This window comes from Equus caballus, chromosome 1 (genome assembly GCF_041296265.1).
Source record: "Equus caballus isolate H_3958 breed thoroughbred chromosome 1, TB-T2T, whole genome shotgun sequence".
In the NCBI taxonomy this organism is placed as follows: Eukaryota; Metazoa; Chordata; class Mammalia; order Perissodactyla; family Equidae; genus Equus; species Equus caballus.
This window is the reverse complement of record NC_091684.1, coordinates 25951194-27100382: the sequence shown is the minus strand read 5'-3', so window position 1 is coordinate 27100382 and position 1149189 is coordinate 25951194. Positions and strand designations below refer to the sequence as shown.

At 42.4% G+C, this 1149189-nt stretch overlaps 7 protein-coding genes and 4 long non-coding RNA genes across 33 annotated transcripts; 7 read left to right on the top strand and 4 right to left on the bottom strand.

Annotated features, from left to right (window-relative positions):
• Window positions 1–32284: 32284 nt before the first annotated feature.
• SFR1 (SWI5 dependent homologous recombination repair protein 1) lies at window positions 32285–37032 on the top strand. Of its 5 annotated transcripts, none has more exons than XM_023639909.2 (4): window positions 32285–32583; window positions 34115–34236; window positions 34856–35269; window positions 36571–37032. In XM_023639909.2, exons 2-4 carry the CDS (start codon window positions 34141–34143, stop codon window positions 36754–36756), a joined length of 696 nt encoding a protein of 231 aa, XP_023495677.1. In that variant the 5' UTR covers window positions 32285–32583; window positions 34115–34140; the 3' UTR covers window positions 36757–37032. The 5 variants fall into 5 exon arrangements, with proteins under 5 accessions (XP_023495677.1, XP_001497694.3, XP_005602310.1 ...); XM_001497644.7 differs by lacking the exon at window positions 32285–32583 and adding an exon at window positions 33192–33303; XM_005602253.4 differs by lacking the exon at window positions 32285–32583 and adding an exon at window positions 33221–33933.
• Window positions 37033–40534: 3502 nt separating this feature from the next.
• Window positions 40535–168666, bottom strand: CFAP43 (cilia and flagella associated protein 43). Of its 8 annotated transcripts, none has more exons than XM_023639855.2 (39): window positions 168508–168666; window positions 147970–148099; window positions 144265–144518; window positions 140384–140480; window positions 134867–135034; window positions 132980–133130; window positions 127394–127553; window positions 123125–123192; window positions 121153–121284; window positions 116916–117032; window positions 107178–107258; window positions 103730–103878; window positions 102054–102157; window positions 98736–98876; window positions 97757–97929; window positions 96277–96426; window positions 93622–93752; window positions 91262–91415; window positions 89118–89216; window positions 87988–88065; window positions 78688–78813; window positions 75800–75904; window positions 74423–74539; window positions 73284–73514; window positions 71307–71513; window positions 69521–69610; window positions 69131–69211; window positions 68393–68518; window positions 60116–60235; window positions 56584–56691; window positions 54828–54914; window positions 54065–54153; window positions 52238–52451; window positions 50636–50748; window positions 49515–49674; window positions 43702–43866; window positions 41734–41814; window positions 40947–41100; window positions 40535–40764 (listed from the first exon to the last, which is right to left on the bottom strand). In XM_023639855.2, the coding sequence occupies exons 2-39, from the start codon at window positions 148080–148082 to the stop codon at window positions 40598–40600; spliced, it is 5061 nt and encodes a 1686-aa protein (XP_023495623.2). In that variant the 5' UTR covers window positions 148083–148099; window positions 168508–168666; the 3' UTR covers window positions 40535–40597. The 8 variants fall into 8 exon arrangements, with proteins under 8 accessions (XP_023495623.2, XP_014588731.3, XP_070117120.1 ...); XM_014733245.3 differs by having other exon boundaries at window positions 168537–168660; XM_070261019.1 differs by lacking the exons at window positions 147970–148099; window positions 168508–168666 and adding exons at window positions 144684–144836; window positions 146154–146321.
• On the top strand, window positions 71507–73838 carry LOC138923233 (uncharacterized). Its single transcript, XR_011436589.1, has 2 exons — window positions 71507–71745; window positions 73322–73838. It is a non-coding gene; the product is annotated as an uncharacterized lncRNA (long non-coding RNA).
• Window positions 155242–167706, top strand: GSTO1 (glutathione S-transferase omega 1). The gene is made up of 6 exons (XM_003363424.5): window positions 155242–155772; window positions 155942–156050; window positions 159235–159457; window positions 163079–163177; window positions 166620–166726; window positions 167476–167706. The coding sequence occupies exons 1-6, from the start codon at window positions 155739–155741 to the stop codon at window positions 167627–167629; spliced, it is 726 nt and encodes a 241-aa protein (XP_003363472.1). The 5' UTR covers window positions 155242–155738; the 3' UTR covers window positions 167630–167706.
• Window positions 168667–168671: 5 nt separating the features above from the next.
• GSTO2 (glutathione S-transferase omega 2) lies at window positions 168672–192985 on the top strand. Of its 5 annotated transcripts, none has more exons than XR_011436577.1 (8): window positions 168699–169008; window positions 175427–175528; window positions 175795–175903; window positions 176995–177217; window positions 178164–178265; window positions 178359–178573; window positions 191108–191214; window positions 192690–192985. XR_011436577.1 is itself a non-coding variant. In XM_005602256.4 (7 exons), the coding sequence occupies exons 2-7, from the start codon at window positions 175474–175476 to the stop codon at window positions 192847–192849; spliced, it is 756 nt and encodes a 251-aa protein (XP_005602313.1). In that variant the 5' UTR covers window positions 168672–169008; window positions 175394–175473; the 3' UTR covers window positions 192850–192985. The 5 variants fall into 5 exon arrangements, 3 of the variants coding, with proteins under 3 accessions (XP_005602313.1, XP_023495652.1, XP_070117218.1); XR_002807650.2 differs by having other exon boundaries at window positions 168846–169008; window positions 175394–175528; XM_005602256.4 differs by lacking the exon at window positions 178359–178573 and having other exon boundaries at window positions 168672–169008; window positions 175394–175528.
• Window positions 192986–197587: 4602 nt separating this feature from the next.
• Window positions 197588–200033, bottom strand: LOC138923234 (uncharacterized). Its single transcript, XR_011436590.1, has 2 exons — window positions 199896–200033; window positions 197588–199793 (listed from the first exon to the last, which is right to left on the bottom strand). It is a non-coding gene; the product is annotated as an uncharacterized lncRNA (long non-coding RNA).
• A 3234-nt stretch (window positions 200034–203267) lies between these two features.
• Window positions 203268–229066, bottom strand: ITPRIP (inositol 1,4,5-trisphosphate receptor interacting protein). 8 transcript variants are annotated; one of them, XR_011436571.1, is made up of 5 exons: window positions 228376–228508; window positions 209871–210007; window positions 209118–209379; window positions 203966–207107; window positions 203268–203890 (listed from the first exon to the last, which is right to left on the bottom strand). XR_011436571.1 is itself a non-coding variant. In XM_005602248.4 (4 exons), exons 3-4 carry the CDS (start codon window positions 209144–209146, stop codon window positions 205436–205438), a joined length of 1701 nt encoding a protein of 566 aa, XP_005602305.1. In that variant the 5' UTR covers window positions 209147–209477; window positions 209871–210007; window positions 228376–228604; the 3' UTR covers window positions 203268–205435. The 8 variants fall into 8 exon arrangements, 4 of the variants coding, with proteins under 4 accessions (XP_005602305.1, XP_023495609.1, XP_005602309.1 ...); XM_005602248.4 differs by having other exon boundaries at window positions 203268–207107; window positions 209118–209477; window positions 228376–228604; XM_023639841.2 differs by having other exon boundaries at window positions 203268–207107; window positions 228376–228528.
• A 12866-nt stretch (window positions 229067–241932) lies between these two features.
• Window positions 241933–338535, top strand: CFAP58 (cilia and flagella associated protein 58). Its single transcript, XM_005602246.4, has 18 exons — window positions 241933–242146; window positions 247337–247618; window positions 249673–249821; window positions 252611–252767; window positions 253663–253857; window positions 255927–256064; window positions 258007–258166; window positions 261598–261680; window positions 264857–265048; window positions 276993–277154; window positions 277814–277960; window positions 283758–283898; window positions 284633–284856; window positions 287274–287385; window positions 289452–289556; window positions 330668–330787; window positions 333711–333844; window positions 337757–338535. Exons 1-18 carry the CDS (start codon window positions 242138–242140, stop codon window positions 337866–337868), a joined length of 2622 nt encoding a protein of 873 aa, XP_005602303.1. The 5' UTR covers window positions 241933–242137; the 3' UTR covers window positions 337869–338535.
• On the bottom strand, window positions 270180–270935 carry LOC111773265 (uncharacterized). Its single transcript, XR_002807637.2, has 3 exons — window positions 270802–270935; window positions 270455–270554; window positions 270180–270279 (listed from the first exon to the last, which is right to left on the bottom strand). It is a non-coding gene; the product is annotated as an uncharacterized lncRNA (long non-coding RNA).
• Window positions 338536–454005: 115470 nt separating the features above from the next.
• On the top strand, window positions 454006–471428 carry LOC138923226 (uncharacterized). The gene is made up of 3 exons (XR_011436555.1): window positions 454006–454037; window positions 461828–462018; window positions 471250–471428. It is a non-coding gene; the product is annotated as an uncharacterized lncRNA (long non-coding RNA).
• Window positions 471429–502812: 31384 nt separating this feature from the next.
• Window positions 502813–1069659, top strand: SORCS3 (sortilin related VPS10 domain containing receptor 3). The gene is made up of 27 exons (XM_001916814.6): window positions 502813–504308; window positions 677455–677522; window positions 765085–765184; window positions 814833–814991; window positions 877776–877849; window positions 921955–922019; window positions 933662–933780; window positions 961460–961549; window positions 969686–969865; window positions 978893–979039; window positions 980611–980713; window positions 985706–985782; window positions 987988–988079; window positions 996847–996954; window positions 1020856–1020973; window positions 1022002–1022135; window positions 1031819–1031932; window positions 1034985–1035156; window positions 1037723–1037909; window positions 1043370–1043503; window positions 1052591–1052714; window positions 1054389–1054501; window positions 1058803–1058934; window positions 1060659–1060758; window positions 1061722–1061827; window positions 1066830–1066990; window positions 1067769–1069659. The coding sequence occupies exons 1-27, from the start codon at window positions 503688–503690 to the stop codon at window positions 1067831–1067833; spliced, it is 3663 nt and encodes a 1220-aa protein (XP_001916849.3). The 5' UTR covers window positions 502813–503687; the 3' UTR covers window positions 1067834–1069659.
• The last annotated feature ends 79530 nt before the right edge of the window (window positions 1069660–1149189 follow it).

The following is a 1149189-nucleotide window of genomic DNA, read 5'->3' as shown; positions in this document are numbered from 1 at the left end:
TACCAGTTATGTTTCAGATTTTCCTACCCCAGCAGTGGGTCCTATGGCAGTTTCGGCTGATGAGTCTCACTCCAGTGAGCCTCTACTCCCTGTATTGGCCTGTCTTTCCAATCCTTGAGACAATGGTTTGCCTGTGTCCTCCCCTATCTTAGGAATCCAAGGAGAGTGGTTGATTTTTCAGCCTGTTCAGCTTTTTACTTGTTAGGATGGACTGGCTTCCAAGCTCCTTACATGCAGAAGTGGAAACCAGAAGTCTCTATTGTTTTTATGTTCTCAATTTCATTCTTTTCTGCTCTTACCTTTATTATTTCCTCCCTTCTTCTTGCTTCTAGTGTTATGTATTGTTTCTTAAGATGGAAGCTTAGATAATTGATTTGAGATCTATCTTCTCTTCTATTATAACATTTACTGTTATAAGTTTCTTTCTAAGCATTGCTTTAGCTGCATCCCACAAATTTTGATATGTTGTGTTTTCATTTTGTAGGGGAGGAAGACATTTCCTCTACCCACTGTGGGTTCTTCTGGCTGGAGAACAAATTAAATTCACATGACACAGAATAACAGGAGAAAATTAAACAAAGCTTTACAACATGTGTACATGGGAGAGGCTCAGGCAAGCTGAGCAACTTGCCAAAATGGCTGAAGCCACCACCTTAAATATCATCTTCAGGTAAAGACAAAGGAGGATGTTTGGGGGTTGGGGGTGTCAATCATGGGAGATTACCACACAAGTACAGTAAACAGGATGCAGATTTAAATCCTTGCCTTTGGCATTGATTAGGAGTTTCTAGAGATAAGATCATCCCCCCTTCTTCCTGGTACAGAGAGTCAGACACCTTTACAGATGGAGATTTCCTTTACAAGGTAAATGTCTCTTAACACAGGATAAGTACATTCTACTTTTCAGAGTTGCTTTCCTGTTTGAAGTTTATTAAAAGTAGCCAGCCCCAAATAATCCTCGTGCCAAAGAGACATATCTTGGGGTGGCCAATTCCAGTCTCCCACAATTTTCATTTGAGTTAAGGTCTCTTCTAATTACCCATGTGATTTCCTTTTTCACACATGGGTGTGTCATTTAATTTTAAAATATTTGGGGGAATTTTCTAAATGTTTTCTGTTATTAATTTTTAGTTTAATTATATTGTGGTCAGAGAACATACTTTGTATGATTTCAATTCCTTTGCATTAATTGAGGTTTGTTTTATGTCCTAGAAAAAGTCTTTCTTCATAAGCTTTTTTATACACTTGAAAGAAGATTATTGAAATTAGTTCAAATTTTTACCTGAATTCTTCTTACGTCCTTATAAGGTGACTGGGGTCTTTCCCCTGTGCCCTGCTACAGGTGACCAGTACTTGCATTCTGTCTCCTGGGAGAAAGGCCTGCTTTTCCTTAGTTTCAGGCTGCTTGATCACCATGCAACCTCAGCTATCTGATGTGCTCAAGGGAATTTATGATTTTGTATTTTTTCTGGATTTTTATTGTTGCTAGTGTGGGAGCAATGCTCATTTCAACTTTTTCTGTTCCAGGCATATGTGGAAATTCTAAAATTAAAAAAAAAAAAAAGCAATAGGGTGGGAATTTTAGGACACCAAGAGACTTAGACAATCAAAAGATTATTCCATTCTTTCTTTATTCTCTTCCCAGTACAGTATTTAAGATCTTTAATATTTTTCCTCATACATGTTTCAGCCCTCTGCTTGTGAGATTTCTTCTTCTTTGACCTAGTTGGAATACCTACCTTTTGATCAGGAGCAGGTGCAGTGGGTTTTGCCAACCATCAGGTGACTGTTTCCAAAAGAAGTGTTCTGACCCCTTTTATGATGACTCTTGTGGCAGAAATGATTGGCAGTGATGATATCCAATCATAATTTCTATGGTCTCATTTGAGACTGGTTCATTGGACAGGCCTGTTTTTTTCAGTAACAACATTAAATAGTAAGAAAGTGGTACATGTTCTATTTGCTGCAATATTTGAGATTTATCCTCTGGGAAAGATGCACACATGAGTTACAGTGATTTACTTTAGAGCTATTAATTTCATTTGTTTTTCCCACAGAAGAATACAAATCATTAACAGTTGTGGTGTTAATGGACTTTGGTGTTATAGAGAGGATTTCACCAAGGATTTCCAGAATATATAGGAGCAGAAGTGGGTGCAGTACATGTCAAGTTATTACTATGGCTCTGTGCAGACTAAGAAAGTCTTACCTGTTAAAGTTGTGGTAGTTGCTTCCCGATTCTCCCCCCAAACTGTACATCTTAATCCACTGCCCTTGTTAGATTTAGGAAGGGTATGTGACCCTTTTCTGGCCAATGGTACATGAAGAAAGCCTATCCAGGAACTTTTGGGAAAGGTTTAGTGCTTTCGAGGAGACAAAGAAGAGCAGCCCTTTTCTTTTTCAGTTGTTGCTATGTCTGGAAACGATGCACAACCCCTAAAATGCTATAGCCACAAGGACAAAATCATCACAGTGAGGAGATGAGCCTTGGGAACCTCCTTGCTCCTTAGTGACAACACTGAGCACCTGAATAAACAGTCATGGAGCCACCCTATCTCTGGATTCCCAGTGTGTGGGATCGAAAACTTCCTTATCAATTAAGTGAATTTGGGTTTGCTTTCTTTTGCTATGGCCTTTGAGGCAATTGTTTAAGATGCTTTGTGAGGCTCTTACCTATCCTAGATACTGAGGAGCTTGCAGAATTACCAAAAATTGTGGACCAAATCTATGCCACTAAAATCCTGTGTAAATTTTAGTAATTCTCAATGATGAACATAAACAAAAGAATGCTGCTCTTGATGATTTTTACCATCCACTCATTTCTCTTGGAAGTAAGCTCAGCCATCCTGCATACTAACAGGATACTTGAAAGGGCAAGATGGTTAGCATGGCAGAAAATCAAATATGTTTTCTAAGGTAATTTTTTTGCCACATACCTTATGCGTATCAGATTGTGTTCATTTCATTCATATTAAGTGAAATAACCATAGCAAGAAGAGTACCTGAAATAGAGTACTAAAATTTAAAAGAAAATATTATCATTTCTGATTATCTCAAATCCTCCATGTCTTTGGCCTGCAGCTAGAGGACTTAATTAAAATTTTAAATGGCAAAAAAAATGATAAAGATCCAATGAGTAGTCCTTCTCTTTCCCCAGAACTAACAAGAAGCCACTTTAACTTCAGCATCAAATATTTTATATGATCCTGTGTAACTTGCAAGAATATGATAAATAAGGTTCAAGAAGTGGTCAATTAGTAATATAGTACCATAATTTAAATAACATTTGAATAGGTAATTTTGGAAGGAAATCAACAATCTAAATTGAAAACCTGGAAAAACGAACCCACACTGAGAAGAATTGTCTGAAATGATTGCAGCTATATTGATTTACTATATATGGCAGGCCACACCAAGGTTCAAGGCTGCCTGTTTTCTTAGCGATAACTTGTGAGTAGAGAGCAATGTTCTTGGCACGGGAAAAGCACAAAAGGGGTCTTTTCCTTTAATGGGATAAAAATGCAGCAGGTATGTGACCTTTGGGTTTCTGTTTTTGGTTTGTCTGGGTTAAATCAGGCATCTGAGAAAGGACTATGAGAGCTAAGTGGTTATGTAAACCTTAACTTATTTAATCAGCCTATGGGAATTTTTTCGGTTAGGAGAGATAGACACAAATGGGTGACCAATGAAAGACAGGAGAATTTTCTCTGATGCTCAGACAAATAGAGTTGGGGGTAGGGTAGGGTGGGAGGGAATTTCCATTAGTTTCAGGATTTGAGAAGTTAGTGGTCAAAGGAGATCTCATCACAAAAGCTGGGAAGGGTTTCTAAAATAGAAAGTTAATTTCCTCAGATCTCACATGACAGAAAAGCTCCACAGCAATGACCTGCTTGTACTCTCAAGAAGTTCTTGCAGCCCGTCAGACTGCCAGCTTTGTTCAAGTCTGTGCACTCATCTCATCACGGAACACCCTCAGGCTGGGAGATCAGTACCCAGTTAGAGAAAGAACACAGATCAGATATGCTAACATCCCATGGTTGAGGCTGGCTAGAATAATTTGGTATCAACAGAGCTTCAAGAGCCAATCACAAATTTAATGCCTACAGACACCATCCCAGCTGGTCTGCTTAATGAGCCTGAGGGGCTGACTTCACCCCATTCCCCAACCTGGAGACATCTGACCACTTGTCCTTTGCATCTCCACAGCACTTGCCCGTACTCTTCTCTCTGCGCCTCTAACACTTGAATGTACTTGTTTGTTATCTTAAAGTCTTTGGAGAAACGGGCTGGGTTTTATCTTTTCACTATATTCCCAAGACCAACACAGTACCTTTAGTCTAACAGGCATTCAATAAAACTTCCTTTCTCCGGAGCTCCTGATTACTCAATTACTGTAGCCTACCTCTACGGATGTCCAGCTGACAACTCAAACTCAACATGTTAAAAAACAGACCTGTTACTCTCCCCTTTCCCCCCCTCCCCTCAGCCATGCCCCTGGTGCTATTATTCATCTTTGATTCTGCAGGGCCCAGTCTGGATTAGGCTCACTGTAAGTATTCAGAAAATATTCATTCAAGGTGGAATGAGAAGAGGAGTGAGGAAACAGAGAACAGAAAAGAAGTATGAGCAAAATAAAGAAGGGCATCATGAAGCTAATAAAGAAGAGAAGAGGAAAGGGAAGAGGCAAGGAGGATGGTGGAGAGGAGGGTGAGATGGATATTTTAGATTGCTTTCCCCAAATCAAGAGGGATAGGCCATCTAGAGCCCTCTACAGAAGAGCTAGAACACTTTTCCATCTTATTCCACTTCCCTTCCAGTGTTTTCTTAACGGCTTCCAATTTGGGCTAGACTCTCAATGTTTTGTGAATGTGATGAGAGAAGCGACTTACAGGCACGTTTCCACCGTTTCAGCCATTCTTGCACAAGCAGTTAATATCAGCAGCTGGGCTATTTCCCACTATGGAACACTATTCTTCATAACAGTCAACAAAAATAAAAAGTGTGATTAGACTCCTCGTTCTTAAACCTCATAGTTCTCGAGATGAGGCTCTGAAAGGAAGATGTGGGGCTAAGGTTCATTTGTTTTTCCCATGGGGAATGATTCCCTATTTTGCCTTAGGTAGGAAAAGGGACAAGATCTTGCTTGCTCTTCTGGTCCCGGAGTTTTTACAGTCTTGTAACTTATTGTATGTTTTCTTTTTGGGTCCTGTTGCCAGCTCATTTTAAGTCTGATGCTCCAGCCCTTTGAGGGATGGCATGTCATGACTGTAACCCCAAGACATTTTCAGGTAAAGGCAAGATGCAGACACTCCTTGCCGTTATTTGTGGGAGGTACATTCTAGCCCACAGGGGAATGTGTAAGAAATATTCCGTCATTGTAAGGGGCTTGGTCAAATCTTGCTGACACCTGGTAGTTCTGAAGGGTGCTTAGATCTATGAAAAGAGCATTTTCCAGAGAAATTGTTTTTAAACACTTGTTCCAAAAAGAGGCTTAAAGGACTCCTGTGACTTTTTTTTTTTTAACCAGTGAAAGTACCTGCCATTCCTAAGGCAGCTGTCCTCACATGCTGTGTGTCAATCTATCCACCCCAGATTCCTGGCATCCCTGGGAGAGGCTTTTCCATTGGAACGGAGAATTTTTCTGAAATATAAATGGGCAAGAGTTTATAAACTCGCTCCCTCAGTCAGCACATGAGGCTGGTAGTGAACACCAGCAATAGGAGGACCCTTCCTGCTGAAACTCCTGGCCCAGAGACTTGAAGCATATTCTTTTTTTTGCTAAATTTTAAACCAAACAGGACAAGTGCCCCTAAAAATAAATTATTTACATGGTACAAGCTCTGTTAAGAGTTGTCTATAGGTTTCTAATATAAGTGAATATTGAAGACACAAGTCAACTTGTTGCCTTCAGGCATGGTGCTCACAAGGCAATTAGGCAACTGTATAGATTAGGGCTGAGTACAACCCCATACAACTCAGTGTTGTGCTAGAAAGTTGGAGTTCAGAGGCAAGAATCATTTTCATATAAGAAGAACAAACATTCATTCTTAATAAAGCAAATGACATCCACCACACAGCAGATGAAATGAGCATATGGCTCATTTTTATTTTTATTTTTTGTTTTATTTTTTGAGGAAGATTAGCCCTGAGCTAACATCCACTGTCAATCCTCCTCTTTTTGCTGAGGAAGATTGGCCCTGAGCTAACATCTGTGCCCACCTTCCTCTATTTTATATGTGGGCCACCTGCCACAGCATGGTTTGACAAGCGATGCATAAGTCCGCACCCAGGATTCAAACCAGTGAACCCCGGGCCACCAAAGTGGAATGTGTGAACTTAACCACTGCACCACTGGGCTGGCCACATGGCTCATTTTTAGATGGTCCTGGTATTTCGTAACTCATGCTAAGTCCATGGATGAACTCTATATTCTACTACAGTGTTTGTAATTGTGCAGCTCTATTTACCTAAAAATATCTAGAATGCTGCTCTTCAGAAAGCAGCTACTGCATTCGTCAGAGGACAGTCTTGGCCTCAGAAGCGGACACTGCTTGGCACTTCAGAGACTTTTCAGCCACACTTGAACCCACAGGTCATGATGTGTCATTGGGTAAGAAGGTTTCCAGAAAAGAAGGATAATTCCATGTATTTGTTTGTTTGTTTGTTTTTTGATTGGCACCTGAGCTAACAACTGTTGCCAATCTTCTTTTTTCTTCTTCTTCTTCCCAAAGCCCTCCTGTACATAGATGTATATTCTAGTTGTGAGTGCCTCTGGTTGTGCTATGTGGGACGCCGCCTCAGCATGGCCTGATGAGCAGTGCCATGTCTGCACCCAGGATCCAAACCGGCAAAACCCTGGACCGCTGAAGCGGAGCGTGCAAACTTATCCACTCGGCCACAGGGCTGGACCCCGTATTTGGTATTTTTAAACAGAATTTATGATCTAGTGAATGGAAATGTCTAAATAACAACAAAAGTGAGTGAAGGAGGAAAAAAATATAATTCAGGCTACTTTGAGAACTACCATGAGCTTCCCGCAAAGGAGTATGATATAGGAGAAAACCAGAATTAACAAAGATAAAGAGTTCGCTTCTTGCTTTGCCATAACTCAAACTCAGGTAACACATTGCTTTGCTGTAGCTTTTGAAGACACTGTTTCATTGAATAGATAATTATCATGATTATAGGTATACAAATAGATATTAAAGTGTTTAACTGTAGTCTTATTTTCTTAGAGTTCTAAATAATTCCTCATAACCTTATTGTTTTAATATTTTCCATGAAAAAAGTTCATTAAGCCTAGGGTCAATAGACGTCATTCTAATCCTTCCCAATGTTTTGATTTAGTAAAATTAATATTATAATGAGACTGTACTAGTGGTAATTTCGATTTGCCTGGCTTAAAATGTTGGGAAACCCATCCTGTCTCACGGTAACTCTGAGCTGCCTTAGATGCTATTCTTGACTTTGAATTTCATCAGTTCTATTTATGGATTGTATTTATGTGTTTTTTGGTTGTTTCTTAACGCATTTGAGTGTATCTACTTTCTCTTCTTCCAATATGTAATCAATACTCTCAGTATGCTGTTCTTTTCAATGATTAAAAAGTAGATTTATCTCTAATCCAGTGGTCATAACTACGCATCCAACAAAGTTCACTCTAAGACCAAAATGCAGTCATTAGATTTTCCTCTTTAGTCCTGAGTACTTGCTAGAAGCCACCACTACCTGTGGCTTCTTTGTGAACTAAGGCAGGTAAGAACAGTTATCTTCCTTTCCTGTCATAATGTTAGTCGTTTCTGAGGCGCTGCCCTGAGGAATGCAGAGGGAGGAGTGGAGAAGAAATCTGCTGTCCAGACCTTCTCCAGTTTGAGTATGGGTGATATTCATATACTAAGGTTGTACTAAGCCTTTTGAGATGGCTGTGCCAGGAGTAGGAACTCGCGCATCCTGTCCTGAGTCTTGTGTTGCTTCAGAACATGACTCAGCAATCATCAGAGTGGGAGCTGAGGGTAGAATGGCCCATGGCAGGCCATCCCTGAAACATCATAAGAGAGTCTTTCACCAGAGTGTTGACATATCTTCTAACTGACAAAGATGAGTGGAAAATAGGCTATCCTTGAAATCGTAGGCCTGGGACACAACTTCTTTTGCCAAAGTATTTGGCCCTAAATCCATAACTTGACATAACTTAACTTAAGCCATTGGCTAATGACATAAAAAGAAATTTGTATCATTCCTGGGGAAGAGCGCTAGTGATAAAGAAGACAAAATCAATCAGCGATGGAAAGGTATCATCGTTATGGAAGCTGTATGAAGCTCAGAGATCAAATGCCAATTAACTAAAACTCAATTTAAAAGCAATTCAGCTGTGAGGGTGGACACATGTCATTATGCATTTGTCAAAACCCATAGAAGGTACATCACAAGGAGTGAACCCCAATGTAAACTATGGACTTTAGTTAATAATAGTGTATCAGTATTGGCTCACCAATTGTAACAAACATACCACACTAGTCATGCAAGATGCTAATAACAGAGGAAACTGTGTGGTTAGGGGACAGAGGAGGTGAGGGGGTCTATGGGAACTCTTTGTGCTTTCTGCTCAATTTTTCTGTAAACTTGAAAGTGTTCTAAAAAATAAAGTCTGTTAGTAAAAAGATTTTTAAAAATTCAATAAATATGTATAATGTAGCTAATATGTAGAAATGCTTGTTACTGCTTCAAAACTCCTGAATTAAAAAAAGGCATAAAGCTTGAAACATGTAAGGAAAGTTATTGATTCATGGGCTGCTTGTCTTTCGTTTTTATTGCTTTTTTTGAAAAAAGTGCACATACAGAAAGGTACACAAATGGTAAATTTACAGCTCAGTGAATAGTCACAATGTCAACATGCTCACGCAGTCACCACCTAGGGCAAGAAATAGAACATCACCAGCGCCTCAGAAACTCCACTTTTCAGGAACTTTTAGTACCATAAATTAATTTTACCTGGTTTTGAAATTAACAAAATGGAATTATAAAGTATGTATCTTTTCTATCTGGCTTCTTTTGTTCAACGTTATGTTTATGAGATTCATTCATATCGTAACATTTTTATTGCTGTACAGTTTTTATATATTGTCTGTTGATGGCATTTGAATTGTTTCAGACTTTGACTTTATGAAAAATGCTGCTACAAACATTCTTGTACTTGCCTTTTGTTGAATATGGGCACAAATTCCTGCTGACTCTATACTTAGGAGTGTACTTGCTAGATAATAGGGTATGTACACATTTAACTTTAGTAACTAATGGCAGATGTTCCACAGGGGTTGCACCCGTTTACATCTCCACTAGCAGTGTGTAAGAGTTTCAGTTGCTCTATGTCCACTCTAACACTTGGTATGGTTGGTCTTTTTATTCTTTACCATTTTGGTGGGTCTGTAGTGGTACCTCATTGTGGCTTTGATTTGAATTTCCCTGATTACTAATGAGATTTCCTATCTTTTCATGTATTTGTTGGCCATTTGGATATATGCTTTTGTGAAGGGCCTGCTCAAGTTTCATGACCATTTTTAGATTGGGATTGTTTGTCTTTTTCTTATTTCCTTTATCAGTTATGTAAGTTGTAAATACCTTTTCCCAGTCTATGGCACCCATTTCAACTTTCTTAAATATTTATTATAAACAGAACACTTAATCTTTTCCTTAAAGACCAGTGTGTTTTATGTCTTACCTAAGAAACCTTTCTACTTCCCAATATCATGAGGATATTCTCTCCTATAAATCTGGTAAGTTGCCATTTTTTCAACCTCTCACATTTGGATCTAAATCCTCTTGGAACTGATTATTGTGGATGGTCTGAGTTAGGGGTCAAGTTTCATTCTTTCCCACATGGCTATCCAATCGATCCAGTACCTTTTATTAAACAGATAATTCTTTCCACCATGTCTCTGTAGTGCCATCTTTATCATACAACAAGGCTCTACCTCTGCATGGGTATGTCTTTGGACTCTGTTCCACTGGTATTCATTTATCCTGCTCCAATTCCACAGCGCCTAGATGTAAAGATATAGCACAGCAAGTTGTTCCTCTTCTTCTTTTTTCAACACATGTTGCCTATTCTCCAGCCTTTGCATTTCCAGTTAAACTTCAGAGTCAGTCTGTTGAACACACACACAAATATCTGCCAAGAGTTTCTTAAAATTGAAATTACACAAAATCCAGGTATCAGTTTGAGAGAAATCAACATCTTTAAAATGTAGATTCTTCTAATTCACAAGCCCTATGCCTCCATTTATTTAGGTCTATGATTTCTTGGAATAATGTTTACAGTTGTATGTATTTTATAGTTTATATGTCTATAAACATACAGTTTATATGCTTTAATGATATAGTTTATATGCTTGTATGTTTTATAAACACAGTTTATATGTTTATAATTTTATAGTTTATACATTTCATAGTTTTCTGTGTAAAGGTTTTCTGTCTTTCATAGGTGTTGGATGTTTCTGACGCTATTGGAAACAATGTCTTTTGACATTTCATTTTCTATTAGAAGTTTAAGGAATTTTTACTGTATTGGCCTTATGTGTAGTAATCTTGCTGTATTCATGTATTATTTTGAATAATTTATTTGTAGATTCTTTTGAATTTTCTGTATATCCAATCATTTCATCTGCAAATAGTGAGTTTTATTTTTCCCTTTCTAATTATTATACACCTTATTTCTTTTTCTTGCCTTATTACACTTTGTAATAAGAATTACATCATTGCATCATCATTCAGTACAATGATGAATAGAAGGGATAATAGTGAGCATCTTTGTTATTCTCAATTTTAAAGGAAAAGCTTTCAGTATTTCACCATTGTATTTATCATAGTTTTAACACATTAAATCCTTTATTAAATAAAGTTCCTTTTAATTGTTAATTTGCGCTTTTTTTTTTAGCATGAATTAATGTTGAACTTTCCCAGATGCTTTTTATCAACCATCTATTTAGATGGTCATATAATGTTGAGGGGTTTTTTTCTGTTAATATGCTGAATTATGTTGATTATTAAATGCTAAATCAAACTTGTACTTCTGTAATAAACTCACTTTGGTAATTCTTTTTATGCATTTCATGATTTGGTTGGTTGGTTTGTTTAGAGATAAAAAACATTAAGATTCTAATTTCTTAAGTTGAAAGTTGATAGAGTGTAGAAAAAGATTTTGTGGACTTAAGGATTTGTTTGTGGTATATTTAGCAATATCAGAGCTCACATAGCTACAATAAGAAGGAGTTTTCCAGGAAATTTTTCTGGGAGAGTTTTGGATTCTTCTTGCTTAAAATTAAAGCTAACCATTAAGCTTTTCTTATAAACCCAACTGTGGTCTGGGTACAGAAGTCTTAGGAAGAGAGATTGCTACTCCTAATTTTTGTTAGCATGTCAGATTCACTTCACAGTAATAAAGCCAGCACTTGAGATAAGGAATTAACAAAAATAAAATAATTAAATGTATGATTATGATAGGTCCTTGAATGTGAAGCATTACTTGCAAAAATCAAACTTGACTCAAACAAGTGTTTATCTCAGCCCTCAGCAGTATGAGACTTTTTGGGAAAGCCTAGACTTGGGTCCCAAATCATGCCATGTTCCTTGAGTCATTTTATTTGTATCTGGATAACAAGATTTCAAATCCTTTTCTTCCATGCCTTAGAATTATCATGGAAAACTTACAAGGATAAACATGGAAGAAGTAACACTAAACCACACCATGAGCTGAAGGCTGCCAAGGCTGTTCGGCAGATTGGCTTCCTGCAGTTCCCAGAAATAAGTCATGCCAGTCAACACCTAGAAATGTGCTAGACTCATCCACTTATCAGGAAAAAGCAATAGACAAGTTATTCTGAGCCTCAGAGAATTTCGGAGAGGAAGATGAGCCAAGATTTAGTCATTTGTGTTTTCCAAAGTTTGAGCAGTTCTCTTATTCAGTCATTAGTCGTGCATAGCACGGTTCTCTCTTCTTAAGGATGACTGGTGTAGATTGTGGTCTAAGGCAGCACATGTTTTCTCTACAACTCCCACTTCTTCTTGCTCCCACTCTTTGGGATATCCTCACATACAGTGGCTCTAGGAGTACAGATGTAGTCATCCATTCACAGTATATACCATCAATGATAGAAGTGGACAGCACCAAGATTTCTTTTTTTTTTTTTTTTTAATTCTGTATTTGTGAGGCAGTGCTCCTCCAATGTCAGAGGGAGTTAGGAGATCAACGGTTGGGCTCTCCATGGATATTTTAGTAAAGTCTTACGGGTGCCTTAAAAATCATAACTCTAAAGCTTTAGACAATGGGATGCTGACAATACCACTTATGCTTCTGTAAGTGGTTGAGCATGGGGCTGACATGGTGCTCTTCATGGAATAGCATGAAATAAAGCCATAGTTAATTTTGTCATATGAACTAAGAGCAATAAACTAGCAAGAAAAGTGACAAAACTACACGTTTACAAGTCTTTACAAAAAAAAGAAAGCCTTTTATAAAACAAATACTTGTTGAGTAAACATTTAAAATAAATCAGTTCACTGTTCTTTCCTCTTAATATTCACTTGCTACCTATTCATTCTGTTATCTATCATCCATTAGCAGACATTAATGTTTTAAGAATAGTATATAGGAAAAAAAATATAGTTGGAAGCATTCTACTTCGCGTTTTAATTTTTTTCTACAAATTTAGAAAAAGTCACCCTAGTTTTGATTTTACCTGTGAAACACCCTGGACCAGCTCACAGAACACCATTTTTCTACTGGAGCACAATTTGAGAAAATTTGGCTAAATGAGAAAGTTGAGAAAACTTCTCTCATCAAGCAGCTGTCTTGTACTGCCCCTGCTACCTGCCTCCATCCTCAGCTTTGACGTAACCACCACCAGCACCACCACCTTCACCACTGCCATTGCCACCACCTTCATTACCAGTACCACCAGCACCACCATCCTCACCATCATCTTCACCACCATTACGTTGAGCATCACATCTGCCAAGTTCCATATTAAGCACTTTATCTGCACCATCACATCCAACGGAGTAGATATGATTACCCCATTTTATATATGAGGAAACACTGTTAGCGAGATTATCGTTAATATAGCTTTTAAAGGCAGAGCTGAGGGTTAAATCCGGGTATGTCTGACTCCACTGTCCATTCTCTTAACTGCTACCTTACCTTTCCTTCTGTATGACCCAGTATACAGCAGCAAGTGGAGCAAATAACCCACTGTATTTTGTAAGCCTCTCAATAGTCCTTTAATCAGGTGTTTAAAAACTTCTCAATCATAAATCTATCACTATATTATGCAGGGAGTATCTGTCTCCTGTATTCAGGTTTATACACTTGTAGAATATATTTTACAAAATTAGTTGTAAAAACAAAATGTTGATTGAAAAGCAAAGAGGAAGATTCTATCAGGATTGTTGTGAAGACAATAAAATATAGCTCAAATACCACTTTTTTTTTATGAAGCCTTCCTTGACTCAACCTTCTTGGAACTCCTTTATCACTTTCCCTGTGCCCTTTGCACTTTATCCCCTCGTTGAACCCCAAATATCTGCTAAGACTTTTGTGCGGGTGCTGGGGATACAGAGATCAAAGATGCAGTCCTTGCTCTCAAATAGCTCATGATAAAATATGTATTAGAACACCTACAGGGTGCTGTGAAAAAGGGAAGCATCAAGTCTAGCTAGAAGACTTGGGAGAGGGGAATAAAGGAGAGTGTGGGCCCCTGGGAAGGAAGTGAGAGGGGGTAGGGATGATTGTGACCTTTGACCTAATCTTGAGGTGGGAGTAGGAATTAGGCAGATGGAGAAGGTGAGCATGCGTTTGTGTGTGTGCACAAGTATATGTGTGCCTGTGTTTTCTAGGCAGAAGAAGCAAGCAAGATGATAAGAAGAGCCTGGCCTGTTATGGAAACTGCAAACACAGAATTTGAGAAGGCTTGTGCATGGGGTGTGTGCTGGGAAATAGCTCAAGATGAAGCTGGAAAGGTATGTTTGGTGAGGAGTTTGGATTTTATCCTGACAATGATTGTGCATCATTAGAAGATCTTAAGGTCTTTGGAAAGATGATCCTGGCAGCAATGTAGAGAAGGGATGGGCAGGGGAAGTGAGATGGCACAGGGAAAGTGGTACCCAAGTCTAGAAGTCAGGAGACCAGTCAGGAGGCTCTTGAAGGTGTTCGGGCCAGAACTGGTTGGGCAGTGACAGTGACGGTGAAGGGGAAGAGTGAGAGACAAGATATATTTAGGCAAATAAAATGCATGAATGGGGCAAAATGAAACAGCAATCTTAAGTTTCCAGATAAATAAAATTTATTTACTTTTTTGTTATCCCTGAAAAGATTCACATTTCTTTACTTTTTCAGAGATTGCACAGTTAGCAGAATTAATAGATTTAGTATTCTTTGTATGCAGCCAACATATATTTACTTCTTGCTGCACCATCCAACTTTTTTTCCTGAAGCTGAAGTTATGGGTTGGTTTCCACGAACCTGACTCGCCTTTACTCCATTCCCTGGCTACACAGACTGCAAATTATGCTGCCTCTCACATGAAGATTGAGTAAGGGGCAGAGAAGACAGACCTGTTAAAACCCATCCCACTGGGAACAAAGCAACTCAAAAGGCACCACTTCCAAGAGGGCCGGTGGCATCAACCAGAAAGGGAGCACATCCTTAGTACATGTTTCTGCGATGGTGAAAGTAGCCTTCCTTGGTTCAACAACAGAAGCAACAAAAAGAAATAAGAAGACATGCAGCTGAAGGGTTTTGATTAGATTTGAGGAACAGTTTTCTCCTCAAAGAAGCTGTTTGATATTGATATCAGTTATGCCGAAGAATATTCTTCTCCGGAGATTTTTTGGGGGATTGTGATAAAATATACATAAAATAAAATTTACCATTTTTAAGGGTACAGATCTGTAGCACTAAGTACATTTACATTGTTGTGTAACCATCACCTCACCACCATCCATCTCTAGAAGGTTTTTATCATCCCAGACTGAAACTCTGTACCCATTAAACAAAATCTCTCTGTTCCCCTCTCCCTCCAGCATCTGGTAACCACTATTCTTCTTTCTGTCTCCATGAATTTGACTACTCTAGGTACCTCATATAAGTAGAATCATACAAGATTTGTTCTTTGGGCCTAACTTATTTAACTTAGCATAGTATTTTCAAGATTCACCCATGTCACAGAACGTATGAGAATTTCATTCCGTTTAAGGTTGAATAATATCCCATTGTGTGTCTATACTACATTTTGTTGGCCATTTGGGTTGTTTCTGCCTTTTGGTTATGATGACTAATGCTGCTATGAACATTGGTATACAAATATCTGTTGAGTCCTTGCTTTTGATTCTTTTGGGTATACAATAAGAAGTGGAATTGCTGGATCGTATGTGTGTTAGGAAAAAAACCCAGTCTTTCCTCCTGTGTGTCTCTCCTTTACTCACTCTTTGTTCACCATGCCATTAAATTCACTAACGTTTTTGTTTGTATTGACTGTATTATCTTTTTATCACTTATTTTTGTTTAAAGAAGGATAAATTCAGTAATTTATCAGTAATTTGAAGGGCACAGTGAAGGTTCCGCCTGTTGTTAATATTCCCCTGTCTCTCCCTCTATCAGACTGCTGCACTGTCATTCTCTCTTCTTATCTCATCCAGGATTCTCATCTTTTGAGTTACTGATTAAATAGTTAATCCGTTCATGCTTAAGTTTATCCATTCAAAACACATTTATTGAGCACCTATGGTAAGCATCAAATGTTACTAAAGGCAGGGCATGAATTCCAGAAGATGACAGTAAAAGTAAGCAGGGTAACTAGGAGTGGGTCCTACAGTGGCAAGTGAGGGGTGATGGCAGTTAGTCTGGAGCCTTGGGCTTGGGACACTGGGACTCAGATGATGTGGAGGGTTGCTAAGAGGAAGGAAAGGTCCCAGAAGAAAAGAATCCTCTATATAACAATTTTTCCCAGGGCTGGTGCTGATTAAATCTATGTGATGAATACCAATGTGTCCAATTTGTCTTCGTAAATGCCTGAAAAAATATATTTACTTTTCCATCCTCAGCATCTAGCACATCTTCCACAGTGTTATTGTGATGGTTGTTTCCACGGGGAATTTGATCTGTAACTTTAACTCTCTGTGAACTCAGGAATGGTTGGAACTGGTAATTTCCGGTGTACCAAAATGTGCTACCACTGGAATTAGAGAGACTCAGAGCTGAAAAAGATCACCCTTCCCTCTGTAATTCATAGATGAGAAAACTGGGACCACAGAATTGAATTGAATCTGCCAAAGTCATGTAGCTCGTTAGTCGTTACTGGCAGGGTCAGTAAAGAACTTAGCTGCCTTGATTCAGTCCTGTGCTTTCCTGCAGCCATATTTCTATCAGATGAATGAGTCAGAGGAAAAGAGTTGTAGGTATCAATGTGTGTCATTTATATTCACCAAAAGTTGTATTCAAATGAAAATCCCAAATGACTTCCCTATTTTCCCCCAATTTAGCTGACAACCCTTGATTATGTCGTGCTTAGTACAGATTTAAGCAACCTCACCTTCACAGTGTGTGACCACAGCCCACTTCATCCCTAATTCACTGCATACAGCAACAAAAATCAACAAAGAAAGGGTTTGGAACCATAAAGAAAACTCAAGTAAGTAAGGTCTGTGGCTTCACAGCCTTACTCATTTAAAATTTCAGGTACTGCAAATGTGGCTCACCTAATTTACAAGATATAATCCGGTTTAACCTGATTTTTATAATATTCTATCAGTCCTAAGAAAGTACACGTATATCTATAGTGCATGTTTACATCTTTATTAATCATAAAATGTGAACTTCCATAATCCTTTTTATTCAATTGTATCAAAAGACCTTAAGAAGATGAAGTATGCATTTCTCGTTAAGGAAGAAATCATGATTTTCTCAGAATTTAGCCCCAATTAAATGTGCCCAGGTTTCATGATGGTTGATCTGCCATTTGGACCTCAAAGCCCAGGTTAAATCTGCAGAATAACCTGTAGTATGGAGTAAACAAGCCTAGTAATCAGTAATCTGTTATAAAAAAAAAACCAGTATTTTAAAACACAAGTTTTGTTCTCCTTAAGGGCAAGAAACCTGTGGTAAAGATGTCTTCCTCCCTTCCCTCTCCACTCCTGCCCTGCTCCTTCCTCCCCGCCCCTCCCCTCCCTCACCCTCTCCTTCCTACTCTTACGTAATTCTTGGCAGTGAACTTTGAACTCTTAATGTAGTGGTCCAGGAGGGCTTCCTGTAATCTTAACCTGAGCAGTTATTATTGGAAGGTGATGGGTTTGTAAACCTTGCCTTGAGACCTGCTAATTAGTATGCAAATGTTAAATTTCAGCCTCATATGCACTCTCATTAGTCCATATAATTCTTACCTGTGGTGGTGCAAACCTGTGATAACATGCTATTTCCCCTCTTCAAAATCAAGTCACTACAGGTACCGCCCACCGCATGGACTGCTTGATATCCATGAATTTCATTTTCTGAAATGACTTCTCTTCCTAGAGTCTATTTTGGGGACTTAATCCCGTTCTGAGTGTGGGAGAATTCTATCTAGGTTGAGGGGAGCTGTAAGTCTGATTCTTCCAAACTATAAATGTGGGAAGTATTCGTAGCAGACAGAGTTGTACTGGAGAGTAGAATTGCTGATTGGTTCATCCTGAAAACTAGTGATGATGAATAAATTGCTATCCCTATAGACAATTACTGGAATGAAACAAAGTTTTACACACCTTCAAACCCTGAGGAAAACAGTTCTGAGAGAAAATAATATGTACTGGCAAAATTGCTTTTTGAAAAAGAGGAACATCTTGCCAAAGATTCAAATTCATTTCTTTCCAGGCAGCTTAATTGCACAAGCTTTATGCTAATTATTGTTATATTAAAGATTTGGCAGCTTTGCAAAAATCTTAAACTTGTACATGCAGGTTCAAAATACGCTATTTCAGTGGCCCAGAGATAGGCTAGGAAAGCATTTCAGATAATGCCAACTTGTAGTAATGCATTTTTTTTTTGTAACCTATGGGCAGTTTATAATTTATAGTTTCCCAAGGATTTGCTTAACAAATGTGGACATGATTAGTTGCCTGTCCTGTAAAACCCAAACCTGTGTTCTTTGATATGATGGGATGCTATCTGTCAAATGACAGACTTTTAAAAGTCTGCAAAGATCACCTTTGCTGGTGAGTGTTGTCCTCATACTTGGTATGAATTCCACTCCCAGCAGACCTTCAGCAACACAGAGGCTGAGTTCTTAATATTCAGCATTCATAGAAGGGCATAGATTCACAAGTCATAACAGGTGTAAGGAAGAGAGGAAATAGCATAATGGAGATACACTAAGCCATCATTCACATGTACTATGGAGTATTGCAAAACAAGTAAACTTCTCTTGATTAAGTAAGTAAGTAAGTAAGTAAGTAAGTAAATAAATAAATAAATAAAAGGTTTGAAAGCGGCTGCAAGAAAAGGATAATTTGACTCAGAGATAGTCATTTATATCAGGTGAAAAATAACTGAGATGATGTAGGTATTTGATAGCTGCTGTAGTAATAACCAGAGTAGCACTTCAGGGGAAATTTGGGGAGGTGGGAGGGTTGGGAGGAGTTTGAGTTAAAAGTGTATATTGTTGTTGGGCTGGCCCCATGGCGTGGTGGTTAGGTTTGGCGTGCTCCACTTTGGCGGCCCAGCTTCATGGGTTCTGATCCCAGATGTGGACCTACCCACTTGTCAGCCATGCTGTGGCAGGGACCCACAGTAAAGTGGACTAAGATTGGCACAGATGTTAGCTCAGGGTTAAACTTCCTCAGAAAAAAGACAAAAAAAAGCATGAATATTATTGAAGGAAAAGTATTATCTGGCTTAATCTTGTGTTAATTAAATCTAAATATCTGGGTGAAGTCTTGGAGGACCACGTGAGGGTGAATGTAGCTGTATTCTATGCTTCTTTTCCAGGATCTTATCTGTGGGAAAGACATATTTTCACTGTAAAAAACAGTGATATCATTTGACAATTGAGGATCACCAGCATCTTCAATAATCTTTATGAGTTAGTTTTTGGTAAGCACAGAGGTGTTAACAGAGTTGGAGAGCTGGGTAATGTTGATGTCACTGATGAGCAGTGTAATTTAGGCAGGGGGCACATGGACAATAGGCGCAATCTTGGAGGTGGAAGGGAGCAGATCGAGGGAGGGATATCTTTGCTCAAGCCACCTCCCTCATCTTTGATTATGCCTCTCCCTGGTGATTCAGACCTCCTTATCAGGAGCTCTGCGTTCTGTGGGCTTGGTACTGCTCTTAAAGTTTCATAATGAAGATCTAAGACATTTTATGTTGCCCTTGGGAGTGGCAGGAAAGGGATTAAATTTCAGTTGAGCTCTCAGATCCCGAACTGGGCCATAAAATTCTGGTTATAGGTTAATTCACAGATTTTCTCTACTACTCCACTGATCTTCAAAGTTTGTCAAGAGGTGGAAGACCAGAAGCAAAAAGATCAATAGTGTCCTAGAACATAGTAGAATGGTCTCTTAACTCCTTATTTTCCTGACACTCTTGCTCCTCTATCTTAAAAAAAAAAATCACCAAAAAGAAACCTTTTATACTCTCAAGACTGAAACAGTAATGAGTGGTGTGGACAGCCATAACAAAATGGAGTAACATATATCAGGGCTTCTAAAATGGAGCTGGGAGGCCATCAAGGAAGTGAGGCTTATGCACATATACCACGTCTCTGCCCAGATGAACTCTTTGAATTGTGCTTTGCTGTTGTTATCTTGATCTTCTTTAAGAAATGGAAGAAAATGCTTACTTCCATAATGAGAACCTTATTTTTGCCTTCAAGATGGCCTTAGCAACCAGCCACGCATAGCGAAGGAATAGCAGTTGTTGTGAACACCAATCACATCTTGCAAAACAACCTGTGTGATTTCTCTCTTTTTGTCTTTATAAACTCTTGCCTTCTTTGTCTTCTCAGGAGCACAGTTTGGCTTTCTACTTAAATCCATGTCCCCCCAGGTGCGATTTGAATTGCACAAATAAATATCTGTTTTTTAAATTGCAGTGATTTTTCCTTGGTCAACATTTCTTGGTGTCGTTGGCAGGATTCAGAGCAACTGACTCTGGACCACTGGTGCCACGGTGGACATGCGAAAGGTACCCTCCAAGAGACCCTTGTTCTCCAGCATTTCCACCGGGGAGCCTCGGAGGTCTGACAATAAATTCTCCTGTATCCAAACATCCTATTTCGCTTAGAGTTGAAGTTCAGACCAGATTTTATTTGGGCAGACTAACTGGTTCTGTCCTCACTCCTTTGGAGGGGAAGATCTCCATCCTTGCCTTAACTAGTGGAGGATTGGAGTTCAAGGATTTCTTTTCTGCCCTCATTCTTTTGGAGCGGAAGATTCCGTCCTCATCATAACCAGGCAGAGGATTAGGGTTTGAGGACTTTCCTGGTAGTTCTAGTAGTTTTTTCCCTTATTAAAGTGGCCACATTCTCTTACAATTTGAAATTCAGCTGTTCTTGATAACTAACACAGATGCCTTAGCTTCTCCTCTCTTCTAAATGAGGGTCCTCTGACTCCAAAGATAAGAGATATTGCTCTTTCTGGCCCCTTTCGGGTGACTAGAAACCTTGCGAAAGTGTTGGGACTCTGTCTGTGACATACAGTGGTCTCATGGGGCTTCCCAGCCAAAGAACATTCCCATTCCTGGTTCAGAAAGAACTCCATAAGTTCATCTGGGAGGTACACATAAAGGACTGGTCATCCTAGTACCTTGAGCAAGCTGACACCACCTGGTGTCCAGGATTTTCCGAGACACGTAAGAGGCTGTGTCACCCATAGGTGACACTCTGAGAAGCGGTCCTCACAAACAGCACATACCCAACCCAAAACACCTATCCTACTGCCTTGGTCATCCAAGAACAGCTTTCTTTAAATTATGGGGAACAATTGTTCTAGAACAATCACAAATGATCAACCTCCCTCAGGAACCTCAGCTGGATTTATGTTTAAAGAACATGGTCCCCTCTTTTTGTAAAGTTTTGTCTCGATGGACTCATATTGCCTGGGATGATTTACAACTTTATTGGCAAAGATGGGGAACTTTTGAAGTTCCAAAATTAGTTAACTTACGTGTGCAACTAGAAAAAGTTTACGAAACTAGGCAAAATGGGCCCCCCCTGGTGGCGCAGCAGTTAAGTGCGCACGTTCTGCTTCTCAGTGGCCCAGAGTTCACCGGTTCGGATCCTGGGTGCGGACATGGCACCACTTGGCACGCCATGCTGTGGTAGGCGTCCCACATGTAAAGTAGAGGAAGATGGGCACAGATGTTAGCTCAGGGCCAGCCTTCCTCAGAAAAAAGAGGGGGATTGGTAGTAGTTAGCTCAGGGCTAAACTTCCTCAAAACAAAACAAAACAAAACTAGGCAAAAAGAGTGGGAAGCCTATTTTAATTGGTACCTAGATGCCTCTAAGAGAAATGCTGGAAAAGTTGCTTCCCTTCAGGCAGTTAACTCAAAGCTTTCAGAAGCTAATTGGGATCTCTCTAAAGAAACTTTTAGAACTGGTAAAATAGGCCTAAGCTTTGAAAACTCCTCCTCCTCCTCAAACTCCTTGCTCTCCTTCTGCTCCACCTTCTTCGACTCCTCCTCCCTTGGACCCTTCCCTCGCCGAACTCCCTTTTCACCCCTGAGGCCGGAGCCTGCCTCGGACCACACAGAGCCCATGCCCCAACCCAAAGCCCCCCCTTACTCCCTTGCTGTTACTGATCCATTTAAAATTAAACCTGGGGAGACAGGAATTGCCCGCATCTCCTTTACTCCCTGGTCAAAAGCTGAATTATGGGCCATAGCTAGGGATTTCCCCAAGGGTAAAGAAGATCCCCACAAGTTTGCTCAAGAATTTAACCTTGTGATCCAAACATGAACCCAATTTCTCTGATGGATACCAACTAATTATAACGCTGGTTGGTGAAGGTCAGAAACAGGGTGCAACTGGCCAAATGGAATAACCCTGTGGAAGATTTTTCCAAACAAAGGGCCACAGATAGAACTGAGGCACTTATATTAGGGAACAGACTTTATGAGGCTATTCCTAAAGCTTTCCTGAAACCTATAGACTGGAAATACTCCAACGCATCCAAAAGCCTGATGAATCTGTTCTTGACCACTATAACAGATAGAAACTACTTTTATTGAAAACTCTGGCCTTTCTGCCATTGATCCAGACACTTACACCATATTTAACTCCACTTTTGTCAACGGCTTACAGGAAGAAGTGTTACTACCAGTAAAACGAACCCATCTAAATGGCAAGCTATGCAAACTCCGGATCCAGTTTAATCTGGCTAATCAGCTAGCCCCAACTATCCGGAGAAGTAATAAAAAGAAGGCTACACAGATCATGAATCTCCACCTTCAGCAGTTAACCACTAATCAACATAAACTCCCTTTCCAACATCTTAATTCTACTTCAAGGGTTTTATGCTATTACTGTAAAAAACAGGACATTTTAAAAAGACTGTTTTAAATTTACAGGATTAACTCAAGGAAGAGGTAACCATCCCTCTCCAATTTCATCACAACCGTCTAAGAACTCCCTATATACTTCTCACAATAGGGGTGCTCCGAAGGCCTACAGGGGATTTTTTTCCCTCCTCCAAGATAATATCTTGGTGGAAATTGATCTCACCACCAGGGAAGAGGTCACCAAGACCCTTATAGACACAGGGGCCACTTATTCTGTTTTAAACCCCACCAGCCTCTCTTGTTCACTCCCTCAGAGTACTCAAACTATACACATGGCTGGGGTTTCTAATCACCCTGTGACAGTCTTTAAGTCCCTTCTTATTCCATTCCAATTAGGGCCCATTCAGCGGCATCATCCTTTTCCTTTAGTTTCTTCAGCTCCCACCTACCTGCCAGGACAAGATTTTTTTGAGGCACAGATTCCTTTCTCTCAAAAAGCGGAAACATTTTAAAATGTTGAACCCACTAATGTAGATCTTCAAGAAGATCCCAACATTTCAATATCTATCCCCATCCTTTCCCTACAGACCCATAATCCAGAACCTCTCCTACATGCTGTCCCTGAAACCCTTTGGTCAAAAAGTTCCATTGACACTGGGCCTGTACATGCTGCACTGCCCATTAAAATCCACAGAGATGAAAGAAAACCCCTACCTAACATAAAACAATACCCCTTGAACCCTGAGGCAATCCAAGGTATAAAACCCATAACTGAAGACTATTTACAGAAGGGACCCCTGTCATACTCCTATCCTCCCTATTCGAAAACCCCATGAGAGGGGATGGAGGTTTGTTCAGGATATTACGGCAATAAATAATAGTGTTGTTCCCTGATACCCCGCAGTGCCTAGTCCACACACTCTGCTCACACCATCCCTAATAGTCCAACCTTCACTGCCATAGACCTTTGCAGAGCCTTCTCTAGTATACCTGTTGAGCCCAAAAGCCAGTTCCTGTTCACCTTTACCTGGGAAAAACAACAATATACCTGGATTGTTATGCCACAGGGATACACTGAAAGGCCTACCTATTTTTTCTTGGATTTTAAAGGCTAACATCTCAGCTATTGAATTTTCTCAAGGCTCCTTTTGATTACAGTAGATGATCTCCCTCTTTGCTCCCCTTCCAAGGAGGCATCTGTTGAAGATAGCCCTCATCTCTCAAAGGAACCAGCCAAAATGGATACAAAGTATCTAAAGAAAAACTACAATTCTGTTTACCTCAAGTTAATACCTTGGACACTTCGTTTCAACACACGGGTTACTCCTTGACCCTGAAGATTCAAGGTATCTTGTCCTTTCCACATCCAAAAACCAAAAGACAACTCCGAGGGTTCCTAGGGCTAACTGGATACTGCAGAAACTGGGTGCCTAACTTTTAAGACTTAGCACAACCACTATGTTCTTTCCTTAAGACTGACCAACCTGAGACCCTTGCATGGACCAAAGACGGTCAGGAAGCCTTTACCAAAATTAAACAAATCCTCCTAGGTCCTCCAGCATTAGGACACTCCTATTATGGTTTACCATTCTTTCTGTTTGTACAGGAAATCCCCTTGGGGTTTTAACTCAATGTTATGGAGACCATCACAGGCCTGTTGGATATTATAGTTAGCAAATAGATCCGGTAGCCAAAGGACTTCCTCATTGCCTAAGAGCCATAGCTGCAACTGCAAAACTACTAGAAAGCACAGAAGAAATAATCATGGGCTCTCCACTTACTATATATGTTCCCTATTCAGTGAAAGCCCTCCTTAATTTCCATAGTATCAACATCTGTCCTCTAGCAGACTAACCTCTTATGAAATCCTACTGTTGTCACCGCCTAATGTTACTATGCCTGCCTTCTGACGAAATGCCTCATGACTGCATTCCTCTGATGGACCAACCACTGGTTCCTAGACTAGACTTACAAGAACCCCATTCAGCAATGCAAATCTGATCTGGGTTACCAATGGCTCTTATCTTAAAGATGAAACAGAAGCACACGCAGCCCGTATGCCATTGTTTCCCTAACAGAGACTGTTGAAGCTGGACCATTACCAAAAGCCACTTCAGCCCGACAGTCCAAAGTAATAACACTAACCAGAGCCTGCCTTTTTTGGCTGTAGGTAAAACTGCCAGTATCTATACAGACAGCCACCATGCCTTCGGAATAGCTCACGATTTTGGTACGCTTTGGAAACAGAGAGGATTTCTTACCTCCTCAGGGCAAAAGATTAAAAACAGTACATGTTTTAGAACTTTTAGATGCTATTCAAAGCCTAAATCCTTAGCTATTATAAAGATCCCTGGGCATTCCATGGGAGATACTGAGGAAGCCAAAGGAAACTACTTGGCCGATGCAGCTACTAGATAGGCAGCCCTCCAAAAGGAAAAGCTGGTCTTAGAACTCTCCTTATCACCTTCACTCAAAATAGTCACAGAAAATCTTAAAAGTATCCTTCAGGAGGCCCCCAAATTAGCCTCTGAACAAGAGAAAAATTATTGGATTGAAGAAGGCTGCCGACTTAACACTAAAACCAACCCTTGGTATGACTCTAATGACAGATGGGTCCTCCCTGACTGCCTCCAAGAACAAGTCCTCGCTTACATACGTGACTTGACCCATTGGAGTTTAGACAAAATGATACTTTGGGGGAAAAAATACTCTTGGAAATTTTCACCTAAAGTAGTGTCTTATGTCTATAATAAATGTGAAATTTGTCCTAAACATAATCCTGGAAAATCTATCCATATTTCTATGGGACTTTTTCTCTTCCCATCTGGACAATCTGGATTTTATCCATTTGCCACCATCTCAAGGGTACAAATAGGTTTTAGTAACGTTTTGTATGTTTTCCCGGTGGGTTGAAGCTTTCCCATGTCATAGAGCTGTGGCCTCAGTAGTAGGAAAGATACTGATGGAAAAAATTATTCCAAATTGGGGAATACCCTTAGAACTTCATTGGGGAATACCCTTAGAACTTCACAGTGACTGAGGGACCCATTTTACCAGACAAATATTACAATCTATTTTTCATGTTTGGCCAATAATGCAACATTTTCACTGTGCCTATCATCCTCAATCCTCTGGCCTTGTGGAATGAACCAATGATATTATAAAAACCCAACTGGCACAACTATGGACTCCATCTGCCATGGCCAAAGGCTATCCCATTGGTACTGTTAAATCTCAGATCTACTCCTTTTGGGAAATATAAACTTTAGCCTTTTTTTTTTTTCTGAGGAAGATTAGCCCTGAGCTAATATCTGTTACCAATCTTCCTCTGTTTTTGCTCGAGGGAGATTATCCCTGAGTTAACATCTGTGCCAATCTTTCTCTACTTTATACGTGGGTTGCCACCACAGCATGGCTGATGAGTGGTGTATGACCATACTGGGGATCTGAACCCATGAACACTGGCTGCTGAAGCCGAGTGTGCTGAAATTAACCACTAGACCATGGGGCTGGCCCCATAAACTTTCACTTTTTGGCATTATTACTGTGAGATCTTTTTACAGTGTACTCCCGGGAGATGAAGACATAGAACATCATAGCTTACAACCCAGAGATATAGTTTATTGGAAAAATATCTCCATAAGGACTCTCTCCACCCTCGATGAAAGGGACCATATGAGATATTGCTGACTAATCCCTCCACTGCTAAATTAAAAGGTGACTCATGGATTCATGTATCTCATTTATAAAAGATTCCCACATCTACCACCCCTGACTGGACTTCTCAACCTGTTGGTGATCTTAAAGTTATCAAAACTTGCCCCAAAACAACAATCACTTGGATGAGAAGCAGATGACATCTGATGTAAACTATGAATCCCAAGACACAGGACCAGGCCTGTATTTTTAATCTTATATCTTCCCCATCTAAACCCTTATAATGCACAAATCATATGCTTACTTTATAATTGCTACAATAATCATACTCCTGAGTATATTAGCAATCCTAACAATCTTACATGAGGCAGGTCACTTTCCTTGTGTTTTAGATTGCCTTTTTAATATTGTATAACTATTGCCCTATTGTCCTTACCCACCTTAATACTTCACTCCTTGTTTCACCTCCTCTAAATTTCATATAAAACAAGCTAAAAGTTAATCATAAAAGTTTCAGTTCTAATAGTTTTTTCCTAAAAACCATCTAAAATCATTTAACAAAATCATCAATTAATTAACAACAAAATGTCTACCTGAATTTGGGTATCACCCATAATCTTTCCTTGTGTATTGAAAATATAAAGGGTACTAGAAAAACTCTAGATTATTTACCACTCAATATTTGTAACTTCACCCTTCTCTATGATTCTGTTGACCATGATTTCACATCTAACTGGGGTTCAGAAAACCATTATGATGTTACATCCCTTGATGTGTCTCTATGGTGGGGAGACTCCCAAAATAATGGAACTGGCAATCAGGAAGCTGATATACTCTCCCTAATGGGCACCCATTGAGGTATAGATAAAAAATCAAGAGTAATCAAGGAAGTTAAGTAAAAATGATAATAGCCTTAATGATCCAGTTGACCCTCAACAAAATTCAACTGGCCAAAATCAATCTCATCTGTTGCTCCAAATTTATAGAAACCTTTCTTGTCCCTATAACCATTCTCACAACACTTCTAATTCTGACTACCATGTCCTCTGTGAGAAGAATTACATTTCTGACCATGAGATTCCCTCTTTGGAACCTAACAAAAGGGTCTGGGCACACAGACCCACTTATGAGTATCTCTCAAAAACACTGGATACTTTTTTCCTTGTTGCTCCAATATTTTTCCCACTCTCCTCATTTCCTGGAAAGGATGATGTGGAATAGTAGCACTCATCCTAGATGCTACCGTTAGAAAAAATCCTCCTTCCACTGCTCATATCCCAAATCTTGGTTCATTCTCATATCAACTCAAAAGAACCAAAGAAACTGTGACTTTCAGGGACTTCTTGCATACAACCCAATTGTTCCTAAAACAGGAATGGGATATGCTTTTGCTAGAGAATTATTTCCCTCTTATGGGGTAGTTGACCTTGATAAGGGCATTCGTAACCTCTCGTTTGTCATGATTTCAACCTTTAATGCCACCCAACAACCTATCAAATATCAACGGAGTCAAATAGACAATCTGGCAGAAGTTGTTCAAAATTGAAGGGCTCTTGACATCCTAAATGCTCAAAAAGGCGGCACTTGTGCACTCCTGGGAGAAGAAGGTTGCTTTTACATAAGTGAGCCTGATCACATAAAACAAGAGCCAGAGGTCATAAAAGATAATAGAAATCTCCTCAATGACATACGTCATACTACTGGCTTCCTAGACCACTTTGACCTGTTTGGTCGGTTATTCTCTGGGCTTGGAGCTATTTTGAGATCAGGCTTCCAGGGTTTACTAATGATTATTGTTCTGATTTGTTCAATCTTTGCCACCTCAAACTGCTACTGATCTGCATTTCATGATGCTGTACGTTTATCTCTACTGCTAGAGTGATGATTGCTCAACAGCTTGAGATGATCGACAAATCTTGCAACTCTGAGCAAACAAAGAACTCGATTCTTTGGCCAGACAAAGACTATGCCTAAGACTGTTTCCTGACCACCTCCTTATTGCTCAGATGTGGCCGCGGCCTCTGACTGAGTTACTTTTGCTGATGGACAAGCATCTCACTTTCCTCCCTATGTGGGACATGATTTCCCAGGAATGAGCCTTCCTTGCAATGAGGGAAACATCAACATGACTTCCTAGGCATGAGCCTTACTGGCAATGAAGAAAACATCTATATATCAATACCTATATCTGTCTATGTATCTATCTATTTCATATGGTTGATGTACGATGCTTTCTTCCAAAAGATCTTGATCAAAAGGGTGAAATGTGGACAGTGATAACAAAATGGACATAAGCCCTAACATATGTCAGGGCTTCTAAAACAGAGCTGTGAGACCACTAAGGAAGTGAGGCTTCTGCACATATACCACATCTCTGTCCAGATGGAATGTGAGTTTTTGAACTGTGCTTCACTTTTGTTACCCTGACTTTCCTTTAAGAAAAAAAATGCTTATTCCTATAGGAAAATGCTTACTCCCATAGATAAGAACCTTTTTGTTTGCTTTAGAGATAGCTTTAGCAGCAAATCAAGTGTAGCCAAGGAATAACAGTTGTTGCGAGCACCAATCATGAATCTTGCAAAACAACCTGTGTGATTTCTCTCTCTTTGTCTTTATAAATCCTTGCCTTCTTTGTCTTCTCCGGAGCACATTTTGGGTTTCTGCCTAACTCTGTGTCTCCTGACTTGCAATTCTAACTGCCCAAACAAATATCTATTGTTTAAATTGCAGTGATTTTTATCAGTCAACAGAGGCAGGGGTAGAAGACTCAGTTGACTTCTTGGCCAGCACTTCAAACAGATTTCAATACTGTGAAATTATCTTGGGAGTTGTTATCTCTCAAACTTCAGGTGGTTAAAGATGATTATAAGACATGTTCTGTTGCTTAAAGATTTGCTTACATCTAATGCCTTTTTTTCCTCCAAATGAGTGCAGGAGTGACATTTCTGAGTTAATAAAGGATCTGAGAAAGATGTGGCCTTAAGCAGTACTTTATTACCATTACTTTTCCACAATCTAACTCTGCCACAACCCTCCCACTCACACAAACCCTACTCCCTTCCTCAGTGTTATTAATCTAACCTGAATCACTCCATTCTTCTCCAAGAGACCACACCTCAGTAATACCAGTGAATCATAGACACTCTTGCTTTTCTAGTCATTAATGCTCTTGACAAAATGCCAGATCTGGTAGAATAAAGGATAGGAATTTCAGGTGAAAGGAGCTCTTTAGGTTCTTGTTCAGTATATTACCCTCAATATTAGTTGCCAGATAAATTTTCTAGTTGCCTGGTGGTGGACAAGTTTTTATCACACTCACACTATTGACTCTCCCTAGATCTCGATGCTCTAAGTAGCCATCCTACTCAGGGAGGCAACCTCTCAGGCATGTCTTCTAGCTAAGGGCTCTTTCATCTTGAGGTTGAAAATAAAATACTTTCTTGCTTAAGTTGGCTAAAGAATATTAAACAGTTTACCCACAAAGGTCACCCTTTGATAGCAAAGTCTTCAACAGTCTCTCCAAGTGAATCAATGACATTTTATAGAAGATCTTTATAGCGATCTTAAGGTAATAAAGAAAAGAAGTAGAAATAGTTTGTCAATTACTCAAAGGGAAATTTATGAGATGACGGAGCACTATAACACATCTTCTTTACCATGTGTAGGTCTATAAGATAAGACTTGAATTTATGGCAAGAGAAACCTAGAGGAGAGTTTTTGAAGGCAATTTTCAACTTATATACAAATGTCATGAGAAATACTGAAAGGTAGTTAAGAGAAGTTAGTCGACTTTCTTGTCAGTGTTATAAATCTATATTAAATTTAGTTTGTTTAACTTGTCTTAATGGACTTTATAAATCAACTCAATCATGTGTCTTTTACACAATTCCTCACCCAAGTGGATTTTGATCCTGGTTTTACAAGTGTATATTTATATTTTTAATTGTTTAAAAAAATACCTATGGATACTAGCTACGTTGACATGATATAAAAATTTTTGTCAATACAGAAAATTCAATGGAACAGAATTTAGGTCATCCAGAGATTACTGTTAAGATGTAAAAAATAATGCTAAAGCCAAGAATTTTAAAAATAAATAAATCTACTGAAATGAAATTTTAAATTGTCGCTTAAAATTTGTGTGTGTATATGTGATGTGTTTGTATGGAGAAAGAGAGAGAGAGAGACACTATTCACTATTCTCTTCTTGCTATTAAAAAAGAATAAAAAGGCTCATAAAGATTTTTAGGTCTATGTCATCATCCCACCAACCATAATCACAGACAAGAACGGAAGAAGCATTTTACCACTCCTGGATGAATAACAAAGTGGCTAACAGTAGCCTTGGGTATTGAAGAAATTTAAAAACACACAGAGAAAGCCTGCCTCGGGTTGATATTAATTACTATTATCATTGAATTCTATTGCTCAAGTTGTTCTCTATGGGAGTAAAGAGTCCTTGCCTTCTGGCTCTCTGGGGCAGTATTTTTCCCTGCCAAGTCTCATATGAAACATACAATGTCCTGTGTCAGAAACACCAAATGCCTTATAGGCCAACAGATTTCAGGCTCCTAAAGACAAAGAAAGTTTTATCTAAAGGTATAATAAAAACTATAGGGGATGTATTCCAGATCCCTTATACTAAATTGAAGGTGGAAGATAGCGGGCCAGCCCCGTGCCCGAGTGGTTAAGTTCTTGCACTCTGCTTCCGAGGCCCAGGGTTTTGCGGTTCGAATCCTGGGCACCGACATGGCACAGCTCATCAAGCCATGCTGAGGCAACACCCCACATGCCACAAATAGAAGGACCCACAACTGAAAATGCACAACTATGTACCGGGGGGGCTTTGGGGAGCAAAAGGAAAAATAAAATCTTAAAAAAAAAAACAAAGAAAGTGGAAGATATGTTTCCAGTTTGCTATGTGAGAAGAGTAAGTAAAACACAAGCTTATATATGGGAAGATCATCCAATTCTAACAACACATGGAAGTCAGAGATGTAGGTCAACAAATGCACATTTCTGAAATACAGGTTTTCCTGAGTACTTATTCCAAAGTTCTTTGAAAATCTGGCCAAAACAATCCTGTTTAATATACCAGTTCACATAATAAGCAAGTCAGAACATTTGCAAGGCAAGATGTTGTTTTCCTTTATGCAGCCAGCAAAAACACCGGTCTAAGCTTAGGCTATAATGATAAAAGGATTTTAGAGCAGCTTATTCTTAGGGAATCATAAAAACAACCCAACCTTATGCCCCAAGGTATAAGAATATGCATAGTCTGCATTGTGCTTTTAGTGTCAGGACAAATCATTCTGCTTTTTTCAGCGTGAGTAACTGATGCCAATGGATGAGTAAAGGGAGAAATAAATGTACAGACTGAGACCTGTGGCGTGGTGAGGTGAGTAACACCTATATCACAAAATCATGTACTTTCTTTCATTTTGTAAATACCTTGAGATTAATTTATATAATTTTTGAAATATTTAGAAGGAATGGAATACACGTTGTTAATTATATGTGGAGGGTCCAAGTTTTCTTCTATTTATGGCTTAAATTGTGACGGGTCTTAGAGATCACAGCATCTTAAAAAAATCTGTGGCCTCTTTTTGGGGAGGCAAGTAAAGGGATGAGAGAATTATGTGATGCATTCCTTTAAATCAATTAGGGAACGGTGAATATAGTTGCACACATAAAATAACGATTGAGTGCTTCCTAGATGCCCACTGCTGTTCTCACTGCCTGTCACGAATTCTCATTTAATCCTCCAATCCCTCCGAGGTTGATACTATTATCCCCGTTTTACAGATGAGGAAACTGAGGCACGGAGACTCCACATTACAAAGCACATAAAATATTGGTGCTAGGATTTGAACCTAGGCAATCTGCCTCAACATTTATGTCCTTAATCACTGCATTAGGTTGTCTTCAGGTTCTGTATTTATACCCGACTGTTTAGGACTCAGTTAACTCCTTCTGGGGTCTGGCTACTTCTAAGCCATTATTATCACAAGTTAATAAAGAGACAGCGTCATCGTTTAAAACGGCCATTCCCTAGGATGGAAAACATTGGCCCCTCAAAATTCCCAACTTCCACGTGACTCAGAAATTACTCAACAGTCTTTCTCTAAACCCAGCGCTCCACCCGACTGAGTTAACATTGCTGTTGCCCAGCAACTGAACATCGCCGCACAGGAAACCAGCGGGATTATTTTAGACCCGGGATGCCGCCGCCCGGGATCCAGCAGGGGTCCCTCCCTCTGCCTCAAACATCTGAATGCTGGACCAACATCCTCTCCGTTAGTGGTGATTCTGCTTCCTGTATCGCGCCCCAACAAATTTCATCTGGCTATTTTCTCTCAGTGTTGACTAAAAGATTTGAAGCCAAGCTAAGGACTCTAAATTTTGAGGTAGATACAGTAGAAAACCTGTGACAGGACCGCCGAGTCTGTGGCAGCAAAGGCTAGAAAGGAGCTTAGCGGCATCCGCGGGGACTCGAGGAGAGATTTCTAACGTGTTGGATGCTCCACAGGCCATTTCACCCAGCTGCTCTTTTGCGGCCTCTGCCTCTGGAGAGCTACAAGCTGTCAACTGAATGCACAGTCGGCCCTGCGGCTTTTGGTCCCGTGGGGTCTGAGGCAGCGCCTTGGCTGTGGCGAGCGGAGACCAGACTAATGGGAGCCAGGAGCACCGGGGGGGGGTTCTCAGGCGCACTTCACACACAGAAATAACGAAGCAGGAAAGCCAGGCGACGCACGGACAGAGGAGGGAGGGGAAGTCAGTAGGGAGGGGAAGCGCGCCGCCCACTTGAGCGGTTAGTCATTCCGAAGCTCAGCCCGGGCCGACCAGGACGTGGGCGGCGGCCCGCGGCCGCGCGCACGCAGTCCCGCCGATCTTGGGCGGCACCGAGACGCGAGCGTCCGTCAATCTGACCAATCACGCGCCCCTGCTGCCTCCTACGTGGCTCCGCCCCGCTCCCGCCCCCTTGCGGAGGCTCGCGGCCGCGCGCGCCAGTCCCTCTGGCCAATCGCGCGTCTTTTCCGCCTCTCGCGCGGCCCCGCCCCTGGGACGGGACCGGCTCGCGGCCGCGGTTGCGCGCGTTTTCCGCGCTCTGGGGATGGCGGAGGGAGGTAGCGTGTGGGGCGGCGAGTGGAAGTCTAAGAGCTGGGCCTCTTCGGGGTCGGCTGTGGCATCTAGTAGCTCCCTTTCTGTGGTCAGGGGACGTCTCAAGCCCACCTCAGGCCTGCGCGCTCTCGAGGGCTAGTGTGGGTTTCCTGCAGTCGTGGAAGGGGAAGAAAGACTCCTCCCTCTGTTTTTTTTTTCCCCGGGGAAGTTGATGCCTTGGTTTGAGGAAACCGGCTACAGTCGACTCTCCTTTTCAGGGTCTATTCGCTGCTTAAACCAAAACGATGCAGACAGGCGTAAATTTGTCTGCGCTTGTGTTCCTTGTTCCTCGGGCCTGGAGGGTCCTGGGTTCTTGTCACACAACTTTTAGGGTTTGGGCTAGTGTGATAGGTCTGATTATGTTTTTCGACTCAAGATTTGTTAGATTTCCTTTAATTATGAAGCTGGTGTAACGAAATTGGAGACTTCCTAGCTATCCAAAGTTGTTATTCTCCCTCACCCCCCATATGGCAGATTTTGTGGATATTTTGGGAGATAAAAACAAATGGAGAGTCTTGTTTACATGAGATGATAGCTAGTTTGTTATGGAAAAACTAGTGGTCACCAAGTGGACCAAAACCATCTTATTTAGGAAGGTACGTGGGAAACGACTGCAAAAAGAGCGAGAATGGATCAGAACTACGTGAACGAGGAAGTGGCTGGCTTACTTGTGGATGTTATGTACAACAATAAACAATTCTTTGATAAAAGTTGAGGGATGTATAGAGGTGTGGGTTAATTTGATTTCCGCTTTGTGATTATGTTTTGTTTTTTTAGAGGTAAACCAGGATTTCATTTTCAAGATGGAAAGCCCATCAGACTCAGCTGTGATTTCACCTGGCACCCCGCAGGCGTGTGCCAGGCCACCGTCTCCCCATACCAGTAGTTCAAGAAAACAAGTACGAAAACCCTAGTTCTTCCAGTGGATCTGTTCCTTATTTCTGTGTATTGTGGCAGTGGTGGTTTTAAGTCTACCGAAGATTGTTAATTAACGTAATATGTAGATTAAGAAGTAAATATTTTATTAAATACTTTTAGGTTTTTCTCCTAAGATAATGTATTTGACCTTTCCCCCCTGCAAATTTTCGTCTTGAAATCTGTTTTCATTTAGTTTCTGGTCAGGTAGTTACAACATTCCAAAATGAGGAAGTTTGAATCTGCGGTGTTGGGAAGGTCTTTGGTGGCAGGATCTAGGGCTTTTCCTTAATTTGTAACTCGGAAGCCCCTAGAGTGGCAGCAGGCATGCTAGTAGCTGAACAAGTGTTTGTGATTACTGGGACAAGTGTCTCAACACTATTTCAGAAGAGTGCTGATTTTGCTAAAATAAAATAGAGAATAAAACGAATGGAGCTTCCAGGAATTAAAGACATTTTGTGATGGTTGCTTTAGATACATGGAGACAGAAAGCCATCTAGTGGCGTCTAATATGGAAATGTAAGGTCTTTATTTCTGGTAGATTTGTTTAGGTCAGGAGTGGTTTTCTTGATTCACATTATTAATGTTTTGTGCCTTTTTCAGCCTATGAGCGCAACACTTAGAGAACGATTAAGGAAAACCAGATCTTCATTTAATTCCTGTTACAGTGTGGTGAAACGTCTCAAAGTGGAGAATGAAGGAGATGATCAGAACTTTTCAGAGAAACCACCAACTTCAGTAGAAGAAAACTCTGTGGAATTTCGAGAAGATGTTAAACGCATAGACAGTGAATTTGAAGAAAATACCTCTTTGAAAAATACCTTCAAGGATATCAGTGCGTGTGAGTCTGAGTCACTCCATGCTGGGTCATGCAGTGAGGATCTCCAAAATGACTTTGTGAATGAGGATCTTCCCAGAGAAGGATTAAATGAAGAAAAAGCAAAATTGGTGAAGCAGATTCAGGAGAAAGAGGACCTTCTTCGGAGGCTCAAACTAGTCAAAATGTACAGATCAAAGGTGAGAATAATTTCGAAACCATTGCATAATTATAATCTTTTTTACATAAGTGATAGGAAAGTAATTTCAAAAAGAAAAAATGAGTTTATTTTAGCATAATAAGCGGATAATCCAGAAACCTGGCTTCCAACAACTTTAACTCAAATGTAAGTCGTGTCTTTGGAGTAGAGTAGAAGAGGCCTCTAAACACCAGATACAACCTTTTAAAAGTCCCAGCTCTCATTTAATATGCAGTTGAAGCTCTTCCCTCTAGCTTCCAGCCTGTACCAATATTACGAGTATCACATGTTAGATGCAAGTACAATGAGAGCAGAAGTGACAGATGATGGAGAATGATTAAAAAAGCTAAAAATGGGCCACAAATTACAATAAAAAGTATTTTTAGTAATGATCTTGTGTTCCTCCAAATTATTAAAATGTTCCAGGCATTTTGTTTGAGAAAACAACTAACATATATTAGATTTTAGATTTTAACTCAGATGGGTTGAATTAAATAGAACTTGGGACTTGGAAGAAGATAAGCTTTACTTACCTGGATCGTTCGTGTATATGCAATTGCTCCTTCTTCCATAGCGATGTGGCATAAATGATGGAATAGTATATCTTCTTTGCTCTCTTGAATTTTTAGGATTTTTCTAAATATAACTACTTGAGTTTTATGAGATAACGAGCATTGAGAAATATTTTTAATTTGAATGTTGTCTTTTTTAAATTAAAAAAATTTTTTTTTATTTTTTAAGATTTTTTTTTTCCCTTTTTCTCCCCAAAGTGCCCTGGTACATAATTGTGTATTTTTAGTTGTGGGTCCTTCTAGTTGTGGCATGTGGGATGCCGCCTCAGCATGGCTTGACGAGCGGTGCCATGTCCGTGCCCAGGATCCGAACTGGCGAAACCCTGGGCTGCTGAAGCGGAGTGCGTGAACTTAACCACTCGGCCACAGGGCCAGCCCCTGAATATTGTCATTTTTTAAAGTACAGCTGTAATAGAAAAAGTAGATTTTTAAAAAATCTATGCTGTTGCTTCTCTACATAGTTTGCCCTATTTAATAATTTGATTTTACACTGAGGGTAAGGATGGCCCAGAGCCTGGAGCAAACAAAATAGCGTTAGAACTCAATTTGAGTGTCATTGCAACCATGCTACTTGAAACCATCCTGCTTTTTCCTGGATAGAAGTCCCATTCATGCCCAAGTGTGTTATTCTTTAAACCTACTCATTGATTTAACAACTTTCATTGAGTTAAAATAGGATGCCTATCCAGTTATTGACATACGTTTATGTATGTTTTTTTTCCTGTTTCAGAATGACCTGTCTCAGTTACAGTTGTTAATAAAGAGGTGGAGAAGCTGTAGCCAGCTGTTGCTTTGCGAGTTGCAGTCAGCTTTGTCCGAGGAGAACAAGAAACTCAGCCTTACTCAGTTGATAGACTACTATGGCTTAGATGATAAATTGCTACACTATAACAGAAATGAAGAAGAATTTATATAGGTGTTTAATTCCTAATTTTTTTCCTCCAGAATATCTTTGAGAATGACAACTTAAAAGATACTTAATACATTTTAAAGGGAAAATATAAACCATTAGGGCTTAAAGAAATGTATCTTGATGAACATCAATTTAGGGCAATCTGTTACATAAATATAAACTAAGTTCTAAAATGAAAATTTGATATTTTGTATAAATTTGCCAAAGAAAACTTGACATTTAAAGAAATGTGAAAAAAAATTGTCAGGTTTAAAAAAATAAATGTGATGATTCTGAAAATCAGTTTTAATACATTGTTTTGCTTATTGTGGTAAAAAAAGTTTTATTTTAAATGTTAAAAAATAGTCCAGTCTGGTAAATGTCTAAACCAAAAGTGATCTAAAAATACCTGCCTCTCTGCTAAGTTTATGAACCCTTTTCCATCCATTTACCACATATTTCCATCTTGGTGGTCTAGCAGGTAATTAAACTCGTATGTCCAAAATTGTATCTTTCCTGTCTCTCCAAATTTGTTTCTTGTATTCCTCATGTCATGTAGTGCAATGACCATCTGTGTCTTGCAAAACCACGTATCCTCCTCTCCCACTTCAAGGCATCGTGACATACAAGGTCTTTCATGTTCATCTATCTTTCTAGCTTCATCTGTGGGGTAGATTAGAGTGTCTACTCAGTTCACAGTGACTCCTCAGCCAGAAACCCACCTTCGAAGGGTTTTGTTTTTGGCTGCATATCGTACAGTGTTACCTGTCATCCTGGCCATATGCAGAAATATGACCCACGTTGGCTCAGGCTCTGAGAATTTGGACTTGTGCTCAGGAAAAGAGAGCCCATGTCTTTTGGTGGCTGAAGCTCTTGTACGTAAACTTGGAAGCAGAAAAGCTGGTGTACTAAGGATAGCGTGTGCCCTTACAGAGAAAGGCAGAGATGGCAGATGGAGAGAGAACTTTGCTAGATCAGCGGCTTCCTGGTTCTGGTTTCCAGTCCTTGAGGGCTTTCTGGATTTCTGCTTTTGGGCCTAAAAAAGCTTTACCTAGTTTAAAAAAAAAAACAACAAAAAAAGTACTTCCCTACTAGTAGGTAAATAGCCACTACCCTGAGTCCCCCTTCCCCCAGAGGTGCACCCCACTTTCACTCCAGTACCTCCCCATGATCTAACAAAGCGTTAATGTTTGGTATATCAGGAGACCTCAGGCCCCTGCTCTTGCATCCCTTCTAATTGTTAGTGCTCGTGCCAGTAAACTCTCTTACCCTCCCCCTCATTCCACCACACACAGAAATTCCTGCCTTCTAGACACTGCCATTGTCATTGGCTTCTGTGAACACAAGAGGACTGGCCCAGGCCTCACATGGCCTCCCCTGGCCCTGGGACTCCTAAATGGGCACCCCTGGGGAGCTGTGCTGTTTTGTACCTGCCAGCCTCCCTCACTGCCTGCCGCTCAGCCAGATGGCTTAAATGTGGAAGAGGAAGCAGTTTCCATGGTGATGGTGCTGGCATTTGACTGTAGCTACCCACTGTTGACTAGCACCTCCCCTGGAGTCACCCTTATGTGTCTACTTGGGGGAACAGTTGAACTCTGGTTCTGGGAGGGTTGGGGAGAACAGATTGGGGGAGGGGATAGTAATGGGCATTTCCAGGGCATTGGCTGAGTGCCGAGGGCTCCAACAGCACAGTGGGCACTCCTGCAACAGGAGGTGGTGGATCATGGAATATGGATCCAGCTTATGGGAGAGTCTGGGGCCTAGGGATGCCCATGAGGCAGGCAGTCCACTTTTTTTTATAATTTCTGTTGAATTTTACCTCCATTTAATGGGATACATTTATTAAAAACTACTAAACACCATAGTTTTATTCATAAAAATTAAAGCTACCACTTAGTACTTGCTTTGTGTCAGCTTAAAAAGTATGTTAACTCATTTCAGTATTACAGTTATCAGCATCCCATTTTAAAAATGAGATTTATGATAAAGCAGTTATTTTAAAACTAAGTAATTCTAAAAAACTGAAGTGGCAGAGTGGCAGAGCCAGGATATGAAACCAGGCAATCCAGCAACAGAGCCCTACTCTTAAGTCCTATGCTTAAAGCCATGCTATGTTTGACCCAATTAGTTATATTACTACTTGATAATATAGGTAATATTTTAAAGGGCTACCAAAATATGAATATAATTGCTGTTCAGCAGATGGTGAGAGGAATCAGTACCATGGACAGTATCAAGAGTGGGTTGGGTTGTGTGACCCATGTGCCCCTCCAAAGCCAACACCCCAAACCAGAAGATACCTCCTGCTACTAGAATACAGCTTAGGGGCAAGAGGTTCCTGGTAACCTCCACTCTATCCATGCCTCAAAGCTGAGACATTCAAGCAGGGAGCACTGCCGGAGTCACCCAGTGTGATCGCTGACAAATAGAAATCACACAGGCTATTTGGTTTCTTAAGACCTGGGAATCTACAGAACATTATCCAGTGAAATTTGTCACACTGACTATTAGTAAAGGGAGCTTCCAGGCAGCTAATTTAGGTGACATGGAATTTGTATCACCAGAAAAAAACCCCAAAAAGCCTAGTATATCCATGATTGACTCAAACCAACAGGACAGAGAACTTCTGACAGTCCTAAGTACAAAGTATTTGTACTCTTCACACCGTTGGCTGCATCCTCCCACTCCCACAGTCCCCCCGTCGGAGATAATTTAGAAGGACCCAAGATGTAGGAAGTGTCACCTGCTGAATCAGCCAAATTGGACTACTTCAAGAGTCATTCTAGTACTGAGGAGGGAAGTCATCAAAAATTATGTTGGTCCTATTATTTCTCTTACCAAGCCCATCCAGCACTGATTAGTGTATGGGTGATCAATTATGGTACTGTCTTGGCAATTTCTAAATAGGAAATTTTAAATCTCCTGAAGATTTTTTCCTAAATAGAAGGTTTTATAATAGCTCTCTTGCTTTACGTACACCAGTGTACACTGGATGTGGTGTTGCAGATTATACTTAACATTTAATCCACAAATTGCAGAATAATGAGACATTGACATCACTTGAAGATTGTGGTTAGTGATCCCAATGGTATCATCTTGGAATGCAGCAGTCCACAGGCTGGATTAGTTAATTCACTTAATCTTCTCACTATGTATTTATCATCATCTACATGAATACAGCAATAAACTTTTCATGGAAGTGAGAAAACATTTTTTTTCTGTTTGCTAAACCCTATTGGGTAGGGCACAAAATTGAGTTGTTACAATGAATATGAAATGTAGAAGATTATATTATGTTTATTTAGAAGAAAATATGTTGTAATTTACAAATGATTTAGGGCTTGGTAAAAGTAAACAGTTCACTTTGTTCTCCTTGTTAGAACAAGGAATAATATTAACTGTTCTGGGTTTTTTTCTCCTTATTATATAAGAAATGCTTACTGAAGAAAACTTGGGAAATACTGAAAAGTATAAAAATCATCCATAATTACTTTTCAGTAATTTTATAAAATTAGAAATGCTAGTAGTGGCTAAGAATAGTTTCTTTTTGTCTTTAAGACTTTCTATACTATTACCATGAAAATAAAAAATTAAGACTAAATGAATAAAATAGAATACTTTCTGAGTTAAAATCTTGTTCATTCTTAAACGAAAACAATTCATAATATTTGATACACATTTATTCATGCAGGACAAACATTTTTATAATGATTAAGGCTAAAATTAAATAATTTGCTATTAAAAATATGGAACTAAGAAGAGGTTCTACTTAAATTCCCTGATATGAAAGAGAAAGAAATCATTTTAATCAAATGAATTTATTTTTAAAATGATTGACTTGGCCTTGTGTTTTCCACCAGCATTTTTACATTTGAACAAGAGCAGGAAATGTTTTCATCCTTAATCTTTCAACTTCAGCCTGCAGTATTGAAATCTCTTCAGCTTGTTCTTTTGAAATATTTGTTAACTTTTGTTGTTGCATCATGTTTTCGTATCGTTCTTTGGCAATCTTTTCACAAGTCAGTTTAGACCCTATTCCAAAAATGAAGAAGAAAGGAATTAGTTGGATTATTATCAATACTTTCAAATATAGAAACGATACTCAGAATCAATTAAACGTGTGGAAGAAATGCTGGTAGCTTTATAACTACAGATTTCAGGAGTGCTGATTACTTTTAAAGAAACCTACTGTTGAGTAAAGAAAAAAATCTTACCCATTGCATTACAGATATCTTTTCTCTCTGAGACAGCCACCAACTCTTCTCGTAAATTGCAGCTTAGAGTATAATTTGCTACATCTTTTTGATTGCTGAACTTTCCCAGTTTTTTTAGTAGTTTTTTGCAGTTTTCCACATTCTTTTTGTGAGTCTGAAGTTTTTGTTCCCATGACACCCCATAAAAATAATTTTGAAAAAATACATTATATTTAAGACATTATTCTTAAAATGTAAATTCATTATTATCATTAATCACCATATCCCTAGTGCCTAGCATGATGCCAGCACATAGTAGGTACCTGAATTATTTGTTGAAAGATAGAATGGTATGTTAATACCATATTTGAAAAAATCTTGTATATTCTTAAAAATGAGAGATTAAAAAACACGTGGCCTTGAGATTACGTTGTTTCTATCTTATAAATGCTACACAATGAAAACTGAGCATTTGTTAAGCATTTCTGAAAAAATAAAGCCTTTACAATGCCAAGGAAAGACTCTCAACACTTCTATTACATAAATCATAACCTAATGTGAAATAGGAAATTCATGTACACTCAGATATCTCCCAAGGGGTGAATGCTAATATTAAAGGGAGTGCTTCAGTCTACCGCACTTGTTATGGTTACAAAGACACTATTCAGACATCTATTACATCCTGAATATTTGAAAAGGACGAAGATTTTGTTAGATTCTGTTTGAATTCATGATTTTGAACACTGTTACTTTGTTCAAACGATTCACAACTGTTGGGGTTATAATGATCACTGTCTTTGAGACCTACCTTATCTATAACAGCAATGGTTTGCTCCATTATTCCAATCTGAATGGCAATCAGGGTCTCATAGTGTGGTTCATTTAGGTACTTCGACAGAGAGAAGAAAACAATATATGTAAGGATATTTTTCTCTGTTTCAATAGATAACTTTATAAAGATTATCTTAGTTTTGAAAGTTACTCTTTTCATAAAAATTATCTGTTTAGATTGATTTGACTTTTGTGCCATATTATGTACTTGTATTTATCCATTGATATCCTCACCTATATACTAATAGTTACAAATGCCTAGAGTTTATTTTCTCATTCATTCATTCATTTATTCAACTCATCAAATATTTATTATCTCATTTGAGTCCCATATTAACAGTGTCCCAGTTGAAGACACTGAGGGAGACACAAAGGTAACATGACCTAGTCTTCAATAAAAAGAGAACCTGTAAACATGATTGGTTGCCAGAAAATATGTAAAGTGACATGCAAATTCAAAGGTGGCTTGAGATGGGACTTGGTTTCTCTGGACTAGGGAAATCAAAAGGCTTTAGGAAGGAGGTGGCATTTATCTTGAAAAATAGATTTGGAATGTAAAAAAAAAAAATGAGGGAAGATATGCCAGATATAAGAATTAGTAATGAGCAAAGGCACAGAGGTAGAATCCTAGAAAATAGTAATCAGTTGGGTTTGAGAATACTGATGTATGAGAGGAAAGTTGGAATGAATTTGAAAAGTTAGAGTGAAGGACACTGAACATCCACTTAAGTGTTTCATAATTCATTTGCCAGATAAGAAGTGGCGGTCTAAAATGTTTGAGCAGAGTAGTAAGGTGATTAGAGCTGAATAGGAATATTAATCTGACAGCAGTATATGATATAGATTAGAGAAAGACTCAAGGTCACGAGACCAACTAGGAGATTATTACAAAATAGTCTAAATCATTGACAAGGAAGGACTGAGCCAGGGTAGAGGCTGTGAGGACAGAGAATGAGGGAATAAGTAGATAAGCTAGGCAAGACTTGGAAGGCAAGGAAAAAGGAGGACTCAAAAATTACTATACCTTCCAGCTCGAGTGAATGGCTGAAAAGAACAGAAATAAGCAAATTAAGAAGAGTTGCTGGGACCAGCTTGGTGGTGCAGCGGTTAAGTTCACACCTTCCGCTTTGGCGGCCTGGGGTTCGTCAGTGCAGATCCCAGGTGTGGACATGGCACACTATGTTGTGGTAGGCGTCCCACATATAAAGTAGAGGAAGATGGGCACGGATGTTAGCTCAGGGCCAGTCTTCCTCAGCAAAAAGAGGAGGATTGGCAGCAGTTAGCTCAGGGCTAATTTTCCTCGAAAAATAAAATAAAAGAAAAAAAGAAGAGTTGCTGTTGGAAGGTAGGAAATATAGAAATAGAGCTTGAGGAAGGTCAGGACCAGAGATATTGGATTGAAATTGTAATTGAATTGGAATCCAGAGAGCTTGAATTAGTCATTTAGAAATGTTCATTGAAGTTAGAAAAAATAGAGATCATCAAATGAGAGGGCATGGAAAGAAACGCACACAGAGCTAGGGGCAGGATCTTAAAGCATAGCTATGTTTAAGAGTTAGATGCATAAGAGAAATCAGTAAGAGGCAGAGTGGTCTGACATGTTGGAAGAAAAACAAGAGACAATGGGGATGATAAAAGCCAAAGGAATGAACAACTAAGATGGTCAAATGCTACAGAGTTACAGGATGGTGATGACTGGATTTGACAGTTAGGAAATCCTCGGTGAACTACAAGAATGGCTAGAACTATAATTCTGAGTGGGTCACGAAGAACTGGAGACAGCAGATGTAAACTACTGGAAGAAAAAGACAAAACTCAGACACATTATGAAACACTGTTGGCCTAGAATATGCTTGATATCACAGAGGCTTATTAATACTGGTTAAATGAATAAATACACTAATGACTGAAGTTAAAGTTATGTAGTGGGGCAGGGGGAACTTACCTTTTGACGATCTCTTGAAAAAAACAGCATCTGAATGTCCCAAGCCTTCTGATTTAGATCTTCCATTTCCATCTCCATTTTCTTATGTTCCCACTCAATCTGAAATATTCCTTTGTGGACCTCTTTACTTTCCATCATGCTAGCAACTTTCTTTTGTCCTTGAGTCTTTAAAAAAAAGTTACATCCTGATATTCATGTAATGTGATTCTGCATATAGAGTATCTAAAGCTGAATTCTGTTGGAAAACACTTGGATCACAGAGATAATTCTATGTTCTTTTAAAAAGTGTAGTAGTAGATATTAAAAAATTACTTCTTGGGCAAAATCTGATCACTGTGAAGCATGATAGTCACTAAAGAGAAGGGATTATCAGATACATTTGAATGGCATAGTCTATTTACTTTATTTGTCAATGATTAGACAAGAACTCCTTTTGTCATCACCAATCTACCAGCTATACATTTGCACCCCTGCTCTCTGCCCTGCTTCTGATGCTATAGATAAAGGATTGTAGTTTAATGGAGCTAGGCATGACTATATATGGTTGGTATGGGGAAAAGCAAAAAATTGGGTTAAATATGATATTTAAACAACTAGATGTTTTGCACTTCACTTCAAATTGCCTACATGAAGTTCAGGAATATTTTTATGAAGTTGTTCTCCCAGATTGCTAATAGTGAAACTACCATGTCTCTAAAATAAATTTGTACAAGAGTTCCATCAGTTAACATTTTATATTTTTCCTCTCTTCTCCTTCAAAAATTTAGCTTTGGGGCTGGCCCCGTGGCATAGTGGTTAAGTTTGGCATGCTCCACTTTGGTGGCCTGGGTTTGCAGGATCTGATCCTGGGGGCAGACCTATACCACTCGTCAGTCATGCTATGGCAGTGACCCACATACAAAATAGAGGAAGATTGGCACGGATCTTAGTTCAGGGCTAATCTTCCTCATGCAAAAGAAGAAGAATATTGGCAACAGATGTTAGCTTAGGGTGACTCTTCCTCAGCAAAAAGCAAAACAAAACAACTTAACTTTTTGAAGTTCATGCCACTATGCTGTACCACCTGCTACTCTTTTTAAAAATTATTTTCATCTTCTGATCACTGCTTGCCCTGTCAATGCCTTGAATTTCCCATTTTCAATGATCTTTCCTCCATCTCAGCTCCCAGATCACACCCTTGATTTTGTCATTACCAGCTCCAAAATCTTAAGTTCAAGCATTTCTCTAGAGGAGTGTTTCTCAAATGGGGTAAATATTGCCCTACTAGGGGAAATCAGACTAGGTTTCGAGACATTTTTGGCTGACCCAACTGGAGGGGGTTGTTGCTACTGGCATCTAGTGCACCTAGAGGGTAGAGGCCAGGGATGCTGCTAAAATTCACGTAGCAACATAGGACATCTCTCCACAACAAATAATCACCTGGCCCAAAATGTCAACAGTGCCAAGGCTGAGAAACACTGCTGGAGAGATAGCACATCTCCTCTCTGCTTTCCTTTCAGTCAACTTTCTTGTCAGATTTATTTATAGTCACGGTCTCTACCTCCTCACTTCAAATTATTTCTTCGACCATCACCAACTGAGCTCCTGCCCCACGCCTCCACTGAGACTGCTCTGGTAAAGTAATTGACATAGTGCATGAGTCTTGCCTCCTTGAGACTGTTTCTCTTACGGTTTCCAGGTTTCCTCCTTCTTCACTGGCAGCTCCTTTTCAGTCTCCTTACCTGACTCCTTCTCTGCTTGCTCTTCCATGGCTGGACTTTGGGTGTTGGCCCAAACTCCCTCTTCTATCTACCCACTTCCTGGGTTGTCTCAAGCAATCTCCTGGCTTAAATTATCTATACATAGATATCTATATGTGATAATCCTTAGTAGTTATCTACATGTGATCTATATATAGAACACTCCTAAATTTCTATCTCAGCCCTGAATTCTGACTGTCTGCTTGATATTTCCATTGGGATGTTTTATAGGCATCTCAAATTTAACAAAGGCCAAAACTCTTCATTCTTTGCCCTCCGTCAGAGCTACATCTCCCCAGTCTTTCTCATGTCAGTTAATGACACCATCATCTATTCAGTTGCTCAAAACTCAAGGAATTTATTCTTGATCCCTCTCTTTACCTTACCCTTCACATTCAATCCATCATCAAATCTGATAATGATTGTTGCTTCTACCATAACAAAAAAAAAAATGAAGGAGAATTTAAGACATTCTGAGACAAACAAAAGCTGAGGGAGCCCATCATTAGTAGGCCTGCTCTACAAGAAATGCTGAAGAAAGCCCTTCAATCTGAAATGAAAAGGCACTAGACAGTAACTCAAAGCCCTAAGAAGAAATTTTTTAAAAACTAAATAAAAAATGTAACTCCCTAGGTAAATATGAAAGTCAGTATTATTGTTTTTTGGTTTGTAAGCACTCTTTATTTTTTAATATGACTTAAAAGAAAAATGCATAAAACAATAATTATAAATCTATGTTAAAGGACATACAATGTATAAAGACGTAATTTGTGACAATAAAAACATAAAGGGGGAGGAACAGAGCTGTATAGGAGCAGAGTTTGTACACTATTGAAACTAAGTTGGTGTTAATTTGGACTAATTTATTATAAAATTAAGATGTCAATTGTAATCTCCAGGGTAATTACTAAGGAAACAACTAAAATTTATATGGAAAAGAAAAGAGAAGGTGATCAAAATGGTATTCTGCAAAAAATCAACTATATACAAAAGAAGGAAGTAACGGAGGAATTGAGGAACCAAAATCTATGATATACAGAAAACAAATATCAAAGTGGCAGAGGTAAGTCCTTCTTTACCAGTAATTTCTTTAAATGTAAACGGATTAAACTCTACAATTAAAAGGCAGAGATAGGCCCAATGGATTTAAAAAAATGATCCTATGATATTTGGTCTAGAAGCGATTCACTTTAGATTCAATGATGTATACAAGTAGCTTGAAAGTCAAAGGATGGAAAAATATCTTCCATGCAAATTGTAACCAAAAGACAGCTGGGGTAGCTATACTAATATCAGACAAAACAAACTTTAAGACAAAAATTGTTACAAGAGACAAAGAAGGCCATTATATGTTGATAAAAGGCCAATCCTTGGGACCAGCCCAGTGGAGCAGTGGTTAAGTGCACACCTTCCGCTTCTCAGTGGCCTGGGGTTCACGGGTTCAGATCCCGGGTGCAGACATGCCACCACTTGTCAAGCCATGCTATGGTAGGCGTCCCACATATAAAGTAGAGGAAGATGGGCACAGATGTTAGCTCAGGGCCAGTCTTCCTCAGCAAAAAGAGGAGGATTGGCAGTAGTTAGCTCAGGGCTAATCTTCCTCAAAAAAAAAAAAAAAGAAAGAAAAAGGCCAATCCTTCAAGAAGATGTAACAATTTTAAACATATATGCACCTAAAAATAGAGCTCCAAAATATATAAAGCTAAAATTGACAGATTTGAAGGAGAAATAGACAGTTCTATAATAATAATTGGAGACTTCAATATCCCACTTTCAATAATGGATAGGACAAGTATACAGAAAATCAATTAAAAAAAAGAGGATCTGGACAACACTATAAACTAATCCTATGAGACATATATAAGAACACACCCCAATAATCGCAGGATACATATTTTTTGCAAGTGCAAATGGAGCATTCTCAAGTATAGACCATGTGTTAGGCCATAAAATGAATCCTAATAAATTTAAGATGATTGAAGTCATACAAAGTATCTGTTCTGACCACAAGGGAATGAAACTAGAAATCAGTAACAGAAGAAAAACTGGAATATTCACAAATATGTGGAAATTAAACAACACATTGTTAAATAAGCAATGGGTCAAGGAAGAAATCACAAGGGATATTAGAAAATACTTTGAAATGAATGAAAGGGAAAACATACCAAAACTTATGGGATGCATCAAAAGCAGTGTTCAGACAGAAATTTGTAGCTATAAACACCTATATTAAAAAAGGAGGATGATCGCAAATCGATAATATAACTTTACATCTTATGGAATTAGAAAAAGAAGACCAAACAAACCCCACAGCCAGCAGCAGGAAGGAAATAGGAAGATTAGAACAAAGGTAAATTAAATAGAAAATAGGAAAACAATAGAGAAAAGAAGTGAAACCAAAATCTTTGAAATCAGAATCATTGGGAAAAAACAACAAAGTTGACAAACCTTTAGTTGTACCAAGAAAATAAGAGAGAAAAGACTCAATTGGCTAAAGTCAGAAATGAAGTCAGGAACATTACTACCAACCTTACAGAAATTAAAAGGATTACAAGAGAATATGATGAACAATTGTATACCAACAAATTAGATAGCCTAGATGAAATAGAAAAAAATCCGGGAAACACACAAACTGCAAAAACTGACTCGAAGTAATAGAAAATCTGGTAGACTTATAGTAAGTAAAGACATTTAATCAGATTTAAAAACCTCCCAACAACAAAAAAAGCTGAGGACCAAAACCTTCACTGGTGAAGACTACTAAATATTTTAAAAAGAATTAATAGCAATCTTTGTAAAACTCTTACAAAAAACTGAAGAGGAGGGAACACTTCCAAACTCATTTTACTAGACCAGCATTACCCTGATACCAAAGCCAGACAAAGAAAACACAAGAAAAGAAAATTACAGGCCAATATCGCTGATGAACATAGATGCAAAAATCCTCAACAAAATATTAGCAAACCAAACTCAATAGTTCATTAAAAGGATCAAACACACACACACACACACACACACACACACACACACACTCCTAAACATATGTTAAAACTGCTGAAAACCAAAGATAAGGAGAAAATCTCTAAGACAAACACATTACATTATGTGGAACAAAGACAAAAAAACATATAGTAGACATCCAGTCAGAAACTCTGTAAGCCAGAAGAAAATGAACACCTTTCAAGTGAAAAGATGGAGACAGACAGAGAACCTGCCAATCAAGGGGACCCAGCAAAACACCTTTCAACAAGGAAGGGGAATCAAAGACAATTTCAGACAAAGAAAAACTGAGAGAAGTCATTACAGGTCTACTTGCAATTCAGTTTAAAGAAGTTCTTTAAGCAGAAGGTATATGATAACAGACAGAAACTTCAATTTACACAAAGAAAGATCTCTTGAAAAGTGAAAATGGAAGGAACTAGAAAATATTTTTTTCTTATTTTTCATCACTCTAAAAGACAGTTGACTCTCTAAAGCAAAAATAACACCACTGCGTTGTGGGTATAGAGCATTTGTAAAAGTACAATGTCTGGCAACATTAGCACGTAATCCTCAAACAGCACCAAATCCCCAAATATTCAGAAATTAAATAACACACTTCCAAATAACCCATGAGTCAAATAGAGAGTTACAAGGGACATTTAAAAATATTTTAAATGGAAAGAAAATGGAAACATAAAACATCAACATTTGCAGAATGCAGCTAAAATATATGTAGCCAAGAGGGAAATATATAACATTAAATGTTTATATTGGAAAACAGGCAAGGTGTGAAATCAATTATCTAAGTTTACCTAAGCTTATCATTAGGTGAGTAGATTAAGCCTAACAAAATGATGGCATATTAGAATGAACATTTAACTCTGTGGTCCCGAACTTCTTGTACTTCAGAATTATCTGGGTAGCTTTTAAAACATATGCACGCCTAGGGGTGGGGCCTAATGTACTGTCAGAGTTAGGAACCACTGATTTAACTGAATGAAAATGACTTATCATGGAAATGGGAGAATAGTGAAAAATAATTGGTACAGCAGGTGGTACTTTGGGTTTTTCTCCTTAAAAAATGATAATTACCCGAATCACAGAATTCAAGTCTTCAATTATGTTCTTGTTGATGAGAATTGCATCAGAATACTCCAACAATAACTGGAAATTCTCCAGTTCTACTTGTCCTTGTTTAAGGAGAATTTGGATTGTCAAATTCAGCTGGAATCTCACTTTCTCTTCCTGTAATCTAAATTGAAAAAGACATCAAAGTAAATAGTTGTAGGATATTTATACTACACATTTCACCCATTATCTGCGAATATAAAATTCAAACTTAATTTTCCTTAAGCTGAAGGTAAACATGCTAGAGATTAACATGGAAAATATTTTCCCAGTGATGAGCTTTCCTAGAGGGCTCTATGATACTTCCTCTTATTAATATGGAATTACACTTGGGCTGCTCAAAGAATGGTATGGAGAGAAATACATTCATAAAGTTTTACTTTATGATTAAGAAAAGATAAATATAATTTTGATTGCAAGTGGAAGAAAATAGAGATGCTACCAAATAAATCTATTAAAGTTCTGACTTTGTGTATTGACTTCTGATATTATATTAACAATGTTTGTCTGCTACTTATCAAATATATTCATATTCCTCCTTATAGCCTAGAGCTGAAAATGACGTATAATGATGAATTTGAGAACATCAGAGAAGTATTTATCAATGTGGCTATAAATATGGCCAAAAGTGAAGCAGGACTTAAAACAGTATCCCAATCACTCAGCAAAATACAACAAGCTCCCCTAAAGAGAAAGATATTAGCCGGTTAGGTGTCTATATGGACGTTTCTTGGATGTCTGCTTGATTTTCCACATTGTTTGTGTGGCTTGAGCCGAAAAGTCCTTACTAGCAGAAATAAATTCTACCTATGTATGTATTTTTATGTGGAAAGAACAGATTAAAAAATACTAAGATTTTTCCAAAACGTACCTATTTCTTATATAAAAGCAATGGAACATATAGGTTAGTTCCATTCTCATATAAAGTCTTATGTAACAAAATGCTCTTTTCCAAAGAGACGTTACAAAGCCCAACCGGATAGATAAGTTTTCGCCAGCTGGGAACTAGTGATTAGGAGCCCCTTGATAACACAACCTAATTTAGCCCTAGCTTAGACTTTGAATAAATGAAAGGTTCAAATTACAGGATGAGTTCATGGAAGACTTTTTCAATTTCGCGTTGCACCTTCTCATCATCCTCAGTTCTCCTCCGGACAAAAGCCACCATTTCCATTAAGCCAGCTGCTTTCTGCTTTACCTGAAGCAACCAAACCACACACATCTCAGAACATATGGAGCTTTAGAAATACAAGCAAACTAATTTTAAAAACTTTAGAAAACACACATCTTTTATCTTTGTTATGAAGCCCGTCTTTCTCAGAGATTAACAAAAATTTCTCTCTCTGCCATTACGTAATATATCTAAAACTCACATGGTACAGTCAACAAATAATCGGAAAAGTATCAAATTTGCTTCTCACTGAAAATTCAATATGCAAGCAACTAGAATTTTTCTTATATTTTATTTTAAAATCTGTTCTCATCATCTCAGATAAAATTATAAAATCATAGATACTTTACCAAGAATATGCCAGCCCGATGCATGTGGCAGTGAATTTAGGGAATCTGGGGGAGGGGAGGCAGGGAATGGTCAAGAAGCAATAAGAGGAAGGACTCTCTTCCCAATTAAACACACTCTCAAATTGTTACCCTTTGCTATATTTAAAAAAATGTACTCTCAGAAACTGATATATAATGATGTACACTTGAAATTACACAGTTATAAACCAATATGACCTCAATAAAATAATTTCAAAAATGTATTCTGGGGCCGGCCCAGTGGTGCTGTGGTTAAGTTCACACGTTCCGCTTCAGTGGCCCAGGGTTCGGATCCCCAGTGTGGACCAATGCACTGCTTATTAAGCCATGCTGTCGCAGGTGTCCCACATATAAAGTAGAGGAAGATGGGCACGGATGTTAGCTCAGGGCCAGTCTTCCTCAGCAAAAAGAGGAGGATTGGCGGCAGATGTTACTTCAGGGCTGATCTTCGTCAAAAAAAAAAAAAAAAAAAGGAAAAAAATGTATTCTAGCGAAACTATAAAGCTGGTTCTGGTGAAATATATTCTAATCTATGCAAAAAAGAGATGAGTACTACTCAAGACTAGGGCAGAGAGAGGGGAAGTTGTGTCTACAATAGTGCTGTCCAAGAGAAATATCATGTGAGCCATAAATGCAAGCTGCATACGTAATTTTAAATTTTGTAGTAGCCATATTATAAGAAAGTGAAATGAAACAGGTGAAATTAATTTTACTAATATATTTTATTTATACAATATATCCCAAACATTGTCATTTCAACCTGTAATTTATATAAAAAATATTGAGACATTTTCCATTCTTTTTTTTCATACTAAGTCTTCTAAATCTGTGTGTATTTTCCACTTACAGCACGTCTCAATTAGGACTGGTCACATTTATTTCAAGTAAGCAATAACCACATGTGGTTAGTGGCCACCATTTTGGACAGTGTGGGTCTGCAAGTACAGGCCTCTACTGAGCCCTCAATAGCACTAAGGTTAATGTTTTGTTTCATCATCATTATTACTATTACTGACTACTACTCTAGCAGGAAAACCTAAATAATTAGCTTTTCTGGAAACACTGACCACCATAAACTATATACTTGATATTAGTATATACTTGATAAATGAAATTGAGATAAAATAAAATAAAATGTTATTATATACTTTCTGTTCATTTTCCACTTTCACTCTTCTGGTCATGCAGAAATGTTCCCAGACCGAGGGGTCCAATCCTTCTGGCATGTTATTAATATTGTCCAAATCATCCATGGCTTTCATTAACTGGGCAAAGGCATCTTTATTCGATTTCCCAGATTCCGGTCGCTCTCCAAAAGGCACAATACCGGCCGTTTCTGAGTGCATTTTCGGTTTGTGAATCCTGGTATCACCAATAAAAGCCCATTAGTCATCCACATTCTCACACAAAAAACTCAACGTTAAATAACACAACCCTTAGCGTGAGTGTGACATTGCATGACACTTTCCTTTGGCACTTGGGGGCTGCTGAGTGGATTATTCCAAAGAGAAAAGCGCCCACTTTGACCTCCTTTCATACTCTCTGGACGCCCACCCAGGACCTTGTCTGGACTATAGACGTTCCTAACTGTTGTCGGCTCTGGCAGCTTCACCCGTACTGGAAAACGTCTCCCTTCTGCGGGTTTTAAGCAGGCAAGTAAACGCCGGAGACAAATGTGACTTTTCCCTGGTTCTGTGCCACATACCGCCTGCTGGTATCTTTTTTGCAGGTGGGTAGCCTGGAATATGTTCAGATACAGAGGGAACTGGAGAAGCACCTGTTTTATCTACATTAATAGAGTCATTTTGTGTCCTTGGGCTGTGGCTGGGAAGGAAGAAGAACACGAGGATTTGTGTGAGACACTCGCTGTCAAGGTGCTTTACAATACACGGTGACGTCACTGCCAGCCTCTTTCTCTAGATGGGGCAGTGAGGCTCCAGAGAAGCTGTTGGCCCCAGGTCACAGGCCTGATAGATAGTGTTGTTAGGATTTAACACTAATTCTGTCGGCTATAAAGTTTATGCTCTTCCCACTGCTGCCTCCCACTATATGGGAGGTCTCGCTTCTTTCTTCACAAGGCTTATAATAACTCGTTCCTTTAAAAACAGAGGAACCAAGATATGAGGCATGTTTTAGTTTGACTTTCCCAGGTTATATGTGACCTGTCAAAGGTGAGAGAACGGGTTCGTATCTCAGACACAAATGAACCTATCCCTTTGTGACAAACTCCATGAGTTCTAGATTACATTTGGTTGAAAATTATAGAAATCTGAATTTATAAAAATTTGGAAGTCTGTGAAATGTAATTCTAATGCTACTCTCAGTATAAAAATCAGATATTTTGGAACTCTTTTGATAATGGTTATTTTCAATCATTTCAAACCTTGCCTTGAACAGTCACAGCAGGTGCTCCGAGGAAAGGGGACTTGTGGTCAAAGAAATGTGGAAAATACTGCTTACTCTATATTCTCTACTTGGACATCCAAAGGCCAAAAACAAGTTGTGAGAAGTTCTTTAGTAAAGAGAACTGTTTAACCTTTTTTTCTTTTAAATTCAGTATTTTCCCAAACTTATTTTGTCCTATAAGCCTTTTATGTGTAATTCTAATTCATATCTCAGGGGACTCATATTTGCTCATATCTTGGGCAAAATTATTTATAGGTCTGTATGCCGTCTGACTTCAGAGAATCTACTTTCATTTATAACACAGAACCTGTAGAAGCACCGTGCTTACCTAGATACTTAAGTATTTTTAAATAATGAAAAGAAATCATTATTCTTCATTGCCTACCTTAAGATGTAAGAATAATCTAAAAAAAACCCTGCGTTATATTAAGACACTTGAACATTTTCAGGTAAAAGATATTTCACTGAATATTTACATCTAATTGAAAGGAAAATCTGAATTCTGATAACACTCCTCTTCATTTACAAACATTTTTTACAAGAAACGTGATAGCAAAGGAGAAACAAACCTGGGTCGGCGTTTAAAAAGTTTGTAGAGTATGTCCACCTGATGACTGGGGATTTCAGAAAATTCCTTTCTAAAGCTGCGATCCAGAACCTAAGGACAGACAGATCATTGTCAGGATTGTAACCTTTTTCAGAAAACTTTTATTTGTTGACAATACTCTTCAAAATATAGAGTTGTATCACTTTGATTTTTAAAAATCCATGAAAACTTGGTTTATAAGGTAGACTTGTTAGATGGTGTCCACTCACTGTGCATAGACTAGAAAGCACCTCAGGGAATTAAAAATATTGTTTAATGTACGAGGTTTTAGAAATCACCCAGAACTGAAGCTGCACAAAATATTTGCCTATAAAACATGAAAAGTACTCTAATCTATTCTACTCTATTTCATTCCATTCAATTCTATTCTTCTTTATGCTTTTCCATCCGATTCTTTTCCATTGTTAAACAGCTGGTCATAGTCTACTAAATTGATTTCATGACCAACTAGTGGGACCTGCAACCCCATGTTTGCAAAGCCCAAAAGTCTAGATGATCTCTTTTTTGTACAAGAGGAAGTTTAAACCAAAGAAATTTACAAAAATTTATTTTACACAATGATTTTCAGAAATATACATGGCATAGAATGAAGTTCACTCATAACTAAGAATTATAGTAGGAGAAAAATCTATGAGGAAATTAAATTATATTCCCTTTAATCTTCCCCAAATCCAGGCAGCAGCAACTCTATTGCATTGGGGGAGGGGCAAGACAATGGCTCTCACTTTGTCTTCTGCCACTAAGTTGTCATAGTGTTCCTTGTACACATCGAGGTCTTCTTTAGATTTCCGGATGGCTTCTGAAGTCTGGCTCTGTAATATCAGGAATAGCTGATTGGAACTGGAGATTTTTCAGGATAGACAAAAATATTGGGGATACTAAAAAGAATGAGAAATTTCCTAGTACAAGATAAACGTGTCAGTGAAGTATCCGTTACAGGTAACATTTATAGAAGAAAGTAAGCCAATTGGAGACTTTGAAAGAACAAACTTCCAGTCACCTGTTCCTAAGTACCCCCGGCTCGGTATGTGAGTGTGTGAGTGACTATGAAGCACGCTACATCCTTGGCAGAGGGGCATAAATAATGAAATTGCACAGGCTCGGGAGTTGCATGGACCTGGTTTCTGAGAGCCTGAATCTATAAACAGACAGTGGCCAGACCCTACATAAAAATAGAATTCTGACCCCCAACCTGTGCAGCAGCCAGCCAGGAAGTTAAACCTCAACGTCTGCAGCAATGGGTCCCAAGCTGTCAGGGCTCGGTCAACAACTTTCAGCTTTCCTAACTTTCGCCACCATTTCCAACTTAGGACCAACCAGAGAAAGCCAAATATGCTCCCCAAACCAATCACTAAGGTTTCCCAGCTTTTAATTAACTTGCCCCTGCCTTTCCCAAGCCAATAACTTCCAATTAGGGGGCACCTGAAGCCCTGTCTTTTCATTATAAAGCTTTCCCATCCCCCTGCCTGCCTTGGAGTGTCAGCACAAGGGGTGGTGGCTGATTCCCTTATTATGCCAAGGTTCTGAATAGTCTGCTTATTTTCATTTGGATGGTCTTCACTCATTTCCACAGTTCCAGATCCTGCTATATTATGTAATAGTGGGTGACTTAGGTGTGTTACCAGTCTCTCTGAGATGCTCTCCTCATCAGTGAAAGAAATCCAGTACCTTGCAGGGTTGTTATGAGCAGGGATATATTTAGAAGGTGCTGTCCATATGCTGTTTAACAGACTCTTAGCAAAAAGTAAGTACATATGTCATATATGATACTCTAAATCATTCATTCCAAATGTCCTTTACTTACTTAATTAATTTATTTATTTAGGAAGATAGCCCTGAGCTAACTACTGCCAATCCTCCTCTTTTTGCTGAGGATGCCTGGCCCTGAGCTAACATCCGTGCCCACCAAATGTCCTTTATTAATACTACTAATAACAGCTGACATCTTTTGAAAAGCGTTATGTGACAAGCATTTTACATTCATTGTCTCTTTAATGAAACATCTATTCATGCTCCTATTCATTGGAGTTTCTCAGAACATGACAGCTTTTCATTCTCTAAGCTAACCCATTACTTACATTTTTAGTAAAACTCAGGGTGCCAAATAGTCCACAAAGAAAAATATTCCCTAGAGAAGAGCTTTCAAATAGCTTAAAAGGTTATATGTCCTGTCCAAGGTCCCGCAGCCAGTGAGTGGTTGAAAGTAGGTCCTTTCAACCACGAAGCCGTATGGCCTCATTTTATAAACCATATGCCATACGACTAAATGATTGCAGCTGCAGAATCACATAACTTATTAACAGATTGGCGTGGCTGCTTTCACCTGACCCTGGAGCAAAGTCCCAGGCAGGGAGCCAAGGAACGCACGCGGCTGAGAAGGAACATGGAAGGAAGGAAAGGTCTAGGCGTGGGAGCTCTCGTTAAACAAGGCGCACATCTGTCAGAAAATGCTTGTGCTCAGATATTGGGTGCTATCCTTACTTTCTCTTCCTGCTTCCTTGTAAGGTAGTTGTTCAGGAATGCTTCTCTGGAGGTTATTTCTTCATCCAACAGTAAAGAAAAAACAAGGTTATTTATTTTCAATTCCTCCTGTAGAAATATTTAAAAAGGGGGGGGAAATGATCAATACTCCTATGTGAGAAAGGATTTTCCATTCAGGGTCATAGACTTGGCACTCATCAAGCAAATTTATGTGGTACAAGGAAGAAACATTCTGCTTAAGAAAAAGGGAAGATAAGCTGTTGCAATAACTCCCCAGTTATTTCCTTTTTCATCATTTTATTGTAAGATAAAACATATATACAGAAAAATGCATCACACGAATGTATAGTTTAGTAAGTTATTAAAAGGCAAATACCCATGTAATTGCCACCCAGTTGAAGAAATAGAACTTTGCCACTGCCAGGTGCCCTTTCCACGTGTCCTCATGACAATCTCAACCCCAATAATAACCACTGTCCTGACTTTACTACTAATCACTTTCTTGTGTTTCTTTATGGTTTTATTACCAAAGTATGTATCTCTAGGCACTATAGTATAACTTGTCCATTTAAAAAATCATCACATTTTTTACATCTCTCATAATCCACAGGTTCCCTTCCATCCTTTTTGTCCTTCCCTTTTTTTTGTAGTTATCTGTAGTTTCACCCAGTTTGGGTTTTACTGACTGGGTACTTATGGTGAGTTCATCAGGGTCCTTCATCCCGTGTATGGGATGGCAGCTGGATCAGAGGCCTGATCAGACCCATGTTTGATCCTTTTGGCAAGACTAGAGGTGATACTGTGTTCTTTGGTCAGAAGACACATAATATCTGTTGTCTTTCTTTTTGTGATGTTCGCAGCTGTAGATGCTCAATGCCCAGGTCCACTAATCCATTGAGAGTTGCAAATGGTGATATTCTATTGCTATCATTCCTTTTTTGCTTATTAATTGAAATTCTTTTATAAAGAGATGCTTCTCCTTATCTGCTATTTGGTTAGCTAATGGTGCAGTTCATATAGGAAGGCAGAATAAATACTTCACGCTTTTTCTTTATCAGTTTTTAGATAATGAACTGATTGTTATCCTCTGAAGGTAACCAACTGGCATTTTTCTTTTTAAAAGATCACAAAAATTCATGAATTTAAACAAATGTGATGGGTTTCAGTTAATTACAATTATTATCATTGTTGAATCTTAAATTGTCACATTTAGGGGAGCTTTTTAAAGTTGGTTCCTTTTGATATTACCTAACAGTCTTTGATAATTTCCTCATTATCTTGTAGGAAAAGATGTCTTAAGGATATCTTTTGAAAATAACAGCTTTATTAAGATTTATTTTACAATCCATATAACTCACTCATTTAAAGCATATAATTCAATGGTTTTTAGTATATTCACAGAGTTGTGCAACCATCACCACAATTAATTTTAGAATGTTTTGTCACTTTGAAAAGAAGTCCTTTAGCATTCATTTCCCATTTCTCCCCACACCTCCCAGAGGCCTCCTCACCTCCGCCCCAAGGCAACCACTAATTAACTTACTGCCTCTCTGGATTTGCCTATTCTGGACATTTTATATAGATGGAATCATTCATTGTGTGGCCTTGGGTGTCTGGCTTCTTCACTTAGCATGTTTTCATGGTTCATCCACGTCGTAGCATGTATTAGTACTTTTTATTGCTGAATAATATTCCACTATATGGATAAATCATATTTTATTTCTCTACTCCCACTTGTTGGACATTTGGATTGTTTCTACTTTTTCGTCATTATGACTAATGCTGCTATTATGACTAATGTTGGGGCACTCATCCCCAACCTCCCCCCACCCAACTATCATACACATACATTTCCTCCCTGCTGGGCAAGGGATTATGTTCTGTCTATGGCCATGACTCCTGGGGAGCAGGCCCTCTCCCACGGCTATAGGTCTTGCTGGGTCCTGGTAACAGCTCCCTTCCTTTGCTTCTTTAACTCTAGAGATGATACTGGCTTTCCATTTTTTCTAGTCCCTGGGGTTTCACTGTTCCTTGCTGTTTCCCTTACCCTGCCCATACTCCAGTAAAACGTCCCTGCAGTAAACTCTCTTAATTGTAACCCTTTCAGTGTAACATTCCCTTTGGGACCCTGAGGATACGGACATCTTCCTGGAGGTCCCCTTAACCTCTCTCATCTTTTTTGGTTGATGTCCTTGCATCTTCCAATAGCTCCCTGAGAATGAGAGCATATAAATTTTTGAGACCTTGAATTTCTCAAAATATCATTATTCTCCTCTCATACTCATTTGATAGCTTGGCCAGCTAAAGAATGCAATGTTAGTAATAATTTTTCCTCAGAATTTAAAGGCTTCATTCCTAGGTCTTCTTGCATCTAGTTACTGCACGCTTCATTTATATTCTTACTACTGAATCAAATTAAGCTGGATTTTTCATCTGATCTTTTGGGGCATGTGGATTATTCATTCATTCAGCATACAGTATGAGCCAAGCCCTTTGCTAGTTTCTGGAGATACAGGGATGAACAAGACAGACTCAGTCCCTAGCCCCATGGAGCTTATAGTCTTGGGAGCATTAAAAAGTAATCTTACGTATATTAAAATGTAGTTGCAATAAGTGATAGAAAGTAAAAGAAAAGAGTACCTAATAGGAAGACCTAATCTTCCTATTCTGAGGAACTTGTTTTTAAGCTGGGACCTGACAGATGAGTGGATATAAGTCAGGAGGCAAGGAAATTGGCAGAGACTCTTAGTGGCAGAGTTGGGAGGAAGGAGGACACTGGTTTGTGCAAGGCAGCAGAGGAGGGGCCAGTTCAAACGGACTCCATCTTACCAACAAGATGTTTCTCAGAGGCGGGCCAACAGTTTGCAAGTCACGTAGCCAGAGCATGCGTAGAGGAGGAGCTCTCGACCTAAAAGGCCCTGGAACCAAAGATTCTCCCCCCAATGGAACCGAAGGACTGGGACATGACTGGAACCGGAAAGTCAGACTCTCATCAGAGGCGAGAGGTCTGTTGTCTAGGAAATCTGGTATTAAAGCCCTTTCCACACCTTACCTTACGTGTTTAGAACCTTACCATACATGTTTAGAACCTTACTGTACATGTTTAGAACCTTTCCGTCAATGTTGGAAGCCCTCCAATCAAAACCCGCCCCACCAGCACTTCTGTGTACCAGCCCCTTCTCCCTAACCTCTTAAATTTTTCCCCAAATCTTGAATCAGAGAGACAGATCTGAGAGCTTATGCCTCCTGTCTCCTTGCAGATCACTCTCGCAATAAAGGCTTTTCTTTTCTCAAAAGCTGATGCTGTAATAACTGGCTTTTTGTGTGCATCAGACAGGAGAACCCCATCTTCGTGCGGTGACAGGAGTGTGGCAAGTGAGGGGGAGAGTGGGACACATGAGGCTGGAGAGGGAACCTGGGCCAGTGTGGACAGGACCTCAGTGCCAGAACGGGTGTTGGTCTTTATCCTAAGAACAACGAGAGGCCCCTAGAGGATTCCGGAAAAGAAAAAGTCACTTAAGCTTTCCTTTACCTGGTTGACAACCATCTCTGCCTTCACTCTCCTTTCAAAGAGCCTTTTCAAATGTTCATCAAAATTCTGTGTGCTTTCTTGAATAGAGTTTTGAAGTTTCTTCATTTCTGCTTCTAATGACTGAAAGAAAGTCAATAGCAAAGTGAAGGTTTAGGAACATCAAATGCTCTTAGGAAGTGGTGTTTACATTTTGCCGCAAGGGAGGGGCAGGTGGATGGCAGGCCCTGTGAGGTGTTCTGGGCCCCCTGCCCTCTCCAACCACAGATGTTCCACCTGGATCTACTTAATGTTTTGTGTCTCTAAGATTTTTGCTGAAAAAAGACTGCACTGGGAAAAAAAGAAGTTTAAAAATCACTGATCCTGGCTAATTATGCAGGAAGAAGTAGGCCTAGTAAAACAAATTGCAGCAAATCTTCCTAGAAAATTCTGACTCTCTATACAGGACAGAAATTTCCAGGCACAAAATTGGCTCTAAAAAAATCTTGGATTTTTTTTAAGCCATAAACACCTCTTCATGGAACTTTTAGATTTTAAGGAAATAAGAAGTGAGCATATACATATGTATGTATATTTACATATGTGTACTTTCTCTTGTTTTCTGTATGTTTTGTCCCTGCAAACAGTTCTACATTAGGGGAAAAAAGTCCCACCCCCTTTCTTTAAATTCCACCAGGACTTAGAGCTAAGCACACAGTAGATAAGTTGAAAGCTATAAATTTATATTTTTAAAGAGAACAATATCTGCAGATCAATCCTAGATATACTGTTACAAATGATTTTCTTTTTTTTTTTTTTTTCGCTGAGGAAGATTCACCCTGAGCTAATATCTGTTGCCAATCTTCTTTGTGTATGTGAGCCACCGCCATAGCATGGCCACTGACAGATGACTGATGTAGGTCTGCGCCTGGGAAACGTACCTGGGCTGCTGAAGCAGAATGCCTGGAACTTAACCACTAGGCCACCAGGGCTAGCCCACAAATGATCTTGATCTTTCAAATATTTTGTAACTTTTAAATTCTGATATAACTTCAAATTTACAGAAAAGTTGCAGGAATAGGACAAAGAATCCCCATATGCTTTTTACCAGATTAATCAATTGTTAGTATTCTGCCCCACTTGCATTACCAGCTGCTCAATATCTCTTTCTTTCTCTCCTTATCTCTATCTTTTTCTCAACCATTTGAGAATAAGTTGTAGACACTTGAGTACAGGCCAGTTATTTTGTAGACTGTTACTCAGTTTAGGTCTGTTTGATGTTTTCTCACCCTGGGACCACATTATACACATCTAGTAGGATCACTATATAAATCATGTGTATTCTCAGTGCACCACATCAGGAGACACGATGCTGGTTTGTTTCATTATTGGTGATGTTAACTATGATCACTTGGTTAAGTAGCGTCTGCCAGTTTCTCTATTGTACAGTTACTATTTTTCCATTTGTAATTAATTAATTTGTGGGAAGATACTTTGAGACCATGTAAAAATCTTGTTCCTCATCAAACTTTTATCCACCAGTTTTAGCATCCATTGATAATTCTTAATTGAGTCAATTATTACTATGATGGTAATAATATCATTGTTATTTTAAATTTATTTTAAAAAACCAAGTTCTCTCTATGTTGGTTTCATAAAGGAAGAGACTGACTCTGGGAAGATGATGGAGAGAGAAGTTTAGCAAAATGTATAGAGGCATATGATGCAAGGAGAAAGACCACGCAAATTAAGCCAATTAAGCAATAAAGAACTATTAAAATAAAACAAACACAGAAAATCACACCTCCGGGCCAATTTGCTTGTAAAAATTTATAACACTATCTCATAGAAATGGAAAAATTCTACAATTGAGGCCTCCTATTAGTTTATCAAGGTCATGTGTTCCTGGATAATGGAAGCATCGTCCATGGCAAATGGCCAAAGACTCAGCCTGCGAAGCCAGATTGCCCAAGGATCCCAACCCATCCTCCTTTAAACACTAAGATTCCAGGCCTTTGAGGCTCTCTGGTCTGAAAGGAACTCTTTATAATGCCAAAATGGCCTTTTGTTCTGTTCTTCAAATGCCCCACCCTCATCTCACCACAGGCCCTTCTCCTGTGCTTTTCCACCTGTTTGCTCTCCATTCCCTGCTCTTCAACCTAATCATCCTTTCTCATTCTTCCAACGTAAGCATAAGTGCCACTTTCTCAAGGAAGCCTTCCTTGGGTCGTGTCTTAGGTACTGTCTCCAGTCTTAGAAGCGAAGCCTGGACAGGATTCCAGTGCATGTGGTTTCTGGAGGGAGGGCTCTTTTGGAGACACCTGTAAGGGGGAGGGAAGCAGGGAAGAAAGGGACAGGAGCTGAGCAATGATGTGCTCTGAGGCGGCCCAGCCTTGGCCTGATTCCCAGGGGTATAAGGATAATAGAGAGGTTCTGCTGAGCTGTCCCAACTTGGGCCAAGGGGGCTGGACTTTTGCAGCCCCATCTCCTCAGTCAGGCACTGGCTGTCCTGGGTGGGGGCAGTGGTACAACATTTGCAGGTGTCTCTGGACAAGGACGCCTCCTTGATCAGTCAAGGGCAAGGCTTCAGAGAAAGTCTCAGGTGCAAGCCTTTAGCTTTAACACTCATAGCAGTGAGGGGATGGGCATGCCAGCCTGTAAAGGGGACCTAGTGAACACCAATGGCCCTGATCTAAGTCAATGCTTCTGTGTTCAGTGTCAGAGGTGGCACCTGAACTTGTCCTTCCTGATTTATCTCATTGAAGTTAAACAATTATTTTGTGAATGCCCAGTTAGTATAACTCCCTCCCCCTGGATAGTAAGAACTGTGAGGGGCGAAGGCTGTGTCTGTCTATTCACCACGTGTCCCTCGGGGCCGGACAGCCCGAGCACGTAGTGGGAACTCAAGGAGTATTTGTTGAAGACACGAGGGTCACTTTTCCTCAAACATTCCTGGGAAAATCTCATTTTGCCTAAAAATGTCTGCATCAGATGCTGAGAAATGAGAAACAGGGGAAATGAGAAATGGGAGACCAAGTAGAAGGTCCGGATGAACAACGCAGAATCCATCACACCAAGAATTTCTCCCAGCTCTGAAAAAAACCATGGCCTGCAATTTAAGCAGGTATTGTTCTAGCTGACCAGACTGCAAGCTCCTGAGGGCAAAGGCTGTATCCTTTCATCTGTGAGTCCCCAGGCCCTAGGAGAATGCCTGGCACATCACAGGTGTCAGTAAATTCATCCAGTCATTCAAGAAATATTTATTGAGTGTTTATTACGGGTCAAGCATAGTTCTAAAACCTTGGAATATAGTAATGAACAAAACAGACCAATTCTCTTCCCTCATGTTATATTCTAGTAGAGGAGGCAGGTAAGCAAACAAGTAAAGAAGAAGTTGGCCAGGTGGAATAAATACTCCGGAGAACAGAAAGCTGGGGGGATTGGGGTAGAGCAGGATCGGCAGGGAGAGAGATGAGGTGACAATTGAGTAAGATCCAAAGGAGGTGAAACAGCAAGCCATGTGGCGCGTCAAGTCCCTGCAGCAAGAATGAGCTGCGAGCGTGGAAGTCAAGACTTTGCTGGGTGTCTTTGAGGAACGCCAAGGAGGTCGGTGGAGCTGGTGCAGTTAACAAGGGCGAGAGCGATAGGAGATAGAATGAGAGGGGACACAGGGATGGGGAGAGCAGGGACACTGGTGCCATAGATCAGGTGAAAGGTTACAGGAGTTTGGATTAGGATGGGAGTGGTCGAGGCGCCAGAAGAAGAGCTCTCGGGAAATCAAGAAGAAGGGGCTTGAAAGGCAGAGGTGCAGTCTCAGGCAGGACGGCTTCTGGGGAGAGCAGCGCAGCCTGGAAGAGGGGATCTCCTTTTGGAGACTTGGGAGTGAAGGGAAAGAAGGAAAGAAGAAGGGGAGATTAAGAATTCTGCAGAAACTAAAGCAAACCATAAAATCAGAAGACACACCAGCCCCTTCTACCTCAAATAAGAACACCATTGCTTGAAGAACTTAAACTTCAGATCCAATTGACAATGTTAGTCACACAGAGGGGGAAAAAAAAGAGATTAGTCCAAATAATTTCTGAATATAACATGTGAGTGGTCCACCCTCAGTGGGACATATCCTAAGAACAAAAAGAGGTGCAAGGAAACCTTAAAATTGACTTAATCGACTTGCTTTCAGTAGAGGCATTTTATGTACATTGTAGGACCGAGAAAATGAATAAATATCTTTATATTTTGGGAACTAGATTTTGCACTGAGAAAGGAGATCTAATTATTAAACGAAGGAAAGAGAGAAGAACCCTGTAGTATATTGAGTTGGAACTGGAGGTAACAGTATGAAGTTTTGATATCACCTATGTGTATCATACAGATAGGTAGATAGATAATCATATATATATATATTCTTAGCTCTGTGTATGGAAATGGTCTAGAGGCAGTCACCCCACCCCTCCCCAGAAGCAATGAATTGGCTTTTAAACACCAATTCCCAGTAACAGGAATCAGGGATTCTTAGAAAAATAGCTGATGCTACGTACCTAGAACATTCTGTTGTGTTAGAAAGGAGAAAGCACTCAAAACTGATGAGAACATGTCAGAAGGACACAGATGACAACTTGAAGGAGCTCTGAACATTTAGAACATCAAAGAGAATAATGACAGTAATGGATTAAAAACACATTAAGTTTGAAAAAGAATCTTTTAAAAAGAGTGGGCCTGGGATGGCGCAGAGGGGAAGAGCTTCTTTACAGAAGAATACCAACTAATAAATATGGACTAAATGATAGAAACTAGAAAGGAACCATTTTTCAATCACTATAGTAACAGCTGATTCAGGCAAGGAATCATCAACAGATGTCAAAAGACAGGACGAACAGCGAGTCACACAGTCTCAAAACGTCACCCCACAGATTGCTTATTAAATACAAAGGGGAACGAGAACTTATATGTGAAGAAGTCTGCAGAACACCTCTTTTCCAGTGATCATACTTAACACCACCAATAATGGGACCAGCCGACATGAGGTGCCTCCTGAGACCAAGCACTGAGGAGATGACATCACCTATGTAGTATTATTGTCAAAAATATTTTATCTGAATCTAGTCAAGAGAACACAATCCAATCCAAGTTGAAGGATATTCTAGCAAACAAGTGGCCTGGAAAAAAACATCAGTGTCATGGAACACAACACACAAAGCCATGGAAGCGTTCTAGATTAAAGAAGACTAAAAGGGTGTGAAAATTAAGTGCAGTTAAATATATTTTTGGATTAACAACAATAACAGCAAAAAAGCTATGAAGCACATTACTTGGACAATAGGGAAATTAAATACGATATTCAGATTTATATTAGATAATTGTATTATATTAATACTAAACTTTTTGTGTATGATAATTTTATTGTGGTTATGTAAGAGAATGTCTTTGTTCTTAGGAGACTTATACTATAGTATGTGGGAGTGTCACAGTGTCTGCGGTTTATTACCAGTAATTCAGGAGAAAAAATAAAGAACAAATGTGGCAATATTATAAATTGATGAGTATAAGCATATAGGTTTGTGGTACAGGTATTATATTAGGTATATATTATATAAATGTACTACTGACATAGGTATATGGATTGTACCATTCCTGTAACATTTCTTTATATTTAAATAGTTCTAAAAGAAAAATTGGTAAAAAAAATAATCCCCCATGTTGGGGAAATATAAAATGAAATAGGATCTGCCATGGGTCAATAACTGTTGAACCTAGATGAGGAGAGCACTATACTATCCTCTCTACTTTTATATGTGTTTGACATTTTCCATAATACAAAGATTTTTTTAAAAGATTGAGAAGAGAGGAATTAGAGACAGTGAACATAGACTTTTTTCGGAGTTTTATGAGGAGACATTGAGCAGTGGATTGAGAGGCAAGTGGGGCCAAGGGAGTTTCTTTTCTTTTAACTTTTATTATGAAATAAATTTAGACTAACACAAAAGTCACGAGAATAGTAGAAAGAACTCCAGAATCTCTTCAAGGAAGTCTTTTTCTTTGTCTTTTGTATAAGATGAGAGGTGTACACAATGTATTAGGTTGCAGCATGAGTCTATGCTGGTGGGAAAAATGCAGCGGAGAGGGGAAAATGGATGATGCTGGAAAAAGGGGTAAATTGCTGGAGTGACAATGTTGAATGGGTCAAATGGGACAAGATCCAGTGCACAAGAGGAGGACCAGCCTCAGGTGGATGCAACACCATTTCATTCATAAGAAACAGAAAGGCTAGCCAGCCCCAGTGGCCTAGTGGTTAAGTTTGGCATGCTCTGCCTCGGCAGCCTGAGTTCAGTTCCCAGGCATGGACTTACACCACTCATCTGTCAGTGGCCATGCTGTGGTGGCAGCTCACATACAAAAAGAGGAAGATTAGCAGCAGATATTAGCACAGGGTGAATCTTCCTCAGGAAAAAGAGAGAGAGAGAGAGAGAGAAAGAAAGAAACAAAGAGAGAGAGAGAGAGAAAGAAAGAAAAATAGAAAGGCAGGGAGATTCTTGGATTCAGTGCAGGTGGGTGGTAGACGTGGTGGTAGAAGAGTAAAGAAAATCTCTTCTAGTTGCTTCTCTTCTCCCAGTGAAATAGGAAATAAGGTGAAAGTGAGTTGAGGGCATCAAGTGTTGGAAGTTTGAGGGTGGAGGAGAACGTGTGAAGTGGTCCTCTAGGATCTTGCTCCTTCAAGCGTAGTCCATTGACCAGCAGCAACTGCACCTCTTGGTTGTTTGTTAGAAATGCAGCATCTCAGGGTCCTTCCACTTCAGCAGAATGACAGAATCTGATCCCCCAGATGATGTGGACTAAGCTAAGGGGAAGTAAAAGGCTAGGGCAAATGGTATCACTGAGCAGCTCAAAGGATCCCATAAAGGTTAAGGTCATTAGAGTGAAACCAGTCAGTCCTTTGTTCTTTACCGACTGCACAGTGCAGGTGCAGAGAAGGCCGAGTACTGGATTTAATCAAAGCTGGGTTTTACGCGGTGAGTATGACCAAGGAGCAGAGAGGTAACGGTGTAGGCAGCAGACTATTTTACAGGGAAAGGCCATGGAGTAAATGCCACCACCTTAGGCATCTGTACTCCCTAACTCCTTGAAATCTTTACTGCATTCAAGACTACTCATTTTGGCTTGAAAGTAAGTACTATCTTAGGATAAAACGCAAGGGTACTGCTAGATGATGGCAGTGAATGAAAACAGGCACAGGTTAACAACGCTTTCGAAGAAGTTGTTCATGAGATCCAGCCACTATAAAGCTGACAAACGTCTGCCTCAAATGGTGGTATGATTTTTTCTTCACAGAGGAATAAATATTATTTATTTGGTTGTATAACACCAGCTTTTATGCCTCTATTATAATTGTAAGCAATTTTAATGTGTGACTGTTTCTTTGTGATTGAAGGAGACAAGGGTAAGAGAACCGCTTTGCAAAAATCTCAGATCACAACCGTAAAGTATGTGCTGCACTGACTATCATTCTTCTCTCAAGTCCCTTCCTTGAGATTGAGAACAAATCAAGCAAGAGTATTACCGAACTCAGGTAGATGTGGACAGGGATGGCAACCAGACTTTCAGTGGTGAACACAATACAGTCTATACAGAAGTCAAAATATGATGTTGTAGGGGCTGGCCCAGTGGCATAGTGGTTAATTTTGTGTACTCTACTTCAGCAGCCTGGGGTTTGCAGATTTGGATCCCAGGCATGGACCTAGCACCGCTCATCAAGCCACACTGAGGTGATGTCCCACATAAAGTAGAAGAAGATTGGCACAGATGTTAGCTCAGCAACAATCTTCCTCAAACAAAAAGAGGAAGATTGGCAACAGATGTTAGCTCAGGGCCAATCTTTTATACATATATATATATGTATATATGTATATAATGACATGCACCTGAAATTTACATAATGTTATAAACCACTGTGACCTCAATAAAATAAAACAGATGTAAACAATATAGAGCAATGTCTTGAACACACTATAATAGATGTTCATTAAACATTTGAAGAATGAATAGAAGACCAAATGAATTGTAACAATGTTGGAAATTTTGAAATCAATAAGAACAAAAAAAATTGCAATATGTTCTTTTCGTACCAAATTATTCTAACTCTTTAAATTTATCTCCACCTACTTCCTCAAATTCTCTTGAGAATTTAAGCTGAAACACTATCCTTAAGCTACTAAAGACACTGAGAAAATAAATAACACAATTTTAAAAGATATTGAAACAGAACCCTGGATATGACAGGGTATATTAACCCTTTGCTCTTCTGACCTTTCTATACTTATCTCTTTCTTCATTTAACTCTTTGACTTTTTTCTCATAGTCTTTGAATTGTTTCCTTTCCTCTTCAGACCATAAAGCATCTGGTTTCGCCATGAAAGGGGGTTGAGGAATCACCTGAAGATATAAAGGAAAGCATATACTACAGCTCAAACATATATGTAGCAGTATAGTAAAAGCTCTGCATTATCATTACACTTAAAAAGAGATCCCTCTAAAAGTATATAGTTCTTCACATTGGCAAGACAATAACCTGATACTTCGACCAAAGGATAAGAAAAAAATGTTACAAGTGTTTTTCTATGACTTAAGTGAGAGTGGGCAGTTTGGGATGTACCCAGGTTTGGAGGTGTGTGTTGATATCTTTGTAGCTAGAACTATGCCTGAGCTCCAGGGACACCTATGTCAGGTATCAAAGGCGATGTTTCCTGGTGTATCCAGAGACTTACAGGTGCAGCATTATCCTTGCTTTCTGTAGAAACCAAAACCACTGTGGTTGCTTGTTTTTGTTCATTTGTTTACTTTCTGTCAGACTGGAAGGCAAGTCTGAGGTTTCAAATTTCTTCGTATTTGCCTGATGTGGTATGTTCCTAAGCTGCGTGGCAAGGTTGTGTAATATTTGTTGCCATAGAATTTCTAAAACTGAGGTTCATATGGACAAAAATGGTCAAATTTAAGTAGCTTTCTCCACCCCATTCCACCTTCCAAAAGGATGTCAAGAAATCTCACCATTCTCAAAATGTCTTCCTTCTTGACTTCAAGAACTCCTCCCATCATGTCCATCAGGGCTCGATGTCTTGTGCTGGGGCCCTGGGAAAGAGCCTGAGTCAGGAAGAGTGGCTGAGGCAGAAATCTGACACTCCAGTGGCACCAGGAGCAGCCTCCCATCCAATGTTGGAATGACTGCATTTAGGATTGGGCGTGGCAGGCGTGGTGGGCGTGGTGGCATGGACGGGAGAGGAGAAGGAGGCCACTGAAATTCCAATGACCTTTGACCATGACAAATGCCTTGAAGTTTTTCTATAGTGGAGTACAAGTACAAGGCTATTCAACCAAATTAGGAACAAGCATCCCTAAAGGAAAGAGGGTCTTAGGTACCATTTGAGCAAAACTGCATACTTGTGACAGAAGCCGTTGCTCCATTTCATGGGTCGCCATCCATTCTACTTTGACTTTTTGCCACGGATTGACATGTTGTTGTGCTGTAATCTGAAAGAGAAAATGTAGTTTCCTGCTGTTATTCTTCCAAATTTTAAACCAAACGTTCTTTCCACACCATGGAAGGAGGTTAGAAGGTATCAAGGAGATAAAGGGACTATCCAGATTTCACAATTTCCTATCTTGGAATGAAGATGAGGTCTAAAATGAGGGGTTGGAAAAATAGATCATTACTTCTATATTAGCTCTCAAAACCCATCTCGATCACTAAAGAGATTATAACAGAGGACCTGATTTAGATTAGGGGCGTAGGGAAGGCGTTCAAAGGAGTGTCACCTAAGCCAAATCCTGCAGGATGGAGGTCCTAACAGGTCAATAGCTTGGGGCATTCAAGGGATTGCGAGAATGCAAGCATGGTCAGAACAGAGTAGGGCAGGGTGAGCAGCTGGAGAAGAAGGAGCCCAGGGTGGACATTCAGAAAGGGGTTGTGGGTATTATGCCAAGTGAAATGAGCAGCCACTGCAGGACTTAAACAGGGGAAGGACAGAATAAGTTTGGCTTGGAACAAGATCACTCTCCTGAATGTAGAAGGGATTAGAGTAGGCGAAGCAGCGAGTGTGGTGGGTTAACCACGCTCACACAAAGTGACTGCCCGGAACAGGACCTCGGTGAGAGCACACAGTGAGGTACTTGCTATCATCGTGCTAGCACCAGAGTCTTAGGGCACGTGGCAGGAGTCCAGTTCTAGAAAAAACGATTTCCTTAAACAATTCGATAGAGAATAGAGGTTAAGAGGATATACTATGAAGCATGATGGTTCAGGTTCAAACCTCAACTCCATTACTTACTAGCTTTGTTAACCGTGGTCAAGCTACTTAACCTCTCTGTGCCTCAGTTTTCTCACCTGTAAAATGGAGGTAATATTAGTACCTACCTGCGAAGTCTTTTAACAATAAATTAGTCTCAATCTATCTAGGGCACTTAGAATGGCACCTGGCTTTTAACAGGGACTGTATAAATGTTTGCTATTGCTTCTGAGCAACACTATTACCTTTTGCCCCAAAGTAACCAAGCTGGTTTCTTGTGAGCAAGGGGTCTTCTTTGAGTATCCTCTAGCATTTCTTACTTTTTAGAAATGAAATATGGTTATATTTAATTGCTTTCTTCAAGCATTTACTTGTAAGCATCTCTGTGCCAAATACCTTTTAAAGGAGCTGTCCAGCGAGCCCCTTTCTCTAAGATACATACTGCCCCAGTGACCCAGCTAAGCACTGGACCTCCACCAGCCTCACTCCCACAATGTGACCCGACCTCTCTGTGTACAGGCGCTGGATCCAGGCTGTGCCAAGGAGCCCCTTCCCAGGCAAATCTGGAATTGGGACTAAGAGATTCTAGTTTGGATCAGCTGCTCTCTTGAGTGTGAGAGACACAAAGTAGAAACTGCTAGAGGAAGCTGAAAGGCAGAGAGAAGTGAGCTAAGAGAGGAAGAAAGAGGACTTCTGAACTCCTCACAAGGCTCCAGTCTTTGGTTCCTGCCTCTTTCTGGGCTTGGTGTCCAAATCTTCCCTGGGCTCCATGGCATTCAGAAAAGAAATTCTCATTATTGCTGAGACCATGTCAACTGATTTTGTTACTGAGAATGCTACACAACATAGTCACTTCCAGTAGTACAAACAAGCAGAAGAATAAACAAGAGCTCGGGAAGATGTCAGGAGAGATGGGAAGGGATAATGCAGGTGGTCAGTACCTCATTACTTTCCACAACGAGAGTTCTCTCTGGCTTCTCCCGGTCGTCAAATTCTGGTTGCCAGACTAATTCTTCCAAGTCCAGATCTAGAATAATTTCTTGAATTCTTACATTTTTTTCCTTCACACGTGCAACTTCAAGCTCTTTTTGTTTATACGCAGCATTAAACTCGCTATTGAAAGTAGTTTTTACCTTGTAAATGATATCCTGAAATATCAAACGTTACTGTAGACACATCACCTGTCATATCTTTACCGGTAATATGATCCCACAGCTTTACCTCCCCTCCAAAGTCATCTTACAAATTATCAGTAAATTATTCTTCCTAAAGTACGGTTTATATTAAGTCATTTCTTGCTTCAATAATCTACAGTGGTCTGCTACCGTGGGGAGGATTAAAGCAACAGCACAAGTTATACCACAACCTACTTCTTGAAATGTAAGTTGTAACTCAATGTGCGGGTATGTTGACAAATGCTGAAGTGGGTGATGGATACTTGGAGGTTCTCTGGGCTATTCTCTCTACTTTTGTGTATGTTATCTAAAAAATCCATCCTTAAATATTTAAAAAGCGATAAGTGGTATTTAAGTTGGGAAATGTCTTTTCTTTGGAACCTTGTTTGGAGGAGATGTTTGAGGAAGAGACGGGCCTTAAGAGGTTGTTTGGAGAACCTCCCAGAGAAGCGCGACCACACACAACATTCTTCCTCTGTGTGAACAGGTCATTCTCAGGTAGAGAGGGGACCCAAGCTAGCCAGCTGGATCAGCCAATTACTAATGTGGCTGCAGGTCCAAGTGGATTACCCCCACCTCTGCTAATGAGTAGACTGATGGATCAACTCAAAGTAGCTTTTATTTTACTGTAAGAATTCAGTCTATATATCTGTCCTACTGAAGATGAAACCATTAAACCAACATGGAAAAACGATCTTACACAAGAATTTCTCTTGGGCTGAAATTACCTTCTTGTAGGAAAATGCCTTAATAAAACAGCAAGAAGGTGAGACCCTGAGAGCACGGGTCAGCAGAAGCTGAGCAACAAAAGAGATAACTAAACAGTTCTGAGTATAAATGCATAGGAATTTCAGGGGTTGGAGGAGAAGAAGAGAAAAGGTTAGGAAGAAAGAGGAGAGTAACATGGCAGGAGGCTTGAACTCAATTACAGATATGGCTGAAGGACTTTAAGGAACAGAAATGCCAACATTAAATTTCAAACCATCTGCATTGATGCAATCTCAGTCACGGAATTTTCAAAAACATTCAGTAGGCATGTACAGATGTGTTGTGAGACTAACTGGTTTGGTTGAAAGTAAGGAGTAGAAGCTTAGAGCCTGAGGGATGCTGCACCTTATCTCTGAGCCCCAGAAGGTACAGAAGTCTTAGAGGAAATTGTATTCCTCTGATTAAGGGGATAGATAAGCAATCACGTCTTGCTCTTACAAGGAGGTCAATACATCTGGGTTACCTAGAAGATGGCATTCAGGGATTTTTTTCATCTTTGAGCCTACTGAAGTTTGTTTGTGGTGTCAGCTTAGTGTAGGGTGATCTTTAGAAAAGCTGGTATTGGGGGCCGGCCCGGTGGTGCAGCGGTTAAGTGTGCACGTTCTGCTTCTGCAGCCGGCATTTGCTGGTGCGGATAAAGTAGACGAAGATGGGTGTGGATGTTAACTCAGGGCCAGTCTTCCTCAACAAAAAGAGGAGGATTGGCAGCAGATGTTAGCTCAGGACTAATCTTCCTCAAAAAAAAAAAAAGAAAAGAAAAGAAAACCTGGTATCACAGAACCCCGTCCAAATGGCATGAAAGTGACTCTAGTACACAAGCTGTATTTAAAAAAAGATGGACATCAGCCACCTGGATATTTCCGTGTGTACTTTAAAGACATCATGTGATTGGCATTAGATTTTAATTTAAGCCTTTGCAAGATACATCATGGGGAGTTTTAGAGATTTTCAAAGATAAAGAAAAGATGCACCTACTTTCAGTAATATAATTTGGTTGATTTTCTCCTCTCTAGAATGAAGTTCCAATTGGCTTGACAACAAAGAGGTTTGGACCCCAAAATCAGTACTCAGACTACCCAGCAGGTAATTGGGCAAGTTGGTATCTTTGACGGCCACGTCTTCTGCCTCCTCTTCTTCGTCCTCCTCCTCATGGTGCTTTTTAACCGAGGTAATTGCAGACTGAACCTCAACAATCTCCTTTTGCAGCTAAATACAGAAAAAGACACAGAAATCACGCAATAAAAAGAATTCTCCAAAGGGCAATTTTGTGACAACTTAATTATTTCAATAACCATTGTAAGATGCTAAATTGTCTTGCCAACAACTGAATTCAAAGATAGACAGATGCTGAAGCTGCTGCAGAAGAGATTAAAGCTGCGGAAACTGATAAACTGTGGCTAAATCAAAAGAGTAAAAATTGTCCTTGATAGTATATAATATTCATATTTTTCTGTCAGGAGGACAACTGCTTGTAAATATTTTGAGTGTTTCTTGGTATTTAAACATTAAAAAATATACCTTCTCTTCATATTTTACAAAGGAACTTATTCACATAGGACTGGTGGGTGTAGGTTCAGAAGAATTAAATATGCCTTCATTTTATGTCTCAGAAAAAGAATGGATGCAAGCTTCTGGTTAAAACAAAGCTATGCCAAGGGGCAGTGTTTTTTTAGTGGGTTAATAGAGATTGCTGTTAAAAAAAACCAATCTGGGATTGCTTTAGGAAAACCATAATTCCATCAAAACAGATACTTCATCTTTGGTCAATTATCTTAAACTATAATCCTTAGTGATAAGATAAGATAAAAAGAGTATGAGGGGATGAAGGCAACCTCTGACCAGGGCAAGAACAAAACACCAAATCTCATTTTTAAAAGTATATCCTCATATTTGAGGGCTACCCAGTGTTGTATATGATATAGTCTTCTTGATTTCTTGTGTGAGTTTGGCTCCTGTATTCATTAGAATATATTCTACATATTAACAAAGAATGGAAATATAAGTACAAACTATTTAAATTTATCTTAAATTATATCTCAACTCAAATCTGTATGAAGGGAGCCCTGAAATAAAACATATCGCTTATATAAGCACATATATATTTTAAATTGTACTTTAAGGCACTCTGTTTCAATCTTCTTTTGCTGCAAAACTCTCTTCAATTCTTTCAACTCTTCTTCTGTGCGTTCTTTCATTGGGAAGTTCTCAACCACGTAGGGGATGTGAAAGCACTTGGGAAAAAAAAGCAAGATGAAATAAATCCATTTTTAGTACGATTGTGTGTATATGGAGTGGGGGATGTTTTCCTTGATTAAAATTAATTCATAGGTTATCATGCATGAGTGAAATTGGCAATGGAAACTTTCTTTAGAATGAAACAATGCATACCTTTAGTATTGGTGTAAACTCTATAAAACTTTTTTTAAAAATTGGTGTGCTTTTGTGAAGGATTTATTTCTAGAGCACTGGTTCTCACGTAGGAGTGATTTTTCTTGCCCTGTCCCCCTCATCCCAAGCCCCCCAGGGACATTTGTCAATCTCTGGAGACAGTTTTGATTTTCACTAAGGGGTGTTGGATATTACTGGGGTCTGGTAGATAGAGGCCACGGATATTGCAAAACATCCTACAATCCATAGGACAGCCCCCACAGCAAAGAATTATCTTGCCCAAAATGTGCTGCTCTTGAGAAACCTTGTTTTACAGCAATATTCAACCACACAAACGTAGGGTGACCGTGTGTTTCATTATCCAAATTGGGGGCATATTTGAAAGTGAAAAGGGTGCTGTTAATACTCTAGGACCACATGCATAAACTGGGACTTTTGGTCACCCTACACAAAGAGGGGAATTGTGTTGGGAGGAATCTCAATGAAAAAGCATGAAAAACAGCACTTTGGAAAATGTGAAGGCAGGTACAGGTAGAAATGTGAACAATGTTATGTCTGGCTTTCAACTGTGTGGAAGGTGAATGAGGTGGCCCTTTGAAATAGACAGAGGAAAGAGGTGCTAAGACTAATCTGGCCAGCTTGGAAGCTCATGGGAACTGAGCAGAGAGGGAAGAATGAGATAAGAGAGAGTGGCACATCTAGAATTCAGTATGGGAAGGGCAAGCATGCTTTGAATGCTTTCCTGAATTTTTTTTTTTTTTTTTTTTTGAGGAAGACTAGTCCTGAGCTAACTGCTGCCAGTCCTCCTCTTTTTGCTGAGTAAGGCTGGCTGTGAGCTAACATCCATGCCCACCTTCCTCTACTTTATATGTGGGACGCCTACCACAGCATGGCGTGTCAAACGATGCCATGTCTGCAGCCGGGATCCGAACTGGCGAACCCCGTGCTGCCGAAGCTGAACATGCGCACTTAACCGGGGTGCCACTGGGCCGGTCCCCAAATTTTTTTTCTTAAAATTATTACTTCTTAAAATTTTCTGCTATGAGATTTTCAGTGAAAATTCTCATCGGCTAAGGCGTTGGACCTGGAGTTGTAGCTGTTACCTTAAGAGCTCGACCTTTCACAGACATCGAATTCCAGCATTCTTCTTTGATAAGTTCAGCCAAATATCTCTTGGCGAGGTTATGCATCTCTGCATCTTTTCTTATCTGGAAGAACATGGATGAGGGGAAAAGATAAAACGAAAGCGTGCCGTCTTAAAAAAGTAATCTCAACTAACTAACCAGTCGTGGCTGCACACGTAGTGGCAGAGTTTGATCTTTCCTCAACTCGTCAAGCTGCCCTGCACGGAGTCGCGCTTTTGGGGGGAATCCTTCCCTGTCTTAGAGAACTTTTCCGGAAGTTTAGTCTGGAGGCTTGAGATTTCTTTCCTTGAGGACCAGGGTGTCAACACAAACACCTTCTAAGGGCAGGCAGGTGTGCGACCGTCGCGTGGCGGTGGCAGGCTGCAGAGCTAACGTGCACCTTCTCACACATCGGGTAGGTTGGCGCAGGGCAGAGAAGCGAACCCACTGGGCCAAGTCTTCTTGTCTTATTAGAGAAGATTGAAATTTGTATTTTGATGAAACTACCAGGCACCTCAATGTTGGCTTAATTCTCGTCAATGCATGTTTCAACTGCCAGTTTGTGACCTCTGTCTTGGGGTTTTACTGCACTTAATTCTTCTACTATTTCTGTCCATCATGAAATGAACGCTCTACTACTGTTGGGGCTCATATAATGTACCCTTTCTCATTAGAAACATATGTGTTACCACAATTACTTTTATCTCCTTAAGTAATCCTATTACTTAATATTTACGCGATTAAGTATTCTTATTTTATTAGAGTTTGCCAAAGACCTCTTATGAAAGTGAGGCCCGACAATCTTTAGTCCTTAGGATCCTCTGAAGAACCTTTTCCGCATTTCACCTTGTCAGAATTATTGGCAAACCAGCTAAGAATAATGTCCCCTAGATTAGAAAATATCTTGTTAACTCATTCATTCATTTATGCTTTTTATTCATTTTCTGATCAAATGGCTTTGTTTAATTTGCACTTTGTTTCGTTTTTATCCATCGAGTTAATGGCTAATACAGTTTTAAATTATTTTTTCTTGAATAAACAGCTGTTTTGGCATGTCAGTTGTCAGAAGCTGCCTGATTCTCAGCCCACCCAACCCTCCCTCTTCGCTGCTGGGGCTATTTGATCAACCCCTCCAGGCTCGGTCCCTAATTCTGTGTCCAGGTTGTCATTACTGGGCTTTGGTCTTTTTCCTATAGTTGAAATCCTGACCAGGGCTGACTCGTAGACTAGTGCCACTAACTTTTCCCAGGGACTAGTGTTCTGCTCCCAAACACCCCAAAAGTCTTCAGAGCTGGGCATGCCTACCTCCCCCACCTCATTCCATGAGGTTCCCTCCTGTCCGCTGTGCTACAGCCTTTCTGACCTATTCCTGGAATATTCCAAGCCATTTCTGCCTCAGGGCCTTTGCTCTTGCTGCTCTCTTTGCCTAAGTATTCTCTTCCTCTAGATCTTTGTATAGCCAGATCCCTCTCGTTTTAGTTCCCAACTGAAATGTCACCCCCTTAAAGTGGTCTTCTTTGACCACGGAAGTAGGTCCCCCACATCCATCATAGCATCCAGTTCATGTCCATCATACAAGATAGAGAGATTTGTTTACGATCTATATTCTCCCCTAGGTTAGCCCATGTGGGTGGGACCTATCTGTCTTGTTCACTGTATTCCCAGCACCTACGATAGTGCCTGGCATGTAATGGGTGTTCAATAAATGTTGTGGAATGAATGAATGGTCCATTTTATCTCCTTGAGTCAGCCTGTTGAGGTCCTTTTGGTCTTGGTTCTGTTATCCAATATATTTCCTCTCATTCTCAGCCTTACATTCTTTAGCAATTTGACAAATCTGCATTGTTTCTATATCTTTACCCCCGTCATTAATAAACATGTTTCACAGGACAGAGTCCTAGGGCACGTGATTGGAAAACTCTCCTCTAGACATCAGTCAAACAATCACCTCTTTTTGGTGAAGTTGTTTAACCACTTCTAATCCACTTAACTAAATGTCCTTGAATCCAGCTATATTTCATTCCCTTATTCAGAGAGCAAAATGTTTTCATACTTGCACACTCAAAAAATCAAATGTGCTGTGCAGGTTAAAAAAGAGGTAGCTTAAGAACAGTCTGTGTAAAACACTTAGGGCTTTTACCTAAAATAAAATCCATATGAGTAAACAATATGATGCGGCTGCCGCAAAAAGATGCAAAGGCTGAATTAACAGAAGTATAGTATCTAAGAAGACGGAGATTTCAGTTTATGCTTTTCTCTCAGCTGGCTAGATAATAATTGGAATTCTTTTGTGGGTGCCATATTCAAATACAATGAAATCAGAGGGAAACTGCATGATGATGATGAAGCTATTGAAACTGCATGATACAATGGTCATAGGAGCTGGGAGAGTTAATCTAGACAAGAGAAGATGCATAGGGAACATGGTAATTGCTAATCTTCTCTAACCGTTTTCAGAGTGGCCGTAGAGTAGATGGTGCTCGGAGAGCACAAGAATCAGTGAATATAGGGAGAAAGATCTCAACTCTAAGAAAGGGCTTACTAAACCAGAAGTGTCCAAAGTTGGCATGAGGGGGCTGAGGGGACTTCTGAAAATGTTGAAACATGTAGTGGAAGATAGTTGGCATGACTGTCATGGAGGAGAAACAATCATCAGATGCCTGGCTGGTCCAGATGCTCTTCTTTCCCCTAACCCCCAAATTCCGTAATTCTCAGACTCATTCCATTTATGCACTAGGTTTGTTTTATTCACATTGTGCTGGAAAACTTTTTGTTTTATTTGCATTATCCTGGAAACATTCTCCTTCTATTTTCTTTTTATTTCTTTCATTATAAGTTTATGGTGCTTAAATTAGGTTTTTCCATACCTTTGCCACTTCTTCCTCACTTTCATCGTGAAGCCTTTCCAGTTCCTCAAGATCCAGGGCAAATTCCTGCTGCTCTAATTTTGCGATATTATCTACTGCTTCATTTTCTTCCATCATAGTCAGAACCTGAAATTTTCAAATAGGAAAAGATGGTGACAAGTATAGAATTGAACTTTAAAGAAGAATTTTCTGAGTCTCCTTAGACAGCAATCAGTGAAAAATAGATGTTATGCTTATCTAAATGTAACTATAGAATAAAGAATTAGGTTATGAGATTATTGTGATTATTTAAGTTTTAAAGTGCAATCCTTAAAAGCTCATTGATCTAAAAACAACAAAAAATGTGTAAATTCATCACTTCCTTGAATGATATTGAGTAGTTATTGATATTTAGGTGTGCTAATGGTATTGTGGCTATGTGTTTTAAGAGTTCATATCTTTTAGAAATGTATGCTTAAGTAATTAAAAATGAAATGATATCATATCTTGGATTTACTCCAAAATAATAGGGAAAGGGATAGCAGGTAGGAATATAGATGAAACAATATTGGCAATTGGATTTATTATATTATTATTCTCTACTTTTATATATATTTGAACATTTCTACAGTAAAAAGTACCTTTAAAAGTTTTAACTTCAAAAATTCTGGGGCAAAGGACACACATTGCAATATATATGGCAAAGTATTAATAGCTTCAAAATATAAAGTGCTCTTACAAATCAACAAAAACAAGGCAGAAAATATGATAGAAAAAAGTGAGGACTTGTGTTTCAAAATGGTGAACTGAGAATGGTCTTTACAATCTTCCTTTCCTGCCCCAATCCATAAAATTAAGAAAAAGAAATATATAATAAGTAGATAAATCCATTGTTGCAATCAAGAGGAAAGAAAGAAAAGAGTCCTTTCATAGCATGGAAACTATAACACGTGAAAGATGAAAATCAGATGGATCTGAATGATGCATCATAGCCCCAAGTGCCCACGGGACAGTACTCAACAAAAGGTAGAAGCTACACCAGATCAAGAGCAAGGGGTAATCTAGAAGTACCAGGCAGAGTGATTAGTTGGGAGTACTGCATCAGAAACAGGCAGTGGATAGAGCCTGCATGTACATGTACCCCACCCAGTAAAACTCTCTAGGGCCCAGCAGTAGTAACAGGGGGGTTTCCTTCCAGGTGGAGGAAATTGGAATGAAAATTTGGGTGGGAGAGATAGGCAATGCCCAAGGGATCTGTCAGTGGCTAAAAGGAATAGAGAACACCCTCTTCCCACAGACAAGACAGGTGGCCGAGATACTTCCCAACACTACCCAACCCTTCTCCTTTTACTGAAAACAGAATGGAATACCCACTAAAGTCAGACCTACATGTCTTCCCAAGCAGGCTGAACTGGTGTAGTGGAATTATAATGGCGAGTTCAATTATAAACATGGGCATGTGATAGTAAAAATAATAACAGATGACCAAATATTTGGAGAACAACAAGACCATTGAAGAGAGAGAATAAATTGAACAAACAGAAGATTTGTCACACAAAGAAAAAGAGTTAATTAAGCAAGAACAGTAGAATTTTACAGCAACTAGAATCATAAGAAGAATCAAAAGTTTACAGAACTTAAAAGTTTGATCTTTGAAACAACAATAACAAAATCAATAGATGGGCTGAATAGCAAAATGGACACAGTTAAAGATAATTAGTGACCTGTAAGAGTCAGTTAAGAATTCTCCCTGGATGTCACAAAAAAGGACAAAGAGATGGAAAGTGTGAACGAAAAATTAAGAAACTTGTACGACATATCTAGAGGCACCTACAACTAATAGGGCTTTCAGAAGGAAAGAACAAAGAGATCAGGGGCCACTATGTTTAAAGAAATAATAAAGGATAATTTTAAAAAACAATGAAGCATGCATACTCAAGATTTAAAGGGCATAACAAGTGTTGCATAGGCCCAGGTCAAGAAACAGAAATGTCATGAAACTCAAGAACCAAGTCCTAGAGATTTCCAAAGAGGAAAGAGTGTCACAAAGATAGAAGAATCAGACTGACAGAAGACCTCACATCAGTATCACTGGATGCAAGAATACAGTGGCTCAATAGCTTTGGATCAAAGTTTTGAGGGGACAAAATTCTTTGAGGCTCTAATTCTATAGTCATCAAACCATCATTCAAGTATGAAGTCAAAATAGAGTAGAATCATTTATAGACATTCAGAGGCTCAGAAAGTTCACCAGTGCTGCTGGGCTCTGGACCATTGAGTAGGAAGTCATTGGGTGATGTAGAAAAATAGAAGGTCAAGAATGTGGATTAGAATTTTAAAAACTGAAATAGAATTATGACTCCCAAAATAATAAAGAAAAAATATAAAAATAATAATAATAAATGTGTAAGCAATCCAAGAAGATAGGAAAGAGGGAAAAAGAAATAACTCAAAAGTAGGTTAAATAGAAAACCTCTAAATAAAATGGCAGGAATAAGTTTAAACATATCAATAATCATAATAAGTGTGGCTAAACTCTTATTAAAACTCTTAGATAGGAATTTCAGAAAACAATTCAGCTGTATACCGATTAGGAGACAGAAGAAAGTGCGAAATAAAGGAATGGAAAAAGATATATAAGCAAGTGCTAGCAAACAGAAATATAGCGAAAAATAATATCAGAAAAAGCAAAATGTAAGTTAAGAACATTAAAAGAGACAAACACAGATATTTCATAAAGATAAAAGGAATAATCTATCAAGGAGATCTGCATCTAACATAAATATGATAAAAAATACAAGGATAGGCGCTGGCCCGTGGCCGAGTGGTTAAGTTCACTCGCTCTGCTTCAGTGGCCCAGGGTTTCACCCGTTTGAATCCTGGGCGTGGACATGGCACTGCTCGGCAGGCCATGCTGAGGCGGCATCCCACATGCCACAACTAGAAGGACCCATAACTAAAAATAGACAACTATGTACCCGGGGGGCTTTGGAAGAAAAAGGAAAAAATTTAAAAATCTTAAAAAAAAAGAATACAAGGATAAATTGGCAAATTGCCAATAATATCCTCAAAAATAGCAGTTTAAGCAGCAAAAACATAAATAGGCATATAGAGAACTTGACTAACAATTAGATTGATCTAATAGGAATTTAAAGAACATTTTACCCCCTCCCCCAAAAAAAGCACCAGAAAATAAAATATTCTTTACAAACACATATGGAACTTTCACAAACAGTGACCAGATACAAGGCCACAAAGACAATCTCAACAAGCTTTATTTACTGAGCACAGTGAAATAAAGTTCAAAGTTAGCAACAGAAAGATATAGAAAACAATCTATAAATAATAGAAAAAAATCTGGAAATTAAAAACGGACAAATACATACACTCTTCTAAGAAACCCTTTGGCTGATGTGTTCAAAATGGAGTTGCAAATATTTACAACTAAGCAATAATGAGAAAATTCCATATTGAAATCAATGCAATATAGTCAAAGCAGTACTCAGAGGAATATTTATGGCCTTGCATGCATAATAGGAAAAAACAGGGAATAAACCAAGTTTTCAGCTCAAAAAAGTAATAAAATGAGGACAAATAAACCTGAACAAAGCAAGGAGGAATGAATAAAATTCTAAATGATGAAATCCTAAATTGATCAAATGTATAGTTATAAAATTATATTTAATGTTCTTTTATAAGAACAGAGTCAAATCAATGAAAACCATACTTAATTCTCTGAAAATGTTAATAAAATAGAAATGCTGTTAGAAAATGTGGTCAAGAAAAAAGATAAAAGGCATAAACATAAAACATTAGGAATAAAGAGAGATCTATAACTGAAAAATCAGAAGAGACTTGAAAATTAGAATATGATATAATTTTATGTTATACATTTAGAACTCTAGATGAGATGGACAATTTTCTAAGCAAATGTAATTTATCAAACCTGTGCTTGAAAAGAAATAGAAAATCTGATAAGACTATTGACCACAGAAGAACATGAAACAATTGTGAAGAATCCTCTCTGACAACAGACATCAGGCCCAGATAGTTGTATATGTATGTGTGTATGTGGGTGTGTGTTTTGTTTGTTTGTCTGTTTATCAAATTTTAAAAAATAGGAGAATTCCCATTTTATACAAACTATTCCAGAGAATGCAGAAAAAAAGTAGAAAAACTACTCGAATCACTAGATAAGTCCAGTATAACCCTGATACCATAATTAGACAAAGAAAGTGCAAGAAAATTAGACAAATATTATTTATAAATAGAGATACAAAAATCCTAAGTAAAATTTAGCAAATGGAATCTGGTGTACTACTCAAAATGACTAATGTCTAGCTGAGGAAAGAAAGAATACAAGGCATTTGATAAATTTCACAATAAAATTCACAATAAAAACTCTTAGGTAACAAGGGGTAGAAAGGAATTTCTTTAACTTGTTAAAGGATATCTAACAGAAGCTCTAGCAAGCATCACATTTAAAAGTTAGAAGCATTCCCATTACACTTCAGAAGAAGACAAGCATGTCCACTGTCATGACCACTATTACATTAGAAGCCATAGCCATAAGACAAGAAAAACAAATGAAGTATAAAGATTGATAAGGAAGAGATGTGATTTTCAGAAGATACGATAGCCTACCTAGACAGTCCAAGAAAAATCAATCAACAAAATAGTAGAACTGAAAAAAGAATTCAGGAAGGCAGTCAGACATAAAATCAGTAAGATGCATATGCATTAGTAGTAACCAATCAGAAAATGTAAGAGAAAAATATTCCATTCACAAAAGCAAAACAAACTGTAAAATATCTAAAATAAATCTAATAAGAAATTTATACAAAGTCACTTTTAGATTAAAACTTTACTGAAGAATATTTTTAATAGAATAAAGATATATATATTTATAATTTACTTATATAATATATTTATATAAGATTAATATTTTAACATATATAATGTGTATGAAAAATATATATAAAATTTCAGAGATGGTAAATAAATTCTCCACCAAAGCAAACCATAAGCAATTATTCTCAATCAAAATCAAATCAGAGTTTTTCCTGAAGCTTGACAAGCTGATTTGAAAATTCAAATGGAAAAGTAAGTGTGCATAAAAAAGCCAACTTTTTTTGAAAATGAAGAACAGAGGGAGAGTTGCTTTCAAGATATAAAAACAATGTATAAAGCTACAACAATCTCATTTTGCAATATATATAAATATCAAATCATTATGTTGTCCACCTGAAACTAATATAATGTCGTACATTAATTATACCATAATAAAAAAACAAAAATATACGTATAAAATTTTTAAAAGCTTAAAGTGGGGACAGCCACATGTAAAAGAATGAAAAGTGACCATTCTTTTTCACCATTCACAAAAATAAACTCAAAATGGATCAAAGACCTAAAGATTAGACCTGAAACAATGTCTTCTAGAAGAAAATATAGGCAATACACTCTTTGACATCAGTATCAAAAGGATCTTTTCAGACACCGTATCTCCTCAGACGGGGGAAACAATAAACAAATGGGACTTCATCAGACTAAAGAACTTCTTCAAGGCAAGGGAAAACAGGATTGAAACAAAAAAACAACCCACTAGTTGGGAAAAAATATTTACAAGGTATATATCCGACAAAGGGTTAATCTCCATAATATATAAAGAACTCACACAGCTCAACAACAAAAAATCAAACAACCCGATCAAAAAATGGGCAGGAGACATGAACAGACATTTCTCCAAAGAAGATATACGGATGGCCAATAGGCACATGAAAAGATGCTCATCATCACTAATCATCAGGGAAATGCAAATCAAAACTACACTAAGATATCACCTTACACCTGTTAGAATGGCAAAAATAACCAAAACAAAAAGTGACAAATGTTGGAGAGGTTGTGGAGAAAAAGGAACCCTCATACACTGCTGGTGGGAATGCAAACTGGTGCAGCTACTATGGAAAACAGTATGGAGATTTCTCAAAAAATTAAAAATAGAAATACCATATGACCCAGCCATCCCACTAATGGGTATCTATCCAAAGAACTTGAAATCAGCAATTCCAAAAGTCCCATGCGCCCCTATGTTCATTGCAGCATTATTTACAATAGCCAAGACATGGAAGCAACCTAAGTGCCCATCAACTGATGATTGGATAAAGAAGATATGGTATGTATATACAATGGAATACTACTCAGCCATAAAAATGGATAAAGTAGTCCCATTCACAACAACATGGATGGACCTTGAGGGTATTATGTTAAGTGAAATAAACCAGATAGAGAAAGACAAACTCTGTATGACTCCACTCATAGGTGGAAGTTAAACATATAGACAAAGAGAACTGATTGGTGGTTACCAGGGGAAAGGGGGGGTTGGGGGGGGACACAAAGGGTGAAGTGGTACATCTACAACATGACTGACAATAATGTACAACTGAAATTCCACAGGGTTGTAAACTATCATAATCTTATTGAAAAGTTAAAAAAAAAAAGCTTAAAGTGGTTTGGGTATTAAAATACTCAAAAAAAATTTTAAAAGCTATCAGAATAGTTTAGAATTGGCTCAGGAAGAGATCAATACTCAATTTCAGAATAGAGAGTCTAGAAACAACCCCAAATACATGGGAATCCAGAAACTGACAGAGGAGGCGCTGCCAATCAGTGGAGAAAGGATGGTATATTCAATAAAAAGCATTGGTGAAATGAGCTATTTACTTGAAAAAATAAAGTTAGTTCCATACCTCATACCATTCATGAAAATAAATTACAGGTGAAACAAAAGAGTATTAGAAGAAAATATGTGAGACTTTGGAAGGCCTTTTAAAATCAGACACAAAAAACAAAAGCTATAAACAAAATGATCAATATACTTGGATTGTAATTTTAAAATTCTGCATTAAAAAACACTTTATATAAGCTAAGACACAAGACAAAATATTTGTAGCATATTAGATTGAACTATATAAAACAACAATTTCATGTGATTCAATAAGGGCCACCTCTGGATTTGCCCCACGCACACCTCCATGCTCTTTCCCCTTCCGGCTGACAGGGACAAGAGCAAGCAGAGCAATCTTAGAAGCCATGTGCTGAACATAGTAGTTTCCATCAGGCTGGGTCTCTGAACGTCTGCATGGAACAGAGCAGCTGCTGCATAAATAAATACAAATTAAAAATAAAAATAAAGAACTCCTACAAGCAACAAGAAAAAGACCAACCACCCAACAGAAAAATGACCAAGAGACATGAACAGAGAATTCACAGAAGAGGAAATACAAATAGTCTTTAGAGTTATGAAAAGATGCTCAACCTCATTAGTAATCAGGAAAATAAAAACAAGGAGTGGAAATGACCAAAGAAAAGTTTAAGACCATTTCCCAGAAATAAAAGATGAAGGTTTCTCATTGCAAGTGCTCACCATGCATGGCACATGAAAGAAACAAAAATCCCCAAACAAACTAGGGTCCTGGTATGAAACAGATGACATACTGAGACGGAATAATTGGGGAAGGGGGCTTTTAGAAAGATTGGGCAGGGTAAGGGAAATGAGCCAGGCATGGTAGAGCATCTCAGGCTAGCACAGCACCTCTCCTAGGTCTGCAGGACAAGGGTGGGGAGTGCTTCCTGGAACCTGGAGAGACCAGTAGCTGTAGGAGAGGGCTGGCAGTCGCGGCCAACTCAACACCACAGAGAGGACACTGGGGGATTAAAGATCCTGACCTTAGTCTTCTCCTGCCCTTATCTCCCACTGATGTCACTCACTGGCTAAACCCAAATGGAAGCCAGAGGCAAGAGAGCCCATGATGCCATCCACAAAGACCATCTCTCAGGACACAGAGCAGGGTGGGAGAGGATGGGAGTACATCTGCCCCAGCAAACCAAGAACATCCATCAAACATATCAGGATGCATAAGGGTGAAATTTCCAAACAGCCGGGATAAAGAAGGGATCATAGGACTTCCACAGATAAAAATCTCATTACCCACAAAGAATTGGGAATCAGAAGGGTACTGGATTCTATAAAGCAAACATTGAAAGCCAGAAGAGGATGGAGCGAGCATTTAAAATTTGGAGGGGGAAATCATTGTACACCTAGGCAACCCATTGAATGAGTGTGAGAGTAAGATAAAGACATTTTAAGAAAAACCCAGCCTCAAAAAATGTACCTCCTATGTGCTCTTTCTCAAGAATAGAGCCAAAGCATCGTACACCTCTAGGGGGCAGGCAGCATTCACATTGTATTACATTTAAATGGCACTCCAGTAGCACAGCTACATGATAAATGATGTTCCCAAGCAGGGGACAACACAGCAGTCCTGCTTAGGAAGCTACTGGAAGAGGTACACCAAGAAAACCAAGAAAAACAAATGGGACCCTGGAAACAGGGGCTCTAGTCAGGAGGCGGGTGAGAAGATTTCCCAGGAAGATGGATGAGAGAAGGTCCCGGGACAGCAGCCATGGGCCTGGGCTAGACAGCCAGCTGCTTAGACTGGAGCTGGAAGTTGGCAAGCTCTAGAAGAAAGGTCACCGAAAAAAAAGCACTGTCAGCTTGTATACGTCATGTATTTGACTGTATTGAGAAGAGTTTTCTAGCATTTTGAGAGAGCCTGAATAGATAATAGGTACACAGAAAGGCTTATTCCAAAACAAAGGCGATTATTAATTCCAGGAAAAATAAAGTTGTAAAAACGGAAATGTAATTGTAATACACCACATGGCTCAGCTTTAAGAATATTTACATAACTATAGTAGCGTGCCTACTGAGTAGGGATTTACGGGTATGGTGTAGTGGTGTGGGGGGGGGGGAGTGTAAAAGAACGTAAATACTCACCTTCCATTCCAAAAAGCCCACAGTTAGTGTCAAAATAGAATTATCAAGAAGTAGCAGTATTAAGAAGATTATTAGAAAGACGGAGGTAAATATCCAAAGAAAACAGCTGGAAGAATTGAAGACAGTTACCTAGAGAGCGCAGGAATCACCGGGAAGAAAAGTAGGACAGGTGCTGCTTTAAAAACATTATTTTTAATTATCTAACTCATCATTTAATTTGTAAAAACGTAAAACATATAACTGATAAAAATAAATATTAAAAAAAACAAATAAGCCACAGTATTTGGGGAAGACAGAGAAGGAAACCACAGCTTATATATAGCATGGTATGGTAAAAATTCTACCCTGTTAAAGTGCCCCAGGAAGCTGAGCCTGCAGGCAGAGGAAAAAATGGGTATGGCTCCTCATGCTGTGCGGAACAAAATAAAGTTCAAAAGTAATTTTAGACCAAGGGCCAAATGTACGTGAAATCAAACACTTACAGTTTTAGCAAGTGCTTTGATTCCTCTTTTTATCTCTCTCCTTTTCTTGGAAAACCGTTTAACCTCATTTTTGATGGCCTGAAATGGAACAAGGATATTCCGTAAACAGGGGAGAGAAATGATCGATAGATACATACATACATACATATATACATAGACATACATAGGTAGATAACACTTCTCTGGAAACAGAAATAAAAAGCATTTAAAAAGTGTGCATGAAATAACGCCACTGCAATACCTTGCTTAAGTCAACTGCTACTATGTAAGTGACAGTTGAAGTAACTTGGAACTGATGTCAATGATAAGGCCAATGGAAAGAAAACAATGAAGTAGTGAAAAATTAAATAGAGAATAGTTGACAAAAAAAAAACCCCAACAGGGCCTGGCGCAGTGGCGCAGTGGTTAAGTTAACACGTTCTGCTTTGGAAGCCTGGGGTTCACTGGTTTGGATCCCAGCTGTGGACCTACACACTGCTTGTCAAGCCATGCTGTGGCAGGCATCCCACATATAAAGTAGAGAAAGATGGGCATGGATGTTAGCTTAGGGCCAGTCTTCCTCAGCAAAAAAAAAAAAAAAAAAAGGAGGATTCACGGCAGATGTTAGCTCAGGGCTAATCTTCCTCAAAAACAAAAGAAACAAACAAAAAAAAACACACAAAAAAACCAGTCTGCTGTTTTATTGGGAACTTGAGTGAGACTAGATTAGCAGGCTAAACCCAAACATGAGCTGCTACCTTTGTCACGTTCCTGCACATCTGAAGCCATGATGTCCCTTCTCCTCTTCCTGGCCCACCCCTTTTCTTTAAGCCGACCTTGTAGCATCCCCCCAAACTCACTCCAACCCGAGGTATCACAGTTCATTCTCTGTTTTGGGGACCTGGACACTTTCGTTGGGTTTCATATCAGCCTAAGCACAGATCTTAAAGCTCATATAACTTAATCTAAAGGACAGAGCTGCGTATAGGGTGTCTGTTTGCCTTTGGGAAAGTTACACCTATGCAACAGAATGCTCTGCCAAGTAGTATCTCATTCTATTTCTAACTTTCCAATGGGTTTTCATAGGAAACCAATCTATTTGGCACACTTACAGAGCGTTATTTCAAACCTCTCCCATGTTTTATAAATACCTCTTGGCTTTTTTGTTGTATCCAGGGAATTTCCTTCATACCGTCTTGGACCACCTCCTCTTGCGATGAGTCAAGGCGTGTCCTCATGTTCTCATTTACCTTAGAAGCAGACAGACATTTCTTAAATGTGAAATTCATCCAGTTCTTCTCCTTCCACCCTATTTCATGTAATTGCTTTAAATCCCTTTGTACTTGTTGCATTTTTTAAAATACTACCATTTCGTCTGTCCAAGATGTAATGTTTTACTGATTTAATCCCTACCAGTCTGTCCTTATATCAGCCACACTTTTCAGTGATAAAGGGAAACGATCAGACAGTTCACAGATTCGCCAAATCACTCTCTGCCTTCTTCCCGTCACTGTGGTCCAAATGCTCCTGCCTTTCAAAGCCTGCCCCACCATTCGTACTTAGGATCTTAACCTTCTCCTCTCCTTGAGACCTTTATACTTTTTGAAAAATCCCGTCACCCTCCTGCATCATCCATTTCTCTGCTACTGACTCTTTCCCAACAGTATCCAAACGTGCTCTGCTGTCTCTCGTCCCAGGAAAGCTTGCCTCCACCACATTCCCTTTTAGCTGCCACTCCCTTCCTACGCTCTCCTTTGCAGCAAAACGTCTTGAAAGAGTTTGGAATGCCACACTCTCCTGACTCTCCTGTAACCTCACTGGCTGCCCCTTCTCAGTCTCCTCTGTCTCCTTGAACTCTCCTCCTGGATCTCTAGAACTCACACTATCCTGGTCCCCTTCTGTTTCTCACCATCCACTTTTCCATGATGACCTTACCTAGCTTTATGGCTTTAAATTCCATCCACATGCCCTTAACTCTCAAATCGACATTTCCAGTCCTGGCCTCTCCCCAGAACTCAAGGCTTCTCTCTCCAAAGGCCTACTTGGTATCTCCACTTGGCTGTCTAACAGGTTTCTCAAGCTCAGCATGGGTAACTGATTCCAGATTCCCTTCCTTCTCCCCACAGCCTTCCCCATCTCTGTGAATGGTACCATCATCTACAATGTTGTTCAGGTAAGAGATCTAGGAGTCATCCTTGAGTCCTCTCTTCCCCTCTCCCTCTCTGTCTATCCACCAGTGGGTTCTGTCATCTCTGCCTCTGAAACCCACCTGGAATCCTCCACTTCTCTTCCTCTTCACAACACTCCTCCACCTCCAGTTTGTTACCTGGACCTCTGCCACAGCCTGCTAACTCATTTACTCGCTTCCACTCTTGTCCCCTACAGGAAAGATTCTCCACACAGCAGCAAGTAATCACTTCAAAAACGTAAATAAGACCTTGTAAATTCTTGGCTCACAACACTTTAATAGGTTCTCACTACATGTAAAGTGAAATCCAGACTCTTTACGTGGTTTACAAAGCCCTTCGTTACATGGTCTTTTCCCACCTCGAGGAACTCACCTCCTACCACTCTCTCCCTTGCTCACTACAGCTGCATGGCCCTTTTTAGGTCCTCAAACACGCTAAGCTCTTTCCCCTCTGCCCTGAGCACTTCTGGCTCATGTTGCACCTCGGCACCCTCTTTTAAGTCAGATCTCAGCTTAAATGTCTTCTCCTTGGCGAAAGGCTATTCTAGCCAAACACTGTCACCCCAACCCATTTTTATTCACTAAATAGATCATGTTAATATCTAATCTTTCCATATGTATTTACTTACTTATCTATCTCTGTCTGCTCACCCTAACCCCCAATTAGACTGTAAGCTCTGCGAAAGCAGATACTTTTTCTATCTTATTCATGCCTATTTCTCCCACAGCCTAGCAGTCAATAAATATTTGTTAAATGATTGCCTGAATGAATGTCGTTCTCTGGCCAGACACTTCTTAAATAATGTACGTGATATAAGGAATAGAGAGAGGCCATTTGAACAAGCATGAGAATTGGTAGTAAGATTTTTTTTTCAGGCCAGGCTGGATCTTGTACTATGGTTTAAATAAAATCTGAGATGTAATATTTGTGATTGCTTTGAGAAAGGCTGAATATTTTCTCCCAGATGTAGCTCATGTTCTTTCTGAGAATCATCAGATACCTGGATAAAGAGGAATGTTACTAAATATCTGCTAAAAGAAAACCACAAACTGAAAACTGATAGCTGATTTTAAAAGAAAGGAAGGAAAAAGAAAACAATAGTGAACCTCAACTGCGTGTTCAGATGCTGATTCCGAATCCAAGAAATCACTTTCTGTTATACTTAAACACTCATTCTCCTCATCCATGGTCTTGCTCAGAGAAATTAAAAGTTGCTGGCAATAATTAAGAATTTCACTGGCTAAGTTTCCTCCAAACTGCCTATATTCATAAAAAAAGAAAACACATAGGCTACAAAAATCACAATTTTAAAGTCACATTTAGTAGTATTACTTCCAGATACCTAAGCATTTCTACACAAAGAATTGTGGACAATTCTCCACAGTACCCCGTAGTTATTAGAACTTACTTCTTAGAGGAGAGCCCTTTCATGGGCTCCAGGACAGGACAACCTCTTGACTGCCCTGGGTGGCTTCTCGTGATGCTGTCCCCAGATCCTTACCCAAATGTCCTCTGTCCTTGCCTTGGCCACTGAACAGAAGCGCCACCGCTCCGGCGGAACCCTCAGAATGCGCTGGGATCTGTGCTGCTTCCCGTACCTCGTCACATCCCCACATTCAGTCCTCCTGGCCCTGCTCCCATTGAAGGAAGTACCATTACTTCCACTCAATACACCAGGGCGTCTCAAACTTTAGGCACATCAGCAATGCCTGGAGGGTTTGTGAAAACAGATTCCCGGGTCTCACCTGCCCAGATTCTGATTCAGAAAGTCAGGCGGGGCCCAAGAATGTGCATTTCCGACAAGCTCACAGGCGCTTCAGACACTACTTTGAATAACATTGTTATAGATGATTTAGAGGGGTTCTCACGTGCCTAAGGTCACAAGCTAATAAGTCCTGGACCAAGGTTTCAAACTCAACTTTGTTTTGAGTCAGAAGTCCACCTGATTAACTAGCAATGGATGGAAATGTCCTTACTTCCATAAATGAGACTCCAGCACATGTTTGCTGTTGCCTGAGATGCTGTTTGTTCACTGACTATAAAGGATATGTGAAGACTTACATAGTGAGATACAAGTTAATATTTTATTCAGATTCCATGTATAAATTGGGCATGTTGATGAAATCTTCAAACATCTTTGAAATAAGTGGCTACCAAAATTATGTTGCAAAATCTCCATTTACATTTAACATGTGCAAATATTTAACATTTTTACAATGTCACTGATAAAGGCCATGTTTTATTATTGTTTTGATCACAGAAAGCACCATGAGATATTATTTTTGCAAAAATAAATTGCACATTGACTAAAGATGTCCATTGACAGATCAAACAAGGCAGCATTTAAAACGCAGAGCGTCACCTTCATGCTCTCTACCACCTGGTCATCATCTGTAAGCTTGGGTAGTATTCGTTTGTTTTGTTGTTGAATTTTAGTCTAAGCAAAGTCTAAATAATTTAATACTGTTAAGCAAAGTGTAATTAGGAAAGTACATTTGTTTGTGTGTACACATACATAGATATCTATGGCAGGTTCTTTAGGGATAAATGGGAGTTTGTGAAGTTATCTACTGTTCAGAATTGTCCTCGTTCCTTGTGTTGCTCCAACAGGTGTTACGAAAGGGAGGACTGGTCATCTCATATGTATTAACTACGTCTTCTTATTGTTTGTATTTTGATGCTTTGGCATCTGGGACCTTGCTGACCTTGGAGGAAATGCCCCTCCGAGGTCCAGCCAATTCCTAGAGATAGTAAACAGCAACTAATCCAGAGCCCACATCCCCAACCATCTCCTCCACTGGGCTTTCACACTCAGGGCCTCTATTCCCCTGCCTTAATTACCCCTGGGCCAAGTACTAGACAACTAGGGGCAGGCACTATGCCCCAGAACCCACTGAAATTATCCAAACGAGCCAATCCTAAGCCAATCCTAGCCATGCCTGCTCGTTCCCATGGAAACCATAATAAAGGCTCTTGCCCATGTCTTCCATGCTCCCTCTGCTTCCTTACCCACCCTGGTGCTTCCCCATGGGGCCCCCCATAGCATGGCATACCCCCTCCTCTTGGGAGCTGTGAGTAAAACAACCTTTTCAATGGCAGTTGTCTCCTGTTATATTGGCCTTACTATATCTAAATACTAACAAAATCTTTATTTTAAAACACTGTACTGGGGCCGGCCTGGTGGCACAGTGGTTAAGTTCATGTGTTTTGCTTCTCGGTGACCTGGGGTTCACCAGTTCGGATCCCGGGTGTGGACATGGCACTGCTCGGCAAAAGCCATGCTGTGGTAGGTGTCCCACATATAAAGTAGAGGAAGATGGACATGGATGTTAGCTCAGGGCCAGTCTTCCTCAGCAAAAAGAGGAGGATTGGCAGTAGTTAGCTCAGAGCTAATCTTCCTCAAAAACAAAAAACAAAAAAACCCCCACTGTACTACATGAAGCTGCTTACTGTATGCTGTACGTACCTCCATCTTAGGTAAACAAGGGTGCCGTCATCTCTCCCATTCACCAGAATGTTTTGTCCATTCACTGAAATTCTCACGGATTGAATCCCATGCCCCTGGTAAGAATGACTCCGACACCTAACAAATGTTTCCTCAATAGTTTTAGGAACAAAGGACAGAAATTACTAATGCAATTCCAATACATGGTTTTGATAAAGGGGTTACGTACACTTGCTTGTGGATAAACCTTTTTCTACTTGTTAACAGCATTTTAGTTGCTGTGCAAGCAGCCTCTGGGCAACACATAGCACTAAAAATCCCTAGTTCAAAATACATTCACCAATACTGACTTATTCTCCCATCTGTGTAGTTTGGCAGGAGAGGGGTTATTATCACCAATTTATAATAGGAAAATCAGACACAGAGAAGGGAATGGACTTGCTGACGGCCACGAAGTTAGAGGAGGGGCCTTGAGCAAGCAGCGACGGCTAATTCAGATGCCCTCAAGAATGAGGCAGGTTCACTTTTTGTGTGAAGAGGCTGAGTGTGATGAGAGGGTGAGGCGCACTGTGAGGGATGAAGGATGCATCCTCATATGGAGGATGCTAATCAAACTAATTTAACTAGGACCCAAACAAAACACAGCACTAACTTGGTATACAAGGCAACAGTGCAAGCTCCTTGACTAAAAACCGGGATTTCAGTGTGACACTAGTTCTCAACCATGATGCCTTACAAAAATGTTTTTAACTTTTTGAGTAGGAATATTGAAATGGTTCAAAATTCAAAAACTATGAGTGTGCAGCGAAATCTCCTTCCTGTCCCCGACCACCTTCCAAAGGCAATCAGTGTAATTAGTATCCTCAATATCCTTTCAGAGGTTTTTTAATGCATATAAGCAAATTTTTATATAAATATAATTTAAAACATAAATTGTAGCATAATACGTATATTACACAACTTGCCTTTCCTCCTTAACAATGTATCTTGGGTTTCATTCCATATTGTTGCATAAAGATGTGCTCATTCTGTATTATAGCTATATAATATTCCATATTTTTTTTCTGTTCTGTTTATGTACCATTATTTATTTATCTAGTCCTCCGTTGATGGACATTAGGTTGCTTTTACAAAGAGTCCTGTCATGAATATATGAGGTACTTTGCAGAGAATCACCCAGCAAAACCTGACACATTGCCATGTCATGCCACCATTAGTTGTAGTGTACATTCCAAATCATTTGAATGAGAGATGGCAAAGCAGAGTTTGCAAATTGTTCACTTCAAAATAATCTCTAAAGACCTGAAATCAGAAATCTCAAGAGTCCGTTGCACCCCTATGTTCATCGCAGCATTATTTACAATAGCCAAGACGTGGAACCAACCTACATGCCCAGAAACTGATGATTGGATAAAGAAGATGTGGTATATATACACAATGGAATACTACTCAGCCATAAAAAAAGACAAAATTGGCCCATTCACAGCAACGTGGATGGACCTCGAGGGTATTATGTTAAGCGAAATAAGCCAGTCAGAGAAAGACGAACTCTATATGACTCCACTCATAGGTGGAAGTTAGTATATTGATAAGGAGATCTGATCGGTGGTTACCAGGGAAAAGGGGGGGTTGGGGGAGGGCACAAAGTGGGAAGTGGTGTACCCACAACATGACTAACAAAAATGTACAACTGAAATCTCACAAGGTTGTAATCTATCATAACATTAATAAAAAAAAATAATAATCTCTAAAGGATTCAAGATTTTTCCTGTATAATAATAATACCACTTCTGCCCAGTTGTATTCCGAATATGCTTTCTTGCACAGGTGAGCAGGAAAGAGCTGTATGTGCACAACCAGGGCCCAGTTCATCTGGGGACCCACAGGAGTGGGTGCTTGCGATGCTTTAGGTGTGTGGGGTGGAACCCTGGGTAAGAATCACTGACCAGATTAAGTTATACTGATAACCAGTGCAATTCGGTCTCAAAACCTAGAAAAGGATCCTCCATTCTTTCAGGAGAAGAAACCGTTTTCACTTCTCAGAGGTCTGGTAACAATGAAAATCACAAATGTTGGGGTAGTGGTGACGTTGAGGTCTGCAAGGACCTAGGGGGGCTTGATAAAGGCCACACCCTTCTCCCCTCTGCTCTTCCAGCATCACATGAAGAGCCAGGTGGGGGGCGGCAGCAACCAGCCTAGAGGCCCTCCAGGCCAGGGAGATAGCAGTAACAATCCATAGGTTTGCCACAGCAATTCACTATTTCCAAAGCAGTTTTGCATACACCCGCTCACTGGCTCTCACCAGAGTCCCGCAGGGTTAGAGCAAGCAAGGCTGCCCCAACGTTACAGACGAGCATCTGAAGCTCAGTGAAGCTCAGGGAGTTTCCAAGACACACAACTAGGTGGTGATGGAGCTGGGCTGGAGCTCACCCTCGCTACCCCTGCCCCGTGTTCCTTATTTGCAAATCTCAGTCCGCTGGTTGGTATTTTCTCCCTTAGAGACTCAAACCTTGGCACACAAATACGCCTAACGTTAAAGTCAATGATACCATCAGTGGTAAATAAGTTATGAGTCAATTTACCTAAGAAAGCATTCCAATTCCTTCCTAACGGCTTTTGTTCCTTATGTGCTATCAAAATATATACCCCATGATTTTTTTTAAAAAAGGCATTTACCAAAGTGTGAACATCTCGGATACACAGAACTCCACATTTAGCTATTGTTATGAGCCACAGTCCATGTGGAGACAGAGAGAGCATTCCGGGTCCGTACTGTTTGCTTTGCATTTTTTGGTATGGCTTAAGAATGCAAATACCGCTATGTTCCTGCCAATCAAAGAAAAGGACCACATTATAGAAAAGATCAGGGGAGGGCAGCTTAGGGTTTGCAGTTGTGCATATACGGTCAGATTCAAACCCACAAATAACGTCGCTGGAAATAAACTGATACATGATAAAGTGGGCACCTGTATTTGCACCACACTTTTCCTCTTTGTTTGCAAATAAAAGTTTGTTTCGCTCAACTAAGAAAAGTCTTCTCACATGTTAGCTACCGTTAAAGATCCCAGCCAACACTGACAATCTTTATTTTTCACCCATCATTTTCATATATCTGCCTGCTCAAGTTGAAATAAATGAGTCAATATTCCCCCTCCGTGGTTCATGTATCCCCCCTTCCCAGACTCTGCACATGCTGTTCCTATTGTCTAGAAGGCTCTTTCCCATCCCATCCCCACCAATCCTGCACCCTCCATACCACAGCAACCCCAACCCCCCGCCAAGATTATACACAATATTTCTCCATGTCTAAATATGACCTATTCTTCAAAGTCCAGTTCAATTGTTACTTTCTCCATGATGGTTTTCTTTCTTTTTTTGATGAGGAAGATTGGCCCTCAGCTAACATCTGCTGCCAATCTTCCTCTACTTTATGTGTGGGATGCTGCCACAGCATGGCTTGATGGGTGGTGTGTAGGTCTGCAGCCGGGATCCAAACCCACGAACCCTGGGCCACCAAAGCAGAGTGTGTGAACTCAACCACTATGCCACTGGGCCAGCCTCCGTGAAGGTTTTCTTGAATCCTCCTTGCCATAAACCATTTCTTCCTTCTCTGAATTTCTTTGTGTCATACTTTGCTGACAGCCACTACCCTGGGAGAGAAGGGCTTTGACAGAGAAGAAGGATGATAGATAATCTGGCCAGTGTATGTAGCAGGAGGTGACACAACATGGGAGAAGTTTGAAAAGAGTCTGATGAAAGGATGCCAGGAACATAGTTTAACTATTTTGTGCAATTTTGCTTAGGGCTCAGGTGCAAAATTGCACTGGAAATCATCAACGTTGTAGCCCCTGACACCTGTGGAATAGATTTTCTAATGATAGATTGTTTTTTAAAGGCACTAAACTAATATTATGTCATCTGCATGTTTATCTGACAAGTATGATGTATGTGGCACAAGTGTGGGGTTGCTCAAATGTATTTTATGATCGATTAACAAATCATGCTGATAGAGATCTAATTCAAGGAAATTATGTTACTATAATAAAGCCATTTGTTAACTAGACTATAACATTAAAGCATAGATCATGTCTAATTAATACAATGTGTCAATCTTTATTGCCATCATAAATGATAGCCAGCTTCAGTTTTGGCATACCGTCTCAGGAAGAAGATAGCTGCAGATGTATGGCACATCATTACAGAAGCCATATATTCGATTACTTTGAAAGTCCAACACTGCAGAGGACAGAGTGTGCTCTATCTCATAAAAGAACTTATGAATGAATTCATCTCTCAGCCTTCCTCTTTCATCAGTAAAGGTTGCAGAAACTGTGAGATTTGGGGAAGAAGAGAAATCATTTGCACCACATACTGATTTTATTTTTTAAGCATTATGAACACTTATGAAAAGCAAAATAAAAAATCTAAATGCTCAATTAATAATGCATAGGTTATTAGGTGATAAAAATGATTTAAAAACAATTTGGCTCCCTTAGAAATACTTGAGTTTTAAATAACTGATAGTAAAATACCTTTTATAAGCCCTTGGTTAATTTCATCAATGAAGTAACAACATATCATTAAAAGAAACTCATGATGGTCTGGAGAATCTTAATTAACACATAAAGGTACTTTGAGGTTCTCAGCTCTCTTATATTCTATAATTACATAGTTGCAAAATAGCTACCCAGATATGTTTGTCATTTAAAACAAAGAAAGGGTGTCTATTTTATCAAACCTCTTTACGCAGAAAGCTTTCTTTATCATTTTATCAGTGAAAGCAACTACACAGAAACCTCTCTGAATTTGACTATGTATATTTAAAGCCACAAAAACAGATATCACAAAATGACAAATCAATTTGACAAAAGTGCCGGTCGATCCTGTTTTTTTCTCTGGTAATAAGACAAATTCATATGAATGACAAGGCCTGGAGGAGAGTCCACATTTCACGTTGGTTAGCAGCCACAACAGTGTCACTTTGTAAGACGCCAGAAGGTGGGTGTTTTACTTCTTCATATGTTAAGAGAAAAAAAGTGCTATCACCAGTAAAAAAAAGGAAAAAAGAAAAAAGAAAGCTATAGCAACTCCTTATTGGGGCCCAGGACAGAAGCGGTTGCTTGTTATTTCTTTACCTTGTGGTAGTGCTAGAGGCAGAGTAAATATTTCCAGTCTGCTTCTTCCTGTTCCTGGAAGTGGGGAGAGCACCATCACTTCCACTATGTCTGTTTCCACAAGTGACACTGTGGATATTTGTAGAATGCCTTTGCCCACCTCTGAAAGCAAACGGAAATCAACACCACAAGTTGTCACTGATAAGTTTAAAGAATCTTTTATCTTCCCATGTAAGATATCACGTTATAGAATTGCCTTTACTAAATCTTTAGATCCAAATCTATTTACTGGATATTTAAAGTGACCTTTAAGCATAAGTGGTGGGGACATTTTTGATGAACAGATGGGGGATTCTGATTAGATGTCTGGGTTGGTGGATTCAACCCAGCTCAGTTGGGTTCAGCTTCTTTCCCAGCCACGGAGGCCCCTGGAGTCCGCCATGTTCACCCCACTCAGCAGCCAGTTTGCCCACTCTCAATACTGAATAAACTCAGGCATCAGTGTTCTTTCGTCTGTAGTCAAGGTATTGCGGGTGTGGTGGGAATACATGTGACTTTATGAGTTTTCTCCTCTAGAAATCCAGGTGATGTGACCTTTGTAAGGTGCCGAGCCTGGACCCACTTTTGGTTCTTTCCAGACTCACTATTCCCATTCTCCTCTCCATGAGGGCTGTTCTGCATGTGTCCACTTTCTCAGGTGCCCAATAGCAGCCCTCCCCTCAGGTGTTCAGTGGATGACCTTTCCTCTTAACAAGGAAGACCAAAGACATCTGACACAAGCAGGGCCTCGACTTTCTTCTCCCGAATCTCACATTTTCTGTTTGTTCCCATCCTCCCTCTTCATCTCCTGACACTTTTGAAGGAACAAAATGTAACCACTTTCCATCTGTGATGTTGAGCCCACACCTGCAATGTCCTGTTACACTACACGCTGTCAATCACCTCTTTCTACTTTCTTGTATCTTTTATAGTTTCTTCTATTCAACCCTCAAGACTCTCCTATCTTCAAACTAGGACTTTCCTTAAACCCCACTTACCCGCCACAGCCACCATCCAGTTCTCTTTTCTTCACCACAAAAAAAAAAAAAAAAAAAAGAGGAGTTGCTGCTCACTGACTTAATGTTCTGATGGCCACTCCCTGTCTAACCTCTTTGTCTCTTTGTTCTAGAGAAGCAGCTTTCCCAGGGTTACCCACTGACTGGGAAATGTGTGAGGGCCTCAGCCCTCATCCTCACTCCACTCACACTTTTGCTACAATCTACACCTTCATCCAGCCTTCCCTCTTCAAGTTCTTTCTGGAGTGGGTGACTCCCAGTCCTCTCATTACTCTGGCCTGCCCTCAGTTTTCTTCACTGCCTCGTCTTCCTCTGTCCACAACTGCGATGTAAGTGGCTTTTCCCGTCCCTCACTCTGACTGACCAGATATGTTAAAAAATAGAATATTTAGGCAGGACTTGCACCCACTCTGATGTCAGCCACAGGTCCTACCACACTCCCTGTCATCTAATTTACACATTTAGGTTACCTGTTTGGCCTTATCAAGCAATTGGGTTTGCTTCTAGTCTATCTTCTTAAGCCATCTCATCCACTTCCATGATTTCAAGAGAATTCTATCATTAAGCCTTGAACTACAAATCTCCATTTCCAAATTTATGCTAAATATTGCCAAATGAAGAGTTCATGGGCTTCAGAACTACAGAACTCATCAGCTCACCCTATTCCTCAATCTGCATAACATTCTTTTTTCTAGAGTTTTTTCTTCAATTGATGGCATCACAAACTTCCACCATTCAGGATAGAAATTTTGGAGTTATTGCTGATCCCTGCCTTTCACATATAATCAAACAGCAGGTCCTACCAATTCCAGCACTCACTGCCGTCCCTTCCTTTCTCTTTCTGTGACTCTGGTATGGTTGTGTGCATTGTGGGTAAGAGCATGAGCCCTGAAGCCAGACTTCCCGAGTTTGAGTCCTGGCTCCACCACTTCCTAGCTGTACAATTTTGAAGAAGTACGTAACTTTACTGTGCCTCAATCACCTCTTCTGTAAAATAGGGATACTAGTAGTCTCTACCACATAAAAGTTGTCTGTAAGAATTAAATACATTAACACATGCCGAGTGCTTAGAATACTGTCTATCACATGGTAAGGAATCCCTCAATAAATGTTGGCTATTGTTATGATTAATATCATCCCTTGCCTAAGCTACTATAAAAGTTTCCTAACTCATCTTTTTTATTCCATTCTCTTGCCTTTCTGCTCCATCCTTCACACTGGTGCCAGAGTCGCCCTCTAAAAACCAAGTCAAATCACGCCAGTCCCGTCTTGAAAACCTCTGATGATGCTCATTAAACCACAGAACAAAGTCCAGACTCCTTTGAGCAATATTCAACACCCTTCGTCTTCTTTCAGACTTTGCTGCCATGGTCATCATCTAGTCAACTCTTCTGTTCACCTGTTACCCCAGATTTCCTACCATTCCACGTGGCTTTGCTCAGACTTTTTCCTCAAGCTGGAATACTAATGTGCCCCTCCTCCACTACTTCAAACTCTTAGAGAACTCTCCCCCAAAACTCTGCACCCCTTCTCCGTGCTGCACTTCGCCCCCACTCCTCTCCTCACACCCGGCAGAATTAATGTCTTCTTCCTCTGAACTTACACGGCGCACTGCTTATTTCTCCTCCACTAAATTGTCCCCTTGGCCTTCCCATGTCCCTACAGGGCCCAGGTTCAGCATTTTACACCTAGACGGCATTCTATTGAACATCAGTAAGTGGATTTTAAAATATATTTTGGGGAAAATGCACATATATATTTGGTACTTAAAGCCAGAAAAAAAGTATTAGTTCTCACTATTTCTCACATATGTGGTACCTCACTTAGCAGATCTGTGATTCACCTGGGTATTTGGATGCGTATTACTGGAAAAGCTTGATATCACTTTGTTTAAAGAGGAAACTTTAAAGATGCATGTAATAAAATGTTTTTAGGTATCTTTATTAAATAGAGATCAAATATTATTTTAAAATACATTTCAGGGATAAGACAACTCAATTTCCCTTTGTAATAACATTAGAAATATTTAGCCATTTCATTAATTAATTCATTAACTGATTCAAGATAATTTATTTATCATCAATTATGTACCAAGCAGATGTACCAAAAACCTCTAAATATGATGTGGGAATTCTCCTAAGCAACTTTTAACAGTTATTTGAATGCTTCTCTTTTAGAAAATATGCCACAAATAATTGTTTCACTGTAGCCCCATTTTCACAACCTTAAATTCTTTGGAATAAAGTGACCAATATTTAAAATTAGTAAGCATTCTACATAGTACCTGTGAATCCAAGAATCCGAAATAAACTTGAGGGGTTGGCGTTGATAACAAAGATGTATCCTTCTGATGTTCCAACTAGTAGATATCTTCCTCGCTGGTCGTAACTAGAAAAGAAGAAATCTGATTATCAGATTTTACTTGTTTCACTAATAGGATGTAAACAAATTTATTGAATGACAGCACAGAGATACATTCAAAACCAGTCATTCTGACAGTTTATGATTTTTAATATTATCTGACCTTATAAAAGCTGGATGATTACGTGTAAATATGATCATTACATTCTAGGCTGATGCTATTGCCACACCGCGGCTTCCTAGTCCACAGTCAGGAAGATTCAGTAAAGGTGGACAACTATTTCATTGTAAGTGAATGAAATATGACAGCAGAGCTTTCCTGGTATTTCAAGTGGAAATAAGCAATTCTCAAATCAGCGATGCGTGTGACATTTCAGTACCCTTTATTACCAGTACCTGGCAGAGGAGGAAGAATGTCGTGAAATGTTTCTACACCTTCATATAGTTAGAGAAAGTGAGAAATGCAAATTAGGATACGAGAAAGGGATCTGAGAGAGAAGAGGCACCAAAAAGTAAGGTAGAGAGTAAGGTATAAATAGAGGGAGGTTACAGAACCTCCCGCACTGAGCTGGGGGCAGCAGAGCTGGCGGGAACAGCAGAAACCCTGCTCCCCCAGGTGCTGGCTAGGTGGGTGCATTGGGCAAACACTTCTCTTAACCTCTCTGAACCTGGATTCCCTCATTTGTGAAATAGGGACAAGCATAATACCTTTCTGACTGGTGGGGCAAGGACCACATTCAATAAGCTACAAAGTGTGACAGCGCCTCAAGCTGTAAAGCAGGGTGCAAATGTCAGTTCTTTTTAATACTTACTGTTATGATAAATTAACAATAGAAAGAATAATAATACACACTCCAAATCCAATATCTCTATGCTGTCTTCTTAAAAGCACTGCTTCAAAAGATTTGAAATCATCTAAATTCCCATCAGTATACTGTCTTTTAAAAATAATAGTATATTCATAGAATGGAATACTATGTAGCTGTAAAAAAGAATGAGGAAGTCTTTATGTGTGGCTAGAAAACACTCTCCAAGATATACCATGAAGTGAAAAAAAATGAGGTGCAGAATATTGTACATGGTTTGCTCCCCTTTAGAGCAACGGTAATGACTCTGGAGCCCAACTGCCTGGGTTCAAACTCCGACATTTGCCATTTACTACCTGTGACATATTAAGCAAGTTATTTAAACTCTTCGTGTCTCCTCCTCATCTGCAATATGGACGCAATGCGAGTGTCTATCTTCACTCGTGAAGTTAATACAACAGCAGTGCCTGGCACACTGTAAGTGCTTGATAATTGTTTGTGTAAATAAGAGGAAGTACTTATCTATTAGCTTGTTTATGGATAAATATCTCTGGAAAGCAGACATGAGAAACTGGGAACAGGCTGCCTCCGCAGAGGAGAACCGGGTGTGTGGGGACAAAAGTGGGCGGCTTTTCACTACAGGCCCCTCTGTGCTTCTTGAACGTTGAACCAAGTGAGTGTATTAATTTTCAGAACAAGACACGTAAAACTTAAACTTAAATGGAACCGTGGCCTCGCTGGAGTTCTCGACAGACAGGCCTGGAGAAGTTGCCGCAGGGCAGGCAGTACTCACAGGAGGTGCTGGACGGAGGATTCGGAGAGAAAAGCCTTGTGAATTGCCTGAGGGGAGTTGGCATCCCGGATGTCGAGGAAGTGGACAGAGCCACCCTCGGTCCCCACAACCGCAGAGAGGGAGGAGGGAGAGCAAGCCAGAACGGTCGCCTGTGGAAAATAAACCCCTAGAGGCTGAACGTCACTGTGCCGGAAAATGAAGCCTGCTTTCCTACACATAAGGATTCTAGAGTTTATTTGAAAAGCATGCACAATGAGAAGAGTGGCAAGTGTTATGTGGTATTACAAATTCTATACTTAACGTTCCTGAGCTAATTGATTGCATAAGTCAACGGAACCTGTACAACTTATTCTTTTATCCTAAAATTAGAATGATAAAAATAAAAAGGAATTTCTGGAACTTTGATCTGTGGCTTCATTTTAATCCCTAAGTGATTATGACATTATACCAATAATAATGAAAAATAAAATAAATTTAAAATACATTCCTAGCATCTTTTGGACATCTTTATGGAATGTTAGTGGTTTATTAAAATCAGCATTCACCTGCTGGATAATGGTAGGTCCTGGGATGCTGGCATGACTGAGGAAGACTTAAGAAAATAAGTATATTGCTGGACCATGTATTCAGTCACCAAAGAAATGCAACACAGATTCCTGCTTATCTCACAATCATTTACAGAATATGATGTCTAAGAGAATAAATTTGTTTGCATGACACGTAAAGAATCAGATTCATTCCCTTATAATTACACTTTGTAGGTTGTTTTGAATAAAATCATAGAACGTTAGAAATAGAACAGATCGTACGAGATAATCATTTGGCAGAGTAGAAAATAGAGGCCAGGAAAAGAGCAGCAATTTCCCCCAGGATCCCATAGCTGGTGGCAAAGCTCAGATGGGAACTCAGGCATTCTGCCTCATTAGAATTCAGTTTCCCAGTTGAGCAGGTTTTTATTTTATTTTTATTTTACTTTTAAAGTGAAATTTCCAAGGCTTAAACAGGTTGGGTCTTTAGTGGTATGTCAGTGTGAAACTGGAAACAAAATAGTGAGGTTTTTGGTTTGTTTGTTTTAGTTTTTTTTTAGAGATTTTTTTTCCTTTTCTTTTTGGTTAGGAAGATTGACCCTGAGCTAACATCTGTTGCCAGTCTTCCCCCCTTTTCTTTTCTCCCCAAAGCCCCAGTACATAGTTGTATATCCTAGTTGAAAGTGCTACTTCTTCGGTGTGAGACGCCTCCACAGCATGGCTTGATGAGTGGTGTGTAGGTTCGCACCCAGGATCTGAACTGGAGAACCCTGGGCCGCCAATGCAGAGCACGTGAACTTAAGCACTATGCCAGGCTGTCTCCGTTGTTTTTTTTTTTAACTGAAAGCTTTTAGGGGAGCTCTCAGTGTGCGTGTGTGTGTGTGTGTGTTTTCAAAATAATCAGTTGAAATTATCCTCCATTTCATAGCAGTAATGGGCTAGGCTAAAAATGTACAGCAATATCTGGAGGTGTCTTATGTACCCTGGCAGTTGCCATCAAGGGAAGCTGCTAGTGTCCATGTATCCTGCCATCATGGTGCTGGGCCAGGTTCTCTGGGGACGACTGCCTAAAATGTTCATGGGAACAAAGCCCTGGCCACAGGTGGGGACATCTGGCCTCAGCATCGTGGGGTCAGTCCACTTATCAGCTCCCCGCAGGGCAGCAGTATCTTCCCGTGAGGAAAAACCACCGACACTCCCCGGTACAGGCTAAACCACGTGAGGGTACCATGCCTGGTTTGGAGCTCAATGAAGGTTTGTCAATTAATTGTGAAAGTTGTCTGAATCTCTCCCTCTGCTCAGGTGAAGGGAAGATATCTGAAGCAGAAAATGGGGCTTCTGATGGTGCCTCTAGCCCTCCTTAGCCAAGAAGAACAAGGTAAGTCCTGATCACACAGACCCTTGGGTAGGGTTTTAAACATCTATCTATCTGTCTCTTTTCTATAAAAGGAGATGTGATCAGATGAACTTTAAGCTCTCTTCTAGTTACAGTAATTCCAATAGAAATGAATACATATAAGCCTTTGTCACACAGATTATGGAATCTGCTCATATTTCACAGTCTTTTAGGTAAGAATTTATATCTTTACCTTTGGGGTGAGTTTTATTTATCCCATTGAATTATGTATCTTTTACATCTTGTGATCCTTTTATGTGAGGTATAACTTACACTTGAGATTTTAATTCCTATAAAAGGGAAGGATTGTAATTCCTCTACCTATTGCCAAGATCCATGTCTCATCTAGAATAGCGTAATACAGCAAACGATGATAATTTAAGAAAAAAATAGCATTACCATTGTTTTTTGGTCCTTTTATGTTTTTTAAATATTATTTTATGTAAAATGCTCTGTGAACATGCAGAAATAACAGTATCACCTTGCAGCGGGTGTTGTGAGCAATGGTGGTTTGCCACCCAGCATCCATACACCCTCCTTCTGGAAGATTTCTTGAATATCCATTGAGAAGCCATCTCTCTCTTATTTTCCAGATTGAGTAGAATAGATCTGACTCCCATTTCCAGGGTTGAGCTTAAGCCAATTAGCATTTCTCATCTCCCTGTCCACAGTGATTAGTTCAGGGATGTTATTAAGACATTAGAAGACATTTACTAAGCCTTCTGGAAAGTAGAAACTTCTTTTCCCTTCCCCCCCCCCCACCGTAGGAGGCTTTCTTCCCTGATGGTCTGAAGTGAGGTTGGCACCTGTGGCATTTGGGTACCACTAAATGAAGCTTAAGATGAAACTAAAGATATAGCATACAGACAGAGAGAAAAACAAGATCCTTGGTAATATCATGTGGGTTGCTGAATCGAACCACATTTGGAACCAGAAAGTTCTATACTTTATAGTTAGTTGTTTGAGCCAATAACCCCACTTTTCTATTTTTGGCTCAAACTGGTTAGAGTGGCAATTTTCTTTCATTTCTAACTGATCCCCTTGAGGTTAGATGGGGCCATTTAACTAGTTCTGGCCAAGGGGATGTTTCATTTCTGAGTAAAGGCACTTAATTACTAATTCAAGACCCTCTAGACTCTCTTCCCATAACATGGCACTGAGGAGCTATTAGTTGATGGCGCTTCCATCAGCCTGGCTCCCTGAGAGACTGTGTGGAGCAGTGACCCTGCCAATTCACAAAGAACTTATAGCATGAGTGAGATATAAACCACTAGGATTTCAGGAATAACGGCCACCACAGAAAAACTCGTCCTTTCCTAAACACCAATACGGGATCTTATGTCCCACCCCCTGGGCTGTGGAATATACTTTATACACAAGAATTACTCTAAATATATAATGGAAGGATGCAGTAAGGCATCTGTAACAAGTATTTCTGCAGACTATTGACGTGTAAATATGGAAAAGTAGGTTGGATTAGAATTCAATATTTTTTTTAAAGAATCCATTTATAAGGCAGACTTACTGGGGTATTCAGATAAATCCTGCTGACACAGGCACAATCCTCTATATACCAAATACAAACTTCCCCTGAATGTGTGAGTGTCTGTAAAAAAAAGAAAAAGAAAACTCTAAATGGAAAACAAGACTCTGCTATGGAAGCATGTTCTAAATCCCTTTCTAGTACATCAATCACTCTGGTGATTTAGTATAAAATTTCATTTCACTTACATGGATTATAACTACTTAACATTCTCAACATCAATACTTCCAATTTGAACAAATACGAACTATTATCTTTAATACAACTTAAGTAACATATAACAGCTAATGAGGATTAGAAAGTGAAAGATTTTTTTCTCATGTAACACAACTGAGATAAAAGTTACTTGAAAATTCAATGGGATTATTGCCTAGTGAATAAGCCTAAAAATAGGAGATTATACATGGTTATTATTTTAATTAATAGACTTTGTGTTTTAAGAGCAGTTTTAGGATTACAAAAAATTTGAGCAGAAAGTATGGAGTTGCATTTACCCTTCTCCCCACAGATACATGCAATTTCCCCTGTAATTGACATCTTGCATTAGTGTGGTACATTTGCTACAATTGATGAGCCAATATTGATACACAATTATTGACTAAATCCTAATTTATATTAGGGTTCACTCTTTGTGTTATACAGTCTATGGGTTTTGAAATGTATAATGACATGCACTACCATCACAGTATCATACAGAATATCTCACTGCCCTAAAAATCCTCTGTCTTCCAACTCTCCTTCCTTCCCACCCTCCCTCCCCACTGAACTCCTAGCAACCACTGCCACTTTTTTAATTCAGGTAACATTGGATTATAACATCATATAAGTTTCAGATGCTAAGTCATTATATTTTGATTTTTGTGTGGGTTACATCATATTCACCACCCAAAGACTAATTACAATCCACCACCATACACATGTGCCCTATCACCCCTTTTGCCTGCCTCTCCCCCCCCTTCCCCTCTGGTAGCCACCAATCTAATCTCTGTATTTACGTGTTGTTTGTTGTTGTTTTTATCTTCTACTTATGAGTGAAATCATATGGTATTTGACCTTCTCCATCTGACATTTCACTCAGCATAATACCCTCAAGGGGTATTATGTCACAAATGGCAAGGTTTCATCTTTTTTATGGCTGAGTAGTGTTCCATTGAGTATATACACCACATCTTCTTTATCATTCATCCCTTGATGGGCACTTAGGTTGTTTCCAAGTCTTGGTTATCATCAATAGCGCTGCAATGAGCATAGGGGTGCATGTATATTTACACATTCATGTTTTTATGTTCTTTGGATAAATACCCAGAAGTGGAATGGCTTGATCATATGGTAGTTCTATTCTTAAATTTTTGAGGAATCTCCACACTGTTTTCCATAGTGGAAAACATTCCCACCAGCAGTGTATGAGAGCTCTCTTTTCTCCACATCCTCTCCAACACTTGTTATTTCTAGTCTTGTTAATTATAGCAATTCTGATGGGCGTGAGGTAATAGTTTTGATTTGCATTTCCCTAATAATTAGTGATGTTGAACATCTTTTCATGTGCCTCTAGGCTATCTGTGTATCTTCTTTGGAAAAGTGTCTGTTCAGATCTTTTGCCCATTTTTAAATTGTTTTTTTTGTTTTTTTGTTGTTGAGATGTAAAATTTCTTAACATATTTTGGATATTAACCCCTTATCAGATGTATGGTGTGCAAATATCTTCTCTCAATTGTTAGGTTGTCTTTTTGTTTTGTTGATGGTTTCCTTTGCTGTGCAGAAGCTTTTTAGTTGGATATAGTCCCATTTATTTCTTCTTTTGTTTCCCTTGCCTGGTGAGACATGGTATTCAAAAAGATGCTGCTAAGATTGACGTCAAAAAGCATACTGCCTTCCCAAAAAGTAGAAGTCCAGGACCAGATGGCCTCCCCAGTTAATTCTACCAAACATTCAAAGATTTAATACCTATCCTTCTCAAACTCTTCCAAAAAATTGAAGAGGAGGGGGAAGCTTCCTAACTCGTTCTAAGAGGCCAACATTACCCTGATACCAAAACCAGACAAGCACAACACAAAAAAGAAAATTACAGTCCAATATCACTGATGAACATAGATGCAAAAATCCTCAACAAAATACTGGCAAATTAAATACAAAAATATATTTAAAAGATCATACACCATTATCAAGTGGGATTTATTCCAGGGATGCAGAGAAGCTTCAACATCTGCAAATCAATCAACTTGATACACCACATCAACAAAATGAAGAATAAAAATCACATGATCATCTCAATAGATGCAAAGTATTCAATAAGATACAATGTCCATTTACGATAAAAACTCTGAATAAAATGGGTATAGAAGGAAAGTATCTCAATATAATAAAGGCCATATCCGACAAACCCACAGCTAATATAGTCAATGGTGGAAAAGTGAAAGCTATCCTTTTAAGAACAGGAACCAGACAAGGATGCCCACTGTCACCACTCTCATTTAACATCATATTGGAAGTCCTAGCCAGAGAAATCAGGCAAGAAAAAGACATAAAAGGGATCCAATTTGGAAAGGAAGAAGTAAAACTGTCACTATTTGCAGAAGACATGATTGTATACATAGAAAAACCTAAAGAATCCAGCAAAAACCTATTAGAGATAATAAATGAATACAGTAAAGTTGCAGGGTCAACTTTAAATCAAAATAAATAAAATCAACATTAAAAAATCAGTTGTGTTTCTGTACACTAACAACGAAATATCAGAAAGAGAAATTAAGAATACAATCCCATTTACAATCTCAACAAAAAGAATAAAGTACCTAGGAATAAATTTAACCAAAGAGGTAAAAGACCTGCACACTGAAAAGTATAAAACATTGTTGAAAGAAATTGAAGAAGACACAAAGAAATGGAAAGATATTCCATGCTCATGGACTGGAAGAATTCACATAGTTAAGATGTCCATACTTCCTAAAGCAATCTACAGATTCAATGCAACCCCTAACAAAGTCTGGATGACATTTTTCACAGAAATAGAACAAAGATTCCTAAAATTTATATGGAACAACAAAAGACCTCAAATAGCCAGAGGAATCCTTAGGAAAAAAGAACAAAGCTGGAGGTATCACATTCCCTCATTTCAAAATATAGTACAAAGCTATAGTAATCAAAATAGTATGGTACTGGCACAAAAACAGACACAGAGATGAATGAGACAGAATCAAGAGCCCAGAAATAAACCAACACATCTATGGAAAGATAATTTTTGACAAGGGAGCCAAGAACATATTATAGAGAAAGGAAAGTCTCTTCAATAAATGGCATTGGGCAAACTGGATGGCCACATGCAAAAGAATGAATGTAGTCCATTATCTTACACCATACAGAAAAATTAACTCAAAATAGATTAAAGACTTGAATTAAGACCTGAAATCATAAAACTTCTAGAAGAAAACATAGCCCTTGATCTTTTTACTGTATCCATAGTTTAGCATTTTCCAGAATGGCATATAGAGGGAATCATACAGCCTTCCCAGATTAGCTTCTTTCACTTAGCAATATGCATTTAAGTTTCCTCTATATCTTTTCATGACTTAATAACTCATTTGCACAGAATAATATTCCACTGTGTGGATGTACCACAGTTTGTTTATCCATTCTCCTATTGACAGAGACCTTGGTTGCTTCCCAGTTTTGACAATTATGAATAAAAGTGCTATAAACATTCATGTTCAGGTTTTTGTGTGGGCATAAGTTTTCAACTAATTTGGGTAAATACCAAGAAGATGAGTTTCTGCATCACATGGTAAAGAGTTTGTTTAGTTTTATAAGAAACTACCAAACTGTCTTTCAAAGTGGCTGTGCCATTTTGCGTTCCCATGAGCAATGAATGAGAGTTTCTGTTGCTCCACATCCTTGCTAGCACTTGGTATTGTCAGTGTTTTGGATTTTAGACACTATAATAAGTGTGTGGTGGCATCTCACTATTTTAAATTGCAATTCTCTAATGACAAATAATGTTGAACTTCTTTTCATGTACTTATTTTCCATCTGTATATCTTCTGTGGTAAGGTGTTTGTTCAGATCTTTTGTCCATTTTTAATGGGGTTCTTTATTTTCTTATTATTGAGTTTTGAGAGTTCTTTGTATATTTTGGATACTGATTCTTTATCAGATATATGCTTAGCAAAGATATTTCTCCCAGTCTGTCATCTATCTTTTCGTTTTCTTAATAGTGTCTTCACAGAGCAGAACTTTTAAATTTTAATGAAGTCCAACTTCTCAATTTTTTCTTTCATGGATTGTGTTTTTGGTGTTGTATCTAAAAAGTCATTGCTGAACCCAAGGTCACTTATATTTTATGTTTATGTTACCTTTGAGGAGTTTTATAGTTTCACATTTTATATTTAGGTCTATAATTCATTTGAGTTAATTTTTATAAAAGATGTAAGACCTGTGACTAGATTTTTTTTTTGCCCCTGGATGTTCAGTTGCTCCTGAACTATTTGATGAAAAGACTATCCTTTCTCACTTGAATTGCTTTTCACCTTTGTCAAAGGTCAGTTGACTATATTCATGTGGGTCTATTCCTAGGCTCTTGGTTCTATTCCATTGATCTATTTGTCTATTCTTTCAGCAATACTATACAATCTTGATTACTGTATCTTTACAGTAAATCTTGAAGTCAGGTAGTGGTAGTCCTACACTTGTTCTTCTCCTTCAATATTGTGTTGGATATTCTGGGTCTTTTGCCTCTCCATATAACTTTAGAATCAGTTTATTGATATCCCACAAAACAACTTGCTGGGATTTTGATTGGGATTGCATTGAATCTATAGGTCAAGTTGGAAAGAACTGATATCTTGACAATATTGAGTCTTCTCATCTACTTACATGGAATATTTATCCATTTGTTTAGATCTTGTTTGATTTCTTTCATCAGAGTTTTGTGGTTTTTCTCATGTAGATGTACATACAGTTATGTGTCCTTAACAATGGGTTTACGTGCTGAGAAATATGTTGTTAGGTGATTTTGTTGTTGTGTGAACATCACAAAGTGTATTTAAACAAACCTAGATGGCATAGCCTACTACACATGTAGGATATATGGTATTAATCTTATGGAATCACCATCATATATGTGATATGTCATTGACTGAAACATTATTATGTAGTGCATGACTATATTTTGTTAGATTTACACCTATTATATTTTTTTGGTGCTAATGTAAATGGTATTGTGTTTTAAATTTCAAATTCCAATTGTTCACTACTGGCATACAAGAAAGCAATTAATTTTTGTATATTAAACTTGTATCTTGCAACTTTGCTATAGTCACTTAGTTCCAGGAGTATTCTTCATTGATTCTCTGGGATTTTCTACATAGACAATCAGGTCATCTGAGAACAAAGACAGTTTTATTTCTTCCTTCCTAATCTGTATATCTTTTATTTTCTTTTCATGTCTTATTGCATTAGCTAGGACTTCTAGGATGTTGAATAGGAGTTTTCATTGTTATCATGCTAGCTGTGAATTTTTTTATACACCTGCTTTATCAGATTGAGGAAATTCCCCTCTATTCCTAGTTTACTGAGAGTTTCTTTCTTTTTTTTTTTTGTTTAATCATGAATGGGTGTTGGATTTTGTCAAATGGTTCTTATGCATCTCTTGATATGATCATGTGATTTTTCTTCTTTAGCCTGTTGATGCAATGGATTACATTAATTCATTTTTGAATGTTGCACTAGCCTTGCATACCTGGAATAGATCTGACTCGGTTGTGGTGTATAATCCTTTTTATATATTGTTAGGTTCAATTTGTTAATATTTTGTTGAGGATTTTTGCATGTATGTTCATGCGAGATATTAGCCTGTAGTTTTCTTTTCTTGTAATGTTTTTTGTCTGGTTTTGGTATTAAGGTGATGCTGGTCTCACAGAATAAGTTAGGAAATATTCCCTCTGTTTCTATATTTTGGAAAAGATTATAGAAAACCGAGAGAATGTCTTCCTTAAATGTCTACTAGAATTCACCGTTAACCCTTTTTGGCCTGGTGCTTTCTGTTATGCAGATTATTATTAATTATTGATTCAATTTCTTTAATAGATATAGCCTTATTCAGATTACCTATTTCTCCTTGTGTGAGTTTTGGTAGATTGTGTCTTTCAAGGAATTGGTCCATTTCATCTAGGTTATCAAATTTGTGGGCACAGAGTTATTCATAATATTCCTTTACTATCCTTTTAACGTCCATTAGTTAGTTAGTAGTTAGGGGTTAATAGTGACGACCTCTGCTCCATTTCTGATATTAGTAATTTGTATCTTCTCTCTCTCTCTCTCTTTTTAGTTAACCTGGCTAGAGGTTTATCAATTTTATTGATCTTTTTGAAGAACCAGCTTTTGGTTTCTTAGATTTTCTCTGTTCATTTCCTATCTTCAGTTTCATTGCATTCTACTCTAGTTTTTATTATTTCTTTTCTTCTACTTACTTTGGATTTAATTTGTTCTCTTTTTTTCTATTTCCTAAACTGGGAGAGTAGATTACTGATTTTAAACTTTCTTCTTTTCTAGTATATGCAATCAATACTACAAATTTCCCTCTAAGCACTATTTTTACTGCAAAATCTCCTACATTTTGGGAAGTTGTATTTTCATTTACATTTAGTTCAAAATTTTTAATTACTCTCGAGATTTCTTTGAAACAGGTGTTATTTAGAAGTATATTGTCTAATGTCCACATATTTTGGGGTTTTCCAGCTATCTTTCTGTTATTGATTTTTAATTTATTTCCATGTGGCTTGAGAACTTACTTTGTATGATTTCCATTATTTTAAAATGGTTAAAGTATGTTTTATGACCAACAATATGATCTATTTTTGTGGTCAGTCCATGTGAGCTTGAGAAGAATGTGTATTATGCTATTGTTTGATGCAGTAGTCTATAGATGTCAATTAGATCTAGTTAGTTGATGGTACAACTATGTCCATACTGATTTTGATCTTCTACCTGCTGGTTCTGTCTCTCTGAAGAATTTCTTTTAACATTTCTTGCAGGGCATGTCTACTGACAAATTCTCTCAATTTTTATTTGTCTGAGAAGGTGTTTCTCTTTCACTTTTGAAGGTTAACTTTGCTGGATACAGAATTCTATATTGGTGACTTTTTTCTTTCAACATTTTAGATATTTTACTCTACTCTTGCTTGCATGATTTCTGAAGAGAGGTCCAACTCTCATCCTTGTTCCTCCAAGGGCATGGTTTTATTTTCTCTCTGGATTCTTTCAAAATTTTCACTTTGTCTTTGAATTTTCTGCAGTTTGAATATGAAATGCTTGGGTGTAGATTTTTTCTTTTGGTGACAAAGATTGGCCCGGAGCTAACACCTGTTGCCAATCTTCCTCTTTTTGCTTGAGGAAGAGTGGCCCTGAGCTAACATCTGTGGCCATCTTTCTCCATTTTGTATGTGGGACACCACCACAGCATGGCTTGATAAGTGGCGTATGTCCATGCCCAGGATCTGAACCTGTGAACCCAGGCTGCTGAAGCAGAGCATGCCAAGCTTAACCACTATGCCACTGGGCCCACCTCTAGATGTTTTTGGTATATATCCTGCTAGGTGTTCTCTGAGCTTCCTAGATCTGTAGTTTGGTGTCTATCATTAATTTTGAAAAATTCTCAGCCATTATTATTTCAAACATTTCCTCTGTTCCTTCTCCTCTTTCTTCTCCTTCTGGTATTCCTATTATGTATATGTTACATCTTTTGTAATTGATAGTCCCATGGTTCTTGGGTATTCTGTTCTTTCCTTTTCATTCTTTTCTTCTCTTTGCATTTCAGTGCTGGAAGTTTCTATTGACATTTCTTCAAGCTCATTGATTCTTTCCTTGGCCATATTCAATTTATTGATGAGTCCAGCAAAGGCATTCTTCATTTCTGTTACATTGTGTTTGATTCCTAGCATTACTTCTTTATTCTTTCTTAGAGTTTCCATATCTCTGCTTATACTACTTAGTTGTTCTTGCAGGTTGTCCACTGGTTCCATAAAAACTCTCAGTATATTAATCATAATTGTTTTAAATTTCTGGCCTGATAGCCCAACATCTCTGTCCTATCTGAGTCTGGTTCTGATGCTCACTCTGTCTCTGTTAACTGTGGTTTTTGTCTTTTAGTATGCCTTGTAATTTTTGTCAAAAACTGGACATGATGTACTGGATAAAGGGATTTGAATTAAATAGCTTGTGTTATGAGATTTTATGTTTATCTGGTTAGGAGTTAGACTGTGTTTACTGTTTGCTATAGCTACATATGTTAGAAACTAAAATTTCCTCTGGTGTCCTTTTTGTCTCCTCTGTCATCTTCGGATTTCCCATGAGTCTTCTTTTTTTTGCTTTTGGTGAGGAAGATTGGTCCTGAGCTAACTTCTGTTGCCAATCTTCCTCTTTTTGCTTGAGGAACATTGTCCCTGAGCTAACATTTGTGCCAATCTTCCTCTATTTTGTATGTGAGATGCCACCACAGCATGGCTTGATGAGCAGTGTGTAGGTCTGTGCCTGGGATCTGAATCCATGAACCCTGGGCCCACTGAAGCAGAGCATGCAAATCTAACCACTATGCAACTGTGCCGGTCCACCCATGAGACTTCTTCAATCAGGTCTGAGATATGCAGATTTTTCAGTTATAATGACCCTGGTACTGGCTCCAGTGGCGGTTCCTACTTCTGGGCATCTGCTCCAGTAACCTGTGATTCTCTATATCAGCCTGTCTGTCTCTATAATTTTGGGGGCAGTGGTTTGCCTTATGTCCTCAATTTTCTGATGGATCTAAAGAGAATTGTTGATATTAAATTTGTTCAGCTCTTTACTTGTTGTGAGGCTCCTTACATGCTGGACTGAAAGCCAAAGTTCATGTCGTTAATTTTTACAAATAACTTTTACTCTTTCACAAGATCAAGACTGGAAAGCAGCTTAAAGTAACTACAATGTGATACAACTTAAGTTCTGTGTCTTGAATCCTAGGGAGTGGGTAACATGAAAATGTTGACAAGTATCTAAATCCTAAATGTGAAAATCTTGTATGAAATTTTTTATTGAGTTGAAACAACCATAAGAATAGACATAATTGTTATCAGAGAACATCTGGAAGAAAAATCATATAATCAGATAATAAAATAATTCAATATTGGAAGAAACATTGTGTTACCTATTCCACAGTCTGTGTATTTTTTTATTTGCTAGAACTCCCAAAATCTTAATGAATTTCCTAATAAATCATATGAAAAGTGAAATATGTTTCTTGAGATCAACAAAAAGTTAAATGAAAAGAAACTTTTTTCTTTTCTAAAAGTAAAGGGTGTTTTTTTTTTCCTAAGTAGGCTGAATTTATGTCTTGTGCATGGCAATTATTTCATTTTCATCCTCAGATGGGGCTGCATCACTCTGAAAGAGGGTAAATACAAATAGTTTAATGAGTGTTGATGACTCATTAGCAATGAATGGGTTTAGAGATCTAGCTTGGAAAGCTTGGATGGTGAATACAAATGGGATGGCTCCTAAGATTTCTATTGCTTTGGCTGTTTTCAGAGACTTAATATGAAGTCACTCTGACCGGGGAGTAGATTTAATGATGGAAGTGGTTGGCATTTCTACCGCATCTTCAAGAATGCTCTCTGCCTCCTATTTGCCTTAGGTTGCACATGAACTTCCAAAATCTCACCTTTAAATCCTACTGTGAAACAGTAAAATATTCCTTACCATGCAGTATTCATTTCCAGGTGTAATAAAGTCAATTGCCTGAAATTTTCCATCACAAGCATCTAGGACTTTATCAAAGGTTGGCTCCTCACCAAAAGTGTAAATATTAACAGATCCCTGTTAAACATACCGAAAAGAAAAGAAAAGAAAAAGAATGTAATTGTTGCATGTGCAGTTCAACAAACATTTATTAAATGCCTACTGTGAGAAAGGCACTGTGTGGGAAAAGGTGATGGGAAATTAGAGATCAACGCAGTAAGGTCTTGACCTTGAGAAGCTTAAAATCTAGATGCTTAATTTGTTTATTGATTGAGTCATTCATCATTTAAAATAACCAATAAATAAAACTTTCTTCTTTTCTCCACTTCCAGGATTTGTTTTTTAAGTTATAAAATGTGACATAACACTTTTTCCTGACTTCAAAAATAATGTATATTTATGCAGAAAATTTGGAAAATGTGGGAAACCAGTAAAGTTGTTAAGATGAACTAAATCCTGTCACATACTAGACCTTGGTGGACACTAAAAATGTTATAAATAAGCCTTTGTGGAAATTGTGGAGATATGGCTGAAGGTGTTACTTTATGACTTGGTTATCATCCTCAGCTCCCAAATTCACCTCTCAAAAAAAACTTATCCTGTAAGTTACACATGTCTGCCACGTAACTGTAATATGGTGTGGCCACTTAACTAGCAATAAGAAGTCTGCTTTCAACTGATGACAAGTTCTTCAAGTTTACTTGAGTTAAACACAAATATTTTTGTTGTTATCTAAAAAAAATACAACTCTGTAGAGTCTAAAATTTGGTAGATATTTACTAATTTTATGTTTCAGTCATTCCTTCAACAAACTTTGAGTGGATACCTTATGCCAGGCACTGCTCTGGATGTTGGAGCTACATCAGATGACAAAACAAGACAAAAGCTTTGCTCTCCTCGTGGAGTTTACATTCTACTGGGAGATTTGGACAAAAAATAAGATGTCTAAATAAGATACATGGTAAGTTAAAAAGTAATGATTCTAAGAAGAAAAAAAATAATGCAGGGAAAGAGGATATTATGTGGCAAAAGATGAGGGTGAAATTTTAACCTGAGTGTCCAAGAAAGGATTTACAGGGAAGGTGGTTCTAGAGAAAAGGCTGGAAGGAAATGAGGAAAGGATTCATGTGGATTCTGTGGGAAAGCATTCCAGACAGAGGAATGAGCCAGTGCAAAGACTCTGAGGGAGGAGCATGCCTGGTGACTTCAAAAAAACAGCACAATGGCCAGTATGATGGGAGCAGGGTGAATAAGAAGCAGAGTGGTGAGAGATAAGGACAGGGTGGGGAGTGGAGTCCACATCGTGGAGGGCCTTGTAAAGCATAGTGAGGATGTTGGCCGTTACTCAGAATGACATGGGAAATCACTGGAGGGCTCTGAGAAGAAAAGAGGCATGCTTTTTTCATTTTGACTGCTATGTTGAGGATACATCCTTTATTCTATCATGTACTGAGAAAAGTATATTAAAATCTCCCGTTGAGATTATAATTTTGTTTCTCCTGTCATTTTGTCATGTTTTGCTTTATATATTGAGGTTATTTTATTTGGTACATACATATTTTAAACATTTATATATTCCTGATGAATTTAACCTCTTAGTATTCTAAAATAAGCCCATTTATCTTTAGTAATGACAATTGCCTAAAAGTCTATTTTGTCAATATTAATATATCTCCACTTGCTTTCTTCTGGTAATGTTTGCATGACATCTCTTTTTCCATCTTTTTAATTACTTTTAATTTTTAAATTTACTTTCAATGTTACTGTACTTTTAATTTTTATGTACTTTCAATCCTATTGTACCCTTATGCTTTAGATATGTCACTTGTAAACAGCACAGTTGGGTTTTGCTTGTTTTTTTTTTTAATCAAGGATGGCAATCTTTGCCTTTTAACTAGATGAATTATTCTGTTTTTTACTTTTATTGTAATTACTAATACATTTGAGTAACCATTACATTTTAATTTATGCTTTCTACTGTCTTACTTGTTTTGTCTGTTCTCTTCTCTCTTTTCTTACCTTGTTTTGCATTGATTTTTTAAAAAATTTCACTTTCCCCCTCCATAGTGTGGAAATTTCATCTACTGATTCAGTTCTTTTGGTGGTTACCTTAGAAGTTACAACATGCATACTTAATTTATAAACACCAAAGCTTGCTTAAAACCTTTTCTCTCCTCCTGGGTAACAGAATAAACCTGAAACACTTTGTTCTATTTACTCCTTTGCCTCCAACTTACAGTACTGCTTTCTGGATTTTTAATTTAATGTTATATTAAAAACCAACTTCACATTATTTTTGCTGTTTTATACTGTCAGTGTTCATTAACATTTCTCCACACATTTACTACTGCTCTTCATTCTTCTTGCATCACAGTCCTTCCATTTGGGATCATTTTCCTTCTGTCTGAAGTACATTCTTTAGAATTTTCTCTAGTGATGGTCTGCTGCTGGCAAACCCAGTTTTGGAGTGTCTATACCCAGTCTTTTCACTGGGTATAGAATTCCTGGTGGTAGTTAGCTTATTTCACTACATCAGGGGTCAGCAAACTTTTTCTATAAATGGACAGAGGGTAAATATGTCAGGCTTTTCAGGCCATGTGGTCTCTCACAACTGCTTAACTCCACCATTGTGGTGTGAAAAGCAGCCAAAGACAATACATAAATGAATGGGTGTGACTGTGTTCCAATAAAACTTTATTTACAAAACAAGCAGCAGGCTGGTTTCGGCCCATGGGGCCATAGTTTGCTGATGTGGAAAATATCATTCCACTAATTCTCACTTACAACATTGCCATAGAGAAGTCAGTCATTAGTCTAAGTCAAATTCCTTTCAAATAATGTTTTTCTCTCTGCTTTTAAGATTTTCTTTGTCTTTTGCTTTCAACAATTTCACTTTGTTAAATATAGGTGTGGATTTTTTTTATGTATCATGCTTGGGATTCACTGGGCCTCTTGAATCTCTAAATTTATGTTTTTTAAACAGCTCTGGAAAATATCTCTCTAAATATTGCCTCTGCCCCACTCTCTCTCCTCTCTGGGATTCCAATCAAACTTATGTTAGATCTTTTCATTGTATCATGTCTGTTACCCTCCCTTCTGTATTATCCTATCCTTCTGGACTGCTTTCTGGATAACTTCTTCTGATCTATTCTCCAGTTCATGAATTCTTTCTTTGACTGTGTCCAATCTGCTTTCAGACATATTCATTTAATTTTTGATGTCTTAGCATATTTTTCTCTGGTAGAAATTCTGTTTGGTTCTTTCTCTCTTCTGTTATGTTACATTTTTTGTTGTTTCCTGTTCTCCACAGATATTTTAAGTTGTCATTTATTAAAACATGGTTAGCACAGCTGTTTTAACTTCTGGTAATTACCAGAAACTTAAGTCTTTCTATATTTAAAATAAGTTTCTTTTAGACAGAAAAATCATTGAACTCTACTTATAATCCATCTAAAGTCATAGCTGAATAATATAAACTGTTGCTAATCCTGACCTTTGAGGTTCACTCCATTAATTAGGAGTCTTCCTAACAATATAATTGAGGTAGACATTTGGTTACATCTTGCATTTATTCCCCTCTCTTTTTCTCTTACAGAACCCATATATTCCTTAGAGAACCACTCGTGGTCCCAATCTCAGTCCATATTTGGGTGGGTTGACTCTACCCATGGTCCAAGGGTAGGCATGTGACTTAGGACTGGCCAATCAGAGATTAGAATCTCTCTGGACGGAGTAATTGACCCAGGAGTGAGGAGGTGACTCAAGTTAGTACAATGAGTCTAGATTCCAGGACATCTTTTTCTAGCTGGTTTCTTTCGACCAGGGTCACCAAGAGGACAGAAATATAAACTGGAATTGCAGGAGGCTCTCTTGACAGCACAGGGGAGAATCTGCATGGGACGGGAGGCAGCAGAGAAGAAACAGACCCAAGAGATGGCAGAAAAATAAGGCCAGTGGCATCCAGGAAACTCCTGAAATCAGATCAACTCCCTGCCCTTTTAGTTACATGCACAAAAACAAACAAAAAACCCTTTGTTATTTAGGTCCTTCAAACTGGGTATTTTTTCATTTGCAACCTAAAGAGTTCTGACTAGTAGAGTATCATTATGCAGCACACTCTGCTCCTCATTCCTGTCGTGCAATGATGATAATAGTAATATTTGAAAATTGCATATCAAGAAATCACCATCTAGCATACCTTGTCTGTTTGAATCAGTAACATTTTGTAACTGGGAGAAAACATCATATGATCCACAGGCTCTTCAACCTCAAGAAAATTCTCTACTTTGTAATTTGAATCTTTAATAATAAAAGAATACACAATGCCATCCTAGAGACCAAAAACAATGAGATAAATGCAGAAAATCAGTCTCAGTCAATGCATAGTACACTTTCCTCATCAGACAAGCTAACTTTATTTTTGGAATCACCATCTATGTTTACATTATCTAGAATGCCGTGTCTTTTTACCTTCATTTAGGCAACTTTTAACCATATTTCCTGGTCAAGTTTCTATTTTATCTCTTTTATGACATACTTTTTCAATTACCTAAAATTTTACTGCTCTCTCCTTTCTTTGAACTTCTCTAGCATCTATCTTTTTACCACATTCTTCACTATACAGGAGGTGGGGCAAATGAGGCAGAGTTTATTATGTGGCTTGTACATAGCAGTCTCCTTACTTCAAAGGATACTAGCCTTAATGTATGTTATTTGATCATTATTATGTGCATTTCTTAACTCCTTAAATGACCCAAAAGTAGGGAGCGTGCTGTTTATTTTTCTTGTGTCTTCCTTTTGAGTTTCTCTCACAGTGCTGGAAACAGGGCAAATACCCAGTAAAAATGGGTTGGTGGGTTGGTTGATTGTAAACAGATTTGGGTTAATTTAACTACTCTCAAAAGGAATTTGAGTTATAAGGAATAGTGAAGAGGCTTTGGAGAAATTCATCCATCATTTCTAGATTAGACCCCATCACAACTAAGAGTATGCATTTGTGATTTGGCTGGGTTTAGACACTTGGGACCTGGGGGAAAAAACATGTAAGGTGCTTTCTCCAAGCTCATCATCATTCTCCATCCTTCACCAGAGCAGATGTTCCAATCATTCCTTTAAACTAGGTTTAAAAAAATACAAAGAGTGACCTAGAGAAGGACAAGAGTCAGAAAAGGCCACAAATGCAGACTAAATGTAGGCGAGGTGGGGTAGTCCATTGCAAGGCTGGGGAAGGGGATTATGAGCTGAGTATAGGTTTATGAGCTCCAGATTCCTTCTCGGTGGTGGAGCTACATCTCTCACCCTGACATCATTGCCTAGCTGCCCTCAGGGTCCAGGAGATGTGATCTGTGGCAGTGGAGGAGACAAAGCTAACAGTGGTCTGTGACAGCTACCAGTAGACCTGAGATTTTCGTGTAGGTTGGCTCAAACCTTAGCACTGATTACAACATCATGGAAAAGGAACATCATCTGACTCCTTTTCAGACTTACTGAGGCTGTGTGCTCTAATAAGTGAGAGCAAAGACTTGGAGTTTGGAGTTTGACATAGCTGGATTCAAGCCCCAGCTCCTCCACTTACTGGCTGGTGACCTCTGTAAGACTTGGCTCATTCATCTGTATAAGGAGGAGGCCAATAGTTCCTACTTGGTAGTGTCGTTGTGAGGCCCAATAAGATAACACGAGCAAAGAACTTAGTGTGGTGCTTGGCACAAAGTAAGCACCAAGTAAATGAAGGCTATTAATACTAATTCAATACAGCCAATAACAATACGATCCATGTAAGCTAAGTGGGCACATGTAAGAGGCTGAGCTGAAGCTTAGACAAAGGTTCTATTTATGTCTGACAACCTAAGGCATTAAGTGCACAAACAGGCATGGAATTGGGTGACAGATATTAGGTGTTTGGGGGGGGGGGAGATTTTTAAAATTTATTTTTGCTTATTTGCAATAAGATAAATATATGGTAGTTCATTATACCGTTCTCTCTACTTTTGTATATATTTGAAGTTCTTCATAATAAAATGTTCTATAATAGCTTCCAAAAGGAAATAGTTTTAATTAATAATCTGACACAACCTGACATTCCAAATTATGGCTCATAATAGTAAATGGCTACATGTGGAAATTGTATATTTTCTTGAAAGCAATTAATTTTGAAGAAAAAAATACATTACAACTCCAGAAGCAAGCACGCCTCCCTTCTGATATGCCATGGTGACTGGACTGATCAGACTTCTCCCTTCTTTTGGAAAAGAAAAACAAGGTAAAACAGGTGACACACAATTAAAATTGCAATACAAAGTAATTAATCTCATTTGCTTTCCTAGGACTATTCATTCCTTTGTAGTTCTTTCTAAAAGTGAACTTCATATTAGAATATCTGCTTTGATGCCTCCCAAAAAATCACTAAGAAAGCTGCTTAGCAATGATTACTGATGTAAATCACACAAAGTTTTTAAAGAAATTTTTTCTTAGAGGTATGCTTTTTTTGGTAAGGAAGATTGGCCCTGAGCTAATATCTGTTACCAATCTTCCTCTTTTTTTTTTCTCCCCAAAACCCCAGGACATAGTTGTATATCCTAGTTGTAAGTCATTATAGTTCTTCTATGTGGGATGCAGCCGCAGCATGGCCTGATGAGCGGTGTGTAGGTCCACACCCAGGATCTGAACTGGTGAACTCCAGGCCATGGAAGCAGAGCGCACAAATCCAACCACTACGCCACTGGGCTGGCCCCCACACAAATTTTTTAAGTTCTGTATCATCAGATCTATGTAACTAACTTTGTAGAATTATATAGTAAATATATTTTATATTTTTAGGAAAGCATTGTCAGAGACTTTAAGAGAACAGCAAAAAAACAAACTAAAACTATATTATTATTATCAAGCTGTATACTTAAGATTTGTACATTTTATAACATGAAAACTTATATCTCAGTAAATAAAGCATGGTAGATAAAAGAAAGTAAAGAGAAAAAAATGTTCTATAAGAGCATGCGTTATTAATAAAATATCCTTGGATGTTGTACATCTGAAACTGACATAATATTATGTGTTAATTATAGCTTAGTAAAAAAATATTGCCCTTGGGGGAAAATAACAAAAGTATATTACCTTTTATGTAGATAAATCATAAGAACTACAAGATCAAATGCTCAGAAGTCACGCATCAAATTACTTGTGTACTGTGCATTATGTGCTTGGCATTTTGCCAGATGCTAAGGTACATGCTGTCCTTTCCCTCAAGGGCTATTTGCCTCCCAGCAGCCCCTTCTTTTCCAACCAAACTGCCACTAGAGTCCAGGTTCTTATGACTCCTGCGCTAGTCTAAGTTCCTGCTGTTCCTATGGCCACTTGCTTCTAGGATTGTCCTTTTCTGAATGATGGCTAATTAATCTCCCCAAGCACAAGTCCAGCTGGGGTGCATTCCCATTCAGGAGTTTTTGATATTTGCCCACTGTCAACTGAATTATGGATAAATGCCTTAGCTGGACAATCAAGGTCGGATATGGTATAGATGTCCTTTCGTTCCCCACCACCCCTGAGTAACACTTGATGCTGTAGACAAACTGGACCACTTCTTGTGTCTCAGCCTTCCCCATGATTTCCTGTCTGCATAGGTATCGTTGCCAAAAATTCCACCTACCCTCATCTCTGCCTGTGAACCCATCCTTCAAGGGCCATTTCTTATTTATTTATTTAGAGGAAGATTAGCCCTGAGTTAACATCTGCTTCCAATCCTCCTCTTTTTGCTGAGGAAGACTGGCCCTGAGCTAACATCCATGCCCATCTTCCTCTACTTTATATGTGGGACATCTACCACAGCATGGCTTGCCAAGCAGTGCATAGGTCGGCACCTGGGATCTGAACAAGTGAACCCCAGGCCGCCAAAGCAGAACATGAGAACTTAACAACTGTGTCACTGGGCTGTCAAAGGCCATTTCAAATGCCACATTTAAAATGACTTAGCTAGGCCTGTTTCCCTCATCTGAATTCCCATTGCATTTTGTGAAGTTCTCCCTTAATAAAATGTTCTATAATAGCTGGCCCCCACACAAATTTTTTTAAGTTCTGTATCATCAGATCTATGTAACTAACTTTGTAGAATTATATAGTAAATATATTTTATATTTTTAGGAAAGCATTGTCAGAGACTTTAAGAGAACAGCATCCCTTAATGAAATCATTTTAATCTACCTGGCTATAACTATCTGTCTACTTGTCTTATTCTCTTCAATAAAATATAAATCCCTTGAGGGTGGAGCTTATGAGATTACAGTCATGCACCACACAACAAACTTTCGGTCAATGACAGACCACATATACAACGGTGGTCCCGTAAGATTAGTGCCACATAGCCTAGGTGTGTAGTAGGCTATACCATGTGGGTTTGTGTAAGTGCACTCTATGATGTTTGCACAACAGCAAAATCACCCAATGACACATTTCTCAGAATGTGTCCCCATCATTAAGTGATGCATGACTATATTTGCCATCTATGTCAATTCTGAGCCACCTTGCTTAGTGACTTCCACATTGTAGAGGCTAGATAAATATTTATTTGAAAGCATTTATAATAAACCATGAAAATTATTAGAAATAGTATACAGGAAGGAAATAGTGAACAACATAAGACTACACATGATCAAGTCCTAAATCATGTATAACATATTACGAGTGTGATAGGAGTTGGGAAATGAGAAACACTGTTTCATAATTCATTTACAAACACATATAGGTGCTAATTTACTCTGTAGCAATCTCTAGGATTAAACTTTGGAGCCACAGGATGAGGAAAACACAGTTCCTCACTTCAAAGAATTGATGACTAGTAGGAAAGACAGACATGTAGCTGGGGCATTTGTGAAAGCATGGGATGAGGCTCTGACACAGCAGTGAGTCTGAAGGAACTCCAGACGTGGGCACCGAATTCTGCACGAAAGTTGAGGTGAGGACAAGGAAGGCTCCACACAGAGGATAATTTCACCAGGCAGAGAAGGAAGAAAAGGGCATCCCAGACAAAGGTAACTATAGATACCGGCAGGCAGAATTTGGAGAAAGCACAGGAGTGATGAGAACTTCTAAAAGGCTCGTGTGGGGGGAGCTGGAACCTGAAAGTCAGGCCAGGAAAGAGGCTTACTTTTTAGAGAGCTGTGGGATGGCATTGTAGAGGTGAGATTAGAGGGTGGACCAAGCCTGGAGGGTACAGGTGAGAGCAAAGGGAAAAGGGAGGGGCCAGGGGAGGAAAGTCGAACCTCATGGCCTCAGTTGTATCAGTGAAGTGTGCGTCAGGGAGTGGTAGAGGGAGCGGATGAGGGACACTGCAGGTGGGGAGAAGTTGCTGTCGGAGCTGATGGCTGAGCTGGGAACTGGAGGAATCAGAGAGCAAAGTGGTAAGACAATGAGCTAGGGAGGCATGTCTGCGAAATGTTGGGAAGAAATGACAGGCTCCATCAGAAAATTCATACTGGGGTGTGCAGGAAATAACACTAATGGAGCATTAGGATCAGATTAGAGAGGCCTTGAAATCCAGGCAGAGCAGGCCTGGAGCGACATGTTGAAAATGGTCTGCAAGAGGGCAGTCTGGCAGGGATGAGATGCCTGGTTTGGGTCAGCTATAGACTGAGGTCGATGAAGTCAGTCCTAAGATTACTGCAAAAATCAAGGTAAGAAATAACAAGAGCAGCTGGACTGGAGAGTGCAGTGGACAGGTTTGGGGCACTTGCCCTGGCAAGGCTCCCTTCTCAAAGGATCTACACCTGGCTGCCACTGGGTGAACACTGGCTTCTGAAACCCAGGCCTAACCCTGGCCAGAGCTGATGGGACCAGGAATGGACACTAGATCTAAGGAGAATAGATCAGATTCTCTTAGAAATTCTAACCAAGCAACATAAAGGTAATTTTCAAGATGGTAGCTGGACTTAAAAGAGAAGGTCATTATGGAGAAAGGGGTTGAGAGTGGTGGAGGGCAGGAAAGCAAGCTTTGATTGGCTGATTAAACAGAACAGGCATATATACAAGAAAGGATACAGGCCAGTAGCTAAGAACTTGGACTCTGAAGTCTTATTGCCTGGATTCAGGTCTCAGCTCCACAGTTTACTAGTTATGTGAATTTGGGCATGTTTCTTCATCTCTCAATGCCGCCATTTCCTCATCTATATCGTGGAGATAAAAATGTTTCTCCTTCTGAAGTTGTTTTGAGGATTCCATGAAATCTGCATTATAGAGTGACAGAATATCTGGAGCATAGAACATTTAATAAACATTAGCTAGCTATAAGGAATAGCCACAGGACTTGGTAACTAACTACAGGGTAAAGGAGAAGGAAGCATCAAAGGTGTGTCTAAGAAAGAGAAAAATAGGGAGCAAAACATCCATCTTGAAGTGCAAAACCATTACCAATGGCAACATTTCTGGAAATATGAAGCAAAGCGGTTTCTCACCCTTTGGTGGTCTGTCTTCTGTCTTATTAAGCATAGTCACCTTCAAGGTGTCTCCGTTAATCATTAAAAGATGACCCTCTTCACAGCCAACATACAGGTCACTTGTTGGAGTCCAGCAGTGCGTAGTCGGGTGAAGCAAAGGATACAGATCGTCTTTAGGCTTCAGGGAAAGATTAGAAACCTTGTGTTAAGACAACAATCATTGCCTAAGAGCCAGAGAATCACCCATCAAAACAATTTCCAAGAAGAAACGAATACGGACCTACAGACATTCATTGGTCCTGCCATTTGCCAAGAGCTAAGTAAACTTCTCCTTCCTTGCTCTATTTTTCTCTCTACATTTTAATTCACTAGGAAGAAATAAAGCATTCTTGGCAACACATTCAGAGTTCTAGTGTCACAGATTTTCATGAAAATTTTGAGTGATAACTTCTACACTGTTTCTTGGTGGACTTTTGGTATCTTGAATCTAAGAAAGTCATCATATAACTAAAATCACCCTTTTTTGAGGAAGACTTTCATCAACATTTCCCCTACTGGTTTTTCAAGGGGCATGAATGTGATTTTCCTTGAGTGGCTATGGAGAGGTTGGCCTAGATCCTCTGCCTAGTTAGCTTTCATGGAAAGTGAGGAGATGACCCTTTGCCTGATTCCAGTGGCCCCTCTAAATTGGTTCATGAAATGTTCTATGTGACCTTGATTCCATGGAAAAATCAAAAGAAATGCACAAAATCTTAGGATGGACTTACAAGAAAAGCTGGTTTTGAGACTAAAATTAATGTGGACCAAGTATCTAAGGCAAATATTTCCTGCAAAGGCCAGCTAGTGAATATTTTAAGTTTTGTGGACCACATAGATCCCTGTCATACATCCATTTTTTTCATAACCCTTTAAAAAATGTCAAAAACATTCTTAGTTTGGGGCCATACAAAAGCAGGTGATTTGTTGATCTCTGCCTCAGATGATAACACCTCAGAGTGTTATGCCCCTTAGAGCCTTAAACACTGCTGTCCAGCAGGAGAGAGGCCACTGCCCTTTTCTGTCGGCACAGAGCAGATCCTTGTAAGTCTAGGACCACCTGCCCTCCTTCCTGGAGGTCAAGGTAGCTGTGGCAGCTATTCTGGGCATGTGTCCCCCACAGCACTGATTAAGATTCTAAATTCAGGATACCATAATACAGCACACCTTCCTTTCTATTTAAACAAGTCAAGCATAGTAGCTTACTTTTATATATTTATTTATAACATAACACTTAGCACTATTTGAGCTTTTTGTTATGCTATCCTGCTATTTAGAATTGCATTAGCTACAACATAATGTTTTTGTTTTCTTTAGGCATCCTTACACCCATAGGAACAGAAAATATTTTTAATAAGCTATTGGCCAAATAACAGAATGCTTAAATTTCTTAAGAGCTCCATGTTTATTTCATTCTTTCACTTATTTATTTATTCATCTGGAAAATCTTTATCGGGCACTAGTAAGAACACTCCAGGCACTAGGCGCAGGGATGTAGCAGTGAGCAAAACCAACCAAAAATCCCTACCCTCGTGGGCTTACATCCTGGTGAGGGAAAATGGGGTGAAAATAAGTTAAGAGGTTAAACATATAGAATATTATGTGTTGAACAGTGCCGTGGAGAAAAATAAAGCAGGGTAAGTTGGAATTCGTTCCAATTAGCTGGGGAATACTGCAAAATATATGGACAGCCATTTTTCCATTCAAGACTCCCTGATGTATGCAAGCATCTTTCTAAGAAATACTCAATTATTTGAATAATATATGATATACTGCTCTTTCAATTTAGGAAAGGTTTGTCGATTCAGCATAAAGCAAGTGTGACACTGCCAAAATAAATATTTCTACTAGGTTCCCAACTGATATAAATTTGTTGCATAACTAATATTTCAACAAACGTTTATTGGGTGTTGGTTATACACCAGGCATTGTGCCAAGTCCTAAGGAATCCCTCTTCTTAATAGGATAATCACCTATCGAGGGAAAAAGTAGTATCAACAAACATCAGAATCAGAAAACATGGTAGGTTATAGGAGAGGGGAGTTGAAATAGTATGGGCGCATCGATAAGAAAGCAAGTGGTTCTTCCTGGTGGAGTGAACAAAGTGTAGAGAAAGACCTAACATTTGAATTGGACCTTGAAATATGACTAAGGCAGAAATCATACATAGGAGCCCTCATCAAGATAATTTTTAAAAGGATAGATTGACTTTAATTACATGATTGGCCTATTACATGCCCTCATTGTCTTGGATTGTTAGAAAATAAATACTTGAGTAACAATCTGGCCACCCTGTGGGTCAAAGAGAGGGGCAAAACCACCCAAAAGGATTAAACTGCTGCTGATTAATGACATTTTTGTGGTGTCTAATTGAGATTTGACTCATAGGGAAAAAAGAGTTACTCACTGAATATCATTATTTAACCACCAGTATTTAAGTTTCTTGGGTTGTCTTGATGACATCTAACCTTGGACTATAAATCACAAAAAGACAGGCTCTTACCTTGTATGGCAAGAGGCTCAAAATCTTTAAAAAACACACATATCTTCTCATAACATGAGTGAATCTGTATATTTGCAACAGAAGGTGAGTTTTAAAAACCTGGGCTATTCTGGCCTTCGTATGTTAAACTAGTATTGTATGTGGCTTTTCTTACTTTAAGACAAACCTGGGCCTGTCTTCCTATTACTTTCTTCCTTTTTTAAATTTCTTTCATCAATATTTTCTTTATTATTTCTTTCATCAATAAGTATATTCTGTGCCATTTAAAAATAAATATGATATTATATGGATTATGTGAGCAGAAACAATAATTTTCAAAATTGAAAATTCTGAGAATTGTAAAAGGAAAGGTGCTAACAGTGTTTAAAAATAATCGTTGATAACACCACCTCCCTGTTCAGGTCTCTGAAATCAGAAATCAAACATTTTGGTCACTTGAAGACCAAACATCAAAAATTTGAATCCAACTTAGCATTGTTTTAGAAAACCTAAGTACCTGAATATGTTTCAGAATACTTGAGTTTACAAAAGAGATCCTTATTTAGCAACTTGTTTAAAAAAAAAAAAAGGTAGAGGCTGGCCTAGTGGCATACAGGCTAAGTCTGCATGCTCTGCTTTGGCAGCCCTGGGTTCAAGAGTTTGGATCACGGGTGTGGATCCACACACCTCTCATCTAGCCACACTGTGGCAGCATCCCACATAAAATAGAGGAAGATTGGCACAGATGTTAGCTCAGCAACAATCTTCCTCAAGCACAAAGAGGAAGATTGGTAACATGTTAGCTCAGGGCCAATCTTCCTCACACACACAAAAAGGTAGTTGGAAAAAGGAAACTGGACACTTGAGATTAAATTCACTATCTTGGATCCAGTTTCTGCCCAGATAACATCTACCCTTGATTTTCCTCCATGCTACTGCTGGATACTGTTTCTAATGCCCTAAATAAGTTGTGTAATGTGACTCAAGGTCTATTTAAAGTCTTACAATGTGCCTTTCTAGTGTTAGCTACAAGAAAGATAATGGGAACATTTAATTTTGTAAAAGTCCACAGTTTGTCAATTTCTAAGACTCTTATATAGATCAAGTCTTTACTGATTTCTTTGCCATTGCTACCCAGGTCACAAGAAATGCCACTCACAGTAAGGAATAGAATCAAGATCTAGTTTTGGTTATGCTTTCGCTCAGTGTACAGACATTGAACAATGCTTTAGTCATTTTCTCACCTTATTTATCTATAAGATGAAAGAGCAAATACTGGGAAAATTTGTAATTTAAATGCAAAGCACATGGCTTTATTAAAATCCCCCGTATGATTTAGAGATGTCAAAGTTTAATATTAAATTTCTGTGTTCGGAAAAAGGTTAAAATGCACTGAGTACAAAAGTCCTAGGAATAAAGATTTCCTGTTTATTATGAGCATTTAAAAAAATTGTAATTCCACATTTATGTATTTAAAGAAGGAATTTCATAGCACTTTTTAAATGACCAGGATAATTGCCTGAATTTTTAATATTTTATGTTGGGTTCATCATGTTGGTACAAAATGTGAGAGGTGAGGGCTCCTATGGAAATTCACAGCAGAAAAAAAATTGAGATAGCTGAAAATGTGGAGTGCTAGGCATCAAATACTAAACACAGAAACATTTTTTCAAGTTGTAAACCTTGGTGGCTGATCTGTTTGTTCTTACTACTTTGCTGCCCCACTGTGGCTGCATGTGGTTGTATTTCCCAGGTTAAGACCTGTGCTATTAAAAGGAAATCGTCATTTTCTGTAATTTAAAAAAGTGAATAATTGTCATCCTTTAGAGGAAATACTAAGAGTATACAACCTTTCTCTTGTTCCCCAGAGATTTTTTAAATAAACTAGTTACCACGTTGAATTATTTTTGACATCTATAGTTTAACTCTCTGCAGTGGTCCAAAACGTTTGAGAACCTCTGCCTGCTTTAGCCTCGACAGGGAGCTTTAGCACAAGTCTTAGCATAACGCACGTTCCAGAGGTTTAACAGAATCAGGCTCCTTAACTTCATCCCAAAGGCCCTGCACGTGTCACTCTCTGCTCCCTGCCCCCATCTGGAAACCATCACCTGTACCTCACTTTCCCCTCATTTACAATGCTCCAGCCATATGGGTCTTTTCTCAGCTCCTCAAACATGCTGAGTTCTTTTCTTCCCCCAGGAACCTTTGCATACACAGTTCCCTCTGCTGAACGCTCTTTACCCTGCTTGTAGCATGAGTAACGCCTCCTTGTCCTTCAAGTCTCAGCTTAAGTGTCATCTCCCCAGAGGGCTTCCTTGACCAGCAGATGTTAATCTCAACCTCACCTCCACCTGTTAGAATAATCATCACATTTTGCAATGATTTAACGTATTCCTTTACTTTTGGTGTTGTTACTCTGTCTCTCTGATAGAATGTAAGCTCCAAGAGGCAGGGATTATGCTTGGTTGGTCACCATGTGACCCCCATTGCCTAAAACAGTGGCTGCTACATAGAAGGAGCTTGATAAATAAATGAGAGTGCAACTGTTGACAAACTCCCCTCTGAAACTTTCTTCCACTGTCTTCCACGGCCTTGTTCTCTCCTGGATTTGTTCCTATTCTGTGACTGTTCCTCCTCAGACTCCTCTTCCTCCTCCCAACTCATGAGAGTCAGTTTCTCTCTGGCTCTTCCCTAACACCTGTCCTTTTCATCACACCCTCCTTCCCCAGTGCTCCCACTACCCCTGTCTTTGGGAATGACTCTGACATCCGGTCTCCAGCCCTGCCTTCTCCTCCCTAACACTAGGTCCACTTTGCCGACTTCCACCAGGCATCTCTGCCTGGATGCCTTCCCAGCACCCCAAATTCAGTATGTCCAAAATTGAAATCATATCTCGGCTCCCTGTTTCAGTTAGCAGTACCACCATCTTCCCAGTCACTCAAACTTGAAATTCCAGAGTCTTCATCTCTCGTGGTCTCCAGGGCTAATTTGTGTTAAAAACCAGGATGATCCTCTCTATCCTGCATGTCTCACGGGATGGTTATCAGAATCAAATGAATAAACAGCAAGAGGTGCCAGGTAATTACCCTGAAAGTTTCTGCCTCTTCGCCTACTAGCCCGGCAATGGCTGACAGTGGGAGCACAGGTCCATAGATAAGATCCTTGGGCAACGAGTGGGGGAAAATCATCTCTGTTTCATTAAAAAATGACCCGTCTTCCATAGGTAGTTTTACCGACCTGTAGAAAAAAGAGACGTCAGAATAATCAGAGTAACAGAAGCTAGTTATTGATGTTAACTGCTGATATCGGTGGTAAGCAAGATGGAAGGTGTTATAACTTATAAAAAACAAAACAAACAAATAAAAACCAAATAGTATATTTTAAAATATACATTGTAAAAGGACACATATGCATAGTTATAAATTAAATACACAGGGATTTTCAAAAATTTTCAAAGTTAATATCTAAAGCAGGAATTGTAAATTTGAATGTTGACGGGGTCAGGCAGGTGATGTGTGGCCAGGTGGCAATTCTGGGAAATGGGATAGTATTTTCCCTCCTAAAAGTGGCAGGCACCACTCAGTTCCAGCCAAGAAAGTCTGTTGACACATGAGAATTTTGGTTCCAAAATTTTAGGAGAATCTCATAATCTGCACATTTATAAGAAATCTCTCAAATTTTAAATGTTGGCAACCAACTCAAATAAAAAATAAACATATGGGCCAAAATAAACATATATGTAGGTTGTATTCAGCTATCTTTGCAACATCTGGTATCAAGAATTTATTTTCAAATTTACCATATGTCTACGTTTAATTCACAATATGGCTATAAAGATGAGTTTTGAGAATTCATGGCTTTATGCACTGAAGTCAAAATTTCCTTGATTATGTTTTATGAATGACGAATAGTTCCGAAAAATGATCATGTAAAAACAGTACCTACTACTCAAATGTAAGGCTTAAGTATTTTCAAATCCCGCTTGCTTTCTGAACCAGGACAATCCACTCACTTTGCTTCCAACTTTATTTGCTTATAAAAAAAAAATCAACATTCAGAACCGAGGAGAATATTCAAGGAAAGCAAAAGGAGAGGAAGGTGTGATAAATTACTTGCCCGCCCTGGCAAGGATCTGATAGAGACATTACCCACTTCATGAGAAGGTACGGTGTTGTCAACTCTGCCTAGAGACAGATTTGGCTATTCAATGGGTTCTTATAAAAATGAAATTGAAACATAAAGGGTACTGAGCAGAAAGAAGTGCCTCTCTGAGGACTTTCCATTTAGAAAATTTTATTTATTAGCTTTACATTTCTCTTAAGAAGGCAATTTTTCAAAAACTGTGATTTCAAGGATGTACACGTCAAACATCTCCTTAGTCTTTGACTTCTGGGAGTATTCTGAGAAAAGTCAGCTCAGGGGCACCTTGAATCTTTGAACTCTCTTCAACAAAGGCACCATTGTCATCAGCTATCACCAGGACATTAGCCATGGAATTTCTCTTTGACTCAGTTCTATTTAAATAGGTAACTCCCATAACTCCACTATATGCAACTACCCTTTTGTTTGCAGATAATGTGGCTAAAGGTATAACCTTCCCATATCTAAAAGTTTCCTATTTTTGAGATGCCAGTTGGAAATCAAAGTAATCGGAGCAAAAATTTATAACTGTCCCTTTTATATAATAGGGATGTTTTGAAATAGTAAGAGCAAATCAAATTTTGGAAAATTCAACATTGTTGGAAAAAGCTTTAAGAAGACTTGATTTCAAAAGAAGCTCATTGGGAAATGAAGTCATAGGGCACCCTTTTGAAATGTAAACAATCACTCCAAAGTATTGATATATGTAGAAAGATGGTATAACTTAAGATGAATGAATAAAGCCACTTAATTCATCAAAGAGATCAAATCACCTTATATGAATGCAAACAAAGACCACCACATTGTTGTTTTATAGTATTGAAGTCTCTTACTTTGCTTTGAGATAATACTCCTGGTTACTTCTTTCAATGGTCCACACGGTCACTGCACTTGGACTTGACAAGCACAGCTGGTGCCAGTTCATGGGGTTAAAAGTCATCTGGCTCACATCCACCCCGGGTTGTGACTTCTTGCACAAAATGACACTGGATTCCCAGTTCCTTAGAGGAAAATTGTGTTTGGTGAAAAGTAATTCATATGAATTTCATATCTTGAGAACATTTATCTAATTATTTGAAAACAATTTACATAAGTTGAGACTTAATTTATGATACGATTTATATAATCTATGACTAATATCAAATTTATAAATAATTATGCTTATCATTATACTGTAGCCTTCTAAAAAGCAAAATAACTGTTTTAAAAATATTACTCTGTCATATGATACCAATGCTATTTTATCCTCCTTATTAAATGTGGATTTAACTCATCCAAATCTAGAAAATGGAATATAACATCACATTTGCAGAAAAACAAGTAAGTATCTAAATCTCTTAATATTACATATGAGTACTTCATATGGATCTGGATATACTATACTGGATATACACATTGATACCAATTGATCATTTACTGAGTTTTTAAAATCATAGTATTAGTACTTTAAGATGGATTAATTCATTTACCCATTTGAATGAATATCTTGAATGTCTACCATGAGCAAAATCCTTTGCTAGATGAAGTGAAGGGAACAAAATAAATGTGAGCTATCTCATCGTACAAGGAACCAGCACTCCATTCAGAGCTATGATTAGGAAACTGGAACTGATATTTATTGAGCTCGCCTTGTCTTTGGCTCCCTTCCATCCCCATCACAAACATCCTGTGCATCACATCAATCATTCTCTTGCTGACATCACCGGTTCCCTGGATCTTTTTACTTTTTGCCTCAGGTGCCTAGAAAAACCATCAATCCTGGATGGATACAACTGAAAGGTTGAGCTGCTGGAGACGCAGGAACGAAGATCACAGGACTATGTGTTCAGTGACATTAGACATCGTGGTTATCGCCCCCACTGTACCTTCAATACGACCTCCAATCCTGCCATTTTTCTCTGGTCAGTTCTCTTTCCATTTTCAAAAGCAGCCATTTTTAATATTCTCCATTTTCCCGATGTCTCTAACCCTCCACCTCCTTCTTACTCTCAATAAATAGCCTTGATTCCCATGAAGAAAATAGAGGCCATCAGCAGAGAATTCCCCCAATTTCCTGCTATCAAGCATAACAGCCTGTCGGGATCTGTATCATTCTTTCCTTCTCCCTTCTTGTTACAATGGAAGGCACATTCTTCTTCCAACCTAAGGCCAGTTTTGTGTGCTCTGGGTCCTACGGGTCTTGCGTTCTTAGGAACGTTAGTCTATCTATTATTCCTTCTCTTCTGCATCTTCAGACTCTCTCCTGACTCCTTCCTGTCAACACTTAAGTGCTCATCTGCAACACCTTTTACAAAACCCTCCCTCAGTCTCACCATTCCATGTCTCTCTCTTCTGCCCTTCGAGCCAAACTTAACTGAGCTTTCTAAATTCACGGCCTCCTCTTCCTCACTCTCGCTCTCTCCTCATCCCAGGATATCTACATCCCGTCACCACCATTCCATTGACAACAGCTCTCTCCAAGATCCACTAAAATCCACCTTCATCCTAAATCCTACCGGCACTTCTCAGTCCTTGTCTAACTTTACTTCTGCAGGATTAACTCTGCTCACCAAAACTACCTTCTGAAATCGCTCTTGGACTCTCTGTCACACACCTCTTACAGGACACCTCATACCTCTCAGCCTCACATTGTTCCTGGGCTCTTGATCACCTTTCTGCCTAGCTGACTCAGTGGCTGTCTAACTGTGTAGGCTTTGACTGACTTCAAGTGGGCACAACCCACCTGTGCCTCACCTCATGCCATTCCACATGCCCAGGGGCTTCCTTATGGCCCCTGGGCATGACATGCAGGAGGTCACAATAAGCCTGAAAGTGTGGGGGAGTTAACACCCTGTGCAGTGAAACTTTGATTGATGATGGGGTAACAAGAGTTGGTAGAGATGTTCTTATCTCTTCCTCTCCCGTTCCCAGCCCACTGTCTGACACTGCCTGAGGACTGTCCATGTTCACAGTAATTCATATACCCTCTCAGAAGGTCTCCCGTGAAACAGAGCAATCAAATGCCCTTGGTACCAAGTGGTGGCCGGCAAAGTACTATGTGTTCATATTGGCTCTCCTCCTTCCCTGCCTCCCTGCCCTTTTCCTGCACACCTCCTCTCTGCCAAAGAACTGGCTGGTGAGCTTCTGCCTCAGGCTCTACTTTGTGTGGAACCCAAGCATATTCTGGAAACCTCTATGCCTGGTGTCCCTCCACCCTCCCTAACTGCTCCTCCTGAGTCTCTGATGAGGTTCTTCTTCCTCTTTCCATCTCTTATTGGTGTTCCTCTAGGTTCTACCCTAGCTTCTCCTTTAGGTGTTCTTATCCACTTTTAGCACTTTGAATACTGATCTGATTTAATAATCCCAAATGTTTATCTCCAGCCCTTTCCCCTGAGCTCCAGTCCTGGAAATCTGTGGCAGAGGCATATTATGTCCATCAACACCTACTCTCCATTTCTCCCTCTGAGTAACAGAACCTCTGGTTTTCAGCCAGGCACATGGTCACCCACATTGTAGCTCACTGTGGCCTGTGACTAAGCTGGCCAGTGGGCTCTAAGTAGTAGCAGTGATGTGTGCAACTTACAGGCTACGCATTCCTGCAAAGGACTGTGCCCTTCCCTTTATCCTTTTCCCATCCTGCTGGCTCCCAAAAATACATGGGTGGTGCCCAACTTTAGAATAGAGATGAGGGCAACACCCTAGGAGTGGGAGAGCAACAAGATAGTGACAGACTGGCCTAAGACACTGGGGATCCACCATACCAGCCATGTGCTGCTCATACCCAGACTATCGCATGTGAGAGAAAGAAAATTCCATCTTGTTTAAGCCACTTCTTTCGAGTGATTTAGGTTTCTGCGACAGCAACTGAACCTAAATCCTAATTGATATCTCAATTTCCAACTAGGCTTCTCCATTTTTTTATCTCAGGCACCCTCAACTCAGCTTGTCCCAACTCATCTTCCCTCCTCCCATGCCCTGGCTATCTTTCTGAATAGCACCATAATGTCCCCAAGTTGCCCAAGTCACAACTCTTGGTATAACCCTTGACTGTCCCTCTCTCTCAGCACCACACCCAACATTCAGTCAGTCACCAAGTCCTATGGAGCTGCCTCCTAAACACCTCCCACATATCTCTACTTCCTTTCATCCTTACTCCCACCACTCTAGCCCTTGCCACAGTCATCTCTCACTTGGACCACCACAGCCTATTAATTGATGTTCATGCCTTATTTCCCCTCCCATATACCTTCGATGATATGGCTGGAAGGAGTCTTCTTACATGCAGATCTGAGCGTGTCACGACCCTGCTTAAAATCCTTGAAAGGCCTCCCACGGCCTTTAGGGTAAAGGATGTCCCCATTAGCATGGCTTATCTATAGGATGAAGATCCTTCCCAGTGTGCCCAGGACAAAGACAGTTTATGCCTATTGCTCTATATTAGTTATTAATAACATCCCCGTTCACTCTCAAAATTTTCCTGATTTGGATGATAAACTACATGGTCATCTGTTTATAAGGCTGCTCACGAGATGGCTTCAGACTGTCCCTCCAGGCTTCCTCTCATAGCTAATCTTTTGTTCCCATCATTATGATGTCTTAATTGATTCTTCAAACCTGCCATATTTTCTCTGACCTCATGGCCTTTGCACGCATCATTCCTCTGCTTCAAATCCTTTTCTTCTCCTCTTCACAAGACTGATTCCTACTCATCCCTTAGGTATTGCTATGGGTTGAATTGTGTCCCCCAAAATTCATATGTTGATGTCCTAACTCTCAGTACCTCAGAATGAGACCTTATTTGGAAATAGGGCCTTTACTAAGTTAAATGATGTCATTTAGTGTGGCTCTACTCCAATATAACTAGTATTCTTGTAAAAAAGGGAAATTTGGAAACAGATACACATACAAGGAGAACACCAAGTGAACACGAGGAGAGTTATTCACAAGCCAAGGAGAGAGATCTGGAACTGCTTCTCCCTCACAGCCCTTAGGAGGAACCAACCCTGCTGACACGTTGATCTCAAACTTCCGGCCTCCAGAACTGTGAGACAATGAATCTTTGTTGTTTAAGCCACTCGTTTTGCAGTACTTTGTTAACAGCAGCCCTTGCAAACTAATACATCCAAAAACAGGTGGGTGGATAAACAAACTGTGGTATATCCATACCATGTAATAGAAAGGAACAAACTCCTGATACACACAGCCACATAAGAGAATTCAAAATAATTATGCTGCAAGAAAGAAGCCTGACAATAAAAGGAGTATACAATATATGACTCCCTGTATATGAAATTTTGGAAAACACAAACTAATCCAGAGTGACAGAAAGCACATCAGTGGTTACCTGGGGGCAGGGCACAGGCAGCGAGGGGTAAGGGAATGTGTGTCAAGGGCCAACAAGGAAGGATCTAAGGGGCACAATGAAACTTTTGGTGATGATGGATATATTTTATTATCTTGATTACGGTGATGGTTTCATGGGTGTATACATAAGTCAAAACTTATCGAATTGTATATAAAAGATCAGTTTATTATATGTCAATTATACCTCAATAAAGATAAAAAAAAGAAAAAAAAGAAATTTTGCACAACTAGAGGGATCCACAACTAAAATATACAACTATGTACTGGGGGGATTGGGGGAGAAAAAGCAAAAAAAAAAAAAAGAAAGAAAGAAAGAAACTCTGCATAAATTAGATGTGGCTCTCTGAATCTAGATTATTACATTTTTATATAAGAAATGCTGGTATGTAAGGAGTATTCTCAATCATTCCTGGAACATGTTGTACCTCCCCTTAATAAGCTAATTTCCACCTGAAGAAGTTTATATTATGGAGGGAAGAGTGAGTGCAGCTTGCTGGCCACATGAGATGACCCAGCAAAGACCACAGATGTGTCTTATCCACAGGTCTTTCCTATACAGCTGGTAAATGCAGTATAATGTTCCACTCTCTGAATGTACAATTGTTCTAATGTCTCTAAAAACCATTACTTCCAACTGAGTTCCAATACAGAGACCATCTTAATTTCAATATTAGTGGAAAATATGCAAACAAGTCCAAGGTACCGTTTATTTGAAGAAAAGATGAGACTTCATGTATTTATAAATGTATTCTTTACCTGACAAAGGAAATATTATAACATATTAATAAGAAGAGAAAGATTATAATTAATTTAGCTCTCACGTAGCTTTTGCCCTGCCAAATTTTACGCCTAAAAGTAGCAACTATATTAAATGTTATTAGGACTTTGATTCCTTCCACTTTTCCCTGTTTCAGATTTTTCATGTATATGTCCTTTGATAAAATTCAGAAGGACAAGATTAAAATGTTAACCTCAAGAACAGATTTCTGCAGGATGCTGAAACTTACCAGAGGGCCAGTTCAAATTCTGGGAGCGAGGAGTAGGTAGCCAGGTAGGTGCCACAGTAACTGAACGAAAGTAAAGTGTAGTCCAGGAGAACGTTGCCTAAAACATAAAATCCATTAAAGGACTGAATGATTGTGTTCCGGTCAACCATAGCCTTATGGCTTATTTCCCTTATCTAATGATTTTAATGCAATTCAAAAGCAGTTAGCTCTTGGAGTCAGAGATCTCCTGGCTGATTTCTAAGACTATGAACATAAAGCTAAGAGCAAAGTTAAGTTTTTAAAAGACATTTGAGTGAATTAAGACCATTAGTCACTGTCTCTAGACTTCAATGCAGAACTGCACCACGTATGGCCCAGTGTGATTTGAGATGACCCAACCACCATAAAATATTCCATGAATCTATGAAACATTGTCATTAGAAAACTTATTCAAACAACTTTAAATACTTTGGGGAGTTGCAATAATTCTAGCTTACTTCCATATGTCTGGCCCTTAGCTTAATATCTTCCAGTTCTTGCAACAACTATAAAAAGTTCTATTCTCATTTGTCCCTATAGCTGAAGAAATGAAACACGACTTTAAAAGTCTTAGCAACAATGTGTTTAAAATGTGCATCACAAAGACGCTAAGACAAGGCAGTGTCTGCTTCTGCCTCCCTGTGCCTCCTCTGGTTTGCCCTCTCCTTCATCTGCTGCTCTTCAGCTTGGTTCCACAGGTAGAAGCTTGGCCTTCTCCCACAGCTGTCCTTTCTATGTTTGTGTCTCTATTGCTAGTTCTGTGTATTTTTAATGTCTCTGTTTCCTGCTTTTTTACCCTTCACACTTTAACCATAATATAATGCTAAACTTTGTCATTTATTGAATTTATTTAGCATAGTCTAATCAATAAAGAAAACAGCTTGTATTTATTGAGCATTTGGTGCAAAAATAAAAGTAATTTTCCGTGGGATAGAGGCCTTAATGGAATGATTTTCTATCCTTGCTATACAGACATTTTCTTGCATAACGTAAGATTATTAACTTTATATTTTCTTTACATTTATTTTAAGTTTAAAAAATACATGGTTTTTGAAGAAAATACTAAAAAAAGCATAAGAAGAAAAATATATCCTGTGTAATCCTACGACCAAATTTGGTAAATTTTGTTCTGGTATTTTCTTCTGTGTGTTTACTTGTAAAAATACAGATACATCTTTTTTCTTTAAATATCGCTTTGCTTTTTATAGCTATAATAATCATGGATTAAATATTATAATTATTAATTCATTTTTAAAATGGAGCTTGGATCATACATAGTGTTACTCCTACTGTTTTTTTTAATTTGCCTTATATTGAACACTTTATCATTAATAATTCTTCAAAATGTGATTTTTAATGTTTGCATAATACCCCTTTATGGGATGTTTTAACTTATTTAACTATATTCATATTACTGAAGATGTAAGTTGTTTCAAATCTTTTGCTATTATGACAGGACTTTTAACTCCTTTGTACACAAATCTTTGGCCATATTTCTGATTATTTTCTTAAAATAGAAGTCTAGTTCTTGAAGTGCTTTTCAGTTAGTCAAATATAGTAAGTATGTACTTCCCAGAAAGACTGTATCAATTTATACTCCCATCTTCAGCAAAAACAGTGCTACCAATTTCACTGCACTCTGTCTAGCAATTATGATCTTTAAAAAAATTGTGACCTGGATAAGCAGAAAAAAATCTCATCTTGGTTTGAACTACACTTTTAAAAATGAATATTGAGATGGAACATTTTTTAATGTTTTTCGTCATTTATAGTTTTGTGGTTTGGGCAAGTTCCTTTGCCATTGTTCTAATGAAATGTTTGTCATTTTTCTTATTGTTTCATAAATGTTCTGAAAATATTTGATCAAATTTGTTCCAGATATTTTTCTCAGTTATGATTTGCCTTTCAATTTTTCATGGTATTTTTGATATTCTTAAGTTTTAAATTTGTATGTAATCAAATATGTCAATGTTTCTATTTTTAATGTTTTTCTTTATGTGAAAAGCTCTTCCCCAGGCTGAAATCATTTCAATATTATACCATAGTTTCTTCTACCTTTCAAATGGCTTTGTTATTTATATTGATCTCTTATTTTCATCTGCTGTGTGTTTTCATGTACAGTATAACGTGAGTATCCAACTTGATACTTTTGTTCAAATAGTTTCTTAACACTAGTTTCGAATAATCCAGATCATCTATTTTGTGTGTGTGGGGGAGGGAGTGACTTCCACCATATACTTAGCTTTTATCTATTCTAAGTCTGTCTCCAGTCTTCAACTCTTTCACTGATCTGGTGATCCCTGCATCAGTACCACACTCTCAACCACCACAGCACCGGAATGTTAAAAGGACCCTCTGCCTTGCCATCATTCTCTTTCAAATTATTCCCATTGTCTACTTTTTGTTCTTCTAGATGAACTTTGGAATCACTTCCTTTAAGTACTCCTGGCTCTCTAAAACATATGATAAACCTATGAATTGCTTCCTGCAAGGAATATCAGAAATATATTTATAATAACCAGACTTTCCATCCAGGAATATGTCGCTGTATATATTTAAATACTTTAAATCAGTGATTTTTTCAGTTTTCTTCATCTAGATCATTCATATGTCTTCTTTGGGTCTTTTCTAAGTATTTAAATCTTCTAATTGTACAGATATTTATTTTGAAGCCAGCATCTTTCTGAGCAATCTTTTATTAGTCTTAGTAGACTATTGCATTACCCGTAATCTCCTTTCCCACAGCTATAATTTTTCAGGTTCACATTTTATTGCATTGGTTAGAACTTCTACGTTGATATTAAATAATAGTGGTAACAACAGGTACCCTGGATGACTTATTCCTAACGCCTTTAGAGTTGCATTATTCAACACGAATGTTGGCCATTGCTTTGAATTAACTTTCGGTTGCTTGGACAGGGTTACAGCCAAAGAACCAAGGCGGGGAAATTTTAAAGATGAAGGATAGTTATGCTCCATATGGGCAGTTCACAACATGTGAATGGGTTATATTTTAAAAGTTGTTTTAATCTGTTGAAAACACAGACAAATTTCCCACAAATAAAATGTTACGAATCACGGTAAGTTTTCCCAGCTTGACTCAAACACTTATTTGCCTCCTAAGGCTAAAGAACTATGACCAGCCTCAAGGTCTCCTGAGCTTTCTGTCCATGCTGTGCTAAATGGAGGAATAATGAGACGGGGGCTCCAGTAGATGTGCAGCAGCCCAGTCTGGGTCAGTTGTCTCTACAAATGAGTCAATAATAATTTAAATGGTAGTTAACATTGATTGAGCACTTGGCATATATGTATATAACTTCATTTATTATCACCACAGCCATTAACAGTAGATACTACCATTATCCCCATTTCATGGATAAGGAAATTGAGGCTAAGACTTTTCTTTACAAGTTATACAAACATCAGTTCACCTGGATTTTCAATAAATCATCAGGAAAGAAAAAACTGTTCTGCAAAAGAACAATTTTCAAACTACATCTAGTGCTATAATAGAGTCTTCTAACCCTGTGCTTGTCAAATTTAATGTGCCTATGAATCACTTTGGGAATCTTGTTAAAATGCAGAGTCGATTCAGGAGGTCTGTGATGGGAGCAGAATTTTCTGCATTTATAATAAGCTTCCTAGGTGATGCCAAGGTTGAAGGTAAGCAGAACACACTTTAATTAGCAAGGCTCTAGCCCACTTAATTAAATCCTCCATGATCAGCCTGATTCCTTCTTTAAAAATGTGTACTACAAAATAAAAACCACTCTTAAAAAACCCTTCATTTATGAGAACTAGATTTAGTCACATCTTATAACAAAATCCTTCACTTATGAGAGAGGAAGGGTCTTGCAGGATACCTTTTAATTTGGTCCTTCTGGTCAATGCAGGAAAGTTGTATATGTAGATGAGGGGTTTTAGCTTCCGGTCAGAAAAAGCCACAACTTCATAAGGAATGTTAGTTGCCACGACGCCCACAATTCCATTCATACACTGGAGTACAGTCTTTTTCTTGGTTTCAATGTTAATAAATGTTACGAAATTCCCACAAGGGTAGCAAATGGTGTTGTCGTTGACAAAATGAACATTCTGCTTAGGGAATCCTTGCACCCATCTTTGGGAAAAGATATGTCACCATCAATATAATACCTTTCAAATACCTTTTCTTTTTTTTTTTTTTAACAAAGCAAACAAAAGGTCATCAAAATTTTCAAAACACATCTATTCCATTTTCACCCTCTTTCTGCCCTCAAAATCCCTAAGATAAAATAACACATACGTTGGCCGTGAGACTGGTTTGAATCTATGCACTACAGAAGTTTAAATGTAGACCTCAAGTTCTTAAAATTTCCTTCAGAGAACTTTTTCAGTGAAACACTTCCCCTAATCAAACCTGAGGAAGTCTTAGAAGGATTTCTGGGGTCTTGTATACCTGGAAGAAAAAAGGTGAAAACTGCAGAAAGAGAAGATTTATCCTAATAGAAAATGGTGTATCCCGGGCTATTCTTTTATAATTAGTTTTGATTTTAAAAATAAACTTTAAAAAACAACTTTGAGGGGCCAGCCCTGTGGCCGAGCAGTTAAGTTTGCATGCTCCACTGCCGTGGCCCAGGGTTTCCCTGGTTCGGATCCTGGGCATGGACATGGCACCACTCATCACTCCATGCTGAGGTGGCATCCCACATGCCTCAACTAGAAGGACTCACAACTAAAACGTACAACTATGTACTGGGGGGTTGGGGGAGAAAAAGCAGAAATGAATAAATAAAAATAAAATCCCTATAATGAAAAAAAATGTTTAAAAAACCCCCAACTTTGAATAGGACAGCATGCTTTGTGGCTGTGAGACAAATAGGAAGACTACTTCTACTGATGAAGAGTGTGTAGCCATATTTTAGATCTAAAAATACAGAATAAATGCAGAAAATAAAAGGAATTAAGTTGACATGAATGAAAAGGTTAGAACACAAAAAGAACCTATTTTTAAGGAAGGTGGGGTGGGTGTATGATAGAAGGAAGGAGAGATGAGGCGAGATTCTACTTTTATTTAAATGTTAAAGATATGCTTAAAGATGGTGGAGAAGGCAAGTGAAGGACACTGGTTTGGTGGGTAACCTCAGGAGATTGAAGAGTACAGCCAGGACCAGTGGAGGCTGCTGTATGGAATACACTGCGGGTAACACTCTAGAACGTGGAAGGAAATAAATACCATCGTAAATTTGTGCAACACTTTATGCTTTTCAAAGGCCACGATAAACGCAAATAAATCCAAAGTTACTGGATGGGAGTTAGAAGAAAGGGATTGACTTGACAGCCTTAACTTTGGGGAAAATCACTAAAGACAAGGACCGGATGGGTGCTGTCATTGGGATGTGCGCGAGTCGTGGGTATGTATGAAAGATCAGCGGAAAACGGATCACTGAAGGGAATACTTAGCCAGATAGAGGAGAAGGAAATGAAGGGTGGAGAAGAGCAATACTGGGTGAGCAAGCGAGGCTTGAGGTAGCAGAAGAAATGGGGTGGGGGGGCGGTTACGACTGGAGATGTGGTCATTGAATAAGGGGATGGAGGATGGAGAGAGGAGGACACACGGAGGTAGTTCGCAGGAAGGCGCTGGGGACTGAAGGAGATGTCGAAGTTTCCAGGACAGCAGGTCTAAGGAACGGGAGGAAGAAGAGGTAGGAGGGGAATGTGGGTCAGAAGGGTTTCCGCCGGACCGAAGTCAGTCACGGGGCGGTGGTCGCAGCACCTCACGGACAGGGACGGGCTGCTGGTGGTGGAGGACTCGTCTCGCTCCCGGCCTTGAGCCATGGGCAGTGTTTCTCTCAGTCGGGCCGCAACGGCGGGCTCGAGTCTGCAACGGTTTCTCCGAGGCCCCCGGCAGCTGGGATGCTAAGCCTCCACTGTTTACACCCGTATCCGGGAGACCGCAACCCCTGCGCCCATTGGCCCTGCCCTTTCGGCCTGCGCCAGCTCGACCCAAGCGGATTGGTGGAAGGGCTGCCGTGTCTCCGCCAATGGGAGAGCGGCAAGCGAAGCGAGGGGCGGGCCCCTCCGAGGGGGTGCTGGAGAGGCCCAGCCTGCGCCTCAATAGTTAGAATATTAGTAAATGTCGATAGCAGAGATTAATGTTGAGTGCTGACCGTGCTAGACTTTGTTCCAAGCGCCTTGCAGGAATTGTTTTGTTTAATCTTCAAATCCCCTATCAGCCCCACCTTACAGATAAGGAAGTGAGGGTAGGAGAAATAGTTTGCCAAGTCTACAAAGTTGGGGGGAACTTAAAGCCAGGTCTCGTCTAAATCTAGAACTCCAAGCCCTTAATTACTGTGAAGGACTAAGAAGCGTAAACTGCAGGAGAAGCAAAGAGTTTATCTGGGGTCTTAAGAATTGCTTAGTCATTCTGGTCCCTTAATGTGCCTTGCTCAATGTTTGGTGAACGAGGTTATCAGCAAGTTATTTCCTTATGTGCAGTGTCCTTGTTATTCTGCAAGAGGGCACAGAAACTTTGGTTAATTTGTTTCTAACTTTAACCTTGCAGATGTGCTGTATGTTTTCAACAGTGGGGAGGGGAGATGGTGACATCAGGCCCACCCCTAATTCCGAGGCAAGAATATAGAGACCCATCAACCGTTTATCCAACTATTTTAAATGATTTATTAAGATTTAAAAGTCTAAATACAAATTACAAGAATGAAAATTAAAAACCAAATCAAATTGTTTAAGTAAAGCTAAAAATTTAACTTCATTTTTGATTTTCATTAACTCTTTTAAAGTATTTTTGTATAAAAATATTTGTAATTCCGATGTTCACTATTCATCTAGTTGTCAAAGTGAAGAATGGCCATCAGGCTTCAGCAAGTTTCATCTAGACTGACATTCATAAGGAAATGTAGGAGTAACAAGATTTGTCTTATAGAAGATTCCTCAGCCCCCATGCCCTATTATTGCCAATACCACACTAATTCACGACAACCCCTGGAACTACAAATTGGAACCCAAAGAGAAGGAAGAAAACAGTCACTTCATTCTGCTGGGAAACACTACTCAATTAGGAGAGAAGAATACATTCATACTCTCTGAAAGGAAGGAGTGGAGAAATTAATTAACGTGTTTCCTCATCCAAGCTCTTCTGCCCCTTCAATCTTTCTCCCACTCCCTGAATAGTTTCTGCCTCTGAGGTCAGTGGGGACACAACACACAAACCACACAGCGTTCAAACACAGTACATCGTCTTTTGCTTCCAGGACCTGGAGCAAAAGCCAGAGGCGTTTCTCTGGGGCGGGAAAGGGTTTAATCACAACGGTAAATCTTGAGGGTTTCGGTCATGCTGGGGGTATGTTGAGTACTGTATCCTTCACAACAGAGGTGTGGGCCATCTCAAGGATGGGGCCCATGGCAGGGGCACCCCTGGCGGCCGCTATGGGTGGCACTGTGTCACATGTTTGACAAACTATGTACTTAGCGAAAGAGTAAATAATGTAGGAGGAAAACAGTGGAATTTATAAGTATGATGAAATACATTGCAGGGTAACAAAAAGTCAGGAACTTAACCCGACAGGCAGTACCTGGGTGTGCAGGATCCCGATGGTGAGCTGGGGCTTCTGAGGTCTGTTGGGGTCTTGCATCCCAGACAGTTTTGCAGAACGCTGTTATCTGTGAAGTCTAACCTGGACTTCATTTAAAGAAACCCAGAGGCTGTTAATGGACAAAAAGGGGAATCAATTTGCATTGTGGCATAAATATCACTTAAAACAGCGCTTAGGAGAGCATTAGTACCACGCTTTGGAAGACCACCATTTGTGAGCATTACACATTGAGGTGCTGAATTTGAGAAACCTCCTCCAGACTTAGGATCCTCCTCAAGTTGTAAATCTCATCTGCATTGAATTCTCCATTGAAATTTCTCACAAAAGTAAAAGCTTGAAAGCACTAAAATCCATCAATACATTCCCTTTTAAATCCTTACATCTAACTTCTCTTCAATTTCCTTTGCCTTCAGGGTCTTTCATATTGCTGTTGTTTCTTTAGTCTAGAGCCAAAGAAACAGCACTTTCCAAAAAATACATGTTCTGTGGCCAAAAGCTTTTACTGGTAGACACCTGGCATGACGAGTTTAGAATCCGGTGTTTCATAACTGAGTCCACAGTAAGAAAATGAGGATGAAGCAGTGAAAATATTGGACTTCAGGTTATACTGTCAGAGGCTATGTGGTTTAGAGAAAAGAGCCCTTAGCCTAAAAGTTCATGTTCTTGTTCTGTCTCTGCTTCTTACTAGGTGTGTGATGACTGGCAAAGTCACTGAGCCTTCTGAAATTGAACTTCATCCTCCCTGAAGGGAATCTGATCATATTTTCCCTGCCTACCTTCACAGGGTTGTTATGAGCATCAAATGAAATAATGTACATAAAAATGACTTTATATAAAATGCACAACAGACACATGGTTCTGTTACACGGTTACAAGTCATTTCCCTCATCTACTGAGCCTGGGAAGGAAGGCAATGTACACACTGAAAGCAAGCATTATGTTCAGGCTGGCCACATGGTCACATGGCTATGCTAATTTTGTTCTCTGAGTACACAGAATACTGTTGTGGGCTAACACTAAGCAGGAAGAAGACGATCAAGTTCCCTTACATCGTTCATTACATTGGTAACCCATGTTTGTGTTCTGAAACAGTTATGGGTTGGAACATATTAGCAGTTTGTATGATCTGTTTACTAGTCATGATGTGCATTGTTTTAAAATGAAAGAACGTAGAACAGAAAATTTCACAATGCATCCCACATGGTAGGGTAAATAATATTTCAGATCTGCATGTGTATGTGTGTGTGTATTTGTAGTTTTGTACTTGATCATTAAAAAAATGCATTTTTTCCCCTGAAAAAAAAGTAAGTACTTTAGAAGTGACTGTGAGGGAGACATAATCCATCTGATCAAATCTAAGATAAAATGAAACAGGAGAAAATCTACCAAAGAAATTTCAACAGAATCCTTTTTCATTACCCGGAACTTTTATTTTGTACTACTGAAAGAGCTCTTTTAAACTGCGAACGAACCTGGGACTCCACTCCTTGGTCTAACAGATGAATCTAGCAAGCAAGCTGCAGAGGCAGAAAGTCAGGACAATAAAAATCCATGCCAAGCTGTTAGGCTGTGAAGCAGCCTTGCAGGCCTCCTAAGCTTGAGGCTAAATGACCTTGCAACCCATCCCCTCAAGACTGAAGACACCAGCAGGACAAATCAGCCACAGGATGAGATAACGGGACCTCGCTCTCGCGTTTCCCAGCTGCATTTCTTAAAGATTGAGAGAAAAAGTGAGGACCCTGGTCCTTGACTCCGTCCACACATAGATAACACCAACATTACATGCCTTATTTGGCACATAACCAAAAAGTTATTTTTCATGCTATCCTTGATGTATGTGACAATCAGATGTGTGAGCCCTGTACTGCACTGACGCTGCTTTGTTAAGAAGTATCAACACTGCACTCAGATCTGTAGGCCTTGGAGCAGCTCCTCAGGATACTCTGCTGGACTGTTTCCCAGGATTCACATTCCTCAACTTGACAAGCTCCTTTAATTAACCTTTACCCCGACTTTATTTCAGTCAACAAAACCTAGATAGCTTTTTATCATAAAAGAACACAAACTTATTTAGAAATAGATTTTTATCTCGTGTTACCCTTGTGCAAGTATAAAAAAGAAAATACAAGTGACATAAGTCAAGGTATTCCTACAACTTCTTCACTTTTAGAATCTGCCTCTTTTGAAATTTTTCACATCAGAGTCGTAGGCTTTCTTTTCCCCTCCCTCCCCCACTCCCAGCCCCAGCATCGTCCTCTGTGCCAACAAGAGCATTTCGTTTAATAAGGCAGCAAGTGCTCTCTTATCTCTGGAATTTTTCTTCCAAGCCATTGACATCCACTCCGCCAGTTCAAGCGCAAGCAATAATATCTGCCTCAGTACTGCGCCCAGCTGACAGTGATTTTAAGATACAACCCAACGTTCAGAAGTGTTCAAAAGTGAAGCAATGTACAGCTTAGAACTGATGAAATATGGTAGTAGCTAAGAGATCAGACTCTGGCGTCAGCCCAGACGTGACAAACCAGCTCCACCATTCGAAAGTATGTTGCTCTTAGGACAGTCACTTAATTTCCATCCCCTAGGTTCCTCATCCATGACCTGGTAATATTTACAGTATTTCTTTTTTCTTTTGCTAAGGAAGATTCACCCTGAGCTAACATCTATTGCCAATCTTCCTCTTTTCTTTTTTTTTTTTGCTTGAGGAAGATTAGCCCTGAGCTAACATCTGTGCCAACCCTTCTCCACTTTGCATGTTGGATGCTGCTGCAGCATGGTTGATGAGTAGAGTAGGTCCATGCCCGGGATCCAAACCCATGAACCTAAGCCACCAAAGCAGAGCATGCAAAACTTTAACCACTCAGCCACGGGGCTGGCCCCAATAGTATTTCTTATTTAATTTAATTCTTATTTAATTCTTACGGTTGTGGTGAGGATTAAACATGCTTCATGTAGAACACTCAGCAGATACCCAGCAAGAAGGATGCATTCAAGAGATAGGATTATCCCCTACATGCCGTTTGACCACATTTTCATTTAACAATAAATCTTGAACATGTTTCTGCATCAGTATACATGGCTCTACTTCATCCCGTTTAATAGTAGTCAGGGGTTTCTTCCTGTTCTTTTAAAAATTAGTTTCTTAAATTTTAATTTTTTTCAAGTATCACATATAGTAAAAACTCAGATTATATAGAAAGATTTTCAAATGACCAATCTCCACCTGATTTCTTCTCACTTGATCTTTTCCTATCTCAATTCCACTGTCCAGAAACCCCGTTCCAGCTTAAGAAATAGAACGTAACCAATACCCTGGCAGCACCCGTCCCCCGATGCTGAGCGTCCTCCCTTTGTCTTTTTCTTCCTTCCCACAGAGGTCACCACCCTCCTGAATTCTGTTTGTTGCTCCTCACTTTTCAATTCTACCACATATGCATGTGCCACAACCAATATGCTTTTCATTTTGCATGTTTTTACGGTTAATATATGTAGTCATACCTTAGTTATCATTTTGTGACTTGCTTTTATGAGTTGATCTTATGTTTTTGAGATGGATTTATGTCGATAGTTGTAGCTGTAGTTTATTAGTGTTCGTGACTGGATAGCTGTCCATTATATGAACATACCACACTTTGTTTATCCATTCCATTCTCAGTGAGCTTTTAATATCCCCCTATTTTTTATTGCTATTAAAGCTACTTTCTTTATGGACCATTTATTCCTGTATGGCTTCTTATTGAGAGAATTATAATGATTTTTTAAAATTTGACTTCACTCCAGGCCCTACGTGTTCAATCATTCTGCTGGTATATTCCCATGGACACTCTCTGAGGAAGGCTGTTTCTCCCTGCTGTGGAGTGTCATAGAAGGTTAACTTTTAAAGAAACATTCTTATTCACAAGAAAAGGGCCCCTAATTTTTTAAAAGAGATTTTAAGTATAATTAGAATATAATAACAATGAAACACTTCACGTGATTTTCAATATTCCTAACTTACTCCAAAAAAATGCCTTATTGGTATCTATTTATTATATATTAAAAAGTATAAAATTATTCAAATTACGTTGCTGAAAAGTCACAGAAGAAAGTTGTGTCAAGTGGGTGTATACGGTCAGTGAGGACAGAGGGTGCCCGGAGTGTAGAAAACTATTTCTTATCACTGAAACCTCTAACTCTTGAACTTTAACCATCAGAATCAGTTCAGGTTAGCCACTTTAGGTTAATTACTGATGATCACAGCTGCAAACATGTGAAATACTGTGCCCTTTCTCCTGTGGCAGACAGCAGCGTGTCTAGACGCTCACATGCTATGCGCACAGCCACAGAGGGCTCGGAGGCGATGCACTGCAATGCGGAGAAGCACCACCATAGCAGGTTCCTGGGACAGTATATTTTCCTTTCAGTTTATTTCGTTAAGGAATTAACTTTTTACTTTATTGATGAATTGGATCTTTCAAATCATTACAACAAAACGTTACACTATTCATACTAATTAGGGGACAGACCATTCCAAGTACAGACGTCCTCGATATCTGAGAGGGATTGGTTCCAGGACCCCACCCTCCAACACAAAATCTGAAGATGCTCAAGTCCCTTATATAAAATGGTGTCGTATTTGCATATAACCTACACACACCCTCCCGTATACTTTAAATTCTCTCTAGATTACTTATGATACCTAACACAATGTAAATGATATGTAAATTGTTGTTATACTGTATTGGTTAGAGAGTAATGACAAGAAAAAAAAGTCTGTACGTGTTCGGTAGAAACACAACCACTGTAGGCCTTTCCATCGGCAGGTGTGTTGAATCTGTGCCCGTGGAACCCACAGATGGGGAGGGCCAACTGTAAAAGTTCTCAAATAACACCTTGACCTGGAATTTTTAGTTTGGCCAATGAGAGGTTTTGCCTGGCTGGGTTTAAATTTACAGGGTTAATTTGCATGACATCATTAATGTGCTAAAAGACTTTCTAAAAAGCTAGTTTTCTAAAAAAGAGTTAAGCAAGACCCATGTTTTAGCAAAAATGTGGTCTATGAACACGATGCAATGTATATAGAAGTGTAGCAATGCAAACCTGAAATTTACACAATGTGAAAAGCAGTATGACCTCAATAAAATAAAATTTTAAAAGATTATATAATCTACAAAAAAGTCTAATTTTTTTTCATTTAGTATTTGTCATAATAAACATTTATTTAACACTTATTCTGTGCCAGAAGTGTTCTATGTGCTTTCTATGTATTTACTAACTTATCTCCTCAAACTCTATAAGTGAGGCATCATGTTTCTAACAGCCCATTTTACAGATAAGAGAACTGAAACACAGAGGGAACTTCCCCACATTCACGTGGTTAACAAGGGTTCTTAAAATCCATTTGATTTCATAGTAAATTCATATGTTGAATTACGCATTCAAAAATTCATATGTTGAAGCCCTAGTCCCCAGTTCCTCATAATATGACCTTACTTGGAAATAGGTTCATTGCACTTGTAATTAGCTAAATTGAGATGAGGTCATACTGGAGTAGGGTGGGTTCCTAATCCAATAGGACTGTGTTACTGAACACAAACACAGGTTCATTTACCCAAAGTACAGCAAAAGCCAAGCACTGAAACCTCAGGCTTGTAGCAGGAAAGAGGTTTATTAAAGAAAGGCAGCCAGCCGAGGAGAGGGGGCTAATACTTAAATTCACCTCCTCAAAGTGAAAAACTAGGGGTTTTTATCTGGGGTTTTGGTAGGGAAGGGACAGCTCCTGTTGGGGTTGTAGGTAGGAGAAGGGAAGCACGTGCTGGGGTTGTAGGTAGGGGAGGAGAGCAAGTGCTGGGCCAGCATGTGGCCTTGCTGGTTGGTGCCTTCCACCAGCTTGTGTTTGGCCTGTGAGATTGAATCTTTTTCCTTGACTATCTGGACTTTTCTGGTAAGTTTCTATCCTTGGCCTGAGTTTTTCAGGCCTTGTGAGGCCCAATCTCCTTTTTTCTTGACCATCTGGACCTTGACTTCCTGGCAGAAACAACTCATTCATTACAGAAAGATCTGGTTAGTTTTAGTAGCTGAGTATGTGCATGCACAGCTGCAGTTAGCAGAGAGTATCTCAATTTTTTTCTCTCTCTCTTTTTGTTTTGCTCTAAGTCAGAGAAGATTTAACTCATCTGTTCTCAGTTTCAACTGTTGTCCTTATAAAGAGGGGAAATTTGGATAGGCACGCACACGAGGAGGATGCCATGTGGAGATGAAGGCAGAGATGGGGCGATGCTTCTACACTGCAAGAACCACCAACGACGGCCAGCAAACCACCTGGAGCTTGGGGAGAGGCAGGGTACACAGTCTCTCTCACGGTCCTCAGAAGGAACCAACCCTGCTGACACCTTGATCTCGGACGTGGAGCCTCCAGAATTGTGAGAATAAGTTTGTGTTGTTCAAGTCACTCAGTTTGTGGTACTCTGTTAGCCTAGCCCTGGCAAGCTAACACAGGGGTGGAGCCAGGATCAAACTGGGCAGGAAGGCTCCAAGAGCCCGTGCTTATCACCTCCCTCTCTGCCTGTCCCACAACGGAGCTAATCAAAATAAAAACAGACACGACCCCCCAACCCAGCAATAAATGGCGCAGGAGTTACCAGCTTTTAAATCAGGCAGACAAGCAACACATTGAACAGCCTTTTCCTGTATCTGTACCACGTGCCCTGGAACACCCTCCTTCTTAATCCCTAAGTTACTGGGGGTTGTTTGAGCGAACGCTCTGGCCAGACCCTTTTCATGGACCCCCAGGACTGCATTCACTCAGTCCACCTGCCTGACTCTGAGCCTGTGCCCTTACTAGGGCTTCAAAATCCAAATGGTTAATAAGTAGGCGATTCTTTAAAGCCCCACCACTATTCTGAGGTTAGTAATATCTAGATCTGTGCTGTTTCCTTTGGGTTAAGATTAAAAAGATGTGTCCTACGCGTGACAGTAGGGACAGTGTTCCTCTCAGTAGACATATTAAACCGCTACTGACAGAAGAAGGAAAATGCTGTCCAGGTGGCTGGAAGAGCCTTTGGAGAGCAAGTTCTGGAATGACGTGAGCGAACGCTCGGCCAGGGGAAGTTGGGGAAAACTTGGGGCAAGGGGAGCTGCGACCAAGTCGGCGCCTGGTGCGGGGACGGCTGCCTGGGTCGCGCCTTCCCCACCCCCGCGCGGGGTGTGGGAAGTCAGGGTCAGGGTCAGGGTCAAGGTCCGGCGTGGACCCGCCTGGAGGGCGGACTGGAGACCACCATGATTCGGGGGCGGGGAATGGCTCTGAGGGTTTCGAACTTCTTTTGTGCATCTCGCCACTGGCGCTTCTCTGGGCCAGCATGATACACATTGGCACAACTGCCAGTTCCGGTGTTTTAGGCGTTGTCTCCACCAAACTGGGAAGTTGGGCCCGGGTCAGGGCGCAAGGGGGCGTCTCGGCGCCATTTCCCCCGGGGCGCTCGGGCCGCGGACTCGCGGAGGGCGGGGACTTGAGCCTGGGCGCGGCGGTCTGGGTCGCCCACCGGGCTTGCTGCCGCGGGTTTGCGTTAAGCGCCTGGGCAACTGGGTCCTGGGAAAACAGCTCCTGCCGAGCTGGCGTCCGCCCGAGCCCGCGCTTCTGACAGAGGAGGGAGGGGCGGCCGAGGGAGGGAGGGAGCAAAGGACGGAGGGAAGGAGGGAGCGGAGGGAGGGGCGACTTGCTTCTTGAATCGCCTGCATCCCAGGGGCGCGCGCTCAGTCTACGCTGCGCTGCAATGTCCGGAGGGTCAGCCAGGAGCCTGGGGAAGGGTGAGGCCAGCCCGCCACGAGAGGAGGGGGTGATTTCGGCGATCCTCGGCCGCGTGTCTCGCTGCGGCTGCTCCGGAGCCAAGCCGGGGAGGGGCCCACCGGGGGCGGCGGGGGGATAGGGGTCCCGGCCGCTCTCGGGGCCGTAACCGCCTCCGCTTGTTCCCCGCAGGAAGCCCGCCTCCGGGGCCGGTCCCCGAGGGCGTGATCCGCGTGTACAGCATGAGGTTCTGCCCGTTCGCGGAGAGGACCCGCCTGGTGCTGAACGCCAAGGGAATCCGGTGAGGCCCGAGGCAGGGCCGCTGCCCCAGCCAGCCCGGAACCAGCTTCTGAGGGCGGCGGGGGTGGGAATCTCGAATAGGGCCCTCAGAGCTTCCTTTACTGCAAAATAAACTATTCTCAGCCTTTTTGGGGGACACGTTAAGTTATGGACCCTCTCCCCGGGGTGAGGGGTCGGAGGAATGCCACAGACTCCACCAGTCTACGACACCCTGTTTATATTAAACCTGACAATTTCATGGATTAGAAAAGCTGGGGATCCAGTCAAGGCAGTAATATGCGGAGATCACTGGACGGGTCATCGCAGGCAGCAGCTTTTTGAGCTGTGGGAGACCCCTGATTCCTGCTCCACTGCCCTTTTGCTTTCACCCTACTTCTCTATTCATGTCTGGCTTATCTGATACTGTTTGCTGAGTATATGGTCCCTTCTCGAATGGTCAGTAATTTGCTCCACTACAGAGACCAGATCTTGACTCTCCTGGCACAGTGCCAAGTTCACTGTACTGTGTATATTCCTATAGACTGGGTTGTTGGTTGAATCAAAGAAAGTGTTGGTGCCTGAAAATTCAGTCTTTTGCGAAGCCTCATTGAAGCTAGCATGGTTATTGACATATGGCTTATCCACAGGAAATATGCAATGTCACTCTGATTTTCTCCGTTGCCAAATATTTGGAACCACCTCCCTTCCAATGGGCTTTGGAATCTGTTGAACCGTGGAGAACCACGGAGTGGAAGTTTAAAACAGAGCCTGCATTCTTAAGAAAAATTCCATCTAAGTGCTTAGGGTTTATAAACTAATTTTAGTCTTCTATGGGGAGAATTAGGCAGGCAGTTCTTTTCCCTAAAACAAATGTAAAATGCATTCTAAAGAAAAAAAATTTTGGATTAGCCATCACTTCACTAAGATTTGCATCTTTTTTGGGTGAAATTGATTGTGAACACATAGCAAAATACTCAACATTTAGTCACATTTATCCAAAACACTGTATTTTATCCAAATACTGTACTATTTTCTATATTAGTCAGAATTTTTTCATTGCAAGTAAGAGAAATCTAATTCAAGTTAGATTGGATTGAAAAAAGACATATCTTGTGCTCAGAGTTGAAAAGTCCAGGAGCAAGACACAGCTGGGTTTGGGAGCACTAAGTCCTGGGTTATATGCCGCTCTGGAATTCTAGGTTGAAAACAACCCTACCTTACTTACTGGGACAGTTTTCCAAAGGGAAATTGAAATGATTTTACCAAAAGTATGTGTGTAGGGGTGAAGAGTGGTGACAGCTGCCAGGTAGTATGAACAGAGGTCTACTACATTCATGGATCAGTTTTCAGTTTGAGTCCCAAGAGACTTTCATCAGAGAGGGACTAGACTTTTACAAGGTGAATGTAAGAAAGCATGGTTTTCTTATCTTCCAACTTGTTGTGGCAGGTGTGTTGACTTGTTGGTTGCCAATGCCAGGTTACCAAAATGTAAGTATGTACTGAGAACCTTCTTTATTATGAAAGCCTAGGCTCCATCTTTTGTTTTCATAGTATAAAGTGTCCGAAATATTGGTAATCCCTTGGCAGGTGGCCTCATTTTCTTGCAGTGGCCTGTATCTGAGAGTCCGGTACTCTGGCAGCACATGAACCTTTTAATACACACACACACACATGCTAGTGTTCAATCTGGCTATTCTTTTGTTTCCATAGGGGATTACATATTTAATCCTCAACTAAATGCTGTTCTAGCTACTGCAGAAATAGGAAACAAAAGGTGTTGGTGTGTCTTATTTTTGAGTCACTAATCTGTTCTATTGAACAATTACCCAGCTTTGACAATTATATGGGACCGGCTTTAACAATTACATGCAACTGTCCTTTCTCTTATTTCCTCTAAAATCTCTCAGGCAAGATACAAATTAGATCTAATTACAATCTGAATATAACCTGAACTTCACCTGTTTTTCTCCTTTTGGGTTTACTTTGTATGATTTACCCATGTAACATTTTTTAAAAACATCAATGCATGGAAATTTAATCTGAAAGTTTATTTAGTGAGTGGATTTTTTGGATTCCTTAATATCCTTGTAAAAAACGAGGAACTTTCTATTGAAATTAGCAAAAGCAATTGAATTTATCATGATTCTCGTATAGTAGCTAGTAGACACAATTCAATTAGTTGCCTTATGTAATTTACAATTAAGATACCTCTTAGCCAAAAATGGAGTATCTTATTGATAATCGTGAAGCATTTCTACTTATTTTATTCGTTCATTCAACAAATATCTACTGAGTACCTATCTGAAACTATTTTGATTTTCTTCATAGCATTTAAATCTATTTAAGATTTGCTTTTATGTGCTTATTAACATGAACAAGACACACAAGATCCTTGCTTTTGTGGAGCTCACGTTCTAGGGAGTTAACATAAGAAAGGTGTCAATAACGGAGCAAAGTAATTTCAGATACATATCAGTTCAATGAAGAAACCAAAACAAGATGACCATGCAATCGAGACTCTCAGCAGCTTCAGACTGGGTGGTCAGGGAGGGCCTCTCTGAGGATGTGGTGTTTGACCTGGGAAGCCAGGCAGAGAAGGCAGAGGACCAGTAAGCGCAGACGCTCTAAGGTGGGAATATGTTTGGCAAATTCAAGGAATATAAAAAAGGCCCATGTGGCCAGATCATAATGACCAGAGGAAAGGTCGTAGAAACAGGTGTGACAGGTAAGCAGAGGCCATATCAAATGTGCCTTGCATGTCAATGGAAAGTGTTTAGAGTTTATTCTCTTTGCAATGAGGAGCAATCGAGGGGTTGTGAGCAGGAAGTTGGCCTTTTTGTCAATTTACTTTTGTCAAAGTTCCACCTGGCTGTGTGTGGAAAGTGGACTGTAGGGAAGCCACAGTGGAACCAGAGAGGCCAGCTGGGAGACTGCTGTAGAGATCCAGGTGGCAGATGGTGTTTTGGATGAGGTGGCAGTGGTAAAGCCGAGAAATGGATAAAGTCAGAATATGATTTGGAGGTCTACTGACGAGTCTTGCTGATCCGTTTGACTTGAGGAAGAGGGGGCAGAGGGCAAGGAATCAAGGCTGAGTTAACTCCTAAATTTGGGGTCTGATCAGCTAAGTGGACAGTATGGCAGTGAAGATTTATTCAGAAGTACAAAAAATGTTTCACTCTCTTCATTGTCTTCTACATGTCTTCCAGGCATGAAGTCATCAACATCAACCTGAAAAATAAGCCTGAGTGGTTCTTTGAGAAGAATCCCTTGGGTCTGGTGCCAGTTCTGGAAAACAGTCAGGGTCAACTGATCTATGAATCTACCATCACTTGTGAGTACCTGGATGAAGCATATCCAGGGAAGAAGCTGTTGCCAGATGACCCCTATGAGAAAGCTCGCCAAAAGATGATCTTTGAGTTATCTTCTCAGGTGTGTGCATAAGAAATTTCAGCTCCTATTTGATTGTCTGGGAAAGATTTAATTTCTCCCTGATATCTGAAGGATATTTTTGCTGGACAGAGTATTCTTGGCTGAAGATTCTTGTCTTGTAAAGTTTTGAATATGTCGTTCCATTCTCTCCTAGCTTGTTAGGTTTCTGCAGAGAAATCTGCTGAAAGCCTGATAGGGGTTTCTTTGTAGGTTATTGTCTTCTGCCTTGCTGCCCTGAGTATTCTTTCTTCGTCATTCATTTTTGACAGTTTTACTACTATATGTCTTGCGGTGGGTCTTTTTACATTGACAAATCTAGGAGATATGGAAGCTTCTTCCACACATATTTCCCTCTCTTTCCCTAGATTTGGGAAGTTCTCTGCTATTATTTCTTTGAACACGCTTTCTGCTCCATTCTCCTTCTCTTCTCCTTCTTGAATACCTATAATTCTTATGTTGCATTTCCTCATTGAGTTGGATATTTCTCAGAGACTTTCTTCACTTTTCAGTCTTAGTTCTCTCTCTTCCTCTATCTGGAGCATTTCAACACGTCTGTCTTCAATTATGCTGATTCACTTCTCTATGGTGTCCACTTGAGCATTCAGGAAATCCATATTTTGTTTCTCTCTTCCATTGTGTCTTTCATCTCTAATATTTCTGATTAATTCTTATAGCTTCAATCTCTTTTCTGAAGTAGCTCCTGAGCTCTTTGAATTGTTTCTCTATATTCTCTTTTACCTCATTGAGTTTTTTGATGATAGCCATTTTGAATTCATTGTCGTTTAGCTTACATATTTCTGTGTCCTCAGGACTGAGTTCTGGGTTCTTGTTGTTTTCTCTCTGGTCTGGAGATTTGATGTACTGTCTGATGTTGGAAGGTCGGCTCTTTCTCATTCTGATATTATTTGGTTGCAGTTACAGCCAGTGGGTGGGAGTCGAGGGCCGCGTATTCTGAGCTCTCCACCTTCAGCTGAGATGGCCCAGCGTGGTGTGGGTTGGGGGAGGGGCGCTTTCACCTGCAAGCAGTCCCAGGTTTCTCAATCAGCTCTCACTATCTGGTCTCCTGAGGTCTTGGCTTCATGAGGTCACCCCGTGTGAAAGCTTTTGCCCTGTTTGATGGCTTCTCCCTAGGCTGTAAGGGCCCTAGGGAGTCCTGGGTGATCCTGCAGATGCATGGCTACTCCCCCACTCCTTCCCTTATGGATCCTCCCATGGCAGCGACCACAGTCTTTAGGGGAGGGAGTGAAGATCTCTCTTACCCTGTTCCACCTCCTCCGAGGGCATCTCCAGCCTCTCTGCCCTCCGTCGCGTGGCTGCATGTCTCTCTGAAGTTTTTATATTGTTAGGATCTCTTCTGTTGGAGTATCGTTGCCCCTTTTTGTTGTATGTTGGAGGGGAGGGTGTCCCAGGCAAGTTCACTCTGCCATGATGCTGATGTCACTCCTCAGGTCCTATTTGAAAAACCTTTGTTTTTTAAGCAAATTGGTGCTGTCATTTATGGTTCAGTGATTTGGGAAAGGAAAACAGAACAGGATTTTGCTCCTGTTGGTTCTGATATGTCCTGCAAGCACTTTCATGATCTGGTTTCTGTTTACCTCTCCTCTTCACTTCTCCTAGTGTTTTATATTCCAGGCATACCGAATGTTTTGTTTTCCCAAACTTGCCACCTTCTTCTCAACTCTCGCTAGAAGACTCTTCCCCTTTCTCACTTTGCCTGGTTATCTGCAAGTCCTGTTTCATGTATCTGCTCAGATAGCGCTGCCTTCCAGAAGCTTGTCCATGCCAGGTTAGTGCCAGCTCTGTGTTCCCACATGTGCTAACTTTTCCTGGTCGGTGACTGCCTGCCTTCTTGCCTTTGTGTTGCACCAGGGCTGTGAGCTACTTGAGGGTGAGGGCCATGTTTCCATCACCGTTGGCTTACTGCCTAGGTCTGTGACCAGCTCTGCCACTTGCTAGTTGTGTGACTCTGAGCAAGATACTTGTAACTTTATCACTTTAATAAAATACCTAGAGCTGAGTCCAACATATGGTAAACAGTCAGTGTTAGCTCTTGTTGTTCTAGCCACAGGCTCTAGCAGTGAGCAGCTACTGTGTGTTGGTATTAGTTCTCAGCTGACTGAGTAAATGCCATGAAGGACTGTTTGTATCTTAATTAGCATGAATGTTGTAAATTAGTTCAAACAATTAGTGTTAACAAAGAAACGACCAACAGTAGACAACAAGAACAGCAACATCAGGTTATATCTCTATAATCCTGTGACCTTGTCAAGATGTATGTCACCATGAGCTAAAAGCTGGAGATGCCCACCATTACTTCCCTGCTCACATTCAGGGAAGGGGTGGCCTTAGGGACCATACGACCCTGCCCTCCTGGCTACAGCTCAGCAAACCAGAAATGCATCCACTCACATCCCCAGCCCAATCTTCTTCTCTCCTGGGAACTCAGCACTGAGACACAGAAGACTAAGACAGTAAAAGTACTGAAGCTTTGGAGCTGTATAAATGTATCACTGCAGACTTGACAAACCAAAGCCATGTAAAAGGTACATTTTTAGGGAAGCAGAAATTAAGAGCATTGCAAAGGGAACTGATATATGGAACATAACATGGATCAAACATTTAAGGAGCAGAGATGAAAGACCAGACAGGCCCAGATGGAAATATGGATGGAGGGGCTGCCTACAAATCTTCAGTTCCAATAAGGGCAAGCTGTACTGACATCAATAGGATTTCAGGACATTCTCCTGTAGTTTTACAAGTGCCTGTTTACTTAAACTGGGGTGAGTGGACTTCTGTTTCTTGCAATGAGGCCATACCAAAGACCGAAGTATTAAAATACACGAATATCACCACCACAAGCATTAAGGCATCTGACACTACACTTGTCAAGTCATCCCGTAGTCAGCCCCTTTGGAACAGTCTTCTCACATCCTCCCCAAGGTAGAACTCAGAAAAATTCTCTTCCCCAGCTCCCTTTGCAGCTGGGGCCAATGCCTGGGACCTACACTCTTCCTGTCAGATACACACCTGGAGGAGTTTGATTCAGAAATGAGCAATGTGGGGCTTGGTGTGGGGCACTGGTTCTGCTGATCAGTGGCTGGTGACAGAGCTCCTGGCCTTCAGGAGCCATGGTGGTTGCAAGATTAAGATCCAGAGTAGAAATGGCTTCAGTGCTAGTGGCATTAGTTACCTTAGTGTCCAACTTCTGGCAGTGGCACAAACTTAGCATTTAGTGCTCAGCTCACTGGCAGCAGTGGGTGGTTCCAGTCAGGTCAATTCTGAGCATGATTTTGGCATGTTCTAGCTTAGTTCCAGGCCTATTTGTTCAGCCTCTCAACAATTCGATGAGTCACTCCCTGTCCGTTTAAGACATTTTTGGCTCAAACTCACCAGTGGGTTCTATTATTTGCAACTTATAAAATCCTAACCAATGCAGCATCTTGGGTCACAAAACTCTTTCCAAGATCAGTACGTGACCTCTGTGAACCCAGGAATTGGTACACCTTTGAAGTTTCTAGAACACCCTGACACTGGGACTATGAGGGTCTGTCATGCTTTCATGTGAGGGGGCTTGTATATCTAACCTCACACTGATAAACTAAGAAATTATTCTCTCTCTAGATACCAACTTTGCTAATATGCTTTCTTCGAGGACAAAATAAGGATGACTACTCTGGCCAAAAAGAACAATTGCATAAAGAATTCAGCAAGCTAGAGGAGGTAAGCAATCATTTCTCCTAGTTTTTATCAGAGTAAATGATATACTCTGTCCATCCTCTTCTTCCTTCTACTGTTTTCTTCATACTCCCATTTCCCAAATCACTTTATGGCAATTAGTAATAATACCAAATAAGGCATTTTAGTTTACAACAGATTGTCCTAAGCTGTTGTGTTTAAGACAAACCAAAACACCTAAAAGTATTTTGTCATGGGTTTGCTTTTAAAACGTTTTGTCGCATTGATGTTAAAATAACAAGGAAAAAAGAAAATTTCACTGTTTCTATATGTCACCTGTTTTCATTTTTCCATGCTTGTTTCCAGTCCTTGTCCATATATTAAAAAAAAATTAACATAACTGTAATCAAAACATAGGTACCACACAAACAGTTTGCCACGAATCATATAAACACTTGGGGAAGCCCGGATGTGTCTTTATCTCCTTTAGGGGAGAGCTGCCATTTGGGCCTCTTGGCCTTGAGACATTCCATTCACATACAGCCTTAGGTTTTACTGAGAGAAGACATAGTTCCTGTCTTGTTAGGAATACATGCTAACATTTTATCAGTAAGTATGAAGTTTGCTGTAGATTTTTTCAGAAACCTTTTTTTAATGAAGAAAGTTCTATTACTAGTTTGCTAATTTTTTAAAAAGTCATGATTGAATGTTGGGTTTTATTGACTTTTGTCTGCATCTATTAAACCTATTGAAATGTTCGTAGGATTTTTTTCCGTTTAATCTGATGAATATGGTGTTATTGACAGATTTTTATGGTGTTGCACCATCCTAGCATTACTGGGATAAAACCTACTTGTTTTAGTGGATTTTCATATATACTCTAGAATTAGTTAATATTTAAAGGATTTTTGCATATTTGTTCATAAATGAGATTGGGCTATTATTTTGTTCTTATAGTGTCTTTATTTGGTTTTTATATCAAGGATATTCTAACCTCATGAGTTGGGTTACTTTCCTTATATTTCTAATTTCTGAAACCATTTGGTAGGGTTTGGCTGTTTCTGTAAAACATTTGAGCCTGGTCTCTTTTATGGGGGTCGATTTTTCATTAGTAGTTCAGTTTCTTTAATGGTAGCTTATTTGGGGGGTTTATATTTCCTCTTAAGTCAATTTTGGTGATTTATAGTTTCCTTGAAAATTATCCATTTCATCTTAGTTTTCACCTATATTGGCATAAGGATGCTCATGTCTCCTAATTTTTAAAAATCTCTACATATAACTGCTTGTATACCGGTGCTCATTTCCAATATAGTTGTATGCCTTTTCTCTAGTTTTCCTGTTCAGTATTGCTGATGTGTATCTTATTAGTTTTTTCATAATTAGTAAATGTTTTCTTAATTCTCTAGTGTTTGTTTTACAACTCATTATTTTCAGCTTTTATTTTTACTTCCTTTCTTATAATTACTTTAGATTTACTATTGCTTTTTTACTAACTAGCTCAGGAGTTGAGTATTTAATGCATTTATTTTCAGTCATTCTTGATTTTTTAATGCATTAATGACCACATCCATTTATGTCTAAATAACACCTTAGTTGCATCCCATAAGTGTGAATATGCAGTATTTTCATTGTTCAGTTCTAAATATTTTTTTGCAGTTTCCATTGTGATTATCTTCTTTGCCTATCAATTAATCATTGTACTAAACTACCTAAACTACCTTTTTGCTTTTTTCTTAAGTTAATTACATTATAGTCAGAAAATGCATGTGGCATATTGTTTCTTTGAAAGTTAAGACTTCTTTTGTGGACCCAACTGACAACCTGGAAGAGCCTGTGAACCCCCTCTCAGAATAATGTTTTTAAATGCTTAAATTAAAATATGTGAGATTAACTGTACTGTGGTTTATTGCCTTTTTCACAGTGGAAATATCTGCTAAATTTGGGGTTAGTGCCAGGGAGGGCATGTAATTTTTTTTCCACCTAAGTTCACAGACTTTAGGTTAAGAGCTCATGTTTTAAAATGAGTAGTACCTTTAACATGTTCCAGGGCTGACTGAAACTACCATACTTAATTTATCGAGGCATAATATAATGACAGGGACTGCAGCTGAAGGACAGACCCAGACATCATTGTACAATTCTGAGTGCCCAGTAATTGCAAGGCACTCTGCTGGACAGGATGAGGTAGAAAGTAAGATGCAAGATTCATTAGGTTGTAGACAAAAGACAAATAGGTAGATAGAAACACTCCACAATGCAGAATGTTGTATGGGCTCTCAGAAGAACTATGGAAGTTTTATAAAGGGTAAGTTGGTGTGGTGTTAATTAATGAGATAATATTCTCAGTTCCCGCCTTTGGCAAAACCATAATACCAATTTGCCTTAAATTTCAGAAACATACTATTTGTGCTTGGTTTTCAAATCATATTTGGCATCTGTTTAATAGTTAATCCAGTTATTTCCAGTATATTTTAAGTAAATTTTTAATTGAAGTATTATATGCAGAGAAGTACCCAAAGCATGAGTACAACTTAACGAATTTTTACTAAGTGAACACAGCCATGGAACCAGTACCCCTTTCAAGAAACAGAATACTAGTTTGGGCTATTTTTTGTACTTTATACAAATGGTGCATATAATAATGCACTTTTGGGTCTGGATTCTTTCATCGAGTATGAGGTTTGTGAGGTTCATCTATGTTGTGTGTAGTTCATTCCTTTCCTTTGTATAGTGTTCCAACATATGACTCTACCACAATTTATTTACCCATTTTACTCCTGTGGATGGTAAACATTTCCACTTTGGAGCGAATACAAATAGTACTGCAGTGAACGTTGTTATACATATCTTTTGGTGAATGTATGTTCACATTTCCAAGGAGTAACATTACTGGATTATGGAGTATGCATGCACTCAGCTTTACAAGACGCTGGTGTAACATGGTTGTACCAATTTACACTCCTACCAGCAGCAGTTCTACATCCCTGTTAACTTTCTCTTGTTCATTTTTGCCATTCAGAGGGATGTGTAGTGCTATCACATTTTGGTTCTAGTTTGCATTTCCCTGAAGACTAATGTAGTTGAGCACTTTTTCCAATGGTTATGGGCCATTTGGACATCCATTTTGTGAAGTGCAGGTCCTGCTCGATTTTCTAATGGGTTGTTTGCCTTTTTTCTTATTGATTCCCAGGAGTTCTTTCTGTATTCTGAATACCAGTCCTTTGTTGAGTGTGTGTATTACAAAGATCTTGTACTCTGTGGCTTGTTTTATTTTTGTCCACTTTCCAGTTTATTGTGTTGATTGTTCTGCTTCATCCCAAACTAACAGATTCTAAAGCTTAAACTGATCAAGACAAAAAGCCTGCTTGGATATGTCAGGGTAAAAGCTGCTTCTCTCACCGCTCTACTTAACTTGCCTACATCATCTTTGATGATGTGTTTTACTAGATACACAAAATAAGAAATACTCTTGTCATTTAATGTTCAGGTTCTGACCAACAAGAAGACAACCTTCTTTGGTGGCAAAAATATTTCTATGGTTGATTACCTCATCTGGCCCTGGTTTGAACGGCTGGAAGCAGTGGAGTTAATTGAGTAAGACATTTGAATATTCTGTGCATAATTCAGGATAATGATGATTTGAATAGTATATATTGATCTTTTTCCTGAACAAAAATTAAAATATTTCATACAACTGGTATGAATGGGAACAAGCAGACAGGAGGAGTCTTGGACTACCCAGGGCATGTTCGGATGCCTATACTCAGCATTCCTCCCCATCTCCGGGGGCTAGGGAGTTCTGTGACGTGTAGTAAAATGTTTTAAAAGTAATTTACTCCTTCCCTTCTAGTTAAAAATCCAAAAGGATGTACATTTCTGTAAGGATGTCATGCAGGATTGTATAACCAATGCTACCTCCCATTTACCAGGAAGATTCCCATACTATTTTCCAAACTCCATGTTTTGAAGTTTGGCAGCCACCTTGGCTTGCTCCCACTTCTTAAAGCTTAGAGCCATTCAGGGTTACTTTTCATCCCAATTTGGCCATAGATTGGTTGTCTTTCATGTTCTCATTTTAAAAAGTTATCAGTCTCTCAATTTGAACAAGTTCTTACGCTAATGGAGCAAGTCACTTCACTCGAAGATTCCTCTTCCATAAAACAAAGACCTCTAAATATCTTCCAAATCTAATGTTTTATGATTATGTGCATTTAAAGAAATATTTTGAAAGGTTAGAAGAAAACAAAATGAAACTGCAGAGTCATAATGATGATATATAGGAGACTTTGCAATGCCTTCCTAGTTAACCTAGCTCACCCCTCCATTCTTTCCACCTCCTACAGCTGTGTAGACCACACTCCAAAACTTAAGCTCTGGATGGAAGCCATGAGGAAAGATCCCACAGTATCAGCCCTCATCACTGACGCGAAGACCCTTCGTGGTTTCATAGATCTCTACTTGCAAAACAGCCCTGATGCCTGTGACTATGGGCTCTGATTGGGGCAGGAGTCAGCAATGGAAATATGTCTGATATTTCCCTTCACTAAAATGAATAATAACATGATTTTATTTTAGCAAGTTCTCTAGCGTCTCATTGGATCACTTCTGATTTGACATCATGGCCTAACTATGGGGTTTCCTCAAGTCCTTTCCTGCAGAAATGTGAACACATTTCTTGTCTTAGGATGCTCAAATGACTAGGATGCTTTTGTCATAGTCTATGTTGAAAACCTCTAAATCATCATCTCCAGTGAGAGTTGAGAGTTCAATATAGATTTCTAACTGTCCATAGGACATTTCCACTTGGATACCCTGTTATCATTTCAAGAGATGCCCTTTCAAGTTTGTCTTCTGCGTTCTGCATCAAGAAACTTTCAATTCCTCATTCTTTCCTTCCCATCATCAACTTAATTTCACTACCTTTCTTAACCCCGTTGTCACCACTGAAGACCAGACCCACATCACCTCAAAGCCAGGTGACTAGGTGGCCTCCCATTTGGTCTCCCAGTCTCCAATCTCTATCCCCCTCAAATCCTTCCTGCCAAATCCCACGGTGGGCACACGGTATGGGCACTGTCAATACAGCACGTAAGGCCGAATGAGTAATTCAGAAATATTAATGCCATCTTCCATACACTTCTATAGCCCATTGGGCTTCTAACTATCTAATTTTTATCATCGAATCACATCCATCAGAAGAATGCAGGTCGGAGAGCATCATTTCATTCTACAGATGATTCAACTAAGGTCCCAAGGCTGAGTAAACCCTTAAGATGCTGGCAGAAAGGACCTGCAGAACACACCCAGCACAGTGTTCTTACTATAGAATAGGGGGCTGTCGACCCGCCCAAGACAGGCTGGTTTCCTGTACTTACTCTTACACATAAGAGCGCATAACAATCACCTAAGGCTCACTGCCGGATTTCAGATCAGTAGGTCCGGGGTGGGCCGGGAAATACATATTTGAAATGAGCCCCCCGCCGCATGATGATGCAGGCGATGCGAGGGCCGCACCCTGAGAGGCAGCTGAGAACGAGCTGACTTCACAAACGGCCTCCTGCCGCCCACTGTTGGCCGCACCAACGCCCAGGCTCCGGGCGGACACATCTCCGCCGCCGTCAGCCTGCCCCACACTCCAGGCCCGGGCCGGCGGCAGGCTGACTCTAGTCGGACAAGAGCTGGGCACCGAAGTGCACAGCCAGCCACCAGTTGGCTTCCACTTTGGCCAGCCACAGACACGGGTGGGGACTGGCGACTACTGTAGCCAGGAGCTTGTAACGAAGCCGCCCATTGGCTCACTCGGCATTACTTGGCCCGAGCGCTTCCAAAGGCTTCGAGGATTGGCTGAGGCTCTCGGCGCCGCGGCCAGTTGGCGGGTAGGATTCTAAGGGGCGGGTTCTGCTTGGGCCCCGCCTCCCTCTGCGGCCACCGCCTCTCCACTTCCGCTTCCTTGCGCCCCAGCGACAGAAGTGTCAAGGGGCGTCTCTCCCTTTGCCACCACCGGCTGGGTGGGTCAGACCTGTGCTGCTTTGAAGGGAAGAGTGGTTTGAGGTCAATTCTGAGTTTGGGGTTTTCGGGGCCCAGGATTGCCAACATTTTATTTTGCCTAACACCTTTAAAAGAAAGCTCAACTACTTCATTTCATCAAAGATTTTAACATCAAAAAACGTACGAGGGTTATAATCTGAGAATAAGGAACAGCTCTTTAAAGCGGATATCTTTGACGTAAAGGGAAAAAACCTCGTTAAGTTGTTATTGTGTTTGTCATTTGGCTGGAGACAGGTAAAGACCGCAGAGCACTAGTTCTCAGCTGCTGCATTGGGCACCGCTAGGTTGGCTAGTTGTAAGGCGCTGACAGCCAGGGGAGTTTGGTCCTCGGGAATGTCCTGTCTTTGTGAGGTCTGTGGGTCTTCCCTGCTACATTCAAATAATAATAAAAATAATAGCTAGTCTTGAATGCTTACTAGGTAATAGGTGAACGCAAAGTATTAAATGCATCTCATCCAGTATCTGAATTAATCCTCCCCAAACCACACGATGTGTTGGTACTATTAGCTCAGATTTACGGACGACAATACCAGGGCGCAGAAAGTTGTGATTTGCCCAAAGTCACCCAGCTAGTTAATGCCTAAGAGGAGATTCAAATCCAGCCTGAACTCTTAGAGTCATTCAGACCATTCTTGAGATAAAGGTTTACATAGGCTTCTGCCCCAGTCTCTTTTTTTATTTATCAGCTCTTAGCATTTAGAGGCTGAGCCAGGAGAGGCTTTGTGACACACCACTGTAATGCTTGGAATTTAACAGGAGTGTTGATGTTCCTTTTCCAAGCTCAAGGTGTTTTGTTTGATCTTACAAATATTTGACTTTAGGATCTTGAAAATCTGCCTTTGTTCATTGGAATGCTGTTATATCAGAATGTTTAAAATTTTTTTCTTTGATCCCTCAAGCTTTAAGGAAAAATGAAGATAGGAAAGCAGAATCAAGTGCTTAAAGAGAAAGTCTCCTGTGACTCTGCTTCCCTAGTGGGAAGATGAGTTCCTCCTCTGACAACTTTAGTAATCTTATGTAGTGTGTCCCAGATTTGTGGTTGTGTGTCTGTGTGGGAGGGGATTGGATAAAGGTGATCAAAAGGTACAAACTTACAGTTATAAGATAACTAAGTACTGGAGATTAATATATAGCAAGTTGACCAGAGTTAACACTGCTGTATGGTATATTCAGAAGTTGCTAAGAGAGTAGATCCTAAAAGTTCTCATCACAGGGAAAAAAAAAAATTTTTTGTAACTATGTGGGGAGATAGATGTTAACTAAATTTATTGTGGTAATTCATTTCACAATATATGTATGTCAAGTCATTATGTGGTGCACCTTAAACTAATACAGAGCTGTATGTCAATTATATCTCAATAAAACTGAAAAAAACATGTCCCCAAGACATTAGAACACAGAATTCCCTATGATCCTAACTCCTGGAAACAAGTGCTGAATGTAGGCCCATCCGGAAATAGAGCCTTACCCTCACTTATCTCACTCTTTGAACTTGATGAACAATATCGGAACAACCGGTAAGATAATCTTTCATGCAAATTAGGCTTCTGAAATATTAGGAGGAATGTCCTCCAGTTTCTGCCACTCAGAGATTGTATGAAAAAAATTCTTGAAAAACTGCAAAATGCAAACTCCATTTCTTCTCCTCTTGTCAAAACAGAGTCTCATGTAAATCGAGTGAAGAAATTACTTCTGTGGTGGCATTCTTTTCCTAGAAGGCTTAAGTCATTATTACCCATGACTCCACATTTTCAAAACAGATCTGATTATATTTCACGTAGCTGGGAACCAATTTGGAGTAGGTTTAATATGCCCTTAATATACCATTGTTTCTTGCTTGAGTGAGTCAGTATAACAGAGGTGTAAACATGATATAATAACATAGAAGGAAAATTTGCAGAGAGGATTTCAAAGAGTTACCTATTGGATCTTAAAAAGGAAGTAGGATTAAGCTTAAAGGTCGTAATCAAAATCTTTCCAGGGAAACCACAGTGTTCGGTGGTAAGATGAAAAACCACATTACTGACCCATAGCCTGCAGCATTCAACCCATTCAATTAGCCTTACACTGGTAACTGGTGAAATACATATTCTGAGTTGAATTTTAATTCTAATGTGCTTGGCAAAGCTGAATTGCAGTGCCTTTCATCTTTATGGATATAATATTAGAATGCACTATGCTATTACAAATGTGTTCTAATTTACCAGTGTTAGTCATTAATTTTGAAGTACATCGAGCTCTTACTATACTAAGGATAGCCAGCACGATTTCACTTGACACTCAAAACCCAGCAAGTAGTTACTATTAGTGTTCTCATTTTACAGGTTAGGAAGATGAAGGTCAAAGAGGTTGGATAGCTTGGCTATGTGCCAAAGCCAGGGTTTGAATATAGTGCCAAGTGAGAACCTTGACATCTTATGGCTTCCCTTCAGCGAAAGAACCGTTTCCATCCCTCTGTCTCTTTTCCCCTAACTACACCAAATAGACTTGTATTTAGAACGTGACTTCCCACATACAGGTATACTTTCAATAAACAATATTTTCCAACTCTCAGAGCTGGTTTCCTTTAAAAGGTGGGAATGAGGGGCCAGCCGGTGGCATAATGGTTAAGTTTGTGCTCCACTTTGGTGGCCCAGGTTCATGGATTTGGATCCTGGGTGTGGACCTGCACCACTTGTCAAGCCATGCTGTGGTGGTGACCCACATACAAAAAAATGGGGGACGGGTCTGGCCCCATAGCTGAGTGGTTAAGTTCGAATGCTGTACTTTGGTGGCCCAGGGTTTGCTGGTTCGCATCCTGGGCACAGACCTAGGCACCATTCATTAAGCCATGCTGTGGTAGCATCCCATATGGAAGAGCTAGAATGACTTGCAACTAGGATATACAACTATGTGCTGGGGCTTTGGGGAGAAAAAAAAAGAGGAAGATTGGCAACAGATGTTAGCTCAAGGCCAATCTTCCTCACCAAAAACTATACCTTAAAAAAAAAGAGAGAGAGAGAGAGCCATACCTCCTGTCAGTAAACAAAAAGGCGGGTTTGGCGGGGGGTGGGGAGGGAAGATTGGCACAGATGTTAGCTCAGGGCTAATCTTCCTCAAGCCAAAAAAAATAAAGAGGAAGATTGTCATCAGCTGTTAGCTCAGAGTGAAACTTCGTCACCAAAAAAAAAAAAAAGTAGGAACGAGGAGAAAAAACTTAGAAATATGTTCGCTTCTGACAAAGCAGAAAGGTGGATCCAGGAACCTTTTTCTTTAGAGATGCAATTCCCAGTTGGCCATTGCTATTATAGACCAGGGATGGGCAAACTAAGGCCAGCAGTCCAAACCCAGCCTGCTGCCAGATTTTGTACAGTCCAAGAACTAAGAAGAGGTTTTACCTTTATAAATGGTTGAAAAAAAATCAAAAGAAAAACAATAATTTGGGGCTGGCTCCGTGGCTGAGTGGTTAAGTTGTTATGCTCCACTTCAGTGGCCCAGGGTTTCACTGGTTTGGATCCTGGGTGCAGACATGGCACCGCTCATCAGGCCATGCTGAGGCAGCGTCCCACATGCCACAACTAGAAGGACCCACAACTAAAAATACACAACTATGTACCGGGGGGCTTTGAGGAGAAGAAGGAAAAATAAAAAAAAAAAGAAAAACCATAATTTGTGACACATGATAATTATATGAAATTCACCAAGAGTGAGCCCTAATGTAAACTATGGACTTTGAGTGATGATGATGTGTCAATGTAGGTTCATTGATTCTAAGAAATGTAAGAAACATTGATTGTAAGAAAGGGTAGAGTTGAGCAGTTGAAACAACTGGCTCAAAAAGCCTAAAATATTTACTATCTTGACTTTTATAGAAAAAATGTGCCTGTCGCTGGTGTAGACTAAGATCCTGGCTGGAGTCCTGCTTCAGAGTCAAACTTCCAGGCTTCATAATCTTCCCTCCACCTCTTATTAGTTGTGAGGCTTTTGACAAGTGACTTAACCTTGCTAGCCTCAGTTTACTCATCTTTTAAAACCAAATAATAGGGGCCAGCCCTTTGGCCGAGTGGTTAAGTTCACATGCTCCACTTCAGTGACCCAGGATTTTCTGGTTCGGATGCTGGGCGCAGACATGGCACCGCCCATCAGGCATTCACAACTAGAATATACAACTGTGTACTGGGGGGGCTTTAGGGAGAAGAAGAAAAGAAAAAAGAAAACCAAAATAATAATAGAATCCTTATAGGACTATTTTAAGGATTAAATGAGTGGATACACATAAAGCATCAAATGTTACTAATCATTTATTTTGAATTTGAGAACTCCACATCCTCTTATGGCTTTCCGTGTTAGAATCTGGATATATTTTCCCTCAACTCTTTGAAATCTGCATTCCTTATGTGGAGGATTCATTTGTCTGCCCAGGAGGCATCTCCTTGTCTACCAGAGGCTCTCACGTGACATGGTTATGTTTGTCGCCTCTATTTTACAACCCAGTTGGTCCTTCTTAATCAAAATTAGCTGCAGAATAGTAGTTATCCTATTTCTTTCTCTATCTTCCAAAATGCAAAGTTGTCAGCGTGGCAAGTCAAGAACCAATTTGTCTTTTCCAATACTAGATTTCTTGCTGGCATATATGCATTTTCTTTTCAGAGAACATTTATTCAAACATTTTTGCTATTCCCCAATTCTTATGAAACAACTTGCTGTATCTCATATGAAATCACTCTGAATGACTTAACAAAAAATGTAGTCAAGTCTCTATTCCAAAGATTTTCAAAGATTCTCATTCAGTAGCAAAAAAATGTTAACACTATTAAACAAGAATTTCTGGATAGTTGGAATTCCAAAGCCCAAATGTGCCCATTCATAAGCCACATAATTAGGTTCTGTCATTTTAATAAAGATATTCAGATTCTGCTACCATTTGTTGAGCAGCTATTATGTGCTGTATCTTCTCCTGGACTCATAGTCTTTCTTCTCCACGCTGTTATCAGCTTTAGAGGCCAAGACAATGAGTCAGGCTTTGGAATTTTAAAGTTCTTCAACTCTACTAGCTGGTCACTTTGGGCAAATAATTTCATTTTTCTGAGGCTGTTTTCTATGTTGTAAAATAGGAATAATACTAGCTGCCTAACCGAGTGGTTGTGGGACTCGAAGGTAATCCATGAAAATCTTTTAGTCACTGTGAGTGAGACATATGATACTTCTTTTTCACCTGTCAATCCTACAAAATCCATTGACAAGCAATTCCCATTTCAGCTCAGTCCTTTAAAATTAAAGGAGTTATCTTCCCACTTGCTCAGTTTCAGGATCTCAGCTGTCAGGGTCAGAGCAAAGGCCAGCTACCTCCTTTATCTCATGTAGCTGGAAGAGCTGTCCAAGTGGCCCCTGTATTGCTCTGCAGTTGGGAATGTGTCTTTAGCCATTAAAGAGGGTTTTCTCTGAAATTTATGCTGGGGGCGTGGAGAGTGCTCACAACTTTATCTTTGCCTCTAGGTATCCTGTTTCTATTCATTACCGTTTTTCATAGCTTGGGTAAAATCTCACAAATAGGGCCAGAACGAGGGTGAGGCGAGTGAGGTGTCTAAGGTACAAAATTTAAGGAGATACTTGCTCTCAGGGTCACGCAAGATCTCAACACTAGCAAATTTTTCTTCCTTATTGCCATGTTATGAGGAAGTTTGGCTTTTTTAAAACAAAGAAGCGCCAGCCCCAGTGGCCTAGTGGTTAAGATTGGTGGGCTCAGCTTCTTAGGCCCAGTTCCATTCTGGTGCGGACTTACACCACTCCTCCGTCAGTGGCCATGCAGTGGCGGCTCACATACACACACACAGAGCGGAAGACTGGCAGCGGATGTTAGCTCAGGAAGAATCTTCCTTGGGAAAAAAAAGAAAAAGGAAAATAACCTTACTTATTATATAGAGCATGTGACCAATTATCTTAGAAATGCAGAAAGGAGAGCTTAGACTAGGAAAGAAAACATTAGCGTTACCTTAGTCAATTTTTATTAAACTCTCTTGACATATGCACTGGAGTTTAAATGCCTGTTCTTCTCGGATTCTTGACCTCGAGAAGAGCCCCCACCGAATGCTGTACCTACATGTTCAAAGCAAGGGGTAGTTTTCAGCCCCCCCCCCCCCCAACTACTCTTTGGCTTCTGAATCTGGGGCGATGTCTCTCTAGGTTAAGTTATCCTAGCTCCCGTCCCAGATCACTTCCTCTCTGCCCCACCAGAGCCCAGTCACTCAAAAATTGAATTTGGGGCAGGAGGCGCGCGCCTGAGCGCAGCCGTCCCTGGCTGCCAGCGCTGGCTGATGCGCAGACGCCTGGAGAGCATGGCTGAGGATGCGACCAGAGCCTTGGGGAAAGGTGAGTCCTCTCAGCAGCGGTCCGCGGGCTGGGGGCGCCTCATGGCTGGGATGTTGGCTCTGGAGAAGGGGCTGCTCGGCCTTGGCCCCTAGACCAGCGTGGCGGGGAGAGACTGGAAGGGTTCCTCTGCACAAAAGCCACGTGCAAAGCGTCCTCTCTGAGACTCCGGAGGTTGAGCGTGCACAGCCCTCTTGGGGTCCCGGGTGGCAAGTAAGCCCCTCTCCCCACTGGGCTAATCCACCTCTCCGTCCCCCTTTGCCCCGCAGGAAGCCTCCCCCCAGGGCCGGTCCCAGAGGGCCTGATCCGCATCTATAGCATGCGGTTCTGCCCCTACTCGCACAGGACGCGCCTCATCCTCCAGGCCAAAGGCATCAGGTGAGAAGCCAGAGGCCAGCGCCCCCGCAAGCGCAAGGAGACGTTTAAAATCCAGGGCGCCCTGCTCAGATTTCAGAGGGCCTCTCTTTCCCTTTCTTTTGAGGCAAAGTCAGTAAGTGCTTAACGAGGGGCAGGTTTTTTAAGCGTGCCGTCCAGAAATGAGGAGCTTCTGCGAGAGTCGTGTGTGTGAACGAAACTTAGGACAACAGAGTGAGCTGAATGATGGCTCTGGTGAGCAGCTTCCCGCCCGTAGTGCTGATGAAGGAAGGACACAGAGAAGGCTACCGAGGCTTTCTCTGACTGCTCCCTCCAGTGTAGCTCCCACCCGCACCCCAGGCACCCTTGACTGAGTAAAGAATATACTCATTTTTTTCTTTTAATCTTTTTAAACATATATGAGTGCCTCTGGTAACTTTATAGGCTTGAACCTCTAATAATAATAATTAAGAAGAAAAATACAAATTATTGCTTGCTTATGTACTAGGCACTGTCCTCAGCACCTTATACATATTCACTTATTTGAGACTCACAATGATGCCAAGAGATGGGTTCAATTATTACCCCCATTTTACAGTTGAGGACACTGAGCCCAGAGAGATTAAAGAATTTGGCCAAGAACACAAGCCAGACTTCCCAGGCCCCAGGCTGTTAGATGCCAGACTTCATGCTCAGAGTGCTAACATTGATCATATTCTGTTGTGACCTGTTAATATCAGATTTGTATTTTTAAGCTTTAAAATGTATGACACTCCGCAGTGCTGTGGTGCAGCATGTGAGCTCTGAGTCAGACTTTCTGGGCTCCGGTTTCTGCTCTGCTCCTTCCCAGTGGGAATATTGGCAGGAGATTCAACCTCCCAGAGCCCAGAATCACAGGGGCGAAAGAGACAAGGCCTGGAAAACATTTCACATGTCTTACTGTAGGGATGAAGACAATGATGTTGTTCTGTACTTTTCTTTGTAAAAAACCTAAACTTTAAAAAACTTACTGCAAATTTAAATTTTATAAATTGATCCTTCCGCTTTCCAGATGAGCGTCTGCTTGCATATGCCTCCCATGTTTGTTCTATCTTATTTTTCCTTTGCTTTTTAAGACATGAAGTTATCAACATTAACCTGAAAAACAAGCCTGAATGGTACTACACAAAGCATCCTTTTGGCCAGATTCCTGTCCTGGAGAACAGCAAACATCAACTGATCTACGAGTCTGTCATCGCCTGTGAGTACCTGGATGATGCTTATCCCGGCAGGAAGCTGTATCCCTTCGACCCTTATGAGCGAGCTCGCCAAAAGATGTTATTGGAGCTGTTCTATAAGGTATATCCGATTTTTTAAAAAGCCACTAACACTCTATTTTACTTTGTGTGTCTTTCCCAAACTTCAATCCATTTTTAAAACCAAATCATTGGTAAAATTGTTTTGTTTGAATACTACGTGTGCCTTAGGAGGATAGGCTGGTACAGAGTGACAGGAGGGTGGTCACCTCTGATATTAAAGGTTAAAGGCTTAACTAATACCACTTTTCCATTTCAACTAGCAGTCTCCAGAGGTATGGTTATGGCATAATTATGACTGTGTGACTTGAGATAGGAATATTGAAAGAACTGAAAACTGGTGATGTTTTAAAGGGAATAGTTCTAAAGTTTCAGGTAAAAAAATATTGGGATGTGAAGAGGTAATGCACAGAAGGGGGCTGCCCTTTATGCGGAGCAAGAGTGCCAAGTGCCCAGGAAATGTGAAGAAGCGAGAAAAGGGGCACCTGTTGATAATGGGAGAAAAAATGATGGAGAAATTTTAAGATAGCTCTCTTTGAAAAGAAATAAAAATAACTCAGTGATATTAATAGCTGATATATCTTGAGCACTTAGGAGGTGCTAAGCACTGTTCTGGCTCCTTTATGAAGGTTAACTCTTATAGCCTGCACAGTGGCCTTTTAAGGTGGGTCCTATTATTGTAGCCATTCTTCAGATGAGACCACTGAGGCTTAGAGAGGTTAAGTGCCTGGACTAAGACTGTGCAGCATGGAAGTAGCTGCTCAAGTAGGGAGCACTGGAGACCCCTTTTAAAGAACCTTGTTTACATGGGTGCTGTGATAAGGGTATTCCTGGAACCACAGTGACGCCCCTTAGAGGGAACTAGGAACCTGGACGTGAGTGTTGGCCGGTTAAGTTGGAGTGACAAAGCTTTGGCTGCATTTTTAGCCAGAGCAGGAGCACAGAATTCCCTCAGACTTCTCCACTAAGAACCTGTGTCCTCTGATTAGGTGCCACATTTGACCAAGGAGTGTCTGGTAGCCTTCAGATGTGGGAGAGAATGCACCGATCTGAAGCTAGCCCTGCGTCAAGAATTCTGCAACCTCGAAGAGGTACAAAAAAGGGCCCCTCTCCTGGTCAGATCCAGTGGAAGAAGCGATGTAGGGACCCTAACCTGGTCACCCTGACACCCTCTGCTTTCACAGACCTATTCTTTCTGCCGGACTTTGACAAGTTCAGCTACTAGTCATCTAACTGTAACTGTGAGTGCTTGCTCTCCGCTGACCTGCTCTGGAATTTTTCTTGGAAATCTGTCAAGGAGCTGGGGAAGGACATGTGATGAATGTCCTCCTTTCCCAGAGTCACCACATTCCTTAAGGATCTCTGCAAGGCTTCTGTAGCTTCTGCCTACGAGGCCGAGGTCTGTATTGGTTAGGGGTTGTGTTTGGCTGCTAATAAAAGGGACCTAACTACTGTAAATGTATCTTATAAAGGTTTATTCTCTCACATAAAAAAGCCAGAGGTTTAGGGCAGTTCAGGGCTGTTTTGATGGCTTCTTCATGCAGTCCCCAGGGACTGAGGCTTTTTTCTCTCTTTCTGCTCTGTCATCTTTAGTTCAAGGCTTTCACCAAAATGAAAGATATGACAAGATGACAAGATAGCTGCTGGAACTTCAGCCATCACATCCAAGTTCCAGGTTGTGGAAAGGAGAACAGAAAGGAGAAAATGGCACAAGGCCGTTTCCCCCTTAAAGGACTTTCCCAAAAGTCTTACCAAATGGCTACTTAAATCTCATTGGCCAGATTTTAGTTGTAGGGTTATAACTATCTGTGGGGGAAGCTGGAATTTAGTGTTTTAGCTGGGGATACCCTGAGTAAAATCAGGGTTCTTATCAGTAGTTAAGAAAGAAGGGGAAAGTGGCTATGGGTGGGCAAGGAGCAATCTGTACCACGAGATCCTTTATGAACCTGGCTGTAATAGGGTTACTTAACCCTTACCTTTAGAATAATCTGGAAGGTGGGTCTTTGACTTCCCTTATCTTTGTTCCAGAAACTGGTATGTTCCCTTTATGGGTGGGCTGTAACTCTGTTGGCAGCCAGAGAATGCTGCTTTTATCCCCTTAAGGGAAGGCTGATTATATTAATATTCTTCCATTTGACCTTTGTCAAGAGGAAGCCGATTAAATTTATTTACTCTTCCAAATTCTTAGATTCTTCCAAATCTAAGACTCTGCCTGTCTTAGACTTTTACAATTGCAGCACATATGGGTGATTAATAGTCATGTGTAAGAAATGTCAACCTTTGGTCCTGAGACCACAGACTATTATCTTGACTCTGAGGAGTCAGTATGATGTGGTGGAAAGAGTCTTGGGTCCTAGGCTTGGCTTTACTGGATTTCAGACCTTTGGGCAAGGTTCTGGACCTCTCTTTGCCTTCATTTCCACGTTTATAGAATAAGCAAGTGTTTTGAAAGGTGTATTCCTCAGAGCCTCCAGCTTCTGCAGAGGGACCACCCGGGGAGGGGAGGCCTGGTGGCAGTTCTGGATCCTGCTTCTCTGAGACCAGCCCTGCTTTTAATGCCATGTGTAAGACACCTAGTAAGATTGCATCTGGAGGAGAAGGAGAACCTCTGCTTTCAAAAAGAAATTTGAAAGCTCTTGTGCATAGAGAATTTTTAAGGTCTTTATTTTAAACATTAGCTGAACTGATTCCATCGTGTCTGGTTACCTTCTTAAAGATAAATGCTGGGCCAGGGGAAGGGGCTGGGAAACAAAACCCTTTGAATTCAAAGATAATTGAAAACGCATTTTGACCTGTCTCCCTCCTGCGCTGCATTTGGATGATGGATGAACTTCGTAAATTACAGACGGCTAAATAAATGTATAATATTACAACGGAGGCACAGCTCTTTAGGTGGGGCTCTTCCAGAGGAGCTGAACCCATATTTTTGTGCCATGCATTATGCAGCAGGTGCACTGCAAACACCGTCTCATTCAGTCCTTCCAACAACCCTCTCAGGCACACTGTACTACCCCTCCGCTGCAGATCGGAGTGGCCTCTCTGTGCAGCCTCTGAACTAGGTTCTAGAAATACAAAAGTTAAAGACCTTCAGGGGCTCAAGCCTGGAGGAGGAGACAGATTGTTAAAGCCATTTCAAACCTAGGCGTGTTGAGTGCTAGGCTGGAGGGATGCTTAAGAGAGAGATGGCGGAGGGGTTGGGGATAATGCCTCTCTCGACTACTCCAGGGTGAAGTAGAGGCATAGGGGAGAGCAACTAGTGTGTCAGCAAACAATAAGCAGGGAGAGGTTGGTGTCCAGGGAGTTACTGGTTTGGCGTGTATGTGGAGGTGGAGGTGGCACAGAGTCTGATGCCTAAGGGCCTTTACCACTGTGCCAAGGAATTTGAACTTTATACCAAAGTCGATGGGGAGTAATTGAAAACTATTATAAAGAGAGTGGGGTGCTCCCTCTTGCTTTTAAAAAATATTCAGCCCAGAAACCATGTGGGAGATGAATGAGAGGGAAAAATTGGGGGACAGGGGAGGGACAAGGGGACCGTGTTAAGAAGGGATGGAGAGGGAGATTCGAGTGCGGAGATTTTCAGAGAGACAATCTGCTAAGAGGTAGCAGATGTTGAGGATGATTTCCAAGTTTCCGGCCAGTTAGTGTGATGCTTTTCACTGAGAGTTGGTGGGCAGATCAGTTGTGCTCAGCGTGAGGTGCTGACGGCATATTCATGGGGAGACCATGCTCGGGAAGGTAGCATGTGGGTGTACTAAACCTTCGGAATGGTCTTACTGCCTACGAGCTTGACCTGCCAAGGACAGTGCCCCTCTTCACGCACGTGATTTGACATTAACAAGCAGGCTGTCTCTCTTTGTTGAGTTAGGGCTAATGGACAAGGTGAAGTTAATTGGACAGAGCCACAAAATGCATCAATCATAAGAACAAGAATTGAAATTCAGTGTTTTAACTTTGTGGCTGCCATTTAACCAGAGAAATTAGGAATACAACCAGTGGTGTGGTGATAAATGTTTAACAACTGACTCCCTCTGAAAAAAGAAGAAAAAAAAGCCCTGATTTGTAGCATTTGCTGAATTCAGTGGTGTAAATACTCCCACCCAGGGCTAATTTTAACCTATCAATGTGATGTCTCCAAACTCAGAGTTGGGAAGAGAGAGGGGCGATCAGCTGGCTCTGACACATCACTGAATAACACTTGTCCACTTTGTCATCAGTAGCCAAGTCCTGGAAATGACTTGTTAACTAGCCCAGGTTCGGGTAGCTTCAGTGATGCTCGTCAAGGACCACTGAATATTGAGCGTTGTTCTAACCGACTTGAATGTGGTTTTTGGCCCATAAAATGTTAGCAGGAATTATAACTACAATGTAGGCAATATCAGAATCTGAAACGCACCCAGTGAGGTTGAATTCGTTGATCCATTCCTCTAAATACACATATATTGACTCTAGGAGATTCTAGTGAAACTGAAACTTGTCGGAATAATTCTAATAGAAATGATCCCCTGACTTACGCGACTCTTTCGCATGGCTTTGTACAATAAGGATTTTGTGTGAGCTGAGAGTATATTAAAGACATACAGGTTTTCTCAGTGATAAGCAAGTCAGGATACCAGTGTATCACCTTCTGCCATGTTATCATCAAGCAAAAGGCTTATTTTACCTTTTGCAGCCTTAAACTCTGACACTTTCTTCTTTTGCAATAAATGCCCTGACTTTTTAATTTTTTCTTTAAAAATCCAGTTTCAAAAAAATTAAAAATTCGTTATGCTTGTAGTGGAACCACATTTTTCTATAATATTTTCACAATTCTTTGAGATACGTTACTGCTGCTTTTATTATCGAACCGGCAGCTTCCCCACTTGCTTTCCTCTTCTGAACATTTTCGTGAGTTTTAGAACTACTGGGATGCCCTTCTGTAATCACACTTTCTGTCTTCAAACTGATTTTCTAGACTTTACTGAATCATTAATCTGAGCAGCAGACTTTTTTTAGCTTTATTCTTTTTTTATGTTTGTTACTGATTTTCCATTTCAGACTGGCCCCTGAGCCCACCTTCGTTTTATCTTTGTGGATTTGAATGTGGCAGGACCTTTCAATAGTTCTGTCTGTGCCAGTGCCTTCATTCTGAATATTTTCGTTGTGGAAGTGGTCAACCAAGCCCCAGAGCAGTGAAGGACAGGATTCGGCCGGATTTCTTTGATGCCTTGGATTTTTGCTCTGACTCTGTGTTCTTGCGCTTACAGATTCTACGTTCTGGCTATTGCTTGATCCCTTACTAGTCATCATCAGAGATCAATAAAGGGGAGTGAGAGGGAGTAACATAGATAACTCTGGAATAACAATGAGGGAGTGAGAACTGCTCAGTAACTGAAGCCTGCAGCTTCTGGTGGCCACAGGACACTTTTAATTCTTGGCATTCACCGGCCTGCTTTGTGGTATTTTACTTTGTATTTTTGTGCAAAGTTTTCCACATTTCCAAATGTGATTATGTGCCTCATGTGTATGTCAGTTTGCCTGAGGTCAAATTTGTGTACGGTGTGTGTACATCACCCAGGAGCATGTGTAATTGAATATTTTCTCTTTTTTTTGTGAGGAAGATTGTCACTGAGCTAACATCTGTGCCAATCTTCCTCTATTTTATGTGGGATGCTGCCAAAGCATGGGCTTGATGAGCAGTGCTAGGTCTGCGCCTAGGATCTGAACCTGTAAACCCCAGGCCACCAAAACAGAGCACAAGAACTTAACCACTATGCCACTGGGCCAGCTCCTTAAATATTTTCTTGATTCAAAATTTCACCCATAATCTTAATTTTTTTAATCAATTAATTAATTCTTTTGAGGAAGATTAGCCCTGAGCTAACATCCATGCCTATCTTCCTCTACTTTATCTGTGGGACACCTGCCACAGACAGCATGGCTTGATAAGCCTCGCATAGGTCTGCACCTGGGATCTGAACTGGTGAACCCCAGGCCGCCGAAGCGGAATATGTGAACTCAACAGTTGTACCACCGGGCTGGCCCCCCTGATCTTAATTTTTAACCTGTCCTTTCTCCTCTCTAAAAAGAATACACTTTTGCCCAATTAGATTATATTGTCTTGGTTAAGCTTTGCTATTTTTCTTTCTTAATTTTTATTAATTTCAAAAATGAAATTAATTTACATATTGTTTAATGGTTTCTCCTTTGATGTCACCAGGACGTGAAGGAAAGAAAGTTTATACCTGGCTCATTGTTTACTGAAAATAATTTTCTGTAGCCTTTTGTGTATGGCAAACTATTTACAAGATAATTTTTTTTTATCAATGAATCTAACATGTCTACAAACTAAATTCATTGTTACTAGCTCTTTTTTATAACAGCTTTATTGAGATATATTTCACACACCATAAATTCACCCTTTTCAAGTGTATCGTTCAGTGGTTTTTAGTATTTTCATAGAGTTGTGCAATGATCACCACTATTCAATTCCAGAACATTTTCATCAGCCTAAAAAGAAACCCCTTAGTCATTAGCTGTTGCCTCCCGTTTCTTCTCAACCCTGCCAGCCACAGGCAGCCACTAATTTACCTTCTGTCTCCATAGACTTACCTGTTCTGGATATTTCATATAAATGGAACTGTACAGTATTAGCCTTTCGTGAACTTCTTTTACTTAGCATAATGTTTTCGAAGTTCATCTTTGATTCCTTTTTATGGCTTAATAACATTGCAGTGTATGGATACCAAATTTTATTTATCCCTTCATCAGTTGATGGACATTTGGGTTGTTTCCACTTTGTGGCTGTTACAAATAATGCTGCTGTGAGCATTCATGTACAAGTTTTTGGGTTGGATATATGTTGTGAGTTCTCTTGGATTTGCTAGCTAATTTAGCATGTCTACTAACGTGCCACTTTTTAGTTGTAACTGCCATTCCTCCACACTAGGGAACTGGTTATCTCTACTCACCATGGCTAGTTGAGCAGTTTTTGTGCTGTTGCTAGTTTGGTAACTTCATTCATGCTCCAATTCTGACAGTTTCTTTCTAGGTAAACTAATATTTACTGTGTTTCTTTTAATAACCTTCCACTATACGTTCTCCTACCATGTAAATAAAGGAATAATAATTATTCTTATTATTTAAAAATTAATTTTACTCTTCTCCAATTATAATGCAATACTTGTTCATTAGGGAGAATTTGAAAAATACAGAAAAATATAGAAACTAAGAAAAAAATTCATAATCCCACTACCCAGGAACAACCACTGTTACTATTTTTTTGTTTTCTGTCCTTTTCTGCTACATATATTATTATGTAGTTGAAATCATACTGTATCTAGAACTTGATTACCATATGACATAAGAATTTTCCTCGTATTTTAATAAACTCTATAAATGCTTATTTATATGTATAAGGGTTTTTTATCAGAGCAGCATCGTTTATGATAGTGGAAAATGGTAAACCTTAATGTACATTAGAGCGGGAATGGTTAAATAAATTCTATTCATCTCGTGGAATTCTGTAGAGCAGTTAAAAATGAATGAGGTAAATCCACATGCATTGATGTGAAGAGATTGCCTGGAAATATTTAAATGAATTATACAGTAATTCAGAGGGTAGGATCCTATTTTTGTAGAAGAAGACAAAACAACTATATATGTGTGCATATACATGTAAATAAATACATAGAAATATGTTTGGAGAGACACACATCAAATTCCTACTAGTGGCTACTGCTGGGAAGGAGATTCAGTTAGCATTGGGGTGGGAAATAAAAGTGGTTAAGGGCAGGGAGGGAGAGTCTTTGCCTTTTATTCTCTTTGCTGTGTTTGAATTTTTTTAACAATGAGAATGTATTTATTACATGTGTAATTTTTTTTTTGAGGAAGATTAGCCCCAAGCTAACATCTGCCGCCAATCCTCCTCTTTTTTGCTGAGGAAGACTGGTCCTGAGCTAACACCCATGCCAAGCTTCCTCTACTTTATATGTGGGACACCTGCCACAGCATGGCTTGATTAGCAGTGCCATGTCCACGCCCAGGATCCGAACTGGCGAAACCCTGGGCTGCCGAAGCAGTGTGCATGAACTTAACCACTGTGCCACCAGGCCAGCCCCAATATGTGTAATTTTTAAAAATGGAAAAAAAACCCCACTTCATTTTGCATAATTTGCCCTGTGTATAAACCCTAGTTATTTATCCAGCACTCTCATTAGAGGTGTTTAGATTATTTCAGTCATTTACCATTGTGGATGATGCTACAGAGAACAGCAGCTTCTTTGCATAAAAAGCGTTTTCTCTGTTTTAGAATGTGTCCTTAGGCTGGACTTCCAGGAATGGAATTACTAGATCAAAGGGTGTGAACACTGGAGGCTCGAGCTATATGTTGCTAAACTGCTTCCCAAAGACTGTGCTGTTTACCGCTCCCCCCTCCTCCCCCAGCAATATATGAAAAGGCCCAGAGCACCATCCCCTTTTCACTGTTGGGAGATTTCATTAAAAAAGATATTTGCCTGTTTTGGAGTAATTTCTCACTGCTGATTTAATATGTATTTCTTTGATTGCTAGTGAAGTGGAAGATTTCCCCCCAAAGTGTGCCACCTTTTTGTGTTTTGTCTTGTGAAAATTGTCTGTTCAGAGGGTTTGCTCAGCTGTCTCTCAAGGTCTTACAGATTTTCCTTGTTGGTTTGTAAAGATTCCTTTTAAAGAATTCTTTATATATGAAGAATATTTGCCTGCTTTTTTTTTTTAAGATATGCTTTTTGGTGAGGAAGATTGGCCCTGAGCTAACATCTGTTGCCAATCTTCCTCTTTTTTTTTCCTCCTCAAAGCCCCAGTACATAGTGGCACATCCTAGCTGTAGGTCATTCTAGTTCCTCTATGTGGGACCCCACCTCAGCATGGCTTGATGAGCAGTGCATAGGTCTGCGGCCAGGATCTGAGCTGGTGAGCCCCAGGCCACAGAAGTGGAGCATGCGAACTTAACCTCTTGGCCACCAGTCTGGCCCCATATTTGCCTGTTTTTAAGACACATTTTTTGTTTTCTTTTAAATTTTAATTTGGCTTCTCTGTTTTGTACATATAGAAATATAACATTTAAAAATACCGTGCTATGAGTCTTTCGGGTGGTTGGGATTTCTTCCGCTGTTTTATGCAGAGGAAGTCCTCTCCCCCTTCAGAGATTTGATAAATATTCATTGCCATTTTCCTCCACCATCCATCACTTTAAAGATATTTGACTTGTCAAGCATTGTCCCACTAGCTTTCCCTCGGTACTATCTTCCAGATATATTTTGACAAAAGAATTAAGCCCACTTGAAGGATTCCAGCTTAGAGTTTTCAGGGTGGTCTTTTAATCCCCAAATGTTGGCAGCTGCATTCCGAATCTTCACAAGGGCCCTAGGTCAGGAGCGGTGAGCAGCAGGAGGGGCGTGTTCTGGGCAGACCCTCCTTCTATGGCTTCTTTCTGGAGGGGAAATGGTTTTATCTGTTCTCTGTTCTATACCCTTGGTTTGTTTTAAGGAATCGGTTCATCGTTGTTAGCTCAGACTCAGCTATATGTCTGTGTAGCAGGGACCTGAAATTTGAAAACTTGAGAACCTCCCATTATCTTTTATGAACTTAAAAGATTCCTGCCTGGGTGTTGTGTACTTTGCTACTGCTTCGGGATAAGAGCCTGCCTTGCGTATGTACTGGCAGGTGGCTCTGTGCCTTTTGCGGGGGGGAGGGGGGTGCTTCTCCTTCTTAAGAACTATTTCCGTTAAGAAAACGGCTTTCTTCCTCCTCCAGCAAGGACAGCAGCGTCCGTTGCGAACCTCCACGCTGTCTGTCCTGGTTAGAGTCCCAGCATTTTTCGGCAATGGTGTAAATAAATGACGGTGGTGCAGGGCAGTGGGCGCTTCAAGGTTTGAAGTGCAATTAGTAAAGCTAAACCCGAAAGTCCAAGACTGTAGACTGAAACTTTTTAGGATGACGGGTTTGAGGAAGTCTGAGATTCGCTTCTCTTTGTGATCTTGTTTCTCACAAAAAACTTACAGATGTCTTTTTTCCTCCTTGGCGAACCTCCTCGGGCAGCCTCACCACCGATGGCCACGCGGGGGAGCCCCGCGCGCTTCTTCCTTCTGCTCGCGCTCCAGCGCCAACCTCCCTTGGCCCCCCTGGGGGAGCCCGAGAGGCCCTCGCAGATGAGGTGCCCTTCCATCCAGGCTTTCCGCGTTCAGGGGGTGGAAATAGTAGCTCCACCTCATACCAAACAGCTCCTCCCTCTTCATTTGCGTGCTCACTCCTTATCCCTTATCCCTTATCCCGTCCAAAAGCGAGGGGAAGGCTCTGTAGTCAATTTTTTTATTGAACTGGAGACCAGAAAATTTTAAAAATAGATTTTTCTAACATTCCAGGACATCAAATTGCTTTTCCCCCAAAGCTTAATTCTTAAGCCTGAATTGAACATGTGTTAATATTTTTAGGAAACCCAAGGGCTAGAAGCTACAGCCTCAGTGCCCTCTCCTGGCTGTGTGTGGCCTGGTGGGGGCTGTCTGGGGCCTGGGAAGAAAAGCATCTTCTAAGCAGGCTATTTTGCCTTGCTTGATGATATCAAGGACAATAGTTCTGAAAGTAAGGGATTCCATGGTGAGAGATGCTATTCAACATAAAGAATGGCCAATATCATTATATGTGGCAGGTGGGTGACAGAAAGAATTCAAAATGGAGTTGTTAAAAATGAGATATTAACATAACCACTGCTAAGCGGATGGAGGTACAAGGGCAGTTTCCTATTCCATTTCTGATGATAAAACACTTAGGAGATTAACGCTGTCAGTTTATTTTACCTCTGACCGTCCTAAAATTTGTCAGAGGAGCTAATTGGCTGTAAGCAAGGGACTCATCTTAAACAGAGAACACAGAACTATTTTAGTAAAGCTGATCAATGGAATGAAACAGGAAGGAGAGATGTTTGATGATCTCTTTCACCGTGGTTATGTTGGCGTTCTCACCTCCTTGTTTGTCGGTTAGGTGCTCTGGCAGAGCCGTTGACCGAGAGAGAGTGAGAAAGAGTTGGGTGGAGGAGGGAGTTTTCCCAGGGAAGCTCAGTGGGCCAGTCCTTGGCTGTAAGGGAGTCCAGAGTTTGTTGGTTCTAAGCTTTTTGCTGATACTTAAAGAGCAAAGAATTCACAAGAGATATGGGGAAGTTTCTGTGATTCAAGTCCTCATACATGTGTATTTGAAGTTGAGTGACAGAAGGGTTGACACTAGTCTGGGAATTAGGAGCATGGTGTTTTGTCTTAGCTCTGGCACCAACCAGAGAGCCCCTTTACCTCCCTGTGTCTGCATTTCCCCCTCTGTGAGTCAGTCTCTTGTGCATCCACGTGAGAGACAAGAATCCACTCGCCAGCGTGCTTTCCTCTCTGCTTCAGCTGCCGGGAAACTCAAGTCAAATTCAAAGCTTTACTTAAGGAACTGCGGGAGCCTTGGCTTGGTATCTTGATGCCATTTTCCTTCCTTGTTTTGACCTTCTGTTCTAACTTTTATTTTCCCCTAAACTTAGCGTTGTATTATTTTTCATCTTTCGTATTTTATTGTACACTGCACCTCTAATCCTCTGTGTAATGAGCATGGTATGAATAAATGGTACAATGGGAAGAGAGTTGCATTAGAGGGTTCCAGTGGCCCTTCTGGTACCGATGCTGTGTGATTCTAAGGGGAAGAGTCATTTCACATGTCTAGAAGGTACCAGGTTTGCATAACCCTCTAAGGAGGCCCGGCCAGGATGTTCTCCTATGTCACTGGGAGGTGTCTCTGAAGGAGCCAGCACTCTGCTAGTTTGTAGGAAAACAGCTTTTCTATTGGGATTTTGAGACTTGCCCTGCAAGAAATCTGGTAGAGAAATGCCTGTCTGAGACAGGCATCAAGAATCTGCTGCCGTATCAAGAACTCCTAGGAATTGTGATGTCACACTTAGATTTAAGAAAGTCTGAAGGAACGTGGACATGTATTTCGGGGATGGGGGAGAGGCCTGCACAAGATAAATGATCACTCACCCATTTCGTCCATGCTCATCTTGACTTTATATTGTCCCCGTACCTTCATAGGGCTTCCATTACTTTAGGAGTCTTTATATGAAAATTGGTCATATCAATAAAAGCATATATATTTCAAGGTATACTCCTACTGTGAGCAGAGGAAAAGCTTATAAAATGTTTACTACATAAACAGCAATTACTAAGCAGTTACTCATTTTCAAAGTATCTCATCACTTTACCCAAAGGACCCATACGGGATTCCATTAAACGTCCATGTATGATTTGTTTTGACAAGGATTTTCTCAAGAGCACCTCTGCTCTGTAAAGCAGAGGAGTTACACAGATGTTCCAGAGTCCATCAGTTTGGAATTGGTTCTGGATTTGTGCCATGAAAGTGATAATAAGCTGGAGGTATATGTTTTAAAGCCAGAGATAAAAGTTTGGGTAATTATTATCTATTCCTGAGCATAAGGAAGGTTTGGGGCTTTCTGGAATCCATAAAAACTGAACAATTTGTTCCGTTCCCCTGTAAGTCAGGTCTTATTTATACATGACTGAAAATGGCCTCTGTTTTGAGTTTTCGCTGGTCAGATTCTGCTGTTTGAGTGCCATCCTGTTAGTTTCTTTGAACCAAGTGATGCTAGTAACTTGGTTCAGACTTCCAGGACACTAGGGAGGGAGTCTGACTACCACTCATGCCATACTGGGAGATAACAGAGACAGAATTTAGGGCACCAAGATTTGCTTTCTCTTCTGAGAAGGGTGGCAGTGGGGGATCTCATTGATCTTTTCTGTCAGGGATTGTTTGCTTTCTGTGGATGTAAGCTTCGGATGCCTCGTGCTTTCTCGTCACAAATCCAGAACCAATTCTAAACTGATGGACTCTGGAACATCTGTGTAACTCCTCTGCTTTACAGAGCAGAGGTGCTCTTGAGAAAATCCTTGTCAAAACAAATCATACATGGACATTTAGGGAATTTAGGGAATTATATACATGGAATGAATAGGGAATTATTCAGTTGATTAGGAGTTATATGGGTCAAAGAAGGTTGTTTGCTTGATTTAACGAGGTAATTGGCCCCATCCTTTTCTCTTTGGGAAGACCTGGCCCAACAATAACCCCTGCTAAGTGCTTTTGCCTTTTACTTTTTCAAGTACTATTTTTTTTTTTTCACTATCTTTGGTTATCTGTCTGTTAAGAGTCTATCTGTTTCTTTAGAGTCCATCTATCTGGGTTGGTTTGTCCCATTTGGGAATGAGAGATTTTATTTTAATGCAAAATGTTGATGGTGTTGAGTGGCCAACAATGTGAAGTTCAAAGGGCTCAAATAAGAAAAGAAAATATGATGGAAAGACAGTGTTGGGAATTGAGGGAGCCCATTAAATAGCACTGGTCTCTCCTCCTTAGTTTTGAATCGATTGAGAAATAAGGCAAAAGAGGAAGACATGGGGAGACTACGGGATCCCCTTTATTACAGATAACGTGGGTCCTGGAGAATGGGCACCACAACTGCAGAAGTGGGGTTCCTGATGTGTCCCCCCAGCGCCGCCTCCCAGTAATGGGCAGCGCTGGCCTGAGGCAGGACCGCCCCTCTCCAGGGGCTGAGCTGTCCATGGAAAGCTTAGCCCTCGGAGGAGCCTGTCCTAGGCTAAGAGGGAGGGGCTGGGGTGTCCTTCCAAATTCTCTGATCAGAGGAGCCACACCATCCCTCCAGTGCTGAAAGGAGGGAGGGGCTGAGTGAGGCCAGGAGTACGACCCTAATGGAGGTGGAGGAAACCTCAGGAAAAGAGAAGAAGCGTTCACCTAACAAAACAGAAAGAAAATCAAAGCCTCAGTTCTTTGGGAATTAATTTGATATTTGTGTCTAGTATCTATAAATGTGTCGGCAGGTAGGGAAATTAACTTGCTTTTGTTCTCTTTAAACTTTTAGATTCTTGGCTATCAGAACACCGTCTTCTTTGGTGGAGACTGTATATCCATGATTGATTACCTCTTTTGGCCCTGGTTTGAGCGGCTGGATGTATATGGAATAGCCGAGTAAGACATTTGACCTTGTGGTCATGATTCCTGGGGGTCGCACTGGGGACAGTGGTTGAAATGGGCAGTTTATCAAATGGCCATTTACCCCCTTTGGACATGTGTCACGATGAATGTAAAAGAAATCAGGTTTTAAACTATGTGTTTCCTCCTTCAAAACACATCTATGCTCCTCTGCCACGAACCGCAGACCCAAACTTGGTCCATATTTCTGCTGCTAAGACCCTGTGTCCAAAAGCCTCCCGTACGGAGGGCTTCAGAGCTGCTGTCCTCATCAGCCCACCCAGCGAAGGCCAGTGGTGACAGCAGAGGAGAGTCCCAGGCACAGGGTTTTGCTGACTTGTCTGTAGCTCCCTCCGTGGCCCTCCACCTGGTCCTTCTAAGTCCCCCAGTGGACACCATACACCTTACTCACATCTTAGTTCCCTGAGGACTCTTCCTCTGGATAGAAATATCATTAAAAAATAAATGATTTTAAAAGTAATATATGCTTGATGTTAAAACGAACAAAATGGGCAGCCATACACCATAGAAGTGTAGAGATGTTTAAAGTGGAAGAAATTGCTCAGTAGACTCTGGGAGGCCGTGCAGGGTCCCCAGGCAGACGGAACACGTGCTTTGTCCCCACGATGCTCAGAGGACAAGGTAAATTTATGCCGGCACCTGCTCTGATCCAAGCCAGTCCCATGGTGGGTGCAGGACAACTCTGGCATTTGGGAATCTCGTCCTGCCAAGGCAGAACTGTGACCGAAACCTCGTAATGCACAGGGTTGAGTCTATCCAGGGGTCGTCTCCTGCGCCTCCCACTTCAGCTGTTTCTGAGGGAAGATCAGATGCAACACATTTGGGTATTTTAAACTATGTCTCAACATAGACAAAAACCCGTCTCCTCCGGGCCAGAGTATTGAACCAGAGGTCAGGAAGCCTCACGTCTGCTCCTGGATTTCCCGCTGACCAGGTGACTATGTTGAGCACGCAGTTTTACATATCCTAGACCTAAACCTGATCGGTCTTCGAAAGGGCCCAGTCACCTCCATTATTTCAAAGTTTGATGATTGTTTTACTAATTTTTCAAAAGAGTTTTTGGAAACGACTTGTCTTTATTTTTTTCAAGCCCCCTAAAGTCAAATCTGAGAATGATGGGAGAATGTTTCTCTCCATGGGTTGTCTTTTTGTTGGTAACCAGGGAAGCACAGACCCTTTATTTCCCCAGAGCAATTTGTCTGCAAGTATTTTAACTGTATTGTTAAAAGCAACAATCTCAACTTCTACAATTCAAAAGCACACACAGCTATTCCGAAAATAAGATTTTCCTCCAGTAAATGATCATGCTCGGTTGATAATAAGATAGCTATGAAAACTTTATTGCCCAGATAAGCCCATTTTTCCTACCCTGTAAATCTAAAGAGCAATGCCTGTGATCTTTCCTGATGCCTCCCCTTCAGACGTGCTAACGCTCCTCTCCTCTCCTGCAGCTGTGTGAGCCACACCCCGGCCCTTCGGCTCTGGATCGCAGCCATGAAGCAGGACCCTGCAGTGTGTGCTCTTCTCATAGATAAGAACATTTTCCTGGGCTTCTTGAATCTCTATTTTCAGAACAACCCCGACGCCTTTGACTATGGGCTAAGCTGCTGAGGCTCACAGTCCACCCCTTCACCAGCCAGAATTCCCAAGCTCATCATGATGCTGCGTCAGGAATTGTTTTGGTGGGTCAATAAATCTCTGTTCATTTTCTTTGAAGTTCCCAATAAACATGGAGACAGAAAATGTATGCTTTCTGATAATCATTTGTATGAGTCTTCTAGCCCATAGCTTCTAAAGACTCTCTAGAAGTCTCTAGTGCCCAGTGCTAACGTCCAAGCACATTTTGGGATCCTGTGTGCCTGCGGGTTCCTTGGCCTTTTCCCCAGTTTGACCTCCAGATTGTTAGTGCTGATGCCGAGGTTCCAGGTCTACCCATCCCTGATGTTTGTCACCACAGATTGGCACCCGCACAAGCTCCCAGGAGAGAGGAAAGTTAGAGAAGGGAGGGAAGAAGAAAACACTCCAAGTCAAAATATCCTCCATCTGGCAAACGAAAGCTGCGGTCCTCATGGGCGTGCACGAGTATCACTCTCACTCAGGCTTTGGCTGTGGGCCTGGGAGACACCGAGGGTCTTGTGACTGAAAGAATTCCAAAGCAGGAAACGAAACACCCGTTATCACCCTGGACTAAGTACGTCAGAATTTCACCGGTGCTGTCAGGGCTCAGGATGGCTCACAATGTTCCCTAGCCGACATCCTGCCTTAAAAAAACACGCACGCTCCAAACCGAGTCTCAGGCAAAGGTCACTCTGTTGGATTTGCGTCACACGCTCTTTCAGTTCGTCCCAACAGATGCCTCTGGTTGCCTGTGTGCACCAAGCCCTGGGCCACGGAGGGCATAAAGGTGACAAAGATGACACCCAGGAGGCCCTGATCTCTCCGCTTGTCTTGGTTGCGGTTTTAAGCCTAGTGCTTTGGAGGCGCTCGTCTTGCAGCAGGAATGCATCCCTCGGCCAGCCATGGCATCTCTGCAGGCTCGGCCCGGCAGCGCCCACCACTGAAGATGGACAGGTCTGTCCAATGCCATTTTATCTCGGAGTCTAGGGATCAGCCTGTGACCATTTCAGCTTTGTTCACACCAAATCCTTTCCTGGACTCTAGCCATGCTGAGAGACCAGGGACGCCCGTGGTGATGTTTTGACTTGTCCGTGCCCACAGAGAAGCTGTTTGCTGCCCCTACCTCTGACTCAGCCCAAACCAGGCCCATTTCCCCCCATGTCTCAGCCCGCCTGGCCATCTGCTGCCTCTGGTGGATTTTGACTCATGTAAATAGTTACCAGTGTGACTCCATGCCATTTGGACAGACACAAGCCTGCTTGGGGAGGTGGCCTGGTCTGCCAGAACAGGCACTGCCTGATAGGGGCAGTCTGCTGTGCCGTCTGCTCAGGATAGGGCATCCTGTTGCTGTGGCGCCCGGGCCAATGCAGAGTGAAGTCATATTTCCCTGGGATCTTTGCTCGACCCCTGTGGCCTCTCCTAGGACTTGGGGACAGATGGGTCTTTGCAGGTGTAAACCCTGTGTGCTGGTGAGGCTTTGGCATGGGACCAAAATTGCTGTTGACACAACAGATAACAGCGTGTTTCCATATGGCCACACCGAAGATGCTCTCTTTAGGGGCTCCTTACACTAACTTAGAAAGCTTGAAGAACCAGGAAATAAAGGATGGAGAAAAGTGCTCATGGGCAAAGGTTGCAGGCTGGTGGCCTGTAGCCCAGTTTAGGATTTGAATGCCTTTCGGCAAGGTGTGCTCTCTGCAATTTGCCAGGACCACCTGCACTGCTTCCATGTCTTCCTTCTCATTCACTTATGTCACCTGTCCGACCCACAGAGGTCTCTGAGTTGTCAGCCTCTGGATGAAACTAGAAGGATTTAGCCTAGAGAAAAGGAGCAATTAAATAATGCTTCATGAGGAGCTTTCAAAATACCACTTCTTTCATTAGCCGGGCAGAAATAATACATCAGGCTTAAAAAAATACAACAGTGAGGAGCCGACCCTGTGGCCGAGTGGTTAAGTTCACGTGCTCTGCTTCGGTGGCCCAGGGTTTCTTTGGTTTGGATCCTGGGTACGGACCTAGCACCAGTCATCAGGCCATGCTGAGGCAGCGTTCCACATGCCACAACTAGAAGGACCCACAACTAAAATATACAACTAGGTACTGAGGGGCTTTGGGGAGAAGAAGGAAAAATAAAAAATAAAATTTTAAAAAATAATAAAACAGTGAAAAAAAAATAGGAAGTCTTTCATCATCTCATGTCCCAGAGTAACCACTTCAACAATTGGTGTCTATCTTATAAAAGCACGTTAGGGGCTGGCCCCGTGGCCGAGTGGTTAAGTTCGTGCGCTCCGCTGCAGGCGGCCCAGTGTTTCGTTAGTTCGAATCCTGGGCGAGGACATGGCACTGCTCATCAGACCACGCTGAGGCAGCGTCCCACATGCCACAACTAGAAGAACCCACAACGAAGAATACACAACTATGTACTGGGGGGCTTTGGGGAGAAAAGGAAAAAATAAAATCTTTAAAAATAAAAAAAAAAAGCACGTTAATCTAAGGATTTCAGGTGAGAGCTGTCCTCTATGTCCTGCAGATTGGAAAATTAGCAAATTAGTTCAAACCATAGCATTTGAAAGAGCCTCATTGTCATAGATGATATTAACATCAGATTTGACGACTAGAGGAGGTCGTGTGTAGCTCCCTTCCTTAGAGGTTCTGAACTGGAGCCCATCTGGACTGAGTCCAGTTATGTCCTGACGGGGCAGCGGTGGGGTGCTGTGGGAGTGGCCGGGACATCTGGCAGTGGTGGTGGTGGGTGGAGGAAGATGGTGACTCAATGTTACTTGAAATTCCTTCTAGCTGTAAATTGCTCTGATCTCAGCCAACAGAGTGGCTGTGAGTGGATTAAATCTAAATTCTAAGGTACTAGCTGGAGGTCCCCTTCAGTGCTGCAGGGACAGCCTATGTCTGCCTCCACATTGCTCTTTGGAGCTTTGATGGCAGTTGGAGTTGAGGAGGTGGTGGGGTCTTTCCCTTGATTTTTCAGCTTCATGTCCCACCTGGTCCACGGTTCATTTTTCAAAGTCAATGGCCTTGATGGAGGGGGAACTGTGCTGCTCTGAGAACCAAGCTTGACTCCATCGTGGTTCCTGTTGGCCTGGTTCTGTTTCTTATCTAAACTCTTCACAAATAACCAAATACCCAGCCCAAGGGGGTTCTCATTGATTAGCCTCCAGCCTCCCCCACCTTCCCTACCCCCCTGTGCCTGAACACTGCGCCCTCCCAGGAGACCCATTTCCCATTCATCTTCATCTGTGAGTCCCTGGAAGGCTGGACATTTGGTCTCTTCAAACATTTTGCTCATATCTGGCTTGTCAGAGTTCTTGGCCCTTTGCAAATGCTGCTTCCTCCACTCTCTAATCTTACTCAGAGCAGCCTCCTGGGTTTTTTCCCACTAACTTTTTCTCTTGCCAAGTTCAGATCAAAATTCTTCTTTGTGCACCACAGTGATTAAGAACAGGGCTGTGTGGTCAGATGCACCAAGTTCAAATCCTAGCTCTGCCACCATTAAATTCTGTGGGCAAGTTGCTTAACCTCCCTGAGCCTCAGTTTCTTATCTGTGAAATCGGATCACTAAGCACCTATTTCATAGGGTTGTTGAAGAATGATGGGATCATCCATGTAAGGGCTTAGCACCTGCTGGGGAAGTGCTCAGAGAATGGCAGGCAACCCTGTTATATGAGAAGCCTTCTGCAAGTGATCTGAATTGAACTCTGTGTTCATTCTCCCATCACCTTGTGGAACAAGATGTCCTACATCGCACACAGCTTGATTCGTGGTTTGGAGTTGTTTTCTGGTTGTTTCACGTGTGTATGTTTAGTCTCAAATGACCCGTGAGCCCTTGGAAGCTGGGACTTTTCTTCCTCCTCCCTCCCCACGCCTCGCACCGCAAGTCTAGTTTAGTGCTGTGCATCCTGAAATCTTGCCATGTTGTTGATGATAGTAAAATAAATACCCTCTCCCGTGTTATGAAGGAGCACTCAGAATCTCCTTTATTTGCCCTCTTGGGGCGCGTTGTCTCCCTTCGATGGTTAAAGTGTGAAGGATTTAAAATGCCCACAGGTCTGCCCAGTTACTAGGCAGCTTGGATGCTGCATGGAACGCAAACGTGCCCCAGGACCATTCTGCTCCTGGAAGGATGATTACACATGTACTCCAGACAGGAACTGTGGAGTACTCTGCCCTGTCATTTCCTCCTAAGGATCTACCATGACCAAGAATCCCCTCGCAGGTAGCAAGGGTCCCCAGCCCACTTGGTCAGTAGCATATGGCCTTACTCCAGAGGGCCTGGTTCAAGAGCAACAGTCAGCTCCCTGGCTAGTAGCAAGCAGGAAAGAGCCCTATGCAGGCCTGTCCAGCAGAGGAGGACCAAGCAGCTGGGGCAGGCTCTGACTGTGCTGCCCACCCAGGGGAGCCTGAGCAGGGGCAGCCCCTTTCCCAGCATCACAGAACTGGGGGGCTGGGAAGTGAGGGGGATGGACATCTCTTAGCGAGAGCAGCCTTTGCTAAATCTGGATTGGTTTATGCTTCCAAAGCTGTGGAATATTCAGGTTATGCTCAGGGGTTTAGAAAATCTCTCAAAGGATGTGTGTGTGTGTGTGTTTGCATGCTTCTGTGCTTTTCTGCTGTAGGAGGAAGGTACAAGAATGAATAACGAGGAACTGTATAAATGATAAGGGCAGGAGGTATTTTTAAAATTCCATTCTAGAATAAATGGTCATAGGCTCTCATTTGCTGAAGAGAAAGGTCCCCTTTGGAGACTTTATCTGTGACACTGTCCTGATAATCTGAAAACAGCAGGGGGTGGGGCGGGCGACATTCAGATGTCCCAGGTGCAGTGGTGGCAGGGGCTGCTTAACCTGGAAGCCAAGGGAGGGGTTAGCCGGGGCTCTGCTGAGGAAGCCCTGCAAGAAACCCTCACTTAAAAGCTGGGCTTCAGGTATAGAGGAGGGAACCCTGGGGTAGGGTCAGAACAATAGTTAACCTGTTTACTGAGTGCTTACTATATGTCAGGTACTAGTTACATATACTAGTTACACCTCACAACCTTATGAGGTAAGTACTAATTGCTCCCACTTTACAGAAGGGTAAACTGAGGCTTAGAGGTGAAATGACTTGCCCAGATGTCACACAGCCAGTAAAGGACAGAGCCGGACTTTGAATGCTGGCAGCCCACGGCAGAGGCTGCACTCCTAACCTCTGTACTCCTCCGCTCCCCATCGCCCGTACCACCTCTGCCCTCCTCTGCCTCCCTCTTCTGCTTTCCCCTTGAGACTGGGAGCTCTCTCGAGGCAGGAATAGGGTCTCACTTGAACTTTGTTTTCTTAGCACCTGGCACAGTGCCTGCCATATGGTAGTGACAGCCACTCACTAAGTGTTTTGTGAATGAGCAAATACCTGGATATGTGACTGGATGAATGACGGAAGGAAGGATGTATGGATGACATAGAAACCTGGACCCCTTCCAGAGAGTTCATCTCAGAGCAGCTATCACAGCTGTCTCCCACTTTGCTGTCCAGATGAGGCAACTGGATCACCCCAGAAACAGGGATGCCCTGCCTGGTACCCTCTCTCTGGCTCTGTTGTTGCTATGGTAACTGCTGGTCTGGGCTCTGGCTGTTCGCCTGCAAAGGGACTAGGAGAGCAGAGGGGTCAGAGGGTCCAAGGCAAGAGACCCCTCCTTGTTCCCTAGAACTGGGGCCAGTGCCCCAGGCCCGCTTTGGTCAGGCCCACAGACGCTTCCTGAGCATGCACCTGGCCCTGAGGAAGGTGTGGAGGAAACAGTTCCTGTAGGTCCCACGCTGTGTGCCGAGGGAGCCCCCAGGGAAGACAGACCCAGGAGTGAGGAGTGTGGCCGGAGGAGGGACTTGAGGGACAGCCTCGTCACCAGTAGGGGAACCAGGAAGTAGGAAATTGGCTGTAGGGAGCCCTCCGAAGAGCAAGGTAATAACCGCTGCCGTTCTCGTTGTCATCGAGTTTACTATTCGTCAGGCCCTGAGCTGAGTGCTTCACATGTGCCCTTTCTCCTCAGTTTTCTCAATGGCTCTATGAGGTGGACAGTATTATTCCCATTTTACAGGAGAAGAAATGGAGGCGAAGCGAAGGCTCACGGAAATTATGAGACTTGCTGAGCTAGGACATGGCACAGCCGGGATTTGAACACAGAGCCCAAGCTCTTAGCCCATGTGCTCTTTACTCTGTGTCTGGAATCTCGGTCTCATTGGTCTTCACATGCCTTTGTCATGGGAGAAGTCTGGGTGTCTAGTGGGCAGGACTCACAGGTGGGCCTCCATTTTGAGTGGGCACGTGGAGAACGGGCAGGGGGTCCCCCGTTCCTGGTCTCTCTCTCCAGCATTAAACATTCAGGCTGAGCAACCGTGCTGCTTGAAGCCTTGTCTTGTTCTGGAGGGGTGGAGCTTCAGTAGTTTCTGGCCTGGGCGGCCTGTAAAATGCTGCAAGGAGGAAATACTTGTGTGGAGAGGGCTTCTTAGGAATCCTTCCAGACAAAGCTGTGAATATCCAGAGGGCTGTACGCCACCAACCTCCTTGGCCCTGAATCTTGCTCTACTTAAGGCTTCCGCTGTCGTCTCGTTGGCCCTGATTCCTGGGGCATGGGGAATGTATGGGCTGACTCATTTTCCTTGGCTGGGAGATCTTGCAGCCGACTTGCTGGTTTGACTCCTGGGGGGCTGATTCAGCACTAGCCATGCCCTTTGGTATAGACCCAAGGCCACTGTCTGTCTTTGGGTGTTCAACCACTCTCCCAAGAGACTTTTGGTCTAACACAGCTCACTCCACTCTCCAGGAATAGGTGAGCAATGAGGCTGTGGGGGCTGTGCGAGTCTTCTCTGGCCTATTGGGAAGACAGGCCCAAGGGCAGCTTATGAGAAGTGGCAGGAAGTGGGTCTTTGCTTTCTATTTCTATTTTAAATCAAGTTACCCTAAGAAAAACCCAAAATATTACTGGTCAGTGGGTTTTAAAGAAACACATAGAATCAAATTCTTCCCCACTCCCTACCCCACTCCAGTCCTGTAAATCTCACCTTGTACTTTTAAGACCTAACTTTTCCCAGCAAGAAAAGAAGAATGTCTTTGACTATCTCTGAGGTTTATGTGCTCCCATCTTGCTGGGAGATAATTTGTTGTTGACAGTTTCATTTTCTGGTTTCTTTGTGGGGCTGTAGAGGAAGATCAGAGGGATAAAAAAATGTGACTTTGGCCTATAAAGGAGGGGCCCCACATTGTGCAGGAAGAAATAAACCAGCCCTGGGCTCAGATGAATGGAACACAAGCATTTGGGGAGAGAACGACAATCGTGTAGATTGGCTTTTCTTTGGGGAGGCTCCTCACATTTTCCCATGTATCAGCTAACATGGTTACAGCTCAAACCCAAAGCTGATTTGGAAGTTCTCACATTCCCCCCATGCCCAGGCAGGCCTCAGAGCCACTCCTTGACTTCACTTTCAATCACTCACCACCTTTCACTGCACTGTTCTCGGGCTCATTTTGCAACCATTGGTCTTGTCTTCCTAGTAGTAGACTCAGTTCCTTGGGGACAGAGCCCTTGTATAGTTCTATTCCCCACATAGTCCTGGCCCAGGCTGGAACACAAGCTGTATTGCTCAGTACTTGGTTGCAAATGCCTTTTCCTCACTCTGGAGTCATGATGATTGAATAGATCCCAGGCAACAGTTTATTTTTATGGTAAGATGCTTGGTGATAAATCCACAGACAGCATGTTGGTGAGTAGAGAATACAGCGATTACCAGGAGAGGAAAGATCCCCTCCAACAGGCTTTATGCACAGAGCGCTCGCTGCAGTGTTGTGTCTAAGAGCAAAAAAAGTGGAGCCACTGAAGCGTTCCTTAGTAGGGAGGCTGGGTAAATGAGGGTTCACTCATCCACATGGGGAGAGAGTCAGCAGCTATTTTAAAGAGCAAGGTAGAGCCAAATGTTCAAAAAAGATATCCAAGAAAAGTTAGATGGTATGATGCAATTTATGTAAAGAAGAAAAAGGGGGCATCCATACATGTGATACATACATGGAAAATTTGGAAGGATACACAAGAAACTTCATCTTGGTATCGCTGGGGAATGGACTGAGAAGTCAGGAGTGGGAGCTTTTATCTGTTAATTTTTCTGTCAGGGGTTGAATTCTTTTATCATGACTATGTTGTTTCTATTTTTTTTAAAAAAAACTAGTTAGAAAAACAAGCTATCTTTGGATGGCAATGAGAAAAGTTAACTCTAAAAGGTGCCCCTCCAGGGTGGTGGGGGGGTGCAAGGCAGAGGAGGGTGAAGGGGGCGGGGATGAGGCGAGCTGAAGGCACACGCTTCCTTCGCTGTGTGGTTCTTGGCTCTGTCTGCCCGCCGTCCGCTGGCCAAACCAAACAACCTTCCAGCTCTATGCCATGAGGTGGAGACCGGACAGAGCATGAGAATGTTCTGAATCACAGCCTTCGGAACAGCTTATGTTAGCACTTGAAGACCTTCAGTGATTGTTGCCACCAACGCCGCTCCGGAAGCCAGCTATAAAACCCAGCAGCACCTAACAGAGCGCTCATCACGGTTCAGGACTTCCTAGTGGGCAGATCGAGTTAACTGTCTCACTCAAAAATTGCCAGTGGCTCACCGCTGCTTATTGTATGCCGTCCACATTTACCTTAGCTTAGTGTTCAAGGCTTTTCCATGGTCAGCCCCACTTGACATTTTCAAACTCATTTGCTACGATTTCTCAGTATATATACCAGCACTGCCTGGGGTCAAATCCTGGCTTTGCTACTTACCACTGTGTGACCTTTGACAAGTCACTTAACCCTTCTGTGCCTCAGTTTCCTTATCTGGAAAATAGGGAGGATGATAATGGTACCCACATCATAGGGTTGACATGGGAATTAGATAAATAAATATACGTAAATGCACATAGAAGGGTGCCTGGCACACAGTAGATGCTCCTTAAATGTTGCCTACATCTATTATGCATTCCTACTGACTCCATGGTTCTGGCTGGAATGCCTTTCCCCATCAGTCTTACCCATCTTTCAGAAGCTCTCTCAGGCAGCACCCTACCATGAGCCTTCCCTAATCCTCCCAGGTATCAGCGGTTCTTGGATTGTCAATCACCCGGGGAACTTGGCAAAATGCTGATTCCTGTGCCTGACTCCTAGAGATTCTGAAGTCTGCGTTGTGGCCCAGAAAGCCACACCCGGGCGATCTCATAGGTGTAGTGCAGGGCCACACCTGGAGAAGCAGGTCCTAGCTGGGCTTCTCCTTTGAACCCACCAGCAGTGAGTTTCCACGTTTCCTGTGGTGCTTTTCACAGGTGAGTAGTTGGGAGGTCACCTTACTCTGTCCCTCCCAGGGCACAGGCTCGGTCCTATTCATTTCTCTTTCACAATGCCTCATGTATTTCAGGCTCCTCATAAATGCTTGTGGACTATTAATGACCTGCTAGAAAGAAGTGCTCACCAGCTTCTGCTCCCCCATCCTCTCTGCTTCTATCACTGTGTGACGGTGGGTGCACTCAGGGGGTGTGGCTGATGCCACTTGGATCATAGATCCCAAGCAGGCTCATTGGCATCCCCCAGGTCTATTTTCCAATAGCTCTGTGGGAAAGAAGTCCACTTGGGTTTTCGTTAACTTTCCATTTGGAAAGGAAATGAGAGCCATCCTCAACTAGGGGTTGCATTGGTCACTTGAGGGAGCTTTATCAAGAGCCTTACCTGAGTGCCACAAGGGTTCAAGGTGGGGTCAGAACATTTGACCTGGCTCTCTAGGTGATTCTGACGACACCCTTGATTATGAGCCAAAGTGCTGGTCCCAGTTCACCGGGGCTGTGCTTCAGCAAGGCAGAGGGAGGGGCCGGGGCTCCAACCTAACCAACCTCTTGGCCTCAGGCCAGCCCTACTCATTTCGACTTGTCAAGAGGCACAGCAAAATGTAACTCTGGAGCGTTCTGCACAGCAAGTGAGCAGATGCTGGGTTAAGTCAAGCATCCTTTGGAAAGAAAAGAGATTCTTTGGAGAAAGAGGGCTGGATGCTCCTTAGTGGAAAGGCCAAAGTTTCCCAAAGAACTAGAACTCTTCCACTTACAAGACAATCTCTTTCCTTGAAAACCAAAAGCTTCAGGTTACTTCCAGCTCCCACATTTCTTTGCACACAGCAGCCCTGTGAAACAGGGTCTTGTGCTGGAATCCACCCTACAGCTGGCTTTCAAAGGCCCTTTCTGGAACTCTGCAGGCTGCCTCAAAGATGGGCTAGAAATGCTCTATTTTGTTATTTTTTAAAGTTTCCTGAAAGCATAAGAATAAAAAGGGAGTGAAAGCTTCCGCTCATCAACAGGAAATCCACCCCCTCCCCAGCTCTGCCTGGGAACCTCACAGATTTCCTGATGGTAAAAACAAACACTGTAACCAGTTTCTACTCCTTGCAAGAATTTAATATAAATAAGGCAGCCAGAAACACCAGGAGCCCTGCTGCTTTCTGCTTCAGCAGCAGCTCTGGTGCATAAAAGGATCCCCATCTCCCCGCTGAGCTCTGTCATCTCTGAACAAACAAGAGGCCAGAAGGTATTTTTCCCGTGAACTTTCTCCCGGAAGCAACGGGGAAGCCGAGGGGGGTTCAGGCTTGGTTTTGGCTTCTGAGGCTGGTTCTTGGTTGCTGGGGTCTCTTCCAAGCACAACGAGAATAAGGAAGAAGAGGGGAAAGGAAAGGCACAGAGATAATAAATAAGGAAGTTCACTTCGACTCTGGAAATGAATCCCAACAGAATGTGGGGCTCGGGCTCTTGTTGGAGACCACATGGGCGGGATGGTTCCCGGGGTGCCTGGTGGCCTCTGTGGGCCTGGGGAAGCACAGACCCGGGCACTGCTCGGTCTAACTCCAGCTCACATGGGAAGCTTCCTACAGGCTTCAGTGCCCAGTCACAGCTGAGGCTCCCATGAATTCACCCTGCCGGGCAAACTGTCCATCTTACACTGAGGTTAGGTGAGAGCACTCCTGGGGTAGGGACAGGATCTTTTCTTCAGTCCGTGGTGAGCCTGACACCCCGTGGAACCAGGTACGCTGTCTGAGAGGCATGGCCAGCTCAACCCCTGGAGGGAGAGCCAGGTGGCAGTGCCGGTACGCTTGCTCTCGCCGCCTCCTTGGCCCTCTGCAAGGCTTCCTGAGGCAGTGCCGAGAGGAACTCCCTAAGGGCCAGTGAAGCCACAGTGGAGGAGGAGAGGCTTCCCAACCCTCCTGAACCAGGCCTGGAGACTGAGGCCAGCTCCGACCACAGGCTCTGGCGCCTGCCCAGGGACTGCAGCCCCAGCAGTGCCAAGGTGGCCTCTCAGAGGCCTGGAGGCTGTGCCTGCAGTGCTGTCCCTGTGTGTTCCCAGCCAGCGGAGCCTCTTTTGGGCTCTTCGGGTCTTGGTCATCTGTGCGGCCAGCAAAGGCCCATCCAGAAAGGGGGGTTCTGTGCAGTGAGGGAGTCCCACTGGCATGAACAGCCGAGGGGGTCTTGGGGCCTGCAGATGGGGCTGGGTTTCCACGGCAGCTCCTGCTTAAAGGTATGCCCTGCTCTAGGACTGGGGCCCTGAGGAAAACTCAGGGCTATGGCATCCCTCACCTCTCAGCTCTGCAGCTTTCTCTGTAACTGGGCATCAGAGGCCACGCTGCAAACCAGACGCCAGCACCCTGGCCACCAGGCTCTGTCCTTCACCCCAGTCACCCCGCTCCTCTCCAGCAGCTTGCCCCTGCAGCGTCTGCCCTCCCCCACCATATGGATGGTCAGAGAGACCAGCCGTGGAGAGAATAAAGAGGGGTGAGGGGCTGCTAAGCTTGTACCCAGCATGTTATGTGGCACCCAGGGGGCTCAGAACACAGCGTGCTGGGGGAAGAGGTTGGGAGAAGGGGGTGCACCCTGAGTGAGATGTATAGCTGAAAAAGCAGCCAGCTGAAACTTCTCTCTGCCACCAAGTACCCACTTCTGTGCAACAGAGACATTAGCCACCTGGGGCCTTGAATCTCTAGTAGGTCTTGTCTCCAAGTAATATAAAAACCTGCAGCCACTGTGGGATCCCTATTGTGCAGGCTGTGGATGGAAGGTTGCAAATTCCCATATCTGAACCCATTAGTGCTTTGGTTGCAGATGCTTGGGGCCAAGGGTTACTGGAAATCAGGGTGCAGCGTCTTAACATGGGTTTCTGCCAGCATTCCTGTAGATCCTCTGTTGACATTCAAGTAAAGATGGGACCTGGGATGTAACAAGAATTACACCCAAATCGATGTTTGCATTGTCTCTAACTCAGTGTCCATGAAGTGTTCTGTCATCATCTTGGCCATTTGCGGTGATCCAACAGTAAACTGCAAAGGATCAGTCCCCAAACCCAGACAGTCACGTCACCCACAGGCCCAATGGCCTGAAAGCAAACCAGCTTCTGGCTTGGAATTGTCTCCTCTGCACCACAGGGCCTGGCTTCCCCACAGGCTGAGCCGAGCTCCCGACAAGGCCCGCCACTTTCCCAGCACAGGGCTTGCAGGTGCCCCCAGGGCCGTGGACACAGGGGCTGCCCTGCATTCTGGCCCTCAAGGTCCCTGATGGTCTACAAGATGACAGCTTTTTGGGGCAGGCTGGCATGGTCTGAGGGGATGTGTACGGAGTACTCATTAATGAGCGCCGGGGCATTCTTGAGCATCTCATAGAAGGAGTCCACTGTCTTCCGGTAGAGACGGCGCTGCAGGACGAAGGGCCGGAAGAGGTTGAGGGGCTCGGCCCTGCGCACGGCCTCAGGCAGGCCCATGGCCTCGGGCACCTTGCGGTTGCCGATGAAGAAGTGATGGAGCTTCTTCTCGAGCAGGCTCTTTTCCACGAAGCAGAGCAGCTCCTGCAGACGAGCATCCAGCTGCCCAGCCTTCCAGTCGGCGGCTCGCCGGGCGAGCAGGAGGTGCAGCAGGGCAGTCTTCAGGTGGTAGTTGCCAAGCCCGCTGGGGCCGGTGAGACGGCTCTGCTTGGAGAGCAGGAAGGAGGCGATCTGCAAGCAGCTGAGGTGGCAGGCACCCTCGGGCAGCGCCTTTGAGGTCATCCTGAGGAAGTGTCGCTCGTAGACAGCGAAGGACAGGAGCCAGTCAGTGCTGGACGCCGGGGTCCCCCCGGAGGGCTCCCTGGCAAGGTAGGAGACGAAGTACAGGTCCGAGTCGTCACACTGGATCACAGGGATCAGGTTAAAGGGCATGAACTTCCCTGAGCGGAACTTGATCTTGAGGGACCCTGGGGTTTCCAGCTGGCCAAAGGCCAGGTCGAACTCGTACTTGTGGGCGATGCGGTGCCAGGCTCTGGTGAGGGCCATCTGGAACCACTTCATGACCTGCATCGTGTCCAGGTATGGGGAATCTCTGGCACACAGTGGGTCTTTCACCTCCCTGCCAGGCTGCAACAAGTTGTTCTTGCCATGAAGGAGACACAGCATGTCTTCCCCGAGCTTGGTCTTGCCGCAGATACAGCCCCGTGTATCCTCGTCGGCCCGGACCACCTTGATCTGGCCGTAGCCCTGGCGATCCAAGGGCACCGAGCGGCTGGAGCACCAGAGCTCTGGGTGGAAGTGGAAGGGCTCTGGGGGCATGAAGGGTACAAAGAGGTTGCACAGCAGTGGCTTGTCCACCTGCCAGTTCTCATACATGCTGTCCACGCCAATGAAGTCTTCCACCTCCATGTCTGTGTCCCGGTTGCAGAGGCTCCTCAGGGCTTCCAGCAAGTCATCCACGAAGCCTTCCACGAACTCCCGGGTGCGGGCTGCATCAGCCGTGGCTCCCCGGATGCAGCGCTCATAGAAGTGGTCGAGCGTGGCCTTGTTGGGCAGGGTGAGGCCCCGGAGTGGGGCACCCTGCAGGCCAGGCAGCTCGTCCTCGTCCCCACCCAGGCACTCGGGTGAGGGCCCGTCCTGGTGGTCCTGCCGCCACACCTCGATCACCAGGAAAAGGATCATGCAGAGGGTGCTCCACAGGTCCCAGGCCACGCGGCTCTCGTTCTGCTGCTGGCCTTCCTCCGCCACGGGCTCCAGGGCCTCCTTCTCGGCCGCCAGTCGCGCCACCTCCTCCTCCAGGCGCAGCTGCTCCAGCTGTAGCTTCTCCTGGTGCGCCTGCATCTTGCGGATGATCTCCTCCTCATTCTCGGGGACTGTGGCGTTCTCCCGAGGGAACAGCAGTGGGTGGTTGATGATGGCGGTCACCACCACCAGACACACCCGGAAGAGCCCCAGTGCCATGGCTGGAGCTTTCCTGGGAAAAGAGAGAGAGAGACAAAGGTCGCACCAAGCTTCTTCCCTGGACCCTCCCACCAACCTCTGCCCTATGGAGCTGGTCAACGTCTTATAGTTTCTTCTCCGACCCAACCACAGTCTCCTCATGTGCTTCAGTCTAGCCTTGCAACAAGAACCCCGAAGTCCCACACCAGCAATCCTGGCTGAACAAGCCACTGTCGGTGGATCTCTGTTTCTGCCTGCCCAGGCGGTCCTCTTTCTGGTAGTAGTATCCCACTTTCCCTGGAACCAACCCTTTTCTACTCCCAGCCCTTATGGCTTTGCTGGGGATAAACCCACCCCCAGCTCCAGGGGTGAGCATATAACCCAGGCCCAAGACTATTCCATGCCTTCCTCACCCCGACACAGTGATGGGTTCAGGAATGAGCATATGACCCCATTTGGGCCAATGGGAGACAGAGGTATGATTTGTTGGGACCACTGGAGAGAAAGACTCTGTGGCTTAGAGTTGCTGGGAACAGAATTACACCTGCTGGTGGCTCTCGAGCTACCTCAGAGGGGCGTTGGCCTGAGAAAGATGCCAAAGTAGAGGAGAGCAGATCTTCTGGATCCAGCTATGCTTGAAGCCATAACCTCTGGGCTCTTTCAGCATATAAATCGATAAATTCCCCTTTTTGTTTAAATCAGTTTGAGTTGTTTTTCTTTCTTTCTTTTTTTTTTTAAAGAGTTAATAGAGCTTACTTCTGTTTTTAGAGGAAGCTTGGCCCTGAGTTAATATCTGTTGCCACGCTTCCTCTTTTTTCTTTTTTTTTCTCCCCAAAGCCCCAGTACATAGTTGTATATCCTAGTTGTAGGTCATTTTAGTTCTTCTATGTGGGACGCCTGCCACAGCATGGCCTGACAAGTGGTGCGTAGGTCCACACTCAGGATCTGAAACAGCGAACCCTGGGCCACCGAAGCGGAGAGTGTGAACCCAACCACTAAGCCATGGGGCTGGCCCCTGAGTTGTTTTTCTATCACCTGAAACCAAAATAGTCCTGAATAAGACATGCTTTTCTCCCCCAATGCCTTCTGGTAAAGGTGTCTTTCCTCCCTGCAGTAGAAGCTGGCGGCTAAGAACAAGAGGACTGGGTCCCAAAGCCAGCCTTGTCGCTGATTAGTTGTGTGACCTTGGGCATGTTAACTGACCTCTCTGAGCCCCAGTTTCCTTATTGAACAAGAAGAAAACCATAGTTCCCACGGGGGCATCGTCTTGATGGAAGCACACACAGCACAGGGAATGGTGCAGAGCATAGATTCATTAAACAGCAACTGTTTTTGAAGCAGTTTTGAGCCTTTATCTTCCCCTACTGTAAATCTCTCCTGATCTGGAAGATCCCACCCCAGATGCAGACCCTGAACTCCTGGCCTTCTCCTGGGTCTTTCCCCAGGACAACCCTGAAGACACAAAGAGTGACTGAGTCAGTGGTTTTCCTCTCCTGAGGCACCTGAACTTTAAATCCAACTTGATTATGAAAGGAGACACTTCATTCCTCCAGGATAAATGGGTATTTAGGCCTCAAGTGACTTTTGGGGAAGGGCGCACCCCTTGCCATCCTTGCTACTCAAACTGTGTAGCTGCAACATCTCCTGAGAGCTTGTTAGAAATGCAGAATCTTGGCCCCACCCAGACCTACTGAACCAGAATCTGCATTTTAATACCATCCACATTAAAGTCTGGGATGCACTGTCTTATAGTGTAAGCCTTAGCTTATACCCTCTCCTCTCCCAAGCACAAACCTTGGGAATTAACAAGGGGCCTTTTCCACACTTGCCCTGCCCCCTTCCTGCCTGGAACCTCAGCCTGGAGAGCAAATGGCCAACGGAGGTTGTTGTTGGACCACCAAGAACACAGAGGGCTCCTTCCACCCACCACCCACCCCGCTCCCGGTACACGCCAACATCCACTGATGGGACCCTCTGCCTTTTGCCTGAGCCCCGTTCCCTGACCTTGAATTTGCACCCTGAAAACCACTGTTCTGGCTCTTACCCTAATGGTGCCAAGGAGCAAGTATTCATCACCAGGGAAAGACACCTCTGCAGGTTCCACCTGGCAAGCGGCAGGATGTAGATGACCTGAGTTGCCACACTTGTGCAAAGCCTGCTGCTCAGATGTGACTCCACCCTGTACACAGCTGGACATGTCAGCAGGAATCATGAGGGCTGAGGGGGAGGGAGGTCTGGCAGCAGCAGAATTCAGTAGGCAGACCATTCAGGCCTCAGAGATGAGCTTTGAAGCCTTTGCATTTCCACTTAGGAGGAAACGGAGGACAGGGGAAAGTGGAGGAAGTCAGACTGGAATGGGTGTGGGGTGACGAAAAAGTACGGGGGTAGGTAACCAGCTTTTCTTCTGCAAGAGAAGGAGCAGCTTGCTAGATAATTGCACCAACAGGTCAGCCCTGGTTTCTACATTAGAGAATCATCAATGGAAAGTTTTGCCAGGGTGGCGCTAATCAAACCGTGATGTGAGGCTGGCTGATTAACGTGGATCAGTTTTAAGATAAAGGCATGGGGTACTAATGGTAGAACATCAGGCAGCAGCCAGTGAGGAGATAATTTGGGGGTTTGAAGGCTCTTCAGGGCCCCTGTACTGTAGGCAGCCACCTTGGCAACTTCTAACACCAGAGGTCAGTTTCCATGCCAACTTAGGATAGAATGCCACCAGCTGGGGAGTGGTGCCATCTCCAAGTCCTAGGACTGGGAAGTCCTCCTCCCATCTACCCAACAGCATCCACAGGGCTACCTGTGTACATCCTCGTGCTTGCTGGAGAATGAAGGGCTATACAGGAAAGGCCTCCTCGTACTGGGGCAGGCAAGGTTCAAAATTCTGAACCAACCAGAAAGATCGACTCCGTGTGCAAGGTGTTAAGAGGACAGACTCTGGAAGAGACAGACCGGGTTAGAACGTGGCATGTGCACTTACTAGATATGCGACCTTGGACAAATCATTCAACTTCTCAGAACATCAGTCTCTTCGTCTATAAAATGGGAATACTAACACTTGCTGTTGTAAAGCCTGAACAAGAGAATGCATATAAAGCCCTTAGCAAAATGCTTGCCCCTGAGCAAGTTCTCTTATAAAAGGGTAGCTGTGATGGGATGGGAATGTGCAGATGAACCTGCCTGCAGGGGTTGCCTGCAGGAGTGGGCCATGCAGATGCCCCTCCAAAGAACTCAGCCCACAATAACACTGAGGATAGTAGGGTTACAAACAAGACTCTACAGGAACATGAGGGAATGAGGCGACAACGTGGAAGGAGCCTGAGCTGCAGAAGCAGAGAGGTCTGGGTTTGAACCTCGACTCTCCTCCTTCTGAGTGGTCTTGGGTAAGTCACATGGCTTCTCTAGGGCTCCGTTGCTTTACCTGGAGGTGGAGCTAATAGCAGGCCCTCCTTCACAGGGAGGTTGGGTTAAGCAAGATAATCCATCCCAGGTGTTTAGCACAGTGCCTGCATAGAGTAAGCACCATACAATACCAGCTGCTCACCCTGCATCAACCTGTTTTCTCACCTGCCAAGCATATCCGCCCTGCCCAAGTCCCAGGGGTGTGGAGGAACGCACGCTCAAAAGCGCTTTGAAAGCACAAAATGCTCCCCTGATACCGCTGTCCCTTGGCACGCCGCTCATTCCACCCTGCCCCCCAGCAGAGGCGAGAGGCCTTCAAAGCCTTGGATTCTCCCGGAGGTGGAGTTCCCTCTGACTCACCCCTTGCTTAAACCATCTCTCCCTCCCAGGGATGGGACGGGATCCCAGCTGTCATTTTGCTTGTTAACCTTGGCACAGGCTGGCTCTGCCTGCGGCACCCTAAGGGGTAGGGAACGGGCGGTGGCTGCTCAGTGCCCACTAGATGGGGCCAAGTCAGAAGCCTCTGCTACTTCCCCTCCTCAAACCACCTCACAGGGAGCACTGCTCTGGGGGCCTCGGGGTCAGAAGAACGAGGTGGGGGGTGGAATCTCGGCGTTTTGACTTTTGGAGACCATGGGGATAGGATAAAGAGCGGGAAACCTCTCACAAAACCAGGGACACGTGCACGCACACACACACACTCCTCCCCAAAGGGCCCCGACGGTTCTCCCAATCTCAAGGATGTCTGTCTCCACCTTGGCCCCAGGCTCTCACCTCTAGGGGGCTGCCCCACACCTGTGGTCGTGGGGTCTGAGACACCCGGTGGGCGGGTTCGGCTTGAAAATAAACCTGGGTCAGTCCCACGGCTTCTGTCTGCTTGCCAGGAAGCCAGCCGGAAACCTGCTGAGTTCCTCTCCGCCCCCGCCCCCCCCCCGCCCCTGCCCACAGAGAGTGGCGGCCCCTGCAGGTCACGGCTAAATTTAGCCTGGCAAAGATCCAGGGTCACAGGGCAGCAGGGGTTGGAGCAGAGGGCGGCCTCTGTGTGCCCCCAGCAGAGGACTGCAGGTGGTCAGCCAGGACCCATGGTTCACTCAGACCCTTACTCTGAGCCTGGCCAGACCCTGGGGGAGAAATCCAAGGCCTTTCCCTTCCTGGGGTCCCTCACTCCTGTGTCCCCTGGAGCCCTACAGGACCACAGCACACCATAATCCAACGAATGCCCCTAAGAGTTGTCCAAGAGCAATACGCTTCCATTTACTAAGGGCTTGCTAGGATGTGCTGGGCCCTGGACACACTGACGCCCATAATCTCCTAAGTGGTGGGTGTTTTCCCTGTTTCACAGGTGGATTCACTGAAGCCCAAGAGACAAAGTAATTTTCTAGCCACACACCTAGAAAAGTCACAGCCAGGCTGAGATTCAGCCTGTTCTGTCTGTCTCCACCTGCAGAGCCCAAGTCCTTTCCATCATGCTAGATTTACAGAGCACCTATTGGGTGCAAGGAGCATGCTGGGGGCTGCAGGGCCCACAAAGATGAGTGCGGCATGATCCTCAACAATAAAAACACTGCAGTTCACTGAAATCAGCAACTCCAAAAGTCCCATGCACCCCTATGTTCATCGCAGCATTATTCACAATAGCCAAGTCATGGAACCAACCTAAGTGCCCAGCAACCAATGATTGGATAAAGAAGATATGGTATACAATGGAATACTACTCAGCCATAAAAAGGACAAAGTTGTCCCATTCACAACAACATGGATAGACCTTGAGGGTATTATGTTGAGTGAAATAAACCAGACAGAGAAAGACGAACTCTGTATGACTCCACTCATAGGGGGTAGTTAACAAATAGACAAAGAGAACTGATCGGTGGTTACCGGGGGAAAGCGGGGGTGAGGGGAGGGCACTAGGGATGAAATGGTGTACCTACAACATGATTAATAATGATGTACAACGGTAATTTCACAAGGTTGTTAACTATCATAATCTTAATTTAAAAAAACCCCCAAAACCGAAAAAACCCCACTACAGTTCACGCAGGGAGGCAGCCAGCCAGGAAGACCCATCACAGGACAGAATGAGCTGAGGGCATGCACCGAGTACCAGCAATAGGCTATGAAAAGGCAGAGAGAGGGTTTCATTCCTGTTCTTCAATTCCCCTCCTTGGCTGTTGACCCACCTGTTGGGGAGGTGTGGGTGTGTAACCCTGTAGCCCCCTCCTTCCAGACAGAATTCCTAAAACAAACTGGGAACATAGGAATGTCCAGCCCTACAACGTGTTCATCAACACCCTTTCTGCCCCATGGCCCACCTACCCCCGCCCAGGGCTGGCTGACTGTGGCCTCAGCAACAGGGGCTTCCAGGACCCTTTTCTCAGCAGCCCAGGAGTTCCCCTGGGACAGTGGTTCTCAAAACGTGGTCCCAGATCAGCAGCACCAGCAGCACCTGGGAACTTGTTAGAAATGCAAATTTTTCAGGTGCAATTCTGGACCTGCTGATCTGAAATTCTAGGGGTGGGGCCCAGCACCTGTGTTTTAATAAGCTCTCCATGTGTTTCTAATGCCCACTCAAGTCTGAGCACCACCCCTTCCCAAGCCAGGCGGGCCTCCAGGGAGGCGGAGGGTGGGGCTCCCGCAGTGTCACTGCAGCCCAGATCAAGGAGCTCGACAAGGGTTTGCCCCACGCCCAGCCTACCGGATGCTAATTAGCTCTGCTAATTACAATAGCAAAAGCAGCTGGGCCCTGGCTCCATCTTCAGAGCGAAAAAGAGCAGCTGATGTGTTTCCTTATGAAATGGAATAAAGGAGGCGGGTTGATGGCAGGTGAGGGCACTTGTAGCCCAGGCCCATGTGGTTCCTTGGGTCCCTTTCACAGCTTAGGTTCTGGACCCTCCGAGAAACAAGGAGCCTAGGGAAACCAAAGTGTTGATAAGTTTGGGCTGAACCACTACTGTGCACTGGGCCTTGGGCTGGAGTTTTACTGTCCCAGCTAACGAGGTGCACAGTTGTTTGGAGAAAATAAAGCTACAAATTTAAGAGAGTCAGAATTTAGAGTTGTACTAATCTAAGCCCCATTTTACAGATGAGGAAACCGAGGCCTAAAGAGAAGACATGTTTGCCTGGGAGGGTGGGGTGGAGGTGGAGGCGGTCCAGGTGGGCTGGAATCACCCTGGGGCCCTTCACAGGGATTCTGCCCAAACAGGAGAGGAGTAGTGAAAGGCAATGATGTTTTCATTAACAGCTGACATTTCTAAAGCTAAGTACTCTGCATGTGTTTTGTCATTTAACTTTCAGAACATCAGTTAGGTAGTTGCAACATCCCTATCTTGTGAAGAGACTGATGGTCAGGAGGTTCACCTTGTAGCCTCTAAGAGTCCCTCTGGGCAGTGTGTGACTGAGCCTGTCCCCCCACCCCTGCACCAGGGAATAAGGCAATGAGTGAGCCCTGCCACCACCCCCTGCCCAGTGGCAACTCCCTGGCACCACTGCCAGTGGCGACCAGATCAAGGAGGTTCAACCTGGAAATCATCCAGGTTGGCAGTCCCCAAAAGCTTCCCAGGCCCTGGAGAACCAGGACTGTGAGAAATGATAGGTTGAATGCAGAGCACGAGTCTGGCCCTGAGTCTTTGTGTTGAAGTTTGGGCCCCACGAGCAGTCTGTCTGAAGCCCTGGTGAGGCTCTCCTCCTGTCTTCTGGCCTGTCTCATCCCCGATTCCAAGCTTCTCTCTAGCAGAACCCATGCCCCATGCTGGAATAAGACCAGCATCCCGGCCCAGCCCAATGGCACCATCATTCAGGGCCAGCTCAGGGGTCCCTCCTCCAGGGAGCCTGCCCTTTGGTGCAGGCCTACTTCCCCCTTCTCTGAACTCCTATGGGTCAGGCCTTCCTGCTCGTTGCTTGTGTCAGTTCACCCACCACTCCCTGCCCTCTCACCTATAGCTCCAGCAAGGCCCAGAAGCTGAATGTCCTCCTGCCTCCTCCAGGGCACCAGGCACGGGGCTGGGCATGCTGCAGGCACCCAACATATCAGTGGGTGTTGACTTATTGCACATTTGGGAGGAGCGGCTGGCTGTGGGAGTGACACGTCTCCTCCAACTCCTTCCTCTTCACCTAACTTGGGGCCAGCGGACAGACAGATTCAGCACAGATGGTTCTGTAAGGGCAGCTCTGAGCATTGCTGCTCAACATGACTGGCTCCCACCTTCCAGGATAGGGTCCCCAAGGGGAGAGGAGAAAGGCCTTGTGAGCTGGCTCACACCCCAGCAAGGAGATGGCCACAGAGCTACCATGGGGCATCTCTGGCTGAGGTCTCTCTTCACCTGCACCCCAAACAGGGACGGAGGAAGGGGTGCTGAGTAGCACTGGGGGTGGGGGCTGGGTCCTGGTAGGCCTCAGGCCCAGGCAGGAGAGGGAGAGAGAGGCAAAGAAAGGAAGTGAGGAAAGAGGAAGGAAGAGGACTAACACAAACTAATTGAGAAAGTGGGTAGAGAGGGTGTGGTTCTGGGCTCCCACGCCTCCTCTCCTCAGTGTCTTTGTAGCCCCCACCCCCAGTCACCTTCCACCCTTCCCACTGGGCAGGATCTTTGTCTTGGCCTCTAGCCAGGCCCACCTTCCTCTGACCTGCCACCCTCATGGCCACTGGGTTCTTTCTCTTAACTCCTTTCAGTCCCCATTCTGAGGGCAGGGGTTGAAAACCAAATGCCTGGGTGGGGTGGGGCAGGCCCCTACAGTCAAGGAGCCGGGGTGCAGATGCTGGAGAGCTGAGTGGTGGGGATGGGGTCAACGGAGCCACACGTGCTTTGTCTAAAGGAGAAAGCCACCACCTCGCACATTCTTCACCAAGAATGAATGGCATGATCTTTTTTTGTTCCCAAGAGAAGCCAGAAATCTGGATTTTATCAAAATCCCTCAATTTTACAACGTCAACTGCTATTTCAAAAATTCTTTAAAAACCATGTGAACCAAATAAAATACCTCAGCGGGCCACCCAGAACCTGCAGGTCCTGGTCTGTAGGCACCCCCACCTGTCTCCCCTCTCTTGCCCACTGCAGCTCCCAACCCCGCATCAAGCATTCCCCAGGCTACCCTTGACCCCAGGACTCTCCTCACTCTTCCCCCAAGAAATACCAGCACCCTCAGTCCCTCTGCATCCAGGACTCCCTAAAATATGGCCGGAGCTCAACGTTTCTCCCCACATCCAGTCCTGACTCTATTCCAGTGTCGCCTAGTTGGCCCCAGCAACCATCCTCAGAAGAATCATGACCACCTTTTCTGAGGGCTGACTATGTGCCAGGCTAGGGGCTTACACAAATGCCTTCCCCACAGCCTCTCCAAAGAGTAGAAGAAAAGAGAAAGGGAGCCTGTAGCCTAATGAGTATGCACTAAGGAGCACTCAGTATTATAGAGGAAGGTCCATGGTCCCCAGGACCAGAGAACCAGACCCTCACTGCCCCTCCCTCACCCAGGGGAGACCCCAGACTGCCTGAGCAGGCACCTGGGCTCAGGAGGACCCAGGGGTCAAGACTGGGCCCTGGTGAGGGTTGGGGAGCAGGACAGAATGAGGGAGAGAGCAGAGAGGAGAGGACCCCGTCCCCATGCCCAGTGGAGATAGACCTATTGATGAGCCCTTGGAAAGTTGATACTGTAAGGGAGCAGCCTTTTCAGTAAGGTGAGCTCTGCTGTCGCCACACATGGCCACACTGGCCACTCATAGAGGATGACCGGTCACGCCCACCAAAGCGTTAAGTTTCCTCAAGGACCGCTCTCAGAAGAGGGAGGGGTTTCCAAAAAAGTCACCAGGATGCCAACCTCATCCTTTGGACTGGACTGGGGTCATGCAGCCGGCCAGCCCAGGCACAGGAAGGACTCCGCCGATACGGGTGGAAGGGCCCACATCCTTCCTGTTCCTGCTCCTCCATCAGCAGCTCATGCACATCCCCTGATGAGCAAGGATGGAGAAGGCAGGGAAGCCATCCACCTCCCAGGAAGGACATGGTGTCCTTCCGTCCAGCCATCCTGCTCACTTCCCCACAGCAGAGGCCCTGACCCAAGGGGCGTCATGGAAAATCACAGTGTCTTGTGACAGAGACAGACAGACTGAGGCCTGGTGTCTCAGAGGCTAAGGGATGACAAAAAGGCCTGTGGGTCACAGAGAAAAGGAGGGGGCTCCCCTGAGTCTGGGTCCACATCCCCCTTTCTCTCATCCATTCTCCCCAGGGCACCTGGAATCCAGCAGTCACTGCGAGTGGGTTGAATGGCAGCCTTCAAAAAGATAAGTGCATTGCTAATAGTCGGACCCCGTAAATGGGGCTTTATTTGGAAGATCTCTACAGATGTAATTAAATTAAGGATCTTGAGATGAGATCATCCTTGATTACCTTAAATCCAACAAAGAGTGTCCTTATAAAAAGACGGAAAAGGAAAAAACAGACAAAGAGCAGGAGGTGATGGAAGACAGAGGCAGAGGTTGGAGAGATGCTGCCACAGCCCAGGAAGGCCTGGAGCCACCGGAAGCTGGAAGAGGCAAGGGAGGATGCTCTCGTGGAGCATTTGGAGGGAGTGTGGCCCTGCAGGTACCTTGATTTTGGACTCTGGCCTCCAGAACTGTGAGAGAATACATTTCTGTGGTTTTAAGGCACCGAGTTTGTGGTATTTTGTTACAGCAGCCCGGGAGACTAAGGCCGTCTGAGCGCACAGCGCCCTCCTCTCCCCACCCAGCTCCCCACCGACCTTCCCGTTTCTCCCCAGCCATCTCTGCCACAGCCTTTGCTCTGCACCAAAGCCTGGGATTCCAGACTGATGGGGCTCTCCATCCCTGCCTGGCGTGGACCTTTGGAATCAGCTCTGAGCACTCCCTAATTCCCAGCCACCCAGGGAGCCTCCTGCCTCCAGAGGTCTCCCTTCTCCACTTCAGTGGGCTCCTCTTTCCATGCAACACAGGCCTGAGCTTTAAGCCTGATGTTCAGGGCCTGGCCCCAACCAGTCTCTGGGGACCCTTTGGTTCCCTTTCGACCTGCCCCAGCCATTTCAGATTATCGACTGTCCCCTGAACACCTCCTATCCTTCCCCACCATTTCCTGCAATGTCCATGCCTCATGTCTCTGCCGGCCAAAACCCTACCCAACGGTCCTCACAGCAAGCCCATCTCAGAAACAGCTTCCAAGAGCCTTTGCAATCCTTCCCCCGCCCCCAACTCCTGAGACAAATCCTTTCTGGAAAGGGAGAGAAGAACAAAGGGAGAGAAACGGCCTATTGATTAGGCCTCTCTGAGTGCAGGCAAGCTTCTGGTGCCTTGTGTAGATGGTGTCTGCACAGATGTGCCCAGAGCAGGGACCCAGTAAAAGCTTGTCCTCTCTCCTGAGTTAGCCATCTCACCTGTGCAGGAGCCCCATTTCCCAGGCAGGAGCCCAGCGTGCTGAGAGGTTGAGCAATCACTCAAGGCCACACAGTAGGAAGAGAACAGAGGAGCTGGACGCCCCGCTAGGCCCTTGGCTCCAGACTCCGTCATCTCCCCGGTGTACTCCATCCTGCTCTTTCATCACAGTGGGCTGCCTGAGTTCTGGTCTTACCCCAGTGCCTTCCTTGGTGTGAGCTCCTCCAGAGCCAGGGCAGGCTTGTTTGTCTTGATATTCCCCAAAGCACCTGGCAGGGACCAAACACAGGGCCACCTGCTCACTGTGCTAAGGACATCTGCGACCCTGGGGACCCAGCTGCATGCTCACGCCCTGCACGCTGGTGATACCAGTTTCCAAAAGAAGGCCTCCATCAGTGCCCTCCATTCTTAGGAAGGATGCATTTCCTACAGCGAGTGTGCACCGAATGGCTTCCCTTGACACCCGGATCCCCACCTCAGGTTTCTAGACCTGAAATCACAGGGTGCGTGTGAACAACAGAAACACTGTGCTAAGTGTTTCCCCTCACACCCTCTCAGAAGCTGGCTCGGGCTCGGGCTAGCATTTCTCCGAATCTCCCCTCTGCCTATGGGCCCCAGCTCACCCATAAGAGCACCTGCATGGAGGGAACATCGACGCCCGCAGGCGTCCCGGGGCTTCCCAAACATGTTCCCTGTCTCTCCCCCGACCCTGTGTTCTCCACACCCCCTGCCTCCAAGCAGAGCAGCAAATGCTCAGGACAAGCCACACTTTCCCCGTGGGGCAGGAAGCAGGCTCCAGACAGCAGCAAACACCCCGGCTTGATGGGGGAGGGGACTGGAGGGGGTGGAGCAAGAACCAGAAAGTAAATACAAAGGACAACAAAGGGGAGACTGAGCCTTCCCTCAGCCACTGCTCCGCTACGCCCCCACCACAGATGCTCCCCCCACCACAGATGAGCTGGGGCTGGATGGGATTACACAGACTGCTCTGCCCAGCAGCCACCTTTCTTGGGATCCCTGGATGGGAACAAAGAGAAACCAGCTCAGAGAGACAACCTGGCCTCTTGGGCAGGGGGGATGGGCCCCCAGGGCTTTTCCAGCCACAGAAAGGCCAGTCCTTCCACCCCCTCCCTCCCCATCCCACCGCCTCTTACTCACATCCTGGCGCAGAGGGATTCTGGCCCCCAAACAGTGAAATCCCAGGCTGTTCTCCCTCCCCATCCTCTCGCCTGCGGTTTGGGCTGGGCTGGGCATACCTGCCACCATGCCTGGGCCCCAGCCGGGCTGGGGAGAGGGGGAGAGAGGTGGGGAGGAAGGGAAGCGCTCTGGGCCTCCAGCACACATACACACAGGCACTCACATACATACCCTCTGTGCCTGCAAAGCTCTAAAAACCCCTTTCATCTTAATATATGGCAACAGCAAGAGACACAAAGGCAAGAGGGAGGCCAACCCTGGTGTAAAAAACTTCAGAGCTTGTGGTCGGCCTCTCGGCTGCTGCTCGCTGCTGTAGGGACCTGGGCTGCACAACGGAGCTGGCACCTGCCTGCCCTCCTACACCAGGGCCACATCCAACGGGCTCTCCTCCTCCAAGGAAGGCTTGGGGCCTGGACCGTGATGCCAGCAACAGTTACCAAAATTACCCCCAGAATCATCTCTGACCGCACAGAGTCACACGCCCTGTGAATTACACAAAAGAACAACAAAGACCTACAACCACATAGTTTTCCAGCCGCAGGGATGGAGTGACGGCAAGTGATGCCCACACTCTGTCCTAGCTTCTGCCAGAGGCTGCACTTGGCACCTATTAGGTGTCCCTGAACCAACAACAGGGACATGTGGGTCAGGCTAGGGTGGGCAGAAAGCAGCCACTGACACTGCCAAGTTCACCAGGACATACTCTCACCCTAAGGCCACACAGAGAGAAACACCCCAAAGCTCTCAGCTCAGAAGATCTTAACCCTTTGTAGAGGCTTAGCATAGAGAAGTGAAGGGGCCAAACTCTGGAATCGCAAGGCCAGGTTGGGTTGAATCCTGACTCTCCTGCTTGCTTGCTGTGACAATAGTACCTACTTCGTGTATGATGGTCACATGGTTGTGCTCTGTAAAGGACACTGTTATTGGCATTGGTGACAAGGCCAGCTCTCCCTTTTGATTTGTTAAATCTTGCTGGGTGCATCTTGGGGACTTCTCAGGGAAGAGGGAGGTGATCAACACCCCTGCGGCGACTCCAGCAGCCTGGGACTGGCAAGTTGTTTCCCCCACCTCCCCATTTCCTTCTCAAGGCCCCAGGGGCTGCCACAGAGGGAGAGCAGGAAGCTGAGCACCTGGGAAGCTCACAGCTCCCTCCCTGCCATCAGGCAGCAGCTCCTCAATCCCTTCTGAGCACCTGGAAGGAGAAACCAGTGTTGGTCTCTGATGCTCCACGAATGCTTGCTGAATGCTTGCTGAACGAATGAATGAATGGAGTCAGGACTGGGAAGAGAACCTCCCCGCCTTCACTCCCACGAGCAGGAATTTGAAATGGGAGTGGAGTGGGAAGTCTTGGATGAAGTAACTTCTACGTTTTTTTTCCCTGGGAGGCACCCTGCAGTCAGAAAAGCAAAGCGCTAACAGTGGTAAGCATGTTGGGAAATGTGAGCAAAAACCCTTCCAGAGGAGAGACCACAGCCCCTGTGGGTCTGGACGGCCTTCACCTAAATGCAGGCTGACTCACCACCACCGTTTACCAAGAAAAAGACCTAGCAACGAACCCTGACGTAAGTTATATGACACCCCGCTGCCTCGACCTCCTTGCCTGAGAGTCTTAAAGAAATGGAAGCTAAATGGAGGGTTATAGGGTTCGATGCAAATTAGGTCAGAGAAGCAGCAGAGAACTACCCTTGGCAGAGGGATGAGCAATTCTCCCTTTCTAGAGAAAACCAGACAAGCCGCAAGGCCCTGACGCCCCATGGGAGGGTTTAGTAAACAGCAACCAATGCGCCACATGTACTGAGATTTAAGCATCGTGCAAAATGCTTTACGTGTAACATCCTCACAATAAACCTCTGAAGGAGGCATTCTTCTCTTTTTTACAGGTAAGGAAATTGAGGCACAGAGAGGTGAGGCCACTCGGTCAACATCACAGACCAGGGATTCAAACTCAGGACAGTCTGAGTTTCAAGCCTCAAGTCTTCTCATGATGCTGTGCTGCTCAGGGATCTGGTACCTGTGGAACATCAGACATGTACCTGTGGACTTTCCTTCCCCGTACAGTCTGGGGAAAGGCAGGTGACAATTTAAGTGAAATCTGGGCATGAAGCAGGGAGTTAGACTTCATGACCTTCCGAGGCTCCTTCCACCCGGAGACTCTGGGAGTGTGACCTGGGATATCTGAGATGGCTTTCCAGCCAAAAGGATGGGAAAGCCTTCTCTGAAGTAGACCAGGAAAGGGAGCAAGGGCTCGCTGACACCAGGGGGTGCATTTTGGGGTGAGGCATCAGGGAGGAAATGGCATGGATGCACCAGGGGCATCTGGGGCAGCACACAGGGGTGAGGTCCAGGAATCCCAGGCTCGCTTCCCCTCCAGCCCAGGCACGATGTTTTCTGGCCTCCTCAGCACTCTTGAACAAAGTCTCAGCCAACAAAGGACCTTTCACGAACTTCAGGCGGGTCCCTGACTGCTGCTGAGAAGGCTATTGAAACAGGCTCCCACGAGAACAGGGTTATGAGCACAGGGTTTTACACCAACTAGCAGGCCCAGAATTACGACAACGCCCTCCCTTCGGTTTGACACAGGCTGGTAGGAGACTCTCCTGCATCCGCTGCAGGGAAATGACCTGGAGGGAGCAAGGAGAAGCAGCCCAGGAGAGCTTCAAAGCTGAGCCCCTCCTCCCAGGGTGTGAGGGTCCCACTGGGTTATTCACCTGGAAGTGAGACATTTGAAAACTGTGGGCTTTCTATTTTTTGTAGGGACTTCCATCTGAGGATCTCAAAGTGCTCTGAATATTATCTGGTACTAGCTGTTACTGTCCCCATTAACCAGGGAAATGGAGCCCTGTCTGCTAATATCACACAGAGAGTCACAGCAGGAGGGAGCTGGAGTTGGTGGTCTGCTTGTTGTCTTCTGACCTTTGACACTTAGGCTTTGTGGTATTCTGTATGCTACCTTCACACTCAGTGGGCCTGGTGTCCTGGGGTGGCAGAAGGAATCTAAGGTACTGGGAGGTACCGATCTGGGTTTGAATCCTATCTCTGCTGTTTTCAGCTTTGTGACTCTGGGGATGTTGCTTGGCCTCTCTGAGCCTGTTTCTTCACCTGAAAAACTGAAATAATACCTAACTCAAAGGGATTCTGTGAAGAAGAGAAATAACTATATGCAAAGCCCCTAGGATGGCACTTTGTTCAGAGTAGGTGCTTAAAGAATGAAAGCGTTATTTATTTATTTTTTAAAGACTATTCTACTTTTATGAACAAAAGATCATGACAATGATTTGGGAACTAGACTTTTAAATAGAAGCATAATTTGCAACGAATGTTCTCTGCTAACAATATTCTAATTTTCATCTATAACCCTGAAAAAGCTACATTCATATAAAAATTAGGGCAATTACTTTAGCCACTGATATGCTCGATGTCAGGAAAGCTATGTTAAAGCATCTGAAGTTATGGCCAGTTGCACAAAGCAAAAACTTTAATCAGATACCTTAAAGTTGAAAGACAAGGAGACTCCTGTCCTGAAACCTCTTTAGAGAGAGACCCACCACATCCTCCAGTTTTCCACCTTTCTTCAGGCCGGGGAGTTCTTCCTTTCCTGCATCCTTCATCTGTTGTGTTGGCATTTGACAGCCCTAGCTTAGGAACTTCCATCTTAAGTAGAACAGGAGGCAACACCTTCTAAGACCTGGCTGAAGCCATAGGTCACCAAATTAAGAGCATTAGAATTGCTGAGTGAGTTCAGCCTTAAAAACAGTGCTGCCCTGGGTTTCTTTTTGGCAGGACACAGTCGACACCCCAGCATGGTGCCCTGCACATTGTAGGTGCATAATAAATACTAGCTCAATCAGCGAGTGAAGGTTCTCTCTTAGTCAGCCCCCATAGCAAAGACGTGGGCATCCTTGTTTTTCAGTCTGCTGTGGGGGTGAGGGTGAAGAAGAAGGGAAAGCCACTTTTCTGATCTCCCCCATTACTGTTCCAGCCTGCTCTTCCTCTACCCGCTTCACAGACTCGGGCTGTAGAACAGAGGCCCAGAGCCATGGAGGGCGCCAGAAGCCGCTGTAAGCAGTCATGCTCTTTGCTCGAGTCGCAGCTCAGAGAACTAAACAAGACTGCAGCTGTCCGTACTGCTCGAGCCAAACCCAAGGCCCAAAGACTCCCCACCAACTGGCTCACTGCCCAGACCGCCCACCTGTGGCGCCTCCCTCTTCCCCTCGCCCATCCTGAGAAACACACCTGGGGACGGCACGCCTTCTGAGCTCCTTCCCTTCAACATGTGTCTTACAGTTGGAGTAGTTCTTGTTCCTCCCTGTCTACCTTAGGGTGGAGGTGTTGCCTTGGGCAACAGTGATGTCACCAGCAAGGTGCTTCCATTCCGCTGATGTCACGGGACAGGCCATGCGGGTGGAGGGGGATGTGCTTTCTATGGGAAACCATCACAGGTTCCAAACCACCGAGGAGGATCCTACAGACCTCTTGGACACTCTCAAATGACCCTCCTCCTCTTCCAGAAAACGTTCCCACCCACCCTTCTCTCCCCTCTGAGTGACTGGGATAGGCCGTGGCTCAAACCTGACTTTCCCTCTCCCAGAGTCAGCTGAAAGGGTGGGAGGAGCAGCTTTGTCCTCAGCTTTGAACAAACCACAAGCAAGGGCACCACTGGACTTCTTCTCACCATCTGGAATGGTCTGGGTCCCTGCGTCCTTGCCCTTTGCCCAGACCTCCGAGGAGGGAGCAGTGGCACTCATGGAGAAGCTGGTGGCCTAATTTGGTAGAGGATATAGATCCTTGATTGACCTCTACCATCTTTAAGAGTTCATACTAGCCAGGTGGCCAGTCTATGCCAGCCACCATTCTCAGCGCTTTCTATACATGCCCTATGTGGGGTTATCTGCATTTTACTGATGATGAAACTGAGGCTTGGAAAAGTCAAGGCACTTGTCCCAGTACAGAGAACACCCACCTGCTGAGTAGTGGAGCTAGGAGTCAATGCAAGTCTGCCCCACTCCAGAGCCCACGTGGGTCACCCCTCCTTGGCTCAGGGGCACCTGGAGACTGCAGCTTACTAAAGATAAGCCATGAAAGGGCCTGGACAGAGACCAGGGAGAGCCCTTTAAATCCAAAGAGGCCATCTTGGCAGGCCACTGGGGCAGCCAAAGCAAGCACTGCCTTAGCCCTGCTTCACCCCCATGCTCACCCAGGGGCTATGGTCAGTGGCCAGTCCTCGCCCTTCCACTTCCCAGAGCATCCTACTGATTAGGGACCATGTTTCTTTGCTCTGAGCTTGGCCTCCTGTGACCCATCCAAGCCACCTGACCATCGTCTCGATCTGCATATAGCATTTACCCCTATGGCCTGGCCCTCCAACCCTGAAATTGTATAGTAGTTATTTAACTTATGCAAATGCAACTCTATGTAGTTGGCAGCTAATGCTTATAAAGCACTAAACAAAATAAGTAAACAAAATGAAAATTATGAAAGAGCAAAAGGAGAAATCCTACCAGGTAAACACTGTCGTTGAGACACTGGCCAAGGAGGTGCACCCACAACCAGGACGGCCAGAGTACTGGTCCAGCTGGCAGGTATAACTCTCCATGAGTGAGAGGGCCACAGAAGGGAACAGAGCCCCACACTATTGGGCCAGCACCCACCCCTCCCTCCCCCGACCCTGCTCTGACTCCAGCTTCGCCAGGCACAAGCTGCCTTCTGATCTTTGGTTTCCCATGTGCTTGCCCAGGACCCAGGGAACAGATACCATCCAGATTACGTGATGGCCACGAAATCTCCTTGCAAATTAACACACTGGCAATCCTATTTGTACACCCACTTCTGGGAGCTTCTTGAGGTGACTCAGTAGCCCAAGTCCAAACCACTCTGAAAACTGTGGAGATTCTGAGTGTGCACAGGTGAGAGGCAGACCCTGGGACAGGAGACATGATCCAGGTAAACATCTTCCTTATGGGAAATCTGCTGGGCACCAGCTGGCCCTTCCCAGGAGACATCTTGACTTCCTCAATGGCTGAGATGCCTATTTTGTTTAAAATACGGTCTACAGACAGTATGTAGTAAAATGCTCTGTTCCAGCTGATTAAGTGCTGAAATGTATAGTGTGGGAAATCAGTGATCATATACATGGAGCTGTGAAATGGAGCTTGGGAAGGGCGTCTGCAGGCGGACAGGACCTGGACAGGGATGTTTGGGACATCACATTTGGACAGCATGTTTGGACACTCCCCACCTTGTTCCACCCCTGGTGCCGTTCTCTGCCTGGGTCAGGGGCCCTGTGTAGCTGTGGCCTTTTCCTTCGGCACCACACCCAGGTGGCACTTACTAAGCACCCTAAAGCCAGGCCCCAAACTGGATTTGCCACCTCACACCGCCCAGCGATTAAGAAGGAAAGTCATTCAATGCTTGGGCCAGGCCTCTCCATCAGCCATCAAGATGGGCTTGCCTCTTTCTTTTCTTGCCTTTCTGCTGCCAGATGAGATTTCCATCTTTCCACCATCTGAGCTGAGGAGGGGTATTTCCTTAACAAAGAAAGAAATAGGCACTGCCCTTCCCTCTTTCCCATGAGGACCCCCAACCAAATGAGCTTTTCAAATTTAACCTGCTTCTTGCTCTGTGAGTGTTCAGTGATGGGGACTCAGCTTCCAGGCTCCTAAACACTCACTTCTCTGTGCCTTAGTTTCCTCATCAATAAAATAGGGCTACTGTGAAGATCAAATGAGTTAATACAGGCCAAGTGGTTTCGGAAAAAAAAAAAGCCAAACCTGGCAAATGTTAAGCCCTGTATAGATGGTGTACTGCTCAAGAACACCCGGTGGTGAGGATGAATCCAGCTCACTTGCCACTTGCCCAGCTATGTGCCGTGGCTATATTCATCCAGATGAGGCTCCTTTTTCTAAATGGCACCAAGGTGCTGTCCCCTTGCTAAGAAGGAGGACCTTATTCAAACTCACACAAGCGACAGAATAGGCTAGCAGCAGCCCTCGAGGTTATTATCAGCCCTCAGCCTTCTCATGGCTATGTCCCCCTCCCCAGGGAAACTGGATTAGTCTCAGCGATAAATAAGGCCCCGCTCCTCAGCTCCCCGGCACGGCACGCTGGAGCACTGGCCCCCTCTCAGGACACTTCTCGGTTAAAGCCTTCCCCACAGCCTGCCCTACTAGCCCATTCCTACTGAGGGGACTCCGGGCCCCAAACATGGAGCCACAGAGTCTTGGACTCTGAAGGGACCATCTCCGTTGTAACCATTGATGTCCATCTGTCTCTGCTGACAATGACAGGCAGCGCATTACCTGCTGAGGAGCTCCAGTTATTGGCAAGTTCCCTCTTACAACTGAGGAAGTCAGATCCATCTCCTTGCTTCTCCTAACCAGTGAGTCTCTGATGCCAGACAGAGCAAGTCTTCTCCTTTTTTCAAGTGACAATGCTGGAGATTTCAGAAGGCCACCAACCTTGTCCCCCTAGGCTTTTCGCCCCTGGGGGAAATACTGCTGGTTCATTCCTTTCCCCTTCACAAGAAGCACTTTCCAGACCCTCCAAGCCATGTCATCCCCTTTCCTCCGGGCAAATTGCCACTTGGTAGTGGTGTCACTTGCAAGAAGTGGCATGGAGAACTGGGCTCATGCACTCCCATGGCCCAACCCTACTCTTTCTGGGCTCCATGCATGGGGTGCTCCTCTCTGCCTCCCACTGAGATGTGTACCCTCTCCATCAGACAGAATCCCCCACTTTCTTTCTCTTTATTGACTCCAGGGGGTCCAGGAAGGGAGAAAAACAAAACCAGGTTCCTCCGAGACAATACCTTCTCAGGTGGGCAATTTTGCCAGAAGCCTCTCCCAGAAGTTCCTCCCCATCCTTGCCCTTGGATAGAAAATTCACCCACACACCCTCAGAGCCTGTTCCTGGTAAGGTGACAACTTCTGGGATGATGGCATCGGGTTAAAAGTTCAGATGCTTGCCCCCTGAAAGCTGCAGCTTGAAACTGTGGCATCTTTGAAAATTACAGAGCTAGAGGATGGCACTTGAACGAAAGACTTTCCATCCACTCAGGGAAAGCAGAGGGTCAGTATAACCACTTCATGGTTACCCACAAGTGGAAAATATGAGGGCAGAACGGGCTGGAGCAGCACACTGGGAATCAGCGAACGATGAAAGCAGGCTGGAGGGAGGACTAAAAAGCACAGCCTATTAGGTTACTAATAAAGAGGTGAATGGCAGCAATTCTACCCGTGTCTGCCACGCCATTTTCACTGCTAACCTGGGCCTGTGACTGCACCAGGCACAGATCAGCTTCACCTGGCAGCATCTCCGAGGTAGAACTGGTTTGTAAAACGGAAGGGCCCTGGGTCAACCCAAAAGAGGAACAAAAGAAAAGAATACGATTCTGAAGCTGATTTCCATCCCAAAGACCAGGGTCCAGGCTCTGCCTGTATCTGGTGCTCTTCTGGTTTTGAAGGCGGGCCCTTCTCCCCAAAGGCCAAGTGCGGTCCGAGTGGTTCGGGAAAAGATTTTCCCCTCCTGGGCGGCAGCACTTTTGTTTTTAAAGAGAAGAAGCCAAAATGGATAGGAAGCCCAGCCCCGGGGCTTCTGAGTCCCTTCGCCCAGCAGCCAGAAAGATGGAGACACTGGGAAGGGGTCGGGGATGGGGTTAGGGGTCACGTGGCAGAGACTATTTGCAGCCCCAAGAGAAAGTTGTGCACCGAGTGGGGTCTCCTCCACTAATAGCCCCGAAAGAGGAAGCGGCGGGGGTTTATCCGGCCCAAGCAAGCTCATAGCTTCACTACCTTAAACTACAAAAAAAAAAAGGTTCATTCCTACTCCCTCCTTCCAAGGAGGGGAAGGAAGGCGGGAAGGGAGCTGGCCAAGGAGCAGGGCGACCCGGCCTGTCTTTTTGCCGTGGCGCTCGGCTCAGACGGTCAGAAGTAACGGATCGTCTGGGCATAAGGAACAAAGACGTGGTCCCTCTTGCTTGAGTGCCGAGGCTCGGAAGCCCAGCCTCGGTGCGCCTCAAGGAGGAGCTGCCCAGGTCTCCGGCGCCCGCGCTGGAGCGGAGGCTGGAGCGCAGGATCCCGCGCGGCGCGGGAAGAGTGAACCCCAGAGGACAGTGCGCCCCGCTTTGGCACGGGCGCTGCAACCAGGTCTCCAAAGTCAGCCCCAACCTGGGGGGCCGAGCTGGCGCCCCGAGCAGCCCTGGCGCCCCCGCTCCGAGCCGCCATCTCGGGCGCAGCTCCGCCTAGTCCCCCTTCATCCTTTCATCGCGCCCTTCTTCCCTCCAACGCACGAGGTGCTCGGGGAGGACGCTGAGCCTCGCAGCTGCTGGCCCGGGACTTACGTGTAGCCTTTGTCCCCGCTCCCCGTCGCGGGAAGGACCGCCGAGCCCAGGCGGGTCCCCAGGGCCCAGACGCGGCTGCTTGGCGGCGGCTGCGGCGGAGCGTCCGGCCGGGCAATTAGAGAGACGGGGGCGGCGATACCCCGGCCGGCTCCCGCCTTCTGGCCTCCATCAGCGGGGCTCTAAAGGGCTGCGGAGTTACTCATTTCCTGGATGTCACAAAAACTTTTCCTCCTTATACGAGCAAAACACCCGCCTCTACCCTCGGCCGCGGAAGCTCCTTAAGGAGGACCGTGAGGGTTCCCGGGGCTAGACCCAGGGTCCGCCGCGGAAGTCTGCCCATTGACCCCTCCAGAAGCTCCAGAGGGGACGGCAGAACTGGAGGGTGGCCGGGTGAGATGGGATCTAGTCACTGGAACATACTAGGGCGAATGGACAGGGAGTCGGGGAGGACGCCCTTAAAAGTCGGTCTAAGCCGGCGGGATGGAAGCGGTTAAGTGACAGCACGTCTACGGTGCGTTTTCCGCGGCGCGTTTTACAAGCGGCGGAATTCCAGGGCTACTATTTTGTCCTCTGGAGGGAAATATAAATCGAGACACAAAGCTGACCCTTTTCTCTTTTGCGGCTTGAATGGATTAAAACGACTCACCAAATTTTATGATAAATGGATGCACCGTCGCCTTTCTGCCTGAGTAGCCAGGCACAAAGGAGGGTGACGACTAAGTGCTCCTATCCTGTAGAGGGCGCTTTAGTGCCCAGAGCTTGTTTACAGTTGTGAGGTTAGTTAGACCCCCCCACTTTAGACCCGAGGGAACTCAGGCCAGGAGGGACGGCAGCAGAACCTTGGTCGAAGTTAATGGATTATGAAGTCCATAACCTGTTATCTTCTCCTTGTGACCCGCCCAAATTCCACAGCCAGTGGAAGTGGCTGGGAGGGGCTTGAATAAATCCTGCCTTAAGTGGCTTTTGGGGAGTCAAACGCCAGGGTGGGTACATTGGAGGAAATGATGAGAACACAGTCCAGAGTGATTATCTCCGTTGCTCCTGCTGTTTGCTCATGGATCACCTTCTTCCTTTCCTAGTCAAGCCAGCCAAATAGCTTTAACGCTCGCCTGGAAGACATTAGGCTGAGTCTGAAAGATAAACAGGCAGTGAGAGAAGTTCTAAAAATAGACCTCCTGGCCCTTGGCCCAGGTTACTCTTGTTTTCAAGTTTCTGCGGCTGCTCACAGCTCTTTCCTTATGTCAGGAACACTTATGGAAGAGTTTTGGGGGCTGGTGGGGAAGGGTGAGGAATGGGGTGATCTGGGGAAAGATTCTTGAAAGAGTGTGTATTTCCAAAATGTTTTCAAGTTGGGTGGGTGGAATACTCACCCACCCTCCCCAAAGCAGGTGAGGAAACTCCTGGAAGGTGGGGTCACCAGAGTGAGCACCACCATACTGCTTTATAAATCCTTGAAGAAACCCTGGGGTGAGAATTCAGGGTTACGTATGCTGGAATGCCAAGGAATCTCTCTGGGACTGTCATCCTGTGTACAAAGTTGTTTCAGCATTTCTAACTGGCTATGTATAGTTATTTATACAAGGAGCATTTATTAGATTTGTTTTTCTTTTAAACCTGATGATTTCACTCTCTGTGACCTGACAGTCACCTTTATGGGCTCCTCTCTGCTCTCAGCACAAGGTCCGCTGTCCTAACCTGGCACATAGGCCATTCATGAATTGGCCTCTATTTATCTCACCAATCTCATATCTCCCTCCATGCTCCACACCAAACTCCTTGCATTTCTTGGAACTCGTGCTTCTCAGAATGTGGTATGCTGGTTGTTTTTCTCCCCTTGGATAGTCACATGTGCTCTATCTTTTGCCTGCAACCTTCACCTACCCTCTTTCTCCAACCCGTCACCCCCAATGCACACACGCCTTTTTGGCCTGGCTAACACGTGCTCTGTCTTCAGGTCTCAGATTTCTCCTCTAGGAAGTCTTCCTAACCCTCACGCCTGGGTTAGACACCCTCCCTATGTAGTTTCCATAGCACCTTGTGCTTACTCTAGAAAGGGTTTTTAAAAGATAGGAAAGTACAAGGATTCAACTTCTGGGAATGTGAGGGGCCAAGAAGTCAGGGAACTTCTGCTTCAAACACAGAGATGCTGAAAAAAATGTATCAAAAATTGAAAGAAAGAAAGGAGGATCTCTGGGTGTGAGACAGGAAGAGGGACCTGAGAGGCACATAGGGGTATTTTACACTAATATAAGCACAAATGGCTAAGGACTAGGGGTTAGTACCCATTCAAGCCTTGAGTTCTAGAAAGGCAGGGATCCGGACTTGAGACCCTGCCTAAAGCTCACACCCTGGAAAGGGTCTTAGTGATGGGAGGATGGAGAAAAAAATTCTGCCACTCGTCCAGGGCCACAGCAAGGAAGTTTGTGGTTTGTCCGGGGCACTGGATGAATTTCAAAATGTCAGCTACAGAAATTGAAACCACTATCTTCCCTCTGCCATGCCAGGTGTGAGGTCCCAATTTACACTACATCGTGTGCACAGATGTGAGGTTCCAACTTACACTACCCATGCGGTGAGGGAATCCTGAAGTCAAGAAAGAATACATGAGCTGATTCCAAAGTGACGAATCTTCTTGGTCCTGTCAGATGCAAATGCAAAACTCAGTTGTTTATCCTGATCTCTCAGAGAAAAAACAACTCCCGTTGAAGATGACCTTATAATAAGAAATTATAAAGCAAACTAGGAAATGAACCACACGAGGGATTGGATTGGTAGATGTAATAAACAGGAGAATTAGCCCCTTAAGAACTTGAGACATTAGAACAATTTGAAAAAGGCTATGAAATACTTCTGTTCAAAATAATTACAGAGACCAAATGACAGTCATAGCACTATGAAAAAGGAAGAGGAAAATTTGAAGAAGTCCAAATATGTAGAAATAAAAAGTTTAGTAATTTACATTAAAAAACCTCAATGGTTGGAATTCTTTTTTTTTTTTTTTATTAAGGCAGTAATAATATACCAGTCAGAAATCCAATAAAAATAACTCATTAAAAAGTGGAAAATAAAGAAAAGAAACATACTAATCTCATTTACGAATACCATTTCAGACATCCTAAGTAAAATATTAACACAGAATCCCAGCAGCACATCAAAAGAAGATTACGCCACGAATAGATCAAAAAAAAAGAAAGATCATCACCACAGATGCTGAAAAGCCATTAGACAAAATTCAGCATCCAAACAGAAATGAACAATTCTGCAGCATGATGAAAATGAAGGGTGAAGTTCAACCCCAAAGGCAATATTATGCTTAATGGGGAAATACTAGAAACCTTCACGTTCAAGTTCTTGCAAGATAAGGATATCCCCTTTCATCTCTCTTTTTTTTTAAGACTTGTCAATTAGGAATGTGTTTGGTTGCAAGTAACAGAGTACCTGACTATAATTTTATATGTGTCCAAAGCTACAAGAAATTAAACAAATAGGGCTTTATTTTTCTCACATGAGAAGTCTGTATATAGGTGGCTGCTCTAGTTCAGTGCTTTGACAGTTTGGGGGCTGGTCAAAGGTTATATACATTTGGTGTTTTGATATATATTGTAAAATCATCCTCCAAAGATGTTTTGCCAGTTTAGACTCTCCCCAATAAAGTATGAGAATGCCTGTTTCCCCACACCCTTTTCAGCATGGCTATTTCCTAACTTTAATTAGTTTGCTTCTTTTATAGGTGAAAAAAAGATACCTCAATGTCTTGATGTGCAGTTTTTAAATTATGAGTGAGGCTGAATGAAACATTATTACTGGCCATTTTTATGTGTTAATAGTCATTAATAACTTCACCTATTTTTCTGTTGGCTTGTTTGTGTGTGTGTGAAAGTAAATGGAATTTTTTTCATGATCTTAGGTGCTAGATGTGACTTCAAATTCCACAGTGAAAGGTGACTTGTGGCCAATACCGCCCAACCGCAGGGCAGCCTCACTGTATGTCACAGTCAGGAAGGTTGGAAATAAAAAAATCAAACAGGGGGCTAGTCCCGTGGCTGAGTGGTTAAGTTCACGCACTCTGCTTCTGCAGCCCAGGGTTTCACCGGGTTTGGATCCTGGCCGAGGACATGGGACCGCTCCTCAGGCCATACCGAGGCGGCATCCTGCATAGCATAACCAGAGGCACTTATAACTAGAATATACAACTATGTACCAGGGGGGCTTTGGGGAGAAGAAGAAGGGGGGAAAAAAAAGAAAAAGAAAAAGGATTGGCAACAGATGTTAGCTCAGGTGCCAATCTTTAAAAAGAAAAAGCCAAACAAACACAGGGACAGATTTCCTGTTCAGCCCCAGCTGTGGTTATCCCAGTATAGGGAATAAAATACATGACAATGGGAGAGACAGGAAGCCCATGCTGGTCATTAAGGGTCTGATGGTTGGAAAAAAAGAGCATTTTCCTTGATGTGGTCAATCTCTCACCATCCTGAATTCATTTTTGCATGCAATTTCAAAAGATGATAGTAAGTTGGCTTACAGGATGTTTCGTGGGAACAGGCTGCTTTGCGGGGACCTCACAGGTGTCAGTTGTCCAGGATGGATGGTTTGCGTTTGGCTATTTCTTTCCTCAAGGTCTGTGCTGGGAAATCCCCCTGGTGCCCCACCTCCTGGCCCAGGAATGTTGGAGCCAGCAGGGACTTTAGAGATTATTTACCAACAAAAATGCAGCTCAGAGAAGTTGGGTCACATACTCAAGATCACATTATTGGTTAGTGACAGCATAATAATAGCTAAAACTATATTACATGTTACATATTCCTCTAAGTACTTTACATATGATGACTCATTTAATTCTCATAATAACCCCATGTAGTAGGTATCATTAGCATTCCCACTTAACAAATGCAGAAACTGAGGCCCAGAGAAGCTAAGTAACTTTCCCAAGGTCACGCAGCTAATAAGTGGCAGAGCCAGGATTTGAACCAGAAACTTTGGCTCCAGAATCTTGCCCTTAACTATTATGTATATCTTTGTGTTCAAAGCGAATCCTCTTCAAATGTACAACTACACAGAATTTCCCTAATCTAGCACCGTTCATCAGGCCACGCTGAGGAGCCGTCCCACATAGTAGAACCAGAAGGACCTGCAACTAGAATATACAACTACCCATTGGGGGGCTTTGGGGAGAAGAAGAAGAAAAAAAGAAGATTGGCAACAGATGTTAGCTCAGGTGCCAATCTTTAAAAAACAAGGCAGGCCACACCTTACTAATGAGTCACAATCCACAGTTTGAAAAAAATACATCTTTAAACCACTTTTGTAGCTCACATCTCTGTTATGAAAGCTGTTAGTGGTCTATACATGTTAGATTTCCATCCACACACACCACTTGGAGTGGGAAAGACTATCAGAAATTTCTCTCAAGCTTATTTCTGGTCAGTAGGTATTCATTGCTCTCCCTGTAGTTAATGTCTAAAGATGGTACACTATGGCTGTTACCAGGCTGTAACCTTAGGAAAATCTTCATTCGCTCATTCATTCATCCATTCATTCATTCAGTAAATATTTGAGCACCCACTATACGCCAGGCTTTGCGCTAAATCAGGAGTTGGCATAAATCACTCTGGCTGGCAGGCCGACTCCAGAACACCACCTGTTTCTGTAAATAAGGTTTCGTTGGATCACAACCATGTCCGTTCATTGATGTCTTGTCTGTGGCTGCTCTTATGCTACACTGCAGAGTTGAGTAGCAGCTACAAAGACCACATGGCCTGTGAAGCCTAGAATATTTCTTTTTTTTTCTTAACAAATCAGTTTTTATTTTTATTTATTTATTTATTTTTTAAAGATTCACCCTGAGCTAACATCTGCTGCCAATCTTCCTCTCTCTCTCTTTTTTCCCCTCCCAAAGCCCCAGTATGTAGTTGTACATCCTTCTAGTTCTTCTACGTGAGGCACTGCCACAGCATGGCTACTGACAGGCGAGCAGTGTGGTTCTGCACCTGGGAACTGGGCCCAGGCTGCTGAAGCGGATGCACCAAACTTTAACCGCTAGGCCAGAAGGGCTGGCTCCCCGAATCTTTCTTAATCTGCTCCTTTACAGAAGAAGTCTGCAGACTCTGGTGCTAGATTCCAAAATACAATGGTATTTTAGACTGATCTCTGCCATCCTGGACGTTTGAGTTGTCCTGCTTGGCTTAAATGGGTTTTCAAGCTCCTTGCGGGGGGGTGCTCAAGGCTTTTTGCCTCTCTCGCATTGCCTGCGAGAACACCTGTTAACAGTAGATGTATTTTCTGCTGCTGAGATTATTCAGTAGATCTGGCAGCAGATATTGGAAAGAGAGCAACCTACCTACAGGGTAGAAAAGAGTTTATTTCTTTCACATAGCAAAGATGCCTAAGAGTCGTCAACTTATGTTGAGTACCTACTGTGCGTCCGACTCTGTGGGTAAAAATAGGATTTGGTTCTTTGGCACTTGCATCAAGGATGGGAAGATAAATGCATTTACTGTACTCCTTAGTACTTCTGCTTGGGGACCTGGTATGTCGTTGGAGATGATTTTATTTAAATACCTTAGAATCTTAAATGCTTACTTCCCTTAGTCACTAATCACTCTCAAGAGTGGTTGCTGGGTGCCCCAGGGTATCAGCTAATTGTATTTCTCTTTCCTTCCTTCAGCAAACTTTCTATTTTGAGTGTCTCTTATGGGTCCACACCATAGATATATTAAAGACAAGACTGGTTCTTCCAGTCTGGTGGGGGAGACAGAGAAATAAACACGTGATTACAGGACAGTGTATTGACAGAGAGACCCTCAGGTTTTCTAGCAGAACGGAGGAGGAGTGCCTCCTGGGGGGACGATCTCCTGGAGGAGATGACACTGCGTTGAGTTTTGTAAAAGCTCACTGGACAAAGAAAGAGACATAGGATATTCCAGACAGGGGTGCAGCAGATACGAAGTCTAGAGGTGTTTGAAAATATGGTGTTTGCAGGGGAGAGTAGAAATAAGAGCATTGACCCATCGTCAAAGGGATTTGTGCTTTGGTATTTAAAATTTTTATTTATTCATTTATTTACTTATTCACTCATTTATATATTCATTTACTTATTTATTTGTAGTGGGAACAGCTTACGTGGAGCCATTCAGTCTTTTTAACCAAACTGGTTAGCTGGTTGGTTTGCATAAATCCTCACTAGTTCTAGGTGGGACATCGGACTGCCACCTTGGCCTGGCCTCTTGGGCAAGAAGTACCAACTGGGAGAGCTCACCTCACCAGTCATCCCTGAAGTGAACTGACTGGGAGAAGTGCAGCTGCTGTTAAGCCAGTAAAATCCAGAGCAGGTAGGATGACTGGGTGGTTGTGACACTGTCTTCTCCTTCTCCTGGTAAAAATGGTTGCCTGCAGTGGCGGATTCCCGCTGCTTCCACCTCATGCCTGACCTTTCAATCTTCCTAATAAATCTGCTTGAGCTTCCTCCTCTCCTCTGGTACCAAGAGGGGAATTTGTATGGAGAGCCTTTGGGAACCGATGTCAAATGCTCAACAAGTGTTCCATTAAGTTAGGTCTGCAGCAGGCTGGCAAAGGAAGCAGATTAAAGGAATAAACTATGGCCCAAACAGTTTTGGAGAGCACCAGCCAGCTGGGACTCTGCTCTGTCATCTAAGGTGAGCATGGGGTCGGCTGATAAATGATAACAATTTCCTGCAACATGTGGGCTTTTAATCTTCCCAACAGCCTGCAGGAGAAATGTGAGCGATGACTGGAGCAGTTTTACCATGTTGCTTGGGGCCCCAAATGCAGTTTTTAGATTTCATGGTTACTAAATTCAGCGATATCACAAGAATGCCTGTACAAACAGGACCTGTGTTGGTCAGGGCTTTTTCTGGGGGGTGGGAGCAGGGGGCAGGGGTGTATAAGCAATGGAAACTCACATGTAGCTTAAACAAATAAGGTGAATTTATTAGGAAGATGCAAATTATCTAGCAAAACCCAACAGCGCAGGTGTTGCTGGTCCTCCTCAGGGGCTGTAACAAGGATCTGAAGAGGCATCAACAACCAAGGAAGGCCCTCTCCCCGACTCTCCCCTCCTGGCCTGGGCCTGTGGAGCCCCCTCCTTGTTCATTTGCTTTATTCTTCCCTCTATGTAGCCCACCTTTCTCTGCCTCTCCTGGGCTTCACATACTCAGTTCCAGGTCCTAGCACTGAGTAGTTTGCAACTCTTGGTTCCAATTAGAAATTCCTGGAGAAAAAATATAATTGGCCTCTATGGGTCAGGTCTCTAGCCCTGACCCTTTCAGCTATGGCCCCTGGGAGGCAGATAAGGCCATCTAGAACATTTTGGCTTCAGGGAAGAACATATTTCTGAGTGGGAGTAATAGTCTCAGAGAAGGGGATTGTGGGCTGTGTAGACTCCCCCCAAATTGCCTCCATGACCTTTCTGATCCATTAGAGGAGTAGGTTTCTTTTAGGGTGCAGTTGCTTTGCATTGCAGGCTGGGAATTTCCACGTGGGGCTGCATGTCAGTGTTTCTTTCTGCTCTTCTAGAGTTTCACTTCATACCTTCACTGGGTGCTGTTGAAGAGGTAAGCACTGTGTACACAACACTGTTCTTATTACTGAGTCACAGCACACAGCTTAGAAGTCCTAGGAGGGTGCTCTAGGAGGCACTTACATTCGGGTTTAAACAAGGAGCTTTGCAGCTGTATTATAGCTCATGATCATATATTCAAGTTATCTGGCAAAGTGCGTGGGTGTGTCCTTGGCTGTCCCAGGTCTTTGAGTTTGCAGCCACTTGTCTGTTATTCTTCCAAGGGTCCACCATTCACCCACATCCTCTTATCAACATTATTGTCCACTGGCACCTGAGAGGGACCCCACCCTCCCTATAGCAGGATATTTTGCATTCTTGCCTTGGTATCTGACCAATGCTATTTTTCCATTCTTGTGATTCCTTCTTGTTTTCTTCCACGTCTCTAACTCATATGTATCATTTAAGGTCAAATTCAAGAGCCATGTCTCCCATGTACCTTTCTGGAATATGCCATCCTTCACTGGTCTTCTGTACTTTAGAACTCATTCAGTAGTCACTCACTTGATAGTTATATACTGAGGGGAGTGATGGCCATTTATACTCGTTTGCTGAGGCTGCCCTAATAAACTACCGCAGACTGGGTAGCCTAAACAACAGAGATTTATTTGCTCACAGTTCTGCAGGCTGGAAGTACAAGATCAAGGTGTCAGAGGGTTTGGTTTCTCCTATGGCCTCTCTGCTTGGCTTGTAGACGGCCTCCTTCTCACTGTGCCTTTCCTCTGTGTGCACACATCCCTGGGATCTCTTTGTGTGGCCAAATTTCCTCTTCTTATAAGAGTGTAATTCAGATCACATTAGGATGCCACCCTGATGGCCTCATTTTAACTCAGCCGCCTCTTTAAGGGCCCTGTCTCTAAATACAGTCACATTCTGAGGTACTGGGGGTTAAGGCTTCAACATATGAATTTTAGGGGGAAATAATTCAGCCCATAACACCAGTGGAGACTGGGCTGAAAAAGATACACGTCATCCTCGTCCTCTTGTTGTTTGACAACCTGGTAGAGAAGACAGATATTAAACACCCATTTGCATGAATACATAATTAATTACCATTGTGGGATGGTCCAAGAAGTAGGATCCATGATACTTGAAATGGTGGTCTGGTGTTGAGGGGGCTGGTCAGGAAAAATCTCCGGGAGGAAGTGAGATTGGAAGGAAGGATGGATGGGAGTCAGCCGGGTGAAGAGGGAGAGTTGAGTATTGCAGACAGAGAGATCAGCCTTTGCACATTCCAGGCAGTGGGAAAGAACACGACCTGCACAAGGAATTGAAGAAGCCATTGTGGCAAGAAGCGAGTCAGGGAGAAGGCACCAGAAGGCCAATGGGGCCAGATTACACTGGATGGTATAGCCTGACATCCTCATTTCAGTGCTTACTACGTCCTGCTTTGGGTTATTTTAAAATTTTTTGTGTGGGAGTGGGGCGGCATGCGTGTTTTGCTTCTCCTTATGCTCCTTTAGGGATGGGATCCTTTCTTCATCTCCTTTTATATTCTCCCCAGTGCACAGCATTGGGCTGGGTATACAGTAGGTGCTCGATAAATAAATTAAGTGGGTGTAATAAGAAGTGAGATGAATAGATGCACTCTTATTTGTTTACCTTAGGGGCTGACCCAGTCTGGTGGGTGAGCTTCTCCTAGAGGCTCTAGAAGGTAGGACTTTTGGTCCTGTGACGCCACCTAGTGCTCCTTTTTATTACAACAACAAAGGGGAGCAGAGTGGTGAGTGAACAATCTCCCCTAATCTGGAAAATTGGAAATGAAGCATCTTCTTTCATCAACAGAAATTAATTTGTCCAACCACCCATCCTCTTGTCCATTCATCCATCCATGTTGATGTCCACCTGCATCTCTTTCCTGCGAGTTGAACATGTCACGTTCCTTTCCACCTCCTGTGGTTCCCTGATTTCCCATGTTGAGGTCTTTCTGTCCCCACTTCACAAGCTAGCAGGGTCCAGACTCCCTGAGCACCTATAGTACTCACTGTCGACATGGCCTGTTCTAAATGATACTATCACACTGTGTTAGAATTAATTGTAGATTTTCCTTTCTCTTTCTTCCAAAGCCAGATTGTGAATGCAAAGGGCAATGATGCTGCCTGAGTCACCTCTGTGGTTCCTGTGGCCAGCCTTGTGCCTGCCATGTAGCAGGTGCTTAAAAAAGCGTTTGCTAAACTGAATTGCTGTCACCTTGGCAGGCCATCTGCTTGTGAAACGGTCCTTTAGGAGATTCCTGGGAAATGGAAAGACACATAGCCCCACCATTGACACCAGTACAAGGTATGGGTGGCCAGGCCCTTGAGGTCTTTCTCTGTTGTTAGGTACCTTCAAGAATGTTCTGGAGTCTCTCTGGATCATGGTGTGCCCACAAGCCAACAGTCCCAGTGTGTACTCAGGTTTCCTGTAAACACACGAATCAGCCCGAGTCATGTTGCCTACCCTATGTCCACCTCATTTCTGTTATTTGGGCTTGCAGTTTGGTTCAGCCTGCTTCTCCAGCTTCCTCTGCCTCCTCTCCCACCAGTTCCAAGAACATTATGCCGCAGCCAGACTGTGCCCTGTTTGTTCACCAGATACACAGTCTCTCTGTTCATGAATGAGATATAATTGCACAAGTGTTAATTTCCCCAAAATTAATTCATGAATTCAATCAAGTTCCAATTAAAGTTTCTTGTGAGGAACCTGAAAAACATCCTGAAAATTATATGGGATGATGAAAGTTCATGAATAGCCAGTGCAATTTTGACAGAAGTAGGGATGGGGGACTTGCCCTTCAATCATGATGGCTGGCTACAAAACCATCCTAAGAAAACCTTGTGGTACTGGAACAGGTACAAACTGGAGAGCTCAGAACAGAATCATCTGTATTTGGGAAGCAAGATGTTGAAAAATGGGCTCACTCCATTAAGAAAAATAAAACAGGATCCTTATCTGACACCATATGCAAAGGTGGACTTCAGCTGGATTAGAGAACTGAATGTGAAAAAGTCAAACTATGAAGCTAATAGAAGAAAATGACAGAGAATACCTTTATGACCTTGGAGTTGAGAAGAGTCTCTGAAAAAGCACTGTAAAAAGTAAAAAAAAAAAAGAAAAAAGATGAAGGGCTCCAAAATTAAGGATTATTGTTCTACAGAGGACATCACAGGCAAAGTTTGCAGTCTTTGATAGCAGATTAATGTCCAGACTTTACAAAGACCTCTTGCAAATCCAAAAGAAAGAGACCAATAGACAAACTGGCAAAGGCTATAAATAGATAATTCACAGAAGGGGACCCCAAGTGGCTTATGAATGTATGAAGAAATGCTCAGTTTCACTAGCAGTCAGAGAAGGGCAAATTAAAATAAAAATATGTTGATACTTCTTCCGTGATATTGACAGAGATTAGAAAATTGGCTAATTAGATGAGTCAGTATTTGTAAGGCACTTAGAATAGTATCTGGCTTTAGTAAACACGGTATAAGTGCTTATGAATACACAAACTACCCTGTGCAGGTAAGGACAGGAACGTGGGAAAGAAACCCTTATACTCCGCACTGGAGTGGAATGTAGAGCAGCAACTCTGGTGTGCAATCCAGCAGTACTTGGTGAAGTATGCAGGGCTCCCACCAGGCCACTAGACCTTTGCGCTGTTGGAAAATGGTGTTCAGTACTGGGCAGATGGATTCGAAAAACGCCTACCCTCTGGATACTTACAGCCTTCTAGGTTCATGACTTGACCAGGGAACAGAGCTTTTGTGGGAAGAAAAGGACACATCTTCCTCCAGCAGGGCACATGACATGGGAAAGAGAGCAGGGACTGTTTTTCAGCCCCCACTGGCCTCTCGGCTTGATGTCTTTGCGCAAGACAAGTTGTATAACCAAATGTGATGTCCCTGTGCATCCCCTAAGACTTTAACAATCTCACTCCTACATATATATTTCAGAGAAATTTGCACACAGGTCCATAAAGGACCACAGACAAGGACGATCATGGCTGCAGTGTTTGTGGTATTGGAGAGGTGGAGGCAGCGTTGGTATCCATCACTTGGGGGACAGACGTAAAATGTGTGGATGTCCAATAGGGAATGCTATGCAACAGTCAGAAGCAATGAAGTGGGATTACAATACCAACTGCAACAGGGATAGAGCCTTAAAAAGAATATTGAGTGAAAAAAGTGGAAAATAGGATGATCTCTAAAGTCCAATGTCATTATTAAACATTAAAAACATGCACTAATAAAAATGCTATGCATTTTTGAAAAATATATCTCCAAGCACAGTAGCCTGAATGACTACAGGGCTGAGGATGAGTGGAAGGAGTAGGGATGGGGGTAAAGGGGAAAAAATAAAACAAGAGAGGGATCTTGTACCTTTCACGAACCAAGGAATTTAATGACTTCAAGCCGTTGCACCCGAAGTCTAAAGGAGGGCGAGAGGGGGAGAAGAAAGGGTCGAGAGAGGATCCCCAGATGCTAGGCGGATATTCCACGATGTGGCTCCACATACATTTTTCCAGGGTGCCTCGAGCTCTGCACCCTATTTTTCTCACCACTAGTGACTAAACTCTTGGAAGGCAGGGTTTGTGTTTTCCCTACCTTCCTTTCCCCTCCGTGTCTTGCACACAGTAGCTGCTTCATGAGGGTTGGACTCGAACTGAGATTTTTCTCGATCCTGTGACCGAGTCACTTTGTCACAGAGGGCTGAGGGTGGCTGCCGGTCCTTCCCTCATCCAGAGCCCTCTGATGCACATTTCCTTCTAAGCTTTAGTCCTCGGCTCTCCACTGCTGGATCCCAGCTCTCCCCTACTGCGCTCTCTCTCTCGGTTGCTCTTCCCATTTGCTCCATTTTCTTGGGTGTTTCCAGCTTTTATGCACACCTTGGACTCCCCTCCTCCTCTCAGAGGCACCGCCCCCTTATTTCCTTGGTCCTGCCCCATTTACGGTAATTTGCATAAGTCTCTGAGGAACCTCGCCCAGGTGCTGGCTCCTCCCCTTTCGAGCGTCCGCCGGCGCTCCTACAGGGCGTGGCGGTTGCCAGGCGACCGAAGGACGCGCCGAGCGCCGGATTTCGGCCCCCGGCGGGGGATAGAAATAACGTGGCGCCGTTTTAGACGCTGCGGGGAGTGCACGGCCCCTCCCTCACTCTCCGGCCCAGTTTCAGCGATCTCCACAGAAGCCTCTGAGGCCACCCCCAGAGAACGTCAGGATGGCCGAGGTCAGGAGTCAGCTCTCTCTACCCCTCTCGCCTCTCGCTGGACCCCTACCCATCGTCCCTCTTCTACTGTCGACTTATCCCGTCACATCCACTGATTCCGAATATTCCCCCAGTCGACATCCTGTCCCCACCGGCAGCCTCACTCTTTCCACCCTGTCCCAGTTGGCTCTGGCTCCGTTACCTCCTGTACCCTCCTTCAATTGGGTGGACACCCCCACCCCTACCCTATTTAATTGGCGCTGTGCTAAGCATGGTAGGAAATTCATGAGTTCCCAAACTCACGCATGACAGGCACCCACCCCTAGATTCTGAGCCATAAGGTGATACTACAAGAGAGATACAGAAATATTGATGCCTCACTGACCGGGGAGACCTGGAAGAAGGCTTCATACATTCCCACTGTGACCCCTATTCATTGACCCTTGTCCACCTGTCACAGTACGATTCCCTGCTGTGACAGAGGATCTTCATTAAGCTCTTCAGCCTGTCACCAATGCTCTGTGTTGTTATTGACCATTGTGTTAATATCTTGTAGGCTTCCTTCACTCCCCCAATTTGTAGTACACCCCACCTTCAGCCTCACTGATGAAGGGTCATTTCTGCAGCCCTTTAATGACCCCTTATGTGCTCATTAGCACCCTCACCGTCCTCATCTACCATGTCCTGACACAAATCCTTCATCACCTCATCAGAGCCCTCCACCATCTCCCCCATCACATGGTCAGTCCCAGCCAGGATCAGCTACATAATTTGCAGGACTCAATGAAAAATGAAAATGCAGAACCCCTTGTTAAACAATTATTAAGAATTTCAAGATGAGACAGCAGAACATTAAACCAAGGGTGGGTCCTGTCTGAGCAAGGGTCCCTGTGCAACTGCATAGGTTACATGCCCATGAAGCCAGCCCTGGTCCCAGCTTCTCTCAACCACCATATGCCCCCACCCCTATTCCAGTTGCTTCACTTGTCTCCTCTACACCATTCGCATCCTTTCATCATTCCATCTCCTCCATGTCTAGTCTCCCTTTATAAACTCCATCTTCCTGTGGTCAACAGCTGCCTCCTTTTCTTATCATACATCCCTTTCATACCCTCCATCTTCCTCACTCCATGGGCTCCATCACTGTCATCTCTCTCTTACATCCATACTACTGTGGCCACATTGCTTATCCCCATTACTCACACTCATTCCTATCTCTTTTTTTCCCATTTCCTTCTCCTGTTTCTTCTAGTTCTCCTTTATTTTTTTGTTTATTTTCTTTTGAGTATTTCCTCCTTTTCTCCCCCATTAGTCATCGTGGTTTATTTCATTCTTCTTCATTCTCCATACATAAGCCCCAGATACCAATACTATGAACTAATTGTTTCCCAGTCTCTCTTTTCTTTCATGATCTGCTCTCATTTCTTCTTTTCTTGTAATTTTCTTCTAACTTGACCTCAGCCAGGTTTTCCTCACCCCTGCTTTCACAAGTCTCCATTTCCACTCTGGCCTCATTTTTCACTGCAGCTTTCTTTTCCTTTTTCCTTTCTTTCTCCTCACTAATTGGTATTCCCAGCACCTAGAACAGTGCCTGGCAGATAGTAAACACTCAATAGATAGGTGTTGAATGAAGGAGCATCACAGTTACTCTCTGATCAGTTCATGTTGAAATCGTGCTTCTGAAATAGATACCATTATTTGCTATAACGGTACAGATACCAATTGGTTATTGGTCACAGCTAAGAGAGTATTTTTGCTTTGCTTTTAATAGTAGTGTGTATATATGTATACATATATATATATATATAATATTTTTTTTCCTGAAGAAGATTAGCTCTGAGCTAACATCCACTGCCAGTCCTCCTCTTTTTGCTGAGGAAGATTGGCCCTGAGCTAACATCTGTGCCCATCTTCCTTCATTATATATGTGGGATGCCTGCCACAGCATGGCTTACCAAGGTGTGCGTAGGTCTGCGCCCGGGATCCGAAGCGGAGTGTGTGAACTTAACTGCTGCGCCACTCGGCTGGCCCCAATAGTAGTATATTTTAAAATAACAATATGAACAAATTTCTTTTGTTCACAAAAGTTTCTTTAAAACTTTCTTTCTTTGATATTTTTCCATTCCTGTGCTAAGCGCCAGGTGAACAGGGAAAACCTGGTCTGCCAACACATCATGAGGCTGGTGATCCAGTGTTGACGTTAATACCGTTTACAGGGATAGAGCTGAGAATATTGCCCTGATAAACTTTTGTGTGCGCTCATGTTTACATCAACGAGGGGAAAGCACAGAGCAGCAGCAGCTCCATATTTCCTTAATGTGATTTTTCCTTCTTTGTGGAATTGCTATATTGTGGTCTTTGCAATAGTCTGCTTTTAGTCAGGAAGAAAGCCTCTGTTGAGTTCAACATTGGTACTAATGTTGTTATATGAAATGTTGCCGATATTCTTGTGACTCCACATCTGTTTTAAAATGTGGACTCTGTTCTGCTTGCATGTCATCTTCAGAAATTTAATCAATAATACAAATGTTTTTGAAAACCAAAAATATGTGGACTTTCTCCATATTGAGCAAGACAGGTTTGTCAAAGAAGAAGGTAAACTTGCCCAAAATCTTCAGGGTGAATTTGAATTTCACTTTATTATGGGATTAGAGATTCTCTCAGTTGATTTCTTTGATTAGCAAGACAGTTTTGATGCCAAAGCCCTTTTTAGTGTAGAATATCAAAGCATAATGTTGAAAACATAAATAAGACCTTGTCATTTCTTTGCTCCAAAGTCTTGAGTGATTCCCTGAGGTCTACAGAAGAATTCACTCCATATTCCTTAGAATGCCATTCACTGCCTCCAGTCTGTCCCTAACTCCCTGGCTAGTCTTCTCCGTCCTTTTCCTTATCATACCACTTGTACTTTAGTCAACTTGAGCTTCTTAACCAGTCTCAAATCCTGCATACTTGCTTGGCCCTGAACCTTTGCTAGGAATGCCCTTTCTCATCATATCCACCTGTGAATTTTCCACTCTCCCTTCTGGGCCTGCTCAATTGCCATTTCCTTTATGAAATTTGCTTTAATTCTTGCTGCTGGGAGCAATTGCATCTTCCTGTTGGTGCTTGTAGAACTTTGAATCCATTTTATGGCAGGTATCAAATTCTATACTTCCATTATCTGCATACATACCCCATCAGATATTAATGTATATCTTTCCTATGGGAGGGCTGCTTATTCCTTACCATGATATCTCCCACAAGCTCCATCATTCCAACTTACATATAGCAGATGTTCAATCAAAATGTGCTGAATAAATATATTAACCATAGCCATCCTATTTTATTATTGTGCTGTATCTAACAAGAAGTAGGCATGTTAGTTTGCTGGGGATCCCTAACATAGTGCCACAAACTGGGTGTCTTAAAACAGCAGAAATTTATTGTCTCATAGTTCTGGAGGCTAGAAGTCTGAAATCAAGGTGTTGGAAGGGCTATGCTCCCTCTGAGACTCTGAGTAAAATCCTTCCTTGCCTCTTCCAAGCTTCTGATGGTAGTGACCAGTCCCTAGCTTTCCTTGGCTTGCAGCTGCATCAGTCTAATCTCTGCCTCCATCTTCATATGGTGTTTTCCTGTATGTGTATCTATCTGTGTCCAAATCTCCCCACTCTTTTAAACTGAGATATAATTGGCATGTAACGTTGTATTAGTTTTAGGTATACACTGTAATGATTTGATGTATGTATATATTGCAAAGTGATTACCACAATAAGCTTAGTTAACATCATCACCACACAGTTACAATTTTTTCCTCCTTATTATGAGAATACTAGTCATTTCAGATTAGGGCCTACCCTACTCCAATTTAACTAATTAAATACGTGTAGGGGAGGAAGACGTTTCCTCTATCCAGTCTAGGTCCTTCTGGCTGGGCTACGAATTAAATTCACATGAGACAGAATAACAGGAGAAAATCAAACAAAGCTTTATAACATGTATACATGGGAGACACTCAGGAAACTGAGCAACTTGCCAAAATGGCAGAGGCTCTCATCTTAAATGCCATCCTCAGCTCAACGCAAAGGAGGATGTTGAGGATGAGGGGAGTCAGTTATGGGAGGTTACCAGAAAAGCACAGTAAACAAGAGTAAGGTTATTATGCAGATTTAAGTCCTTGCCTTCTGCATTGATAAGAGTTTCTAGAGATAAGGTCATCCCCTCTTCTTCCTGGTATGGAGAGGGAGATACCTTTACAGATGGAGATTTCCCTTACAAATGTAAATGTCTCACAAAGGGTTAAATTCTACTTTTCAGAGCTTCTCCAATGTCTGCAGTTTTTAAAAGTAACCAGCCTAAAATAATCCTCGTGCCAAAGAGACACATTTTGAGGTGGCCAGTTCCAATCCCCCACAAATGCAATGACTCTGTTTCCAAATAAGATCACATTCAGAGGGACCTGGGGTTAGGACTTTCTGGGGGACACAATTCAAACTATAACACTAGGGAAATAAGAATTCTTATATAACTAACTTCTGGGTTCTCATCTAAGTCATAAGCAGTCTTGCTTGAATTACATCTATTTGTCTGGGCTTATGTTTTTAAATAATTTGTTGCCCAGCAAATCATGGAAAGCAAGTGTGGAAAAGGCCCACGAACCTGGCACAGAGGGCATTTCAGTATATTTTTGGAGATGACCTAATCTAATTTTTTTAAGGCATAAAAATTATGGAATATCTTTTAGGAGAATATGCCATATTTCACATGGGTTTTACTGCATGTGTGATTTCATGGTATCTATACCAAGATCTCCTTATGTCTGACCTCAACGAGCGATGGCTTCTCTCTGCAGTCCTGGGGGCAGTAAGAAGCATGATGAAGTGACAAGAGATGAGGGCTTAGAATAATCGTAACAGCTATCAAAACTTATTGAGCACCTACTGTTTGCCAGGCACTTGGCTAAGTGTTTAACGTGAATTAGCCCATTTAATCTAATCCTTAACACCATGTGGTAGGAAATATTATTAGTCTAATGCATATGTATACATATATATACATGCATCAGGGGATGAACAAGGAGCCTTCCATCATATAGTCTTAAGTTTTCTGCTTGTCAGTGGCTTTTATTTTGCTTGTATGAAGGTCTTTTATTCATGGATAATAACAGCGACTCCTGAATTGTGATGGTGTACATATTGCAATGCTCGTTCCCATCCTTGCTCTTCTGTACAGGAAAAGAGTGAAAAACTAGTGATGGAAGAAACTGCATTTGAAGAAATGGAAAGGGATTTTCAGGAGGTTCTCAATGAACTTTCAGGAGACAAAAGTCTGGAGAAATTTAGGGTTGAATATGAAAAGCTTCATGCTGTCATGAAAAAGTCTTATGACAATGAAAAGCGTCTGATGGCCAAATGCAGAGAGTTAAATGCGGAGATTGTCGTTAATTCTGCGAAGGTTGCCACTGCCCTGAAGCTCTCTCAAGATGACCAGACCACCATTGCCTCCCTAAAGAAGGTCAGTGATTTATAGAAATGGAACCAATGCCCAGCTGCCATAAATGCTTCCTATATTTAAAATGTCATTCTTTCATTCCCTGGGCAGCTCTGGGCTGTAGTACAACAGTTATTAAGTAAAAATTTACATGATTTATATATTCATTAAGCCTAGGGAATAGTGTTCATTTTCAAGGAAAATAATTAGCCTGGGTGAATTTCACTATGCGGAAAATGATGTAGAACCTCACTGGCTTGGTTTCTAAGAAATACTGGCTTAGTAAAAAGAATTAGAGATAAGGAAGTGCGATATTAGGAATCTCAATATGTCTTGTTTGATGCAAGATGAGTAGTTAAATATCTCATGAGCATAGCTCATTAAAGATATTTTCATATTTCTACTTTTCCTATTGTTTTAGGAGGGATTGCCTTGAGAATTCCTAGATAGTAATTTTCAGGTTCTTTCTTCTTATCACTCCTTTCCTTGCGCTTTGATTGTCCCAGTTCCTCATAATGGGAGAACAGGGATTCAGTCTAGGGGGCCATATTGGGGAAGAATGGCTTTGTTTTATACTTTTATTTTCTCATTCTCAAGAGTGTTGCATTATTTTGAAGGTAAAACATAAATGTCCCTTGTAGATTGCAGTGTGATAAGAAGTTGACATTTTAATTTATAATTAAAAGCCTAGTGATGAGAAATAATTTACAAAATTTTGAGATAATTCCCTTGATATCATGCAATTAAACATACCCCAATTCAAATGAATTTTCAAGACCAGTGCAAAATATGATTTATCTGTTTTCTTAGAAGCGACTTTTTTTTTTAGTGTCCTTTTCTGTTGTCATTTTATTCTTCTCCTTGTTGAAAAACCAATATAAGGAGGCTTTAGTTCATTTTATGATGAGAAAAAATAAGCACTTTTTATTGTAAGTTAAAAAAACTGGAAATGGAAGTCATGAGTTGATGAAAATCTAATTGGTAAAGTTGATTTGGACAAAACTTTGTATAATCATATTTTCATTTAAATACCCTTCATTTATTTTGCTGAAAATAGTACACAGGCTCGCTACAGAAAAACATATCCCATAGCCTGACATTTTGTTTTGAATCACTAAATTATGTGATGTAGTTACCCAAGAGTAATGTAATAGCATGAATTTATTTAATTAAATACTCTCTTTCACTCATTTTATTCCTTGTCAACATAAAAGCAGAATATTTTCACTTGAAGCTTATAGGTTCTTACCTGTATAAGTGACCCACATTCCATTTAATGAAACTTTGCAAGAAAATTCAGTGGCAGGGTGAAACCCAAGGCTGTTGTAACATTTGCTGTGCTTTGTTGGTTTACTTGAATGGCTGTAATTCACTTTTAAGTATTTATGTTAATATTCTACCTTGCATTTCATAATAGTAAGGAAGCCAAGGCTGCTGTGGATTGTTTTCCCCCATAAGCATTTGATGAGAATGCCTGGGCTTGGGTTTCTGGAGATGGGAATGACCAAGGCTGTTGTGTGCAATTAGGTAACAGTGAAGACCACCTTGCTATGGATTGTTCTAAAGCTCACATTGCCATCCAGGAGCTCACATGGGACCTGAGGACAAAATGTAGTTTTTAATTGGAATCTATCAAGAATTTCAAACTTACGGCTTGGATCCAAGACCATTCCTTATGTGATAAAGCTTATTTTTTTTTCTATAAAATATCTGGACTTGGAAAGCACATAAGCTCTCATTTTTAATTTTGTAAACCTATCTTAACATCTTTATTAGAAACAATCCCACTAGTTATGGCAGCCCTTGCTGTATGTGAGCCTTATAGCCACACTCACCTACACAAGAAAAAATATCCTTTGCTGGTACCCCTCCTTAAAACTGTTGTTCAGTATTGACTGGCTCTTGTTGAACAAGTCAACAAGTCAATATAAATTTAATGCGTAATGTATAACATATAATCTTTTTTTACTCATAAACGACTACTCCACTGTAGTTGTTTTATTATTCTATTTACGCAGTTTATCTTGCATCTGGAGCCTAGTTTGGTTTTTCTCACTAATATCCCGTGGCCCATCTAGGAAATCGAAAAGGCCTGGAAGATGGTGGACTCAGCCTATGATAAAGAGCAGAAGGCAAAGGAGACGATTCTTGCCCTGAAAGAGGAGATAGTGAACCTCACCAGACTAGTTGAGCAAGGGTCTGGACTGTCAATGGACCATGACAGCAAGTAGGTCATAGCCTTCATGATGTGTGCTGAATTTGTTTTTGCAGAGGCTTCCTTCTTGAACAGACAGCCTTGGGCTTGCCAGTGTCACTTGGAACGTTCTTCATGATACCAGACTCTCCTTCTTTGGAGGTTGTTTTCTGTATATTGCTATTTTTTCTTTTTAATGCTCCTTTTCTTCTTACCCAAGAACTCCTAATTTGTGGTTATGTTAAACTTCTGGCTCTATAAGAGTGAGTGCTACAGTTTGAAGACGAGTGAAGCTTTTAGGTTTATTCCTCTCAGACTTGTGTGGACTGGAACTGGCTGCCTTTCTGCTCAGATTTCCAGGTCCTCCCATACCACCCTCCTCCACCCCATGATTAATCGCATCACCATCCTTCCTACTTCTCAGGTTCTAGGCCAGAACACAGAGCCACTCTTCACCCCTGCCACTCCTTTATCCCTTATAGCTTCACCTTGTTGCTTCAGTCTTCTAAACATCACTTTGGTCTTTTCCTCCTCCCTATCACCAGTGCTAATGCCTTGCTTCAGGCCCCTGTTCTCTGCTGGATTTGGCAGTAGACTCCTAACTGTTCTCCCTGCCTTCAAGGAGACAGCTCCCCTCATTACCATCTTTCACATACCAGATTTATGCTTCTGAAACATGTACCTACATGCTTCCATCTCCAGCATAAACACCTTCAATAGTTACCCATTCCCAAAGGATAAATCCCAATGTCTAGAACATGTCTTTCCGAGCCCTTCTTAGATCTGCCCCAGCCAGGTGTGCTAGCCTCACGTCCAGCAAAGCCATGCTTACTCATGCTTCTGTACTTTTGAACATGCTATTTTCTAAGCCAGGAATGTGTTTCTTTCCTTTCTCCATGCAGTAAACAACTCTGTATCCTTCAAGACTCATCTCAAATACCATCTTAAGTTTATCACCATCAGTGTCTCTGTTCTAACCCCCTCCCCACCCTCAGACCCAATGACCCAAGCAGAAGAGTCACTGTGTTCTCTGTTTCCATAGGATCCAAGATCTACCTGAAGTATGGCACTGACCACATTGTATTGAAGTTATTTGTTGATGTGCTTCTCTGCCCACTAGGCTGTGAACTTCTTGAAGGAAGACACCTTCACCTTCCTTCTAGGAGTCTAGCACTGTGCAGGGCATGCAATTAACTAATGAATCAGGAATGACCATATACTTTCTTAGGCATCCTTAACCAAAGTTAACTGCTGTCTAGGTTTCTTATCCTTTCTAGATGCATTCAGCCAATGGTGATGGATAGTTCTAAGTGCACGTGTTGGGAGAGGGAATAGGAAAAACAAACAGATGTGGTGTTTGTAATAACGGACTCTGTTTTCTTATTTAAAAAGTCAAGCATAATCAGAGCAACTATTGAAGAGCAAAGTGAGGGACCCCATTTGGTTAGAAGGAGTTTTAACGAGACCCGGAACATGAGGAGGAGAACTGAAGAAATAACCAGCCCAGAATTTTATCTTCGACAGCGCACTTAGGCGTAGCTATCTGTCCTCATAGTAACCTTAGAATTCAAGGTTTTGTTTCTGGAAAAGAGTTTGAAAGCAGTTTTGAAGGTTCTTTGTTAAATATTTATGTTAAAATAAATATCGTCAAGTTCCTGTGTCATTCGATGATGGTCAGTGGCAAGGGTCTCAGATGCAAGCTCTCTGCTTTCTCTGCTTTCCAGACTAATTCTGCTGCACAGGTCATATCACACATAATTTTTCTACTTTCAAAACACGAATTCTGCAGAAAGTCATTGCAAATCATATGTAATCGTTTTTGAAATGCAGAAGTAACTGGTTTACAATTCAAATCAGCAAATATTATCATGTACTCTCCAAAAACTGGCATTGTGAGTGATTTTCCAAATTTTGTTCCTGGAAACATTTTATCTGGGTTGCATCCCTTTGGGAGAAACTAATCTCCTCTCTATAGGTGAACGAATAGAACAGTGGCCATCTATATTATTTGCTTATGTTTATGCTTCATTTTAGACTTTACAGCTGTGATCCTAGCCCACCAGTGGACATATTAAATAATTTCCTAAATTGACTTCTCCTTAGGGTTAATTATCAGAGCTGACAATAGCAACATGGTCTTATTGTGACACATTCACATAACACAGAGGTGTGGAAACTAAGGAGTGAAAACCATCCCCCCAACTCTTCCACCCTAAATTCCACTTTTCAGAGATAACCAGCTACCAGTTTGGTGTCTGTTTTTCTGGACTTCTATAAAAATGTCTACAGGGGCTGGCCTGGTGGCGCAGAGGTTAAGTTCGCATGTTTTGCTTCTCGGTGGCCCGGGGTTCGCTGGTTCGGATCCTGGGTGTAGACATGGCACCGCTTGGCATGCCAAGCAGTGGTAGGTGTCCCATGTATAAAGTAGAGGAAGATGGGCATGGATGTTAGCTCAGGGCCAGTCTTCCTCAGCAAAAAGAGGAGGACTGGCAGTAGTTAGCGCAGGGCTAATCTTCCTCAAAAAAAAAAAAAGTCTATAAAACGCGTGCACATACACACACACACACACACACATACATGGACACTGTAATTTCTTAAAAATAAGAGAAGGGATCCTATTATACATATTATTATTGGAATGTCTTTTTCCGTTAACTCACAAACAGCTCCCACGTCAGGGCACAAAGATCTTTCTCTTTTACACCTGAGTAGTGTTAATCCTTGCCCTGAAGTCTTTCCCCTGAATGTGAGCTCAAGGGATGATAAGAAGGATTCTTGAGCAGATGGCCGTGTAGTCAGACTCCTGTGTTCTTCTTTTTTAGTATCCGAGATTTGCTGAAGTTCAAAGAAGAAGTGACAAAGGAGCGAGACCAGCTTTTGTCAGAAGTGGTGAAATTACGGGAGTCCTTGGCTCAGAACACGGAACAGCAGCAGGAGATGGAGCGAGCCAGAGAAGAGGCAGAGCAGACCATCAGCCAGGTTTGCTCTACGTGGAGAGGAAGAAGGAACATCACCTCCCAGCAGGACATTTTGTCCTTCCCCAGGCTGCCTTCCCATCTTGTTCCTCTCTCAGATTTACCCCCTGGTGCCCAAATGAAGCATCCACTGTTCAGCTTGTTTCTCTGGCTTATTCTTGCAAGAGCAGTTTACTTCTTGAGTCATTCTTTGTGATATTCTCTGTCTGAGAAGTCACTAAGGCAGGGCACTGTGTACAACTGTAGCCCAAGAAGGTGTCCCCCGTGAAGGCCAAGCTGCCCTGCATCTGGGGATGGTGGACATAGTTCCCCGGGCCCTTCTCCTTTGTCAGGAAGCCATCTAGCTGAACTCTTCTGAACACTTTTATATAAAGCCAGAAGTCAAATAGACAATACACAAGGGCAGTCTCCAGGAGAGAAACATGAGACTGCTTTGAACATGAGCTAAGAGAAGGACCCTTCATAGCATTTAAACATCATGGTAAAATGATGGTGCTTTGTTTAGCAATAACCAGGACTCATGTAAAACACAGTTTCAGGTTAGGGTAGCTGGCTCCGTTTAATTTAGTTTCTATTGATGGAGAATTGGATGAGTTCTTTCCATGTTTAATTCCCTAGAATTCTGGGCTTCCATATTTAATTAGATTTTTTACTATTCTTTGTGGATTTGTTCCCACCATCAAGGTGGACGTTTGGTGTCACGGCTCTGAAAAACAATACAGAATATTCTTGAAAAGTTTGACCAGTGGGGTCCAAAGATGACTGTCCTCCAGGGAAAATGCTACTACAAAGTGACTGCCCTGAAAATGAAAGATGCCAGAGAGGGAGAAGCTCGGCTGGGTCAGACCTGTCCTGGCGGGGCTTCATCTCTTTCCTCCCTGTCCTTTCTGTGCCTGTAGTTCCAACAAGAAATCCAGCAACGTCAGAATGAGGCTTCACGGGAGTCCCGGAAGAAGGAAAAATTAGAGAAAGAGCTCAGGCAGATTCAGACAGACATGGACAGCAGGCAGACGGAAATCAGGGCCCTGCAGCAGTACGTGCAGAAGAGCAAGGAGGAGCTTCAGAGGCTGGAGCAGCAGCTGAAGGAGCAGAAGGTGTGCTGGCTGGGGGCTGCCTTGTGGGTCCTCACAAATACAAGAATGGTGCCTTTGTTCACAGCCCATTAGAGCATTTTGAATTTTCTTTGGAAAGCAGCAAACTTCCTTTACTATGGGGGTTGGTAACAAACATAACACTCAGCACTGCATTTGGGTTTCGAATGGCTTTTATAGGTTGATATGCCTCCTTTTTTTTCTTTAGCTCCAATGGGTTAATTAATTTCTTTTTAACCTTTTATTGATGTATAATATACACACTGAAAAGTATACATATAGTAATTGTACGGCTTGATGAATTTTCTCCACTTGAACACGTCTTGGTCACCAGCACCCAGCGTAAGAAATAGCACCCCAGAAACCCCCTTGTGCCCCCTCCCCAGTCACTCTCTCCCTCAAAGGTCACCTCAATTCTGAATCAAAACAGAGAGTAGTTTAGCCAGTTTTTGTACATTATAGAAATGAAAGTATGTAGGAGGTACCCTTCGGTGTCTTTTGCTCCATATTCGGTTGGTGAGATTCATTTATGTTGTTGCCACGGAGTTATAGAACTGTGCTGTCTAATATGGTAGCCACTAGCCACATGTGGCTATTTAAAATTAAAAAAAATTAAAAATTCAGTTCCTCGGTTGCACTAGCACTGGCCAGTAGGTCAGTATAGGACAGTGCAGATAGAGAACATTTACATCATCGCAGGAAGTTCTATTGGACAGAGCTCAAAAGACCATTCACTGTCATTGCTCTGTAGGATTCCATTATGTGACTATAACATGATTTGTTTTACGGGTTTATTTTTAAGTTTCGAGTTTAGGAAACCATACTCAGTCTTTATACATTGGAAATATGGTACTTTTTAAAAAAAACATTTTCCCTATAATAGTGGTTTAAAGTAACACAATTAGTAATAATTCTAGTCTGTCTTTCCTAATTTCTTAAAGAAGCAATTCATATAATTGAAAAAATTGGTTTCTTGAAAATTTGTTCTCTTAGGAAGTTTCCAAAGAAGTGTCAAGCCATACAGCATTTTTCTACTTAAAAAAAGTAGATATTAGAATGTATTTCTTTGTCAGTTGCTTTATTCATTTAGTATAAAGCCGGAAATCAAATAGATAATACACATGTGCAGTATCCAGGAGAAAAGCATGAGACTTATTTGAGCATGAAATTTGAGAGGTTTTTGAACATCATGATAAAACCACAGTGCTTTGTTTAGCAATATCCAGGACTCATGTAAAATGTGATTTCATTTTTAGCAAAGCCAGCTGTATTTTATTTAGTCCCTATTGATGAGCAATTGGATGGATTGTTTCCACCTTTAACTTTTGCTTGAAGGGAAGTTATATTTTGGAGTAACTGACTAAACCATCTTCTCTCTTTTTTTCCTTCAGTCCGTTTGACATCTCTCCATCTCCCTCCATCTTCTCCTAATAGAAATGATCCCCCAAAATATAATCCTCTGTTTTTATAAAACGATGTCTGCTCAGGATGGTCAAGGCAGGGAAGAGGAAAAGCCAACTGACACTGAAGTCAGGCGGACAGAAATCATTCCACTGCTCTTCCCCGGTTTTGACTTAAGTTGGATTAAAAGGGAATTGTCTTTGTGTGGGTGTGAGTGGACAATTCTGTTCGAGAAGCTATAGTAGGCATGTTAATGCAGGATTTGCTTCTGAAGATATGGCTTCCCAGCCCCACAGCTGATAAAACCCGTTTGAATCTCTAGCTCATTTGCAATGATTATGGCAATTGTTGTGTATGCAACGCCTGCCAAATGGCAAACAGGCATTAAAATATTTATCCACCACCTGTGAACGAGACTTCCCAAGGCTCCCAGAAAAAAAGTGATGCTCTCTGTGTTATTCATTAGAAGACATCATTTTCCTCTGCCATTTAACGTTCATTATATCTAAGTGCATGAGTGCTTTCACTGGAGATAAAGAACAATTCTTACCAAGACAATAAAAGTGTGGCTGCTGTGATCGTCCCAGGAGGTTTTTGGGGCCTCCTATGTGAATATGCAGATACTGTAATCAGATTAAAAGGCATTAACCGGCTTGTTCTGCATCTTTCAGATATTGAATGAGAGAGCTGCAAAGGAGCTGGAGCAGTTTCAAATGAGAAATTCTAAACTTCAGCAAGAGAACGAACAACACAGTTTGGTTTGTGAGCAGCTATCCCAGGAAAACCAGCAGAAGGCGTTGGAGCTCAAAGTAAACACAAGTGACATATCTGTTCCCTCACACTCCCTCTTTCATCCCCCTTCAATATAGGCCGTTGTGGTTGGAGCCCTTGGTTGGATAACTTGTATGAGCATTGACACATCAGAGGCAGGCACAAGCCTACAGTATTATGCCCAGAAGCAGACAATTGAAAACTTCTATTCTTACTTATCCCAAACCTGATTATTGATCATATGATTATGCAGATGCTTTCCAAAGCAAGCTCAGATGTTCTGCTCTGTAATTTAGCTTTGCAAGTAATCAGTTGCCCAGAGCTAGAAACTATTTACATGAGTGAGTAGCAAAGAAGTTGGGCTATATTTTACTATTTGTATGGAGAAGGTGGAATGGCGGGGGTGGGAGATGGATGGATACTATTATTGGGTATCTGCTTCCAGGATTGTAGAACCATGATTTTCACTTCTGTCCAGTGAAAATTCCAAGACAGACCTCCTATTCTTGTCCCTGCCCTCACTGGAGGGTGCTTGCAAATTAAGTCTGGATAACAGTTTTATCCTTGGATACATATTGCATGCCTGCATGCTTAACAGAGCAGCTTCATGCTAACACTTGAGTTCTGAAAAATTCATAAACTCTACTCTGGTTATGTTGGAACACTGGGAATAAAACGAGTGACTGATCAAGAATAATACATAGATTTGAGCAGTGAATTATAACAGTTTTGGTGTCATAGGCCTTTTTGAGAATCTGATGAAAGTACACACATGCACACACACACACGTGCAAACACGCTTATTTGAACATCTTGTGACTTGTTTTACCTGCCGTGGAGGTTTTCTGCGATATTTTTGAAGTCTATGACCTGTGGGGCCTGAATTAATAACTATTGAATTAGAACATTGTAGAATTTAAGGGGTCTTAGCTCAACTAACTTGGACCCTACTGGGTCTGAGGCTGAGGAACTTTTAAAGCAGTTGGGAATGGTTTGACTCAAAATCAGTCTTTATAAGAATGCTGTAAGTTGAAGCAGAAATGAAACGACTACCAAAGGCAAAATAACATATTAGTCCCTAAGGTGAAATTAAAGTAAAGTACTTATGCCATTAATTCCCCCCTTAATAACACGAATGGGGCACCTTGAAAGATGGAATATTTTTGTCATCAAGTCCTGAACCTAGGGGATTCTGCTTCTAGCTATAATCTGAGGATAACACGCCCAGCTAAGTGCAGACTCTTCATTGTCAAGAACTGGGTATAACTGCTAACGTTTATTTGCAGAGGAATCACTAGCTGCTTTTACAGTAATGTCTAAGGGCAGCAAAATTTTTAAAAAAATGAATTTAATTTGAATTTAAAAAAATTCATAAAACTTGAAGTTCATAGACAAAAATCTGGTTCTTTACTTTGCTGGAATTATTATTTTGTTCCGATTTACTGCCATGTGGACTTGCCTATTACATTACTGTGTCCACCTCTCTGGATGTACAGTCATAGACTAACCTACTCCGAGGAGGGAGGACCCCAGCTCTAGTGTGTGTAATGGCTCTAAGGTGGCCATGTTGGTCCAAAAGAGTGTTTGAATATTTTATAGTATGCTCGTAACCTTTGGGAGAGATCACCTTGGGTCTATGAAAATTGCGAATCCAATATAGCATTTGTACACAAATGTCACACATTTGTGATACAGACAACTCAGCATTCTTATCTTGATTCAGCAATTCGATGGTACCTTGAGATGTCAGGTTTAATCAGTTCTTTCATTATTTTTAGCTTATATAGCCACGAATTTTATTCAGAGAACAGCATTTTTCAATTTCTCTCAAAACCCAGGCAGTGTGTGTTTAGTCCCAGAGAATGACTTTACACTGACAGAGGAGGGATTTCCTTTTATTGGTTCTGGGTTTACCATCATCCGCTCACTGGCCCTTTATTTACTGAGTGTGCCTGGTTAATTCTCTCTCACTCGTTACAGGCCAAAGAGGAAGAAGTCCATCAGATGCGCCTCGACATCGGGAAGCTCAACAAAATCAGAGAACAAATACATAAGAAATTGCACCAGATTGAGGATCAGAAGGCAGAAGTGGAACAGCACAAGGAAACTCTAAAAAATCAGATCTTGGGGTTAGAGAGAGGTAAGCCAAAACGCACTTTGTGTTTTGTCTTATTAGTTTCTAAACATTTCAACTGTGGCTAATGTCATTTGCCAACTCGGGGCTCCATGTGTACAAACACAAACTGTGTCAAATGAAATCCGGAAAACAACATTCAAACTGGTAAGTGGCTAATGTGAAAGGGACATCATTTTGAATACCTTAGACCTTCTTACCTTAAAAAATTCTTCAACAGGCTATACTGAGCCCAAAGTATTGCTCAGTATTTGTCAATGTAGTACATAATATCTACACTCTTAGGTCTGGGTTTTACATGACGTTTCAGTTCAGTTCCCTTTTTCCACAGAAGGTAGAGGATAAATTAAAGTGAATGTCCCCCATTAGTAATATTTGAGACAATATGTACCAAGAATCAGTGGGACGAAAATAAATGACTTCTAACTTCTTTTCTCTATTAGTTCTTTACCATATAGCGAACCCAGCTATCACATTGACCTGTGGAGGAAAAATTTAAGTGCCACAGGAGGCCATATAGTGCAGAAAAATCATTAAGGATACAAACTCTGGAGTCAGATCTGTCTGGAGGCAGGAACACCTCATTGACCTCATGCGGGCTGCTGTGAGTTGTGAATCACCGAATGAGATAACATGTAAAAGCATAAAAACATACATTGTCTCGCTAAAAGTTAGGTAAAATCCAAATCTCTAGATAAGATTGTTACAAATATTTGTCACGTAAGTCTTTGAGAAGTGCAGATATTTTTCCTTCTTAGATATCAGGAAATGATCTTTTATTGAGGTGCAGTGGCACTTGATGTTGACAATTTCTCCATTTATTCATTCATTCAAAAAATTGAGGGCATACTATGTGCAGGCATTACGCTGGGCACTGGGCTCACGGAGGTCCCTTCCCCCAGGATGTTTACAGTCCAGCCCGAGTTTACAGTCTAATGTCTTCAATGGCAGATATGAAGAAAAATGCAGCTACTAGAGCTTGGTTTGAAACTGGCTTAGTCACTTTCAAAACACTCCCATATTTCAATTTCTATATTTTTGCTTGCGATAGCTCTAAGCTTTGAAAAAATATACATTTATCCCTTCAGTGTTGAACCCAATTTTTCACCTTTAAATTGTGTTTACCGACATCATCATGCTGTCTCTTCACATTACTTTATAAACATCATTAACTTAACTGTTTCTTCTTAAGGATCTCTTCCTTTTGATGTGCCGCCTCAAAGAGTGGCCTTGGACATAATGGTTAGGGGCACGAGTTCTCCAGATGTCATGATTTTCTACCATAAAATCCAAGAAATGAACTGAAAAACTGCCAGAACTAATGAGAGTTCAATAGGGTGGCAGGTTGTAAAATAAATATATAGATATCAATAGCTTTCTTCCGTACAAAGAATCAGTTAGAATATATGGTGGAAAAACCCCCTTTCACAGTAGCAACTAAAGTAATAAAACATCTGTGAATAAAGTTACCCACATATCTGCAAGACCTATATATAAAAAAAGCCACAAAATTCTACTGAGAGGTATAAAGGAAGACTTGAAAAATGGAGAGAGATACCAAGTTTCTGGATGAGAAACTCAAAATGATAAGATATAAATCTCTTCAAATTAATCTATACATTTAATATTCCCAATAAAAATTTCAGTGAGTTATGTTCTTTGGGACCTGAGAACTGATTCTAGAGTTGCTCCAGAAGAATAAACAAAGAAGAATTTTATGACAATAGCCATAAAATTCTGGAAAAGAAGAGTGATGAGGGAGCGTTTGCCTTACCAGGTATTTAAATGTGTTATGAAGCTTTAATAATCAAATAATGTAGTGAAAATGCCCAAATAAACTGATCAATGGAAAAGACTGGAAAGGCCACCAAAAGACCCCAAATTATCTTCTAAGATAACGGGGTTGTTTCATACCAGTGTGCTGTATGGATTATTAAGAAAATGATAGTATGACAATAAACTACTTTTTGGGGAAAAAAGTTAACACTGAATGTAGAAACCATAAAGCCAAAATTGAGAGATTTAATGAGATAATAGCTGATTTCTTTGTATATAGCAAAAGACTCTCCGTATAAAGGCAAATTGACCAAAATATCGCAAAGAGTTAGTATCCTTGTTATCTGTGTAAAGAGTTCTTACAAATCCATAAAAAGGAAAAACAATTCATGAGGAAAATGGGCAGAGAGCAAGTGTGGGCAATTTGAAAAACAGAAATGCAAATAAACGGTTATTAAACATGAAAAGTAGTCAACTTTGCTACTAATCAAAGAAATGTAAATTAAATACGACATACGAGTTTTAAAAAATCTATCAGATTGTCAAAGATCAAAGAGAATGATAATACCCAGTGGTGGTTTGGGTGTGGATTTAAATTGCTATTAATTTTCTGGAGAGAAATTTGGCAGTAGGAGAGAAATGTCTTTTTTTTTTTTTTTAATTCCCTTTGATCCAGGACTTCCTCTGCTGTAGTAAAAAATGAACAAGAACTTTCCCAGGATTATTGCTTATAATTGCCAATAAATAAATAAATAAAATGACAGCAACTTAAATGTTAAGATAGGGGACTGACTAAATACATTATACATTTTCATATAGTGAAATATCATGGAGACATTAAAAACTCTGTTGTAGACGCACATTTATAATATGAGAGGCATTTGTTTTATGTTTGTGAATTATAAAAGCAAGCTACGAAACAGTATGCATAGAATGATTCCCTTTTGGTATATTTATATGAATGTATACATACTTATATTTATGTACACACATATATTTGCATAGGAAAACGTCTGGAAAAAGACATATCAAAATCCTGAGTAGATTCTGGTTGATTTGAATTCTTTTTCTCTTTTGTTTATTTGTATTTCTAATTTATTTCTGTATTTCTCTTATAACAAAAAAGGTTTAAGGGGCTGGCCCAGTGGTGTAGTGGTTAGGTTCATGTGCTCCTCTCCAGTGGCCCAGGGTTTGCCGGTTCAGATCCTGGACACAGACGTACATGTCGCTCATCGAGCCATGCTGTGCTGGCATCCCATGTGCAAAATAGTGGAAGATTGGCACAGATGTTAGCTGAGTGACAATCTTCCTCAAGCAAAAAGAGGAAGATTGGAAACAGATGCTAGCTCAGGGCCAATCTTCCTCACCAAAACAAATAAATAAATGAAACAAAAAGAGCAAGGACTTTTTGGAGTCAAAGAAACCTTGCTGCCAATCTCAGCCTTGTCACCTCTGGGCTGCGGACCCTTGCTTGGCATGTGGCTTACTGTCTCTAAGCCTCAGTTTCCATCTGTTTAGTGGGACAGGAAGACCTACCTCACTGGGATATAGTTGCATAGCTACAGATAAACGTATAGAGCAGTTTTGTGTCACTTTGGCTTTGACAGAGTCTCTCTTAGGTTGACTCATATTTATTGTTGTTTTTCTCCCTGGTGATATAGAGGTGGAGACTTCAAAGAAACAGGCGGAACTTGATAAGAAAGCAATGGATGAGCTTCTGCGAGAAAGGGACATATTAAATAAGGCGAGTTTGTTACAGTAACACTGGTAAATAAATGCATTTCTTTAGCGCTCTAATATCTACCTATAACCCAGTTGTACGGGGAAAGAAAACTCTGAGGCAAACAAAAGTAGATTAGAATAAATAATAGTGCTCCATTTTCCTCTGAGCTGCTGTCCACAGTCCACACTACTCACTGGCCATGAATTGAAACCGCTTTATCACCTGTGAGCACAAAGGGACTTTGGAGAATTATCACATAAACTCGCAGGGGATTTCAGAGTGTTTTGTGGATTCTGTTTTTATTGCTGGTGTGTGTGTTATTTGGCATCCTGAGCAGCTGATCAAATTGCTGAATTTAGTATCTGTAATCTGCAACTTTGGCTCATCCAGAAAATACAAGTGAGTGCTAATACAATTTTAACTTTGAGGTGTTAGGTATAGCCGTTGGTGGTATGAAAAGTCACCTTTCCTCTGTCTTCTCAGGATTGTTGCAGGTTTTGATTTTTGTTTTAGGCCCTGGTCTCTCCCAGTCTTTGAGCTCAGTAGGGTCCAAAGCTGAGGGAGTGGCTGGGGGAGCTCGAGGCCTGGGGGCCTCCATTCAAGGCAGGACCCCCACCCCCACTTCTTTCCTCTCTCACCCCTTCCAGAGGATTCTTTCCATTGACAGTCACTCTTTGGAGATTAACCACTTTCAAGGATTTAGGGTAAACATCTCTGCTGGAGGATTTCCTCCAGGTGTGGAGCGAGGGGGCTGCCTCCGTAACAGACAGCCAGATGGCTTTTGGCCAAGACAGCTTCATCTCATCAAAGGAGCAACAGCCCACATTTGTTCATTCCGACTTTTCATTGTTTCTTTAGGTTCCCCAGAATTGAACAAATGTTAACAAAATAGACTATCCTTTAACTTAAAGTAGACTATTTAGGGAATCTCAGAAAACAGTAGGTAGGAGATTAGATATCTTTATATGCTGAGCACTCCTTAAGAAAATCATTGAATTTTTTTTTTTTTTGCATAATCCTGGAATCTCTTCCTTTATTTTATAAATTCATACATGTAAACAATATTATTGCATTTAGGTTTTAAATTTATTTTTAACACATCTGTCATTTAATCCATTTAGATTTTATAGGTACTGGTAAACAACCAGTAGATTTTCCGCCACAATAGGACACACAGCACAACATGAATTTTACATGTATTTGTTTGAGTTCACCAGTGTCACTTCCTCCCTTTGGGGCAGGGCATACTTTTTTTCCTTTCTTGGCCATTGCGTCCTTAGTGCCTCGTGCAGCAGCCGACCCTCTGCAGGTATGCAATCAACCTTTATTGATAATACATTCTTTCCCTACTGACTTGAAATGCCACCTTTGTCGAATGAATGAGTGACATAGTTTTGACAGGCAGCGGTGTTAATATATTTTGGTTCTTTCAGTGTCATGTTGAAGTGGCTTTGTCTTTTATAGAGTAAATGTTTAATTCAATACTTGAAAATAAAGGTGACCTTTTCCATTTTCTACATCGTCACCCAACCAAGGCTTAATGTGCATTTTACCTGTTTATATTCCAGTGGTTTTCAGACCTGGCTGTAGGTCTGTGTTGGTTAGAGAGTTGGGAACGGGCTACAAGGTGCTTCGTGGAACCCATGGATACAGCTGGGCCTCAGGAACTGATGGGGAAACTGGCCTGCATTCTTGGGATACACAGGAAGCCCCCTCTCTTTGCCACTAGACTTCCTGCTGAGGTTTTGCTTTCTTCTTCTCTTTCAGTGAAGATTGCCTCTTTGTTTCCCAGTCCATGTGGCAGAAAAAAGCCTGTCACCAACAGCTCCCAAGATTACATCTTCTACTGAGTTGCAAAAATCTAAAGGCCCTCTTTCAAAAGTCCCTGGGAAGGGTCATTTGGTCCGTTCCGCTATGGCTAGGGAAGCGGACCCCCTTGGGAGAGCATGGCTGCCTGAGTTGAACTGCCATTGAACAACTTGAACATTGAACAAGGAACAACTTGGCTTCTTGGGTACCCAACCCAAAGCTTTCCACTTCAGCATCAGAAATCACCAGTGTAGCTTTTTAAAAAATAGTCAGTGCCTGGGTCCTATCCCAGGTCCACTGCCTCAGAATCTCTAGAGTTAGGACATGGGCACCTGCATTTTTTAAAAAACTAGATTAATTTATTTTTTATTGTGGTAAAATACACAAAAGACAAAATTTACCATTAGTGACATTTAGTACATTCATTCACAATTTTGTGCAACCATCACCACTGTCTAGTTCCAGAACATTCTCATCATTCCAAAAGGAAACCCTGTACCTGTTAAGCAGTCACTCTCCGCTCCTCACCTCCTCCCACCCCTGGCAACTGCTAATCTGCTTTCTGTTTCTATGGATTTGACCATTCTGGATATTTATATAACTGGAATCATACAATATGTGACCTTTTATGCCTGGAGTCTTTCACTCAGAATGATGTTTTCAAGCTTCAACCATGTTGTAGGATGTATCAATACTTCTTTCCTTTTTATGGCTGAATAATATTCCACTGTCTGGATATACCACATTTCTATGATCTGTTCATCAGTTGATGGACATTTGAGTTGTTTCCACCTTTTGGCTTGTGTGGATAGTGCTCCTATGAACATTCATATGCAAGTTTTTGTTTGAACACCTGTTTTCAGTTCTTTTGGGTATATACCCAAAAGTGAAATTGTTGGATCATATGTTAATTCTAGGTATCTGCACTTTTAATAAGTTGGCTTTATTTTACTTTGTAGTCAAAGTCCTATTACATGATAATATTCATTTGTTGTAACCTCACAAGAAAAAGGCTAAAGCTGGGATGGAGGTTGACTTTGGGGTTAGCCAGCCCCGGATTCAAATCCTGGCTCTGCCACTCTCCTGTTTTATGAACTTGTAGGCAAGTAGCTTGACTTCTCAGTCTCAATTTCTTACCCCTAAAATAGGAGCAATATAGTGCTCACTTCCCGGGGATGCTGTGGTCGCTCAGTGCAATTTGTATGTGTGCTTAAAGTGCCTTGTGCAAAATTAACATAACTCTTAATAAGCTGTAGAGAATATGATTATTTTTATTCATCCAAAAAACAATGCATCTAATTATTTTAGGGATGGGGCAGGAGGTAAATTTAACCCAAAATTCCCAAACATTTTAAGTAATGTGGCTGCTCTGTTGTCCTTAATTTTAGAATATGCTTAAGGCGGTCAACGCGACCCAGAAACAGATAGACCTGGTAAAGCTCCATGAACAAGCCAAGAGGAACCTGGAGGAAGAGATCCAGAACTACAGGGATGAGGCTCAGAAGCAGAGGAAGATCATCTTTCAGCTGGAGAAGGATCGAGATCGGTACATCAACGAAGCCAGCGACCTCACCCAGAAGGTAAGACGCTCCATGACAGTGTGGGTGGAGCACTGGCCTGTTCTTTCTGACTGTCACACACTGTTGCAGAAGGATTTATTCGGGTTTCAGCTTGTGGTTCTCATGAAGATTTAAGAGGAACACTGTTGACAGAATAAAAGCTGTCCCAGAGCTGATCCTGGGCCAAGTGGTGAAGCAGACAAGGCTTGTGCTTGGTGATCTGTTTCCCCTTTCTGGGCCCCTCTTCCAAATTCCGGGTTCTCCCTCTTCGCTGTTGCCCTGCCGTGCAGCATCCCGGGTTGGCCTCACCAGGGCCGTCAGCATCGTCAACTCTCAACCCTTTGTTCACACACCCTCACCTGTCACTGAAACTCTTGTCCCCTCAGAGCAAGGATTCCAACTAGGTGTTAGGAGAAGAGCACCTAATTAAATGACCTCGAGTTAAGATGTGAGTGACTACTGGCATCCACTAAATGTGTCACATATTCAGGGAGCATTTTTATTTTAAAACTATTGCAAACCTAAAACCTCACCAGTGGTGAAAATTCACACGTTGAGCAGCTGAGTTCCAGGTCTCTATTTCTTGTGAACTCACGAGGGAGAAGGCTCGAGGCAGGGTCTTTAAGAATGATTCAGGGATCTGGATGTGACATTCACCAGTCATCTTAGCACACTGCGGGCATTAAGCATGAGAGGTTAAACTAGTACCGTCTGTAGTGCATTCACAGATGGCACAGAGCAGTGGTTTCAGGATAAGGGGGTTGGGTCATGAAGAAAAGTTTTAGCTGTGAGGCTGAGAAGAGAGTTTGGGAGAAAAGATTCATTTAATGAGTTGGTTTTCTTTTTTCCCCACCAACATGTTGTCTGCTATGCAGTGTAAGCCTTCTCTTCCATCTCCTCAATGAAATCTGCAGTAAATTCTACAGTGTTTACTAAGGCTTTGCATGTTTAAGCTTTGTTTTATTTTTTGGAGTGGAATCTCAAAGAAGATGACAAAGGGGACAGCCAATATTTGAGTTATAAACATGAAGTAGGAAGCAAGCTTTTCTAATAGGAAATCAGATTCTTTCCACTTAGACTAAATAAATGCTGAGCAGATTTACAGAATATAGGTTTGGCGGAACATTAATGCATACACTCAGTCCAGTCCTGGCCGGACATGTCTTCCTTGTAGAAGATCCCCACGTGATTCTCATACCCCTGGGAATAAGGGAGATGAGGCTGTTCAGGGGCGGAGGGGTTTAACCCAGGGATGCTAGCTTCCAAGGTCCCACCTGGCCATCCTGTGAGTAGAGTGAATCAGTATTTTGGTACACACTTGTTACCCATGCAAGGCATAGCCACTGGTATACTCTGACCTATGGGACAGAGTCCATGCTCTTTGTTCTCTCTGGGAAATTTTTCCTCTCCTTCTCTGCACAGAAGACTCCTATTCATCCTTCAAGACCCAGCTCAAATGCCATCTCTGGAGTCAAACCTACTCTGACTCCCTAGGCAGAGCTAGTTACTTCCCACCTTATGGATTTGTCGAGATCTCTGGAATGGTGCTTATCATCCGTTAGTGTAATTATTTATTTGTACATTTGTTTTCCCTACTTTACGGTAAACTCTTGGGAGCGAGGACTTTATCTCATTCATTCTTTATCTCCAGCATTCTAGTAAATGGTAGGCAGCAAAACAATGTTTGTTAAGCAAGTGGATAGATGATGAGTGATAAAAAGAATTCTGCCACTGATTTTAATATAAGATTCTACATTTTTCTCTGCTTCATTGTAAAGGAGAGATACTGGTGCCAAATTTTGCTGTGAACTGTTTTTCACAATTTCTGGTATTTAACTGCACAAGGTTATATAATGTCTCGCCTAAATAATTTAAGCAGAAGTTCTTAAAAAATTATTTATCAGCTACAGTTTTTCTATCTCTTACTTAACCCCTGATAGCACATATCAGTTGCTATAGCAACTTGTGTCATCTCTGGACTTCTTATCTTCTTATTAAGGACATGTATATCTTTTTGCCCCCTCCCCATAGTTCTTTCTTTACTGTCACACACACCCCTCTCACTCCCACAAACAGAAGGTTCCTTTTCATGCATTCTATTTATAGGGAGCTGAGGAACAATATTAAAGGCTGGGGAAGACGTTTTTATCTACTTCTAAAGTGAGTACATATTGTTTCAAGTTCATCCTTTTCACTGGACGATTTCTTTTGTAAAAACCCAGTCTATGGATAAATAAGAAACGCAAAGGTTTTTATGAAACAATATTCTTCAAAATAAGTTGTGCTCCATTTATTTGATACAATATAATTACCCATTAAAATTAGATGTTTGAAAAATATTTTTAAAACTGGGGAACATGTTCACAACATGAATCTGATCAAAACAGAATGCAAAATTATTTATATGGGTTGACTCCAGCTTTGTCTGTGTGCATAGGGAAAGGATTGGAGTCATCGTCATGGGATGACTGTGAGGATTAAATGAGGTATTATTTGTGAAGTATTTGGAATAATCTTTGGTGCACAGTAAATGCTTGCAAATGTTTCACAAACAAACAAACAAACAAGTTTGTTGACAAATAGTCCAGAGTTTTTCCTCAAAGTGGCATTTGAACGTAGCTGTTCTCAACTTCTTGTTACCTGTCAATAAGGTGCAGACGTAGATGAAAACTTGTAACAGTGTCAAACACTAAGGCTGACATAAAGCCTGATGCTAAAATAGAAAAGAAAGTGGATAAGAATTTTAAAGCCAGCAGAGGTGAATTGAGAAGACCTACCTGGACCTCCATGGTCCCTTGAATTTGCTTCACAAAAGAGACTACCTGAGAAGAAGAGAAAGATGCTTTAAAACTCTTCCCCATCTCTTTTCTGACTCAGGGTCTGTACCACGCAAGAACTGACGAGGTGTCACTCTACCTTTCTCCTGGTCAACTGTTTCTGCCCAGCTAGTTGGGAAAATACAGCAAACCCAGAGAGCAAATGGGCAGGCAGGGGGAGACCTGGTTGTGGCCCAGTGCATTCTGAGGACGGTGACTTAGGGGTGTGACAGGGCAGAGAGAATCACCCCCAGAAGTGGGGCATACTAGGATGACAGTTTTCCGTAGGCTACATCAGCTCAGAGTGACAGGGAATAGGCCTTTGGGCCCAGGGCTCCACAATATCCTTAAACGAGGGTGTACTAGAGATTGGGAGACGGACGGGGCTCTGCACATCACTGTGCTTCCAGTTGTAGATTTGAAAGTAGCTTCTGCTGCCATCTTGGGGTGCTAAGACTTGGACACACCTTAGTAGTACTGTTCCTAGGTTGCAATAAAACCCACCTTGCTCAAGGATGAATAAGGAAAAAAGCAGCTTAATGGGGCCTACAGAAAAAATATGCCTTAGAACCAGAGAAGGAGAACAGCCCCTGAGAATCCCAGGGTAAAAGCCTGGCTCTGGAAATTCATCTATAGTGAGATATTTAGGTTGAAGCCTTTGAAATAGCCAATTTTGTAACTAAAAGACAGTTGACTCTCAGTGATTTCCTAAGGTTCAACCTAATTGAAGAAAATGCAGAGAAAAGGGTTGGCTTCCTTCAAAGAGTGTAAATACACAAACCCAGTGCCAGGTTTCCTCTAGTGGAAAGAACAGTCTTTGTTGAGCAAATTGCCTTGAGACTTGCATTGGTTTGAAAGGTGAGGCCCAGTGAACCAGAGTGAAACAAAGTGAGGTAAGAAAAGTAACAGAAATTGGCAAGGGAAAGGACGTGTGGTGAGCTGGAGATTCGGGGGAGATGTGAAAGGACGAGAAGACAGCAGAGACACCAACATCAAGGCAGCAGGCTGGGCTCTTCTGGAGGAGATGACCAGTGAGGAGTTCCCAGAGGCAGAAATGACTGAGGAGGGATTGCTAAGAACAAGCATGTGCAATATTTGATTTTAAATTCTTCACTGTGCTCTGTGCCTCAAACCTTCAGTGACAGTCTGCTGCATCAACCTTGAGGCTGGATTGCACCTTGCAGGGGTAGCAATGGCGTGGTGAGGGGTGTCAGGTAATATATCCTAGAAAAGGAACAGTAGGTCCAAGAGACAAGATGCCAACTGAGAATCCAGAATTCCATGGAACAGGAAATCACAGCCACAATAAGCAGGAGAAATATAATTCCTCCCAGAGTTCTTGATGATATTAGGTGGGACGTTGGGTTTCCTAGCACACAGAATTGGGATTCCAGACTTTTTGTTGTTGTTTTTTTGTTGTTGTTAAGGGTAGGGTGACCCCAGTAGGATCTAGGACTATCATCTGGATTATAAGTCCAAAATGACGTTACCTCTAGGGTAAAGCAAAGATGAAATAAAAAGGAAGGGATGGATGAATTAAGGAACCACTGTAGAGACTAGAAAACAAACAAAACGAAAACAAACAATGGTAGATATAAAATCCACGCTGAAGTTAGTGAAGAACAGACCTGATGTTGCAGAGAATGGACCCAGAGGAGTGCAAACTTGGAATTCTCTTAGAACGCAGAAGAAAAAAATTAAAGATAAAAGTTATCAAAGAGGAGATAAGAGATAAGAAGGACAAGGAAGAGAAACCAGCCTACAGACAGTTGGTCTCTGAGGGTGGAGCTGAGCCGCAAATCAAAGACATAATGGGAAGATGTTTTCTGAAGATGAAAGAATTGTGCATGTGGACTGACCGTGTTCCAGGCAAAGTCAGTGACAGGAGACTCTCATATATGACTCGCTCTGAAAGAAAGATTGTGTGTGTGTGTGTGTGTGTGTGTATTGTTTTACCTACAATGATGAAGAAAAGTAATCCGTGAGAATTAGGCAAGAAGAAACAGAAGCCTAGTTGCTTTTTTTTTTTTTTAAGAGGAGCAAAAGTAGAAGGAAATATACCAATATATTATAGCGGTTTTCTCTGAGTGGTAGAGATACAAATTGCTTTCATTTCCTCCTTTTGTACTTTTTGTATTTTTCAAATTTTCTAAAGTGAATATGTATTACTTTAGTATCCTGATTAAAAAAATAAAGAAAAAATATTAATAAAACCTTGCCCTTCCTTCAAGGGCCAAATAAAAGTCCACTTTTCCCAAGGACATTTATTAAAAGTGATCCCTAACCCTCTCTGCTTGGTTCCGTTCTCTGAAAGTTGAGAAAATCCTGTGTTAACTTACTGTTATTTGCACGTCTGCCTCATTCTACTCACGAGCTCCTTGAGGGCAGGTCTTATTCAATCTTCAGCTCTTTGTATTACTTATTTCCTAAATAGGTCTTCAAATATTTTTTGAAAGAATGAATGGAAAGCACATTAGACAATTGGATTAGGTAGAAAAAGACTTACTTTTAGGTATCTATATTAAATTCTTCTTCCTTAACATATTTATGGCTAGGGTGTGCCCTCCCTTTAAATTAATTTGAAACTTGTTGCCATAACAGACAATCTTACCTGAATTATCCTTGGCCAGTTTAGCTGTGAGTGACTTGTGGCATGGTCTCTTTTTCCTTCTGGGAAGCAAGAACATTCAACATTTGCCTTTTGATTCTTTCTGTTTAGAGAAAGAAAGGTGAAATCTAAGATACCACAAGCCCTACAGTACATTTTAATTTACCTTGGCATTTGCAAGTGAGAAAAAAAGAGGATCCCCTTCTGTGCCAGAATTGGATGGCTCAGAATCCCAAACCTTTTGTTTTGTGTTTGTCTCAGTCAACACTTGCCATAATAATGCTGCATAATACACAGCCACAAAATCTCACTGGCTTGCAAAAATAAGGGCTTATTTCTCACTCACACACCCGCAGTTGACTGGAGGTCAGCTGATCTAGGCTGTGCCTGGCTCAGGGCTGTGAGGTGGGTCCAGTTCTGCTCTACTTGTTTCTCATCCTCCATGATGGGTGTTATTCTCACAGAGAAAGGAAGGGGTGCGAAGGTCAAACCCAACCGCACAAGCACGTTTCATGATTCTCTGCTTGCCTAACGTTCTCTGACGTCCCATTGGCTATAGCAAGTCACATGTCCAAGCCCGACCTCAACAGCAAGGGGAAATAGGCTCCTCCCACGAGGTGCTGGGGACGCTGGGAGAGAGGGAATATTTCTTGAGCCATAGGATAGTCTTTTACAGGGTTTCAGCATTTTTTAATCCTCATGGTTTTTCTTCTGCTGCGCTCTAAATTTTACTATTCAGATAAATTGAGAGGTGCCAGGAATGGCATTATAAATTGTGGTTCACCATATTTTCTCTTTTCTGAAGTTTTACTAATTTTAGGTAAAACCATTTCTAGTTAATTATTAAATCTGAGCAACATTTTGCATGTTCCACACTTGGCTCATTTTAGGACCCCTACTTTTTCATTCTAAACATTAAACTTCTGGCTGTCGCCTCTCAGACATTTTATATGCCAAAAAGCATTTGTTCACAGTGGATCTTTGCCTGGAAGTTGCTAAGCTCTCTGCTTCTTTGCCTATAACAGTGTCAAGCAAAGCTCTTCTAGACAGAGGTTCCAAGAAATGAATAATAATGTGCTTTCAAGGGCTTAGAAATAAGTGAGGAAAGCAATAGTTGATCAAAGAAATATTCTCTGAATAGGTATCTTCACAATGAAGTAAAGCTCCTGTTTCTTTGATATTAATTTGAGGTTTTCTCCAGAGCATCCTTACTAGGGTAGAACCCTAGAGAGGGGCTTCAAGGGGACATATACAAATTATAAGCATTTTGTGTTATAATAACAGAAGTGTACTGTAGACCACTATTTTCTTGTAGAACAGAATTTGTTCCATAGAAAAATCAAATTGACTTGTTGAGTACTCATATTATATAATATGATATACCCATCATGATAATCTTTAACATTTTTTAAATGATGAAATTACTATATGCTAGGTACTTACATGATGGCACAAATATATATTTTTCTTAAATCCTCATAATAACCCTCTGAGTTAGATATCATTACATCCCTCATTTTATAATATAATGTAATATGTCATTAAACAACAGATAGAAACATAGATATGCCTCCCTAAATTTAACATAGAGGATAAAATAAGAAAGCAGGAAAAACAGAGAAGACTTAAAATTTCACAAGCCTGGGTACATAGGTGTTTTTGTTGTTGTTGCTGTTTCCAGAAAGTGAGTTTCTCGGTTACCTTATGAAGGTAAAGGCACTGTCAGCATTCAAACCATTGACGTTGAGTCAAAAGAACTTAGTTGAGAGGTTTATTGTACTAATATTTCATCAAATGCCAGTTAAGGGGTTTCCAATTCAGTGACCTACTTTCTGATCCTGCCCCAGTCTATATGATGTTTTGACTATGCTGCAGATCTCCAGCATGCGTTATTGATTTCCATCTCATTCTTATCTCTATTGGCAGGTTGTTTTAACAGGAAAATGAAAGGCAGGAGTAAGTTATAGACTGGGCCTGTGCCCTCAGAGTGCAACATAAGCGTTTTCTGGGCTCCTCTGAAGCGGGCCTCCAAATGCTAGCAGCTCCAACTCTCTGGCTGTAATAAAACTTCCAGTATTTGAGTGTGATTTATCTCAGGAGTTGGTTTGAGGTATCTAAAGGGTAATCAATTAGTTAAGCTCCAGCCTCACATTCTCTGATATACTATTTTTAGCAGGGGACATTTTGCTGATGAGAAGTTTCACTCCTACTTAACACCCCACACATTCTAGGAATTTTCAGGATTGGAATTTCTATGTGACATTAGTTTGAATGATTTCCATCAAAACAAATTCTGAGTCCCAACACTTAGAACTAAATTGCTTTGTAAATTGTCTTTTCCTTTAGTTTTAATACTTTTTTTCTCATTGTCATTTAACTGAAATACCTTTGATGTTTTTGGTATCCTGATGGGTTCTTGATTACTCCCAGCTTCAAGAATCTGGAAGCAAGTTTATGATTTTGTGCACGGTTGTGTGCAGAAAGATGGACCCTGCCAGTTGGATGTCCAAAAAAGAAATGCCTTTGGCTGCATCCTTTCTCTGGAGCATTATTCTGCCTGTGCAAAGGATTATTCTCGTTATAACATCTCTCCAAGTGATTGAACAAGCAATTTTTTTCTTTTCTCTGATGTGCTGCTTGATAGTCTGAATGTGGATGTTGCTGTTCAGAGTATTTTCAATCCATTTGTTTCACTGACCCCAAAGAAGGTGACATCATGGCTAAATTTGAAAGGCTAAATTTTAGGCTAAGATAGTGCCATTCTTTTTTTAAAAAAATCAAGCAACTACAGGGGCCAGCCCGGTGGCGTAGTGGTTAAGTTCACACTCTGCTTCGGTGGCCCGGGGTTCACCGGTTCGGATCCTGGGCGCAGACCTACACACCGCTTGTCAAGCCATGCTGTGGCGGCATCCCACTTAGAAGAACTAGAAGGACTTAGAACTAGCATATACAACTATGTACTGGGGCTTTGGGGAGGAAAAAAAAAGAGGAAGATTGGCAACAGATGTTAGCTCAGGGCCAATCTTCCTCACCAAAAAGCATACCTTTAAAAACAAAAACAAAAGCAAAAACAAATCAAGCAAATAACAGATCCAGTAATGGATACTTTATTTAGGTTTCACATTTATTCCTAACCTATGTATTTTAGTTACCAGTGGTGGTATCTTAAAAAGCTGCCTGTTACACATTTTTAAGGATTCTAAAGATATAAATCAAAGAAATGATGGAAGACGGAACAGGATTTCTTTTCATTTCAGATCTATCCACATGCCTCTTTCGCAGACCTCCTGCCTCAGATTTTCTAACTTTGTTCTTTCCAGGCCCCCAACCGAACATCCAAACCATTTACCACCGAGTCTGTATATATTCCTACCTTGGGCCTTGTATGCATTCCTTCATTATCCATTTCATGGGGAGTCGCTCTCTAGAGGGGAACTTGAGGGTAGGGCATGCGTCTTATTCTTTACGTCACTGGTGCTCTTCCAGTGCCTGCCAGAGATGGGTCCTCAACACATGTTTACAGAGTGAATGAATAAATGGGTGAGGGAATGAATGAGTGAACCGAAAGATACTCTGTTCACTTTGTGAAACTAGCAGAAACCTTGATATTAAAATAGAACCAAAAAGAAAGTTATAGACATAGAGCTCTTATGAATATGTATGCAGAATCCTAAATGAAATTCTGGCAAACCAAATTCAACACAACATTAAAAGAATCATCCAGTATGACCAAGGAGGGTTTCTTTTGAAACTGGAAGGATAGTTTTCAATTAAGAAAACTGTTGCTGGCAGTATGGAGACATGAAGTGTTACAGCCATTTTGGAAAGCAATCCAATATTATCTATTGAAGTTAAAAATATATACATTTTTTGAGGCAGATACTCCGCTCCTGGGAATCCATCCCATAGAAGTAAAACTCAGGTGCGTGAGGACACGTCTACAAAAATGTTTGTTGCAGCCTGGTTCAGAGTGGCAAAAAAGTGGACACCAAGTTAGTGCCTGTCAGAGGGGAAGAGCAGAGGATATGATGGCACACCCACACTGTAGGTTGTTATACCATCTTTAAAGAGAATGGGTTAGAGCTACCTCACATGATCCCCACGAAGTGTTAGTGAGTGATAAAAAGCAAGGAGCATAAAACCATTTTTCCATGTTTTCCAAAAAACAAAACCTGAAAAAGCAAAATAAAAGAAAACAAACGAATCTCTGTATCGGCATATTTCCTAGTTCAATAGCTATGAATGATATGACTTCTTTTGAACTTCTGTTTCCTTCTTTGTAAAATTCAGGCAGTAATAACACACATCTCATAGGATTTTTGTGAGGATTAAATGAGTTACATGTGTAAAATGCCTTGTACATAGAAAGTACTGGAGAAATATTAGTGATTATTGACAAATAAAAATGGCAAGCAATAGGATATATTGGAGTATATGAGGAAGCCATTTGGTATAAACCTAATTCGGCCTGACTTTTTTTTCCAAAAGGGCCTGACTGTGGCTATTGAGCACGCATTGCATATCTGCTTAGACATTTCCTAGGGCCAGAACAAAGGCCCTTGAGATAAAGGTGCAACTTCCCCCCACATTAGCATTTCCTTAGGGATAAGCATTTTTCCTTAGGCTAGGAACTGATTGCTGCACTCACCTCCCAGCTCACCTGTGACCACCCAGCTGGAGACAACAGACTGCCACCCTGCTGTGTTCACAGAGACAGAAGACCTACCTGCTATTTCCATCAATCGCTGTGCCGACAGAGCAGTCTCGCGACTATTGTAAAAGGGACATTTCAATCCTATGTGAAACATCCTCTTTGAGGGTATATAACCACCCTTATACCCTCACTTCTTTGGAGTGCTCTGTTCCTTTGTGGAAAGACTCTCCCGGGTTATAATCCTCAGATTTAAGCTCAGAATAAACTCACCCAAATTTTCATTTATAGATTGGATATGGATTATTTTCGTCGACATTATTATGATGATGATGTTAGTAGACCTTAATAGAATATGCAGAATTCAAAGAAAAATATGAAAGAACTCATACTAGATTGTTAACCTGGTTACTTTATGTGTTGTTGAGGGGCTGATGTGGGTTGAAGGGAGATGGAAAGTCCAAGTAAATAAGGAAGAGAAAATAAATGTATATTTCACATTTATGCATTTATTTACAATTATGGTATGTGGGACTATGTATAAAGAAATAAAATTAAAATACTTGTAAAAGGAAACTTTAATTACTAATTATATCAAATCGATAGACCCACTAAGAAAAAATAGTACAAAATAATACATGCTGAAAAGGCATTTACTAAAATTTAATCCCGTCCTTCCTTAAGTATAAGTCTAAGAAAACCTTGAGAGGTGTTTATTTAAAGATATAAAGGATAAATATATTAAACACCAGCCATCATTAACTCTGATGGGAAAACATTAGAACAAGGTTTCTCCAAGTGTACTTTCCAGAATACTAATTCCACAAGGAGAATAAAAGGATTCTGTAGGGCAACGTTTGGGAATGTGTTGCTTACGGGTAGCCCGCACCTGGGTCACAGTGAGTATCACCAGGGTAAAGGTCTCAGTACTTTTTGACCTTTAGGTTCTAGGGAAAATGCCTCTTCTTCAGGGAACATTCCATGGCCCTGTTACTTCAAGTACATCCACTTCCTTCCATTCTCTGTCACATTGCTCTGTTTATTTCCTTCAATTGTAACCATTAATTAAGAGAACCCCGCTGAAATCTTAAGAAATTTCTCCTTACGTGTTCTAGCTGTTGTTTAGACCATAGTCCCATTGATCTAATCAGACTTCCTTGATAAAATTTGTCTTCTTAAGGAATTTCCGTGGCCATTGCAGCTCAGAGGCGTGTTTACGTGATTTCTACTGTATGGATTGCTTGCTGAGAGGTCTTGGCCCACGGTGGAATTTCGTGCCTTGGTTTTTCGTACTTGCTAAAAGGAGGCAGTTATTCTTGCATCTCATCTTTCCCGGAAGTGTTTTGTGCACAATAGAATGCATTTTTATGAAGTCCTTTGAGTTTCCCTCATGGAGTGAGTTTGACACTGGCAAGATAGCATTATGATCGCTATCAACGTTCAAAGGCCACTTTTCTTTCTTGTGGTTAACTTGATAAAGTCTCGAGTGTGGCCAAACAGCTAAGCTGTCTCTTATCTTTCTTAGCGCTCAGTGTCAAGATCTGTTTAAGCCTGTGCCTTTTTTTTCCTCCTTTTTTGGTGAGTGGGGTGGTCAGGAGAGGTTTTTAGAATTGAAAGAATTTCTTTCTTTTTTTTCTTTCTTGTGATCACAAAATAACTGTGCTAAGCCTTTGTGCTTGAACAGAACTCAGGTACAGATAGAATTGTACGTTGGCCCCTAATCAGCGAGGCTGAATTCCTGTGCTATTGCACAGTGATTATAGTCACAGTCAGATTTCCTGATTGCTAGCATTTCTACTAGCTACCCTTAGATAAGAATCTCTGTTTGTCCTGAACCGAAAACCACAGGTGGGTTATTTAACCACCTTCGTATCCTTCTTTCTCCTCCAGGTCCTCCTGAACATGGAAGACATAAAAGTCCGTGAAATGCAGATTTTTGACTACAGGAAAAAAATCGCCGAATCGGAGACTAAATTAAAACAGCAACAGAACCTGTATGAAGCTGTCAGGTCAGACAGGAATCTGTACAGCAAAAATCTGGTTGAGGCTCAGGTAAAGAATATATTTACGTCTTTCCATTGTGATTCCTCCCCATCCTGGGTTAAAAGCAGCGTCTGTTATCCTAATGGCAGAATTTAGAATAGATCAAGAAAGAAATCACATGGACTTCACCTGAAAGAGAAGATCAATTTATACAGAACTATCAGAGTGTTTGAAATGGAAATGGCACAACTTGATAGGATGTGAAGATCATGGTGCTGCTTTTGATTATTATGTAGAATTGCCATTCTCCTGTTTCTGATTTTTAAAACTGCTAATAGTTACCATGACTCAGAGGGGAGCAGCATATTCTTGTCATTTAATTGCAGAGCTTTGCTTTGTAACCTTTTAGTTGGAATATTTGTCACAACAAATTCCTCTCTTGTGAAATGAGGGATAAAGTGTGTGTGTGTATGTGCATGTGTATGTACACGGCATATTCATTATGCATACTTTGTGTATCTCTCCTGAGAATATTTTGAGAGTTAATGCTCTAAGGTACTTTGAGGTTGATGGGCACAAGATACAAAGGAATAGCCCAGTTGTAACTGGTCTGGAGACCACCGTTTTGAGAGAGTCTCTCAAAAGTTCTTGACTGTGTATCGAACTTCCATAGGTATGGTGATTTCTATTGAATTCACTTTCAAACATTTCTCCTTTCATTTTGTTAGGATGAAGTGACAGAAATGAAGAGAAAATTAAAGATTATGACCCATCAGGTAGATCAGCTGAAAGAAGAGATCTCTGCCAAAGAGTCGGCACTTGTGAAGCTGCATCTGGAACAGCAGCGCATAGAAAAGGAGAAGGAAACCTTGAAGGTACAGATCTTACGAGAAAAGCGAGGGACCAACACTCTATCTATTCCATCCCCTTGAGGCAGGCTCCACCCTCACTGAAGGCAGCAAGGGGCAGGGAGAACACAAGACACGGGGACAATGAGCTCTGGCCCCTCTGGGTCACTTCCTTACGAGGAATGCTCCCAGGTGGAACGGAGAGGAGGCCTGGAGATGCACAAGCACTTAGTTCTCCTGTGTCGGCTAACATCACGTCAGCGGAAGAGGAGCTGGCAGGTCGGCAGTGCCCCACAAGTCCTGGAGCTTGCAGGCTCACTACAGTCTCTTTCAATTCACAACCCACGTCCAGCCCCTGTGCCCACACCCAACCTTCCCAGACTCCTCCCGGGGCCTTCCATAAGGGAATGCTGGCAAGACTCTTTGTCTCTCTGTCCTAATCATTGTTTATGTCACATGCACATGTCTTTTCTGCCTACAGTATCATTAACCACTAGGTGTCAAGCCTTGTCCTCACTTGATTTGCCCTCAACGGGGTTCCTAGTTCACCTTATCTCTGTGGGTCTGAGAAATTTGCAGCCACTCCTCCGGGGAACCCCGTCTGTCTTCACCTATATTAGTATGACATAGCCTTTTAAATTTACTAATTTAGAACATTCTGTGTCTACTGATATAAAGACCCTGTCCAATAGTACATACCAAATAATTATATCATTTCAAATCCTCAAACCAGATATGTTTTACTGTACGCATTCACTAAACCAAATGTATTTTCTTCTTCCCGTCCAATTGAATAGATTTCCCTTCTAATCCATTTGACCAAAGAATTAAAAAAGGAACTTCTAAGAGAATGATGCCACTTTTATTTTGAAAATATATATGCAGAATAGACATGGTTGTTTATGAGCCACTTACAGGGGCTAACTACAACAAATGAGAGCCTGGGGACCTTGGTTTCTGCACATTTTAGCTTTCAAAGATAGTTCCTATCTTGAAAATGTGTATCTAGTGTTGAACAGAGTTAATGCCATATTTCCTTGATTCCAAGATGCCCTAGGTTGAAATGTGCACTCTCAGTACTGGGTGTTATCAACTTAATGATAGGTCTTCATGGAAATAGAACTACAGTATTAAATTAACTTACAGCACGTTGAGTTTGAGAAAGATTAAAACGTAACAAAGGTTCCTTTACAAAAAAGATATGGCAATTAATGTATTTACCTGTCTGAGAATTTCATCTTCCCACTCCAGCTTATGACAGAAAATTCTGCATTAAAATTTATGTACCTATAAAGAAACATAATTATATTTTCTAAAATTTGAAAATATGCTACATCTTTGTCCTTATTCTCATTGTTTGTAGCATAGTTTTGTAGAACTAGCTTGTTCCACCCTGCAACGTGAAGTGGGATGGGGTTTATTTATCACTGAGTGAATTAGAAGAATCTTACTATAAACATTGCTTCACGCATGAGCCTCGAGGACCCATGTTAGCAAGGCTTCAGTGTAACTCGATATGGTACATCATCTCTCCTTTTAGAGGATGACATTGATCCTCATCTCTTACTTTCTCAGGTAATGCTCTAGTCAAAAAATTAATTATTACCCCATAATGGGGTCCAAGATGAAAGTAACTGCCTTCTACAAAACCTTGCTTTAGAATAAGCAATGTCCTATGCAAAAGAGCAATTATTCCTAATTCTTTAGAGTTCACTTTGGCTCATTTTTGTTTCACTTATGCCCTCCATCATCAGCTATCTCTCTATATAAGCTCCAAAGAGTCATCATAGTAAAGTAAAATAAAGGGCAATGGGGCCCTGTTTTTTGGTCCTGGGCCAGCAGAGTTGGCAGCTGGTGGACATAAAAGATGATTAAAGGGCTTCTGCTCTGGACAGTCTGCCCCAAATGGGGAATCCTAGGTCTGGATAGCTTTGGGTCATCGATTATAGGAAGATGATTGCTTTGGACTTGCTGTGAAACTAGGATGCCTTTTCCCCCAGCATTTCGTATTAAGGCAAGAATGAGGAACAGAGAAAGGATGCCAGCTTGATTTCTTATTTGAGGTTATCCAAGGGTAACTTGCACTGGTGCTTCGACTGGATAATTTTGGCCTATCATTATGCCCATTGACATTCTTTAGAAAAATATGGCAGCTCAAATGTTGAGTTTCAGCCTCTTGACTTTTTTAGCCTCAAATTTGAATCACATTCCATGGAGGTCTGTGTATTTCATGCATCTGAAGTTTGCAAACCAAAACTCTGAAGGAAAGTGCAGATCCTAGTAACTTTGCTCCAAGAGACATTTAGATTATTATTATGAGTTCTACAAAGATTTGTGGGTACGTCATCCCTCCTGGAAGAGGGATTCCCTAGCCTGTTTGGGAGACGGCGAGATGTCTTTTGAAAGGACAACCCAATTTGCTACTTCTCCAAGCCAGCAGACAAACAGTTGTTCATAATGGATCATCCCCATCCTCATTCATCCCCCTCAAAAGAAAAATCTTGCTCCCTCCATGTTTCTTTCCTTTTCCGGTTGCTACCATGCTCTGCTGACTCCTCAGGATTCTAAACATTGTCAGCACGTTGCGGTTATGACAGAATGTCAATAGTTCTCTGTAGATGTTGCTGCATCTGCGTTCATCTGCCCGTCCTGTCCAAGTCTTGTTTCATTAGCGCTGAAGGAGCCATCTCATTTGGAGCGTCTGCCTTCCAGTCCTAACAGTTCTGTCTCATCACCTCCCAATCATCCCACATGAGTCTGACAGCACTTTGATTTTAGGTGAATAATTCAGTAGCCAATTCTCTGTATCCAGAGCTCAGTGTCACATTAGCGACTGGCTTCAGAGCTCTATATCCTTTTACTTAGTTGGCTTTCTAGAATGACATGGATGGGAACTGTCAGGGAGAGATAGAGAGAGAGATGAGATAGAGAGAGAGAGAGAGAGAGAACCTAGTTATTCTTGTGGCTGGAAGGCTTCAGGTAGTCCTGTTGGTTTTGCTAGATGTAAACAGATGGCTTTGGTGAAACCCCATGAATGTCAGGATCATGTGTGAACAGGTGAAACTTCCAGAAGTGTGGCTATTGAGATATGATTTATGCTCACAGCCAAATTAGATGATAACCATAAACATCTACGACAAAACTGTATAATTGTGGAGGCAGTGACTAAAGAATGCGTCCTGCCATCGTATTACAACTTCATACCGCCAGGAACACTTCGAGAGATGCCCATCCCTCAGGCCCCACCTAGAACACTGCTTGATGGGCTTTTGGGTGCACAGCAGTTGTTACCATCTATCCTGGGTGAGACAGCTCAGGTTTATAGCTGCTAAATGCATTAGACCCAAGGTATTTTGTTGATATTAACATTTGCTGCCAATGTCTAATGCCACATCTTGTTTACAGCCCATAAATTTATGACATAAGGAGACCACTCAGAATTTTGATATATTATGGAAAAAACACCCAGCAATGCCAAACGCACGAATGGTTTTACATTTCCGACAGATGCTTTTACACACCGTTGGTTGCATTTTAATATAACAGGGGTTTCATTTTGTTCTGCTGCTGGATTCTGATCAGCTCTTGGCACTTAGGAACAGGGACGTGAATGTTGCACATCTGGGAAAATAAAAGTTTTATTAAAGAAAGCATGAGCTAAACAGATATTTTATTGCTGTCTTCACTGTTACCTTAAATGATTATAGAATTAGAAAGGCTGGTTCTTTGCTCTCTTTCCTAACAGGCAATCCCCCAAAGTAGTAAATATGAGACTAGATCTTTCCTCAATAACTATTTCCTTTTGCTTTTTCCTGGACAAAAATATATTTTACGAATGAACAAACAAAATGCCATAAAAGAAACCCTTGGTTTTTGGTAGCTGGCTGCATTTAGTGTGTGACATTACATGTCTGTTACTAGGTGTATAGTGTCTTCTACTGTTTGGGTAAGTTGGAGGTATAGAATTAATGACTCGTGCTTCTCATGGAACAGAGGCACACTCTGACCCTGAGTTGGGTTATTTCATAGGCACTTGTGAATACGGGGTTTTCTATCATTCCAGTGACATTTCTGGGTGGGTGAAGGTGGCAGTTCCAATAATTCCTTGAAGGAAAAAATTAGTACTTTTTCACTGTCCTTTCCCACCTAGAAACCACTGAAAAGTTGGAGCCTAAGTATCGTCTCGGCATCTCCCTTGCGATTCCCAGCCTGGGTGAAAGCAGAGCTCCTCCTCCTGTTTTTTCTTTTTGTGCCAACCTGGTCTATAATACCACTTGTCCCTCCTATCTGGGCATGGGACCTCTCAAAGACAGATTCTTCCCTGAATGTGATTAGCTCTGTGGCTCCTCATTGCATCCTCTCTTCAGTGCATGGCATACATGGCTCTTCCCAGGCTGGCTCAGCTATTTCACCAGCCCTGCATCCTGCTCTTCCCTACCTAACACTCTAATCCAGCCATGCTAGATGCTTTGCTGTCTGGTGAACACATCAGGTGCTTTATAGTTATCATGCCTTCCTTCTTGCAAGCCTTACGATCGAATACCCTCCCCTCTAAGACATACCCCTTCTCTTTGGAAATAGCTGTCAGCTGCCATGGCCATGGCTGGTTCTTCCCTCTAAACGCCAGGCAGAAATAAAAACTCATTCCTGTGTCTTCCCATGTCCTTTTTCACAGAGTAGATAGCATTTCCACGCTAGTGCAGTTGGCTGTATGTGTCATTTCCAATGGATGCTGAGTCCCTCAAGTCTTACTCTTCTTCTGTATTTGACTTGGAACTATTAAGTGATGACAGCAGAGGGGGCACAAGCTTCAGAATCAAAAGATCTGGGTTGGAATCTCAACTCTGCTACTTACTACCCGTGTAAACTTGGGTGAGGTAATTTGCTTTACTCTGTCTCTGTAATTGCATTTGTAAAATGGAGATAAGAGTAGTTATGCAAAATGCCCAGTATCAATGCCTGGGTTATTGTAGGTCACAAATATACTTGTGGAATTGAAGAAATGTGTCCTTTGATGAGAGGAATTTTCCTTCTGAAACTTGCCAGTACATAGCACCCTTTCCCCATCACACTTATGATTTCCATGTAACCTCAAGAGCCTCAAGACCTGAGCTCTCCCAGGAAGCCTGCCTGACAACTCCAGTCCTCTGACCTCCTATCACATCAATTCACTGTTGTGTGATAGTAAAGATACTGAAACATTATTGCCTGGACTTGTTTATATTTGCATAATATGTATTTCTTATCTTCTCATCTAGATTGGAAGCATCTTAGGAATAGGATCTGTATATCTTTTTATACCATGACATCTCTTCGATCTCATCCAGATGTTTTCTAAGATAGACACTTGGTTGTTATCTTTATTAATTTAATTTTTGCTTACAACGGGCCTTATCTCTGCAGTTGATGTGCTGTTAGGACCATTATAGCAGTTGGCACATACGGAGGCTCCTCCCTTCCTCACCCCACATCCTCCTCTGCACTATTCTTTGTGAATTTTCCCCATGTTTAGCTGGTAAGAGAAGTGCTGCTGAATATCAATGTGGCGCCTGCTACCCATCTATAGAAAACCGATGGAAATCCCTCAAGGGCACAACTCATAGACTAAACATGATCTTGTTAATGTGCCTTGCTGTCTCTTTAGGGACTTGTGTGTGCGTTTGTGTGTTAATCTTGTTTTGCTTGTGAGAGTGATCAAACCGTGTTAAACAAAACTGCAGAGGAACGTGTCAGAAGCAGGGTTGTACGTCCAAATCCAGACCCTGCAGTCCTAGTTTGTGCTGTTACAGAGTGAAATTTGTCTGCATCTTTCACTGTTCATTAGGCCGAGCTGCAGAAGCTGAGACAACAAGCCCTGGAGACCAAACACTTCATTGAAAAGCAGGAAGCTGAAGAGAGAAAACTCCTGCGAATCATTGCTGAGGCTGATGGGGAGAGGGTGAGACAGAAGAAGGAGTTAGACCAGGTGGGAATGTCTCCTCACTAGGCCTACAGACCCCGTCAGCAGACACAACTCTTCACGAGCCCTCAGTCTTCTCCAAGCTCTTCCATTCAGTCTACTGGAGGAACAGCAGCAGAGGTCTAGCTCTGTTGATTAGTTATGAAATATTCATTCATTTATTCACGTCATTTACAAGCACTTTCTATGTGTCAGTCACTCCTCTAGGCACTGAGGATACACTGACTGACAAGAAAATAAGGTCCCTGTCCTCAGGGAGCTTACATTCTAGTATGATATAATTGCTCATATGTAGTTGCAAATAATAATTACATAATTTGTGGTTAGAAACTTAAATGCTTTGAGAGATCTGGCAGGTTAAAAAAAGAGAGAATTTGGCTAGTGTAAGACAGCAAGGAGTGGTGGAAGCTAGCCCATCATAAAGTCATTCAAATGTAATCATTTATAAAATACTGAATTGGAAAAAACCAAATCAGCAAACACTTATGGGTCAAGGATTGTTAGATTATTATTATTATGGATTATTTGTTGAACTCTTTCTTTTTCCAAAGAGACTGCAAACTCTCACAAGAGGAGTCCAGTGTTGATTGTCTAGCAGGCCATTTCCAGTGCCCCGCCCTCTGGGTGCCTAGCACATGTGGGCATTGGATAGATATTCCTTGACTGAATGAATGCTGTTGCCATGATGTAAAGTGAGACCATTAGTCCCCTGGTGGCTATGCCCTTCCTTACCTTTCTAGGTCATCAGCGAGAGAGATATCTTGGGGTCACAGCTTGTTCGGCGCAATGATGAGTTGGCTTTGCTCTATGAGAAGATCAAGATCCAACAATCTGTGCTGAATAAAGGCGAGAGCCAGTACAACCAGAGGTTGGAGGACATGAGAATCCTCAAACTTGAGATCAAGAAGCTTCGCCGGGAAAAGGGGATTCTTGCCAGGAGTGTGGCTAATGTTGACGAACTCAGGTAATAGGAGTGGGTGAGGAGTTCTCGGAATGACTTTGTGTTCCTCTTGTTGGTCATTGAAAGTCTTCACAAGTTGTATTAAATAATTTTTTCTATGTTGAAATTATTAGCAAATAATGAGAACTTTTCCATAATTCGCAATCTGCATGGTGTCCATTGTCTGTTACAAAAAATGAACTGGTTTCCTTTCAGGGGAATATACGAGAGTGCAAAAAGATCTGAAAACTTTATTCTGGATTTTAAAAAAGAAATTTCAAGTCAAATCACAAACACAAACTAGTTACAATTCAGAAAAAAATTTCCCCCAATGAGCTCTTTGGAATGCCTTTAATAAGGCAGTAGGCAAGAGATGGAGCATCAATATTTAAATTTAATCCTGGTAACATTTGCACATCTTTTTCTTGGAATTATACACAGAATGAAAAGAGGGGAAAAATTTAATTTTATCGCTATTTGAAAACTCTGCTTCCTTAGAAGGCAGCCAAATTTTACATCTCACTCCTGATTTGTCTTCTGCAGCTTTCCCTTTGCTTAGTGTGCCTTCTTCTTTCTTTAAATCTTATGTTATGCAAGATCTATTTTCCCTTTGGGAAAACATCACCGTGTTTTATATAGGCAATTGCGGGAAACCTAATGAGAGGTCTGGTGTTTTCTCAGTAGCTATCCTTATTCCCCGCAGACTTGTAGATGAAGAGTGTCCTTGACCACCTTGGGACAAGGACACCATTTAGATCTGCTTCTTAAATTAATTGAATTAGAAGATAGTTTGGATACTTAGATGCAGTGAATGTATTCAGGAATAGCAAGGGAAGTTGCCACTATCAAGGATGGATCAATACTTTTTTTTAGAGTTGCTCGTATCTGAGATGATGAAAGTAATACAAATTCATTGTAGAAAATGTGGGAAATGCAGAAAAAATATAAAGAAGAGATTAGAAAATCACTCATAAGTTTACCACCCAGAGACACCACCATCGACATTTTGGAGACAAATGGATTCATTCTAAGTAGCTATTGAATGTTCTCAAAGACCATCACTAAACTTGCCAGCCATGAGTTATTTTTATTACATCCACAAAGGACCAAATTCTACCCATTCTTAGTCAACATGGCTGGTTTGACCTATTATCTATTGATCTATTATCAACAAATAAATTTTATTTTTTCTTTTCAATGGGAAGACAACTTAATAAAGATATTGGAGGCAAGCAAGCATGAATATCAGTCACAGCGTTGCCAACTACAAGCTGTGTGACCTTTGGCAAATCACTTAACTTCTCTGAACTTTAGACGTATAGTTAAAATTAAACACAAAAACAAACATAATGTGCCTAGCAGAGTCTAGTACAAAATAAGCCATCAAGGATGGCCACTAAAACTCTTGCCCTCCTCTTCTAAGGACACTCTAGAAAATCAAAGTGTTAAAAATAGACTTTTAATTCTAAGCAGCTTGTTCTGAGCTCCGCTGAGTGAACATCATGCAGTTAATTCTAATGGTTTGTCTTGCTAATGAGGGGAAGTTGTATTATTGGTTTAAATGAAGCAATTAAGTAAAAGAGATGGCTTAGTATTAGTAATCTGCACACCCACAGCAGACGAGGATAGATAACAACATCCTTAGGCTGGTGTCACTGTGAGTGCTTGCCCCTTCTCCACCTCCCAACAGGGCATCTCGTTGAATAGGGTGGCAGCCAGCCCACCGGGTGCTCTGGATGGCTGTGGCACGTCACCTATTAACTAAGGACTCCCACAGATTTTAGAAGTATGTTTGAACCAGTGCTAGCTCTTCAGGACTTTTTCAGCCATCTGTGGAGTTGTGGAGCATGAGATAAAATATCACTTCTAACTCAGTGTTTCTCAATCCTGGCTGCACGTTGGAATTACCAGAAGACTTTAAAACCTGTGAAACCCAAGCCATGTGCTAGACCAATTAGAGCAGAATCCCCGTGGGGATTGGGTGCAGGCAAACGTGTGTTGGCAAAGCTCTCCAGATGGTTCCCAAGTGCAGTCAGGATCGCCTAAGCCATAATATGTTGCAGTCAGGTGCCATGCCTGATGGCAGAATGCAGATTGTTCTCCTGCTGTTACTATAGAGACATTTAGAAACATTAAAAAGTATATTGAAATTCTCATAATTCACCCCCTCCCTGTTCTTTCCATATACTTCTAAATTCCTTGGGGATCCAGAGTCATGATTCTGAAGCTCTGGCGATTTTTTTAAGCTACAGCTGAAGTTGGAGCCCTGAAAGAATTGATACCGTCTGTGTCTTGCCCAGATTAGCAGGCCGGGTCAGTGTTCACAAAAGTCTCCCTAATTCTAACTTTCGTATAAAGTGTGGTGTGTATGCAACCACGTGAAGATATGGTGTTCAGATGGGCGGGGAATTCCTGTGCAAAAGAAAGTTTGTCTTGTTCAGACAGGAGCTTTTCCACATGCAAAGAGACTTCTTGAAGGAGAGGACGCGATGCCGGGCCCTGGAGGAGGAACTGGAGAACCCCATGAACGTGCACAGGTGGAGGAAGCTCGAGGTAACATCGGCAGAGCCTTCCTCCCAGCTCACATCTCTTCTACCCCCAAGGCTTCCTACGTAAAGCACAATAGGAAGCGTGATTTTATTTAGTGCTACGCAAACTGTCACCTCAAATGGAAGGCGGGGTCAGATGGAAATTGGGTTGTTCCAGAACTAGACAGTTTATGTGAGTTTTGTTTAAAGTCTTAGACACAATCTCGTTTGTCTGAAGAAGACCCAGTGAAAGCTGTGAACTGGCCTCACCAATAGACATTTATTTTTCTTGTTTAGGTAGCTTTTGGTCAACCTGTTATCCTGTGACTGCCTGTTAGTCTTGGACTGTTAATTACCTTTAGCTACATTGGCCGTCAGCATCTTCACCATCTTTCAACTGGTATTTGCATCCTTTTGTTTCCTGCAGGAAATAGGGCGTTTGTCAACTAGCCCTCCTTTTGAAGGACAAGCACTGTGTTAGTGAAACCCTTTCTCTTAGGATCTGGGGACACAGCTAAAGTCCCATTGATAGGTGATAGATAATAAACTTCCTATTTTATTTTATGACTTCCTAATAGACATTACCACCAGGACTGAAGAAAATAATTAAAGACGAGTTCTGCTTATTCAAGAAAAAGATGGCACCTTCTATACTTGTACCCGGCAATGTGGGTGCCAGAAGGGGCTTCGACTACATGAACAGTTAGGGCATTGAGAGAAAATAAGTATGTGATTTAAGAAAGAGCAGGGCAAGGGACAACATCAGCCAAGTAGGTTGTTGTTTTTCATTTTTATTTTTTCCTTTTAATGAAGAAAACACTAAGAATAATGCATGATAAACTGTTATGTAAACATGAGGCCTGAATTTTAACATCCATTCTTGCCAAATGAATGTGTGCCACATTTGGTCCCGATGTATGGATATCGGTTGGCTGTGCTTAGTATTTCCTAGGCAAAGTCAGAGTCGATGGAATGTCTTTTCCCCCCATCTTTTGGACCCTCATTTTGGACCCTTCAAATGCCAAGAGTGGTGTCGTTTACTAAACTTATAATAATGTGGATGTGTCTGGGGAAGTGGAGCTGAAGATTTTAAATTCGTGTACTGTCACATTAGTTTATTCCATGGGTTTTCAAGCAGATCTTTAAAGTTTCCAATTCCATGTCAATTTCTATTAAAAATTAGAAAATAGAGACTCTGGGAGGCAGTAGAAAATTATTTCGCTGCTGGATTAATTCAAAATGTCAGTACAGTTGAAAGTGAAGCTTTGGCTCAAAGTCTACGGGATGAATTATCAATTTCTAACTGTACATCTTGTTTGAACTGCACACAGCTAGCTATTGAAGGCGCATCAAAACTTTACAGATTGATAACGCCATTTGAGAGGGAAATGCCAGGGTCGTGTTCTGTTGCCAGTTCTGAGCGGGCATCCACATGCTAGAGACCGTCCCCATCATCGCTGTAATGCGTCTTCTTGTTGACAGTTAGCAAAGGAGAATCCTGAGACTGAATGAATTAGGGAATCCGTCTCACTCCTACGGAGACAGAGATGATGTAGGGAAAGCCTCAGAGAATAGTAATTAAGACCCACAGGCTTTAGAACCAGGTATGAATCTGGGCTTAAATCCAGCTCTGACCCTTACCAGTGTGGGTAAATCACTTAATCCTCTGAGCCTCAGTTGTCTTATCTGTCAAAGAGCAGATAAGACACACAGTCTCATGGGGCTGTGGTGTGGCTAAAATTTGATAACGTATGAAAAGCACTTAGCATAGTGTCTGGATGGTGGCGGAGAATCAGGTATTATGCTCAGTAGCTATCATCATTGTTGTTGTTATTATTTCCTCTAGTGGGATAAACGTATTCACTTTCAATATATTTGCTAACTAGGGCCGATAGATAAAACATTAGCCAAACGTCAACCTGTTTTGATGACCATCCCATCTGTTACACTTTTTTTTTGTTCTCATTCTCTCTGCATTGGGTCTGCAGGTTTGTGATAGATTTTCATGAAATGATAATTATTTTGCATAGGGACTCCAGTGCTTTGAAACTGATGATATCTCAGCTGCTTTATTTTGTTCCCCTTGAACAGGCCAGTGACCCCAGTACCTTTGAGCTGATACAGAAAATTCACACCCTGCAGAAGCATCTCATCAGCAAGACGGAAGAGGTGGTTGAAAAAGAGCTGCTCCTTCAGGTAGCATTTTCATTTTCTGTACTCAGTGAACAAGCATCTTTTCTTAGCAGCACCCTCTCCAGGGCTGCTTTGTAGAATTACTTATTTGGCAGCGTTGCATGTCCCTTCTTTAACTGTAGGTGGCAACAGTGACTCACACACAGAGAACAAACAACCTGATTAACTGGTCTTTTATGCTGCCCTCACCCATATTTCAAGAATTCTGGAAAATTAAGTTCAAGGCTAGACCTACTGAATTGGGTAATATGAGCTTTTTTCTCTCACTGCTCTACAATTTTATTTGTCAGATTCTTTTAAATACTTTTCTTCATGTCTTCATATAATGCGAAATGCTATGGTTTTGATTTTGAAAATAAGCTTTTACATAGAGCGCAAATGATCTGTCCCCTTGAAGATTTGTGAGAATGAAATGGAAGGAAAGATTTCTTTTTGAGGATTTTAAGCAGCGAGTTATTCTGGAGCGAGTAGGAATGGTAACTTCCTTTTAGGCCTATGTCTTTGCAAGGACCAATTGTCAGCTCCATCAGCAGCAGCATCATCATCATGCCAGCTGTGCTGGTGGCTTTCCCTACCTTGTCTCAATCCCTCTACATAGTTCAGAGGGATGGGATTGTCACCCCTAATCAATGGATGAGGAAGTTGGGCTCAAGGAGTTTAGTGTGGATAAGAATGGAAGTCTGGTGTTAGATGGCCTGGGTTGGAATCTGCCTCTGCCAATTTGCAGCTATGTGAGGTTAACTTCTCTGCACCCGAGATTCTTAATCTGTATTATGGACAATAATAGAAACTGTGCAAAGGGATGTTGTGAGGATTGAAAGAGCTTAGCGTTATGCTTGGCACATAGTAAGGGTCTAACACATCTTAACAATTATTCTTGTTATTTCTAAGTCTGAAGCCCATAATCTTAACCACTAGGTTACCATTAGTAAGAGAAGAAACTGCCATATATGAGCAAGGGGCATTTGCCCCTTCTTTTTTACGTTCTACCTTAAAAAAGACATTTTCCCTGAAGTTGGGTATACAGGACTTACTGTATACCAAGCTTATGAGAGCATCCCTATACTGAGTGGCCAGTAGGGACTTTCCTCTTCTCTTAGAGGTGAGCATGGTGGTTGAGAGGGCAGACTTTGGAGTCAGAAAGATCTGGTTTTGAATCAACTCCAATGCCATATAGTTTCATGACTTGGGGTGAATTACGTAAATTCTCCAGACCTCAGCTTCTCCATCTGTTAAGTGGGGAGGGCAATATCTAGTTTCATCACGGGTGGAAGATACTCTTGTCAGAGTGGATGATGTGGACGTCCTGTTGTAAGGATGCCCAGTTAGTGCGTGGGCACTGAGATCCGGCAGTCCAGGCTTTGAGCTGTGGCTCCATCAATGCCACCTGCAAGTGACTTGCCCAAGGCCATGCAGCTGGTAAGTAGCGGAGTAAGGACTCAGTCTAGGCAGTTGGCTCCAGAGCCCACACTTTCTGCCACTTCCACCTGCCTCTCCTGTCATTATCACTTTGTTAGCTTTAAAAAGAATCAAATTTTGTGTTTTGCCAAGCCTCTCTATTTTGTTTCATATTTCATTGACTGCTCTAACTTTAAGATTTCCTTCCTTCTACGTACTTTGAGTTTATTCTGTTCTTTTCTAGCATAATATTGGTGCTCAGTTCATTAATGTTGAGTTTACTTTTCTAATATAAGCATTTACGGTTATAAAATGTCTTTAAATAATTTCTTTAGTTCCTTCCCACAGGTTTGGAAATGTAGTATTTCCATTTTCATTTAGTTCTAAATATTTTCTATTTTTGGAATTATTTCTCCTTTGAGAGTAAGTCTTAAAATATATCCAGTATTTCTCCTATGGTAATTAAAAATACAACTCTAAATTTCCAAGTATATATATATTTAAGTTATTTTTTAGTTATTGATTTCTCGTTTTTTTGCATTGTCGTCTGTATCGTACCGATTCTTTGGAATTTGTTGAGACTTGCTTTGTGAATAACTAAATGGTCACTTTTTATAACTGATGCCTGTGTGCTTGAAAAGAATACGAACTCTAAATGTTCGAGATTCAGGAGTCTATATGATGTTTCATCAAATCAACCTTGCTAATTGTATTGTCCAAATCTATATCTTTCCTAATTTTTTTGTCTGCCTAATCACTGAAAAAAAGTTTGGAGATTTGTGTTTCTCTCCTTGTAATTCTGTCATTTTCTGCTTTAAGTACATTTTAGATTATGTTCATAAGGTGAGTAAAAGGTTATGATTTTTATTCCTTCCTGGTGAATTGTTCCTTTAATATTAGGCAAGAACCCTCCTTAATCCTTAATGCTTTTACTTACAAATTGTCTGATATTAATATAGCTGTACAGCGTTTTTTTTGCATAATTTTTCTATACTTTTAAACTTTTGATGTCCTCATATTTCAGATGAGTCTCTTGTAATTAAAAAAAGTCCAATCTGATATCTGTGTCTTTTGACTGGTGTATTTATTTATATTTACTGATAATTTCAGGTTTATTTCTACCTTCTTATTTACTATTATTTACCCTAATTTTTTTAATGCTCGAACAATGTCTGCCTCTGCTTTCTACTGGGTGAAGTTTTCTTTATTTCCTCCTGTCAGTCGCTTTTCTCTCATTACTCCCTATTCCCTTTTTCCTGGTTTATTTTTTCTGAATGGTTACCACTACTCAATGACTCAATGTAATCCTCTCTCTCTCATGGATTTCCTTAAAAGTTTAACATGAATAGTTGACCTCAAGTCTAAACAAATCTAAAGTTGATCAATATCCTTATCCTTCTTACAAACAACACAGGGACGTGGAATGCTGTGACTCCAGTTACCCCTGCAGTCCTCCCAGTGTTAGTCATCATCATCATCATTCTATAGAGTCAATGAATTATTTATTCAGATTTACCAAAATATTTATCAGTTCTCGTTTTCTATTTCTTCATGTCTCCAATTCCTTACTTCTAGGTTCCATCTCCTTCTTTTTGAAGTGCATCCTTTCATAGTTCTTTCAGTGGTAAATTTTTCAATGGCCAACAATCTCCTTTACTTGTCTAAAAATGTTTTTATTTTGGCCTTACTTAGAAATGATTAAGTTCAAATCCTATTTTCTATTTGTACTTTGAAGATGTTAGTCCTTTGTGATAGCTTCTAATGATGCTATTGAGAAGTCTGCTGTCAGTCTAATTGTTATTACTCCTTTTTAAGTATCCTGCCTTTTCTTCTGTTTGATTGTTAGAGCTTCTCTCTGTCCTTGGTGTCCTGGAGTTTCAGCACAATGCATTTGGTATGAATTTAGTTTTAATTACTATGCTTAGGACTCACTGTATTTCCTGAATTTGAGGATTCCTGTGTCTTTGAATAGTCTCTCCTTTATTCTTTGTTCACTCCTTCTAGAACTCTCATTAGCTCTATGTTGGATTTTCTCATTCATCCTTCCTATCTCCTGACCTCTTTGATATTTTTCTTCTCTTTCTCTCTTGTGTTACATTTTCTCAGCTTTATCTTCTTGTTCTCTAAGTTTTTCTTTAGGTGTGCTTGCTTATCTGCTAATAGTCAATCCACCGAGATTTTTATTTTCAATGATTTTATTTTTATTTTCTAGAGATTATTTTTCACATATGACTGGTCTTTGTTGATAGCATCTTGATCTTTTATGTTTTTATTCCTTTCTTTATGTCTGCAATTAATTTAAACATTTATTTTATAGTCTTTATCTGATTGTTCCATTATGTGAAGGTCTTGGAGGTAGGTGTTTCCTGTTGTTTATTGTGACTGCTGACCTTCATTCATGGTGGATCTTTTTCCTTTTGTGTTGTAATTTTGGATTGTGAACTCAATTTCAGAAAGGATTGATTTATGAGACTTGGGAATGGTCCAGGTTGAGGGTGTATCCCTTCATTTGTTTCTGCCAGGTGCCCTAGGAGATATCACTTGCTTAGGATAACTTTTTTATGGTTCACTTCTCATGTTGGGGCTTCCTGCACCTCTGGTTAATGTACATCAGACCCACAGACCTTTGTGATGGAAGATCTATGGATACAAATTCTACAGTTAGCCAATTTTTTTTCTCACCCAGAGCCTGGGGGAGAGAGTTAAATTTCCTCATGGTCTTCTTGTTCCAGTGGGTGGATTTCTATCTAGTGTGTCTTTCACTGAGAGTGTAACTCTTTGAAGTCCCTAACTTTATGTGGAGGAGGCTCAGTTGCCAACTACCTGCTTTACACAGGTCCAGCACCTCATCTGTTATCATTTTGTGGCCATTAACATCCAAGCCCCTTGTTCGGTGAGTCCAGCCGCTTGTCCCAGCCAGCCCCCAAGGGATAGCTGCAATATCTATTCATTGTTCTCACATGCAGTTTGCCCTTTGATTTTGACATCTGAGGATCAAACTACTTGCAAACTCCATTTTGTGATTAAAAGGATGTGTTGTTTTAATCAGCACGTTCAATGCTTTGAGAACTTTAGTCTTCAGGTTATTTATTCTGCCATATTGCCATAAATAGAAATTTCTTGTCTGCTATAATCCCTAGTTTTATCATCCATAAAATGGGGATAATAATAGAACCTACGCAAGAATCGAGAGTGTTAGGTGCACATAAAGTTTTATCAGAGTGCTTAGTTATCATTAACAATGTTCTCACGAACATTATTTTGATGATGATTATTAATTATGTTAATTCATATATTTTAATTATATTAACAATATATATTATAATAACAATAATTATTACTGACAATATTAACACCAAGCAGATTTTTACAGGTCTCCAAAGTTTAATATCCTGCCTCACTGCCCTTTATCCGATTCCTCGTTTAAACTTTCTTTTGGATAACTGGGCTGCCCTGTGCCTGCTGTGCCTTTCCTCCTGGATCTTGCATCTCCCCCCACAATAAGCCTTGTTATCTTGGTGAAGCCCCAGGTGCTCCACAGGATTTGACAGTTCCTCAATTTCATCTGTTTTATTAAATTATTTGGGAAATTCTCTGCACTCACAACAAAACATTTTGCAATTAGGAAGATTTCTGGTTGAATTCTCCTGGGTATCAGAATGTTTTCTTAAATGACTAATCTGTTACATGGGGATGAAGAGACCCCATCGTTTCCCGGCAGCACCTATGGGGGAAGCCTATTTCCCCCACACTAGACTGTGAGCTCTTTGGGGAAAGGCACTGCATAATTCATCTCTCGAACCCCCCTGCCTGATACAGTCCCAGGCACATAGTAAGTACTAGGTCAAGATGGACAGGCCCTCTGCCTGGGCAACTCCTACTCACCCTTTAGGCCTCGGCCTAAATGCTTTTTCATTGGCCGGGGCCCTCTTCCTAGGTTGGGTCTCTTGGCCCACGTTCCCACACCTTGACTTCTCTTTCATACCACTTGTCACACTTGTAATTAACGAAATAATTGTAATTGTGTATTTAATGACTCCTGCTGGGCCATGAGCTTCACAAAGGCGGTTCCTGTGTCTGTCTTAATGATCATTTCATCCCTAGTTTCTTGCCCACAAGTGACTATTTGTTTAGTGACTGATTAAATATTGGAAGAATGGTGGTTCTTCAGTAAGTGGTATGTCTTATAGGCATTTAAATTCTGTCTTTGAGCTCTGAGAGGTTATGGGAATTATTCTTCTTGTTGCCTTTGCATTTGGTTATTAACTTCTAGCTTTGCAGGAATCTGGAATTTACTGTGGGTTTATGGATCTATAAACTTGATGCAAACTGTCAGTGTCCTTTTTGTGAGCCGGGGCAGTCTGATTCATGTGGTAAGCTCCAAGTTCTCCCCTTGCTCAGGGTTAACATGAAAATGGTTCATGAGCTTGGCTTTACAGCTTCAGTGATAAGATGAAGAAGTCTGTATCCTTGCCAGGATTGGAGTCTAAGGCATGGGTGGGAAGAATTTCTTTTCTTTTGCTCACCGGGCTAGTCTCCCCCTGAAGGAATCAAGGGCAATAGAAACATCCTGGTGGCCTCTCCTTTCTGTTTTGGCTCCATTTATTCCTCATCTCTCCTGAATCCCTCAATATTAATGAATTGTTTTTTTAAAGCATCTGTAGGACTAGGCAGACGTATGTGCCGTGAGTAACCGCTCTCCATTACCCAGGTATCATTATATCTTCATCATCATCATTACCATCATCAAGATGGGATTCCAAATACAGTCATGTATTGCTTAACAATGGCATACATTCTGAGAAATGCGTTGTTAGGCGATTTCATCATTTTATGAACATCACAGAGTGTACTGAAGGGGAACAAAATTTGCCACCCCCAAATGTGTGTCTTTAACATGAGGATTATTTTAGGCTGATTATTTTTAAGAAACAAAAGACTCAGGAAATTTTTCTTGTTACCTTCCCCTTAACTGCCTAAAAGAATTCGGATAAAAAATGCTATCTCAGGAAATGAGCTATCACCTTAGCATAACATGAACTAGGTGGTAGACAGGGAGGAACCTAGAAAAGCCTGTTTGTTGGGTTCCTCTCTGTGTTCTTCTGTTTGTGTGTGGCCTAACACCTGTTTTCCAAAAATTTGCTCTTTTTCACCTATCTGTGAGTTGCCTTTCTTCTCTTTGAAGTCCCCGACTCTTCCCAGCCCCCACATAGCTGAGGATGGTATTTAAGGTGAGGGCTTTGGCCATTTTGGTGAGTTATTCAGTTTTCCTTGGTTTTTCCCATGTATCCATATTATTGTTTGTTTTTCTCCTGTTAATCTGTCTCAAGTCAATTTAATTCTTAGACTAGCCAGAAGAACCTAGGAAAATTTCTTCCTCCCCTACAGTACTTACACAAACCTCCATGGTATAGCCTACCACACACCTAGGCTATATGGTACTAATCTTATGGGACTACTGTCACGTATGCAGTCCGTGATTGACTGAAATGTTATGTGGTGCATGACTGTAACGGCGTAAGACATGATAGCATTAGAGTAGGAAGCACTAACCTTTTGCCAGAGGCACTTAAACACACAAGGAACATCCACAGCAGCTGGGACTTGTTTGTTCCAAGTGTTTGAATATGGGGTAGCAAGCTCAAGTACACTCACCCTCAGGCAAGTAACAAGAAAGAGCAGAGTGAACTTTGTGTATCACAATTATAAATGGCAACGGATAGGGGCCTCAGAGGCAGAGGCAAAAAGGAGTGGTGGGGACTGCAGCACATGAGGGACTGTGGGTTCCATCTTTAGGAAGCAGCTAACCCTACCCTAACTAATTGCATGCTTATGTCATCAAATCTTTAATTTTTCAAGAATAGTTGGACATGTGGGTTTTTGTGTTCACTATACTGAGTTTTAAATATTGGCACACACATTGCATAGGCTTCCCAGAAACAGATCTGCCAACTACCCTTGACCCAGAGGAGGCTAGTTTGTAACTTCTAGCTTCAAAGCCTGGGGGAGAAAGAGATTTAAAGGAACAGCAGCAGCACAATCAGCTTCGATTGTTTCCGTTTCTTTGATCTAGTCCTTTGTTATGATTCCCTGATGGAAGTGCAGAGCACAGGAATCAAAAGGGAAAGAGGAGATGGGGAGGGAGCGGGGAGGAGGCTGCAGGTGGTATGTAATGATGGAGTATCAGAGGTGAATAAGGCTAGGTTCCTCCACAGAGGCCAGCAAAGAGGTGAGGAAACCTGGGGTGTGTTTTGTGGGGCAGCCGTGGGTGGGCTTAATGAAAGATGCACTTTCTTAAGATATCTTTTCCCCTGCTGCTGATGCCTCTGCCTTAGTTTCATTTTACAAGATTTCTAAAACAGAAAAGGACTTCCCTGAATTGTTGATGAGGCCAAGGCTTGCCTCCTGGCCCTCAGATGCATGTGCAGCACATGCATTGCTGGCATCTGCTCACCTAACAGTTACTGAGTGCTGCCTACGTGCCAGGGCATGTGGGGTTCCAGTGTAGACGAGACCTGATCCTGGCCTTGACAGACCTCCTCTTTCCACAGCCAAAGTGCGGTGTGACAAGGGCTGTGATTCCGTACAGGATGCTTTGGGACTCTGAACAAGACTTTGGGGTGGTCAGGGTCTCTGTTTAGGTTCCCCAAATCAGAGACTAGGCTTGGGTTCTGGAAGTTTGGGAGGTGGTCTCAGGAAGCTGGAGTGAGGGAGACAGAGTGTGAGGCAGGGAAGAGGGAAAAGTCAGTAAAGGGAGGGAGAGATTGGTGACCACTGTGGACGTTTGAGTGCCAATGCCACTGGAGTTCCTCTGAGGAACACGGTGAAACCACTGCAGAATTGTCCCATCAGGGGAAGGGAGGCTGGGACATTGTTCATTGATTCCCATTCCCCAGTGGTTGAAAGTTGCCCTCGGGACGTTAGGCTGCTTTTGAAAACACACTGAAGGAACTTCACTTGTTTCCACTTTCACTTCTGTGGAAGCCCTGGCCTGATGCAGAAAAACTGACTCCTCGTGTCCGTGAGGTGGAAGCTGCCAGAGTGTTCCAGGAAATGATGGCCATCTCAGTGCAGCAGACATTTCAGCTGCAGCTGAAATTTCTGGGCAGACTGAGAAGATGAGGCTCAGGGCACTAAAAGTGTCTGCTACAGGAGATGAGCTTTCCTGATGGATCCTGAAGACCGTCAACCAGTAGGCCCCTCCCTCCTAGCCCCTTACTCAGTTAGCATCTCACTTGAGTGGTAAATTGCCAACCCAACTCTAGAAAAGGCAGTGGCCATTTCCCCAACCAAGTTCCCATTTGGCCTTACCCCAATCCATTCACCTACTGCCATTCCAGTTGATATTCAGTAATCAGATGAGACGGTCAGGTAGTACTGTGGTTCATTTGAAAGATGGCGTCCTGATTTTGTTCTAATCACAGCCATCCTTTCCTGAGTGCTCACTGTGTGCACGGATCTCGGGGAGTGAACATACGGCAAAAAAAGCTCCCCACATGATGGGGGTGCAATGTCCTGGGATTCACCTGAGAAGATGGTACAATTTGGGGGAAAGGAAACAAACTTGACCTCCTAGAGTGTTAGCAGTGGATTATCTTGCCCAGAATGTTCATTTTACAGAGGAGAATACTGAGGCATTTCCCTTACTATGTAGAGTAGTGACATATTCTTAGGAGGGTTAATTACTTTTTGGGCTTATGATCCGTGGGAGCGCACTACATCATGAAGCGTGAGTGACACTCTGAAATGAACTAACCGAGAAAACTGCTTTGGCGTAGTTCAGACTTGTGTAGCTTTAGGATATTGTCATGTGCATTCTCAGTTGTTTCTTGTGCCTAGAGGTCTGGGGAACGGGCATGTCCCTCAGATAAATAAATGATGAACTGAGCTGGAAATGGCTGCCTCTTTATCGGCATCTAGTCCTGCCCTTTCAAGGTGAACTTGTTCTCTAATTTAATTTTATGACTGACTGGATGCAAGTCTGGTTTACTTAACTGTAAAATGGCTTGAGTGATTGGAGGGTTTGAAGGGATCTCTGCAAGTTATTCGCTGTGCAGGGGGAACAAACTCATACGGCACATTTTTAAATAATTCTTTGGTAAGAATCTTCCTTTTTCTTCATCTTCTGATTATCTTACATTTGTTGAACGTTTACAATGTGTTAGACGTTGCTCTAAATGCTTTCTATATGTATTATCTCATTTAATCATCATCACAGCCCTATGAGATGAGAGCTATTACCTGACCCCTTTACAGGCAGGAAATATGAGGCACAGAAAGGCTGAGAGACTTGCCCCCATGGCCACACGTCTGGCACCTGAGGGAGTCATGAGTTCAGCGGCTCCAAAGGCTCTTCACCACAGACAACCGTGGTGATGGACTTATCTTGTGCTGACTACCTTGGTCACTAATGGGGAAAATCTCATTTCTCACTGCATCCAGAGCCTCGTTACTCGAAGCGTGGTCCCAGGACCAGTGGCGTTGGCATCTCCTGAGAGCTTTTTAGAACTGCCGAATCTCAGGACCTCCCCAGGCCTAATGAATCAGAAGCTGCATTTTAACAGGATCCCCAGGGCTTCAGGACACTGGTTCAGTCAGAAAAGCACTGGGGGCCTAAAAGGTGGTCACCCCTTTCTTTACTCCAAAGCAAGAGCTGTGGTTCAGGAAGGAACCCCATGGCTCCTGGTCACTAGGCATGTGGCCTTGCCTAGTTACCTAACTTTCCCACACTTCGGTTTCCTTCTCTGAGACCTGGAGCTCATCATCTCATCAGCATCCTTCAGTTGTCGTGAAGATGAAGGGAAAGAATTGCATAAAGCACTTAGCAGAATGCCAGTGGCCATGAGAATTGGCCAGTGCTCAAAAAAAATCATCATTTCTTGTTTGGAGCATGATAACCTCACTCTCTGGTCCTCTGCTCCTGAACTCTGGGGACCGAGATCTAGGAGGAAACTGATAAATGAGTGCATTCAGGGTTGAAGGCATGTTTTAGGGCCCCACAAACTCTCAAACGCTACTGATGTTAGCATGAAAAGTGTAGAGTGTCCTTTTGTTGATGGAGACATGAAAGTCCTTGATCCCGTTTGACGGTAGCTTGGATGGATTTGGCAGAAACTGCAGAGAGTTTTGAAGAGTGGAGGGAAATGGCGGTAACAGCTCATATTTATTGCTTGCCGAGAACATGCACAGCTGCCCGGTGCTAGAGCATTTTGCTTTCACTGTGTCCACAGGAAAACCAGATGAGGTCGATGCTGTTACTGTTTCCATTTTACAGAGGAGGGACCTGAGGCTTCAAAACAAAACTTGCCCAAGAGTTAACAGCTAAGAAATACCCAAGCTGCAGTGATACACCAGGGTTTGGTAAACGATGGCCTGCAGTGGGCCATATCTAGCCCGCGACCTGTTTTTATGTGGCCCGCACCAAAATGGTCTTTATATACTTAAGTGGTTAGAAAAAAATCAAAGAGGAATAATATCTCGTGACATGCAAAAATGATATGAAATTCAAATTTCAGCATCCACAAATCAAGTTTTATTGACACACAACCACGCTCATCCATTCGTGTATTATCTGTGGCTCCTTTCATGCAACAACAGCAGAATCGAGTAGTTGTGACAGAGACTATGCAGCCCACAGTGTCTACAGTAGTTGCTGTCTGGCCCTCTATAGAAAAGATTTACTGGCCCCTCTTATAAACTTTAGTCATTGGAATCCAGAACAGAGCCACTCACTGCTGTTCTATGGTACCTCCCAATAAAGCCCCCAAACATTCCATTTCCACAACTACTTCCCCCACCTCAAACTCCAGAGGAACTGTTTAATTTGTAAAGATCTGCTTTGAGACATGGAAGGCAGGGGGCTGGCCCCATGGCCTGGTGGTTAAGTTTGGCACACTCTGCTTCAGCAGCCTGTGTTCAGTTCCCAGGCATGGACCTATACCACTCGTTGGCAGCCATACTGTGGTGGGGACCAACATACAAAATAGAGGAAGATTGGCACAGATGTTAGCTCAGGGTGAATCTTCCTCAGCAAAAAAAGAAAGAAAGAAAGAGAGATATGGAAGACAGATTCTAATATCACATCCCAGTTGCTGGTAGTGTAGCCTACACTAAATATAATTCTTGCCCACTCTGTTAGCGGATAACTGAAGGATCATTCTCCCCAAAGCTGAGCTGAAATTGTTAAAGATACTCCCTCAGTACAGAGACCAAGGGACTAAAAGCCAGAGCTGTTGACTAGAAGCTGTCCTACACATAGTCTTTGGGTGTCAGGGAAGATGGGAGGAGCAATGGAGATGGGTGGTTCAGAAGGCTAATGCTGGCCATGGACAGCTATGTGCACACATCCATGAGGCCTGCCTGTGGGGCACCATGTACCTCTATCCACTTGGTTTGTCTAAGACAGCCTTAGTATGAGCCCTCTAAGGGAGGGGTATTCTCGTACATTTTGTGCGTTCCTTTCCTTTATGAAATGATTGGTAAGAGCTCCTGATGATTTCCTAGTTGTTGAGAGCATGGGTCCTGGAGCTAGATTACTGGAGTTTGAATCTTGGCTCTGCCACTAGCTCTGAAACCCTGGGAAGGTCACTTAACCTGTCTGTGGTGACTCAGTTTCCTCATTTGTTAAATGGGGATAATCATACCTATCTCATAGGGTTGGGGAGATTAGACTAATATATGTAAAACATTTAGAATGGTCCCTGGCACAGAGCAGACACTACAGTGATACTATCTGTTAGTCTTTCTTTTTTTTTCATGTTAAAACTTAGCAAAAGAAGAAGTTAGCAAGACGATGCTGGTGCCGCCAAGATTTTGGGGGGAATCATTCAAGTCCAAGAAATCTAGAATCAAGGAATTGCTACTTTAATCTTCGCAACAACCCCATCTAACAGATGAGGGAACCAAAGGCTGGGGGGACTCCTGGGCCCTCTGAAAATGTCTCTGCCATTGCTGGCAGCCCTAAGAAAAAGGGCAAGTGTTCAGGGTTGTCTGGGACCCACTGGTCTCCCTTATGGGATCAGGTTTTTAACCTGTAGATGTTTTGGGCCTTTCTTAAAATTGTGTTCAGCTTCATTGAAGGTGAATAAGTTTCTCAACCTGTGTCCCTTCACACTTGCCTAGGCCTACTTAATGTGCTCAATTATCGCATGCCCTCTCCTATTCCCTCTCACTAGTTCTCTATAAATGTGCCAGGAATCACTTCCTGTAGCATGAGAGTCCTGCAAGCATTTGGAAGGTCTTAAAAAGTGATAGGCTCTAGTAGGCTCCATCAGGCAGATGGAGGTTAAAAACCAGTTTATACCTTCAACTGTCAGCGCCTTCACCACTTGTAATTTCAGCCAACCTAAGGAGATACACAGCCTACTAGTGGGCAAGATCTTTGATTAGGGAGCGTTTTGTTCATGTTATGTATTTGGAAACAAATGGTTTTCGAAAGGGGACTGTCTTGGTTGACTTCCTTCTCCTCACCCTTGTTTTCATCTCAGTATTAAGAGTTAGGGTTGAGGCATTTTAAACCATCAGAAATCCAGGAAATTGCAGGCCTGATTCTAGAGGTTTCGTTAATAAAGAACAGACGGGTATTAAGTGTGCAGTAGATCTCAACACTCTACCCTCTCCTCATGGGAACACCTCCTAATGCCCACGAGAAGAAAGGAACTTCTGCCCAACTTTCCACCTATTTTTTCAGCTCCTTCCAAGACCCCTTCTCCTTTCCCACCCACACCCTCCAAGACTAGAAAGGGAGGCATTGTTAATCTGATTGACACACAGTCACAACAGACTTGGGCCATACATTGCTGGTGGCTAGGCTATTTTGAGTTAAATAGCCTGTCCTCATGTGCTGAAGCTCTCTTGCTCTCTCATTCTCTGTCTGAGAGGTCAGCAGGCCAGGGCAAGACCCACCATATTCACTGTCCGTCCAAGCTCCTCTGTATCTTCGACTAGGTGGGTAAGCCTAATAGGGTCTGCTCTGCTTGGCTATCTAAGATTCAAGAGAGAGAGTAGATCTCTTGGTCCAGACAACTGGGCTGGGGAGCCCAGTGGATTAGAGAACCCTTTCACGGGGGGTAGTGTGGGTGATTTCAGGTAGAAAAGCACAGCGAGTAAGAGCTCTGACTCTTGAGCAAATCAGATTTGTGAGTCTAAGTCCACTCACATTACTGTGTGACCCCAAGGAAGTTACTTAACTTCCCTAAGCCTTGGTCCTCAATTTGTAAAATACAGGTAATAACAATACCATTCACATGAGGTTTTTGCGTAGATTAAATGAGATCGACTTTATCAAGCACACAGTGCAATGCTTGCACTTAGTGATTGTGAGCTGCTATTCTCATGGTATTACCCTTTGGTTGTAGCTTTTAGAGGGATCTCCAAAATAAGAGCTTATAAATGGCTTAGCATAACTACTTAGCATTTCTTATATGAACTCACTTTCAGGAATAATTGCATAGACCCACCCACTTTTAGGGCAGCCTGTTACTTTCCCTTTACGATGACTGGTCCATTAATTGCTGGGCTTATGAAATAGCTTATGTGATGGCTTCAGTATCAGTTAGCTTTTGCTGTATAACAAACCACTCCCAAACTTAGTGGCTTAAAACAATAATCGTTTATTAGGCCATGATTCTATCAGTTGGCAATTGGGGCTGGGCTCATCTGGTCAGTTCTTCTGTTGGGCTTGCCCAGACTCACTCATGTTTCTGTAGGCAGCAGGCAGGTTGCTAGGAGCTGGTTGATCTAGATGGCGTCATCACATGGTTGGTGTGGTTGGTGCTGGCAGTTGGGTAAGAGGAGTGACTGAATCTCATGTCTCCACTAGGCTAGCCCAGCTTTATTCTCGTAATGACAGTCTCAAGGTTTCCAAGTGCAGTAAGAAAGGACAAGCCCCAGTGTGCAAGTGCTTTTTGAGCCTTCATTTGTGTCATGCTTGCTAATGTCCCATTGGCCAAAGCAAGTCACATGGCCAAGCCCAGTGTAAATATAGGAGAGGACTGTCTGAGATCATGGATACATGTGGCCATTATTGCAACAACATACTACAATCTCCTTCCTTTCGTGAGTTTTAGTGGAAATACTTTGCATTTAAGCATTCAAGTGGTACAAGATTTCTTATTCTTTTTCTTTTTTTGGGGGGGAGAAGATTAGCCCTGAGCTAACATCTGCCACCAATCCTCCTCTTTTTGCGAGGAAGATCTTCCCTGAGCTCATATCTGTGCCCGTCTTCCTCCACACTGTATGTGGGGTGCCTGCCACAGCATGACTTCGAAGAGCCCTGGGTAGGTCTGTGCCCAGGATCCAAACCAGTTAACCCTGGGCCTCTGAAGCAGAGCATGCAAACTTAACTGCTGTGCCACTGGGCCTGACCCAAGATTTCTTTTTTTTAATCCTTTGTCAGATATGGTATTTTAACATGCCTAGCATCTGGTCGCTATCCTTGAGTTTTATTGCTGACATGTTTTTCTTTTCTTTAGTCTTTTCTTCCCTTTATTTGGGAAATTATAGTTTGCTGCAGGACATAGTTCTCTTTACAGGAGAAACAGCTGTGATGTCATAACTGAGCACATTTCCTTAGGGATCTGTGTTCATCCCCACGCCTCTGGAAACATGACCCACAATCCATTTGTCTATTTCTATTTTGGTCTCTGACTTCATACTGAATAAGAACAAATATGTGAACGAAAAATATATTAGTTGATAAATTAATCTTTAAACAATCCTGTTTATTTTCTTTTTATTTCTAGTCATTGAGCTCTAATAGATGAGGGGATGTTAAGAAAGAATTAATTTTCTTTCATTTATAACTCCGTTTGAGTTAAGTTTCACAAAACCAAATGAGAAGCAGAATAATATGTGTTTATGATATTAGAAACCATTCAAGTTTTTTTTTAATGAAAGCAGTGTTTAAACAAGAAATTTTTTTAAATGAAAACAAATAACAATAATAGGACTAGGAACTGAAAATGGAAATAAATAGATTACTTAGAGCCCAAACAAACCGTTTTCAATAAAGAATTTCTCAGTGGAACATTTAGGTTCTTCTTGAATCTGTACGCAATTATATCTTACTCCCCAAACAAAACAGATTTTTCAGTGATAAATGTTTTTGGACAGCAGCAAGATTCAATTCAGTTCCTTTCAAGATGCAGATTTATTTGTGAAATTAGAAGGAAATAGTTGCCAACAAGGACCTGGGGGAGTCCTATCTATCTTTAGCTGCTCTGTTGGTGTCTCACCCAGAAATATCTCAGAGATAGAGGTGCTTCTTACGAGGGTGAGAAAAATTGCAGCTGGAGCAGAAATTAATTTGTATTTATAGTCCAAACACCTACATGAATCCTTAATCTGCTTTTTTATGATTTTAGGGGAATTTATAGAATCGTTTAGATTGGAAGAAATCTCCAGTGGGTCATCAAGTTCCCTCTCCTTATAATGGCAGCACTGATTTGATCATCCTTAAAGCAGCTCTGATAGATGGATGTCAAGTCTGGTGCATGTTTCATGCATTTAAAAATGTATATTCCCTATCCTGATTGTATTTAATTTGCAGGAGACAGACTGAGAGCTGCCTATGTGCCTGGGAGATCTTTTCTGAGTTCCCGACACACAGTCTCCTCTGGAACAGATGCCAAATATGTAGCGTATTAAGCATTATATTGATGTCATCAAGCCCAGTTTGATTTTGGCTTCTGAGAATTAGAAACATTTTTCCCAGTGTGTATAGGGACCCAGTGCGCTGTCCTGAGATGATACTAGAAGATCAATCCCTTTTATATCCCTTTGTCCTGCATATCTCCAGGGACCTGCCCTCCCTCCAATGAAGAGAGCCTGCTTGGAAGACCAATTATGAACCAAAAGGTATTTTGGTGTATCTCTAGCTCTCCAGAAGTTTGTGAGATGCAAAAAGAATATAAGATGTGGTCCTTACCTTCAAGAAATTTATGTTCTATTTGAGAAGATTCCTGAGATATATCTGGGAAGAAATGAGACTGGTCTCTATGAGCAGTGTGTGAAAATCCAGACCGTTACTTTGTGGTTCCACTTTGAACCATACCCAATGATGCACAATCACATTATCCTGGATGCTGACAATAGTGAGTGCCCAATTACGCAGTAGAGATGCTGTCTAGGACAGCATCTAATATGGTGTTTGTTGTTTAAACACCTGTAAGTGTCAAAGGGATGAGAGCAGGGGAGATGAATGGGAACTGGCTTCCTCAAGGACCAAGAGGATGTGATTGGGCTGGACTTTGATGTGTAAAAATGACTCACCCAGCCATTGTCCAAAAATGTGTGTTGAAGAGGGGTGGGATTAGCAGTTCAGAGCTCAGACGTAGTTTTAAGTCCTGGTTTTGCCAGTGACCAACTTTGAGACCTTGGGCAAGCAACTCAGCCTCTCAGAGCCCCAGTGACTCCAGCTAGAGTGGCGAGAGGGACAGTACCTGGTTCATGGGGCACTTGTGCGGATCAAATGAGATAACCCATTTTAACTACCCAGGATGGAGCTAGACATGCAGGGTAGTAAGAGCTAAGTGCATATGATGGTGGTGGTGTTGGTGTAGAAAAGGTATTGTGGAAGCCATGGGTGGGGTAACAGAAAGTTTTTTTGAAGCAGACATATTTGGAAACAAGTGAAAAGGGCATTTTAGGCTGAAGACAGATGGAGAGCCAAAGTTCTGAGTTAGGGGTGAGTACGATTGGGCTGTGGAGATGGAGCTGAGCAGCAGATGCCTATAGCTGGCTATTTTTTGTTGAGGAATACCTTTGGATGTGTTAGGTGGGGACCAGTTATATGGTCTTAGAGACCAAGCATAGGCATTAAAATTGCTCCAGCAGACAACTGTGGACTCGAATCGTGATAATGACCACAACTCCCATAGCAGCAGTTACTGGATTTGAATGCCTATTGCATTATTGTGTGTCCAATCCTGTGATGGGGGCTTTTTATTATATATTATTTTTAATTCTCACAATAATTTTTATTATTTACGTATCAGGCCAATTTTACAAATGAGGAAACTGAGGCTCAGAGTGACTAAGTAATATGATCAGAGTCACAGAGCTAACCAGTGCCAGAGTTGGGGCTCAAAGCCATGTGGTCTGTGGTGAGAAGTGAATCTCGTATTCTAGCTCAGGCTGGTTGGCCTTCAGGCCTATGTTCTGCAGGATGTTAACCAGTCAGGGGTGTGATACAGCAAAAGTGACAAGGAGGAAAGACTGAAAGGGACACAGGGGTCAGGGACTGGGGCTGAAGGACCAGCTAAGAGGGAGTTGTAATTTGGGCCCAAACTACTGAGAATATTGGTCAGGGACAGGTAGTGGGGAGGAGGAGAAAGGAGTAAATCCATGAGATCTTTAAAAAGACCAACTCATAGGACTTGGCAAGTGAATGTCTGTGAAGGTCAAGGGAGAAGAGTCAAAGGTGGCTTTCAGTTTTTCATCCTGGTCAGTGATAACTCCCAGGTTGATGCAGCTGATCCACTGCCTGGGGGCCCACCTCGCCACACCACACCCTCCTCCTACCTCGCCTACTCCCCCGCCATCTCCCCAGCTTTCCCCCACACACAGAGCTGCCCAGGTGGAAGCTTGGACCATGAGACTCTTTAAACCTTGAACAGAAGCCAAAAGCAAAGCAAGAAAACAGGAAAGAAAACCCATATTACACAGAGGCTGAAAACAGTTACTATCACAGACAAACTAGAGACTCCAGTAGTCCTTTCACCCGCCTTTCCCTCTTTCTGATTGTGCCTCTGGTGGGGATCCACAGTTAGAGTGACAGAAATCTCACCCCCATTGTGTGTTCCACCTGGTTACTGCCGGCATATCGGAAAGCTATTGATTTTTGCATGCTTATTTGTATCCAACGCATCGTACTAAATGCCTTCTTAGTTAATTTTCTGGAGTTTCTAGGTATATAATCATACCTTCTGTAAGAAATGTTGGTTTTCCTCTTCCTTTCCAATAATTATTCAATTTGTTTTAATTTCCTGACTCATCACTTTGTTTATAATACCAGTTATTTTAGAAATTATTTGGAATAATGGAAATGATGTTGGGTTTTTGAGCACTTGCAGGAAGGGTGGGTTGGAAATTAGAGAGGCTAAAGCTAGAGTCAATGGCCAGGAAGCTACTGCAGTAGAATCATGATGTTACAGCCTCCAAGGAGACTGAGGTGAAGGAAATCAAAATAGTCACGCGAGAAAATGGACGGCTTTTTTATTGTGAGCAGGGCACAAAAAATGACTTTGAGGCCTCAAATCCAATGTCCAGTGGTCTAGTTGACGGTTACCAGGAACTTGACTCTGTTGTTAATAGAGTTTGAAGTTTATTGCAATCAATTCATCTGAAAAGAGGTGAGAAGGTGGAAATTAATTAGAATTCTCAGTTTATAAACAGCTCCAGGAATGTGGATTTAAAAGAGATTAGCAAGTATTTTAATTTTCTTCAATATTGCCATGGTCTGACTCTTAATCTAGCTAGAGGCCAAACATCACATAATAATAACAATTTATAAATGTTTTTTCCAGTTGACAAAGCAATTTTACATATATTGTCTCATTTGGTCCTCAACAACTCTGTGAGATAGATGAGGATAGAAGTGTCCAACATTTGTCTAGCAAGTTATATTTTGCAAAGCGCTCCCACCCACACCACCTCATTTAATGCGCACACCCATTGATTTCTAACATACACTGAAAAGGTTCATCTAATTGTGATTCTCTACATACAGACTTCCTTTTCTGCTTTGAAGATGAAATTCCCCACAGAGAATATCTATCCTTGCCTTGTCCATGCACTGAACCCCTCTTCATTTTTCAAAATTCTGTTCAGGTAGGACATCATTTTTGCCCCTTCCTCTCAAGAGAGTGGTAATGGACAGAAGTGCGGTAGAGAGAAGCTAAGTGAAGCACCTCAAGAAGGGAGGACCCAGCCCTGTGGTCCTCGTGGGGGCATAGGTAGAGGATGGTTGGCAAGAAGTCCTCTTGGCAACACTGAGGGTTATGGAAACTTTGGTGTGGCCTTATCATCTTTGGCTTTCCCAAAAGTGGAGACAGTGGTTGTGTGAGGGTGTATAGTGTGCTGTTTAAAGGGTGACATTTCATAAGCAAACACACACATATTTAGGAGCTCCCCATTTTGCAGCTCCTCTCACTTCCCTTGATTTTAGGAGAAGGAAAGGGAAAGCTCATTTGGCTATTTGCAGGGTCCTTCAGTGAAATGTGTCCAATTTTGCAATGAACTCAAAGGTCAGTCTTGCAGCTCCCAAGGGAGGAGAGAAATTCAAGGAGAGAGTAGGTCATCGCTGTTGGCATCTGCCAAGAGAAGTAGAACTGAGGGAAGGATGTGACCACAGGGAAGTCTCCCACTGATGCCCTTTGAGAGTCCAGGAGGTTGTTGGGCATGGAAGCCTGGCTGCCAAGGGCTCAAAAGGGAAGAGATGGTGGAAAAATAGAGGCAGTAGACTTAGGTTACTTGTATAAGACATTTGGCTATGAAAGATTGGAGGAAAAAAAATTAAAAACACATAAAATACAAATACATTCTTACTACAAAAGATTCAAAGAATTTAGAAATACACAGAATAAACCATGGAAGACCTCTGTCTCTTTTTGTTACAGCCCCACTCCCCAAGTGTAGTGGAGCGATGTGCGCTCTTCCAATCCTGGGTAAACATTTTAGAGAGAGAGGGTGAGATTCACGTTGATGTCAGGCATGAGTGCAAAGAATAAGCCCAGAAGACGGAGAGGAGGAGATTCAAGGTAGGCGTGTATGTCCGTGTGTGTGTATGGGTATAGAATGTGGGGTTTTATGTGCATGGTATATGTCTACATATATTTATTCATACACACACACTGAGAGGAGGATGAAGGCAGCCAGCTCTTCGTTTGATACTAGTAGGAAGGAAGAGAGAATTTGGGTCTCTTAAGATGCCTTTTGTCTGTTCAGATCAGGTCATCTGCTGAGAGTAAAACTGGGGCCCTGAGGAGAGATGTCTGAAGAGGCTGCTAAGGAGATGATATCTGGGTGTTTACAAGAAATGAAAATGAGAAATGCTGAGTAGAGGGAAGGAACAAGTCAACGTGCATAGCTTGAATTTGTAATGGCCCCAGGCTGTATGTTCCTCATGGCCCTCCAGGAGCACTGGGTAGCCTGGCAGCTGAGAAACTGGACAGTAGGAGAGAGGTAGTACTGGGAGTGTGCGTGGCAGGTGTGACAGGAGGTCAGGGATGAGGGAAACATTCAATCAGGATAAAAACACTTAACAAAGTGGATGTAGAGAGAACATACCTCAACATGATAAAGGTCATATGTGACAAACCCACAGCTAACATCATACTCAGTGGTGAAAAGCTGAAAGCTTTTCCTCAAAGATCAGGAACAAGAAAAGGATGCCCACTCTTGCCACTCTTATTCACCATAGGGTTGGAAGTCCTAACTAGAGCAATCAGACAAGAAAAGAAATAAAAGATATCCAGATTGGAAAGGCGGCAGTGAAACTGTCACTATTTGCAGGTGACATGATGCTCTCTATAGAAAACTCTAAAGACTCCACCAAAAAACTATTGGGACTAATAAATGATTTCAGTAAAGTTGAAAAATGCAAAATAAATATAAAGAAATCAGTTGCAATTCTATACACTAAAAATGAACTATCAGAAACAGAAATTAAGAAAACAATCCCATTTACAATAACATCAAAAAGAATAAAATACATAGGAACGAATTTAACCAAGGAGGTAAAAGACCTGTACAACGAAAACTATAAGACGTTGGTGAAAGAAATTGAAAACAACATAAATAAATGGAAAGATATACTGTGCTCATGGTTTGGAAGAATTAATATTGTTAAAATGTTTGTACTACCCAAAGCAATCTACAGATTCGCTGCAACTCCTATTAAAATACCAATAGCATTTTTCACAGAACTAGAACAAATAATCATAAAATTTGTATGGAACCACAAAAAACCCCGAATAGCCAAAGCAATCTCAAGAAAGAAGAACAAAGCTGGAGGTATCACACTCCCTGATTTCAACTATGCCACAAAGCTATAGTAATCAACACAGTGTAGTAATGGCACAAAAACAGACACGTAGGTCAACAGAACAAAAGAGAGAGCCCGGAAATAAACCCACACCCATATGGTCAATTAATCTACAATGAAGGAGGCAAGAAGATACAATGGGGGAAAGAGTCTCTGCAATAAATGGTGTTGGGAAAACTGGACAGCCAAATGCAAAAGAACGAAACCGGATCACTTTTTTATACCATATCCAAAAATAAGCTAAAAATGGATTAAAGGCTTAAATGTAAGACCTGAAACCATAAAAATCCTAGAAGAAAACATAAGTGGTAAACTCTTCGACATTGGTCTTAGCGATATTTTTTTGAGTATGTCTCCTCAGGCAAGGGCAGCAAAAGCAAAAATAAACAAATGTAATTATATCTAAAAACTAAATTAAACCAAACTAAAAACCTTTTGTGCAGTGAAGGAAACCATCAACAAAATGAAAAGGCAACCTACTGAATGGGAGAAGATATTTGCAAATGATATATCCAGTAAGGGGTTAATATCCAAAATATATAGAGAACTCATATAGCTCAATATAAAAAAAAAAATCTGATTAAAAAGTGGGCGGAGGATCTGAATAGATATTTTTCTAAAGAAGACATACAGATCACCAACAGACACATGAAAAGATGCTCAATGTCACTAATCATCAGGGAAATGCAAATCAAAATCACAATGAGTTATCACCTCACACCTGTTAGAGTGGCTGTTATCAAAAAGGTAAATAACATGTGTTGGCGAGGTTGTGGACAAAATTTTTGGGAACCCTCATGCACTGTTGATGGGAATGTAAATTGGTGCAACCACTATGGAAAATGGTATGGAGTTTCCTCAAAAAATTAAAACTAGAACTGCCACCTGATCCAAAATTCCACTTCAGGGTTTTTATCCAAAGAAAACGAAAACACTAATTCAAAAAGATGTATGCACCCCTATGTTCACTGCAGCATTATTTACAATAGCCAAGATATGGGAGTAACCTAAATGTCCATTGGTAGATGAATGGATAAGGAAGTTGTGGTATATATATGTGTGTGTGTGTGTGTGTGTGTGTGTATTCACCCATACACACAATGGAATATTACTCAGCTGTAAAAAAGAATGAAATCCTGACATTTGAAACAACACGGAAGGATCTAGAGGGTATTATGCTAAGTGAAACAAGTCAGACAGACAAAGAAGACTATTGTATGATTTTACTTACATGTGCAATCTAAAAGAACAAAACAAATCTAACAGACTCCTAGATACAGAGAACAACTTGGTGGTTGCCAGAGGGGAAGGGGTTGGGGGTAAAGGGTGAAATAGGTGAAGGGGATGAAGAGGTACAAACATCCAATCATAAAATAAGTCGGTCATGGGGATGTAGTGTACGGCATAGGGAATATAGTCAACAATATTGTAATAACTTTGTATACTGACAAAGTTACTAGTCTTACAGGGTGATCATTTTGTAATGTATATAAATGTTGAATCACGGTGTTGTACACCTGAAACTAATATAATATCGTATGTCAACTATATCTCAATTTTTTTAAGAAAACCTTAAGCTGAAAAAAAAGGTGTTGTAGAGGGGACCTGGAGGTATTTGACTCTGGGGTAGAGGTGGGACAAGCAGAACAATAAAGCCAGCAGGAGGCTAATGGGCTGAGTGGAGCCTGAGGGCTGCGTCCTCCCTGCCGCTCCCAGCCGGGGCAGAGAGAGAAGCAGTGAGAGAAATGTTAGGAGCCTGCATTCAGAGGGGAGACAGGGAGTCAGAGCTTTATGAAGCCAGCTTGAATTAATGACATTTCTGTTAAACTGGCTATGGAATTTCAAGTGTACTATTTCAAGAAGATAAAAGCAAAAAAAAAAAAAAAAAAAGCATGCCAGTGCCTATTGTGGTATACCAGACCCTATTTCCCCAATTTTTAAAACAAAATTTCCTTGTTATTTAAGGGTCCCTTTGTCAGTGTCATTTCTGAAAATCACCATGTCTCCAAATGGCACCCGTTTGGAGAGGTTTCAATTCCTCTTTACTACTGAATATTACAGATCCTGTCTGACTTGTGAAATCCTTCCATTCCGCAAGGTCTGATACGACATGAATTCCTCCTCAGTAAAAAATGAACTCAAGGCACATTTTTGTCCCATCCCTTGCTTTTGTTTTATAAAATCTGATCTTTTAATCTGTTGAACTACCCATGTTGACCGCTTAGCTTACCGCATAGAATCATAACTCCTGGCTTTGGCTGCTTTGGACAGGACACAAAATACTAAATTATATTTTTTTCCCACAGCCTTTCCTCCTCTTCTGCCTGCTGGAGAGCGTCTGGCTCTTCCCTCTCACTGACAGCCCCTCCTCCACACTCAGGCTGGGGGCAGGGTGGGGCGGGCGGGGAGTAGTTCTCTTCGTTTTTAAGATACATAATCATGATAACACTGAGGGATAGATAGATGGGCAGCACATGAAAGAAGTTTTTCTAGGGATTTTCACGTCAAGGATGTGAGAGTAGCTGCAGGTTATGAGAGTGGGGATTTTAAGTACTGATGTGGGTAATATATCCCCTTCACAGTAGTCGACGACAATGAAGAATGGAAGTTAGCCTGAAATTGTTTTTCGGTGGCTTTGACCATAATACTTCTCTGTGAGTGGACCACATGGGTCTTTGTGTCCATAGGATTATACTAGAATCCTCACTTTCCAGTCAAGGGTAGAATTCATTAAAAAGAGAGTAACCCCAGGACCACTGAAATAACATGAGCTGATACAGCAGTGATCCATGGGGCAGCAGAAACATTAGGAGACAGACAACAAAATGTTCTTTCTCTGTGGTTGTTGTTTCTCACATTACCTTCTTGCCTTATGATCTTCTTTTGGAAATGAATCTATTTTGTATTACAGGACTTAATACAAAATTTTCTACTTCCCTAAAATTTTATTAAGTACTTTATGGCACAATTTGTGTAAGGTCTAATTTTCCAAGTTGCAGGCTGTGCAGCATAATAACCTCATACTTTTTCATCTAGTTTCATGCCATTATTTCTATAAAGAGGTAGTTGGTTTGCATTCAGATTAGGCAAATGTGAAAGCTGGGCACGTTTTTTCTTCTGCAATTTCAGATCTAAAACAACATTGTTGCTCTATTTCAGTGTTGTCCAATAAAAATATAATGTGTGTCGTATCTGTAATTGTAAGTCTTCTAGTAGTCACAATAACGAGATAAAAGAATCAGGTGAAATTAATTTTAATAATATACATTGTTTAACCCAATTTATCCAAAATAATGTCATTTCAACATGAAATGAATTTTAAAAGTTATTAATGTGATATTTTACATTCTTGTTTTTGTACTAAGTCTATAATATCTGGTATGTATTTCACACTTACAGCACATATCAATTCAGACTATCCACATTCCAGGTGCTTGTGAGCCACATGTGGCAAGTGGCTGCCGTATTGACCAGCACAGATCTATTTTAGGGCCACGATAACTTGAGTACTAGGTTGGCTGTGAAGTTCTTTCTGATTTACTGAGCATGTGCACGTAATCTCAATGATGGCACTCCTGGGAGTGGCAGAGAATTATTTAGTAATTGAGATGAGTCAATCTCTCATTATTCATGTTTTCGTTCACTCACTCATTCATTCATCAGATTTGAGTCCTACTTCATACCATATACTAAATTTTAAGAAATATTGCAAAAGTTCTAGAATAAAATAAAATTTCTATATATTCTTGAACGGTGGGGAAAGCCCCCCCCTCCTTTTTCATTTGGGGAAAAATATTAATGCAGAAAAATAGAGTATAATAGAACAAACATACCCTCTAACCACCCAGAATAGTAAATATTAACATTTTGTCACATTTGTTTCAAATAAAATAAATAAAGTAGATCTTTTGGATTGGGTGAAGACCTCTTTGTACCCCTTTAAAGTCCCATTTCTTTTCTGCCTTTCCTAGAGGCAATAACTATCATGAAGTTTATGCATGTTCCTTCAGTATATCTTTATGCTTTTACTGCAAATTGATGCATCTACAAACAACATAGAGAGTAATGTGCTATATTTTACATTTTTACACATGGCATTATTATTCATTTTGTTCTTTTTTTCCCCCACTCAGCATTATATTTTTGAGAAACATCCGAGTTGATACACATAGATACTGTAGGTAATTCTATTGTATATCTCTACTATATTTATTTTTTTAAGATGGACATTTAAGGTTTTTCCCCCCAAAACTTTCACTATTCCTAAAAGTGTTTCAGTGGGCATTCCTGTACAAGTTGCCTACACATATATGAGCATCTCTCTACAGTATGTGCCTAGAGGTAGGGGAAAGACTTTCTAAGTGTAATTCCAAAGGCAGAAGTCACAAAAGAAAAGAGTGATAGCATTGTCTACATAAAAAGTTAAAACATCATCAGTACAGCAGAAAACACTTTAAAAAAGGAAAGACGAAAAAAGAAAAAATATTTGCAATAAATATGGCAGAGAAAGGGTCCATATCCTTAATATGTAAAGAACTTTTGCAAATCAGTTGAAAAAGATGGTCACTTCAATAAGTAAATTTGTAGAGATCATAAGCAGATAATTCACAGAGAAGTATGAATGACTAATTAAACGTATAAAATATGGTTAACATTATTAGCAATCAAAGGCATGAAAATTAAAAGTGTAATTATCTTTTTTTTGCCTAACAGATTGGTAAAGATGAAAAAGAAAATGATGATACCTAGTGCTAGTGAGAATGTGGGGGAAATAGGAACTTGTATATACTGTGGGTGGAGTTTAAATTGATGAAAACTTTCTAGAAGAGTTTGGTAGTATGTATTAAAGCCCTTATAGTGTGCAAAATCTGGCTCAGAAATTCTACATTTGTCTACATTAGGAATTAATCCAGAGAAAATTAGTCAGTTGCGTGTTAAGATGTTGTATTGAAGATGCTTGTTGTAATTTCTTTTGAGGTATCATTGGTTTATAATATCATATAAATTTCAGATGTACATCATTATATTTCAATTTCTGTGTGGACTATATCATGTTCACCCCCGAAAGACTACTTCTAATCCGTCACCATACACGTGTCCAGTCACCCCTTTCACCATCTGCCCTCCCGTCTTCCCCATTCTGGTAACCACCAATCTAATCTCTGTGTCTGTCTGTGTGTTTGTTGTTTTTATCTTCTATTTATGAGTGAGATCATACAGTATTTGACTTTCTCCCTTTTACTTATTTCACTTAGCATAATACCCTCAAGGTCCATCCATGTTGTTGCAAATGGTAAGATTTCATTTTTTTTTTTATAGCTGAGTAGTGTTCCATTGTGTATATATACCACATCTTCCTTGTCCATTTGTCCCTTGATGGACACCTAGGTTGCTTCCAAGTCTTGGCTATTGTGAATAATCCCACAATAAACATGGGGGTGCATATATCTTTATAAATTTGTGTTTTCATGTTCTTTGGATAAATACCCAGCAGTGGAATAGCTAGTTCATATGGTATTTCTATTCTTAACTTTTTGAGGAATCTCCACACTGTTTTCCATAGTGGCTGTACCAGTTTGCATTCCCACCTGCAGTGTATGAGAGTTCCCTTTTCTCCACATCCTCTCCAAAACTTGTCATTTCTTGTCTTGTTAATTATAGCCATTCTGATGGGCATGAGGTGATATCTTACTGTAATTTTACTTTGCATTTCCCTAATAATTAGTGATGTTGAACATCTTTTCATGTGCCTGTTTACCATCTGTATATCTTCTTTGGAAGAATGTCTGTTCAGATCTTTTGCCCATTTTTAAATCAGGCTTTTGTTGTTGTTGAGATGTATGAGTTCTTTGTGTATTTTGGATGTCAACCCTTTATCAGATACATGGTTTGCAAATATCTTCTCCCAATTGTTAGGTTGTCTTTTCATTTTGTTGATGGTTTCCTTTGCTGTGCAGAAGATTTTTAGTTTGATGTAGTCCCATTTGTTTGTTTTTTTCTTTTGTTTCCCTTGCCTGGTCAGACATGGTATTTGAAAATATGCTATTAAGACAGATGTCGAAGAGCATACTACCTATGTTTTCTTCTAGAAGTTTTATGGTTTCAGGTCTTACAGTCAAGTCTTTAATCCAATTTGAGTTAATTTTTCTGTTTGGTGTAAGATAATGGTCTACTTTCATTCTTTTGCATGTGGCTGTTCAGTTTTCCCAAAACCATTTGTTGAAGAGACTTTCCTTTCTCCACTGTATGTTCTCTGTTCCCTTGTCAAATATCAGCTGTCCATAGATGTGTGGGTTGATTTCTGGGCTATCAATTCTCTCTCACTGATCTGTGTGTCTGTTTTTGTGCCAGTACCATATTGTTTTGATTACTATAACTTTGTAGTATATTTTGAAATCAGGGAGTGTGATACCTCCAGCTTTATTCTTTTTTCTCAGGATTCCTTTGGCTAATCGGTGTCTTTTCTTGTTCTATAAAAATTTTAGAATTCTTTGCTCTATTTCTGTGAAAAATATTGTGGGAACTTTGATAGGGGTTGCTTTGAACCTGTAGATTGCTTTAGGAAGTATGGATATTTTAACTACGTTAGTTCTTCCAACTCAAAAGCATGGAATATCTTTTCGTTTCATTGTGTCTTCTTCAATTTCTTTCAACAATGTTTTATAGTTTTCAGAGTACAGTTCTTTCACATCTTTGGTTAAATTTACTCCGAGGTATTTTATTCTTTTTTGTTGTAATTGTAAATGGGATTGTATTCTTAATTTCTCTTTCTGCTACTTTGTTATTAATGTATAGAAACACAACTGATTTTTGTATATTGATTTTGTATCCCGCAACTTTCTTGTATTGATTTATTATTTCTAAAAGATTTTGGTGGATTCTTTAGGGTTTTCTCTGTATAAAATCTTGTCATCTGCAAATAGTGACTGTTTCAGTTCTTCCTTTCCAGTTTGGATCCCTTTTATTTCTTTTTCTTGCGTGATTGCTCTGGCTAGGACTTCCAATACTTTGTTAAATAAGAGTGGCAAAAGTGGGCATCCTTGTCTAGTTCCTGTTTTTAAAGGGATAGCTTTCGGTTTTTCTCTGTTGAGTGTGATATTAGCTGTGGGTTTTTTCATATATGGCCTTTATTATGTTGAGGTGCTTTCCTTGTAAACCCATTTTATTCAGAATTTTTATCATAAATGGATGCTGTATCTTGTCAAATGCTTTCTCTGCATCTATTGAGATGATCATGTGATTTTTATTCTTCATTAATGTGATGTATCACCTTGATTGATTTGCAAATGTTGAATCATCCCTGCATCCCTGGAATAAATCCCACTTGGTCTTAGTGTATGATCTTTTTAATGTATTGTTGTATTCCATTTGCTAGTATTTTATTGAGGATTTTTGCATCAATGTTCATCAGTGATATTGGCCTGCTTATTGTAACGGTTTTTATGCTATGCATAAAGTTAAAGATGCACCAATGATGACAATGTACCATGAAGTGAAGAATGTGGCTAAATCAACCCAAAGTTGAGAAACATAACACTGTGATAACACCAAGGATGCAGTTAGTTTGAGGAAATTGGAAAGGCCTCCCCATGGAAGTTACTTTGAGCAGGGTCTTGAAGAATGAGAAGATGTTCAACAAGGGGTGGAGGTGGGAGTCGGGGAAGGGCATTCTGGAGAAATGAACAGCCAGTGCAAAGCCAAGGAGGCTTAAATGAACCTGATGGATCAGGGAGTGACATGACTTATGTAATGGACTTACAGGGAGCATGAAGGGCTGCTGAGGAAGGACGGAGCTCTCTCTGCTCTGAGCCCATCTTGTGATGTCATGGTCCTATCGTTGCTTGGAAGCTTTTTAGGATTTAATCACAGAATCCAAATTACTTGGAATTATTTCAACTTGAGTATGTAATTCCATCAGAGTATTTCTTGTTTTAAAATTTAATTTATACTATATACTATTCCAAAAAATTTTCCAAGTTAGTGAGATTTCCCTGAGCAGCCTTTCATTGGCCCCATTGCAAGTTTTGATAACTTGGTTGTGTAAGGTCCTTTCTTTATGCAGCTGTCATTTTCAATGTACAGTTACACAGCTGCTCTGTTCTTCTGATCCCTCACTACCTTGGCCATCTTCCTGGTTTGGCTGGCGACTAAGAATGGTAGAGAGAGGGTACTTGGCAATGGATCTGAAGAAGCCAAGAGTGTGCTGGTCCAGGCTTGGAGTGACAGTGGCCTGGGTTAGAATCCTGACTATGCAATTTGTAGATGTATGATTGTGGGCAAGTTACTTAGCTTTGTGGAGCCTCAGTTTCTTCATCTGTGAAATGGAGTTGATGTGTAAGGATTACATGGATATCTATAAACTGGTTTTCAGAGCTTGTGGTATGTGTTCAATAGATGTTAACTATTATTATAATTATCATTTTATGAGTACTTGGAATCATCTTGCCTTTTCCTATTAATCCCCAAGGGATCATTTCTATTATAGGCCTAATTAATCATTTCTGATTCTAGAATTTCCCTTGAGTTTCCTACCTCAGTGGCAGCTTGGTGAGAGGAAGCTGGGAGTTCAATGTCTGGTATGACTCTTGACCCTGGCTTTAGGGAGAAAAGTATAAGAGGCCTTGAGGTTTCCTTCTAAGTTAGACAATTTAGGCAGAGCCTGAGGAAGGAGCCCCTTTTAGGACCAAGTAATATGCATTTGATTGAAGCATGCCCCTAGGCTATCTCTTTCTAGAACTCCAACGTTCATGCAGCCTCGTTCACCCACACGGGACAAATAACCAGGAATCAAGGGTCCTAGAGGGAGAGGTCCAGGGGAAGGAAATGTATGGACCCAGCCAGGCGGCCTTTGTAGATGAACCCCTTGAGCCCTTGGAAAGTGATGGACCATTATTAATGTTGGACTCTCAGGAGCCTTTCTTTTCAGGATTGTCCCTTCTCTGATTCTTGTAGCATAACTGTGCTTGTCTAGAATCACTCTTATCACAACATATCATTGAGTCACTTGTCTGTCTGTCTCATTGGACTATAAATTCCTTGAGAACCACACAATCTACAAGTAGGAACTTGGTCTTTTGGAATTGCGTTTGCTTTACAGCTCTAGCACTAGTGACCTTGGTCAAGTTACTTGATCTATTTCCTCATCTATAAAATGAAAATATCCACTGATTTATAGAATTGTTATAAGGATTGGATATAATTTATGAAAAGTGACTGGCATATAGTAGTTGCTTAATAACTGGTAGCTGGTGATGATGAGAACAACCATGACAACAGAGATGATGATGCCAGAGTGTAGCATAGTGCCTGGCGCACCCATCAGCACCTCTTGAATAGATAGATGGATGAATGGTTAGGTGAATGAATGGTTGAATGAATGTATGTTTAAATAGATGAGTAATCACTTCCAGTGGGCTGATTTCAACCCTTGTTGTTTTTGACCTCAGCCACACTTGATCCTATCAAACACACTACACCTTCCCCCTGCTTTATCTTTCAGGGCTCAGAAGTTTGCTGATTCTCCTCTCCCACTGACTGTTTCTTCTCTCTTCTTCTTGGCTCTCTTTTCCTCCTTCTCTTATTCCCTAAATGTTAACTATTCTCTATGGCACATCCTTGAACACTGATTTTATTGCTTTCTCCCTCAAGGATCTTGGTCTTTATTAAGACTTCAATTTTCACCTTTTTGTAGATATAGTCCTGGCTGCTAACCTAAGCTCTCTTGCATTCTGGGTTCATATTTCTTAATACTTGTTTGTCAAAAGGATGTCCTATTGACTCCTTAAAATTGAACTCATCGTCTTCTTCCTGAAGCCAGCTCCTCCCCTGGCTTCCCTGGGTATGTATGTTCATGGTGTGGCAGCTTTTCCAGGAGCCCAGAGGCTTGAAATACCAGAGTCACTTCTGACTCCTCCATCCTCCTGTCACCATGTCAGTTGCTGAGTCATGTGAATTCCATCTCCACATGCTCTCGCTTCTGTTTCTACCTTTATGTTTTTTTCCCCAGCCACTATCCTGATTCAGATCCTCATTTCTGTTATCTTAGACCAATGTTCTCCCAAGTGAATCCCTTAAGATAATCTACTGAGTGTTGGAAGAAAATATTAGAATTTCTACATATGTATGTATTTTTATCTCATTCCTTAAAAATGTTCTATTTTATATGTGTATTATAATGTAAATAGTTTATTAGAGTAGTACACGTATACAATACACAATCATATATTAATATTGTTAAGATAATAATAATATATTATCCACCAAGAAACCTTCAATGATTTCCTACCTTCTATCATGTTGAAAGCAAACTCATCTGCCTGTCATTCAAGATACATATAGTCCTTCTTTCAGGTATAGTAGGACAGTCCCTTACAACCTCCCTTGCACATCCTGCAGGCTTACTGGCTGCTTCCTTGCCTTTACACCCTTGTTTGCATTTTTCTCCTCTTTTACTCTCCACCTACTATAAGAAGCAATATGTGCAGTCCTTAAGAGCAAGGCTGGAGATATATATATATATATATATATATACACACACACACACACACACATATATACATTTTTATCTCAATCTTTGAAATGTTCTATTTTATGTAGGTTCAAATCTTGATTCTACCACTTTCTAGTTGTTTCATTTGGGGAAATCACTGGCACTTCTCAGCCTCAATGTCCTCATCTGGAAAACAGGGATAATAACAATCATTTCTCTGGTATGCTCTGATGAGTTATTGAAGTAACACGTGTGTTGAGCTTAGCATCATGCCTGGCACGTCCATACTACCTGTTCTAGAAATGAGAGCTGCTGCTGCTGCTGCTGCTGCTATTACTCTTTTCCAGTATTCTTTGTCTAATTCTCCCAAATTGTGAGATTGTGCAGGAAAGTGAGTGTTGTCATAATATAAAAATATTCCCTAATGAGCTTGCCATTTATTAACTACTAACTGCTCAGACATCCCTCCCAGCATCATGTAACTACCTCCTGCCCATCTTGACATCGTTGGTTTCTCTTTCTCAGTAGGATTGTCCGGTATTATTAATACGCAACGGGAGATGGAAATACAATGCAAAGCAATTGCAAAGTAAAATTGTAAACTTTGCAAAAGAAGTCATGCAAGTCAATGCAAGTGATATTAGGAAAATGCTGGAGTCATATGCAAAAGCAATGACAAATCAGCATCTGGTGGAAAAAGAGAAAACTGAATGAGTGCAAGTACAGGTATCTCAAAAAAGAATGTTTTAAATATCAAAGGATTAAGAGAGGATTTGGGAGAAATTAATGAAGCTTTTGAATATTCCTGCTAAAGGAAGTCTTTTAAAAATAATTGGTCAGAGTACTTAACTAAGATACAAAAAGCATTAACCATAAAAGAAATTATGAATAAATCTTACTACATTAAAATTAAGAATGTCTGTTCCTCAAAAGAAGTCATAAAGAAAGTGAGGCACAAACTTTATAAATCTTTATCCATCCTGAATATATAAAGAATTACAAATCAATAAGAAAAAGAAAACTCAGAAGGGAACTAGAAAAACAATGTGCACAGGCATTTCTCAGAAGAGGGAACACAATGATGAATAAACTTGAAAAAAAAAATGCCTAACCTTATTTAATAAACAGGGAAATTAAGTATACAACCACATTGAGATACTATTTTACTATTTCTAGAGGGACACAAGTTTAGATTTCTGTATTAGTTATCTATTGCTCTGTTATAAATTAACACCAATTTAGCAGCTTAAAACAACGCACATTATCTCATAATTTCAGTGGGTCAGGAGTTTGGCTGTGGCTTAGCTGGATACTCTGCTTAGGAAAGCCTGACAGCATCAGGCAATGACAAGGATGCAGATCAGCGGGGATTTTTATTAAACACTTTGGAAAATAATTTCGCATCATCTTACAAAGTTGAACATTCATATATCTTTAAGATGCAGCATTTCCACTTCTAGGTCCACATGCTGGGAAGACTTGTCCTTGTGAACTAGGGAACATGTGCAACGATGTTCATAGCAACGTTGCTGATAGAAACAAAACCCTGGAAACAACCCAAATGCCCACCACAGGAGGATGGGTACATTGTGGAATTCTCACCCAATGGAATATCAAATGAGCTACATGAACAGAAACACACAACAACATTAATAAATCTTAGAACTATCATGTTGAGTAAAACAAGCACATCAAAGAAAACTGGGAACACTCAGTTATATTTTTATAAAGCTCAAAGCAAAGCAAAATTAAATAGTAGATGTATGATAAAACTATGAAAAAATCTAGTGAATGATAATAACAGGATTCAGAATGGTGCTCACCTTGGCTGATGGGAGCGGTTGTGTAGACAACGGGATGAGAGGGAGAAGAGAATACACAGATTCTCGGCATTTGGTAATGTTCTATTTCATAAGTTGGGGATGGATTCACCATAAGCATTCATTTTATTGCTATGTTTTATAGTTACATGTGCTAAAAATTTATGAAAAAGTGGTACTGTGGAAGTCAGGTATATGAAGGAAGTCAAATCACACTCTGATATAATGTTGTTAGTTATGTCAAAAAACCCAATCTTTTAAAGTGATTATTTGTTCCATTAAGTTATTATTAAAGTTGAAATGTAAATTTTTAAATTTTAAGACAAACGAAACTTCTTTTTATGAGTTTTAGATAATTTTTCAAGGAAAAAAATCTCATTCAAACTCTTTCCTTGCTATTTCTTATGAAAACTGGTTACATTTTAAGTGGATTGACTTCAAGTGGCTTTATCTACTAAATTTGTGCTTTGATCGTGAGGCCCTTCTCTAATTCATGAGTACAAATATTATTGCTGCTGCTACTACTCACACCAAGATCCATCTGAACTATTTCCCTCTCTCTGGTCCACCAAGTGGATATCATCTCTACCTTTGAATCTACCCACACGCCACACACTGCTCATAACACCTCTTTGACTTGACGTTATTCTGTTTTGTTTTGTGGCTTAGTTATTTGTTTTTCCTCAACTGAATAGTAAGCTTCTTGAAGTTTGGACCTTACTTATCTTTGCATGAAACTAGCACAATAATATGCATAGTACTGGTACTAAAGAAAATCTTAGTTGACTTGAATTTTTCTAGATTTGTTTCATTACTGGCTTTAAGAAAAGTTAACGCTACAGTTATTTAATATGTGCAAATTCTTCACATACATTAAGTTGCTAGGGAACATTTAAAGGCAAAACATTCCAATAGTCTTGGTAATGATGTTCAGGCTGGTTTAGACAATTACGTACTTTGTACAGGATTTCACAAACATACATCTGCATTTGGAAATAAAATCCCTTGCAAAAAGAGCTCTCAGAAAAAGTTTGTGTTGCTCATATCAGAAAGCACCAGAAGCATTTTTTGTATTGTTACAAAAATGGTGAAGGTTAGTGCATGCAAATTTCTTGTATGCCTCATAAGACGCTTAATCATCTACAACCAAAGCCAAGAAGCACTGTGGAACCAAGTAGTTCCCTGCTTGTAAGGAACCCAGCTGTGTAATTCTGTTTCATCCCCAAATCTAGCATCTCTCATTCTCTCTAGGGGGCTTTACTACTTCATGACATCATAAACAAGACAGGTCCAGTGCTCAGTTTAGCTGACATTTTTGTTATAAAGCTAATAAACGAGAAAGCTCCAAGGTATCAGCCATTTCTTTTTCCTTTTCTAAAGCTAGATAGAAATGTAATATGTTTACAGAGTTTCTAATTTATTTTCCTACTAATGAAAACAGGCATTTCTAGATAAATTAGGCAGTGTTCTGGAATTGCCTTTATGGAAGGAGGGAGGCAATTTTGCTTAAAATTCTAAATCTGGCTTTAGTCTTTTGTTCAGAGTAATGGATGGGGGTGGAAGGATGAAAAAAGGACTGAAACCAAGCAAACAGGCAAAAATGTATTGTATTTTTTTTAATTGTAGAAAAGAGCTATGTGTGCAATTAGAATTTCCGTGTTTAAGGAGACTGTTTATAAAGTCAACACATTATTTAGTTGAGGACTACAGTTTAAGAGTTAGGCTTGCATTTTCATACGTACATGTATCAGTATGTACATGCTCATACAGGTAGAGTTTTCAGAGTCAACTTATTTGAATACATTTGCAAGTCTTAGGAATTAAAAAAAGTACTTGAAACTACTTGCACTACCAGAAAACCACTATACACACTTAACTAAGAGGTCAAGGTTGTACATCAGGAGATTTCCTGAGTTATACACAATATACATGACAAAAAAGTTTAGCTCAAAGTTAGGAAACTTATAGTACTAGCTCACTAGGGTGAATTATACAAGCTCTGCTAACCGGAAGATGTTACCCAATGGTCTAATTCAAGCAAAAGTTCTCAACATAGATATATATTATCTCTATTGATGTGTACTATTTAAATATGATGGCAGAGTTTGCTGACAATATAATTGCAATCAACAAAATTACTGAGCACCTAGAATGAGTAGAGCACAATAGTAGGTACAAGGGACATATAGAAAGATCCATCATGGTTCTGACCTTAAAGGCTCATAATTCAATGGGAGAGAGAGAATGGTTTCATAACAATTAAAAACTCCAAGTAACATAAATGGTATCTGTTGACATTTTGGAAAAGACATTTTCCATATATTCTGTGAAGTAGACTCTCTCAGAAGTAGTGGTTATGGGATTTTTGGTTTTTTTAAATCAGCTTCATCTTGAACCCATTGGGTGAGCTGGAGTTGAAGACAAGACAGAGTCTGTTTCCTTGGAGAACATGGTATCCAACCTTCTGAGTGGGTGACTCTCATCCTGGTGGGTCTAGATAAGCTTGTGTCTTTGGATCAGCACGAAAGCTGCCTGTTTCACATGAGTTCTCCAGTTCACGGGGTGAGGCAGTTATTCCCAACACTCGCCCAAGCAAGTTCATGAATCCAGGCTGAGCAGGATCAATGCACTGGCATTTGCCAAACACAGATTCAGATTAAGGCAGAATAAATTAGTTCCTCTTAGTCAGTTATTGCCTTGAGTAGGCGAGCTGAGGAGGAAGAAGTGTTAAGGTGCACACTGAATGTGAACTACCTTCTGTTTTCAGCTGAAGATGCAAAGCAAAAGACAGGGAATATAAACTGAAAGTGAATATAAAATTGTAGCTCAGTGGGGAAAGGAGTTCTGTGAGCAACTCAGTTTTTTCCTCTGAATTGTACCCAGAATAGCACTGACTCTCATTTGCATAGACTGTTCAGAATGTAGACTTTTAATTTATTGTCACAGAAAATACAAATACCTGAAGTGTGAGTGATTCCATATCTGGAGTTTCCAATACGGGGTTACAAACTGTCACCATGTAATGACAGCATTATTTGAAGCTAATACTGTAATTAATTTCTTACCACTGTACTCAGCCGATATTGACAATAAGCTGTGCTATTATCCAGCGTAACGTGGCAGAGACTCTTGCAGCAAAAGAATCCATAACCACGGCTGACAGTTTGTCCAGCTGAGAGAATGGGATGTCTAGCAAGAGAACATCATTTCAAGAATGGACGCAGTATTGTTAATGCTTGCAAGACAAGCTCAGCCCAAGAAAAAGCTAGTTTCTTGGTGTTAATAGTCTAGCTTCTTCCCAGTATAGCTATTCATAAAATAATTTAAAGAGTGAGGCATGCTACAAAGTAGTATTGATGTATGTCATGAACAAAGTCTGAATAAATAAAGAAATGCCAACCTGAGGATGCAATCTCTTGTTGGTGGGGAAATAATACACTATTTATGATTTTCTTCTGATGTTTCAGTGACATATGGTGCTTCTAACCCGGTGACAAATTAATTGACTTAGTTTGAAAAGAAATGGATGTGGCTTAATGAAGAAGGACAGCATGTATATTACAAGGCAGCTGGTTCTGCCACTGCTGGCTTATGGAGACAATATACATCGGACAGCTAATGAGTCTCTGTTGCATAAGATAGATTCTCTTTATAATAGAATTGCACGCTTTGTCTCTAAATGGTGTTATTATACACACCATTGCACAATGTTTGAAGAGCTTGGTTGGCCCTTGTAGAGGGTTAGGAGAGAAATAAATTGAAAAACAATCGTACTTAAGACCGTCAATCCATCAAACACTCCATATTTATCTAAATTACTAGCACGTTCTCTCAAAATACAAATCTGTATGATACACACAGCTAGAATGTTAATGCTGACCAGCCTTCACTTTGGTTGTTTCAGTTAGGTTTTCTGTTGTGAGCACAGAGCAAAATTCATGCATGTTGAATCCTGGCAGTGCATTTCAACCACTACCCCCATCCTCTCTCCCCCTGCTATTCGTACTTCCACTCTCTTAGTCCCTGGAGTTTCATTTGGTATTCTTTCCACCCACCATGAACACACATGCATCACTTGTCCTGGATTATTTAACTCTTAGAGCTTTTTGACTTTGACTACTCCAACAGTTTTAATGGTAATTCACTCAGTTTCTTCACTTTTCTCTCCACACTTGTGGGCCCTCACTGTTCAGTCGCTCAGTTTATCCTTTGGAATAAACCCATTTCAATTCATTTTACAGCCTTGAGAAAAAACCAGGAAGTGATAGAAAAAGACAGGATAAATGGCAACATCGTTCACTCTGTATATAAAGATTGCACGCCTTGTTAGAGGACATGCGTAGGGGGCTCATCTGGATGGCGTAGGCCAGGAGATGGGGGAGCCGAGTCATGCTCTTGCCTCTAACACCCTCTAACCTGGCTATAAACCTGATTTCACCTTCTGGTTCCATTCTTCTATTGATGTTGTCACATAGCCTTAGGAATTATATAGCTCAATTTGATCCAGATTCTTTCTGGGCTGTAAAATGAATTCAAGCCCCAGAGGAGGTGTTGCATGGGAAAAGTGACTCGAGTATACCACGACTAGATTTTTGTCTTGTCACACTTTGGACACACTATTCATTCCTGTTGACCTTGGGATTCTCACCTATGAGGTGAGGTAACAATGTTTACTTCCTCCAGCCTTTCTTCTCCGTGTCTCTTTCCTCCATCCCTACCAGGAGCAACTGAAAAGAAGTCCGCCTGTGAAACACTGGAAGGTTCTTGGACTAAGATGGTCTCCTCAGTTTAAGACATGATTATGTCCCAAACCAAATTGCTTCCCCCTCATCATTGTGGGATTCTTTACTTTTCAAGTCTCCTCATATTCTGGTGCAGAGAAAGGTAAACTGAAAGAAACAACAAAACAATTTCATGGGCTTCTCCACATATTTATTACCCTCTCCAAATTGAATCTTGAAGCCTTGGCAGAAGTGCTATTTTTCCAACAGAGCAGGCGTTAAGTGGCTATAGAAAATAAACTCACCTCCTGATATCTTTCTCATTGCTTGCTATATCCATTTACTGGGAAGATTTTATTGGAAGGTGTGACAGGAAGTGTTGTACAGCAAAGGAAAATCACCACTTTGTAATTCTATTTGTTCAAGTTTTCTTCTTTCGCGTGGGCTTTTGGGTTCCTTTGTCATTTCTGGAATTATTTCTTAAATGGTGAAAATTATTTTGATATGTGTTTCTTCAGAAGCTTTCTCCACCCAACCAATTTTTAAGTTGCATACACTCTTTTGAAAGTAGAGCCATGTTATTTGTAATAAAGTTCCTATAATTTGGTCAGGGAAAAGGAAAAGCTAAAACAAATGGTAACAGTGACTAGTGAATGAATTTTCTTTTACCTATTCTATTTATGACTTTTATGTTCTCTGGCAAAAACAGATTATTGGATGACAATGCTAAGAATACTTAGCTTTGGATAAAAATTAGTTTCCGTTTGACTGGGTGTTTCATTTAATGAGAGGGCTTTTACTTGTATTTTTTTTCTTTAACACAATTACCTTAAGGAAATAAATATGTAGAGAGGCAAATGAGCAGACACACTAGTCTTTATCAATGTTTGTTCAAATTATTGCAGTTTAGAGAAATGAGAATGTAGAATTGAGATGCCTTAGAAATAAATCTTTGCTGGTGTGTAATACCTTCAGTTCAAGGATCTGAAAACACATTACAAGCAATTAAACTTCAGGATCCAAATGGGAATTCCATAGTGTTTATTGGTTAATTTAAGTTACAGAATTATGATTTGCTTTGGGTTCCTGGGAGGTCCTTTCTTTTAGTTCTACAAATTTGCATATCCTAATTTTCCTGGATTTTTACATCTTCCCTCAAACCATTTCCAGATCTCTCCTTTTCCCATGTCGTATTTCTTAAAAGACTCACTTTCTTTACTTCCTTCTTCTTGTTTTTTCTTCAACCTCTGCGACTTTTGCTCCCAAAATATTACTGCAGCCTTCCTGAGGCCACTGGTGCTGACCTAACAGCCCACCCAAAGGCCATTTTCAGTCCCTCTCCTCTTTCTTCTCTTTACCCCATTTGATGTCCTGACTGCTCAAATCATTCCTCCCCTTTGAAACGTCTGCCTTTCTTGCCTTTGGAGACGTTCAATTACTCTCCCTCATTCTCCTTTTCTGGGGCTTTCTTACTTACCCACTCTTTATATGCTGGTTCTCCCAAAGATCTGGTTGTCCTGGCCCACCCTGTGAGCCATCCCTGGTTGATGGATCCACTCTCATTGACCCACCTCTGGCTCCAACTTGCTCCTTAGTTCTCAACTCTGGGGCTATATTTTCAACTCCTCTTCTAGATAAGCTACAGTGCCTCAAGCTCAATGTATCCAGAACCCAGTGATTACCGGAAGAGAATGCAGTAACGATTCTTTTCCCCCTCAGCCCACACCTTCTCCTAGCCTCCCTGCCTCTGTTACCATCACCCTCCAGCCCCACTCATCCATGTTAGAGACTTTGGAGTCATCTTGGCTCCTGCTCCTTCCTTCTTCACTTATCTGATCATTCACCAAATCCCACTGATTCTACCTCAAGAATATCTTCACACCTACCTACTTTCTATTCTAGTTGCCCTATTTCCTGCTTTCTTCATCTTCTGCAAATACTGATGTCCCAAACAGTCTCCTCACCCTATTCTCTGCTTTCCTGCTGGAGTTACTCCTCCAAAGACAAATCCTGGCGTGGCTCATCCTTGGCTCCCCATTGCCTAAAGGATGTGGTCCCAAACCACGTCCTGTGTGACACACACAGTCTGGTCCCCACCTGTGAGGCCAGCCGTTCTCTCTGTTTCTCCCTCCTCCTGCCCTATGCACCTGCTGAGCTGGACCTACCACTGCCCTGTCCTATCACTGAACCTCAGCCTGAAAAGCTCTTCTTTTCTCTCTCTTCTTGGAGAAAACTCCTGTTCCTTCTTCAAGGGACATTTCAAATGACATTTTTGTGACATCTCCCCCTAACTCTTCCAACCGGAGTTAGTCCCTCCCTGCTTTTCCTGACCTCAACACTTTGTGAAGATCTTCCATCATTGCCCTTGTCTCTCAGTTATGTGATTATAAGTTTAGGTAGAGAGGGACTTTCTCTTCCTCATTTATCTTATTATTTGTATCCAGGTGCTGGGCACATCCTAGGCCCTTGATCAGGGTTAGTTTGGTGTATGATTGATTGAATCTATAGGTGAATGCAATCAGTGTGGAGCTATGGCATAACTTAGAGCGGTCCCAAATCATCCTGTGATTCATGCTGTGAAAGGCACTTTCCTTGTCTTGATGGGGTTGTTTATCTCCGCTTGTGGTTCTGCTCTCCACCAGGAAAAGGAGAAGCTGTATGTGGAACTAAAGCACATCCTGGCCCGGCAGCCTGGGCCGGAGGCGGCAGAGCAGCTGCAGATCTACCGCCACACACTGCGGGAGAAGACCAAGCAGCTTAAAGTAAGTGGTGCCCTCTGTTCTTTGCTGGCCAAAGGATGGCCACACGCTGGGGAACACACCTGGACAAGTCCACTACCTCGGCACAATGAGGCAGGCTCCCAAATGCCATAATCCACCGAGGTCAGCTTTTTAGCACTCCAGTCCCGGGAGGAGCAGGGGAGGTCTCAGAGCTACCCCTCTGCTCCTAGACGAAAAGACCCCACGAGTCTCCATTTCCTGAAAGAAGGAGGTGAGCAAATGAGGAAAGAGTTGAGGAGAGGGTGATGGCAATGGAGTGGAAATTTGGGGGGATGATGGATGATCTCAAGGTGATTTAGAGAACTTGGATGGTGGGGAAGAGCAGAGGAAATATTTTAACAACATTGCCCACTGAAGCAGACTACTGTGCTGGATCAGGTTTTCGCTATTCTATTCCACCTGAAATAAATGTACACAAAGCACAGGCTACTCCCCAGCCCCCAGGGCCTGGCTCCATGACCATCTGTCAAATAAACAGCCGTGAAAGGGAAATAAAATCATGCAGGAATTCTATTAGCATAAATTCTCTTCTAAGTAACATAACAACCTCAGTTAAGGAGAGGGAATATTTTACTAGTACATGTGCCTTTTTAAAGTTTTCTCAAAAACTGTGTGTTCCCGCTGTATTTTGAGCTTTAACTCCTAAGTGAGGACTTAGGTATTCTTGGCGGGTCAGGTTAGTCTTATACACACACGCGCATAGAATGTAGCACATGCCAGCTGAATTCCAGCATTTACCTGTGCAATGAGGGTAATAATCGGTGCCTTTCTGCCTGGGGTAAAAAAGAGGCCACGCTACTAATATGGCACTAATCCTCTTATGGATAGAACGTTGTAAAATCACATCCTTTTACTTAAAAAAAGCAGATGAAATAGAAGTCTAATTAGAATGTTCATTTTCAACTTATCACTCTGAGTGTTCATGTCACATGAGTATCCTGAGACATAATTTGAGTTTTGCGTGAGGCATAATCTTTTGATTATTTTCATCCCTTTAAACAATCGAATATTTCAAACAAAGTAAAAACTTATTTTCTCTTTTTCTCAGGGGTGAGTGTAGATTAGAAGGGCATGCATCTGTCTTTGCACTGTGGTCAGAGAGCCACACACAGGGCTGGGTTGCATTCAATGGCTCATAGCAGCCTTTTGTTACTTTAACCCTTTATCTCAGGAAATCCAGATTTTTGCTCTGAATGAAACATGACCCCCAGGTGAAAGAGGTTCAGAGATGGGTGAGGCCGAGAGCCTGTCCACCAGTTTGTCCTTATTATCTGGACTCTTAGGAAATTCTATATTCATTGTTTGGAAACAGAGTCTTTGTCCCCAAGAGTTTAACTATCAAGACAGGTTTTCTTCCAACATGAAAATCATATTCTTTAACTCGTGATAACATAGAATCGTTTTCACAGCAATTAAGAGGAAAGAGTTCAGAAGCAGATAAACACTCAAAAGACAAAGACCTCCCCCCATGAAAAATTTTAAAATAGCAAGGGAGAGGAAAACAAATGGAGTCTACTGCATGCCCCTTACCTTCCTTTTCTCCCCTCGGTTTTTGTGGGGAGTGCCCCTGCCTTTGGTGTGCTTTCCATGTTCTGTTCAGATGAGTCAATTCCCACTCTGCTTGGCCAGCCTGACACCAGTGGCCTGTATTGACCACCACAATGGAAGGGCAGATAATCTGCTTTCTTAGGACAGACCCTCACATGCATTAGACTCTCCTGTGTGTAGGGGAGGAAGACATTTCCTCTACCCACTCTGGGTTCTACTGGCCAGAGAACAAATTAAATTCACATGAGACAGAATAACAGGAGAAAATCAAACAAAGCTTTACAACATGTATACATGGGAGAGGCTCAGGCAACCTGAGCAACTCACCAAAATGGCCAAAGCCCCCACCTTAAATATCATCTTCAGCTAAAGACAAAGGAGGATGTTGGGGGTGGGGGGAGTCAGTTACAGGAGGTTACCAGACAAGCACAGTAAACAGGAATAAGATTATTAGGCAGATTTAAGTCCTTGCCTTCTGTATTGATAAGAGTTTCTAGAGATAAGAGTTTCTAGAGATAAGGTCATCCCCCTTCTTCCTGGTACAGAGAGGGAGACACCTTTGCAGATGGAGATTTTCTTTATAATGTAAATGTTTCTTAACAAAGGGTAAGTAAACCCTGCTTCTCAGAGTTCCTTTCCTGTCTGCAGTTTATTAAAAGTAACCAGCCCCAAATAATCCTCATGCCAAAGAGACATATTTTGGGGTGGCCAATTCCAGTCCCCCCCATGTGCATGTGTCAGAGCTCCCTGCTTCTTAGAGGTAAGTGTCCCAGTGCTGGGATACAGAGAGAAAGTGTGAATAGTCCCAAAGAATACAATCCAGAGGTGACAGACATTCAGTACAAGAGCTACCTTGGAAAACACATAAATTGAATGCCTGGTTAGTGGTGGTGGTGGCAGGATGATTCTAGAATAATTTTTACCATAATCTTCAGATGAATCACGCTCTCTAGTGGTATCTTTCTTGAATGCTTTTAAAAAAAGCTTTAAAAGCAATTTTATGCTGTATGTCTGGGAGTTTTCCTGTCTCTGCTCACAATGTTCCTTGAAACACATTACACCACTCACGTGTGACCCTGTTGAATGTTGCCTGCAGTTCTCCCTTAACCAGGGGTTGAGATTTCATTTAAGTTTGTCCCTGGATTATGAGTCCTCAGCTCTCAGCCCACTTTTCTACCCAGATACAGGTCTTGAGTTGGTAGAAGTGTGTAGATTGACTGGGTAGACCTCAAACTTGGGGATGGTTTTGTATCTCCGGTCCCCCTGAGGTAAACGGCAGCAGATTAAAAGATTTTTCAGAAAAGGATATTGTCTCACATTGTATCTTCTGTTGACGCTGCTTTCTTTCCCACACTAGGTTTTGTCTTCAGAATTGAATATGTATGAATCACAGAGCCAAGAATATAAGTATGAGATTGAGAAACTTACCAATGAACTGCTGGAGTTAAAGAAGAAATACCTCGCTCAGAAACGCAGAGAACACATTCAGAAGTAAGAATTAGTCAAATGTTCTTCTAATTTTATTGTGCCTATTACCTGCTGATAGGAAAGTATTTGGTGAATAGTCATAGAGTGACAGATTTCATGAGGGTAAACCAAGTCACAGGGTGAACAAATGACATTCTACAGCTCTCTCACTGGGTCCGTATCAGAGTGCAATGGGTGTCTCATGCGACACTGAGGACCCTCCTTAGGACCTAAGAGGGATCCATTAATATTTGTCCACTGGTGGACCCAACATGGAGCAGAAGAAATATCAGGTGATTTTTTTCCCACACTGTTCTCATGGTTTGGAGATAATCATGCCATAACTATGTTTGCAAATGAGGTTCACAATCAGCCTTGTGCAGGCTGAAGCATATTCACATGTAAAACCACAGGTAATTTTGCTAAGGGGTCTAGGCTTGGTAAAGTTGTTCTTTCTAATAATAGAGCTGTACCACTGTAATTATGAGCAGCTCATGAAGAATTTTCACCTTTGTTTTAGATACACTATCTCTGAGTCTGGTAACTGACTTCAGTATCTGCTGTGGGGTATGGCTGTGAGCTCTTGTTCCTCTATGAGATGATAATGCAGATGTCAAGTTAACATTTTGAGTTTCAGGATACCTATATGTCAAAGAGTAAATGTTCTCTTCACTTTGTTATCAGAATTTGCCTAATCGTAGGGTGAGAGAATGGGCCCAAAGGAGTCAGTAGGTTTGAACCTTGTTTTGGCTGTGTGGCATTGCCCAAATCATCCAGTTAATTCTGTAGTGGCTCATATTATGGATTGAACATCAAGTTTGGTATTTCATCCCCATGGGCATTTCAGGGACGTGGTTAAAGAGGGTTTGAATGCATCTGCCTATGATTCATTAGTGGCCAACAGCTATTTAAAGTAACTGGATGCAAATTCATTTACCAGTAAAAACCTACCCTTCTTGTAAATCAGAATATTCCTTTATTCCACATTTAGACGCCAGTTCCTTGGAAGAATAAAATTCTGCTAAAAATTATAGCTAATTTAGATGAGTCTCTCTGAACGTGAAGGTCTAGCAACTATCTGATTTCAGAATCACTAGTGAGATTTGTTAAACGTGCAGGTTCGCAGGCCCCATTTCCAGGTATTTGGATTCAGAGGCTCTGGATGGGCCTCAGAAATCAGCAGTTTACTCGCCTTGCCAGTGATTTCCAGGCACACTGAAGTTTGAGAACCACTGATCTTAATGATGAGAATTAAATGAATGTTAGAGTGGAAACACTGTTGTTTTCTTTTGGGACACCAAGGTTGTGCTTGTAAAATGTCAACATGGCTAGTCGCCACGTGAGGCAAGCGTCTAGCGCAGTGGCCTTCAAGCTTTTTGATTGCACACCCTTAGCAGTAAAACATTTTTGAACTTGCAGCACCACACCCCCCAATATATATGCATATATTTTTTAAGATAAAAGTTTTATTTTAGAATAGTTTATTATCCCCAGTTTAATTTAAAAATTACATGCAAATACTATTGTCACTTTGTAATTGTTAATAAAGCGAGATTTTTAATTTTTGAAGATATGAGTATAAATAAACTCTAATTTCTTCTTTCCGTTCTCCAATGAGTCACCTCACTCATCTCCTAGACTTCACGCACTCCATTTTGGAGATCAATGGTCTAGTCTGTTACACAGTTACAACCAAATAGCTTGGCTAAACAGTTGGTTATCTTTCTAGAGCTGATTAACTTCTCTGCCTGGGCCCTGGGGTTTGGCCTAGTCACCTTTGATCTTATAGATTCCCCTCACAGTGTTCTGGACTTCCCAATGGCCCATCCACTAGGATTGTACTGCCCCCAGTTTAGGCCACCTGTGGCTATTTAAATTAAAATGAATTACAATTAAATCAAATTAAAAATTCAGTTCCTTAGTTGCACCAGTCACATTTCAAGTGCTTAAGAGCCACACGTGGCTAATGGCCATCACACGGGGCAGCCTGGAGAGAGCTTTCCCTCATCGTGGGTTTTACTGGGTAGCACAGCTCTAGAATCTTCGCTTTTATCTGTCCCCTTCTTGCCCGTAAATGCTCATTACTTGTAGCCGCTCTTACATGGTTAGGCTGTCACTGGTGGTTCCATTTAGTTGGGGATCCATTAACTGGAGGTAGAAAGATAAGTTCAGAGGAGAAGAGCAAAAAAAGACTAACGTCTGAAGGAAAATGTGCCGAGGCATGAACAGAAGTGCTGAGATTGTTTAGCTGGAAGGAAGAAGGCTGAAGGGAGTCATTGTAATGGTCTATAAATACATTAAAAAGATCATATAAAGGAGACATTATTCCCATCAGTCAGCTTAGACAAAGCCAGAAGCATTAAGCTTAAGTTCCTTCAGAGAGGAAAATTTAGGGTATTTAAGGCAAGAGAGGACGGGGGGAGGGGCCACCTGCGTCTAACAACAGTCAGGAAGTGGACAAGTTGCCAAAGTACTTGAAGGAATCCTCTTTGCTGGATCCACTCAAGGCTAAAGCTTTTGTCCTATTTATGGAGGATGGTTTTTTATAATAATGAAATCAATTCTGCTAAGAGACAGCTGGATTGATTAACCTCTACAGGGTCTGTCCAAATGGAATAATTTAGAATAATCTTGGTGGATGTTCTCCCCACACATGCTCTTTTAAAAGAGCAACTCATATAATTGTTACCTTTTTGCCTTCTTTCCTTTTTCTCAAACATCATTTTGATTGTACCTCAGTCCTGACCTGCACCCCCACCCACCCCGAGTGTCCTACCCCAGACCCCCAGGCTGGTCTAGAGTCTGCAGGACCAGTCAGATTCTTTTCCAAAAGGTGGAATTCTCTCCCCTAAGGTGAATCAGTTCTAGTTGTCAAATAGAATTGGTTTTAGTCTTAGCAGTTTGCTTAATTTTTATTTTTTAAAAAAGATTCCAAAGATGTTTTCCATAGGACCACTAATTATACAATAGGTAATTTGTGTAAATTTAAGGTACCTCTGTAGGAAACCCGAATGTGTGTGTGCCTCTGTGTGTGTGTGTGTGTGTGTGTGTGCATGTGTGTGTATTTAAAAAAGACCCATGTAGAAGACACATTGCAGATTTTAGGGTAGAACTCCCTTTATCTATTAGCAAATGTACTATCTTATTTATCTGTCCTAGCTTTTCTTTTTTTTTTTTTTTTAAAGATTTTATTTTTTCCTTTTTCTCCCCAAAGCCCCCCGGTACATAGTTATGTATTCTTCGTTGTGGGTTCCTCTAGTTGTGGCATGTGGGACGCTGCCTCAGCGTGGTCTGACGAGCAGTGCCATGTCTGCGCCCAGGATTCGAACCGACGAAACACTGGGCTGCCTGCAGCGGAGCGCGCGAACTTAACCACTCGGCCACGGGGCCAGCCCCTGTCCTAGCTTTTCTTTTATCTTAAACTATTTCTAATAACTGCTGCTTGGCTAAAGTTACAGGAAAATTTGTATTTTATAAATGTCCAAGTTTGATGAAGATACCGTGTGTGGGGATGATAAATATTTATAAGTTTCCACTGAACTTTGGAATACAAAAGTTGATAAATGATGAATTAGTCATTATAACTGAGCCGAGAGAAAGATTCTCCTGACTGATCTTTGGAACTAAACAAATGTTTTCTAAAACATGAAGATGATTACAAGTCAGAAGCCTTAGGTCCATAGTTGCTTGAGTTATAATGAGGCCTTCAATCCATATTTACATCAACATTAAAAAGGTACATTTAATTGTGTCTTTTCCTAATTCTCTGTGTTATCAGCAAACACCTAATTAGATTTAAACAGCCACCTTGTCTAAAACTGGAAGCTTTAATCAAAGCAGTTTTCAGTAGCTCACTCACCCTGGGAACTTAGAGAACACCAAGCTTAGGAGAGAAAAAGATGTTAAGGAAGCTAACTTTCACCTCCTCTCTTACAGAAACAAGGACAGAATATCCATGGATAACACCTTCCCGGTGGTCAAACCAACTGGCTCTCGTTTTACTGGGGGTGGATTTCCCCTCAACAAGTCACCCAAGGTGAAGTCCTAACTTAAAGCAGCTGGCTGGGTCCAGTTGAACAGCTCATGAAATTCTCTCTGGAACATTGTGGAGGACTCTCTTTCAAATCCCTTGGATCACAGATATTTAGGGAAATCAGTACTCAGATTCCAGGATGGAAAGAAATGCAGGACTATCATAGTCATGTACATATCACAGTGATGACATTCTCCTTGGTCTACATGGATATTAACAGATTGTAATGATATCTATTCAGTTAGGCCAACCCATTGCATGAAGCAGATCTTTGGTTACTACCACGTTGATTGATTGGAAATGCACCACGTCTAGAATCTCTGTATGGATGAAGCTTTGAATCTTAATTTCTCTATTATACACATTGGTGCACTTGAGGGTTTTATATTTAAAAAATATTTTTGAAATACAGTGCCTTCTTATTAATAAGAACCTATTTTAATTATTCCTCATTAAGAAGTCATTGCATGAGAAGAGAAAGGAAGACAAACTCAAATATTTAAAAAGTGTTTTGAGAATGATTTCTATGTGGAATTTCTTTTCAGGCCTGGAGTATGAAAATCTATTCCAAAGAGACATGCTAATAAATACTTCATATAAAAAATAAAAAAGAGCCTTTGTAGAGATTTTGATCTTTACTTTGGTAGAGTATGTAATTAAAGTTTAAAACTACTGTAAGAAATGTTTAACATAAGGATTTGATTCAGAGGAACTAAGACTGTAAAATGAGGAGTTTGGGCTAGTATCCTCTGAAGGGCTATCCTTTCTAGAGCTCACACTTGGAGAACGGCGTTTCATAGGAGAGGAATCTGTTTGGCTTCCAGGCTGCAGGCCAGCATTTTGAGCCACTGTATTTTTTTTGTTGTTGAAGCTACAATTTTGTGAGCACCAGTTCAGTGTTCCCTCATTAAGGGTGTTCCTTCAGTAATATTATGCAAGGACACTGTGCCCATCTCTCTCACAATAATTTGACCTCTGTAATTTTTGAAAATTTTGGGGAGTAAGTAGCTCAGGGATGAGCAAGGACAATGTAAGTGGATTATTCCATTTGTGTTATAGGACCAAGGTTTCCAACGAGAGGAGCGGAAGACTTAATGATCCCAAGATGCTTGTTCAGATTCTACAAAGATGTGGGGTTTTAGAGGGATTTGCTGCATATTCTGCTGGCCCTCTTGGTTCACCACCAGCAGCCAAGCCAAGACAATGATGGCCATGAAAGTGATTTATTATGAAGTGATTCCAGGAAATCCAGTAAGAGTGGAGAAGTGGGATAGGGAAAGGAAGGAGATGAAGCTAGGGTGCGATATCAAGTCAAGTTTCATGGTAGGATACTCTGGCGGATCTTGCACGGGGCTCTGGAGACAATGTAATCATGTCTCAGAGTCGTCCCAGTCAGGAGTGAGGGAGCTGAGGTATTTATATCACTCATACCCTTAGTCGTTGGCCAAGAACTGCTCTGGAAGGATCCTTCTGGTTCTCTCTACCTGGGAGCAAAGCAGGGTCTGGCAGGTGGGGGTGGCCCTTGGACAGAGAACGCAGGTGCTGACTGTTGGGAGTGAAAGTGGTTAAGGGCTCAGGGCAAATGGGTCAGGCAGTGTCATCCTCTGCTGCTTCTCCCAGTGGTCCCAGCAGGAGAACTACAGATGGAAATCAACCTCCAGCATAGCTGGTAACCGTGTGGTGAGGTGTCATCATCAGCTCTTGGTGTACCATGCAGGGATGTGGAGGATGGGTATATACCCTAGAGGATTTGCTAAGAGCACTTTAAACCTAAAGAATCACAGTGGGGCCATTTCCATTTTTGAAAATCACTGATGATATCTTCCCTCAGAACCAACAATATTCTGTTTAGACGAAGACTCCTGCAGGTAAGGCAAGGCAGTTATGATGCGTATGTAACACTGGAGATTTCCCAGTCCGTTCAGGGACACTTTGCAGTATAGCTGTGGCCAACTTCCTTCTGAGTCCTTGGGCGGCTTTGTAAGAGGTTCACTTCTCTAGAGAAATAGGGCCTGTGACTCTTGATCTATCCCAGTATGGAGACAGATGCTGGGTTCAAATCCTGGCTCTTTGTAACAGTGAGTTGTTTTGAGGATTAAATGAGTTAGTGCATGTAAGCCTAGAATAATGTCAGGCACATAGTAATTCTTAATACATATCTGCCATTATTATTATTGCATAAGGTACCTAATGTTTTGAAATTACAGAATAAAAGTTGTTACATAATACTTTATTATATCAACTATAATGGTGATTCTATTCCCCATTTAGAAGGTGAATGACACTAAAATATCCAGATGAAGCTGGATTTGGTAATGTAATTTATAGTTGAATATCTTGTAAAAATGCCACATTGGGTGCCTCATGAAAACTTCTATATACTTTTCTTATAATTGCCATCTGGGGACAGATCCTTCATCTTTGGAAGTCAGAGCTTCCAGAGAGAAAGATGCTAGTGGCCTCGAGCTGCTATCATTTTCTTATTTCTCTGCACATAACGGAGCAGGGTGCTCTGCTGGTGACGGAGGTCCCAGGAGCCAAGATGGTGTGGGCTCTGGGAGCTGACTGGCGGCTCTATAGGCTCAATGTCCTTCTGTTCAAATGCAGGAGGAGTGAGTTAAGGCTAGAAAGGGTGGAAGGTACTGCCCTCGCCTCTCGTTTACGGCGCATCCTGACGGTCCAAGGTATTATTAGCAATCACTGTTTAGGTACAGGTGTTAACGCCATTGCCACAGTCCAAAAATGAGCTGTTAAAAACACTGAGACTTGCAAATCATTAAAGATAACTGTGAACTCACCGTGGGCTGAAATGCTTTTAAAATCACAAATTTGAGCTGCATTGTAAAGCAACATTAGGAGATTGTATAGTAGCATCATTTTACCCTGGGGTTTCAGAGTTTCAGAAAGGAGTCATGTTGTTAAACCAGCCATTGACTCTCAACTGGACTGATGGGGAGCCGGTATGGTTTCTCTATTGATAGAGAGAAACGTGATAAAGGAGATTCCCTGGTCATTATTTGCTGATCAGAGCTTCTCAGTGACTGCTCTTATAGCCAGGTTTTCATTGTGCTTACCTCTGGGGAAATTGCTCAGAGCAAAGATTGGTTGCTGTGATAAGCCATAGAGATGGAGGTAATCATGCTAAGAGAAGATGGCCACAACTCTCCTTGTCATAGGCTGTAATTTTGCTGTTAAATTTTATTCAGTGTTGATAATTATAGTTTGATTTCCTGATTTGCTCAGCCAGATTTTAAAGTTTGACCTAGGCCAAAATACCCATTGGAAAATGAATTTTGAGCAGGATGGCATTTCAGAGACTGGACAATTTGAGGAAAGATACTAGCTTTCTCTTAAATGTAATCAATTATATGGAAATCTACTTGGAACAGGAGCAAAAGGAGGGCATTTTTAAATATTAAAATGGTAAAATAGTTAAAAAATATATCTCACTATTTTCTTTGTAGTAGATAGGAAATATTTTTATGGCATTGTTCATTTTTAACTTCTAATTCAATGCTGTTTTAGTACACCATTTCTCATATCTATTATTTAAAATTTCCATTAGGGTTTTGAGGCCCATTAGAATTTTATAACTATGTAAGGTGATATCAATAGGGTACCATTTTTCTTTTCTATATTTAAAAATAAATTTCTTTTCCTTATTTTAAAGTACCTGATTGAAAATACGTATAGAAAATTAGAAAATATGGATAAGCGAAAAGAAGAAAAAGGACATCAATAATCCCACCATCTATTGATAACTGTTGTTTTCCTGGGCTAACGCTCTTCTCATTCACATGGCTTGGCTGTGCCGATCGTTCATGCCCAGTGTTTGTTCTGATTGGTGCTTATAATTCCCAGTTGGTAAAAATTTTAATATCACCTATGAAATACTACTGTTTCTTTCTTTTTTTTTTTAAAGATTTTATTTTTTTCCTTTTTCTCCCCAAAGCCCCCCGGTACATAGTTGTATATTCTTCATTGTAGGTCCTTCTAGTTGTGGCAGGTGGGACGCTGCCTCAGCGTGGTTTGATGAGCAGTGCCATGTCCGCGCCCAGGATTCGAACCAACGAAACACTGGGCCGCCTGCAGCGGAGCGCACGAACTTAACCACTCAGCCACAGGGCCAGCCCCGAAATACTACTGTTTTATAATTTTGAGTTTATCTTTCTGGACACTTAAAATAAGTATATATAGATGTATTTTGTTTTTAAAAATCAAAGATATAATTGAGATATAACTTACATATAATAAAAGCACGTATTTTAGGTGTACAGTTTGGGTAAGTTTTGACAAATGCGTATGCCAAGTAATCACGGCCACAATCACCGTCCCCCCAAATGCCTTCTGCCCCTTGGCAGTAAATATCCTCAGCCCCCGTCTAGCCTAAGCACTGATGGGTCTGTTTTTCATCATTGTATATAGTTTTGTCGTTCTTAGAATTTCACATAAATGGAATCATATACTATGTACTCTTTTGTGCCTGGCTTTTTTTTCATGTAGTGTAATGATTTTTAAGATTCACCCGTGTTGTTGTGTATATCAGTAATTCATTCATTTATTGCTGAGTGATATTCCATTATATCTACATAACACAATTTGTTTGTTGATTTGCCTGTTGATGAGAATTCAGGTTGTTCCCAGTGTTTAGCTATTATGAATAAAGTTGCTATGATCCTTCACGTACAAGTCTTTATGTGGACAAATAGCATTTCTCTTGGGTAAATACTGAGGAACAGAATTGCTGGATCAAGGGGTAAGTGTACATTTAACTTGCTAAGAAACTGCAAAACTGTTTTCCTAACGGATTGGACCATTTTACATTCATACTGACAATGTGTGTGAACTCCAATTACTCCAATCCTTGTCAATATTCAGTATTGTCAGTACTTTTTCAAGCCATTCTATTGGATATATAGTGACATCACATTGTGGTTCAAATTTGTATTTCCTAATGACTCATAATGTTAAGCTTTTTTTCATGTGCTTTTGGCCACTCATGTGTCATATTTTGTGAAGTGTCTTCAAATCTTTTGCTCATTTTTTATCTTCTTCTTAAGTTGTAAAAGTTCTTTGTATATTCTGGATATAAAGCCTTTGTCAGATATAGGTATTACAGGTATTTTTGCCCAGTCTGTGGCTTACCTTTTCATTTCCTTAACAGTGTATTCTGAAGAGCAAACATTTTTAATTTCAATAAGGTCCAATTTATCCTTTTTTCCTTATGAGGTTTGTACTTTTCTTGTCCTAAGTAATTTTTGCCTATTCCAAGACAGTGTGATTTTTTTATCTCTGTTTTTCTCTAGAAGTTTTATTATAGTTTTAGATTTTATGTTTATATTTATGGCCCATTGAGAGTTAATTTTATGTATGGGATGAGGTTAGAGTACAGGTTCACTTTGTTCCACGTGGATATCCAGTTGTTCAGCACGATTTGCTGCAAAGACTGGCATTTTCCCATTGAATTACCCTGGCACATTTGTAGACAAGCAGTTGACTGCATTTGAGTAGTTCTGTTTATGAGCTCTCCCTCCTGTTCTGTAGTTCTGTGTCTATCTGTCACGATAACAATAGCTATACAGCAAGTCTTGAAATTGGACGGTGCAAGATCCTCAACATTTTTCTTCTCCTTCAGAATTATTTTTTTGTTATTCTAGGTCCGTTGCATATCTCTATAGAGCTTAGAATCAGCTTGTTGGTTTCTACAAAATAGCCTGTTAGGGCTTTGGTTGGGATTGCATTGAATCTATAGCTCAATTTGGGGAGAACTGTCATTTTAACAATACTGAGGCTTTCAACTCATGAACATGGTAATGTCCCCCATTTATTTCGATCTTTTAAAATTTCTCCCAGCAACCTTTTATAATTTTCAGTGTACAGATATCGCACATATTTTGTTAAATTTATGCCTAAGTATTTTGCGTTTTCTGACATCATTGTAAGTGGTATTTTAAATTTTGTTTTCCATTTGTTATTAGTTTGTGGAAATACAATTGATTTTTGTATATGCATTTTGTATCTCATGATGTTGCTAAATTCATTTGTTTTACAGCTTTTTGGAATGACATAGGATTTTCTGTGACCATAATCATGGTGTTTTTTTTTTGCAAATAAAGACAATTTTGCTTGTTTCCAATCAGTATGCTTTTTATTACTTGTTTGTTTCTTTGTTTGTTTGTAATCACCATACTTGTACTGGCGGGGACTTCTAGTACAGTGTTAAATTGAAATGAGACCAACATCTCTGCCTTTTTCTTGATCTTGGGGGAAAAGTTTGAGTCTTTCATCATGAAGTATGATGTTAGCTGTAGGATGTTCACAGATGCCTTTGCCTTTCATTAGGTTGAGGAAGCTCCCTTCTGTTTATTGTTTGCTAACAGGTTTTGATCACGCAGAATACTGAATTTCACCAATGCTTTTTATGCATGTATTGAGATAACCATTTATTTTTTCCTCTTTTATTGTATTGACTTGGTGAATTACTTTGATTTTCAAAAGTTAAACCAACCTTGCATTCTTTGGGTAAACCCCACTTGGTCATACATATTATCATTTTTATACATTGTTGAATTAGATTTGCTAATATTTTGTTAAGGACTCTCACAACTATGTTCAGGTGGGTTCTTGGTCTGTAATTTTCTTGTAATGTCTTTGTCTGGTTTTGGTATCAAGGTTTTTCAGGCCTCATAAACTGAACTGGGAAATGCTCCTTCTCCACTATTTCTTGAAATACTTTGTGTAGGATTGGTACTGTTTCTTCCTTAAATATTTGATATAATTTGCCAGTAAGGCCATCTGAAATAATCATTTTTCTTGTGGGAAGGTTTTAAATAGATGTAGGGCTATTCAGATTTTCTGTTTCATCTTGTGGCACTTTTGATAATTTGTATCTTTTATGAAATTTGTGTATTTCATTTAACTTGAATTTATTGACATAAAGGTGTTCAAAATATTCTTTTACTACCCTTACCATTGCTAGAATCTGTACAGGTCCTCCCTATTTCATTCTGGATGTTGGGAATTTGAATCTTCTCTCTTTCTTTCTTTATGAGAGTCTAGCTAGGAGTTTATCAATAAAATTTTATTCATCTTTCCAAAGAACTAACTTTTTATTTCATTGATTTTTCTCTATTGTCAGTTTTTTATTTCATTGATTTCTGCTCTAATACTTAGTATTTTTTTCCTTCTACTTACTTTGGGTTCTTCTCTTCTTCTTATAGTTTCCTGAGGTCATTGATTTTAGCTGTTTCCTTCTTTAAAAAATATGGGCTTTAAAGATATGTATTTCCCTCTAAGCTCTGCTTTAAATGCATCTCACAAATTTTAATATGTTGTGTTTTCATTATTATTCAGTTCAATTGGTTTCTACTTTCCTTTATGACTATTTCTTTGACTCCTGGGCTGTTTAGAATCATGTTTTTAAGTTGCCAAACATTTAGGTGCTCTTCCGGATATCTTTTTGTTACTGATTTTTAATTTAATTCTGTTGTCATCAGAGAACATGTATACACTGAATCATTCCAAATTTATTGAGACTTGTTTTATGGGCGAGAATATGGACTATCTTGGTACTTGTTCTATGTGCACTTGAAAGGAATGTGTATTTTTCTTTTGTTGGGTGGAATGTTGTATAAATGTCAATTAGGTGAAGTCACATGCTAGTGTTGTTCGAGTCTTCTATGTTTTTACTGATTTCCTGCCTACTTGTTCTATCAATTACTGAGAACGGAGTGTCAAATCTCCCAATTTGATTTTGGTTTTGTCTATTTATCCTTTCACTGTTGTCTGTTTTTGCTGCATATATTTTGAAGCTTTGAAATTAGTGCATAGACATTTAGGATTGTGTCTTCTTGATAAATTGGTCCTCTTATTATTATTAAATATCTCTATTCCTGGTAATATTGGTTGTCTCAATGTCTACTTTCTCTAATATTCATATAGTCACTCTAGCTTTCTTATTGTTAGTGTTTTCATATTCTATCTTTTTATATCCTTTTACTTTTAGGCTATTGGTATCTTTATATTAAAATATGCCTATTGTAGATAGAACATTGTTGGCTATTGCTTTTTCTTTTAAGTTCAGTAAGGGAATCTTGCCCTTTTAATTGGTGGTATTAGACCAGTCACATTTAATGCAGTTATCAATATTGTTTAGTTTGTGTCTACCATCTTGGGGTTTGTTTTCTATTTGTCCCCTCTGCTCATGGTTCCTCTTTCCCTGTCTGCTTTTGTACTGAGGTTTATTTTCAGCTTTACTGAGGTATAATTGACAAATAAAATTGTAAGATATTTCAAGTCTAGGATGTGATGGTTTGATACACATCTACGTTGTGAAAGGATTCCCTCCATCAAATTAATTAACACATCCATCACCTCATGTTTTTACCTTTTTGGGGGCCTGAGAGCATTTTTTGGGGGTGAGAACATTTAAGTTCTACTTTCAGGAAATTTCACTTATACAATACAGTGTTATCAACCATAGTTGCCATATTATACGTTAGATCCTCAGACCGTAGTCACCTTCTAACTGGAAGTTTGTTCCCTTTTACCAGCCTCTCCTTCTGTTGTTTTTATGTTATTTTCTGGTTGGTATTATTTCTGATTATAAGTTTATAAATGCTCATATCTTTGTTCCCCTGAATGTAATGTGTCTTTTGCTTTACAAAATTTGTCCTTATAACTGATTTTTAGGATTTGATTATGATATGCTTTGGTGTGGTTTTCTTAGTGTTTGTACTGCTTGGAGGTTATTGAGATTCTTGGATCTGTAAGCTTATAGTTTTCATAAAATTTGGAAAAAATCTGGACATTATTCCTTCAAGTTTTTTTGTGCTCACTCTCTTTTTGAGATCCTATTGCTTTTATGTTAGACAGTTTGATGGCATCTCATAGGCCTTGCTTCCTCTGTTTGTTTATTTTCAGCCTTTTGTTTTGTTATTCACTTTGGATAGTTTCTATTTTTATGTCTCAAAGTTTTATTAGTATTTCCTTGTGCAGTGTTTAGTCTGTGGTTAAACCCCCTTCGGTAAATTTTTTATTTCAGATATTGTATTTTTCGGCTTTAGCAGCTTCATTTGGTTACTTTTTATATCTCCCATCTCTCTCCTCTGTATTTTATGCTTTCCTTTACATTCATGAGCATATTGACCATAGCTGTTTTGAAATCCCTGTCTACTAATTATATTATCTCTGTAATTTATGGCTATTTCTATTGAGTGAATTTTCTCCAGGTTTGGGTCATATTTTCCCACATCTTTGCGTATCTGGTAACTTTTTATTGTATGCTAGATGTTGTGAGTATTACACTGTTGAGTGTCTAGATTTTGTTGTCTTCCTTTAAAGACGGGGGCAGGTTTGTTTTGTAGACAGTTACATTGCTTGTGATTACCTTAGAGGCTTATTCAACAAAATTTTTTTATTTTCACTTATTTTTAGACTTACGGAAAAGTTGCAAGAATAGTACAGAGAATTCATTCATACCCTTACTCAGATTATCCAATTGTTATCATTTTACTACATTTGCTTTATTCATTTATCTATTTTTTTCTAAACCCATTTAGGAGTAAGTTATAAAAATGATGTCTCTTTATCCCTATATACTTCAGAGTGTATTTCCTAAAAACAAGGAACTCTGTCACATAACTCCAATAAAATCAACCCCAGAAAATTAACACAGATTTAATAATATTTTCTGATCTACAGATTTTATTGAGATTTTACAAATTGTCCCATTATGTTCTTTATAGCAAATGAAAATCCGATACCATATGTTATATTTAGTTTCCGTATCTCTTTGGACCCCTTTAATTTGAAACAGATCTTGAGTCTTTCCTTGTATTTTATGGCACTAAAGGTTATTTTTCAAGTTCAACATGATTTTATTTAATGTTTTATTATGATTTCCTTTAGGTCATATGCTTTGGCACAAGTGATGCTGAGTTCTTCTCAATGCATCATATCAGGAGGCAGATGGTTGGTCCCATTACTGACCATGTTAAGTGTAATAATTTGCTTAAGTACTATTTTTCATGTTTCTGCACTGTAAATTTACTCTTCAATATGTTGTAACTACTAAATATCTAGTAGGTAAATAATTTGAAACTATGTCAATGTTCTTTCCTCTTTAAACTTTACCCACTAGTTTTAGAACAATTGATGATTCTTTCCTAAATCAACAGCAATTATAATATTTTGCTAAATGGTGATTTTCTTAATCTATTATTCCTTCTCCATTTATTAGCTGTCTTTATACTGGTAGGAAGAATGTGTCCTTCTTTCCTCCCTCCCCCCTCCCTACCCCTTTCCTTTCTTTCTTCCTCTTTCTTTCTTTCTTATGTTTATATTATATGTTATGTTATATCTTATGTACATATTTCTTATGTATATATATGTATATGTTATACATAAGAAACATATGTTTCTTATGTTTATGTTTATATTATATTTCTAAGATATTTATACAAACAATATGATTATAAACATATGAGAATTTAAAAAATGAACAAAAACTTTCCAGAGTCCTTTGACAAATCAACTATTTCCCTTAAGAGTTCTCATTTAATGATACAATGACAATTGAAAAAATATCCAGTCGACAGCGTGCTTTGCATTTCTACTGTATACAATTTATTGTGCTAAGCACTTTAGGAAATATAAATGTGTCCTTGTAAATTTTAGAATTTTTAAGTTTTTCTCCCCTTCACTTTCAAATTCCTTTATGTCCTTTTCCCCAGCTACCCATTCTCTTTTCATTCTATCAGGGAAGAGAGCATGTCTCTACCTTTCTAAAGCAAATGCCTCCATCTTTGCCCGCAATCCTATTCTCTTTCATGTCTCGTGGAATCTTGTAAGTGGACAGGATGGCATCGTGGATAAAAGCACACAGGTTTTGGGACCAGAGAGACATCTAAATTTGCATCCATACCCTTCCCATTAGAGCTGTTTGATCTCAAGCAGGTTAAGTAACTTCTCCAGCCTTGAGACTCTCTTTTGTAAAATGGGCATAATAGCAGTGCCCATCTCCTAGGATTGTTATGAGGATTCCAGGAGACCACATGTGATATTTGCACAGAGCCTAACACATAGTAAGTGCTCAATAACTGTCAACTTTAATTACTGTTATTATCTAAAGACCATCTCCTTGCTCCTAATAATTGCCTGGAAGGTTTTAAAGTATTGTCCTAAGAGGTCAGGTGAATGGATAATAAACATTGTGAAAATTTCTTAACTGCTGTCTGAATGGCTATAGTCAAGAATGCTCCCTATTATGCTCTTTAAATAGGTATTAGAAGATTGAATGGCTATTAAAGTACATTGTGCCAATTCTGTCTCTTTCACATAAGTGATTGGTCTTTCTTACACTTAATCTGAGAAAGAATGCTAGGAACTCTTTCCTCCAGTTCCAAAATAACACTGTTCTTTGCCATTTAAACAAAAACAATTCCTTTTCCGCCTTCTCATTGTGATGATGCAAAGGGACTTAATAAGTGTAACAATAACAGCATAGCCACCATCACAATGGCTAGGCCACACCCCAGAATCTTTGGAAGTGAAACCCACATTCTCAAATCTGGTTGCACATGAGAATCACTTGGGAAACTTTAAAAAATATTCATGTCTGGGTTCCTCCCCCAGAGACTCTGATTTCATTGGCTTGGGTGTGATGTGGGCATCTGGATTTTTTAAAGCTCCCATGTGCAGCCAGGCTTGAGAATGGCTGCTCTACATACAGCATCTTATCTTCAAGAGAAGATCCTCTTCAGACCCATGGGGCCTCACTAGTGAGAGAGGGAGTGGCTTCCTGGGTCATGGCGCTCAATTTTCAGAGGCAAGACTTGAACTAATATGCCTCTGACTAATCCTCTCATGCCTCACATCATGACACTGAGGTTTTCCTCAATCTCTGATGGAAGCACAGCTCCGCCAGCCATCCCATTGTCATCTTGCTCAAACTGACCCAATAGCTTATCTCTCCCCTCTCTTACTGTGCCCTTTAAACTATGACCTGTGATCAACAAACTTCCTACATCCTCAACCTTTTATTCTGAATGGAAATTCCCTTCCTTTTCTCCTTGCCTTAATGGAGACTTGGCCCACCCCTGCTTCCTTTGTAGCTGTCTTGAGTGGAGATCTTTTTCTTCTTAAATCTCACATACTCTGTGCTCTTCAGTTTGAGGATATGGAGTAGGTGTCATCCTTGCTCTTCATTTCTACTTTAATTCCTATGCTTTTGTTGACACAAATAATCCACAAGCAATCTATAAATCAAAATCGAGGTGAGTGTATTATATGAGCCAGGTCTGATGACTATAGCCCAGGGGCTTCCTTCCCCAAGGAAGGAAGGGCACCAAAGAAGTGGGGTGTACAGAGTGGTTATATACCATCTCAGAACAAAGAGCATACATCACATACAAGAGGAGTATCCCTTTTATAAGAGTCACAAGATAGCTTTGCTGGCACAGCAGGTCAATGGTCACAAGGTTAACTTAGCAGGTTGGTAACTAATCCTTCGTTTCTAGGAAGAGATACTTATTCTTAAAGAAGTGTCAATATTGGGCAGTGGGGGGAGATACATCTCTGTCTTTAAGGGCATCATTCTTGTCTTTGGGACATTGTAAATGTTTAAAGCAGATATACGATGCATGCTCAATAGGCCACATCAGGCCTTTCTGGAAAAACAAGGTCACGCTGAATTAATTTTAAACCAAATGGCTTCTTCATATACTCCAATATATCCTATTGTTTTTCATTATTCACTTTTCTACTTCAAAATATCTGTGTTTGAAGTTGGGCCATCCTGCTTTATCACCCACCAACCCTTTGAATTTCATTTACTACCTCCTCACCTCCTGCTCATTCTCCTCATGCCTCAAAGGCCTCACTTAGCTCATGGCTCATTGTGTGCTTGCTTTTTCATGCCTACTCCTCAAATTGCTTCTGATGACTTCAGCAACTATGTGGATGACCCACACAATGCCCTGGGCTATCAGTTCCTTGAGCTCCTCACTTCCAACAACTTTTCCTTCCTTCCACCTCGGGTCATCATCCAATTATTCCACCGGTTTTGAATGGTTGACTTTAAATATTCTGTTCTCTGACAGCAGCCTCCTATTCTTTTAGAAAATATGCTCTAGAATAACCAATGCAAATAGTTTTCCAACATGGTTGAGCCCTTCGAAACATAGACTCCACAACTTTGTCACCACTCATCTCTTTTCTTCCTTTCCCTCCTTACCTGGAATTTTTGGACTCGCAGTTACTGTTGTTTCTGATGGGGTTCAGGGCAGGCCACCTGTTATGCAGACTATTTCGAGCTGATGACAATAAAGGCTCAAAAGACTCAGGAAGGGCATCTGACCACCTTCCTTGCCCTCCACCGCCCCTTGCAAACTGCCTAAAAGACTTTAACATAGAAGGCCTGTTCCAGGAAGGGGTCCATACCACATGATAGCTGTAGTATGATGTAAAATAGGTGTGCTAAAAGGACACCAACAAACCCATTTTTTGGGCTAGCAAAACCTGTTTAACAAACATTTGCATTCCATCTCTATATACATTGTTTTCCTCCCCTTTGAAGCCCCAAATCACTATCCCCAACGTCCTCCTTGTCTGTAGCTGAAGATGCTTTAACAGGCAGCCTCAGCCAGATGATGAGTTACTCACTTTCTTCTGGGTTTCTCCCATGTATACATGCTATTAAATTTTGTTTAGTTTTCTCCTACTAGCCTGTCTCTTTGATTATTTGACCAGCCATAAGAACCTTAAGGAAAAGCGGGGGGCTGGGCGGGGGGATTCTCCCACTTCCCCAACATTTCCTTGCAGACACTTTCAGCTCCCTTGACCCTCCCGCATTGCCGTAATGGACTGGCAAGGCTCCCCATGTGTGTGTGCTCCGACTGCCTTCTTTTTACCACCCTCCTCACCCCTTACCTTCTGACTTTTAACTCATGCCTTGCTTCTTACTTAACTGAGAATGTAGAAGCCATAATCTTCCCACTAACAAACTTATAAGTCCACTTGAAGCTTTGCCTGTCTTCACTTCCTTCACATTAAGAGGCGAGAAGTGTCTCCACTTCTATCAAAGGCCACCTCTTCTTGTGCTCTGGATGCCATCTCCTTACTTTCTTAAGGACTTGCTGTTTCAGCAAGTTTTATTACCTCTGTCCTGCACGATCCATCTATCCTACTCTATAGGATTGTTCCCATTAGCTTGTAGATATTCATTGGCATGGCCCATCAAAAACCAATGACAATCTTCCTTGATTTCACATCCTCCTTCAGCTCATACCCCAATTTCTCTTCTTTCTTTTCCAGAACATCTTCTTGAACCCATTATCTATCCTTGGTCCTACTCACTCTTTAGTCCCCACCATTCTAGCTTCAGTCTCCAGCCACACATCTGGAAACACTCAAGTCAGTAGAAGATTTTCCTTCCTAATCTTATATAATCTGTCCACAACTTTTGACACAACTGACTACTTCTTCCTTCTTGAAACACTATCCTGTAGATGTCCTCCAATATGAAATTGTCTGATGCTTTTCTCATGATTAGATTGGAGTTATGGTTTTTTGAGAAGAATACCGTGGAGGTGAAGTGCTCTTCTAATCACTTCATATCAGGTGGTACACGGTAGCCACAGGTGATGTTCACATTGATTATTTAGTTAAGGTAGTTTTTTCTGGGTTTCTCCATTGTAAATTTACTGTTTTTCTCTTTCCATACTTTGTTCTTTGGAAGTGAGTCACTCATTCTAGTGAAAGCTCAACCCATGAAGGGATGGTAGTAATTAAGTTCCACCAAGGAAGGTGTTTTTTATCCCAGAGTTCAGATGAGGAAATAGGAGCTCAGAGATATTAGATGAAGTTCCTAAGGCCACACTAGCATATATGATGTTGGCTAACTATCTAAGTAACTTATAGCCATCCAACTTGTATTTATACAGACAGCCTTGCATGGGGGATTAGCTTGGTTGAAAAGGTTTAAAAAGGAAAACCTCCAGGTAAGCGCAAATATATACTGTCAGCAAGACACTTAACCATTTCTGCGGGCCAATGTGTAGGACAATAAAAATAAAAAAGGATGCCAAACATTTGCCATTGTCATCCAAACCACCACACCACTGGTTTGGAGAAGAGAAGGTTTTAGAGAAATGGATTCCAACCTGTGTTCTGTGATTTGGATCTGGCTTGCAGATGTGTTTCACTTGGCCTCCATGGTGTTTAAAATTATTTTCTGACTTGGTTGTCAACTTTCAAAAACTGAGAATTTCACGTACAAATCCAGATTTCATGCTTCACTTGGAAATTTGAGAGATCTGGCAGCCTTGGATTTTCATTCATCTATGACAATGGTCATTTGGTGCCAGTCACTGCTGGTCCTCTTGGATGAGCTGCTCTCTGATTCCCTGGAGTCCCGCATAGCCTGCCTAGTACAACTGTTGGCTATTGCAGCTGTTTGAGCCCAACCCTCTTACTAAGGGGGAGGAAACCTCTGTCTCCAGTTGGTTGAGGAGTTACCAAGTTGGAAGGGGAATTTGCCCCTGTTCTTTAGAGCACCTGAGAGTGGAACCAGTATCAATGACTTAAGTTATAGGAGACAGCCTCCAGAAAATGTAAGGCAGAATTGTCTACAGATATTTGCAGTCTGTCAATGCAACAAGTTGCTTCAAATATGGTGACCTACCCTGAAGCATTTAAGCAGAGGGAAAAAGATCTTGAATCAGGCCATCAAAGACAGGATTTGTGCACTGGAGAAAGCTCGCAGCAGATACATTGGAAGAAGAACTCCCAACTCAAATATTGCGCAACTCCTGTTTCCTGAAGAATTAATAAACCTGTTGGAATGGTAATTCTACCCAAAAGAAATAATTATACCTTATAACTGATTATGTGGGGAAGACCACATTACAGCTCCCAGTTTAAAAACATGTGGGAAGCAAAGACCACAGTGAACTGACTTAAGTATGTAGGCTACAGGGAGCGGTGAGAAGTGAGGTAGGGAGATGTAGGCAGGAAATTGGGCAGAGGGAGAAAGTAACAGGACCACCAGCAGCTTGTGTTTTGTTTTAGGTGGAGAGAAGGGGTGGAGAGCAGCGATGGAATGATCCAGCTAAAGGAGCAGCGTGCTTATTACTAGGCAACCTGCGTGCCTAGATATTATTTTCTGACTGAACAGCCTTGGTTTTCTTGAAACAAAAGGAAAGCCAGGTGTAGTATAAATAATTTGCACAACCTCATCTAAATCCAGCTTGCTAAGGATGATGTTTTAATCGTTTTTGTTGTGGGGTGTTACGCAGACTGATGGCAGTGTGGGTCTTGCTTTAGGTGCTTAAACACTCAGGAGCTGTCTCGTTGTGACCATCAGAGATTGTTCCAGCCTTGCCCTGAGTTTCAGGATCAGCTTTTGGCTGCTTTACTGGTGCTGCCCACATTTATGTTGTTACAGAAAGGTAAGTGGTTCGTTCTAAGGCTGTTCGTGTTTGTCGATGTGAAGCTTTGCCTGCGGAAGCATTTTGCCTCTGTGACTCTTTCACCTATAAAGAGGCCTTGGGAAATCGTTCAGAAATTAATTTGCGACATTGTGTTACCAGACGAAGACAGGTAGAACACACCTATCCATCAGGTGGGCTTATTACCCTAACGGTGATATAGATGTTAGTCTCCTTGGCATCAGTGATGTTTGAGATGAGAAAGGAAAGCTTGTCGCAGCTAATTATATCTCCCTGTATTAATTACCACACTAAGTGACAGTTTTGTTCACACCTTGTTGTTTTTGCTAAGGAAAAAGGAAAAGAATGATTTTGTTCAGTATTCTGAAGATTTAGGACAGGAATCTTGCCTCTTGTTCTTAACATTTCAGATAGAAATAAAGAAAGGAAAGAATCATTCCACCTGTGCTTGGTGGCTTAATAGAAAAAAAATTAATGACTTTCATCTTATTTTGGCTCAGACGCCTACCTGAGGTATGATTTGAAATGAGTTTCCTATTCTCGACTCCCCTTGTTGAAGACCCGGAGATTTATCAATATCTCACAACAACAAAGAACATTGCTCAGGACAATTTGACACAGTGCTGCTTTCGTCTCCAAAGAACCATCGCATGTCTTCTTAACCTCTATAGATTTAAACAGGATTTATACTTCATAAACCCAAGTGTGTATCCAAATCCTCTTGTTATTGTAAAGAACAGCAACAAAAAAGCCACATTACTGATAAGCCAGTCTTGTTTTCTCTAAAGCTCTAAAGAAAGACTTGTAGGTTCCCCAGTCTGAGCATTAGAAGAAATAAACCCAGATTGCCCAGCACCCCTCCCAGAAAGCGATGTCTGAGAACAGGCCCAGGGGCCTTGTAACTTTCCAAGAACTAATGGGAAGGACTCGGCAAAGTGGCTGGAGTGAATCTGTCACTATCTCTTCTTTTTTAAGAAGAGGTAGCAACTTATGTTTATGTTTGTCTTTCTGGAACATTGGTGTGTCATGCTGTTATCTAGTCGGAGACATTTTTACAATTTCCTTATGGGATTTATAACCACAGGGTTTATTTCCCTGCTGATGTTTAGCGTTACATTTTAGAATTGTGCCCACCTGACACTTGAGGAAATTTCCTCTGAAGAGGTTATATTTAAGCCAGAAATGGCCAAGCTCGTCCAGAACCCACTGCTCAGCTTCTCCTTTCTGTGTAGTGGAGGAAGGACTCCAAATTAAATTGATTTTACTCTTTCTCAGCTAACTCCACCTTCTATTTTCCCTTTTCTTTTGAGTTTTTCTCACTCAGCATCTCTTTCCAATGCCTGCATGTTAAGATGGAGTTGATGCAGAAAATGGGGCACCTGAACAGTGCACAAGCTTATCATCCGTGTGATGCCTATGGACCTGCATGTTACGAGCAGATACAGTTGGGACGTTGCTGAGAAGGGCACACAGGGCTCATGGAAGGAAGAATGGGATGGAGTCAACAGACTTGGGTTATACTCTGGTTCTTCCAGTTGCTAGTTTTATTCATTAATTTCCCACCTTTGAAAGCCTGTAGGGTTGTTGTAGGAACTACTTGAAATAATATGCATAAATCATAGGAGATGAATAGTAAATGTAAGTTTATTTCTGAATAGTAGCTATTTCCCTGGGAAATAGAGTCCATGTGAATATTATATATATATAGCTCAGTATTCGATCATTTAACAGTTTCATGTTTGAGAAGCACCAACATCCTTTAAAAATTGTATTCCTCATTTGACCAGCAATCCTACCTCTTCCAAGATAACTCTGGATATAATCGTTTAAAATAGTTTTGACTGACATAAATGTGTATTTCCATACCTGTGTGACAAAGGACTCCATGAAAAGTACTGTACTGTTCCAAGGCACTTTGATCCTATTCAGAATATTAAGATCTAAGATTAATCTGTCTCAAAGATCTGATAATTTCCACTTTTATTCCCAATACAGAAATGACTCTTTATGGAGACCCCCACCCCGGCTGAAACATTTCTGCCACTGTTCCCAAGAAGGGCACATCCCTTTCATGCTCAGTGTGGACAGTCACTGATTTTATCGAGACCACCTCCTCCTGTAGATGATAGAGAAGGCACTGGCTTTTACTTGGCTGCTAATGAGCAATGGCTCTGTGGCCAGCGCAAGTGTGGTCAGCCACCACAGACCTATTGTGACGATGCAAACACTTTCATCCTCCAGACCTTGGACGTTGCCTTCAAGTTTTGCGGAGAAGAGGCCGGCTCTTGGGCCAGCACTTTGGCCAGCACTTTGTGAGCAGGAGACTTCCGTGTCTAAGACTCTTAAAGACTTGCTGAGCTAGCATGGCTGAGAAGTATTATTACTGAAAGACATAGCTACTGAGAGTTCTGGACGGTCAGCCTATTCTCTCCTTAACAGCAAAGTTGACTCGGGAAACCAGTTTAAGTCCCCAAAAAATTCTTTGGTGCATATAGAATCAGATTAATGAGATTGAGAGGTTTTTTAGAATTATTTTTTCCTTTTTAAAATTACACAGCAATAAAATTTCATTGCAGAAAGATTAGAAAACCTGATCTGCAGGAGCCACACACACCACTTCGAGAGAACCGTTGTCAATATTTTGGTGTGTAGCCTCATATACTTTTTAATGCATCCTTATTGAGACTTGCAGACTCTAGGATGTGAGGATAATTCATTCTTTTAGAAACTTAGGATCCTGCAAGAGCAATTGCTTTTCAGATTTTATTTTGAGCAGGGGCAAGAAGGAGAAGAATTTGTTCCTGTAAAACCTGCACTTTTGCTAGATATGTAAATGGATGGAGGGATGGATGGGTGGATGGGTGGGTGGATGGGTGGAAGAAAGGAAGGTTGGATAGACAAATGGACTATTTGGAATTTAGACACCTTAAGTTAACTGGTGGCCCTTGGGTGGGCAGGATTTTGTCTGCCAGCATGCTGTGCTTGGGGCAACCTCCTTTCCCCGCACTTCGTGTGATCTTGTTAATTGTCAACTATGCTGCACGCCCTGTCTCTTCAGACTTCCTAGCCACAGGGGTGAACAAATGACCCAGTCTGAGCAAATCATATTCTTGCAGCTCCGTGGACACAATGATTGATCCAGGGGTGGGCCATGATCCAAACAGGGCTAACCAGCATTTCTTCCTGGAATTGATATGTGAACACTAGAAGGGAAAGTCTCTTTCTACTGAAATAGCTCAACTGAGAAAATGGGCAACAAAGGCAGTTTGATGCCTTCTTGCCCGCCACGTGGCAGAGAGCGTGTCTGAGAGCAAGGCCCAGCAGTGCAGAGACAGACCCAGGGAGACAGAGATAGATGAGAACATTCTCTCATCAATGAGTTGACGGTGCTTGAGCGCTTGGATCCAGCCATCCTTCAGATTCCCAGTTATGTTAGCCAACTAAACTTTTCACTTTTTCTTAAGCTGGTTTACATTGGTTTTGGTCAAATACAACCAAGAATCGTATCGAAGGCACTTCTCCAGCTCCCTGGGGACAGGGGCCCTATCTAACCTAGTCTCTAAGCACACTGCCTGGTACATGGCCTGCCTGACTCACTGAGTCATCATCTTTTCTTTTTCGTGCTCAGGATGTTGCTTTTTTCCCTTCCATTCTGTCGTGAAAACTTCAGCTTCCAGCTCTACATTCACTGTGGCGATGGACCAGTCTCTTTCTGGGAAAGAAGGAGCCCAGAGCGCCCTTCGGCCATCAGCATAAGGTGGAACCTGTGACTTGTCTGACAGCTGATGGGGTCAGATGGGCAGGGCAGGCCCAGTTGTGATTAATAGGCCTATAAAATGGAATTCTGGGACTGACCTCCACTCAACTCCAGCAACACAAAGATAATTGACCTTTGGAAACTGCCTTTGGCAGTCTTTTTATTATTTTTATAGGAAAGTCCTGCAAACCAATTACATCTCACAATGGGCCTTTTATGGTGCTATTAGTTTAATGCAGCTTTCAGAGAAATTAGTCTTCAGGGAGCCTGAAATTCTAGGGGAAAAAAAGCCCTCCATGGACTTATTTGACTTCTGCATTAGCAGGAAAGATGGATTGGAAGCAAGATATTCCCTATGGTAAATTTTGGCATTTTGAGCCTTCTGACCAAGGTACCCAGTTCCCATTTTGGGCTCCTGATTCCTGCCCCAAGCAAAAGGAAAAAATAAATTTAAAAAAGGACAAGCTGGCTTTAAAAGAATTTAGTCTACAAATCAAAGAGGGTTTATTCCTCCCTCAGTCCAAGGTTAAAGAAAAAAGGGAGTGAGACATCTGAAATTGCACTTCTGTTTAAAGGTCTGGGTTTTTCTGAATGTGAAATTGTAGATGTCTGTCTCAGGCCCTCGCATTGGCTCTTGCGCCTCTTGCCCTGGTCATAATTATTTGCAGAGTAACAGTTCTGGGGCCACTATCACAGGGTCAGGCTGTAGGTCTGGGCTGAAAGAACTAAGGTACCACTGCAGCAACATCACCCCGCCCCAGCCCAGGGATCAAGTGCATGGGGGCGCTGTGGAGGGCAGAGTGGGGGTAGGGAGAGGAGCTAGAAGGTGCAGGAGGACCAAGGACTGGCGGGGTGCCCTCCCATTTCCTGAGGTCTGATCCCCAGGTTGGTCAGCCAGCTCATGCCCGGGACAAGGAAGGTGCCACAGAGCAGGTCCATGAAGGGCAGAGGGCCCGAGCGACTTGCCCACGGGACCTGCTTCCCATCAGCACAGCCCTGACCCTTGAAACCCAGCCTTGCTATCCCTGTGTCATGTGGTCATCAGCCAGGCAGCAGTGGGGAGCTCACAGTGCTTCTGTCCTCTTTATAGCTTGAAGACTTTCACGATGTCCTTACACTCTTTCCTGACCAGTTATGTTTGCTCTGGCTCTGACCTTGTCATATATCCCAGGCACCCCCATCAGGGCTTGTTTCTGCCAGCACCTGAGACTCTCTGCCTCTGGGCTTCCTCTGGCTGCAATGGAGCTTGCTCAGCCTGAGCAGGTGGGGCCAGCGAAAGGCCGGGGGTTATCTTATGTGGGAGCAGCCCTCGACTCTTCCTGTGAAGGCGTTGATGGGCAAGAACCCCAGCTCTGTAGCCCCTTGGATAGGACAGCTCCGAGGTATGTTCCACCTCATCTCCCAGAGTTCCCAGTGTGTCTGGGTCCCAATTGTCCCGAATGGTAAACTTATTAACACGTCTTGTTTTCGCTTCCTTCCTCTCCTCATCTTTGTTCCCCTCCGCTACTTCTACTTCTTAGAGTCACCTCCCAGATAAGCCCTTCACACTCAGACTAGTCTCAGAGCCTCTTCTTGGGCACAAAACCTAAGCCAGACCTCACAACTCGTTTCCTGTCTCTGCCTCGACTCTCTTACCTTGGGTCCAAGATCTGATGTGGCTTGTCCTGAACTATCACAGGCTCTTCTTGCTCCCTTCCTTACCTTGGATTCATATGACTTCTCAGGCCATATTTGTCGCAGGCTCTGCTCAGCAATGACCTGAGTTGACTCCGAGGACCCTCCCCTGGCCCGTGTGGCTGGTATTCCTCTTGGTTTTGGCCCAGTCATTGAGTGGGAGATGTAGAGTCTCATTTTCAAGGGAGACAGGAATAGAAAGAAAGAGAAAGGGAGAGGAGAAGAGAATATGGAAAGGACCACAGCTTGGGTGCGATACGTAGGGATGTGTCTCTAGAGAAATACCGGGGCCATGGTGAGCCCTGTTTACCACCCACTGGGGCTGCCCTGCCTTCTTTTTATTGGTTTCTGATCCTCACACTTGAAACGGCCAATGAACTGGCTTTATGAGAAAGTGGGGCTGGGCCCCTCTCTTCAGTCTCATAACTGCTCCCTTTGGAAGCAGCAGGGTCTTGCTTACAAAGCAGAAAGCTCTGGCTGCAACTGCTGCTTGTGTGACGTTGGGCCAGTTGTTTAATTTCGCTATAGCTCACTGTCCTCCTGTGAAAAATGAGGCTCATCATGTACATCTCGTAGGATCCTTGTGAGGACTAAATAAGAAATGTGATGAAGTGCTTAGCAGAGTGCCTGGCACGTGGTAAGAGCTCGCTAAGTGCTGGCTATTATTATTAACCCGGCAGGTACTGCCTGGTTTTGTTCATTATCTTTTGGTATTTTATCTCCCTGAAGGCAGGAGGCACGCGGTAGCATCTTCCTCTTGGTGTCTATAGTGTGTGTATATAGTAAGTGCAGAAAAAGATACACGGGTAGGGACCAGGTAGGTTAACATCCTGTTTGATCCTTGCTCTTTTCCTCTTGCCCTTTCAGGCATGCTGCAGCCTCATCCGTTGCAGCATACTCCCGGTTGCATAGAAGCCACGCTAGTCCCAGAGGATTGCTAAAATACCCTCCTATGCCGTGGCGCCCGTGGGGCTCGGTGGCATGTGAATAGGCAGCTCTAGCTGTGCCAGGCATTCAGTCCCATCCTGGCCTTTATAAGGATGCAGCCCCATTATTTTGAAATCGTTTCGTTTCGATGGCAGCCCTTCTTTATCATGCTTAAAACCCAGAGACAGTGCCGGGGCTGGTCCCCCAGGAAAGGCCGATGCAGCAGTGGGGTATTTCACGCTCTGAGGTGCAAAAGTATTTACGCTGAAGTCGCTTAAATAATGGCTTCATCTGCTGCTTCCCCTTCAGTGTTCCAGACAGATAAAGATAAAACAGCCAAGGTAATTGTGGAGATGGAGTGTCGCTGGCAAATGATCTGAGCACAAAGACCATTTCCAGAGACAGATGGAGCGGAGGCTCCGGTAATTTTTCTTGAGTCCTGTTTAAAGTGGCACAGTCTGAAAACCAATTCTGCAGGAGAGCCGCGTGAAGGGTCCGGGGCCACCTGAGCTTTGAAAGTATGAAAGCCCAGGGAAGCTCACCGGTGACAAAGAAAGGAAGCTATTCCCCAAATGGTCCAGTGTGAGGGGGAATGGCGAGGCGAGCTTGATTGTCCCCTCCTGGGGAGTGCCACCCACAGTGCACTGGGTGCCGAGTGCAGATGTGTAGTTACTGGTGAATCCGGCAAAGCTGCCGTCTGGGCTTGGAATGACTCCAGGGCCCAGGGAAGCGACTGCACAGATGTGGGTGCGGTCAGCTGAGTCCCCGGGAGACTTCCTCGTTTGTAATCTGGTTTGTTCCTGGACAGTAAGGCAACGGATTGTAGGCACCGGGCACTCAGGCGTTGGAGTGTGCCGGCAGCGTCCCTGGGCCCGTGCCAGCTCTGTGGTGCAGGAGGCATTTGGGGACTTCCCTTGACTCACTCTCCTCCTGCGAATGAAGGAAGTAATGGGCTCTGAAGGTAAAATGACGACGTCTATGAACACTTTGCAGCCATTGAAAACCATGTTGCAGAAAACTGTCCAATGACTTGGGGAAGGTTGGTGATATACGGCTAAGGGAGAAAAGCAGACGACGAAACAGCACGTAAGCATGCGCCTGGCGTGTGTTTAAAAAAACTACATACATGCACACATATGCAAAGAGAAAATGACTGAAGAGACCGCTAAAATATTAGATTGTTTAAACATTTTTTTCACCTTTAAATCTTTCTACGTTTTCCAAATTTTCTACAACGGGCATACATTTCTTTTGTAATGAGCGAAAGAGAGATTAAAATCAAATCTTATATTCATGTAGTATTTATCATTTTTAACGCTTTTTATGTGCATCCGTTTGTTTGATCCTCACGACAGTTCTGTTAATTAGGTAGCACAGTGACGCCCATTTTACAGAAGAGGAAACTGAGGCCCTGAGTAAATCAGGGACTTGAATAACATGTTGCCTGGCTGGTGAGTCCCTGAGCTGGGGCTAGAACCCAAATCTCCTGTATTCGAGTGTTAGTGTTCTTTCCACCGTGTCTGAGGCGTTCTGAGATGAGCCGGTCACCAGTATCTGCCTCCTCGTGGTTGAGATCCTGACTCATGCCACCACCTCAGGAACTCTCTACCTGGTCCCCCGGTTGAGACCAGACTTCTTTGCTGTGTGTTCTCAGAACTGAGTTTATTCCTTTCTATCCTGCCCAATGCAGGAGCTACTAGCCACCGGTGGCAATTTAAATTTGAATTTAAGGTAATAAAAATTAAATAAAATTAAACATTTTGTTCTTCAGTTGCAATCTAAGTGCACACTCGCCACACGTGCCTATGCTGCATCTGTGTATACCCGTCATCACAGAGAGATCTGGGCAGACTCTTCTGGATCCCTCATCTCCCTGTGTGATTGCACATGTGTTTGTGGAGTTTTTATTGGATTCCTGTCTGTTCCCTGCACTAAGTGACAAAGTCCACGAGGACAAGCATCGCATCTGATTGGCTTCCTTCCGTGTCCCCCTGCTCAGTCCTGTCTTGACCCACAGAAGTTGCTCAGTAAGCAACTGTTGAATGCTTTCCACCCCTTTAGGACGAAGACCGCCTGCCTTAGTGAGGCCTCTCCAGCCTGCAGAGAGCAGTCTGGCCCCTTACCGAGCTCCCTCCAAACGCTCTCTTCCTTGTCTCCAATCATCTGGTTGCCCCAAATCTCTTTTGGGTCCTTGGATATCCCATTCTCTCTTGCCACTGGGCCTTCACAATGCTGTTCCCTCTGCCTGTAGCAACTTTCCCCCACCTCAGCTTCTCCTGGATAACTCTTTCTCATCCTTCACGTCTAAGGGTTAAAGATTAAATGTCTCTTCCTCCAGCCAGCCTTCCCTGACTCCCCAAGTCCAGGTTAGATGCTTCTCCTACATGCTCTCATAGCACCGCATGCTCCTCCACACCCCACTTAGTATACGCTACTGTAACGGCCTCTTAAGCTCTTCATCTCTCCAGTGGGCAGGGGCTTTGTCTCTTTTACTCATCTTTGTGTCCCCTTGTGCCTAGATCAGCCCCTGGCACAAAGTAGTCAATTGATCAAAAAATGTTGATTGGGAACCTGCCATGTGCCAGCACCATGCCAGGCACTGGGCATACATTAGTGGAACGTTTGTTGAATGAACAAAAGACTGCAACTGTGTCTGCTGAGATTGGCCTGTCTTGGGAGGTGGTGATTTCTTTGACCCTGGAAGATATAGGCGGGGTCTCTGCCCTGACTGGTCTCTAGTGACCAGGGCAGTGGTTTCCACGATGGGAAGACCGTGAAGGCATCTCCCAGGGAATGTGTGTTTAAACGACTCAGGAGTCTTTTTGAGATTTTAAATCCTCTCCTACCCACGACCCTCTGAGAATCACCAGAGTGTTGCTGATAAGAAAGCGTTGTTTATTGTACATCTAGGACACGTTATTATTTTTTTTATTATTTATTTTTTATTTTCTTTTGAACTGCTCGAAGAGGTAGTGTGCTGGTAAATGTTTAACAATCACCTCTCTCTTTTTTTTTTTAAAGATTGGCACCTGAGCTAACAACTGTTGCCAATCTCTCTCTCTTTTTTTTTATGCTTTATCTCCCCCAACCCCCCCGGTGCATAGTTGTATATCTTAGTTGCAGGTCCTCCTAGTTGTGGTATGCGGGAGGTCACCTCAACATGGCCTGACGAGTGGTGCCGTGTCCGCACCCAGGATCCAAACCAGCGAAACCCTGGGCCGCTGCAGTGCCTGAACTTAACCACTTGGCCACCGGGCCGGCCCCTAGGACATGTTATTTAGAACGCCGCCTGGTCTAAATGCTTTACACACAGGAGCTCATCTCGTCCTCTTAACCACCCTATAAGAGTGGTACGATTGTCATCCCCATTTTACAGATGAAGACACAGAGAGGTAAAGCAACTTGTTCAAGGCCACCCAGCTAAGGAATGGTGGAGCCAGGATTTGAACCCAGGCGGTCTGTCTTCTGATATGTGCTCCCGATCACCGAACTACAGCCTGATGAGAGGGTGCCGCATGTCTCAGGTGGGCTGGGCCGGAAAAAAAGATAGTGGGGAAGAACCACTCAAGTGGAGAGCTGGCTCCAAACTAGGAGATCCCCTCCACCTCTGAGGCGTGTGTTCTTGAGCTTACGCTGGTTGGGAGACATGACTGTCACTCATGAAACCATTCAAGAATGTTCCAGTGCAGGATACCGTCCAGGCTGTGCTTGGTGGCCGCAGACTGTGTGTGAGGCCAGGTGGGATGGAAGAAGAAAGAGGAAGGGTGAGTGCCCCAGGGTAGGCAGGGCGATGAGGCATGAGGACCTGAGGTGGTCCAGAGCTTGGGGGCTGGGCACAAAGTGAGCTTCTCTCATGTTCTAGAAAGGGCTTGAGCCCATCATCATTGATTCATCCTGGAGTTACTGTGCATCTGTGTTCCAGGCTCTGTGCTGGGTGCTAAGTGCACAAAGTGAACAGAACAAATCTCGTTTCTGCCCTCATGGAGTCTGATGAGGGAAACAGACAGCAATCAGATTATTAAACAAATGAGCAAATAACCACAAAGGGAGAGAAATGACCCAAAGGAAAGGACCACGTTTCTTTGGGAACACATAACAGAGGGATCCGGCCCAGACTGGCTGTGGATGGGGAGGAGGTCAGGGAAAGCCTCTCTTCAAAGTACTGTTGAAGCTGACATACAGGTGGTGAGTTGGAGTTATTTGGTTGAAGCGCATTGCCAAGGGATTCCAGGTAGAGGGTTCAGCCCATGCAAAGGCCCCGTGGTAGGAAAGAGCATGAGGAATTCTGGGGAGTAAAAGGAGGGCAGCATGGCTGGAATGCAGAGCAAAGGTAGAAGGCAGCTGAGGCTGAGCCTGAGAGACCGGGGGCCAGAACATGCAGGGGTTGTATGGATGGTGACCATACATCTCAGTTTGCTGGGGACAGTCCTGGCTTGCTTCTATTTCCCTGGCAAATTAGGAATAGTGTCTCCTTTCACTCCTAAAACTGTCTTGGTTTGGATGACGTTATATATGGTCACCCTCTTAGGCCTTATTAAGGGTTTCATTCTTATTTTAAAATATGGGAAATCCCTAAAGAGTTTTCAGCAGATGAGATCTTTCCCTCATAGAATCAGGTTCAAGTTTCCCAGATAAGTATCTGGCGGATGTGAGGAGAATGGACCTGAGCTTGGGACCGGGGCTGGGGACCGAGTGTGCAGGCAGCGGGCCAGTGAGGAGGCAGATGCTACAGGGATGAAGGAAAAATTGCCTTTCATTCCCAGTGGAGAGGACTACTCCCTTCTAGAAAGTTCCGGAACTCAGGTTTATAGGAGGACCACTGTCCACCCATATGTTGGCCCGGTTTAGAACTCCTTGGAGTCTCATTGCCAGGGGACCTTGTAGCAAGCAGCCTTTGGGTAAGTGGGAGCCCTAGTGGGATTTTCTGAAAGGTTAAGGACTCCACATCTGTTCTGGGAAAAACACACATAAGTCTCCCCATATGTCACCCATAGGCCAGCTAGCACACGGCTGAGGGCTTGTCATGGGGGCGCCAGCTGAAGGGCTAGGATGCCAAGCTAGGGCTGCTTGATGGGTACTGTTGACAGCGGAGTTTCTGGTAGTGGGCTCTCATTTTCCTAGAGCCCATCTTGGATTTCAGGTGAGGTACTGAAGTTTGAGAGGGATGCTCCAAAACCCACTCGTCTGTGGTTGTTCCCTCTCTGTCTCTGTCTCTCCATCTCTCTGTCTCTCTCCCTGTCTCTCCATCTTTCCGGAGCTTCTACTTTGTTTTAAATCCGTATTAAAGCACTCTTATTACTCTAGCCGCCAGCCTATTAAAACTGCCTGGGCTTGGCTGCTTTTTCAAAGCATCTCAGGTCTTTTCTCTTTCTTGGTGAAATGAAAACAAAATTATTCTACTGGAACATTTTGCGTTAGATGCAATCTAAGAAAGCAGCTTACAGAACCGTGGGGGCTCATTTGGAAGCAGCCCGGGCGTGGAGGGGAGAGGTAGGGAGGGGAGCAGACAGCACATTCAGCAGGGCAGGGAGGGAGAGGCTCAGTTGTAAACGCCTCAAGGAGCAGGGGTGGCACCGGAATAAGCCACAAGGAGAATTGATGACCCTTTTTACTGTTTTTATCCCCTGGGGATTTACTTTTTAAAATTTTAAGTCCAGCATTAGGCAGCTCTTTAACCAGATGCCTCTCTTGCACCTCCTTTTATGTCCCGGCTCCCTCCTGCTTTTAATGTTTTTTTTCTCTACTTCAAGCTTTTACTGCTTTCCTGGCCCCAGCCAGGGCCTCCACTTTCTCTGACACCTTCCCACCAGGCGTCTTTGGGTTGTAAATGAATTGTCACTGCAGGAAACAAAGGTTTCTGGCTCCTCTCCCTCCCGAGGCTGGGGCTCCCGTGGCTGGCAGTTGGCAGCTCAGCCCTTCTCCAATGGGACTAGCTCTGAGCTATGACCCAGGCCCTGGGGTCCTCTCGCAGCTCTATTCCCAACTGAACCAGGTAGCTGCTGACTCTGAGTTACGGTTATGACAAGTTAGTGCCAAAGGGGGCCTCTGAGTTCCTCATCTCCAGTGCTCCCAAGTCACAGGAGGAGAAACAAGTCCAGGGAGGTGATGGGGTGGATGGTTTCACATGCTCCAGGTGCCACACTTCCAGCCCAGTGCTATCTTCCTACTGGGGGAGAAATGGAGTTTGGCAGGCAAAGCTATCCTGGCTTCTTCTTGTGGCTCCATTCCGAGGACTTCAGGGAACCCCACAGGACCCATGCTTTTTGTCTGCTTACAGAATAAGGGGCTGATGGAGGGTAAGGATTTGGCTGGGAAGATAGCTAAGTATGTGGCTCTAGACCAGATGTTGCTGATGCCCATGGGGCCAGGCAAAGGATGTAAATGATGATAAAGCAATAGGGAGTGGTGGGGACTGTGGCAAACTGCAGACTGCCTGCCTCAACTAAAAGAGGCAGCTGCGACGGAGCGCCAGCCTGTTGTTGACAGAGAGGAAGGAGGGCCCACCGTGGCCTGATCTCTGACTTTTCAAGCGGGATCAAAAACTGTTTGAAAATATAAAATCTGATTTTTAAATGTTGGCTGTATTAAAATATGAAACCCTGAGATGGTCAGACAAAAATTCTTCTGTGACCTGAGTTCAGGTTATTCTTATGTGGAGGGAGTGCAGGCTCTGCTCTGCACACATTGACTAATCTGGTGACTTGACAGGGGACAGGCTGGTAGAGGCAAAGGACATGAGGTGCTGAGAGGAACATTGGCCCACTCCCTTGTACTTCCTTTTTGGCCACTCTTCTTGAAGAACTTAGCTGTAAAGGCAAAGAAGTTATACTGTAAAAATACTGTGGCGTGTCTGCGGTTTTTTTTTTTTTTTTTTTTTTTGAGGAAGATTAGCCCTGAGCTAACTGCTGCCAATCCTCCTCTTTTTGCTGAGGAAGACTGGCCCTGAGCTAACATCTGTGCCCATCTTCCTCTACTTTATACGTGGGACGCCTACCACAGCATGGCTTGCCAAGCGGTGCCATGTCCACACCCGGGATCTGAACCGGCGAACCCTGGGCATCTGAGAAGCAGCACATGTGCACTTAACCGCTGAGCCACCGGGCCAACCCCCGGGGTGTCTGTTTTCAGAGTAGTGGGCTAAGTTTAATGCTGGTGGAACTTTCTATTCTATCCAGACAACAAGTGGTTAGGAGGGATCCTGTTGTAGGACCTGACACAACTCCCAAGTCCAATTGAATTTTTAAAAAACAGCTACTACTAATTGAGCGCTTACTGTATGCCAGGCATAAACGTCAGGTTGTTTAATCCTCACGATGGCCATATGGGGTAGATATTATCGTTGGCTTTCTCCATCACTATCCTTTCCAAAGCGTTAGCTCCCAAAGCACATGCACACACACACCCACTCTCTATGCAGACACATGAAACTTTTAGAAGTTATTCCGTTTTGGTTCCTAAATCTCCTATAAAAAAGCTGCTTTCAGATGTTGCAGTTTTTCCTTAGTGACGAGCGTCCTTGGATGAGCTCACCTTTCCCATGGACTGCGGTTTACTGGCCTGGCTGATGTTGCGAGGGCTTGGCTGTGCCTCTGTTCCCTTTCCCAGCTCCCAGAGAAGAAGCACTCAGCCTGGAAAACAACCCAGCCCGGCTTTGTGGCGGCCAGAAAGCGGCAGCAGGCGAGGAGCAAGCACGGAACAAACGTCGCTCCTTTTCCTTGCTTCCCACCCCTTTGGGCCTGAGCCAGGCTTTCGGCAGCTGTCACTCCTGTCATTTCCCTCCTTGACAGAATAGATGGGCTGCCACTGCCCCGCACTCTGTCCCTTGTTTAACGTCAGCCACGAGCCCGGGCGCAGGGTCAGGTGCACAATGGGCGCTCCACCACCTGCCCAAGTGCTTGAATAGCCAAAGCTCAGGAGAGAATATTGGTCATATTCTTGCAAAGGAGGTACGTTTTACTTTTTTAAGCAAAATCAATTTATCTTAGAGATCATGTATTTGCTAGGAACAGTAGTCTCCTGGAGTTAAGTAAGGGGAAGAATATTCTAAGTCTATGGGCCTGCTGGAATCCAGGTAAAATCTGGACAATTAGGGCACAGGAGAGGTGGGGACGAGGCTGTCCCCAGGACAACAGCCACTGGCTGAGTCTCAAAGTTTCCATTTCAAATTCTCAGAATTAGCAAGTGAAAGGCCATCACACAGGCGAGATGGCCCTTACTGATGGAATCCGCTGTGGACAGGGTGCCCCCAAATGTTCAGTGCCTCCATCCTTTTGCTATGATATTATTATGACAGCTCAGATTACATCAGAATGCCCAGAAGGGATGAAGTCATCCTTTTCAATGCTCATCCCCAAATGCCTCTGCTCTAAATTTTAAAAATTAAAATAATTTTAATCTAATTTTTAAAAATCACAATATACACTTGCTAGTGCTGAAGCCAAGGAATTCTCCCTCCGTGGGATAAAAAATGAGCTTGGGATGAAAGTAGGGGGCAGAAAGTCAGGTTCCTAACTTGTCCAGAATAAGAGACATCAGGTTTTAGATCTCAACCTAGACCCTGGACTGTCCTAATTTCTTTTGGAAAAAAATGACGAGAACAATGTAGAAAGAGGGATATATTTGCAGCAAGTCTCAGAAACTGGACTAGCAATGCCCCTGTGTTGAAGTAGGTGTCGACGAAAATAATCCATAACCAATCTATAAATGAAAATTTGGGTGAGTTTATTCTGAGCTGAAATCTGAGGACCATGGCCCGGGGCCTTTCTTCCCAAAGGAAGAAAGGGCACCAAAGAAGTGGGGTGCACAGGGTGGTTATATACCCCCAAACAGGGTGTTTCACATGATTGAAATGTCCCTCCCACAATAGTCACAAGATTGCCCTGTCAGCACAGCGCTTGATGGACACAGCAGGTAGTGGGTCTGCTATCTTGGTGGGCGTAGCAGGAGGCAAGTCTATTGTCTTGAGCTGGGCGGCCACAGGTGAGGGCAGCAATCAGTTTCTAGCTTAAGGAAAGATGCTTAATCCTTAAGGAGATGTTGGGAGGGGGAGGGAAGTTGCACCTTTATCTCAAGGGCCTTTGCTCTTGCCATAGGGAATATCTAAAGCAGATATACAATGCATGCTCAACAGCCATGGCTAGGCCCTTTTGGAAAGACAAGGTCAGGCCCAATTAGGTTTATACCAAATGGCTTCCTCATATTCTCCAATATATCCTATTGTTTGCCATTTTTATTTGTCATAGGTAAGAACACTCAGGACAGTGACTGGCACATGGATGCTTAGTAAATGGTCATTGTGAGCATCAGCTCCTGAAGGCAGGGATCACTATGGACCTAGAACTAAGTGCAAAGTGAAGTTGTTAACTAAATGACTGATAAACCCCCACGGCCCACTGAGAGCAGAAAGTGGCTGCATGGAACGGACTTCGTGAAAAAAGAACAGAGAGACAGCATGGATTAGCAGGAAAAAAGCTGGAAAGGAATGACCATGGCAACTTTTCAGAAATGCTAGTGAGTATAACCCATATACTAGTCTTGTCAAGATGTCAATTCTTCTCAACTTGGTCTATCAGTTCAATGCAATCTCAATCAAAATCCCAGCAAGTTATTTTGTGGATATTGACAAACTGATTCTAAAGCTTACATGGAGAGGCAAAAGGCCCAGAATAGCCAACACAGTTTTGAAGGAGAAGAATGAAGTTGGCAGACTGACACTGCCTGACTTCAGGACTTACTGTAAAGCTACGGTAATGAAGACAGTGTGATATTGGTAAAGAACAGACCAATAGGTCAATGGAACAGAATAGAGAGTCCAGTAAAAACCTGGATGACCTTGGTACGGTAATGACTTTTAGATACAGCGCCAAAGGCATGATCCATAAAAGAAATAATTGATAAGGTGCACTTCATTAAAATTAAAAACTTCTGTTCCACAAAAGACAATGTCAAGAGAATGAGAAGACAAGCCACAGACTGGGAGAAAATATTTGCAAAAGACACATCTGACAAAGTACTTTTATCAAAAAGATACAAAGAACTCTTAAAACTCAACACTGAGGAAACAAACAAGCTTGTTTAAAAATGGCCCCAAAACCTTAACAGACACTTCACCAAAGAAGACATACAGATGGCAAATAAGCATATGAAAAGATGCTCCACATCATACGTCATCAGGGAGATGCAAATTAAAATAACAATGAGATACCACTGCACACCGAGTAGAACGGCCAAGATTCACGTTGACAACAACAAATGCTGTGAGGGTGCGGAGAACAGGAACTCTCATTCATTGCTGGTGGGAATGCAAGATGGTACAGCAACTTTGTAAGACGACTTGGCTGTTTCTAACAAAATTAACCATACCACACACTCTAGCAATCATGCTGCTTGGTATTTACCCAAAGGAGTGAAAACTATGTCCACGCAAAATCTGCACAAGGATGCTTGTTGCATCTTTATTCATAATTGCCAAAATCTGGAAGCAACCAAGACGCTCTTTAGTAGGTGAATGGATAGATTAACCGTGGTCCATCCAGACAATGGAACACTATTCAGCACTAAAAAGAAATGAGCTATCAAGCCATAAAAAGACACAGAGAAACTTTTGATGCATATTATCCAGTGAAAGAAGCCAATCTGAAAAGCCTACGTACTTTATGATTCCAACTATATGACATTCTGGAAAAGGCGAAATTATGGAGATGGTAAAAGGATCAGTGGTTGCCACAAGGGGCGGCAGAGGGAGGGCTGCATAGGCAGAGCACAGAGGATTTTTAGGGCAGTAAAAATACTCCGTATGATATTGTAATGATGGATACATGGCATTATACATTTGTCCAAACCCACAGAATGTACGACACTAAGAATGAACCATAATGTAAACTGCAGACGTTGGGTGATTGTGATGTGTCAATGTAGGTTCATCAGTTATAACAAACGTACCATGCTAGGGGGAGAGGTTGATAATGGGGGAGGCTGTGCATGCGTGGGAGCAGGGGTATATGGGAAATCTCTGTACCTTCTCCCCAGTTTTGCAGACAACCTTAAACTACTCTAAAAAAAAAAGTCTTAATTTAAAAAAATACTAGTGACATCAGCATAGACTAATTAATAAAAATCTCTGGGATGAGGCTTGGGTACTTGACTTTTTTTTTTGGTGAGGAAGACTGGCCCTGAGCTAACATCTGTTGCCAATCTTCCTCTTTTTGCTTGAGGAAGATTGTTGCTGAGCTAACATCTGTGCCAATCTTCCCCTATTTTGTATGTGGGATGCTGCCACAGCGTGGCTAGATGAGCAGTGTGTAGGTCTGTGCCCGGGATCGACCCTCTGAACCCTGGGCAGCCAAAGCAGAGCAAGCAAACTTACCCACTACACCACCGGGCCAGCCCCCATCTATTTTTTTAACTGTCCTTTGGGTGATTTTAAAATACAGCCTGGGTTGAGCCCCACACTGCTCCTAAAAAATAATTCTGAATTTTCTCTAATTATTTTCCTTGTGCAAATCAATGAACTTCCAGGGATCTGAGATTTTCCTGAACCTGGAGGTATTAGAAGGAGACCACCTAAATATGAATTTACAGGTTGGCACCCTCTGATTGGTTTGTCTGAATGATCAGAGATCATGAACATGTTGGGGTTTCTAATTTCTGAGTGAGAAGGGAAAGCAAGACGAACGGTCGGAAGAGCTCCATCTATTTTGAGCGCACACCAGGGGCCAGGCCTGTGCTGAGGATCCAGTGTCCATGACTTCAGTTAATTATCACAATGACCCTTTGAGGTGGGTCCTATTGTGCACATGGAGATGAGTTCCAGATGGGGAAAATCAGTGGCTAAGTACACCTTGAGATATTGGCTGAGAGCGCCCATCGGTCTGGCTCCTGTAAGGAGAGAGAGCTAGGGTCTGGGCTTGGGGTCAACTTAAAATGCAAAATAAATGATGACTGTGAGTTTGAATGTGTCTCCACACTCAGAGCTTGAGAAGAGCCTTCTCAAAAAGTCCAAAATAGCCTTTTTTTTTTTTTTTTTAAGATTTTATTTTTTCCTTTTTCTCCCCAAAGCCCCCCGGTACATAGTTGTGTATTCTTCGTTGTGGGTTCCTCTAGTTGTGGCATGTGGGATGCTGCCTCAGCGTGGTCTGACGAGCAGTGCCATGTCCGCGCCCAGGATCCGAACCGACGAAACACTGGGCCGCCTGCAGTGGAGCGCGCGAACCTAACCACTCGGCCACGGGGCCAGCCCCAAAATAGCCTTTTTAAAAAAAAATCTGAAATCACAGAGAGCGTGCCCTGGAGGCTGTCAGGCTTTACTTTCTGTCCTTTGGGGAGACAGGAGAGAAGGGTGTGGGGACTAAGCAGGCTAGACAGGGTTCCACAGGAGGCTCAGGTGTGGCTCTAGGCCAGGGGATCAGATCCCTCTGGGCATCTGCCCACTCTCCTGGGAGCTTAGAGAAGACAGGTTCCTGCCAGAAGACGTGCTGCTGGGCACCCTTGGTTCCCTGGTCCAGAGGCGCTGCAGTGGCAGGAGGCGGGGGCTGAAGCCCACGGCTCTGCTTTATTTCCGTGAGGAGAAAAGGAGCCAAAGGTGGGTCTGATGGGGATGGGACCAAGTCTAGGTCTTCTCGCCCAGGGATTTCTGCAGCAAGGAACAGGGGTGGGGAGAGGCCTCCCCTTCCTGGGTGGCCCCTGTGCCTGAATGAGCGCTGTCTTCTCACCTGGCATGGGGCTGAGCATTCTCCTCTGGAGACAGACAGAGCTGCACTCAAATACCAGCTCCACCTCACATTATCTATATGACCTCCAGCATGTCCCTCGCTGAGTCTCAGTTTTCTCATCCATCAAATGGAAATCATAACATAGGTTGGAGGACAGATAAATACCTGACAGATGTCAGTATTATCATTAAACAGTAAACCTCACCAGAGCAGAAACCATGTTCTTCCCTCTGCTTACCTTTCCAGGGCAGCCTGGCACTCCACTGGCTTACTGGACTGATGGACCGAATAACGTCCAATTTTTCTCTTCAAATCTCAAACGCATTAATCCATTTATGCTCCCTGGTGGACTCATCCATCAGGCTGCTAGTGTCATGGTGAGGAACACAGATTCTAGATGTGGAATCTCTGGATTTTAAACCCAGTTCTGCTACTCATTCGCTGAGTGACTTTAGGCATGTTATTTAATCTGTTTGTGCCTCAGCTCCTTCATCAATTAAAAAAAAGTATTATCCTCTACTTTTAGCATTCTCGTCAGGAGTAAACAAATTCCTACATGAAAGGTACTGAGAAAGATGCCTGATGCTTCGAAAGCCTGCTCTTCCCTCCAAAGGACCACAGAGTGGGGGCTGAGGTGGCAGCTGGGAAGCAAGGGCCTTTCCTGGGAGCCTGCTCCCCTTCAGATCCTGCCCCTGTGGTCAGTCAAGGTCCTGGTTGCAGCCCAGAGTCCTGGCAGAGCCCTGGGCAGGTGGCAGGCTCCTGTGGCTCAGACAGAGCTGGGAGGTTGGAGAGGGTGGGAGCCACCTTTTAGGGTCCTATGGGGGTTTGCTCAGCCCTCCAGAATCCCATCCAGGTGTGAGGGGAGCACAGGTGGCTAAAGAGCCTGAAAGCAGCCTGAAGGAGCCAGGGAGGAAATACAGACACCTGTTCCCCTGAGATCCTCAAGCGGCTCCCTGGTGTTGCTTCTTTGTAAGAACATGTGCCCCTCCTCCCAGCTGAAGGCCAGGGTTGGGGACAGAGGGAGAGCAGTGCGGGGGAGCTGTGATGAGTGACGTTCTCCTTTCCCTTCTAGGTGGCTCTCACTTCTACATTTGGGGGAGCTGGGCCCATTTCTACATGGGAATAGAGTGTGGATCTGATTTTCTTTTAACCCAGTTGACACAATTTGCAGCCTCCCTCCCCGACTCCCTCTTTCATTTATTTGTTTATTTTTATCTGGGAAGGAGAGCTCTTTCCACCACCCCATCCAGGGGGGGAATCAAGGCTGTGGTCTGGGTTATTGAGAGTGATACACAGTATAAAATTTTAACGAGGTCCCTCTGTTTGGCTCAGGTGCCCAGGTAACTCCCGCCAGCGCAGTTCAGATGCGAGCATCTCGCAGCTCTTCTCAGGGACAACTGATGCCCAAACCAAAGGAAACTCAAAATCATCTGTTTCTTTTGTTTGTAGTGAAGTCAGAGGTTGGACGCTCATAGCCACCAACATTCAGTGTGTTCCCAGCCCCTCTGTCACCCAGCTGGGGACAGAAAGAGGAGGCAGGAGGGAAGGTAACTGATGTTCATATATTGAACACGTTACATACCGATCAGTGAGCAATTAATTCTATATCTTCTTATTTCTACTATTGTTCATAATAAAAGCTAATATTTATGGCGTGTTTATCTGTGCCACACATTGTTCTAAGCACCTTTTTATTCTCGCCTGTGTTTATATTCTCTGCAATTCAAAGGATAACTGACTTCAGAGCCACATCCTCAAACTTGGGTCTCTGACTCAAGCCCGTGTCGTTATCACAATGCTATACTGTTTCCTATTTTATATTATTTTAAACTGGTTAGCTGTCCTCACCCTCATAACGGTGGCTATTACTACTATCTTCATGTCCAGGCTGGGAAACTGAGTAAGGCCCAGGAAGGTGAGGTAGTTAGGTAGCAGGTTAAGATGACTACTGCGGGGGCCCTGCTGCTGTTTCTAGAGTAGCATTGATTACTCACCAGAGAGTGTGAAGGGGCATCAGTGCTGTTACTCCCTGAGAGCACGGCGTGTGACTGTTGGGTCCCCAGTGTGGAGGACAGTTGCCTGGCATAACTGTTGAATGGCTGAATCCCAAGGCCGCGTACCATCTGCTCCTGCGCGTGGCTCTGATCTTTGGGGAGGGCTGTCCGGGCAGGAAGGTCTCAGTCCTCCAGGGATGCCCGCTCCAACACCCACGTGAGATTCTCCTCCAGCGCAGCCTCCAGACCCGACCCTCACTGCCTCCAGTATATCTTTCAACAAACTATGCAAGGAAATAAGTGAGTGAGATAAAGATTTGCCAATGAAACGAAAATCACCCAAGCTTTATGATTTTAATCTTCAGAAATACTTGGAAACCACCATAATTTAACGTTTCCACCAAGGTCCAGAAAGTATGCAAAGATATTTATTAACTCTAAATCAGTTTTTCACCACTGGTGGGCTTCTGTGATGTCCTCAGTCATGACGCATCAAAAGAAAGGTGTTTTACAAGAAATAAAAAAGAAATATTGCATTCTCTGTACCCCCCCAGTGCCCACCACGCCTGATCTCTAAGGGCAGGGACAATTTTTGTTTGTTTTAGGGTTTCCTTATGCTCTGTGGGTGGCTGTTCGGACACTGGGGGTGACCTGTTCCTCTCTGGGCCTGACCAGTGTCTCTTCTGCACAGCCATCTCTCTCTGCCTGCCAGGGGGTGCTCAGTGCTCTCTGGGAGACTGGAAAATAATTGAGGAGCCTGAATGCTCTCCTTCTAGTCTGAACAGGGATTTGGGTTCTCCCTGCCGTCTTCTAGAATGGGGCGGCGGACTCAGACACTCTTAGTTTACTCTTCTAGCTCAGTCATGAGCTGGCTGAGCTTGGGCAAGACATTAAGCAGTTATTATTACTGTTTTTTAATTTGAGAAAGAGATACTGAAATCCAACTCTTAGAGTTGCCAGATGAGGACAAAGAGTAAAAATATATTCTGCTTTTCCACGGATGTGCTCTAACTCCAGATGACACCGGCCACGGGTGCTGGGGTGTCTGGGAGTAGCCCTAATCTGAAAGCTTTCCGCTCCATTTTAAACATCCCTGCAGAGTTTGCGTTGTTTTCCCTAATACGCCCATGACTCTTTTGATGTAAAGTGATACTCCCTCCCCGCTGCGTCTTTGGATAGAGAGTCAATATTCCAGGACAGTGATGTACTGTGCCTATGCTACAAGGCCCTGTGACCTTTGCCATTGGCTGCCTGTCACCAGCCCACACTCCTTTTCTGTTTCAAAGGCGTGGGTGTCTGAGAACGCATGGGCACGGCGCCTGGTACTTAGTAAGGCCTCCTTAACACTGCTCGAAAATACCCTCTGGAACAAAGGCCGAAGAGGCCAGCAGGTAAAGGGCTCCTTGGAGAACACTTGTTTCCCCTTCTCCTGCCCCAAGACCTGCTGCCCCTCTGCTTCTGTGTGGTTCCAGCCTCCCCTGGGGTCCAGGCGCTTGCTGCTTATTGAGTTTGTCAGCATTTCCCCCCTGGATCTCAGACTGACTAATTAGCCTTCCCTGCCTGATTGCTGAAGCCACAGGGCACTGCCGGGCCAGTACTTTTTCAAATGGCAGCTGCTGAGGAAAAGCCAGGCTGAGCCCTTAACCCTCTCTTGTCAGCTCTGCGGTCTATGGGTGGGTCTACACTGTGTGGGTACCTATGGGCTGGCATGCAGGTACACGTGGGTACATACTCCCATGGGCTTGAGGGGTATGGATATGGGTTCTGCTCATGGAGCCAGTAAATATCTCCCTGGATGGTCAGAGCTGGTCAGAACCCTTGGAAAGACTTAAGACAAAGATTTTCATCGATATTGAGGACAATTTAGAAGGATAGTGGTGTTGGGAAACTGAAACTATTTACCCTCCTCTTATCCACAAATTTTATTGAAAAAAAATTTTTTTTGGTACTATCTAACTTGGACTTTTGGTTTGAAAGAAATCAGGGTCAGTCAAAAAAAAAAAAAAGAAAAGTTCAGGCTGGGGATCTGATAGTTCCGTCTTCCTCTCACGGGCGTTTTATGTAAGTTTCCTCAGGTTAAAAGTGGGTCACGCCATCAGTCCTCTCCCAAGCTTTCTTAGCTTGCACCCCTTCTGTTAATGCAGGACCTTAATCCTAGCCAAAAGCCCTTCAGGCATTCCTGGGCGTACACAGGGAGTATCCTGTGAAAGCGCATAAACAAGCAGGCTCAGCTGCCACAGGTGCCTGCTGGCCACTGCTGCCGCAGGGTCAACTATTTGTACCTTTGCTGGACATCACCATGTCCACAGGGCACTGCCCCTTCTCCCTGCCTCCACTGCTGTCTCCCACAGAGCACCAGTCTCCCTCCGTGAACCCCTGCCCGCCCACTGAAGCATCACTAACGCCCCCAGACCTTCCGAGGCGCTAAAGCATGGCGGTCTATGGCACAGTTGGAGAGCATGGCAGTCTCCACTTTACGCTTCCCCAAAGCAGCCCCACCTTCAGCTGCTGCCTTACTGAGTGGTCAGGCATAGAGCGCTTTCAATATTTATTTCAGGTCCTCTCTCCCTGGGGAATCAGGATAGCTTGAGGTTAGAATCCGGGTAATGTGTTCAAAGTGATTGGCGTTTGAGGCCAGATTCCCCATTAGGTAGCTGTCTATGCCAGAGAAAGTTCTTTAGTTTTTTGAGCTTCAATATTTCATTTGTGAAATAGTATTAAAACAGTAGTACCTGACTCAGGATTGTTTAGAAGCTAGATGAAGAAATAGATGCAAAACCACATGTGTGTAGTAATTCTCTGTGATGTTAGCTGATATTAATTAGCTAATAGGGCCCAAATGATACAGCACAGTGGCTGGGCAAGGACAGAGCCAAGTGACACATTCTACACTATCAGCAGAATCACACCTCCTCTCTCACCTTGAGGACTTGATATTGGGTCAAGATTTCCTTACTTCCCTCTTCCCATAGGAAGTTCACTGCCAGGAAGCTCCCCAGGTCTTATAATGATCTCCTAATGGGAATCACCGATTCTTCAAACATTCAAACTCAGACATATTTGAATCCCACCGCTGATGCAACTGAGGCTCAAGATGGGATCATGATCCCCATTCATCTAATTGTATCTATTTGTCTGTCTATCTAAGCATCTAAGCAAATATATGTTTATTGGTAGCTATTTGCTGAATACACACGTATGCACATACATACACGCACACGTAATTACAGTTACTGAGTTCTTTGATGTGCTGGCTTAAAAATCTCCCCTACAGAGTAGTGTATTAGGCTCCATGGAAGGATGCCAACGAGGGAGTTGGTTCTCCATGCTCAAGAAGACTTATCTGAACCTGGACTTGCCTCTTGGAAGGCCTAGTCAGATAACAAAGGCACGATATTGCATATCTTGGAGGAGAGAGGATTTCCAGAAGAGTCTGTGAGAGCCACAGTGAACACATTGAGGTTCTCTGGAAGCAAGAGTTTCCAGCAGACCCATTTTGGCTCCAACTTTCCTGGCAATGAGCATATATTCTATTTCCTTCCATCCTCCATATCCCCTGCCACATGACAGAAATTTCTACCATTTAAATGACCTGCTACGCTAATGAAGAAAGTGGCTCAGGTGAATAACGAACCCGGACAGGATAGGACTTGGTTTGGGGTGCAGGATTTGGGTATCTTCTGGGGTTACTAGTGTTTTGAAGTCTTCAGCAGTCCTAGAGTATGGGAAGTAAACACTTGCCTCTCTTCCTACATCTTAAACTCTATCCTTACCTGAAGCTCAGGTGCTGTTCTTCTTACAGGGGCTGACAGTTCTGAGTGAGGTTTGATCTGAGTCAGGACTGGTCCAGAGAAGTGACTATGTCTTCTAAAACCCATTTCCAGCCATTTTTCCACAGCTGATTGATGATGTATGGGTGCTTGACACTCTCCTATAGGCAATCTATATTAGATAGGCGATGGTGTATACACAATTCCTTTGACACTATGTGTAATTCTATTCCTTCTCTCCTACTCAAGGAAGCATATGGCTGGGTGTCAGGAAAGATCCTTTGGAAAATCCTATGAAGGATTTGAAATCCTTGGCAATGGCCGTATGATGAATTTTTCCTTTCTAAAGGGTACAGAGGACACTAAAAAATTATGGCCATTGTTCATAAACAAGGCAGCCCAGGGCCACTGCATCCTATAAATTACATGCATATCTGCCTTGAGGGAGAATGGAGAACTTATATGCACCCATGCTTGGGGCCTCGCTGTTTAGGCAAAGCTTTATACGCACATGCATGCGCGCAAACACACACATCTTCAAATAGGTTAAGAAAAAAAGAGTGCCTTTGCCTTTTTGAAATAAAGCAGAGGGTTGTAATATCGTTCACCGTGAGGGCTGATCTCTAGAGGCCCACAGTCTCTTCCTGGGATTCCCAAATGCCCTCAGGAGTGGGTTAGATGACCGTTATGTGAGTCAGACTATGGTAAGACATCAGGCAACGGTATACATTCCACATCTAAAGGCAGTCAGAACCAAACCTGAAAAAACTGCTGGCCAAACACGTGGGTTCCTCTGAGCCAGAAACCACCAGGCTCTCAGATTCCCACCTTCTCCACCGCAGGGCACTCCTGGACTCTCCTGGCCCCGGTCTCTTCCTCCTCTGCTCCCCTCATGCTGGGCATCTGCAACGTTCTTGTTCTTTCACCATGCTATCCTGCACAGTTCCTTACAGTTCATTTAGGCTTTGAGCTCTTCAAATGCTGGGGCAGGCAGATGTGGATTTAAATTTCAGCTCCACCAGTTTCTGGCCATATGACCTGGCTGTTTAAATTCTCTGAACTCCAGTTTCCTGATTTCTAAAACGGCAATAATAACGCCATCTTCATGGGTTGTTTAAGAATACAGTGATAACGTATGGCACTTAGCACAGTGCCTAACATATGACATGGCTTCAATAATGCTAGTTATTATTTTTTTTGTTATTAATATTCACCACTCACTCATTCATTCATCAGTCAGACATTATCCTCCATGTCTGTACATCCCTGTTCACCATCACAGAGGAGGAGCACAGTCCTGAATGAATAGCTGAATGAATCAAATCAAAGGGAACAAATTCCTCCTTCGGTCACGGGACACGCCAGGAGTCAGCACTCATCTTCCCTGGGTCAAAGGCAGCATCTAGGCTTGGAGAGGTGAGGAGAGAGCTGGGGTTTGGGGAGCAGGCATCAGGTAGGGCTAGCTAGCTGGAGACTAGGCTGGCCTGGGTCCTTGGCTTCATTCTGAGTCCTGCCTCGACTACTCTGCAGATCACAGAGGACCCCTCACGTCCATGTGTGGAGTGGAGAAGGTCAAGGTCACCTCTGCAGAACTCTGTGCCTCCCGGGAGTGCTGCCACACAACCCTGGGCATAGGCATTGGAAGACAGAGGCCGTGGCCATTTAAATACCCTCGCATTTTCAACCTCTAATCTTGTTCTTAAAACCTCTGGGTGGTGGGGGCCACGAGCTTTCCTGTCCTCCCTCATGTCTCTCAGACTCCCTCACTGACCCCCAGAACCTGCTCCAGCTGCAGCCCAGGCCTCCACCAGAGCAGCCTTCCCTTGACAGCTCAATACCTCTACCTTCAGCCTGATTCTTTCTCTGCTAATGATTTTTGTAGTTAATGAGGTTTCTCCCCCCCTCTTCTCTCTAATTACGTGACTCTGGGGTCAAATTTAGTAACCATTCAGCTATCTATTTATACACAACTGGGCTTCTCAGCTCTTCCTCCCAAAGTTCTTCCGTGACCCCTTTATTTTTCACCACTGCTGCAAACAATGTATGTCTTGGAAAAGATGATTATTTCCCTAATAAGGAGTCTCGGTCTGTGAAGAGACACTGCTGCCGAAAGTGAATAGTTAACAAAAACATCGTTGGGATCCTTGGCTTTAAGACCAAGTGTTTGACAGTTCAGTTAATACCCATCTGGAGTTACCTAATATTCTGTGGGGTTTTCTCGCTATTAAAATGGAACCTAATAATGATGCCTGCAAGGAATAGTCCCTTCTCATCAATTGTATTGATCGTAGAACTCCGCATCTCAATTGACTTATTAAGTCCTTCTTGAACATTTGTTGAACTCCGTATCATGCTGTTTGCTCTAGAGAGGAGGCTGGGGAGCTTCAAGAGAATAGATGCTCAAACTCCACCCCAGGATCTCCGGGAATCCTAAAGTATCTACCAGACTCATACGCAGCCAGGTCGAGGACCAAGGTTCTGGGGGAGCTATTTATGCCAGGGAAAGACACAAAGCCGTGTATAATTAAATGCCAAATCCTTGATTCTGGTTCAGTAGGTGTTTTGAGGAGAGAAGCGGAGATGGGTGGAGTTTGCAGAATTCAGCCAGGATTTTGCTAAGGAGGTAAGATTAAAGTGGGACTTGACAGATCCCTGTGATGAGCTTGGACAGCACAAGCAGATAGTGCTTCTTCCATTCCTGGGCAAAATGAGAGCATTTCCCAGGTTTGACCCATACTTTCATTATAAACAGGTGTGTGTTGAGAGGAGAAGGTGAGTGGGGTTGAGAGTTTACTGCCCAGGCTGGGCCTTCTGGAATTTTTGATCCTCTAGGGAGTCATTTGCATCCTTAGCTTTGCAGGTTTAGAACTTCAGCTTTTTCAATTGGCCAGGCATCCAGGTTCTGGGGAATGGATCTGCTGTGGCCAACAGGACTCTGCTCCCAGGCGGATGAGGCACGTGGCGGAGTGCCTGATGTGGAAATTTACAACAGAAGGTCTCTGCAGCCTCTTGCTCCTGCGGGGGACCTTGCCTCCTGGGCGGTGGAGGGGTTGGGGACATGGGGAGTGGTGCTTGAGAAGGGCCCCGTCATAGATCAGAATATCCCCTGGGGAGCCCAGAAGAGGAGCAGAGGGGGCTGGCCATTCACCAGGAATATTGCCTTGTATTTGGCTTGAAGACACTTTTGCCTCATTCAGAAGTGTTTGTTGTTAGAATTGGACCACCCACTCAGCTGGGCAAGGATACCTCAGAACTTTCTTTTGTCTTTCTGCACTCCATCCGAAACATTATGACATCTTTATCAAGGTAATTTGTAATTAATCAGATACAAATTATCTTACTGATTGCACTTTTATCTCCTTGATGGGTCCTAATTTTTTTTTATTGTGGTAAAACATACATAACAGAAAATGTACCATGTTAACCATTTTTGAGTGTACAGGTCTGTGGCATCGAGTCCATTCACATCGTTCTGTAACCATCACCATCATCATCTCCAGAACTTTTTAATCTCCCCAAGTGGAAATTCTGTATTCATGAAACTTTAACTGGCCATCCTCTCCTGCTCCGGCTCCTTGCATCCTTGGTGGGACTTGAGACACCCTAGGAAAGAACTCCTCAAGTGTGTGTAAGTCTTCTCTGGGGATCGTGTTTCAATGGTCTTAGACCTCTTTTTCACAGCTTCTGATTCTGCAGGTCTCCAGCACGGTCTGGGAGCCTGAGTTTCTGTGATTCTAATGCAGGAGATCCATGGATCTCACAGCTCTAGGAGGTTGTCCACTTGATCCTGGTACAACATGGACATTCTCCCATCCCTAAAAGCCCACCTCCACCTGGAAGTCCTCCTGGACTGATGAGTAATGAAGTTATGCTCCCTGGCCAACGGATTCAGAAGATGTGTGATTCCTCTCTCTTCTCACCAGACACTCTCTGGCTTATTCCTGGATATATCAAGAACACCAATTTCTGAGCCTGCGAAATATTTACCCTTTCCTCTCTGCCTCCTTTGCAACCATTCTGCTGCAGGGCTGTTTTTTTGACAGCCCCTTGGGGGCTGTAGTAGGGGCAGTTTAAAATGACATATATTTCCACTCACTCAAAATTCGGACAATTCCAGAAAAATCTGAGCTCCTTGTGTGTATATAGACGTTCATATTTATATTTCTACTTTGTTAAGCCAGTAGTTTTCAAAGTGTGGTCCCCGGGCCAGCAGCATCCGTATCATCTGGGAACTTGGGAGAAGTGCAAATTCGTGGTCTTATGCTTGACTTACTGAAAGTCTGGGATGAGACCCAGAAATCTGTGTTCCTTTTTTTTGGAGGAAGTTTAGCCCTGAGCTAACATCTGCTGCCAATCCTCCTCTTTTTGCTGAGGAAGACTGGCCCTGAGCTAACATCGTGCCCATCTTCCTCTACTTTACATGTGGGACGCCTACCACAGCATGGCTTGCCAAGCGGTGCCATGTCTGCACCCGGGATCCGAACTGGCAAACCCCGGGCCGCCAAAGTGGAACATGTGAACTTAACCGCTGCACCACCAGGCCGGCCCCAGAAATCTGTGTCTTAACAAGTCCTCCTCCAGGTGATTCTGATGTGCAAAACATGTGAGACCCGCTGCTTTAGTTGCATTGCCTAATTTAACTCTCGCAAAAGTGCTAAGAGAATCCCTATTAAAGGGAAGACAAAGAAACTCAGAAAGGTTAAAGGTAAGGGGGTTACTAGGTCCCCTCAAAATCCCAACACCAACTGATTTCGGGGCTCTGGGGATCCTGGCAGATCGCACTCATGTACACTTCCTTCCTTTCCTAGCAGCCAGGTGCTACCTACAGAGAATGGTTCCCCAGGCCTTTGCAAACTGACCGCGAGAGGCCAGAAGAGCACGCAAGTAGGAGTAAAGGGCTTGGTGTCTGGAGGCTTTTGGTGTAAAAAGCAGCAGGGAAGCCTTATTCCACGGTTTCCCTTTGTCCCACACGTAGCCAGCTTGCCCACCCTAGAGGGGATCTTTGGCTTCTTTTGGTGTCAGCAGCTGGCTGTGCTCTGCAGGAGGTGGCAGCTGAGGATCTGTCTGGGAAGTGTATTGCTCAGGGTGGGCGTGCTCTGTGCATGGTGGGGTGAAGAGGGGCACAGGAGGCCAGCTGTTGGCTCTAGGACCATGCAAAGATTGGCGCCAGTGCCATTTGGTCTCGGCTGCTGCATCCCGTGACCCCAGGGAACTGCAGCGCTTGCCGCTCGTAAGCCAGCTGTTTATGGTACTTCTGAACAAGCATAAAATCCCTCGCGAGCTGTTTTCTTTATCTTTTAAAGTTTGCTTTGATTAGCACGAAGTTCGTTAATGGAAAATCAATGTGTCTTTCTAACTCTGGCTCTGGCAGAGGGGCTGCCGGGCACTGGATTATTGTCTTACATTTTTCTCCTGATCCAGCCCGGGGTTCAGATGAGTGGTGGTGAATTCATTCAGTCAATATTAGGGGGCTCCTGCTCTGGGCCAGGCTAGGCTGTAGGTGTGAGGATACAGCAATGAGCAAATAGCCCTGACCCTCGTGGAGCTTACCTTCTGGAAGAGGGAGACAGAGATGCGTAAATTAGTAATAGATTACATGCAGAAAGTGAAACAGAGTGATACGGTATCAGGTCTCTTGCTGCGTAACACGCCATCCTAAAACTCAGTGGTTTAAAACAATACCTATTTGAGTTTGCTCACAATTCTGCAACCACGGCTGAACTCGGCAGGGTGGCTCTTTTGCTCGTCTTGCTGATGGTCACCTGTGTGACTGCACTCTCCCGGCGGGTTGGGGTGTCTGGGATCAGGCAGATCTGCTGGGCCCCGCTCTGCCTTCATGTATTCTCAGGGTCTGTCCCTCTCCATGTGGCTGCTCCTCCTTGTCTCTCCAGGAGGGGGCTGGACTTCCTACATGGGGCACCAGGCTTCCACAAGCACAGAAGTGGAAGCTGCCAGACCTTCTTAAGGCACAGCATCACCTCTGCCACATTCTTTGGTTAAAACAAGTCACAAGACCAGCCTAGATTGAAGGGGATAAGATGGTGTGATGTGTGAACACCTGGAGGCATAGTGGATTGAGGACCACCATTTAAAGGGCTATCCCGGATACACTAGATTAGATGGTGGTTAGACTGATGAAGTGGGATGGCATGCTGGGTGGGCTGCTCGGGGAAGGCCTCTCTGAAGAAGTGACGTTTGAGCTGAGGCCTGCCTGGCAGCGTGGAGCCGCAGGGTGAAGATCTGGGGATGAGCATTCCCCATCAGGACAGTACGACTTTCTCCAGCATAACGCCCTCCTTATCTTCTGCTTCCCAGGCTGGAGCTGGATGAAGACCCCCTATTTGATAGAGATGGCCAAAACAGAAGGAGGAAGCTGGAGGGGGGACCTCTGGGTTGTGGAGCCATCTTTAGTCACCAGGAAGGGACCGGGAGAACCAGGATTGAAGGAACAGCCTGCTTCACGCGCGCCTCGGGAGAACAGATGCAAGCCACTGGCCCTTTGCAGGGAATAAATGCAATATGGGGCTTCAACTCTAAAGAAGCTCCTTGCATCCTCTTGGTGGCACCACTGTTGTCACCAAGCAGCTGCTGGTTTGCTAGGGAGGGGACACCTATGTGGAAGTTTCGGTAATTGTTTTCAAATGTCAATGTCAAGGATTTTTTTTTCTTTTTGTAGTAATACAGATAAAGAAGGATTGAACCAGTCCTTTCTCAGAATTTGGTCCAGCTGGTCAGAATCACTGGTGAGCTTGTTAAAATGCAGATTCTCAGTCCAAGTCGCAGATGAATTGATTGGAATTTGTGAGAGACACACCCCAGGAATGGACGTTTTATAGATGCTCCCCAATGATTCACGTGTTCATAAAAGCTTAGTAGTCACTGCCTTAAACCTTTTGTGGCTCCAGATGGAGTTAGAAGTGAATTGCTTAGAAATGAAGTATAGGGGGCTGGCCCGGTGGTGCAGCGGTTAAGTTCGCACGTTCTGCTTCTCGGCAGCCTGGGGTTTGCCGGTTCGGATCCGGGTGCAGACATGGCACCGCTTGGCAAGCCATGCTGTGGTAGGTATCCCACATATAAAGTAGAGGAAGATGGGCATGGATGTTAGCTCAGGGCCAGGCTTCCTCAGCAAAAAGAGGAGGACTAGCAGTAGTTAGCTCAAGGCTAATCTTCCTCAAAAAAAAAAGAAAAGAAAAAGAAATGAAATATAGAGTGATTCTTTGAGGTCCAGCTCAAATGTTACCTCCTCCAAGAAGCCTTCCTGATTCCCTTGGGATGAACCTATTCTTGTGTGTACCAGGGTACTTAGCGTACATCGTTAAGAGGATCTAGTTACACATCCTTTGCTCTTAGCAGACTGAGAGTTCCTAATGGGGGGAACACGTTTTATTTGGATTTCTGTCCCTGGTGCTTGGCACAGTGCCTCACACGTAGTAGGCAGAGTAAGTGCTTGCAGTGAATGAATAAACGCTGGAGGGAACTATAAAGAACACCTTGTCCAATCTGCTCCTTTTACAAATGAAGAACCGAGTGCCTAAGAGGCGAGGTGACTGACTCAAGGCCACAAGGCTAGTAGTGTAGAGCGAGGACTAGTGCCCAGGCTCCTAGATCACTCGTCCAGGGCTCATTCCTCCCATCCAGGCCAACTTCTTCCTTCGGGTGACAGACATATCGGATTCATTTAGAAATTAATCCTGACAGTTTCCCACCCTTCCCAACTTCACGGTATGGTCTGGAAGGAAAGTCGCATGTGATCCAGGCCCTCCTTTGCTATCTTCTCTCAGGCACGAGCTGGAGACAGGGGCAAGACTTTGCCAAAAAGAGCTCCGAGGAGCACCCGCAGGCCTGGCCCCAAACTTCAGCAGGACACGGGTTTACTCCGTTCCTCTCCACTTTCCTTCAGCTCACAGCCTGCAAATCCCATTTGGTGAGCATCCATCCAGGCCTCCATAGAATGAATGTAAATGATGCTTAGGGTGGCTCCCGCTTCACTGTGGGCAGCAAAGGGCTCAGGGTGGCATTTGCGTATTGCTAATTACAGCTGATTCCAACAACTTTGGAGAAAATCATTGATCTGTTTATAGCTTACAGTAATTTGCAAAACAATTACCTTCTAGCATCTTCTTTCTTGCTAAAAACATGTCGTTATTTTTTTCTATTTTTTTAAAAGAAAAATGACCTGGGCATTACCCATGAAGAACTAGCCTGTTTGAGTGCCTGAAAGAGGAGAATATGTAAAAATCAGAAACTGCGATCTGAGAACCTTTAAATCTTATTTGATGCCCATGCATTGTAGGTGTGCAATCAGTCTTTGGATGAAAGAAGAAATTAGAAACATCCTTGCAAGGAATGTGTAATTAATATGGATGCTATGGGCATCTGCTGACTCTAGGACCTTCCTTTCTCCTCTCATGTGTGGTGTAGTGGTGGGGGTTACAGCCTCAGGAAGCAAGTAGTCCAGGTTGGAATCTGGACCTTCCCGTTACTACCTTTGTGACTTTGGACAGACGTGCCTTTCTGTCCTTGGCGTTTCTGATTTGTGAAGTGGAAAGGCCAGCAGTTCCTGCTTCCCCAGATTTGGTAGAAGGATGGAACGAGATGATGTGGGTAGAGCGCCTAGCACGTGGTAAGGGTTAAATTAATGTTAGTGATTACCTCGCTTTGGTTGGAGGAGTCGTTTGCTACGATTCAGTAGGTGAATTGTCAGTTCCCAGCTGGACAGCTGTGAGAGACAGAAGAAAGGCTTTCTGGTTTGGACTGAGGGTGCTGGCACACAGAGGACACCGCAGTTCCCTGTGGCTCTGACACGGGGCCAGCCTCTGCCAAACTGCCCTAAGGAGTCGCACGTGCAGTGGGAACACAGGCACCCCAAAAGGCATTAATTTGGGGAACTGTGGCTTAGTGGAAAGAGTCCTGAATTTGGGAGGCGAAAGTCCTGGGTTTGAGTTGTGGCTCTGCACTTACTGCGTGATCTTGGGAAAGTCACTTCACATCTCTGAGCATCAGGAGGGAGAAAATAGGGATCCTTGTGTCAATCTTGCAGCCAAGGCCAGGACTACGGTAAGAAGAGTCAGGCACTCACCTTGGGTGCAAAATTTAAGCAGGGAGGCACCAAAATCTCACTAATCAAGATAAATAATATTTTAATGTAACATTTTAAAAATCAAAATCAATGCATCCCACCCTTCTCATTTAGACAGGGCCCTGAGTGGACAGCAGCCAATGTGACCCTTACTTGGGCTGCCCTGTCTGGGACGTCTCTTTAGAGAAGTGGTCCTCAAAGCGTGGCTCCTCCTGGCAGCATCAGCATCAGCTAACTTATGAAAATGAAGACCCTCCCAGACCTACTGAATTAGAAGGTGGAGCCCAGCAAATCGCTGGTGAGAACCACTTCTCGGGGCAAGAGGTCTTCTCTCTCCAAGTTAGGACAATATCCTGTCGCCTTCTGACCCATTTGGTCTGTGATGAAATTGTCAACTTTCTAAGGGTTAGCAAATGACTCCCCTTTATCCTTCTGACCCCTGGGGCACCCACTTCTGCCCCCACACCCAGTTAGTCTGTAGATTTTAAATGAACTGGAAAGAGAACTGTTTCCTTCTAGCGAGGAGCTGTTACAAGACAAAGTATAATGCAAAGAACCATCTCTGTTTCTTCAGGCTTAATGCCCTGCTCGATTGTCTTTAATTTTCTTGTCAGAGCAGACAGGTTAAGTCTCATATCTCATTCTCCCACCACCAGCATCACCTTCAGAGTCCTGGCCTGCTAAGCTTGTGCTTCAATACATTTCAGCTGCTGCTCTTTTGTTTTTTTCTTTTTAAAGAACCAAGTAAAGAGTAAACATGTTTCATCTCTTCCATTCAAGTAAATACCTTTCTTTCATTTCTAAAAAGCTCCTCGCTCTGGTGGGTTTGCATACTTACGCTAATCTCGTCAACTCGAAGTTCCTGCATCCTGAGAAAAGGCATTGGAAAATAATCTCTTTGTTCCTTTCTCTCCGCCTGAACCCCCAGCTAGTCCAGCTAAAAGCCATTTCTGCATAAAAACGCAATCATCCTTTGGTCACACACATAGCTGGGAGAATGTTTGGTTGTTTAAAACATAATTGGTTAATTTGTATCATGCAGGTTCCGTTTCTTTCTCTGTTGACATAGACAGCTTTGTCTACCAACAACGCTGCTCAAAAGATGGAAATATTCTGTGTCTGCGCTGTTCAATATGGCATCCACTAGCCACAAGGAGGGCACTGGAAATATGGCTTGTGCAACTGAAGAAGTGAATTATAAACTTTATTTAATTTTAATTAATTTAAATTTAAATTAGAAAAAGCCACGTGTGGCTAATGGCCACCGGCGTGGACAATGCAGGTCTATGAACAGGATCACTCTTTGATTAGAAGGGAGTGAACCCCAAATGCTGCCCTGCAGAGCACCTGGACACCTGGCAAGGGCTTACATGTCTCCACCAGGGGAAGTGGGGAGGGGTGGTTGGTTTCCCTCAGGGCCACCCTGAACTGCTCCAGACCCTCTTCCACCAAGGGCACCCACTGCTCTCAGGTCATTGGCAGGTTCTCCCAGCTCTCAGTGGTGTCTGGGCACATCTGGCCATTGGGTGCCCAAACGCATCCGGAGGGGAGGGGTAGGTCCCCTGAACCAGGTGGGGAGCTCTATAACTGGAGCTCAAATCCCTGTGATCACAAGACATTTGTGCTCCTTCCTTAGCCCCTTGGGGTCTGAGGGTTCCTCCCAGAACACAGGCCCATTGATGAGCTGCAGGGAGAGTAATGGCCCAAAGGTGCTTTGCCTTCCAGACTCGAGATTCTGACATAACCAGGGGACTGGTACCAGGAGGCAGGGTCCAACCGGGAAATCAGACACCGCTGTGAGTTTTTACAGTGCTGGACATTTAATGCAATGTGATGGAGAAGCTTCAAGCCAAAACGGATGGTGAGGCAACCCAGAGATAAGCAACAGCAGAAAGTAGTTGTCTTCCCCCCAACCCAGATGGAGGGTCAGAGGGAAGAGGTGGTGTTACCAGAGCCCAAGTGTGGGGGCAGGGGGCTCACATGGTAGAAACTGGAGCCACGGGGCAGTCGTTTCTGATGGGAGCAGGAGCTAGTTAGGGGAGCATCTGCTGCCTTAGACACTTCCTTGCATAGAGAAGGAGGGGGAGAGAGACTCTGCTTCTCCCTTCCTCTCACCCTCCAGTCTCCCCCTAATACTTCCATTGGGCCAACCCAGCCAGAAGCCAGCTGACAGAGGAGCCTGGGAAAGGCTCCTCCAAGGTCTTCTGTTGCAGAGCTTGCGCAGTGGAGGGGCGAGGACTAGCTCACAGTCCGTGTGTGTTTAAAATTTGAGGCTCTGCTGTTCCCCTAGCACAAAGTTACAGAGGGCAAGAACTACGTCCTCTTTCCCTGCTTCCTGCCCCAGTCTCCCCTCCCCACCCCCAAGTGCACGCAGTTCAGAGTCAATGGTGTTGATGGAGTAGACCTCTTAGAAAGGATGCTGTGGAGTGAGTGGAGTTAAATATTAGTAGTGGTGAGAGTTTGAACTAAATTATGATTTTTTATTGTAAATTACTTTTAAAATTTTTGATTAAATCACAATTTTTTACCACAATTGAATAAGCACATAACATAAAAGTTACCATTTTAACCATTTTTAAGTTCGGGACATTAAGAACTTCCATGTTGCTGAGCAACCAGTCTCAGAACTCTTTTCATCTTGCAAACACCACTCCCCCTCCCCCCAGCCCCTGGCAGCCACCATTCTGCTTTCTGTCTCCATGAATTTGACTGCTCCAGATACCTCTGAAGTGAGTTATTTCTGAAGTGACTGCCAACCTGGAGATTCTGTGATTCAATCTTGAAAGTCTGTATAGTAGAATGTCCCTGAGATTTAAAACAAAACAAAAAAAGAGCATCTGAGTAGGATTGCTGTGGCTAGATTTTTCCTTTCAGAACTAGAAGGAAAGAAGTTCAGAAACGCCTGCTGCTGACAGGGTGGGCTCCTTCCGGGTGGGGTTCTTCACCTGGCGGGTGTCCCAAGCCTTCCTTCTGGTGGGATCTACATCTATCAGATTGCTGCCTTTTCCGTGGACCAGGATTATTGGACAAAAGAATGTCAAAGGTACCCAGTGATTCTCCAGGGTTCCAGACATAATTTCTCTTGTCTCCTTGTGGAGCAGCAACCCAATTTCCCTTTGGATCAATCACTCCTCCTGGGTCAATTGCCCCAGCCAGTGCTCTGACCTCTTCTGCCTGTTGGCTCATCAGTGTGAGGAACCTAGAACGATCCAGCCACTGTTCAGTGGACCTGTGACTGAGGTTTGAGACATACAAGTGAATTGATCCCAGATCAACTTGGATTGGATGTACGTAAAATGCTTAGTTTCATTTCTTTAACAATTTTCTTAGCAGCCTTATTTGTAATAGCTGAAAACTCTGTGGTAGGCAGAATTCTAAGATAGTCCCAAGACATCTAGCCCCTAATATGCATACACCTTTTCCCGATTATTCAAACACTAATCTAGGTACTACTGTGAAGGGATTTTGCAGTTAGTAAGGTCTCAAATCAGTTGAGTTTAAGACAGGGAGACGATCTGGGTGGGCCTGACCTAGTCACACAAACCCGCTAGTTCTGGGTCCAAGTCAGAAACTATGAAAGTCAGGGATTTGAAGCATGAGGGGGATCCATGCATGAGAACTTCTCCACCATTGGCTTGCAGATGGAGGGAGCTACGTGGCAAGGAATGAGAGGCCTCTAGGAGCTGAGAGCAGCCCCTAACAGACCCAGCAAGGAAATGGAGACTTCAGTCCCACAACTAGAAGAAAATACTTGGGGGTGGATTTTCCCCTGAGAGGTACCAAAAACGAGTGCAGGTTGGCTGATGCCTTGATTTCAGCCTATGATACCCTGAGCAGAGAAACATGTTCCCCCTGGGCCTGGACTTCTGACCTACATAACTAATACCAAGAAATGGATATTGTTTTCAGCAGCTAAGATTGTGCTAATTTGGCATGCCTAAAATACTTAGTTTTTGATGAATATAAAGGGCTTTAGCTCAGGACCTGGCATAAAGTAAGTTCTCCTTAAGTAGAAAGGGCTGTTTGTTATCTAACTGAATTCTTTTTTATTTTATTTTATTTTTTTTTTGTGAGGAAGATTGGCCCTGAGCTAACATCTGTTGCCAATCTTCCTCCTTCTGCTTGAGGAAGATTGCCGCTGAGCTAACATCTGTGCCAGTCTTCCTCTATTTTATGTGGCATGCCACCATAGTGTGGCTTGATGAGGAGTGCTGGGTCCGTGCCCGGGATCCGAATTGGAAAACTCTGGGCTGCTGAAGTGGAGTGTGCAAACTTAACCACTACACCACCGGGCTGGCCCCTGAATTCTTTTTAAAAATTTTTATTAGATTTTTAATCGAGATACAATTGACATATAACATTGTATTAGTTTAGGTATACAACATAATGATTTGATAAATGTATACACTACAAAATGATTATCACAATAAGTCTAGTTAACATCCATTACCACAGAGTTACAATTTTTTTCTTGTGGTGAGAACTTTTAAGATCTACTCTCTTAGCAACTTTCAAAATATACAATACAGTATTGTTCCCAATAGTCACCCTGCTGTGCATACAACTCAGAGCTTATTTTATAATTGAAAGTTTGTACCTTTTGACCACCTTCACCCATTTTCCTCTTCCCTCCCCCAAGCCTCTGACGACCACCAATCTGTTCTCTGTATCCATGAGTTCGATTTTTGTTTTTAGATTCCACCTATAAGTGACATCATACAGTATTTGTCTTTCTCTGTCTGACTTATTTCACTTAGAATAATGAGCTCAAGGTCCACCCATATTGTTGCAAATGGCAGGATTTCCTTCTTTTTTATGTGAATAAATATTCTATTTTGTGTGTATATACATATATATATGTACACATATATATATATGTATGCATATTCATACACATCACATTGTCTTTATCCATTCATCCATTAATGGACACTTAGGTTGTTTCCATGTCTTGGCCATTGCGAATAATGCTACAGTGAACATGGGGATGCATATATCTTTTCATCTAACTGAATTCTTGTATCATCATTATAGGGTAAGTAGTTCAGGTATTAATACAATTAATTATGTAGTTATAAGATTGAAAATAATTAAATCTATGAGGAAATTGAGTCCCAGGGAGGATGGTTGACAAGCCCAAAGACCCACAGCTTGTCAGTGCCAAAGCCGGGACTAGATTCCAGGTCTCCTAACCTCTATCCTGATGCTCTTATAACGTACCCACACTCCTTTAAAGTATTTTCCAGTTTCAAGAATTCCTGGGGAGGACAAGGTGACAATATCCCATCTGGGGCTTCTTCTAGAGGCATTAAGCAGAGCCGCTAGGAGAGCAGGGGCCTCAGCCTATCTGGATGGGGAGCCTGGTTATCTTGATTCTGTTCCTCATTGGGGAAGCTGCCACCAGCTGCAGCCACAGGAAATTCTGGGCAGGTGTCTACAGGGGTTGTTGAGAAAAGATTGGATGCTGCTAGGGATGGTACCTGTCGCCCACAGGTTGCAAATGCTACTTATATTTCTAATTGTAGACAATTAGAATAATTGACTAACAATTGACTGTGCTCTCTTGCAGGAATGGATTGAAGCCCAACCAAGGGGTCCACAAAGGAAATTCTTCAAGGAATTTGTTCTCATCTATTTTAATCAAGGAAATTCCTATGCTAAAGGCCGGGATCATCCCTGTTCCAGGTGATTGTGCGGGAACTGAAATCAGCTGCAGGGGAAGGGGTGATGGGCGGGCCGTTGCTAAATCTGGGCCCTGGAGCAGAGAGGAAACTGGGGCTTTGAGGCATTAAGCTGAGATTATTTGGAGTGAAAAGACAAAGGAAGGCTGGCTCCCTAGACACTGTTCCATCTGCGCCTCCACCACAGAGTTCTGACACAGGCAAGGCTGCCCCCTCGGGGGCTCTATTCGCGTCTGAAGAGCCCTAGAATATTCCAGTTGGAAACGACCTCACAAATCTGTTAGTCCAACCCTCTCATTGTACAGGGGGGAAACTGAGGCCAATCTGCGGTGACACAGCCACCAGATGGCAGAGCCAGGACCAGATCCGAGCGTGTAGCAGCAGATGGAAGACAGGCCATCTGCTGTGGAGGAGCAGCTGCTCTTCTGGAAGTTCTGGGCAACCCCTCTGTTAGTCTGGAGAGAGACTTTTAGACATCCTTGTTGGTTTTGACCTACTCATTGGGAATTTGCAATCATTTGAACCTGGAAGCCATAGATCTTGTGGAGAAACAGTTTGAAATAAGTAACATAGGTGGTAGGTAGTGAGTACAAGTAGAATGTACCGGCTTAGAATGGATTCAGAGCCAGACTACTCTGCCTCGGTTAAAATCTAACTCCACCGATTACTGGCCACATGGCCTTGAGGAAGTCACATCACCTTACTGAGTGCCAGGTTCCTCATCTATAAAATGAGGAATATAACGATTGTAACTAGTTACTACAGAAGGGTTGTTATGAGGATTCGATGAGTTCACGCACCACACCTGGCATGTTATGAGTACCTAATGCATTAAGTATTATGAGTGACATTATTATTTGTGCAGGTCAGCTAATTGTGCAGCTGCAGGAAGTTGCCTCATTGAACTTACCACAGTCTGTGGATTTCTTTATGCAAAATATATATTACACTTAAATGCAAAACTGGGCGGCGTTCACCATCTCCTCTTACCTGCAAAGCTTTCTGAGGTAGTCAGGTGTTTTAAAAGATCATCAGATATTTATTAAGCGCCTACTATATACTTGGCTCCATGTTACAAATCTATCTATGAAATAAGAGAGAGATGACTTGGTTCTTGCCTTCAAGGACCTTGAACCTGCTGAGGCATTAAATGTCAGTGTGAGACAGAACATCTGGTGTGTTCTGCCCTGGGGGGTATAAATGTGGGGTTTGGGTCCAGCTCTTTCCATTAGCTTTTTAAAAAATAAATTTTAAATTTTAGAATAGTTTTAGATATACAGAAAAATTGTAAAGATATTAAGAGAGAGTTCCCGTATACCCTACATCCAGGTTCCCCTATTATTAACATCTTACATTAGTATAGTATGTTTGTCCTCGGCAATGAACCAGTATTTACACATTATTATTAACTGAAGTGCATACTTTATTCATATTTCCTTAGTTTTTGCCAAATGTCCTTTTTCTGATACAGGATTCCATCTAGGGTACCTGACCGCAGTTAGTCATCACATCTCCCTAGGCTCCTCTTGGTTTCTCAGACTTCTTTTGGATTTGATGACCTTGACAGTTTTGAAAAGTGCTGTGCAGGTGTTTTTTAGAATGTCCTTTGGGGGCAAACTAGTAACAGGTGCCCTTCTCTGATGGGCTGAGGCTGAAATATGAATTGAGGGGAAGAGACAGTTTCACCTTCCCCGGAGAGTAGACAGAAGGCTCTAGAGGTCTGAGGAGGGAACTAATCAACGAAGGCTGAGAAATCAGAGAAGGCTTACTGGAGGATGGGACTTGGGTCGGGCAGATTCAAGACTGTGGAAGGAAGCTCCAGAGAGACCATCCTGGCATTTCCTCAAAGACAGAGCCTATTTTCCTATATGATGTTGATAACCACCTCCCTGGGGATGTGATGACATTGAGATGCCTCTCACTGCACTTGTCGGAAGTGTTTGTGTCTCCAGGGTGGGCAGGAGAGGAGGTCACTGGCTGGAGCTTGATGCAGGCTGCACCAACCCTGGTACGGCCTGCTGGGGCTCAGAGGGAGCTCAGGGGGACAGGCTGCCTGGTGCCTGCCAGGCAATGGCATTAATTAGGAGGCTGACAGCATTGATAGAAATATTTGGGACATAACACTGAGTCGTTTTTATATTATTTACTTACACAACATAAGTAAGTGAGAAAACTAATTAGCCTGGCTGGAATAACTGAGCCTGTGGAGGAAGAAAGAAGATAAAGGTTCAAGGTAAACTTGAAGGGACCATGAGGCCAGAAAATCTCCTTAGGATGTCATTCTATCCATGTGTGCATGCATGCATCCATCCATTCATCCATCATCCATGCCTGCATCCATCAATTCTTCCATCATCCATCCACGCATGCATGCATCCATCCACTCATCCATCATCTATCCATCCATCCACCCATCCATCCAACCTCTGTTAAGTGTAGGCAATGGGCAGTCCACATCCTCAGTACACACTGAGCAGTCTTTACCTGGCCAGTCTAGCAGATTGACTTTTATGACCCATAGGACCCTTCTGCCTCCATGGTCAGCTGGTTAAACACCTCTTGCTTGAATTCCCACCCTGTACCAGGCCTGTGCCAAATCCCAGAGGGGATCAACCATAAGTATAAAGATGGCCTCATCCTCAAGAAATTATCCCTGTAAATGAGGAAACAGCACATCCACTCTGAAACAGTATGATGCAGTGCATGAAAATATTTGATGACATATTTAAATGTTTATAGACGGTGAGCAGTACTTGGAGGCCATAGGAGGTAGAAGGGTAGACAGCTCATATTACAATGGAGAGGTGAGCTTTGAAAGATTTCACAAAGTGGAATAAATGAGACATAAGGAGGGAGAGAAATAACGTTAACTGAGTATCTGCTATGGCTATTAATATCCCCATTTTACAGATGAGGAGATGGAGGCATGCCAAGAGGTTAAATAACATTCCTAATGCAGCAGAGTATCTGAGCCCAGAAACTCTCAGACTCCAAAGCTCCTGCTCTTTCCACTGCTCTCTCTCTTTGGCTGAGGGTGGCTGGAAGGGCATTGCCATTATCCCTTGTGCAATTCCCTTCCTTTCCACGCACATTGGAAAGCCCAGCATCCATGCACCAAGTGCTGAGTAAATGTTTGTTCCATTATGAACTGAGTTTCCACTTCTGAGTTGTTTTCATCCAACCAGTCTCTAACATCCATTGCCTAACACCCATGCTTTTTAGGCAAAGGAAGAAATGGGGGTGAAGTAGGGATATTTGGGATATTATTTTTATTGCTATCTGAGAATAAGTAAGGTCTTTTAAAGTACGAGATTGTTCCCGATCACAGCTGAGTCCACTGTGGACTCCAGGAAAGCTCTTCTAGGATGTCTGCCATGACACAGGTGCCTCTGTTTCATAGGTAGGTAAACTGAGGCTTCCAGAGGTTGTTTTCCTTGCTTTTGGCATGAGCCCAGACTTTCTCTGGGTCTGGCACTTCCTGGCCAAATCCCTCATGAACCAGGGTCTCTAAGCAGTCCCTGGTGGTCCCTTAGAGACCCTACAGGAGTGTGTAAGTGGCCCTGCCGAGCAATGCTTCCTGGGGCCAGGGACCCCTTGGGACTCCTTCTGGGCTTTCTCTGGCCCCCATGGCAAGCCCAGTCTGACCCAGAAGGGAGCGCGTGCCTCTGCCGTGTGCGTGACTCAAAATAATGAGGCAGTTGTCTTAGCAAGAGGAGACAAATAAATCACTAGGAAGAGTTTTCACAGGTCAGCAGGTTTGGGACTCAGATGCATTAATATGGGAAATTGCTTTTCCTTCTGAGTGGGGGTTTGGGGGTGGGTGGAGCTACCTGGTCTGGGTCACATTGTTCCATTTCCCAGAACCCTTCTGTGGGACCAGTGGGGAGTCTGTGCCCGCCGCTGCTCTTGATGCCCTGAAGTCCATCACGCACCTGACTCGGAGACCTCCTGCCAGTCCTCGGCCCGCTGGAGGGGCTTCCTCCAGCCCGTCTCTCAGGGCGCCTGCCCTTTCCCGTCTCTCCGCCTTTGCTTGGGGTAGCTCCCCTGCTGCTCTGATGAGCCCGTCCTGCAACTCACCTCTTCTCAGGCATCCTCCCAGCAGCCCTCAGGGACATCTCCTTCTATAAACATCCACACCTCCTGCCTTCATCCTTCACTTAGGGACCTTCTCAGAGCGCTGCTTAGCTGGTTTTGGTAGCACCCCTGTCCCTCCAACCAGGTTGGACTTCCTTGAGGAGAGAGAACTTATCCTCATGGCCAAGCAGGGGCTCCGGGGTTAGACAGACCTGCCTTTGCTTCTGTGGCAGCTCTTCTCACTTTCTGCCTTGAGGCGGGATCTGGTGGGCACAGAGAGAGAAGGGGCTTTGGGTTCCAGATGGGGGCTGCCCTGGTTCTGCCACTTTCGCTTGGCGAACTTGGGGAGGGTCTCAAACCTCTGTGAAGCTCCTTTTCCACCCATATAATGGGAATAACCACAGCATTTATCTCATCAGGTGGTTGTGAGGACAAAGTGGGATAACGTATGTGCCTGGCACAGAGTATGAGACTCGGGAGTAAACGGCAGCCTGTGCTCTGACCACCAGCCCCTCCTGCCTGCCCTCAGGGCTGGGGCAGCGCTGCCTAACCGGGTTAGTTAAACCGACTCATGGAGCCGCAGGCCTCTTGAAAGAATTAAAGTCTGGTTCTTCCAAGGCCTTCTCTGAATGAAGAGTCTCCATGTGGGGCGGGGCAGGGCTGCTGGGCCACACACACACACACACACACACACACACACAAACACACAAACACACATGCACACACAGCTGCCTTTTGTCTTCCAAATTCTCCTTCCTGGTTTCTGCACAGGTGGGGCAAGGCTGGATTTTCAAGTAGTACCTTAAATGAGTTCTCAGGGATATCACTGAGACAATAGAGAACAGAACAGTAATAAGAAAGAGCAGAAGGTTTGGAGTCCGAGGCCCACAGCACTTTGTACGCCAACCACATTCCTTTTCCTAGTGGGCCTCGGGTCTGGAGACCAGGGGTGGAGAGGCTAAGGGCCAGGCCCAAACCACCCCAGGCTCAGCGTTGGCTCCGCCATATGGAAGCTGGATGAGCTCGAGCAAGAGGCTCCCCGACGCTTTCTTCATGTGCAAAGCGGGGACAGCAATGGCTTGTGCATCGGAGGGCTGGTGTGGGACTGCAGTGAGGTCAGTCAGGCATGGTGCCCGCACAGGGAGCACATGCAGTAGTGAACGCAGCCATTGTCCTGAACAAACGCCGTCTGGTTTACTCACCTTCGCTCTGGCCTCCCCCACCAGGACGCCCTCACTGAGCTGCTGCTTTCTATCTTCAAGGAGCACTGCCAAGACGTCCCTGCTTCCAGGAGCTTGGAGTGAAGAGATCTGGCCTATGACTGACACCAGGTGAGCCCTCCCCCAGGGCCACTCACACCTCCCGCCCCAGCGTGGCCTCCCTGGCAGGTCCCTTCAGGATAAGCCCTTATCCTGAATGCCACCCAGGACCCCCCATCCATACATTCATTCAGAGGGAGGGGCTGGGGTGGAGAAGGGGAAGAAAAGGGGTGCAAAACTACTCTGTTATAATGTTAACAGCCTCTCCCGCCACCTGGCAGCCAAAACAACACCCTCAGTGAAGAAATGTATTAATTTCTGGGCTTTCTGAAAGAATGGAGACAGCCATGCTGCAGCCACAGGAATGATGGCGTCCACTCACTGAGCATCTGCACGGCCACACCTGCTTCTGAGTGACACTGTGTTTATCCTCCCAACTCCACGCAGTAAGTGCTGTCATCATTCCTGTTTCCAGGTGAGGGCACTGAGGCACGGTGAGGGCCTGATCCTCAATAGCAGTATTCTACTGCTTTGCCTTTAGGATGGTTACCTATGCCCTCGTTTTAAAGGAAGGGGAATCGTAGTTTAGAGAGGCAAAGCCACCTGCCCAAGGACGCACAGTAGGAACAGAGCTGGATTAGGAACCTGTTTGCCTGGTTCTAGCCTGGCCTGGTTCTGTTTCAGAGTCAGAATGGTCTGCTTGAGCCCATGAGGCCCCAGGGAGATGGAGTGGGGTTGATTTCGTCGGTTCTGGGCCGATCCTCAAGAAGAGCCTGCAGGGAGATGCTGATCCTGGCAGCCGAAGATGAAGAGGAGGAGATGAGGGGCCAGCACCGAGCCTGGGCGTCCTGCCAGAGCTGCCAACACCAAGTTGCATTTTGTCGTCTGCTCCCTTTGCCTGATTTAATACAACCTTAAATAATAATGGGATGGGGGAAGGGGAGCGAGGGAGAAACATCCCAGCCAAGATTCTGTGTAACAATCTCATCAAACCTGGCATTTTCCCTTTGCTATTTGAGAAGCAATTTCTCCTCTGATGTAAACATTTTTTTTTATGATTCCAGGCTGAGCGGCACCAGGAGCTGCTGCTCGGTGCTTTCCTCCAGCTCCCTCTGGTCCTTGAATGGAGGCAGAATGGGGCCTGTAACCATGGCAATTCTCTAATGTTCTTCCATAAACCATAAACATAGGGGGAGTCTTCATTACAGCTTCTTCAAGGAGAGAATAAAGCTTTCCTGGACTGGGGCAGGGCAAGGTGGTGGCGACAGGGGAGGGGAGGGGAAGAGGAGAGAGTCCAGATTCTTCTTTGCCAATGAGATGAATTGCCTGAAAATTGGCTCAGTCCAAAGCATGTGTCCAGCAATTAAACAAGATACAACCCCGGGACAGGTGCATAAGGGGTGCTCCTTAAATATTTGCTGAAGGCGGGAAGAGAGGGAGGTGAAGAGAGTGATGTGGAGGGGAGAAGATTTGGGGAATGGTGAAGAATAATGATGTGTGGCCAGATGGGCCCACATTATGAAAGGATTTCAAGTTCTGTGACCTAACAGGCTCCTCGGAAGACTGAGATGATGTGTGGATTGTCCTATCTGAAGGCTGACATGGCGTCCCAACTTCCATGTATCTCTGGTGCTGGGTACGTGGTCTCTGAGTTGTCAGCATCAATAAGTATTTGTTGAATAAATAAATAAATGAAGGAATGAGTAGATCAAATGGTTCAACTTCTTGAGAGTGGTCCTAATTGTATTGAGAATATAAACACAACGAAAGCTATGAATTTGTACTGCAAAATTATATTCATGAAAATACACATTTTACACGTCGTTGATGGATGCTTACAGACTCACTGATAGCCATGCCTAGACTCCATAGGGAGAATTCCTGGCCCCATTAACTGTTATGTGCCCTTGAGCATTTGTGAAGTTGGATCATCTGCAAGAGAAGGGTCTACTATGCTGCCTTGGTTTCCCCAATGGAACTGAGAACAGGTGGTTGTGAAAAGGCAATCTGGCTCCTAATTTCCAGGTTTTGGGAAGATAATCAGGGTTCACCCAAACCCTTTGGATCCCGGGGGCTTCATGAGAAATTCTACTTCAGACACCTGCATATATAGAGAGAATTCAGATCCTCTTCCAGGAAAAGGCACGAAATGTGAACTCTGACCAGAAGCACTCAGCATTCCTGTTGCCCTTGAGGCTGCCATGTTAGTGCTTTCCTCGTTTCGTGTGGTTTTGGTATTACAAACTTGTCCTGCTGATTTCCCACAATCGCCAGCCACGCACCCGCACACATGTGCAAACGTTCCTCATATATTCTGAGAGCTTTAGGGCCTGCCCAATCTGAAAGCAGAGAACTGTGTTCCACTCATCTTCATGTCCCCAGGGCTTAGCAGAGTTTGGGGGTCCCAATACAAGCTTGGATTAGGTGACCTCTCAAATCCTCTTCAGCACTGTGATGCTGGGAATCCTGCACCCTCTGTGCCCTCGGAATCCAGTGGTAGGAAAGCAGTTTATGATATAAAAGAACAACATTAGACATCACCATTGATCTGGGTTTCTTGCTGTTGGCTGGGGGGCTAAGGGTCCTTTCCTTTTTTACCCATCAAATTCATTCTTGTGCCTAAGATGCTCCCTCTCCTGCAAAATATTCCTCGACTTTCACAGACAGAATGTGTCCCTTCCTCCCCCATTCCCAAGCTCTTTGCCTCATATTCAAATGTCACCTCTTTAGGGACTCACTTGTTTCCTTTATTGGGGTATAAATTCCTGGAGGTTGGAGACTGGCTCTAACTCAACTTGGTATCCCATAGTGCATTGCATGTATGGAAACTCAGCAAATGTGGGACTTGGTGAAAAGCAGATGGTTCACTTGTTATGGGAGATTGGGTTACCCCCTCTATATCCAGGCCCCATGCCATGTCACTCTGCAGTTCCTCTCACAAAGGTGGATTACATGTCCTTGACCTTTGACGTTGGGTTTGGCCATTGGACTTGCTTTGGTCAATGGGATGCTAGCAGACATGGTGCAAGTGGAGACCTGGGATATGCTGGTGTGATTGACTTGTGCTTTTACCACCACTGAGTCACCCCTGGGCCCAGGATAAGGATGAGAAACATACAGAGCAGAGCCACCCCAGCTAACCTATAAACTTGGGAGTGAAAAATAAATGCCTATTGCTGGATGCCACTGGGATGTGGAGGCTGTTTGTTATGCAGCAGCAATTGTTTAATAAAATTGTTATCTTAAAATGTAGGCTGGAAAACATAGATGGCCTTGAGGGGTTAGTTGTTTTTAAGGGATGACATGGACATTTTAGAAAGAATGGAACATCGAGGAATGGCTTAAAGTGGCGATTGGTTATTCTCCAAATGGAAGATTGAAAGGAGGCGGAGGAGGTGTAAAAGGTTTCCCAAACGTCTTCCTCTCTAAGCCGAGTCTGTTGCTGTTTAAACCTGAGTGATGACGGCTTTAGTGGGAGGGAAAAAGAATTGGGCTTCTTTGAAAAGTGGCACATTTCCCTCATGGTTACAAAAGCTGTTGTTTTCCATTGCTGACTTCTGTGAGTAACTCTGAGCCTAAAATACTGGCTGCGTGTGCACGCTAGGGTGTGTGGCTTTCAAAGTCTGACTTGGATGCCTTTTAGAAAGTTGGACTTTTCCATCATTCTGTCGTGGGGTTCCTTGGCCAGCTCATGGCATTACAGGTGGCATAAGGGATGGGACAGAAGAAGTGGGGGAGCCTAATTGTGTTTCCACCCTGGCCTGTGGCTTGAGAGTTTTCACACAATGAGCTTGCGTGAAATCTTCAAAATCTGGAGGTGGCCAGAGCATGATGGTGGCCAAACTTCTCACCAACGTCTGGTCCACAGGAATTCTCCAGGGAACTGGAGCCCGGTGCTGGGGAGAGGGATTGGGGCACAAAAGTCATCCTGCAGAGCCGTGTGGTGACCCGTGGCTGGGACAGCAGTTTTCATTGAAACTACTTGTGTCAAAGCAACTCCTCGTCCTCTGCTCTCATGGAGATTCTGATGGCATCTCAGAGGGTATACAGGCATTGATAAGTATTCACACAAATAAATGGAAATTTGTAACTGTGACAGGTGCTACCAATGTTTGCTACACAGGCTTCGAAACCTAATAATAGTGGTATTTGACTTTGGGACATCAGAGGTGGAAGATGATTTCTGAAGCCCCAACCTGCCACTTAAAAAAAGTCTTTGTCTTATCAGGGCCATAGCTACTCCATATGGAGCCTTTGCGAGAATTAGAAAAAGGCATCCTGTCTAGCAGGAGCCCTTGTGTGGTGAGCAACCTGCAGGAGTGTACAGAGTGGCCCTGTTTCTCAGCCTCAGGGTCTTCCATTCTTCCTCAGTTCTCAGCCATGTTCCTGCAGCTTTGAAATGTGGGTCTAGACCTGCTGTCCTGGCTTGTGTGGCCAGGGCATGCTGAGCCACACGTGTTAGGCACCTAAGGTCTGCAAACTAAGTGTGCACTTCTATTCCAAGTGCAAAGGATAAAAGATAATGTTGTAAGAGCATCTCCCTCACTGTACAGAACATGGAGCTCTTCATTTTAACTATAATAGACCCAGCATCCTGATGAGTGGAAAAAAACGTACTTTGTGTTGTGTGATCTGGGTGATTGCTCAGTTTCTCTTATTTCTGCCCTGCCCAGATTGATGTTGGGAAGTATGGGGCGGGGGAGCTCTCTCAAAGCATTAACGTACAGGAGTTTTCAGACCTGTGTGGTTTCCACAGTGACATCGCTTGCCCACCTATCACCGCTCGTCTCGCTGGCACTCAAGGAGGAGGAGGGCAGAGGCTCGTGGAGTTCTCAGGCTCTGGAGTCCAGTAGGGATCCTGACTTGGCTGTGCCTTAGCTCTTCCTACCAGGGGCACCCTGTACCTGCCATGCCCTCCATCTAGGCCCTGGACCAGCTGGCCTATCCCCAGACTTTGCAGGGAGCTCATTTCAACCCTGTCTCAGAGGGCCTTGCAGAGGGCCAACTGATTCTCGACTTGGAGTCTACACTGCAGGTGAACAGAGAGAGGCCAAAGAAGGCAGCGCACAGTGGGTTCCCTCAGCTTGGAGAGGATGAGCCCACATTCTACAGCGTCCCTACACAGTCATTTCCTACCAGAGTCCCAAGCACAGACCCACTCTGTCCTCAGCATTTCTTTCAAAGTTCTTAATATGGTACGTCAAACTTGCAATGGCCTTTCCACTTGGCTTCATGCCCCTAATTTCCTCTCTCCGAATCCATCCTTTGCATGCTGCTGCTTTCCTTATCTTAAAACAAAGCTCTGATTATGACACATCCGGCTCCCCCTTAAGTCCAAACTCTTCAACATGGCAGCCAACAAGGTCTTTATTCCTGGCCCCAATTCACCCCATCAACTTTGTCTGTCAGCTCATGGCCCCTGCATTCTAGGTGCTGGCCTCCCTCAGCTCCGGCTACTCCCCAAACACACCGGAAGCTCTCACACTGCCATGCCTTTGCACTGTTCCTCTCACCCGGGGTTCCCTTTCCCACTGCCAGCTGTAGACATTCTTCTCACCCTTTCAAGGCCCAATTCAAATGTCATCTTCGCTAGGCAGACTTCCATAAATACCCCCGTGGGAATTAACATGTTGTTTCTGTGTTACAACCTATGTCACTGCCTTTATTTTTTTGGCTATTTTTCTTTCTAGTTGAAAAACTTGATTCTTTGAGGTCTAGAAAAGAATCTTGGTCATCCTCGTTAACGTGCTTGGTGTCTTGCAGTGACTTTCTACAGTGGGTCCCCCACAATAGTGACTGCTGTCAAAACCATAGACTAGAGAAGATGTGTTCTTGCACTGGAGGTACTGATTGTCTGGTTGAGGAAACAACACACAGGCACATAAAATGTCGTGAAAACCGTGATGAAAAGTGAGTCAGCTATGATGGAAATGCAAAATCGTGCAGCTGCTGTGGAAAACAGTATGGTGGCTTTTCAAAAAATTAAACATGGAATTACCATATGATTCAGCAATCCCACGTCTGGATATATATCCAAGAATTGAAAGCAGAAACCCGAGCAGGTATTGTACCTCTCTGTTCATAGCAGCATAATTTACAATAGCCAAAATGTGGCAGCAACCCAAGTGCCCATCGATGGATGAATGAACAAAATGCAGTATAGACATACAACGGAATATTAGTCAGTCTTAAAAAAGAAGGAAATTTTGACATGTGCTACAAGATGGATGAATCTTGAAGACGTTATGCTAAGTGAAATAAGCCAGTCACAAAAGGACAAATACTGCACGATCCCACTTATATAAGGTACCTAGAGCAGTCGGACTCAGAGAGACGGAAAGCAGAATAGTGGTTCCAGGGGCTGGGGGAGGAGGCGTGGAGAGCTACTGTTTAATGGCGAAGAGTTTCAGTTGGAATAATGAAAAAGTTCTGGAGATGGGTAGTGGCAATAGTTATAAAACAATGTAAATGTACTTAATGCCCCTGAACTGTACACTTAAAAAATGATTAAAACAGTAAATTTTATGTTATATATATTTTACCACAATGAAAGAAAATTCAAAACAATGAAAAGAATCAGCAAGTACAAATAACACTCTGTATACAAATTGGCCACAGGCTCAAACGTCTTTGGTTAGTAGTGCTGAGGTGGGTTTAAAGGCCAAGAGGTGGGGGTTCCAGCAGAAATGTTATGAGCTATTTGGATTCTGCCTAAGAGAGAAATGAGTGAAGGGTCTTCTGAAGTCATGCCAGCCTTGGTTGGCCGTTCCCTGTCTGAGGCCCCAGAGGCTGACCACGAAGGACCACTTGGCTCCAGTCCTCTGTCTTCCAGATGGGTCTGGCCAGTGGGAGGGGCCAGCAGGGAGTAGGAGGGCAAGGGGCGAATGAGGTCAGAGACTCTCCTCCTGCCAGTGTGGCAGTGGCTCTGGTCCTCTACTGCCATCACCTCTGAGTACCGGGTAGCAAATGGGAAGAAGGGAAGGAGAAGGAAGACTTACTGGAAGTTTCCCACCACATTTCTGTTACATTTCATGTGATCAGAACCCAGCTGCCTAAGGAGACCAGGCAATGTAGTCATTATTCCTGGAGAGGCTGTGTGGGAATAAATCTGAGGGTTGTGCATCTAAAGAAGAAGGGGGAGTGACTCCCGGGAGTCTGCTGGTGGTCTCTGCCATGGAGCTGATTAAAGCCCCTTCATGATTTGGGTAGACAGTGTCAACTGTGCCTTCTTACTTCTCCCATCACTGGGTGTCTAGGCTTGGGTCTCCTGGGGTCTTGGCTGACTTGGGCCCCTTCCGTATGCTGAGTGTAGAGCAGGGGACCAAGTGCTCAGTCTCACAGGGAGAAGGTAAAGAACCAGAGCAGACCCAAGCACAAACTTCTTAGATCAGGAAGCTAAAAGTCCTACTTGCAAGCTTGCTCCTATCTCTCCTCTTAGTTATGATGGGATATAGGTTGCCATGGTGATGGAAGATGAGGGAGCAGATTGTGGATGCTGAGGATGCTTTCACTTACACATAAAACTTTGTAAAGGTTTCCTCCAAGGAGCTGGAATTGAGATAAGGTGAAGCCTTCCCCTGGATGCCAGAGGGCTTGAAAAGTTTCCCAGGTTTGCCTCCACCAAACAGGTCTTGCAAGAAGCTGATGCCATAGACTGGAGGAGTCGCACAGCATTCCAGGAGGAGGAGTGATTCTGTGTAAATCCTAAAACACTGGAGCAACTGCCAGAGCTGTCCCGCTCTGGAGTTGAGAGTCAGGGCAAGAAGAGGGGTGGTGGAGAACACAGCCCAGGGAATGGCCCCGTCCCCTCCTCAGCAGCGGAGGGCAGATGGAGAGCCCAGACTCTGGCATCTCCTGGGCTTGAGTCCTTGCTCTATCATTTTCTAGTTATATGTCCTTGGGATAATTTCTTACCCTCTCTGAGCCTCTGCTTCCTCATCTGTAAAACACGGGTGATACCAGATTCTGCCTCGCAGGACTGAGGGAATTACATGAGGGAACAAGTGCGCACCACGTGCTTAGCCCAATGTCGGGCACCCCGTGTGAGTTCTATAAATGCTGGTTATCTTAACCGGGGTTTCCAGGTGACCTAGTCTTGGGGTACCTTAGTGCACAGAGAGTTACCGTCTTTCTGGGGGAATTAAGAAGCACCTCAGGAGTGAGGGAGGGGGTAGGGATGGAGGAGGGGTGCTGTGGCAAGCAGTTAAGGAGCCCCAGCCCCTTTGCGCCTGAATTATTCATGGAAACGGGCTTTGAGTAATTGGAAGCCATTTTTCATTATCATTGTTTCCCTTAGAAATGACTCCGTTGCTAAAGTCTGAGGCAGGGAAGTATAGTTGATTCAGCTTAGATTGCTTTCTTAAAAACTGCTTAGGGATGGCCCCAAACCACCGCCTCATGTTGGGAGGTGTGAATGCAAGGGCACATAATCCCATCTCGTTAATTACTTCCCAAAGTGAAAGAGGAGAGGAGAGGGGAGGGAGGACGAAGGGGAGGGGGGGAGGAAAGAGGAAAGAAGGAGGGAGCGGGGCTGGCAGGACGGCTCTAGAAGGACCTGGGGCCTGACAGGTGTGGGGTCAACCTTGGGGAGGAGGTTCCATCTGTCTGCCCTGACATGGGGCTCCAAGGGGCATCTCCCCATCTGTCCCTGTCTCCACTCCGACATTTTGTCCCCATTGAGGCATAGGGTATTGAAAAAAGACTCTATTCCACCATTGGGTTACCTTGGGCAAGCCCTGTTCCTTTCTTGGTGCCCCAGTTTCCTTTTCTGAGAAATTCTGCAGAATTGTTATGAAGGTTGAATGAGATAATGGACATGTTTTGCCCAGGACTGTGCATGACCTAAAGGAGACTTTGAAAAGCTGTTGGAACAGCCTTCCTCCAGTCCAGTACCACTCAGTGGAGATCCAGCCCTGGAGGTTAAGCTTTGCCGCTTTTCAAAAGGCAGAGGCAGGTGCCCCTGGTAAGGGGTCATGCCTTTAATCATAATAAACTGGTCATCTGTGGGGCAGGAGGGGCACTGGTGCTTATGTGTGTTGGGGGTGGGCAATAGAGGAGGTGAGGGTAGGGAGGCGGGGGGTGCTGTGGAAAGAGGGAGAAGGGCGCTTATAGTGGAGGCAGGGACAAACCTACACCTTGACCCTTTTGGCAAAGCCCAGTCTGAAGATACACACATATGCATATGTGCACACAAACACACGCACACACATACACGGACACATAAACACGCATGCACACCCACGCATGCATGCATTTGCCCAGTCTGGGTGTGTTATGAAGCCTTCTCGGACCACTCACCCCCATCTCCCTGCTCCAGCCCAGCTGAACCTGCTCAAGGCGGATGCATTCCTATCTGAGATGAGATGGAAGCAAAGGTGTCGTGTGTCAGTTTCTGGGAACCTTCCTTAAGACAGGTGGCACGTGCCCTCGGCTGTAATTTAATGGTCATCCGAGAGGTTTGCGGGGATTACTTCTGTCTCTCCAGCGAGTTTGAAGCTCTCTTAAGGAAAGGAATGCCTCTTCTACGTCACATGCCCTCCCTCCCACCCAGGGTCAAGCATGGGGCTCTGGATGGCGTTAGACTGCAATACTCCACAGGCCATTGATCGACTGACTGATGTAAGCAGACACCATCCAGTGACATGTTTTGAACCTGGCCAAGAATTCATCCTGGGGACCATCTGAGTGAAGGGAGTCCAGCACTGAAGAGAACAAATTGATCAAATTTGACAAAAGAAGACCAGCAGGGGCCCACCCTCACCCCATTCCTAGAAGCAGCCCTAGGCCTGGGGATCTGCGTCCATTTCTGTGCCAATTCTCCCCATTCCATTCCATGTGACAACTTCATTTCTAGATTCCCCAGTCCTCCCCTCACCCCCCTTCCTCGCAGAGGAAGCAGGTGAAGAGGTTGTGTATGCTTAGTAACCCTGGTGTTGGCCACTTGATGTCTTTGCCTGCAGAGGGCAAAGCCTTACCCCAGCAGGATGGACATGGGGGGCACTCAGCACCTGGAGGTCCTTTCTGGAGCCCTTGCTCTAGAAAATCTTGCAAAGGCCATGTATCACACTAAAGCAAGGCCTTTGGGTTGTATGCGTCTGGGTGCTCTTTGCTCCAGACAAAGGTTATCATACCTTCCCTTCCCTCTGCATGCAACCAAGATATGGGCGCTTCCCACCCAGACAGCCCTGGGTTAGCATCCCAGGGCTACTTCTGAGCTGTCACACAGCCTCCCTGGGGGTGCATTTTGCTCATCTGTGAAATCAGGGCCCTAGGGAAGACTTTGTTCTGGATGATCCTCCTTGCTAAGTGATTCCTTCCCTCTGCCATCCTCCAGGACTTATGGTCACCCACAGCCAGAGAGGATGCTTGGCAAGTGTATGGGCACCATCTAATTAAACTTCTTGTTACCCGTGGTAGAGTTTATTGATTGTCCTCCAATGTGTACTTTTCCTGTCTTTCACAGAACATCTGATTTTTGTCTGGGCACGTGGCCAACCAGAATAAAGACTACATTTCCCAGCCTTCTTTGTGGATAGGTGTGACCACATGACAAAGTTCTAGTCAGTGAGATGTAAGCAGGATTGATATTTGTCAGCTTAGAAGCACCTTCATTAAGAAAATGGGCACAGGCCTATTGCCCCTTCTTTTTTGTTTCCCTCTCTTGCTGCCTGGAAGACATAGATGTGATGGCTGGAGCTTTAGCTGCTATATTGGACCATGAGGATGAGGCCCACACTCTCAGAATGTTGAAGCAGTGAGCTGTCAGGAGCTTTAGTTCCTGAGGATTTTATGGAGCAGGACTGCCACACCAGCCTTAGATGTCCCACCTTTGAACTTGGATGTAAAAGAGAAACTTAGGCAAGCCAGCTCATCTTATACTCGCAGCTGACCCTAGTTACAACTAATCCATTAAGAACTCAACACATTCTTACCCCTAAGTACTTATTATAATCACTCGGAGGGAAGTTTAAAAAAATAACAATGACTCCCACCCCACCCCTCAAAAGACCTGGACCCTCTGGGAGAGGCGTCTGGGCAGCAGCACACTTTCATTTTCCCAGGTGATTCCAATGGGGCACCACGGATGAAACTCACTGCTCTGGGCTGGCCACTGCCTTTCTTCCAAATCTCTACTCCCAGCCCCGCAGAGTGCAGGCAGGGGCCCTTTTGAGGAGCTGCCTGATTCTATGCTCGTGGCGGAAGTGTTTTAGGATGGCGGTTCTTAAAAGTTGACCCCATGAGAAGCTCTGTGAAAAAGGCTTATGTGGTCAAATAGGCCTGAGAAACACATTAGCATCTTAAAGGCTCTGAGCAGTCCTAAGGCAAAGAAACATGGTTAACTTTGCTGAATCCAGTGTTTCCTAGATATATTTCACAAAGTTCTCCCCTCCTTTTCTTCTCTTTCTCGCACAATCCGTATTAAAGTCCTACAAAAGGATTTTTGTATGTTGGTTTGGGTGAAGGCGAGAGATGCAGCAAAGACGAGCTTTGGAACTGCTGGGTGGCCATAGATGGGTTCAGGGCACCCATCAGTCTCCTGAAATGATCGGAGACATTTCTATGTGGGTTCACCTTCTAATGGGGAGTAGAACACTCTAGAGGGTCTAACACTCATAAAAATTTAAGAACCACTGGCTCAGAGGAAACCAAGCTTCAAAGAAATTCAGAGGCTAAGCCAATCAACTTCTATGCCAGCCCACAAGTACCACGAGGCTGCTCTGAGGCTGCGCTACAGAAGATAAGATTCTGAATCCAAGGAGGTGATAGGCCTGTCCTTGGTTTTGGCTGGGCCCCTCCAGTAATTTCACTCTCAGCTCTGGGAGCTCCCCTGAAGAGGGACATTGACAAACCCAGGGCTTCCCGAGGGCTGGGGGAGCGGGGCTGGCGGAGGCCTAAAGAGCAGCTGGGGGAGGTGGGAACGTCTGTCGGGCAGGAGACAAGCTCGGTGGTTCCGTGCTTTTTCGGAAGGGGGCTCTCTCTCAGTGTGGCTTTGCTTTAGTTCTGGGGGAAGAATTCCTCCAACAGATCTCATCTTGTGTCTGACAGAACTCAAAGGGGTTTTTAGAAGTGGCGTTGGAGCAGGCGGGGACCCAGGTACCCCTAGGGGCCAGGTGTGGTGAAAGGGAGGGGTTTGAGACTCCGTTCTGGCTTATGGGGCTGCGTGGGTTGGGGGACACATTGGAAATGAAAAGTCAGGGCACATCGGGTGCAGATCCCACCCTGTGGGCCAGTTCTTCTGATGGGCGCCTCTGTGGAGAAGCTTCCATACTTAGGAAGATGGCCTTCGGGGTGTTTTGGAAGGACCCTGCCCACATTCCCTCCACTTGCAGGATAAGCCATAGGTCCTCAGCAGGACCAGCAAAGCCCACGTGGTCTGGCTCCCTCCCCCACTCTGGCCTCATGGCGCTGCCCCTGGCGTTCTGTGACTCAGTCACAGGAGTCTTCCTTCTGGTCCTGTAAGGCATTTCATGTCCTCCTGCCATAGGGCCATGGCACAGGCTGTCCTCTCTGCCTGGAATACTCGCTTCTGCCTCTTCTCCTGAGTGAATCCTACTCATCCTGTTGGTCTCAGCCCAGGACACCTCCTGAGAGAAGCCTTCCTGAGGACACTGCATTGCACAGCGCTGGGAGGCATCACTCGAAGGGTCTTTTATATGAGTGGCACCCCTTTGGGTACAGTCCCACAGATAGTGCTGTGAACAAGGGTGCGTGGAGCTGCTCGCTGCTGCTTGCCTGCCCTCCCCCACTAGGCTGATCCTTCCTCTTAAATGCTCTTTGTGGCCTATATCATAGTTATAATTTTACAGTTATTTGAGTTATTAGTTATTAAGGTCTATCTTCTCTGCTAGATTCAAGCTCCATGAAGGCAGACCTATGCCTGTCTTGCCTTGATACCTAGCCCAGTGCCTGGCACAGAGGGAGCGCTAAGCTAAGGTTTGTTGACTGACTAAATGAGTGAAACGACTGAATGATGAGAAGAAGCACTTGTGCTCTGTGCAGTGGGTATGCATGACACCCAAAAAAGCAGCCTTTGCTGGCCTCCCAGAAGGCTTCTTCCTGCCCTCCTTCCATGACAAAGGTGTCTGGTGTGCCCAGACTCTGTGTGTGTGTGTGTGTGTGTGTGTGTGTGGTTTGTGTAAAGCGTCACCAATAGGAAAAGAAGTTAAAGTATTAATCAATCTGAGTGGGGAAGCAGGGCTGTGTGGTTTGTTCTTTGCTGGCTTGTTCATTCATTTATCAACTAATAAGTGCACATTGTGTGCCAGCAAATGTGCCGGGCAATGAGAGGGGTTCAAGAACGGACAAGCCATCACCCTGTCCTGAAGGAACTCCCAGAATAGTAGGAGAAATAAAATATTTATAGCAACCACCACCCTAACAATGATAATACAACTGATGACTTTTAAACAGTTACTCTATGCCAGATCTTGCCATACACGCTTTAAGATATTGGCCCATTTACTTTTTTCAACAACTCTCTGAGGTAAGAATACTATTCCTATTTTATGGATTAGGTTAAGTTTTCACAGGGTCACACAGAAAAGTTTTATATTCTTAAACTCTATGCTATGTTGTTGTAATATAAAGTAGAGAGGGAGAAATGTCCACAAATGCACAAACAGCACCACAGGAGTTCAGAGGACGAGGTCCCATGTGAGCTCAGAAACCTGGGAAGGCTTTGTGGTAGAGTGACATTTGAGCTTGAAGCTCTAGGTAGAATTTTGAGAGCTGGGTGTTTGTCGGGGGCGGGGGGGCTGCAAGGCGGGTGGCCTGGTGGAAGAGTCAGGGGGAGAAAATGCATAGGGATGAGAAGTGGTGGAGGGTATCTGTGGGAGCAGGGGGCACTTCAGTGTGGCTGTATCCAAGGGTGTGTGACGAGGTGGGGGCAAAGAAGGCTGGAGAGCAATTGGGACCATCTGTAAGATCTCAGATGCCTCCAAAGGACTCATAGTGGGCTACGAGTAGGGGACAGAGAGAAAGACAACGAGGAAGGTGACGTGGGCCTGCTCTGGCCCTGTGCTTGTGGTTTGTCTGGTGTGGGGGACAGAGAGGGAGCTCGAACTCACCAGGTGGGGGCCAGCCCTGGCGTCTGAGAGCCCCAGGCTGGCAGTGAAGCCGCTACTTGGGGAAGGGGGACAACACCGACTAGAGTGATGCTCCTAGGTTACCCCCAGGGCTCCCTTGGCAAGGCTCCCCGTGGCTGAGGGGCCCAACCCGGATGGCCAGCTAAAGTCACTCAACAGACGGAGCAGTCCTCTGAGCCTGCTGGACCACTCCCCTGCAGAGCGGGCAAACCCTGATACGATCCTTGAGAATCCGTACTTTTCCCCTGCATAGTATTTACCCCTGTCAAGAGATTGCTTTGCTTGCTTTGACCAGTAATTTCCAAATATGCCTCAGTTATAGAGAGACAGAGAGGGAGGAGATTGTTACGTGACTGTATCGCTGTGTGGCGTGACGGCAGGAGAGGTCTCGAGAAGGCATGGCGGGGGCTGCTGAGGGCAGCAGAGAGAACACGTGAATTCCGTCATTGTAAGCGGAGATTAAACAGTTCAGAGGATGAGGCTTTGCTGCAGCCACTGGATTAACAGCATGTAGATTTCAACAATCAGTTGAGTTTGTCACCCCTGCCGAGAAACCTGGCTCTGTCAGGTGAGCGATGCCTGTGTTGCTGGAAATGGTTGAAAGTCAGGGAGGGCGATTTCCCACCTGAAGATGCTGCCCCTCAGAGAAGAATCACCCACTCCTGTAGCAGCAGGCTGGGGAGGCAGCCTGTCGGCAGGAGAGATCCCGTTGATTTCTTAAAACTGTGAATTTGAATTGATTGCCCTAAGAAAAGATTGACACTATTTCCAGGATAGTGACTGAGAGGAGCTGGCTCAAGAAGCAACTGCGTGCCCCACAGCATGCCCCGGAAGCGTCAGCCTTCCCTTGGGACCTCCTGAGTCCATTTATTGCCCTGCTTCCCTGGCCTGTCCTCCGCTGCACCCCCATCCTCCTGAGCAGCCTTTCTGCCTAAAGCGCTCCTCGTTTCTTGCCTGTCCTATTTCCTCTCACCAGCTCCAAACAGAATACAGACTTCCCCACGAAAAAGTCTGCTGTGCTCTGCTCCCTCCCCAGGGAGAGGACACCCTCTCTGCTCCTATAGGACTTCTTGCCTTTTCCTTGTGTGATAAAGTGGAGGCGGTTGTGACACGACTTTTTAGGGTGTAAGCTGCAGAAGGCAGACAGCACGTCTGGACTTCTGCCTGAGTCCTGCAGCTCGCAGTCCAGCTGGCCAAGTACCTTGCCCATGGCTACCTCTTCAGACACTGTCCCTTCATTCTTTGCTTGCCCATCACATCCTTTCACCCACAGCAGCCAACTCCCTGTCCCCCAATGTCCTGTGAACTTTCACCCCTCTGGATCATTCATTCGTTCCTTCATTCGTGCATTAAACATGTATTTTTTGAGGGCCTGCTCTATGCCAGACAGCTCCACATCCAAGACCCCAGCCCAGGGTAGGGGGGAGGAGGGGCTCATGAACCAGACCTGGCCAATCAGAGCATTCCATCCTCCTAGCCACAGAGATTAGTTACAGATGGGCAGGTGACACAAGGGCCACCATGGAAGCCCAAATCTAAGACTCATGTGGGAGCTCTGTGGGAAGCAGCCTGTGCTTTCCTGGGGAGTTGCTTACTAACAGATATCAGCCTGGAGCTGCTGGGCCGATGAGCAGTGAGAATCAAGTCCCTCCAGGGAGAGCAGATCCGAGAGGCAGAGAACTAGAGATTCCTGGTGACATCCATTGAGCACCTAGATCCAACCATGCCTGAACTACTCCTGGTCTTCTCAGTTGTACAAGCCATTCAGTCCTCTTTTCTGCTTAAGCCAGTCTCGACTGGACTTCTACAATGTGCAACCAGTGTTCTCACTAAAATAAAGGTAACACGTGGGCCTTTGGGAATGTGAAACCAGGTCTTTGTCCTCCTGGTTGTTCTAAGCTTGGGTCTAGAACATCCTTCACGTCCTTGCTGCCAGGAGCGTCTCGGGCGGTGGTGAGGGGTTGTTTGCTTGTCTGTTATCATCTGTGCCCGGCCTTCAGGCCGCAGTTGGTTGGAGCCTCCTGCTTCGTCTGGAAGCAGGCCTGAGACGGGTCCCCTCTCACACCTCCCGGAGTTCACGGGTTAAGAGCACACACATATCGAGTGATGGGCTCTGGACAGCGGAAGGGAGCCGGTTCAGAGACCACAGCTCCTTTCTGCTCAGCGTAACTAATAATTAGGTATCGGTATCCCCCAGGATTAGAACATAAACGGGGTTTCTGTTCGTATCGGATATATATTTTTGTCATTACTGCTGTTGTTTTTATACTGGGTTTTATTTTAGTTGCCATTTCTCTCCTGTCCCTTGAGATCCTGCGGTCCCATCGTCGCCCCAGGGACTGAGAATGTTCCCGCACATTTAATAAGTCTGCAGTGGGTGTATTTTTAGTTGGCTTGTTTGCCTGTCTTCTATCCCTGTTCCTCGTCTGATTGACAGCCGCTGGGTGAGAAGCGCAGGAGCATAACTCTGCTCCGGGAGAGATCTCGGTACAGCGGCTGGCTTCACAGCGCCCCGCGGATTATTTCTAGCCTGCGAGGGGGCATGGAGAGTTCCTTCTCTTTTAGCTTGCCTAGATCCTTTGTTCAAATGGACTGCGAGGAGGTAAGCTGGGCGTGGTTACCATGTCTCCGTGCCTAAAGGGTGAAAGAAACAGGGAGCATGGCTGTGCCTGCCAGAGCCCTCCCAGGGTCCAGGCTGCACAGCCTGCTGGGGAGAGGCGTGTCCACGGTGTGCGTGTCTCTGGAGGGAGAGGGGCTTCTCACAGCACAGGCCTCATTGGAAGACAGCCCTTGCTCTTGCTCGGGCGCCCCAGGGCCCTTTGCTATGGCAGAGACCTTAGGGTCTGGGCAGGAAATGGATGACACATTCACGTGGTGGGGGGGCTGTGAGGACAGTTTAGAAAAGGGACAGTTCACAGGGACATGAGCACGTTTGAGGGAACCAGTGAGGGACGTGAAGCACCTCCGGGTTAGTAACAGAAGAAACTGTCACCACGTTCGCCCCCACCCAAGACATGAAGCACTTACCACACCCTGGGAAGGCGAGAGGTGCGAAAAGGGCTGCCCGACAGCAGCTGTGGTTTCAGTAGAGGAACAGAGAGGTGCCAGCCCAAGGCTGGGCTGCGAGAGAGCCGCGGGAATGAAGACCCTGACGGCTCCCTCCTCCCACCCTCTGATCTCCCATTGGATCCTCCTTTTGGCTCCAGTGAGGGAGCCTCATGGAGGCAGTCCATGCATGCCAGCCTCCTGGGGGCACTAAGCAAGCCAGAGAAGGATGGAGAGTGGGCCCGGAAGGAAAAGCAGACAATATCCATCTCTCTAGTGCTTTCTCCGTATTTCAGACAGGGCTCTCTGGGAAACAGAGATCCACTCATGGTCACTTCAAGGAGAAGCTGGGACGAGACTGGAATCTCAAAGGTTGGGATGCAGGGGATGTGGAGTTTATGAAGATCCCTCATAGAGCTCCCCAAGGAGACTGTGTGCAGATGCCACAGGGGGTGGCAGGAGGAACAGATGATCTCCCAGGGCCCTCCCCACCCCAAGCTTGACTTTCAGCCTTGTGGGGAAGAGGCGATGCTGTCTGGGTTAGTACAGAGTCTGACATAGCTGGACTTTGCACTATTTGTGATGCTTACTGACTCCCCCTCAAAGTAAAAAGTAACGCACGCTCATTTCAACAGCCAACAGCACAGAGACCTGCAAAGGGAAAGTCACCTCCTTCCTCCGTCCCCAAACCCATCCCTCCAAACCTAGGAAACAAACATTGGCAGTTTGGTGTACATCCTTCCTTTTCTCTCTGCTCACTCAAACATATTTAAATGTTTATAAAATCTTCTAAATATTATTTTTTATTCAAAAATGTGATCACACAATGTGTATAACCCCACAATCAATTTTTTTCCACTAAAAGTGAAATGGATATCTTTCTAGGTCAATCAACATATATAGCTCCAACTCATCCTTTTTAATCACTTCCTAATATTTCATAATATCCATATATAAAGATTTTGCTAAAAAAATCACGCTTCTCTTTCAATGAGCCAACACAGAGTTCTTGATGATCCACGGGGTCAAATTGCCATAAATAAGACTCATTTTTGGTCTCCAGGTACTTCCAGTCCTGTTAGGGCTCTAAGATGTGATCGTGGGACAGGAGAACTCATAGTTCAACAGCCCACATATGGCACATAGTGGCCTAGATTCTGGATGTTTTGGGGGAAGTTGTGTGGGCTGAGAAGTCCTAGGAGGCCTCATGCAGGTACAGGAGGGGTGACCTGAGCTGGAACTTGAAAGAAGGGGAGAGTTTCTATTGCTACGGAAGCATGAGCAGCAACCCTAAGTGAATAAGGAAGATTATGAGGCGGAGGTTCTGCTGGGCCCATGCTGCAGTGAGGGAGCAGTGAGGGAGCAGTGAGGGAGTGACACTGTCTGGTTGCAAAGAGAGAGGAGTTACGTCACGCCAAGTTCTTGAAATCGGTTGGTTTTCCCCAAGTAGGTTAATTATCCCTCTTGCCCGTAATTCTTCACACTCTTGATTTGTGTAACAAACTATTTTCATTGAAAGCTCATATGTCAACTCAAGTCTTGTCTGTATCCAAATGATCACAAGTTTGAAATCAGGCATGTTTCTGTTAATGAGGTGTGACAGGATGTGCATGAGACAGAGAATACCATTGGGCTCCCCGGGTCTGTATCAAATCACAAGGGCATCTCGGCACAGGCTGCACGCAGTCCCCTGTGCAGGAAAGAGTTTTCTTCTGGGTGGTGGGGAGAGCAGCTCTGAAGAGCAGTGGGTTCCTCTGCCTTGTCCTGGCTTCCCTCCTGCTCTCCCCTTACCTTGGCCTCTACTCTTCTTCTGCCTCCTCTCTAGAGTCTCTGAGGGCATTCCCTCTGCTTCCAGGTGGGCAATCATTCCCTCTGGCTCCCCAGTTGTAACCCTTTCCCAGCAGTCTGGGAGATTCTTCTCCATACTTTCTCTTAATTTTCTGACCTCCTCATGGGGACCCCACCTCTTAAAGTCCTTGTCTAGGGCAGCAACACCTTGATCCAGCCTCAATTTACTTCCCAAGGTCTTCAACTTGAGGACGCATTTTCTCTTTGTACTCCTGGCCCCCAGCTCAGAACTCCTAGAACACTCCAGAATTCCTCACCTCCTTACATCTCTGTTGCTGTATGTAGTTCTTGACTCTTCCAAGGTTTGAGGGCATAAAAATTCACCACCCATCTCCAGTGCCAAGTTACACGTTATGAACTCTTCATTCAGGAGACTGGAGGAATCATTACAAACCCCGGGGAGGAATGAGAGAGACACAGAACTTGATGCAATTCCCTTTAAATGGGAAAAACTCCCCGTTATGAACCATGTGGGGGAGGCAGATTCTCGCCTTAAAGAGGTGGTGCCGGGAATTGCTTTTCCTCTCACAGAACTCTGAGCTGCTGAAATATCTCTCCTCATTATTGGGAACCTATATAAAAGCCGGTAAACTTTTATTGCAGACATATTACAGCTTTTCTTTAAAACGCTCCCTCCCCCCTACACTTGGCGGCACTGAGGGGTGGTTTTCACAGGCAATTTGCAGCTGCCGTTCAGGCCCTCTTTGAGCAGGGAGGGCTGTGGGGAATAACTCTGGGAGCCCCCAAGCCCTCAGACAGTCTCCTCTGCTCCAGGCTCTCTCCTCTCAGAGTTCCCACTTTTGCTGAGCCTTGCTTTGTCCAGGGCACTGCATGAAGGTCACAGGGCCACCTGCATGTAAGGAAGAGAGAGGGTCCTCAGGCTGGGAGAGTGGGCCCAGTGATTCCCAATTTGGGGAGCTGCACAGATAGCCTCTAGAGAGAGCTGGAGACGGGCCAGAGTGGCCTCAGTTGAAATACGGATGTGCTGGAGAGGAGAGGTCCCGCTCCCTGGACTTGGGTCTCCCAGGAACAAGCCCTCCGCCCCGCTAAGTGACTGAGGCAGTAGCATGCGAAGGCAGTCGGATGTGGGGGTGGGGGGAACACAGGCTCTGATACTAAACTGTTCTCTATTTTCATCTTGGTTTCCCCACTCATTAGCTGCATGTCCTCGGGCAAGGGACTTCGTTTCTATGCTCCTCAGACCTCTCCTGGTTTAGGAGAAGTAACATTCCATTGGAGGGGAGTGGTGAGGATGAACACAGAGGCAGATCTCCCAGGGCTGGTCCTAGCATAAAGGAGATGCCTAACTGATGTGGAGCTTCTGCTTCTAGTATTTGGTTTCAGTTGCCTCTGCTGCAATCGTGCTTTTCCCTCTCATTGAGTTCTCGGTGGTCCACTCTTACTAAGTATTATGAAAATATTTCTACAAGTGGAAGTGCTGTCTCTTGCAAGGCCAACTCTAAGACTCCACATGGCCATGGTTCTCTTTTCTGTTAATCTCTCATAACTGTTACACCTTTTTTCTTGATCTTTCCTACAGTCTCCATTTGTGGGCTGGGACTCCCTGAGCTCTCCCGAATGGAGATCAAAGTTGAGGTTCAGCATATTGAAAGGATCGCTAATACTTTTTAAACATCCCTCATGTCCAACAAATTGGGTCGTGTATTGGATATATAACAGAAAGCATTGCCCAGTCCTGCCTAAAATGATTTACAACTAATCCTCTAAATCAGAGGTTGGTAAACGACAGCCTATCAGACAAATCCATTCTACCGTCTGTTTTTGTAAATCAAATCTTATTGGAGCACAGCCTCAGCCATCTGTTTACAAGTTGACTGTGGACGCTTTTGCATTACAATGACAGAGTTGAGAGGTTGCAACAGAAGAGAAGCCCCTATGGCCTGCGAAGCCTTAAAAATTCACTATCTGGCCCTTACAGAAAAATTTTGCTGGGCCCTGCTCTAGATCATCTTCTGCTGATGGGCTTCAAGGATCCTGCCTCAGCACCAAGGGGACGCTGAGGAATTAACTCCATGCAATCCACTAGGTAAGCTCCCCGGCTGTGCCCCTCATTTACTGGGAAAACATTGCATATATGCAATACACATATGCAGCATATATGCTGCATGCATGTATGTTGAGTATGCATTTTAGGCAATTTGGACCTATTCTGATGAATTCTTTAACTCTTAAGATTCATTTCAGGGGTAAGGCCCATGCCGGAAGACCCTAACAGCTCCAGGAAGACCTAGAAAGCAGTAAGCTTAGCCGTCAGCTGTCCTTGATGCTGATCTCAAACACCGATTGAGTCCAGTACCTTAATAAGTAGCATCTTATGTTTATTAGGCATTTAATTGTCTTCAAAGGACTCTAAAATGTGTTTTTACTTGATTCTACTATCATTTCGGAGAGGTATATAAAACAGAGTTTTGCGTATGTTGAGGGTAGGACTTGGAAGTGGTTCAGGACTCGTTTTATACCTCGTGCCTCATCTGCACTTTCACAGTTACAGCCTTACTTTCAACCTCTCATTAAGCCTCATTCTGCCTTGCCTACAGATCTTGACAGATAACCTTTGCTGGAATGACAAGATCTTTGGCTTTATTCTGGTGTTCATCTTGCCTAGACCTACTCTTGATTTCTTGAACTCCTTAAGTCCTGGGCCTCCACTGTCTACTCTCTCCTGTAGAATTTGCCTTCTCATGCCTCCTGCTCAAGTGTCTGCCATTTGCTCAACATTGGACAACTTGCCCCCTAGGTAATACACTCTCTGGCTGGTAATTAAAGCCTCTAGGTAATTGTAAGTGTTCATCTTCTTTCGTAATAGGAAACCCAGAGGTTAAGGATAGTCACTTTTGAAGAGAAATCATGTGTTCTTTAAAATCCCTTGGAACTCCAGCTGCTGACTTCCCATTTTGGAGGATAATTCAGGGTCTTTGGACTAAGGCAGATATGTCACTTTTTATTTCTTTTACCGTCTGACCAATGCCATAACCTCATTCCCAGGACCCTTGGTTTACGCTCAGTTTGATAGTTGCATGTGACATTCTGCCACATGCAAGTGCCCAGGTGTGGAGCAAGGCAACATGTGATAATATTGCTTCATTTAATAGAAGCAACTGTACCCTAATGATGGGGATATAGCTATCTCATAGAGTATCGATAAATAGTTATTCAGCATAATCGATTGCAGGGGGCTTGGGAAAAGACAGGAAAACCAATAATCGGACCCAGTAACCAGTCTTCTCTGAGTTACAGAAGTCAGAGTGTCATTACTGATCACATACCCCAAGCTATTTGTTTTAACAGTCAGAGAGCTGAGACTCAGAGCAGAAGTAACTTGTCCAAGGTCTCCTTGGGAGTTAGTGGCATAACAGGTATTAGAATTCAGGTCTTCCAATTCATCCTGTACCAAGGCTTCCTAAGGGTACAGAGGCAGTGTCTCAGGGACACTCAGTGTCTCAGTGTCTTCAGAAGAGAAGGGCATGACGGGACCAATTTTATCTGTTTGATTTATTTTGAAGAAAATATTTTGCTCCCTAAAAAGATTTGGAAGTCACTGCAGCAAACATGCTGCCTCTTGGTTTGGGGAGATTGAAAACCTTTAAAGGAAAGCTGAAAAGTCATTATACAAGTGGCTTCCATTCACCCAGGGTCTACCGTGTTCCAGGTGCTTGATGCTCAGTGGCTCATTTAATCTTAATAACATTCCTATGAGGCAAATATTACGATCTTATTTTAAGTGGGGAGACTGAGTGCCATACAGTTTAAGAATCTTGTCCAAGGATACACAGCAAGTGGAGGAAAAGGAATTCAAATCGAGGGCTTTCTGATTTTAAAACATAGTTTTTCTTCATTACCCCGAGCTTTCATGTCATTCAGCCTCCTGCTTCGACAGTCAACTACCAGGTGAGATTCCAGCCTTCCCAAGTGATCAGTTATGGCATCTCATCTCCCTCAAGTCTAAAGAGGATCCCTTATTTTGTTTCTCAAGTAGCATTTAAAAATTGGACTGGAACAATGTCTACTGGTTCACTCTCTCCGCCCCCCCGTCTCCACCCTCATCTCCCTCTTGAGGATAGAACTCTCCTGTAGAAAAGAAAAGGAACAATACACAGAAATGACACATTCATCCCGAATATAGACAATGTGAATAGGCGATATGAATGAGACAATATTTTGAGATAAGAACTTCTTGTTTTTCTTCCTATATCACTAATTCTTTCCCCTAAACAGTCTTGCATTTTTGTAGAGTGTGGAGAGGGGATGAATGTTTAAGTATGGGGGCACCCGGAGGCTTCCGGCTGCTATTTGAGGACAGGCTGAGGGCCCAGAGATCTGTCCCTCCCCCATATGCCATCTCTTCTTCGCTGCTGGTGGCTGTGACTGTGCTGAGGTTCTTCCCTAACAACTGTTAGCCCTGTTCTGGCCAGGCATTTCTGGTGACATTCCTATTGCGGTAGACAGTCCCCAGTGAGGAACATCTCCAGAAGGCAAACAAGCCTTTGTTTTGGGGGAGAAGGTGCAGCTGTGAGGGCCTGCCCCATTGTCAGAGGAGGGGGCAAAGGCTGCGCTATGGCAGGAATCTTGTTGGTACAGTATCCAGGCAGACAGAGAACATGCACATAACCAAGACTTCATTGCTGCAGAGGCTGGGGATAAAGTCAAGATGGGGGGAGATGCACCCTCATATTGCAGGCTCATCTATCCTTCGGGTATCTATTGTCAGCCACCACCAGAAATTACCTATGTGAGGGCACCTAGTAGAAGAGTTTTCAGCAGGAGATAGTAAAAAAGAATTGTGTTCTAGTCTGACTCATTTACAGGCTCGCTCTCTGATTGAGGGCAAGAGATGTCCTTTTGCCAAGACTCAGTGCTGTCCTCTGTAAGAGAGGGAGCTGGGCCAGCCCGTCCTTTCCTGCTCACACCTTTTCACCACAAACGTGCCATCTGTACCACTCGGGGCCAGAGCTTCTGCTGCTGCCCTCTGGTGTGCGTTTGCTGTGTCTACTCTGATTGTCTTGGTTGTGTGTGTAGTGCACGCATGTGAAGTTATACGACATGATGAGGGCAGGGGGTTGATGTCAGAGCATCAGGAAGCCAAATGAGTGGGGAAAGTTAGAAAATAAAATTCCATGTCCTCTTCCTAGACTCCTGAAACACCCTTGAGTAGGGCCTGAATGCTGCTTAGAGGCAGCCTCTCATCCCGCCAGCCATCCCTGTACCACTTTCTCTGGCCTCCCAGGTTCTCCCCTACGCCCAAGGTCTTTCTTAGAGAAAGCGGGACCAACACTGTTAAGCCTTCTTACTGCTAGTGCCGGGTTCCCCTGCACATGGAGGGTGGGGGTTTCCTTGGGTGGTGGTGAGAAAATGGCAGAGACTTCTGCTGGTTTATGCTTGAAGAGTGCTCAGGGAGCATCAGCTCATGGGGCTCAGTGTCCCGATGGGGATTTTGACCTTAGTGGCAGAGGTGTCCTTATAGTCTATAACTGTAGGAGGGCTGCTTGTGAGTGGCGATGACCGAGACAGAGATGCCCCTTTACACTCTTACCCAAAGAAGAGAAACCCCAAGTTCAGGAATAGTGAACCAACCAAATCGTATACCTACCTTGAAATTCCTTCTGGAGGCTTCCTGTCCTCTAGGATTAGGACAAGGAGGAGGGTTGTCCCCAGAGGTGGGCACTCAAGAGTCTCTCCTCACTCAACTTAAAAACACCTACCTGCCTGATCTACGACCATGTCTGAAATTGCAGTGCTAATGCTTAGTCCCTTTTTGAGGCATTGCTATCTTTAGGTTCCCTTTTAAAGAGCAGATATTCTGTACCTTTAAAGGAATACAGACATCCAGAAGTCTGTAACACCTCCATATAAATTAGATTATCAAATACTTTCTTTCCAGTTTACTGAGAATATACCCTAAGAGAATGGTAGAGGCAGAGTCAAATGGCAGAGGGCACTACTTTCTTTGGATCATGAGATGCTGCCTTATGTCAGGCCTGGGTGATGTCCATGGGACACCACGGGCAACCAGCGACAGCACTCATGGACTGGGCATAGAGGGAGACATGTGTAGGGGGGTGGGCCCCGGAGGGTGAGGTGGGCAGGAGACAAAGGCAGATACTAATTGCTAACATTCATTGAATATGCAGTATGTTCCAGGAACCACACAGCATTAGCTCATTTTATCCTTAGAGCACCCCTGTGAGATGGGTGTTGTTATTATGATCTCCCTTTTATTGACGAGGATCCTGAGGCATGGAGAAGTCCAATAACTTGCTCAAGGTCACACAGCTAAAAGGTGGTAGAGTCAGGATCCAAATGCAGGTAGCATGACCCCAGAGCCTACAATCTCTTTTTTTGCAGAGTCCACAAATATGACTCTGGGAGAGTAAATGTATGGAGATATCTATGACTTTAGGTTTTCCCATCTTACAGCAATGATGATAATTTACATTGCACATCTCTTTAATCTCTACAAAGTACTCCACATACGTTAACTTTATGGAATGCGCTGGAGGCGGGTAGGGTCTGCAGACTTGCTGGCCTGGGCCTTCGAACACTGCTGTATAAGAGGGAACATCTTGACTAAGGGAGGACCGACCCTCCAGAGTGACTGTTACTCTTGCCCCATAAAACTATAGGCAGGGCTCCCACACCCTCTCTTCAGGCCTTGTTCTCTGCTTCTCTCCGCCCCAGGTTCAACCTTGAATGTTGGGACCACAGAGCTTGGAGAGCTCTCTTCCAGAATAAAGGGACCCCAGCTGATTAGCAGCCAAACCAGACCTGGGTGAGGCTAGGATTCTAGATTGTGTTCTTTGAAAGTCATAGTCTGTTCATTTTGGGCACCAGCCTAAGTTCCATTGGGTCAATTTGGGGTGGTGGGGATGGAGAGGGCAGAATGGAGCTGGCTGTGTGTTTCTACAGGCCTCCAGTTCTTCCTTGTTCAATCCCTCACTCATTTATTCATTCAAAACTGTTTTGAGTGGTCATTCTGAGCCTGGTCCTGTGTGGATATGCACAGGAGATGGGGCAGGGAAAAGACCCTCTCCCTGGCCTCAAGGAGCTCCCAAGCCTGCTGAGGAGAGAAGGCTCCCCCCAGAAACAGCTACATCCACAGCTAAGGCGGGGGAGAGGGTGGGAGACCGAGGGCTCCCAGAGGCGAAGGAGGAGAGCTGCTGAGAACGGCAAGTGCCCTTTCTGCACATTTAAACTCTACTATCCTTTAGGACCTGGCCCAAAGGGCTCTGGGGTCCATGCTACCCATGTTGGGATCCTGACTCTGGCACTTTGTAGTTGTGTGACCTTGAGCAAGTTATTCGTCTTCCTTCTCTCTGAAGCCTTCAGGGCTTTTGCACTCATGTGGATTTCTCCCCTTTCCGGGCTCAGACGGCATTTCTGTTGTCTTACACTACTTCGCATGGTCTTTGCTCGTGTTTTTCCTGCATTCCTCACCTGGACTGTGGGAGAGCCCGCCCTTACTCCCATTTTCTGTCGGGTCCCTAGCAGTACTTTTCAAAATTCGTTATGAAGTCGAATCACTTGGGGAGCTTGCTAAAATGCAGATTGGGATCCAGCAAGCCTTGTGTGGAACCTGAGATTCTGCATTTCTAAAAAGCTCCCAGCTGATGCTGAGCTTAATGGTCCACGGACCTCACTTTTCGTAGCAAGGTTCTACAGTATTAGACACAGGCCAAACCTTTCCAGCTCATTTGTTGGTTTATTGAACTGGTTAATGGTCATGTCACTTCCTTGCTCTGGGTCTCTTTTTCCCTATAACCCAGATGAGAAAATTTGGGGGGACTTGACAAATGCTAGGTTTCTTTACCACCATTTTCCTCTCCTACCCCTTTGACCTATGTTTTTTTGTTTGTTTGTTTTGTTTTTGAGGAAGATTAGCCCTGAGCTAACTGCTGCCAATCCTCCTCTTTTTGCTGAGGAAGACTGGCCATGAGCTAACATCCATGCCCATCTTCCTCTACTTTATATATGGGACGCCTACCACAGCATGGCTTGCCAAGCGGTGCCATGTGTACGCCCGGGATCAGAACCAGCAAACCCCGGGCCACCGAAGCGAACGTGCGCACTTAACCGCTGTGCCACCAGGCTGGCCCCCTCTTTGGGTAATGTTGATAATTGACGATGATATTCTTTCTCATTGAGCTTGGACATGTTCTGTTGAGAAGGACTTTCTCAATACAGTGCCCTGGAGAACCACTTCTGGTCCAAGAAAGTTGGCTTGAGGGTGAATCCTATTTGCTATTTGCTATCCTGGATAAGATGGGCCTTAAGGTCTCTTCTAATGGGATGATTTGGGGTATGTGGGGAAGCTGTCCAGGGTGCTATTCAGAGATGCTCCAGAATCTAGTGCCCACCCTGAGAAATAAAGGTATTGCTGTCTGTGGAGCCTCTCATGCTGGAGAGCCCCTCAGTCTGGGTCTGGGAAGTGAGAGGAGGGGCAGGAAGATAGAGAGCAGGTGCTGGAGGGGATGATTAAGTCAGTGGTCCTCAACCATGACTGCACATTAGAATCACTCGAAAGCTTTAGCAAATAGTGATGCCCGGAGCCACTCCTAGGTATTACATTTAATCAGTCTGGGCATCAACACTGAAAAATCTCCCAGGTGAATCTAATGTGCAATCAGGGCTGAGAACCACTGATTAAGCCCATATGGTGGTGCTCAGCAAGTGGCAGAAGACTGAGGAGCTTGGCTCACCTTCAGTCCTGGGCTCAGAGAGAAGCAGAGTCCTGACCTCCTTGCCCCAACTGGCCACTCCGGGGCTGGGATAAGATGAGCCCTTGGAAGTAGCTCCTATTCAGGGAGTTTTCTGGTTAGAACTGATCCCATCTCTAGAGGCCAAGTCAAAGATAAAGGATTTGAGGAAAGACAGAAACTGTCAGCCATTTTTTTTTGCTTAATACGGATCCATCCTCAAGCAAACAAGGTAAAGCAACCCCTTCTCAGGCATGATACTTTCTTGGGGGATGTTATTGTTATTAACGGCCGTGTCAATCTAGGTTGGCCTTTCTTGTCTCGATTCTGTGGGAGGACCTGTTCTCCTTTGTGGTTGAGGGTTTGGAGCTGGGAGGCAGCCCCAATCACAGTCATCTTCCCTTGAACCTCAGCTTCAATGTTGCCCTTCTCCTCTCATTTTCCTCCCTTCTATGCATGTGCCATCTTGCCATCTCCGCCGTGTCCTCCATCTTCCAATCTTGCAGAGCTCAGCTACTTGTTCGAATGAAAGGATTGAAGCAAACTGATTCTCACTAAAGTCTGGATGACTGAGCCCTGCCCATACCCCAGCATTCTGGGATTTGAAAAGAGGCCATTTGCTGTCCTAGGATATCTTTGGTTTGTAGCATTCCAGGTAATAGATAAAGAGAATTGAAGCACTTTCTCACCCACTGTTGGGGGAGATTGGTGGGGCTTTTTAGAGGGGAAAGCGATGGTGTTCCTCTGCTCTTCTGTGCAGAAGTCTCCTCTAACGGTGAGAACAAGGCGTTGTTCAAGATCAAGCCAGGTACCTGAAGAGGAGCAGTTCATGCCTCTTCCCTCTTAAAAAAAAGACCAAGGCAGGGTCTGCTTTAGGCAGCTCCAGTGTATTTCTAATTATAGTGTCCATTTGTAACCAAGACTTTGGCCTTCCAAGAAAGCTTGATTACCACATTCATAATTCATTGGCAGTCAGTCTATTACCGATTCAATGATTTTTCCAGCCAGGGAGAGAATCTTGATCTTTTAAAAACTGATTTTTCATATTAGAATAGCAAAAGCAATTAGTTTTATTTTTAGCTCAGTTAAGCAAGAGCTCTAATGAAGCTGAAAGGAGGTTTTTTTCTCTTCTTTCTTTCTCCTATTCTTTCCCCTGAGGTGCTTTGGGAGAATTCAACCCAGAAGTTTGCCCCCTGTACTGCTGAGTCTTTGGGGGCTGCCTCTTGCTGCTTCAGGAAACCTATGGAATGTGAAGGTGGAGGGCGGTTTTCAGAACTTGTGTTTCCTGAAGCCTAGACTCCTACCTCAACTCTTGTCATGAAGGTGGGGGCAGAAGTGTGTGTCGGGTGAGCTTGGCAGCCTTAGTCTCTAAACCCCACATTATAGCTGGAGTTCCTGGCGTGAAATGCTGAGAATAGGATTACTTGGTATTCAGGGCCCTCAGTCCAACAGCATGGGCTCAACTTACCGTTCCCGGCCTGGTCTCCCGGCTCTCCCGTGCAGGCCCCTGCTCTGGCCAGCATGGTTTACACATGGACCCCAAGTGGGACCACACACCTTCCTCACTCCTTTCCTTGGCTGCCTGCCCTGCCCTTCCCAGCATCCCTGAGCTCCCTTTCCTTTGAATTCTTGGGTGGCAACTTGTGCCCTGGGGGCCAGCTTATGCCCATGACTGTAAATTCCTGGACAGTGTCGGGCACACACTGCCTTGGACTACTAGTGAACAAGGTCACGTTTATTACCCACTCAGATGACTGCAGGGTCCAGGGAGGCTGCTTAAAAGAGGAAAGCTGGTCGTAGTGAGAACTGTGCTGACCTGCAGAGCATTGGCCCTGTCTAAAGGACGTAGCCACGCTTCAATTACAAAAGACTGTTTCCATGTTGAGTTTCCGGTTTGGTGGTGTCAGATTTTCGATATTTTTCAAGAGCAGCTAGAAATTTAGATTTTAAAATGTAATTTTTCAATGTTGGAATGAATTCAATTTTTTTTGAAACCCTAGGTGGGCCCAAAACCCACCTCTGGGGGCCGCCATTTTGTTTCCTCAACTTGAGGCTTTGAGAGCAGAATCCACAGAGCCCAGCTCGGAATCCCCACTTTAAAGCATCTTTGAACTCCTGCTGCCCCTCATATCCTGAAAGATCAGGCAGAGGACCCAGCCCTACATGCACCAGGCTCAGGCGGTCCGGGGCCTCCACGCTCACACAGGGACCTTAGGGCAGAGCCAGCACTAACTTGGGGCACCCAGCCCAGAATTCCTTCTGCTAGTACCACACGAATGCCTGTTGATGTCGTCTGAGCGTGTAGTGTCAATTTTTGCAGCATCTTCACTGTTGTCCAATCTTAATGAAAAAATGAGGAAAATGCTCCCCTTGCCCCTGACCCGAATGGATTAGATAAGGGGAAAGAATATAAGACTTTACTCCTGTTGGCTTCTGCATCATTTTTTGTGGGAAAGATGCTACTGAAATTTAGCACTGAAGAGGCACTATTGAGTACCTACTGTGTGCCAGGCACTGTGGAAGCCACAGGGAAGAGTGAGCACCCCAAGGCCCAGTTCCTGCCCATGGTACGCTTATAGTCACAGGCTCAAGACTAAGCCCCTGGAGCAGAGACTTGGCCATCTTCATCACTGTGTGTCTCCCAGCCCTCAGCACTCTGCCCAGTGCATAACAGTGACTTAAATTAAAGACATGACAACCCAAGAGAGACACAAAATGGAGGGGAGGCAAAATGAGGTTTCCGACTAAATAGTCCCATGGTTTCATCTTGTCTTGAGGATTTTATTTCTCATCTGAATCTGATCTTGGCATGTCATAGTATCATTTTCTCATGGTGAGCAACTGCCTGTTGTGACAGACTGGTATCTTGAACTGATAGTGAATAATATCCCATTATTCAAAGTGATCTTGCCTGGAAAACCTGAGCTGGGGCTGGGCAGGGAGAGTATGTGCAATAATGGCAGAAAAGAGGTAAAAAGCCTTGGCTAATGCATTCCTCCTGAATCCTCCTCTCCTTTTCCGTCTTAGTTTATCTTGACTCCAGTCCCTAAGCTATTCCCAGGAAAAATGGAGCATTGCCATGTGTCTCCCCATCTCCAGGCCCTGAAAGATTGCCTGCCATTCTCAGGGAGAGGGTGTACAAATTGGACTCCAGTGGAGACCGGCTCGGGATGTTGGATGAGTCTCTGACAGAGGATATGAATCTTGGTCCCAGGTCCTGGTGAAGGATGGTGGGGCTGACAGGCCTACATCAAACACGCCTCTGTTCTGGGGGAGCCATCACTCACCCCTCTGAACTCTGGTGGCACATGCTAATGAGGGCCCAGCTCATAGACCATCCCTGCCCAAAGGCTGGGGGTGGGGAGGGGGCTCAGCCTCTTGGCAGATGCAGAAAGGGCAGCCCTCGGCAGAATTGTGAAGGAGACAGCATCTAGCTCGGCCCTCTCCCTACTTTCTAAGAGTCTCCATTTTCTTTTTCTTACCTTCCTCTGCCTCTGCTTCACCTTCCTAGTCGTTTATCCTTCCTAAGGGTGTGGACTCCTTTCTCAAATGCTAACTAAATGCTATTAAGAATTTGCATGTGTTATTCATTTCTCTTGGTAGCTTTTATGTTTATGTGGTCTCCTAGGCATAGGACGAATACTTGACCTAAGGAACAAATGGCTGATTGTCACATTACAGGCACCTGCTAGGAAATGATCTTGAGAGCCTTTATGAAAATGGAAGTTCCCTTTTTATCAGTGGGTGGTCCTGTCAGCTGAGGGGGAACTGAACACAGATGATGATGATGGTGATGATGATGATGATGAAGAGGACACCAAGATGAGGGCAAATTAACATCTATTAAGCGCTCCCCATGTACCGGGCACTATTGAGAGCTCTCTATAAAGCTCACTTACTCCTCCGATCAGATCTGTGGTGGGAACTGTTGCTAATCAGAAATGAAGAAACTGCTGCTCCGAGAGGTTAAAAAAAACTCACCTATATAGTTAAGAGGCATTGCTGGGAGACGCCCCAGAAATCCTACCTTTCCATATAAAAAATGTGAAGCCTTAGTCTGCTCAGTGCCACTTCCTTTGTGAAGCGTTCTCCAAATTCCACCCAGTCCCCCAAGGATGCAGAGTTGAAGAGCAATGACTTAAGACTTGAGTTTGAATCCTGTCTTTGACACTTAGAAGCTATATGATCTAAGGGAAATTATTTAACTTTTCTGAGACTGCTTCCCACTTTATAAAATGGGATCAAACTCATTGGGCAGCTGTGAAGGCTAAAGGGGAGGATGCAGGCAGTGCCCTCAGAGTAGTCCCAGCACTTGGGGTACCACTTCCTTCTGTTACAGGGTACATCGGAGGCAGCCCCTCTCCCCCACCAAGTGTTTTATGCACGTGTTTGTCTTCCCACAAGACTGTGATTATCTGGGGGCAAATTCCATGTTTTATTCATCTTTGAGAACATTTCCCCTGGATCTTTGAATATAGTCAATCGAATCAGATGACTATAACTGGAATAATAATAGCACTAACATTTATTAAATGCACACCTCATCCATGGAAGGACATTCTAAGTCCTTCCAACCACCTTGTTTTGTAGGGTCTATTATTCTGCTTGTTTTGCAGTTGAGGGCATTGTGGCACAGGTAGGTTAAGTCATTTACTTGGGATCCCACTATTGGCAAGCGGTGGAGTCAGACGCAGACCCAGGTGGTCTGGATCCCAAGTCTGTGCTCTTACTCACTATCCCATAAAACCATCCCCTAAAGATCCTCTTCTCCAGTTCCCGTTCTCTTAAAAGTTTCAAACCAGTAGGAACTTGAGGCTCCAGGGGGCGAGGCTTGCTCTACGTCACCTGGCTAATTTAGTAGTGGAGCTGGGGCTGGAGCTGAGCTCTCCGGACTGCCAGCTCAGTGTTTCTCATCGGAGGTGTGCCCTGTCAGATGGCGCTGTGATTAATTGGGAGAGAAGCTGTAGGAGGTTGACATTTTCCCAGCCTCATCTGTGTTTCCTGCCCACACACGGGGCCCTGAATGTCAAAGCCCCCCACGCTGCCATGCTCCGGGGGAGGAGGGAAACCCACTCGCTATTATTAAGCAATTAAAAAATGGGCTGAGCAGATGTGGGACAGCCAACTTCCCTGACGTGTTGGGCAGCAAGGTAGCTGGCTGCATCTCACTCACACTGAGAGACATTTAAGAGACAATGAAAAAAAAGCTCCTCTCAGCATTCAGGGAAGGTGATTCTGAGCACTGTTGACTCGTCACCTTTCCAGCTCAGGGGCCCAAACAGTCCCGTGGACAGTAGGGGGAGTGGGGACTGAGGGATGTGGTCAGTGGCCTCTGAAACCCCATGGTTTTATCACTATAACCACAAAAGTGAGGCGAGGTCTGAAAACTTTCTCTGGGCCCTTGGGTCTGTTCCCAAAGCGGATGTGTTCTCCATTCCACTCCTCTGCAACAGTCCAGAACCTCAAAAGTCAAGTTCATGTCAGGTTGGACCTAAATCCTTCCTATATTTAATTGCCATCCATGAGGACGAGTCCAGGATTTAGTCTATTACAGGAAGAAATGAGGACTGAGCCTGGTTGGTGCTATAATCCGAATGTTTCAAATTCAAAGGTTGAAATCCTAATCCCAAGGTGATGGTAGGAGGTGGGGCCTTTAGGAGGTGATTAGTGTCCTTGTAAGAGAGGCCTGAGAAAGCTCCCTCACTGCCTTCCACCCTGTGAGGTTACATCGAGAAGATGGCTACTCATGAACCAGGAGGCAGGCTCTCACCAAACACAGAATCTGACCCTGTGGACACCCTGATGTCAGACTGTCAGCCTCCAAAACCATGAGAAATAAATTTCTGTTGTTTATAAGCTATGATATTTTTGTTATAGCGCTCAAATGGACTAAGACAGTTAGTGATAAGGCCTCCTTGATGTGAGACCTAAGGCTCCTGTTAGGATCTGCCCTCAGGCACTTACAAATAGAAATTAGAGGAGGGCTCCGTGATTCCTTCCTTTTCTCCTCTCAGATACCTCCATAGCTGATTAATAACTCAGTGTCCTTTTTCATTCCTTTAAAATGTCTCTGGGGCCAGCCCTGATGGCCTAGTGGTTCAAGTTCAGCCTGCTTCCCTTAGGTGGCTCGGGTTTGGTTCCTGGGCGTGGAACTACACCACTCATCTGTCAGTAGCCATGCTGTGGTGGCAGCTCACATAGAAGAGTTTACAACTAGAATATACAACTATGTACTGGGGCTTTGGGGAGGAAAGAAAAAAAAGAGGAAGATTGGCAATGGATGTTAGCTCAGGGCAAGTCTCTCCCAGAAAAAAAAAAAATGTCTCTCACATTGATCCTAACCTTTGCTCTCTGTGTGTCTTCTGGTGTGTATGTATCCCGTGGATCAAGACTAAACCAGGCCTCTTGATGAGTCATGGGATGGGTCTAGGCTCATCAAAGAGGGTTCACTTATTCTGTGTTGTGGAAGGCAGGATAGGAAGTGACTCACTCCCTATTGCTCATGGGTACCTGACACTCAGAAGCCTTCCGATACATATTTATTGATTGAATGAGATGTGGTAGATAAGAATTTGTTGAAAGTCCTTTGTTTTTTTGCTACCCACAAGTGATAGTCACTTGATTTCATCTTCACAAATACTATCAAAATATTGAGTGTGGCTTGATGGTGTGAAAATTATAGAGTATAAGTAGAAAATTACTTGTATTAGGCGCACACACATACACACAGACACACTCAACACAGAGTGGACCACTGCCATCTAAGATGATAGCAGAAAATGTCAAGCACAAATTGGGGCATAGTAAGGGTCAGGACAGGGAAGCAGGGGTATATCTTCTGAAATCTTCTGATGCATGGCTAGATGCATCCCCAACATAGATGAGTGGGTGGTCATGCAGTCAGATGGGATAGCAAGGGCCTCCCACACGGCCGGAAAGTTTGATCAATGAGACCGATCATCCACTGTATCCTATATCAGGACACGATGAAGTCTGTGGGAACAAAAATTTCAGCAAACTATCCAAGACGGAGCATCTTGGAATTCCAGGAAGAGCCTGCTGTTTGCTGGTCTTCTAACTCTGAGCCCAGAAGCTAGTTGGAGCTGTCCAGTTCTCCTTTGGATTGGGGTTGGGTGCTCCTATCTTTGTGACTCTAAAAGAGCTAGAAATATGTGTTTTTATGCTTCTCTCTTTCCAGGTAAATAGATGCGGCGAGAACAAGAGACAACCAAACCTCATTTTAAAATCCTATTTTAATTTTACGCTTACAGAAAAAGTTGCAAAATAGTACAGAGTTTCCCTGTGCCCTTCTCCCAGCTTCCCCTAATGTTGATGACTTCCATAACCGTAGTACAACTATCAAGACTAAGAAATTAACACTGGCCCATACTATTAACTGAACTACAGACTTTGAATGTCTTTCCACTGGTGTCCTTTTTCTCTTCTAGGATCCTGTCCAGGATCCCACATTGTATTTAGTTGTTATTCCTCTTTCATCTCTGTAGTCTCTAACAATTCCTTAGTCTTTCCTTGCCTTTTATGACTTTGACACTTTCAAAGTGTGGTTGCACTGAGGATACAACTTCACTTCTGTGGAAAAAAACTACTTCTGTGATATTTTTGCCCAAAATGCATAACCTCAGTCTGATTATGAGAAAACATCAGACAAACCTAAATTGAGGGACATTCAACAAAATAGCTGGTCAGCTAAGACTTTTTGGAAAAAAACTTGAGCCTCTGCTTTTGTACTCTCTTGGTCTCAAAATAAGTTTGGTGGACACAGCTGGGGTAGAAAAATTAGACACTAAGTTAAAATTTTAAAATGCAACCTCATGAGGGAGAAGTGGTGCTTCTTGCCACAATGGAGAGGGTCGTGAGCAGCAGTCAGAGATGTGGATTCTTGTCTGGCTCCCTCCTGTCACTCAGAAGCTTCCCAGAGGTCTTTCTGGGAAATGGTGATGCCCCCTTCTCTGCCTCTCCCAAACCATGGCCTAAGGATCCAATGAGATTATGTAGAAGAGCTTATCAATTCTCAAGGGATGATGCACATGGAAGGCCTTATTATCTCTAAACTTCACTGGTGACCCAGCAAGGTGAGAAATTGGGAGAAACTCTGGGCAAGCCAGAGCCTCGTCAGCTGATCAACTCCCCACCTCCCTTATTTAGCTGTATTCTTTGTGGGAAACCAGGAAGGAGAGAAGAACAAATGTCCCAGATTGATACTTTCAGCTTCTTCTAGAGGGAAGTGGCCTTTACAAGAGGCCCAAAAGAGTAGATCTTGTAGAATTTCATTCAATAAATATTTTTGATCATGTATAATGTGCCAGGCTATATTCTAGGGCTGGGCATATGTCAATCAACAGAACAGATTAGAATCTCTGGCCTGGGGAGGTATCGTGCTAATGGGAGAGGCAGACAGTATGCAAAATAAGTGAATAAGTAAATAAATATTAGGAAGTGATGAACTTCCATCTTTGAATTGAGAAAAGTCGAAATACTTTTGGCTAAAAATCTCTGCTGGGAGGCAGATGATCTCAGCTGATAAATGGGGGTGGTTATAAAATAACGAATAACATATATTAGGGGTGGGAGAAGGGGTGTTGCCAAATGTCTCACCCACTTAAGCTTCTCATTGTGTTTCAAATCAAACTCCTACTTTGTGTAATTAGACAATGCAGGTAGCAGTTGAAATGCCATTCCTTTGACCTGGGAAAATGCCTCCTAGTCATTCCCACTTGGCCCCCAGCATCTCAGGGGAAGAGATGAAGGAATTAAAAGCACACAGGAGTAATTCACCCTTGGAATAGTAATACCAAGATAACAACTGAGAGATGGATTGCACTCGTCATTTCGGCATATTTGAATAAACTCGAAGAAAACAGTAGAACAATTCAGACCAGACTGTTAATCTGTTAAGAGGGGGAAACTGGTGTTTTTGAAAGCACACAAGTGGTGGTATTGGGGGGTGGGCTGGGCAGGGCGTGAGAATTCTCTGTATAGCTGTCTGTTGTTGGCCTGTAGAAGCTGGTGAGTTTTGCTTTTATAGTTGGAAAAAGAAAACATTTAAACAAATAAAAAGAGTGAATGAAAGATAAGGAAGAACTTATGGGACTTCTAAGTCTCCAGAATTTATATATAGCTTTTCTCTTGCTATTCATTCATCCAGGCAAACACTGTTCATTGTCTTTTTGTGCCAGCCGGTGCTAAAGGTCATGGTGGTGTAGGGGAGGAGGACATTTCCTCTCCCCAAATGGGTGTTCGTCTGGCCGGAGAACGAATTAAATTCACATGAGACAGAATAGCAAGAGAAAATTAAACAAAGCTTTATGAGGACCATGGCCTGGGGCCTTTCTTCCCAAAGGAAGAAAGGGCACCGAAGAAGTGGGGTGCACAGAGTGGTTATATACCCCCAAACGGGGTGTTTCACATGTGATTGAAATGTCCCTCCCACAATAGTCACAAGATTGCCCTGTCAGCACAGTGCTTGATGGACACAGCAGATAGTGGGTCTGCTATCTCGGTGGGCATGGCAGAAGGCAAGTCTATTATCTCGAGCTGGGTGGTCACAGGTGAGTGCAGCAATCAGTTCCTAGCCTAAGGAAAGATGCTTAATCCTTAAAAAATGCCGAAGTTGGGAGGGGGAGGGAAGTCAGTTACAGGAGGTTACCAGACTAGCACAATAAACAAATGCACATTTACGTCCTTGCCTTCCCCATTGATTAAGACTTTCTAGAGGCAAGGTCATCTCCTTTCTTCTTCCTGGTACAGAGAGGGAGGCACCTTTACAGATAGAGATTTACCTTACAAGTGTGAATGTCTCCTAACAAAGAGCAAGCAAGTTCTACTTTACAGTTGCTTTCCTGTCTGCAAAGTAACGAGCCACAAATAATCATCGTGCCAAAGAGACATATCTTGGGGTGGCCAATTCCAGTCCCCACAGTGGTGAGGGCACATAAAGATGAATGAGACTTAATTTCCCCTTTCGGTAGCTTTGTTTTTAATAAACTTTTAAAAATTGGTTTATCTGCTTTAGTCTTTCTTTTTAATTGAGGTGAAAGTCACATAACAGAAGATTAACCATTTTAAAGTGAATAATTCAGTAGCATTTAGTGCATTTACAATGTTGTGCAACCACCACCTCTAGTTCTAAAACGTTTTCAATATCTCCTGACAAATAGAAATGGCAAGCAATAGGATATATTGGAGTATATGAGGAAGCCATTTGGTGTAAACCTAATTTGGCCTGACCTTGTCTTTCCAAAAGGGCCTGACCTCGGATTGTATATCTGCTTTAGACATTCCCTATGGCAAGAACAAAGGCCCTTGAGATAAAGGTGCAACTTCCCTCCCTCTCCCAACGTTGGCATTTCCTTAAAGATTAAGCATCTTTCCTTAGGCTGGGAACTGATTGCTGCGCTCACCTGTGACCACCCAGCTCGAGACAATAGACTTGCTTCCTGCTGCACCGCTGAGATAGCAGACCTACCTGCTGTTTCCATCAATCGCTGTGCCGACAGAGTAGTCTCCTGACTATTGCAAAAGGGACATTTCAATCATATGTGAAACATCCTGTTTGGGGGTATATAACCACTCTGTATACCTCACTTCTTTGATGCCCTTTCTTCCTTCGGGAAGAAATGCCCCAGGCCATGGTCCTCACATTTTAGCTCAGAATAAACTCACCCAAATTTTCATTTATAGATTGGTTATGGATTATTTTCATTGACACTCCAAAAGAAAGCAGTTACACCCCATTCCCGCTGCCCCCACCCTGCTAGCTTCTGGCAAACACCATCTGCTTTCTGTTTCTATGGATTTACTTGTTCTAGATATTTCACATGAATGGAATCATACAATATGTGAATTTCTGTGTCTTGCTTCTTTCACTTAGCATAATTCAAAATTGCTGGTTTATATTGTAGCTATCTTTAACTTTTTGAGGAATCACCAAACGGTTTTCCACAGTGGCTGAATATTTACATTCCTACCAGCAACGTACGAGGGTTCCAATTTCTCCACATCTTCACCAATACTTGTAGTTTTCTGTTGTCTTTTTTTTTTAAAATAGTCACCCTAGTGGGTATGTAGTGGTATCTCATTGTGGTTTTGATTTGTATTTCCCTAATGACAATGATGTTGTTTATCCTTTCATGTGCTTGTTGGCCATTTGTATATCTTCTTTAGAGAAATGTCTGTTCAAGTCCTATGCCCATTTTTAAGTTGGGTTGTTTGTCTTTTTGTTACTAAGCTTTTTATCTGTTCTGGATACTAGATTGCTGTCAGATATATGATTTGCAAATATCCCATTCCATAGTTTGTCTTTTCACTTTCTTGATAATGTCCTTTGAGATATAAAAGTTTTTTAATTTTGATGAAGTCCAATCTATTTTTTCTTTTTTTGACCGCGCTTTTGTTATCCTATCTAAGAATCCATTTCTAAATCCAAGGTCGTGAAGATTTACTCCTAAATTTTCTTCTAAGAGTTTTATGGTTCTAGCTCCTATTTAGGTTATTGATATTTTTTGAGGTAATTTTTGTATGTGGTGTGATGTAGGGCCCCAATTCAATTCTCTTGCATGTAGTATCTAGTCCCAGCGCCATTTGTTGAAGAGACTATTCTTTCCCCTATTGAATGGTTTTGGAACCCTTGTCAAAAATCAATTGGCCAAGGATGTATAGGTTTATTTCTGGACTCCCAATTCCAGTCCATTGCTCTATATGTCTATCCTTATGCAAGTATCATACTGTTTTGATTACTGTAGCATTGTAGTAAGTTTTGAAGTTGGGAAATGTGAGTCTGCCAACTTTGCTCTTGTTTTTCAATATTGTTTTGGCTATTTAGGGCCCCTGGCAAATTCCATATGAATTGGAGGATCCACATTTCCATTTCTGCAAAAAAGCCTATTAGAATTTTGATAGAGATTGTATTGAATCTATCGATCACTTTGGGTAATATTCCCATCTTAACAATATTAAGTCTTTCAATCCTGAACACAGGCTATCTTAACATTTGTTTAGGTCTTCGTTACTGTCTTTCAGCAATGTTTTGTAGTTTTCAGTGTAAGCGTCTTTCACGTCCTTGGTAAAATCTATTCGTAGGTATTTTATTCTTTTTGATGCTATTGTAAATAAAATTGTTTTCTTCATTTTTTTGGATTGTTCATTGCTGGTGTATAGAAATACAGCTGATTTCCAAATGTTGATATTATACTTCGAAATTTGTTGAATTGGTTTATTAGCACTAGTAGATTTTTTTGTGGATTCCTTGGGATTTTCTATATGTAGGATCATATCATCTGTGCACAGAGCTAGGTTCACTTCCTCCTTTCCAATTTGGATACTTTTTATTGCCTAAATGCTCTGAATAGAACTTCCCATACAGTGTTGACTAGCAGTAGTGAGAAGCAGGCATTCTCACATTGTTCCTGATCTTAGGGGTAAAGATTTTAGTTTTTCATCATTGAGTATGACATTAGCTGTGGGTTTCTCATAAATGCCCTTTATCATGTTTAGGAACTTCCCTTCTATTCCTAGTTTTCTGTGAGTGTTTTTTATCATGAAACACTGTTGGATTTTGTCAAGCTCTTTTTCTGCACCAGTTATGATGATCTTGCATTCTTCCCCTTCATTCTGTTAATTTGTGTTGCATTCATTGATGTTCTTATGTTGAATTACCTCTGCATTCCTCCAATAAATCCCATTTGGTGTATAATCATTTTAATATGCCATTTGATTCAGTTTGAAGTATTTTGTTGAGTATTTTTGCATCTATATTCAGAATGGTTAGGCTGTAGGGTTTTTTTGTGATGTCTTTTTTCTGGCTTTGATATAAGGGTAATGCTGGCCTCATAGAATGAGCTAGGAAGTCTTTTCTTGTCTTCTCTTTTCTGGGAGAATTTGAGAAGGATTGCTGTTAGTCCTTCTTTAAATGCTTGGTAGAATTGAGCAGTGAAGCCCTCTGGTCCTGGAATTTTCTTCTTTGGAGAGTCTTTCTTTCTTTATATTACTGATTCAATCTCTTTACTTGTTATAGATCTGTTCAGATTTTCTGTTTCTTCTTGACTCAATTCTGGTAATTTGTGTGTTTCTAGGAATTTGTCCATTTCATCAAGGTTATCTAGTTTTTTGGTGTACAATTATTCATAGTATTTTCTTCTAATTCTTTTTATTGCTGTAAAGTCTGTAGTAAGGTCCCCATTTTCGTTTTTGATTTTAGTCATGTGTCTTCTCTCTTTTCTTTGTAATCAGTATAGCTAAAAGTTTGTTGATTTTGTTGCTCTTTTCAAAAACTAACTTTTGGATTTGTTGATTGTCCATTGTTTTTCTATTCTCTATTTCATTTATCTCTGCTTTAATCTTTATTCTTCTAGCTTTCGGTTTAGTTTGCTCTTCTTTCTCTAGTTGCTTAAGATGCAAAGTTAGGTTGTTGACACAAGAGCTTTCTTCTATTTTAATGTAAGCGTTTACAGCTGTAAATTTCCCTCTGAGCACTGCATTAGCTGCATCCTATAAGTTTTGGTAATCTGTGTTTTAATTTTCAATTGTCTCTAAGTATTTTCTAATTTCCATCATTATTTCTTCTTTGACCCATTGGTTAAGAAAATGTTGTTTAATTTCCATGTATTTGTGAATTGTTCAGTTTTCTTTCTGTATTGAATTCTAGCTTCATTCCATTGTGGCTGGAAAAAATATTTTGTGTGACTTCAGTCTTTTAAAACTTATCAAGACTTGTTTTGTGTTTTATCCTTGAGGATTTTCATGTGCACTTAAGAAGAATGTGTATCCTGCTCTTGTTGGGTGGAGTGTTCTGTACATGTCCTATGGTTTAGCTCTTTATAGATTTGCTCAAGTCTTTTATTTTCTTATTGATTTTCTTTTGAGATGTTCTTTCCATTGTTGAAAATGGTATACTGAAGTCTTCAGCTATTACTGTAGAACTATCAATTTCTCCCTTCCATCTGTCAATGTTTCCTTCATGTATTTTGGGGCTCTGTTGTTTGGCTTGTATATTTTTATTATTGTTATGTCTTCTTGATAAATTGGCTCTTTTATTAATATGTAATATCCTTCTTTGTCTCTTGTAACAGACTTTTTACTTAAATTCTATTTCATTTGATAGTACTATAGCCTCTCCGATACTATAGATATAGATACTATATCTCTTTGATTGTTATTTGGATAAAATATCATCTTACATGCTTTCACTTTCAACTTGTTTATGTCTTTGAATCTGAAGTGAATCTCTTGTAGATAGCATATGGTTGGATCTTTTTCTTTCTTAATCAGTTTGGCCAGTCTCTGTCTTTTGATTGGAGAGTTTAATCCATTTACATTTAAAGTGACTACTTATAAGGAAGGACTTCTATCATTTTGCTATTTTTTTCTGTATGCTTTATACCTTTACTTTTCCTCATTTCCTCCATTACTTCCTTCTTTTGTGTTTGACTGGTTCTTTGATTCTTTGTACTGTAATATTTTGATTCCCTTCTCCTTTCATTTTATGTATATTTTAAAGATAGTTTCTTAGTGATTATCATTGGGGATTACAAAACAGCCTACATTTATGACAATATAGAATATAGTTAGAATTGATAGCAATTTGGTTTCAACAGCATACAAAATCACTGCTACTATATAGCTCCATCTTCCCTTACATTCTTGTGGTCACAAATTATATTTTTAAATTCATTGTGTGTCCATTAACATAGATTTATAATTATTGTTTAATGTATTTGTCTTTTAAATCATGTACGAAATAAAAAGAGGAATTATAAACCCCAAATCCAATAATATGTCTTTTGTATTTACCTATGTAGTTAAGTTTACTGGAGTTCTTTATTTCTTCATATGGCTTTGAGTTACTGTCTAGTATCCTTTTATTTCAGCCTGGAGTCCTTCCGTTATCATTTCTTGAAGGGCAAGTCTACTAGCAACAAACTACCTCACCTTTTATCTGAGAGAGTCTTAATTTCTCCTTTGTTTTAGAAGAATAGTTTTGCTGGATATGGACTTCTTGGTTGGCAATTTTTTCTCTCCCTTTCAGCACTTTAAAAATGTCATCCCACTCTCTTCTGGCCTCTCTGGCCTCTGATAAGAAATTGACCATTAATCTTATCAAGACTTTTTTATATGTGATGTGTCACTTCTTTCTTGTTGCTTTCAACATTCTCTCTTTATCTTTGCCTTTTGACAGTTGTATCTCAGTGTGATTCTCTCTGCATTTATCCTTCTTGGAATTTATTGGGCTTCTTCACTATGTAGATTTGTGTCTCTTATCAATTCAGGGAAGTTTTGGACTATTATTTCTTCAAATATTCTTTCAGCCCTTTTTTCTCGTTGCTCTCCTTCTGTAATTCACATTATGATATGTTACACTTGAATGTTTCCCACAGATCTCTTAGGCTCTGTTCATTTTTCTTTGTTCTTTTATTTTTCTTTGCTCTTCAGACTGGACAATTTCAATTGACCTGTCTTCAAGTCCACTGATCCTTTCTTTTGCCTGCTAAAATCTGCTATGGAAATCCTCTAGTAAATTTTTTATTTCAGTTATATTTTCAGCTCCAGAATTAATTTTGTTTCTTTTTATAATTTCTCTTTATTGATATTCTCGATTTGTTCATATTCTCGTTCTCTTGGTTTTCTTTAGCTCTTCAAAAATAATTAAGACAATTTATTAAAAGTCTTTGTCTAGTAAGTCTGATGTCTATGCTTCTTCAGGGACAGTTTCTGTTAATTTCGTGTGTGTGTGTGTGTGAATGGGGCACACTTACTTGTTTTTTTGCATGTTTCATAATTTTTTTGTTGAAAACTGGACATTTGAATATTATAATGTGGTAACTCTGTAAGTCAGAGTTGTCCTGCTCCTCATGGTTTGTTTTTATTGCTTACTGTAGACATTAGCTGTTTGTTTACCTAGTGATTTTTCTAAACTATTTTGTGAAATCCGTATGCTGTGTTATGTGTGGTCTCTGAACTTCCTGTTCCTTTTCCTTGTGTTCAGCTAGTGTTTTGATAAAAATTTCCTTGAATGCCAGGAGCCAAAAGGAGAGGGAGAGGGAGAAGGAAAAAGAGAGAGAGAGAAAACCACAAAAGGAGCAAATGTTTAGAAAGCTCTCCCAGTCTGGAGACTGGCTCTGTATGGGGAACTCCTTCAATGCTTGATCAGGCCATTTAACATTTGCCTTAGCCTTCACTTCCTGCCTGCACTGAGCTTAGAGATCAGCCAGAGATGAAAGCATAGGGTCCTCTCAGGTCTTTTCTGAGCACACGTTCTACCCTGAGCATGCGTGTGGCTTTCTTAAATTCCCAGTATGCCTGGGGGATTTTGAATGCCCTAATTTCCCAAAGAAACTCTCTCTCCAGCTTTTCTTCCCAGGCTTTAGTCTCTCTATTGTATGCCTCAACCCTAATCTTTTACCTCAGGTGGCTACAGGTTTTCTCATTTACCTTACGATATTTCTGAGGAATGCCCACTGCCCTTTCCGCCCTGAGTGAGTTCTGAGTTGGGCTACACAAAGAAATACACCTTGCATCAGTCCTTCATGTAGCTTCCAGACGGGTTAGAATAGAACAAGCACGGTTCTTTGTGAATAAGGCCTGCTGTCCCCCCTCAGAACCAGGGACCAGGGTCCCATACTGGGAACACAGGCTAATGTCTTCAGGACCACTGCCAAGCTGGGGGAGGGGAGATCAAGGGCAATTAAAAAGCCATAAAGCTTTCCTACCATTTTAAAGTTGCCTTTTCTTTCTTTCTTTTTTAACCACTTCTTCTTTTTTTCTTTTTTTGGTGAAGAAGATTCACCCTGAACTAACATCTGTTGCCACTCTTCCTCTTTTTTTGCTTGAGGAAGATTAGCCCTGAGCTAACATCTGTGCCAATCTTCCTCTGCTTTGAATGTGGGTCGCCTCCACAGCAGGGTTGACAAGTGGAGTAGGTCCTTACCCGAGATCTGAACCCAGGATCCAGGCTGCCAAAGTGGAGCATGCAGAACTTTAACCACTTAGCCACAGGGCCAGCCCCATAAAGTTGCCTTTTCTTGATTCAGAATTCACTTGGTTGTTATAAATTTTGGGCCGTTCTCCAGAGTTCCAACAAAGTTGATTCTGACAGCTTTTCCTTGATATTTTGATGTTTCTGTGGAGGGGTAGGCTTTTAGAGCTACCTATCCCACCATTTTTGCTTCTTAATAAGCTAATTCATCAGTATACCACTGGATGAATTTTTGCATTTTCATAAGGTATACACACATCTGTATTCACCCTCCAGATCTTTTTTATGTTTTAAAACATATTTGTATCTCATCTCATTTCAAAAATTGCATGTGGTGACTTATAAAAATGCAAATAGTGCCAATGAGAGAAAAATAATTTTAAGTGAGAAAAGTTGGGGGAGGGGAGAGTAATGAAAGAAGAAAGAAAATAAAACCAAGAGTACTATTACTACCCCAGGGACATGGCATGATGTCTTACACACTTTAATAGAGGTGGGATAGAAATTTCCCCCTGAGTTTCCTAGTTGCAAATGCAAAAAGGGAAATACCATCACTTGTAGTTTGTGTAATGTCTGAAGGTAAAAACAAGCTAGTTGCTCAGTAGACATGCAGCTATATTAGGTACTGAGGTTGGAAGAAATTTCTCCTGGAGTTGCTCTAAAGAAGACCTTGTTGGAATTAATGAGAGCTGTGACTACTAATATCTCCTGTAGTAAATAAATCCCACAGCAGGGATCCCAGGCCTTTCCATGTGTACACGTCAAGGGTTGCCAGTGCCATAATGATCCAGTTGAAGAGTAATGACAGCAAATCTATGAGGGGCCCCAACACTGCTGATTGGGTTGGTCGGGGAGAGAGCTATGAAAAGAAGGGTGGATGAGTTCACTTCCCTAAACCTCAGTTTCCCGAGCTGTAAAATGAGAATAATAACAGGAAGAACCTAAGAATGTACCACAAAAGGAGAAATTGTGTGTCTAGTGTGTAGTAAGCGCTTGCTAAATCTAGGGATGACTATTGTAATTCTAAAGACTTGTTTAGAGACTCTTGATGGCCTCTAGTCCCTTGGTTGAGTCAGCCCACTTCTTTTGACCTGCTCCTTTATTTCTAAGCCTGGACCCTGCCACCATGGCCTTCAAATGGTTGAGATGTACTCAGTGCATTTGGATCCTAGGGGCCTAAGGTGGGGCAAGTGTGTGTGAGACTTAGGATCTTCCTAGTTCTGGAGCCCCCAGGCCTGCGATGGATCATTCCCAGGTCTCAGTGGAGGCAACGTGCACTCTTGATGGGGAAAAGGAGGAGGTGCCTATGCGTTCCACTCCACCTGGCTATCCCAAGACCAGCCGCTTGAGGTGCGCATCCCACCCTGTACACAAATCAGGTTTAAAAAGGGACAGAACAGAAAGTACCACGGATGGTAAGAATGTAGTTCTTTACTTCAGCACAGCCCATGGTTGGTGTCAGATTTTTTTTTTCTATTTTTAGATTGGCACCTGCACTAACATCTGTTGCCAATCTTTTTTTTTTTCCTTCTTCTTCTCCCCAAAGCGCCCCAGTACATGGTTGTATATTCTAGTTGTGAGTGCCTCTAGTTGTGCTATGTGGGACACAGCCTCAACATGACCTGATGAGCGGTGCCATGTCTGTGCCCAGGATCCGAACCAGTGAAAACCTGGGCTGCCGAAGCGGAGCACACAAACTTAACCACTCGGCCGTGGGGCCAGGCCCAGTGTCAGATTTTGATAAATGGACATGGTGTCTATACTTTTCCGCAGATGGTAACCACAGTCCAGATGGGTGTGCCTTCCTCGGCCCTGGTGTGGTGCTGCCTGAAGGGCAGCAAGGTGCCTTCTGACCTCCTGTGGGATGAGCATCCATCTACAGTTACAGCCAAGCCTTCGCTAGTGTCTCTTAGCACCTCTTTATAGCTGGTCATGAGCCTTTAATATTTACCCTTAAATCATTTAATACGGGACTAGCCTGAGCAGCAGTGAATATGCCAGTGCAGCTGGGAGCAATCTCGCGCGGGCCCAGCGAAATGGCCAGGATCATCTAATAGATCTTGCTTCATCTCCACGAGTCTATCACCCTGCCTCTCTCCTCCTTATTAAACCAAAGCTCCCCACTCACAGGAGATAAAACTGCTACCTGATATTTATATATCTTCAGAGAGTAGTGTAATTCAGAAACCAGGGAGAATGGTTTAAAACTATTTATTGTAAAGGAGACTGTTTCTTGCATGAAATAATCTTATTGGAAAAGTTACCTTATTTCTTCTACAGCACTTGGAAAATCTAGATCATTGGTAAAGCAAAGGGCAAGACAGAAATTGATTTTTGTTGGCACGAGGTTGGTGTTTTGTACTTTGATTAGTGGCTTAAAGCTGGTGAGTCATGTGATGGTTCTAGTCTTTTGGGGGAGGGTATTCAGACTGAGATCATAATAGCTATTTCTGACCTTGCTTTTGAGTAGAATATTGCGGGAAGTCTTATGTCACCCCAAGTCTCTAGCTATTTGAAATCTTATGATACCTTTTTGATTGATCTCTTGGATTAAGCAGCCCCCTCCCATCCCTCACTGTGCCATTCCTAGACTCTGAAGTTCTGAATGGGTTTACAACATCTATGGGGTAAAGTCCATACTCGACCCAATCTGACTTCACTTCCAGCCTGATCTCTCTCCTGCCTCCACGGTGTGAACCCTCTGCTCCCTTCAGCCACTCCAGCTGCTCAGCACACACTGACCACTCCAGCATTCACGCATCTCTTTGCCCTGTTCCCTCTGTTAGGATGTCTACTCCTTTCCAAGGTTTCTGTCCACAGGTACTCTCAGGAGTCATACCTCCCATCCTGCCTACCAGTGGACATTCTCAGTTCTCCGTGAGCTCACTGCCTTCTGAAACTGATATATTTATAGTAACTGCTGTCTACTCAGCATGGATCTTGTGCCTTGAAACATCTTATGTTGATGGTGTGTGCATTGACCTTATGGAAATTCAACTCTACCTACTGGAGAGAGAAAGAGGGAGAGGGGAATGGTAGGTAGGAGAGAAAGATTTTGCCCTCCCCTCAAAATTCATCTGTTGAAACCCTAACCTCCCAATATCTCAGAATGTGACTGGATTTGGAGATAGAGCCTTTAAAGAGGTGATTAAGTTAAAATGAGGCCGTTAGGGTGAGCTTTAAGCCAGTCTGACTGGTGTCCTTATAAGAAGAGGAAATCAGGACACACAAAGGACACCAGGGATGCACATGCACAGAGAAAAGATCATGTGAGGACACACCAGAATGCAGACATCTGCAAGCCAAGAGAGAGGCCTCTGGAGAAACCAAACCTGCCAACACCTTGATTTTTGACTTTCAGCCTCAAGACCTTTGAGAAAATAAATTTCTGTTAAGTTACCCAACCTGTGGTATTTTGTTATAGCAGCCCGAGCAGACTAATGCACTCACTGAGAGTGAGCCCTGGAGTGAGTGAGAGATCAAAGGTATGAGTATGCTGTTCTCCGCTCAGGCTCAGTTCCTGCAGGCTCCCAGGAGTGTGAGCATCTCCCCTTGCTGGATGTGAATAGAGTGTTTGAATATTATCTGCCTATATCTCTCTAGCCACATCTTATGTATTTCTTATAACAGTGCCGCTAACCACAGGTAACACATCATCTGGGGCTCCATCCAAGAATTGGTGATCTGTTCCAATCTGACTGGGTTGGACTTACTGGGAGATGTCACTACTGACTTTCTATGGTTAATAAGGAATTTTTGACTTATTAACTACATGTGATTTTCATCTTCAGAGATGACGTAAGATCCCAATTCCCAACTCTACTCTATGGTTATATAAATGATACCCATCTGTGTCAGCCCACATCACTGTGGCCCCTTCCAATCTATTCTCCAAGCAGCATAGTAATCTTTTCTGAAAACAGATCTGATTAAGTCACCCCCTGCCCTACTTCTCTACCTTCTCCCCACTAAAACCATAATGGCCCCTAATTGCTCTTAGGGCAAAATCCAAAAATGCTTCTACAAGATCTGTGAGGCCCTTCAGAGTCTGGATCTCACCAACTTTCATACCTCACCTGGCATGACTTACCCCCTCATGCCCTGGCTCCAGCCACACTGGCCTATCATAGATCTCCGTCTTGCTTTGCAGAATTTATGCACCTTATTCCCACTACATGGGACACCATCTCATCCCCTAGTCACCAAGTTACCTCCATTTCATTCTTCAGATCTTAACTCAAGTGCCACTTGTCTGAGTTTCTACTGATCACCTGACCAGGTCGCATCTCCCTGTCGTCGGCACTTCTTACCAGGGACCTCTCCCTCCTATCATTTACCTCAGAAGCAATTTCACATTTGTCCATGTAATTTGATTCCTGTCTCTCATTAGATTCTAAATCCCATGTGGTCAGAGACCATGTCTATTTTTGTGCCCAGTACACAGTAAACATTAAGTAGGTATTTTATTTATAAATGAACAAACGCCTATATTTTTCCTCTCCAAATTGGTACTTACAAAGCAGAAACCATCTATTCATCTTTGTATCCCTGTTCCCCAGGGCATTTGCCATGTAGAAGCCATCATTGTGTTCTGTGGTCATTTGAGATGTGGTCATCTAGGGAAAGATTAATGAAGAGAAGAGGGTTGGAGAAAGATCCTTGGCAGCTCATTGGTTTATGTGAAGGGAAGTAGGGGGCAAAGCCAGAGAGGTTGAAGAAGAACCAAGAGAAAGGTCTTTGAAGCTAAGAAAGTTTCAAGAAGGACATGGAGATCATCAGTGCGAAGTGCTACAGGAGGGTCAGGGTGGGTGAGACATGAGGAAAGGTTTGGGATGGGTAGTAAGATGGTATGTTGGTGAACCGAAGGAGGCGGAGCTGGGCTGCTTCCCAGAGACGAAGAAGAGCATAGACGGTGAGAGAAATGTACAAATGGCCATAGACCTGGGCTTCTCAGTCTGGCACTACTGATATTTTGGACAGGACAATTATTAGTTGTGGGGGGCTGTCCAGGGTGTGGTAGGCTGTTTAGTAGTGTCCCTGGCCTGTATTCATTAGATGCCAGTAGGGACCCTCCACCCCCTACCTCCAGTTGTGTCAACCCAAAATGTCTCCAGACATTGCTACGTGTTCCCTGGAGGCAAATTCACCCCTAGCTGAGAAGCACTGGTATACACCAGCATTCCCCAAACTAGTTGGCCGTAGAACTAATTCTTTGAGATGCTCCCCGAGAAAAAGGTTGCATGGTCAATAGTGAAATAGGCTCTTTTGCTGCAGGAATGCTCAGAGCCTTAGGATGCCAAGATGCTCTGTAGCTCTTTTATACTATGAAAGACTAGCGTAGAAGAAGTGGGGTTTCCTGGAACGTTTTTAGAGGACAGTATTACACCACCCACAAGGGGTGTTATAGTGAGCGTCCTCTGGGAGACACTACTACAGACTGTTTTTACAGGAAGAGGTGACCTAACTTGCCCACTGTCATTCAGGCACTAAGCGCTGGAGGGAGGAGGGGCACCTAGGCCTGGCCCATCCTAAATCCCAGCTCCTTCTTCGCCACCATTCACTCCAGACTCTTAACCCCCGCCCTCCCCCTCCAGCCAAGTCCATTCCCTCCTTTCTAAGTCAGCAGTCTGCTCTGAAGCACAGGTCAAGCCTGAGATCATTTCCCTAGGCCTCTTTTCAAGTGCACAGCATACCTTGGTTTCCCCAGCAGGCAATATTACATTCGGGTCTGCTGTGTCTCTCCAGCTCACTGGAAACATTGCCTAACCAAGGCTGGGTGGCACTTAGTAGGGAGCTCCAGTGGACAGCTATAGGCTCAAATGACCCAGAGCATTTGAGCAGGAAGGTGGTTTAGGCTGTGTCCTGACCTGCTTCTCTGCGGGGTGATGCCATGCATGGGGCACGGGATGGAAAGCTTGACCAAGGTCTTGGCACATTCCACGCAACTAAATTGTTCAGTTATTCACTGAATCAACATTTGCTGAAAACTTTCTATGTGTCAGTCTCTAATCTCTGGCTTTCAATTCCCTCTTCCCCCAGAGAATGGCGTTTGTTTAAGAAATCTCTAAAACTCCTTCCAACAACACCTTCTGTTGTATTTTTTCCTTCACCCTTTAGGGAGCAGAAAGAGCCCCATCAAGGCAGTGATGTTTAAGATCAAGTGCTTTCTGTGAATGAAACGATTCTGAACAAAAATTCTGATAAAAGAGGAGACTCTATCCTGGCGTTCTTTCTCGTATTTTTGGTTAGCTCTTTAATGGAAGATTGCTTATTTGCTATTTGGGAATTTTATTACAAATATTTACTGCGTGTTCTCTCTGTGGCAAGTACTTTTTGAAGATAGAGGGGGAAGTGGGTGAGGGTGAGGGTTGAGGGTGTGGCGAGGGGAAGTCAAGGCTTTTTAAAAACAGTCTCTGCTGCTGCAGATGTCTGGGGTGAGCCCTCTGCAAGCCAACAGTTGTGGCTGCAACTTATTTTCCTCTATGGGCAAAAGTTCCTCTGAAGGCTTCTTCCCTGTGCAGGACACCCCAGGACGGCAAGCTCAGAGTGCCTGCTTGGATCGAGCTGATGCAATCAAGACAAATGCCAACCTGCCTTCTGTCCCTTTGAGCCTGTCCTCCGGTTCCCTGGCCTGCCAGTCAGAGCCGCCTGCAGCAAGCTCTAAAACGTGGCCCTCTCCCCCATGTTTCCACCAGACACAAAGGGCCGGGCTGGCAATGCTCTTGTCCATCAGTGATGAGCAGTTGGTACCCTGTGCCTGGGGAGGAACTTCTGATCTCAGCTTGGGGCCTGTCGATGAGCCAGTGACTGCTGTTCTCACAGAGAACCAGCAGGACACGGTTAAATCTCTGTCGGAACATGGCAAAGTGATGAATCGTGCTCATGTTTATTCCATGGTTTCAAAGGCAGCCATCTAATGTTTAAGAGCACGGGGACAATAAATGAACAGACAGTTTGGTGGAGAACAGAAGAGGTGGACACAGCCATGATTTGCTACCTAGTAGACGGACTTTATTTTATTTTATATGGCTCAGGTGTATAGCTTGAAAGACCCCTAAAGTATAGTAAGACTTGGATAAGCTCCATTGTGCTCCAAATTTGGGAAGCAGTGCCTTATGCTAATAATGTTTTTGTAAGAAAATAGTCTCCTTTTCATCAGCAGATTGTCCCTCAAATTAGTTGAAGCCTGGAGGCCTTAAATTAAAAAAACAAGAAATTACAATGCAGCAGATTGAATTTAGGTTCATGTGTTGTGTTTGAAATACAGGAGTGGCTGTTGAAGGCCTGATTTAAAATGAATGGTGGGTTCCTTATGCAGGATCCCCTGAATATCTGGTTATTTGCGTTGAAAGCTCGGCCTTCCTTCACCATGACCACGGCTTGCCCTCCAGGCCAGCCTGAGCTGGCAGGACCACACCAGAGTCTGTGCTGATGCCATTACACCTGCTGGAACCTTCTCCTGAACTGCTGTCCCTGCCCAGCTCGGATGAGGCAGGTCTAGCTTGGAGTCCCATTCCCCTCTTGGCCTCAACAAGAGAAGTGCTCAAGGAGGAGTGAAAACTGGAACTCTTTACCAGCCCTGGGCTTGAGATCCTCTCTTTCTTCCTGGCCTGGGTCTAGGGGTGCTCCGAAGGCAACCTTAAAGCCCGCTTTTGCTTCGTGTGTAATTGGCGCGTCTGTACTCTCTGGGCAAAGGCTGGCTCGTTCCCAGCAGTGGTTCTTAACCCTGGATGCACTTTAGAACAAGCTGGGGTGCTTTGGGAAAATACTGATGCCCAGGCCCTGACCCCCTAGAGATTTTAATTTAATTGGTCTAGGATGAGGCCAGGGTATTGATGTGTGTGTGTGTGAGTATACAAGCTTAGCTTATTTTAATGTTCAGCCAGAGTTAAGAACTACTGGTTTGGAGAAAAAAGTTATCCATTCCACTGCTAGAATGAGGCAGATTTTCTTTGATCAGACTAAGACAATGTGATAGGCAGACAATGCAAAATTAGCTGTGCATTTAAAGAGAGGGATTTAAGGACTCTAGGTGTTCATGACAGAATGAGCCAGGTACGCTTTTCACTATCCTCAAAATAAGATATAAAAAAGCTAAGGCTTATGGGAGACAAGAGCAGGGTCCTTGGGGGCTTGGGAAAGACTAGGAAGTAAACAGCTTCAGAGATATAGGTTGTAGATGTTGCAAATCTTTCTTCAAAACCAAATTCATTCATTCATTCAGCTATTCATGCACTGCCTACTGATTAAGTACCTGTTTGGTGTCAAACACTTCATTAGGCTCCAGGGGTGCAAACATCTTTAAGGTAGGAACTCTAAAAGGGTTGGCAACACAGGAGACAGGGTTGGTTTTCTTACTCATAGATATTTGGCTTTTCACCTGGGCTTCTGTACCTTTGCAAATGCCAGAAGCCAGCGTCTGTCCTTGAGTTTCCCCAGAGAGATAACAACACCCCCCACCTTCCACTTCACCCCTCACAAGGTCTTGTCTCTGACATTTTCTCTAGTACATTTTTGTATGACGATGAGTGGCATATGGGCACCTCTTTGTCAGACACACATTATCTCAAATACATCCTCCATCCCCATCCTGACTGACTCATTTGGTGATCACAGAAAGTTCGTATGACTAGGCAAGAGCGTAGGGGCTGGAGAAGCATTTTATAATTTATCAAGATTGAGTCCTAGAAAATATCGATTTAAGCGGCGAAAAAGTACAAATGATCTCATGGTAGCTTCACAACACACCTACTAGGATGGTTGGGCAGGAATCATTATCCATCCCTCTCCAGCTTCAGACAGACTCCCCTTTGCGGTTTCCCCGGAGCAGCCTTCGCCTCCAGAACTGCAAGAAAGAGCCGGCTTTCCTCCTGGCACGTCTCAGCCGGCTAACTAGACGTGACCACAAGGGGGCACCAAAGAGTTTCCATTACTTCTGCTCGCCTGACTCGTCTGCATTTTCTGCTGTGTAGCGAATAGGTACACAATTAAAAGAAAATAATGTGAATTTAGAAGAAGAGATGATGTTGGAAGGTAAAGCTTAAGCCCCAGGTGGGAAGCTGGGACTGGACAGCGGAGGCGATGCCCCTAAGTCTTTACTTTGGTTGGAGAGGTGGGGAAGTGCTCCTGGGTGGGGTAAGCTTCTGAGCGCTATCGGAACCACTGTGAGGCGCCCTGGGAATGTTTTAATTTTTCTTTAAGGAGCAAAGGAAGATAGAGACTACTGTATATGAAGCGGGAATTTGTTCAGTCCTTCAGTGAGTGTGTGGTAGGACACTAAGTCTGAAAGGTGGGCTGAGGCTCAGTAAGACCGTGTGGATCATGGAAGGGAGTCTGGATTTTATCCCAAGTGCCACGGGAGTCATTGGAAACTCCCCAGCCAGGGAGTGGTGTGACCTGTTGTACGTCTGCCTGCTTTGTGAGGAACAGAGGGTGGGGCACATGCGTGGACACATCAGAGAGGCTGTTGCAGAGTCCAGAGACACTAGGCTGGCATTGGGGAAGGTAGAGAAAAGCCAGTGGACTCAAGATCTCTGTTGGAGTTAGGACTGGTAGATTTACTGGTGGTTCGCTACCAGGGCTGTGAGAGGAAAAGGGGCAATCGAGGATGACCCTCAGGTCTGGGTTTGGGCAGTGGGCTGATGGCAGTGAGATTTATTGAGAGGAAGGGCTGTGGGGGGGTGGGGTGGGGGAGGGGTCAGTGTTCTCTTTGGCCGTGGCAGGTGTGGAATGCTGCCACACTCCCACATGGGGGTGCCCAGTGGGCAGTTGGATGTACAGGTCAGAGCTCGGGGGAGAGGCACTGGATTAGTGGGGTAATTGGCACCCTCACAAACAGGGTAAGAGGTAAATGCCGGGATGCCTGGTGAGGATTTTCACCAGTCAGGAGAAAGGGGGTGTATGGCTGGCCCCTGGGATTCCAGAAGTGGCTGCCATGCCCCCTGATCAGAGGGTTCTGGGTGGTGGAGGCACAGGGGTGGGGGTGTCAACGGAGGCAGGACAAAGTGGGTCAGAGGGGCTCCTTAGGTGCTAAATCTCATTATAGCCTCACAATCAGGAGGACGAGTGAGGGGTTTTATTGAGAGGAGAGACCTGGCTGGAGGGAGGAGCGGGCTGCCAGACAGACGTCTCCGGTATGTAGGTGTACATTTATAGAGAAGTCACCCAGAGAAGGAAAATTTAGACAGTGGAATCTAGAGGAAGCTTCCTCGGGTCCTTTCTATTTGCAATGTTGTCAAGTTTCCTTCTCTGTCGTCCTCAAAGCCTGGCCCTTCTGGGGCAGAATAATCTAGTATATGAGCACTTGAGGAGGAGTGAGGCAGCCGGGCTTTGCACCTGCATCGGTTCATCCTGGACGGCCAACAAGGCAGCTGCCGCTGGATGAGGGCGGCTCTTTGGTGGTGTGAATTGTGGTGCTGGAACTGACCTGGAAGCTCAGGTAGACGCTAAAAGCACTGAATCTGCATGTGCTTCAGAAGAACAGGATGTGGGAACACCTGAGGCCTGAAAGCAGGAAGCTAGAAGTTGTTTCTGGGCCCTGAGCTTCTCAGAGTAGCTTCAGAAAACCACAGCACAGGGTTGTTCTGTTCGGACAGAAAAATTCTGAAAAGAATACAGGGTGGGGATTTTCTGGGGACGGGCTGGTTAGGGTGTCACTAATCCAGGCTCTGCTAAAACCTGTCCAATCAGAGGGTAGGACCCATCCCTGGTCTGCCTTGTCCTCGGCGGATTCCCTGTTGCTCTCCACTTCCGTGAAAGCCTGCTGGCCTTCACTCTTAATCTGTGGGGTAAGAGGTTAAATCAAGGTCCCTGGTTGGAGCCTGGGCCCCAGATGGCCCTCTTAGCACTTCCCTAGCGTGCCCTTCCATGGTGGTGGTGCCGGCCGGATTGCAGCAGGAACAGTCACTGCCTGCCCCTCTCAGCTCCTCTCCTGGGGTTGCCATGGGGACTCTCACTTGTGTTTCTCCTTTGCCTGATGTTAAATTTGCTGAGGGGCTGTTAGGAAAACCACAGCCAGAAATTGTACTTTGTTAATAATCCTGAGGACACATGGTAGGATGTAAGTGAGGAGCAAAATCCCAGGAAGTAAGGAGTGGAGTCCAAGGTGCCATTCCAGTGCAGGGAAGAAGGACTGGGGTCGGGGTTCCAGACTAGAAGGCAGAGCCAGCAGCAGCTTCTAAAGAGGTAGAAAATCTGGTGTGTCTTCTGCAGGCACCTGGGAGGGCTGTCTCCTCCCTCCTGTCATGGTCACCTCGACGCAGGCTGGCTGATGCCCACTTCAGTGGGACAGAGATGGAGAATGAACAGGGAGCAGAGGCATCCTGCACCTGAGAGCTGCCCTGGGACTCTAACTAGCCATCCTGCAGCCCATCCAGCTGTCTGCCGCTCCCAGAATAACGGAGTGCACACATTACTGCACAAGGCGTTTTTCAGGAGACTGTCATCTCCGTTACAGCTAGCTAGAGCCCGCTGTGTATCCAGAAAGGAAGCAAGATAGATAAATATTTGGGGGAATGAGTGTGTGGGAGAGATGAGCTGTCAGGGCGAGTGAACATTAGGTAGGATGGATTGTGTCTTCCTGGTCGCTTCCCCCAGCACACTAACAAGGTTGCTCCTGGGGCTGGGTCTCTTGGTGGCAGCTCTCCAGTGACATTCATATTCATTGAGTTCCTTCTAATCAATGTCACCCGGGGAAAGAAAGGTGCGCACAGAGCAGGATAGTGGGTTTCCTCTGTGGGGGGAGAAGAGGTGGAGCTCCTGCTTGAAAGGGTCACTATCAGCTGTCCCAACCATTGGACACAGAGCAAGGGGTGAAGGGAGATCAGCAAGCATGCCAGGTACCCTTCTTTATTTAAAGGACTTGAGAGGAGGCGTCAAGAATCGTGCTCCAGGTCATAACTCTCAGACATTTGGGAGATTTCAACCTGTTTGTTCATCTTTGTCAACCAACCTTCCAGAACCTTAGTAACTTTCCTGTCTTGGTTATTTATTTATTTTTACTGAAGTATAATTCACATACCATAAAAGTTGCCCACTGTGCTTGTACAATTCAATGAGTTTTAGTGAATGTATAGAGTTGTACAGCTATCGCTGCAGTCTCATTTTAGAACACTGGGTGTTTTTATTATCCTGTTTCTCTGAATGGTTAGATTCAATGGTTGTCGGAGGGGGTTGCAATGTATGGGAGGAGGCACAGCCAATCTTGGGAGGAGAGTCAACCTAAGAAATGGAGATGGTGGAGTGGCCCGGGTGAGAAGCTTCCTTTGGGAAAGAATGATGACAAGAGCCAGCAGTTCTACTGTGTATGTACAGTGAGCCAGGGACCACACTAACCGCGTTATGCGGATTATCGCATTTGCTCTTAACAGCAATCCAGAGAGATGGGCAACCTTATTATTCCCACTTTACACGGGAAGAAACTGAAGCTTACAGAGGTTGAGTCTCTTGTACAAGGTCTCGCTGAGAGGAGGTGGCCGGGCTGGGATTTGAACCCATACCTCTCTGCCTGCAGAGCTTGAATGCTCAAACCATTGTGCTGCGGGACGTTTGAAGACTACTTAGAGTAGAGACTCTGCCATAAGATGACTTAAAATGCGGCAGATCCAGTGCACGCTCAAGACCTCTAATTGTAACCATTTTGAGTTTATTAAAATGGAAAATGAGTCCCCAGCCTTGATTATTAATTCTAATTCTCACTCACCCCAGAGTTCACTGCCTTTTTGGCTTTGGCTCCATGTGGGAAATTAAATGCTAACCCTGGGCTTGTTTTCTCTCTGGAGATCCTGCTCTGACCCACGTGCCTGGTGCCTTTCCCAGCGCAGAGGAATAAAGGAACCTGAGAATACGCTGCCGTTTCCAAAAGAGCCTACCTGTCACAGGAGTAATGGTGTTTGATGACGCCACTGTATTTCTTTCTCCATTTCAAAATCAATCTTTAGATTGTAGCCCTGAACCCAGGTGCCACTCTCTTCTAACAGCATGCCAGGGGTTAGAAATGCTACACGCCACTTCACGTGTGAAATATGATTTATCTGTCTGGGCATATATGAACAGTCAGAAAGAAAGCAAAACCCAAAAACAACCATCTGTGGAGTTTTGAAATGTAAATGTTTGCTAACGCTTTGCCTAAGATGCTGCGCTTGGGCTGAGAGCTATGAGTAAAGAAACATTAAAATGCATCATTTGCTGAGGGCTAAAAGTCAGCCTGTGATATTAATGCCCTTTAAAAAATGATTTGTCTGCATGAAATCAGAGCATGCCTTGTGCAAAAGATTGGCTCTTGTCAATTTTCTCATGGATCTCCTGAGTCAGAATTGCATTTAGATCTTGGCAAAAATGAAAGAGTTCTTTTTGATCCCAACCTCTTCTTTTCTTTTTCTTTTTTGCTGGAAAAGAGGAAGGGTGGTTAACTTTGATTTCATCTGGCATGAAGGCCCCCTGCCCTGTAGTCTGGGAACATGCCAGTCAGCTAAAAGGTCGCGGGGTGTCACTGCTGGCTGCTTCTCCATCCTCAGCCCGCAGGCTCCCAGCAGGACTTGTCTGGACAAATGCTGGGAGAGACAAAGGTTTAGGGTACCTGTGGAGTGCCCACAATGGGTTGTCAGCTCACTTTAAGGCCACTTTGGCCACAAGTGACAAAAACTTTCCTCAAATTGGCTTAAGCGACAAAACAGGAAATGTTGACAGACACAGGGGCGTAGCTCATGGAACCTGTGGATGGGAATGAGGAGAAGCTTCGTCCTCCTGGAAGCCTGGGCTCAATGCTGCCAAGACTCCCATCTCTCCTGGGTGTGTCCTTGGTGGGCCATGGCCATGGCCTGCTCCTGGGGTGGGGATGGAGGGTGAGGTGGGGGTGGGCAGAGGGACAGATGAAGAGGAAATTCATTCCCAGGACGTCTGGTGTCTCTTCCTGCCTCGTCTGGAGCAACTGCACTTTCTCCTGTGGTGTGCAATGGACGACTCCATCCTTCACAATGAGTCTGTTGTAAAGAAAGAAATTGAAAATGACTGGACTAGATCATTCCTCAGCCTTCCCACAGATTCTACAGCTTTTTGAATCTGCCTCCAGGAGATTCCTGTGAAAAGCCTTACAGCAGTACGGTATGCACAACAGACACTTGCCATTCCTAAAGGGGAAGTCATCTCTCCACTCTGCGGTCACTTACGCAACTACACTGAGCCCCTGTGAGGTGTGAACTCCTTTTGAGGCGAGAGGGCAACAAATGAGTCCCAGAATCAGCTGTCTCATAGTTATTCTGGAAGGCTGAATGTCCTCAGCTGTGTGGTTTATCACCCAAGGCATCTATGTTTTTTTTCTTTCTTCCTTGAAAAAAAAAATTTTTTAAATAGGTCCTTTTAAAAAATATATATTTATCAATATCTATATAATAATATACACCCACACATTTATTCTATTCATTTATTCTTCACGTGTTTACTGAGAGCCTCCCAGGGGTTCTAGGATCTGGGGACAGAGAAGTGAGCAAAATGGAATCAATACGCTGTCCTCACGGAACTTAGATTTTTGCAGCTGTTGTTCCCACTCTCCCCACCAGCGCTAGAGAGCCTGGTCTACTCTCCCCACCAGCGCTTGAGAGCCTGGTCTACTCTCCTCAACAGGCTGAAGCTCTGATCGTTAGCCGACCAGTCAATCCCATAAGTACATTTGAAAGGTTTAGAATAGTGATTCTCAAAGTGGAGTCTGGGAACTGCTATGTGTTTCTGAGACCCTTTTAGGGGGTATATGAGGTCGCGTGTGTTTCTATAATAACACTGAGGTGTTTGTCTTTCTCAGTCTCTGTTATGAATGTACAGGAGAGTTATCCAAAGGCCACACGGTGTGTGATATCAAAACAGACTGAATGGAGAAGCGGAGATATGAATTCCACTGTCTTCTGTTAAACAGGCCATTAAAGATTTGCAAACATAAGGAACAATGCCATTCATCTCACTAATTTTTTTTTTATTTTGGAAAATATAGTTATTTTCATTAATAACACCTAATTTATGTTAACACATTATGAGTTAAGGTGTAATGAGTTCATTATTATTTTTAAATGAATTGATGTCTTTTTTAAAACATCTTTTAATTTCTAATATGGTAAATAGCAATAGATATAACCCACATAAGCAAAAGATCTCGGGGGGGCTTCATTTTTAAGAGTGTAAAGGGGTCTTGGGACCACAAAGTTTGACAATTGCTAGTTTAGAGACAATGGATGTTGTACACACGTAGTGTATCAGTCAGTGTTCACAGAAGCATGGAAGTTATTAAAAGGATATTAGGGAAAGAATTGTAGGAAGGCTCCAGAAATAGCCTTGGAAAGCTAGGAGGCCAGTTGCTGCCAGAGTCTCTGACCAGCCTATGACACAGTGCCATCTATGCTACAGTGCGGTCCATGCAGGACACAGGACGCTAGGGTGTTTACTCCCCACTGCTGGAGGCACCACTGCCCCCTGGAGGCTGGATGTCCCAGCTGCCATCCCTGATTTCCCGTGTTCCCAGCCCCTAGGTCTAACAGGTCTAGGGTGGGTGCATCTCACAGTGGAGCCTAGGTCACGTGTGCAAGGTCCAGCAGCGGGAGCCTAGGGAAGTGCGTCTGACTGCTTGGGCTCACAAAGAGGGTGGTGGCGTCTTTCACTGAGAACCCAGTGTAGAAAGTGATGGGTAGCTGAAATGCCTGACCAATTCCCTTCCATGTGGTGTGTTTCAGAGAACTTCCTGGGGCTCTGGGTGTCCTTCCTATACCTCCCTTGAGAAATCAGGGGAGCTGGAGATGAGGGCAGTCATGTGTTACCAATTCTGCCTCCGTCTCTTGGGCACTTTTGCCTCAGCCTTGGAGGCTTAGGCGTCTTTTTTGCCTGGATGACTGGCAAGGCACATGAAATACAGAAAAAAGTGAGAGGAATCTGCTACACTCCTGGGTCAGCCTCCTTTCCTAGGTGAGGGGCAGGCAAGGAACTTGATAGTATAGTGCAGCGATTCAGAGCTGTTTCTGGAAATAGACTAGGGTCCCAATCTTAGATCTGCAGTCTACCGTGCTGGAGATGGCTGTTTCTGGAAAGGAGCCAGGTGACCATGTCAGGGAGACACAAGAGAGGAAGAAGGGAGACAGCAGTGACAGCAGAACTAGCTGGACCAGGGCTCATCCACTTAACAAAGCCAGCATGTTCCATGCAGCCATCTCTGTGATGCACTGTTTTGTCTGGTTTTTCCCTGACTCAGAGCAATGGGCAGCCCCAGCAAGGGGTGGGGAGAAATTGAACATGGTTTGACATGAAATGAGGTGGAAGGCTTTCTCTCTTTGCTTCCACCTGCCAGCACTCCCTGGGCCAGTGCTGAATTCCTTCTGGGGATCAGTAAGCCTGGACCACTTGCTGGTTAGAACTGGTGACCACACTGGCTGGAGGTATGTGGGAATGTGCCAGCCCAAGCGTCAGAGACCTGTCCTGCTCTCCCGCTGGGAAGAGGCCATGAGAAGCCAGAGAAGGAAGTCATAGAGGAGAGGTTGGCCAGTGGGACCCTGGAACAGAAAGCTCTTGGCAAGAGTGGGCAAGGCTGTGACCTACTGGAGGATGGGCACCACACGATTGTTTCCCTGGCACTTGGCAGAGTGTCTTGCAGGAGAAATGACACCTGGGTGGATGGACGAATGGCCACGCTTACAGGGAGCCCCATCAGGTTCGGCTCCTGCTTCCCCCATCAGCACCCTCTTCCTCGCCGGGCTTACTCATGCTAACAGCTGGCTCTCCAGTCTGCAGGAAATTGCCTACAAACCAATTCCCGTGAAGATGTCATGCTGTACGTGCTTCCTTTCTCAGGAGTGTTTGAGTTTTAAAAGAAAATGATGAAGAAGGCAATGCTTTATCCAGATTGGTAATTCTCTAATGCAATTTTCTCTACCTGTTTCCTCAAGATTTTAATTAGCATTCTGTAAAACTTTTTATTGAATCCTTTGTCAAGTAAATTTGGGAAACCTTGTACATTAGAGCTCCTTCTTGAAGATTTAAAATGCACATCAGCATATTAAAGGCTCTGAAAAGTCTTGCGGTTTAAAAACAACCTGTTTGATTTTTAAACAAATTTAGTCTTATTGAAGTATGGTTGCCGTACAATAAAATTGCCTCCTTTTAAGAGTGCAGATCATTGACTTGATAAATGTATGCACTTAGGTAACCAAGAGCACAAGTGAGGTGCGGACATTTCCATCAGCCCCAAAAGCTCACTCGTGACTTGTAGTCATTCTTCTTCCCTAGCTTCCAATCCTTGGCAAGTACTGATCTGTTTTCTATTAACTATAGTTTGCCTTTTCTAGAATTTCACATAAAAGCAATCAGTCTCTTGTGTCTCTTGTTCTTTCCCTTCCCTTTTGAGATTCAGTCCCGTTGTGTGTATTGGCAGTTTGGTCCTTTTTATTGCCAAGTAGTAATCCACTGTCTGGCTATGCCACTGTTTGTTAATCCACCCACCTCTGCTGGACATCTGGGTCGTTTCCAGTTTTAGGTGATTAAGAATAAAACTGCTATGGATATTTGTGTGCAAGTGCTTGTGTGGACATATATTTTCATTTCTCTTGAGTAAACACCTGGGAATGGAATCATTTCCTTGTATTTGATCAAGGGACCCTTAAATTGAACATCTGTTAATGAATATTCCCAACACAGTTTAGGAAACAGGGCTGGAATGTTGTGCCTGTCGGCACCAGCCAGGCTGCCACCATCATGTCCACAGGCAGAGATGAGATTGCTCGGGCCAGGACCCTTGCTGGGCAGACATTCAGAAAGGCGAATGGGGTGATCCTGGGTTTGCCACGCAGAGCTCTTGAGCTGGGGACATGAAGCAGCCTCAGAACTGTGGTGTCTTCTCTTGTCTAATAGTAAACTCAGACCCTCACCGTCTCTGCTGTCTCTGGTCTCCCCACAGTTTGGAAGCAGGGCCTGTGGTCTAGAGGCTGGCTCTGCGTCCCTTCTTGCTGGGTCTGAATAAAGAGGGGAAGGAGCCTCTGAAGTCGCTTCCAGAATGCCATCGTTCTCTTCAGCAGATGGTGGAGGAGAGAGGCTAATTGAGAACTCCTGTAGCATATAAAACAAAAACCAGCCAAAGGAACCCGCAAGGTAAATGACATCATTATCAGGCAAGTAAAGGAAGCAGCATCTGTCCCTGCTGTGGCTGGGATGCTAGGAGTGGCTGCTCCCCGGGCCTCGAGGGGAAGACGTTCTCACCCAGCAGCATGGGAGCTGACGTCTCCCCAAATGCTCCTACCCACCTCCCCTAAGAGGAGAACAGCTTTGGAGGGCCGGTTATACCCTGTCCCTCCCTGTCACCTAGGACAGCTTTGTGTCCACTAAAGGAAGCTCTCCCTGTCTTCATAAAATTTCCACTTGGGAGTCTATTTATGATCTTTCCTCTCAGACTTTCAAGTTTTCTTTTTTTTTTTCTTCCAGAAAGCTATCATTTCTTCTTTGGGTCTTTTCCTCTGTCACACTTAACGCCTTATACCCAAGAGTCTATTATTAGGTTGAACTAGATGAAATTGCCATTTTATACATCAAAAACTGCTGACTATTGGCGATGTCATCTGGTTCAACCTAACATTAGGTTACAGAAGTAGCACCATCTTCGGGCCCCTGGGACCACAATCACTACAGTCACTTTGGGCATCTGATTCTGGGGTCCTGTCCCAGGTCTGAGGAGGGCACCCAAGAGCCTGCATTTTTAACAAGATCTCTGCTGACACAGTGGAAAGCATAGTGGCCTGGGAAAGAGGACACACAGGTTTGAGGAGCAGTCCTGTGTCTGGCTGGCCGTGCAACCTTGAGCAAGTCACTTCATGTCTCTAGGTCTCAGCTCTCTTACCTCCACGATGGGAGTTTCCAGAAGGTGGTCTCTCAGATCACTTCCAATCCTGAACTTGTATGGTTTATGAAATATTTATTGAGTGTCCAACCTCCTGAAGATGACCAAAAATATAGCCCAAAGCTGCAAGGAGATTACTCTGGTTGGGGGGATCCAGTCTGGGGCAATGGGGCAGAGCAATATCATTTGGAAGACAAGGCAATATGGCAGCACAAGTGATTTCACTGCAGAACGAAGGCGCAACCACAAATGCTGGTTACTGCTGTGAAAGCCCAGAGGGGGACGAGGATGGGGTAGGGTTCCTAAGGGAAAGGGGGACTCTGAGGAGGGTCTTGGGTTGAGAGAGGAAGATTCACCTTACCTCCATTTTTCTTTGGCTCCCAGGAGACTGGCTCCTAAAATTTCAGCAGCCTTAAGGTACTTGATTTGGTCATTTGCTCATTCATGCATCCATCTATCCGTTCATTATATCCATAAACATATATCGAGTGCTTACACGTCGTGAACAAGAGAAAATCAGTTCCTGCCCTTATGGAGCTTAACAAAGCAATGAAAGGAGCAGACAAGACATCAAAATTGGAGACGCAGCGTTATGCAGAGTATCCAAACAGGATGAAACAATAGTGACTGTGCGGCTTCTTGGTTTGCGGAAGGTTGGTCAGAAAAGGCCTCTTCAAGGACATGACATTTAAGCTGAGATCGGCAAGTCAAGAAGGAGTCAGTTAGGATAAGATCATGGGGACAGCATGCTCCAGACAGAGGGAACTGCCAGTGCAAAGGATCAGAGGTGGGAATTAACAGGGACCAAGACAGGCAGTGCGGGGGGAGTGAGGCGAGAGATGGGAGAGTGATAAAAGATACATCTGGTGAGGGAGGCAGGGTCAGAATGTAAAGGGTTTTGTAAACCAGGGTAAGGACTTGCTGCTTTATTCTAAATGCAGTAGGGAACCACTGACTGGCTTTAAGCAGAGGAACATAATTTGACTTATGTTTTTGAGAGATCTCTCCGGCACAGAATGAAGAATGATTGTAAGGAGGCAAGAGTGGAGACAGGCTGTCTGGTGAGGTTATGGCCGCCATCCACATGAGAGATGATGATGGTGTAGACTGGCGGAGCAGCTGGTGGACAGTGCACGGATATTTAAATACCCGGGGTTGGGGAGGGCGGGATAGAGAGACATATGGAGGTAGGGGAAGGTCTCAGTGTTTAAAGCAGTGTTCCTCAAACATCTTTTTCCTGCTGTCGTGGGGAATGTTGCGCACTTGCATCAAGAACAGTGTATCAATTCAGCAATGATTCTCCACTGGGATTCCCCCCGCAGGTGTAACAGCACGTTGTTGCTGGGGGAATGTGGGGGACACGCCCTGCTCCACCCCCACCAGCGTGATTTTATGTAGTGACTCTCGCACAAATCCTAACTGCGAGTGAGGGCTGAGGGAAGCTGCCCAAGCAATGGGCAACATTTATAAATACAGCCCAGTGTGACCCAATGAAACCTTGTTCCTTGCTCTTTTGATCCCCCCAAGGACATTTTGATTTAATGTTTATAAATAAAGTCATTTTTATTGGAATAATTAAAAACATTGATTTTTTTTTCAAAAAAATGATTTTATGGAGCAAACTCTATTAAGTACATTTAATTTCTTGATCATCTTTGCTATCTGACGAATCTAAAAGTTTCCACTCATTTTGGTTTTCATTTCCATTTTTATTACGAGAAATTCTAATCCATATATGTTGTACAATAAATATTTGATTCATCACTCAGGATTTTTTGGGGGGAGGGGGTGCATTTCAAATTTTGGTTTTTGCTATAATGATTGAATTTATTTTTTCTGGTCCAGCTTTCTCAGGCTTGATTTTGCAAATCTAACTTTTGTCAAGGAGATAAGATTCTTTGTTAAATTTTAATTATAATGAAATTTGTCATGTACAGTTTTAGTCCCTGTCAGTTGTATTTTTTACCAGTAATATTCATTAAAATAAAAAAAAAGCTGATAGTTGTATTTATATTCCAGCTAGTCCCTGAGGCTATTATGAGCTATTGTCTCAGATATAGCAAAATTTTTCTCGTATGTGGGCTGCACAGGCTGGCGGGGAGTGTCTGGGCTCTGGAGTCAGGCTGTCTGGTTTCAAGTCCTGGTTTTACTGCCTTCAAGTTGGGTGGCCTTGGGCCTCAGTTTCTTCACCTAAAAATGAGAATGATGTTAGGGCCCACCCTCCAGGGTGTTGTTGCTATGAAATTTGAATCAGTGAATGCACAGCAAGCACTTCTCACTCGGCATCAATAAATGAACCTAATTTATCATTCTAATGGAGCCAGGATCTGGCCACTCATTAGGAAAGCCAGAGGGGGTGGAGTTTATGTCAGCTGCCCAACGTCCCTGTTCAACTGTCTTCCTCCTTTTTACTGTCTGCTTCCATCTCCCCCAGAAGCCTCTTGGGTTCTCATTCCCACTGATTAAGGTTTCTCAAGCTGCGATCTACAACCTGAAGCAGAGTCAATTTGAAAAGCTGTTAAACTATAGATTTCTCCTGAACTGGAGTCTTTTAGGGCGGGCCCATGAGTCTGCATTTTAACACACTCCCAGGTGTTTCTGATGCGCACTGAGGTATGAGAAAGACTTAGACTCTCACCCCCAGATCTCCTCTGAGGCTGGAGAGGGACCTGCTCTACCTGCCAGGCCAGGCATCCAACAGGCCAGCTAACCCTGCACTGCCCTCTGCCTAAGATTTTTAGCAATAGCTTCTCGTTAGTGAGTACCCAAGAAGGGCAAGGAGACTTGGCCATCTTTCTGGGGCTCCTAAGGTCTGAAAACCACAGTCTGTGTCAGACTAATAGGCTTGACCCTACCCATAATTTTAATGGAAGATGAATAAAAGCAATTCTATCATTTTTAGCTGTCTAAGCTTAATGCCAGTAAACTGACATCATGACCAATGAGTGCTCTGGTTTCACGTCAACAGAAAGTTACTGACAATGGAGAACAAATCAGTGCACCCACTTCCAGTATGAATATGTCTGAGGTTCCCCCTCTCACCTCTTTATTTGTCTCAAGCCAAAATTCACAGGGCCCATAACATGTGAGTTTCTGGTCCCATGACCCACCAAGGACAATGCAGATTCTTTAGAAGGTGAAGTCTGCAGGCAAGGAGAGAAAATTCTTGATGCTGCATTATCCTTTGCCTCCATCTACGGGTGACACTGCTGACCCATTGCTGCCCACTTCCCCCGATCCTGGGGGACAGCAGAGCTGACCCTTTGCTTGTAATCAGGAGGTTTAAGCATCTTCTGCATCAGTGAGTAGATAGCTGCTGCCTGGAGTGCTCCCCTGGGACCTCCTCACACTGACCCAGCAGCTAAAGAGTTAACATCCCAACCAGCAGGGGCACCTGGAAGAGCCCAGAAGGTTGGGGTTGGGATTAGGGTTGGGGGTCTGGAAGAGCTTGCTCCAGCACTACAGCTGGTGCCTGTGCTGATTGGTGGGTTGTTAAATGTTTTGAACATCACCCTGGGGGACACTTAAGAATCTTTCTCAGTACAGTGCTCTGGGCAGTCATTACCAATTGATCAAAGCTGGTAGTTTAGATAAAATTTATTTACCATCCATGGATTAGGTCTTGCCTCCCCTGAGGGTTTTAAACAGTGCTGTGGAAATTAAAGGACAAGGCTCCCAGGACGGGCACTAATGCTGTAACTTCAAATACTGGACTTGGATGGCACTGGGGGCTGGAAGCCTCAATTCTCGTTCCCTGATCCAGACGGGCTCTGACCCTTGAACATGAGATAGGACAATGGAATGTGCCCCAATCCTCACCACGCCAGGACTTCCAGCAGAGCAGAGGCAGCTTGCCCCGGCCTGCATTCAGCCTCAGCATCCTCCAGTGTAGAAGCCAGGGCATCAATGGTTCCTCTGCCACACATTTTCATTTTTGTAGAAATTAAGGGACCCATGCTGCCTATACGCGGCAAAAGTAGCTTAGCACCTAATCAGCATGACTTGTGTCCTTAAAAATCCTAAGTTAAAATAATTTTGTCATATTCATTTTTTTTTTTCCTTTTTCCTAAGCAGCCAAGCATCCTCTGAGTTTAAAATGAATATGATCTTGCAATTGCTAGTGACAACCTGGGCAAAAGTGGAGCTGCTGTGAAGAAGAAGGGCTTTTTAGGAAAATGGAACAGAGAGAAGCAGCAGCAAGAGAGTGTCCTTGGGGGGCCGGCCCCGTGGCCGAATGGTTAAGTTTGCGCTCTGCTGTGGCGGCCCAGGGTTCGGATCCTGGGCGCGGACATGGCACTGCTAGTCAGGCCACGTTGAGGCAGAGTCCCATATCCCACAACTGGAAGGACCTGCAACTAAGATATACAACTGTGTATGAGGGGGATTTGGGGAGATAAAGCAAAAAAAAAAAAAAAAAAAAAGATTGGCAACAGTTGTTAGCCCAGGTGCCAATCTTAAAAAAAAAAATTAAAAAGAAAAAAGAGAGAGTGTCCCTGGAATAAACAGTTATATAGGAATTGGATGGTTGAGAGGGAGAACGTGGCTGTCCCTGACAAGGGTCCTGGTGCTGTTGGAGTGGGATGGGTGGGAATAATTTCCCTCTCCAGGCTCCCTTCATTTGCAATGAAAGATTTTTAGAGTTGCCACAGCCCTCGTTTCATCCATGAGAGGACTAACTTTTCCAAGACCACACAGCTAGCCCAAGACAGATGCAGAGGCAACAGTCCTGAGGGCACAGCCTGTTCCCTTTAGACAACATGTCAGTGTAGTTTACCCCTGTCTTCATGACCTAGAGCTATCGTTAGGAACACTGATTACCATATAGTTTTGCAATGTAGGGCTGGCTGAGGTGTGTAGGTCTCTTTGCTCCTACACTAAATGGCCCCATTTAATGCCACTTTGGGGTTTGCTCTTGATACTTCTTAGGTCTGTCTTTGTCATCGTCCCACAACCTGTTGACTGTGGAAGTACATTAGTAATTTAATTTTACATAATAATTCTCTCAACATGGCTGGTGGAAATAGCAATGCGGTCTCATCTACTCCCTCGTTCTCCTCTGCACCTCTCTTGGGTAATGCATTGTTCTAGGAGGGAGCCGCCTAGCATCATGGAAAGAGCAGGGACCAAATCCTGCAATGAACAGTGTGACTGCAGGCAGGTTTCTTAGCCTCTCTGAGGCTGCATCACCCCTACTTCCTTCACGGAGAGTGTGAGGCTGAAAGCCCTGCCTAGAGTTGTCTTTTAACAAAGTCTAGTTTCCTCCCGTCGTTTAGAGGCACATTCTACCTTCGCCTGATATGATGGTTGGTTAGAGGCATGGCTGTGCTCTTTGGTAGGATTCAGAGTCCTTGAGGTTGGTGATTATGATTCCTAGTTCTGAGTTCCCTGTGCCAAGCACAGGCAGGCTGGAAGCTCTCTGTTAATGCTTGTAGAGTGGAGAATATTCTAAGTCAATACGTCTGGCTTATTGAGGTAGCTGTGGAATGGCTGTGTTCTCTCCTGCAGGCTCTGGGGCACAGGCCCTCGGAGGCCTTTTCCTCTTCTCTGTGTCCTCGGAGATGTAATTACCGGAGCTCTGACCTCCACATAGGTGGGGCATCTCTATACGTTATGAACTCTCTTTCAAAAGTGGCCCCCCTGCAGAGAGTCCTCCTGAGAGACAATCAGATTCAGGGGACCAGCATCAAAGCCTATGAAAATGCACTGGCCTGCTCCTTCCCGGGAGTGCAGCCAGTGGGGCCAGAAGCATGACTTTGAGTGGCTCTCAGAGTTTCTCAGCCTTTGGGCAGTCTCCTGATTCCTCTGCAGCAGGGTTTCATTGTCACATCAAGAGCACTTGCTCACTAAACATGGCTGGCTGTGCGGGTGCAGAGGAGGCTGGTGGAGAAAGAAAGATGAGAAGAGAGAAGTGTTGAGAATGGAGATCAGAGAGTGAGACCAGGTGGCCCCAGAGAGAAGGAGAAATGGACAGGATCTGGGCTGTGCTCCCTGCACGTGGGCTCCTCAAGATGTCACTCTTTCTGACAAGAATCACCTTTCTCCTTGAGTCGTTTCCAGTGAGCCCTGGTGCCCCTCAACAAATGGATCCCAACTAATTTCTTCCTTAAATAATCCACGGGTTGTGTGGTAAGTTTCTTGAGGGCAGAGACCACATTTCTGTTTTATCTTCCTCTTAATGCTCAGTATAGGGCAGGACAGTTAAGAGATGCTGGAGGCACAGTAGTTGTTTGTTTAATGAATTACAAACTTGGGTGGCACCAGGCTGGGCACAGAGAGGCCGTTTGCCCCTGGAAATGCCAAAAGTTGCCAGAACATTTCAGGCAGAAAATTGCAACCTGTGTTCCCCCATGGTGTGTGTGTGTCTATGAATCTGATCCTCTAAACTTGTCATAAGCCTCCTTTATGTTGTGTTCTGCAGTGGTTTTGCAAACATGGGAAAGTCCATTTGAATCCAATATTCTCAGATTGCCCTGTTCATTTAGTAATTAGAATATATTGCCCTCATAGATTACTCGAGCCCTGTGCTTGGTTCTCAGCCGTCTCCGAGCCTCCTCCAGGCTGCTGCTGGGGAGACGTTTGGATAAGGTTGTAAATGCATTTGCTGTATCTTTCTCCCTAAGTATTCGCAGCAGGTTTTATGAAGCTTGTAAATATGAACTGATTTTCTTTTACATATGTGAGTCAGCCTTATTTTTGTCTAAAGTGGACTTTATGAACCTGCACGAATTAGAACAAACACTGAACCCAGCAATCAGTTCTATTTTTAGTTGTTAAATAGCTGGACTTGGTGTGTGTGTTGAATATTTAGAAAAGAATTAAGTGTGAATACTGCTGCTACGTGTAAAGCCAATTGATCCAAGGATAAGCTTGGACGGTTCCTTGTCGTGTGGGGCGAGAGCCAACAGCTGAGGGGTCCTTTCTCTTCTGAAAGTCACTGTTTCTTTACCTGTAAAATGGAGGAGAATAATGCCTACCCCCAAGAATGGTTGTGCAGATCAAAGGAAGCTGGGGATGCACAGGGCTCATGTCCAGTTGGTACCCAGTAAATACTTATTACTTCCAGAATCTCAGCCTTGACTGGACATGAAGGTTCTAGAGGGCAAAGGCACGTGTCCTCTGCTGTGTCTCCATCAGTTCCTAGGAAGCCTGGAGCCAAATGAACACTAATATAATACAGATTTATTGCCCTGGATGGAAGTGTCTTCCTGGGTTTTTGTTTTATCAGAGTCTTGCCGAAGAAAAGTTCCCACCCAAACAATGTTGTCTTGGGTCATCATAAGTCACAGAGCAGACAGCAGAGGGATAGCTGATGGGTGGTCAGGGCCCCTCAGGCTCAAGTGATTGGGTTTGTGTCTCAGCTCAGGCACGTTAAGAGCTCTGTGACCTTGGACATGCCATTTAGCCTCTCTGTGCCTCCATCTCTTCACCTTTAAGAGGAGCATAATAGTCCTAATGCTCCAGTGATAATCTGTGTGCAGATATTATATTAATATATGTAATATGCCTAGTGTACCTGGCACACAGTGTTTGTTATGATTATCTTTATCTATTTGGTCATCTTTACTCTTGTTATTAGTGGTTAAAAGAGTGGACTTTGGTGGCGGGAAGATGTGAATTTGAGTCTTGGCTCTGTCAATTACCAGCTCTGTGACCTTGGATAATTGTTCAACATTTCTGAGCCTCTCTGTCCTCAGCTGTTATTTGGGGATGGCTCATCTCCTGGGATTATTATTAGCATCAAATGAAACAAGATGTGTAAAGCACTCAGCACTGTGACTGTCCTAGAGAAAGGACTTAGTCACTTTTATCTATTTTATTATCTTGAGAATGTCTCCACTTTAACACCATTCCTTCAATAAAGATTAGTGGAGCCTGTGCTAAGTGTGGGCTTGGTACTGGAATGAAATCTCCTCCTTCCCTAATGAGGAAGCATTCCCATCTTTTCAGTTTTGGAGAGATATTTACTTCCTCCACCCTAGTCAGAATATTGTAATATTGTACGAAAAAGTCTGGAGAAGAGGCTAAGGTGGGGCAACTTGAATCCCCAAAAAGGAATTTGGCTCCTGGAGTTAGAGCTCTCCTGAGGAGACCCCAGCTACAAAGCGGGGACCTGGGAGTGGAACTGATGTGGGAGGTAGACATGGCACTTCCAGGGTGGCCACCCATCCTGGTCATTGCCTGACTTCCTGATGTTATTGTTAAGTGTCCCTTAAAACTGTCCTTAGCTAGATGTTAAATTACGCAGCTCGCCATATTTGAACCTACTTAAAGAAAACACCTGCAGATAGCTCAAAGGAGTGTGGTTGGAAGGACCACTTGGCCATGCCTGGCATTTGGGAAGGGTGCCTGGCATCTGGTTGGATCAAGAAGGTGGGGAGGCTTCTGTGGTGTTGTCAGGCAGGCCCCAGGAGGGGAGAAGCATGGAGAAAACATCTCCTTCCCTGTCCTGGAAAACTTATGGATGTTTATTTTTTCCTCTCTTTTTCCAGGTCAGCACGCATTAAGGGAACTTTGTCATCTTCCTAGATTCTGCAAGTGAGTGGCTACTTGCCAGAGGGAGAGAAATGCAGAGAGGCCGAATTAAAATGACAACTGGACAACAGAAACTCATGTAAGGTGAACAAGCAACCAGCCCCAAAGAAAAAACTTCTGGCCTTGTTTGAAATCCTGTTCTCGCTTGGTTGGTGGTGGTTGTTTTTATCGTTGGGGGAGGAAAAAGTGGTGGATGGAGAAGTGCACAGCTGCCCCTGTGGTCTCACCTCTGTCTTCTAGCTCAGGTGACATGACAGCCTGGAGGGAGGAGGATGGTACCTTGGGGAGGAGGCATTGGCTGAATTGTTTTTAAAGATTGGCACCTGAAACATCTATTGTCAATCTTCTTTTCTTTCTTTGTCTTTTTTTCCCCTTCATCTTCCCCCTAACCCAGTACATAGTTGCATATTCTAGTTGTGAGTGCCTCTGGTTGTTGGCTGAATATTTTTGAGCAGTGTTCACTACGACTCATTGAAAAATAAAGTACAAATAGCAAAATAGAAACGCCCCAGGATTTCTACAAAGCTGATGTGTTATTTTGAGTAGCAGGACAAAAATATACTTTTTAAAGACTAATGCGACTAATAGTAAAACTTATATAGTGATTACTGTGTGTCAGGTATTTTTCTAAGTGCTTCTTGTGTACTTACTTCTTTAATCCTTGCAACGAACCTCTGAGTTGGAGATACTATCATTAGCCCCAGTTTCCCGATGTGGAAACTGAGGCACAGAAAAGTTAAATTACTTGCCCAAGGTGATGTGGCCATCCAGTGGCAGAGATTCTACCCACGCAGTCCGGCTCCAGAGACTAAACTCTTGACCATCTCCATATCACTTCCTGGGCTGAAAGTCAGCCTGGGATCAGGAAATTGAGGCACAGAAAGGTTAAGTAACTTGCTGAAGTCACACAGCTGGGAAATGAGAGAGCAGGATTCAAACTCAGCTTTGCCCAGCTCCAGAGACTGTCCCGTTAGCAGTTATTAATGCTTTTTCTCTTTCCTCTTTGGGTTCCTTAAAGGATTGTTGTGAAGATCAAGTGAGACAAGGTAAGTGGTGTGTTCAGCCAACTGTAAAGCACCATACAAGCTCTTATTCGTAAACTGGATCTGAGGACTAGAGGGGAAACAGGGAGAAACTCAGCTTGTGTTCAGAGGAGGCTTAGGCAGAGGCTGGAGGAGAGAGCGCGGCACATTGGCAGTAAGGAGGTCAAGCAGGAGAGGCGTGAGATGTGAAAGAAAACCAGGTGAGATCTTAAAACCAGACAGAGGAAGAGTGGGACATTGCTCTTCTGGTGCTAAGGGATAAAGCCAATAGACCCAGCCCTTGGTTATCTGTGACCATGGCTCAGAGCGCCCAACGCTAATAGAACGTCATCATCGATGACGACAACAAAAACGTTCTTTTAGCCAAAGACATTGTCTCCTTCCTCTCAGAGAACTTTCTTTCTTCAAGATGCTTTCAAGCATTTCCCCACATTGTTGGCTCTTTTCAGACACCTCTGCAGAGGGGTCCTAATTTGCATCACCATGTGGGAATCTTTATCTTGAGCTACATGGCTCCTCTGAGCTGTAATATGCCTGCAGAAATGCGCTTAGAGTTGATCTGAAAGTGGTACAAAGACTGACAGCTCCTTTCCTCCAGACTTTGGCCGCCCTTCCCCGAAATCCTGGCATCTGCTAAAGGCCCAGTTGTTTTCCATGGGGGCAAATATGCCTGTCTCTCTCTTCAAGCTGACTTATTGTACATTCCTTTCATCTGCTCAGAATCTGATTTAAATATGAATCCATGGAACGCAAACACCCAGCACTCAGAAGAATTGTAACTTTGTTATATTTTGCCCAATCACAACAATTGTCTTATCATTCTTTGCCTGGTGATGTTCTGTCAAAAGGGACCAAATGATGATGTTTGGAAAGATAGCAACACAAATCACGTGAAAGTGATTTATTTTTAATCCACCACACTGCGCTGTCCCCAAGTTATTTGTGAATATGTATCAAGCTCAAACTTTAAAATTTTGACAATTAATTGGTTTCTTGCAGTTCCATTATTTCTCCCTATCCTCTGAGTTTGATGTGTGTGGAAAGTTTCCCAAATACGTATCTGGTAAATTACTCCCAGACTCAAAGATAGCTGCAGTAAAATTTAAAAAAATAAAGCTTCAGTCATTCCTTTATTTAATGAATATGCATTGAATGTCTTCACTGTGTTGGGTGCTGGATGAGGTTCTGGGGACACAGTAATGAGCAAGAACAGAGAATCTGTCTTCACAAACTTACTGGCTAGCGGAGCAGAAGTCAATGAAGGAACAAATAAAGACATTTTACACATTGTGGTAAATGCTTGGAGTGACACAAATGGGGGTGTTGTGAAAGAAAATTGGAGAAGGGAGGGAGTACTCCCTGACTACCTAACCCAAAGACCTCACTTTGCAGATGAGAAAAGTCCGGGCTGGGTCATTTCCCCCAATCCTATACAGGTGGTTCCGGGCCATCCTCAGCTAAAGGGGATGCTGCTTCTTGGATGATATACTATTAGATCTACTGGTGAAATACACCATCCTCCTGTGGTGAGTGTTTTGGGAGTATTTGTCTTAAGGATATGTGAATACATATAGTTAATACAATTCTGGGGAAATGCAGGAAAGCATCCTGGTACTTTTCTTTTTCACATTGCTGAGGCCAGAATGCTGTGGAAGTATGGATACTTTTCTCTCCTCCCAGACACTAACTCAGAGTTCTTGTAGTGAAGTTCACTTCCACGCCCTGAGCAAAGGAGGCCCCTAAACTCTAGACCTAATATCTCTTAGACCCAGTGTTTAGGTGGCTCAAGCCAAGAGGAAATTGAGGAAAAAGCAGGAAATTGAGGGAAAAGCCCCAGGGAGAGGGGGAAGAGAGATGGAGAAAATAGAAACAAAGGTGGTACCAAGAGAAGAAGCAGGAAACCAGGATTGCAAGGTGCTGGCCAAGCAGGGAGAAGTGCTCCATCACTTTGCTTGGCCAATGCACTAGCCCAAGGGACTGTAATCTCAGTGCGCTAGCAAAACCACTCCCCATTTTCTTGAATCCCCTGTTTCTGCTTATGGACCTTTTCGATGTGGGAATCTCTGAGGTTGGAGCCAACTCTTGTTATCTTTGTGGTTTTGTCCCACCTCACAGGCAGCAGTTATCCAGCAGCTTGTTACAAAGCATTGAGAGGCCACTCCTGAACTCAGGTGCACACAACCCTCTGTCCCACACTGTATCATCAGAGAACTTATCACAAAGAGCAGTAACGTCTTCTCTTGCTCACAAACCCTCAAAGGACCCCTACTGAATGTTACAATGTTATCTAGGATCAAGCTAGACAGAACAAGTGTTCCAATTTTTTATTGTTCTGTAACAAACTCTCCTCAAATGCATTAATTCCAAAATAACAATTTGTTTCTCTCCCATGATTCTGGGATTGCTGGGCTCAGCTGGGTGGTTCTTGCTTGGCATCCCTCACATGGTCGCAGCCAAAAGGAGTTGTCTGAAGGCTTGGTCCTTCACATGTCTGGTGCCTTGGCTGGGATGGCTGAATCAGCTGGGGACTGGTCAGCTCTCTCTCTCTTTACACGGCCTCTCCACATGGCCAGCTTGGGCTTCCTCACAGCGCTGTGGTCATTGTGCAGGCATGCTTCTTACAAGGCCACTGGCTTCCCTAGAAGACAGGAAGTGGAAGCTGCTAGTCTCTTAAGGCCTGGCCTGGAAACTGTCACTTCCACCATGTTCTGTTGATCACAGCAGTCGCAGAGATAATATAGACTCCCATCTCTCGATGGGATGAGTGTCAAAGAATTTGTGGCCATCTCTAATCTGTCCCAAATCTACTGCCCCTTCCATATGAGAACCTTAATGTAAATAAAGACAGCAAACATGTCTTTATTCAGTTTTTGCTTTGCAGGCCATACTCACCAGTTTCTTTAACCTTCAGATCACTCACATTCTTCCCAAACCCCATAGGTAGTCCAAGTCGCCAGTCCCCCTTAAGATGTGGCACCCAGGACCTGATTCATTATCCAAGGTATGGCTGTCCCAGCACAGAGCACAGTGAACTGATCGATGCCTCTTTTCTGGAAACTATAATTCTATGTACGCAGCCTAAGACTTCATTCCTGTTGTTTTTATCAGCCATGTTAACATTTTTGATCCATATATTGAGCTAAAATGACATTTTTATTATAAAAAGTTATTGCAGCAAATGTGTAAAATATGAAACCATACAAAGAGGAAAATAAGATCACCTGTCTTCTCACCACTGAGAGTTAACCACTGCTACCTTTTGAGGCTTTTCTATTAATATCTGTGTATTTGAATGTATTCTGTAACATGGTTTTTATCCACGTAAGAAAATGTAATAGGCATTTTAGACACATTAGGGTATTTCCCATGTTAGGAAATATCCTTCTACCTTATCGCCCATAGTGATGGCATCATTTTATACTTTGTGGTCAAGTGAAACACCTCATCTTTTGTGGGTGAAATGCAGTTAAGCCAGGTCTTCTCCACCCTGTACTTGTGTAATTGATTTTTTTTAACCGAAATATAGATCTTTACCTTTTAATTAAAAATCATCTTGTTGATTTTAAGGTAAATTATTGCAGCCTGTTATGATCTTTTAAGTCCTGATTTCATCAACCAAATCTCTCCCAGGTTTATATGATTTGAAAATCAATAAGTATCAAAATCACTGATACATCATTCTAAATAGGATAGGGCCTTGTAACATCCCCTTGGAGACTATCCTCCAGATTTCATTACTCCATTGATCAAACAGTCTTTGGCTCTGATCAATTAATCATCTTAGCTGGACTATCATGTGGCTTGTTTCTCCATTTGAAAACAAGAATTTTCAAAAACAGGAAAAAAAAAAAGACTGCCAATCACTTTACCATTTGGGTACATTATGTCTGTCAAATTCGTTTTTATGCCCATCTTTTTATTTTATTAAAGAAAAGAGATTGGAATGTTTGGTATAACTTGTTCTTTTTGAATTCATGCTGTTGTTCTGGAGGAAAAGAAATTGGTCAAATACTAAAACCCAGTTCAAATCTCTTACCATTCATGAATACACAGATTGGACCTAAAGGTCTTAATCTTAAAATATCCCTCAATTTGGAGGTTAAAAATAATTCTTTTTTTCAGACTAAGTTTTTCATTATTGTTGTTTCTCTTTGTCATATACAATCACTGGCGGAAAAAATGGGACTAATGAGTTCTTTCAAAAAATATTTAATTGAAAAATGAACACATTATTCTGATGTGTCCAAAAATCAACTGTTTAATTTTCCCAGAATTAAAGACAACTCATTGGACTGTAAAGAATAAAATTCACTTTTAATAATCGAGATTATTTTTCAATTCCCCACAGTCCTTCAAAGAGTATCCCCACTGGCTTGGTACTCTCGTCTGTAAGTCCTGTAAGTACACTTCAACATGGCAAGTGGCCGACTTCAGCCAGGACATGTGCTTCGGTCTCATTCAAGGCAGCGATGAGGTTTCTTCTACTTCCTCATTTATCTCAGATTTCTGAACCTTAAAAAACATTTTTCCACTGTCTCTGTATGAAGATTATTTTTCCTGAGATGACGGAGGCAAAATAGAAGTGGAATAGTTGTGCTTTCTCCCTTCTGCTCACGTTAGACCATCTGCTTCACGTAATGAATCCATTTCTTTCCTCTTTAAAGTGCCTGAGAGTTTGCTTGTCTTGAGATCCTCCACAGTGCTCAACAGAATGCCTTGCTTGCTAAGGTGTGTTAGTCAAAACTCTTCTGGTTGTGAGGGATGGAAATCCAATCAAACTTCCTTAAACAAAAAAATTTATATATATGATTATCTATGAGATTCAACACATTATAATGTTTATAATCATATATATATAAATGAGTCAATGGAAGATGAACTTCAGAGCAGCTAGATAAAGAGCTCTAAATTACACCATCAGAACCTGGATTTTTCTCTCTCCACTTCTCCTCAGTGCATTTCTCTCTGATTTCAGAGGAAGTCTCCCTACATATGGAAGCTCCAGGTTTGCATCTTCACAGCTCTAAGCTGTGAGAAAAATAAAATCCTTTCTTGGCTCCTCAAGCAAAAATTGGTGGGTTAGCTCTGTTTGACGTGATTGGCTTGATTAGGTCATGTGCCCATTCCTGAGGCAATCAATCACATAGTCATGAGCATGTGGTGCTCTGATTGGCCTGATCTGAGTCACATGACTATCCATGGTGCTTGGGGTATAATGAGCTCTACCTAAAGGACAGTGGGAGAGTGGGACACTGGTACTTCCTCCAGAGGAAAGTCTGAATCTCATTATCAGGAAAATTGGGGAAGGATGCTGGGTAGGCAAAAATAACACATAATCATGACAAGTTTTTCAATTAAATATTTTTTGAAAGCGTTAATTAGTCCCTGTTTTTCCAACCAGTGCTTGTAAATGACAAAGAGAAACAACAATGGCAAAAAGCTTAGTCTGAAAAAAATAATCTCCAGTTGAGGGATATGTCAGGATTAAGACCTTTAGGTCCAACCTGTACATTCATGAATGGTAAGAGACTTGAATTGGATTTTAGTATTTGACCAATTTCTTTTCCTCCAGAACATATGGGTTCATTTTTCATCTTATGAATTTCTTGAAAGCAAATACGACACTTCCTATCATGTGTCATTTAAACAAAAGGAGATTTCTCACTTTTAACTAAAAGAAAATTTGTTAAAACAGTACTACTATATACATTAGAAAAGATAGGCTCCTAGCTTGTGGTGGCCTTGGCAGAGAGTTGGGGCCTGAAGGACAACCCCCTGTTAATACACTGCTGCCCAGTTCTTGGTGGTTTGATACTGCCTCCCTAAAATGCAACCAAGAACAGGAGTCCAGAGGCTGGTGCTCTGATGATGACGTGACCTATTTGAGACAGCCAGTATCCAGTCAGAGAAAGAAAGCACATGTAAGGCTGTCCAGTGGAAGGAATTTAATAGGAGGAATTGATTACAAAGGTATTGGAAGAGCTGAAGAGCCAAACAGGACCATGAGGCAACCCAGACATTAGCAAAAGCAGGAAGCTGCTACAAGCTCTAAAGTATAGGGAATAAAGGGAAGAGATGGTGTGAGCAGATTCAGAGAACTAGGGCCATCTAGCAGGAGTTAGAATACCAGAGGCTGCCCAGCAGGAGTTGGATCTCCAAGAGACTGCCCGATGTGAGCCGGGGACCACATCGGAGATGCCAATCAAAGCAGAAAGACGGGGAGAAATACCCTGGCTTCTCCCTCTCTTCTGACCTCCAATCTCCCAACATTGTCTCTCATTGGCTAAACCAGTAGGCAGCTAGCAAGGAAGTCTGTGAAATGTAGTTTTCAGGGCAAGGGAGAGGAACGTATCTAAGACCCAAGGGGCAAATGAATGACACACTACTTGTATCAAGATACGAAGATTGAGGCTATTTTCACATGGGAAATTAAAAGCTTATTCTTAATCCTTTTCTTCACTATAGTAAGAGGATTTAAAACCTTTCTGCTTTTTTCTTCTAAAAAGGGAGAACTCCTATTTACTGATTCTACACGTGGGACAACCACGGCCAACCAGGACCAAAGAATAGGAGGAAGCAGGGGTCTTACAGAGGAAAGAGTTAATAGAAAATGGGATGATTCACTGGTGTAGACAAAATCTTGGAGAGCAGTGGGGAGAGTGGAGATTCTCCTTCCAATAGGAAATGGAGAGAAAGATAAGAGAGTGTTGCCAATGGATTCCCTGATCAGATGAGTCCTACTTGCTACTCCCCAGCATTGCTGCCTGGAGAGTAAAGAGCCGTGTGATGTATCTGGACTATTGAAACCATAGACCACCTTAAAAAAGGCCCCTGAGCCCCTAGCATGGCATGAGATCAAAAGAAGGCCACCAGGAAGGTCATATTTGAAGGGCCCAGGAGTCATTCTCAGTAACTCAAGGGCAGGTCATGATTGCTGACTCTTCTATCGTTCTGCTGTGGATTCCACTGGATTGGCCACTCACCTAGGGTTACCCTATGGGAGAGCTGCTCATCGGGATTACCAGACTTTGCTCTCTTTTCCACTCACCCTGTGTGGGCATAGCCACCTTGCCTGTAAACCCAAGAGAATGAGGCTGCAGCTCTGAGTACTTAGTTTGGGTATTGAGTTTGAATAGTGTGAGTTCAGATAATGAGGAAGAGCTGAATTGCCTAGATCTTTTTGGCTTCTGAGCATTGGATAGCAAGAGGTTGGACAGTGACAGAATCTTGTATTTTAATATTTTAACAACTGGCACAATGTAACTAGTGTGTCCTAAATGAATATCGGCCCTGCCTAGAATCCTCTCTCCTCCAGGAAGCCTTGGGACATCGTGGCCACCCATAGACACTATACCAACCCCAAGGCTGCTCTGTAAAGCAGTTGGAGCAGGTTCCTTATTGAGATTCCAATTTGTGTTCTATATTGTAGTTACAACCTACAACACAGCTTGCAAGATCCTGTGCAAGAACATAAAACAGACAAAACTTTGAGTTCCTTTGCCTCAGGGACTTTTTTGTTGTCAGACTACACAGACTTTTCCTTTATTTTTGAAAGCCCAGGCTTTCTGAGAGGGGAATATTAGACCAGCTGTGCCTCACACAAGCGGCATGGGGCTGAAGCCAGTGAAGAGATGTGTCTGGTGGGGTCCGAACAGTGTTAGTAGAGAGATTTAAGCTTGACTGTTGTTAAAACTTTTAAATGGTGAGATTCTATACGCAAACCTAGATTTCAGGCTTTTCCCAGAGAATCAAGTGCTTGGTGAATATTGACGCCACATTTGAAGTGCCAGTAATGGCGCTGTCCCCTTTAGAAGGTAAGCATTTCTGGTTGGCCACAATCCCTACCACTCCCTCTTTTCTTCCTCACTCAGACTTGAGAGTCGGTTGCCATTGTATCATCTTCCAGCTGGGAGGTACCACTCATTTACACCAGCTGTTGCATCCCTTAGGTATTTGAGTGTCTGACTCTTGGGCTAGATCAGGGCTTCTGGAGGGGAGAGGCAGAGGCAGCTGTGGGGGAACTGGAGTTGAGATCCTTTGAGCCTAGAGGAAGACTAATTTTGTGGGTCCTGTGAGGGGAAGGGACTAACTGCCCACTTTGGGACTCCTGTGAGGTGGCTTGCAGATGCCTGGGAGACCAGAGACTCTGTCCTTGTCATTGTGTTGGAAGATCTCTGGGCTCAGGCTTGGATCTGCCTCCCCAGATGACCAGACTAGCTTGGACCAGGATTACCTACTTGTAATCGTGAGGACAGAAGACAAGGGGATTTTCCTGTGAAAATTTAGGATGTACAAAAACCCTGGGACTTTTGAGAAGCACTCAATGGAAGCCCCACAGGATCACAGAACTGAATATCCTCCAGTGATGTCGGGAGCATTCAGAGCAGGGTATTGATGAAGGGACGAGACATCAGCTGTTATGTATGAGCTTTGGGGATGTCTTGCTCTATGGGATGAGTCCCCTTCTCCTATCTGCAGGGCTGGAGTTCTGTGATTTGCTTGTGTGCCATCACCAAGCGGCGCTTTCTCTTTGTTTTGTCATCATGTGAAGTTGCATGCCTGAAAGGACTTTTCAAAGAGCCTCAAGCATAGAGCTCAATATTTTTTTCTCAACAGCAGATGTTCTAATAGTCTGTCTCCTGTTGCATGAGAAAGTATAAAGGAGATGATGGAGCCACCACATATTTCGAACTATCACCTGGCATTCCTGTGGGATACTGTAGCAGTGTCCCGAGTGGCCTCTCACATTTTACTTTCCCAGGCATCCCACACTCTAGCTTCAGAGTTCTCTTCCCAGCTCCTGACACTAATCTGGCCACCGTCACTCTTTTACAGTTCATCTCTGGGTCCCTACGCCTTCATTTAGTGCCTGGTATCTTTAGTATCGCTTTCTAGACTTCCCCTGCATGGCCAGCTTCATCTCTCTACCATCATATGCTTTGCTCAACTTCCTGAATACTCTGCTCTCTGCTTCTCTCCAGGCCTCTGCTCAGCGTGCTGCTTTAGCGTGAGGGGCCCTTTTCTTCAACTCTGCTTGTTGAACCCCTGTCAAACTCCTATTCTATCGTCAAAGCCCACCTTGACTGCTGTCTCTCTCTAAGTCATTTCCGGTATTTCCAGTAGGCATCACAACCGTTTGATCTCTGTCCTAACACCTTCCCTAAATTATTGTGTGCATGTGCTCCTCTCCCCACCTGCCCTCCCCCTGCCCCCAATCCAGAACTCCTTAAGGGCAATAGAGCAATGCCCCTCAAGAGAATTTGGACAAAAGGAAAATGATGTGAATCTTCTGAGAGTTAAATTAAAAAATAAACTTAATGGGCCAGGAAAGTCATATATGAAGACAACTTAAGTAGTCAGAATGATTCCTGGTTCAGAGTGTGACTTGATTGAAGCTATCTTTAAAACAGCATTCATCAAATGATAACCTGGGGGTGGGGAGAGGTATGTGTGTGTGGGAGAACCCATTGTCTTATTGTATCTTCCTCCGAGGGGTTTGCCTCATGAATTAGTATATTCGAGGCTGTGAGAAGTCTGATAGTAATGAATCTTTTTTCACTTTGCTGAATCTAGTATTTCTTGAATGTATTGACTATTTTTTTCATAGAACCCTATTAATATCTGCTGGACTAAAGAAATGCTATACTCATCAGAAGGGGGATTGGTCTGTATTGAAGCTGGAAAAAAGAAAATCAAATGGGCAAATGCTACCAGTGTCCATTCAACAGCCATTTGAATGAGATGATGTCCTGGCCTGAGGTCTGTGCTGTGGGGTCCTGGCAGTTAGTGAGTCCTTTCCAAGGAGATGAGCACAATGTGCTCCCTTGACCTGATACCATAGAATCATTTGAGTCAGATGACTAATTTCCCTTATTCGCACTTTATGCTCACCAGACAATCTGATTACAGTTTAATTTCCAAAGTAAATTTCTTTTTTTTTTTTTTTTTGAGGGCGATTGGCCCTGAGCTAACATCTGCTGCCAATCCTCCTCTTTTTGCTGAGGAAGACTGGCCCAGAGCTAACATCCATGCCCATCTTCCTCTACTTTATATGTGGGACGCCTACCACAGCATGGCTTGCCAAGTGGTGCCATGTCCGCACCCAGGATCCAAACCAGTGAACCCAGGGCCGCCGAAGTAGAACATGCGAACTTAACCACTGTGCCACCAAGCCGGCCCCCAAAGTAAATTTCTTACATGAAGGAAATAATCTGGTCTGAGGATGGAACGTTTAACCCACTATAATTCTATTATGGTAGTCAACTGGCATTCTGGGCTGGACAACAGTCCTTTGTGACCTTGATTAGTGAGAGTCCATGCCTGAGATACGGACTCACTCTTGGTGGAATAAAACAAAATCACATTTCAGCACCTGCAAGTCTGTGGATGATATCCTAGTTCTGTGGTGAATAACAATGTCAATCCATAGCATTTATGAAGCACCATTTCAGTTATCTGTTGCTGTGTAACAAATTACCACCTAGCGGCTTAATTCAAGAACAATCATTTTATTATTACCCCCTGTGTCTGTGGATCAGTAATTTGGGAAGATGTAGTTGAACAGTTCTGGCTTGGATTGTGGTTAAACAATGACTGGAGCAGCTAAAGATTGATTGGCATCTCTCTCTCTTCATGTAGACTCAGAACCTCTCCATTTGCTCTCTCCATGTGGGCGGCTTAGAGCTTCCTCACAATATGGTGTCCACAGGGCTCCAAAAACAAGATTCTCAGTGAACCAGGTAGAAGCCCTGGCAACTGTTCTGATCTTGCCTCAGAAGTCACATCACTTCCAATTGCCTTCTATTTGTTAAAAGTGAGTCACAGGCCCACCCAGATTCAAAGGGAGGGGAAGTAGATTCCACCTCTCGATGAGAAAAGCGTCAAGATTCTAAGGAGTGTGTGTGATGGGAGATAATGTGGTTTTCTTTGGAAAATAAAACTTGTTACAAGCACTTACTATGTTCAATTCCTTTGCTAAGTCACACACACACACCCCTTATTTATTTCTCACAAAAATCTGTGAGATAATTCTTATCATTCTCCATTTTTATGGATGATGAAACTGAGGCTCTTAGAGGTTAAGTAATTTTTCCAGAGACTTGTAGTTGGTTAGTTGTAGGATTGGGTTTTGAAACCAATGTGTAGTCTTAAAGAATATGCTCCACCACCTTCTGATGCACCCAAGGTAAATGCCACCTGGGGAAGTTCCTGGCCGTCTGTCAGCCAGTCTTCCTAGTGACTCCCACCTTACTGTGCATACTATGTGGCTGGGAGAGTATTTCAAAGTGTTGATCAGGATGCCTTCCTCCTTAAACTACCACAGTCCTTTACCTCTGCCTGAAGGTCTTTCCCTCATGGAAACCCTGCATGTTCCCACCACCTCTGGTCCAAATAACAAGACACCATTTACCCCTTTATAAAACCAGAAAACAAAGGCCACAGATACTCGTTTATTAAGTTTCCAAGCTGCCTGTTGACTAGATAAAAATGTCCTAGTGATGCTGATGCTTTGCCCAGATCTCCTTGGATCCCTTTTCCACGTGTATGCCCCCCTTTAGCGTTCTTGAGTTTCTGACAGTCAGCACGTGTGGCTCCTTTTCAAAGACCTTCCCTTGGGCACCTGGAGCCCACTCTGCACCATCACATGGGAAGACAGAGGGCCTTGGAGCTTATCTCCCTCCAGGCAGTCCTCGGCCAATGCCTGGAGGGTGGGCAGTACAAGCGCTCAGCTCCCTGTCTTCTGCTTGGCACAGCTCTGAGGGATAAAGTTACACTCCACAGCATCTCTGCAGGATCAGGGTAAAGCTACGCTTCATGGGACTTGCTTAAAATTGCACCCTTTCTTGGCTTCTTCCTCTTCTTTCTCCTGTTTCCCCCACTTCTCTGGGAGCACCACCTTTGAAAATCACTCAGAGTCTGCTTCTGGGATCCCTGAGCTGTGGCCCCTAGAATGGGAAAAGAGAAGGAGGGGGAGCTGGAGAAAATTCTTCCGTACAAGCCCTGTCCTCTGCCAGATCAGAGAACCACAGGAAAGTTGGGCCACCTGGCCCTTCTCATTGTCCTTCAGAGAGTAGACCCTCTCCTGGGCTCAAATGACAGCAGCTGGCTACTCATCTGTCGGCCACCAGCACACTGTTCTGGACCAAGAGTGTCTCCTCAACCCTCTGCCTGACTCCCCTACCCCATTCAATGGGACAAGCACCCTGGAAAGCAGCTTAAACAAGTGGTGGTGGTGTAAGGAACGTTCCCCCCGGACCCAGCACCCTCTCCCTCATAACTGACAAGGTGATACTGGAAGGAACTCAGTCCAAACCTCCCGCTAAGCCAGGGCGGGGTTGGAGCCCACACTGAACTAAGAGTTAGAATTCTTGTGCTTCAGTCCTTGCTCAGTGTCCAGTTAGCTCTGTGACCCGTTTTCTTATCTGCAATATAGTCTCTGAGATCCCTCCAGCTCTAAATGTCTGTGCTTTCAAAAGACATGTTCAGTGCCTCCCGAGAGCTTATAATCTTGTTAGGGAAATACGACACAATTAGAGGGCTGTATATGACAGACTATAAGGCAAAGCCGGAATCGGTCCAATTAAGAGGGAAAATGTCTGGTGCAGAAAACAAGTACAGTGGCTGATTAGGATGGAGGATTTCTGTGGGACAGAGTCTTCAGAAAAGGGTTGAAGGAGGAATTTGAGAAGGGCCTTGGAGGTTGACTACTGCTTAGGTGGGGAAGGGGAAAAGCCTTGATAGTCTTATGCATACAATTGTTACCTGGCTGTGAAATGAGGGCAGAGGCAAGGGAGGGCAGAGAATGGAATTCTGGTTATCATTTAATTGCTATTCCAACTCTAAGTGAATACAACACACACACTGCTCCAGTTACAAAATGCTAGTTATTTACAGGGCTGTGTTTCTATTCTCCCAGGCTTAACACACATCACTGGAAATCTGACATTCGGAATTGGCTTTTCCAACCCCCTAAATTTTAATTAAAGTAATTATGTTACCAACAGAAGCTGTAATTTATCTTCTCATTGTGTTTACAAAGAGGAAAAAGGCAACTTTGGCCAAGCACATTTCCTCTGCATCCTATTTCTGGTTTGTTTCTTTTGGTGGTGGGGACGAGGAAGTGTCCTAGGCTGGGTGGTCCAGAGACCATACTGCTCACGGCTCTCTCCTCTCTACAGTACCAGAGGGTCCTGTTCCCGCTGTTTGGAAGAACTGTGCTACTGAGAGCCTCAAAATGGCTTGAGCTGTGTTATTCAGAAGCAGCACCTGAGCTAAAGGGCAAGTCCATCTTCTAGCAAAGCCCTTTTGGCACAACTCTTTGTGTGTATGGTGTGTATGTGTTTGTGTGTGTGTGTGTGTGTGTGTGTGTGTGTGTGGCATTGCAGGAATAAGAAGCTCCGTGACTTAGATGAGAACTTTCCATGCAATTAACTTCCACCAGCCTAAAGCAGGTACTGAAGGGAACCACTGGGCCAGTCTGCTTAGTAAATACCCATCCCCAGATGTAGAGCAATTCAGTGGAAATAATTACGCTGGGTCAATTAAGCAGAACTCAGACCTCCTCCTATTAGCCTGTCTGAATTTTTGGTTTCCATGAGCCAGGTTTGTTCTCGATTTAAACTGCTTTACCTCTGGAAAAGGGGGCCTCTGGGGAAACACCATGCATTTGTGTGGTGGTGGTTGATGCCAGAGAAGGTAGCCCCCCACTTCCCAGCCAAGACCTCTTGGGCTGGGCCTGACAGGCCTAGGCTGGAGTGCTGGCCCCAGCACTTAGTAGCCCTGTAACCCTAGGCAAGGTACGTAACTCTCTAAACCTTAGTTTTCTCATTTGAAAAGTGGGGATGGTAAGAGGGCCTATATCCCAGTTCTTTCATGAGGATTAATTGAGAAAAAGCTGGTAAAGCTCTGAAAAAAGGGCCTGAGATATAATAAATGCTTGTTAAGCAGCAGCTATTATTATTATTATGGTGATAATTACCAGCAGAAAAAATTAGTATTATGATAACTGTGCCACCTACGATGATCCAATGGAAAACCTCTGCAAAGGGCGGCATGCGAATGTAAGAGCTAATTACGCTCAACTCCGAACATGCAGAATTTAAAGAAACTAATATGTGAGTTTATAAAATGGAACAACTGGGAGTGATGTAAGGACTGGACAAAAGAAGGAACACCAGAATTCAATGAATTCTAAATACCCTTGGCTGTACCGACCTTCAGCCCATTTGTAGATTACTGATGGCTTGTCACAAAGGCTGGGGGGGAGGCTGAGAAACTAAGCATTGGGGACCACTGTCAGGTTGAAAATGAATCAGAAATGAAGTGACATCACCTCCAGGATAAGGTAAATCAGGAAGAAATGCAATCCAACTGACCAGAATTCATTTTTTTGTACAACAATAGTATTTATTGAGAGCTTACAATTTGACCGAGGCATTTCTTACTGCTTTATGTGAATTCCCTATTTAATCCTTACCACAACTTAAAAGGTTGAAATCTCAATTTTACAGATACATGACCTGTCAGGGAACACACTTACTACAGAAAATGAAGGGTCCCCTACTTCTCAGAGGCCCACGTACAGTCTGGGAGAGTGTAGACCCACCAAAAAGCTTACCTGTGGGAGGGTCTTACCTACACTCTGGAGAATTTGGATATAGTTGTATTCATGCAATCATCAAACAACTATTTAGGTAGGATCTACTTCTCTGTGCCAGGAACTGAGTTTGGTGTTGAAGATATAATGAGGAACAAAAGTAGATGTGATCAACTTATGGGAAGATGGAGTAGGTGTTACTTTCCCTTATTCCTCCTGCTATGTACAACAAAAAACCCTGGATGTTGTATACAAAACAAACATAAGAAGACTCTGAAAGGTGGAAAGAAGAAGGCAGATCAGCAAGGGACCTTGGGACCCAAGGAATGACACAGTGGTGAGTTCTCTGGGTTTTCTTTTTGCCTCATGTATCCCAGATGGAGATGAAGAAGCTGGCAACCTGGAAATGCCAATGGACACAGACAATAAAAATCCTGCTCCTCTAGCCGAAGGACCAGGGAAGGGGCAGCTTAGCAAGACAGAGAACTTTTAGTCAGTAACAGCTCTACTACAGCCAAACACCATAGAAAAAAACTGTGGCGTTATCTCCACCCATACCTGCAAAGGCTGACTGAGGAGCCTAGACTTCCACCCTCTTGAGGCTGTAAGGAGGGGCTCCAACCCCCTTCAGTAATCGTGTCAGAGACGGCCAAATAAGAAGGCAAGACTTTGATCTGCTCCAGGTGGTAATGAGGCTCTCCCCATCCCTACCTGTGATGTCAATAGAAGCCACTTCCACCCCTACCCAGCAGTGATGAGGCACCCCTGCCCCTCCCTGCTGGAGTGGTATCAGAGGAGGCCTAGTGGAGACTCAAGACTTACACCTCTGCCCAGTGGTAATGAAGCAACCCCTCACCTCCATGCTTTTGTATCAGTGGAGGCCACATGGGAAGTGGTAGTGAGATACACTCCTGACCCTCCCCACCAGAGAGGCATCAGGGGAGGTTTGGTGGGCACAGGGAACTCCTACCTTTGCACAGCCCCACCTCCCAGCTGTCAATGGAAGCCAAGTAGGGAATGTTGACTTATACCCCTACCTGGCAGTAATAAGGTAGTACCCCTGCCCCTTTCTCCTGCAAGGGCTGTGCCAGAAGAAGCCAGCTAAAGCAAAGGTTTAAATAAGATCCAGTGATTCATAACATAATACTCACAATACCCTGGTTTCAATCAAAAACTACCTGTTATGCCAAGAACCAGGAAATCTCAAATTGAATATAAAAAGGCAATCAACTGATGCCAGCATCAAGATGACAGAGATGTTAGAATTATCTGACAAACATTTTAAAGCAGTCATTGTAAAAATACTTCAACAAGCAGTTATAAACAAGCTTGAAATAAATGAAAAGATACAAAATTTCACCAAAGAAATAGAAGATATAACGAACAACTCAATGTTAATTTTAGAACTGAGAAACATAATAACTGAAAATAAAAATCTCAAAGCATCAATTGAACAGCAGAATAGAGGGACAGAAGAAAGAACCATTGAACTTGGAGAGAGAAAAGCAGAAGTCATCAAATCTGAACAACAGAGAGAAAATAAGTTGAAAAAAAAGAAGAGTTTCAGGGGCTTGTGGGACTAGAACAAAAGATTTAGTATTCGTGTCCTGGATCTCACAGAATGAGAGGAGAAAAAGGACAGGACAGAAAAATACTCAAAGAGATAATGGCTGAAAACTTCTCAAATTTGGCAAAAGACATACCTACATATTCAAGAAGCTGAGTGAACCTCAAACAGAAAAAAACCAAAGAAATCCACAGCAAGACACATTACAATCAAACTTCTGAAAACTGAAGGCAAAGAAAAATCTTTAAAGCAGCAAGAGAGAAATGACACGTTACCTATAAGGGAAAAACAATTCAAATGACAACAAATTTCTCATAAAAAACCATGGTAGTCAGAAAGAAGTGTTACAACATTTTTCAAGTGCTGAAAGCAAAGAAATGTCAACCCAGAATCCCATAGTCAGTGAAAATATCCTTCAAGAATGAAGGGGAAATGAAGACATTCTCAGATGAAGAAAAACTAACAGGATATGTTGCCAGCAGACCTACCCTAAGTGAATGACTATAGGAAGTATCCAAAAAAAAAAAAAAGAAAAAAGGAAAAAGAAATGGAAATGATAAAAGAAGGAACTTTGGAATATCAGGAAGTGAGAGCATGGTAAGTAAAAATATGTGTAAAAAAAATAGATTTTCCTTCTCTTATTGAGTTTGCTAAATTTTTTTGTTGGTGAAGCAGAAAATATTTTGGGGCTGGCACCGTGGCCAAGTGGTTAAGTTTGCATGCTCTGCATAGTGACCCAGGGTTTCACTGGTTTGGATCCTTGGTGTGAACATGGTACCGCTCATCAGGCCATGCTGTGGGAGTGTCCCACATGCCACAACTAGAAGGACCCACAACTGAAATATACAACTAGGTACTGGGGGGATTTGGGGAGAAAAAGCAGGAAAAAAAAAAGAAAATATAACACTGTCTGATATGGTTCTAAATGTATGAATAAGAAATAGTTAAGACAATTATAATTGGGGGAGGGGACAGAGACATAAAATAAAAGAAGATTTCTATACTTTACTCAAACTGGTAAAATTAAAAAGCAATGGGCTATAATAAGTTATGTATGTTTAATGCAATACCTAGAGCAACCACTAAAAAATCTGTACAGAGATATACTCAAAAATGCTATAGATAAAATCAAACCAGAATTTAAAAAATGCTCAAGTAACCCACAGGAAGGCAGGAAAAACCAAACAGATAAAATAAAAAATAGAGAGAACAAACAGTAAAACGGCAGGCTTAAGCTCTAACATATCACTAATTATATTAACTATAAATGGTCTAAATATACAAAATAAAAAACGGATTGGCAGAGTGGATTAACAAACATGAGCCAAATATATGTTATCTACAAGAAACACACTTCAAACATAACTATAAAAAGACATAAAAGATATGTAATGAAAACATTAATCAAAAGAAAGCAAGACTAGCTATACTAATAGCAGATAAAGCAGACTTCAGGACAAAGAAAATGACCACAGACGTTATATGATAAGAAAAGGATCTGTCTATCAAGAAGACACAGCAATCTCAAATGTGTAAGCATCAAAGAACAGAGCTGCAAAATATATGCAGCCAAAACTGATAGAACCAAAGGGAGAAATAGACAAACCCACAGTTACAGAGGCTTCAGCACCCTCTCTGGATAATTGAATGAACAACTAGATGGAAAATCAGTAGGGAAATCAAAAAACTCAACCACACCATCAACCAACAGGATCTAGTTGAAATTTACAGAACGCTCCATGGTAGAATATACTTTGTTTTCAAGTGCCCACAGAACACAGATAACACAGACCATTTCCTGGGCTATAAAACAAACCCCAACATATTTTTAAAGAATTGAAATCATACAGAATGTGCTCTCCTACCACAATGGAATGACACTGGAAATCAATAACAGAAAGATAATAAAATCTCCAAATACTTGGAAACAAAGAACATATTCCTAAATAACCCATGGGTCAAAGGGGAAGTCTCAAGGGAAATAAAAAAATTATTGGACTGAATGAAAATAAAAACAACACATCAGGGCTGGCCCCGTTGCCAAGTGGTTAAGTTCATGCACTCCGCTTTGGTGGCCCAGTGTTATCCAGTTTGGATCCTGGGCACGGACCTGTGCACTGCTCATCAAGCCATGCTGTGGAAGCATCCCACATAGAACTAGAATGACCTACAACTAGGATATACAACTACGTACTGGGGCTTTGGGGAGAAAAAACAAAACCAAAAACCACAGCATATCAACATTTGTGGGATACAGCTAAAGTAATGCTGAGAGGGTAATTGATAGCACTGAATTCATGTATTAGAAAATAGGAAAAGATTCCAGGCAATAATTTAAGCTCCCACCTCAGGAACCTAGAAAAAGAAGAGCAAAATAAACCCAAAGCAAGCAGAAGGAAGGAAGTAATAAAGAAAACAGTAGGGACTGGCCCCGTGGCCAGGTGGTTAAGTTCACGCACTCCGCTTCGGCAGCCCACGGTTTCGCTGGTTCAGATCCTGGGCACAGACCTAGCACCACTCATCAAGCCATGCTGAGGTGGTGTCCCATGTGGCACAACGAGAAGGACCTACATATAGAATATACAACTATGTACTGGGGGGCTTTGGGGAGAAGAAGAAGAAGAAAAAAAGATTGGCAATAGATGTTAGTTCAGGTGCCAATCTTTAAAAAAAAAAAAAGAAAACAGAAGTCAATGATACTGAAAACAACAAAAAAGAGAAGGTCGGTGAAACAAAGAGCTGTTTTTTTGAAAAGAGCAATAAAATTGACAAATTCTAGCAAGAATGACAAACTAAAAGAAAGAAGTTAGCAGTATCAAGAATGAGGGATATCACTACCAATTCCACAGATATCAAAGGATAGTAAAGGAATGCTACTAACAATTCTACACACACAAAGTTGACAACTTAGACAAAATAGACATGTTTTGAAAAACACCAACTACAACAACTTACCAAATACGAAATAGATAGTTTGAATAGCTCTATAACTATTAAGGAAATTGAATCATAGCTTCGCGAACTCTCCCAAAAGAAATTTCCAGGCCCAGATGGTTTCATTGGAGAATTCTGTCAAGTTTAAAGAAGAATGAAGACCAATTTTACACAATCTCTTCCAAAAAATAGAAAAAGAGGAACACTTCTCAATTAATTTTATAAAATTATCTGATACCAAAACAAGATAGATAGTATAATAAAAAGAAAGAAAAAAATCACAGACCAATATCATTCATGAATATAGACACAAAAATCTCTAACAAGATATTAGCAAATAGAATTCAGCAATATACAAAATGAATTATATACCACGACCACGTGAGGTTTATTGCAGGGATACAAGACTGGTTTAACATAAGAACGTCAATCCATATTAATAAGTTACAGAGGAAAATTCAACTAACATCAATCAATGCAGAAAAAGCATTAACAAAATGTAACACTTATTTAGATTGAAAACTAAGAATAATAGGAATAGATGGGAACTTTCTTGATAAAGAGGACTACAAAAAACCAACAGGTAACATTGTTCTTAATGGTGAAATATTGACTGATTTCTTGATTAAATCAGAAACAATTCAAGGATGTCCACTATCACTACTTTTATTCAACATAGTGCTGGAAGTCCTAGCCAGTGTAATAAAGGAAGAAAATAGAATAAAAGGCATATGCACTGGAAAGAAAGAAATAAAACCCTCCTTATTTGCATATGACATGATTGTTTACGCAGAAAATCTCAAGGTATCTACAAAAATAGTCCTGGAATAAGTGAGTTCAGCAAGGTCACAGGATACGAGACAAACATAGAAAAAACAATTGTATTTCTACATACTAGCAATGAACTCATGGACACCAAAATTTAAAAATATAATACTGTTTACAATGACTCAAAAAAATGAAATACTTAGGTGTAAGTCTAGCAAAACATGTACAGGAATTATATGCTAAAAACTACAAAATGCTGATAAGAGAAATCAAGGGGGATATAAATAACTGAAGATATATACTGTGTTCATGGATTGGAAGAATGAACATAGTAAAAAAGTCAGTTGTCCCAAATTGGTGTACAAGTTCAATACAATTTCTATCAAAATTGCAGCAAGATTTAAAAATATAAATATAGACAAGATTATTCTGAAATTTATATCAAAAGGCAAAAGTTTATATCAAAAGAATTAAAATAGCTTAAAGAATTTTGGAAAGAGGAAAAAAGTGGGAGAAATTAGTCTACTCGATTTCAAGACTTAATATGTAACTGAAATAATGAAGTCTGTGTGGTACTGACAGTGGGATAAGCACACTGATCAATAGAATGGAATAGAAAACTCAGACACAGACCCACATAAATATCCCCAACTTATTTTTGATGGAAGTATGAAAGCAATTCAACAGAGGAAAGATACCTATTTACCAAATGGTGCTGGTGTAATTGGAAATCTATAGCCATAAAAGTGAACCTTGACTTGTCTCATACGTTATACAAAACGAATCAAAATAGATCATGGGCTTAAATGTAAAATGTAAATTATAAAATTTATAGAAAAAAATCATGGAAGAAACTCTTTATGATCAAGGGCCAGCCAAAAAGTGCTAATGACATGAAAATCATGATCCATAAGGGAAAAATTGATAAATTGGACTTCATCACAAGTGAAAAATTCTGCTCTGTGAAAGATTCTGTTAAGAGGATGAAAAGACAAGCTGTAGACTGGGAGAAAATATTTTCAAAAAACATAACCAATAAGGACTAGCACACAGAATATACAAAGAACTCTCAAAACTCAACAGGAAAACATACCAATACAACTAGAAAATGGGTCGAAAACATGAAGAGACATTTCTCCTAAGTGGATATATGGATGGCAGATAGGACATGAAAAGATGCTCACCATCATTAGTTATTAGGGAAACACAAATTGAAGCCACAATGAGATTTCATTACATTCTTACCCAAATGACTAAAACAAAAAATAGTGATAACACTAAATGCTGGAGAGGATTCACAGAAACGGGACCACTCATACATTGCTGGTGGGAATGTAAATGGTACAGCCACTCTGGAAAACAGTTTGGCAGTTTATTAAAAAAAACTAAACATGCAACTACCATAGACCAAGTGATTGCACCCCTGGGCATTTATCCCAGAGAAATGATAATTTATATTCACAGAAAAACCTGTACATGAACGTTTATGGCAGCTTTATTCCTGAGAGTCCAAAATGAAACAACTCAGATGTCCTTCAACAGTTTAAACAAACTGTGATACAGCCATTCCATGGAATGCAACTCAGCAATAAAAAAGAATAAACAACTGATACAAGTAACAACCTGGATGAATCTCCAGAGAATTAGGCTGAGTGAGAAAAGCCAATCTCGATAGATTATACACTATGTGATTCCATTTATATAACATTCTTGAAATGACAAAGTTATAGTAATGGAGAACAAATGAGTGGTGGCCAAGGGTTAAGGAGAGGTTGAAGACAGGATGGAGATAGGTGTGGCAATAAAACCACAATGTGGGGGATCCCTGCTGTGATGGAAATGTCCTGTAGCTTGACTGTATCAATGTCAATATCCTGGTGATACTGGATGGAATTCTGTAAGATGTTACCATTGTGGGGAACTGCGTAAAGGGTACATGAGATCTCTTCGTTATTTCTTATAACTGCATGGGAATCCATAATTACCTCAAAATAAAAAGTTGAATTAAAAAATAAGTGTGATCCCTTTGCTGATGAGGTTTATAGTATTCTGCAGGAGGGAGGAATTAATTAAATCTCTATACAAACACATAAAAAAACACCTATAACAGTGCTTTAAAGAAGAGGTGTATAGTGCTGGGAGAACATATACTAGGCAGGGTGAGTGATCACGTAATTTACTGCTCAAGCTGGTACACTTCTGAGAGTGAAAGGGGTGTGATTAGTAGTTAAGCTGGGAGAGTGGGCCTCAACTGGGACTCATGGTCACCCTAATAATAGGGGAGGGGCGTCCTGAGGCCGGGGGAGGCTCCCTGAAGGAGGAGAAGCTAGACCTAAGATCTGAAGGCGGATTTAGAGTGAATTAGGCAAGCTGGGAGGGCAGGCAACACAGGCCAAGGCCCTGTGGGAGCGTGGACCTGTGGGAGAGGGAGCACCGGGAAGCCCTGCATGGTTTTCAGCAGGAGGAGCCTCAGCTGGGCTCTGTTCCCATGACCGTGGTGGCGCTCTCCCTTCCTTCTGCCTTCCTGATGCCGGTGCTCCATTGTAGGTGCTTGGTTGTCAACTCCATGTTTGATCTGAGGCTATATTTAGTTCCCTGCTTTGCTCTTTCTGCCATGCTTGAACAATTTCCCAAGAACCGCCAGCTCTCTTGGGACCCCCCGTTGCTCCTGATTCTGACTCTTGGGTGGGTGAAAGGGGCATGGCGCCTGAGTGCGGGGGCAGGAGGACCACAGACTATCCATGATACATCTCCTTCTCTTCTGGCAGCAGCTAAAGTGACCTCGAGCATTCTTGAGGTTTTCCCATCCGTCCTTTTCCCCCGTGGGATGCCTGTTTTCAGCTGCAGCCCCATCTTTATTTGACTTTTCTCACTCTGGGGAGCTCTTCCTCCTGGTTTCTCCACCCAGGCTCCTCTTGCTTTCTTCTCTTGTGTCCGAATTTGCTCTTTAGAAATAACCCAACTGCCCGTTATTAGCCTTGGAGGGTGGGTTTAAGCTCCCTGATGTCAGAGTCTTGATATGTAAACAGAGATGCTGACTCAGGTGCTGCCCACCTCCCAGAACTCTCAGAAGATTAAATGCGAGGTTGGGTGAGCAATTACGCAGAGTCATAGCATTGAGGTCAGTTACCTGAGGCCATTTCTATATTATTTACTCTGCAGTTCTGCAATCTCACCTTGGGGAATAAAAGCTTTGACTTCTCACAAAGGAAATCCAGGCATCATTGGGCAAGTGGAACATATTTTTGGGGGGGAGGTGTGGAGGGAGATGGAGAGGGGAATTAGGAGAAGCAAAGGGTGTCTAATAGTGATTTATTAAGTCCTTATTATGTGCCAGACTCTATACAGACGTTATCTTCTTGGATACTCAAAAAACTCTTTGAGATAGGAACTACTCATATCTCCATTCTACAGATGGGGAAACCGAAGCCCAGAGAGTTTACACACCTTCCCTAAGGCCACCCAGCTAGTAAAGCAGAGTTAGGATTTAACTCTGCTCTGTTCGAATCCAGAATCATGTTTGACCACGGAGCTCTGCGGTCTCCCTGGAGATCACCTCCCATCTCCAGTACCTGAAAGCTTATCTGTCTTGTCTTTTTCTCTCTTCTCCCTGACACTCCCACTACCACCTAGGCCTCTCTTCTCTCTCTCCTTCTCTTAGCCTTCTCTCTTTTTCGCTTTGCTTTCCCACTTTTTTCCCAGTCCTGTTTTCTTCTCTGCTATCTAGGGCTTAACCCCCAGTGCCACCCCTAGGGAACAGGTTGCCTCTGCTCAGGTCTCATTATCACTGTTGCCTGGAGCTTCTCACAGTTGCTGATCTCTGTTAAACTTGGTAGGCATCTCCTGGTGCCTTTTTAGATGCAAATATCGTACTCCTGGGAAGGGATGCATTAAGGCATCAACATTTAAGTATGAATTAGATGCTCCCCTGTGTATAAATTTTGTTGGGGAACACAAAGCTAGGAGTCATGGGAACAGAGAAGGGAGATTGGATGCAACAAAGACTCTAAGCATACACTCAGCTCTAGAAAGCAGAACTTGGGCTGGCTTGGGGTCAGGAAGATGTCCAGTTGAAGCAGATGAAGCCTGAAACTATACTGAGGTCAACTAAAACAGTAGGCCCATGCTTTCTTTTTGTGTAGCCCTTTAAATTTGCTTGGTTCTTCCTTGTAAATTCTCTCCTTTAATCCTCAAACTCAGTGAAGTGAATTTGCTTTCCCCTGTCATAACCATGAGACATGTTAAAGGTTCTCAGCTAGCACTTGCAAAGCCAAGACTAGACTTTAAATCCTCTCATATCCCCATCTCCACCTCTTCTAGAAAACCTCCTGCTTTTCTACTAAAGGATATTCTAATTAAATTGCCCAAGTCTCCTTTCTGTCTTCTGTCCATTCATTCCGTTGTTCTTCCATTCATTCGATAAGCATTTACTGAAGACCTATTAGGTTCACCAGGCACTAGGTTAAGCTTTTACATAAATTATTCATTTGCTTCTCAAAACGACCCTATCCGGAAGATTTTAGAATACCTTCTTTTAAGATGGGAAGATTGAATAATGCCCAATTGACCAATGCCCCAGCAACGGAGCTCTGAAATCCATCCCCATGCTAATGCCGCGGCCACACTTTCCACAGGCTTCTCCCAGCCCCTGATGGAATGTGGCAGGGATGCTGTGCATGGCAGGCCTATTTCTGGGAGATAGGGAGCTCCTCAGAGGGTGACTTGATTCGAGGGATCCCCATCAGCCTTGCCAAACTTTCTTAGAATGCACAGTAATCAAAGATTCTTTCATCCAACTTTCCTTCCTCCCTGGGCAGAAGAGTAAAACAAAAACCTATTTTCTTCCATACCTTCTTTCCCAGTTGCATCCACCTCATCAGATTTATGCCTTCTTTTCTTTTGGAGACATGACTGCGGAGAAAATGTCGACAAAGTTGCTGATGACTTTCAGCTGCTGAATGAGTATGTTCTTTCCTGGAGTTTAAGTTTCCATTGTTGAGTTGACTTCTTCAGCCTGAACTTGCTACTTGAACACAGGCCTGGAATTCACCGACCACGACTTTCTCTCCCGTTCTAGGGGGTGTCATTTAAAGATAAGGATGTCACCAACTAAATCACCCAGCTCTTCTCAAATTTCTAGGCACTTTGTGGGAGCCACGTGCCCAGTGAGTACCAGCTCCCAGCATTAGTCCTCATGGTGTGTGCTTGGCTGGGAAGATAGGTGGTGCAGCAGAAAGAACACCAGCTGTAAAGCCAGATAGATCTGAATGTAAATATCATCTAGGGCATGTTGAGTGATCTAGGGCAGGAACACCGTATAGACCACTGTGTAAGCGCTTAGCTCTAATGTCAGACAGATCAGGATTCAAGCCCCTAGTTGTGTCACTCACAAGCTGTGCAGCTCAACCTCTCTAAATTAACCTTTCTTCATCTGTAAAATGGGGACAAACTACCGGCCTCCACAGGCCTGTTAAGAAGAGTAAGACATTTATAACCAAACTTATATAGCACTTTATCTGTGCCACACTTTGTTCAACTGCTTTATGTACATTAATTTATTTAATATTCACTATGACCCTATATGGTAGGTATTTTCCCTATCTCCATTCACAGGTGAGGAATGGAAGCACAGAGAGGTTAAGTAATTTGTCCAAGGTCACACAGCTGATGGTTGGTATGGTTGGAATTGAACAAAGGTAATTTAGCTTCAAAGTATGGACTCCTAATTACTCTGCTAGAATGCTGATGGATCCTTACCACACATCTGGTCCAGAGCTGGTGCTCAGTATACATTAACACTCATCATTAGTATCACCAACATGATTGCCTCTATCACAATGGTTTCACCTGTATACACTTCTGTTTCTCAATCTATTGACTGGAACCAAGAAAACCTACTGTGTCAGAATTAAATGAAGCCACGGCCATAGAAGACATGGATCCTGACTTAAAGAAAGTCCTTCTTAAATGTCAGTTTTCAGGTTGTTTTTTTCTGCTCTCCCTTCTTCCTTCTCTTGCACTTTTCCTCATGATAAAGTCTTTGGTGCTGCCTTTACAGGCAAGATTCTTAATATAACTCCTACACCTATGACCACTAGGCAGATGGTCACCTGTGGTAGAGAACAGAATCAATCAAATCTTAAAGCTTTTGCCTCTTTAGAAAGTGTCCACATGCTAAAAAGAACAGATGACTAGGAGCTGCAACAGGAGTGTTATTATTTACATTCATCCGTTTCGTTGTTTATTGCGCATTTACTGAGGGTCAGTGCTGTGCCAGGGTTGGGCCAGGCGGGGGGGGTACAGTGTTGAGAAAATAGACCCTTCTTGCCTTCATGGATACACAGTGATGGGAAGTCTTGATTTCAGGGTCTTCTAACTGCTTTCATCTGCATTTCAGGTTTTGTTTTAGAATCGTTTGGCTCTGTAGAAATTCAGAGAGTTACAAGGTGGACTGTTGTTTTGATGTTAATCAACTAATTAATTTCCTATTTAGTTCTAAAAAGGATATGAACTGGCTTATCAACAACGCACAGATACAGTAAGACCGAAGAGTATCAAGCAATAAAAACAAATAGTATTTAGTAAAAGAGGAGCAGAGGACAGAGAATTTGTTCGGGAGACCGTTCGAGCAAGTGAACCCGGTACTCAGCTTGATTGTCGAGACAAGAGGAAGACAAAGCGAGGAGACAAAGCCACTTTAAAAAAAGCCTTTAAGAAAGGATGTCAGTTTCACAGGAGAAACTCACTTTTGCCTGGCTCTAAGTTTTATGAGGAATTCCTCTTTAGATCCTCATATGAGGAGTGCTGACTATGTTGTAAAATATGAGGAAAGGAATAATTGGAATGCTTCTCTCTACATGCAAGCTGTGGGTGCTGATGGAAAGATATTTAGTAGATTATTAAGGAGTTGGAAGAGTGTGTGTGTGTGTGTGTATTTGTGATGTCAGGGAAAAGAGCAGTTTCCCAAGGTGTTATTTCACTGTGATAGTTAAAAAAACCTGAAAGAAGTCCTATTAGGGTGACATTTAGTGTAATCTCACAGATAACCTACACCATAGAGTTTGCTTTCTCCAGTGGGAACCTGAAGGGAAAATGTGTTTTCAGTGGGGCCTTCTTTGCTCTCCCCATTGGGACCGGGTGAGGGGTAATCCTAGCTCTACACCTGCCTTTCCCAGCTGAAGTAGGCGTTATGCCAGCAAGGGTGATGGGAGCCCATTCTAGCCCTAGCCCTCTCTTTTAAATTCCAAAGAGACCCTGGACAGCTCACATCTTACAGCAGGAAGACAAAGAATTTGGTGAGGATGATGACGATGGTGGTGGTGATAATGATGGATATAGTATCAGGTACTACAGGATAGTGGGGGCAGGCTTCATGGAAGAGCTGGCATTAAACCAGACGATGATGGAAACTGTGGCAGACGGCAGGTTACAGGCTTAAAAAACACAGTAAGAAAATCCATGGAGGTGAGGCAGTGCGTGGAGCCTTGGACACCATTCTAAGGAGTCTGGACTTTATAGACAACCGTTGGTCATGAAGAATTTTGAGGAGGGCAATCCATGACATAATTTTCTTTATGTTTTAAGAAGCTATTTCTGCCAACTGTTTAGCTGTGCTGTCTAAAGCAATAGCTACTAGTCACATGTGGTTATTGAGCACTTGAAATGTAGCTAGTCTAGATTGAGATGTGCAGGAGGTATAAAATACACACTGGATTTTGAAGACAGTACAAAAATATGTAAAAATAGTTCTATAATTTTTATGTCAATTACAAGTTGAAATGAAAATATTTTGGATATATTCAACTCAATAAAGTATATTATTAACATTAATTTCATTAGTTTCTTTTTGCTTTTTTGATGAGGCTTCTAGAAGATTTAAAATTACCTATGTGGCTCACATTATACTTCTATTGGACAGCACTGGTGTGGGGGCTGGTTTGGAGAAGGAAAGAATTGAAGACCAGGAGAAGATAGGAAGCTACCGAAAACCTCTAGACAAGAGATGATAAGGGTCAGACCTAAGGCAGTGACTCTGGGAATAGACAGGAGAGGACAGGTAAAAAGGCTTTTAAAATAGGACTTGACAATGATTTTTCTGGACCTGGGGATTAGAAGGGAGGAGTCAAGGTTGCATGTTGAGTGTCTAGTCTGGGTGACCGAGAAGATGTGGAGGACGGTTTTTAGAACTTGATGCATATGGGTTTTGACATGGACATGCACGTGTATGGAGCAACGGGGAATTCAGATGTGAAGCTCAAGAGAGAGGACAGAGTGGGCTTGTAGATCAGAAGTCAACAGCAAGAGGTGATAACTGAAGCACAGAAATGGGTGAGATCCCTGAGCTCACGTACAGAGGGAGAGTAGAATGAAAGCCAAGCACAGAGGACTGGGGAATGATGGAGGTTGGGGCTCAGAATTTGAGATGTGACTAGGAGAAGAGAGGCTGGTGAGCTTGACTAAGGCTGGTCAGGGAGGACCCAGGAGACCCTGGTACCATGTGAACCTAGGAGACCTTTCCAGATGGAACATGTTTACAAATGCTGGGCAGGCGGCCTCAGGAAGCCAGTGATGGTGTTTGTTGCGGGTAGGGCTTTGATGAATCACCTGAAGGCAGCTGTCAGATTGCAGAAGGTCCAGCAGAGAGTGGCTGGTGAGGCACAGGAGGCTGCAGGTGTAGGGGAGAACTCTTTGAAGGGGTTTGGGCACTAGAGCAGGTTGGTGGGGACTGGGAGGCTGGGGAGGGAGCAGCAGCACAGGGCTGAAGACAAGGATTGTCAGGTAAAGGGTGAAAGAGGGTGAGACTGAAGATAGAAGGAGGCGGCCATAATTGATGGAGCAGGGCCAAGAAGATGAATTGATGCAGGTGACAAGTTAAAATGTCGCAACTGCGAGTCTTTTATCCATTTTTTTCAAACACTTTATAGTCACATCTCTATAAGGCCACCCTGAGGATTTTGGGGATTGGACAGGGCACTTCCCCTGTGGGCCTGGGGCTTGAGAGGTCGCACCCCCGGGCTGTATGAGCCTCGGGTCCCAGAAGCCTGCCTGACAGCCTAGACCCCTTATATTGTGGCACTTACCTCCTCTGCCCAGAGCCCAAGCAGAGGAGAGGCCTCCTCGCATGGCTCCCGAACCCCCAAGCTTCGGCGCCGGCTGCAGCGCCGGGCCTTCCCCGGCAGGGGCGCTGGGAACCCGCGGATGGCCGGCTCCCGTCCAGCGCCCGATCTCGCGCCCATGTGAGCCTGCTGCTCTGGAACTTTTCCTGAGGCAGCCCGTCGCCCGCGGTCTTTGGAAACCCACAGACTCCAGGACCCCCCTCATTCTGGGCTGGACATTGTCACCCGCTTGGTTTTGCGGCCCAGCCTCCTCGGTTCCCAGTTTCCATTTAAGCTGAGGGTGGAAAAGCAAGTTCGCGAGGCGGGGGCTCCCGGCCGCCGCTGGCTGTCGCCCTCCTCGGCAGGCTCAGACTCCCAGGCGCCTCCTCTATCACTATGTGGCTCTTCCCCCGCGCTCTTTTGCCTCTTCTTTTCTCTCTTCCTTTCGCACCGTCATCTGACCTTCCTCCTCCACTTCATCATCTCTCTTTCTCTTCTCCTTCCCCCTTTTCTTTCTCTATCTTCCCCTCTGCTCCCTTCTTTTCCCTTCGCCCCACCTTTCTCCCCTCTCCCCGCGTTTCCCTCCCTCTCCCTCTGCTTAACCATTTTCCACAAAGGAACTCTTCGTCTAATCCCGAAGAGGAAGGGAAGGGCCTGGAGGCCATCACGATCTCCAAGCCCCCTCCCTCCATCCTACTCCTTTCTTAATAATTCCTCCCTCGGCGCCGCGCATCTCGCCTTTTCAACTCCTAGAAATCCCGGGATCTTCTTGGAGGCGCAGACTGCACTACCTACACACTCGAGGGTCGTCCTCGAGTTTAGATTCCCTTCTCTTCAGCCCACCCGAAGTCTCCCTCTTCCTACCGCTCGAAGGGTCCCAGCCCAGGCTGAGTCCCACGTACCCGAGCTACGCTTCTGCTGCGGGGTACAGGAGGGCTTGAAAGGCCCGCGCTGCGCTGGGCCGGAGACCCTCTAACTGGCAGCCAATACGTGAAAAGAACAACTGAACCCGCTCAGAAAGGAATCTAGGGAGAGTGAGGGCGCGACCTCTCAGTCCCAGGCGGGAAAATGGGAGCTGGAGCCTCCGGGCGGGAGCGAACAGGCTCGACTACTCTCTCTCCCCAGCTGCGGCCAGGAGTCCCGGGAAGGAGAGCCCCTGAAACAGGGAAAAGCTGGCAAGCCTCTGACACCACCGCTGTCGCCTCCCAGCTCTCTCTTCGCCTTCTAGAAGGCTTAAGCAACAGTCGGGTTACATCTGCGGGCGGTGGGGGGGGGGGGGGAACTATGGGTGCGCGGGACGTCAGGAGGCGGCGGCTGTCCAGAGCAGCCTGCCTTGCTCTCAGTATTGCCTTTCTGATGACTCGCAGGCTCTTGGAAATGCAAACAGTCTGTGCGTGATTCGCACGCGCCCACGGCGCGAGCGCACCGCTCCCGGCCCCACACCCCATCGTTCATACTAACACGCACACATGCCCCTGCAAACGCGCACGCACGGAGCGGCGCGCCCCCGCACACCCAGCCACCCCCTGCCTCAGCCAGGTACCCCACCCCGCGGCGCCCTCTCGCCAGCCCCGAGCACACCCCTCGCTTCACCCTCGCCGGCCTGCGCCCACGCACGCACGCGCACGCACGCACTCCCTGCGCCCCCGCACCGGACGGGGGCGCGGGCCGTGAGGGGCGGGCCAGGGAGCTGGAAGCGGAGTCCCAGCTACATCCCGCGCTGGGTTTCCGCGCGCCGCCTCCCGGTGCAAGGGCTCCGGGCTCCCCCTTCGCTCCTGAATCCGAACAGTTGGCGCTGAAAACACTTTCTTCCTCCTCCTCCTCCCTCGAGAACCCCCTACCCTCCCCGCGCGCCATCTCCCGCCCCCTACAACAGGCCTGAAGAGTAACCCCCAAAACGCAGCGAGAAGCGGCACCCAACTCTTCTCCGCGAGCAGGTTGGAGGCTGGATTTCGGAGAGACTCTGGATTGGGGTCCGTGGCCAGCTGCTCCTCCTGGATCCGGCTTGATTTTCATATTTTAAAGGAGGATTTTCTTATTACGTTTGAGCGCTCCTTTTCACAAAATTTCTGGAGAAGCTCGGTGGGGAGGATTTTAGGGGATCTTGATTTAAGAAAAAAAAAGCACCGAAGGGGCATTTATTAATTTTTCTCGGGTTTTGGAATTATCCTCTGGACGAGAGAGCGAGCGATCGAGAGCCAGGAGGGAAGAGCGGAGAGGACCGGCGAGGCGCGCCAGCCCGAGCCACCTCCTTCCCGGCCGCCCCCTCCCCACTCTCCCGACACACACTCGCTCTCTTGCTCGCCGGCGCGCGCACACCCCCTGCGCCGGACCCGCACCTCGGCGGGCGCCACACACACTCAGCAGCCCGAGCCGCGGCAGCCGCAGCGGGATGGAGGCGGCGCGCACGGAGCGCCCCACAGGCTGGCCCGGGGCGCCCCTCGCCCGGACGGGGCTCCTGCTCCTGTCGACGTGGGTCCTGGCCGGCGCGGAGATCACTTCGGGCGCGACAGGCGGTCCTGGGCGCCCCGCGGCCCCGGCTTCGCAGTTGCCGGCGCTTCCTCCTCTCTCTCCGCGGGCAGTGGCAAGCCAGTGGCCGGAGGAGCTGGCGACGGTGCAGAGAGGCACCGCGCTGGGGCGCCAGCCCGGACCAGAGCCGCTGCCCCAGCCAGGCGGCGGCAGCAGCAGAAAGAAGCAGAGAGAAGCCGGGGGGCTGTCGCCGGCAGACGCGCTCTGGGGACAGGGCATCCCGGCTCCTGGCAAGCCTGGCGGCGCGAGGAGGAGTCGTCGGGCGCAGCCCCCCAGTGCCCTGGAACGTGGGGACGCTTGGGCCACTGCCTTGGCTGATGGTTCCAAAGGAAGCCGCTCTCTCGCCAAGGGTCTCCGGGAGGAGGTGAAGGCGCCGCGGGGGGCAGTGGCGGAAGACCTCCGGCTGCCCAGCACCTCGTTCGCGCTGACCGGGGACTCGGCCCACAACCAAGCCATGGTGCACTGGTCGGGACACAACAGCAGCGTGAGTACCCACTCGGCGGCCGATCGATCTCGCTGTCTACTAGATAGCCAGGAGAGTAGGGGGCGGGAACGAGGGACAGATAGTTGCTCTAGGGTCTGAGGCGGGCTGGGGGCGGGGGGCGCCCTGACTTTTAGAGAGAAAGGGTTCATCCAGCTTCCTCCACGCCCCCAACAGGTTAGCGGAGTTTGTTGTAAGATGGTGTGTGCGTTTGTTTACTGGCGACCCCAGGACTGGGGCCGCCAGGAGGGGAGTGAGGGAAGAGGTGTCTTAAAGATGAGCAGGGCAGGGGTCTGTGGTCACTTTCTCTGGTACTCGATTTGGAGAGTCAGTTTTCCCACTGAGGGCTTGAATTCGTGCGTGAGGACTCAGACTGATTTGGAGCAGGAGCCACTTGACAGACTGACGGATTCCTGCGACTGCTGGGGCTTCCCCCTTCTCCCTTCCAGTCACGCGAAAGGGAACCCGGGAGACTGAGGCCACTCAGCCTCCCATACTCCTGCCCGCCTTAAGGTCGCTCTCTTGCTCCAGGCGCACTTTCTCCCAGCCCTGGGGGAGGCAATGATTTCCTGTTCAAAACCCGGACAGCTGCCCTGGAAAGCTATAGCAGAGGCAGTAAAAAGTTTAAAGCATGAAGTGAAATTCAGCACCCGTTGCGCACCCCCCCACCCTCACGTATGCACAAGCACGCATAAGTTGCTGAGCAAAAAAACTCTCCTCGGCCGCTGCGTCCTGCACCACGAAGGGCTTGCCGAGTGGAGTTGGGTCCGTCTGCTTTCTGCGCACCTCTCTAACCGGTTCTCTCCGCTGCCAGGTGCCCCTGGAAGCGGCTGTACCGAGAGGTGGCACCCTCGAGTCCGCTCCGGCTGCTCCGGCGCTCGAGGCCAGGCGCCGGCTCTGAGCGCAGTCTGCTTCAGCAGCTGCTGCAGCCGCAGAGCGGGTCCGGAGTGGCTGCCTCTCACCCCCCATCCTGTCCGCGCCCAAAGCTGTGTAGCCCAGCCAAGGAAACGCGGAGGACGGGCTCTCGGGGCGGCCTCCCACGATTTATCCCATTCCCCTCTCTTCCGCGGCCCCCACTTCAGCCAGTCTCCCAAAAATCCTTTCCTCTTTTCTGGCTCCCCGGATCAGATCGGAACCCGGCGCTGGGCAGAGTCTGGAGGATGGTGGATGTCTGCACAGGCAGCTTTGGGGAACTCATTTGATGGGAAAGTACCGCCCCCCTCCCTTTGTATTTCTCTTCGTGACTGACTGGCATTAAAGATTTCCCTGGGAAATTTTCGCCTTATTTTAAGGAGGCCTGGGGTGTCACAGGGGTGAGTAGTGAATACCAGGAAAGCTAGGAGTCCTCAGAGTGCAGCACATCGGCAATACCCAACACAGATTTCCTAGTTCTTAGTGACACACAGCACAGCGCCTGCCGCCCAGCCTGAGTAATGGATGCCGGGCTGAAAGGACTTGTGCAGCCCAGCTTCGCAGCAGCGCCGTGGCTGGCTTCATCTGTTCAAGTGAAGACCCCCATAGCTTCGGAGGGGACAGCTCTGGGCATGGGGGGTGCGCAACGTGCACCTTTGGAATGATGGGTGTTTGAAGACTTGCAGGTCCCCAGAGGACTTTGTGTGTGTGTGTGTGTGTGTGTGTGTGACAGAGAGAGAGGGAGAGTGAGAGAGAGAGAGAGAGAGAGAGAGGAAAGTGTAATTTTCTGGTAGCCGACGTTATGAATCTCAACTTCATTTTAGTTTGATAATGAGGAATTGTGTGTGTGTGTTCATTGGTGTTCTTACTCGGTGAGTAGGAAGGACAGGATGCGTGGAAGTAAATGTATCACTAAGAGGAGGGGGTGATGTCCTCACATATCTGTGACTTTATTACTGCCACATTTGGACAATATAAATTCACTCTGCCTAACGAGTTTTCTTACGTCGCCGCTGCTTTTCGTTTAAGGATCGTTTTTGCGTGTTGACAAAACCCCCGAAGATGGGACTTTAGAGAATGCGTCCTGCGAATAGTTAAACGTGCTTGGCCTTCTCTGCCCATCTTCAAAGCAACTGTGCAGCAGAGGAGGTGAGGGGCCAAGTCTAGCCCTTTGCTCTCCGTGGAATTGGCTCTTCAGTTAAAAGAGGGCCACTTGGCCTTGGAGACCTCAGAGCCAGCAATGAGATTTGAGCAATCTGCAAACAGACACCCAGGGGTTTGTTGGTTGTGCTCTTGGCCAGTCCTACTGTCCAAGCAAAGGACAAGGCACACAGGTGGGTGCAAGGACCCCGTGGCGTCCTGTCTCTCTGGTCCAGAGAGGGATTGCCTCTTTAGCTCCTGGGCTGGACCTGCCTCTTTTGACTGCACTTTGCAAGCAATACCAGTGAGAAAGGCTTGACCGAGGACCAGGTCTGCGCTGCTCTGAGGGGCGGTGGGAAACATGTTGACGTTGCCCGTTTTTGAGAGACTTTAAAGAAGCAACCCCTGGGAGAATAAGTGGGAAACCAGTTTCTGCAGCATTAACCAGCTGGTTTCTCTCTCCCCTCTTCCTTTCCTGAGGGCAGCAAAAGAAGGTGCTGTAAATGCCATGGTGAGGAGTGATGAGGATGTTGAACTTTCTGGAAGGTCCCTTCATCATTGGTTTCAAAGTGGAGGGAGATGTCCCGAAGGCAGAGAACATGGGTCCTTGCACCAGCCTCTTTTGACATAAAAAGAGAATTCCATCCTCTCTTCTGACTTCAAAAGTGTTAAACATGTCCTTCTCCGGGAAGGCCACCGGTTTAATTGTTAACATTGTCGGGGTTCCTGCCCTCCTTCCAAGTGCCTTTGGTGGACCTCGTTCCTTGACATGAGTTTCTTTTGGGAGAGAATTTTTAGTCACCCCATATAGCTGAAAATTGAACTCTACTCTGACAGTTTACAGTCAGGCAGGCGGAGGTGGACATGCCAGAGAAGGGCCTCCACCCCAGCCCACGTGTCCAGCGTGTCCAGGGGCTCAGGGGCAGGAGGAGATCCTTGTCTCAGGCTTGGGTCATGTTTTCACTTTGGTCCCAGAAGAGAGGGGGATGACTTCGGAGGCAAAACAGGAGGTACCCAGCAGCCTTGAGCCAGAGGCATCCTAAGGGGCTGGAGTCTGGGTCCCCCTCTGACTGCTCTTGCCCTGCCAGGTGTTCTGGGGGGGGGGAGGTGGTGAGTGGACTTGGGCTTGGAGCCTCACTCTGGAGGAGCAATTTGCCAATCCCTCTTTCAGGTTGTCTCCACCTGGCATCCTGGTGATGAATGGGTTAGAGGAGTTTCACAAACACCCAGAGGGAGCCAAGTCCCTTACAGGCTTACAGGGAAACAGACTTACGCGTCAGCCTGCCCTTCTTCAGATAAAGGAAGATGCCTCCCTGCCTGCTCAGTGAATTGGCAAATGACTCTGGAGAGTGGAAATTGTGAAGGCAACAGCCCACTTTCCGTGCCCCCTCTGCCTTGGAGTAACCCTTGTTGGGGATCCCTGTTCCTAGTGCTGAAGCGAGAATGCTGCCTCCTCCCTTCGCCTGATCCCCATTCCTTCCCGGCAGCTCACTCGCAGTGGCAATGATTTGCAGGCTGTTGCCCCTGCAGTGTGGCTCGTTGGGATGACTTGCCAGATAGTTTTCAATTAATGTGCCCAACACTGCACCTTGGTAAGAGAAATGGAGATGCTGATAATTTCAGGTCCCTACCAGATCGCCCTTCCCTGAGCACACAAGGAGGTGGAGCACACAGACTCCCCCAGGCAGGATTTCATTCCCTTAACTAATTCAGCTGGACTGTGTTCTAAAATATTTACTCCTAATGTGCAAAATAGTGACAGATTTGATCAGATTAATTGTATTTCACTCACAGGAGCATCTAATTGTGGCTCTCCAACAGATTTTTCAAATAGCTTTTGGCTGGATTGTCTAGCCTTCATCGTCCCTGCTCACAGCCCCCGTGTCACAATATCTTAATGCATTTTGCCTTCTCAGAGGCTTAATAAAGAAGCCTGCCACAGGAGCCATTCTTCAGGGATTTGCCAAAAAGAATCTGTTTTTAATTAATATTACAAGGGGAGCCATCTCAGTTGAGATGTAGCTGGGAAATGCAGTGGGACAGAAAAGCCCTAATTGCTCGTGGTCACTGTCAGCCTTGGCGGGGGGGGGAGGGTGAGGAGGGACTTGCTCTGTTTCCTCTGATGGCCGAGTTACAGGGTGTGATTTGCTTCTCAGATCCTGTAGTGATTTCCAAGGTGAACAGAAGTTGCAAACTCCTTAATTGGGAGGGCTGATCTGATGACTGCAGAAGTGCAATGGTTGGAACTTGCTTTGTAGTTGGCAAAGAAGGAATGCCGGGAAGTGGCTTCTCCAGTGGTGTTGGATTTAAGGGGGGCAGAAGGGAGAAATGCTTTTTCCTGAGCAGTGTAAATCTGTTATTGTAACTGGAGGAATTTTGGAACTGGATGATCTGTGGGCCCTGAGTCATCCCATGAGGAGCAGAGAGGTGCGACAAAGCCAGACAGGCTGAGATAGGAAGATGTGTCTGACGGCCAAGGGTTTATCCAAAGCTAGTACACTTGAGGCCTCGTGGCTTGACTCACCTGTTGGTTTCTTGCTTCCTTTGGCCTCTTGGCTGACTTGAGACACTTCCCTTATGGGAGAAAAATGTCAAAGGATGATTTTTCAGCAAGTTTGGAAGAAAAGAGGTCTTGTGGAGTTAGAGGTGGAATATAGAGGATGAGAGTGCCTGGCGGCCACGTTGGGTAACCAGAACTGGTGCGGTGGAGTGAATGGAATTTGGTTAACCATGCTTGTCCCCCTGATGTGGTGGGTGACTGAGAGAAGGGTCTGGCTGGTGCTCAGACTTCCTTGGCAGCGAGTAGAGATGAGTGAGCTCTGGCTTGCGGGCAGTAGAGGTACTCAACCATGTTTGATCAAGTGGGCAAACAAGTGACAGTCCCAAGTCTCATGGAACAGAGGCTAAAAAGGAATTAGAAATCCTTGTCCCTTGGGATTTCTTTCTCAGGTTGTTCATACTGACATCTACTATAACCAGGAGGATTTCATCCAGTATGTCTGCATTCTAGCTTGAATAGCTTTAGCCTCTTGGATTCAAATCCAAAGTCCTTCAGCCTGGCATTCAAAGCCTTCACTGTGTATATCCTGGGTCTACTTCTCCAAATCTGTATTTGACTGTTCCCTGATTGACTCTTTCACTCTAGCCAAGGTGGCCCCATCATTGTCCCAAGTCCCTTCTTGACTCCAAGCCTTTGCTCTTGCGGTCTCCTCCACTCAGGGTACCTTCTGCCTCTATTGAGATGCACCCATTACTCATGGCTCAGTTTAAGATTCAAATACAGTGTCTCTATGGACCTTCCTCAGAAGCATTTATCTCCCTTTTTGCTAATTGTTTGTAGAATTTACAGACTACACCACGTATCTGATCATATTTAGCTTAGCACTTAGTTATTTGAATCTTAGATTGTTTTGTGAGTGTTTTGAAGGTGAGGGGTGAGGGATGAAGTGACTATAACAGCATCTCCCCCACCCCCAGTGTGAGTTCTGTCCTTCTCAGGTGTGCCTTGTGGCGTGTGGCACAGTGCTTGGCACGTAGCTCAGTACGTACTTCCTGAACTGGCCTGGGAACTGGATGTGCCTTGGCTGCACGGGAAGGACCAGCTAACACTGTCTCTTAATAGCATTAAGTTTATGCACCTGGTTTATTATTTCATATGTGAATTTTAACAAGATTTAGAGGCATCTCTACCCCACTTAGTACAAGGATGGGAACAGGGACTAGTCAACAATCCTGGCTTCTTCCTCATGCACTTCAGAGACCAGATGGACTCACTTAAGAGACTCAGCCATATGCTTAGTGTTTACTATGTGTGTGGCAGTGTTCTGGGCACTGTGGCTTGGTAGAGTTGTGATGGAGGGAAAGACAACAAGGATAAGACAGCATTTGCCTCAAGGTCCTGCCGGTATGCTTCGGATATGAGATTGCTCTTCTGTAAAGTTAAATAACACATGACAACAAGACAGATGCCATGGGGTGATATGTGGTTAATTGTCAAATGATTGTTTCAGGCTATGAACTTAGAGGAGAGAGTATCACCGTGGGGGAAACTGCGGGCATCTTAGACTCACTGGATGTCAAGGCTGAAAGTGCACTTGGGCATTGCTTCATCAAGTCACTCAGCATAGAGATGAGGGATAGGAGGCTCAGACAGAAACACGGCACCTCACAGCTCCGAGTCCCTACTGTTCTTTGTCTCTGTGTAGCCATCACCCACTCACTCCTGGCTTTCTCCTTTCTTTTGGGTTTATGGACTATTTTCCTTCCAAGAGAGTTTACGTGTTTTTACTCGGGTGAGATAGAGTGCTGCCCATTTTATAAGCAGGATAGACTGAGGGCTGGGATGAGTATACGTGAGGCTAGCCAGAGAGGCTTAGGAATAGATTCCTCCCTCCTGTTCTGGAGATGTGTGCTGCGGCCACCTTGCCCGCCCACCGCTGTGCCTGTAGACAGTAAATACCAAGCTCATTAACGTTGGACAGTCTGTATCTTCCTAACTGTTGTTGATGCGGGCCTCTTGTGAGTCACGTCGTTCTTTGAGTTAGTGAATGAATCAAGCCTGGTTGCATCACCAGGAACGTTTTGCTCATTTATTTTGATCAGTGTAGTTTGGGTTTAATTATTTATGGAAATGCTGTTCTTTATAGTACACTAATATGTGTGCTATAGTGAATTTCGAAAAAGTGATGGAGTCTAAGAACTTCAGGATTGCACAGGATTGCACTGTTGTTAACTCCTTGCTGGGGAGCAGAGGAAACCATCCCTCCTGGGTTGAAATGAGAGGAACTTGGAGCGTGATAGGGCCAGCCACTCAGAGCTCTTGATCTGTAAAACTGCCCACTGCTAAGTAGGGGCCTGTTATTTGACACACACTGGAAGAAAACCTAGTTTAGGGGAAAAACTGGAAATAGAGCCTTATAGGGTAACCAAGGAGCCTGTTAGGTTGTGGATTGTGGGATTATTTAGCCTGGGTATGAGGGTATGATCGGTGTAAATTCATAGTTGTGGAGGGTTTTGTATCATGATTGCAATCCTCTTCAGAATTTATTAGGAACAGACATAGGCTGAGCGCATGAAACCAGGCCATATAGTAAATACAGTCATGCACCGCATAATGATATTTCAGTCAACGATGGACCACATATACGACAGTGGTCCCGTAAGATTAGTACCATATAGCCTAGGTGTGTAGTAGGCTGTATCATCTAGGTTTGTGTAAGTGCACTCTATGATGTTCTCTCAACAACAAAATCACCTACAGACACATTTCTCAGAACATATCCCCGTCGTTAAGTGATGCATGACTGTAGTTAGGAGCATAGGTTCTGGAGCCAGGTGCCTGGGTTAGAATCCTGCCTCTGTCTCTTAATAGCTCGGTGACATCAGGCAAGTTGTTACCTTCTCTTGGCTATTCTTTCATCTGTAGAAAGGAGGTGATAATAATAATAGCTCTCACATTGGCCTGTTGTAAGGATTAGAGAAGATTGTACGTAGCAAAGTGCTTAAAAGAAGTCCCTGATCTATAGTAAGTCCTCAAGCTACTTTAGTTGCTTTAGTTATTTTTATATTGGAAGAGACTTCCCTTCATTTTCAGTTGGAAACATTGAAGCAGAGGAAGGAGGTACTTGCCCAAAGTGTCCCAGTGGGCTGATGGAAAAGCCTTGGCTAGAACCCAGTTTTCAGAGAGATGCTCATCTCAGCCTCCTCCCGTAGTCCATGTCCTCAGCCAGACGAAACTTGTGATGTCTGTCTTCTGTGTTCCGCTGAGATAGTGTAAGAGATAGAGAAGTGAATGACTCGGGGCCTGGCTTCTTGAAACTCAAACTCAGAATTTGTAATAGAAATGGTTAGAATCAGATTAAAGATTACACTATTTAACAACTAATAAGTTGAACATTTTTTCAGGGCTTTCACTGAGGGAAGGGTTGAGAAGTGTATCCAGAAAGATGAAGAGTGGCTTCTCTGGCTAGGTCATCCATGATTATACCTCACAGCTAATCATGGAAGACTTCTTGAAGGAAGTGAGTGTAATGTGTAGCTTCAGGAAAATAGGAGAATACTGGGCTGCTGGACTGGTTGGCAGACAGAGCCTATAGTGCCAAAGACTTTCTATGTTGATGTCATGGGCTGGACCTTGATGTTCCAGGTTTGCTTCTCCTCTTGATCTCCCAGCTGTGCTTTGTGCCTGGTGTGACATGGGAATATCCATGGCTGGAAACATCTGCAGAATACCTCCAGCCTCCTTCCCAGAATTATCACACAGGCCAAACCCACCAAAATTTTATAGTGATCTACACCCATCGAGTTACAGACTTGAATTCCATTTTTGCCTGCACCCTATGCACCAAGAATGGAACCTGAGATCCCTACACAGACACTAGAGGGAGTGTTGCCCTGGGAAAGGAGTGAAAATAAATAGGATGGAGTAATAAAAAAAAAGTGCTGCTTGAGGAATTGTTACAAAGGGAGAAGAGAAGCAGCAGCCTGCAAGGGCATTGTGTGAGGGGTTTGATGACACGTAGATGAATAATTTTTTGGCAACAGAACAGTTGAATCCTGGGGGTTGATCATTCAGCCTATTTCTACAGAAATGGATGTTTTATACAAATAAGTCCGTTCTACAGTCAGGTATTCACCCCATTAATGACTCAACTGAGACTCTAGAAATGAATTCAGCCAGAAATCGTGCTCAGGCTTAGTTCTCCCGTCTCTTCCGCATTTTCCCATTTTGTGCCACTTCACTTTCTTGTGCATAGTGGTCACTCAATAGAAGCTTATTGAATAGAAGGGAATAAATGCTTTCTTAAATGCTTAAAACTGCCTGTGTGAAGAATGAGTGTCTTGGGGATGAGGACGAGCCTGGCCTCTTCTTTCTGTAGGGTTTGCACCCCTGAGACAGCATTGTTGGCCCTCCCTGGTCCTCAGGTCCCACACGCCTCACTCAGCACTCTCAAAGTCTTTTTGGCATCTATGGCAAGGTAGGCAGTTTCTCTTCCAGATGGTTAGAATCAGGTTAAAGATGACACTGCTGCATAAGAAATGAACTTTTTCTTTTTAAAATCTGTTCTCAGCGGGAGATACAGAACAATTACCGAGTTGAACATTCTTTTCAGGGCTAGAAAAGTAGCTTAAGCCGCCACTTCTGAATGTGATTACACATAGTCGGGAACTTGTTCCAATAGGAGTTTTGAGACCATGAACCTGGAGATGCAGAGAAACTCGTTTTCCAGGGTGGTGGTGGTGGAGGAAGGTATCTTTAGAGGCAAGAGCATTGTTCACATCACTGTGTGCTTTTAGTGTTATGCATGCTTGAAAGCAAACTTTTGAGTGGAAGATTTCTCAAAACTCTGAAATGCCTTTTCTGTTATGAGAAAGTCCCTAAGCAGCAGCAACTTTGAACAAATCTCTGAGCCTTACTTTCACTGGCTGGAAAATTGGAATACTACTAAACCTGCAGGGTTGATGTGAATCTTAGAGACAATGCATATAAAGGGTCTAGTATAGTAGGGTCTTCTATTTAGTAGAATGCTAGTTCTCATTATCTGCCTAGGCAGGAAATGGAGCAGGTTGAGCATCTATCCATTTGTAGCATATCTGTTGGGACCCTGCCCACATCTCCTTGGCACTTGCCGTTTCTCTGCGTCGTGGCCTACCTTCAAACCACCAGCATCAGGGGCTCTTTGCCCACTGGAGTTTGCTTTGATCACACAAGATGCCGCCTGGAAGTGTCAGGAAATTAATTCCCGTCAAGGAATAGGGAGCAGCCACCTATCAGTGACTAGGAGAAATTGGTGGATAAATACCCCAGCTCTCTTGCCCTTTGGGGAGGGTGACTATGAGGCTGGTTTTCTGCACTGTCTCCCAGAGTCTTCAATGGGATTAAGCCCCAGTTGCCCACTAGGGTAACTTGCTTACTTTATTGGCTGTCTTCCCATCCCAATCTCATTTTCCCACTCCCCATCAGTATTTCTTGGGATCACCTCCCAAATAAACTACCTGAATTCAAGTCTTTGTTTCAGGGTATGTTTCTGGAGGAACACAAACTAAGATACCTTAGTTATTTCCAAGCGTGTTACTCTGGGATCTCAAGAGAAGCAGAGCCAATAGGATATATACACACACATATACACACAAACATAGCCCTCATAGTAAATCTCTTTATATGTATTTAAATATACACATACACATGTCTAAATATGTATCTGCATATGTGAAGAGATTTACCCTAAGGAATTGGCTAACACTGTTATGGAAACTGACAAGTCTACAACCTGCAGTTTGCAAGCTGGAGACCCAGGAGAGCTGATGGTATAGTTCTGGTCTGAATCTGAGTCCAAAGGCAGGAGAAGACCAATGTCCCAGCTTGAAGACAGTCATGCAGAGAGAAAGAGTGATTTCTTACTCTGCCTTTTGGTTCTATTCAGGCCTTCTGAGGACTGGATGGGGCCTTATTGCATTGGGAGGGCTATCTGCTTTACTCAGTCTGCTGATTCAGATAGTAACCTCATCCATAAGTGCCCTCACAGACACAGCCAGAATAAGGTTTCAGCAAATATCTGGGCACTCCGTGGTACGTATTGCGTATGGAAAGAGAGACAGCGTCCCTGCCCCTGGTTCTGAGAGGGTCCTCTTTTTGAGTTGGCACCTACCAGAAGAAAGGAGCCTGGTCCAGGGTTCTATTGAGTGGCAGGAACATGGTGTTGGGGTTTGAAGAGGGGACACACCCCTCCAGGGTAGTTTTCACTGTCGTTTCTCAGAGCTAAGGAGCCCCACCTCACCCCAGAGCACGTGCTTGGTCTTCACAATGCACAGAGGCTCCCTAAAATTTGGACCTGTACCTGCTGGCAGGGCCTCTCCTGCCTAGGGTGTGATTCTTTTTTTTGCTAGACTTTGACAGGATTTTGGCTGAAAGCAGCTGAGCTTACAGTTGCTGTCTTCCTTTCTAAGATATCTTCAGTGAGGGGCGTCATGATAGGTTGGAATGAATATTGGCCTGGAAGTTGGGAATCTCTATATTTGGGTCCCTGATTTGCATTAACTGTCTTCAGCAAGTCACCATTTCTTAGGGGTAGGGGAATGAAGACTCTTCTAGGTGTAGTAGCTTATATGTCTATGAATGAGTTTTTCTTTTTTAACGGGTGCATTAGTAAGGAGAGAGTCTAAAATGATGATTAAAAAAATTGGAAAATATTTCTTTCAAGCATGTATAAATTTGGTCTTATCCCAAGCAGATATGCTTTCATTCATTCATTCATTCATTTCTTTGCTTAGTGTGAGGCTAATTAAGTTATATGAATTTTCCGAGATTCAGTTTCTTTATCTATAAAATGAAAAGTTACACACATTGATGCAGGCCCATCTCACCACAAACTAGATGTGATATTAGGTCAGTCATTTCTTTATGTGTGAAATGGGGACAATCCTATTTGCTCCCTTTGTGTCACAGTTAAATAATGAGATACTGCGCCTGGAAACATTTTGAAAAGAATGCTTTTCAAAGTGATAGGAACAGGGACAGTATGAATGGGGGTGATATGAACCAAGGTGTGAGTTCACCTTCTCTCTCCTTTGTTCATCAAGTGGCTGAAGGTCCTTCCACGATGGATTTGAGACCATGGACAGCAGCCACCCGCTCCTGCCTTTTCCTAGCACAAGTGACACTCATCTATTAGCACACATACTATGGTGTTAAAAACCTCGAGATTCCTATTCTAGGCATGATGTGCAGTTTATTTCAAGTGACATCTGATAGAATAAAATTCTCAGTTGGGAGTATAATTTGGATGTTTAAAAAAAAAATTTGTTCCAGGACTTGACCTGTATTGATTGCTCCGCTTTGTTCTTTCCAGATAATATGAAGTGTTTGGGCAGCACCTAGTATGTGTCTAATGAGGCAGGATGTGCAAAGAAGCATATGATGCAGACTGGACACCCAAAAAGCTTATAGTTTTGTGGGTCGGAAACACATATGAGACAAATATTGCAGAAAACAATGTGAGAACATGTAAAACATGTGCTAATTTGAACATACTTAGGCAATACATTGAATGTAATCAAGACCACAGTGAATGAAAACTAATAACATGTTTAAAACATTATGGTTGTTTTTATTTGCAACAAAATCTAGTATCGTGGTTGGAAATAGATGTAATCCTCATGATTAAACCTGTGTCACTTGATGAGGAGTGTTCTGCACTTTGAGGTCAAATAGATTATTTTAGGCTCAGAATTCTGACATATTAGTTTGGGCTAACTTTCTTGTATAGCTTTTAGGTTTTCCTTGAATTTCTAATTGTTCTATCTTCCTCACAGACAGAAGAAACATCTGTTTTTTTCTTACCCGAGTACTAAGATATTCCACCTTCTTAATTTTATTATTATTGGATGTTCTAATTTGTACTGATATTTTGCTAGGCCTGCTTCCCTATTGTCATCTTGATATTTCTATTTATTCTACTCCTGGATTAGTGCCTCTATTTCTTGGATTCCATTCCTTTTCTTGGGCTAGTTTTCATTTTTCTGTGGTATATCCTCCAGTATTCTTTTTCAGAGAGTGGGCAGGAATGCCCTGGCTTATTCTTGTTTCCTGACATAAATATTAATAGAGTCCTTTTAACTTTCAAGAGCTCCTGGCATGGATGATAAATTATTTGGTCACCTAGTGCTTGAGCGACATTTTTTTGTTTTCATTTCTGGCATGTCTAAAATTTACTTTACTCTCACACTGGTTTGATGGTTTACCTGGACATAGAAATCTGAGCTCAAAGAGATTTTCCTTGGGTCTTTGAAGTACTTCGAGTACATGCTGGTTTTGCATCACCTGCTATCTTTGTTGATATGTGTCTCCCATCCCACTCAGGGACTCATGAGGTTAGGGAAAGGAGGTGCCTAGCGTGGGGCACCCATGGCTTTGTTCCGTTTAGTGATGCTCAATCCTTTATGGAAACCTGATGCATTAAAACCAGATTTATAAAATGGGCAGTATGGTGTGGGGTATTGTATTCTCTATGGAGCAATTTGCCATAGACACTTATTATCTGAGTACCTTTAATATAAAACTCAACCAAAAAAAAGTATTTTTAGCTACCTTTTGTTTTAAAAATTTAAAAAAGCTTTAAAAACTTCATCAGTATTCAGCAGATATTGATACTGATCTCTATGTCCCAGGCACTGCTGGGCTCTGAGATATAATGGTGAGCAAAGCTCTGAAGGAAAGCTTCATTATACTATAAAAGATTACATTGGGGACATTTAACTTAGGGCAGAAGCAGATGGGCTGAAATCTCAAAGATGCATAGGGTCGATTAGGTGAAGGGGAGAGGGCAGAGTGTTCTGGGCCTATAGCTTCCATGTCATGAGGGAGCAAAGTATCTGAAATGGACAGAAAGAAGGACAGTGTGGCTGGAGCAGAGGGTTTGTGGGCTAGGAGCTGAAGAGAGATGAAGCTTGACAGGCAGGCATGGGTAGGACCCATCTTATGGGTCCCGGGGAAGGAGTTTATTCTTTATTCTCAGAGCAAAGGGGTAAGCTATGGGAGGGTTTAAAGTTGGGAGAGTCATATACAGTCAAGTGCTGCTTAACAATGGAGGTATATTCTGAGAAATGTGTCATTAGGCGATTTTGTCATTTGTGCAGACGTCATAGAGTATACTTACACAAACCTAGGTGATATAGCCTGCTACACACCTAGGCTTTATGGTACTAATCTTGTGGGATCTCCATTGTGTATGTGGTCTGTCATTGATCAAAACGTCATTATGTAGCACATGGCTGTAATTAAATTTACATTAAAAAAAATCTGTCTGACCACCCTGAGGGTTGGAAGGAGAAAAGGATGGATGCTAGGAGACCAAACTGCTGCTCTAGCTAAAGAGGATGACGGCTTGAATGGTGGCAGTGGAGGTGGGTGAAAAGGAACCAACGAAGAAATATTTATTGGTTGTAGTTAATTGTTCCATTGGCTCCTCTCTTCAATTTTGCACTTCCCCCTATAACTCCCTTTGTATTGGGCCTTTACAGTGCCCTTTCTCTGTGGGTGAGGCATCCTCCCCACCTCCTAACTTTGGGGTTTGCCTTGTGACTTGCTTTGGCTAATAGAAATGCCAATTCTAAGTTTCGTTATCAAGATTTATTGTGTGTCTACCTGCCATCTTCACCTTTGCAGTAACCATGAGAAAAACATGCCAAGGCTAGCCCACCAGTCCCAGAAAGACAAGAGAGGCAAGTTGTACATAGACACTCCCAGCCAAGCCCAGCCTAGATCAGCTCAGCCCAGCCCAGCTATGAGCAGCAGAACTGCCCAAATAAGCCCGGCTGTCTCAACCAACCTTCAGCTGCCCTGTATATTTATGAGAATAAGTAATTGTTGTGAGGATAAGTGGTTGAGATTTCAGTGGTTTGTTCTGCACAATTGTTCCAGCAAAAGCTAACTGACACAGCAGGTAAAATCAACAGAACTTGATACATTAGATATTACAAATTTGTGGGAACGTGACTTCCATGTAAGGTGAGGCTCGCCTGCATTTCAAGGTCATTAGTCTCAAACGTGCTCAGGGCTACATTTAGCTGTGTCTTTCTGGTGGTTTTGTGCCACTCACGTCTCTTTACAATTCATGGTTTCTTTTTCCAGAGCTGAATGAGGGAGGTCAGATTCATGATCCAAAAGAATTATCTTCCACTCTTTTTCCTTCTCATTCTCTTTCCAGCAGCCTAACCGGATTCCAGCAGAGTTCGAGCTGAGCGGTCCTCAGGTCCCTCAATGGGCGCCTTCAAGCCCTAACGCTCAGTGTATTCTTGTTAGAGTTGAAGTCCATTTCTGCTCTAGCTGTGAAGATGGGATTCACTTAAAGGGGGGAGAAATGCGGGGCCAGGGATTTGCTTAGTCTTGACTGATTATTTAAAATATATTAGCGCTGATAAAATATTTAGCTTTTAAACAACAAATTTAATATAGAGAATTGTGTTTTATTTATTAATGGCAGTTGCAGGGAGATTGGTAGGAGTTGTGCTAAAGTGCACTGTTGTGATTTTGCAAAGTATAGTAATTACTGTAATATTTTGTTGAATTATTAATATCTACTATGCCTGCAGGAATATAAGCCTCTGCAGTCGAATTCATTTCAAGATTGCCTTTTCCCCCTTCTGGTTATGTTTTGTATTTTCTTTTCTTTCTTGTGCACTCATGAATTTTTTAAGAAGTGGTGTGAGAGGGGCAGAGTTGATTATATTATGTGCAACACCATTGTCACACTCTGTAACTGAATGTAGGCAGGTGGTACAGAAAAACTGTAGTTCCATGATGATCTCCTGCCTCAGCCAAGCCTGTCTGCAGTGCTGGACTGAGGGATGCTGAAAGAATGATGTCTGGGAAAAAAGGACTCCTCAGTGTGCCTTTTTCAGGAGCTGAGATGGGGAGAGAAAATAGTAGGGAGATCTTGTGTCTGCAGACGTGGGTGTTCTGCATGCATTCCTCTACGCAGAGCCGATCTTACCTGCAGACGGAGTTGGCAGGTGTTCGGGCATATGTGTTGAAACAGTATTAGCAGTCTGTATTAATTATTTCGACAACTATTACTTAGTGTCTATTATGTGCTCGAAAGAGATTATTGTGGATGATGATGATGATAGCATAGTTGTTCTGTGAATGGGCTCTTGCTTCCCTAGGACTCTAGACCCAAGTGCGAGATGCCCCTAGGAACATCCCTTTTGGTGTGGTTAAACTGAAATTGGAAGACCAGCCTTCACATCACCGTCTGCCAGCTTTATGAAATCACTCACATCAGTCAGTATCTGAGACTCAAGTTTCCTCGCCTGCGTAATAGTTTCAAGGATCAAAATGAAATCGTATATTTGAAAGGGTGTTATAAACTGTAAAGTTACAGATGTGTTTCAGGGAATGTCATTATTATTAAATCACAGGAAAAGTTGCTCATACTTGTGGTGTGATTTTCAGGGGCAGCAGGGAGGATTCTGTGCTTGGTTTTTTTTTGTTTTGGCCAGAAACTTCAGAATTTGTGTGTCATTCCTTTGGGTTAAACATTGTCATTTTCAAGATCCTCTTAAAATATAAATGATTTAGAGCTGGAAAGAACACATAATGATCTAACCATGTCCTTTTCCAGATAGGGAAAGTGTGGCCAGGAGAGATTGTGGAGTGCCCAAATTCACCGAGATCGTCAAAGGGCCCACACCAATGTCCATCTCCCTGACTCCTAGTCCAGTGCTCTTTCTCCAACACCCTAATGCTCTTCAGGTTTCCATTCAGTTCTTAATAAAGTTTGCGGATTTTTCTCCCAAAAGAGAGCTTTGGGTAGAGTGAGTAAGTCAGGTGACTTGTGGGGGCACCTAGGGGCTGGGATGCTATAGGTGGCAGAGTAGTGCTTGGGTCAGATGGACCTGACTTTGAATCTTAGCTCCACGGCTGACCAGCTCTGTGATCTTGGGCAAGTTGCTTTTCTGAAATCCAGTTCTCTCCTTTATAAAACCAGGATTATGATCCTTATATTGCACAACTCATGGGAGGGTTTAGTGAGCTTGAAATGCTTGTCACGGGGTCTGCCCTGTGACAGAAGATACTCAAAAATGAGTGGGAAATGATTATTAGGTGATAAGAGGTCCTGAAGATGAGCTTGGTGTACCCAGAGTCGGTCTACCTGCTGTGAGCCATTTTCCCGTTATGGGAGTGGGTGCCTTACGGGGAGGGAGAAGGTGCACTGTCCAAGGCTGGGGGCGGAGGAGTCATGAAATGCTCCTGAAGAGGAGAGCCCTGCGCAGTGGGAGACAGTCCTGTAAGGGCCGCAGGGGTGAGCCAAGACTGACCAGTGGCCTTCCCTTTCTGTTTAATCTCAGACAGTGACAGCTCTAGCCCCATTTTAATTTCCCCTGAAGGGGGTGGGGATGGCAGGAGGGTGGAGATGAGCATCTTCGAAGAACAGCCAGTGACTGTGAAGATGAGACAGAAGAAAGCGCTTGCATCCACATGCTGTATGGCTCTGTGTCTTATGGGGTTCCTTTTCTTGTTTTAAGTTACTAAGATGGTTTCCGGAAAATGGTTTTAGTTTTTTTTAACTGAGAGTTTATCCTGCTTCTAACAAGTCCATCCTGAATCCCTTGTGAGCTAGGTGGGACCCACTGTGAATTTATAGCAAGTAAAGCAGGGCTGCCCATGGGTTAGCATTTGGGTGGAGAATGGAATTTCCAGGAACAGAAGGAAATCTGAGACAACCTAGAGCCTGTGTCAGCGTGCAGGCAAGGGGGCTGGGCCAGGCTTTCCCTAAAGCAAAATAAGAAGAGAGAGGGGTACGGAGCAGTGTGCTCAGTTCCCCTTCCCACCTCTTAGCCTCCCCTCTACCCAGCACCATCCACTTTCCCTGCTCTCCCTGCTCTGGGAAGAATGTTCTAATATCAGTCCTTTACTTCTTCAATTCTTTTTCGTGAGGGCTTTGCATTTTATTTTATTTTTTTCCAGCCTTATTAAGGTGTAATTGGCAAATAAAAATTGTATATATTTAAAGTGTACAATGTGATATTTTGATATATGTGTAGGTTGTGAAATGATTACCACAAGCAAGCTAACAAAGATGTCCATCACCTCACATAGTAACAGCTTTTTTGGTGATGAGAAAATTGAAGATCTACTCTATTAGTAAACTTCAAGCATACAATATAGTATTATTAACTATAGGTATCATGCTGTACATTAGATCTCCAGAATTTGTTCATCTGCATAACTGAAACTTTGTACCCTTTGACCAGCATCTCCCCATTTCTTCCATCTCTCAGCCCCTGACAACCACCATTCCGCTCTCCACTCCTATGAGTTTGACTTTTTGAGATTCCACATATAAGTGAGACTGTGAAGGATTTGTCTTTCTGTGCCTTCCTTATTTTACTTAGCATAATGTCCTCCAGGTTCATCCATGTTGTTGGAAATGACGTGATTTACTTCTTTTTTAAGGCTGAATAATATTCCATTGTATGTGTACACACACACACACACAGCTGTATACATCCTACGTCTTCTTTATCCATTCATCTGTTGATGGACACTGGTTGATTCCTATTTTAGCTATTGTGAATAACGCTGCAATGAACCATAGGAGAGCAGATATCTCTTTGAGATACTGATTTCATTTACTTTGGGTATATACCCAGGAGTGAGATTGCTGGATCATATAGTAGTTCTATTTTTAATTTTTGGAGAACCTCCATACTGTTTTCCTTAACGGCTGTGCCAGTTTACATTTTCACCAACAGTACACAAGCGTTTCCTTTTCTCTACATTCTCACCAACACTTGTTATCGTATGTCTTTTTAATAATAGCCATTGTCACTGCTGTGAGGTAATATCTCATTGTGACTTTGACTTGTATTTTCCTGAAGATTAGTTGATGTTGAGCACTTTTTCATACACCTGTTAGCCATTTGTATGTCTTCTTTTGAGAAAGGCCTTTTAAATTTGATGTCTTAATGGTGAATGAAAATCTTCCACCTCTCTTGAGGATGGTTTGGAAAAGCATTTTAGGGTTGGGGACTCTGGAAGTCGTAGTCTGTGCTCTTTGTCTAACTTCTCCATCTTCAGGGCTGGCCTCAGGGAGAGGGAGGCCGGTGTCACTCCTGGAGAGAGATACTTGTTTCCTGTCTGAGTCATGCCTGAGCCTCGGAAGACTCACATGAGGCGAGAGCGAAGGGCTCTGCCCAAAGGCTGACATCTCTCTCTGTGTTGGTCAAATGCTTTTAATAGTGGATTTTCTTTGGTTAAGGAGAGGGGGGATGGGGAGAGCTCTATCTTTTTTTCCCTTAACTTTAATTGTTTATGTATTTAAAATACATGTAATGTAACATTTGCCATTTGAACCATTTTTTAAGTGGCACTGATTACATTCATGCTGTTGTGCAGCCATCGCCACTATCCATTTTCAAAGCTTTTTAATTGGTCAAATGGAAACTCTATAACCACTAAATAGTGACTTCCAATTGCTCCATTCCTCAAACAACTGAATTCTCTTCTTCAGTATCTGAGCAAGTATGAGGACTTCCAGTTTGTTTCTCTCTTCTGCATTGTCCTACCTCATTCCCAATCTTTTCCCCCTCTTCTCCTTTCCTCCCACTACAAGGGTCCATGGAGTTGGGGATGAGGAGAAGTCTTGTAATATTCAGGGCTGTGAAATGGGCAACATTTCCATCCCCTCTCAAGTGCCATGTGCTTCGTTTATAAACATAATCACACTTCCTGGAACCCAGAGATATGTGCCTGCCCCAGCTTGTTCCCTCAAAGCATGATGGGTTATGCCAAATCCTTGACAAGCCTGGCTACCCACATCCAGTGCAGTCTTGGACTTGTGACTTTGTCTCAGCTAAGCCTGTTTATAGGAGACTTGTTTATATGGGCTGATATCTGAAATAAACACACTCCATAGTTGAGTTGTGTATCCTATATTCATTATTATCATTGTCGTTAAAAGTAGAGAATGATGACAAGCCATGCAGTTATGATTTGGGCACTTATACATATGTGTGTGTGTGTATAAATGTGTGTGTGTCATCCTGCAATAAATAGTTTAAAAAACTCTGTGAACAAATTCCGAATTGTGCTTCAGTGCTGTGGCAGTGCTGAACAAAGAGCAGTTCAGACTTGAACTTGGTCTTTTGGGAAATTGAAATCTGAGATACGTACATATAGATGGAAGGATGGAAATATCAAACCAATATTGGAAACAAAAGTGAAGACTTTCGGGATGGGATCTAACGTTTTTGAAGGCCTACTATGTGCCAGGTGGCAATCCTGGCTGCTTTATATATGTCATCTCATTTCCCCCTCACAGAAACCAGTGAGTTGGGTTATTTTTATCCTTATTTTATGGATGAGGAAACCGTGATGAAGAGAGGTTACATAGATTGCCAAGGTCACACAGCTCATAAGCTGCGAGTAGGTAATGAAATGGAAGGACATGCCTTTTAAAGATGGAAGGTCATCGAGTCTGCTATATTGACATAGACATAGAAATCAGGGAATTACAGAGTTTGGAAGTGGGGATAGGTGAGAGAACCAGAGCAGGTGGGTGAGTAGAGGTGAAGAGATGTGCTTTTCTTTCATTCTAGAATGATAATAATTTTATTAAAAAATGGACAAGATTTAGTGCACTCTTTTTTTTTTTGAGGAAGATTAGCCCTGAGCTAACTGCTACCAATCCTCCTCTTTTTGCTGAGGAAGACTGGCCCTGAGCTGACATCCGTGCCCATCTTCCTCCATTTTATATGTGGGACGCCTACTACAGCATGGCTTACCAAGTGGTGCCATGTCTGCACCCAGGATCCGAACCAGCGAACCCTGGGCCGCCGAGAAGCGGAATGTGCAAACTTAACCGCTGCATCACCGGGCCAGTCCCTAGTGCACTCTTATTGTGTGCCGGATGCTGAGCTGTGACCTTTGTGTTCAGCATCTCATTTAATTCTCACCCCTCTGAAGTACCTACTGGTTTGAGCCTCGTTGTAAAGATGAATAAACAAAGGCAGGGAGGGGCTACAAACCTGGCCCAGGTCCTGTAGCTGGTCAGTGAGTTGAGAGCCCCTTACACGCTGGGGCAGAGCCTCACCTGGTCCTCTTCTCCACCTGGTACCAGCAGGGAGAGCGAGGCCCCAGGACTGTGAAGTTCAACTGCTGATCCCACCAGGGCTAAGATGCATTTTCAACTCCAGGGCCTTTTCCAATTAGACCATCTTGTTCTTTTCTATAAGCCTTCACTGAGCATTTGTACTTGAGTTTTGGTGTTTCCAGACCAGGAGCAGACTGAATAAAGGCTTGGAGGTGAGAAATAACAGTGCGTTTGGGAGCCAGGAGAGATGGGGATGAGGCGAGGGCAGTTTATGGACGCATTGCACAGCCTGCTGCCAAACTTGTGCTTTATTTTGTAGGCAATAGGCAACCCTTAGTGATTTTGAGCAAGGGAGAGATGTAATTATCAATGGCATCAATCATTTTCAAAACCCTGCAGAACCCATTCTCTCTACTTCATGGGAGGGAAATCAGAGGCTCAGAGAGGTGCAGTGGCTTGCCTGGAGGCTCCCAGTAAATCGTTACTGGCAGCAAAATCAGAAGCCCACCCTGCTGTCTCTCCTTCCTAGAGACCCAGCCCTGGCAGCTGCTGTCCGCCTTCCTTCCCTTGGTCTGCTCCCTTCCTGCCGGCGGCGCTTCTTGCCCGCTCCCTCTCCACCGTGAGCTCCGCACAGTCTCGGCCCTCTCCATCATTAGAGCAAGCAGTGGGGTTCTGCTGTAATTAAAGCAAGCCAACGGGAGGAAGCAAAGCAGAGCAAGGGAAGAAAGCAACCACCACAACACATCTGATTTCCCACACAAAGTCCCTAACAAGTGCCGTCTATCGGCTTCCGTGGGAACCTGCTTGCTTTAAATACAGCAGAGGGAAACCCCACAGGATGGTGTGGGAAAGCAGGTTATTAAGTTACCCGCAGGCTGCTAGAGTGAGGATTTACTCCTTTTCTTGCTCTCCCTACCCTGCAGGGCAAAACTGATCAAATATTACAGTTGAAAGACACCTCGAAGATCAATTAGTTCAACTTCTCTCCCAAGGCGGGGCTCCCTCCATCCCTTGCGTCTCCCAGGATAGCATCTCTGACGCATGGTTACCTGGCTTTCACCGTCCCCAGCTCCCTAAATTTGCTGGACCAAAGCTTCAGGTAGGGATAGGGAGACACTTAAGCTAGCAAAAAACTGGCCACCCAAGCCTGTTGTCATTTATGGCACTGACTCCGGAAGTATCTAATTAATTCATTTATCCAATTAGCCCCTTGCTCTCTGAAATGCTTTTTCTTGGTTGCTGAGCAACTGGGATAGACTTTGAACACATGCATGCTGCTCGTGAATGAGCCAGTGGTTTTTTTCCCTCACCCTGGCAGCCCCCGCTCCTCTTTCGCTGTTATTTTTCTGATGCACAGTAATGAAGAACATCTCCACCCATCTGCAGCCTTCTCACCTTCCCCAGGCCTCTAGATGTGCTTGCTGCCTGCCTTAACACATTTCTGAAGGTAATTTTGATGCCAGGCATTTGTCATGGACAAGGAGAGTGACAGAAAATACAGGTACACGGAGATGTGTTTGCAAAATAATGGAATTAGCCCCACTCAGGCAAGACTTGGGAAGAGCTCTGCTGGTGCCAGGGTAGGCTCAGAGGTGTTTGGGAAGAGGGGTGCAGACTGTCTTTGGGTGACGTGACATTAACAAGGGCAGCTTGACTAGGCAGTGGTTCCATTTGTCTTTACAGTCTGCCCTTCATGGAGGATTGTCATCCATCTCTAGCCTGCAGTGCAATGTGAGCAGTAAACAGGAAGAGGAATTTTAAGGGAGACTGAAAGGGACAATATGAACCCAGAAGGGCAGCAAAGTGGCTTGAGGAGTCCTCCTTGAAGTGTAACATGCTCCTGTTGCAGGATGTGAAAATGCCACCTATTGCCTCAGTGAGTTAGAGTGTTAGAACAAGACTTTGCCCAAACTTCCCCGCCTCTCCATTTCTATAGATGAGACAGTTGGAGCTCCTGGAGCGTCACCCGTTTGCTCGGTGTCTCATAGCCAGAGTTTGGGTCTCCAGAGTCCTAGGCCTTCTCCTTTGACCACACTGCTTCTCTTCGATCTCATTAAAGGACTCTTGTCCATAAAATTAGTCACTGAGTCACTAAAACTTCTTTTCAGAAATCAACTTTTATTTTGGAAGAGTTGAAGTTGACAGTGAAGATTGGCGGAGCCGCAGGATCTTGGCTTCTGTCCCACAATTCATCTTGGCACATGTCTGTTGCAGATGCTGGGGTCAGGTGCTCCAGCCCAGTATTCAGTGTGAATAAGGAAAGCTCCCTGGCTTCAAAAAACCCCTGCTGTAGTGGAGGAGGCAGACAGTAAAGGAGGGAGAGACTCCTTCTTGGAAGGAATCATTCAGAGAGGAGAATCTGGGCCATTTGGCCAGATCTTACGGTTGAAGGAGCTGTGGGGATAGGTTGGGGGTAGGGGACATTCTTCGCTAAGAGGACAGCATGGGCTGAGGTCAGGAGGCCTGAGAGACTGTGGCATGTTTGGGGACTGGAGAGTGGCTTAGGACTGGAGCCTTTAAGCCATTTGGCTTTTCTCTGATACATGGTGGATGGCTTGGTGCTGCCCACACTGACATCTGGAAAACATTGCCTCCTGCTCTCTGGAATAATAAGAAAGCACAGTTATCTTATCTCTATGCATGTGTGGGTATGGAAAAGCATATGTCAAGTTTCCTGGATGGAAATGACTTCCCTTTGAAGATAGTTCATAAATAATGATGAAGGCCATAAAAGTCTGCACAAATTGCACATGTATTTAGCTACTGCTGTGGACCAGACTCGCCAGGAGCGGAGCGTTCAGGAAAACTGCTGCCTAGAGGAAGAGAGGGGGACTCTGCATTGTCTAAAGCCCTGGCTCCCAGAGCCTCCTGCAGGCCCATGGGAAGCTTTCTATTGAGAAGGACCCGTTCCTTGGCACTCACAATTGTGGCAGTCACTCAATCTGCAATTTCAAGGGACAGTCAGAGAAGGAATTGACTGTGACAATGATCACCCTGACCAGGCCTTTCCAGTGCAACCAGCGCCTCTGTACTTCCAAGCATTGCCCATCAGGGTAACGTTCTCCTTCTCTAGCCATCCAGCCAATTCCCCTGGTGTCAGGCACTCCTTTTCCAAGGCAGGGCTTGCTTTTAGAGAACCCAGAGATGGCAGACAGCGTTATGGAGTGCTCCTTAGTATAAAGTCCCCTCTGGGAATTTTCTTAACAAAGTGGTTTGAGTTATTCTAGAAATTAAGCTGGGGGTGGCTGCTATTTTTCTGGTAAGACTTATTATTGTAAAAGGCATGCTAGGCCGAAAACCACAATGATCTGTCTTTGGAGCAATCAGAGGCACATGGCAATCTCAGGCTCTGCTAAGGAAGAGTCCGCAGCTTTTTATTCAATAAATAATTGATAAATTGGTCTTTGGTGGGTGAAGCCACTGTCTGCTTGGGTCTTCCTAGATCAGAAGGTGGAGCCTCTTGTGGTCACTGCCTCTTCTTGGTTTCTTTGATTTCCTTTGGCGAAAAATGATTCTTGTCTTGCTGAGGTCTGTTAAATCTGTTCTTTTCCAAATGGGGCTGCTAATGTGTGAGAGGGATTGGAGCTTTCTCTCCCTCTGGTCATCCCTTGCCACCCCTTGGGTGATTCGGTTTCCCATTTTCTGGGACGTGCCCCCAGTTTGTCTCCTGCTCCCCCCTCATATAGGAAGGCAGGGTGCATCTGGTGCCAGATTTCATTCAACCCTGCAACAATCCCCCTTTTATGACATCACTGCTCATCACCATGGAAACATTCCCCGAGTCACAGAGCCTGGATTGTGGCATCACAGCATCAGGCAGGAGGAAGGGGAGAGGAGAGGCGAGGACTGAAACTGCCCAGGGGGGTGAAATTCGAATAAAATAGCATGGGATGGCAGGGATGTAGGATTTTTCTGTTTGGCTGGAGAGTCTAACCATGGGTTGCCAGAATAAACCTCATCTAGGACAAGAAGGAAGAGCTGTTGTGGATTGTGGACCCTGGACTCTTGTTCTTGCTCAGGATTTGTTAGGAGAAATTGAATAATTTTAATGAGAGTTATTTTATATTTTATATGCATTTCTCATTTGATCCTCACAAAATCTCCATGCACTATTGGATCAGGGAGGTTAAACAACCTGCCCAAAGTTGCACAGCTAGAAAAGGCAGAGCTGAGAATTTGGGGCCTAAGATGTAGTTTGTGCTCTCATGGGGCTTACAGTTTAGTGCGTGTGTGTATGTGAGTGTGTGTATGTGCATGTGTACAAATTTTAACTGGTTAACCACGTTAAATGCATTTACAATCCAAGCTTTTTCTTTCTAGGACTCAATCTGACTGCAAAGGGGATCCTTCTGGACCTGCTTTATTGATTCTGACAGAACCCTTTATGACTGACAGACCTACTACAGAACTGCTAAGTGTGTGTTCATGTGTGTGCGCGCGTGTGTGTTTTTAAAGAGGGGTTTTTAGGACTTGAGTGGGAGAGTATGGAAGGTTCTGTTGGTTTTGTTTTTTTTTTTTCCGGTGAGTTAGATTCACCGTGAGCTAACATTTTTTGCCAATCTTCCTCTTCTTTTGGGTGAGGAAGATTAGCCCTGAGCTAACATCTGTGCCAGTCTTCCTCCATTTTTTGTATGTGGGATGTCTCTACTGCATGGCTGATGAATGCAGTAAGTCCGTGCCCGGGATCTGAACCTGCGAACCTGGGCCACCAAAGTGAAGTGCTTGGAACTTTAACCACTAGGCCACAGAGCCAGCCCCCTAAGTGTGTATTTTTTTTAAGTGATGTATGAGGAGTCATATAATGAATTAGTTAAGATCACAGGTTCGAGAGTCAGATAGACCTGGGTTTGAATCCTGGTTGAGCTGCTTTCTAGCTAAAAAATCTTGGGCAATTATGTTCTCTATGTGTAAATGTCTTCATTTACAAAATGGACATGAATCTTAGTACCTACTTCATGGCATTGATGTTCAGATTCAGTGAGATACATCTGTAAAGTCTTATCATGATGTCTATCTCCTCAAAGTTAACTATAATTAAATGGGCTCAATGTGCCATTTGTATTTTTCACCAGTAACTTGTTAAGTAAGTGCTTTTTGAACTCAGTGCAAAACTTTGACTATAACCCAGATCACATCTAGATTTTCTCAAATTTTGAATTAGAAGGATTGGAATAATTGGCCTTTTTATTATTTGTCATTTTCAGGCTCCATAGGGGAAGGGGGCCCAGGAAGCGTAGCTCCTAGTGTGGAACTGATTTCTGAGAACTTTGTCATACACTGGAGATATTTTCCCAAGTGTGACCGTGACCTTAGGGTGGTAAGTGCAGATTAAACAGGTGTACCCCCCTGCCTCTGAGGCCAAACAATCCTCTTCACATGGTACTTGCTGAGGGGACATTCAGCTGGGTGTGTATATGAATTGATGTGCACACACACTGATCGGGGAGAGGGGCTCTGCCACTCAGAATAGCCGTCTGACCTTCAGGAATTCAGTTCATCTTTCTATAGCCTCAGATATAGAAGGGGAGAAGGTCAGAGGGGAAGCTATTAGATTATTTTTTTTCCAAAATTTTTATCGATGTGTAATATACGTGCACTAGAGCACACAGATTTTATTGTATATCTCAATGAATGTTTTTACATCTGATTACACTGTTACCCCAGCACCTAAATGAGATCCACATATAGAACATAAATGTTCTATTTACATTTTTTTTGCAACACCCCAGAAAGCTCCTTCATTATTCCTTCACATCAATAGTCTCTCCCCATGGAAGTAATCAATATTTTGATTTCTTTCAAGTTTTTCCTGTTCTTGCAATTCACATAAATGGAATAATATAGTGTGGTAGGCGGCCTCTAAGAAGGCCCCCAATAATCTCTGCCTCCTAATACTCATGCCCTTGTTCATCTCCCCTCCTTGGTGTGGACTGACCCGTAACCTGCTTCTAATGAGGGGAGTGTGGCAGAAGTGTTGAGATATCACTTCTAAGATTGGAAGTGCCTTGCGTTTTGCCTGCGCTCTCTCTGGCTCTTCTCCCTTGCTCTGATGAAGCCAGCTGCTGTGTTGTGAGCTGCCCTCTGGGCAACAGCTGGTGAAGAACTGAGGCTCTCAGCTCTACAACCTTATGAATGAGCCTGGAATCAAATCTTCCTCTGGCTGGGCCTTAAGATCTCTGTAGTCTTGCTGACACCTTGATTGAAGCCTTGTGAGCAGCCCAGAGCTAGAGGACTCTGCTAAGTTGTGCCTGGATTCCTGAATCACAGAAATCATTGATACAATAAGTGTCTGTTATCTTAAGATACTAAGTTTTGGCATAATTCATTACATGGCAATAGATAACTAATTTGTATAGTATGTTCTGTTTTGTGTCTGGGTTTTTTAGCTTTATGTCTGTGAGATCTATCCCTATGGACATTGATAGCTTTAATTCTTTTTTAAAAAAATTATTTTATTGAGGTCACATTGGTTTATAACGTTGTGTAAATTTCAGGTGTACATCCTATGTTTTGGCTTCCATATAGACTGCATTGTGTTCACCACCAAAAGTCTAGTTTCCATCCCACACTGGATAGCCACGTGCAAAAGAATAAAAGTAGAGCATTATCTTATACCATACACAAAAATTAACTCAAAATGGATTAAAGACTTGAGTGTAAGCCCTGAAACCGTAAACTCGTAGAAGAAAATATAGAGTACGCTCTTTGACATTGGTCTTAGCAGTGTCTTTTTGAATACCATGTCTACTCAGGCAAGGGAAACAAAAGAAAAAAGTCTATTCTTTTTTATTTCTGTGTAGTATTACAGTGTAGGAATATACCCAAATTATTTATCCATTCTATAATTGTTGAATATCTGGGTTGTTTCCCTTTTTTGGCTATATGAACATTCTTGTACATCTTCTTTTGGTGGATATAAGTGCTCATTTCTCTTGAGTATATACCCAGATGTAGAATAACTGGATCCTAGAATAGACTTTAGTAGATATTACCAATTTTCCAAGGTGATTATACTAATTACACTCCCTCCAGCAGGGTATGAAATTTCCAATTGTGCTACTTCCGTGCTAAGGCCTAATATATTTGTTTTTTATTTTAGCCTTTCTGGTGGGTGTGTAGTAGTATATCCCATGCAGTTTTTAATTTGATGACTAATACATGGTGACCATTTTTTATATGCTTAATGGCCATTTAGGTATCCTCTTTAGTGAAACACCTGTTCAAATATTTTTCCCATTTTCTATTAAATTGTCTATTTTTAACATGGATTTGTAGGAGTACTTCATATTCTGGTTTAAGTTCTTTGTCAGGTATATTTATTATAGATATCTTCTTCTAGTCTGTGGCTTGCTTTTTTATTCTATTATTGATGTATTTTTATAAAAGAATGCTTTTCATTTTAATGAAATGCAATTTGTCAATTTTTTCTTTTAAGAGTATAAAGTCTTTACCTGTTCCTATGTCAGGAAAATATTCTCCTATGTTATCTTCTAGAAGTTTTATTGTTTTAACTTGCACATTTATGCCCATGATCCATCTGGAATGCTTTTTTTTTTTTAATGTGCTGAGTGTCTGATATGAGAAAGGGGGTCAAATTCATTTCCTTTTCTCATACAGAATTTCAAATGACTCAGCACTGTTTATTGAAAGAACATCTTTGTTGAAAATCGGATGTCTTTACTTGTGTATGTCATTTTGTGAATTCTCTGTTTGGTTCCATTGGCCTTTTTTTCTATCCTGACTCCAGTGCCACACTGTCTTAACACTATAGCTTTATAATCCATCTTATTATTTGATAATTTAAGTCTGTCAATTTTTTGTGTTTTCTTCATGATTGTCTTGACTCTTGGCCCTTTGCATTCCCACATACATTTTAGAATCAAATGGTCAACTTCCATGAAAAAAGCTTGCTAGGATTTTTGGCTAGGATTACATTATATCAATTGGTCAATTTGGGGTAAATTAACATTATTTGGTTTTCCTTAATTTCTCTCAGCAGTATTCCACAGTTTTCAGTGGAAAGGTCTTGGAAACCTTTCACTGGATTTAATCCCAGGAATTTGATGTTTTTTGATGCTATTTTAAGTGGGAATTTAAAAAAACTTCATTTTCTAATCGGTGAATGCCAGTATTATCTTTAGATTCTTTTGGATTTTCTTTGCATGCCATCAATGAAAAATGAAAGGATGTTTTGTCTCTTTCTTTTATTTGTACCTTTTATTTCATTTTCTTGCCTTATTGCACAGCCTATGACCTCCCCATAGTGTTAAATAGGAGTGGTGATAGTAGACATCTTTCTCTTGCTCCTGGTTTCAGGGTAAAACATTCAGTATTTCACAATGACTCATTATGTTTGCTGTAGGTGGTTATAGAACCTTTTATCAAGTTAGGGATAAAAGTCTCTTTTTCAAGTCTAACGTTTGATGATTGTCTTTAATTGTATGGACAAAGTAAAAGCTAATATATAAAAGGAAGTCATAATGATGATAACATGAAGAAGAATAAGAGAAGCAAGACAGAGAAGAAGGAGATGAAGAAGTGTACTAAAAAGGAGAGCAAAAGAATTTTTTGGATACATCCTATGTTCTAGGCACTGTGAGAGCTGAGGTAAGCTGTGATCAATAGGTCACATGGCTAATGAGGCCTGGAGGCTGAGTGAGAACCCAGGTCTTCTGGGAACCAGGGCCATATTCTTTCTACTGCTCCCAGAGGGAGAGTAAACAAAAAAGAAAACCCGAAAGGAAGAGAGTAGCTATTGCAAAGTCCTCCTGTGGGCTTAGAGCACTATCATCTATCTCTCCAGGTCTGTTCCTTTCTTTCTGTCTCTTTCTTAATCTCTGTCTCTTTCTTGGCTATGATCTTAATCTTGGACTCCAGCTCAATCTCTTACTCTCTTCAGTGGACAATGGTGGTGTGCACCTTCTTTCCCCTTTCATCCAGATCATATGAGGCTCCTCTACTCTGGACTCTCTCTTATTTTAATTCAGCTTTCAAGACGCCCATCACATAATGCCAGTTGACCGGGGCCACTCAGATCTCAATGGCTGAGGCACGAGATTAATGGACATGGCTAGCACCTCCTTAGTGTCTCAGTGTTAGTTCTCCGCAAATAATGGCCATCCAGCAGTCACTGGTACACACAGCACACAGAGTAAGAGGGCTGAGCAAGCTTCAGGCTGGAGTGAAGGCTACAACCACCCCTCCTCACCCCAGACAAGCCCAGTCTTCTGTGGTGACAAGCCAAGCTTATCTCCTGTGTCTGAGACCCCTATCTCAGACCTGATGTAGGAGTGTTTTCGAGCCGTGCTCTTGCTATGCGGCCTGAGCTGTCTGCAGCTGGCCCACTTCTCTCATCGGTTTTGCTTTCTCTTTTGCAAGTCTATCCTGAGGCTATTGTTTGGTTTTCTACTCCTGACTGAATTAGGATGGTTCCATTTAAGGTAAAAACAATATAACACAACCACCAGAAAGCACTGAAGAAGAAACAGAATAAAGAAGGGTTTTTCACTCTTTGAAAGATGAATTCAAATGTGTTTTGCAGTGTTTTAATATATTCGAGACGTTCCCCTAACATTTACCAATCTGTCGCAGCCTGCCTGGGAACCTGGTGCATTTGTTATGTGGCAGAAAAGTTTGTTAAGGAAGAGCTGGAAGTTTGGGCTGAGAAGTTGCCTGCCTGAGGGCTCCTGAGCTATTATTTCATTACTGAAACATTTGACACCCATTGGTCCCCAGGGATGGCTGTCTGAAGGGTTTGGCTCGGGAGGTGAAATGTGGCAGGGATGAGGCCATATCCACCATTATCCTGTTGTTCTGTACAGGAAACAACCTTTATCCCACCCCCGGGCTATGGCCAGTGTCCTACCAGTGGCCAGTTGTCTGAGTATGACCTTCTGGAGAAAGTGTGGACGATTCAGCACCATCCTTTTCCCATTTCTGGAAACAAAGCATTCAGCGTGTGTGTGTTTGTGTGTGTGTGGACCCCTGAAATTGCTTCCATCTCTGAGATTTTCTAATTTTTTGTTTCTTATCCAACATTTTAACGTAAGAGGGATGGTGCATGACCAGACGTTTGTTTAAAGCAGCAGGCACTCTCAATTCTTAGGACCTTTCATTGTAGTGGTGATAGAATTGTCAATGGTAGACACACATGCACATGGTCTTACAACGGAAAAATGTCAGGATGCCAAGATTAAATTTCTTAACTGGGCGTGGACCCTTTGAGTGTACTTTAAGAATAAACAAAGAAGGATCTCAAGATTTCCTGTCTTCCTAGATTCTGCCCTCAGGCAGCTGAGTTGAGGATGGTGGTGTGTGACAATGGCATGAGACTCTAGTAATAGTAAACACTGTCAAACTGAGGCGACTCCCGTTATTTGGAGTTGACTGGTTGGGTAGACTAGATCTAGTCCACAAGGGTGACTTCCAGAGGCAGAGTTCAGAGCTGCAAAGGCAGTTATTAAATGAGTCTGTGCGTAAAGCACTTGTGTGTACCTGGCACGTAGTGGGCACTCCATCAATATTAGTGAATGTGATTATTACTGCTGAAAAGAGGTGAAGATAAAAATCATCTGGGCCTGGTAACCAAGTCTCTAGAGTCAAGATTTGGGGGCAAGAGCACCATTTAGGATGAAAGAGAGTGTCCAGTGCTGGAGGGTGGGGGCGACTCAGTGTGACCGCTTGTTTTTAGGTGTCTTACTTGCCTCTTTGACACCTCTGCTCCGTTTAACGTAATGGGGACATGCTCAGGAGTTGCTGTTCCCTTGGTTAGCCTCCTGAGAGCAGGCACCACATCCTTCCCAGCAGACCCTGGCCTGGCCCGTAGCATGTACTCATAATCTGTTGTTGAAAGCTGGAATGACATGCTCAGAATGATTCAACCGCGAGCTGTGGTAGCCCCCAAAGTTAACACTGTCTGAAATAACAGCATCGTGCCCACCACAAGGTCCTGCTTTGCTCCCCCCACCTGGGCTGTGTCTGCAGTGTTGCGTTTAGGTCTGGAGGCTCAAGACAAATGAGAGCATCATTCATTGACAGAGACCAGGACAGGGAAGGACACTGGAACCCTCTTGTAAAATAAACTGTGAAAAAAAATTCGGTTTGGTTAGCCTGGAGAAGAGAGGACCTGGGGGATGGGAACTCTAAATATTTGAAGGGCTTCTATGCAGAAGAAGGCTAAGAATTGTTCTTTAGAGCCTTAGGGGGTAAAGTTAGGCTGGAGCTGAGAAATTGCAAGGAGGCTGATTTTGCATCACCATAAAGAGGAACTTTGCCCCCGGGAAAAGGGGTTAGCAGAGTCTTGGGGATCTTTCCAGGGCTGTCGAGGGGTGTGTGGAGGACTTTGGAATCTACCTTCAAATTTCTTTCTAAAGTAGAAATTAAATAAGGTGAGAACTGGATTCTCTTGCTTGTGGAGAGGGAAGTTAACGCTGTTGATGTGGCCCACTTGTGCCAATTAGGGTTGGTGAGAACCTTGTCTATCCTGGAAGAGACATGACGGGACCCACCATTTATGGAGCACTTACTGTGTCAGGAGGCTTGCCAGGTGCCTTCTTGACATGACTGACTTGTCTCCGAACACCTTACGGGGAGTAGCAGAGAAGGAAACATACTCCGGAGGTCGAGCAGCTTGGCTCTGGCTCACTTTCTCCTTTCCTAATCATCTCTTGGAACCCGTGTTGTCAACTGGGTCCTTTTTACACCAAGTTCACATTTTCCTCATCTAAATAAGTGGCCTGCAGGTATAACAGCCCTGCCTCAAACCCTTCTGGGACTTTTTTCAGGGGCTGGGATGGCACTCTAAGCACAAATTTTTGCCTTGTCAACCAAGATCTTCTTCCCCTTCCTGCAGAGTCCTTGCCGAGGGCTCTTGATCGCGGTGTCCCATTTCTCCCCCTTCCTCTTGGTGGAGCGTTCCCGAAAGCCTTCTGTTGACCTTCTTTTAATTTCTAATAATTATTCAATTTTATATAGCCCGGAGTGATAAATATTCATGGATAGCACAGTGCATCAGGATCCAACACTTGAAGCTATTGTGTTTTTTTGATTAAACTGAAACATGGAATTAAATGCAACAAAAGGAAAAAAGAGAGAGCGTCTATAGCTATTTCAGTTCTGCTGTGGGACTGTGTGGCAGGTGGACAGCAAACTTTGACCTGGATGCTGTGATGTTCCGTCTTAATGTTTCTAAAGGAGACACCTAAGACATCTGGACCTGGCCGCATGCAGTCATTCATTCAGGCGTTTATTCGTTAGTTCGTTCAGCACACAGTTGCTGATTGCTCTCATGAGCCCTCCCAGCACCTCTAAGTGGGATACCAATAGGTTAGAACAGGGACCTCAAGGATCTCACGTTCTAGTCCTGGAAGATAGGTGCAGGAATCAGCCGTTTCAGAGTTGCATGGAAAGTGTGGGTAACAGGTCAAACACAGGACTCCCAGAGGAGCGGAGAATCACTCCCTGGGGAGGTAGATGAAGTGCCGTAGAGGTCGTGATCCACAGCAGGACTTAATGGTTTACTGCTCCTGCCTTCAATGCTTCTCTGCCCAGTGGGTCTCACCTCTAAGTATGCCCCAAAGGGAGTGGGCCACCTACTTCCCCTAGAGGGACTGTCTAGGGTGTGGACTCTGAAGTCAGACTGCTTGGGTTCACATCCCAGGCCTAGCACTTGCCATGGGTGAAGATGACCTTGGGTGAATCATTTAACCTCCCTGTGCCTCAGTTTCCTTATCTGTAAAATGTGGTTTTACAATTTTCTTTGTCTGTAAAATCATAGACTGAAATGATGTGGTCTCGGTGAGCCAAAGATTTGAAAGAAAGATTTCTTGGACCCTCAAGGTCTGGTAGTAGTGCTCCTTTATTCAGAGAATAGCCTGGGGACAGGACCCACGGACAGTGAAGAGCTGCAATGTGTTGAGGGTTAGGGCTAAATTTGTAAGGCATTGGTACGTGACTTATTTTTACCAGACAAAGGAAAGATGATGTAAAAGTCATTAAAATGGCATCAGTGCAGGTGGGGTCTGGTTATTGTGTGGTTTTATAACTTTAGATATTAATCGGGTCATATAGATGGGCATGTAGGCCAGGATGCCCTGGGCTTCTCTCCCTGGGGCAGCCCTGATCCACATCATAAAGTCACAGGGCTGTGCTAGTTTATGCGTGTGAAGTGCCCAGAATGGTGCCCGGCACACACAACATGCTGAACTGTGGACGTGTCAGCTATTGTTGCTATTTGCTCTGAGCCTCCGTCCATGAATTCCGGGGGCTTCTTTCCTGCTGTAGACTTCTAGGTTCTCTAGAGGGCTGTTGGGAGGTTTTGCTCCGTGAGGAGTCAGGCACTTTGCAGGTGAGCCATATAGAGGGTTCTGGAAGGCTCCGGGGAGCCCTCCTTAAGAGCCAGCAAGAGGGAGGCAAAGGCAGAGCCTTAACTAACGCCTTCCAGAATACCAGTCCCAGGGAGAGCAGGAGGCCAGGCGGGCACCTTGGGGAACAGAGAGTGGGAGGGGCAGCGACAGGGAAAATAGCAACCTTTCCTGGGAAATCGCCACGGGATCCCTCTCTCTAGGGAGGAAGACATGCCCATGCGTGGGGGTAACACATACTGCACGCCATGGGCCGTGTTTCCCTGCTTTAAAATGGGAAATGTGAGCTATGCGTTTGTAGTGCACGCATGGGGAGCTGCTCGTGAACCAGCAGGGGGTTTTCTCCAAGTAAACAAACCCGCTTTCTGGAGAGGTGATTTCTTTTTACAGGCAGAGAGATCAAGGAGCCCTGGGGAGCTCACCAGTGCCAGAGGGCTCCTAGCACCTTTGTGTCTGTTCCCTGGCTCCGGGAGGCCCATCTCTGTCATCCTCCCCTGCCCCTGACTGCAGTGTTGGGTCTGGTGAGAGAGCCCCGCATCCCAGCCCTCCCACTGAACACCGCCAATCTTGTCTTTTTGCGTCAGTTTGTATTGTAGCCGTTTTCAGTCAGAGATGGATGGGGTTGCCAGGCTGAGGAGGCTGCCGGCATGAGGAAAAGGCCTTGAGGTCTTTGCTTGGCAGGGTGACCCGTTAGTGTTGATTTTGTTTCAGGGCCTTGGGTAAATTCTAGCTCTGTGTGGCTTTTAATGACTCACTAGCTCTCTCTGAGCCTAGTTTCCCATCCCTCATGAAGGGATTGATCAGAGTCAAAGCCAGAGTCTTTACTATGACCCTCAAGGCCCCATGATTGGCCCCTGTCACTGCCCTCACCTTACCTCCTTCTTTCTCCCCCTGTTCACCTGGTCCAGCTACACTGGCCTCTCCGTTCCCCCACACACCAGCAACACTCCTGCCTCAGGGCCTTTGCACCAACTCTTCTCTCTGTCTGAAATGCTCTCTCCCCAGCTAGCTGCATGGTTCATTCTCTCATCTCCTTCTGGTTTTTATTTAAAATTACTTTCTCAGGGGGGCCAGCTTGGTGGTGTAGTGGTTAAGTTCACGTGCTCAACTTCGGCAGCCCAGGGTTTGTGGGTTCAGATCCTGGGCACAGACCTACACATCACTCATCAAGCCATGCTATGGCAGCATCCCACATACAAAATAGAGGAAGATTGGCGCAGATGTTAGCCCGGGGCAAATCTTCCTCAAGCGAAAAAAGGGAAGATTGGCAACAGGTGTTAGTTCAGGGCCAATCTTCCTCACAAAGAAAAAAAAAACCTTCTCACTGAGGTTTGCCTTTGCCACCTAATCTAAAATTGTGTACCTCTTGTCATATTCACCCTCTTCCCTGCTTTGGTTTTCCTTCTTGTAACTATCTTGCATATTATATATTTTACTAATTTATCTTATTTGTTTCCTTTCTCTCCATGGGAATGCAAGCTCCATGAAGATAGTTTTGTTTCCAGCCCCACGTGGCATAGCTGGGGGTGGTGGTAGGAACACTTGTGATTGTCAGCTTTCTGGCTCTGCTTTATCTCCTGAGCTGTGAAAAGAAATGGCTTCTGCAGAAAGCAGCTTGTTTACTTGGAAAAACATTCTGGTGCTGTTCTCTTCGGTGCCTAGTAGATATTTGCTGTATGAATGCATGAGAGGCCTGGACTTCTCCACTTACCAGCTCTGTGACCTTGGGCCAGTTCCTTAGCCTCTCTGGCTTTGGTTTCCTTTCCTGTAAAAGGGGATGATGGCGCAACTACCTTGTAGGGTTGTTGTGAGGCGTCCATGCAAGTCTGCAGAATGCCTGAATCTTGGAAGTGTTCAGCAGGGGGCTTATTATTTTTAAAAGTATGTTCAGCTCTAATATTGTAATTCCAGGCAGAAGGATGGCTCCTCCAAGAAATGACACCTGTGGGCACTGACATGCTTAATGCATTCCGCCTCCCATGCTGCCTTGGAGGAGGGTGGGGGCTGCTGGTCAGCTTGCACAAGGTGAAACTTTGTGGACATGAAGGCAGAAGAGAAGTATTCCAAAATGGCGCCTGGTTTAGGAGACTCGGGTGCCCTGGATTTGGTACCAGGAGGGAGGTTGGAATGGAGGGACCCGGCCCTGGGCCCTGAAGCAAGTCAAAAGTCGCTCTAAAGGGCAGATGCAGGTAGGCTCCAAAGTCTTCTGCTCCCTGCTCCTGAGTCTAGTCCTGGCCCGGGATCTTATGTAGTAATTCAGATCCTCGTTGGCATCGCAGCCAATCTGCGGGTCATTGGTTTTCTGGGGCCTGACTCTGCCGACCCAGGGCATTGAAGCATGCTTTGGCCCAGGTCCCTACAGAGCTCCGAGGAAGACCCTAATGTCACAGTAGGAGGGTCACTTACCCTCATCCTGCTGCATCCTTCCCAGCCCCCACAAGGAAGCATTCAAATCAAGGTGACATTGGAGCTGGATTGTGACAAGTCCAGGGAGCCAAAGAAGACTTGGAAAGAGAAAGCCTTTTTATTTGGGGACATTGCTCAAATAGGATGTTTGGGTATGAGCCTGCTTTTGCCCCTTGAGACAGGATGTACACCCAGGACTCTCGGTGCCTTTCGTTCAGGAAAAGCAGATGCTTGCACAGGAGCCCCAACTGCCTGACCACTGCTTGTCCTCACATTTGTTCGTTGATGGAGAGATGGAAAAGATGGGGCCAGCCGAGACCTGTCTGGTGGGTCAGTGAAGCTTCTAGGGTGATTTCTGCCCTCAGCATGAAGCCCTGAGTGAAGGAGGAGTGAAAATGGAATTTGTGTTTTCACCCTTTTGCCTTGAGGCTGTTGTGATGGCTCATTGTATACATATTATGGGTAAATTTGAGTGCTAGCTGGTGTTTATTACCTGACTCTTGTCCCAGCCAGACAGCAACTTGCAGAGGGCTGGGGAGGTCAGTCATGTAGGACAGGCCATTCTGGGGGTGGATTGGCATTAGGATTTAGAAGTGACTGGCTCAGTGACACCAGTGGCCAGCAACATCTGGAATGGGCTTCGTCGGCTTGGGCTGCCATATCAAGATACCATAGAGCGGGTGGCTTAAACAACAGGAATTTGTTTCTCACAGCTCTGGAGACTGGAAGACCAAGATCAAGGTGCCAAGAGGGTCAGTGTTGGGTGAGAGCCCTCTCCTTGGGTTGCTGCTTTCACGCTGTGTCCTCACACGGCCTTTCCTCGGTGCAGGAGGGTGGAGAGAGAGAGGAAGCGATCTCTCTCGTGTGTTCTTATAAGGGTGCTAATCCCATCGTGAGGGCCCCGCTCTCATGAACTCAACTAAACCTCATTACCTCCCAAAGGTCCATCTCTAGATACCATCACACAGGGGGTTAGGGCTTTGATATATGAATTTTGGGGGGACACAATTCAGTCCATAACAGGGTCCCTCCACATTCATAAAAAGTCTTATTGTCCAGCCAACCAACCAGTCTTCCACCTCCTTCAGCTCACGTTTCCTGAGTGCCTTCCCCACGCTGGGCTCAGGGCTATGGCTGGGATACAAGAAGACCTGAGTAAGCCTGCTGAGTTCTCCAATAGGGGTTTATAGAAGGTTCTGTAGGAATAGAGAGTAAATGCTATGGATTCCCCCAGAAGAATTCACAAAAGAGGTAACACTGGAACTGTGTCTCAAAGCTCCAGCAGTCAAGGTAGTGATTCTGCCATCATTTAGGGCCATCTCTGGTGCCAGCCACCCCGGGCCCTGCCCCTCTCCAGGGGAGAGACCCTGGACAAATGAACGACTGCAAGCCTCAGATTCTTCAGCTGTAACCCAGGAAGCCTGGCACCCACCTCACAAGGTGGCTGTGAGGATTAAAGAAGGTGACATTTGTAAAGTGTGCCTGGCTCGTGTCAGTAAATGGAGCCATTCTTATCCCTTAAGCCTGTATCCTTTGCTTCATTTCTTCCTGCTGTCTTTCTTGGTTACATGGTCACATTCCCTGGAATAGCGCCACACAGAGTAGGCGAAGCCCATTCATTTGTTCATTCATTCTTCCGTTTATTCAGCATTTACTGAGCACTCACTATGTGCCAGGTGCAGGGACAGCCAGTGGACACAGGAATGAATCAAGTTGGCTCCTTGTCCTTGCCCACTGGCATGGCTGGTAGTGTGGCAGTGTGGCACAGTGGTTCCTCACCAGACTGGTGCTGGTCAGCCCCGCTGTACCACCTGGGGGACCTGTGGACAGTTTTTTAACCTGCTGTGCTCCTCAGGTGTGCTGTTTGTAAAACAGGGATGATGGTAATACCTATCTTATCAGATTTTTGTGTGGATTCAATGAGCCATTACCTGGAAATACACAGTGCCAGGCATTTATTTAGAAAGCACTCGGTAAACGTTAATGTTGATTAATAGTTGGAGAGATGGAGAAGTAAATAGATAATGGACATGCAATGAGAGAAGCACTAAGAGAAGACTTGAGAGCCCAAAGGAGACAGAGCCCGTGTCTGTGAGACAGAGAGAAAGGCTGTGACACTCAGTGTCCAAGGATGACCTCACTGGTCACCCCTGGGGTCACCTCTAACGTCAAGGCTGCCGCTGCCTGGCCCCAGGGGAGTCCTCTTGGTGTGCGGGGCTTCTAAGGCCATCCACCAGGGTCCTTCTGGAGTGAGATCATGGGGCTGTGGGCTTGTCATTGGCTCTCCCTGTCTAGTCAGGAGGGAGAGGAGCAGCTGCAAGGGTCCCCTGCATGCAGCATCCCTGGCACATCCAGGCCTATGTGACATCCTTCCCTCTGTTTGACCCATAGCTTCTAAGCCCGTCAGTCCCGCAGTGCCTCCCCCAGTTTATCGAAATTCCATAGCCTGCTGGCTCCAGCCCTGGCCCACCTTCCCCATCACTGAGCCCTTGCAAAGGCTTGTGTATGCCTGGAAATAGAGCACGGCTCTAAGCTGTGTTTTTCAGTAGGGGGCACATCAGCTTTGGGGGCAGGAAAACATTCTTTCTGGTGCCAGACTGTCTGTGCTTTGCAGGACTTAGCACCCCCGCTTCCACCCAGTCAGTGTCACTGGTATTTTTCTCTCCCTCCTCCAAATGTCCTGGGGGTTGGCACTGTCTCCATTGAGACCCACTGGAGCTGAGGTGGGGTAGGTTTTTGCTTCTCCTCTTGTGGGTGTCTTTGCTGACTTTGCTTCCTCTTTGGGGTCGACTGATCCGTCTTGCCTGACCCTCTTTTCTGCTCCTGTTCCCCAGTGGCAGTGAGGTCCTGCAGCCCCAGAGTGGGAGAGAGGGAGTGGCAGGGAGAAGCCTAGCTGAGGCAGTGGGGAGGTGAATGCAGACCACATGGAAGGAGGTGAGAGCAGCTGGCAGCGCATGGGACAGTCTCCTGAGGGGCAGTGGGCTCTGATTACTCCTGCGACCGTTCAACAGCTTCTCTGTGGTGAGAGCAAGTCAGGGAGGATGGCTCTGAGCAGGGGTCTGGCTTTCCTGGAGGCAGGCAGGGGCTCTGTAGGAGTGCTACCCAGGTCTCAGTTTTGGGGGGGGTGGCACATCAGGGAGGCGACACGAGCAGTGGTGACCAGCTTGGGGCTGGGAGTGGGAGCGCAGGAAATGGTGAAAGGAACTGTAAACTGCTGCAGACTCAGACTGCAGAGACTTCAGCCTTACTCACCCCCTACGCCAGCCACCTGGATAAATAAAGTGACAAATAACCCAACGTCGTGAGTTCTAGAACACCCACACTCAGTAAACTGCACAGATGGAAAGCTGGGGTCCCCATGGGGCCATCTCTACTCTGGTGTAACAAACCAGGAAGGTTCAGGAACCTTGGGAAGGAACCAGATGAATTCAAAATGCTACACAAGATGAATTCAAAATTCTTCCTTCTCCCCTGTTTTCCTGCCTTGCTCCCTCCCTCCCTCCACTATCCTAGCTATCCTGTTTCCAAACCTTCTTCCCCTCTCTTTGTCTTTAACACCTTTCACTTCACGTGATGGAAAAAATCCAGGCTCCTGGAAGGAGCCCCATGTAGTCAGTGGTCTCTCTCAGAACCACAAATCCACCCCTCTCAGGATCTCCATCCATCCATCCATCCATCCACTTATCCATCCATCCGTCTGTCCATCCATCCATCCATTCATTCATCCGTCCGTCCATCTCAGCCCTGCCTCAGATCCTTCCTCCACCAAGATGGACTCTCATTCCCAGCTGGACAGTAAGTTCCTTCAGGCAGAGCACATGACTAAGACTTGTCAAAAATCATCCACCCAGTCTGGCCTGGGGAATGAGGAGCTGCCTGAGATGCTTGGGAGGTCTCTGGGCCTCTTACCTCCTCCTGCTGCCTCCAGGTGGGGAGTGGCTGGGTGAAAGGAAAACCCCTTTCCTGATACCAAATACTCATCAGAGGCTGAGCTTCCTTTACTGATAACAGCACCTGTACTCTCTAATAGGAGACAACCCCTAGTGCAAATGTCTGGGAGAGGTCACACCAGACGTGGATACACACTGAGATGTAAATGACTGATGTGAAGTTCTCCCCCAAGTGTGGCTGTGCACTGGGAGCAGGGGCCAGGAGAGAACCTTGGAGTGTGGGTGTGGGGGTACCACACAGGAGTAGGGCATGGGAGGAGAAGGCTTCCAGGGCCTGGGCCACTGGTTTCAAACTGAAAGGTAATAATTTGAGCATGAAAACTCTGGCTCGCTGATGGTTTCCAGATCCCCTGTGGGGAGCTTAGGGCTGGAGGGCACAGGCTCTGGAGCCTGAGTCTGCTGGGTCTAGTCTCAGCTCCCACTTTCCAGCTGTGTGCCCTCAAGTTCTAAGCCTCCGCTTTTTCATCTTTGCGATAGGAATAATAATAATGCTGATCTTATAGCGTTGTTGTGAGGATTTGATGAATTAAGGCGTGTGCTTTGCTGTGCACAGCGCCTGCCACATAACTGCTCAAAATGTTAATTACTGTCATCATCATCATCATCCTCATCATCCTTATCATCCTCATCATCTGTAGTTTTGGGATAGGATTTTGGAGCAAAAGGAAGAGGGCTTGGGTACCTGAATCATCAGTCATAGCATTGCCAGATTTAGCAAATAAAAATACAAATAAATTTATTATTTATCTGAAATTCAAATTTAACTGGTATCCTGTGTTTTATCTGGGAATCCTAATCAGTTGAGTCTCTTAGAAGCTGAGTCTGGATCTCCTCCCACATCCTGGTCCTAACTAGTAGAATCACAGAGGTGGTCAGGGAGGCCTCTGAGGGAGTGGGGGCCAGCCCTGCATCCTGGCTGACCACCTGCCCAGCAGCCTGTGGAGGCTGGGGCAGGAGGGGTGTTCGGGGTGAGGGGGGCTGCTGGACAGAGTCTGTGTGTGTGTGTGAGTTTGGGGGAGGACTCAGCCGCGGCACAGAGGCTGCGCGCTTGGTGGGTGCAGAGGGCTGTGAATCAGAGCGTGTGGACTCCAGCGCCTGCCAGCAGGCCGTGGGCAGAGAGAGTAGCAGCGCATGTGGAGATCCACCATGCCACGGTTCTCAGTGGCAGGAACACAGCAGTGGGGACCGCTTCTGTTTTCTTCCCTAAAGAAGCAGCCAGCGAGCTCAGAGCTTTCCCACCCCCGTGGGTGTAGGGCAGCCTCAACTTGGGTTTTCTCCTGTTCCTGTTCTTTTTCCTCCTCTCTGTCCTCTTCTCTTCCTCTCCCCTCCCATCTCCTCCTTTCTCCTCTTTTTCTCCTCTCTCTCGAATCCCCTCCATACCAGCCTTTTTGAGAGAGCCCGTGTGGGTGGGATTCTGGTGCATCCTTGGTTACCTGCTGTTCCACACCCACAGGCTTCTGCCTCTACACGTGCCGACTCCCGGAACCTCCCCAGCCAGGCCACCCCTTGGCAGCATGGCTCTTGCGTCCCCTCCAACAAAGAAATGCCCAAGGGGAGGTTCCATGTGACCTGTGGGAGCTGAGCCCTGTCCGCTCCAGGTGGGCAAGCGTGCCAGGGAAGCGAGGACGCGTCACGCAGAGGTGTGGGCAGTTTTTAGTGTAGCTGGGTGTCCTGTTATCCAGTTAACATCCTATTGTTCCATCTGTTTAGGGGGCTCCAGTACTGGCTCCCCATCCTCCTTGCCTTGGCATGCAGGTCCTTCATGATTTGCCCCCTTTTATTTGTTTCTTGCATCCCCTTCCATCACTCCTCTCCTCCCACCTGAAGCTCCAGTAGTGGAACTGCTTGTAATTCCAAGGAAGCTCTGTGCCCCTCACACCTCCAGTCCTTTGTACATTCTGTGTTTCTTCCTCCTCGGTAGGATCCACTCATCCTTTAAGATTCAACTCAGATACCTCCTCCTCTGAGAAGCCCTCCTGACCAGTCTTTGGCTGACTTGGGCTTCAGGTCTCTTTCTCCTGTGGTCTGCTCGCTTTGTCCGTATTGCTTTGAAGCCCCTGTTACCCTATGGAGCTATGATTGTTGGTTTGCTTATCTGTCTCTTCGTCCAGATTAGAAGCTCCTCAAATTATGTCTTTTCATCATTCCTGCCTCGGGGCCTTTGCATGTGCTGTTGACGCTTCACGAACACCTTCATTCTCTCACTGTTCATGAGTCTGGCCCCATATCATCTTTCATATCTCAGCTTAAATGTCACCTCCTCAGAGAGGGCTGACCTGACTCTCCTTACCCTGGATAATTATTTTGATTTATTACAACACCCTGTTTTTTCTCACAATAATTTATTACAGCTTGAAATTTAATTTATTTCTCTTTTGTCAGTCTTCATCACCGGTCGATCACACCTATGAAGGCAGGGGCACTGTTAGCTGATCCACTATTATATTCCCACCATGTAGCCCAGTGCTGTTTGCTGATGCCTTGGAGGCTGTGCATGTGGAGCAGAAGCAGCAAGGCCTGGAGAAAGGGAATTCCGGATCAGGACTCTCTAGAGGTGGTTGACAAAGAAGGGCTGGGACTAATTGCTCTGTAAACTCCACCATCCCGTCTCGTCTCAGCCACATTAGTTACGTTTGGAGCAGGTAGCTCCACTGTGTGGCATCATCAGTTTCTCTCCGTTTGCTTGTTTTAGTTTTCGTATATGTGTGTTTCTTTGGAATTCTTGAGTTTGGTTGCTGTCTAGCCAACAGAAGGTTCTTTTTCTGAAAATATGTCGGTGTTTAATAATGAGCAGCTGCAGTGGCTGGGTCAGCTCTTGGTTTCGGCACACCGAGGGGCTGGAGTGTCCTTTATCTCTTGCCCATAGTTGGGAGATTCCCTTATAAATATATCTGGCCCTGGGTGGCCGTACCCACAAAGGCCTCTTCTTGGTGATGGAGCACTTCTCTGGACCCTGGGACTCCGCAGGGCAGGGGTGTGGGGTGTGGATTTGAGGATTCGGTCCTTGGTAGCCAGGTTTCTGCTGCTTTGCTCCTCTGAGACGGGCTGACTGGGACACCCCATTCCTGGAGCCCCCTCACAGAGTGGAGGCTGGCCACCTGGGAAGGGCCAGGAGAGATGACCTATTCAGAGCCCCATGCTTTTCCGATGAGGAAACCAGGGCTCAGGGAGAAGAAATGCTTTGCCTAAAGTCACAAGGTTGGGGCAGGACTAGAACCTAGGTCTTGTGTCACCTCGTCTGGGGTGCTTCGCCCTCATCACAGGTAGACCCCCATTTAATCCAGGATGTTAATTCAGAGATGTGCGCTTCGGTGTAGCAGAAAGCTTTGTATTTATTTTCGCTGTACAAAAAGAAGCCTTTTCTTCTTTCACATTCCTCCTTCTCCTTCCTATTCGGCATCATGAGGACATTGAACTGAGGAAGGTAAGGTGCTGTGTTCCAGGGTAGTGGATGGGTGACAGGTGTTTCCCAGTGATTCATGATCCAAACAGGCACTGTTGACCCCTGGCTGTGCCTCTCGGGACCAGGCAAGACTGTGCTGAGGGCTCCCCTCTGTGAGCAACGACCCGATGCCTCCTTTATGAAAGAGAGCACCTACGTGCATTCAGAGCATTATTTTTTTAGATGCAGATTTTAAAAGGCTGTTTCTACATGGTTAACCTTTTGAGGGGTCCACTGGAAAACTCTCCTATGGACTGCCTTGGTTCAGGTATATGATCGCAGCTGGCTCTGACCACTGCATCCTTTAGGACAGTGTCCAGGGGGATGGGCTTGGCCAGCAGCGTGTGGGCAGCTTGCCCTGCAGTGCTGTTGCCCTCCTGACATGCAGTAAGGGACAGGGAAGGAAGAATTCCATGGTAACGAGGTTGGAGAGCCCTGGCGCTGTGGTGTCATAGCAACCAAATGGAGGAATTCCATCCACATAGTGACAGGGGGACCCCTGGACCTATCAGACTCCGGCTGGCCCAGTGCGTTAGCAACCAGGCTGTGGTCTCCTAGGATGGGAGTGGTGGTGGGAGGAGAGTGAAAATGACTGGGTGGGAGGGTTGGAGGAAGTTGTTTTGTGTGGATTTGCAAAACTAAAAAAAATAAATAAATAAAATTTTAAGCAGAAATAGAGAAGGCTCTTGCTGGATAAGTACCAATAAAAGAGAAAAAAATCAAGCTTGGCTTTACATTACATCCTTTAGGAAGTGTTTCCTGATTCATCCCCCTCTTCACTTGTGCCATTTAGTTTTCACGTTCCTCGTCTGATCTGGAGCATTTAACCCTGGCTTTGGGGGCAACACTCACTCCTGGTTTTCCTCCCCTCTCTCATAACATTGTTTTTCTCTCTTCCTGTTGCTTGCTCAAGACATGGAGTAGATGCTACAATGACAATTGTTGGCTGCTCTGTCCCTCACCGTGTATGTCATCACTGTATGGCTTGTGATGCTTCCCTGTGTGTCTATTTCAGCTAGTTAAATGGACTGTTGGATTTCAGTGTTGGAGTTCTCTTTTGTCTGTGACCCCCCCCCACCCTAGACAAGTGTCTGGGTTCTTAACCCTGCCGTGTGGACGCATGCAGATATTTGTGATCAGGACTTGACCTGGGGGCAGGTGATTGGGTACAGCCTTTGTGGCTGGTGTCTTCTAGCAACCTGGCAGTCTTTCTGAAATGGGACCATCTCAACATGGATCTAAGGAAAGAGTTGAGCCTTCATTCTCCTTCCTTATCAGTTGTGGAAGGGCAAGGAGAATGGAGGATATGGGAAGCCTTGAGGAGACAGAACAGAGGGAAGGATGAACTGCGGTGGGCGGGTCTGTGTCTACAGCAGCAGAGAAGGGAAATCTGGCTCTTGGCCTTCCAGCCGTAGGTCTGGATTACAGGTGCTTCAGTGTCAGGGGCAGCTTTAGAGGCAAAGTGTCTCTGAGGCCTTTGGGCACAAGATGGATCGAGTTTTCGGTGTATACACAAGGCTGGGCCATGGCTTAGACTTGTCTATTGCCCATGGCACCTACCCAGGGATGGGCACCCATGTTTGTTGAATGAGTCATATTCTTCTCCTTGTCAAGCTTATAGTCTGCCTGAGAAAAAGGAACCTCTCTCCATGGATCACCAAACCCAGGGACGTTAATAGACTACACATTTAAAGTATAAATTAAGGATTTGGTGACCACTGAGTGAATGTTTGGGACATATGGGGCAAGGGTTGGAGATTGGGAAGGTTCGAAAAAAGTCATGATAACCGTGGATGGTGATGTAGGCTATAAATAAAAGCATGTCTATGTCCTGGGGGGCCTCAAACTTTAGTTGAATCAGAATCGTCTGTTTAAATATGCAGCTTCTGGGTCCCCATCCCAAAGATTCTGATTCAGCAGTTCTGGAAATCTGTATTTTTAACAAGCTACCCAGGTGATTTTGATGGAGGTCAGCTGAGGACCACACACTTAGAAACACTGGCCTACCCCGGGGGTGTTCCTCATACAGTGAAGTCTCTTTAAGCCATTTAAGCTCCAGGGCGTGCTATTCTTAGGGGATTCATGAATAGTTTTAACAACAGTAAGGTAGCCTCTGTGGGGCTGGCAGATCCAGGAAGCTTGCCTTCCCCTGTAGAGAACAAGCACCACTTCAATCCTTTTTTACCCTTAGCTCGGGAAACCAGGAGGCAGAGGCAGGTTGGCTGAGCTCCAGTGTATGGAGTGGGAGGCGATGATGCCCTCGCTGGGTGTGTAAGGTTTACACACAGGCCATGAGGGTGAGCTGCTGTCATTCACTTGGAACTGTGAAATGCAAGGGAGGATAGAGAATTTCGGGGGAGGACTTGTCATTTTCAGGGGTGCCTCTAAACATAGGAAAGCAAAGCCATTTATAAGCCAACCTGCTTTGCACAAAGTTCAGAAAAACCCAACCTATGTACTGCACTTTTGTTCATTTTGACTGTCCCTGCTACAGAGGGCTATTGGGAGGGTGTTGATGATTGTGGTAACCATCTTGACAGTAATAACCAAGAGCTAACATTTATTGAGTGCTCGCTCAGTACATGCATAGTGCTAAGCACTTAATGTTCATTATCTCATTTGATCTTCTCATTGACCCCATGAGGTCCGTGCATCCTCACTCTCCATTTAACAATGGAGGAAACTGAGGCTTCAAGAATAACTTACCTAGTGATTTACAGCTGGTCATTGATGGACCTGAGATTTGATGCCAGTTTCTAGGTTGGAAGCATTATGCAAAGATAATTCTTTTGTGCTTTTATTTACCTTCCTTCTTTCTTACTGTTATTCTTTGCTTCCATGTGCCAAAATGTGCCTTCCTTTCTCATCCAATTTATCCTATATAGCTTCCATTTTTGATAGTTTATTATAGGACAGAGAGAGGGGAAATGGAATAGAATAAATGAGTTTTTAAAGCATCCATTTGAAACCAAACCTCTTTCAGTAAGACACACAGTATAAGTAGGATGAGTTCAGGTCTCTGTGCAAGGCACCAGGCAGCTGAAGTGATTGCAAAGCAACAGGGCCTTGATTATCTGTGTGGTTTTGAGCAAAGCCCCTCTTCTGTGTTTGTGACAGATGTCTTCTGCTTGACAGGTTCCTTTTAAGATCAGATTCAGGAGTTCTTTGCTCCCCTTCCTCTTGGTGGGCAAATAGATATGCTTATTGGCTTAAAAGTCCAAATTTTAAGGGTGTGATGCAGAACCAGAAACTGCCCTTCTCCCAGACAGATGCCCCAGGTGGTACTTGGTTTGGGGAGACAGCATCAAATCCTGCCTCTCAGCTTATGTTGGGCTAGTTCCTTAATTTCTCTCAATTGCTGTGTCCTCATTTCTAGAATGTAGATGTTGTCATAGCAAATACATGTGCTGCATCACCAAGATCTATCGCTTGAGGATGAGCCTTCACTCCGTTGCTATGAGTGTTGGCAGCTGAGTCCTTCCCTAGGAATTGCCCTCAGCCTAAGGAAACTGCTTAGCCCAAGGTCATGCCTGCTCCCTGGGATGGCCTATCTCCATGTGAAAGGTGTAATGGCCTGGATCTTGCCTCAAGGCTGGATAACTCCAGAGCTCCCATGGATGGGCTGAGACGTCTCTTGTGGCTGCGTCATCCCTCTACCTTCACGAAGAAGGAGACTTCATTTCCCTCTGCCCACTCCTGTAGCCTTCACTTCCTGACAAGTGTTTGTCTTGACCCTCTTTTCGTTTCCCCCTATGCCGCTTGCACATCTCTGTTTGAGTCCTTGGTATCCAACCCAAGACATCTCTGTTTTGTGATGATTAAATGAGATCATTGATGTAAGTGCCTTGGATAGTGCTTGAAAAACAGTAGGTCTTCTGTGAATGTTGCTTTCATTTTATTAGCTTTAAAATTTCAGCTATAAAATTTCAAGCTACTTTTCCGTATTTTGGGAAAATATAGAATATGCAGTCATGATCAGGGCTCAATAAATTTCAGTGAAAGTAGGAATCCTTTGGAGCTTTGAAGGAAGCCCTCTTGTTGATTCATGTCAAACTTCATTCTAAGAAGTGGTTTGGGACCTTCAGATCAGCTTTGTGTAACGGAATTTCATCGTGGTGATTTTTTAAATTTTACTTGACTAGAAATCATATGCTCTCGGAAGGATCTTCCCAAAAATATTTTCACTTTTAGGAAGAGCTTAAAGATACTCAATCTTTGGTGAGGAATTAATGAAGAAAGGAAGTGTTGTAAATCCAGTAGGGTAAGAGGAAATGTGTTGTCATTCACACCTGCCCTTTGTCTTCCAAATGTGTGTGTGTATGTGTCCCTGAGAGTGTGTTTGTGGTTTCTTATTTGTTGGAACATTAGGGAGCTTAGTCGACGGTTACCAGTGGGCATGGTCAGGGTATTGGAGGCTCCATTGAAGGAAGAGGGTCCAGTATATCATTTTGAAATAATATCCTTTGTAGCTGATTGTAATAGAGTAGAAAAGGAATGGAAAGAAATTCACACGTTACTGAAATGTATCACATAAAAAGTGAAGGGCCCTTCTCTGTCCCTGCCTGCCAATACAGATTGCATTCCTCAGAGGTAACCACTATCACAAATTTAGCATATGTCTCCCTCAGCTTTATATATGTATGATCATATGCATATAGATTTGTTATGATATGTGTATGTACACATATATATTTTTAATTATTTTATTGAGGTCATATTGGTTTATTGCATTGTATAAATTTCAAGTGCACATTATTATATTTCAGGTTCTATATAGACTGCATCATGCTCACCACCAATAGTCTAATTCTTATCTGTCACCATACATATGTACTCCTTTGCTCCTTTCACCTCCCCTCATCCCCTTCCCTTCTGGTAACCACCAATTTGTTCTCCTTATCTATGTGTGTGTTTGTTTATCTTCCACATATGAGTGAAATCATACAGTAGTTGTCTTTCTCTGTCTGACTTATTTCGCTTAGCATAATATCCTCAAGGTTCATCCATATTGTTGAAAATGGCACAGTTTTGTCTTTTCTTATGGCAGAGTAGTGGTTCATTGTATATATATGCCACGTCTTCTTTATCCATTCATCTGTTGATGGGCACTTGGGTTGCTTCCAAGTCTTGGCTATTGTGAATAATTCTGCAGTGAACATAGGAGTGCATATATCTTTTTGAATTAGTGTTTTCATGTTCCTTGGATAAATACCCAGAAGTAGAACGGCTGGATCATATAGTATTTCTATTTTTAATTTTTTGAGAAACTCCATATTGTTTTCCATAGTGGCTGTACCAATTTGCATTCCCACCAGCAGTGTATGAGTGTTCCCTTTTCTCCACATCCTCACCAACACTTATTTCTTGTCTTTTTGATAATAACCTTTCTGACGGGTGTGAAGTGATAGCTCATTGTAGTTTTGATTTGCATTTCCATAATAATTAGTGATGTTGAACATCTTTTCATGTGCCTGTTGGCCATCTGTATATCTTCTTTGGTAAAATGTCTATTCACATTCTTTGCCCATTTTTTGATTAGGTTGCTCATCTTTTTGATGTTGAGTTGTATGAGTTCTTTATGTATTTTAGAAATTAACCCCTTGTCTGATATAGATTTGCAAATATTTTCTCCCAGTTGGTGGGTTGTCTTTTACTTTTGTTGATGTTTTCCTTTGCTGTACAGAAGCTTTTCAGTATGATGTGGTCCAATTTGTTTATTTTTTAATTTTATTTCCCTTGCTTGAGGAGGCATGGTATTCAGAAAGTACTGCTAAGACTGATGTCAAAGAGTGCACTACCTATATTTTCTTCTAGGAGATTTATGGTTTCAGGCATTAGATTCACCTCTTTAATCCATTTTGAGTCAATTTTTGTGTATAGTGTAAGACAATGGTCTACTTTTATTCTTTTGCATGTAGCCGTCCAGTTTTCCCAACACCATTTATTGAAGAGACTTTCCTTTCTCCATTGTATGTTCTTGGCTCCTTTGTCGAAGGTTAGCTGTCCATAGATGGGTTTATTTCTGGGGTCTCAATTCTGTTCCATTGATCTGTGTAGCTATTTTTCTGCCAGTAGCATGCTGTTTTGATTACTATAGCTTTGTAGTGTATTTTGAATTCAGAGAGTGTGATACCTCCAGCTTTGTTCTTTTTTCTCAGAATTCCTATGGTTATTCAGGGTCTGTTGCTGTTCCATATGCATTTTAGGATTCTTTGTTCTATTTTTGTGAAGAATGTCATTGGAATTCTGATTGGGATTGCATTGAATCTGTAGGTTGCTTCGGGTAATATGGGCATTTTAACTATGTTAATTCTTCCAATCCATGAGCATGGGATATCTTTCTGTTTCTGTATGTCTTCTTAAGTTTCTTTCAATACTGTGTTATAGTTTTCAGCGTATAAGTCTTTCACTTCCTTGATTAAATTTATTCCAAGGTATTATATTCTTTTCATTGTGATTGTAGATGGCATTGTATTCTTGACTTCTCTTTTAGCTACTTCGTTATTAGTGTATATAAATGCAAATGGTTTTTGTAAGTTGATTTTGTACCCTGCAGCTGTACTATATTCCTTAATTATTTCCAATAGCTTTTTGGTGGATTCTTTATGGTTTTCTATATATAGAATGAGTACATATATATTTTTTTAAATAAATGAGATCCTATTATACATTCTACTGTATAATTTGTTTTTGTTTCACTTACTCTAATGTCTTTTCAGATCTGTACATATAAATCTACTTCATTCTTTTTAATGTTTGTGCATAATACTCCATTGAATGGCTGCACTAAAATTTAAGATGACTACCATTGGTGGATATCCGTGTTGTTTACAGATTTTTGATACAGTAAACAAAGCTTCAGTGAATATCCTTGTTCATACACTGATTATACCTTTGTACATATGACCTTCAACTCACACAGGGTTGGATGCACGATAGTTGCTGAATCAATAATTGTTCAATTGAAGACTAGATGCAGTTTGGTGAGAGATTAAAGGGGCATAGGTCTCCTTAGCACACAACCAGGTGCTGATTTTTCAGGAGAGATTGACTAATGTGTATAGATTTGGACAAGGAAAGAGTCTGGTGCACCGAAGTCCTTCTTGGTGAAAGTTTGTTGTGGCCGGATTGTCTAGGTCCTGATCCTGCCAACCGTTTGTTTTTATGGCGCAGAGGACTTTTCCTGACAGTGGGCTTTACTTGTATGCTGATGCCAGGATAAGCCAGGTTTTCTTCCTTTGTGGTGTTAGAGTATGGGCTTTGATCCAAGTGCATTTGCAGATGATCACAGGCCTGTCACTCAAGCCAGTTCAAATGCTCACAGGTGTTTCAGGCTTTCCACGACAAAGGGGACTATTCAAAGAGAACAGGTGCTGAGCCTCCAACATGTCAATAAGCATTGAAAATGATCCCCTATGAATAGTTAATTTAAAAATGCATCCAGAACACCCTCTGTGACATAGTAGTTGATTTGTAGCCCCATTAGTGCATCTAAGTGAAGGGTCTAGTTTAATTATGCCGTTCAGCATATTCATGGTCCTGCTGTGATTTAATTCCATCACCTAGGAGTCCAGGCAAGCCCAGTACACCCGATGCTGCCTGTCCCCATTGTGCTTTATTGAAGGGCAACTTTTTAAAGTTTTTTTGGACTGTATTACCTTAAGTTTAGAGGAGGAGGTTTTCAAGGACCATTAATTGGAGCAGCTCTTTCCAGAAAGTCATGGACCACGCAAGTCCATTTGCAGCATCTCATTTTTTCAAAGCACTCCCTCATTTCCTTTGCACAACACTTCTGTGGAGCAGAGCAGACCTGAGGAGACCCATTTTACAGATGTGGAATGTGAGAGTCAGAGTTTAGTGGCTTATGCAAACTCACACTGGGCCACTGACAGGACCAGGACCTAAGTCCCAGATTTCCTGTTTTGTGGTCACAATAATCTCTTTCTGAAAATAACAACCCATTGGACATAGTAAAGTTGTGTACACAGAGACTATGTATGCTTACACACATCGTTTTGAGCGCAAAACGAATTCAATATGTGCAGATTCCTAGATGAGAGTTTTTAGAGTTTTGCTTGTGATATTCAACAGCCCTTTTGCTGCCACTGCTGTGGTTCAGCCTATTATTGACCATTCTCTTTAGCCTAGGTACATATACACACACACGTGTGTGTCGGCTCTTGCAAATTAAACATAAAGTCTTGCAGGAAGAAAGAGGAGTAATTTCATTCTAAGGAAATCTCATTAGACCCCTCATTGGACAAATGGCTATTGAATGCTTACCCTGTGTAACTCTGGGCTGGGTACAGGAAAGGAAACCAAGCTGTGCGAAGAATTGTCCCTACCCTGAGGAACTTGCAGTCTAGTTGAGGAGATGAGAAGACATTTAAATAACACAGAGAAGTGTGTAATCATGATTACAGTCATTGTCCATCATGAGCCATGGAAGCCTTCCCTTCCCTAGGTAGGGTCGCTGTGGGATGGAGGGGTCAGGGAAGCAGCACGGGTCCCCGTGTTCTCACAACAGAAGGGTCTTCGAGGCTAGGCAGCACTTGGATGAAGGGAATGGGAAGAGGAAACACATCCTAAGACCCCATGAGCTCCAAGAGTGAGGTTTAGTGAGGAAATGTCCAGTAGTTATAAGCTGAAGTGATCTATTGTGTTTCTTCAGCTCATGTTTATTAGCTTCCAAGGGAGCTTATAGAGTGCCTGAATCACTGACTTCTGGGACTCCTTTGCCTAGAAAAGACCCAAGTTTGTAGGCATTAAAAGGATAAAAGCCTGGACCACCAAAATATCTTGCAGGCTCAATACTTTGGTCTTTAGCTTGATGTTGCTGTTTACCTAATCATCACCCGTAGTTCATCACCATCCTATTATCACCACCAGACGTGTGTACAGAGCTTTTGAGGGGAGATCATGGTGCTATAGGGAAGACTTGTCCTCAGGGAGCCTCCTCAAGAATATAGAACTAATCCTGAATGTGGATTGCTGTTCGACCAAGGATATGCCAAATAGCAACCAGGTATGGGCTTAGTGAGGGCTGAGTTAACTTTGGGCCAGCATGTCTAGGATGGCTTCAAAGATGAGATGGGATGTTACTGGCCCTTGAAGAGGAGCTAAGATTGGGATCCCTAAATGAGTGAGTGGAAGATGAGTGGGAAGACATTCTGGGTCAAGAGAATACCTGTGCAAATGCAAGGAAGCAGGAATGTGATAGTCTGTCTGGAAAAAGTGGACCGGTCTTTCTAGAGGGCAGGGTACTTGTAGGATATTAGGTATGAACAGGAGAAAGGAGCTCTAATATGGGAGTTTTTAATATCAGTTTAAAGACCTTAAGAATTTGGGTACAAAATATTAAGTTATTATCAGGAAAAATAGATTAAAAAAGATAATCAGGAAATTCTCAATTGTCAGAAAATAATAGAAGGTGATAGATTTTAAAAATACACATAATTTTAAGAGATGGATGATTTATTGTTACTCATTATGGTAATTGCATCTGGATGCAATGTGAGCTTTATTCTAGAAGTAATATATTGTGAGATACTTACAAATTACTTTCTCACCCAGTTCTAAAGAAAAACATGATAACTACCCATGCAAGGGGCTTTTGACAAATTGCAAACATAAGATGCTAAAGAACAGAATGAAGTCAAAGCACAGCGTAAAGTTGTGCTTCAGATGCATGAGTGACTGGGCAGATGTTGAGCTGTGATTTTAAGGATGGAATGATTTGCCTTGAGTCATTCACATTCTATCCTGCGATCACTTGGTGAAGGTAAATGAGATGGCCTGAGATGTGTTTTCACTGTACTGGTCAGGAAGCTTTGGGTGGCAAGTGATAGAAACTAAACTCAAATTGGTTGAAGTCAAAATGTTTAACCAAACTGAAAAATTAACCAAGACTTAACTAAAAAGTCCAGAGTGGGTATAGCTTCAGCTGTGGCTGGATCTAGAGGTTCAATATGATTAAGAGTTTGTCTTTTTCTTTCCTCACTTCTACCTCTGCTTTCCTCATTGTCGGCTTCATTTTCCAGCAGGCACTCTCCCTGTGGTGGGAAAGATGGCAATTTGGAGCTAGCATTGACCAAAAGAGAGTCAGTCTGTCTTCTCCTTCCCCTTCTTGTCCTCCTCTCCCTTTCTTTATTTTTGTCCGTGAAAAAGTTGTCCCTGGTTGATTCATGGGTCTACCCCACAACTGGAGCAATCACTGTTGGCTTGAGGAAGCAGAACTCTCTGATTGACAGCCTCATCAGAATAAAATGAAGCGGGGAGTTTCCAAAAGGCAGGGGTGTGGTTCAGACCAGATAGAAAGAGCAAGAGAGGGAGAGAGAGAATGAGAGAGAGGGAGGGAGGAAAAGGGAGAGAGAGAGAGGGAGGGAAAGGGAGAGAGAGGGAGGAAGGGAGGGAGTGAGGGAGGGAGAGGGGTTCAGATCAAGGCGATACCAGCTGATGCTGCCTGTCATAGAGTGGGGCAATATGGTCCTATGGCCTTAGGTGCTCTCTGCTCCACCCAGCCAGCCCCATGTGTAGAATAAAAGCAGGTTTCTTACTTTAGCCTGGACTGCAGCAAAGGACGTTGGATATCAGAGACAAGGACCTATTGGCTCTCATGTCCAATCACAACCCAAGCTCTTTAAGCCTGGAGAAAATGACTTAACGCTTTGAATTTCCACCCCAAATACCAGAAAAAGTTATTTATACTGATAAAAAGCAACAATTGCTTAGCTTTCAGAGGATGAAGATGTTGAAATTCTTCTCTTAGAAGTTACCAGAGTTTAATCCACAGAGAGTTTTCCATCTTGCGTTGCCTTATTTGGGCTAAGGCTCTTGTAGGAGATGAGTTAATAGGTCATTTGCCCTTGAATCCCTGGCTTTTGTTCTCATGTGTCATATTCATATTTACTAAGTTCCACCTCCCTGGAACACAGCTGGGCATGGAGAGCACATACATAACAATGTTTGGCATTTACCTGTAAGGGTCTCTTACAAAACTCACAGGAAACACTGTTTTATGCATCCTTTCTTTTTTTTTTCAAGATTTTATTTTTTTCCCTTTTCTCCCCAAAGCCCCCTGGTACATAGTTGTATATTCTTCATTGTGGGTCCTTTTAGTCCTGGCAGGTGGGACGCTGCCTCAGCGTGGTTTGAGGAGCAGTGCCATGTCCGCACCCAGGATTCAAACCAACGAAACACTGGGCCGCCTGCAGCAGAGCGCGCCAACTTAACCACTCGGCCACAAGGCCAGCCCCTTATGCATCCTTTCCAAATCACTGGTTTGGAGGAGGGGGATATGGGGTAGGAGATGGGTACGATTTTCTCCATTTGGTAGTTGTAGGAAAGTAAGACATATGGAGGGTTAAGAGATGTGCAAGGGACTATCAGTGGCAAAGCTTAATGACAGAAAATGGCACTCTTAATTTGAAATCAGTTTTCCTAACAATTGGTCTTCATCTTTTCTGATTACAATATGCTATTTCCTTTCAAAAGAGTAGCACCTTAAACATTCACTTTCACAATGGAGAGTCTGTTCAGATCCATTGGTGAGCATGAAGGATAATAGCTAAGAAATAATTTAACGAGATCTAGACCATTTTACAGGGCATGCTGAGTTTCCATTTATTGTTGCACTGCATTCAACCTGTACTTCTCTGATTTTTCTTTTAAGATAAAGTAAAAGAAAACGTTTGTTTTCTGTAGCTTTTCCATTGATTGCTAATCCCGAATGCAGTGGTAATGAAGGGAGTAGATGTCTGATTCAAAAGTTCAGGCAAGGGTAGATATTATTGACAGGAGGCTTCTAAGAAGGTGTCAAGTGCTGAGGCAGTTGTTTTTGTGATTTTTTTTTTTTTTGGGGCTAGAAACATTATTCTTCCCAGCATTTGAACATCAATACTACTTTATTTCATTTCTGCTGCTGCTATCGATATTCATGTTGTTACTTAGTGAGTTTATACCAGGATCTGGTGAACTTTTTCTGTAAAGGGGCAGATAGTAAATATTTTTGGTTTTATGGGCCATAGGGTAAACTATTGGACTCTGCTGTTGTAGTATTAAAGCAGCCATACATAGTATGTACATGAATGGGTGAGCCTATGCGCCAATAAAACTTTATTTACAAAAACAGATGGAGGGCCAGATTTGGCAGTAGTAGCAGACCCTTGGTATACATAGTCTACTTGAGTCTACATGGACTCCTGTGCTGGAGTGCAGCTGAAACACACTGTGTTTTCACAGTGTTTCTCCAGCTTCCATCCTGCTCCCTTCCTGGTTCCTGCAGAGCTCTATTACAGAATTTCAAGTGGTGTTTCTAAGAACCCCATTTCCAGTGTCTGCATCTCTATCTTAAGAGCTGTGGACCTTGGCCTGGACTCAGGGGCCTGATTTTAGGTCTTCAAAAGCAAAAGAAATTCTTCCTGTTCCAGTGCTCGAGTTCAGGTACATGGTCTAGTAAAATGGCACTAGACAAATGTTGATGGAGTGCTGGACTGAGTGATCCTGAGCAAACTACTTAACCTTAGTGAGTCTATCCCCAACTGTAAGAATACCCACCTTGCTCACCCCACAGGGTTGTTGTGAAGTTTATCCATTCATTCCGTTTCCTTTTACTCAACACCTCCTGCCTGCCCTAGCTTTTCCTGGGCATTGGGATATACTTGTGAACAAAACCCTTACCAAGCTTACCTTTAAGAGATCAAATTAACTACTGTTCAGGGAGAGAGAACTTCAAATTGATTGATTATACAAGAGTTTAGATTTTCCTGACCCTGTAAAAAAAGATCATCCCACACCAAAGGAAATTTTGGTCTCTTTATTTAGAAGTTGAACTCCCAAGAAAGCCAAGGGGATGGTAGTTTAGATGAAATGATAAGAGTTGGGGGTGAAGGCGAGGAGAGAATGGAAATAAGTTTTAGAGTGGCCCGATGGAGCTGCTTTCTACCGAAGTTCACTTCTGAAAGAAATCAGAGATTTTAACCTCCATCTGGGCTCCAAACCTGAAGACATTACCATTAAAGTCAGCTAGTGGAGGGTAAAAATAAGAGCGTAGGAGGATTCATTTTGAAACGTTGTCAGCAACCAGCTGGAAAGAATAGCAGCTTCTGTATTACTAGAAAATTTCTTGGAGGGTGTAGAGGTGTGTCAGGTGATCTAATCTATCACCTATTTCAGTGGCATTTGGGTGCTTGGAGAAGCATTTTGGTTTAGAAGGAAATAGCACCAAACAGGAGGGAAAATAACATGGTTATTTTCAACTGTGGGTCCTTTTGGCCAGTGTGAATTTTTTGTCCATATCTGATAGCCTGTTCTTCCACTTCTGTGGTATTTGCTTAGAAATAACTTTGTGCCCTGCATTGGGTTGGAAACTGGAGGTGGGGTAGAGATGGGGGTGGATACCAAAGCAGAGGCAGACCTGGTTCCCGCCTTCTGAGGATCAGCTTTCTGGAGAGTGTACATGAAAATGCTTTGTAAAGTGTGATGGAACAGCTTCCCCCTAGAACAAGAGGAATGTATGTGCCATGAGGGCAGATCCTAGTATGGTGCCTGGCAAGCAACAAGTGTGCAAATCTTTGTGGAAAGGATCACCTTTTCCACCATATCTTTGGTATTCCAGCCATACCGATTCATTTGGAGATCCACAAAGGCATCACATGTCTTTAGAGATGCTGCTCTGTGCTTGGAATACCCTTCACCCCTACTTTGCTTTGCCAGCTCTTTCTTTTTATTCAAGACTCTACACACATGTCCTTTCCCTGAAGGTTGTTCCTCTTCCTCTCCTCCCCCACCACAAGCCTGGTTCAGATGCTCCACCTTCCTCCTTCTCCCTCCATTCCCCTACTCCACATGCCTCTGTTCCAGCCCACAACTCTGGATTGTGGTTGTTTGTATCTTACAATAGACACCAGTTGCTGATAATTTAAAAATTTATCGGGGGCTGGCCTGGTGGTGCAGCAGTTAAGTTCACACACTCCACTTCGGCACCATGGGGTGCACTGGTTCGGATCCTGGGCGCGGACCTATGAACCACTTATCAAGCCATGCTATGGCAGGTGTCCCACATATAAAGTAGAGGAAGATGGGCACGGATGTTAGCTCAGGGCCAATCTTCCTCAGCAAAAAAAGAGAAGGATTGGTGGTGGATGTTAGCTCAGAGCTAATCTTCCTAAAAAAAAAAATACCTGAAGTTTGAGGGAATCATAAAAAAATAATACATGTATACCCTGAACATTTTATTTTAACCTAAAACTGAGAGATGTATGTTTACCTACTTTTTGATATGGGTTGGCTCTAGGTCTTTTCTTTGCATATTGGTTTGCTGCTTAGAATTCTAGGTCATCTTTCTTATTTAAATCACACCTGTAATCCATCTTCTATAATTTCCAGTTCCTGATTTTTTTTTTTCATGGAGTAAGAAGACATCGGGAAAGCAATTCAATGATTCTAGATTCCTCTCCACACCCAGTATTTTATACATTTCCTGTTCATACCCAATTCAGTTGCGTGTTTCAGTGACTCATCTTTATCAAGTCTTTGCAAAACATTCAAATAAGCTTTTATAGACACTTAGATTTTTTTGTACTCATTTTCTGTTGATTTACATACTGTTTAATTAAATGATATAATAGTAAGTACGACAACCATCCATAGTTTTGAGAACAAACACAGTTAGCTCTTGTGAACACATACCTCTGGTGGTGGGAGAAGCGATGCTTGGGTATACGAGAGTGGAACAGCATGTGAGTCAGTTAGTAGCACTTGTGTGAGGTGAGCAGCAGGAACAATGGAGAATATCAATTGTCTGAGCAGGTCAGTTAAGCAGAGTTCAGGTTAGGGAGCCGGTACTTGACTGAGCTGGTCCAGGGCCTGTTCTAGGAGATGTTCAATAATTTGTTAAGTGGATGCATGAACGATCCAGTCAGTGAAGGAGAGAACTTTTGGGGATATGCCTTTTTCAGGACTCCCAGTATTTGAACCTCATAAATGACCATCTCCTCTATCTATAGGGGTCCTGGGCCCAAATCAAAAGGCTGGAACTTTCCCCACTGCCTGTGAAATGAGACCGTGAAGAGAAATGTCTCTGCAATGAACGGGACACAGATATCTGGACGAGCCTGCCAGCTGGCTTCCCAAACCACTGCCCCACCTTCTAACACCGCTGCTGTCTTGCTGATGAGCGAAGCATGAAATGTCTCCTTTGCTCCCTGGTGACCCTCTTTGCCATTACTTCGTGTTTCAGCCCCTTCTGCTTTGGCTCTGAAACCTGTGAAATGTTCAGGGACTAGAGCTTCTAGAGAGATCTACCACTGAAGGAAGCCATTTGTATTAAAATTCTGCATGTGTAAACCCATTTAATAAATCTGGTTCCACTGCAGCATATGGAACGTCAGCTGGCGAGGGGTGTTGCTTGTGTGTGAGGGCCCCATCTCTGGTATAGTCCCACTTCCTGGTGGATGATGGCACCTTACCTGTAAGGAGACACTGACAAGAAGCTTACAGATCTGTGTGTGAGATACAGGTACAGATATGCATTTTATTTATGTATATACACGGGTACGTACATACATATGTATATGTGTATACACATATATAAGCTATGTATTTTTTATATATAAAATGATTTTTTCCCCCTGAACGTGAGACAGATCAGTGTGAGTACATGGCAGATCGCTGCAGATGTGGGATCAGTTCTTGCAAATGAGACTATGGAGAGATGCCGAGACTAAAGCTTTTAATGTGTCTTTGTTGCGGGGGAGTGGTTAAATTAATGAATTTATAGAGAGAAGCAACATTTCTCTGAGCCATGGCATACAGACAGGGCACTGAGGGGCTTGTCCGAAAACGGAACAGTGTGAACTTGGACCCAAGAAGCAGGAAAATGCGGTGATGTAGTGGCTATGAACATGGAGCCTAGTTTCACGTAGTTCTGAGTTCAAGTCCTCCTCTGCTACTTCCTAGCTGTGTTTCTAGGCAATTTACCTTACTGCTTTGTGTTTTAGTCTATCAAAGAGGGCAGTGGGACCTACTTCACAGAGTCGGTGCGATGATTCGATTTTATGTGGAAAACAGTTCACACAGTGCCTGCCACACAGTCAAACACTTAAAAAAAATGTGATATTCTTATAAATATTAATTGTATCTGGAGACAGCACAATTATGTCCTGCTATGGGGATACTTTTTTGGCGGCTTGCGATCAGAAGACCTTCTCTGAACCACACTTTTCTCTGACACTGTGTGGTAGAAAGTATAGTGCTAGGTGCTTTGTGGGTGAGGGACCAGAGAAGTTTGATTTCAAGATTGCCGTGATACTGGTTTGCGATATAACAGGAGAGGGGCCTCATATCCACAGAGGAGGACAGAGTCACATTCAAAGAAAATATGTAAATGAGTATCACTGAGGAGCTCCCATCCCATGCAGGGGTCAAGATGCCTTGGTCAGTTTATTTCCTCTGTTTTAATCACTGAGATTCTTAACGCTCAGAGGCTGAGAGCTGACGAAGATATATTTGCTTCATGTCTATTTCAGAAACCAGAGTAGGATGCCTGTTGCTTTCTCTTCCCATCCCCAGCGCAATCCAACCCCGTTCTGCTTTATCCCTTATATTAGGAAGGATTCATCTATGACAGTCTTGAGACCTAATGTCAGATACACTCAGGATGCAGTTCTTTTATTACTGAGAAGGTTGGGACTTTACATGTGAGAGGGGTTAGGTTGAATGAGTTTTCAGTGTATTTATAGAAACTTGCTGCAATATCTCCCAAGGTATAAATAGAACAATGGAGTGTTGACAAAGGGGCTGGTTTTCTGTAACTGTGGAAACCCTGCAATTATTCCTGGAACTATACTCATTGTTTATCTGCATCTGAATTTTAATAAACAGGGCTCTTGCTGCTTATTCATGAATTTTCAAATGGAAATGTATCTCCTATTATTTTCCCCTTTTTGTGAGTCAGGTCCCATCTTGCAAATTTGCAGCTGAGTAAATATGCGGAACATTAGCAGCAATTAGATAATTGGTGCCCTGGATAAACCCTCCCACAGCTGTGAATGAATGTGGACTGTGCCAGTGTCACCTGGTGCAGCCTTCCTGATGGCCCTGCATGCCACCACAGCCTTGCAATTAAGCATAGGAGTTTACCAGCCCATGGCCTGGCACTCCTTCCTCCCAGGAGACCCGAGGTAGCAAAGTAAGAAGAGAAGGTCTTTGATGTCCATGCGAGTCATTGTACACGAAAGATCTTAGGCTAGAGAATTTGGTAAAAAAAGGGAGAGTAAGCCCCTTTATCTTTGCTTAGCTGATTGCTCAATTGCTTATGATAACTTGTTTGGTGCATACAGCCAGAAAAAAATTCATGCTTGGATTCTCTGCTGGGGAGAAAGGAAGATGGGTTATAAATCCTGATTTTCCATAAATCCCCCAAAACTTGCGGCCTTTGGGCTGGCCGCCGTTTTTTTTTTTTTTTTTACCCTGTCATCAGTGTTTTTGGCCTCTGACATCGGCTTGGGTTTCCTTTCATTAGCCATATTTTAATCTCTCTTTCCCTGGGATTGTATTTTTCCCAGGCTGAATCGAATGCCTTTTCTAGTTCATTCTTTACTCTTGTCCCTTAGGCAATCATGTAGGCCTTTTGAGGTATCTAACTATTTTTTTTTTAATTGTTGCTGAGTCCATGGACAAAGGCAGGGTAATATTACAAAGGAAAAGTGGCAAAAGGGCTTGCTCCTGTCTTCTCATTATCATGGAGGCTCAGGAGAGTGCCGTGGAGCTCACCCCATTGTCCCCCTCCCTCCCACCTTGCCTGTCTCCTCCTCACTTTTGCTTCTGTTTGGAGAGCAATTCTCTCTAGACCTCCAGTCTCTCACCCTCATTCCCCAGGCTGGCACACCTCTGGATGCTCTCCTAAGTCACTTCTTTCTTTTTTCTTCCATTCATCTCTTGGGGGTCATTCCAGGCAATCTCACCATGTCCCTTCTTAGAATAGGAATGTCATATAATGGATCTCAAACAGAGCGGCTCTGAGGAAAGCTCCAGAAAAAGTAGTAGTCCTGGTAGGATTTCTGTCAATCCTGCTTTGTGTTTTGATATGTACCTTTATAAACTTGGGATACATTATCTTTTATGTTCATTAATGGCATTGTTATTTTTTTAACATTCCTACTATTTACATCATTACTATAGTCATAGGAGTCTATTTCCCATATTGACCACCTACTCTGCTTTATGTACAATTATATGTTCTTTCAACAATTCATAAGGTTGATTTTATTATCCCTATTTTACAGATGAGGAACTCAAGGTTCAGAGAAGTTAGTAGATATGCTAAGGTCACACAGCTAATAAATGGCAGAGATGGAACCCAAACCCAGGCTTGTCTACTTGCAAAGCCCATTCTCTCAAACTCTGTGCTAAATGACAGGACTCAAGTCCTTTGGGGATGCAATTAACGTCTGAATTCACTGCTTGAGAGTGGGATGTTAAACTGGATAGCCTGCATTTTAGTTGCTTAAATCATTTGTACATTTTGGAGAAGAGAGTGAAAACACAGACTCAGGCAGCAGTGGTTGTTGTTTTTTTTTACCTTTGCTGAATTTTCCCTTTTAGCTAGAACTAGTTTTCCCAATCCTCCTCTTTTGGTTCTCTCTGCTGCCAACCCATCAGATGTATCAACCACCTGAAACTGGGCTGTGGGGGTAGAATTTATTTGCAGACATTTTAATTTCCCTAGTGATAAGCAAATTAATTTTGTTGCAACTCTTTAGTATTCTAATTGAATGATGGGTGTCTCTGAGTGTGTTTTCCAGATGAGAGGCAGTCAAAGTCTTGCCATCCATCAGAAAGAACGGGCTTGGGACCTGGGTTTGCAGTTTCTCTTTGCCCTGCAGCCCAGCCTAGCCCATCTTCCTGGGCTTGAGAAGTCATTTGGCAGAAGGTGTCAACTCTGCAATCCAGCCAGCCTACTGGCGGTCACCTCTGCCAGGGAAAGACCTTTGCTTCATTTATTCATTTAGCAAATATTTCTGGAAGACCGCCTGTGTATGTGTCAGGCCCTGTTCTAGGCTCAGTTGTGAACAAAACAGGCTAGTGTCTCTGCTGTTCTCTTGGGGAGGAGGCAGATGATAAGTTAATGAGCAAGTGTCACATAGAATCCTATGAAGAAAGGAAAGCAGGATGGATACAGAATGTTGGGGGAGCTGTTCCCCAGGGCGTCTCTCAGGAGGTGATAACTGAGAAAAACCTGAATGACGTGAGGAAGAGCATTGAAACCAGAGGGAACAGCAGGTCCATGAGATGTTTGCTCATCTTCTGACCAAATTACTCCACCCCCACCCCATTCAGAGCAATGAGTTGACCTGAATTGAATCTTCTATAGTTGCTCTTTCTTGTGGCTCACAGCAGCTTCCTCCAGGCCAGCTCCCGTGGAGAATGCTTAATACATCTGTGTCCTCCTTTCATCCGGATGTCTATTGAAGAAGTAAAAGGCATCACTACCAAAAGGCAGTATGTGAAGCATAAGGACGAGGTGACAGTAACATGGGTTCACACTTTCTGCCTATGTTGGCCAAGAAACAGAATATATGAAGAGATGGAACATGACAATGTTGGGAGATGGGAGATGGGAGTTTTCCAGGATCACTGACTGCAAATGTTTATCAATTCTCTAGTATGTGCTAGAGGCTGTGGGATGGGGTAGGACTGCTTTGGTTTTCAAGCCCTTTTAGCAATAATTTGCCATTATTATTTATTTTTATTAAAAAATATTAGTTATTATTTGGCACTTACAATATGGTAGGGACTGTTCTAAATACTTTATGTAGATTAACTAACTTAATCCCCACAACAAGCCTAAGAAATAGGTTCTTTTACCATTCTCATTTTATGATTGAGAAAACAGAAGCACAGAGAACTTGATAATTTGCCCAGGGTTGCACATCAACTAGGTGTCCTGTCCAGGTTTCAAACCCAGGCGGTCTGTGTGTGAACATCTATAGCTTACTGTCGGCCAGGCGCTGTGGCAAGAGCTATAAGCTAAGTGCTCCTATCAGACTCAATGAGAAAACTGAGGCTCAGAGAGGTCAAGCGTCTTACTCAAGGTTGCATAGTTGGGTAGCTGTGCAGAGGCCAGAATCTCATGCGGGTCTTTCTGACCGGAAGGCTGTGTTTTTAATGGCTCTGCTAAGCTGCCCCTCCCACGGCAGCCCATCTCAGGCCACATTCACTTTTTGGGGTGCAGAAAGGACCAAGGCTAGGTCCGGCCTTGGGTGGTTTCCCAGCATCAATCTGTGCTCCCTCCTCACCCTTGGGTTTCTTCAGCAGTTGGGATCTGAGGTGAGGACCAGCCTCTGGGGAAGATGGTTGAGATGCGCTGGAAGGATTTTCGGAAGCATCATGGGCTGCTGAGCTCAGGGACTCTCTTTTCAGGCCAGAGCTCTGGTCTGGCTCTGGGGTATCTTAGGACAGTTCAGAGATGGGGATATTTGAGCTGAGGTGGTACCCTGTGAGTTCTGTGCCTGGAGGAGATGTGAAAGGGAGGAGGAGGGAGCGAATTGCTGCGGCCTCTCCTGCTTTCCCATGCTTCTTGTCATGTGCCTGAGCTGCCGTTCAAATAGCCAGGTTAGCACGCATTGTTAGGTTTTTGTTCTCATACTGCAGCCCCAACACCTAAGTTCCTCCTCTTTCCTACTCTTGTGATTCTTCCAATAACAACAATAATAGAAGAGTGGCAACAAGTAGATTTCAGTAATGCTTCCCACTTTACAAAGCACTTTTCGTATGCACTGTCTCCTTGAAGGCAGGTAACAACCTTGTGAAATACCATTATTTTGCTCCTATATTAAAGATGAGGAAATGGAAGTTCAGAGAGGTTCCTTGTCCTGCCAGGCGCCACACAGCTAGTAAGTAACTGTGCCAGAACCCCGTCCTAGTTGCTTGACTCTTCCCCACTCTGTTGCACTGCCTCTCCAAATCATTTCCTAATTAGTCTATTTAACGGCTCTCTGTCAAGCTGGCTTCAGCTGCTCTTGCAAAGACAAGCTTGAGTGAAATCAAATGATTTTGCTGCTGAATGAAAACATTTGCACGATGCTGTTTTCTAGGCCATCCTCACATATGGTTCACTTGGCTCAGGAAGCCACTCCAGGTTTGGGGAGGGCTGCGGAGGCTGAGGGGGGGCAGGATGCCCTCTTTGTTACAGGTGAGCCAGTTAGCAGTTCCGGAGCCTAGCAGCATTCTCCCTGCAGGGTGGGTGGGCCTATGGGGATAGGAGATGGAGGAAGCTTCCATGCTGTAGTGTCCCTCTCTCTGAGAAGATGCCCACAGCTGAACGATGGCTGTCGCTATACTGTCCCCACCCCTGGCACCCTCTCTCTCGGCCCCCTTAACCTAAAATACACAAAGGCCCAGACTGGTTTGCTCCTTCAGTGAAAATAAACACGCACCCATTGTATGGTGGTGTTATGGCAGTTAATAAGACAGGAAAACCCATGGTTTCATGGAGTTCACTTTCTAGTGGGTGAGTCAGTCAACAAAATGAATGATACAGCACGTGAGAAAGTGCTGTGGAGAGGAAACAGAGAAAGGTATGGGCGTGCTATGGGTGGGTATTCAGGGAACGGTTAGGTCACCTTTTCTCATCTCTGCCCCCTCCCAACATAATGTGGTCATCATCTCAGTTGCATGCAGGGTGATGGTATCAGGGAAGGAGCCCCACCCCGCTCAGCCTCCGCAGCCTTCCCCAAACCCGAGGAAAAAACCCGCTTTCACCTTCTGTCCTTTTCCTTTGGATACTTCTCTATCTTCTCCTTGGCTTATGGCATCATGTTTGCTGTGAGTTTTTTGGGTAGATGTTCTTTATCAAATCAAGGAAATGCCCCTCTATTTCTAGTTTGCTGAGAGTTTTTGTCATGAATGGGCGTTGGGTTTTGCCAAATGCCTTTTCTGCGTTGATTGATGTGATCATGTGATCTCTCTTCTTTAGTCTATTCATGCGATGGCTTACACTGACTGATTTTTGAATATTGAACCAGCCTTGCACACCTGGAATAAATTCCATTGATTGTGTTGTATAATACTTTTTATACTTTATTGGGTTCAATTTGCTAATATTTGTTGAGGATTTTTATATCTTTGTTCATGAGAGATATTAGTCTGTAGTTTTCCTTTCTTGTCATGTTTTTTTCTGGGTTTGGTATTAGGGTAATTCTGGTCTCATGGAATTTAAGTTAGGAAGTGTGCTCTCTGCTTCTATTTTCTGGAAGAGATTGTAGAGAATTTCTATACCTTCTTCCTGAAGTGATTGGTAGCATTCACAGGTGAAACCAGCTGGACCTGGTGATTAATTTTCTTGGGAGGTTTTTAATTATTGATTCTGTTTCTTTAATAGAGATAGGGCTTTTCAGGTTATCTATTTCCCTTTGTGTGAATTTTGGTAGTTTGTTTCTTTCAAGAAATTAGTCTGTTTTATCTAGAATATCAAATTTAAGGGTATTTATTTATCATCCTTTTAGTATCAATAGGATCAGTAGTGATGACTACTCTTTCATTTCTGATATTGGTAATTTGTGTCTTTTCTCTTTTTTTTTGTGGTTATCCTCACTAGAAGTTCGTCAATTTTATTGATCTTTTCAAAGAACCAGCATTAAATTTAATTTTCTGTATTATTTTTCTGTTTCAAGTTCTTTTATTTTTGCTCTAATTTTCATTATTTCTTTCTGCTTGCTTTAAGGTAAAATTGCCATTCTTTCTCTCATTTCCTAATGTGGAGACTTTGGTTATTGATTTTAGATCTTTCTTGTTTTCTAACATGTGCATTTAATGCTATACATTTACGTCTGAGCACCGCTTTGGCTGCATCTGACAAATTTTTATAAGTTGTATTTTCATTTTAATTTAGTTCAAAATACTCATAAATTTCTCTTGAGACTTTGTTTCTACTCAGTGTTATTTGGAATCCGTTGTTTAATTTCCAAATATTTTGGGATTTTATAGCTATCTTAGATTTCTAGTCTAATTCTGTTGTGGTGTGAGAACATACTTTGTATGATTTTTGTTCTTTTAAACTTGATAAGGTGTGTTTTATTGCTCAGAATGTGCTCCATCTTGGTGAACATTCCATGCTAGTTTGAGAAGAATGTGTATGCTGCTGTTGTTAAATGGATTATGATGTCACTTTTAGACTTAGACCCAACCACAGAGTTCCCCACCTTTCCCTCCCAGTCTAGAAGATGGTGCCTTCCCAGTAGGGAAGCTTTTTGATAGCTAAGATTTACACTGGCAACCTTTCAATCAAGCAAGGAACCAGCTAGTGGGCAGTACCTGGAGGGCCAGAGGCAGAAGGACAGATGGGCAATGGGTCATAGACTAAGTTACACAGGGGTCAGGGGTGAGGGGAATCAATATAATTAAGCTTGGGGGCTGGCCCCATGGCTGAGTGGTTAAGTTCACGCGCTCCACTGCAGGCAGCCCAGTGTTTCGTTGGTTTGAATCCTGGGCGCGGACATGGCACTGCTCATCAAACCACGCTGAGGCAGCGTCCCACATGCCACAACTAGAAGGACCCACAATGAAGAATATACAACTATGTACCAGGGGGCTTTGGGGAGAAAAAGGGAAAAATAAAGTCTTTAATTAAGCTTGCCCTGTGTCCTCACACTTGTGCTTGGTACTTTATGCATTCTTTTGTGTGATCTATATTAGTGCTTTCCAAAGTGGAGAAAATTCAACGGGTGGACAAAGTATTCCCTTGGGTGATTGGAACTAAATATTAGATCTCCTATTTTTTATTTTCGAATCTCATCCTTTTACTGTTTCTACTTCGGGGTACATTTTTAAATGTATGTAACACATTAATACAGAACTAAAAAGATAAATACTAATTCTCATCACCTCCACTGCTAAACCCCTAGAATATCAAATGTATGGGTATTTATTTATCATCCTTTAATATGGTGGCTGAGCCACCATGATCTCTCACTAGGATTATTGCAGTGGCCTCAGATCCAGTCTCCCTGCTTCCACTCCTTCCGCCGTGTGATCACACATAGTGATCCTGTTACACACATGTCACCCCGTGCTCTGATTTCCTGTCTATTCCAGGCAAAGCCAAGTTCTTACCACTTACCTTCTCTCCTGCTACTCTCATCTCACTCCCAACCACCCAGTTACAAGTCCTGCTGTTCCTGCCTCAGAGCTTTTGCAGTGCTGTGCCCTCTGCCTGGAATGCTCTTCTTGAGGTCTACTTGACTTGCTTCCTCAATTTCTTCAAGTCTTTTAAATTTGCATCCCACTGCATTTCCTATTCCTCCTTCCTCTTTATTTTTTCCTCTAAAATTTGTAAGTCATACACATAATTTACTTATTCATTTTGTTTATTGATTATCTTCCTCCAACTAGAATATGAGATGCACAAGGACAGGGTTTTGGCCTGTTTTGGTACTGCTCTATCTTCCACGTTCAACACATACATAGAAAATCCTCAATAAATATCTCCTGAATACATGAAGGAATAAATATTTCAGAGGGTATTAAATTTTGTTGACTGATGGGATGCATAATGAAAACATTATATAGCCTCAGAGAAGGGAGGCGAGGTCATGCCACTGGAAAGAAGCAGAGCTGAGTTTCAAATCCAAGGCTTTCTAATGCCAAAGTCTACTCTACGCCAAGTTGCTTCTCAGGAAGAGAGTGAGGGTGAAAGAGTGAGAGTGAGTGAGAGAAAGAGAGAGAGAAAAAGAGAAAGAGGAAAGGAGGGAAAGAAGAAGGGAGGAAAGGAAAGAGAGAAGGCAAGAGGGAGAGTGAGGATGAGAATATCAGTGAGAATGAGAGTTGATTGAACTCAAACAAGAGACATGATCAGGACCAAGGAGAGCAAATGGTAGCCACATGCAGGCAGTCCTTTTGGGACAAGAAATCATCTTCATTCCTTCAGGGCCTTTGCTGTCTGGTCTCTGGAATATTTTGGGAGCCTGGTGTGGAGGGCTGTCTTTATCTCACCTGAGCCCTCTGAAGTTGAGTCTCAGGTCAGTGGAGACAGATTCCCGTGTTCCCCCCTCCATGGTAGAGCATTGTCGTCTTTACTTGGAGGGTCGTCCTGAGTGACTTAGATGCCTGTTGACATTGACTCACTACAGGGAGAGAGAGCGCTTGAAAGGCTTCCTGCCTTTGGAAGAGGAGTCATTGTCCTGATCTTACCTGCCGAAAAACAAAGTATATTCTGCCTTAAAAAATGGCAGCACGCAGTTAAACAAAAGAAAGAGAGGTCTGGTTCGACCTCTCTCAGGTTTCTGTCTATTCTCCAGTCACTTTCGCTCACCCAGACCGTTGTCTCTCCCTTCCCAGTCTGTTGCCAACAGGCTTTGCTGCCTGCTCTCTGTGATCTGGTCCCCTCTGCTGGGTTTTTGTGAGTGAGCTTCAGGTGTCTTTCTCTCCCTCCCTTTCAGTTGCTCCCTTTGTTTATGAACGTCTTCTATCTGATAGTCACATACAAAACCCAGGGGCAGTGACAGTTAGGAGGCCCTAGTGGGCACCGCCTGCATATCATGCTTGTGGGATGATCACACCATCCATGGAACGAGATGTCAATGAGAAAAAAGAAGGCCAGAGCTGGGAATTCTGATGAAATTAAAGACACGGAAAGCCTTGGGACTGTAGAAGAAAAGTTGGGGAAGTGTCACTGAAGTATAGTTAGCGTCTGACAAATCTGATCATGCTCTAACCCGCTCCCAGTGACTTCTACTCTAGGAAAGAAATATGGAGCCCAGCAAGGCAGGAACACCTCAGTGATGGGTTCCTGCTGTGAGGAATCAGGTGTGTTGCATGCGGTAATTTCAGCAAAGACCGTAACTAAAAAAAACTCAGATTATTTCTGAGAAGGAGCTCAACGTTGTGGACAAAGTAGGCTAGATGGGACTGGGGGAAGTCCAGGAAAATGAGAAAAATGTCAGGAATAAGTCATTATGGAAACATCTATTTACATGCTATTGAGAATGTCGGAAAAGCAGGAAATTCTGACTTTATTTCATAAAAGTAAAGAAGAAACTTACTGGAACAACGCTGTCCAACAGAAATATAATATGAGCCGTGTGTGTAATTTAAAATTTTCTAATAGCCAGGTTTAAAAAGTAAACAGATGAAATTAATTTTAGTGATATGTTTTATTTTACCCAATATATCCAAAATATTATAATTTCAACATGTAATCAATATAAAATATTAATGGTATTTTTATATTGTTTTTTTCTATACTAACTCTTTGAAATCTGGTGTATTTGATACCTACAGCCCATCTCAGTGGTGACTGGCCACATTTCTAGTGCTCAGCTGTTACGCGTGGCTAATGGCTGCTGTATCAGTGCAGGTATGGAAGAGCCTCTTTCCACCTCTGAATTCCCATTCTTTTGTGTCTTCATCGTTATTAGTATTCCCTGGTTTTGCTTCATTTGTACTTGAGTGTTTAGTGTGTATGTGCTCCCATGTGGATTGGGTTAATTCAGGTCTTTAGGTTTTGTCAGTGTAATTGAATGTAAATAATTTGAGGATGGAACTACATCCCTTTCCTTCTGTATTCCTTGACTCAGGCCCTGAGAGAATGGGGTGGGGGGGCGGTTGTGGAGAATGGATGGTAGATGCAACACAGAGAAAGACATTATTATGTATCACTGTCTGATCTTAGGCTAAATCGCTTCACCTCTCTGTTTCTCTGTTTCCTTCTCCATTAAATGGGGATGATGGGATCATTTATACTTGCCTCCAGGATTGTTGTGAGGATAAAGGAACACCGGATGTAAAGTACACTTGAAAAAGTAAAAGCATCATGCACGTGTAAGGCAGGATGTTTTTATTAAGAGCATTGAAATCTGCTGGGTCCTCTCCCTGTCTTTGCACAAAGATGACCTTGTTGGAGCAAGAAACCATGGGAATCATACTCATGAGAATTATATCTGTGCTGGGATTGGAGGGGTATGTCTGCCTGTATGTTGGGGTGAGGGAAACAAAAGCAGCTGAGCTTAAACGAGAATGGCCATTAAAGCCATCAGAGGCAAATTTACCTTACCCAGGTGTTCAGTGGCTCCAAATTCCAGGAACGACCTGTCCCTGCATTGTGTTACCATTCCTGTGCTTAGGAGAGGGCCTCCTCCTCAGGGAGACTCTGAGAAACATCTGGTCCTGTCCTCTCCTGAGTGAGTGCTCTCAGGGAATTTCTTCACGACTGTGAAGGCACTTGGTGCAAACGGTGTTTCCCTTTGTTAGGCATTCTGTTTTTGCTGGACTTAACACTGTGCTTATTCATCTGGGCTTTTGCTTTAGACACATGTGGTGGGGTGAAGAGTTGGTGGGTGGAGATGAGAACCTGCTTGTGCAGGAAGAGTTGGGGAATCTGATGTAAATCTTAGGAGCAACGTGGAGCTGCTCCTCTCCCATCTATTTTGCCTGCTTGCATGTAAGTGGCATTAGTGCCATCCTGCCACATCACTTCCCCCGGAAGAGACTCTCTCTTCGACACCTCTCTGGGATCTCACCTTTGTTCCTCCTCTCCTCTAGTTTGCCAGGGAGACTACTGCTAGATTATTGTTCCAAAATTGCTCCTTCTCTGAAATTTTTAATAGCTCTCTGTTGCCACTGGATTAAATCCATTCCCTCTGGCTAGACTTCAGAGGCATCTGTAGTTTGGTTCCTATTCATGTATCCTCAAGGTGGACTGACTTCTTTTCACTGACCAAGCTTTGCCTGATGTCATCTAATGCCTTCGCCCTTTCTCATCCAGAGAGCACCTTCTAGACAGAGCGACCAGTTGGCTCAGTTCGCTGGCTCTGGGGATTCCTGGGATGCAAGTCCTTTAGTGCTCGAACTGACAAAGTCCTGGGTTAACTAGGAAGGGTTGGTCATCCCCGCCCCCCCCCCCCACACCATCTCAATCTATTGAAATTCCATGCATTTTCAGCGTCCTTCTCAATTCCCCATTGGGCCTCTGAGCTCCAGCCCTCATTATACATTCATATGGCACCAGCTGTTTCTATTATCTTTTGTCATAGCTGTTTGTGTTCATTTATTGTCTCCCCATCTAGAGTGTAAATAATTCAAGGACAAGGATCATGTGGATCCATTTGGATCCTTTGCAGCCCCTGGCACAAGGCCTTTAGTCTGGTGGGTGTTCAGATCTTATGTGATGCATGAATGAATTATGTCCTTGAAATGAGAGGATGCATCCAAACTACATTGACTGGTTTTTATTAATTTTTATCAAATAAAAATAATAGATCTTCATTGTATTCTTGCAGAAAATGTAGAAAAAATAGCAAAGCACACATAGACTACTTGTAAATCCACTATCCAGAAATAACCCCTATTAATATCTTTTTGTCTATCCCTCCCATAGCTTCCCTCCCTCTTTTCCATCCATCTATTCAGCCATCATCCATCTATCTCTATATTTTTACAAAGATAATTGGATCTTATAGTACATATTGTTTTGTAACCTATTTCCCTTAACAACATATCATGAAAATTTTTCTCATGTAATTAAATATTCTCTATCATAATTCTTAAAGGATATATATAAATCCTTATATGTATCATATATTTATCCTTTATATATATATACATACCCTTTGTATATGTATATATGTTTTTTATATATCATCCTTGTATCTGTGTATCTATGTATCTGTCTATCTATAGTTATGTATACCTACCTTGTTCCATTTGTGGCTGTACCACATTTATTTCTTTTTCAACCAGTCCCCCATTCTCGGACATTTAGGTTTGTTTCAGAAATTTTGCTCTTGTGGCTCTATCTTTTCACCCTCCCTGATTAGTTCATTAAGATAAATTCTTAGAGGTAGATTTTCTGGGTCAAAGGCATCTGAGTGATTTTAAAAGTTGGGGTGCAGCTTCTAGTTTGCAGGTTACCCCTGATAGAGGACCCGAGCTCTAGAGGTTAAACTTTGCTTAGATCTCAACTTTGGCCACGACCTTGCACTTCTAGTGCTGTTCTAAGACTTGGGCACTGGGGGTTTGAGGAGACTGAGTTCTATTGCAGGGCTGGGAAAACCCAGGCGAGGCTGAGAAATAACTGTTGATGTTGGATCTGGATTTTGGGAGTCTTTGTAGGCATGAGATGATAATAGGAGGATGGTCAAAGCCAGGGAAAGGTTTGGGAACCAGGTTTGAGTGGTGTGAGGGGTTGGACTAGGTCAAATCAGGTCCAAGATCCTTGAATTTGGGGATATATTACAGTAAACACAAGGACCTTGAAACTACTGTAAATCCTGCCTCAGGCCTGAAGCATTTTACGCCCGACCTACTGGAAATCAAGGACTGATTTCTGTGTTGGGTTTCTCCCAGGGCCTGCAGGCTCAAAGAGCATCTCAGTGTAAGCCCTGGGAAATCCTACTATCTGGCTGATTTTCCTAGCTCCAGCTTCTCTGAACTTAGCAAGTGATGGCTGAAGTGCAGGCTCACTGAGGGTCTAGTCCTGCAGGTCACAGGCCTGGGGTAGATCAGGACTAATGAGTGTGGATGACCAGCCTTGGTGACCCCATTAGAAGAGAATTCCATATGCCTTAAATGAGTTCAAGTCTCTTGATCTTGACAATTACATCCCAGGTTAGATGTCAAATTTTGGTGTAATATAATATTGCTGGTAATACTTGAGGAAATTATTGCAGAGTGGGAATGTCCTAGAAGATTGGAGACAGGCAATTATTCCTATTTTCAAAATAGTGTGTATGAGCTAGTTTATAGATTCGTGAGCTGGTTCAAAGTCCTGGGCAAGATTCTATAATGGAGTATTTAAAAGAGGTTTTGTGTAACCTTGGGAAAGCAAATAGTAATCAGTAGGAATCATCATGCGTTAAACCAGGAGCAAGTCTTGTTCAGCTAACCTCGGATAGGCATAGTGTCTCCTAATTTCATCAAGGCCTTGGAAACTCTCTTAGGATAACCCTGGGCTCAAGGCAGAGGGCTTTGGGCTGGAACAGCTAGTCACGGAATGATATGCCCAGAGTAGTTTTTACTGAAGCATTCTTAAGCCACAGACAGGTTTCTAGAGCTACAAGGTTCTGTTCTTGATCCTGCATTGTTAACATTTCCTTTAGTCAATGACAAAGAAAGAAATATGTAGGTGACATGGAGATGGGAGAGATAATGGACATGTTTGATGAAAGAATTCAGATCCAAAACGATGAGTTAAGCCTTGAAAAAATGAATTTAATTTATCAAAATGATGGTTAATAGGGTCATATGCTAGGTTTTATCCTTGCATTAGAAAAGTAAAACAATGGCACGCTGCAGGATGGGGAGGTTTGCTATACTCATATTTCAGAAGATATTAGGTGTCAAGTTCAGAACATGTCATGTTGTGTGAATGGAACCACAGAACCTGTGTGAAGCTGGAGAAAGTCCGTCTCCCTTGACAGTGGTTCTGCTCACCTGGAGTGAGGTGCCTCATTCTGGTAGCAGCACTTGGAAAGAGAGAAAACAGAAAGCAGACAGTGTGCTGAAGAGCAAAGAACATGGTGACTTCCAAATCTGCCAGGGACAGGCTCTATGTACCTTGGAGACTGTGCTGAATCTCTTTAAGCCTCAGTTTCCTCATCTGTAGCATGGAGCAATAAATAGTTACCTTTTCAAGTTTTGCAAGGATTATATAATCTGTGAACATTGCTCTGAACTGCTTCTTGTTCAGAGTCATTACTCAGCAAAGCTTGGACTTCTTTTTGTTGTCCCTGCTAACAGGGGAGCAAATAAGATTCTAAGAAGAGATGAAATTCATTTCAGGTGAAGATTTGCAGTCTGGAGAAGAGAAGATTTGGAGGCACGTGAGATGGATATGTACTATCTGCCAGACATTGTTCTGAGTGGTTTACTTGGATTCTCTCTTTTGCCCTTCTGGATAGCCCTGTGAAGTAGGTACTATTTTTGTTGGCATTTTAAGATCGGGAAACTCGGTGAAGATGTGTTTAGATTAAGCTAGTCAGGGACAGAGCTGCGGCTAGAACCTGATCTTCTGTCTATGCTACTGTCTTGCATGTCTTGCTTCTAGAATATTGGAAATTGGGAGGGTGTTAGAAGGAAGTGTTTGTGGCTAATGGAGAGAACCATCTGAATTGGGAAGCAGGAGACTGAGTCCACAACCAGCCACTGGGTCATATCTCTACAGCCCATCTGCCTCCTACTTTTCTCCACCATGTTTTCCTCAACTGGGCCCTTAGGACATTTGGCCGGACAATCACTAATATTGATTAGAAAATAGTGGTGAGTCCAGACTTTTCATTCCACTCTGTGAATGCCCTGGGGCCAAGAGGCCAAGGTTGAGTTGGACATGGAGTGTATTTATCACGGTTGGGAGGGCAGAGACTGGGTGGGGTTAGACTGTGAATGAATGCATTCTCCAAAACAGCCAGCAGCTCTCTGGCTTTCTGGTCTCACCTCCCTACCCTGGCTCCTGCTGAGCTGTTTGCCTATTGAAGAGGCCTGGAGGGCCTTTGAGAAACACCATCACCCTCCATGCAGTCACATCTGCGACATAAAAGCTACTTCTCTGGGATGCAGCATAACAAATGACTCATGGGAAGATTCTGGCGACCTTTGCAAATGATTTTCTTGGGTCCCAGCCAGAGTCAGAGATGCAAATTGATGTGTCTCCTTAGTCTGCATCTTCATTTACTGAGTCATGTTCCTTCTAGGAGAAGGAGCAGGGTTTTGGGTCTAACTCTAAATCATCTCCCTCTCAGGAGTCACTGCTTAGGATTCTTCCAGAAAAAGCTGCATAATCCCTGAGCTTTCCTCCACTCTGATACTGGGAGCCTGATTTTCTCTGTCACCTTTCATCCCCAAACCAGGCTCTAGAACTTGGCTCCGACTGTGTCTCCCACTGTGATGTATCTCTTATGCCTGCTGTATTTTTCCAGATCTTACTCTGTTGTCTGCCACTCTCCATGGATCTGCCCAGTTATTAAACCCATACAGAGTTTCTGCACTATGAGAAACTGAAGGACAGGGACACTGGTCCTGTGTTAGAATGTGCCTGACACTCTGAAGATAAAGATTGAGAACGAATGAAGAGATGAATGCCAGTCAGCACCATTTAGTCCCTCCGTGTTCCCTGGTTGTTCCATGTTGGTGACTTACTAATATTGCCTTCAAGCTATAGGCTCAGAAGTCAGAGGCCTGGATTCAAATCTCAGCCCTTCCACTAAGTTGAGCATGTTAGTTAAATTCTTTAAACTTCAGTTTCTTCAACACTGGGTGATATCTCATCGAGTTGTTGGGACATTTAAATGAGATTATGGACGTAAAACCCTTAATAGTCACAAGTACTCAAGAAATCTTAGCTAGCTCTAATGTATGTGTCAGGAGGGCAGGGCGCTACTTTATATTTCTACTGCTGATTTGGTATTTGATTGGCCCTCAGTAAATCCATTTTGAGTGCTTATTGGATAAGAACCCTGACATGTACAAAGAACGCAAGAAAGGGCTCAGCAAAGGGGTAGGACAAATTTATGATAAAACACGGTATTATTTTGCTTGAATAGAATTGTGCTAGCTGGGAGGCTTAATAGCAGGCATTATGAGGACAGAGAGAAACAGAGAAGCATGAGGTGGGGACCACACTGCATCAGTGTTCTCTGTTGTCTCTGTACACGATGTTCTGAAACTGTGGTGCTTGCATTTGAAAGGCGAGTCACTCCTGCAGGACACTGCTTTTAAAGATTATGATAGATGTTCTGAGAGGAACACTCAGAACCAGGCTCTGCTGCAGGAAGTTAAAATTGCCAAATGCCTATTGCCTTTGCTTTCCCCTCAGGAAGTGGGGGGATCAAATTACTGGAAAGATGACCTCCAATCTCAGTCTCCTTCAGTTGGATCAGCCTCTGCTTTTGCATACATGCTGCTGCTGCTGCCCTTTAGAAGCCTTTATCTTGGGCTAAAATGTGCATGTTGTGGAACAGAGATATTTCACCACATCCTTGAAAAGAAATGGCCATGCTAATAAGCAGGATTGGCGAGGGGGCGGGGTCACAGCAGTACTTGGACATCTAGAGGGGCTGTGTAGCTGGGGAGCTTTGTGTGGGCATTCTGGGTATAGCCTGGTGTACCCGGAATGGAAGTGGGTGTAAGGTGAGGTGACTGGACCCCCCACAAGCCGTGGGTGCAGGAGAGAAGGAGGGCCTCCCCCAGGCCCCATCCTGGCTCTGGTATCTGAAGGTTGAGGGGCTGAGCAGCCAGAACTGGAGGAAGGAGCCCCAGAGCCGGAGTAGGGGCAAGTCAGGCTATCACCAGCCTGCAGTAAACAGGCTGATTAATCAGGAATGGATTCAGCTTCCCTGTAAGAACTGCTGCGGCTTCTCATGGGCGTCTGCGAAAGAATAATAACAACCCTTGAACTTACATAATGCTTTATGCTTCTGAAAATGTGCTGGAGTCTGTGAGCTCCTCTGATGCTCCCAGAAGCCCTGAGAGGTGGGAAGGGCAGGCAGAGATGCAGAGGACTGAGGGGCCTGCAGAAGACCACGAAGCTAGACCCCAAAGAACTAGACCTAATGCCTACCCTAATCTCTATAATTCATTCATTCAGTTAGTCATTCATCCATCAAATCTTTGGGCACAGTTTTTGTGTCAGGCATTGAGTTGGGTTTAAGAAATGTGGAGATCAGAGATTTGCCTTCAAATCATCCCAATAGCATATGCATTTAAATAAAGCAGCTTCGCAATGTTTCCCCTTCAGTTTCTCTTGGGCAGGATCAGCTTTGGTGCTTTGCTGTAATGTTCAAACGTTTTGGTTTTTATTGCTTCAATCCCTGTTTTGTGGTGGCAGAAGAGGGGAGCCGCATTTTTGAGCAAGCTTGCTAACCTACCCCATTAACATAGGGCTGCTCTTTTTTCAGCATTCCCTTGAAACCAAAGAGCTAGGGCTGTGATATTCCCCCAATGATGTCTTTAGATGCATGTCTGTCCCTAGACAGATTATAAATTTCTTAAAGGTCCTGGGGTCCTGCTTGTTTTGGCAGCCTGCTCTCATGGCCCCCACCAGAAGAGTAGGCACTCAGCCTGTAACAATCGAATTGAGTTGGAGCAGAGATATTACTATTTATAGATTGTGTCTCTGTGTGTGTATGTGCATGTGTGCACGTGTGATTGAGTATGTATGTGTTGGTTTGGTTTAATCTAAAATATGAAAAAAAATTGTCTACTTTTGTGATTTTTTTCAGGGATGCTAGAAAGGTCCCTTTCCTAGAAATATATCCCATTTCCTAGTCTGTGCAATGGTAATTTTTACCATTAGAAATGTTCTTGTTTATTGTAAGGATGAACATCTGTAGTCCTGTCTACTTTAGTATGAATTAGTCAGTGGTCTTTTCTGTCAGCTCTACGAGAAATTACAGTAGTAAGAGGTAGCCTGCTGCCCCTGGAGGTGAAGAAGAGACAAAAGAGGGCAGAGAAAGTAGAGAAAGCTGAAGCACTTGAAGACAAACTGCTTCTTTGTAATTCAGCTGAGAGCTGACCTTTGTCGTGTCTTCCCAAGTAGACTGAAAAAGCTTCAGGGGCAGAGTATGCATTTCTCCCTAAGAAGCAATTACTAAAGAGCCAGTGCACAGAAGACACTGTGCCTAGCGCACAGGACCTCAGGAAGAGCTGTTGCTGAGCCTGTGGGTGGCATCTTCATAAAGGCTTGATGGCCTTAGCAACCATCACTGTGAAAATGAATCATGAGGGGTCCACATGTGGGCAGAGGGGCTCACCTCTGATGTCCCATCCCCCTAGCCCGCGCTGCTGATATTGCTTAGGACCCTTTGCTGGGAGAGTCCTCGTTCTCCATTGAATAGTACATCTGTCGGCTTTGGATGGAGCTAGCCAGACCTGAGTTTGATCCCAGCTTGGGGGCACTTTATAGTTTCATGACCTTGACTGAATTATTTAACCTCTCTGATCACCAGAGAAAAAACAACACTGACCTTTTCTATGTGATGGGAGTATTAAATGAGAGGACGTGTACGTAGGGGCTGTTACTAACTTATTGTTAATACACCTGGCGAGTTAGCTTTCTTCTCCTTTAAAAAATTTTTTTTGTAGTTAATAAAAAAAAATCTACCCTTTAAGTTTTTCGGTTTAGAAATTCTTTCCCCAGAACGGGTGGAGTACAAATTCGAGAGTCGCTGAATAACATCAAGAAAGAGCAGGGCTCCCGGGGGGGCTGTCCCCACGCCGCTGGGTCTTCCCATGGTTCCCCTCCTGGTGAATGTCTGCGGGCAGGGGGCCGGGCTGCTCAGAGGAAGCTGTGCCACTGCATTGTTCTTGGCACTTACACCAGCCATTCAGGGCTCTCAAAAACTTGGCTTAGGAAGTAGTTGGAAAGTTATTACTTGGGATTCAGGAAACTCCAGGTGGTTTTTGAGAGCTGCCCCCAAATGCAGCTGGAGATGCATCCTCAGCTGCTCACTTTCAGGACTTTCATTATTTTGCATGTTTATTTCTGGCTGGAGCCAGAGCTGGGGTATTCATGAGCTCTCACTGTCGTGTTTTCCTTTTGTTTGTTTGTTTTACCAATCCCTTTGTTTCTTCTGGAGAGAAAGAAGCTTGCTCCCCAGCCCCCTCTGCCACACCATAGGGTTCAAGGAAACTGGCCCCTGTAATTGTAAATTACCTACGAAAGAGACAAAGCCCTTGGCTTCCTTCTTGGCTAAGGCTTCAAGATCAGCAGCGATAGCGGAAATTAATGAAAGCTGCTGCTGAGCTCCTGGCCTGTTGGTGGCTGCTGAGATGAAAAGGCAGCAATTGAAGTCGGCTTTAGGGATGAGCATTCCGATAAGGATTTCTGTTTGGGATACAGTTATTACACACACCGTGGGCTCCAGCCAGGCCTCAGGTTTCTTGAAACCAGTTCTGATTTGCTCACTAACAGCCAGTTTTCTTTTCTTCCAAAAATGTGATCTTTCCCTCTAATCTGACCATTCCCTCCCCTAAGAAAAAAATACAGCTCTCCCAACACAATATAAAAGTAGTTCAAAGTGAAGTCAGATGCCTCTCTCACCTTCTTTTTCTTCTTTTTAATAGCAGGATGAGGCTTGGTTGAACTCATTTTCTCTTTCATCTTGGCTCATCCCCTTGGGCTGGTGTTAAACAGCTGTCATCCTTGGGCTGCCTAGGAATCCACTTATGAAACAAACCAGCCAGCCTTCTTAATTGTCCTCCTGCGAGTGGACTAAATTCGTCATCCTCATTTTTGAATGCTTGAGTTCTTGGGCCTCAGGCCTGTGAGTGTTGTTGCTGAACATGGCTAGTCATTTGCTCTCAGTCAGACCCTCTTGTGAATTCATTGGCTGGAGCTCAGAAGGCCTAGTGGTTGGGATCTGAGTTCAAACATAGAAGGAGGAAAAGGAATAAGGCCACAGGAATCGGGGTGAGCGTGTTAAAAACAAAGGGATTTCTTGTTCAGGTGGAAGGGATGTTTTCGTCTTAATGTTCCAGTGTCTTCCTGAGAGAAATAAACATTCAATTGGAAAGGACACACTCTACGTGGAACATGCATGTACCCAATCACTGCACATCATGGCACACGCACGCGTATTTTGTTGCATGAAAAAGGCTGTGTTTTAGAGAGCGCAGTGACACCTCATTATTCTGTCAAGATTTAGAAATATATTTTAAATTGACAGTGATGAGCTTAACATTCATGGTTTTGGATATTATTGTTGGCATCCCCAAAGAGCTATGGCATTATAGTAATTTTTTATGACCTTGATACTTTTGTGGTTTATTCGATTAAATAGTTGTTATGTTCTCTATTTGGACAATGAGTCCTTTTGAAGTCTGTTTCCCTTGTACTCTTTGCAGGTGAACTTTTTCTTTTCCTTTCAACGTGTTTCCATCTCCAAGTCCCCTTTTGACTTTTTTGTTCAGAAACTTGATTCAGTTATTTGTTGTCTTTCTTGCTCAGTGTTCAGACTTTTAATGTGATGACTTTTTCTTTGTTCACAAGTCACCCACACATCCAGGATATTCTACACTGATCCAGCCCAGGCAGTATCCACAAGCAGGTTCTTGATTTGTCTTGAAGCAGCAGTTCAAGGCTGTAGCCTCTTATAAACACCTGGTAAGGAAGGGTGTTTTCTCCCACTTGCTCTTTCTTTCTGAAAAGACTTCACATGTCCTCTTGAGGGGACTGTGTCCAAATTGCTTTATTTGTAGCTCCCTTCTGACAGATCTTCTTGAGTTCCATGTTTTCACCCTCTCTCGGGATCCCAGAGCAGAAGAGTGGATGCAAAAGCTCTGAGACAGACACATGTATGAGTGTATATAGATAGAACCTATCAGAAGCATTGAAAAATGAAATGGCTTTTAGGTCACACTTAAGGAAAATCCTCACTTTCTGCAAATTTGTTATCACATGGAAAGCAGTGCATGCTTCAGAACTGACAGCAGCTTCATGTCTTCCGCTAAGACTCACAGCCCAGAACCGGAGGTCTGAAGATACAGAGGGAGCTCCTTGACAGTATGCAGATTCCCTGCAAACACCCACAGCCTATTCAACTGACTTTCCTACTTCTACCTCCCAACAGTGGCAGCCAGAAGTGAAGCAAGGGGAATCCAAAACACCCGCTGCAGAGATGAATGTCTCACGGTTCTCTGGTGGACTCTGCTGACCATTCACACATCTGATGCTGCAAGTCATTAGAAAATCTGAGGAAGCCATTAGCCATGGCTGGATCCAAACTCATATACTCATAGAACTTATGAATCTAGCAGCACGTGCTCGGTACAGGCATAATCAGTTTAATCTCAGCTGTGAGCTGCTGCAGGGCCCTATTGAGCTGGATCTTCTGTATCTGAGAGATATCAAGACACTGGTGACAAGTGAAAAGATCATCTTGCTTCTGTCTCTCTGAAGGCCTGAAACAGGTGAAGCAGAAGCCATGTTTGCAGAATAGTCAACAGAGGTCTTCAAAATAGTTCAGGCAAATGGATTGAATCTTTCCTGAGTTTTTCTGCCATGGTCCCATAAAAGTTCTCCATTTCATGGCAAATTCTCAGGCCTCTGTTTATTATTGGCTCCAACTTTGTGATGAAGCTGACCATATTGCCCAACTATGGATTTTCCTGAATTTACTTTTTCTAGGAGAACTGAAAGCACTCTGGTGAAAATCCTTTTATTAGTCTGCATCACCAAAGAGGCAAGGCACCAGAGACAGGTGCTGTGTTCATACCTCATGGAGTAGGGCTCTCAAAGGATGCCTGCAACAGGGCCAGGTCAGTGATTTCTAGAGTTCAGCTATACATGCTCTAAGTTGAGGCCCTCTCCTCAGGCATCTATTCTGAGGGCTCCCAGTGCATCTGGAGGGATCTCCAGTCACTTCTGCTCTTTCATTGCGACAGGTGAGATCACACCTTCCTCTCACATCCTGCCACACCCATTTCTTTCCTTTGGTTGTAATTCCATTAAAAACCCAATCAAAATGAGGGGCTGGCCCCGTGGCCGAGTAGTTAAGTTCGTGCGCTCCGCTGCAGGCGGCCCAGTGTTTCGTTGGTTCGAATCCTGGGCGTGGACATGGCACTGCTCATCAAACCACGCTGAGGCAGCATCCCACATGCCACAACTAGAAAGACCCACAATGAAGAATATACAACTATGTACTGGGGGGCTTTGGGGAGAAAAAGGAAAAAAATAAAATCTTTTAAAAAAAAAAACCCAATCAAAATGAGATAGGGAATTCACTCATCTATGGAGGGCCCCAGGATGGTAATTTACAGGTTCTGTGTTTATTCAACTATCAAATAAAATTCTACTTGGTGCCTCATTTGTGTGAGAAGTTTGTAAGGAGATATAGTGTGTTTAATGGTGAAGGGGAAAGACTTGGACCACAAAATGGTAGTTGTTATTACTTTTTATAAGATAGAAATTATTTCCTTTAGTTTGTGTATAGAATTTCTTTCTTAGCATGATTAAAAAATACAAAAAGGTGTGTATTTAAAAATTTGCAACACATACTAACAAAGACAAACTAGGCAATATTTTCATTACATAAAACTGAAATGGTCAGCATTAAATACAACAAATTTCTTCAGAAAGTCTGCCTGTACTACGGAGTCCTAGAACTTTGTGGGACCCTTTCTTCTCACCCACAAATCACTGAGTCAAATCATTTGTAACTTTGTATCCCTTGATAAAGTAAGGACTTCTCAAGAGTAGGAAATTATCTGGATTGGATGATGATCACATACGTTAATACCTATTTCCCCCTGCTTTGTCTCACCTACTCTTTCTGTTTACTGCTTCAATGTCACCTACTCTAGAAAGTCTTATCTGATCATTCCAATTAAGGATTTCCTTCTTTACGTTGTCATAGCCTGGATCTGGTCTTTCACAGCTCTTAAGAAATTGTATTAAGTGCTCCTCTTGTTCCTTGCTTGGTATACAAAAGACTTCACGTAATTAATGTTTACAATTTGGTGAGTTTGGACATATGTATACACTCATGGTACATCACCACGATATGGGTAATAAACATATCTATCACCTCCAAAAGTTTCCTGTGTCCCTTGCTTTTTGTGGTAAGAAGTCTTAACATATAGTCTACCATCTTTACAAATGTTTAAATCCACAATACCTTATTGCTAACTATGGGCACTATGTTGTACAGGAGATCTCTGGAACCTATTCCTCTTGTATAACTGTATCTTTGTTCCTATTAATGGCAACTTCCTATATCTCCCTTCCCCCTTTCCCTAGTAACCACCATTCTGTTGTCTACTTCTATATGTTTGACTATATGCGGTGCTTCATATGAGAAGAGTCATGCAGTATTTGTCCTTCTTTGACTGATTTATTTCACTTAGCATAATGTCTTCCAGGTCCATTCATGTTGTTGCAAATGGTAGGATTTCCTTCCTTTTTTAAGGCTGCGTACCATTGCATTATATGTATTCTCCACGTTTTCTTTATCCATTCATCTGCCATTGGACATTTGGGTTGTTTCTATATTTTGGCTATTGTGAATAATACTGCAGTGAATTCTTTTGGATATATACCCAGAAGTGGGGTTGTTGGATCATATGATAGTTCTAGTTTAATTTTTTGAGGAACCTCCATGCTCTTTTCCATAGTGGCTGTACCTTTTTACATTCCCACCAGCAGTGTACAAGGGTGTCAGTTTCTCTACAATTTCACCAATATTTATCTTTTCATTTTTATTAAGCATCCACCGTATGCTAATAACAGATTTTGGGAATGTAAATGTTCAGATAGTCTCTCCACTCAAGGATCTCATGGTCCAGGGTGGGGAGGTTAAGCTGAGTGCTTGAATGAAGGCAGGCGGGAGATGTGCTGTGAGAGGCGCTCACTTTGTGCTAGGGGTTCCTTGACCAGATGGATAACCACAAGGGTGAGGGGGATCAGGAGGTGGGTGCCCTACAACTGTGCCTGAGAAGTTCTCTTTAATAAGTTGGTGTTACTAAGAGTGGACTCAGGACAGCATGTGGGCTGTGAAACATGGGAATTCTGCCTGATCTGTACAGATGTGGACATGGAGGCTTGGAACAGAGACTAGGACCGGGAAAATGAAAAGCACCCTTATTCAGGCATAAGTTAAAAGGCTAGGGATCCAAGAAAAAGATCTCAGAATGGGCTTCCCTAAACTTTCATTCATTGACAATGATGATGAGGATGCTAATTATGCTAATAATAGTAAGCTCTGATAATGACACTTTTGACTTTACCCATTTTATCACCTCATTTGATGCTCCCAAAACTGTGACATGGGTATTATCATCTCCGTGTTACAAATGAAAAAGCCAGCTCTTAAAAGCTTGATGGGCCTGTGCATCTGGCTGACAAGAGAGGGATGGAGCAGCCTTGTCAGTCCAGAGGTCTCTCCCCTTTCCCTACCATCACTCTTCCCTCTAAAACCAATCCTCTAAAACAGTCTCTTTAAAAAAAAAGCAAACAGAAAAAAGCCCTGAAAATGGGTAGACTGTCAGAGATATGTTTGTCTTCACCCCCATATCTCACCTTTGGGCCCCTTGATATGCTAGCCTTGCTTGGGTGATATTTACACCAATGCATCCTGTTAAACAAGATTCCTAGCTTGTAATAGTAATTTTTATATTATAATGTAATTATTATTAATTCTAATAATGCTATGTTATATTAAGATACAAACCATATGCTGAGAATAGTGAAATGTTTTATTTTTCTTTTATAATTCTCATAACAGTTCTCTGAGGAGCGTATTATTATCTCCACTGTTACAGATGAAGGAGCTGAAGGTTAGAGACATTGAACGACTTGCCTAAAACAATATAGCTAATAAGGGGCAAAACTAGGACTTGAAACCAGGTCCTCTGATTCCAAAGTCCAAGCTTTAACCTCCAAACCTCATTTTCTCCTACATTAATGTTTTCTAATGCTGGATTTGCAGCATCCGGACTCTGTCTGCACCCCCAGAATGCATCATGAACACTGAGAGCTGAAGGACAAACAGTATCTTCTTCCCGCAATTTCTCTCTTGCCTTTTGCCTCTCTGTAGGCTACTGGTTTGGTGTTGCATGCCTGGGATCCATCTTAAGGTTGTGCTGCCCAAGACGTGAGTAGTGTATTAACACTGAAGACCCGTGGTTCACTTCACAGGCGTTAATCAATGGCGAATTAGAACGGAATTGATATATGCATATGACATGCACATTAATTCCAAATGTGTTTATCATGATTAGTACTATTACAATGAATACCAAAGGAGTCAGGAAATGATTAGCTACACTTAGTATTGTTACGGTTTGTTTGAAAAAGTTAAACATGAAATTAGTTGAGATCTGAGGAGTGATGTTTCGCTTGTGCTGTGAATATGGCTGCAAGCCTTGGGTTTTTGCGAGTTGGGAGATTTCCCATGCAAGATTTTATAGAGAACTGAGTTAAATGAGACTATCATCCTCAATTAGTGATGCGGCTTTCCTTTTTAATCATTTGTATCTCACAGCTATTCCCTTTTGTCATACCTACATTAAAAAGCATACCAACTTGGAAAAATGAAAATGGAGGAGATGGAAAAGTAGGCTAAACCATCTAAAAAGATCAGTATGTACTTTGAAAAGACATACGCTGTGTTAGCCAAGGGGCGGGCGATTCATATTCATTGACATCTACTGTGTTCTGGCACCTTCATTTGTGAATTTCTTATTTAATCCTCAAGATGACTGTGAGGCAAGTATTACACTGAGAAGACTCAGGCTCAGAGAAGGTTACTTGCTCAAAGTTACTCAGCTGCTAGCTGGAGAAGTGGAGATTCGACTCTAGGTCCGTGTGAATTCAAATCCGTGGTTGCCCCACTCAGAGGGGTGTACTTCCTCTTAAGTGGCTGAAGGCCTAAACTGATGAAGCCAATGCCATGGGTGTGATTTGCAGGGAGCTTAGCTCCATTGTCCTGTGGCTTAGTCTGCACCCCCTATCTGGCTGGCCACCCCCCAGATGGGTAGAGTTGGCCATAAAGGAAATAGGAGGAAAGAGAATGGTTGGTTTAGTACAAACTCAACTCTGCCAATGGACCAGCAGCTCAAAGTATTTGTCCTCTGTGACTTTTGTTTTCAAAGGATGAGCTTCTGAAGAAGTAATATGTCATATTGAGGAGTCCATTCAACAAACATTTGTTGAGTACCTGTGCTGGGAATTCTTGCCAGCCCTAGTGAGACAGATGAACAGCACAGTCACGTGCACAAATAGCTTATATTAAAGGGGAATAAATAGACATATAGATACTTCCAGTGTCCTCTGAGAAGTCTATGATAGATACTTGAGGTTCCTGGAGGATCAGTGAGGAGTCCTAACCTAACCTGTAGATTGTGGGGAGGTAAGGAATGCTTCCCATATTTGGTGTGTTGGTTGAACCTTGAAGGTTATTGAATGCCGACTCAGAATAAGATACTGTGCTACACTCTGTGCATCCATCCTACAACCCTGAGGATTCCTGTTCTACAAGACAGGCACCACTGGGCCTGTTCTCAGCACCTAGCACAGTGCCTGGCATGTTGGAGGCTTCAGTAAATGTCTGTTGAATGAACGAACAAGTACACGTGGAAAATGCAAAACAACTCCTCCAAGAAACTTTCCTTTCTCCACCTTTGCAGTTCCGCTCTGAATATGCTGGCATCTGGAGGGATGCGGCCAGCTTACGAGATGCCCAGCTGCACATTATTAAGAGCATTGGGTTTGCAGCCTTGATCTGCCGCCTGCTAGCCATGAAACCTTGGGAAAGTACTTCGTTTCTCAGTCCCTGAGTTTCCTCATCTTTGGGAGCTCCATATCACGTGGCTGTCGTGAGGACTGAGTGAGTTAATGCATGTGAAAACCCTTAGAGCAGTAGCTAGCACATAGTAAGCACTCATCGGGATTTGGCTCTTAAATTTGCCATGAAGTTTTGATTAATCATCTCAGAAAAATCTCTTTTGGCAAATTCTGGCTTTTCTCTGGTTTCATGTGATCTGATTCTAAAGTCTATAATCTCTTATGGATCTTAATGATACATTTTGATGACATGATTCCATAACGTCTTTGCTAAACAACTTTACTGAGTCCCGTTCAGTCTGTCCTAACAAATAGTAAGCTGTTAGATTTTGTTTTGGTTGTTTGTCTCAGCCAAAGCCTTCATGTGCAGCCGTGGGCAAGGCCAATGACAAACAGTATTCATTCTCTTCATTTTTCTCCGTGTATTAATTCATTTTTTAAAAAATTAAAAGCAACAGAAACCAGCTGGAGTTAACTTAAGCAAGAAAAGGAAACTGGAAAGATACTGTTGGCATTTCAGGGAACAACCAGACCCCAAGAAAGCGTGGGCATCCAGGAAACTCCAAGGCCTCAGAGGTGGGAGTTCATAGCCCCTCCTTCCAGATCTCCACCAAGAGTGTGACTAGATTCCTAACAGATCCCCTGGAGAGAGAATCCAGTGTTCCCAGCAGTGGTCAGGTGTCCACCGTTAAACCAAGCTGCTGTGGCCAAGGAGGCAGGGTCATAAAGCAAAAACATGATTGCGAGGAGGCCACCATATTATGCAGGCCGGGCAGTTCACAGGGAAAGGAGACCTGGGTATACAACATATCTACTGCAGTTGACTTTTGTGTAGCCTGGAGAGATGTGAATTGCCTTCTTGTTTTTCAGCTCCAAGGACATCACTGCTTGGTCAAGCATGGTTGTTGAGTACTTACCACGTACTTCACTCTGTGCAAGGTATGATGTGTACGTGTGAGTTCATGCACACGCATGTGCACAGTGGTCACAAAGAAGTGTATTTCAGGGACCTCGTCCTTTAGGAGGCTACAGTGCAAGGCCAGAATGGGACTGAGAGATGGTTTTTTCAATTTAAACATGATTGTGACTTCTGCATCAGCTGTTTTCTTAGCTCCTTTTCTCCTAAGCTATTTATATCTACCTCATATTTCATGCTCCCTAAAAATTGGGGCATCTTTGGCCCAAGTGTTCAATATTAAGAGTGGAATTTTAAATGGAAGCATATGAAATGCATTAGAGTGCAGTAAGTGCTTATTGCATGTCAATAACTGTACAAATTCAGTATTTCCTCTTTTTCATTCAATTCTTTGAGCCCCCTAAGCAGTAGGCGCTAGGATTATACATATCTCACAAATGAGGGAGATGGGGCCTTAGAAAGAAGGGGTAACTATCTAAAGATTACATACCTAGTGTGAGCTGAACAAAAACCTTTGACCTCTACTTTGCTGGACCCAAAGCCAGCACCCCTCACCACTATCCTATTCTGGCTTTCACTTTTTATAAAATTTAGTAAATTATTTTGCTTATTTTTCACATATTTTCTATTTTCCTTTTTTGATTTCCACATAGAAAGATTTTCATTTTTCATTTCATTTTTTAAAGATACAGTCTCACTGGTATTTCCTAAGCCTGCACTGTGTAGTTATAGATCCCTTGAAAAACAATGGAATTGAATATTGTTCCTTGAAAATAAACAAATGATGAAAATTAAATTATTAAATACTCTATAAATTTATTTTGTCTTGATCAGCATCAGACACAATTTTTAAGCAATATGTTTGAAAATGTGTTCAAAGGCAAGGTGTGTGTAATATAAGCTAGTGGATGGTACTGACCTAAAAGAATAGTTTGGAAAGCAAAACTTCAGAATATTTTATGTTTTAGAAAAAATTCCCAAGGACAAGAATGAGCTTTTTGTAAGTGTTTGGAACAAGGATATCAAAGAAGTTCCTTTAGAGTGGTGTATGATGGGGAGAAAGCAGAGCACCTCAGTTTCCATGTTAATTTTGTCTTCTGTGTGAAAGAAGATGATTTGTGGTTTCAACAGTGTGGAATGAACATGTGTACATGAACATGGGTAAATGAGAAAAGCCACGTAAGACGTGTGAAGAGACTGATAGAATATCACGTTAATCTAAATAAATTCAAGTCTTCTGTCATGGAGGAGTTTTATGCCAGGGCTCTGGAAGATATTACCTAGGAGATCACTTGCTAAAGACTCTGAGGAACCTCGAGAATCAGACAGACGGATGTCAGGTGATGGATGCCACAACCCTGGAGCAATGGGCTTGAGAATGACCAAGGGCAAGATTTTAGAAGGGGGTATTAAAATAATGAGGAAGAGGGTTATGATCACTGGGATGTTGTGAGGGTTCGATGCAAGCAAGTCATGCCAGCATAAATCTTGCTTCTTTTGTAAGGGTCACTAATCTATTGGGTGAGAGAGAAAATAACACAAGCCGAAAAGATCTCAGAAACATATGTGAACAACTCCCTTGTGATATGTTTGTCATCAATATGGATATATATTTGTATGTAAGTGAAACTGGAAGGATTAGTAACTGATCAAGGGGTCATTCTCAAAGGATGCTGATCCTGGTTGAAAGATAACCTGAGACAGTCTTCCAGTAGCTTGCTGCAAGTTGCTGCCCTTGGTCCTGCCCTTCAGTCTGCCTAAGAGATGCAGGCATTGTTTCCCCCAGGTTGGGAAGCTATTGATGGCAAATTCATCCAATGTGCAAATAATACAAAGACAGGAGGGACAGTGAATACTAAGACAGAAACAGGATATAAAATGATATTTATAGACCAGAGATCTGGGCCAAGTCTAACAGAACAAAATGTAGCAGGGATAAATGTAAAGTTCTACAAATCCCAAAATTAAACTGTACAAAATCGGATGAGGGAGATGTTTCAGAGAATTAATAGCATGAGTGAAATATTATTAAATGGCTTGGGAAACAGTAAGCTCAAGGTTCACTATAAGTCAACTCTGATATAATAAGCCAAACAAGCTCACGAAACCTTAATCTATGTTAATAGACGTATAGTCTAGAATGAAAATGAGGATGATTTCTTCGTACTCTGCACTTTTTAGTTTATAATATTGTGCTTATAATATTTTAGTTTGGAATAATTTTTCTGTTTTGGTGGATACGTGGTAGCATATGGACCCTGATGACATGAAGACATCAAACCATGTCATCTAAAGGATATTTGAAGAAACAGGGGATTATGAATATGAAAAAATAAAGAGAAGGCAAAGAAGAGAGATGATTAGCAGCCTTTAGATATGGGAAGGGATGTCAAGTACAAGTGATATTAGGATTGCTTAATATGGTATCAAATTGCACAACTGGTGCTAATCTGTGGCAGCCACAGGGAGACAGATTTGGGTTCAAAATAATGAATAAATTCCTTATAGGAATGCCTGATCATGAGATGGGTTTTCTTGGGAGATATTGAAATTTCTATTATGGGACACTAATATTAGGCTGGAAGACAATGTAGGTGAATCTCAAGAGACATTCCTGTAGATTACTGATGTACCCTCTGATGGGGAGACTCTAAATATGTGAGCCGTGGGGGTTCTCACCAACCTACATGAGATATGCTGGCCTGTCGTCAGGGAGACTGGTTAGGTGGCTATTGCTACTGTCCAACTGAAACAAAACTTGGCATCTGGTTGGTTGTAATGGTTAAGTAGAAGCAGAAGAGTCTAGCATATAGGCATTCCTCCAAAGGCCTTGTAAAGCACAGGGAATGAATAAGATATGGCTGTAGCTTGCTGAGTGACCTGGGGCAGATCATTTAATGGCTGTGGTCTTTAGCTTTCTCAACTGTGAAATGAGAGGCTAGAATCAGGATCCCTTTCATTCATGACATTCTGTGATGAAAACAAGCTATAATAACCCCGTCTTAGGGAAAGTACGCTTACAGCCATGTGGCTGTCCACTTAAATAGTGTGATGTGAGGAGGGAAGTGGAGGTGGCTCCCGTCTAGATATACTCTCTTATACTCCAGTGACTGGAATTGCACCATTCAGGTTTTCTTCAATTGAATTGAGTCCTCTTCGTCTCTCTTAAAGAATGTAGAAATGCTAATGGAAGGGCCACATGTTAAACCATGGTTAATAGTTTAGTTCTAGAGGGAATTAGGTTTTTGGTTAGTTTCCTCTAAAAGCTCCAGCTAAACAGAGGGTCTTAAGAAATTTTTGGTGTCAGGGAAAGGAAAGGTCATTTTGGGGTGTGGGACAGTATTTGGATCGCAAAGTTGAGTCAGGTGCTAGAGCTGACAAACGTAGGGGGATGGGGAATCGCCATTGAGGGTAAGGAAGCCTTGTCGAAAAAAAAGTGGAAGGAATTCAAGGACACCTTTAAATCTTTTCAGTTTTGCCATGGGCTGGGCCTTCCCTCTGGCTGGATCACAGATTCATTTAGCTTCCCTCTTCCATTTCTTTGAGAAGAAGATCTCAAGGATATTAGATGTGTTCCACTGTGACTATTGTTATATCTGCTCGGTGACTGAAATATGACTTCCTTTCACCAGCACTTGATTCTGTTAAATGGAACTAATTACTCTCATCTGAATATTTCATGTTAAAAATAAAAGATCATAGAGTGGTCTGAAGTAGTGTATAATACTGAAGTTACTGTTGGGTTTCACATAGTTACTGTGGACTTAAAATAGTTTATATGTTTTCCATATATCTTGAATGCCTATGACAGCTGTTTATCTTTGGCTATTTAACAGCCTTGGAAAGAGTTTGCTGGTGGAACTTAGTGAGGGTTTTAAGAAAGAAAAAAAAGACCTTCGTGGAAACAGGAACTTTGGCTCCAAAAATAATTTGTTAAACTCTTTCTAGCAATTAACCACTCAAGTAGGAGTATGTCCACTCTGTTGCCTGACCTTCTTTTAATTAAATGCTGTACCTGGCTGGGTATCTTTTAAGAATCTGGCATGGGGAAATCTATCCAAATAAGATTCGCTTGGGTTTCCCCCACAGAAAAAGGCTTAGGGCACCTTCTAATATTTTAAATTAAGAGTGAGGAATCTATCTGATGGATGGAACCAGGGCCACCTTCACTGTTTGACAAAGGTTAAATGATATTTACCAGCAAATTTTCTTGCCAAGAAATGTCAAAGGAAAGGTGATTTCCATTCATGTAGAGTGATTGGGCCAGGTTATGTCAAGAGAACTTATGTGCTGAAGTCCTGCATAAGTTTCCATTAAGGCTGGCTTCTGAAAGATGCGCAGAACACAAAATGTATGTAAAAAGCAAGAACAGAAAGAATGCAAGTATTTGCTGAGACCAACACAGCTTTAATCAGGTGCCCCTTTCTGAATACTATACGAATGATTAACCTTGATAATGGAAGTGTATGAAGGATCCTAATTTGTGACTTTGTTGATGGTTTTTTCCTCTGTTCCCTCTAAATGTAGTTTTAGAAGATACTCGCTTTCATTACTCTATAGTAGGCTTTTCAAAGGACTTCCTCATCCATGATCTTATTTTCTATATGACATTGTCCTTGGGGTTTGTTGTGGCAACATGTCATGAATGACGCAGCATTATCATGACAGTCTTCAGAGATCAATGACCTAAAAGTCCAAGGTTAACCTCTAGCCATGGAATTCTGCGCTCTCATTGTGGTGACCATATTTTCAGAAACCCCAAATACGCTTTTTTTCTAATCGAGAATTTATGTATATGAAATGATTAAATCGTATTTACATGCTGATATAGAGCCTTAATTTGATCAACTTATTATCATTTAGTGAAATTTGAACTTGGCCAGACAGTTTGAGAGGTAAGAGTTCAGGGGCTGTATTTATGGGCAATTTCTTTCTTTTTTTTTTTTTTTGAGGAAGATTAGCCCTGAGCTAACTACAGCCAATCTTCCTCTTTTTGCTGAGGAAGCCTGGCCCTGAGCTAACATCTGTGCCCATCTTCCTCTACTTTATACATGGGATGCCTACCACAGCATGGTGTGCCAAGCAGTGCCATGTCCGCACCCGGGATCCGAACCGGCAAACCCCAGGCCGCTGAGAAGTGGAAAGTGCGAACTTAACCACTGTGCCACCGGGCCGGCCCAGGACAGTTTCTGTTTATTAAAATTATACCATGTGCCAGGCCCTGCACTCCCAGCTTTGTGGGTGTTAGATGGTTAGATCCCTGCACAAGCCTTCTGAAAAAGCTCTTCTTACCCAGAGGTTAACTCACTTGCCCCAGTTTGCAGTGAACAGTAGAGCTGAGATTTCCACCTAGACCTGCCTGACTCAAAAGCTCAAGCTGTTTACATTATACAGTGTTTTCCTTTGTCTACCTGTCTGTCATATGTGTTGGCTCCATCAGAATCATCTGGGGCCCTTGTTAAAAATCAAATTGTCAGACTCCACGTAGGACCTACTGAGTCAGATTCTCTCCAGCTGTCAGCCAGCTCTCTAGGTGATCTGGATGTGTGGCCGGGTTTAGGTGATAGGCTCCTTTGTGTGCTCTTTCCTGCCTTAGACTGTAGCCCTGTAGAGTGAAGGGCTTTTGCTGTGCGCTTGTACCTATCAGATGTTAGAGACAAAGTCCAAAATAGTGGGGAAGAAACTCCTCCGTCTCTTGCCATTTCTGGGTTTAGGTGCTGTAAAGGGAGAAGTTGAGAGCGACATTAAAAGATAAGCTTCAAGCTTCTCTGGGGTGGTGGTTGACAGCAGTGTTGGGAGAACAGTGCTTCTTGTACTAGGACATGAAAATTTACCCAGGAAATGATTCCCATCCAGCCTGGCTGTAGCTTGGGATATTCATTGAGGGATGAAAACTGATTACATAAATCAGTCCCTGCTGGGCCCTACCAGGCTGGGCCCTGACCTCTGTGCCCATGTGTCAGCATCTTGTTTATTAGCATCAATACGGATTTATTCCACTCATTAGAAGATGGCAATTTGAACCATAGAATTATACCCCATTCCTGCGAGCTCATTTACTCATTTTCTGCTTTTCCCCAAGCATTAAAAAATCCAGATGGAGTCAGGGTGGGTTGGAGGGGGATGCCAAAGAAAAAATTAAATTAGAAAAGGTGCTATTGAAGTAACCTGGCTAATCTTAGTAGAGATCTGTGGCTAATGCATTCCAGGTGAACTCACTCTGGTTGACTGAAAATCATATCCTGTGTCTGTGTGTGTTACTGTATAATAATAGGGAGGAGAAAACATAGCTAGAGGATAGATTTATCTGGAATTATTGACCAACAATTGAAACCTGACTAATTGGCACATTCATTCGTTCACTCATTCATGCATTCATTCTGCAAGGAGATATATTGACCACTTGCTGTGTATCTGAGACTTGTTCCTATGCGAATTTTCTAAAGGAGTGAACTTGAGACCCACCATTAAAGAATTTAAAATTTAGATCAATGTTAAGATTGCGTGAGAGTTAAGTAAGGACATAATAACTGAAGAAGAAATATCGTAAGAGACAAAATAAATGGTGCAAAAAGGAAGTGGCAAAGTAGTAAAGGAGAGCCTGGATGAAAAGAATAGTCCTAAAGAATTTAAGATTAAACTTGAAACTTGAGTTTCAAAGATGAGTTAGATTTACATGGAAGTGAAGACGTTTTGGGTGGGGAGAATGGTGTGAGCAAAAACCAAGAAGCAGAGGTATGGTGGGGACTTTGGCAAATAGTTAAGCCAGCCATATTTTGTTCATGGGGAACATGTTGGTGAGTCAAGGGAAAGATCCAGAGTTTCATGTAATGATCTAGTATGATACTCTTTTATCTTTTCTCTGTCATCACACTTGTCACATGGAGTCGTTATGATCTGTGTTCCTGCCTGTCTTCCCCATTAGACTGAAAGTGCTCAAGAGCAAGGACCATGTCTTTTTCGACTTCCAAGTACCGTTACTTACACAAAGATGATGAATAATGTGCACCCAGTTAGTGTGTGGGGGCACTGAATGGGGATATATCTGGAGAAGGGTGAGGGACCAGTCCCTCTTCCTTCCTTGTTGCCTGCTGTATGTAGGACACCAGCGAAAGGGATTTGCTCATCTATAAAATTATTAGCTTATTATGTGGCTCCTCACCAGTGTGGTTAGGAGAAATCAAGTTCACTCTGAGCCCTATAACACTGTAATTGGAGTTAGGTCATGAATGGATCACTGAGGAAAGGGTCTAATGATGGACAGATATTTATTAAGGATCTACTTCTCTCTTCTACATTAAATACCAGGGGGTTATATAAAAGACTAACCTATAGATTAATATAGGAGTTCTGTCTTTCAGAAACATACAGAATATTGGACAGATGAGATTCCCGTAATGAAACAGAAATTAACAAAAGAATGTCTAGATAAACTGTGTAACCTGCCTGGGCTTTGGTTTATTTTTATCTATAAAGTTGCACTGGTTGATGTCTAAGTACCTTTTGAGCTTGAAATTGATCGAGGGCTCAAAGAGTTCAGCAGGGGTAAATAACTGTGAAGGGCAGCTAATGCTTATTCAGCACGTTCTTTGTAAACAGGGTTTCTTGGTAGGGTAAGAAGGTGGGACTTGGAAAGTACCAGGCAGGGTTTGAATGGGAGAGGAGACAGCATCCGGAAAATGGAGAAAGCCAGAGTGAAGGGTTGGAGGCTGGAGTGAGCAGGCAGAAGGGAGGCTGCCTGTGGAACTGGAGTGGACGTTACATAGCACCAACCCTCTGAAGGTGGTCAGGGTGATACTTTCAAGACAAATCCCTTAGAAGTGTAAGTACCCCCCTTTCACAAGCTGCTCGAAGCGGGGCATTGGCTGGGATCCTGGATGTTCATGCTGGTGCATGGGGAAACCTTCCTGACTTTCAGATTAGTGGTTTCTGGGAGTGAATGCTAAGGACTTGACCTTTTAACAGTTCCACCTGCTTTCAGAAGCCCCTTGAGATAGTCCCTTGGCTTCTCTTGAAACTGAAAGGCCTGTATTCATGTTCAAGTTCAGCCATTATCCTCAGACCCCTAACCCATTCCGGCACTGAACAGCTGCTGTTGTCTAAGTTAAGGTGTTTTAGCCCAATTACAGCTCACAAAAGTTTTGTGCCTGCTCTGGCCAGGTGGGTCTGCCAGAGGCCCCCTGACCCAAATGGTCTGTCCCCACATCTTGTGGTAGCACAGCCCAATTACAAGTGACCAGGGTGGCAGCCCACTTAATTTTATGCAGTTAACACCTAACCCTTCACTTTCTTGGCAAAGCAAAGGCACTGGCCTTTTGACCTCTGCTGGTCTGGTCAGCAATTACCCAGTTATTAAAACTAAATAACTGCCATTAGCTCTTGTCCTCAGTGCACCCCGAGTCTCACTGCAGGCTGATTTCCATCTCATTTGCAAAGCTCTTCGAGCAGGGCTGAGAATGCTTGTCCTTCAGACGCCAGGCAGGTGCAACAGCTGAGCCCGCTCCGTGGACCACTTTCTCAGGCTGCTTTTGCCCTTAGAGGTGGCGCCTCGAGTTTTGCTCTCTTGTTTTGCACTTCAGCTCCAGATCCGCTGCCTGGGCGTCTGCATCCCTGTTTGTTTGGAGCCCTGTGGTTTTATTGTCAGGGGGCTAGGTTTTCCTCTTGCTTTTTTTAGCTGGATATTGCTTTGTGATGGTGGTTTGAAATTCAGTTTGAGGGGGCATAATCTTCCTCTCCCCATTTCTTTCTCTTTCCCTTTCTTTCTTTTGCATTCTCATTTCTGAAGCGATTTCTCTTCTTAAACTCTGGCATTAAAAGGAGGCATTTTCATTTTCCCTAGGAGAAGTCTCACTGCACAGGGGTGTGCCTCATTCCTCCACTCGCAGGCTTTTTTTTCCCCCGCTGCCTTGACTCTGATAGCGGTCGTCTGAAGTACAAAGGGAAAGTTAAGATTACAGGCTGTCCTTCTCTTTGATTGTATTCTTGGCTGTAGCTTCTCAGCCCTTTGCTGGAAGAACTCACTTCGGGCTGGGATGTGGAATCAGGAGAATTCTCAGACCCCCAAATAATTGCTTCTCGGAGTAGATTGTTCGGGAGCCTCAACACTAAGGAATGGATTTAGACTGAGCCCCAACAACTGATACAGGTACTGATTGGGGAGAAAAGGTCTGAGATCTGTGTTTTGGGGCAAAGAAAATTCTAGCAAGACCTGTCTGCTTATGTATTCAGAAGTCTAATTAGGCCCTGGGTGTGTTTGCTTTGCTATATTATTCAATTTTAACTACTTCCAGAGGGCAGAGATCTTTAACCCAGATTCACTCTTGGTCTCTCTCTCTCTCTATTTTTTTTTTTTGAGGGGAGTTAACTACAATGAGGTTACTGCATCTTATCCTTATGGTACAGACTCATTCATTTATTCCTTCCTTCCTTCAGCTATTTGGTGAATGTTGATCACATGGCTACCAGGTGTAAAGTATGCCGCATCCTAGAACCAGAGACCACGATAGCAGGAAGGGTCATTGTCCAACCTCTCACTTTGCAGATGAGGAAACTTAGTCTCCATTTCTTGATCTGCATGGTCTTTCTCCAAGGTCCAGGCTCTGGAATATCTTGTTTCCTGAATGCCTTGTGCCTCGTCACTTTAAAATGACAGCTAGGACCTTGCGGGGCTTTGGGTCTGATAAGGTGATCTAGCTGGTACTTGGGGTTATGGTGGCTCCTCCATGGGCACAAATGGAGCTTCCATCCCTTCTCTCGTCCTTCTCCCAGGCTGCTTCTCAAACCCGGGGGTCCCGTTGGTTTTGTTCCCCGGCCTAGTGGCCTGACCAGTAATCTGCCCCTACAGGGCTCCCACGTCGACCCCAGACAGAGCTTCACCCGGCAGAAGCAGCGCCTGCCAGGGAGACAGCTTTCAAATTTGATGCTTGGTAATGGGTTGGATTGTGTCTCCGTAAAATTCATGTGTTGAGGTCCTAACCTCCAGTACCTCAGAGTGTGACCTTGTTTGGGAATGGGGTCACTGTAGATGTGGTTAGTTATTACCATGAGTTACCATGAGTAGGGTGGGCCCCCTACTCCAGTATGACTAATGTCCTTATTAAAAGAGAAATTTGGACACAGACAGACGTAGAGAAAGGACACCATGTGAAGATGAAGGCAGAGATCAGAGTGATGCATCTACAAACCAAAGAACAGCAAAGTTTGCAAGAGAACACCAGAAGCTCGGGAGAGGCTTGGATTAGATCCTCCCTCAGGCCCCCAGAAGGAGCCAGACTTGTCCACATCTTGGATTTTGGCATCCAGAACTGTGAGACAATACATTTCCATTGTGTCAGCCACTCAGTTTGTGGTACTTTGTTACTGCGGCCCTGGCAAACAGCTGCGGGCTTTAAACACAAGGTGTGTGAGCCTATGCTCTCAGAGATGCAGAGGGGAAAACAGTCACCTGGAGGCAGATGAGGGGGCAGGGGCTCTGCTTTTCTTGCTGCCATTCTCACAGGGCAGGGGATTCTTGGATAACATTTAAATCATTAGGCTGAGATTTTTGTGAAGGGGTCATTGAATATATATTTTTGGTATATTTATTATATGTGATCATCTTTCTGGAATACTCTGTGACTTTTCCTGCCCATGTACTCAAGTCACTGTTTGAGATGCAGCTCTGATCTCACCTCCCCGAGGTGTCTTTTTCTCCTCTCAGGCTTGGGTGGGTGTTTTCTGCTCTCCTTTCCTATAACTTAGCTATCCTAACCATTTGAGCTTCTTCGCTGATTCAACGGGTGTCCTCACGAGGGTCTGTCCTTAGCTAGCGCTGTCCTGGGGGTGCTGGGCTGGTGGCTAACACAGAGGAGGCCCTTGTGCTCAGGGGGCTTATACAGAGATGGGGCAAGTGGACAACAAGCATGTTGGTGGATAGAATAATGTCAGGTCGTGGAGGGTTCTGTGAAGAAAAAGTTAGAGTAACGTAGTCGTGAGGGTGGAGGCAGCTGGAAATAGGGAAGTCAGGGAGGGGTCTCAGAGGGGGCAATAGCTGAGCTAACATTTGAAAGAACAGAAGGAGTCAGCCATGCGAAGACCTGCAGGAAGAGAGTCCCAGGGGAGGGAAGAGCAAAGTGCAAAGGCCAGGAGGAGGGAATGGTCCTGGCATATTCAGGCCAGAGAGGTTGGAGAATGGCTACTGAGCGAGAGTGGGGTGGGGTTGAAGACAGGAGCAGAAAGTGGCTTATGTCAGCTTTGTCTCCCTGCCAGACTGCGCTTCCTTGAAAGGGATTTCGTAACCTTTGTCAGCACAGCACCGAGCACATAGTCAGCGCTTAATCTGTATAACTATGCTGAAGGAGGAACCAGAAACACTTGTATGTACACATGTTAATTACAATCAGTAAACAATAACTTACCTAAAGATTGCTTCTTGGGCAGACTCTGCTATCCAGGACGCATCAAGAAGCAATAAATAAATAAACATGGTTTAGAGATGCCATGGCAAGATAGCAACAGTTTTACGAGCACAAGGTCATACGATTTACTTAGAAACCCTGCCTTTGGCCCTCATTCAGAGCCTATTAACTCTCTTTTTACATACTATTAAATGAGGTTGGTGGTTAGGTTTCCTAATTCCCAGCAAATTTAGAGCAACAAATTATACTTGGGAAGCAAGTGGGGGTGGAGAATTGACCCTAGAGGCAAACACCAAGATATGAACATGACAGGATGGTAGACAGACTGGCAACAAGAAAATACACAGGTGAGAAGGAAAAAGAACTAAGAATTCAGAAGGCTCATCAGTGTGAGGCTGTTAATTCAGGGACAAGCAGCCCTGAACATCGCAATAAGCTGCAGCGTCATGTGTTGGATCAGACTAAATGCAGGCTGTTTACAGAGAGGATTCTGAAGTACTACAAGAAAGGTTACATTTTGCTGCATGTATTTTGTCTAAGAAAACAGAGCAATGGGTCTCATTCTACGATAATTTCCATTTGAAATGGTTAAAATTCAAAAACAAGTCCGGTGCTTAAGGATAAGCTTCATTTATCTGGAAAAGTACTTGTATGGAATTCTACCTCCTTGAATGACGCCAAATAAATGAAAACGTGATTGTTTAGCCCTTTGATTTCAGAAGCCTTAGTACGAGCGGCAGATGATTTCCTTTGACCCCCCCAATCAGAGCAAGGAATTATTATTTCTGTTTTTCTCCTTCCTAAGAGCCAGGTAGAAAATGACGAGCAAACAATGACATTATTACAGTGGCACTTTAATGGGTGTGCAGGGAACTCAGAAGTCAGCAGAGGCACTGCATGAAATATTCATGGGTGTTTTTCTTTTTCTTGCCTCTTCCCTCTTTAGACACAGGAGTGAAAAGCATCTAGGCCAAAAGTTCTGAGTACGGGAAGCATGTAGAAATGGCTCCTGCAGGCCCAACTTTGACCTTTTCAGGGAGAGAGGGATAGACAAAGCTCTTCCCCTCCAACGCTAACTTTCTTTTTTCTCATCCTCACATCTTGTTTTCCCAGTATACTGAGATACATCTGCTTCTTCCAGAGTCTCCAGGATCCTGAATGGATGCTGACAGTTCCATCTCCCCTTGGGAATTAGAGCAGGATTTTGAGATGCAGAATGTCCCCTAAAGGATTCTGGGAGAAGGTGGATGGGATCTACAGATTGGTGTCATCGAAGGGAGAAAGTCGGGGGGCCAATGGGCTGGTCCAGGGTGCCTCTCAGGCACTGCCTGCAAGCTGTTGACTTGGTACAAATTCAGGAAGTCCCTGGGAAGTACTGGTGGGGCTGGGGTGGGTATGCCACAGTGTTCTTTTGTCTTAATGATCCATGCAGAAAGTTGGGCCAATATATGGTCTTACACTGCATGTATGCACTTTTCTATGGAAATACCCTTATATGCAATTCTAAACTTCTAAAGTCTAATTTTCAGAGAAACACTCTTCTGCATCAAGAATCCTTCTCTTGAGCATGTTCAGTCCACTCACTGTGCCCAGAAGTACCTTGTCCTGTCCCACATCCAAACACGTACTCTTATTTTCTTCCAGGCAGATGGCCTTCTTTCTATACAGATCCTGTCCATCCCTTATGGCCCATCTCTGGCTCTACTACCTGCATGAAGTCCCCTCTGTCTGCTCCAGTCTAATGGAATTTCTTATTCTTCTCATCTTCCCTGGTACTTGTACATGACTATTCATTTGGTACCTATCATGCCTGCCGTCTATTCAGTGGTTTAATAGCTGGTTCTCTAAGGGGAGGGGGAGAACCCTTATTTGTAGAAATTGCCAATTTTTGTAGTGTAAATACTCCTACAGTGTCTAATTTCAAGCTAACGACTTGATGTCACTGAATGCAGAGTTGGGAAGAGATGTGCACAATTGGCTTTCTCCAGCTGTGGCAGCTGGTTCCAGCACACCACTGTGTGTGCTGCCCTGGGACTCTTCTTGCATATCTGTCTTACCTCCCTAAGTAGACTCCCAGGCCCAGTGGTGCTCAACTCTGACTTCACATTAGAAACACCTGGGGAACTTACAAAAAATACCGGTTCCCAGGCTCTACACCCATAGATTCTGATTCAGCTGGTCATTGGAGGGACCCATGCATCAGTATATTTAAAAGCTTCTCAGATGATTCAAATGTGTGTCTGGGGTGAGAACCACTGCCCTAGATGCAGGAAGGATATTTTATGTCAGCCCTCTTCTCAAAGTGTGATGCCTGCACCAACAGTATCAACATTACCCTGGGACTTCCTAGAAATGCTAAATTTTGGTCCAGACCCCAGACCTACTGAATGAGAAACTCGGGGGAGGAGGGGTTAGAATAGGAATCTGGGCTTTAATAAGCCCTCCAGGTGATTCTGATGCAGGCTAAATTTGAGAACCACTTTCTTATGTCTTCTGAATTCTTATTAATGCTAAAGACAGTTATAAGCACACAGCTGTATCCAATCAACACTTGTTGATTAAAATCTATCGAGTACATTTTCATGAAGCAAGCTATTTTCTTCCTCTTAGTGAAAGGCTTTAGTGCACAGTGCCTTAAAATAGAGATTCTTCTTACACATTGAATCATGTGGTTCACAAATATTCAAGGATCTAATATCTAATGTTCATTCAGCTATGCAGAAACACACCTATTACATAAAACAAAGAATAATGAAATTCATTCATTTGTTCATTCAACAAATATGTATTGATGGATGGGAACCTCATGCAAAGTACAATGAAATTTATTCATTTATTCATTCGTTCATTAAATATGTATTGATTGCCTGGGAACCTCATGCTAGGCATGAATAATTTGTTATTAGTCCATCTTCCCCTGTGAGGGCTGGTCAGCATGAGGGCAGCACAGCATGGACTTTTGTTCTTGACCTGTTAGTTACAAGCTGGGTGATTTTGTGGCAGACATTAAACTTCTTTAGATGCTATTTTTTTCATAGTTATTAATATTAAATAGAGTTTCTGCTTTAACTGACATAGGATATCTATCAAAAACTTATAATAAGCATCATAAATAATGATGAAAATAGAGATACATTCTCATTACAATCAGAGCAAAAATAAAGACACCTTTTATTATTCCTATTTTTCACAGATAGGTAGAGCAAGGTTTCTCAAATTTCAGTGTGCATGTGAATCACCTAGGGATCCTATTAAAATGCAGATTCTGAGAGGTCTGTGGTGGGACCTAAGATTCTGAAGTTTTAGCCAGCTTCCAGGTGATGCCATAGCTGCTGGTTCATAGATCATACAGTGCAGTAGCAAGGCTCTGAGGTTCTGGCTGATATGATAAAACAGGAAAAAGAAGGGAGGGGCACGAGAATTGCAAAGGAAATTATTTGCGAAAACGATTGCCTACTTAAAAAAAATTTACAAACCACTCAAACTAGTAAGAATTCTATGCTTTACACATTACAAGATGTCTAGCTGCCTGGTGAGGTAGTTGTGAGGATCAAGTGATGATAATTTGTAAATTGTAAAGTATTCTGGGAGTTTAAGTTAAGAAAGCAGTGAATTATTAGTTTCTCAAAGTGTAGTTCATTGCACTGCATTGCCTGGTCCATTGTAGTGGGTGATCCTTAACTAAGATTCACCCAGCTCATCCTAGGAATATATATTTTCATTTGCTTCCTGTATCCTAATCAGTTTCCTAAGTAGATTACCCACCTTTTGAAGATAGGTGGCTTCTTAAACTCCTTTTGGAAGCATGGTGAAGAGAAAGGCTGACAAATCAATTTTATCTAGTGGTCAACTCTAATTGATTGACAGGGCTTCCTGGAGTCTAACTGCTGAGACTGCTTCCAGGCCTGAAGGCATGAGTGCTGTGATCGATTATTGATGTCTGCCTTTGACAGATGACAGGAAAAGTGGTGGGCTGGTCTCTAGAGCCAAATTGACTTAGGTTTGAATCTCTATCAAGAATCAGAGACCCTGCTAGAAATTCCTCTCATGAAACTCTGAGATCTCTTTCTAGGCCCATGGCAGCTCCCTCGCTGCACCTTTCTTTCCTTCTGGCCCCAGGGAACCTAGTCTTTTCTCTCTACCTCAGCCACATTTTTCTCTGTCCGCTGCGATTTCTCTCTCCATAGATCTGAACAGAGAGGAGGGCAGTCTCCCTAGCTCCATTCTTCCTCATAAACCCCATTTCTCCTATGGGTCCAACTCCTAATCTTTCTGTGGAAACAGACAAATACCAACACGAAGAAGGTAAGCTTTATGGACCCTTACAAAACAATATAGTTGTGGAGCTAGTCTCTAGTTCCCAAATAGGTCAGAGGGATTTCTGAACCCTTGTCTTCTTGTCTGTAAAATTGGGAATAGAGATTTGGATGTCTCTTGGGGTTGTTGGGAGTTGAAATGATACGCAGTGTATCGGAGAGTACCCACCCCAGTCGCTGGCGCACAGCAGGCATTCAGTCAGTGTTGGTTTCTTCTTCCAGCTGGCCCTCTGTGCACGGTGTGTACTTTATCAACCAGGTTGACACAGGGTGGGAGTTGTGACCTGACTTGGCATAGAATCTAGATATCCTTCATACATGCTGTTGGATGGGAAGAAAGAAAGACAATGATTATATTTAACAAAAACTTCCAAAGCTCTTTCTCTGTGCCAGGTATAATTTGAAGTACTTTGGAGATATTGACTCATTTACTTTTCCTAATAACATTGTGAATTAGGTACTGTCTCACAGAGGAGGAAACAGCCACTGAGAAATTAAATACACTGCCCAAGGTCAGCCAGCTAGTCAGTGTCAGAGCTGGGGTTGTCCCCAGGGAGCCTGACTGCTGCTGAGTCTGTCCTTTCAGCCACTGCACTGTGCTGCCTCATCAAGACCTGGCGGGGGGGCATCCTGGTATCCAAGCCACTAACTTGCCTTTTGGGGCCAGAGATGTTAGAGATTTGCTTTGTTTCCTGGAGAATTCCTTGTCTCCTGGAATTTTTGGAAGCAGCACTTCTCCTTGACTCTGGCATTATCCTGTGACTTTCAGGAGAAATGACCCCGGAGAAAGTCAGGATGGGAGAGAGGGGAGTGAAACTAAGTCTGAAACAGACCCACTAAACCTATAAGATCAGACTGGAGAGAATTGAGAGGGTGAGGCCGTGGTCTGACTGCTGTGGTACCCATGAGAGGAGCTGAGAGTGCGTCAGGAGAGTGCTGTTGGAATGGATGTTCTCACCAGATCTGGTCAATATTTACCTCCTTGGCTCAATGCTGGAGCCCCGCCCTGACCCCCATGTGTTGAGCAGTGAGGGGAGCGTTGAGGGAAGTGAATAAAGTGGTGTCTTTACACACCTCTGTCTACTACCTTGTGTTCACAGTGCTTGTTTTCTTGTTTGTGTCCGTGTGAGCACTGTGGGAGGATTAGGGGCTGTGTCTTCTTGTCCGCTCTTGTGTCTCAAGCGCTGGCACAGTGCTGGGCATGCAGCTGGTAAGTGAACCATGATTGAATGACTTACTAAAGGAAGGGCCCCTCATGTGGTTGACTGTTGGGGGAAGCTCTTTTCCTTCACAGAGTAAAGTTGGGCATTCACCTTGGCTTTCTCTTGCTGCTTTTGTAGAGCCCGTGATGAAGGCGGGGTTTCGGGAAGTGGTAGGTGGAAGGAGGAACAGATGCGATGCACTGATTTCAAGAAGATGTGTGGCCATAGTCCATAAAGAGCATAACTCCCCATTGTAACTTGAATTATTTGCCTGAAAATGGCTACCTCCTTTCTCTACCCTCCCCAAAGGTGCGTATTGGTCTTCTGTGACATATTCTCCCATTATTTTCTCCACCATGACTGCCTTTGGGGTTCGATTTAACATAAATATTACCTGTATTTCAATATTATGGATAAGACCCATTATTCCCTAGGTAATGACTGTCAGGTTTCTAGATTCTTTTGGGTTTAGAGGAAGGATGCAAAAGCTGGCTGTTCCTTGGATTCACATTCCTCCAGTATTTTTGGTGAATAGTTTCATGTCCTCAGGTCCTCTTTGCCCCTGATTAGGTGTGGTTCTGACTCTCAACATCTTATTTTCCCAGCTTAAATGTAAGCCCTCTGAGAGCTGGTTCTGTCACTTGTTCTGACACAACCCATGATTTACATAGAGAAAATGATCAGTAAATACTTGTTGGGTTAGTGGGCAATGTTTGTACACTTAATCTGTCGGAGAGCAACTGAGAAAATGACATTCCTTAGAGGGTGGCAGGTCCGCTTTCTGAATCATTGAGTAAATGAAAAGCTCTAGGGAGCCTTGGGATCTCCAGCCAGCATGCTTGATGAACTTCTGCCTTAAGATATGGGTAAAACCCTACCTCTCTTGCCGGCAGAAATAACACCTTTTTGTAATGCCGGCTCCGGAGGCCTTGATTTTGGCAAGCTGTTAGATTCTACTCTGAAAGTAGAATGTCACCACTTCTCTTTAGTATTTGTGGCCCTCTCCTCTTTCCTTTTACTTTTTATTGTTTACAAGTCTTTTAGAGCTTGGCTGTAGTATGAAAGATGGCCAGTGGGTGCCACTCTCTGAATCATTTTACTACAGGTGAAGAGCCCTCAAAACTCATCACGTTCTAGGAGGGGATGGATTGAGGGAACTGGCACCCAGGGGTTTCACTGGAAAAGCAGAATTAGCACTTGAGTCAATTTTTTTTAGAAAGGAAACCTCTAAATCTATTCTTCTTGACCTGGGTCAGAACTGTTAGAGCGGAGCTGCTCCAGGTGTGGTTCACAGGAGCCCTGCCTCAGAATTACCTGCCTTACATGTTATAATTATGGCTTCCTGGGCTCCAAAGCAGAGGCACAGAATCAGAGTCTTAGGGAAGGCGCCATGAATCCGCTGTTTCGTGAGCTCCCCAGGTGGTTATAAGAATAAAGTTCACTAAAGTTTGAGAATCCTTCATGTGGAGACTCTCCCTTCTTCGGGGAGGCATAAGCAGGCACATCGGATTGAAGTCCACTGGTGAGGAGCTGGAGAACAGGGGGGTTTTGAGGAGTCTGAGAGTTTGTTATATGAAAAACAACAACAACAACAAACCGCCCTACCTTCTCAATCTGTAAGTTGTATTTTCCAATGCAAGGAATATTTAACGAGAAGTTGTGCTTGAGATAGGGCCAGGGAGAGTGGGAGGGGGAGAGGGAACTCTTGATACAGAGGAAAGAAAAAAATTCATTTTGCTTATTGAATTTTTTGTTTTCCTTGAGAGGGCGGTATCCATGGCCACCAGACAGAGCAACCTGTCGTAAGCCCCGAGGTGCTTGGAGGTGAGGGTGAAGTTTCCTTCTCTTGCAGTGCCGATGATTCATTCCATGCTGGTCGAGCTTCTGCTGATGGGGAATTTGCTGTTCAGGAGCCTCACAAGTCAAGGGTCACCCCTCGCTCCCTCCAACCCAATTTTCTATGCAAGAAGCATCTCTTCTCCACCTAATTGGAGGCTCTCCTCCTCCTGAATGACGCTGCAGAGGCCTGACATGGAGGCACAATGCGAGTGCACAGAACGTGTGGACAGGTGTGCAAAGACCTGGGCATGGAAGGAGATGAGGGCAAGGGCAGCTCGTGGAGTCCCGCTGACTGCAGACAGAATCTGAATGGCTTGAGAGAGTAGCTCTCCCCTTGAGCACCGTCTCTGCAGAGCACTGACTTCAGGCTTCCCTTTGTTACTTCCTTGCGGCTGCATCTCCTCTCTCCCACGCCTCCATCATCCAATCCTCCCACCTCTCCTGTTATCATGAGTGACAGAAGAGAGGGTCAAAGAACCGCCAGTTTATTTGCACTTAAAGAAGTGGATTTATCATGTGGTGTGAGAAATGTTGTGGCTTCACCAGGAAGGAGGGAGTCACCGACTGTGGGCTCTTCACAATTGCACAGGGAAGAACACCGAGAGTGGGAGGAACAACACACCCCCAGGGGCTCCAGACTCCTCTGCGTTGGGCCCCTGCCTGCTTATAGCCAGAGGGAAAGCCCGGGTGAGGCCAGTTCACAGAAGCTGGCTGTGGAGGCCGCCCCAGGCACCGTGCCTGCAGGGGTGCTGCTGGCTGTTTCTATTTCTGGAAGGAGGATTAGAACATAAGTACCTGGTGAGATATTTGGAGTACCACAGTGGACATTGGAGTACCCTGTGGAGTGAGGCCAGCTGCTGTCCTTGCTCTGGGGAGTGTGCCCAGGTGTGGTGAGATGCTTGCTAAGGAGCTGGGCGTTCCAGTGCAAGATTCAGAGTCAGGTGGAAGAGGTTGGCAGACATTACCAGGGTCCCATTCTGGTCCCTAGAGGGAGGGGTCTCTAAGACGACTTAGAGGTTAGAGGTGAGTCGTGTCCACCAGCAATTGTCACCCAGCCTCCAGAGGTCCGGCTGTCTGATCAGAACCAGAGGCGCATTTAGCTGCTGGGGTCTGAGGCAGGACTGTCAGGGGTGAGCAGTGCCTCCGAGTCTGAACTCCACCTCTATCTGCACATGTGACCTTGGATAGGACGTTCCCTTCTGTGTATCTCAGCTCCTTATTTGTCAAATGAAGGGTTTGGCTTGTCAAGTCCTAAGTCCTGGCTTGATCTTATAAGTTATAAGCTTTGGTCAGATGACTCTTTTATGGGGGGCCATTTGGGATAATGGTAATGGTGATAATTTCACCAATTGGGATAATAACTGTTACAGTGGTGTTAGCTGCCCAATAGTAAAACAGGCTGCCTTAGAGGTGATGAGCTCCTTGTCACTAGGGGTATTCAAGCAGCAGTCAAAGAATACTTTTAAGTGACTCCAAGGTAATTTCATCAGAATCATCTGATTATTAAAAAACAGATTCCTGGATCCCACCCCCCCCAAAACTCTTAATTTGGCAGGGTTGGGCTGGGACCTGGGAATTTGCCTGAAAAATGAGTCTGGAGCACTGTGTTGCTATAGAGAGGTCACCTAAGTTTGGGAAACCCTGTGCACTCTGCCCTTTCTTGGAAGTTCACGAAGCGCATAAGCCAGATAAAGGTTCTGAGAAATCTGATAGAGAAGGAATCTATTTGATTTGGATCAACTCAGTGTTCTAGAGTTGCGTGTGGGACTATTTGATGTAAGAGCAGAGGGGGTCTCCTGTTATGAGGCTGTAGGAGCAGTTCCGTGGAGCACTGTGTGGATGCTGCTTTTCTGGGGCTTACTGTATTTCAAGGGAGGATCTGTGACAGCACTGTCCACTAGACATACAATGTCAGCCCCATATGAAATTTTAAATTTTCTGGTAACCACTTTAAAATGAGTAGAAACAGTTGAAATCATTTTCAATAATTTATTTTATTTAACCTAACGTTTCCAGACTGTTGTTATTTTAACATGGAACCAGTATAAAATTATTAATGTGATCTTTTGCATTCGTTTTTATTTCCACTAAGCCTTTGAAATCTGGTGCAGATTTGACACTTGCAGCCCGTCTCAGTCGGCACTGGCCACGATCCCAGTGCTCAGGAGCCAGGTGGCTGGTGGGTACCAGCCTGGCCCCTGCAGATCTGTGAGAGCTCTGTTACCCACGTGTGGTCCAAAGAGCAGTAGCATCAGGGTCACCTGGGAGCTTGATAGAAGTGCAGCATCCTCAGACCCCACACCTTATCTGCTGAATTGGAATTTGCATTTCACACTCTCCCAGGGAGTTCTGTGCACCTTAAAGTTTGAGAAGCTGTGTTTGACGACCTCTCTTCCAGTGCCACGACTTCCTGTCCCTCAAATGGTGTGGATGCAGTTAGCTGATATGTACTGCTAAGGTGAGAAATAGGGGCGCCTGTGTGCAAAAGCGGATGCGACTTAGCTTATGGAATGGCCTCCTGGCCTCTGACCCTTATAAAGGGGCCCTGGGCTCCCTGAGTGGAGGGTGGACACATTATGTTGTAATGAATTGTTGTGATTTGGATCTTGGTGCTCAGAGAGTGGCTTCCAGGGAGACCTAACCTCAGGCAAGACTTCCCTGAAAAAGCACCATTTAGGATGAGAATTGAGGGGGTGGGTATCTAAGCGTGGAACAGCCTAGGTGGGAGCCCTGAGGCTTCCAGGAAGAGGTCATCAGGCAGGAGAGGTGGCAGGGGTTACATTCTGTAAGGGCACAGAGGCATGGCCTTTTATCCCAGCCTGTCATTTTCTTGCATTGCATCATGTGTGTTTGTCTGTCCTTGTCTCCTAATTAGGCCATGAGCTGCATGCAGGCAGGGGCTGCACCCAGACATTCCTCCCCAGCAGAGTGGTTTGCTGGTGCCCAGTGACTTTGAGAGCTGACTGAGACATTTTCAGGAATTTTGTGAGCTGGTTAATACACATTGGGTTGCTTGAACATTGGCCATGATGACCATATTTACGCTATGGAAATTGATGACTGCTATAAGTCAGGGCTCTTTTATTTTTCCTTTCAGTGAGCTGGTGGTTACACATTTACGAGCACACCACTGTCAGCTGACACAGGGCTGGGCATACAGAGTAGGACACAGAAACAGGGAGAAGAAGGAACTCAGAATTGAGAGACGGATTCTAACTGTGTTGCTGGTGAAGTTACTCAGCCTCTCTGAGCTTCAGTTTCCTCATTTATGAAATGGAGATCTTCAGACAGATTTGAGAGGAGGATGGACGTGAGAAATAAGTGAGAGGAGCTGTTCAAACTAGAGGTCCTAGTTCTGGTGAGGCAAACCAGACCTGTTGGTTTTCCCCATCTCTCAATTATCCGAGTGTCCTCAAGAGCTGGAAATACCTGTTCTCTGTTCCTTTTGAATTGTTTTGGATTATGGTTTAAAATTTTACCTTATAAAATATAATATTCTATGTTGTGTGTAATTTCCCAAGCCATCTCCCATCCTTCTGGAAGAAGGTGAGATGAATGCCTTCCTGTGAAGCACAAACTCCACAAATAGTTGTTCTGTTCACTTGAAATCACCCCGCTTCCTCCGCTACCCGCTCTTCCCACCCCGCTCTCGCAGCTCGCAGTGGGAGAGCAGCTTTTGTTCTTGACTGAACAGACTGTCCCAGCCCTTCCCTGTGACAGCAGGAAGCGGGCTCTCCTCATCCTCGGAGGCTCCTCGATATTTATAGCTCGATTTTGGGAGGCTGCGTTGTTAACCCCACGTCTCAGAGGGTGTGTGCTGCACAGCAGTCTCTCCTTTCTCTGCAACCGGTGCTGCTATCACCATTTCCCCAGGAAAAGGGAAGACAGTGTTGTCCCTGGCAGGGTGTCTGCCACGTGTGGATTATTTAAGGATAGTATTTCTGGCAGTGGAGCAAACGAGGCGGGAAATGGCTTTTGCGGGTGATTAAATGCTGAGATGGCGCAGCACCTTCCATCTGTGGCCATGAGTCCCAATTTCCTGACAAGAAAGAGAGATTTGACCAAGAGTCCGTCTGTGAGCCTTGGTTCTGAGGGCTGTGGGCAGTGAGGAATAGCACCCAGGATATTTAGAACTGGGATCCAAGAACACAAAGGGAGCACGGAGGGACCATCAGGGATTCTGGTCCTGTCATTGCTGCAACTTGATGTGCAACCTTGAGCAAGTCATTTCTTGTTGACGCCTTAGTTTACCCCTCTGAAAAAGGATGGGCTCGAACTAGATGATCTCCAGTGTCCCTCTCAGCACTGAGATTCTATGATTTTATGAACTTTACCAACAAGCAGTTGACATTTCTATTTAGGCTTGTTTTATGTTCTAATTCCCAAGGACATATTTCTAATGTACTGTACTCCAGAGACTCTAATTATTTCTTGTTAGCCAAGAATAATTTTAACAAGCAGCAGCAAGCTATGAGGAGCCTGGTGTGTGTGTGTGTTCAATCTTAGAGTCTTCTGGGAATTCAGTTTAACTCAACAAGCATTTATTGAGCGTCCACTGGTGGGGTGAGGTATGGTGCACTGGAAGCAGCAGAGGATTTATTGCTGGAAACCTGGGTTTCAATCTATGATTTGCTATTTGTTAGCTGTTGGCTTGGGCAATGCTGACTTAAACTCTCAGAGTCTCAGTTTCTCCACCTATAAAATAGGGATAGAAGGAGTCCCTTCCTCATTGAGGAATATATGAGAGCATGTGTCTAGAACACATAGCACAATGCCTGAGGCGTGGAAATGCTTGATGAATGTTCCTCCTTCCCCTCTTAGGTGCCAGGGCTTGATAAGGTGTTAGGAATTTGAAGATACATGTAAGTCAGGGAGTTCCTGCCTGCGAGACACCCACTGAGCTTCCGACAGACAGACGCCCAGTCTGTGATGAGGCTTCCACCAGCATCTGGAGTGAGCATGCAGTGGTCAGGGGCACAGAGCAGAGATGTCAGCTTGTTGTCGTGACCCGGCAAGCCACTGGCCAGTGTGCTCCCAGTGACAATCAGGAAATGCAGACACAATGCAGCTGAGACCAGTTCTCTACTGACAGAATGACAGACCTCAGGGCTACCTTGGGCTTGGGCGTGGCGTTTAGACCGTCCCCCTCTTGGCAGCACTGTACTTAAAGTCTACCAGACAGAACTGCGTTGGCATTTATGTTTCCAGTGCCGGACTAGCACCATGCGGGAGGGGGATGGGATTCTCCAGATTAGAAGAAACAGTCCCTGAAGCCAGGAATTCTTACTTAGCTGGGAGACAAGGTATGCTCTCTCGAATGGCAAGCAGCTGGAGGCAGAGATGCGTCATTGCTGCGGACCCTGGCAAGTGCATAATAATGTAGCTCTTTCCTTCCTGCCCTTCTGTCCTTCCCTTTGTTTCCTTAAATAAGCAGATATTGAACACTTGCTGGTGTCGAGTGCTAAGGGTCTTAGACTGACTGAACGTGGTCTTTGCCGCCAGAAGATTCCAGTCTGACTAGGGCAATAGACATAGAAACAAGTATGCTCAGCGAGATACTATAGGTGCTAAGGACGTTGAGACAGAATATAGGGACCAGGGTGAGGGGGTACAAAGTAAGAGTCCCCCTGGCTGTGAGGGGCATGTGGTTGCACCGATGCATATAAAGGAGGGGTTCATGGGAGTCCATAGTGGTCGGGGGAGGTTTTCTGGAGAAACTGACCTCTGCGCTCTTTACTGAAGTCTTCCTTTGGGCCGTGGCGCTCTGACATTCCATAGAGTTCTCTGACCCTCCCCAAGGCTGGGGAATTCTTAAGTCTATTTTGAGTTCTTTCTGCTAGGCCAGCTTGAATGTTGCCAGACATTGCAAGGGTAGTTGGAGTTGGCGTGAAGCCCTCATCTGAAAGTCAGTTGCACTTGCCTTTTGAAAATGGGACAAGACATTTATGCTTAATATTTGGGTATTTTTGTTGTTGGCTTTTTTTAAACATTTTTTTTTCAGGTCGCACTCTGCTAGTGGAATAAGATTCATTCGAAATGGAATTAAGTGCCTGTTCTGTGTAGGACACCCTTGCCAAATAATTACATCAAATATAGTTTGCAAGGAAGGTTGTCTTTTTATCTTTTCTTAAGGGGCAGTCCAGAATCCAGACCTGCGCCATGGCCGCCTCTGGAAACCAGCCTGTTCTTGGGTCTTTACCTGAGATTGCTGTATCAGCTTATCCTTCTCTGAGAACCTGGGTGAGGCAAAATTGTAATAATCTTATATCTCAGGTCTCAGAGAACTTTTCTGTACCATCTTCGCTAAAGATATTGGCTTTAATAAAAAGAAAAGTACCTGAGCTTATTCAGCAGCAGAGAAAAAAAGAAAGCCTCACAAAGTCCCCCATAATTCCTCTTTGTTATATGGGAACAGAGAGACAGAGAGAAAGAAGAACCTACAAGGAGGGAGGGATAGAGACACTCACAGAATGAGAGAAGAGAAGGTTGGGGATGTGGGGGACTGGTCTTGGCCACGCCAAGATAATGTCTCTTTGGCTTGAGGATTATTTGGGGCTTGTTGCTTTTGATAAACTGGGACAGGGAAGGAGGCTCTGAGGAGTGGAACTTGCTTGCCTTTTGTTAAGAAACATTTACATTTGTAAGGGAAATCTCCATCTGTAAAGGTCCCTACCTCTCTGTACCAGGAAGAAGAGGGGGATGACTTTATCTCTAGAAACTCATAATCAATGCCAAAGGCAAGGACTTAAATTCTGCATAATAATCTTATTCCTGTTTCTGGTAACCTCCTTTAACTGACTCTCCCCACCCCCAACATCCTCCTTTGTCTTTAGCTGGACATGATATTTAAGGTGGGGGCTTCAGCCATTTTGGCGAGTTGCTCAGCTTGCCTGGGCCTCTCCCATGTATACATGTTATAAAGCTTTGTTTAATTTTCTCCTGCTATTCTGTCTCATGTGAATTTAATTTGTTCTCTGGCCAGACAAACCCAGAGAGGGTAGAGGAAATGTCTTCCTCCCCTACAGGGAGTAGAGACATTTATGTTTTATTGCTCATGCCCCCAGGTCACAGTGAACCCTGGCATTGCGGTTGTCTGTGGCTGCACCCTCCTTCTGGAGCCCAGGGACAAGCTTCCCTCTGGTTAGGAAAGTTGGTTAGACGTGCACACACCTTTGAAGAATTTGGAACTCCAGGTCATCCTGGAAATATTCTTGCTCAACTTGTTCATTTTGCAATTGAGGAAACTGAAAGCCAGACAAGGGAAATTCGACAGCTAGTCTCCGTTTCCTGACGAGTACATGGGCTGTGGCAGAGTCTGTGGCTGCCCTGAAGGAGTGGCTCCTCCGTTACATGATGGGCTGCTGGGTGGGCCAATGGGCTGAGCACCCCACACTCTTGATTCACAGGCTGTCTGCCTCCCACGGCCCCGTTCCCACTTGCTTTAGTGAGGGGTGTGAATGGACCAAAGACTGGAGGTCTCCACAGGCGATGGCTTTGATTTCACGACCTATTCTTTCTGAGCCCCCCAGTCTCAGTGCTTTCCAACCAGGGAGAATTTTGCCTCCCAGGGGACATTCAGAAGTATCTGGAGACATTAGTCACAACTAGGGGAAGAGTAGTACTCGAGTCTAGTGGCTGTGGCCAAGGAGGCTGTTACCCGTCCTGCAATGCACAGGACAACCTCCCACGGCAAAGAATTATCTGTTCCAAATATCAGTCATGCTGCTGTTGAGGAACTCTGCCTGTCCGATTGTGTGTGTGAGTGTGTGTGAGGGGAGGTGTATTTGAAAGAGACCAGAGTTCACTGTGACTGCAGGGAGGGTACTGGATCATTCTCAGGTGAATCGGGCTCCTGTTTTACAAACTTGCTCAAGCATCCAAATTATATATTTAGTTTATTAAAAATGATATATTCCCAGGCCCCGCCTCATATATACTGAATCAGAAGCTCCAGGGGTGGGCCCAGGAATCTGTATTGCTACCCTGCTCCAAAGGTCATTCTGACACAGAGCCCATTTTGGTAAGTAATGGATTAGGTGACAGTGTTGGTTGAACATTTGTTATTTGCCCATTCCGATAAGTCTGAATTTTAGCCTTAGCTCTGCCATTTGTCAACTGCGTGACCTTGGACAAGTCACTTATTCTCTGAGCCTGTATTCTCTCATTTTCAAAAGAGGGCTGATGGCATCCGTCTCATGGTTCACAGTGAGCGTACGATGAGGTGACCTTCGTCAAAGCCCCTGGTCACCAGTAGGTGTTCGCACACCTCTCAGATGAGGCTGCCGTGTTGAGATTAAGGAGACCCAGCAGTCATCTGCAACTTATATTCCAGGCACCCTGGTAAATGCTTTTATAGTGTCTTTTCTATTTAGCTTCACGGCAACCTTGTTTTATAGCTGGGACACATTCTAGGTACTCTGCCTGTGGTAGGCTGAATAAGGGCCCCCCGAAATGTCCACAGCCTAATCTCTGGAACCTGTGAATGCTTCCCTAGGTGGCGAAAGGCAGTTTTGTAGATATAATTAAGTTCGGGATCTTGAGCTGGGGAGCTTATGCTGGATTATCTGGGTGAACCTGATATCATCATGGGGTCCTTATAACAGGGAAGCAAGAGGTCAGAGGAAGTAGGAGATGGGACAATGGAAGCGAGGGGCTGTGGTGATTTGAGGAAGGGTCACCAGCCGAGGAGTAATGCCAGCCTTCCAAAGCTGAAATAGGCCGGCAAGGGGATTCTCCCCAGAGCCTCCAGGAGGAGCCAGCCCTGCTGACACCTTGACGTTAGCCCTGCAAGACCCATTTCAAGCTTCAGACTTGCAGAACTGTAAGGGAACAAATTTGTGTTGTTTTTAAGCTACCAAGTTGTGGTCATTAGTTAGAGCAGCCATAGGAAACTAATACACTTACTATGGTTTCTTATCCAGAAATTCTGAGTGGTAAAAGCGAGATCAGACTTCTACTGTCAAAACAGGTAGAGGAGACACACACACAACTGAAAAAGCTCGGCGAAGTCTCATCAAGGAGCAAGTGAAAACAAATGGGAGGAAAAGTTGAGAATGAGGATCCTCCCCAACCGGTACTGAGAATCCTGGGCAACTCCTTGGAGGAAGTGGGAAGGCTGCGGTCCCCTCAGGTGTCCAGTTGATGTATTGTAAAGACACTTTGGTGCTTGGAAATGACTTGTCTCTTGCCCAGGGATCCACTGACCCCTTAGATGTTGATCCTTCGGTCTGATCTCCTGCCCTCTCCTTCCCGGATGGCACAGTGGCTCTTGCTGCTGGCTGACAGGTTCTGGAAGCAGCCTTTGCCTCCCCTGTGACTCTGATTAGAGAGAAGGGCAGGTGAGGCCCCTCTTCACTCCCATCTTTGCCACGCAAGTCTTTACTCTTTCCAGCCTCACCCTGCACTACCCCACGTCAGTTGATGAGGGTGGCGTAAGTGCTGACTAACATGATTATTAGAAGTATGAATTATTTAAGGAGACGTGCACATCATTAACCTGTCATTCATCAGAGGGAGGCTTGACAGGCGTATTAACCTTAAGCACATTGCTATTTTGCTGGTGGGAAGGAGGGGGGAGGCAAGGGGTGGGATGGGGGTTGGAGGCAGGGGTGAGGAATGGTACAAAGAACGGAATTGGCTGCATTGTGGAGGACTGGAAAGAGTTGCCCTGAGAAAAGAGGCAGATAAAAAAAAAAAAGCTGAATGTAATTTAATAGCAGAGTATTTTTGGCTCTGAGACACTGTGAATTGGCAACTCAGGGGAACTAGCATGTCACACATTTAGAGGCATCTGCGGGCATACGTACCAATATGATCACTATAATTATAATAATAATAAATGTTCTCTCGTGGTGTGACTTGTGGAGGTCACCCTGGGATGAGAAAGTGAGCAGGAAGAGAGGTGGAAAGGGAAGCTATTAATAAACCTTAGACACAGCCCTCAGAGTTCTCTCACCATTTTCACACTGAACCTGTCCATTCTCAGCCCCCTGCCCAGACTTTGATGACACGTGAGCCCGCTTGGTCTAGCATCATGAGCCCTGGGTAGCTGCTCTTACTTCCAAAGGAACTACTTTGTTAGATGAGAAGGCCAGTTCTGGTTCTTGTCCCTGTTTGGATCCGGAGGGCCTTCTGATCCAAAAGCAGATTTTCCTTATGTGGGGTAATGAGGTTTGAAACTGGATCTCTGGGCGGGGTGGGGGGATGGGAGATAAGGGCTGTCTCTGCTAGAATATGCTGAACTAAGGTTTTGAAACTAATTATGTTTAGAGGGAGGCCAGGCCAGTGGCCAGCTGAGATGGGCATCACCCAGGAGTCCCCTGTGTCTTTTGTCAATCATCAAACGTTTACTGAGTGTCTGCTGGATGGTCTTCATCTTACAGGGGACACAGAAGTGTCAGATAAGGTCTCTCCTCAGGAGCTCACTGTCTTCCTAGGGAAAGAATAATAACACACGGGTACTAGCTAGAGAATACTGTTATTATTACTGTTATCAACACTGCTAGGAAAAATAGAGTTCTCTAATATCAGAGAGCAATATAATTGTTATGAGATACATTATATAGCTTTATTAGCTATACATACTGTTACTAGCAGCAATAAATGGAGAGCACTATTGTACCAATATAGATGTGTTTTGCACAGAAAATGAGTATCACTGGAGATTACAGATGGTAGAAAACCCTGTAGGCAGGAGTAATAGTAAGACTGATATCTAACATCTGCAGAATGTTCTGTAGCCTGTACCCACCTTTACATCTCCTGTGATCTTCACAACTGCAACTGCAAGTGAACTGAAGCCCAGAGAAGTTAAGTAGCTTGCTTATATCACACAGCTCCAAGTGGAAGAGCTGGGGTTTGAACCCCTTGCGACGCCAGGGCCGGGACTCATCCCGCCCCACCATAGCCGCCTACCCCACAGGATGTTAGGTATTTGTATGTGGTACGTGTGTCACAGTGCTTTACGTTTCAAAGTCCTTTCACATCCATCGTCTCCTCTGATCCTCAGAGAGAGGGACTGTGTGAGGTAGGGTTGGGTTTATTCTGGGCATTTCAGAGGCAACCACTTGATGGAGGACGTGGGTTCGAGCCACCCATTAGCTTATTTTAGGAGGGCATGGTGACTCCTGGAGAAAACACGCAAAACTCACACACACACCCCTCAAGAAAAAAAGAAGAAAAACACACAGGGCAAACGAAAAACAATGATAGGAAGCTGCAACTAAGAAAGAAATTTAGCTGTGTCGCTGTTCTTCGCTAATTGCCAAACATCAGATATCTTTCCTACATTCCAGCAGCAAATGATGGATGGGGTCCATCCAGTGTTCCCACTTCCTCCTGCTCATCCTCAGGCCTGATTTGGGCATTTATAGTTGTCCTGATCTTTGGTATTAGGGCAGATCTTTCTGCTCCTCTGGGTTGGCGCCATTTCTCTGCCCTCATTTGCACAGCGCAGTCTCATTCAGATAAAGGAACTGAGATGGAATTAAGATGGAGTTATTGAGCTTTACAGACACACTGCATGTGCAGTGAGGGGTGTGCGTGTGTGTCTTGGCATGTGTGTGCACCCACAAACGCACTCATAAACATGCCCGGGCTGAAGTTTCCCTCCACACTCTATAATCTGGAGCAAGATCTGCCATCTTGTGCCTGGATCATTTGTATTACCAGCTCTGAGCAACTTTATTATTTTAAGCCTCCCTTATGATATTTCCTGTGACTGACAGTCACTGTCATATTTCTGCCTGATATGCACTGAGCCTGGAGTTGTTGACTTGGCTTAGGGATGTGTCACCTGGTCGTCTACCATCTCTCTCCCATGCTGAGCTCACTCGTCACTTCAGCTGGCCTGCTTCCATCAAGCGAAGGAGGAACTTGGGAGCCAAATGGAATGGGCAGTGGTTGCCCTTTGTCTGTGGCTATGTCACTTCTTCAGAGAAGGCTTCTTGAGCATCCTGTCACTAAAAACAAGGAGGATGTGGCAGTGCTAGTGGGAGTTTAAGAAGAGACTCTAGTTCATCTTTCTCACTAGTGTAGTAACAGTGCCTTACAAATGGTCATCCGTCTGTTCTTGGACGCCTGCAGAAATGAGATCACTCCATTCCAAGGCAGCTCATTCTGTTGTAGGGTTAACACACTCTTTCTCATGTTTAGCTAACACGTGGTGAGATGGGAAAAGCACTAGACTAAGAGTCAGGTACAAGCCTGGCTTCTCCTGACTCTTACCCATGAGCCATGGGACCTTGGGAAAGTCACATGATCTCCCTGGGTCTCAGTTTCCTTTGCTTGTGAAATGGGGGACTGGGTTTCAAATGGCACTCTGAGAAGCTTGGGCTTTCTGGAAGGTTCCTTAGGGACTGCAAAGGAGGTTGAGGTGGGGTTTAAGTGTTGGGTGGAATTCCAGTCATACTAAATGAGAATAGTTATGCTTTTGTGTTTTATGTATTGGGCTTTGAGTAAATGACTTTTGTAGATAAACAGGTTTGAAAAACAACAGGACTATGTAATTCAAGATCCTTTGCAGTTCTGTGATCTTTGAAATTTGTGGAAATTACAATGAAGTCAATTTAGTAGAATCATACTATCTCTAGTCCATTTTACGCAGAATAATTCTAACCCCCTCTTACAAGGCAGCCTTCCTACCATCTCTGATTTTTCTAAAGTCCATACATGCAGGTTGTGAATGTGAATGTTATGTCAGAGGCAGCCCTAGCCAGATGGTAAATTAAGAATTGTTTGTTTTGGTGTCCTCTTTCCTTACTTTCTCTCCTGTGTTACTCTCTTTTCTACTCCCAGTGCCTCTATGGTTTCCCATTCTCCAGAGACCTTGGACCTGGCCAGCTCTCACCATGGGGAAATTATCTGATAACCTTACTCTGGATGAAGTACTAGCTGATGGTGATTTAGAGTTTTAATATCTTCCAAAATATTTGGGACTTTTGAAGCCTAAAAATCTAAATCTGTTCCCCCCAAAATGAATCTCTAGTGATGACGTCTGGGGTTCTAGGATAGACTGTGTTGCAGGAAGTGGGTTGTGTATGATCTGCTCCCAGCATCCTTCAGCTTCCTCTTCGCCATCCCTTCCTCAGAGTCTGTTTGCCTTAGAGGTATATTTTCAATTTTGCCTTACAGAAGTGTTTCCAAAAGTAAATCCCTCGGAATACTAATCCTAAGTGCTCCGAGATAAAAGGATTCCATGGCCAAGTGCCTTTGGGAAAACGCTGGGTGTTATGTTTCCCTCTTAGAGATTCATAATGCACCCTGATCTATTTCAGACTCTGAGAAATCCATCAGGGAAGAGTCCTGTTTATCTTTGTTTAATCCAGCACTTCCCACACTATTTGACCACAGTATCCTATTTTCCTCTAAGTAACAGCTGTTAACATACCTCAGTACTGGTGTTCCCCGGGACACAGTTGGGAGATTATAGAGAAGTGGTTCTCACCGGGGCGATTTTGCTCTCCAGGGGACATTTGACAAAGTCTGGAGACGTTTTTTGGCTGTCACAACTTGTAGGGGGAGTGCTCCTGGCATCTGGTGAATAGAGGCCAGGATGCTGCTACATATCCTGAATGCATAGGCCAGCCACCCACAGCACAGAATTATCTGACCCCAGATGTCAATAATGCTGAAGTTGGGAAACCCTGTTCAAGGGATAGGCAAGGACAGGGTCTACTTAAATGCAAAATCAAGTCCTCAAGCCAAGCCTTTTATCATGAGGAATGTTTTCCAGAAGGTGCAGAAGGAGGTGCACCCAGGTGATATTTCCCTGAAGACTACCATAACAAATCCAGAGCTGAATACTCCTGGATGCTCAGAGGCAGCATTCAGCTTCCCTGAATCCCCCACAAGGGCAGGGATGAAAGGCCCCTTCCCACTGTGGAGCGTCTGCAATCAGGTCTGACATGGCGCATCACCTTGCTCTTGTCCTCCCTTCCCAGAATCAAGCAATTTAGCACCATTATAGGAGGAGCCTGCTTTCCCAGCTTGCGGATTGCACTTTATTTATTTCTTTAATCTTGCTCCAAGCTTCTTTTCTTTTTCTTGGACTGACAGAGCTTGGCTGCTCTTTCTGGAGATGTTGACTTGGTGGAAAAAATGTGCTTGCTGTCAAGCACCAGAGTGTTCCTGGGACTGGGATTCTTTTAGTCTTAGTGATTTATCTGTTTCCATAAAGCAGAGCAATGATGCTTGTTAGTCAGCAGAACTCACACCTGCAGCCTCCCCCGCTCCATCCCGCTCCACATCAGGGAGGGCGGAGGAGATTGTTCCAGTTCTTAGGTTTTCTGATTCTCCAAGTTAGTGAACATAGAGCTCTTCGGAGTCGTGGATCCCTTTGAGAGTCTGATGGAAGTAATGGATCTTCTTGCAGAAAAGTGCATACAGATGCATGCACACAATTTTGCATGTGGTTCAACCTGGGGCATGGGCCTCTGTGTTCATGAACTCAGAACTTGACCTGCCTAATTTATGGGACACCTTTTGGAGACTGTAGCTCCTTTGCGGCTCTGTACTGAGCAGCATCATCAGGACACACAAGGGAAAGAGCCACTGCAGTTCCTCAAAGAGCTCGTCTTCTTGGAGAATCATAATTTAACACAGTGAGTTAGTAACTCCTTGTGTTTTGGCTCATTCATTCATTCACTCATTCAGCACCATATTTATTTAGTTCCTATATGTCGAGTGCAGTATTAACTACTGTGGAGTCAAAGATGAAAAAAACGATCTTCTTTTTCTCAACAACAAAGGGTGTGGGAATTAAAAGAAAGATAAAAATAAAGAAAATTGAATCCTGAAGACAGAAGCTGAGAGGAGTGGCTTCAGATTCAGGTGCAGAGTGAGAGCAAGCCATTTGGGACCAGGGTTTCTCTTCTGTGGGCACTAGCTCCCCCAGTCTTGGATCTGCCTGCTGGAGTTGAAGAATTGTGCGGGACCAGGCAGGGTCTGCCTAAGTGCCTGGCACTGGTCCTGGACTCAAGCTTGGCCAGAGAGGCACATTAAGCAATCACCCAGAACCTTTCTGTGTCCCAAGGCGGCACTGCCCACTCCCCCTTTTCAGTGTCGTCTGCAGAGCTGGGGCCACTTGAGTGACTTCCCGTAGTTGTTGAGAGAGTCCCCGCCTGGGGTGTTAGGACTCAGCACACTGGTGTGGTCCACAGCTGCCACGTTTTCTGCTGAAGGAGGAGGATGTGAGGCTGGGAGTGGAGAGTGTGGTAGAATCATGTCCTTGGCTCATTACTGAGCCTGGTAGGGAATAAGGCTGACTTTTCTGATCATAGTACCTTATTGACAGGGCTCACTGAGGTAAGAGTCTCTGTAGAGGGAGAACTTTGCAGAATGATGGACACCTTTGCAACGAATCATGTTAATGCCATGGTTACCTCTGTTTGGTCTACATTGTTTGGGCTCCATAATGAATCATAATGAATCCAATAAAACAACTGGACTCCTTTCTCTCTAGGACACACACTTTAGGCAGCCGGGGAAGAGGGTGAGCTGGTCTGTTTGTGAGCTGGCAGGTCCTTTGAACTCAGTGACAATCCAGCCTAACCATCTGATGCTCTTGGGCAGGATGAGCAGGTGGGAGTGCTTTTTCCAAAAACAATTTGTGTCTGCACAAGGTTGTGATGTTCTCACCGAAGAGGGACAGCAAAGTCCATAGCAGTTGGATTCAAAAGAAGAAATCACTTTTCCATAATTGGTACTTTTTCATTCTCCTTTTAAAAATGCCCAGCACCACTCCCCCAGCTCTGAGTCCTCAGCAACGTGCAGTGTCTGGAAAAAGACCACACAGAAATTACAGTTGTAAGCAGGTAATGAGAACCAGCTACAAGCAGGCAGCATTCTGCCTGTGAGAATGGGGGTTACAATTACAGATTTATAGGGCTCCATTTTCTACTTTCAATATAGCCTGTCGACATCTCAAACTGAGAAGCCCGCCGCTGCGCCTGGGCAGCCTCCTCCCAGCTCCTGTGTCAAGAGAGATTTATTATTCTTATAGACTCTGCTCATAGCAGCTCCCTCTGGACGGGCCTACGGAGGGAGGATTTTATTTTATTTCATTTTGTTGAGAACCAGGGCTCTGCAGAGACATTGTTTTGTCTCTTGGGGTAGGCTCCCTGAATCTAGGTGAAGAAGGTGGGGAAATTGAATCAGTCAGTGGCTGTGTTGAAAGAAAATGAAAATGGAGCCCAAAAGCCATTTGTTGAGGTGTTGTGGGAACAGAAGACTGAAATGATAGCCATAGTGTCTGTCAGCTGGGAACTGGTTAAATCAATTTTGGTCCATCCATAAAATAGAATACTATGCAGCTGTTAAAAGGAGCGAGGAAGATTTATTTCCACTGATAAGGACTGATCTCGTGGTGTAATGTGAAATGACCAAAAAAACGTGCAGTGCAATGTACATAGCATGTTTCCATTTGTATAAAAGTAAGCGTGATCTGTGAATATGTACCTAGTATCTACAAGGGTGGTCTTTGGGAGGATTCATAAGAAATTTGTCATAGTATTTGCCACGAGGGCAGTACTTGATTAAGAGGCAGGGGATGGGGGGAACGCTTTTTGTAGAAAACCCTCTTGCACTTCTGGATTTTTTTTCCCACTATTTGCTTGTGTTACTTTCTCAAAAATCACTTAAGGCTAAAAAGTGAATTTCAAATCTAATAATGCCTAGCAAGGTTTGCTTTGGGAAGGATGAGCAAATTATGGTTTGAGTGTAACTAACCGAAGCTACCCAGAAATGAAAAGTTGTCTCCAGGAACTCCCATTATGGTGTGGGATTTATCACTGTTAATGATAAGTAAGAACTAGAAACTGTCAGGTGAGGGATGATTTTACCTTCATTTATGGGGATGAATTGAGTGCATTATGGTCCACATAAATTGAATTTATACCACACCGATTTGTTATGTGCCATCTATGAGAAGCTCGAACTTCCCTCCTAATGACATCATTGTTTCTACCGCCCAGGCTCCCTGCCTCTTTTGCTGATGTCTTACTATTCTTCAGCAGGAGCGGGCTGGACTTGTTTCTTGGGGCTCCCAGAATTTCTTTCCTGTGAATTAGTCATCTAAGGGGTAATGTACATGTTTGAAATGGCCAAGTGGGAAGCAGTAAAAGTGGTGAGGACTTTGACAACCAGAGCGCCATGCCCCTCTTGGAAACAGTCAAATTCAGCTTGAAAAGAATCTGTAGGTCCTATGTTGTTCAGGGTCTGGGGGCTTCTGCAATCCGTTTCGTGACCCTTTCTCTGATGTTCCCTCTTCCTCCTTTAGTAACACCTGCCCCTGCACGCTTGACAGAAGCCTGGCCAAGCAGAAAGCATCCTCCTGGGCATTGACGTTGAGAGTCTATGCGGGAAAGTTGACCAGATAGCTGGGAGGCAGTCTGACTGCATCTCTGCGCATTCTGCCCCTGGTTATTGAACAGTCAGCCCATCTCTTCTACTGGACATCAGATTCCTGGAGGGCGAGAACTTGTTCTCCTCACTCAGGGCAGAGGTGAACACATCTTGCCCTGGGCTGTTCTTCCAAAACCCAGGTCATGCAGGGTGTTCTTGGAACTGGTAGGCTCTCTTCCCAGGGTGTATTTCTCAGACAGGAACTGTAAAAACAAGAACAGAATTGCTGAGAAAATTAAATAAATGAATGGAATCATTCTTAGCTCAATATGTGTTCAGAATAAGACCTTGCTAAGCATTAAGAGAAAAATGGTTGCCCTTTAAAGTGTAGCCGTTAAGTAGGGGTGAGCTCTTAGGTCTGTCCCACTCTGAGCCCTCTGCCACTCCCCCATAAAGAATATCTGGCTGTGTGACTTTTCGGGTGATGTTTCCCCTGCCTGGCTTTCTCTGGCTCGCAGGGATGTTGGTTGTCCTAAAGCTCAACTTTGTCGGACAATTCAGGACTTTTTCCCTCATCCTGTCTCTTTTTAATGGTTTGGCGTGACTCAGGGGTTCTGTGCCAACACTGCTATAACTTCCCTCTGTAACTCACCCACTGGAGTTTCTTCCCCAGAACAGGAGAGCGAGAGTCCATCCAGGTTCCATATAACTTGCTTCTCTCCCCTTCAGAAGCACCAGCATGCGGTCTATATCCGAAAGCCATCCACAGTACTAAATAACACAATGCAGCAGACAGTGGTTCCTATAAATTACTGAAAATGGTGCTGAAAAGACAATGTAGGGTGCATAAATTCAAGTATTTAGCCAGAAACCAATTAACGTAGGGCAGACAAAAAGAAAGGAAGAACATTAACAAACCACTTCCCGGTAGGAGTTTGCAGTGGATGGGGAAGTAGGAGAAGGGGGAATACATAATAAGCCATATTGGAAAGAAAGCCAGAGAAAAGGAAAAGAAAAAAAACAAAACAGCGATCCTTTTTAAGACAATGGGCAAGAAAAGTCTATGGTCCTGAGTCGGAATCCCCAGGTAGACTGATTATCATTCGAAGATCCCCTTGTACCCATTGTTAGGACAGCCGTTTCCCATCTTTGCAGTTTAATAGTTTACCCATCTAGTGGCTGATATGACACCTCCTCCTTGAAGCCTTCCCTGATGTTCCAGATGAAAACAACTTTCCCTTTTAGTACTTAACTCTGTTTCGCTTCTCATCTTTCTCTTAGTGCTGACTTCCTACCTTCTATGATGGTTAGTTTTGTCCGTGTTTTTTTCCCCCTACGAATGTATAAAATCCCTGAAGGCAGAGATTATGATTGGGTGATTAACAATTTAGCAACTATTTTACTGAATGTTTATTCTATACCACTCCCAGTGCTAGTGGGGAATATGTATATGAGCAAAATGTGGTCTTAGCACTTTGGCAGAATCAAGTATGATTCTTTGCATAGTGTGTGTGCAATCTCTGTTGAATGAACCAAGCTCAACCCTCTCTTCCCTGCTTTAAGGAGGAGGAAATTGAGGTCCATGGCTACTTGACCTTCACAAGATGATAGTCCTAGTTTGCATAAAGACTGAAACTCAGGCAACTCTTTTTTTGCTCTGTATTATAGTCTACAAAAAGTGTAATTCTCTTGGCCAGTTGTCTCATAGATGAATAAGATGAATAAGTTGGGAGAGCCTAGAGACAGCCCTAACCCTACAGTTGCACCCCAGGGTGTACTGAGAGCTAAGGAAAGAATATGCATAAACTATTCAAAGCAAGGTCAGTGGAGTGATGAGTATGTCTGAGAAAGACTAAAAAAGGATTTCATGAACTGAGGAGGAGGCCTGTGGTGGAGTGAACTGGCTGGGCCTTGGAGCAGGCCGATCCTGGGTTCAGATAACTGGTGAAGTCAGTGTTGCAGACAACTTCCCCCTTAACCGATCACCTTTCAGATGTTTGTAGGCAATATGTGCTCAGAGCAAACAAAAATATGTATGTATGTCCAAACTTAGCTTAGGTTAGTCCCTTGTCAAACTTGATAAGCAGCCTCTCCTTTTCCTGGTTGCTCTGCAGGTACGTTAGAGCTGGAAGATAACTCAGGAGGCCATCTCATCCAGCCCCCTGTCTTTATGTCAGTAAGATATTGCTTCCATTTGACAGAAGACTTAAAAGATGCTCAGGGGAGTTTAAGAGTTTAAAACCACTCAGGAGAGATCTCTAGTTGATGGTAGCCTAGTGGTGATTAATGGTGTGTAGAGTGGCCATTTTGTGAACATTCTTTCTGATTAGGATTTTGAAAGAATAAGGTACTTCATTCAGCTGAAACCCAGGCTCCTCAGGGACTGACCTGAAAGCTGCCACTTAGCCTTCAACTTGGAGAATGGGAGTGTTGGTGTCTAAAGACTTTCTACTCTGGTTGCTGTGCTTGGGTGACACAGGAGGACTTAGAGGGTTGCTCATGCTCCTCTGAGATGGTCTGGAGCCGGAGCAGCTGCAGGCATGCAGGATCCCGAGGCTGGAGTGTCTCCTTAGCCCTTCTCTCTTCAGCCATAAGCAGATCAACTCTTCTGTTGAAATCTAGTGGATCGTCCAGAGTTCTCTGCAACTCTGGGGAAATTGGAGCTCTTTCCAAATTGGGAATCTTTAGGGGGCTGTGTTCAGAGCAGATATTTGTATTTTCCACACCTCTTTCCATAACAAAACCAGTGTTTAAATCCTTTGCTGAGACCAGAGTTGTTATATTTCTGTTTTGGAATTAAATCAGAAATAAGGAAAAGGAATAAATTGGAGGCATACTTATGGACCAGTGTCCACAACCTGGATCAGTGTCTACGTTCCCTGCAAAGAGAAACTTGTGTTTTTGGAGTAGTTCTGGTCAGATTTCAAAATTCAGGGCCCAGGAAAGTCATGGGCCTATCCTGTTAGAGGTATCTGGGCAACAGGGCTTGGTGGGAAGAAGATGGAGAAAGTGTGATGGGACTTGCACACTGACTCTTCTGGCTGCTGCCTCTTTATCTGATGCAGCTTTTGTCCCATTTAGGGTCTCATCCTCCTGTGACCCGTGGTTGGTTCCTCTTTTCAACTGCATCCCATTCTACTTTGCTTCGCTAGTTAAGCATGTTAATGACTTTGTAAGCCCATTTGGTCCTTGAAGGCAATGACTATTTTATTCGCCTTAGATTGCTCATAGCATTTGTGCTGTTCCTAGCAGTTGGAAGAAATGCAATGAACATTTATCCTTATGGTCTTTGCAACATTTCCTTTTTGGAAAGTGAACTTCTAAGTATTCTTGGCATCAAGATGGCTACAGTTCTTGACAATTATTATTTCCTTCCAAAGAAAATTATTCAGAACCAGCCTCCTTCATGAAACTTCTAATGACTGATTTACTTGGCCCTACTTTCTCTAAATTCCTGCGTTTTTGTAGGAAATTTTGGCTTTTTCATTCTTCTAGCCTTAGGTAAATTGTGGGCTCCTTGGGTCTTTCACTGTATCTTTGTCATTACTTTGAGACTGAGTGATTTTGGGTCATTGATTTTCCCAAGTTTATCCCATAATAAGGAGTTTCACGGTCAGTATCATGGCTGGGCAAAGGAGGAAAGGAGCCTTGGAACTTGTGCTGGAACGTATACACACACACACACACACACACACATACACATATATAAATGTATATGCATATATATGTAATACGTACATATATAAAATATAAAAATATTTGTGTATATGAGTATATACATAGTACATATATATAATATGTATACATACATATATATACTTTTCTCATTTTAATCCTCACAACAAGTCTTGGATAAGCATCATTATCTCCATTTTTGATATAAAAAGAGATTCTTATCACTTTAGAAGTAAGTTATTTTGAATGTCAGACAGCGTAACCCCATCTCATATAGGTGACTTTTTTTTCCCCTGAAGTGGCTGAATAGGAAGTTGAACTCTGTGTACAATAAACCCAGACTCTGTAGTTAGGATAATGAAAATAATGAGACTACGCTCTTGTTCTTGCCCAAGGTCGCACAGCCAGTAATCTGTGAACCTATAATTCATTCTCAGGTCTGCCTATTCAAATGCCTCTAGTTCTTCCTGATTGGCAGGAAACAATAACGGAGGCTGTGTTTAGGAATTTGGATTCTGCATCACACAGCTAAGTGTGAAATTTGACAATATGTTTTGATAGGATAATATTGCTAGGAGATTGGGGGATGGATGGGAGGCTGTGAGAAGGAAGTGGGATCAGTTAAAGTTCATGGTATTACAATATCCCAGGTAAAAGATGATAAAAATCTGGGCTGAAGTTGTAGGAACAGAGGATGCAGTAACACGTTATCATTGCAAAGATAGAGTTGTTAGGACCTAGCAATGATTGAATGGGTTTGGGGAACAGTTAGGTCAGTAATATGGCTTTCAGGTTTCTGCTATGGGTGCTATGAAGGGCAGTGACACTGTTAACCAAGACAGAAATACAGATAGAGGAACAGGGATTTTATTTAGCAGGAGAGAGAGGAGGAGAATATGTAGGATTTTGACATGTTATGATTGAGGTACTGGTAGATCAAAAAGTTGGAGTTTTCTAGGAGGCAGTTGGATTTATAGGACTGAAGATCAGGAAGGAGGTCTGGAAGGGAGAGGGAATTTTTGGATCCATTGGCATTAGGTGGTAATGAAGCTGCCAGAGTGGATTAAATTTCCAAGGAATAGAATGTGGAGAGAGAGAGGGGAGCTAGGTGGAGCTCTGGCGATGACCAAAATTTAAGGGATAGAGTGAGGCAGGTCAGCAATGGCAAAGCTGGAGAAGATGCTGGGAGAGTGTTAAGAGTGTGAGGACTGGAACTTTTTCTTGCCATGGTTTTCAGGCAGAGAAAAGTAATATGCAGTTCTTATCCTTGGCAGCTACCTCTGAAGAGTTCTAAGATCTTCCTATCTGAATCAGTCATCCCTGAATTTCTGGAATAGTCATGATTCCAAATACTTTGTTCTGTTGTCAGACTTCATGCCCATATTTTGGTCAGATTTTGTGTCCAGGTTTTTGGTTTGGAAAATGTGGTACATGTATTGCTCATCAGCTCTCTGGAGTGAAGCGTGAAATATTCCCCAGTGCACCTATTTTCCTTCAAGGGTTGTTGGTTGGGACATTTTCTGTCATGAAGCCAAAGTGATAAACAGCCCATTGGCTGCTGTAGATGGAAAGACAAATAGTGATAAAGGGACCTCTAGGGCTCAGAGCAGGTGCCTGTGGTATGGAGTGGAGAATCTTTCAGGAGCCCAGAGGTGAAATAGCTACAGGAATCCAGGGTGAATGGACCATAAGAACCTCCATCAGAAAGATTTAAACAAAAGATCAAGGAGGGATATCAATGTAGGGTGTGTGTGTGTGTGTGTGTGTGTGTGTGAGAGAGAGAGAGAGAGAGAGAGAGAAAGACGAGAGAGAGAGAGAGAGAGAGAGAGAGAGAGAGACAGAGAGATTGATTGATTGATTGTTATCCAGCATAGTTGAAGAGGAGGAGATTTGGAAAGTTACTTCAGTAGACAACACATACCTCCATACCTTCTTACAGATTTTGCTGCCAGGACAAGGAGAGTACTGTGGTGACAAGGAAATTCAGGAGGGTCCACGTGGGAGTTGAACTTCTTGGTTCAATATACTGTCCCTCTGGATGTCACAGTCTGACATCCACATAGGGCTTGGAGAAGATGAGGAGCCTGCTTTTCTCTATTCTAAGGACGGCCCTAGATGGGCTCAGTGGGGCATGTGGAGAAGATTGAAATGAACGGCAATGGAATGGATCTCTGAGAACAGGATTCTCGGGCATCCCAGACCCAGTTTTCCCTTTTTGTAATAAATATTTTGAAACACTCACTTTACAGTACTGAAATGAAATTCAGAGATGATGTAACCTGCCTACACACATAATTAAAGTCAACATAATGCCTTAACTCTAATATAAAGGAGAAATAAATGGAGAGTAATTTATAACAAAGTAGTGTGTATTCCAATAAATGCTTGGATATGACTACACTAGAAGATACAATGAAGTCGTTAGATGCTTTATCCTCTGCAGAGAATCACCACGAGTAAGACAGCTACAAAAGCAGACTAATATAGGTGTGTGGTATTGGCAATTCAAACACTAAAAGTGATGTTACCATCTATTGTGTGCTTTTTAAAAAATGATGAATCTTTTTGTAAATTTCTTTATAAAATAAAAGGCAGTCTTGGGGCTGGCCCCGTGGCCGAGCGGTTAAGTTCGCGCGCTCCGCTGCAGGCGGCCCAGTGTTTCGTTGGTTCAAATCCTGGGCGCGGACATGACACTGCTCATCAAACCACGCTGAGGCAGCGTCCCACATGCCACAACTAGAAGGACCCACAACAAAGAATATACAACTATGTACCGGGGGGCTTTGGGGAGAAAAAGGAAAAAATAAAATCTTTAAAAAAAAAAATAAAAAAAATAAAAGGCAGTCTTCCCTCAACCTACATAGTAGTTGTATGCCTAGAAAATTCAGTCTATTAATACTGTGCACAAATATTTTCTGCTGATGTGTAAAATGAATTTAGGTTCTAGGCTTGGCTAATGACGAACAGTTTCTTCCCTATAAGAATGTCTGGTGGCTATTTCAAGCTGAGTGAGATGTGAGATGATTGTCTGTGGTACCACACAGTATAGAATGATCAGCATGTCCATGGTATCACACAGTATAGAGTGATCAGCATTTCTGCCTCTGTCCACTAATCCTGTCTTGTCTTATCCCACCAAATTTCAAAATGCCCCTTAAGGGCCAATAGTTCTCTTGTTGATAACCACTCTCTTAGAGTTGGTGGGGGCCAGAAAAGACCAGTTCTACTGGGAACTGAAGAGCTCCAGTTAGTATCTGTAATCAGTGGTTGGTACCTGTGAGGAGCTGTCCCTGGTGCTGCTTAGACTTTGACAGAAGCTAATTTAATTCCTATGGATTCAACCAATTCCAAGTCTTACCTGCCTCCATGACCCCTCTTTGATCCTGGCTCCCTGATCCAAGGTTTTAGTTACCAACTTTAGCTTTCTGCATCGCGTGAGTTGTGTGTCCAATAGCCAGGCCTCTGTGCCCTGCTTTGGACTGAGAACCTTCCTGAGCAGTGGTGTTGTTTTGGCTGAGCCTTCTTGGTGGCATCAAAAGGAGGAGAGGATCACAACTTCTAAACTTTTCTCATACAAAGTCCTTGAGGAGAGATTCTGTGAATTGTCTATCTTTTAGCTGGGTGGAACATAGTTGTTTTCTCACGTTTGGATTTAGTAAGGACTGAGATTTCCATAGTTTATTCTGTATTTGTGAAAAGCCTGTCAGTGCTGTACCTCCTGCAGCCAAATCTCTTAACAGTATTTTCCAAAGTGTGAGGCTTGTAGGAGTTCATCTAGTACATGAATGTAGTAAGTAACATTGGCTCATTTGGTGAAGTAATTAATATTTTTTTCAGTTTGCTTTGAATCCGTTTAGGACTGAAGAAGAAGATCTCAGTTTGGAGCTAGTATGTTTTTAACACTTTTCTAACACTTAACAATCTCCCATTCTACCAAAGAAAGGGCAGCTTCAGGCTCAGAGCCCACAGCAGGGGACAGTATTGACTAGAATTTAATGGCCGTGTTTTCCTTGCTTTGCAATTATTTTCATGATTACTCTGCATTTATGGCAGATGATACTGATTTTCCATTTTGGTAGTAATACTAAGTTTTCTTTCAAAATCAATTAATTTTAGTAAAAAAAGAGCCAGTTTCAAGAAATACATTACATTTAGTACAGGTGTTACACAGCTGTAGCTTTCAAAGAAGCTGGTGCACGAAGGGTTGAAGTTTAGGAAAGATTGCCGTTTTGTATCTTTCAAGGGGCAAGAGCCTGGGTGTAAACCATGTTCTGGGGCAGAGGCAGGCCACACTTTCAGGGGATTGGCTGGTTGTCAGTTCATTAAATTATTGGTTTCTTGCACAGACCCACTCCAGACAATTTACTATTCTTGTTGCTGTCTTTGTCCCTGGATCAGAAAGCAGCATGTTAATTCCTCATAGAATCAGTGATGAGTGGCGCCAGCCTGTCAGTCTCTGACACTTTGAGTGTTCTGTAATTTCATTATCTGCCCATTTCTCTACTCTTTGCAGCCTAGCACTTATGACAAGGTGGCTGCCATCCCTAATGACATGGGAAGGGCTCAGATCCCCAAGAATCCTTCTGCTTTAGGAGGCATTAAATTCCTTAAAGGAGGAAATTCCCCATATTTTTACTCCCAGTTTAGAACAAAGCAAGACACTGGGCCAAGCATATTTGCTGTTGCAAAAATAGAAAGAGAAGAATAAATAGTCTAGGTAAGAGGTCTGTAAAATGAAACTATTAGTGACTAATGGCATTGCTTGAGTTAAACGTTTTCTAACTCAAAGTGGAGTTGAAAGGTTTTTTCCCCCAAATATGTTTTTTACAACAAACATTGATGTAGGTTGGATGCCCACCAAGTGAATAAAATCAAACGAGCCACATTTGCCATGGGTTTGTTCGAGCCAAGTTGTTTGCTAAGCCGACCTTGGCCGATTTTGCTGCTCTGAAGAAAGTAGCAAAACCTTGAGTCTGAATCAAGGCTGATTTTTAAAAAATTGAAAGACAGTCCATAAGTGTGCTGGGTACCTACAATATTGGCTGTAATTGTTTGACTAACGCCTATGCCCCATGTACATTTATTTCACCTAATCTTTACAGCAAACCATAGCTTCAGAGAGGTTAAGTTAATTGCCCAAAGTCACGCAGCAGGCAAGCTGGGACGAGAATTTGAACTCCACATCTCTAAGTAATGTCTCCACATCCAAAGTCTGTGCTTTTGGGACTTAGCTGCTTTTTTCTTTGGGAAAATCTTTCTAGCCTTGGTGGAAATGCACATCCCTCCTTCCCAACCTTTTTAGTTGCAAAACTCTCCCAAAGATAAGAATCACCTTGGGAGATTGAAAAAAAAAATTATCTTGGATATTTGAAAAAAAGAAAAAGAAAAAAACAACATTTACCCAGATTCTTGGGGCCCAACCCAGGTCTACTGAAGCAGTGTTTCTGAGAGTGGTGCCTGATGTCTGTCTAACAAGCCCAGCAGCTGTTTACAGTCATTGGGAAGGTTTGGGAGACAGTGCGTAATATCATAGGGCAATCCCAGGGCTGATATTCAAAATATTTAATAACCAGGAAGGGCCTGGATCTGACCAATCATAAGGGACCCTGGCTGTGGCTGGAGCCAGGTCCTAGAGGTCTTCTCAGTGCCAAGCCTTAGCTCCTTATGTCTAGGATCTGAGAAAAGCTGGGAGGACTCCGCACCGGATCTGGGGCTACTTGGGTGGTGGTGGGACACGTGGGGAGCTTGGAGCAATAGCTGTTTACTAATGAGTGTAGGAGAATGTCAATATTTTAGCTGGTGTGGCTGTACCAGTGAGTACCAGTGGATTGTCAGCCCTGGTAACCTTCATGTGAGAAACTATAAGCTGGTGATAAGGGCTTCTTTTTCTATAAATTCCGTATTTCTCAAAACCTTGGGCCATGAGAATCGCAGGGAAACTCTTTTTAAAAATGCAACTTTGAAACCACTACACACCTATTAGAATGGCGACAATCCAGAACACTGACGACACCAAATGCTGGTGAGGCTGTGGAGCAACAGGAACTCTCATTCATGGCTGCTGGGAATGCAAATGGCACAGCCACTTTGGAAGACAGTTTGGAAATTTCTTATAAAATTAAACATATTCTCACCATACGATCCAGCAATTGTGCTCCTTGGTATTTAACCAAATGAGTTGAAAACATATGTCCACACAAAAACCTGCATACGGATGTTTATAGCAGCTTTATTCATAAATGCTAAAACTTGGAAGCAACTAAGATGTCCTTCAGGAAGTGGCTTGGAATAGTATTTGATGCTAAAGAGAAATGTGCTACCAAGCCATGAAAAGACGTGGAGGACCCTTAAATGCACGTTACTTAGTGAAAGAACCCAATCTGAGAAGTTTACTTACTGTTTGATTCCAACTGTATGATATTCCGGAAAAGAGAAACTATGGAGACAGTAAAAAGATCAGTGGTTGCCAGGGCTTGGGGACAGAGAATAGGTGGAGCACAGGGTATTTTTAGGGCAGTGAAAGGATTTTGTATAACATGTAATTGTGGATACTTGTCATTATATGCTTGTCAAAACCCAGTGAATATACAGTACCAAGAGTGGATGTAAACTATGGGCTTTTGGGGTTAGACCAAGTGAGTCACTGAAAGCACCTGAGCATACAAGTTTTCTTCCCCACTGCTGGTTCCCCAATGGCTGGGAGAAAACCTCTCCTTACGCCACTAGTTTCAAAAAACACCTCTTCTGTGAAGCGTCCCCTGATTTAGCTAGCCAGGACTGACTCCTCTTACCCTCAAATTTTGGAAATTAGTGACTGTTTTATTGCTCTTTTTCCATTCATGTGTTTTCACTTATTTCAATATAGAGAGGCAGCTTCAATGTAAGGGGCACAGCCAGATGGCCTGGGTTCAGATCCCATTTTGGCCACTCGTTGGTGTCGCTTTGGTAAGTCTCTTAATCTGTCCATACCCAGGCTTCCTCATCTGTAAACATGGGGGGACCAGGAGGGTCCATCTCCTCTGGAGCTGAGGGCTAATAGATTAGGACATAGCAGCTTTTGTTATTCATTTTCTGTTCTCCCTCCTCCCTAGAAGGGAGACAGTGTGGGGAGTGGACAGGCTCTGCAGCCCACAGATCTTTGTTTCTGACCTTGCAAAAATTATTTAACCTTTTCAAACCATAATTTCCTCATTTGCAAAATGGAAGTAAAAATGCCTGCCTCTTAGTGTAATTTTGAGGGTGAAAAATATCACCCCTGTAAAAGGCTCCGCTCTGTGATTGGGTCAGTTGGTGCTACTGTCCCTTTTGTGCCTGTCACTCATGCTGCCATAAACAAGAGTGTGTGAAAGAACGAATTATGTATTGCGGTGCAGTGCAAATAGAATCTTTGAGAGTAAGATACGAATCTGTTGCCAGCATAATTTTTGCATCTTAGGACTTTCATCTGGGCATGTATGTTTTGAAGCAGAGCCTGAAAGGAGGAACTAAAGCACTGAGGCATGCATTTAGTTCTAACACCAAAATCATACATGGATTTACAGATGTGTAAAAGCTTACAATGTCATTGTAGTGTAAGGCAAGGGCAAGCTTCAGATCCCGTTAAAAAATTCGCAAGTTTTACCACTTCTGAAGGTCTTAAGTTTAAACGTTGATAAGAATAGAACTTAGAATGATTTTGAAAGATCCTGGCTTCTTTGATGCTAAAATGGGAATTGTATTCTCGGAGATCTACTTCCCATTGCCAGCTCACTAAGCAATTGCTCACATTCTCTCTTTTCCCTTTATTATATTTCAAGACATTTAAAATATTTTGGTGAGTCATTCTTCTTGGTAATTAGATGTAGTGATTAGAATAGCTTTTATATTCCAAGGCATTAAGTTTCTTTTATACACCTCAACATCATCATTTTCAGTAATGACCTGGTATTTAACGATGGTTTCACAAAGACTCTGAATCCCTGGAGCCAAGAGAGGGTGAGCCTGTCAGGTGATGGGGATGGAGGACCTAAAATCTCCTTATTCTGGCTGTACTTGACAATTGAATCATCCAAGATGAGAAAAAAAGAAGAGAAGAAAAACTGAAAACCAGCCATAACAGAGATAAGACTTTGTGGAGTTTATACAAAGTTATTTTTCAACATGTTGTAATAGTTCTTGATAATGACATGGCACTTTTTAGCCTGAGCTGATAGGTCTCTTTGGGATTTAAAGAAACAGATCTAAACTGTGGTTTCCCCCAGAATGCAATGGGCTCATTCTGAGAATAGCCTGGAAATAGCAGTGTTTGGAAAGTGGAGCGTGTTCAGGACTGTGAAATCTTAGTTCCAGCTCTGAGTCCCAGATAGAACAAAGGCAAAGAGAGGAAAGGAGCTCTGTGCTGCAATAATCTGGTCTAGGGATCCAGCAAGGACCTATTGAGCATCTATGGAATCCTTTTCCCTGAAAAATGAAGCATAAACAGAATCTGTTACCATTCAAAGCTAAGAACAACTTCTGAAGGTCGAAGAGGTCACAGTTCTGGTGTTGGGGCTGAGTCATGTGCTCAGAGTAGATCTTGTAACGGGTGTAGGAGGCACCAAACTGAGTCCCCCCTCCTCTTTCTCTTTCCTCCTACATACCCAATTAGTTAGGTCATAGTGCATCTGTTACCATGTTACCCAGAGTGCTGAGGCTTGAAGAAGATGGAGAGTTCTTTCTCTCTCACGTTCAGGTGTAGGTGGGTGGTCCAGGGAAGGGAGGTGGTTCTGCTCCACAGGGTCATCCAGAGACCCAAACTCCTTCCAGCTTATTGCTCTGCTAGCCTCTAAGTTTGTTGTTCCCACATGGTTGAAGCTAGTCATTGTCCTGTCCATGCTAGTAGTGAGAAAGGGAGCAGTCAATTTATTCTTAAGGAAATGACTTAGAGATTGCACACATTGCTTCCGCTCACATTCCACTGGCAAAAATCTTAGTCTCATGATCACTTCTAGGTGCAAGGGAAGCTGGGAAATGAATTCTCTAGCTGGATGGAGACTGAAATGTGGTGGGAGGGGTTCCAGTTCTAAAAGGAAGAAAGGAGGATATATAATAGCATTGGTAGTGTTTGTCACAGATCCCATCCCTTGTCCCATTCGGCTGTCAGATCCCATTATGCTGTCAGTTCTCTTAGGGTTCCTCAGATTCCTCTCAGAAGGTGCCTCTATGGGAATGGAGAGGCTGTGGGGCTGAGTGTTCAGGCTCCAAACCTCTCCTCAGCCAGCTCGCCTTGATCTTACTTGTTTTGTGCATTGGAGTTCCTTTAAAGAAAGATTTCCTGGGCTAAAATAGTTTTGAAAAACTACTGCTGTAAGCACTTTTATAATCCTCTGCATTACCCATCACTGGCACTTTTTTTTCCTTCTACCTTATCACCTCCCTCCCTTTCTGGGTGTCTCTGGATTACCGTTTATAAGGAATGCATTTAATGTTTCTGCATGAGTCCCCAGGCTCATTTACTCACTCAAGCTGTTACTGCAGGTGAGTGACCCCATTTTTGCTTCTGGATTCTCATGAAAGACAGTATTTTTTTTCCTTACCCTTTTCTCCTCCAGATCTTTGTTGGAGGCTCCTCTGCCTCAACCAGGGCTCAAGGTATCCCTCCTTGACTAAATTTATTGCTGTCATGGAGGTCTTCTCTAATTACCCACTAAAGCCTGTTTTTAAACACCAGGGAAAGAGCAATAATATTATTGTTTACTACCCAACACTGAGACCCAAATCAACCCCAAGGAATTGTTTTGGGATGTCAGTCACCAAGTTGGTGGGTATATATCACCCGTTTACGTCCAGTCATCTGGTTACCTTGTTAGGGTAAAGGGTTCTGTTATTTCAGTAATAATACCTTGAGATTGTTTAGTGCTTTATGGTTTCTACAGCTTTTCCACATGGAGCATCTCATTTGATTTTAACAAGCACCCAGGAGGTAGGAATTTTTACAATTCGCCTTTTAAAGATGAGGAGAACAGTGATAATTGAAGGTTAAGGAACCTGCGCCAAGGCCACTTGACTGCTGAGTGATGGAATCAGAATTTGAACTCAGTTCTTCTAGGCTCACCTTTCATCTACATACACTCTTGGTTCTGTTGATTGTATAGAGGATGAAGAGGTTGTTGAAAGTTTCTTTCATGGTTCTTGCTTCGTAGAAGGGGCTCAAAGTAAATATTAGTTGCCTTCCTCCCTTGTCATACCTAATACTTTGGTAAGGCATCCTTGCTTACCTTTCTTCCTATACTCTTATAGCCCTGGAAGTGGGCAGGGTGGCATGGTTATACGTATTATACAGTTGCGGATACAGCGGGTAAAATAGATGAAGTGACTCTACCATTGTCACATAGTTAGCAGCAAAATCCATCATTTGAAGCTTAGTGCAATTCCTTTGTGTGAGCTTAGCTGCATCATGGAAGTGGGATTCTACCGCGTTTATTTTAAAAGTTGATATTCAATCTTCAGAAGTTAACAAAGCTCCTGGTAGAGATAGCATAAGATTTGGAAAATTGATACCATTCAGGAAACCAGAATAATTGCTAAATCATGAACTGGGCAAACTTATTCGATTTCTACCAGAAATGCTAGAGATGAACTGGCTGGTTGGTATGAGCTTACTGTGTTGCTTAAGAAAGGCTTGACTCTAGACACTCTGATGTTTCATTCGTTCTTTTAGTCATTGATTTATTCATTATTGAAATAAACAGCATTTAGATAAGTAGCTAAATAGGGGAAGACAAACCATGAGCGTAACCCTTAGCTGATTCTCAGGTGCTGTGTGGAAGTAACTCACTTTTCCAATACAGCCCACCCAAATCTAATGAACACCTGCTCTGTGTGAGTCAGCCATGGGCTGTAAACCATGGTTCCTGCACTTCAGTTTCTTACACTTGAATAGAAGGAAAGAGACATGTACACACAGAACTAATACAACCAGAATGTGATTGGGTTATAGAAGAGATATAACTAAAATTGTTCTGAGAGCACAGAGGACAATGAGAGTAATTCCAATTGGATGATCTGAGGAAGGCTTCATGGAAGATGAGCCATATCAAGAAGGAACATAAGCAAAGACTCAGAAGTGAAAAACGTGAGGACTTGTCAGGAAATATCAATTTTTCACATGTTGTTTTAAAGTAGTTTTGGCTGGAGTAGTGTGGAAGACATTTTTTAAAAAGGTGAATTGTGGTCCATTTCAGGAAATAGAAGTGGGGCTAACAAGGTATCCTAAGGAGTTAAGACTTCCCTTGGACACAGTAAGGACTGATTGGGGATTTCTGAGTCGTGGGGAATAGGAGCTGAGAAGCTTTTAAGACTGAGACTAGTTATAATCTCTTTCTTCTTCAGAGTAGAATTTGGGGCTGGAGAGCGCAGAGGAGGGACCTAATGCTATTAATAAGCACAACACTCATTCTCACATCTTTTCCCTTACACTGATGCTTGATTTCTGTCACTCTCCAACCTTCTCATGTTCTTCATTCTTCAGTTTGAGTTCAGGGCCCCTCTCTTCACACCCCTCACTCTGTATCCTCACACAAAACTTTTTTCTCTTCCTCCTGTTCTTCTTCTCTTTTGCCTTTTATTATTTAGTTTCATTTTTTTCTCTATTTTTCATGGGTAAATCTCAGTCTTTTATTTTTAAGCCTCTAGCTCAGATACCCTACTTACCTTCCTAGAGATGATCTCAGTCTGCATTATAAGGCTCATGGAATGGGGGTGTGCATTGATAAAGAAGTTATGAACATTTGCAGATTAACATTTTTTGCCACTTTTTTACTTTCTGTAAAGTTAGGCCAAGTTATCCTTAGCTTTCAAGTGAGGAAACTGAGGCACAGAGAGGCCAAGTATCCTTCCTAAAATAGCACAGCTAATGATAATAGAGCCAGAATTCTGAACAGGATATTTCTGGCTAAATAGCCATACTAGATCTTTCTGCCATTGTAGGCTGTCTCCTCTGAGTTAATTTCCTGAGTCCAGAGTGTAAGTCTAGGCATAGAGAGATTGAGAGCCTAGTTACAGGTGACACAGTAGAATTATGATAGCGCCCTCAAATAACAGCAGCACAGCATCTGAATATGACTAATGATGCTGTAGGCTCTAGAACCTTCTTCAGTTCGGGTGAAACTGGAAAAATTATGTTGGTGACATTGTAAATCAGAACAATTGGTTTGGAAAGCAGTATGGCAGGTGGTACCCAAAGCTACAACATTGATCATGGCCTTTGAGTAAGTAATACTGCATCTTGGAATTTATCTTAAGACCTTTTTCAAAAATAAAAAGATGCTAAATGCATGAAAAATTCATGTTAAAAGAAAAGGAAACATAATGTGTTCCCTAATAACAATAATGATCATTATGAAGACTTCATGGAAAAATGGGAATACATTTATGATATGTTAGGTATAAGCAAAAAGCTAGCTCAGAGCAGTGTGTGTCCTTGATCACACGTCTGTACAAAGGTCTGCATTTCATCCAACCAGAAGGGAACCATAGAGATAGGAACAGCTGTAAGAGTGTGATTGTGGATGACCTATTTTTGTTCTTCCCCAGATGGTCTTTGGTATTCTATGGTTTTCATAATGAAAGCATTTGGAAGATAACTAAAGGATGTTCGTTAGAGTCGGGTTTACCCTGAGCTGTTGAGACTGGTTTAGGCTCCCTTTCCACTTTGGATGATGACAAACCCTGGAACACTACCTGGACGCTGGGGCTTTTGAGAGCAGAGCCAGGTTCCATGGAGCATGCAGTCCAAGTCTGTTCTGCCTCTTGCGTTCTGAATGCCTCTGGGAAGATCTCCTAGGATGTGCACCCCTAGGCAGCATCTTTAGATCCTTCTGTAACGTTGCTGTTAAGAACCTACCTCCTCCTAATAATCTCTGAACTAAATTCCCTGCACGAAGTGTGTGTGTGTGTGTGTGTGTGTGTATGTGTGTGTGCGTGCGTGCATGTGTGTTGCTCTGTTTTGTTTCTGGAGGCTTCAACCCACCACTGTTTATTCTTTTAGTCTCAGCTGAGGGATAATGCAGAACACATTCCTTTTTGAGGGGTTTCTTGATCCATGTAGAGGCTTTAGGGGATCCATGAACACCCTGATATTAAGTGGAAAATTTTATGTTAAGTATATTTTTCTGCAGAGAGAAGATCCATCCTTTAATCATTTTCTCTAAGAGCTCTTTGAGCCTCTAAATTTTAGAGAACTGACCTGAAGGCCTCAGGGCAAGGGAAAATAAAGAGATAGGGAGACTGGAGGAGGAGATGAGTGAGATGAGCCTTCTGAACGCTAAGGAATCACATGTTTGGAGCATCTCTGGTTGTTGTTGGTGGTGGGAAAGCAGCATCTCTGGTCGGTAGTGGTGGGGAAGCAGCATCTAGCCTCCAACTGCTGTCTCCATCTCTTTTCTCCTTATTTTTTTAAATGTGAGCTTGATTTTTCTAGCTGAACTTGCTGAATATGAGGGCGACAGCCCAGAAGTTAACATCGTTCGGTGACTTCCAACCCTTGCTGCTCTCCCGGCTTGTAACAGATGGATTTATAGCTATTATTCCATAGAATATGATGCATGATGAGGTTGTCCTCACACCAGAAAAAAAGGCTTCATAATTTACCTTCATATCTGGGTTTGAGTGAGTGCTGGGAGGCCCAGCTCTGCCATGGTGTGAAATGGGTTCCCGGGAAGGGGTATGGCTCAGTGGTCTGACCTTTATGGCGTATTTGAATACGTATTATGGTGTTCGTGGTAGTAAATAATATAGCTAAGGTTATGCACAGAGGAGAGCTGAGGGAAATGTTTGCACTCAAGCTGTGGGCTGCCCTGCCGGGGAGACAGGAGCTTGGCTTTGAACTGGAATTTGGAATCTGGGTGGAGGAGTGACAGCAAATATTTTCCACAGGGGTGCCAGCGACTTTAGCACTGAAAGAACTAGGACTCCCAAAGCAGAAGAAGTTGGTTCTGTTGATTCAGGGTACATTCTGCTTTTGGGAAGTGGTGGAGAGCATGGAGTGGATCTTCATTTATCTATTTATCCATTCACTAAGCATTTATTTAGCATGTACTGTGTACTGGGCACTATTTTATGTGCTAGAGGTGAAAAGACATGGCTTCTGCCTTCAACTGGCTAATAGTAAAGTGGAGATAGTAATGTGCAATTCAGTAGAAGCATGTATAGAGCACGCAGCATGAAAGAGGGACTGATTAGAAGCAGTGGTCACTCTGTATGGGGGGGTGCTCAGGGAGAGGTGAAAGTATGGAGGTAAAACTATGACTTGGGTTTTGAAGGATGGATAGGAGTTCACTTGTAATGGGATGGGAAGGCCATTGCAGATGGAGGTAAAAGCATGTGTAAAGACCTAGAGGAAAGAAGAGAATGAGGCACTGGGTGAAGGTGGTTTGCTGTTGTCTTCATGTGAGTCTGGTGGTGGGAACTGTCAGTAGATGAGAAGACTGGGGTCCATCATAGATGGGCCCTGGGTGCTACATTATTGAGGAAAATAAACTAACATTTACTGAACACTTACTTTGTACCAGATCTTCTATTGAGGACTTTAGATGCGTTATCTCATTTTATGTACACAACAACTCGATGAAGCAGGTACTAGCATTATCTCCCTTTTATAGTCAAGGAAACAGAGGCTCAGAGAAGTAAAGTAACTTGTCAAAGGTAACACAGCATAAATGGATAGAGAAGTGTTAGTGATAAAGACTGAGAGAAATAAATGGATTTGAGAAAGATTTAGGTGACAGAATCAACAGAACTTGATGCATGGGTAAAAGAAGAATGTAAGGGAGGGCTAGGAAGGATTTGAGGAATGTTTCTAGCTTTTTGTCCTATGCAATGAGAAAGATAATCATTTCATTCACAGAATACTCAAGGTTCTGGGAGGGAGAATGTTAGTTCAGTTTTGAGTGTGCTGAGTTTTAGATACCTTTAAGATATACAAATAGAGGGTTAAAAGCTGAAATAAAAGCCCATTTGTGATTCATCTTAAGACATACTGGCTTACAAAAAAACATTGATTTGGTTTAGGATTCTGTGAGTTGGCAATTTGGGTTGGGTCCAGCTGGTCATTTCTTCCGGTCTTGGCTGGGCTTCCTCTTGCATCTACAGTCATGCACGTATCAGCTGGGTGGCTCTGCTCCAGGACGGTGGCTGGCCATGGGTCTCATGCTCAGGAAGCTAACCCAAGGCTCTCCTCATGGTGCTAGGCAGGGATTGAAAAGAGCAAGTAGAAGCATGCACTGTCTCTGGAGGCCTAGACCCGGAACTGGAATTCCATTGCTTCCGCCATATTCTGTTGGGCAAAAGAAGCTGAAAGCCAACCCGGATTCCAAGGCTAGGGTAATAGACTCTGACTCTTGAAGGGAGAAGCTGCAAGGCTGGAAATGAAGGTGAGCACAGGGAGGTGTGCCCGTTGGGGCCAGGGCTGCAGGCAGTTGGCCACGGGTGTTCTCCAAGCAGGCAGGACTCCTTTATAGTTCCAGGCACATCTTCACTCTTCACTCTTCCTCCTCCCAGCGCTTACTCACGTCTTCCCCATCCGCATTTAACAAGCACTATTTGGTTGTCTGCTGTGTGGGCTCTGATGGTTGCCAGGGATACAAAGATGAATAAAGCATAGTTCCGGCATTGAGGTTAAGGAAAGGCATGTACCTGTTAGTGGGAGGGGAAGGCGAAGCCACTCTGTGCATCCCAGGCTCACCGTGGTGTCCTTTATCTGACGTCCTCCTGACGTATCTATGGTTGAAGCCTCGGCCCCCTGGGACCGGGGCTGCTTCCCGTAGGTGTGCAGGAAATGTGTCACCACTAGTGGGAAGGGATATTTCTGAACATGCCGCAGACAGAAAGCACGTTCTCATTGAAGCAGAGCCATATGCCACATCTTGAATGTTAAAATTTAGCCACCACTGAATCATCTAGAGATGAAATAAAGGTTATGAGATTTTTAAAGCAGAAATACAGGCCTTTCCATTTTATAACTTTTCTCTCTGATTATAAAGGAAATAAGAGTATGTATTGTAAAAAATTAGAAAATCTGAAAATACATAATGAAGGAAATAAAAATCACCCATCATGCACTGATGATTATGTCAACATATATGTACATTTGTTTAGTAAAATTAGGTTAATATTTTGTATAAAAAATTTTTATTTAACATTGTCGTTATACATAATATACATATACGCATATATATTTTTTCAAACACTTGGTATTATATATACTGTTTTGTAACTTGTATTTTACACTTAACATTACACAGTTACACATTGTATTCAATATTATGAAATAAGAATGCAGATGATTTTATCTCATCATATAAAAGAACCACAGTTTAATTAGCCATGCCTCTGTTGTTGAGTATTTGTGTTGTTTCAGATAGTTTGTTATTATAAATAATGCTGTCGTGTCCTTCCTGGCACTTAAATCACCGTGGACATCTGGTTATTTCCCCTGGATGCAGTCTTAGAAGTGAAGATACTGGGCTGGAGGGTATGAGCATTTGTTGAAAGACTTCTGATAGCTATGGAGAGGTTGCTTTGCAGAAAGATGGTACAGCAGTTATAATCTCATCCTCGGAATTTTCTTTGACTCAAGAATTACCTGGGAGGTTACTGTGGAAACTTTCCCAACAAATATTTGTTTATTCATTGTTCCCTTCATTCAGTTGATCATTAATTTATTCAGTAAGCATTTATATAGGAAGTACCTAGGGAGAAATAAAAATGTCTAAGATAGGTTAGTTACACAACTTAATGCATTTGTCAAAACATAGAACTGTACGCCAAATAGAGTGAATTTTACTGTATATGAATTTAAAAAATAAAAAAAAAGACTAGGATAAGCCCATAGCTCCAAGGAACTTAAAATCCAGTAAAAGAGATAAAACACGATAATGATAACACAAGAAAACATATTAAAATACCATAAAGCTGGGCACCAGCCCTGTGTCCCAGTGGTTAGGTTCACATGCTCCACTTCGGTGGCCCAGGGTTCATGGGTTTGGATCCACAGTGTGGACCTACACACTACTCATCAAGCCGTGCTGTGGAGGCATCCAACATGCAAAGTAGAGGAAGATTGGCACAGATGTTAGCTCAAGGACAATCTTCCTCAAGCAAAAAAAGGAGGAGGATTGGCAATGGATGTTAGCTCAGGGCAAATCTTCCTCCCACACACAAAAATAAATGAAGTAAGATAAATAAAATACTATATATGAAGGGAAAATATTTATTGGCACATTTTGTCTGCTAAGAACTGGGCCAGGTGTTTTACACATTCATTCGTTTGTTTCCTGGGAATACCGAGATGGAAAGCTGGAGTGCCTGGTCTCAGAGGTCCCGGCACCATGGGAGCCAGACCTGCACACAGTTACCACCAACGTGGTAATGATTGTACAAATGCACAGGTGAGAGAAGAGAGCATGCCTGGGGAGCTGAGGCTGGCTTCTGAGGTGAGAGGGAGTTTGATATGAGACATGGAGGAAAAAGAGTGCTTTGCCTCACTTACTGCTCACAACTGCCCGGAAGGGCAGGGAACTTTGTACTTATTTTACACAGGAAGAAACTGAGGCTTACAGGGGCTAAGTGGCTTGCCCAAAGTCACCCAGCTCATAAGCGGCAGAGTCACAAATTCCCCTTAGATCTGTGCTCTCTGTCCTGGCCGGCGGATCCCTAGAGAGGGCTGGGATTTAGGATGAGCCTTACGGAATGGGGAGGAGTTAGAGCCGGAATGACCGAAGGGCAGCCTCTCCTGAGAAGAAGGGAGTCAGGTGGGAGACCGGGGGAGCAGTGCAGGAAGATGATGAGGGAGCCAGGAATCAGAGGGCCTCGCATGCTGAACTAAGCGCTGGGGACCTTAGTTGGTAGGTCTAGAAGCGATTGATATTTTGAGAACAAGGGAGCTGCCTGCCAAGCAGTGTGTCTCAGAGGAGAGGAATTGGGGAAGAGCATCCTCAAGGATGAGATGAGGGGGAGATGCAGACTCCATCTCCCCGGGAGAATCGTCCAGCTCCCAAAGGCAGCAGATCCGTGTTAGAGTGAGGACGCCAGTGCATCTGCGCCCAGGGATCGGTCCCCGACTAGTGAGGCCCGTCCCTAGTTATTCCACGGTTTTGTTTGCTATAGCAATTCTTTTATTAGTTCAGTCAAAATAGTTGAAAAAACTCTAACCTAAATTTGTTGTACTATTTCAGTTAAAATAGCAAATAAACAAAACCTCTTCCATTCAAATATTATTTCCTTTCTGTTTTCCATCTCCACTCTCAGCTCACAATTCCAAAAGTAAAAAGCTTTGTTTTCTTAAATGATAACAACACACACGGTTGAAATACTCCAGTGAGTAATGCGGTGGTGCTGGTGCTTGAGGGTGGGGAAGACTGGGAGCTGAGAGTCCCAGCCCTTACAGAGGCCTTCCCGTGGGAGCCAGGCTTCTCTCTGAAGATGTTCCGGGTGAGGCTCAGGCTGCCGGGCAGCCAGGGTAGGGACCGGGAGGAGACAGCGGGGAGAGCCAGAGCCACGCTGCGCCCCCGGAATCTCAGTGGGAAGGTAAACATGCAGAGCCTCACAAGGGAGGGGCAGAGGAGCATTTGGAGGAATTGTGGGCCAGTTTCACCTCCATTTCCTTGTTGATGAGAATGTTAGAGGTGGGTGGTGGGTATCTGAATTTTAAGTCTTATTTTATTTTTTTTTTAGCAACAGAAGGAAGTGCCTGCCTCTTTTTTTTCTATAGACCACGGTTTGCCTCCACCTCTAACTCCAAGACGCCAGCCTTTGGTCTTTAGCCCCCAAATCATCCTTAGGATAGTTTTCTTTTTCCATGTCCTACAAGGCCCCTGCTTGCTTTACCACCTTCCCAACTTCCTCTCCCATTCATCCACTGCCCTCCAGCCTCGCTCACTTCCTTTTGGTTTCTTAAATGTGTCGAGGTCTTTCCAGCCTCAGGACCTTCCCCACGACTGTTCCCAACGACGGAGTGCAGTGAATTTCCTTCTGCTTTTCTTCAAATGGCCAGCTCCCTCTCATGATTCGTTTACCATTTAGAGAGGGTGTTTCTGACCTCTTGATGTGAAGGGTATCTCCTTTACTAATCTCTAATTCAGAGAATTTCATTGCAGTTTGTACTTATATATTCATATCTTTGTCTAGTTTACAAGTCTCATTCCTACTAATAGATTTAATACTCCATGAGGACAGGGACAGCTTATGTTACACACTAATATATATTAATATACACATCCGACTCAGTGGCTGGAACGTAGAAAAGGCTTCATTAATATTTGTTGAATGAGTGAACCTGAGACATTCCATTTCTGTGGCCTTGTCAGCTCGTTTCCAGTGGGGCTGGCGTGAGCATAGCACACATCCCAGAGCAGGGAGGTTTCCTTCTGTTCAAAGTTGGGCACATTACTCCTTCCTGCGCCCTGTGGTCTCCCTTCGTGGGTAGAGCTGATGGCCCTGAATGAGAAGATTCCACTGAATACGCTCTGGGCTGGCAAGAATCACGTTCAGGAGAAATAATCCATCTCTGCCATGAAACAAAATTAGTAACCAGGACAACAATGTTTGCCTGGGTTTCTTGAGAAAAAAAAGAAGATTTTTTTTTCTATCGTCGTTGTCAACATTTTAGAAATTCTAAAAGCTGTTTCTTTAGGCAGGAAAGACATTCTCTCACTCATAAAGTGTATTTGGTGGGGTGGTAATTTCTGTTTGTTTGTTTCTTTGAGTAGTTGAGGAAGGCTCAGGATTCTCTTCAGCGTATTCCAGAGTAACTGCAACTCACCAAGTAGAGACTGGCGTGTGTTCTCTCCTCTCTTGATCACGTACGCACTCCACTAGAATATCTCTTGTCAGAATAGCTTCCAAGGAGCGAGTGACTCACTTCAGAGGGAGCTGTGGTGTTGGGTCTCAAGGCACATCGAGGGACTGAAATCTGCTCTCCTGTAGTGTTGAGGCTGGCGTTGAGCGAGCTGCCTCTGCTGCTCCCCTCTGCCTTCTGCTGCAGTGACGTGTGTCACTGGCCTCCTTGGTATTCCTTCCTTCCCATCTGCCTGCCCTCCTTCCCCATTCCGAGGACACACACCACCCAAAATAATTGAGCGAGACCCTCCTCAGAAACCACACTTTTGCAGTGGCCCAGCCTTGGCTGCCCCTAGCTCAAACACTATGTTTGACACCCCCTCGCTGTTCCTGATCATCGTGCCTCTGCCTTTGTAGATACTGTTCCCTTTGCCTGGAATTCTGCTCTCTTCCTATACCTCCATCAAACCCCCTCTCCTTATGGCAATCCCTTATTCATCCTCTAGGACTCGATTCAGGTATCACTCCTACTCCTGGAAGCCTGCCCTGATTGCCCTCCACTGTTCACTGACAGCAGCTCATGCTAACCCTCCATCAAAGACACTTTCTGTCGCTATTGTGTGTTCATGTATCTGACTCACTAAACGTGAAATAATCTGGGTCGGGGGAGGCAGCACCAGGTCTAATTTATTGTTGTATCACTAGGACATCCTAGATACTGCTTATTAATTAATGGATCTGGAGGGCATTTTATTTGCTTCAAGACCTTTGCCAAAATAAAACACAGCAAGTTAATTGTTTATACTTAGCCCCCATTTTAAGTCTCCCAGCATTATTATAGCTTATAAATATACTTGATAATTATGATTCTTCCTTTTCTCTTTATCTTGATCATCAAATCCTAATTGCGCCCCAGTCTGTGAGTGAGAACTTCAGAGGTGCTCTCTGTGGATAGACTTGGAAGAAGAGGGAAGACAGTCTTTATTTCTCAGAGAGCTTGCAATCTGAAGGAGGAGGCAGGACAGACAAACAGTAGTAACAGAAGAAGGACAGGTGTGCATGGTTATCGCTGACGTCAGCCAAACCACAGGGGTTAACAGTGGCTAACCACGGGAGTGAATAACAATTTGGAAGTCAGCCATCGGGGACCCTGGAATGTAACCTTCTTGTATTGAGGAAAGAGTAAGGGCTCTGAGGTCCGACCTGGCCTTGAATCCCAGCTCTGCACTGTGTGACCTGTGGAGGTTTCTTAGCCTCTCTGAGCCTGAACTTGCTCAGCTGGATGCTGGGAAGAATAGAACCCAGCTTGGAGGGTCGTTTGGAACATTAAATTGGTGCTGCTTAGAGTGGTCTCTTTCCCCTTTCCACCTCCTGCTACTTACCTCTCACCCTTCTTCTCTCCTCTATCTTTTAAGAGAAATGGAAGCTTCTGGAACTAATCCTAATGCCAGCTAACACTGCCAAGTTCTCTCTCTGTGCCAGACACTGAGCTCTGGGTTGGTGGTGTTCTTCTTTATTCCTCATGGCAGCCCTGTGAGGTCGGTGTGCCCATGTACAGAGGTGGAAAGGGAGGCCTTGGGGCACACAGGAGGTGGTGGTGCCAGGATTCAGACCCTGGGCTGTTTGCTGTTAGGACTTGGGCTTTAAGTACTAGACATTTAGTCTCTAGGGTCTTTCTTCTCTGGTGAATACTATATACACTAGTGTATAAACTGGAGCTCACTGTGTTGCTTGCTCTTGCATTTATTCAGCAAACAGATATCAGTTGCACACCACCTTTGTGCCACTCCCTGACCTGGGTGCTGGGTACAGCCATGTAGCACTGATGGGCTTGCCTCCTGCTCCACACCAACTGTAGGAGAGTCCAGGAGGTTGGAGGTGTCCCAAGGACTCTATCCTCCTCAGCATTCGGCGGGGGCTGTTCTGCACAGGATTGGCTGTCTGATGGACGTGAGCTCTACCAGGAGGGTCCACCGCAGCCCAAGGATGTATTGTCACTGGCGCCTTGTCGATCCCTCTTGCCTGCATCGTGTCATCCTGGGTATCTGGCGGAACATGTCCCTCCCTTGGATGGGGCCTTGTTCCTGCTGTACCTCACCCTGCTTAGGGCAGGGTTAGTCCCAGGCTACTGGAGAATTTGAGTGATGCTCATGTGTAAAAAGGAAGCCGGGCTCCTGCTGAACCAAAGATTTCAAATGCATAAAGGCCCTTGAAGCGGGGGATTCATCTTCCTTGTTCTGGGTCGGCTGGGAATAAACGTTTGGGAGTCGTTAGAAGACGTGATGTAGCTCCCATCACCTTAGCCCCACTCCGGTGTTTCCTGTGCCCCCTGACCCCTTCTTCCGGACAGTAACTTCTGGAGGGACTGCTTGTGTAGTTCTTGATTGTCTTGAGTGACTGGACTTCTGGAAACAAATACAACTTTCCAAGAGGCGAGCCTGGCATCCGGCCTCCTCTGGAGGCTCGTGCAGATGGCTCAGGTCTGCGTGGGAACAGAGCCCTCGTAACAGCCTGCAGCCCCCAGGACAGTTACTGAGGGGAGCCCACCTCTGGGCACTGGTTGACCCCACAGGGAGCCCAGCTGCCAGAGTTTGGAGGGAGGCCCAGCCTTCAGCCCAGGCACCCACGATTTCACATTGCCCAGATACCCAGTGAGCATTTCTGCACCCACATTGGTGGGCCCAGCTCCCCATCTTCTGGGGCGACCTGTGTCTGTTCCCCTCAAGCTCAGAGGAGGTTCGTTATTTCTGAAACACTCAACCAGATACTTCCTTGGCCCCAGGCCCTCTCTGCTCGAGCATGCCCTCTCGGCACTGTTACCTGCCTGGAAACAGTGCATATACTGCCACCTTGAAGGGGCCAACACTACTTCTGATTGCGCTTCCTGCAAAACCTGGCCAAGCAGGAGCTGTGTGTCAGAGGGAGAACGCGGCCAGTGAATTTCCTTTCCAGGAAATGAAGTGAAACTACCATTTATTGGGCAGTTCAGATGGGCTGCTCATGTATGTTATTTCAGTTTTTAATTTGCAATTGCAACTGTCCTAGTTTTTCATGCTACCGCTGCTATTGCTTCTTCTTGTTCTTCTGTTTCATTTTCTAGGGGGTAGGTGGCAGATGATGAAGCTGAGACTCAGAGAGGACAAGTAACTTACCTAACGTCACACAGCTGAAAATTGCAAAGCTAAGGTTTGAACCAAGGTCTCCCTGAATCCAAAGTCCAGATTGTTCTTGCCGAGCCACGCTGCCTCTACGAATTTGTCTCTTATGACTCCTAGAAGTTTTCCCTATAATTTCCGGTGCACATTAACCTTTCTTTGCCTCCTCCACTTTCTTCCATCTGTCTTTGAGATTTACTGCCCGTTTCATTGATTTAACACTTCTCCTGTAAGACCTGGAATTATTCAATGTGCTTGGGCATCAGGTCATCCTGTTGACATGTGTGTGTATGGATACGCGCCCGTGCATCCTTGGTTAGTTAGGATACCTGTTGTGTCGGCGGCCCACAGGCAAGCTTCCTGCAGGCTTTTCTCCCTGTACCTCTTTACCTGTCCTTGCTGTGTTGAGCTTCTGGCAGCTGTGTTTGTATGGTGACCCATCCTGTTGGCAGTTGTTTATGTCCTCCAGAAATGGATGTCTGACCTAAGGTAGGCCAATCAGAATCCCTTCCCAGGAACTAGGGGTTGGGAGTAAGACAGAGCATCACTCTCTGTGAGGGGCTGGCTGTGGGCAGGGCCCGAGGGTGCCTTTTGGAGGGGGAAGGGGGTGAAACCTTCCCTTAAGCAGCAGCAAGAGGAGAGAAGGAAAGGGGACGGCAGGGCCCCCCGCCTGCTCCCGTGTCTTCCTGAGTCATGGCTGCCATCCTGGCCTTGGCTCCCATTGAACCCCCTGCTTCCCTGGGCTCGGGCTGATGTTGGTTCGGACCCTGGCTTGCTGCCAGAAGGGTTCTGACCCCTGATGCCCTTGGTATCTGCTGGTTTAATGTGCGTTGTTCTCATTTTTCTCCTGTGTTCTGATCTGGAATTCTGTGAGGTGGGAATTTGCTTCTGAGCTGGTGTGTGGGAGCAGGAAGCTGGCGGTCAGTGGGCCTGGCTGAGCGAAGCCCCCACATCCCACTGGGGCTTTTGGTTTTCTACTGGTTGTTGTTCATGTGGTAGCTGTCTGTGGTGTGATTAAAACAAACAAAACAAAACACCCGAGCTTAATATCTATACAGAACTATCCACACAAGCTAGAGATAAAATAAGTGAAAATTGAGCAGGTTAACTGTGGTGATTCTTGATGGACTGTGGCTGGGGAGAAAGCCAGGAGGTTACAGACTTTTTTGTATTTGAGATTTCGTGGGTTTGCAAGACTCTCAAACAGTATCACTTGAGAATTCTGAGGGGATGCACTTCAGTGTGTGTACGAATCACTTGGACGGCTTGTGAAATGCAGACGGCCAGGCCCAGCTCCTAGAGATCTCACTCGGGGCACAAAGTGGGGGAACCAGAATCTATATATAGATGTATTTTTTGAGGAGGATTAGCCCTGAGCTAACATCTGCCACCAATCCTCCTCTTTTTGCTGAGGAAGACTGACCCTGAGCTAACATCCATGCCCACCTTCCTCTATTTTATATGTGGGATGCCTGCCACAGCATGGCTTGATGAATGGTGTGTTTGCCCATGCCCAGGATCCGAACCAGTGAAACCCGGGCCGCTGAAGCCAAGCGTGTAAACTTAACCGCTCTGTCATGGGGCTGGCCCCTGCATGTTTTATAAGTTCCTCAGATGAGTCTGATTCACGTGGTCCACGAGCCACACTTGGAGATGTACTCACCTGTTGTATATATATATAGTGTGTGTATCTATCTATATATAGATAGATACACACAGACATACACACACCCCCTCTCTCTTTATATAAAACTGTGTTTGCATCTCTTTCCATCTCTGACTCTCCCCCAGCATATCTTCCCACTCACAGCCTCTCACTCTCCCATCTCCGTATGCTCCGCCTCCTTCCCCTCTTAATGCCCACAACACTGAGACACACTTGGCACATTTTAGATGTCAGGTGCATGCTGGCTGGTTGAACAATTCCTCTGCTGTAGTTCTGGGCTTAACTTTTCCTGGGAGCAGAGCCCACACTGTCCACTTGGACCCTTCAGTGTCCTGGATGGTGGGAGGCAGATGTGTCCCTTCGCTTTCCCCAGATCACCTGATACCCACAGGGAACCTGCTCTTTTGAGTCAAAGTTCCAGTTTGAAAAACTAGAGCCTGCCAGGTAGGTGGCCTGGAGTAAGAATTGAGGGTGGAGTGTGACTCCAAACTCAGGTTTCCGGAGAGTAGAGAGGCAGGAGGGAACTGTGGAATCATCACGGTCCTCACTGCAAAGAGCTGAGGTTGCTCATACAGCTTGAAGACAGCCCTGGGCTTTTCATGTGTCTTCCTTGGACCACGAAGCTTAAAGAGTTGACTCGAGGTTGAGTCTGTGGTCTTATCTCGAGGATTTTGTTGGGTTTACTTTGAACTTGTCCTTGAGGAAATTGCAGCAGAGGTTCTGGTGTGCACAGAGCTGCCGCGTAACTTCAGAGTTGTTGAAGTTACTGAGTTAATTGACACCCTTAGTCAGGAAGGAGGTGGAGTATGAAACTTTGGGAGGAAACAGCCAGATTTTCTAGAGGAAGAATATATCAGGTGCTGCCGTTAGCGTGTTGTGGGACTTTGCTTAGTGACTTAATTTCTCCAAGACTCTGGTGATCCCTGAAAAAAGTGGGAATAATGGTAGTGACGTTTCATGGGATGTGGTGAAGGTTAAGTGAGATAGGAGATATAAATGTTGACTTCTGTTCCTACTGCCATTACTATTACTAACTGAAATTTATCAGTTGACTACTATTTATCCTATAAATATTTACTTATTAACAGATATGTATAAGAATCTATTATGTGTCAAGTAGGGTTATGTTAGTTAGTTAATTTACTTATTTATTGTAACAAAGATCAAGAGGCTCAAAACTTGCTCTCAAATATTTCACAGTGTAGAAAGAAGATAAAATACTAATATTAGAATTTAGAAAGAAGTTAATGTAATGTTAGGATGCGTCAAGGATCATATAAATGAAGGAATAGTAGAGTCTGCTGAGAAGAGTCAAGTAGGCCTTGTGGAGGAGTTAACCTTCATTGGAGGCTTAAAAGATGGGAGGGGTATTTCAAGTGTAACAGTTAGGAAACAAATGAGCTGAGACAAAAAGGAGGATTTATTGGCTGATTTAACATGAAAGACTGGAAGTTAATAGCTTCAGGTCAGGCTTGATCCATCCAGGAGCTCAAATGCTGTCTTAGGTTCTCTTTCTACTCTGGCTTGTGCAATGTTGGTTGCATTCTCAGGTTCCACATTGTGTTCCTTCAACAACTTCAGGCTCTCCCTTCAAGGTAGCAAAATGGTTTTAGCCATTCTAGAATTCATCTCTTCATTCCATATTATTTAGAAATGAGTCTGTTATGATGTTTCCTGAGGAAGGAAGAAGATGCTTCTCTCCCAGAAGCCCAGCAAGATTCATTTTGGATCACATTGGCTCCAGTTACGTAATGTGTTTTGCCCTGAACCAATCACTGTGCCATAGGGTTGGGATGGATGATTGGCTTAGGCCAAATAAAGCCTGCTCCTTAAGCCAAGGATAAGTCAATGCCATGGTCCATGACGCCTGAACCATGTGGCTCATCATGGGGAGAACTGGTTCCCCAAAGGCACATTGTCCCCAGGAGGAGAGGGCATAGATTCTTGGCAACATTAAAATCTAGCTCTCCACTACACCAGTAATGGGGATTTATCGTCTGCATTTTGGGTGGGAAAATAGCAGGGGGCATGTGAGTGTAGAGTGTATTTGAAGAACAACTCTTAGTTGAGAGTCTCTAGACCAGTACTGTCCGATAGGACTTCCTACAATGATAGAAATGTCCATAATCTGCTCTGTCCAGTATGTTAGCTGCTAGCCACGTGTGAGTGTGGAGTGCTTGAAATGTGGCTAGTGTGACTGAGGACCTGAATTATTAATTGTACTTAATTTTAATTCTTTAAGGTTAAATAACCATATGTAGCTAATGGCTATGGTATTGGAAAGCATAGCTCTAGATTCAAGAGGGCTCTGCAGGGAATTAAGTGAGAGAGAGAGAAAGAGGAGTGAATTAAGGCTGACTGCCTTGGTTATGGACCATTTTGGAGAGAAATGAGAAAAGTCACTGAAATAATTTTCTCTGTCATGTGGTTGGGATGAGCAACCCAGAAAGTAGCTAAATTGAAGAGCTAGTGACAAGAAATGAGGCCAGAGACCTAGGCTGGGGCCAGGTGGAGAAGGCCCTTGTGCCTCGCCAGTCACTTTAGATTCTGCCCTGTGGGCGAGAGGGAGTCACTGGCGATTTTGAGTGAGGACATGATCATATTTGCATCATAGGAAGGCAACCTGGCCCCTTGTGGAATGGGGACTTGTGTGACTAGAGGCAGGGAGACCAGTAAGAAGGCAGGTGCAGTCGTGCTCATGAGAAAGGATGAAAGGTTGAACTTGGAAAGGAGTGGTGGGAATACATACAAGGGTGACATATGAACATTAGGGACACAAGAACAGGATGGGTTTGCATATGGTGTGGGAGGAATATAGCAGGATTCCTGGATGTTTGGCTTAGACAACCGAATGGATGACTGCACCCTCTTTGAGATGTAGCATTCCAAAAGGAGGGGGCAGATCTGAATGGTTCCTTGATGAATACTCTTTAGGGCGTGTGGTATTTAGTATACCTGTGGGGAGAAGTCTGACAGGTTCTTTATCTGTTCTCTCAAGGAGTTTACCTTCTATCTGTGGAGATTAGGTCCACATAAATGAAATCATTAGAGACAAAATTCCACATGTGTAGTGACTGTAAGCCTTATATGCTGCACACATTTTATCAATGGTGTTCCAGGTAACTTTTCTGCATGACAAACCCCCCAAAATGTAGTGATGCAAATGAAAAGCATTTTATTCTCTTCGTGGATTCTGTGGGTCAAGGATTTTGACGGGGCACGATGTATACAGTGTCTGGAACCTTGGCTGGCGAAAGTCACAGCTGAGGCTGACTCGATGGCTGGGGCTGCCGTCACCCACAGGTGTCTTCCCTCATATCTGGTGACTAATGCTTGCTCTTTGCTGGGTCCTCAACTGTGCTGTGGGCTGAAACACTGTGGCCTCTGCATGTGGTCTTTCCTGCTGTGGGCTGGTTCGAGCTTCCTCACACTTGGCATTTGGACTCAAAGCGACCATCCTTAGAGTACACAGTCTAGCTTTGGAACTCACTTGGCACTACTTCCCCTGTGTTCCATTGGTCAAGGCCATGACAAAGATCTGTCCACTTTCAAAAGGAGGGACATGGGCTCCACCACTTAATAGAAGAAGTGTCAAGGTCAGGTTGTAAGATAAGCATGCGGGATGTGAGAGACTGGGAAATAAGTTGGCCAAAGATGGAGAGATGAGTGTGGACAGGGTAATGAGGGTGACTCTCTGCTGGGGGTGGGGCTTGAGCTGGGGAGTGAAGAGTGGGTAGGTGGATGCTGGCAGGGAGAGGAGAACATGTGCATGTTGTTGGTAACAAGACGGTTTAAGTTCCTGTTAGGGTCTTCTAGGTCAGTTCCATTGGTACTGGGGCCAACTAAATAGGCTAAAGATGGAATCCTGTTATGGCCACGTCTCTGTGGAACACGAAGGGATAGCGCGATTTCAAAGCAAATGGCTTCCTTCTACTTGTCCGCTCAACACATTCAGCATCAAGTTTAAAGGTCCCTGTACCCACCCGGGTTGATCAGGCTGGTCAAAATGCTGAGCCCTTTCTCTTAAATTTTACCCTTGTTTTCTGTTCTGTTCTGGAAGGAGAGAGCCTTTACACCATGGAATTATGAGTCACCAACATCCTTGAGTTAGTACAGTAAGTACCCTTGTTGCACAGAAATCACATTAAATAAAATATTTCCTTACTTGCCTGTTTTCCCCCTTTAGATTGAGTCTCTGGAGGGAAGAAATTGTGTCTAACCTGTTCCAGCTTCTGGAGCAGAGCCGGGCACACAGTAGTTGCTCAGTGGAAGATTCTTTGAATGATATAACCTTGAATGAATAACCTTCATTCGTGAATGAAAATGGTGCTGAACACCTGGGCGTTTTTATGCTGTCTCAGTCTAGCATGGTGTCCAAACTTGTTTCTTCTCCTTATTTTGTTTTCCTTACTTTTGTCTCAGAATCTGACCAGTTCCTCTGTGCTCCTTCTTTCTGTAGAGCAGGAATCAGATCTGTCCCTGATTTCTGTTTGTCTGTCTCACAGTCCCTGTCCCATAACTGAGGCTTTGACTCCTCAAGCACGCTTTCCTGCTTCATCTCACGGAGGGAGCTTGCTTAGCCCAGAATCAACACACAAGAACGGCTGCCGGCCCCCTTTCGCCTTCTCCTTGGCAAGTCTCCCTGGCCTGGACTCTTTGGCTATAGATAAGATATGTGAGGAACTTATTTTTTACAGAGATATTTTGCAAAAGATAAATTTCTCAGGACCATGGCCATGGATTCTTAGCAAAAGGAAGGACAAGGAGATATGATCAAATGTATGCTGGTGAATCAATACAAATAAATTATGTGTTCTTTGTTATTATGTCCTAGGCTACATGCGAGAGGGCTCTTAAATCATCCACCATCAGCGGCTGGAGGTTCTGCTCCTTTCCAAGGAGTTATATGGAGACAAATCCAGGCTCATGTTATTTTAGGCAGTCCAGATAACTTTCCAGTGGGAATATTGGTTTGGCTGCTAGAGGAATGCTGGCCACTGCAAAAGACCAGAGGGGAGCAATTCTTCTCTGGGTCTGGCATGGCCCTGATTACACACTAAATATTTTCTACCTCTAATGTCTGGGATTTACGAGCACTCTCTTGCTTGAATGGATGATTCTTTTACTATGATATATGTTACAGACCTCTGGGGTTTTGACCAAGTGCTTGTCCAAGAGCTCGAACAGATTAAAATCTATATTCCCTCCCCACTTCCCACACATAAATGGGACAGCCCTTCATCTGTTATGTCTTGGGATGCAGCTGCTGTGCCCCAATTCTCTGCTGTTCTGGGTTAAGACCTAGAACAAAGCCAGCTCAGGAAGAACATGGAAATCTGGGCAACCCACAAGTCAGATCCAGGCAAGCAGTTTGTGAAAGGAGCTCAAGAGGTGACCAGACATGTCGGTGAGGCCAAGAAATGTGCGTCTATGGAAGGAGATTCTCAGAAGTTCAGGCAGTTGGGTAGGCAGCAACAAACATGCCCATCAGTCCCTTAGGCAGTTGGGCAGGAGTGAGATGGGGCAGAGGGAAAACTTCAGCCAGGAGCATGTTTCCAAGAAAGAGAAGATGCATAGATTCAGGGAAATAAGCTGGAAACCCATCCAACCAGCCAACCTGGGGTATGAAATGAGGATTAGGCCCTGGGAGCACATAGATGGTCTTCCTGTAAGTATTGGAGCTGGATTTCAAGGCCAGGACTTCCAATTACAGTGAAACATACTAACTTCCTGGAAACCTTGGCAGCGTCTTTGACTCCATTCTTTTCTATTATGTCCCATTTGCAATTTTTAGCAACACCTTTCATAGAAATTTTTTTTCTCCTTCTCTTCTTTCCTTTCCCACTGCCATTGCCTCAATTCAGATCTCTTATCTCTTATGTTTGAAGTATTGCAATATCCTTCTCACTAGACTCCCTTCTTTTCATCTTCACTGATCTACTTTTCATACTTCAGATTTGTTTCCAAAATGCAGGTGCCAAAGATCATTCGTTTCCTCAAGCACGTTAGACATCTCCATGTTATTTAGTGAGTAACGTAGAAAGGAACTCTTTAACCTGGTGTGGCAGACAGAATAGTGACCTCCCAAAGGCATCCAGGTCCTAACCCCTGGAACCTGTGAATATGTTAGGTTACATGGCAAAGGGGAATTAAAATAATAGATGGAAATAAGGTTGTAATCAACTAAGTTTAAGATAAAGAGATTATCCTGGTTATCTCGTTGGGCCCAATGTAATCAGAAGGATCCTTAAATGGGGAAGATGGAGGCAGAAGAGTCAGAGTCAGAGTGACAGGATGTGAGAAAGAGGCCACCAGCCGTTTCTGGCTTGGGAGCTGGAAGGGGGCCATGAGCCAAGGAATGGGTACAGTGACTAGAAACAGGGAAAGACAAGAAAACGGATTCTCCCCTAGAGTGTCCAGAAGGTATGTAGGAACATAGCTTTGCTGGCACCTTGATTTTAGACATCAGAACCCATTTTGGACTTCTGATCTCCAAAACTTTGTTTGGTTTTAAGCCACTACATTTGTGGTAATCTGTCACAGGAGCATAAGAAATTTACAAACATGGTATTTAAAACCATCATTCTCAGAGTCCAGTCTGGGTCTCCGTCTCCTTTGCCATGCACCTGAAGCTCTAGCCTCAGCAGACCAGCCCCCTGGTCCTGCAACATGACAGATAATTCCAGCCTCCTTGTGTTTTCTTGTGCTGCTTTCTTAGCTTAAAAACCCTTTGCCTTCTTCCCATACTAAAATGAGCCAACTCACGTATCACCTCTTGTAAAAATTTTTGTAGACAGCAATCTCCTACTTCATCCCAGTTAAGAAATCACTTGTTTCTATCATACATCAACCTTGCAGGGTTACTGTGAGACACACATGAGGCATTAGATAGAGTGTCTTTGACCTGATGTAAGTCAGACCAATTCTAACCTTTACTGAGGGTAGTTGTATAAATGTTATATCCCTTTCTTGTTTAGTTAGGTCAGGAACCTTGTGTCTCTCATTCTTCTATACTTCACAGTATTTACCATAGAGCATTGACCATAAGACAGACTTTGTAGTAATTTGTAGGGTTGAATAGGAAACAGGTTGTGATAAATGCCAGATCACCGACTGGGTGACAGGTCATTTGCTGCACCCTTGTGTACAAGGAATCTGGGTGTGCTGGGCACTGTCCCAGGTGCTGAAGATATAGTAACAAATAGGACAGCCCTCATATTTTCCCTGAGGCATCTTACAATCAAGTCAAGTCCCTGCTCTTGGTTTCATTTGAAGCACCTTGGGCTGGTAGCTACTTCCAATCTGGGGAATTGCTGATCCCCAGGAAATCCACTGGGGTGAGCAGCTAAAATGATTTGGCTGAGAGCTCTTTCAGCTCCTGAGACCCAAAAGAGAATGAAGCCCCTAACAGGAGAGGCAGAAGGGAGGGGAGTGTGTGTGCCTGCAGGCAGGACCAGCAGAGACAGACCCTGAAATGAAAAGAGACAAGTGGGTAGGATCACACACCAGGAAAAATGGACTTGATGGACCTGTGATCTTCCCATTGCTGAGGCTGTCAATGCATGTCCACACAAAGCAAGACCCAGCACTCAGGGAACACTCCGGGCTTTCATTTCTACATCAGCCAGATGTCTGGCAAGGTTACTGTTTATTTTATGGGCTTCAAGTTGTCATCACTAAAGATGTGACATGCTCCCTCTGGGACATGGCATCTTCCTATTCAGGCAGCAAGTGACCTGGTTTGGTCAGAGACAAACCAAGATGGAAGGGACCTAATATATGCTGAGGGCTTACTATGCACCTGGCAGAAGATACCTTTTATCTAATCCTCACAGCAATATGATGAAGGGAAGGATATTGGCTTCATTTTCCAGATGAGGACACTGGAGCTCCATAGGGTAAGCCTCTTGCCTAAGGTCACACAGGGAGTAAGTGACAGAGCCTGAATTCCACAGTAAGACTGTCTGGTTTAGAACTTTTGCTCTTTTCTCAAGGAAACAGATTGTTTATATTTTCTCTATGTTGATGATTAGCTCTGGAAGCTTCACTCTAGTGGCTTTGGAGCTACCGTTTCATCTTTCATCTGCTCACATCTATTTCTGCACTTGGCCTCCTCCTCAGGGTGGTGCTAGTGGTGGTTGGATGGAAGGAGTGATGGACATATAGGAAAGTATGAGCTCAGACTCATAGTTAATGGTACAGTTTTCGAGCTAATTAACCTTAGTTCTTGTGGTCTATCATCATGGGATATAGACATTGGCAGGGAATTCTGGGCTTGTTTGGCCCCATCCCTGTTACTGGGCTGCATGCTATCTAGATCATTTCCAAGAGATGGCTCTCTCTATCATTTTGAAAGTACCTTAGGGAATGAGAGTGAATAGATTTTTAATTCATTTTTAATGGCTTGTTACACAAAACCAGAACAACCTCCCACTATTCAACAGCCATTTTTCATAAGCTCTTTGTTTCAACAACACTGCATTTCCATTTCCTTGATCTGTCAATTGCCTTATTCAGCTACTAAATTCTGCAAAGTACCTTATTAACAGTGACCCCATTTTAAATAGGGATGACTAATACTTATTAATTTCTGAGTCTCTTTTCCCTTCCTCAGATCATGCAGGAATAGGCACCTGTGTTTGGGCGCTGACTCCTACCTTTCCCTAACTGCATGACCTGCACAGTTTCCTCATCTGGACAATGTGGATAATGATATGTACCTTTCACTGTTGTTACACCCATGTGGTGATGCACATAGAGCACCAAGCATGATGCTAGGCTTAGTTGTAGCTCCGTAAATGTTTAGTGTCCCTCTCCCAATACATAGATATGTTCACCAACCTGGAAGCTCTCTGAACTCCATACTATTGGGATTTTATGGAGGCTTCCTCACATAGGCATGATCAATTATTTACTTCATTTCCAGCCCCTCTTGCCTCTCTAGAGAATGGGGGCGTGGGGATAAAAATTCCAAGCTTTTAGTCATGGTTCAGTCTTTCAGGTGACCAATCCACATCCAGAAGCCATCCCAGAGCCCACCAGAGTTGCCTCATTAGCACAGAAGATGCTCCTAGTACTCTTATCACTTAGGTTTTAGGAGCTTTATGTCAGAAACTGGGGCCAGAGACCTATATATATATATTTTTTTTTCTATTATTTCACAACTGGAAGTTTCCATTTTTTCCCCCATTTCCTGTGACCTCACTTATGCCCCTCTCCCTCATGAGCATGTCTTGATCACCACAGCCCACACCTATCTTCTCCTTTGAACGTCTATGGCAACACTTTCAATTCAGTGTATGTGTTGCATCTCTACTGATTAATAGGCACCATGTCAGAGAAGAACTAATAATACTCCTGTATTACAGTAATGAGAAGAACAAGGTCCCTGTCTTGAAGGAGCACATACCCTAAAGGTGGAGATCCATATGCAAATAGAAAATTATAATCCAGTGAGTAGCACAACTGGAAGCATATGCAACAAGATGAGGGAACATGGATTGAGGGGGAATCTTGGAGGACAGGTAAGACATCAGAGTGTTGATTCTTGAGCTGGGCCTTGAAGACTGAGAGGATCATCAGGTAGAGAATGGGAGAAGGGCTTTCAGAGGAGAGAAAAGAGCTTGGGCAAAAGTATGGGAGTATGGAACAGGGAGAAACAAGGGTGTTCCAGTGTGGGTAGAATTTAGATGTCATTTTGGGAAAGTAGCTCTAGAAGGGGTTTAAAATGTCATTTGGAGCCAGGTTGAGAAAGACCTTTTATGCCATGCTGAGGAATTTGGATATGATCTTAAAGGCAGTGTGAAGCCACTCGAGGTTATTTGGCAATAGGTAGTAGGATTTGGGCTTTGCTTTAGAAAGGCTGTTCTGGTGTAAGGAAGGAAGAGGGCTGAAGATCAGAAATTAAATAAACTAGTTATTTTAAAGGCTTCTGCACTTCATCTAGTGGCTAAATCCAATGGGCCATTCTCAATCTTTCTTGTACATGAACTGTCAGCATTATTTCACACAGCTGCTTACTCCTTCCTCCTTGAAACCCTTTCTTGACTTGGCTTCCAGAACGTACACCCTCCTGGATTTCCTCTTATCTCACAGACCATCCTGTGTCAGTCAGGGTCTCTGACTCTAGATATTTCTAAGAGAAGATATTGAAGGTGGGAATTGATTACAGGAGTGCTGGAAAGGCTGAGGGAACAAAAAAGAAAAAGGCAAAGTTGCTCAAGGATTGGTAACTGCAGAAATCATTACATCCCCATATGAGAGGAGAATAAACAGTACAAGAGGCCAAGGGTTTCTCCCACCCAGATTCCTGCTGTATGTGCTGAGGTACATGAGCTGGAACCCAGAAGCCTGCGGTTCATGTCCCCAAGACCCAGCACCACTGCTGATGCCACCACCAACTCTATTGTTACAGTTGTGCTGTCACCAGAAAACAGAAGTGTGAAGAGAGTAGCTTCTCCTCCTTCTGCTGGGGCCTACTAGTCCACACCATTGGCAAAATAAAACTGGAAACCAGTTGATAGTAGTCTGTTTTTTTTAATTAAAGATTGGCACCTGAGCTAACGTCTGTTGCCAATCTTCTTTTTTTTCCTTCTTCTTCTCCCCAAAGCTCCCCTAGTACATAGTTGTATATTCTAGCTGTGAGTGCCTCTGGTTGTGCTATGTGGGATGCCACCTCAGCATGGCTTGATGAGTGATGCCATGTCTGCGCCCAGGATCTAAACCAGTGAAACCCTGGGCCGGCAAAGCTGAGCACATGAGCTTAACCACTCAGCCACGGGGCCGGCCCCAATAGTAGAGTCTTAAAATACAATTCTTGGGGATCCTGGTTACCTACAATACGTAGGCAAGAATGTGGGCTAAGAGTTCACCCCTTTAGCTACTGTGAGCATTCATTTCCACCCTCTGTTGATGTCACCCCTTCTTTTCCTGTTGGTTCAACAGTAGCATGAGAAACTGAAAATAGCTGGGTATTAGTTTCAGCTCCCAGTTCAATGGAACAGGTGATTCGTCTCCTGGTGACAGTTTTCTCGTTAGGAACCAAAATTTCTCCATCAACAGAGCCAAAAGCTGTGGAGATATGAAAAAATTGTTTTGTGATGGCTTATTTGGTGTAATAATGAGAGGACTACTCCCACTTTTGCTGCTCAATTCTCGGACCTTTGTATTTTGACCATTTATCACTGGAATCCACATCCTGGAGGACAGCACCACAACCTTATGGAGTGTTGGCTCCCAGCTAGTGCTGTCATTGAGTCTTTGAAAGTCCATTCAACCATTGTATCAGGCCAGCTGCTTCTGGGTGATGAAGTTTGTGGTAAGACCAGTGAATCCCATGGACATGCCCATTACTGCACTTCATTTGCTGTGAAATGAGTTCCTTTGTTAGAGGTAATGCTGTGTGGGATACCATGACAGTGAGTAAGGCATTCTGAAATTGGAAGATTTTGATTCTAGTGTAAACACTGCAGGCAGGGAAAGCAATTCCAATGAGGAGAAATTGCTCCCATTATGTGGTGGGAGGGGTGCAGTGTAGCCAGCCTGCCACCAGGTGCCATATTGAGGCTCGGCATTGGTTCCTGATGTTGGCAGGTTGAGAACTCAGCAAGATAATGTCCACATCAGCCTTGGTGAGGGGAAGTCCCTGTCAAGCCTAGGAAAAGGTTCCATTTCTGCCAGAATGGCCACTTTATACAAGGGGCCACAGGGCAAACACAGGGGTAGCTGAGAAAGAGGCTTACTGGTCTCAACAGAGGCCATCTTGTTCATCTGATTATTGAGAGTCTCCTCTGTAGTAAAGACCATTGGTGAGTATTCATGCAAGACACAAATATCCACTGTGCCAGTTTTGACTGGTCCAAACACACCCTGGGTTCCCTTCCTCATTTCTCTGATTGCTAAATGCTGAAATGCCCCAGCTTTCAGTCCTCATATCTCTGCTCTATCCACACTTCATCTCTTGGCTATCTAATCTAGTCTCATGTCTTTAAATACCATCTAATCATGGACAACTCCAAAATTGATATTTCTAGCCTAGACTCTCTTCCCTGAACTCCAGACTCATTTATCCAGCTATTTGACTTTTCCATTTGAACATCTCTTAACCATCTCAAACTTAATGTCCCAAGCTAAACTTCTAATTTTTGCTAGAAACCTCCTTCTACAGTATTCACCTCATCAAATGGCCACTGTATGCTTCCAATTCCTTAGTTGCAAACTCTGAGAGTCATTCTTGACTATTCTCTTTCATTCACACCCCACATCTAATTTGTCAGCAAATCTTCTTGGTAATATCTTCAAAATGCATTGAGATCCCATCCCTTTTCCTGTCCACTGCTGTTGCTCTGGTCTAACCCAACCGTATTTCACCTGGATGATTGCAACAGGATCCTACTTCGCTTTTGTTCCCTCACAGACTTTCTCAACACAGCAACCAGAGTGATCCTGTTGAAACTTAAGTCCTCTATTAAAATCCTGCAGGGGCTTCCCATCTCTCTCAGAGTTAGAGCCGGAGTCCTTAGAGTGGTGCACAAGTCCTAACAAGATCTGAGCCTCCCAGTATCTCCCTGACCTCATCTCCTGCTCCTCTTTCCCTCTCTCAGCTCCAGACTCATCGCTGTTCCTTGGATGTGCCAGGCACGCTCCTGCCTTGGGATCTTTGCGTTCCCTGCTTCCTCTGCCTCTAATGTTTACTACCCAGATAGCGACATGACTCAATCCTTCACCTCATTTAGGATTTTGCTCGAGTGTCAGTTTTTCACAGAGGACTTTCCTGGGCTCCTTCCTTACTGCTGCAAACTGCATACCCCTAGACCGCCCCTGTGTAGTAGCACTTGCTCTTCTCCTTCTGTTTATTTTTACCCCATAGCACTCACCATCCTCTGACTACTATGTCATTTACCTACTTGTTTGTGTATCTCCCCTGCCAGAATGTAAACTTTGTGAAGGCAGAGAAGCCGATTTGTTTTTGTCACCGCTGAACCCAGGGCGCTTGGCAAACAGGAAGCATTGTGTACATATTTGGTTCATGAATGAATGAAAAAATGATGAGGACTTGAAATTGGATGATATGGTGGATGCAAACACATTCCAGAAGACTTGGTGTTTGTCTTGCTATGTGTGGGATGAGGGAGCAATCAAGGGTCATGCTGAGATTCTAACTTGAGCCACAGAGTGGATGATATGCCCTTTAAAAAATCAGGGAAGGGGATAACCACCTTGTGAAATTCCATGAGTTACATATGACAAGGTTGGTATCACTTGTACTATTTCTTTGTCCTCTCAACTAGGTTGTAAACTAATAATGGGCAGGGAGCACTGTTGATATTATTCTGCATTTGGCATACACCTAGCACAGTTCTGGAAGGCCAGTTGGTGCCCAGACATTTTTGTCCTGGGATCCACTGGGCTGTGGACTATAAATGTTCAATTTCTGTTCCCTGGGGCAATGCTCCCTGAGGTGGGAGGAGGAAGCTGGGATTCAGACTCTGCTGAGACTGAAAAATACACCCTTATAGGCGGTCCGCAAGGAGTATGTTTTACCACCCTTGTTATTTAACTATTTTCAACTTCTTCTGGTAAGGAAAGCTACTGTCCCTGTTCCAATTGGCTGGAAACAAAGAACTATCAGGTAGAGGCTGGAATGAGGTGGTAAGAGGTGAGGGGGTACTGGCGGGGGACGTGCAGAGGACCTCATGGATTTAAAGGGTACCGAGATTTCAGGAAGGCTTAATGAACTAAAGTAATTTTCCTTCAGAGTAAAATTTTATAGGCATTAAAGGTCCTCACTTCACTGAATGTGCTCAGGGGCGAGAGCGTCTTAGTGATTTATGAATTTGCAGATTGTGCATTATCCTTTAAGAGGACAGGAATCTCCTGGGGCTTCCTGCCTTCTCTGTGAAGCTGAGTAGAGGAGCCAGGTGGACACACTGATTCTGATTTGCAGCCTCCTGGGTTACAATTGGTGTCTAGAATGGATGGGTATATTTTAGAAGGAGCTTAGCAACTCTAGAATCTGAATTCTCCCTTTCCCCCCACCAAATAAGAATTCCTTGGAACCCTTGTCTCCTGAGAATAATTATCATATTAATAACTCATATTTGCATAGTACAGCTTATAAAGCAGGTCAGCTTCCCTTATATGATTTGAATCAACAATGCTGTGAGGTTGGCAAGGAGAAGTGTATCATTATCCCCATTTTAGGAAATTGGAGCAGATTCTGAAAACATAAATAAGTTGCTCAGGCTCACACAGTAGCATGTGGGAAGACTGGGTTTTGTGTGCAGCCCTCTGGTTGTAAATGCTCCGTTCTGCAGGCTGCCATACAAGCCCCGTCCAGGAGGGAGGCAGCTGGACTCAGTGGGGTAAGTGAATTTAGACACAGGGAAATTTAGAAGGATTCTCAGACGGAATAGGGACTGAAACTTGTTTGTCTGCAATTCTAAGTATGGGTACCTCCTTTCACATGGGAAGTGGGTGGGAAGAGTGTAGAAAGCTCCCTTGCCTCCGAATATTACTCTCCTCAACCCTGCCAGACACTTGGACTCCTTAGTTCAAATACAGATGATCTTGGAAGGCAGGAGGTTAGGGAAGACTATACATTTCATGAAGACAGGAACCATTTCTCTTTTGATCAATTTATCACCAAGAATCTCATGCTGTGCTTGGCATATGGCAGGAGTAGATGAATGAAGGAGAGAAGGGGAAATGAGAAATAAAGACATTAGTTACTGGCATCGTGTGTGGCTAAAAATTAGGTGGTTGGCTGAGGGCTGGCCTGAGCATCTGGGGGCAGCAGAAGACACTAGATGCCTGAGGACAAGAAGATTGGAGGTGTGGGGCCTACCCCATGGTTGAGTGGTTAAGTCTGCACGCTCCGCTGCAGCGGGCCAGGGTTTCGCCCGTTTGAATCCTGGGCGCAGACATGGCACCGCTTATCAAGCCACGCTGAGGTGGCATGCCACATGCCACAACTAGAAGGACCCACAACTAAAAATACACAACTATGTACTGGGGGGCTTTGGAGAGAAAAAGGAAAAATAAAATCTTTAAAAAAAAAAAGGAAATTGGAGGTAGCTGGTCAACAAAGACCTCACCAACTGATTTTGTAAGAGGCCAGCCATATTCCTTATTGTCACCTTATTATATGTCCCTTGTTATAATATAGTCCCTTAATATATAAATTATTATATATATTATGTATTTATGATATGTACATAGTAAGTCTCTTGTTATAATATAGTCACCTAATATATGTATATATTACTTAGTATATATATTATGTATATATTTTACATATATATATATAGTGCGTCTCTTGTTGCAATATAGTCTCTCATTGTTATTACCTTCTTCACTGTTATGAAACATTTTATCAACACATAGTTGACCACATGTTGGGCTTCCTCTGTCCTTCCTTCATGCTGTCATTGTCCTTGTGCCTTCTTTCCCACCTTGGCACAGTCTGACTGTATCTCCAAGTGGCTCGTGTACACATGACATTGCAGTCAACACATGACCACTCTTGCCCTAAATGGCCTGTGCTGCTCTACCTCCATGCTGTTTCTTGTAACTGGAATGGCAGCCTTCCCCCTGCTTTTTTTCTATCTATCCCTGTTTACTTAAAAAAATGAAAGAGAGAGAGAGAAAAAGAGAGAGAGAAAGAGAGATGGAAAGAAAGAAAGAAGGAAAGAAAGAAAGAAAGGAAGGAAGAAAGGAAGGAAGAAAGTAAGTGAGCGAGTTCCATTTTAGTATATCCAAATTCTTACCATACTTTAAGTCCCAGCTCATATAATCTCTCCTTCATGAAGACTTTGCTAATCACATTTTCTGGACTTAATTGCTCTATCTTTTTGGCTCTTATAGCACATTATCTGTACCTCTCTCATATAGGCATCACCTCATTCATTTTTTTGTTGTTGTACATTTATAATTCATTCGGTGGACCTTATATGATACTTGCCATGTGTCAGGCATTGTGCTAGGCACTGAGGATGCAGAGTTGAATGACACCTGATTTCTGACTTCAGAGAGGTCACAGTCTACCAGACAAGACAGACTTACAGAGAAGTCACATTAACCCATGTGTTAAAAACTGTAAGAGATGCATGAGCAGAGTGTTCTTCCAGATAAAATGTCAGATGGCAATTTAAGGTTCTATGTGTGTGTGTGTGTGTGTGTGTGTATATATATGTATATATATTCATAAGTATATATGAGCTTTTATAGCTATATTTGTGTACACACATGTATATCTAGGGACTTTACTACTCTGTGTGTGTGTCTGTGTGTGTATAGCTTATATTAAGAGAGAAGTACTATTTACTCATGAATTATTCCAATTTATTTTCGCTTCTGCTGTCTAAAATCCCCCCAGGACTGTAGCCAGTTAGGTCAAAAAGGTACTTATTTGACAAAGCTTATTTGACAAACCTGGGTCTCCTAACAATTTGTCTAGTTCTTTTCTCATTACACATCTCTGTTTCCTATTTCTTTTTCCGACAACAAAGAAATCAAAAGTTATCTTCACCCCTGGGCCTTGAGCTCTGGGCATTTCCCTGATTCCTAGAGTTTAGCAGGTGCCTTTCTAATTCACATAAGAGGTGCTCAGTAATGATTTGTGGAATTCATGAATGAATGATGAACTCCTCGAGGGCAATGATATGCCTTCCTCCTCTCTGTGTTCCTGCGCATTGCCTTGCACACAACAAGCTCACATAAACATTTGCTGAATGGAGGAGCATTGCGTTGGAGCAGAACAAGCATGGATGAATTATAGAGCCCTGGATGAGAATGCTGGCTCTATCTCTTGTTGGTTGTGTGCCTTGAGGGGCAATTTGCTTCCTTCTTAGGACTCAGTTTCCTCACCTGTAAAGTGGGGAATATTATGTAACTCTTGCTCAGTTGCAACAGTTTGTTGTGAGGATTGCGAAGCACCCAGTGTAGTATTTAGCACGTAGTAGGGGTTCAGTTAATGTTTGCTCCCTGTTTTTCCTTCTTTGAATTTGACTGCCCACTCTCATCTGGGGGCATCTGTTGGTGAAGAGCCAAGTCAGGCTTTGCTGTGGATGTGGGACTAGCCCCTCCCCTTCCTGCATGCCACATTCTTCCACCGGTGATCCGTGAGACATGCTCGCATCTTCTTTTTCTGTTCTGAGTACTTGCCCAGCGGCCTGGGTCTTGTCAGGTGGGTTTACTACATCTGCCTCTTGTGTTCTTCCCTGGAGATTCCCTCCTCCCTGGTGGCCTTTGGAAGGCTCTGAGTGGTGAGAGAGGTCAGGGGTGAGCCGGCTTTCTTTTGTTCTTGGTTTTGTTTGCTTGGCACAGAATGTCTTAAGGCTAAAGTTTATATTATCATCTTCTCATAGTCCTATTATTGTCCTTCTGTGCTGGCTCCTGGGGGAAGGAAGCTTCTAGCTCCTAATTCTCAGCATTTGAACCTTTCCTCTGGGAACACTGGGGTGACTTTGCTGAGACATCATCCTCATATGTGTCCTACTGCTTTCTTTCTAGGGTTAAGCTCAATTTAAAGGAAGGGATGCTTTTCTAGATCAGGATCTCAGCAAGGTGGAAGGGTGGTGTCATTGCAGCACAGAAATGGGAGAGGAATGCTGGTATGATGGAGTGTTTCTCAAAGTGTGGTCTTCCAATCGCCACAGGAAGATTTCTGGAAACTACCCAGGACCGTCCAATTCAAACTTCCTGGAAGTGGGGCTAGGGAATCTGCATTTAGCAAATGACTGTTAGGCTCCAGCTTTACTTATGAAGTGGGAAGAACAGTGACCCAAACACTTGATCAAAGTTACATATTATTGGGACTTTGAGTCCTTTCATCTTTCTGTGCCTCAGTTTCCTCATCTGTAAAATGAACGTAATAGATTAGACTAATACTCTCCCCTTCTGAAGACTAGGATTTACCACCAAAACACCATTATCTTTCATTGACTTGAAAATGATGATTTGTAAGAACGTTTGACATGCTGAGCCTGTCTTTTAAGGAGTCTGAAGTACAAAACATGAACCCTGCCTCAAGGTGTTCAGAATCTAGTTGAGAAGGCAACTCTCATGACATCCAGAAGCTATCAAGGTAGTGTTTAAGTAGTAAAGTATGTAATTTGGTTTTAATCACAATAGGACTTTAGAAGAGAGAAGACTTGGATGACTGGGGTAGTCTTAGGAAGCTGCCTGAAGAATGTGGATTTTGAGCTGTTTCTCGAACAACAGACAGGCACGTGCATGTGGAAAGAGGACTAAGCACAGGCAATGATACAAAAATATAGCATGAAAGAAAGAAAGCAGAGATGGGAGAATGGGTTTGGCTTATTTGCGGCACCTTGAGAAACTTGGATTGCTAAAGCAGAGGACAGTTTCTTGAGAGCTGTGGAAAAGTGGTTAGAGAAGAGAGTGTGGGCCAGACGGTACAGTGTACTACATACCAGGCTAAGGAGTCTGGATTTCATCCTTAGGCAGAGGGAGCCAGTAAAGATTTCTAACCAAGAAAGGGCGTGAATTAAGAGGCAAAATTAAACCTATCTACCATGAAGGCAGAAATAATATTCATTGGCGTGTGGAAGGATGTGTTTGTCTGGATCCTCCAAAATGCAGACACCAGGATGAGATTAGATACACAAGAAACATATTAAGGACAGACAAGATGGAGGGAGGGAAGGAAAGAAGGAGAGTGGTTCAAGCATTGGGTAAGGAGAATGAGAGAGTGAGAACAGCTCTGGGTTCTTAGATGGGTTTTCCAGACCCTGTTGTTTGTTGGAAGCTGTATTAATTAAGTGGAATTCTTACCCCTCAACATCTCTTTTCTTCTTTCTATGTGGACTTTGCACTTTTTGGAGGTTGTTTTGATGTCCCTGAAGGCTTGATATTGGGAGAAAATGAAGTGGTCTGACTTGCTCCTGCAGAGCTCTAGATGGGTTTTCTGACCTATTTCTAGAAGAGCATGGTTTTGAGTTTGTTTGTCCAGAATTTGGGATGCCCTGCACATAGCCAGCCATGTTTTACATAGTGACTGTGAGAATGACTTTGTAGATGAAAGAAGGTAAAATGAAGGGGAGAGGAAGTCTGTTGTGTCTGTGTGTGTATAAATTCAACAAGCAGGAATTATTGACACATTACTGGGCAAGTTGGTTGGGGAGGATGTGGAGAAGTCTCTTGACTTAATTAGCCGCTGACTTTAACAAATAAGAAAACTAGCTATGAATGGGAGAGGCAAGGACCACTGAGTGACTGTGGCCAACAATTCTTTGCTTGGGATACACACTTCTTGCTGTTGTGCTATGCTAATAGGACTGGTAGCTTGGTAAATTCTGCTGTTCAACAAATAGCTGTGCCATTGATATTTCTCTTGGCTTGGCTGTTTCTTGCCAACCTGCCACTTACCAACACAGGATGCAATCTGAGAGGAGACTTATGAGCCCTCCAGGCATGGCCCTGCAGGGATGTTGAATGTTCCAAACCAACTTTGCCATAGACTCTCTTTGACCCATAATGGGTCACATCCTTGCGCCTTATTTTTTCTTAGTTTACATAAAAGAAATGGAAATAGTGCTTACCGACCCCATGGCATGCTGGATGAGAATAAATCTCAAAGTGAGTGTTTTGTTGTCAGTTAAATGCCATAAAAATGGTCAATATAATGGCTCATTATTTTTCTTTAATCTTAAATGGCTACCTAGAATGGGAAAGACCCATATTGGTAGCAAAAATTCATTATCTCAGAAAGAGTTTAATGGCTGCTGTGCAAATGAACTAGAGGAAGTTAAATTGTGGAATGGGAAGGAGCTGAGAAAAGTGAAATGAGTTGTGCATTAAATTTAGATAAACACAATTATGTGTAACTGGATTATCACGCGTGCAGCCAGACGCTGTATCTTAGGCACCTGCATTTTGATTAAAATCAATTCAGGTGCATGCATCCTTGTAGATATGGAGTTGTGCCTAAGCCACTGTCCAGGCACATGAGGAGCAGGCAGGGAAACATCTGATATCCACGCCCCCACCTGGAGAAGTTAAAGGGCATGGGACCAGACTGACTAGCCCAAGAGCATTTCAAAAAACTAAACCCTATTATAGGCAGCTCCAGCTTTCTGACAGGTATAGCTTCTTTCTGGTGTATTAATTCCAACTGGAGTCAAGAAAGTGGTTCTGGAGTCCAGTGAAGTACAATGACTTGCTTCGTCCATGGTGGGAACAGATGCTACATGGTAGATGGCAGATGGCGTCAGAGGATGTTGGGGACTGGCCCTGCCTGCTATTCAAGTATTTATGGCTTTTGAGGCCCTACTGGTGGAAACATAAAATCTCTTTGAACCGCTCTGTACATGGGGAGAATCAGGCCTGTTTCCTCCTTACCTTGTTAGGTCCAAGTCTGTGAGTCAGAATCATCTCCAGATCAAAAGCAAGCGCATTCTCTGATCTTTGTCTGGGTGGCAATACGAGTGAACGGAGCCAGCCAGCCTGTGCCTGACCTTGAAGGGGGACAGATGTGGAGAAACAACTGTCCATAACCCAGTTAATTCCTGTTGGCATGTTTTATTTCAAATGCAAAGCATTGTCAGGATTAAAATAAATGCTACCAGTTACAGGGATGCATTAAATTAATAATGTTTTTTCTTGCTTGATCCTATAATACCCCTGAACTCAACGGATAAATACTAAGCTCTCCTCTGGGTGATTTGAAATACACTGTATATTGTTACACAAACTAAAGTAAGCTTCCTTTTTTTCCCCTTTGTTCCTCTTCTCTGCCCCTGCCTTATCCCTCTCACAGGTTATACTTATCCTGACGAAGCTGTACGACTTCAACCTGGGGAGCGTGACTGAGAGTTCACTTTGGAGGTAAGTGGATTAGAGATTCTTAACTAGCTACTCTGGCTTGGCTCACATGAGGAGTGCCAGCTAAGCAGCTGGGAAGCATGTTTTGGAAGGAGCAGAAGATGTCCTCCTCCTGGAAGCCCTCTTTAATGCCCCAGGTGGAACTGATGGCCCCCACCTGTGAATTCCCTTAGCACTCTGCTTATCTCTTTTGGGGCCTGTCACACATTCTTCTTCGCACTGTTGTTGCCTCTGCATTCCTGCAGTGTCTCATTCTACTTGATGAACACAGGTCTGGGTAGAGAGATCGGATGAGTGTGCCTGAAACATGGAGCGACCGTGAATAAGGGACCCTGCTGTGGGAGGGATTCTTGCCTTGCTTGTGAGTCTTGGCCCAAGGACTGTTTCCAGTCCTTTGTGTCTGTAAGATGCTGTGGTTCTTGAGAGGTCTGTACTTTTGGGAACAGACACACGTGGGAATCAGGTCCCTGTGATGACTTTTGTGGTCCCTAGGCACTTTGCCTTTGTGGACTCCTTTTTCCCTAAAATAATATTTTTAAAATATATATTATATGACTGCATTGGTATAAAGATGAATATATTAGTATAGTATATTAAAACATTTTTTCAGCCTAAAACTTCATTTTTTTGTTTTGACTTTAAAAGAAAAGGAAAGCATTGTTGTGGCTCCCTAAAAGCATTGTAAGTGCCCCTAGGCACTGTGCCCATTTGCACCTTCTGGATAAGTCAGCCCCAGTTGGATGCTGGGCCAGCGGGACAGTAAGAAGGATATGGACTAAGTTAGAGAGGATTTGAGTGAAGCCATGAACCTAGAAGTTTCTCTAGACACGGGACACCTGCACACTCACCCTTCCATATACCTCCTCACACGCACATACACACACTTGCACTCACGGCCACACTGCCCGCAGTCACAAAGGGTAACGCAAGCTTCATCAGCCAGTGTGAGTTGGTGCTTCATGCCCTGTGCTTATTATGTGCATGGGACTCAAGGGGGCTATGTATCTATCCTGTTTGCTTTGTCATTTGTAAACACTGGGAGGGTGCTGTCACAAAAAGCCATTCACCTGAGTGCGTCATCATCCCAGAACCTTGTCCTGAGGGTTTCCTGGGGGCTTGGAGCAGAGGGGTCTGGGGCCTGAGTATCTGTGCACCTTGCTTCCTCTTCATCTGACCTGTTTGTTTGCAGAGGACTAACCAGAGCCTCTCTCCCAGGAAGGGGGAGCAGTCACAGCATCTATTAAATATTTAGGGGTTAATTGCTCATATCGACAGAGGCCTGCCTCCATGTGTGCAGGATGTCCAAAACCTAATTTTGCTGCTCAGTGAAAATTGGCAGAGGTATAAGTAACCAGGGTGCCTCTAATGGATGAAAGCATGCCTATTTCCGCTTATGTGGGACTCATAGGGAATTAGAACCACAGAAACTTTCCCCTCAGGCCCAATCGCAGTGACACTGTAGTGATCCTTTAAGCCTGACTCCATGCTGTCTGCTTGGTGCAAATAATAAAACAAGCCAGGAAATCCTGTCCTGAGAAGGGAAACAGCTATCCCTGGCAGCCCAAGTTTCAGGAAAGGTTTGGCTAGTTTGAAGAGTGGGCCAGGCAAAGCCAGGGATCCTAGTCCAGGCCTTTAAGTGATAAAGTGTGTGCCCCATGGTCATAAAAGCCAGTATATTCACTAGTGTGTACCAAAGACAGTAGACAGCCAAGGGGCCCTAAGGACACACCGATGTCCAATTGCCGGGATTCAAGTCCCAGTTTGCCCACCAGAGAGCTCTGTAGCTTTGGGCACTTTACTTAAAGTCCGTGTGCCAGTTTCCTAGGTCTGCCACTATGCAACCCACTTCTCTCTCTCTCTCTCCAAGTCTCAGTTTCCCTGAATGTGAGTTGGAGATAGTACAGAACCTACCTGCGCTCTAGCTGTATTGTCCTTGCTCTTCTTAAAACAGGCCAACCTCTCTTCCCCAGAGCCCCTATATTTGGCTCTTTCCTTCTCCTGAGTTCTCTTCTCCTGGGAGTTGGGGTACCCCCTCACTTCCTTCCCCTCTCTGTTCTCCTAATCAGTGAGGCATTTCCCTGGCTTCATAGTCCATCACTGGGCTGCATTTTCCTCCTTAGTCCTCACCAGCCTCTGCCATGCTAAATATTTACCTACTGACTTATTTATTGTCTACCTACACCCACTAGTATCTAAGCCTGTAGAGAGAGAGAATTTTTCGATTTTAATTCAATGCTGTATCCTTAGCACCTAGAACAGAATCTGGTACATGGGAGGTACTTAATAAGCGTTTGCTCCACGAATAAATTAGTGGATGGATTGTAAGGATGCAATGAAATGATAAGTATACACACACGACGATCACTCACATGTAGGAAGTGCTCACTTAATTGTAATAATGAATGATTATTATAACCCTATGTGTTTGTATAGTTTTCATTCCGTTATTGACTTGATGCAGGGTTTCATGGGATGGAAATTATAGGGCACCCACTGGGATGTATTCTGTGTTATCTAGGAATTAGCAGAGATCTTCAGGAGTGATGGCGGGGGGTTAGGGAGAGGAGAAGAGTGGTTTAGGATGTTGTCCTTTGTGATGATTGGGAAGAATTGGAATATCAATTTCTACCTAGTCAAAGACACTCTTTTGTAGATGAGATTCTCTGATCTGTGTGTTGGAATGATGCACAGGATACAGTTTGGCAAATGAAAAGTGGAAAAATGTCCCTATCACAGGGAAAAGGCCAAGCAAGGCTGGGCTGCAGGAGAGAAAGGAGTCAAGCAGGAGGCAGAGGGCGCGGCTGGGTGTTGGGCCAGATTGGGAGCGTGTGGGACTCATCATGTTCACAGAAGGGGCTAAACCAAAGGGGTTACTCAGATTGTAGTTTACAGATAACAGATTCCATATGGTGTGACCTTTCAGGGATTTGAAAAGCTGGTGGATATTATGGGCTTTCCTTCTGGATAAATGTTATATATGAAGATATTTTTGTCTTCTGATGCAGAGGGTTCGTAGGTCCGATAAAGCCCAGCTTAGGAACCCCCGGGTAGATATGATTGAGAAAAAGGACTGCTCCTAAACTTTGTGGGGATTTTCCAACTTGGTGGGGATGTACGGAGTGTCTTCGAACTTTTTATTATCCTCCCCTCTCACCGCTAAAGATGTGCCTCCCATCCTCTTTTCTATACTGATAATGGTGATGTATTTTATAGTTACAGCCTAGAGCACTATGATCTTCCTTACTAATACAGGGTAGAGAGAAAAAAAACCTAAACATGCACCTTTTGGTTTCATGATTTGGCCCAAAATGCTTAACCAAGTTGAAGTTGAATTTGATGATTCTTCTTCAATTTTCTGTACAGCAGGGAGCCTGGCACAGCAGCTGTCATGACAAGATGACACTCCCTGTCAGGTTACAAAGTGATATAATTATTTGCCTCACTGGATTAATAATTCAAAGGCCGTCTACCTCTAAATAGACAAAAGGCTGTTTAAAAGCCGTCAGTAGTGTAGCAGTATCTTGTGTCCTTGTGACATTCTTTCTAGAACTCCTTGGTGCTGTAATATTGGAGGGGGTCAACATTTTTTCTCTACCTACACAAGGATGGCTGTGTAAATTGGCTATTTAGACAACCATCTGTTGGTGTCCCTTCGTCAAAGAACATTTTACGTATATGATTTCAAGCTTATAGAATTAATGAGGTTGGGGACTGACTTTTTAAAAAGCCCCAGGGCTTCACTTTCAGGGTATTTTCAGTCCATAGTGTGTCAAATCTGGAGGATGCCCATCAGTCAAGAGTGATATTGGGCCCAACTCTATTCGATTTTCTGGAAGCCTTACCCAAGGAGGAGATAGGTGTCAAGGTCAGGAGGCTCAGCATCAATCTATCAGTTTCCTTCTCATCAAAGTAATTAAGAAGGAAGGCTCTGGAACTGGTGGCCAGTGTTCAAGTCCATGCTTCTGTCCTTAGCCACTGAGTGACCTTGAACAAGTGTTTTCACCTCTCTGTGCCTCCCTTTCCTTGTCTGTACAAGGAAGATTATACTAGCCCCTCATAGAGTGGTTATGAGAGTTCAATGAAATAAAATGTGTAAACTGCCTAGAAAAGTGCCTGGCATACAGTGCCTCCATGGAAAATGCTCAAGAAGGGCTAGTCATCATCATGTAATCCACCAGTAATTGAGCTGCTTCTCCATGCTTGTTTTTTACCTAACTTATCTTGTTCTATCCTTTACAACAAACTTGAGGGTTGGGTATCACTAGCCCCATTTTATAGATGAAAACGTTGAGTATTTCAGAGGTTAAATAACTTGCCCCAGATCATACAGCTAATAAGTTGGTGGGGGGCAGAGCCAGGCTATCTGGCTCCTAAATCTGTACTCACTTCACCCTGTGTACTGAGTCTGATGCCACCCTGAGAGTGGATTCATGGACTCCTGAAGAATAAGACATATGTTTATGGGTAGGAGAAAGTAATGACACAGAAAGTGGGAGAGGGAGAAAACCCCGGAGTGGGAAAACTGCTATAGAGTAATTGAGCTGGAATTTCAACTCCTGGGCTAAAATATTCCTTGGCAATTGAGATGCATGCTGTCTAGTCCAGTGCCATCCAATTAGAAATATATGTGAGCCACATATGTAATTTTAAATTTTCTGGTAGCCATGAATATGAAAAGAAACAGGTGAAATTAATTTTAATATAGTTCCTTTAACCTGGTTATATAAAACTATCATTTCAATATGTAACCAATAAAAATTATTAATGAGCTGTCTTGCATTCTTTTTTCTGTAGTAAGTCTTTGAAATCCAATGTGTATTTCACACAAGGGCATATCTCAATTTGAACTAGCCACATTCTGAGTGTTCGATTGCTGCACATAGCTAGTGGATGCCACTTAGCACAGTGGAAGTCTAGTTCTCTGCTTTTTAAACATTGTCAGTTAATTTTGGAGGTCACTGTTTTCTTCATAGAAGTGCATACCTGTTTTATCAAAGGACAACAGGTGAAAAATCTACTTTTACTGCCACTGTTCTGGAAGGGAATTATCCTGTAATCTTATGGTACTTGGAATATGTGCAGTGTTCGAGAGCTGACCGGATCCATATCAAAACTCTGATAATCTAAAATGGGAGGAAGAATATGTAAATCCATCCACAAAAATCGAAGAGGAGTCCCTGAAACTTTCAAGTCTTTGAACTGTGATCTTGGAATTCTGAAATAATCCTAGCTGTTGAGCCTAGAGTCAAAGAAACTTAGAGTTAGGAAGGATGACAGCAAACACATCTTGAACCATAGAACCTTGTCATTTTAGGGATAGGGATGTGAGTTCCAGGAGAGGAAGACACTTTCCCTGAGTTTCCCGGGTCTTAAGTCTGAGATTAGGAGCACTCCCTGGCTCCTGATCTGGGACTCCTTCCAGAGTGTCACATGTCCTCCCAAATGGAAACCCTGCAGCTGGATCGAGGTAACCTGTACTTCATGTCTCCTCCATTCCCACTGAAAGTAGGCCTGTGTCAAATGGTTGCAGACATCCTGGACTCAAAGACAGGGCCACTTTCTTGCTCATTTCTGTGACAACAGCATGCTTTGGTGCCATCTTCATGCTCCTCTGCACACACAGGTCTGTGTATCTCTGCCTCATTTGGCGGCATTATGGTCCTCGATTTGGGAGCAAGGGCATTTTTTTCCCCTGGAAATAGAAGCTATGATAGTAAGGCCAATTAATCCACTGCTTGAGGTTCTTGAGTCTTTTAATTTTAAACGTAAATCATGGTCAGGATTTATGTTTCTGACTAACAAGTCACTTCTTGAACTCAGTTCTGTATGTCTTAAACATTAACACTTGGACTGATAAGCGACATTACCCTTCGCTCAAAAACCACGTTTTTTAAGGTAATAGTTTGTGGAGGGAGATGAGCCAGCAGACAATTCTCCAGCTTCATTCTCTCTATCCCAAGTGCTAGTCTCTAGCAAAGGTCCCTGAGTGGCCAGCTTCTGATGAGGTGTGAGATCTCCCCAGGAGATTTCCTATTGGGTTAGGAGTGCTCACAGAGCAAAATGAATTTGCAGTTGTCTAGGCATAAGAGCAACCAGGAATCCTCTGCAGTGGATGGTTCCTCTCCATTGCTGCTTCCCCTCGGTTCTCGTCTCTCCTCTCTTGCTCTGTCTCTTCCACCCCTAGCCTAGCGCTATGGGAGACATTCTGCTGTCAGAAAAGTAACTAGGCTACTCAGCCATTCCTCCTGTGTGCCTGGCCTCAGGGTCCTCAGAGCAATGGGGCTTTGGATTGAGGGGTTCCTGTTAGGGTATTTATGGAGCGGACCACTTCCTGGGCACATCCTCCCGAGCACATCCTCCTAGACACCCTCCCTGACCCTCCTCCCTGAGTGGCTATCCTCCTCCTCTGCTGTCTGCTAGCGTCACATCCTTATGCTGTGTTGGTGGTTTGTTCCCAGCCTGGGAGCCTCTCAAGAGGAGGGACCACCTGCCTTTCTTGTTTCTGGATCTACAATGCCTAGCACTTGGGCTGCACTAAGGGCCTGGACAACTGAATTAAAGTTCTGATAGTCCCAAACCAGCCCCATCCCCAGCCCCAGCCCTTGATGCTTTCCTTGTACTGAGTTGTCGCATCTGCCACTGGGGAATCCTGTGACTTTTCATCTGGTTTGCAAGCTGTTGTCTGGACCATTTATTTCCTCCCCTAATTGTTCTGTCAGTGACCTTTCTGGGGGATGTTGTTATTTTTTTAAACAGAAAATGGAGACCTTTTGGATTTATTAATTTTTGTTTGCCAAGAAAACCCGATAATAATTGCTAAGTCTTCCCAGAAGTTATTAGTTTACAAATTTTAATGACACTCATCTTTTATTTATTCCCTCCCTCTACAGCTGCTTACCCCAGTCCCATAGTGGAATTCCTGCTGAATCTGAGTGAATTAGTGGAAACAAAACTGCAGATTGGAATGACATTTTTTTTTTTTTTTCTGGACTGTTAATTAAAAACTTTCCATCCTATTTGCTAGGCTCTTCATATGTGAGGTCCCGAAGGCTGGGCTGATATGGGCTGTGAAATTCTCCCTGTAGAACTGGGGCCTTCTTCGGTTTGCTTTTAGTGGTAATGAATCTGGTGAAAACTCTGAATGAGTCACAGAATATTCAATTGAACAGATATTAATTGAGCTTTTGTTATATAAGCAGCCCTGTGCTCATTGCTGGGAGATGCAGAAGAAGTGTGTCATGATTGCTATCCTCAAGGAATGTTAGGTTGGTTGGAAGATAAGATTAATGTACACAGGAAACAATATCAGGCATGTGCAAGAATGTATATGTATATACAAAATACAGTGCATTCTGCAATGAGTGGCCCTACTGTAGAAAGACTTATATTTTCATTATTATCACCCCACTTTATTCCAAAAAGCCTGCAAAGCAGTTCTAGGAATGAATTAGAGAAGTGATCACTGTGGCATATGTATTTTGTTTTGCTCTTTAATATAAAACATACTTATTTTCACCATTAGGATGTGAAGCTCTTTAGAGGGAAGACTATTTCATATACCAGTAGTTCCCATGGATCTCAGAAATACCTGGTAACAGATGAGATTGAGTGTGTGTGGTGGTTAGGAGAGTGGGTCCTGGATCCAGATTGCCTGGATATGAATCCCAGCTCTACTGCTTACTGGCTGTGCTGCCTTGGGTAATGTTTTAATTTCCATGAGCCTCAGTTTACTTATCCATATAATGGAATGGCAATAAGACCAATATCATGGAAGGTTTATGAGGACTCAGTGAGATAATGCATGGAACGCAAAGCACCTGAAATCTAGTTAGTACTTAATATAATAATTATTGTTTGTTTATAGGCCCATATCCTCCTAGCTCAGCAGCTTCTGCCAGGCTCCAGATGACAGCTGTGCTGATATCTTCAGGGGGGTGAGGTGCAGAACACATCTAGAATCCTAAGTACGTAATGTCTGGAAATGATACATTTCTATTGAGAGAACATTCTGGAGTCTTCTCCTTAAGGTACTCATCTGTGTTTGGCAAAAGGGGAAAGTTAATATATTTCTTATTTTTCCTACACTAGATGATGATGATGATTTTGAGTGCAGGATGCAAAGCACAACCTGGTTTTCGGTTTCCCTAACCTAGTGTTGAGTTAACTCATCTGTTCCTGCTTATTTTCTTTTTAATGCAACTATTAGGAGATCTAAGGCCGGTTGAAGAGCTTCGTTGTTACTTCTCAAATAATTATCGTGGAAGGCAGGGTGGGGTCATGAATCTTTCTCAAACTTGATATACCCTCAGGATTACTTGTAGAATGTGTTAAAAATCTAGATTCCTGGGCCCTACCCAAGAGATTCCAATTTAGTAAGGCTGGTGCTACTCAGGATGTATAATTTTAAAAGCTCCCTGGTTGATTCCAATCTTCAGGTAGGCTTGGGAACCACCGAGCTCAGAGGAAGCTTGGGTTCTAGGCCCATCTCAGTTACTGGTTAATTGGATTGCTCATGCCATCCTTGTGTTTCCTCATAAAGGTGTTAGTTGGAATGATTTCTCGAGTCTCTTTCAACTCTAAATCCACAGTCTCTGCCAACTTGGGAAGTCACACAGAAGCCCACACAGGATTTATGATGCTCGATGGATAACAGCCCCAGTTCTGAGCACGGCCACCTTCCTTAAAAAATCTGGTCATGTCAACAAAATAACATGCTGTTCACTGATGGATAATGGCCAGTTGGCAGGTATTAGCCAGAACTCCTGTCTGAAGTACTTAATTTAAATTCATTAAACATAGGGAGCCTCATTCAATCTCTGAAAGTCTTTGTTCCAAAAAAAAAAAAAAAAAAAAAAAGAATGAGAAGGAGTTTGCCCTAAATATTGAGCCCTCAGACATCTCACTTTGGTAGAGCATTGAGAAATGGAGAAGCATATCTGGATTACAGATTTAATGTTTTCCCATTTATTATGGGAAAGAGGGGTTCTTTTTATGGCCTAGCCTCTTTTCATCCTCTAGGCAGACCTGGACTTGTATAAATCTTGATTTTTGTCCAGTGGCTGAGAGACTGTAACACTTTTGTATGGATTGTGTCTGTTGATTGTTGTTTTATGTTCCTTTCCCTTTCCTTCAAATGCAGTGCCATTTTATCACAATCATAAATAACCATTTGAAGCAGGGGTGTGAGGTTCGGCCCGTCTCTTTCCACAGCCTGAGCCTCTCTCATTTTTGCAGCAGTAGATTCATTAGCCTTCTAATGAAGTTAATAAGTAACCGGGATCAGACAGTCCCTTCTAAAATAACATTTATAAATGGATGCATTTCCCTACTCTCTAAGGTAAGCGTTAATTTATTTCCCTGCCAGATGTCCACATGTGTAAAACTATGATAGGTGGGCCCTTGGAATGTGGTTTGAAGCCAAAAAAGGGGAAATTTTCAATTCACACAGAGCCTATCTATTTCCAAGTTTATAGGAGTGGATTTTTACATACTGCGTTACTGCTTATATATATAACGACTATAAAGTGTAGGTAGTCAAGCTTTCATACTTACTTTCTCATCGTTTAGTGGCCAATTACTTTATTGGACATAGACTGTAAATGTCATTAGGAGGCTTCTGTCAGCTTCCCCACAAAGACATTATTTTGGAGGCAATAAACTGGTAAAAAGGCGTCTTCTCCCTGTCTCACGTCTGTGAGGTTTCTTTTCAGGAATTGCTGAACTTACAAAGGGAGCACTTCACATCTTGTTGTTGCTTCCAAATGTTTTGTGCCCAAGTTAAAGCTAAAGTCAAGTCTTCAAATGCAATCCACAGAGTTTATCTTTTAAAAGATCCCCCTTTGGTTAATCTCCGTACTATATAAAGAACTCACACAACTCAACAACAAAAAAGTCAAACAACACGATCAAAATATGGGCAGGGGACATGAACAGACATTTTTCCAAAGAAGGTATATGGATGGCCAATAGGCACATGAAAAGATGCTCATCATCACTGATCATCAGGGAAATGCAAATCAAAACTACACTAAGATATCACCTTATACCCGTTAGAATGGCAAAAATAACCAAAACAAAAAGTAACAAATGTTGGAGAGGTTGTGGAGAAAAAGGAACCCTCATACACTGCTGGTGAGAATGCAAACTGGTGCAGCCACTGTGGAAAACAGTATGGAGATTTCTCAAAAAATTAAAAAATAGAAATACCATATGACCCAGCCATCCCACTACTGGGTATCTATCCAAAGAACTTGAAATCAGAAATTCCAAAAGTCCCATGCATCCCAATGTTCATTTCAGCATTATGTACAATAGCTAAGATGTGGAAGCAACCTAAGTGCCCATCAACTGATGATTGGATAAAGAAGATATGTATATATGTATACACAATGGAATACTACTCAGCCTTAAAAAAGGATAAAATTGTCCCATTCACAACAACATGGATGGACCTTGAGGGTATTGTGTTAAGTGAAATAAGCCAGATAGAGAAAGATAATCTCTGTATGACTCCACTCTTATGTGGAAGTTAAACATATAGACAAAGGGAACAGATTAGTGGTTACCAGGGGAAAGGGGGGTGGGGAGTGGGCACAAAGGGTGAAGTGGTGCACCTACAACACGAATGACAATAATGTACAGCTGAAATTTCACAAGGTTGTAAACTATCATAATCTCAATAAAAATTAAAAAAAATCCCCCTTTCAATGGTACTAACCTCTTAAACTGGTATAATATTTGTCGTGAATGCATGGCATGTCTCATATTTCTGGGAGGAATGTGAGGCTGTGTAAGTGAACATTCCATTTTACAGATGGATAAACTCAGCTCTCGGATGGGTTGGTGGTCAGTGATTTCAGATCTGGACTCAAATTGTGTTCTCCGAATTCTCAACAGCCCCATGCTCTTGCTGTGACATCACTAATCACTCTTCCTTGGCCTTTCTAGCTCGCAACCACTCATGTTTCATAAGAGATCTATGGCCAAGGGACTAGTTTGGGGCCTAGGAGTGGATTTCCTTGGATATTTGTCTAAGGGATTTTCAGTTCTGGTGGATCATGAGAATCACCTAGGAAATGTAAGGAAAGCCAGTTTCCTGGGACTTATTCTAAACTTGCTGTATTAATTTTGGGGGTCAAGATCAATGAACTTATAGTTTTAAGGAGCTCCCCACTTCATTCTTATGTAACCACTTACCTAAAAGACTTTATGGCCATTTTTGTTTTTGAAAGGTCCATGAAAACTTGTTTTGGGGAATCTTCCCCCCCAGCATAGCTTCTTTCCCTCTTACTCATTTTCCTTATGGTTGGCTTGGAATGACAAGCACAGTCGTTCATGCAAAAATCCATAGTCGCGTCCTCATCTTTATAAATGACAACCATAAAGGTTAATAATTGGAACGAGCTGTGGCACTTACTAATTAGCTCACATTCTGTCAGCATCAGGCTTGTTTAATTGGGCAATTAACATTGATTTTAGAGAGTGGTGCCACAAGAGAATGGTCCTAAGGTGCTGCTCTCCAGGGAGTTGTGCTTGAGATAAACCCTATGAGGATGAGTTGGTAGCTGGGAACCTAGGCTCCCCCAGGGTCAGAGAGCGTGACAAATGGGGCGTGGTTCCCAGTTGACTTTGGAAGGCTTTCTCTTCATAATTTTTGGTTGCAAGTAACAGAAATCATCACTAACCTAGGCAAGATATAGTATTTCTTGGACAAATATAGTATTTGTCCTTCTGTGTTGGGCTTATTTCACATAGCATAAAAGTCCCCAGTTTCTTTTATGTGTTGCAAATGGCAGGATTTCCACCTTTTTAAAAGCTGAATAATATTCCATTGTACAGAGAGGACAAAGTTTCACATTTTCATTATCCATTCATCCATTGATGGACATTTAGATTATATCCATGTCTGGATGATTGTGCATAATGCTGCAATGAACATGGTAGTGCAGATATCTCTTTGAGATCCTGATTTCAATACCTTAGGTTATATACTCAGAAATGGTATTGTTGGATTTATGGTAGTTCTATTTTTAGTCTTTTCGTGAAGCCTCCATACTGCTTTCCATAGTGACTGTAGCAGTTTATATTCCCACCAATTAGTGCACAATTGTTCCATTTTCTCTACATCCTTCCCAGCATTTGTTATCACTTGTCTTTTTGATAATAGTCATCCTAACAGATGTGAAGTGATATCTCATTGAAGTTTTGATTTGCATTTCCCTGATGATTACTGATGTTGAGCACCTTTTCATATGCCTGTTGGCCATTTGTATGTCTTCTTTGGAAAAATGTTTATTTAGTTGTTTAGCCCATTTTTAAAATCAGCCTATTTGCTTTTTTGCTATTGAGTTGTAGGAGTTCCTTATATATTTGGAATGTTAGCCCTTTATGGTAATGATATATGATCTGAAAATATTTTCTCCCATTCCATAGGTTGCCTTCTCATTTTGTTGATTGTTTCCTTTACAGTGCAGGAGCTTTTTAGTTTGAAGTAATCCAACCTGTCTGTTTTTGCGTTTGTTGCTTGTGCTTTTGGTGCCATATCCAATAAATCATTGCCAAGGCCAATGTCAAGAAGTTTTCCCTATTTTTTTCTTCTAGGAGTTTTGTGATGTTAGGTCTTATGTGTAAGTCTTTAACCCATTTTGAGTTGATTTTTTTGTATAGTGCGAGATAAAGGTTCAATTTCATTCTTTTGTATGTGGATATTCAGTTTTCTCAACACCGTTTATTGAAGAGACTATCCTTCACCCATTGTGTATTTTTGGCACGTTTGTTAAAGATCAGTTGATTGTATATGTGTGTGTTTATTTTTTGGCCCTGTATTCTATTCCATGGGTCTACATGTCTGTTTTTATGTCAGTACGTATTGTTTTGAGCACTGAAGTTTTGTAATATATTTTGAAATCAGGAAATGTGATGCCTCCAACTTTGATCGTTTTGCTCAAAATTACATTGGCTATTCAGGGGTTTCTGTGGTCTTATAAGAGATTTAGAATTTTTTTTCTGTTTCTGTGTAAAATGCCATTGGGATTTTGATGGAGATTGTATTGACTCTGTAGATCACTTTGAGCAGTATGGATATTTCAACAAAATTAATTCTTCCAAACTGTGAATGTGGTTGTCACTCCATTTATTAGCTTTTGTTTAATTTCTTTCATCAGTGTTTTATAGTTTTCAGTGAACAGGTCTTTTACCTCCTTGGTTAAATTTATTCTGAAATGTTTTATTTTCTTGATACTGTTGTAAATGGAATGGTTTTGGTGATTTTCTGTGTGGATAGTTCATTGTTAGGTATAGAAATGCAATTGATTTTTGAATATTGATTTTGTGTCCTGCAACTTGGCTGACCATTTATTAGTTCTGTTTTTTTTTTTTTATTCTTTAGGGTTTTCTATATATGACATCATGTCATCTGCAATTAGAGATAATTTTACTTTTGCATTTCCAATTTGAAAGCATTTTATTCTTTTTTTTTTTTTTTTTTTTTGTCTCATTGCTCTGGCTGGCACTTCCAGTACCGTGTTGAATAGCAGTGGTTAGAGTGAGCATCCTTGTCTTGCTCTAGATCTTTAGAGGAAAAGTTTTTCATCATTGAGTATGATGTTAGCTGTGCGTTTTTCATATATGGCCTTTGTTGTGTCGAGGTAAGTTTCTTCTGTACCTAATTTGGTGAGAGTTTTTTTCATGTGAGGATGTTGAATTTTGTCAAATGCTTGTTCTGGATCTATTGAGATGATCATGTGATTTTTATCCTTCATTCTATTAATGTGGTGTATCACATTGATTTATTTACATATATTGAACCATCCTTGCATTCCAGGGATAAAATCCCATTTGGTCATGGTATATGATCCTTTTAATGTGTTGTTGAATTAGGTTTGCTAATATTTTGTTGAAAATTTTTTCATCCATGTTCATCAGAGATTTGGACCTGTAGTTTTCTTTTCTTATGGTGTCTTTGTCTGGCTTTGATATCAGGGTGATGCTGACCTCATAAAATGAACTTGGAAGTATTTCTCCTTCTTATGTTTTTTGGAAGAGTTTAGGAAGAATTAATGTTAACTCTTCTTTAAATATTTGGTAGTATTCATCTGTGAAACCATCTAGTCCTGGGCTTTCTTTTTTGAGAGTATTTTGATTACTGATTCAATCTCTCTGTTTTTGCTATGTTCAGACTATCTATTTCTTCTTGATTCAGTTTTGATGGGTCATATGTTTCTGGGAATTTATTTGTTTTTTTCTAGGTTTTCCAATTTGTTGGTGTATGATTCATCATGATAGTCCCTTACAATCTGTTTTTAGCACTGTGGTATCACTTGTAATGTATCCTCTTTCATTTTAGATTTTATTTATGTGAGTCATTGCTTTTTTTTCCTTAGTTTCGCTAAAGATGTATTGATTTTTTTTCAAAAACACAACTCTCAGTTTTGTCAATTTTTAAATTGGTTTTCTATTCTCTTTCATTTATTTCTGCTCTAAACTGTATTATTTCCTTCCTTCTGCTAATTTTTGGCTTAGTTTGTTCTTCTTTTTCTAGTTTATTTTTTTCAAAATTTTTTCTCTTTTCTTATTTCTATTTATTTATTTTTTTGGTGAGGAAGATGGGCCCTGAGCTAACATGTGCTGCCAATCTTCCTCTTTTTGCTTGAGGAAGATTGTCACTGAGCTAATATCTGTGCCGATCTTCCTCTGTTTTATGTGAGATGCCTCCACAGCATGGCTTGATGAGTGGTGCTAGGTCTGTGCCTGGGATCTGAACCTGCAAACCCTCGGGCTGCTAAAGCAGAGCACGCGAACTACTTAGCCACTATGCCACTGGGCTGGCCAATTTTTCTAGTGTCTTGATGTGTAATGTTAGATTGTTTGAGATCTTTCTTCTTTTTTAACGTAGGTGCTGATTGCTGTAAACTCACCTCTTATTACTGCTTTTGCTTCATTCCATAAGTTTTGATACAGTCTGTTTTTGTTTGTCTCAAGATATTTTCTGTTGTCTCTTTTATTTTCTTCTTTGACCCTTTGTTTAAGAGTCTGTTGTTTAGTTTCCATGTATTTATGAATTTTTCAGTTTTCCTTGTGTTATTGATTTCTAGTTTCAGTCCACTGTGGTCAGAAAAGATACTTGGAATGATTTAAATCTCCTTAGAGGGACTGGCCCAGTGGTGCGGCGGTTAAGTTCACACATTCTGCTTCTCGGTCACCCGGGGTTCACCGGTTCAGATCCCAGGTGCAGACATGGCACTGCTTGTCAAAAGCCATGCTGTGGTAGGCGTCCCACGTATAAAGTAGAGGAAGATGGGCATGGATGTTAGCTCAGGGCCAGTCTTCCTCAGCAAAAAGAGGAGGATTGGCAGTAGTTAGCTCATGGCTAATCTTCCTCAAAAAGAAAAAAAGAAAAATCTCCTTAGATTTGTTAAGACTTCTTTTGTGAGCTAGCATGTGATTTGTTCTGGAGAATATTCTGTGTGAACATTGGGTGGAATGTTCTGGTTATGTCTATGAGGTCCATTTGGTCTTTAGTGTTGTTCTAGTTTGGTGTTTCCTGATTGATTTTTCTGTCTGGGTGATCTATGAATTATTGAACGTGGGGTATTGAAATCTCCTACTGATATTAATGCATTACTGTCTCTTTATCCCTTCAGACTTGTCAGCATTTGCTTTATATATTTATGTGCTCTGATGTTGGGTATATGTTTATAATTTTTATATATTTTTGTTGAATTGACCCTTTTATAATTATACAATGACCTTCTTTTTCTCTTGTGATAATTTTGATTGAGATAAGTACAGCCACCCCTGCTGTCTTTTGGTTACCATTTGCATGGAATATCTTTTTGCCTTTCATGTTCAGCTTATGGGTGTCCTTAAATCTAAAGGTAGTCTCTTGTAGACAGCATATAGTTAGATCTTTTTTTTAAAAAATCCATTCAGCTGGGGGCTGGCCCCATGGCCGAGTGGTTAAGTTCACGCGCTCCGCTGCAGGCGGCCCAGTGTTTTGTTGGTTTGAATCCTGGGCGCGGACATGGCACTGCTCATCAAACCACGCTGAGGCAGCGTCCCACATGCAACAACTAGAAGTACCCACAACGAAGAATATACAACTATGTACTGGGGGGCTTTGGGGAGAAAAAGGAAAAAAAATAAAATCTAAAAAAAAAAAAAATCCATTCAGCTACTCTATATCTTTTGATAGATGAGTTTAATATATTTACATTTTAAGTAATTATTAAGTTAGGACTTTCTCTTACCATTTTGTTAATTGTTTTTTTGTCTGTTTTGCAGTTCTTTCGTTTCTCACTTCATGTCTTGCTGTTTTCCTTTCTTATTTGATGATTATTTGTAGTGATGTACTTTGATTCTTTTCTCTATCTTTTTTTTTTGAGGAAGATTAGCCCTGAGCTAACGTCTGCTGCCACTCCTCCTCATTTTGCTGAGGAAGACTGGCCCTGAGCTAACATCCATGCCCATCTTCCTCTACTTTATATGTGGGACACCTGCCACAGCATGGCTTGATGAGTGGTGCCATGTCCACACCTGGCATCTGAACTGGCAAACCCTGGGCTGCCAAAGTGGAATGTGTGAACTTAAGCACTGCACCACCGGATGGGCCCCTCTTATCTCTATCTTTTTAAAAATGTACTATAGGTTTTTCTTTGTGGTTACCATGATGCTTGCATGTAACTTCTTATGTTTATAACAGCCTGTTTAAAGCTGATAACAACTTAACTTCAATTGCAAACAAAAAATCCACAATTTTACTGTCTCCCCCTTGTACTTTATGTCATTGATGTCAGAATTTATTTCTTTATATATTATGTATCCATTAACAATTTTTATGGTTATGGTTATTCTTAATACTTTTGTTTCTTAACTGTTATAGTAGGGTTAGAAGCGATTCATACATCCCCATTAAGGTGTTATGTTATTCTGTATTTGTCAGTATATTTACCTTTACCAGTGAGATTTATACTTTCATCTTTGTGATGTCTTTAATATGTTCAGTTTTGCAGTACATGAACATGGTACATCTCTTCATTTATTTAAGTCTTTGATTTTTTTAATCAGCATTTTGTAATTGTTTTTTCAATTATCTTATTGAGGTCATAATGGTTTATGGCATTGTGTAATTCCAGGTGTACGTTATTATTTATCAATTTCTGTATAGGCTGCTCACCACTAGTAGTCTAATTTTTATCCATCACCATACATCTGTGTCCCTTTACCCCTTTCACCCACCTCCTGCCCCCTTCCCCTCTGGTAACCACTAATCTGTTCTCTTTATCCATGTGTTTGTTTATATCCCACAGATGAGTGAAATCATGCGGTATTTGTCTTTCTCTGTCTGGCTTATTTTGCTTAACATCATACTCTCAAGGTCCGTTCATATTGTTGTAAATGGGACAATTTTGTATTTTTTATGGCTGAGTAGTATTCCATTGTGTATATGTACCACATCTTCTTTAGCCATTCATCCATAGAAGGGCAGGTTGGTTGCTTCCACGTCTTGGCTATTGTGAATAATGCTGCAAAAACATAAGCATGCTTAAATCTCTTTGAATTGTTGATTTCAAGTTCTTTGGATGAATGCCCAGTAGTGAAATAGCTGGATCATGTAATATTTTTATTTTTAATATTTTGAGAACTCTCCATACTGTCTTCCATCGTGGCTGCACCAGTCTGCATTCCCACCAGCAGTGTATGAGGGTTCCTTTTCTCTGCATCCTCTCCAACATTTGTTACTTTTGGTGTTGGTAATTATAGCCATTCTGACAGGTGTAAGGTGTTATCTCACTGTAGTTTAGATTTTCATTTCCTTAATAATTAGTGATGCTGAACCTCTTTTCATGTGTCTGTTGGCCATCTGTATATCTTCTTTGGAAAAATGTCTGTTTATATCCTCTGCCCACTTTTTGATCAAGTTGTTTGTTTATTGTTGTTGTTGAGTCGTATGAGTTCTTTATATTTTTTGAAATTAACCCTTTAGTCAGATATTTGCAATATTTTCTCCACGTTGGTGGATTGTCTTTTTGTTTTGTTCATGTTTTCTTTTGCCTTGCAGAAGCTTTTTAGTCTGATGTATTCCCATTTGTTAATTTTTTCTTTTGTTTCCCTTGCTTGAGTAGACATGGTATTTGAAAAGATGCTGCTAAGACTGATGTGAAAGAGTGTATGCCTATATTTTCTTGTAGGAGTTTTATGGTTTCAGGTCTTATATTCAAGTTTTTAGTCCATTTTGAGTTAATTTCTGTGTATGGTGCAAGATAATGGTCTACGTTCATTCTTTTGCATGTGGCTGTCCAGTTTTCCCAAGACCATTTATTGAAGAGACTTTCCTTTCTCCATTGTATATTATGGGCTCCTTTGTTGAAGGTTACCTGTCCATAGATGTGTGGTTTTATTTCTCGGCTTTCAATTCTATTCCATGGATCTGTGTGTCTGTTTTTGTGCCAGTACGGTGCTGTTTTGATTACTATAGCTTTGTAGTATATTTTGAAGTCAGGGATTGTGAAGGCTCCAGCTTTGTTCTTTTTTCTCAGGATTGCTTTGGCTATTTGAGGTCTTTTGGTGTTCTATATAAATTTTAGGATTCTTTGTTCTATTTTTGTGAAGAATGTAATTGGGATTCTGTTTGGGATTGCATTGACTCTGTTGATTGCTTTAGGTAGTATGGACATTTTAACTGTTTATTTGTCCAATCTATGAGCATGAAATATCTTTCAATTTCTTTATATCTTCTTCAATTTCTTTCAATAATATCTTATAGTTTTCTGTGTATAAATCTTTCAACTCTTTGGTTAAATTTATTCCTAGATATTTTTTTCTTTTTGTTGCAATTTTAAATGGGATTATATTCTTGACTTCTCTTTCTGCTAGTTCATTGTTAGTGTAGAAATGCAACTGATTTTTGTACATTGACTTTGTACCCTGAAACTTTGCTGTAGTTGTTGATTATTTCTAATAGTTTTCTGATGGATTCTTTAGGGTTTTCTGTATATAGAATCATGTCATCTGCAAAGGTGAGATTCATTTTTCACTTTTCAGTTTGGATTCCTTTTATTTCTTTTTCTTGCCTAATTGCTTTGGCCAACATCTCCAGTACTATGTTGAAAAGGAATGGTGAGAGTGGGCACACTTGTCTTTTTTCCTGTTTTCAGAGGGTTGGCTTTTAGTTTTTCACCATAAAGTATGATGTTGGCTGTGGGTTTGTCATATATGGACTTCATTATGTTGAGATGCTTTCCTTGCATACCCATTTTATTGAGAGTTTTTTTTTTAAATCATAAATGCATGTTGGATCTTGTCAAATGCTTTCTCTTCATCTATTGAGATGATTATGTGATTTTTATTCCTCATTTTGTTAATGTGGTGTATCACATTGATTGATTTGTGGATGTTGAACCATCCATATGTCCCTGGTATAAACACCACTTGGTCGTGATGTATGATCCTCTTAATGTATTGCTGTATTTGCTTTGCCAATATTTTGTCGAGGATTTTTGCATGTATATTCGTCAGCGATATTGGCCTGTAATTTTCCTTCTTTGTGCTCTCCTTGCCTGGTTTTTGTATCAGAGTAAGGTTGGCCTCATAGAATTAGTTAAGAAGCATTCTGTCTTCTTCAATTTTTTGGAATAGTTTGAGAAGGATAGATGTTAAATCGTCTTTGAATGTTTGGTAGAAGTCTGCAGAGAAGCCATCAGGTCCTGGACTTTTGTCTTTTGGGAGGTTTTGATTACTATTTAGATCTCTTTACTTTTTATTGGTCTATTCAGATTCTCTATTTCTTCTTGATTCAGTTTTGGGAGGTTGTATTCATTTAATAATTTATCCATTTCTTCTAGATTGTTTAATTTGTTGGCATATACTTTTTCATAGTATTCTCTTATAATCTTTAGCATTTCTGCAGAATCTGTTGTAATTTCTCCTCTTTCCCTTCTAATTTTATTTATTTGAGCCTTCTGTCTTTTTTTCTTAGTGGATCTGGCTAATGGTTTGCCAATTTTGTCTTCTCAAAGAACCAGCTCTTAGTTTCATTGGTCCTGTCTACTGTTTTTTTTTTTTTTTTTTTTTTAGTCTCTATTTCATTTACTTCTGCTCTAATTTTTATTATTTTTCTTCTTCTGCTGATTTTGGGCTTTGTTTTTTCTTCTTTTCTAATTCTTTTAGATGTAGTTTAAGATTACTTACTTGAGATTCTTCATGTTGTTTTGGGTGCCTGTATTGCTATGAATTTCTCTCTTAAAATTGTTTTTGATAAATCCCATAAGTGTTGGTATGTTGTGTTCTCATTTGTTTCCAGTTATTTTTTAGCTTCTCCTTTGATTTATTTATTGATCCAATGGTTGTTCAGTGGCATGTTGTTTAGTTTCCCCATATTTGTGAATTTCCCATCTTTTTTCCTTTTCTTTTCCCTGGGAAGATTGGCCCTGAGCTAATATCTGTTGCCAATCTTCCTCTTTTTGCTTGAGGAAGTTTGTCACTGAGCTAGCATCTGTGCTGCCACAGTGTGGCTTGATGAGCGGTGCTGGGTCTGTGCCCGGGATCTGAGCCCATGAACCCTGGGCTGCCAAAGCAGAGCACACAAACTTAACCACTACGCCAACTAGCCAGCCCTCCAGCTTTTTTTCTTGTAGTTGATTTCTAGTTTCATACATTGTGGTCAGAAAACATGCTTTATATGATTTCAACCTTCTTACATTTATTGAGGCTTGCTGGTTTCCCAAAATATTGTCTATCTTTGAGAATGTGCCATGTGCACTTGAGAAGAATGTATATTCTGCTGTTTTTGGATGGAATGCTCTATAAATAAATGTCTATTAAATTCTTCTGATCCAGCGTTTCACTTATATCCACAATTTCCTTGTTGGCTTTCTGTCTGCATGATCTATCCATTGATGTAAATGAGGTGTTGAGGTCCCCTACTATTATTGTGGTACTGTCAATTTCTCCCTTTGTGTCTCTTTATAGTTATTTTGTATACTTTGGTCCTCCTGTGTTAGGTGCATATATATTCATAAGCATAATGTCCTCTTGGTGGAAAGTCCCTTTAATCATTATATGCTGCCCCTCTTTATCTCTCATTATCGTTTTTATCTTGAAGTCTGCTTTCCCTGATGTAAGTATGGAAACACCTTCTTTCTTTTTTTTCCATTTGCTTGGACCATCATCTTCCATCCTTTCACTCTGAGCCTATATTTGTCTTTAGAGTTGAGGTGTGTTTGCTGGAGGCAGCATATTGTTGCATCTTGCTTTTTAATCCATCCAGCTCCTCTGTGTCCTTTGATTGGAGAATTCAGTCCATTTACATGTGGAGCAATTGTTAATATATGAGGGCTTAAGACTTCCTTTTTATCTCTTATTTTCCAGTTGTTTTATATTTCCACTGTTTCTCTTCCTTTGTATTTCTGACTGCCATTTCATTTTGGTGGTTTTCTGTGGTGGTTTTCTCAGTTTTCTGTTTAGTTATGAATTCTGGCTCTGCTCTGATTTTTTGTTAGTGGTTACCATGAGGTTTGTATAGAAGAGCTTGAAGATGAGATAGTCCATATAGCCTTTCTGATAGCCTCCTATCTCCAATAGCCTAGGCAGTTTCCATCCCTCTCCTCTTCTCCTTCTGAGTTATTGTTGTCACAAATTATTCTGTAATGTGTTGAGTTTCTAAGTTGAAGTGTTTATAGTTACTTTGGATCCTTTCCCTCCTTTTACCTTTTAGGCTATAATTGTGTATTTGCCACCCTGTTCTGAAAGAGAGCTGCAGTTTTCTGATTTTTTCCTGTCTGTTTATCTCCTTGCTCAAAGCTTTGTAGATCTTTGCCTTTTTGTTTCCAATATGAGGGCATCCTTGATCATTTCTTTTAGAGGAGGCACAGTGGTGATGAACTCCCTCAGCTTTTGTTTATCTGAGAAAGCTTTTATTTCTCCATTGGACCTGAAGGATAGTTTTGCTAGATAGAATATTCTTGGCTGAAAGTTTTCATCTTTCAGTATTTTGAATATATTATTCCATTCTCTTCTAGCCTGTAAGGTTTCTGCTGAGAAATCTGCTGACAGCCTCATAGGGCTTCCTTTGTAGATTATTTTCTTCTGCCTTGCTACCCTTCATATTTTTCCTTTGTCATTGACTTTCACCAGTTTACTATTATATGCCTTGGAGAGGATCTTTTTACATTGATGTAGTTAGGATTTATGTTGGCTTCATGTATCTGTAAGTCTGGTTCCTTCCCCAGGTTCAGGAAGTTCTCAGCTATTTCTGTGAACAAGCTCTTTGCTCCTTTCTCCCTCTCTTCTCCCTCTGGAATACTTATAATCCTTGTTTTGCTTTTCCTACTTCAGTTGGATATTTCTTGAAGAATTCCTTCATTTTTAAAAATTCTTAGTTCTCTCGCCTTTCCACCTGAAGTATTTCTGTATTTTTATTCTCTAAATCATGAATTCTTTCCTCCATAATGTCAGCTCTAGTTTTTAAGGATTCTAGATTATTTTTTATCTCATTAATTGTGTTCTTCATGTACAGAATTTTTGCTTTTTTTTTTTTTAATAGTTTCAGTCTCTTTGGTGACATATTCCTTCTTCTCATTAATTTTACTCCTGAGCTCATTGAACTGTCTTTCTGAGTTTTCTTGTAACTTGTTGAGTTTCTTTATGACAGCTATTTTGAAGTCTCTGTCATTTAACTTGTAAATTTCTGTGACTTCAGGCTTGGTTTCTGGAGACTTGTCAGTTTTCTTATGTTCTGAATTGTTACTGTAGATTTTTAATCTTGTTTGTTGAATTAATACTTTGTTGGCACATTTGTGGTAATGTCAGGTCGTGGATTCCACCTGCTACTGCCGGGAGGAAGCAGGAGCTATGTTTCTGATCCCACCTCACCTGCTGGAAGCTGTGTGTGTATGGTGGACACTCCTACTGGCTGGGAAAGCATTTGTGTGTGGGCTCAGGGCTGCCACCACCTCTTGTTACAGTTGTGCCAAGGCATGTTCCCACTTATGGGGCCACAGTGGCACTATGGGTCCTCCCACCAGCTGGACAAGTGTTCATGCACACACAAAGATCTGCCTCCACCTCTTACAGTCACTCTGGCCACTGTGCTTGGTGAGTGTGGCTTCTTCATGGGGTCTGAGCTTGGACCACTCATTGGGACTGTAGCAGCATGGTGGGCCCTCCCACTGGCTGGGAAAGTGTTCACATATGCATGTGGATTTGCCACTGCCTCTTCTTATGGTCATGCAAACTCCTGTGCTTAGTGAGCAGAGCTTCTTTGCAGGGGTCACTTGTGGGGACTGCAGCAGCATGGTGGGCACTTCTGCCAGCTGGGAAGGCATTTGTGTGTGGGCTCTGGGCTGCAGCTGCTCCTTCTTACAGTCATGCTGAGGTGCGTTCCCACTGTGAGACTGCAGCAGCTCTGTGGGTGCTCACACTGGCTCTCAAATGTTTGTGCATGCACATAGGGCTGCCAAAGAAGGGTAGGGGAATTCTCGTCTATCTCCACTACTTCCCAGGGAACCAGTCCATCCACCTTTAAATGTATAGCTGTGTGGGTCTCTCAGGCATCCTCTTGTGCTATGTGGGCATCCTCCATTGGCCAATGAATGTCCATATAGTTGTAAGTTCAAAGCGGGAGAGATAAAGGGACCAGCTCACTCCACCATGTTGCTGACGTCATTCAGCATTTTGTAATTTTCACCATACAAAACCTGTACAGTCATGTGTCATTTATTGATGGGGATCTGTTCTGAGAAATGTGTCATTAGGTAATTTCATCATTGTGCAAACATCATAGAGTGTACTTACACAAACATAGATTGTATAGCCTACTATGCATCTAGGTTATATGGTACTAATCTTATGGGACCACCAATGTATATATGGTACCAAAATGTCGTTATGTGGCACATTACTGTATATGTTTTGTTTAGTGTGTGCTTAAGTATTTCATTTCCTTGGAGTGATTATGAAAAGTATTGTGTTTTACATTTCACTTTCCACATGTTCACTGTTAGTGAATAGAAATCAAAATGTGGGTTTTTTTTTTTGTGTGTGTGTGTATCTGTTTCTCTTGGATCCTGTGACTTTGTTCAACTCCTTTGGTGTTTGCTTTTGAATGCTTACTGTGGACTCAGCATTGTGCTAGGTACTTTGTCCACATCATGGAATACATCTTGGAAATGAATGAAGTTCCCCAGTGAAGGCTCCAATGAGACTTACTATGTGTGCTATCTTTTCTAGACATTGTGAGCCATGCAAGGATTTAGAAGATATTTTCTCTTTCAGGTAGCTTCAGTTAAGGCAGTGAGAGAGAGAGACAGAAATAGAGAGAATACAAACCATTATTGTATATTATGGTAAGAAATAAATATAATAGAAGCTTAAAACAGGTATGAAAGAGAAAGATACTAATTCTAGCCTTGGGAGATCAGAGGAAGCTTATGCGAGGAACAGTATATGATGTGGGTCTTGAAGGGAGAGAAGGACTTTGATGGGTGGTATGAGAGAATGGGTGTGCTAGATAAAGAAGTAGATTAAAATCCTGGAGGAGAGAATGACCAGGACGAGTGTGGAGAATGATTAGGAGACCAGTGGAACTGAAGCGTAGAAGCAGTGTGGGGAAGGGGCCCAAGGAGGAGGCTGGACAAGACGTGAAAGTCACATTGGGGAAGCTTTTGATGACTGATTGAGAAGTTTGGAACTTTTACTGTGGGGTAGAGAGAAAAGAGCAAAGGTTTGTGAACAGCACTTGTAAAATAATAGCTGTATTTTAGAAGGATGAGTTTAGAAGGGGTGATTTAGTGTGGGGGAAAATTGTAGGCAGGGAGGATCAGTTCTGAGACTGTTACGACATTCTTATTGCTTTTTCCCTCGTATTTGTTTATTCGTGCACCCATGTATTTGTTTGTGTGCATATTTTCTTCTTACCCTTGTAGAATGTTCAATGATCTGATGTGTAATGTGTTGGGGAGGAGGAAGGCAGTAAGCCTAAACTCAAAGCTCCCTTGCTTGAGAGCAACCAGAAACCACCGCTTCCCCACTAGAATCTCTTGCTGGCTTTCAGGTGTTTAAGCATGGATTCTCTACCATTGGGGTTACGGTGTGATGACTGGCTCATGGATTCAGACCAGGTGAGGGGCCATCGGGCACCAGGCATGCTTCATTGGCTTGCTGTACTCAGACAAAGGTCAGATTTTAGCATTCTGAATTCATGGGGCAGAGGATGAGGGAAGCGATCTGACTTCCTAAGCTTATTCCCTGTCATTCGTCAACATGTGTTCACTCTTGGGGTAAGAGAGGCCAGGTAGTAACAATGCAGACTGTGAAGATTTTGGAATTGGACCTCATTCTGATTTGCTTTACTTTGATACCTTATATTGGCATTCTCTTTAATTGCATCTGCCTGAATTCCCTAAGACTTGAGAATTGAGATATCATACAAGATTTTTTCTGGCCAACAAGGAAGAAACAATGAGTTTCCTAAGCTTCTAAATTTTTTCTCTTTTTTGCGTATTTAAATTTTTATGCAATAACTTCACTAATAGGGATAATTTTCTGACACTTGAAAAATGAAGAGTATTATAAAAAAATAGCTACCATCTATCATCCCATTTAAAACCATTATTAAGTTTCAGCATATGTGTACCTATACATTTTTTACCTATACATTTTTACTTAATTGAGATCCTCTTGAATAAACAATTTTCTTTCTTATTTTCACATAACATTTGACTGAGCATTTTTCTATGTTACTCAAAATGTTTTCAAACATAATTTTAATGTTTGTGTAATACTGTATTGTATTGCTGTTCTATAATTTACTTAACTATATTCATTCCTCTGTTTTTGGAGATTTAGATTGTTTTACAGTTTTTCACTATTTAAAAAATGTTGTAATGAATATCTAGGTACATAAATCTTTGTTTCTGTCTGCATCATTTTAGGTTGTTTCTTTGGGATAGGCTTCTAGAGGAGAAATTTTAAGACTCTTAGAATATATTGTCAAGTTGGTTATGAGAAAGGTCCATTTCAGAAACTTTTATGCTGGGAAAAAACCTCACTTCTGAATTAAAAGAGAAAAGGTAACGCAGTCTGCAGTGTGTACATATGTGTGCATGTGTGGTGTATACATATTGCACATATGTATTTAAATGCTTTTGGGTAATTGGTATGCCTAAAATTATTGTAAAATTATCAGAATAAGACTTGGGTAGTGAGATCCTTGAAATTGATGTGTCTCCAGGTTCCAAGAAGAACATGCATGTCCCCTGCAGACTGAGAATATCTAGGCCCACCTTAACTGATAAAATGAAACTAATAGCAACCACATCAATAATGATAGCTGCTCACGCTTGCTGAGCACTGTGTGTCAGCCACTGACTGAAGTGCTTTATATATGTTTAACTCAGCTTTATAATAAACCAGTTAGGTAAATTCTGCTGTCATCTCCGTTTTACAGCTGAAGAAGCTGAGAGCCAGAGAGTTTAAATTACTGTCTCAAGGCCATGCATTTGGTAGGTCATAGAGCCGGGATTTGGATCCAGGCCCCCGGATTCTAGAGCCTGTGCACTTAACCCTACTCTAGCCAGTCATTAAGTAGGACCTGACTGAGGTTGGAAGTTGTTATTGGGGTTCCCAATGGTTTAAGATTTACAAGCCCCTTACTGTAAGACCTTGGTGCAAGACTCATGTAAAGGAAGGAGGCTACGAGAACATTCCTCCTGGGCTAGACCTTGACTCCTCCAACCCAAGACACTATCTGTTGTGGAATCATTGAGAGGTGGGAAACAGGAATCTAGTCTTTTCTGTTCTGTAAAGGACCTTTGGAATAGGTCTCAACTCATTCTGTTCTCTAAATAACCCCTGAGGGAATTGTTGAACAGGACCTTGCCCGTTCTGTACCTGTCTTACCTGTTGCCTGTACCTGCTTACCTGTACAGTCCTGAGAATCACTGTACAGAGAGGTTAAAAGTACAGACTCTGGCGCATTCTGCCTGGGTTGGAATCCCAGCTCTGCCACTTACCAGCTGTGGACTCAAGGCAGTAACTTCTCTGGGCCCCACTTCCTCATCTCTAAAGTAGAAGTGATGACAGTACCTCTGTCACTGGGCAGCTGAGAGGACGCCCTGGGTTAATAGCGGTAAAGTGTTTGGAACAATGGCTCACAGTGGGTACATGCTCAGTGAGTGTTGGCTTCAATTCCACTCAGGACCATTCTGCCTTTTGTCCTCGTCTCTCGAGCCTCCAGGGAGGGCTCATGCCTCCCAGGACTTACTCCCATGTTTCCCAGACGTAATCAACAAATACTTGTGGAGCCCTCTCCCGTACTAGATACCACAGGTAGAGCTGGGAGTCTGCCTGTTCCTTTAACACTTCCCTCCAGTGTGGAGGCAGACATTGATCAAGTATTTCCTGCAGTGGTTGAAGAAAAGCACTGGCTTCACAAGACAGTGAAGCGACAGGAACTCACTCAGTGGGAGGATCGTGGGGGGCTTTCCTGGGTGTATTAGTTTCCTAGGGCCACCTAACCAAATGCCACAATCTGAGTGGCTTAAACCACAGAAATTTATTGTCTCCCAGTTCTGAAGTCTAGAAGTCTGAGATCAAGGTGTCAGCAGGGTTGGCTCCTTCTGAAGATGGTGAGAGAATTTTTTCCCTCTGTCTCCCCTAGCTTCTGGTGGTTTGCTGGCAATCTTTGATGTTCCATGGCTTGTAGAAGCATCACCCTGATCTTCACCTTCATATCCACATGGTGTTCTCCCTGTGTGCATGTCTGTGTCCAACTTTCCCCTTTTTATAAGGCCAACAGTCGTACTGGGTTAGGAACCCATCCTACTCCAGAATGACCTCATCTTAACTCATTACATCTGCAACAACTTTGTTTCCAAATCAGGTCATATTCTGAAGTGCTGGAGTAAGGACTTCAACATATGAGTTTTTCGGGGTATGGGATTCAACACATAACATCAGGGAAGTGCCCATAGCTGGGGCTGAAGGATGAATCAGAATTAGCCAGGAGCTGAGGGGTTGGGGAAAAGAGAGGGATAAAAATTCCAGGCAGGTCTGTGCAAAGATCCTGTGGAGAGTGGGAACTTGCCTTTTCAGGGAGCTAAAGTAAGCCAATGCATGAAGGTGGAGTGGTCCATGATGTGGGGAGGTGGCAAGGTGCATGCCCTGTGGTGTCTTGTTGGCCATTTTAAACATGGCTTTGGGTTTTACTTTGGGCATAATGGGAGGCAATTAAAAGGCTTTAAGTAGGGATGTCATTTAATGTAGTAGTAGTCATTTAATTAATATTTTAAAGATTTATTATTGAATTTTTATTTTTAGGGTTTTTTTTTTTTTTTTTTTTTGCTGAGGAAGATTAGCCCTGAGCTTACATCTGTGTCAATCTTCCTCTAGTTTTTGTATGCGGGATGCCTCCATAGCATGGCTAACAAGTGATGTCGGTCTGCGCCTGGGATCTGAACCCGTGAACGTGGGCTGCTGAAGTGGAGCCTGCTGAACTCTACCAGTACACCATGAGGCTGGCCCTGAACTTTTATTTTTTTTATTACCTATTTTGACTTATTGAGAATGAGGCTTTTTTCCTCTCTTTTGTTGTCTATTTTTGTAATTCCTCATATGCATTTTCTTTTCATGTGTTTTGTATGTTTATCTATTGGTGACTTCTTGTTTTCCTTATCATTTTGTACGCATTTTAAAAAATATAATATATAAACTGAAAAAATTGTTAAATCTGATGCCAATATTTCCCCCAATCTGTTTTGTCCCATTGTCACAGTTTTGGTTTTCATAAGCAGGAGTTTCACCTTTTGTAAATAATCAAATCTGCTAATCTTTATTTTAGAAAATCACATTCCTTGTTAGTTTTATTTGTTAAGATTGAAGAGCTGTCACCTTTTTTATCTTTTCTTATATAGCAGCAAATCCATCCCTTAGATGGGAAACGTGTGCTAAAATTATTGAGTAAGCTGTGACATTCATTTGGAGAAACATCTGCTTGTTTTGTGCTCAGTTATCTCATCAAATCCTCGCCCAAACTTTGTGAAGTAGAAACCATTCTACTTTTCCTTTTTGCAGATGGGGAAACTGAGACTTTAATAAAATGAGTAATCTGCTGAGGTTCACATGGGTGGATTGGGCTGTTAACTCAGATGGGCAGACTCATGATTTATTCATAACCAGGGAACTTCTCAGCTGGAAGCTTTGAGTGGTTTCTTGGGAGGCCTCCACACTATCACTTCAGAGTTTGGTACCTACTTCTCGGATGGAAAGTAGGAAATTCCCAGCAGAGACAATGCTTCCATAGATTTTTTTCTAGCCAGGCTACTGCTTCACTTTCCAACATCCCTGCCTTTACTTAGGCCACTTCCCATTCTGGAATTTTCTCTTTTCTCCTCCTACCCACTTTTAGGACCTAGCATATTTCTACTTTTCCTGGAGCCTTTCTGGAGCATCCTTTGCCAAGTACCCTCCCTCTTCTTTCTTTTGAGTCCCTTAGAATCTGCTTTTTCACCCACTCATCAGCTACTTGATCTTACCAAGTGTGGCTTCTTGAGATCACCCACAGCACCTGGCTGCGTGCTTTGGGTGTCGTGTGTGCTCAGTGAATGTCTTTTGGGTAGACAGGGGAGCAGGATCCACTTGACTTTCCCTGCTCTTGATATTGGGGATCTGTTGAAAGCCTGGCCAGGTCTAGCAGCCTCAGGTCCTGCAGGTACTCCAGGTGCCAGGTAGCCTCCTCTGGACACTTGGTTCTTGGTGCCCCTTCTGCTCCTGTCACCAGGTGGCAGTGTTTTCTGCTCTGTAGCGTGTCCTCTGTCATAGCTAGATGGTATAGGATGGAATAAATAGATATTTTGGAGTGATAGCATGTGTTGAAAGTCAGCCAGCCGATTACTGAGAATGGCACACACAGAATGCCACAGTTATCAAAATTCACTGGCTATTTTGAGGCAGTTGCCAGATTGCTTATCAGGGTTGACAAAAAGAACATTTCGAAGAGATTAGGGGATAAATGGGAGCAATATGTGCTTGAGGGCAGTTATCATAATTGTTAGCATATATTGAATGGCTACTGTGCGCCAGGAAGAGGTTCTTTCCCATAGTATCTCTAATCTAAGTATCCTGGTGACAAGATGTTTAGAGAAGTGCTGTGTATAGTACGATCTCAGCAGGATGCTGTGTGTGTTTGGGGATGTTGCATGACTTTGCTACATTGCCCAGAGATGTCAGGAATTGTTACATGTTATAAAAACCTTAAGATTACAAAGCAAAAACTTTTAAAAGACTTTCTTCTGCTAGAAACCCATAAGAGTGTGGATAGCTTAGTTTTATGGCAACCACAGCCCCAGAGCCCAACCAACATGGCCTCCCTGGGATCCCTGGATGAATGTGGTCACATAGGGACCTGTCCAGCCTTGGGCATCTTAGGAAACCTCACTGACCTTTCCATAAGCACTGGCACCAAAGCCACACTCAGTCCCTTCAGAATTCAACTCACTCACCTCTGGAGTGGCGCCTGGTATTAAGCTTCAGAAAGTTTGTCCGTAGGGTTTCATTGGGTGTTACTGTCTTCTTTTCCTGGCCCTTTGGTGTGCTGTGATGGGCGATGTCAGCCAATGAGTGCTGGACCAGGGTGCTCCCAGCGTCTTTGCATCAGGGATCTCATTAGACTTATCGCTGTGCTCCTCATTGTCCACTGTTAAAGCCTCAGTGATAAGGTGAATGCACCAGGTTTATGTAGACCCAGAAGAGCAAATAGTGTGTGATAATGCGTGCTGCCCCAAATCACCAAAGGCAAACTGATGTTCCTCCAGTCTCTTTAATGCTAACCAGGCTTTTTCCTGCCTGGGACTTCACATTTGTCTCAATATTCTCATTTTCCTCCATGTCTCCCCCTTTCCACCTGCCCCCAACCACATTTTTCCATAAGCTTAGTTCTTTTTTACCCTTTATTTCTTCAGTCTAAGGTATCTCTTCTCCAGAAAGGTGTTACCTGGCCATCCTACCTAAAAGAGGTTTCCAGGCTGGTCTGTCTCTCAGTCTTTAACAGAACTAATTATTGTACAACTTGTGATCCTTTCTTTTTGTGTTTTATGTAGAGGTTATTTATTTATTTCACTACCGTTCCAGCATCCCCATTAATCATAGGTTCAGTGAGAGCAGGAGTCATGTTTGTCTCATACAGCTGCTTTCTCACCCCCAAGCACTGTGCTTGGCACATGATGGGAGCTATGTGATGGGAAGGAAGAAGGAAGGAGAAAGACAGTGAAGCAGGCAGGGAGGCAGGAAACCATAGACAGAAGCCAGGACACACGGGTAGACATGAAATTTCCAATTTCCTGGATGGCAATTCTTGACCTAACCCCTTGTGGATCTCTTTTTTTGTAAACCGTCTCAGCTAGATTGCTGAAATTTCATGCTAGAAGAAAGGTGAATCGTCAAGCCTTCCATACAGATGGTAGGGATGAGGAACATGGGTCTCGGAGACAGGAAATAACTTGCCTAGGGAAGGAGGTTGGATCAAAACTAAAGCCAGCCCACTTTCAGACTTGTCATGAGGTGCCATGTCTGCGCCTCGGATCCGAACTGGCGAACCCCGGGCTGCCGAAGCAGAACGTGCGCACTTAACCACTGTGCCCCTGAGCTGGCCCCTCCCTGAAAGATTTTGAGAGTCCATTCTTAAGATATTTGTAACTAAACCCTTAGAGGAAGAGTAGAGGAAGTGGGAAACTTAAGACATGAAGGGAATCAAATGCTGGGCTTTCACCCAGGAGAAATCAGAAAGCCTTTCTCCAAGAGGGACCTTGAAAGAACATGGCTTTTTTCCTTTCCCTAAGGTGAAGCTACAAGCTGAGCACACTGAAGCTGACAATGAAAGTCAGGCTCTGCCTCAGAACAGACTCGGGAGTGGAAGGCCCGTGCATCTTTTGCCTTCTTTGCAGGGCAGTGCTTCACGTCACAGAGGCTGACTGTTTGCAGTGCTTCTCTCCTTGGTCATGGGTCTCATGGGAGGGAGATGTGTGGGCATCAGACAGTAGTTCTCTGTTCAGGTCCCACATTCACCAGCTTGTGGTTGATACCTCATATGTATTATCCCTGAAACTTGAAAAGGGAGGGAGCAAGGCGATCCACTTAAACACAGCTAAAACAGTGAATCAAAGAGTTAGGAAAAAGGTCTGAGAGGGAAAAGGGACATGATTGTTGTGGTTCCTTTTGAGGAAGTGAATGAAGTTTGACGTAATGTTCACGGTCAGGTACTTGAGGTATAGCTGTGTGAACAAAAAGAAATAGACACAGATTAAGGCAAGGGAGATGCGGTTTATACAGCAGAAGGTAATGACTGTGTTGTGGGAAGGTAGCTGGGTGGATCTATAAAATGTGTAAAAAGGTATATCTTCCTGAAAAACAGATTGTCTAATTATGTTGACTACTCTTTAAGAATAGACTTATTAGATTTGTTGATCTAGGAATTCTTTATATTTAAAAAATTATTTTATTGAGGTGTAGTGGCTTGCAACATTGTATAAATTGCAGCCTGATCAAAAAATAGGAATTCTTTAGACTAGCCAGAGTTGGGAAGGGTTAGTCAGGACCGTCAGTAGTTGTTATGGTTATACCTCAAGGCCTTGGAAGTTAAGTCAGTGGCTGGCTGGCTTTGGATGGAAAGCCAATGGCTGGCTTTGTTACGCCATGTGTAAGAATAATTTTGGTGCTTGCAGAAACCTAAATTTGAACACCAGGTGCCTCCGTTATTCGCTATAAAATCACGGACGGATCATGTAATCTCTTTACTCCTCACATTAAAGTCCTCTGGAAAATGAGAATAAAGTTTACTTCAGAGGGTTAATGTGAGCATAAACTGAAGTAATCTTGAAGTGCCTGTTATGTGTGGGTGTTTATTCCTACTTTTTCTCTTGTTGATTTGGAAAAGGTGACTCTAATTCTTGGAGAGCTCATATTTTCCGAATCACTCAGGCACTTTTTTCTTTGTTTTTTTTTTTTTTTATTAATGTTGTGATAGATTACAACCTTGTGAGATTTCAGTTGTACATTTTTGTTAGTCATGTTGTGGGTACACCACTTCCCCCTTTGTGCCCTCCCCCCACCCCCCCTTTTCCCTGGTAACCACCGATCAGATTTCCTTATCAATATACTAACTTCCACCTATGAGTGGAGTCATATAGAGTTCGTCTTTCTCTGACTGGCTTATTTCGCTTAACATAATACCCTCGAGGTCCATCCACGTTGTTGTGAATGGGCCAATTTTGTCTTTTTTTATGGCTGAGTAGTATTCCATTGTGTATATATACCACATCTTCTTTATCCAATCATCAGTTTCTGGGCATGTAGGTTGGTTCCATGTCTTGGCTATTGTAAATAATGCTGCAATGAACATAGGGGTGCAATGGACTCTTGAGATTTCTGATTTCAGGTTCTTAGGATAGATACCCAGTAATGGGATGGCTGGGTCATAGGGTATTTCTATTTTTAACTTTTTGAGAAATCTCCATACTGTTTTCCATAGTGGCTGTACCAGTTTGCATTCCCACCAACAGTGTATGAGGGTTCCTTTTTCTCCACAACCTCTCCAACATTTGCCGCTCTTGGTTTTGGATGTTTTTGCCAATCTAACGGGTGTAAGGTGATATCTTAGTGTAGTTTTGATTTGCATTTCCCTGATGATTAGCGATGATGAACATCTTTTTATGTGTCTATTGGCCATATTCATATCTTCTTTTGAGAAATGTCTGTTCATGTCCTCTGCCCATTTTTTGATCGGGTTGTTTGTTTTTTTGTTGTTAAGCAGTGTGAGTTCTTTGTATATTATGGAGATTAACCCTTTGTCAGATAAGTGGCTTGTAAATATTTTTTCCCAATTAGTGAGCTGTTTTTTTGTTTCAATCCTGTTTTCCCTTGCCTTGAAGAAGCTCTTTAGTCTGATGAAGTCCCATTTGTTTATTCTTTCTATTGTTTCCCTCAACTGAGGAGTTATAGTGTCTGAAAAGATTCTTTTGAAACTGATGTCAAAGAGTGTACTGCCTATATTCTCTTCCAAAAGACTTATTGTCTCAGGCCTAATCTTTAGGTCTTTGATCCATTTTGAGTTTATTTTGGTGTGTGGTGAAAAAGAATGGTCAATTTTCAATCTTTTGCATGTGGCTGTCCAGTTTTCCCAGCACCATTTGTTGAAGAGACTTTCTTTTCTCCATTGTAGGCCCTCTGCTCCTTTGTTGAAGATTAGCTGTCCATAGATGTGTGGTTTTATCTCTGGGCTTTCAATTCTGTTCCATTGATCTGTGGACCTGTTTTTGTACCAGTACCATGCTGTTTTGATCACTGTAGCTTTGTAGTATGTTTTGAAATCGGGGATTGTGATTCCGCCGGCTTTGTTTTTCTTGCTCAGGATTGCTTTAGCAATTCGCGGTCTTTTGTTGCCCCATATGAATTTTAGGATTGTTTGTTCAATTTCTGTGAAGAATGTTCTTGGGATTCTTATTGGGATAGCATTGAATCTGTAGATTGCTTTAGGTAGTATGGACATTTTAACTATGTTTATTCTTCCAATCCATGTGCATGGAATGTTTTTCCATCTCTTTATGTCATCGTCAATTTCTTTCAAGAAAGTCTTGTAGTTTTCATTGTATAGATCCTTCACTTCCTTGGTTAAGTTTATCCCAAGGTATTTTATTCTTTTCGTTGCGATTGTGACGCAAACATTCAAAGAAGACAAAGAAGACATTCAAAAAGACAATAAGTCTTTTGTGAATGGGATTGAGTTCTTGAGTTCTTTTTCTGTTAGTTCATTGTTAGTGTATAGAAATGCTACTGATTTATGCACGTTGATTTTATACCCTGCTACTTTGCTGTAGTTGTTGATTACTTCTAATAGTTTTTCTATGGATTCTTTGGGGTTTTCTGTATATAGGATCATGTCGTCTGCAAACAGCGAGAGTTTTACTTCTTCGTTACCTATTTGGATTCCTTTTATTTCTTTTTCCTGCCGAATTGCTCTGGCCAGCACCTCCGGTACTATGTTGAATAGGAGTGGTGAAAGTGGGCACCCTTGTCTTGTTCCTGTCCTCAGAGGGATGGCTTTCAGTTTTTGTCCATTGAGTATGATGTTGGCTGTGGGTCTGTCATATATGGCCTTTATTATGTTGAGGTACTTTCCTTCTATACCCATTTTATTGAGGGTTTTTATCATAAATGGGTGTTGGATCTTGTCGAATGCTTTCTCTGCATCTATTGAGATGATCATGTGGTTTTTGTTTTTCATTTTGTTGATGTAGTGTATCACGTTGATTGACTTGCGGATGTTGAACCATCCCTGTGTCCCTGGTATAAATCCCACTTGATCATGGTGTATAATCTTTTTGATGTATTGCTGTATTCGGTTTGCCAAAATTTTGTTGAGGATTTTTGCATCTATGTTCATCAGTGATATCGGCCTGTAGTTCTCCTTCTTTGTGTTGTCCTTGTCAGGTTTGGGGATCAGAGTGATGTTGGCTTCATAGAATGTGTTAGGGAGTACTCCATCTTTCTCAATTTTCTGGAACAGTTTGAGAAGAATAGGTATTAAGTCTTCTTTGAATGTTTGGTAGAATTCTCCAGAGAAGCCGTCTGGTCCTGGACTCTTATTTTTGGGGAGGTTTTTGATTACCGTTTCTATTTCCTTACTTGTGATTGGCCTATTCAGATTCTCCATTTCTTCCTGATTCAGTTTGGGGAGATTGTAGGAGTCTAGGAATTTGTCCATTTCTTCCAGGTTGTTCAATTTGTTGGCATATAGTTTTTCATAGTATTCTCTTATGATCTCTTGTATTTCATTGGTATCTGTTGTGATTTCTCCTCTCTCATTCCTAATTTTATTTATTTGCGATTTCTCTCTTCTTTTCTTGGTGAGTCTGGCTAGGGGTTTGTCAATTTTGTTAATTCTTTCGAAGAACCAACTCTTTGTTTCATTGATCCTTTCTATTGTCTTTTTTGTTTCAAAATCGTTTATTTCTGCTCTTATTATTATTTCCCTCCTTCTACTGACTCTGGGCTTTGTTTGTTCTTCTTTTTCTAGTTCTGTTAGGTGTCGTTTGAGGTTGCTTATGTGAGCTTTTTCTTGTTTAGTGAGGTGAGCCTGTATTGCGATGAATTTCCCTCTTAGGACTGCTTTTGCTGCATCCCAAATGATTTGGTATATCGTGTTCTCATTTTCATTTGTCTCCAGATAATATTTGATTTCTTCTTTAATTTCTTCAATGATCCATTGTTGAGAAGCGTGTTGTTTAGTCTCCACATTTTTGCACCTTTCTCTGCTTTTTTCTTGTAGTTGATTTCTAGTTTCATAGCATTATGATCAGAAAAGATGCTTGATATTATTTCAACTCTCTTGTATTTATTGATGTTTGCTTTGTTTCCCAAAATATGGTCAATCCTTGAGAATGTTCCATGTGCACTTGAGAAGAATGTGTAACCTGCTGTTTTTGGATGAAGTGTTCTATATATATCTATTAAATCCATCTGGTCTAATTTTTCATTTAATTCTATTATTTCCTTGTTGATTTTCTGTCTGGATATTCTGTCCATTGGTGTTAATGGTGTGTTGAGGTCCCCTACTATTATTGTATTGTTGTTGATGTCTTCTTTTAGTTCTATTAAGAGTTGCTTTACAAATTTTGGCGCTCCTGTGTTGGGTGCGTATATATTTATAAGTGTTATGTCTTCTTGGTGGAGAGTCCCTTTTATCATTATATACTGTCCCTCTTTGTCTTTCTTTATCTGTTTTGCTTTGAAATCTACCTTGTCTGATATTAGTATAGCGACACCTGCTTTCTTTTGTTCATTATTAGCTTGGAGTATTGTTCTCCATCCCTTCACTCTGAGTCTGTGTTTGTCTTTGGGGCTGAGGTGTGTTTCCTGGAGGCAGCATATTGTTGGATCTTGTTCTTTGATCCACCCTGCCACTCTGTGTCTTTTGACTGGGGAGTTCAATCCATTTACATTTAGAGTGATTATTGAGATGTGGGGGCCTACCACTACCATTTTGTGTCTTGTTTTCCGGTTTTCTTCAATTTCCTTTGTTTCTCGTCCCATGGTTTAATCTGTTCTGATGTAGAGCTGCTACTCTCTGTTGTTGTCCTTCTACTTATCTCCTCTGCTCTTGGTTTTGTAGCCCCTTTCCTTTTTTGGATTTTTCAGGAATGAGGGTTTTCCTGAGGATTTCCTGAAGAGGAGGTTTTGTGGCAATGAACTCCCTTAATTTTTGTTTATCTGGGAAAGTTTTTATTTCTCCATCGTATTTGAAGGATATTTTCGCTGGGTAGAGAATTCTCGGCTGTAGATTTTTGTCCTTCAGATTTTTGAATATATCATTCCACTCTCTTCTAGCCTGTAAAGTTTCTGCTGAGAAATCTGCTGATAGCCTGATGGGGGTTCCTTTGTAGGTTAGTTTCTTTTGCCTGGCTGTCCTTAGTATTTTCTCCTTGTCGTTGACTTTTGCTAGCTTCACTACTATATGCCGTGGAGTTGGTCTTCTTGCATTGATAAAGTTTGGAGATCTATTGGCTTCTGTCACCTGAAGATCCTTCTCTCTCACCAGATTTGGGAAGTTCTCAGCCATTATTTCTTTGAATAGGCTTTCTGCCCCTTTCTCCTTCTCTTCTCCCTCTGGTATACCTATAATCCTTACGTTGCATCTCCTAATTGTGTCTGATAATTCTTGGAGAGTTTCTTCATTTCTTTTTAGTCTTGCTTCTCTCTCCTCCTTTGCCTGCAGCAATTCTATATTGCCATCTTCCAAATTGCTAATTCTTTCCTCCATATTATCGGCCCTACTGTTCAGAGCATCTAGATTTTTCTTAATCTCCTCTATTGTGTTCTTCATTTCCAATATTTCTGTTTGGTTCTTCTTTATCGTATCAAACTCTTTTGTGACATAGCTCCTGAACTCGTTGAGTTGACGGTCAGAATTCTCTCTTAACTCATTGAGTATTTTAATGATGGCTGTTTTGAAGTCATCATCATTTTGGTTATATATCTCATTTTCTTTGGGATTGTTTTCTGTGTATTTGTTATTTTCTTTCTGTTCTGGAGATTTAATGTACTTTTTCATATTGCTTGATGTTGTTGATTTGTGCCTCCGCATAGAGATAGAGTTTAGTTGCTCCTTTCACTTGTTTCAGCTGCTGCGGTGGGGGAGCTGCTGTTTATACTGCACCAACCAGGAACCCTGTCCGCAGTTGCTAGCTGGGCCTGCGCCCCTCCTCGTAGTCACAGTGGTCCTTTGGATTCCCTCCTCTGCCATGGGGGCCGTCACAGGGGGGCTTCAGGCTGCTGGTGCCTACTGTTGCAGCCCACCTAGACGTGCTCCCTCCTTGGCGTCTGCAACGGTGTTATGGGCTTTTCCAGCGGCCAGCGGTGGGATCACTTATATTTGTCGCTCTTTCGCTGTTGACACTCACAAAATCTCACTTGTCCACTGTGGGTCGCAGGAGAGCTATTGGCATCTTCTACAGTCTGTGGTTAGTTCACCTAGCTATGCTACTTTTGTCCCGGGGTCTTCCAGCCTTGTGGCTGCCGGATGGGTGCTTTCTACTAGTGCTGTGCAGAGGCTTTCCCTGAGGCTGCTGTGAGCCTGTAGGGTTTCCCCCTAGGCTACGGAGCTGGGTCACTGGAACTCCCCCCAGCCCCAGTCCTGTTCCCCAGGAACTCGGGGAGCCCTTTGCCCTGTCTTGGGCAATAGTCGGAGATCCTGATTTCAGTAGTAGCTGGTCAGCTGCTGCCCTGCCTGATATTCTCCTCTCCGGGACCCTCCTGGTATTGTGGATGCTGGGCGTGGCCCCTCCGCTAATAGCAGACAGAGAGTTTTGTCTGCTTCCTGGGCAGAACTCTGGAGCTTCCCCTCTGGGGCGTGGAGCGGGCCTCTGGAGCTTCACCCTGTCCCAGTCCTCTCCAAGATCTCCAGCAATCCCTAGCCCCACGGGGCGGGCAACAGCAGCTGGAGGTCACTTCGCCCTCTGGGATTCTCTCCGGGACTTTCCCGGAGTTGAATGCTGGGAGTGGCCCCTCCGCTAAAGGCAGACAGAGAGTTTTGTCTGCTGCCTGGGCAGAACTCTGGAGCTTTCTCTCCGGGGCGCAGAGCCGGCCTCTGGAGCTTCCCCCAGCCCCAGTCCTCTCTGAGATCTCCTGCAATCCCTAGCTCCACGGGGCGGGCAATGGCAGCTGGAGGTCGCCCCGCCCTCTGGGATTCTCTCCAGGACTTTCCCGGAGTTGAATGCTGGGCATGGCCCCTCCGCTAATGGCAGACAGAGAGTTTTGTCTGCTGCCCGGGCAGAACTCTGGAGCTTCCCCTCCGGGGCACAGAGGTGGCCTCTGGAGCTTCCTCCAGCCCCCGTCCTCTCCGAGATCTCCGGCAATCCCTAGCCCCACGGGGTGGGCAACGGCAGCTGGAGGTCGCCCCGCCCTCTAGGATTCTCTCCGGGACTTTCCCGGAGTTGAATGCTGGGCGTGGCCCCTCCGCTAATGGCAGACAGAGAGCCCTGTCCGCTGCCCGGGTGGAACTCTGGAGACGTACACATCTTTGTTTTATTCCCATTCAACAAATGAATTCCTGGAAGCGTACTGTGTGCAAGACACCATGTGAGGCAGTGGGACTCCAAGTAGAGGGTGGGAGAAGATAGACCATTTTCCTGCTCTCATGCAACTGACAGAATAATATATAGTAGGTAAGCGAACAATAAGCCAAGTGATAACCAATATGGTGATGGCACAGGGTGGTGTGACAGGCATCCAGTTGGCATGGGAGAGGAGTGCCGAGGGGGCCTTTTATTCAAGGAGTCAGGGGAGACCTCACTGAGTGGCAGGGCTGGGACAAGGGGGAGGCCGGTGAGGCAAGTGAGGTGCCTAGGACACGGTATTTAATGAGACACTCACTCTTGGCATCCTGCAAGGGCCTCCTTAAAATTTGTGCCCTAGATACCCTACTGCCTGTCTCATTATAGTCCCAACCCTGCCTAGGAGGTGACATTTGAGCTGGGACCTAAAAGATAATGAGGAGCCAGGTCTTCAAAGAGCTGCGAGGTCATCGGCTAAACAAGTGAGTGAAGATTGCGTTTGCTGTGGCTCATTTCAATGTGGTGCAAAGATATCCACACAAATCCTGTAATTGCCAAAATTGACCCATCAATGTTAAAGACCCTTTTTAAGTGGATCATTTTCTTCCTTTTAAACAGCCATCAAATGCAGCACTAATGAGGGGTGGTATTCATCTTGTTTTACAACCCTGAGCTTCTCTGTATTCATTAGCACACAGGGATCTGGCTCCGCATGGTTCTTAGAAGCACACACCCCCATCCTTGCTTCGTATTTTCATATATAGTTGTTTTTAATTGCTGAGGAGCCTTGTGGCTCAGCCCCAATGGTTCCATCCATTTCTTCCTTTACTCTGATTTCAGAATGCTTTAGGGGTTTTTCTCTGACTGAGGGAGAATGCTTTGGCTGCCTTTTTGGGGAAATATCTCTTTATAAATAACATGTGCAATATAGACCATTAATTAAAAGCATGTAAAAAATATTAACCCATCCTTGAGAAATACCACATTGTAAAGTTCTAAAGCTACAAGCAAAGTTCCAGCTCCTGAGCCATGTATGATACATTGCTGTTTCTAATGGTGTCTGAAGGGGTACGTCCCCGACAGAATCTCACACTATTTCTAAGCTGTGTTCTTGTGGGACTGCCCACCTCCCATGCTTCATGTGATTTGCCAGGGACCCTCACTCGAGTCTTTCACTTCAGGCAAGGCTGCTCTAATCGAGCTAGACCACGGCCGTGGCTTCCAGGCTGGGCTTTGCCCAATTAGTCTAGCAGTCTTTCGCCCTGGCTCTGCTTTCCTGATGGCATCTCTCAGATGGACCCCTCTAGGCACTGCCACCAACCGTCTCTTCTCAAACCGAAACTGGAAAACACCGTGAATCGTGTTTAAATGTGCTGGATGAAATGTTTGAACTCAGGACTCAGTTAGAATGTCAGGAAGCATGATCATTGCACATATTTTGTACTGCTGACTGCCTGGGTTCTCTTGCAGGCTTCATCATTGTTACCTGCAAATCATTTACCTCAGCATCCTCATCTGCAAAATGGGCATAATGATGGTGGTATCCATCACATAGAGTTGTTGTGTGGAGTAAATGAGTTGATACGTAAAAAGTTCTTGGAACAGTGCCTGGCATACCATAGGAGCTCTAGAAATGCTCTAAATTATCGTCATTGTTATTATCATTATTATTATTATTTCTCTATTGTTGTTTCTTCACAAAGTTGATGTGTATTCTAAGTGTCAACAGCTCTCATAGGATGGTGCATACTTTATCTTACTTTAATCTTGGAATGGAACATATATAAACAAAAACACACAATTAAATTAATATTTATTTTTTCCATATTTGTCCTGTGCTCTGGAACTGTCCCTCTTGGCCAATCTAAATCCTTGAGAAAGAGAAACAGAGCCACCTTTAGTAAGTGGCAATGAGTGGGAGTCCTTCATTCATGCATACATTTATTCAGCAAGTATTTTCTGAACCCCACTGTGTGCCAGGCCCTGTGCCAGCCCCTTGATGAAACTGACATGTCATTATTATATTTAATCAACATTTCAGTTCTTATTAAAAACTGTTATATTACTTCAAAGAAAGATAACACCTAAAACTGTTGTCAGCTCCTGGTACCTCGGTGTGAAGGAAGGTTTTGAGAGAGACTTTTGATGGGGGTCTGGGGAAGTGCGAGGGTTCAGGTTGCCTTGGACCTGAGGACAGCAAAGGGCTTAGAGCAATTGACCAAGTGGGCAGACCTCAGGGTGACCTGAGGAGTGGAGGGAATGAGAAAGGAGTTCACCCTGGAGAGGGCGAGGCTAGCCACAGTGAAGACAGCATTTTGGATGTTGGGATGACCCCACTGGGCCTGTGCCTGGCTAGATTTGGATGGGACAAGCCCCCCCACACACACCTCTCTCCTCTACCCACCACTCTTCTCACCTCACCTGGGCATCTGTCTTGGAAGGAATCTTGCAATGAGCCCACCTCTGAGGCATCCCTCTGACTCTGTTGTCAGCCAGTCTCCTGAACATCTTTTGTAGTGGGAGGCCAGAGGGTTTAAGGCTGCTGGCCCTCAAGGAGCTTAGAGCCCAGGGCGCCGTAAAGCACAGGAGTGAGCAGAAAACACAGTGTGAGAAACAGCCCTACGTGCTCATTGGTGACCCTGGGTGCTTGAGGATATGACTAGTCAGAGAAGAAACAGCCAGTGTGGGCCAGAGGAGCCAGGGGATAAAGTAATGGTCATATCTATTGAGAGGTTAGTATGTGCCATGCACTGTTCAAAAATTCCACATAGATTAACTTTTTAAATTCTCACAACAATCTGAGGAGGTGAATACTCTAATGATCCCCATTTTGCAGATGAAGAAATTTGAGGCAGAAAGATGACTTCACAGGGAGCTCCATTGTGAATTAGGCCTTGAAGGATGGCTAAGATTTAATTATGCAAAGAGAAAGAAAGGAGATTTCCAGGAAGGGAGGAGGAAAGGCATGCAGTTTATCTATGGGGTCCCCTTAACTAAACTTGGAGTGAAAACCAATTTGAAGAGTCAGGATTCATCGGTGCTGCAGTGTCCTTATCAGAATTATACTACTTTAGAAATGTGGAGCCCCTGTTCTCAGCCCCACTGTGCACACCAGCTCTGGGCCTTTGGCAATCCAGGTAGACCCTCAAATACAGATTGCCAGAAAGATAAATGAGAATTGGCAGCTGTATTTAATTATGCAACCTTCTGCGATGTGTCTACAACAGACATTTTTCTTACAGAGAGTATTTATTCTTAGCGTGCCCATCTGAGTGAGATTAGGCTTTAGTAATTGGTTTTGAATCCTTGATTCATTTTTATTTGAGTCCCCTAGCTGGAATCCTTTCTATCAATGTTTGTGAGCTAAGGCTGAGGCATTCCTGCCCTTGGAGATACAGCTTAACGGTGATCTTATTTCAGCCCTTCCTGGAAACCTGTGGAGGGAGGGCAGGGAGTCTCTGGGGCGATGGGCAGTCCCTGGATTGTGGGGTATGCTTGCCTAGCACTCTCACACCCCGCTGAGAGGTCTTCATTTTACCCCATGCCTTGTATTTCTGATAATAGTCTTAACACAGTTGGAACACAGTTGTACTTTAGGCGAGGAGTCCCACATGCTTAGACCTCTCAGCTTGCACTGACCAGGTGACTCACACATGCAGCCTGACACTCATGTACTTGGCTGAGCAAAGCGCATGAAGTGTACACCCTAGTCAACCAGATCCTCCTTTAAGCCTCCATACCTGCGTCTGTGATACAAATATAATAATAACTGCCATGCAAGACTCATCAGGTGCTATGGGGAATGCATGTGATAATAATTGGCAAAGTGCTTTTAAATTATACATTAAATTATAAATGGTAGGCATTGTCGCCAACCTGGACTGAACTCCAACAGAGAGTGCTGTGTGACCTTTGGCAAGTTGGTTTTCCTTCCTGGACTTCAGCTTCATTGTCAGGAAATGAGGGGGTTGTGACCGATGAGATTCCTGATTAAGTATTTTTGAGAATCTATTTGCATGCTGGGGCCTTTGACCTGGGGAAGAAGAAACTGGAGGACTCATTCCCAAACTGAGTGTGCGTCAGCGTCATTGGCCACAACAAGCCACGATCCTGCTAAAATGTCAGCTTCCAGGCCCATCCTTCAGGGACTCTGGTCTAGTAAGTGAGGTCCTAGGGATCTTTATTCTTTTGCAGATATCCCAAGAGATCCTGATGCAGTTAGTCCACGAGCCGTCATTTGGGAATCCCTGCAAGGCAGCAAGAATAACAAAAGAGAATGAAGGAGGCAGCTACTTGCACTGACATCTCCTTTGGGGTATCTGGGTTTCTGATGGGCTTCCTTTCTTCAGCTCCATTTCCTCGGGCGTGTCTTGTGTGCTTGCCCAAATGCACATGTGCACACCCACTCCCACGCACCATTACAAACAATATGGGGTGAAAAATTTGTTTTCTGAAAAGCACAATATGCTGGCATCTTAACAGAAGGAAAATTGTGTTATGTGCTGAAAGCGTCATCAGTTGCCTTGTGTGAAAGCTTATGGCTACAAGGACTGATATTCCATTTGCAGAATGTGATTTATCATCACGTGCACACACACAGATACACACTTGAGTATGCTCCCACACAACAAATGTGTTAAGAAAAGAGCAGAGAAAGGGCTGAAGAGTCCCTGCCCTCTCTGCAGCCGAGAACCGGGGGTGACAGTGTGTCAGTCATTTGCACAAGAAGAGCTTTTGCTTCCTGTTTTCAAAACTAGCAGAAAATAGGGACAGAGCAAGGGCTTCTGATGCAGAAATGCAGTAAAAAGTATGGACTGTTGGATTTCCTTGTCCTGGACCCACTTTTCTTCAGTGGGATAAGACCCTGGGTTTTTTGCTCTTCCTTAGTTGCTGTTCAGATTCCTCCTTGCTGGGAGACCATTCATTCCTAAAAAGGCTTGACAACCCCCACTCCCTCCAAAGTGCTCCGCACTGCAATTTGTAGGTTCTCGAGCAGTGGAGCCCAGTTCTGAGCACAGAGCAGAGGCGTCAACAGCTCCATTTGGCTTTCACCTGACTATCTTCAGTACTTTTCTACCTACTCAGAAGGACGCTACGTGTGAAAGGTAATTCCCTCCTCTTTTAATATAGGAGAAACAATTGCCTTTTGGAGGTAGAGCCCCAGCCTTCTTTTTGGGATGCAGGAGTCATACAATCACCATTTGCAGATGTGCAATCTCTCATTTTTATTATAATTGTGGCATATCTTTAATTTGCATGGCATAATGCACTTAATCCATAATTATAAAATATTCGACTAGCCCTTGGCCTTATTCTGCTCTCCCACCACAGAGGCAGCTTGGTGTTTTTATTAATTTAAATTTATATAAGCTGACAGATTGCCATAAAGGAAAACAGAATTTCTCAACCAGTTCCGCTAATAGCTGTGCTTCGGCAAAGGGCCCCGTGGTACGTGTTGAACAATAACTACCTCTCTCCTGCTCTCCTTGCAGTTTTTAATTGAATTTCTATCCCATGGATATCATGCTGGAACTATTCATCTGCTCCACTAAGTCTTCCGATATTAAACAAGTTCTTCCAGGTTATTATTGTAATACAAATACTGTTAGACAGTTGATTTGCATTAAAAATTCACTGCCATGGCGAGGCTCACACAGTGAAGGGAGCTTATCCTGAACATGGCCGAGCAAAGGAATCACATTAACAGGGGCGGGAATGCAGCGTGCTTATCTTCCCTGCTTCCTTCACACCCCACTTCTTTGTTTGAGTGAGAGGATTTGCTCATGCTGACAAATTTTGATAAATGACAAAATAGCAGGCATTTTCAGATAGTCCTTGTTTTGGTTTTAGATATCTGCCATTCAGAGCTGCCACCCAGAGGCACATACATTCGGCTGGATTGCTCTTTTACCTCCATCTTTTCTTTGCTATCTCGTCTCTAGCACATGTTGCTGTTCTGGTTGACCTTAGCGATATCTGCTGTCAAGAGCTAGTCTGTTATAAGAAACATTTTATAGGTCTTATTGCCCCCTGAATTGTGTATGCTGGTCCCTTCCCAATGTTTGTCACCTATACTTCCTGATTTTTGTAGACTGACTAGTTCACCAAAATTTGGGGACATCAAAACTCTGAAAACTCCTAAAAGTTAATTGTCTTAATAAATGGAGGCAAACCTTGTATGTAATTGGGATGGGTGAGGTTAGGAGTGGTTACTTTATATTCACCTCTGTGAAGGTGTCATAATGGAGGACAACTACTATCCTGCCTACTGTTGTTCCTTTAGGTTGCAGACCTTAAGTGGACCTTGCCATCTTCCTTACCATGGCTCTGGTTTACAACTCCCTTCATCATCATGTCCTTTAGTGTCTGCTGTGATGGCTTCTCCATCCATATTAGAAGACACCTTCCATACTCCGAGCTCGTAGTCTTCAGCTTTCTTCTTCAAACACCTATCAGCATCACCAAATCTTTGTCCTTATCATCATTTGGAACTGTCTTACCTGTAATAGCTTGAACCCTGAAATTCTCCTATCTGCTCACATTCTCTTCTGTCTCTAATTTCTCACACTCATATGTCTGCTTATCTTTTGAATACATGATTTCTTCCATTTTCTCAACTCCTCCTTACCTACCGTCAAGTCCTCAAATCATGTGTCTTGTATTCTTTAAAAGACTGTATCTTCTTCAAAGGCAGGAGTCAAACTTTCTACATACATGATGCTTTGCTTGGAATAGATGCTCAGTGGATGTTTGCCAGTTGGTAGATCTTTTCAAGTCAAGAGTGTTTGAACAATCAAGAAGAAAATTATGCCCTGACTTATATTTTGGGATATGCGTTGGATCAAGGATGCCATCTTGGTACGTATACTGTTATTTGTGCTTTGTACACAATAGTGGTTTACAAGAACAGTCAGTCTTGAGTTTAAGTCTGTGCTCTCACTGAATAGCGGTATGACCTTGGGCAAGATACTTCTTTTAACTTCAATTTTCTCATCTGCAAAATAGTGCATAATGATAGGGTCCATCTTATAAAGTCAATCTGGTAATTAAATTAATTAATGTTTGTAAAATGATTAGCATAGTTCCTGGAATTTACTAAACTCTTAAGAAATGATAATTATTATTGCTAGGAGTCATTGAATTGCTGAAATTTTAAATCAGTGTTTGCTTAAGATGAATCTTTGAAATTTCAGGTTCAGCTCTGAAGCACTGAAAACATTTGAGTCTATAAATTGTGGCTGAGATCCAGCTGCTCTAATGAAATTCCCAGTTAGTTATTGCCGCTGGTCTGCCCATGTCCATGAAAAAATAGATGGTCTCACAGGCTCAATGGTCCATATTAGAAATGTTTCTAAATTGTAAAACCTGCATGCTTGTCTGAGTGAGTAAGTGCTAGGCTGATGGTCAGTGCGAAGCTGTACAGTGGACATGATTATTAGTGTTTTTGACTCTCTAGACATCATAACATTGATGGGAAAGCCTTAGAATGGCTAAATAGCTTCACATGGCAAAAGGAAAGTGACTGTTTTTCACATAACACTGACAGACATAAGCCCACAGGCTCCTAAAGTTTATTTGGGAGTTTTTGAACCATGTCTTTTCTCTCTAGTTAGTATTGCTCCATACATCAAGGTCAAATGCCAGTAAGTAGCAAATCGTATTTCACATCTTGGCATGGTTGTTAGATCTGACATTTCTTGAGAGAAACAGCAAAGCCTGCTGACAAAGGGGGACGCTGACTTCAACTGTTATAAGTCACTAAGGGCAATAAACATTCCTGAAAGGGATTGTATTCTAAGAATTGTAATTATCTCCTATTGTAGCCAGTTTGTCTTGAATAACCGTGTCATCAGATGTTAATTACTTGCTTTGATTTTTCTGGCTATTGCAGGGTGGTACTTATTTTATACTGTTACCCTGATCTTATGGTTTCTGCTTTTTCTTTTAATTACTATCAAAGCAAGTCAGGTTCCAAAATATTTTGTAGTTATGTACCCTTCAAATTAATCTGTAGAAGCATGGAAATTACATGGCATTTAAATGTCTATTTCCATGTGCACAACACCAAAGACCCCAAAAGACCTTCTGCTCCTCTTAGACAATAATACCTCAGTTTGATATAAAAGAAAGAGCCTGATTGGAGGTCAGGAGGCTTGGATAAAGCTTTTCATGGCTCTGCCTTTTGACTGTAGAATGGAGGAGAAACCTCATCCACACGCCGCACAACTCTGCACAGTGGTCAGGTGCTGGCACACTATGCACACACTACGCCCTGGTCCACGTCTACCTGTTTTAATCATGATGCCTACTCTTGCTCAGTAACCTGAACCTGCTTCAGCTAGTCCACCCACCGCCATCCAGCACGCCCTCTAGTTTCCCATGTTATTGTCTCCTCTTAAATGTCTCTCTCCCCATTCCTTTCTTTGCCTTTTTCACTTTCTCCGCCTTTCAATGCCCAGTCCCAGGTCCTTCCAACCCACAGCGACCTATGAGATTGTGGGCAGTTTTATTTACCCCTCAGAACGTGTTTCCTCATCTGTAAAATGGATACAATTATGTCATACCTCTCATGAGGATTAAATAGGTCAATAGTGAGTGCAAAGGTATTTGACTCATAAAGGATGTTCAGTAAATATAATTTCCCACGACCATTAATAGAGGTCATTGTCATTTATCCCTTCAAGCCTTGTGTGTGTGGACCTTGTCTGGGCATGAGGATGAACATGTTAATAACTGGCCACACTCTCAAGGGCTCAGGATCAAAGAGAGAAAGATGCCCACACGTACTTTCAAGGCAAGGCTTATACAGGAATGCTATATAAGGGACAGAAAACAGGCTAGCTATACAGGGTGATAAGAAAGATTTCCTGGGAAGGAATCAGATACCACACAGAGGGTTCTTGCAGTATCTTTATCTATTATCTACAATTTTCCAAAGTTTCAAAATATAGAAAATTGTGTCTTTAACATTATGACTTTGAAAGTCTCCTAGAATCTCTGTGTTATAACATTAGTTTTCTTGTGAGATCTCTTTGGTAATAATATTTATATTTTGAACAATTTTTACTTATTTATATCTACATATCTTACTATTTTCCAGAAAGGATTTCAGGCAGCCTGTTAGTGTTTTGACTATCATTCCAGTGCATATGTTGAATCCAGCTTTTAGAAAATACACACAGGTTATTTAACTGCATTTGTTCATGAAATTCTTTTGTCTTTTTATTGAGTACTAGCTCAGGGACACGGGTATAGCCATGGAGAGTTTCATGGAGAACTATATTCGTTTATTTATTCTACAAATATATTTTACCCCTGTTCAATTCTGGGGACTCTGCTATGCCCTTGGGGATACAGATGTGGATAAGACATTCATGGCCACTGCTTTTGAACAGGCTGACATGCTAGTGGGGGAAGTAGACAACAATCAGATAAATTAAAAAACAAAATAATAATAGCTGGTCATAAATACCGTGAAGGAAGTAAACAGGTTGTGGGATGGGGAAAGGAGGGTGGTGGAGGTGGGGCTGTGGAGAATTCCATTATATAAGCATTTGGGCAAAGGGTTGGTCATGGAAGGTACTTGATGTTCAAGAAGATTTACTCAAAACCTGAAAAGAATTGGAGCTATTGCCTCCTGTATTTCTCATCTTTAACTATAAATGTGTTTGTGTGTGTGTACGTTATGTATTATTTAGGCAAAGATGTTCACAAGAGAAAAAACTGAACTCCCCAATTAGGAGAATGGTTAAATAATTTATTTTATATGATGAAATATTATGTGACCATTTAAATGATTTTACAAAGGTTTTTAAATAACATGATAAAATACTTATGTGAAAAAATAAAAGCACATAAGATCGTGCCATCATCAGTCATGTTCCAGTTCTGTGGTATACACTCTATGCATTCCAAGTGTGGAGGGTTTTAATGCAGGGGACTGGCGGGAATGGCACAGCCTCTTGGATGGGCTGGGGGACCGTAGGTCAGGGTTGCTACCATTGACCCCAGCCTGCAGCATCATATTGAATATTTTTCAAGGACTCACCCTGAAGCTGTGACAAATCTCTAGGAACCTCTGGGAAACGTCAACTTATTCCATCAGTTTGCATCAGCAAACTTGGTGGTTTTCAAAGACAACTTCATGTTGCAAAAGAATGGAACACGTTTCTCCTGAGACTTCTGCTATGACTCAATTTTGGAGAGCTTTGTGATGGACAGACCGTGATGGATCATACTTACATTAGTTTTCTACTGCTGCTGTGACAGATTACCATGAATTTAGTGGCTTAAAACCACACAAGTTTATCATATTACAGTTGTGTGTGTTAGAAGTTGGACACAGGTCTCTGCTCTAAAATCAAGAGCACAGCAGGCTGCATTCTTTCTGGAGGCTGTAGGGGGGAATCCGTTTATTTGCTTTTTCCAGCTTCCAGAGGCTGCTTGTATTCCTTGGCTTATGATACCCTTCCTCCATTTTCAAAGGCAGCAGTGGTAGGTCAAGTCCTCATGTTGCATTTCTCATAATCCACCACGGCTGGGTAGAGTTCCCCACTTTTAAGGACTCATGTGATAAGATTGGGCCCACCTGGATAATGCAATTAATCTCTTCATCTCAAGATCTGTACTCTTAACCACATCTGCAAAGTCCCTTTTGCAGGTGATATATTCGCGGGTCCCAGGGATTAAGGTGTGGGCATCTTTGGGGACCATTATTCTGCCTACCACAAGGTAAATGAAAAAGATGATGGAGCTAGGCCACCAGTAGCCTGTTGTCTAAGACATATTTTTTAATTTGCACAAAAGTACCTCCTCTGGTTGGATGCAGCCCATTGGTGAGAAGATGGAGTCTGCGAAATTTATCACTCGCACTGGACAGATGTAGCCCTGAAACAGGGCTCGCAGTCTGCCTAGCAGAGCACAGACTGGGTTTCAGACCCACTCTCTCCCTTGACAGGATGCCCTCAACCCGCACAACACTATGCAGAGGCCCTGGGCGAGGTCAAAGGGTGGAAACATCTAGAAGAGGTCCCATAGATTCCACCTGCCACCTCTTTCTTACGATGGTGGGGGTGGTGGTAAATCTGGTGATACCTTGGAGTGGGTGAGGATTCTGCATCTTAAATCTTTCTCTCCAGGGCCCAAGCTGTCCTGGATTCACTTCCTTATACTTTCATCTATACTTTGAAATAATTATATATCTCCTCCCCAGCCAGGCTGTAAGTTCCTGGAGGGCAGTGAGCCTATATTATCTTCTTAAATTCCTTATAGCTCAACCTCATTATTAGATACTTAATGACACTTGTGGTCCAAATGAACCAATGACTGAAATAAAACGTGATGGGAGTTGTAAAAGACCTTTGGGACTTACCAACACGTGCTCTCATTATCTTTTCCCTATAGAAGTACAGAGAAAAATATCAGACAGCAAAGTTTATTTTCCTTCCCTGAACACTGCTTTCCTCCATGGGACCTCTCTCCCTCCCATTTGGCAGCTCCATGCTCTCTACCTTTCCTTTCCTCTGTCAAAATCTGCTAGGTATTGATGCTCAGTTGTGTTTGAGTTTGTCACTGTGGTCTGCCTTTCAGTGATCCATGCCTTTGATGCCTAATTACAGGATAAGTCTTTGGTTTGTGATGAAATAATTGTCAGAGCAGATGGGAGAAGCATTTTTGGGTCAGGGGCTTCCTTGGTACCTTGAAGATCCTATCACATAGGTTGCCACCTCCTCCACCAGTATGTCTAGCATCTTATCCCCACTCCCCCCTTGGGGAGGAGGCATTCTTGCAGAACATTCCAAGAACATTCTCCAACCCCACATTAGAAATGCTGCTTTTCCCGAGCTTGGCCTGCCTGCTTTGCTCTGTAATATTATAATGCAGTTAAGCAGGGAAGTGGCTCATATTATGGGATCATTACTGAACGGCTCTCCCATCACAGACTATCCATTTTGTAGTGGAAATGTCATAATTTGAGCCACAATTGGATTTCAGAATCACGTGTTTGTCACTCTGCATACAGGGGATAAAGAGATTACTATTTCAAAATTCCTGAGAGGGTTCTGTGTATCTGACTTGTTAAAATATATAATCTCTGTAGTCTGAGAGATAATGCCTTGAAGTTGAAACCATGATTATTTATTTGCTCTAACTTTAGCATCATTTATGCAGCAAAGTATGAAAAAAAGAGTTACACTCCTCAATAACAGCTCTAAACCCACGTTTCATGCAGATGTAAGAGGACAGCTGCTAGTTTACTGGTCTCCCTGATCATTACAAACACACAGAGGTTTAGCAGCTGTACAATAGCTATGTGCAGAGTACAAAAGGGTACAAATATGGGCAAGTGCATAAAGATTGTAGTTTCATCTCCCAAAATATTCCTACTGATCAATTACTGTAGCATCGTGATGTGCAATTGTCCCCTTTAAACCAAAATGACCTGCCTATTTGTGGACTCCAGCTCAGTGCTTTGCTGGGGGAAAGAGTGGGAAAGAAATGCGTTAGTAATGGGTAGAGCAATACTTTGTAATCAGAATATTAACATTTTGGTTGAATTGATGGAGAATTTAAATGGAAATATTCAATTGCAAAGACCAAGCTTGGGAGGGAACCTATAACATGCAAGCAGAGTCTGAGCCTTTTTCCTTGATTAAAGAGAATTCTTTTAGTAGAGATAAAAGAAACAGACTAAAGAAGTTCATATTAAGAGTGGAAGAGTGGGCAGTGTTCACTTTTCAATTGCTCATATTTAAGTATAGATAAGTACACACATTGCAGCTATAAAAGCTGAGGCTTGATCTGTGATGATTGAAGAAGTGTGTAGTAGTTTTATCAAAAAACCAAGCAGGGTAGCATAGCAGAAAGACTATGGAATGCTGTGTCATCAGACTTAGAAGATAACGCCACCTCCATGCCTAATTAGCCATGTGACTTTGGCCAAGCCACCTCACTGTCTGGTCTCAGTTTTTCCCACTGGTAAAATGGGAGCATCAATCCTTACCTTAGGGAATTCACATAGTTTTTTCGTAGATTGAGTGGGATAAAAGTCTTTGCATCTTCAGTGGTTGGCAAGCATCACTGTTCCCTACTGGGAAAAAAGTAAATCCACGAATGGGATCTGAGAGCAGAGGTGATGGGCTGCTCAGTGGACGCACAGTGCAATGTAGAAGGTAGATTCTCCTTTGAAAATCGTAGACTCTCCTTGGAAGGGTTTTAGTAGATCACTGTCATCGATCAGTATGCCAGTTTTCTAGCATAGAGGAAAAATCTGAATTTTCTTTTGCAACAAATTGTCGGTAGAGATCCACCCAATTCACTTTCTGCCTCTCCTTTGCTCTTCATCTGACTGCTTGTGAAATACCCAGATTTATTATAAAAGTGATTCCCAAGTCACTTTTTTTTGGTTTGGCTTCGATGCATAATAAAAAGTGTGACTGTCTCCTTGGTACATAGTCACCAAGCCAGAAACCTCCTGGTTTAGTATTTGAAATGAGAAGGGAAAAATGGCTATCAAAGCACCCGCTTATGAAGCAAATATCTTCAGACTGCTTAAGATTTTGAAGGGAAATCTTGATAAATATGGTCTCATTGTTTGTGATGGGGAAGGAGAATGACCTCCAAGAACTATGGGATTCTACAGAATCCTTTTACAAACGAAGAAACTGAAACCCAGAGAGAGAAAGTGCATTCGGAAATGTGTTCACCGATTTGATCCACCCCTCTGTTTAGGGAAGAAACATTCCAATGGCCACTTTTTGCCCGTAACATACACTATGTTCTATATTTCCTTAGACAACCTTCCAGTTTGGTGTTGCCCAGCCCCATATTATAGCTGCCTGTAATATCTGCCTATCCCAGTCTCCCCATCCACTGGCCCCTCCCAGCCTCAGCTTAGGATGAGAGATTCTTCACAGATATCGCAGAGGCTCGTGAACATTTAGAGTAGAAAAAAGAATGCTAATTCACCATTTCACTGTCACACAACCTTTCTCCTCTTGACCCCTCTCTTCCGCTTCAAAGAGAATGATGCTTTTTTACAGTGAGGTGTAGAAGAAAGCATCCTGGTCCTCAGGAGACCAACATCACAGAATCATGGGGAGGAAGGGCACACATTTTAAGGTAACAGGTGGCTGTACCCTCTGCTTGGTTAGTTCTCAGGTAGGATAGGAGTTTCATTTTTCTATTCCAGAGCAGAGCAGTGGGTGTGGGGAACCCTCCTAGACCTCATTCAAGCTGGTTGCCACAGGGTCTCAGGAGGCCAGGAGTCTCTGCGTTGGGGTGAGCAGTTTTGACAGCAGAGGAGGGGAAGGAGTCTACGGGAAAGAGCTACCTAATTAATCACACTATCAGAGTCTGGCGGCAGAAAGAGTCTCCGAGGTCTTAACAGCAGCCCTCAGTAATGTTAAGAACCAGCTTGGTATGACTTCATTTTCTTAGGGACACGTGATTGATCTGGCTGTTGGTGGATGGAGACGCTGCGGCTTCTTTCCGTAGATGGCGTCATTAGATGAGAAGATTAAATGCGTTTGCGTAAAGGCTATGAGAAGACTGTGAGTGATTCACCAGCAATGAAGGAAAGATAGAGAAAACTCTGAAATATGTATTTTTAAAGGCAAAACCTTAGACTTTACCTCATTTATTAGCTTCATAAAAAGCTTGTTGGAGAGTCTGAGCTAAGAAAAATGGCTCCTTTGGGTCAAGTCTTCCAGCGATGTGCACAAAACGGCCACCGGGGGCTGGTGTGTGTGGGGAAGTCTTATTTCTTATTAGCGATCCTACTCTGTGCCCCGTACAAGCATGTCAAGGATCTGGAAGGAGCTGGGGGTCTTTCTACTTGAGAGACTCAAGTATAAGGATGCCAGTTTGGGACAACTCAATTTTTTTTTCCTCCAAGGATGCTGGGAGGTGGGTTTGTTAGAGTGACCCTTGAGGCTGATCCTCCACCTTTCCCAAGCTTCCTGGACTTCTTAAAGAGGGCATGGCATCTTTCCTTCAGGCAGGCAGTACCAGCACCTTCAGTTCCTTCTTTGTGTGAACCGCAGTGGGGACCAGGCTTTCTGTTACTGTAGATTCTCCTGTCTGGTCGGGGATAATGACTAATACCACTGGACTATTAAATGTGTAGCACCAGGCCCTAACTGTTGACTATCAGATTGTGTGAAATGCAATAGTACCTGCAAAATACCTAGAATAAGTTCTGGCTCAAGTAAATACTCAATAAAAGTTAGTTATTATTATGATTCAAATGTGTACAAACTTGAAGTCCAGGGATGGCAGAATCAAATATACTGAGGAGAACAAATGAGTAAAAAAGCAGAGCAGTAGTAGAGAGGAGTGAGGCTTGTGGTCAGTAAGAGCATTTCTATCCCCTCTGAAGTGATTCAAGTTCAAACTTTTAAATACTTCTTGGCAGGTCAAATCAAACATGTTCAGCAGGAATTAGCCCATACGTTACCAGTTTGCAACCCTACAAGTTATAAAGATCTTTAGAGAAGAGAAGAGATGTTTAGTACAAATATGCTTTGATCACTTCACTCATTCCTCAGACATGGAGGGACTACTACTTGCTGGGTTACCCTGGAGCAGATAAAAAGATAAATAAGATCTAACCAGTGATATAAAGCACTCCAACATTTAGGATCTGTGATATAAAAATCAATATATTGTACGAGAGACCTGTCAGTGTAATATTGCAAAGTTTAGAGAGAAGATGAGGTAGTGGACTTTGTATGCCAGGTTAAGGAAGCAGTCAGCAGACTTCGCGAATCTGTTGAAGGTTTTAAGCTGGGTATGTGAGGATTAGAAATAGAAGTTAGGGAGAATAATCAGGTTGTACTGTATGAGATGTATGCAAAAGGTTAGTCTTCGAAAAGGAGGGACCAGGTTTCATTGGGTATAAACAGAAGATGAACTTTTCTAGAGTAATGTGGATACCAAACCCGTCACACTTCATAGAACGTTTAGGTGTAAGGAAAAGAAGACATTTCCAACATGAAGTAACGACCACCCATAGTTAGCAAATTGAGTGGGAAAGAAGGTGCCCTTTATCTGGTCTCGTGTACCTTTCTACTTTCTAGCTTTTCTGTCTTCCATGTCCCTCTAGGGAGACTTGCTACCAACTCTAGTAGGCCTACGCTAGTTACTTTGCCCACAGCATTCCTTGCATTTATGGCTTCTAGATTGTTTTCTCATACCATTTTTTCTGCTTCACTGAGGTTGGTAGGAGGGCAGGAAATTGTGGGTGGACCAGTAGTAAGTTTCCAAGTCAGTATTTTAATAGTTTCCAAGAATCCACCTTGTGCTGGGCACTATGCTAGGGTCTAGGAATAGAGTGAACAGGCTGCTCTCTGCTCTAAAGCCAGGCTGATGAGAGGGAGACTGAACTGCTGCTCACCAACGCAGGGAGCATCATCTTTGTGTCCTCTTATGGACGCTCGTAGGCAAGCCAAGTCGTCTGCTGCCTCCTGTGTCAACAGTGTCTCTCTACTGGACGTTATGAAATCATAAGTCTTGTCTTTATCAAGATACTGTCAATGAAGATCGAAAGGATAGCAGATTTCAGTTTATTTTGCCCAGGAGACTTAGTAGATTTCTGAGGGCATACACACTTGTGTTTCAAGCGCACAAGAAACACTTTAATGATATTCAAAACAATTCTTTCTCTTCCAGAGACCCTATTGTGTAGGTGTTCCTTGTGGCAATAAGGTCTTAAGTACTCAGCAGGACTTTTAAAGTATATCTTTATGTATTTTACTTTTGTTAGCATTAGAAAAATGTTAACGGTTATCATCTTTTAAAACTCCTGCAGCGTGTTAAGGCTTAGGAGTAAAAGGTGCTCAAATATAGAATGCATAACCAAGAAATGATTGTTTTCGTTTCTTTATACTTCTCTCCCATTCCCATGCCAGCCTGTTGCCATGAGGTGTGTGATATAAAGCAGATGGCTGCATCAAACCAGCCAGAACAGACAAAGTATGGATATCTCATTATCCTGGGAAAGTTTAGAGCGCACCTTAGTATTATCTGAACTTTTTAGGATTTCCTCTTTTTTCTGTAATAGTTTTAAAAATTTCTCTTGTCTCTCATGATCTGAAGCTGAACAGCAAAGGCAGCAATGTCAACAGAATAGTCAGAAAAGAGAGAGAGAAAACATAGTTATATCTCTTCTCTGTGACAGATGATTTGATGATGCTCAAAGTAAAGCAAGAGCATCAGAGCGAGAAAAGACAGCCTAACCATTCCTCCCGTTTAACAGATTGAGATACTGAGGGCCAGAACAGCAGGAAATAGTCTCACAGATGCCTAGCTAAATAGTGGCTGTGAGAGGACTGGAATCGATTTCTCTTGGCTGCATGTTCCATGGTCTTTAAACACACCTTTAATAATTTTTTTTCTAGTAAGAAAGAGTAATTTGACTCAGTTTTATACAGTGGAGTGGGGATAGAGGCTTTTATTTTGGGGATTATGATGCATAATGATTGGTCATCCCTGTGTGGAGGCAGCAAAATCTATTTGGATCCCTTTTTTCTCAGTTCTAAATTTCCCAGATCCCTTTTTAGCAGTTCTAAAATTCTTATTCAAGTGCTTCTTCTGGAAATTGAATTTCAATACCTTTATCACAAGGATGGTTGGTGAATTCGTTCCGTTTACTTTATGGACTTAGTTTTGTATATATTTCTGTTCAGAATAGGCAGATAGAATATGTTCTGACACCATATGAGTAATTAATTCTGTATATTTATACATGTATAATATACATTATATACCATAATGTGTACAATATATAAAATATTACATATATATATTTATGTGTGTGTGTGTGTGTTTTACCCACCTAAGCACAGATTTGAAATTGAATCTTTCTTTAGGTGAAAGTCCAAGACAGTCCCCAGGTATCGATGGGAAATGGCATGTGAGATAGAACCTGTTTGTCATTGTGCTATTTGTTTAAATTATTATGTAAAATTTGTAAGATAGTGGAGAAAATATTAATCCCTAGTCTTCCTGAATAAAATGTTTTTCTTTTATCTATGATGACAGCTTTCAGGCTTGCTTAGAGGGTTTTTTTTTCACAGTTTACCCACTACCTGCTTGGTCCAAGTTTTTAAGTGATCTGATTGGAAATATGCGGGTCATTCTCTTTCCTGTCTGTGCGCTCAGTTGCAGTGCAGGTTAACAAGAAAGTTTTCCAAAAGGAATATTTAGGTGGGAGTATTTGGGTAATCCTAGTGACTCAAATGTCTTCATTTGGCAAATAATTAATAAATCCCTCACTAAGCATAGTAGGGAAAATAATTTATTTTAGAGTGTCTGTTTTATAGGAATTTATGGTTTAGTTGGGGAGATAAAAGATTCACATAAGCAGTAATTATATGACAATTTAAAACCTTACGTGAACAAATGGCATAGATACTTCACAGTTCATATATACTAAAAAACATTGGCATAAAAGGCGTTGCTTGTGGACTGCAATAGTTGGGAAAGGTTACTTGGGTGGGAGCAGGTTATTTGAACTAAGGTTGAAAGGATGGATAGGAATGAGCTGGGCAAAGAGGAGTCATGGAGGATATTCTAGAAAGAGGTGTGGCATGAGCAGAGAAGGCTTGGGGTCAGACATGAACATGGCTTTGTGGGAGACTTGGTCTCATTTGGTTTTGCTGGTGTGGAGACTGAGTGCAGGGGAATAACCAGAGATATAGTTACAGACATGGTGGTGAGAAGACGGAGGTGTTAGAGGGCTTTAAAAGCTCCAAAGAGGAGTTTAGACTTGCTCCTGTGGGCTTGTTACATAGAATTCATCTCCTAGACAAGAGCCCAGTTATAGGAAGGGGCAGAATTGCCATTCTGGGTCAGATTGTTGAGTGCTTACCCTAGGATTCTCTCTGCCCCGAGATCTCCGAGTGGTGATGTTGGTGGTGTGCGTCTCATCCAGAATTTATCTAGATCCCATGTGCACTGGATTGTTTTCAAATGGTACCACTTTTGAGAGTCGTGTTTACCTTTTCCTCATCTCCATTACTTTATTGTTTTACTCATGTATTTTATGGGTGTTTTAAGCTCCGTTGCATCTGTCATGATTTACTTTGACCAGATCTGTATGTGGAGTCCTGGTACAGATGCTTGCACATGTAATACAAAGCAGGCTACCTCTCTTATCTCTTGTACCTTCCCAGCAACATGGGGAGGGGCAAGCCCATGGAAACAGCATGAGGCCAGTCCGAGTGCTTCTAAGAGTTTGGGTTCATGGTCTGCTGTTTTGATGGCAGTTGGCAAGCTGTGCTTTTTCCCAGGACCTCTTTTCCTCTTGCTTGCAGCATTGAGACATCATAGATTTCTTTTAGAGAGCACTGTAAAACTGTTCCCCTTAGTTTCTCTTTTTAGTGTCTTACACAATTGTAGCAGTTAACCTCTTTGAAACAATTTCAGTCTGACTGTTATTCCCCTGAGACTGGGAATAAAATTGAAAATTAACCGTTGAAATCAAATTCGTAAATTCTTAGCTACCATCAGAACAAAGTTACTGGCCGAGTGGTCGGGCCAAGAGACTCATGTGTTGGTTGATCCCAAGAATTGATCTTAATGGTATTTTGCTGCAGAGTATCAGATCTTATGATGTTCAATGAGAAATGCAAAATGGCCCAGTGGAAGAGGCTCTTGTTTTCCATGTGTCTATGAATGTGTGTTCTACATATACTTCCAATACATGTTGTCCATTCTTGTTTCTTTACTCTTAACCTCTCCTTCAGCACTCAACTTTTTCTCTGCATTGAGTCATCTTGAATAAATGTAATGATGAACCCTTGTAAATGTCAGCAAATTTGGAGATTACTTTCATCTAAGCCCAGAAGTTGTATTTAAAATACTAAGCAATAGCTATCAATCAGAGTGGATAGAGGCCATAGGGTTGGAACAGGGTAAAGAGGCTCCATGCTGTACAGATATTACCCTTTTAGTTTCTGAGTTGTGGGATGATCCTGGGAGAGAGTCAGGGATGGCTGGAGGATATTTGGGGGCCACAGCAGTTTACTTAATTCCATTAATTTAACATTGTTATGGTTGAATATTAGCCTTGCCTGTGCCTTATTATACTTTCATATATTTTTAAATTCTCTTAGTAGATGCATAAACATTATGATTTTTATGTCTTATGGACAGATGGACTATTTAATCATTATGAAATGTTTCTTTATCCATGTTAATATTCTTTGCTCTGAAGTCCACATTTCCTGATATTAGCATAGCCACTTCAGCTTCCTCTTAATTGATACATCTTTTCCCATCATTTTGCTTTTAATCTATTTGTGTCTTTATATTTAAAGTGCATTTCTTTTAGATACCCTATAGTTGAGTCTTGCTTTTTTATGCAATCTGACAATCTTTGCCTTTTAATTAGAGTGTTTAGATCATTTACATTTAATGTGATTATTGATATGTTTGTATTTAAGTCTATCACCATACTCTTTGTATTCCATTGTCCCATTTCTCCTGTGTTTCATTTTTCCTTTCTCCTTTGAATTGAGTATTTTTGTTATTCCATTTTACCTTCTTTGTTTGGCTTATTGCTAAACTTTATTGTGTTATTTTAGTGGTTGCTTTTGGGTTTATAGTATGCATCTTCAGGTTTCTTCAAAAGATTCCAATTTGATGATTAAGATGCCCATTTAGGGTTCTGTCCATCTCTATTGTTAGAAAACCTAGATTTTAAATCTACAAAAACTTGGTAATAGCTCAGTGCTATGCTTAAGGAGATACATGAGGTTAGTTGGAATTACGTGTTATTTTGACTGAAGTTGCAAAATGAGATTAAGTCTTACCCAGAAAGCCTTACCATACCAAGACCAATAAAAATATCTCCAGGGGCTGGTTTTGTGGCATAGCAGTTAAGTTCACATGCTGTACTTTGGTGGCCTTGGTTTTGCTGGTTTGGATCCTAGGCAAGGACCTATGCACTGCTTATCAAACCATGCTGTGACAGGCATCCCACATGTAAAATAGAGTGAGATGAGCATGGATGTTAGCTCAGGGCCAATCTTCCTCAGCAAAAATGGGAGGATTGGTGGTGGATGTTAGCTCAGGACTAATCTTCCTCAAAGGAAAAAGAAAATCTCCAGCATGACCAACTATTCTGTTTCATGTATGTTCCATAAGATTCTATAGGCAAAGGCTGAGGCCATGTTTGAGAAATATCTCTCCCAGTGCTTGAGACATAGAAGGCAATCAATACATGTTAGTTCCTTGCTCCCTCTTTGTGTCCTCCCAGTGTGAAATATGAAGCTGGACCACAGAGTATGTTCTTATCACATGCTGCTCCTCTCTCCCTTCTTCACTGTACTTACTACCTTTCTTTAATTCCTTAAACTAGACAACCATTTTCCTGCCTCAGGACCCTTACGTATACCATTACCACTGCAATGCTTTCTATTTAATTCTTCGCATGCCTCTGTTCTTCAGGTCCAGCCAAATAGCATCTCTTTTTAGAAGACATTGCCCCCTATGAGTCTCTGTCATAATCTCTCTTTATTTCCTTCAGGGTATTTCATAATTTCCTTTTTTGAATTTACTTATTAGCACGCTAGTTCATTATTTTTCTCCCATTTTAGATTGTGAGTTTCACAAGAGCTGAGATTTTGTTTGCTTTATTACTCATGGAGTGGTTGATTTGGGCCCCCAGGACAATGGGAAAGTGTACAGTTTACACTTGTTGGGCTTGCATTTATAAAAGAGCATTGTAGACATCCTTCACAGAAATAGAGCAAAGAATACTAAAATTCATATGGGGCAATCAAAGACCTCGAATTGCTAAGGCAATCCTGAGAAAAAATAACAAAGCTGGAGGTATCACAATCCCTCACTTCAAAATGTACTACAAAGCCATAGTGACCAAAACAGCATGGTACTGGTACAAAAACAGGCACACAGATCAATGGAACAGAACTGAAAGCCCAGAAATAAAAACCACACATCTACCGTCAGCTAATCTTTGACAAAGGTGCCAAGAAAATACAATGGAGACAAGATAGTCTCTTCAATAAATGATGTTGGGAAAACTGGACAGCCACATGCAAAAAAAATGAAGGTAAATCGCTATCTCACACCATACACAAAAATAAACTCAAGATGGATCAAAGACTTGAAGATACGTCATAAACTCCTATAAAACTCCTGGAAGATAATATTGGTAGCACACTGTTTGACATTGAACCAAAAAGGATCTTTTCAAATACCATGTCATCTCAGACAAGGGAAACAAAAGAAAAAATAAACAAGTGGGAATTCATCAGACTAAAGAGCTTCTGCAACACAAAAGAAACTAGGATCAAAACAAAGAGACAACCCTCCAATTGGGAGAAAATATTTGCAAATGTCTATGATATATAAGGGGTTAATCTCCATAATATATAAGGAACTCACACAGTTGAACAATAAGAAAGCAAACAACCTGATCAAAAAGTGGGCAGAGGAGATGAACAGACATTTTTCCAAAGAAGATATATAGCTGGCTGATAAACACATGAAAAGATGTTCAACATCACTAATCATTAGGGAAATGCAAATCAAAACTACACTAAGATACCACTTATGTCTGTTAAAATGACTATAATCACTAAGACTAAAAATAACACATGTTGGAGAGGGTGTGGAGAGAAGGGAACCCTCATACACTGCTGGTGGGAATGCAAACTGGTGCAACCGCTATGGAAAATATTATTGACATTCCTCAAAAAACTAAAACTAGACCTACCATATGACCCAGCTATCCCACTGCTGGGTATCTACCCAAACAATTTGAAATAAACAATCCAAAGTAACATATGCACACCTATGTTCATTGCAGCACTATTCACAACAACCAAGACATGAAAGCAACCCGAGTGCCCATCGACCAATGATTGGATAAAGAAGATGTGGTATATATATACAATGGAATAGTACTCAGCCAGCAAAAAAGACAAATTCATCCCATTTGCAATAACGTGGAAGGACCTAGAGGGAATTATGCTAAGCAAAATAAGCCAGTCTGAGAAAGACAAACACCAAATGCTGTCACTCATATGTGGAATATAAACAAGTACTGGGACAAAGAGAACAGTTCAATGGTTACCAGGGGAAGGGGGTTGGGGGGGCACTGGAGGTTAAGAGGAACACTTATGTGATGACAGTCAAGAGATAATGTACAACTGAAATCTCACATTGATGTTAACTATTATGAATTCAGTATAAAAAAAAGAGCATTGTAACGCAAGGCTGATGTAGATACTCAGTAGGTACTTGTAGAGTTGAATCTCCAAGGGCAGTGTGACAATCTCATGGGCATCAGCATGTACAAAACATAAACTTGTTCTGAGTGTAAAGCAATTGATGGCAATAGCCTCTTCCCTTCAGTCCCCACAGCATCTGCTTTGTCAGCTTTGGCAATTAGAACAAGGTAGGACTCAGTTCACTCCAGTTTGATGGCACTTGTAGTGTGACTTCCTGGCCATACCACCAAAGATTTCCATTTGATACCATTGATATGTACTGGTTGTTTTCAGTGTCTCTGACATGTGACAAACCTTTTGCCCCCTTTTGTGCCAGTACTGACTTTTGGTCACCCAGTCCCCTGTTGTAGGACCTTTAACTGGTGCTTCTATAGAGTCTGTTTCTATGAATTAGGGCTCATTTCCTTCCTGGTGCCCAAGACTCCTTGCTGTACCTGCTCTGCATGTTGAAGGGAGCCAGCGGTCTCAATGGCAGGGTGAGCATCTCCTTGCCTTTCCAATTATGTCCTTCTCAGGCAAGGCTTGTCACACTTGGTAGTCTGGTCAGCCTTCTGCTCTTCTGAGACTCTCCTTGACCCATTCTGTTAAGGACCTCAGGTTTTCTCCTGTGGCAAATTTATGCCTCCCTCTAGCATCTGTTCCTTCCTCCCTTTCTGCGACACTCCTAACAGAAAAATTCATTTCATTGTTTAGCTATATCTACCCTTGTCAATAAATTACTTCTCCCTGGCTCACTCAGGCCCTTCTGTTTTATTCACAGACCTTTTTTGGGGTCTTGTTCTTAATTATTCTGGCTGCTCACCGACTGGGCTTCCTCCCTGTTATTTGTCATAAACTCTGGTGTAATCTCCTTTCTTCTTTCCACCTTTTGCTTTCTTATCATTGTTTTACACACTTCTAACTGTCAAATCAGTTCAGTTTTATAAGCCCACAGATTCTCTCAACTGCAGCATTTCTCCCAAATAGGCATAGAGGAAAAGACAAAAAGCATTGCTCTTCTCAGTATGCTTCAGCCACCAACCATTTCATTATCGAGCAATTACTGAGATTCAACTGTGTGCAACCCCCTGGGTTGGAGGTGAGTAGTGCGATGGTGAATGCAGACAGGGTGTTGCATGTTAGAATTATATTTTATAGTAAATATGAAACCATGAAGGTTTTTGCACTGGAAAATGACTTTGTGCTCATAGCTTTGCCCTAGGAAGGTAGATCTGACACCCCTGTGGACCCTGGACCCAGGAGGTGGATGTCTGGAGGTGGAGCAACAAGCTAGGGGATAAGTACAGCAGCCCAGGCAGCCAGTCCGGCTGCTCGTTTTGTTGAACTTGGTTTGTTCAGGAGAGAGAAGGACCAATGCAAGAGAAATTTCTGAGGCACAAATAATAGAACATGGCAGGAGTTAGAGGTGAGGGAGCAGAGAATAGTCATGATGATACTAATGCTTTGAACCGAGGAGGATTGGAGGGTTTTGTCCCATTGCAGAAGTGGGGAATAGAAGAGGAGAAGAAGGGAGGACGAAGCGGGAAGAGAAATAGTTGCGGGAGTGTTATGGTGGGGAAAGTGATGAGCTCGGTTTTAGCATCCTGTAATTGTAATAGCAACGGTTCATTGCACAGCATTTGGAAATGTGGCACCAGAGCTCGCAGGAGAGGCTGGAGCAGGATAAGTTTTGAGAGTTGTCCAAATAGAAGTGGGAGGTGAACGAATGGAGCAGTCGTATGCATATTAAAAGGCAGCTAACATTGCAGGCAGCAGGTGTGGAACCCTAGTGTGGTATGGACAGGCCATGAGGGCTGTGGACACTCAGGTGGACGGAGCAGCATGGACAGGAGCTACAGGGAGGACTTTCTCAAAAAGATGGGCTTGTCTCTGTGCCCCCTCACCCATCATGTCATTTGTTATTTATTTTTTTGCACCCTTTTCGATCCCTTTCCATATCTGGGCACTGTTTTTATTTGCATTAATAGTCTTCAACTTCAGTGTTTTCCTTTCTTTCTGTTTGTCACTAGTCTGAAAGTGGAGGGTAGAGCGCAGAAGAAATAAAAACGTCAGGTGCAAACTTGTGTCTTTTTCCTTTAAGACAGTGAGTGATTGCCTCTTTTTGCAAAGCATGCTGGGCAGCAGAGATGGAATCAGAGGTTCCTACTTATTTCACACTAACACCTGTGTTTGTGGGAGACCTGCGTGTATTTTGCCTTGCTAAGAACTCTCATGTACTGTGTGTCTTCTTTACTTGTCCAGAGAACTGGTTGCTGCAGCATCTGTCAACCCTCACTCTCCTTTCCTATCTGTTTCTGTCTGCGTCTCAGTTGTGTGTTAGAATAGAGAAATGAGTCTAGCTTCCTCAGCTGGTCTCATCAGCTGTTATTCCTACTTTACTGAGTTGGGGCTTTGTTGGCAAGGAAAGGGTTCCCTCTGCTCTCTGCATGCATGCCTCCATGCCTGTACACGCTTACACACGTGTTGGAGGAAGAGTTTGGGATGCTCTCTCTTCCAGCTAGCTTTGCCAAGGCCATTGAATTAAGCAGACAATTTCCTCTCACTTTGTCTCTCTGTAAATTTCCCAACCATATGGTATGAGGAGAGTTCTTAGATTATAAATAAACAACGCTGCTCATAAATCTCAGGGTTTTTGTTTTTCCCTCCAATAGGAATAAATAGAAACCGTAGATTTATAACTTCAGAAAAATGTGTTGGAGAAGACGATAATGTCTCTCTTTCTCTACGTATATAAATATTTCCTCCCCATCTCTCCCTATGCAGATTGTCTTTTCACTGAGAGTCATCTATCTGGCCAGGTTCCATGTATGTTTTATTGCTGCCATTTTCCAACCTGGAGATAAACTGTTGCTTTAGGCAACATGAGTATAGCCACATGGGCCTGGCCAGATTGCACTGACCAGATGGGTTTGGTGCATCTTTTCCCCTGCTGGAGATGTTAGTTTCCCTCTTTAGAGGACACTTGCTTTCTTATTGGTCTTGTGGTGAAGAAAGTGAACTGGTGGATGCTTCCCATCCTCTTCTGGAATAAGCCCAGCTTGGGCATCATGCACGTCGGCCCATTGGATAAGCTGTAGCTGAGCCACTCATAAACTGCAGATCTTTTTAAGGCATGAAGAATCACAACATTGGCAGCCCTTTTGTTTGCTTTCTCACTACTAAAGCTATAGTGAAATAGATGGGCATGCTAGCCATCAAGGACAATGCCAGGATAGCATCCTGGGACTGGGGTAGTTCAGGCAAGGGGCAGCTCAAAAAAGGCATAGCTCAAAGTAGAAGTGCAGATTTTCCTCTAGGAGGAAAGCTGAATGTTGGTGCTGCTAGGTCAGCAAGAGGTAATGGGAACCCTTAGTAGGGAGGCGGCAGGTAGGCAGGGGATGAGGGTGAGGGGTCAGCAGACTGTGGCCCACAGGCCACATCCAGCCTACCTACTGTTTTTGTATAGTCTGTCTGCTAGGAACGGCTTTCACATTTTTACATGTTTGAAAAACAAATCAAAAGAATTCTACATTGTGACAACTTAAAAATAAGAAGAATTCAATTTTAATGTCCATAAATAAAGTTTTATTGGAACTTACCCATGATTATTTATGTGTTATCTATGACTGCTTTTATGCTACAATGGCAGAGCTAATTAGCTGCAACAGAGAGCATATGCCCCACAAACCCCCAAATATTTGCTATCTGGCCCTATACAGAAAATGTTTACTGTCCCCTGGCCTAGGGTACAAGGAATTATGATTAGAATTATGGAGAGCAAGTTTAGAGGAAGCAATAGGTTTAAAACTAGGCTCTAAATTCTAGCATGCTGGGCTCATTCTGTTGGCTGCTACTCATACAACGAGGTTGGTCAGGGGCAGGTCAGCTTATTTACCATGCAGACCTGAGACAAATACCCATCCCCTGAGGATGTCAAAGCAATGACACCTCCAGCTTTATTGGGCTTTGGAAAATGAGCATTTACTCTTTAAGACAGAGTTTGTCCAAGTGCTAAAGACCTGTGGATCCCCCTTACTTCACTCTCCATCACAGATCCTTGTCCTCATTCAAAACAGTTTTCAAAACAAAAATTCACATAAAGACATTCAACATTTAATACCTTGCCCAGGGTTTTGCCTTTTCTGACAATGATCTCAATGAAGGCATTTTGCTTAACCCAAAGAAATGAATATCTAAACATGAAATTTGAGCCACTGGGCAGACTGTTGGGGAATGTTTTTGAGATAGGGAGGCTCCTTATATCACAACACATCCAGTCTTTCATATCAGTTCTACTAAAATCCCTAAGATTCTTCAGAAGATGATTCATAGATAGTTGACGTTATTAATTTAATTTATTTTCTTTAAGAGAAGGATAGTTTTCAGTCTGAAAAGCTGTTTTAAATTCCAAGATTTTAATTTCTTTGGTGCTGTTCTCCTACAACCAATTTAATGACTCTCTCACCCATTTTGCAATTAGTAAACTATGGGATATTAGAGTAATTTTAGGGGTCTGTGGTAGAAGCCAGAGAGAAAACTCTATTTCCTCTTTCCCTTGTGAGTGCAGAATGTAGTCTTCCTTGCAGGCTAAGCAATTATTGGGTGGTCTTGGGAATGGATGCTTTGAGCAAGTCCTACTCTGGTCCCTGTGAGTTGGAGTGAGTTGCCTGGGGAGGTCTCATCCATGCCAGCCAGCCAGACTTTGAGAACATATGCCCAGGTATCTGCAGCCCATCCTGACTTCTCAGGCTCATGTAGTCCAGCTGGTTCATTCTGGTGGAGGTGGAAGACAGAGGGCTCATTCCCCTGGTTGCATATCTGTTCCTCAGCACCACTGAGAAGCTGATTTAGGATCGGGCTGTGGCGGCCTCTCTTTAAAGCATCTGCCAGTCTGTCTGGCTCAAAGAAGTGTTTTCTGAGATCCAGCACAGTGTATGGAGATGCACTTGAGTTCTGAAGTCGAGTAGACCTGGTTTCCAGCATCCTCTTTGCCACTTACCAGATATGTGAACTTTAGCAAACACTTGGCCTCTCTGAGTCTAGTTTACTATTTTTTTTAATGAACTTTTTTTATTGTGGTAAAATGTACATAACAGAAAATACCATTTTATCCATTTTTAAGGGTATAATTCAGTGGCATTAAGTACATTCACGGTGTTGTGCAGCCATCACCACTATCCATTTCCCAAGCCTATATAGATTTTAGAGTAAAGATTTTTAAAGTACGTGGGTGATCAAATTTGTTAAATACTTTTACTATTTCTTTCTTTATTTGTTTAGTTTTTGGTGAGAACACTTAAGTTCTACTCTCTTGGCAAATTTCAGTTGTACAATGCAGTCTTATCAGCTGTAGCGCCCATACTGTACAGTACATCCTCAGACTTTATTCATCTCGTAACTGACAGTTTGCACCCTCTGACCAGCCTCTCCCTATGTCTCCCACCCTCCAGGTCTTGGCAATCACCATTCTACTCTCTGTTTCTATGAGTTTGACTTCAAAAAAATTTTTTAGGTTCCACATATAAGCGATAACATGAAGTATTCGTGTTTCTCTGTGTGGCTTATTTTACGTAGTATAATGCCCTCCAGGTATACGCATGTTGTCACAAATGGAAGGATTTCTTTTCGAGGCTGAATAATATTCAGTCGTGTGTACATCTCATTGTCATTTAGATTTTCATTTCCCTGATGATTAGTGATGTTGAGCACCTCTTCCTGTACTTGTTAGCTATGTGTATGTCTGCTTTGGAAAAATGTCTATTCAGATCCGTTGCCCATTTTTTAGTTGGGTTTTTTATTGTTTGCTATTGAGCTATATGAGTTCCCTGTATATTTTGGATATTAACCCTTTATTGGATCCGTGGTTTTCAGATATTTTCTCCCATTCTCTTGGTTGCCTTTTCATTTTGTTGATGCTTTTCTTCGCTGTGCAGAAGCTTTTTAGTTGGATGTAGTCCTACTTGTTTATTTTGCTTTTGTTGCCTTTGCTTTTGGTATCAAATCCAAAAAATCATTGCTAAGACCAGTATCAAGGGGCTTACCCCCTCTGTTTTCTTCAAGGAGTTTTATGGTTTCAGATCTTATGTTCAAGTGTTTAATCCATTTTGAGTTGATTTTTGTGTGTGGTATAATATACGGGTTCAGTTTCGTTCTTTTGCATATGGATATCCAATTGGTCTAGCACAATTTATTGAAGAAACTACCTTTCCCCCATTGCATATTCTTGATTCCTTTGTTGAAAATTAGTTGACCATATATGCATGGGTTTATTTCTGAACTCTATTCTATTGATACATGTCTGTTTTTATGACAATATCATACTGTTTTGGTTACTATAGCTTTGTAATATAGTTTGAAATCAAGAGCTGTGATGCCTGCAGCTTTGTTTTGCTTTCTCAATATTGCTTTGGCTATTCGAGGTCTTTTGTGATTCTATACGAATTTTGGGATTTTTTTCTATGTCTGTGTAAAAATGCTGTTGGAAGTTTGATTGGGATTGCATTGCATCTGTAGATCTCTCTGGGTAGTATGGACGTTTTAACAAACTTAATTCTTCCAATTCATGAACACAGAATATCTTTTCATTTATTTATGTCCTCTTCAAGCCATATAGTTTTCAATGTACAGATCTTTCACCTCCTTTGCTAAATTTATTCTTAAATATTTTATTCTTTTTGATGCTGTTGTAAATGGGATTGTTTCCTTAATTTCTTTCTCTGATAGTTCATTGTTGGTGTAAAGAAGCAAGACTGATTTTTGTGTGTTGATTTTGTATCCTGCAACTTTACTGAATTCCTTTATTCTAACAGTTTTTTGGTGGAGTCTTTAGGGTTTTCTATGTATAAGATCATGTCATCTTCAAAGAGAGACAATTTTACTTCTTTTCTGATTTGGATCCCTTTTATTTCTCCTCCTTGCCTTATTGCTCTGGCTAAGACTTCCAGTACTATGTTGAATAGAAGTGGTAGGAGTGGCCACCTTTGTCTTGTTCCTGATCTTAGAGGAAAAGTTTTCAGCTTTTCACCATGAAGTAATAATCACTAACATCATATATGTCTTTATTATCTTGAAGTACATTCCTTCTATGCCCAATTTGTTGAGACCTTTTTTTTATCATGAAATAATGTTGAAAGAACCTAGTTTGTTTATTTGAAATATTTGCATAAAAGTAAAAAAAAAAAACTTGTCTTATTATAAAGTGACTAATACATTGTTCATTTGTTTTCTTTTTAATCTGGTGTTTTGAACATCTAAAATAGTGTCAGGCAAGTCATAGGCACTGCATAAATACTTGGCAAATGAATAGGTAATCAACCAATTATATTCCTTTTCTTTTGGTGGGTAGGATGTATTTCTGGGTGTCTCAAGTAAGATCAGAATCTCCTTGGAAGCAAGAAGTCATTAGCAGGTCAGTCTTTTATGATTAAGACCACATAGTGATTTCAAAATTCTGAAACTTCAACATTATGTTCCTGTGGCTGAGACTGATTAGATATTCACTAGTCACGTTTCGTCATCATCTAAGACGAACAACTAGATAACATCTTTCATTTAGATATAGCCATATGACTGAATTCTGGCCCAGAGAAAGAGACTACTTCCATACCTGGTCAAAATATTTTTCATATCATTCTCCAAGCTAACATATTTCCCATTCTACCAGTTCAGTTGAGGATTTCTAAGATCTAGAAGATAGCAGAACCCTGATAGGAAGGGACCCTGGGTCTCTGAATTACTGCGTGGAGCAGAGCCCATTCCTGCCCCTGATCTCCCTGCTGCTCCTATTGGATTATGATGTGAATGAGAAATACTCTCACATAATTTATGTTAAGTGACTGAAATGGTGGTGCTGTTTGCTATTGCAGTTAACTATCCCAATGCATACAATCTCTGCAATGCATTTATTGAGCCCTGTTACTCCTATATTCACTTTGTTCTCTAGCCAGAATGTCTGTTTACTATTCCCAAGATATGCTGTGTTTTTCCAGCATCTAGCATAACACCCTTCACACCGCAAGCACTCAGCACACATCTGTTGATTGATTTCTGGGTCAGAGAATGAAAGAGCAGCTTCCTGTAAAATGCAAGCATGTTTTATGTTAGAGAGATCTGATATTTCAGAGGAAATATGCATTTGGGTGTGATTCTCTCCCACAAGATTTAGTACACAGCTCTTAAACGGAGAGTTTAGCTTACCTGGAACATTAAATCTAGCATTAAATTTACACACACCCTTTCAGGCAGTTTCCTGCCATATAGAAGTAAAATTCAGCCGTATAGCATTCTAGAAGTGTTAGAATAGCTTTACAGATAGGTTCCGTCCAGGAGAGAGGGTTCCAGGCCAGGATATATGAACTAGCAGTGAATGTCAGGGGCCCAAAGAAATGGAGCATCCACGCCAGCTTTTCTTATCCATGTGCAAATGCTTAAAATAGAAACAGCATATCTTTCTCCCATTTTTAGAAGCCTCACCTAACTTTTCTTTCATACTCTTGCACCTCTCACGAATTGCATGGTCAATGTCGAAAACCCAGAAAATGGCAACTGCTTAGCTTTCTGCTGCTTACACAAAGTAGGTCAGGAAATGGAGAAGTGAATTATGCTTTTGAACAGAGGTTGTACAGGAACAGAGAACCATAGTTAAACAAAGTTGTTTTCTTTCATCCATCAAATATGTTGGACATCTTGCCATCTTCTTAATGCTAACATTCATAATAATAGAAGGCATTTGTTGAGTGTTATGTGCCATTCTCTTTACCCATCCATCAGCTGCTGCAAGAGAAGTGGTGACCTGATATAGAGGTCACAGCTTTCCTATATCTGAAATGGCCAGTAACTGGCTAATATGGGGCACAAAACCCTGGCCTTTTGCCTTTGGATGGGTCAAGTCTATAGTGAGAATTAAGCGCCAGAGCCCCCTTGTGGATCAGGCTTTACCTGGAACCACGTCCTTGCTTGTCGACTGCCTCTTCCCTATCTTGCTTCCCTCTCTTTCATTAGGTTTTGCATAAGAGTGCACCCTCAATAATTCTCAAGCTTCTAAATCACAGATTCAACGGTCCGATTGTAGGGAACTCAGCCTAGAGTGTTCTCCTTTTTTCTCAACGTCAGTTCACAATCTGTGCCGGAGGTGTTGGCTTTACCCTTGTTTTTGTCAACAGTAACACTATTCTCTTAGCCACTTGGGTTTGGAATCTTTAAGTTATCTTTACATGCTCCTTTTTCTCCATGTATGCTCCATGTCCAGTAAACAGATTATGCTTCTTCTCTGCATTCCTCTTTCATTCTTTTACAACCTGCTATCAACAGACTAGTGAGATGGATTCCTAATAAATCTTTTTACCTCCAGGAGGATGTGCTTCCCCAATCCATGATATACGTCACCAAAAGATTAGTCTTTCCAAACAGGCTTTTATCATGTCCCTATCCTGTTCAATAACTTTTGGTGACCCCATTGCTTATAAGATAAAGTCCAAGCTCTTTAGCAAGTGTTTAAGACCCTCTACATAATCTCATTCTACTTATCTAAACCTACCCCCTTTTGTACCTGTGTAAGAGCATTGCTTTCGGGCCTGGCCCATCTACTAAGTATCTTCTGAAAATATTTGAATATTTCATGTTCCAAACCTTTGCACAAGCTCTATGTCTTCCTTTGGCCTCCCGATATTCCACCTTTTCCTCAAAGCTCATCTCTTCCATGAAGTCTTCCTTCCTTTTCTCTGAGCTCCTCTAGCACTAATAAATTTCCTTGTCTTCATCATTGTAGTAATCATCATCATCATCATATTAGTAATGGCCACCTTTTATTAAGAACTTGTAATTTGCCTAAAATTGTGGTAAATGCTTTATGTGCATTTCCGCGTTGAGTTCTCATTGAGTTCCTTGTTGAGTTCTCAAAAAGCCCTGTGAGGTACTTAGCTTAGTTTTGCCTATTTTATAGATGAGAAAACTGAAGTTCAAAGAGGTTAAGTAACCTGCCCAAAATCAAGATCACATGGTTAGTAAGGGGCCTTGAGTCAGGCCTTGAAACTACCATGTCTCTGACTCCAAAACTTGTGCACTTAACCACACTGTTATCCTATTTCATTTGATCTAGCTGCTTCCTACTCATTTATCCCTTATTCATTTATTTATTTAAAATAGTGATTGCGTGCCAGTGAGTGAACACTAGGGACTTAGTAGGGCTCTTGTCCTCAGGGAGTTTTATCTAATTGCATCTTTGAGCCCCTTTTCTAATCGCCATCCTCCTCCCCAAGCTTCATCCTCTCCTCTAATCTCTCCAAGAGAGGACTATACAAAAATTTCACCTATGTGCTGTCTCATTTTGCCCGTCATTTCCTGGTGGTTCAAATGTTGGGTTTAAAATGACATGTTTCATCCCCTGGCCTCCAGGACACACTTATGTTCTGTTTTCTAGTTATTTAATGATACATTGTCTTATCTCCCCAAAACCATATGAATCTTCAGACAGCATTCCCCTAGGTGCCTGTATTAGGCGACCATAGGCTGATAGACCTTTGGGAAGCTAGATACTTCTTCCAGGGACATGCCCTAGTTCAGCCAATTTTGCAGGACTTCAGTGGCCCTCCCCGATGACAGATTTGCCTCCTTAAAGCATAGATCTGCATTTTAGAAGCAACCAGAAGTCATTTGGAGCTTGATCATGTGCACAGAAGGTTTGAGATGGCAGGGACTTTTGAGATGGTTGATTCCAATCCTTCATTTTACAAAGGAGGAGAGTAATCAAACTGTGAAGCATTGTCTTTGGTTGGAAACAAAGACTGTGTATAACAACAAGATTCTGAAAACCCAATAGACCGGAACTTATGGGGCTTGCTGAGTGCTTAAGTTTGAGCCACTGGAGACAGTGAATAGCATCACATTGCTGCCAGTGCTGGTGTCTGTTAATGGGCTGAGAGACACTGTGTTCCCAACCAGGGCTCTGGCTCCTCTCACCACCTCAACTTGCCCAGTTGAGCACTATCTTTCCGCCAGGAGAGCAACCCATCTCAGGAAAGGCATTGAGTTCCAGCGACTCCAAGAGGACATGGGCCTGAGGAATGTCTGTGTATGTTGAGGGAGTAGGCTGTGTGGGCCTGGCTTCCAGAGCCAACGTCCCTCCAGGCTCTTACATGGATTGGCATGAGTCTCTTTTGGTAAAAACCACTGGGATAAAATATTTTTCTGTTCACTAGATTGATCAGACTATAGGAAGTATCTGTCTTCATTTCATGAAGTCATTCAGTCATTTCTCTTGTCCAGAGGGGAAGTAGGGAATGATGGTTAGATGGCATTATGAAAGAATGAAAGTGTATCAAGGAACTAAGCTGGTTCTTGCATTGTGCTTTATGCAGATTTTCTCATTGGGTCCTCCCAGCAACCCTGCCTGGTAGCAATTATTGTGCCTATATTATATATGGGGAAACTGAGGCCCAGAAAGGTAAGATAATGTGCCCAGTGTCATATTGCTAATAAGTGGGAAAGTAGGAATTCTAGCCTAATTTTGACTCCAAACACTCTCCTTTTAAATACCTGTAATGCCTCCTATGAGGAAAGGCCTTTGGAGGTCCCCTGAAAGGATGAGTGAGTGACAACCCTACCATGTGATACCTTGTGAAACAGCTTAAATAAATAGCCAAGCATTGAAATAGAGTGCATGGAATTTGGAATCAGTTGACTTGGGTTCAAGTTCCAGCATTGTCATTTCCCAGTCACTTAACCTCTCAGTCTCTATTTCGTAATTTTTATGAAAACGATAAAATACCTATGTCAAAGGGTCATTGTGAGAATTAAATGAAATATTTCAAGAGAAAGTGTTTTGTATAAAGCACTATGCAAATGTTCATTACTTAAATGCCACAGTGATTTAGGGTGGCACTCTTCTGAGAAATCAATTACTGAGCCCAAGTGTATGCCAGAGGCCTGATCCCTGACTTCAAGAAGCTTATAGTTTTGGTGGGAACAAGTGACTGAAAATCAGAGGGTATAGGCTGAATTGTGGTGCAGCGATATAAAAGCAGTAGAGAATCAGAGAAAGGAGAGATCACTGGAGGGCCGGGTAGATGAGCAGGCTTTACTTAAGAGGCTGGAGTTGAACTTTATAATGTCTGATGAAGAAGAATGTTTGAACTAAGGGGACATTTGCAAGACATCCATAGCTTTTAATAATAATTAAAAAAAGCACTTTGTAAGTTTCAGTCCTCCTGGGACCCAGTAGTTGTTTGGCATAGAGCAACAGTTCTCAAAGTGCATGGTCCTGGGAGGCCTGAGGGATGTCTATGACCCTTTCAGGGGATCAATGAAGTCAAAACTATTTTCTAATAAATAATAAAATGTTATTTGCCCCTGTTTTTTTTGTTGTTGTTATTGTTATTTTTGAGGAAGATTAGCCCTGAGCTAACATCTGCCACCAATCCTCCTCTTTTTTCTGAGGCAGATTGGCCCAGAGCTAGCATCTAGGCCCATCTTCCTCTGTTTTGTATGTGGGATGCCTGCCATAGTTTGGTAAGTGGTGTGTAGGTCCACACCTGGGATCTGAATGAGAAACCCCAGGCCACGAAAACAGAGCACGCGAACTTAACTGCTATGCCAACAGGCCAGCCCCTTAATTTGCCCTTTTTTATTCTCATTTTCTCATGAGTGTACAATGGAGTTTTCTAGAAGCTACATGATGTACATGATATTGTAACAAATTAAATGCAGAAAGTTATGAGAATCTGTCTTCCATTAAGCCTGATATTGAAGAGTTTTGTAAAAAAATGTGAAACAGTGGTACTCTTTATCCCTAAAATTGTATTGTTTTGGAAATTTGTTTTTCATAAAATTATGTTACTTATGTGTTATTGTTATTTTAAAATGAATTAATAAATATTGTAAAATTTTATCAGTTGTAATTTCTAATATATTACTTATTGACAGATAACATATGAATTAAATTTCTTAGGATTCCAAATAAGTTTGAAAAGTATGAAGGAGTCCTGTGACATGAAATTTTGAGAACCACTGTTAAAGACTTGGTACTCTGGTGTGAAAACACAGTTAAGGTCTCACATATTTTTATAATGCTTTGGTGGCAAAGGATGTGTCCTTTTGGTAGCTTAGAACTCCTGTGTCCAGAAACTTCAAAATGATGATGCCCAATGTTGGCAAGTATGCAGTGAAACTGTTATTGTCATATATTGTTAGTGGAAGTACAAATTGACCAATATTTCTGTAGGGCAGTTATAACAAGAGCCTTAATGATAGTGTTTACCCTTTGAACTAATAATTGCACTTCTGTGAATTTATTCTAAGGAAACAAATAAAGATGCATACAAAGATTTATGTACAAATACACACTAACATTATTTAATATAAAAATTTGGCTAGAAACTGACCAACTGGCCAAGAAGAGACTTAAAGTAAATTATGATACATTTATACATTGGAATATTGTAAGGCTTGTAAAATGATTTTTTGAAGAATGTTTAACAACATGAGGAAATTATGTTAAGTGAAAGAGCAAAACACTAAACTGTGTACAAAGAATGCCCCAGAGTTTATAAGCACACATGTGCGCAGAGAGTAGAGAAAATCACAGCAAAATGTTCACTGAGCTTTTCTCGGTGTGGTGTAGCTATAATTGTCTCTATTGCACATTATTGTTTTTTATATTTTATGATATTTCTACTATAAAGTTTCAGTACTTTTATTTTTTAAAAAGACCCTAGAGTGTGGCATTCCTTTTATCTAAGGCTATGGGAACCAATCTACTGAGCCAGCCCATGTCACCTTGGGTTCAACTGAGTGCTGCCTTAGATCTCGGAGAGGGCATTTCTCTAAAGGCCACAGTAATGGTTTGAGGAATACTCTGTGACTTGAGAATAAACCCAACTTTGAGCTAATTGCTTTTTCTTACATAGCCTTTCAAAAGAAAGCTTACAAAAACTGCAATTGGTTTTCATGCCCTACACCTCGGGTCTATTGTCAAGAGCATTTGGAGTATAGAATGTGGGGTCCAGCAGGGCAATTGTTTAAGTAATGTTGTACAACTGGCACAGAGCAGGGAGCATAGAAATCAATGTATCTTTCTTTTAAAGGAAGACATAAATGAGACTTCAGTTTTCTGAGCCCATAGGAGAAGGGGTGACTACCGTCTAAGAACTTTAAGTAGGAGAGCTGCAATGCACTCCTTAGTATTTGGGAATTTCTGCTTTCCTGGGTTGAGAGATGTCATGTGTTGGAAGTCTTTAGTCTTCATTCTTCCCTGAATGACCAGTAGGATGACTGATAGAACCAGCACTGCATGAAGAAACGTCTGCTTTGTTGTTAGTCTCTCACAGCAGAACATTTTCACAATCGGAACAGAATCTCTCTGAATGTGACTATTTCAGTCCCTGGCACACACTGGCTCAGTTTGAGTATCTACCTCGCATGGTATTATTCGGCATGCCTTAGGGGTTAAAAGAGACATCCAAGGTAGTTTCTTGATCTCAGAGAACTTATTCTGTCTGGGGAAAGAAACCTCATGCACAAAAAATTAAATAATGACATAAAACCCCAGCAGAAGAGAAGAGCTGTATGTCCCCAGAGAGCAGGTACAGTGCTCCATGAGAGTGACACAGATGCTGCATGCTGGGGCACCAGAGGCAGGAGAGATGAGAGGCTTCATGGAGAAGGATAGCAGCAAAAGGAGATGCTCTCTTCTCTACAGGGCTCCCTGCTCCTGGGAGGGATAGGCTCACTTGAATTGATAAAACAGTTCATTAATGCATTGAGTGCCTACCATGTACAAGGGGTTGTGCTTATCCATGAGAAGAAAAAGATTTACAAATTAGTGGGACACAGAATTTAACTTCTCTAGAGTAGAGAGATGGTCTGCAGCCTCTTCATCAGTTCACATTTCTCCATTAGGCAGCTACGCATTTTATCCTGGGGGTTTCTGGATGTGCACAAACAGACATAATTGCGTGCATGTCAGAGGGGCCCAACTGGCTGCATGTAATTTTAAAGGGAAATGGTAAACAGATACTCCCCAGACGGAGATGCCTTGCTAAAACTGTCCAGAGCCTTCTAGTTGGTGCCTCATTATTTTTTTGCCCAAGAAAACTTAGTGAAAAAAGTTGAGTCCGTTTTCCCTAGACTTTAATTTGCAAGTGTTGGCCACCTGCTGGAGGCTATCTCTGATTATGTGGAGCCACCCCTCCATCTTCCCACGTGCCTTTTGGTAGCTTACTGCTGACATCGTGGGAATGAGATGGCACTAGCCTGTCCACTGGTGGTTATTTAACTACAACTCAGCTGCCGTTTGCTCAGAAAAGTATGGAGCAATTTCTCCTCCAATGATTACGTTATTATTCTACCATGGGGTCTCCCAAACTGACAGTGAAGTGAACTCCATGATATTAGGGCTATTTAAGCTTCACAGTAATCCTGTGAAGGCACTGTTTCTATTCCCATTGAGCAGATATGAAACACGAGAGACTTATGTAATTAGCCTGAGGTTCCAGATTTGAAACCAAATCTCTCTGTCTCTGAAATGAATCCTCTTATGATTATGTTGAGGCTGTGTTTTTGAATGCAAATACTTATCTATAATAGAGTTCCTCTACAGATGTGTTAATTTACTGATCTGCATTATAACTGCTCAGTAACAAACCACTTTATTGCTATTATTTTTAACTACATAAGTGATGCACGGATACATTTTTGTTTTAAAACATTGCCGCATTAGCAATGAACTAAATCCCCATAGCCAACCCGCCCTACCCCAGTCCCCTACTCAGACGTCACTTCTATTACCAATTATTTGTGTTTTCCTCTAGAATTTTAAAAATACACTTGTGTATACTCGTATAAACCTAATAGAAATATATTGTTTTGTTTTGCCTGTGTGTACTGTTTGTGTTATAAATATTTTATTATTCAGTAGCCTTATTCCTTTAGTAATATGTCTTAAAGATGTTTCCAGATCAATAATCTTGATATCTACTTTGTTCTTTAATGCTGTTATGTAGTATATGTGTGTATGTGCAAGTGTATGTGTCTGTGTGTAAAATGCACTGTATTTTATTTAGCCTTTCCCCTCATGGTTGTCATTCCATTATGTTCATATGAACAGAGGTGCCATGAGGTATGAGATGTCATCACTTCTTAGGGGATCTGCACATGTTCTTTCTTTTCTCTGGGGCGCTTCTTTCCTCTCCTCGCCTGTATGACACAAACAGGCCTCCTGGCTGATAGGTTGAGGTCTCTTGGCATTTGATTCCTCAGAATAACAATCTGACACACCTATTGTCAGAACTGAAGCACTCACACCGTGAGAAAGAAAGACCAAGGATCTGAATGTTTGGCCGACTGTGCACACCCCAGCCTTCCCTCCTAGGTCTGTGCTGGGATGATGCTGTGTTGTGTCTATATCTTATTTGGAATAAACCATGAATCCTGCATGACTGGTCTCCAGAGTCAGCTAACCTCCAATTTTCTGTGCTTGGAACCCAGTAATGGCTCTCATTCAAAAGCTGGGGCAGGAGGATGTAGAGATGAATTAATTATCCTGCATCATTGTGCTTCTCTTTGTGAGACTAGATAATGCAACTGAGGAGTCAGATAACAAGAAGGGGTCACTGAGAGCTTTGTGAGCTTCTGCCTTGGCATCAGCCTGCCTGCGGATTTTCTGAAGCATAGGGTGGGACCAATACTCACTTGGAGGAGAAAGCTATTTAAATCACTTGCTTTTGGCTTGAAGTCTGAAATTAGTTATCTGGCTGGTTGTTTGTGGTCAGGCTGGGCTTCTGCCAGTGCAAAGATACAAAGTAATGTGGCTTTGGGCACTGGCCCTAAGATGAGGAGTGGAAGAGGCCAGAGGCCAGTGGAAGAGGCATCGGAGCATCAGTAGTTTTCCCGTTTCCATCATAAAGACTCTCTGGGCAGCCATTGGTCTGGAGCTGTGCTGTGGAAACTCCTGACCCTGACCTTGGAATGAGCTGTGGTTCACCACACTCTGGAGCCCTTAATTGCCTGTGGTCTTTGATTGTTGACCATCCTTAGGGTAGCTCAGTAGAATGCACTCAGGAGGAATAGCTGTTGGGTGTTTCCCAAGGCCTGGCACTTGAAAGGATAGTTCTGTCCTGATTCCCCAGGCAGCTGGGCCATATTGTACTTTCATGGTGGCAGTTGGAAACACTGGCCAAAAATTATTTAATGGTTAAATGGGTATCCATGTGTGTCACCCCGTGTTAAGTGGAAGGAATGTGAATCAAGGCAAAGAAAACAAGGCAATTAGCTTTGAGGAAAATACAATCTGGAGTGTGCATGAAAATGACAGCCGTGAGCATTGATGGCACAAGAGCTTTTAGCAGATGCTAAGTTAGATATCTTACTACTCCTTGCTGGGTCCTCACAATGACAATTGTATTGTTGAGCTGAGGTTCAGAGAAGAACCTGGAGAGCTCACACAGCTGGTTCTTCCGCCTCTGAGTTTAGTCGTCTTTGCACTGCTCCCATCTTCCTTGTGTTCTCTACTTAGAGTGGTGCTTTTAGAGATGCAAAAGACATCTCATTCATTATTTTTCTTTTAAGGAGCTTCTAGTAACTGCGGAAAAGAGAAAAGGCACATGTACATATTCAGAGAATACATAGGGAACTCCTAGCTGCTGTTGATATAAATGCGGAGGAGAGTGTGGGCTGAAGTTGTAGGAAGAGTCTCCATGATGTAATTAGTACTGGAGCTGGGAGTCAAAAAAGGAGAAAATCTGGGGCTGACCATTGGTGTAGCAGTTAAGTTGGCACATCCACCTTGGCAGCCCGGGGTTCTCCGGTTTAGATCCTGGGTGTGGACCTACGTACCGCTTGTCAAGCCATGCTGTGGCAGGTGTCCCACATATAAAATAGAGGAAGATGGGCACAGATGTTAACTCAGGGCCAATCTTCCTCAGCAAAAAGAGGAGGATTGGTGGGGATGTTAGCTTAAGGCTAGTCTTACTCAAAAAAAAAATTTAAAAACGGAGAAAGTCGGGACAATTGCCAGCCATCAGCTCATTGGGAGAGTGGGTAAACTGGGCAGATTCTGAAGGCCTGAATGCCAGGCCTAGGTAGGCATTTTGACCTGATAAGGCAGCCAGCAAAGATGGATGAGTTAGGGCATCAGCGACCCTGGCAGGAATCTTGGGACGTTGTCTTAGAGACAAAAGCAGTGGTGGGGATGGTAGTAGTTGATGCTGTCATCAGCTAGAGCAGTGGCCACCAAATTATGCCCTGCCTGCTGTTGTAAATACAGTGTATTGTGGCACAGCCACACCTATTCATTTACCAATTGTGTTTGGCTTTTTTTTTGAGCTGCAAGGGCAGAGGTGAATAGTTGTGACAGAGATTGGCAAAACCTAAAATATTTACTATCTGGCCCTTTTACAGAAAAAAAGTTTGCTAACTTGAGCTAACCACTTGTGAGTGTCCATAAAGAGGAAGCAAAGCTCAGTGCCTGGCACATGGTAAATGCCATAATAGATCATAGACGGATATATGCCAAGAAACGAGCAAAAAAAATAAAATTGCTAACAGGAAAAGGAAACCCTCATGAGTGTGGTTGTTTGCTGAGTTTAGATTACATCACAAGAAGGGAGTCCACTGAGAAGATGACACTGATAAGAGAATCAGAGAGTAAAGACTCGTGGTTTCCCAGTTCCTTAGTTTTGCAGAACTCCAGGGCAGGAGTTGGAGAGGGAAGGAGGAATGGGGCTGAGAAGCGCGGGAGACAAACAGGGGAAGGCGGCTGCTGGAGAAGGAAAGAGTGTGCCCACTCCAATCCTGAACATCTGGTGGGCCCGGCGAGAACTGGCAGAGTGCCTTTCAAGTCCTCTCACCTCTGGCAGGAACGTGGCATTGGGAACGCGGGTGTTGAGTGCCAGCTCAGCTCTACTGGGAAGCTGGCTTGGCTGCATTGGCTGCAAGTTTTTCTTTTCTGTTCTTTTACTTTTAAAATAGCAGCCCATATGCTTGTTGCCACCAGCCTCTCTTCCAGAAGCTCCCTAGAGGAGAGGGCGCTTGCTGAGTGAATAAAAGTATACCATATTCACAACGCAACTCTGGAAATTGTCGTTGAGAGAGTAGCACTGGGGAAAAGCCAGAGTATGGCAGGTTAGGCTGGGGTGGTCCTCCCAGAATGTACCGGCCCACTTGAGGCTCTTCTGATGGACTATCAGGATGGGAGAAGAGCTTATGAGTAGGTGAAGGGTTCAGACTGGCAGTCAGGGTCCTGGCCTAGACTTGTCTGCCTCTGGGAGATTGAAGAGGGAGGGCACCCAGTCTGCCAGCCCGCTTTGGGGACCTGGGGAGTAATGTGAGTGGGAGGTCCAACCACAAATCAAGCAGGTGCCTGGGCAGGTGGTGGAGCCATGGAGCAGGTGACCTACAGTGATGCAAATGGGAAAGCCAGAGACAACACCTATGAGGCTAGGATTCAGGACCCCAGCTGCTGACTGGGTTCAGATGCTCTGGAATTCAGGACTCTGAAGCCAGACATAGTTGGAACAGACTGGTCAGGAGCTATGGACTCAGGCCCTGGGAATAAAGAAAGACCCAGTTGCTGGAGCTGGAGACCAAGGGAGTGTCTCTTTGAAGGTACAGCCTACTTGGAGAAAATTTTATCAATAACCAGCAAAGTAGAATTATACATAGAGTATGAAGCAGTAATTGCATATCAAGATGTCTTTCCAGAAAAACTTTTCTTTACAAATGTACAAGAAGCAATGTTTAAGAATGTTCATTGAAACATTGTTCATTATAGCATAGTTCAATAGAAAAAAGCAAAAATATTTATCAGTGGCTGAAAGGATAAATAGGCAGTGGTTTATTCATAAGCTGCAATGCTCTACAGCAGTTAAAATGAATGAATTATGGCTAAGTCTGTCAACATGGATAAATCCCTGGAACTGAACGTTGGGCAAAACAAGCAAGCTGCAGAACATGTATCCTGTATGACAACATTCATGTAAATGTAAAAACACTCAAAAAAGATTATATGTTTATGAACACAAATGCTGGTTAAATCTAGTAGTGGGCATATGATTGACATCTCATTGTGCTTTTCTGTGTGCTAGAAAATAATTCATAGAAAAGACAGAAAGAAAAGAAAAAGAGAGAGGGGGATACACATGTGTGCACACACACATGCAAGCAAATAACCTGCTGGAATTGGGGTAACCTGAGTCAGGCCACAGAGGCTGGAAGCCCTGTGGCTGTGTGCCTCTCGTGTGTTGCCTTCCAGGTTGGCTGCGTGATCTGAGCAATTCAAAATGGTAAAAGGCATAGGGCCAGGCCCATGGTGGGTGCTCAATGCACATGTGTGATGTTTACAGCTTTTTGGATATTTCAGTGTTAGGAGCTTAGTGTCAAAATTTGAGAGGCTAGCTTTAAAATAAGGGAAATGAGCGTGTTTCCGCTAAGTGACCCCACCTGCAGATGTCTAGAGTTACAAGGTGGAGAATGGTCTGCTTTCTTGTAAAAGCGAGTTCTGCAGGCACAGCTGTCTCTGGCAATGGGGCTGAGGCCTCTCTGCCAGCTGCCCCTCACCCAGGCAGAGGAGGCCTACCAAACTCGGTGGTCAACGCAGTGTGCAGCGTTCCTGCTGGAAAGGACAGAGTCCAGGGCACCTTTGGTCCCACAGGCTCCCTGGCTCCTTGAGGTGTCTTCAGTGAGTGAGTCTTGTTTCTGGCAGGCTGAATGAGCAGAAGCTGCCTGAGGCACAAAGGGAGCTGAACTATGGAGGGTGCTTTGTTGGGAAGTACCCGCTCTCATCAGCCACTTTTGGAAAACAGCAAAGTCAGTGTGACTCTGTTGTGCAGCTTACAGAAAGAAAGACTATGCCTGGTGCTAAGCACACTGCCTTTGATGAGGGTTATTTGGATTCTGGAAGGAAGTTTGTTGTGACATCAGTCATGCAAGGAGCCCTGAGAATTTAGCTCTTATAAGTAAGATGTTTCCTGTATATAGTATGAGGAAAAATCACTAGTTGGAAAACAGCTTAGCATTGTGTTGGTGGAATAATAAGATTTAAGGTCCAGAAGGGGCCTTATGATTATCTGAGTTAACAAAACTTTTGTGTTGCTGATAGAATGGGCTTGATTCTCTTCTTGACCAAACTCTAGTCAGGATCTTCTGTGTTCTTTTTCACTTAGGCCCTGTCCTTGGGTATGTCCTTCAGAGCCCAATTTTAGCAAGAGTCCTGCTAAGTCAATTTAGCCAGATCTCCTCCTAACCCTGACTAATGTCTCATCATCCTCAAAATCGGATCAAATTCTTCATTACCCCACCATGCCCCAAATGATGTCCAATAACCCTGGCCTATCTTCAGCCAGAATCCTGCCAGGTTAGTCTAGCAAAGAATTACCCTACCTTCTTAGTTATGTTCCATCCATGATTCCTCCCCTTCTCTTTGGCTATAAATTCCCACTTTTCCTGGTTGAATTCAGAGTCGAGCCCAATCTTTCTCCCCTACTGTAAAACCCCATTGCAGTACTATTAATAATAATAGTGTAAAATCCCTATACCTATCGCAATAGTTCTGAATGAAGTCTGCCTTCCCATTTAACAAGTGTTGGAATAGTTTTTTCTTTAACAGGCTTAGAGAATTGGTTTGTCCAGGTAACACTTTGAGTACATTTCAGAATCACTTCTCAAGTCTAGATTTCCAGATTCCAAGTTCAATGTTCTTTCCCCGTACTGTGCTGTCTTTAAGCTTTCAAGAGTGTAGAATCAATAAGTAATTCACTCTATAGAATCTATTCAGATTAATAAAAGTATGCAGCTGACAGTCTCTAGTAGTTATGGTCTTTCTCCTCCCCTGTCCTGGGTAGGATAGGAGCTCAGGGTGATTGGTCATTTAACCTTAATGCTAGTGAGAATGAACTGTGGATCTTTTTCTGGCACCAGATGCTGCTGGACCTTGCCAGTATCCAAAGGGTCAGGTGTGTTTTCTAGGTGTGGCTCTGTGCTGTGTTGCCACTCGACATTAGCAGTTGGTCAAGAACTTGTCAGTAGGTTTGGACAAGTTCATTCATTCTCACAAATAAAGACAAAGCAAAGCAATACAAACATCAACACATTCAGCACACGCTTTGTACCAGGCATAGTGCAAGATATTAGTGCTGCTATCAGAAATGGCTCATGTCCTCAGGGAGTTATAGTCAATGGAGAGGTCCTAGAATAGAAACAGTATGACTAAAACAATAGGATAAATGCTAAAATAGAAATACGTACAAGGCAGTATGAGAACACAAAGGAAATTATGATTAATTTCCCATTGAGAAAGTTGGAAGGAGGGTGATATTGGAGTTGGGTGTTGAGAGTTGGAGAGAAATTTACCAAGGTTAGGAAACAAAGGATGGATAGTTCAGGCAAAGGAAATAATGTGTGCAGAAATGGAGGGCAATGAAACTTCAAGACATTCAGGGGAGTTTAGCGAGGCTAGAGTGAAAGGGGTAGAGGAGCAGCTGGCTGGAAATAGGTCTAGTAAGGGAGACTGAAGCCAGATCTTATAAGACTAAGCTTGGAAGATACAACTTCACTGTGTGCAGGCAGTGGATAATTACTACCAGGGAGTGAGGTGAGAGATCTGGGTGGTTGAAATATAACCTGATGACAGCATGGAGGATGATGGGCAGGGGAGAAGGTTGAAGAAGAGCATCCAGTTGGGAGATTGTTACGAAAATGGTGATGCATGAGCCACAGCATTGGAATGAGGATGGAAAGGCCAGAGTTCCAAGTTATTTAAGAGACAGAATTACTAAGATTTGGAGACCAAGCTAGGTTTGAGAGATAAAAGCAGGTGAGAAGATTGAGAATGATTCCCAATGCTTAGGGTAGACAGGAGACAGAATATAAGAAGTCAGTTTTTGGGGGGTCTTATTATTAAAGTTAGCATAACCAATGATCATGTGGGGCCTGTAGCCTAGGGAGGCATTTGAGATGTTGACATTTGTTTATTCAATAAACGTGCTGAGTGTGCATGATGTGTAAGGCCTGGATCTGTACACTTTGGGGAAAGGAGAAGTGAATGCTGTTTCTATTTTTATTTATTTTTTTGACGTTTCAGTCCGCCACCATCCTGTCAGGAGGTTTCCCATGTGTTATATCTTTGCATCCTCACAAACACCTTGTGAGATTAACTCATTCCCATTTTTCAGGTTAGAAACCCAAGGCTTCTGCAGGTTAAGTAACTGTACATGGTCATGTAACCGGAGAGCTGCCGGTCGAGGGATGAAGCAGAGATTTTGGTACACCCAAAGTTCATGTTCTTTCCTCTCACCAGAGTGTTCTGTGAAGTTCCTTGTTCTTGAGGAGCTTCCACTGTGGTTGGAGAAACAGAACATAGGAAATGAATCTTGACAATATCACAGTTAAGAAGAGGCATGTGCAGTGTACCTTGGGCGTATAATGGATGGGGGCGTTTGTTCCGGTGCAGAGGAGAGATGAGTGGTGATTGGGAAGAAGGCTATGAAGCCTTAACAAAGGTGATGGTGGGTATTTAAGCTGGGCCTGGGGCATGGAATTTGCCAGGTTGGATGAGGGTGGGGATAATTCTTAAAGGTCATCACGCAGTTTGGCTACTAGGTTTATAAAGATAAGCTGTGGGCTACGGCAGAGGCAGATTAGAGTTAGAGAGTGGGTGGAGGCTTACGGAAAAGGCAGAGGCGGGTAGTTAGTAGGGGAGGCACATAGCCAGAGTCAGGAGCTGAGATTGAGGACCGAATGATGGCAACCCTGAGGTCAACCGTGAATTGACCATAGAGAAAATAAATTGACTTCTGTGACTTCTAAAGCTCAAATGGAACAAGTTTCATGAGTCTAGCCAAGGAAGGAGATGACACAAAGGTGGGGTGAGAACCTGATAATACCAGTAGTTTGAAAAGGGAGTGAGGTCTGTATGGAGTGAAGGGTGGGGAAGTGAGGCAAAAAGCGGCAAGGAGGCTGGCTGCTTGAATCTCACTGTTTGGCACTGCTGTTCCCCCTCCACCATGGAAAGGCAGATGGAGAAGAAGGAGCCTATGGGTTGGCCTGCCTTTGTTCTCTGAGCCCTGACTTGTGGTTTTGGTGTAAGATCAGAGCCCTGGAAATTAGGCCCAAAGGACAAGCAGATACCAGCAGGACAATTGGAATGAGGAACTATTGGCAGGAGTTCAATGTCACTGGCTTTTAACCCTGACACACCATTGCTCCTTTGTAAAACATCAAACTTCCTGCCTGGTGTGGCCTAATTTGGCCTTTGGAGCCCACAAGCTCTTGGATGGGGTGTTTCCTGCCCCTTCAGAGTTCCCCTGGCTTTAGGCTCCATGGAGGGGGCGTGAAGTTGGTTGCACCCCAGTGACCTCAGGTGTTGGTTGGTCTGGCCTCTCTCCCTGTGGCTTTGTCGCTCAGCTCCCCTCCATAGAGCCACACAGAGAAGCAAAGGGCTGAGCACAGGAGGAAGGCTGTCTCAGCAGCTCCTTTCACCGTATAGCTTCTCGAAGGGCAGAGAAGTAGGTCTCTGAGAAAGGCCTGGAGCAAAGGGGAGCCAGTTCAGGTAGTAAGCAGATGCATTAGTCTAATTGCTCTTCTAAAATTAACGGGGCCTTTAGTCTCTGAAGAACACTTTTAAGCACTCATGTGATTTGGGAACAAAGGTGCGGGGCAGGGGAGAGCCTAGCTCCCCTTTAAACACAGTCCCTCATTTGGTAAAACACTCTCTCCCTTTCTTCCTTTCTCTCCTACCTGCAGATCAACGGATTACGGCACCACCTATGAGAAGCTGAATGACAAAGTGGGTTTGAAGACTGTCCTCAGTTACCTCTACGTCAATCCCACCAACAAAAGGAAGGTAAGAGGAGCAGTCATGGGTCCCGAGCACTCCCTGGGGGGTAGCAGGGCTCGTAGAGCCAGGAGTTGAGAAAAAATCCGTAGCCGTAGAATCGCTTATAGAGGGTCTGTTTTACTTTCCAAGAACATCACAGACTGTAATTCTAGCAACTCCTTGATAGTAGTGGTAGTGATAATAACAACAACAGCAGTAAATCTACGTAACTGTGTAAGGGATTCCTCTGTGACGGGGATGGCTCTAAGAGCTTTACACGCCTTATCTCATTTATCCTCACCGTGCATCTATGGGGTAGAAATTATTATTGTCCTCATTTTGCGATGAAGAAACTGAACCTCAGAAAGATTAGGTAAGTTTCTAGCCTGAAGTCAGACAGTGGTAAGTCACAGATCTGAGATCTGAGTAGGGGTCTGCTCGACTCCAGAGTTGAGCTACCCTCTTGCTGGTCTATTTTCAGGGAACTCCTTATAAACGGTGAGTCCCTTTCTGCCAAGGGAAGGATAGGCAGCCTCTGGGTTCTTCAGCTTGATCCCGAGCTGCTTCTGAGACACGGGACAGCTGACCTGGCTCTGCCGGCCCCTCTGCTTCTCTCTCTTTCCAGTTGACTAACAGCCAGGACACGGCTGAAATCATGTAAGGTCAGACGTTGGTCGTGGAGAGGGGGCCTGGATTCCGTGGAAGGATGGATGGTTTTAGAAAGTGAATACTGTACAGTATGTTGACCTTTCGGAGAGGTGATCTTTCCCCAGCTAGGATGGCAGTGCTGTTCAGAAGCTGAGGCAGGCCTGGCCCAGTAAACACACCAGAGGTATAAAAGCCCGTTTGAATGTTTCCGAAAGGCTAAAAGCGGTACTCCAAAACTCTCCTCTTGCAATCTGATTTGTGTTGCCTGAGGTCTTGCAAACCCTTCCTTCAGCAAGATGAGCTCAGGGGTGAACTTCACCCCATTGTGCAGATGACCCTGATCTCTGATTCCAGCTTCTTGGAGTCCAAGTTGTGACTTAGAATGGTGGTTGTTTATGCTGCTCAAGGCAGAGCAGCTTTGAGTCAAACCCTCCACATCAAGACTCACAGCCCCACCCCTTCTCCTCGCTCCCACCTCCACGGCCCCGCAACATCCCCAGCAAAGGAAGGAAGCAGAATTGGTGACCGCTGGTTCAGCGTTGGTGATTGATGCCCAAAGATCCAGCCAGCTGCCCTGACCTGAGATGGTGCCCAAGTGCCACCAGCCAAGTGCCCATACCCTGATCATCAGGACGGCTGTTTAGGCACCTGTGACTGGTTGTAGCTGAGTAGTTTCTCTTTTCTTTGTCCAAACGGGCTGTCATTTTCATATTTTTCAGTATTGTTATTTGAATTATTGAAAGTTAGAGCTGGAAGGGTCACAGATTGCATTTATACCAGCAGTTATTGATAGTTTTTGAACTGTGACTCTTGCAAATGTGATTAGAGCTCAAGGCTTTTCTAGAAACATGCCCCCATACACAACATTTTGACAACAATTTTTAGGTCTTCAGAGTACCTTGAATCCCACTCCATGGAAGCAAGAGATCCATGGAGTCTTGGTTAAGAATCCTTCATCTATACCAATAGCCTTATTTTACAGATGAGAAAACTGAAACCCAAAAACCCACATAGCCAGGTAAGACAGGAGCCGGGGGTAGACCCTGGGACTCTTGATTCTCAGTCCAGGCGTCTTTGCTTTAGATCACACTTTGCACCTTTTCCTCCCATGCAGTCAAAGCCTTGGGTTTCAAAATTGATGGTTTAGTCCTGAGTTGGAAGCTTGAGGCAGTTGCTTCACGACCTTGAATTAAAGCTTGGCACCATGTTCAAGATGGATACGTGATAAAACTGGACTGAATCAAGTCAGCGGTCATCTATCTCAGTTATTCCTCTGCCCTTCTCCCTTCATTAAGAAGGAAGCTGAGGCCCATGGAAGACAAATGTCCCACGTGTTTCACTCAGCTGGTTAGTGGCAGCACTGGCAGTTGGTCTCATGACTCCCAGTTTGAAGCTCTTCCCATCCCACCTACGTGACGTGGGGTCAGATGGAATCACAGAGGTGTATGCAACTCCACGAGGAGCAGGGAGTGGATATTTGACACATGGCAGATGCCCTCAGTGGTGATCTCTGCTCTATGTCTGGGCAACAACAGAATTAATCCTGTTCTCATCTAGATGATGGACTAGCTATCTTTGTGAGGATTTTCCCAAGTGGCAATGAAAGATCACACTTGTTTGCATCCATTTTGGTGGTCCTCTGTCATGTGTGTTTCCTCTTGGGCTCCTACTTAAAGATCACGTCTCTTTTGGTCTTCTGCTGTTTTTCTCTACTCCTGACTGTTTTCTCTCTCTTTAGCACAACCTAGGGTTGCTTATAAGTGTAAGAGACAAAGGGTGGGTTAAGGCAGATGCTGAGGGTTGGAAGGAACAGAACCTGAGATTTGGAGACCAATGGTGCAGAAATGCCACCTCTGTTTCTCCCTCCCAGAGGTAACGTTCAGACCATGGACTCTCTGGCGCCATTTCTCATAGGAATCATTGCCCAGTTAACCAAAGTTAGGTCTGTTGTTTTCTGTCTTCTCTGAAAAACACTCTGAAAGCACAGTTAACTCCCACCTAAGAGGCACAGACACCCAGTAAGTTGAAAGTACAGACATTGTCATCATTCAGATTGGGGAAGCTGAAGGACAAGCTACCACCAGGGATGTTTTTCTCTTTTGAAAATAGCAATAGAAATTAATTTCATAAGGATTCATAAGGAGACTGTGTGGTCCTGAAGTGCTTTCTGAGTCCAAGGAAAGATGAAATTAGATTGTTTCATTTTATTGTGAAGTGTTTTCGATTGTGTTCTGAGCCTCTAGTGCTGATGACGCACAAATATTCTACATGGTGACTTTTTCTTAACCAGTGTATTCAGTTTACTAGACCTACCCTTCTCTAGCCACTCAGGCAGAATGACAGTGAGGAGTAAGTGAAAATACTCTTCTTTGTTTCTTTATTGGTCTAGTGTTCTGGGTCACTTTGACCTTGTAATGCAACATTTTTATTTTTTTTAAGTTTCCTTCTTAACACATCTTGACATTTAAACCTGTGGTCATCTGGATTCTCATCTCAGCTTGAATTAAACGAGATTCTTTGAATTCTCTCAGCACCCAAATTAGCGGTAGCTCCCATGTTCATTGACCAGCTAATGACAGTAGTATCCGGCAGGTTTTTCAGTTAATCTTGTGGAAACACTTGCTTTTCACCTAATGAGTTATTTATTTAACAGATGGCTACTGCTTTTGTTGGAGGCTGTGAGTACATCAGAGATCTGTTGCCCCTGGCAAAACAGCAAATTGTGCTTGTATTTATATAGTTGTTCCCAAAGCTCCTTGTTGATTTCTTAACACTTTTTTGACAACATCAAGTCTCCAAATGCAGATAGTTGATAAGCCCTAGGTTGAAGGTAGAAGTGTTAACATGTGTATAGTCTCCTTCTACTAGTAATCATCTTAGTTAGCATTAATTGAGCACCTACTATACTAAGCTTCCTTTTAGGAGCTTATCTGTATATTCTCCAGTCCTCCCAGTCACTTTAGAAGGCAGGCCAGAGAAGGAAATAGTCTCTGTAAATTACCGCAAGGCTGTATTACCTGTAAATGGTAGATCTGCACTGGCCTTTCCATTGGTTTTATTTGGGGGACAAGTCAGGATACTTCTGGCAATGGTGGAGTCCTTTAAGGAAACTGAGATTGGGACTAATAATATCTACTAGTCTTTCGCTAAATGAAAATACTGATGTGAAATGCTTTGGAGCTACTTCTGCTGAAGTTGTTCTAGACTGTCCTGTATTGTGGGGGCATCAGCATTATTTTAATGACCTTGACCTGCCCTGGCTGTGTTTGATGTGAATTTTGCATCCCTCGCTGTTTACCTTTCTCTGGCCGTTGGCCAGTTAGCTCATTGCCTGGCTGTTGCCTGAGCCTGGCGCTTCGAACATGAAGAGCAGTGTGTTAGTTCTAGAAGCAAGTGTGTTTGAGGTTTGCCTCACAGAGAAGGAGCTCTGCTATGATGGGCTCTGAGCTCCAGCTCACAGCTTCTCCTTCCCCTGGCAGCAGATAAACGTCCCTGGGTTCCTAGAACTCATTATTGTCAGCTGAGTCTTATCCTCAGGCCCATGCAGAATGGCATGTGCCAAGGTCAAGCCTGCGTTTAACAGAGCTGTGCTTTGTACAATACAAACAGGTTGAAGGCTTTGTACTTCGACAAGAGAAGGGCTTGGCTCCTATGGGTGTCTATTTGAGAACAAATGTTTGAGCAGACAGGGAAATGCAGGCATGTTATGGCCTAATTGCTCTGGCTCAGAAGTAGCTGCCACCTGCAGATTTGGAAACAGTGTTTTGGAAATAGCAGAGAGCATAGGAAGGTCTGATTGCCAGGGAATGTGACCAAATCACTGCAGGGTAGAGTTGCATGTGCTTCTGTGTGTGTGTGTGTGTGTGTGTGTGTGTGTGTGTGTTTGTATAGGAAGGACTGTAAAGTCTGACATCAGAATAGGATAATGACTTCATTTTATTGAGCTCCTAATAAGTTCCGGCATTGCGCTAAATTCATTTCTACACTCTAAGTTCCACTGTTAATCTACTGGGCCTCATAGTTTATCCCCATTTGACAGGTGGAGAAACTGAGGCTCAAGCAGGTGAGCCACTTGCTTTTGGTACAGTAGCTAGTAAGAAGGGGTCCAGGCTCCCCATTCACCTCTCTCTGCCCACATGAGCTGTGCTATATCATCTGATCCTTCTACTGGTTGGCTGCTCCCGGCACAGGTATAGAGACCAGGTGAGTGCAGCTACATTTCACTCTATTCCTAGTGATTGCTGCCTGGGGTTTCTGCCCATTAGAGTTAGAGGATTAGCAGTTTCTTGGAGGAGGAGGGGAGTGTTGGAGCCTCCGTTCCTAATTGATTTACCAGTGAGAAGGATAATTACTTCCAGGCTACCCTGCAGAAATACAGTGGGAATTACCATTCTGATTTCTCCGAGGAGCGAGCTGCCTCTGTCAAGCTCTTAAAGAGGCATTGTGTGTGTGGTCGGATGTTGGTTATGCCCATGGCCTTCTCTTAATACAGCAGGATAACCCTGAGCTCCCTTTAATGCCCTGGAAATCTCTAAACAAGACAAAACACAGAATTTTAAAATATTGGACTCCTGCTTTTCCTAACCGTGTCTCCTCAGCCTGTTGGAGGGTCAGGGAAAGTAAGCTCTATGGTAGTGCGCTTTCAGTTCGCTGATATTAAAATCTCTCACACTAAAGCAAAGCAGAACAAAAAAAGAGTGTGGACAGATAATTTTAGGCTGTTAAGCAGTCTGTTAAATGTCCACCTCTGAGCAAAGTATTTTGGAGGGGAAGTTTCTGTTTTCAGCAATGTGCAATCTCCCTGGGCTGGGCAGACAAGATGCACACAGAAAACAATGACGTATAGACCTGGGGTCTCCAACTCAAATGCATACAAGCGCCAGGCAAGTAATGGCAATGAGTGATGTGGGCCAGGTGGGGACTGTGGCAGTCCCTCTGTAAAGGAGTTCCCACTAGTAAGCTTCAGATGACTGTTGTCACTGTCATGTGAGAAGGAGGCCCTGGTGCAACCTCATTGTCATTGTTTTTTCATTTTCTTATGATATTTTTTCTCTGTTTTTATATGAAAGTTCTGTATTTTGCAATGTTTTACATAGGCTATGATGTGGAGTTCAGGGTACGAGGCCTGGCAGTGTGTCCCAAATCTACCTCAATCCCTTGTATCCAGTTGGCGTCATGTGCCATATTCTGAGTAGTAAGTCAGTCTCCAGATGAAAACTTGCTATTTGCAAAGTGATCTTTGGGGCCATAGGATAAGGATCACACTTAGCAGCTGCTCCTGCTGTGAGGCCTCTCTGATCTGTGGAAGAGATAAACTGAGTCGAGATGGCTCGCAGAGACCTCCCTTTGACTCAAAGGAATCACATAGTAGGTCTTGCAAGGCAAAGGGACCTTTTTTGTCATTTAAGGGTAAGCCCACTAGAGCAGGCATAGGAGTCAGATATCTGCTTTCCGGCCCTTGTTCTGCCCCTGAATAACTGAGTGTTCTGGAGCAAGCCAGTCCCACTCAGGGCCTCCATTTCCCTGTTTGTGTGATGGCAGGGTTAGGTCCTCACTTTTTGAGGTTCCTTCTCGCTCAGGTTGTCTGGAGGGTCACCATTTGGATACTGTGTCTCAGAGGGCTATGTTGGAATATGTGATGATCCATGCACTTTGGCCTCAGTGGGTAGCCAGTTGGGTAGTCCTTGGAAGATGTGATCCCCGTAGTTCTCGGTTCTTTGGCCACATGTTGACCATCTTAGCCCTCTTATCCAGGCCAGCTTTTCAGAAGTTCCACTTCCTTTGTTAGAAGCTGGAAGGGTTCCCTTTAACCCACTGACTCTGCTGGTGAAACTCAGAGCCACAGCATCCTTGATGGCACAGTTGAGGGGTTCCATCAGCATGAGCTGATGCAGCTTCACATGAGCGTCACTGTCCTTGTTCAGGCATGCACAGCCCTCTTCCTGCAGGAAAAAGAGCTAGAGATGCTGTCTGGATCTGTTCTGGCAACCCAGAGGCGAGGACACCAAGGATCACAACAGCAAGCAGGGGACCAGCTCTGCTGCACCACACTTCCTCCTGCTTGAACATACACTTGCTGCAGCCTCAACCAGGCGTCACACCTCTGTGGGCCCTGCTTTCTCCCTTCAGAAACTGTTCATAATAACCTATGTGTTAAAGAGCAAGTAAGAGAATTCCCTCTTAGTACTGATAGCCATTTCTGTGTCCAAAGGTGACAAGTGTCTATGACAATAATGACAATGACAATAATAGTAATGACAATGGCAGTAATAATAATAATAATAATAATAAGAAGAAACAGCTGGCATTTTTTGAAAGTTTACTATGTGCCAAAAATTATTCTAATTGCTTTACGTGAATTAACTCATTTAATACTTTGCCAACAAAGCTTTGATGTTGGTACTGTAATTATTCCATTTATAAATGAGGAAAGTCCTTTCATTCATGGCCAAGAGATCAGTGACTTCCTCAAAATTTTGGTTGCTGATGGTCATTTACGTTGTTCTAATGTGCTCATCTAACTCACTTTTGTTCATATTTAATTCTTAGACTCACCGCATGTTAGGGCTGAAAGAGCCCCAGAGACTGTCCATGCAGGCCCCATTTAACAGAGGAGGGCACCTGGGGACTTGCCCAAGGTCATGAAGTCATTTGCAGCCGAGCCAGAGCTCAAACTGGGTCTACTGACTCCTGGTCCAGTGTTCTCTGCCAAGCCCACAGGCTGTTGACAGCTGGAGCACAGATCTGATGGAGAACCCTGACTGGGTACAGGGGTGAATGCAAGTAGGGAGCGGTTGGGAATATGTACTCCCCACCCATCACACTGAATGTGTGTTCTAGCTGTAGGGTTCATACAAGCAGTCATAGCTTCTCGGTTCTCTGGTCTCAAAGCCAAAAGGATGTTGCAGCTGGAATCCCATTTCAAATGAACCTAAATGAGAAACCGGGGTCCTAGAATCCAAGCTCTCTCCTGCATGTTGGAAGCACAGAATGGTTGAGTAGCATGCTCAGGGCCAAATGGCTATCCACGAACCAAGAGGCTGGGTCCCCTGGGGAAGAGATGTTGGAGTGGGAATCAGGATTTCTGGTTTAGGACTTTCTGTTAATTAGCTGTGAGGCATTGCAAAAGCCATTTACATTCTCTGAGCCTCTGTTTCTCAATCTGTAAAATGGAGATAACAGATCATTTACCTATCCACTCTTTTAGAGAGCAAAATTAGAATAAAATGAGGAAGGTAATATTGTTTTGGAGGAAATAAGCTATAGAAGGGATGGGGAAGATTGCAACAACTCAGATGGAGGTGCCATCACGATCGCAGACTGGAATCCAGGCTTCCTGGCTGTGCCCGTAGTGTGGACCACAAGGGCTGCCTGGCCTCCCCTGCTGGGCTGCCTGCTTCTTGGCTTCACTGGGGAAGCTGCAGCTCCAAGACCCTGGGTTTTTTAAGAACCTCACATCCTGCCTTCTTCAGGATGCATGCTGCCCCCTTCTTTTTTCCAACTTTTCCCCTGTCTCTTAAAGCCAAACCTGCTGACTGCCTGAGAGAGATTGATTATTCTGCTGATGGAGAGAAATGGTCTCAGTCTTGTTAATTCACAACCACCTCGTTTTTCTTGCCTCATAAATTAACAGTTACTGGGGGGCTAGAGCAGTGTTTTAGGAGATGCATTTAGGGGAAAATGTGTGAAAGGAAGAAGGGAAAAAAGGAAAAGAATTGAACTTGGACCAAACCTTCGTCATTCACTCATGCCAAGTCCAAACCGTTTTCTTCTTGGTATGTCCAGAAAGAGAACCAGAAAATAAAGCCCCTGAGACTGAAAGTATCAGACTTCATTGTGGCTGAGAAATCAGAAGAGAGGTGGATCAATGAGGAGAAAGACACTGGTTTATAAGTTCCCATCTGTCTTTGCCAGTGTGACGATGGAGTAGATATGAAGTGTGGTTCAATTCAAACTAATCACTTAGAGGAAAAGGAATATAGAGTAATTCTTGGAAATTCACTCTTTAGTCACAAAGTCCCTTTCTCAGCAAATATGTGTATGTGGTTCCCTGTATAAATCACTGCAGTGGGCTCTAGCCAAGAATTTATTTAAAGCCTTGTTAAAATGATTACTAGTTTTTTCTTTTGCATTTTATTTGAAAATGGGAAGAATATAAACCTATAGCCTGGCTTCTCTCCAAGGTGCCCTTCGGGGTTTCCATTGAGCATATCATATTTTTTTAAAGTAAAGATATGATTTGCAGTAAGAATATCCAGGCATTTAAGAGGAATAATAAAAATTAGCCACTTATTGCACTTTTTAGTGCCTTGTTTGCCAAACCTTTTTTTTGTTTTTTGTTTTTTGTTTTTTTGGTGAGGAAGACTGGCCCTGAGCTAACATCCATTGCCAATCTTCCTCTTTTTGCTTGAGGAGGATTGCCAGTCTTCCTCTATTTTGTAGGTGGGATGCCGCCACAGCATGGCTTGATGAGTGGTGTGTAGGTCTGTGCCTGGGATCCCAACCTGAGGACCCCAGGCGACCTAAGCTGAGTGCGCAAACTTGACCACTATGCCACAAGGCCGGCCCCACCTTACCTGTTTTTTTTATTTGATTTTTATTAGTTTTGGGTTTGTGTGTGTGTGTGTGTGTGTATGTATATGTGTGTCTGTGTGGGTATAAAGGATATTCAACAAAGAGTGTTATGAGAATTTTAGAGTTAGGAAATAAGAAAAAAACCAGAACCCTGTTCCTCCTCTGGGCAAACTCTGACTTGGAATGAACTAAGGATCCAAAGGAAGCCTGTGTTTCTGGAGGGTCACGTGAGTTGCTGGTTCTGTTTTGCTGCCCAGCTCACCCAGGGCCCCTGGTTGACCCCGATGGTTGCTCAGTCAAGCCTCTGAGGAGGGATCCCATTCAGGGGAGGATGGAGCTGAGGGTAGAGTCTAAGGCAGAGCCAGTAATCAGAGCAGAAAGACCAACGACCCAACCCAAAGGCGAGGGCATTGAACCCCAGCATGAGGGTGTCAGGCTGAGTAAGAGAAAAATCGGAACAGGACACACAGGCCTGGATGACCAGTGGAGATCATGAGAATTTTACACTTTGAAGGTCTTTGATAAGGAAAACAATGTGTCCCAATTTGAAAGAGTTAATATAGCACCAAGTTGCAAAGTTTGAAGAAAGGTGTCATCCTGTAGCATAATTAGAGCCCATGAAAGGGAGAGGCAAAAATCAGGCGGACTTTGGAAGAAAGCTTGGGATTTGGAGAAGGAGGGAATAGAAAGGACAATCAGATGGGGGTCTGAAGGGATGGCGGTTTTAATAGGCATTTTGGGTTCAGCAGTTGCAAGTTGGGAGAGAGAGAGGTTGGGACGAGATATGGTAGACCCCCAAAATCTCAGGGATGGAGTTAGGACTCAGTGCAGAAGACCATGGGGAGCCATAGCAGGCTTCTGAGCAGGGGGCCGACAGCATGAAGGCAGTGTGTAAAGAAGGCTCACAGAGTCTCTTGGGTTGATGAGGTACCTTGTTAAGCATCCCACTCCATCTCTCCTCCTCTACCCTGCCCTCACCAGCCCGCCTGGGTGTGTTTTCTGAGCATCAGAGGCTGAGCCATTTTAGCAAAGAGCCTGGGAAGGCAGGGCGATGTGCTCTTCCTAATGTGCTGACGCACAGTTATATGGCAAACGGGTCTCACTGCCCCTGAGGTCGAGAGATCTGTGACAAAAACAGCCACCACCACCAGTGAAAGAAATGGCTCTATTTTTTCCTTCCTTGGTGAGCTCAACCAAGCAGAGAGATTGCTGCTGGCATGCATGCCTCTGCCCTGGCCCGTCCCCCCATTATCAGCCCAAGGTCAGAATGACAGACGTCAGCGCTCAGCACACGCGCTGCTCGTGAGCGTGTTTGGGTAATGAGGGCCGAGCGTCCTGGGATCCTCGGGTCTGCCAAATGGCTGGGGGGCAGGTTTGGAGCAAGCAAGTCCCTGTTCCTGCACGTTGGGGTCTGAGCTGGCAGTGCAGAGTGAGACACTGACTGCAGTGACAAATGGAGACCTAGCTTGGTGCTGGCAGCCCCACGCGGAGGGCCCCAGAAGCAGATGCAGACAGTCAGCCCTGCTCTTCCACAGCTCTGGTCTAACACTGAGAAATGGCTCAGGCTGTCTTAGGATGACCAAACAGGCAGGCATAATGAACCAGAGAGGATGGAGGTGTGAGAAATGCATGAGTGTCTCCTGGGTGCCAGAGATAGGAAAGGGTGTGGTTCAGTTTATAAGCTTGCTAGCTGTTCCTGGTTCCTCCCTAGTGCCCCGCAAGGCCAGATGATGTGGAGGGAAGAGCTCCACAGCACAGCCTGTGCCTCACTAGCTGTGCGACCTTGAATATATTATTTAACTTCTCTAAGCCTTAGTTTTCTCATCTGTAAATGGGGCTCACAACAGTATTAAAAAAATTAAAAATTAAATGCCAATGTGTGTAGGGTGCACAGAGTACGTGCTCAACAATGTGACTTTCTCCTACCCCTGTTAAATGAACCTTTCTTTGGCTGTCCCCTCTCCCAGTTCCCAGGGACCCCGTATCCACGTAGCTGACTTTTCTATCTTGGGAAAAGGAATCCATCCCTCTCAAACTAGCATTAGACAAGGTCCTTTCAATTTCTAAAACAAAAAATTGCTTCCTCTGCATCTTTTCTCTTTCTTCCTCTATCCAACCACCTGCCTTTGAGCCTTCTCACTGATCCATTGATTGCTTCTAGCTCACTTAGTAAAGTATAAATTTAAAATTATAGTTGCCAGCCATGGACAGTGTGTGCAAAGTAAGTTTCCACCCATGAACACCCAAGGCCCGTTAGGCAGATAGAGCTGGTGGAACAGGGACTGATTCAGGTCTGCCTGCCTCAGAGCCCCAGACAGCTTCTGCAGCAGTGTGCCCCCATGAAACACCACCTCCATCTGTGCAGACACATATTCAGATTCGTTGCTCCCTCTTGATGCTGTACAGATTATCCTTCTCAACACCACACATTTGTGGATCTCCTTGCTTGTGGGGGGCACTGTGTCAGGCCCAGGAAATATGCAGGCACTTCAGGCCTGGACCCCACACTGGTAAAGATTGTACTTAGGTGGAACTCTCATTTGGGAGTGAGGGCAGGGAGAGGAGCCAGTGGCCCCAGACCTCAGAGACTGCAGTCATGGCAGCAGCTGCTAGACTAGATATCAGGACTGGGTTCTAGTTCCAGCCTGGGCATTGTAAAGAAAAAATAAATGCTAACATTTATTGAGCAATTACTGTGTGCCATGCTAATGTTTTGACATGAACATTTTTCTCACACACAAAATTATATAAGGTAGGACCAGCCCTGGTTGCCTAGTGGTTAAGTTCAGCGTGCTCTGCTTCAGTGGCCAGGGTTTGGTTCCTGGACATGGACCTACACTGCTCATCTATCAGTGGCCATGCTCTGGTTGCAGCTCACATGCAAAACGAGGAAGTCTGGCACAGGTGTTAGCTCAGGGTGCATCTTCCTCAGCCAAAAACAAAAAATTATATATATATATATATGAGATAAGTACTGTTATTATCCCCATTTTAAGAGAAAGGGGAGGAGGAGAAAGAGAGAGTGACCGAAGGTGTTCTGGGCGGGGGAGTGTACATTGAGGCAAACAGGTTGGTCAAGTGATCCCAGCTGGGGAGTGGCCAGCTAGGTTTTGAACCTGGATTGTCCAACTTCGAAACATAAGCTCTTGCTATGGTATCTTACTGGGCTTCCTCGGCTTAGACAGGCACCGTGACCTTCCAGAACCTCTCTTTATATATCTAAAAAAGGAGTGTAGATGGGCAGAGGGATGTGTTTCCTTCTAGTCCAGCAATGCCAGGGGCCCATGCTGAGAAGTTGTGAAAAAAGGTCCCTGCTGAGAGGAGAAGTCAGAGGATTACAGGGTTGCTGAGGTTTCTTACCCATAGGACAACCAATAGACTGCATCCAGTAATTCGCAAGAATAAGCAGTGGGGCCAAGCTCTGGCGTTCTTACTTGGAAGCCCCGAAGGGTGAGGGCTGGCTGGGTTCCCTAGGGTCTGTTCCCACTTGGACAAGAAGCCACTTCGTGCAAATCCTGGCTCTACGTCCTTGCAGCTGGTGGCTTGGGCATATTATTAAATATTTCTAAGTTTCTGTTTCCTCGTCTGTATAATCAGGATAATGCTGGTGTCTGACTCATAGGCTGATAGGAGGATTAAATGAGAAGTGTTTGCAAATGCTTAGCCAGTGCCCAACCCCTGGTTCCCAGTTAGTAAATGCTGTTTCTTATTATTCTTATCATCATCCTAATCTCAGGACAACTGGCCCCTATAAACAGGGAGTAGTTCCATGTTGGATCTGCCCATTTATTAACAGACACTCAGCCTGGCTGGGCTCTCATGGCCCTCTCTGAAGTATTGATGATCTGTTTGGAGAAATATGGAGCAGATCGATTACTCAAATACTGTCTGGTATAAGCTTCTCGTTAAACTGATGAAGAAACTGAGTCCCAGTGAGGGGAGTCACTTTTTCAAGGTTCCACAGCCACTTAATGGCAGAACTATGGTTTTGGAAATCAGATTTCTGGCTTCAAGCCCAGTGCTCTTCTTATTAAATTACACAGAGAGATACTGCACAATGCAGATAGACCTGGGCAGACAAGTAGCTGAGGAGGACACTGACAACTAGGAGCTTTGAGATGCTCGTTGTCTTTGTCCTGTAAACCTAGAGTTTCCAGGGCACTGGGATTAGAAGAGACCAGGCAAAGCTTTCAGACCAGGGTGACTCTGCAGGGGAACCTGACCAAGGCCGTGGATAAGGTGCCCAAGGCCAAATTGGATCCAGAACAGCCAAAGGCAGCAAAATCAGAGGAAAATCTGAGTCGAGGTTGAACAAGGAGAGAAAAGACCCAAATCGGAGAAGGTCTGATAAATTCCCAAGGGTAAGTAAAGGCCCCAGACCGGAAGACCAGGCAGAAGGGAAGATACCAGGAAGATGGGGACCCGGTCAGCCATAGAGTGCAAGGCAGGCCTGGGCATGGGGTTCTGGACTGAGACTATGAGGTTTTTGGAAGGCAATTTTTATAGGATTCCTTTCGCTTGTTGGGGGGATGGTACTTGGAGAAGCGCTTGACTGATTAAAGCTGCCAGGCTGGGCCAGACAAGAAGCACACTCATGTTAAGAGAGCAGCAGAGACATAGGATGCAATTATCCAAAGTGGTCTTTGGCCTGAACCTTGAATCTTCCATCATCCCGGGAGAGGGAGTGACAGCATGTATTTGCATGGAAGGTTTCCTGACTCCACTCTGGACCTTTTGAGACGAGTTGATGTCAGAGCAGAATCGTAGCACTCAGGTTTGCTCCAGAAATGTCTTGGAGTAATAAACTGCTGACTTTCTGGTCTCAACCACCCCGCCTTGATCCCAAATCACAGAGCATTGGCATTCGTTAGTCAGAGGAGACCAGCCTCATGGATGCAAGCTTGTGAAAGTTATTTCTCTGAGAAGATTTCCTCAGTGTTAATAGAAGTGTCCTGATGTGGCTGTCTGTAAAACCTGTCTTACCTCAGCGGACCTTAATCATATTGTAAATAGTTTAAAGTACTCCATGTCACCCTCTTCTCTTGAGCAGCTACAAAGATTGTTTCTCTTTAGTCTCACGGCTGCTTGCATATGAACTCATGCATGCTGAGTCTACCCTGAAGTCTTGGGGAGGGTACTTGGGGCCTGGGCCACTGACCTCTGGAAGTGAGGGAGAAGGCAGTGGTGAGGAAGGAGTCCATTACCCCAGGCATCCTCTCAAAAAGTGACAGTCAGAGCTTTTCATTTAGGAATCAACTCTTTGATCATGCGGATCCTTACTCAGAACTTTCAAGAGCTCCCCAGTGTCCATGGGAGAAAAATTTATACATCTGTGTGGTATAGAATGTGGTTCCAAGCTTACCTGTCCAGCCTTCTCTTTGCCCTGCTCAGTAGTACCAGTTTTGTGACCTTAGATAAGTTAAATGCTCCAAACCTCAGGCCATTATTGTAAAATGGGAATCGTGATACCTGCTTCTATCAGTTGGGATGCTTTGGCTTTATAAGGTGCAGAAGACTCTGCCTTAACTGGCTGAAGCATGGGGAAGATATTACTGCAAGTGATTGTTGATTGTTAATTCATTGGTTCTGTTACATCATTGAGGACCAGCTTCCTTGCATTTTTCTACTCTGCCATCTAGGCTGTTGACCTTTGTCCTCAGGCTAATTTCTTTGTCATGGATGACCAGATGGTTGCAAAGGTTCTAGCATCACATCCAGACATGAAAATGTCCAGAAGAAAAATAGGAGACAACACGTTTTCAGAATGAGGGGACTGTTTGCAGAAGCACACAGCTGCCAGCATTGCATCCTGTGTGCATGCCTATACCAGGGCTGGGCAGACCAGGGGAGCCAGCAGGGGGCCCAGCCTCCTCCCAGCGCGTGCCCACACAGAGGGGGATAGCTCAACAGAATGTGGGTTCTGTTGGGAAGGAAGAAGGAGAGGTGTGGATGGATGCTTTATAGGCAACCAACAATGCCTGCCACATTGTCTCACAGGGGCCTTTTGAGAATCAAATGAAATAAGCTGTGTGCATCATGTAAATATTAGCATCTTTCCTGTTTACCATCTTTCCCATACGTGTGTCTTGGCTTTCACTATGTGCCCACTCCACCTACCAAAATCTTACTCTTCTTTCAAAGTGTCAATGCAAATAATCCATAACCAATCTATAAATCAAAATTGGGTGGGTTTATTATGAGCCAGATCTGAGGACTAGCCCGGGGCCTGCCTTCCCCAAGGAAGGAAAGGCACCAAAGAAGTTGGGTATACAGAGCGGTTATATACCATCTTGGAACAAATAGCATACATCATACATGTTACGAATGTTCCTTTTACAATTGTCTCGAGATGCTTAGCTGGCACAGCAGATCAGTGGTCAACAGGTCAGTGGTCATGAGGTGAGCATAGCAGGTCAGTAATTAATCCTTAGTTTAGGGAGAGATGCTTATCCTAAAGGAAATGCCGATATGAGGGGGGAGTTCCGTCCCTATCTTTAGGGGCATCATTCTTGTCTTGGGGACATAGTAAACGTTTAAAGCAGACATACAATGCATGCTCAACAGGCCACTTCAGCCCCTTTTGGAAAAACAAGGCCAGGCCAAATTAGTTCTAACCCAAATGGCTTCCTCATATATTCCAGTATATCCTATTGCTTGTCATTTATTTATCCAAAGTTCATGCAGATCTCCCTTCCTCTGTGAAGTTTTCCCTGATATCCTAGTATCTTACCCCAATTTTTCATCCCAGCTAGGACTTCTGCCCCCAATTCCTAAAACTTTGTAGCAGGTCTATGGACTGACTGCATCAGAGAACCTGAGGAGACTTGAAAAATACTGAATCCCAGACCTCACTTAGACCCCGGAGACGCTGATTCTTTACATCTGGAGAGGGTTTGCGATGTATATTAGACAAAAACAATCTCCTAGGCTTTCCGGATGTATAGCCAGGTTTGGAAGTCATTTTTGGAACTTAACATCTGGACTTCATCACGTACTACAGAGAGAGTGGAAAACTTTTCAAGTCCTGCCTCTAGCTGGAGAGCTGTGACCATATCCCATACATTTTTGTGTCCCTGGGTGTTTTGTTTTTTTTAAAGACAGCCTGACCACATGTATGCTATCAATAGTTTTTAAAGTGTGTTTTCACGGAGTCTTTTGAGTGGGAGGATTTTAAAAATTTTTTCCAGCTTTTTTCTACATGGGCAGGTAAGTGTACTCATTTCGTCGGTACCTCTAGTATTCTGACAATCACAACCAAAAGAAGTTTGCTGGTTTATTCCTCTGCCACTTCTTGCCAAAGAGATAGACAGATCTGCCTCCTCATGCTCAGTTCCAGCCCTGCTGCCCAGGGTTTCTAGCCTCCTTAGAATTATAACCAATTTAGAAGGTCTGACTGTGGTTTCCTTTAAGATTGCAGAGGCGGAGAAGTCAAAATTGACTTAACGTTATCTCTGAAAACAGCCACGGCTGGGAAGGGGGCACTTTCTGCAGGATGCCTTTTTACCAGCAAGGATCTTAGCAGCAAGCAGAGCGTGTCTAGTGGGAGTTGCAGGGACTGAGGGAGGTACTAGGTAGAACAGTCCTCTGCTCTGTGAGCATTCTCCAGTGGCTGCTGTGAGCCTTGGCTTGTTTTGGGCTCTGAGGGGGACTCTGAAGGCAAAGTAAATAATAGCCCTAACGTGCTCACTGTGTGCAGGGTCAGGACTAAGTCTTTCTATGCATCATATGATTAATCCTCACAACAGTGCTTTGACCCTTGTGAGTTAGGCATGATTATCATCCCCCTTTTGTTGCTGTGGAAACTGAGGCTGACTGAGGTTGAGAAATCTGCCTCACTAAGAAGTTGATGCCCTAGGTTTTAAACTCGGGTTTGATGGACTCCAGATTCCATACTCTGACACACTCACTCTACTGAGTTTGAGAAAGCACGCGTCACCGCTTTCCAGGGGTTTGGAGTCGGTTTCGTTGATTCTCAATTCTGGCTAGCCTTCAGGATTCCTGAAGGAGCTTTAAAACATACCCATGCCCACACCTCGCCTAAGGGACTGTTTTAATAGATCTAGGGTGAGGATTAGTAGTTTATAGAGATTACTAGGTTGGTAATTTATAAAGCTTCCTAAACGATTCTAATGTGCTTCCAGCATCAAGAACCACTGGTCTAGTTGGAGTGAAGAAAAACTCATTCCTCCATTGGATATTTTGGCGCGAGTCTTATGTCCTGGGTCTTTGCTTTCCTGGAGGCATGCCTGGGAGGGTGGTAAATGCTGTGGGTCACAGAGGAAGGAGGCATTGATTCTACCTGGTGTGGCCAGGAAGGCTCAAAGTAAGCTAATATGTAAGCTAAGTCAACACATCAGTAGGGCTTTACTGAGGACTAGTGGTGAGGGTGGATTGGGGAGGTTTTCTGGGTAGGGGAAGTAACCTGTGTGATGGCATAGACATGTGAGAGAGTAAGGTGTGTTTAAAGATCCTGAAGAACTTTGGTGTGGGTGGGGGTGAAAGCAAATGCGAAGAGGTGGTAAGGGTCTCCTCTATTGAGCTAGGGAGTTTTTTTTTTTTGATGTTTTTTTTTTCCTTAACAGAATAGGGAGTCATTAGATCAGATTCATGTCTTAGAAAGATCACTCAGAGAACAGGGTGGAAGATGGTGAGACTGACAACAGAGAGTCCAGTAGGCATTGCCGTATAAAAGCAAAAGGATTCGAAGCCACCTGAATGCTCAACCATGAGAAATTTATTCATCAATTAAAATACATTAGTATGATGGAACACTATGTAGTGATTAAAGATTGTATTTGTAGATATGGAAAGCTATTTATTGTATATAAGTAAAAAAACCAAACAGGTTATAAAACTGTGTGTTTGAAATAAAGCAAGCCAAAAAACAGTGGCTGACGTGATGCTCTAGGCAAGGGCATGGGCTCCTGCAGTGGTGGAAGGATGGTGAAGAGAGGTTGGCTCTGAGGAGTGCTGGAGAGCTGAAACCAACCAACTTGGTACTTGCATGGATGTTGGGATACAAAAGAAGATTTTAGGGGGGTTCTCAGGATTTTGTTTGAGTGACTGGGTAAATGAGTGGAGGTTGGGGATATTAATAAGAAATGAATTGACTAAAGGGAAAGAAGAGGTTTTGGGCAAAAGATAATCAGTTTAGTTGGGGCGTGTTGAGTTTGACACCATGGGGCAGCCAGGTAAGAAGGCTTTCAAGCAGTTGGATTTATGGGTCTAGATCCTAGGAGACAGGCTTAAGCACCCACCTAAGTCTTGGCAAACAAAGATAAATTCAACAATAAATTCTCTCTGTGATTCTTGTTGTTGAACATAGGATCAAGTGAAAATAAACCCAGCTCACTGTCAATTCAGCCAATATCTGTTGAAAACTTACTGTGTGGTCAGCACGATGCTAGGCACTGGGATCACCAAGATGAATGAGACTTAGTCTCTGTCTAAGGAAACGTTATAATAGAGAGATGTATCAAATGCTTTGGTAACACAGCAGAGGGAGCAATTAATTCTACCATGAGTGGTTAGAGGAAGATACAGAGCAGAGATCACATCTGACTAGACCTTAAAAGATGAGTTAGAGTTTACCAAGGGGATTAGTGTTTTATGCATTACTCTTGCGGTTGAATTTCACTTAGAAATTAAGCATATTCGAGAAAAAGTGAGCATTAATTTAAATGGCAGGAAACTGAATATTAAATCCATTAGAAGAATCCACTATAAGTATTCAAGAAGTTCCTTTCTAAGAGAATAACTAACACTGATTATGTGTTTTCTAAGCCAGTTAAAATTCCCTCTCAGGTTGGCTGAAAGCTCATATCACCTGCATTTACCACGAGCAGAGCAACATTGAATATCTAAGCCATGGTGGATGGTGCCTGCAGTATGTTTTCCTCTAGTCCATTCTCGCCAGGTCAAGTTTAGGTCTTGGAAGGACTACTCTCCCCCAAGCTCAAGGAAGAGGCCCCATTCCCCATGGCTACTTAATAGGAGCAGGTGGATTAGTTCTTGTTTACCCCAAGGGGGCTTACTGAAGGTCACTTAGCAAAGTGGTGGCAGAATCCCACTGCTGTATGCACCCCACGCCACAAATGGGCATTTCCAAATGATGCTTCCCCCCATGTTTGGCTGCTGTCCTTTGGCAATGCTTATATGTACCTTTACCTTTACCTTTAATTACAAGGCACAGCAGTGAGTAGTGGTTCATATTCAGGTGACAGTGGGGCTGGAAGCCAGCCAAGTGGTAGATGCTAGACCTGGTAAAGGATGACTGATTGGTAGAGCTTGGACTCCAGGCTTACCCTTTGATTTTGCTGCAGTTTAGTGGGTTTCTGTACTTCCAGGGCTCTCTGTGCGTGGGGAGCCCATTCAACTTCAGCTCGTTTCTTTCTCTACTGTTGTTGGTGCCTTAAATTTTGACTGGGACATAATATAGTACAAGAGACCCAAACCTTCTCAAGCTCATATGGCTTTCAGTAGTTGGCAGGTAAATTTATAACTTGAGACTAGGCTGTGCTTTGACATCTTCCAACTGAATGGCCTTTATTGGTCATGGAGGGATCTTTTCAGAGAGAAGTGTTATGTGAGATGATTTGCTTTTATGCAGTCTCTACTCTGCTCAAAATCTGCTAGTGACTGCCCATTGCCTCCAGGATTCAGGCCAAACTCCATAGCATGGGGTTCAAGCTGCCCTGTAACCTGCACCAGCTATTTTCTCCTGCCTCATCTCACTTGTATTCTTCTACCCCTAAAGAATTCTGACTCTCTGTTTCCTTTCACCTCCCCTGGCAGCTCCTGTCCTTATGCTCCTAGTGTCTTCTTGGAGTGCTCCTCCCCATTTTCTCTCCACCTACTTGAATTCTGCCACCTTCAGGGTCCCATGCAGAAGTCCACTCCTCCAAGAGGCCTTTACTGATGAATTTGCTCAGTGTTTCCTCCCGCATTGACTGGCATTTCCACTTTGTGTATTATCTTTTAAATATGGCTAGCACTTTTGGGGCAGACATTGAATTTTTCCCATTCTTGTATCTACCGTAATGCCTAGTGCAACGTCTTAAATGCTCTCAGAGCACAGCATTTTTGTTGCTGCCTCAGGGGGAAGCCAGGGTGCAGGTGTGGAAGGCAGTGCCAGGGTAGCTAGATCCCGGCCACCTGCCAATGGTTCTCAGTCTTTCCCTGGGCAAGGCCCAGGGAGGACTAACAAAGAAGGATTTTGCTTCAGGTTTTATCCCAGTTTCCCAGATCTGCTTTCCTGGTCCAGATGGCACCTGAGCTTGGCTGCGCCGTTCTGGACTCACCTTCTGTATTCAACATTCTGCTGGCCTTGCCTGTCATTGCAACAGGACTAATGGCTTCCAGCTGTGAGAGCTTGTAGTCCTCCTCCAGCATCCTCTGCCAGAATCCAGAGCCTAGCACCTTCTGCTGAGGAGACAGAGCTGAGTAAGGCAGACATTTGTGGTGGAATTGATTGCTCCCTCCTTGGTGCTTTTATAGCATTCTGTTTATCTCCTGTCCTAGCATATATCTCCTTGCAGCTCAGCCATTTATGTCTCTGTTTCCCTTGCTAAACATTGCATGCCCTAGGGCCAGATCCATGCATTATCTGTCCGGGCTTTCTGGTACCTAACACAATGCTTGGCACTGGGTTGACATTCAGTTCACCTAAGCTGAAATCAATAAGCAATTATTAAGTGAGAATGGCCCAGAGTGCCCAGGCAAAGCAGCTGAACCATCTGAACTCTACGTTATGTTTCTGTTGCTACTCTTCCTAAAATCCTTAAGAGTGTCCCATTGGGCCTGATGTCCTTGCACAGGGGAGTTTTACAGGGCACTTTCTGTCCTCTGGGTGGAAGTGTCATTGGGGAAGAAGGAGGTCAAGGAAGGCCAAACTGTCTCCGAGGCTCAGTGAAGTGACTGCCCTCACCAAAAACCCACTCAAAAAACTAATTTCCTGGTGGATTTCCATGCTGACCCTTTCCCAAAAAGCTGAAAGAGATGTAGACATGGCTTTCTCTTGCTCCATAACAGTTGGAGGGTAAAAGATAAGGCACATTTTTCAAAATGTTATTTTTCTTATTGAAAAATGAAAAACCAAATTGCGAGTTTGAGCCTTTAATCGCTGGACTTACTGATTCATTTCCTATCAGTTATTCTTTCTGGATCTTTCCGCCTTGATTCAGGTGAAAATGTTGGATTCTGCACAATCCAGGGAAGAATGGGAATGACTTTGACCTCATTTGGTGTTGGTCTTCACTGCGCTTGGCCCTTGACAAGTGTGGTCCATTTGGAGATGGCCGACTCCAAAGCCATCTTTAATCCCTCCACATTGAATGGGTCTGTGCACACCCTCTTTAGGGTTCTCACGGCCCTGACTTCGTTCACAGTTTATACAGGTACTGACAGGCACCCCCATTTGAGTTTCTGAGGCTCTGGATGCTGCTTATCAGGCTCAGAGAACTACAAACTTTCTTACAACGCTACTGAGTAAGACTTTAAGGATTTGGACTCTTCTCTTTTCAACCAGAGCACCAAAATTTAGACAATCTGGCTTACTTTCCTGGATTGGTCTAGACCTTGGAGAAGAAATCAAAGATGATTTTAGCGTTGACTTCCCAGTACAAGACTCTTTCTCTTCTTGCTCTGGCTCTGAAACAAAGTAACAAAAAAAGCTGTGAAGTCCCCACTGGGAGAAAAGAGAGTCCAGTCCTTGGAAACAAAGACCTGGCTGCCTGTCTGGAAGGGTTTACGTGAGGAATTGAGACTTAGCTTTTGTTTCAGCTTGATGAGTTTGGAGCATTGAGAAAGAAGATACAATTTTTTGTCTTAATAAGTATCCTGCTGTGTTAAATTCTCAATAAGTCACCCTGCTACAGCAGAGATGGTCTTTTCTTTTTTATGATAAAAACGTTGTATTCATCAGAGAGGCAATGTGGAGACAGGATGAGCATCAAGGAGATCTAACAAATGATCAGCACTGTGGAAGAAGAATCATGGGTGGAATCTGACCGATGACATGTGTTGGAGCATTTTCTGAGGACGTCTAGGAGTCAAACACCACAGTTTCCCCAGAGCACCTGCTGAAGTATTCTGGAATACTGAAAATGTGAAGAGTCCAGTACTTGTTGGAGAAACTGAATCTGTGATTAAAACTCTTTCCACCCTGTAGTCACCAGGTCCAGATGGTCTCACCAGTGAAATCTTCCAAATGTTAGAGAAAATATAGCACGGATCTCAAAGAAGTTCTTCAGAGAATAGAAAAAGGAGAAAAACTTCCCAGCTCCCTATAAGGGCAGCATAACCTTGATACCAAAACCTGAGAATGACATTAAAAGTAATAAAAATTACAGATTGATTCCTCTCATAAACATAAATGCAGAAATCCTTAACAAAACATTAGGTAATTCAAGCCAGCAGAATATAAGAAGGATAATACATCACAAGCAAGTTGGGTTTATTTCAGGAATGCTAGGTTATGTTAACATTAAAAATCAAATTTAATTCACCACAATTAGATAATAAAGGAGAAAAGTCATATGATAATCTCAATTGATGCAAAATGAATCTTTGATAACACTCAACACCCATTCATAATAACTTTAGTCAACTAGAAAAAAAGGGAACTTCCTTAATCTGATAAAATATATTTAGGAAAAAAGCCACATCAGCAAACATCACACTTAGTGGTGAAACTTAGAATATTTTCCCCTGAGACTGGGAACTGGATAAGGATGCCCACTGTCAGCTCTTTTGTTCAACATTATAATGGAAGTTCTAGCCAGTGCAAAAGGCAAGAAATAAATAAATAAAAGGTATAAAGATTAGAGAGAAAGAATTGATAATTGTCTATTTGAAAATTCAAGAGAGTCTTGTAAATAAATGACTAGAATTAATAAGTGAATATGGCAGGTCACTGGATACAAAGTAAATATATAAAAAATTATTTGTATATATGGTAGCAAGCAAATGGAAAAGAAAAAATATGAAATGGTTCTATTTATAATAGCAGCAAATAATATGTGATAAATATGTAGCTAATAGAATAATGTAATGAAGAGAGAAATAAAAGATGAGCAAGGGCTCAATACAGAAGACTATGAAACGTTGCTAAGAGAAATCAGAGAAAGCCTAAATAAATTGGAGAGAAAACCATATTTATGAGTAGAAAGACTTGATATTGTAAACATGTTAATTCTCTCCAAAACTCATCTATTAATTTAAAAGAATACTAATAAAATATCTAGTGGACATCTTTTTGTGGAATTTGACAAGCTGATTCTAAAATTTATAGAAAAAAATGTGAAGGACCAAGAATATATAAGACAATCTTGAAAAAAACGTCGGAGGAATTACACTACCAGATATCAAGACTTATTTAAAGCTATAGTAATTAAGACAGTGTAGGATTAGCACAAAGATAGAAAAGTTGTCCAGTATAACAGAATAAAACCCAGGAGTAGACCCATATATATATGGTATCTTGATTTATAACAAAAGTAGCACTGAAAGGCAGTGATAAAAGAGTGATCTTTTAATGAACGTAACTTGGTTTATTGAATATCTTAATTAAAAAAAAAGATTCTTGACTCTTGTCTCTCTACGCAAAAACCATTCCTCACAGGTTGCAGATAAAAATGTGAAAGTTAAAACCATAAAGCTTCTCAACAAAAACATAAGAGAGTATCTCATGGCTTCTGCATAGGCAAAGATTTCTCACACAGAACACAGAAAGTTTTAACCATAAAGGGAAAGAATGATAAATAGAATTTTAATGAAATAAATAACTTCAGTTCAGCAAAAGCAATATAAGAGAGTGAAAAGACAAGCCACTTAATAGGAGAGCATATTTGTAATACAAAGAACTCATAACCTAGAATATATAGAGAATGCCTACAAATCATTGAAAAGGAGACTGATGACTTAATAGAAAAATGGGCAAAAGACTGAACTGACGTTTCACCAAAGAAGATATCTAAATGTCCTATAAACACATGAAAACTTGCTCAACAGTCATCAGAAAGTACAAAAGAAAACCATTCTGAGATCCCTTTATATAACCACCATATTAGCTAAAATGAAAAAGCTAGACATTCCTAAGTGTTGGCAAGAGTATGAAGTAGCTAGAACTTTCATACACTGCTGAGAGGATTGTAAACTGTTAAAACCACTTTCAAAAACTGGTAACTTCTGCTAAAGCTGAACATACACATAGTCTATGACCCATCAGTTCTACTCTTAGGTATATGTCAGACAGAAATCCTTGCGTATATGTACCACATGGCATGTTGAAGGATGTTCATAGCACTAAAAGCCACAATCTGGAGCCAACCTAAATGTCCATCAACAGTAAAATGGACAAATAAATTGTGGAATATTCATACCCTGGAAACCGTACAGTAAAGAGAAAGAAAGAATCACAGGTATAAGCGAGCAACAAGATGGCTTCATCTCATAGAATGTGGAACCATACAAACAAGAAGAATACACACTGTATGGCACTGTTGATATAACACGTAAAAATAGTCAAAACAATTCAATGTCCATAGAAGAAAGGATACTGGTTACTTTTGGGAGAGAGGGGCACGAGGTGGGTTTTTGAAGTGCTTCTTATGTTCTTTTTCTTCATGTAGAAGTGAATACACAGGCACGCTCAACTGTGAAAATCATCAGGCTGTACCCTTATGCTTTGTGAACTTTCTGTGTGTTGACTTCAAGGTATTGTTTGCATTAGATTATTTTGCAATGTTAAGGGGGCACCTTAATGTACAAAAGGGCGGTGGTGGCTCTGTTCAGCAGCATACACTTTTTTCACAAAATTACCCCCCTCCGTACACACACTAAAAATAAAAGTGTGTTTACTCTTTGCTATGCTTTGTCTTCAGACCAGAATGTCCTCAGTCATGTTGGGGAAGTTGGGGTGGCAGAGTTGAGCCTTTGGGGTGCTATGGGCATGGGCTGTGACTCAACTGGCTGCCATTTTGCGGCAATCTGATGTAGTTTGAAGAGCCCTCATGGTGGCTTCAGGCAGACCTGAGTTCTAGGCTCTACTACTTATTAACAGTGTTATTCTGAGTGAGTAGGCTGAGTTCTGAAAACTTCAGTGTCCTCATCTGTAAAACGGGAATAATATTAATACCTAGCCTCTAGGGTGTTGTGGAGCATCAAATGAGATAATCCGTGAAAGTGCTTCACACAATGACTGGTGCATAGAGTGTGCCCAGTGAATGACAGGTTTGCTGGTGGTGACGACTGTTATTAGCTAAGGAGGGAGTGTGGGGCTGTGTAAGATGCCTGTAGGGGGTTGAGGATAAAGAAGCACAAGCACAGGACTGGCAGTCTTGTCCCTTCTTCTCTTGGTGCTCAGTCTTTCATCTTTTCCTGTGGGGCTCTGTCTTCACCCTCCTCCACTCCTGTTTTCACAGTTGCTCGGTGAGTTCCAGCGACATTGTTCCCTGCTTGGCACACATGTTCTCTCTCTTTCTCTCCCTCCAAATGGTGTGTCTGGTTGTGGTGGAGCTAGCCTATTTCCACTTTATCAGCAGAAACTAAAATTGTTTGATAAGCGCTTTGTTGTAATCCGACTATCGCAGGGGCTTTGACGTGGAGAGAGGGCACTCAAAACTCCTCGTAAACAGTAGGACCCATCTCCTGCTTTGGCGTGAAGTGGCCTGGAGGTTGGTACCCTTGCTGACCCCTTGGTTTCCGAGGAAACCAGAAGCTCCATTTCCACTGGCAGACAGTGTTCCCACATCCCAGTATCACTCAACTCTGCTTTTCGTCACCTACTCCCTGCCTGCCTCCTCATGGGGATGGAGTTAACTGAGACATTCTCTTTTCACTTCTCTTTCTGCATGAGAACCAATCGCATGTGGCCTGAGGGAGCAAAGGCATCTGAGCAGCTTCTCTTTATTTGGAGTTAATAGTTTTATGTTTCCTGGGTGGGATTTCTAAGTCCTGGAGAAATAGGAGCCCTCACATCCTCTGAGCTCCCAGCCTATTCCTTCAGTCTGGGGATACAGGAAGGCAGATGTAGCAGGAATGGGGACAGCAGAGATGATGACTCTGTGCTGAAGCCAGACTTACCTCTGGGAGTGGCAAGTTGCGGGTGTTCGCAGTCCCTGGCATGGGAAGTTGAGAGAGCAGATCAAAAATCAGTGGTGTGGCTTGTAAAAATTAGCACTGATACCTGGTCTAATCTGCTACCCCCATCCTTCCCAGCCCATCAGTTTTTCTTTTGCTCACATATCAAGAGATCCTCTTTTTCTCCTTCCAGGAAGGAAACTGTGGTTGACCAAGGAAGGACTCTGTTGCAGAAAGGTGCACTTTGAAAAGAGAAAGTTCTATGGCAGAGACCGGCAGTAAGATCCATGCCCGCTGTAGTTTATGCAGATGGGGGAAAATTTACTCGTCTCTGTAGGTACTAGACACAAGGGCTGATACCATTAGGAAACCCGTACTCCAGCTGGGACAGAGGGAGCCTCAGGAAATGTTGGGATTTAGAGAGAAGGGCCTTATTCTCTTTCTTCTTGAGTGAGGCTCAATGAGTCCAAAAGCACAGAAGCTCTCCCAACACAGAGGTGCTGTCCCTTCATGGACGGCGAGGCTGACCTGCGCTGCAGTCAGGCATCATCATCATCTGCTCAGAGAAAGGCAGTGTTTACCAGGGCCACTTCCTGACCCAACCCTGGGTTTTATGGTTTTTAAAGACATCGGGCATAAGCATTCAAAAAACAAAACTATTTCTGTCTGGACACCAGAACTATTTTTGGCATTGTAAAAATGAATGAGAGCATTTAAAGGACTCCCTCTAGCAGACTCCCAGCAGGGTTAAGAATGGGCTTGGCATTGAGGACCAAACACACATACATATGACCTTCACGCTTTTCCCAACTGTACATTGTCTACTTCTCTGACTGATTTAGGATACTGATCCCCGCCTGGCCTTGTCTTGAGTTCCCCTGGGTTTTGCTTACCCCTGGGTAGCTGTGTCCCACCTCAGCCATTTCACTCCATCCACAGGGTTCTGCTGTGCCTGGTAGAGGCTTCAGAGGACAGCAGGCAAAGCACAGAGATGAGGGCTTTAGCAAATTAGAGGGTCATTACCAATACTTTCTGGTGTGGGTGCATATCATGGAAGATGGAGAAATCAGCCTTAAGGAGCTGGGAAGCCAGCCTCAGACATCACATAGGCATCCAACTAGTCATGAAAACTGGGTGAAACATGGAAAACTGAATTTGCATATGGGGTAATTCATTTCACAGCATCTTTAAGGTGCCAGACCCTGGGGACACAGTAGCTAAAACCCAAATATAGCCTGTCCTCATGTTGTTGACTTCCCAGTTTGATGCCTATCAGTGTCTTCCTTATCTTTGACCCTGACATGCCTCATGGGGCCAAAGGAGGAGTCTTACATGAAAGGAATCTGCCCAAGAGGAAGAACCTGCAGTAAGTGAATGAGTAAAGATCAGATTTGCCTCTTTTTAGGGGTTATCAAACCGGGCAGACAACCCCAAACGCAACATGCCCTCCATTATCCCAGAGTTGATTCTTCACAGTGGTGTCTCTATGGGAAGTATTTAATTATAAGCCAGTGTTCTCTCAGCCCCCTCTGCTACCACCCTCATTCCTTCCAGCTACCTACTAAATATTACTTACTCTGTCGACGAGTGTGAATTCATGCTAATAGTAGCCCAAGCTAATTCAAGCTAATTTGTTGCAAAAGAGACCACTGACCAGGATCTAAAGGGGAAAAAATGGTTTGGTTAGTCATCACTTGGGATTATATGCCCCTCCACGTCTTCTCCATGGCATGAATATCCAAGCTTTCACAGTAAAAGCCAAGTTTGTTTTCTCTTCCGTGTTTAAAAAATCAGTAGGTCCCTTTAGCACACGTAATTCCCGCTCCACTCCAGAGGCAGAAAATTGAGAGTTGGCTGGCTTTAAAATTGCTACGTTTGCCTTATCTTTCAATTGTTGTGTTTTCCACAGATACTATGTTTATGTTTGGGCATCAGTGGGGAGACATGGGTGCTGGAAGGAGCTCTTTTGCTTATCTGCCATTAGGAAGGCAAAATAGTTTTGGAAGTAGCTCCAGCCTGGGAAGTCAGGCTTTTAGTCTGAATTGGCAGGTCAGGAGAATGATAGATGAACTGAATTATTTTTCCCAGTAAGAGACTGAAACACTTCAACAGAGAAGGCATTCTCTTAGGGGTTCAAAATATAGAGTATTAAGAAAAGAAGTTAAATATGACTTCCATCTTCTACTTCTTAGGAAATTCGATGCTGTCTCTTGCAACCCCTTGAGGCATTTCATAAATATATTCTATTTTCCTTACACACAGACATATAATACAGAGAATCTTAGAGCTGCAATCTGGCTTGGTCTAGGTTTTGCATCTTTGTTCATTGTGACTTTTTGCGTAGAACCAAATGCATGCTTAAATTCGTGTTTCCTTTAAGAAATCTCACTATCTAAATATTTTGAATCGTCAAAAATGTAAGCTTTGCGTTTCTGTGTGTATGGAGGTGGGAGGGGTGGAGAAAATAGTGAATTTATTGGCCAGTTCCTTGGTGTATTTTACTGTTCATTTGCAGATCATTAGCTACTTGGCAGAGAACTGAGAGAAGAGAAACTTTAAATTGTACATTGAATATCAATTTGAAGTGAAACGGTAATGAGTCAGTGGAGGAACAAGATTCGATTTACACAAGTTCAATTTGTGGGCAGTTTTTTTTAAGCTGCACGAGCCCACCTTTAAGGCGTCAGGTCAATCAGCATCACTCAAAGATGCAGAGGTAGAAGCCAGGACAACAGGAGAAAAGGTGAAGATGGAGCAGAACTAAAGTGTAGCAGCAAGCATAGAAGAGAAACCGGACTCCTCTGAGCTTCCCCACCTTTATACCTCTGTTCCACTTTTTGTGACACCCTTCCTGCTTTATTTCCTATTACCCTACTACCCCATTCAAGACTGTTTTTGAAATGTCACCCTTTGAAAGGAAGCCATGTGTGATCACTACCCACAGTCAATGAGACACTGCCTGTTGCCTTTTTTGACACACACACACAGAAATGCCAATTTTAGGACAGTATACAATAGTAAGTTTGGGGGTTAGAAATATCAGATTTTAGTTCCTACATTACTTACTTGCTGCATGATCTTGGGTCATGTTTCTTTACCTCACTGGACTTTTCTCTGAGAAAGGTGGTTCATAGAGAATCCTAACTCATGGGGTCCTTGTGAGGGCTAAATGAAGCAGTGCACGTAAAACATTCTTAGCGTACATAGTGGCACACACAAGAGCAAGGCATATTAGCTATTAGGATTGTGATTATCATGTTAAGGCTATTTTTATAGATCTGGTTTAGTTACAAAAATGTTTTGTAAATTGGTTTTGGAGAAAACCTGCCGGAAATTTCCATTTGAGCAGAAGGCTAGTCCAAGTGGCTTGGGGAAAAGCAACATTTTCCTCTGGCTCAGACTGGAGAAGTCCTGTCTTGAAAGAAAAGGAGGTTGATGTTTTCACCTCGGAACTCCAGAATCAGCATCTCTAGAGCATGTAGCTTAAATTTTGAATGTTCTGCCAAGATTTCCAGGTGATTCTCATAGACACTAAAGTTGAAACCCACAAAGTTATATGTAAATGCTGTTATCTCAGTGGTCTCATAACTAAAAGACTGAGTCCTAAACATAAATGATTTCAGCAAAGTGATATTATAACAGGAGCATCTTAAATTGAGTGTTTTTTTTGAAGAAAGCCTACTTTTTTGACCTGTTCATCTATAGAAGGATAGATATTCTTCTATATAGAGCTCTTCAGAAATCTGTAGTGGGCCTTGGTAATTTATTTACATTATCTTTACTATTTACAGACAATTTCTGTCTTCAGTAATGCTACTTATTATATTATATTCTGACTTGTATGTTTCCTATAAAGTGTCTAGCACGTAACAGGCCCTTAAGTGCATACTGTTTAGAACTGAATCTCCCCTTCCCTATGAGATTGTAAGATTCCCGAGGGCAGAAACCATCTTCTTCAATTCCCAGTCTCAGTCACACCTTCCACACTGCCTTGCACAGTGTACGACTCCATTAAATAAATACTGGTCAATCAGATTTACCCTGCAGTCGCTCTGTCAAAGGTGGAAAGTCAGAAGTGGGCAAATCAAAGCAGAAACAATACCCAGATTCATGATTACTTTGAATCCTGGACAAAGCTGGCTTTTGATGCAATGCCCTATATAGTGAAGCCACATCCCGGGATATTCTTATAATTCAGCCAATCTTCATTCTGGCTAATCTTGACAATACAAAGCAAGCTCAATATTATCCATTTTTGAGGGCCTAACAAATTGTGCTAAATACTTTATGTACATTATCTTGCTTAACCCTCATCCAAACCAACAAACCAATCAGGAGGTGTTATTGTCCCTATTTACACCAGGTTCAGAGAGTTAAGCAAGTTAGAGAGAGATCTGAATGCACTTCCGCCTGATTGCACGTCCAGGGTCCATCTGCTAGACCAGTGGCTCTCAGGTATGGTTCCTGGACCAACAGCATCAGCATCGCCTGAGAACTCGTTAGAAATGCAGATTCTTAGACCCAGCCCAGAATTCCTGAATCAGACACTGTGGGGTGGGGCCCAGCAATCTCTGTCTAAACAAGCCTTCCATGTGTTTCTGACACACACTAAAGTTTGAGAACCACAGCACTGCACGAGCTGTTGCTATTGGTCCTTACTTGCTTTAAGTCCTTGCTGCTCAAAATGTGGTCTGCAGACCAGAAGCATTGGCTCACTTCAGGAGCTCGTTAGAAACACAGTCTCACATCCCTCACCACCGACTGAATAAGAATCCGTATTTTAATAAGATCTTTGGTGATTCATGAGCATATTCAAGTTTGAAACTCACTGCTCTAAACTAAATGTTTTCTCCTCTTAGTCTTAAATTGGCCTCTAAGTCTAGGTGTCCAGGACCCTTGAGGTTTTTATTCACCCACGGCACAGGGATGCTGAAGGTCCTTCGGTTTTCCCCCGTGACTAAGTTGATAGAGTGCTTGCGTCTCTATCTTAAATGCGTGCGCACGCTGACACCACATACTTTTGTTTCCCTTTGCTATCCTTAAGTGAAGCACAAGAGCCAGGGAGCAGCTGGAGTTGTGTTAACATGTAAACTGGCAGGGATGGCAGCTTTTGCCTATTAATGAGGAAGTAGAATGGCTAATTCCTGCTCATTTCTGTTCTAGAAACTAAATGTAGACTCTGAAAGAAGCACCTCATTGCTCCACAGTTGATGCCAATTACTTTTCAACCATGTTATGAGTGAATAGGGGGTGTTTTGAAAGCCTAAAATGTATGCTCTTTAGAGGGGAAGACACACACTTTCTGGGGGCTTAGTGTGTAGTTAGTGAAGTTACAAAAGGGATATTTGGGGACTCTATCTCTGCCAGAGTGGTGAGGATTTAAGGTTATTCAGAGAAAGATATTAACAAATGGTGTCCTGAGTCCCTTGTTGTAATTAGTTCTGTCACATCCTTGTAGTGCCACGTCATTCTCCCTACAGCCCTTAATTTCACATGGAGCCCAAGGAAACTGACCCATTGTGACAAAGGCTGCGTCTACATTTCACACTCCATTTTACTTAGTATGGTCCTCCAAACTCTCCACAGCCACATCCTTGATGGAGGGTTATCAGGCACTAGCAGTTTACTTCTCATTCTGCAAGGAACTGGAAAAAAATTGTTTTCCTGCTGCACTTTAAAGGGGCGGTGCTCACACTTGTGTGTATGTTAGAATAATCGCTGTGCTTGTTAAAAGGGTAGATTCAGGGCTCTGCTCCCTAAGTCAGAAATTCCAATTCAGGATGTGTGAGGTAGGACCCAGGAAGATACGGTGTTTAACAAGCACTTGAGATGATTCTGATGGTCTTTCTCAAGGTGCCACTATTGGACTAATAACGATATCATTGATAACTGTGGGATTTTAAGAAGACAACTGAATCTCTCATGTGCCCTCAGCTGTATGTTGAAATAGTTGGGAGGGATGATCTTGCTCTACAAGAGTTTTCTGAGTTAGTTATTATTTCACTCAGACATATCTATTAACAGCTGCAGTCTACCAGATATTGCACTGAATGCCAGGGATAAGAAAGATAAATCAGACCCAGTCACTGTTCTCACAGACATCACAGTCTGCTGAGGACACAAACATACAGAGCAATAAATGGCACTGAGCATACTAGCTGGTATAATAGCAGTAGGACATTGGATCCAAGAGGATCTGGAGTTGGGGATAGTGACATAGTATAACTTCCCGCTGTGTTCTGATAGCTCTCTATGTTGGCTTCTATAGGAATATCTGCAGCAAGGGGAAACCGAGAATCTTGGGGATCTCTTGGTCATAGGGGAAGGCAAGGTTGTCCTAAAAATCTTCAGTTTGATGGAGAAGTAATATGCAAGTATTTAACTAACTGATTTTCCTCTGTTATGGGGTTTTATCTCTAAGAAACAAAAAAAACCATTAAGGAAACTCATGCTGCCGAACAAGAATCTCGAAAGGCCCTCTGGGGATTTATGCCATTTCCAGGAAATGTGGAGGTCCTATTATTAAAGGCTTAGAAGAGATGTGGTTCACTCCATTGACTGGAGTTTTGAAGGCTATCTGTCCCATTTTTCATTATCCAATAATAAATATCATAGTGAAAGTCACCTTTAACACTTAAAGATTGCTGAAATTTTATGGGATTGAATTGAATGGACTGCCATGGTATTAAAAAGCCATATGGGTGAGGTACTTTTATAACGCATGCTTCATAAAGCTGTATAAAGCAAGCACCTGGACACCATCCTTTAAAATGAGAGCATTCGAGCACGGCATTTAAGCATGAGGGGGGCCTCTGCTTATTAATTAAACCTGTTGGTAATGTTAATTTTTAAGAAATAGGAGGAGGAGGCTTGAGGCAATTAGAATAGGATTTGTTCCTGGGAAAGGTCGTCCACCTGGAACTTTCCCTTACAGCAACGTGACATGTGGATTCTTTATGGGCTGTAACCTGAACTAGTTGGTCTTCTTGGGAAGAAAGCAGACCTGTGACAAGACTCATTAGCCAGTATTTGGCTGTGAGGTTAGTGTAGCTGTCCAGCTATCCTGGTGGTGGTGATCTGTAGGACCTGTTTAGACCAACTGTAGTATTATTATTTTCCGTTAAGCAGAGGGGCTCATGAAACAACTAGACACTTTACAAGCTAGCTGAGATTTAGTTTTGTGCTTACTAGTATCTTTAGCTTAACGTTGTCACCCTAGTCGTTCTTGGCAAGCAAGGGAGAGGCTGGAGCCAACTGGCGCTGGCCACAACTTTTTAATTTAATTTTATTTTTAGTGAGGTGAAATTCACATAATATAAAATTAATCATTTTAAAGTGAACAATTCAGTGACATTTAATACATTTACAATATTGTACAACCACCGCCTCTGCTAGTTCCAAAACATTTCATCACCCCAAAAAGAAACCCTGTACCCATTAAGCAGTCACTTCCCATTCCTCCCTACCCCAGTCCCTGGCAGCCACCAGTTTGCATTCTGTCTCTATGGATTTCCCTATTCTGGATGTTTCATCTAAATGAAGTCGCCTTATATGTGAACTTTACTGACTGACTTCTTTCATGTAGCAAAATGTTTTTGAAGTTCATCCGTGTTGTCGCGTGTGTCGGTACTTTATTCCTTTTTATGTCTGAGTCATGTTCCATGAGTATGTACCAAAATTTGTTTTTCCATTCATCTCTTGATGAATGGTTGGACTCTTTCCACATATTTAGTGAATAGTGCTTTCTTGAACATGAATGTACATGTATTTGTTTATCTGTTTTTGATTTGTTTGGGTATATACCCAGGAGTGGAATTTGGGTATATTATTTGTACAAAATATTACTTGCCTGCGTCCTTGCACTGGAGTTCTCCCACGGAGGTGAGCTGTGTAATTGTCCCAGGGGAGGTCTGTCATGACTTCCTTCCCTCATCCAGGAGACCTGCAGCGATGACAGGGGCTGCTCCTTCAGGCTGGGTTCATGAATGCAGGCAGCATGGAGCAGAGCAGGAGATTTTTGAGCTCCCTCTGAAAGACGCCAAATTGGACTGAGTGGGAGATAAAAAGATGAGGGAAAATCTTCCTGCCGTGAAAGAGCTTGCAGTTTTACTATAATTTAAGCAGGTAGTTGTAAGCTCTACAAAGCACTACAGAGTGAAGAGGGAGGAACCCACGGAGCTTTCTTAGAGGACTTTGGGTATAGCCTTAAAGGACAGATATGGTTTAGATATGTAGAGAGTTATGAAGAGCATTCCAGGAAGACGAATGGCCTCAGCAGTGGCTTGGAGGTGGGGAAGTAGGATGTTTGGGGAATAGTGAATTGCGTAATTCTTTTCAATAGTATAGGTACTCTGGGGACATGAGGTTGGAATGTTCTGTTGGAACCAGTGAGTGAAGGGCCATGACCTCCAGGCTAAAGAACTGGTTCTCTGTACTCTGACATCATATGTCCCAAGCACAGCACAGTAATGGATGACTGTCCCATTGCTCCTTCCTTGTGCTTTGGGGATCGGACACATCCTTCTACAACAGTAGTTGTCAACCTTTGCATTTTTGTTTTTACTTCATACATCTTCGCTGTGCAACCTGAGTGAGCCCTCTCCTTCCACGAGTTGATTTCTACTTTTGCCCCCATCTTAATTGAGGATAACTGTCTCAAATGCCATGGTGAGCAGAAGAGAAAGAAAGGCTCTGACATTTGGTGAATGCTAGTATGTGTCAGGAGGTTTCCAAACATTATTTCTCTTTCTTATCTTCTCCTCTAAACCCACCATGGTGGGGGGAGGGGGCAATATTGCTTTTTTGATTTTACAGTTGAGAAAAACTGAAGATTTGAAGTCAAGGAGCTAATAAATGGAGGTGGTATTTGAATCTTATCTTGCTCATCCTTTTTTCTCCTGTGCCCATCCTAGAACCTGGCATGTACTTAGGGCCTCAATAAGTGAATGTAAGTGAAGCGTTGACTGCATGACTGCATGACCAAATGAAAAGCAAGGTCTGTTTGATTCCAGCTCTAAAGGTGATGAGATTCTGTAAGAGTTTGATTTACTCTAGGGCTGTCTTTACCACCACAAACACCAAAATCAGTGCTCTGGAGCTGTGGCGAGTGTGGTCAGGGGGTAAGATGACACACCTCTGGTTGAAGTAAGGGGAGTGGGACTTGGTGGGGTTCCTGCACGGAGTTGGCTCAACTAAGAGAATATCCCATTCATCTCTTGTCCCACTTCTCTGGACAGACTGCTGGGTGCAGGGAAGTCCAGTGGGTGATCCTTCCCAAGTACATTGTCAAGGATGTTTTCTGGCCCTTTGCTGTGGGATTAGAGCTTTTTGGAAACCCCAGCTAGAAAAGGGGGTGAAAGTGAAGAAAGCAAGATGAAATGTAATTTCCTCTTTAATGTAGATTGTTGTTTAATCTAATATTATAGAAAATGATTAGATCTTAAAAACCTATAAATTATATTTGACAACACTCTGGCGTGCCTCCGCTTTCCCTCTCAGCAATTATAGGCGACAACAGAGGGCCATGGCTGAGAGGAGCTCACGAAATACTGTTTGTTTATTGGATCTTAATGAGAAGCGATTAATCTAAATCACCATAGGGGTGGATCCTTTGCCGAACTTTGGAATCAGATGTGGCAGTTGTACCTTTTGACAAATGTGCTGCTCTATCCTTAACAACAAAATGTGTGTGAGGGTATGTGTGGTGGTGTTTTCATCCTTTGAGCAATGAGGAAGGAAAACACACACACTCACACACATACACACACACTCAGAGCAGTCACTGGGGCAAAATGTAAAACTGCAACCTTTGGGCATTTCCATCTCTCACCCCTGCAGTCTTTCCTCTCCTGCCTCTTCCCACCCTCCCCGACTGAGGCAGCTGGGGCTCCTCATTATGTTGTTACCTGGAAGATCCTCTTCTCTGTTTATTACTGCTATTGTGGCTTTCTCTTCCCTGCCTGTCTGGGGACCACCTGGCTCGGGATGACAGATCATTACACAGAGTACCTGCCTGGCAAAATTGCTACCTCTTTGTCCCCTCCCCTTCTGCTTCACGTTGGGAAAGAGATGAAGCAACACCAAACAACCAAACACTCTAAAAAAACCTGGCAGGAAAACATACACACACACACTGCCACAGGCTTTTTCGTTTGGGGAGAATGGGGTCAAATTTGCAGCTGAAGGGATGAAAACAGAAAGGGAAGGACGGCGCGTAGGGCAGGACAAGAGAACACCTCTGGCAAAGACTTAAGGGGTCAAAGCCTCCTGGTCTCCCTCCTGCTTTCTGTTTGATTCCTTTCTGCCTTGGTTTGTGCTCGCTCTTTGTCATTCCCTTGCTGTGCCCTCTCTTTCCTTCACCTTGTCATCAACACAAAGCACAAGAAGAAGGATAAAGCACTCAACGCAGGAGGGGAAGTTCTGAGTTTGAGCCCCAGTTCTAACATTTGGTAACCAGCTGTAACCTCCAGCAAGTCGCTCAGCCCTGGCTCTGGCATTTCCTTGCCTACAGGGTGGGGTGTGGGAGGCAGAATGACGGCCTCCCAAAGATATCCTAATCCCCAGGATCTGTGCAAATGTTAGGTTATGTGGCAAGGGGCAATTACAATTCTCGATAGAATTAAGCTTGTTCATCAGCTGACATTAAAATAGGGAGAGTACTCTGGGTTCTCCAGGTGGGCCATTGTAATCACAGGGTCCTTAAAAATGGAGAGGAGGGAAGAAGAGTCAGAGTGATCTGAGAGAGACTGGATTGGCCATTGCTGGCTTTGAAGAAGGAAATGGGCCACAAGCCAAGGAAGGGGGGCAGCCTGCGGAAGCTGGAAAAGACAAGTAAACAGATCTGCAGCTAGAGCCTTCAGAAAGGAATGCAAGCCAGCTGACACCTTGATCTCAGCCCAGTGAGACTCATTTTGGGCATCTGACATCCAGGATGGTAAGATAATAAAATTACGTTGTTAAACCATTTAGCTTGTGATAATTTGTTTCCAGCCACAGGAAACTAATAACAGTGGATAATAATACCTTTCCTGCCTTCCTCAGGGAGCAGAGAGAGGAGTGAGGAGAGAATAGCTGTGGAAGGACTCGGCAAACTATAAAATGCAGTGCAACTCGAAGGCTTTGATATTGCTTAACTTCACCTGAAGGTGAAGATATGCAGAGCAGGTGTCTTAAGCTGGGAGTAGAAAGCACAGACCAAGTGCCTCAAGGGTCTGCCCAACCCCTTGCATGGTCTGGTTGCTTTTCATTTTCAATCTTTCTAGGAGCTTACTGTCTCCCTTTTGGGAGAATGGGATCAGTGCCTCCTTTTCCTTTCCTCGGGATGCTTCCTGCATTGGTGAAGGGCTGTAAGGTACCATTGGTTAGTTAGCCACAGCCTGGCTCTTGTGTGGTCCATTGGCCCAAAAGGCTATTGCCTTAGAAAGCTTGCTCTGTGTGCATCACATCTAGCATTTAGCTGTATTCAAGCCCATCTCTGCCCCTCAGAAGTGTGGGCAGTGACTGGGGGTGAGGAGTTGAGTTCTAACTCATGTTCACATGATCATCATTCTAATTGAGCAAGGTTGTACTCCCAGAATGTAGTGACCTTGTTACCAATGCTAATGAAGCTCTCAGCTGCATAGTCTCTTCCAACTAGGCTAGGATGTAGTGTATTTCCAAGCATATTTACTCCCATGATTGTTTTCCTCGTGATAACTTGAAGCTTGTCTTGCCTCTCCTACCTAAAATAATCCTTCCTAAATATCTAGGTTTAGGTCTCTGAAAATTGCCTGGGTTGAAGGCTTCTCATTTGAAGAATTTAAGATCCATTGGGAAGAATAGGATTAGCAGGTGAACTTAGGACAGTCCTGTCCCTTTTTTTTAATGTTCACTAAATTAAATACTAAAGATAGCACTCTAAATAAATACTATTATCAGCGACAATCTGCAATTCTTAAATTAGTCATAATGGGTACTGTGCAATTAATTTCCATTTATGATCCCTTGTGCACTAGCATCTTTTCAGGATCTTCGTCCTACACAGCTTCAGCAAGTTGCTTATAAATTAGGTTTGTTTTGTGGTAGATAGTGTGCTTGCTGGTGAGCATTTTTGCTTTATTTCTTCGTATAGTCATTGCTTTTCTGATTTTAGTATTTGAAGCAGTGACTCTGAACTCTGGGATTCTGCTGTGGTCCCAGAAGTGCACAGTAGCATCTTGGATGCTTGACACAGCAAACACCTTGGATGATCTTGATTGAACTGATTTGATATTTCTCAAAACCTTTCCCAATACACCTGGTTATTATCTATGCCTTTGACAATGTTGTGCCAAATCCCATGCCTTCACCCTGTCTAACCCATGTCCCAGCACCTTCCAGCTGCTCTCATGAGTACATTTGGGTTTGCCTCTTTCTTTAGTGCTCCCAATGTGGAAGAAGACAAAACAAACTAACCAAGGTCCCCAAATCAAACCACAACAAGACATTAAAAAGTAATTCGAGGCCAGTGTCATGGCCTAGTGGTTAAGTTCGGTGCACTCTGCTTCAGTGGCCCAGGTTTGGTTCCGGGGCACGGACCTGCACCACTCATCGGTGGCCATGCTGTGGCGGTGACCCACATACAAAATAGGGGAAGATTGGCACAGATGTTAGCTCAGGGCAGATCTTCCTCAGCAAACAAAAAATAAAATATTGATGATGATAATAATTCAACAAAAATAACAGAAATAACCTTCAACCCAATCTTGTAGATTTCAGGTTTTTGTTTTTTGTAATTATGAAACTGCTTTTTCCTTCTCTCTCAGGGTTAGACTTATTTTTTGTAAATATCAGAAATAAACATCTTGCTGAAAAATAATATGGCTATCAGTTGGTTAAATTTGTCTATATTAGACTTTCACGGAAGAGAACTGGAGGTGGCAGAGGGACTACTGCCCTGAGTGACGGTTACTGGGGGTAGGGCTGGCAATGCAGTGCCTCAGGTGAAGGTTCTGCTGCCTGCTCTTATTGACATGCATCTAGCTCCTCTGGCCAGGGCACTGGTAAGCCACCCATATAATGCACTGAACATTTGGTCAGGCAAACTTAGAAACCCTCGAGTGACCTGCCCTCAGCCGTGCATCAGGGGTTTATTGAACCTGTGCTTCATTCAGGCCAGCAGTGGAGACCAGAGGATTTGACATCACTGAGGCTCTCTGCCTTTAAGGACCTTAACATCTAGGTGCCAAAGTAGATGAATGCAAGTGAAATCTAATGTAACTAATATTTAAAAGTATACAAGTATATTTATGAACTTTCAAATATTTTAAACATAACATTATAGTTCAGAATCATATCCTATCAAATCATGTCAAATTTGTGATAAATTTGCCGATGGAGTTCACGGAAGGCAGAGATCATTCTGCTGGAGCGTTCGGGAGGCTTCCTGGGCCTTGAAGGAAGGCATGGGCAGGGAGGATGCTTTGCTTTCTAGGGAGGGCAGTAGCATCAGCAAAAATGGGAACGTTAGAGTAGGCATAGTGATTTGAAAACAACTTTTAGGGAATGCTTGGCTGGAACATGTGGTTGTGTTGTAGACGCAAGCCTGAGAACAACGTAGGAACCCAATCGTGAAGTGTTGAGTCGGCAGGCTTGGTTTATGTGACATATAGAGGGTGCTGGAGTTTCTTGTGGAGAGGACATGCCATAATCAGAGGTGGACTGAGGAGATCCATCCTGCAGTGTGAGGTGGGCAGGATAGCTTAGAGCATGGAGTTGGGGCACCAGACATTCCTACTCCGGAAGGGAGGTCAGGAATACCGCTCCCTGAGCTGGGAGGTGCTCTTGTTGCTGTCTCCATTGAGGTCTCAAAGCTGCCCTACCTTCACCCACACCTGTCCTGCGCTCAGAGCAGAGCTCACAATGTGGACAGATATTTTGCCAACTTCTCGGTTTTTCCAAGGGCAGGCCACGGGTAGCATGATCTTGTTAAGATTCTTGAAAGGGCTAATGTTGGGCAAGTGTGTGTGAGTATGTGTGAGTGTGTAGACAGTGAGAGAAAACATTTTATTATTATAAATATAGTATCTATTTATTATATCAGTATGATACCTAATAATTATAAATATAATATTTATATTATAAATCAAATATCTGCTCGTTGCAGAATACTTGGGACAAAATAGAAACGTATAAGGAAAAGATGAAAATTACTTATGATCTTGCCACACAGTTATAACTATTGTTAATGTGTAGTGAATTTTTCCTTCAGGTTGTTTCTCTATGCATAAATATAAGCATGAAATAGAAACAATTTTTAACAAAACTGAAATTATTCCTCAGGTGTTTTCAGCTTGCTTTTTATGCACTGTTTAAACATATGATTATTTTTCATGTCATAAAACTATTTGAATTCATACTTAATAGCTGCATAATATTCCATTGATGGACTTTCCCTACTTTATTTAATCATTCTATCAGATATTTGGGTTGTTTCCAGTTTTTTATTGTTATAAATAACACTGAGATGAACATACAGGTGCAGAAACCTTTTATTGGGTCCCTGATGGCTTCCTTGGACAGATTCCTAGAAAAGAAATTGTAAGGTTAAACATATGAATATTTATGAGTCTTGTTCCTTATTGCCACACTGCTTTCCAGAACAGCCATGCCAATTTATACCTGCATCAACACTGTCTGCCTACTGTCTACTAAATCCAGCGGTCAGTTCTCGGTACTCATCTTACTTAACTGTCAGCTGAATTTGACACAGTTGAACAGGCTCCTCCCTCTCATGTACCTTTTCTGATCCCTCCTTATCTCTTTGACCCTTAAATAGTGCATCAGAGCTCAATTCTCTGGACTCTTTTCTATCTCTATTTGTTGTCTTGGTGATCTCCAGTTCACATCTTTTAAATGCTATTCAAACTCTGATATCTCATAAATTCTTATCTGAAGGCCAATCCACTCTCCTGAAAATAAGCCTTGTACATCCATTGTCTACTCAAAATCCCCATTTGGATTTTTTTATTATTTTATTATTTTTGTTATTTTATTAAGCATCTTAAACCTATCCTTTTCAAAACCAAATTCCTTCTTTACAAAGCCCACAACCTGCTCCTTCCACAGACTTTCCTAGTTGTTTCCATTTTCCTAGTTGTTAAGGCCCAAAACCTATCAGACAGTTTGAGTTATTTCCAATTTTTGCTGATGATAAGCAACGCTGAGATGAGCGTACTGGTATCAGACTTTGTAATGGGTCCCCTCGCTTTTTCTTACACCCAACATCTGATCTGTAAATGGCCCCTTTGACTCTTTCTTTGAAATACACCCAGAAATGGACCAGGTCTCTGTGCCTGGGCGCTCCTTCTTGGCTCAGGCCATCAGCCTCTCCCATCTGTATCATCACTGTGGCCTCCAGCTGGTCTGTCTGATTCTTTCCCTGCTCTTCCCACCTCCTACCATGCTCTGTCCACCCAGAGTGGCAGCCGGAGTGAAAGGGTCAAAATACAAGCTGTTAGCCTATCAGTGCCGTGCTAAGAGCCCACCAGTGCTCCCCACATCACTTGGGATAAAGTCAGGGTGCTTATGTCACCTACTGACCCCAGTTCCAACACTCTACCTCCTCCGCTCTGTTCTAGCTCACTGACTCCAAACCCTTTTTCAAACATCGCCTTCTCAAGGAGGCCTTTCCGACTCTGCGATTGAAACTACAGACCCTCTCCTTCAGCCCTTCCTGTCTTCTTTCTTGCTTTACTTTACTCTAAAGGCCTTATCGCCATCTGATGAGCTCCATGGTTTACCTACTTGTTTGTTTATCGTCTCTTCTCTCACTGGGATGTAAGCTCTCTGAGGGCAGGGATTTTCAATTGCTATGATTATTGCTCTTTTTCCAGTCCTTATCATAGAGCCTAAATATAGAGCCTATCATAGGGCATAAAGACTGAGTAAATGATGGTTGAATGCATAGTGTTGATGTGTTTGTTTGATTAGTTTTAATATTGCCTCAGTACATTGTTTCATCTGGTCTCCTGTCTAATTATATATTGTTATTTAGTGTTTTTAAAAAAATTGTGATAAAATACATATAACATAAAATTTACCCTCTTAACCATTTTTGAGTGTACCGTTCAGTAGTGTTAAGTGCATTCACAGTGTAGTGCAACTAGTTTCCAGAACTGTATTCATCTTGCAGAACTAAAAGTCTATACCCATTAAGCAATAACTCACCATTCTCTGTTTTCCCCGGCGCCTGGCAACCATCATTCTACTGTCTGTCTATATGAATTTGACTACTCCAGGTACCACATATAAGTGGAAATCATGTAGTATTTGTCTTGTTTTAACTGGCTTATATCACTTATAATGTCCTTATGTTTCATCCATGTTGTAGCATGTGTCAGAATTGCCTTCTTTTTTAAGACTGAATAATATTCCATTGTGTGCTTATACCACAGTTTGTTCATCCATTCTTCCATTAATGAACACTTGGGTTTCTCCCGTCATTTGGCTATTGTGAATAATGCTATTATGAACGTGGGTGTGAAAATATCTCTTCGAGACACTGTTTTTAGTTATTTTGGGTATATATCTGGAAGTGAAAATGCTGGATCATATATAATTCCATTTTTAACTTTTTTTCTATCTGTAAAATGTGTAGGTAGTTTACATATTTTCCCATAATGTGACATACATATGTATATGTATATATATTATGACAAGGTTTCTCAAAGCAGAAACCTTGGTATCTTTTTTACCCCCCAAGGAAGATTAGCCCTGAGCTAACATCTGCCAATCCTCCTCTTTTTTCTGAGGAAGACTGGCCTTGAGCTAACATCTGTGCCCATCTTCCTCTACTTTATATGTGGGACGCCTACCACATCATGGCTTGCCATGTAGTGCCATGCCCACACCTGGGATCCGAACAGGCACACCCCGGGCCGCTGAAGCAGAATGTGCACACTTAACCACTGTGCCACTGGGCTGGCCCCAGAAACCTTGGTATCTTATGTTAGAAAATTCTTTGTTGTGGGAATTATCCTGTGCATTGTAAAGTGTTTAGCGGCGTCCCTGGTGTCTGCCTGCTAGATGCCAGTAGCTCCCTCCCCTGCCCCCAGTTGTGAAAATTAAAATGTCTCCATACATTGCTAACTGTCCTCTGGGGGCACCCCGTGCTTCCCCAGTTGAGAAGTACTACTATAGAGGAGATAGACAGATAGATAGGGGGTAAATGCTGGTATATTGTTATATTGTGATTAAATACCTTATCTATCAGAGGCTCTATTTGTGTATAAGTCAATATTCAACAACATATCAATTATGTCAAAAGGTTTAGTGGTCAGCCTAAAGAATCTCTCTCTTATGTTTTTTGTGAGCTTTGTATTGATATTATTGTTATCTCTTATTGAACACTAACTGTGCTAAGGGTCTCCCATTAGGACTCAATTATGTAGTAAATTACAGCGTTTCTCCTTTTCTATTCAGAGGAAGTCTGCTTGCTCCTATTCTGAGACTCTTTCAAAGCATTGAATTAGAATTTGTTTCCTTTGCATTTCTGAGCTCTCTGGCAGAGTGAGAGACTGAGAAACCTTTAGCTTTTACCCTATTTTATAGATTGCACATGCGAGAGACAGAGAGGATGGCAGTTGAATAAAGCAGTGTATTCATTGGTGGTATTGTAGGACTCTCCCAGCAGTAGGAAAGGGTCTGTTCTGGAAGGATTTCTGGGGAAGATTTTGACCTCTCCAATACTAACTTTGACTGGATTAGACACAAATAATCTTACAGGATTTTGAAACTGCAAGTTAACTAAGCACAGCCTCTGCCTAATTCCTGACTTTCATGTGTGTCTTTTGCAATTTGCAACACACCATTAAAATTAGGGCCACCATTATTCAACTTTCCCTGGAATTTCTTGCAGAAAACATTACAAGTAAAAAAGTAAATTAAAAAAAGATATTGCACCATCCATATGTTGGCAAACTCTAAAACTTGTCCATCTCTACTCTGAGATACAGACAATCCATGTACAATGAATGGCCAAATCCATAGAGATGGGTTGCATGAGGGTCTCACCCCTAAGGCAGTGACGTATGTAGTTCCTTCATGGGCTGGAGCCTCCCATTGAAGGATGAGAGTGGTCATTCAAAGCAGCAATTTTCTTTAGCAAACTGACAATTACCTACTGATTAGTATTCATTTTGATGATATTGATATTTGTTAATAGAGTGTATTTTTCTTAAAATATTACCATAAATGTAAAATGCATGTAAAATAAAGATAAAATGTAGGTTTTTATCCTCCTCCACGCTGTCAAGTTTTTCTTTTAAATTGTGGTTAAAAAAGCCCCGCAGAACTTGAGATCTAGCCTCTTAAACTTCCAGTTGTATAGTACAGTATTATTTACTATCAGCACAGTGTTGTACAGCAGATGTCTAGAACTTTGTCATCTTCCATGACTGAAACCATACTCGTTGAACGGTGACTCTCCTTTCCCCCCATCACCCACCCCTTTCATTTTTATCCACAAACCTCAGGAATGATGGGAGCCAAGAAGGAGTCACGGAATCCCTGAATCTCTTCTGTTTGTCTCCAACCTGCCTGACATTGCTTCCGACTCCAGTTGTGCTCTTAGCCTTGGTGATTTAAAGATAACAGTGAATGTTGTTCAGCAGTTATGGGCTGTGCTCAGCTCTTTTAATCATAATCTCATGTGATCCTCTCAACAGAATTGTCAGTTAGATACAATTATTATCTCCTTTTTTATATATAGAAGAGATAACAGACTTGGAAAAACTGAGTAATATCTTTACATTTACACAGAAAATAGTGGACTGAAGATTTGAACTCAAGCCACCTGCCCCCAGAACTTATATCGTTAACACCTCTGCTGCACCATATTTGAAATACCCCTCTCCCTTTCCAGTAGGTGCATATAGCTGCTGCAGATCCTATGCCAGGACAAGCTGGGTAAAGAATCAAAGCAAAATGAAGCAAAAGCAAAATAAAACAAAACAAAAATCTCCAATGGGAACTCTTCCCTGTTCATGTGGTCAAAATCTTGTGAGTGCAGAACTCACAGACACTAAACAGGCATTGCCACAGGTTTTATACCTATATACCTGTAATTAAAAAGTGAGAGGCATGGGGCCGGCCTGGTGGTGCTGTGGTTAAGTTTGCATGTTCCGCTTCGGTGGCCTGGGGTTCGCTGGTTCAGATCCTGGGTACAGACATGGCACTGCTTGGCAAGCCATGCTGTGGTAGGCATCCCACATATAAAGTAGAGGAAGATGGGCACGGATGTTAGCTCAGAGCCAGTCTTCCTCAGAAAAAAAGAGGAGGATTGGCAGCCAATGTTAGCTCAGGGCTAATCTTCCTCAAAAGAAAAAAAAGTAAAAAAAAAAGTGAGAGGCAGGAGTTGTAAGTTTCTTTCTGTAGAGAGTCATGTGCCTATTTCATAAATTTACTCCACAGAAATATTTAATTTGTGTATAATTTTTTAAAAATATCCGATTTAAGGAAAGGTGTGCACGTTCCATTTGGTCACAGTACTCACCATTTCTTGTCTGGCTTTATCTGCTTCACTCGTTACTTTACCTACGAAAAGGTCCCTTTTCCCTTTGGCATGTGAGTTTGAAATCCCTGATTAACAATAAAAATTTGAGTGGACATGGGATCATTTTCTTTATATTTGTAGTATATTTATATACAATATACATATTTTTCCTTGAGCCTTAACTTTTGATGAGGCATTTGTTGTCTTTATAGTCACCTGTCATTTAACGACAGGGGTACGTCCTGAGAAATGTGTCCTTAGGTGATTTCATTGTTGTGTGAACATCACAGAGTGTACTTACACAAACCTAGATGGTATAGCCTGCTACACACCTAGGCTATAAGGTACTAATCTTATGGGACCACCGTCATGAATGTGGTCCATCGTTGACCGAAATGTCGTTATACTGTGCATGACTGTGTTTATGGTCTCCTCCTGTGTTTTTGGCTTATATCATGTTTGGATTCCTAATCATTTAATTCTTCCTGTGCTCTTGGTGACAAGTGGACATGAGTCAGAGGAGGAAAGGGGCATTCTTGAAGTCGCTTTTTTTGGTGGATTTCTTAGAGATGGCTTAAAAAAGGATGAAGACCTGCTTCTCTGACTTCTGCTTGTCCCTTGGTAGACATAATAAGGTGCTAAGGTTTCAAGGTCCAGCAAGGTGTGAGTGCGTGGAGGGAGGTGGTGGTGTTTGAATCGACCAGGGGAGGTAATAAGCAAGTTGCTTTCTTCCTCTAAGCCTCAGTTTTCTTATCTGTAAAATACAAGTAATGATACTTCGCATAATTTATGTGTGGTTCCGATAAATATCCAGGAAAGTGCCCAGCCCAGATTCGAAATCCAGAGCATGTAGCTTGCTTTCCTTTTCTTCCCTTCCTCTTATTCTTCTTAGAAACTGGGACTGAATATGGACACTGCCAGTGATATCAAAGTATAGGAAGGGAGTTCTGATGAGAATGTCAGAGAAAGGTTGCAATAAAAATGTTCTCCTGCCAAAAGACGCTCCTTAAAACCACCACACAGTGTCAATACACCTGACATATAAATTCACTTCTGCATGTGTGCGTGCGCACCTCTGCCACACCAGCGCATATGTGAGTATATATGTGCACACATATAGGTGGCTTTTGTGTGCAGATTACTGTATCTGTGTCTGCAGGTGTGGGTGTGTGTGTGCAGAAAGAAGCAGGGCTGGAGGCAGACACTACGTTGCAGAAGATATTGGAAGGTAACCCTTATTCAGTACATTGTAACTCATGGTATATAAAATAGAGTCCATTTATGATGTTGGTCTTATCTTCTAATTAAAATCATAGGCATGAAGCTTCTTTATACCTGCATAAAATAGGCAGTTTAATTTCTCTGCACCAGGGGAAAAATGATTTCAGTGCCTGTTACGGAGCCCATCGGTACATGATGGGAAGCAAGCGAGGGCGGTTATGAAAGCCCCATTCCTATCAGTATGTTTGTCCTCTCCATCCCTGCCAGGAGCACAGGTGCATCCTCGGAGCTTTTCTCAAGGGCATCGGGGTGCTTCCACCAGTTGTCCCTACCCCTTTGCAGTGTCAAGGAAGGAGAAAGTTATTCTGTCTCTGAATAACCCTTCTAAGAGCTTTTCTACTACATTATTCACACATGAATGAAAAAAAAGTTATACTGCATCCATTTCTTAAAAATTTGCTGATAGCTAGTAATAACTTATTTCAATGAGGCCAAAGCAAATATTTGAGAAAAAGAAAGTAAGCTTGTCTGGGAAGCTGTAAAGACATAAAAGAGGAAAAGGACCATGAATCTTAGCAGTCAAAGGGATTGAATTTGTTTTAAAGTTTACCTTATAATACTAATATTTGCTACAGGTAGCATTTAAAAAATCCTGCTATTTAGCAGTTTTATTTTATAAGGTATGGGAATGTGTTTTGGCTTTATTTTGTCCTTTAGGCCTCATGGTTGAGACCATGTGTAGAATTAGCACTGATGACTGGCGGCAGTCTAGACAAAGACAGGAAAAACTGTAAGAGGAAATAAACTCATTTGTTTGTTTAGTCACTCAGCAAACATTAGGAACTCAGAGAAATTGGATTGAGCTGGGTGATAAAGGTTGAAAGTGCTATGCTGCTGTTGAAGCGAGAGGTGTAAGCAGGGGACCCATTTTGCCAGGCTATTTTAAGGATTTTAGAGTAGAGGAAGATCAATGATAAGCCACTAAATGATTTAAGCAGGGAAATGTCAGAATAAGATTTGTATTGTAGGACAATAGTTCCAGCCACAGTGTGTAAAGTGGATTGGAGGGGACAAGGCAAAAGAGCTTGGCTAGAGGGGTCTTACAGCTATCCAGTACAGAGATTATCATGTTTTGGACTAAGTCGGTCACAATGGGCAGGAAGGAAGGCATCTGATTTTAGAACTAAATTTTGCATAAAATATGCAGGACTCAGAGACTAAATAATTTTCAGAGCTGAGTGGAAAAGCAGAGTGAAGGATGAATCTCAGGATTTTGGCTTCACATGACTAGTTGGTGGAAATCCTCTGTGATCCAGGCAGAAAACACTGAGGGAGGAAACCTGGGATGATGTACACTATGGGCTGTGTTGAGTTGGAGATGTTTATGGGACATCCAAATAGAAGACTACCGGGAAGCTGTTTTCAAGTCTGAAACTGAGAGGAGGAGGTTTAAGATTTAATTTATGAGTTGTCCCCAGAAAGATAGTAATTGAAAAAATAAAAATGAGAGTGGAAGAAGTTACTAAGAAGCATCATGTTAAGTGAAAAGAGAAGAGGGTCAAAACTGAGGGTTGAGGAATGGTCATAGTATAAGGCTATCAGAGAAAGTTGAATATTCGCAAGAGATGAAAAGGATGGCCAGGTAAGTATGGTGTTATGGAATCCCCTGGAAGAGAATGCGTCAAGAAGGATGGAATAGTCAGTGGTGTCAAAGACCAGTAGGAGTTTAACTAAGGGGATGGTCTGAGTGTCTAAGTGTCTATTGGATTTAAATACTGGAAAGTCAATCACACTTGTAGTGACACAATGCCATTGAGGTACTATAAGTAGAAGCCAAATTGCACTGATTGGAGGGAACTTCTATGTAAGTACTAAAAGGAAAATAGTAATCATAACTATCACTTGTCAAGAGTATATGTGATGCCAAGTGTTCAGAGCCAGTTTGGGTATCATCATACTCAATTATTGTTGTGGAAACTGAGGCCGCTAGAGGTTGAGTAACTTTCCAAGGTGACACAATATGAACAGAGAAGAGTTGAAATTTGAACCTGCTGTCTCTGATGCTAAGCCTTTTCACTACGTTATTCTGTCCCTTTGGCTTGAGGATGACAAACTTTCTTGAGTGGCAGTATTTGCCCCAAGGGCCTTTGGGGATATGTGCTCTGGAAAATATCTAGAATGAAGGGATCCTGAAACTATGTAAATCACTTAAATCACTAAAACAATTCAGAACAAAACAAACAGTGGGATCTTAGGGGGATCCTTTTTCATGACTAAAGAGAAATAAGAACAATAGTGTGATGAAGAGTGACGTGGAGAATTGAGGGAGGAGAAGGGGAGAGAGAGGTGTGATGGTCCCAGGGACAGGGGACCATAAGAATATGCTCCCAGTACTTAAAAGATGGGCGTCAAAAAATAAAGCCTCATTAGTATGCTGACCTAATCATACACAGTATTTCAGCTCAATTCATCAATGAAGGACTAAATCAGGAAAAAAATCCCAATATTTCATATAGAGGCCCACGTGCCCTTTTCTGTGCTGTGATATATAAGTATAGATGACTTTATATTTATGCTTTAATTTCTTGTGTTTATTCTCTCCTACTGACTCTATCTATATTTTCTCCTCTCTCCTTTCTTTAGATAATGCTTCTTAGTGATCCTGAAATGGAGAGCAGCATATTGATCAGCTCAGATGAAGGGGCAACTTATCAGAAATACCGCCTCACCTTCTATATCCAGAGTCTGCTCTTTCATCCGAAGCAAGAGGACTGGGTGCTCGCCTACAGTCTGGATCAAAAGGTGATCAAACACTGTTTCCATTCACAACTTGTCATCCAGGTACCACCTGGCGCCACCAATGAAAAGCGCTTGTTTACTCAATCCAAATTTTGGAGGGGATTCAATGATGTTCTAACCAAGTTGACTTTGTCTGCAGCAACTAACTTTCCTTTCTACTCTTTAGTATCAAAATATGCAGGCAGGCATATTTCATTTATTGGCAATGTTATTTATCATTTCACACGTTTAAGACAATTTTCTCCATAATTTTATTCATTTGAACTTTGAAACAACCCCGTGAAGTAAATAGGAAATGGATATTCATAATAATCTTATAGTGACTGTAGTAAACAAGGAATAGTGAAGTTGCTTGTTCAAACACACCCAGCTCATAGCCGGAGGAGCCACGGCTTGAATGCATGTTGTCAGATTCTAGGTCTAGGGTATACACCGTCACACGGTGCTGCCTTAATTTGGTGAAATTTAGAGATACTTCTGTTCTGAGCTTAGCAAAGGAAGAGAAGCCTCCAACTTGTCCATTTTGTTACTTTCTAAAAGTACACTCAAGATGTAGTAGCCCAGTAAGTCCTCCTCTTTGAGCCCAGATCCATGTTTCCAGCTGTGTACTTGACCTTGTCTCTTGTAGGTCTCAGAAGCCTCTTGATTCAACATATTCTGAAAATGAACTTCTGATCTCTCCCTAACGTAGCTGATTTTCTTCCAGTGTTCCCCAACTGTATCCATGGAGTTTCAAAAGTCAGAAACCTAGAAGGTATCCTTAATACTTCCATGTTCCTAACCCAGTGTCTCTAACCGATCATTGTCTTATCTCTAAATAGCTCTTGATTCCATGCACTTCTTTTTACAACCACCACTCAAACATAGGTTACATCTGTCGTTTGAACTATTGCCAGAGCCTCTTCCAGTGTGATCACACTATAACCTGAACAATGTATTTTGCAAATGTAGATCTTGTGATTTCATGCCTTTGCTTAAACTCCTCCAGTATTTTTTCCTTGCTCACAGCAAAAAGACCAAAGTCCTCAATAGGATCTCTTAGCACCTGCTTGGTTTGGTCTCTCCTTCTCTCTCTTGACTCACTGATATTACTTCCCCTTGAATGGTTTTCCTCTAGTCTCTCAGCCCAGCTGTCTCCCTTGCTCCATTTCCTGGGCCTAGAATCTTCTTCCCTAAAGTAAATGTCATCACTGCCAGATCTAGATTTAATATCACTTTCTCAGGATGTCTTCCCTAAACCCTCTAACAGAGTTAAGTGCCCCTCCAGCAAAGAGTTAATACTCTTCTTTGTATTTCCTCCCATCTCCAGAACCTTAGTATAGTGCTTGATGCCAAACTATTGTGTAATAGTGCTATGGAACCAATCGGTGAAAGGAAATAGATAATTTTGAGCACTGTCCTGCATAAAGATATCTACAGAATAACCTTAGTTGAAGTTGCTTCTTCTCTCTTAAATCCTGAAACAGTTGCTCCTCAGTATATATTTGAATATGTGATTGTATGCGTGAGTATGTGTGAGAGAGAGAGATGTCAGCACCTTTAAGCAATAATTTCAACATAACCTTTATATCTCTCATTAGTGGAGCTTCATGGTGGGTGCCAGGAGCTTAATGCAGTCCCCTAAGGATGCCCACATGACATTTGCAGAGCAAAAGCCATTGCAAATAGATTTCTTTCATGACATTATGTGGATAGTGTATGAACGACTTAGCCAAATGTCATATAGTCTGTGAGTTTAGGTGCTTAGTATAGCCAGGAATCTTGAAGCTATATTGAAAAAAGAAAAATAAATTATTTGGGTGTTCTTAAATGGCTGGATGGTAATTTATTTAGATGAAGCTCAGAAATCCTAAACCATGTTTTTATTTACACAGGGACAAGCTAGATTAGAAGCAACAGACATGTCATGCCAAGAAGTTGATAAACCAAATGCAAAATGCCTTGTGTCTATCCAGAAGGAGTATCTTTTTTCTCCATCTCCACAGCACTGAGCACATCTAGGGCATTGCTCGTGACATACCTTGTGGATATAATGCATTCAGAATACTTTCAGACTTGGTGGCTGCGTTTGTCACTTAGTAAAAATATTTGGAAATGTGGCAGTGGGTGTTGATGGATTTTCCTAATCACACCGCACATTTCTGGATATATTATTCCTTAGGTACTCTTTCTTGTTGACATCTTTTGCATAAAGTGGCTGAATGTTCGTCAGGCCCATAAAGTTTCTAATCGGTGCCCTGCCAATCTTTTAAATAAATGGTGTGAGAAGGCAGATGATGCCCCTGGCAACATTTGCAGAGATGGCATAAAAACCTAGTCCCAGTCAGCCAGGTTGCAAAAGAGTTTTTCTTTATTTTGGAGTAGTTTATTGGTTTAGAGTCAAGGAGAGTGATGCTATGCAGCAGCCAGTGAAGATGCACAGGTCATTGAGACTGATATACAAATGTTTTATTTCAGACTGGAGCCTTATCTGATGTGCATGCATTGAGGCAGCTGGTTTCTTCTAGAGTAGATGAAAAGTACTAGTATTAAGGTAACTGCAGCATCAAAGGGAGGTGTTTGCGGTGAGGAGTGAATCGATGTTTCCATTATCATGCCTTTGATGAAATGCACTAGCAATTTCTTTAGAATTGGTAAGGCTATCTCATTATGTTGTATGTATTACAAAAGACCTAATTGAATGATATTTTAAAGGGACGATATCCAATTGCCTTACCTTCCAAATTGTTACCCCAAAGCTACAGGAGACTTGCCGGGAGATCTTACTTGGTAAAGGCACTGCTAGAGAATGAAGGAGATACATTCTGGATAGAACAAGAGTGTATATAGAAATTGGGAGATGCATGTAATGTTGTGTTAGTTGAGATGCTGGATGGCAGGTTGTGAGTCAACTGGGAAGCACGGCTACCTTGTATTAGTCAAGGCCAAGTTATGGGTGAAGATCATCTAAGCTTTCCAACTTCTAAAGCTGCAAAGGGGTAGGGAAGTAGGAAACAAATGCACTTTGCACTTGATCCTTTTGGAGGGTCATGTGTCTTCAATTCTGATTCATCCAAATATAGCAAAATCCTTTGTGTGTACTAATCAGCTTCACTTGGGCTTTTGACCAAGTCCTTCCATTCTGGCCATCCTTTGAGCTTCCTGCTGATCCCTCCTCTGCTCTACAGATTCCCCTGCCATCCTGCATTTTGATCTAAAAAGACTTAGTTAAAACAAGAGCTTCCTTCTTGGGTGTAAGAATCTTTGGAGATGCTTTATAAGAATCTTTGCAATTAAAAAACAACCGGCGAAAGTAATAGGTCATGGTTGACCAAATTGGAAATAATTAAAGAAAAGCTACTCCTCTCCTCTTCTCTCAGAACCAAAGCTCTAGAAGGCCTTTTGAGAGCTATGTATTTACCAGATATTTAAGAGGCAGGATTCTCTTTTGTTTCCACCAGGTTTTTTCTTCACTGTTGACTGAAGCAGCTTACTTTGTGATGTTTTGGATTAGCTAGAGGGCTCAATAATCTTATTAAAAATGAGAATTTTTGGAAAAATTTTGAGATAGGTTTTGAGGACATTGCAATCCTCTAAATAGATAGGTGCTGTTCTCATTGATGTAGAAAGCTGAATGTTTAAATACCCCTCACTTTGACAAGAGACGGTGTAGCTTTTAAAAATGGGCACATGTTCATGTAGTCACAGATGCATACATTCTAGCACAGGGGTCCTTCCATGGAGATGCGAAGTTGAAAACAGCTGTTTTTCTGCATGAGAGGTGGCACTGCAAAGCTCTCTATTATCGTTTATCTTATCAGCAAAATGAAACTTTAACAAATACAACTGGCTTTGAGATCAGAGATGAGAAACTCAATGGGATTTCAGACTGTATTGTTTTTCAGACACTCCTGGGCTACACTGGTCTAGAATTGTCAATAATTTCAGTGCAAAATCACTTTCTGAAACACTAGCACACTAGCAACTGAAGGTCTCCTGTTACGGTAGTTGTGTGTGTGTGTGTGTGGGGGGGTAGCTATGCGTTTTCTTTTTTGTTTTTTCACCTGCTACCAGCCAAGTTCAGTAGTAGGTGACAGATTGAGAAGCTGCATAAGAAGCTAATGCAGTTTTAGGCATGGTCACTGGCAAAGCCAGGTCCACAGTGGAGGAGGTGATGGTGTTTCCAGCAGGCTTCACTGGTGGGACCCTACCTTGGGTTGCCACATCATGCACAAGCAGGGCAGTGCTGAATTTGAGTGTGTCTGGAGTGTAGAGGGCCTGAAAATTCAAAAGGGAGTTTAAACTTGTACTTCTGGAATGCTCGCTACAAATGAAGCTGTCTCTTTCATTTATACGGTCATAGAAACTCTGAGACTAGAGATGTAATTGTATTCAGAGCCTCCAGGATTAGTAGGTAATGAGAACTTTCCTCAGTAGCCATTGGCAGAAACAGGCTTCATGTCTTTCCACCTGGTGGGATAAAGCTGTTGGGATTACTAGGGATGACCATGGTTTTGAAGCTTATCCCTCATGGAATAAGAGTAAAAAGGGCACCTTTTATTTAAAGAAAAACATTGCATTTTCATTAGGTCCTCTTCCATGCCTATAAAAGCACTTTTGTCTCATTTAAGAGAAAGAACAATCCATCACCCCACTCACCTATGGCAAACTGGCACTGCGTTTACAGATGTCCCGTCAGTACAGTGGGGATGCACTGCTGTCTCCATCACCATAGAAACACCAGTTTCCATGAAGTCACTTTCCTGAAGATAAAACAAAAACAATAGAGGGAGAGTGGCCATATTATCTATTAAGGAGGTGGAGCAACCATTGTCTTATTCAAATGTTACCATTAATCTACTTGAGCTGAGTTCTGAATGACGAAATTGGTTTAATGTACAATATTATCTTGCATTCAGTGGGAGTGGTGTAGTAAAGGATCTCCACCCATGGCAACATTGCTCACGAGAACATTAGCTCAAAGGAGTAACCTTCAGCAAAATCATGGATCCAGTGGACTTTGTCTTCCCAAGCCTGCTGCTTCTGCATCATGTCCCAGACTTTCTGTTCCCTGCTCCTACCTTTAGGTGTCCATTTTGGTAACCTGACACATTTCTGTTGGGGAAAAGAACATTTGCTCAAATAATTAATGGAAGATGCAGCATATGTGTATTAAGAAGGTTACTCAGGTACCTTTCCCATCACACCTTTCCCAAAGCAATTATGCTCTCAAGGTAGAAGTTCATCTGTGGCAGTATTTTGGTGAAGGAAGTGACTACAGCCACAGGTGGGCGAGGAAGTGGAGCACTGCAGCTTCACAGCCTTCCTGTGTTGTCCCACTCACTTCCTACGTGGAGTGACCTTGTCTTTACCCGGGCACTGATCCTTTATGCTCACCCTGCTGCCCAGTGTCCCTAACTCCGACCCCTTTGTCTTTCTGACCCCAGGTTTCCAGTTTTAGAGTTGAACTTAAGAATTCTTCTGCTTGCTCCTTCCTTTGCAAACCTCTCTGCACTTAGGATCTTGTCTACCTGACCTGACCATACCTTCTATCCTCCCTCCATTCTCTGTCTCCCTCATGACCACTCATCCTGGTTTAATAGCACCTGGCCTTTTAAAGTCAGGGTCACATCTTTTAAATCAAAGTGTAATATGCCTTCAGGAAGGTGCACATATCATGAGCTCAATTAATTTTCATAAACTGAATACACCTGTGAAACCAGCACCCTGATCAAGGAACACGACATGACTCGCATCCCAGAATCCCCCTTGTGCACTTTTCTAGTTGATATCTTCCAACTCCAATGGGGCTGCTATCTGTCATGGTCATTTTTTATTTTGTGCAATGATTTATGGCAGGCTAAATTGATGAAGGAATACATGTAAGATGAATTCCTCAGAAAAAAGGTGGCAAGGGAGGTAAATGACAGAGAAGGAAAATTAAAAAAAGAATAACCTTAGAGAATTATACTAACACCAATTCATAGATATTAACTAAGCCCAGATAGTCCAGAAAATTTGTAAGAAAACTTTCCAAAAAATTCTCATTTAAAATTAATCTAACAGGTTTCCTATAATAAATACACAAAAAAATTAAGAGAAGGAAACCCAAACATGATACTAAAGAAAGCCATCAAACCACAAGGGAAGAGCAAGAGAAAAAGAAAGGAACAGAGAAGAAATACTAAAACACTCAGAAATAAAGTAACAAAATGGCAAGAAGTACATACGTATTGTACTTTAAATAATTACTTTAAATGTCAATGGGCTAAATGCTCCAATCAAAAGGCATTGGATGGCTGATTGGATAAAAAAACAAGACCCATATATATCATGCATACAAGAGACATACTTCAGACCTAAAGACACTCACAAACTGAAAGTGAAGGGATGGAAAAGGATGCTCCATGCAAATGGCAATGAAAAGAAAGCTTGGGTAGCAATACTTGTATCAGACATAATAGCCTTTAAGACCAAAAACTGTAACAAGAGACAAAGAAGGGCACTACATAATGATAAAAGGAACAATCCAACAAAAGGATATAACACTTGTAAATATTTATGAACCCAAAATAGGAACATGTAAATATATAAAGCAATTATTAACAGACATAAAAGGAGAAATAGTAACACAATAATAGTCGGGGCTTTAACACTCCACTTACACCAATGGATAGATCATCGAAATAGAAGATCAAAAGAAACATTAACTTCAAATGACAACATAGATAAGATGGACTTAGTAGATATATACAGGACATTCAATTCCAAAAACACAGAATACACATTCTTTTCAAATGCACACGGAACATTCTCCAGGATTGATCACAAAACAGGTCTCAATATATTTAAGAAGACTGAAATAATATCAAGCGTCTTTTCTGACCACAACAGTATGAAACTAGAAATCAACTACAGGAAGAAAATCAGAAAAGCCACAAATATGTGGAGATTAAAGAAAATGCTACTGAACAGCAATTTGGTCAATGAAGAAAGCAAAGGAGAAGTCAAAAAATACCTGGAGACAAATGAAAACGAAAATATGACCTGCCAAAATTTATGGGATACAGCAAAAGCAGTTCTAAGAGGGTAGTTTATAGCAATTCAGGCCTTCCTCAACAAACAAGAAAAATCTCAAACAGTCTAACAGTGCACCCAAAGGCACTGGAAAAAGAAGAACAAACAAATCCCAAAATCAGTAGAAGGGAGGAAATAATAAAAATCAGAGTAGAAATAAATGAAATAGAGAATAAAAAATGTAGAAAAAATCAATGAAACCGAGAGCTGGTTCTTTGAAATGATAAACAAAATTGACAAGCCTTTATCTAGACTCACCAAGAAAAAAGGAGAGAAGGCTCAAATAAATAAAATCAGAAATGAAAAAGGAGGGTCTGGCCCTGTGGCCAAGTGGTTAAGTTTGTGTGCTCTGCCTTGGCAGCCCAGGTTTTTGCTGGTTTGTATTCTGGGCATGGACCTAGCACCACTCATCAAGCCATGCTGAGGCTGCATTCCACATAGCAGAACTAGAAGGACTTCCAACTAGAGTATACAACTATGTACTGGGAGGCTTTGGGGAGAAGAAGAGAAACAACAAAAAAAAAAGAAGATTGGCAACAAATGTTAGCTCAGGGCCAATCTTAAAAAAAGAAAAAGGAAAAAAGAAATGATAGAGGAGAAGTTACAATGGACACCTCAGAAATACAAAAGATTGTAAGAGAATACTACAAAAAGCTATATGCCAACAAATTGGATAATCTGGAAGAAATGGATAAATTCTTAGATCATACAACCTGCCAAAACTGAATCAAGAAGAAATAGAGAATGTGAGTAGACCAATCACCAATAGGGAGTTTGAAACAGTAACAAAAAAATAAAAGTGTGGGACCAGATGGCTTCCCTGGTGGATTCTATCAAGCATTCAAAGAAGACTTAATACCTATCCTTGTCAAACTCTTCCAAAAAAATTGAAGGAGGGGGGAAGCTCGCTAACTCATTCTACAAAGCCAACATACCCTGATACCAAAATGAACCAAAGACAACACAAAGATAGAAAATTACAAGCTAATATCACTGATGAACATTGATGCAAAACTCCTCAATGAAATACTAGCAAATCAAATACAACAATACATTAAAAAGATCCTACGCCATGATCAAATGGGATTTATACCAGGGTTGCAGGGATAGTTCAACACCCATAAATCAATCAACATGATACACCACATTAACAAAATGAAGGATAAAAAACACATGATCATCTCAATAGGTGCAGAGAAAGCATTTGACAAGATACAGCATCCATTTAGGATAAAAACTCTGAATAAAAATGGGGTTAGAAGAAAAGAACCTCAACATAATAAAGGCCTTATATGACAAACACACAGATAATATCATTCTCAATGGAGAAAAACTGAAAGCTATCCCTCTAAGAACAGGAACCAGACAAGGATGCTCACCTTCACCACTCTTATTTAACATAGTATTGTAAGTCCTAGCCAGGGCACTCAGGCGAGAAAAAAAAATAGAAGTGATCCGAATTGGAAAGGAAGAAGTGAAACTGTCACTATTTGCAGATGATATGATTTTATATATAGAAAACCCTAAGAATAACCAAAAAACTTTTAGAAATAAATGAATACGGTCAAGTTGCAGGATACAAAATCAACATACAAAAATCAGTTGCATTTCTATACACTAATAACGAAGCAGCAGAAAAAGAAATTAAGAATACAGTCCCACTTACAATTGCAGGAAAAGAAAAAAATACTTAGGACTAAACTTAACCAAAGAGGTGAAAGATCTTTACACCAAAAACTATAAAACATTGTTGAAAGAAATTGAAGAAGACACAAAGAAATGGAAAGATATTCTGTGCTCTTGGATTGGAAGAATTAACATAGTTAAAATGTCCATACTTCCTAAAGCAATCTAAAGATTGATTGCAATCCCTATCAAAGTCCCAATGTCATTTTGCACAGAAATAGAACAAAGTTTCCTAAAATTTATATGGAACAACAAAATTTATTTGGTTCCAGATACCAAAGGAACCCTGAGAAAAAAGAACAAAGCTGGAGGTATCACACTCCCTGATCTCAAAATATACTACAAAGCCATAGTAACCAAAACTGCATGGTACTGGCACAAAAACAGACATACAGATCAATGGAACAGAATCAAGAGCCCAGAAATAAACCCACACATCTATAGACAGCTAATTTTCGACAAGGGATCCAAAAACACACAATGGAAAAAGGAAAGTCTCTTCAATGAATGGTGTTGGGAAAACTGGACAGCCACGTGCAAAAGAATGAAAGTAGCCCGTTATCTTACACCATACACAAAAGTTAACTCAAAATGGATTAAAGACTTGAATGTAATACCTGAAACCATGAAACTTCTGGAAGCAAACATAGGCAGTACACTCTTCGATATCAGTCTTAGTAGCGTATTTTCAAGTACCATGTCTGACTAGGCAAGGGAAATGCTAGAAAAAGTAAACAAATGGTACTACGTCAAACTAAAAATTTCTGCACAGCAAAGGAAACCACCAACAAAATGAAAAGACAACCTAACAATTGGGAGAAGATATTTGCAAACCATATATCAGGTAAGGGGGTTAATACCCAAAATATACAAAGAACACATACATCCCCACAACAAAAAAACTAACAACCCAATTAAAAAATGGGCAAAAGATCTGAACAGACGTTTCTCCAAAGAAGATATATGGATGGCCAACAGGCATGTGAAAGGATGTTCAACATCAGTAAGTATCAGGGAAATGCAAATCAAAACTACAGTGACATGTCATCTCACTCCCGTCAGAATGGCTATAATTAACAAGACAGGAAGTAACAAGTGGTGGAGAGGATGTGGAGAGAAGGGAAGCCTCATACACTGCTGGTGGGAGTGCAAATTGGTGCAGCCACTATGGCAAACAATATGGAGAGTCCTCAAAAAATTAAGAATAGGACTACCATATGATCCAGCTATTCCACTGCTGGGTATTTATCCAAACATGAAAACACGAATGCATAGAGATACATGCACCCCTATGTTCATCACAGCGTTATTCACAATAGCCAAGACTTGGAAGCAACCTAGGTGCCCATAAAGGGAAGAATGGATAAGAAGATGTGGTATATATACACAATGGACTACTACTCAGCCATAAGAAACAATGAAGTCCAGGCCATTTGTGACAGCATGGATGGATCTTAAGAGTATTATGCTAAGCGAAATAAGTCAGAGGGAGAAAGTTGAATACCTTATGATCTCACTCATAAGTAGAAGATAAAAACAATAAGAAACAATCACATAGAGACAGAAATTGGACTGGTGGTTACCAGAAGGGAAGAGGGGAGGGAGGAGGGTGAAAGGGGTGATTAGGCACATGTGTGTGGTGATGGATTGTAATGAGTCTTTGGGTGGTGAATGTGATGTTATCTACACAGGAATCGAAATATAATGATGTACATCTGAAATTATATAAACCAATATTACTACAATAAAAAAACACACAAGAAACGAAACTTAATTTAACAGGTTTCATTTTTTAAAATGTGTTGCTTTCGGTGCCCTAAGGAAAATATCCAGTGTGGGCAAAGGTGTGGTAAACTCCTATTCCAAAATAGTATTTATAGTCATGCAAATGAGTTTTCCTTCCTGGAAAACATTTTGGCAATGTATGTCAGAAGACAGACATGTATTCATAACTTTGACCCAGTGATTTAGTTACTCCACTTCTGAGACTATACCAGTGGCTTCACCACAAAGCTCCAGGTGTAATGATGTTTATCAAAGTCACTTATGATGGAAAAAACCAGATGGAATCATTGAATGCTCAACATTAAGGGACTTCAAATCATGGTACATACATTTGTCAGAATATTTTGCAGCCTTTAAAGGGTGGTCATGAGGACCATGTAGTGACATGGATACATATTAATACCTATTTAATACATACATATCTCTTATTACATACATAATATACTGCAAATCCATACATAACACGTATTAAATAAAATATTACTCTTTCAATAGAGGTATGCAAAAAGTAAAATGACATGAAGGAAGGAAGGAAGGAAGGAGAAAAACAATTTTAAAAGAATGGAAGGAAATATTCCCAAATATTACCTGGGTTCTCTTAAGATGATAGAATTACGTTTCTGATTTTTTTCGTACAATTTGTTTTCTAGTTTTCCATTATTTTGTTAGATTACATTTATAATAAAAAATTCTGAAAACTAATCTACCTTGATTTTCTTATGTTCAGTCCTAATTATAAGGCAAGGCTCTTAAAAAAGGTTTTAGGTGTGAATAGGGTCAATTTATGTAAAATCATTTCAAATCATTATTTTAATACCGATTCAAGAGGCAGTGTGGCATAGAGGGAAATTTCCCTGAATGAGGACTATATGGAGCCTGAGGTTTGTCTTTTCCTCAGCTTTCCTTTTTACTATGGTCCCTTTTGAACTGTGAAACTTTAGGAATTATTCTTTTCTCCTAACAAAAAGGATGCTCTTGCTGGATGTAACCTCAATCTATATTATTTCCAGCTCAGGGATAGATATTGTTTTTATTATTCAGAAGCACTTATTATAGATAGATGTTAAGGAAGTGATTTATTCTGCTAGTTTTTCAGATGAATTTAGCGGCTATATCCTAATATTGAATTAGTGTTTGGTTATTTGATTTGACAGCTGAATGGAAACAAATATTCTGGAGCCAGGGGGTGTAGACAAATTCAGTGAATTAAGGTTTGCACCTAATATCTCTTACCCTCCCCATCTTACATTGCTCAGTGTTGGACGTGCAGGTACTTCTCAGAAATGGAGACATATGTTCCTAAGTATTTCCTGTGTATGGGTGCTGACAGGTGCTTTTATATACATCATTACATTGAATTCTCATAGTGATCTGCAAGGTGGATATTATTATTTCCAAGTTACAGGTGAGCATCTGACTCTTAAAGGCGATATTCACTTGCTCAAGGTCATGCAGCTGGTGAGCGGCAGGCCTGTTCTCTAGGCCTGGCTGAGGTCCCCCACTATGACCACAACACTTCTCTCTCCGTAGACAGACAGGCTTTCCACCACCTCAGCACAGAATTCCATATGAGCCACTTTACACTGAACCCCGGCCCCAGAGAACACTGTAATTGTGAGACAAGATCAGCCATGTAGAGGCCAGACCTTCAGATGAACCCAGTGGTTCTGGCACATCCCTCAGCTGATGGCACTTCCAGGGTGGGACTTTGAAAAAGGAAGCCATCAAACTGCTCACTGATGATAGACAATAGGACTAATTAATTCTGCCTCAGGCAGAAAATAAACAACAAGGCAGTTGTGTTTTTTTCAGGTTTTGTCCAGTTTTGCTCACTTTTCCCATTAATTTGTTACAACATTTGGGTTAATATATAGATTAAACCAAAGTGTTTGCCATTTAACTAGGTAATACTATGATCTGAAGTTTTTTAAGGCAGCTTATGGAGACAACATCTTTAATATGGTAATGAAGATAGAAGTTGAAATCATTTAACTTCATTTACAAATCATGAATATGTATTATGCTTTAAATGAAAAGAAAGCTAAAACAGATATAGTGTTTGTTCAATTTGCTAAAGAGAAGACAATTTGTCAAGATTTTTTTTCCCCAAAAACCAAGCAGTATGCAAATGTAGGAAAATCAGACCCCCATGTTAATTCCATGGCATGATGAATATTTTTATAATCCTAATTAGTACCAGTCATTTAGTCTAGCAATTTCCCCCAATCTAGCCAATTTGAAATTAAAATAGATGCCTTGATTACAAAACTCATTAGCAAAGAAGCACCCTTCTCACTAACCAGTTCATTTAAAATGCACAAACTGAATGAAGTGTGGAACACTTGCGTTGTCAATTGGCATAAGTGAAGTGAGTCTTAATTGGAAGCATTGTGAAGTATTTGTATTGCTGCATGTTTCATTGCAGTATAATATATCATTCATTAAATGTAACAAAAGCAACTTTTAAATGGTTTAATTAAGCAGAGTTGGTGCACTTGGCAATTTTTGTAAAGTTGAATGTCACAATTGTTTGCATTTGAAGTACTGATGGGTGTTAATGTCAGGAGGATGAAGTCTGACTCTGCATTTATCACTCTGATTATGCAAAGAGTGGCAGGTTTAATGTGAGAGGAGAAAATTAAATTATAGAACATTGACTTCTTACTTAAACGTACCCACATGCATATTGTCCTAGTGCATTTGGACGTGGAAGCTCCAGAACTGCCTGATTTATGCCTGGGGATGGAGGGAAGGAGCTGAGGACTTGGAGTGAAAGGGAAGGAGAAAATAACAGTTGGGGATTTTGCTTTTTGTAATTTCTTTTTTAGCTTTCTTCTTTAATCAAGGGAGGAAGTAGTAGGTGGAGAGAAACTCTATCCAGTATATTTTCATCTACTGAAAAGAGCAAGAGATGTGTAACAGTGCAGATTGATGCTCTGTCTAAGTCAAATATGGTGGGAGTGGGAGAGGAGGGGGAAATTGGCTCCAGACCAGGGAGATGCTGGAAATGGGGACTCCACAGAAGTCCGGAACTGGGACCAGATAGCAAGGAGTTCAAGGCTGATTTTACTGTAGAAGAATCTACGGGATGAGTTGCCATAGTGGCGGTTATGTAGGCATAAGGTATATGACAAGTACAGAAGCTGCTGTTCCATTGATATTTGTTCTATGTGTAATCCAGATGTCAGCTGTTACCTCATATTATGGCCTGTTTCAATCCCACATCAATGAGGATGCAAAGCTCAGCCATGTCGCTGATTGCCATGAGAAATCTAATTTTAACGGACAGTGTTGATGTCCTGCCCATATCCATTTGATAGTTCTACTGTAGCGTGATCCTGCTGACTTTTGATGCCTGGGTTGCATTTCTTTGCTAGTGGGCTTTCTCCAAACCCTCTAGAGGCTACTCCACTCATCTGCACAGCGCTCTGTGCAAGTGTGAGGCATTAACGTGTGGGAGCAGCCCTTAGCCAATGACCACAGAAATCCGTGTGTAGATACCCTGGTTCCCTTGCTTCTCGTGTAGGATGAATCTAAGGTGTGTATTTTATACTTTTTCTCCAAAATTTCCCAATGGAATTAACCTGTAGTTGCCCATAGAGTTAGCTGGCTTTATAATGTACCATACATTGACTGCCTTCCATTGCCTAGGTAATTTCTTTACTCGTGTACCATCTTCCATATCAACTTCTTAATTCTTGTCTCAGTGTCTGATCCTGGGAGAACTCTAACCAACTGTGCCAAGCATTTTGTGATTTAGGTAGTGGTAGCTAAAGATCTGTGGGGTCAAGGACAGGGATCACAGCACACAGGTTTCCACCCAGAAAGTCTCCTATGACATTTCTGTGTTGTTAGTCTCTCCTGGGCCGTGCCACCCTCTGGTTTCCTCACTGTTAGAAGCTGAATAATGTATCCTTCTTCTAATATGTCCACCTCTGAATCCCCAGAACCTGTGACTATGTTGCCCTACAGGGCATGAGGGCCTTGGCGCATGTGAGTACGTTAAGGATCTTGAGGTGAAGAGAGTATCCTGGATTACCCGGGTAGACACAATTAATCACAGGATTTTTATAAGAGGGAGGCAGAAAAGGAAGAGTCAAAAAAAGGGAGATGTGACAATGGAAACAGAAGTTGGAGTGATGCTCTTTGAAGATGGGGCCATGAGGCAAGGAATGCAGGAAGCCTCTAGAAGCTGGGAAAGGCAAGGAAATGGATTCTCCTCTGAGGCATCCAGAAGGAATGCAGGCCCACTGACACCTCAAGGTGTCAACCCCATAAGACTGACTTCAGATTTCTGACTTTCACAGCTGTAACGTAATAAATGTGTGTTGTCTTAAGCCACTACGTTTGTGGTAATTGGTTCTGGCAGCGATTGGAAACTAATACACTCACTGACAGCTTCAATAGATCTTCTGTCCCATGGCAGACAAAATCCTTCACTTGTCTGCACCTGCTTCTCTTAAGCCCAGGTATCCATAGACCCAGACACAGGCCCCCCTGGTCATTCTTATGATTCCTTTGCATTGATCTTGCAGTCCTGAAATAAGAAGAGTTCTTCCTGAGAGGAATTCTGGCAAAAAAAATAATCTCCGTGTTGTCACATGTGGTGTTAGTCTGCTAGACCTGCATTAACAAAGTACCACAGACCTGGTGGCTTAAACAACATAAATGTTAGGTCTCACAGTTCTGAAAGCTGGAAGTCTGAGATCAAGGTGTCAGCCGGACTGGTTTCTTCTGAGGCCCCTCTCCTTGGCTTATAGATAGCGGTCTTCTCCCTGCATCTTCATGCGTATGGTCTTCCCTCTGCTGTGTCTGTGTCCTCATTTCTTCTTCTTACAAGGAGACCAGCCATCTTACATTAGGGCCCACCCTAATAACTTCATTTTAACTTAATTAACTCTTTAAATACTCTATCTCCAAACACAGTCACATTCTGAGGTACTAGAAGTTAGGACTTTAACATCTGAATTTCGAGGGGGACACAACTCAGCTCATAACTATGTGCATGTCAAGGGTGTTGAGTGATGAAAGTCTTGTTTTTTGGGTCTCTACTGCCCTGTATGAAGGGAGAGCAGAAATGTCTTCCTGCTGTGTGGTCTGAGATGCTCCTGAGGCACATGGAATGGAACCAACCACCAGGAAGGATTTGCAATGGGAGTGGGAGGTACGGAATGGAGGGTGGGGCTTACCCCTGAGATGGAGCCGCATGAGAGGCCCTGAGACTGGTCAGGAAGGTTTCAAATTGATCTTTGGCCTTGACCCTGGGTAAGGTTAGGAAATCATGGAGAGCACAAGGCCGTGGAGACCACTGGAAAGAACTTTGAGGGAACAGAGTCTGAAAGAAGTCTCAGATGGAAACTGATTTTTAAGAATCATAGCTATTTGTGTAAGCTAGATTCGTTTTGTTTGTTTTTGTTTTTGGTGTTTTATTTTTATTCTCTCTTTGCATTTGAAAATGTCAGTAGATCTTAGCTGTGCCAAAAGTTACAGAAAGAGGTTTGGTTGACCTGAATCTTCTTAACTTTCATCATTGGCTTCCCCATAGTTTGGAGGAAAAAGTTAGCTCAGCACCCAGCCCATGGTAGTTTGGGTCCTGTCTAAGTTTCTTGCCCTCTTCCCAAGCAGTCCCTTCACTCATGAGCAGGGGATGCATCCTCCTGTTTCACATCAAAACGCCTTGGCACATGAGTTTCCTTCTGAGAGTCCTTTTTCCCTTTTTCATCCAGCTGGTTCAGTTTATCTTTCAAAACTCAAAATTTCTAAGGAAAGCTTTCCCTAGACAAACTTATCTACAGAAACATAACAAAACTTCTCTAGATTTTAAAGAAAAATGTAGAAAGAAGCTATCTTTTTATTTCAGCATACTGGAAAGCTTTTTATTTTCCAGTTTTACATTTTATCAGTTCACAAGGCGTGGAGGGACCAAAATTTTTCTCAGTGTTTAGGACATCCAAAGATCTTAAGTTGTCCCTGGACAAGAGATGAAGAGGACCTGAATTAAGGTAATCCTTGTGGAGTGGAAAGGAAAGGGGACAGGTTCCAGAGCTCTACGGAAATAGAAGCAGACTTGGTGACTGTGTGGAGGTCACAGGAAGGAAGGTGCCTGATAACCTCGACCATGACAAGAGCCCAAACAGTCCGATTGCCTGAAAAAATATCTAAGGCCAAGGGCTGGGCCCACAGTGTGTTTCTCTCCTAACAAGGAGATGCCTGGTTCTCAAAAGCACTGAGTGGGAGAGGGCAGGCCCTTGTAGGCACTGCCGCCAAGATGGACCACAGACGGAATGATGACTTTCCTATGTGGTTGCTTTGTTTTTTAGCTGCTTTTCTGACGTTTTGCCCTATACCTCCTTGGCTGCTCTGAGCACCGCTGGAGGCACAGCCAGCAGTAGTTGTCTGAATAAGTTATTGAAACAAGGCTTCTTAAAATGAAGACTTTTTAATTTGAAGCACTCAGTAGAGGTACCAGAGGTTGTAATCTAGAAGCTTGGTAATAGGCAGCTGGGGAATGAGTGAGGGAAACGAGATATATTAACTTTGCTGTCTTCAAATACTGTTGTACTAAAATGGGGCTTGAATGTTTTCATAATTAAGCTGCTGAAAGGTGACTGAGGAATCCACGCTCACCTGTCTCAGACGTGGACGGTCTCTGAAACCATCTAGCCCAGAGGTGCCAGCCCCTGAGGGAGCTTTTGAATTTTACTAGTAGATCATTATGCATAATATAATCTGTCTGCCCTGAGGTTTATACAATCTCTTTCCCTTTTTTGATGCTGAAAATGCTAGTTAAATAATCAGGTAAAAAGCTGATATTATTCATGTAATCTTCATTACAGGTATCACAACTTAATCATGAAAATTATGCCACATGGTTTTTTTTTCCCTCTCAAATAACTTGCTAATAGATACCGGATTCTAAAAAAGATTCATGTTTTAAAATTTTGAATTTTTTTCTCAAATGAATATTATAAAATAAATGGGAAAATGAAGAAAAAAAGCATAGAAGGCAAAAATCATTTCTTGCCTTTTAGGATATGTCATTGAAAGTACCCACGACTTGCTCTTTGTTATCCAGACACCAGGTCAAGGATACTACATTCAACAAGTGCTTATTGAGCACTTACTCTGTATCAGAACTAGGGATTCAATAAAGCAGGATACTGATGCTAGCTCTGCTGTCATGGAAAGAGAAAACATTGATCAAGTAAGTAATTGACGGCAATTGTGATAAATGCTACAAAATAGAAGGAAAGATTATTATGAGAAGGTATATTGGGGAGAAGGTCTGACCTATCTGCAAAAATGTTTGATATAGTTACTATATTGACGAGTGAAGATATTCTCTTGGAATTAAAGATTTTTAAGTTCTCATAAACAGTGTTTAAAATATAACTAAAGTCACTCTGTAAGTTGCCTTCGTACTTTTTATAAACAACTTAATTGAGATGTAATTGACAAAATGTACAAATTTGATAAATTTTGACATAAATACACCCATGCAGTCATAACTACAGTCAAGAAAATGAGCATATCCATCACCACCTTCCTCAAAGTTTTCTTGTGCTCCTTTTAATTCCTGACTCCCACTCTTCTTTATCCCTCCCACCATAGTCACAGCTTGGGATTTGCTTACTGTCATTATAGATTAGTTTGCATCCTATAGAATTTTATATTAAAGCAACCATACAGTATAAACTCTGTTTCTGCATGTATTTTTTCCCTTATCATAAGTATTTTGAGATCCGTCCTTGTTGTTGCATGTATCGATAGTTTGCTTATTATTTATTTATTTGCTGAGTGGTGTTCCATTATATGGATATACCAAAATTGGTTTATCCATTCACCTGTTCCTGGGTTTTAGATTGAGTCTAGGTTTTGGCTATTACAAATAAAGCTGCTATGACCATTCCTGTAAAGGTTTTTGTATGGATATATGCTTTTATTTCTCTTGGGCAAATAACAGGTAGTGAAATGACTGGATCAAATGATAGATATAGCTTCAAGTTTTTAGGAAGATGCTAAACTGTTTTCAGAAGTAGTTGTACCATTTCACATTTCCACCAGTAGTACGCGAGAGTTACAGTTGCTCCACATCCTCGCCAACATTTGTTATGGTCAGTCTTTTTAATTTTAACCATTCTGATAAGTGTGTAGTGGTATCTCATTGTGATTTTAATTTTCATTCTCTTAGTCACCAAGGATGTTGTGAACAACTTTTCATGTGTTTGTTTGCTATCTATATATTTTCTTTGGTGAAATCTCTGACTAAATATTTTGCTCATTTAAAAATTGTGTTTTGTCTTATTATTGAGTGTTGAGATTCCTTCTATAATCTGGATAACAGTCCTTTATCAGATATGTGATTTTCAGGTATTTTCTTCCATAATATAGCTTGTCTTTTAATTCTCTTAACAGTGTCTTTCAATGAAGAGAAGTTCATGTGTTTGATGAAAGGTAATTTGTCAGTTATTTATTTTTGGATCATGCTTTTGATGTCATATATAAGAAATCTTTGCCTAAGTCAAGGTCACAGAGATTTTATTCTCTTCCCTTTTCTTGATATCTTGTACCTTTAAGTTTTATACTTAGGTGTATGATCTATTTTGTGTTAAATTTATATGTGGTGTGAGGTATGAGTCAAAGTTCATTATGCATATCTCCATTGAATTGCTTTTGCACTTTTGTCAAAAATTGATTGTCTGTTTCTGGACTCTATTCTATTCCATTCATCTGTTTTTCTATCTTGACACCAACACCACATTATCTTGGTTATTTTAGTTTTTCAATAAGTCTTGAAGTCTGGGAGTAGGTCTTCCAAGTTGTTCTTCTTTATCAAAGTTGTCTTGGTCATTCTAGGTACTTTGCATTTCAATATGAATTTGAGAATCAACTTATCAGTTTCTACCCAAAAAAAGCCTTCTGGAATTTTGATTAAGATTACATGAAGTCTGTAGATCAATTTGAGGAGAATCTATATTTTCTAAGTATCGAGTCTTCTGGTCCATGGCCACATTATATGTCTCCTAACGGTCTTTTTGGTAGTTTATAGAACATGTTGAAAGAAAAATTTGTAAGGATGTAGAAGAATTGAACAAGACAATCAACTAACTTGACCTAATTGACTTTGATAGAGCACATTGTGCCCAGGAAAAGCAGAATACACATTCTTTTCAAGTGCATACAGAATATTTACCAAGATCAGTCATATTCTGGTCCTTTCTGACTGACTACACTTAATGTAACTCTTCACCTGTGAAATGGAACTAGTTTTAGTGAGTTTCAGTGAAGTATGTAAATTACCTAACGTACGAGAATTGTTTTTTCTTTGGTAAGGAAGATTGGCCCTGAACTAACATCTATTGCCGATCTTTCTCTTTTTGCTTGAGAAATATTGTCTCTGAGCTAACATCTGTGCCCATTTTCCTCTATTTTGTATATGGGATGCTGCAACAGCATGGCTTAATAAGCAGTATGTAGGTCTGCACCTGGGATGCAAACCCATGAACCCGGGGCTGCTGAAGCGGAATACACAAACCTAACCACGATGCCACCAGGCTGGCCCCTGAGAATGTAATTTGAAGCCATTTAAAGTACTTTGAGAGACAAAAATTAATAATAATTAAAAAAATCCTTACTACTAAAGTGTCACTTTTAAATGTCAAGTAAGTGCAAAATTCTGCCCTCACATCTCATTGAAGAGGTAAAACTTTAGGAGTTCAGTGGAGAGAGATCCAGCCAGGGTGTGTGGAAGATGAAAAAAGTGGCCTTTTTGGGAGGATGGTTACTGGAAAAAGTGTCAGATTAGCACACGGAGAAGATGGTGTAGGCAGTGCAAACAGCTGAAGTAAACTTGTGAAGATGGGGAAAGTGGGGTATAGTTAAGATGAGCAAGCTGTTTAGTTTGGCTGGAGCACAGAATGCATGATGGGGAGTAGTCAGGAAGTTAGTCTCAGGTCTGCCATGGGGACGTTTGGGTATTACTTAGTCTAGGGAGTTTGTGATTTATTTTTGTAGATTGCAATTATTTCTTTTCTTTTTAACACAATCCACATGGAGGTTGGGAACTGTCTATGTTAAAATAAGGCTATTTGAGTAAGTCGTTTCTTTAATTTGAACCATTCAAAACCTAAAGAGAATCTTGAAGTTGCCCTTCATCAATTTCACGTGAGCCTCCAATTTGTTTTAGAATTTCAGCTGGGAATGTTTCTCTCTGACTGTTTCTCTTGGCCTGAGACTTGACCTTTCCATCAATCATCTTACCCCAATTAAGAAATCTATTCTAGACTGGGCGATAATCTGACTCTACACCTCGCCGTTACTGTCAGAGGGAACAGCCCTTTGTGGATGCTTCCAATTATTGGGAGAAAGAGAAAGCACATGAGGGACTGGGGCAGGGGAGAAGGATTTGTGTGCTTTTTGTTTTCTGGAGACTGTCCCTTGGGGATTATCGCTACAGCAATTAAAATCTGGGACACACACTCTAGCATCTAATGATCTCTCCTTCAATGTCTGTTTCATGTGTACATCTTGGCTCTGTAAAACGACCCTAATTTGCTCGTGCCAGAACCTACTTTTCCATTCTGCAAAGCTTTACTGAAGCCTTGAAGGGTTTCAATAATTATATACAGTGCTTGTGTGGATATCATGATGACAGTCTCAGACCTCCCCTAAAGTAGCTCAGTCTGGTGAGAGGGTAAAAGTAATGACTGTTTATCACATACAGTGCTGTTGGAACTTTAGGAGCCTGTGACTTTCTGAGACCATCAGCGGGGATGGATCTTTGACGACCAGAATATTGGGGGAGAGAGTGGGCTGCACCTTGCAGGATGAGAGGGATTTCACCAAAGAAAGGAACCTACTTGGGTACTTATTAGGTGCCAGTACATACTGGGTGACAGGTCAGAGTGGAGAAAGAGGCTCAGTGAAGAAGAATATATACTTTAGAGGACGTCTCATAGTTAACACACAGCTGAAAGTGGACCTCCCTAAGGGACATAGTGCTAGACTCTGGAAAGAGATTGGACTTGGACTCAAAAGGCCTGGGTTTAATCCCGTGCTTCTCATTTTCCCAGATGTGTGACCTAGAGTGGATGTCTTAATTTCTATGAACTTGCTTTATTTTCTGTAGAATGGGAATATTGATGGAAAGCTCCCAGGTGTGTTGTGAGAATCCTGTGGGAGAAGGTATGTAGACGGGCTAAGTCCCTTTCCATTGTGAGATGTCTACTTGGCATAAACTAGCTCTGCCTCCTGTCAGGCCCCACACCAGAGTAGGTGACACCAATTTTCATATGATTTACCCTCTGAATTGGCTCGGCTAACTCAGATTTCCTTCTCCTTCAGGGCAGTTATTGTCATTGTTTTTATCTCCTCTTCTTTCGCTACTTTGAATTTTTACCTTTCTGAGTCTTCAGTGGGTATTTCCTCTTTGGTGAAGTTATCTGCCAAGATTCTTTGAACCTTCAGTCTCCTTAATGCCTACTTGTCCGGACTCAGAACTAGAAAGGCCAGAGGTCTCAGGCAAAGGAGGCCAACTGGGTTAATAGTTGGCTAATAGGGATATACATCATTGAGGACAGTTTCCCAGCAGAAAATCATCAGCCCTTGATTACTGTGGAGTGTGGACATCTGTGACTGCGCTGTCTTTGCTCATTAAGTCACAAGCTGGGGTTGTGACTCCATTTGCAATTCATCAGGGCCCATGTTCTCTAATTACAGAGTTGAAGACAGCAGTGTTCAGAGTATCCAGCTCTTTCTCTTTATCATGGAAATATACACAGAGAAGGAAAGTTATGACAATGTGTGAACTATGACAATCTTAGCATTTCAATTGTGTCAGCATCATTTATGGTGTTCCTTTGGATTGCTTGTGTGTATGCATGCCCTCACACTCTGTTATAAAACTTGGAAAAAGGAGAGGAAAAACCCCATGCTTATTTAATTAAACTCTTTTATTTGGTTTCTATTAATTCTTCTAGGTATGGAATTCCTTTTATATCCTCTCATTGGTAAATAATTTTGTAGATGTTTTTACTGCTGATTTTAACCTTTTCTACACTTTTTATTTTCTTAATTAATTCTATAGAATCTTTGATCTGGGCAGGTCTTCCAGCTCCCAAATCCTTATATGTGAGCTCTGACCAGCAGCCACGTACCTTCTGTTTAGATACTTCCAGTTTCAGAGACTCAGTTCCTCAAAGTAGCCAATTCTGGTTTTGGAGAATTCTAATTACTAGCTAAGGCCTTACACGCAAAAATAAAACCTTCCTCTTTTAGTCTTCCATTGGAAATAGTTCTCTTTATGCGCTAGCTCAAATATTCTGTTCTCTGAAACCCACACAAGTCTCCCGTGTCTCCTCATGAAAACCCTACAAATAAGTGACATAGCTTTAGCACTTGTTGTGTTACTCTTTTCCTCTCCAGGATGAACATCTCTTGCTCCACAAGATAACTTCTGAAAACGCTGAACTACAGCCTGTTGTGTAAGGGGGAGCCCAGAGGGTACACGCCCCAGTGGCCCAGCTCTTGGCCTTTTACACACACACAGGAAGTTTGGAAGAATGCTTCATGCTCCTAAACTTTGGGTTCAAGTCATGGATCCAGCCTATCAGAGTCCACAAGTGGAGCTTGAGATTCCCAAGTGCCTCTCTGCTCTTTCCCACTACCTCCTTGTCTCATACTTTTTTTTTTTTTTTTTTTTTTTTTAACATGTGGCCACCCTCTTGTGGTAGGTGGATGAATTACCTTTTCCTTGGACCAGCTGCCTCTTGCTAGGTCTCTGGTCCTCCCTTAGTGCCTCTGATTCTTTTAATCCTTTTTTGCAATGGTGAATGAATCTGTATGGTGGTGGGATAAACTTCACTCTTCCTAGAATTCAGCTTTGGTCATGCACTCCCCTGCTGAATGAGTGAATGAATAAATGAATTAAGAAATAAAATAGAGCCAAGAATAAATGTCCAAAACAAACAAAGAGACAAGGATAGAATCTTTGAACTGGTATTAAGTGGGAAATAGGAACTATTGAATACCTAATTTTTACTAAGCTTTGTGCTAAGGTGCTAAGCGTTTTACTTATGCTAATTTTAATATTCTAGCCTCTTTCTGATTCATTCATTAATTCCATTAATTTCAAACCTCATTGTGGTTTATGTATGTGTGTGTGTGTTGTGGGGGGAGAGTTATGTGTGTGTTTTAAGTATTAGCTTATCTTTATATGGACTTGTCTAGTCTGTTTTATTACAGGGTGCCCTGGATTGTAAAATATCTCCCATAGGAGGTTTTTCACTTCTTTCTTCTTGAGTCCTAGGAGTGTCAATGGACGTGGACAGGATTTATGTATATTTATCTATTATGGATTTCTGCATTATTCGGGTCATATGAATTCAGAGCCCAGATCCATAGCTAGCTATGGGTAGCTAGCCTGGGTTTTTTTTTCTCTTGGGTGACTATTCCCACTTTCCCCAACCCTAATTCAAGGTTCTGATCAGAAGGCAATTTATTGATGCTCAGATAGTGGCTAACGTATTTCAAGACTTCATATGATGTATCTGATAACACTTCAAACTTTATATATATACTCTTTCCAGCTATTTACCTTGTAGGGCATAAAGACAAGTATTTTTTCCTTGTATGGATATTAGGACCCACTCCCTTGGTTCTCTAAGCCTATATTTCCTTCTCAAAAAATCATGATCATGATTGAGTCAGCTCCTGCTTACCACTTTTGTTTTGAGTTCTCAGTTTGATTCTGACATGCAGGAATTTACTTTCCAGCTCAGAAACTATTTAAGGTTTTGAGTTTTACTCTGCTTGCCACGTCAGAGTGTTTGTTGGGAGATGAGGTCCCATCCAGTTGTGGCCTTTCTCTCTCTCCTGTATAGTCTTCAAACTAACTCTATGAGGTAGGTGTCATTACCTTGATTTTATGGATGATACCAAGGTTCAGGATGGTTAGGTAAGTTTTCTGAGGTCACACAGCCAGTAAGTGGCTGAACAGAGATGTACAGCAGCCAGCAAAGGAGACAAAGGAAGAGTGTTCCTAGAAGCAGGAAGAAAACTAGGAATGAGCAATGGCATGGAATTTAGGGAAGGAAAGTGGTTCAAGGTTTGTACAAGAATCAAATGCCATTACAAGGGTTAGGGCTGAGCACGTCCCTGGGTTTGGCAGTTTTCTGAAGAGAACAGATTGTGTCTGAGTGATTCTTTGACGTGGGCCTGGAGGGCAGGGACCATGTGGTCCTGTCCTCTTCTTTCAGCACCACTTGCAAATAGACACTTAAGGGCTTTTTTATGGTGATGGTGATTATCCACCATTTTCCTCGAAATTGCTCTTCCCATTTGAAAAATTTATGCAAAAATATGAGATCTGAGCTCGCTCCATGCTCACCCTTTGAATAACTTTTTTGTTGGGAAGTTGCCTATAAAACCCCCTCAGCGGGAAAACATTGAAAGGAAGGATCAGTTAGAAACAGGCCAGTTAGAGGAGGTGGTTCTGGTAACTTTAGCCTTGCTGGGGGAGGCAGAACATTCTTTCATGAACACGTTCAACATACAGGGCATGGCGCTGAGCCCTTCATACTCAATGTCTCTTTCAACCCTTTGGAAAAGGGCACTGTTGTTCCCATTTTAAAGATGAGGCAACTAAGTTCAGAGCATCAGTGTGGCCCAAGGTACCAGCACTAGAAATGACAGACTTGGGCTTCAAACAGAGGCTGGTCAGACTCCATGGTGAGTCCCATTCTTCAGGTCCCAGGGTGGGATCTGTTTTAAGTGGTTCCTGAAATTTCCCTGTGCACATGATGTGTGACCGCCAGAATCAAAATGAGAGATCAGTGTGTTCCACATACTCTTCCAGATGCTAAGATGTGTGCCCAGGTGGCACATTGGTGACAGGTGATTCAAGATCTTTATGCCTCTGAGTTTGGCCCACTGATCTCTCCTTAAAAGCAGATAGAAGCTAGCACGCTGCAGGCTGGGGAAGGCGTGTCTGCATTATGATGGAGGAGGGGAGACCGGAGGCTCACACTGCTTCACATGGAGCCATTTCTCAACCTGGCTGAGGTCACAGTTTCATGCATTTGTTTATTCATTCATCCTACAGGCATTTATGAGTTCGTCTTAGCTGAATACCCCTTTATTCCTCTTAGCTGAATAACCCTACAAGGGCAGACTTGTGAAGGCAGTAACATCAGAAAGAGGGGAATGAGGGTTTATATCTTAGAGAGTGATACAGAGTGCCTACCATGTGTCGCGCACTGAGCTAGGGTATAAGGACCACAAAATGAATAAGGTAGTGAAGAGGCGAGCTGTACCATACAGTAACCAGTAGCCACATGCAGCTGTAAATTAAATTAACTACAAATAAAATAAAAACTTCCATTCCTCAGCTGCACTAGCCACATTTCAAGTGCTCAGTAACCACATGTAGCTGGTGCCTAGCATATTGGTTGGCACAGCTGTAGACCATTGCCATCATTGCAGAGAGCTCTATTGGATAGCATTGGTGAGGGCAAGCATTGTCTCTGGAATCAGAAGGTCTGGTTGGAAGCTAGCTCTGTCCCTTAGCAGCTGTGTATTTGTGTGTTCTTGAGCGATTGTTGAATATCTCTCTGCCTTTCTTCCCTTATCTACAAAATAGGGAGCATAGTTGAATGACAAAATAAGGAACATCTTATAGGGCACTTACTGTACTCTAGGCACCATTGTAACTGCTTTATTTACCTTAATTAATACAATCTTTACACCCCCCTAGGAGGTAGATGCTATTATTATCCCCATTCTTAGATGTAGAAGCAGTGACAGAGAAATCATGCAGCTGATTAATGGTGGAGCTGTATGCGAACCCAGGCGGTCAGGATCCAGAATCAGCGCTCTCAGTCTTTCTCATAATTCCTAATAATGGCATCAGTCTTATAGTGATGTTGGGAGCATTAAATCATTTACTCTGTTAAGATTTTAGGCTTTGCCTGGCATAAAGTGAGAGCTCAGGAAATGTTGGTCTTTTTATTCTGGCCTTCAAGGAAGGTAGAGAAACTCTAATTTTTATTCTCTTCAAGAATCCAGGAGAAGTAGACACCCTGTTCCCCTTGTCAGCGGAAAATAGCAAAACATTGGCAGCAAAAGGACTGTAATGGGAGACAGGGGCCCTTAGCCTTGCTCTTCCCAGCCTGGGACATGTCACTCCCCTTCTCTAGTTTAGTTTCCTCATCTATAACAGCTGGGGGTTGAATTAGAACGTCCCTAGACTGTTTCCTTTTCCAAATTCCCTGATAAATGGGGCCTAATTTGCATTGCACAATTGCAAGTCATGTATAAATATTAGCTTATGCAACTGGTTAATCACTTAATGTCAGATAAATGTGCAGAGCAAGGTGTTTAATATGTTTACATAAACTGTACAAAACACTTCGTCATTAATTGTGCTTACGGAGCATCCTAGCCTGAGTGTGTCGAGGCAGGGAGCTTGGCGGGGGCACCCGTCCCCTTAGCTTTTCCTTCTGCCCAGGCTCTGATTTATGCCGTGGGCTCCCTCCTGCACACTTGGGAACCAGGGTTTTGAAAATGTTTATGCAAACAGTGCAGCCCTCAGAACTGGAGGCGCACGAGGCATTATCTGTGTCCTCAGATAGGTTGAGCTCCTCGTGGGCACTTCATTTTTCATCCAGTCAGGGAAAAGATGAGAATTACCACTCATTTACACCTGGATGTCAAACCTTTTTTTTTCCGCCCTCTCTTCTTCAAGTTTTACCACAGGAGATCCAGGACAATTTCAGGGCAGTTATGGGTAATTTCTCAGGTGTGATAAAGATTCTCTGGGTTTTTGTTCCATTGATTTTTATGGGACTGTGGATGGCTGTAAAATCATAGCAGGCATAGTGCAGCGGTCTGCCTGACAATCTGGACTGTGCAGGAAGCCAGAGGGTGTAGGGCCAGCGCAGGATGGCTCTGAGAAGAGACGTACTTTAACCTTGTACCCAGAGGAGAAGGTTGGCCCTAGCTAGAATTCCAGTGAAAATTGAGTGAAAGGACTCTTTTCACAGGGATTTGCAGAGTTAAGGGAACCAGCAGAGCAGAGCATGGCAAGGCCCCCAGAGACTAGTAGCAGTAGGAAGCAGCAGTAGGAAGTTGTTAGGACCTGGGGCGTGAAAGAGCAAGCACAGAAAACCATGTTCCTGAATTCCTGGAGTGGGCTGAAGTGGTCGAGGGGGGCATCCAAAAGCTGAAGTCCTTGGAGGTGGAGCCCCTGCCAGAAATGTGGGCCCCAGGCAGGCAGGAAGTGGGGAAGTGGGAAGATGAATCCTAACCTCTGTCTCTTCTCACCAGCCAAACTCCTGCCAGCACCTGCCTTTGGCTAAATTCACCTGAACGACAAGGAAGCCGGGTGGGCCAATGAAGTCCATGTAGGTGAGCCCTGCAAGAGCATAGGACAGGCCAGAGAAGGAAAGAACATGGCTTCAGGGTGAGGACAAATAGAGCATAACCAGCATAGACAGATGTGGACAGCTATGTAGTGTGAGTGTGAGGTAATGGAGTAGAGGGGAGAAGGTCGAGAGAGCTGGGGGAGTGTATAAGCTTATCAGCTCTTCCTACCTCTTCCACCGTTTGTAATCAGCTGCCTTCTGAACAGACTAGCATCAAATATTTACTGAACTGTTACTACGTAGGGGCAACAGTGATGATGGAAAGAGCATCTGTTTTGACATCGATAGACTTGGGTTTTCTTTTCTGTCCTGGTATATTCGCTTATTAGCAAGATGGCCTTCGACCAGTTACTCAGATTTCTCATCCTCAGTTTTCATATCTCTAAAATGGGGCTAATTCTACAAACATCACAGTATCACTGTTAAGTTGCAATTAGGTAATGAATGTAATGCACCTAGCACAGGGTCTGGTGTTCATTCTTGCATTAGTTCAACAAATGCACCCTGGGGTGAACGGTATTTGACAGGGCACTTGCATACAGGTGGCCAACAGCCTAGTTAAAGGTGGATAGTCATTGTATATACATGTAACCAAACATGAAATAATATAAATTGTCATATATAATGATATGTATACCAAAATATATGCATAGATTCATACCCAAAGTGTTATGAAGGCAAAGGCTAATGTGATGTAAGAGGAGGAAAGTTTACATTAGGGATCAGGGAAGTCCTTTCTGAGAAATTAGTACAAAGGCTGAGATTTGGCAGATGAATAGAAGTTATCCAGCAAAGCCAGGGAAAAGTGTTCGGGAGAAGGAGGAGGGGAGGGAGTAACAGCAGGAGTAGAGTTATGTGGAAGATGGATCTTCTCCCTCTCGGAAGGAGGATGCTCCTTCTCAGGAGCCTTTCATGCTTTGCCTCAGCTTTGTGACCCCTCCAAATATTGAAGAGCCTTTGGACGCAGTTCTTGGACCTCTTCCCATCTCTGCCCTCACTCATTCCCTTTATGATCTCATCCAGGCCTGTGGTTTTTAAATATCATTTATTTGTCCTAATTATTAGCCACATCTCCCTTCTATACCCCAGCCCTGTCCATCTCCAACTGCCTACTTGACATCTCAACGTGGATATCTCCTAAGTATGCCAAATATTCTATCCTCCTTTGCAAATTTACTCCTCTCACAGTTTAATTCTTCCAATTTTTCAGGGCAAATGCTTTGGAGTCTTGGTTCTTTTCTTTATTTCACACTCTGCCATCAGTCCCTAGGCAAATAATCTTGACTCTATTTTGAAAATACATCTAGAATCCCAGCACTCCTCATCCCCTCCTCCACTACTCCCGTCTGGTCCCTCCCTCACCTGGATTATTGTAACAGCCTCTTCCCCCCTTGTCAGCCTACTGTCGATTCTCCATAAAGCAGCCCAAATGATCTACTGAAACATAAGTATTATGTCATTCTCACTCAAACATCTCCAGTAGATCCCATCTTATTTAGAGTAAAACCTGAGGCCTTTTCCCTGGCTCACAAGATCATAGGTAATCTTCCCTGTCTGCCTGCCCTCCCCACTGCTCTGACCTCCTTTCCCACCTCTCCCATGCACTCTTTGTGCCCAGCCACTCAGTCTTCCAGTTGCCAAGCACAGTCCTGTCTCAGTCCTCTTCTCTTGCACTCTGTTTGGGATGCAAGTTATTCACTTGGCTCGGGTTCTCACTGCCTTCAAGTCTCTGCTCAAATCTCATCTTTTTAGAAGTGCCTTCCCCAACCACCCTGTGTAAAATTCAACTTCTTTCTGACCATTCATCCTGCTTTATTTTTGTTTGTAACAAGTTGCCACCATCCAACATATTAATTCTTGTGTAGTCTGTCTGTCACCCTCACTAGAATCAAAGCTCTAGGAAGTCAGGGACTTAGTCTCTTTTGTCCCAGGATGCATCTTAGTACCTCGAACAAGGCCTGGCATAGGACTGGTGCCTTAGATGTACCTGTTGACTGACTAGATGAGTATGAGAAAGTCCTCGCCCAGGATCCTTATTCTAGTGAGGATGTGTCCTTCAAAGTTTGTTCTCCAAGGTAGGAAGGGAAGTTACTCCAGTCCAGCAGCAGTGACTCCCTTTCATCCTGAAGTCCTAACTAGGGTTGTGCTTTTTAACCAGTTAGTCAATTAATATGTGTTAGGAATCTACTTTCTGTGCAACCCTGTGTTGGGCGCTATGAGAGATACAGAGAAATATGTGATATAGTTTCTTTCTCAAGGATCTCTTAGTCTAGTTGAGGTGAAACTCACACACACACACAAACACACGCAAAACACAGGAGTAATTAACAGCAATGCTGGTAATATTAATATCTATGTTCCAGGTACTGTATCAAAATCTTACATTCATATTATCATTTAAGTTTTATACCACCATGAAAAAAGTACTGCTGTTATCCCTACCCCTGATACTTTCCCCCCAAAGAAAGAAACATATGAGGAAATGGGGGCTTAGAGAGTATAAGTAACTTTTCTGAGGGGAGTGATTGAGTGCGAATTTATGAGAATGGGGGCAGTGAGTGAAGTAGCAGAAGCTGGTTTTGAAACCACCAGCCTGACTCTCATTGCCATAATTGCAGGCCATGTTTTCTGAACCAAAATAATCAGGGCACAAGATCAGTCCATGACATGAACAGTTGTTAGGATGATTATTCATTGGTTGTCTGTTTAGAGGAGTGCTTACTAAGAGCCAGGCAGGGTGCTTTGTGTTGGACATAAAGTGATGAGCACCCCAGGCATGGACCTTTCCCTCAAAGAGCTCAGAAGGTAGAAGGACAGAACTTTGAAATCAGGATAGCAGCTGGAAATCCAGAAATGTGGAAATCTCCTTCCAGGGGTGAAGTCCCTCTGGGCTGGGATGATTGACTGTGTCACAGAGAAAGGAGTTAAGGTTGGCCTAAAAAATGGGAAAAAGAAATTATCTGGCTGGAGAGGAATGGGGAAGAAAGAACAGAGAAATCGCTGACAAAGCCTGATTCTGGTTGCATAGTTCAGTTTCTGTTTAGCAAATTCTCACTCAGCTTAAGTATCTCTTAGAAGCCTTTTTGATCTCGACCAGGCTGTCTTGGGTTCCTTCCAACTGTTGCACAGACATATCTCCATCTGAGCATCTATCACTTCATAATAACCACCACTTTTTGTACAGCCTGTGAACAACAGTGAAAATACCTTGTCTTTTCTTTTGTGACTTCCTAGTGCCCAGCGCATGCGTAGTAACTACCTAGTAATCATTTCTTGGAGGAAGGTCTGCGTTTCACTGATACCTAGCAGAAATGTCCCATGCAAGGATTGCCTTCTTCCTGTCAAAAGCCGCTGATCAAGGAAATATTTTCAAACCTGGCTGAATTTGAAGGCTATAACAGGGTTCTGGATGAAGCTAGTTCCCTGATGTGGGTTTAAGCTATCGTTTGATGCCTGAGCTATGGTTTTGTTGCATTTATGTCATCAGCAGAGGCTGGTGGTGAGATACTTCATAGTCAGGGTGTTTTCAGAGGATGCTGCCCGTCCTACTGAATGTTACTGACAGAACAATGATGGGAAGTTTTGAGAAGGTAAGGTTGAGTCAAGTTTTGACTGCACATTTTCTTTTCTTCTTCTCGTTTTTCCCTTTAACTCAAAGGGGAACTATGAACAGAGACAAGTATTATTTTCTATTCTCAGATCTAACACATATACACTGAGCACCTCTATATCCCAGCTGTTGTGTTAAGTGCTTCTGTGTGCTTTTCCTCTCACAATAACCTGATGAGCTCGGTTCTTCTTATTTTTTTAATTTGAAAATTGAAGAATTAAAAACTGGGCATAGAGAAGTAAGTAATTTGCTGCTGTACATAGAGCTAGTAAATGCCAGAGCCAAAATGAGAAATTAATTTTATTAGGAGAATCTGTAAAGTGAAGCAGAATTTTAATTGTGGAAGGACAAATTCATGAAGGAGAAGAATATACTGTAAATGTGTGCTGAGGCCTTTTATGCTCCTAGCAGTAAACAATAAATGCTGAGGTGCCTCTGAAAAGGAGCCCTCAGAAAGTAACACTCCAGGTGGAGAGAAAAACTATCCAGGAGGTACAATTTTAGCCAGAGAGAAGAACAATAAAAGGATGGATCTTCTTCCTTGTGAAGGTGGCAGTGGGATGATATATCAGCATGGAAATGTATAGACGTATGTTGACAGGGCCTGCCAGAGATCATGGGGAAATGGAGACAGTTGATCTATTGGCGTTATTGATTAATGATTGATTTTTTTAAGTATGATATTTTTATGATGACAATTTTTTTTCTCAGTAAGTTTTTGAAAAAAAACCAGGTGTGATATCAAGGAAAGGCTAGTTTTTCTTTATGGTACAAGGCCCTGGCTAGGATGGAAATTAACCATCCTCCCAGATGATCCTGAAATGAAACCCCTTATCCTCTGGTTTCCCATTTCTCAGTTTATGGAAGCATATGTGGAGAGTCTTGGAATTTAAGAATTGAAAGAATGTTGAAATTTCCCCTTTGTTTACAGATGTGGAGACTAAAACCCAGAGAGGTTCCGAGAGTGTCCTCAAATCAGCCATAACTTGTGGCAGAACCAGAACAGAGATCTGACTGCCGGCTCTGCTGTGTCAGTAAAGTCACTGCACTTGGAGTCCGAGGCATGGCCCTAGTGCATCTCTGCCGTTTTCTGTGAAACTTGGGTACCTCATTTATTCTCTGAGTCTTAGTGCCTAAGTCAGTATGGGAGGTAATAATTCTCCACAAGCCCCTTAAGAGGAGTGCATGAAGAAACATAAAAGTGCGTGGTGAATCATAAAGTAACATGAATGGCAGGGATGGTTAATAATTCTACTTCCCCACAACACCTTTTGAAGATAGTGGAAACTTTCCAGCATGTGCCGTTCCTCTGCCTGCTTCTGTTTCTTCTAGAGGTGAAGGATGCCATCTGAGTTAGACAGCAAGACAGAACCAAACAAGGTATTTGGAAATAAAAATTGGCTTTTCAGACCAGACCTGTTCAACTTGATGGAGAACCTCTCATCACACTTGGCCACTAACCAAAATCACCCTAAAGATTATCTACCTCTTAGATGCTCAAAAGATCAGGGAACTATGGCTTTAAGTTGCACTCCAGCCAGTATGTGAGTTTCCACTGCAATGCCCCAGCTACTCTTGCATTCAATAAACATGAGGAATGGCACTGTAATAGCAACCAATGCACCCAGACACACACTTTAATTAAAGGAATACATCACACAATAAAGTGCATTAAATGAAAAATCTTTCCATTGGAAGCACACTTTCTTTTTTTTGCTTCCTGTGGTACTTTTCTGATGTTTAAACACTTCTAAAAGAACAAGAAAGGCAGAGTAGACTCAAGGTGAGATTCTCTAGGGAGATTCTGGGAGTTATGGCTGACTTGGCCCAGATGGAGTGTTAGTTAAACCCCATGCGGTGACAAATAGTGCAAACAACATCTAGTGTGGCCACACAATTAATGACTGGATAAATGGAACTGGTGCGGGCATGAGATGCTGTTAGAGGATTTCTTAGTTTCAGGAGGAGGATTGATGACTGGAGAAGGGGGATGGGCAAGAGAGAAAATCAACACGCTCCAGAGTTGACACTGCACTTTGTGGATGTCTGGCCTGACGACTGCCGAAAGTCTGACTGCTTTTGTTCTTTGGAGAGAAAACTGAGCTCCAGAGCCATCTGGCTCTCCCTGTGCCTGTTATGGTATTTTTTCCTTATCAACTTTATTGAAAAATAATTTATGTATAATAAACCGCATTCATCTAAAGCACACAGTTCAATGAGTTTTGGCGTTATAAGCTGCTATAAAACCACCACCAAGACACAGCACATTTCCGTCACCTCCACCAAAGATTTCTTATGCCTCTTTACAGTCCACCCTGCCCTCCACCTCTGGCCCCAGGCCAACACTATTCTGCTTTTTATCACTGTAGCTTAGTCTGCATTTCATACAAATGGAATCATACAACGTGTACTTCTTTTGTGTGCCTGACTTCTTTCACTAAGCACAAGGATTCTTAGATTCCTCCATGTTGTTGTGCATATCAGTAGTTCATTCCTAATTTCTATTGCTTTTTATTTATTATGGTGTTTTAAGGTTAATACAATTCTTATCTTTATCACATGGCCGTTACTGCTGGTTCCGGTACCTGGGAAACTCAACTGAGGTCCTTTCTCGCTACTATTTTTGGGGTGTGATGGCTGATCTACTGACCAATAATGGTGATTGGCATTTCCCAGTCCAGGTTGCACAGTGAGAGACTGAGGCTGACTTCCCCTCCTTCCCACCCTCCCTTCCAATTTCCCTTCCTCTTTCTATCAATACTTATTGAACACTGACTGTATCCCAGGCATTGATCTAAGCATCTGGGTACATCAGGAAATACACAAACAAATGAAAACCAGACAGAAATTGTTCCCATCATGAAACTTGCCATGTATGTCAAATTTAAAGAAATGTTACAGCATTTATCCTTGTAGTGGGTCTTACATAGTTGGACAACTACTGTTATAGTTGGTCTGACAATAACATCCACTGTCAGTTGGTCATAAGTGCTAGAAGGAAAATAACACAAGGGAAGGGAATGGGGAGAGACTAGTGGGGGAGAGCTGCATCTGGCTGCACCTTGGATGTTTAAGGAAGGATTCATCAACACAGTGACATCTGAGAGAAGCAAAGTTCCAGAACCGAGCCTCCAGCCAGTACTATGGGTCTCCAGTATAACATGAATATCTAGCACACGATCTCTTGAATGTGGCAGACTTAACAGCACAGAAAGTTGGAGCCTTGTGACACCCTTTGTGAGATTCCCAAGAGCTAAGCCTTTCCCCGGTTCCTTTGAGTTCTTTACGGTGTTTGGTTCTGGGACTGAACTTAGAAAAGGATATGGAGGAACTGAAGTAGGTTCGGAAAACATACATGTTCAAAATGAAAGAAAACCATGCTTAGGCAGAAATCTAAATGGACTTTTGGACATTGGATGGTTTGGTGAGAGTTTGCCAAGTTTTTCAGGGCAATATCCTTTCAACCTAAACTTGAGTATTGAATGGTTGAAAATGGTGAAAGTTCTGACAAGAAAGTGTGAAATTATGTGGAGGTGGTATTGGGTAAATGGAATTGATGGATTTGTTAGTCTAGATACAAAGGAGATAAGGAGGCCTATTCCTGTTAAGACGGTAACCTGATAAACTTCTAGTCATTCTCCCCTTAGACCTAAAAGACATTTTAGTCTTCATTTGCACCCTTTCTCTCTGGTCTTTTATCATTTTAATGCCAGAAATTCCATCTCTCTTTTCCACCCTGCATACAAAGACACATCTGCAAGGTTGACTTTCCAGGTCCACCAGTCAAGTGTAGTTAAATTAACCCATTGGGGTCTTACTGTTCCAAGTGCAAAAAACTGGACTAGATGCCTAGTGGACACTATGAAAATGTTGTATATTGAGGCATTCTCATGAACTGTTAACTTCAAAGCATCCAGAAAGCTATGGCAAATGATTAAAATCTTGGGGTTTGGAGGCAGATAGGGCTAAGGTGAAGTTCTGCCTTTACCCATGGTCACAGTGCTACTAAATGACACTCTGTAAAGAGATTGTAAGGCACCTACTTCATAATATTGCAGTGTATGCAAAAGGGAATATATTATGATTAAGGCACATTTATTTCTAGAATGCAACACCATTTAAAGTTAGAAAAATCTAAAAGGGAATTTGCTATATTCAAGGCTTAAGGAGAAAAACTACATTAACATCTCAACTGACTCATAAAAATTCTTGAATAGAATTCAACACTCATTAGTGATTTACAACACAAAAACAAAAACAAAAACAGAGTAATAAACAAAAAACCTCTTAGCAAACGAGTAGAAGATGAGAGCTTCTTTAACCTGATAAAGATTATCAACCAAAAAATATAGCAAACATTATTTTAAATTATAAAATATTAGAAGCATTTCTTTTAAAGTCAGAAATAGGACAAGGTTATCTACTACTGTAGCTTCAAATCAACTTTGAACTGGGAGTCTTAACTGTCATAATAAGATAAGAAAAAGAAAAGAAGTAATTCTCTGTAGATAATACAATTATCTCTATATAAGACTCAAATGAAACTAGAGACAACTTACTAAGCTTAATAAAACTTAGCAAAATCAAATGGATTTTTATTCTCCAGCAATATTGTTAGAAAACATAATTTAAAATATAATTTACATGGTGTAACTTGTTCTACTATCCAACAAGAATAAAGTTATACAAGACCTTTATGGAGACAACTTTAAAACTTTATTAAAAGATATTAAAGGAAACCAAACTAAGTGGAGATATGTACTATGCATATTCACTAGAAGCCTCAATAGCATAAAAATATCAATTCTCTTCAAGTTGCTCCTTTTCAATACAATTCAATCAAAATAGCAACAAGTGCTTGTAGGAACTTATCAACCTGATTGTTTAATGCATAAAAGATAGCCAAGACCCAGGAACAAGCCAGACTCTCACCCTCAGGGGAATAAAGTATACGTTGGTGGGCTAGGATGGAGAACTTATCAGATATCAAAAATTATAGTTTCTTTTGTATCCGTGTTAAATTTGTTCATACACACACACATATAAACACAAAGAAACATGGGCAAACTGACAAGCAATATAGAATAGAGAGCCCAGAACAGATCCATACAAAACATATAACAACTTGATAATGGCAAAGTTGACATAGCAGAACAGTGGGTGTAGAATGGACTAGTTAGTTATTATGTTGAGACAATTGTTTGTGCAAAGGGAAGAAATACATTTGGGTCTGAATGTCTTAACATACACAAAAATAAAATTCCACATCGGTTTAAGACTTAAATGTGAAAGAAAAATATTAACATTTAAAAAGACAATTTTGGAAACTACCTTTTATACCTTAGGATAGGAAAGAATTTCTTAATTAAGATGAAAAAAATGCTAACCATAAAATGAATACCTTCAAGTTATATTAAAGTTCATAATAATGAAGAATAATCGTTCATTAATATTTAATGGAAAATAAACATAAAAATGCTTAGGCTCATTAGTAATCAGTGTAATACTAATTAAGATGACAATAAGATACCATTGAATATCCAGCAGACTGGCAAAATTAAGACACCTTGTAACTTCAAGAATGAGGGGGGTGTCAAGATTCAATGGGAATCCTAGTATATCGTGGTTTAGATTTGAACTACTTTGGAAAACAAGCTGGCAGTACCTTTGATGCCAGCTAAATGCAAATCCTACAATTGAACAATCAACCCCTGGGTATAAACTCTGGGGAAACGCTTGCCAGGAGACATATGAATGTTCATACATAATTTCTTGTCACAGCCAAAATGTTGGAAGTAACTCAAATATCCATTGGATGATATGAAATGGATGAGCAAATTGTATTATATTGACACAATAGAATATTATTCAGCCATGAAAATTAACAAATAAAACTGCATTGAACAACATGGATGGATCTTGGAGAAATAATCCTGGGTAGAAAACATATCATCAGAGTAGGTTTTATATAGTATGCTGCCATTATTATAAATTTCAGAAAGAAGCACTGCCTAACAATATGATGTTTAGAGTTACATATCTATGGGGTAGAATTATTTTTAAAAGCAAGGGGACAGTGAAACTCCAATACTGGTGAGTGCTTACCTTTGTGGCTCACAGGGAATGCACAGATAGCTTCCATGGAATAGGTTAAGTTCTACTTAACTTTTGGGGGTAGGATCACAGCTGTTTGTCTTGTATTTCATAACTTACATTTATGTTATATATTACATATTACAAATATTACATACATATTTTATAAGCATAAAATATTACAGGATTTTTAAAAGGCTGGAACCTAGCACTCAAGAGACAATAGAGCTGAGAAACCTTGCACCATGTTTGTAGTCTAACTGTGGAATAACAAAAACATAGCTATCACTTTTATACTGTAACTCTTTTTTTCAAATAGTGATCACTTATTTGTGTACTGCCTCTTATGTAAATTATTATCATAAAATAAGAAGGCTGCTGAGGGCTCCACCATGCTGGCTGGAGGGTAGACCCTGACTGAAGTCAGGGGTACTCCTGTCTGCCACCCCAATTTCTTGCTGTCCCTGGAAAAAGATGCCTTGTCCATCCACTCAGTGTGTCTGTGGGGAGTGGATGCCTGGTCTTCTCAAGGCTCACAAAGTAAACTCATTCTGAGTTTAAGGGGAAAAAAGTTTCCTAAAACAACATGTACAATATTATTAATCCTGAAAACTGCTTCTAGGGAAAGATAACGTTTCTACTTATTTGACTCTTAGAATCAGGAGAGCAGCGTTCTCATTTGGAAGACAGCATTTTTAGCAATCACTCTGATGCTGTGGAAGCAACTAATTACATCTCATTTAAAGATTAAGTTTTGTTGTTCTCCCACGCCGTAATATTTTTTCTGCTGCTTTGGGTAATTATCGAGGTTATTGGTGGTTGTAATGAAGGGGATTTTTTCGAGGGAGCCATCTGCTTCTTCTGCTGGTCTCTGCATGGAATGGTTGCACTGTTAGAGTGTGTGTAGGCAGGGACAGGTTGGGGAGCCCAGCACAAGGGCACTGGTAGAAAGGCCCTAGCTTAGATGCCAGTCCTGTTTACCTGAGTCACAAGACTCCAAGAGGCAGTCAAAGAATAGGAGGGTGGTTTCCCACTTCCAACTGGTGTCAGGCAAATGAAGATTTGCCTGACAGATATCCCTGTGCAGATTCAGGGATAAGAAAGGGGATCAATTAATCAGAAAGTCTGGTTGGATCAGCCAAGCAGAAAGAATTTCTTAGGTAGTGTAGCATAGGGGTTAATGCTTGGCCTTTTAGATTGCACAGTCCAGTCCAAAGTAAAATGGAGAAGCAGCCATGGGCTGTGTGACTTTTATTATTTTTATTACTGTTACCATTGAGACCAGAACTACAGAGATAGTACATGTGTGAAGTTCTAGCATATAGAACGTTGCTCACTAAATGCTGCCTTTTTGAAATCCCACAGTCCTTGTTAAGTTTTGTTTCTGAAATGGGTGGATTGTCCTTGGTGAGTCTCCACTCTTTGTCTTCTTAAACTTTGTTCACTGTTTTGTTGAGTCTAGGCGTGCAGCTGTTTCCTACATGAAATCATGAGGTCCCTCATTAGCAGGAACAGCACTGACATCATTTCTTATATTCCCTGCAGCGCCCAATAAAAACTTCATTAGCCAAACCACAATGAACCAGTCTCCAAGAACTGGCCGCTGCATGAAGTGCTCACTGGCTAAAGTAGCCTGTGTGATGGAGTGTTATACCTGGTTATATGCTGTACATAGCAAGGGATATTTTGTTTGGAAGTAATGAAAATCTCGTCTCAAACTGGCATAAGCAAAGGGGAAATTATGGGGTAGGGTAGCTGTGAATTCAAGGAAAGACCTGGCTTCAGACATAGATGAGTCTAGGAGTTCAAACCATGCCAGCAATGTTCTCTCTTTTTCTGCGTCTTTCAACTCTTCTGTTCTGTCATTGTCTTTGTTCTCAGGAAACTTTCCCCTCAGAGTGGCAAGATGGCTGCCAGCAACTCCAGGCCTCTGTCCTAGTGTCTTGGATAGCCTGGTGGAAAGACGGCTCCTTTAGCACAACGTCTTGGGATTGCCACCGATTGCCTCTGATTGTTCCACAGGCTTACCCCTAAATTAATCACCAAGGCCATTGCAGTTGCCCTGGGCCTGGATCACATGCTAACTTCGATATCAGGGTGAGAGTGGGGGACAGTCTCACACAAATCTCAGGAACTAGTTGGAGGAGGAACCATCTCAGGGGAGTTCAGGGTTGCTGGAGGACAGAGAAATGAATACAGAGCAGGAAAGCAGCAAACATCAAAAACTTCTTATGATGCTTTATGTAGAAACATAGACTTGACATTTTCTCAACTAAATTTTAAGGTTATTACATATGAGGCTGTAGTTTCATTTTTTTTCTCTCCTAACTTTAAAAACAGAATATAAGTAATGATTCAATACGGACTCAACAAGATTGAATTGTTTCCCTTGGTTGAGTCTAGAGGAAGCCATAGCTGCTCATTCAGATTCTCCCTTGACTAATTATAGTTATGTACTTTAAAGTCAGTTTTTCTCTCTTTCTTAAACTTACATCGATGGGGGCACCGAGGAAATATTAGAAATCTCCCACTCATCTGCCAAACTCCAAGCTGATTTTTATTCTTGCCTTCCCTAGTTCTATCAGTGACCCATCCATTCTTCCTGTCACTTAAGCTTGAGACTTCTCCCCTCCCTTGTCACTCACGTTGAAATCGCCATGTTTTGCTGTCCTGTTGTCTTTACCTCCTTTCCATTCCTGTTGTTACCACCTCAACTTTTGTCTTCATTTTACAGCACTCGTAGTGGCTTCCTGATTCTTCAGGTGTCCCTCCATATCTCTTCCTTCTAAGCTTCCTGTGTGCATTGACACCAAGTTAAAATTCCTACAGAATGACGTATTTGGTTATTCTTCAGAAGTCATCTCTGCTCTTTTCTCATTTTATGGATGATAAAACTAAAGAGAGATTAAGGTAACTGCTTAATGTCATTAAGTCAGTCTGAGACATTTTATGTGGTGCAGGATGCCATTCCCATAGAGAAGAATAACTAGTTGTTCTCCTGTATTCATACTTCAAATCAGCATTTGACTCTTCCATTCTAGACCCCACCTACTTCTACCTCTCTTCTTCACATGCTTCATACTCCAGACAGGTTTGAATTGTGTTCCTTTCTGTAAACATTTGTCCTTTTGCCTCCTCTCCACCCTTCTCTTAGCTCTCCAACCCACATCTTAATGTACTTCCATGGTCAGATGACACTTTTCCATGAAGCTTCCTTCAATCATACAACAAAAAATCATCACACTCTCTCTGAGGCTCGGCATTCCTTTCTTCCTTTCATCTAATACTAAAGGTAGCTGTTTGTCAAGTGTGTACTATGTGCTACATCCTCAGTTAAGCACTTATTCTATCTTGCTCAGTGATGCACTCTCTCTTTTTGTATCTAAAAACCATGTTGGAATGAATCTGTCTTATCATCTTGGTTACTTTTCCAGCACCCAGAACAATATCCTGTATGTAGAAGACCATCAATAGGCATTTGTTGAATATGTGAAAAAGTAAATAAATGAAGGAATGCAATTATTTTTGAATTAAAGATTAATTTGATGGAGGGGCCCATTTTTCGTAACTAAAGTGGCAGATGACTTTTCTGTTCTTTATCAGAAGGGCACTGGGTACCATAGAAATGCATTCCCTTCTCTTTCCTTCTCTACCTTGAGTTTTGCAGAAGCACCAACTACTTAGATTTGATTTTCAAGGCCTTAGAGCTCTAATGCTTTATGACTTTACTTAATTCAAATGACTAAACCACAGCAAAAGTTTGCCCTCTCTGGGAAATCCAGTGCCTTGTTTCCAAGACCTTATAGCCATGGTCTTGTTGCTGTATCACAAAGCTTCATGGCTTTGTTATTGGCATCCATGGGGCTGCCCATATTTACCCATTACTAGATATCCAGGACATGGGATTTGTTCTTTATGGAAAGAGAATCTTTTAAGGCAAGGGCCTTATAAATATTGACCATAAAGGATAGTTTCTTCCAAATGGAGTTGCCACATCTTCAATGGCTCTCCTTTGCTGTCAGGATGAATTACAAGCTTGTAAACAGAATTCAACCTTTCCACAGTTTGTATCATCAAGGCATCGCCCTCTGATTCCCTATGCAAACCCTACAAGCCAGGTTTATCTCACTTGCATGTTGGGGATGGGCAGATCATATAAATAAGAATGGTTTTGGATTATAGTAAATCGATGTGGAGAGTCCTGCACCAAAGAAGGTAGGGGGCACATTACCATCACCATCACCCCCATCCTCCTCATGCTGTCCTGTCACTGTGCCATTGTTTGTGAATGACTTTCTGTACTTCCTGAAGGGCTACCAGCTCACATATCACCCAGTCAGAGAGGATCTCCTTTCCTTGTCTGAGCTCCCATGACACTAATCATCTGAACCTCCCATAGCCCCAGCACATAGTTTCTAACATTGTAGTAACTATTGCAAGTATCACACTCTCCCAGAAGATCCTATGCTGCTAATGTGCGGGACATGTATCTTGGACAGCCACATGCCCAAATTGCATTGCACAAAGCCTTGTCATTGCTAGATTCTCAGATAACGTTCATCAGCTGGTACTTGATCCATCAGCATGTATGTACACTAAAATGGAATTAACCAATCAACTGAAAGACTTCTTCTGTGCTATTTTATAGAGTTCAAACACTCTTTTATTTCCTGTCTGGACTCTGACACATTCCCATTTTAATAATGAATAATTCTAATAACTAGTAATTATAGTAATGTTCCCTGAAATGGGATAATTTTGGTTGACTCACTTGACATATCTCTAAACACAAACAGGGTAATATCAAATGCGTCTTTGTGGTTTTACCCTTAATATGAGTATTAAGAATCCTTGAGCTTTTGTTTGACTGGTTTTTCTTGATGTCCCTGATCTGCTTCCGTTAAAAGAGGAGGAAGTTGGGAGACATTTTACAATTTTAGAAGCCACCTACTCCCAGCCTTGTGTTTATAAGCTCCTAGTTCCAGCAAACAAATAAAAACACAAAAGACAATTCGTCCATGAAAAGACCTGGAAAAATTGCTAAGTGAAAGATGACAGTTTGAAAAGGCTACATACTGTATGAGTCCAACTATATGACATTCTGGAAAAAAAGGCAAAACTACAGAGACAGTAAAAAGATCTGTGGTTACCAGGGGCTGGTGGGAAAGGAGGGATGAATAGGTAGAACACAGAGGTCTGTTTTGTTTTGTTTTGCTGAGGAAGATTCACCCTGAACTAACATCTGTGCCAATCTTCCTCTATTTTGTATGTGGATCACCACCACAGCATGGCTGCTGATGACTGGTGTAGGTCCACATCCGGGAGACAAACCCGGACCACTGAAGCAGAGCACGTGAACTTAACTACTAGGCCATGGGGCTGGTGCCACAGAGGATTTTTTTTAAGGCAGTGAAACTATCATACTACCTACATAGTTTCTGTATTATATGACAATGGTGGATACGTGTCATTATACATTTGTCAAAACCCACAGAATGTACATCACAAAGAATGAACCCTAATGTAAACTATGGATTTTAGTTAATAATAATGTATCAATATTGGCTCATCAATTGTAACAAATGTACCATACTCATGCAAGATATCAGTAATGGTGGGGAGGTGAGAGGATATATGGGAACTCTATATATCTGTACTTTCCACTCATTTGTCTGTAAACCTAAAACTACTCCAAAAGAGTAAAGTCTATTAATTTAAAAAATTCTTAATTTAAATAATTAAGACAATGCGATATATTGCAATTGTCAAGAGATGACCTCTTGGATATTTTACCCAAAAAACCATTCTGGACATACTGGGAAGTTGGAGAAAGGCCACTGCAAATGTGTCTATAGTTAAACAGACTGAAAGTAGACTGGATAAGCCAGAAATGACAGTTAATTCCTCCGAGTACTTCTTTCAAACATGGAGCTTTTAAAACAATAATTTCTAAGGTGCCATGAAGATCATTAAGTCTGTCAGAAAAAGACTTTAGAAGAGACAGGATTGAAAAAAAAGATAGAAGTGTCTGCAGGAAGGTTGTCCAAGAGTGACCTGGTTTTTAATGTGCTCCCTCTTCCACCAACCAATGACACGTTCAGTGACCCCCTCTCCCAACGCCAGGCTCGTTTTCCTGTAGGAGAACTGGGGTAGGCTATTTCCGAAAACTCGCCTGTTTGGTCAAACACTTTGGGAATTCTCACCAGTCTCAAATCAACAGAATAAAAGTGAAACCAAAGCCAGTAGATAAATGGTCTATTTGTTTTCATTTCAGTTACTGCTTTTATTATTTTATTACTTTGAGTAAACAAGGGCTGGAAATAGAAGCACATATGCAGATTTATTTTTTAATCTCCCAATTCCTGTCAGCTGGCTGCTGTTTCTGACATTGCTTGGCCCTTAACAGTGGCTGCCTCTGAGCTCCCAGCCAGAAGAAAGGGAGCAGAGTCCCGGTGTTGGTTGCAGAGAGGAGAGCTGTGGTGATGGGGCCACCTTTCTGAGTTAGGCAAACACCTCCCAGTCTTCCCTTCTTTGGCAATGATGGATTGAGTCGTTGTTTTTGGCATTGCGGCTTTTTTGGTGCCTGGGGCTGTCGGCAGAAAGCTGTTTGAGTCGGAGGCTGTGTACCGTGCCATCTTGGCAATTCTGTATTTTCAGCATTTTGTCAAGGCAAGGAGTGAGAGAAATTGTAATTGAGGCTGCCTCTCTATAAATCATGCCACAGAGAGTGAGTACATCCAAATGATGGGTCCAAGAGGAACTTTTGTCCCTTGCTGGGGACAGTGGTGGAGGGTGTTGGAAAATCAGTCTGAGGCATCTCTGTATTTGCTGAGCAATGCAATGCGGAAGAAATGGAAAATAAATTGTAAATTTCCTGGCAAAATTATGAATTTTGGACAGGAACAGAATGTGGGGGGTTGGGAGAGACAAAAAGCAAGAAATTTTCAAACCATACAGTCCAGTTGTAAATGGGAAGGCAAGAACACACGCAGAATATTTCCAGTGCGCGTCTCCAGGCAGGCAGGAACTGGGAAGGCTCCATTTCAGGGAGAAGCCAGCCTCCCCTTTCCCAGCCTAATTATTTTCATCTTTGTAATTTGACTCTGTCATGGCATCAGTGTTAGAACTTAGCATTCTTTGTACAGTAACATTAAAGTCAAAATGGAAAACAAAACAGCAGAAAGGGCATCTACATCTCTATGATTCACCCTCCATATGTGATATGCAATAACACAAAACTAAACTCTGGGTGGGAGTACATTGATAGACCCTGTGTGAGTCTGTGAGTGATCTTCCTGATTTTCCTCAAAGAGCTGTGTTCAGTTTCCTATTCTTGTATCAGTTGACGTGGCTGGGAGTGCATTCAACTGTTGTCTTTCGCTGTTCTTTGAGAATGAAATGCCAGCATTGCAAGGTTGTGGGGCCTCTCTACAGTCAGGCAAGAATGTAAGCCCGTCTGTCAGGGTTACTGGCTTCAAAGGGGACTCCAGCGTTGGTCTCATGGGACCTTCCCAGCCCTGAAATGCTAAGTTTTCATGAAATAGGGAGGGAGTAGGGACAGGGGAGATAGAGAAGAGGAGATCTAGTCTTTGTCTGACTGGTATCTCTGCTGTTAGATGCTAGAAGGAACGTGAATTTTGCATTGTTTGCCCAAGGGAGCTTCAACAACCCTAATACCCACTCATTTTCCCCCAAACCTCCACTGGACCAAAGCTTCCACTCCAGACATTTATCAAGAAGAGAAGCAGCCAAGGAGTTTGTATAAATGTACGTGCATGCAGCTGCCTGCTTAAAAATTAAACAGAGACGTTTTCTGAATGCGGAGCTGTCAGACAGAACATGAAACAAAGCAGGGCGTGTGTGCCTGGTCAGTAACAGTCTCGGCTATTATAGAGTCAGGGGCCTCTGCTTTGCCAGTGCAGTGATTTTACAGCTTTTATGTTTTCTTTGTTTATTTCCCTCTTGGATTTCTACAGTATGTTCTTTTTGAAAATGCTAGCCTCTAACAGCTGTACTGAGGGGACTAAGGGAAAGGATTGTCTTATTTTTCAGATTTGTCTCTGTCAGCACTGGGACCAGAGAGAGAGGCAGGAACCAACACAGAGGGAAAAGCATCCTGCCTTCAACAGGGATTTTTCTCAAGAGACCTGCTTTTGATGCTCAGACCTCGGAGGAGTTCCTGTGGTGCTTGTCTGTGGAGGCAGTTCCCTTGCTTAAGGGCTTTAGTTTTGTGGGCGTCTGTCTCCAAGAGTTGCTCTTGGTTACACTTTAAAAGCAACGGGCACATCTGGAGACAAATTCAGCAGGTGGAATGATGTGTGTGGGGGTGCTGGTCCTGACCGCCGTGGGCTGTGCTCTGAGCAAGAAGACATTTATGTAGCACTTAATGTTACAATGACTGTGGGCCTGCCTGGCTTGCTTTCTAGAAGCCTTTTCCCAAGGAGATCGTAGTTGCATTTAATCAGCAGCTGGGCCATCTGAGCTGGAAACTCCTGACTGTGTGTTCCTGAGACCAGCAAAAGCATCTTTCTTGGCTCTTTCTTTGAAGAGATTGGAGGTTCTACAGATTAGGATTTTGGGATCTCACTGCAGTGCTCTTTCTGTGCAGCCTTGGGCATTGCCTGCCATTCTCTGGCTTCAGAACCTGTATTGAGATTTTTTTTTTTCAATAATCACCTGTTGACCTGTCTGTTTCCCCATTAGACTTCAAGCTCCTCTGGGGTGGCTGTGTTTTGTTTCAGCTTTATCTCTAGGGCTTAGCAGAGCATACCCAATAGGTAATTGATAAATATTCCATGAGTACCTATTACTTCTTTGTAATTTTCTTTCTTCTCTCTCTCTCTCACACACACACAGAGCTGAAGAAAAATAAGTTACTGCGTGCAACTCTTGACGCTCCCCCAGACTCATTCCTTTTCCACCTTTGAATTGCAGTAAATACCCTTTTCTATAAACTCAAAATCTTGGAGTCGTCTCTTTCTCTCAAACCAACTACCATACAGCAGCAAAACTTGTCATGTCTCCCTCCAAAATAGATCCTGAGTGTAATCATTTCTCTAATCTTCCTCCCCTCTTCAGTCGACAGAGTCCGCAGTCTCAGAGGTATCTAGACTCCTGCTTTACTCTCAGACCTTGCAGCCATTCCATTACCAAACCTTACTGGTGACACCTCCAGAATATTTCACAAATCCCTCTACCTTCCCTAATCCATCAGTCACGCCCTAGTCCAAGCCACCACCCCTCTCTTTGGACTGTGGTCCTCTCTCCTCTAGTCCCTCTGTTCTCCCTTTAGCTCCCACACTTTCTGCTCCCCATAGAGCACCGGTGACCTTCAAACCTTAGACCACGGTAGCCTTCTCCTCAAATGCCTCCGGACATTTCCATCATGCATAGAAGGCCAATATCCTGTCCAGGGCAGATGTGCCTTTTACGTGATGTCGTCCCTGGTTTCTCTCTGCCTGTATCTCCTGATGATTCTCCCTCTTGCTCACTGTGCTCCAGCTACTTTCGCCTGGCGTGTCGCTCAACCACACCGCCTATGCTCCCAGTTCAGGGCCTCTGCCCTGACTATTCTTCCGTACGAGGTCACTCTCCTTCAGATGTTCGCGTCACCTGCCCTTTCATTTCATTCAGGTTTCTGCTCAAAGGTTAGCTCCTCAGAGAGATCTTCCCTGACTGCCTTACCAAACACAGCACCACTTGTCACGTTCTGTTCCCTTATCCTGCTTTCCTTTTCTTCTCAGCAGTTATCTTTGTGTGACATTATACAGTCAGTGCTTATTATTTGTGGATTCTCTATTTGTAAATTTGCCTGCTCACTAAGATTTATTTGTAACCCCCAAATCAATACTCACAATGTTTTTGTGGGCATTCATGGATATGTGCTGAGTGGCAAAACATTTAATTCTCCTGATTTGCATGTTCTCAGCTGAGGTTGAACAAAGCGATGCTCTGCCTTCTTGTTTTAGCTCTCATACTGTAAATAATTGTCCTTTCTGTGGTCTATTTTATGCCATAATTTTTGTATTTTGTGCTTTTCTTTGGCAGTTTCACTGTTTAAAATGGCCCCCAAGTGCAGTGGTGAGAGGCTGTCAAGTGTCCCTAAGCAAAAAAGCCTGCTGACCCCTCCCTTCATGGAGTTTGCATCGTAGCGGGAGAAATGGGCCATCAGCAATATATTAGGCAACCTGTATTTTCCAGCATCTTCTCTCTGCTGTGTCCTTAGCACCTAGAACCATGCCTGGCTCGTGGAAGGTGTTCACTAAATTACTAAGTGATGTTATAAATGAAAAAAGTTAGCAAAATATTGTCAAGGATGTCTGAGGGCAAAAATCTAACAAAATAATAATTTCAGTCTGCCAGACATTTTCATTTTAGTGGGTGTCATGTTATCCCTAGTCTTACTGTAGGCCTGTAGGGTGTGTATTTTTAGACCTTCCTACCCCACCCATGCAAGTGGCCTGCCCTAGTTCACACTGCAGTCTGGCTCAGAAGCTCCAGTTTCCATGTTGTGAATCTCAGCTTGTGTGGTTATTGAGCACGTGGGCCATGGAATCAGACAACCTGGTTTGAATCTGACCTCCACACTTAGTCTGATTTTAGACAAGTGACATAGTCCTCTCCAAAGCTTTGTTCTCTGTTTTGTAGGATGAAGATAACCAGAGTTCTTCTGCAGAGTGGTTGTAGCATTCAAATACATTGATGCAAACCATTTAACCTAGTGCCTGACTAATAAGTACTTGTTAGACAGTTATTACTATTATTATGTAGGTTAGGCTACTGGTGTTGGAGAAATAGGTCTTCGGGCTGTGAAACCAAGCCAGGAGGCACTCAGGATAAAATTTTTCTGTCACGCCCCCATAACTGATACTGGAGATCAGTATGCAAGAGCAGTAATAGCCAAACTTTCTGTAAAGGACTGAATAGTAAATATTTTAGGCTTTGCCAGACATATGATCTCTGCTGCAGTAACTCAAGTCTAAATGAATGAGTACGGCTATGTTCCAATCAAACTTTCTTTACAACAACAAGTAGGTCATACTTTGCCAACCTCTGATTTAGGCCAATAGTACTCAACCTTGTGTGCACATTAGAATCACCTGGGGAACTTTAAAAATACCTGTGCCCAGGTAGTCTATTCCCAGAGATTCTGATTAAATTTTTCTGAGATGGGGCCCAGACATCAGTATTGTTTAAAACTCCCGGGGAATTCTAGTACAGAGATTAGGACCACTGATTTAGATCATTAAAGCCATGAGCAAAAGAACCTCAAAGCAGTTGCTGTCTTCCTGCCCCCACGCCAGTCCATTTTAGAACCCAGGGATCAGCGCTGTTTGAGATCTTTGGGCAGGGGCTGGCGAGGCTGCAGTAAGTTCCCTTTGCTTAATGCACGGACCATATCACTTTTTTTATCTAGAGGGAAGTCTAATTATCTGTATAATGAATGCATTGTGCTTTCAGGGAACACGGTCCAGCTGTTACTATGCATTTTAGCTGAAGCTATGCTTTTTGCTATTTAATTGTGTTCCAGCATTGGCAGTTGGACAGAATGGTTTTGAGTGGAAACAGCCTGCCCATTTCCTTTGTCAAAGCCATGGCTTCTGTGATGGAGCTAGGCGTGAGTTCCCAGGAGTGAAAAGGTGTCTGCTCTCCCTAATCTTACCATAGCCCTGTAAGGTAGGTATTCTTGGAACCTCCCTCCCCCACCCTTTGAAGTTGCCAGCCCAGGCTCATGCTTGACTTAAGGTCAAGTCACTCTTCTCTCATGGACCCTAGAGCAATCTTGTGATATTCCCATGTCTAAGGAACCCCAAATATACAACTGGACATTGTCTCCCTGTGATAGAAGTAGAGGTTGACTGAAGACAGGGTGATGAGCTTAGTTATCAGGGTGATGAGCTTAGTTATAAGTCTCTAAGATTCCCTAAGAACAAAGTTGCTCAATGTGTGGTCCCTCAGCATTTACATTAGAATCATCTGCTAGCTTGTTAAAATGCAGATTTCTGGGCTCCATTCTTGACCTCTTGAATCAGAATTTCTGGAAGGGTGCCTGGAATGCACATTTTTAACAAGACATCTGGATAACTTTGAAATTTGAGAACCATTATTCTGGAGAAAGCCTTTCATCATATTTATATAAGAAAACTGGGATTGAGTAATTTGAAGTCTTGCTCAAAACAGCCCAGGTAGGTCATTGATAGATCTAAGACTTGAAACTAGATCTGTGTAGCAGCTAGCTAATGCTGTGTAACCAACTCTCCCTAAACCTAGAGGCTTAAAACAGTAAACATTCATTATTGATCACAACTCTATGGATTAGTTGGGTCAATTTTCTGGTCTCAGCTAGATTCACTCATGTGTCTATGGTCAGTTATGGTTGAGTAGGGCAGCTGTGATGACCTTGGCTGTGCTCTCCCTTATGTTTAGAGCTCAGCTGGCTATATGCCGGTGTGAGATGGCTTCCACGTGGTCTTTAATCTGCCAGCAAGATGGACCAGCAGGTCTGTTCACCTGGGGGTGACAGCACTGTGAAAGATTAGAAGTGTCCAAGGCTTTTTAGAGACTAAACTCAGAACTAGGATGCTATCACTTCCACTACATTCTGATGCCAAAACAACAGCATGAGGAGCTAAATTCTAGCTCTCAAGGAGAGGAGTTGAAAATCCCTTTCCAAAGGTCTCAGATACGGGGGCGCTGAATGAATCTACGAAAACCTGCCACATAGAATCCTGGGTCTTCCCCACAACACCACAGTGCCTTAAAAAAGTTTATCTGCCGGCTTTTACACATGTTTAGAGAGCATCAGTAGTGAATATTCCCTTGGGTTCTATTCCTAGGATTATCGCTCTTGGATGAAGAATCAAAAATCATCTGTCTAAAGGGACCGAGGACTCATTGGTTTAAACCTCATCTGACACTTTAATTTCCTGATAGTATCACCTTAATCAAAGTGTTCATCCATCTTCTATTCAGACACATCCATAACTCCTAGGATTTGCTCCCATGAGAGGCATCCTCTTCCTGCCTCAGGGAGTTCTTTCCATTAGAATATTATTTTTCACATCAAGCCAATATTTACTTCGGTCTAGATTTCACCTTTTGGTCCTGCTTCTGCCCTCTGATGCGGCACAGAAGAAAGTATCACTGTCCTTCCACAGAACTACTTTTTCCACATTTGAAACACTTATAAAACTCTTTGCCCATTGGCCAATGTTCTGTGCCAGTAATCCCAAGTTTCTACAATATTTCTCGTAGGATATAGTTTGAGCTCTCTCACAATTCAGGTTGTTTCCTTGAAAACACTCATTTCTCACTGGTAGCCAAGTGTTTTGAAATGAACGTTGGTTTTGGTATCAGAGATCCTGGAATTTACTCTGGGGTCTAGAGCAAATTCATAACACCCATGGTGTCTCTGTGTTCTCCTCCAGAAAGTGTGGACAGAAATAACTATCAAATAGTGTTTATTTTGTGTCAGTTAAACTAGACAATGTATACAAAAATATCTGTCAGGGCAAATCCTTCATAAAATATTCGTTTCTTTTTTTCCTTATTCCTCTGAAAGAATAGCCTTTGAAGTACAACCTACTTTTCCTTTAATATCTTAAGTTGAATGAACTCTTAGATTTTCTGGCCATATATTAATGCTAAAGTCATGAGCATATGTAAATGTCCACCTGGAGATGTGTTGCAAATGGTGTTTCATTACTGTCAGGATAGTAAAGTCTTCGTTATGTCCAAATTGAAGGCAAGTCTTATTGTTTTGATACTTGGAGCTAGTTACTTAAATTAAATAAATGACCTAAAACTGAAAGATTTAAGTTCTACCCACCTCTTAGATTCAGGCCTTTGGGAAAGAAAAACAAATCTGAACTTTGAAAAGAGTTAAGGACAAATTGGACGCAGTGAAAAGGCCAGGAAAGTAGGTAGTAAAGTGGATGTTAATAATGGGATGTGATGTGAAACCAAAACCATTAAGAGAGAGAAAATATGGGTAAAGGCGAGGTTGATGTGAGTCAGAGCAAATAAAGTCTGCTCATGGAGGAATACTAGCATTTATGTTCAAAGGGTACTGCTTAAAATGAGTCATTTCTGAATCATAATGTATAAAAATGAATAGAATCTGATTACAAAGGAAATGGTCAAGAGACTAGGACTGTGGAGAAAAAAGAATGGATTTTGCTAAATACTATGTAAATTGTTTGTAAGATTGTCTTGTGTGACTGTTAACTCAGAAAATACTCTTCAATATAAAAGAAGATAAAATGAGTTATGAAAATGATCTGTAAATAAAAGTGCTAGATGCATTTAAGGTATAGTGTCATTCATGCATGGCATGCCCAAATGAACGCTTATTACTGTGAGGTTATATTAACTTGTTTTTCTCCTTTACAAAAAAGGCAGCACAGTACAGTAAAAAGAGCATTGTGGTAGGAGTCAGGACCCTGGGTTTGAATTACAGTTTCGTACATAACTAGCTGTGTGACACTAGGCAATTCGCTTAGATTCTCTGAGGCTTCGATTCCCTATGGGTAAAAAGAATAGTCCAGATTATCTCTAAGGCCACTCTCACCTATAAAAGTTTAGTATTCTCTGATTCTGTGTTTTTGGGCAGCCCAGTGGTAGTTTCTGTTGGAGGATCAAGATTTCAGATTTCCTCTGAACCAGGAGCCTCTAATCTATTTGAAGAGATTACCTGAAGTTTAGATGAATAAGTGAATGAATGACTAGATCAGTGTTTGGATGAATTAAATAAAAACAAAGTGAGAACTTATAAGAGAAACCTGTTATTAGAATCTGTTTGGACACTGGGTATTAAATATGAGAAAAGAGATACTATTTATAGGATGATTTTCCCTTCTCATCAACTTCTTATAATAATGAATTTTATGAATTTGCTTTTGAAAGTAGTTCTTCAGTTTTTCTCTTGTAATCTTGCCTTTTTTGGCTAATTGTGGGCAAGAATGGCTTCATGGAAGGGAGATAATTTGAACTAATATTGAAAGAAGAGTAGACGTTAGACAAATTTCAAGGGAATGGGAGGCCTTTCAGGTGGAAAGAATAGAAAGTTAAAAGACTCAAAAAGGAATATTCACGTATTTATTCAGCAAATATTTATTGAGCATCTATTCTCCTATGCCTGGCACTGTGTTAAGCACTTGGTGCTGTTAAAGTAGCGATCTCCACTACCTAGAAAGGAAGACAGACATCGATAATATAATTACGCAGATATACAGTTTCATACTTTGGTGAATGTTATGAAATAGGAGAATAGAGGGCCTGAGAACAGATGACAAGTGGACCTAGTGCCATCTAGGGCAGGAGGGGACCAAAGAGAGCTTCCCTAAGGAGGTGTTATTTCTGCTGATACCTGACATATGAGTAGCATTTTGTACATGAATGGAAAGAGGGAGAAGTGTGGAGTGGGAGGAGGGCATTTTAGGTAGAGTGGACAGCATGTGCAAAAGCCCTGAGACTGGAGAGTCCATGGCATGTTTGAGAAGACAGAAGCCGACCAGTGTGGCTGAAACTTGGAAAATAAGGGGGAAAGGAGGAAAAGGCAGGTGAGAAATGACATGGCATCACCTTTTGACAGACTGTAGACATCAACATCATTGTGAGCCAGTTTCTGCATGCCCAATTGGAGGAAAGCACTCTGTACTGTGGGGTGGGCACTGGGGACTTTGGGGGCAATCATCCTCTGTGCCTTGTGTTCTCAAATGGGCGTTTAGAGGCACCAGCACCTCTAGCAGGGAGTAGGACACAGAGTTGGGAAATAGAAGCCTTTGGTTATCCAAATATACACGTGGACTCTGAAATTGAAGGCATAGTCAGAAGATAAGCCTCCTGACTATCCTCAAAGTCAAACAAAAGCCATGGCAAAAATGAGACTTGCTGTTTTAGCTGATGGGGTCTAATGGAATCGCTTTCTTGCAAGGATGGCATCACCAAAACTACAGGGTTTCCTCTCTCTTGTTCATTATAATTAAGGAGACTTAACTGAAAACCCTGCCCATGGCGTGTCTCCTCAAATCCAGTCCAGGATTCCAGCTGTCACAGACACCCCAAGAAATGACTGTAACCCCCCTTGTAGTCACCCTGCACACAACACACTTGAGACAGTTAAATGAGTCACCTCGTCCCTAATTATGATCAGACCTTCTTGGTGTCACTTCCCACTCTTCTTCAAACTGGGGCTCAAAAATACACCGCTGGGGGGCAGTGGTGAAAAAGGAGGATGATAGATAGAGAGTTTATCTCTGGCGGGTCCACTTCCCTGGAAGATTTCTAAGAAATTTATTTTTTTTATTATGAGCACAGATATACCATAGAATAGACTACAAAATATCCATGGAGTTTTAGGGTGAGAATTAGAGACTTGAAAATATTTGCCCTTGTGTCAGACTTCTTCAGATCCAACCTTCAGATTCCTAGTGGGATGCCATGTTCCTTTTGGGTATTGGAGATATTTTGATGGAAAACTTTGAGAGGCACTGAGTCTTAAATGGTGTTTGATACTGTTTAGAGGATCCTGTGCCTCTCTCACCAACTTCTTATAGTAATGCATTTTATGAATTTGCTTTTAAGAGTAGTTATTCATTTTTGGTGCTGTAATCTTGCTTCTTTTAGGTTTCAAGGGAGAGTGTTTTGAAATTTGATGAATGAGTATGTATCTACCTACGCTTCTCTGCTTTTACAGCCTTCATTCTCACAGCCCATCTTTGTGTCTTCATTTTATCCTCACACCCACGCTCTTGTGGGATTGTTTCCTCCTCTTCCTCTTGACTCCTTCAGATGACCTTGTTTGGATCTTTTCCCATCTCTGCTCTTTCTTCTTTTAGATGTGGCAGTTAGAACAATGTACACTGATCCAGCGCCAAGTGAATTGTACTTTTGCAGGAGGATGAGATAATGTTTCTGTTTGATTTCCAACATCTTTCCTAATGACCAGCATTTTTCACCTCTGTTAGCTGCAGTGTTTTGGGGGAACTTGTCCTTCAGGCTAACTCCTACTCATCCATTATGACTCAGCTCACCGCCCAGCATCCAACCCAGCAGAACAGACCACTCTTTCTTTGGGTTCTCCCAGCACTCCTCTGCCTCCGTGGGCATGGGCCTCATTGTGTTGTGTTGCACTTACCTGTTGACGTGTCTGTCTTCCCATCTAGGTTTTGAGTTTCAGAACATCAGGGAACCTTGTGTTATTAATCTTTGTATCATTATGCACCATTATGCACAAGGTGCTCAATTAACACTAAATATCCTGAGTGAAATGGTTTGAATTAATTGACTACAGGGAGTATTTACAATAATTCTGAAACTTTTTTATTTGCCTTGTGGCATCCAATGTCCAAAAACAAAGAAGCATAATATAAGGAGATGTATCTTACAATCCAAACTCAGAAATGGAATGAGAGAGACTTCAAAGTAGGGTTGCCAGATAACATACAGGACACCTGGTTAAATTTGAATTTCAGATGAATAACAGCATTTAAGAAAATATAAGCATATCCCTAATGTTACATGGGACATACTTACACAAAAACTTATTCATTTTTTATCTGAAATTCAAATTTTCTCTTGCCTACCACAAATACTGCCACAACAAAATACATTCTATATTTTTATTTGCTAAGTCTGGCAACCCTACTTCAAGATCGAATAGTCCCATTCTCTCCTTCAGGCAGTTGTATGTCTACACTAAGATTTAGATCACAAATTGGTGGTCCTTAGGAAGCATCTGGCCATCTAGATCAAGACATGTCTTATTTGCCCTGCAGCAGGTTTTAGATTTTTAAATTTTTTGCCAAAATTGAAAAATATGGAAATTTTCCATAGCAGTCTGAATTTTCAGGTTCTCTTGAAAAATTATAAAGCCTGACCACATGGGATCAGCTCTCCTATTCAGCTAAAGGACAGGTAAGCATGAGCCCCCTAGATTCCCTGTTTCTCTCCAGCATTGTGGTGAAATGTCATCTGCCAAACATTACTACATGTGCACCCTGTTTCCCTTGGAGTTGAGAGGAAAATGAAATATTTTTGAACTTGTGTCTCTATCAAAAAGAGGAAAACGAAAGATAGCCCAGAGGGCCAAATGTTTCCACAAAATGGGGAAAATCTTGGGTAATCAAAGAAACTTCCTTAGTTTATTAAGTGCCAGCAAAATGAACCTGTGATACTATTTGTTTTTACACCTTCCTCACATATTCACACTGTGGACTTGAGGGCGTTTGGGGTCTTGATCTCCACTGGAACGTAAGATCCCTGAGGGCAGGGACTTTTTGTCTGTTTGCTTCACTGATGTCTCCTAAACCCATAGAACAGTGCTTGGTTCTTAACAGATATTTGATCAATATTTGTTAAATGAAGGAATGAATGATGTAAGCTATCTGAGAGAGATAAAATATGGCTAGAAATCTTCAGGAAGGAAAGAAAAATGTCTTCTACAAAAGAATGCCATAGGTGAATGCCTGTGTCTTTTAATAAATATCTTTACAGTATAGTTGCCTTATATCTCCCAAGGGCCAAGGAAAGTGGCTGCTGAGGACAGAAGCTCTTGTCTCTGTACTGGGAGCTTAGAGAGACATTGAGTGGGGTTGTCCTCATTGGTTATCAACAGAGGGGTTACTTGGAGAATAGCTGAGAAGGAACTGGAGGCACATGTTGGAAAGGCCTCTTTGCTGCCGTGTGACTCAGGGGTCTCTCCTGCCTACTACAAATACTGCCACAACCCAGGGTATTCTCCCTGCAGCCCTCCATACCCAGCCAAGCCCTCTCGCTCCCTCTGTGGCTACCAAGGAAGTAGGTGCAGAGACCTTCTTATTTTGAGCAGAAACTAGCCTCCTTTTATTTGAAAGACAAGGCCATCGTGACCACAGTTCAGCAGAATGCTGCCTCAACTCCATAGGTTTTGAGAAAAAAAATCAGGACGGTTATACATTGTTTGAATTTGCCTACAGGAAAGACCTTTCATATAAATGCGTTCCACACCATCCTTCCCTCTACATGGGATATTTCTTGGCTTAGGGAATCTGGCTGGAACACCAAAAGCTCCCATAAAAAGTATATTTTGTTGCTTCTTCTAATTATGTCTGGTTACTGCCATATGGTCATTATGAATTCATATTTATTCTTAGAAAATATCCTTAGGGTTGTGGTGGAAATGCATAGAACAGAGAAATATAGGCAAATGAGAGTTTGGCTTTTAACCACAGATTCAATGATCTGGCCCTAAACCAGACTTCTGGTCTTATAACTAAATGCCTAGGAGTGGAGACAAGAAAACAACAGAAATATGTAGCAAGATCTGTCATTATTCCTCCTGGTGGTAGGTGTAAGATGCCTGTATTAGTTTCCTGGGGCTGCTGTAACAAAGTACCGAGAACTGGGTGACTTAGAACAATAGAACAATAGAAATTCATTGTCTCACAATTCTGGGGACTAGAAGTCCAAAACCAAGGTGTTGATAGGAGCATGCTCCCTCTGAAACCTCTCGGAGGGGTTCTTCCTTGCTGCTTCCTAGCTTTTTGTGATTTACGAGCAGTCTTTGACATCCCTTAACTTGTAGATACATCACTCCAATCTTCTGTCTTCACATGGCCTTCTCTCTGAATGTCTTCGCGTTGTCTTCCCTCTGTATTTGTGTGTGTCTGTCCAAACTTCTCCTTAGGAGGATATCAGTCATATTGGATTAGGGCCCACCCTGATCTCGTTTTTACTTGATTTCATCTGCAAAGACCTTATTTCCAAATAAGGTCTGATGTAGTGAGGGGTTAGGACTGCAACATATCTTTTGAGGGAACACAATTCAACCCATAACCTCCTAATGCAATCATATTATTCGTTGAACTTAAACTTTTCAGATACAACTTGTTGTTCTTCCCGTGGAATATTACATGGATTAAATTGCCTCTTTATTTCTTCAGCTATCAAATGCTTTTCCCTGGCAGGCTGATGTAATTAGGGAACTAATAACTGAATCAATAAGGAAAAGAGCGTGTTCTTTCACATTTTCCAGCTGTTCTGATGATTCATTTAGAGCTCTGTGTGTGTGCTGCTACTGAATACGTGCTTGTTAAGAGCTATGAGACCGTGACATATAGTAGAAGAAGGGAAAGGAAAGGGTCTGGATTGTTCTCTGGTGAAAGTCCAGAAATGACATCTTTGCAGGGAGGGGGCATCATGAGACGGGATATGAAGGAAAACATGGTCTCGTGTATATAACTTTGTTTATACAAGAAGTGTTTTTAAAGATGTTATTGTTTGAAAAATATGCTTTGTTTTAATGTTGCATGAAACACATTGGGTTGAAACCATGCAGAACTGTATAAACACCATGTGAGCTAATACGTTGCTTGTCCAAGGCAGGATTCCCACTATCTATGTTAATCTCTGTGAAATAGCACTTTGTGGAAAATTCTATATAGCTTTGTCTAATTTAAGTCCCCTCACGAAAACATTGGAATTTTAATTCTTGGCCTTTTAAAAGATAGTCTGAGAGATAAATATAATGTATACATTATAATTAGAAAATTATTATTGTAAAATATAAGTGGAATAAAACTTAAGAAAAGATTACTATTACCATTGAAATTATATTGAATTGTATGACTATTGAAATATAACATATATCTGTTGTAAAGAAATCTGAAAATGATGGAAAGCTTTAAAAGGTAAATAAATTGCCCATAATCACACAGTTCAGAGATAACCACTGCTAATCTTTTGGCATGTTTCAAGTTTGTGCAATACTTTAAATAAAATTGAACACATCAATGTATGTATGTTTTGTAATACATTTTAAATAATGTATCAGCATTTCACATCATTAAATAATGTTCTAACACTTACTATTGAATGGTTGCCTTTTTTCATGTTTATTTGAGTGTTAGAGCTGTAATTTTTTAATTACTAAAATAATACGTGGTCACAATAATTTTAAAAATCCAAATAACCAGAAGAAGAGAATACTGGTTGCCCACAATCTTACCATTGCAGACATAATTACTATGAATATTATGACATATATTACATGGCAGTGTAATTGTCTGAATTTCTGTCTTCCACTGTTCATATTTTTTGCCTTTGTAACCCCAGCACTTAGTTCAGTGCTTAAAACATAGTAGTTGCTTGATACAATTTTCAGGAATGAATGAATGAATGAATGAATGAAGAATTGGATGAACAAATGTATGAAGGGAGAAGCTGCAAAGATCCAGCTCATGGTAGAATAAAATTCATTTTAGACTTAGCAACTTACTGTAGATTGAGAGACAAGGTAGCTAACCCAAGGCCCTTAATGAATAGGAGCCTGCTCTTTCTATTCATCTGAATCAGCCTCTAGGCAGAGAATTCAATTTAATTTTTCCCCCATCAGTCAAACTGAAGAGCTGAAAAAGCAAAACCAGAGACGGGGGAGGCAGGAGGTGGAACAAGCTTGCATGAGCTCAGCAGCTGATCTCTTGTTCTTTCTCTGTTAGGAAGGACATGAAATGAGAGGAGTCATGCTTCTCCCAAGGGTGAGCCTTAGCAGGAGCTGTAGTGGGTGGCATTCTGCCACTGCTCGGTTCCTCCATGATAGAAGGACTGGGAATTTCCCATAAGGATTGAGACTTCAGCAGCGTCAGTGTGACCCTCATGGCTTTTCCCTGGCCTGTCTCTAGAGTTTACAGAAGAGGCAGACACAATAAAGCTGGGTTTTATTTGAAGGAATCTGGGGCACTGTTTCCTATGGTTGGAATCAGGGCTGACAGAGTCTGAGATCTCTGGGTTATAGAAGGCTCCAACCAGTCTCTTCTATATTTAATCGGGAAACATGTCTTAAGTCTGATCATCTGTCCCTCAGACACCTGCCGTGGGAAGGCAAGTGATCCATTTCTTAAAACTCCGCATGGGAAACTCAGTTCTTGCAATAAAATATATGGATATATCGTTTCCAATGGGATGGTCTGGTCCTCACAAAAACTCTCCTTCCTCCCAACCTCCTCCACAGTGTAAATATATATACAGATAGATTTAGAAACATCCACAAATAGATAGATGGATGGATAGAAAGAGAGACAGGCAGATGAATGGAAAGATAGACAGACAGACAGACAACTTCCACCTTCTTTTGGCTGCAACAGTCATCACATCCGTCCCTCCTGTTAAAAGCTCCCCCACAAGCCAAGCTGAAGACCTTGGCCATATTGACACCTTTGTTCTTATTGTCTCCACCCAGTAGAATCTCTATCCCCATTCTCTCCTGTCTGCACCATCCATCTCCAAAGGCCTCACTCGAGGTAGATTTCCCCAGGAAGACTCATCGTTCCATTTCTACCCCTGTTAATCTTTCTCTTCTCTCAACTTCTAGGGCTTTAGCCTATGCCCCATTTTCCCCTTTGATGTGGTGTTTCTACATTTGAGGGTCAGGTATGTGTAAGTTGAGAGATGGGAAAGATTAACAGGGGTAGAAATGGAACAGTGAGGCTTCCTGAAGAAATCTACCTTGAGTGAGGCCTTTGGAGATAGGTGATGTGGACAGGAGAGAACGTGGATAGAGAATTGCCATGTATATTTGAGAGTCGGTAAGTGGTTACCCTTTATGCATCCTGAAGAGTTGGATGTGGTTCTGTGTGCTTTGTAATTCAATTATGTAGAGCTACTATTGTTTTATTCACTAGGTTGGTGAATAAAAAAAGGCTCTAAAAGTGATGGGGAATAGTTGTGCCTATTTTTCCCATGTGCAGAATTGGACTCACTTTGTAGTTATTACTTACTCATGGAGTGAGAGCCCAGTTTGGATAAATACTGTGAGAGTTGGTGTAGAGTTGCTGTGGTATAGTACAAACTAAATCAGCTAAATCAGGATTGACATCCTGGCTTTCCATATAGTTGCTGCAGTTGCTTTGTAGAACTAAGCATGGATATCTTCACCTATAAGATGAGAATGCTAATATATATTTTCTTGACTACCTTAAAGGCTATTTTGAGTGTAAAATATATACACATATATTTTGTATATATATATATATATATATATATATATACACCAATGTATCACAACACACATATATGCCCATCATTTACTGGACAAAAAGAGACTTTTTAAAATGCAGTTCATGCTGCCAATGTTCAATAAGTATTTGCTGAATTCAATTGAAATGGACCCAGATTTTTGCAAGTCCCCCAAAGCTTCTTGCAATTACCAGAAGTTCATATGAAAAATTATTTCTATGTGGGTTGTAAGATTGTAAGATTATGGACTCAGAACTTAACAGATGGCAAAGTTACCTGGGGTATGGTGTGTCAGACAGCACATCCTTACAGGTGAGCAGCTACTGGGGTTGTAATTACAGGAATATACTTCACCTGACCCGATTTGTATAAACCTAAGGGACACCTTCTTGTCCTTCCTCAGTTTCCCCACCTGGAAAAGTTTGTGGGAGAAACATAAACATGGTGGAATTCTCATTATAAACTAGGCACTATAATTCCGTGGAAGGAGATGTGAATTAATGAGTTAATCAGAAAACTTAAATCTTAGTTCTTTTGACTGAAACTTAACTTCTCCAAGATTAAGTTTCATCAACTGTGAAATAGGAGATTTGTGGACTCACCTGTTATGTGCCAGGCATTGTGTAACCGCTGATACACAAAGGTGAATAAGGCCTGATCCCTGCCGCTCTTATGACTCCCAGTCTAGTGGGGGAAGAGGCCTACCAACCAGTAACGGCTTAGTGTGAACAGCTTCTAGAGGCAGACAGAAAATATGGTGGCCGTGCCATTGAGGGAGTTGTTAACTCTGCCTGCATAGACCAGAGAATGCTTGAGAGCCTGAGAGAGGGGTTTACTTTAGTAGCAACTGCCCTGCCTTCCTTTCGGGATCCTGGAAGGCTCACGTGTACGTGAAAGAGCAACACGGTTCAATTATTCTTATTCCATTATCAGTCAGATTCAGATATTGTACTTCTAGGCATTTGATTGGAAATAAACTCCACACTCATCCTTACCTGTCTGTTTTAATTATTTACTTAAGCAGCAGATATTGTGTGAACACTTATATATATTCAAGGAATATAAACAACTAAATAATACAGACAGATTTGAAAGACGTAATTATATATTACCCCATGATAAGTGCTGAATGGAAACAAAAGATGGGTGCAGTGAATTGAGAAGGAAGAAAGATGAGTGGGCCGATGTGGTTAGAAAAGGCTTGTGGAGGAAGCCACCCACTTGTGCTGACCCCGCATGGATGGGGAATTTTTACTTAGGCATAATAGTGGCCTTATCCTTACCGTCTTGCAAAGATGTAGGCGTGTAAATGAGCTGGTATCTTTAGTGGCATTGAAGAGTCCATTTCATTTAGATCATACAGGAGTAGTAAGAGATAAAACTGACAGAGTACGGGCTGGCCCCGTGGCCGAGTGGTTAAGTTCGCGCGCTCCGCTGCAGGCGGCCCAGTGTTTCGTTGGTTCGAATCCTGGGTGTGGACATGGCTCTGCTCATCAGACCACGCGGAGGCAGTGTCCCACATGCCACAACTAGAGGAACCCACAGCGAAGAATACACAACTATGTACCGGGGGGCTTTGGGGAGAAAAAGGGAAAAATAAAAAAATCTTTAAAAAAAAAAACTGACAGAGTACAATATGTTACATATAGCACTGGCTCAGATCCCAGCTGATGAGCATTTTTACATATGTGTCTTATTTTTCATAAGAGCACAGAATCTACCTCTTCCTTATCTTTATGTCCATGCAGGAGTTGTTCAGCAAATAATTTTTAAATAAATGTTAATGAATTGTTTTAGATGTAACTAAAGACTTCATGGAATTTGAAGAAAAAAGAAGATGTAATTTTCCTAAAAGCTTTACCCCTAAAGGAGAGAATGATAGATGGCATCAGAAGTGAATTTACACTCACTTCAAAAGTATCAGTCAATTGGATGTATATAGAGCACCTTCTTGGTATTAGAAGGCACCATGATAAGCATAGCACAGTCATATTCATGTACTTTTATCTGGATAATATGGACGTCTACTTGGATGTGTTAGGCATTCTGGCGTGTTGGACTATTCTTCTCCAGGGGGTGACACATGTTTTCACACTAAACAGTACCCCTTGATGCTTATGCTCTCCTCACTTCATTGTTTTGCAGCTCTACAGCTCCATGGACTTTGGCAGACGGTGGCAACTCATGCATGAACGCATCACACCCAACAGGTTTTACTGGTAAGCCCCATCTGCAGACTCACCACTCTCTTGGACAAAGAATTATCAGATAGCATAGGACTCCGGACAATACCGGACACCTTCAGCACTTGAAGACACATGTGTTTTGCTACTCAAAGTGTGGTTCACGGACCAGCAGCATCAGCATCACCAGGAGACTTGTTAGAAATGCAGAATCAAACACCCTATTAAGACTTCCTGAGCAGGAATCTGCAGGGAACATGGTCCCTGGTGATTTAATGTGCAATTAAAGATTGAGAAGCACTGAGCTAGAGAGCTGCATGAGGAGGTCATGACCAGATGCTCTTAGCTATGTACCAGTCACCCTTCTTTTAGGAAAAGTGTATATGTTATGTACCTATTCTAAAAAGCAATATTTCATAAAATGTACTCTGAAGAACATTAGTTCCCCAAATGCTTCTCCTTTCATAAGCATTTCCATGGTCAAATGGTTTTAAGTAATAATTATCCAGCTCTACCATCCTGAAGACTCAGGATCCACGTTACAATATTTAAGACTCGGAGAAGCCCTGAGTAAAGGAGGCTGCCCAACTTTAAGTCACTGATTCCTAACCTTACTTCACTACGGAACCCTCTCCTCGTGTCACACCTGATAAGTCCTTCAGAACAGAAATTTGTGGAGCCCATTTTGAAAAACCTTTTGTAAGAGTGAATACATGTTCCAAATGGAAAATTAGGCCTCTCACCTAATCAGAAAGTGTTTTTATTAATCGGTGTTCTTTTATACATGCATGCCATATTTACCTTGGTTGTCACAAGGTAAACTTGGTCTAGGGTAATTTTACCTTTTACTTTTCCCTGCTATCATGTGACATGTTTCTGATTTGTATCTTGCTTTCATTTTAGCGGAGGTGATGGCCAAAACAATAGAGATTAGGAAGCCAAAACCAAAGTGTATAATATGATTAATTATATGCTTCATATAAAACAAACCCAAAATTCACAATGTTTGGGAGTATGGCTCTTGGCTCAACACCTCAACTATCCTCAGTTGTTTTGCCCTTTGTGGACCAACTACTACTTAGTCTGCAACTATTATTGCAGTTATTATTTGGTCTGTATTTGGAACTATTAAGATTTTTCAATAGACTAAGGCAGAAAAAGGAAATATTTATTTTTCTGATATTCCAGCTATATAACTGCAACCTTTTGTTCAGCTAAGATGGACCAGTTTCTCAGGGTGCCATCACTCACAAGTACCTCAAAAAAGGAGGAAAAAAAAAGCCCTCTGCTATTTCTGGAACAAACTCTTGAGATGGTAAGGCAATTGGCCGACTAGGAAGTCAAGTTGATGGAGAAGGAGAGTACAATAGACTGGATAAGCTTTGTCATTGTTTCTGAAGGAAATTAAATTAAGTGGATGAGGGACAGCGTTTCCCTATGTTTTGCAAAGAGCAAGAAGAGAATGTTCCAGCTGCGGACTGCCCACCCTCTTCCTTTGTGTAGCAGAAAGAATAAATCCCCAGGTTCTGATAATTGTGTTTCATCTCTCCTCCACTCTGTGCTTCTTTCATATATGCCCCCATGGGGAAATATAAAAGTTAGTGCCTGTGCTGGCTAGCCAAGTGGTAACTGAAAATTCCATTTTTGTAATTATCACTTCTCTGTTTCTGATGTATAATTGCCATGATTATTCTTTTAGGTGTCACAGGGGTTGCAGAGGAAGAGCTCATTGTATGCAGACCTTTTTTCCCAGTGACAGAATCCAGGGCTATCTAAGGCTTTAAACCACTTATGTTGAAGAGTTGGGGCCCGTATTGGTTAGGAATGGAAATATTCACTCCACTTCTCCTTGAGAAAAGACAAAATGTGCATTTCTCTGGGTAGAGCACAACGTTGACTGAGACAGGACCTCTTTAAGCTGTGGTTTCCTCATCTGTGTAATGGGAACAGTAGTCTTATCAGTTTCATAAGATTATTGAAAGTACCAGATGTGATCAACTAAACACTTGTCAATTTCACTTCTCCACTTCAGATTTATAATTTGTAAATTATAAGTCTTTAAGTCCTACATTTATTAGCAGTTCTGAGGAGCCTGACCCGTAAGTGATTTGTCATTTTTCTGGGACACACATTTGAATCCCATGCGTGATGAGACTGTATGCCCATGGACTTCTGCTAACAACTGAATGGGTCTAATTTACTGCCAAGAATCCACATCTCAAACTCACTTTATTGTCCTCTGCTCTTTGTTGAGTCGTTATTCTTATGAAGAGGTAAAAACAAATAAATCAATAACAAAAAGCCCTAAAACTACTTCTTTGGGAGACACAGTGCAGAGTGAGGTGGTATTGGGGATGGTGGAGAAACATCGGGGAGAGAGCAATCATCCCCAAACCAGGACACTGAAATGAAAGATGGTGTTAAGACTTTCATCTTACGGTATGTAGACAGAATGAACGTGTGATTCGGAAGTAATATTGTCCAAATATTGTTATCTATAATTTGGAGGCCTGCAAATGTCTAGGGATAGATAGATTTCTTCTCCCATACCATCTTCAATTGACAGAAAATAGCAGCCTATAGGGAATGCGTGGGAGGACCACTGTGATACAGGAGTAATTTCTGCCAAGGATGCAGGAGGAAGAACTGACCACGTGTGTGCGTCATATTTATTCTCTCATCTATGGTGATGATCACTGTAATGGCTGTGAAAGTGCACTGGGAATTGTAAGGTGCTAGCATTATTATCCATTTCCTCTTTAGTACACTACGATGCCTATGGGTTAGGCAGGGCATAAGGCATAATATTTATTAACATCAATAATAAGGCTTCATCTAGAGATAAAATTTTATTTATGCATTCCAGATGTTCTAACCCCTTCAAGAGAGGTCACCCAGGATTCTTACACTATAGAGTGACTCAGCCATCGAACATATGCCCCAAGAATAGGATCAACTGGCGTGAAAACTCCTTCTTTATATGTGATCCTTTCACTCATTTGATACCTGGTTAGTAGGCAGATGAACATATCTGTCTTATGCTCCCCATTCATCACCCCAGCAGCTTCAGCAATTATAATTTGCAGGGAGAGCACACAAGTGGAATAAATGTCCTAACATAATCCCTTTCTGGTCTCTGCTTGGGCAGAGCTATCATGGGGAAAAAGTGTGGGTTTTTTTGTTTTGAATAGCCTCCCGAGCTGCAAATGAATAGCATTTCCACTCTTCCATTGGGAGATATGTAACAGTCAGGCACATTCTGTAGTGGGAAGATTGTTTTCTTTGCACATCCAGTGTGAATACTTGTAGTTCACAGTTTTACCTCTGTGGACCCCTCACTGTGCCCCCTCAGTGTTCACCCTCCTTGGGCATCTTTTTTAATGAGGTCATAGGCATCCAGGGCCTTGCTGAGTTCTCTGTGTAACTGAACTGGCTCTAAGGGTCTCTAGTCTCTGATGATATTGGCTTGTATAGTGTCATGGGAGAGAGAAAGAATGTCTCCAGTGTCTGTTCCTTCCTAACTTCCCCTTAATTATTCTCTCTCCTGAAAGATCAGGGTCTTTTTATTCCTTTTCCTTGCCATCGCTGCAAGAGAGTGTTCTGATAAAGTAGTACGATGGTGTCAGGGACTTTAACTCTTATCCCCCTTTTGGGGGTATTTGGATTGCAATATGACTGGTCTTGAGACTAAGAAACCCTTTAAGAAGTCAGTGGGTGCAGTAGAAGTTCTAGATCAGCCCACTTTAGAGGTTGCAGGGAGAAGGTCCCATGGAGACTGCTCTTTCCAGCTGTTATCATGCCTGGTTGCAGGCTGAAGAGTGGCTGCTGCATAGGGAGAGTCAGAATGGGCTCCAGGTCTCTACTGTACATTGCTTACGGCCCACTCACTGTAGATTTAATAGTGATGGTTGTCCCAGCAGTTTCTGTTCTGCTTTTTCAGAAAGGCCATGAGCGAGGGGATGGAAGAATGAAAAAGCAAAATGTGTCCCTCTTGGTTTGTCCTAGGATGTCCTAGGAGAATGTCTTTTAGAGGAGAAATGGATGATATGGAAAAAGAACACACTAAAAGTCCTTTCATTGCGATCTTTCTTTTCCAATCTTTCCTTGTTCTCATTTTTCCTAGTCTCCTTTGGTATACATGTGTTCTTTTAAATGTAGCCGAAACATCTTACATGTGAATTTTTATAATCTGCCTTTTCGCCCCTTAATGTTCTAACAATTTTGTCATTATAAAATCTTTATAACCATCATTTTTAACTGTCTATGCAACTCTTCATTATGTAAAGCTACATACTTTATTACTGTGTTTAATTTTTACTGGACATTGAAAATTTTCACATTAGTTAATATCATTAATAATAGTTTTATTGATATTTTATTCATATGACTTTAATATCTGGGACTGTTTTCTTGGACCAGCATCTTAGGTAGCCAAAATAAAAACTTGATTGTGTTTTTTCCAGTCTCAGTAGAGTGTCACATTTAAATGGTATGACCTGAATTCAACACCAAAAGCAATTCAGAGCAATGTAGCTTTTTACGGAACATTTTCTTGAAAAAAGTTGCAGAGAAGCATTATATCACACAGCACACAGCAAGCCTTCCTAAAGTCTTTTGTCCATATCTGTTTCTCCAAAGTCCTCATCATCACAGTAGTTACTTTCTCCTATTTCTGTTCTCTTCCATGGGCTCTAAAACTGTTCTCAGTCACAGAGGTTTATTGTCCAACTGCACATCTCCTTCCAGAGCCGCCTTATACCTACACCTTCCACCCTCTTCCCCAAGTATCATAGCTCTTAGATAAAATGGTCTACCCCCTCCCCTTTACCGCTCCGTCTCACTCTCACCCCACCCCCAGCAAACCAGTGTAATGTTCCTTAGGTGCACATCCCTTAGAACGTGGAGGAGGGGGAATTGGTAATTCATCTTTTTGGTTTAATCACCACTAGAAGGGGAATAATTACATCAAAATATACACATTTTGAATATCTTTAATACTTGTCATTCAAAATATTATCAAAGTTGTGTACTAATGTCTATCCCCACCTGTAACATATACAAATATGTCTATTTGTAGTTTACGTTTACTTCTTCCTTATGGTAGGCAGCCTCCAAGATGGCTCCCAGTGATCTGTCTTCTGGAGACTATGCCATTGCACTGTCCCATCCCTTTGAGTTGACTTGGTTCTAGTGAATAGATTGTGACAGAGATGATGAGATATCACTTCAGAGATTCAGTTACAAAAAGACAATGGTTTTTATCTTAGGTGCACTTTGATGCTTGCTTGGTCAAAGCAATCTGTCATGTTGTGAGCTGCCCTATGGAGAAGCCCATGTGGCAAGAGGTTGAGGGAAGTCTCTAGCCAAAAGTAAGTTAGGCACTGAGGACCTCAATCCAACAGCTCAGTTCCTATGAAGAACAACTGAATCCTGCCAATAATCACATGAGTGAGCTTGGGAGAAGATCCTTCTCCAGTGAAGCCTGCATAGGAGAATGCAGCCTAGGCCAACACACTGATTGAAACCTCATGAGAGACCTTGAGGCAGAGGCACCCAGTTCAGTTGTGCCCAGATTCCTGACCCATAAAAACAGTGAGATAATAAATATTTGTTGTTTTTAGCTGCTACATTTGATAGTAATTTGTCATACAGGAATAGATGACAAATACACTTCTCCTTAATCATTATTTTTTGCTTGTTTATTTTTGAACATAAGGTAAATGCTTCTGTCTTAGACTGCTTCATCCATTTTCCCTTCATTGGTATCAACCCAGATGTTGCATTTTGCCTATGGTTTAGCTGTATCCTTGCAGTAGGGAGATATCATGATGTCCTGACATTCCTGGCCTCCTGATGCTCAGATTCTATGGGGTTTATAGTTAAGAAACAGACCTCAGAACCCTGTCCTCAGCTTGAGTGAGGCTTACTTACTATAGTGAGGTTGTGTGACCTTGTTCTATTCTATTCTATTCTGTTTTACATTTTGATGGCAGGATTTCGTTTTCTGAGAATACTGTTGATTGCAAATGTGTATGTGTGTACACACGCAGGAGACAAGTGTGCACATGCCCATTCAGAGATGTGCTAATTTCAATTAAGGCATAAAAATCCCATGTATCTGGGTCCTAGACTTACCCATCTCAGCCTGGTAGTAGCTATGGGTGTGAAGGACATAGCACAGAGAAGCAGGAGGTGAAAATGGGGAGTGAATTACCTTGTGATCGCATGGCTGCAGTGAATCTTCTTGTACCTCCTACCTCACTTATAACTCTGTAGATCTTGCCTGTTCTGGAATGTATCCTATGTTTTGCTTCAAAAATGGTCTCCTTATATGCAGCCAGGAACTCGTTATGACCCTAGACTATGATTTTTAAGAACCACATGCCAAGTCATCCTTAGGCTATTAATGCATTATCCACGACAGAGATAGAGTTATGTTACAGGCAAAAAGCCTTGAGATTGCTTCCTGGAAAATCAAGGTCTTTTCAAACAAAGTTAACATTATGGGCTGAATTTTTGAAGCTCCCTCTAAATGTGCATCTACAATTTTGCAAACACAGTCATTTGCAATCTCAAGTAATGGAATTTAGGCATCGACCTCATATAAGGGCTCAGATTTAGAGGCCCTTTGCAAACCAGGGTATGCCACAAATAATATTTAATTCAGCTTTTCCTTACAGTTTTATAATGGTGCAGCAATTTAAAAATACATTATATTCAAAATAATACATGCAAGGTCAGGAGGGGAGATGTGAAAGCTCAGCTTGCAAGTAGAAACCAGGTTCTGCTTTGCTGGTGGGGATTGCCTATGCTGTATGTCTGGTTGCATCTTGGCCTTGGAAGAGCTATCCCAATGTTAAGAGAAAAATGCAGTGCACAAAAGCTACATATGGTAATTAGCCGGTGGACTGAGGAAGACAGAATACTCACCTCTTTGGGTGAAATCAATGTGTGTTGGACACATATGATAATTGTGCTTAGCACATGTGAGTGCTATGAGGGAAGGGAAATAAGGAGACATATGTAGCTATCTATGTAATGATTTCTCTACTATGATGAGAAGGGGTCATATTTGACCCGGCCTTGGGAAATCTGAGAATATTTGTGTGTGATGAGCACAGAATTCATGGATAACCACATCCACTCACCTAATCCAGTGTAGCAAAAATTCCAAGATGCAAACATAAACACCATTCTTTCTTCATTCCCTAGCAGTTTGTCCAGTGTCTCTGGAATTAGACACATGGTTTCCAAATGCTTGTCCCACTCAGATGATTCTGAGGAGGACATGAGAAATATTCATTCAGATTGGAGATATTGGATCTCACTAAAAAACTTTCAGAGGGGAACAAATTTGATTATTCTTACAGTGGGTGGGATTTCAGCCAGTTTTGTCCTTTGAGGATGAGGTCGGGAAAGACCCCATGTAGAGTAGAGCACCTTGACTCTTGTAGTCTCCCTGAAACTCAGATTGCTCATTTTGGGATTGTTCCTTACGCGAACATGTGGGGAGAGTGAATACATTGGTAGTAACGAGTTGTGTTTAACAGCCTCATGACTAGGGAATATAGGAATTGGAGGGTCAGGGAGATTCCTAGAGAGAAGAAAGAAAAGGATGTTGAGCTGAGCAGCCCAAGGAGAAAGCTCCAAACTGAAGGCTTGGAGGCTGATTAAAGTGCTCGTTGGTGACAGGGTTGCAGGCAGGAGGAATCACCCTTTTTCTCACTGAGGGTATCTAAGAGTGTTCTGTTCCAGCTTGGGGTAGAGATGTGTGTTAGTCTGCTTAGGCTGCTATAACAAACTCCCTTAGATTAGGTGGTTTAAACAATAGAAATGTACTTTCTCACACTTCTGGTGGCTGAAAATCCGAGATCAGGGTGCCAGCATGGTCGGATTCTGGTGAGAGCTCTCTTCCTGGCTTGTAGATGGCCAGTTTCTTGCTGTGTCCTCACATGGTAGAGAGCAAGAGCAAGCTCTCCTGTGTCTCTTCTTATAAATACACTAATCTCATCTTAAGCACCCCACTCTTACCACTTCAACTAAACCTAATTACTTCCCAAAGGTCCCATCTCCAGATAGCATCACTATGAGGATTAGGCCTTCAGTGTATGAATTTGAGTGGAGGCACACAATTCCGTCGGGAGCAGGGTATAAGGCAAGGAAGAGCTTGGAAAGGAATGCATACTTTCTGGAGAACTTCTCACTAAGAAGAGTCCTGGAGCAGAACTGTCTAAGGCTTATAGGAAAAGAAGGAGAGGCAATGCCAAAACTACAAAAATAATTTTAAAAAGACACAAGCACAATTTAACTACTTTTTTTCTGATTGTAGACTCAATACAAGCTTATTGTAGACATTTAAGGAAAAGCGGGAAAATAAAAAGAGGATAATTACCTATAATTTCACTGTTCAGAACACACTACTTAAAAAAATAAGTACTTCTTCATAGACTTCTCTATTATGGTATAATTTTAAATACATATTTAAGTTTTTATCACAATTGAAATCGTGTTGTTTATAAAGTTTTATATCTGTTTAAAATGTACTTGAACATTTTTCTGTACTGTCTGCACTTTCTAAACATAATTTAAAACTTGCATTACTTACATTGTATTCTCATTGGTGGACGTATAATAATTTAATCACTCTTTTATCATTTAACATTGATCTTGCTTCTAAACTTTTACTGTTAAAGAAGGCATTGGAATATTCTTTTGAAAACCTGTAAGTAATTATTTGTCCAAGCTCTGATTATTATAATTTTTAGCAGTAGACTACCAAAACATTATATATAAATATTATCATGCCAAATTGTTCTCCAGAAAATTTATGCCAGTTTCCATTCATCTTGTAAAATATCATTTCACTACACCTCATAAAAACTTAATTTAAAAAAGTAATCTAATTTAATATGCAGAAATGAATTTTCCTTGCTTTAATTTGCATTTCTTATCAGACCGGTGAGTTTAGACATGTTTTCATATATTTATTGGCCATTGTGTTTCTTTTATGTGACCATCTGTTTTTGCTTCTTCTTTATTATGAGTTTTTTTATATGGTCTCTCATTTTGTTTAAATATTGTCCCCAGTTGGTTCTTTGGATTTTAGTTGTCTTAGGATTTTTAACATACTTTTTACTTTTAAAAATTTGGTCAAATCTTTTAATTTTTCCTGTTATAATGTCTTCTATTACTTTATGTTTAAAGAGTGCCCTCAACCTGTGATCATGTAAATATTAGCTGAAGTTTTCTGATTTGTAATGCTGCTTTATGAAATAGTATGTATAATAGGTATATATGTACATAAAAAAATGCTGTGCATTCTCATGTATTATGCTTCAGGAATCTCATATTAATAGTTGTCTATTTCTTCCTCTGACTATATCATAATTTAATCATTTTAAGAATTTAATAATTTTATCCATATTAATTGATACTTTTAATCTTGTTGGATTTCTATGTTTTTAAGGAAAATAAAATCCAATGAACATCTTCCCACTTAATTCTGTGCCCATGTTTCTGACTATTTCTTCTGGCAGTTTTCTGCAGGAGAAGCGCTGGTCAAAAGTTAGGGACCCTTGAGGTTGGTGACCTTTGTCAGCTTTTATTCTACTGGATTGGTCTCTCCTCTGTGCCCTGAGCCAGACCACACTGTGTTTCATTATCTTTTATAACACAGCACAGTGCCTGGCTGGGCAAGTCTCTCCTGCAAAACATAGCAAAACAAAAAAAGATAGAACCTTTTGTTTTTCAAAATATTCTTATCTTATTTATTTATGCATTCAAATGAATTTGGAATCACTTTGTCATGTTCCAAAATCTCCTACTTCCCCTCCTTGCATAAAACAACTAATTAAACTGTTGATGAGAATTGCAGCAAAGCTATAAATTCACTTGAAGAGAACTGAATCTTTTTCAATATTCAGCTTTTGTTTTTGGCCCCATGATGAGTCTCTCCTTTTATTCCATTTCTTTATGTTCCTCAGTAAAGTTGTATACTTTTCTTCATATCAGTCCTACACATTTCTAGTAAATGTTATTTCTAGGAATTTTCACTTTTGGAGCTATTGTAGGTAAAGATATTTTGTACACAGCATCTCTTCAGACTGGCCTGTTTGAAATGGGTGTGTGATGTAACTAGGGATTTATTCCTGTGGGAGGGCTTGGGGATTTAAATAGGAGGAGAGCTCTGCCCTTAATAGCTGTGTGACCTTAGGCAGTTGTACTTAATCAGCTAGTGTCCTTTTTGACTGGTGGAGTGTTGGTATCCCCTCCCATTGCCTCCTGGCTGAATGTCATTCTTCTCAGTCTGGCACTTAGTAAATGCTTAATAAATATTAGCTATAAAATTAATAGTAAAATGACTTATAATATGAAAGGGTAATTGGAAGAAATGTTAATCTGGTGGCAAATAGTACTTAGCATCTCTTTGAAACTAAGCAAGTTTGGGTGTATCTGAATCTTTTTTTTCCATATTCAAATTCCATTGCCTAATGGTGTTTGCATCTCTGGTCTCTTTTTCCAGCTATCAGCATATGTTGTATTATTACACTTGTTAAAACTATTTTTAGAGAATATTATTTCTGGTTTGATGTTAATAAAATTAAGATTCATGAGACCATAAACTAAAGATGGTGTTGTATCAGCTCACGTGTGCTTTAGCAGATGTGATGCAAAGGTTGAGACCGATCCATGCAGATTGCTGAGGGACCATGGCCAGAAATGGAAAACACTGAAGGAATATTAAGGAAAGTGTTATGATTGCTCAGAGGATGAAGGGCTCAGGTTACGCTGGTATGCCCAGTGAAGGCTTCTTGGAGGAGACAGGATTGAAGAATTTTGAAGAGTTGAATTGGCCAGTAAAGGGAGGTAGGATTTCCTGGGAATGGAGACTAATTAGAACAAAGTTGAGGTGATGGTATGTTTAGAGAGCAATTAGTAGATCTGCTAGAATAGAGTTTATCAACCTCAGCGTTTTTGACATTTGAGTCTGGATAATTATCCTGTGTATTTTAAGAGGTTTAGTTGGGTCCCTGGTCTCTACTCCGTAAATGCCCACAGCACCCCTCCAGTTCTGACAACCAGAAATGTCTCCAGAGCTTCAGATATTGCCAAATGTTCTCTGAGGGGCAAAATAGCCTCCCCTTCTCCCCACCAGTGAGAGCCACTGTGCTAGAAAGATAGGATTTGTATTGAGTGGCAGTGAGAAATAATTCAGGTTGTGAAGGGCCTCAAATACCAGGTAAGGGGTTTAGACTCGTCTCTCTGGGTAATGGAGCGCGTTCATCTTTTGTACAGGGGAGTGACATGATATTCATGTTTTATGAAGAGTTATTAACATTTGGCACTTGGCTTGAGATACTCAAGTGCATTTCTGTGCAATTCTCTGTCAATAAATAAGCTACTGATTTTTCTCGTGACAGATTCAAATCTTCTGAAGCATCCTAACCTCAAGTTCTATTCTCCAATGAAAAATTATGGAATTGTAGACTTTTTAAAAGTACATACTTAAGATGTATATTTTAAATAATCCATTTTCATTTATAATTTAATTGATACAACAGCACTAAAGATTTTAATTAAACTAAGGATTTATATATGTGCTCCTTCATATGTACAGTGACAGACAAAAATTAGACTACTGGTAGTGAACACAATGAAGTCTACTCAAATTGATAAATAACAATTTACACCTGAAATTAAACCATTATGATCTCAATAAAATAATTTGAAAGAAAACAAAAAAAAACCTAAGGATTTAATCATTTTAGTACAATGCTTTTTATTCTTTCTTGCCCTCTTCTAATTTTTGTACACATGAAAATAATTTCTCTCAAAATTACACATATATTATGTCCCCATTTATTACTTTTTTTCCATTCACACCTAACCTAAACAATTTTCTGTATGTGTGCATAGTATTCATAAGGATCATTTTGATGGTGGCAGAATATGCCGCTAAATTGAAGTACTCTCATTTACACTAAAGAATTATGGGAAAGTTAGAGTGGAAAGGATCCTGAAAGATGATGTGGTCTAGTGATTTCTCCATTAGTGCTCTTGGAAGCTCTATGGGAGTTCTGACAAATTGCCCCAGAAACTACTTGAGACACAGAGGAGCCTGTGGGATGCTTAGTGATCAGGTCCTTGGCCCTCTCATTTTTGTTGCAGCCAGAACTATTCAGCTTCTTAATTAGTTTTATATATCAGGCTTCTGCATATGATTTCTTTTGAAAATTGAAGACTGTGTGTTAAAGACACAAACAAAAATGTCTACAAAATCATTGATCTAGACTGACCTTTTTATTTTACACAAGCAGCATACTGGTATAACAGCCATGAGGTATCTTTCTTCAGTGCTTCCACCACCCTGAAATAACCAAGTTCATAGTGTAGACGCTGCTTGAACGGTTAAAGTCTTTGTCAAACTACCTAAGCCATTGTGTTAGTGAGGACACTCCCTGGTGACCCTGGCTCTATCATTGCTCACCAAGTTTTGTTGAGAAGATGAACGTCCACGCTCACATGGACATGATTTTGGCAAGTTAAGTGCTAATTCACAGAGCCGAGCGTGTGAGAGGATGAAAGGCTATGGTGACTGGATTGGAAGAAATGGACTCTTTCATTTACTTGGTGGCAAATGGCACTGAGGATCATTCAGACACACCCTAGCTTGTTTTGTTCTCAAAGGGATGCCTAAAACAGGAAATTCCTTTAGACAGTCAGGCTTTTTGAACTGTCAGAATATTGCTTTTCCTCCTGTGTACATGTTTATGTATTTCTGAATCTAGCAACTGGCATATGCTACCACCTTGATCCCCTTTGTTTTCAAATACAACCAGGGACAAAATTATAATTCAAGAATGCATGGTATTTCTCCTCGAATTCCCCCAAATCAGGACAATTCTCTCCACTCAAGTCTCCCACTCAAATCTGCTCTTTGGAAAGATAGCCTGGGTGAGCGGGTGAGGAGCACGCCCCACCCCTTCTCCTTTTCCTGCTAGCCAGCTGTGTCATATTCAGACATTCTCCAACCTTTTCCCCTAACAGCGTTGAAGAGGAGTTGTCAACTAATTTGGGCAGAATTGTGTTGCAATGGAGGCAGAGAGAGAGAGCCCCTGGGGATCCCGGCTCTGCCCACTCAGCACTTTGGATGGATGCAAGGAGGCTGAAGTGTTGAAAAGGTCAGACCCTAGAAGCAGTCTGATCTATAAAAGGCACCAAAAGAGGCTGTAATTGCCAAGGAGCTGGGCCAAAAGCACTGGGCCGGGGGGGGCGGGGGGGGTGGGTAGTGCGCTTTAAAATGGGATGGCTGTGCATGTGTCCAAGACACGCTGGGAATGAAACCTTCAAGATCCTGCTTCATACATTCTTAGCATTATTGTCCCTGTTTAACATGTATCATTAAAAGAAATGACAGTGTGGGGCCGGCCCAGTGGCACAGCGGTTAAGTTCGCACATTCTGCTTTGGCGGCCCAGGGTTTGCCGGTTCGGATCCCGGGTGCGGATATGGCACCGCTTGGCACGCCATGCTGTGGTAGGCGTCCCACGTATAAAGTAGAGGAAGATGGGCACGGATGTTAGCTAAGGGCTAGTCTTCCTCAACAAAAAAAAAAAAAAAAGAAAAAGAAAGAAAAGAAATGACAGTGAAATAGAACAAATAGAGTTGGGTTTTGACTATTTTCTACTTTCATGGAAGAGGAGATTTGAAACATGAATTGCATAATTGGGGGAGTCCTGCTTTTTTTTCTTCTTTTTTTCAAACGTGAGATTTGTTAGGATTTTTTAGAGCTGAGAGAAACTCAGTAAATTAGGAAGAGAAAACCCATGAGCTGTGAGGTGTAGTGGAATGAGTTTGAGTAGGAGTTGGGGCTTCTGGGTGCTAATTCTGTTTCTGCCACTGGAATAGCCACCAGGCCCTCAGGCACTCAGGATTTCTCTGGCTTTCTATATTTTCATCTGTAGAATTCAAAAGGGCTAACCAGAAGGTTTTGGATGTTTGGTCTACTGCTTTCATCTCGAGAGTCTGATCCTCTTGCAGCCTGGGTATTGATCTCCAGCGTTTGGTGGTAGCGGGACAGGAAATCCTGTCCACTCCTCTGATAGGGGGAATTTTGTTTCTCAGATGATAGTCATGGGAGAACGTGGAGTGACCTGAGGTGCTTGATAAAAATGCAGATTCTTGGCCCCCACCCTGAGACTCTTGATCTGAATCTCTAGACCTGGGCTCAGGAATCTCTATTTTAGCACTCTCGCCCAGTAATTCCTTTGCACATTAGGCTTTAGAAACCAGAGGAGGTGGTTTTGAAAACCCTGGAGGCAAGTTAGTGGGGTACCAGGTATTGTGCTTTAGGTGGTACAGACTGGGACCCCTTACCGAAAACCCTCCCTTTTCTTTGGAGGACTTGATACCCACAGTTAAAGAGTAATGCCAACCACTGAAGACATTGCCACCTCCAGGCATCATTTTAAAATGCAAACACTCCATGCTAAATGAGATAATATATTTAAGTATGCTTTGAAAGCTGTAAGGCATTATTAAAATGCTTTGTAACTATAAAACGCTGTATAGATTATAGACATTATGAAAATAATGCCTGTAGTTTTTATTAACACTGTGGCGTGAATGAGGTTATTGATTTTATCTATGTCCATTTGGATGTCCTTACTGAGGAATTCTATTCAGGGGATGGTTCTGAGACCCTACTCTGTGAACAGTGTATCCATAGGAAGGGATACAAAGGACAGTAGGTGTGGGCTATCGTTTCAATGCTTAACCCTCTCTTAAGTAATACAATTATATATCCAAACCCCTTGCCAAGTAACTTTGTGGTGCCTTTCGACTGTATGCGGGTACTCCCTCAACCCTGTGACGGTTGACTTGCTTTCTCCACGTTCAGCAGATATGACACAAGCAGAGCTTTTAAAGAGCCTACCTGGTTGGATGTGGCCCTCTTTTGCTTCTGCCATCACATGGCTGTAGACCCTCGTGCCAGGCTCCATAATGAACATATGAAGCACATCTAAGCCGGCACCTCTGTCAGGAGCCAAGCCCCACCCCCGCTTCCTAGCTTGGAGCAGAGCCTCCCAGGGAGCCCAGCCCAGACACGCCCATCCCCAGCTGGCCCCTAGATGTATGAGCAAAGTAACTAACTATTGTTGCAAGCCACTGAATTTTGAAATGGTTTAATATGTAGCAGAAGCTAACTGATACACTGGGACAAAGAAAAATTGAGAGAATTAGAGAAATACCTGATGCAAAGGACAGTGGTGAAGTGACACAAGAAAGGTACAACCTGAGATAGTAGGATCAGGGGAGGTGGCATCAATAAAGTCTTCGTGAAGGAGGTGGCATTTGAGAGGACCCTTGAAGGGTGGGTTCAATTTCAACAGGCAGAGCTTGGGTGTGTGCTCGTGGGTCTTCTGATGTGATATAATAGCACACATTCCAGGCAGAGGAAGGAGCATGAGGAGAGCTGCAAAGTAGGAGAGCACTGGGCGTGTTTAGAAAATTGCTAATAGTTCAGTCTTTCAGGAAGTTCAAGCTTGTGGGAAAAGAGATGCCCTTAAGCTGGAAAAGAAGATTAAGTGATAACTTAGAGGTTTTAAATGCCAGGTTGAAGATTTTGCAGTTAAGACAGTACACCCTTGAAGGGTTCTACTCGGGGCTGGGCCTGCTGAGGACTGGCCTTTTGGAAGGTCATTCTTGCAGTGGGATGAAGGGCAAATCATAGAAGGAAGAACTGGAGACAAGGTGGCCTTTTAAAGGCTGTTACTGGGGGCAACGAGTACTGGAAAGAGGAGATGGAACTCCAGGAAATTCTAGAAAGTATGCTTTGCAATTAAAAAAGTAAAAGGACGTGTTAAAGAATAGAAAATAAATTCAAATCCTTCTCCCAACCTAGAGTGTTGTTTCTTGTGTTTATACCATCTAAAAACTCAAATTCCACTTGGGAATAAATCAACAAGTTATAGTGACCACAGATTTATAGACTTTACAAATAAATGTTTTAACGCGCGTTCAAATTCAGCGTGATATTTCCACTCTTTGCGGAAAGCCGTGCTCTGGACTTGGGTATAATTTCCCCCAATGTAAAAAGACACTGAAACAATGCTCCCTGAGTGGTTTTGTGTTGATTTGTTTGGTTTTTGTTTTTAGGCGTGGGTGGATGTTGTAGGCAGTGTCACCTCGGTAAGCAGACTTTCAAATAGAGGCTTGTGTGCAGCAGGCTTGTGGGGAGCGCTCAGGAGTAGCACCCCCTTGGAGGGGTGAAGCGGGCAGCACCAGGCAGGGGAGAGGATGGCGCAGTGCAGTTGTGGCAGCTGATCCTCTGGGAGCTGTGTGGCCGTATGGCCCTTCAGAGGTGCTCAGCCTTGAGCCAAGGCCTTCATACCTCCACACGGACTAGCCATAAGATGTGGGCTGCCACTGTGGAAGGGATGTGACCTTGGTGAGGTGGCTGTCTCCAGCTGTGGAAAATTCCCAGAAAGCGACTCAGCTGAGAGTCAGCCATCCGAACTGGGGAGTGAATGCCTGGACTAGGGAGGGTCCGGACGGCACACCACTGTGTCCACTACACCAGGGAGAGAGAGGTTTACTCCCAGTCCTTGTCCTTATTCCTAAGAGGGAAATGAATTTCAATAACATAGTAAAAAATAACAATGCAGTAATACCTAACATTGTAAAATAAGTAAGTTGCAATGATAATAATAAGTTATCATTTACCAAGGGCTTATAGTCTATCAAGCAATGTGCTAGGTCCCTGGCACCCATTATTACAATTATCTTCTTAATAAGCGTGCAGGCAGACCAGTGTAATGGCCTAATGTGTGGGGTTGGCTGTGGACTGCCTCGGTTTGAATCACAGTTGTACTGCATTTTGGCTATGTGGTCTTAGGCAGCCAGGACCTCAGCTTCTTCATTTGTAAAATGAGATTAACACCAGTATTCTGTCCCAGAGGATTGTGGCAAGCATTACGCGAACTAGAAAATAGCGGGACTGCTGTTTGTGAGTTCAGAGCCCATGCTGTCAAGTTTACTTTCTGGAGTTTGTGGTAAGGTAGGCCTCAGAAGGCTGCCACAACAGGGACCCTGCTCAGTGAGAGGTTGCTAGGTATTTTGAATGTGGGAAAGTCAGAGCTAAAAGCTCAGTGAAGGATAGGCAGGGGGGTGGGGGGGGGGGGGGAAGGAGACTGTCAAGCTCACAGTGTTCACTCATCTTTTCCCCGCAAGGGCTACCCTGTCATAAAAAGAGCAAAACATAGGAAGTCAACACTTCATTCTTCTGTACTCAACACCATCCTTGGTGGTTTGTCTAAGGAAGCTCTGTGACCTTTAAGTTCCCTCGTGCCATGGATTGTCTCTATTTAAGTGCTTCCATCAGCCCCGCCACAACACCAGCCTCCACCAGACACCTTTTGATGGAAGTGATGGTCTTTTAGGCTCAGAAATCTGCCCTGGATGTAAAAAGAGGCTTGTCACTCCAGGTCTGATCCCTGGACTGGGAAGTGGTTGAGACCAGAGAGAAACAGCAGCGGGGGAGGTGACCATGGAGAAACTTACTGTTGTATGTCGTTAATCACTAATTGCTGAATGATTTTATTATATGGCAGCCATAAAATATCACTTGAGGTTTTACACCCAGTTCTGGCTTTAAGAAAACAATTCCTTATGTCAAAATGACTATTAAATTAAGTGATTCCTTATTAAACATCCTATGGACTCCAGATGATTTATGGGACTGTGTAATGAATAAGAACCTTTTCCTTCCGGCTGCTCAGAGGAAATCAGCATCCATTTCTGCAACAGCCATTGACCTTGGGAACCTGAGAGAGGCGTGCTGGTTTCTAAGAGACCCCTGGATGATAAGAGCTGGAAGGGAATCTTGAGAAAACAGACCCAGAACCCTCATTTACACGTATGGAAACTGAGGCCCAGAGAGTTACAACCACTCACCTGGAATCACTGTGTAGACAGTGGTGCGGGATTGCGTCTGTGGTGCTTCTGTTACTAGTAATTATGTATTTTCCCCATTATTCCCAGCTGTCCTTACTGTCCCCACTTTGTAAGTGGCAAAGTGAGTCCTGGAAAACTCTTTTGTATGTTAGCTCAAATATAACTGCTTCTAATATAAGGTGCAATGCCTTTCAATGACACCTATTTGCATTTCTTACCCTGAATTCGCTTTTATGAGTTTTAGATGGGGATAGACCCAATAAACTGACGTAAAACCAACTCGTTTTGGTCTGGTAGTGTATTTCCACTGAACCATTCCCAGTTTCACACATGGAGCGCTACGGGAACACTGAATATATAACAGCCACAGTCCATTCCTTGAAAGAGCTTATCATTCAGCTGGGAGACCTGATCATAAGGTGTCAAATGCCCAAGTGTTCACCTGTGTGATCTGGACAATTTGTTCCATAGGGAACCAAAGGGGAGTGTAGGTCTTGCATGTGGTGACACTTGAGCTGGGTCTGGTAAGGTGAGACCAGCAAAGCCAAAAGAAAGAGGCAGGGACATCTCAGCCAGAGCAACAGCAGGAGCTAGAGGTTCAGAGACAGAAGTAAGTGTGACGTTTCGGAGGTTCTGAGGAGTTCAGGCTTTCTGAGACACACTGCGTGAGCCTTGCCAGCTAAGATGCAATCAGGTTGTGAAGGGCTTAGAACCCAGGCAGAGGAGTGGGAACTCCTGGAGATCATGTTGTCTTTATGTTTATTTTTGCCGACTTCTCTCATTAACTGCTCTTGTGTGTTTCTCTACCCAACTGTGTTATAAAACTTTTCTAGGCAGAGATCCTGCCAGATGATCTCTGTGTACATTGCTTTACACAGCATTAGATATATGAATAATTAGAGGGAAGAATAAAAGAAGAAAGGAAAGAAGGTAGGAAGAGGCAGGAAGGGAGATAAGGAAGGAAGACTAATCCTACCTGTTATATTGACAAAAGGCCACAAGAAATAAGCCTGGAGAAGTTGCTAGCATTGAGGAGCTGAGTCGCACTGGAGAAAACTTAGCAAGTCAGCCTGTGGAGCCTGGCTCAGCTCTGCAGCAGTCCTGATGTCCTGCTCAGGATGGCAGCCCTGGGCATGCTGCTAGCGCCCACAATGCATGCACGTGGCCCCAGAGTGCTACCCTAGCATTACGTTTCCACTAGTTAGTTAATTCTTTCAACAAACATGTGTTGAGCATCTACTAGGAGCTAGGTGCTGTACTAGGCACCAAGATATAATGATAGGCAAAACAAACATGCTCTCTGCCTCCTTAGCACTTAGAGTTCATCAGGGAAAACAGAAGGTAGCGAAATAATCAGACTATTAAACACGTAATTGCTCATGGTGGTAAAAGCAATAAAGGATGATTAAAGGTTGCCATGTGAGTGTAAAACCGAGGGCATGGTCTGGGAGTTTGAAAGGCTTGCCTTAATAGTGTGTGTATAACAAGGAACCTAATCTAGTCAGCTATGCACACATACTTAGCAAAATCACAATATGTAGGGGACAGGTAACGAGGCATCTTCGTGTGGGTTCCTTCTGTCTTAATCTATACATGAGTGAGTCTGAAGAGGTTCAGTAGTTGTGGCTGGCATCACTAGTCCTGGCTCTCCTGCCAAGAAATTATATGTCTGTGGTTAATTGCTTCTTCCCCTGCATTCTGCTTCCTTACCTGAAGACTGAGAAGCTTGAACCAGCATCGTTGTGACTCAAAGTCTAGTCCAGGGACCAGTGCTAGTCCACAAACTGCTACGGGGTTGGGATGAGATAAGGACAGTTGTGTACCTCCATTGAGAGTCTTTAGAAACTTGTATAGCAATTTGACATTCTGTGGGATTTTTGTTGCATTTACAAAAATATCAGTCTGTAATAGTTGGGGAAAATGTATTCATCCCAAGTCGTTTGGAAACCAACTATATAAGATGACCTCTGAGAACCCTTCCAGCACTAGGAGCCTTTTATTCTATTTGGATGGGGTGGAAACTTCTAGATGAGTGTTATAAAATTCCCAAAGTGAGTTCTGGAGCATGGAGTTGAATGATTATGAATGAAAAGATGTTATTCTAGAAAAAACTCTTCTTCAGCCTGGGTCTCAGATGTTAGCCAACTCAACTCCAATGCACTGATAGAACACAGAAGTCATGATATTGTCATAGTCAGAAGCTGGTATTCTAAGAAGGGGGCCACAACATGTCCCTTTCTGGTAATACATCTGATCTCCAGGCCAAAGCTGAACAGATCAGGCCTAGCTCAGAGCATCTTCATGAAAGAGTTTAGAAGAAAAAAGAAAGAAGAATCCAATAAACTCAAATGACCAAATATATATATTTGATGTTTGTTCTTTCTTAATCCATTTCACTCCCATCAAATTGCTCAAAATCTACTTTGATTTATAAACGGAATTTAGGAAGTGAGTAGTATGAAATGTAAGCAATTTAAACTTTGAAAAGTAGCTCCTGTGAAGCAGAGTAAAGGTACTTAAAGGATTTCTATTTCCCAAGACCCTAGGAACACAATGAATTAGAGTGTCTCTGTTTAACTGCTGTTATGGATGGTCCCCTGGGTAAACATTGTGCTTTATAAAAATCTAATACTTAGAGAGGGTTTTTAAAAACTAATATTCATTCATGGGCTCATCCGGTGGAACAATCCATGGCTGACATTTTGTGACCGTGTTGCACAAAAGATCTGCATTAATACTAAGAAGCGGCCCCTCCCTCCATCCCGTCCTTCTGAAATCTTTCCCTGTGAACATCAATTCCTTGGCTATCCTTTATTTAATGTTCAAGGTAGGAGGACTTATTCTAGACATGTGGCAAAGTGGAAACAGTGGACTTGAGGAGGTGGATATGGACGGGAGGAGAAGGATCTGGGTTTTGAGGTTGAAAGAGCCGGTCTTGGAAGAGCTAGAGATAAATTAGGGACAGGTTGGGTCTGCCATCTCACTGGCCACAAAAGCCTACTTTTTTGTTGCCAGGAACAGAGCTGGTATTGGGTGGTGGATTTGCCACATCATGTTTGGATCATTACATCCAGAGACCTACTTGGATTTGTTATCATTGTTACCATTTATTTGATAGGCACCCACTGCGTGTCACTCCTTTCTTGAAGAGAGTCACAATAGGAGCCAGCCCCATGGCTGCATGGTTAAGTTTGAGTGCTCTGCTTCAGTGGCCCAGGGTTTTGCTGGTTCAGATCCTGGACATGGACCTGGCACCACTCATCAAGCCACGCTGAGGCAGCATCCCATGTAGCACAACCAGAAGGACCTACAACTAGAATATACAACTATGTACTGTGGGGCTTTGGGGAGAAGAAGAAAAAAGAAGAAGAACATTGGCAACAGATGTTAGCTCAGGTGCCAATCTTTAAATAAAAAATTAAAAAAGAGAGAGAGAGTCACAATAGCCCAGCGCTTGCCACAACCTGCTCCTTTCCACTCCTCTTATTTGGTTAGCTAAAGAGGCCTTGCTCTTGCCACATAGTGTTTTTCCCTAATGGCCCCCCTTCCTGTTGCTTATGTGGGCTCCTCCAAATTTTGACCACACTTTTTCTAGTCACCTTGGTCCCTGTTCTTCCCTGTCCCTTACTTGCAGCAATTACTGAGCCTTCTGTCTCACCAAAAAAAGAGGCTGTAACACATAAATGTACCTTACTGCCCTTTGCCCATCTTCCCCCAGAGTTTTCTCTTTTTCCCCATATTTCTCTGCTGTGTTAGAGGACTAGTTGTACCTTCTTAGTGAACTTAAATTTCCACTTGCCTTTTTAATGCTGTCTCTTCCCACCTTTTAGGACCTTTGCTTCATCACTTACTTTCTCGGTCCAGTATCTTCAAACTCGTTATTCCCTTCCACCTAAAAATATCGTTAATTCTCTTCCATCTTGCAAAAGAAAGGAAAAATGGAAACAAAACTGTTCTTTCCACTCAAGTGACTTTCCTATTTGTCTCCTTTTCTTCATTGCCAAGTTGTATGAAATTATTTATAATCAATGTGCTCCCTCACCTTCAAACCCCCTGTAAAGGCACTCAGTGTGGTCTCTGCACCATTTCTCCCTGGACTGTGATCATGATACCTCCTAATGGCCAGACCCTGGGCTGTCTTTTCAGTCCTCATTCTACCTGACTCCAGCAGATGTCCCCACTGTTGTCTACTTCCTTCCAGACTCTGTCCTTCCTTGACCACTGTGAGTTTCTTCCGTTTTTCTTTCTATCTTCCTGACCATTCCTTTGCTGCATGCTTCATTGGCTCCTCTTGATTTGGTGAGCTCATAAGTGTCAGTGTTTCCAGGATGTTCTTGTCATTGTCTTGCTTGCTTTTAAAAAGATCAGTTTTCCCAGAAAAGCATACCCTCTATCATCGCTACTGTCAGTTCCTGTAAAGACCACCAAATCCTTCCCCCATTCTACTCTCTCCAGAATTTCAGACACGCACTTCCCATGCTCCCCTAAACATCTCTACCCCAATGTTGCTCAGATACTGCTGGATAGCTCCACTGTGATATTTCTCAAATAACTCAAGGTCCAAATTATCCATAATAGAACATATTGCCATTCTCCAAACACACAAAAATGCATCTCTTCCTTCCACCTGCTTGCTTAAATTATTCCACTTGATTTCTCAGATTATCTCAGTTGATAATATCACCATCCAACTACTTGTCTGATCTAGAAATCTCAAATCACCCTGGGCTCTCTTCATGCATTCTTGCAGCCATCCCCACCCACTAGATCCCCATGCCAAGTTAATGACACCTGCAAGACCTCTTTCTCAACTGCATCGTTTTTGTCTCTACTGGCACATCCTTAAGCCAAGTCTTCATCATCTTTTACCTGGACCAGTTTCTTCTTTGCCCTCTGTGCCTTCAGTTTTGCCGCCACTTGAGTCAATCCTTTATATTGCCTTATAAGTTTTCTAAAACACAGACTAAATGATGTTATCCTTTGGATAAAAACTGCTGTTGAAATGAAGAAAGAACCATAAGAGAATTTTAAATAAATGTGTAATGACACACTGGTGAGTCATGATTACTTGTGAAGTGTGTCGCAAAAATTTTGTGGCCGATAATAAAGAACTGATGTTGATGAGTTCTCTCTCTTCCATTTTTTTTAAAGTAAATTTAAGGCAATTCAAGGTTATCAGTAAAATTATGTCATTCTTACATACTCACATTCCTAAGTGAACAGAAATCAATTGGGCGACAGCTAATGTGTCCCCAGCCTCTTCTCTCTCTTTTACTGACCACAGGAGGCTGCCTTTTTAGAGAGACTATAAAGAGATGTAGTGAATGCAAATCATTGCTGTGCAGAATTTCACTAAAGATTATTTGAGATTTTTCTCAAAATCATGGTATGCCCACCCGATTGTGTCTTACATGGACAGAATCTACCATAGGTTTTTCAGAGATTCAATATTGAAAGAAACTAGATTAGAGATTAAATTCCAAACCCTTTAGCATGGTGTGGAGTGCCTTCTCACACTGGATGCCTGAAACATCTTTCCAGACTCACAGTCCTCTCTTGATCCTCATCTCCCTGCCCACACCCTCCACCCATCACTTTTCTGCATACATGGCCATGCAATTGTTTACCCGTAGTCTTCAATCATGCCTCCCCTTTGCCAGGCCGATGGAGACAGGGCAGGCAGTTCTAGGCAAAATACTTAAGATCTTCTCAAGTTCTGCTCAAAAGTTGCCTGACTTTTGAAACTGCCTGAACCCTCTCTCCCACATTTTCAAAGTTATTAAGCGCATGTTTCCTGAAACGGACATCATGGCTCCTCCATTAGAAGCTCTAATATTTTGGGAAAATTTTCCAAGCCTCAGGTTCTTCATCAGCCTCATGATGCTAATAATGCTGCTGCCTTGTAGAGTTGATGTGGAGATTCTGTCAGGTAATTAAGCGTATCTGGGTGGGGTGGGGTTCTTCTGCAGCCCTCCCATGAGTTCAGATCCATTAATATCTACAACTCATTCAGACAGTCCATCGTAGTGCCATGCTCACCTGGGGTTGACTTCACTTTGCATCCTTCCAAACTGTGGAGTAAATTAATTTTCAGTGAGTTAGATGTTGTCCCAAGGTAATTCTCTGTGATACTTACCAGCAGGGAGGCTTTGAAATGCTATCCCTCTAATAATTAATATGTTGTACTTTGCTGCACCCATTGGCAGACGAGGTTATCCTCGCACTTTTGGACTTGACGGAGGTCAGCCATCATCTCTCTCCATGTGTCCTTGTGCACTCCCGGCAAGCTGGCCTCTTTCTTTTCCTTCATTCCCAGCCCTCCCTATCCCACCCAGCCTTCTAGTCTAGCCAGATCCTTAGCTCACTGGGTGAAGGTAATTGTGATATCAGGCTGGAGTTTTGAGGCCTAGAAGGACTCCACTCCGTTTAGATTTCGTTTCTGACTGGAAACGAGCCATCGCATTATCAAACACGCCACATTTACTCCTTTCAAACAATGGAGGACATAGGAATTGGGCTCTTCCCAGCCTTCTCTCTGCCCCTAACACTCATCCCAGGTTCAACTGCATTTAAAAATTTCTTGAGAATGTAATCAGGATTAATAATATGAACATTTATTGCCATTGTCAGCATCTTTGCCTTTCAGGTCATTATTAGACCTGTTTCACAGATGAAAAAATTGAGGTTGAGAATTCTTAAGTAAGCAGTTCAAGTTCACACAATTAGTAAGTGACAGAGCCAGGATCCACCCGAGGGTTACTCGAAAACTGAGATTTTAACCACAATTTTATACCACTTCTATATGTCAGGTGGGCATCTCCTTCAAGGCTATTTTCAGATTCAGCACCAAAGAGATTTCTGAATCAAATAGACCTGAATCTGAGATACCTGACCTCTTCAGAGAAAGGGTCTATGAGCCACCGCCCAGCCTGTGATCAAGGAGCTTCACATCATCTCTTTCAGTGGAACCACCATCCCCAGCCTTTTTGAGAAACCTACACAAGAGGCAGGCAGCTCACGTTTTCTCCGCAAACCACGAGACCATCCCTTGATAGTTAAACAAGATGATCTCAGCAAAGCTAACAAGATGTTTCCGTGTTTGTTAAACAAGAACCATTTGTTTAGCTCAGGAGCATCTGTTGAATAAACGAGATATCTGATGCACCATTTGCTCATTGGAAATTAACAAACCCTTTAAAAATGGCAATTTGTCAGGAATCATACGAAGCAGAATTCATTCTCAGCAAGTGAACACATTGAAACTTCCTTCCCAGGCTTTCTGGAATCCCCCAGAGCCAATTGTGCAGAAAAAGTTCAGTTTAATTCTGCCATCATTAAGGAAACTATGCAGACAATGATGGGGGAAGAGAAGCAAGTGTCCTGTTAGGAAAATTGAAGAGTCCTGAAGGATGTTTCTTCCAGAGCAATTTGGTGTGAGCTCTTCCCCTTCTGGGTTGTTTCCATTCAGAGAATGTAGGTCTCCTGGTTGGGAGGCAACTTTTTCTTCTTCTGTGCTATTTCCAGGCACCATTTGGTAAAACTGTTATCAGCCAGCATTGTTCCTGCATGTGGCTTCCTGTGGGAAGGGAATGGAGGAAAGGAGAGTTTAACTTACTACAGGAATGAAAGAGACAGGGAAAATAATAAAAGGATGAAAAGGCTATCACTTTTCTTAGGGGACGCAGCAGCTACGAGGGCACTGGCGAAAATGAAGTCTGAGTCTAGTCCTGTTTTTCCCAAGAAACACGAGAGCTTCATAGTGTTGATACATTTTGACGTAACCCTTGAATGAGCACAGTGTGCTGGCACCAGGTGGCCTAAGCATAGTGGACAGTGAATGATAACTAGAAATTACTAAGTGCAGGTGCCATGCTAAGCACATAACTGGCTTTATTTAGTTACACGCCCACAAAGCTCTCTTGTTTCTTTCATCTACAGATGAGGAAACCAAGGCTTAGAAAGAAGTAGAAATGGGATTTAAATCCATGCAGTTTGAGAGCCCATTGACTGGTTGATGATGTTACATTGCTTCAGATGGTCTTTCAAGATGCAAGGTCCCTGGGACCTCTGGTGTGAAGACTGTGAGGAGCAGGCTCTGAACTCAGGAACGCGACCCTGGGCAAAAGCCTAAGTGTTCTAAGCAGATCTTCCTGAGATTCCTGGGAGGTGCTGGCTCCTGGAGGTTGATAGGCTATTCTTGCTGGGTTGCAATTTAAATTCTTTATTTAGAGGGGGTTTACGGATGGGAGGGGCAATGGAGCAAAGCGAGTTCTCAGGCTTTATATAAGTGGGTCCCTGTGGGCTCTAGTTAGAAGCTAAGGAATTAGCTGACTCTGGTCCCAGAGCAACTTGCTGCCTCATCTCCTCACATTAGCCTTCTTAGCAATTGATCTTGTAAACTTTCAGATTCAGAGGAATTAAGGGTGAAAAAGGGCCTATTAAGTGATCTTGCCCCTACCCTGGACTAGGCGGAATGACTCCCAAGAGAGGATTCTAGAGTGTGTGGTTGAGTTTAATTGTCCCAGAGGGCCTGTCTTCTTGCTCTTCCCATGGGCAGTCTGTCTCCAGGCCAACAGAGGAAGGTGTGAGCAATATCTCACAGGATGTTGCTGCCCTGTGCCAGGGCTGTGCATGCTCATCTTGGGCTCAGTTTTCCAGGGCCTGGGATTTTTCACATGATACCTCTGGAATGTGCTGGGGCTTAGGAAGAATACTTTTTTGGTGGTAGATTAAACAGCTCTGCCTATGGATAGGGTCTGCTGGTTTTGCCTGCTTCTCCTCTTAGCTGGGAGATATGCCTACAGCAGTGTCTATGCAGGTAAAATGTGGGGATGGGGGTTCATGACCATAGTGGGGTCAAACACTGACCATCCATTGAGAAGACTAGAAGTACTAATGACTGACATGTATTGAGTATTCCTAAACCTGTACTAGAAATGTCATACTGTTACCTAGTTTAATTCTTACAACACTTTGAGGTGAGTTTAATTCTCACAACAACCCTTGCTGGTAAGTATTATTATTATTTCCTTTTCAGAGATGATGCTCTAAGGCTTGGAGAGGTCAGATGCATGTCAAAGTCAGTTAGCTGGTGGGTGGGGGCCTGGGATTTGAACCCAGGTCTCTCTGAGTGCAAAATGCATGCTTTAACCCACTATACTCTGTCACTGCCTTGGAGTAAAATATACTGGGTCTGGCCTGGTGGCACAGTGGTTAAGTTCACGCACTCCACTTCGGTGGCCTGGGGTTCTCTGGTTCAAATCCTGGGTGTGGACCTATGCACTGCTTATCAAGCCATGCTGTGGCAGGCATCCCACATATAAAGTAGAGGAAGATGGGTACAGATGTTAGCTCAGGGCCAGTCTGCCTCAGAAAAAAGAGGAGGATTGGCCACAGATGTTAGCTCAGGGCTAATCTTGCTCAAAAAAAAAAAAAAAAATACTAAACAAGGTTGAAGTGAGAAAGAGGAAGAGGCAGGAAGGGACCAGTGCTAACTCCGAATTGAAGATGGCTGATCCTCAGATTAGCCGGGTTGAGTTTTCTAAACTGGGAAGTTTGGGCTTTTGGCATGAGCTCTCTGTACAGGTCCCAGGTACAGAGATCTAGGGGGTGTTTGTGTATCTGTGTACACTTAGACTGTGATCCCTTCTAGGCCTCGGCAATGGGGGTATTTCACTCACGTCCCGCGGTTTAGAGCATGATGCTAAGCAGAAGGTGTTCTGCGGCTGGTACACGCATAGTAAGTGTAACTAGTTAACATCGGTTTGCTCTGCTGCCCCTCTCGAAAGGTCCTTGCTTGTTATTGAAGAAGATCTTTTCATTCATTCAGTCTCTCCTTTGGCTGCTGTTGGCTGAAGACCTGAGCATATCCACGGGCTGCTGATGGTTGATTTTAGAGCCAAGAATATTATCCCAGAAGGGCAGGCCTACGTGGGGGACTATCTTGGGCTCTGGGACAGGAGGTGGAGGCATGAGGGTGAGGAGCATGAGGCTACTGGATGTAGAAATTAGAGACAGAAGTACTGAAGGGGCAGCTGGGATCAGGGATGGGGGGTCATCGGAGAAGAATTACCTGTGTCACAATTTGTCCCCAAGTTGTTGTTAAAGGATTTGTGTGAGGGAACAGGAAACGGTACACTTTTATTTTCTTCCCCTCAATGCCTTATGTTTTCAGGATGGAGTTTGACATGTATGATGTCACTCTCTGGGAAGCCATGAAGCAAAGGGAAGCTCTGTTGAGGTTGAGTTATGGAATCATTGAATCTTCCCTGTTCTCTCTTGCTACCTGAGAAATCAAGGGCAAGTCACTTAAATTCTCAGGACCTCCGTTTCAGCGTTTTCATTTTGTGCTTCAAAAGTTTCTTCTTAGGATGAAAAGATATAAAGAAATAAGGTGTGTGGCACAGAATAGCTGATTAGCACCTGTCGGTCATTTTCTCTCCTCCTTTCCTCTTTCTGCAGTCGAGAAGGCAGCCTCCGTGGTGGCATCCCAGCATGTGCTCTGGAGCTGAGTCTATCTAACCTGCATTTAAATCCAGGAGCTGCCATTTCTTAGCTGCAGGGGCTTAGACAAGCCGGTTAGCCTCTCTGAGCCTCTAGCCCTGCATTAGTAAAATGCAGACAAAAATTGCACCTCCCTTGTAGGAGTTTTGAGTATTTGTTCAACAACATGATTGAGTACCAGCTTTGTGCTAGGAAGTGGAGTGACCATGGTGGGCAAAGCAGGCAAGACCCTCTCCCTTCAAGAAACTTACAGTCTGGAGGGGAAGCAGACATTATTCAAATAATCATATGAATTATCATGAGTATTAAATCACACACACGAGGTATTATATCACAGGGACCAACCACCGTAAGATAGCACACAGATACTAGCTATCGTTACATTATCTTTGGGGATGCTGTGGGTATTGTCTTCTTCATGAGGATCCCCATGTGATTACAGCCTGTTCCCTCACACACTTAACTATTGTCTTCCAGACCCATTTACACACACGAACCCATGAAGCAGATGCCCTTTTTAACTACCCCTTTCTACTCCAATTATGTCTGGGACAGCTGTGAGTAAGGCTTTCCTATGAAGTGGGCTGTCAGTGTAGACTCTAGGCAGCTATATCTGTGCTGGTATAATGGACCAGAATGTGAGCCCTTAACAGTCCTGAGGCAAAGACTAGGAAATTCTGTTTTTATTCTCTTCAGAGCTAAGATACAATTAAAAATGTTACCACAGTAATTGGCAACATCCATTAACTTGATGAGAATTGCTGGAGGCAGCACATTTTCCCCCCTTCTGCACATTATTAATCTATAAATACACCTGGCTCCTTTCTCTTTCTTCTCTAGAAGTTCCACAAAACATCTCCTAAGCTGTCTCTCTAATGTCCTTTGCCCTTTTTAGTTAACTCTCTGAATTCCTCCAGCACTTCTAGTCGGTACCACATAATCTTGCCTCTAATTACACGTGGCCTCGTGGCTTCTCTGAGAGGCCGTTGGGGATAACCTGCAGTACTGAGAGTTCTGGGCTCAGAGTCAGAAGAGCCAAATGGGAGCCCCAGCTCTACTTGATGAACTGCAGTGACCTCAGCTTTCTGACTTTACTCATCCGTGGAATGGGAACAACGATATCTATCTCCCAAGATTAAGGCAATGGAATTAGACGATGATGGGAAAGTACTCTGCAAACTGTAAAGTGCTGGGACCTCCTGCTCATTGACCCTCAGGAGCAACTTCATCTGTCCATATCCTGCTCCATCTTCCGGTCCCCATGGAGGTGCAGGTACAGGGGGGTTCTGGAAGCACAGAGGTGTTCAGAGAAGCCCTTTCCGGCTGGGTATGGGCCCTGCTGGTGGTGAGTGACACTTCAGGGACCTCACCAGCAGCAAGTTCCTCTAGGCAGTCCAATGCACTCACTTGATTAGATAAGTTTCCCCTCTGAGGAGAGGGCAGGGAGGAGTCCCACCATCAGGGGTGTTAGAGCTGTCAGTGCAAAGGAGGAGCTCACATGCCTCCATGCTCCTCAGCTGCGGAGTAACCTGACACCAGAGACCAAAGATGGAGAGGATCTCCAGGCACCCCCCACACTACAGCCCTGGCGACCCCTTCCATTTGCAGGCAGAGAAGCTGTACCCAGAGTGGTCAAGCAATGTATGCAAAGCCACAACACTGTCAGTGAATAGACTATGACTAGAACCGAGGTCTTTGCCCCAGTCCAGTGTTCTTTCTACCACAGTCCAGTGTGATATTTTCTTAGACACTTACTACATAATCAGTAGGTATTGAAATGAGCATGCATGTGTATGCACGTTTGTGCACATGTATGTATCTGTCCGTGTATACTCAATAAGGTTCCTGGAATCTAGTGTACTCATTCACTAAATATGTGCAAGTATCATTTCATTTCATCCTCATCAAGATTGAATAATGAAATTTCAATTATTGCGGAGAATTGGAAGTTTAGAGAGGTTAACTAGCTTTTCCAAGGTCTCACAGCTAATGGGTGTAGAGCCAGGATTAGAATCTAGGACCTATTATTTCCAAGCTCCCCTCTTAACCACTGATTATAGAAGACACAAGGTCTTGTCCTAAAAACATATTATGAGTTATAAATAGCACCCGGTGTGATCAGTGGAACCCCAACAGACACTAACTTTGTCATTCCAAGCTCCAGCTTGGGAAATGTGGGGGCACTGCAGGTTTTGTTCATTCCTAATGGTTTTTCTTAGCTAGTCTCTATATCTTTATGAACTTATTTCTCTTTCATATTATATCCTACCTCAATTTACCAACTCCTCAACTGCCTCTGGTCCCCGGACCCTCCTCTTATAACCTATCTCCATGCTGGACACACAGGAAGCTCTTGGGAAATACTTGCTTTGGGAGTCACAGGGCCAACAGGATCTATTTGTACCTTGTTTATTTGTACCCCTCTCTCTCCTACTCACTCTAAAACCCTTTGTGAACTCCCACAACACTCTGTGCAGAATACCCTGCTATTAAACACATGCCACATATTCTTACAAATAATCTGCCTACCTCTGTTTCCCATATCAGTCTGAGCTTCTGGAGAGCTGGAACCTTCTCTTACTCATCTTTGCATCTTCCCTCTCCTGTCATCTTTTTGGTACCAGACTCATAGTAGGTGCTCAGAACCTCTATGTGAATAAGTGAGGTGAATTATTTAGTTAGTGTGGTGCTCTGTCCAGAGTAGACCCTGCAATGTGACCGTGGGGACAATAGAAAGGTGCCCCTTTTCAATCCAAGTTTTCATGAAAATTCTTGCCAATCAAAATGCCTCCTTCCGCTCTTCTTACATGGCAGTGTTTGGTGGTCTGGGACAGTTCAGTGGGCACTAATTTTGTTCTGAATTTACCTTACTTGTTCTTTGGCTTGCATCCTACCCTAGTGGCCATGGGTGTTGACTCAGACCCTAAGTCAGGCCCATCACTAAGTAAGTGATGAAGTGAGAAGATCTCCCCAAAGTGCCACTGTTTGGGGGTCGCCATGCTCCAAGTTGTAATATTTTAGGCACATCAATACTAAAAGTAAACGATAAAGAAAAATTTTAAAAGGCCTTGAGTTTTCTAAATAAACCAATTTGCAAAGTTACCTTTGTACAAGCTGATTTCTAAGGAAATAGAATACACTTTCAGAAACAGAAGAATTTGTCCAATGGTACAACCAAAATGGAGCGAATGTTGTAGACTCGAGTTTGTAAGAACCGATCCGTAATTCCTGGGATGGCGGCTTTTCTTTGCCTTCAGATTCTTTCTTATTCCGTCCCCAGAGTGATCTTTCATGACTGCTGCCCAGTATCCTACCCCTCCAACATGTCCATTTGTACCACCATGCCCTGTATCATTATCACTCCTCTCTTCTCCCTGACTTTCTATTCCCACACATTCTTCAAGCCTAATCTTTGTCTTCTATCTCCTTGAAACCCTTCCTGATCTAGTATACCTTTCCAACAAGACTGCAAGCTCTTTGAAGGCCTCTTTAAGTGTCATGCCATTAGTAACTAATAAAGGAATAGTATGCACTCAGGAGATAGGGAGTGGAGTCTTTGAGTGAGAGTTCCAAAATCAAATGGCTAGGAACAAGGCTCATTCTCTGCAACCACTCTGCAAATGTTGCAATACATTTAGCACATCTTGTAGAGTTAATAGTTCTTCCATGAGCAATGGTTGTCTTTTTTAGGCTGTGTTATACAACAACACCTTGTCTGGAATTAGATAGCTATTTACTAGAGCTATGCCAGGCTGGTGCCCACATGTATGCAGCAAACAAATGGGACATGTGGTAGGCTGTCTGGCAACTCCCCAAATGCTCACACATAGTAGGTATTCAGTAAGTGCTTACCAAGGGATTACTGGTCATATTCCTAGTAGATCAGATGTTTGGTTGTATTTAGGTAAAGCCTCATGGATTGTCACTACATTAACACAATCACAAAAACCCAGTGTCCAGAGCTCAACTCAAATGACTACTGCCAGCATCTAGCATTGTGTTGGCTACAGTTCACTGAGATTCTTCAGTTGAGTTCAGCCTCCTTGTTTCTTGGGAGTGACCTCTTGATGTATGTATATCTTGTCCTGAAAATATTTCTTGTGACTGCTGGGTTTGGTTCCAACCATCTAGAATTTAGAAATATATTAAATTAGACCATATATAGTTTCTTTTTGTTTTTTAAATGCTTTCCTAGTTAGAAAGGTTATACTTGTGACCCAGCATAAACCTGTATCTTTTTGTATATCTCAAACAAAGTTACATGAAAAATACTTAGTCTACCGCATGAGATGCTGTCTGGTATTTTCTATTTCATTGCATTCTATTTTACAAAAAAAAAACATTAGGGGTTGTGATCCACTAAATGTATGTCATGACCCACTAATGGGTCGCAGCCCATAGTTTGAAAGACCCTGATCTAGTAGTCGGTGGCCCTTTTAATTTACTGGGAGAACAGAATGCTAAAGGGACAGTAGCCAATCCAAGTGTCATGAGAAGGCCCTGCAGATGCTGAGCAACTTTTAGCGGGAATATTGGTAATGACTCTGGTTGCAAGAAATAATAACTAACTTGAGCGAGCTGAATTAAAGAGAGAGAATAATTAGGATCCAAGAGAAGAAATGCAGTTAGACCTCCAAAAGGACCGTATTCCAGAATCTCACATAGTGTTCTCTTTCTGTCTCTAATCTCTGCTTCTCTCTTCATTCTGACAGAACAGTTAAAGGTGTCCAGGACAAGTTACTCCAAGTTGCATGCTACAATCTCTCAAACCAATTCTAAAGTCTGGGAAACAAATACCTTTGACCCAGCTTGGGTTGGGTGTCTAGCCCTGGTCTAATCAGCTGTAGAAAAGGGACAGGGCCAAATAGTACTGCCATGGGCTTGGGGGTCTATATCTAGAAATCTGTGGATCTTGGGGGAGCCAGCAGTTGACAGAGGCAGGGGATTATGATGATTATGATTTGAGGGGAAAGTTCCCAAAATCCCCACTATAGGAACCATGTTCATTTGAGCTGGATGAGATCCCTGAGTTTTTGCTGCTCCAGCATTTTCAAAGGATGATCACATTTGTCAAGTAACTCACAGATGACTGTGTTTGACAGATCCAATATTGCTTTGAGGATAAATGGTGAAAATGGCAGCATAATCATGTAAAATGAAGACTTTATTCACTTAATTGTCTAGAGATTAATTAAATGAATGAAATCTGTTTCACCATATTATGGAGCTATTTTCAACATTTATTCTAAACATACTGCTGAGGTTATCATTCTCATTTGTGTATTTCTTCATCCACTCAACAGATACTTAATAAATGCAGAGCAAGGCACAGTGCTAGGCACCAGGGAAAACATAATTTAATCAGATCTAGAGCCTGTCTGTAAGGATACCACAATCAAGAAGGATAAAAAATTCAGGGACACAAATAACTGAAGGTGGAGTAAGATGTCAGACTGTGTTTGAATCCAGGGGCCATCTCTCACTTTGCGCCAATGGTTAGGCAATTTGACATCTCAAAATTTCCACTTCCTCATCTGAGAAGAAAAAAGAAAAGATCATTCTACTGATCTCAAAAGTTTGTTTAGGGATTGAGATGACATATTAAGTTGATAGTAAAATTCTTGGTACATTAGATGCTCAATAAATATTAGTTGCACTTAATGTCGGCAATATAATAGTAAGTGTTGTATAGTGTTAAGTGTTAACACATGCCTCTCTGTCTTCTAAATGTTCTATATGCATTTAATTCATTTTGTTCTCATAAAAACAACGAGAAGGGTGCTATTATTATTGCCCCACTGTGCGGATGAGAAAATTGAGGCATAGAGAAGTTAAGTAAATTGCCTGTGATCTCACAGTTAGTAAAAGATGGATCCAAGACTAATTCAAAGTCTGATTCCAGAATTCATGGTCTTAACTACTCCACTGACACACGAAAAGAGAGGCTGTTTCAAGTTGAGCTCGTGGAGGTTGTGTTTCAAGCTCTAATGAGTGATTCTCAACTGCCATTCTTATCACCCAGGAACATCTAAAAGCTATTGATTCCTAGACTGCACTCCAGGCTGGTGGTTCTCAGAATGTATCCCTGACTATCACCATCATATCGTGTATGTATTTGCTAAGAATGCAGATTCTCGGGCCCCACCCCAGACCTCTTGAATCAGAAACTCTGAGGGTGGAGCCCAGCACCTGTGTTTTAACAAGGAGATTCTGATGCTACTAAAATGTGAGAGGACTATTGCTCCAGAACAATTCAACCAGAATTTCTGGGAGTCGGGCCTGTGCTTTGGTATTCAGTAAGAATACTGAATACCTATTCCTATTCCTATTCCTAAAAATAGGAAGTTTCCCAAGCAAATATTCTACAATATTCAGCCCAGGTCAGGAGCTTTCCTAGAAAGTAGGTATTGAGCTGGGCCATAAGCAGGGACTACGCAGAGTGGAACAGAGGGAGTGTTCCGGGTCGAGGGGCAGCGTGAGCAAAAACATAAAGGGGGAGAATGTGGTGTGAACTGGAGAAATATGTTGAGATAAGATTATTTTGAAGTTTAAATGTCTAGCTAATCAGTTCGTAAAGCATTGTACCTTGACCTTACCCGCATTTTACTCTCAACACCTCCCTTGTACATACCCCAATGTCCAGTTTTCTTATTTCTGAGAAAGGTCTTGCACTGGGATTCACATCCACAAGGAGAGAAGACACACAGGAGTTGAGCCCTGCCGCTTTCTCAGGGCAGCCAAATGTGTTATGGAGAGGCTGGGCTGAAGTTCCAAATTCTAGGGCCACACAGCACAGACCAGCCAGTGTGTCTTTGGACAGTTGTGTGCGACCAGTTTCCTGATGTAGGAAGTGAAGAAGTTGAATGAGATCAGGGTGTTTCAAATGTTGCTGCATCCAGCGCTCTTAGGCACTCTTGAGTCTGAGTGAGCCATTAACGATTCCTGATAAGTTCCTGTTTGACCTATTTTATATGTTAGACTTGGAGACTGTGTTTGAACAGAGGGCTCAGGTACTAAAAATAAGTTTGAAAGCCACTTGATGTTTTCCAGGTACTTCCGTCAGTAACATCTGTGAGTGGATGGGTCTAGGAGCTGATTTCAGTTTCTTGCCTGGAGCTTTGGCGATGGCTTCTTATTTCTTTTCATTCCCTGTGTCCTTGCTTAGAATGCAGAGGGGTCTTGGTTTTGGAGAATAATCACTACCCTTCCTCTCAGAGTTTCAGATGATCCTCGTGTGCTGATGTTGGATTAGTTAATTGTTATAAAATTAAATATCCCCAGGAGGAAACCACCTCACGTGTTATTCAGGTCTGTATAGGTTTCTTTTTTTCCTTTTTCTGCATCAGCTAAGCAATCCACATGGTGAACACTGTCTGGGGCACAGGCAGGAAAGGGAGGTCTCTGGGGCATAAGGAAGGTTTTCTTTGAGACCCAAGCATGAGCTCAAGGCTTACACAGGGCTTTATGAAGTTCATCTGACTGAGTGAAAGTGTTGTGATCATTCATTCAACAAATATTTATTGATGATCTATGATGTGCCAAGCACTGTGGTGGAAATGTTGATGTAACACCCAGCAAAAGCCCATGAGGTCAAGGATTTTGTCACATGGGCAAAAAAAAAGACACTTGCAATTCAGTATAATTAATCCAGTATAATTTCTACACTGGAGAGAACAGGTCATTATTGGAGCCCTTAGCAAGAGTCAGTTTGCAGGATTTGTGATGTACAATCAATCTGGAGAGGGAGAAAGCTACCTGGCCTGAACTCCTCAACAGCAGGGCCTTTTCATCTCCAGTGCCTAGAACAGTTCTGTCTTATTAGGCACTCAGCACATGTGGAACTCAGGCAAGAGGGAGGGATGAAGTCAGGTGGGAAAGCAGGTTAGTTTATCCTGTCCTCCAAATAAAAAATAATAATAGCTCAAATGTAGAGAATTCTTTCTGTGTCAGGCACTGTTCTAAGTGTTTACTACTTAGCTCATTTAGTCCCCATATAACTCTATGAAGTAGGTATTATGATCTTCCCATGTTACAGATGTGGAAACTAAAAATCATTATTGGTGTATATGGGCAAAACGTGATGGGGAGTTTGCACAGCGGGGCTTGATCATAGTTCCCTTCTTGAGGAAGAATGGGAGGACCCCCTGGAAAAGATTAGTTTTTACACAATTATGAGTGTTAGGTTTCAGAAAAATCTTGTGGTAAAGAATTTACTATGAGGAGTTTTATAATATTCATAAGGACTTTCATAGATTTGTACCTGTTCTTGATACCTTAACTCTATTTTGTTCCATTAAATTTTGTTTTATAGTCACTTTATTAAAGCCAGGAAGACAACATAACGAAATAAAGGCACTATTGATGACTTGTTTTCATTTTGTGTTAGTAATAATACATACCGATACAATTTCTCTTTACCATCTGATACTTTCTAGAAGCTTTCCAGGAGTTTCCTTCAAGATGACTTCAATGGAGTGTTTGCAAATTCATTTTTACTTTGTTGCAAACATTAAGCATGGGGAGCTTGATCTCTGCCATAGCTGGCTCTGCACTGGATGCTGCTCCTGGACCTCCAGTCCGCCCTGGCTGCACTTTGGTCTTGGAAATGTGGGGGAACTTGGATGCTTAAAATGGAAGACGTGTCAGGGGCAACTATTAACTTGCTTGGCATGCCTGAGCAGGCCTGCCTCCTTCTACTCATGAGAATTTTCACTGTCTCTCATATACATGCCTTGGCTCATTCCATCCTCATAGACCTAAAAACAGTGAAGCCCAAGCCCCAAATTTTCTTTTCTTCAACTGTATTTGTGCTTCTTAGGCTTTTCTATAAAAATCTCCATTTGTTACTCCTCTACCCTCAGCCCAAGCTCCTTTTTCTATTACCAGTGTTTTTTCTTCTTACTATCACCACCATAAGTACCTCCCAGTTCACGTACTCTAGAACCAAAATTTTCCAAGATATTAAAAATGTATACAGAATGCATTTATATTTCCTATAGTGCTTCTTTAAAGGACTTACATATGTAGGGAGAGGAGGCAGTGGTGCACAATGGTTATGATCTTTGACACTGGGAGAGATGGCTGGCTTCAAACCCCATCCCTCCTCTCATTAGCTAGGAGAGGCAGCTCCCAGGGCACGTTAAGCTCCTGGCTCAAAGCCACCTGCCCGGTTCAAGCCCTAGTTTTGCTGCTTCCCAGCTGTGTGACTTCCAGCAAGTTGTCTAAGCTCTCAATGCCTAATTGTGCCCTTTTAAAATATGGAAAGGGAATGATTCCAGTCTCATAGGCTATGAGGATTAAATGAGATCACCATTTACATTTAAAACTGTGCCTGACACATAGTGCTCTCACTATCTATAAATTGTTATTATCATGTGACTTTAGGCATATTACTTAATCTCTCTTATTCTCCCCATTTTACTGAGGATGAAAATTAGATGAATGATACCTTCTTTAAAGACTCATTTTGAGGATTAATTAAGATAGTGCTTGTAAAACATCAAACACAATGCCTGACGTGTGGATGGTCCCAATACCCATTAGCATTTATCATTATTACCATATGTACTTTCCCAAACGTCCCCACAAGTTTATCCTTACAACCTCTACCTCCCAAAAACATCACCAAATATCTGCATCTCGTATTTCTTTGCTTGCTGTATTTGTGTGCACTTTCCTTCCATTAGGTTTTTAGAAGTAGGGGCTCGTTGGGGCTTTTAGATTAGGGACCTGATTGCTTCCACTTGATGAATGTCAGATAGTTCCTGGTGAGATGGTGTGGCCCAGAATAGCAGTAGTTTCAGGGCATCTCAGCAGTGTTAGGACTAGGTGAAGAAAAGTGAAATCTCTTATTTTGCTGCCTTGGTAGCAGCGGAGGCACAGAGTCCAGGCATCAATTAAACGTCTCCAGCTGAGGCAGTGGTCCTCAGTTGGGGGCACTGATGCCCCCAGAGGATGGTCGGCGATGTCTAGAGGAAATTTTGGTTGTTAGAACTTCAGAGATGCTACTGCATCTAGTAGAGGCCAGGGATGCTGCTAAATATCCTGTAATGTACAGGACAGCCCCCACAACAAAGAATTATCCAGGCCAAAATGTCAACAGTGCAGATATTTAGAAACCCTAGGCTCATGCCAGCAGTCCTGCTTAGAAAGTGGGCAGTGGCATTGCTTGGTGCTCTGAATAAGGGCAAGAGGTTTCTCCTTACTCTCAGCACGCAAGTTCTTCTGCTCCATCTCTGGCCAGCTGAGCAGCTTAATCTCTTGCCATGTGGACCCAGGGACAGAGCAGCTTTAAAGTACAAATCTGTCACCTCAATCGTTTAATCTGAAGATGTGCCTAATGCTGAGCTGTGCGTGGTAGTAAATATCAGAGAAAGATAATGAAAGTCTCTGTCCTTAGGAAGCTCACTGTCTGATGGGTTGTATATTAATAAGAATCTATTTGTAATTGATAGCTTATGCAAATCAATATACAAACACTCTCACAAAGGTATGTTATGGGTTTATGTGGGTAAACAGGCTGCGAGATTGGATGGATCTGAGAAAAATATTTTATTGGTCAGGGTTTTCCAGAGAAACAGAACCTATATATACATATATATGGTGAGAGAGAGAGAGATTTATTAGAGGGAATTGGGTCATGCAATTACGGAGGCTGAGAATTCCCCTAGCCTGCCATCTTCTAGCTGGAGATCCAGCAGACCTGGTGGTGTAGTTCCAGATTGAGTCCAAAGTCCTGAGAACCAGGAGAGTCAGTGGTCTAAATTCCAGTCTGAGCGCAGAAGACCAATTTCCCAGGTTGGAAATATTCAGGCAGAGAGAGTGACTTCTCCCATACTCCTCCTTTTTGTTCTATTCAATGGATTGGATGAAGCCCACCCACGCTGGGAGGGCAATCTGCTTTACTGAGTCTACTAATTCAAATGCTAATCTCATCCAGAAACAACCAAGAAGACACATCCAGAATAATGTTTAGTTAGAGATGTGGGCACCCCATGGCCCAATCAAGTTGACACATAAAATTAACCATCACACAAATGGATTCAGATTTAAATACCTTCAGATGCATCTAACTGTCTGTCTCTCAGTGCATTTCTCTGTTTATGTGAATCTGTGATGCTCTAGATTCTCTAGATCTGTTTGTGTGTGTGTGTGTGTGTGTGTGTGTGTGTGTGTGCATGCTCATACATCCATCATCGCTGTGTCTGTTTCTTTCTTTTTTTAAAAATTTCATCTTTATTGAGGTATAACTGAAAAATAAGTTGTAAGATATTTAAAGTGTACAATATGATGATTTGATATATGTAACCACTGTGAAATCTAGAGGTTTTTTTGATGGGAACATTTAAGTTCTACTCTCTTAGCAATTTTCAATGATATAATTCAGTATTATCAACCATAGTCACTATGTTACACATTAGATCCTCAGAGCTTATTCATCCTATACTGAAAGCTTGTATTCTTTACCAGCTTCTCCCTATTTCTGCCCGCCTCCCCCTGGCCCCTGTCTACCACCATTTTACTCTGTTTCTATGAGTTTGAATTTTTTTTCAGATTTCACATCTGAGTGATATCATGCAATATAGGCAATATTTGTCTTTCACTTACTAGTTTATTTCACTTAGTATAATGCCCTCCAGTTTCATCCATGTTGTCTCAAATGACAGGATTTCCTTCTTTTTTAAGGCTGAATAATATTTCATTGTGTATGTGTGTGTATATATATATATGTATATATATATATATATATGCCACATTTTCTTTATTCATTCATCAGCAAACACTTAAGTTGTTTCCCTCCTGTGGCTATTGCAATGAATGTGGGAGTACAGATATCCTAAGGGAACAGCCGCCACCATTTTGGCAAGTTGCTCAGTTTTCCTGAGTGTCTCCCATGTATACATGTTATAAAGCTTTGTTTGATTTTCTCCCGTTATTCTTTCTCACATCAGTTTAATTCATAGCCCGGCCAGAAGGACCCACTGGGTAGAGGAAATGTTCTTCTTCCACTACACTATCCATTTTGATGTGGGTATTTTCTCATTCATCTGGTTTATAGGAGTCACTCAGCTAGTTTCTAAATCTCTTTCACAGGGAGTTGCTCCATGTATAGTATACATTAGGTGTGTTCCTGGGAGGAAGGAACCTCGGGAATCTTCTGTGTTGCCATTTTGGTCTGTGCTCTCTCTTTCTTTATGAATCTCTGTCTTTCTCTCTCTCTCTCTCTCCTGTTTCTGTGTCACGTCTCTCTCTGGACCACAGCCCTCATATCACCCTGTCTCTCATTGTCTGTCTGTTAGACTCTCTGTCACAATGTCAGTGTGTATTCTCTCTATGAGTGTCCATACCATTCCTTTAGATCTGCTTTTCCTGTCAGGCTGGAAACATTTCTCCCAACAGTTTTGACCTGATGACCAGAGAGGAAAGACAATTGTTCCCTACAAGCTCCAGTTGAAGAAATCCTGAAGAAGTTCTCTGAATTATCCTTGCATGCCCCAATTGGCATAGCCAAGATGTCTCATGATTGTGCTGGAGCATGCATCATCCTAGGGGTTCACAAGGATGGGCTTCTGTGATTGTCACCCTGGCCAAAGTACATGACTTGACTTGGACAGAATACTTCTGCAAAGGATGGAAGGGTTATCGGGGTGCTAAGCTGACCAAAACCATAGATATCCATCTAGGGAGCCAAGACTAACTCAAGAGAAACAAACAAGCATCTTAATAAAAATACAAGTGCTGGAGGATGTAGGATCCAGATTCTGAATTCTCTAGAAGTGCAAAGAAGGGAGATGAGTGTGAGCTAGAGTGACCAGGGAAGGCTTCCAGGAAGACTTTATTCTTGGTTTCAGCCTTAAACTATGTGTGAGATTTTAGAAAGATGGAAGGGAGTGAGCAATCCTGGATGAGGAAACAGCTTCTGTGCTTGTTTTATCAGTACTATTTGCCTTATTTTAAGCTCCTAAAAGGCCAGGACTTTTCTTCTTTTGTTATACAGCATAGAACTTACTTGATGACCACAGTTAGATTTAGTGAGTATGGTTTCAATTCTGTCCATGGATCCCTGTCATTGACCTTGTGGGAAGATAGGAGAATAATATATGAGAAGCCTCTAATCATGAGAATACCAACTTGTTTATAAAGAAACAGGGAAGCTGTGCGACAGAGAAGATGTCCACATAGTCCCTTCTGGTGCCCTCAGCCCTCTGTGTGTCTGATCTCACGTTAAGTTTTGCATTGAAATTTTGGCATTATCATAGGAGATTGGATTGTTTATTAATTCAATAATATACCAATTCAATAAACACATTGGTAGCGCCCTATATATACTAAGCACATAGGTGCCAAGGATTCAAAGATGAATAGACAAGATGCTATGATTTTAAAGTTTATATCCAAGTATGAAAGACACAGAAGTGCAATTACATAAATGATGGGATTGAACCATTCAGAGTAGTGGTTCTAAAACTTGGCTGCACTTGGAAATCACCTGGGAGCTTTAAAGAAATGCTGATGCCTTGATCTTATCCCCAAAGGCTTTGATTTCATTCATCTGGGAAGGGGTCTGGACATCCAGATATTTCAAACCTCCCCAGTGGCTCTTATAAGCAACCAAGTTTGAGAACCCCCAAGGTAACGATGGTATGGAAGCAGATAAAGGGCTCTTCCATGAGATAAGAGATGGAAGATCTTCTGGAGGGGTGAGGCCATGTGAGCTGTGAAGGAAGGGTGAAAGTTAGCTGGAGAAGAAATGGAGCAGGATGATGGTTGGATATGAAGGACATTGAAAGTAGAAGGGAGAAGAGCCAAGAATGATAGGCATTGTTCTAGAATGAGAAGTCAGTATATCTCTCTAGATCTGGCCTAGTTCCTCCATCATCTTAGACAAACATCAATTTCTCTGTGCCTCAGTTTCCCATTCATTCAATTATAACTAATGATACCTGCTCTGCTTACCTTAGGCGTTTGCCCTTAGGATGAAATGAGGTGAGGAAAAATTAAAAGATAGTAGATCAGGGGCCGGCCCGGTGGCGCAACGATTAGGTTCGCACGTTCCGCTTCTCGGCGGCCCGGGGTTCGCTGGTTCGGATCCCGGGTGCGGACATGGCACTGCTTGGCAGCCATGCTGTGGTAGGCGTCCCACGTATAAACTAGAGGAAGATGGGCACGGATGTTAGCTCATAGCCAGGCTTCCTCAGCAAAAAGAGGAGGACTGGCAGTAGTTAGCTGAGGGCTAATCTTCCTCCAAAAAAATAAAAAAAAACAACAACAAAAAAAAACCAAAAAACAAAACAAAACAAAAGATAGTAGATCAATGATGGCGAAAAGTAAGACAATAGAGTAAAGCCTCATTTATTCAATTTCTTTGGGGAAATAAGTGTTTTATATAAGTCAAATTTTTAAGTAACTGAATTTTAGCCATTCAAAACATAATTATTAACAGCTAAAAGTCATTTTATTTTTCCTAACATATATCATTTTCAACCTTATTTTCTTAAACAGAGTAACCTGATACAATTAGCCCCCGCTCCCTATTTTCTGTGCCTTTAGCCCCTCAGCATAGATGTCAAATACTAAACTGTGCTGTGATATGGTAATTGCCTCAGGACTGTTGAGAAGTGTAGAGATTTATGGTGTGGAAGATTGGGTTTGCGTTCTTAGGTCTGCTTTTCATAGGTTTTCTATTTCTCTTGCTGTCTGGATATCAGCTGTTGGTTATCACCATTTTAAATTCTACTTTTCCTTTCTAACTTGCTGCTTCTTACCTATTGAGGAGTGGAAAACTAGGAAACCGATCTTGGAATAATATTTAAAATAAGAGCACACAGACTTTGAGTAAGAACTTGCTGGAGACAGTGGATTCTGTGATCTCCCTGTAGTGCGTGGTCGTTTTCATGTCTGTGTTGCCTCTTTTAGCTGACTTTCTGGGTCCTCCTGTGGCCTGGACACCTCATGCAGGAGAGGGCTGACTGGGCTTTGTGTGTGGAAGGTCACAGGCCCACAAGGATTAGTTTGTAAGGATTCTCAGCCTTCCTTCTTCTGGCTATTGTCCATAGCCCTTTAAGGTGTCCCACCCCAATCACCAGGAGAATTATGTCCTTGTCCAGACCAGATTTTGAATGTTTGTCACCAAACATTTGTTGATCACAGGCAGGAGGAAGGAAGGGTAGCTAGAATCAAACTTGGAGGGTGAGAATGCCTTGAAGCAAGAAGCCAGAACTGAGGCTAAACCACCTTCCCCAGGGGACAAAATGGGGCATCCCAGTGGGAGGACAGAGGGGAGGAAGTAGTGGCAGTAATCAGGTCTGGCAAGACTAGGGAGGTGGAAAACCATGGGGAAGAGAGAACTTCTTGGAAGGTGCATGGTGATGGAGAAGGGGCAAGGACAGAGATTTAGACTAGCATTACTATGGAGTATATTACTCTGTACTCTTATGTTTTTTTTGAGAGTCCTGCCTTACTAACACCACGCCAAGACTCATGCATTGTGACCATTCCACGTGACAGCTGCCAGAGGCCGCCACGCTGCAGGGGCTGTGAGTCGCCATATTCTCTAGGTCCCCACAGTGCAGGAGAGGCTCTCTTGAAAGAGTCGCTTTCCCAGAAATAACCCTGAATGCTTCCCAGCTTGGTTGACTGCCATCAGTTTGGTGACTGACCTTCTGTCTCTCCTTTCCTTCCCCAGGTCAGTGGCGGGATTGGACAAGGAGGCGGACCTGGTGCACATGGAGGTGCGGACAGCGGATGGATGTGAGTGCTGTGGCCATGGGCTAGGCCCAGGGAGATCTGCTGCAGGGCTCTCTCCTCCCCCAATTTGCATCTTAATGGCTTGGGAAGATGAAAAGCCCTGTGCTCCATTACTGCCATATCCATCTTTATTTCCCAGAGTAGGGGAGAGGCCTCCCGTCCCAAGGGAGACGGTTCACTGAAATAAATGCTCAGGAATGAATTTTCTGGGGATGTGAGTTAATGTGATGAATTTTGAGGCTCCTGTTAGTAATTTCCTGGCATCTTCAGCGTAATTTGAATAGGGATGTCCATAGCTCATCGTGGTATTTTGCATTCACATAGGGAATTGCAGGGGCTGCCAGCTTTAAAAAAAGGACCCTTCATATAGTCAAGCTTACCAAAAAAAAGTCACTGGCAATTATTTGCAAAATTTTTTATTCAAGAAATATTCAGGGATGGCCTACTGTGTGCCAGGCATTGTTCTAGGCTCTGGAGATACAGTGGTGAGCAACCTATATTGTGTCTGCAAACAAGCATTGGAATCCCAAGATTTTGAACATGGCCCCTTTGCGTATTGTGCACCTATGCACATCTTACACAGAATTTGACTGTTAAAGTATCATTTTGCATCAATTTAAGCATTTTGCTTTTCCCAGAGTTGATCGTATTTATAGGACTCTTCCCTAGCCAAGAAAAATAGAATCGACTTAAACAAAAATATATGAAATATGTGAAAATATATGATATATATAAAATATGTGAAAATGTAGTTAGCATATCCTAGGTCAATAATAGAGCCAAATAATCTATGGAAATAGTGGTGACCTAGGAGTGCAGCACAACAGGCACCTGCCTGTGACTTGGGGTCCTGGGTTCTGCTACCTAATAGCCATGAGACCAGGGGAAAGCACCCTCTAACCTCTGTGCTAACTTCCTCTGTTATCTGAGGTTACCCATCCTTGCCCTGGCCAATTCAGAGAGTTATATAGGTCTACCAAATGGAGAGGAAAGTTAGAGAAATTTTAAAATGTATTAATGTAGGGAGATTCCGTTTTGACCTGACTATGGGTGTTGGAGTATCATTCAGAATACATTAAGTAAGACTGCATGTGCTTTGTCCGTGAGATATCTACCGATTTTGAAACCAAACAGAGGTGCGTGCCAAACACATGCATTTTTGGGAATATATTTTATTTGCTTTGTTTTTATTTTTAAAAGACGTGGAAGACAATTGGCACTTGTTAATATATGTCTGGCACTCTGCTGAGTACTTTATTTTTCTTTCTTTCTTTCTTTTTCCTTTTTTTTGGTCTCATTTGATCTTTGAATAAATGTTATGTCTCTGAAGCAGGGAGGAATGAAGGATGACCCAAAGACATTTAAGAAAAAAGGTTTTTAACAGGTGATCTATTTTAAGATTTAGGGAGATAATGCCACATATTCAAATTCACTGCTCATAAGGGTAGTGAAGCCTGGATTCAAAATTATATTATCTGCCTCTTACTGCTGAGAAAGAACCTGAGGGGAGAATGAGATGCAGGGGGTTGAAGGAGCAGGGCAGGGCAGCAGGAGGAGAGCTGACAGTAGCGCTCAGAAGATGACCCACAGGCTAGTACAACCCTTGCCGTGGCTTTGCTTCTTATGTCAACCTTTTTAAGCCATACATAGGATTTATGGTGGGTGTAGTATTTCAGAGTTGGAGGAAAGTTTATGGGACTGTCTGACCTCCTACCTAGTGTAGGGATCCCTTCCCCCAAAACCTCTGACAGTGTGTCCTCAGGTTCCCTGAGTTCAGGCTTCAGACACATCCTTTTCTACTGCTGGACAGCTCCTACGTTTTGTTTTAGTAAGGTAATTTCTTACATTAAGCTTAAACCTATTTTCTGAAAGTTTAAGAATTCTCGTCCAAACTGGGATAAGGCCTATGGTGCAGGATTGCTGCAAATTTTAATGAGATTAAAAATGCAAAACACATAGGACAGTTCCCTGGCCTACTGTCAAGAATTGAGAAATGCAGACGGAACTATAACTGGGATAAACGCCGTGTGCCACACTTAGGAGAAAGTATAGTGTATATTAATTCTGTTCCATTTTCTAGGTTTTTTAAAATTTATTTTTTAATAGTTAAAAGAATTTTCTTTCAACCTAGTGAGTTGGCTCTAACCCATCTGTCTCTAGAAAGTGCACTTAGCAAGACTGCATTAGCCTGGCCATGTTTTATTTCACACCCTAATGAAACACATGACACCTTTCTTTTGTGGTATGCGTAAGTGCTTTCTCACATTCATACACACACATCTCTATCTTTTGATCATTGCCAAAAAGGCACATATATTTTATTTCCTCTTTACTGATGTGGTATCTTGCACTCAAATTTGCCAATTCACGCAGTTAGCTAGTGATAGAATAAAAACTAAAACACAAAACTCCCAACACACTAGAAATAGAAGGGAACTTCTGATAAAGGACACCTGCAAAAGACCTACAACTGACATCATAATTAATGATGAGATACTGAATGTTTTCCCCCTACAGGCAGGACAAAGGCAGGAGCGTGCACTCTTCGCACACCTATTCAACATCATGCTGAAAGTCCTAGCCAGTGCAATAAAGAAAGAAAAATGAAATGCAATTCATATAGATTGGAAAAAAAATAAAACTGTCCCTATTCTTATTGATATGATCGTCTATGTAGAATATCCTAAGGAATCTACCCAAAAAAGCTCCTAGAACTAATAAGTAGGTTAAGCAAGGTTGCAGGGTACAAGAAATTCAGTGGAGAAAGAATATTACATTTAACAATGGTGTTAGAAAAAATTGAGCAGCCATATGGGGAAAAATAAACTTCAAGTTATGATTCACAACTTATACAAAATTTAACTCAAAATGGATTATATTTCTAAATGTAAAATATAAAATTACAGAACATTTAGGAAAAAACAGGAGAAAATCTTCATGACCTTAGGTTGGCACCAGGAGTAAAATTGACAAAATAAAAAATTGATAAATTGGACTTCATCAAAATTAAAATCATTTGCGCTTCAGAAGACAGTAAAGACACTGTGAGAAAATATTTGCAAAGGACCTGTAGCCAGAACATATAAGGAACTTTCAAAGCACAGCAATAAGAAATGTATTTATTCACCTACTCACAGTTCACTCCCCTGTAATGGAGCATTTTTCATGTGCAGAAGACAAGTGGTTTTCAAAACCTAGCATTATAATCACCTGAAGAACTTACGCGCACACACACACACACACGCGCGCGCGCGCGCGCGCACACACGCACACACACACACACTCACCTCAGTCTCACCACGAATCAATGAAAGAGGATTCTCTAGGGGGAAAGTCCTGGGCATTGACCCTTTATAAAATTGCCCTGATGAATCTAAAGTGTCTATAGGATTGAGAACCACTGTACTAGATCTGAGCTTCTCAAAATTTAACACGCATTTGAGCCATCTACAGAGCTTATTAAAACACATTCCATATTTCTGACAAGCTCCCAGGTGATGTTGCTGGCCCGTGGACCCCACTTCGATTATCACTGCTCTGCATTAAGCTGTGGAGGATAAATAGGACACAAAGAGCACTGAGTAGCCTGCAGGCTCATGGAAAGGCAGATATATACACAGATTGTTACTGCGATATAATGTGCTAAAGGCCATGGAGACTCTGATTTAACTCTCATGAAGAAATTGCTATGGGAATCAAAAGGAAGAGTAGCTCAGCTTCTGAAGAGTGACTGAAAGCTGCACAAAAGAGGTCGTGGTTAAGCTTCATTTTTGGAGATGAGTTGGATTTTCCCAAGGGGGTGTTAGAAAGGGGAAGTGGGAAAGTTATGCTAGACCTGTGCTGTCCCATATGGTGGCTGTTTAGTCACATGTGGTTACTGAGCACTTGAAATGCACTGTTTAAATTAGGTATGTAAAATACACACCATGTTTCACAGACTTACTATGAATAAAATAATGGAAAATAGCTCATTAAGAATTTTTATATTAGTTACATGATGAAATTATAATACTGTCGATCTATTCACTTAAATGAAATATGTTAAAATTAATCTTACTTTTCTATTGACTTTTTAATATAGCTACTGGAATCTTTAAAAGATCATTTGTGGCTCACATTTTATGTCCATTGGACAGCAGTGCTCTAGACTGAAGGGGCCACAGGTACAAGAACATAGAGAATGACTTTTCAGTACTGTGGTGTGACGTTGACAATCCTCTCTCTAAACCTTGCTCCCACACTTTCGAGGAACCCCAAAATAAACTTGTCCCTTTTCTTGTTTAGATGTAGGAATCTCTACTCTGGCCCCGTTCTTGGTTCCTTTCTTTGGGAGTCAGACTTCCAGATTAAAGTGAAGTCATCAAATTATCTCCTGACCTGACAGGATTTAAATAGTGCAAAGCCAACCAGTTTGGTTAACAACAGTATGAAACTTATTTCTGCCATGAGATTTAAGATTCAAATGACTTTTTCTCCCGTTCCCTTCTGGAAATCTTCTTTCTCTGAATGTCCCCTGTGCATTCTCTCTCTCTTTCTCTCCCTGACACACAGTTACTCAATCATACACACACTCACACATACCCATACCTCCTCCATCCAAGAGACAATTGAGTGTCAATAGAAAGAGCATCAACTTGGTGCTGTAAAAGTTAAATTGGAGAATTAACTCTGTCATTTAGAACCTGTTTGATCTTGGGCAAATTTCTTAACCTTTTGGTGATCCCTCATCTTCTGGAACTTTACAGGTTTGAAAACACTAACAAATATAAGAAGTATATTTATAATTTGCTATATTTTTCATCAGTTGTCTAATGAGACTTATTGTAGAGTAAAATTTACAATGAAGCAGATTTCAGTTTAATGAACAAAAGAGTAACAATTAAGAGTACCCCAAAATGACACAGGCTGCTTTGTGAAGTAGTGAGCACATCTTCATTGGAAATTCTCAAGCTTAAGCCGTGTGGGTGCCTGTAGGAACACTGTAATGAGTGAACCTGGATGTGGCAAAACGTTTTTAGATGTCTAGACTTGAAATTTCTAGAATGAGAACCCCTAGCACATATGCCACCACTCCTTGTCCTGGTGCCACCATCAACTATCATTAATCAGTTGCTGCACGTTCTCACTAAGCCAAGAGAAAGCCCCATACTTCTGGAGGATTCCAGGCAGTCACAAGTAATCGAATGGGCTGGGCACACAAGGTGGAACTGTTAGCGCTGCAGCCTAAACTGGAGGCTCTAGATGCATAGAATATTGGCTCTTAAAGAACCTTGCATTTTTGACTAGTTCAGGGGCTTGTAATTCAGAGCTCTAGCAGGATTCTCAGAACTCAGAGGCCAAGATAAGGATAAGGGGGGAGCTGAGTCAGTGGGACTGTAGACTCCTCGTCTTCTGTTCAATTAGAGCAGGTGCACTAAAATCCACTTTGTATATTAAGAATATAGAGTTGTCTTTGGTAAAAGTCACAGAATTTTTTAAAAAGTTGAAACAGATAAGAGATTTTCAAATTACATCACTTTCCAAAAAGCACCAAAATGTGTAACAGTTTGCCCAAGGTCATAGAGACAGCCAGTGACAGGGACTGAACCGGAACATTAATTCAGATCTAAGTTTCAGCCTGATTTTCCTTCCGTGGTTTAAATACATAATGGATAAAATCATTGGTTCTGGTGTCAGATCACCTGGGTTGAAATCTCAGCTCTGTGACTTCCTAGAGCTGTGGGATTCAGGCATAGTGTTTAATTGTCTGTGCTTCAGTTTCCTCCTCTATGAAATGGAGATGATAATAATTTTGCCTCCTTATTGGGTGTTGCAAGAATTAAATCACTTAATGCATGTAGCTCCTGCAATACCAGACAACACAGAGTGAGCATTTAGAAATGTTGCTTATTGTCGTCATCATCATCATCATCATCTAGTCATCATAGTCAGGGTCAGTTAATTTGGCAAGTGGAGTAGAAAGAGCCTTGAATGCAGTATCAGGAGTCCTAAGATATTCAATGTCACTATGATTTCTAAATGTCTAGAACTCTACCAGATTGCCCCCGGTGCCATTAGAAGGCAGGAGGCACTAGAATTCTCCTTTGGGCAATTGGTAGTTTCACACAAACTAAATTCATAAGCACCAATAGGAAGGAATGAAAGCTACCTTTTTTGGTTTGTTGATTTTGTTTGTTTTTAGTACCTGCCGTGTCTCAAGTGCTGTGTTAGGCATTTGCAGCAATGTCAATGTCCTTGGTTTTGCACTATGCCTGCAAACAGGTTACCCCCTCCCCAGTCAAGGAAAAGGAGGCTTATGGAAGCTAACTTTTCAGAGTTTCCTGAAATCTCCTTGTTTTTATGTATTTGTATTTGAGAGTTAACACTGTTATTTAAAATAAATAGCTCCTGGGTATTTCTCTTAGAAAAGACCTGAAGAGCTGAATTTGCTTTTTCTTCACAATTTTAATTCACTTTTTCAATTTTTGACAATTTATACGTGACCCAAAGGGATAGAAGTTGAGCAAATCATGGAAATTTTTTTCTCTGAGGTGGCAAGAGGCAGGGCGTCTAGGATAGTTTGAATATTTAGTAATCTCAAAGGCAAAACGTAATCACACATTATGATATAATTGAACATAAAAATTTGTAGGCTTTTAATGTAATTCAATTCAGTTTAACTAGCATTCACTGAGGCTTTATAAAGTCAGCCCAAGGAGAGAAACAAAGATGACTAAGACTATTCCTACTTCTAAAGAGGTGACCGTTTGGGAAAGGTTTGGCAGAGTGAGAAATGGTGGACTTTACAGTGAAACTTCTTGACGTGGGTAGATGAGAAGCTTGCCTTGCTGAATGGAGAAAGTTAAAGGCTGCCTCTGTAGACCATACAAAACTCCTGGCAGAAATGCAACCCCTTAGGAAGAAAAGAAGGCTAGGGATGTCAGGTTATCTCCTTCATTCTCTCTTTCCACATTCTCCAGTTCTCTGATCATCCTCTATCCAGCAAGGATCCCGAGGCACAATGGCTTGTGAGTATCCCATCTCCATCATTGGCCTGCGATTCTTCTGAGAATGTTCTCTGCTTCCTGGAACCTCAGGGAGTGTCGACACCTGCAGCTTCTTTATACACCTTGACCCAATACTAAAGGAATGAATCCATCAGTCTGAGGCCTCCCCTTCTCACCATATGAAACCCTTTGTCCAACATCTGCAAAGTGAGAAGGTGCTAAGGCTGGACACTCTAGGGAGATGTTACCACCTCCCTAAAGGTCCTGCTAGCAGTAGAGCTAGTTGAAATAGGGCCAGATCTTTCTAGAGTTATGGAGAAGATCCCTCTATTCACAGTGCAGGGGACAAAGCCTTTGACTTTTAGTTTTTGTAAGTGGAGCAGTGACCACCACACCAGTTCTTAGAAATACTTTAGAAAGACATTTGGTATTTAGAAATACATTAATCATGAGAATGACGTGTTTCTCAGCCACTTGGGAAATCACTCTCTGGTTTTCCCCACAGGGAGATCCAAATGAGATCTTCATTCAATCTGGTCTGTATAGGTTTTCATTTGAAGACATTCCAACAGAGAGGACAGAAAAGAGTTCAAGAATAAGGATTGATCAAAGTCCGCCCATTAACATGTGATGATATAGGGCCTTCCATGTGTTTCGTGAGCCTCACCTGCCTAAACGTCCAGGTGCAGTTTCCCCCTCCCTTTATCAGGAGTTCCCTCCTCACATAGCGCACTTCTCCATCCAGGCTAAAGACAAGGGCTGCCTCCTCCTTCACGTCTTCCTTGCTTATTCCAGCTCAGACATGCTTTTTCTTGTCTGGATACCCATAGCATTTCAAGAAAGTAAATAGTGATATAAATTAGGAATATGACCTTACTAGTAGGACCTGTGCTCTCATGGTCTTTTTATTCTCCCCAATAAAGTAGAACATTACTTGTTATTAATTGAAAGTATGAGGGATGCTGAGTGTTCAGTCCCCTTCCTTCTCTCTTCATAATAAAAAAAGAGCTAACATTTATTGATCTTTTAAAATTTATCTAACAATGTACTAAGCACTTTTCCTACATAACCTACATTATTTAACCTACATTATTATTTCCTACATTATTTAACCCTGACAACAGTCCTCAGAGGCAAATCCGAACTTGTCTGCATCTTCCAGATGAAAACTGGTGCTGCCACTTAGCCAAGAACAGTCAGCAAGTAGCAAGTTCAGGATTTGAACTCAGTGCTTTCCAGCTTCAGAGGCCTTTCTCTCAAACACCATAATATGCTCAAGAGATCTGGACCGCTTCCATTTTATCAAGCATTTGGTGTTATTAAAAACCAAACCCGGGGCTGGCCCCGTGGCCGAGTGGTTACGTTCGCGCGCTCCGCTGCAGGCGGCCCAGTGTTTTGTCGGTTCGAATCCTGGGCGCGGACATGGCACTGCTCGTCGGACCACGCTGAGGCGGCGTCCCACATGCCACAGCTAGAGGAACCCACAACGAAGAATACACAACTATGTACCGGGGGGCTTTGGGGAGAAAAAGGAAAAAATAAAAATCTTTAATAAAAAAAAAAAAAAAAAAAAACCAAACCCCAAAAAAGCCACAGTTATTCGAAGCCTATTTTGAGATTTCAAGTTGTATGACAAATGTCTTCTTTCAGTTTCATCATAGAATCTTTATTACTGAATCCACTCTTGTTTAGAAATAATGTCCAAAGTTGAAATTTGAGACCTTTTTCAAATGCAAGGCTTGAGCCAAATTGTGTCCCCTGCTCACTTTGGCACCCATAGTCCCCTGCAGCCCTCAGTTGCTTCCACCTGGGGGCCAGGCTGCCTGATAATTTACTCTCCCCATGCCCCGCACTTTGGGTTCTCACAAGGCAGTGGGTGCCATAGCACTGATTATCGTGTCTCTGTGTTTTGAAAAGTAACATCATTGAGACGTCTAATATGAGCCCATATAAAGACTGCAGGCCCCTGAATTTTAAGTGGATTTCAAAAATTCATTTTGCTGCTGCTTTCCTGTTAGCTTGGACCTTTGGTTCCATGCTGGGCAGTGGCAAGCAGGGGGAGAGTCAAGAAGTAAGATGAGGTTGGCACAATTGCTCACCTGCCACAGGCCAAGGTTTAGGGAGGTTTTGATTTTGTTTGGGGTGGCCTTGAACACACTTGATTCTTTTCTGTGTCTGCATGCGAGAGTGAATAGTGAATAGAAAGGGGGAAACAAGTCTGTGTGTGGGGATAAGCAGATGTCCTCCTTTGTGCACCTCTGATTACCAGTGTAAGGAGCTTTCTGAGACACTTGCTGGCAAGAAGGAAGCAGGTTGTCATGTCAACACTTGTGTTTTCTTTACATGTATTTACTGCAGCTTTTCAGTGGGTTTTTGTGCTTTATTCTAGGAGCAAATTCCTAAGGCTGTGTGGGTCCAAGAATATTGCTGGTGGACAGGCCATGTGCTCCAACGCACAGCCTGGGCTCCTTGCCTCCCTCTGTTTCTCAGCCAGAAGTGGAAAGCCAGACCACTCTTGGCTTTCTCTGTGAACAGAGACAAAGGGGAAGGACAAGTAGGCTGTACTTACAGAATGGGGAACAAGCTGATCTTAGTGACGGTCAGGGAATGGGGGCAAGAGGGTCTGTCTCTTCTCCGCAGAGACTGGTGGGGACCAGATTACAGAGTGCACATGGGAAATGAGTGGCTCCCAGGTTCCTTTGGACTGTAGGCTTGTTTTGTTTGGACTGCCCTCTATTTTAAAATTAAGCTAGTAGTCAATTTTTTAAAAATCAGGAAAATTCACATTAAAAAAATAGGAATAGTTAGCTTTATTTAGAAGCTCAGAATGTCTTGTTTCTGCATGTCAGTGATGAGCTTAAAGAGGCAAGTGTTGGCCATTTAGCTGTAGTCCCCGCTGCTCCTCAGTGTCTCTGGCACTGAGGCCATGTGCCAGCTGCCATTTATCCTCTCACTCCAGCTTGTTTCACCCTTATATGTTATTTACTTGGCCCTTTTGGCTTTTGGTTTTATTAGGCCTTCTATTCTGTGTAAAGATGTTTGGGCTTTGTCCCTGGGCACTCAGAACTGCTGGTGGTTTTGAATTTGGGAGGGATTAGCTGAGCTTTAGGTCTTAGAGATGACTCTGACTCCTTGCCTCCCATCCATCCAGTTTCCAATCCATCATGTGCATGCATTCTAGTTGTGAAATGGATGCAACAGGCAACACATATGAGAAAGACTTGTCCAGGCAGGTGGCAAGAGTCATGGAGAGAAGAGGAGAGACTCTGGAAGCATTTCAGAGGCAGAACTGTCAAGGCTGGGAACCACCTGGATTGTGGCATGCAGAAGAAAGAGAAGTTAGGAGGCTTGAGCTACTGGGCAGATGATAAGACTGCTCACGGAAAGAAGGAAATCGATGTTTGACATGTTCAGATGGTGGATACTAAAGCAAACAGACTTTGCTCGGATATGGACATCTGAGAAGTAGGGGTGTAACACATAATGAATTCATTTCCTAGCAAAATATGTTTCTTTATTAAATTAGCATCATGTATATAAATAACTGTGTATAGTAGCTAGCTGCAAATTATGTGAGTAAGCCCTTTCCTAGACAACAGGTTTTTTAGAATAGAAAATCTGTCTCATTCACAGCTGTATTCCTAATGCCTAAACAATACCCAATACATTGTATGCACACAAGAAATACCTGTGGAATCAATTAGTAAATTAATTGAAGATCAACACTTAGGGATAATTTAAAGTACCCCTGTTTTAAACTCAAATGTTGTGAATTTTTGCTTATTTAAACCTTTTGCCTGAGATCTTTAGAAGATTTTACAAGTCATTATAAAAGTTTTATAAATTTTATATAAGTAATAAGTAAATACATTCTTATTGTAAAATTAATAAAGACTTATATAATATAAAAAGCAAAGACACCATTTCAACTCTATCTTAAGTTCATTCCTTTCCCCAAAAGTAATCATAGCTAATTTTTATATGTATCCTTTAAAACTCTTTTCTATGCAGTTATGACACAAACCTATATTTATAAAGACAAGGGTGGGTTTTTGGTACATAAATTGGATCATACTATACATGTTGCTTAAATAATTTTTTAAAAGGTTGCACAACAGTGTATCTTGGAGAAATCAGTATGTCGATGCATATGTAACTACCTAATTCTCTTATTTGCAGGACGCTACTCTGTTATATGTCTACCTTAGTTTACTTAAATGTTCCTTAATTCATGGACAGTTAGCCTCTTTCCAGTTTTTCACTGCTATGAACAATGCCACCATGAACATCTTTGCCCTTGTCTCTTGGTGAAAGTATATGAGTATTTCTCTAGAAAACATTCCTTGAATTAGAATTGCTGGTGTAAGATATGCGCATTTAAAATTCTGATATTTCAAATGTGTTCCTCCAAAAAGCTATACTAATTTACTCTTTTGCCAGTTAGATATAAGATTAACTCTTCCCCCCCCCTTCCTTGCCTGAACTAGATATTACCATTTTTTAAAAATTATTACAAATTTTGTGGACAAGAGAATGGAAGCTCCTTGTTGTTTTAAATTAGGTCATCGATTGCCTATGAGATAGACCTCTGAGTGCTGATGAAAGCTTTGCTTACCTTTTCCTCTTGTGTCTAAGTGTCGCTCTGCCCTCCCATTTCAGATGCTCACTACCTCACCTGCAGGATCCAGGAATGTGCCGAGACAACTCGGAGTGGGCCCTTTGCCCGCTCCATTGACTTCAGTTCCCTGGTCGTCCAGGATGAGTATATCTTCATTCAGGTGAGTCCAGAAAGTGCCATCAGTGGTAGAAGGAGGATGCGTAGGTGACGTCAGCTGCTTACTAGGAACGTGAGGACAGTTTTGAGAGGTTGTGAAGATGTTGAGATGGGATGCTGTCTTTCTTTTGACTTTTGTGGACCCAGTCCCCTGGGGAGATCCCAGGCGTCTGTGAAAGATGAAGGTGTTGTGGGTCAGTATAGTTGGATTGCTGTTTTCTTGTACCAAAGGGGTCTTGGAATGACTAGGACTTGGGCTGGGGTTTGAGATTACTTAGAGTCAAATTTCTAATGGGATTTGACTTTAAGTAATCTATCAATGCCACATTCTATTTCTGTCCAAAGTGACTTGTAAACAGAATGAGAACTTGGGAATGAGAATCTCTAAGAAATTAAGTATCTCTAGTGTTTACTTCCTGGAAATATCTAGCTCTCACTAAATCTTCCTCTCCCTTTCCAGTACTGACTACCTCCTCAAATGTCCATGCCCAAAATCCTTCATTGCGGGAACTCTGACTCTTAGAGAAAACTAGGTGGGACTTACATGTTTAGGCAGGCAAGGGGAGCCTTGTTTTAGGTTTTGAGTTTCACTGGAAAGAGGTGCAAAATAGAACAAAAATGATGGGGGAGAAAAGGTGATGCTCCACCAAGTGGCTGACACTGTGTATCTGTGTGTGTATGTGACAAATCAAACTGCGTTTGACAGCAACGTTGATTTTCCCCATTCTTCCTTTCCACCCTTCTACTGTCAGTTGTTTTGCACACCGTTTCCCATAGGAACCCTGGATTTTGAAATCTCCCCGAGTTAGGAGTCATTACTTAAATCTTAGTAGATTTGTCTCCTTCTTTCCAAATTGTATTTTACACTCTGTGGATAGGGACAATATTTTAGACAGACATTTTACCCTTCATCCTTGGTCCTAACAAGATGGCTTTGCAAATCTGGGGTGCTGAGTGACTACTTGTTGTAGTGATAGATTATGGATGTAGCAGTTACCTCTTTTTACAGGTTAGTTGTGTGGATTTTTGAGTTTTAGTAAAATACAGAAAAAGGAGCCAGCCACTCAAAAACCAGCTTGAAAGAGGGAGAGAAAAAGAGGTCTTTGTGGCTTAAAAAAATCCATGTTTCTCAGTTTGATTAAAAGCCAGAATCTTAGGAATTTTTTCCTAAATCTTGGCAGATCATTGGCACTATCATTTCCTTATTCACAAGCATTTATTGAATATATCACAATGCAAACCAGACGGTATTAGGCACTACTCTTGGTGCTCCCCAGCTTTCTGCCATTGGCCTACTTCTCTTTGCACCCAGGACTCACTGCCTGGAAGAGCCTATGGTTTTGGGTACCATCTCTATGTTCTGATGGCTCTTAAGTCAATGAGCTGGCATGTACCTCTAGCATGTACTGCAGACCTGTATATCTAAGAGCCATCTCAACATCTCACCTTGGACGTTCCACAGGTAACATAAATCAACATGTCCCCCTTGAACCTGACACATTGGTGGCACTGCCTTCTACCAGGTAGCTCAAGCTAGAAGCCTGAAGTCTATCCGTGTCACCAAATTAAATGAATCTGGGCCTCTGCTAATATCAACCTTAGTTATTTCTCAAATATTTCCTTTCATTCCATTCCCATTGTCATGGTCTTTGTTTAAAGCTTTATTATCTCTTTCTCTCTATTTAATTTTTTTAAGCTGGGAGCACAGGGATGATTTATGAATTTGCCAATCTGATTGCCCTTTCCTTAATGCTGATACTGCATATAATGATGAACATGGCAGAATGGTTTCTGGGAAACTTGACTTAGAATTTTAAATGTTCAGATATTTTTAAGATTCATTTTTCCTTATATTGTATAAAGTTTTCTGTAACTCTACAGGCAGATATCCAGATTTTTTTTTCTAACTATTCTGAAATGTTTCTTTTTTTTTTATTATATGGGAAATGAACAGAAGTATTCCTTTAATTTTTATTTTGTTTGAAGGACATAAGAGTTCCCATTAATCAGTCAAGTTTTATTGACTGCCTACTATGTTTCAGGCCCACTGTTCTAGGTACTTGGAATAACACAGTAAACATAATAAAGTTCCTGCTTTAAGGGTATTTACATTCGAGTAGCAGACAGGAAAAAATATATGTATGATCTATCTATCTATCTATCTATCTATCCATCTATCCATATATATGTACATAGGAAAGACTGTGAAGACTTGTGGTTAAGAACCTGTAGTTTGGAGCCTAACGGCCAGCGTCTATTCCAACCTTTGCTTGCCACAATTTGCTGGGTGACTTTGAGCTTTACCTCATTTGACTCATCTATAAAAAGAGGGTAATTGCAGTACCCACTTCCTGCATTGCTGGGAAGATTATATTTGTTAATTCTATCTGTACAGCACCAAACAATGTTTGTTTTGCCTTATGATGTGTTCAGTAAATACTCATGAATAAGGAGATGATAGTGCCAATGACCTGCCAAGATTTAGGAAAAGACTGCCCACAGGGCTCCAATATTTAGAGCTCAGGGAGATGAGAAGGAAGCAGCAAATGAGACCTGGAAGGAGAGTTTAGAGATAACATCAGAAAGGCATAGGTGCTAGATCTCACAGGGCTTCAAAGACTGTTTTAAGGACTTTTTTTTTTTTTTACTTTGAAAGAGATGGGAAGCAATGGAATAACAATGACCCCCAAAATGCAAAAGGTCAATACTCTTGAGAAAAACATTGAATTTCATCAATCATCAAATAAACACAGATTAAATGCTATTATTTGTAACTGCCAATTGGCTAAGATTGAAATGAAATAAAAGAGTGCTAGTAGTTGGCAGGTAAACATTCATACCTGTTGCAAGTACAAAAAGAAGTCAGTCAGCTCTCGGTATTTAATCAGAGTCTTTTCCTTCTCATAAGTGAGTTTGGTTATTTGCATTGGTTGATCTGACAGATATGTCTTAGTTCTGACAGTTTATGCTTAGTTTTTAGTTAAAATTGCTTCTTTATCTTAAAACTCATTATATGGTCTGTTTTCCTTGCTTTCTTCCCTCTGTGTTTCTTTGAGAATTTGAATATTTGTTCTAACTACTTAGCTTTATGAATATAACTTTACGTAACATAGCAAATCTTTTATTTTTGAATAATATCTATTGATTTCATTTTGCAAGCTTATAGAATTAGTGTATTTCCATGCATTTCTTTTTCCTCCTTCTTTCTTAATTCTTCTACCACCTACCAACCAATTTTGGTTGATTATATTATCTTCTAGTGTTTGCTTTCCTATCGTAAAACATAATTCTGTTAGATTTAAATATGTTATGAGGCACTGCTGAAGAAAAGTGGAAAAAAATAGGATGTGTTTATGACCTCCCACTCTTTCCCCTTTATCCAACTCCAATTTTTGTTAATTAAATCATTTAGGACATTTATATTCTGCTCTGAAACAGCATTCCTGCATTCATCTTGATCTTAGTTTTGTAGATAAATGTATTCAGTGGTGACCACTAGTTCTTTTACTAGTTTTTCCATTTATTTCTTGATTGTCTAAAGTTTGTCCTTTAGTAATGTCTTCAAGAAAGGTAGGGGCCAGCCTGGTGGTGTAGTGGTTAAGTTCATGCACTCTGCTTTGGTGGCCTGGAGTTGGCAAGTCCTGGATACAGAACTACCTACCGCTCATTAAGCCACGCTATGGCAGCATCCCACACACGAAATAGAGGAAGATTGGCACAGATGTTAGCTCGGGACCAATCTTCCTCACCAACAAAAAAAAGGAAAAGAAGAAAAGAGAAAGGTGAATTCTTGAATGCTTAAAATATGTTGAGATATATATATATATATATATATACGCACATATGTAAATATGTCTATAGATAAACTTATATATGTATATGGATAGATTTGCCCTTGATACCTAAACTCCTTTTTTAAAATATGTATTTGAATACTTTTTGCTTTATTAGTGTATGTTTTGTGGCTGGTCATTGTATGTTGATTCTTTCCCCTGGAATATAAGTCGCATTCAATTAGTTCAATTTCTCCTTTCTTTTTAATTTCTCAAAAGTCCCTGTGATTTACCTTTTGAAATATATATTTTATTTCCGTCCCATTGTTTTGGCTCTCTTCTTCCAGGACACTTAGGATGTGTACAATAGACAGAGAAGACAAAGGAGAGCCATCGTTTTGGTTTCCTCTAATCCATTTTAACTCCCTGGGCAAAATGAGATTTAAAAAGTCCTACCCATATCATCCTCGAACGAGTATGCAGCAGTGTCCCGGCTCTTTTTCTGCTGCTGTTGTTTAGATTCTTTCCTGAGTTTTCCCAGATTATACTTCATCACTTTTTGTTATCTCAACATATCTACCCTCAGCCCTTGTATTTCTGCTTTAAACTCTTTCCTTGTAGAGGTGATCTCCTCATCATATGGGTTATTTTTAATCATAGCTAAATGGTCATAATTTCTGTTTGCTCCACGGAAGTAGTTCTTGTTCAATATCTGCTCTTTGTTTTTCCTGTCCCTTTCCTTGTTTTACTTTGGTGTATTATTTTATAATTCTTGTGTTTTGTTTTATCTTGATGTTTTTCTCCATTACTTATTTTTTGATGACATGAGCTGTTCCTGCATGAACTCTTTGCGGAGGCACATCTTGGGGGTAGATCAGAACTCTGTTTCAGCTTGACAAGAGTCCTCCTTGGTTCTCAGTGAGGTTCCATATAACTCGAGATTGTTGTCTGTGAGTGGGTTCTACTCGTAAGATGGAACCACCTGAGTGGCTCTTTATCCAGCCATGCTTCTCCAGCTTCTCCTTGTCACTGATCAGTTTCAGAAATACTCCCACTGCCAATTCCTGGTCTATGTTCCCTTTGGTTCCAAATAATAGATTGTTAGTTTTGCTCCTTGAGAAATGTCGTCTTTGGAGAACTCTACTTTTCCAGCTTGGTCTAAGATTTGTAGCTGTAGGCATTTTTGCCCTGGCTCCTGTCTGCACCATTGGTCTTTCACTGCATTTGCCTTTCTTTCTACATATATTGTGTTCCAGGGTTATAGTTTATTAAGTATAGAGTTTCCATTTTTCTTTCTTGTTTTTCTTATTGCTCTGGGGTGATTTATGAGAAGAAAAGGGGGAAGCACCATTATTACTGGTCTATTTAAAATAATTTATAAACCGTTATCATGTATTTTCTGAAATGTTGCAATAGCTTGCCAACTGATTTCCTTGCTCCCAGATCAGCAACCCCACAATTCATTCATAACACTATTTCCAAAGTAATTTATTTAAAATAAAAATCAATGTTCCTGCCTTCAGTGGCTGCTCATCACCTATAGGTTGGAATTCAATTTTCTTAAGATTGCCTACAAGCTCCTCTATGATCTGGAGCCTACCTACTCCATCAGCCTCATGTGAATTCTCTACCCCACCACTGCTCCCCATATACCTTCCTTGTTATATTTTACCCTTCAATAGAAATAAACTTTGTTAGTCTCCATACACACATGTCATTTCTTGCCTAATATGCCTTTCTAGGTTTTTTTTTTTTTTCTCCCCTGCTGAAAATCTCTCTTTACTAAATGAACTCATTTTTTACGATTTAACTTAGGCAATGCCTCCTATAGGAAGTCTTCCCAGACGTCCTCATTCAGGACTGGACCAAGCTCCTTTGCTGACTACTTATTCATGAGTATTATGTTTCCCCAGCCAGTCTGTAAACATTAAGAGGAACAGGGCTATATCTTATTCATCATTGTTTCTCCTGCACTTAGCATAATGACTGGCGCTCAGTAAATGTTTGCTGAACTGAACTGAACTGAGAAGATAAGACGCCGTCCTTATTCTCAGGGAGAGTAGTTAGTTATCTTTTTAAAGCAAGGGAATCTCGTTTCTCCAGCTAACAATATAAGACAACTTAGGGTAATTGGCAGTTGCTCACTGCATAAGAAATGCTCATATATAGAATGTCTCTGCATTTTTATAAAACTGCTGTCCAGGAATTATCCATTATGTTATTCAGTGCCCTCTTTATATTCATTCATTTAAATATATTAAAATATATTCAGCCCAGTGGGGAACACAGACGACTACACAATTATAATGTAGTGTTATAAGAGCTATATTAGTGGAAAGCACATGTTGCTCTTAGAGAGAGGAGGAAGAGCTCTTCACCCTGCCCTGGGTGGGAGGTTGGCACAGGCTTCTTGGCAGGGGGGCTGGGAGCACAGTTAGATGGGTGAAGGACAAAGGGCATTCCTGGCAGAGGGGAAGGCATGGGTAAAGTTGAGGAAGACTGAGAACATAACGCAACAGGACTGCTCCATCCAAGGGCGGCTGTAGTCATGGGAGAGAGTGAAGTGGCAAAAAAATAAATTAGAGAATCGTCCTGGAGAAGTGACTTTTCTCTATTTTCTTTAACTAACTCTAGCTAGTTTTATCTTTCCCTCTTTATAGTTGCTAGAAAGCTCAGAACTAATTTTTGTGTCAATTTTAGCAGCTTCCTTGCATGAAACTTTATGGTATTATTCTTCCTTTTTCCTCTACTGTTGGTCATTTTTAATTGCTTGGCTGCTTCCTTTTTTTGTTTGTTTGTTTATTGCTCTTTTTTAAATTATTAGAAGCCTTCTGTGCAAATATGTTTCTTGGCAGTTTTTACGCTGAGTCTTAGGGAACTCATCTCAGGAACCACCAAAAAATGGAGGACGGTGTCTTGCCAGGTGGGGCTCCAGGACTCTTAACCCCTCCTTAAATAGAGCAACTCTGCTTTTGTTTGCTCTGTATATCAGGGTTCTTAACACGTTTTCGTTTTACAAAAGGAATCTGCTGCTAAGAAATGTTTGAGAACCACTGACTTTTTGTAGTACTTCTGGCTCCATGGGTCAAAAGTCAGGCATTTTTGTGTGTGGACAACCGAAGCACCAGGAATTCAGGTGACATCCAGGCTCATGTGCTTTCTCAGCATATTAATAAATGTGATGTGTGTATTTAAGGCATAATTATTTACCCACGAGTGAGTCATAATATACAAATATATATGCATCTGAGAGTGCAGTGTAAATAACCAAAAGCCTAGGTAACCTCCTCATCATGAACTTCCCATGATGTTAATTTTGCATAAAAATTCACCCCCTCCCATTTGCTCCTCTAAAGGGAAGCTCACCATGCCCATTATGCCCACAGATAATTTTCTTTGTCTAGACATGATGTTATTAGTTTTGATGCTATATCTTGTGTGTGGAGGGAGGGTCTATATGCGACTCACATGGCTGCTACAATTTAGAGAAACCCCAAAGGCTCTGCCTCACCTTTTATTTTTCTGTTGACAAAGAGGTAAAAGTAGCCACCTTGATGGTTTTGCTTGAGGGGACCTCATGTTTGATCTCCTACTAATGGGAGCGCTGAGCTGGAGATGCACAGAAAGCTGTGAACTTTGTAACTCTGTCAATGCCTGTTGTGTGCAGGGGGCCCAGGGCCTGGGGTTTCGTAGTGAAATCAAAAGGAGCTAATCCTCCCCGGAAGAGCCTTTGTTTTAATGGGAAAGTGTCTTCCTGAAATGCCTCTGGTCCATAAGGATGAAAGAGAAATCACCTTTCCTCTGTAGGACAAGGGAGAGAGAGAAGTTGGTTTCTGTGTTCTGAGCCAAGATGGCTGGAAATCCCGTCTTTTCTCCTTATGGAGCAGCTTGTCTAGTGATTGTCCTGGGGAATAGGTAGTTCGGCCATGGTAGCAGTAAAGTCCTTTCCATGATGGAATTCCTACCATGGCTATTAGGGAGCATGATGCAGAAACAAGGACAGAACTGTAGTAAGCCATCACAAGAGGTTTGTGTGTCTTTCCTGGGCTGCATGAAACCCTGCCCTATCTTCTTTTCATGGCACAGGAGGTGGCCTTGAATATAATAAGGATTCATTTACTCATTGAATAAAACACAGGTGATTATGTTAAAGAAATAATGTATGATACGGATGTATATTCAAATATCTAAAATTCAAGAGAAAAAAACAGCTCCATAATTAACATACAAATAAAGTACTCTAGAGGTGTGGCGAGAGCAGAAAATTCAAAGGAGGGAAGGCCATCCCAACTCTGCCAAATCCTTCTCTACATCTGCAGCTAGACCAGTAACAGTGTGTGCATCCATCTCCTAACCTAATACCACTTTTGACTCCTAGTAATGTGTGCACATGTAATCAGAAGAGAAGCCCTCTCTCTAGCAAGGGATTCTGAGGACGGAGCAATGCATGCACCAGAGTGGTTCTAGGATAATTCCAATACTACAGGAAGCCAGTCAGTAGTTTGAAATCAAGATGCTGTTAGTTTTTAAGAGTTCCCAGTATGAACATAGAAAGCTAGTATTGTTGTACTGTTTTTTTGTTTGTTGGGAGATGTTCTAGAAGTATTAGCAATTAACAAGTGCTAGGTGATTAACAAATATTTGTTGAGCCCCTAGAAGTATGCCAGGTGCAATGGAGCGTGGCAAACGTAGAGGATGTCATCCCTGCTCTCAAGCAGTTAACGATTCCAGTAGCTAGGGGTGTGAGATGGGAAAAAGAACCCTGAACTTAGAGACCTGGGTTGTAATCAGGGATCTGCCACCTACCAGCCAGGGAACACCGGGCAAGTCAAGTCGCTTGGACTCTGAGAGCACTAATTTCCTCATCTCTGAAGAATGGAATCAGGCTACTCGCCCTGCCTAAACTGGAAGGTTGTTGTGAGGCTCAAGGGAGATAATAATGGCTTTGAAATGCTTTGCAAACTACAGAGCCTTATAAAATGCAAGAATCAAGAGACTAATCCACATGCAAAAACCAGCGTCACTATTTTGTGTATGCACATTCTCTTTTAAGGGTTTTTGTAAGCCTATCACATAAAAGATTACACAATCTTTCCCCCAAATTCATTTTTTAATTATTCAGGGGTTCAACTCATGTATTGACATACATGCATGATAAAATCTTCCCACATACCTTCCATGGTGCTGGTTATAAAGAAACTACAACTTCTAATGCTATATATGTAACTAGAGAGATTCTGGGGTTTAATTCTCTTTCAAGACTCTTGAACAGCTTCTTGTAGCATCTTGGTCTCCAGCTTACCTGGTTTTGATACTTTGTTTCAGATCCTGTTTTATGCACCAGCATGGGAACTAGAAAAGCCTCTATGGGGCGGCTACTGTGTCCCTAATAAATTGTTATCTTTCTGAAAGAAAAAAGCCCTGAGGTGGAAATTAATAGAGTGTCATTACTCAAAGAAAAACTATTTGGCAATATTTTAAATCATGTTAATTTGGCCTTAATGGGAGAGATTTTGAATGTTAAATAAACAGCAATTTCATCATTAGGGACACATTTACAACACAGGAGTTTAAAGGAAAATGAAAGAGTTGCAGAGACAATCTTCAAAAGAATCCAATAAAGACATCTTCAGGTGAATATTCTTGAAGCGCTCGCAGAATCTTAAGTAAAATGTTTTCAACAGCCAGTGCTAATGGAAGTTCTTTAAATAGCATGTAGTTAGGATGTGTCTCCTGTACTTGGAATGATTTTTAGTGGCTTGATCTGAAAGTTACTGTTATTATTTGAAATACGTCCATGAATAAACACCAATTAGTGACCTGATTGTGAAGTAATGATGTTTAGTTGACCTTTGTGTTAGATATCTCATATGTCCCATCTCACATCCTCTGGCTCACATTTGCTCAGCAACTACCTGTGCACAGGAGTGGCCTGATAACACCTTGCTCAGCTGCACTGTGAACCTCTTGCTTTTTGTTCTGGGGCTGATTTCTCCCCAAGTGGGATGCTTGCAAGAGACTCCTTAGGCATTCTGGTGCAGATGCAAACCTTGAAGTGCTAAGTGTCAAGTCCCTTTGAGACAATTGGACCAATTGGGGTCGGGAGCCAGTGGATAAGTGCTCCTCTCTTCTAGTGTCAGAAGGGCAATTCTGAACCTCATTCTCTATGGTCTTCATAGCTCCCAGTGGGATTGAGCCCCAGTTGCTCATAGTAATTATCAGTTCCGTAATGTGCCCTGGGATGGCTTTCTCTCCCTCCTTGATTCTTAAGTCCTATTTCCACCACTCCTTGCCTGGGATCATTCCTCAAAAAGAAACAAACAAGCAGAAATCAAACACTTGTCCCCGGCCTGCTCCCAAAAATGCCTGCATAAAAACCCTTGTCTCAGGCTCTGCATTTCTGGGGAGCCCAACTGAAGACAACCTTGAACACTTTCCAATTTATTGAGCCCCTAGTATGTATCCAGCATTATAGATAGAGTGAACTATGCAAGACAAGTAGAAAGAATCATCCTCATCCACATATAAAATTTCTCAATTCAAAAACCCAGTCCCATCCCCTCTAACTTCTCAGGGACATCGTGGCTTTATTGATCATCCTTCTTTCTCCCGTATCTTTAGCTTATTCATCCTTAATTTCAGACTTTTCATCAGTTTTAAAATATTTTTAAATATCTATCATCCTTAAGTTAAGAAAACAAAACAACAAAACTTTTTTTGAACCCCATGCTCCTATCTATGAATGTCCCATGTTTCATTCAAAACCACATTTCTTGAGAGCTGTCTAGATTTATTGTCCCATTTTCTTATCTCCTTCTCTCTTTAACCCACTTGAGACTGACTTCTGCCTCTGCCACTCCATTGAAATTACCTTTGCCAAGTTCATCAAAGATATCTTTGAATTATATTCAGACTACACCTCTCAACAATTAACTTCGTTGACCTGTCTACAGCATTTGAATCTCTTAACTGTTCCTTCTTTCTTGAAGCACACTTCTTTGATAATGACAGTCCAGCTGCTCCTCCTACCTCTCCAGCATCTTCTTCTTACTCTCCCACACAGGTGCCTCTTCCTCTGCCCACCTTTTAATATGGGTTTTTCTCAGAGCCCTTCCTAAGTTCCTTTTCTCTGTTCACTTCCTACTCTCTCTGAGTAATTCCATCACATCCATTCCTACAGTACAGCATCAATTACCATCCAGATGCTGATGATTTCCCAGTGTCCCCTGCTGAGACAGAGAGGCTCCAGGGAGGGGCTCTTTATTTAGAGGATGCTCATCAACCCTTTAGGCTTGGTGGTCTCTTCACTCCATTTAGAGCTTTGCTGTGCACGCCCCTAATATATTATTAAGACTTGTTTTTTCCCAAGAGATCTTCTGAGGCTCCATAGAAGTTACAGTGCTTGTTGCTTACTAGGCCAAAACAGCAAGGAAGGTTTTCCCTTAATTTTAGGGAATTATTCTGTTATTTGCTACACGTTATCAATATTTGCCTTTCAACTAGTATATGAATGGAATGTGTCTGGCTCAGGAGTGTCAAATTGTTTTTCCTTTTGCGTATCACCTCTGAGTAATGGGTAATAGCTACATAGAAGTCAGTACTGCTGTGGTTTAGTAGGAATGACTGCTATTGTTAATGAGTAACGCCTCAGGGGCATGAGGAGGAGTGGTGGCATCTATGCTGTGCGGTACATTTTACAGGGCGGGTGGTACTCCTAGTGTTTAAATATCCAGGAGCCTCATATGGTTAGATAGAGCCTGTGAGTTCTGGTCTGGAAGGCAGCAGGTGTGTTGTCCAGGGACCACAAGCATTTCTGTATTCAGCTGGAAGGATTGAGATCAGCTACACAACTCTCGATCTCTTCCCCTATTTGGAATCTGCAGTTTCCTATGACCAAAGCAGTGATTCTTCAAAACATTCTTTCCACCTAGCCACACCGCCAATTTTTACCTGCCAATCAGCAAACTGAAAGAATTGTTGTCAGAGTTGGAAAAGGACCTCACACTTATTTAGTGGCAAATTTATGTGCATTTTATTTTATTTAATTCTACTTTAGTCATCACAGGATCTCGGTGTGGTAGATATCATCATCTTTAATTTTCAATGGAGGAAATCAAGTTTCAGAGACGTTTAGAATAATCACCCTTCCTCGTGTAGCTCAGTAAATGGCAGAGTTGGGATTTGATCTCAGGCCTGCCTGGGTTGTAAAGAATGACAAAAGAGGACAGTGATCTATTTCTCATTTCATTTTCCCACTCGAAGATCTTCACATGAGTGCCAAATAGCTAGTGTTTCCAGAAACTTTTCCAGATGACTGTAAAAGTGGAATAGACAGATGTTGCCCCAATGTTGGTAGGTATTAGGGACAGGAAAGTCTCACTCTACTCCTTGTTCATTGGACTGTTTGTCAGGCTCTGTTTCAATTTTGTTTCCGATCAGAAACTTTCTGCACCATTAACCAAAGAAGGGCTTAATGGGATTCAGTACAATCTGATTACGCCCCGTCCCTCTGAGAGCTGACCCTCAGATACACTTAAAGGATCATTCAAACACTCATTCCTGGGGGTGGGGGGGGGGGGGGCGGGGCGAGGCGGTGAGTGGCAGCGTGGTTAATCATCATTTCTGTCCCCAGCTCTACCCTTCTCCAGCCTTCCCCACTTGCCTTGTACCTCTTGCCATGCAGTATCCAATTTCTGTGGTGTGTTTCGGGGCCTGGCTTCCCTTGAGCCCCATTCCAGGGTGCAGAGGAGGTGTTGAATCATGACCCAGCCAGGTCTCCCGGTTGTTGTCCTTCTCTTCCAAGTCCCAGCAAATCCCCAGCACCCACTCTGCTAAGCCCAGCTCCCAGGAGGATCCCTTTTCTGGGGCTTTCTCCTATTAAAGATAATTCTATTGTTATAAAAACAAGAGTGCTGATAATGAAGGCGGTTGGGCTGCTGACTGAGAAGTAGACTATCAAGTCCAGCTCTCTCCCCATTACCGTTCTAACTAGGATATATATCTACTTACTTCAGAGTTGCAGCTTTTAAAATTTTAATTGCTCTGCCTTTAACTCCATAGCCAGCTAATGGGGTAAACAACCATTTTAAATTTCTGCAAGCAGCTTTTAAGAACCTGATTCTGAAAGCCCTCATGGTCAGCCAGAACTAGGTTTTCTTGGAGTTTAATAGTGGCAGAGCCAGTGGCTGATGAATCAGCTTGGTTTGATTGAGCACCTAATGTGGACCGAGGGCTGTGATAGCTTCTGAAGTATTGATTGATTGACTCATTCATTCATCCATTTAGTAACCATTTACTGAGCACTTAATATGCTCTTGTTACTGTTCTAAATGAAGGGGATACAATGGTAAACAAGTCTGACAGAGTGATTGTCCTCATTTTGCGTTCAGATTAGGTGAGGAGGAAGGACTGTATGGCCTGACTCTCTCCGTGAGCAATGCTCAAAAGCTCATAAGAAAGTGCTAGACTCTTTCTCAAAGCGAAGGAGACCCATGAGGTGTGACGTGATCGGGGTGCTTTCCTGGAGAAGTTGGGCTCAAGCTCTCAAAGCAGAGAATTGACTTGAGGAGTCCCACTTTAGGCTCAGCCGGTGCTCCAAGGAAAAGAGAGAACTTTAGTGGCAGGAGACGGTGCTGCAGGCCTGGGTGGGCAGGCGGGGTGGGGCAGCATTCCTGGGTTTAAGTCTGGTCTTGCCATTACCTCACTTTGTGACCTTGGCCATCATCTTTCCTTCTAGAGCTCAGTTTCCTGATGGCAAAAATAAAGGATTGCATCAAACAACAGCTTTCAAACCTTTTGTTGTTGTTGTTGTTATTGTTCTTAACATTGGGAGCTGCTCTTCAGACACGTTCAAGGAATTCCAGTATAGGAAACAGATGCAGGTGGAATGGATCTAGTTGGAAGAGGGTGAGGGGCAACAGCAGCCCCTCCTCCGCCAGCCTCTTCTTCACTCCTTTGTGGACACCCACAAGGCATCACTGTAGAAATCTAGAACTTTATAGAACCCAGTGTGGAAGGCAGTGGGCTATGACTCCAGAAGTTTCGTTCTAGAGCTAAAATTCCACAAATCTCCTCACGCCACAGGACAATCCATTTGGTTAGACACAGGGGATTCTTCTGGAGAAGTATTTCTGAACTCATTTCTCAAAAATCAGAATTAAAGAAAAAGGTATTTGGGATGTAGCCAATTCCTCAAGAGAGTTGCTGAGTCATTGTTTCCTGCCTTCCTTTCATATACATCTACTGACCGCACAGTGTGGAGATAATGCAATAGATCAATAATTAGGGAGCAAAAAAGTAAACAAAAAGAGAATGATGCTTGGAGACATGCAGTATACAAGAAATAAATATGCAAATAAGAAGGACACAACCCGTACCATAGGAGGGTTTATAGTCTAGTGAGGGAGAGAAATAATCCCTAAGCAAAGCCATACATAAGAAAAATAATTGCATACTGTGATAAATCTAAGAAGAAATAAATGTAATTGTGAGAGCCAATAATAGCATTAGAAGGGCACTTCCTTCATTCAGTTATTCCGCAGTCACTCAACAAATATGTCTGGAGTTACTACTGTTCACAAACCATAGGGCCCCACTATGTGGATTTTATAATGAACGAGGCAAACTCCAATCTTCTTCTCAAGGGAGCTTACAATTGAGATTGATCTCATCTCTGATAGTTATTAAGAGGCAAAGATAAAATACTATAAAAGTATAAATTAAGAGAAAATGGTATGCGTGCACATGTATAAAATATCCCTAAATTTTGCTTTTGAGACGGGCACATATAAAGGGATTTCTTGACAGGGGAATCCACGCACTCTCTTCCTTCCCCCTTCCTAAGCCTGGAGTCAGAAGGTCTGAACAGAAATCAATTCCTGCAATTTATTTTTAACTTCTTTCTCCTTAGCCAGGATTGATTTTTGTCTTTGTGATCAATGGCACGGAGAATAGCTCCATGGCCCGAGCTACTGTTCAAGTGCTTGGTCTGGTCGGTCCCACGTCTATCGAACGGAGCATTAGAAGCTGATTATGAAAGTAATCGAATGAAGATGTTTAAAGGATGGGCCTGATCACCTCTGCCTTCCTGATGAGGAAGGCCAGCAGGAGGGGTTGCTGTCTGCAAGAACTGCCGGCCCCACCCCCGGAGGAGAACCACAGGGCAGGCCAGGTAGCCCACGCCCTGTCCCCAGCAGGGCAGAACCCTTCCTGGTGGGGCAGGGCGGGAGGGAGGCACTGGAAGTTAGCTTCTTGCTTGCCAGCCCGACTCCCTCCCTCCCTTCCCTTTTAGCTCTCTTTTTCTTCCTCCTCCTATTTCATCTTTACTACATCAACTGCTATTAGATTTGGAACTGCAAGCAAAACATCTGTTGCAAAAAAGAAAAAGAAGAAAGAAATTGATTGGCTTTTTCCTCTCTCTGCTTCCTGGGCTTTAAAATTGTCTGATTCTTTCATCTACGTTCTCTCCTCCTCCTGTCTTGTTTTCTTCTAATCCAGCTTGTGTGTGATGCGAGCATGAAATTAGCCACTTAACCCCTCTCCCTCTAGCCTTGTAACCTCTCGAGGCCGGGCAACATTGCTTCCGCTTTCTTCTCGGAAAAATGTTTTCGGAAAGCATGCACATCTTGTAATAATGCGCAGTGGTAGTTCCACAAACGCAATTAGAGTGGAAAGTCTGTCATACCCAAGGCCCTCTGTCCGATTCTCCAGAATAAATGCCTGCGGTTTTACTGCCTGCCCCAGGTGGCGATTGCCGCCGGATTGCAGTGTGGAGAAATAACCAAAGTGCTCTTAATACGATTGTGTTTACTATTTCATTGTGCTGTGTAATTGCTTCTGTGTGTGTGTGTAGGAGTAGGAGGGAAGGCGTGGAAGTGGTGGCTTCCTTACTTCTCTGAAATAGCTGAAATGAGTCCTTGTGAAGTTGGTTTAACATAACTCGTCTGTATGAGAAACACTATAGTTCTCAGCATTTCCTTTTTTTTCTTTGAGGAAGATTAGCCCTGACCTAACTAACGTCTGCTGCCAATCCTCCTCTTTTTGCTGAGGAAGACTGGCCCTGATCTAACATCCGTGCCCATCTTCTTCTATTTTATGTGGGATGCCTGCAACAGCATGGCTTGACAAGTGGTGCGTAGGTCTGCGCCCAGGATCCAAACTGGCGAACCCCGTGTGGCAGAAACAGAATGTGCAAACTTCACTGCTGTGTCACCAGCCCGGCCCCTAAGCACTTTCTTGTTTAAGATTTGTCTTCAACCTTCTTCCGTGATTTTTGCCTCCTGGCTAATTTTCTTATTGAATAATCTATAGTTCTTGGAGAATCAATTATATGTAATAGTAATAGCTAACACTTATGAGTGACTAGTGTGAGCTAGAGTTATGTATTAGTGCATTTAATCATTATGACTTCCTATGAAGTAAGTCCTACATTTACCTTCATTTCACAGAGGAGGCACAGAGAGGTTATTTTCCCAAGATCACACAGCCAGTCAAGAGCGGAGTGGAGATTTGACCCAGGCAGTCTGCCACCAAAGCCTTCTTTCTCAATCACTGCACTTGTCTGCTGTTAAATGAGAAAGAGTCACAACCTGTACTTTCTTATTTGTCTGAGTCAAATTGGGTCAAGAACTGTGTAAGAGGCAGCCAATAGGAGCAGAAATCTTTAAAACAAAATACCTACTTACAACGTGTTTGTGGAGACATTGAATGACCTCAGAAGAGACTGGCCACCTGGTATCTTGGGATATAGGAGGTGAAGAAGACCTTCCTGCTGAGGAGACCTGGACCCAGGAAGTGAAGGGATGAGGAACATAGGGGATGTGACACTTTTGAGTCCCTGCTTTGTGTCAGGCACGTGTTGGGCCTCATGTTGTGAGTGTGCTTGTCCGTTTTAAGAGGAAGCTGAGGTCTGGACGCAGTTAAGTGCTTTTCCCCAAGACCCGTAGTAGCCAACAGGGGTGGGGGAGGTTTGCAATCCGTGTCTAGGCTTCAGATCCAGGGCTCTTGGTTAATTTTCACAAAGAACTAAATAATAATCCAAAAGATACAGAATGATAAAATTCCTGGTAACCCAGCCGTAACTGTAAGGCATTTTCTTGAAGCAGAACTATGTTCCTGACATGAACCACCTCTACAGAGATTAAAAAAATAAATAAATAAAATTATAATAAGATTATTGAGCAGTGTAGTATAGACTTTTCATTGAAAATGTCGAGCAAAAATGAAGCAGAGTGTTTATGTCAGATACCGCACGGCAGAAAACGCTTAATAAAACCTAAACACACCCACTGTTTCTTGCCATTTCCCCAAAGCACCTCTTCAGGAAACAGCCAGTGACTCACTCTCCTGGTTCCTCTTCCCACAACCTCTCCAGCTTTGCTGAGATCTTTTTCTTCTTTCAAGATCCATCCCCACCTTATCTCTGCCTTTTCTCTCCACCTCTCCCTTTGTCTTGTAGAACAGTTCAGCCATATCCTGCTTTCTCTGGTCTTCTGTCCTCAAATCCATCCCTCTGTTCAGCAAACAGAATGTTTTTCAGTGTTGAGAAGCCAATCTTCTCCTAAGGCAGTGGGCGTGGAAATAACACCTGTTTCAATACTGTGTCATACAGGGTGTATATATGTGTGTGTGTGTGTGTGCACACACTTGGACACGTGTGTATGCATGTCACACTATGGAGGGTGATGTAGGAGCGTGGTTATGCCTGCATCTCTGGAGTTAGACAGACGTGAGTTTAAATTCCAGCTCGGCCCTCTTCTAGCTGTGTCCCTCTGCCATCTCTAGTGGTAGTCATGTCATCTGTAAGATGGAGATAGGATGGGTGTGGACTTCGCATCGCTCAGCCCTGATTTAATGGTGAAGGAACATGAGAACAAGTTGAGTAAACTGTTGTGGTTCTGAGGAGGGGATTTCTCTGTTTTACAGCACCTAGTCTTTACCCTGCTCAGGGTACCATGGTATTATCACTGGTGTCATATTGTCATTTGTATGTCTTATATGTTAGGTTTGTTATTACAAAGAAATGATGAAGTCACAGCCCCGTGACTTCCATCACACCTGACACAGCCTGGGCACAAGAGTGCTGAATAAGTACTTAGTGATTGATTGATAAATGTAACACATAGTAGAATTGGGGCCAGAATCCATAGTGAGATATCTAGATGTGATTAGTGTTCCAGGAATTATGTGAATTTGGCCAGACCCTTAATTAATATGTGGATTCGGCAGTGGGTGGGGAAGAACATCTTGTAATCTGCTTCCCTGGTTCCCACAGGAAAGCACACTCTCTTATCGCCCTGGTTTTCCATGTTGTGGTGTTGCCAACCACTCAAAAGAGTGTTTGATGTAAAATCATGACCCACTTGTACAAATCCATGCAATTATCTCCACTTTGTGTTTTTCTGATCTTGACTCAGCGAACAGAGACTGAAGCAGCCTGGCAACATGAAAGAGCTTGTGGTTTCAAGTAAGGAGTTCTGACGTTGACTCTGAGCCTCACGTTTCAGTAACAAGGTGACCTAAAGTGTTCTATCTGGGCCTCAGGCCCCTTGATTCTAAAATGGGGATGTAATTAGACCTCACTCACAGGTTGTGCTCCAACCCTGTGAGATTCAGTCCAGTAATGAAAACCGATGACATAGAGTACTCTACAAAGATTAGTTCTTATGACACGGGGGCCTGGTACTAAGACAGGATTAAATAGGAACAAGACACAATATCTACCCTCAAATGTACAACAAAAGACCTAAGATGTGCCCACTTTCCAATAATTCAGGTCCGCAGCTGGTAAGTACAACAAGAGGGCTACAGACAAAGAGCCCTGGAATCAGAGGAAGAACAGATGAATTCCAACTGGGAAATTGGGGTGGGAGAGGTGTCATTAAGGAAGTAGCTTCTGACATAAGCCACTGTGAAATTTGTTGATACTGGAGCCTTCTAGTGATCTGGGTCAGGATGAATCCTTCGGATAACTGTCCTAAACTGCCATTTTTGTCCTAAACTTTCCATTTTTGGAAATCTCTGGAGTAGACCCTTTAGGCTCATTCAGGATTGCACAGTGTAGTGGACATTGTCAGGATTTAGAGACCCAAGCTCAGATCCGGGCTCTACCACTTTGGAGCTGCGTGACCTTATGTATGTCTGTTAACTTATCAGTAAAGTGGGGCTCATGGTATCTCCTCCACTGGGTCGTTGTGCATGACAGCAGACAGTGCGTACACATTGGTGAGCACAGAGCGTGGCTCTCCAACAGTAATGCTGTTGATGGAGGACAGGAGAGGCGTGACCCGGGGAGTGCAATGGGGAAGCTCCGAGAAGTAGCAGTTGGCATTTCACAAATATCCGTGGCACTCTTGGGGAGGTGGCAGTGTTTTCTGAGAAACTTCTTGACAGATGGTTTAAATCCATCCACTGCTGTCCTCGAATTCACTCATGAAGCATGCAAATCCCATGTTGGCGTAGTTTGCTGTTGTATCTCGCAGCCCACACGTATCTCTAAGGCCATTCGGAAATCCCATGTCCCAAACAAGCATCCCTGCTTCTCTAAAAAATTAATGATCTTGTTTGCTTTGCCCTTTTGGGATATTTAAATTATCTTTATCAAAAGGATTAATCATCCTCTAAGCAGCTATATGCACCTGCCATTCATCCCATCTGGCCGAAGACCCTTCTGTTCCATAGCTCTGCCCATCCATTTCCTGCTGCTTTTCTCATAGTCCTTATTGCCTCTAACCTTTCAGGCTGTGGATAGCTGTAGCCTCACTGGCAAATCTCAATGCCCTACACAGCCAGTAGGAGGGGCATATCGGGAAGATCAGCTTGATTTCTGTGTTATGACTGCCCTAAAAGAACACCATAGACTGGGTGGCTTATAAAAAACAGAAATTTACTTCTCACTGTTCTGGAGGCTGGAAAGTCCAAGATTAAGGCACTTGCAGATTTGGTGTCTAGTGAGAGTCTGCTTCCTAGTTCATAGATGGCCATCTTGTCGCTGCATCCTCACATGGTAGAAGGAGTGGGAGAGCTCTGTGGAGTCTGTTTTATAAGAGGACTAGTCTCATTCATGAGGCTTCTACCCTCATGACCTAATCATCTCCCAAAGGCTTCAGCTCCAAATACATGAGATTTCTCATTAGGTTTCCACATACGCATTTAGACGGGACACAGACATTCAGTCTATAGCAATCTGTCAGTAAACATACTTCTAAAATCTTTGGATGCCTAGGTACATACTACAGATCAATCCTAGCGTCTTAATCATTATCTTTGTGGAACACTTTACAGTTACGTGAAAGCATTTTATTATCTTATTTCATTTAATTCTCTGTAAGAGAAGCATGATTATTATTTTTCCATTTTTATAGAAAAATATGCTGAAACTCCAAGAGATTAGTTACCATGCCTAAAATTGCATAAGTCTGATAAGCGATTGAGTTGAAACTAGAATCACAGATGTTATAGATAACAGGACCTTACAACCTTCTTTCCTCCTCCCCTTCCCACCATTTTATTTTTATTTTCTGAAATTCTGGGATACCATAGAAAAGACAGAGGTTAGTGTGTGACTAGGGAAGATTTCAGGCAATTAACTGACCTCATAATGTCCACCTGTATAAAGGAAATAGGTTATGTGATATCTTGAGTCAAAGAGAAAAACGTATATAAGTATAGGGAGACTATATAAGCCAGACTCCTTATAATATCTTCTCTAGCCCCTTAGGTTCTGTCTTTCACAAAACCATATTAAATTCACAATCCAAAAGACACAGGGCCACTTTTGAAAGAGGAAGGGGGGAGGTGTTTTGACAGTAAGTGTTCACATTTCTCTTTAGGGTTTCCGTGGCGAGTGTTTTCTTTTTTGTGAAGGTCTACCATCCTGATCTAGAGCACTTGAAGTAGATTGTTCAGGCTTTATCTTTTTATCTGTTATTATATTAATTGGGAGTATTGAGATGCTCCCAAATTTTGTACTCCTGGTTGACAATTCAAATCTATATCTGTTCTTTTTATTTATGCACCTATTATCTTTGCCTTTTCACTCTCCAAAAAACTAGGAGAGGAAAAAGGAAGAACTTCTATTTTGAAGGGACAGGTGGGCATCCCAAGAACTTCTTCCCCTCCTTCTAAATCCTAAAAGCCGGAGCACGAAGATAAGCCTTGCTGCCATTAATGATCAAATCTCTGGCACAAAACACGTTGGCTTTGTCGTCTCCCTAGGTGGTCTTCTCCACAAAGGCGTCTTTGCTGAGGGCGACAAGAAGAATTTTGGTCCTCTTTCCCTGGTCAGCTCTGACCAGGTAGCCCATGTGGCTACCCAGGAACTTCCTGAAGCCTGTAGTTTGCATATATAAACCATCACTGTGGCCGGTCACCGTAGGGCCTCCAAGATGCTAAGCTGGTGCAGGCATCTGTGCCTCTAGTTCAGAAGGGATAGATACTATGCACTGAGTACTTACTATGAGCCAGCTTCCAAGCCAAAGCTCTTTACAGGCTTTTTTGTGTTTAATCCTCATGATAACATGTTAATAGGTAGTATTAATATCTCTGTTTTCCAGAAGAAGAAATTAGGAAGGTTAATTTACCCGTCCAAGGTCACTAAACCAGCAAGTGGCAGAAGCAGGATTCAAACATAGGTCTGGGATCCCACCCAATATGCTATAATGCTTAAAAACCAGAGGAAGAGGCCTCTTAGAAAATATGTAATTGAAAGCTTATCAAGTCCAGTCCCTTTATTGTATTTTGAAAAAACAGACTCAGAGAGTTAGGCATACCCATCCTTCTTCTAGTGCTGTAAAAAAAATAAAGTCTTTGCTCCATCCTTTTCTAACTCACCACCTAGTAACTTTTTTTTTTTTTTTTTTTTTTGCCTTACTAGCATTTTCAATAAGCAGTGAAGGCTCCAAGAAGTTTCTTGACAGGGCTGGTGAAGGTGGCAGATGATCTGTCAGTGTTTTTTGGCCAATGAGTGTGCTGGCAACCTCAGTACGCATCTTCCCTCCAACTCCTCCCTTACACACACACAGAGAGAGAGAGCAATATGGGTTTCACTGTCAATTATCTTACCACAAATCTATTCTTGGTGAAGCTATTTTGGGACTATAACGTTAGGGCCCCAATAAAAAGTTTTATGTGCAAATCCATTTCGAAGAGTTTCAGCCTCAGTGTGTGTGTTATGTTAGATGTTAGACCCCCTCTTTCTAGAAACAGGCAGATAAAACTGCATATTACATTAATATCACAGAGCCTCCAAGACATAAAATGAGTAAGCACAAGTTTGACAAACACTAAATTCAACATCAAACAGTCTGGCAGAGGAGACAGCTTCTGATAGGGTGTCTTGTTCCAAATGCTGTATTACAGTTTTGATTCAGACACAGAGTGTGATACTTTAGCAAAGCACTTTTGGAAAACGAGCTCAAGATGACAGAGGTGACATAGTTTGCCATGCAGAGGCCCCTGGGGCCATCCCGATACTTACAGCAACATCTGATGAGACCCATGGCTATTTATTGACTCTTGCTGCCCAGTAGTTGGAAGCCTATTTCTTTGTTCTTGAAAACGAAATGTGATCTTTGAAGGAATTATGTAGGTGGAGAGGAAGAGAAAGGCCTAACAACTGTCAAGACTTATTTTAAATAATCTGAATAGAATTAATGAGCAAAGAAATTGGAAAAGTTAATTGTGCGTCATAACAACTCGGCTGTTCCCTTTTGTTTCTTTAAGGAGGAGGAAACAATGCAGAGGCTGGGTGAGAAGTAGCTAACTGTGCCTATACGGGTGGTCATTTCTCTTGGCTTAGACAGATTGTTCTTATCATAGTGGACCCAGTAAGGTCCTGTAGCTGGAAAAGCTTCTGAATGTCATTTCCTATGAAGGTGACAGCTCTTGTGTAAGCCGAATTTATTTCCATTATGGTCTCTCTTATTGACAAATTCCAATAGCAGCACCATTCACTTCAACAGCAATAGATCATTGATTTCTCAGGGCTGGGAAATTAATACAAACCCTCAGGTAGAAAGATCTGCCTTGTTGGTTGGTATCTTACCTGGGAAATTAGAAGCCGAGTGACATGAGATCCATTCCTCTCCACAGAGAGGTTTGGAAATCTCATGTAGCCTGAGGGACCAGCATAAACTTTGCAGTCAGATAAACACCTCCACTGTTTACTTGCTCTGTGTCTTTGAGTATGTTATATAACTTCTCTATGCCTCAATTTCTCACCTGAACATAAAATCAAGGGCCAGTATGTACAGAGGAACAGTGCTTGGCATGTAATAAATACTCAAAAAAAGTTATATGATTAATATTTTTACCTTGTGTGGTACTAATAATGTTATTAACAATAATAGTATTAGTAGTAATAATTATTATTGTCGATATTAAACAATATCATGAAAATAGAGCACTCATCACATAGTAGATACTCAAAAAATGTTAGTTTCTGCTTCTCTTCTCTGATTACTTCTACCCACTTACAAATTCTAGAGACATTACGAGTTTTCTTCTATGAATGGCAGAAACAGGCTCAACATGACTCAAGGCCCTTTGGTTCCATTTTTCAGGCAGGTTTTTCTCTCTCTTGCAGGGAAAGCCATTATCCAGAACTAAGGAGAAATGAAAAAAATAAAGGATATGTCAGATTAGACTTGGTTACAGCAGGAGGGGGAACAAGTCAGAAGAGACAGGTGTGTTTAATGGCCGATGCTTTTGTCCAAAGGAATCATTTTCACTGGCCAGGAGCCCAATTAAACCTGTAAAATGGAAATCCAGAAAATCAGATTAACGAGCCAGTCATTAGTGAGGAAAAGACCCAGCTAATTCTGTGTTTAGCATGACGGATGGGCCCAGAGCAAATAATTGGATGACATTCATCAAATGTCAAATAAGAGGTGTCACTGAAAGGGAACGGGGTAATAATCTCTAGGATTTACAGTGCCAGCAGATTTGCTTGTAAGGAAGAGAAGAGTTCATCAAAATAGATTAACGGTCGCTAAACTTTATTCCTTCCTTGTGTGGTTGCCAGAGAACCACGCAAATAATAGCAGAGAGGTAGCAAATGCATTAGTCTGATATCATCCCAATACTGAGGATTCTGCTCCCAAGGGGGAGTGCTGGGGCATCTATTGGAGGCAAGTTCCTGTGACCATCCATGGACTGGGAACTCATGGAGAGTTCTTCTCTACATCCATAGTTTAGTCTATACAATGGAGGAAATCAAACTCAAAGTCTCTTGGGTTAAGCAGATTAATCCCAATTCACTATTCAGTTAGTCAATAAGTCTTGACCCCCTGCTCTGTGCCTGACATTTTGGAAATATGCTCATTCCTAGTTAAGGGCTTGGGCGCAGGCTGGAGTCTTATACTGGCTGTGACAATGAAAGGCTGTGTGATGTTGGGCAAGTTAGTTGACCTCTCTCAGCCTCAATTTCCTGACCTGTAAGGTAGAGATACCTTATATATATATATATATGGTAATATAATTATATGGTAAATATCTATATGGTAATATGGAATTATATGGTAATATATGTTATGTATTTATCATTAGAATCAAATGAGATGTGCTTTATAAACTGTTTATCGCAGCGTCTTCTGTGTAATAAGCTTTCACTGCATGGTAGTTTTTATTACCTCACCTCTTCTTTTCTATGAAGATATCACTTTTAAGATGCAGTGTCAATGCCATAACAGATTTTCTGGGAATATGAAGAAACACAAATATACATGCCAATTACAGAGATTTTTAAAATGTTTTTTAAAAAAATAGTCGAATCAAGGAATTATATTGTATTGTTTTTACAGTGAGATGAGTAAGATGAGTGGAGGACTTGTCTTAGTCACAGGAGGAAGAGAACAGGCTTAGAGCCAAACTTTACTAGGTGCAAAATTGTCTTGGGCAAGTCACTCAGGGCCTTATAGCCTCTGCAGGGTTGTCATGAGGATTAAACTAGGTAATTTATGTAAGGGCTGCATGCAGTTCTGGAACATGTAGGTAAACTCAGTTTTATCATTATTTTCTTTATCATGTATCAACTAATCAGCTGCTATGAGACCAGGGCTGCCTGGGAGTAAGGAGGTTACAACCTTCTAGCAAGACAAAGAGGGGTAATTATAGAAATATGTATACCACAAGAGTAAATGTTGGAAGTGCTGTGGAAATAGAAAGAACACAGTGCAGGAGTTGAGAGGAAGGAGAAATTATAATGAATTGGTGGCATCCAAACCCTGTCATGAACCCACAAGTCTTACACTGAAGTTTAAAGCGTCAGCTGGATTTTGAGAGGTATGGAGAGAGCACAGCCAGGACAAAGGCAGAGCTGCAGGAGCCAGCTTGACATCTCTGGGAGATACTATGATCTCCGAGGTACTCAGAGAACCTCTAGGTTCCTAGGGCTTCATGCAGTTCCTTAATATTTTGGTCATTCCATCATGTATCTGAAGTGTAATTTCCATCTTCATGATGTACTCAAGCACAAACTCTCCCAGGTGAGCTTGTGAGAAAGAGAGTCTGTGCTTGTGTGGGGCTGGAACAGGCCTGGCTGGGCTGAGTTGCCGGCTTGGCGGGACCAATCACCCTGTCAAGGGGAGCGCTCTGCTCTCCCTCGGCCCTCGGTGATGTGGAAACGCCACGGGGCCCAGCCTTGCTCTGTGGTGCTGTCTTCTTGTTCCCTATGGAGTTGACTGGGTTCTTTGGGAAGAAGCTTCTGCTGGTTGCTGAGCTCTGGCCGGCATTCAGTGATGGGACCAGCCTGCTTTCATGCTGGTCTTCTTCTCCAAGGTAAGTTTGCTGAGGTTCAAGAGTCCTGTTGAGAGCTTGTTTTTAAGCATATTGTAGGTGATCAGAGGATATATTGTGGGGTCTCCTTTGAGGGTGATTAAAATGTTTTAGAGCTAGATAGAGGTGGTGTTTGGACCACATTGTGGATGTGCTAAATGCCACTGAATTGTGCACTTTAAAATGGTTAATTTTCTGTTATGTGGATTTTACCTCAGTTTAAACAAAACTTTATCATCATTGTAAACACAAAATTCAGGCAAGTAGCTATAATGTGGGAGGAAGACAGGGGTCAGGACAGGTGAGAAGCACAGGGCACAGAGGTGTTTATCAGTTGTCAACATCCTGGTTGTGTGCTGCTCAAAGTGTGGTCCCCAGACCGGCAGCATCAGCATTGCCTGGAAACATATTAGAAAAGAAAATTCTTGGACCTGCCCCAGACCTATTGAATTAGAGACTCTGTGGGTGGGGCCCAGCAGTCTGGGTTTGAACAAGCTTTCCAGGTGATTCAGATGCATACTAAAGTTGAAAAACTATAACTCTAATTCTTGAGTTGGCAGGGATATTTACATGTGTTGGTTTTATAATTAAAAATAAAACCAAAGTAAACAAACAAGCAAATAAATAAGATCATGCAAGAACTAATGGGGGCTGTGTAGAATCAAGGATTGAGACCCTTGGTTTAGGACCAAGGGTTGTATTATAATGTGGTCCTATACAGTTGAGATTCATTTAAAAAAGGAGGAAAAAAAGACTTCTCAGCAACTCATTGATCTTTTAAGCCAATGTGGAACAATATAGATTCAGAACAGATGTCTTATCAAAAAAAAAAAGTCCTGAAATCCAAGACTAGAATGACTCTAATTAGAAAATAGAGATGTAAGGATAGCGTTGAACGTGAGGGAGAAAACCAGTCCCTCCTGCTGGTTCACAGCCAAAGTTTTTGCACCAAGTGTTTTCCAAGGTTCTACCTTCATGCTGACTCTAACATCTGTTCTACTTGGCAGCTTGTGGTGCCAGCTTTGTGGGCTTCCAATCTGTGCAGAGCAAGGGGGAGCCATGGGAGATGCCATCTCTCAGAGTGAGGAGCGATGGGTGGCTTTCAATAGAGATGTTACACCCCTCCTCCTCCCAGCAGCCGCTGTGGATGGGCGCCAGGTTTGGGCCAGAGTGGGAGGACTGGCTCGTCTCCAGGAAGTGCTTGGACCTTAGTGAGAATAGAGCGTGTGCCTCCAGTAATTGTCTCCTCAGCACAGAAGCCTGGTTGCTATTGTCCTCCTGCTCTTTTCTCTGAACAGGCTATGTTATCTTCTCTGCTGAATATTAATTTCCCCTGAGTTAGGATAATTGGGCCGAGAGCAGCCATCTACAGAGCTGTGCCATGTTGGCGGGACTTCTCAGCAAGCCCAGGCCAGAGGATCATTTCTTGGAGTGGTTTCCAGGTTCCTCTAAGAATCCAACCCTTCACAAATGAGGTTACAGATCCTGACTCCCCCAACCATGAGACAGTGGAGCTGGGGCTCAAACCTAGGATTTCTGACTTTCAAAGCTAGAGTTCTTTCTCTGACCTTTGATGCATTTAAGTAATTTGCACATGGAAAAATCAATAAATATGTCCTAAATGCATGGATTTGTAGATATGAAGGAAAAAATTTGTGCTCCGATCAGAAGTGTAATTAATTTCAAGGTAATGAGAACTTTGAGCAATAGCAGATATTCAGATCCAGAAAAAAAATTCCTTTGACAACCATGTCATAGTTGGGATGGATTAAAAACTGTTAAAAAAAAAAAGACAAAAGAATAAATAGATCATGAGTACGGCCCACATTGATAGCTTCTTTGTTTTCAGCTGAAAATATTTATTAGGTGTGTACCCTATGCAGGGCACAGAGTCCCTGCTCTCTTGGGAAGCGGCAGTCATGGAGAAAGACTGTTGTAATTGCCCATTTATTGTCTAAACACTATGACCTGGGAGCCACTCAGGGTGCTGTGGGACTGGAGACTCAAAGCCAGCAAGGGGTATTCTCTAAAAGGTTGTCACAAACCTATTGTCGCTGTTGATGGAAAGGCTAATACTTTGCATCTTGGCCATGATCCGTGGCCCATCTAAAACCTCTTTGTATTTCCCCCATGATCCAGGTAACAACTGGAGGAAGAGCCAGCTACTACGTGTCCTATAGAAGAGAGGCCTTCGCTCAGATAAAGTTACCCAAGTACTCGCTGCCGAAGGTACGCACCACCTGCTGTCCTTGGTCCTGCCAGACCACCCAGCAGGGAGAGGCTGCCTTGTTGGGCTGCCACGGGGGTTTGAGTTCTGCCTGGGAGACAGCTGGCATTCAGTCTGACTTACTACTGTGGGATTTGGCCTCTGCTGATGTTGCTGAACCTGGGTTCTGTATTCCCATCTCAGCAGGGTATGCAGGCAAGAGCTTTCATTTCCTATGACTCAAACAGCTGGTTTAACCTTGGGTGATTTCCCAGGGGTGGTAGTGAAAGGTGCACGAGCACGGGAATCTCTTCTGAGGGCCCCTCTCTTTTGCAAGGGCCTTACTGCCAAATAGAGGGCCAGGCTCAGAATAGCCCAGGCGGGAGCACAGGTGCTGTGTGTCTGTGTGCATAAAGGTGCACAGATGAGTCTTGCGGTTTTCGTCTCTCTCTACATTTTAATGCTAAATATAAATGCATTGCCTATGCTTCAGCTCCCTTCTGCCACTATGAGTAATTAAAAAGGAATAATTCACTATAATGTTAATGTCAAATAATGGCATTTTAACTCTTCTATTGGAAAATCAGAAAACTTTGGCGACCTCATCCCTTGTGAACATTGGCTTCTGGGAGGAGATGAATCTTAGAACCTCAATGTGAACATGGACACGATATAATTGTATCACCTAATGAGGCTACAGAGAAACAGTCTCAGGTTGGGCACATATCAAATGTAATGTTTCAAAGACTGGGTCTCTAAGCTGGTGCTAGGAAACATATTATGAAAGGCTAAATGAGTACAGAGGTAGGAGGGATTATGGGATAAGAAAATGGATAATTGTCTACCCCCAGTCACTTTATTCATTTAGCTATTCGTGTATGCATGTATGAATCCATTCATTCATTTGTTTCTTCTTTCATTCATCCATTGAACTCTTCTTTCTTCCATTTAAGTTTTTACTCTGTGCCAGGCACTGAACTAAGCTCTACGGAGGGAGTAGTGAGTAAGACACCGACAGTCCCTGCTTCATGGAGCTTGTGTTCTAGTAGAGAAGAGAGACACTGAACAAGCAGTGGTAGATGTAGGGAGTGTTATAGATATAGAAGATCAAGGGCTATTGCAGCATAATAGTTAGAACTAACCGAATATGGATAGTGAGGCCAAGCTTCCTAAGGAAAGTGATGTTTAAGTTGATACAAGAGGGATAAGGAGTTAACCCTACAAACAAGGATTGGGGAAGGCGGTAGAAAATAAATGCACAGCCTCTATTTTAAGAGAGAGTATGGTTTATTTAACAAACTAAAAAACATCTTGAGAGACTGGCTTACAGAGAGAGGTGGAGAAGCAGATGAGATGGACAGGGACTGTATTAAGTAGCCTTAGGAGGCATGGGAATTGATTTCTCATTTTCTCTACCCTCTCGGCCATTGGCTTTTGTAGGACCATTTTATAGTATTGTGGTTCCAGGACGTACCCCTCAAATATTCTAAATTCAAGCAGGAAAGAAGTGTCTCTGTCTGGAGATTATGAGGAAGGAGAAATTCATAATCATGCTCTTTCTGAAGGAGAATGACCCCTCACAGTAATCTGATGATCTCCATGTATTGGCCCAGGAGAAGAGTTTCGGGAACATTCTAAGCCATCTCCCAGTGTAGGGCCCATTTTACCTCTGTATGTGTGCATATTTTATGTATTTTTAACCTTCTCACGAAAACAAACAGTTCACTCCCCTGGGCAGTGTAGCTGCAGGTGGGGACAAATGAAGCCCGGAATTGATCACAACCCAGAACACTCCATTAGTGATTAGCAACCCCATGGCAATTTATTGTGGTGGAGTACTGTCCATGCGGCCCCTTTTATAGAACTTCATCTAGTTCAGCTTGTCATTAATATGAGGGCTGCTGTGAAAATAGCTGGATGGTTATTGATCCCCTTTATTAGTCAGCATTGGCCCAGATTTTCATAGCCTAGGCTGAGGAGGTGAGGACAGAGTGGGTGGAGGGAGATTGGTTCTTTTCATTGTTTAAAAATGAAAATGGCTTTTAAGCAAGTTGTTGCTGTTCTATGTGGTGCTGTGGCGGCTGCTGGGCATCTTGCTTAAAAACAAAAACATGAAAAGCTCCCTGTCATCACTACCCTCACACCTCTACTCCCAGCCTGTCTGTTCAAAATACTCTCTCCTGGGGCACTCTGTGGCTTTGGAGTGTTTTTCAGAGTATGAAATGAATGCCATTAATAATGAACAGCATTACCAGGAACAGCAACCTTGTACTGAGTCCTCCATAGCCCAGTCCCTGGGCATCGGGCTGGCACTCTCAGTCCCATAGCCATGAAAAGCGCCCACCAGGAGAGGGTGGGGAGACAGCTGACAGGGAGCCACAGCAGCCTAGGGAAAAGATGATGGAGCTAATGAGCAGAAACCCTCCTTTCATCCCAGCTCTGCCACTTTCTTATCCACAAGCCCAGGTCTTTTCATCTGTGAAATGGGCATCATGATACTATTTGACAGAGGTGCAAGGATTCAATGAATGGCTCATTGTTGGTCAAGTGTAAAGTGTTTGCTGCATCTAAAGAAGGACTGTGATCCAGAGGGCATATTCCCTCCTGGGGAGGAGCTCTGTGCTCCCCAGCCTGTCCTGGGGCTCAGTGTGCCCTCACTTTACCATTCGGAGTCTGAGAGACTGTCTTTTGTCTCTTAGACTCTGGATTTTTTCTTAACTTGCTACTCTAATAGTCGTTTCTACAAGCGAAAAATTTCTGGTTTTTATTTATTTTTTTCTATATGAGACTCAATTTGATAGTGACAATGGTGCACGTTTCCTGAGCACTGGGATCCTGGAAAACAGCAACTTTTAAGAAACTCCCCTGCCCTATTGTGTTCCTGGGCATGGCTTACTGCAAAGAACCCCCTTCCGCATTGCCTTGATAAGACTCATATGTCCCTGTGTTTACCTATGGCAAGACCAGATTCCCATTCTTTGTCTCATAACTGATTAGCTGAACTGTCTGTCCCACTGACCTATCTAGACAAAATGCCTGCTAATTTGACTTGACCAAATTTGTCCAGCATTCCTCCTTCGCCCAAGCCCCTGAACTGTGGCCCACTCTTGAGCATACACGAGCCCTGGGAGCCCAAGCAAGCGCTGGAACTCAGAACAACTCCTAACAGCCTCTCTGAGAATCACCTGACCCTAAAGAAAACAGTTTTCCTATTTAACTGCTGGATCGTGCCACCTGCTCACTCCGCCCCCACACCCAGTTCCTTCTAGCCTTCTTTTACTTTTCTCTCTAAAAGTAATTCTTTTCTGACAGAGGTGCTTGCAGATATTATGGTTGGAGTGATCTCTCTATTGCAGTAATCTTTTCAAAGTCTCCCCTTACCTAAGTCTAGCTTTGTTTTTATTCAGCAGTGGAATATGATTAATCCCATTTTGAATAATAAAAGAGAGGAGAGGGAAATATGTTTTAGAAAATTTATTATAATGATAATGGTAATGATATTAACCTTTTCCTTAATTTCCTTAGGAAACTTTTCCTTACTTTTTACATTTCCCCAAATAGTGATTTCTCCTTCTTTGCTGTGTCACAGCCCAGCCGCACTTCTTAAAGAGTTATCTGTAATTCTAACCTCTTTTTCCGTTTCTATTCACTCTTCAACCCACTGCCATTTGCCCTCTGCTCTCCCACACCCATCTCTCTACTATTCCACTAAAAATCCTCTAGCCTTTGTAACCAGGGGCCGCCTACATGCCAAATCCAACAGACATTTCTACATCTTTATCTTTTTTTACCTCTCTGGAGCATTTGACACTATTGGAAAAAACATATCCATACCTGATACTCTCCCCTTTGGCAGTATTTTACTCTGAGTTTCATTTCTGGATCCCTTCCTTTGCCACCCTTTAAAAGATGACATCCCTAAGTTCTCCTTGCATTCTGCATGGTTCCTGCGTGATCTTATCCTTCTCTTTATATTGATGACTTCTATATCCACAGCCCCAGCCCATATCTCTCCAATGAACTCTGGACTATATGTCCAATTGCCTATCTGAAGTACATCCTCTTAAGGTCCCATTTAAAAACTCAGAAATGAGCTCATAGTCTCTACCTTATATTTCTTATATCTTATCCTTCTTCCATGTTTATGTACATACTCCATTTATTTATTCAATACACTTTTTTGGATGTCTACTGTGTGCTAGATACCATGGTAAGTACTAGAAATAAAGTGATAAATATGAAAGACATAGTGTCTGCCCTCTGCGAATGTACAGTCTAATGAGAGAGACATTCAAACAAATATTTATACAAGTGATTATTTAATTGTGATTGTAATGAACACTGTAAAAAAAACCAGAGAATTTTGTAAGTCAGATACCTGAGATGCTAAAGACATGTCCTTCTGCGTTATTCCCTGTACGTTCTACCTCCTTAATATCTCACCAGTCCAGTTCGTAGGATTCTCATGGAAAACCTACTTCCTTAGTTCAGGCCCTCATGTGTTACTACCTAGATTGTTGCAGTCACCTTTGAAGGCTTCCTCCCTGCCCTACTTAAATCCAGTCTTCACACTGCTTCCACAATGAACGTGACCATGCAATGAAGCTGATTTTCTCCAATCAAATCTCTGCAGTGATCAGCTCTAGTCCTCCCTTTCCCCTGCCTAAAGTCTTGTGATAGCTTTTTACTTCCTTCTGGGTAAAACTCAGGTGTGCCTTACAGACCCCTTGTGATGTGGCCACTCCCTTTCTTCTCCTCCCTCAGAGGAAAACTGCTTTAAAGCTATTCCAAGTTCCATGCATTTCCTTGAAGGCTCCAGCCTCTCTCTCACCTATAAGCCTTTGTACTCCTAACACCATTTTCAGAACTCCTATTGCAGTACTTAGTCAAATTCACAAAAGACCACAAGAGTAGGTGATGTCTCCACCACCAGGTGGGCATCTTCTTGAGGTCAGCTTCTACACTTTGTTCCTCTGTATTTCTCTTATAATGTTTGGCACATGACAAATGCTGAAGAGCATGGGAGTTTCTGTAATGAGTGAAGTTATGTTAGGCCAAGATTACAAGAAAATGTTTCAAGAACAGGGAAATATTTTCACCATTGTTCACCTAGGAATTCACAAGTTTAAGTTTTGAGAAGGCAACTATGATTCTCCCAAATTACTGTGTTGTCAGGCACTCTCCTATGAGGGTATGGGGAAGTGTTATTTATCATTGTTTTCCAAATAAAAACATATTTATGGTTATGTCTCATACTCTCCAAATTCCAGGTTTAGTAAAATCTCAATGAGGATTTGCTCTTACTGCATTTTACCTCCTTCAGTTTCTTTCTTCATCATCAATCAGATCTCTTTCATGCATGTTCTCAGGACTAGCAAGGTTGTCTTAATAAGGAGGTGACGCAAGCTTTGGAATAAGATTGAGGTAGCAAGATTCAAGAAATAAGCTTTATTATCATTCAAATTCCTATTGAACCAATTTTAACTATTAATGATTTTCCTTGTTCTTGAAGGCTTGATATTCTGGTTATTATTAATTGACTCCTAGTCTACTGTAAGACCTATTTGGAGAGACACATAGTTCAGAACTTTTCAAAGAGTGATGCCCAGACTGCATACTCCACAATCATCTGGAGGGCTTGTTCTGATGGTAGTATCTAGGGCTCCACATCAGACACACTGAATCAGAATCTCAGCGGTGGGACTTACGAGTCTGCATACTGTTAAGATCTCCAAGTCATTTTGATGCACTCTAAAGATAAACCCCCATTGCTATGGAGTTTATTGTTTTCATTCACATAGTGATGAGTTTAAATCTTAGTAATATCCTTTATTAGCTAAGTGGCTTTGGCAAATTAAGGATTTCTCAAGCAGACATCCCAGAATCCTAGATGCCAGAGAGCCTCATTCCACCTCAGGGCCTGGAGTACCTCCTCACCAGGTGACACAGTCCCAGCGCAGCTCTAAACTTAGATGCACTCACAGCAAGTCTGGCAGGATTAGTCCTGACCATGCCCTAGTGTTTTAAGTTGGTTTGTTCCACTTCTTTTACATTAGTTTAGTCTGAAATAACTTAACTCATTCATTTTTATGACCAAAACATCTGGGAAAAGCCAGGCATTTCTATTGCATTTTTAACAGGGTAAGTGGATTTAATCCGTATTTCCTGCAGCTGCTATTTCCCCACCTACTGGGTTCTTGGGCTTTCATTCCACACCAACACAGCACGATTTCATCACATGGTTTTTAAGAGTAAGCCTTATTTCCATTTTCAAGCGGCTCCCCAGGAACCTGTAATTCTACAAGGTGTGTAAGCACAAATGAGCAAGTGGGATCTTAGTCAAGGTGACCTAGGGAGTTCAGGGCCAGAGGCTAACAGAGAATCTCCAATGAAAAGATCCAGAACTTGCTTTCTCACTTTCCCACCTCCTGGTTGTCCAAATCAAATGGACTTGCTCCTTTTAAAAATCATCCTAGAGGAGCTTTCCATGGTTCTGACATGATAGATGTTGCTGCCTCCTTTTTTTTGTTGAAACCATTTCTGGGAAACGGTGGTCAAATAAAGTACTGGCTGCATCCAGCCTGATTATTTTTATTTACTGTTGACTCCAATTGCTGTGTCCCTGCTACCAGTGCTCTCCACCACAGGGATGAGGGTGCCTCTCCTTCACTTTCCTGGGATACTACTCTTTGGCATATACATTTTTATAATTCTGCATTTGTTCAACTACTCCCATCTTGTCAAATGTTTATCCATGTCAATATTCACTCCTGACAGTGTAAGTTCATTCAGTGAGGACTTGAGTCTGTGATAATCTCTGTACAGTGCCTAGCCATGTATGCAAACTAGCTTTTGCAAGCTATTTTGAATTTGAACTATTAGATTTGATTTTGGAAATGATCCACTCCAGAAATACAAAGTCAAGGGACTTCAGGGACCAGGAAGTGACTTCAGGGACAAGGAAGTTAAAATTAATGTGTAATGTGTAATGTGTAAAGAATATTTGAATATGTGAGGCAGAGACTCCAATGAGTGCTGACTCCACATAAATGACTATATTTTCAGGTATTCGGTAGAGGATATGGCCACCCAAACATTAGTGATTCATATTCATTTCATGAGTCTTTGGTTTCCAACTTCTGATCTAGAGACTATATATCCAAATGGTTAGAAGCTAGCAGTGAGGTTAGAGTCATATCACAGAGGTTCAAAACCTGGTTCTGCCACTTATGAACTATGTAATCTGAAACAAGTTGGTGAACTTCTGTGTGCCCTAGTTTATTCCTCAGTAAAATGAGATTAATCATACTACTTCCATTATAGAATTATTTTGACTTTTAATTGAAATAATACTTTTAGATGACTTAGAATTGTGCCAAATATTAACTATTTTCATTGGTAGCACAACCTCCTCACTATTTTGGTGAGGAAATTGAAGCTCATGGAGACTGTTACATTCAACATTGTACAGCTGACTTATAGCAGAGCTTATATCATGAACCAGAAGGCTGAATTCCAAGTTGAGTGTCCTTACCTCTATATCCATGATTTTCAAATATTATTGTATTAGTAACAGAATCCCCCTCACCTTTCACTCATAAAACATTACACAGAACTTCAGTAGAAAACAGATTCATGTGATGCTGCTCTGGTTGAAACAGAGTTGAATGTCCAGAGCCCCACCCATTGGCTATGCCTCCATGCCACCCTTCTTGAAACCCCCATGACTCTGAATATTCCAAAGAAAAGTGTGGAAACTATTGCACTAAAAAGTTTGAAAATATAAATGAAGATCTAACAAAGGGATAGGCCTGTCTTCTTTGCAAGTGTCAGTTTCCTCTTGCAAGGCTGAATGTCTCCGTTAGCACCAACACTAACTTTCAGATATAAAAATAAAAAATGAAAGTTGATGAATCCCTTGAAGCCATGGAAAAGGATACCCACCAAAGCCCTTTATACCCATCTTACTGTTGCTTAGCAAGGAACAGAAATCATGACACTTATAATTTATACCCTTGGTCCGACACAGAATTGTTTAACATTGCCTATAACTCAAGCTTCTTCTTAACCATTTTGTAAGTCATTATAATTACTCTGGGTCCCGATGGGCAGGGAGATGCGGATATCTGCTGCCCTACAGACCTGCTGTCTTCTTACAGGACATGCACATCATCAGTACCGATGAGAACCAAGTGTTTGCAGCAGTCCAAGAATGGAACCAGAACGACACATACAACCTCTACATCTCAGACACCCGTGGTATCTACTTCACCTTGGCCATGGAGAACATTAAGAGCAGCCGAGGTCTAATGGGAAACATCATTATTGAGCTGTATGAGGTATGTAGCCTGCACTTGGATCTGCCTCTCTTTTTCATGAGTGTTAATGGTAAAAACGCAAGCGTTGGAGTCACATAGTCCTGGGTTCAGATCTCAACTGTACCACTTAGCAATTGTGTGACTTTGGACAAAGAACTTAATGTCTTTTTGCTTCAATTCATTCACCTGTAAAATGGGAATAAAATATTTACCTAAGGATATTGTTGTGAGAATAAGAGATAATGTATATAAAGCAACTAGTGTGCTGGTTGACTCAATCAACTCTCAGCGAATGGCAGCTAGAGTCGGTGTTCTTGTATGTATGAGCATGATTACAAGCCAGACATGAAGATACCTGGCCTAGATGTGATCTCATAAGTCCCTTTTTCAACTGTATGCTGCTTCTTATGGACTCTTAAGTTATTTGGAAAATCATGTTTTATGAACAAATTTTATAGGAAAAGAAAAGTGAATATCAGTGCTGAGCATGAAGGTTTCCCTAAAATGCCACCAGATGCCACCGTCTTGGTATGGTGAAGAACTGGCCTTGACTTATATTGAGGTGTTACTGTTTTTAATGTGATCGCCTTACTGAGTTTTCACTTATATTGAGGTTTTGTTTTTAAATGTGATCATGAGTTAAAGAATAATTTATCTAGGAAACCAAGTGACTCTACATAGGAATGAGAGAAAAACTAATTGTTTCAGTGATCCTAAGGATGTAGTGCTTTTTAATACATCGAGTGACAGTGTGTGACCATTGACAGCCCTGGCCACAGTGAGGGCACATGACTGACCACCTCACTGTGATGGACAGATTTGAGCAAAGAAAGTGTGTCTCCTTATCCAAGATTCACTAATGACTGGTGGTCAAACTCACACAGGCTGTGCTGGTTGAGGTCATTCATTCGTGGAAGGACAAGTTGTCTGTTGTGAGTGGTAACCTCAGATGGCTTGGGTGAGATGATCCCTTGTGAGTTTTCCTCTTTGAGAAGTGGGAGTGGTTTTCAGAACAGAGAGGTCAGTGCCTGGCTTTCTGCTTTATACAGTTGTCTCTTCTGAGCAGTGCCTGTCAAAGTTCCAGCATCCATACGCTGGTATCTAACTTGGCTGCTCAGTTACTGAGAGTGGTAGAAACATTTAAGATTCCAGTTATTTTAATAGGTAGAAAGAGGATTACACAAAGGCGAACGGAAGTACATTAAAAAAAATAGAAGTGGATGTTGCTGGTTATAAAACAAAATCAGTAGAACTATCCTGATTTCCTAGGAGATAGTTGACAAGTTCTGAAATAGTTCCTTTAACAACAAGGTCTCAGTTTGGGAAATGTCCTAGATTTCTTCCTAGAGTTGTGAAGACTGGTAGAGATAACCAAGGGGTGTAAATGGTTTTGGGAAGCTTACATCTCCATGTCTCTAATTATGCCAGGAAACAGAAATATACCTTTGTTGCTGGGCAGTATGTCACATCTCCTGGCAAGGTTTGGATGAATGTTCCCAGGACTGAACGTTGCCATTCCAACCAAGTTCCTGTTTGTATAAGTGAGGCTATAGAGATAACGGCACTATTCATGCTCCTGTGGTCAGATCCCAAATAGGAGAGTGTAGAGATTGCTGCAGATGACCTTTCAGTTGAGAAATCCCTCTGTCTCTGACCCCACTGATACAGTGGATGAGTTTGCCACAGTGCTGTTCCTTTTCTAAGAAAGGGAGTCTGAAACTCCTTGGTCACTTAGAACACTGAGACACTGTGATCCAAAGTGGAGCATAAATCAAAATGAAGAATGTGCCTAGATACGTGTAATTTTTTTTCTTCTTGCTGAAGTCGGTCTTGCATTTTCAATCTTGTTGGAGAAAAAAATGCATGGTGTCATTGCATCTGTAGAGAAGCAAGAGGTACCAGGCAAGGCAAATTCTCTAAAACAAGCACTGTAGAGCTCATTCTCCATTCAATTTTATCAGGGTTGATTGTGCCCCTATGTTGTGTTCAAGCCCATGAGGAAGGCAATGGTTCTTACCATCAGGGAGCTTGCAGTCTAGCTTGTTGGGCTTTGAGGGGGTCAATAAACAAAGTTCCTCTTTTATCTGCCAAGATTGCAACCAACTGAGACAGAGACAAATGGTGAGACAAGTGGAGAGCAAATGTCAGCTTTATTGCCTTTTTAACTTATGTAGGAGGAAGTGGGTTTGTTAATGCTGCGCCCAGAATTGGACTCATCCATCCAGTCACTGGAAGAAATAGAAAATGACAATCTCTACTCTGGAAACCTGTCCCTATGACACCATAGCACTGAGATAAAGAGGATATGATCTTTGCAGGCAGATCCCAAAAATACTGGAGATGGGGAGGAGCTATACCTGCCTAGTTCTTTTTCTCAATGTTACCAATCTGATGAGTCTTTTCACTCTGGGGTGGAAGAAGGGAAGAAGTGGAAGGCATTCCAAATGTCAAGAATGGCATGAGCCAAGAATTGGACAGGTGGTGTAGATTTGTGTGACTATGAGCCAGTCAGTCTAATTGTGTAAGATAGATGCTTATCAAGTATAGGAATAAGTGCTGGATAAGTAGTTGGAGTTCAGATTCTAGAAGGAATTTAATACCAAGGGAATAAATTGGATCCTGACGTAATCTAGACCCATGACCATATTGAAAGTTTTTAGAGGGCGATACTGTTTTGCACCTGGAGATACATTCTGTGATTTGGAGATAAAGCTCAATTTAATTAGTCTCTAGGAGTCATTAGACTTTAACCTTATTCAGTGGATATTCTCATAGAAACTGAGATTGTGTACCATATGGCCACTTAGCAAAGAGACTATAATTTTTCTGGACTCTGAATGCCCTTGAGTAAAGCAGCTGGGAAAACCAGTAAGCTTTCACATTCAATTCAGCTAAATTAACACACTTTCTTGGAGTGTATTTTGTTTGATGAGATGAGGCTGGTGCATGAGACTCACAAGCTACTGGAAAGATATAAGAGTGACTATTTACCCTAATAGTGATCACGGTCTAACTTGGATTAGAGGTGCAATTCTCCCATATTGTGGGATCACTAAGCAGGAAGGTTAGTTCTACCTTGAGGAATTTGGGAAGACTTGTAGATGAGTTGGCTTAATAGGGGAATTATTGGAGACTGGGAAAAAGGCATGCCTGGTGGAGTTCCAGCATGAAAAGAAAACCAGAGTCTGATGAGTAGAGGTCCATTTTTGTGAAATGTTGAGTGACCTTGAGAAATAGTGGGGATAAAGACTATAAAGATACTAGTGAAGAGGTTGACTGAAAAGTTGGCATTTATTCTCTGTGAAAGTACTTCTCTATGTTTTTCTCCTTTGTCTACATATCTAGCAAATGATATGTGCATGCATGATGCAGTTCTCTGTGCAAGTTAATGTGTAACTTTAAATTATAATGTAATAGGATACTACATCTATTTTCACTTTTCTGAAATGCCAGGGATGCCTTTAGGTAACGTGGATGTGAGGTGGCTGGGACTGACCATGGTCACTTAAAACTACTGATGTGTCACTCCATCTTCCACGTGGACCTCTCAAGTGCCTCTTCTTTACATTGGGAAGGGGACAGAGAAAGTGAGAACTTATTTGAGAATTCACCTTGCAGGTCTTGGCACTGAGAGACCTTGGATACCAATGGGGATCAACCCCCTGAACTCTCTAAAACCTAGTAAGGTGGAGACATGGTCTGTTTCCCGGTCTGTTGGAGCAGTCTCCTGCTGTACAGAGAGTCACTTGCTTGTTCTCTCTTCAATCCTTGCTTCAAAGTACAATATCATCGTGGCTGTAATTACTAATCAGGGGAGAACATAATTCTTTCTTCCTTTTTGTTGAGAAGAAGATTGGCCCTGAGCTAACATCTCCCCTATTTTGTGTGGGATGCTGCCACAATGTGGCTTGATGGGTGGTGCTAGGTCCACGCCCAGGATCCGCACCATCAAACCCCCGGCCACCAAAGCAGAGTGTGCAAACTTAACCACTACACCACTGGGCTCGGCCCACAAGAATGTAATTCTTGAAAGTCAAGTAATAATCTCTTCTTTAAGATGTCAGAGCCCACTCTATCAAAACAAGGCTGGTGTTGACGGTGAGTATAGTCCATCATGTGTGCTCATCATGATTCCTCTGACACATTTCATATAGAGCTCTGTTGGGGTGCCTCCACATCCTAACTATAAATGACATTTCTTCCTAGTTGCTCCCTACTGATACATCAAGAAACAAATATTCTTTTGAACACCCTCAGTTATGTTACAGACACATGCTCTGAACTGCTGATCTGAAGGGTTTTCGTCAATGCTTTCCTGGATATTAAGCACCCAATTTGTAACTCCTTATAATAATAGCAGCAGCATACCAGGCAATGTCTTAGATCAGCATCATTGAATAAATATATAATGCAAGCAACATACACACTTCTAAATTTTCTACTACCCACGTTAAAAAAGTAAAAAGAAACAAGTGAAGTTAATTGTAATCATACAATTTATTTAACCAAAATATCATTTCAGTATATACTAAATACAAAAAATTACTAATGAGATATTTTATATTTTTTCAATACTAAGTCTACAAAATCCCAGGTGTATTTTACACTTCCCACACGTCTCAATTCATGTGCTAATTTTCATCAGAAATACCCGATCACCATTTACATTTCATAAAATTTACAGTAGAAAAAGTGGATTCACACGCCCAAATTATTCCAAACATACTTAAAAGTTTGCCAATAACTAAATCAGGTATCATTTTTAAAATTTAAGTTTAAATTGGTTAAAATTAAATAAAATTACAAATCAATTTTGTAGTCCCATTGGCCACATTTCAAGTGCTCAGTAGTCATATGTGGCTAGTGGCTATGGTATTGTACTGCATAAACAATTTATAGGTTTTTTCTTATTATCTATTGTAATATCTCCTTGTGGTAGGTATCATTCCCCATTGTGCCTATAAGAGTACAGAGATGCAGAGTTTAGTAACTTAGCTCAGATCACACAGCTAGTAAATGGTAGTTCTACATTTGAATGAACCCATGTCTATTTTACTAAAAAGTTCAGGCTCTTCCCACTATGCATTTGTTTCCACGTTAATTTTTTTCTTGAAGTATAATCTATATGCAGTAAAATTTACCCATTTTGGTATACAGTTCTATAAGTTTTGACAGGGGTATACAGTTGTTTAATTACCCCCATAAACAAGATATAGAACTGTTCTGTTACCCCAAAAATATTCCTTCTTATAACTCTTTTATAGTCAATCCTCCTCCCCACCAAAGTCACTGGCAATCACCAGTCTGATCTCTCTCTCTCTGCAATTTTGCCTTTTCTAGAGTGTCATCTGGATGGAATCCTTCAGTAGACAGTGTTTTGAATCTGGCTTCTTTCGCTTAGAATAATGCATTTGAGATTCACCCATGTTGTTGAGCATCAATAGATGTTCCTTTTTATTGCTGAGTAGCATTCCATTGTGTGAATGTACCATAGTTTGTCTACTCATTCACCAGCTGAAGGACCTTTAAGTTATTTTCAGTTTTGTATGATTATGACTAAAACTTCTATAAACATTCACATGAGCACAAGTTTTTATTTCTCATGGATAAATGCCTAGGAGTAGAATTGCTGGGTTGAATGTGGGTGTATGTTTGTAAAAAGCCACCGATGTATTTCTAAAGTGGCAATTTCATTTTGCATCCCCACCAAAGATGGATGGGAGTTCCAGTTGCTTCACATCTTCCTCACTGCTTGGCATTAGCAGTTGTGTATGTGCGTGTGTATAGCCGTTCTGATAGGGGCCTCGTGGTACCTCATTGTGGGTATAATTTGAAACTCCTAATGAGTAATCAGGTTGACTCCACTATACTTAGAAGGATAAAATGCAACTCTCTGAGCCGTCCTTAGTGCTCCGGTCTCTTTGCTCATCTTATTGACGTTTCCTTGCTTCCTTCTAGTGCTTGCCCTCTACCTTCTGCTTTACTGTAACCTTAGCTGACTCATCTTTGGCAAGATGGACAGCCGCTCATAGACTCCACAGGGACGTTTTTCCCAAATGACCTTCGTCGGCCCCTCCCCACAGGCCCGACTCTAGGGACAGCCCAAGGAAGACCATAGTAATTGCTTTTCTCAGTGGAGCCCTGGCTTCCTTATCCTGAGGGCTCAGGGAAGTGAGCGACAGATGACTGTGCCACCTGGACTCAGTGCTCTGCCAATGGGCCACTGTCAGCTTCCCTTTACAATTCAAATTGATTCCCTGGGGGAAGGTGGGCCATGAAGACCTGACATCTTGTACTACCCTCTGCTGTGGGCACCAAGCTGGTATCCTTCTCCTTGAACTGCTGGGGCCAAGGACAGCAGCCATGCTTCTGAGTTCGAGCAACAGTGGGAGGAAGCATGTTTAAAGTTCATTAGATGCAGTATACCTCCTTGGATGGAGAAGAGTTAAAATATGTGTCTCATTTTCCAATTCCTTTACATTGTATATAGCGAGTAAGGATAAGTAGTGTTTCCTGATATTTTTGTGTCAGAGACATATATGTACCTACGTGTGTACACATACATGCATATATGGGTATGGGTCTACCAGGCTCAGTATAGATGTATTTCGTACTTGGTTGCAGTCAAAAAGTTTGCAAGCTCTTGGCCTAGGGTACACAAAAGCAAAGTGCCCTCCAAACTTATAGTCCATTTTATGCAAGATATGGAGCCAAGAAGCAATTCAGTAATAATGTAAGGGATTTGAACAATCCACATACAAATGGGAAGTGTTCCCGTTCTTTTAGATAGGAGGGAGATTTCTGTGGCTTTATGTGTAACTGCAGGAGAAACACCTTCAGAGCTGCAGATGGGTTTCCTGAAAATCTCTCCTTCCTATGTATTTTCAGCCCCCATTCTCCTGATTTTGCCCTCAGAATATGTGGGGCACACAGAAAATGCCCATCCAGGTGGTAGGAAAATATGGTCGTGACCATTCCATTTACTGAACATGCTCATCCAGAAGACAAGAGGTGGCTGAATGGCTAGCAATTCATGCTGTAGTGCATCAAACTAGGAGGCAGGGCATGGAAGTGACAGGAGTCCTGCAAGAGAAGATTCAGGAGTCTGTCTGACCTGTATATTTTCTTTCAGGAAGTGAATAGTAAGTGGGTACCCATTGGAGGGGAGCCAGCTGGCTTGGGGGAGAGAGTTCTCTGGAATCATTACTCTGTGGTCCAGCAGAAAAGGCACCAGCTCTGCACGAGAGAATACCAAAAGGCCTCCATCAGGCAGAAGGTTCTAAAGAAACATTCCATTCTCTGTGAGGCATAATTAGCCATCAGGTTTAAGAGAAACATCTTTGCAGCTGATTTTAAAGACTGAGGTGATCTGAGGGCCTCATAGCCCCTCGATGAGCATATAAGATGCCAGCCTTCCTAAAGTGGCACTGACTTTAAGCAGCTAGGGCAGGGAGGGTATGTCTCTGGAAGGGCATAACTCTGCCACCACTGCCCATCTCCTGCCTTGGCTTCTCTCTTTACCCACCCTCTGCTCAAATGAGGAATCCAATCAATTCCGTTGTTGGCTGTTTGTCAAATTCCCCTGGTGGTGTCCTTCCCAGATAATTCTGTTCTCCTTCTGACATACTCCGTCCATTTGTTTGTTGTTTGCTTTCATTTTGGTTGGCATTCTCTTTCAAGGCCAGTCAGGTTACCAAAAAAAAAAACCTTCTTATTTCATCACCTAAATTATGTCATTAAAAAAATAAAAAAGCTCCTTCTGTGGAATCCTTTCCCACTGGCATTCTCTTAGAGCTGCAGCAAACCTCACTTAACCATGATTCTCACAGAAAGAGGGATAAATACAATTAAAATTTTGAGATATCTATTATCCAGAAAATCTGCCATTCAACCTCTTGTTTATATGTATTTGAACTATTTGAATTATCTTTCAGCTTTGAAACATGCTGCAATTGTACAAGAAGTTGAGGGAACTTTTCTTTGACATAGGGTATTGTCATTCTCAATATCTGTTCTTGTGGCCCACAACATAGACATAGAAGGAATAAAAGTTTATTTCAAGGGGCTGGCCCCGTGGTCGAGTGGTTAAGTTCGCGAGCTCCACTGCAGGCGGCCCAGTGTTTTGTCAGTTCGAATCCTGGGTGCGGACATGGCACTGCTCATCAAACCATGCTGAGGCAGCATCCCACATGTCACAACTAAAAGGACCCACAACTAAGAATATACAACTACATACCAGGGGGCTTTCGGGGGAAAAAGGAAGAAAAAAAAAAGTTCGTGTCAAATATGTACTCACTCCAGAACCTTCTGGATCATCAGTCTCTTTTAATCCTCTAGCTACTTGTTGTGTGGTAATGCTCTTCTCCCTGTGAAATATCAAGAGTGTGCAAATCCCAATATATCAGGAACTCTGGCAAGAGAGCTCTGCATTATTTCATGTGTCCATTGCCAGTCAACTGAGGAAAAAAGGAAGGGCAGGGTTTATTCTACCTATTTCAGTGACTGTTGGCTGAGACCCAAAGTTGATATGAGTTATCCAAAGTCACACAGTGTGCTAGTGACACAGCCAGAGATAGACACCAGGTTGTCAAACCGGGTCATCTGCTTGAAAATATTTACCTCACTCCTACTTGGGGTACCTGGACTTCCACCATTAAGAATTATACCTTGATGCCCTCAAAACCTGTCTATAAGCCCTCATTAGCAACAGTCCATGCTCTAGAAAAGAAGACTCCTTCACTTGTTATCAGCCACTTCTACCACAGAGGGAATGTTAATAGTTAATTAACCATAGATTCCATGGAACAAGGTTCAGAGGCATGTAAAGTGGGAAAACATAGATGGATAAGAGGGAAAGGGACATCTGGATTGGAGGATGGAGGGTGCAGAGATGAACTTAAACTTCTCTCAGACCACATGGCATATGGCATTTCCCACCGTGTGCCTCCTCTTCTCCTCTTTTGTATCCTGTGGAAAATGCTTGGGCTTCTCGAAGAGTAGAGGCATTTTGGCCCAACATGGTTCTCCATCTCTCACCCTTTTTCCTAGGTAGCAGGTATCAAAGGGATATTCCTGGCAAACAAGAAGGTGGATGACCAGGTGAAGACATACATCACTTACAACAAGGGCAGGGATTGGCGCCTGCTGCAAGCTCCAGACGTGGACCTGAGAGGAAGCCCAGTACACTGCCTGCTGGTCAGTTACCCAGTCTCGTGTGAGGTCCACAGGGCAGACTGGTTACCTGGGGATGCTGCGTCAGGGGCCTTCTTCCATCCAGGGGTCTTAGGATCTTGGCTGGTACTCGGCAGGGATTTCCTGCAACTCCCAGGGTGTTGACCTGTAGACTCAGACTGCCATATCACTTGGATGGAAAGTTCAGTTGAGTTCCACAGACTTTTACTGAGAAAATACTATGTTCTCCAAATCCTAGTAATAAAGAAACATTTAAGAGAAAGAGCTTGTGTTCAACGGTCCCAGACAGAACTCAGTAGGGGTAACACACCTGTTAACTGATGCTGATATGATCCATTTTGATAAGTGCTTGATAGATGTCAAAGTAAGCAAAAGTTGCCATGGAAGCTCGGGAAAGGTCAGGCTGGTGTGTCCACATGGGACAGTCGTTAATCTATCAGCATTCCCAGGGCTCCTGCTGTATGAGATATTGGGTAGGCACTATGAGGACATGACGTATAAGACATTGTCTCTGCCCTCAGGTGCTGCAATTCTAGGTGGGGAGGGAAGACACATAATTAACAGTGAAAGCCTCTTAATGAAGACCTATGCAAGAAACTCTTCTAAGGTCCCAGAAATGGTTACGTTTCTCCTTAGCAAAAAAGTTGCCTTTTGCCACTTATTCAAAAAGATTTATTGACTACTTGTCACATTTTAGACATTATGTTAAAAACTGGGCATATAGTGGTAAATAGGGCAGATAGGGCCTTTCCCTTTTGTAGTTTTCAGTCCAACTCTGTGTTTTCTGCTTGGGGTACTAGGAAGGTCAGAGATAAATGGGTGCCTACTTCTAGGAGCTGGTCACAGCATGCATTTCTTTCCCCAAACCTTACCCATGGCTTCATCTTATTTTCCTTTGTCCCAATTTCATCACCTTATTTTTATTTATTATATAGGATACATTTCTACAAATCCCCAACCACTTTTAAGAATGATCTAATGAGGATAAATAAGTAAATTAATAAAGAACAGAAACTTAGATGAGTTTTAGATAATGACTTCAAACATTTTAAGTAAAATTATCAACAGGAACCACACACAAAACAAATAGAAATGGAGACAATCTGGTTAAAGAAGAGAGTAGAGGACCTGGAGACTGTTTCTCTTAGCTTCCCCTTTCATCCCTCCCAGTGACCCCTTAGCATTCCAAGAAGCAGAGTGTGATGGTCAGGATTAGATATGGGAGGAGGTCAGTGTCATCTTGTGGGAAGGGATGATTAGAGAGGCTTCATAAGCCAACCGTGAGCTGGACCATGATGGATAGGGTGAGGGTGAGGAAGAGAGGGGAAGGCCTACAATTGTGGTGGGAGCAATGAGAGGAACGAGCCTGCGAATGGTGCTCAGCGTAGCATCTGATACGAACATCCTGGCTATCTCAGGTAGAGATAACTCCTGCCCAAAACTAAGTATATGGCTCCCATGCAATACCTTGCTGTTTCTGGAAGATGAACATCTGGAAGCTCCATCTCTGGTAGGACAGGCGTGTATGTCAGGAGTTTCCTGGAATGAAGCTATTTTTTTCTGGTTCATTTTAGCCCTTCTGCTCCTTACACCTGCACTTGCAGATCTCTGAAAATCCATATTCCTCAGGAAGAATCTCTAGCAAGGAGACAGCCCCAGGACTTGTGGTGGCTACAGGTAAGGAGGACATTCCCTGGGCTTCTTCCTCACTGAGGGATTCTGGAATATGTTTATACTCTCTTTGGACTCATTTGAGTATCTGATGAAAGCTATGGGCACTCTCCCCAGCAAACAGGCGAGGTTAATTGGAACCCCAGGGCCAATCTAATAACTTAGGAAGAGAGCTCCATACACTTGTAACTTCTAGAGATGAATGTGTTGTCCTACACAGTCACAGAGTAGTCAACTGCCTATGCTTAGCAAGAAGCCAGAGCTCCTCTCAGAGTAAACAGACTGATCAGAAAGATTGTTTGTAATAGAGAATTCTCACTTTAAGAAAACATGATATGTGAACTTCCCAGCTCACCAAATATAAGTTGGGGTAGTTTTCTCTTTACACAGAGGATTCCTTGCATAGGGTTTCACCCCAGAGCTGTTTTTAATCAGGAGGTTTCTGGTGCATGTAAAGGTTTGTTTACACATGATTAACCACTTGGCTGAGAGCCTGGGGGAAAGGGCAGAAAAACTTAAGGTTGCATTGTTGGAACTACTGTCCACTGAACATCAATCAGAAGTGAAGATGAAGCAACTCTGAAATGAAAATGAAAGTCTCTGGGGGGATGTGCTCTGATTAGCATGCATTTGATTTACATACACCTTTTCAGGAATACATTGATGGCATAAAGCAAGGGAGGCTTCTAATCTTAGAAATTAGATCTCTGATGTTAGGCAGCTTTTTTCTAATGAAAGCAGATAAATTCACAGTGACTTTCTGAGATGGCACATTTTGTTTTCTCTCATCAACCCAAAGCTCTGGCCCCTGGAGTTACTGCTCTCTTAGACATGAATTCCTTCTCCAAGCCTCCAACTGCATGGACTTTCAAATATCACCAGTGAGCAACCACTCTAATCAGATTGACAGTCAGCGTAGTAGCCTTTTGGCATTTCAGTCAACTCCTCTCAACCCCACAGGGATCGGATCCACCATATTTAATACCACTGGCTTGAGGCAGCCAGGGTAGTGAGAGATGAGGGCAAGCTTTGTTGCTGTTCTCTTGGCTTTGGGAGGGGTTTCCACAGTCTAATCTACGTGAATTGGACTCCCAACTCTGGGACTGCTACAATCTCCGCCTCTCCTCAAGGTCTACAGGAGGCCTGGACTGGAGTAGAGGAAACACTGAAAAACAGTAATCAATAATAAAAGTTAATATTATTTAAATGCTAGTGATGTAGCCAGGCATTGTTCTAGGTGGCTTAAACGCTCTGAACGTCAGTGTTTTCATTGGCAAAGTGGGACTGGTAGTACTGACATAATAGAATTGAAAGATTAAATGAAGTAATGGATGTAAAGTGCTCAGAACAGTACCTAGCATGTATTGAATGCTCGATACATGTTACCTATTATCGTCATTAGTATTACAGAAATTTAAAACTGCTCTTCTTGCATCAGAAGAATATGATCTGCTCATCTCCTTCAATAGAATCTGTGGATAATGTGCATACACTAGCATGCACTGAATGAATGAATACACTCGGGAACCCTGTTGTCCTGCCTTCCAAGCTGAGTTCTGACACTTACTAGCCCTGTGAATTTGGCTTAGTTCTTTAACCGCCGAGTTTTATTTTCTTCACCTGTAAAACGGTTTTTTCTACCTTGTGAGCGTTTTGTAGGAATTAGGGATAGAAAAATGTGTCTACAAGACCCAGCAAAGTGCTCAGAGCATAGAAAGGTGGGATTAGTAGTAGTTGTTATTACCTGTGACCAGCCCATGCCTCTCAATTAGTCTAACTGTAAGTTTATCAATCAACAAACACGCAGATATTAAAGATTTGTTTTTGAATTTTTTTGTCCTATATATCAGAATTGACTAATTCTTTTTTGTCTCTCATTTGTAACTCTTATAACTTTTTGCTGGACCGTGGGACATTGGGAGGGATGTAATCAGCTGAGGAGATCCTGATGAAAAGCCAGAGCTAGGTCTCTTACACCTGCTTCCTCGTCCCCAGCTCCTCCTCACCCTGCTGCCCGCTCTCCCTGGGAGGTTCTTTGCTATCAGGAAAATCGTTATGAAGTTAGCCAAGGATGACTTCAGTGGCCACATGGAGACTCTCTCTCCAGGGCTCTCTCTCACATCCATGCATTTCACCTGTCTTCAGGTGTCAGTGATGCTGGGCTCTCTCCCCTCCACTCCCACTGCCCACTGCCTCTTCCCATCTCACATTGAGATGTGGTCTCAGGGAAGCTGCACGGAAGAATGTATACCCTGGGATTCATTTCTAACCCCTGCTGAGCCCATCTTAGAAGGCAGATGGAATTCCAATCTGGAGAGTTTTGGAATTGTTTTAGCAAGCATAAACCATAGGGTTTTAAATATGCTTACCATTGTGGTTTGAAGCTAGTAGTCAAGACCTCACATCCTCACTGTGTCTTCCACTGTGACAAGTACTTTCCTTGCCTTGATTGCACATGTATACTATGATGTAAAAAGGGCAATTAGTCTTCTCCTCAACTGAGACATGAAGAGATGGAGGGCAAGTAGGAAGAGATGTCATGTCCACACCCACATTCCCTCTGATTCAAAGTCTAGTCAACAAGTAATCATTCAAGCAGACCCAGCCCCGAGCCCCTTTACCTGCAGCTCCACACCCCAGGCTCCCTGCTATGCTTCCTATAAACTCTGAATGTTCACACCCTTCTATTGTCTTCTGCATGGAGATGTTTTCCCTCCCTGCAGTGGATTGTGCACTTGTCTGGTTTCCCCTCCACCGAGCCCTTAATCACTCTGAGTGGGCATCAGTGGTGGTGAGAGAAGCATCTCTAACTCCAGAGAACTCCAAATTCTCCCTTTTTTTTTTTTTTGCACAAGTGTTTAACTAAGGAGCAGAGAAGAGTAGCCCTGGGAGGAAGTGGGGGTAAAAGAAAGTTGTTTAAAGCTGCCAGAAAGAGCAGTGAAACCTCCCTATTTACCAGCTAAGCTGTTGGTGAGAGAGGCTGCCTGTCGGTCTCCATCTCTCTCCTCCTTCCTCTCTCCTATCACACCACTTAAGTGGGGAGCAGCTGCATTTTCTTCCAGCCTGGCCAGCAGCCACTTTGGTAAGCCTCTCTAGTTCCACGTTAGCCAATGAGATATATTATTTGAATCTTCCTTCTCTGATGCCATAACCCAAACTCTTCCTATCAGAGATTTCCCTCAGGGCCACTTAGGAACTGAACATGTTCGAAGATGGAATCATCCTGGATACATCTGTTCTCTCCCCTCATCTGCAACCTGACTTTCTGGTCCCTGTGATCAGCAGCATTTCCTTCAGGGCCCCTTTCAATTGACAAAAGATATTTCCAAAAACAGACTTTACTGTGAGCTTTGGATTCTCACCAGCACAAAGCCTCCAAAATTAGCCTGATTGACCTATGAAAGAGAGGCTGAGGATATTGGCAGAACCAGCTCCTACAGAGGGTAAGAGGTGATGAGCTAGAGCCTAAGAAGCCATGACAGGGATGGCAGATTCTAGCTCTAGGGCAGCTATGCTTCTGCCTCCCTCTCTCTCTACCACCTTGGTAGACATTAGTAATGGATCATCACACTCTATCCTATTAAACTCTTGTAAATATGGCTTCAGAATCCTTCTTAACACAATGCTCCAGGCAGCCAGCACCAAATGACTTGGTTTGACATTTTCTGCCCCATTCCTCTTTTCTTTCTTCATCAGTGTCTTCCAAAACTTGTATCCCGAGAACTGAATTTCAAATTCCAGGCAGATCTCCGCAGACCTGCTCATTTTGCCTCTCCCCACTACACTTGTACCTACTGCCTGAGCCCCGAGCCCAGGGTTATTTTTGGAAGCCTGAGTGTCAAAACAAGTTGGCTAGCTGTGTGCTCCCTGATGCTGATGGGAGCTTGACAAGCTGTAGCCTGGCTTTAATTTCTCATTTTGAAGCATTAAATGTCAGGAGCTCAATTAACATTTTCATTATTGCATTTTTATTGTGCTCTTATTTAGGCTACAGATGTGTGGGAGCTAACATTCCCTTCCTGCTATTTTTAAAGAAAAAATATCAGCCAAAATGATAAATTCTTACATGTTTAGTGTACGTTCTGAGTTCTTGATACCTCCCCAAATGCACATCAGCATTGAAATAGGATTCAATCATTTGTTTACTCATTCATTCATTCCACAATTATTTATTGAGCAACTAACTACTAAGTTTGGAGCACTGTTCTGGGCTCTGAGGGGGTGGGATGCCCACTGGGGATACTTGGGCAATATAGATCAACTAGAAAATCTTGACCATATTCTTTTTTATTAAACATAAGCACAAGGTGATGAAGTGCAAGGGAAAGAAAAAGAAGGAGAGGAAAAAAGAGGGCGATGGGATGGAGGCAGTAAGTGTGGTCAGTCTAGGGATAAGCCAGGTGACTTCTCATCCTGCCATGCATAAGGGCCATGGTCTGCTGATTGTAGTCATCTTATTCTGGGAACTCTATAATTTAAGTTACATAGTCTATAATATTGGGTCACTCAACTGCCTGTCACTCAAGAGACGTGTTGACAATTTAAATCAGAAGCAGACACACACATGTATGCACACACACATACACACACCACTTTTTCTTAGGCTAAAATTATACATGAAGAGGAAGGTGTCCCTAGGCCCAGCTTCTCCACACATGTCTACTCTTCCACTCTTTGCCACCTTCAGGGGACACCTGTCAAGATCAATTTTAAGAGATTATTGGTATACAGAATGCATAGACCAAGAGGTCTAAGCTAATCAATATTCTGTCTTTGGGTCTTGCATTTAAAGACATATTCCTTTCATATTATTTATTTTTTCCGCATAGTGAATTTTTCTTCCTTCTGTTTTTGATATGACACCAAGAAAGAGACTACACAAATCAACTCTAAACATCACTAGGAAAACCTTCACTCACTCCTAACCTCTCCCCTAAACCCAAGCACACAGAATCTGTAAATTGCCTGACAATTTCAAATGATCTGCTTGTGTTTCAGGCAACATTGGCCCGGAGCTCTCATATACTGATATTGGTGTGTTCATCTCTTCTGATGGGGGCAACACTTGGAGACAGGTAACTGGGAGATTTGGGGACAGGGAAGAGGCACTGAGGGCAAGTTCTGCCAACATCTCTCTTTCCTGTAGGTTCTCGGGCTCATTCTGACTTTGTGGTTGCAAAAAAATTGAAGCAGCTGTTCAGTTTGGTCAGTTTGGCTGGCAGATTAGATGGGCAGTGGGGTAAAATGGGAAGAGTGCTGGGCAGCGAGTAGGAAGAATTTGAATTTCCCCAATTTGTTCAGTCTTTCATTCAGCAATATGTATGGAACAGCCAGTGGATGCTGTGCTGTGCTGATGTTGGGGATATAACCAATAAAATGGCTCCTATCATTAATGTGCCATGGGGTCTTGGCAGGCAGGCATCTCTTCACCTTTCTGAATCTGTTTGTTGATCTGCAAGATGAAGGGGGTAGTATACTAAAGCGGAAAGCCATGGAAGTCTGTGATTAAGCACTGTGTAGGTCCAGACTTAAGTAAGTAGGAAACAGCTTAATAGATACATGAGTACATGAAAAATTAATTCAATTTTAAAAACATTTGTAGCAGCTCTGTCTAATAGAACTTTCAGCAGTGATGGAAGTGTCCTGTATCTGTGCTGTCCCTTGTGGTTATTGAGCACTTGAAATGTGGCTAACGTGACAGAGGAACTGAATTATTTATTTTATTTATTTTAATCAATTTGAACTTAAATAGTCTCATGTGGCTACTGTATTGGACAACACAGATTTATATAATGTCAACTATGGGTCAGTACAAACCTGAGGAGGCAGCTGGATACTTTGGAATCCTTTTCCTCAAGGAGCTCAAAATTAAGTAGAGGAAATGGGCTCATAAATAACTAATGGTAGTTTTAGGTGATTGTATTATTTTAGTGGCATTATTATTAGCGTGCAGAGAAAAGGGAGGAATTGTTCTACTTGGGGAAACTAGGAAAGAGCTGACATTTTGCTACTTAAAGTCTTAAAGGTAGGAAGGTTCCTACCTGGGGAAGAAAAGGGAAGAACACGGGATATCCTGGTGATGAAGGTGAAGTCACCATCTGAAATCTAGTTGGCTAAGTTCCTGTTTGGGTCCCTTAGTGAAGAATACCATCACTATCACCAACATCATCATCACCGCCCCCATTGCCACCACTGTCACCACTACCACTATCCAAAGAAACTTAGTGAGCACCTGCTAGATACAACCATTTCAAGTTCTGCAAGGCATATGACAAAGCATAAGTTAAGGTTCCTGCTCCTAAGGCCATAGTCAGGTGGATGAGGAGCAGACAATAAACAAACAGACTTGTTTGAAGAATCAGCCTGTCCTCTCTGATGGTACAAGTCCTATTCAGTCCTCAATAGAGAGAGCTCTTCTCTACACAGAGAGAGATAGGTCTTGGAAGTAGAAGGAATTACCTACAGGCTCAATCTGAACCCCTTAAACTGGGCTTTAAATTCTTCTGAGTCCTATCCACCCTTACTTACTCACATTCTTGATTCCAACCAAACATAGTCTTCAGAACACTGCTACATTTTCTGTATGGATAGATCACTGAATGAGTGACTGAGTGCATGGATGGATAAATAGGTAATGGATAAATGGATGAATCAAAAAAATGAATGACTTTAGGTCCCTAGAAGCACAGTGTTCCAATGAGCACTTAGAGTTAGGATCCCCAAGCACCAAACTTAGTCTTCATCCAGCTTGTGGGGAACCTAGGAGGTGGTGGCTATTTTCAAAAAATCAGTCATCATGTATACTATAATGCCTAGAGAAATTGTCTTTTAAGTTTCTGGATAATTTATAAATAATTCTATAAGACACCGACCATTTATAAATTAGCAAACATCTGCATAGATGAGGAAAAAGAGAGAGCTGCATGGCAACCCACTCAGATGAAAAGATGGGGAAGCTTTTTGCAGTCCTATTTTCCTTTGGGTTATCTAGTTGAGCATGCATTTTGTTGCCTCACCTTCTTACAACACACTGGTTGACAGGACTAGTGAAAAGAGCCCTAGAAATGCCATTTGAGTGGTTTAGGGAGAGTTATTTGTTCTCTTCAAGTCCATTTTCTCATCTGTTAAATGGGGATGATAGTACTTGCCAAATTACCTGACAGGGTTGTTGGAAGTCTCAGAATCTAGATGAAGCAATGTATGTGAAAGACTTTGTAAACTGTCAAGCACTATGCAAATGTAAGGTGTTGCTATGATTGTTGTTGTTGTTGTTGTTCCAGATCTTTGATGAAGAGTACAATGTCTGGTTCCTAGACTGGGGTGGCGCCCTCGTAGCCATGAAACACACACCTCTGCCAGTCAGGCATTTGTGGTAAGGACAGCTCCCTATACTATTAATGAGCAACTTTTTAGTGAAAAGTGTTGGGACGTTATTCTGCATGGTTTTGTACCCATTTGCCCACTTTCTCATCCATTTATTCATCCATCCATCCATCCATTTATTATACATCATCTAACTCTTAAGTAGCAAGAGTAGACCAGATAATTTACATGGGGAAGTATGATGAATATATAGGGTGGTAGGATAAGGCAGAAAAGAGCAAGAAGGACCTGCAAGTTCAGGCAGCCAAGATTAAGAATCCAAACTATGGAAGATGGAAATTGCTGCAAGAGGGAGGTTAGGTGAATGTAGCAGATATTAAGTTCAGTTATAGACAAGTTGATTTTGAGATGTGTGTGAATATTCTACAAGAGATAACCATTAGTTCTCAGACATATTCACCTGAAGGTCAGGAGAGAGATCTAGGCTGGCACTCTAGATTTAGGGTCATTTAGCCACTAGCTGGTAGTTAAAGCCATGGCAGTGAACTCAATGCCTCAGGAGAGTGGTTACAACAAGGAGAAACCAGGGACTCCAATGGAACGCTGTTGAGCACCAGCATTCAGAACAGAAGTAGTAGTTATGGAAAAGACTAAGGAGATAGCCAAAAAGATAAAAACACAGGAAAAATATTTTCTTGGATGCTGAAGGAAGGGGTAATCAAGAGTGCCAAATTCTATAATCAGATCAAGTCAGTTATGGAGTGAAAAATCATCTAGGACTAAGCAATATGGGGGGGGTCATTGGTGATCTTTGTCAGAGTAGATTCAAAAGAGAGGTGGGCTTGAAAGGTAGATTGCAATAGATTTATGAATGAATGAACGAATGAGAAGCAGTGGAGTAGAGACCGTGTAGATGACTCTTCTCAAGAAAGTAGATGGTGGAATGAAGTTGAGTGTGTATATGAAAAACCCACCAGTGAGGACAAAGAGCTGAATGAGAATATGTATACTGGTGATGATGATGATGATGATGCTGATGCTGTTGTGTATTTTTGTTTGTGACAGTGGATGGATAAGTATCATGTGTGTTTATAGCCTGAAGGGAAAGAATTTCAGCCTTCAATTCAGCAAAGTGAATATTTGAAAGAGTAAATATTTGGCAGCAGAGGATATGCTGTCTAGAGTACAGTTGTTGGGATTAGCCATGGGCTGGAAGATGGACCCTAGCTTAACTCCTAGTCCCTTGATTTTGGGAGAGTAACACTTTCAGGGTAGCGTTTTACAGGGAAGCATCTGATTGTAGTCCGGAAAAGGCATAGGGTCCCCAGGTGCCAAATTCCAGCTTCAGTCACCTTGGCAAGGACTTAAAAAGGTTTCTTGCAGTTTGGCCATTTATTAAGTTAAAACATATGAAACTGCCATTTTTGTAGATCAAAAATGGTAAAATATTATCAATTTCTTAGAGCTCAAGTAACATAAAGTGAAATGGTTTTAGCTACCACTATATCTTCTTACAGAAAGATTATGAGAATAAGTTTTAGAAAGATGCTTGAAGCCATTTGTAATAAAAAAATGCTCTTCCAACTCAACAGCAAGCTTGTAAAGTTCCCAATGTAATTGTTTATCATACTTCTTTCTTGTTGTTATTGCCGTCAAGTCAATTCCAACTCCTAGCGACCCTGTGTACAGCAGAGCAGAACCCTGCCCGGTCTTGTTGCACCATCCTCTCACCTTGTGACACTATATCAGACAATGCTCCACTGCTATTCATGGGGTTTTCGTGGCCAGTTTTTTTTGGAAGTGGGTGGCCAGGTCCTTCTTCCTAGTCTGTCTGTTCTGGAAACGCCATTAAAACCCTTAATCATGGGTGACCCTGCTGGTATTTGAAATACTGGTGGCATAGCTTTCAGCATCACAGCAACTCACAGCCGCCACAGTATGACAACCGATAGATGGGTTGTGTGGTTGCCTACCTTACCAGGAAATGGACGCGGGCTGTGGGTGGTGTGAGGGCCAAATCTTAACCACTAGACCCATAGGGCTGAATTTATCAGCCTTTTACTACTGATTATATACTTTTTGGGTAGCATCAGAAGAATGGGATTACTCAGCATTCATGGTAGTCAGCATTTACTGAGGGATCGTTAAATTCCAGGCACTGTTCTCTGCCCTTTACTTGAATTATTTAAATTAATTCTTGACACAACCCTATGTATGTGGATACTCTTTTTAACATGTATTTATAATGGCATTGAAATGCAAACCTGTTAAATACCTTGCTCAAGGCTACACAGCTAGTACCGGGCAACACCAAGTTGTGTCTCTGTCATGAATGCTCTTCTGGTTTTACTACTAATTTTCCAGGTACTTTAATGAGTACACAGGGGCTTATCACATGGCCTCTGCCCTCTGGGAGATCATAGTCAAGATAAGGAGTTCGGTCAGTCTACACATCACCAAAAATGAAAGCAATTCCTGCTAAAGGATACTGGCTGTGTGTATTGGTGGAATCCTGAAGCAGGATGGAGTCCTGCCTAGTGTGTTAAGGGGGTCTTCCTGCTGCAGGCGGCATGCAGGCTGATCCTGGAAAAAAGGATGCCAGGGGTAAGAGGAGTGATGGGAAGCAAACCAAGGGAAGAGAAAACTCTGACCAAAGCCTGGAATTCAGGAAATGTAGGGAGTGTTCAGAAGACCATATTTGATTGGAATCAAGAATGTGAGTGAGTAAAGGTCGGTCTGACTCAGAAGAACTTAAAGGCCAGTTTAAGGGGTTCAGGTTGAGCCTGTACATCATTTCTTCTGTGGCCAAGACCTGTCTCTTGGTGTGGAGGGAAGAGCTCTCTCTATTGAGGACTGAATAGGACTTGTACTCTCAGAGAGGACAGGCTGACTCTTAAAACTAGTTTATTTGTTTCTTAACCAAGAAAGGCAACATTTCTTAGCGCTTATCGTGATGTTGTAAGAACCTCCATCTAAATCTCAATAAGAGAATTGATCAGTGCCCTGCAAACAGATATAGTTGGACAGACTTCTTCCCCTGAAGTCCTGGGAGAAGGGGATGGCAACCCCATCTTCACTTGCCCATCATCCACCTGCCTTCTCCTTCATTAGGGTAGGAACCTAGTACTTAATGGTTAATTTTAGAGCCTTTTGCACAGAAGTATTGTTCTAAAGAAAAGAGGAGTTTATTGTTGTTGTTATTTCCCTTTGGTGATAGAAGAAGAGTCTAGGTTTGACATGGAAGGAGTACATGGAGCAGAAGGACTAGAGAGAGTGTAGGCTTTGGCAAATCCTAGCCTCCTTACAGCTGACCATTCAGTCTGTTCTGCAATGGTTTCTCTCCAGAGAGCTGATCACTTCCAAAAGGAGTACTGGTGTGGGAATTTCTGGAGGAAAACCATCCAAGTTGGGAAGATTATTTAATATTCACTCAGGGATATGTAAGTAGCATCAGGTCACGCCTGTCAAAGTCATCAATACAACGTTTGAGTTTTCCCTTATTCCATGAAATATCTCTTTTATTGGTAAAATATTTATAGAGCTTAGAAAAGTAACTGCATCCCCAGTGGATTTTCTGTTACAATAATAATGATAATACTACCCTCCATTTGTTTGCCAACTCTAACAACATATTAAAGGTGAGTTTTCAAACAAAGCTTTTTTTTTTTTTTTTGATGAGGAAGATTGGCCCTGAGCTAATATCTGTTGCCACTCTTCCTCTTTTTGCTTGAGGAGGATTGTCACTGAGCTAACATCTGTGCCAATCTTCCTCTATTTTTTGTATGTGGGATGCCAACACTGCATGGCCTGATGAGCAGTGTGCAGGTCTGCACTCAAATCCGAAACCGCAAACCCCAGGCTGCTGAAGTGGAGCGAATGAACCCAACCACTACACCACCAGGCCTGCCCACTCAAACTAAGCTTTTGGAATAGCATTTTCTCCATTTACAGGATGTTGACACTGTCATTTGTCATAAATGCTACACATGTTTGCCTGAATTGGACACCGTGATTTCTGCTTACTTGCCTATTTATGAATGCCATTCTCTGAAATAATTCCTGCAATAGTTAAATGCCAGCTATTGCATATGCCTGTCAGAAAACAACAAATAACTCATTCAGGAATTCTCCTTTGCACTTCTCTTTTAAAGGCTGAGTGTTTTTTAAGGGCTTGACCATGTCTTTATCATCAATGTTTCCTTGTAAAATTCTTGACTTATTTTGTCTCCTGCTTATGAATTTCAAGCTTGTGAAACGCAAATGCAGTTTCTTCATCACCAGTAGCTTCTAATTAAGTCATAACCCTCAAGGTAAACAAATAGCTCATTTTAAGGGCAAGAAAGGTTAAGTAATCACTTCATTGTTATTTTCTGTCGTAGGTCTCAGACTGACATTATTTTGTATACAGATGTATATATATTTGCAGAGGAAAAATACACTGGCCTGCCCACTCTCACACAAGGGTATAGTGGCTCTCAGATTTAAATAATGACTACATTGTCTTTCAGAGAAAATGGGAAGCATAATTGAAAAGCTGGGGAAACTTTAGTTAGCTAACAAGGCGTGCTGTTTCCTATAAATTGAAATGATAGGTAGCTAGATATGCAAGAAGACAAAACAGCATACAAATGAACCCATCCATTTGTGACCATGTACATTGGATGCATGGAGATGAGAACCTACGTGCTATTTCAGGTTAGCCCTCCATCCAGTATTCCCTTTGTACCTTAGAAGCATTAGAGTGAAATGAACGGTGGAGCCCCACAGAATGCAGAGCTCTGATGAAAACTCACAGTAGACAGAGCTACCGATCGGCAGGTAGACTGGGATCCTACTGTTTGTTTATCCCTGACAAGCTGTCAGTGTCTGCTTTCCATGGGATGTTCTTGGAAACAGAAAGTGAAACATCACCTGGCCTTTTTTTGTTCCTTTGTTCTTCTATAAATGGTTGTGAGCACCAGCATTTTGTTCAGAGAAGCATTCACATGGAAGTAATAGTTCCAACCAATACATGACTCTGAGAAGTGAAACGCATGTGCTGTTCTGAAGAACTTCCAGGTGGCTAAAATGCCACCACCTCGTGCATTTGGTATGAAATAGGATGGAGCAATGCACCTCACCAAAGGGAGGAATATTGATTCTCAATGACTGTTATAACTTTATTTCTGTGCTAGAGACTTCTGGGGAGAACCCCGGTTCTTCTTGGCAGACTCCATTCCTTTTAGTGGCTCTCATCTCAATATAATAAAGCTATGAGGCATGGAGGAAGGAAGGGTCTTAGAGGACTTGTAGTCTGGTTTCATACCCAGTGTAGCAGATACCTCTGTGACCGCCAGAGGCTCACCACACTTCCCCAGAATCCTGCCGTGCTGAACAACTTGCAAACACCCAAGACAGTGAGTTCCCATCTTGTATAAGGGCTTTAGTTGTTAGAAAGATTGTTTTTATGCTGAGCAATAATGAATCTCCTTGTAATTTCTGTCCATTGGGCACTGTTCTGCTGCCCAGGTCTCTGCAGAATAAATCTGCTCCAGAATTGCATGTGATTTTAAAAATCATCCAGCTGCAAAGGGCCTCCAGAGGTTTCTTTGTCTAGCCTTTCTAAGCTCTGCAAAATGATCAGATATGCAACTCAACAGATTTTGTGCATTTGTTTGTTTATGCCTCACATATTCATTAAGCATATACTGTTTATCCAGCATCAGTATAAGAGCTGGGATATACCAACGAACAAGACAAAGAACTTGAGAGCTTACATTCTTGTGCACAAATATCGGACTATCATCTTTAGAAGAGTTACAAGAATGGAAATCTTTTCTACCCTATTCCATCTGTAATTTTAAACTGATATTTTCACACATCTAACTACATTTTCTCTGACTTCATTCACAGATGTTTCTCCTTTTCAGTATTCTAAAAATAGAGTTGTGTTTGTTTGTTTAAATATTTGGAAACTTTCTACTAAAAAAGAAATTAAAAGGTAATAGTAATTATTTAAGCTCTATTATTTTTCTCCTTAAGCCACTTTCAATTCATGTAACCTGTTTCCAGTACAACCTGTTCTTTACCTTTAATCACATTGATTGTCAGTTTTTCTAAAATGATTGAAACTGAACATGGTGTTTAGGCTCTGGTAGAAAGATAATTTCTTTCATTATGCATGTTATCTATCTGTGAACACATACTAGACTCAGCGGCTTGACCACCTCTCACAACAGTGTCATTGCTGGAAAATATTTACCTTGTGATTGACAATGACCCCAGGGTTTTTTTTGCTTTTAAACTAAGCATTCTGCTTTAAGTTGGTCTTACCTTATAAGTGGCTTCCAAATCTATATCCCCAGCTTTGATGACTCCCCAGAAATCTGGATCCATCCATCCAAAGGTCCCCTTGACAGTGCCACACCATGGAAGTTCAAAAAGCATCTGAAATTTAATGTGGATCCAACAGAAACAAACAAACAAAAAGTTTTGCTTCTCCTGTTCTTCCCATTTCCCTATCTCAGTTGCTTAACCCCAAGAATCAATGTTGTCCATGATTTCTTTCTTTTGCTCAAATAACCTGTATACATTCCATCACCAAATCCTGTTTCTGTTCTTCCCATACAGCAACTTCATTTCACATTAGATCTTCCCTCTGGAATGGCTCTCATTGCCATCTTTGCATAGCTAGTTCCTTATTATCATTCAGATCTCAGTTTAAATGTCACTTCCTCAGAGAGGACTTTCTTAAACTTTCAATGCAAAGTAGCTATTCAGTCACTGCTTGTCATATTACTCTTATTTTAATTGTCTTCATGACACTTACTCATAACTCATATTTTTGTATACACTTATCTGCATGTTGTTTGGCTCCTCAAACTAGAAGGTAAATTCCACTGAAGCCAGGGCCTTCCCTTTGTGGTTCACTGCACTGTTTCTAGAACAGAAGCCCCTGCCAGACCAGGAGCTTTGCAGACATTGATAAATATTTGATGAATGAATTTTGTTTTATTTTGACTTTGTAGTCCTGTCTTGCCACTATTTGGAGGTAAGTTGTAACTTTATTTCTGTCTCCCAGAGTATTGACAGTCCTACCAATTTCAATGTCACCTGTGGATCTAATAAGACATTCCCAATTCCTTTGTCTTGGCCATTAATGAGCTATTGAACTGAGAAGGAGAAGGTGGACCCCAGGGGTATACCAATTCAATGTAGTTACCTCAGGACATTTTAAAACCCCTGACCATCAAAAAGAATAGCTCTCACCAATGGCAGCCCATCCAAACGCAAATGTCTGATACCAACGAGATTAAATTTTCCAATGTTGTACTTTTTGGAGTTTCTTTAGTGTTATTTTGTTTTAAATAATTACCTCAGCCTGAGATAGTCAAGCGTTAGAAATTACTGATTTCAGAAAGTCACCTGAATGGCACAATGCTGGGCTCCAAGTGTTATAGTGACCATAAATGAGAATCACAGGGTTCCTTCCTCACTCTGGCTCTGGAGACCTGTCCCATTGCTTATGCTAATCTTAGGACATCTTTGCACTTTGGTTATTGTGTGTGCTAACATTCCCACCTGGATTTTGGCATTTCTCATTTTTTCTGCTCATCCCATTCTTCCATCCAACCCATATTTCTGTGCCTTCCATGTGAACTCAGTTCATACAGCAGGGCTTTTGCTTTCTACAATTTCTCTCCCCATCTCGGGCTTAGCTTTTCCTACGGTCTTTGATCTCAGAAAGCTCACAGTTCAGTGAGAAAGTCAGACATATTTTTTTGAAAATATATGTGTAATATCAGGTAAGGAGTATTGTAATAAAGATATGTAGGTGGTGTTGAGGGGTCATTCAATGAATAAGACATTCATGGCCCCTGAATTTCCAAGATTATAATGTTGAATTGAAGGATTCAAGATAAGTTGGGAAGTCAGGAGAGGGCCTGGGTGTTGTTGGAAAATAGAGTTTCTACAGCTGACCTCAGAGAATCCTGAGTTTTGGAGTCAGAGATCAACCAAGAATTAATGAGGCCAAGAAGAATCACAGAGAATGCAGCAAATACAGCTGCCTTGAGGAAGAAGAGGTGGCAGGAAAAGCTTTTCGGAGGACGTGGTCTTTGGGCTGTGTCCTCTGGCTAAAGCAAGGGGCAGACAGGTGCTTGATAATATCAAGAAAAGGAAGAAGCAAGCACTCAGAATTACCCAAGTCCACTAGCAGCATTCCCTTTAAAGGGGTTTAGGTGCTCTGTCCACAAAGGGTCAGACCTTCCTCTTACCAATGGAGGAAAAAATGGAACAGCATTGCCCAGAACATCTCAGAAACTCAATACTCATCTCTAAAAGCCCCCTAAAGTGGCATCGGGGAGGGAAAATAATGCTAACATCCATTCTGAACAAATAGGACATTGCTTTTTTAAGGTTTGATCTGAAAGACACACACCTCCCTTTCCATAGGGTACACCCCACACTGCTCAATTTGTCTGTGTCAGAAACTCCAAGGGCTGAATTGATTGTGCTGTGAATTGAGCCTTGGGTTCCATTCTGAGTACTTGAAACGTGACACTCCATCCACTCAGCCCTCCTGCCTGGGTTGTTTTTTCGATTCTAATATGTTGAAATATTTCTGCAGCTCTGTTGCTATCTCTGCCTCTGCCAGGAAATGCAGTTTTGATCAAATCTCTTAATAATATGGGGAGATGTTGAAGATTAATGTCTATTGATGATCCAGACTGCCAGAGAGCAAGATACAAAGGAGAATTTAATAACCTGAAAAACGGTTGCTACAGAGTCTGGTTTTATTTTCAGCTGTCTCTTCCATGTACTTGTTTCCAACCCAGGGTGAGTTTTGACGAGGGCTACTCCTGGGACAAGTATGGTTTCACTTCGCTTCCTCTATTTGTCGACGGGGCTCTGGTGGAGGCAGGAGTGGAGACCCAAATCATGACGTGAGTACTTCTTTTGCTGTGGTCAAAAGGAGCCCGGAGACCTGAGTTATACTTCAACCGAGGCCACAGAGTTTTTCCAGGGAACCCTAACCAAAGCATTTCAATCTCTGGGCCAAAGTTTCCTCATCTGTAAAATGGAAATATTTATGCTTGCACCCATCAATTCAAAAGACTACCGACAGGATTAGAGGAGGTAGGCTTCTAAAGGAAAAGTTAAGGTTTCTAATGGAATTTAAAGTGTTGTAACAAATTTCCATTTATCCCAAACCAAAGCAAACAGAAAGCTTAAGTCTTTAGATGTGTTTTTTCTCTTTCAAAACAGCCCACTAAGGGGCTAGGGACAGGGACAGTGGGAGCAAAACAGCTAATATACTGAAAACAGGGAATATTGTAAGGAAAACTCCTAGAGTCTGTGCCCCGCCCCCGGCCCCCCAATATACATACAGTTATTCTTCCACTTCAGATTAGTTTGCTGTGAAAATTTTTCTATGCTCCTTTATCATGAGAATAGATGGTGAGGATAAAGATCTTAAAGCTGTAACAAGCCCTAGAGATCTTTCTGATTATTAAAGAAAATAATAATTTGATACTGTTTTCTAAAAGTATGTCAAATTTTAATTCCTAAAAAGTTGATCAACTTTTAGGTGATCAACTGTGTGTATTTGTGTACATGTGTGTACACAGAGGCTATGATACTGGGGATTGTTATGGTGACCCGGCACTGACCAATCTCTCTGCCACCTCCCCCTCTCCGGGGTCACTGGAACGCTTTACACTCTAATTCTGCACTGGGCAGAATGAAAGGAGTCTGCTGGGCAAGATTAGGGGCAGTTTGCTGTCTCATGGGTTGGCACAGAAAGGCTCCTGGAATGTTTCCGAGCTGGTTTGGGGAAGGTGTCATCTTCTTGCTCTAGGGAACGCTGCTGTTCTTTTAATCTTTGTGCTCATTAATTTCTTTAGAGTTTGAATCAGTCTTTTCCCAATATGAGACTGATGAGCTTTGAGGAGGAGGCAAATACAGGGGAAAATGGCTAGTTCCTATGCTTTACCTTTTTCCCAGAGTGATCAGTTAAAAAATCCTTTATAACTGCAGCTGTCCAGTTTTGATCAAATGTCATAATCTGGCCCCAGTCTTGACTGCTTTGCCATGTCCCGCCCCTCCACTTTCATCCTCACATCCAGAGGGTCAACCAGCCACTCTTCTCGGCTTTCAGAGTCACAGAAAGAACCCAGTCTTGATGAAAAATGGTGCACAAACTGGGGGACAAAACAAACCAAACAAATGGACAAAAGTCCGATCCCCATCCCAGGGTTAGCATGTCAGAGCACCTGGGTCTGGATGCTCTTCTATCTTGTAGCTGTGGAATCCCTGTCCAGTGCTGGCCATGCTGGGTGTCCATGACTTCGTTTGTGAAATTGAATCTCTCCTGCTTCTTTCTAAAATGTTGACATTCTACAAATCTTCCCCTTTTCTAGGAAATTCAGCAGAAGCACTGCAAATAGGTTCCTTGTCCGTACGGTTTGTCTACAGAAATAGTCTATAGGATTCCTAGTGTCCTCATTGTTAAAAAATGTTCATAATAGAAAATTTGGGTGGTTCCATAAGAATATTTTTGAAATCATTTGGGAGAAGTGCAAAAAAGAGTGATTTTAAGTTATCTTCTTTAATACTGTCTGAATTTTCCAAATTGCCAGTGAAATCTTCTCTCTAACTCCAAGGGTGGTGAACTGAGTCTTTTGAAGACTTAACACTCCTTTTTGAGCATCTGCTATGTGTTAGGCACTGGGTTGGATCCTGGAGCTCTGTGTTTGGAAATTGAAAGGCATGATGGCAAACCCTACAAGGAGCTCTACAATCCTCCCAAGGGATATGTTACATTAGTAACTGATGTCTTTAGAGGTGAACTCATGTTATGATAGGGCTTCTCTGAGCAGTTCTGTTGTAAAATATAAGCAAGGGTTTCCTGTAGAATTTGTTGACCAGGAAGTAAGGCTGTCATTTGAGTTTTGTCCAGTAATTTATTCTCATTCTCCTAAAATACACCCCAAAACAGAATTGTTTCACCATCTAAATTCCTAATTAAATTTCCTATATAACAAATAGACTCTATTGTTGAGCTGCGAAGACACTTTATTAAGAGTTCACAATTTGTATGCAAGTCCAGCTATACAAGCCATAGACAGTATTTAAGATATAATATCTTAATGCTGAGAGTCTTAAGCTTCATTGTTTAGTCAATACACAGCAACAGTATGTAGCATAAGTACCAGTTCTGGATATTCAAAGGTAGTTTCATAATATAAATTTTATTTCTGAAATACAAATTATTTATTAAATATATATGTACAGTGAATATATGTATGCAAATATATGTGTGTGTGGACACGCACTTACACATATACATATATAGAGAGAGAGAGAGAGAGAAAGAGAGAGAGAGAGAGAGACAACAGAGTCACAGTGAGAGAAATCCCAAGGATCTAGGCTCCAGCAAGATCTAAAAAAATTTTGTGGTCCCTATGTACCAGATACTGTTCTAGATGAACAAATCAGAGAGAAATTCCTGCCCTCATAGAGTTTGCATGCTAGTATATTAAATAAATGTAATATGCACATGACTCTGTCATGTTACCCAGAATACTCTGCCAAGAGATTAAAATGTCTTCTTATGAATTCCAGGAAGTCAATAGAATACTAGAAATACTACCATCTTTTTTCATGTGCCTCTCTGACCATGAGGTGACTTTTCCAATTTATTTTCCATTCATTAATCACTAGAAATGAAAAGAACAGCTTCCTCTTTTCTAGAACTTAAGTATTAAGCTCTAAATTCTGTAAGGCAAAGATATACTCATACAAGAAGGTTGTGCAATCTGCTTGAAATTATCAAGCTAGTTGTGACGGCTTATCTCAATCAAATCTAACATGGTCTTAGAATCTTAGGCAGTGAAGATATATATGGTCCTAAAGCCAGGCATTCCCTGTTTTTATACCAAGAAGACATACTGGTCCTCCTTTTATTATGTTTTCTTCTCATCTCATAATGTGATTTATCCTGAATTCTCTTTTAGGAGGCATCTTTGAACTCATTGCATGTTTCTCTTGAGCATTACTTGAACAATACCACATATACACCAGTCTTTACCCGACCTAACATTCCCTAGCAAGTTTAAGGACACAGCTTGAATTCTGTGTCCGTCTAATCTTAAATGGTAATAATTTTTTTGTGAGCTTCAGATAGAGTTTAGCTGGGCACATGGCCATGAGGGAGATTGACCTGAGGGTCAAACCATTTACTGAACAGATGAGATAGCGCCCTTCTTTCCCTTTCTTCCCCACTAAAACTCCACAACAGCACAGCAGAGCTTCTGTCCTCTTCTACCTTGCTTATCGGAGTACTTTAAATGCTAGTAAGTGGAAATGGAACTAGAATAATGCACACTCTTCTTGTAGGGGATTTGGGAGAGAGATGTATTTGTCTTTTCATGAAATTAAGATGAGTTTGGAAGCAGTTGTCCAACCAACTGTAAACAATTCAGGCTTTATGTTTTTTAACTTTTTATTAAATTCAGAGTTTCTTTAGTACAAAAAATTATCCAGGTTTTGCCAGGGCTTTCCAGACAGCCAGAAGGATGAGCCCTGGAAGGAGTGCCTAGAGGCAATTCTGTTTCCGCCTGAGATTTGAAAGGGACTTTTAAAACCAAGGGCCAGTTGGGGCTGACCAGTGCATTTCCCTCATGGAATGGCAATGGCAAGGATTGAAGCAGGAGTTCAAAAAAATGTATATATTCCTTAGGAACAGCAAGGAGAGAAAGTCCATTTTGGGACAAGAATGCTTAACCTTGACATTTAGCCAAAAACTTATTAATGATGTGGGCTATTTGAATTCCGCATCCTTCCCCTCGCTGTTAACCATGACTCTGTGGCTCAGCTGTGGTCAGGGAGAAAGAAGAGTGAGCTCATTCACGTTAAGATTTTATTGCCTTGTCTTTTCACCTTCATTTAGAATTTAAATATTTGTCAGTTTGTGATGGTTAATTTTATGTGTCAGCTTGACTCGGCCACAGGGTGCTCAGATATTTGGTCTGGATGTTTCTGTGAGGGTGTTTTTGGATAAGATTAGCTTTGAAGTTGGTAGACCCGTAAAGCAGATTGCCCTCCCTAATATGAGTGGGACTTATCCATCAGTGGAAGGCCTGAATAGAACAAAAAGGCTGACCCTTCCCTGAGCAAGAGAGAATTCCTCCTGCCAGAATGCCTTTGAAATGGGACATGACTTTTTCTTGCCTTTGACTAACTGAAACGTCCACTTTTCCTGAGTCTCAAGCTTGGAACTATACCATCAACTCTCCTGGGTCTCCAGCTTGCTGACTCACCCTGCAGATCTTGGGACTTGTCAGCCTTCATAATTGTGTGAGCCAATTCCTTATAATAAATCTCTCTCTCTCTCTCTCTCTCTCCCTCCCCCCATTCGTTCTGCTTCTCCAGAGAGCCCAGAGTAATACACAGTTCATTTACTCAAAAACATTTAATGAGCTTCTAATATGTTTCAGACCCTCTTAGGGGTATTCAAGAGGTAAATACAATTCTTTCTGCCTTCAAGGAGCTCTCAGGCCAGTGTGTTGAGGGGAGTGGGGATGCACTAATCATCAAGGGGCCCTAGTTATGTAACCAGGATATGAGTAGAGGGAAGTGAAGACGTCACACATACAAAAGGTGATGACTGAGTTGATCTGAAAGTTTCAATAGCAGTTCCCCAGTGGAAGAGCAATTAATAGGTAATAGAACGTAAGCTTGAAGAAAGCACAAGTTTTTAACAGTTTGGTGGAGTACTGTAACCTCAGTGCCTAAAAGAGGGGTTGGCACATGGTGGGAAGTCAGTAATTATTTGTTGAAAGAATGGAAGATTTCAAGGCAGAGGAAAGAACACAAACAAAGGAAAGAACCAGAAAAGAGCATGCCTGGGTATTAAGGGGTTGAGACTGTGAAGGGTCTTAGGTTATGTTTGGGCATTTGACCTGTATCCAGAGTGATGTTCTTGAAATTGAAAATAAAGTAATGTCATTTCTCTTCTCAAAACTCATAGAGGGCTTTCCACTGCTTTTAGGATAAACTCCAAACTCACTGAACGGCCTGCAAATATCTACATTGATCACCTGTTTGGGACCTCGTTTCTGCCCCCATGCTCTCACCACCTTTCTGTGATCTACTGGCGCCTTTCCACCCCAGGGTCTTTGTGTATCTCCCTGGAACGTGCTCACCCTTCCCACTTGAACAACCAAACTTCTAAGTATCTTTCAGGTCTCAGCTTAAGTATCAGTCCTGCTAGCACACCTTTCTTTAGCCTACCAGATCAGCTTGGGGCTCCACGCTATATGCTGTCCTAGCCCTATATATTTTTTCCTTCACAACACTTTAGACAATTAATATTAATGAAAATGGCATTGTTTGTTTAGTATCTTCCCCTCCACCCTTCGTCTACCCTTAAGACAGACAGACACTCTTGTGTATGTGTATAAACACACACATATGACTTTCAAGTTCCCACAAGGGAGGATCTTTGTATGTCTTGTTCCTTGAGTCTCACATGCTCATCAGTTTTGTGCTAGCACTGAGGATTTAACAGTATATACGTACTGAATGTTTGAATGAATAAGTGAATGAATGAACAAATGAATCTATGCTGCTCAGTAATCTTACCACCATTGTGATTGTAGTGACTTCTCTGGCTCATAGATCCAGCATTATAGTAAATTGATTAGAGATCCCCAGAGATTCTGAAGTGCTATGATCAGAATCCAGTAGATGTAATTTATGGGAGCCTGGGGGTTGGGTAGGAATGAGAGCAGTCTGTGTCTGTGTGCAGAGCTGTGTATGGGGTTGGGTGGGGGGATGATGAAGCAGCGGGTGGAATGGCATGGGCACAAAAGGGCAGCTAGAGAATGAGGACCCTCCAGGAAATGATTTCTGATTTCCTCCGCCTTCCACAAAAATCTGCCCAGTTTCTACTTCTCCCAGAGGCCAGAGCTCAGAAAGCGTGGAATTTTCTAACAATGTAGCTCTGCAGGAGAATTTGTGTGGAAGTGACAGTCCCCATCTTGCAGGCATGGGATTTGCTTACTTTTATTGCTCTTTTTTCCGGCGTCTTTTCAAATGTTGTTATTTCAACATCTCCCTGGTAACCTTGACAGGAACTGTCTAGTCTAGCCTAATTCATAGTGAAACGTGACCGTTCTTATTACTTAAAGCTGAGGACAGGGCTGCATGATTGACAAGCTGGAGGGCCTATTGCCATCTCAGCCAGTGGCTCTCCAGCTGATGAGATGCCCTTGGCTGTTAGAGCATTTGGGCCTCTTTGGTCCATTATTTCTTGAAGGATTTGCCCCCAAATTAGCACTTTAAGGAGAGCTCTGTTTTGCTTGGCTCAAATGTGGAATCAGATGAAAAAACACTGCATTCCTACATCTTTAAAGCTACATTTGAAATTCTTTCTTGATATGAAATGTTTGAACCAATTGGCTGTGATTTAGCTGATATTTTAGAGGGGCCAGGGAGAACCTGGAAGCCTCCGGGAAAAAAAACATCCCCAAAGGGAGAGGCATAGCTTCCCTGGAAGAAAGCAGAATCTTCTTCCTAGAAATGAGCAGCAGCTAACTGGTTTCTGCTCAACACCTTCCTTTGTGCCAGGTGTCTCATGAGCAGTTTCTCAAACCTGATTTCATTGACCTTGCCCAACAACCCTGCCAGGTAGATCACATTATCATCATTGGGCAGACGAGGACACTGAGGCTTGGAGAAATTAAGTGCTCAGCTCACACGTTGAGTAAGAGGCAAATTAGGAGCAAGGAATGTGAATTTCAAACTTCAGGATGGAAGCTGAAATTTGCAGAAAAGGCACTAGAGTTCTCCAAGGCTCGTTCAGTAAAGGACTGTGGTGTGTGGGGCAAGAGTGGCAGGATGTTACTTATTCACCAAGTAGTGATGAGTGCCTCTGTGCTTCCAGACACCAAGTTACAGCAGACCCATTCAAACACAATCTGTTTGAAAAGATAGGACAAACCTGAAAGAACTAGAGAACAATTAAGTGGTAAGGTGTGGAACAAATTGCCGTTGGATATCAAAGAAGTGATTGAACATAGAGCAGCTGCAAAAGGCTTCATGGCTTTGCAGAGAGGAAGGAGAGAGGGCATTCCAGGTCGCGGGAACAGTGTGAGCAAATATGGAGCAGTAGGAACGTGCCTGGCCTGCAGAGGGGAGAGTGAGAGGTGGGAAGGGCCAGAGACGCTTTCGGGAAATTGTCTAGGGCCAATTGCCTCGCTGACTCCCTGTATAAATCCAATTCTAATTGGCATAAATCTCTGATCCATTGTTCCACCAGCAGAACTAATAGCCGAAGGGAAGGGGGAGAGATAACAATTGCCTAGAAAATTATGCAAACCCCAAAGCTGCAGAGGTTTAAAAAAAGAGGCAAAGACCTTCTTTCCACTTAAGAGACTGTGACCACATGCTTAGCAGGGAACATGCTCTTAAATACAGCATTAGCGCAACACAGAGACCCAGCCCTGAGCTTAAATGTATTGTTCAGCCTCTAGTAACTGCATCCAATAAAGTCATTGGAAATGAACCGGCACTGCTTCCATTGATCTGTTTTTCAATTCTCTGTTGTTTGCTGGAAGAGCCTGATTTTACTTTGCCCAAAGTAAGTCATTCGAGTAATTGGCAAATCCAGTGGAACGCCCAAGTCATCACCTCTCAGGCTGGCTGCTGGATTCACATCCTTCAGGTTGTCACCAGACTTGCCATCTACTCAGAGGCTCACTTTTGTTTGTGCCAAGGAACACAAAAGCAGAATGCAGGCCTGCACAGGGGCTTTTGGATGATCCCGGAATGTCCTGGAGGCGGGCAATAGCCTAGAAGGAAAAGGCTTATTTTGACGGCAGGATTGCTATGTGGGATGGAGGGCTGGCTGAGACCGTGGGTCTTGGTGGTCTACTCTCCAAGGGCAACGCCGCTTACCATCCATGTGACCTTAGCTGCCTTACTTACCCACCCTCTGAGCTGGAGTTTTCTTATGTGGATGTGAGAATTAAGTGAAATAACCTCCATCCAGGGTCCTGAAAGATGTTTTAGTCTCCGTAGTCTGATGATCTAGAAGTGGGTCACCAGCAGGGAAGAACTTTGGCCAACTAGAGCAGGGCTCAGCAAACTTTTCCTCTAAAGGTTTTAGATTTTGTTGGCCACAGTATCTTTGTTACAACTACTTGACTTTCCTGATCTAGTATGAAAGCAGCCATAGGCAATATGTAATGAACGGGCATCAGTGTGTTCCAATAAACCTTTACTTCTGGACACTGAAGTTTGAATTTCATATAGTTTTCACATGTCTTAAAATATGATTCTTCATTTGCTTTTTTGCACCCAATGATTTAAAATGTAAAAGCCATTGTTAGCTTGTAGGCTGTCCAACACAGGTAGCTGGCCAGATTTGTCCCATGAGCTGTAATTTGCTGACCCTGAACAAGAGGGCACACAGTGCCTAATCTTTTGTGGCTATGTAACAAATATCATTTGAATTTTTTTTTTTTTTTTGAGGAAGATTAGCCCTGAGCTAACATCTGCTGCCAATCCTCCTCTTTTTGCTGAGGAACACTGGGTCTGAGCTAACATCCATGCCCATCTTCCTCTACTTTATATGTGGGAGGCCTACCACAGTATGGCTTGCCTAGCAGTGCCATGTCCGTACCCGGGATCCAAACCAGCAAACCCCGGGCCGCCGAGAAGCGGACCGTGCAAACTTACCTGCTGTGCCACCAGGCCGGCCCATCATTTGAACTTTTGACACAGTTTCTACAAACTTCCCCTACCCATAAACTGCTTCTCCAGGTGCACCCTCTTATGAAGTATTGACTAGAAAAAACATTTGAAATGCCTTAGAAGTTTCTTTGTTTCTTATTCTAACCTCAGAGACAAGTCTCACCTCTTTCAGGAAGCCCTCCACAATTCCTCCAGTGCTTACTCATTTTCTTTCATTGAATTCCTATCGTAAGTCTCAGAGTTTAGCTCACAGATATATTTACTATGGTCTGCACACTTTTAATGAAACCGAAATTTACAAACTGAGAAACATCTGGCAGCATTAATCCCAAATGCCCGTAGTCCAACAATCTGCTGGAGCCACATGGCAGCTGCCTGTGTCAGCTGGGTGTGCTATTTCTTGTCCCATGTCTCACCTGATGTCTGCTCCAGCTGCTTCCCGTGGCTCATTGTTGATGAAAGGTGCCCTCCTGGCTCCTGTAAGATTTTGAATTCGTGATTCCCAATATAGATTCTACATCCACAACTTCATACCTATCTGGTTTTCTTGCAGTTCTTTTGAAGTTTTAAAATTACAAAGAATAATGTCACAGGAACCTGGAATTAATAAATATTAACATGTTATCATTTTGGCTTCAGCTTTTTAAAATAACTATGCGGGTCATCCCAGGTAGGGCAGGTCTTCTTATTGCCCATTTTCAGATGTTTTCCCCTTAATCCCTTCAATGACTGCCATGAATTTGATGTATATCCTTCTAGTACATGTTGATATGTTTAATACATATTTAATTATCCATAGAAATATATGTGGTCTTGCTTTATGTGTTTTAAAATGTATAATTTATCTAAATGCTATCATTCCCCTACATGCTTCTGTCACTGAATATTATCTATCTTGGGGCATATCCATCTGTCCAGACACTTTTAATGCTATATGGCATTCTGTCATGATATGAATATTTACAATTTATTTCTCCATTCTCCTATCAATAGAAATTTAAGTTGTTTCTAGTTTTGCACCATTATGAACAGCCGTATCTTTGTACATACCTCCAAATGCATAGTAGAAATTCTCTGAGCTACATACCTACAAATAGAATTGCTGGGCCATGGTGAATTGATGTCGTCACCCTTATTTTTGTACTGTTTTCTAATTATTTTACATATTGGTCATTCCTGCAGTTAAAGTGTGAGGTCCTTTTTAGTCTGTAAGATTCATGAGATTTACAACTCTCTTGTTCATCATCCTCCACAGCTTTGAACATGGAGGCTTGTGTATGACAGACAGACAGACATGTGGTGAGTGAATAATACTATTGGACTAAACTGAAACTATTCAAGTGCAGGGGCTGAATTTTATGCTTTTTCTGATTCTTTTCATCCTTTGGTTCCGGATTTGCCACAAAGTCGGAGACTGGGAAATATAACGTGTAGGAAAACAGCGTCCCTCCTTCTGCTCTGCTCTTAGAGCTCTTTTAATTCCTTTCTGCTTCCTCTTCTCTCAAATCCCATCCTGAACATCCATCTTGGCCCTCTTGTTTCCATCTCTTAGGTTCTCCTTCATCACCCAACTCTGACGCATCTTTCACAGGTTCATAGATCACATTCTAACCCACTGTTATGTACTTAAACTCTCAAACCCATTAAAGGAGCTTAAGTTTTGAGAAAAGAAAGTTGTTTGGACATAGAATGATTTCTTTAAATTCATTTAAAAAAAAAAATCTGGTTGCTTTCTTTTTGCCTCTTGAGTTCCAATGCCTTTCAGTCTCTTTCTCAATCTTCTCTCCGCCTCCCCTCCTCCCAATACTTATTTTCAAGCCTTTTAATCCCTGCCTCTTTCCACCATCTCACCATCATTGTATCATGTAACTAGCACAGGCAGGGTTCCTTGCTGTTGATCCCCTGCCTACGTCTTTTAACATCTAGTTTATGTTTCACTTTTGCTCAGTGCAATCCCCCTGTAGCCACAGACCTCCTTTACCAGTAATCCCATCTATACCCTAATAGGGAAACAATCAGGTGGCATGGACACACACCAATAGCCAAGGATGTGGCCTGAATTTCTGGAGACCCACAACTGCTGGCCGCTGATGGCTGGCCTTCCCAGAACACTGCTCTTTCTGCTTTGATTTGAAATTGCTCCTCGGCAGCTTACTCCATGGAAACAAACAGGAGGGCTTAGGGAGGCAGGAGGCAACAGGATGCATGGGGAGCCTAGGCTTTTCAGAGAGAATGTACTCTTATAGGAACATTTCAAAAAAGGACTCACAGGTCCACATGCATTGTATTACAAGAACAGTTATTATTTCTTTGTTCAACAACATGTATTGAGTGCCCACTATAAGATAAGCACTGTTCTAAGAGTTCTAGGAGCTGGGCTAGGACATAAACAAGATAGTCAAGGTCTCTGCTAATGGGAAGTTTATGTTCCAAATCCTCTTCCACACTCTATGGAAGAAAGATCAGTTTTGAATGAGGTTTATTTCAGCTGTAGTGTTCATGGGATCTGTTCTATAATCCAATTCTGAACTTTTGATGGTGGTGGTGGTGGTGCTGTGTGAGGGTGAGAGGAGAGACAGAACATATTACTATGAACTCAGAGGATGTCTAACTTCTGAAGATTTCAACCGTGGCTGTGGTTTTTGGTGATTGCTATCTCCTTGTCTGAGAATGAACAAAAGTGTTAATGAATGAAAAGGAACATCAGAATATTAAAAGGGGTTATTTCCAGTGGGGTTTTTATTTTCTCATCTATAATTTTTATAGTTTTCAAATTTTTATAAAGTGGATGCATTCTTTTTATAATGAGAAAAGGGAAATCATTTATCAGAATGTACACATGAAAAAAAAGCATCTCCCAGATAATGAAAGAGGGGCTTCATTTAAGAATATGTGGGTGATTGTGTGGGTCACAGTTACTCTCCCTTTGAGGTTGTGACCTGAAGTAAGATAGAGTCTTAACCACCCACCCTCGCTTCCCAGCACTAATGAATGCTCCGAGTAAATTAATACTGGATCTTTTCAAATAAACAGGCCACTGGAACCCAATCAAAGACAAGAATGGAAAATAGACAAATCTCACTCGTAAAATAAAAATTCAGGAAATTGCTTGATAGGGGCTTCTGATGAAGTGGTGCTCTAAATAATTTCTTCAAGGTCATCTGGTTAATTTATTCTGCATTTGTAAGTTATTGTGTATTTTAAAAATTAATGAAAGATTTAATTATAGCACGGTTGCCTGTGACCTTTTGTGAAATGACTTCATCATAAATCTGCAGGCATTTTAGAACTGTTTTCCAGGTTTCTAATAATTTGCTCTCAAATTAATGACATCCAGCCAGTGAAAGGAGTTGAGGCTGGGTAAAAGGATTGAGTTGGGATTTGCGGTTTCCTAGCAATGGCTAATTCTGAGTCCTGGACGGCGGTGGCAGAGAAGATGGTGTGTGACTCACCGGAATCCACAGCAGGTTTAACTGTTTACTCAGAGGAATGAGAAATAAGTCCAGTGTGTCAACAGGGGAAATTTTGTGTAGCCAGATTGGGTGATTGCAGAGCAATTGATTTGGGGCACATTTATCTACATGTCAACGTAGAGACAACACCTGGACCAAGGGGAGAATTCTTCTTCTTCCCTGTCACTCACACGGGTTCTTTCTCATTCGTAAATTAAAGATCTATGCCTGCCCTCCAATTTGCTGGTCATCAGAGAAGCCCAACTTAGGCTCTGTCACCTGTATCTTTGATCTTCACCTACATTAGGGGCTCAGTGAGAACAGCTAAGCTGTCTCTGGAGGGGAGCACGCTCATTTTCTCAGAGACCAGGATGCATCATTGTCTGTGTCATTCTGATGATTCATTTGATCCAATAGAATGAGGGGAAAGACTGTGCAAAGGAATGCCACAGCTTAGCACATCAAAGAAAATCTTCTCTCTTAGAAGAAAGTCGTAGCACACCTTTGTAGTTCCAGAGCAGCAGGCTAGAGTTTGGAAGACCCAGAGCACCCTTTGGATACAGAAGCCTGGGAGAAAAGCCATCAAAATCTGGAAAGTGGGTCTAGGCTGAAGCCTTCCCTGGTTAATTGCAGCCCTGAATGTGATCACTTCTCTACTGTGCATTCCTCCAGCAATTATTCATGGCGCTGCTGTCATGTATGGCACACCGTGACTCAACCTGCAAGCTGCAAAGGCTTCCATGAAGAGCACTCTTGTAGGAGAAAGAGCTGGGTTTCAGCAGACTGGGTTCTAGTTCTTCGTGTTCTTGAGCAGGCCATTACTTTACCTGGGCCTTGTTTTCCCCAGTTGGCATATGAAGGGGTTGGACCAAAGGTTCATCCCTAAGGACCCTTGCAGCACTAAGACTTTATAATTCTGTTTGTTCTTTTTCATTCCCCAGAGACTCCCGTCAGAGGCTGAGCCAATAAAGATTGTCATAGTTCAGGTTTCAGTCTATAATTCTCCACATTTTAGATGCTTTAGACTTTGAGACAAATAGGACCGTAACTGGAGCTCTCTAGATACATCTTCCCTGCAGATTTCTCTTTTTTTCCTTCCTCCAACTGTGCTTTCAGTTTTATATATTTCTGCCTTTTGTGCAGACAGCCTAGTGTGAGCTGAAGCTAACAGGCCCTCCCATACACACCTCAGAGCCAAATTGTGCAGTTAAATGATTGCTAAGGAGTCACGAAACATTTGAAAAGGGTATGAATCTTTCTCAAAGCACAGTGCTGAGAATTGTGTTAAAATATTAGCAGCAACCGCCTAAGTTGGACTCCTGGCTCTAGTACCTACTTGCTGTGTCATCTTGTTGAATGAGTTACTTAACTTCTTTGAGCCTTAGTTACCCCGTCTGTTAAATGGGAATAATACATGAAATGAGAAAATCCATGCAAAGTGGTTAGCATGCTATAAGTGTTCAATAGATTCTCACTAATAGGGTATTTCTAAGTATTACTCTTGTTATTTGATTGACTTCTACTAGAGTACCTACCTTTCGCAAAGTCTTGTAGTAGAGACCATGGGGATATAAAAGCATAATGCACATTATCTGCCCATAAAATTTTCAGGCATCCAACAAAAGACATAAAGTAAATTATCATTATTAAGTGCTATTATATGAGAATGTTAAACATAATTTTAAATTATTCATTTCTTAATTTATACTAAACATTATAAACATGCAACACATTTAAACCTCAAAACTCTAAGTACCATTATTATCCTCATTTTGCACATGAGGAAACTGAAGTCTAATTAGTATGTGTAAGGAAATTTTCATTGGTCTGGCATTGGGGCCCACATCTTGGCCTGCCTGATGCCAACACCTTTGTCTTTAACCACTTCATTCTACTCTCTCTCAGACGATAAACACATGACAGGCACTTACAATGTGTGTAGAGTAGCTTGTGTAAGTTGCACACTTCCAAGAGTTTAAAATCTAGGAAGGAAGGTGAGACACTTAGGTACATTTTCTGTGAATTTTGATGCCTGTTGGAATTGCTAAGGATAATACTCAAAAGGCAGAAAAAATGCTATGAAAATTCAGGAAAGAGGTATTTCTTTTCTTCCTAGGAAGGAAAGGAATCGAGCAGAAGGAAAGATCTTGGAAGACATAATAGAAAAGTTAGCATTTGAATTGAAACTAAAGAGAATAATTCATTAAGAAGATAGAATAATCTCAAAACCTGTATAATATTATGATTACATAATGTGAAAGCCCCCAAAACTCAAGGAGAAACGAAACATTTGCAATATCCTAAGGGAATATTTTAATAAACTTCATGTAGAAACCAATACACCAAGCAGTCAAAAAGTTAGTATAATTTTGGATATGAATAACACTATTAGCAAGCTTGATTTGAAAGACCTATATACAACTCTCCACTCAATAAATAGGTAATACATTTTTAAGCAAACATTTAATAATTTTGTAAAAAATTCACCATACACTGGGCCACATACAAAGTCTGGGCCGCTTCCAAAGAACTCAGATCATTGAGATCATGTTCTCTCTAAACATTACAATTAGATCAAAATTTTAAAATAAAGTGAGGAGGAGGAAGATAAAGAAAAAAATCCTCATATGTTTAGGGTAGTTTTGTTTCTTAAAGAGGAAATCAAAATGGTCACTATGATGTTTAGATGTGAAATATCTAGATTTGAAAAGCTTTCCTTCCCTTCCTTTTCCCTCTCTCAAGAATTACCGCCGATTATTTGACTTGAGGCTTGCAGGATGGGTAGGTGTGGGATAAGATAAGATACAGGGAAAGGTACCCCAAGCAGAGAAAAAGCAGGCACTAGGAAATCATGCTTCTCTTAGTGGAGCTATTTAACTTCTTAAGCATTAGTTACCCTGTCTGTTAAATGGGAATAATCAATGAAATGAGATAATCCATGCAAAATGGTTAGCATACTATAAGTGTTCAGTAGATTCTCACTAATAGGGTATTTGTAATTATTACTGTTGGTTTTTTTTTCACTTCTACTAGAGTACCTACCTTTTGCAAAGTCTTGTAGCAGGAGATAGTGCTACAAAGGTAGATGGAGGCCAATGCACAGAGGTTCTTGAATCAAATTCAAAGTTCTTAGCATGATATTCACAACTAAGTCATGTGAGAGTTCAAGAGCAAGAGTAGGTATCTTGGGAGTTTTCTACACAGAGGTTGAAGTTGAAGAAATGAATAAGATTACCAAGTTCAAGTGTAGGGACATAGAAGAAGAAAACTTAGGTTATGACAGTCAGAGATGAGAAGAGGAAGAGGGGAGAGAGTAGTACTTAGAGGAGTAAGAGGAAAATAGGAGAATATAGTGTTATTGAAACAAAGGGCTAGAGAAACTGAGGAAAGGCCCCTGACTCTGTGGGAGAAGATCGTCATCTGCTCATAGAGCAAGTCAAAAGTTTAGAAGAGGGAGAGACCACGTAGACTTGGAAGACCTAAGGAATGCTTCTAAGAGGAGGTGGCGTTTACGCAGGGGCTTGAGATGGCACTGAGGCAGGCAGACTATGAAGGAGGATGTTTCTAGTGAAGAGTGTGGAAAAATCAAGGTGTGGAATCAGGAAAGTGTGTCTGTGTGCACACATTGCACCGGCACCAGGGACTCGCTAAATATTCACGGCTATTCTCATCAGCCCAAGTGTGTATACAAACATATGTGAAGGGTTTATGTAGAGTAGGCATTTGTAGGAAGGGAAATAGAATAGTTTGGCTGGAGCAAACTGGGAAAGGATGAAAAGTTTGGAAAAGAATGTGATGTCCAGATTTGGGATGGAATGCTAATTCCAGGAACGTGACCCCTATTCTACAATCATAGTTTCTGAGCAGGCATGTAGTATCATAGGAGTAATTCTTTAAGACAACTTTCTGGAAGCAAGTGGTGGATAGGTTTCATGAAAATAGCTATATGATGTAAACAAGTGAAACTAGTGAGGAGGCAAGAGGTACTGAGAGCCTGGATTCCACTCTTCAGTGGGAGGAAATGAAGGCGGTAAGAGCTTTTGCCTCACGTGGATACCAACTTGAATCCCAGCTCAACATTGATCCTGAGCATGGCCTAGAGCCTCAGTTTCCTCACCTGAAATGGCTGTGCCTATGACTCTCAGGGGATCACGTGGAGGATTCAGGATGAGAATAGCCGTGGAACATTTAACAGAGTTCCTAGCCCATGATAAGCCTGGTAGGTGGCAATGGTAACCATTATTATCAGGGCATGGGAATGGGATTCACATGGAGTTGGTGAATGTGAGAGATCTTGTAGAAGAGTAATGAAAAGGAATGAGTGTCAGGCTGGAGGTTAATAGAGAGGACAAAGTTTAAGACTGAGTCTCTGTTGATGTAGAGGTTTCTAGACTGATGACTGAGAATTCACTTGAGGCAATAAGAGACAGTGAAAAGTCAGGAAGGAATGGACAGAGTCGGCTTTGGACTTGTTCTGTTTCTTAAGATTTATCTCCCAGATAAAAATGGGAGAGTTGGTGGTTAGAAGAGCTCAAGATGCAGGTTCTGGAGTCACTGAGTGAGATAAGGAAAGGGGGAAATCCTGGGGCAGGTCAATGACAACACAATATAATCCTAGCTGAGTTGGATCAAATGTTCCCTCAAAAGTCACTCTGCAGTGAAGTCCTCTCAAACTGCCCAGGCACTGTTTGTTCTTTTTTTTTGCACATTTCTAGTGGCTTCCTAGTAATCAATCATCATCCATTTCCTCTTTGAAGGATTGTGGTCAACTACTCTCGCCTTGAAACTTCTCTCAGCTTTTATAACTATGTATAAAAGTTGGTGTAGTTGGAGGTTGGAAAAAAGAACCAAGTTACTGTGCAGGGAAGAATCAGATCAGGTGACCCAGAGTTGCTCTCCTATAAAGAGGAAAACATCTTTACAGAGCCTGCTCCTCTAATTGCGTTTAGTGTGGCATTGTTTCCACCTAAATTATAGCAATTATATACCAGGATCCTCTCTGAAATCATTTAATTAATGAGTAGCTAACCCACTTTGTGTATGGAATTCTAATGAAGTCTTTTACTTTTGTGAACCACCTCCCTCCCCCAAATTAATCACTTCCCTCCCACGAGGCTTACTTAGGGCTGGATGGTGGATTAGAGAAGGTATGTTACTTAGGGGCCCAGCAAATCACTGTTGCTTGTGGAAATCCAAGCACAGTCCTGGATACAAGGGCTGGAAAGCTGCTGCTCTTTTCCCCCAGAGATTTTTTTGTCCTTCTAAACCCCAAAAGACACACAACTCAGCCATGTTCTTTGGCCCAGAAATAAGGGCAGATAAAGCTATTACCCAAATTTTGGAAGAAGTGGATGATTTTGATAGATTAATTCTATCCATTAATCAACCCAGAACTATTTCTTAAGCATCTGTTTCATGAAGGAAGTCCCTGTGGAGACAAAGATGAATGACTCTTATAGATAAATCTTTGGTGTATTGAGTCCTCAGGAGATAGATAGCTTGTACACCTTGAGGGAGACATAGAGATTGAAAGAAAATAAACTCTTGGAACTTGGCTTGAAAGGGCCAAATTCCATCCAGACTATTTCTGCATCCCAGCCTTTGAGTATATGTGCCACTGATTAAAATCATCTTCTGTAGGGAAGCTGAAGGCTTGAGAGATGAAGTGATTTGTTCAAGGCCACCTGGCTAATTTAGTGGCAGATAAGGACTAGGAAAAGGCAAGCCCTCTATTTCCTTGCCTGGTACTCTTGCCTCCACGCCCAGAACACCTGTATGTTAAAAGTTAGACAACTGCGCAAGAGTACAGAAGGACACTCTGTGACCAGAGTCACATTAGCACTGTAGACATGAGCACCAGAGGAGTTTAAAAAAGGAGACAGATGGTCTCTCAGGTTTGTAGAGCCCAAGAAGCAGGTGAATCTTGAGTGGAGTCAAAAGCTTTCATGAAAAAAATTCCAGATGGCAAGGTAAAAAGAAAAAGAAAAGCAAAAGTAATAAATTTTAATTGATTTTTCCTGAAAATCTATATAGTGAGAAATGGCTTAGAGAAGTCGTTTATTTTGCTCTGTGCTCGTGAGAAACTTCTTCAGGGGAACTAAAGGGTAGGCTACCTGTTTCCAAATAGTCATCTGCATTTATGTATGAGATATCGTCTTTCTCCAAGGTTCTGTAGAAGATGTCACCAAAAAAAGACAAAGAAAGCCCCTGCATTTGGGGTTAGTATGTACCTCAAAAGGAATTTTGAGCCAACCCTCTTGAAAACTCTTGATGAGCTGGGCCTTGGGTGATAGTCTGTGGGGTTCCAGCAGGAGGAATGGTGGCGATGGTAATGAACACTTGCTGTCCATTGGGATTTTCAAGTTTTTCACATACATCTTCTCATATGATAGGGTTTTGATTATGTTGGTGAAAATATACTTTGAGTTAAGAAGTGGGGCTAGGAATACATTTCTGAAGAAGGACGTCAAAAGAGTTTACCTTGGTAATTACAGGGAAGGGTTAAAAGCAATCCAAATGACAGTTTATTTGGCCGTGCTTAGGAATTAGCTTCTTTTTGCCAAAGACTTGAGAATGAAACCTTCTTCTAGAATTGCCTTGTTCCATTGGCATTCAATAATCAATCAGCCATTCTTTTCAAGCAACTACTATTGACAGGCTCTATGAGGTACAAAGAAGTACAAGAAGCATTCCCAGCAAAAGGAGCTTTCTAATTCATTGACACAAATTTGACCAAAAATACAAGAAAATTAAAAAATTCGGGATAAGTGGTCTAGAGCAGTGTTTCTCAAAAGGTGGTCCTAGGATCAGTTACATCAGTATCACTTGGGGACTTATTAGAAATGCAAATAATCAGGCACCCAAAGCATGCTAATCAGACAGTCTGGAGGTGGTGCAGTCCATGTTTAGCAAGCTTTCTAGGTGATTCTGATGCAGACAGTGGAGAGCCTCTGGTCTTGAGATAACAAGATCATTTGAACTTAAGACAAAAGAGAATTGAGCGTTACCAGAATAGTCACAGCAGATTTCCTTTCCAGATGTTCCACACTTCGGTTCTTTCACCCCATCCATCTCTTGGGTTTTCAAATTCGCTCATAAATGAACCACTTTATTCCCCAAAAAAGTACCACAGTGGGACAAGCATGCTGCACCTATGTTATAGATGATAGACTCCCTAACTTTAGAGGAACATTTCCACCAGATAAAAAACTTTTATCTGCAAAACCGATTTCTTATTATTATTAGTTGGAACCAGTCTGAGTTTTCTCTTTTTCCAATTCAGGACCAAGTAGACCTTGTCAGTGTTTGTCACCTCAAAATGATGGATATGGTTTCTGATGATGGTCACCCTGATCTGCTAGGTTCTCCTTTCCACAGCTCTTGTGAATTTTAGCATCTGTTCCAAAAGTAGTTAGGAAAAGGGCTGATAAATGCTTAAATGTAAATTAGTCTTTATTTCCTGTTTAGTTTGCTGTGTTTCTGTCATTTCCTCAGCTTCCGTGAGCTCTAATCAGAAGAGCAATGAGGGGATGCATTGCTGAACAAAATTAGGGAAGCCAGATCAATGCAAAAGAGAGCCCCTGTATCAGGGTCACTTATGCCCTACAGGAGGGGGCCCACAATGAACTTTTCTTCTTCCAAGAACTGAGAATGGGTGGAAAGATAGGGAGTACATTAATGTCTGAAAGTTGCTGAATGATTTTACCCTAATCATCTTAGTGAGGTCCAATGAGAAAATGAGCAAAGCTCATAATCCTAACATTGAAGGTTTAAAATTTTGCATCTGACCATATGTAGGCAACCATGTCGGAGAGCAGACTAGCACATTCTCAAGTGAAAATTTTAGTGTATCAATTTGCACTTTGGGGAAAGATTTGGGAAAAATTGTGTAAGGAAATCTGGGATAGAAGCCAAAGAAATATAGATGAAAGAATGCACCTGTCAAGATTGCAGGAGAGAAGAATCTGAATTAGTCCACAAGTCCTGACTGAGCACCTATTTTTGTGTCCAGTCTTGAAATGAACATTCTGAGATCAGAAACAGACATCCCAAAGAGTTGGGAAGACCAACAACGTGGACATCCTTAGAGGCTCAGGGTCAGTTAGGCTGTGTACCTGGATGATGCTTGCATCTTCTCAGCGTCACCTGGGAAATGATTAAGCCTGAGCTTGAAGTTCTATGCTAACTAATTCTTGAGTATTCCTCTCCCCTGTGGGCAACTTTGTCTGTTAGAAAGATCTCTCACATTTTGTAAACTTTCACACTTTCACTTTTTGGTACTTTTTATACTCAAGAGAACTCTTTAGAGTGCCCACTTATTGCTTTTCCCTCCCATGCCCCATCCTAAGTCATCTCCAGGTTAACAAGCCATAGTTCTTACAACACTTCTTGGATAGATAGATAGATGAAAAGTGCTCTTGAATCATATTGCCATCTGTACTAGTTCCCTGTGGCTGCTGTAACAAATTATCACAAATGTGCACCTTAAAAGAACAAAAAGTTATTCTTTCATAGTTCTGGAGGCCGGAGTCCAAGATCAAAGTGGCAGCAAGGCTGCACTCCCTCTAGGGCACTAGGGGAGAATGTTTCCTATGCCGATTCCATCTCCTGGTAGTTCCAGGTGTTCCTTGGCTTGTGGTTGTGTAACTCCAATCTTTGCCTCTGTCTTCACCTGGCCTTCTCCTCTCTGCACGTATCTCTTCTTTGTGTCTCTTATAAGGATATTTGTCATTGGACCCACCTTGATAATCCAGGGTTATTTCATCATGAGATCCTTAACTTACTTCTGAAAAGATCCCTTTGCCATATAAGGTCACATTTACCAGTTACAGGGAATAGAACATGGTCATCTCTCTTTGTGGAGCCACCATTCAACCCAATACAGCACATTAATCACTCTCTTTTTCAATGGTCCTTAACTTTGGAAACTGTGAACTCCTTTGAAAATCTGGTAAAATATATATAATTTCTCCTTAAATAAATCAATATGTGCCAATGAACATATTTTTATTTAAAATTTCAAGAGATTCAAACTCTACCACCACTCCCAAAGCCCATGGAAGTACTCTAGATTGAGACACTTAGTTTATCTTGTTTTTGAATGGTTGCATCCAAAACTAACTACAGTTTTCCTTTGTGATCTGGTTAATGTAAAATAAACCAGGATATTGCCTCTTCCATTCTAGGTAATATACAAAATTCTATTGATGCATTTTAAGATCACCTTAAATATTTTTGTTCTCTCTGAAGTGTTCATTTATATTAATCACATTGTGTATGAAAACTCTGAAGCTGCAACCACTATTATTATCATTATTATTACTTAACATGAGCTGCACCAGACCCCATTTGTTTTATCCAACACTTACGTAGTTGGCAAGGGGAGAACCTGACATTTGTCCCTGTTACGTCACATGTTATTAAATTCAGGCTGTCTCTTCAGTCTGTCAAGACCTTTTTGGGTCATGATTCTGCCTTCAAGTGTATTGACTGTTTCTTCCAGCTTTGTGTCATCAGAAACTGCGATTTCCAATGACCATTATTTTCACGTCTTCGAGTCATTAATAAAAATGATCAACAAGACAGAGCAGACAGTAGAACCTTGCAGCTGACTACTCACACCCTCCCTCCTGCTTAATTTTAATGCCTTAATTAGGTGCTGTTCAACCACATAATTTTACTAGCACCTGGCTCATATTTTTTCATCTTTTCTTCAAGACTGCTATGGCAGACCCTGTCTGCCTTGCTGATATCCAGGTAAATCATGTGCCTCGTATTTCCCTCTTCTTTCTGCCTAGTAATCTTTTCATAGAAAGGAATGGGATTAATCTGACATGATGTATTTTGTGATCCATGAAATAAATGTAAACTATTTGAAGTAGGCAGAAGTGTTCAATTTAGCATCACTAATATCCTGCTATGCAGAGTATTTCAACCAGGGAAGACTTACCAGAGGAGGTGGCATTAGAATGTGGGAGGATTTAGATAGGCTGGATAGAGATGGAAGAATTCATTTATCAACGTCTTTTCCAATTGTTTTGTTTTTGTTTTTGTTTTATCCCGATAGTCTTTCAACTTAACTCTCTTCAAACAAGTAGAAGTTTTTGATAAGAGATAACTGTTTTGCTAATGATTTGAGATGTACTGACTCATGACCTCTCCACGAAAATAATCAGAACTAAAAAGTGGAACTACCTTAGTGGAGACCTGACCTGGATACCTTGAATTTGGAGACCACTGACTATGGCAAGAATGCAAGAGAACAGAGAGAACCCAGAGGAGAGATTCTTAAGTTCACTCTGCTCCACACAGTATTGGCTGCATATCCTAGCCCCGCGGCTTCTAGTGCTCACTGCTAAGCTAAGATTCATAGAAAGACCAGACAGTTTAACGGAAGGAGAGACCCTCAGTCTCTCCCTCAAAGTCTGTTTAATCTCCTTTTAGACAAGGCTCTAAAAAGTTTTATTTGACTTTTAACCAATAAAACATTAAAAATTGTTTCCTGGGGTGTATTTTAAGTTGTATGATCTGCAAAACAATCCCATTTCTTTCTCCATTTCACAATTTTAGTCAGTTCCCACCCATCCGAAAGCGTCCCCATCTTTCAGATCATGGAAGGAAGCTTCCTTGGAGGAGAGTTAGCCTCTTAGATGTTACCAAAAGAATATCTGAACTTGGGGAGAGGAGAATCTAGGGCTGGAGCGTAATTAAGTCTTGCTGAAACAGAAGCCATCCAGTTCCTTGAAAGACTTCAGTCTGGCTAGGTTCTCAGCACGATTGGTCTCCCCTTTACAGCACTATGATAAATGTCTTGCATTGTAATTACAAGACATGCCACCCGAGTGGAGTATGGATGATCAGTCTTTTTTTCTATTTTTCTAGAAACGATTGATCATTCATATTTATAGGGCTGTCAACTGCTGGGCTTTGAAAAGGTCAGTATTGATTATCTAAGCCATACAGGTGGTGTGCTGCTTTACCATACATAAATATGAGTTCCTTTTATGAGACCACTGTGATTTTTCAGGGAAGCAGGGAGGAGGGTGACATTCATGTGAATTAAGCAATGGGAATTTTAACTAAAACACACTTAGATTCAGTCAGAACTTTGGAATTGGCGGAGTCATACTTTAGATTAGCTAACCACCCCCACCCGCAACATACACGCAAACAATTTACTTTGCAGAGGAGGAAAGCGAGTCCCTGTCAGTGGACCTAAGTAGATAAAATGCCAGTGCTGGCAGGAAGGAGAAGCAAGAAGGCTCTATGTCAAAATATGAACAACAGTTCTATCTGAGTGGAGGATTTTGGACTATTGGATGAATTTTTTCCTCCTCCATACCTTTTTAGATTTTAAATGCTTCCTGCAAAGCACATCTGTTACTACTTTTGCCTTTAAAAAAATAAATTTAAAAGAAAAGGTTGGTTTTAAGTCCAATGTGAATAGCATGCCAATTGGCTGGAGTTGTGTAGACAGTGGACTTTCTCTTCAACGGCCTTCAAAGACCTCACTTTGGAAGAACCAGTAAAGTCCAGGCTGCAGTTCCGTCCTGTCTCTCTCCAGTCTTTGTACATTAGTGACTGACTGTGGGGCTTTCTCTGCTTGTCTTTCCCATTCCTCCTCTGAACACTTAGAGTCTTTGGCCACTTCAGCCTCCGTTCTGAATGGCAGTTGGTGAAAGTGGACTACAAATCTATCTTCAGCCGGCGCTGCACCAAGGAGGACTATCAGACCTGGCACCTGCTCAATCAGGTACACCACAGGGTCTGGGGTACCAACTTCTAGGAAGAGGAGCTACTGCAAGCTCTGTTTTGTCTTCCTAGTTGGAGGAGGAAGGTAGTGGGCCATCTGAGGAGAATGGTAGGTTTGAGGGGGAGACTTGGAGCCCACACACCCTGGTCCAGGAGAAGCAGATGCTATTTTGGGGCCATTTTACACCCTGGGACCCTGATCCAATTATTAAGGTAACAACGCAGCTTGGGGGAGAGGTGACAATGATAACTTGGGTTTTTAGCACTATCCATGGGGAAATAAGCCCAGACAGGTGGGAGACCTTCCAATGGTTTGATCATCACACGTTCCAGTGGAGAGGATGAGGGCGTTTCTCAGGCCAGCCAGAAGTAAGGGCTCCAAGAGCATTGGGAACAGGACCACAGAGAAAGGGTAAGGAGTGGGAATGAGGGGCTTTGGCAGTGGCAGATATATATTGCTACACAACATAGGCTCCTGTGTTCTTCAGAATCATTAGGTCCTGGTAATCTGTACCAACTTCTCCTCTTTTCACCCTTGACTAGGAATAAGGACTTGAGCATGGTCAAGTGACTTGACCTCATGACTTGAGCTCATTTATCATAGAGAGGGAACTTTTAGGGTCAACTTCAATTTTACTCTGAAGATGATGTGAAAAATATGACAGAAGTGCATTCCTTTCCACTAGAATTTCTGCTGAAGCCAGTTGGACAATTGCCTGGTGGTCTCCGAGGATGACTGGAATTTTTGCTTTCTCTGTGAAGGTGGTGAAAAAAACAGGACAAAGTGGACATCACTAACTAGGTTGGGTGTCAGCGTAGTGATAAGCCAGCCTCTCATAGTGTTTCTTTTGTGTGGTAGAAAAGAGCAGCCCTTTTATCCTTGAAACTCATGAATCGTTATGGGGAGTGAGATTGCTACACAGAGTGATCAAAAGAAACTGAAAAGGCTAATGCTTCTCCTTGAGAAGCTGGCTTATTTCATCTTCTTTGTGTTTTTCTGTCTCTCTCACTATGAACTTTTTTCCTAAGGGAGAGCCTTGCGTCATGGGAGAAAGGAAAATATTCAAGAAACGCAAGCCAGGAGCTCAGTGTGCCCTGGGCCGGGACTCCTCAGGGACGGTGGTCTCAGAACCCTGTGTCTGTGCCGATTGGGATTTTGAGTGGTGAGTTCCTTGGCATCTCGTCGCCAGTCCCAACCAGATGTTTACCTGTTTGGGGGTTGAGGATGAAGATGGCATTAGAGGAAGAAGCCAGAACCCAGAGGTAGGAGGTATGTCTGCTGGCCTCAGGACCCAAATGTCCCAGTTCCTGGGCCAGATAGGAAGTCTGCATCCCTGGAAGGAGGACAGGAAGAGGCATTTTCCCAGAGAAAATCACTGTTCTATCAGAACAGCATGTCCAAGGGGACTTCTCATCTTCAGTTAGCAGCTATACTTGAAAGTAACAGAGAGGTTGGGCTGGGCTCTGACAGAGTTCAGAGAGCTACAGGCTTGGACAGTTACCTCCAGACATGTTTATTCAGATTATGCTCTTCCATGTGAATTCTCTCATCATCAAATTTTTTCCTCCCTCTAATGACAAGCACAAAGAAAAACTTTAAATCTCACCTATTAGCCAATGATTCACAAATTTCCAAATATTTACCTCCAGCCCTGGCCTCCCTCTCCTCCAGCGTGGAGACATTTGTGGCCATCCAGCTACTTAGCATCCATCTCCCCTTGAATTGCTAATAGGGATTTCAAACCTAATGTGGCCAAAACTGAACTCTTCTTGAATCCCCACTGTTGGAAACAGTTTTTCAGCTCTTCTTGAACCCCCGCTCCCTACCCCCAACCAATTTTTCCAGCCTCAATAAATCACATAGATATCCACTCTGTTACTTAAGTCAAAATCCCAGCAGAGCTTGGTTCTTTCCTTTCCCTCATCCTCGGGTTCAGGTCATCTGAAAGTCCATGTAAGTTTCTACCTCCAAAATGAATTCTAGCTCAAAGCACCTCTACACATCTCTACTGCTGTCTGGATCCTCCAAGAGTCTAAGTCTCTCTCCAAGTCCACCCTTGTCACCCTAAAAATCTATCCTCCTCACAGCAACCAAAATTATATTTTAAAAACCCCAATCGGGGGCTGGCCCCATGGTGTAGCGGTTAAGTTTGGCATGCTCTGCTTTAGCAGCCCAGGTTCAGTTCCTGGGCATGGACCTACACGACTTGTCAGCCACTATGTGGCGGTGACCCACGTACGAAATAGAGGAAGATTGGCACAGATGGTTAGCTCAGGGCTAATCTTCCTCAGGGAAAAAAAAGAGGAAGATTGGCAATAGATGTTAGTTCAGGGTAAAACTTGCTCAGCAAAAAGAAACAAAAAAGAAAAGACCCCACCAAATTAGATTTTATCACTTCTATGCTTAAAACACTCCAATGGCATCCCTTCTCCCTTAAAATAGAATACAATCTTCTTTCTTTGGCATGCTCTGTTGTAGGTGATTTGGTCCAATACCACTGTACCTTAATTTCTTACCATTCTCCCCTCATTCACTGTTTTGCAGCCACACTACCATCTCCTCTACCTTAGTTAACCTAGACTCATTACTAGCAGAGGAAAAGCAAATGCAAGGATTTCTCCCAAATCTCAGCATTACTGGCACCTTTGGATCACTCGTGTCTCAGCAAAAATACCAGCTCCTCGAAAATGCCTTCTGAGACCACCTAATCTCACCTACACCCTGGCACTCTCTGGCTTATCACTCTGTGTTAGTGTCTTCTTGGCGTTAATCGCCATATGGAACGTTCACGTTTTTTGATTGCTTTATTATTGCCTATCTTTCCCCAGTAGAATGTAAGTGCTGTGAGTGTAGGAATTTTAGACTTTCTTCTTTGTTGCATCCTCAGTGCCTAGCCCACAGTCAGCATTAAGTAGTTGTACCATGTTTCTGAATGTTGTTCCTTTTAGGAGAGTCAAAACCCTTCCTAGTTCTGGGAATGGGTACATGTCACTCTGATCTCAGCTAGATGAATTCTTCCTCCACATCACAGTCAAAGGCTGAAGTTCAGTTCAGGTATTTTCATACTCATTCCAGGTTAAAGACAAAACTAAGAGCTCGGGGAACAGCCTATAAACATGGAAGAGGTAGGGCAATGACAGAGTTGCATTTGGGCTCTGCTGGTGGCAAATAACAGAAGTAAGTCCAAACGTGTACAGAACAGCTACGCCTGCCCAGCAACCTCACCCCTTCCATCCTTATTTCGTCCAGCCTCTTTCCTAGCCTCAATTTGGAAGCCATCTTTAGTTTCCCACTTTCTACGAGGACTGTACCTGGTAGCTCTAAGCCAGCTGTGTGACCACGACTGCTCCCTACCTGCTCTTCATCCCTGAACTCGTATCTTGGAAAGCTTGACTTCAGTGAGAGTCATCCAAATGGGATGTGCCACATGGAATTTAAATGTAAATGGCAGGGTGCTATCTGTGACAATTTTGATCCTTTGGAAACAGAGGATATTTTCACACTTGGGAAGAATAATTTTCAATTATTAACCACAATCTAGCAAAATAGTCATAGCAATGTATACAGTAGGCCACTCAGAATTATGGCGTGTGACGTATTGATGTCAACCTGAATATTCAGAATATGAATATCAGGTTTGCTTGTGTCCTGCAGACTGACTCTGTGGAGGCAGGCTGTCTTTGCATATGTCATGCTACATTTTCTCCTGTGTCTCCCTGAACTGTAATACACCCTCACCCATTGTCGGGAAACCTCACATTTGACAAGGAGTGAAAATTGTAACAAAATATTTTTCTTTCAGCAATTTCATTAACATTTACTAGTCCGGAAAAAAAAAATCCCAGCTCTGATATTCAGTTTTTGACCTTGGAAAATTTTCTTAATCTCTGTGATTTCACCTCCTCAGCTGTAAAATACAAACATGTAATGTGTATCTCATTGGGTCCTAGGGAAAAATAAATGAATTAATATACATCATTAATGTGGATAAGGCATTTATCCTAGTGGTGTACACTGTAGACATCCAACATATGGTAGCTGTTGCTGCTATGCTGTTGTTAATCTTGTATCCCGGGGTTAAATAGTCCCCGTGGTATTTTAAGGAAATAAACCAGAGCTTATACATCCAAATAAGTACTATCTACAAAGCTGTGCCTTTGGGTGTTATCCATTTATTTTGGTGGCAGTGGCATTGCTTAAAATATTTCTGAACCCTTCTTTGGGAACTACTGTCAGAATGCACCTGTAAGTAAAGCAGGGAAGAAAAAAATTCTTTGCGATGCTTTCTTTGGTTCTCAGACGTGCACTGGTAGAGGTTTCACCTGGACCCAACGCCCCGTAATGTCAGAATCATTACTATACTTTTTAATGAGAATAAAATGAGCATCTGGGGTGTAACTTGTGTGACCTCGGTCACATAACTGGGAAAGAAAGAACTGAGGTTTAAATGCAAGTCTAGCTAAATCTTACATTCTCTCCTCTACATCATGCCATTTCTCAAGAAATCAAAGTCTTCATTATGTTAGATTCACTTTATGTTTCAGAAGAAGTAGGATCCCCAAGTTTAGTTATTCTAAAATTAAAACTCATCCTCAAAGGACCCAGGTTACTCCTGTTGATGAGATTTAATAGAGAATGCTCCATTAACTCAAAAACAATTCCAAATGAAGGAGTTTTGACCATTGGTACTGGAATTGTAATAGGTGTACAGTGTACGGGAGGACTTTATAGAATTTTTTTCTTGGATATACAAGGTATTGTATTTTTGCCTTTCTATAGCATATATATATAGCATATATAAAATATATATAATAATATATAATATATAAAATATATAATATATATTATATATAATATGTAATATATAATATATTATATATAGCATATATAATAATATATATTATTATATGTCATATTAAAAGGAAGATAGAAGAACCACTTGAGTCTGAGGGAGGATAAAGACACAAGACTGGATCCTGGGTTAGTAATCGTAATCTGAGAACAACAGCAAAAAATATCATGTGTTCTAAAAAGTATTTTTGCACTACTTTTGAGTACAGAAGAAGCAGTTTAATTTCTGAAATTTTTGGATTTTTTTTACAGTGGTTTTTGTGGACAATGGGACTGAGTTTTTGAAATTGTCTTGTTTTGAATTGTCAAAATTCAAAAATTTTGAAATTTTTGAAACAAAAAATTTTTGTCAACTTCAGTAAGCATAACTGTCAGTCAGAAATATAGTTTTTCCATCAAATATAGTTTGTTTGTTTGTCTTCAATGATCATGCTGGAAAGTACTGCATGGCAACCATTTCATAGCCTTGTCTCCTTCTCAGTGGTCCTTCCTACCAGGGAGTGTTATTAGCTAAGGAATCTAAAACTCCCAGCTGAGTTAGTATAAGCGATTATCATGCACATGCCACCTAGTTGTTTCCCTAAGCCAAATCAGGTCACGTTCATTTGATTGGTCCAGGCAACTTTTAAGTCTCAGAGACAGCAGGGAGAGGGTGTAACCTAGTTTAATCAAATTGGGGGAGTGGAGACCACCGGGAAGGATGGATTAAGTGTCTTGATTTTGGTGGAAAAGTTAAGGAGTGCAGCCTGAATTCACAAAGGGGGGGTATTTTCCACCTATATCCCTCCTCTGCTTGAAGAGGGAAGATGTTACAGATTCTCAGAAGTGTTTATTTGTAGAACACCATTGGCTTTCACAAGTTTCACCCTTCCATCCAGAGGGGGTGTCAGTAATAAGTATGAATTTTGAATAAATATTGATGTTTCTACTTAATAGCCTCATAAATCTCCCAGCCTCATGCTTGCTCTAGAGAGCCACTTTACAGCAAGCTCCACCATGGCACTGGCGAGGGGCCAGGAACAAATCCTTCTCCTTGGGGAGACCCAAACACCTTTGTTCAGTGAAAACCAGGTTGGCCCAGAGATTTTGCCAAGTGTCTCTCCTTTGTAACTCTCCCAAACATACACTCAGCAGTAACTCTTGCTGAGCACTTACTATATACCAAGTCCTTTAAATGGTTTATCTTACTTAATCCTCTCAATTAGCTTCTGGAAGAACAATCTGATATTATAGGTATTTTATAGATGAAGAAATGGAGACACAGAGATGTTAACTAACTCACTCAAAATTATCATATTATGATTCCAGAGTCCTCTGTCTTAGTATGTCTTAGTGTTTACTTTCCATGTTCAGGATGGTTCCAGATACACAGAGCAAGTTTATCAAATGATAAAGTAGAAGAGAGAAGGGGAGAGATTTTGGGGTGGCACAGTACATAAATTTGGGTGTGTCAGAACTCCATTCAACCCTTAGTATTCTGCATGTAGAGCACAATCAAGCCTGTTTTTTCTATGAACTAGGTATTGTGGAAAAGTCAAAGTTGTATAAAGCAGAGTCACTGAGCTCAAAAAAGACATAGCAAATAATCAGGAGTATAATTAGGTGCTGAATTTTATGATCCAAGATAGTAGCCACGTAGTAGTAGTCACATGTGGTTAGTTACATTAAAATTAAATAAGATTAAACATTCTGTTCTTTGGTTGCACTAGCCACATTGCAAGTGTTCAGTAGTCAAATGTGGCTAGTGGCTACCATATTGGATAGCATAGATTTCAAACATTTCCATTATTACAGAAAGTTCCATTCGATAGCACTGGTCCTACCTGTAAGTGCTAGAATGGTCAGAGCAAAGAGATCGCTGAAGACGGGAGTAAGGATGAAAAGCTTCCTGCAGGGGGTGATGATGGAGCTCTGTAGACTTGCTGCTGAGGAAGTACAAGGAAAATGTGCAGCACTTCAGAGAAAGCAGATATATGAGAAGGTTTTTGATGAGTAGAGGGATAAGGGCAAGTGGGTGGCATGGGGTTACATTAGGAGAAATATTTGACAGATGATTGTTGGTTTTTGCAAACTCTTTCTGAAATGATTTAGATGTAATTGTCTTTCTCTTTGGCAGTCGTTAGGCTTATGTCTTAGCTAAATGATGATGATGTTAATTATTATTCTTCTGTCTTTGTTGTTGTTTTTGTTGTAGTTGCTTCTGTTTGTTGAGTATTCACTCTGTGCTTGCCAAAAACCTCTATCTGCTTGTTCTGATCCCAAACCCAGCATGCTATACTGATCCTAAAATGGGACAGAGGCACCTGTGGAACACCGATCCTGGAATCTCAGCTGCCAAATGAGAGAATGGAGGGAATGGAGGTCAATGAGGCTATGATAGAGCTCAGAGTAGGACATTCCCTGCAACTGGGCAGAGACCATGACTTCTTGCCTGGCTCAGAGAGTCTCGGAATGTCATTCCTGGGGACCAAGGAGCCCTCCCTACTGGTGATTAAATGGGTGCCCCATGGGATTGTACTAATGCTGAACCAGGGGTCAAGAGTCTCAATTATCACCTCCATCTGCCATTGTCAGTTATGTACAATCTTTAACAAGTTATTTCTCCTCTTATTGCTCCCCCTTTCCAATATACCATTTGAGGGAGTCGAACCCAAGGAGCACAAGTGTGCCTTCCTGTTCTGACATGCAAAAGCTGTTTGATTTCTGAAGCTATCCTGTCTCTTCCTTCTTTAGATCATCGAAAGCTTTTCCCTGGATAGGGTTTGGAAGACATACAGGTTCCTGGAAATGGACAAGTTTTCCCCTAAACTTTTAGATGTTCTAAACCCTTTTAAGAAAGACACAGAGGTGACATTTCTTGAAGAAAACTGCTTGTGTGTTTGCAGAAGCTGTGGTAGCATACTTCCCTGAGGCAAATTAAACTTTCTGATACATTTTCTCCAAACTTCACAGTTCAATAGAAGAACATCTTGCCCCAGGAAGCTGGAGCAGCAACTGGAACTGCTTGTTTGTGTAAATCATGCAAACTCCAGAGCTGTGCGGGGAGTTGGGCAATATGAGAGGTTTTAATATACATTTAGCCGAAGTTAATGAAGAAGTCCACAGCTTGAGGGCAGCCAATGATGTTGCCGTTAATGTTATTAAATATTAATGAGGTGCTTTTTCTCTTTGGTACAAAGCAAAATGTCTGATGCACCTTTTTTAATAACTGTATTGCTAAAAGGTAGCAGAGCTGAACAGAATTCCTAAAGATGGGGACATTTAGCAGAGAGAGTTAAGACATTTTTCTCCCTCCCAGAGCTACTTAGGAGAGTACCCTTCCTTCAAAGATTACTAAATTTCTTAGGGTTGGCAGGACATTCAATAGATTTCCCTCATAAAGCAGTTGGGGAATTTTCTAGAAATAATGCAGACACATCACAGCCTAAATGTTTCTACAGATAAACAATGCTTAGAAATCAGATATTCAGGGGTGTGCCTACATGTATTTAGTTACCAGTTCTGTAAGGGAACAAATGAATAAATAAATCAATCCTATGATTAGTAGCATTTGCTAATTGCTATAAATATTCCCACCATGGCTGATTTCAAGCTACTAACGTGACATCAGTGAACGTGGAATTGGGAAGAGATGTGTAGTAGCACCTTATATAGTATTTCTACTGTATAGATACACAGACGTAAATGACCTCAAGAGCAAAGATAATATAATGATATATAATAACATTTTATGTACAGTATATATTATACGTAATAATAAAATGCAGTAAAATAATGAGGAACTTCTGAGTTTTGAGTATTTATTACCTTTTAAATATAGTTTACTTAATTCAGATTTTATGTAATTTAATTTTTAATAATGGCTGTGTTTAACAACCATTAATTAGCTTGCAAAATTCCTGAAATTTTAGGTTGGCTCTCACAGGCTGTTACAAGCTGGCATGACACTGAGTCCATATGAACTCTCAGGCTGAGAGAACTCCAATCATTGATCAAGAGACCTGGCAAAAGATTTACTTGACAGATATATGCCTTTCTCCCTCTTTTCTTCCGGTTTCATTTAAACATGGCCATATCAAAGCTGGTCTTGAGTTTCACCTTTCCATGTAGCGATTAGCAAGGATTCTATCTCACACTCACTCCACAGGCATCTGTTGAGCACTTGAGATGCTGTCTGTGGTCCACACTGGAAAGTCAACTATGGACACGCAGTCTCCCTGACGAGATAGATCAAATGCAATGGGAAAATTAGTGCGATCATTTTCAAATGTAATTGAAATAAACATCACCCAGTAAACATTTATTCAACACCTGCAATGTGCTAGATACTGTTCTAGACTCTTATGTTAGTGAACAAAACCAACAGAGGTCTCTGCTCTTCTGCAGCCTCAGTGTTTCCAACATGCAAGGGCCACAGAGATTTTGTTTTGGGAATCAGGGATGGCCTCATCTGACCTAGATATTGAAGAAGGATGCATAGGAAACTACCAAACACAGAAAAGGATAGAGTGCTTCAAGCCCAGGGCATAACACATAAAAAAACCAAAGAGGATGGGAAGTTGGCCTGGAGTGTTCAGCTATGAGTTTGGTGTGGACGAAGATGATGAGAATGTAGAATGGCGACCAACTGGGAAGATAATTTATACAATCTCACTAATCAGTGGGCACTTCTTAACTACACTGTTTAGTGTTCTACTTCATACTCTATTATTCTTTTCTTTTGTTGGATTTGAGGCATGTTGCATCCCTCTCTCCAAAAAAAAGTGAAAACCCCTTGAGGATAGGGATGGGTGGACTTCTTTCACAGGACAGGGTACACATTGAGTGATAAATAAATGTAGAACTAAATTTTTATTCCTGTCGCCCTTTCATTCCTATCCTAGAGACATGCATAGACAATGTGCTCTATTTTTATTGGACTTTAATCTAAATCTTGGTTCAGAGAACATGGGAGCAGAAAAATAAAGGAGGGGTGGGTCTGGAGAGAGTGATTTCCCCTTGCTGTTTTATGTTTCATTAGCACTCAGTGGATTAATATTCAAATATCCAGATTGTTCTGCCCAGCCTTTGAGTTTCAGGAAAGGCTTGGATGCTTAACTTAGAAGCATGACTTCTGCCAAGTGAAACCACCCTTAGTGACCTCTGGTTGGTTACAAGAGCAGTAATCCCTTTAGCCTACTTTATTGCTTTTTTTCTACCCTGACATTTATGCATCTGGGAGCCTTATGAAACTCCAAGAAGTAAGGAAACAGCATTTAGATTTCATGTGGGGGACCTCTTCCTACCCTGATCTGTTACTTCCTCATTTTGGAATGGAGAGAAGAGGAGAAGGGATCATACCTGACTCTCTTTCTTCATTTTATTATGCCTAGGCTTTTGAGAAAACATGGAAAAGAGTTACAGTTTAGTTTTTTTTGTTTTATTTTTTAGGTAAATGGGACCTGTGTTAAATGTAGTTGGGAAAAGTTTGAATGGCTGTATGTGTATATGTGAATGAAAATATATATGTGTGCTTGAGAGAAATTGCAGGAAAAATGAAAATAAAATCTGTGAAATCACTTTTGGAATAACAGATGTGGAATCTTAACACAGAAGTGAATCTTGACCTTCAAAGTCATCTTCTTGCTTCTCATCTGCTTATTTCAGTAATCCCGCTGTTATCCAAAATCTGCTTTTAAGCTTAGATCATCCCTTACACCCACCGCAAGCCAGTGTCCCTGCCACGTTATGTATATCCATACCTTTTTAAACCTGGAATCTGCATTTGATAATCCACTATTTCTTCTATAGACTGGAATCCAAATGGCTTGAGATTATTTCTCAATCTAAAAATCGTTTCTCAAAGTGGTAATATTTACCCTCACTGGAAATATTTAAAATAATGTGTGGCAGCTTTTGGGATGGCTATATGGGTGTGTTTGTGTTTGTGTGTGTCTGTGGGTATTTTAGCATCTGTGCATCTATACCAGTGTGCAATATTCTTTTTCTGGACAGTGACTATGGCTATGAGAGACATGGAGAGAGCAAGTGTGTCCCAGCCTTCTGGTACAATCCAGCATCCCCGTCAAAGGACTGCAGCCTTGGTCAAAGCTACCTTAACAGCACTGGGTAAGTAAAACACCTAACGGAACACCACTCACTGTTTTCCTAATCCTTAAGTTGGAATCAAAGGGAACGCATCACTATCAAAGCAAGATCAAATGTGAGTAGATCTTGTTTACAACAAGATGGCTTCTGAGGAAAGTTGAAGAGTCTTTAGTGGAGAGTAGCTTTTTGGGGAGCATCAGAAGAGATTTATGATCACCTAGATTTCAATACCTTTTGCCATTTGCCTCTGACAGATCATAGCTGTTGTTTTGGTCAGGCCTTCTTTTCTGGAAAAAGATGCCACCTTATTGCTTAGGTCCTGAGGGAAGTAAATTAACACAAATGGCGTGTAAATATTATAGTGCTCTCTAGTAATAGAGGAACTGAACCTCTCATAGACTGATGCTGGAAACTTAAAATTCAAAAGTCCCATCCTAGCAGCTCCTGGAATAAGAAGGTCAAGGTCCACTTTCTATAATTGTCAATTATGTGTGCATTTCTCTCTTTGTTCATTTATCAGTTACTCTTTCAGATGCTTGAAGAAAGTTTCCTTGGAGATTTGTTGTCTTCCCCTTCTTTTGCCACCTCAGTGGCACAGAACAGATTTGGAAAGTGGATTGATGGTCCAGGACAGCACTTTTCCAATTTTAATGTGCTATGGATCATCTGGGGATCTTGTTAAAAGGCAGCTTCTGGTTTGGGAGATCTGGAGTGGAGTTGAGACTCTTTGTTTATAACAAGCTCCCATGTGATGTCAACATTGTTGATCTCAAGACTACTCTTTGAGTAACAAGGGAGTGAGGTGTTCTGGACTCTAGTCTCAGATCTTCCAGTAGGTCTTCTGCCATCTCAGTCAAGTTACTCATCATTGGGTACTTTCCCCTTACCTGGTTGTGAAATAGTGGTAGGTATTATCTACCCAACTGAAGTCCACAGAGAAAAAAACAAAACACAGAAACAAGAAGGAAGAGATGTGTTGAGTGGTCTGAGCCATTCTGAAAAACATGAATTTTGTTGTCAAATATTTGGTTTTTAGGGGGTTATTCTTAGGGCTTAAGAACCTTTGATGTTATTTTATTGTAGGTGTCTGGTTTAGGGGTGTAAGCCATTCAAAGTACAGATTCAGCAGCATAAACATACAGAGATGTGGTGTCAGAGAACAAAGTGTTATGAAGTTTAAGGAAGAGAACTATAATGGGCACAAATGATCAGATGGGCCACCAAATTCCCAGCCAGAGGATACCTTGGACATAATTGAAAGAGAAGTGCATTAGGATGTCTCATATGATCATGTGACATATGTAGGTAGATCCAATTTTAAGTAACTTAGGTGTACCAAAACCCTGAATAGCTAACCAAATAAATCAGGGAGGTGAAACGAAAAGACTATTCATTTTTCTCAAAAGATTCACTACAACTTTCTGTGCATACCTATACATTGCTTAAATGTTAGCTTATATTACAAATTACAAAACCAGCTGGCCAGTTGAGGTTGAAGAGGAAGAGTGGATGACATCAAGGTTGCAATAGGGTGTGGTATCTACTGAAATATCTATCATAAGTGAAAACTAAATATCTTGTAAATGACTACAGGTCAGTAAGAAAGTATAAATTACTTACAAAAGTTTGATTATCTAGATGAGTGCTGACCAAAAGGACTACAATGAGAGCCAAGTAATTTAAAATTTTCTAGTAGCTACAGTAACAAAGTAAAAACAAAAAAGTGAAATTTGAATTTTAATAGTATATTTTATTTAAACCAATATATCCAAAGTATTATCATTTCAACATGCCACACAAACCACATTTTAAGTGCTCAATAGCCACATGTGGAAAGAGGCTATATTGGACAGCACAGCTCCAGACCCATTATGAGCTCAGTTGGCAATTAAAAATAATATATATCTACAAGAGGATGTATTGTAATTCCATCTGAGGCAATAAGTACATATAACATTTGCTTACCATCCTTCTGAGATCTCTGGCTGGAGGTACAGGGCTGGTGGCTTAGCAATGGGGAAATGTCATGTGTAGTAGAGGACCAGTATCACTTAGAAAGAATTTGGTTTCATCTGTTTTCAAGGCCACCAGAAGAAGGCAACATAGATGGATTAGTTAATAATTCCTGACACATAGGGTGAAAGAAGACATGATGATGATGATGATGACGATGGTAGTGGTAGTGGTGATACGTGTATTTTATGTGGTTTTACCAGAATGTTGATTTTATGCAACCATGCAGGTAGTGATATGCTTGGAAATAATGTCTGCCATGCAGTTCAGGGCTGTGGAAAAGATTTTGGATTGACTTCACTTGCTGGGGTCAGTGGTCAACGAGATGACATGGCATCACTGTCCACAAAGATGCCCTTGTCCTAGGAGGTCGCAGAGCTTTGTGGAGAGGTTTTCCCATGCTAACTTCTTCTCTGAGATAATTTTACGTCAGGAGGACTGAATTGGAGCTTCAGACGTTTGCTTCTAGGCTGGCATTTGTGTTGAGAGGGAAATGAAATATTAGCCAGGAGAGAAAATGTGCTAGGAAATAGCCCAGTGGCTCCCGAGTAAGGACTATTAGGATTGGGGGTTGGCATTATGTCCTGGGGGTGGAAGGAAGACAGGAAGAGGCTTCCTGATTAATCAGAGTTAGAAGTCTGATCTTCTAGCTGCTGTCTGGTAGAGAAAGCTGGAGATAAGCTCAGGGAACCAGAAACAAGTCCCTGCCTCACAGAGAGAGGCACCTGCTTTTCTTGCTTCCTCAGTCCAGTGCGTCTGCCTCCTCTTGTCTTGTGTGTGGGTCAGATATTGATTTTTCTTGGCTGGTTTAGACGCTGATCTGATCGGTGGCTCTCCAGGTAGGATCAATAACAATGTTTAAAGAGCTGCTCTTCCTGAGATGGAGGATAGCGATTCCTCAGCCTTTGTTTAGCTTCCTAAATGGCTGTCCCCTCTAAGACTCAGTTTGTAGGGACAGCTGTGTGAAATTTGTCTCTCTTTGCTCTCTTGCATTCTCTTTCTAACACACACACACACACACTCACATGACACACCACTGACAATTGTCAATATTCCTTAGGTACCGGCGAATTGTGTCCAACAACTGCACAGATGGGCTGAGGGAGAAATACACCGCCAAGGCCCAGATGTGCCCTGGAAAAGCCCCTCGGGGCCTCCATGTGGTGACCACCGATGGACGCCTGGTGGCAGAGCAGGGGCACAATGCGACCTTCATCGTCCTCATGGAGGAGGTAGGTGCCGGCCTGCATCTCTGTGGTCAGAACTCACAAGCAGATTATGCCCTGTTCTCAGAGAGTGAAGAAAAAAAAATACTGTATATTCAGATCCCTGCATCAAAGTCAATGTTGAGAAGCTGAGACTTCTGGGAGAAGACAGAGGGGGTGAAAGAGGGCTTGGGATGTTTAGAGAGTCTTCCCTTTGTCCCACAGTACAGACCCAGGCTGCAGTGGGTCCACTTGTCTCCATGCGGAGCAGATCTGGTTATATTCTCTGAGGGTCCCTTTTAGGGTCTGCCTTGTGGAAGGAACATTTATCACCATAAGACCTTGTACTCTAAACTTTGGCAGAAGAAGGGAATTTAAATTTTATCTGTTGCTTTTAGGAGCCTCTTTTCCTATAAACCCTTAACCTTACTGATTAGAAAAGCCCACAAGGCTTTGAAAGGGTCTCGAAAGTATCAGTGTGAGGGTGGGTGAAGATTATTGAAGTCTTTTAAACCTATCTTTGTAAAGAATGTCATGTTAGGGGTCAGCTCCGTGGCCGAGTGGTTAACTTCCCGTGCTCTGCTTCGGCATCCCAGGGTCTTATCAGTTCGAATCCTGGGTGTGGACATGGCACTGCTCATCAAGCCATGCTGAGGTGGCGCCTCACATGCCACAACTAGGACACTCAATTAAGATACACAGCTATGTACCAGGGGGCTTTGGGGAGAAAGAAAATCTTAAAAAAAAAACAAAAAGAATGTCATGTTAGTCGCTTTTCCATCAGCTACCTGCTCCATTCATTCACTTTTTAGTGTCTTCTGCAATCTGGGCAGTAAAATCAGACTGCATTCATTCATTCCAGGATGGAAATAGCTCTGTTGTATGCTTCTTGCTCCCTTTATGAGCTGTTTCATCTCTTTCCAAACCAGGGAAGTTTTCAGGCTCTCCTTACTGAGGTGGTGGGGTAAGAAAGCTCACCTGACTTACAGAGCTCTCTAAATTTATATGAAAATTTTTCTATGCTGTTGTGATCTCAGAAAGAGAGCAAAGCAAGCCAGGAATTTTTTCTCAAGTGTGAATAATTTAGAAACCTTTAAAATCAGCCCCTTATTGGACAAGACAGTGAAGGTTCCTTATCCTGGGTTGACAGATTCTTCAACCTTCATCCATACTGGGTGCTTGAATTAAAGGACTTTAAGATGCAGAGGAGGTCATTATCACATTTCCACCAGGGAGTTTCCAGGACCAGCACTATAAAAACTTTCTCTTGAATAGATGTGAAGAGCCACAGTCTTATCCATTTGAATTCCCTCCAGTTCATTTCCACTTTAATTTGTATTCATAAACTAAAAGCAGTTGACACTGTGTGGGGAGCAAGGGAGCATCTATCAATATTTCACTCACATCTGGGTCGCCATAAGGGAAGAGACAGAAAGCGAAACTGTGATGAATGCGCATTCACTGGGCAGAAGGATTGGCTTGTAATTCCAAAATGATGTATTTCTTTTTTTATTCCATCAACTAGTTTTGTATATAAACAGAGAGATCCAATTGTTTGTTTTCATCTGGAATCCTTGTTTTGTGGTCAGGTTCAATTGCATTTATCCAAAGTATTGGCTCAATATAGTGGGGGGAAGGAGAAGGAAGGATGGGGTTCAGCATCAGCCTTAAGAAGCTGAGAATTGGCTTGGGGTCATAAGATGCCCTCCCCTGAACCATTGGCATCGCATCACCAGGCAGCACCCAGAGGGCTATTGGCCTTCTGAGAGGCAGAGATATCTGTGAGCTGGGATGGTCAGAAAGGCTTCAGGAAAGAGGGAGCTTAGGCAGGTTTAGGAAATCCAAGGTCAACAGAGCACAGATGTAATTTTGGCTGGTATTATTCATCTGTAGAATAGCAATAATCATCCTACCTCTTAGAGTTATTTGAAGGTGGCATTATATAATATATGTGAAGTAATTAGCATAATACTTGGAACATAGTAATAAATACTGAAAAATAGGAACCATTATATTATAGCATGGTGGTTGAGAGCATTAGTATTGAAAGGAGACTTCCTGGGTTCAAAATTTGGCTCTTCCACTACTAGCTGTGAGACTTTGGTCTATTTACTTAATTAATTTTTGTTCCTCTTCGTGAAACAGGGAGAGTAATGCATTCTACATTATAGAGTTGTGAGGGGATTAATTGGAACTGGAAAGAAACTTTATGTGTTAGCTGTTACTACTATTGTTATTATTATGACACAGGACATGAATAATTAAACCATGTGTGTGAGGGAGTCAGGGAACCCCTTGGCTTCCCCACTTTAAAGCATCATAAGAGGCTCTACCTTGTCCACTATTGCGAGCGTTACACCAACTCAGCCTGCCCTGAACTTGGACATACAGGGACAATAGGTCCATAGTACTGCGCATAGTGCCCAGTGGATATCAGATAGGAGTCTGACGATTGTGTTGAGGATGTTTCAGCCCTCTGGGAGAGACTGTAGGTCCTCAGAGGGTGATGCTGAAACCGTAGGAGGAAGCATCATATAGGAGTCAGGCTGGACCATGTGAATGAGCCAAGGCCAACTGCTATTCCCCCTCGCAGGGTGATCTCCAAAGGACAAATATCCAACTTGACTTTGGGGATGGGATTGCGGTGTCCTATGCTAACTTCAGCCCCATCGAGGATGGCATCAAGCACGTGTACAAGAGTGCGGGGATCTTCCAGGTGACAGCCTATGCGGAGAATAACCTGGGCTCAGACACAGCTGTCCTCTTCCTGCACGTGGTTTGTAAGTAGCGTGAGCCATCCCTTTCTTCCTTTCCTCGCAGTCGACAACTCCCTCTGCCCAAACTTCCTTGGATTCAGAGCTGAGACTGGATTTGGTGTGACTACCACCCCAAATGATGACCCAGATGGAAAGATTGAGAGTGTGCTTATCTGTGTTTTAGAGTTTCATGATACTGAAGTAGACTGATTATTTTGAAAGTTTGGATAAAGTTATCACCTGGCCCCTCCTTTTCGGCTGCACTGTATTGTGATGTAAATATGTGCATGCAGACACACCTTCAGGTAAAAGTCCCTTCCCTTTGTTTTGGAGGTGCCTCAAAATATAGGAAGTCAAAACCCATTTGGTTAACAGCCTCGGGCTCATTTTCAAGCTACCATAAGTGAAGGCAGCACAAATCAAAGTAAATTGTTCTCTCTGTTGGAAGAACCAAAGAAGGATTAAAGAAGTACATATTTAGATTTTTTTAAATCTAGAACTGAACACAGAAAATTACTTAATTCATGCATCCAAGGTTACTGAAGGTTTATTCCTGTTGTAAATAATTCTAAGAACTCTCCAAAATGTTTTTGTTGTCCTGGAATATATTTCATTACTGTTGGCTATTGCTATTGCTTGGCGCAAACCAAATCAACAGATGAAATTCTGAAATATCTTGTTTGTATTGGATGCATTTTGTGTATTTACTCTCCTGGAACTTAACCCATAAACTGAGACTTAAATATTATGATGTTAGAATATTGGGTCAGGGAAATGTTATGAGGCTGGTATGGGTTTCGTACATCTTTATCAGTAAGACTTGTGGGTCTAAGGAATTCTATGATTCTTGTGTATGTTTCTCACAATGGCTGTTGGGGAATATGCCACATGTGATGAAAATTGTAAGTTTTGAAAGAGTCTAGGTGAATACAAGGAGCACCTTTCAAATTAACAACTCAGTGCTGATATAAACTCCACTATATAAACAACCCGCGCTTACCAGATCCCTGGCAAAATGTAAGCTAGTTAATCTCCTAGCATTGTAGTCACAATAGTAGCACAAGGACCAGCAGTGGTAGGGGAAGTACATGGGAGGAGACCTGGATTCAGTTACATCCCTATAGATGCAAGGCTTGGTGACCATGAGAGAAAGTATTTCTCCTCTGAGTCTTCTGAACTCTGATGTTTTTTTGAGGTAACTTTGGTTTATAACTTTATATAAATTTCAGGTATATATTATTATATTTCAATATCTGTTTCGACTACATCGTCTTCACCACCAAAGTCTGATTACCGTCTGTCACCATACACATGTGCCTTTTTACCCCTTTTGCCCTCCCCTCTTCCCCCTGCCCCTCTGGTAACCACTAATCTATTTTCTTGAACTCCAGTTTTACAATGGCTTAATTCTAACTGCTACCTTACCTCTCAGGGTTCTTATAACAGTGAATAGGAAACACAAATGAAACACCTAGTCGTTCACTAATATATTCAACAAATGTTTGCTGAGTTCTTAGTATACACAAGGCACTCTGGGAGGCACTGGGGAGGTAACAATGCAGCTTTGGCCCTGCCCTTGCAGAGTTCACTTTTGGGGGTGGAGGGTCTGCAGCCAGAAATAGCTCAAGTAGTGGTAACCACACCACATCATCTAGAATCATTCTGTGCCAGAAGTACCAGGTCAGAAACCCAGGTGAGTGGCACAAGTGGTGCTCATGAGCCCAGCGCTTAGAGCAAGGGAGAAACTGGGTTTGAATTCTGATCATGCCCCTTTCTTAAGTGTCCAGTGTCGACCAACTTTCTTAGTCTTTACAAGCTTCTGATTCCTCACCTTCAATATCTAACTTATAGGGAGGTTGTGAGAATCAAATTGCATTATGTGTGTGTGTATCAAGAGTCCCCAAGATTCCTAGGTTTAGCAATCTACTATAAGGACCCATAGGATGCAGCATAGAGTCATACTCACAACTAAATTTATTACAGTGAAAGGAGACAAAGCAAGATCAGCAGAGGGAAAAGGCCCATAGAGCAGTCTGGAGGAAACCAGGCACAAGCTTCCAAGAGCCCTCTCTCCATGGAGTCACCCAGACATGCTAATTCCTCCAGCAATGAGTTGTAGCAACATGTGTGAAGGGCTGTCTACCAGAGAAGCTCATTAGAGACTCAGTGCCCATGGTTTTCATTGAGGGCTGGTCATGTAGGCATCCTTTGCCCAGCGTAGACCAAAATTCCAGACTCCTGAGGAAAGCAGGTATTTACAATAAACCATATTGTTGGCGAAAACAGTCTAGGCAGAGTGAACCACAATTATCAGTTAACTGTTGACTGGAAAACACTCTCAGAGCTAAGTTTCCAGACATCAGCCAAGGGCCAATGTTGCACACAGGGCTTCAAAGGATGACTGTTTTAGGTCTTAACATTTTTTTGCACCATGCGCAAAATGCCGCTTAGCAACCAGTATGGCATATGGTGAATGTTACCTGTTATAGTAATTACTAAGTACTTCCAATTAAGTTTCTGCTTGACACTTCTGCTGAATTTAAAAATGAAGACAAAGAAAGAGAAATTTACTTTCTTTTATTCCAAGGACCTGCCCCACCTATGTTCCTAATTCTCCGAAGAGTGGGCCTTGCCTGCAGGGCGCAAAGACCTACATATCTTAGTGGCAAAAAAAAAAAAAAAAACCCACAACAGCAAAGAACAGATTTTTACTGTGGGTTATGTGCATGAAGGAGGAAACGTTCCTTGAAACTTTTATCGTGCTCATAATTTCCTCCAAATCAATCATGGCTCCATTTTCCAGACAGTTATTATAGTGGAAACTGCTGTTGGCCTCACCTTGCACCATTAGCCAACAAAAGTAGCTGTTAGCCACCCATAATAACCAAGCTCGCACAGATTATTAGATTTTTATCAAAAAGAGCACTATTTGACTTTGAGGATTTTAGGAGTTTGCTTTGCTCCTTCCTGAATGCCTTCAGCTCTCTTCTCTTCTCCCTGATCCATGATCTATCTCTAGGTTGAAGCCTGGAGTCTCTGACTCAGGTTCTTTGCCCTAAAATGATACTACATGTTCTTGTTCCTTGAGGTTCTATTTGCCCAAACTTGCTTGTCCTGAAGCTGGAATAAATATTGACCATGTTTGATGGTGTTCCAATTCATGGAAGCTGCATCCCTTGTGTGTTTGTCATGAGCGTAGAGAGAAGGAGGTCTCTTTTTATCTTCTTGGACATCACAGCACGTGACAATGTAAGCCCTGACTGAACCAAGGCCCCTGAGTGATAGAAAGATGAGAAGAATTCCAAGGACCACAAGCCATAGCGATATCATCACTTAACTGTGGAAAAGCCCAGGGTTCCCATGAGCTGGCTGAGGAATGGGCTTCAGGCCATTTTCCCATGAGAACAGGAGCAATGACTTTGAGGGTTAAACTGGCCCCTTTTCCAGCCGAGCAAGAACCCAAGCTTGGAAAGACTCTGAGGTTTTAATGTAAGAAACAAGTTTCTCATCTCCCTCCAGACATAGGCTGGCCAGGGGCCCCTTCCCACTGCCTCATTCTCTTCCCCATTGATCAGTAAAACACAAACAATAAAGAGAGATATATCAGGTCAGCTCCTAAAAATGAGTCAAGCAAGCAGTGAAAGTAGCCAGTGTTTTCTCACACCTTGTGATTTTTTACTCTCACCAACAACCAAACCATAAAAAAAATCGAACAGACTTCCCTTTTGAAAATAATTAAATGTTTAGCCAAATGTAACTCTGAGTAAATCTAAAGTGACAAGGTTCAAATTATTTGCTGGAATAACTCTTGAGATGCCATCTGTCTGGGGTCCGGTCAGAGGGCTATAGGCAAAGAGTGTTGTCAGGCTGTAGATACACAGATTCTTGAATTCTTGTTGATTGTTTAGGAAAGTACAGCTGGACAGGGCAAGCAGGTCTGACTGGTCTCCTCATTTAAACATCAGTCCTTGTCCAAACACCTTGTCCCCCAAATAAATTTACCTACAACATAGGATCTGCCCAGTGAGACTCAGAAGAACACCCTTGTCCTTAGAGGGACTTTTCCCCAGTGATACACAGAAACCATGATGGTGTAGTGGTCATGGTGATGGTGATAGAAATGGTGCCAACCCATAATTAATTATATCCTACTTTTAACATCCACACATCACTTTCATATGTTCTCATTACTATAAGGAAGGCAGGGGACAGGGTAATAGTCTGTGTAATGTCAAGGCTCACTAAAATAGAGGAAGAGATCATACAGATCCAAACCAGATTTAATCTAATACAGAATTAAATTGGAGCAGAGAGGAAAGTATCCATCTGTTTTCTTCCCTTTAAAGTGAACTGTCTCCAAAATGACCAAGGATGCAAATAGTGAAAGCTAGTTGGCCTGAAATATGTCCCACTTGTGAGAAAGACTCACGGCTCTCAGGCTAAAGAGATGTCCTTGTTGCAGTTGTGACCTTTAGTCACTTTTACTCATCAAAACTGTCATGGTGGAAACCAGGAAAATGTGCTCTGACATAGTGTGGACAGATATTGGAGTATTTTAATTAGATTTGGTTAAGTAGGAAGGACATAAGGAGGAGGAAGGAAGAAAGGGAGGAAGGGATAAAGGAAAAAGAAAGAGGAAGGGGTGGAAGTGGGGAGAAAATCCCACAGAGTTTAAAAATGACACATCTACCCCACAAATGCAATGCTGACACGTTAACATTTTCCATCAGTGTTTTCTTCTTCTCGTTTTACTTTGGAAATGAATTAAATTAAAATACTCACTTATTATGCATAGAGTGTGTTCCTATATGTTCTCTTACTTGCTGCTTTAGAATTTGATGCTGCTTGTATCTGTTTTCTGAGAAAAAAAAGAAAAGTTTGGTCACTTTTTGTAAGCAGCTTTTCTATGACTTGAAAACCTGGCGTCTGTGTCTCCTGCGATTTAGGGAGATGTGCTGTTTCCTTTTTGTAAAACAGTTTTGTCAGCTTCTGAATGACACCCACTGAGTATTGCAGACAGGCACAATGGCCAATTGTTGAAGAGGCTGGAACCAATTAACAGTTGAGGATAATGGAAGAGTCCTCTGTACAATGCATTGGCCTCAAATCACAATACACGCTAATCGTCAGAAATGAAAGAGACTGCTGTTTATCTTCCTATTTATTGGCTAAGTGTCTAGTAAACCAGCTTTGTCCTCAGATTAGAGATTCATAAGCATTCATGGTTGGGCTCATCAGACGTAAATTAAGTTCAGATGTCACTCAAAAACTCTCAAGACTGATTTGAGTTCCCTGTTAGACTTGGTGCTTCATTTCAAGCACACACACACACACTCACCCCTCTTAACGTTTGAGAGTTTGTGGTACGTGTTTTATTAGAGGTGATGGTAATAGGGGTTCAAATTAAGAATCTGGGAGTGTGATAAAGTTTGACTGTTTATTCCAGGAATATAAACAGTGACATTGTTTTCCTTATTCCCTTAGGTCCTGTGGAGCATGTTCATCTCCGAGTTCCATTTGTCGCCATAAGAAATAAGGAGGTCAACATCAGTGCAGTTGTGTGGCCCAGTCAGCTAGGGACACTTACATATTTCTGGTGGTTCGGCAATAGCACAAAGGTTTGGCCCTTTCTGATCAGCGTCTGATTAAATCTCTACTGAATGCTCCTGTCAGGGAGGAGGAAATTTTCCACCTACCCCTTTTTGAGTTCTTTTAGCTGATCTAATAATTAAATCGACACAAAACAGATTAGTAAGGGAAAAAAAAAATTAATTCGTACGTACAGAAGTCTCATAGAAATGGGACCTAAAAGGAATAACCAAAGCAGGCCGCTTTTTGCTTTTTGACAAGGAAATAATAAATTTTGTGAAGAACTGACAAGACAAAGAAACTTAGGTTTGGGCACTTAGTGAGTGAAGAGTGAGCAGAGTTTGTTTACGGGAGCTTCTCAGCCTTGAATTCTCTATAGCTAGTGATAAGGATGTCTCTCCACCTCCTGGTACAGGGAGAGTACCTTTCACACAGGAGATTTATTTCCTGCCTTCAGAGAGACAAAGGATGGTCAGAGTGTCCTTTTTGTGCTGGCTGTTTCTTAAGTAACTTTAAATCAAAATAATCAATATGCCACTTTGGCATATTTGGGGGAAGCCTGCCCTGACCCCCATCACTCCTATGCTCCATCTTCTATGTTGATGTTGGGGGCACTGGGGCTGTGCACAATAGGAAGTACCAAATGCAGCTATGGACCCACATAATCGAATATGACATACCTCCCCACATCAAGCTCGTTATTTTAACACGGAAAGTTCAAACAATCTTAAGGAAGAAAGAGTACTTTGGGAAACTACACAAACCTGGGCGTTCTTGCTCATCTAATCAATATTTCTAAATGTTCGTTTGTTCCATTTGTTTTAATCCTGGCCTTTCCACTCACTAGCTATATAATATCAAGGAAGACACTTAGCATCTCTGAGATGAAGTGACACTATGTGTAAAATATGAGTTAGGTATCTAAATGTAGAGCTGTGAAAATTAAATGGGGAAATGCATGTAAGGAATCCTTATCAAGACCTACTAGATATTTTACAAAGGCCAGATTCTTCTCAGGCAACGTACTGATGTTGCCAATTCAAAGAAAGGAAGTAAAGGGGCCAACTCTGGACTTTGCAGATACTCCCTACTCCCAGCAATTGATAATGGTGACATTTGTGTCAAGAATGACCACACTTGCATAACAGAAGCTGAAAGCAGGTAGGCTGAGGGTCCTCCAATTTAAGGGCTTAATGTCCTTTTCTATTCCTGTTTTTGTCTTTGCGTTTTTTTTTGTCACTCTTGGAGTGATTGGCATTACTCATCTTAGAGAAACTTTTAATTGTTTTAATAATTTAAGAAAGCTATCATATCAGACTTGGAAATGCTGAATATCTAAAGAAAAGGGTAATAAATATTCAGTTACTGATGTAGTAATTCCTTTAAAAAATAAATGAAACAATGCTGGTTTTGTTTTCTTCTTTCAAGATGACCAAAGAGAACTTCAGCCCCTGCGTGATAAGAGTGGGAAATGATTCAGCCCTGCTCTTTTTAGGGAGACAGCACAGCAGGATGTGGTGGCGAGAACATGGACTTACCAGTCAGAGAGACAAGGCTTAGGTTTTCCAGCACTGCTGCATGCTGGCTTTGTGAGCTTGATCAAGACATTTGACCTAAAATTTAATTCACTCAACTGCAAACTGGAAAGAATAGTATCTATGTCATCTTGATCGTTGTGAAAACTACATAAGATAATGTGTATCTCCCTGGCACACACTAGGTACTCACTAAATGGTTGCTTTTTATTTTGTTATAAAAACTGGGAGTTAGGATAGATTGATAAAAAAATAGAACTAGTTCATGGATGCAAAGGACCCTTTTCTGCTTGCATTATTTGTGCTATATACTTTTAGATCAATTTCTTAGTATAGGCTGCTGATGCTTTTGCATTTCTGGGATTATTATTCACCAGGGCAAAGATAAGGAGGTTCGTTGATAAGATCCCCATTTGATATATTAGAAAAGTGAAGCTCCCTGTGTGAAATGAGCACCCCAGGGTCAAACAGCTGGTTAACTGTAGGGCCAGACTCAAAACCCTGGTGTCCTCACTCCATCTCCAATGCGCCACCTCCCAACCCCAGGATGCTTTAGCTGCATCCCTCTGTCTCCTAGAGGTTACAGACCTTAAAGTCCTGCTTCAAAAACAGCAGACATACACGGTGAGGGGAAAGAGAAAATCATTTGGGAGGAGAAAGTTAGAAAGAGAAGAATTTTAAGTTCATTTCTTCTCTGATGATGTGAGGTTTTCAGGTGGCAAGCCAGGGCATTCTTTTCTCTTAGCATTCATTTACCTGCTGACCCTCACTTAGAAAGTGCTGCATGCAAGGGGGCAGTTCTCGGCCATTACAAACACAATGATTTACTCAGCAGCCACATGGAACCAAAGACACAGTGTTTCTCTACAGCACCATTTTTTTCTTTCAGTGCTGCTTCTAAGACCTGAAATACCAGACAGTGTCTAGTAAATATTTGATAAATAAACAGAGAAGTCGACAAAGTGTTTGGAGAGTCAAGTTTCCATTTCTCTAACGATTATCCGTTTGCTCGGACAAATACCAAATCTGAGTCTCCGTTCTTTTCTCTAAAGCAGGGATACTAATATCCAATCCATGAACATCATTGAGCTATAATTTGAAATATTTATCTATCTATATATCCATCTATCCAATCTATATTATACCACATATAGAGGAAGATTTTAAAATTACAGAATGGCATTATAGTTTTATATTTTTAATTGATGATGTCTTGAAGTATTCCTTTGGATGGGAATTTCAATCTATAAATTTGAGCATGAAATGCTGAACAAATACCCCCATCTTAAAGACCTTACTGGTTGTTTTTTGTTCCCAAAGAACCCAAGGATGACAATACATGAGAAGCACTAGAGTTGAGTGGTTTTGAAATAAGACAAACCTGGGTTGGGGTCCAGACTCAGGTTCTTCCTCTCAGTATGCTTTTAGTCAAATCATGTAATTTCTCTGGGCCTCATTTCTGTTAATTCTAATGTCAGAGTAATAATAGTAGTAACTACACTCTAATATTGCTTTGAGGATTAAGTGAAGAAAGGTATGTAAAGCTTTTAGAAGACATCTAGGTACTTGAAAATATTAGTCAGTATTATGCTCATCATTTACGTCAACAGCATCTACGTCTCAGTGACAGCTCTGACTTGGTTCCACAGATTTCCCTCTCACCTCCAAGAGTGGTTATTCAGTCCACTTGAAAGAGGTACACTTTCAGTGCCTTTTGCTAGCATTATGCCGTAAAATCATCAACGTGGCCACAGTACCCAGTAATTGGTCCAATGAGCACCATAGTTGACTGGAAAATGAATGAGTGTCTTTGGTGTCATAGTGAGTGCTGTGATTTTAAACCTATTTGATTCCCTTTGACTAGCAAACTGATCTGTAAAAGGAGCTGATACTGATTTTGAGCATTTATTCCTAGTACTGCTTTGTACAAGGCTCTTCATAAACGTTGTTCTATTTAATTATTAGAACATCACTAACGAAGGAGAAATTATCACATTTTACAGAGAAAACATTTAGGCTAATAACCATGGAAGGTAGTGTTTTGTGGGGGTCGGGGGTGTGTATGTGTTGTGATTAGGTGAACTGAACAGGTTCCCCCGGGTGGTTGAATTAAACCAACCTCTCAATAAGAATCAATTGACACTCCCCATTTATAGCCAGCCCATTGCTTGGAATACACATACAACTTTGTCCCTACCTTCAAGGAAATTACATTCCTGATAAGAAGGCAAGAGGAACACACATGCAGTGAGTGGTGAACAAGCGTAGTGTATAAGTAAATAGAAGAGAGCAAGCATTCCTGAAATCCAACTATAGGCTCATAAACCTACAAACTTATCAGCAAGAGATGTGAAATTGCCTCAGCTCCATGGATCTTTTTCAAGAGCCTGTATTTTGTGCTAGATGTTGTGAGGAATACAAAGCAGTGTAAATTCCATTTGTTGCCTTCAAGAAACATATAATCTATTTGAGAATATGAGATTAATATCCAAGAATAGATACTATAAGGAGCAACAATAGGAAGGTAATATTACTGGCTCCGTCAAGCAGCCTAGAGGGTGATGGATGCAGACTTTGTAGGTCTTGGAATGAGTCGTGTATGAAGTTGGTCCTAAGCTGGCATTGAAGCAACGGCAGAATTGAGGCAGAGAGGAGGGAGAGGGATTTCTGTGCAACAGTAGGCTTTGGGCATGGTTGTGTTCTGTGTAGAGTGATTCAGACAAAGCACAGGATTCATTTGAGCAAAAATTAGAGAAAAAACTGAAAGGTAAGGAGGATAGATGACAGGTGGCTTTCAATGACATAAATGGAAGCTTTTTATTTTGTCGGAAACTAAGATTTAGGATAGGATGATGGAAGATAAAACCAGATTCATGGACAATGATAGTTTAGACAGTGAGATACTTTTGAAGAGTTTGTGTGTTTGTGTGTGTGTGTATATTTGAGAAAGTTTTTTTCCTAACTGTAAATTTTCACATTAATCCCATAGTCACAGATCATAGTCTATACATATTATTTTGGTTTTTTCTTTCTGTTTTTTTGTGTGTATTTTAGTTTTTTTCCCATAGTTCTAATCATAGTATATCCACAATTATATATTCTGCCTTTTCCACTTCCCATGATAAGAATTTTTCACACATTATTATATAATCTGCTGAAGGTTTTAAGTAAGGCAAACATAGTGATTGCAGTCTGTCCAATTTGGGAATGGCAGCATTCATCAAGATATACATTTAAATTGTGGAGACTTTATAATATTCAATATTAACTTGGCTTACTGTTTCTGGCAAACTGGTGTAGGCCGCATCCAAAGATTTCCTAAAGCTCCCTGCTCCGTTGGTCCAGTGGAAATCTCATAACTAAACAGTCTCTCACGAGATTTGTCAATTTCTTGCTGGGCTCAGTGGATGATAATGTGACCTGTTACACAGGAAGGATTCTCTGTGGGAAAGAATGCAGTCCACAGCCTAGGCAGGGCGTGAGGTATTATTGTAAGGAGCCTCACCATTGACTGACCATGCAGCTTGGACAAAGCACAGAGACAGAGAAGTGAATCAGCCACCTGTTGGATTTGTGTGGCTCTGAAAGGCCAATTTGCTGGGATTAACAGAGGCCTGGCTTAATAAATGTGACTACTTACCTAATAGATTTAGTCAATGAACCTTAAAATACTTGATTTAATTTGAGCGTTGTGTACTAGATATCAGTGGCCAACAGAGAACTCAAGCATCCTGTTGAGTGTTCCAGCTTTGCAAGGAAGATGAAGTCAGCCATGATGCTTCAACAGCTGATGAAAAACAAAAGCCATATGGAAAACAAAATTAGCTCCTGCCATTTCCTCAGCACAGAAGCCTGTGACCTGCCATTTGGGGACTAAGTGTTCCCATTCAGCACAGTTTGTTTGCCGTGGCTCAGAGCCTTGACTGCCTGGCAGGGTGGTGTGCTCCCTCCTACCTCAGATGGCACTCCCTTGTCCTGCAGCCCTGCATCATTGCTGGGCCCCTGGATCTCCCAGGGAATCAGCCAGATGGAGAGAAGATCAAATCTTCTGGGACAGGAGGAATTCCACCCCTCTCAGAAAGAGATGTCATTGCCTGACATACCACCAACTACCCATGTCTAAGACAAGAAGAATGTGAAGAAAAAGGAGAAGGGACCGTATAGACCACTGAGAGCTGAAGAAGATGACGTGGAAGTAGTGAAGGTTCCCTGAAGAGACAGCTGTTAAGGGAGAAAGATATCCTGGTGGTGAGAGGTGGGAAGAGATGAGAGAGAGCTGAGAGCAGTAACCAAAACGGAAGGGCAATGTAATATAGTCATGGTCAGAGAGAGTAATTCATGGAATCAAGACAAATGAAAACACATAGACTATTCCTTTTTTATTCTGTTTCTCTCCCAATGTTTTATTATTAAAAACTTCAAACATACACTAAAGTTGAAATAATTTTACAGTGAACATCAATATACCCACCACCTGTAGTCTACCATTAACATTTACTATGCTTTTGTTGTCATATGTCTATTTAAACTATTTAAACTTAAATTCTTCTATCCATCCATCAATATACATTAATTTTTTGATTCATTTCAAAGTAAATTTCAGACAGCTATGTGCTTTGTCCTAAATGCTTCAGCTCACAAATCATTAACTAGAGTTCAATATTTGTTTACAGTTTTTCCCCTATCGGGGTATAAAATGTATCAACGATATGCACAGATCTGAAGTGTGCACCTCCTGAGTTCTGACAAAGGCATATACTGGTAACCCAAACTTGTATTAAGATGTGTGGTATTACCATCACTCGTGAAAGTTCTCTCATGCCCCTTCTCAGTCAATTCCCACCCCCAATCCCCAGAACCAACCACTATTTTTTTCCATCATAGATTATATTTGCCTGTTCTAGAACTTCATATACAGCCATTCCTTGCTATCCACAGGGGACTGGTTCTAGGACCCCCTTCAGATACCAAAATCCATGGACGCTCAAGTCCCTTATATAAAATGGTATAGTAGTTGCGTATAACCTACACATGCCCTCTCGTACACTTTAAATCATCTCTAGATTACTTATAATACGTAATTCAATGTAAAGGCTATGTAAATAGTTATTATACTGTGTTGTTTAGGAAATAGTGATAAGAAAAAAAGTCTGTAGATGTTCTGTGCAGACGCAACCATCATAGCTCTTTCGATCTGCAGTTGGCTGAATGCATGGATGTGAAACTTCTGGATACAGAGGGCTGACTGTAAATGTAATTATACTATATGAATTCTTTTATATAAGGCTTCTATCACTTCTTACAGTTTTGGGATTCATCCATACTGTTGTGTCTGTCAGTATTTGTTCTTTTATGTTCATTGTATGAATATACTGTGGCTTGTTTATTCATTTTCCTATTAATGAATTCTCCTGGGCTCTTTTCAGGTTTTGGCTGTTATGAATATACTGCTCTGAATATTTATTTATTTTTTTGTTGGCACATATTCCCTATTATCTTGACTAAATTCTCAGGATTGCAGTTGCTGGGTCATAAAATGTAAAATGGTACAACTTTGGAAAAAAATTAATTGCAATTTTTTTGAAAACTAAACTTTTTCCTGCATGGTCGCACCATTTTACATCCCACCAAAAATTTGTGAGAGTTACAGCTCTTCTGTATCCTCAACAATGTTTGATGTGTTTTTTTTAAATTTCTGTTGGGTCTATAGAGGTATCTCATTTTCCTTCCATGGAGTGTGACTAAGGTAATGAAGCAGGTAAAGATGTTCTGACAGATAAGACCTAATGGGTTGACCAGGAGGAACTAGAAAATTTTGCCCAAAGTCATTCATTAATCCTTGGTATTCTGATTACTGAATGAGTCCTCACAGCTCTTCTAACCCAGATCCTTCATTTAACAGATAAAGAGCTAAGGCTCAGAATGAAGACAGATTTTGCCCAAGGTCATTCATTAAAATAGTATCAGAGTCAGAGTTTCAAGTCTCTGTTCCTGTTGGACTAGAGTTGGCACATGGTTTTTCCCTTGTTCCATGGCTATGGATGACATTGCTGTGGTGAGCCCAGCTTGACTTCAGCTTCCTTTTCAACACAGGACACTAAACAGCCTGCTGTTGGCCCATTGGCATTGATGTGCATCACAGAACCTACTTGTACCTCATATGTTGTTTAATTTGTAAGGCCACACCCTTATGTATATCATCACAGAGCCATAAGTACGAGAAGAATGCTTGAACTCTGGGGTTTCCCATCAGTTAAGGGAAAGAGTACATCTCTTTCCGTACTCAATTCTATTCTAGCAAACAGAGAGGAAAGGGTGTCAGAACCTCAGGGTAATAGCTCTAATCCTGCCCAACTCCAGCCATCAGCCTGGTCATAAAATAGGGCAATAGAATTTTAAAGCAGAAGAAATCAAATTATTGTTTCAGAGGCCTAGCTGACAATTCTGAGCTAGAAAGGAATTTCAGTCTTCTGGCGGGGTTGCTGTCTAAAAGCCACATCTTTGAGTCTCTGTAGGCTTCTGGCACATGCATCCAGGCCATGTTCAGTTAAGAACACATGGGTATGGTGTGTGAGTGCTGGATGACACTCACCCCTTTAAGAGGCAGCTCTATGCACCCCAACCTAGCTACAATATTACTCCCCATCCCATTGTCGTCCCGACACACAGAGAGGAGAGGGAGTCTGTGCTTCTGATATCTCTTTGCGATCTGCCTTCAGAGAAGACTCCTACTATTTTGTCTTACCTTGCAAACACCAGAGGACTTGAGAGGGAATGAGCCTCAAGAAGTCCACTGAATAGTGACTCCTTAATCTCAGGATCTGCATTCTCTTCTCTCCAGTAAGCACCTGCTTTTATCAAGATCCTAATTCTCAGGAAAAATAATATAATTATTCTGTTTCTCTTTTTATCTTTGGCAAGTCCCTATCTATCATGATCAAGAAAATAAAACAGAAAAAGAAAAAAAAGATTACAAAATGATTGCAGATGGGTATGTTTATATGTTTGCCAACCTATTAAAAATGTTAGAAATGACTTGCAATGGAAAACACAGACGTAATAAAACAAAGCTAGTAATATACCTATGCATCCAACTTATATATGTAGTCTGCTATATGTAAGACAATATGTCAGGGCTGGGTGATACAGAAGTAAATAAAATGTGGTCACTTCTCGGAAACATATGGAATGTTGGAGGAGAAGAGAAATGACCTCCCGTTCCAAGAGCCAAAAGGTATAGGTTACAAAAGTTGCTTCTACTTTGCCCCAGGAAAAGGAACAGCATGACATACCAAATTCAGGGTGTCCAGTCTTATCTTCATCACCTAGGATTATCATTTTACTGTGTATCTCAAATATATAATTACTCTTCCTGGATGCTGGATGTAATCACAGTTTGGGGAAGATGTGTAATTTTCCTTTTTCCTTTTTCCAGGAAGGAAAATTTCCTTTTTCAAGGGTAGGATCCCTTGGGGATATTCAAATGTTATACAGATTTGTGACAGTCTGAGATTTATAGGAAAGGAGGAAATCTGAAATCCCACGGAAGACTGAATGGGTGTTTCTAATTCTCTCCTTTAGCCCCTCATCACCTTGGACAGCAGCATTTCCTTCACATTCCTTGCAGAGGGAACCAATACCATCACTGTCCAGGTGGCTGCTGGGAATGCCCTTATCCAGGACACGAAGGATATTGCAGTTCATGGTAAGCCCTGAAAATTGTCCTGTGATACTCCCTCTTGCCCAACCAATCCTCTCCACCCACCCTAGTGACAACTGCTGACTGCTTTGGCAATTCCCCAAGCCAGGGGAAAATTAGGTAGGTCCACAAGGGGTATCCACACCTGCTACCTACCTTGTTCCTAAATAGAGGTTGATATTGTAAGAGCAACAGGTCACAGACAGGCATTTATTGTCTTCTGCAATGTGTCTGCTTCACAACCTGATGTTCTCATTAGACAGAGATGTATGATAAATTGGAGGAATTCTAAGCTGGAAAGACTGTCATAGAAGCATCTAGATCTGATGTCCTGCTGAGGTGTCTATAACACACATACAGCACCCACTCTTTGTGAGAATGGGGACAAGTGATCTCAAATGCTGGAGGAGTTATGGTTCCTGTCCTTGAAGAACTCACAGCTCAGCTACTGAGATGAACTACACATAACCAATGTGTTTTCTTGATTGTTGGAGATTCGAACATCCTTGGCTGCAGAGGCTGAGAATAAGGCTAAGAATATAAGGACAGAGCAGGGCAGGAGAGTGGTGATTAGGACCACTATCCTGTTCTCAATCCTGGAGAACCATTCTTAATTGTTACATTTATTGTAGATCAAACTGCTTCTATCACCATCCCATACAATGTCACCAGATCCCTAAAAAACCCCACTCTACCTGGGTTTTCTAGAAAGTTGTATAAGGTATATGACCCTTTGACTCAGACCATATTTCTTCTGCCTCAGCCCAGGTGAGTGCCTTTCTACATCTCTGCAGACTTGCTCAGGCTCTCTCATTGGGCACCTAGAAGCGTTTATTTTTTCTTCTTTTTTTGAGGAAGATTAGCCCTGAGCTAACATCTGCTGCCAATCCTCCTCTTTTTGCTGAGGAAGACTGGCCCTGAACTAACATCTGTGTCCATCTTCCTCTACTTTATATGTGGGACACCTACCACAGCATGGCTTGCCAAGCGGTGCCATGTCTCCACCTGAGATCCAAACTGGCGAACCCTGGGCCGCCGAAGCGGAACGTGTGCACTTAACCACTGCACCACCTGGCTGGCCCCAGAAGGTTTTTTTTAAAGTAAACATTTTTATTGAAGTATAAATTTAATGCAGAAAAGTAAACAGATCATGAGTGTTCCAGCTTTATGAATCGCCGCAAAGTGAACACACCTGTGTACCTACCAACTAGATTAAGAAATTCAGCATTACCCACACTCTAGATATGGGGTTTCAGCCTACTTTCTAACCCCCTGAGGCAGTTTCTAGCAGGATGGAGGAAGGAATTAAGGACAAGAAAAGGCTCCATTCTAATCAAGCCCAATTTGTTAATGCTTTATTTTTCGCTCTACGTGATAGCACCTACAGTAGCAAGAGTCCCCTTCTGGGGTTTCATAGTTATCTTTCATTTCAGATAATACTCATTGACAAGAAGAAGACCTTAAGATTTTTAGGAACTAACAACAATGGTAGGAGTGCAAGTTTCTTCCAGTCACCAATTCCCACTTTCTTTCAAAAGTCAAGAAACAGGCTGAAAAGAAGGAATTATAGCTGAGGCCACAGGAAAAATTGGACCCTTTTTCTAAAGCACAGTGATTATGGAGTCCCCTGGCCTATCACAGCCTCTCTCAGCCCCACTCACACACTCTGTCTCCTTGCAGAATACTTCCAGTCCCAACTCTTATCATTCTCCCCTAATCTGGATTACCACAATCCTGATATTCCTGAGTGGAGGCAAGATATTGGCAATGTCATCAAGCGAGCTCTGGTTAAAGTAAGTTGATTTTATCTTTGCTTATATCTTTATGCGTAAAGAAGCAGATGATTTGGTCCAGAATACATTTTCATGGATTAAAGCCACCATTCCACAATTAGATAAGGATTATTTCTCTGTAAAAAGAGAGAAAGAAAAGAAGAATGGAGGGAATGAAGGAAGGAAAGGAAGGATAGAGGGGTTTCAGAGGAGAGACAGAGAGAGAAAGAGAGTCTAGTATTTGAGGATGGAAATTGGCCCCATCTCATCCTAAATTTTTCTAAGACAGGCTTGACTCCTTTAATGGAATAATGAATGGACCACTCATTGAGTCTATACTAATATCATTCACTAGGCTGGCTGGCTGTTTGACCACCAAAGGGGTTTGCTTTCTTTTTTCCTTTGAAGATTGGCACTGACCTAACATCTGTTGCCAATCCTCCTCCTTTTTTCTCCCCAGTACCCCCAGTACATAGTTGTATATTCTGGTTGTGGGTTCTTTTAGTTCCTCTCTCTGTGTGGGAGGCTGCCTCAGCATGGGTTGATGAGCAATACTAGGTCCGTGCCCAGGATCCAGACCGGGGAACCCCAGGCCACCAAAGTGGAGTGCATGAACTTAATGACTTGGCCATGGGGTGGTCCCCAAAGGGATTTTCCTAACCAGACACTCAGACTCCAAGAATATGGTTGGCCATGTGTGGTAATCAGAAGGCTACAGGCCAGGAAGCAGAACGTGCCAGCAGACTCTATAAGTATAGAGTTAACCAATGTCAGATTTGCCTTAGAGGAAGTTGAAAGGATTGTGTTAACCCTTTGCTCAGAGGTAGACACCAGAATATAGTGATGAATAGAACATAGTCAATTCACATGTAGAGATAAGTCTAATATGCGACTAGTTTTATTGTAGAGGCATTGCCAGCATTTCAGAAGAGCATGGAGAGAAGTGTGATTCACTCTATCCAGGGAAGTTCAGGCTTAGCACATATTTGTGATTCAGTAAATACCTGTGAACTATTAGAATGGTCTTTGGAGGAGATACTTAAACTCTGTTTTAAAGGATAAATAGTAGTTTTATCTATTTATAAGATGATGTCTTTCAGGTAAACATCAGGAAACAGCATATGCAAAGCCATGAACTCTCAAAAGAGCGCAGCACATTTGGGAAATGGCAGAGTTCAGTATAGCTGATAGACAGGTTATAAGGCAAGTGTGTTAAAGCAGAGCTAGGACGGTTAAGTCATGTTGTGAAGGGTCTGAGAAGCTGAAAGAGGATCGACATATATCCTGTAGGCACTGGGAAGTGGAAAAGTGTTGTTTTCTTACTTAAGTAAAAAATGCTGACAATAGATTATTTCAAACACCCATTCTGGCAGCAATACAGAGGATGGGCTGCTGAGGTAGGAAATGAATAGGGCTGGGGAGAGATTTCACAAAAGATGACCAGTTAAAAGACTACTGCAATTATCTTGAGCAAGAGATAGTAAGATCCTGAAGAGGAAAGATCCAAAAGCTCCTTAGGAAGTTGAACAATAGAATTGGTGACAAATAAAGTTTAGTGTGGATGAGAGAGAGGGAGGTTTCTGATTACCAGAGTAGGTAGGAGATGGCCTTGCCATTAGTCAAGATGGCAACCGCTCAGGAGAAACATGCTTGGGGAACAATGCTGGTTTGATCTTTATGTGAGTTTAGAGCACATGAGAAACAGTTGGGTGAAGATACCAGGAGAGTTGAAAATATGGATCTGAAGGTCAAGTGGAGGTTCACACTGGAGGTAGAGATGTGGGAGCTGAGGCTGTGGGGGTCTTTAGACCATCCCCCAGGGTGGGTGGGATCAGGGAAGACATGAATGCTGATGTTCCCTAAGGCAGAGGAGAAAGATCCAGGGAAGGACATGGAGAAGGAGCTGACAGAACGGAAGAAGAATAAACAAAAGAGAATGGTGTAAGAGCATTCTTGTGGGGAGTTGTCTACAAGAGGAACTTCACCTCAAATTTTTTTACAAAGAGATGAAAATGTGACTGCTCCTATATGCCTTTGACTGTGAAACATCCAGGATTGTGTTGTAGTTTGTATAATTATATTTATGAAAAACAGACTAGCTTTTTAATACATAACTTGGTAATTATAATAATGCTACTAGTAAATAATAATCAGCTGTGTCAGTTGATGCCTGGGCCTTAAATCTCATGAGTACCTATCCCTCGTATGTCCCTTCGAATGGAATTAAGTGAATCTAGACACTTAAATCAAATTGTGCTTCTACCACCATCCCACACAACCTCCCCTAGGTCCCTAAAAACAGCCACTATACCTGAGGTTTTCTAGAAAGTTGTACTAAGGTATGTCATCCTCTGACTCATACCATATTTCTTCAGCTTCACCCCAGGCGAGTGCCTAGACACACATCTTCAAGGTCCCTCGAAGGTCCCTAACTGACTGATGCTCCCTGAGACCACTGTTCCCTGGGACAAAGGGTGACACCACCGATGGCACTATTAGGCTTGCCCCTTCACTCCATTGGCTGATTCCCTATGTTTTGCTCCTCAGTCTGATCTCTGGAGCCTTGCTTCTCCTGGCTGGTTAGGATAAAGCCTTCTCGCTCGTGGACTTGGGTACCAAGACTTCTAGCTACTCAGGGTCATTCCTCCAAGCAGGAAGCAGAGGTTCCCAGGGGATCCTCCTTGCTTGGTAGACTTCCCAGGCTTCTGAGTGCTACTTAGTAGCTCTCTGCAAGCTGGCACTCTCACTTTTCTTTATTACATCTCTGGGTGGTAATTCCAAACTGTAAGCCTAGTTCCAAATATGAATCAGCGCTGAGCACATGAGAAACAACTCACCCCTCCACCTCTGTTCAACCCTGCAACTATTTATTGAGTCTTTACTCTGTATCAGGCATCTTTTGGAACAGTGAGGTAGGTGCATAGACCTCCGGGAATGTGTGGGCAAATATATAATAAGAACCTATTGGAAAAAAGATTATATCAGCCAGACATAACTTGTATGTTACAGTGGACATGACCTAGGTCCCTGAAGTGTGGTGGACGTGGTAATCTGGAAGTGCTTGAGGCAAGAGGCTGACATGGAAGAGGACACTGCAGGCAGAGATAGTCAAGGGAGACTTCTTGGAGGAGGTGGGGATTTCAGCCAGATCAAAAACTATGTATCATATTTGGATTGGCAGGAGAGGAGGCGTTGTTCTGGATAAAAGACGTTCAGGGGACCAATGGGAAAGAAGAAGCATACTTTTTACAGAGGGAGAACTCAGAGTTTTGTTTTCTTCAGGAATTTGCCTTCAGACAGAAGCTTCCTTTTAAGTTTTCTATCAAAAAGCAATATCATCCATTTACTAAATACCCAGGCATAGAAAAATTCACTCATAATCTCAGCATCTTAACACAAATTTTACTGTTTTGTTTTGTTTTGTTTTTTTTAATTCTGTGCATTTGTATTTTGATAGAGTTGTAACCAAAGAAATGTAAGGAAATTGATCAGAGTATAGCTATCATAAGTGTTTTCCCTGTTGCTTCACTCCTAATTATCTTCTTAATGGTAGAATAACATTCTGTCAGTTGATTATACCATTATTTACGTAATTATTTTAATATTTGAGTTTTTATTTGCTGTTATAAATAATGTTATAAGTATTTCTTCCTGCATATGGCTTTTCCTGTATTTTGGATTATTTCTTTAGGACAAACTCTCCAAGTTATGGTTACTGACTGAGGGTATAAGTATTTTTACGACCTTAAAGTAACTCTTTTGGAAAACAAATTGGCAAGATGTATCAATTTGTAGTGTTGCCAACAACCAGTGAGGAAACCTCTTAATTGAAGCTTCACCAATATTGGCTATTTTAGCTTAATAAAAAATCCTGCTTTAGTAAGTGAAAACAGAGCTGCTTTGCTTTTTTTTTTTAATTTGCATTTTCTCGTATTTGTTTATCACTTCTTATTCCTCATTTGCAGCCAGTCTGTTCAAGTTTTAGCCAGAAGCTCTAGTCCTCTTAGTGCAGAAAAATGGAAAATATGGCAGGAAATTTTGCAAATCGTCCCAGCAAACAATATTTTGAAAATCATTTGTAGGAGTATTTTATTTTCAGGGAAAAAACGGATGTAAGAACAGAGGAGGTAGTGAAACTGATAATTCTTCACCTGGCAGTTCTAGGGGAAAACAGAAAGAAAGCCTGGATGTGTATTGGAAGCTGTGCCTAAAATGCCGCATTTAAGGAACATATATGAGCATGCATATGAACATATATGTCATTGGCTTGGGGAAGGCTGGCTCCTCCAGGACCTCACTCTTTTGTCTAAACATCTTTGCAGGTAACCGGTGTCCCGGAAGACCAGATCCTAGTTGCTGTGTTCCCTGGTCTCCCCACTTCAGCAGAGCTCTTCATCCTCCCCCCAAAGAACTTGACCGAGAGGAGGAAAGGCAATGAAGGGGACCTGGAACAAGTAAGTGAAAGAAAATTTGGCTAGGAGACTTGGCTGCACCTTATGCTCTTGGGGGACGCAAAGTTATTTCCAGCCAAAAAAGGAGAGAAGCTCTCCCATTGGCTCATCAGCCTGTCATTCTTTGTCCAGTATGCAGGCCTTTGAGGAACAGTCAGCCTTACCCAGAATAAATGCAAATGCAGATGAGCTGGAGCTTTCAGCCACACAGGAAGGAAAAGCACCCCTGGCAGCATTCATTCCAGCAATTGGCATCTCTGGCACTTGCTCCTGCCTCCCGCGTCAATGACTTGTCCTGGGGGAGTGAGATGGGGGAAAGAAAGAAAGGTGTTGGAGTTTCCCTGTCTATTTCTAGGAAAATGTGCTTCTTGTCTTAAAAGATCCTAGTCAATCTAAGTTCTGCTTCTGGGGAGAAAATGAACTGATTTTAAACATGGTTCTTTGGGGAGAGATGGATTCTCTCATCTTGCTTTGACTAAGGAAGCAGCATTTCCAAAAGGGAACGTGATTTACTCTCCTTGTCAAATGTGCATGTAGTTCCTGTGATCTGCAGACTATCCTGGAAGTAAGGAGATGGCCAGTCCCGTGGTTCGCCCTCTCTCACTTCCTGCTCCTACTCTGGTCTTATTGGCTGCGCTCTGCTTCACCCTTGCCTGCCTTCCCATAAGGCTAAGTTAGGAGAAGTAGAAGTAAGTGAGAATAAGGCTGCTAAAAATCAGCGTGAATCAAACACATTTGTTCCCGTATTTGCACAGACATCTTCCGCATCCCTCTACTACTGATCTGCTTGTCACCCCATCCCCACATCCACCCACAGTCCTCCTCGAGCAGCACAGATGCCATCTCAGTCAGTTTCTCTGGAAAGTGAAGTGGATCCTTGCATTGCAGGGTCGCGTATTGAAGTTGGCCAGAAATAAAGTCAGCTTCCCAATGCATACATCACTTCTGCAAGACCTCTTTATTCTGAAATAGCAAGTGGCATGTGTGAACTATATTTGGAAGCTACAATATCCATCCATTTAGATAAATAGGTAATTACAGTGATGAATAGCAGCTGTGATATTAAGGCGTGTATGGCAAGATAAGAGTTAGGGACAACAGCCTAAGTCTGCCTCAGCTTTTCATGTGGGAATTACAGAGTGATTAAATCGATGTTATGTGTTCTGAGACTTGCTGGGGAAAAGTAAAGACGAAAAATTATCCCATAAAAAGGAGGCAGCTTCTGCTTTGATGTTCGCCTCCCATTGTCTCTAAGAGAGAAAAAGCAGAAGAGTGGGCTGTGGTCTATGTGCTTTCTTCAGTCCTGGCAGGGGCCTCTCTATCCTGTGTGTATTACTTCATCAGATTAAAGAACTAATGATGGGTTAACTTTCTTTCATTGGAGCCCACAACATGTCTTTCTATGATCAGTTATAAAGGCATGGATGAAAGAGCACTGAAATGGAGCTGAATGAAACATCTGTCTGTCATCCACTCTAATTCACTAGGTGACTTGTACACACCTGTTTCTGTCTCACTCTCCTCTCCAATATAAGCCAGTGATACCAACTACTTCCTTAGCCTCAGCAGGCGCCAAGGGCTGGGAGACCAAACAGAAAAATGTTCCAGTATCCTGTCCTCTGATTGAACATGGTCACTTTTTGCCAGTTTACCCTGGTTTCTTACTCCATGAGGGAGCATTGTCACGTGTCATATCTTCCCATGTAGCATCTCTCTCTTTTTTCCAGATTGTAGAGGTGCTGTTTAATGCTCTAAACCAAAACCTGGTCCAGTTTGAGCTGAAGCCAGGAGTTCAAGTCATTGTGTATGTGACACAGCTGACATTAGGTGAGTGCCTCTTGGGGGGAAATGGTTGTGATGATCTGTTATCCTGGAGAGAAAAGGGAGCAGAAAATTACCAAACGCCTCTCCATAAGTGCCTGAAAATGGCTTTGTGGCAGGGCCCTTTTGTGTAGTGGTGGTTTAGAAGGATTAATCACATCTTGCTCAACCCTTCCTGTTGAGGTGGCAGGACAACATTCTTAGAACTGGCCTTGCTATTGAATCCCTGGATGATCTTGGGGAATTTCTTTGGAGCTTGACTTTATTATTATCTTTTTTTTATCTGCAGCCGTTGGGTTATATTAGGTAGTCCTCAGGCTCTCTTAATTTCTGTGATTCTCTGATTCCATGAATCTTGGTTGGGAGGCCAGATCAGATAACTTTAAACCCCCCTTGGATTTACGATGTGTAAGTTTAAGCTGAAACAGGGATCAGCTCTAGTTGGTTGATTTGTAAAAGGCATTTTAAAAGGCATGTCCTATTGGGTATCCGCTACAGACTCTCTGGGAGAGCTTATTTGCTAAATGTTTCTTATTAATACAAGCCTTTTCAGATGTAGAGGTCCCAAATGTGCCCATCCAGGGTTATTTCACCAGAACAGCATAAAGGAAGAAATGCAAACATTGCATCAGTGTTTAACCAAAGTTCCCAATGGGCCACCTATAATCACGTAGACAGACACTTGGGCTGTCTAAGAGACAGAGCATACAAGCCCTTCTTCTTAGCTGGACACACGTTGCTCAATTTACACCAAGAACAGTAAGTTCCCCTGGCAGAGCAGAGGAGTTTACTTTCACTAGAAAGCTGTCATTAGGGCTGTCATTCTCATCATACTATCCTGTGCCCGGATAGCATGCAGGGCAGTTGGAGACTGGTTATAAAGATGGAGACCAGCTGGCCTCCTTTCTCCCATGGGAACTCCCTCTAGCTAATAGCTTCCAAGTGAGCACGGCTCTTCTTTTCTCCTAGCTCCCTTGGTGGACTCCAGTGCTGGGCACAGCAGCTCAGCTATGCTTATGCTCTTGTCAGTAGTGTTTGTCGGCTTGGCTGTGTTTCTGATCTACAAGTTTAAAAGGTATGTATGTGCTACTATCACTCAATTTTGATCTTGCAGCTAGATTCATGGGAGCTTATTCTTCCTATAACCAACATTCCTAAACTCATCTTGAATATGTGATATTAATTCTCCTAGAAGCTCTGTCTGGCATTGGGGAAAAGCAAAAATGGTTGAGGGTCAAGGAATAAATGGGTTTAAGAATCTGAATTCAATCCAATTTATAGGTATATTGAGTTAGGAAAATGAAGGATAGCCTGTGAAATCAATTTATTCTCTTCAAGAGAAGTGTAAGGGGTTTTTAAATCTCACCTAAATTTCTAAATAAAGGTCTCAAATATTCAGGAGATCATTTTATACAGCTTAACACTCATTGAGGGTGATTAAATAGAAAAAATGCCGCTGAAATCTCATACGCGGATGTACACACACACACACACACACATTGTCTTATCTCATATTGCAGATATCTAGTATCTCAGTTTAAATTTGCATGCTAAAAATAGTCAACCTTTATCCCCCTCCCTCTTTTTCCTGTTTCTAAAGGGAAATTGGTCAGGAAAACCAAACTACACATGTATTCAGAAATTATTTTTGAAGGCCACAGGAGGGGTGATATAACAGGACACTTACTAAAAACATGAAATTTTAGTTTCTACCAAGAGGTGTACTGGTTACGAGTATGAACTCTGAAATCAGACAGACCTAATTTTAACTTTTAGCATTTGTGACCTTGGGCAATTGAATTTGCCTCTCTAAGCCTTAGTTTCCTCATCTGTACAATGGGAAGAACAATAATACTTTATAGGTTTGCTGTATGGTTTCAATGTAATAATATCTAAACCTAATACATACTAAATAATCAACAAAAACTACTGTAAATAACCAAGAACATGCTTTTCAAAGGTGCCGTCTATGTCACAAATTGGCACATAGTAGGCTCAAAAAAATTGTATCAGTGGCATAGAGATATGCTTTTCAGGATGACTAGGTAAAGTAAAAATATTATTATTGTCAGATGAGTTTGGAAAAGCATAACTTGGTCCTGGGAGTCTTTCTAGGCATTGAAGGCAATGCTTTTGGATTTTGAAAGAGGTCAGTGGTAAAGGTACTTTACCCAGCCCCCCACCCCAAGCCCCTTTAGCTCTTCTCCAGTGGATATCTCAGGCTTAAAAACACCCATTTTAATCAATATACATCTCAGCATTAGCCAAACCAGTGTTCTTGAACGCTTGCCACTAATAGGGCCAAGTGAGGTTTACCTTCCTACTCAATTTATAGACCAATATGTGAGCTCATGTTCTCTTGGATCAAGCCATGTCAACCCACCTGCCCATGTTCCCTTTAAAGAGAGGGGAACAAACCTTCATTTCACAGTTAGAGAACAAAGATTCAATATAGAAACAGTGTGGTCAAGGCAATGTCCATTTATGGGTGTACTTCAGTTGGATTCAAAGCACAATTTCATTCATCCAAGGATTTGACCTCCGTATTCCCCAAATATCAGCCAACACTTTCTCTATCCCAGACAGTGAATTATGTACAAAGCCTGTGAAACAAACACCAGTCAAACTGGATGAATAGCAGAGTCTGCTAAGAGCACCCAGTTATCAGTTTCCTTTTGTTTGTTAGCCACTTTTTCTGGAAGCTTTCCTCTCAATGCTCAAACCCTTTGGTTGAGGTCCTGTTTGACCTTCTTTTATTTCTTTGGTCTCCTTTCCCTCCTTATCACATAGAACTCCAAGGATGGCTATATAGAGGGTGCTTGGCTTGCTGACAAATAAAGGTCATGTTCTTAGTCTTGTGTTTCCTTTTCTTCTTTCATTACTGTCCAGTGGAACTTTCTGCAGTGACGAAAATGCTCCATAATCTGGACTGTCCAATACAGTAGCTACTAGTACGGCTGAGGAACTGAATTTTTAAATTTTACTTAACTTTAATTAATTTAAATTTAAATAGCTACACCTGGCTAGTACACGCTTGGACAGCACAGTCTAGGGAAAGTGTGGGTCTGTATCTGTTTCCAGATCACTGGCCATCTCAGTTTTCAGACCCAAAACTTTCTGTAGTTGCCAGCATGAACTCATCAAACCATTCATTCAATCAACAAACATTTATTGAGTGCCTATTGCATGCCAGGCACTGAAAACAATCTCAGTGTCCCAAGTGGCCACTTAACAGGAGAAGGAGAACAGAGTTATCCCGAGCCCCAGCTTCCTTTCAGTAAACGTCACCCTGTCTCTCACGTTTGATCTTGTTCCTGGATAGTGACTGCTATTTTCTGATGTTTCAGGCAATATAATTAAAAACCATTATGAGATGGATTTTATTTTCTGAAAACTCTGCCCCACAAGACCTTCTGTTTATACTGTAGATTCATTTTTTTCTGGTTATCCGAGAAAGCTTCTGAGCTTTTGTATTTCTTCCAGTCTTTTTTTCAGTAAAGCTTTCATCACAGTCTGAAGCCTTTGTTTGTCTAAATTTCCTCCAACAGGCTTCTAACACTCATCATGGTCAGAGCTAGTGAATGAAAACTAAAGTTTTTATAGGTGACTTGGGTTGATCCATCTTACTCCTCTTATTAAAACCTGTATGAATGTGTAGCCCAAGACATACCTCTTAATCTGTCCATTTCCCACCTTGCTTACCTGCAAAAGTGGAATTCATTCTTGACTTTCATTCTCAACAGTCCTACAAGTGGATGTGTTAAGAAATGAAAAGCAATTAGACAATTTTTTAAATGCTGCAAATTATGACATAAAATTCTTTCCCTTCCAACCAGCTATTAAAAATGGAAAAAAAAAATGCCTGCTTTTAGAGACTGAAATAAAATGAATAATCTTTATAAGGCCAAATTTATCCCTATCCTCATAGCATGATTAGGAGAGCAGGAAAGGGGAGACAGTGAACTCTGGTTACAGCTCTGAAGTACACAGCCCAGTGTGATCAGGAGGTTTGACTGCCCCTAGCACCTAATAAATATTACAGTTGATCTCAACATTCATAAGTAATATGTATGTTTATTATTAAAAGAAAACTAAGTCGTTAGGCTGCATTTCTGTTTAGATAAGAGAAAAGTAAGGGGCAGCATGAATTTTTAATTATCTGCATTTAGAGAGCCTGCCGGTTTGCTGCCTCACATAGAGTCTATTCATTTAAGGTTCTTGTAAATTATATTAAGCTGGTTTAGAGCAGTAGGTGTCACAAGGACACCTCCCTTGGTGTATGGAAAGCGACCATTAAAGACATGAAAGCTGACCGTATAGGAAAAGTAGAAACTACTGCATGTTTTAAACCTATTTTTGGATCTTTCCCTCTGAATTAGCAACAGGAAAACCTTATTAAATACCCACACATTCTACCTCACTGGGGACTGGAGTAGGGAGGGAAATGTAGATGCTCGAAAATACTTCTGGTTGATACTGGGACAACAGGGCAATTCTCCTTTAGAAATGCATGGAATGTTCTGGATTGGGGTGGGTGATAGCCATCTCAAGTTTTAATAACATCTTTGCCAGTAATCACCTTCTTGAAATGTGTGGACTTCAATCCAATTTATCCATCATTTAATGAGGTTAGAGAGGTCTCTTCTAGATGTAATATTCCAAAATAAAAATGTGATCTTTTTGTTTGAGAACGTAGCATATGAAAGTGGAAAGAGCACAGGCTTTGAGGTCATTTGTTCATTCATTCTGCAAATACTTACTGAATGTAAACCATGTGCCAAGCACTGTGTTATATGAGGTAAGCATATAGCAGTGAAGATAGAAAACAAAGACCTTGCTTAAGCGGGGCTTTTAGTCTAGTGGGAGAGAAAGACAGAAAACAAGTCAATGGGCATTGACTATTGCATCACCCTAAACCACACCCTATGCCCTTCTTTCATAGACACTGTCCCATATTAAATATTTATAACAGGAGAGGTTGGGTGGTTGCGGGGGGCCTCTTGGAAGTGACATGTAAGCCAGATTCTGAAGGACAAGAAAGACACCATCATGAAAAGAGTGGAAGGAGGTCTTACAGACAGAGGGAGGAGTTGATTCAAAGTTCCCAAGGTGGGGACGAGTTTGATGTATTAGAATCTTACTACTCCAAGTTTGAGTCTCAGACCAGCAGGACCAGCATCACCTGGAAGCTTGGCAGAAATGCAGAATTTCAACCCATCCTGTCCAGCCCTACAGAATCACAAATGCGTTTTAATGAGAACTTGGGTGATGCCTAGGCACATTAAAGTTTGAGAAGAGCTGGATTTGAGGAATCAAATTAGGCTGCAAAAGCTGGAACACAGTGAGTCAGGAGATGATGGAGATGGGTCAGGAGGTGAATCCTCCCAGAAGATCTCAGTCTGCACCTGCGGGTTCCTCCAACTTCAAGTCGGCTTGCCTTGTTTCCAAACCTACTACCTTTGTGTCTTTACAGGATATTATTTAGCTTCTCTTAATCCTTAATCCTCTCCACAATCCTAAAAGGAAACTATTGTTATTCCTATTGAACAGATGAGGAAACTGACTGTCAAAGTATTTAATATACTTGGCCATGGAAAGTGTTCTGAAAGTCATAGCAATGGCTATCAGTCTTATATTTCTTGGCTCTTCATAAAGGGAACAAATGTGAATTGATTTAATTGATGCAGCAGATCACGAAAAAGATGTCTTTGCACTTTGATACACTCTTATGGGTCTCAAAGTCCAGCCCCTTTAAAAACTTAATAAGAAGTAAGTGTTTTATGGGTTTTAGTGCCTACCTGATCACCAGCATTGCCCTGTTTACACCTGCTGGTTTTTTATCCCAGAAAAAGGGGATTCCTCAGGGAGTTCTGTGGTTTACATCTCACCTTGGCATCTGGGTCTCTGATCTTGTATTCCTTGGCCTCATGGCCACAGTGGCTGGGTAACCAGCCCCTTTCCCTGACATTGGCCTGACCTGTAAATAGCTCTTTCTCCCCTTATCACCCAGGATTTCCAATTGCCCAAGTTTGGCATGCCCTGTGATCATAATCTGATTTTGCTCCCGCCCCATGTAGGAAAATCCCCTGGATTAACATCTATGCTCAAGTCCAACACGACAAGGAGCAGGAGATGATTGGGTCAGTGAGCCAAAGTGAAAACACCCCCAAAATCACACTCAGTGACTTCACCGAGCCCGAGGAACTGCTGGACAAAGAGCTGGACACCCGGGTCATAGGTATGTGTGCTGGTACCGCCAAGTTCCTGTGTCCTCTGCCCTCCCATCCCTAGCTCAGTCAGCCCACTTGGCCTGTCCTTCAGATAGTGCTAGACTGGAGGGTCGGGAAAAGCAACTGGCTACAGTGACATAATCATGTTTTAAAATTTGTCTGCCACCCCTGGCTTTGCTAAATTGGCAGAATTTTTCTCCCTTAAAAGTAGATCAGGATCAAAAGTGCTGGAGTCAGAGTTGGGGAGGATGAGGCCTACTATCCATTACTGTTGGACTTTTTCTTTTTTTTCTATAAAGCAAAAGCATTATATGTCCTTATTAATAATCATATGAATGTGGACTCTGGCATCAGATAGCCCGGGGTCCATTTTCTTGTTGTGCCAATCTACTAGCTCTATGACCTCTCTCTGCCTCATATTCCTCATCTGTGAAATGGGAATGATAGTACCTACCTTCTAAGATTGTTGTGATAATGAACTGATATTATTTCATTAACACAGTGCCTGCCACATAGTAAGTGTTCAATACTTGTTGGCTGTTATTATTGTTATCAACAGAGTATAAGATGGCAAAGTATTGCACCTACTTTGTGTGCTGATATGGGAGAGGGCAAATGTTAAACACACATGAGATAAGCCAGTGAGTTGATAGGAGAGAATATCCAGGTGCTCTATTTAATAAATACATATTAAGCATGGCTTGGCATTTAGCGGTGAATAGAACAAAGATCCCTGCCCTTGTGAAATTTACCTCCTTCTCTCCCTCTGTCTTCTCTCCCCTACAGGAGCCATTGCCACCATTGCAAACAGCGAAAGCACAAAGGAGATCCCCAACTGCACTAGTGTTTAATACCAACAAGCCACATGGTCAACCATCTTTCTGACTTTTTATTTTTGATGATTACTGTTACTATTATTATGGAAAAATGAAAATGTCTTTTTTACCTTTTGTTTACCAATGGCCCCTTCATATATAGCATACAGATGATTAGCTTTGGGAGGCAAAGGCATTCTTAGCTGATTAAAATGAGATGAGACAAAAAGAATAAATGGCTGTATTTGTGCTAAGGGCAAAGGATGCATCTTCCTATGGCCTCCTTGCTTTATTCTGCCATTGATAGTGCAAGGACTCTCTTTTTCCTTATGGTCTCTCTTTCTTTTTACTTTTCAAGTTTGATTGGCTTTTTATTAGCCTCCCATCCCCGCCCCCCCCCAAATCACCCACATACCCCTCAGCGCACACACCTAAAACACAAACCATTTTCCAGTTAGATCTGCAGGAGGTAGGTTGGTGGGGAGGAGCTGCAGAAAGCGTGCACACCTTTATGAAAGAGGTCCTGCCTCGTGCATGTCAATACGAGGCAACAGATGGTTTATTGTATATAATTACAATGTAAATAGCTTTTTATTTCATAAGAAATAATTTAATGTTTAGTAAAAAAGAAAACAGAAAAAAGAAAGATGCGTGTGTTGGCTTATGCACTCACCCTCAGAGCTGACCAACCCCCAGGCCTGCTTGATGTGTTGGGTTCTGGATGCTCTCCAGTTGTCTGTCACACTTAACTCTTGCATCTCTGTGTCCATGCCATAGCTGGTTTCTACTTATGTATATAAAGGGGGGCGGGGGGAGGGCTTCTTTGGGACAATTGGTAAAGGAAGGACTACAGTGGCATCATAGAACACGTGGTCTTTTTGTTCCATCAGTGACATGGAAGAGGTTGTAAGATAAAGCCTACTAGAGACTTCAAACTGAGACCCAGATGGGGAAATAAAGCTTCTTAACCAAAAGGCAACAGAAGCCAGGCAATGGATCTAAAAATGGCAATTATTCTGCTTTCTGGTTGGATTCCATAGAAATGTATGCTGCTTATGGAGAATTCTTGGACTACTATTAGCTCAGAAAAGTCCCCTGGGCACTAGGTTAGGCCTAGCAAGTGCCTCTTGGCACAAAAGGGGTTAGAGAGGTTGGGAGGGAGATGGCATTTGTGCAATCACGAGTTCATGCAAACCCTGCAGGCCAAATAGGAGTCTAGACTTTAATGATATTAGTCAAAGATGATTTTAGCAAAGCCGTGTTATTTGCTTGTCAGATGTACACAACTTCCTTAAAGTCAAATGTCTGCCTTCCGTTCCCTTAAGATAGTTCTTGCCTCTGGGGTGAATGGCTTTCAAAGCCAGTTTTCTCTTTTGCAGCACCCCAGCCCCTTCACGCCTTTTACACATATCACTTTTGTTCAGTAGGGTCATTTGAAGCCATGCTGTAAACATTGTTTTATTTTCAGGCTCAGCTTGAACACACTTGTTTTAAAAAATGATATACTGTATATATATGCGAGGAAAGGCTGAATTTTGTACCTGTTTAATTTGTGTGGGGTATTGTTCGCATTCTCTGTAAGAGACTGAGAGAATGCCATTAGAGAAATCTGACTGGCTACAACATAGATAAGGATTCGGAGTATTTCTAAAGATCCTACTTTTTTGTTTCAAGGGTTAAATGGGGCAGACAATTGCAATACTGTACTAAACACTGGAATACAAATGCATGAGTCATATCTATATATACAGTATATGTACATATACTGTTCTTGGTTTTATTGTTCCATTTGAATATTTCTACTGTAAAAAAAAGACAGTGTTTTGAAATTGTTGAAAATAAATGTATTTTTGTACATCAAAGCTATATAACTGGCTAAGAATTCTCTCTTTGGGCAGTTTTCTTTATTGATTATATCAGTCAACTATCACTATAATAATGCTAAAGGGCAAAAAAAAATCCCAAAGCCTGAATGGCTTATAACAACAGATATTTACATTTTGCTCATGAGTTTTCAGGTCAGCTGTGGGTTTGGCTGAGCTCAGTTGAGATTGACAGGGCTCTCCTGGGCTAGTTTTGATGCAAGCTGTAGTTGATTCAGGTCTGCTACATGGATTGTCATCATTCTGAGACCAGCAGCTACCCAGGGCATGGTTTTTCAGTGGTAGATTTCAGAATTCCAAGTGAAGCCAGCAGAAGATACTATGGCTCGAAGGTCTTGGCTCAGAATGGTCACTCTATTTAGTATCACCTACATTCAATTGACTAATAAAAACCACTTGGCCAAATGCAACCTCAATGGGCTAGAGAAAGAGACTCTGCTTACTCTGGTGCAAAGCACTACTAAGTTACATGAAAGAGATGTGGATGTATAATTCCAGTATAGGAAGGCCATAACAATTTGAGGACAAGAGTTCAGTCTACTATACCTATTCATTTTCTGTGACCCCATGGGGGAATTTTCACTCAATGACCCATTTGAATCAGTATCCAAGTACCCATCCCATTGCTTGTGGCCAGGACTTCTAAGCAGAAGTCTTAGTACTACAAGGCCCTTGAGTCTGACATCAGCTCCCATTGAGTGGCAGAGGTGGAACTCCAACTCAGGTCTTGAAGATTTCATCAGGAGAAATGAAAAGAGGCTAAAAACAAGATGAAGTTGTTTTTTGTTTGTGCTTTTTTACCTTTTTCATGCTGCTCAGTGCACCAAACCTGCAGCAAGTCTCCGTATCTTCCCACTTCTGAGTGAGGAAGTTGGAAGGAGGAATAAATGGCTCTTCTCCACACTAGATAAATAAAGGAACGTGAACTAAGTAGCTAGAATCAGGGCTGTAAGTTGGATGTGTGTATTTTTTTAGTGCTCAAAATATGTAATAAATTTCCATGGATCCCAGAAACTCAAGAGACTAGAAAGCTCTGGTCAATAATTTTCTCCCATATTTTGGATACGAGCTATATATTCTGGAATAATATTTTCTGAACTCGAATTGGAGATAGAAGATTAAACAAAGGGGGTTTTCTTTTGATTTGTGAATGTATTTTAAAATTATGTACTAGTGTTTTATAGCTTTTCCTGAGTTATACTCACCTTTTTAAAAATTGACATTATGTAAGTCCGTTCTCAAATATTGAGGCTGTCACTTCTGGTAGCTCTAGAAAAAAAGAAATAGTGGGGTTTTTTGGTCTAAATAGTGGTTCATAACATATGGTGCCTGTACTTCTTTAAAAGATTTTTAATGGCTTTGAGCTTCCCAAATAATGTAAAGTATTCCTATCCCAAGTCAAAGGTGAATTTTCCAAATGCATTAGTTTTTGCTCTCCAATGAGATCTGAGTTCTTCCCAAGTTAATTTTATGTCTGGGTTGATGAAATTGCTCCACCAGATTAAAAAGCATGAAAGTGAAATAAAATGGTAAAATAGTATTAGTCAGTTGGTTCATTTGGCCTTAGCTATTCTAAGAATATAGCATCTGCAGCCACCACCAGCACAGGTCTGTCATTTTTCTCAGTAGTAGACAGCCAAAGGCAGATGGTGGAGAGTGTGGCTGGCTTTGTAGCTACTTCGATGCAGGGTTTCTCACTAGTGGTGAAGACATTCTTTGCATCAGAACTGTCTTCTCTAAGGCAATTCTAGACCTGATAGCTAAACCTGCAGAAGCCCTGTGGGGCTGGAGTCCAGCTGTCAGCGTTGTAAGCAGATTCTCCAAGGATTTTCACGTGCGCTGAAATTTGAGCATAACTGTTGTATCTGCCACTAAAATACCTCAGGGAGAATGACTGAGTAAGTCACCTCCCCTGGGCTCCTGTTACGGTGATACAAGGCACCTTAATCTGGAGAAGTGAGAACAGTCTCCAAATGTGCTCATTTCCTCCTGAGCAACAGCTGCAACTCTGAGAGTGCCACCCAATTGAGTTACCTGGAACAAAACGCACTACGAGTCAAGGTGGTGATGGATTGTGCCTTGGAAAGAATATGAAGCCAGGAATTAGGAGATGTCTGACTTCCAACAAGTCATTCTGGACCACAATTTCCTTATTTGTAAAAAGAAAACACTTTATGGCCTGCCTCACTGGCTAGTTTTGATTTCCAGAGATGTGGAAAGCACACTACCAATTTCAAAATTATTGAGAGATGACTAATATGGGCAATACTTAGAACTCTCTTCTCCTGTAGAGGGATCAACTGAGACTCCGAGAGGAAAGTCTCTTCCCAAAGGTTGCACAGCAAATTACTGCAGAGCTGAAGATAGAATCCATGTCTTCTTTACAACAGGGCAGCGTTCTTTCCACTGCACACCTCCCTAACAAGTGCAAAGCTGACTGAACTGCACATTACTAAGAGCCAGTAGAGAGCCTGATAGCTATGCCAATATGGTTCCCGTGTTTAGAATGTCCAGAACGGTTTAGAATCTAACTTCCCAAGTGTGTTCATCATTCAGTGGCTCACAACCCATCTCATGCTGTTACCCTGCTGACCTACTTGTTTAGCAGCTCATGGCCTGATGCCCTTGCTTCCCTCACTGGACTGAAATAAGGCTGCTCAACAGACAGCTGCCAGGCCCCAGCTTCACGTGCTGCGCTGCTTGCCTTTTTCAGAGGGAAGAAGGCCAGAGAGCAAACATAAGCAATGAGAATGCCTCATCCCGACACACACACCAGATCCTGCCAAATTCGCTTGTCTGCTCCAACAGTGCTGCCAAAGGGGACCAGATAGAGACCAACAATTACCTCTCAAAGTACTACTGCATCTTCATGTCCCTTAAACTTATTTTAATTGCCATTAACTTTAAGGAAGCAGAGTTCCCTTTAAGATGCTCTTTGCCTCTCTGTTTTCAGACCATATATCATGATGAGATATAGGTTCCTTCAGAGAGGAATCAATGGGACATTGTATACAAAAAAAGGAAGGACAGCCTCGGCTACAGTTCAATTTATTCGCAAAGAGTCTCAATAAAACTTGGATCCATTACTTTTTAATTATCTGAGGCCCAGAGGGGTAAAATGACATAATCAGGGTTCAATTTCCCTACCTATAAATTGATGATAATGACATCCACCTCACACAGTTGGAACCCAGATCAAATGAGATAATTTGGGAAAACACAGAGAAAATAGCTCGGGCTTGACAAATAATGAATTGATCTGAGCAGTCTCAGTTCTATTGTCCTGGATCCCTTTCCTCTATCCTCCTTGTCCTCTAGTTTTAAAAATTATCTCACCAGTCTCTTACTTAGGGCTGTACTCCCAGAGAAAGAATTTGGAATTACCTGGGGGGACATGGCATCTCCTTCAGCTCCCCCTCAGAAGAAAAAGAATTTTGGTTAAAATCCACTATTTACACCTTGATCCCAAAAGTCACTGCTCCTTTTATTACTTTTTATTTTTTTAATATAACTGATCTAATTTTCCTTGGACCATATGGAAGGGACAAGAAATGGATGCCTCTACTCAGGGCTGCCAGGCATGCCTCAGAAAATTAAAGAGTGGAGACTCAGGTTCTTGAACATGTTCACTCTTGCCAAACACGGTGATGCCCTCGAGATAGCCATGCCACCGGGAAGAAAACAGCCTGGCCTTGCTTGTTTATGGTTTGGGCTCCAGTATTGATAACATAACTTGCTTCTTGTTCTCTTTCCCTTCTCATACAAAGCTTTTGTGATGATGTGGGCAGTTCCAGGTCCTACAATCCGTCAATCCTCTCTGAGGGTCACTAACTTGAGTTTCTTCATCTTCACACATTGAAAATAATCAGATAAAACAATTATTTGTAAAAATATTCCTTTTATATATCTGGAGGTACCAAGGACATGGTTTCCTGCCTTTAACTCTGGTCACAGCTCAAGGAGAGCTCTTTCAGAGAGTGAGCGAAAGATACAGATTCTTTTCAAAATGTCAGCAAAGACAAAGGAAAATAGATCTTGACAGGCACACATACCATCTGTCATTAAGGCTTAGTCTCTGGGGAACAATAGTGTTTGCAGCTATTAGAAATGAACCAGATAAAGTAGACCCTTCAGTGATTTGCTCCTGAGAAAGTATGTGGTCTGGTCCCTGAAGGCTTGAGACTTCTTCATCTGAAATGTCCGTGCCCAAGCATCCCAGGTACTGAAGGCCGCTGGGCTCCAGGGATTTCTCTCTACCACGAAGGCCCTACTTCTCTTTCCTTGAGCCTCTCCCAGAAGCCTCTTCTTATAATGCAGGTTCTTTTGTTTCTTCTTTTCCCTTGTAAAGAGTTGTTGCTGTCAGTATCCCGGGAACTCACTACAATTAACAGTTATGTCCAAGCATGGTGGATGGGAAGACAGCAGGCCATGCAGAACCAACAGAGACAGAACAGAATTGTTTTCCTTGTCGCTAATCTGTCTTTCTCGGTTCCTAGGTAGAGTCACCTGGGGAGCACATAATTGCCTCCATAAACAACACACCTGGTCCTTCAAGCACCAGGATGGCTTTCTTGCACTGACCTTCCAAAATCTTATGGTTCAATTAGAGAAGTATTGGGCTTCTTCCATTGGCAGCTGGGACATTTTGAGGGAGGGGTGCCAAGGGAAGAAGAGAAGAGAGATGAGTCTAGAGAAATAAAGTTAATTTTTGTCATTACGAAGCTCCACTTGACACATTCTCATTTCAACCTGTCAATTTCAGATTCTCCTCTGTGAGGGAAAAATGCAGATGCTCCTCATATTTCTAATCTATTTATAATGGTAACAAGACAACTCTAGGCAGTGTGTGCTCATCATGAGCTAATCATCCTCTGCTATGCCTTGTGCCTCCTAATTAGTGGCATGTTGGTTGCCTACTGATCATGTTGGAGCCTCATCCAGGCAATGGAGAGGGCAGGTAAGGGGAGAAAGAGCTTTGAGCCCAGCGGAGCTCAGATCTTGGCAGACTTTCTAACAACAGGTGGGCTTCACACCTTGCCTTGAAATGCATCCCTTTTAAAGAGGCAGCCACCATTTCCATGGGTGCTAACAGGAACATGGCAAGTCTCCAAACACATGTCTCCTTTCTGTCTAGGAGCTCTCTGTAGCAAGATGCTATCCTTCCAAAGCCTCTTGGCCTAATAATACAGACCCAGCAAGTGACATCAAGTAGAAGAAAAATAAATAATTAAATGTGCATCTGTAGCTGATTGTGGGGCAAGATCTCTTTCATTCATTTATTCATTCAAAAAAATATTTATTGGAAACCTGCTCTCTGCCAGGCTCTGTTCTGAACGCTGGAAGTTCATCAGTGATCTAAACACACTGTAGGGTGACCATATCATTTTTGATCCAAACTGGGACACAGTTGTGGGTGAATTTAGCACTAGTAATAAGCATGACACAAGATTGACTCAAGTAAGCTGAGATGTACGATCACCCTAACAAAGTTCAGAAGGAGAATAAAGTCAGAGATGTGTCCATGTTCCATTTATTCTTGAATTGTTTTATCTCCTTTGAACCTTGATCCATGGATGGAAATCCAATTCTCTGAGTCCAAAAGCTGTTTATGCTCCCCTGTTAGCTTTGGGGTCTTCTGATGGCCTCCCGTTGGGGTGGTGAACTCCCACATAGTCAGAGGTCAGTGAGCATAGCTTTAGATGGTTTTTTAAAAGATATTTAAAACGTTATATCAATTAGCGTTCTTGGTTACAGAAAATAAACACTGATCCTGCCTAATTCAAGCAAAATAGGAATTTATGGGAAGGTTATCAGGAGCCCATGGACTCAACTCAAGTCTGAAGAACACAGGTTGGAAAGAGGCAGGATCTGGGACAGGTTTGTAGGGATGGGAGTCAGGAAGCACAGGAATGTTTTCCTGGCAGATAGCATCTCATCAGGGTTCACCTCCAGAGTGAATAAACTGTAATCATCTCTTCTATCCCCAGGTTACTCAAGATTAAAAATTCTAGATAAATTCCCCTACTGGTAAAGTTTAGGTCACATGCTTACTGCATAAGACAGTGATTATTATGGGCTGAACTGTGTTCCTTAAAAATCATGTGTGGAGGGGCTGGCCCGGTAGTGTAGTAGTTAAGTTTGCACGCTCCACTTTGGTGGCCTGGGGTTCACAGCTTCAGGTCCTGGGCACAGGACCTACACACGGCTCATCAAGCAATGTTGTGGTGGCATCTCATGTAGAAAACAGAGGACGATTGGCACAGATGTCAGCTCAGGGACTATCTTCCTCAAAAAAAAAAAATCGTATATGGAAGCTCTAATCTCTAGTACCTCAGAATGTGACTATATTTGGAAATAGAGCCTTTAATGAGATGATTAAATTAAAAGGAGGCTGTTAGGATGGTTACTAATCCAATCCACTCTGACCAATATCCTTAGAAGAAGAAGAAATTAGGACACAGACAGGTAGACAGAAGAGCACGTAAAGACACAGAGGGAAGTTGGCCATCTGTAAGTCATGGAGAGAGGGCTCAAAAGAAACCAACCCTGCTGACGCCTTGATCTCTGACTTCCAACCTCCGCAATTGTGACAGAATCCATTTCTGCTGTTTAAGCCACCCAGTCTGTGGAACTTGTCATAACAACCTTAGAAAACTAGACAGCAAAGAAAACCATCTTGGAGAATAAACCTATAAGTACTGTTCTGGCTTTTGAAGTGGGAGTAGAGGCATTTGGATTTCCTCTTCCACTTAGACTACACACAGTAGGAGAAAAAGTTATCCTTCCACCACCACCACTGGAAATAAGTGAGTGGTTGTGAAGACAGAATGAATGCTGCACAGAGAATGAATGTCCACTACAACAACCTTTCAATCAATTTTTAAAATCACTCTTCTTTCAATATTTATTGAGCATAAACTAAGAAACTAAGTGCCTGGTACTGTGTTAGGTGCTGGAATTTCAGATATGAATATGCGACCCCTTTCCTGGCCTGGTGGAGCTTAAAATTTAAGGAGCATTCTTGTAAGTATTCATCCAATTTTCTATCACCCTTTCTTGGGGGACAAAGTTCTTTGATAATTTAGAGCAGGGTGACAGAGGGATGGAGAGGGATAACCCCCCGCACAGAGGAAGAGGGTAGTGAAAGTTAAGGAAGAATTCTTAAATGACATCACATTTACACTTGGCATTAAAAAAATGTTAGAATTGGCTCACACATCTTTTTTTCATCTAGAATTTTCCTTTCCCTTCTCTCTCTGGCAAAGCGATGGAGCTCTGAAAGTTGACGAAGAGGCAAAACTGGAGGATGAACAGGGATGGGGGAATGAGGGGAAATGGACTAGAAAAACAACTACAAACTAACAAATAAAAAATCAGGGGTTTGGATTTAGAAAAATGTTGACTTTCTCATCTGCACGTGACAAAGTGTGTATTTTCTATATTATTCCAAATTTTTGTGATGAGTGTGTATTCATTTCATAGATTAAAAAAATAAATAAGAAAGTAAAAGTCACATGAAATGTCCATAATGGTTTGGCAGATCTAGTGGATTTCCAAGTATTTCATTCGAGTCCTTTTTAATAAACTTTTTAAAAAACGTAATGAGACTGTTCTGCCATACTGATTATTAAGCATAGTAAAACAGGAGCATTCATCGGTCAAAGACGGACAATAATTTCAAAAGAGACTTGTGGTAGCATAATATCTGCTAGAGAGTGGTTTACTGTTTTTTTATAAATGGAAAAAGAAAATGTAATTACTGAGGTCCTTCACAATGGGTATTAGAGATACAGGAAATCCTCACTCAAGATTCTTGGCAAAGGAAATCACTCTTAAGTTGCTCTCTGCTGCTTTTTAATTTTATTCCTTTCACAAAAGTAGAGAAACTTTTCTGTTTAGCAGTTTCGCTGGCCATGTTCCATCCGTATGTAATTTGCCTTTGTTAAACATTGGAACAAAACATCACCAACTAAGGTTTCAAGTGGTTATCAAACGTGGCAAGAGATTCTGCATGAACTCTAAGGTGAAAAACTTAGCTTGAGCAAGGCATTGCCCGCTGCTGGAACACATTTTAAACAGAAGGGAAACTTGAACCAAATTTCTTTCCTGAGCTTTAGCACCCACCCTGTAGCTCTGACATGGGATGATGGCTAGAAGTTCAAAAGTGGAGCTATGGAAGCCACAGGCCTGGCTGAAAACCCCCAGGGAAGACATCAAATGGAAGGGGAGCAGGTTGAAACTGGCCCCACCAGCTTTGGAGAGTAGTCTGCTCTCTAACAGTTTTCCATTTACAGCAGATGCTTCTTATGAGTGTTTATCTTTGTATCATGCAAACTTCCTTCTGCCAAATGAAGTCTCTCCCACTCTGAGCTCTCAGAATTAAGGGCTCACTACTCACCCTAGGCTCCTCTAGGCCATTTGTTCCACCTTTGTGGGCAGGAGCATGATGTTGCCGTAAGGATCCAGCCTTTGAAGCACTATGGATCTGGGTTCAATTCCAGCTTCTGCATTTCTTAGCCATGTGGTCTTGGGTAAGTATCTAACTGCCTCAAGCCTCAATTTTCTCTTTTGTTCTTAGGAAGAAAATAACACAATAAACAGAAACCATCTAGAGCACAACATGTTCGGCATAAATGAGCATTCCCTTTGCCCCACCCTTCCTTTGCACTTTCCTTGGACACCAGTATGGCAGAGCGCAAGAGACTCCATGCTAGGACAGAAGCACAGGAAGACTCAGATCCCCAAGGTGTGCACCTTGCCCTCCTTGGCCACATTGGCCCCACTCCAACCCATCCATCAACCCACTGCTGCCTCCTCTCTTTTCTGTAGGAACAATGAAACAAATTTAGAAAATACAGCCCCTAAACCAACCCCACCACCCCACGAATGTTTACACCTGTTCTTTTGTCAAGTCACAGAGAAGAATGGAGATACCAATAATTTTGTAGAGGCAAATGAGGACTGGGACAGTGAAGGAGACAAGCAGCTGGGCCCGTGATGGGACTGGTGGGCTGTTGTAGGATGAATGCGGCATTGCTACACGCGCCGTGCCTGCCAGCTGAATGTCTCCTTTTCTTTATAACAAATCCTAGACCAAGCAAGGTCCTTCCGAAAACCTATCATTAACTTTGTTATTATGGGTGTTATCAACAATGTGCCAATTTCCCTGCATCTTGTAGGATCTTTCAATTATTCCAAGCTGAGTTTTTTTCCTCCTCTTCTTTCTCCTGGTCTCTCCCCACCCAGCCCCGCCATCAGACTCCTCCTTCCTTCTACCCCAAATGCCAAAGTTTCTTTTCTTTCCTCCTCCCAAACTGTTTTCCTTATAAAGAATGGCAATGACAGGGATGGAAACTCATCAGGATTTGGACTCTCTCTGACTGAGGGGAAAGAAATATTTGTATATTATTCAACATCTTCCAAGTTATTCATCAGAAGTTTCATTTTTCACTAAAGTCTTTTCCTTATCCTAAAGCCACTGACATGAATGTCTATCATAAAGTTAAAAAGACTGAATTACACTTCACTGGCTACTGTGAAGATTCATGGAGGCTCAAAGCCCCCTCGTGCCTGAGTGCACCAAGGCACAGTGTTTTCTGTTTGTCTTTTTTGGCTTTCTCAAGGACACACACTAACAGGGATTGTCTCTTCATTGTGATATGGGAATGATTGAAAATATACTCTGTATTGCTTGATAAAAGACCTGTGCCAAAAAGGAGAACAGCTCTGTCATTTGTGCATATTTCCCAGGGGCCCCGAGCTGTGCTTGAGCCTGGTTTAATGAGATGTTTTTGAGCGGCGAGCTGACTGATGGGCAGAAGGCAGAAGCTTCTGTGTAGGGTCGCTGGCCCTGGACACTATGGAAGCTCCCACATGTCAGTGCAGATTAGAATGCCAATTGGTAGGCTTGTTCCCTAATAGCTGAGGTGCCTGGGCTGGGGGCATCCTGGTGGTTCATCCATCCACACTGTTGTTACTAAGAAGGTTCTGGAGGAACAGCACCTAAGAGGCTGTATTAGTTTCGTAGGGTTGCTGTAACAGATTCCCACAAACCAACTGTCTTAAAATAATAGAAATTCATTCTCTCACAGTTCTAGGGCCGGAAGTCCAGAATCAAGATGTCGACAGAGCTGGTTCTTCCCAGAGGCCCTGAGGAAGAATCCTTTCCCTGCCTCTCTCCTAGATTCTCGTGGCTGTCAGCAGTTCTTGGTGTTCCTGGGCTTGTAGATGCATCGCTCCAATCTCTGCCTCCATCTTCCCATGACTTCTCATGTGTTCTCATCTTCTTTCTGATAAGGAGACATGTCGTTGGATTTAGGATCCATCCAGTTAATTGAGGATGATCTCATCCAAAGATCCTTAACTTAGTTATATCTGTAAAGATCCCTTTTCAAAGTAAGAAACTTGTCACATTCACAGGTTCTGGATGGATATATGTTTCGGAGGATCATCAATTCAGCCCATTCAACAGGCCCATTCCTGAAAAAAAGATAAGCAAAGATGCAGGAGAAAGGATAAAAGTTGGGATAAGCAGAGTAACTCTGTAGGAGCCAGCATCACACAGGGGCCCTTCACCTTAGCTATCAGCATCCAATGCCAGTCTCCACGATCCATTTCATTTCCCTAACTCTTCCTTCCCCATCAAAACTTACCAGGCCAGTCTCCAGTCTCTAAAGTAAATCTGGGCTGTGTGCTATGGATTTGTTCCTCTGGTCTGCATTTTGTAAACTATTATTATTGTTAGATGCCTTAATTTGTGCAAGTCCTTTAATCTCACAAACCTAGTGACCTGTTCTTAACAAGAAATTTCCCACTGATACCCTTGCCCTCTCTTCTTTTTGGAGGAGGAGAAGGAGAGAGAGATCTGATTGCTCAGATTCTAGGACGCAGCTTGGGCTTCCTTTGCTAGTCGTTGGGGTCACTGTGCAGCTATGATAAACCCATCCCTTAGCAAAAAAGGGAGTTTTCTTTTGTATGCATGCTTGCAGTTTTCTGTATTTTCCTGAAATAGACTGAGCCATTATATCCTGTGATTTCACTGGAGCTTGCAGAAGAGGAGAAAGTTGCTGGAGAGGCCTCATAAATATCTAGGCTGGGTCACATGCATCATTCAGGTTTCTCAAAACGCTCTGCATTATGGTTTGTGGCCCAGGTCTTAGGATCAAGAGGATGGCGTTTTTCTTTTGTCTTTTCCCTTAAGACTCTTGGGAACCTCTTGGGTAGAGGGGTTTGTGGCAAGAGTAGGTTATTTTTTAATACGTTGGCCTCTCCTAAACCATAATTCTATAAAATCCTACCATTACTTCATAGAAACTGCATATTGAGTGTCAAGGGCTTTGTTCCTCTTCATCTGATGGTGGAAAGCAATTTCATGCAACTCTCCACCTTCTAGGACTAACTATTCAGGAGTTAATACAACCAGAAACTACAACTGAATTTAGAAGCTAGAGAAGGGTGTGTGCTGGATACATGGAGAGAAGACAATGAGGGAGATGAGTGACAGGAAAGATGAGCTGCAATGATCGAGGGCCCTCTTCCCAACACGTACACACAGGTTAACATTACTCGGACAAATCGAGCCCCTCTGCAGAAGAATGATCCACAGGCTATACTCCACATGTACCCCAGATAGTTCTAGTCTCTGGACTACCTGAGCCTGGGAAGCTCTCATCCCTTCATCCATCTAAATCCTAACCACCATGGAGCAGACATAGCATAGAAGTGGCTCCTTCAGTAAGCATTCTTGATGACCCAGCTCAATTCTTCTCACCCTTCCCTGCTTCCCATGGCATTTGTTGGTTCTACAACCTATGTGCTTGCTATTAACATCTTGCTTTTCTCATCTTTTACCATGAGAGAAGTAAGAGGCAGACAGATGTAGCAGAAAGGACACAGAACTTGAAATCAGAAGTCCTAGATTCTAGCTCCTACTCTTCTCACAGCATCTGGCTTACTTAGGCTAGTAATTCAGTCTATCTGGGCATATTTCCTCCTCTACAAAACAGGAGTCTGTACTGAAGAGAAATTGTGGCTGCCCTGCCTATCTTATCAGGTCATTGTACGTATCAAATGAGATACCCCATCCTGTAATGAATTTAATATACTAGCTCAGGGCTGCGACAACAATGAGTTGAGTATGAAAACAATTTCCTGGTTTCTCCCTACACCTGCATTTGCACTTCTTTGACTGAAACAGAGCACTCAACACGGGCATCTGTGAGTGTTGGCTGCTATTGTCTCACAGATCCTGCCCCAGGGGGATCCCTGCCTCTCATGGAGATAAGACTCCAACCCCACTACTTGGTGTGGCAAGTTTCTAGTGTAATTCATGCTCCAAAGCCCCCTGTGGGTCCAGTCAAAACTAAATTTAACCCAGTTAAGTTTAAGGAGGCTACATCCTTGCTTGACTCTTTCTCCCTTTTCATCCTTCTTCCTTCCTTCCCTTAGAGCATTCTCTTAATAAATTATATGCCGCAAATCCCTGTCTCAGGCTCTGTTTCTAGAAAACCCAACCTAAGACACTATCCCATGGTGGTCAGATCACAAGATGTCCCCATCTCTGTGATTCAAAGTGTCCTTACAGATATAAGAAATGTAGGGCTGCTATGCCATCCTCAATATAATACCTCAAAGGGCAGGAAAATCAGCTCCCTGACCACCCACAGACACAAATAGCTGAGGGCTGCAGTCCCAGGCTATGGCAGTGAACCAGATCAGAGGACTTCTGGGAGAAGGGGGGCAATGGAGCTTTTTGTGCCCAATAAGATCTACAGCAGGTAGAAGCACCTCCCTCAGGTTTAGAGTACCATGGTCTGTCACAGCATCAGGCCTTCGATGACAGCCCTACTTCCACCAGGAATTTCCTTCTGTGGTTGTCAAGCCCCCATACTCAATAGTTATTATCATCCACACAAGCTGAGCTTTCTTGAAAGTGATTTTTTTAGTGGGAACATCTGGTGTGTGAATGGAGGCTTATATGTTTTTCCTCTTCCCTCCCTCCAGTCAACACTAAGTGAATACCTTAGAAGGCTGCCCTTCTTCCCTCCCAAGGATGGGGGAACTGCTTCATTATGTAACTCTTCCTTTGCATCACTGCACAAACTGTTTTTGCAGAGCCCTTGCTTGACGGGGGGGGGGGGGAATGTGAGCCACAACTTGTGAGGATTTCTAGCTAATTAAAGGTTTCTGACATCTGTTTGCCAAAGAAAGTACTGCCATAGTACCTCTCATTAAGGAGGACCAGCTCATCATTCCCAACAAAAATTACTGTAAGTTCTGTGGATTTCTATATTTTCTTTTGCCTTAATAGCTCTCACGTGCGTGCGCACACACACATACACACACACACACATTTTTATGTGTGTGTATGGAAGATGTCATCTGGGACCTTAATGCTGTAAAGAAATTGAATATGCACTCAAACATTATCTTTTATTCAATTAAATCTAGCCATTTCTAGGTTATTCTTTACAACTGCCCTTCCCAAAGGTCATGGCTACTCTGAGGGTGATTGGTGAATGTATAACTTAGACCATTGATTGTCTTGCTGTTGCCGATGGTCTGGGTTCATTTGGGTAAGAAGGCTTCCATACAGTGTAGTAATGAAGACCATGGAAATAGAACTGGCTCTTACCTGTCACCTCTGGCTGCGACTTTGGCAAGTGACTTAACAGCACTTAGCTTTAGTTTCTTTTCATCTCAAAATGTGAATAATAATAGTAGGTACTTCATGGTACTAACTGAGGATTATATAAGATAATTCTTGCATCCCACTTTGCTGTTATTTATCAAATGCTAATCTGGGTGCCTCTGATCTGTGCATTGTTCTTGTGACTTGACTTGGGCTCTCAATGAAGAAAAATGTTTTCCTTTTATAGGAATTAGCCAAGTCAAATCAACATATTCCTCTATGTAAAATCAAGAGGTAGTGTTCAGACTGTGGTTTTGTAGCAGAGAGAAACCAACCAGTCTGTCAAGTGGGCTAAAATATCTATACCGTCTGAAGTGATGAACCAACGATTATAAACACAGATAAGCTGCAAGTACTCTGTGGTCAGTTATTTGAACCCAAGCTATTCTCGGCTTGCTGACAGAAAATCAGGCTACCCTTCAATTGTTGTAAAAATGCTCTATCTCCACATTGTGACATCAGCTGCTGTTTCTAATTTTCCTCTTCTCCCTTTTCCAGTGAATCCTCAGCACAGAGGTTTTTCTTTTCTTTTTTCCAACCTGAAACTATTTGAGGACAATGACAATATGGCCTTATTCTCTTTGTGATTGGTACAGAGTAAGTTTTTAATAAATGTTTGTTGAAGGCATTAAGTCGCAGTCATGAAAAGGTAGTGTCTTGGATAAAATCCGTGTCTATATTAATTATGGATCTTTTAGTTGTCATGAACTGAGATCTTGAGTAAATTATCTTTGAATTTGACTCTGTTCTTGGTTTCTGACTTTCCAGTTCTTGTGAGGCTCGGTGGCAATCTTAATCTCTCTGTCTTTCAGGAAACACCTTGTCTCTCATTTCTGAATTCCTCTGCCTGCCTACCCATATTCCTCTCTATTTTTACTTTCTCTTCCAGAACGGGCTTCTGCAACTGGAAGGATTCAAGATAAGAGTCCCAAAGGGAAATTTCAGAGATAGGAAATCTGATTATTGCAGCTTGTCTTTTTGAGCCAGCAAGTCATTGTCTCTGTCCAGATTTTGAAATGACCATCTGTTGAGTAGCTGTGGATCCCCAGCTGAGACCTAGATAGTAGGGTTTCACGGTACAGAGCTTGACCATCCCTCTCAGGGTGCATATAGATGAGGCAGCTTCTCTGAGATGGGGATGGGATGGTTACTGCCAAACAGGCAATGTCTCATATGGTTTTCTTCTTCCTCTTCTCCCACAAGCCTGCTGCATCTTTTATGAGTTAAAAAATGAGCAGAAAAAATATTCCTTCTTGGAGCATATGTTCATGGTAAAAGCAAGGTACTCCCTAAGCATGAAATTTAGATTACCTTCTGAGCAGAAAGCTAGGAAAAATTCAATATGCCGGAAATGAAATTAGCCATCTGTAGGAAAACCTACCCTAAACAATAAGCAGTTGAACTTCCATGTTCAATGAGTTGGGCATCATCAATCTCAGGAAAGCACGGCTGCTTAAGAGCTAAAGCTGTTGCCTTCATCCTTCATGTGAAGAAGGAATGTGCTAACAGAAGGGTATCTCCTGCATGAAGAAAAGAAAATGTGGATCCAAGAAATGGGGCTTGGAAACAAAATATCCAGCTCCCCTCTTTCCAGAAGGGAGGGGCTCCCCATCATCAGACATGAGCTCTCTGGTCTTGCATTCTTGTTATCTGCACTTCAATCCCCATCTACTTTTCGCCTTTATGCATCTAACTCCATTCTCCACTACTCTTTGAAAATGCTTTATCCAAGTTTAACAACTCACCTCACCCCAGCGAGCACAATTCTTGGACACTTTCTAAACTTCAGACAAATAGTTTCAAAAGATTAACATAGCAATGCGGAACACTTCCTTCTGGAAATGTCTTATTACACTTTCCCTTGTGAAACTCCTTCCTGGAACTTCAAACCTGACTCATCCAGATCACTTTGGGAGCCATTTTCTTTTTTTGCTCCTCTCCTAACCATTTTTATTGGCTAAAGATCTTTTCTCAATCTTCTGCTTTTATCACTCTCCTCTAGGCTAGTGTATCCATTCAAAGAGTTTTACCGCCATGTATCTTCTAATAAGTCCTAAACTCAACTCCAGGTTCTAGAAGCCAAGGAAGTCACAGTCTTTCTCCTGGTGGACATATGCAGTCCTCTGCTCCTTTACCCGAGGATGTGCCAGTAAATCTTTAATAATCAGGTCGCGTGGAGAGAGGGAAGAAGAGCTCTGATTTGCAGTTTTCCAATTTCCATGAAATAAATACACTGCCCAAGGCTAATTTTTAGCTACTGACTTGACATCTACCAGCTCACAAAATAACTGAAAATTTAACAATTGTATCTTGAGAGCTGGTCTGAGCCAGCTCCAGCATACCATTGCCTCTGCTGGTGATGTCCGCTTCATTAACCCATAGATACCTCAAACTCTACATAGTCAAAGCTGAGCTTCCATGGCTTGTGTGACTGTTTTCCACCCAGTTAGCAATCTGAATCATCAAGACTGACAGTGCAATCACCATGAGAGCAGCAAACTTGCTGTTGATGTTCACAGTCTCATCCCCAGCAACTAGAACCCTGCTGGCACCTAGTACACAATAAATACTTGTGCAATGGATGAGATGTTATATCCAATATTCCACTCTGTTTTCTGGGCCTTCTTAACCTTTTAAGTAATGAATTAGAATTCTTATCTATGTGTCAGATTCCTGTGCATTTAGCAAATGAGTTTCTGATGGTGGATAAATTGAGTTCTGAACCTAAAGGCTGAGAACCCAAAATTGGACCTCGGGAATCCACCAAGGGCCTGTGCAGCCAGATGTCACCTTCTGCTGTAATGCTATATAAATGTGCCAGAGGTAATAGTGTGAACGTGTTTGCTGAAGCGCTATAAATAAGGAAGCATCACCATGTTAAAATCACTTCAAACAGGCTGAGTAATCTACTGAGTTGTCTGGCAGAGTGGAAAGTTCAGGGGTTTGAGATATTTCTAAATCTGTGCTCAAATTCCAAATTGGACAGTTATCAAGCTGACGGCCTTGGGTGAATTGTTTAACCTTTGTTTTGTCAACTATAAAATGCTTCTTAGAAAAGCTAACTTTCATTGTGGGGAAAGGCAAAAATGTATGTAATATAGCTGATGGTTAATAGTGGTTCAAATAAGATAGTTTATAATATTATTGTTATCAAGAAAAGAGTATTATTCTGGTCTCTAGTAGATCTAGTTTCTAGTCTTGATTCCTACGAATAATGCATGAGTGACCTGCACACAGTAGGCGTACATTAACTATTTATTGAACAAATGAATGAATGAATAACTGGAAAATGAGCTACTTGTCCTGCTCAAGATGAGATGAAATGCTTCTTCTGGAGAATAAGGATTGTCAGGAAGATGTCTTGAGGCCAACAGGAATGATGTCATGTGAAGACTCTTATCTGAGGTACCTGCTGATCTGGCTGCCAGTGACAGAAAACAGACTAAATTCTCTTTTGTTTCCCAGGCCGGCTGGCACTGATCCTGCTAGTGGAGAAAGGGTGAAGCTTCTGCAGCTGGCTGTGGCTGAGCACATTCCAGGAGGGATGGAGGCTGGCCTGCATGGCTCTGCTTTGGGTGCCTCTATCAGGATGAGACAGACCCTCCCCTGCGTTGGCGGTTCCTAGATTTCTGCTGGGCAATCAGCTCTGCCTCATGAGAGCTCTGAGCTGGGACACTAGCACTGCATGGCAGGAACACCAGATAGAAAGGCCTATAAGTGGGTCCTGGAATAAAAATTCAAATGATGTGATCAGAGCAATTTTCCTTCTTTCGCAGATGTGGTAAAGTCATCTTGCTACTCTGGGGCTGGCTAGAAAATTCTTCAGCAGATTTCCCTTATCTTTTAAATCAAGGGAGTCCCTGAGATTTGTCTAGAGCTAATCCTATTGGCCACCACCAACAAACTCAAATGCAGTGCTTGAGAACAACAGGGACCCAGATTTAAAGTCTTCTAGAATACTAAGGACTGAGCCCTGTGCTTGGGAAATCCCCCTGGCTTTGCAGGGCCCGGTGCTGGCAAACTGATTATGACTCAATGGCTTATAACAAGGTGGGTTAAGGCAGACGGCCACAGCAAAATGGTTCTTCAGGAGGTGAATTTTCCTCAAATCAGCAATAGAGATAAGACAGAAGAGGAAAATTCCCTCTTTTCCCACCGGTAGCTCAACTTGGGTCATTCTGTGACGGAATCCTAATTATCTCAGAGTGTCCTTCTGACTTTTATGATAATCATGACATCTGAGAATTCAAACTGTTGGACCACTGCCAGGCGTCTCTGGCTGGAAGATGTGCTTTGTGAGCCATATAATTGTTTAAACAGCTTTATGGAGACGTAATTGAAGTACAATAATTGTACACGCTTAATGTATACAATTTGATAAGTTTTGACATATGTATACACCTATGAAACGATTATCACAATTAAGATAATAAATGTTTCCATCATCCTTAAAGTTACCTCATGCTGATTTATCAGCTCTCTCTCTCCCCCGCAGCCACTGACCACCTTCTGTCACTATGGATTTGTTTGCATTTTATAGAATTTTATATAACATACTATTTTTGTCTGACTTTTTTTCACTTTGCTTCATGCTTTTGAGATTAAATTTTGTTGTATGTATTGGTAGTCCATTCTTTTTTTATTGCTGAGTAGTATTCCATTGTATAGATATAGTATAATTTAAAACAAGAAATCCATTCAATTGTTGATAGGCATTTGGGTGTTTTCTAGTTTGGGCTGTCACAGATAAATCTGCTTTGAATATTTGCTACAAGTCTTGGGTGAATTTTCAAGTGTCTTGGGTAAATATCTAAGAATGGAATAGCAAAGTCACATGGTAGTTGTCTATTAAGCTCTCTAAGAAATTGCCAAATCATTTTCCAGGGTGTACTTTTGTTGCTTTCCCACCTGTAGTGTATGAGATTCCACTTGCGCTGTCACCTCTGGCTCTTGGTATGGCTAGTCTTTTAAATTGTAACATTCTAATAGGGGTTCAAAACTATCTCACTGTGTATTTAATGTTGACGACTAATGCCATTGAACATGTTTTCATGGCTTTGGGGGGCATTTACACATCTTCTTTTTGAACTATCTGTTCAAATCTTTTGTTTGAGTTTAAAATGGAGTTTCTTTTCCTTATTGCATAATTGCAGGAGTTCTTTATGTATTCTTGATGCAAGTCCTTTGTTTGATGTACGTGTTGCAAATATCTTCTCCCAGTCTGAGGCTTGCCTTTTCATTTTCTGAGTAGTGTCTCTGTTAGTTTTCTATTGCTATGTAACAAATTACGTTAAGTAGAGTGACTTAAAACGACACTCATTTATCATGTCATGGTTCTGTAGGTCATAAGTCTGGCACAGAGTGGCTGGATTCTCTGCTCAGAGTCTTGCAAGACCAACATCGAGGTGTCAGCAAGATTTTGTTCCTTTCCAGAGGTTCTGGGGAAGGATCTGCTTCCAAGGTCATTAGCATCATTCTCAGAATTCAGTTCCTTGCAGTTGTAGGACTGAGATCCCCCTTTGCTTGACACATGGCCCCCTCTGTCTTCTAGCCAGTAACGTTAAATCATCCTAGCATTTCAAATCTCCCTAACTTCCTCTTCTGCCTTCCTCTTCAACTTTTAAGGGATCATGAATTGGATCTACCCAGAAATCCAGGATAATCTGCCTATTTTAAGGTCAACTGATTAGTAACCTAATTTAGGAAGTGCAAAGTTCCTTTTGTCATATAAGGCAATATATTCACAATCATCCTAGGGATTTGGGCATGGGGTCTGTTTTAGGAGGAGCATCATAATTCTATCTCCCATGGTGTTTTTCAAAATGCAAAAGATGTTAATTTTAATGAGGTCCAATCTATCATATTTTGTTTGTTTGTTCTCTTGTATTCTTAGAAATATTCTCCTACCTCAAGGTTGCAAAGATTTTCTCCTCTTTTCTTCTAGAAGCTTTATACGTTTTGTTTTGCATTTAGGCCTATGGCTCATTTCAAGTTAATTTTTGCATATGATGTGAGAAAACACTCAATTTTTCTCCCCCTTGTGTTTTTCTCCCCACCCTCATCCACAGTAAGGACATGCAATTGATCTAGCACCATTTGTTGAAAATATTTTCCTTTATCCCTTGAATTTAATTGTATTGTTTGTTTGCTTATTATTGAGTTGCAATACCTCTTTGTACATACTAGATACAGATGTGTTTTTAAAATATTTTTCTCCCAGTCTATGGCTTGTTTTTTAATTTTTTCACAATGTCTTTCAAAGAGCTTCAATTTTAATTTTTATGAAGTATAATATACCCATTTTCTCTCTTATGGTTTACACTCTTTGTGTTTTATCTAAGAAATCTTTGTCTAATGCAAAGTGCCAAAGACTGTCTTCTATGTTATTGTGAAAAGTGTTATGACTTTAGGTTTTATATTTAGGCCTATAATTCACTTTGAATTAAATTTTATACTAGTTTGAGCTATGGACTCAGCTTCCTTTTTTTTTTTAATGGATATCAAATTGTTCCAGCATAATTGGTTGAAAAGATGATCAGCTCGTGATTGAACTGTCTTAGCCCCTTTGTCAATAATCAATTGATCATTTATGTGTGGATCTGTTTCTGAACTCTATTCTGTTCTTTTAATCTATGTCTTGTTACTATAGCTTTATAATAATCTTGAAACTAGACAGCGTGAGACTTCCAACTTTGTCCTTCTTTGTAAAAATTGTTTAAGATATTTTAGTTCCTTTGCTTTTCCATATAATTTTTAGCTTGTTCACATCTACATGACTGGATTTACATTGAATCTATTTATCAATTATGGAAGAATTGACATCTTAACAATATTAACCTTCTAATTCATTTATGTGGTATAGCTGTCATTTAAGTATTTTTTTACTTGTTTCAATAATGTTTTATGGTTTCCAGAATGAAAATATTGTATATATTTGGCATATTTATACCTATATACTTCATGTTTTTCTATGCTTTTGTATATAGTACTATTTTTAATTTTCATTCCCAATTGTTCTTTGCCAGTATAGATGTGTGTGTAGTATTTGTGTATTCTTTGGGGCCCTCTCTGGACATAGGTCCCTCTTCATCTCTGATACCCCACCCTATAGATTCCAGCCATCTCAGCTTCCCCAAGTTCTGGCCTCTGCCTCCTCAACTCAGAAGGGCTGCCAAGTCCTGCTTTAACTCCAGCTTTCCACACCATGGTCAGAAAACTATTCCCAGATAGAAGGCTGAACAATCATGGGCCTAACATTTTCAGTTTCCTTTTCTCAGAGATCACAATCTTGTGCTGTCTGTTGTTTTGTGCTGAGAAATATTGCCTCAGATATTTTGTCCAATCTTACAGGTATTTATGGCTGGAGAACTAGCTCAGACCAGTTACTCCATCATGGCTGAAACATAGTTACTCCATCGTGGCTGGAAGTAGATGTTCCTCCCGTAGTTTATTTCACCAGGCTCTATTCACAAATATTTATGTTTCTTTCTATTTATCTTATTTTTACCTAAACTGCACAATGAAGGTCTTATAAATATGTCATACTGCACATATGTGAGTTTGTCTGTAAGATAAATACGTAAGAGTGGAATTGTTGGGAATGAGCACTTTAAATTTTTTATTAGATATTGACAAATTGCTGTACTTATTGATACTTTTACAGTCATCATATGTGGCCACTTGTTTCATAGTTCACTAAAGCAGTTTGTGGATCTTTGCTTAATGGAATGAACAGACAGTTCACGGAAAAGGAAATACAAATGGCTCTCCAACATTTGGAAAGATGATCTATCAAACTAATAATTATACATTCACATTCTCTAAAGATAGCATTTATTACCTAGCTTAGTAATATCATGTCAAGGTTTCTTATAAAAGCGAGTGTGCATATAGTTGTAGAAAGAATAAGCCGATGAAAATAAGAATAGGGAAGCTGAGCCTGGCAGATTGGGCGAATGGCAGTCCCACTTTCCTCTGCCAGTAGTAGCTAACAGTTATCCGAGAGCAACACTAACCATAGCCAAAGGGTCCCTAAAGCCTCTATAGGTTGCTGCCAAATCTTGGTTATCCAGTTGGTGCTGTTGTCCCTTACTGCATCCAAGAACTGACTTATGTCACTGGCATTGCCAAGCACAAATGATGGATTGCCTGAACTGCTTCCACCAACACAAAATCTGCAGAGCAAAAACAGAACCAAGTCCCAGGCCAAATTCACAGCATACTTCTTAATTACCCCATTAAATCTTGTGCAGGGCTGTGGTGAACTTGCTCTGTTCCTGGCAGCCAGCTGCTAGGAGGGAGAAAACTTGTCAGAGATTTAGAAACTGAGTCTTATTTTGGATAAAGGAGTTTGGATTCTTTCCACCTACTGGTTTTCAAGTTCCCTTTTTGCCATTAGACATGTCAAGCTCAGGAGAGCATGTTTAAATTTATGATTTGCAATGTAGACAGTCTTTAAATTATATCCTAGTTATAGACATGCATCACTAAATATCTCTATTTAGAGTATCCAAAAATACTTTCTTAAAAAACAGAGCTTTTCTTTTTGGGGCCCTTAGTGAACGATCTCTTGCCTCATAGAGACTCAGGAACCAAGGCTAGACAATCTATATTTGAGAGAGTGGTGATTACGTATACACGGACTCTAGAGTCATCATGCCTATATTTGAATCCTAGAACTATTCCTATATTCCTAATGGATAGATAAGACTGGACAATTATTTAACCTTCTCTGTCCAAGTTTCTTTATGTATAAGCTGGGAAGAGTAGTATATATCTCATATGATTGTGCTTAAATTATTTGATTCATGTTGAACATTAACAATAACTTATTTATTGGAAAGTATTGTCATTATTTTTTACGCTTTGATAACCACAAATGGAGGCACCTTGGAGAATGGATCCAAGAACAGAAGGAGAATGGCTGCTTATAGATTAATTAGTAAGTTAGCCAAATATTTTGAATGGCAACTGTATCCTCAGTACTTCGATAGCCTCTGATCCTCAGCCTCATGGAGTTGGCCTATTTAAAATCCAATGGATAATGTATGTGAAGGTACAATGAAAAGAGGAAAGTATCACAAACATAGCAGTTACTATTGTTATAATTAATAGTTAAAAATTCAACAATTGTACTCTTAAAATCATCAACAGATAAGCCACGATTATGTCCATAGTGAAGTCAGATTGCTATTGCTTTGCTTTACTTAGACTTTTGCAATAGACTCATAATTGCTTTGGGAAGGAATTAAACGGGCGAGGCTTAACTTATATCACTGACATAGTCCTACTCCAATCCATCCTGCCGCCCAGGCTGACAGGTTAATCCTCTTAAAGTTCATCTCTGATCTTATCAACCCACAAGAAACACCTTTCAGAACAGCAATGACCATATGACCAGATTTAAACTTCACATAATTTTCATGTGTTTGTCCTGCTGTATTCTTACTCATCATGCTTACCCAACCCTTTCCCATGTTAAACCAATCTACTCACTGTGCTCCTGGTAAGTCTCATGTCAACTGTCAGGAATCTTCTTTCAGATGAAGTTATTTTGCTCCCATCTGAAGTCTCATGGCAACTTGTTTCTACCTTTCTTATGCTACAAATGCCACTTGAAATATAAATGTCACCATACATTTCCCTGAATGACTATATCTACACACATATACACATATATGGAAGTGCATGCATATAATAGAATTATCCAAAGACAATTAATTATAGCCTAATGGCCAACTGCTTTGTTTCTGAAGTTAGACCGTTATGGGTTTACATCCTGTCTCTGCCACTTACTAATACCATGACCTTGGACTGTAGTGCTCCAGTTTCATCATCTATAAAGCCCCCTGGAATTGTTGTGGATGTCAGTAAGATAAAGTATGCGCGGCCTTTTATCATGGTGCATGGTATGTAGTAAAGCCTCAGTGACTCTTCTCTGAAATGCTTGGAGCTCTTTGGAGCAAGATCCACAAGTGATTGGCTTTATATCACCAGAATATCTATCCTAGAAATACACCCAGGAAAGGTCTTAAAATATTTCGATGAGTGAAAGAATGAATATGAGTAATTTCTGACATCACGTGCTCCAGACTGTAAAAGTCTTCGAGTTCAGGGGAAAGAGTGAAATATGGACCAAAATAGTGGGAAAAGTCGCGCTAGAGCAGTTGGGAGAACTGAGGTGTGTCTTCAGGACTCAGAAGGATATGAGGAGCTAGAGAAAAGGACAAGAATGATACTGACAATGCATTTTGCTTAACGAAGAGAAAATCTGGAAGACTGGAACAGTCTTGCATCTTTGGCTGTGATGTGGCCAAATGGAGCAAACCAGACGTTATTCAACCATGCAAGACTCTTCTAGTCCACACCCAGAGGAACTAAGGACAACAACAGTTCCAACTTAGACATTTCTCAATGAAAATGAGAATTTAGTTTGAGAACTCCTTTGCCCTTTTGAGAAAACATCTCCATTGTAGTGAAGTCAGGAACTTTTAACCTCATCAAGGATTTTTAGGTTGTGAGTCCAATCTTAACAGGGAGAAAGAATGTGGAGTAAAGCAGATGGAATCTTGGACTGGGTGGCCCTCAATGAGTGTCTCATCACTCATTACCTGGAGACATTTTAGCAAATCACTTACCTCTATTTCAAGTTCCTCAGCAGCAAAATAGAAATAATAATATCTAACCTGTCTCCACTGTAAGTCTTATTGAATATTCTAGGTGTAAATGCACTTGGAATAATTAAAACTGTTTGCAATTTTATTTAAAACAATAGTTTGTGCTGGGAAGGTGGTACTGTATGCTTTAGAGAGTAGAAATAGGAATTATTGTGGTTGGCACACTTTCCAGGCACTAACGCTGAGGAAATATCTGCATTTGCTATGTTTCCAAAGGTATTTTAGGCCAATGTTAAAGCCAAGAGGTTGGCACTGAGTCTGTCTTTATGTCTGGATGTTTAATGGTGGAGGTGACCCTTGTGGAAAACTCAGATACCTTTGAAACTACCAAGGATAAGAATACTATTAAAATGGTCAGTGTGGTGGATCAGAGATGCTCATAATTCTTTGACATTCCTCTGATTAAGAGGTAGATCTATTTTTCCTCTCCTTGACTCTGGGTTGTCTTGTGACTGCTTTGACGGAGAAAGTAGAATTAAAGTGAAATTGTACCTTTTCGAGGTCCAGCTTTTAAGGGAATTGGCAGCTTCCATCTCAGGTTCTTGAAGTCCTGGGTCTCCATGTAACAGTTTGACTACCTTTCTGGAGTGACCAATGAAGAGGCCCAGAGACTAAATGGAGAGGGCCTCAGCTGAGCCCAGTCTGTCGTCTAACTCTGACAAAGAAATGGGCATGTAAACAAAGCAATCTAGGACCTGCAGAGCAGTCCAACCACCAGCGGAATACTACCAAGTTACCCTAGTCAATAGTTTATGGAGCAGAAGAATTTCCCACTTGAGCTATTTCCAAATCCTGATCAACAAAATCATGAGATGTAATAAAATGATGGCTGTTAAGCCATTCAATTTTGGGATATTTTTGGGTTTTTTTCAATGCAGCATATTTTCGTGAGCAAGTTGCATGCATAAAAGGTTGTATAGCAAAATTGGGAAAACAATGGACGAAAAAGACGGATGCTTTTGTAGTATCTGCAATTAGTAATGTGAAGCCATCAATGAAAAGTTTATTAATGCAATTCTAAGTAAGATGTTTGCTTCATTAGTAGTGAAGATCACTTAAAGTGATAAAAGGAGATAATGCATTGTATAATTCTAAATTCAACCAATGCCACTTTCTGACAATAATTTTCTTATTCAATTTAAACAGGATGTATTACAGTGTAAGGAACATTTCACGCCTGGATTCTAATTCAAGATGAAGGGAGGTGTAGAACTCTTTAAAAATACTTAATAATGAATGTCTGCCATCTTTACCCTAATTTGCGTGTCACAAGTTGTCCACATCTTAATTAGTTAAGCCTTGGACTGCCTCTGTGATGGCACAAGGAATCATTTTACTCACTACTGAATTGTAGTCACCTCTTGGGTTGAACACAACAGCTGTTTAGCAGCTGTAAAGGAATCCTGAACTATCATTCTGGGCAGCCACGCTAAGGAGGATAACATATCTGATTGAAATTGCAAAGGAAATTTGAGCAGACAGGATGCAATTACCTGAATTGGAGCCCAGCCAGCTCACCAGGGCTAAGTGGCAAGCAACTGGAGCCGGAGAGCGTGCCTTCTGCATATTTCACAGATTACTGGGGACGTTAGTGCCCTGTGTGGACAATACTCAGAGGCTGTGTAAGTCTGTGATCCTGAACCTGCATTACATCTCCTCTAAACACGTCTCTTTCTAGGACCACATGGCCATTCTGTTAAATCTATTTGGGAACAAAGGCTCATGTGGACCTGACACATGAACATGGACAGCTAAGATGAAGCAATTTGACATTAAATCTCCAAACTGCTCATCTTAACACAGTTCAAGGCACAACTTTTTTTAGTGTCTGAAAAAGAATGAAGACAATGTCATTAGTAGGTGCATAAAATTCATGTATTCCCCACTGGTATACTTACAAATATGCTCTGACTATTTTAATAAGCCAGAAGGATATGAAATAAGCAGTATTTGAATTTGAATTCAAGAGTCACTGAGTCTCACATTTTCCTTTAAAAATTGGAATAAAGACGGAAGATATAGGAACTAAACCTTCCTGTGCCCTACTGGGCACGTGATGTAACCAGGGTCTCTCTCCTTATCTGAAAACTAGGAGGTTTAGATGTCACACACTCCGATAACCTGCTCAACCTAAGATTCTCTAAGTCTGTGAATCTAAAGAGCAAGTGTCGGCTTTTCTCTTAAGTGAAACAACTCATTTTCTGAAAGCAGGTTTAGGCGAGGTCACTAACTAAACATTAGTGACTGAAATAAATTTACCTCAAGAGAATACTCTATTTTTTAAAAAATGTAACAAAAGCCAATTACAGGACCCCTCTGCCAACATCAGAGCATTTGGTTATAGAATTCTGTACTTGATTTTTCTATGTAATTTGCTTAATGCCGTGTAGTGAAAACCCCCCACGACGTGCTTGGGGAAGGGAAGACGAGAAAATAGACAGCAGGCTGAAATTAGAGGATCATCCTGCTTAGCAAAGTAAATCACATACAGAAAAATTTGCAATAAAATCATCTTAAAACTTCCCACTTCTCTCTTGTCCTACAAAAGATATGTAGTATCAAAAATGCTACACTGTATCTATTCAACTTTCTCATAAAACCTGGAAGCATTTCCGCACTTTTCTACTCAAAGTGAGGCCCACAGACCCACAGCACTGGCATCACATGGACAATTCAGAATCCCAGGTCTCACCCACCCCAGATCTGTGGAATAAGAATCTGTTTTTCAATATGATCCCCAGGTGATTCGTAATCACATGAAAGTTGGAGATGCTCTGCTTTAGCATGTTACATTTCTGAGGAGTCCTGCACCCATATCAATTATTTGACCTTGTTTAACCCTGTATCTGTCTTTGAATATCATCAAGGACCTAGACCTAAATATACGATATTTTATGATATCCAACCACATTCACTTGAGATTTTCAATGCAGTCTTGTGCCGCATAATGACGTTTTAGTCAACAATGGACTGCATATTCAACAGTGGGGCCACAAGATTAGTGCCATATAGGCTAGGTGTGTAGTAGGCTGTGCCATCTAGGTTTGTGTAAGTACACAGTCTGTGATGTTTGCATAATGATGAAATCACCTAAGGACACATTTCTTAGAATATATTCCCATCATTAAGTGACAGGACTGTAATTTTACACACTTTATATTTTCCAAGTAAATATTGAAATAATTTCTTCATCTTTGATTCTTCAGGGTCTTATATTTAAGAGAGAATTCAAACTATAAGGAGTAGCTTTGGAAACCTAGGACTCAATAAAGCAAAGACACTTTTTCTCTGTTTTCAATTTCTCGACCGCAGCAATGATTTCCCTTATGCTAAGGGATTTACGTGTTTGTGATACATCACCACGTTATGGAGGCCTATTGTGAGTTGTAATTTTACATAAACTTGATCCATTTAGTTTAATAATATCCATTTATAGCTTAGTTTATAATACTGTACTTGAGAGTAGTAAAATTGCATTTTGTTAACAAAATGTCTGTAATTTAGTTGTTACTTAGTCATATTAGCCCCATTATTCAAAATTAGCGAGGCTTTACCACATACGTCATGGCTGCCAATGTTAGCCAGAATGGTGTTAAATCTGAGATCTGGAATTTGTTTAAAGATTGCACTCTCCAGGGGTGTACAAAGCATTCCTCTTCAAGCCCCAGAGGACTAAGAAGCTTTCTTGGAGGCTCAGGGTTGAGAGTACAGAATGAGTCTGTCTGATGGAGTGTTTTCGTGTTGGGTTTTTCCATCAACTTTCCCTTGAAGCAAGGGTTCTACAGCTCAGTTTGAAACTCACTTCTTGCTGTCCAGTTTCTCATCCACCAGGAACATGCCTTGGTGAGGAGAGACAGTGACTAATACAACATGCGTTCCCACAACCCTGAGGGCTTCAGAGTTAAGAGAATCCTCAGTGTCAGCCCCCACTGCCCATCTCTGTGTGGCCTGCCATCTCACAGCTACCAAAGAGAGCAACTCCGAAGGGCCTTGGGTCACCCTGCTTGCCAGGTCCTCTGAGCATCAGGAAATAGTAGATGTCCAGCTTGACCTGGTTACTCCCCGCTCCTAAGAGATTTCTAGGGTTAATTCAATCATGTCTCACATACCTATTCTCTTTGGTCCCCAAAACACCTAAACTCTTCATTGCCAGTATAAACTACTATACTGCTTTCCATAGTTCCTAATTAGTTCTGATTTCCTATAGAACTATCTACTGTGCCTCTGGACTTAAGAACTATCAGCTGTGAACTCCCCTGTACAATGCCCATTTGTCTGAACTTTCCCTTCACCTTCCTGCCCTAACAGAAATCTGGATATTCTCTTACAAATGGTATTCTCTAGAGAAAACTGTATGGGAGGCATTGCTTTTACCCCCAAGAACCTCAAAGCATGAAGATAGCCACTTATAAACCACTTCTTTAGTCTTCCTTCAAAACCACTGCTTCTGTGAAATTCGTACCCTCAGATCTTGCTGCATATGCCCCTGTGATCACCTTAACCCTTCATTCATGGATAACTTCTTAATGCCTGGCTCGTTGTCTTCTTTTCTACCTCCATTCCTGAGACTATGCTTAATGATTTCAGTGTACCTTTAGTGGGTTTCCTCTTGGTTCTCTGACCTCCAATAGCTGCTTCGCTTCCTCCTTCCACTCTTGCCCTCCAGAGAACCTTTGAAATATGTCCTATCAAGTCATTTCCATGTTTAAAATCCTCCAATGGCCTTTTATTGCATTTAGAATAAAAGGAAATTCCTACAACCTTGTATTGGAATGGTTGATAGATTGATAAGTCCCTGTGCAATCTGACTTTTGCCTAATTTTCTCCCTTTTCATTCTATCCACAAATCTCAGCCATGGTGGCCTTCTTTCTGTTTCTCTATTGTCAAGTTTATTTCAGCCTTTAGGACCTGAAAAGTTATGTCCTCAGGTCTTCAAGACCTGGTCCCTCTTGTCAATGTCTTAGTTTAAATGTCACTTCCTCAGTGACCCCCCTCCCCACATACCATACTTGATCTAAGAGAGCAACTCAGTCACAACTCTATCACATCATCCTGTTTTAAATTTCTGCATAGTTATTATCAGATTTCTATTGCTGGGATTATTTGTTATTTGTTTGTCTTTCCTCATTAGAACATCAGCTTCATGTTGTGTCTCCCTGGTCTTACTCACTGTTAATCCCCATTGTCCAGGGTAGGGGCCAGCACATAGTAGTTGTTCTATAAAACTTCATTGAAAAAAATTAATAAATGGCATTCTTTTTTTTTAGGAAGATTAGCCCTGAGCTAACATCCATGCCCATCTTCCTCCATGTTATATTTTGGATGCCTGCCACAGCATGGCTTTACAAGCAGTGTGTAGGTCTGTACCACCCGGGATCCGAGCCAGTGAATCCTGGGCCGCCAAAGTGGAACATGTGAACTTAACCATATGCCACTGGGCTGGCCCCAATAAATGACATTCTTCTACAGCAATATCACCACAAAACCAAAGTGTGCCAATCCTTGGCCTATTTTCTCTCAGATCCATTCAATCTATTGAACATTTTCTTTTGGTTGTCATATAAGTAATTTCTGCTTTGGATTGTTAATTTTAGAATTGAATTTGTTTCAGTCCCTGGGATAGAACAACACCATAATCCTCCTTTTTCTTCATAGCCTAGGAATGGCAAAGGCTTTTTGCTGTGACTAAAGTCTGGATTTCCCCCATTGCTCTATGTGTTTTTTTAGTTTTCCATAACTTTTGTCACCAACTACTTCTAATAAATTAAAATAAACTTCTAAATACATATAATGACTTCTGTTTTCGTAGAAGGACTCTGTCTGATACAAAAGGATAATAAAAGTTTACAAACTTTTTATGTTTCCAGACATGTCTTTCATTTTAGGTTACTGACAGAAGTTTCACATTAGATTACTGAATTATTGTAGGTAAAACTTTGCTTTAGTGCAGATATAAGTGTAATGAATTATTGAAATCATAAAAAGTGTTACAGATACAAAGATGATTTAACACTGATCTGCATTTTCAATAAACCCTATTATGGTCAAATTGTGGAGGAAGGGAGGGATGCCAGAACATCAAGACAAGGTAAACATTTTACTGCATAAGAGAGAGTGAGAGAGAGAGAGGTGGGGAGGAGAAAAGATTTCCTCAGAGAACAAATTAGAACAGCAATTTTCAAGATGTGGCCTGCAGACCTCTGGGGGGTCCACAAGGTCTAAACTATTGCCATAACGTTACTAAGACATTATTTGCTTTTTTCCCCTCTGTTGATATTTGCACTCATGGTGCAAAAGCAATGGTGGATAAAACTGTTACTACCTTAACATGAAGTAAGGCAGTGACACCAAACTGCACTAGTAATGGTGACATTTTTCACTGCTACACAATTATAGTGAAAAAGGAAAGAGGAGGGTTCACTTAAAAATATCCTTGATAAAGCAGAAAAAATATTAAATTTATTAAATCTCAAACCTTGAATGCATGACTCAAGCATTCTGTATGCGTGAAATATGTCTGCTGCCATCTGAAATGCTCTGGTTGCTTCTAGGAAAAACAGGTGTACAACTGTTTGAGCTGCAGGCTGAACTAGCCACATATTTCACAAACTCTGTTTTTTACTTGAAAGAGTGGCAGAAAAAACAGGTTATTCAGCTTAACTATTTGGCAGATGTCTGTTTAAAAATAAATGTAAGTATGTGACTTTAAGGAAAACAACTGACAATACTTATTACCAACAAAAAATTTAAGAAAACTGAAATTTGGAAAACTTGTTTAAGCCACCACGACCTTGACAAATTAGCAAAATTTAAAGACTTTGCCGATGAGATCAGTGGTGCTAGTAACGAATGAGATTTGTGTGATATTTTATAATGAAATGTGTTAATATTTGCAATATCTGCATAGCCCAGTGAATCAACATTTTCCATTCAAAGGTGTAAAAAGAGTTACCAAAATGCAAGCCAGACGAATCCATTTTAATCTAATAGAGCAGTGAAAGTTCACTGATGTGTCTTCATTTCCACATTGTAACTAATCTTTTATAAACTACCACTTTTCCAATTTGGGTGTAATATCAAAGAATATGCACAATTATCCAAAAGACAATTCAAATATTCCTTCCTTTTCTAAATACACATCTGTGTGTGGTCATATTTTCTTCTTATATTTCAATCAAACAATATATTTCAACAGAGAGAATACAGAAACAGATACGAAACTCTAGCTGACCTTTGTTAAGCCCGTTAAAGTGATTTATAAACTGTAAAGCAATGTCACTCTTCTTACTACTTCATCTTCTGGATAAATACAGTTATTTTCACTAAATATGTTATTTATGTTACTGTGTCACAGGATTGTTTTTATTTCACAGGAATTCATACGTTAATATTTTTAAATTCTCAGTTTTAATTTCTAATATGTTAACCAATGGTAGATATAATCAGAATTAAAGCAAAAGGCTCTTTTTGTTTCTTGAATAATTTTTAAGAGTGGAAAGGAGTCTTTAGATTACAAAGTTTGTGAACCACTGTTTTATATCAGATGAAACCAAAGATACATAACATCTGCACATAATGTGTGAAACTTGACTGGATCTTAGTGAAAGATAGCCAGCTACAAAACTTTTTTGGTGGAAATTAAGAAAATTTAGATCTGGCAGGGTATTAGATGATGTTAGGGAATTATTGTTAATTTTATTAGGTATGATAATTGCGTGAGATATATTTAGAGAGAGAGAGAAAGAGAGGAGATGCATGATAAAATGTGTAAGGGTTAACTAGCCTGATGAATGTAACTTACTTTAAGATGATTGAGAAAAATACATAATGGGTGGTAGTATATGGGTATTTACTATACTGTAATATTCTTCAACTTACCTAAATTTTGAAAAATTTCTTAGTAAATGTTTTTTAATTATGAAAAACAGAAGTGGTAGGTTTCTGGTATAGGTTTTAATTCTACATAAAGTAATAGTATTGAGATATTAAATAAAACTTTAAATTAATAATTATATGACAGGAATATCTTACTCTTCCCATTAAATATAAGAAGAGGCATAATAAGGAAAGAAAAATAACCAACTGTCATTATGTATCCTGCAAGTGTCAGCAGCCACCAGTCTGGGCTGTGCTCCTGGTTCAGGTCTTAAAGGGCTGTCAATGATGTAGACTTCTTAGGGAAGGGAGAGGCTCCTATATTTTCAAACAGTCAGAGATACTAAGAGGTGGAAAAGGCTTTCCTGAGAGGCAGTGCGTTTCCTGTCCCGAAGGTGTCGGAGAATAGGCAGGAATGCATTAGCCAGTCCTTCTCAAGTGTTAGCGATCATAAGAGTCACCGGGGGATCATTTTAAAATGCAGATTCTGATTCAGTAGGTGTGAGGCAGAGCTTGAGAGTCTGAATTCCTGACAAGTCCCTCGGGGACGTTGATGCTGCTGTTATGTGGAACACACTTGCAGGCTTTCAAGGAAAGACTGAACTCAAAAGCAAGGCTTCCCAATTTTGTTTGGTTATAGGAACAACCGAGTATCTTATTAATCTAGCTCTCTAGGTTCCTCCCCTGAAGATAATGACTTAGTTGATCTTGGCTGGAAGTATAGATAGTGTGTATTCAACAAGGAAATTCTTATGATCAAGCAAATTTGGGAAACACTAACTAGATGATCTTCATGATCTTTGCACCATGCTATTTATCTGTATTTCCCATAGGGCTAACTATTGATATATATATGTATACACACATTTTTTTCTTGAAAGTTCTTTGGTTAGTTTTTGCTTTTTCCTCTTGCCTTTTATTTTTGTCTCAGAGACAGCAAGGTTGCTAAAAATGGAATCACATCCTTCTTTTTTTAATAATCAAGAATAAGCACTCTAGGGACAGGCCCAGTGGCATAGCGTTGAGTTCGTGCTCTGCTTCAGTGGGCCAGGGTTCACTGGTTCGGATCCTGGGTGCAAACCTAGCACCGCTTATCAGGCCATGCTGTGGCAGGCATCCCACATATAAAATAGAGGAAGATGGGGACAGATGTTGCCTCAGGGCAACTCTTCCTCAGAAAAAGAGGAGGATTGGTAGCAGATGTTGGCTCAGGGCTAATATTCCTCAAAAAAAAAAAAAAAAAAAAACAACGAAGCAGTAGCGCTCTATGTGTGAACCTGCTATCATCATTTGGTGGTGAAGTGATTTCAGTAAGTGATTGATTTTATTCGTACAACAAATCTATCAGGTTTATGTTATTTCCCTCATTGTATGGATTAGAAGGTGGAAGTCAATAGAGACCAAGTGACTTGCTCAAGCTCACACAGGTGGACAAAGCTGTGGGGTCAGAATTGGACTCTCCTCTCAGCGTGAAGCCCAGTCACTCAGACAGTAGAGGCCAGGTCATCTGCGCTGCCACCTCCTCTTCCTCTGTGCCTCAGAGGCATGGCGCCGGCATGCTGTCCACATCCTCTGCTCTTCTTTCCTTAATTTACTGTCTCCATTTACCTCAGCTTCATGTCTCCCGCTCAGAACTTTATGCTCTTACTTTTGCATCTGCTCTCCCAGGTCTCCCAGTGCTGAACATCAGCCTTGATTCTGACCAGCATCCGGTTCAGACTTGCTTTTCCAACATCTCCCTCTGGTCTTCATGAACATCCACATTCATGTCCGTCTGGAGAAAGAGCCAAATCGTGATGCAATGAGGTTCCTATGACAGGCTCTTCAGGACAGCAGTAAAATATATTCCCTGAACTATTCTTCAATCAGAACCAGCTGTTCTGTACAGAGCGTTGTGGTGAGATTGGTGAGGTCGGGAAGTAAGCCCTCATAGGTGGTTAATAAGGAATTTTGCTGATTCCTTTCTGTCCTTCATTGGTATAAATTCCATGGGGCTCAATTATTTAGTTACAGTATTGAATAAATATGCATTGAGCACCTACAGTACACCAGGCATTGTCCTGGTACCTGGAGACACAATACTGAGCAAAAGTAGATGTGGATGCTGTGCTCACACGGTAATGGCACAACGAGAGATGAACTAAGCAAATAATCACAATATGAAGGTATAATTACAAGCCATGATCAAAGTCATGAAGGAAAAGAACTCAGATCTTTGAGAGTCATGTAACTGTGGACACTGACTTAATCTGGAGGGTCAGAAAACAATGATAGGTAAAACACATTTACCCGCGCTTTGCTATGTGCCTTACTCTGTTCTAAATGCTGAACATGAGTGATCTCATCATGTCCGCAAAACAGCCATACAGGAAAGTTACCTTGCATTATAGGTGAGAAAACTGAGGCTCAAGAAGTTAATACCTAATCCCAGAATGTGCTTCCACCAACCACCAAAGCTTCTAGCTGGCTACTCACTGTATATTGTCATGGCAGAGACAAAGACTGAGCAGAGACTTAATGCAGAAAAGACTGCTCCTTCCTGCTGCCAGTTGGGGTTCTCTGCCTGGGTTCCCAAGAGCTGGTTAACATGGACTCCGAAGGTAAAAATAAGGAGCCTAAGCCTGGCTCAAGATTGCATGCAGTGGTTGCTGGAGTAATGCGTTCAGAGGCCAGTAATGTTGGACCAGTGTGTTCAGAGGAGCTGGGAAAAGCCATGAGAAATGATCTTTAAATCATTATAGAACAAGACTCAGGGAAATTTAAATGCAAATTAAAAATGTTTAATGTTTTTGACAGTCAAAATCCAAAATAGAAGCATCACCACTGAACCAAATCACCCCACTCCAATTTGGGGGCCTGCCTTTTCTTTGTCCCCTCTGCATCATCATAGGGAGATTAAAAGTAGAGTCCATTTAATAATGGGTACACTTTATATCTTCTTAATTCTTTACAAGTTTCCATTCATGTGATGCATCTAAATAGTTGCTTTTCATCTGATAGAAATTTGAAGTTTTTCTCAGTGGGTTTACTTGTGTCCAGTTTGATCCCCCAAATCTTGTGAATATGACTCTATGTCTTGTAACCCTGAATTGCTGAAGCCTAAAGCAGTGGATCAAAGTTCTCAAACTCACACAGCAAACTAATGGCCCAGGTGGGATTGCCACACAGCATTTCTGATTTTTGATCTTGTGTACTTTCTACTGAAAAAAATTGCCATAATTTACTTTAAATTAATGAGGCTATTTTTATTATCCAGACTAGCTTATACTGTAGGATTGCTTGAAAATGCAATAATTGTATATAAAATTTTAGGGGATAGAATGTCAACAGAATTGTATGCTGTCATATAGATTTGAATATATGTCAGGGAAAGTTGTTTTCACTGATATAAAGTAACTGTGATGCATTGATTTTGGAGTACCGGAATGGCCTATTTCCCTGCCATACTCCATCAGCAGTGTAAAATAGTGTCATACCGAATATTATCTGAAACTTATGGATTCATAATCCATGTGCTTCTATCCTCTAATGGTGCCATGATTAAAAGAACACAGTGCATGCAACAAAATTAATCATAAATTAATTCGATCTTCCAACTTACGTTTCTAGAATACTGTGAAGGTGAATTGCAGTCCCATTAATGTCTCTGAAAACTCCCATTTCACTCTCACTTCTACCAGATCATCCTCCGAAAAACCAACCCTTCTGCCTTTTCACCAAATTTTCCACCACAAAAATTCCAATAATTGATCTGGCACAACAGAGCTCTCCCTTTCATGGTGAAATTCAAAAAATAAAGACTAAGCAGGCCAAACTACCTAACTCAGGAAAGGGGAAAGGCTTGGATCATCATAAATTATATTTGATTTTTTCCCCATCACAAGTATAATTAGAGTTTCACTGAGCATTGGACATTCAAGGCTGGTAGTGCACAGCTCTACAAGATGCCCTCCAAAGATTCAGCATGTTGGGCAAAGCTCTGGGTGGGAACTGGGTGAGAGCAGGCTGGCCAAGGAAACCAACTTAAATTTGAGTTCACGAACATCTAGAAATAATGACATTATTTCTTATCAAAATTTTGTAGTACTTGGGCATCCTTCTCTTCTCTTTTTCCTCACTCCTTAATTCACCAGGTATGTATTTTACACTACAGAGGTCTAAGTTCCTTACAAGACATTCCAGGGGATGTCTTGAGTAACTATGTCTAGTTCTTGATGTCACTGGCCCCAGTCAGTACTAGGTCTGGGATCCTCTGTATGTCCAACCCAGTCTTCTAGAAGCCACCTCACCAGTCCTTGCTCACTAGATAGACTGGTGCTTTGAACGGTCTCTGGCAGGAATTCAGTGCTTTATGAATTACAAGTAGTTATATTGCTCCCTGTTTTGTTTTTAAGCTGCTTCTTAATTTTTGTTTCTATCCTTGTGACCACTTTTTGATTTATTAGCATATGCTTATCAGAATTCCCAGAGGCAAATGCAAATTACTGCTTAGAAATGCAACTGTTTAAATTCCAGAAGCATGTATTTAAACGCCAGGCGAGAATCTAAGCACAGGGCTCTCGTCTGGCCTGAACTCTGTAAACCACCTAAGGTGACCAGCCTTCTTGGTTCACCCTGGACTGGGCAGAGCAGGGTGGGATTTAGGGGGTGAAGGATTGTTGCAGGATGAGGGACTGTCTGTGATAAAACTCAGACAATCCCAGGCAAATTGGGATGGTCGGTCACCATATAATTTGCTGTGGTTGTCATGAAGGACCCTAGGCTAAAGCTGCACAGCAATCATCATTCTAGAAAGGGGAGGCTGCTTTTTAAAATGCCCTGGCTCTACTTCCTACTCTGGCATGGTCGCTGTGGCCAAGAAAGGATCTGCTCTTTAAACTGTGTGGCCTAAAGTAGGGAGTCCCTACTTTTTGCTTATTGGTCCTTTGAGATTTACCGTGTAGAATCTTATTTACACAGAGAGAGCCACGAGACACAAAAATGCAAGCCAGCTAGTGCACCAACTAGTCCAGGAAACCAAAGTCCACTCTGTGGAATACAGACTGTTACAGGGAACACACTAGAAGTCTCAGGGAGAGGTGAGCTCAGCAGATCATGGAGCACATTGTGTTCATCTTTTTGGACGTGAGATTGGGTCTGTGCCCTCCCTTAGGTAGACAAGTTACAGATATAGGTCTCTAGCAGCTAGACAGGAGAACTGAGTTTTAGTCTTGACTCTGTTGCTATTTATATAACTTGGGGCAAGTCACTTCTCTTTGGCCTCTGTGTCCTCATTTGTCAAATGAAGATGTTGAAGTAGATCATGCTCAGTTCACTTCAACTCTGGATGTATACGTGGGCTTGTCATGTGGCCAATAGCAATCTCAGTACTTTACATGCTTTAAGTCATGTAATCCTTGCAACAACCCCAGAGGTAGGTACTAATATCACCCTCATTCGATAGATGTGTGGTTGTTTTTAGATCCACTTTCCGTTGTTCTCTATCTTGCTGGAATACTTGGGAAGCCAACCTACGTCAATGGTAGTCCTTCTTCCTGGCTTCTGTTTCAGTTCTGTCAACAGGGAGCATAAAATTGAAGGAAAAGGCGAGATTAAAGTTGGAGGAACTTATTCTCCAGCTCTCTCACTGTGAGGTCACCTTTGGAGGGATGCATCTCTTGACTGAAGCCTGCATCTTCTGCCAGCCAGCCCCCTCCACACTCGGCTTCCTCTTTATGTGGGTTCCAACATTCTCCCTCCTTTAGTATTTTCAGCCTTAGAGAGGTAGCAGTTCTTGACACTGTCATTTCCTGAGGATATAAAGTCTTTCCTTCAGTTTTCCAGGAACCCACAAACACCTCTGCAAAAAAAAATCTGTGTATTAAGCTTTCCTCAAATTCCCCAGTCTTTTCCTAGCAGCTCTCTGACTCATATAATGGGGAAAATGAGACTCAGAGTGATGAAATAACATGCTTACAACACACAGCTGGCAAGTGGCTGAACTAGGATTCAAAATCAGAAGGATGGATTTCAGAGCCCAGGCAAGCAACCAGTATGTTACACTGCCCTATAAAATCAGCAGTTACTTGATTTGGAACTAGGTTTAATTCATCTCTTGTAGACTAAACTCTGCTCTAACAGGCATTATAACAGATAATTTTAACATTTCTGGGGATTGCATTAGACCCCACCTATATATGAATCTTGCACCAATGATCAAGTCATGCAGAATAATGGAAAATTTTGGGCTTTGGAATCAGATAACCCTGGATTCTAACCTCAGACCCAACTACTAGAGGTGAGACCCTGGGAAAGTTACTTAATGTGATTAGACTATTCTGCATCAAAGAGCATGCAGACTTTAAATTCCTCTCATAAATGAAAATATTGTGATGTTAACAGAGAATCCAGCTCAATGCCTTGGACAGAGTAGGGGCTCAGTAGATGGTCATTTCTCCTCTATTTTCCTAAACTTGTATTCTTGAATTTCTTAGTAGGCTACTGTGCCCTGATTGTCCCATTAGAGTTTTCACTACAACTCTCAAATTTGGGTCTCTATACCTCCCATCTGAATGCAAAGACTGAGAAGTACTGTGCACCTACTAGTTACTCAAACTGCTTGCTGAATAAATAAGCAAAATTTTTGGCAAGGTTTTGATCAGGACCTAGATTTCAAAAGTTTTCTAGGTCTTCTTCTATTCCAGAAGGGACCTTTTTCCAACAAGGGCCACTGTTATATACTCCTCAACTTATTCCCCACCCCACTTTAGACATCCTTACCACTATCATAGCTAGAGGGAGAAACATAAAGTATTATATTCTTCGGTTTACAAAATAGTCACACGAAATACAAACTTACTCACCTACTAATAAATATTTTTACAAACCACTATTTAATAGCCAAAGTGAGGGTAAGGATGGATAATAAAGAAAGGGGCAGATAGATGTAGGGATTTTGAGTGATGTGATCTGGGGTGGCCGCCATCTTTCTCTCAATCACCTTTCCTGGGGAAGGTCGGTAGAAGGTTACCATTTTGTGGTGTAACTTTCTCATCTCATACTTGTTGATGTTGCCGCTGCTTCATCAGCAGCAAAGCGCTTCAAAAGCTAAGCCCATCAACCAAGCCCTTTGAAAGCATTGGCCTTTCCCCAACTACTGTCATAAATGGGGATTCCACATCCCATTTTCCTCTTAAGTAGATTAATTCGAGAACCAGAGGTTGCTCACTCCTGATTTATTTTGTTCATAAGCCCCCCCAAAAGTGGGTTGTTATAAAACCAAACTGAATTAAAGAATATATCAGATTGAAAAATAAAAACCAAAGAAGTTACCTGTGGGTGAATCAATACATTGCTCTTCTCTCTGTGGTGAATTTGGGATTTATGGGCAACAAAAGTATAGGAAAAATATCTCCTAATTCACTTATAGTGTAATAGCATGTGAGCTGAATGAACCTCTCTGAGTATCAGTTTCCCTCTTTATAAAATTCAAGAGTTGTATGTGATGGTGTATAGCACTGTCCCCAACTCCCATTTGGAGAGCGTATGATTCTTCGAGATGCTGCCCTGAAGGAATTGCTAGGTACCATAATAAGCACAATGCAGGCCCCCCTACCAACTGGTTCTGAAGATTAAAAGAGCCTCAACAGTAACTTTCCTTGAAAACGTTAAACATTTAAAATAACCACCCTTGTGAGGACAGTTATGTGGCTATAGGATTAGGGTCTGGAGAAAAGAAATGTGACCCCCTGCAAATGTGAAACTGCCCTCTGCAAGAGAAAACCAGTGGTTGTTACCACCACTGTGATCCTCTCTTTTAAGGCGCTCCCTGATTGTTGAGACAAGGTCAGGATATTGAAAGAACCCTCTTCTTGTTCTTTCTGGGCTCCTTTTCTTCCCCCACCTCCAAGGATCTCACACCTGAGTTTCTAATGAGAGAATTAATGTTGTTGCAAGCTGGTGGCATCTGACATCCAAAGGTTCGGCTGAGGATGTATTTTCAAATCCTTTATGACCTTAGGCAGTGGTGTGTAATTTTTGCTATAAAATAAGGCACTGCAGTAACCTTGGGAATTTGAAATCACTACAGGAAATTGAAGAGTAAATTCCTCTTAATAAAGCAGTGCACAGCAAGATGCCGAGGAGCAAGAAATTAACTCATGCGGCACTTGTTGATTAGGCGGGAAGAGAGACCTCCGCTGCCAGAACCCATCAGCATAGGCTTGGGATACTTTTTCCGTCACCAGGCCTCTGCCCCATTCCAAAAGTGGCTGTTTTTCCCTTCCAGATGAAGAATTTTGTAGACGAAATGATTCCTCTGGGTTAAGTAGCAGAGGCAGCAAGATACAGGGTTGGGGAGTAAAGTCTTTGAGAAGCAGAGTCTAGTCTAGGGTTTTCCTCTGTGACTTGGTCTTTGATGTTGAGGACTCAGATCATATCCCGCCAGCCTTAATTTCCCCAACATTAGAATGCATAGTAGCTTTTCTTTACCCAGCACCTGGGGAGAAAGATAATGTCTATCGTGCTAAATGTGTGAAGTCTACAAGAGAGAAAACATGTAAAGCTTGGGTAGGGAGGCATTACATCAATACAAATTACAATATCAGTATGATAGCCCTGCTGTTTGCAGCACTTTGTATGCGTCCTGTTAGTCCTTAATGATTTTTCTTTGCATTAAAAACTGAGTGCAGACAACCCGTCTAGGCAAAACAAGGTGAAAACAACACTTGGGCAGAATGATATTGCCCTAAAAGGACTTGGACGTGAGGTCACACTAGATGCATTTGTCTGAGGATTTTCATGTGTTGTGGCTAAAGACCCAACCCCAGGGAAGGTTGATATTAGCTGCAGTTGGTTATAGCCATTGCTTTCCAGGGACTGCCACACTCTTGATCATTTTAGTGACTTGTGATTCCTCCTATCATCACTCCCCACCCAGACCATTTGTGTCTCGAGCCCAACATATTACTAGACTCTGTCAATTTCTCACCTTGAACAAACACCTCTCTTTTCCTGGCCCCAGTGTCCCTTGCCTTCTCATCCCAATCTCCTGCTTTTCTCCTGTTCCGCACTATTAGAAGCAACAAAGGATGAACTTTTAGTGTAGGATCTGGAGTCTAACCCAGATAGTTGAGTCTCAGTTCTGCTATGTACAGCAAGTCGATTTCCCCAGCCTCAGTCTTCCGTCTTTAAAATGGAAAAAAAGATTGCTAGAAATATTAAATGAGACCAGGTAGGTAAAGCATTTAACAGACTGCCTGGCATGTAATAAGAGCAATGCATTTTGACCTATAGTTATTTTTGTTGCTAGGTACCTGTTTGTACCGACTTTTTTTTTTTTTTTTAAAGATTTTATTTTTTCCTTTTTCTCCCCAAAGCCCCCCAGTACATAGTTGTGTATTCTTCGTTGTGGGTTCTTCTAGTTGTGGCATGTGGGACGCTGCCTCAGCGTGGTCTGATGAGCAGTGCCATGTCCGCGCCCAGGATTCGAACTAACGAAACACTGGGCCGCCTGCAGCAGAGCGCGCGAACTTAACCACTCGGCCACGGGGCCAGCCCCATGTACCAACTTTTGATTTGTTTTCTGAAGCTTTCCCTAAAAACCTTAACCTACTCTGCTATCCCCTACTCTTGATTTACCTAACAAGCCCAAGACTAAAGTTATTGAAATTTTCTAGACCTCTGTTTTCTCATCCGTAACATGGAGACTAATAACAATTCTCCATTAGAAACAAAATCGTTTCCTCTTCTGGTGCTCAGTGGTCTCTTCAACGCCTCCACCACAACTCCCAACTTGATGTCCTGCCTCCTCTTCCAGGAGAGTCCAAATGCTAACTACAGCTTATCAGCTGCCCTGGTTTTATCTGCCCATGAGTAAACCTAGTTTTATTTATTCATTTAAGTTTTAACTACTCGTCATATGAAATTATTTCCAAGCTTTCCCCATCCTGGCTTCTCTCCTCTAAATGACTTGATTGGTTTCTATATAACCTCAATATAAGGTTCCAAAACCACATGGAATACCTCTTTCCATAAATGGTCAGCTCACATAAAGCAACACGGTCTCTTATCTGCTTTGTTTATTAAATTTTTCCCCAAATTTTACACATCTCAGAGTGAAGCACGGATCTCTTTAAGGTTTTTACACGTCATCTTGCTCTCTTGCTTCATCTTGAGTATCCTATCCACAAAAATCTCTATGTCAACATGCTAAGTGCCATCTTCCCTGTTCTGTATTTATGCATCGATACCCTGAACTCAAAAGGCAAAACTTCACTTTCATTTGCATTAAGTTTCACATTATTAGATGCACACCTTCATTTTAGTTGGTGGGGATTTTTGTGGATACTGATTTTGTCAATCAATGTATTAGCTCCTCTCTTAGCATTTTTCATCTGCGCATATGATGAACCCTCCCCTTTCATATGTTTACGTAGGTCCAGAAGCAAAATACTTTAGACAGGGCCAAGGAAAGAGACCTGGGCCAGGCTATGGCAAAATTTCCTTTCATTTGTCATCTATCATAAAATTACCTTTGGGTCTATTTGTTAAGCCAATTATCAGTCTACCTAATTGTTCTTACATCTTGCCGCTCTCTCTCCATCCTGGGCCCAATTGTGACATGAGACAACTAGCTTTCGATGCACCACATCTACCACGTTTCTGTAAGGCAGTAAGTGATCAACAATTGTTATAAACCTAAGCACTGGAGTCAGATAGACGTGTTCAATTCGGCACCCAATGCTCACTGGCTTTATGACTGGGCAGCTTACAAAAGTACTCTGTCCAAAATTCATAAATGAAGAAACTGAAGTGGAATGAGAGTAGCTGTTTTATAGGGCTAATATGGATTCTGTGCAGATACAACATGATAAAACATGTCGAGAGCGTATAAGAAACCACTCGCATGTGATAAGAACTCCATAAATGTTAGCTCTTTTTACATCTATAAACATTACAACTCCACTAAAGAAAATAAGAGGAAAAATGAGATTAACCTTACCAGGTCTTTGCTGATTTCTACCATATATTTGCAACTTTATTTTAACATCTGTGTCTCTTTCCTTCACAGACCTGATCTCTATTTGTAATCACACATGTATTGTTGTAACTATTTAATCAAAATCATCTCCCTCATTGAATCAGAAGTTGCACGAGAACACCATCCACGTCAACTAGTGCTCAGCCCCACATCTCTAAACACCATGTAACAGTGCCAGGTGGGCGCTCAATGACTATCTGTTAAACAAATGATCTCCATGAAGTTGTAGTAATGATCACTGAGATATAGAAAAGAATCAGCAAAAGTCATTATTAGCCACCTATGAGGGCTTATTTCCCCATCCCACCAACCCCACCACATGGCTCTCTGCAGAACAGCTGGTCCTGATTGAAGAATAGCTCAGGGAATACATTTTATTGCTGTACTGAAGAGCCTATCATAGGAATCTTATTGCATCACAATTTGGCACTTTCTCCAGACAGATATGAATGTGGATGTTCATGAAGACCAGAGGGAGATATTGGAAAGAGCAAGTCTGAACCGAATGCTGGTCAGAATCAAGGCTGATGTTCAGCACTGGAACACCTGGGAGAGCAGATGCAAAAGTAAGAGCATAAAGTTCTGAGCAGGAGACATGAAGCTGAGGTAAATGGAGACAGTAAGATAAGGGGAGAAGAGCAGAGGAAGATGCCAACAGTGTGCAGACGCCATGCCTCATGAGCATGCAGGAGGAAGAGGCAGTGCAGGTGACCTGGCCTCTGGCATCTGAGTGACTGGGCATCGGGCTGAGAGGAGAGTCAAATCTGACCCTACAACTTCCTCCTTCCGTGTGACCTTGAGCAAGTCACTTGGCCTCTATTGACTTCAGCTTTGTAATCCACATGGTGAAGGAAATAATATAAACCTTAAAGAGTTGTTATGAAAATAAAATTCTATCACTTAATGCAATCATTTAACCACCAAGCGATGATAGCAAGTTCACATATAAAGTGCTTATTCTTGGTTATTAATAATAAAAAGGAGGTGGTGATTCCATCTAGTAGGAATTTTAGTATCCCTGGGATGAAAAAACACCCACACCAGGACAAAGCTGGAGGTATAGGTATCTATTGAAAACCTGGTCTATAGCTGACCCTATGAGAAATACAGAGAAGCAGAATCATGAGAAGTCGATATTGAAAACCACCTTACAGATCGTTTAATTTTTTTCGCCAAAGTGGTTGAACATAAAAATCATGAGGTTAAACATCCCAGACTTCCACTGGAGAACAACTAAGGCATAATCCCTGGGACAGGGGCATAGATATTGGCATAAACAAAGTACCAGGTGATTCTTATGACTAGATGAAATTGAGAAATACTATATAGTTAGTTCAACCTTTGCTAATTATTTGAATCTCTTTAAGCTCTCACTACTCAAAGCGTGGTCCTTATACCAGCAGCATCAAGATCATCTGGAAGAGTGTTACAACTATGGAACCTCAGATCCCACCACAGACTTCCTACAGAAATATCTGCAGCTTAACAAGACTCCAGGTGATTCTTATGCATGTTAAATTTTGAGAAGCACCAGTCTAAGACATCTTCGCCTATTCTTGGACAGTCAGTGGCGGGGAAATCTCTCTCTCAAGAAAGCTTTTTCTACCTCTTTGCACTTTTGACTATTTAGAATATAGGAACCACAACCTTCCCTACAGAGTCTTTGGAGTAATACTGTACAAATATTTGTAAACTGTACAAATATTTGTAAACTGTACAAATATTCCATTCCCCGTCAGCTTTTTATCTAATGATTTTATTATTATCTTGTTCCCTTTATGTAATTGTTGAAAGAATTATTCTACATTCTTAATTGCCTATTTTCAGAGAGTGGAATTGGTGTAATAGTCTCCTCCAATGGTATTAAATGATTTCTTTACTTTTATCATTATTATGGACTCATGAGTTTTTATTTACTAAATACATTGCATTTATTACATATAATTGCATGCAATTCTTTTTGTTCCATATGGCTTTTGAAACATCATATCATCCCCTTCCTTAGACAACACACTTATTTTAAGAAACAGAAATTGTCCACTTAAGTTGTAAATGAAGTCACATGTCTCATACTAATTGTCCCTGCCTGGAAGAGAGAATGTATGTTTTCTCTTATTTAGAAACCCCAAGATTCCAGGCTTCATTTGACTTTGCAGACCTACCCCAAATGCAGGCAGACTTTTAGCAAATTCAGATATGAATCTGGCTATTTTGCATTTCTGAATGCAGTTCTTGGTGATAGTTTTTGAGAAGCTCATGAATAATTGCATTCAGGTCATCTAGAGCAAATCTATCAGTCAGGATTTCTTTAAACAAATGTTTCTTACAGCAAAAACTCTCCTACCTAGTTTCATAAAGCATTACTTCACTTTAAAACACACAATAAAAATTTGAGGGTTGGTTCCTGTAGGACTAAATTTTCCAGTGTTCTTTTCTCTTAAGTGAGCCTCATTCTGAGGCTTAGTTGTGCCCTCTGTGTGGGGAATGCTTTCTGGAGGGTCTTCTCTGGACTCCGTGAAACACTGCCCTCCTAAAATGCACTCTCCTCTGTTCTTTCATGAAATTGATGAACTACTACTCTTTGAGGGCTCTGCCAAGTGACTACTCCAGGCTGGAAAAGGGCAGAACTCTAGATTTCCCTAGGAAGTATAAAACTGAGCATTTGTGAGTAGAATAGAAAGCATCATTAGTCATTAATGGTCAAAATGCAGGAGGCAACTTTGCACCAAACACAATTACTGTGTGTCTTGGGAAGCAAGCCTCCCCTATTGTTAAACTGGGAAAATGTTCACTTCTACTTTCAGTGACAGTAGAAACTAAACACTCTAAGGTTTCAGAAGAGCAAAGCCTGTTCCAAAGGGATCTGAAAAATGCTTATAGAAGAGAGAAAAAATATACACTATCATTGCAAAATGTAAAGTCATTGAGAAAATGAAAAAGAAGATTCCTATGAAGTTCAAGAGATTTGCACTTCTTTTCTTTAAGTGCAAGGAGGCTTGGAGACCCAAAGAGCTCAGTAATGCCTTCACTGTTGATTAATGCATCTAAGAAAAAGTAGAAATGGCAGAAATAGTAGTAGAAATAGTCCTGGGCTGAACCCTAGGGAATCTGACTTCCAGCCTTGGGTTCCTTTCTCTAGTTTTGTGTTCTGCTCTTTATAGAACACTATTATCTTTTCTTCCACTGTTCATTTTCATAAGCCTACATGAAATTATTTTGCTACATCCATCAAAATAGTAAAGCAAACACTTAGAATTTACTGTGGAATAATTGAGTATTACAACTAGAAAAGGTCTAATAAATCAATGAGTCAAATACTTGGTCCCCATTGCTGTTTAATAAAAAATGGGTGAAGCAGGTTGGTTTTATTTTATAATGGTGACTTAAATTATATTACATCATTGCCTACACATACACAGGGAACAGTGTTCTTTATTTCCACAAAGACATGCTGTCTCCAATTTTTCTTGAAACATATGGTCACTCAGTGCTTTTTTGGTATTCTTCCTTTGAAGAGAGTCTTGGGACAAGAGCTAAAACACTTTCTTCTATATTAAATGACCACTGGCATGCAATCTCTGTGTCCACAAGACAACAGAGGCATGAGACTATGATAAACGTAGGACATAGGAAAACGAAAGTGAGCAGCCTCTTTTCAACTCAGCAGATTGTTGCATAGGATTAGAAATCTCTTCACTTTTTAAGATTAAGCCAGAAATCCAAAAATTAATGTGAAAATGCTAGATTTTAAAATATTGACAATTAATTCCATTTCTTTAAAGACACCCAATAGACCACGACTACACAAAGTGGATTATATCCAAGATCAACTAACTAGGAATCTGATTGAGTTTGTAGGTCATTTTCCCCTTCTGCAAATTGAAGTGTCCTAAAGCCAGTTAACTATGAAACCCAGAGCAGCACTTTCTTCTCCCAACTCTCTGTGTGGGAAACCTGGGAACACAGATCCTTCCTCAAAGGGAACGATGTAAAATGTGTTCCCTACAGACTCTAAATATTGCTGTATGATTTGTTCTTTCATTTCTTTGTTCTGAGAGTTAATCTGGTCGATCATAGAGCAAAACTTTTATGCAGTTTTTAAAGTTTAATGTTGGTTAAAAAATAATAATGCATCTTTAAGGAATGTATTATGGTGGTAAATATTTAAAGTCTCATAAATCCACCATGGCAGAGATTCCCAGGTCAATGAAAATGGATAGCAAAACTGAAACGTGCATACTTTCCAGTTGGAAGGGTGATCTAAGAAAGGACAAGCCTTTCTCCAGATCCTTCTTTCTTTTTTGCCTTAGTTCAGGATCCCTTTTTTCTGGGCAGACGCAATCTTAGATGTTCATAAGGAGGCTTCTAGGCATCTTAAATTCTCTCCAATCCATGGATTTTTCGTGATGAAACATATGAGGTGAGGGGTCTCAAATATAGTCCACAGGAAAGATTGACTGCCATCAACTGAGTTTTCCCTCGCCTTTTCACCTGGCTCAGAGGGTGCTCATATCAACCTTTCTGCCTCTTCCTAATATATTGAACTGTACATAATTCATGGTTGACTTCCATTCAGATCTTGTCTTAATTTAAAATTAAAAATGTATATAAGTACATATTACATATTTATATATAATCTATATCTGTCATATATAAATATATGAAAATATTTAATACATATCTATATTTTTCTCATTTTTCTATATATAGTCCATGTTAGTGGGTCTTTTTAGCATGCTGACTTTTTATTAAACAATCAAATATTTCTCATGTACCGGTGTGCATTGTGCTGATGATGGGGTACACTTAAGAAAGCGATATTGCTGTTTGGCTTATTGATTTGTCATGTGGTGCTGTACAAACTCAGAATCTTCCAGGAAGAAAAAATAATTAGAAAATACAACAGAAGAGAATGTAATTGTTCAAGGCAACGTTTAAGGTGTCTATGCAACTTATGGAAACCATCTTCTTTGGAGAACAGCCCCACCATGCCCCATGCCCTGGCGTCTACCAACAGAGATGAACAGGCGCAGCGACATACATGGGCCATGAGTGGATATCTGTCCCAACCTGAAGCAGGTAGAATTTCTCCCCTTGGAATTTTGAAGTGTGGTTACTTCAACAGCAGTTGTATTGTCGATGCAAATAATCCATAACCAATCTATAAATGAAAATTTGGGTGAGTTTATTCTGAGCCAAAATGTGAGGACGATGGCCCAGGGCCTTCCTTCCCCAAGGAATGAAGGGCACCAAAGAAGTAGGATGTACAGAGTGGTTATATACCCCCAAAGAGGATGTTTCATATATGATTGAAATGTCCCTTTTACAGTAGTCACAAGACTGCTCTGTCACACAGCAATTGATCGACACAGCAGGTGGTGAGTCTGCTGTCTCAGTGAACACAGCAGGGTGGCAGTTCTGTTGTCTCAAGCTGGGTGGTCACAGGTGAGCACAGCAATCCGTTCCTAGCCTAAGGGAAGATGCTTATATCCTTAAGGAAATGCCAATGTGGGGGGTGTTGCACCTTTATCTTAAGGGCATTTGTTCTTGCCATAAGAAATGATTAAAGCGGATATACAATGCACGCTCAACGGCTATGTCAGGCCCTTTTGGAAAAACAAGGTCAGGCCGAATTAGGTTTACACCAAATGTCTTCTTCATATACTCCAATATATCTTATTGCTTGCCATTTCTATTAGTTGGTATATACTTGGAGCTGCGGGGTATCATCCTCCACCACCGGTATTGAGAAGAAAGAAGAATGAAGCAGACATGCAGAGAGAAGCAAAGACCAAGACTGAAACTGAGAGGTCTCAGGCTTGGTTTCTGAAAACTTTCCTATTCCTGGTTTTATCGTTTGCTAAACCCAGTATTCCTGGCCCTTGGGCTTTGTGAGACAGTCACTTTGTCTTAAACACATAAACACACAAACCTCTTTATTTGCTTGAACTTTTAGAAATCAGTTCTTTGCTTGCAGCCAAAAATATGTTAGGCAGGTATTACATGTTACATTTTACTTTTAGGCCATGAAGACTACAGAACGTGGTTCTGGGGGTTCATAAGCGGATTTGAAAAGTCTTCAGGACCCTGGCTTTAAAAAGAAAAATGCATGAGTTTGTTAAAAAGAAGTGAAAATAAGCTGGGCAAAGAAAATGACATCAATCCAACATTTATAAGTTACTTGCAGCTTACAAAAAACTCTCCCTAAGTCTTAATGCTAACCCTGAAGTTTAAAATAATTATTCCCATTATACAGAGGAGAACACTAAGGCTCAAAGATGTTAAGTGAATCCCATTGCATGATAGCAGCCTCTAGACAGGGTCCGACACAGAAAGGTCAACATACACTAAGCAAATGTATAGCAATCATTATAATTATGAACTTTTTTGCTTTTTCTAAGGGAGGAAGATGAAGATGCTCAAAGGTTTTATCGGTTGGGAGTCAGGTGGATGCATGTGATACACAAAGTGGTGAAGCAAGATTTTTTTTGATCTTGTAATGCATATCTATTTGTAAACCAATAACTCATCAAATAGTAAATAAAATGAAAAATGTAGAAATTTGTGTTTTCAACTACTTGGTACAAGGTCTTGTGTACAGAAAGCAAGTTTTATAGTCAGAAAAAGATAAAACATACAAGGCAGCCGAGGTTAAGTGCTAAACAAGCAATGAAATTGGAGACAGCAGTAAAAGGTTATGCTACTTCAGATGCAGATATATCTTTCAGTGCACACAATTCTAAGTGTAAATTCAGGTCTGTCCACCAAAACTTTTCAAAATGATGTAAGCCTGTCCCCTGCTTATGCTTAGGTCTCTCCTTATGCAGAGTTGGCTAGCAAACGTTTGCATTTGCTGGGAGCCCAAATGTTCACTTCCTTACTCATGTATCTTGTTTTTTTATAAGGAGCAAATAAACATCTATGTGCATAACAGGATGAAGGTGGGCCTTTTCTGGCAATGTGGTTTTAGCTCTGAGAATCCATGTGAGCCTTACGGAAGCTTTTTTTAAGGCATGGTCTCCATGTGCTTCAACCAGCCACTCATTCATTTATCTGAAAATAAGAGAGGAATGTGGAAAGTGTTTGGTTATGTCTGAACAGTGTAGAGCCTGCAGTGGGTACTTAAGCATTCAGCGAGAGAGGGTTTAATCCAAAAGGAACAGGAAAAACAGAAGGGGAGAAAAACATCAATAAATACAACAAGAACGAAAATACCCAAAGCACAAGAAGGAATGAGTGAGGAAATGTGATGTGATCTATGTTGTTTTCCAAATGGGGAACATAAACTGAGAGCTCAGGAGTTTGAGTTAATGATCACTGCTCCCAAAATAAAACAAAAAACAACCAAACAACAAATAGTCTACTAAGAACTCAATTTGTATCTGTGTGTGTTCATTGAAACACGGCTAAATGATAAAGATGCAGAGGCATTGATTGTGGGAGACACATGTTAATGTTTAGGAATAACGTCCAAGGATCCCATCAGGCTGGCTAAATAAGGCTGAGAAAGGGAACGGGGCAGAGAATGATAGAGAACTTAGAGTGAGAAAAACTCCATTTCCTGGGCAAACACAAGATTCTCTGACATGATGGAGAGTCTGAATTGGAAACGTCCTTCTTTGAAGACATTTTTCTAAAACCAAACTCACTACATATTTGAAACTGAGAGATTAATGGACTCTAGAAAATAAAGTTAAGTGAGATTTTTAAAAATCATAATATATAAAGGTCCCATTGGATATAATGATACAGCCTGACAATAAAACATCTCTCTGTCAGAATTAATCTCTTCCCCACAGGCTTGTGGTACTTGGCACTTAGGTTATGAAACTCATCACCATCTGCAGTATATTATAGACAGAAAGGAACAGGTATCTGTTGAGACACCATCATATGCCATGCATTTTCTTACATTTAAATAAATATAAATCTATATATTTTTGTATATCTCTTTTAAGTTACTCAAAAAACAGGGTATCTGCAATATTAGACTTATTATTCCTGTTTTACAGAGGAAGAAATTGAGGTGTGAGAGGTTAAGTAATTTCTTAGTTAGAAACTTAGTTAGTAAGTTTCAGCACCAAGATCTGAACTCAGATTCATCCATTCCCGTTTTTCTGCATGGTTCTGCACGTGCATGAGCATCTCGAGGGAGGCAACTCATATCTTTCTCCGCTTAAATGACCTACAGTGCCAAGTAAGACACTCAATAAATCTTGGTAAATTTACTCTAGTGAATACACGGCAATTAGATGTGTCATTTTGCAAGCTGAAGACTCCAATAATAACCTTTAGAAGCTTTATTCAAATTACAATGCAGCAATGAACTTCAGACTAGGATCAGCTCACTTTTTGGACAGAAAATCCCTGGAAGTTAACAAGACAAATAATTATTCAGATCTTCTCAATCTGTACATAGATTTGCCTTATAGATAAGTAGAATAGGCATTATCTGTTTCCTAATCATTTTGATGAGTTCTGAAATGTCTATCGTCTCAAATTCCCTTCATATATGACCCTAACACCAACAGAATGCCTAAAATTTCCACTGCTGGAACTAATGCCTTGTGTAAGGTTGTAGTCATCCAACGACTTCAATTAAATTGTTCATCTGCACTAGGGATAAATAAAATATAAACTTCAATTTTAAAGTAACGCATACATACACACAAATCAAAAGATTAATTTACCCTAAAGAAGATCCAGGAATCAAGGGAATTCTACATATAGATATGAAGGGGAGCGAAGTGAAAGCTTTAGACACCAAAGAGAGTCTTGCCAACCTCATAACGTTGCCCAAGGCTGGTTCTGAATTAGAAGCACATTTACCATGTCTGAGTGATGTAACCAAGTAGAATCTAAATCAATGTGACTTTAATATGAATGGTGTTCTTTGCCTCCTGTGTAATGCTGTCAGTGCTAGACCTGGCAACTCTCCAGGGCCAGAAGACCTGCTGGATTCCTGAGTCACTTCAGGCTGTGGGCCCATTGGGAAACAAAGCCTTGGGGGTTGATATAGACAGAGACCCTGAATGTTTCAGTATTCAGTGAGTCTGCTTACCAAATAATGTCCTAGAAAGGTCCTAAGCAAAGAAAAGTTGTGGAAGCTGTGGGAAAGAAAAAAAGGAAGAGACAAGATGGCCCCTGACTTTGAGAACTATAAAATCTAATTATGGAGACGCTATATATGAGAAAGAGACAAAGAGAGAGAAAGGAGAGAATTAGAGGAGTGAAAAATATTGGGACAGTGCCTTAAAGTGACAAAGTTCTTTTACGTTTCTTCGCTGGACCTTCATAAGAACTTCAAGAGAAAAATATTGTTATGGCAGAAAACTAGACCTGCAGAAGTTAAGTTGGCCCAAGACAAACAGCTAAAAAGTGACAGCCTGAAATAAACGTTCCCCTCCCGGGTCCACATCTCATGTTTTCAGGTGGGTTATACTCTCTGCTGCACAAGAATACAGAATATTCTATAATTTAGATGCTATAGTATGTCATATGGGATATAGAAAAGACTGGAGTCAAGGATGGCTTCCTGGGAAAAATGAGATTTGAGGTGCCCTGTGCAGGAATTGGGAGGGGAGTGGGTGACAGTCGGGTTTTGAAGCGAGCCTGCCTGAGTCTGAACTTCACCACTGCCACTTTTCAGTCATATGAACTTGGCGAATTAATTAACTTCTTTCATCTGTAAAACGCCGATGACTATTGTGAGCAAAAATGGGTTAAGATTTGTAAAGTATCTAGAATAGTTCATGACAATTGTACACAGTCAACAAATGATAGCACCATTGTTAACATCTAAGGGGAGCGTAGGTTCCTGAAGGGAAGTGTTTGTTTATTCACTCACCCTGTCATTTAGTATTTATGGAGAGTCCCCTTGAAGGCTAGACAGGCACCACCCACGATACTTAAAATAAATCGCTAATCTAGGCTCTGCCAGCAAATCACAGAATGATGTAGAGATGTAGCTGTCACTAGCTGAACGCACTGATCAATCTTAGCATCACCAAAAGGGAGACAGACATTATGGGCCTCCTGGTATGATGCAATCTAAACTACACAGTGCCAGCTGCGAGGCTTCCTTGCCAGACTTACTTGACCTGACTCTAGTAAAGACTTTGGGAGCAAGTTACAGTCCGCAGCCTGTGTAGGAAACACAGGGGAGAGAGGGACAAGTAAATGCCACTATGAGGAAATAACTGCCAAATTCAGAGTATGGAACTTTCTCCAAGACAACTAAGCCAGTTAATTCAAAATATAAAAAATGTGAAAAAACGTAAAGGAAAAGAGGGGCTGATTTAGAGTAAATGACTGAAAAGACACTTAAGAGACAAAATAACCAAATGTAAGGATGGGACTTTTCTTTCCACTTGTACAAAGACATTTTGTAGACGATCGTGGACAAGCAGAAGTATTACATGCTATTTAAAAAACACAGCCAATGCTGTTGGCTTGAAATGGTCTTGTAGCTATGTAAAAAAATCTTTCTTTTTGAAAAAAGAAAGCCTTGAATAAAACAGGGTTTTTTCGCTTTTTACATTTTACTCAAGAGATTAACTTGATAAAAGTAAAATTGAGTGACAACAGATTTGAGAAGCTGTTGAAACGATTTGAAATTAAACTTCCCCTCTCCTTTCCTCAAGACCCCAAAGGAGCCCCACTGAGTATCCTGGATCTTTGTGGGAGCTTGCATCTTATCTGTGACCTCATTTTATTTGAGAATCCTAAATGCTTTACCTGCACATAGGAGCTTATCTCAATATAGAAGCCAGAAGAAAGATAAAGAAAATGAGAGAAAGACCAGAAGGTGACAGGAGGAATGAGAAGAATGAGTGAAGAAGACAAAAAAATAAAATCAAGAAAAATAACACGCATGTGGAGCAAGATGGGAGGAAGGCTGGGGATGTGTAAGGGTACAAAGAGATGAGAAACAGAAGTTGAAATAAAGGTGAGGGCAAAGAATCAGAGAGCTCCAGAATACAAATTCCTAGTACTTACTATTTTCCAGACAAAGGGAAACAGAGTTTACCAAGAAGGGAGAAACAACATGAACAAGGCTGAGAAGATCATGGGCAAGCGGCAGGCAGTGTTCCAGGTCATATATTTATTTAACACAACAATACCTTGAAGTGCGTATTATTCTTACAATCTGGAAACTGAGGCACAGGACATTTAAATAGCTTGCCTTACAGCTAATAAGTGGAAGTCTAGGATTTAAACCAGGTGGTCTTGTTCCAGAAGCTCCACTCCAAATCACTGAACTACCACTGCCAAAGGATCTCTTGGACAGTAGCCCATTACCAGACTATGTAATATAGTATGATTTTTTTTTTTTTTTGAGGAAGATTAGCCCTGAGCTAACATCTGCCGCCAATCCTCTTTTTGCTGGCGAAGGCTGGCCCTGAGCTACCATCCATTCCCATCTTGGTCTACCTTATTCCATTCCTATCTTGCTCTACCTTATATGTGGGACACCTACCACAGCATGGCGTGCCAAGCAGCGCCATGTCCGCACCTGGGATTTGAACCGGCAAACCCTGGGCCCTTGAAGTAGAACGTGCGCACTTAACTGCTGCACCACCGTGCCGGCCCCTCGAGTGTGATTTAAATGTTGCACGTTTGAATTTACTTTTCTAACTAGACTGCTCACCATCCCTGCCTTCACAAGTAGTCAGTCACTGCATGCCATTCCACCCTAGCTAGAACAAGGCAGAGTGTGTGTTCAATGTGTCAAAATGGATAAACCAAGTTAGTTTCTTCAGCAGTCTGAGAGGAGATACAACTACAAGTGTAGAACCATGGAATTCTAGGCTAAAGTGGACTCAGATAATATTTAGTCCACCTGCCTTTTTTAACAAATGAAGAAACTAAAGTCCAAAAGGTGAAGTGACTTACTCAAGGTTACTTGGCAAGTTAAAGATACCAATTTGATGAAAGTCAAAGTTTTCTGATTTGGCATTCAAAGGCATTTCCCCACAGGCAGAGTCAGTATCCTAGCTACATCCTAGACTTTACTGTTAAAAATAAATAAATAACCATATGACCCAGCAATTCCACTTCTGGGTACGTATTTGAAAGAATTGAAATCAGGGTCTCAAAGAGATACCTATATACCTATGTTTATAGCAGCCTTATTTGCAATAGCCAAAGGGTGGGAACAGTGCATGTCCATTGATGGTTGAAGAGATAAGCAAAATGTGACACATACATTCAGTGGAATATTATTCAGCCTTAAAAAGGAAGGAAATTCTGACACATGTCACAATATGGATGAATCTTGAGGACGTTATGCTAAGTGAAAGAAGTCAGTCACAAAAGGACAAATAGCGTATGCTTTCACTTATATCCTTAGAATAGTCAAACTCATAGAGACAGAAAGTAGAATGGTGGCTTCCCGGGACTGGGTGAAGGTGGAATGGGGTGTTATTGTTTAATGGGTAGAGTTTAAGTTCGCAAGATGAAAAGAGTTCAGTGGATGGATGGTGGCGATGATAGCATGACAATATGAATGTACTTAGTGCCACTGAACTGTACATTTAAAAAGGTTTAAGATAGTAAATTTTATGTTATATATGTTTTGCCACAATTACAAAAAATAATGCCAACCTAGGAACAAAAAAAAGCTAAGTCACTTTAAAAAGTTAATACATTTCAAGAATTAAACCACCATCAACCACAAGGATTCCAGCTTTGTGCTGATATCTTACCTTGATTGATTTCAATTGCATTAGAGAGACAAAGATTCTATGTTGAAAGAACCATGGAAAATAATTCAATATCTGTATACTACATCTGCCTTTGGTCATCCCTAGCATGGAAGGTGTAATGTTGCCTTTCTAAGATTCTCTACAGGCTCTTGCAGGTATTGTTCCCTCTAACTAGAGGTCACCCCCTTCTCTTCTGAAGTGTGCCCTTGTGTATATGAAGAGACACACACAAACAGACACACAATACCACATTGCCTGCTTTCCAAACTCATATCTATCCCTCAAAAATCTACAATCTGCTCAGAATCTTCCAAATCTCTTTTGGGGAGCCAGAAACCTTTATGGTTACTTGCCCCAGATCAAGACAATCTCAGCCCGCCCTGTGCCTCTGTTAATTGCTCTTATCTCAGTATATTTTAACTTATTTATTGATATGTTTGCATCAGTAATTACACTGTGAGCTCTTTCAGAGTAAGTACTGCCTTTCATCTCTATATCTCTAACGTTTAGAATACCATACCTCAGAGAATTAGTCTTAGCAAATTAATTGAGTGAATAGACGAAAGAAAAAACATTCTGAGACTGGACATTGCATGTCTCTTTAGTGTCTGACTCTCACATCCCTTAAAGGGCTCTTGTCCCTTGAATCAACTCACCAGTGTCAATTGAAATTGTCTGTGACATCTAACAAATCCAACATCCTGCCCTGTGCTCATACAGTGCTGCCTTCAAATATGTAAAAATGTCACGAAAGACAGCTTGCCCTTCTGGAAGAGGATGATTAAGTGCATAATTAAAAATTGATGCAATTTTCTTTGATGCAACAGTATTTTGCTGTTTCTTTTCCTACAGCATATAAATGGAGATGAACACAGAACACGGATCAGTTCCCAGTGGTTGGCTCTCTCTGCTCTCCTTTCCTACTCTGGAGAGAGAAGAGACTTTGGTTTCCTTCTCCTCACTTTTGGAAAGAACCACACCGTTAGTGGTTTTCAGAATCTCTGCTCAAACACAGCCTTTATTCTGTATACATGTCATGGGATATAAGGTTTCTAGACATGCATTATGCTGTTTGTAAGCCACTCAGGGATGGCCATGCTTCATACTGGCCAAGATAGAAAAAGCACAGTTTTTCTGTTCAAGTAGTCCTAAGTTTTTTGCAACACATGTGTTTTTATAATTTGAAATTGACAAATTAAACGTCGAGAATCCCAATCACATAAAAATATAGTAAAGGAGGAATTACTTAGACATAGACTATATTATTGTCCTTAAATCACACTCCTACCACCACCTAGGTTTTCTTCTTCAATTCCAGGTTTTCACCTACCAAATTCTTTTCAGGAAGAGAATATTTTTCACTCTTAGAATGCTATAAGATGGGTAATAGAGAGGTAGAGGTGTGGAAAACAAGGGGATGGAGCAAAAGAAATTACTAAAAAGAAAAAGTAGTATTGGAATCAATTAGAGAGGTTTGGTTTCCATCCATAGGATTCGCCAGTGCGTGGTTCATTTATTGTCATGGTGGGGTTTCCTTCCTTCCTTCCTGTTTTTGTATTTTAGATATTGCTAAGTATGGACTATTGACTAGTTCATCTCATGCTGTTTGCATAAGAAACTAAACGAAGTACAGAAAAGAAATATAGTAGAAGTTAGATCTTAAGACTAATTTCTAACTCCAAATCTTATGACATTTTGTGTGACCACAGGAAATCGTGTAATCCCTTTGAGCCTCACTTTCTTCATCCATCAACTGTTGAATAAATCTGCCTTGCATGCATGGTGAGTTTTGGTGCTACTTTGGTCTGAGAGGACAGACACGAAGGAAGCTGTGATAGGGTGGCTGTCACAGAAGAACGGGGATTATTTGTAAGTCGTGGCCTCAGGAAAAGCTTCATAGGAAGGCTGCAGGCAACTGGAAGGCTTCCCTCAGTGAATCAAATTCAACAGAAGGAGAGGAAGAGATGGAAGACGTCAGAGCACTTTCCAGGGGCTGGGAGAGTAACTTAGAATACCATTGAAAATAAGCAATCTATAAGTATGTTAGTTTTTAAAAATTAAGAAAATAATACTCTATCTAACCACATGTCAGTTTTTCTTCTTATCTGTTAAAAAGAAAAAAAATAAGTCACCAGAGCTAAAAGAAAAAGATATCGTGCAGCCCTGTTATTAGTTCAACATATAAGGGGGAAAGAATGAATGCAATTAAATTGTCAATGGAGCTCCCCTTACATTTGGCCTTTCAATACATGCCTCCCTGTGCCGCCTCTCTCTACAGCATCGATTGGGTATTGTTAACCTTTATCTATCTCTTGTTTACGTTTCTCTATTAGGGCCAAACATCAATATGAAGCTTTTAGAAAGGACAGAGGCAACCAACAAAGAGACATTGGGAAAAGGTCAAAAATCTCCAAGATGAGGCACGCTGTTCTCAGCCAGGCCTGGAGGAACACACTCCAGCTAAGACGGCAAGGTCAGGGCTCAGCAGCTGGCCTCCCTGGCACCTGCATTTGGGGAAGGAGTAATACAGACACCAATTATCAGTGCAAACTCTGTCAGAGCAGCTGTCGGAAGCAGACACCCCACCTAAAGGAGAGGGGGAAGCAAAAAGGCTTCACAGAGCAGAACACAGATGGGTGTGAAGGCAGTGAGAGAGCACCAGAGGGGAATCAGGGTCAGGAGGAGGGACAGCAAGTGAGCCCTGCTACCACCGCCTGGTGCTTCACCTCTGACCTCCTTTGTCCCCACCCCTGCTCAGTTCTGCAAGGCTGGAGAACAAAAGGGAGGAAACCGAGGCTGTGAGAAGTTAAGTGACTTATGCAGGTCCCACACGGGCAAAACTACAATTTTGAAAACCCACACCTGCATATGAGAAACATAGAAAACTCCTTTTCTTTTGCAAACTCTGGTATGCGCAATATATGCCCAGAAGCTGTAAACAATTGGCAGAATTTTTCTTCTTTTGTCTACTACAAAAATAAAATGTATATTGACAAATATTAAATTGCAGTATATTCTTGTAATAATTATAATATGGATATGCTCCCTCCCTTCCCTCCTTCCATCACCCCTGCATTAGGGTTCACTGTTCTATAGTCCTATTATACCAAGCTGAGCCCCGGCCAGCTGTGAGGAGCAGGTGATCTCTCCAGGCCTTAGTCTCCTAATGCTAACACTAATAGTACTCTAACACTACTACTTGTAGGCCACTTACTCAGATTTTAGCTAACCTTGGACTCAATGCCAGGTCTGTCTCACTCAAGACCCCATATCCTAAATTATTTTGCTAAAGTACTTGCAAGTTTGGACAATGATATTTGTGCTGCTTTCTGGGCAGGATGCTTGCGAGTATCAAATGCAAAAATAAAGGTAAACAACATTAGAAAGTCAGAATTGCTATGGTGATGGCCAACCTTCCTCCTCTCCACTGAAAATGAAAAAGAAGCCATGGGCCTCAGGGCACGTAGAGGACTGTGGACAGACCTGTGTATGATTTTGCTGTCCGGGCATTGCCTGGCAAAGAGTATGAACAAAGCTTGTGGCAGTTCCTTAAAGGAAGCTGGAAAGTTTCTTAGAAACCACAAAGTGCACCCCTCCACCATGTTTAAGATGGAAAATCCAAGGCCCAGAGCCATCATCTGGAATGTCCAAGGTCACCCAGCTGAATATTAGTGGAGGAGGACAGGTTCTGATGAGTCAGTTCATGATGCAAAGAGGAGATAGAGCACATTTTGCATGAAATCATACCGCAAAACAACCAACCAACCAACCAACCAAAGAAAATACGAAAACACAAAAAGCTCACCAGAGTATGAGTTGGAATAACTGAGTTCTTGTTCTGGGTTCACCAGAAGCTTCTGTGTGATTAAGCCACTCTGATCCTCATTTTCATGATCTCTAAAATGGAAGTGATGACTTTGCCCTGCTTATCATATTAATTTGTTGTAATCAAATGTAATAAAAAAAGCGTTAAAAGATGACGTATGCAATTTTTAAAGGCATTAACACAGGGCTGCTCTGGCCCTAGTCAACAGGTGACTTTGGGCAAATCACTTTACTGATTACAAAAATAAAACTGTATTAGAAGATTTAAAACTTCTCTTTCCTGGGGCCGGCCCCGTGGCCGAGTGATTAAGTTCCTGTGCTCTGCTTCAGGGGCCCAAGGTTTCACCGGTTCAGTGCCTGGGCGGGACATGGCACTGCTCATCAGGCCTTGCTGAGGCAGCGTCCTACATGCTGCAACTAGAAGGACCCACAACTGAAATATATAGCTATGTACTGGGGGGATTTGGGGAGAAAAAAAAAGATTGGCCACAGTTGTTAGCTCAGGTGCCAATCTTTAAAAAAAAAAATTCTCTTTCCTTTATTCAACATCACTGGGGGCAAAAAGATCTCTTTGTTACATGGCCTTTGCTGAGATGTTTGCTGACATGGGATGGAGCCTTTGTGTCCTAAGCCTTCCTGTAGGACTGGTGCACACGGCCAGACTTGTCTATACAGGGGCTAATCTGGTCGAGCAAAGGCAGCCTCTTTACCTACACCCAGGTGCAGGGGAATCCCATGCCCAACCTTTCCCAGGAAAGTCTGGATTTCAACTATCTCACCTCCATGTCCCATAAGTCAGCTACTACTTGTCAGACCATGTGGTCTGATTTTGGGTCTGGCTGCACTCATGGCTGGAGTGATGGCACTGCCTGGGGGCTGGCCCTGGTCAGGGGAAGATCAGGTGTTTGGTTGCAGGAAAAACAACCAGGAAGAGCTCTCCCTCCAGCCCCCACCTTATATGGACAAAAATCCAAATATATCTCATGGGTGTGCATTTCAAGTTGGCGGGGATGTGCCACAGCTTGGTGACAGGTCTCTTCTTGATCAAGGAAGAAATAAATGAGACTTCTTCTGAGTGTTCTGGTTCATAACTTTATGCTTAAATGTCTTGAGGATGGTGGTTGTGAAAGATCCAGCTTACAAATGCTGAGTCCTGAAAAGCCATCTTTATACATTTATCCTTCAGTTAAGGCACTATCACTGATTAAAATGCAAATATCTCTAAATGGGAAAATATATTAAACTGTGTTGGTCATTAGCAATTTAGTACTAACGTGGCTGTGAGTTTGACTTTTTTTTTTCTTATCTAGACAGCCAGCTGCCATTAGCTTTCTATTAGGAATAAGACACATATCAGATCTGATGACTATGGGAAAGGGAAAGAGACAGACCAGAAATTGAGCCCTCTCTAAGAAGCTCTGTCATGAGCACATTGATAGAGTGTCCTGAGACAACATTAGAAGGAAGGACATTTAGGTTTTTATTCACATTATATTAATTGCCAAAATCTTTACTGGTCTCTCACACGTACGTGCGTCCACCCACACATCCATCCATCCACCCATCCATCCATCCATCCATTCAATACACATTTTTGAGTACTTGTTTGTTAGAATATTGGTCCCTAAGAGTCCAATCTAGAAAGAGTCAATCTCCCTGCTGCTATAGACTGAATAGTTGCATCCCCCCAAGTTCATATGTAGAAGCTCTAGCCCCTAATGTGATGGTATTTGGAGGTAGGGCCTTTGGGAGGTAATTAGGGTTAGATTACGTCATGAGGATACAGCCTCCATAATGGGATTAGTGCCCTTATAAGGAAATGAAGAGACCAGAGCTTTTTCTCTCTGTCTTGTGATGATACAGTGAGAAGCTGACAATCTGCAAACCAGGAAGTGGGCTCCCACCAGACGTGGGATCTGCTGGTGCCTTGATCTTGGACTTCCAAGCCTCTAGAACTGTGAGAAAAACATGAGTGTTGTTTAAGCCACTCAGTCTATGGTATTTTTTTTTTATAACATACCAAACCAACTAAGATGCCTGCCCTCAGGGAACTTAGTCTCATGATTGTGACCACAAGTATGCAGACAACTATGACAAAAGTTGGGAAGAGCTATCATTAGTGTAGGGGGTAGAGGGATCCATGAAGCTACCTGAGATGGGTGTCTTACCCTGTGGCTGTGGGGAAGTCAGAGAGAGTCATAATGCATTACTTCATTTAATCTTTACACTAGTCCTACATGGTAAATTTTTAACCAAGTTTTTATGGATGAGGAAACAGAGGCCCACTGAAAGTAGCATCTATTATTATAAATCAAAAACAGCCAGCTACTATCCATTAATCACCAAACCCATCACATGTGTCAATGAAATGCCTAAAGTCACAAAGTCAATAAGGTAGAAAATCTAGGTTTGAATTAATGGTGTACCTGACTCTAAGTGAATACTTGATCCCCTCATTCTCTACTTTGAAGAGACTGAAAGGGAAGAAGTGGGGGCTAGGGGAGGCTGAAACACAGAGGAGAGGGGTCTATTGTCATTCTATAGCCCTAATGACAGACATAACTAACAATATGTACAAAGAGGACTTATCATCAGGCAGCTTTTGTGTAGTATCTTTTAAACAGAGTACAGCAAGACCACATTTTCAAAATGTCACAGATTCCCTAACCACCCTCCGTCTGGCGAGAGCTTTGCTATTTTCCTTCATTTGCAAAGCCAATTACCTGACTGGGGCTGGTTCCCCTGCTCCTTCAACTTCTCAGCCGAAGAGGCCATGAGAACTGCCCTTTTAAAGTCCTTGAGACAAAGATAGGAAGGAGATGTAATTTCTATGCTTGACACAGAAGACGCCAATTGAAGAAAGGGTTAAAAATAGTGGTCACCTGCTCCATGCACCACCCTGGGCTAGGCACGGGAGACTCTATATTAAAGAGGTTTTGCTGAGATTTTCCCAGGGTTCTTAGGAATAGAATTTCTCTCTTGGCTGTCAAGAATCAAGTCTCAGGAGGACAAAGAACATAGAGTGCTCTAAGAGGATTTGTGAGTCTTAAGAAAATCTGACCTACCTCCTCTTGGGACTCAGAGGAGGCCCCATCTTTGTAAATAGCCCTGCCCTGATTGCTATGAAGGAAGTGGGATCATTAAGTCTGTTCCTGCTGACAGGGGCTGTTGATTGCTATTCTGGTCTTTATGTGACTTACTGGCTGGTTTCAGCTGTGTGCTCACTCCCCAAAGCCATCAGTTTGCTATGGGTGCAATTTTATAAATGACAAATAAATAAACATAAGAGTTTCATCCAGGAGATTGAACAAGAGAATTCAAGCTTTGGTGTAGATCACGGGAGGTGAGACAAGTGGCTGCAGGTTTGCAGAGCTCTGGCCCGCCCTCATCATGACGGGTATAATTAATGCTCAAGGCAGGAATATTGGAGAAGCTCAACTCTCATCCTCAGTCACACCCCTTTCTGACTTCTGCTTCATTGTCCTGTATTGCTCAGCATTAAAAAGATTGCAAAGAGCAAACAAACAGGAACGTGAGGTTTGTTTGGGGACTCCTTGAGCGTGACAAAACCACCTCGATGGTGGGCCTGTCTAAATAATTGTCTTAAATCATAGGAGGTAGGTCTGAGAACCGGGAAAGCAATTAGAAGTTAGGGTTGAAGGGTCTTCGTGGAATTATGGGAGGCAACCTCCCTCCAGCTATCCATGGCTTCCTGACATAGTTAGGCAGAATGCCACTCTTAGCCTGGTGTGTTCATCAAAAGTAACATAATGGACAGCATCAAATACAATACAGAAGCCTACACTAAGGGGTAAGTATACAAGGTTGTGAGGCAAACTGTTGAAAAGATATTGCTCTCTGCAATTTTTTATAGCAACCTTCTCTCTTAATTCCCAAAGGCAGCATACAATTAACACGGAGGCAAAGCTAGCTGTTGGATGGAGATGATGGAAGGGTGAAAAGCAATGACTTAGGAGTACACAGTCACTTTGTGAAGTCATTTAGACATAGGGCTGTGTCTGCTTGAGAGCAGAGAAAGGATACAAAGATTGTCGATTTGGTAAAAAGGAAAGCAATTGGCTGTTGAGAACATCAACCATGAACGAAGGCTGCCTTCCTCCTGTTTCTCCTGATCTAATGAAAACATCATGCTAGGAGGTTTAACACTGGATTCCTCTCCTAATGCCAAACTGGAAAACAAGAAGCTTCCGGGGCTAAGTCAATGTTTGCAAAAATCATGAATACAAACACAATCAGATTCATAATGCATTGAATATATATCCCTTTTACTGTGAGGAGCTATTAAGGGTAGCTTCTTAATCCTTATTTTTCTCTTTTGTGAGATGGGGTGATTAGCAGAAATGGGGCAGAGAATTGAAGATCAAGCCGGTGGAAGTGTCTGAGGAATCGTCACTCTCCCCATCTCCACAGCAGAAACAAGAGTACAGGGTTCTAGAAAAGTGTCCATTCTGAGTTTCCCACTTTGTCCAACAGAGGAAACTCCTATATTCATGCCTCAAAAGAAATGTATTTGCAGACATCTTTCTCTTGTCCTGGTCATATTTTCGTCAAATTGTAGCAAATGGAATGAAAATATTGCCTTATAAACTACAAAACTCTAGCATTTCAAGAATACGTTATTAAATATATCCAGTGTCTCTACAATAACCAAGGAAAATATCCCACAAAGGCCCCTTGCCTAACAGGAAAATGACAAATAGACTCTCAACTTTCAAAGCTTTGGGGCTTTCCTTCTGCCACCTACTAAAAAAAATGTTTTAAACAATAGTTTAAAGAAATTGAGCTGATATACCCTGAAAGTTAAGATAAAGGAAAATAGGATTATTTGATCCAAGGGGGAAAAAAAAAAGACCAGGAGAAACCTCATACTGTAGATCATACATGGAGAAAGATCTTGCAGAATTAATGCTGGTCAGCAATCCTCGATCCTCACTGAGCAAGAGATAAGAAAAGATTCTTCAGCAGCTGTGTAAGGGGTTCAAATGGCAATAAGCTTTGCCATGATGGTTTTTAATACTAAGATTTCCCATTTCTTTACAGCATCACTGCCACCTCCTGAAGTCCGAACCATCATCATCTCTCCCCTGGATTGCATTAATCTGCTAACTGCCTGCTAGGTTTCTGCACTTTCCCTTCTCCAGTTGGTTCTCTAAACAGCAGCTGGAGTTGTCTTTTGAAAATGCAGATCTGATCTTTGATTTCTTTCTTAAATTACTGAAAGCATTTTTTATTTTAAGTGTTTGGGCCAAAACGTTGAGTTATAAATAGCTTGCCAGTTCTGACCTATGGCAACACGCTCTTCATCCAAAGCTAGCACTCTTTTCCCCCCCTCATCTCAGTGCTCTAACCATACTGGAATTCTTTCAGTTCCTCAAGTATCAGGTGTCTTCCTTTTTCAAGTTCTTTGCATATGCTGTTGCTTCCTCATAGAATGACCTTCTATCTACTTTTCAGCTAACCCACTACTGCTCATCCTTCATAGCCCAGATTTGACATTCTGCCTTTATCTTGCCTAACATTTCTCATACTTGTAAACACTTCTTCAATTAGATGGAAGTTCCCCAAGGATGGATTTGTCTTATTTGCCCCTGTGTTGCCTTAGAATCTGGTTGGTGCCCTGTCTCATAACAAAATTCCAGTAATTATTTACTGAACCAACAGGTGATTCTAGAAGGCGTTCAATAAATATTTGTGGAATATGTGAATGGATTAGAGAATGGGATTAGCAGAGAATCATAAAAAAAATCAGGTCAGTTGGATGTCTTCCAAATATGTGAACTTGAGATTGTTCCAGTCTGTTTCTCAGTCATTTATTTCTATCCTAAATTCTGTGTATGGGATTAAAATAAGACTGGTTAATATAAATAGTTAATAATCATCAAATATATATACAGTGTAGCTGGATTAATTTTGAATTTGCTAGTTCAAATTTTTTCTTATTCTAACCTTTTCACCATTGTAAAAGGAAGGTTTCCTGAAGGATTTCATTAACTGGGTCCTTTCACATACTGCTAGTGGGAGTATAGATTGGTACCACCTTCTTGGAAAATAAGTTGGGAATATCAATAGCCTTAAAGATGTTGGAACGATAACCCTATTTTGAGGAAGCTTTCTTAGGTAACTAGTTTAATCAGAAATGCAGATAAAAGCAAAGATTTACATATTATCATGTTCAATGCAACCATTTTTATAATGACTGAAAACCTGAAGCTACTGACATGTCAAACACTAGCAGGTGGTTTGAGTAAATTATGGCACATCCACACTCTGACTGTCAATAAAATGATGTGTTTAAATAATTTTCAAAGACAGGGAAAGCTTATGATACAAATATTAGGTAAAAAGGGAGAATGAAGCATTATACATCAGAAAGACCTTGACATTGAAAAATTATACAATCCTAGAGAATATTTGAAAGAAAATATACCAATATGCTTATATCTGTGTGCAGAGTGTTTATGGGTGGTTTTGACTTCCTCCTTTTAGCTTTACCGGGCTCACTTGTCAACTCCCACACCAGCCATACCCTAAAAACAAAAATCAAAAGGAAAAAAATCCTAATAGGGACCGGCCTGGTGGTGCAGTGGTTAAGGGCCCAGGTTCTGCTTTGGTGGCCTGGGGTTCGCCAGTTGGGATCCTGGGTGCGGACACGGCACCACTTGGCACGCCATGCTGTGGTAGGCGTCCCACGTATAAAGTAGAGGAAGATGGGCATGGATGTTAGCTCAGGGCCAGTCTTCCTCAGAAAAAGAAGGAGGATTGGCAGCAGTTAACTCAGGGCTAATCTTTCTCAAAAAAAAAAAAAAATCCTAATAAACATTAAAATGTAGACTTTTTTGAATAAATAAAAAATATACAAATGATAATTTTGAAAAGCAGATGAAAGAAAAAGTGGGACATTTAACTTCAGCTTTTAAAACTTTCATCACATTTATTTATTAAACAACTCCCATTGGAGAATGTTTATGACCACTCTGCTGTGCATGCCGTCTACACTGATATTCCTCTCTGACATTAGATAAGTAAATTGGGTGGAGTCTATGTCTGATCCTGCCAGCAATCTGTGCCTGTTATTGGCTCATTTCAATTGGGAGGCGCCCCAAATTAAAAATTCTACATGGTGGGTTCCGAAGGCATTAGCGCAGGCCTTGACTGGTGAGGGGGCACAGATTTACTCTATAGGGGAGCCCTTTCTAGCGCTTCTCAAAGTCAACAATTATTCAAGTGCAAATTTAGCCACAATCAAGATTAAGATGGAGACTTCTGTGTCTGCTGTCTCTTCACAGTAAAGTAAAGTAGAAACTATTAACCCATTTTACAGCTGAGTTAAAAAGAGTTATGTGACTTTACTATAATCCCAGGACAGAAAGGGGCAGAGTAAGACTCTAACTCAAGTCTTTAAACTGCAAATCTGGCTCCATTATTAAGGTGAGAAGCATCTACTCTGACAACATTTAAAACTAGGACTGTCTTAAAGAATTAAAAATACAAAGGTGCTTGCTTTGAGCCCACAGGCTGTTGTGGTCTCTGATCCCCCAAAGGCTAGTGCATTGATGCTAACAAATAGTGTGTGTCTGGCGCTTTGGGAAAACCAGGATGTGTTAATTCCAATTATCCTGACCACACTCAGCCTGGCACATGGTAAGTGCCAAAATGTGAGCATTGAACAATATGTTAAAGTGTGTATTACATTACCTGTCACCTTAAAAAGAAAATTGGCCAGTTGTTTCAACCATGAAACAAGTTTAATCAGGAACAACCAAAAGAATTGCAACCCAAGATATGCAGTCTATGAGAGATCATAAGCAAATCCAGAAAACAAAGGGTAAGGGCTTGCTTTTATAGAGAAAAGAGGGTTTTGGGAGGGCTACAGTAAACAAAAAGTCCATTGGAAGAAACTAGGAGTCCAAAGTGTAGAGGCTTCTAATTGGCTGGGTTGCCACAGTCTTTTATTGGCTGGGCTGTTTCCAGGTGGGAGAGAAATCTTCCTTCCTCCTGCTGGGCAGGAAAGTAGAAAACGCCTTCTTGTCAGAGTTGCAAGGGTGAGCGTCTTCCTGTTTGGAGTAATCGAGGCCCTATGCAGGGCTTGCGGGCTCCCCAACAGGACTTCCCGACTCTAATGTGATTGAGGTTTCTTTTGTTAATTTCACATATCCTTCATTGAAAAATGAGGAAACCAAGGCACAGAACAGAAAAAAATAACTTTGTCAATGATATACAGCAAATAAATGATGAATTTGGGATTCAGAGCCAAGCTGTCCAGTTTGAGAGCCTTCACTTGTAAAATGTGGGGATGCAAGCAGTTACAGAGGTTACGAGAAGGCCAAGTGTGAGGATCATTTGGAGAGCTTGTTACTACTGTAGAATATGGGCTCTATCACAGACCTTCTGACTGAATGGATCTAGAGTCGAGTGTGGTAATCTGTATCTTAACAAGTGCCTTCAAGCGGTTGGGAAGCGGCCAGTCTGTAGGACTAATATTTAAAACCAAGGGTGCTGGCATGGGACTCAGACAGATGTGGGTCTAAGTCCTGGCCACTTGTGATGGACAAATCCCATAAACCTTCTAACTTGAGATTTTTCATCTGTAAAATGGTGATACTAACAAACACTTATAGACAAAGTATGTGCATTCAATAAAAAAATATATTGCTTAGCACAATGCCTTGCAAGTAGTTACTCAACAAATGAATTATCATAGATACAGCTCTTATCTTTGCTTACTAAAATTATTTTATTCTTAATTGATATTAATGAAAAAGTATTAATCAATACTAATTGTTAGCAATAAGTTATTGTTAATTTAGTATATTAAGATAACAATTGTTTATTTTTGTCATTGTGAAAGCCAGCTACTGTCTCCAAGTCATCGGCAGAAAAGGACATCTGTAATAGTGACCTGACCCAGCTTAGCTCCCAGAAAACATCCCAGAAAGCTTGGGCTGCAGCAGAAATAACAGAGGAGGCTGCTGCTTGCTTACTTACAGCCCATGTAGCAGGCAGCCAGCGTGGCCTCAGCATTATCAATATGGATTTTGAAATCACCCACGGCTAATAGTCCAAATTAATAGCCTCGAGGTGACTCCAGAGCAATTGAGAAAGAAAATCCATAACTTCCCTGAAGACACCAGCAGCTGTTCAGGGAGAGAGGTCTTTATTAATTAACAGCTATGAACACTGTAAAAACTGGTGCATTCAAGAAAGAGAGGCAGTTAAAATTAACTGAACACAAGAATCCTGTAAGGCCGTCCGGGTTAGGAAGCAGAGGGAGCCGCCCTGGAGATGCTGGGCTGGAGGCCGCCCTGCTGTACATAACCACTGCCCGCGGGGGTCGGATACATTCTCCTACCAGTCCGGCATCCCATTGCTCACAGCAGCTTCTAGGGCAAGCCTGTCCTTGCAGCATCTGCTATAAACTTTATGAGCATTCAGGTTTGGGATGTGTATAAAACTCTGTGGTCCTTTTTTTCTGCAGCAAAATCATTCAACTCCAGTGGCTTCCTTTCTCCAGGTCCCTCCTGGATACTTTGCAAGGCAGGAGACTCAATGTGAAGAAGATTCTGCCAGTAAAGAGGACTGAGGATGTTAAAACGATGGTCATTATCCTTCAGCAGCCTCTCTCAGGTGCTTTGCACATAGGAGGATTGGTGCCTAAGAACACTTCAAATCTCAGGGGGAGAAACGAACATACTCTCAGGAAAAGCTGGTGTCTCCAGAGCATACAGCAATCAAGGCAGTTATGCTAAAGGAGTGTGGTTTGAAACCAGGTACCTTGAGTCTGAGAGCCACTTTGTTATTTCCTACTTGAATTAATTTAGGTTAGTTATTTAACCTTCCTACATTTCCCACTTGTGAAAGGAGATGAATACTACCTACCTTGCAGAGATATGTAAGACTCCTTAAACTAATGTTTATGACATGTGTTGTATATTATTCACATATTAATAATATTTTCTTTCTAAGTACAATTCCCTTAGTGGTGTAGCTTTAAATACCATCGATATGCTAAAGACTACAAATTTTTATTTCTAGCCAAGATTTCTCTCCTAAACCACAGACTATATATAAACTTGCCTGCTCAACATCTCCTTTTTGATATCTAATAGGCATCTCACACTTAACATATCCAACACTGAGCTCTCACATTTCATTCCCTATCACAGCTGATGGTCCAGACCAAAAATCTTGGAATCATCATTTTTCTGTGGCTCCTCACAGCCAGTCCATCGGCAAAGCCTACTGGCTCTGTCTTCAACATACATCCAGAACTAACTCCTTACACCTCCATCACAAGCACTCCGGGCCAAGCCACCATCATTTCTCACATGGGTCATCACCATTACTTCTTAACACCCTGTTTCTGCCTTTACCCGCTCCCTGCCTGGTTTAGTCTCATCCCAGCACAGCAGCCAGAGAGCCTGTTAAAATTTCAGATAAGGTAACCACTCTGTTCAAAACCTTCCAGTGGCTTCCCTTCTTAGAGTTAAAGGCATAGTCCTTGCTTTGACCCATAAAGACTTAGGTGATTTCCTGCACCCCCTGCCATGGCCTCTCTGGCCTCACGCCTCCTCTTCTCCCACCTGTTCACTCTGCTCTGGTCACACTGGCCTCCTCACTCTTTCTTGCACGTGATAAGCAAGCTTCTGCCTCAGGGCTTTGCACTTGCTGGAATGTTTCCTGGAACTTTCATCCCTCAGGTAAGTATGTGGCTTAGCCTTTTACTGCTTTGAGTTTTCTGTTCAAACACATCAGAGAGATAGGGCTTCCCTGACCCCCTATTAAAACAGCACCTTAATTTGTTCCTCTGCATCAACTTTTGCACTTACCTTCATCCTTTTCTCCGTATCATTTATCACCATTAGACATATTATATATTTAACAGTCATGTCACCTCCCAACTAGTATATAAGATCCATGAAAGGGTTTTCTGTTTTGTTCCCTGCTGTATTCCACAACACCCAGAACACAGTCTGGTACTTAGTAGAAAGGCAATAAATATGGATATTTTAAATGAATGAATGCACGAATGAATGATTATTACCTGTTGACTTGTTTAATCCATGAAGCCTTTTGGGAAGTTATTATGGGTCCAGAAGCACTGATGATGTACATATTTGGTATTTGTTTTGTATATTTGCTTGTTTTAGGTTTATTCTTGTGTGTTTATCTAGTCACATGATGGGGGGTCAAAATGAGGGCTTGGCAGTACAAGCCTCCTTGTCAGTGTACAAGGGAGCCTCAGCGTGACTTTGGAAGGGAAGCTATATCACACTCATCCAGAGTAAGATAGAAAACCAGCATTTTCTGAGCCAGCGTGGTGTCTGGAGAGAACTGGAGGACCCAGCTGTACCACTCACCAGAGGACTTGCTCTGGACGCAGAGGACTCTCTGGGCAGTGCCACACACTGCTGCTTTACAGATGCCTTCATTCCTCCCAAGGTGAACTGGTGAAGAGCGGCTCCGCCTCACGCCTCTGCCAGCTGTGCACACAGATGGAGCAGGTCCTTAACCCCTGTGAGCAGAGATGCTGTCAGGTCCAGCTGCAGTCAGTGGCTATGTAGGGCTTGGGGACATTATCATCTCTCAAGTAAAGAGTTTTGCATTAAGAAGCAGACAGAGTTCTAGTATTGATTGTGCAATTACTACCCTCTCAGACCCTTAGGAAAATTTCTAAACTCTCTGGCTTTGATCTTTTCAACTATTCAAAAGGGCAGCCTGGACTGATTGAAACTGTTGCCCCAGGCTGGTTAACAGATGTGGCCTGCAAGTCACCTAGATTTGTGATAAATCTTGTTTCTGAAAATGAAGCTGTATTATCTTGGGCAAGTTACCTAATTCTCTAGGACTTGATCCTTTATCTGTCGAAGGGAGGTAACAATAGCTCTTAAGGTTAGGGGTAACGGTAAATGGCAATAATGCATGTGACGGGCTTAGATTTAGGTCAATCACATATAAATGCTCAATATGTTTATTATTATCATGATCATCCCCATTAAAAAGATCCCCAAGTTCCTTAATATGTGAATTGGCTCCCAGAATTTTCTTGTGAGACATAAATGACTCTATCTAATGCCCTTTCTTGAAATTGAGACCTATAGACAATAAGTAGATAATAGATAGACAGACGATAGATAGATAAATGATAGGTAGATGGAGCTATAAATCTGAATTATGTCTCAGAAGAAAAATTTAAAATATATAAGTATATATACATATATATGCACATATATGCACACGTGCATATATGTATACACATGAATATGTATACATATACACATATTAGGGAGACACATCTGTCTCCTTAACATTTCTACTGAGATGCCTCAATAGCACCTTAAATGAATATATCCAAAACCATGGCCTTTCTAGAAAGGGAGTTGTGCATGGTGATTAAGAGCCTAGACTCTGAGAGGTTAAATAACTTGCCTGGTGTCATATAGCTAGCCACACAGAATTTAATTTCCATATCTGTAAAATGAGGTGACAGTAACATGCAGGGCTGGCTACATAATTTGCAGAACTCAGTGCAAAGTGAAATGCAAGGCCCCTTATTCAAAAAGCAAGATAAAGCCATTAAAGCTGCTAAGACATAAAGAGTTTTCCTTCTTCTGCAGTCTTTCTCTTGAATTTCCATGGTGTTTGTTTGTTTGTTTGCTTGTTTGCTGTTTTTGCTATTTAATATCGTGCTCCCTCAGGTACGGAAATACTTATGCTGACTCTCACAGGTGCCCAGGGGAACCAACCTGTGATAGAAGGTGGCAGGGGGTCAGTCAGCTGCCAGATCAAAGCCCCACACCCCAGTCCACCTCCCCTTCCATGGGCCCGTGACCCCACCCTATAGCTGACAGTAACCTCCAGGGGTTTTCATCTTCTGTGCCAGGCTGTGCTTGGTACCTGGATCGGGGTAGGTGAGAGGCTTGTTCCTGAAAAGTCACCCACCAAACACACTGTGGTGCTGCCCACCCTGGGCAGTGGGCAGGGAGGGCCACCACCATGCTCCTGAGCTCTATCACTTGGAGGGAAGGGCCCTACTGGGGGCAAAGGATGATGGTGGAATGCAGGCCTTTCCAGGCCAACATGACTCAGTGATTCCCTGGGCAGGGGAGAGTGTCAGTGGGCACAGGACAGGGATGGGGATGAGGAGGCCTGGGGGGCCCAGGGTGCCAGAGGCCTGGGAGCAGGCAGTGGAGATCCCATCCCAGCAAGGTAGAAAAGCCAGGGGTGGCAGGATTGTATGAGCAAATGCTCCAAGCCCCTGTGCATGCTCCATATCTCATTGAACTCTGCTCACAAAATATAGTCATTGATCCAATTATTAGGAATTTCAAGACCTATAACACAGACCCTTATCCCGTAGTACAGGGCCTTTCTGAGTGCTAGCCATTTTTTAACTGAGTTGAGCATGGGGCGCTTTGTAGCATGCCCATGAGACCAGCCCTGAGTCCCTGCCACAGACTGTGGAGGCAAAGGTTAAGAGGGCCAATATATATAAAGTGCACTGCCTGTCATATGATAGGCTCTCCACACAAACTAGTTGCTGAGGTAAACGTCAAACTGCCCCAAGCTGTTCTTCTACCCGTGTCCCATTCCCAAAAGAGGGCACCCTTTTAAAATGGAAATCCAATCATGTTATTCCTCTGTTTAAAATGTTTAAATTGCTTCTCTTTGCTCTGAAAATAAAGTTCAAACTCTTCCTGTGGTCTGAGAATCCCTGGCACAGTGTTTCCAAGGCTCACCTGACCCGCCTCGTCCTCCGTCTCATCTCCTCCCTCACAGTCCTCTAAGCACGCTGCTCTTCCCTCAGGATCAGCTTCTTCCGGCCTTTGTCCTTGGGCACGTTAAGGAACGGGAGGATTTCCAGGCAGAGGAAGCAGCCTGTGCAAAGCCTTACTCACTTTTAGGTTTGCAAATATCACTTCCCCAGGGAGGTTTTCTTTTAGCTTTCTGACCGGCTAAGACAACGCCCATCCTGTGATGTGCTCTCTTCATGCCCTGTATTTTTTCTTTATAGAACTTCTCACAATTCTAAATATAATAAACATTTTAAAGATTATTTATTGGATGTATCTCTTTCTAATCAAACTGTAAGCATCATGCAGGCAAGTTCCATATCCCTCTCTTTCACCGCTCTATTCTGGTGCCCAGTTGAGAGCCAGACACATGGTAGACTCTCAATAGATATCTGTTGAATTACTTACGTTAAGTGCCCAACTAAGCTAGATAGGTTGATGTCTAACCACTTGAGATTATTTTTTGGTAAAGGGTGTCCTTTACCATAAGTGAATCCTGGTTAGGTTTTAGAAGGAGACTAGTCTTAGGGTTTTTTTTATTCTTGCTTGCTCTCCTGGACCTTCTGATCTCATCTATTTTGGTATGAAAACCTTTTCTTCAGCTATTTCCCAATATCCTTTCACCCATTCCCCTCTATTATCATTCCTTGGCAGAAGATATGTATATATTTCTTCTCTCTGGTCTTTGCTTCTTGATCCGCCATCATTTGTCCAGTCCCTGAGCTTCCTTATTCAGTTGATTGGATCTTTACATCACCATTTTCAATAATTTTCTTATAAACGGTCTCATTATTTCAAGATGGAAGGAGTCCAGGGATGCAGCTTGCAGAAAAAGCTCTGCAGAATAAAATGGCTTTTTACATATAGAAATATAAAGGTTTGTTTAAATAACCTTTTCACATAAGCAGCACTGAGTTTTCCTGTGAGTTTCAGCTGTCTGTATCACACAGTTTAATAAATCACAAAACAGGTGTGCAAAACAGAGCCCAGTGTATGTAGCTTCTGAGTTTCAGGAGCGTTTTGAGATGACCCCTAATATATTTGTCATTGTCTACAGCCTAATAAGATTGTGCTTCCTTTTCACCTTTCATTTTATCACTGTCTGTAATAAAGGGATGCATTAATTTAATCCATAAATACAGATATGATGGTTTTATCCTGTGGCTATGAATGGTGCTTTGAAATAAAGAATCAAAATGATAAACCAGTGTAGTAATTTACCATAATTACAGCGATGAAATATTACTTTGAATTAGTCATAGCAGTAACACATGCTTCAGGAACTTCTAGTGAAATCCTCGAAGTGGAAGAGAACAAATGGAGGGGAAGCGAGCTCTGAGGCCATGCAAGGTTCTAGCCACTAATCCAGACAGTTGGGAAAAATAAACTCAAGATGGAGGACTCGAGAAAGATCTGCCCTGGGGGGAGATGCCCTTGTTTTCTCTGGAAATCCCGCCAAGTTTAGGAGACTCGCCGCAGTTTAATTAAAGTCTGCAGCTGGTGTGAAAGCAAAGGAGAAAAAGAAATTAGGGCAGCACAAAAACTAATCAAAGTCTAGGATCTCATTTTAAACTTTTCTCTCTATTATGAAAGAAATATGACTTGTCAGATGTGCCCCCATTCACCATGACAAAACCCTCAGGGAAAGAACATCCTGGACTATGAAGAGAAAAGACTTGTAGTCAGGTCTCTTTGGGCTTGACTGCCACTGCCTTTTTCAGCAAAAACTCGTCAAAATCTTTTGTTTGTGTTTTTAAAAACCAATTGGTGAAAGAGGACAGTGCAAATTGAACAGCTTCGAGTTTAGCTTCAGGGAAGTCATCGAAACTCTGAGGCAATGAACCAACTTATGCAATCTGAGCTGGATTCGCATTTAGGCTTTACCACCTGTATTAGTCAGGGTCTCCCGAGAAACAGAACCAATAGGATATATCGTACTGTGGGGGCTGGCAAGTACAAAATCCATAGGGCAAGCCAGCACACTGGAAATTCAGATGAGAATTGATGTTGCAGTCTTGAGTCTGAATTCCACAGGGCAGGCCAGGCAAACTGGAAACTCAGGCAGTTTCTGTGTTGCAGTCTTGAGGCTGAATTTCTTCTTTAAGTAACCTCAGTCTTTGCTCTTAAGGCCTTCAAATGATTGGCTGAAGCCTGCCCACCTTATGGAGAGTAATCTGCTTTATGACAGTCTACTTTTTCAGATGTTAATCACGTCTAAAAAATACCTTCACAGCAACATCTACTCTAGTGTTTGACTAGATGGGCAAAAAGATGGGTACCATGGCCTAGCCAACTTGACCCTTCAAATTAACTATCAAACCAACTAATATTAAGAATAATAAATAGTTAATATTTATATAACATTTCCTTCTTGCCAGGCACCATGAGCGCATTAAATTCTCACAACAACCCTATAAGTTAGGCAATATTATTCTCATTTTATGCATGAGGAAGCTAAGGCATAGGAAAGTTAAATAACTTCTCAAGTCCACATGTAGTAAAAGACAGAGCTGGGATTTGAACACACATAGCCTAACTCCAGCATTAGAATTTTTAGGCACCGCAATATGAGTAATTTGGGCAAGTTAATTAACTTCTCTGAGTTCTTGTTCCTTTATGGGAAAACATATATAACAGCAAATAAGTATAGTTTGAGAGAAGGATGAAATTAGAAAATACATATAAAGATCCTAGCCTACTACATAATAGGTAGTAGGCTCTCAGTAAAATTTAGTTCTCTTCCCTTGACCTTAAAATTGTTTGCATTTATATTGTGTCTTATGTTTAGAAATCCTTTCACTCTAGAAAACCTCACTAAAACATTGAAGTCTTGGTGATATTAAATATGATTATTTTTATAGTTATTTGCTTAATATTAATTTTTCCTGATAATCTCTAAGATTCATTTGGGCTAGCCCCTGTGTTATTTCATGTGGTTCTTCAGCACTAAACTCAGCTCTTGGCGTATAGTAAGGTCTTCAATTCATGAAATAAATTGGTAAATATGTTTAGAAATTAATGACTTCTACTGTTAGCTGACAGGTAAGAAACTGAGGCACAGAATGATTAAATGACTTGCCCAGGAATATGCAGTTTATGGGCCAGTCTCGACCAGCGTGCCCAGGTCTCCAGAATTTCATGGTTTTTTTGTTTTTTTTTTCCAGAAAGCAGTATTGGATGTAAGCAGAGGCACATGCAGTCTTAAGGTCATTATCTCCCTGCTCAGTTGGAGTCTGGGAAAGTTCAAATAAAATTCAAGTGTTGAGTGACATTGACCTCCAAACCTGGGTTCCACAGATGGGTCTTGGTAAGTATCAGAGAGTTGTTGACCCCAAAAGCCTTCATTTGAAGTGAGTTTCTTCTGATTAGGCAGATGAATAGCTGTGGAGCTCCGAAATTAAGGGGTCAGCGATTCATACAAAGTGATTGCACATTTAGATGCATATAACTTGCATTTCAAAAGGAAAAGAAAAAAACCCACACCTTTATCTAACTTTCATTCCTCCAGCTCTCTCACCTTCCTGGAAACTGATGAGAAGTACCTCTGAAATCTAAGCCTAATGACAAAGTGCAAAGTCATTACCTACTTTTATTGTCTTATGTTTTACCGACTAAATGAAGGAATGACACATTCCTACAAACATTTTTGTGCTCATCCCTAACCAGTCCTGCCTCCTCCTGCCAATCTGTGCTGTCTTTACTGTAGGTGACAGGTCTTGGACTTGGAGACATAACACATGGGACCAGTTCTGGCTTGGCTGGTTGCACATTGAGTGACCTCAAGCAAATGCCTGGACCTTTCTCTGCCTCACTTCCCTCACATGTAAAATGTGGGTCATAATTTTCACCCTGACTCCATCATGGGTGTGTGAGATTTCTGTGAGGTGATTTATGTGAGTCATTTGAACAAGACAATGAAACATATAAATAAAAAATAAGAAAATATGCAAACATAAGCTATTATTATTATTACTATGGATTATTTGAAAGGGAAATATATCCTCCTTCGTATTGAGTTTCCTTTACACTGTACATTCAAAGTCTAGATTTTAAATAAAAGATAGGAAACTTTTAAATAGATAAGCAACTTAACAATCTTCCAGGCAGTACCGTCTTCTGGTCTTTCTGACTTCTCTCAGAAAGCCAAATTTCCAATCAGTCATCCTTTACCTCCCCATCTCCTATACATTCTTGGTTCCAACTATTTATGCTTTCTTTCCCATTTTCACACCCAACACCTCAATTCAAAACTCTATTGTTTTCCAAGAGATCTTTCTGTTTCCTCTCTCTCCTAGCCTGATCATAATGGCTTTCCACTGAGAAAAATTCTAAATCCCTTAGCTGTCTACATTTAGAAGTATCAAGACCTTATTGCTTTGTACATTGTTTTCATAAAGAAATCCTCTACCCACCCCAAATATGATGGTCTTATTATTTCCTCAAAGCTTCAATGTGGTTTACTAGAGTGCTTCACAAATTCCTTCCTTTCTTACCCTACAAACCATTCGTCACATTGGGGCATTATTCATTTTATGAAAACTCTGTGGTCATCATTTCTCTCTCTCCCAAAAATTTCTGTGAGTTTTCACTTCCTAGGACAATATCCCTAAGACTGATTTTCTACATCCTTCTCTTATGCACTCCACCCTATACTTCTTCCCCAAACAAGCTATTCTTCTCACGCTCAAACACTCCCTTACTTTCTGCTACTGCTCCCTGATCATTTTCTTTTCCTGGTTCAAGTTCTCTTCCTGCCCTTCTCTATTTATCTAACTCCCAGCAGTCTTTATGAAACAGCTCATGTAAAATCTCCCTACACACTTTCTCTGTTGCTGTGTGTTTTCCTTCACTGACCTCCAAGAACATGGAGCAGGTACCATGGTGTAGGAGAGGCAGCAAGGCGTTCTAGAAATGGAATTTCACTTGGAGTCACACAGACCTTGGCTTGGAATCCCAGTTTGGTATTTAGCATTGGTGAGTCCTTGGGAAAGTCACATAACTTCTTGAGCATCCTTTTCTTTATCTTTAAAATAGGAATATTAATTATAACCTTACATAGATGTAGTGATTGAATGAGGCAATTTATATAAAACATCTGCCACATCGTAGTCATTCAATAGGTGGTGGCTGCTATCATTATAAGTACTGCCTCGGTTGCTCATTTGGCGTCTGCTATGTGCCACCTTGTGTTATTATTGAACTACTTTATGAGTTTATATCTGCCTCCTCTAAAAGTGGCTTTCATGGACATGCTGTGTATTACATTTATCTTGAATGTCCCGGAGTGGTAAGCATAGTGATAGTGTCTTCCCATTTATTAGAAACCTAAGAAGCTCATCCCCTGAAAAATTCATTTCAGTAGTATGCCTTGTTACATTAAGTGCATACAGTTAACTCTACATTACTGACACTTATAAGGTGTTGCTAAGTACAAATGCTGCTGGATTAGTTTGGCATGTTCATTGAGAATCACTTTACAGTTCTACTCTGTTGCCTTGATGCCATCATTTGAAACTTAGAAGGGGACTCAGACCATCTCTTGGGGTGATAATAGATCATTGAGTGCCCTCACCTAACCATACTGAAACAGAATATTTCATAGTTTACATATGTATTGAGTACATTGGAGGATTCATGATCACTTTGAAGTCTGAGAGTTCTTAGTATGGGGGAAGCTGAGCAGCTTTGAGCCACACTCTTCACCCTCTGAGCCTCAATTTATTTTTTAAATATAGATTATTATAGCTCTTCCTCACAGAGCTTGTAGAAAAGGCTCTTAGCCAGTTGTCTGATACGTAGTAGTTGCCTAAAAGCCGTAGCCATTATTATCCTTGTTAGATCAGAGGATATGATGATGATGCGCCAAAGAAGATGACTTATCCTGTACCAGCTAGATCCTTCTTA

Bases quoted from the DNA above. Each gene is read 5' to 3' on its own strand.
- SORCS3 (XM_001916814.6), top strand. From the start codon at position 503,688: ATGGAGGCGGCGCGCACGGAGCGCCCCACAGGCTGGCCCGGGGCGCCC. The intron at 933,781-961,459 runs GTGAGTCCAGAA...CCCATGATCCAG, and splicing joins ATGAGTATATCTTCATTCAG to GTAACAACTGGAGGAAGAGC. The intron at 1,066,991-1,067,768 runs GTATGTGTGCTG...TCTCCCCTACAG, and splicing joins GCTGGACACCCGGGTCATAG to GAGCCATTGCCACCATTGCA.
- CFAP43 (XM_023639855.2), bottom strand. From the start codon at position 148,082: ATGAAGTCCAGGTTAGACTTCACAGATAACAGCGTTCTGCAAAACTGT. The intron at 54,154-54,827 runs GTGAGAGCCATT...GTCTGTCCTTAG, and splicing joins ACTTAGTGGCAGAAGACAAA to GTTCTGGATCGCAGCTTTAG. The intron at 43,867-49,514 runs GTAATTATCATT...TTTTTTTTAAAG, and splicing joins ACTTGAATTCTGTGATTCGG to ACTCAAGGACAAAAGAAAGT.
- GSTO1 (XM_003363424.5), top strand. From the start codon at position 155,739: ATGTCCGGAGGGTCAGCCAGGAGCCTGGGGAAGG. The intron at 155,773-155,941 runs GTGAGGCCAGCC...TGTTCCCCGCAG, and splicing joins AGCCAGGAGCCTGGGGAAGG to GAAGCCCGCCTCCGGGGCCG. The intron at 166,727-167,475 runs GTAAGACATTTG...CACCTCCTACAG, and splicing joins GAAGCAGTGGAGTTAATTGA to CTGTGTAGACCACACTCCAA.
- ITPRIP (XM_005602248.4), bottom strand. From the start codon at position 209,146: ATGAATACTTGCTCCTTGGCACCATTAGG. The intron at 207,108-209,117 runs GTAAGAGCCAGA...CTCTTTTCCCAG, and splicing joins TGCTCCTTGGCACCATTAGG to GAAAGCTCCAGCCATGGCAC.
- SFR1 (XM_001497644.7), top strand. The intron at 34,237-34,855 runs GTACGAAAACCC...TGCCTTTTTCAG, and splicing joins CCAGTAGTTCAAGAAAACAA to CCTATGAGCGCAACACTTAG. The intron at 35,270-36,570 runs GTGAGAATAATT...TTCCTGTTTCAG, and splicing joins TCAAAATGTACAGATCAAAG to AATGACCTGTCTCAGTTACA.
- GSTO2 (XM_005602256.4), top strand. From the start codon at position 175,474: ATGCGCAGACGCCTGGAGAGCATGGCTGAGGATGCGACCAGAGCCTTG. The intron at 177,218-178,163 runs GTATATCCGATT...TCCTCTGATTAG, and splicing joins TATTGGAGCTGTTCTATAAG to GTGCCACATTTGACCAAGGA. The intron at 191,215-192,689 runs GTAAGACATTTG...CCTCTCCTGCAG, and splicing joins GATGTATATGGAATAGCCGA to CTGTGTGAGCCACACCCCGG.
- CFAP58 (XM_005602246.4), top strand. The intron at 265,049-276,992 runs GTAAGACGCTCC...TTTCTCCTCCAG, and splicing joins CCAGCGACCTCACCCAGAAG to GTCCTCCTGAACATGGAAGA. The intron at 284,857-287,273 runs GTAATAGGAGTG...TGTCTTGTTCAG, and splicing joins GCTAATGTTGACGAACTCAG to ACAGGAGCTTTTCCACATGC.